Raw genomic sequence first — 1,146,961 nt, 5'->3', positions numbered from 1 at the left:
CTGAAGTCTGTACATTTGCAACATTACATCTACTCAATGCAAGAAGTTTTTCTAGTTCATCTACTAATATCACCATTTCTATTCTGCCCAAGACACCAAGAAGTTATCCGAGACATTTGGTTATGGTCAGGATTCCAACTGTCCCTTCTATTTTCTATTTTTCTGGCAGGGAAAAAAGTGTTTCCTTTTCTCAGCACTTGCCTGGAAGAATCACCACTCCCTAATTTTTTTTTCTTAGATTTCAGTGGCTAAAAATGATGACAGAGCACATCCAGCTGAAAGGAAATCTGAGGAACAGTGTTTCAGTTTAATGCAGGGCCACTATAAATAAACTACCGGGCAGCCTGAGACCAGGTGCAGAATACACACATGCCGTCACTTCAATATTGATTAGATGGTGGATAAGTCCAAAGCAGTAGAGTTAAGGCTTTGTATTGAGCTTCATGATTTAACGTCTTAATTCTAGCAAAACAAGTCTACAATTATTTTATCTAAATTAAAGCAAGACATATAACAAAACGTTTATGATCCATTTTTAGAAACCAGTAATCTCCCTCCCCCAGCTCCTCAGTAGAGTAATGATCTCTCTCTCTCCCCAGCAGAGTATAATTTTGGTATATAAAACTATCTGTACTTAAACTCCAAGTTATCAAGTAGGATTCCCTTATTTATTCCCTCATTCAACTTGGGGCCCTGGGTAAGAAAGCTTGGTGCCTTGAATGTGGTTCAGTGCATGAGATAACTGGCTCCATTCTCGCATCGACTCATACCACCCCATAACCCCAAAGACAACTGTGGAGGCACTGTCACTGTGGTCCCCCAGTCATTGTAACAACATCCACAATAACTATAAAGGAAAGGAAAGGGGGAAATCATAATAACAACTAACTTGTAAACTAAGTCTGGAGAGGTAGCTCAAAGGGCTGGTGCACAGTCCTTTGTATCCTGGAAGCCCAGATTTGATTTCCCGGCACCTCAGGGACCCTGGAATACAACCATCTGTCCCAGTACTGCCCTCCAGAGGCTGGCAGGGTCCCTGTGACTCTGCCCTGGGACCCCCAGCATGCAAAAATGTGCAATCGCTAGCACATATTTGTTGGTGTGAGCACTTAAAGTGAAGCATGTGACCTTCAAGGATGTGTGAGCAGCACTGTGACAGTGGCCTTGAGAACCACAACGAGAAGATGGCGACCCCTGACAAGCATGTGACTGAGGCGTGTATCACCAGCAAACACAACTGAGTGTGTGTGTGTGTGAGAGAGAGAGGCCTCTTCACTGCACTGGGACAACCAAGTGCTGAATTTTTTTAGGTGGAAGTGCTGGGACGTGGCTCAGTGATAGGGAACTCACCTTGCATGTGTGAGACCCTGAGCTGGATCAACACTAACACCACAGGGCCACCCACCTCCAGCACTGCTAGGTGGCCTACATGCTGAACATTCTCGACTGTGGCCCAGAAAACTTTTTTTTTTTAACTTTCTCTAACCCTCACATTATTGGAATTTCAGGGTGATATGATTTGAGTTTTTGACTTTTTGAGCCACACCCAGCAATGCACAACTCTGCACTCAGGAATTACTCCTGGTGGTGCTCAGGGGACCATATGTAATGCTGGGAATCGAACCCGGATCAGCTGCATGCCAGTCACGCTGGAGCCCCGGATGATATGGTTTTTGTATGTTTTTTTTGTTTTTATTGAGGCACCTTTATCAGAAAAGTTAATCATAATTGGGTTTCAGATCTAGAGGGTTCCACACCAATCCCCTCACTAGTGTCAGCTTCCTTCCACTGAAGCCCCCAGTTACCTTCCCACCCCCCACCCCCCCAGCTTGCCTCTATGGCAGGGATCTTTTTTTTTCCTTTAGGCTCTCTGTGCTTTATGATACTATTATTGATAGGGTTTCGTGTGTAACACTTTAACACCCCCTCCATCTCCAGAGTGATCACTTCCCTTCACCGGTGTCCCCTCCCTATACCATCACTATTCCCCTGCCTAGTGGCAAGCTTCCTAGTAAAAGATTGTGTGTTTTTATTTATCCCTATATTGCTAAGCAATATAGGACAAACTGGCAGGTTACCAAATGTAGCCTGCCCACACGGCAGAGTCTGGCAAACTCCCCGTGGCATACCCAATATGCCAAATACCAGTAACAATGATGGGTCTCATTCTCCTAAAGAGCCTTGAATATAATCTCAGGGCTAGGATGAAGGAGACGTTACTGGGACCTGCTCGAGGCAATTGACGAATAACAGGATGGTTTGTGATTTGTGATTGCTAAGCAAATAGTCATGAGCCAAGGCTCCCTGACTACCTTTTCTCCAGAATCCTAGAATCTGCACTCATGCACATTTCTAAACTGTGCTCCTTCTCTCACCCGATGTTCCACTCAAGACTGTCTTTGCATATGCCCAGACTTTCCTGATCTGTATCTTTATTTACATTGTTCTTGATTTCCACTTTTCATTCTTTCAAACTTCCGTTTTCACATAATCAAAAAGCACATACTTTGGGGGTGGGGTGGGTGTTGGGTGTTACCAGAGATGGAAAACAGGGCATCATCCAAGCAGAGCCTGTGTTCTATCGCTGAGCTGCATCCTAACCAAAATGTTCCTTCTTTTATAAAGCCGTATTCAGTGCCTCCCACCTCCAACCAGATATATCTTCCTCCACATCTGAACATCCACGGTTTGATGAAAAGGGACTCTGACTTGTTAATGTGGTGTAGAAGAAATCTTTGGCGTTTGGAGTAAGACACATCTGGGTACAAATCCAGGATCTGCCACATACAATATGAGCCCAAGCAAATTGCTAAGATTCATCTGAAATATAAGTATAATATGTACATGCAGAGCTGGCATGAAAACAAGTGAAATAGTCAGTGTTAAGTCCAACAATAGTAGAAACTCAATGTTCTTTGACTAAATTGATAAATATGGTACAGCCTTGTGCTGTAATAATACTGTGAATTTTCCAAAGACATCTTCAAAGAGCAACTGTTGTGATTTCTTCCTTAAGATTTTATTGTAAGATTTTAAAAAATCATATAAGAAAAAGAAACTCTCACTAACACAAGAGACATAAACACAAAATACTTAAAGCACGTTTAATTTAAGAAGTCGACTCACAAAAAAAATCTCCTAGGGGAAAAAAAAGCCTGGAAAATTGTGGAAATGTAATACCTGTTGTACTGGTTTGGGAAGTAAGAATGATGTGTTCTACTTTTAATTGTATCATTAGTTTTTGGTACCTTTGGCAGCTTGCCAGGATTTCTCAGTTTCTTCATCTGTAAATAAAGAATAAAAACAGGCTAAACAAGGGCTTCTTAAACTTTTTCTTCTAGATACATCGCTCTCTCCCTCCCTCTCTCTTTCCCCCCTCCCACTTTCTCTCTCCCCTCCCTCTCTCTTTCTTGCTTTCCTTTCTTTCTTTCTTCCCTCCCACTCTCCCTCCCTTCCTTCCTCTCTCCTTCTCTCCCTCCCTTTCTTCCTTCCTCCCTCCCTTCCTTCCTTCCCTCCCTTTTGTTCGTGTGTGTGTGTGTGTGTGTGTGTGTGTGTGTGTGTGTGTGTGTGTAATGGGCCATACCCAGCTGTGCTGAGAACTTATTTCTGCCTTGGTGCTCAAGGATCACTCCTGGCAGTACTCAAGGGATCATATTTGGTCCCAGGATCCAACCCTGGTTGGCTAGAGAACATGTGTAAAGCTAGAGAACAAAATATCTCTCCCACATTACAAGTTTGTTTGGTTTTTTTTTTTTATTAATTTTTGTCTTTGTTCAGAAACCTTTTACTGTTACCTAATTTTGATCCCAACTTTCAGTTATGGGATCACGATTCACAGTTTAAGAAGCCAGGCCCTAAACAACTTAAAGGTAAAAGAGTGAAAATGCTATGAGAAATAATAAATAACAAAAATCTAAACATTATTCTGTCTTATTATTATGCTATTTTAATAAAACATGGTTAAAAGTATACCTTTTAGATCTTCCTTTCTGTAATGAATTTCATTATCAGCTACAATGCCTTGTGTATGTAGGGTAGGGGAGAAGTGCACACACAGTTTTATTTTTCACAAAGCACTATAGCACTGTCCTCTGTTGTTCATTGATTTGCTTGAGCCGGCCCAGTAACGTCTCCATTGTGAGACTTTTTGTTACTGTGTTTGGCATATCGAATACAACACGGGAACTTGCCAGGCTCTGCCGTGGGGGCGGGATACTCTCAGTAACTTGCCGAGCTCTCCAAGAAGGGCTGAGGAATCGAACCTGGGTCACCTGGGTTGGCCACGTGCAAGACAAACGCCCTATCCACTGTGCTATCGCTCTAGCCAACAACACATTTATTTATTTATTTTTCTTTTTGGGTCACACCCGGCAGTGCACAGGGGTTACTCCTGGCTCATACACTCAGGAATTACTCCGGGCAGTGCTTGGGGGACCATATGGGATGCTGGGAATCGAACCCGGATTGGCCATGTGCAAGGTAAACACCCTACCTGTTCCAGCCCAAAAACAACACATTTAATGTTTTTATTTTTAAGGTAAATGCATTTAATATTTATAACTTAACATCTTTCCAGTGAAATAAAAATTAAATTAAATTTTAAAAATAACAGTGAACTAAGTTACAATAGAGTACATCAGTTCCAAGTGAGGTCCAAGGGCAAGGCTCAGTCATCATTACGGGGCCATTTTATTTTATTTATTTAATTGGATGAATTTATTTATTTATTTTATTGACTCACCGTGAGCAACACTTACAAAGCTTTCATGTTTGAGTTTCAGTCATACACTGAATAATCGAACACCCGTCCCTCCACCAGTATACATTTTCCACCACCAGTGTCCCCAATATCCTTCCCACAGCCCCCCGCCTGCCTCCCACCCCTCCCCCTGCCTCTACGGCAGACAGTTTCCCTCTTACTCTCTCTCTCTACTTATGGGCATTATGGTTTGCAGTTCAGATAATGAGAGGCCATGATGTTTAGGAACCTTTTTATTTTGAAGTATCATCTTAAGTTGCAAGAATTTTTGTTAAATATCACAATAAAACACACCAAAAGTGAAGCCATGTTGTCAAAATTCTTACTGAACCTACCTAGTCATCCCCAAACCACACTTTTTTGACCTTCTCTAATTTTGAGATACGTTTTGCTTGTGTTGTTGGAACGTAGCTGCTGGTGCTTTCAGCTGCTTCTGGTACTGCCCTAGAGGATTAACCCAAGCGGTGCTTGGGGAAACCAGGCATTACTGGGATCAAACAGCGGCTCCTGCTTGCAAAGCATGGGTTCAGCCCATTGAGAGTCTCTCCGGTCCTTTTTCTAAACAAAAAAGTAGACAGATATCTGTTGGTAAGTGCTTGCTGTATTTGCACAGAGACACAATGTAATCTCTAAGACCAAGGCACAGAGAAAAGGGAGCAAGATTGAAGTTTATGGAACATTGCACAGGGGCCTAGCTTCTTCCAGCTTCTAGCAGAGCTAAGGGATCAAAAGTTTTTTTTTTTCCACAGAGCATAATGGTTTTAATTTCATAGTTTTTGTTGAGTGAGAGAGGAAGAGATAAAAATGAATTTAGAATAGAAAGGCTAGAGATTTTTTCGCCAGTGTATTCAGGACAAGCACCACTTCTGCCATTAGGTCTTTGCTCGAGCGGTCCCAGTAACATCTCCATTGTGAGACTTGTTACTGTGTTTGGCATATTGAATACGCCGTGGGTAGTTTGCCAGGCTTTGCCATGCGGGCGAGATACTCTAGGTAGCTTGCCGGGCTCTCCGAGAAGGGTGGAGGAATCGAACCTTGCTCAGCCAGGCCGGCTGCATGCAAGGCAAACGCCCTACTGCTGTGCTATCTTAACATCAATAACTGGGTGACTGAGGAAAAGAAGTAGCAAAGAACTGCAGCTTGCTCCCAGAGTCTAGGACATTTTTTACAAAGCTGGCATCTGTAAGTGTTCTATTAGTCAGCTCCTCCTTCATCCCATTTATTATCTTCAACCTCACCTCCTCCATCAATATTTTTCAGTATTTTTCAATCCTTCATCATCAACATCACACCATCATTGCCCCAACCAACAATAATCCTCTTTATCTTTTTCATTTTATCATCCATGTCAGGAACCAAGTAGTACTGCAATGTATTTGTTCGAATGTCATCTTGGCCAAATATCAATGTATTTTGCCAAATACCATCTTGGATGACCTCATGTAATTAATCTGCGCCTGCAATAGTGCAGAACCTACTAATGTGTGACCACTTAAGTAAATATTTTTACCTGATTTAGCTCTTTGGATGGGTATAAGAAGGTGAGATGTTAATGTGTGGGTTGACCCATATAATTGCTTTACCAAAAATACCAAATGTCACTATGTTCCCTTGTTAAAAGTCCTAAGGTGTCCATCTCATCTCTTCAGGGTAACCTGCAATTCTATGTAGCAGACATGGTATAGAAATTGGTATTATTTGGAAGATTGAACTTGAACTTAATATTAGGCATGTTAATAAAATTATAGTCAATTGCTATGGGGTGATTTTTAGATATTTCCACAATCACAATCACAACAATCACAACCATCCTGTTATTCGTCGATTGCCTCAAGCAGGCCCCAGTAACGTCTGCTTCATCCTAGCCTTGAGATTTTTTTAAAAAGTGCCATATTCAGGTATCTTTCAGAGTTAGGAGAAGGAGACCCTTCATTGTTACTGGTATTTGACATATTGGGTACGCCACGGGGAGTTTGCCAGACTCTGCCATGTGGGCAGGTTACATTCGGTAGCCTGCCTGTTTCTCCAAAGTAGGAATGAGGTGATAAGATGTTGCGTGGCCATGAATGCAGCCGTGCGCTTCCGGGAGCTGGGTTTTATAGCCTCTGAGTCTTGGCCGTTGATGGGATTACACGGCACCAGGGGGCCAGTTGGTGGGTGTGACCCCCGCCTACTGGAATTTCGAGGATCTGGGTGAAGGATGCTCAGCCCCAATCCGAGTAGACTTGGAGATCTCAGCCCCGGGATCCGCGTGCCCTCGTTCCTCTGCCGGTACCTTCATGTGTGCAGAGAGTGGTCTCAGCACTAGATATTTCCACAAAGCTCAAAATTTCTAAAAAAAATATAATCAACTTTTGAATTTATTTTTATTGGCATGCTTCTAACTTTAAGTATTAGAGTCACAGAGATAGCTCAAGGAGTTGAAACACATGCTTTCCATGCAGGAGGCCTGACTTCATCCCTGGCACCACATGGTCCCCCCATGCACTGCCAGAAGCAATCCCCGCCAGAGCTAATCCTCTGAGCCGAGAATAGCTCCTAAACACTTCCAGTGTGGTCCCCTCCCCCCCCCCCCCCCCCCCCGCCAAAAGCAAACAACTATTGCACATTTCATAGAAAATGGAAGTAGCACATGAAGAAACAAAGACACAAAAAGGCACTAAACATGTTACCAAGATTTCACTATTTGGCATGTTATTTTGAAAGCAAGCATACACCATAAGTTTCCTAAGTTTTAAAAAACTTTTCATTTTTTCCTAAATTATTGTGAGGGATATTTTATATGCTCTAAACTTGCTATTTAAGGCATTTTATTATTTCTTTCAGAAACCAAGCACATTTTTATGGGATTTTTCCTGTCAACATTTATTATAGGTTCCCAAAATAAATCTTCCATTGTCCTGAAGATATTGTGGGACCCATTACTGACTGAGAACAAAGTGAGGGATTCCTTCCTGTAGCAACAGAGAAGTTGTTCGACTACATCCCAATTCACATGTGAGAAGCTGGAACAATGAAAGATAGGTTGATTCCAGGCAGCTATGGGTGAATCAAATAGAGCTACAGCCTCACTGGAAGGCATAGAAAAAAAACTCTGCCCAGATATCCAGATAACATATTAGACTTTCTACATTCCATTTCATTTGATATGGAAGAAAAGTGCAGAGTTGTACTTTATACCCAGCAACTGACCCTATCAGTAAGCTGCTTAGTGAATGTCAAGCTCTAAATCATGAGATTTGCCATGCCTCAGTGCTAGACGCTAAGGTTCTTTCCTCTGTGTAAGAGAACAAAGTGAGGGATTCCTTCCTGCAGGGATTCCTTCTTGTCTCTTAAGAGACAAGAGTTTACTTCCAATTGGTTGAAGACTTCTAGACACACTTGACAGATAGAGTAGGGGGATAGTAATGGGCTAGGTTGAAACAGACCAGAGGTCCAACATTCGGTCATAGAATTCAGACAGCAAAATTTGGCTTTTGTCATACTTCTTTCCTCATGAACAGCCTAGTCAGTCATAGGGAAACACATCTCCTTGAAGAGTCTATGTTCCCTTTTTTTAAAAAGCTTTTTATAGGTCAATTTGTATTTAGAAAATACAGGCAAACAAAAAATTACCTTTCCACTATATTAATACTTCAATGGTGCATATCCATTTCTCTCTCTATATGCATGTGGGCTGGAGCCATAGCACAGCGGGTAGAGCAGTTGCCTTGCACGCAGCCGACCCGGGTTCGATTCCTCTGTCCCTCTCAGAGAGCCCAGCAAGCTACTGAGAGTATCCCGCATACATGAAAGAGCCCGGCAAGCTCCCTGTGGTGTATTCGATATGCCAAAAACAGTAATAAGTCTCACAATGGAAATGTTACTGGTGCCCGCTCGAGCAAAGCGATGAATAATGGGAGGACAGTGCTATATATGCATGTGTGTGCATATATAAATGAATTTATACTACATGTTTTGTAACATTCTTTTATCAGTTAATCTGCCTATATAAATGTTTCTTTCCTTTTTTTTTCTTTCAGTTTTGGACCTCACTCAACAGTGCTTAAGGGTAAATCCCAGCTCTGAGTTCAGGAATCACTCCCAGCTGTGCTCAGAGGACCATCAGGTGCCAGGGATCAAACCCAGCTCTCCCACATGTAACATGTACTCTCACCCATTGAACTGTGTCTCTGGCCCATAGTAAACATTCCTTTTATCTAACACAGAGAACATAGTTTTTTAAACTCCTTAGTGACACGAAATGTTTTTTAGAGCTGCCTTATCTAATCTACAACGCAGGGTCACACATTGCATCCAGGTGACATTGGTAAGTCTCTCTTCCTGGATATAGTTCCTTCTTTATGGCCCAGAATTGGTGATGGAATCACGAAAATTGTTCTGCATTCTAAAACAAGTACTTAAAAGAAAAACAATACTGACGGCTATATTTAGCAGAAAAATGTTCTGGAGAATGTCATCCTTTACTGATTGCTTCCTTGTGTTACCATTTTGTTTATGTCAATATCCTCAATGTTTTCTATACACCGAATGTTATGTTCTGAGTTTTAATGGATTCCAATTAAACATTCTTGTCTAAAATACATCATGGGTACATGCTATATATCATATTGCCTCTCATCAGAAGAAGTACAGTACTTGGGTAACCCACAATAAATTGTACTACATTTGGGTCCTTGATTAGAATGATGAAAGTTCCCATCCCTCCACTATTCCTAGAAATGTAGCTCAATGACTTTTGTCTATATGTACTTAGTTTTCTGTTTAATATAGACGTCAGTATTCTTTTTCTCTTGGTTACATGTTTTAGAATCCATCAGTTTTGATATGGATATTCTGATGGCAGGCTTATCGTCATGAATAAGTTATATTTGATTTAATATTGAGATTTGTTTTTAAACACCATGTTGTGTAGAGATCTGTGGCCCAGAACACTGTATGATGGAACAAATAAACTAGATGCGAAAATTTTACAGCTGATATCCTACTCATAAATAATTTACGTTTTGAAATTTGAGATTTAGAAAATCTAAAATAACTCTGTAAATGTCAAACATTGTTTTTTTTAACTAATACCAACTGTTGATACACCTACACAAAACAAATTCAGTGAACTTCCACCAGCTGACCTTTAAACTACTCATTAAAGAAATTATGCTCTTTTCTGCAGCAGGAATAATTGTCTTCCTTGTGTTGTTTGCAGAATCATACTTTATTTATTTAGGTTTTTGTGTATGTTTTGGTGGGCCAATTTCCATAACCATCTCTCTAGAAAAATGAGCAAAAATAAATCACAGTTTTTTTAATATTTCAAATGATCTAATTTCTTATTTACTTTCATGTACAATATTTTCATCCTTTTTATAGTTACACTATGCTCTGTAAAATGTAAAATGATTTTCTTCTTTGTTTGCTTGCTTCCATTTTTGAGGCCATATCCAGTGGTACTAAGAGGTTACTCCTATTTCTGTGCTCAGGGCTCCACGCAGTGCCAAGAATCCAACCAGAAGTCCTGAATGCAAAGCCTGCACTCATTCTTTGAGTTATCTCTCTGGTCCCCCCCTTTTTTTTAAACTAAAAATATATAGATTAACTTTAAAAAACTGAATTGAACAACAGAAACTATTTATTTGGCATAAAAGTTATGAAATAGAACAATGATTTGATGTGAAGAGATTTCACTCTTCAGCTCTACAACTCATGCTTATCATTTAACTTGTTCTTTTGTAAACTTTTTCAGTTCCTTCTTTCTGCCCAGCTAAACTTTTATGTTAGTATACTAATATGTGATGTGATTTAAGAGAGTTGCTACGTATACTGAAAACAAAACAACATTTTCCTCATTGGAAAACTAACCCTGGAGATTTTGTTGTTTGAAAATAGAAACTTTTCTGGGGACTGGAGCGATAGTACAGTGGGTAGGGTGTTTGCCTTGCATGCAGCTGACCCAGGTTTGATCCCCCGCATCCCATATGGTTCCCTGGGCAGTAATTCCTGAGTGCAGATCCAGGAGTAATTTCTGAGCATAGAAACTTTTCTAAAATGCCGCACTAAAGTGTTCATCATCTTGGATTGGAGAGATTACTCAATGGACTGAGAACATGAATTGTTCACAAGAGCCCCAGGTTCAATCCCTGCCTTGTAGGCATGTATCGCAAGCACGAGAGAGAGAGAGATTCCTGAGCACAGAGTTAGGAGTAGCCCTGAAACTTTTCTGTGTGTTGTCCCCCCAAAATCCCCCAAAACCAAAACAAATGAAATGAAATATACGTCATTTCTGAAGCATTGTGAGAAAGACATGAACACCCCAGGACCTAGCAAAGCCCATGTCCACTATATCCCAGAGCTCAGCACCTCTATCCCTCAGCTATTGCTCTTATGCCTCAGAGAGAAAAAGATACAGCAAGATAATGAGAAACCACAGAGAAGATTCACAAATTTGTCTGTTGAATCTGTTTATCCAAATCCTGAGCTCCAGTCTAAAAAGACCTTTGAAAAGAATGGAAACCCAGAAAGAAAAGGGGGAAAGCACATTCTGGCAAGGACGAGTTTTAACTCCACAGAGAATGGATATTCCAAAACGATCAGACATAGAATGCTGAAAGTTCTGGGGATGCCCAGAGAAGTTTGCATGATACAACCCTGTAGTCTGAAACATCATTTTTTTTTCTCAAGGTTTATAAAAAGAAAGAACTCTGTCTTACCTTTCCCTAAAGCTATATGTGGTAGCACACAGAACCTCAAGTAATTTGAAAGGGAAAGGCCTATTTCTCTGGGTGACTCTGAAGTTGGGGTCAGCTGATAGAAAGTGCCTTTCCTGTCTGGTTTTGACAGACTTCCTTTTGGTCTTCTTTTCTCTTGGGGGAGAGAGAGTCCTTGATGTTGACACAGATATTATCCACCGTGATACACAAACCTTGTGTTAGAGAAAAACTAAAATTTGCTTTGGTACACTCTTCTCCCTGAGCGATAGCACATCGGTAGGGCATTTGCCTTGTGTGTGGCCGATCTGGCTGACCCAGGTTCAATTCCTCTGCCCCTCTCGGAGAGCCTGGCAAGCTACTGAGAGTATCTCACCCGCACAGCAAAGGTTGGCAAGCTCCCTGTGATGTATTTGAGATGCCAAACACAGTAACAACAAGTCTCACAATGGAGACGTTACTGGGCCCACTCGAGAAACTCGATGAACAACGGGAGAACAGTGCAGTAACAGTGCTACTCTTCTCCCTGTTGACCTTCAGCGTAGCCACGACTCCTTTAATCCCAGAAACTGGTTGCATCTAGACTCCAAAAAAATGTGGTTACAAGGGCATCAGACAATCTGCCTTGGCAGTGTCACCACTGACATGTCATCCCTCCTCAGGCAACAGTTTCTGTTGTAGACTATGACTGCGCATGGGTAATTCTGCCTTTTCTGTTTCACTCTGAGAGTCAAGGTCAGTGAAAATTGTTCAACAACCTGCTCAGTGGGAAGTGTGAACCCTCACTCTAAACTTTCCCTGGTCCGAGCATCCAATCATGCTTTTGTTGAGTTTTAGAGTGGGATTCTGATTCTGGTGGTCCATGGAAGAAGGCCACTTATAAGGGTACTGTTCACAAGTCTCTGTCCTCTCAAAGTATTATGGTTATTTTAAATATATATATAATGAAGTTGATTTGTTTGGTCTGGAAAAATTAAAGATACATCATCTCAAATTAATATGTTCTAACATCTGCTCTGCAGAATACTAATTTCATGAGACCCTGAGGATATACAGAGAGGGAGATTCATAGTCAAATACATGCAAGAATTGCTACGTGCTTTACTTATCCGGAAAATGTAAAAAAAAAAATTAAGAAAATTGAAAAGTTTCACTTTAAAGAATATATATAGCTTAGATCTAAATGATCTGGCTACAAAAGTAGTAATACACATGTGATTTGTCATAAAAGTATTATTACATAAGAGACAATTTTCCTAAATGGTGAACTAGCATTGGTAAATTGAAGCAAAGCTAAGTACTCCATTTATACAATCCTGCATTTCTAGAAAATGCATTTTTTTTACTAATTTTGTTTTATTATTTTTATTTTGGGGGGCACACTGGGGTGCTCAGGGACAACTCCTCGTGATGCTTGGGGTTCCAGTCGGGGTCAGCCGTCTGCAAGGCAAGCACCCTACCCGTTGTACTATCTGTAGTATCTCTCCCACCACAAAAAATTCATTACAGCTCTGTAGCACTGTTGCACTGTCCTCCCGTTGTTCATTGATTCGCTTGAGCGGGCCCAGTAATATTGTGAGACTTGTCGTTACTGTGTTTGGCATATCATTAAAGCATGTGGGGTAAAAAAACCAAACAACCTTTCTTTTTGTTTTGGGGCCACATTGGTTGATGCTCAGGGCTTATTCCTGGCGGGTTCAGGGGACCATGATCAATGTCAGGGATTGAACCTGGATCTACCACATGCAAGGCTAGTGCCCTACCTGCTGTACTATCACTCCGGTCCCCAAACCTGTCCTGTTTAAAGAAAAATTGGACTGACTTCTAGGTTCCTATAGTTATGCACTTTTTTTTCATTGGTAGGGTGGTGTTGTAAGCGGGGTTCGGGAGTACAGGGTCCCCTCCAGGCCCTTTTGGGATCTCTTTTCACGGATCGAAGAGACTCGCCAAGGAAGTTGCACTGTTAGGTTGCATGGTACTAGGGATACCAAGGTCAGCACCGGACAGTCGCAGGGCTCCAGGGACACACCAGGCAGCGTTTGGGGGCTCTTCGGTCCTGCACCCAGGGATGCTGTGGGACTGTGTGGTGCCAGGGATCCAGCTGGTGCATGTCCCTTAACCTCTGCACATCTCTCTAGCCCCTACACTTAAACAAAACAAACCAATACTTTAGTGTCAGAGAAACAATTGAAAATCATGTCCAGTGCGTGGGCATCTACCCTTGAGGCAAACGTTTTCTGGGAATTCTAGGACGCTTTCCCAAAGTGGGCGATAGATAGGGTCTGTTGGAGGCCTGGGAAAGATTGAAGGGGCGGGGAAGTAGTTAACTTGGGGACAACTGCAGAGTCTTCCTGTTTCCTAACTTAAGTAAACGCGGGAGTGGAGGTGAGGGGCTGAGGGAGAGGGGGTGCCGAGTGATTTTACTGAAATGGCCATAGTATATCAAATTAGTTTGGGGGCCTGCCACTGGTCCAAGCTGGTGGGATAGCTCACTATCAGGAGCTCATGCCTGGAATAATCCAGAAGTTGAACCCCAGAGCCACAAACCAGACTCAGCACTGCCCCGGTAGCCTGGGAGAAGCCTGATTTGATTGCAGTTGGGTGTCCTCCTGATGGTACCCAGCGATGCAGGGCTCAAGCACTGAGCCATCCTGCCAGCGGGTGGCCTCTGAGCCCCCTGAGCACTGCTTTGGGAGCTCCCTCCCCCCCACAAAAAATGTACAGCACTAGTGGATACTTTTAACCAGCATTTCCCTGAATTCTAGGACACAGGTCCTTAAATCACAAAATAAACGGAAACCACTTGCCGAAAGATCACAATATATCTTCAACACTTTATTTGCTTATTAAATATTTACAGCTACTATTAAAGTATTGTTGTTGTTATTTCTCCCATTGTACACATGAGAAAACAGATACTAAAAGAAATCTGATCGTTTTCTTTCTTTTTTTTTATTAGTGAAACACCATGAGGTACAGTTGTAGATTTACAAATTTTTGTGCTTGGGTTTCGATTATACAATGATGAAATACCCATCCCTCCACCAGTGCCCATTTTCCACCACCATGAATCCCAGTATCCCTCCCACACCCATCCCCCCATCCCACCCTGCCTCTGTGGCAGGGCATTCCCTTCTGTTCTCTCTCTCCTTTTGGGTGTTGTGGTCTGCAAAAGAGGCATTGAGTGGCAAACATGTTCAGTCCATAGTCTACTTTCAACATGCATCTCCCCTCCTGGGAGGATCCTCCAAACACCCTTTATTTGGTGTTCCCTTCTCTATCTGAGCTGCCCTTTCCCCTAGAATGCCCAGCTGGCCTCTAAGCTATGGAGTAATCCTCCTGGTACTGATATCGGTTATTCTTGGGTATTAATCTCCTATTTGATCGTTTTCTTCAAGGGAACAAAAATCCTTATTTGGGTCTTTCTGCTGTTGAGGTCTCGGGTCTGAGCTACACCAGCACACTGCCAGATGTGTCTTCTTAGAGCTACCATCCCGTTTCTGTTCAACACTTTCCTTACCATCTGAAGCTCTTTCCCTTCATAATTTGCCAGTCCTTTTTGATCTTTCTGGAGCAATGCGTTTCTGGAAATCTGAGGCTATTTACTACCCCCCCTCCCCCCTGGCTTTTAAAGTGGAGATCTGTGTTAGATTTGAATCTCCTACAATTGGTTCTAATTAATGTTCCCTGCCCTCGGGGCTGTCTCAGCCGAAAGTCTCAATATAACTGAGCAACTTCAATTTTTAAAGGAGTTTGAGAATTTTTAACCTGAACCAACATGTCCAAAAAGTAAGCTAGTATGCATTCATGTTTCCCTTTCGTCATTGCTGATTCATTTTTTAAACTTCTGGACAGTGGCTTTTACCCTGACTATTGTCATCTGTAAATAGTACTTCAGTGGTTACAAGCAACCTACTCATTAGGGGAGTGTTTTTCCTGCCTGCCATTAGTGTGGAAGTAATTTGAGATCAGAGAATGTATGCCACTTGGTTTCTTCTATAATATATGATAATGATTGCCCATAGTAAATTTGCAGTCGATATTAATTTAGAAATTCTTTTCTTCCTGTACAACTTGCCTATTTAGTTTGGTAGCCTATTTGGACACAGACAACAGGCTTTTCAATTTAAGTCATTATTACATTTTATTATAACTCATTATAATAAGTCAATTATTGATGCAATTGATATTTGATAAGTCATTTATAATAATTTTAAATGATTTTAATAGACTTTAACAACTCACTTCCCAAATTTGGAACTAAAGCAGAAATTAGAGTGTGGCGTCCTGTGTGTACAGAACTAACTTCCCAAACTGTGCTATTGACATGTGCCTCTTGAGAGAATGTTCCACCTATGTATTGCAATTATCTCAATGACCAGGTCCTCCTGGCAAGGAAAGAGGCTAGTCCTGAGGCAGGAAATATTTCCTGAGTGGGTGGGCCCATACACAGTATGAAATGAGATTTGGTCTGCAAAGATTCAGGAGTCAGAAAGTTTGGAAATGTACTCTTAATTAATTTAAGATGACTCCTGGAGGTGGAGAGATACTCCGAGGGGGTGGGTGCACGCTTTACATGCAAGAGACCTGTGTTCAGTTGTCTGGCATGACATGGTTCCCCAGAGCACTAGTGGGAGCCACCCCCAAGCACAGAGACAGGGATTGCCCCATCACCACCAGGTGTAGCCCACAAATTAGAAAGTGAAAAAAAAATTAAAATTTTTGATAGCGCAGTGGTAGAATGCTTGCCTTGCATATATGAAGTCCTGGGTTTTATCCCCAACACTACAAGAAGTAAAATGATTAATTAACAAATTAATGTGCCTTCTAGAGGCCTGTGTAGATAGCTGAAATGTTAGAGCTCTTGCCTAGAACCACCAAGGCCCTGGGTGCTATCACTGGCCATGCTGCCTGCCCCATTCGTCTGCCTAGTACCAATGAGCATGGGTACTGTACAGCAAAATGAAAACAAACAAGACAAAGGGTTGCCATGATCCTTTGATCCACCATCCACCATATGGTAGGGAGAGGGGAACCAAGAAAGAAGGACACAGATAAGATCTGTTTGCTTTGAATTACCACCCCCCACCCCCAGGCTAGCATGTCAGTATTGGAGGCAAGGTACATAACTTTTACCCAGATTGTATTCAAATTCATGATGTCAATTAAATTTGTTTACTTTTTTGTTGTCCCCCAGTATTTAATAAAACATTTTACTTGAATTACCAAAAAAACTGGAGAAGAACATTTTCCCATGCTTTTTTTTGCCTGAGTCCAAAAAGGAGTATCTGTAACCCCAGTCCGGTTAGCTCAGAGGTTATCAGTTAACACTAATGGTGGGTGGAAGAGATGACGCAAAGGACTGAAGCAAAAGTTTATAAGTGGGAAGTATGGGTACCTCAGTACGACATACTTGGTACTGAGGTCCCCTGAATGTGTTCCCCTCAGAAAAGACCCCAATGAATAGAGAAACTTAGGGGGAAATCAGGTGGTTCTTTTGTCTCTTGGTTAGCTGGACATGCCTTTAATGCTAAACTTGGAATGTCTAGGTTATACTGTTATAAATCAAAACAGAGTCCTAGCACATGTTTTAATTAACCTCCAAGCTTTCCCAGCGCATGCTGTCCACTGAGAATTATAGAATGCACACTCGCGAGACTTTGCAGTCAGTGAGATTTGTCTTGCTTCTTCCTAACCTTGCAGTTCACAGCCAGTTTCCAACCAACAGTTCAGGTAACTTTCAGTCAGATTCAGCTCAAAACCAATTGAGTATGTTTTTTAAACAAAAAATTCAACTAGTTGCTCTGGGAGACACAAGTATGTGGCCTTTTACTTTAAGGACCTAAAAATCTAGTGGCTGAGAAAGTCATAGACATAAGTAATCACTTAATGTGTAACTTCAGGGCTGTTTGAAGTTCTATGGTTCATTGCCTTTCTCTCTTTTGCAAGCATTTTTCAATTTCTTGCTTCCTAAAATATACTTTTCTTTTGTACTTTAGCTTTCTTTCTCTGTTCTCTGTCTCTCGTTGGTCTTATAATATTTTTAGCTACTTTCAAGTTTTAATTTCTTTCTTTCTTTCTTTCTTCCTTTCTTTCTTTCTTTCTGTCTTTCTCAGTAATTTTTTTATTAAATCAGCATGAGATACCTAGTCACAAAGTTGTTTATGATTGAGTTTCAGTCATACAATGTCCCAACACCCATAGCTTCATCAGTGTACGTTTCCCGCCACCAATATTCCCAATTTCCCTTCTGCCATCCCCCTACACACAGCTTGCCTCTGTGGCAGACAGTTTTCTTCTCTCTCACTGTCTGTCTCTCTTTTCTTTAAACATCGTGGTTTCCAATAAAGATATGAAAGTTATCATGTATATCACTTAAACCTTTATTCAGCACTCAGTTCTTGTCCAGAGTGATTATTTCCAACTATCATTGCCATAGTCTTTTCTCTATCCTAACTGCAGTCCCCATGCGCACCCCTTCAACCTGTGGAAAGCTACCAATCATGGACCAGTTCTCTGACTCTCATTTCTATTGTCTTTGGCATTAGTATCATACTATGTTATATATATATACATATATATATATATGTATATATATATGGGCTGGAGCGATAGCACAGCGGGTAGGGCGTTCGCCTTACAAGCGGCCAACATGGCTGACCCGAGTTCGATTCCTCCGCCCCTCTCGGAGAGCCCGGCAAGCTACCAAGAGTATTCGATATGCCAGACACAGTAACAACAAAGTCTCCAATGGAGACGTTACTGGGCCCGCTTGAGCAAATCGACGATCAATGGAAGGGCCTTTATTTTATTATTTTTATTTATATATATATGTGTGTGCATATATAAAATCTTTTCATATACATATAGCTCCTTTAGTCTTTACGACATTGTTTTGAAGTTACTAGAATTATAGCCATCATTTTTAACAGAAAAGAAAACTCAGAAATGCCAACGAATATCTACAAATCTATAAGTCTCCTGCCCCCACGCCAGGCAGTCCTGCCAGGGCCCCTTGGAGGGGAGCGGGTTGAGTTTCCCTCCCCGCCCTGATCAGGGCTCTGGCAGCCAAAGACCTCCAGAATCAGCCACCACCATGCTGAGACCACTCTCCACACGCATGAAGGTACCGGCGGAGGAACAAAGCATGCGGGTCCCGGGGCTGAGATCTCCAAGCCTTCTCGGATCGGGGCTGAGCATCCTCTACCCAGAACCTCCATATTCCAGTACGTAGGGGTCACACCCACCAACTAGCCCCCTGGCGCTGTGTAATCCCATCAACGGCCAAGACCCAGACACTATAAAACCCAGACATCTTATTTTCTTGTCCTTACTGGCTGGAGTGATAGCACAGCGGGTAGGGCGTTTGCCTTGCACGCAGCCAACATGGCCGACCCGAGTTCGATTCCTCCACTCCTCTCGGAGACCCCAGCAAGCTACCGAGAGTATTCGATATGCCAGACACAGTAACAACAAAGTCTCCAATGGAGACGTTACTGGGCCCGCTCGAGCATATCGATGATCAACGGGAGGGCCTTTACTTTTACTTTACTTTACTTTGGACAAACTGGCAGGCTACTGAATGTAACCTGCCCACACGGCAGAGTCTGGCAAACTCCCCGTGGCGTACCCAATATGCCAAATACCAGTAACAATGATGTTTTCATTCTCCTAACCCTGAAAAGAGCCTTGAATATGGCACATTTTAAAAATCTGAGGGCTAGGATGAAGGAGACATTACTGGGGCCTGCTCCAGGCAATCGACAAACAACAGGATGATCGTGATCGTGATTGTGATCTACAAATTCACAAAACCTTACATGTAACAGGTCTAAGTCTCATTCAGGCATTATTAATGTTTGGATCGATCCCTTTACCTTCTAATGCTATACATTTTTTTTAAATGAGGCTATTGATAGTCGTATTTAAATGTGGTTTTAGTAATCTTGAATTTTCTAATGTAACCTCCGTAGTTGAAATATTTTTCACCTTATAGAGAAAATTATAGATTATGGATCTGATTTTCTGGTAGCCCCAAACATTTCTTCTCATAGAGGCCTAAACATTTCACCTTAGTCATCCATTAGCTAACGCTGATAGTGCTGGGGAAACCCAAGAAAGGCTCTAAAGATCAAAGAAATTGAATTGAATCCAAAGAGAAGTTTATAATGACCTCTATTTCAAAGACTGTGTTGGGGTGAGGGGAAATAGTTCAAAGTGTTGAAGTGCATGCCTTGTACGCAGAGGTCCAGAGTGTCATTCCCAGCACTGCATATTATACTCCCAGAACCACATATTATGCCCCCCCAGCCCTGCCAGCTACTGCCCTGGTATGCCCCAGCACTACCCAGCTGAGCACCAAACCACCGGCCAACATTATTGGACCAACCGACAATGTGAGCACACCCAAGGCTTCCTGATCATTCCTTGAGTATCACTTTCTCCACCCCAAAGAAAAACCCAGAAGACTATATTAGAATGAAAATACTAATGGAGAGTTAGTGGTCTATTACATTAATAAAAGGACATAACAATGATCTGCTTCTTCAAACAAAATTTTACAGAATTAGGTATTGTCACAGTAAAGTAACATATGGTAGAGACAATTTTTTAATTAAAAAAATCATCAGAGAGCCAGGGAGATAACTCAAAGGTATGTCGTACTGATGTGCATGACATAAAACCATAAAACAGAAAAACCTCAAAAAGGATTTGAGTTTCTTCCCAAGAATCACCGGGATGGCCTCTAGACTCATGACACAGCTATAAAGGCTATTGCCTCCCACCCCCAGAATTAGAAATATCAAAATTTTTTAGATTAATATATTAGTTTAAGGTGTATAAAAATTCACTATATATATGTATATATTAAGATGTTCACAACAAATTGTGTGTATCTATCTATCTATCTATCTATCTATCTATTTTCTTCTTCTTTTGGGGCACATCCCAAGCAGTGCTCAGGGGGATCTGAGCTTACTCCTACCAGGCTAGCTGTACAATGCTAGGGCCTGAGGAAGCAGTGCTGCTCAGGTCCTGTAGTATTCAGGAACACCATGAAGTGTTCCTGAATACTTCCGCCTGGAAGTGATCAGAGATATCTTGTGCTCAAAATGACAAAAAAAAAAATCAAAGACAGGACAGAATATTGAAAAAGCAGCAAGATCAAAAAAGGAGCTTACATACATACATACATACATACATACAAAGAAAAGCTCATACGATTCACCACAGAAGATCTATTAAATGAGACTATATCAGCCAGAAGAGAATAAACAGATATAGAACAAAAGCTCAAGGAAATGAACACCTCCCCAAGAATATTCTTCAGCTGGATTATTATTCAGACTTCAAGAAATGATACTCCAAGAAATTTCATGGAAAGGCAACAACTTAAGGAATTCTTAGCCATGAAACCAGTTTTGCAAGAAGTATTAAGAGAACTTTTTTAAAAAAATAGGATCAACTTCCCAACACATGGCATTGAGTATGTCACTCATTCATGGCACTCCACTACATTAAGAAAGGCATGTTCACTCCTTGCTTATTAAGGCATTTTTTATTTTTCAACTATACATTTTCAATTATGAATCCCTATTATATTGATAGTGAATGTTATGTGTCTGGTGCTTTTTTTACATATAGTAAAAAGAAATTTTTAGTATTAATGCAGATGCTAAAAAAGTATCTGTAATATAATGTTTTCTTATATAAAACCAATACCCCCTTTCCTAGGATAAAATACACTTTTATACTTTTATCGGCCTATTCTGATTTTCCCCTTAAAACTGTGTTCATTCTCTTCATTACTACTAAATTTTGCACTAAAAGAATTTATCTATTTCATATAAATTTTAAAATGTATCAGTACATAATTATTTATATTTTACTTTTATACCTTTAAAAAGATACAGTTGTTAAAAAGTTTACATTCTCAGTTTATTGTTGATCTACAATTTTTGTAGTTTCAGCACTACTCATCTATTTATGTGTAGGTGTTTGTATCGCCACAAGAAAAAGAGGAAAAAAAGAAAGCATATGTAGAATGAAAAAAGAGAAACATAGTAAGGGAACAACAAATGGCCAAAGTCATCGGAACTAGAAATTTTGTCTATGGTACTGGGTTTACATGAGGACGGTGGGGACTGGGAAGGGCAGGCTCTCTGGTAACGGGTGTGAATGGAATGCTGTATGCATGAAATGTATGATTAACTATACTGTAAATTCTGTTACTGCAATAAAAATCATTAGTTTTTTTAAAGAGAAGAAGAGATAAAGTCTTGCCTCTTGCTGCAAAAAAGGTTAAGCAAAATCAGTCAAAAGGAGAAAGACAAAGCAAAGGTATGTAGATAAAGTTCAGTGAAAACAAACCCGAGATGTTAACCACTGAACTAAGAGAAGGGTTTCCTTACTTTCCTAGCCATCATGAAACTTAGGACACTGCATTAGAAGAAGCACATCTCCGCAAGTAGTCTCTGAATTGAATGTATACAATAAAATAATAGAGACTCAGCTGAGGGAACCAAAGATAAACTACCGCAGAGGCGGTGGATGTGTAAGCAGGAGACTGCCCTTGAGCTGGTCAATTCTATCAAGATGGGAGGATTTTGAGAGGTGAAGATTTAGGGGCCAGAGGGAAAGTGCAGAGGTAGGGCGTTTGTCTTGCATGCAGCCAACCTGGGTTAGATCCCCAGCATCCCATATGGCCCTTCAAGCACTGCCAGGAGTAATTCCTGAGTACAGAGCCAGGAATAACCCCTGAATATCCCTGGGTGTGACCCAAAAAGCAAAAAAAAAAAAAAAAAAAAAAAAAGAAAAGAAAAGAAAAGAAAGAAAGAAAGAAAGAAAGAAAGAAAGAGAGAAAGAAAGAAAGAAAGAAAGAAAGAAAGAAAGAAAGAAAGAAAGAAGAGAGCTTATTACAGATTAGGTGTAGAACAAATGAAAGCTGAAAACTGAAAGGTTATAGGCTCTGGCTCTCCCACCATTGTGAAGACCACAACTAGGCATGTACAAAGAACTATGTGGTGCCAGGAACAAACTTAGGACCACCCACATTTCCAGCCCAAGAAGGTTTACATACTCTTTATTTTTTTTAAAAGCTTTTAAAGAATTGATGTGGAAATTTTGTGCTGGATTTGAAAACATGTATCTACAGTCTTTTAAAATAGACACTGCTCTTGGGAAAGCTCTCTTCCTCATTAGCAGCTATTCAGTAAAGAATTGTGATTTTTACATGATGACAAACCCTTGGCTCTGGATTAAAGAGCAGAAAACGCTAAGCAAAAGAGGGGCATGGGTGGTGGGGAATGATGAGGTGGACTGGAAATAACTGAAGGGCACTGGCTGAAGGTCTTATATGCTTTGATGGGAATGAGGTATGGTAACTCTGTACATCAATGGCGTAAGTATTAACACTATTGTAAACATATGACCCAAATTATTGTAATTTAATTTTTTTTGTTTATGAAGGGGAAGGATGGGGGTAGAGTGGAAGGGACCTCAGTGGAGGGAAAAATGACACCGTGGTGGTACAGACTTGGAACATCATCTACCTAAAACTCTGTTGTTAACAGTATTGGAAATTAGAGCCAGAAAGATAATACAGTGGGTAAGACATGAGCCTTGCACATGGCTGACCAAGGTTCAGTCCCCAGCAACCTATATGGTTTCTGAGGCTTTCAGGAGTGATCCTTGAGCACAGAGCCAGGGAGTAAGTCCTGAGCACTTCTGGGAGTGCCCCGCACCTACAAAAGAAAAGAAAGAAATATATAATTATTTGGTAGCTCTATGGTTTATTTTGTGTTCTGTAACTTTGCCTTGGGCTGGAGCAATAGCACAGCAAGTAGGGTGTTTGCCTTGCTCACGGCCAACCTGACTAAAGTTTGATTCCAAGTTTGATTCCTCTGCCCCTCTCGGAGAGCCCGACAAGCTACTGAGAGAGAGTATCTCGCCCACACGGCAAAGCCTGGCAAGCTACCCCTGACCTATTCAATATGCCAAACACAGTAACAAGTGTCACAATGGAGACATTACTGGGCCCATTGATGAACAACGGGTGGACAGTTACAGTGACAGTAACTCTGTCTTAAAGGCCTGAAGAGTAATTTTTAAATGTATTAACACATAATTATGTATAACATTTTAGATTTTTATACCTTTAAAAAGATATAGATACTTAGATTAACTTAGCGTTAAAAGAAACATTGTTAATTTCTTTATTGGCTATTAACTTTTTTCCTTTTCAATACTTTCAACTTTATTATAATCAAAATGTTTCACATCAAAATTCTAGTTTGGAGGAATGAAATGTCATTTCTATTAAATTGTCACCAGGATACTATAATTTGAAAGAGAGTTTATGATTTTATAAACTTGTCATATGAATTTATAGACACAGTCATACATTTTTCTTAAATATTCCCATAAGAGTAGATTTAAATGTTTTAGGACAGAAGCTATAGTACAGTGGATAGGATGTTTGTCTTGCATGTGGCTGACCCAGTTCCACTCCCAGCACCCCGTATGGTCCCCCAAGCAATGCCAGGAGTGATCCCTGAGCACAGAGCCAGTGATCTTGTGTACCACCAAGTGCAGCTCAAAAACCACAAAAAAATTGATAGCTATAACATATTTCTGGATTATTTAGAACCTTTATACAATATACTGCTTATTTAAGAATTGTAATTCTGTATGCAGTTAAACAGTTTTACTTTGTAATTTATTTTCCAATAATTTTACTTACTTTACTTAATATAAGAAACTGAAGCTTCCTGTCAAAAGTAATCATCATCAGAACCACATCATTTCATTATTACTGGCCTTTCTAGATATTTCTTGAAATTGTCTGAGACAGTTTGCAACTTATTTGGTGTTTTGATTTCTTTAAGAAAAACCCATGAGTGAAGTGTGTGTGTGTGTATGTGTGTGTGTGTGTGTGTGTATGAGGGAGAGAGAGAGAGAGAGAGAGAGAGTGAAAGACTGACCACTGACCAATTTCCACCAAATCTCTGGCTTTTTAGAGCTGTGAAACACTTTGCAATTACTAACCAGGCCAGGCCATGCATTATAATTATTTGCATTTCCAGCATAGAGCTTAGAATTTAATGAATGTAGCACATTTTTGTGACAATTTCTATAAAATGTCAAGCTAAATCTAATTCATACCATATATTCTTGGCATCCTACAATTTATCCAGTTTCATATGCCAATGAGTTTAGCATTTGACATTTTGGGGTAATGGCGCTCCCAATTGGTGCCCAAGATGCTTTAGGATGGCCGTTTAGTACTAGAACCCAGGATGGGCTGTTGCTTGGCCCTCTGCTGCCAGGGACCTCTAGGGCCACTCCAGTAGTGCTAAGGGACCTCCAGGGCTACTCCCAGCAGTACTCAGGAGGCCACATGGCTGTAGGGAGAAACTGCATGCCCAGAGCAGGTCTTCCAGTGAAGCTCATAATCCCTGCACTATCTTTCTGCCTCCGATTACGTTTTCTTTTTACTTTTTTTTTTTTTTGATGGGGAAGGCAAACCCAGAGATGCTCAAAATATTCTTGGTTGGGAATTATTCCTGGTGGTGCTCAGGGGCCAAAATGATCAAACCAAGGTTGGTTAGTTGTTTGCAAGGCAAGCTCCCTACCTGCTGTATTATTACTCCAGCCTGCCTTTGTGTTTTATTGATCCACTTCATCTCTCCATGGACACTTCATCTCTTCATGGCTTGACTATTACAAGTAATGCTGCAAGGATCCCATTCGGGTTTTGATTTCTTTTGGCTAAATCCCCAGAAATGCTTGATCATCTTGTATGTGTGGTGGGGGTGGGGTGTTAAGGATGGAACACAGTGTCTCACTCGTGTGAGAGTCGGGCTCTACCACTGACCCACATTCCAGGCTTCCCATCTTTTTTGATGCTAGTCCAATTTAATTCTCCATAAAATTGAGAAAAAGGACCTGATCCAAGATACTTAATAAATACAACAGACTCTTGCTGTACTCCTAGAACTTAGCACTGGGCTTCATTCTGACGGTTGGATAGTTCTTTGATCAAAAATATCTTTTTTGCAGGGAGAGAGCAGTGCTCAGGAGCTATACCCAGCTCTGGTTCCGTGTTCAGGGGTCACTCCGGGTGAGGCTCAAGGCCAGACTTGAGCCTCCAATATGCAAAGTGTGCACTTATGGCATTGAGTTCTCTCTCCAGTCTCTTGATCTAAAATACCTTATGAGCAGTTTTGATGGGACGTTTAGTGTTTTTTCTCAGAAAGGAGACTAAATGTTCATCTTGCCTTTGATGTTTTTGTGCATTGCTATATTTTTCTGCTCTCAGTAGTAATTCCTTGGAAGTCGCACCCTGGGGCTGGAGCAATAGCACAGTGGGTAGGGCATTTGCCTTGCATGCAGCCGACCTAGGTTCGATTCCCAGCATCCCATATGGTCCCTTAAGTACCGCCAGGAGTAAATTGTTAGTTTCCTAATTATGTCATATATTGTATATTTATCTTAAAATGACTTTCTCTCCAATTTTGTTCCTTTTCTTGGCAATCTTACTCCTCTTGGAAGCCTCTTTCCCTGCTGTAGTGCCCTAACTTGGTCCTGAGTTAACTGGCCAGCAGTAGAATTTGGAGAACAAAATCACTTATCTCTTGAACTTCAGTTTTTTTATTATAAAATAGAAACTTTGACTTGGTGGTCCTCGTGGTGTATTCATTTCTAAAAATTCACTAGCATTAAGCATGCATATCAAAAATATTCATTGAAAGAATAAATGTTAACCTTCTTTTTCCACATGCATGTTGGATCAGAATTATGAGTCTCTCAGGCATCATTGAATGAGGGGAACTAGCTGAGAAATGGGGTACAATAAAGGTTGCCCTGCTGAAAATATCCACCACAGGATGCTGTGCAATTCAAAAATTATTCACAGGACAAGTTAAAGCTCTGTGAAGAATGACAAACAAACCTCAATACTGTGAGTGCAAGTTTTACTCCTGGCGGTGCTCAAGGGACCATATGGGATGCTGGGAATCGAACCTAGGTCGGCTGCATGCAAGGCAAATGCCCTACCCACTGTGCTATTGCTCCAGCCCCAGAGTGCAAGTTTTCAATGCTTATTTTCATGAACATCAAGAAGACTAGAAAAAGGGTGTTCTCCTTCTCTATTCTGAGTTTGTAAATGCAGGAGTGAACCAGGGTACACAAAGGACCATGATTAACCATGCCCCTGAAAGTCAGGAGTAACAGACAGGTAAGTGCCTGGTTCTCTGAGTCCTGACTTTTCCCCAGGAAAAAAAGTTAGCACTGAAATGCTTTGTTCTACGGCAGTAAATAAATGAGCTGTTTGTCAGAGTAAATGCTTGGCAGAAAAAGATGAAAGAGTAAGCCATGTAAGAAATGTCTGCTTGTCAACAGTTGCCCCCCACGAGCGGCTCCCCAGCATGGCCACAGTCCCAGAAGCACAAGGACTTAATGCAGAACCCAGCAGCTTGGAGCAGAAAAGTGAAAGGACTATGCGTTAATCTAGGCCATCAAGTCTGCTGGAGGGGAAAGGGTGTTGCCCCATTCACCCTCTCTTCTCTGGAAAGAAGGATGGCGGCCACATGGGAACCTTGTGGACAGCAGGTATGAGCCGGGGGTGTGGGGACGACTAAAACCTCATGGGAAGGGGGGCGTTCCGGTCCGTCCTTCACGCCCTACCGAGGTCACCAGTTGCCCCCCACGAGCGGCTCTCCAGCACAGCCACAGCCCCAGAAGCACAAGGACTTAATGCAGAACCCAGCAGCTTGGAGCAGAAAAGTGAAAGGACTTTGCGTTAATCCAGGCCATCATGTCTGCCCGGAGGGGAAAGGGTGTTGCTCCCTTCCGCCCTCCTCCCTCTGGAAAGAAAGATGGCGGCCACATGGGAGCCTTGTGGACAGCAGGTATGAGCCAGGGGAGTGGGGGCGACTAAACCTCATGGGAAGGGGGGCGTTCCGGTCCGTCCTTCACACCCTACCGAGGCCACCGGTCCCCCCGCGAGCGGCTCTCCAGCACGGCCACGACTCCAGAACACAGAAACCAATTTCTTAACTATCTGACTTTCAGTAGAAATACTTCCAGGGTCAATAGGTAAAATAGCAGAAATCCAAACCAACATTTAATTCTTGAACCCAGCTGTAGAAAGCAAATCACTTCACAATGCTTTTTCAGCATGTCTGATTTGGGGGGGGGGGTAAACTCTAAATAATAGCGGTGAATCTTTTATTGAAACAATGAATCTAATCAAAGCAGATAGAGTGTTAACTAGAACTCATCTGCCTCACAGGGACGGGGAGGGGTGGGGGGTGGGGTTTTATTGGGGTTCTTCATGGTAAAAAATAAGTATTGGTAAAGGGAAATGTGTTTGATATTTGCATGACTGAGACATAAACCTGAAAGCTTTGTAACCTTTCCCACAGTGATTCAATAAATAAATAAATAAAAAATAAAAAAAATAAAAATAAATAAAAAAAAAAAATAAATGTCTGCTTATGTGTTGCTCCCTTCCGCCTTTATCCCCCCAGGCAGCAAGGTGGCCACCATCTCAGAGCTTATAGGAAAGCCAGGTACAAGCCAGAGGTGAAGGGGCAACTGCAGTTTCATGGGAAGGGGGGCGGTAACGGCACATCCTTCACGCCCTACCAAGGTCATGAGTTACCCCCCAGGAGCAGCTCTCTGGCACGGCCATAACACCAGACACACAGAAACCAATCTCGTAATTATCTGGCTCTTTGCAGAAATCCGAAATCGTGGCCGCGTGACATTATATGATTTTCATAACCAGCTATAAAAAACAAAGTATTTCACAATGCCTTTTCAGCAATTCTGATTGTTTGGGGGAAATTCTAAACAATAATGGTGCATCTTTTGTCAAAATAATGAATGTAATCAATGTAGAGAAGAGTTAAGTGGAAATCATCTGCCTCACAGGCATTGGGAGGTGTGGGAGGGGGGGCATATTGGGGTTGGTGGAGAAAAATGAGTACTGGTGAAGGGAGAGGTGTCTGATCATTGTGTGACCGAGACTTAAACCTGAAAGCTTAGTAACTTTTCCCACAGTGATTCAATAAATAAATATAAAAAGAAAAAAATAAATTAATTAAAAAATTAAGGTGGAGTTCATGCCCAATTCAATCAGCTAATCAGTTGCTGAATAAATAGCAGTACTCCTACCAAAAAAAAAAAAAGAAAAAAGAAAAAGAAGTGTCTGCTTATGACAGGTACAGCGTTAGCTTCTTGGTAACTTTAATCTGGAGTAAATGTTATGGTCACCAGTAGCTAGACTATTGCACAGTCTTCACATGTACAAATTGATAATTTCCCTTTGTTCTGTGCCTGGTAAAGGTGGATGGTGATAGAGGGAGAAAGTGAGAGACAGAGACAGACAGAGAGACAGAGACAGACAGAGAGACAGAGACAGACAGAGAGACAGAGAGAGAGAGCTTATGCACAAAGTTTTAATGGACTGGAAATCTGAGCTTTCTTTGTTATGTTTTCATGAACTTCATATTTTAAAATGGACAGAGTGGTTCTTCCTAAAATAATATTGGTATTGCCAGATATACTTTGAAGAAAGGAAAAATTTAGTTTGGGGCAGTAGGTCAGCTTTCACTAAGACTATTTTTCTTTCTTTTCTTTCCCTTAATGCATTTTTAATGAGTCTTTCCCCATAGTTTTTGGGAATTGTTACTTTCTATAGAGGGGAAATATATGTAGGCCAAAATAAAATTTTCTTCATTTCATTTTATGCTTACTTGAATTTTCCTTACACTTTTTTTGGCTTGAGGAGGCTGGGGAGATGGCTTCACTGGGTTAGCACACTCTCAGCCTGTGGGAGACCCGGGTTCAATGCCGGGCAGTGCTCGGTGTCCTGAGCACCACGTGGAGTGACTCCCGGACACAGAGCCATGAATAATCTCCGAGTACCACTGGGTGTGGCTCAAAAACCAAAATAAATACATAAAAGTAGACTTTGACTATTTACCTCTCATGATCTTTTAAGTTTTGAATAGTATTTTCCCTTCCAGCTATTGTTCAATTGAATTAGGCGTTCACAGCTGCACTTTTGTTCTGGATAGTAAACATTTTCCTTTGTCACACACACCTCTCAGAACCAGCCCACCCTTAGTGGGCGCCAGATGTGTCCTGCGCCTCACCCTTTGCCGGCACCAGGACAGGCGGCTCAGCTGACCCCAGTGGAAAATTACAACCTTCAACTAATTAGCACAAAAGTACCCCTTAGAGAGAGAGAGAGAGAGACAGAGACAGACAGACAGACAGACAGACAGACACACACACACACACACACACACATACAGAGAGAGAGAGAGAGAGAGAGAGAGAGAGAGAGAGAGAGAGAAAAGCAGCTACCATAGAGGCAGGCTATGTGTGCAGGGGAGTGGGGCAAAGAAGAGAAACTGAGGACATTGGTGGTGGGAAGTATACACTGGCGAAAGGATGGGTGTTAGAACATTATATAGCTGAAACCCAATTATGAACAACCTTGTAACTCTGTATCTCACTGTGGTTCAATTAAAAAAAATTTTTTTTTAAAAAGTACTCATTGTCAGGGCTGGAGCAATAGCACAGCGGGTAGGGCATTTGCCTTGTATGAGGCTGACCAGGGTTCGATTCCCAGCATCCCATATGATCCCCTGAGCACCGCCAGGAGTAATTCCTGAGTGCATGAGCCAGGAGTAACCCCTATGCATCGCCAGGTGTGACCCCAAAAAGAAAAAACAAACAAACAAACAAAAACCAGAAAGTACCCGTTGTCTCATAAATCAGTTTTTAAATCAGATATTCTGGGCCTGGAGAGATAGGACAGACAGTAGGGTGCCTGCTTCACAAGCAGTTGACCTGGGTTCAATCCCTAACACCACATATGGTCCCCCAAGCCTACAACCAGGAGTAGGCCCTGAGGGTCACCAGGTGTGGCCCCAGAATGAAAAACAAAACAAAACCAAAAAAAAAAAAAAAAGAACATGGGGGCTGGAGCAATAGCACAGCAGGTAGGGCATTTGCCTTGTACGTGGCCAACTCGGGTTCAATTCCCAGCATCCCATATGGTCCCCTGAACAGAGCCAGGGGTAATTCCTGAGTGCAGAGCCAGGAGTAACCCCTGAGCATCGCCGGGTGTGACCCAAAAAACGCAAAAAAAAAAAAAAAAAGAACATGGATACTTTTTAAGCTATTTCTGGTTTGTTTTGTTTGGGAGTGGGGAAGTCTGGGGCCACTCCCTGAGATTCCTGAACATCTCAAGCTCATTTTTTCAATGTAAGAACCCTGAGCACTTGGTGTCATTCAGGTGCAACAGTGTCTGGGGTTCCCAGGGACACATTTAGCAGTGCTCAAGAAACCATTCTCTATTGAGGATGCATAATCCCAGTTTTTTTTTTATTTCAAACTCCTGTCCTTAGATTTATCCCTCTTTGATGTATTTACCAGCATCGTGTCTAGTTTAATCAGTGTTAAATGTGCATTATTTTTGTGCTGGCTCTAATTCCTTGGAATAAAATTTAAATATATTTGAGGTGTTATTCATATCTACTCACAGTGTTCTTTTGGTTTTTAATCTAGAACAAATCCTGCTGGATAATGCTATACAAAATACCAATTTGATTTAATGAAGGTAAGCCTAAGTAATAAAAATTTCTATGTGGGCACTGGAGAGATAACACAGCAGGGTAAAGTACTTGCCTTGCAAGCTGCCAACCTGGACTTGATCCCTGATATCTGAGATGGTTCCCTGAGCACCACCAGGAGTGATTCCTGAGCAAAGAGCCAGGAGCAAACCCCTAGCATCACTGGCGTGGCCCAAAAACAAAAAAAATTCTACCTCATTCTTATGCATTATTTTAAATGTCAAAATCTACCTGAAAAAATAATTATATTCCCTTCCCACTTAGTTACAACAATAAGTTAAAAAAATGAAATGTTCTTATTTAAATAAAACAGTCTTTAGTTACCAACAAAATAACTAGTAGAAATGAATCTCTACCAAAGTTGCAGGCCATTTTCATACTTCTGTTTGGGAAGAGATCATTGAAGATGATTGCTTTTAATGCAATTAAATGCTGTTGTGTTACTAAGTTCTATTTTTCTTCTTTGGTTTTTGGTTTTGTTGCTGTTCCTGGGGTACATGTGACAGTGCTTGGGGGGTAGTCGCAAAAATTCTTGGGGGACCATGGGATGTGAGGATCAGATCAGAGCCTCCTGCATGCTAAGCACTCACTCAGCCCTCTAAGCTATTGCTCTGGAACCTGTTTTTCTCACTTGTTAAAGGCTGCAGAAAGAATCAATAGCTTTGAAACTAGACTATGGACCAAGCATGATGGCGGCTTAGTACCTGTGTTGCAAACCATAACACCCAAAAGGAGAGCGAGAGTAAGAGGGAATGTGCCTGCCACAGAGGCAGGGGGTGGGAAGGGGTGGGGTGGGGGAGAGATACTGGGAACACTGGTGGTGGAGAATGGGCACTGGTGAGGGGATGGGTACTTGAACGTTGTTTGATTGAACGTTGTTTGATTGAAAAGTAATCCTGAAAGCTTGTAAGTCTATAACTGTATCTCACCATGAGTCATTAAAATTAAGGAAAAAAATCAATAGCTTTAATGCATGTCAAAGGACCATTTTGATGAAATTATTTCTTTTTCTCCCTTGTCTTCATTTAGATATTTCAACCTCCCACCCCCACCACGTCCAGGAATTACAGCCATTAAATCGTGTTCTGAAGTATAGCAGATAAAGGCTGCTTCTTCAGCTTAGTTCCAGTTTCCAAGTCTCAGACCCAAATCACTTGTTTTCCCAGAGCCTTGCGTTTGGAAAAGTCACCCTCACCCAAATCCCCTCTGTAAGGGCCTTTTATTGCAAACAGCTCTCACCAGCTAGTCTACCACAAACAGTCCTCAACAGGTCTGCAATAACCAATCTCTTTCCCAAAGAGTTTGTGATTCCTCTAGGGCAGTAGTTATGGAAGTGTGGCCCTCCACAGCCAGTTCAATATCACTGTGGAACCGATCGATTAGCGGAGGAAATTCTTGCATCTTACCACTGCTGTAGTAAATCAGGAAGTCTAGTGGTGGCCCTTCATGCGTTTCAAGGAGATCTTCTGGTTCCCTGACCCACATTCCTTGGGCGGAGATAAACCTCTACTCACTTAACATCTTCATTTCACACTTGTTTTCATGGTAGGTGCTCGGTAAGGTTTCCTAATGCCACTGGTTCTAACAAAACCAGATAACTAAAATTGGTTAACAGATAAATTAGACTGAAGTAAATTTATCCAAAGCTTCACTTAATCACTTAACTTCCCGTTAGTCGTCAATTTGCTCGAGTGGGTGCCAGTAACGTCTCCATTTGTCCCTGTCGCGTGCTAGTGTAGCCCAATGGCATCTGTTCGCTCCGGGAACATGAAGAGCCTCAAACTGATCGTTCATGATCTTGACGAAGAAGTCTGACCATCTGGTAGGTGGGCGGTCACGCGGTCTTTTGTCATCCCGTGGAATCCAGTTGGTAACAGCTCTAGTCCAGCGGTCGTCTTTAAATTTCATTACGTGACCAGCCCATCTGATTTTCGACACCTTGGCAAATGAGACAGCGTCCCTGATTCTTGATCGTCGACGGATGTCAGAACTCCGGATTCTTTCTCTCATTTGAGTGAAATGTGATATTCCAAGCATGGTGCCAGGTCATTTGTCATGTTGACCTCTCGACCTAGGTATACATAAAGGTATCCAAAGCTTATTTACTTAATAATAGCCAATATCAAAAGTTTACTTAAACTTTACCTTCTTTGAATGTTTTTCACATCTTGGTTGCTTGTGGGGGGAGGGGGTGGAGATTGGTAATTGCTTTGTTTTTCATTGTTGTCACCACACTGGACAGTGCTCATAGGGAACTTCTCCTGATTCTGGGGTTGGTGGAAAATAGATAAGTGCTGGGATTCAGCCTCCAGCATTTGTCTGAAGTTTGCAGCCAGCCCAGTGGTTAAGCTTGCTTTCCAGTTCTGCTTTTTATGTCTAAATACACCCCCATACCTGACACAACCACTAATAAAATCACAGCTTGCACTTGAAATCTGAGTTTTCCGTGCCTTTTTCTCTTATCTGTCCTCAAGTTGTAATTTTCTCTTATAATATTATGAATTTTCCAGGAGCAAAGCTCTCTTTCTTTTTCTTTTTTCTTTTTGGGTCACACCCAGAGATGCTCAGGGGTTGCTCCTGGCTCTGCTCTAAGGAATTACACCTGTTGGTACCTGGGGGAACCATATGGGATGCTTAGGATTGAATTCGGGTCTGCCACATGCAAGGCTAATGCCCTACCGGCTGTACTATTGCTCCAGCCCCTCTCTTTATTATTCTTAAGCAATGCTTTGTGCATTTGCTCGAGCGGGCCCAGTAACGTCTCCATTGGAGACTTTGTTGTTACTGTGTCTGGCATATCGAATACTCTCGGTAGCTTGCCGGGCTCTCCGAGAGGGGCGGAGGAATCGAACTCCGGTCGGCCATGTTGGCCGCGTGTAAGGCGAACGCCCTACTGGATAGCACAGCGGGTAGGGCGTTCGCCTTACAAGCGGCCAACATGGCCGACCCGAGTTCGATTCCTCCACCCCTCTCGGAGAGCCCGGCAAGCTACCGAGAGTATTCGATATGCCAGACACAGTAACAACAAAGTCTCCAATGGAGACGTTACTGGGCCCGCTCGAGCAAATCGACGATCAACGGGAGGGCCTTTACCTTACCTTTACCTAATGCTTTGTGCATAGTGGACACATGATGGATATTGATTGAGTTCAATAACAGTATAATATACGTAGCACAATTGAGAGTATAGACTGGAGTCGAACTTGTGCTCAAATGCTGTTAACAATGTAACTTTGGGTGAGTTTCTTTATTTTTGGTTGGGTGGGAGCACACCTGGTGGTGCTCTGGGCTTATTCCTGGCCCCTGGAGGGACCATATATAGTACTGGGGATTTAAACCAGGGTCACATAATGCAAGGCAAGACTTAACCCCTGTACTGTCACTTCAGTTCTGGGAAATTTTAAAAAACTACTCTACTTCAACTTCCATGTTTGTAAAATGTGCATCATAGAACTTACCTTAAAGGACTGTCAAAGAACAAAACTAGCTTACAGTATGTCTTATGCCTGCTTTTATATTTTTATTTTCTTCAGTGTTTTATATGTTTCAGTTTTATATTTCAGTGTCCATTTTTTCTTTAGCTTCCCTGACTTCTTTGGGCTTAATAGAATAATTGTTTCACATTAAAAACATTTGTGAGGGGTGGGAGAGACAAGTAGGTAAGATGCTTGCCTTGCACATGGCCAACCTGGTTTGTTCCTTCACATCCTATATGGTTCCCTAAGTCCCACCAGGAGTGATCCCTGAGCACAGAGCAAGGAGTAAGCCCTGAGCAGCAATGAGCCAGAGGTAAGCCCCGAGCACAGCTGACTGTAGTCTAAAAATTCAGACAAAAATTTTATAAATTTTTGAGCAAAATTATTCATTTAGTATCATAAATAATAGTTGGATTTTTGGCATATTTCATATCTTTTTTATCAGATATGTGGTATGCAAATATTTTCCTCCAGCCAAAGCTTATCTTCTTATTCTGTCAATATACTTTTTACACACAAAATTTTTGTGGAATTTCCAGAGCATTAGTCTTAACCGAACAACTCCAAATATTGGACGGGTTGTAAATTATGGGGTAAGATCATATCTTTTCTGTCCACCATAGAGGTGAAAGGGGAGAAATGGGGACATTGGTGGTAGGACATGTCCACTGGTGAAGGGATGGGTGTTGGGACGTTGCATGACTGAAGCCCAATCATGAATAACTTTGTAATTGTGTATCTCATGGTGATTCAATTTTTTTAAAAAAGGCCACGTCTTTTTGGTTCAGCAGTGGTGTCAGTAAAAACTATCATAGCACCTTGCAAGTAATAAACATGTAGTGGTCTCAAGGAAGACAGTGTTCAGGCCAGAGTTAAAAACTAAAATAAAATTGTCATAAGTGGTCATGTGAATAGTTTGATTCTCGTCAGTCTTAATTTAAAATATGAAAAGTATTATTATGGTATTAAAAGGTTTCGTGGAAACTAGACTATAGACTGAACATGATTGCCACTCAATGCCTCTTTTGCAAACCACAGCACCCAAAAGGAGAGAGAGAACAAAAGGGAATGCCCTGCCACAGAGGCGGGGTGGAATGGTGGGGTTGAGTGGGTCGGAGGAATACTGGGATCCGTGGTGGCAGGAAATGGGCACTGGTGGAGGGATGGGTACTTGATCATTGTATAATTGAAACCCAAGCACAAAAAATTGTAAGTCTACAACTGAAGCCCAATCATGAATAACTTTGTAATTGTAAAAAACCTCATGGTGCTTCACTAATAAAAATTTTTAAACAATTCAAGAGGAGACAAATAATAAAGAAAAATAAGTGTACTTTGGAAAAAAAATAAAACATTTCATGGGTACATTTAATTATCCTTGCTTACCTCACCATTTCAGTTAAAGTTGGTCTCGCAATGTATTGAAAAACTGTATTCGTCATTGTTGATACAATTTTAAAGGTCAGTCACTCTAATGGCACAAACACTTTATGGTATATAATGAAAATTATGTGATTGGTAGCAAATGGACTACAACTCATTATAGTATTCTTTTAAATTAACAAATTTTAATTAATTTGTCCTGTTATAACAAGTGTGGAAAAAAATCTCGGAAAAAAATTGGCTAAAGACAATCAAGCACTTTTTGTGCAAATGATTTTATGATAATTTAAGTACAGACTAGTTCTGTAAAAATAAATTTCTTTTTAAATGACAAAGAAGAGTTAGCCAGTGAATATGATTGATTCAATTTTACGATGAATTGTGATAATGCTTTTTGTAGACTGTGTAACATACTTAATTCTCATAGACTAAGCGGTGCAGTAAAAAGTAAACAGAGGGGCCTGAATGATAGTAAGGCAAGTAGGACATTTGTCTTGCACAGGGCCAATCCAGGTGAGTCCCAGAACCCCAGGTGGCCCTGGAGCCCTCCAGGAGTAAGCCTTGAGCATTGCTGGGTGTGGCCCCAAAACAAACAAAAAAATGTACAGATAGCTGGAGCGATAGCACAGCAGGTAGGGTGTTTACCTTGCATGCGGCCAACAAGGCCAACCTTGGGTTCGATTCCTCCGCCCCTCTCGGAGAGCTCGGCAAGCTACTGAGAGTACCTCGCCTGCACGGCAGAGCCTGGCAGGCTACCCATGATGTATTCGATATGCCAAACACAATAACAAGTCTCACAATGTTACTGGGCTTGCTCGAGCAAATTGATGAACAACGGAAGGACAGTGACAGTGACAGATAATTTGATAAGATTTAGCAGATTACATGAGGATTCATAAAGTAAAAGTAAAGGCCCTCCCGTTGATCATCGATTTGCTTGAGCGGGCCCAGTAACGTCTCCATTGGAGACTTTGTTGTTACTGTGTCTGGCATATCGAATACGTCACGGGGAGCTTGCCAGGCTCTGCCGTGCGGGCGAGATACTCTCGGTAGCTCGCCGGGCTCTCTGAGAGGGGCGGAGGAATCAACTCGGGTCGCCCATGTTGGCTGCGTGCAAGGCAAACGCCCTACCACTGTGCTATCGCTCAGGATTCATATGCATGTGAAATTAATAGTCAAGATAGAGGTAAGGTAAAGGCCCTCCCGTTGATCGTCGATTTGCTCGAGCGGGCCCAGTAACGTCTCCATTGGAGACTTTGTTGTTACTGTGTCTGGCATATCGAATACTCTCGGTAGCTTGCCGGGCTCTCCGAGAGGGGCGGAGGAATCGAACTCGGGTCGGCCATGTTGGCCGCGTGCAAGGCAACAGTCAAGATAGAATTGTTACAAATTATATTTATAACCTGGAATTAGATATTTTATTGAAAAGTACAGGGGAGGAGAGATGGTACAGCAGGTAGGACGCTTGCCTTCACCCAAACATCTGGGTTCAATCCCATCACAAATGGTCTTCGAGCCCCACCAGAGGTGGTGATTCCTGAGCACAGAGCCAGGAATAAGCTCTGAGCGCAGCTAGGTATGATGGCAAGGAAAAGTGCAATAAAAAAAAACTGCTAATAATATTAACATTTAGAAGAAAGAAAATTTAGGACAGGGGCCAAAGAGCTTGTGTAGCAAGTAGCGTCTGTCCATAGAACATCACCAGGAATGATCCCTTAGTGCAGAGCCAGGAACAACCCTGAGCACAGCAGGGTGTGGCCCAAATCCTTTCTCCCACCAAAATTTTGGAGAATTAAAGATTACCTGAGACTAATGAATATTGCAGTCATTTTTAATTGCATATTAATGAAATGCATGTTGGACTGTATTTCTCTTGGACGGTGTTTTGAATCTTGCTGCTGTCTTTTAGAGCAAAGTCAAGGTGCTGGAGAGACGGCTCCAAGGGCTGAGGACGGACGTGCTTTGCATATGGAAGGACGTGGTTTGATCCTCAGCGCGTCACCTCCTCCTTGCAATTGCCAAGAATGAGCACTCAGCACAGAGCCAGGGAATAAGCCCTGAGTGCTGCACGGAGGGTGTGACCAAAGAACAACAAGCAACAAAACAGACAAAGCCAGACCAAGGGGAAGTGAGAGCTTCCATATTTATCTTTAGCAGTTCACTAATATTATTAACTCTCTGCGTCACCCTGGTGTTCCTCTAGCATTGTGGATGGCCCAGAGGACCAATGGATCACCTCAAGGAGTCTCTCCTGATGCTTTTGCTTCCTTTCGGTTTGTATAAAAGGTGCCAGAGACACCAAAACAGTCATTATCACATCACAGCTGCACCGTGATGTGTCAGAGAATTTCCCATCCAGATGTAAGAAACCCCAAGTCCACAGGCTTCAGTGAAATGTTTGCTTTCCATGTTTTTTTGAATTTTTGTTCATTTGTTTTGTTTTGTTTTGTTTGTCTCTCGGCCTAGATTATGACACTCATTCTTAGTGGGGACTGGGGCAGAGCAGAGCCCTGGGCAACCTAGTCCCAACTGCTTCACTTCATACCCATCTAATTCCCTCAAATACTCTCACCGCTGCCACGAGAATGAGCCACTCCTCAGAGTCACATCAGCAAACCCTGTTGATCCTTCTTATGCCCTACACATATATCTGAATCTCGGGGTGCACACAGCAGGGGTTAGGGGAACCCTCCTTCATGTAGTCACTACTTTCTGAACTCATTCAGTGTGCTTTAAAACAGTGAATTGTGGAAACACTGCAAAACTCCACCCTCACTGCCCTCCACGGAAGGCCTAGGGCCTCACCACACACACACCAACCTTGAAAACCAGGTATCTTATTCTTCTCTTTAACCTCCTCTGGTCACCTTTCTAGAGAGTGCTCAGGAGAGCAATGCATCCTTGTGCTTTCTTAAGGAATTCTATTTCTTGGGGGAAAGTCAGCAAAACAGATTTCTAGATCCAAGATGGAGGTGCTTCTGTTCAGAGAGCACTTCATCAGCAAACAGAAACACTGATGAAATGGAAGTAACTATTCTGTCTCTGGAAATGCGCTGCCTGACCAAATATGCAGTTCAGTGAGCCAGTCTCCAAATCCCAAGACAACTCTGGCCTTTCTTACTCTAAATAACTGTGATGACACTGTGACCCTAGCCAGTCAGATATTTACTTCTTGTCTCTTCCTTCGTCTTCATTTACTCTTCATTTACAAAGGATTCCTGCTTTCTGCCCCATTCTGCGATTCTCCAAAAGGAGACTCCGCTTTATAAATAAAGTTTCTGTTTTTAACACCTAAATTGTCTTCATTAATCATTCTTTAGCAGTACCATATATAATTATGCAAACTAAAGAAAGGCAAGCATTTACCAGTAAGCATTTTAGAATTCAGATCATTGTAGTTGGGAGAAATGTTATTTAGCATCTTTTTTTTTTCTATCCTGGTTTTCTCTGCCTAACCATTATTATTTCCCCTTGAGTCATTAATTTTTTCTAAATATAACCTGTTTTTTCCCCTGATGATCAGAATTGTAATCTCCCCTCTATGTGTGCCCTTGTATATCCTTTGATCAACTGGTTTTTTGACTCCTGTGGTTGTTTGCTGTGGTTGTTTTGTTTGACCTGGTTAAGAATTCTGTCACCCCTCCCATAAGGATCAGAAAAGCATCTTCCATTTACCCATTGTGGGCTGGGAGGACAGTTCAAAGGGTTGGGGTGACCTCAAGTAGTCCTCAAGCACCACCGGGTGTGGCATAAAAGCAAAACAAACAAGTGAACAAAAAAAAAAATTAACCCTCAACAATTTATCCATAGTGGTTGAGTATGAATTAACAATATGCCACTTGAGCTCATAAATTGCCAAAGGAAATCCTGTGCCACAAAGATCGTTTTTTGCCCTATTTTCAGATGGAAAAAAACTAAGGCACTGATTGGGAACTTACACTTACCGGGAAATTCTGACATGCATGAGCATCTGGCTTCTCAGTCACTAAGGAGCCTCTACCCTGGGCCTTCAATCCCCCCATTTCTCCTCTCGCTCACCCTAACACCACTGCTATCTTTGTCTACCACTCGATGAAAGAAAGGAAAATGGTGACCCAGTAGCAACAGTATAAACATTGTTAGAGGGAATAATTAAATTTAGGCAGAAGGGAGTACATGACTGGATTTTGGAACAGTAGGACTCGATGTTAAGCAGAGAGAAATGATTCAGAAATGATTCCCAGGCTACAGTGACAGCACCAGCTCTTGCTCTTGCTTTGTGTCTGGTTGACCCTGACTTAATCCCTGTATCCCGATTGGTCTTCCGAAGCATCACTGTGATTCCTGAGTGATTCCTGAGCTTAGAGACAGGAGTGAGCCCTGAGCTCTACTGGGTGGGCCCAAAACTGAAAACAGGAATAGAAATAGCACTCAAGATTCCCTAAAAACCTTGGGGTGGGGGAGTTCTCTGTCCGAGCAGTTAGGACCACTGTGAGAATGATAGGTGGAAATGATCACTGTGGGCAAGACTGAGTGCTGAAAGGAGGTGAAGTGATATGTGAAGTGATATGATAATCTTTCAGTACCTGTATTGCAAACCATAATGCACAGAGTGAAGGAGCGTGTGATTGAGCAAGTGAGAGTGAGAAAGAGAGAGAGAGAGAGAGGAGAGGGAGAGTGGAGAGAGAGAGAGAGGAGAGGGAGAGTGGAGAGAGATAGAGAGGAGAGGGAGAGAGGAGAGGGAGAGAGGAGAGTGAGAGAGGAGAGAGAGAGAGAGAGAGAGAGAGAGAGAGAGAGAGAGAGAGAGACTGTCATAAAGGCAGGCAGAGGCGAGGGGTATGGGGGACAGGCACAGGAGGGAAACTGGGAACATTGGTGGTGGGAAATGTACACTGGTGAAGGACTGAGTGTTGGAACACTGGATGACTGAAACCAAATCATAAACAGCTTTGTAACTGTATCTTACAATGATTCAATAAAAAAAAAAAAAAGTGGGAAGACTTCTCTTGGGCTAGTTTGCCGCAGCAGTAAAACAGAGTCTCAACGCTTAAGGATGACACTTGACAGGGATATAGGCTCAGTTTAATCTAACCTTAAAAAGACAGGTCCCCAAAGGAGCATACCTTTAAAACGTGAAGTTCACCTCCGAGTCTGTAAGACAGCAAAGTCACCAAATGTAAAAGGAAGGGAGAGCGTCACACCTTTCAGTTACTTGCCACCTGCTTCTGTGACGACGTGTGCAGAACTCTGGAAGAACAAGGCATCTTGCTGAGAATTGCTTCGCCAATTTTGTCACTTTTCTCTCCTCTGCACACCTTTTGAAACGCCCTGCCATACTTTAGATTATCACTTCAAACGAGTTTTGCCTCTGCACATTAGGGATTTAAAAAATTAACTCTAATTAGTATTTTGTTGGTACTTGTGATTTACACGCTTGGCTTTGAAGATCAAAATATAATGTGTATGTGCTTACATCTTATTTACTTTCTCCCACACATGCTGATATTATCTGGTCATTTTCCAATTCAAAACATCAGCATGAAAAATATTGAGTCATGGGTATGTATGTGTGTGTGTATAAACACTAGAGTCTGGAGTTGCAGTGAAGGGAGGAGAGGATTCAGGGACCAAACGTGCTGGCTCTGATGTTAGTCTCCAGCACAAACCACATTAGGGAAACCAAGAAGTTTCTAGAGTCTCTGTTTCATCATTAAGAAAATGTGAATGCAAACAAGACGCTCTATGTAAAGTGCATAGTTTCAAACGCGATGCATGTGTATGATAAATATTCCAAGATGATATATGTGTGTGAGTATTAGAGTGGCCAACCACCGGCCTCTCTGAAACCAGGCATCCTGGGTATAATACCGAACCCAACTCCCTATTAATTAAGCATGTTACTGAATGTTTTATTACCTTTGTTCAGTCAATAACTACATGACAGTAACTAGAATGCCTACCTTAAAGGATTGGTAAGAAGACATTGACAGTTTGGGATATGCAAACTTCGTAGAAGAGTGCCTGCCACATAGTCAGCTTTCACTATTACTATGGTATTGTGCTCGTAACACGGTAGCCACATGAAGCTTCTGAGCATTCAAATGAGGTTGGGGGGCTGGGAGATAACCCAAAATTCTGGAACCCCTGTCTGAATCCCCAACTTTGATCCCCAGCACTGCATGTTCTCTGGGCACTGCATGAACCATGATGTCCTCAGCACTTATGGACCTGAGACATACTGCATCATCCGCCCCAAGTATTGAACCAGTCAATGGGTTCAGGCTGAATTGGCCAGGCTGAACAGGTGACTCCCACCCCCACCCCCCCAACACACACATTCTGCAAACACTTCTTGGGAGACCACCCCAAAAGAGAAGAAAACAGGGAATGGCTGGACTGTACAACTGGTAGGGTATTCGCCTTACATGCAGCCAACCTGAGTTTGGGCCCTGGCATCCCAGGTGGTTTGATCCCTGGCACCATATATAGTCTCCCAAGCACAACCAGGAGTAGTTCCTGAGTGCAGAGCCAGGAGTAACCCACAAACATTGCCAAATGTGGCCCAAAAAGCCCAAATAAGTAAATAAATAGTGGTGTTCTCTAAGTGTAAAATATTATAGAAGGGTTAGGTAGATGATTCAAAGGGCTGGAGTACTTGTTTGCATGCATGCGCCTCAGGTTTGATCACAGAAGCCATAAAATCTCCTAAGAATCCTTGAGTGTGGGTCGCCAAAATATGTGAAAAATTTCCAAAGACAGTATAAAAATAATGTAGAGTATCTCATTTTATCGCCGGTTGAATCATTTATTTTTTATGAGTGTTTTGAGTTAAATTATTAAAATTAAGTTTGCTTGCTCATTTTACTTTTTAAATGTAGGGGCCAGAGAGATAGCACGGAGGGTAGGGAGCTTGCCTTGCACATGGTCAATCCCAGATTCAATCCCCAGCATCCCATAATGGTTCTCCGAGCACTGTCAGTAGTAACTCCTGAGAGTAGAGCCAGCCCTAAGAGCCCAAAGAGTAAGCCCTAAGTAGCCAGATATATCCCACAAAATAAAATAAAATAAAATAATTTTTAAATGGGGGAGCACTCCCAGAGTTGCTCAGGGTTTACTTTTGGCTCTGCATTCAGGGATCACTTTTTGTGGTGCTCTGGGGATTATATATGCCAGGGATCCAGCATGGGTAGGATGCGTGTAAGACAAATGCTCTTACCCTCTCTACTACCCCTCTGGCCCCCAAATGAAATAAAATTTATGAAATTGCTTTATAAACTTAAAGCCCCCAGCACTACAGCATCCGCGACCCTTCACTACTGCTTTACACCTTCCCTAGACTGATCTTTTCCCTCATCTCTGCCCTCCTGTTGTTGTTTGGTGATTAACTGGTTCTATGCCCCCATAGAATAGGAAAATCTTTTTTTTTTTTAAGCAGAAAATCGGTTTATTTGATTTGATTTTTTTTTTATTTTTTATTAGTGAGACATCATGAGGTACAGTTGTAGACTTACAAATTTTGTGCTTGGGTTTCAATTATACAATGATCAAATACCCATCCCTCCACCAGTGCCCATTTTCCACCACCATGGGTCCCAGTATCCCTCCCACCCCCCATCTCCCCTATCCCACCCTGCCTCTGTGGCAGGGCATTCCCCTCTGTTCTCTCTCTCCTTTTGGGTCCTGTGGTTTGCAAAAGAAACACTGAGTGGCAATCATGTTTGATCTATAGTCTACTTTCAGCATTCTTCTCCCATCCTGGGAGGATCCTTTCAACACCTTTGTTTGGTGTTCCCTTCTCTATCTGAGCTCCCTTTTCCCCTAGCATGTGTGGTTGGCCTCCAAGTCATGGAGTAAAATTCCTGGTACTAATCTTGGCCATTCTTGGGTGTTAGTCTTGTTAGTCTCCTATTTTGTTACTTTATGTTCCCCAATGAATGCAATCTTTCTATGTCTATCCCTTTCTTTCTGACTCATTTCGCTTAACATGATACTTTCCATGTAGTACCACTTGTATGTAAATTTTATGACTTCGTCTTTTCTAACAGCTACATAGTACTCCGTTGTATAAATGTACCAAAGTTTCTTTAACCAGTCATCTGTTCTCGGGCACTCAGGTTTTTTAGAATAGGAAAATCTTAAAGCAAAAAGTTAATGGGAAAAAAATCTTGTCTTTTACTTTAGTTCAAAATGCAGAATATTTGTGGTATGCTTTTCATTGTAAATTAAGACGTATTCAGGAAATGCTGACAGTCACAAAGTACTAAGTGTAGGCCGTAGAATGCCAAAAAAAGTTGCTGCAATTTTACGTTGCATTATTTTTTTTCCAAGAAAAAATTCTTTTCTCTGGAGAGTTTGGGGATCAAAGACAGAGCATAACACAATCTAGCGCAATGGTTTTCAACTACAGAACTACAGGGCCAAGAACTGGTGCCAGTTGCAGAAATTTCAGGCTGCTAACAAGGTATTGCCAACTAACATGGGAAAGGCTGTATCGTACAGGGAGTGGGAGAGCATAGTGCTGCCTGCTGAAAGAAGTCGGGGGGTGGGGGTGGGGGCAGGTCGAGGGTCGCACACATGAAGCATTTGGGCAGGACTTCAACAATCCTGCCAACCCTACTTTTTTGTCATGTCCTTTGCACCCGAACATCCCAGATGTTCTTAAAAGTTGTGCACTCATGCTAATACTGTGTAATATTAGTGCAATTACTCATGCTAATACTGTATACTGAAAAGCAAGTCATTTATTGTGACACCATATTGTAAAATTAAAAAAACCTACAAAATGGAAACTCCCACCCCAAAGTGAAATTGCAAAAAAATTTTAACCTTTAAAAGCATTAAGAGGGGGCTGGAGCAATAGTACAGCGGGTAGGGTGTTTCCTTGCACACGGTCAACCCGGGTTCGATTCCCAGCATACCATATGGTCTCCCGAGCACCGCCAGAAGTAATTCCTGAATGCAGAGCCAGGAATAACCCCTGTGCATCGTCAGGTGTGACCCCAAAAAGCAAAATAAAATAAAATAAATAAAAGTATTAAGAGGGGCTAGAGCGATAGTACAGTGGGTAGGGTGTTTGCCTTGCACGCAGCGGACCCTGCATTCCATTCCCAGCATCCCATATGGTCCCCCGAGCATCAGCAAGAGTAACTCTGGAGTGCAAAGCCAGGAGTAACCCCTGTGCATCTTCGGGTGTGACCCAAAAAGCAAAATAAAATGAAATAAAATAAAATAAAAATAAAAGCATTTAAGAGTAGGGAACAGAGCAATAATACAGCTGGTAGGGCATTTGCCTTGCACTCAAGCCAACTTAGGTTCAATTTCCAGCATACCATATAGTTCTCCAAGCACTGCCAAGAATAATTCCTGAGTGCAAAGTCAAAAGTAAACCCTGAACATCCCTGTGTGTGACCCAAAGCCCCCCAAATTAAAAATTAATTATAATTTAAAAATTATGGGCTGGAGCAATAGCACAGTGGTTAGGGCATTTGCCTTGCATGCGGCCAACCCGGCAGACCCGGGTTTGATTCCTCCGCCCCTCTCAGAGAGCCTGGCAAGCTACCGAGAGTATCTCGCCTGCACGGCAGTCTGGCAAGCTACTCGTGACATATTGGATATGTCAAACACAGTAATAACAAGACTCACAATGGAGACGTTACTGGGCCCACTTGAGCAAGTCGATGAACAACAGGAGGATAGTGCTACAGTGCTTGAAAATTATGTATGTATATATGTAAGCATTGCACTTGACTAACTTTTGTTTGATCCTGGCACTGCTTATGATACCCTAAGCACCACCAGGAGTGATCCCTGAGCAGAGATAGGAGTAAGCCATGAGCACGGCTGGGTGTAGTCCCAAATCACTGCTTGCCCCCTCAAAAGCAAGAACAATAGATAGGAGATAGTGTGAGTGTCACAAGTTTAAGAGGGATAAAGAAAAAGAAGTTGCTAATTTGGAATGCACAACAGAGGCAGATAAAACAAACAAATAAAAGCTGGAAACTCTTAGGCCTGATGCAAATAAGGACTTTGTAGCCCCTGGAGTTTTAACTAGCTCCAGGACCCTTGAAGGTCCTATTGCTCAAAGTCTATAGAATTCAGAATCTATAAATCCTGAATCAGAATAAATTTGTTAGAAATTTTAAGACTTTCAAACTTAAAAAAAATTTAAAAATCGAATCCCATAGGGCTGGAGCAATAACACAGTGGGTAGGGCGTTTGCTTTGCACGTGGTCGACCTGGATTCGATTCCCAGCATCCCATATGGTCCCCTGAGCACTGCCAGGGGTAATTCCTGAGTGCAGAGCCAGGAATTACCCCTGTGCATTGCCAGGTGTAACCTCCCCCCCCCAAAAAAATTAAATCCCTATGAATTACAAAGTGACAGAACTACTGCAGACTTGCTAGGCATTTACATTCAAAGTGTAGTGATCTTGGTCAGGGCTATACCAGTCTCTGCACTTCCTGGCCATTTCAGGATCTCCCTCCCCAGCCGAGCAGGGAGCAGCACCCTCAGCACCACTGGGTGTGCCCACAAACAAAACAAGCGAACCAACATGCCAAAACAAAAATAAAGCATAGTGAATTTTCAGATGAACCACTGAATTTTTTTTTTAAGTCTTCCAAATGCCAGAGGAAAAGTCAGGAAGTCAGATGAAAACACTGGTCACTGCCTCAGCATCTTATTTAGTCTCTCTTCAAATATTCAAGAAGAAAACAATCTTTCCACTCTTGATGAGGCATATTTCAAAGGAAATCTCTCTTGAGAAGGGCATCAGCAAAGACTTGCATCTTAGAGTTTGCTGGGGAAATTGGAGGAACACTTTCAGACAACACCAGGACAGTTTTTGACATGAGCAAATTTATTTATTTTGGGGGACCTGTGTGATAGTATAAAGAGGATGCTGATTGCCTTGCACACAGAGGATTGGGGTTTGATCCGTGACACTCTGTAAGGTCCCCCGAGCCAGTTAAAGTGATCCCTGAGCACCGAGTCAGGAGTAAGCCCTGAGCACCACCTGAAGTGGACCAGAGACAAAAAAAAAAAAAAGAAGAAGAAGAAGAAGAAAGAAAGAAAGAAAGAAAGAAAGAAAGAAAGGAAGAAAGAGAAACTGTGTCCCTTTACTACTCATTGTATTGCCCACAGGTAGCACACAGCTGCAAAGAAATTTGCTGTTGTGCTAAACACTGTGACGATGACATGATGAATACTACAAATGAAGTTCATAGCTGAGCTCAGAGCTCCAGACTATTCACATCACTCATGGAGTGAGTAGGAACTTCGACTGCAAAACATCTCGCCATGAGGAGGTGGGTGGCTTTTGAGGGGGTTTACTGGGGCCCTGCTGAACTGAACGAAGAAGTAAAGCAACTTCTTCAAGAGTGAAATTCTGCTTTAGTAGGTCTATGTTGGATGAAGAATGGATGACTACTCTTGCTATCTGACCCTCGTATTTAGTCTTCCCTACCTCTTTTTTGGTATGGGGTTTGGGCCATATTTGCCTGTGCTCACAGCTTACTCCTGGTTCTGTAAGAATTTTTCAGCCCTGATAGTGATAAAAATGAAACCGAGAAACTGAACCAATTTTTCAGTTGTGGTTTTGGTTTTGATTTTTAGACCATACCCACCTGTGCTCAGGGCTTACTCCTGGCTCTTCACGCAGGGATTGCACCTGGTGGGGCTCAGGGGGCCCTAAGTGGTGTCAGGAATCGAACTCAGGTCAGATGTATGCAAGGTAAGTGCCTTACCTGCTATTCTATGTCTCTGGCTCCTGGACAGATTTGTGATGTGGTGTTTTATCTCTCTGAATCACTGACAGCCACAGTGATCAAATATCCCAGCAAAGAAGCAACAGGTTTTACACTAACATTTTTTGAGTTAATTTTTTTTTTCTTTTTGGGTCACACCCGGCGATGCTCAGGGGTTACTCCTGGCTCATGCACTCAGGAATTGCTCCTGGCGGTGCTCGGGGGACCATATGGGATGCTGGGAATCGAACTCAGGTCGGCCATGTTGGCTGCGTGCAAGGCAAATGCCCTACCGGCTGTGCTATCGCTCCAGCCCCTTGAGTTAAATATTGATTGATTATTAGCATTGTTGTTTACTGCTTGACTTCTAGCTGTTTTACATTTTATTTAGTATAGAATTTTTATTTTATATTAGGTTTTTAATGAGCACAAAATACTATTTCTACCTTAGTGGTCAGTGAAATATTTCTCCTGTTCAAATGGCCTACAGGTATAGAGCTTGAAAATCATTCCTCTGTTCTAGAGTATATCTTGGGAGGCTTCTAGGAGGATGAAAGAAACTAGATTTATATCTTTAATCCTACAGAAAGTTAAAATTCAAAGTGAGTTAAAGATCGGGATTATAGAGATTATGAAGGGTTAAAGAGCTTGCTTTTTATGCAGTTGATGTGGGTTTGACCGCTGGTACCCCTGCCAGAAATATATGTGAGCATAGAGTCAGGAGTAAGCCTGAACACTGCCAGGTGTGGCCCTAAACCAACCAAAACAGACAAACAGCTAAAAATAGATCTTTCTTATGATCCTGTGACCCTACTTCTTGGCATCTATCCTAAGAACAGGAAAACATTAATTCAAAAAGATATCTGCACATCTCTGTTCATTGCAGTTCTTAGTACAATATCCAATGACCCAAATGTCCAATAGCAACAGAGGAAGGGATAAAAAAGTTGTGGGACAAACACATGATAGAATACTAGATAGCTGACAAAAAAAAAAAAAAACTGTCACTGTCATCCTGTTGTTCATCGATTGCCTCGAGCAGGCACCAGTAACGTCTCCTTCATCCTAGCCCTGAGATTTTAGAAAGTGCCACATTCGAGGTTCTTTCAGGGTCAGGAGAATGAGACCCATCATTGTTACTGGTTTTTGGCATATTGAATACACCACGGGGAGTTTGCCAGACTCTGCCGTGTGGGCAGGATACTTTTGGTAGCCTGCCAGGTTCTCCAGAGTAAGAACTAGATAATAAGATTAAAAAAAAACATAGTGCAGTTAGCTGCAATTGGAATGGAACTGGGGTGAATAAATTAGAGGGAGATGAACATGTACAGGATGATCTCACTTATCTGTGGTATATCTGTGGTAAGGAGTAAATAGACAATGTCAAATGAGGACAAACCCTAGGTCTTTGATTGCCAAGCAGTGGGAGGAGAGGGGAAAAGAAAAGATAAAGAGGGGACTGGATGTGATGTGGGAACAGAGGTACTGCATTTTGGGCACTTGAGTGGCGATGAAGGTGCAGTAACTTTGTACATGAAAGCTGATACTATTGTAACCATGTTCCCTTAACTTAAAAAGTAGCAAGAAGGAAAGTAAATTTTAAAAATAGCAACTTTGTTTCACAAATTAAAAAATTACAACTAAAGTTGCCCAACACGGAAATGAACTTCCTTAGAGTACGTGCAGAACTCTGGCAGAAATTTAAGCAGGGCATTTGTAGAGAGACTTTACATATAAGATAAGCCATTTTAGAAACTTCTCAAACGCTGAGATTCCAGGATGTAAACTTTCTACTATTCTGAAAAATAGGTTTTTGTATTTTTTGCTTGTCTGGTTGGTTTTGGTTTTAGAACCACACTCAGTGGGGCTCAGGGCTCCCTTCCAGCTCTGCGCTCAGGGATCACTTTGGCTGTGCTTGGGGAACCCCATGGGCTGCTGGAGATTGAACCCAGGGCAGCTGCACACAAGGCAAATGCCCTGCTACAGACTATTGCTCCAGCCCTATTATTAGTAATAATATTATTAGAAGATATGCAAATTTACTAGAACTATCTCAAGAAAACAGGAATTATTATAGAGTAGCACTGTAGCACTGTGCTCCGGTTGTTCATCAATTTACTCGAGCGGGCACCAGTAATGTCTCCATTGTGAGACTTGTTGTTACTGTTTTTTGGCATATGGAATATGCCACGGGGAACTTGCCAGGCTCTGCCGTGGGGGCGTGATACTCTTGGTAGCTTGCTGGGCTCTCTGAGAGGGACGGAGGAATTGAACCCAGGTGGGTCGCGTGCAAGGCAAATGCCCTACCTGCTGTGCTATCGATCCAGCCCCACATGCTGAAATAATCAAGGTACAAACATAATAATAATTTAAAAAAATACAAACATGCTTTCAGACACAGAAAGAGGCCCCTAGTTTTTACCAAACTTTGATATAAGCATAAGAAAACACTAGAACTGCCATTGTTTATAAAAACATGAGAAAACTTTATTTTGATGTCTTCTATGCCTCTGTTATTTGCAAAGCAACCCTAAATTCTCATTAAAGTTATCTCTGTATTGTCTCACAAAGCATATATTACAGGGATATATGTGGTAAATAGGGATCTCACAAGAACAAGGGGAGAGACTTTGATGGTACAGCAGGCATGCTGAAGGCTGTAATGGGAACTGATGCAACTTCACTAGTCCTCAGAAGCCAATTGGTATCTTTCTTCTTCTGGTATCTCTGCCGTTCCTGCGCCCTCACTCCATTCTATCCTGAAGCTGGCTTCCCGGGGACTCTTCTTGAGGGATGATTTCCATTGCTTTCTCCAAATTGCCCTACCTTTAAACCTACCTTAAGACTTGTTAGCGTGAATTAGCGTCAACCTAGACGCTGACTCTCCCCCAACCCCCTGACCCTTTTCCAGTTTCAGGAGAATTATTAGTCCAGTTTCTCCACCCAAGCCAGATCACGGACTACAGCATGGAGGGACTTGCCTGGTGTCTGGGAGTTCCCAGGGATTCCAACAGCTGTTGAATTTTATTTATATGGGAGGAGAAATTTTCACCAGAAGCAGATGTGGGTAGAGCAGGAAGCTGCTGATATTCCTAATATTACCATGGAAAGATAGAGGCTCGTGGGGCTGGTACACAGAGATCCTGAAGATCATTCTTTACATAGTCAAGTGGGTTTCCACTGTGATTGCTTCTTTCAGATCCCAGGACTCAAGATGACAGCTTGCTTAAGCCGGGGTGCCATGAAGGCCAAGCCCACCATCCCCAGGGCTATAGCAAAGAGGACCTTCCTGCGGCCTGGCATCAGCTGGGATAAGTCAGAGTGCCCAAGTAGAGAGGCTGGCACAGGGGATACGCCAGGGGCACAGGGCCTTTGAGTTTGGACTGCAGGGAGGGGAAAGACCCTGAAGACGGACCTCAGGAAAGAGAGAGCAGGGAGATGGCCCATGGGGTGGGGCAAATGCTTAGTAGGGACTCCAGCTCTGCATCCCTGAGCACTGAACCAGAGAAGCCTCCTGCATTCCCTGGTAGGACCTACAAATACAGCCCCCTCCCCCCAATAAAATTCATAAAGAAAGGACTGGGGACTTTGATGTGAGGAGACTGGAATCCATTGCTGTTAGCAGGTGTTACTATTATGCTGGTAGTCTCTTATACCAGGCTACCTGCCAGCCCCCCAATCTTTTTCAGACGTAGCCTCTGGGCTTCACCCAGGTACAGGGGCCCCAGAAGATGTCATGGCCACCTGGACCAAATGCTCTACCCACAGAGTCTCAGGTTCAAGTATCAAAAACGCAGGGCACCCTGAGCACCATTGGGAGGGTCCCCTGATCTGAAAATGGACCTGAAGCATTGCCAGCTGTGTTGCCAACCACACCTCTCCCCATCCCTACAAAACAAAAAAACAAAATCCCAGGCTGGAGCGATAGAACAGTGGGTAGGGTGTTTGCCTTGCACACGGCCGACCCGGGTTCAAGTCTCAGCATCCCATATTGTCCCCTGAGCACTGCCAGGAATGATTCCTGAGCCCTGGGCAACGCCAGCTGTGACCCCAAAAGCAAATAAATAAATAAATAAAAGAAAAAAATCCCCTCAAAAACCAGTCATCATAACCAAGGCAAAAAAACTGGTTGTGTAGATAAAGCAGGATCAGACTTTGTTTTGCTTTGCTTCATGTTCTTTTCCGGAGCTTAACAGTGAGACTGTTTAGTTTCTGATTTCCACTGAAACTAGGATCATCTTCCTCATGAAGGGAAAAGAATTTCCTTCTCCAAAAAAGAGTGTTTAGGAAAAATGAATGCACTCAATGGTCTGTTTGGGGACTAATGATAACGGGATGCCGAATTTTGTTCTAGGATGTGCTATTTCAAGCACCGTTTCTGGACCAACAGTATCATTCCTTAAGGTCTAATCTAAAACTTCTAAATCTAGAATCTTTGGTTTAAGGAGATTCCGAGGTCATTTACATTTACATCAAAGTTTGATAAGTATAGCACTGATAACACTAGGATATGCTGGATTGTTTGGGACTTTCTGAAGTTACCAAACTCTTATTCTTGAAACTTCTTTTTTTTTTCTTCTTCTTGGGTCACACCCAGTAATGCTCAGAGGTTACTCCTGGCTCATGCACTCAGGAATGACTCCTGACAGTGCTTGGGGGACCATATGGGATGCTGGGTCGGCCATGTTGGCTGCATGCAAGGCAAACGCCCTACCCGCTGTGCTATCGCTCCAGCCCTTGAAACTTTTAATAGATGCTGGAGTCACTCAAGCACGTGCTGTCTAGATGTCAGAAATATTGTGAGTTAGTTGATTTTATGCTTGGGCTCTCAACATCATCTATTGTGGGAATACTTACACAATGGATATTGACAAACAATACAAATTTCTTTGTTATTTTAAAGCCAGATACTCAACACTTGCCACTTTCTCACCAGACTGTGTGGAATCTCCTAATTCAATCAGAAACTGATACAGTCTCACAAGGATTTTTAGAAAGAAATGACCTTTGTATCAGGGACTGGGCAGAGGGAATTAGACTAAAGGATACCCAATTCCTCACCAATGTTTTCACTTTAAGACTCGGAACACATGTGATAGTTCTAGATAGTTATTTCTCCTTTTAAAATGGAGATTAGGGGCTAGAGAAATAGCACAGCGGGTAGGGCGTTTGCCTTGCACGCGGTCAACCCGGGTTCGATTCCTAGCCTCACATATGGTCCCCTGAGCACCACCAAGGGTAATTCCTGAGTGCAGAGCCAGGAGTAACCCCTGTGCATTGCCGGGTGTGACCCAAAAAGCAAATAATAATAGTGATAAAATAAAATAAAATGGAGATTAGATACTAATTTTTTCTTGTTCTTTTGGCATCACACCCAGTGGTGACTGGGGTTCCTCCCAGCGTAGAGCAAAGGGCTTGCTCCTGGCAGTGCCCGGAAGACCACCACACCAAGGCCTCCTGCATGCAAATCATCAGCCTGTTGAAGCTATTGTCACTCCTTTAAGAAAAATAATCTGAGGTTAAAATAAGCACAGGGAGAAATGTATATACAGGGGGTTGTAATAATTTCAATCCAGATAGGCAGCTGGGCAGACATTGGAAATTCCCCCAGTAGAGAGTTTTGAAACTGAAATCCAGGTCTGGAGTCAGAATTTCTGTACAGAGGAAAAGAAAAGGATGAGTTGGTTCGCTACCTAGACATAGAGTACTCAGGGAGTTTGTGCTTTTATCGCCTATAATATGCTGAACATGACGTTCTTAAACAAAACAACCCAGCCCCAAGTTAAGAGTAGGTGTAGTTGCAAATGTCTTATGGCATTACATAGGGAGTGGTTCTTGAAGTGTGGTCTTTGAAATGAGTAAGTACAACAGTATCGGCTGAGAATCTCTTACAAATGCAAATTCTTGGGCTCGGCGCCAGGTCCAGGTCCTCTGGATCAGAAATTTTGGGTGCTGGAGCTTAGCAACTGGGTTTTAACAAATCTTCTGCGTGAGTCTGAAGCACTTTCCAAAGCAGAAAAAGTTATGGGATTCCTTATTTTTGCTCAATTAGAGAATCGGTTTTCAACTGAAACCTGAATGAGAAGTGACACTTCTTGAACAGGACTTTTCAGGTCAGTTGGATGATGGCTGGGGAAGGCAAGGAACACAGATCAAAAGAACTACAGGACTTGACAAATATTTAGAAGCTCTCCCCAGAGATATTTGCCAAGAGGTAGGCAGTTGGCCTGTTGCCAAGACTCCTGGAGCGTCTAAACCTGCCTACAAATCAACTAGGAAAAAAAAAAAGCTGCATTCAAAAATGAACTTTGAGGAAGGACATAAACACAGCTGAAAGACTTTTTGCAAATATTAATCATAGTACTGAAATAAACTGACTTACACATGCAGAGACAAGAAGAGCATGTCTCTGATTTAAAAAAAAAAAGGCAGATAATGGAAAAAGAGGCACTAGCTTATTCGTTTTGCTTCACTGGTTAAGAGCTCTTACTGATTCCTTATTAATGACAACATTTACCAGATAATGGGCCTGAACTTTGTGCCAGGTACCAGAGTAAGTACCTCCATAAATTATCTTATTCTCAGCCCCATACTATAGATGTGGAAAGTAAGGCCCAGAGATGTATTGTAACTTGCCTACGTGACGGAGGTAGTAAGTTACAATGCTGGGCTTCAAGCCCAGCGCATTTGCATTTAGACTTACCGTGGCTTAATCAAAATGCTATTTGGTGAGAAGCTAATTATGTACTAAAGTATTCAGTCTCGGAGCTCCTATTTCAGAATTTCCTTTTAGCTTTTAGCAAGCCCTTTTTAGAACGTCTCAAGTTAAAGGATCTCTTTGTGTGCTATTCCATATGGAAGTGAACGTGACCCTCACCTGATGAATGCCATCCAACTGTGGTACTCAGAGTGGACAATCAGATTACCTGTGACTCTCCAGGGCATTGCTTTGATGAAGCACCTCCTGTGGACATTTTATATGTCACTGAGCCCCCCGGTTGAATGTTTAAAGTCTCTTATAATAACAGGAAACATACAGACACAGGAACTGATTTACTTCAGCTGTGGGAAGGATTGAGTAGACATTGTCAGGTCCGGCACCTCCCCTACTTTTCCTACTTCTGGCATTTGCCGTCAAATGAAAAATATTTATTTTATGCTGTTTTTGGGTGAGGGGAGGAAAGAAAGGGAGACACATTCATATGTGCTCAGGACTTACTCTTGGCTCTGTGCTCAGGGATCAGTCCTGACTGCTTGAGGGATCATACATCATGCCAGTGATTGAATCCATGCCAGCCATGTGCAAGGCAAGTGCCCTACCCACTGCACTATCTCTCAGGCCTCGCATATATTCATTTATTTCAGCAAACATTATATACTCCTTTATGAGCCAGATCTTTCAGTATGTACTGAGGCTATAACAATGAATAAGGAACAACTTTCCCTACAAAAGAACTGAGGTTGGTGGGGAAAAGAGATGCAAGGGTTGCAGAAATCCCAAAGCACTAAAGAGTGTTGAATTGTACAATCAGAGAGTGGTAGGGTATGTGAATTATATCTCAATAAAAATGTTGGGGAGAAAAGTAGATCTCAAACACTGGGCACTGTACAAAACCAGGAAGAGGGAAAGAGGTGGCCAAAACTGCCTGGAGTTGATGAGAGAGATAGTCAGCAGTGAGTGAAGTCTCAGATGAAATCTTAAAACAACAAAGTTGCCTCAGCAATATGTACAAGATATTCCAAACGGGACAGGACGAACCAAGTCCTGGAGGTGAGGTGTGTGTGATGGGAATGAAGAGATTCTGGCTCGGAACTGAGACTGGAGGCAGCAGAGGCCGGAATCCAGCTCCAGAGTCAGGCACTTGGAGGTTTTATTTAACTGGGTAGTGATAATAATACACGATCATATTTGCTTTAGATAAACCACACCAACAACTATGATGTAATGGAAAGGATGACGACTTTTTCTTCCCCCTCTGTGTGAATAACCTGCACACAGGTCTCTGGACCTGTTGGTTTAAAACTAGAAGAATTGTAAATTTGTCAAATATTACTACTTAATTGGTCCCAATGGCTCATTTTTGTCAGCAGAGAGGGGCATGTGGAGCTAATTAATTTAACACCAAGGCAGATTTAAAAAAAAAAAAGTTTGTTTTTACACACGCGCGCGCGCACACACACAGAGCCTCTTTCGGTGACATTTGGAAATTACAAAATGATCTTTACAAAGCTGAAAACGTAGTGGAAGCTAGTGAGTTTCTTCCCATTTTCTGTCCTCCTGATTTTTCTGGGCACTCTCGTGAAACTGCTGATTTTTGCACACCCTTGCAAAAATTTCAAAAAAAAGAAGGGCGGGGGCTGGAAACAGGATATTGCCACCAGGCCCGCATTTTCCTGGAAGAGCGCGTTGCCTGGGAAGAGGGTGAAGTTGCTGTTCCGGAACCACGAGCCCCAAGGCCCGAGACTGCACGGAAGACCGAGTCGGGACACCTGCACTGGGCGCTGCAGGGCGCCCACGCCCGGGCCGCGGGCGACCGGCTCCGGTTCCCGCCCGTCTCCCTTGTGTTCCTTCGAATTCCGTCCCCGCGGCGCCAGTTCCGGGCGGGAACCTTGGAGCACCGTCTTCTGTGCGGCCGCGGGGACACATTTCGTGGACACAATCCGGAATCGCCGACATGGCCGCGACCGTGCGATGCCTCGGTAGAGGTAAAGCCAAGGGGTGGGCTGCGCCTGGCGGGGGACGGAACCGGGTCTCCACGTGCAGCCTCGTGTCACCAGACTCTTACGGCCTGGCGACGCTTGCAAAACCTCCCGCGCTCTCTGAGAGCTCCACTTTGTCATTTAAAAGTTCTCCAGGCGACCGTGTCCAGGTTTCGTGGCTGTGCAGAGCCGCCCCCCTGGGGTGACCCGACCGACACTGCGGCCACTCCAGGGTCCTCCGATGTGGGGAGAAGCACTTCAGGCGGCGGGGAGAAAGTGGCAGAGTTGAGGGCTTTGCATCTGTAAATTTTGCAGTTTCCAAATCTTTTTTTTTTTTTTTTTTGCTTTTTGGGTCACACCCGGCGATGCACAGGAGTTAGTCCTGGTTCATGCACTCAGGAATTACTCCTGACAGTGCTCCGGGGACCATATGGGATGCTGGGAATCGAACCTAGGTCCGCTGCGTGCAAGGCGGTGCACTGCGTGCTACCTGCTGTGCTATTGCTCCAGCCCCCAAATCTTTAAAAAAAAAAAATTTCCATTTATCATTTGGAAGCCAGTTTTGCAGTGTTTACTCGTGGCAGCCCTTTTCAGCAGTTTTTTTTTTTTTGCTTCAAATTATTTATTATTTTATGTGTCATTTGTCACATCCGTTTTAGTGTTTTCATCATAAGATAATGATTTTTTGTTTTTAATGTAGGTGAACTGCTATTTATTCAGCCACTGATTGATTAGGCTGGTTGAATTGGGCATGAACTCCACCCTTTTTAGCAGTTGTTAAGGTCCAGTTAGTTGGCTCCGATGACAGCCCTGTTTTTAGTGTGTCGCTTTGTTTTTCGTCTTAAGCGCATGGTAGATTAATTATGAATTGAATTAAGACCGTGGTCGTAGCTGTGTGTATGACCCTATATTTTCAGAGATAGGGCTAAACTTTTGAAGTGTTTTAGATTATCTAGCTACTAAGTGGCCAGGGAAGGACTGAAGGTTGTACTCCAAGGCCAGTGGTTTTTCAAGTATCATTGTCATAGTTGTCCCTTCTCGGTCCTAACTGCACACCCTCATAATCTGTGACAAGCTTCCTACCATGGGCCAGTCCTGTCTTTGAGTATTATTCTTACATTATTATTATTTTTTAAATATCCAGTAAATGAGGGCCATCATTTGGTCTGTCCTGCTCCCTCTGACTGATTTCACTCAGCTCGACACTCACCATGGCCTTCCGTATATAAGCAAATTTCTTGACTTAGTTTTTCCTAACAACTGTGTAGTGTTCCACTGTGTAGATGTACTTTAGTTTCCTTATCCACTCATCTGTTCTTGGGCACGTAGGTTCTTTCCATGTTCTGACTATTTTGAAATGTGCTGCAGTGAACATAGGATTGCAGATGACTTATCTGCGTTGTATTTTTGGGCCACTGGGGTATATTCCCAGGAGCAGAATTGTTAGGTGATATGGGAGCTCAATTTCAAATTTTTCTGAGGGTTGTCCATAGCGTTTTTCAGAAAGACTGGACCAATCGGCATTCCCAGCGGTAGTGAATGAGAGTTCCTTCCCCTGCAGCGTTCATGCCAGCACTGGTTGTTCTTTTTGATGTGTGCCAGTCTGTGATGTGAGATGATGTCTCACTGTTGTTTTGATGTGCATGTCCCTGATAATTAGTGATGTAGAGCACTTTTTCATGTGCCTTTTGGCCATTTGTATTTCTTCTTTGTGGCAGCTTCTGTTTACCTTTTCTTCCCATTTTCTAATGGGTTTGGATTTTTTTTTTCTTTTGCAGTGTCTTATATATCTTAGATATTAACCCCTTATCAGATATGAGAAACATTGTTTTCCCCGTAAAATATTTGTATGATTAACTTTCTCATTTCTTGCAAGTTAAAAGTCCTACCTTAGCCAAGACCCTTTCCCCTAACTACCATTTTATTTTATCCTTGCAGTCCACTATTTCTGACATTTTATGTTTATTAGTGTTGTTTACCTGTGGTGTCTCCATTAGGATGTAAGCTTTTCTTTCTTTCTTTGTTTCTTGGGCCACACCTGGCTGTACTCAGGGCTTTCTCCTGGTTCTGTGCTCAAGGATCACTCCTGGTGGGCTCTGTGGGCATTTTGGGGTGCTGGGGATTGAATTTGGTCTGCCACATGTAAGGCAAGTGCCTAACCCACTGTACTATTTCTCCAGTGCTTCGGTTGTCAGATTCCAGAGGTCAGGGGTACTTGTGTGTGTGCGTTTGTTCACTAAGTGCTTAAAACATTGTTAGGATGTTAGTGTTTATCTGATGTTCATCATCAAATAAGTAATGGAAGAATGGAACCTCAACCAAATGCCAAGCCCCTTCCATGTGTTCTAACGGATACTGTTTGAAATCGTTTGAAGTCAGTGTTTGCTTGTATCTGTTCAAGGCTTCTTCATTCAGCAGATGTTTATTGAGTGTCCAGTTGCCGAGCACTGTTAGTCATTAGGGACAGAATGCCAGGGTAATTATCACCAGTTGAGAAGTAGACATTAACTGGATAATTATTTCTTTGATTACAGATTTTCTAAGTGCTGTGAGGAGAAATAGAAAGTGCTGTAATTAGTATATTTGAAGCAATCTATTCTGAGTCTGTTGGGAAGACTTTTCTGAAGAAGCAGCGTTCCCAAAAGATCACCGGACAGTTATGATTTAGCTACGGAAGGGAAGTGGAAGTAGTAAGGGAGAATGTCACAGAAGGAGGGAAAATTACATATGAAAGCCCCACGGTGGTAAACAACAAATGTGTTTAAGTAATTGAAAAGAAGCTGATTTTATTTCTTTCTTCTATTTTGCACAGTGCCAGGATTTGGACCTAGGTCTCCTGAATGTTAGGCAAACACTCTACCACCAAGCCACTTCTTTGGTACAGGCCTGTGAGCAGGAGAAAGAGAGAATGTTATTCGATGACGTTCACAGTAGAGTTTGTAATAGGCTCGTGGATCCTCTTAAGGGTTTATTTTATTCAGGAGTCCGAGATGGAGCACAGCAGTAGAGCACTTGACTTGCATATGTGAGGCCCTGGGTTTGGTCCCTGGCAGCAGAGAGACTAAATAAGAACCAAAGAAAATGTCAGTTCCGTGACAGCTGGACCCCTCAGGTACTGCTAATTCTCCATTCAGTGACTGGCAGTGCTCAGGTTCCCGTTCTTGAAAAGTGCCATCTTGAGGCCAGGGGTGTGGCTCAGTACCTGAGTACCTGGTATAGCAGGTGGGGCATTTGTTGCATGTGACTGACCTGGGTTCCATCTCTAGCACTTTTGGTTTTCCCGGGCGCCACCAGGAGTTATCCCAGAGGGCAGTGCCAGGAGTCAGCCCTGAGCACCGCCAGAAGTGAACCTGAGCACAGCCCCTAAGGCCCTAAAACAAACGAAACCATAAAATTAAAGTCTTAATTTCTGGTTGTCATAACTGGGAATTCCTAATAGAGGCAATTGATTCGTAGTAGCTTACAGTGAATGTACCCAAGAGAGTTATTATTTTGAGTATCTTGCCAGGGTTATTGTTTTGTACAGTGAAATTATTGTTTGGAAGTATTTACCAAACCTTGAATGGATATTGCTTGTTTCTACATAAACTATCTATCTATCTAGATAGCACTGTCTTCCCATTGTTCATCGATTTGTTCGAGCAGGCACCAGTAACGTCTCCATTGTGAGACTTGTTACTATTTTTGGCATATCGAATACAGCATGGGGAGCTTGCCAGGCTCTGCTGTGCGGATGGGAACTCTCGGTAGCGTGCCTGGTTCTCTGAGAGGGATGGAGGAATTGAATCCGAGTCGGCCACATGCAAGGCAAACAACCTACCCCCTGTGTTATCGCTCCAGCCTCTTCCTAAGACTATTAATTTTTTTTTTCTTTTTGGGTCACACCCTGCAATGCACAGGGGCTACTCCTGGCTCATGCACTCAGGAATCACTCCTGGCGGTACTTGGGGGACCATATGGGATGCTGGGAATCGAACCTGGGTCAGCTGTGTGCACGGCAAACTCCCTACCCGCTGTGCTATCGCTCCAGTCCCAATTCTCTTAAATTCACCACGAAAAATCCAATTTTGTCCCTTACCATCTTCCATTAATTAGATTGTCAAAGACCAAAATGGTAAACATACCATGTTCTTTGTGTGTGGAAGCACCCCACCTTTTAATTGCTGGTGCAAATCTATATGGTACTGTTATTATGGAGAGCAGTATTTATGAAAATTGCAAAGGCTTATATCCTTTCACCCACAAAGTAATATCACTGGGGCTAGAGAGATAATATTCACCATGCATGCAGGTGATCCTGGTTTGAGCCCTGAAATTGAATACTGTCCCCTTGAGCAACTCCAGGAGTAAGTCCTTAGCAGAGCCAATGTAGCCCCCATATCAAAAACAAAACAAAACTGAATAGAATAAGTAAAATAATATCAACAAAATTCTTATGCTTACTTTTTTTTACTCATAAGTGTTTTGTGGTCACAGGTGAAGATCTCATAAAGGTGGGGGGCAGGTAATGGCCTGAGGCTAGAGGATCGACCAGTAGGATGGGGGAGCTACAGTAGGGAATCAGATCGGACCTGGTGTCATAGTACAGTGGGGAGGGCATTTGCCTTGCACACGGCTGACCAGCATCCCCTAGGATCCCCTGAGCTCTGCCAGAAGTAAATCCTGAGTGTAGAGCCAGGAGTATCCCATGAGCATTGCTGGATGTGGTCCAAAAAGCCAAACCAACCAACCAACCAACCAAACAAAAAACCACAAAGGAATAAGATCAAGGAGGGCCACAAAGAGGAAGAGGAAGAAACTGCTCTAGCGTGCATGTCTAAAGTAGAATCGCTGCATTGCAGAGATGTGCTGAGGTGTGTGTGTGTGTTAAGTCTCACTGGGTCCTACCAGGGTTTTTCCCGAGTGATATTTAATTCATACTCCTATCTCCTATGTGTCAGATTTCCCATTGTTTAACATTTTCATTAACCTAGGATTAAAAAATAAAGTTTGCTAATCTGTTAATGCAAAACAGCACTACTTATCTATAGCCTGTTACCTGTTCACAGTAAGATCAAAGTCCTTTAGGGAGAAAGTCTAGTGAAAATAGTATTATCAGTTGCATGAATAATAGACTTAAGGATGTGATTGGGGTGTGAGTACATCTGGTAGGTCACATCTGGTAGGTCACATCTGGTAGGTCACATCTGGTAGGTCACATCTGGTACTCACAGATGTGAGTACATCTGTGTGGTCTGGGGTGTGAGTACATCTGGTAGGGCAGTTGCTTTGCACACAGCGTCTGAGCTCTGTCATCCCATATGGTCTCCTGAGCACCAGGAGTGACCCCTGAGTGCAGAGCCTGGAGTAAGTCCTGAGCATTGCTGGGTGTGGCCCCCAAACAAAAAACCGAGGGGTGAGGGAGGGGAGGAGGAAGGATATGTTTGATTTACTGCTGATATAATTTCCATTTGTTTGCAGTCCTCTAGCAAACAGGGCCATTGAGCACTCCTGAAGTAGCATTGTAAAATGATGCTGTGATTTATATTAATATTTGCCTGAATACTAATGGGATTATACATTTTTCTGTACATTTAAGCATTACTTATGTTTTCATTTAAATTTGAAGCCTGGGCTGGAATGATAGCACAGTGGGTAAGGCATTTGCCTTGCGTTCAGCCAACCTGGCCGACCTGAGTTCAGTTCCTCCGCTCCTCTCGGAGAGCCTGGCAAGCTACGGAGAGTATCTTGCCCGCAGGGCAGAGCCTGGCAAGCTCCCTTTGGCGTATTTGATATGCCAAACACAGTAACAACAAGTCTCACAATGTTATTGGACCCAAAAGAGCAAAGCGATGAACTACGGAAGGACAGTGACAGTGACAGTTGAAGCCTGTTCAACTCTTCTGTTCATTTTCTTTTTGTTGTTCATTTGGGTTAATGTTTCAAACATGTAACATTAGAGTATTCTAGCTTCAGGGCTTGTTTTTTCACTTTCTTTAAAGTATCTTTTAGTAAACAGATATTCTTAACACTAATGTCACTTTTTTGTGTGTGTTTTTTGCTTTTGCTTGTTTTGTTGGATTTGGGGCCACAGCAGGTGATGCTTAGGGTCTGTACCTGCCTCTTTACTCTGGTGCCTGGGCTTGAACCCCAGCCTTCCGTGTGTAAACACGCTCTCCAGTCCTTTAAGCCCTCTCTCTCCAGCCCTAAACACTTTTGGGGTAGCGCCTTTGAGTTTGGTTGCTGAAGTTGTTCCCTCCCAGAGTTCACAAAGATATTTTCCTATATCATGAAACCCTCTACATTTAATCTCTTAAACAAGTTTTGTCCATTAGCTTCGATTTTTGAGTGTGAGGTGTGTGAAGAAGATCAACTATATATTTATATATGTAAATATAAATATCAACTATATATTTATATTTACATATATAAATATATAGTTGATCCGTAAACAGCCCAGAGGTTACAATTGCTTTCTCTTTGCACAGTTGAAAGTCTCTGTATAAATCTTGACTTCCCCCAAATTTAACTGCTTCAATAACTGCTGCAAGAAACATCAACAGTCAACACATTGTTTATATGTTACTTGTATTATATATTCTATTCTTGTGATAAAGTTAGAGAAAAGCAAATGCTTAGAAATTGTATGGAAGAGAAGATGCTTTCACAGTACTGTGTGTATTGATGCCATCGTTTGCCATCTATTTACCTGGAGAGTCATCTGCCAGGATCAACATCAAGACTGTCTTGTGTTACAGTGTCTTAAATATCTCACGCAGACATGTCTATATGTGCATGGGTCTGTTGCCCAAACGTTTATTGTTTTATTAGCTGCCTTTTTCCATCTCTTGCCAATGCCAAAGTACCTTAATTATCATAGCTTTGTTTGGGTTTGTTTTTGGGCCATTCCCAGTGATGCTCAGGGCTTATCTTGGCAGTGCTCAGGGACCATATGGGATGCTGACTGAGCATTGAACCCAGGTTGACTCTGGCAAGGCAAACTGTACCCACTGTACTATTACACTATTTTTATGGGGAGAAGAGAGGTGCCCAGTGATGCTTGGGTGTAACTCTTGGCTTTGTAGTCAGGAATTCCTCCTGGTGATGCTTGAGGGGCTCTATGGTATTCTGAGGATTGAACCTGGGTTGGCTACTTGCAAGGCAAGAGCCCTACTCACTGTGTATGTCTCTGGCTCCATACTTTTAAAAGAATGATTGAGTCTAGAGTACTTTTTGCCACACTTGTTTGAATACACCGATTAAGAATGTTAACTATGTGGGGGCTGGAGAGGTCGTACAAGGTTGAAGGTACTTCCCTTGCACTCAGCTGATCCACGTTGAACCCGACCCCACATATGGCCCTTATAATACCACCGGGAGTTATTCCTGAGCACAGAGCTGGGACTAAGTCTTGAGCATGGTTGGGTGTGAACCCAGTGCTCTCCTCAGCAAAAAAAAAAAAAAAAAAAAAAAAAAAAAAAAGGGATAAAAAACATAAGAAGTTACTTGAACTCTGATAATAGAACTGAGGTTGGGGGAGAGGGAAACGAAAGGATGGATATCATTAATGCTACTTAAAAAAGATTAATAAAAATATCAGAAGGTAGGCTGCAGAGCTAGTACTGGAGGTCAGGTGCCTGTTTTTCATGCACGGTTTGAACACCTACCCTGTGGGGTTCCTAGAGCACTGCCCGCACACTCTTGAGCACAGAGCAGGGAGTAGCAGAAAGGGAATAGTTGTTTCACTGTCACTGTCACTGTCCTCCCTTTGTTCATCGATTTGCTCTAGCGGGCCCAGTAACATTGTGAGACTTGTTACTGTGTTTGGCATATCGAATAGGTCACAGGTAGCTTGCCAGGCTTTGCCATGCAGGGGAGAGACTCTCAGTAGCTTGCCGGGCTCTCCGAGAGGGGCGGAGGAATCGAACTTGGGTCAGCCGTGTTGGCTGCGTGCAAGGCAGACTCCCTACTTGCTGTGCTATCGCTCCAGCCCAATAGTTATTTAATACTAATATTCTACATGTGTGTGTTTTTTTCCCAAGTCTTGATACATCATCGAAGGCACAGCCTTTCCAAGACGGTTTGTCAGACACCCCTTTATCCTGGTTCATTGTGTCTTCGAGTGCCTAACAGACATTTTGCTGCTGCTGCTGCTGCTACAAAGTAAGTATTTAACATTTTTTTTTTCATTTGCTGTCATCTGAACATGATTAAAAAATATACATGAAAGCCAGAGATGTGTACTGGGTAGGGTGCTTGACTTGCATGTGGCAAACCTGGGTTTGATCCCCGGTATCTCATGATCATTTCTGGATGTGCCCCAAACCAATATATACACATATATACACACACACTTATACTTGATTCTGTAAAGGAATATGAGGACATCACCTTCATAGAGAGCTTGTCAACAATTTAAAAAATTTATCAGTTTATTGTCTCTGCTTCTTTGATTTTATAGTAATGAAGGAGTAGAAGAAAGCTCAGACTAAAATATGATAATATCTTACTTTATCGAACACCGACATTCACTGTGTAATTTCTCAGTGATCTTATGTGGAAACTGTTCTGCACTTTTTCTGCTTTGCTGCTGTTGTGTTTGGGGCCACACTCAGCTCTGTGATAAGAGGTTGTTTCCAGGGGTGCTTGGGGCAGGGTCGGGGCTCAACCAGGATTGGAAGAGACTTTGTATAACTCTTAAACCATCTCTCTCTCTCTCTCTCTCTCTCTCTCTCTCAACCAAGATAGGAATAGATTAGGTAACTTGCCCGAGGTTACAGAGTGGTCAGTTAGAACTAGGGTTTTTATGAGATAGTAAGACATAGCGCTTGTTTATTTATTTTTAATTGAATCACTGTGAGATACATGAAGTTGTTCATGATCGGGTTTCAGTTATACGGTGTCCCAATACCCGTCTCTTCTCCAGTGTCCATTTTCCACCACCAGTGTCTCTGCTTTCCCTTCCACCATCCCCACCACCAGCCTGCCCCTGCTTCTCCTTTCTCTCTCTCTCTCCCGACCCCCACCAGCATCCCCCAACCCTTTCTGCATTATGGTTTGCAATACAGGTACTAAATGTTTTTTGTGTTTGTCCCCTTACCTACTTTCAGCATTCAGTTCTTATCTAGAGTGATCATTTCCAACTATTATTGTCATAGTGGTTCCTTCTCTATCCTGACTGGCCCCAATTAAAAAAAAAAAGATTATAGCTAGAGAATGATTGTTGTGCAGTACTCATTTTCATAGTAATCATTAACTTGTTTTAATAGTTTTAAAGCCAGAACACTTGCTCAGAAAACAAATTGTAAGCATAGTTTAAACTTGAAATTGAATATTAAGAAACTCAGTTAAAACTTAAAAAAAAAAAGAGACACATTTCTTTGAGTTTTTGTCAAGAGCTTCTAAAGCCTGTGCTTCTATGTCTTTGGCATGATTTGAATGCTAGGAGCATTTTTTTTTTTTTTTGCTCTTTTGGGTCACACCCAACGATGCTCAGGGGTTACTCCTGGCTTTGCACTCAGGAATCACTCCTGGCGGTGCTTGGGGTACCATATGGGATGCTGGGAATCGAACCCAGGTCAGCCGTGTGCAGGACAAACGCCCTACCCGCTGTGCTGTTGCTCCAGCCCCCGCTAGGAGTATTTTTGTTCTCGTAGTTGACTCAGGCCCTAACGGCCTTGTCATGTCCTGGGTTTTCTGAGTCGCTTTTGATCTGTGGAAGCGGTTCTTCGTGGACTCCGCCTCCTGGGGCAGGTCTCCAGAAAGACCAAACCCGTGGTGGAATTCCAGAATGTCCAGCCCATCTCTCGGCAACTAGGTGCTAGAGAGCGGAGTTCAAGGTCATCGTTCACTACTCCATGAAGCCTTGATGAAAATCCCGGGGCTCTGGGCTTCAGAGGCCTGTGTTGGTGGTTGCGTCCCCATGCCGAGGGGTGGTGTCCTCACAGAGCATCTGTGTTTGAGGCCGTCCTGGGCCCTTCCCTCCTCCCCCCTCAACTCTCGGGCTAAATGTTCATGTGTTTATCTTTCTTATGCTTTTTTTTTTTTAAAGCTTCTAAGCTCTGGCTTTTTTTTTTTTTTTTTTTTGCTTTAGGCAAACGTCCTACCCACTGTACTATTGCTCCAGCCCCAGCTCTGGCTTTTAATGTTGTGACGAGCTCTCTTGCTTCAACATTGATGGTTCTCCAGGACCCACTGTTTTTTTTGTTGTTGTTGTTTTTGGCTTTTTTGGGTCATTCCCGAAGATGCTCAGGGGTTACTCCTGACTCTGCACTCAGGAATTAATTACTCCTGGCAGTGCTCAGGGGACCATATGGGATGCTGGGAATCGAACCTGGGTTGGCTGCGTGCAAGGCAAACATCCTATCCGCTGTGCTATTGCTCCAGCCCCTCGCCTGTGTTTTTAAAAGCCCAGCAAATATTAAGTGTTTCTCTGAGTTGTGTGAGCTTCCCTAGCAAATCGGGAGGAACAGGTCACGGGACCCTTGACTTAGAGCCCAGGAACCTGGTTGTATCTGGGAACTGGAGGCTGCCTTGGGGACTGACTGAGCCCTTCACCCATGGGCTCTGACAGTGTCAGAATTCGATTGATCTGTGCCACATCCAGCTGCTGTCAGAAAACTGGTCACTTGGTGGGGAAACAGCATATAGTTGGTATCAGAATTGTGAGCAGTGGAAAAAATTTTCCTATTTAACTCTATGCCTTGGCCTGCATTCTGGTGGTTTTTTTTTTTTTAATTTTTATTAGTGAAACACCATGAGGTACAGTTGTAGACTTACAGATTTTTGTGCTTGGGTTTCAGTTATACAATGATCGAGTGCCCATCCCTCCATCAGTGCCCATTCTCCACCACCACTGATCCCAGTATCCCTCCCACCCCCCATCCCCCCCATCCCACCCTGCCTCTGTGGCAGGGCATTCCCTTTTGTTCTCTCTCTCCTTTTGGGTGTTGTGGTTTGCAAAAGAGGCACTGCGTGGCAATCATGTTCGGTCTATAGTCTACTTTCAGCATGCATCTCCCATCCTGGGCGGATCCTCCAACACCCTTTATTTGGCGTTCCCTTCTCTATCTGAGCTCTCTTTTCCCCTAGCATATGTGGTTGGCCTCCAAGCCATGGAGTAAAATTCCTGGTACTAATCTCGGCCATTCTTGGGTGTTAGTCTCCTATTTTGTTACTTTATGTTCCCCAGATGAATGAAATCTTTCTATGTCTGTCCCGTTATTTCTGACTCATTTCGCTTAGCATGATACTTTCCATGTAGTACCACTTGTATGTAAATTTCATGACTCCGTCCTTTCTAACAGCTACATAGTACTCCACTGTGTAGATGTACCAAAGTTTCTTTAACCAGTCATCTGTTCTCGTGCTCTCAGGTTTTTTCCAGATTCTGGCTATTGTAAAGAGTGCTGCAATGAACAAACAAGTGCAGATGTCACTTTGACTATACTTCTTTTCCTCTCCGGGGTATATTCCCAGCATCCTGGTGGTTTTTAATTAACAGTAGCACTGTCCTCCTGTTGTTTACCGATTTGCTCGAGTGGGCACCAGTAACGTCTCCATTGTGAGACTTGTTGTGACAGTTTTTGGCATATTGAATATGCCACGGGGAGCTTGTCAGGCTCTGCTGTGTGGGCGGGATACTCTTGGTAGCTTGCTGGGCTCTCCAAGATGGATGGAGGAATTGAACCCGGGTCAGCTGCGTGCAAGGCTAACGTTTGCCCTACCTGCTATGCCCTAGTATGTCTGAAAATTGTTTCAGATCTAGCTGTATACTCATTTTAAAATATTGAATTATAATTGATGACTTATATTATATCCATTCAGTATAATAATGATTACTTGTATATATTCCAGATGATTGACACAATAAGTCTGGTCAATATCCATCACCACACAGAGTTTCTAATATACTTTTTCCTTTCAATTACATCTTTATGTCTTACCTTTTGACTGTTTTCAGTCTCTCTCTTTTTCTTGATAGGGGTAGGGGACTGGTGTGGGCCGTTCCCAGTGATGCTTATGGGCTACTCCGGACCCTGTGCTCAGGGATTGTTCCCCGAAACACTCATTGGGACCATGCAGTGTTGGGGATTAAACTTGGATCTAGTGGGCCCGGGCAATAGTACAGCAGCTAGGATGCTTCCTTGCCTCGCATGCAGCCGGCCCACGTTCAATCCCGGGCATCCCATATGGTCCCCCGGGTACTGGCAGGAGAGGGTTTGTTCATTGGGGTTTCAGGTCAGTGTCTCTGGAGATTTATCCAAATGTCTGCACAGATTCACTGCAATTGTCAGAGGAAAGAAATACAAGTATACAAGTGTTCCCTATACTGTTGTCTTGGTGCTCCCCCCGCTCCCCCCATCCTATTCATAATTTTTGGTTGATTAATAGAGGTAGGGTCTCTATCTTAAAGAGGACAAAGTCTGAACTCTAACTTTCACACATTTTTAACTGTTAAATAGAGGAATGAAACAAGTGCCGTCAGATCCTAAGTGAAAGGCTAATTAATTCTAGCAGGAGGAGAGTAGGACAGAAAGTATTTGAATTGCATCCTGACGGTACTGGAAGGTACGGTTCAGAGGCCCGAAGGTGAGTGATAGGAGCCTGCAGGTTAGGATGCAGAGGCCAGTGGCTGAGATGTAACTAGGAAGGAGACTTCCTCTCAGTGTTGCTAGCACCTGCGTTCTTTTTTCATTTTGTTTTTGGTTCTGTGGTGCTCAGGCTGTTGCTGGCTGTTTGCTCAGGGGTCACTCCCGATGATGCTCGGGGGGACCCTGGACGATGACAGAGATGGAGCCATGGCTGGACCCCACACAAGGCAAGCTTCGAATTCCTCACTGTGTCTCTGGCCCCTGGATTCTTTTTTTGTTGTGCAGAGGTCGGGTAAGATCTGTTTTACCAGTTGCCATTCCCTGCCAGCAGTGAGCGTGCCCACATTCTTAACAAACCTGCTTATCAGCAATACGGATTTGTGCTTCTACAGTATCTTTCCAACTTTCATCTTCCCCATGTAAAAAATGGGCATGTTGGGGCTAGAGCCAAAGTATGGGCGGGTGAGGTGATTGCCGTGCATGTGACCCGGGGTGGGTGTCTTAAACTTGGATCTGGTGGGCCCCCCTTTTGATCCCCTGAGCCTCACCAGCAGTGATCACAGAGCCAAGAGTAAGTCCTGATTAAGACCACGGGATGTGACCCCAAAACCAAAAATAAAATAAAATAAAAATGGGGCTCTTCGCACACTCTAGGGGCAAAGGCAGCTAAGATAGAAAAGGGAGCACCAAATAAAGGGTGCTGGGAAGATCTGCCCAGGATGGGAGATGCATGCTGAAAGTAGTCTATGGACTGAACATGATTGCCACCCAATGTCTCTTCTGCAGACCACAGCACCCAAAAGGAGAGACAGAACAAAAGGGAGTGCACTGCCACAGAGGCAGGGTGGGATGAGGGATGCGGGGGTGGATTGGTTGGGGTGGAGAATGGGCACTGGTGGAGGGATGGGTACTCGATCATTGTATAACTGAAACCCAAGCACAACAACTTGTAAGTCTACAACTGTACCTCATGGTGTTTCACTAATAAAACAAAACAAAAAAAAAATGGGGCTCTTCATCTTTTTTCTTTCTACATTGTGTTAAGTGTTTGTTTATTGGGAATATTAATCATTCTATGAATATTTTATATAGATTGTTTTCCTTTGTCCTGTGGACTGTTTTTATTTATGTGCCTTCCAAATATCCAGCTCCAGTTTAATGAAATTAATTACTTTATTTTGGGGTTTGTCAGCAGCAACTCCTCATTAAAAAAGACCATTATAAAACAAAACCTTTGAGTCTGATTCTGTTTTTCCTCTCACAGTTAGTCCTTTTTCTCGTGTCTGTGTGCCTTTTACAATTTTTTATTGCATGCTAGACATCTTGTACAGAGCAGCGGAAAGTGAAGTACCTAGTATTTTTGCTAAAAATTGGCTTGTCTTTCTTTCTGTCAGACTGAATCCACCCAGTGCGAAGGTGAGTGAGGTTTGGGTTCTGTTGCTGTGGTTACCTTCAGCCTCCAGTGTCTGTGCTTTCATCTTGAGGGCAGGGCTGAGTGGTTGGAAGGTTTTTCCTCAGCATTCCTGTCCTGGCAGTTTTCTGCCAGCCTGGCAGCTCTGTAGGGGTCTCTCTCTCTTCATCCTCCCCTTCTTGAACTGTTGACTGTTATTACTCATTACTCAGTGCTCGTTTGACCAGTAATTGGTAGAGGTGGGAGTCTGTTTTTCCAAATACAGCCTTCATCTTAAGTAACTGGACTATTTGGACCAGGTGTTGGAGGTGGGGTTCTCTCAGCGTTTCTTCTTCCTAGAGTATATATCTGGAGCGATAGGTAGGTAGGGCTGACCCGGGTTCAATTCCTCTATCCCTCTTGGAGAGTCCAGCAAGCTACCGAGAGTATCTCGCCCTAACGGCAAAGCCTGGCAAGCTACCCTTGACATATTCGATATGCCAAAGACAGTAACAAGTCTCACAATGGAGACGTTACTGGTGTCTGCTCGAGCAAATCGATGAACAACAGGAGGACAGTGCTACAGTGCTATAGTATATATCTAATTGAAGTTTTTTTTTTCTTTTCTCATTCTTTTGAGTCATATTCACTAGTGCTCGGGAGCCCATCCTACTTCTGTGCTAAGGGGTCACTCCCGGGACCATATGGTGCCAGAGATCAAACCTGGGACCCCCGCATGCCAAACCTGTTGCTCAGCTCATTGAGTTATCTTTCCGGACCCCCAATTAAAAACTTGTTGTCTTCTGGTGCTGTGGTTTGGGCCCAGGGTCTTTCACTGCAAGGCAAGACTCTCCCACTGGCCGACATTTCCAGCCCCCCAGTTGATGTCTTACCTTGAACCTGTCAGAACCTTTCCCAGCCTTATTGGGGGAGGGTGTTGCCCTCAAAACTGTTTCCCTCCCAGCCCCCAAGCTAGAGGAATTTGTGTGGTTCTTTTTTCTTTCCCCCGGCACTGGCACTGCATGCAGTGGCTGTGATGTGTGCTTCACTCCTGGGCCCCGGAGGTATGGATGTATGGGTGTGGATTGTGGAGGTAAGGGTGTGGGTTGCATATCTTTGCCGGAAGTGCCCATGTCCATCTCCCTTTTCCAAGGAGGCTCTCTGGGGACCAGGCCTGCTCTTCCCTGTGAGCACTGGATTTGGCATCTGTGGGAAGCATTTGTTTGTTGGTTTGCTTTGGTTCTGGGTCCTGCCTCCTTGTGCTCAGGGCGCCTTATGCGGTCCTGAGGATGGAGCCTGGGCCAGTTGTGTGTAAGACAGGCGCCTCACCGACTGTCCTGTGGCTTTGGCCCTGTAGGTAGCAGTTTTGAATGACTGTGGATTCCCCTGCAATGGCCTCCCAGCTTTATACTGTCACACCACCCTGGCATTTTAGCTGATTTCTTTTCATCTTATCTGCTCGTCTTCCTCTATGCCTCCAGTGTGCTATGAGCAGGAGCAAGCCTGATGGCTGGGCCCTCCTTGCCCTGTGGTCTCAATTCTGTGATGCAATCAGGAAAAGTTGCCATTTCCATCTCTCATTGTTAGTTTGCTGGAGTGATAGCACAGCGGTAGGGCGTTTGCCTTGCGTGCAGCCAGCCCGGCCGAGCCGGGTTCGATTCCTCCGCCCCTCTCGGAGAGCCCGGCGAGCTACCGAGACCATCTCACCCGCACGGCAAAGCCTTGCAAGCTACCCATGACGTATTCAACATGCCAAACACAGTAACAACAAGTCTCAAAATGGAGACGTTACTGGGCCTGCTCGAGCAAATCGGTGAACAACGGGAGAACAGTGACAGACAGTGGTCTTTGTACTGTATTTTTAAAATTTTTTTTTAAAGAAATATTTAAATTTTATTTTAGGTACAGTGGTTTGAAGATCTATTAGTGGTGAGGTTTCGTGCGTACATCACTGCAGCACCGCACCCTCCGCCAGAATGTTTTACAATTTTTATTTAATTGTGTGTTGACTGGGTTCCGTTCTGTCAGCTTCCATTTTACCTGGAAAGTGGAAGCAGAGTGCTGGATTTAGTTTATTGGATAAGCCAGCACTGGAGAGGCCACCGGTGAATTATACTGAGAAATAAGGATTCCATCCCATTTATATCTCATTAGTATTTGTCTACCCTTTAGTTCAGTTTAGCTTGACAGAACTGGCCTTAACCTCCTCCCCACATCCTCAGTGTGAAAAGGGTTTTCTTCAGCCTGGAAAAGACTTGAATTTGGTCTTTCTGAGGTGAGAGATCTTCAAAAAACTGTCATCGTTTTTACAGCACTGATTGTTTCCTTACCTTACTTGATTTCATTTGGGTAGAACCCTGGAATTCCTTTCCTTTCGTCCTTTATTAGCTTGGGGACAGAGGAGGCAGGGAGAACGTTATTACCTGAGTATAGTCTCTTATTACTCATTTAATCTGTGTGGTTTAGTTACCCTGGTAACTGCACCTAACTTCTGTTTTCGTGATCCAGAGTGCCAGGTTTCTCTCTCCCCTTCCCCCAAACCCTTTGAGTAGAATTTATTTTCCCCAAGAGCCATTAGTATTAAAGCTCCCCTGATAGGGCCTCACCTGATTGCGTGAACAACAAAAGTTCTTCCGGGTGGGACTTTTATGAATAAAGATATTTTGTGGAAGGTCGTAGAAGGTTATGAGTCTGTAAAATTAACTATTCCTCATAGATTTTGTTAAGTCACTTTTTTTGTTTGTTTTTTTAAAGGAAAGGTTTTCTTTTGAGTTTTCTGTTTCGTGGAGGGGAGGGTAACCTCCCACGTGCCGTGCTCTGGAGATTCCCACGGCCACTCCTGACAATATTTGACTCATAGCATGTGCCTGGTGCTGCGTAGGGGCCACCACAGCCACACCCAGAAGAACTCTGGGGCCCGCACACTCGTACCTGGTGGTGCTCTGGGTACCAGGTGGTGCCGGGGAGCAAACTCAGGACCTCCGCATGCCAGGCTCGCGCTCCGCCCTTGAGCAATCATCCTGGCGCGGCTTCTGTCTTTTTCCCACTAAAGCAGTGTTCCGTCTAGCACATCAGTTACGGAACTGCCAAGGAAGGGGAAATGGGAGGGGGGTGGGGAGAAGAGGAGCCTGGAAGTAACCTGGTGGCCGGGGTCGGGGGTCTAAGGCTGGTCTGTGATGTGGAGGCCAGGTGTCTGGCCCGCTCCACCTGACACTGCCCTGCCCACAGGACCCAGTGACACAGCGACACTGCAACACACATCAGCGAGCCAGGTGGGGGTCTGGGAGGGAACCTGGGGGGGGGGTGTTGGAGCGGAGGTGGGAGCATTGTAAACCTGGAAACCTGTTGTAAACACCTATATAACAACAGTGTCTAAATCAGGACAAAAACGTGTTTTCCCCAAATCACCTCAGATATTTTGTGAAGCCGGTCCAAAGTGTTACAGATGTAGTTTTTGGCGTTCTCTGTCCTGGAGATTTGCCTGCATTTCAACCCCAGACACATACTCTTTCTCCACATGCCTCCACATAAGATTGTTTCGCTTATAAAAATAAAAACAATAAAGTAAATTTGGGGAGATGTTGGTGGTAGGGCCCATTCCATGATCTCTGTTCGGGGATTGTTCCCAGGAGGGGAGGGGGGTTGTGGACCCCCAGTGGTGCTGGGGAGTGAACCCAGGCCTGCTCCATCCCTTTGAGCAAGATCTTCCCAGCCCTATGAATGCAGGTTTCTTTATACCCAATCCAGTCTCTTTTATTGAGATTTGCAAATAATATATTTTTTCGTTCCTTTTTCTTTTTTTTCCAAGTGAAGTAAACTACATTGGTTAAGGGAGGATACTAGTTCTAAGGAGAATGTGTGGGTCTCCAGGAGAGACTGTGGAGGAAGAGAGAGCCCAAGAGAGGAAGACAATTTCCTACCTAAATAAGAATGACCTGGGCACCCCCGGGTGGAGGGTGGCAAAGGAAAGGAGAGTTCTGCATCAGAGTTGGGATGTGGGAACCTGAGTGTGTGGTCCACCCCAGAGGGAAGGGGTCGAACCGCTCAGAGAGGGGCTGCGGTGATGCCCAGACAGCGGTCTATCATGTCCAGAGAGTCTGTATCCATAGCTGGGCCTCCAGCTGCCCCGGGGTGGACGTGTGCCTACAAATCCTTGTGAATGTAGACATCTCATTTCCGTCCCCGAGAATTTCCTTCTAATTGCCAATTAAATGGACGGCTCCGTCTATGACGGAAACTGGAATGCTGAAAGCAGCTTTTGTGTAAAGGAAACCTGTAGGTTGTCGCTCGGGCACCACTGTTCTGTTTATTTTAGATAAGGAACGTTTATTGCTACAACGGACTCCCCAGACTCCTTCCACGCTCCTCGCTGCCCATTGATGAAATCTGAAGTGAACTTCTTTAGTCGGGAGGTTTGGGGGTTGGCGCAATCCTTCCAAGGTAGCTTTTAAGGCCTGTTGTTTCCGTCCACGCGGGCACCTGCTTAGACTTGTCCTCGGTAGTCCAGAAAGACACCTGTGTCCCATTAACAAATGAGTGTTGTCATTATCTGCTGCCCGCTGGGACTGCTGATTACTTGGGAGGCCACGATGATGAGTTGTGGTAATAAGAATTCATTGAGTGCTAAAAGTCAGAATGGAAATGAGTTCTGAGATTTTAAAAAAATGTGCATGTATATAGATATATCTGTGTGTATATATGTATACCCTATATACACACATATACATACCTGTATGTATATATACATATATATTTGTATATGTGCACAGACATATATACACACACATGCACACACACACAGATATATGGGCTGGAGTGATAGCACAGTAGGTAGGGTGTTTGCCTTGCATGCAGCCAACATGGCTGACCCGAGTTCGATTACTCCACCCCTCTTGGAGAGCCCGGCAAGCTACCGAGACTATCTCGCCCGCACGGCAAAGCTTCACCCACACAGCAAAGCCTGGCAAGCTACCTGTGATGTATTCAATATGCCAAACACAGTTATCAACAAGTCTCATGATGGAGACTTTGACGTTACTGGGCCTGCTCGAGCAAATTGATGAACAACGGGAGGACCGTGACCGTGACACAGATATATATATATATATATATATATGGAGAGAGCGAGAGAGAGGATGCTCAACTCCAATCTGAGTAGGCTTGGAGATCTCGGCCCCAGAACCCGCGTGGCTTTGTCCCTCTGCCAGTACCTTCATGTGTGCGGAGAGTGGTCTCGGCATGGTGGTGGCTGGTCCTGGAGGTCTTCAGCTGCCGGAGCCCTGGTTGAGGCGGGGAGGAAAGCTCAACCCGCTCCCCTCCAAGGGGCCTCGGCGAGGAACAGCCAGGCGCGGGGGCAGAAGACTGCACTGTTCTCGTCCAGGATCTGGATTTTATAGTCTCTGAGTCTTGGCCGCTGATGGGATTACACGGCGCCAGGGGGCCAGGTGGTGGGTGTGACCCCCGCCTACTGGAATTTGGAGGATCTGGGTGGAAGATGCTCGACTCCAATTCGAGTAGGCTTGGAGGTCTCGGCCCCGGAACCCGCGTGGCTTTGTCCCTCTGCCAGTACCTTCATGTGTGCGGAGAGTGGTCTCAGCATGGTGGTGGCTGGTCCTGGAGGTCTTTGGCTGCTGGAGCCCTGGTCGGGGCGGGGAGGAAAGCTCAACCCACTCCCCTCCAAGGGACTCCGGGAAGGAACACCCAGGCGCCGGGGCAGAGACTGCACTGTTCTCGTCCGGGATCTGGATTTTATAGTCTCTGAGTCTTGGCCGTTGATGGGATTACACGGCGCCAGGGGGCCAGGTGGTGGGTGTGACCCCCGCCTACTGGAATTTGGAGGATCTGGGTGGAGGATGCTCAGCCCCCATCTGAGCAGGCTTGGAGATCTCGGCCCCGGAACCCGTGTGGCTTTGTCCCTCTGCCGGTACCTTCAGCTGTGCGGAGAGTGGTCTCAGCATGGTGGTGGCTGGTCCTGGAGGTCTTCGGCTGCCGTAGCCCTGGTCGGGGCGGGGAGGAAAACTCAACCCGCTCCCCTCCAAGGGACCCTGGCGAGGAACAGCCAGGCGCAGGGGCAGGAGACTGCACTGGTCTCGTCCGGGAGCTGGATTTTATAGTCTCTGAGTCTTGGCCGCTGATGGGATTACATGGCGCCAGGGGGCCAGGTGGTGGGTGAGAGAGAGAGAGAGAGAGAGAGAGAGAGAGAGAGAGAGAGAGAGAGAGAAAGAAAGAGAGCGCCATCCATTCCCCCCCCCCCATCCTTTTTATAGGAGTCCACATTCGTTTTCTATTGCTGCCAAAAGAAGTTAGCACACATTTTACCATGAGTTCATTATTGTGCAGTTCTGCAGTCCAGAATTCAAACACAGGTCTCATGGCATCAGGCATCAGAGTGTCATGCGTCACCAGGGCTTAGTTCCTTTCTAAAGTCTCGGAGATGTTTCCGTGCACCCTCAACCTGCACTAGCTGTCTTCGCCGTGAACCGTTTCCTCTGTCTTCAGAGCCAGACACCACAGGCTTCAAGGCTCCTTCCTCCTTGAGTTTCTCCCGTTCCTTCCCCTCTCTGGTAGACGCGGATCGGAGGGCCAAGGTGTCTGGAGAAGCACTGCTGGGATTAGTTACAGTCCGTCTCATGGTGGGTAATTGGATGCTCTTCTGTCTTGAAACCTTTTACTTCCATCTCTGCTTGCAGAGACCTTTTTTTTTTAAATTTAATTTAATTTTTTTTTTATTAGTGAAACACCATGAGGTACAGTTACAGACTTACAAATTTTTGTGCTTGGGTTTCAGTTAGACAATGATCAAGTACCCATCCCTCCACCAGCGCCCATCCTCCACCACCACAGGTCCCAGCATCCCTCCCACCCCCCTGTACCCCCATCCCACCCTACCTCTGTGGCAGGGCATTCCCTTTTGTTCTCTCTCTCTCCTTTTGGGTGCAGAGACCTTTTTGTCATCTAAATCTGGACACATTTGGGAAGCCATTATTCTGCCAGCCAAGAGCTCACCCTTGTTTCAGGATCATTATTCACTAACTTACGAGTTTCCCAGCTTAAGTATTATGGGAGCGATCTGAACTTCACAAAGAAATATATCACCTCTAGTTCTGTTGTTTTCTCGTGAGCTTCAAAGTCTTATCTGCGCTTACTTGTCGAATGGATTTTATTAGCTCTTGTGTTATCTTTCGCCTTGTAACAAACCATCCCACAATTATTTGCCATTAGCCACAGCTCATCTCTGTGTCACCTGGTGTAAGTAGGTTTGAACGGGTGTCTCTGGCCGGCTCTGAGTCTCCAAGTCAGCTGAGAATGTCGAGTCTCGCCGAGGGCGCTGTGGGTGCAGCTCTGTTTCATCGCCTCATCCTCCCACCTTTGGGCTAGCTCGGGCATGTTCTTCTTGTGAAGGTGGCAGGAGTACAGACTCACAAGTGCCAAACTAACAATGCCCTCTTAGGGCCGAAGCTTGGCTCTGAGAAACGTGGTCTTGTTGTCAGTGGCTCAGTGAAGTGGGGAACCAGGGAGGTAAACTGAGGAAAGCGTGCTTCCACCCTCATCTACCCACCAGTGCGTGAGGAGTGCCCGAGTGGAAAAGCCGCTGTGAGCACAGCTGCTCAGACCCAGCCGCTCCACGACGCGGCCACTAAGCAGCCACTAAGTTGCACCTCAGTCCACTTGCCCTGCACAGTGTGGACATGGTCTCCACCCCGTCTACTCCGCCCCCCGCCCCCCCGCCTCCCCATTTCTCCGGAGTCGCAGACTTGGACCGGAGTGAGGACCTGCTCTTTGTAGGCAAAGGAAAAGCAAGTCTCACCTTAGCACAGGTGTTCTGGGCCTCTTGCTTTTACTTCTCAGAAAAGAATCCCAGGAGATGCACGAGTGAAGCCAAGTGCTTTTCACGGAATGAAACTTGCTTAGAAAGATGTGAGGAGAGAGAAAGAGAAGAAATAGGCGCTGAAGAGCGAACACAGGTCTCTGCAGCGTGGAAGTAAGCGAGCAAAGAGACAGAGGAGCCAGCGAGATCCACGTTCCAGGGGAACCGGGGCTTGAGGAATGAGCCCCGACTAGCTTCACTGCAGGAGCTTTCGTGCAATTCCAAATAGGTTTTCCTGGGCTTTCGCATACACAAAAGATAATCTGGCTATCACCCTTGAGTGCAGAGTCTATGGAGGAAGACAGAGAAGGGAAAACAAATCCAGGGGGGGCGGGGGAAGTAATGGAAGATTGGGGGCCAGGGACCGTGGGTCCACCGGGGATGTGGGAGAGCGCATGGCTATGTATACAAAGTGTGCTCTACAGTACTGAGCACACGAGACCTAATAAACAACAGCCACTGACCTTGGAAATGCGCCTGTCAATGTGGCGAGTGGGGGTGGGGTGCGTAGGAGGGAGCATTGGAGACACTGGTGGAGGGAAGTTGACATGTTAGAGGGTTGGCGTTGCAGTAGTGCATGCTAATAAGACACACCTGTCAATAACTTTGGCAATCACTGCTCTTCAGTGAACTAAAAATAAATACAGAGTTTTCAGAAGTTCATCTGGGCATTGTCACAGGACAGCCTTGCCCTGTGGATGGTCTCCTTATAATCTCCTGGGCCCTTCTGTCGCTTCTCCTTTCTGAGGGGCCCATCCTTCTTTGGGTGGGGCATCTGGGTGGTACCTCAGTCTCTCTGTTCTCCAAAGAGTTTAGGATTTGTATGTGTCACAGGGTTGTCATCTTCATGCCTTGGGGCTGCTTCAGGGCTAGGTAATGTCTTCTTAAATTTTATTATTTCCCCAAAGTACATTATCCGGTCTCCCTCCCTATCTCTCTGCAACTATTTCATTTTATTCTGTTGGTCCAAAGTAGTTATCTGACTAAATCAAAGTTCTGGGAGAGATGCTTCATCTCTTTAAGTGGGGAGATGGGGGGGAAGGGGATTTCAGAATTAACTTAGCTGAGGAACTTGAGTAGAGAGGGAGGTGAAGTATTAGGGCCAGTGATGCAATTCACCCGGGACATTCCAGCTCTATTGCCCCAGGCCAGTCGTCCTGTGACTCTCTCCCAAGAAGCCTCCTCTGCTTTATTTCTGGTTTTTGTACAGGTATCTGTCTGGTTATCTGAATCAGAAACTGCAGAAGTGAGGGCTTTGAAGGGAGGTCTCCAACCGGTAGAGCACTTAGGAGTCATTCCTGAGTGCAGAGCCCAGCAGAAGCCCAGAGCACAGCTGGGTGTGCCCCAAAACCAAAACACCCGAAACAAACAGAAACAGAAACTGCAGGAATGGCTTGAGTCTCTTTCTGCTTTCCTTCGCCTCAGTATTTACCTTGTAAATACCTACTCAGTCTCCCTTCTCCAGACTAACCATCTCTGCTCTGGTTCTGGCTCTCATATCTCCTGAAGAAGAAAGAGAGAAATAGCCTCGTAATTGTCTTCAATCCTTTATTTTGAAATGACTGGGCAAAAAGAACGATAATTTGTGACACATGAAAATGATGACATTTAAGGCATTGTTTATAACAGCGTTTTATTGGAACACACATTCAATTTTGTATTCCTTATGACTGCTTTCACATCACAATGGTGGCATTGAGTAATTGGGACAAGAGACCATAAAGTGTTTTCTCTCTGGTTCTTTATACAAAACCCTGGCCACTCCCTGCTTTAATCTGAACTTTTCATGGTTCCTTTGTGTACCATTCTGTTTTATGTCTCAGTATGTTTACTGTGTCGTTTCTTTCCCAAGCTGATTCCATTTTTTTAGATAATAGCTCTCTTAAGACATAATTTAATAATTACTTCATTGAAATATTGTTTGCCTTGCAAGTCACCTATTTGTAAGATGCAGTTTAGGGACTGGAGAGAGAGTACTACAGGAATTAAGGTTCAAATTTCCGGCATCACCAGGAGTTCTTCCTGAACACAGAGCTGTGAATAAGCCCTGAGCACTGCTGGGTATGACTGCCAAACTAAGATAAATAAATTAAAAATTAGGAGGTGCAATTCAGTGGCTTTGTGTATTCACAGAGATTTTCAGCTGTTCTGATTTAGAACATCTACGTTATCTTCTTCAGACCCTTGTGACCCTGAGCAGCCATTACCTGTTCCTCAACTTCCTTCCCCAACCCTGACAACTGGTAATTCTACTTTCAATCTCTAGATTTTCCTATGTTTGATATTTCATATAAATGGATTTATATGTGTGATCTTTGGTGACTGGCCTGTTTTGCTTAGCGTGGTGTTTTTAAGGTTAATACATATTATAGCTGGCCCAGTAACATCCCCATTGTGAGACTTGTTGTTACTGTGTTTGGCATATCGAATATGTCATGGGTAGCTTGCCAGGCTTTGCTGTGAGGGCGAGATACTCTCAGTAGCTTGCCAGGCTCTCCGAAAGGGGTGGAGGAATTGAACCGGGTCGGCTGGGCTGGCTGCTTGCCTCACAATGGAGATGTTACTGGGCCCGCTTAAGTAAATCAGTGAACAACGGGAGGACAGTTATAGCACATATCAATATTTATTCCTTGTCATTGCTGGTTACTAGTACTTATGCATTTATAAGTTGGTGAACATCTGGGTTTAAAACTGTTGACTATTATGGTTAATGTTGCTATAGAAATGTCTGTACAAGTTTTTTTGTGGTTGGTTATGTTTTCATTTCTCTTGAGTATGTCCTAGGCCTAAGCTCTTCCTTCTGTTTCAGAATTAGCTTTGGGCCCAACCTTTCTAGTTTCGCACAGTGGGTTCAATGCCCTCTCCCTAAGCTCTGATAAACTTCTGTAGTACTTACTCAGTTGTATTGAAATGATGTTTGTGTGTTTGTATTCTTGTCTTAGTTTATGGGAAACAGCATTAAAGTCACTTAATTTTGTGTCCACTGAAAATAGTTCAAAAGTTCAATTAATATTTGTTGAATTGGACAGGCTGTCAAATTGTCTATGCTTCTGGATTAAAATAGGCTTTATATTTTGTTTGTTTTTGGTTTTGGGAGGCCATACCCAGCTGTACTTAAGGCTTACTCCTCACTCTGTGCTCAGAGATCACTCCTATTGGGCTAGCAGGCCACAGAGGGATTGAATGCTGGTGCTTGTTTCCTAGTCTAGGTTTTCTCTTCCACTATGCTTTGTCTTATGTTCATCAGTTGTTAAAAAATTTCCTGGAATACATATTGAGATCATGTATCTTTTTTTTTCCCCAAAGGTCTGCAAAAAAGTCAAAGAAAGATGCTAAAGGGAAAACATTGGATGAAAAAACAGTTGATATTGAAAAAATAAAGTCATACCCCTATATGGAAGGTGAACCTGAGGATGATGTCTACTTAAAACGCCTATATCCAAGACAGATGTATGAGGTGGAGAAAGCTATTCATTTGCTTAAGAAATACCAGATTCTGGACTTTACTAATCCAAAGCAAGGCGTCTATCTTGATTTGACGCTGGATATGGCATTAGGGAAGAAGGTATGTAGATACAATTAAAATACAGTTGTGAACAGTGGTTATATGAATTAATTTTTAAGTAATATTTTTAGCCTCAAAATGATATTTTAGGGGCTGGAGCGATAGCACAGCAGGTACGGGATTTGCCTTGCACGCGGCTGACTCGGGTTTGATACCCAGCATCCCATGTGGTCCCCTGAGCACCGCCAGGGTAATTCCTGAGTGCAAAGCCAGGAGTAACCCCTGTGTATGGCTGGGTGTGACCCAAAAGGCAAAAAAAAAAAGATTTTTTAGAAAATGTTATGCTTTCATTGTACTTCGACATAAAACAGTTTCAAGAATCCAAACATAATTATTGTGGTAGATATACACTGTCGAATTGGTGAACATACGTCTCCTGTTTACCTTGAGCATAACTGGCTGGGCCAGAGAGGTGGTTGCAGGAGTTGTTTCTTGCCTTACATCCAGCTGTCCTCAGTTCCATTCTGGCGCTAAATATGGTCCTCTCAGCATCTCCAGGAGTGAGCCAGAGCACAGAGGAGGTGTAAGCCCTGCGCACTGCAAAAAAACAAACCAAAAGACTGGGAGAGCTCCCTGGTACGGGGGCCAGAGAGAGCTCAGCTGGTTGTAGCACATGCTTTGCAGGATGCCGTTTTAATCCCTGGCATTGCCTGGTCCCCTGAGCACTGCAGAAGCGATGCTCTCTCCCCGAAGAAGCCAGAAGTAGCCCCTGAGAACCATTAGGTGTGGCCCCAAACAAAAACAAAAGCGGAAACCTTTTTTTTTTTTTTAATTTTCATTAGTGAAACACCATGAGGTACAGTTGTAGACTTACACATTTTTGTGCTTGAGTTTTGATTATACAATGATCAAATACCCATCCCTCCACCAGTGCCCATTTTCCACCACCATGGATAATATCCCTCCCACCCCAATCCCTCCCATCCCACCCTGCCTCTGTGGCAGGGCAATCCCTTGTGTTCTCTCTCTCCTTTTGGGTGTTATGGTCTGCAAAAGAGGCTTTGAGTGGCAAACATGTTCAGTCCATAGTCTACTTTCAACATGTATCTCCCCTCCTGGGAGGATCCTCCAAACACCCTTTATTTGGTGCTCCCTTCTCTGTCTGAGCTGCCCTTTCCCCTAGAATGCCTGCCTGGCCTCTAAGCTATGGAGTAATCCTCCTGGTGCTGATCTCAGCTATTCCTGGGTATTAATCTCATATTTTGTTACTTTATATCCCCCAGATGAATGCAGTCTTTCTATTCTATCCCTCTCTTTCTGACTCATTTCGCTTAGCATGATACTTTCCATGTTGTACCACTTGTATGTAAATTTCATGACTTCATCTTTTCTAACAGCTACATAGTACTCCATTGTGTAGATGTACCAGAGTTTCTTTAACCAGTCATCTGTTCTTGGGCACTCAGGTTTCTTCCAGTTTCTGGCTATTGTAAAGAGTGCTGCAATGAACAAACAAGTGCAGATGTCACTTCGACTATACTTTTTTGCCTCTCTGGGATATATTCCGAGGAGTGGTATTGCTGGGTTAAATGGGAGCTCAATTTCTAATTTTTTGAGGATCATCCCTACTGTTTTCCAAAAGGGCTGAACCAGTCGGCATTCCCACCAACAGTGAAGGAGTGTCCCTTTCTTGCCACATCAAAAGCGGAAACCTTTCTGGAATGCATCCAGGGAGAGATCGCAGAGGTCTGGAGCTCATGACTGGCCTGTGCAATGCCGAGTTCAAGCTTTGCTTCCACGTGCCCCCAGAGGGTGTGTCCCTGCTGGCCCCCAGAACCATGGGGGAGGCCCCACAGCAAGACAGAATAACCGATGAACTTTTTTAACAAAAGCAGTTTTAGAATGAATCGAGATGTTGCTATGATTTTGTTGAATGTGTATGTGCCTGGAATTCATGCTCCTTCTCTTAACAAGGCTTTCTTTTAGATAAACTAACTCCTGGTGGCCTTTGGGTCTCTTTCTTGGAGTCCTGGGTTGAGATTAAGATGGCAAGAGATGTGTTAGCCCCTCGCTGTCTTTACCCAGTTGTTCATGATACATTTGTTACACGCATTGGATATTCCCACACCAGTCCCACACTGTCACTTTCTCTCCACTGTTGTCCACATTTTCCCAGCCACCCTTCAAGGCTGTCCCTATAACAGGCCCAAAATAGTTTATTTTATATAGCTTGTTACTACTAAATGGCTAATGAAATTATAAAAAAAAATGCTTCAGTAAAAGAAAGTTTGTGAAAGATGTTATATCTCACTAGCACAGCGGTAGGGCGTTCGCCTTACACGTGGCCAACATGGCTGACCCGAGTTCGATTCCTCCGCCCCTCTCGGAGAGCCCAGCAAGCTACCGAGAGTATTCGATATGCCAGACACAGTAACAACAAAGTCTCCAATGGAGACGTTACTGGGCCCGCTCGAGCAAATCGATGATCAACGGGAGGGCCTTTAGGGACATCAAGTCCTTGTCTGAGGGTTTACTGAGCTGTTGTTGCAAGCTGAGCCTTCTGTGTGAATGTTTTTGTTAATTGAGCGTAGCTTCTTCGCTTCTTCTATGTTATGTTCCCATCCAGTCTGGTATGAAGTCCCTCCTCTTGCTTCAACTAAATCCTCTCTGCTTTCTGTTTTTGTTTGTTTGTTTCTTTTGCTTTTTGGGTCCCACCCAGTGGTGCTCAGGGGTTACTCGTGGCTCTGCACTAAGAGATTACTCCTGGCAGTACTTGGGGGACCATATGGGATGCTGGGAATTGAACCTGGGTCAGCTTCGTGCAAGGCAAACACCCTACCTGCTGTGCTATCACTCCAGCCCTCTGCTTTCTCTGTTTAAATATGCTGTTCCATTGAAGACTTTCATTGCAGAGAGCTTTAAAACTAGGGAAAGCACTGGGTTAACATCGAGGTCCATTACAGTTCTCAAGTTTGTAAAGTTTTCAAATCTGATTTCATCTGAAACAGTGTTTCAATTTTCAATCTTCTGTGTTCTCTTTTTCAGTGAAATTAGGAGTGTTTTTAAATACAATTTAACAGTTGGTTTTAATTGTTAAATTGTATTTAAATTGTTTTTAAATACAATTTAACAGCTTTAGCTGTAAACTTTCATATCTAATAGGAAACTTAAGACAGAAGCAGTATAGTGCTTCCATGTGGGCTTGGGCTCTTGTGAGCCCTCAGCACTTGGGGTGTCTTGTTTCCCCTGCTCAAAACTCAGTTCTTTTTCTCATCTCAGTGCTTAGTTTACATATATGGTTGTGGTGAGGATCAAGGGCTAAAATAAATGTAAATTTGTTTAGTCAGGCTAGGAAATAGAGGTAGGATTTGAATCAAAATCTGTCTCACTTTTTCATTCTAAATTTACTTTTTCGGAACTGCTGATGCCAGTTATGTTATTTTATAGTGCCGTCGTTACTAGTGTTCCATTTAGGGAAGGGTGGGGGCTTGGTGGAGGTGGGGAACCCAAACCTAGGGGTGTCCTGGTGCTATTCCCAGCAGCTCATTGCTCTTGGGATCCTCCCAGAGGTGCTTGCAGCCCAGGTGATGCTGCGAATCGAACCCAGACCTCCTCATGCTCCAGCCATAGAGCGCTCCTTCTCACGCACTGTTTATGAATCAAAATCGTATATACTGTACCCAGAATGATCATTTTCCTTTGGGGGCTCGGGGGCAGGGAACCCATACCTGGCAGTTCTCAGGGGTTACTCCTGGCTCTGTATTCAGGGATCATTCCTGGTGTTGCTCAGGGCACCAGATGGAATGCTAGGGATCGAACCCAAGTTGTCTGTATGCAAGGCAAGCACCTTTAACCTGCTGTGCTGTCTCTCTGACCCCAGCATGAGCGTTTTCTTAGTCAACCATTGATGTAGGTTATAATGAAGCCTTATAGAACTACAGTCTCCTTAAACATGGAAGCTACTTGTAAGCTACTACCGTTGAAAGAATAACTTGACTTCCTACGATTTTTGTTGTTGTTCTTCAAAAAGTGCTTCTACAACAAATAAGCCACTGTTCCCAGGGGATGCAATTATTATTTGCTTTTTTAATATTGAAAAATTCACTAAGACCAGTAATGACATGTTAATGGCAGAGGAGTGACAGCCAAAGTTGAGTTGCATATATAAAATGTGCTTAAGAGCTTTTGCAGATGTGGGGGGTGAGAGAGAGAGAGAGAGAGAGAGAGAGAGAGAGAGAGAGAGAGAATTTGAACCTTCTTTAAAAAGAGATCTTCAGGACGTTATCTCTACCCAAAGTTTTTCTAAGAATAAATCTTTGAAGCAGTTCTAATTAAGAAGCAGCCCAGTTCTCTCTCTGAGAGGCCTTTGGACCAGGCGGAACTATGGATCTAGAATCTCTTTTGTATGAAGTCTCCTGAAAAGATCTAAGCCACAAGTCTATGTCAGTCCTCGAGCAAATAACTGAACAATTTAGTTCTGAGGATCTGTGGGGTCTTACCTGGATGAGGATGTCTCATATGCAGGTCATCATTTAGTTTGGATTTCCCAAGCTGGTTTGATTAGCCAATGGTGAATTTTCGGGATAACCTACTGAGTAGATCAGCTGCCAAGCGTTCCTTGTGTAGAGATATATTCATGGGCATGTTGATGATGTCATAAATTTTACATATTTTAAAAATTTAACTCACAGTAGCAAATATTTATTAACATCTGTCACGTAGAAAGTCTCATGCTCTCGCTGGGAAGCTATGGATAGGCAAGTCCTTCTTTTTCTGTTTGAGAGACTGATGAATAATGGTGATATAGAGGCCATGGGCATTTGGAGCTGGGAAGAGAGATTTTTTTCTTATTATTATGGTTTCTTATAAAAGAAATATAATCCTTTATGCCTTAAATTATAGAAAGTAGTTCTGGATTAATGAGAGGGCATATGGTGGACCCCCAGAGCATTATAAAAAAGATAAGTCAGTTTTTTTACTATGAGAGCAGTAGAAAAGATGAATGATTTTTCATTATTTTTTCATTGTTTCTATCTAGAAAAAAGTGGAGCCATTTGCCAGTGTTCTTGGTTTCCCATATCCATTCCTTTCAGAAATCAATAACGTGGTTGTATTTACAGGGGTGAGTAACCTTTGTCAACTTCATATATTATTTACTTTGTATTTTATATATGGCATTGACGAATGCTTACAATGATAAACAAAGTTCCAGAAAATTCTAGCATTCACCTCATCTTATTTTCCTCATTTTAGATGACTTGCTTAAAGTTATACTGCTGTTTTGAAAAAGGAACTTAAGTGGAACATAATTGTATCATGATTATTCCTCAACATTGTTTCCCAGGAGAAACTGAGGAGAGGTGTATGATTTAGCTTAACTGCTGCTTCCTGTTCAAACTTCTCTCTTCACACAGTTGCAAAATGAGTATTTTGAGTCAGTGGGCACAATTGGTCCTATGAAGATAGTAACGCTCCCTAGAAAAAACAAAATCTAGGCTGCAAAGTTAAGAAAGTCAGGGATAGAAATGTTATGATGATTTAGAAGTTTCTTATATTACAAACATTTGCATATGGATTTGTTTTGTGTTTCTCCGTGGATTATCTCATTTTCAAGGAAGAATTGCTTCCCAGGAAAGTGGTAAATGTAGCGATTGGTATGCCACAAAGCTTCACTAAGCAGATGGCATCAATGAGACTTACAGGAAAAAAACAAACAAACAATATATTCTATTTTATTTTTGAATTTTCAGGCAACTGGCTAGATTTTGCTTCTGTCTTTAAGATTAAAATTTTTTTTTTCTAAGTTTGATAAAAATGACTCTAATTTCGAAAAACTGTATTTTAATATTTTTGCTTCTGTAAGATGATGTATTGCCAGCACTGAAGACTTAGGTTTCTAATATACCACTTGAATGAATTTTCTCATTTGTTAGACAAGAAACTACTTAATCTCTCAAATGAAACTCATTACGGGTATAATATTTCTGATACCTCTAACTGAAAATAGAGCTGCTGCATTTTAATTAAAAACCAAGATTTTTTTTAAACTATGATACTATTTCAGTCAAAATGCTTAAAACTCAAGTGGAATTTGTTTAAAGATTGCTTTTCAAACTATTTTATTTGGTAGAATGCCTCAGAGGTTAAAATAGCAGAAGAAAATGGAGCTGCATTTGCAGGAGGAGCGGAATTGATTCAGAAGGTACAGTATTGTTTTCATATTAATTAGTTAGAGAAATGGGCCTGTAATCTTTGCTGTTCATTGATGTATTGTGGAACATGACCACATTGTTTAGATCTTGGTGAATGGTTAGTAGATCTTTACAGAACAACAAAAACATGGCTGTTAGTTGCTGGGGCAACAGGGCCTTCTGAAGTAGACAGCCTGAGACACGGTGGGGTTCAGGGCTACTTCAGCCTGGGGCCCCCTGGGCCACGTCCAGTAGTGCCAGTAGTGTTCAGTGGTCAGTGCAGTGCTGGTGAGTGATGGAACCCACAGTCTTTTTTTTTTTTCTGCTTTTTTGGGTCACACTGGTGATGCCCAGGGGTTACTCCTAGCTCTAGGACTCAGGATTTACTCCTGCAGTGCTCGGGGGACCATATGGGATGCTGGGAATCAACCCAGGTCAGCTGTGTGCAGGGCAAACGCCCTCCCTGCTGTGCTATTGCTCCAGCCCCTGGAACCCACAGTCTTTTTTATTTTATTTTATTTTATTTTTTTGCCTTTTTGGGTCACACCCAGCAGTGCACAGGGATTACTCCTGGCTCTGCACTCAGGAATTACTCCTAGCAGTACTTGGGGGACCATATGGGATGCTGGGAATCGAACCCAGGTCAGCCGCGTGCAAGGCAAACACCCTCCCCGCTGTGCTATCGCTCCAGCCCCAGGAACCCACAGTCTTGCACAGTTACCACTTGTGCTCTGCCCCTTGCCCACATCTCTGGCCCTTCCTTTCCTTCTTTTTTGATCCTTGTAATCAAAGCTATTTAAGAAACTAATGGCTGGTAATTTCTGTTTCATTTACATAGGGGATCTTTTTCATTGCTTTCTAGGTATTGGTGAGAGTTTTATGAGTAGTCTAGAAAAAGCAATATGACTATTTTGTAGTCTAGAATATCAAATTTAAAACAATCCAAACGTTCACGTGGACATTTCATTAATGACCGAATACTTGGTTTGCTTTAACTTCAAAGTGAGAAGTGTTACTGACTTGAGTAGATTCCAAGTGAAAGTATTCCACCTCTGTCTATAAGGAGCTTTCGGCTAGTTTTAACTTTGTTGAGGGGTGGCCCCCAAGTGGTCCTCAGGGAGCCTGGGGTTCCCCGCTCTGCCACGCTGTCCCCCCTGGTTGGCTGCATGCAGAGAAGGCAGGGGCCTTAACCTCTGTTACTCATTTTCCGGCCCCAAGTTACTCTTTCACTTTTCCCAGCCCATTGAGTTCAGAGTGACCAGCGAGAAGGCAGCAAATGGTTCTGTAGCCTGCTGTGAGAAAATAACCAAGGCGTTGGGGTGCCTCGTTGAATCAAAATATATTTCTAAGAGTTGTGAAGAAAAATAAAGTGCTTACTGAATTTTGGGAGTTTCTTCTAAGAAAGTTTTCCCTCAATATGCTCTAGAATCTACTTTTCTAGGGGCCGGAGAGAGTACAGGGGTCCTAGGGTCAGAGAGTTGGTCCAGGTAGGTTAAGGCGCTTGCCTTGGATGCAGGCAACTCGGGTTCCATTTCTGATACCACACATGGTCCCCTGAACACGGAGAGCCAGTAGGTAGCCCTGAGCGCAGCCAGGTATGGCCCCAAATAAAACAAAATATTCTAAATTAATCATTTAAAGCATGGAATACTTAACTGTTTTTAGAACAAGGAAAGGTGATTTGGAAATTTTTCTTTGGTTCCGTTTCCAGATTTTTATTTGGGGTAATTTTAGCTGGGTCCTTCCTTTGAAAGGTACAGCAGTGCTTATAATTTGTTTTGTTTTGTTTCTACTTACTCTAGTAATCTAGATTTAGGTATATAATCAAATCTGGAATTTTAAGGTGAGAATCAAGAATGGCTGTAAGATCTGAAGTGATAGCACAGGGGGTAGGGCATTTGCCTTGCACGTAGGCAACCCGGGTTCAATTCCCAGCATCCCAGATGGTCCCCTGAGCGCCGTCAGGAGTGATTCCTGAGTGCATGAGCCAGGAGTAACCCCTGTGCATTGCTGGGTGTGGCCAAAAAAGAAAAAAAAATGACTGGGAGTGAAGGAGCAGAAGTAATGGGACATGTGAACATGTGAAGAAATTATGTTTTCATATAGGTTCTAGGTCACATTGAGGGGGCAGTACCCAAGTTTTTCTGATGATTTCTGGATTTTGATTTATCAAGTTATCCCAATTTTTTAGTCATCAGAAAACAATACCATGGATTCTTCGGATTTTGAGAGTAAACACTGATCTTTGGACTTGGGAATCAAGAGACTTTTCTTATATTTGTTTACTGCTTTTCATCTGTTTCTTCCTACTAACTTAGTAACTTGTACAACTGTCAAAGCAACAATAGAATTTAAATAGATCCCTCCTCTTCTTAAGTGTTACTTCTCAAGAAAGGATAAGAAGCAGAAAGTATTCTGCAGCCTTTAAGTTCATTAAGCGAATATATTTGAAAAAGCAATCCCGCAAAAGCAAACAAGGTGCATCACAGACCCAGAATTTCTCGTTAGTGGTCCCAGTGGCAATATAATATTTGGTTTTTGTTTGTTTGTTTTTGCTTGGGGGCCATACCTGGCAATGCTCAGGGGTTACTCCTGGCTCTGCACTCAGGAGTCACTTCTGGCAGTCCTCCAGGGAGCATATGGAATGCCGGGGATTGAACCAGGATCTGTCGCATGCAAGGCCGGTGCCCTACCCCTGTACTATCTCTCCAGCTCAAGTAATATAATATTAGAGGGGAAATGCCACCTGACAGAGGCGTCATAACCAGAATATTTTTGCAAGACATCCCCATGGTACCTTTTAAAGTTCATCCTTGTTATTTTTAGAGGATATTCAAATTATGACTTAAATTTAACTCCATTTTGTAAACAGTATCATGTTTATGTTTTTTTCACACATTCCCATATTTTTAGTTGAAATATTTATTTATAGAATATACATAAAAGGATAATTTTACCAAGCATCAAGCTTCTTCCCATTACTTGGGTCAGTCGATTTTTTTCTTTTCTTTCAAATTTGTTTTTGTGCCCTTCCTGGCGGTGCTCAGGGCTTATTCCTGTGTCTGTGCCCAGGGGTCTCTCCTGGAACGACTCTGGGGACCCGAGACAGTGCGAGGGATTGAACCCAGGTCCGCCCATGCCAGGCAAGCAGCTTACACACTATCTTTCCACTATCTTTCTTTATTTTCTTTAAAGTTATCTTTGTTTTGAACTATCACAAATATACCTGTTCTGGGGGACTTTCAAATAATTTTGGGTTTTTTTTTTACTTCCTTTTTTTTTTTTTTCAAATGTAGGAAAACTACCATTTGTTCAGCCACTGATTAAACAGGCTGAAGTAGGCATGAATTCCACTTAGATAATTTTGTTTGGAGAACTGGGGCTGTTCTGGCTGGAACCCAGGTCTTTCAGCTGTGAAATCCTGAATTCAATTCCTGGCACCTAAAATAAATAAATAAATAAATAAATATGACCTCCAAAAGGATCGTTTTCTTCTCTGTACTTTCGTTTCATTCCAGTTTCATATTCCAAGTTGTGATCTTAAGCATAACTATAGCATTAACTTCACCATTTTTGTTTCTTAATATTTTTCCCATTTTTATTATAGCACCATGATTACAGTACTGTTAATGATAAATTTCATGTATACATCATTCCCATACCACACCTCTCACCCGGGTACCTGCTTTCCCCCACCAATCGAACATAATTTTAAATTGAATTCAAAGTAACACTAGAATTAGGATCAGTCAGTTTTGGAAGGTCTTAAAGTTTTGTTCTACATAGAGTTCTTTAACATTTCAAAGTTGTGTCTGGAGGCCTATGAGGTAGCTCACAGGGCTGGACCCCTTGGCTTTTGTTCCCTCGAGGCCCTGAGGTCAGTCTTGGGCTCAGTGATTGGCTTTCCAGTACCTAGTTTAATATGTTATTGCTAGTAGGAAAGTAGTGTGTTATTTGTGTTATTTAAGAAGTAAAGAAATTGTCTCCCCCTCCCTTTTTTTTTTTTTTACATTTAAAACATTTAATTAGGGATTGGAGCGATAGTACAAGTGGATAGGGTTTTTACCTTGCACGTGGCAGACCTGGGTTCGATACCCGTCTGCCTCTGTGACAGACACATTTCTTCTCTCTCTCTTTTTCTCTCCTCTTTGCTTTTGGGCATAATGGTTTGCAATAACTGAAAGGTTATCATATATCTATATATAGCCATATCTATACATATAGATATATATGTCCCTTTATCTCCTTTCAGTCACGCGGCCAAGCCGGGTTCGATTCCTCTGTCCCTCTTGGAGAACCCGGCAAGCTACCGAGAGTATCCTCCACCCGCTCGGTAGAGCCTGGCAAGCTCCCTGTGGCATATTTGATATGCCAAAAACAGTAACAGCAAGTTTCACAATGGAGACGTTACTGGTGTCCACTTGAACAAATCGATGAACAACGGGACGACAGTGCTACAGTGCTCCTTTCAGCACTCAGTTCTTGTCCAGAGTGATCATTTCCAACTTTCATTGACATAGTGGTCCATTGTCTATCTTAACTACCCTCTGCCCCCACACACTTTGGCAAGCTTCCAACTATGGACCAGTCCTCCTGGACCCTGTTTCTTCTATCCTTAGATATTAGTCTCATGCTATGGTGTGTTTTTTTTTCTTTTAATTTCCCACAAATGAGTGTAATCATTCTGTGTCCGTCCCTCTCCTTCTGACTCATTTCACTCAGCGTAATACTCTCCATGACCATCCACTGATAAGCAGATTCCATAAAAATGAAGTTATGGAATTTTTGGAAGTTATGGAATCTGCCTGCATTGTATTCCATTTTGTAGGTGTACCATAGTTCGTTTTTTTTTTTTTTTATTCATCTGTTCTCAGGCACCCAGGTTGTTTCCAGATTTTGGCCGTTGTGGATAGTGTTGCAATGAAAATAGAAAATGGCCTTTCTGCTGCACATTTTTGGCTTCCAGGGTATATTCTCAGAAGTGGTATTGCTGGGTCAAATGGAAGCTCAATTTCTAGTTTTTTGAGGACTGTCTGTATTGTTTTCCAAAAAGGCTGGACCAGTCATCATTCCCAACAATAATGGAGAGTCCCTTTCTCCCCACATCTTTTTTTGTGTGATTATTTGTGATTTTTTTGGTGATTGTGTTCTTTTTGATGTGTGCCAGTCTCTGTGATGTGAGATGATATCTCATTGTTGTTTTGATTTGCATCTCCAAGATGGTTAGTGATATAGATCATTTTTTTCATGTGCCTTTTGGGCATGGCTGTTTTTAAAAGAAAACATTGGGAAATGTTTGGCTTCTGATGGTTTTCATAATTATTAAACATGTTCATATGTTTCTTATGTTTGAAGAGATGAATTGTGACCAATATGTTTTCATAATTATAATTTCATAATGAAAATTACTTTTCAGAGGCATACAATTTTTACATACAACCTAAGTTTATCTATTTTCCCCTGTTTTTTCAGGTTTTGGATGATGAAATTAAATCAGATTTTTATGTTGCTGTTCCAGAAATAATGCCTGAACTTAATCCATTAAAGAAGAAACTGCAAAAAAGATTTCCAAGATTAAGCCGAAGTAAGGAATGATTTTTTTTCTGTCATTTAAACATGCTGTCAACAGCTTTCTTTTCAACTTTGTTTAGTTAAAAAGTTGTTAATACTTAATATGCCAAATATGTCCTAGTATAAGTTTTGTGTTATATAAAAACATGGATTTTATTTTTTATTTTCTTTGGCATTGTCAGTAACATAATTTGAGAACTTAGTTGTTTAATAATACTAGGTGCCCGCTTGAGCAAATTGACGACTAACGGGAAGTTAAGTGATTAAGTAAGTGATGTTACCCACTAGTTATGTTATCATCATACTATTTTATATCTCTTTTTAAATATAATATTATGTTAATTAATGTTAGCATTCAACAGCATACGTATTAATGTCATATATATGAATGTTTACCGTGTGCGTGACTGCAGATGTTTCTTTTAGGGAACTGCCCTTGTGAAATCCACTAAGGTTGGTAAGGTTGTTGCATAAATAACCATGTCACGAAGTCTGAAGTATTATAAATTCACTGGGCGCTGTAGACGTGTAGTGGAGGGGGAATTTGCACATAGATGGAGGTTATCAGGGAATGCATCATGGAGGTGGTGATGCAGAAATAGGCTCTTGATGGAGCAGGAAGATGGGTCAGTGGCTCAGCACCTCCATTATAGGTCTGGGGGTTGGAGCTCAATTCCTGCTACCTGCATGTGCCCAGTGAGTGTGGTACTCACCACACGTGATTTTTGCCTGCACTACAGCAAAGCTTGTATCAGCATTACCTAAAGGGTACAACTTGCACTAAAGCTTCACAACACAAAACGCGTGTGAGGGCCACAAGCAGGAGTGTGACCCCGTGAGCACCTTGGCTATGTGTATATGTGTGTCTTTGTGTGTGTGTGTGTGTGTGTGTGTGTGTGTGTGAGCTCCACAACCTGATGTGCCTCCCCCGAGGACACCACAGCCACATGCGTGTGTGACCCCATCACTGAAACAGCAGCGTCAGTAGAGGAACAAGGAAGACAGGAAAGGTTAACTAAAAAAAAAAAAAAAATATATATATATATATATATATGAATAACTTACCTTGAATAATTGGATCAGTAGATTAAATTTTACTTCTTTCTCTTAATTTTAACATTTATTCAACTTACAAATAGTAATACTGGTTCCATTTCAAGGATGTTAGGGTTTGTTGTTTTTTTTTTTTCCAGGTGACATTTAACTTTATTATGGAGTGTGATTTTTGTTAAAACGACATATTTAAGTATATAGTGTTAGGATTTTAGGATATAAGAGGAAGGCAGATAAGGCGGCAAAGTTTTCCCCTGGTGTAAGAAATGTGATGTGCAAAGTCCAGCCTTTATTCCAAATAGTAATTTCAGCATGTCGGTTAGTAAATAGTAGTTTCCTGGGGAACTTAAGAAGTGACAATTACCTTTGTATATAATTAGAAATGAACTTAAACTATCATTTTTAGAACTTTAGTGTAACTATAATGGTGTTAGCTTTCAAAAAAAAGCCTTTGCCGAAACAGGAAGAAAGCGGAACCATATTCAGGACTGAAGTCCTGAAGCGCTGGAATGCATGCAGGAGCCCTGAGTTCCGTCTCCAGCTGGATGCCCCCAAACCAAATCTTATTTAAAAGTGAAAACGATGTTTCCTATAACTTGTATTCCGAGATCCATGCAGAATCATCATCATCCTTTTCATGTTTCCATATCACTGACGTGTTGAAAATTGCTGCTGCTGCCTTTCTTAAACCTAAGTGACCAGTGACCTTCTCAAAAAAAAGATTGAGAGTTGTTTTGGGTTTTCTACTCAATTGATCTCTCCAGTCATCTCATCATCATAATGACAGCAAAGCTGAATTTTCAGTCGCTTGTGTTCTTGAACAATAGACAGCTCCAGATTCCTCATCAGTACATGAAACTCCCGTAGCGCTGTGACATGCAGGTGAATTTCTGTTTGCTTTCTGGCAGCACCTGGCAGTGCTCAGGGCTTCCTCCAGAGCCACTGCTGGGGGGGGGGGGGGGTCATGCCTGGTGGTGCCGGGGGGCAGTATGGCTTGGGGTGGAACTCAGACCTCCCACATGGAAAGCAGGAACTTCAGACTGTTGAGCTATTTCTCTGGCCCAGGCCCTGGTGTTTAAGCCACATTAAATCTGTTTTCTTTTTTTTATACCTTATTGCTTCAAGATTTTTGATAGTGAGTACTCTAATAAAATCTTCACTTCGTTTTGGAGTGTCCACAATCTGTAAGTACAAAATTTGAAAGAAACTCTAACCTTTGGATTATTTATTTACTTGACTCAACATGAATCCCAAAGTTATTCATGTTTGGGCTTCAGGTGTACAGTGATCCAACCCCAGTCTCTTTATCAGTATCCTGAGTTCCAGTCTGTCTCCCCACCCCTCAAGCCTGCCTCTGTGGTGGGCACTTTTTTTTCATTCTCTTTTTTTTCCCTTTTAGGCATTGTGGTTTGCAGAACCATTACTGATAGGGTATCATGCATATCACTTTCCCATCTTCCAGCACTCAGCCTTTGTCCAGATTAAATTGTTTTTTATTTGGCTTTTGTTTGTTTATTGGGCCACACCCAGCAATGTTCAGGGCTTATTCCTGGCTCTACTACTCAAGAATTAATCCTGGTGGAGCATTGTAGGTCAAATGTCAAAAACCCAACTATGAATAACCTTGTAATCCTTGGAGCTTTGGTAAAGGTAAAGGTAAAGGCCCTCCCGTTGATCATCGATTTGCTCGAGCGGGCCCAGTAACATCTCCATCGTGAGACTTGTTGTTACTGTGTTTGGCATATCGAATACGTCACGGGGAGCTTGCCAGGCTCTGCCATGCGGGCGAGATCCTCTCGGTAGCTTGCCGGGCTCTCCGAGAGGGGCGGAGGAATCGAACTCGGGTCGGCCATGTTGGCTGCGTGCAAGGCAAACGCCCTACCGCTGTGCTATCGCTGATATGCCAGACACAGTAACAACAAAGTCTCCAATGGAGACGTTACTGGGCCCGCTTGAGCAAATCGATGATCAACGGGAGGGCCTTGGAGCTTTAATAAAGTAAAATTTGGCGGGGGAGGGGGGAGGCGGGAAGAATTACTCCTGGTAGTGCTCAGGGGACCATATGGGATGCTGGAGAGTTGAACAAAGGTCGGCCTCGTGCAAGACAAGACGCCCTACCTGCCATATTCTCTCCCACTTCAGTTGAATTACTAGCTACTCCCCTACCCCCTTTTTAATTGAATCACACGAGATACACAGTTACAAAGTTGTTCACAAGTGGGTTTCAGTCATACAATGTTCCAACACTTGTCCCTTCACCAGTGTACATTTCCCACCACCAATGCCCCAGTTTCCCTCTCCTACAGCCTGCCTCTAAGTCAGACAGTTCCCTCTCTCGCACTCTCTTTCTCTCTGTTTCTTCTTTTAGGCATAATGGTTAATCAATTGTTTATTTAATCCCAACTAGTTTGAAAAATGTACTGTAAAACTACTTACCCTGTTCTGACTTGTATTTTTTCTCAGGGGTCACTCCTGACTCTGTGCTCGGGCATTATGCTTCCTGAGGTGCTTGGTGGACCCCCGTGGGCCAGGGACTTAACCTGGGCCTCCTCTCTGCAAGCCAGGTGCTCAGCCTGCTAAGCTTTCAGCCTTGCTGGTGCGTTTTGGAAAGAACATAATTTAGCAAGTCACATGTCCACCAGGATACGTTGAGGCCAGGACTAGAAGGTGATTTCCTAACAGTCACATCTCCATTTACCCATTGCTGTCGAAACTGTTGGAAGCATGATAATAAAATAATACATAGGGTGAGATGCTGAATCATGTTGGCAGGCATGAATCTATGACTCTTAAATTCTGGAAACAGAATAGATGGTAGGTGTGAGGAGCCAGTGCAGCCCTCAAGTAAAAGTACAGGTGCAAAAAGACCTCCAGTGGCCTGCAGTTGAGTTTCCTCATGTTAGAGTTAGGCCTCTGCCTTCCTTGGATGTGTGTGTATGTGTGTGTGTGTGTGTGTGTGTGTGTGTGTGTGTGTGTATGTGTTTTGTGTGGGGGGGGTGGGTGGTGGCATGGCTGGGACCTGCCTGGTGATAGCCACAAAGGTTGGTGACGCTTCAACTGATCATTATTGGGGGTGGGGGTGGAGAATGTAAGGGGGGTGTCAGGTCATTCTGGATCTTTTTTTTTTTTTTTTTGCTTTTTGGGTCACACCTGGCAGTGCACCGGGGTTACTCCTGGCTCTGCACTCAGGAGTTACTCCTGGTGGTGCTCAGGGGACCATAGGGGATGCTGGGAATTGAACCCGGGTAGGCCACATGCAAGGCAAACGCCCTATCTGCTGTGCTATCTCTCCAGTCCCATTCTGGATCTTAATCACTAAGTTTAGGGTCCCTTTTATTTTATTTTATTTTATTTGCTTTTTGGGTCACACCTGGCATTGCACAGAGGTTATTCCTGACTCTGCGCTCAGGAATTACACCTGGCGTTGCTCAGGGGACCATACGGGATGCTGGGAATCGAACTTGGGTCAGCAGCCCTACCTGTTGTGCTATCGCTCCAGCCCCCATCAGGGTCCCTTTTAAAAGCCGTCATTCTGGTCCTGCTTTCTTGGCTTCCTCTAACTCTCTCGGGGCCACCTGTAGCCATTTGAGAGCGCATCCCTGGCTGCAGTGCTCCTTCACGACCCAGTCGGGGCCATGTGCCTACCCCGCTTTTTGTCTCGTGAATACTAGGAATGAATTCCTGTCGCGAGCACTTGGTTTCAGTTTCACAGAGCGACTTTCAGCTGCCGTTCCAGAGCAGTCCTTGGAAAACGCTCAGCGGTTTCTGTGATGCCAGTCTGGTCTGCCCCCATGTCATGGAAGGCTCCGAAGGCTGTACTGGGACGGTCTGCATCCTGTGCTCGAAGCAACAGCTTTGCCAGACCCCGGCCGCTTATTCCCTGAGGGTCACCCGGGAGGGCAGTACCTGGGGCAGGGGTCAGTAGAGTCATTTAACTGCATGGCGTCTCCTCAGAACAACTGTCCTCTGTGAGGAGGCTCGTGTTCCTCTCCAGGAGCCCCGGAACACACCTTCACTGGGGAATGACCCCCTACTGTCCCCGGCTGCCCACTGTCCCTGGCAGCTAATTAAAGACTCTGACTCTTGTAACTGACAGCATGGGAGTCTTCAGTGACCAGAGCCTGCGTCTATAAGACAAGATTTGGACAGTGTGTGTCTCAGGCATCCCAGGTTTCTGTCCATCTCAGATCTGCCGAGAGCGGGGGCCGCACATCCCCTTGTCCCTGAGTTCTTATAGCCACTCAGATGTTTGGGGGATCAGAGAGACAGCATAGCGGGGAAGGTGCTTGCCCTGCATGTGGCAGACTCAGTTCACTCCTGTCACTGCATATAGTCCCCTCAGGACCGCCAGGAGTGATCCCTGGGCTCAGAGCCAAGTGTAGCCCTGATACCAAAACCAATTAACCAAAAAAGGGGAGATTTCATAAGTAGAAAGAATCTGTTGATCATCAGAACTGAAGTTAAGTCCGAATTGTTTGTGAGGCACAAGGAAAAATAGTTCATTCCCTTTGACTAGTAGTGAATAGTAACCCCAAATTTAAATGAAGGGAAGTAATGGGAAAGGCAGTTTTGAAAAGGTGGGCTGATGCCAAATGAGAAAAAGTGTTGAGAAAAATTTTAATATGCCTACATTCTTTTTTTTTTTAATTTGTCAGGAATCTCAGTAATTTGGGGGTGGTGGGGGGAATTCTGTAGCATCTTTAATCTAGCAAGGGTTTATCAGATGTATTGGCATGAATCAGAATTAGAGGTAGGGTCCAGAGGCAGTACTGAGGGTAGAGCACTTGCCTTGAATGCAGCAGGCCCAAGCTTTGTACCCAGCCCCACACATGGTTCCCTGAGCACTGCCAGGAGTGATCTCTGAGCACAGAGCCAGGAGTAAGTCCTACACACTACTGGGTGTGGCCTCAAAGCAAACAAACTAGGGGCTGGAAAGCCAGCACAGCGGGTAGGGCGTTTGCCTTGCACGCGGCCGACCCGGGTTCAATTCCCAGCATCCCATAGGGTCCCCTGAGCACCGCCAGGAGTAACTCCTGAGTGCAGAGCCAGGAGTGACCCCTGTGCATTGCTGGGTGTGACCCAGAAAGAAAAAAAAAAGGCAAACAAACTAGAGGTAGGGAACTTAGTTGAAATGTATCACGAGAGACTAACAAAGTCTTTCTAATTAGACTTATGTTGTCAGTGAAGGTGAAAGAGAAGTGGAGATGATATCATCAAAGTTTTAGGACTTCGCGCTAAGGAGTTAGGAACAGACTAGCTGAGGGCGAAAAGGGAAGAGTCGGATAATACAGGGATTCAGTTCTTTCCTTCCCTTAGCTGCTGTGGCTTTTTGTGGGGGAGGGAGGCACAGTCAGCACTACTCAGGGTTTACTCCTGATGCTGTGCTCAGGGATCACTGCTAGTGTGGCTTGGGGACCAAAATCAGATCCCACATGTGCAAGGCCAGCTGCTTCCTGCTGTCCCCTGCCTTTGACCCCTGCCGTGGTTTGGGAGGTGGCCAGGGGTCGCATACATTTGGTTGTGTTTTTTTTTTTTTTTCAGGGAGGTTCACACATCCAGCTGTAGTGCTCACACCCTCAGCCAGTGCTCACCAGGGATTGTGGTCATTTAACTCAGGTGCTTGTGACAGCTTGTGTTTGTGTTTTTATTTTTAAGCTAGTCCCAGCTCTCTGCTTGCGAGTTATTCGTGACAGAGCTTTTGGGGACCAGGCGGAGTGCCGGGAACTGAACCTGCGCCCGGCTCTCGTGTGTTCTCTGGTGTGGTGCTGGTGCATCCCCAGGTGCAGGAATTAAGCTTCCTGGGGGTGGCTCTTTCATTGGGGAGCACTGGGGGTGGAGCTCGGAGCCTCACACTGCAGTGCAGGCGTTTCCAGCAGCCCCCCTGGGCCATTTCTTAGGCCCCTTGTTGAGATTTTAAAGTCTGCGGATCTCACCTAATAAGTTGATGGCATTAATGAAAGTAGACCAAAAAAAAAATGGGAAGGGGAATTTTTTTTTTTTGCATACACAGTTGTTTTTAGTTTGTGCAGTGACTTATCTGCTTAAGTAAAATTTTAGAATATGAACAAAGATTAGATTTTTTGGATGGATTTGTCTTCGTTTTATTGCTAGTTGAATGTGTGTGTGTGTTTTGGGGGAATCCTGCTAATATTCTTCATACTTGCCAGCCGCTAACATGGGTCTGAATTACCAATCATGTTTTGTATCTTGAGCAAATTCAAATGAACTCTCCATTTTGTTGTACTAAAGCTTGTTTATTTTTGATACCCTGCTTTGAATAACGCATTCTTTTTAGATATTGGGCTGAGAGTTCGCATCTTTTTAAGTAACATTTAGTAGTAGAAGTTGTGGATTCAGACTTTCATTCTTTCTTTAGACCTGAAATTGCACATTCTTTTAAAAATTAAACCTCACTTGAAGTTGAAATGATAGTCGAAATGTAACTATTCCTAATATTTTGTTACCAAAGCTACCAAAGCCAGGCAATATTAAATATAACTCGTTGAAGCTGAATAGTGGATATGTCTGGACGCCACTGCCTGTTCATGTTTTTTTGCAGAAATCAGTTTTGTCACCCTGTCTGTTTTATTCATTCTCTGAATAGCCCTCTAGTCCCTATTTTCTGGAGCCTCGAGTTTTATTAATTGCCATTTCATTTTGAAACTTGGGAATATTGTAATAAGATTTTCAAATAATAAATTTAGAAAAGGTTCTCTTTTAAGTGTTTATTTTTGTTCGCGGGCCTTATTTCTACTTTCAAAATGACTCAGAACTTCCCTGTACCATGGTCAAGTTACCTCAGTCTGATCTCGCCACATTTGCTTAACAAAGCATTTTGAAAACAGACCTTTCTCCTTCCCTAACCTTTCCCTCTCTCCCCCACAAGATCTGTTAACAGCACTGGCAAACATTTGTGTTCGTTAAACATGACCTGTCAGAAATGTTAAAACAGAATACACCAGATGTGCTTTAGAACAAATGAAGCTTGTTTGGTGCGTTTGCAGTGCTTATTCAGATTCTTGTTTAGGAACATTTGATTCCCCTTACATCCAACAAAAGACTTGAGGGTAAAATAGAAATTATGTTTTGAACAACTGGATGAAATTAAAAAACAAACAGGCCCCTGCAGCTGAGCTCATTAGTTTCCCATTTTGTCTTACATTTTGTTTTGCTAATGCCAGTGGGTGTAACCATCTTGGCTTGAAAATGCACATTTTACAGCATGTTCAGTGTTGCAGTTTTATTTGTTTTATTTTAATTGCTTACGTAATGGTAGGCAAATTCTCTGTTTATCACATGCACAGTTTGGGTGGTTTTCTTAATACTTCTCCTTTATTTATTTATTTTTTTAAGCTTTAAAATGTTTTTCTTGAATGCAGCCGGGCTTCATTTTGTTTGTCAGATAGCTTTTTGTTTGTTGTTCTTTTTGTGGCACACCCAGCCAGGCCCAGGGGTCAGTCGCCCCCCCAAGGTGCCGGGAGGGAGGACCGAGTCTTCTGAAATTCTTTCATCTTGGTCCTACACATGAATTTTAAATTTCAGACGTACTGATTTTGTACATTTACTAAACGAGAAATACCAGGATAGGGGCTAGAGCAGTAGTACAGCACGTGGGGCGTTTGCCTTCCACGCGGCTGACCCGAGTTCGATTCCCAGCATCCCATATGGTCCCCTGAGTACCACCAGGAGTAATTCCTGAGTGCGTGAGCCAGGAGTAACCCCTGAGCATCGCCAGGTGTGACCCAAAAAAGGGAAAAAAAAAGACCAGTATTAAAAAAAAAACTTTGGGGGGAGTTGTCCAGAAGCTCTTGGTCCCTCCTAGCTATTGGCCAGCTGGATCTGTTCTGAGTCACAGGACCCGAGATTGCAGTATTCTGGGGGCCTGTGGAGTTCTTTACTTCAGGAGGATTTAGTCTTTTTACCGTCTTCCTGTATCACTTCTAACTTCTGATTTGTTTACTGGTAGGCAGATGTCTTTGTTTTGGATTTTGGGGTCACACCCAGCAGTGCTCCAGGCTTACTCCTAGCTCTGTGCTCAGGGATCACTCCTGGCAGGGCTTGGGGTACCCTATGTGGTACCAGGGATCGGTCCGGAACAGCTGTGTGCACGCAAGGCAGGTGCTTTACCCGCTGTAGTATCTCTCTGGCCCATGCTAGTATTTGGGGGTTGGGGGTGCAGGGAGGTTTGGAGCCACACCCAGCAGTACTCAGGGCTTATTCCTGACTCTGCTCAGGGATCACTCCTGGTGGGCCTCCGAGGACCATAAAGGGTGTCGGGGATCTAATCGGCGTCAGCTGTGTACAAGGCAAGCGCCCTACCTGCTGTTCTAGCTCTCGGGCCCCTCACACAGATGATTGAGTTCCCACGATTTCCAGTCATGGCACGTGTTGCTAAGTATGAAAAGACGTAAAGAACCCAGATCGAAGGAGGCATAAACGCAGAAGTGAGAAAGGACAGACGCTTGTCCTAAAATGGAGAAAGGGCTGCACTAGAACACACAGAGTGCTTAGCGGAATGAGGAGCTGCTTTCTATGAAGAAGGGCCAGTGAGCCGAGAATGCTTACGTCAACAGGCGTTTTCTTTCCTGACGTGCATGGGGACGCATTCCAGGAAGGGAAAATGGTCTAGACTCATGTACAAACGTAGGGGGGAGAGAGAGAGAGTCCATTGTGTTCTGGAAGCAGTGAGTTGCTTTTTATCACTTGGTGTAGAAAGTATAATCACATTGTAGAGGTCAGTGGAATCAGGCGGTCTTGGGGTTGGCAGCAGGCCAGGTCACTGGAGGCTTTGTGTGCCTTCTGCGGGATTAGATTTCTGTTTTATGCAGCCTGGAGCACTTGAAATGTTCAGAGGAATGATAAGATTTGCTTGATAGCCATTGAAATGTTCAGAAGAATGATATAAGATTTGCTTATTAGCTGTTGAAGTGTTCAGAAGAATGATATAAGATTTGCTTATATATTAAATATATAATAATTATATATTATTAGATATTTTATTCTTTTATCCAGAATATATATCAAACTCACTAGTCTAGGGCCAGAGCTGTGGCGCAGTGGCAAAGTACATGCCTTGCACATGTGAGACCTGAGTTCTCTCTCTGGCACTGCCAAAAAAAAAAAAAATTCTAAATATAACCCCAAACAAAAACCCTGAGTAGGAACTTGGTACGTAGAAATCATAATGGTTAACACTATTATGACTATATTATCTAAATACAGTAAAAATAAAATGACCCAGTCTGCTGAGCCTTGCCCTGAACATAGCTGGGTGTGGCCCCCAGACCCCCAAAGTAAATAAATAAAGCAACAGACTCAACAGGAAGACTAGCAGCTCCATTTTTAAGAAGGGGGCATGTGAGCCCCTGGGTTGGGTTAACAAAAAATGGGGCAAAAAGAACTGAACACATCCTTTATCAGAGAAGACAGACTGTCAGCCAAGAAGCACTTGAAATTGTGCCCAACATCTTCGTCACTGGGGAAATTTATTTATTTTTTAAAATTTTTATTAGTGAAATACCACTTGTAGACTTACAAATTTTTGTGCTTGGGTTTCAGTTATACAATGATTGAGTACCCATCCCTCCACCAGTGCCCATTTCCCACCTCCAGTCCAGTGCTCCCAAGCATCCCTTCCCCCCCCCCCCCATCCCACCCCACCCTTCTCACTGGGGAAATTTAGTTCAGTGGTTTTTCGGGGGAAGGAGGTAATGGTGGTGGTGGGCCACACCTGGTGGTGCTTGGGGGCTACTCCTAGTTCGTTTCTGTACGTAGGCATTACTCCTAGCATTAGGGAAATTTAACTCATGCCTAGGTGAGAAGACAAAGAGGAAAGGAAATATATAAGACCCAAGAAAGTAGCTTGTTTGCTTTATGATAGAGGCTTAAGATTTCACTTAAAACCTGACATCTGAACACTACCCCTTATCCCTCCTTTATCTTTTCTAGTGTCTTATTCTAGTTGTAGACATGTTTTGTTTTTCCTTCAGTATTTCATCGGCACCTTCACTTGAGCTTTGGTGTTTTTGTTTGTTTGTTTGGTTGGTTGGTTGGTTGGTTTGGTTTGTTTGGGTTTTGTTATTTTGGCCACATCTAGCAGTGCTCTGGGCTTACTCCTGACTCTGCACTAAGGGAATCACTTCTGGCGGGCTCAGGAGACCATATGGGGTGCTGGGGATTGAACCTGGGTTGGCTGCATGAAGGCAAGTGCCCAGCCTGCTGTGCTATCTCTCCAGCCCCCACTGAAGTTTATTTTACTTGACTTTTGGGTTTCTTTTTTTGTTTTTGTCTTATTTTTTTACTTCCAGTTTACTTCGGTTAAGGACTGTTTCTCTTTTCTTCTTGTTCATTTCCTCTCATTATCTTTACAGTATCACTATGAGAACAAACTGGAAATGATGAAGTCATTTATTCATCCTTTCTGAGGGTGGGGGCCTTCTAGAAAGACCCCTTGCAAGCAGTGCTCAGGAACCTGGAAAATAGCCGATCAGAATCCTTGCTCGGGCCCAAAGTTATAGTGCAGCTGGGGCCCCGGGGTGCAAGAGACCACCGAGGCCACGTCCTACCATGCTCTCAGATCTCCACAGCTGCCTCAGTGACACGTGGCAGTCTCTGTAGTGCCAGAGATCAAACCTGGGTCGGATGCATTTGTTCCCTAAACACTGAACTACCTTCTGGCCTCTCTCTGTCTCTTCTTTCAGCAAACATGTCGTGTTGCTCTTCCTGTGAACGATCTCTCTGCGTCAAGGTGTCCAAATCGAGTAGGTGGTCAGAGATCATGAGAGAGGCTGTGATAACAGATGTGATCTTGGCAGCTCTCAGCAGATTGATGATGTTTGAAGCCTGTGTCTGGTTAAAATTACTTATGGAGTTATTTATGGATTAAAGAATAAATAAAACACGATCAAATGACTGAGCTTTTAGGTAATTCAGTCCTGAGAGATTAGCCAAATGGCAGCCGCTCTGCTGACAGACGTCAGATGGAATAGCCGGCGAGAGCAGTGACTCAGAGGAAGAGTCAGAGTGTTCTAGGAAGATGAGGAACAGACCCTGGCCCGCTGCAGGTGGGTTAGTCAGAGGGACATGCGTGCAGAATCTGGGACTTGCCCAAGTGAATGTCATTGTCACCTTGATGTTATTGTGACTTTCAGTGACATGATAAGGATGAGACCCTGGTTGAAGTAGGTCTGAGAGAAAACGGAAGGAGAGATGAAAAAGGATAGAAGAAGATGAAGAGAGGTGTAGAATGGTTTGACCAGGTGCCTGTGTTCTGTCCACCCACCCCTGCCAGTATCCTGTCGTGTTCTGCCTGTTCCACTGTATAGGTCTCATATGTGCAGCTGGAAAGAAGTACGTGGCCATCATTTTCCCGTCTATATCCCTTTGCTATATGTTGTGAGCTTCTTGAAAGTGATTTTCATGTGTAAGCCATAGTGAGTAACTCCTCCCATTATCCTTAGAAATAATAAATGCATCAAGATAATTTTTGCTCTTTTTGTAATGAGATCATCCCTGGGAATTACTTCCTGGAAACAGTGGGAGTGCAGTGCCTTTAGTTGCACATTCCTCATCGTATTTCCCTTTTTTATTGTCACTTGTCACTTGTCATTCCCCTTGATCATCGATTTGCTCGAGTGGGTGCCAGTAACGGCTCCATTTGTCCCTGTTGTGTGCTAGCGTAGCCCAATGGCGTGTTGGGGGCTCTTCGAGGGTTAGGAGAATGAAGTCCATTATTGTTACTGTTTTTGGCATACCGAATATGCCACGGGTAGTTTGCCAGGCTCTGCGTGCACCTTTTTTTTTTTTAATTAGTACGTCTAATCTTATTAGTTCTTCCAAAGTTCTGCGTCCAGTGCTCTCAGATAACTTGACAGTCATGCATTTAAAGCAGCACATCTTTGGCTGAAATTCACTTATTTTTCTCTGCTCAATGTTTTGGTTTGCTTAGTTTTTAGTAAGGGGTCACCCCAAAGGGTGTAGGCTACAGGCCTGCATCGGGAGGTGCTTGGAGTCACGTGGTGCTGGGGATCAAACCTGGGAGTTGCAGAAGAGCCACAGCCTCGGCCCTCCAAGATTTTTTTCTTTTTTCTTTTTTTTGCCAATCTGAAATTTGTTCTCAGTGTGAGACTATCAGGCTAAGGAATGAGAAGTTGCTGAAAGTCACTGTAAAGGTTCCTTCATTTGTCACACTGAGTATGCATTATATAGGGAGAAGTCTGATCAGTGTCAAAGGTGCTGCTTGGGTTCTCAGAACCAGAGTGTGCGACCCTGACATCTTATGTTATTCATAACAAGCAATACAAATTAAATTATCTAGCATCTGCCTTTTTGGCAGGTTTGAGTGGTGGTGGGAAAATTCAAAATAATCGTGGTGGGAAGGTGTAAGTAATGGTGGTAGGAATGGTGCGAAATATTGAATGTGATCTATTATTGTGAACAACTTTACGAAAATATCTTTTAAAAATTTAAAAAAGTAAAGGTGCTGCTCATGCTTTTTTGTGTACACTGTGTATTGAACCCAGAGCATCATGTATTCAAAGCATGTACTCTCCCACTGAGGCACATCTCTGGTCCCTCATTGCATTTATTAACCTTTAAATAATTTATTTTTTCTACATGCAACATTGAAAAAAAGTTCGGGTTAAGTTATGGAATTGTGAAGTATTAAAATATGTATTTTTATGTATTCAATTTTTGTTAAAATGTTAATGGCCAAAGATTAGGAAAATCACATTTATTCTAGAGTCTCCGATGTGATCCATTAAAAATTTGTATTGTTTATCTTGACTCCACCTTTCCCCCTTTTCCAGTTGCATTTCTTTCCCAGGAGAGTATAAAATAGCATTAAGTTTCAGCTTTCGACTTTTGTTTTCATGTCAGCATTTATCACCATTTCTGCAGTCGTAGGCTGCTTTCCAAGTCTATGTTGATCACTAACATTATTTCTGCAGCTAAACTTCCCATCTCTTTTGAAAGCAGGTCAGGTGAATTTTGCATGAAGATAGATAATAAGATCTTTTATAAAGTCTAAGACTGTATCATTAGCGTTCACCATCACAGTTTGTTTAAGAGATTTTAATTTGTTCCTTTACTACAGTATCATCGAGCATATACTTATTAGTTATTTGGTACTGTGTGTTGCTATTACTACCAATTTAGTGTCTTACAACATTTGTGATTTCAGTTACGTATCTGGAATGTGTGTGAGTTCTCTGCTTCAGGTTCTGAGAAACCTCCATTGCAGGTGTAGACCGGGGATTGTAGTCTCCTCTGGGACTTGAGCAGCAAGAAAAGGGTCTGCTTCAAGACTTGTGGCTACTCGGCAGAATTCAGAATTCAGTTCCTTGCAGGTGCTGGACAGTGGGGTCAGTTTCTTGCCCTTCGACCCTCCGTTTGGCAGTTTGCATCATTACACCCTGTCTGTCAGTGCTCTGAGACAGGTATTGAAGTTTCCTGTGATGTCACCATGAGCACATTCTCAGCCAGTCTCAAGGAAGGACAATCACCAAGAGCATGAACGCAGGAAGTGGGTCTTCCCTTAAGTCTATCCATAATTATTTGCTGTATTTAAACATGATGAATGTGTCTCTTAGTAATATTTATGACTTCTATAGATGTAGTAATATCTTTGGGTTTTTTTTTTGTGCCAGATTCCATTGGCCGTGACATTCCCAAAATGCTTGAATTATTTAAAACTGGACATGAAATTAAGGTCGATGAAGAAAGGGAGAACTTTCTTCAAACCAAAATTGCAATAGTAAGTTACAGTGAAAGTTATTAAATAACTCTTTTTTTACTTAACTAATTCTTTGATAATTTATGATATGATATACCAGACATTTGCCTTTTTCTTGTTATTAGCATTAGGAGTGACACTAAATATGCACATAGGTAATTTGTTTATTCTTTAGATTGAATTCATACATTTTAATGGTACTTGGGAATTCTTTCTGGAGTTATGTGCCATTCACTGACATTTACTTTGCATTATTTAATGGTCTAGTCTCTGTATGTTATTTTCGTTCTCTAAAACTTTAAGATGATTGAGAGTCAAGCCTAGATTGTATATGTCCTTTAAAAATTTGCATAATGAGGCCATAGTATGTATTTAATGTTACTTTTATGGAATTGAGTTATATGCTTTACTATTATGAATTGTTTCTAACGATCTGTTTCTGTTTTTAAAACTGTTTCCCTATAAAAGATGCTGGAAATTGATTTCTGGAATTGAGTTACATGTTTTATCATTATTAATTGTTTTTTATTATCTCTCTTTTTAAAACTGTCTACCTATAGAAGATTTGGAAATTGATTTCCAAAGTCAAGTTAGGACATTGATATAGATATGTCAGATTTCTAACTCTATATGTTTATGCTGGTTTTGGTTCCTCACTCTACAGTATTCAGGGCTTATTTCTGGCTCTGTACTCAGGGAACCATAAACAGTGCTAGAGATTAAAACAGGGTCAGCTGTATTCAAGCAAGCACCTTAACCCCTGTACTATCTTTCGACCTAGTAACACTGTATTTTGGCAGTTCCCACTATATATTTTTGGTATAGTAGTGAGCTTAGCTGCCATCCATTTGTACTATATTTGCATGTAACTTTCATACCAAAGAATCTCCGAAGTACCTTTTAACACATATAACTTCTTTTTAGTAAGTACTGGAATACTAATAATATTGATAGCAAAGTTTAAATATGATCTGCTTAGTGCCAGCAATGTCTTAAGCATTTTGCGAATCACTATCACTATCAGTATCATCCCGTTGTTCATCGATTTGCTCGAGTGGGCACCAGTAACGCCTCCATTCGTCCCTGACTCGTGCTAGTGTAGCCCGATGGCATATTGGGGGCTCTTTCAGGGTCAGGGCAATGAGGACCATCATTGTTACTGTTTTTGGCATATTGAGTACATCACAGGTAACTTGCCAGGCTCTGCTGTGTGGGCGGGATACTCTTGGTAGCTTGCCAGTCTCTCTGAGAGGGATGGAAGCTTTTGGGGCAGCCTCTAATCGCCTTTACAGATGTTCCCAGTCAGGCATATATGCGGGCATGATACTCTCAGTAGCCTGCTGGGTTCTCTGAGAGCGAGAACTAGAGAATAAGAGGTCGCTCAATCGCAAATGCAGCCACGTGCTTCTGGGAGCTTGGTTTTATAGTCTCTGGATCCTGGTCGTTGATGCGTTGATGAGGTTACATGGCAGTTGGTGGGTGTAACTGTGTAGCTACTGGAAGATGGGAGTTGTGGCTGGAGGAGACCCAGTCCCAAAACATATATATATACACACACACACAATCTTTTAACCTTTAATTTTGTGGGAAGTAAAATTATCTCCATTTTATAGATGAAAGCATGGATACTTAAAGAGGTTAAATAATTTTTCCAAGTTTTCACAGCTAGTCTGAGGGAGAACAGATAGTTGAGCCTTAGCAATCTCTCAGCAATCTGGATCCTTCACCCTGTGGCCTTGCGTCGTGATTGCAGTTATTGGAATAGCTGTCATTCTTCCTCCCATCCTGCTTTTACGAGGAATTCTGTCCTCACCAAACAACCGTGACCGTTGCAAGTCATCAGAAATATAAAACTGGCACTCAACTAGTTTTGTAAAAAGAATACTGACTTGTAAACCGAGCCAAGCAGGTTTACATCATCAGGGACCGGGAAACCCCTCAGTGACATCAGATCTGTGCTCCGGTGCCTTGGAGCTCTGCTAGAATCTGTTGTTGGAATTTCCTTGGTCCCCAAAAGTTCCTGCCAGCGTTTCTCATTCCTTAGGGTTGCCAAGATTGTAAATGTAAACCATGAGTGAAGAAAGAAAACACAGTTATTAGGAGAATATTTTGGAACTTTGGTGACATGGATTTGAACACCTGTTCGTCTGTTTGAGGCATGGTGGACTTTAAATAAGTTTCTTTTTGTTTGGGGGAGTCATACCTGACAGTGCTCAGGGCTTACTTCTGACTCTGTGCTCAGGGATCACTAGGGGACCAGATGTGTTGGGTCTTGGGGATTGAACCCAAAACTCAGGTCGGCCACATGCAAGGCAGATGCCCTGGCCTCTGTCCTACTCTCTGGCTCCTTTTAATTTTCACCCCTCCCCCACCCCTACTGCGCATGCTCCGTTTTCACTGTCGCAATGACTGGGTTAGCACCGTGCCTGGCTATGCCGCAGGAACACTCAGCCTCAGTGTTTGCTGGGGGCTTCCCTCCTTCAGTGGTGCTCGGTGCGGGTCACTCACCTCTGCAGGTGGTGATACTCACCCCGGGTGGAGTGCTTTAGTTGTGGTGCTTACACCCTTGCTCTAAAGGGGTCGTGCTCCGGGCTGTGGCGGTTGCTTAGCCTGTTTGGGGGATGGGAGAGACACATTCAGCAGTGCTCAGCGCATTGCTTATCTTTCTGGTTGCAGTGCCTCGTGCGAGTCGCACCCTTTAGTTGGGGTGTCCGCCCACACTGGCTGTGGCATGGCTGAAAGTCCTTTACAGCGCCTGGGATCTCAGACAGCAGAGCTGCCAGGATCCGGCACTAGTGATCGAACTCACGGCCCCACAGTTCCCAGGCAGGCATATTTGTCCCTTAATAAACTTAACTGTAGTCTCCTGGCCCCAGACCCAAGTTTGTTAAATGCTGTGTTCCAAATGTTCTTGCCTATAAAGTTGTTTGTGGTGATACCTCTTTTACTTTTTTTTTTTTTTAATTTAATTTGGTTGGGGGGAATACCCAGCTATGCTCAGCGCTTACTCCTGACTCTGTACTCAGGGATCACTCCTGGAAGGGCTCAAAGAAACATGGCATTGGGGATCAAACCCTGGTTGACCTTGTGCAAGGCAAGTGCCCTACCCATGGTGCGATCACTCATCCCCTGATACCTATTTTACAGTGGATTTGAAGATTAAGGACACATTTTAAATAGTGGGCTGGTGAGATAGTACAGCCATGTACCGGTCATACATGGTTCCCAGTTCAGACCACCTGGATATTTTAAGGATTATTTTTAAAATAAGAATTATTTTTCTTACTTTAAAAGGAATTCATCTAAGTGTTTAAAGGTACTCTTTTTTGAGTTCTATCTAAATATGAGAGTTGGGGCTGGAGTGATAGCACAGCGGGTAGGGCATTTACCTTGCACGTGGCCAACCTGGGTTCGATTCCTAGCATCCCATATGATCCCCTGAACACTGCCAGGAGTAATTCCTGAGTGCAAAGCCAGGAGTAACAACCCCTGTGCATTGCCGAGTGTGACCCAAAAAAGAAAAAGAAAAAAAGAAGAAAAAAAGAAGGAAATGTGAGAGTTTACTAGGGTAGGAGGTTAAGAGTGATGTTTGGGCCAGAGAGGATACAAGGTGCCTGCAGAAGGCCAATCCGTTTCCATCTCTGGCACCGCATATGGCCTCTGAGCTCCCCTGGAGGGGTCATTGCTGAGCACTGAGGCCAGATATAGCTCCTGGACACTGTTGGGTGTGGCCCAAACTCCCTCCCTTTGCCTATAATAAATAAATAAAAAGTGGATTTTAGATACGCACTTAATACAAATGTTCCCCAGATCTCCATTTCCTCTAAATGTTAAGTGAGGTTAGTAATGATATACTACTAGATTAGGAAGGACTTCATGAGTTAACAACATAATAGCTAGTAAGCAGACTTCTACATCTGGCTTAGACGGAGTGGCAGGGACTAATTTCCCTCCCACCACAATAATCAGTATTGCCTTGACACCAGAACCTTGATACAAAAAAAGTGGCACTGCAGGGCTGGAGAGATAGTCCAGGGATTAAGATGCTTGCCTTGCGTGGGACTTGCCCCTAGTTTGATTCGTACATTGCAAATCGTTTCCCTGAGTACCGTCAGGAGTGATTCCTGAGCTCAGAGCCGGGAGTAATCCCGAAAAGAAAAATTGTTATCACAGCATCTTTCATGAGCAGGAGTGTTAAAATTAAAAACTAATTTTTAATTTAGCAAATAAAATCCAGCAGTAAATTAAACAAAAGAAAAACTAACGCATGATCTTGTAGGGTTTATTCTAGTTTAACTTCCAACAATCAATCATTCAGATTTACCATACTGGCATACAGAAAATGAGAAATCATGCCATCACTTCGTAGAAAATGGGAAGAATATTTGACTGAACCCAGCAGCCTTGGAAAAGTAGAGATAGAAGTTAACGTCCTCACCCCGATCAAGGACATGTCAGGAAAACTGAGCCACTCTCATGGCGACGAGAGATTGAAGGCCTGAGCACTCAGCTAACATCAGGGACAAGGCAAGGACGTCTCGCTCACTGCCTCCTTCCTCCAAACCTAGGGGCCTAGGGAGGTTAGCCACCAAGAGGTTAAGCCACCAAGAGGTATCCAGATTAGAAAGGGGGAAAGGAAACTCACATTATTTGCAGATGCCATGACTTAGCCACTCAAACAAAGAAGTAAGATGCAAATTAAATTTCAGAAAGACCGAATGACATTTCTCATAAAAAAAAAGAGAAATATTTAGAGATAAATCTGACAAAGGATATGAAAGATCTAGACACTAAAAGCCTCAAAATGTAGTTGGGAGAAATTAGAGGATAAATAAATGATGAGATGTATCATGTGTGTGGACCAATAAACTCAAAAACTTGTCAGTTTTCCCAAAGCATAGACTCAGCACATTCTCAAGCAAAATCCTATTTAGTGTCTTGTTTTGTTCTGTTTTTTTTTTTTTTTTTGAGGGTGGTGGGGAGGGGTGCAGAGAGTATCTAAGCAGTTTTGAGGAAGCCCTCGGGATAACTCCCAGCAATGCCCAGATCCTAGCTGTGGGATACAGTGTTTCCCACACCAGTCCTACCACATGTCCTTGCCTCCTCCATCACCTCCCTCTACTGCAGAGTATGTATTCATTACTGTCAGACTCTGTACCCTTGTTGAGTTTTTGTTGTTTTTTGTTTGTTTGTTTTTTGTTTTTTTTGGGTCACACCCAGCGATGCTCAGGGGTTACTCCTGGCTCTTCCTGGCAGTGCTCAGGGGACCACATAAGATGCTGGGAATCGAACCCAGGTCAGCCAAGTGCAAGGCAAACTCCCTACCCGCTGCAACCATATGAGACAGATCTCTCAGTATTTGTTTTCACTTTTTTTTTTTTTTGCCTTTTTGGGTCACACCCAGTGATGCACAGAGGTTAACTCCTGACTCTGCACTCAGGGATTATTCCTGCCAGTGCTCGGGGGGGGGGGGGGGGGGGGGGCGGGGGCATATGGGATGCTGGGAATCGAACCCGGGTTGGCCGTGTGCATGGAAAACACCCTACCTGCTGTGCTATCACTCCAGTCCTGTTTGTATTCACTTTCTGACTTACTTTGCTCAGCATGGCCCTGCCAGTTTCATTCTTGTTACTGAAAGCAAGATTTCCTTTTTCCCTATGACTGTGTACTGTTTCATTGTGATTTGTACCACATCTTGAACCATTCATCTGTCATTACCACTTGGGTTTTTGTTTTTTTGTTTTTTTGGTTTTTTTTGCAAATATTGGCTTTTGTAAATAGCGCTACAGTATATGTCTTTTGGGGCTCGTGCTTTTGTGCTCTTTGGATGAATTGATTGATAGACTACAGAAAGAGAACAAGAGTAAGAGAGAATTGTTACATCATTGGTTGTTCTATTTTTAGTTTTTGAGAAACTGCCCTGCTTTTACAAAGAGGCTTTTCAGATGTACATTCATAGATTTTCAAATTTACCCTCCTACAAAAGTACAGTGTTTCAAATTTACATTTTTACCTTTTTTTTTTGCCAGTATTTTTACCAAAGAATACTCTTTTCTCCACATCCACTATTATGTTTTGCTTCTGGCCTTTTTGAAATAGGCTATTCTCATTAGTGCATGGGATACTTTATTATTTTGATATGATATGCATTTTGCTAATAAATGATAATGATCTGTGTGTGTGAGTGTTTGATACTAGCTTTCTGTTATTATGGTGTATATTTACTCCCATTCAGTAGAACATCAAGTTTCCTTTGCTGTGTAGAATTTTTTTGCTATGTTGTGATCTCATAAGTTTCTTTTTGCTTATATTCCTGCTGATGGAGTCAAATTACTGAGAGGCTCTGAAGCTTGTGTAGCACTTTGCTTGTGCTTGAATGCAATGAAAACTACAATGACTACTGTTTAGCATTAATAAGAACCAAACTATAGATGTGTGCTACCACAGTGTGCTATTATTGAAATATTTTATTTTTCAATCAGTTCTCTCTAGGCTTTAGTAGTAGCACGGTAGCACTGTCCTCCCGTTCATCGATTCGCTGGAGCGGGCCCAGTAACGTCTCCATCGCGAGACTTGTTGTTACTGTGTTCGGCATATCAAATACGTCACGGGTAGCTTGCCAGGCTTTGCCATGCGGGCGAGGGACTCTCGGTAGCTTGCCGGGCTCTCTGAGATGGGGGAGAAATCGAATCCGGCTCGGCTGGGCTGGCCGCACGCAAGCAAATACCCTACCCGCTCTGCTATCGCTCCAGCCCATAGTAAGTTACCAAAACATTAGAATTAAGGGAACGCTCTTTATGGGATAGGAGTAGGGGCACACTGGCAGTGCTCAGGGCTTATTTCTGGCTCTCTGCTTACTGATCAGTCCTGGGGACTCTCAGGGGAACGTATGTGGTGGCCGGGATCGAACTCGGGTTGGCTGTATTGCAAGGTAAGTGCCTTAACTTCTGTAATACCTCTCTGGCTGCTAAGTCCTTTATTCTGTGTGGTTGAATCTTGCGTTTCGAATATTGAATTTGTAGTTTGTCTGATGGGAGCAAGAGAAGGTGGAGCATAAGCAGTTTTCTTTCAAGCTTGCCATGTGACCTTTGCCACCATCATTTCTGGCCCTTCTCTTGGTCCAGGCCACAGACACGTCCATGGCTGTAGAGAGTACACCGGTAAGGCTCTTGCCTTGCATACGGCTGACCCAGGTTTGAACCCTGGCATCCCATATGGTCCCTTGAGCACTGCCAGGTGTGACCCAACACCCCCACCCCACCGCCCACCCCCCAGAGCCCCCCAAAGAAAAAAGTCTGGGTTTTGTAGTCCCTAGTTGAATGACCCTGTGCCCAGCTAAAACTCTATATAGTTGCTTAAAAGAGAGGGTGGATTTGGGAGATGATTAAGGTTTTTGCCATAACTGAGGGAAGGAAAAAAAAACAAGAAACCTACAAAAGTAAGTAAATAAAAGGTATGAGTCTTTTTCCCCTTCGTTTATTGCCATTTCCCCAATTCTTTTTTTTTTTTTTTTGCTTTTTTTTTGGGTCACACCTGGCGATGCACAGGGGTTACTCCTGGCTCTGCACTCAGGAGTTACTCCTGGCGGTGCTTGGGGGACCATATGGGGTGCTGGGAATCGAACCCGGGTTGGCCACGTGCAAGGCAAACGCCCTACCCGCTGTGCTATCTCTCCAGCCCCGCATTTCCCCAATTCTTACAACAGTGCCTGACCAATAGTAGAGGTTCAATAAATAAGTGTTGAATGAATATACAAATGTATAGTTGAACGAAAGGCTCGACCAAAAGATATCCGCTAGAAATTAGTAAAAGATATTATTTCAAATATATAGTGAATTAATACCGTTTTATAAAAATCTGATCCACCCCAGAGTTTTCAAACAATCTTTGTGGCATAATAATTTTTGATTACTGAAATTTGTCAGAACAAGAGTCAGAGCCCCTAAGCTCATTATAGGAAGGAATGCTTTGCCGGGTGTGTATTTGACGTTTCACAAGAAAATTAGTTTATATCAGGCTATTATAGCATAAGCCTGCCAGAGTAGACTTTGAACTAATTTTCAAAGGGTGCCTGTTAGTATTTTATAACATACCGCAGGTCCATTTTAATGTTAGGTGTGAAGCTCTCAGAATTTGCTTTGCTTTTTCTCCCGGCTAGATTCCTCGTGTAATTTAAGATAATTGAGCTCCAGCTTTCTTTTCCTGAGTACTTCGAAGTGTAATTGTAGACCAGTTGCATTGATTTTTTTTTTTTCTTTTTGGTTTTGGGCCACACCTGGAGATGCTCTGAGGTTACTCTTGGCTCTGCAGTCAGGGATCTTTCCTGGCAATGCCATATGAGATGCTGAAAATGGAATCTGGGTCAGATGCGTGGAAGGCGAGCGCTACCCTTTGTACTGTCTCCAGCCCAACCAGTTGCATTGTCGATGGGTTTTCTGAACTAGTCTTCTAATTTTCTATAAGTATTGACTTTTCTCTGTTACAGAAGCACTCATAATAAATACTACTTTTTCAGGAAGTAAAATGTCCTCTCCTTTCTCTTTTGTTAATGTTGATTGCTTGACATATTTTTAAAAGTTGGATAGTATTATGTTTGGGTTTCATTTATTAAGGGTGGTGGAGAAGAAGGGGTAGAACTTATTACTGGTAAAAAACTAAAAATGTAATATATGGTACATTAATGCTTATGGGAAGCACTTCTCAAGAAAAGGACATGAACCGTTTAAATAAAAATTTTAAATGGGCCGATTTGGTGTAACCTCAGAGTATTTAATATTACTAAATTATATACCTCTTAAGTATAGATACTTAAAAGATTCTATAAAGTCAGACCCAGGTTTCTGTATGTATGCCAGGTAACAGCTAGCCAACTTTTATGTCTGAATCCAAGTTCAATCGGATCGCACATATTTGAATTTACTATAATTTTCATAGATTTCAGATTTTTAATTTTTCAATTATTTAATCTAAAAAATCACTTGGGATTCGTAAACTAAATAAAACTTAAGGGTAAAAATGTGGTTTTATGTTATAATGTACACTAGATCCTTTAAAGAGTGCAGTGTACTATTAGATCTACTTCGTTTCCGGTCAATTTTTGTCATTTTGACTCCTTTTAAGTTCTGCTGTCAACAACTTGGTAGAATTTTTCATATGTTATAAAAAAAATTGCTTTCACAAGAAAGTTTAGTAAGAACCTACTGTATTTCCATCAGCTTTTCTGTTTTAATGTTTTACTTTGTAATTGAAAAAGAATTACCTTGAAGTGCAAAGCTAAAGCAAAAAAATTTTTTAAGAGACTTTTAAAAATGACTTTTGGGGGTGGGTGGGTGAAGCAAGGAAGTTTTTGTTGAAACTTATTTAGAGAGATGTGAAGGAGAGAGTCAAAGCAGAACCTGTCTGAGAGAGAACATTGGACTCTGCAGAGTGGAAGCAAGCAAAGAAGCATTAAGACAAGCCAGTGAGATATATGTTCAAGGGAGAACACGAGCTTGAAGAGCCTAAAACCCACATTTTACTAGAATAATATTCTCTGTAGTATCCACAGACACAAGAATCTTAATGTTCTATCTTCATTTTGTTAGGACATTGGCATTTCCTGAGCTTAGCGCACTTTCAAAAAGAAAGCCTAGGGTTGGAGACATAGTGTAGACTTTATGCCACTTGCCTTGCATGTGGACAACCCTGGTTTGATCCCTGAGTACCTCGAGCGGGGACTAAGCCCCGAGGAAACAAATGTACAAGTTTGGGAGAATTATTTTGGTAAGGGAGAATACATACCTTTGTTTTGTGGTTTCCTTGCTTTAATTTTATTTGTACGGAGGTTTTTCATTTCAGAAAGTCCTTACATAGCATATACTGAATGTCAAGATATTATGAATCTCCTAAAATGTTATACAGAATATAATATTTATGTGCATGTATATTTTTTTCCTTGCGTGAGTGGTTATGTTTTTCTTATGAGATTTATGGCCTGTTCATTCATTTATACAGTCACTTATTCACTGAATATTTTTGAGTGCCTAGACTATTCCAGGCCACACCATGTTAGTGTTGAGGGCTTACTCTTGGCTGTGCCAGGCAAGGCTCTGGGGAACACCTGGGCTGCTGCAGCTGTAACGCGGGTCAGTTGCGTGCAAGACAAGCACCTTGCCCTCTGTACAATCTCTCTGGCCCCACAATTTTTTTTTTTTTTTTTTTTTTTTTTGCTTTTTGGGTCACACCTGGCAATGCCCAGGAGTTATTCCTGGCTATGCGCTCAGGAACTACCCCTGGCGGTGCTCAGGGGACCATCTGGGATGCTGGGAATCAAACCCGGGTCAGCCGTGTGCAAGGCAAACGTCCTACCTGCTGTGGTATCACTCCAGCCCCACAAATAAGTTTTTAAAAAATATTTATTTCAGGGGCTGGAGTGATAGCACAGCAGGTAGGGCATTTGCCTTGTATGCGACCCACCTGGGTTTGATTCCCAGCATCCCAGATGGTCCCCTGAGCACCACCAGAAGTGATTCCTAAGTGCAAAGCCAGGAGTAACCCCTGAGCATCGCTGGTGTGACCCAAAAAGCAAAAAAAAAAAAAAAAAAAAAACCCAAAAAGCCCATATATATATATTTATTTCAGATAGAAGTTCTGAAGAGAAGAAAAAGTTGGAAGAAATGTGCATAAGTGGAATAATTAGGCAGTTGGAATGTTCGATGGGCTCTTAAGTAACCTTCACTGATGCAGAGAAAGTGATTGGAGGAAGAGTGATAAGCAGAAGGAATAGCAAACATGAAGATCCAAGGAGTTGTATCTAGCGTGGGTGAGGATGTTGGGCTGGTGGAGACAGAGAGCAATGGGGGACAAGGTCGTGCTTGGATTTTAATCAGAGGGAGATGCGAGGCTGCGGAGGGATTTAGGCGCAGAAGTTACATGATCTGACTTGTCCTTTAACAGACTCATTTGTACTGCTGTTTTGAAACAATACTTAATCTTACGTGTAATAAGCTTAAGTTTTTTTTGCTTTTCTGTCTTTCATGTTGGTTCCAGGCTACCAACTGGTTTCACTTCAGCAATAAATCTGAAGCTCAAAGAAATATAAAGCTCTCAAGTGCTTTTGAATTTTAGATTGGTATTTAATTAGGATTTGCATGTATATCTCTTTTTTGGGGACTGTTAATGATGTATAGGGGGATTTGTTTTGTGCTATTTGAATTTGGTGTTGGATTATGAATTGTATTGTTTCCCATCTTTTTTTTGTGCTCATATTTTGTGTCCATATTAGGGGAAATCATCTCTTTCAGGTTTTCAAAATGAATAAACTAACTTGCCCAAGATCCTTTCCAGAATGAAGGAGCAGTTCTTTGGTAATTGCTGGCTTTTTTGGTTTGTTTGTTTGTTTGTTTTAATGCCTGGAGCTTTCTTTTCCTAGATATTCCTGAGTCTTACTTTCTTGCTACATTCAGATCTCCACACTTTTAGAGAAGCTATATATATAGCATATATATACATGCTTATATACATATATATATGCTATATATATAGCGCACTGTACTACTGTACTGTCCTCCCATTGCTCATTGATTTGCTCAAGCGGGCCCAGTAACATTGTGAGACTTGTTACTGTGTTTGGCATATTGAATACATCATGGGGAGCTTACCAGGCTTTGCTGTGCGGGCGAGATACTCTTGGTAGCTTGCTGGGCTCTCCGAGAGGGGAGGAGGAATTGAATCTGGGCTGACCGGGTTGGCCATGTGCAAGGCAAACGCCTTACCTGCTGTGCTATTGCTCCAGCCCATATATATATTTATATATATTTAATGATCTATTTATTTTTACAAAGCCGTTCATGATTAGATTTCAGTCATACAGTATACCAACACCCATCCCTCCACTAGTGTTCATTTCCCAGCACCAGTGTCCCCAAGTTTCCTCCCATCACCCCCCTCCGCCTCTATGGCAGGTGCTTTCTCTCTCTCTCTCTCTCTCTCTCTCTCTCTCTCTCTCTCCTTTTGAAAGTCCTTTTTTAAAACCTCTTAAATAGCAATCCTCATCATTCTTATTTCTTTGGTCACTTTTTATTTTACTAAAAAAAAAAAGTAAAGGGAAGAGAGAAAAGTAACTCATTCTAAAGAGGACACATTTCTCCGGAGGGAAAAGTGAACCCCATGAAATAAAAGAAATCAAAGACAAGAATTACATACCCCAAATTGGGAAGCACGTGGTTCCAAAATGGAACATGCCTCAGCGTTTTTATTTTTTAAATAATATTTATGATTGCTACTCATATGCATGTTTGCCATTCTCTCTCTAGCTCCCTGAGGCTAAAGACAGTGTCCTATAATCAATAAAAAGTTCTGGCAGATAATTGATATTCAATATTTGTAAATTAATACCATTTTTTTTTCTTTCATGGCCAACAGACTGAGGGTTTCTGTTTTTGTTTTGTTTTTGTTTCGGGGCTTCATCTGGCTGTGTTCAAGACTTATTCCTTCCTTTGTGCTCAGGGGTCACTCTTGGGGGTACTCTTGGGGACCAGATGGGGTGCTGGGGCTGGACTATTTTTCCAGCCAGAGGTTTGATTTTACTTAAGATTTTGGCCATTGTGTACTTCAGGAAAGGACTCCTATTTAGCATAACGTCCTGCTTAGCACTTACTAAATTTGTAAATGCTCTCAATATTTGCGTGTCGTTGTTTGACTTTTTTATTTCGGAATATTTCAGTTGAAGGGGTGGAGAGATAGCTCACAGGGTAGAGCGCATGCTCAGCACACAGACGGCTGAACACCTGAGTCCTGGAAACCCACTGGGCATGGCGCCAAATAAACAGCAGGCAAAGAACAGCACAATATTGAGAGGAAGATGGTCCCGAGTGATAGGAAAGCAGGTAAGGCGCTTGCCTTGCACGTGGCGACCCAGGTTCAAATCCTGGAATCCCATATAGCCTCCGACACTTACCCAAAGTGATTCCTGAGCACATCCTGAGCACAGAGCTAGAAGTAATTATTGAGCAACGCAGGCCCCTAAACTTAAATATAAAATACACACACACACACACACACACACACACACACACACACAAAGAGTATAGATCTACCTACACACTCATCACCTACTGTCACATTTGCTTGTGAAGCTAGTATAAAAGGTTTGCTTAGAGAAAATAGTGGTCTTTTTAGTATTTTGAGCCACTTAAAATCAAGTTACAGACTTTCTTTTTTTTCCTCTCTCTCTCTCTCTTTTTTTTTTTTTTTTTTGCTTTTTGGGTCACACCTGGCGATGCACAGGGGTCACTCCTGGCTCTGCACTCAGGAATCACTCCTGGCAGTGCTCAGGGGACTATATGGGATGCTGGGAATCGAACCCTGGTCAGCTGCATGCAAGGCAAACGCCCTACCTGCTCTACTATTGCTCCAGCCCCACAGAGGGTCTTTTTTTTTTTTTTTAACAGGGGAAGATCAAGAATTGAGGACATTGAAAACCAGTTTAAATGAATATGGATTTACTGAAGATTGAGAAACCCTCTGCTCCCCCCACCCCACCCCCCTGCAACCCTTTTGCCCTGTTTTGATTCCCAGAACTCTGAATGCAGGGCCCCACCCTCTGGGCAGGAAGAGATTAGATGAGGCTTATTCTTAGTACAAGAATAATAATGAGAGTAGGGCTTTTGAGCTTCTTCAGGTCTTTTCCTTCACTTTTGAACATTCAGAATGGTTTTACTCCTAATGTCTGAGTGAGGAGACAGCTCATTTCTAATTCTTTGGTGATTATAATTTGACATAATTGAAAGTAATTGTTATAAAAGTGTAATTTGTTCGATTTGATACTCATTTTTAGATTCCCCTTTCTTTTCTTTCATCCTCTTTTTCTTTCTCTTCTGTTTTCTTTAGTTGCTTCTTGATGTTTTTTCTTCTGTTTTTTTCTTCAGTCTTTCCTATGTTATTTTTTCTTCTCTTCTTTTGTTTGTCATCTGCCTACATGTTGGAAAGACATAAAAAATATAATTAGATTTATAGGGAAATTAGTATGAATTCATGGGAAATGTATATCACAGAATGGTTTTTCAGTGACTTGCAGCGTAATTAATTTTGATTGTTGCTTGGTAGATTCTGCCTGAATTAATAATGATAACATATAATTAAGAAACAAGTTGCTTATATTACATATATTTTTAACATAATTTAAATGTTCTCTAAATGTGTCCAAACTTTTATGTAATATAATTTAAATGTTTTTATTCATTATATAAAACTTCTAAAATCATATTTGGCTATCTTCGAATTATTACTGATACCAAATTCATGGTATCAGTATTTTTATTATCAACACTGATTCCTCATGTGGATGAGTTGTGTTTTGTTTATTTTCTTACATCATAGGACAGATTCCCACTGATGTTCTCTAAAACCAAGTTAGATAAAAGGGTAAATCTTTCTTTAAAATCTGGGTGTCATTTATTCTATTTCAGTAGAAAAATTGCTCCTATTTTAAGCTCAAGAGATAACACAATGGATAAAAACCTGGGTTCAGTCCCTGCTCCCACACATTGTCCCCTGAAAAGAGTCAGGAATCATCCCTGAGCACAGAGCCAGGAGTAAGCCCTGAGCACTGCTGGGTATGAGCCCCCACCAAATAAACTTTCAAAATTGTGACTATTTCTATTTTTTTGCTTTACTATTTAATAACAATTTGGAATGAGAAAATTCTTAAAACCTAACATGATAGGAGTTTTGAAGAATATCTTTTTTAAAAATAGGTAATAGGGGGCTGGAGAGATAGCACAGCGGGTAGGGCGTTTGCCTTGCACACGGCCAACCCGGGTTCGATTCCCAGAATCCCATATGGTCCCCTGAGCACCGCCAGGAGTAACTCCTGAGTGCAGAGCCAGGAGTAACCCCTGTGCATCACTGGGTGTGACCCAAAAAGCAAAAATAAATAAATAAATAAATAAATAAAATAAAAATAGGTAATAACCTATCTGTGACATGAACAGATATGATAGATATCTTTGATACAATTAAAGGGAAAATGACTCTGGCTTTTTTACAGTTGTGTAAATATCCAGCTTTTGAGGACTCATAATTAAATGGTATTATCAGATATAACCCGAGTTCATTTTCTAAAAAGGAAAAATGGAGCAGGACAACTTAAATTTATGTTCATATTAAGTCATGCCAAGATCTGAGCTGATTTAACTCATGTTTCTCGACTGAGTCTCAAATATACTTAAAGCTTTGACTATTGTCTTGTGTTTTTCCCCTTCTTTTTAAAGTTGTAGACATAGTTCATTCATGGCATGTATCATTAAGTTTAGTTTCTGTAATAATGAATTGTTTTGTGGCGAGAATGTTGTCAACTTGGCAGCTGATAAAAGCTGAGTATATGGTAACAAAAACAACCGAGTCCAGGGCACGGGAATATAAACAGACTAAATCAGAGCTTCAGTTTTGATGAACATGTTACAGCAAGAAAAGTCAATGTGTTGAAGTTCACTTAAACAATAAGATGGAGTGTACATTATATGGAAATTGAAGGCTTATTTTAAGCCTTTAACCTAAGCAACTAGGTTCTGTGGGTTGAAAAGCTGGCAAGTTGAGAATCCTGTTTAAATCAATTAGATACAGACAATTGTTGAATAAAGTAGCAACCCACTGGCTCATGGCTCCCTGCCACTTCCCTTCCTGCTTTCCTTCATTCCTTCCAATTGATGATTAACTTTCCTTTTGTTGCATTATTTTTGTATTCTACAGTGTGCTGTGACAGAGATAAGGGAATTAGAAAGGGAGGAAATTCAACTATAGAATATAAAAGTCGAAATCTGTACTTGTTAGTACTTATTTTAAAGTAAGGAAGTTGGTTGGCAACGAGTTTTAAATCTCTAAGAGTAAAGCAGATATCTCCAAGAAAGAGGAGACACAACCCAGTATGTTTCCACCATCTTGCTTGTTGCTTTATTACAAGCCATGATAATCTGACTGGAATGAATATTTCTTTAAATTTTTTTAATTGAAATTTTATTAATGACAGAGAAGATGCAATTATTACCACAGTGAGACCCTACTACCAAATAAAATTCAGTGCAATATATTTTAGATACCAGAGCTGAAATTATTTATGTAAATGAGAACAGGCTCTATATTATTTTGCGCTAAGTCATGTGAATTTTTTTATTTACATAGCTTAAATCATGTAGCGATTAATCATTGCAAACTGACTTCCATTGATTTATTTTGTGGGGTAATTCCATTTGCCATTCCTTTAAGTTTTGTTGGAGAAAGCATTGTGAAGTAAATCTTTTCCCTGTTCCAGTGAGTTACATGCCTGGTAAGGGAGTGGTCTATGGGGATGAGAGGGAACCTCAGGACACCAGTGGAGGAAAGGTCATACTGGTGGCGGGACTGGTGTTGGAACTTTGACGCCTGGAACAATTATATTATGAGCAACCTTGTGAATCATGGTGTTTTAATAAAATGTAAAGGGCTGGAGGAAAGTTGGTTGTTTGCCTTGCACGTGGTCAACCCAGGTTGAGTTTTGATCCCCAGCATCCCATATGATCCCCTGAGCCCACCAGGTGTGATCCTTGAGTGTAGTCAGGAGGAAGTCCTGAGCGCTGCCATCTGTGGCTCAAAAACCAAAAGCAAATGAAATAAATTTTAAAGAATTTTAATTGAAGTATCATAGTTTGCGGTAGTATTTAAGTAATTGTTTCATAGTTGTAGAGCCACTAGCCAGTCCTTCCCCTAGTATTTTAGTTTCCCTCCACAGTTCTGTCCCCTGCTCCAGTGAGTAATGTGTACAAGTTTTTTACAATATATTCTTGGATGGATTTTTCCCCCCATTTATTTATTTATTTATTTATTTATTTTTAAGGGAATCACAGTGAGATACACATTTAAAAAGTTGTGCATGATTGGATTTCAGTCATATAATGTTCCAAGACCTATCCCTTCATCAGTGCATTTTTCCCACCACCAAAGGTCCCAGTTTCCCTCCTGCCACTGCCACTATGGTAGGCCCTTCTCCTCTCTCTCTCTCTCTCTCTCTCTCTTCCCATATATATAATATATATATTTTTTCTCTCTCTTTTTCTTCTCTCTCTCTCTCTCTGGATTTTTTAAAAATAGTGAGTAAATAGTGTTATTTAGGAAACTTGAGGGAAAAAAGCAATGATTTTTTCTTTGCCCAAAAGCTGGGAGAAGAAATGGGGTAGATCTGAAAGAAAATTCCTATACATTCCATTAGTGTTAGTTCTAATCATATATTAACATTCACTAATATACAGTAAGCAGTAAAGCCTCTGAAGGCTCGACTGTGAATTATTAAAATGTATTAAATATTAACATTATGCCTTTTTCAGAAAGGTTTTTCATAAGCAATGATTAAACTTGCTTCTTCCTAGGAGCACTCTTCTTTCTCCATCTAATTTTTAGCGAAGATACTATTTAACTAGAGAGTGATTCATACTTCAACTTGTCTTCGCATGAATTTTGTTCCTATTGCAGACAGATGATATGTTCTGACACAGGAGTTGGCAAACAATCGTCTATGGCCTGTTTTTGTACCGCCTCTAAGTCTAGAGTAATCTTTTAAGGGGTGTGTGTGTGTGAGTGTGTTATTTTTTTTTTAAGGAAGATGCTGCAGAGTATTTGATCCTCAACTCAAAGCCTAAGATATTTACAGTTTGGGCCTTTACTGAAAAAGTTTGTCATCCCTAAAATATAAATCCTTAACATATAAGTCCAGGAAGTCCTGGTTTTAGGTAAGATGGCCAATCACATGACACCCTATCTCTTCCACTGAATGTTAGCTAATGTAAATATCTGAATTGGATGCATGCATTGCTTTTTGAGGATTGAAAAGCAAAATGTAACAGGTGAGTTGGAGAATGCCAGAATTTGAAACACCACCAAACTGGTGGTGAGTTTGCAGCTTTTGCCTTGGTGTTGCCATAAGGCCTGATCATGGGAGGCAATTTAGATCTTTACAGTCCCCAGAGGACCCTAAGACTCTTTCTGTTGTTCCCTGGGGCTCTCCTTTGCCTGTTTTTCAGGTAGGATAATTTCTGTGGTCTGTCTTCAAGTTCTCTGACTCTTTTCTTCATTCATCTCCATTAATTTCATCTCTAGGAGCTCATGAGTAATTTGTATGATGTTCCTGATTCCCTGTAGCTCTCCTTTTTTAGATGCTTCCCAGAAAACTGGGAGACTTTATTTACCCTTATTTTTCCCACCCATTTTCTGTAACTGTTCCTGCCCTGCCTGTCATCATAAAGGTCATTCCCCTTCCTTAAAGATTCAGTTTCTATGTCCTCCCCAGCACACACACTCACTGCTTGGAGCCATAAGCCGCTTCTCAATCAGAAGCCCAGGGTATCCCCTGCAATAACTGCTGGCATTAATGGCTACTTCCTGGTTTCAGGCCATATTGGGGGAGGGAGAGGAATGCCATGCAGAAAATGAATTCAAGAAATTGGGCTGGAGTGATGGCACATACAGCAGGTAGGGCATTTGCCTTGTATGCAGCAGACCTTGGTTTAATCCCTGGTACCCCATATGGTCCCCCAGCACTACCAGGAATAATTCTTGGGTGCAGATCCAGGAGTAACCCCTGAACACCCCCAGGTTTGGCCCCCAAACAAACAAACAAAAAATAAAGTGAAAGAGAAAGAAGGAGAGGGCAAGGGTTGGAGAAGATGATTTTAAGAAATAATGGCAAAATTAGGGAGAATCTCTTACAATACTGTGGCCATAATAGAAAACACAATCACACAAATCACAAATCATCCTGTTAATCGTCGATTGCCTCGAGCAGGCCCCAGTAACGTCTCCTTCATCCTAGCCCTGAGATTATATTCAAGGCTCTTTAGGAGAATGAAACCCATCATTGTTACTGGTATTTGGCATATTGGGTACGACACAGGGAGTTTGCCAGACTCTGCCATGTGGGCAGGTACATTCGGTAGCCTGCTAGTTTGTCCAAAGTAGGAATGAGATGATAAGATGTTGTGTGGCCACGAATGCAGCCGTGCGCTTCCGGGAGCTGGTTTTTATAGTATCTGAGTCTTGGCTGTTGATGGGATTACACGGCGCCAGGGGGCCAGTTGGTGGGTGTGACCCTCGCCTACTGGAATTTGGAGGGTCTGCTGGGTGAAGGATGCTTGGCCCAAATCCGAATAGGCTTGGAGATCTCGGCCCCGGAACCCGCGTGACTTTTTCCCTCTGCCAGTACCTTCATGTGTGCGGAGAGTGGTCTCAGCATGGTGGTGGCTGGTCCTGGAGGTCTTTGGCTGCTGGAGCCCTGGTCGGGGCGGGGAGGAAAGCTCAACCCATTCCCCTCCAAGGGGCCTCAGCGGCGAGGACAGTCAGGTGCGGGGGCAGGAGACTGCACTGTTCTTCTTCCGGGAGCTGGTTTTTATAGTCTCTGAGTCTTGGCCGTTGATGGGATTACACGGTGCCAGGGGGCCAGTTGGTGGGTGTGACCAACTACTACTACTACTACTACTCCAGTAGTAGAAAACAGTATGGCAATATCTTATTAAGTAAAGCTAAGCATGTATTTACCATTTGACCCAGCACTTCTATTCTTGAGATTTTAGCACCATAGAAATGAATCATTGAAAGAAAAATTGCAACATACAGGAATAACTATTTATAAATGTTTATAGTTCCTATTTTGATACTAATCAAAAGCTACAAAAATTACAGTTATCTTTCTCTGTGTGAATGGGCTTTTTAAGACCCTCTAGTGCATCAATACACTGACGTGATAAAAAACGGATAAGAGCTATATCCCCTGGCGCCGTGTAATCCCATCAGCGGCCAAGACTCAGAGACTATAAAATACAGATCCCGGACGAGAACAGTGCAGTCTTCTGCCCCCGCGCCTGGGTGTTCCTTCCCGGAGCCCCTTGGAGGGGAGCGGGTTGAGCTTTCCTCCCCGCCGTCGACCAGGGCTCCGGCAGCCGAAGACCTCCAGGACCAGCCACCACCATGCTGAGACCACTCTCCGCACACATGAAGGTACTGGCAGAGGGACAAAGCCACGCGGGTTCCGGGGCCGAGACCTCCAAGCCTACTCGAATTGGAGTCGAGACTCAGAGACTATAAAATATAGATCCCGGAACGCCGCGCGACATCTTATCAGAACTTTTTTTTTATGACATCTTATTGTCTCATTCCTACTTTGGACAAACTTGCAGGCTATCAAATGTAGCCTGCCCACAGGGCAGAGTCTGGCAAACTCCCCGTGGCGTACCAAATATGCCAAATACCAGTAACAATGATGGGTCTCATTCTCCTAAATAGCCTTGAATATAATCTCAGGGCTAGGATGAAAGAGACGTTACTGGGGCCTGCTCGAGGCAATCGACGAATAACAGGATGATGAAATGAAATGAAATGAAAGAGCTATTATTAATGGATACAACAACTTAGATCTCAAACAGTAGCACACTGTCACCTGGGGAAAGCAGTCTACAAAGTTTACATTAGTGACACCAAAGTGCAGACAACACGATCAAGTGGGTTTCATAAAATTTTAAACTTTGGTTCGTCCAAGGAACTGTATATATGTATACAGCATTATGCACCACAATCAGAAACTACAAATATAGCAAGGACACATGGAGATTGGAGCTTGGGCATCACTGTTGGGCACGTGAACTGTGGAAATTGAATTCCTCACAGAATTAAACAGAACCGCCATAAGATTTCACTGGTAGCTATACACCTCCAAATAGGTGGAAGTAGATTTGAACCAGTAGACCTAATTATGTGCCCAGTGGCAATTTATTCACATTAGCCAAAAGGAAAGTCCAGTGAGTTGGCAGATGATTAAATAAAGAAACTGTATATGAGGTCCAGGGTTGTGACTCATTGGCAGAATCCTTGACTCACATATATGAAGCCTTGGACTCGTTCTCACTGGTGATGGGGTTGGGGGGAGGGGCGGGGGAGTAGGAAGGAGGGAAGGAAGAGAATACATACAATGGAATATTACTCAACCTTAGAAAGGAAGAATAATTCATTTATTTTTATTTATTTATTTTTGTTTTTTGGGGGTCACACCCAGTGATGCTCAGGGATTACTCCTGGCTCTGCACTCAGTAATCACTCCTGGCGGTACTCGGGGGATCATATAGGATGTTGGGAATCGAACCCGGGTCAGCCGTGTGCAAGGCAAACTCCCTACCCGCTGTACTTACGCTCCAGCCCAAGAAAGGAAGAATATTTTAACACATGCCACAACGTCTCAAATCTTTCAGACATTATGCTGAATGAAATGCAAAAGGACAAATACTAAATGATCCCAGTTAGGTGAGGTATCGAGAGCAGTCGGCTGATGGGGACAGAAGTGGAACGGTGGTTGTGAGACTGAGAGAGGGAAAGCCGGAAGTTAGTGTCCAGTGGGTATAAGGTCTCAGCTGGCAAAGTGAAAGTCTTCCAAGCTTCTTTGTAGTAACTGTTGCATTGTGAAGATACTTAATACCACCAAATTGAACTCTTCAAAATGGTTTAAATGGACATGTTCCCCTAGCCAACACTATTCACAGCCGCCCAAATCTAGAAACAATCCAGCTGTCCCAAGAACAGAAGACTGGATAAATTATATTCATATTTATATATATGAATATATAAAAAACAGCTTCTTAATCCATATACGCATATATGTGTGCACGCACACACACAACGGAAGACTATTTAGCTATAAGAAGAGCAATAAGACACAAAAATGCAATAAGGGGAAAAAGCTATAAGAAAAGCAATCTGCTACTACATGGATAGAACTGAAGGGGTTTGTGTTCAGTCATGTGAATCAGAAGGAGAGTCAGAGACACTGAATGATCCCTCCTGTGTGAGTTATAAAGGAAGAAGCACAGGAGGGGCATAACAAACGTTCAGAGGCAACAGAACCCCAGGACTGATCTGTAGGACTGAGCCTATTCTAGCAGGCAGATGCAGGGCTCGGCTGGGTTGGCGTCAGGGGCACCCTGAGTCAAGGGAAGTGCTCACTCTGGTTCAGGGTACGGGTTGGAACACTGTATGCACGGAACCCTGACGTGAACATTATGTAAATTATGGTGACTAAAGTAAAATTTTGGCTGGAGTGATAGCACAGTGGGTAGGGCGTTTGCCATGCATGTGGTCGACCCAGATTCTATTCCTTTGTCCCTCTTGGAGAGCCTGGCAAGCTACCGAGAATATCCCGCCTGCGTGGCAGAGCCTGGCAAGCTTCCTGTGTCATATTTGACATACCAAAAACAGTAACAAGTCTCACAATGGAGCCTGCTCAAGCAGATCGATGAACAATGGGAGGACAGTGCTACAGTGCTAAAGTAAAATTTTAAAAACTAAAGTCATCTGGGGCTGGAGTGATTGCACAGCGGGTAGAGCATTGCACACAGCTGACCCGGGGTTCGATTTCCAGCATCCCATATGTTCCCCCGAGCATTGCCAGGAGTAATTCCTGAGTGCAGAGCTAGGAGTAACCCCTGTGCATTGCTGGGTGTGACCCAAAAAGCAAAACACAAAAAACAAAACCTAAAGTCATCTAATAGGTAAAACATAGTTAAAATGTTAAGTTTTATTAATTTCACCATAATTAAGAATAAAAAACACAAAGGAAAGAAAGGAAAGTTTCCACACTACTTTTCCATCTGTATGGCGTTTTGAATCAGGTAACACCAGCAGACACTGTTACAGATTAATGATGACTGACTGACCCTGGGGGCTCTTGGATCGTTTTTATTTTTCAGAGTGGTCCAAATGAAAATCAGATAGTGTCCATTTCCAGTTAATTGTAAAGTGGATGAAGAATCAGAGTTTATTAAGGAAAATACCGATACAGTTTTGGGGGTGGGAATCACATTAGCAGGTGATGGTTTACTCCAATTAGAGGTCAAACTCAGCCAAGAATATAAACCACAGACCTTATATTAGAACAATCAGCACAGGGGCCGAAACAATAGTACAGAGGAGAGGGCATTTGCCTCACATGTGCCCAACCAACTTTTTTTTTTTTTAATTTTTATTAGTGAAACACCATGAGGTACAGTTGTGGACTTACAAATTTTTGTGCTTGGGTTTCAATTATACAGTGATCAAATACCCATCCCTCCACCAGTGCTAACTCCAACCAACTTTTAATCTCGGGCATCCCATATGGTTCCCTAAGCACCACCAGGAGTGACTCTTGAATACAGCAGTAGAAATAAACCCTGAGCACTGCCAGGTGTGGCCCCCAAAACAAGTTATATAAAATAATGCACAAAATAAAGTCTCGTCTATTTATAGGAGTTTGTAATTTTTTTTATGGAAAAACTTGAATTTAGTGGAGTAAAAAATAATGTCTTAATTGATTCCAGTGACTGTCAGTTGGATCCCACTGAAACTATAATCTTTTATCCAGAGATTTCCCTTACTCAGATTGGACCCAGACTTTTATAGCTCATAGTTTATGAACTGAGGAAAAAATTCTTCATTTACAGCTTCTTCTTTCCACTCTAGACTTTGGACTGCGGCATTGTCTTGATTCACTTCTCTGACATCTTGCTCCAGCCCCTTTCCCAGGCCTCATGTCTCTCTTGCCAACCCACGTTTTTTGTACCGGCTTTGGTTTTTCCACTTCTCTTCTGGGGGATGGGGAGTGGGGCAGGGGAGGGACTGTGGCATACTTGGTAGTGCTCAGTCAGTGCTTAGTCCTGGCTCTGTGCTCCGGGATCACTATTGGCAGGGTTGCGGAGAACTATATGTGGTGCTCAGGATTGAAGCTGGGTGAACTGCATATACAGCAAGTGGCCCGTCTCCTGTATTCTTGTTCTGGACTGTTTCCATTTTCATAATCATTTCTTATCAGTGTGATGCCTTTCATAGCACACGGTTAACTGACCAGTCTCTCCTTTCTGCTGCCCCTTTTCTGAGGTATCCCCAGTCTCTATCAGACTTTCTTGGAGCCTTGCCTATTTACTTGTCTGGCTTCTCTTTAGGAAGATGTTGATTATGGTAGTTGTTTGAAGGTGTTGGGCTGGAGCGATAGCATAGTGGGTAGGGTGCTTGCCTTGCACGAGGCTGACCTGGGTTCAGTTCCTCTGCCTCTCTCAAAGAGCCTGGCAAGCTACCATGAGTATTCCACCCACCCGGCAAAGCCTGGCAAGCTCCCCGTGACTATTTGATATTCCAAACACAGTAACAAGAAGTCTCACAATGGAGACGTTACTGGTGGCCGCTCGAGAAAATGGATGAACAACGGGAGGACAGTGCTGCAGTGCTTAAGGGTGCTGATTGCTGGCTTCTTTCTTTAGAAGGTTTTAATAACTTCCCTTTTTGCTTTCAGATTTAAATACCGATCATCCATTCAGAAAATCACCATACAGCATCTTGTTTCAAATTCACCTATAAAATTATGACAACTCTTGTAATGTGGCTAAACATTTTTCCTCCTATTATTATTTATTTATTTTGCTTTTTGGGTCACACCTGGTGATGTACAGGGGTTACTCCTGGCTCATGCACTCAGGAATTACTCCTGGAGGTGCTCGGGGGACCATATGGGATGCTGGGAATCGAACCTGGGTCGGCTGTGTGCAAGGCAAACACCCTACCCACTGTGCTATCGCTCCAGCCCCCTCCTATTATTTTTGAATAGCAGTACAATTCTCAACAAAACACCCCTCTTCTCTAGAGTAGAGGCATAATAGAATACAAGGAGCCTGTCAGTGTCCAGCAAAGCCCCGTTAACAAGCCAAACAAAGCAAAACTCTTTTTTTATTCCAGTAAGTTATTAGTTGTTTTTTGCCCATTCACTTCAAAGTCCCTCATTCTGTCACCCAAGTAAGTGATATTTGGTTGGGTTATAGATGGAATATATATATATCACGAATCACGACCAACCTGTTATTCATTGATTGCCTCGAGCAGGCCCCAGTAACGTCTCCTTCATCCTAGCCCTGAGATTTTTAAGAAAGTACTATATTCAAGGCTCTTTAGGAGAATGAGACCCATCATTGTTACTGGTATTTGGCATATTGGGTACGCCATGGGGAGTTTACCAGACTCTGCCGTGTGGGCAGGTTACATTCGGTAGCCTGCCAGTTTGTCCAAAGTAGGAATGAGATGATAAGATGTTGTGTGGCCACGAATGCAGCCGTGCGCTTCCGGGAGCTGGTTTTTATAGTCTCTGAGTCTTGGCCGTTGATGGGATTACACAGCGTCAGGGGGCCAGTTGGTGGGTGTGACCCCCGCCTACTGGAATTCGGAGGATCTGGGTGGAGGATGCTCAGCCCCGATCCAAGTAGGCTTGGAGATCTCAGCCCCGGGACCCGCTTGCCTTTGTTCCTCTGCCGGTACCTTCAGGTGTGCGGAGAGTGGTCTCAGCATGGTGGTGGCTGGTCCTGGAGGTCTTCGGCTGCCGGAGCCCTGGTTGGGAATATATATATATATATATATATATATATATATATATGTATATGTATAAAATCTATGTTTTTCTTTAAAACATCAGCAGCAGAATTGTATAGCTGCAACAGAGACTGCCCTGCAAAGCTCAGAATATTTACTTTCTGACTATTTACAGAGAAAGTTTGCCAACTTCTGTTTCCTTTCTCCTAGAATTCTTTCTGAAACACATGAGATACACCATTTGTTGACTTAGAAACATCCAGTCACTTCTCACTGTTAGTAGTATATTGTAAAATCTTAGCATTGCGTTGAGACCTTTTGGAAATGTCATCTCATCGCGATGTCAGGTTCAAGTTCAGTGTCTCCTGCTCTTCTCAGTGATTGGTCGAGTTGTGCAGCCTCAGGTTATGTTTGGCCACTTACTTTTTTGTTGTTGTTGGGCTCAAAGGGTGGTTCTTTTTTGTTTTGTTAAATCAGTATTTTTAAATGGAATTGTTAAATAGAAATAGAGATTTTGTATTCTCGGAGCCAAAGCCAGAGTTGTGTTCTTGCCCCGCATATGACCAACCTGGGTTTGATTCCCAGCAGCACATATGGTCCCCAGCCCACCAGTAGTGATCTTCAAACATAGCACCATGAGTACAATGACCTGAGCACACTGGGTGCTGCATACCCCGCCCCCGCCCCAATTTTTTTAAGTCTCTAAGATCTGTGGATTTAATAAGCTGAATTGTCCCTGCTTCATTTTCTTCCTCTCAAAACTACCACTTTTGGATTTGTGTAAAGTGAGAAGTCTTTCGATAACAATCAAACCAAAAAAATACCATCTCATTTGGAGTTTACTTCTTTATTCTGTGGGGCTGGAGAGATAGTAGAGCAGATAGTGCTCTGGTAGGGCGTTGCCTGCACATGGCATACCTGGGTCCAACCTCCAGCATCCCTTTTGGTACCCCAAGCACTGCCAGGAATAATCCTGAGTGCAGAGCCAGGTGTAACCCCTGAACATTGCAGGTGTAGCCCAAACCCACTCCACCTCCAAAAAAATTTAAAAAATACTGCATCCTGTCATGTAAATGGTGAATAAATGAATTTCCTGATGAGAATAATTTGGGGAGTGAAATTTCTTTTTATGCTTCTGTGGCACGCTTCTCACTCTAGCCTCTGAGTCATTGTAAAACAGAAATCTTGTTTGAACTTGAGCTCTCATTGTGTTTGATTTTTGTCAGTTATGTTATTAAGTTTCATTTGCGTTTTTAAAATTTTATAAAGTACAAAATCCTTTACTTTTACTTTACAAAATCCTCTCAATAGTAAAATTTAATAGAACTGTTTTAAATTGTTATAGCAAAGAAAAATAACATGTACTGAATTTGAATGATGAATACAAAGACTTTCCAAAGGTGTGAACTAGGCTTCAGAGTTTATTGAATAGGGACATTCACTAGCTACTCACTTAGTAGAGGTTTTCCTCAAGAACAGACAATTATCATCACATGAATGTTAGCGAAGCATCCTAAAAATGTCATGTGTGATAATATGAGCTATGCTTTCTAAAATGTGTGTAGACATGTAGGGTTTCTAGTTTTTTTTTTTTTTTTCTTATGAAAGTATTCATTTCTAAATGTTTTCTGGTTTTCTTTCAAAGTACATCAACAAGTAACTGCAAATGAAAATGCCACTGATCCCTTGGGGGTAGAGGAGGGAGGAGGGGCGTCTTCCACTCCAGGGTATGCTTTGGGGAAATTGCTTGGAAGTCAAGGAATCTCAAGTGAAACAACTTCAAAACACTCTGCTATAATTTGATGTATAAAGTAATTAAGTCTTGACATGTAAAGACATGCACTTGGAACATTCTGAAAGAAGAGTTATTTAAATTTATATCCAAATAGGGTCTCAGTCAGTATTTTCTCTTGGAAAATATTTGGAGAATTCTGCCTAGAAGTACCGTCAAAGTTGCAAAATAATTATATTATGTTCTCACTTTCACATCATTAAAGTTATATATTTTTCTCTTTCAGCTGGATATGCCAAGTGACCAGATAATTGCCAATTTGCAAGCAGTTATAAATGAAGTTTGTAGGCACAGACCACTGAGTTTGGGTATGCAGTTTTTTTTGTTTGTTTATTTTTTGTTTTTTTAGTTGATTTCCTTATAGCCTTGTAAAATAATGAAAATTAAAAACATCAGGAAATCCAGTTATTAAATGAGCTAAAATAGCAGTTTCCAAAGACTCAGTAAACAAGATCGAATTTTGCAAAGGATTTCTAAATTCCCTTTGTAATATATTGTAGTTGTTTAGAAAGAAAGACTCAATAATACTAATAAGGAGTGCGTCCTGAAACCATTGCAAATTCCCACAGTATACCATTAAATGCAAAAACGTTTGACAGAAAACTAGAACTGATTGCCTTAAAGTTAAGTGTTAAATAAACACTAAAATCAGTTATGAAATGAGGTTTTACAGCCAAAATACCACCAGCACCAGCAGTTGGCTGTTTTGAGCTAATTATTTATTTAGAAAAGAATTTTCAGTCTTGTTCCTTCTTATAAATACAGTGATTCATAGAACAATATGACTTGACATTATGTGGAAGTGTGTGGTTGGCTGCCCCACACATGCAGTGACCTTCTCATTGCCTTGCTTGCCATTCCGTCTTTCCTCAGATTGTTCTCCCCAGCCGTTAGAGCCATGCAAAAATCTTTTACATTCAATTGACTTTCACCTAAATGACGAAGCTTTAGGCTTGTGTTACGGGAAATCTGTCAGGTTTTGTTTTATAACCAAGAATATAATTAAAGCACAACCTTCGGCTCTTTTTTTGCCTCCCTTGAGAGTTAAACACATTGCCGAATAACTACCTCATTTGTTTGTGTGGATGCTTATATTCTGTGGAGAATTTTATTTCAGTATAGGATCCTCTGAGACTAACAGGTGGAGAATGATGGGAAACATACTAAAGTCTTTGTGGTCATAGCTTCTTTTTTACCAATTGAATGTGTTGGTGTGTATTTGGGGGGTGGGGGGAATTGAACCTAGGGTCTCACACAAGCTGAGTGTTTGACCACTGAGCCATATACCTGGCCCTTTGCCATGCATTTGATTGAAGTCCCTTGAAATTTTTCTTAAGAAAAAATTTTTCTTACTCTAAGAGTTAAGTGGAAATCATCTGCCTCACAGGCATTGGGAGGGGTTGGAGGGGGTATATTGGGGTTCTTGGTGGTGAAAGGTGAGTACTGGTCAGGGGAGAGGTGTTTGATCATTGTATGACCGAGACTTAAACCTGAAAGCTTAGTAACTTTTCCCACAGTGATTCAATAAATAAATATAAGACGAAAAATAAATAAATAAAACTGTGAAAAAAAAGAAGTAAGGTGGAGTTCATGCTCAATTCAATCAGCTAAATGACAGTACTCCTACATAAAAAAAAAATTTTTTTTTCTTACTTTAAATGTTGGTACACAGAGGTTTGGTACCTGTGCTGTTTTAGGTAAATATTTAGGCAAATGCCAAGAAATGTTAATATAATCAATAATGACCTACTTGCTTTACTTTCAACTTTGCAGTAAAATAAAATTCCAGGTGATCACCTTCTGTAACAAAGAAAATAATAATTCTATTAGTGAAAGTGGATAGTTTCAGAATACAACTAATCTGTCTTCATCTCTAGAAACAAATGTCTTCCTTTCCTTATAATTCAAAGTAATAAGACAGTAATAACAGTACTTAAATTGAAACTGTAATGATTTCTATAAGGTTTCTTGTTGTATATTATATTTTCTTGAGAGGTATCCATGAAGTGAAAGTTAACTCTTGTCTTTATTTCTAGGACCTTTTGTGGTTCGTGCTTTCCTTCGTAGTTCAACAAGTGAAGGCCTATTGATAAAGATTGAGCCTTTACTACCTAAGGAAGTAGAAACCAAAGGAAGTAATAAAGAAGCTTCCTGAAAGTGTTGCATTGTGAAATTATTTCCAGTGGATTAAGAAGCAATAGAGAAAGTTATAAAATGATATGATTTCTATGTTTGATGTCTCATTTCTTGTTCATCACACAAAAGTGAGTTTTAGCATCAGAAAAATCATACAGCACTTCCAAAAGTAAGAAAAGAGTATTTTTCTCTGTCTGAACCTATCTTGTAGATTCTGTTCGACTTCCTTCCTTCAGGCTGGAGATGGTTCAACAGGCGATCCTAGCACCAAGATCAATCTCTGCATAGTGTGTGAGCTCCACTAGGAGTGAGCCATGAGCAGAGAATCAGGAGTAGAACCCAAGCCAAAAGCAAACAAAAGCTTTCTCCTTTAGAATTCAGACTCTTGCTTTCTTCTAATTATAGCAGCAGTTTTTAACTTTTCAGAACTTTCCCTTGAGGCCCATAGTATCTGAAGTAAAAGGAATATGCCCAATTCCCATAAGACAGATAGAGTCATTAGCTAATACACTAAAATGACTATGGCTTAAAGAAAAACTGAAAAAACTTCATTCTAAAAAATTCTGAATGTCATTTGCAAGAGCATGAATATAGAAAAATGGTTACATTATTAAAACGTGTAGTTGAAGGGCTGGAGAGATAGCACAATGGGTAGAGCGTTTGCCTTGCACACGGCTGACCTGGGTTCGATTCCCAACATCCCATATGGTCTCCCAAGCACGGCCAGGAGTAACTCCTGAGTGCAGAGCCAGGAGTAACCCCTGTGCATTGCTGGGTGTGACCCAAAAAGCAAAAAATAAGTAAATAAAAATAAAATGTGTAGATGAGATAATGTTCTGTCTTAGAAATCATGTTATGATAATAGATTTGTATTTTTGTGTGTGGGATTTTTTTGTTTTGTTTTTGGTTTTGATTTTGGTTTGGGGGGCCACATCCAGTGATACTCTGGGTGTACTCCTGGCTCTATACTTGGGAATCACTCCTGCTGGTGCTGAGGGACCAACCGTATGGGATGCCAGAGATTGAACCCGGTTGGCCATGTGCAAGGCAACTGTCCTTCCCACTGTACTAATCTCCGGCTCCATATATTCGTATTTTTATAATAATAATTACTGTGTACTTTTTATGGTTTTGCAGTACATAAGGTGCCATTTATGACACTTCCATAATATGATCCTGCACTCTGCTCAGTGTTTGTTAAGTGAACATCCCATGATGTAGAACAAGTTTATGGATGAAGAACCAGGGAATTGTCAGCAAGTGCCAGTTTGCAAATGGATGGTGGTTCTTAAGGGTTTGCTGGTATTTGAAATGTAGAAAAACATATGACTAACTTGGGAATGCAGTTGCTAACTGTTCTTTCTTGGAAATTATTTGCTTTACTTTATAACTATCTTTCGTGATTTTCAAGGACATCCATCCAGATGCTTTCTCTCTCTCATGAAGGCAAGGGACTTCCCGTCAATTTGTTAGCAGAGTTTGAATAATACCAACTTTGTATGAATATTTTGACAGCTCTGTGCAAGTCTCTCAAATTGTTTTTGAAATTTTAATGGGCTATGAAAATCAAATGACTGTAATAACTATACACCTCTAAGACTCCTCCCCCCTCCCCCACACACAGAAAAGTTAAAATAGACTGCTTAACAAAAACACCTCAGACATGGACTACAGTATTGACAGGAGTCTGTGTAAACACACAAAAAATAAAAAGGCCGGCGGTCTGACCGTTTCCCCACTCCAAGGAGGTCGATGGCGATGGTCAGGCGAAGGAAGGAAACGAGGCCAAGCTGGTTGGTCTTAGTAGCCGTTTATTACATGGAAGAGATGTATGTCATGGAGGCCTCAGGAATCCTTGAGCACGTGTGTGCCTTTGTTCTCTCCGCTTCTGTCCTCAACCCCATCTTCCCAGACTCTCTGATGCACGTGTCCCCCCAGAGAGCCCTGAAATCTCCCTTATATAGATCATAGTACCTCTAAAGGGCGCAATATAGTGATGTCATCAAAAGGAGTTACAGAAAGAACACTGAGGCGGCAAACATACATTGTTTCCTTACATCCATCCGCAGGCCAGTAATCCTGGCCTCACCTTTTCACAAGCTACAAACACTTAGATTAGCACAACAAAGACCAGTCTGCTAGAGCTTGGAATCTACATCTCCAAAAAGCAGTCTCATCCAAGCTAGTCAGGACACACAGGAAACTGCTTCTAGGACGTGTTTCTCCTCTCCTTGTCCAACCAACATATAAGCATACATAATATTAATCATTTCGTATGGACACAGTAAGAAATACTTTGAGCTTATAGAATTGCTCTCCTAGGGCCATCTCGATCTCAGACTGCAGTGCTCACGCCAGATATCTTTCCTATTCCTAGCAGCAGGGCCCTAGTCTTGTCGTTACTTTTGGATCATGACATCATTTGCCTATGATCAAACTCTTATAGTTAAGAATCGTGGCACCTTGGCCTGGCCCATCGCGATGCCAGGGTAGCAGATAACTTACCGGCTTGCCCTGGTTCCATCCAGTCCCATGTCGGGACCCTGCCCTTGGGATGCTAGGAAGTGAGGGCAACTGAGGCTTAAGTTGAGAAGGCAGATGCCCAGGAGTGAATAATATTCAAAGCCAATCAATTCCTAAGTTATAAAGCATAATATTAATTAATTGTCTTCCTGTATCTATACAAAAGGACATTGCATTAAAGTAAACTGCTCAAAAGACATAAGGAGAGGAGAAAGGCAATATTAACTTAGAGTACAGCTTCAGTGTCTAAGAAGGATGAGACCTTACAAATTGGTTGGGGAGGAGAGCATAGAAGTGGTTACAGACTGACAAAGTAATGGGAGTGACTCGGGAGCACTGTGATGGGTACAATCTGATATACCTAAGCTCTGTGTACTCCAACAGGAGTCTGTTCAATTGAGCCTGCTGCTCTCATGCTTGAGTATCCTCTCATTTCCCGCTCACCACAGGATGGCACTACCCTTGGACAGAGAGAGAAACGAGAACTTAGGAGGACCCATTAGTGGCAAACTAAGACTCAGAACTAGATCTGATTTGGAAGCCTATTCTCTGAACCATCCAGTTTTTTTTTTATCTACTTTATTTATTCTATGATAAGGTGTTTTATGAACAGGCTTACATTGTTTAAATGTTATATAATTGTACTTACATTTTTGGTATCTACTTGCTTGTATATACATTCTCCATCCCTCTCGGAGAGCCTGGCAAGCTACTGAGAGTATCCTTGCTGCACAGCAGAGTCTGGCAAGCTCCCCGTGGCGTATTTGGTATGCCCAAAACAGTAATGATAATGGGTCTCATTCCCCTGATCCTGAAAGAGCCTCTAATACAGCACCGTTGGGAAGGACGAGTAAGGAGAGGCTGCTTAAATCTCAGGGCTGGGACGAATGGAGACGTGACTGGCATCCGCCCGAACAAATTGATGAACAAGGGGATGACAGTGATATAGTGATACAGTTAATGGGATTATGGCAGAGCTAATGAGAAGTTGAAAGAAGTTAAAGGATTGGAAGGTTGAGGGTAAAAAGTATGGGGGGGGGAATGGAATGATAGTACAGCAGTTAAAGCATTTGCCTTGCATGATTGGGGACCCAAGTTCGATCCCTGGTATCCATATGGCCACCTGAGCCCTGCCAGGAGTGATTCCTGAGTGTGGAGCCAGAAGTAACACTTGAACATTGCCAGGTGTAGCCCAAAAAATGAAAAGTTATGTTTTTTCACATCCCACAAATGAGTGCAATCATTCTATGTCTCTCTCCTTCTGACTCATTTCACTAAGCATGATACTCTCCATGACCATCCATTTATAAACAAATTTTATGAGTTCATTCCTCCTAACAGCTGTGTCATATTCCATTGTGTAGATGTACCATAGTTTCCTTAACCAGTTGACTCTTCTCAGACACCTGAATTGTTTCCAGATTCTGGCTATTGTGAATAGTACTAAACCAAATCGTGAAGAGCTTGGTAACTGTGTATCTCATGGTGATTCAATTTAAAAAAGAAAAAGAAAAAAGTAGTGTAGGTGAGAGAAAAAGGCAACTTTCTCATACAGTCATCATCTTTTGACAGTCCTGTTATAAGGTGAGGATTTCCTCCATTTTATTTAAAATCTCCCATGAAAAGCACCATTTCAGCTGGAGTGATAGTTCAGTGGGTAGGAAGTTTGCCTTGCATGCATCCAATCCAGGTTCAATCCCCAGCATCCCATATTGTCCCTCAAGCAACGCCAGAAGTAATTTCTGAGTAGAGCCAGGAATAAACCCTGAGTGTCGCTCAGTATGACCCAACACCACCAGCCCCCACCAGCCCCAAAAGAAAGCATTTAATGAAATCATTTAAAACATTTTATATCCCAGGTGGGTCGATGTTCTAATTTGTGCAATTATTTCCCAGTTGTTGGACATTTAACTTACTTCAGATCTTATGCTCTCCACCCACTATTTTTAGTGCTTTGAAGAAAATCTTTGAGTATAATTAAGTTTCCTCTTTTTTTTTAGAACATTCCTCTGTCAAAAGGTTCCAAAATGACTGAAAATCTTAATTATGTCTCAGAAAGATGCCCTTGTCTTTTTTTTTTTATTAGAATAAACCAGAACAAGGAGATATAGTTAGGAAACTTGCTCTAGACAAGAACACTGTAGGATCTTACTAACTGGCCTTAGAGCATCTTTCCTACTGGTCAACAAGAACCATTGTTGACTCCGTCATGGAAGACTCCTGGAGAAGTAGCAGGACTGGGTGTGATTCTTTTTCTCTTGGGTGTTATCATTTCTTCTTCTCGGTCCATTCCATCTTTGTTTCAATTGTGGCCTTATTGTTCACATCACTATGTCTCAGGAGTGCTTCCTTCCTGCCTCTTCAAAAGTGACATACCACACCCACCACCAAAACACTGAACCATCTATCACCATCTCTGGGACGCCCGGAAGCCCTAGATTTCCGCTATGTGCCCTCGGTTTTGCTGGAAGACTTGTAACACCAAACCTTACAGTCTTTTCTGTTCCTTTGCCATCTTGTCCGTTTCTTTACCTGCCACATATGTCTTGAGATTATCCAGTGCCATGTTATTAGTGAAACCTTAGTAACAAGGCTTTCTGTTGTTAAACACAAATGACCCGTCGCCTGCATCCCAGTCTTGTGAGAGCACAAGTTGTTCCTGACTCCTTGCAGGGAGCTGGGGCACACCTGGAAAACCAGGTGTTTCTAAAGACGTTGTCTGTGATGTTGATGCTGGTCTGGGAACCACTTGGAGAACCAGTGGTGTGTGCACAAGACTTTTGGCCATTGGTTTTTTGACCACACCAGTGGTTGCTCAGGGCTAACTCCAGGCTCTGCAACCAGGCACCAACTGGGGCATGCCCAGGTATGAACGGGATAAATAAATGAATGGGATCAGTGCCTGGTATCAAACTCCAGGTCAGCTGTGTGCAAGGTGAGTTCCATAACTTCTGTATTTCTGCCCCACCCCCCACCCCCCATGGCTCTTTAACTTGCTGGATGACAGGAAAAACAAAAACCCTCTTGCTTTGTCACCAACATCCTTTTACTTTAAAACGTCACAGGTAATGTCAGTGTATAACGAGTTGACAGTCACTGATACATGCAGTGAGCCAAGTTGTAAAAGTTGTCAAATTGACAAAGTAAAGATTTTTACTTGGGGTTCTGAATTTTGACTTTTGGCTCATACCCCCCTGTGTTCTTGACTCTTGGCTTGTGGGAGGTGGGGTTGCCCCTGCCCGTGCCAGGGCTGGAACCTGGCCTCTTGAATGTAGCACTGTAGCACTGTCCTCCCAGTGTTCATCGATTTGCTCGAGCGGGCCCTGTAACGTCTCCGTTGTGAGACTTGTTGTTACTGTGTTTGGCATATCGAATACATCATGGGTAGCTTGCCAGGCTTTGCCGTGCGGGCAAGATACTCTCGGTAGCTTGCCGGGCTCTCTGAGAGGGGCGGAGGAATCGAACGCGGCTTGGCCGGACTGGCTGCGCGCAAGGCAAACGCCCTACCGCTGTGCTATTGCTCCAGAACTCTCTTGAATGTAACGCATGTATTTCATCAAGCTGTCAGGCTAAAATGTAAAAATTTTTAAAAACTGAATTAATTAGGAAATGAAAGATAGTTTGCTGTAGCTAAGAGTCAGGTCTAGTTTCTAACCTGACAGGGGGCCTATATGTAAATCATTTAATTCTGGGTGGTAACCATATGGGAGATAATTTACTACTGTCTGGGGTCTTCTGTAGGACAGGGACATCCTCTGAGGCCTTGTACCAGTGTACTTCATAAGAAAAAGTTAATGATAGACCTTTTGTATATGGAATATACACATCGCTAAAAGTGATGAAATCTTCACGGGTAGCTTGCAGGCGAGATACTCTCTGTAGCTTGCCGGGCTCTCCGAGAGGAGCGAAGGAATCAAATCCGGCCGGCCAGGTAGGCCTCGTGCAAAGCAAACACCCTACCCGCTGTGCTGTCGCTCTAGCCCATTGCTAGTATAAGTACTCATAAACGTAAAGTAGATTTGCTAGGAATTGAATAGGAACCCACGGTGGTATTTTTAAGCAGTATCCAGTAGGTGGCGACAACATACTACCTTTCATATAACTTAAACAAGCCTGTATTGATAAATCCTTGGTTTTTTTTTTTCTTTTGACTATGCAAATAAAGTAACACTAAATGTTTTAGAGACCACTTTGGGATTTATTTTTTTTTTAGTGGATTAAACCTTTTTTCATTTTTCTTTATTTGGGGCAAGAATAGGCTTCCTGAGGGAGTCTTTGTAATCATGCAGATTTAGAACTTTATTTCTAGTTTAACTTTTATTATAGGTTTTTTTTTTTTCAGATACACAGAAAAATTAACATACTGAACACCTGTTAGCTCACCATCCGGCTTTAGCAATGATCAGCTTTATGGTATTGTTCTGGTTTCTTCTATCCATTCTGTTCTCTTTCCTTCTACAGCCATAAGAAGCAAGTCCCATAACTTGTATCACTCAATTTATAGAGTTTTGAAAAGAATCCAGATGTAGTTCGAAGATGTTTTTAGGTCCATTTTTAGAAAGCATTTGCTTTTATGTCCTATCTAGCCATGAAGGACATTTATTATTATTGTATTTTTCATATAACAGTCTAAACATTTCTAGTGTTTTGGATACTTCAAAGTACATAGTAACATAACTAGTTACAGAAATTATATACAAATGTCAGTGATTGTCAGAATAAGCAAGAATAAATGATTCTTGGGACTGGAACCATAGCACAACGGGTAGGGCGTTTGCCTTGCACGCGACCGACCCAGGTTCGATTCCCAGCATCCCACATGGTCCCCCAAGCACTGCCAGGAGTGATCCTGAGTGCAGAGCCAGCAGTAACCCCTGAGCATTGCCGGGTGTGACGCAAAAAGAAAAAAAAACGAATAAACAGTTCTCACTTAAAATTGTGTATTTGAGTTAAAATATAAGATTAGAAATGTATTATATAGTTTGAAATAATACTCAACTTTTATTTTAAGGTACCCACAGAACATATGTTATATGAAAGCATATGCCCTCCAGATCCAGACATGTTGTCACAGATGGAGTTTGTTCATTTTTTATGGCTGAAAAATTATGACATTTTGCGTATATTATGCCATACTTTCTCCGTTCTCCATTGATGGACTCTTAAGTATTTTTCTATATTTTAAATGAATATAGGTTGAACATATCACTGAAAATTAGTGTTTTCATTTTTCTTTGGGTTGATATCAAGAAGATTAACTGCTGAATTATATGATTTAAATTTTTTTATTTTTAATTTTTTTGAGGTGTCTTCATACAAGCGTAGTTATGTTTTATGCTGCTTCACTAACTCCGTTTCCACTAGCATCACACTGTTCTTGTGTCTCCAACATAAGTATTCCTTGTCTTTTAATAATACTCTATTAGTAATGTATCATTTCTTACTTTCCTTTCCCTGATTAATGATATTTCTCACCTTTTCCTGCATCTGTTGACAATTTCCATGCCTTCTTTGGAAAATTGCCTATTTAGATCACCTGCCTATTTTTTTTAAACCAGGTTACTTGCTTTTTCCCACTGAATCATGCACTTTTCATATACTTTGCATATTAATCCCTTTTCCTACATGTGATATGCAAATATTTTTCCCATTTAATAGATTTTCCTTTCGAGTTTGTTAATGATTTCCTTCGCTCTGCAGAGCTAATTAGTTTAATGTAGATCATTGCATTCTAAAAAAATGATTTTTAGAATATTAAGTATTTCATAACTTAATATCAGTTTCCTATTGACAGACATCGACAGGTTTTATCCCAACCTGTCATCTTGATAAATGTAATTATTAGTTGTCTCTTACGAGTCAGTAGTTCTCTAAGATAGTGTAGTGATTAAGAACCACAGATCCTGGAACCAGTGGATAAAGATACAAATTTCAGCTCTGCTGTATTTATTGCCGGTGTTGCCCAGTAAATCTTTGTGTGACTCCTAAGCAGTGCTCAGGGTCCCCTGGAACCACTCCTGGTGACACTTGACCAACTGGGCCAACTGGTTCTGTGTGTGGCCCAGCAAGGCGGTGCTGCTGAGGGTCACTGTGCCACACCTGGCCATGCTTTGATGTCCTCGTGGTGCCAGGGTTCAGACTTGGGGCCCTACATGTGCTAGGCCCCTTACTGCTGAACTAGCATAACTTTGGAAACAGGAACAGGTGATGACTCTCTCAGAGAGTACCTGTACCTGGTACCTAGGTCACAAATAGATCATTCCAGAAGTCCCATTGGGAAACAACTCCCATTCAAGGTGAACATTATTAGGATTTTCAAACCATGTGTTTATTTTGCCTACTCTTGAGCTTTTTCCCATTTGAATCAGTGATGGGAATTGAGCCCAGGGCTCACACAGGTAGTGTAAGTGCCCTACTGCTGGGCCACATCGGTGGTCCCATTTTTGAACTTTTTTTTTATTAAAAAAATTTTAATAGACATCATGAGGTACAGTTGCAGACTTACACATTTTTGTGCTTGGGTTTCAATTATACAATGATCAAATACCCATCCCTCCACTGGTGCCCATTTCCCACCACCACGGATCCCAGTATCCCTCCCACTCCCTATCCCCCCCATCCCCACCTGCCTCTGTGGCAGGGCATTCCCTTTTGTTCTCTCTCTCTTATTGGGTGTTATGGTTTGCAAAAGAGGCAATGGGTGACAATCATGTTTAGTCTATAGTCTACCTTTCGCATGCTTCTCCCATCCTGGGAGGATCCTCCCAACACCTTTATTTGGTGTTCCCTTCTTTATCTGAGCTCCCTTTTCCCCTAGTATGTATGGTTGGTCCAAGCCATGGAGTAAAATATTTTGAACTTTTTAATAAGTGAAATACTGATTACCGCATATACATCAAGAGGGATGTCTGGTTTTATTCACTCAACATTATGTTTATGAAATTCATCCAGATTTTGCATATGGTTATATTTTGTTCATCCACATTGCTGTATCATATTCCATTTGTGAATGTATCACAGTTTGTTCTGCTGATGGGTAAGTTTACAGCTTGGACTATGGCAAATTATGCTAATGGGAACTTTTTTGTACTTTTTCGTGAGGATTTAGGACTACTACAAGTAATGCTACTTCTTAGCTTAAAATCTTATTACCAGTGTAATCCACTCCTTTTGGTAAACATATATTCATTTCTGTTGGATATGAGTGGGTCATAGTTAGACATAGACTTGTTTATACTATGGGCAATGCTCAACATTGCTCCACAGTAGTGGTACAAGTCTCCACTCCCAACAGTATGTAAGAATTGTCATGCATATGCTGCCCAAGCCCGTGTATTACTTGTGCCCGCGTGGCCAAGCACATGTGTCGCCCGCATTTCCCCTCTTGAGATGTGGACTTTCATGCTTTCCTGTCTAAAGCTGGGATGTGTGTAGGGGCTCTCTCGGCCCTTGGAGAAGCCCGCGTTCTCTCTTGAGCACGTTACTCTGTCTCTCTTACTCTCCACTCTCCGACTTTTCTCTTCCTTCCCTTCAAAAAAACCCTCCAAATAAAATCTGTTTTACTTAAAAAAAAAAAAAAAGATTTCTGATTGTTGGGCTAGAACGATGTACAGTGGGAAAGGAGTTTGCTTTGCACGCAGCTGACCTGGATTCAATCCCCAGCATCTTATATGGTCTCCTGAACTTTGCCAGAAAGTAGTCTCTGGTTGCAGAGCCAGGAATAAGCCCTGAGCACTGACTGCCAGGTATGGCCTCGGCCTCAAAGCAAAAACAAAAACAAATAAGACAAAGAGTACTAAATGTTCCATGTCTTTGTCAACAGTTGATTTATTGCTTTCATTTAACTATTTTGCTGAATATAATATTGTCAAGTAATTTTTGAAGAATGATTTATCCCAGGTGCTGGAGCAATAGCACAGTGGGTAGGGCATTTGCCTTGCATGCGACTGACCCGGGTTCGATTTCCAGCATCCCATATGGTCCCCTGAGCACTGCCAGGAGTAACTCCTGAGAGAAGAGCCAGGAGTAACCCCTGTGCATCGCCAGGTGTGACCCAAAAAGAAAAAAAAAAAAGAATGATCCCATTAGTGAGGGACAGAACTGATTACAGTTGTAACATAGTGACAGAGAATTTTATAAAATTTATACAATATCTGTTTCTTTAAAACTTAAAAGAGAAGGAGGAAATAAGTTATTATCTGACTCCAGCTTTGAACTGTCATGGGAAAATGGAGTAATTTTGTTTAGATTATCCCAAGTATTGAAAGGCCTCCTGCCGTACTTTATAACCTGGTTTTGAACATATCCCTCCTTTATGTCTAAATCCCAGTGAAATTCGATCTATGGAACTTTCATTTATTTTTAAATTATTTTTTCTTTTTGAGCCACACATGTTGGTGGTCAGGACTGACTCCTATCTTTGATTCAGGCATCATTCCTAACTGGCCTGGGGGGACCATAGATGGTGCCTGGATCAAGACCAGGCCTGTCGAATGCCAGGCAAACGCCCTGCCATGTATTTTAAATCGTACCACACTTCATCTAGAATGGGACGACAAATTTATTTATTTATTTATTTATTTATTTATTGCTTTTTGGGTCACATCTGGCAGTGCACAGGGGTTACTCCTGGCTCTGCCCTCAGGAGTTACTCCTGGCGGTGCTCAGGGGACCATATGGGATGCTGGGAATTGAACCTGGGTTGACCACGTGCAAGGTAAACGCTCTACCGTTGTGCTATCTCTCCAATCCGGGATGACAAATTTATGTCTCACATTCTGTAGTCCTCCTTCTTCAGTTGGCCTGATTGTGACAAAGGGTGTGAATCACAAAATTATTTCCCACTAAGGGCTGGAGAAATAGCACAGCGGGTAGGGCGTTCGCCTTACAAGCGGCCAACATGGCCGACCCAAGTTCGATTCCTCCGCCCCTCTCGGAGAGGCCGGCAAGCTACCGAGAGTATTCGATATGCCAGACACAGTAACAACAAAGTCTCCAATGGAGACGTTACTGGGCCCGCTCGAGCAAATCGATGATCAACGGGAGGGCCTTTACCTTTACCTTTTAATTTCTCAAGACTTTTTTCTTGGACTTTTTTCCTGATTTACCAGTGCTCCAAAGAGTCACTGTTGCTTATAAGTGTGATGCAAGATTAATGTTTAAATTAATTAATGTTTTCCACCCTATATCTCAACATACAAAGTAATTGGCTGAGTCTGAAAATTTTCCTCAACTATTTTGACCCTGTGTTGGTTGACATGGATGGGACAGATAGAAAAGTAGCTTATTCTTAGAAAAGTATCACTTAAAACTATTTTTTTTAAACTTTTTATTTTGCTCATACTAGATGAGGAGGTGGCTTTATTCAGTTTTTAAATTCTCTTTTTTCCTTCTATTTTTAGTTTTTAATTTTTTTTTTAATTTGGACTAGGGCAAATTCCAAGAAGGTTTCTATAAAATCAAAGGTCAAAGTAAGTTAGGTGCAGTGATTTGAAAGAAGGGAAAAGATGCAATAATTTAGGGCATGTTTTTGGAAGCCATTTTTATTTAGGTACTCGGATTTATAGTATTGTTGCTCAAACTTTTTATGGATACACCAGTTCAGTAGTACACTGGTCACCCGAGAGCCTGCTTACCTCCACCGTGTTCCAAGTCTCTCCTAACAATTCCAAGGATGAAGGGAACCAGTAAAGATCTTTATAGTCTAGTCCAGTGTTTCTCAATCTTTTCCAGACTGTGACCCCTTTACAGCCTAGTTTGCTTCCTATAGCTTTTGTCCTTCCTGGTCTCCCCTAGTCACGTGGCGAGGAACTCCATTTATGCATTTTTCACCATTGGCCCCCTTGGAATATCCTACGGATACCCAGGGGGACGTTATTATCCCCAGTTGAGAAACACTGGTCTAGAGTCTATTAGTTATGGTAGAATATATACATTGACAAAAGCTTATTATCACTTGAAATTCAAGGAAAAATAATAGTGGTGGGGCTGGAGCAATAGCACAGCGGATAGGGTGTTTGCCTTGCACACAGCCGACCTAGGTTCGATTCCCAGCAACCTATATGATCCCCCGAGCACCACCAGGAGTAATTCCTGAGTGCATGAACCAGGAGTAACTCCTGTGCATCGCCGGGTATGACCCAAAAAGAAAAAAAAAATAATGGTGGTGATTCTACATGTGTTTCCCCACCAACTGGAAAGTCAAAGAAATGGTTACTTTAAATTGTTGACTATCTTGGGCTGGAGAGAGAGCACAGCAGGTAGGGTGCTTGCCTTGGGATAGGGTGCATGCCTTACATGCGGCCGACCCAGGTTCAATCCTCAGCATCTTATATAGTGTTGGTGCACACAGCCAGGAGTGTCCCTGAGTTCCTGAGTGCAGCCAGGAATAACCGCTGGGTATCACTGAGTGACCCAACCAAAAAAATAAATAACTAGAAAATAAAATTTTGGCTACCCTAAGATGATAAAACTGATTGTTAAAATTCAAGTGAAAGATATTTGAAGCCTGAGGGGTGAGAGAAAGTAGAAAGAATAAATGGAAAATAAAAGTTTGGTGACATAATTAACCAGGGATGTCAGCAAAAGTGAGTGAGAAATGAGTTTTGTAATAATACTCTATGCTAATGTCATACTCCTAACTCCGGCCTTACTGAATGCATTACCTCGAATAATCATTTCCTCACCTTATAAGCCTCAATCTTTTAGTTTCTTAAGTAGTAATAAGAAATGTCACCTTTGTTAATGTGAAGTATTATTAAGACCAAATCTGTAATGAAAATGAAGAAACCTTATAAAATTCAGGTAGTGATCAACTACTGTTATAATACTGTGGCAGATATGTGAGCTTTGATATGTAAATAACTCACATTAGAAGTTTTAAAGTTCTGGTTTTCATTTTTGGACAATAATAGAATAATTGAAACCACACTTGTTCTCTATAAAATCTATGATGCAATAATTTTCTTTCTTTCTTTTTTTTTTTTTTTTGGTGGGGCAGGGGGTTCCATGTTCCATATGTGGTGCAAAAGATTCAAACTGGGGTTGGCCACATGCAGGGCGTACTCACCTCCTGGACTGTCTCTTCCACCAAATTCTTTTTTTTTTTTTTTTTTTTTTTTTGCTTTTTGAGTCAGACCCAGTGATGCAAAGGGGTTACTCCTGGCTCTGCACTCACTTGGCGGTGCTCAGGGGAACCACATGGGATGCTGGGAACCAAACCTGTGTCGGCTGCGTGTAAGGCAAATGTCCTACCTGCTTTGGTTTTGCTCCAGCCCCCCACCAAATTCTTTTCTGACTTTGGAAAACAGGCAGCATCTGAGTGTGCCTTCAGAATGAATGATAATAAAGAGATGGGAAATAAATGAAGCACAAGAGGAAAGAAATCAAGGGAACTGGCATTCTCTATGAGATTAGATTTTATATCGGTTGTCTCAGTTTTGGCATCTGAGGCACAGTGCCAGAGATGTAGGAGTGATACAGAGAAGCTTCAAGAATCTAGGGAGTATCATTGAGTCTTTTGTTGTGGGATAAGGTGCATTTGCATAGAATAAAATCTCAGGAGACCTGGAAATAGCTGATACTGTCATTGTCACTCTCCTCCCGTTGTTCATCAATTTGCTCGAGTGGTCCCAGTAACGTCTCCATTGTGACAATTGTTACTGTGTTTGGCATATTGAATACATCATGGGTAGCTTGCCAGGCTTTTGCCGTGCAGGCGAGATCCTCTCGGTAGCTGATACTAGTGATTATATTTTCTTTAAAAAAATTATTAAGACACCATAATTTACAAAATTGTTCATAATAGTCATTTTAGGCTGGAGCAATAGCACAGCGGGTAGGGTGTTTACCTTGCAAGCAGTCAACCCGAATTCGATTCCTCCAGCCCTCTCGGAGAGCCCAGAAAGCTACCGCGAGAAATCCTGGCATATTTGATATGCCAGAAACAGTAACAACAAGTCTCACAATGGAGTCGTTACTGGTGCCTGCTCAAGCAAATCAATGAACAACAGGACTGGACACAGTGCTACGGTGCTAGTCATTTCAGGCATGCAGCATGTTAGCACTCCTGCCATGCTTTCTAATTCACCAAGTCTCTCATCTATTTCTTCTTGTTTTTAGCTTGGCTCTTGTATTTTCAGAAGCTTTATTTCTGTTTGAAGGTTTTCTCTGTCCTTACTATACATTTCATTTTATTTGTCCACAGTTTTCTAATTTTAACATTTTCGTAACTGTTTTTTTAAAGTCTTCTTTGGGTAAACAAGTTCTGCTACACTTGAACTTTCCCTAGGGTTTTGTTTTTCTTCATTGTCGTCATAAATTCCCCTCCCTCGCCTCATTTTATTCCATTTGTTTATTAACGACTATTGATATAGAGAATAACTAGGGTCATGGGAAATCGGCAGGGAAAAATCAGGGAAAGAGAAAACTTTTTTTTTTTTTTTGCCCCAAGAATAAAAATGGAATGGAATGGTCACAGGGCCATATCCTGTAAGTGGCCAAAGTAATAGCCATGGAAAATACCCCACCCGTGGGGCCCGGAGCAATAGCACAGCGGGTAGGGCGTTTGCCTTGCACGCGGCCGACTTGGTTTGATCCCCAGCATCCCATATGGTCCCGTGAGCACTGCCAGGACTAATTCCTGAATGCAAAGCCAGGAGTAGTGAGCCATTGCTGGGTGTGACCCAAAAGAAAAAAAAAAGAAAATACCCCTCCATGTCTCAATTTTAAGATCCTGCGTGCCTCAGGCTAAACAAGAAAGAGGATGAGAGGAGGAGTCATCCCTCTCCAAACTCTGCTGGTGGTGGGGGGTGGGGGGGCGCTTTTGTTCTCTCTCAGAAAATCTTTTTCACCTCATCTCTCACTTTTCATCTTCAATGGCCAAGAAACAAGTGCCCATGTGCGGAGTAGCTGGTTGTGGAGGCCTCCCGACAGAGGTGTGGCCTGGACTGTCCGTTGCTGTCCAGGCTCACACCTCTGGGCCTGCTCAGAGAATTGGAGGTCCAGGCCACCGAGGGACACAGGTCTTCCACCTCCCAGTCCGCTAGCTCCTTACTCCTTTCCCAGTACTTGTCCGTTATCCCGTTATCCCAGACCTGTGGGTACTTCCCTCTGTTTCTCTCAGGGGCGGGCGGGGGACTTGACCTCTGCTCCCCACACTCTCCTAGTCACTGACAACATGAGGATGATTTTCAGTCTGCAGAGTGTCTGTGAGAAAGTTCCTCCCTCGCTGCTGCAGAACTCAGGTGCTCTAGCCTCTGCCAGGGGGAAGGCGGTCCCCTAGGTGGTTACAGTTCCCACTAGGGTCTCAGGTGGCCAGAACAGATGCTTTGCATAACGCTGGCCCGCGGCTGAGTGGGGAGCCCCGTCTGAGGAGGTCACAGGTGGAGCAGATTCCGTTCCCACAAGCTCCACAGTCGGCCTCATTCCCGATGGCCTGCGACTGCTGTGAGCCATGACAGGAACTGACTGGTGGCTTCAGATGCTCCCAGTGACATAGGCGAGTTAGGGAAGGCCCCCTGCCAAGGCAACGGCAAAAGATGGCCTTGCAGCAAACAAGAAAAAAAAAAAAAACAACCAGAACTAAGGCCTGGTAAGATCCTCACCTATCTACAGCAACAGACCCAGAGAAGCTCCTGCAGAAAAGAAAAAAAAAAACCTCTATTACAAACTACAACACCCGAAAGGAAAGAGTGAGCAAAAGGGAATGCCCAGCCACAGAGGCGGGGTGGGGTGGGGGGAATGGGGTGTGGGTGTGGGAGAGCTACTGGGATCATTGGTGGTGGAAAATGGGCACTGGTGGAGGGATGGGTACTCAATCTCTATAACTATAACTGAAACCCAAGCACGAAAGCTTGTAAGTCTACAACTGTACCTCATGGTGTTTCACTAATAAATTAAAAAACAAACAAACAAAAGGCCAAGAATGGAATTTCAAAGAAGATCATCACTACTCCCACCCCCCTTGGTAACCTCCTTAGCAACAGACTTTGACCTAGGAAGAAGAGTGGCTTGTGCCCACATGGCTGACAGTGCCTGAGCACAGTGGCGCCCGCATCTCCCCTCTTGAGATGTGGACTTTCATGCTTTCCTGTCTAATGCTGGGATGTGTGTAGAGGCTCTCTCCGCCCTTGAAGAAGCCTGTGTTCTCTTTTGAGAGCATTACTTTCCACACTCTCCCACTCTCTCTCCCTCCTTCCCTTCAAAACCTCCAAATAAAAACTAATTTTACTGCGCATCTACCCCTGAAATCCCTTTCTGGGAGGTGAGACAAGAACCCAGTAACCCTCGGTCCCAGGTGGCAGAGGCAGATCAGGAGAAAGTGACTGTCTTTCTCCTCCCCACTCCACATGAGCAGCCCCTGGGGCCCGCCGACATCACCAGCAGTGCCCGGGGCAGGTGCGGTGTCTCACCCTTCAGTCCTGACTTCCCAGCTGCCTTGCAGTTGCTGTGGTCTAGCTGCTGCCCAGCACTTGGTAGCAAACGGAGCACAGTTTCCATGTCCCATTGCTCTCCAAAGAAAGCCCTGCCGAGCTCAGAGTTCATGCTCCCCCTTTCCTGTAAGGCTGTGGGCCTCAGCGGGACCCCAGGAGATCTAAACTCTCCTCCAGCCATCTGGGAATCTTTCAGGACCCATATTTAACTCTCTTAACCATTTCATCCTTCACCATCTCATCAGAACCACTTCAAGATCAGTCAAGTATGAAGAAGAAAATGTAAAAAAATTCAGAAATTATGGAGACTAATAGAGTAACTTGGGCTACAACTATTTCTATTACTACTATTAATAGGGTGTTTGCCTTGCACATGGCTGACCCAGGTTTGATTCCTCCGTCCCTCTCGGAGAGCCCGGCAAGCTACCACTCGCACGGCAGAGCCTTGCAAGCTACCTGTGACATATTCGATATGACAAAACCAGTAACAACAAGTCTCACAATGGAGACATTTATTGGTGCCCTCTCGAGCAAATCGATGAAAAATGGGAGGACAATGGAGTAGCATACAAAATTATAAAAATGTTCTAGTGTGTAATGAAAAGCGTGAGCACAAGAAAAAGGAAGATATCAAAAGAAGCTAATAAGTGCAGTATCTGGAGTGGAAAATTCAACCTAGGTGAGCATGAGCTAATTAACCAGTAAAGAAGAGAACCGTGAACTTGAAATGCTGTAGTTGAAAGCATCTAAACTGATGTACATAAAGTAGTAATAATAGTAGTAAAAAGAACAGATCTCAGTGACCTGAGAAATATTCTAAGACATGTAATGTGCAACTGGAATATTGGGCAGGGGAGGGAGGCCAAAAAAAAAATTATTTGTTTGAAGCAATAATGACTTAGCTTTTTTACAAGCAAGATGAAAACTATGATTTCTAGGTCTAAAAATTCCAACAAATTTCAATCCACATAAATGAAAAGAAAACTATTCTAAAGAATGTCAGATTCAAATTTTTGAGACCCAATAATAATTTGAAACTTTTAAAAGCAGCCAAAGCGCCCTCTCTTCTCTGGAAAGAAGGATGGCGGCCGCATGGGAGCCTTGTGGACAGCAGGTATGAGCCGGGGGTGTGGGGGCGACTAAAACCTCATGGGAAGGGGGGCGTTCCGGTCCGTCCTTCACGCCCTACCGAGGTCACCAGTTGCCCCCCACGAGCGGCTCTCCAGCACGGCCATGGCCCCAGAAGCACAAGGACTTAATGCAGAACCCAGCAGCTTGGAGCAGAAAAGTGAACGGACTATGCGTTGATCCAGGCCATCAAGTCTGCCGGAGGGGAAAGGGTGTTGCCCCATTCGCCCTCTCCTCTCTGGAAAGAAAGATGGCGGCCACATGGGAGCCTTGTGGACAGCAGGTATGAGCCGGGAGTGTGGGGGCGACTAAAACCTCATGGGAAGGGGGGCGTTTCGGTCCGCGCTTCACGCCCTACCGAGGCCACCAGTTGCCCCCACGAGCGGCTCTCCAGCACGGCCACAGCCCCAGAAGCACAAGGGCTTAATGCAGAACCCAGCAGCTTGGAGCAGAAAAGTGAAAGGACTATGCGTTAATCCAGGCAATCATTTCTGCCCAGAGGGGAAAGGGTGTTGCTCCCTTCCGCCCTCCTCCCTCTGGAAAGAAAGATGGCGGCCACATGGGAGCCTTGTGGACAGCAGGTATGAGCCGGGGGAGTGGGGGCGACTAAAACCTCATGGGTCGGGGGGCGTTCCGGTCCGTCCTTCACGCCCTACCGAGGTCACCAGTCGCCCCCCGCGAGCGGCTCTCCAGCACGGCCATGGCCCCAGAAGCACAAGGACTTAATGCAGAACCCAGCAGCTTGGAGCAGAAAAGTGAACGGACTATGCGTTGATCCAGGCCATCAAGTCTGCCGGAGGGGAAAGGGTGTTGCCCCATTCGCCCTCTCCTCTCTGGAAAGAAAGATGGCGGCCACATGGGAGCCTTGTGGACAGCAGGTATGAGCCGGGAGTGTGGGGGTGACTAAAACCTCATGGGAAGGGGGGCGTTTCGCTCCGCCCTTCACGCCCTACTGAGGCCACCGGTTGCCCCCCGCGAGCGGCTCTCCAGCACGGCCACGACTCCAGAACACAGAAACCAATTTCTTAACTATCTGACTTTCAGTAGAAATACTTCCAGGGTCAATAGGTAAAATAGCAGAAATCCAAAACCAACATTTAATTCTTGAACCCAGCTGTAGAAAGCAAATCACTTCACAATGCTTTTTCAGCATGTCTGATTTGGGGGGGGGGTAAACTCTAAATAATAGTGGTGAATCTTATTGAAACAATGAATCTAATCAAAGCAGATAGAGTGTTAACTAGAATTCATCTGCCTCACAGGGACGGGGAGGGGTGGGGAGTGGGGTTTTATTGGGGTTCTTCATGGTAAAAAATAAGTATTGGTAAAGGGAAATGTGTTTGATATTTGCATGACTGAGACATAAACCTGAAAGCTTTGTAACCTTTCCCACAGTGATTCAATAAATAAATTTAAAAAAATAAAAATAAATAAAAAAATAAAAGCAGCCAAAGGAAAAATAAATAATAAGTACAGTGATACCAGGATAAGAGCTATTATTGATTTCTTGTTAGAAACAGTGCAAGCCTAAACAAGGAAGGGAATAACTTCAAAATGTGTTTTCAAAAGCTACCTTAGGATTCTCTGTTAAGTTAAACATCCTTCAAAAAATAAGAGCAACTTGGGGCTGGAGCGATAGCACAGCGGGTAGGGCGTTTGCCTTGCACGTGGCCGACCCGGGTTCGATTCCCAGCATCCCATATGGTCCCCTGAGCACCTCCAGGAGTAATTCCTGAGTGCAGAGCCAGGAGGAACCCCTGTGCATTGCTGAGTGTGACCCAAAAAGAAAAAAAAAGAGCAACTTAAGTCAAAATCAAAAGCACAATTTATTCCCAGCAGACCTGATTTCCATGAAATGGAAAAGGAAGTTATTTATTCACATTTTGGTGTATATTTGTATTTATTCCAGTTTGAAGCTATTATGAATAAAACGTCTCTGAATGTTTATGTACAAGCTTGTTTTTGTGAACATTTGCATTCCTTTCCTTGTGTAAACAGTGGAACTGCTAGGTCATGTCGTGACAACTTTCAAAAGAAACACGAAATAGGCTGCAAGGGCCGCCTGATCATTTCACAGCCCCACAGCAATGTCTGAGAATTGAAATTGCTTCATATCCCCAGAAACAGTTGGATTTTTAATTCGTTTAATTTTAGCTTTTCTGGTGGGTGTATAGTGTATCTCATTGTGATTTTAATTTGCATTTTCCTGGTGACTAATGGTGCTGAGTTTTTTTTTTTCATGTACTAATTAGCCATTCTTCTATCTCTTCGGTAATTAGTACAAAGTTTCTAGTCAAAACGTTTGTCCTTTTAAAAATTTGGACTGGGAAGATAGCTCAAAGGGCTGCTGTGCTTACTTTGCACGCTGGAGACCCGGGTTCAATGACTGGGACTGCTGTCCTGCCTCCAAAGACAGCCCCCAGCTTGCCCAGGAGTGAACAAACTTGCGAGGAGAACGTGATAACCACTACACTACGGAAATGCCTTTCAAACTGAAAGTCAGGATTAGCATCTAAGCACCACTGGTGTGACCCCAAAACTAAAAAATTATTTAACACTTAAGTTGTGTATCTCCGTGTTATTAAGATTTTTTTAAAAAAAATTGCGATCATGATCACGATCATCCTGTTGTTCGTTGATTGCCTCGAGCAGGCACCAGTAACGTCTCCTTCTCCCTAGCCCTAAGATTTTCAAAAGTGCCATATTCAAGGCTCTTTCTGGGTTAGGAGGAAGAGACCCATCATTGTTACTGGTATTTGGCATATTGGGTACACCATGGGGAGTTTGCCAGACTGCCGTGTGGGCAGGTTACATTCGGTAGCCTGCCAGGTTGTCACAATTTTTAAAAATATGGATTTTAAAAAATCCAGTGCAAATGTAGCTGTTATACATATTTTCATTTAGTTATAGGCTTTTCATTTTCTTAGTTTTGTCTTTCAAGACAGAATTTTATCATTTTCATGGTCTATTATTTTTTCCATATAAGCAACTTCGTAAAATGTCTTTTTCCTTTTCAATGTTGAAATTTTTTCTTCTTTTGTATTTCTTCTTTTAAGTACCATCTTCACTTTCAGCTCTATGATTTATTTCAAATAACTTTTTTTCTCACATGTTGTAATGATCGAAGTGTTTTTCCCCACTCCCCCTGCCCCATGTAAATATGTAAATGTTCTAGCTGCATTTGTTGAAAACACTATCTGTTCTCCCATCTTAGACACTTTGGTCAAAAATTAATTGATCAGGGGCCAGAGCAACAGTAGAGTGGGTAGGGTGCTTGCCTTGCACACGGCTGGCCTGGGTTCAATCCCCAGCAACCCATAAGGTCCCCCGAATTCTGCCAGGAGGGATTGTGAGTATAAAGCCAGGAGTAAGTCTTGAGTACCTCCAGGGTTTGGGCCCCCAGAATTTATCATATATGAGCCAGTCTTATTTTGTGAACACTCAATTTGTTCTGATGTTTGTCTACTAAAGCATACTGCCCTAAAAATGATAACTCATAGTCATTCTTAAAATCCAATCTTCTAGAACATTCCAAAATTGTTCATTTTTTAAAAAGAAAACCATACTTTTATGTCAATCATATTCCAGGTTATATTTTAAAATCAACTTGTCAGTTTCTGCAAAAGGACTCATAGAAATTTTAGATTTCAATGAGTCTATATCTTAAGTTAGAGAACTGATGCCCTATCAATATTGAGTCTTTTGGTCCATTTATTTAACTTTTCTACAGTAATGCTCAGCAAAACAAAAGTTTAAGAAGTTTCTATTATTAGTTTAATGAGAGGTATTTTGTTGTTGTTCTTGAATAGTAGATCTGATCAAGTACCTTTCTGCATATATTTAGAGAACCATAAGAATTTTCTGTTTATTAACAGTTATATTGATTGTTTGCAAAGGTAACCTTTTTCTCCTAAAATTAATTCCACTTCCTCATATCCTTTTTATATGTCAGAATTTTATTAGGACAGTTTCTTCAACATCCTTTTTTTCTGATGACTTCACTTTGGGTAGCAGGTAACAATGGACTCTCAAAAGTTGAGAATCACTATCACTTTTTCTACTTTTTGAAACTTTCTGTTTTTGGTGTGGGACTCACCTGGCAGTGCTCAGTGCTTATTCCTGGCTCTGTGCTCAGGAATCAGTCCTGACAGGACTCTGGAACCATATTGAGTGTCAGGGCTAAAACACAGTTTGGCCACATGCAGGGCAAGCACCTTGCTTTTTATACTCTCTCTGGCCCCTATTTTCTGAAACTTTCTGTAAAATGAAGTTGAAACTATGATATTTTTATGGGAAGTGTGTGAGTGTGTGTGTGTGTGTGTGTGTCTGTCTGTCTGTCTGTCTGTCTGTCTTTTGAAGAACCCTCCCACTAGGAGCTCAACCCCTCTTGCAGTTCTCAGCTGAGCAGCTGCTCTCCAGTTCTGGGGATGACCTGGGTCACACCTATGGTGCTCAGGGGGCCTCCAGGGCTGCAGCTGGTGATGCTCAGAGAACCACGTGACACCATGTGGTACGGCTGCATGTGTGCCTTTACCTCTCTACATCTCTCTAGCCACTAGGGAGCTATTTTATTCCATTTTAATTTATTTATTTACTTATTTTGCTTTTTAGGTCACACCTAGTGATGCTCAAGGGTTCCTCCTGACTTTGCACTCAGGAATTACTCCAGGTGTTGCTCGGGTACCATATGGGATGCTGGGAATTGCACCTGGGTCAGTCATGTGCAAGGCAAACACCCTACCCACTGTGCTATCATTCCAGCCCCCAGAGCTATTTGATTTTAACAATTTTAGCACCTTTACAAGAATCTGTTGTTGATACAATAAAATTGCATATGTTTTATATGTACAGTTTGATGCATTTTGACATATGTATCCACCTGAGAAACCACCCCCCGCACAGTAATGAATCTGTTCAGCATCCCTAGCAATTTTCCAATGTTCCTTTGTGATCTTCTCTCTCTCATCTTAAGCAAATGCTAATCTGTAGTTTATCACTGTAAACATTTTTTGTTATCTAGTTTCCTGAAAATGAGATCTTACAGTAGTCCTTTTATGTTTTTCTTTTACTGAGTATAATTATTTTATGGACATACCATTTTTTTTTTTTTTTTGCTTTTTGGGTCACACCTGACAATGCACAGGGATTACTCTGGTTCTGTACTCAAAAATCACCCCTGGCGGTGCTCAGGGGACCATATGGGATGCCGGGAATCGATCCCAGGTCGGCCACGTGCAAGGCAAACGCCCTACCCGCTGTACTATTGCTTCAGCCCCATGGACATACCATTTTTTTAATCCAGGTTTTCAGGTTTTATCATCTGATGATGAACATTTGGATTGGTTTTTGGTTTGGGAAGATAAATAGAAAATAAAATTGATAGCACTGTATAGTGTTTACATACAATATGTATGTATGTATATATGTAGATAGATGTATGAGAATCATTGTACAAGTAAGTTGTAGTAAGTTGCATAAAGGAAGAACTGCATTTGATAATAGAACATTATTTTAAAGAATGGATATTCACTTTTGTATAAATTGCTATTTCTAGCTATTACCAAATCAAGAAAAACATAATTTTAATAAGATATGTAAGACATAACTATTAGAATTTCAACAATAATTACTCACCCATATCATATTATTTTGCACTAGTTTACAGATAGTTGTAGACCTTAATATTAAAATTTGATTATAAGCCTTCAAAATTATACATACTATTATTAACCCAACTCATACCATGCCTTATTATTAACACCCAAAGGATTTTCTTGTTTTGAAGTTTATCTATTTCGTATGTTGAAAACTATTGTGGTATACTCAAACTTAATTTTTCTACAGAAATGTGTATTTGCTCAACGATCTGATATTTTATTGGAAAAAATTTTTTTCAGGTGAAAGACATGCAACGAAACCTCTGATTTACTATTTATTTTTAATTCTAAATTACTCCACTGAGATGACTTGACAAAAATTGACTTGTTTTAATGGTTAATTTGATACCTAAAATTGTTTTTTCACCTTTTAGGAAAAAATGGGAGAAGAGCAAGAGTTAAAAATGAACCATTTATTTTCAAATCAATATCAGAAAGAAAACATTGCATTTTAGATTAAAGAGCAACCATTGGGGCCAAAGCAGGAAGGGCTTTTGCCTTGCATAGGGCCAACCTGAAAGAAAAAGTTTTCGAAACCTGAAAGAAAAAGTTTTCCAAAGGTATGATAGATATCAAAAATATCTGTTAAGAGTATAGGTTTTCAGAAACTTTATGTATAATAGAAAAATTGTGTAACAATATATATTACACTGGGTAATGTTTTTTACATTCTGCAGAACATTAATCTCAAAGAAAAATATTGTTCTGTAACAAAATGTTGGGAAAATACTACCCTTAGAAATGATAAGACATACTAACATAATAACAAAGTAAAAGGCTTTGAGATGTCTAATAGTTAAGCCTCTTCACCGTGTGTTTTCATCATATTCGATTTTAGAAACCTCGCTTTTCCCCCATGATAAAATAATATCTTAATAAAACTAGTCCAGGAACTCAGAGAAGTGTTTTTTATGGTAAGCTAATCTCATAATAGGGTACAAAAATCAAACAGACTTATGTATCAAGTGTGTGGCATATAAAAAGATTTCTAAAGAAAATACTTTGTTCCGATCAGAAAGAGTATGGCAGGGAAGGCGTTTGTCTTGAAAGCAGCCGACGTAAATTCAATCCCCAGCACCCCCTATGGATCTCCAAGTCCGCCAGCAGTGATCCCTGAGTGCAGTAAGGAGTGAACCCTGAGCACCGCTGGGTGTGGTCCAAAACAAAACAAAAATTACTCTGTAATAGCTATATTATTCATAACCAATTTCCTCTATGCGAGCCTTAGCTCTTTTGAAACATTTTAAAATTTTCTATTTGAAGAGCCCAAATAAAAATACCTAATTTTCTATGGGTAGCTTACCATACTTGCTAAAGAACTATTGTAAGTTCCTAATTAAAAAAAAATCTTACTTAAGTTTGAATATGTAATATCTGGCGGTTTAATGAAAGATTTTTTTCCATGAAAACAGCATTTGCAGGACAAAAATAATTCTCTAAACATTCATTAAAATTAAGAAGTGGCACAAATTATTTTTCCTTATGAACTTCTTATTGAAAAAATGTGCAAGGTACCATAACTGACATTGCTTGTGATACTTAAGGTGTGTTGAGTTAGAAAATAAGTTGGCAGAACACACCATCTAAAGAGGCAGCAGATGGTTTAATAATTTCCCTTGCTGAGTAACTAATATGTTATGCACTATGGGCACTGTTGATATTTCCATAATAATGTATAATTATATTAGGATATTTAATAATAGTAAAGCCCCAAGTCATATAATCACAGTTTTAGATATGAGTTAGGTGTTAAATAAATATCAATAGGCCATAGCTAAATAGAGGAGGTGAGTTAACATTCTTCCATTGACTTGTTGGTTGGGGTTGAGACTGGGATGATAAGGGCTGAAGCACTCTATTGTGTGCAGGGTCCTTGGGTATGATCCCACCATACTGTCCCCCAAGTCCCACCAGGAGCGGCTGCTCCCCAGTACAGCACCAGGAATAGTCCTTGAGCACTGTCAGATTAAAACAAACAAACAAACAAATCCAATCATAATAGACTTCCTCCTGGCTCCGCACTCAGGGGTGACTCCTGGCAGACTTGAAGGAACAGATGGGATGCCGGGGATCAAACCTAGGTCAGCGGCTAGAGAAACAAGCACTCTGTCCACTGTATTATCGCTCCAGCTCTCTAAATAATTTTTAGCAAAAGAAATAGATTAATGTAACAGTCAAAAGATCTCTATCCAACCTTCAGTAGTGACATTATCAGTTCCTTATAACCCACCACTAGACGTATTTATTTTCATTTTCTATTTTTCAGGTTGGGGGGGGCATCCTACAGTGCTCAGGGCTTATCCCTGGCTCTACACTCAGGGATCACTCTCCTGGTGGTGCTCAGGGGACCATATGAGGTGCCAGGGATCAAGCCTGGGTCATCTGCATACAAGACAAGTACCTTAATCGCTATACTGCCTCTTTGGCCCTGGAAATATTTCTTGATGGATGGATATCTTCCACTGAGCTATGTACTTCTTGGCACTATGGGAAATAGCCCATCCTACAGTTCAATAGCAATGCACATGCCTTTTATGTTACCTTGTAGTATGATCGTCACAAATTAGCAAGCATCAAAGAGGTACCATCAATTAAAATTCTATGATTATAAGAAGCAAGCCGAATTCTTTTTCTTTCTTTCTTTTTTTTTTTGACAAAAGGAAATTTATTGGAAAAACACTGAGACTATCACTAAATGGAAGGAAGAACTGAATTACCAAACTTTAGAAAGTATTTAAGAATTTGTCTGGAAGCAAAATAGATTTTCTCAGTCACATGTGCTTAGAGGGGCTGAGGAGATGACTCAAAGGATGAGAGCACACACTTTGTGGGAACCCCAGGTTTGATCCCTGCACTGTCTGACCACCTGAGCTCCACCAGGTGTGAGTGTGACCCAACTACCAAAACAGAACAATAAGAACAAAAGCAAAGGTACTCACAGATAAAGCTATCAAATATATTATCAGCACATCAGGTTGGACCTAGGCTTGGCTGCTTAAGGTAAAAAAAAATTGGCTCAGGAAAAGAAAAGAAGAAAGGGAAAGGAAGAAAAACTAGTTCAGGATTTCTAAGATCAGGGAACAATTCCGGGAGAAGATGACATTATATGAAGCATTCCAGGAAGACAAAAACAATATCTGCTATAGTTATGAACATATCTTCTAAGGATTAAGGCTTATGGAGAAGGCCTATGAAGGGTTTTGTCAGCCTCTTAATGATTGTTATTCTAATTAACATTCATGCTTGAAATTTAAAATCCAAATGATATTTTAAACTTGGCCTCTGATTCATTTATGATGCATACTCATTCATTTACTCAGAGAAGTTAACACACAAGGTTACTGCTAATAAGTAATAGGGTTTCAAAAGTGAATTAAGCAAATTCCGTATCTTTAAAGGATTTGGTCTCATGTGAACAGAATCACAGATGGATAATCTGAAGGCATTGGAAATAGCTTACTATAATTTGGGCTAGGATGATTATCAATTCATAACTCACCCTTTGAATAAACTAGGGGAAAGAGTTCTAGAGTTTAGAATTCCAACGGAGGGAAAAAGCAGATGAGCAGTACCAGCACAGAAGGCCTGTATATTTTAACAAGTACGTGTGATGGAGAATTTCAAGAACGTGGTGTCGAGCTGTTGTATGTCTGCTTGGAGAGATGCAGTAGAATGATTACTGCTGAGAGGGAACTGAAAAGCAGTAGCCAGTTGTGAAGGCTCTTAGGAGACTATGGATTTTAAACTCCGTCTAGCTTACAGTGGTCACACATGAAGAGTCCAGAGCAAGAGCTGCAATGACCACACTTCACATGAAAATGAGCATCTGAAGACTGTGTGATCAAACAGAACCAAAGATTTTAAAGAAAACACCACACAGTTCTTGTTCTTATTCCTTCTGAGTATACTGTCTGCCGTCTTCTCTTCTTCCCCGACTGGTATTGCCTACATTCAAGTCTTATCACTTTTCTTAAAAAAAAATGTTTTCATGTTGCGGGTTTTGTGTGTGTGTGTGTGTGTGTGTGTGTGTGTGTGTGTGTGTGTGTGTTGAGGCCGTACCCGGTGAGGCTCAGGTGTGGCCCCTAGCTCTGGCTCTGTCCTCATGAATTACTCCTTGTGTGCTTGGGGAACCGTATGAAATACCAGGGATTGAACCCGGCTCGGCTGCGTGGAAGGCAAGCGTCCCGCCCACTCTGCGCTCTCTCCACTGTCTTGGTTCATTTCTGTCTTCCATAGTGTCAGATTATTTCAAGTCTGGTTTTCTTCCTGGTAACAAAATGACTGCAGCTACTTTTCGGTATCACCTCAGAAAAACACGGTCCAGATTAAGTGTGAACTTCCTTTTTGGAGATTTTCTTGGAAGAGAAAGAAGACCAAAATGGTCTTATCAGTCCTTTCCTGAACTAATCCTAACAACCTGGGTGATTTCAAATTTGCTTAAACGGCTTGATCTGAAACAGTTGCTTTACCAAGGAGGATGAGCAAACGTGGGGAAATTGGGTTGACTTTTCTCATGCAGAGGACCTGCATGACTGACTTGGGTAGGTTCCAAGTGGAAAGTCCCAGAAAGAAGATAAACACGGATGAAACAGTCAGGTAAGATCTCAACTATTGATGTCTGCGTTCCCAGGGTATTCATAATGGCAGGAAGAGGGTTATGAAATGTGTATTGCTCACTGCTTCTATTTCCCCCCCCCCCCCAATTTCCACATCTATAAACCCGTATTCTATCTTCTCAACTATGCAGAAGAGCTTCACAGTGGTCTGAGAAATTGGCATGGCCTAACATCAAAGTAGTTGGTGTGTGTGTGTGTGTGTGTGTGTGTGTGTGTGTGTGTGTGTGTGTTATCCCTGGTTAGAACAGAGATATGCCTCGAGGACTTTACAATGCCTTCCTGTATTCCTTATAGGAATTGTGAAATTTTGCCTTGCATATGGTTTGATCCCTGGTATCCCATGGCTCCCTGAGCTCTGCCAGGAATAATCCTGGAGCACAGACCCAAGAATAAACCCTGAGAACTGCTGGTTCTCAACACACACACACACACACACACACACACACACACACACACACCCATATAGCCTCACACATGAAGGAACTGGCAGAGGAACCCAGGTATGCAGGACCCAGGGCTGAGATCTCCAAGCCTGCTCGAATTGGGACTGGGCCTCCTCCACCCAGATCCCCCATTTTCCAGTAGCTTGGCAGTCACACCCACAAATGTTCCCCCACCGGCACCATGTAATCTCATCAACTGCCAAGATCCAGAGACTATAAAACAAAGCTCCCGGAAGTGCACGGCTGCATTCTCGGCTGCATGACCTCTTATAGTCTAGCCCACTGACGTACCTAAAGCAGCACACATGTGTTTGGTTTCAACATACTTGTTTGTATTCTCTTATATACATTCTCCATCCCTCTCAGAGAGCCTGGCAAGCTACCGAGCGTATCCTGCCCACACGGAAGAGCTTGGCAAGCTCTTCATGGCATATTTGATATGCCAAAAACAACAACAATAATGGGTCTCATTCCCCTGACCCTGAAAGAGCCTCCAATATAGCACCATTGGGAAGGACGAGTAAGGAGAGACTGCTAAAATCTCAGGGCTGGGATGAATGGAGATGTTACTGGAGCTCGCGTGAGCAAATTGTTGAACAGTGGGATGACAGTGATACAGTGATATAGTGATATAGATATATATACATATATGTATGAATATGTATATACGTGTATATATCTATATATACATATATGTATGAATATACATAGGAGAGAGAACGATGCTGGGTAAAAAGAATTTTTCTTATTTTCCCTTTTTCTTTTATTTTCTCCATTTCATTCAATTAAACGTGTTTACAGGTTACTATGACAATTTATTATATCTTATTGGTCAGTCTTGTGTCAACACTGTACCTAGCATTAAGAGAGGCTGAATAAGGCAAGTACTGGCTACACAGAGAAGGCGGCAAGGCATAAAGGAAATAAGAACTGCTAATGAAGTTTAGCTGGACACAAGAGTTTGCTGTAAGCATTTCTTTTGAAGCCACTTTGTTCTGACCCCACTATTTTGGGTGTGTGTGTGTGTGTGTGTGTGTGTGTGTGTGTGTGTGTGTGTGTGTCTAGGACATTTGTAGTTATATGATGGTGTGGTAAATCTGTTCTGAAGTCAAAATTGAACAACATAGGGGAAAGGAAATGCGATCTTTCCTATTTCACTGAGATTGCAAAGTGAAATGAAGTGGCAACGGGAGGCAAACGCTCTATGTTTTACTTTGCAAGATAATGCTGAGGTAGGAATTTAATTTCTTGGAAGGACCTTCCATCTGATGAAGAGAATGGCTCCACTGGATAGAGATGAACACTCGAGTCACTGTGCATTAAATCCTAGCAATCAATGTGTGAGACCCAGTAACTTCCTCTTTGATGCAGCACAAGAAGAACCTGAAATAGTGTCAGTCTTTACATGAAACTCTACCAGTAATATGACAGCTGATCCAGGCGAGTCGGGGACACCAAGTTGCTATGCCTCATTTCTTCAACTGTAGATAGCAGCGTCAGAAATGAAGATGGGCGTGGTATGACCGAGATCCAAGCACAAAAATTTGTAAATCTACAACTGTACCTCATGGTGTTTCACTAATAAAAAAAAAAAACTGTAAAAAAAAAATTTAACCTGGATAATTTGAAAACATTGTTATTACTGATGATTAAGTCTTGATGTCAAAAAAAGGTTTGAATATTTAGAGACATTATATTTTATGAAGTCTGATATTTCAGATATATGATAATAAAACAATTTTACATACTTTTAACAAAAAAAAAAGAAATGAAGATGGGAGGCTGGAGCGATAGCACAGTGGGTAGGGTGTTTGCCTTGCACGCGGCTGACCCGGATTCGATCCCTGGCATCCCATATGGTCCCTGAGCACTGCCAGGAGTAATTTCTGAGTGCATAAGCCAGGAGGAACCCCTGAGCATTGCTGGGTGTGACCCAAAAAGGAAAAAAAAAGAAATGAAGATGAATGAAAATGGCTGTATAATGCAAAACAGATGATCCAGGCAGAGAAACTGTCACTCCAACTGGCTGGAGTGCCGCTCTGGGTGGTCTCTGCTTTCCGAGCCAGCTCCTTCGGCGGCGGACATCAAGTCTGAGTATCATGCAGAAGTGTCTCTGGATCCCTCCAGCAGCTATTGACCTCACATGATTTACTCTTCATCACTCGCTTCCCGATAAATAGAAACGCGGTCAAAATGATTGAGTGTCTTAAGAGGGTCAGTGTTTCTCTTACTCTGGAATTACACACTACTTGCTTCCCCCATTTATTTCCCATCAGTGTATTTGCTTCAGCAGTTACCTAGCAGCAGGAAGAACACTATTGCCTGAAAATGTTTGGTGACAGTGACATTCATTCAGTTCTCAAAAGCTCAGCTAGGACCCTGGACTTGAGGGAGCCCTCTGAAAGACGGGGCAAGCAACCTACATTTAAATCGTGATTGGAGGGGGCTGGAGCAATAGCACAGCGGGTAGGGCGTTTTGCCTTGCACACGGGCCTAGCCGGGTTCAATTCCCAGCATCCCATGTGGTCCTCTGAGCACCGCCAGGGGAGTAATTCCTGAGTACAGAGCCAGGAGTAACCCCTGTGCATTGCCGGGTGTGACCCAAAAAGCAAAGATAAATAAATATAAATCGTGATTGGATACTTTTCAAATGAGAAAACATGTGGCTGGAGTGATAATACACCAGACAGGGCATTTGCCTTGCACATGGACAACCCAGGTTCAATCCCTGGAATCCCATCTTATTCCCTGAGCACTACCAGGAGTAATTCCTGACTGCAGAGCCAGGAGTAAGCCCTGAGCATCGCCGGGGGTGGCCTAACAATTACCCCTTCGCCCCCTCCCCTATGGAAAAACCCATGCTTAAGCACATTTAATGAGAATATTAGATGATTTTCCTTTTTTTTTTTTTTTGCTTTTTGGGTCACACCCGGCGATGCACAGGAGTTACTTCTAGTTCATGCACACTCAGAAATTACTCCTGGCGGTGCTCGGGGGACCATATGGGATGCTGGGAATCGAACCTGGGTCAGCTACGTGCAAGGCAAACGCCCTACCCACTGTGCTATTGCTCCAGCCCGATTTTCCTTTTTTAAGAAAAAACCTGGAATTATGAAGACAAAACTTCCTGAAATTCTAAAAGTATTACTTGTACTCATATAAACTTCCATATTTCATCCCACTTCTTCAAAACGTCTGTAGAGTAGCAACATAGTTTTCTGCTCTCTTTTCTACAGGACCTGTGAGAATAATAAGTAGCAACTAGAGCAGACCCAGGCAATTGGAGGAAGTGAAGGGTCTAATTTGAGGAAGGGAAGAAAGAGGAAGAGAAGGGTCTGTATAAGCCACAGACTCTCAATCTGTCGCTGAATTAGCTAGAGTTGATTGTTTCCTGAAGACATTTGTAGTTGTAAACAGATCTGCCCGTATCCATCTGTCCTGATTGGATGAGCACCCTACATGATGTGAGATTATCCTATTATATAAGCAAAGCTTTTAATTACATGGAAATTGATGCTTACTGTGAGCATTTATGAAGAGAATTACATTGAAAAGGGACCCAAAGAGTAGTTATTCATCTTTGTAGACTTCAGTTTGGATGCAAGCGCATTTAATCCCTAGGGTTCAGTAGTAAGGAGCTTGTGTTTTAGATTCACAATTATATAACTTTTTTTCATTCAGCTCTAGGGTTTCTGCTCTATATGTAGTTTTTGCCTAACCACAAATGTTGACTCTAAGGCTGTGTTTTGCTTATTTCCTTCTCCCTATATTGCTGCTTTTATTGCTCTCTAGATATAATGCATTATCAGAGATTTTGCTTCCATGACCAGACTTCGCCTTCCTCGAGGTCAGAGATCTTTTCTTAATAGCCTTTGCAAACCTCCCAACAAAACACAGTGCCTGCGTCATAGGAGGGAGCTATTCAAATAAAAATTGAAAGAAATAAATCTGGTCCTCAAAAGAGAAAATTGGAGCAAATGAAATCTTTCATTGGCCTGCGCTGCTTTATTTGAAAAAGAGACACATAATTTGATTTCTATCACTGGCTTATATATTTTAGGATCAATAGACGGGGTAGGAGAATAATCACTCAGGTGATTTTCATACCAAATTTGAGAGAGGAAAAAAAAAAGCCCCACTCAGATTCTCAGCTGTGATGTGTCTGCATAAAAATTCTACTCTCCTTGTTTTGCTGATGCTGTGCTCATAGTCTGGGCATTTTGCCATTCGCACCCATTCCCAGATCAATATGCAAACTGCTTTAAGGGTTTCTTCTTTCCACTGAAGAGCTGCTCTTCGGATTTAGTATAATTTCAGAATTTAATTAGGAATCAGAGCAAAGGTCAATTGGTGTCTCACGGTGTGAGCTGAACAAGGCGGGCTGAAGATTACGTTTTTGCCTGCCGTCCAGTGCTCATTTGAAGGGAGCCGGCAAAGGTGGGAAGAAGCCAGGTGTTCATTCAGCTGCTGTTTCTGAGATCTGAAGCTGCTTCATCAACGTTAATGTGCTCTGGCAGAAGCATATCTTTAGAAATCAGTTGAAGGATTTAGTGCTTCCCTTACTTGAGTCCATTGGGGATAGCCCTCAACTTTCCTTCCTGACCGTGTGGCGGAGATTCTCGAGACAGGCCAGGTCTCAGTAACTCTTTCCATTCCTTTTGGGATTTGTGTTCGGCTCAGACTGCCTTAAATATGGTTTCACTGTTTGACCCAGTCATTTCCCTCCTGGGAATTTTAATGGAATGAAATAGAGCTCAGTTATAATATATATGTAGAAATCATTGGTTTGACATGTTTATGCTATTTTAAAAGTCTGGAAACAATCAAAATACTTGAATTCGAGAGTGATTAAATATTAATGCAATCACAGAGGAGAATTCTATGCAGACACTGTTACTGTCACTGTCCTCCCATTGTTCATCAATTTGCTTGAGCGAGCCCAGTCTCCATTTTGAGACTTGTTGTTACTGAGTTTGGCAGATCGAATACGTCATGGGGAGCTTGCCAGACTTTGCTGTGTGGGCGAGATACTCTCGGTTGCTTGCCGGGTTCTCCAAGAGGGGCGGAGGAATTGAACCCTGCTCGGCCAGGCTAGCTGCGTGCAAGGCAAACGCCCTACCCCTGTGCTATCACTCCAGCCCCAGAGTTATTGATAGTTGCATTTCAGCCATATGTGATTTCTAGAAGACTATAAAACCCAGCTCCTGGAAGCACATGGCCACATTTGCTGCCGCACGACATCTTATTATCTCATTCTTACTTTGGACAACCTGGTAGGCGACCGAATGTAATCTGCCCACACGGCAGAGTCTGGCAAACTCCCTGTGGTGTACCCAATATGCCAAATACCAGTAACAATGATGGGTCTCAGTCTCCTAACTCTGAAAGAGGTTTGAATATGGCAGTTTTTAAAATCTCAGGGCTAGGGCGAAGGAGACGTTACTGGTGCCTGCTCGAGGCAATTGATTTCTATGCAGCCACTAAAAATAATTTCTTTTTTTTTCCTGGGTCGCACCCAGGGATTACTTCTGGCTCTGAGCTCAGGAATAATACCTGGCAGTGTTTGGGGGACCATATGGGATGCTGGGGATTGAATCTGAATCAGCCATGTGCAAGGCAAGGCAAATACCCTACCTGCTGTGCTATTGCTCCAGTCCTCCAAGTAAATTCTTTAACAGGTGGAAAACCGCTCATTGTAGTCTACAAAGTGAAATAATAAGCAGAATACAGATATGCATATGTCTAAGTGTATCAAAAAATTTAAAGCATTGTTCTTATATTTGTGTTTGGACATACATTTTATAGTTGAATAATGGAATTATAATTTTTTTTTAGATTTCTCATTGGGCTGGAGCAATAGCACAGCGGGTAGGGAGTTTGCCTTGCAAGCGGCCAACATGGTCGACCCAAGTTCGATTCTTCCGCCCCTCTCAGAGAGCCCCGCAAGCTACCGAGAGTATCTCGATATACCAAACATAGTAACAAGTCTCACAATGGAGACATTACTGGGCCCACTCGAGCAAATGGATGAACAATGGGAGGACAGTGACAGATTTCTCATATTTTCTTTAATTTTATCCAGAGTTTATTTTCAATAAAACTAGCCTAGTCATGTTTTTTCTAGGTGACAGCCAAAGCAATGATTCCCATATAGAAAGCGCGTGGGCCTCTGAAAATGCAGAGAATATAAAGGTGAGAAGCAGGTGAGAAGTCTGATGCCAGTGTAGGGGAGGATCAGCTCGAAAATTTGGGTCATCGTGGCCTGCACCGCTGAGGAGAGTTGGAAACGCCATGCCACTTCCCACACATTTGGGGCTCCGCACTGCTTCTGGGGGATGAGCTTTGAACACATGATTGATAGAAATAGGGAGACAGCGGACCCTCGCTCTGTCCTGGGGGGAGGGGGAGGAAGGGGAGACTTGATCTGGCTTCCAGCTAAGGTAGAATAAAAGCAGAGAAAATGGGAGAGTCAGGCAAATGGGAAGAGAGCAAGGGAGGGCAGCAGGCAGGACCCAGAGTAAGACTGCCCACCAGATCGGCAGACACAGCCACGGGGAGTATAGAGTGAGTAATACTGGATCCATAGTACAGCGGGTAGAGCGTTTGCCTTGCACGTGGCCGACCCCGGTTTGATTCCTCCGCCCTTCTCCGAGAGCCCGGCAAGCTACTGAGAGTATCCCGCCCGCCTGGCAAGCTCCCCGAGACATATTCGATATGCCAAAAACAGCCTGCTCGAGCAAATCGATGAACAACTGGAGGACAGTTTTGCAATGCTAATGTTGGAAAACCACTTCCCACAAAGGGAACCTCAAAAGGGCAATGGTCTTTGTCACTTTACACAAAACCTTCTAAGCACCACTCAGTTCACTCAGCATGAAGGCCACACAGTTGTGCAATCTTAACTCTGAAGAAGGTGCCCTTGGCAATCCAGGTGCTGCGGCTTCCTCAGGATGCCTGGACTCCTCAAAGATGACAGACTGGAACTTTCAAAGAGAGGCAAGCACTGAAACTGGAGCCCTACAGCAGATTCAATCCCGAAGGGAAACCTGGATATATTGATGCAAATTGGAATCTAGCCTGAGGGGCTGCAGGGAGGGTGGTGTGTCACAGTGCCCTTGGGCTAATCGCTATTGTACAGACATTTAATCCTCTGATTTCTACAAATATCTCCAACGTGAGCAGCTGCTTGCAGCAGGTTTAAGGAGCACGACCGCAGATTTGAGACTTACCTGCTGTATCTCATCCATTTCCATCTCCCGAATCTGAAATTAGACGTTATCCTTGCTATTAGCAGCTGACTGAGATGATGTGTCCTAAACTGCCAGGATGGGAAGTGAGCGGGACAGGGAGGAGAAAAGAGGAAAAAGCCTCTCATTAGTGATGTAAAGTGCTCCCTGGGATCAGGCCCAGAGAGTGTGAGCCGTGCCTGACCTGTCTTATCAAAGCAAAATCAAAGCGCTGCTATTTGAGTTCTGAGTGAGCGCTGAGTGAACAAGGGCACCCCTGAGCCCTTTGTCTTAATCTACCCAGACATTCCTGAGGTCAAAGACTGAGTCAGAGAGGGAGCTGAGAATAGAACCCTGCGCGCAAGACGCCTGCCGTGACCTATCTGCTAAACCGCTCAGAGCTAGCTGTGTGCACACAAAGCATTTTTATTATTAGTGATGGGAAACAGGGCTTGCCAAGTTTAGAAACTTCTTTGAAACCAGAGGTTCACAATCTTTGCGACCTAAATAATGACAGTCTTACAGAACTTCTATTCCTTTTCGCTTCCTGGGAAAAAGGAAATCATAAAAAAGAATTGAAATCATAAAAAAAAAATTCAAAGATGTTGACTGCTTGTTTTTAAACGATACACTTTTTCTTATTTAAATGTAAATGAATCTGGAAAGATGGGATTTAAACTGTCTTATTCATTTCTAAATCACATCTTCTTCCTCTTGTCCAGTGCAATACAGAGAATATGGCAGGAAAAGTCTGTCCAAGACACACTCACTTGTATTAGGAGATAAATGATTTTAGTATCCAGTAGTAATACGGGGCTGGAGCGATAGCACTGCATTAGGGCGTTTGCCGTGTGCACAGCCAGCCCGCCGGAGCCGGGATTGATTCCTCTGCCCCTCTCGGAGAGCCCGGCAAGCTACCGAGAGTATCTTGCCCTCACAGCAAAGCCTGGCAAGCTCCCCGTGACGTATTCAATATGCCAAACACAGTAACAACAAGCCTCACAATGGAGACAAGCCTCAAAATGGAGACGTTACTGGGCCCACTCGAGCAAATCGATGAACAACTGGAGGACAGTAATACATCTGAGCATCCATTTGAATGATGGGAGAAAAAGTCCTGAAAATTAGTATCCTTAGTGCTAAAATAAAGTTTAACACTCTAACCATGGTGCAACTACCTTTTTGTAAAAATATGCTATGAAATAGTAATTCTTGAGAAAATGTAAAGAAAAAACAAAGCAGTGATAGATACATATGCCATGAAAATTCGTCTCTCCCTAACTTCCCCTCCCCCATTTTTGTATGGGAGAATTAGTCTGGCATTATGGCGAGGACTGAAGATACAATGGTTCTACACAGCTTTCTCTAGCAAGGCACTTTCCAGAGAGACTCCTGTAGACTGGGACCCAGGTACAACTCAGATAACCCGTTCTGTAAGTTAGCTTCAGTCGGCATCGTATTCGTTACACCTGATTACCTCAGATAAACAGTGTGGTGCTGGGGGGGGGGGGATCAACTTTTTCCCTAGTTCTAGAGTTGGTTCTCACTAGTCCAGGCTTGGCAGAGTAACAGATGCAGTCATGAAACCATGTTACAAGTCTGAAATCAGGTACATGACTTTCCCAGCCACAGTAATTTTTTCAAAGCAAAAAAAAAAAAAAAGAACTTTTTCATGGTCAGAAAGAAAGGACTTCTTGTGTTCAACTTTGGGGGCTGCAAATAGCTATCTTGCTACATAAAGAAAGTCACGGTCCTCCTGCTGTTCATCGATTTGCTCGAGGAGGGCCCAGTAACGTCTCCATCATGAGACTTGTTGTTACTGTGTTTGGCATATCGAATACATCACGGGTAGCGTGCGGGCGAGATACTCTCGGTAGCTTGCCGGGCTCTCCGAGAGGGGCGGAGGAATAGAACTCGGATTGGCCATGTTGGCTGCTTGTAAGGCAAACACCCTACTGCTGTGCTATCGCTCCAGCCTAATTAAAAAATCAATCCAAGGAGGACACAGCTAAGGAGCTGGGAAGGAAGAGAGGAAGGAAGGAAGGAAGGAAGGAAGGAAGGAAGGAAGGAAGGAAGGAAGGAAGGAAGGAGGGAGGGAAGGAGGGAAGGAAGGAGGAAAGGAGGAAGGAGGGAAGTAAGAAAGGAAGGAAGGAGGAAAAATAGAAAAAAAAACAAGAGAAAAGTAATGACTCTGATGATCCTATAAACTCTTGAGCAAAAATGACTCTATAGTTTGCTCTATAGTCATTCTAGGTAACTATGTATGTATACGTACCTAGAAAGTATGGTTTTCTTATTGTTTTAGACAATAAATTAGGTTTTCCTAATTGTTTTAAATTGAGTGCTTCCAAAATGGTAGTAACATATAAAATACGTTCCTTTCCCTTTACTTTGGTATCTTTAGAACAATCGGTACTTAAAACATAGTTATCCATGAAGCCAAGAGTAAATGATAATTTTTTTTCATGGCCCAGATGAAATGTTCTGCTTTTTTTCTACTCAAGTTCTTTTTAAAGAATCTTATTATTTTATTAGTCCTTGATCACCAGCAATTCACTTCCAAATTGATTTACATTGCTTATAAAGTGAAACGTTATCTGCTACTCAGTTTAATTACTGAATTCTGATTGCTTACATAAATAAGCAAGTCTGCCTGTGACGGTCTGGGCCTTGCTGACCTCAGATTGGTTGAATTTACTGGTGATCCCACTGGTGATCAATGATGCACTTGTGGAGGAGTTCTGAATATACTAATGCTCTGGCACAACAAAGTAATGTTGCATAGTTTCATTTTTACAAAGTATGTAATTGCTTTCTTTTGTCCTAGATATATATCTAGTAATTCCATTTCAATAGATTCAGCAAATTATCTCCCAATAGAAATAACTGGAAATGCTTTTGTATTTTATAATTGCATCTGATTTAATAATTACTAATTATAATTAAAATTTAAAATATATAATTGCAATTTTATAAAAAAAAGAATGCATTCATATTTTATCATCTACATATTCTTGAAATGGAAGTGATATCTGCTTGGACTCCCTGTGTTGCTGGTCACTGTAGACACAACTTGAATTTATTTAACAGAGAAAAAGAAATTTCTGGCTGTGAGCTGAAAAATTCAGGGGTCCTAGGTGGGGCTACATTTGAGGTTCCAACAGTGCTATTGAATTCAGCTTCTCTTGGCCATGCTCTTAGCTCTATTCTAAGTGCCCCGTTGTATTTTCTGGTTCTATGCTGCGTCCCCTGAGTGGTTTCAGTTCCCTGAACATCTTTTTTTTTCTATTTGGGTCACACCCAGTGATGCTCAGGGGTTACTTCTGGCTTTGCACTCAGGAATTACTCCTGGTGATGCTTGAGGGACTATATGGGATTCTGGGAATCTAACCTGGGTCAACAGTGTGCAAATGCCCTACCCACTGTGTTATCACTCCTGCCGCCGGAACATCTTTAGGTCCTAAAAGACCAAAACCTTAGAGAGGTTGTTGCCAGTGGTTGACCACATCCCATTTTTGTGCCACTGGGATGAAGGATGTAGCACACTACAACTACAGCCACACCTTCTGCAAGCAAAAAGAATCCTAAACATGCATATTCCTATATTTTATCTCAAAGTAGGAGGTGCAGATGACAGAAAGACAAAGGATCATCAGAAAATAAAGTCATGCACTGCTCTTGTCTTCATCTCCCGGGTACTTGTGGTGGTCTAGCCGTGGCATCTTTTGACAATCTCTAATTTTAACTTTCCCCACTGGTGCAGTCATTTATTATTCCATTAATGATATTTTTACATATGCATTGTTCCAATACCTTGCCCACCACCAGAGTGAGCACGTCCTTCAATCTTTCCAATCCTCTCCCTCCTAGTACCCTTGCCCCCAGGTAAGGTAGGGTCTGTGAACCAACTCTTAAGTTCTGTTGCATTTGTTGTTTCCTTACTGTATTATTATTATTATTATTATTATTACTGCTGTTGCTGTTGTTGTTATTATTATTTAGTTTGGGGTCACATCCGGTGATGCTCAGAGGGCCATGTTGGACGTCAGGATCAAACCCGGATCAGCTGCATGCAAGGCAAGTGACCTGTCTGCTATCCTATTGCTCTGGCCTCCATTACTGTATCTTTAAGTCCCACATATGAGCGGGATCACTCTGTATCTGTCCCTTCCCTTCTGGCTGACTTCACTCATTTAACTGCAATTTCTACTACTTAACCTTTCATTTTATAGTCTCCTTTCTAGGAAATTATTAAGTTTGCCTGTTTGAGGGACAAAAGCTATTCTTCTCATCATGTTTGGATTCCATCTGAGAACCGATTGCTTTACAGGGTCAACTCTTAGCTTGAGGGCCACAGTTCAAGCATGTACAATCAACATAACCCCACTGAAATTATTTTTTCGTTTTGGGTCACACCCTGTGATGCTCAGAGTTTACTCCTGGCTCTGCAGTCAGGAATTACTCCATGTGCAAGGCAAATGCCCTACCCACTGTACTATTGCTCCTGCCCCCACTGAATTTTTGCTGCTTTTTGTTGTTATTGTATTTTGGGGTAAAAACCAGCAGTACTCAGGGCCTACTCCTGACTCTGCACTCAGATACTACTCCAATCAGCTCAGAGCACCATATGAAATGTCAGGGACCAAACCCAGGTTGGCCATGTGCAAGATAAATGCCCGACTTTTTAGGTAGGTAACCTGTACTATAGCTTCAGTCGTGAATTTTTGCCTTTTTTAATTATCATTTTTAACCATTCTTATTAACTTTGCAGTATGATTTATGAATACCAACAATGGCTAGGAAGAGAGGAGACAGGTTCCAAGGCAATTGGTTTACTAATTTTTATAGAAAGAAAATTATTACCCCAAGAAAATGGGGAGTACATTGGAGCTGTCCAACATGAAGCATAGATTGTTGAAAAATTTTTCTCTGAATGCGATTGAACTAATTCTGACAGATTTTGAGATCTTACTGTACTTGGGGATTATTTTTTGGCTGAGGACCGGAGTCAGGGAGGTTGGTTTCATTTTTATTTTTCATTTTTTATTTTTTTGCTTTTTTGGGTCACACCCGGCGATGCACAGGGGTTACTCCTGGCTCTGCACTTAGGAGTTACTCCTGGCGGTGCTCAGGGGACCATATGGGATGCTGGGAATCGAACCCGGGTCAGCCGCATGCAAGGCAAATGCCCTACCCGCTGTGCTATCGCTCCAGCCCCTGGTTTCATTTTTAAAGAGCATCATGGAAAAGCAAGGGTCTTTCCAAATCTGGAAAGTTAAAATTGACCACTAAGAAATTTACTGAGCTTATAATTTGGCTGTTAATCAAACAATCTAAAAATAAATGCTACTTTAAATAAAAGGTCAAAATAAATCACTCAAGACAAAGTACCATATATGTGCCTGTCCTGCTGTCCAATTATGTCATCTGATCCTTTACTTATTCCCCTTTAAAGTTAACATGGTGGCATCTGGTCTGTCACCTGGCTACTATCAAGTCAGAATTTTAAGTGATATAAAGTAATCAAAATCCCTATATATTCTTTATTTTTGCTGTTGAAAGACCCTGTTCTTTTTTTTCCCCTTTAAACCAAGGAAGTTGTTATTTTAGCTGAGTTCAAGGAGCAAGACTAAAAGAACTGAAGTAAAAGGGTGGATTTAAATTTCATTCAGCCATCACTGTGTTACTTTAACCCACAAACCAACCTTTCTTAGCATTATTTTCAAATGAAAGCAGAAAATAAGTAAAAATACTTAGAGCACCAAGTAATTAGATCCTCTTAAGAGCTTGAAGAAGTCTTAGGCAGCCTTTAAACCCATGCTCTAAACAGCTAAACCAAGGTGGACAGATGGGTATTAATAGTATTAGAATATCACTGTATCACTGTCATCCCATTATTCTTCGATTTACTTGAGTGGGTGCCAGTAATGTCTCTATTTGTCCCAGTCCTGTGATTTTAGCAGCCTCCCCTTACTCATTTTTAACAATGGTTGGAGGCTCTTCCAGGGTAAGAGGAATAAGACCTGTTATAGTTACTGGTTTTGGCATATCGAATTCTCCACGGGGAGCTTGCCAGGCTCTGCCATGCAGGCAATATACTCTCAGTAGCTTGCCATGCTCTCCGAGCGAGAGGCATATATTTCTATATTTCTCTCTCTATATGTATTTCTCTCTGTGATTTGTTGCCTACTATCTGAACTCCATCAAACATGGTGTGGTGGTTACGGAAAATAGGTAGAAAGTGTTTTATAAAGCGGCCTGGAGCGTGGTAACAGATGAGTAGTGTAGGTTGGCTGCCGGGGCTGGGTCCCAGACTCTGTGCCAGGCTGTTTTCACTCGGGGTGCCCCAGAGGGGAGCCTGGCGGGAGCCCTCCCTGCCCCAAGTATTAGAATATATAACAATAATATCTCTGATTCATGTAAATGTTTCCCTTAAAAATAGTTTTAGAGGCCAGAGTGATAGTACAGTGGGTAAGGGGGTTGCCTTGCATGCAGCCGACCTAGGTTCAATGCCTGGTACCCCATATGGTCCCCAGACCACCCCCAGGAGTGGTCCCTGAACAGAGATCTAGGAGTGAACCCTGAGCACCAAGTTGTGCCTACCCCCCACAAAATTTTTTTTCTTGGTTTGGGGACTATACCCAACGGTGCTCAGGGCTCACTCCTGGCTCTGTGCTCAAGGACCTCTCACTCCTGGCTGCCAGTGTGGGAGGGTGGGGGACAGGGAAAACATGTGCCATACTGAGAATCAAGTAGGGTCAGAATGATTAATTCTTCAAGCATTAACTTGTGGACGAGACAGACAGTATGAGGGTTAAGGCATTTGCCTTGCTCATGGCTGAACCCAGTTAATCCCAGCATCACATAGACTCCACGCGCTGCTGAGTATGACCCTAGAGGCTCTCTAATAGGATTAGAATAAATACATACTTTCAAATAATCTCTGCCATTGCTTCATTAAATATTGTGATGATAAACACTACATCCCAAGGACTGTATAGAAGCCAATATTAGAGGTTCTTTTAGATATGAATAAAATTTAATTTGGATCATATTCACAAACTGGCCAACTTGCCACCCAGTTTTAACATGAAGATAGAGAAGAGTACGTGACAGACTTGGGAAGAGAAAGCATTAAGATGCCAAACTGAGATGTTTTGTATGTCATGTCTCAAATGCAGAATTTTAAAATTACTTCCCTTGCTTTAAAGGGAGGCAGAATTATTTTTTTTACTTCATTTTATGGTTCTTGTGCAAATCTAGTTCTTGATTTATGTGTCATACATAGGTATTCATATGAGAGAAGACAATATGTGACAAATACTAATTTTCCCAAAGATATTTTTAGTCACATTTACTCTAAATCAATCTGCATTTCAAACCTGAATCAAATGAAGAAGAAAAAGACAGCAAAGCAAAACCTGAAAAAGAATTCTTTTTGAAGCTAGTGTGCCTTTCCTACTGAAAGTAAGTTCTTATTTAATGAAATCCCTTTCAATGTCCCTCCCCACTGGGGGGGGGGGTTATAATACTGATTTGTCCCGGTAATCCATATTTTTAAAACCTTTAACATCTTCTGGAGTGGCAGCAACTGACCATGATGAATTTTTTTTTCTTTTTGGGTCACACCCAGCGATGCTCAGGGGTTACTCCTGGCTCTGCACTCAGGAATTAACCCTGGTGCTCAGGGGACCATATGGGATGCTGGGAATCAAATCCGGGTTGGCCGCGTACAAGGCAAATGCCATACCTGCTGCACTATTGCTCCAGCCCCATCCATTATTATTATTATTATTATTATTATTATTATGTGCTTTTTGGGTCACACTCGGCGATGCTCAGGGGTCACTCCTGGCTCTGCACTCAGAAATTACTTCTGGTGGTGTTCAGGGGACCATATGGGATGCTGGGATTCTATCCCGGGTCGGCTGCATGCAAGGCAAATGCCCTACCCGCTGTGCTATCGCTCCAGCCCAACCATGGTTAATTTTTAAAGATTTCCTTCTCCCTTTTCTGTTTTTGGTTTTTGGGTCACACCTGGAGATGCACAGGGGCTACTCCTGGCTCATGCACTTTGAAATTACTCCTGGCAGTGCCCAGGGTCCATATGGGATGCTGGAAATCGAACTTAGGTCAACTGCATGCAAGGCAAGTGCCCTACTCGCTGTGCTATTGCTCCAGTCTCTCCCTTTTTTCTTTTTTAAAATTCTACACTCTTTTTCACCCCCAAGCCACACATCCACACTATAGAACTTGTTTAATTTTTCACATTCAATGGAAACTGTAAGAATTTTTTTCTTCTTTTTTTTCCCTTTATTTTATTTTTTTTAAAGTTGTAGATTTACAATTTTTTGTGCTTTGGTTTCAATTATACAATGATCAGATACCCATCCCTCCACCAGTGCCCATCTTCCACCACCATGGATAATATCCCTCCCACCCCCATCCCCCCTGTCTCAATCCCCTGTGTTCTCTCTCTCCTTTTGGGTGTTGTGGTCTGCAAAAGAGGCATTGAGTGGCAAACATGTTCAGTCCATAGTCTACTTTCGACATGCATCTCCCCTCCTGGGAGGATCCTCCAAACATCCTTTATTGGGTGCTCCCTTCTCTATCTGAACTGCCCTTTCCTCTAGGATACCCGGCTGGCCTCTAAGTTATGGAGTAATCATCCTGGTGCTGATCTCAGCTATTCTTGGGTATTAATCTCATACTTTGTTACTTTATATCCCCCAGATGAATGCAATCTTTCTATGTCTATCCCTCTCTTTCTGACTCATTTCGCTTAGCATGATACTTTCCATATTGTACCACTTGTATGTAAATTTCATAACTTCATCTTTTCTAACAGCTACATAGTACTCCATTGTGTAGATGTACCAAAGTTTCTTTAACCAGTCATCTGTTCTTGGGCATTCAGGTTTCTTCCAGTTTCTGGCTATTGTAAAGAGTGCTGCAATGAACAAACAAGTGCAGATGTCACTTCGACTATACATTTTTGCCTCTCTGGGATATATTCCCAGGAGTGGTATTGCTGGGTCAAATGGGAGCTCAATTTCTAATTTTTTGAGAATCGTCCATACTGTTTTCCAGAAGGGCTGAACCAGTGGACATTCCCACCAACAGTGAAGGGGTGTCCCTTTCTCGCCACATCCACGCCAGCATCGGTTGCTTTTGTTCTTTTGAATGTGGGCCAGTCTCTGAGGTGTGAGATGGTATCTCATTGTGGTTTTGATCTGCATCTCCCTGATGATTAATGATGTAGAGCATTTTCTCATGTGCTTTTTTGCCATTCGGATTTCTTCTTTGAGAAAGTTTCTGTTCATTTCATTGCCCCATTTTTGGATGGGGTTGGATGTTTTCTTCTTGTGGAGTTTAACCAGTATTTTGTATATCCTGGATATCAACCCCTTGTCAGATGTGTATTCGGTGAATATCCTTTCCCATTCTGTAGACTGTCTTTGTATTTTGGTCACTGTTTCTTTGGAGGTGCAGAAGCTTCTTAGTTTAAGATAGTCCCATTTATCTATCTCTGTTTTCACTTGCTCGGCCAGTGGCGTGGCATCTTTGAAGATACCATTAGCTTCAATGTCATGGAGGGTTTTGCCAACTTTATCTTCAATGTACCTTATGGTTTCTGGTCTGATGTTGAGGTCTTTAATCCATTTTGATCTTACTTTTGTACATGGTGTTAGGCAGAGTTCTGAGCCTATTTTTTTGCATGTAGCCGTCCAGTGATGCCAACACAATTTATTAAAGAGGCTTTCTTTACTCCACTTCACATTACTTGCACCTTTATCAAAGATTAGCTGAGCATATGATTGAGGGGAGATGTCAGTGTATTCAACCCTGTTCCATTGGTCTGCAGTTCTGCCTTTGTTCCAGTACCATGCTGTTTTAATTATTACTGCTTTGTAGTACAGTTTGAAGTTCGGGAGGTTGATTCCTCCCATTTTCTTTTTCCCAAGAATTGCTTTAGCTATTCGTGGGGGCTTATTGTTCCATATAAATTTCAGGAGTGTTTGCTCCATTTCTTTGAAGAATATCATGGGTATCCTTATAGGGATTGCATTGAATTTATACAATGCTTTCGGTAGTATTGCCATTTTGACAATGTTAAGTCTCCCGACCCATGATCAGGGGATATCTTTCCATTTCCTCATGTCCTCTTTTATTTCCTGAAGTAGCGTTTTGTAGTTTTCTTTGTACAGGTCCTTTACTTCCTTAGTTAAGCTGATTCCTAGGTACTTGATTTTCTGGGGCACAATTGTGAACGGGATTGTTTTTTTCATGTTGCTTTCTTCTCTCTCACTGTTTGCGTATAGGAAAGCCATGGACTTTTGGGTATTGATTTTATAATCTGCAACTTTACTATATGAATCTATTGTTTCTAGGAGTTTTTTGGTGGAAGTTATTGGGTTCTCTAAGTAGAGTATCATATCATCTGCGAATAGTGAGAGCTTGATTTCTTCCTTTCCTACCTGAATGCCCTTAATATCTTTTTCCTGCCTAATCGCTATTGCAAGTACTTCCAGTACTATATTGAACAGCAGTGGAGAGAGTGGGCATCCCTGTCTCGTCCCTGATCTTAGAGGGAAGGCTCTCAGTTTTTCCCCATTGAGGATGATGCTTGCTGTAGGCTTGTGGTAGATGGCTTTAATTATGTTGAGGAAGGTCCCCCCTATACCCATTTTGGCTAGGGTTTTCATCATAAAGGGGTGCTGGATCTTATCAAATGCTTTCTCTGCATCTATTGATATGATCATATGCTTTTTATCTTTTCTTTTGTTGATATGGTGGATTATGTTGATTGATTTCCGAATGTTGAACCATCCTTGCATCCCTGGGATGAATCCTACTTGGTCATGGTGTATGATCTTTTTGATGAGTAGTTGGATTCTATTTGCTAGTAGTTTGTTGAGGATCTTTGCATCTGTGTTCATCAGGGATATCGGCCTGTAATTCTCTTTCTTTGTGGTATCTCTGTCTGCTTTTGGTATCTGTGTGATATTTGCTTCGTAGAAACTGTTCGGAAGTGTTTTTGATATTTCAATTTCGTGGAAAAGCTTAAAGAGCATCGGGAGTAAGTCCTCTTTAAAGATTTGGAAGAATTCACTAGTGAATCCATCCGGACCAGGACTTTTGTGCTTGGGGAGACTTTTTATTACCATTTCAATTTCCTTGATGGTGATAGGTCTGTTCAGGTATTCCAGGTCTTCTTGGTTCAGCCTTGGGAGTCTGTAGGAGTCTAGGAATTTATCCATTTCCTCGAGGTTTTGATATTCCGTGGCATAAAGCTTCTCAAAGTACTCCCTGAGGATCCTCTGAATTTCTGTGGTTTCTGTTGTAATGACCCCCTTTTCATTTCTGATTCGGTTTATTAGGGCTTTCTCTCTTCCTTTCTTTGTGAGTTTTGCTAGAGGCTTATCGATCTTGTTAATTTTCTCAAAGAACCAGCTTTTGGTTTCATTGATCTTTCGGATTGTTTTTTGGGGAAACTGTAAGAATTTTATTGAAATAAAATTCACATGTAGTACAAATCATTCGTCTAAGGGATATGATTCGCTGGTTTCTGATATGCATACAGTTGTGCAAGCATCAGTCATATCTATTCCCGGAACATTTCATCCAGCCCAAAGAAGTGCTGTGTCCACTAGTAGTCACAGCACAACCCCTCACCCAGACCCTGAGATCTACTAATCTATCTGATGTCTATGGATTTGTCTATTTTGAAAATTTTATTTAAATTTTGTAGAAATGGAATCATATAATATGTGACTTTTGGTGGCTGTTTTTTCTCTTCAGCACAAAGTTTTAAAGTTTCAACCATGTCTAATATCGTCAGATATTTGTTTCTTGTATTGACTGACTGTATTCCGGGATAAAGGTATAGTCTATTTTGTTTGCCCATCAGCTTATGGATATCTGAGATGTTGCCATGATTGGGTCATTATGTTGTTATAAATATTTGTGTACAAACTTTTTGTGGTAACATTGTGAATTCTCTTGGCTAAATACCTAAATGTATAATTACATATGGAAACTGATAAACTTTTGGAGCAACTGCCAGCCTATTTTTCAAAGTGACTACACTAGTTTACATTCTCACCAGCTGTGTATAAGGGTTAAAATTCCTTTTCATACTTGCTCAAACTTGTAGTTGTCTGTCTTTTTTATTACAACCATTCTAGTATTTTTATATCCTAGATGTAAAGAAGTGTTTCACAGTAGTTTTGAGTTATGTATTTTAATTTTAAAGCATTTGTCAGAATCCTTCTATATCCTAGTGACTCGTGGTCACTATTGTTTTTGAACACCTTGCTAAACAATGACTCATCTCGTGGAAACAGTTATTTCCATTCTACAAAGACACCAGAGTGAGGAATGTCAGCTGCTGTTCATGCATTCAGTTAAAAAGTGCCTAGATGGCCAAAGAGATAAAACCTGTGTTTGCAAAATAATTACTAAGTTCATAGTAATAGAGGCTTACATCAGGAAAGAATGAAAACCTTAAATAATCCTCCAAGAACTAGAAAAGAAATAAATGAAAATACAAATCAACAGAAGGAAGGAAATAATATAAAATAGATTGGAAATTTCAAAAGTGGAACTGAAAAAGAAAATATGAAAAATCAATGAGACCAAGAGTTGATTCTTTGAAAAGATAAAAAGGATTGACAGGGGCTGGAGTGATAGCACAGCGGGTAGGGTATTTGCCTTGCACACCGCCTACCTGGGTTCGATTCCCAGCATCCCATATGGTCCCCTGAGCACCGCCAGGAGTAATTTCTGAGTGCAGAGACAGGAGTAACCCCTGTGCATCGCCAGGTGTGACCCAAAAAGCCAAAAAAAAAAAGGATTGACAAACTTTCCAGGGGACCAGAGATGGTACAGTGGGTGGAGCACGTCACTTGCTTTGCTTGCAGATGACCTGGGTTCAACACCCAGTACTACTATGGTCCCTCATGCACCACCAGGAGTAATTTCTGAGTGCAGAACCAGGAGTAGCACCTAATCTCTGCTAGGTGTGCCCCCCAAATGTTTTTAAAAGATCTATAAACTCCTAACTAGGCTCATGAAGAAACCCAAATAAAAACAGGCAAAGAGAAGAAAGGCAGAAGTTACAATGGATACCACAGAAATAATAAAACAAAGGATTATAAGAAACTTACTGTGAACAATTTTATACTACTGAGTTAGAAAACTAGAAGTAAAGGACAAATTTTTTAGAATCCCATGTTCTCTCAAGATTGAGTCATGAAGAAACAGAAAACGCGAACAGTCCAATTATAAGCTAGGAAATTAAAACAATAATCAAAGGCCAGTTATGTTCCCCCATCTGCCCCCACCAAACCCAGGTCAAGGTGGTTTTGTGAGTTCTATGAAACATCAAAGATGATCTATTTCCTATTCTAAGACTCATCCAAAAACTTGCAGAAACTGAAGTTCTTCCAAGTAGTTCCTATGAGGTCAACAACATTAGCAGATGTCATCAACAGCAGACAGAGGCATCACACAAAAAGAAAATTACAGACAGGTAGCCTCAGTGAACATTGGCACAGAGAGCCTCAACAAAATCTTAGCGAATTAAGTACAATGCTACATTAAAAGACTTGTTTATCATGACCAAGTGGTATTTATTACAGGAATTCAAGGACAGTGTAGCATATGGAGGTCAGTTAATGTGATACACCACATTAACAGGAGGAAAGGCGGACCTGGGGTGGGTCGTGGCCTGATCTCTGGCCTTGCGAGTGTGAGGCAGCAAGTTCAATGCCTGGAGCCACTCAGATGCTCAGGGTCCCTGAACTCTGCCTTCTGGATCCTGGTGCTGTAACTGAATGTGTCATCTCCAGAGCACTACAGCCAGGGCAAGCACTGAAACTAAGGATGTGTGAGCTCCATGACATATGTGGTTGCACATGTGGTTGCATGTCTGTGGGCACAACCATGATCCCCTGGTAAATACTAGAACCAGAATATGCACAAGTCTCCTATTTAAAAGGACACATTCCTCCCTGGGGCCACACAGCCAGGTGTCAGAGCACACCCAGCAAGCACATGTGCAATCCCATTATCCTACTGACAACACGGGAAGGGAAGGGGGGTGAACGTATCAAAAGATACAGAGAAAGTGGTTTACAAGATTCAACATCAGTTTATGATTTAAAAAAAAACAATAAAATGGGAATATAAGAATCAAAACAACATAGTAAAGGTTTTATATGAAAGTCTATGGCTGATATCATACTCACGTATCACTGTATCACTGTCATTCCGTTGTTCATCGATTTACTCGAGCGGGTGCCAGTAACGTTGCCATTCGTCCCAGCCCTAAGATTTTATCAGCCCCTTCTTACTCATCTTTCCCATATTCAAAATTATTTTGAATATGATATTATGCTCAAAATTATTTTTTCCTGAAATTTCAACAGCATTTTAAGAAGAAGAAAGAAATATATTTTATTATTTCCCCATACCAGCTCTCTACTGAGCCACGCTCTTCCTAAGACCCACAGCCCTTCGTTCTACCTCATCTTTATACTCAGTTTCCCTCACACTGCCTGAGTTGGTGCTCCACTTGGGTCTGTTATCTTGGGGCAGGAGCTTAGGTTTGCCTATATTCTTCTTGGTACAGAGAAATTCTTAATATATTATAAAACAAGCCCAGAGTATTTAGTGAATATCATACTGTGAACTGTAACCCAGCAGAACTAAGATGATTATTTCCTACATTCTGCCTCAGAAAAGTTAGAGTATTGGAGTAACTGTGTGTTTGGCTGGAGCTCAGGGGTGTGTAGAGGAAGAAGAGAACTAACTCCTAATTTTCTTCAAGTACAGACTTTGGAAGAAAAAAAAAGATGAACTGGTGTTTTCTGTTCTCAGTGAATAAGAAATAGGCTGGAGTTGAAATATGGGAAGATTTTGAAATTTGGAAAACATGTCTGTGTGACAAAGAATTCCTGTGGGAAATCATGAACTTTCCCTTAAATACCTTTAAAAGTAGGAGAGGGACTCATTTTGGTGACTGTGTGTTTAAATATGATTCTAATTAGAAGCCAGAAGGATGGACTCAAGGATCCATCTTGTTCCCTTTGCAAGGAGAATTATCAGAAATGACAATAATGATAAGTGCTATTATTTATTAAGGGCTTACAGTGTGCCAGATTCTGGGGTAGTTACTTTACAGGTCAATCTCATTGAATTCTAGAAAAAGTCTATGATGTAATACATATGAATGTTTTCATATCACAGATGAAGAAACCTGAATCTCTAATATAACAGATTTAGATAGGGGCTGTTAGACCACAAGATGCAAGCATTCAATTAATTTGCCTCTTCTGGGATGGAATTACTTGTTTTAGGGAAGCTGTAATTTTACTTAGGTGAGGTACTGCTTCTTAAATTCTAGGATTAGCTACTGAGTTCTAGAATTGTTTAGAATGCCTATTCTGACTCCAGTATAGCCTTGCTTCCCTCTAAAACTCTAATATGCATGTATGTATTTATGAGAGGCCCATCTATGCTATTATAAGTAGTAAAGTGTGTATATCATAAATTCTATTAAAATTGAATCATAAAAGTGGATAAAAAATTAAAGTATAAAAAATTCTTGTATTAGAACTCGTTTTCCAGTATTATACACAATGTGCCACTTCCAATTTGATTTTCAAAGTTCAGTTACAGTCCAGAGAGATAGTCCAGCAGGTAGAGTGCTTGGCTTACACATGTCAGACCTGGGTTCAACCCCCCAGTACTACATATGGTCCTTCAACACCACCAGGAGTAATCTCTGAGCACAGAGCCAGGAGTAAGTGCTGAGCATTGCTGGGTTGGACCTCAACCACCTCCCCCTCCTCTGAGAATTAGAAAATAGATTGAAGGTAAAGAAGATACTCTAAATATATTTTTGAATGTGTGTTTTAAATAACATGTTTTAAATAACATGTCATGTTTTAGATAACAACTTTACCAGTTAGTTCTTTCTCCTTTTGTAGAAGCTTTCTGAAAATTTGCTATCTTTATTACCATTATTACAACTAGCCTTGGCAATGAAAATGTTTTCAATTTTGTGACAATCCTGTTTAGACACAATCAAAATTGCCACAACTGCATTTTGGAAAAAGTATAGAAGCTTATTGAAGTTTATTGATTGAGTCAACATGGAGATACACAAAAACATTATGAAACTACAGTAATTAAGCAAGTATAATATATATAAATACAAATTGATTTCTATAACAGGAAAAGAACTCAGCATGTATACAATTTTAATAGATGATATTGTGAGACATGAAAAATCAATCAAAAGGGTAAGATTGTCCATTAAATGGTCTGGAGAAATGTGGTTTGATAGAAAAAATAGGGGTAGATATTTACTTCACTTTATGCAAAAATTTATAGAAGTGGACAAAATAGAAGCTATTAATAAAAAGGGAGAAACTAAGTGACTGATCACTAGAGAAAAGTACACTTTTGTGCACTAGAGCAAATTTAAATAGTAAGACTTTTTTTTAATAATTTAGCTTCATAACAACATAGAACTTTTATTCATCAAAAATCAATTTTGACTTAAAATGATGCCTTTCATATGTAAAGAACTTATACAAACAGTCAACAAATGCATTAAGACACCAACATGAAAAGAGTAGGTCATGAAAGGGAAAATTTTAGAGCCTAATAAAGTTATAAAATAAATTTTTAACTGTATCTGTAGTCAAAGAAATGCAACTAAAAATGATAAAACACATATTTTCCTGTAATTAGTAAAGTTTCCGTATTGATTTGGTCCTCTGGTAAGTTAATACAGGAGATGAGTTAGAAATATACAGAACTATTTGGGAATAAGGCATCCCAAAGATGAAAGAGATAGGAGGGTGATTGACATTTATATAGTGTGAATAATTTAACATACTACATGAGACTCTATCTAGAAAAAACAGAGGGGTAATTAGCACTAAGAATACTCAGATATAAGCCCATCAACTTCATAACATCTGCTGGTGGGTATGGTGAAGTAGCATTGAGAGTTTATATTCTCAATGTTCTATAACAAAACACAGAAACTGTTATAAGTCACAGAACCACCAAACTGCATTTGATCGCTGGCACCGCATATGGTTTCCATTTTCCAAGTCTACCAGGACTGATCCCTGAGCAAAAAGCCAAGAGCAAGCTCTGAGCACCATCCCATGAGACCCTCCAACTTAAAAAAAGTAAAAAAAAAATTGGTTCACCCAAGTGATTTAATCAACTTTTCCTAGGATGTATGTCCTTCTCTTCCTTACAATTTTCTGCACTGAGCCTGTATGAAAGGGATAAGTGAGAAAAAAATATTTGAAGGAGAAAAATGCTTGTCAGTTGCATTCTGTTTGAAGAGACACCGGGAATAACGGAGAACCTTTAATAAAATAAAAAAAGATCCAATAGGGTGCATATGCTGCCTGAGCTCATGTGCTGCTTGTGCCCAAGTGGCCGAGCACATGTGGACTGAGCACATGTGTCACCCGCATCTCTCCTCTTGAGATGTGTACTTTCATGCTTTCGTGTCTAATGCTAGGATGTGTGTAGGGGTTCTCTCTGCCCTTGGAGAAGCCCGTGTTCTCTCTTGAGTACGTTACTCTCTCTCTCTCTCTCTCTCCCCCCCCCCCCATCCACACCTTAAAAATCCTCCAAATAAAATCTATTTGTTTCCAAAAAAAAATCCAACAGAAGAGAATCAGGAAGTTTTGGCTCATTTTCTCACTGATTCAAAGCTAACACTCAATCTGGGAAGGACGGCAGTGCAACCGTGACAAGTCCCTTGCTCTGTTTGTGCTGAGTGGTATTTAGGTGCTGTGGTGAACACTGTGGAGAGAGAGCTAGGGTGATGTAATCAAGAGTAATAAGAGCCCTCTAGAGAACAGGGTTAGGGACTGCCTCTGTGGATTGGTGACATTTGATTCGGTTGTGAATGAGAAGTGACATTATAAACATTATTAATATAAATGTAAAACTGAACCATGGGGAGAAGAAAAACATTCGCGCTACTAATTTCTCCCCATACTGGGGATTAAGACATTCCTCTCTGGAGATAGAATTCCTTGGCACCAAGCTTCCAACTTACTTAAATGATAACTAAGAGTTTGTTCACATTTTTGGAGTTCACGAGAAACTGGGCAAGTGTACAAAAATGGGAGTTTTTTTTTTAAAGGAGAAAATTCATGAAATGTCCATTACCAGACTCCCTCCTTCCCTCCCCCTCCCCCCACCACCCTGCATCACCACCCTCCCGCCCCCCAATATAGTCTATTCGGGAGCAGAAACAAAATACCTTAAATCTATAATTAGTCATCCGAACAAGGGCTTTTGAAAAATTAGACTACTGCTGACTATGTTTAAGCAATCTCAATTTAGCATAATACTGCTTAGATGTCGCATAAATCTTGAATGGATAATGAATAGCATAAGGGAAGCTGCAAACTCCTTTTCTTCATTTAGCAAACGTGCAACTCTTTAAATGAAGACTGAGCCTGCAGTTTACTTAGGAGGAAAATACACCCCCCGCCCCCCCAGCTTTGTCAAAGTGACAACAGAGCTTTTCTGGAATCATCAAATGGGTAGGAGTTCCGTGTCTTTGCCAAAACTCTTCTCTCACGCAGAGAGCCTGTTTTGTAAAGCGTTGGGAACGGGTTCGAGAACCTCTTCACCTTCTCCTCAAGGTAATTACAATGAGCAGAAAGAAATAATCAATCAGAACAAAGGACCACATTGGAACAGGGATAGCTATTATTCTTATTAATTGATTTGTGGGGCTGGAGATATTGTACAGCACGTAGGGTATTTGCCTTGAACGCGGCAGACCCAAATCCAATCCCATGTTGTCCCTTGAGTACAACCAGGAGTATTTTTAAATTTTTTTGCTTTTTGGGGGGTCACATCCAACGAGGCTCAGGGGTTACTCCTGGTGGTCATGGGGGGACCATGTGGGATGCCAGGGATCGAACCCTGGTCGGCCACATGCAAGACAAACGCCTTCCCCGTTGTACTATCTCGCTCCAGTAAGGAGTCATTTTTGAATGCAGAGCCAGAGCAACCCCTGAACACTGCTGGGTGTGGCCCCAAAGCAAATCAAACAAACAAAAAACTTATTTAATTATCTTTATTTTTAAAATTTATTATTATTATTATTTTTTAAATCATCTTTGTGTCTTCCCTTGCTGAGGACTGGGGGCAATCTGGATTGCCTTAGAGCATGCATGCCTCCTCTCCTGGATTCTGTTGTCACTGTGGGGGATTCAACTCAAGGCCTCTTGCTTGCCTTGGGCTCTTCTTAAATCACTGAAGGCCACTCACAACAGAGGCCTGTCTGCGTGAGCAGTTATAGCCAGGTTGGAACCTGCAGAGCAGAACTAGCTGGCCGTGTGTTTGAAACCACTGAAGCCTCTTCCAGAAGCCAATTTTATTCTATTTTAATTTCTAATATTTTTTAATTTGGGTGGGTGGTGGGGGACACATTCCTGTGGTGTTTAGGAATGACGATTGTGGAGTCTGTGTGCAGGAATGACCCCTGGCTGCTCTAGGGACCATCAAACCCAGGTTGGAGGGATTTAAGGCCAGGGCCTGAATTCTTGTACTATCCCTCTGGCCCTTGCACTATTTTAAAATTAGAAGTATCTGCTATTCCTACCGTTTAGTCAGACAATAAATTAGGGCCAATGTGTCAATATTATATTTTCGGTTCCAGAGTTTATAATAAAATGTGTCCCAAGAGGCTCCTTTCCTTTAGCATTTGTTTTGCATTCCTTCCCTGTTACTCCCTTTAAAAAAACTGTTCTCCCTCGGAAAAAAATTGTTGAAGTGTTTATTATTCAATTTTTTTGCTTTGGGCTTATATGAGCTTGAACTTTTAAGTGAAGAAAATAAGCAGTAGAATAATTTTTTTTTTAAATGTATTTTTAGTCCTCAGAAAACTTTCGGTGAAGGAGATGCTTTTTTGCCGGGTAGCTTTTGGGGCTGGGTATCACTTGCCGGGTAGCTTTTGGGGCTGGGTATTAGAGTCTGCTGGTAGGCTTATCGTAACTGAGAACACTGAGCTTTTCTTAAAAAAATTCCTTAGCTGGAATGAATAATTGAAAATGCTGAGCCATTAGAACTTCAGAGATTAATTTCTCCATTAATGGCACAAGGTGATAGAGAGAAACAATCAGCCTAAAGAAGAATAATCAAATTAACCCACCTGAAGCATTTCATCTGATATTCAGTGTTGCTGGGCCAAGACTTTGATCTTCTTTAGTTTTGTTTAAGGGAGTTTTAAGTCATTTAAAACTGCAGAAACTTCTGTCTTTGTTACTCAGAGCTGTGTTTTGATATATGGTTTTCTTTTAATCCCTTCAGGTAATAGGATACAAAGGGCTATTTCTGGACACCAAGAGCGGCAGGATGGTTATTTAATGACCAGCACCAGATATTCCCCGAAGGCCCTGGGTATATTTTTAATGTGCTTACTTAAAGCCACAAGTCCATTCAGTTATATTAAACTTGGAGGGAGATCATCTTCTTTTGCTAAAGAAAGAACAGTGATGCAAAGAAAGTCAGAGAGCAAAGACAAGATACCTGTGTTTCCAGATGAACCAAATGAGGCAGAGTCACTTGTGTTTGAATAAGAGTTGGGAATGGGGTAGATTTGCCGAAACAATTCCTTTTTGATCGCCAGTTCTTTTTGTTATAGATATATCCTTCAGGTTTATAGCTATGAGTACAGAGATTTGTTTATAATATAAAAGGATATGTAACTAGGTATGTTGCATATCCTTTGTCAGTTAACTATTCACACTGAAAAAGTCTAAATTTTAAAAATGACTTCATAAATGATCATTGGCATTTTCTATAGCTGTGGAAATTTTGTTTGGGAAGCTGTAAGTCAGAAAATTATAACTATTGTTGTCACCAACAGCATAATTGGTATATTACTGGCAAATCACTAAATTATTACTTGTATTTTATATAGGGTCTTTTCCTTATTATTTAGTTTCTGTTACATCGTCAGAGATACTCTTGCATTGCCTTTTAAAGCATTGTCACCAGTGTTACAGTATTATTAGTACCATTTAATAATTGAGGAGAGAATTTAGGTAACTTTCTCAAGGGTGATAATAAATAAATGATAGAGTCTAGATTCTAGAGACTTTTGTGACTTTGACTTTATTGCAATTATAATTGCTCCAGCTTTTATACTATGTTTCCTTCAGATTAATGGATAGAGTGGTTTTCCTTATCATATGATATAGAAGCAAATGTACTCCTTGTGGTAGATTACATTGGCTGACTATTCACAAGTTCTAACTCACAGCAGCTAGTTGTTATTGAACTGGGAATTACAGAAGAGACAAATTATGGTGGAGAACTATAAGGCATCACCACTGTCATGGAAAAAAAAGAGTGCCAAGTTCTAGATTTCTAAAATTTAGAACTTGGAACCCTAGTAAATTACTTGCTCGAGGGGGCGGAGGAATCGAACTCAGGTCGGCCATGTTGGCCGCTTGTAAGGCGAACGCCCTACCCGCTGTGCTATCGCTCCAGCCCAGTAGATTACTTATATGCTTAAATTGCATCTGAAACTTTTACATCTTGAATTAAGGAAGAGCTCATTTGTTTTGTCTTTGGAGGGTGTTGGGCCACTCCCAGAAGTGCTGGGGCCTTAGTCCTGGCTCAGTGCTGAAGGGTGATCCTTACCAGAGCTCTGGAGGACATATGTGATGTTTTGGATGGAACTGAGGTTGGTAGCAAACAAGCAGGCACCTCAACACTTTTATCTGTTTAGCCCCGGAACTATTAACATGAACATCTGATCTACGTAAATTACAACAATATTCAACTTTGACTGAGTGATTTCCAGTGTGGGGTGCTTTTCATTTATGATCCTGTCAGTAAGGAAACTCTTTGAGTTCAGCAGCACTATCATGATCACTCTAAAATTGTCAATAGGGTAAGGTCATTCATGCAGAACAGGGATTAAAATCCACAGCTCCTGGGGCTGGAGCGATAGCACAGCAGGTAGGGCGTTTGCTTTGCACGCAGCCAACATGACCAACATAGGTTCGATTCCCAGCACCCCATATGGTCCCCTGAGCACCGCCAGGAGCAATTCCTGAGTACATGAGCCAGGAGTAACCCCTGAGCATCGCCGGGTGTGACCCAAAAAGCAAAAAAAAAATCCGCATTAATTTATATCCATTTTTCAAGTATCCTGACAGTTTGTTATATTCTAATTCTCAAACATCCTATGTAATTTTTTATTTTTAAACCACACTTGGCAGTACTCAGGGTTTACTTCTGGTTCTACACTCAGGGATCATTCCTAGAAATGCATGGGGGACTGTATGGGATACCAAGGATTGAACCCAGGTCAGCTGTGTGCAAGGCAAGAGCCCTAACTGCTGTACTATCACTCTGCTACCCCCACCATGTAATTTTAAATTAACATATAAAACTAAAATTTGCAAGTGATTTACCTTTTATTAGGGTAAAAGGTAAAGTTTTAGAACAGTCAAAGATATCTCTTATATACCACCACCCTACACTCTTTGCATTCAGATATGTTTCTGTTTGTATGACAATCACGTTTATTGTAGCAACCCATACAATGCACAGTACAATGCTGAACACAATGCGGTCAACAATTGTGTAGCTTTATTTAATTCTTTTCTTGGTTTTTCAAAAGCAACTCACATGACCTGATACAAGTCTGTTTTCACACAAAGAAAACACACTAAAATCTTGGTAAAAGCAAGAAAGTAAGGAACAAAATGGTTAATATCACAGATTTCAGGCTTGAAACAAGCCTTTTAACACCAGATCTCTAATATCAGGCAGGTTATACATACTTCTTGGCATCTATCCTCCCAAAAGCCAAAACACTAATTTGAAAGAATATATGCACACTTGTGTTCATCACTGCACTTAGTACAATAGCCAACATATGAAGATAACTCAAATACCCAACTACAGGTGAATGAATCAGGAAGTCACGGTCTATACATACAAATGAATACTATGCAGCTCTAAGAAAGAACAGAATCATGCAAGTTGTAGCAACATGAATGGAACTAGAAGATATCGTGCTGAGTGAAGTCAATTAGAAAGAGAGGGGCGTATGCAGAATAATTTCACTCATCTGTGAGACTTAAAGATACACAACTAAATACTGTCAAAGGGACAAAGGCAACACAATGATCCATACCATTGAGTTGTATGGAGTGGGGGTGGAGAGAAGGAAGGCACTAGAATCCTTGGATATACTGTTGATGAGTGTTGGAATTATGTGCCAAGAAACCATCGTTGAAAGCATTGTAAATCACAGAGCCTCAAGCAATAAAGAGATAAAAAATTTTAAAAAACAGGTTATTTACCCTCTTCAAGACTCAGTTTCCTAATTAAAGAAATTGGGTCAATAATAGCCCCTAACTCCTAGAGTTGAAAGAGAATTGAATAAAACAATGTAAGTGTATTTAGCATAATACCTGGCAAATTGGAAGTGCTCCATACTGTTATAGGTATTATCTGCTGTTCTAGGAGAATTTTTCCCTATTGACTCAGTAAAGTCTAGATCATAACAACACAAAGTGAGAAGATAATCTCTTTGCCCTTGGGTGAGCTAAGGGAGTCTAGGACACTATAAAGGACACAAAACATTTGATTGATCACACACCCATGTTGTGGGAGAGGGAAAGAGAATCAATAAGTAACTCTGGGAGGCTTCATAAAATATTTACTCTTTTCCATCTAACCTTGTAAACTGGTAAGTATCATTTTTAAGTCTTGTTAATAGCAACATTGCACCCAAGATGATGAAGAATTTATATGAGGGGAGGGAGGCCTTTAATAACTTCTCACTAGTTAATTAAAAGAAAGTCCACAACATGATGGAGATGGGTGCATTTTGAATTCTCTTGGAATTCTTTTTGCCTCCGTAAAAGTGACTTGAAAATTGTTTATGCTATTTGCACAAAGCTAAGAAAACAAATCTACAGCTAACTGGCATGCATAGCTGGTAGAAGGGACAGAGTGGGCTGTAGGCAGGAATATTTCATGACTGGAGCAAACTCCTCACCCACAGGAAGCTTCGCACAAAGCCTCGGTGAGTTCTCACCTGCTGGGGTGGGACCGCAAGTACCATAGCTATCACTCATCTCTTTATAGGGTGTTCTGGGACATAAGAAACCATTGATAGCACATCTGAGTAAGAGCTACTTTCAACAAGTATACCATAGAGCTTTCTTTTCTTTCTTTCTTTCTTTCTTTCTTTCTTTCTTTCTTTCTTTCTTTCTTTCTTTTTTCTTTTCTTTTTTTTTTTTTTTTGCTTTTTGGGTCACACCCAGCAATGCACAAGGGTTACTCCTGTTTCATGCACTCAGGAATTACTCCTGGCCATGCTCAGGGGACCATATGGGATGCTGGGAATCGAACCCAGGTTGGCCGCGTGCAAGACAAACACCCTACCTGCTGTGCTATCACCCCAGCCCCATACAGAGCTTTCTTATCTCTATTGACAATATTCAATATTTTTTTATTCCGGGTCATATACTTTATATATGCTAGATAATAGCAGAATTATGAAAGAAGATTGCAGTTATTTTTTTAATTATCCCTAAATGTTTTCTACGTGCAGTTTGTTTCTTGATCTCTTCAGTGATTCCTTCTCTGCCCTCTGAGCCTTCTCCGCTATGTGGATGGACTTGCCTTCTTGTTGCCTGTAGTAACCTATCCTCCCAGCAGGGGGAGTGTGATGATTAAGTTGGCACCGGCCTTCAATTTATTAAACACGAAGCTCTTAAGCAGCTAACGCTGGAAATAATGAAAAGAGTTGGCGGAAACCAATTTTGTATTTATTGAAATTAATCTTATTAAGCGAATGAAATAAGTGGAAAAGCCTGTTATAAAAATTCTGATGACGAAGGCAGTGTGACCAAGTATACCATAAACACACACACACACACACACACACACACACACACACACACACAGAGACAGACAGACAGACAGACAGACAGACAGACAGACAGACAGAGACAGAGAGACAGAGACAGAGGGGGAGAGAGAGTGGGAGAGGAAGAGAATAGTGAGGAAGAATAGTAAGGAAACAGTTATTTAACAACAATAATGTGTGTGTATATATATATATACATATATATAAAACCATTAAAACAAACAATAGGGTTTTTTGAAATTAGGGAGAGAGAGGGGGAGAGGACGAAGAGAGAGAAAGAGAGAGAGAGTGAAAACTGAATTTAGGCCAGAAAAATGACTTCTGGTCCCATTATTGCCAGCCAGCAGCTAGATTATTTTGGATTAGTTATTGAGCTTTCCTAGAAACACATTTCCTTATGAGAAAAATTAGAGAACTGGGACAGATGTTCTGAAAGGCCTCTTAGAATTCTATCATTTGGTATTCCAAGAAACAAAACCCAACATTCCCAATGGACAAGTTTACATGAGATGATCATGAACCTATCACTGTAAACCAATGTTACAGTATTAAAAATTATCTAAGCCCACCCCGAGGATTTGGAGATGAGCAAAATAAGTAGAGGCATTTCGGGCCAGAGAAAGGCAAAAGTGGATTCTACTTGATTATAAAAATCTGGGCAGCTGAAGTAACTGGAGAAGAATAGCCAGCAACAAAGATTCATACTTTAAAGAGTGAGTAACAAAATCTCCTTAAGCATTACAAGTGACTTTGTTATTTTTTGACACCAGAAGTTTTCCCTTAAATGTTTGCATGTTTACATATACCTTTATTTCCGGACTTGAAACTTGACTCCCTATGCACTCAAGAACACAAGCTAAAACATTTAACAAAATACATGAAAGAATTGTTATTAGACAACTGTCTGTTTGGCTGGTAGTAAGAAAGTCATTCTGGAAAGAAGAGAAACAAGTTGATTTAGAGTTTCACTTGGAAATGTTTTCTAACCATGATGAGTAGGGAACAGGGTAAAGGATACCCAAGAAGAACTTATTGGTTTCATGGAGTGAAGAGGATAGAGTCTGGGTTTTTATGAAATCTGAGGAGCATGGGACTTGCAAGAGAACGCTATTCGGGTCTCTCAAAGAGGAATCGAAAGAGCTATGCTTGGAATATCATGATTCACTCAAATGAGAGATAGAATCCGGAGTTCTGATCTCCGACAATGCTCAAGAATCAAGAATGCTGTCTCATTTGCCAAGGCATCAAAAATCAGATGGGCTGGACATGTAATGAGGTTTACAGACAACCGCTGGACTAGAGCCATTACTGACTGGATTCCACAGGACGTCAAAAGATCGCGTGGACGCCCATCTACAAGATGGTCAGACTTCTTCGTCAAGACCCTGAATGATCGGTTTGAGGCTCTGCATGTTCCTAGAACGAACAGATGCCATTGGGCTACGCTAACACGCAACAGGGATGAATGGAGACGTTACTGGCACCTGCTCAAGTAATTCGATGAATAACGGGAGATCAAGTGATACATATATATATATATATATTACAAATAACAATAGGGATTTTTGAAATTAGTTGCCAAATACTAAAGTACACTTTTGTGAAATTCTCATGAGTCCAGATAAAGAACAAGAAGGGCATTGCTGAAAAAAGAAACCACTTTCAGAGTTAACTCTGGGGAAAGACACTTGAATTCTTATTATCTGGGGTGGAGAGAACTTGTTGGATTCCTGAGCCTCTACATGACTTCACATACTCTAAAGGATCATGCATTAGTAATATGTAACCATGACTAGTCCTAGAGTAAATAAAGGTTATTCTACACCTATTTTAATAAAGTTTAAAGATAAACCTCAAATAATCTAGCTGATCTTCAAATAACTTGAAGCAACTTCATGAAATAATACAGAAAATTTTAACACTAGACAAAAAAAGAGAAAATTTGAAGGGTGATATTTAGCATTCAAAATTTAATCAAAACAGCTATAGTTATAGTGAAATGTGGTTCATAACCCAAAGAAAAATCAGGTGAAAATGATAACAGAATTTACACCGAAAAGCATTAACACCAGAACTATCAGTACCCTCAATGTTTGAAGGAAAATATAAACACAAGGAAAGAACAGAATAAATGAATTGTGCATTTCTTAGTGATGTCAGCAATGAACTATGTAAATAATGATAGACCAATAGATGTATTCTATGTTTGCTACACTTTACCTTTCAGGTTTGTATAGTTACAGTCTGACATTTTATACAATGACAGAGTTGCCTAATAATGCATTTCAGAACAGATACCTGTGATGAAATGACACGTGATTGCATAAATATTTTTTAATTTATTATTTTTTTGCATAAAGACTGAATGGAAATATGTAGCTGGCAAAGGTAATATCTAAAAATATTTAATTCACTGAATGGGGCTATTAGTAGATGAGAAACTGATCTACTAATCAGTTGGGTAGACGAGGGTCGAGATCAAGGAAAGTGAAGTCTTACAAACTATTACAAGTACAGTACAGAAAATAAAACTAAGCAAACAAAATAGACATAGCCTAATTGAAAGAAAGCTAAACTAAGAAGCTTGACATGTATATAATCTGAGTCCCAGAATTAGATGGGAAGAGAAAGAAATGCCTTCAGGAGAAAAAATGTTCCATATTTGAAGCAAACTAAATATATATATATGTATATATATTCAATAAACAGATGGAATCCTTAAAAAGATGAAAAATGAAAAAACAAGATACACTATAGTCAAATTGCTGAATAATCAATGATAAGATGAAAACAAAAAGGAAACATTGTGTACAATGAGATAATAAAAGGAATATAGGGATCTCATGAGAGACAATGCATTTCAAGAATTTTCAAAAAGTCCTAATGTTTTACACCACTCCAAAGATCCAAGAAATTCAATAAAACTAAAATTAGAGAGATATTTTGCACTTATACACTTGTCACCCTGTTGATCTTCGATTTGCTCAAGCGGGTGCCAGTAATGTCTCTATTCGTCCCTGTCACGTGCTAGTCTAGCCCAATGGCATCTGCTCGCTCCACGAACATGAAGAGCCTCAAACCGTTTGTTCAGGGTTTTGATAAAGAAGTCTGACCATCTCGTAGGTGGGCGGCCACGTGATCACCTGATGTCCCATGGAATCCAGTCGGTAACGACTCTAGTCAGTGGTCATCTCCAAATCGCATTACATTTCCAGCCCATCTGATTTTTGACTCCTTGGAAAACGAGACAGCATACCTGATTCTCGATCATCCACTGGGGTTGGAACATGTATAATATAATACATGTACATATTTTACATGCATTAGATTATACATACTAATATAAATATATTGGATTACATATAAATAAAAGACTCAATGTAGTCAGACTACTAGAAATCAGGGATAAGAGAAAAACTGAGATGAGTCAGAAGGGGACCAGGGGCTGGGTGGGTGAGATTGTGGTAGCTCTGAGAACTCTGATTTGCCAGAGATGCCTCCAGACACCGCGCCAGGCTGAATTTCAGATCCAGGGTACACCCGAGGGGAATGGGTGAACCCCTCCACCTGCCACAGCAGAGCCCTGGCAGCCAAAACACCCCAGAATCCAATTGCCGCCATGCTGATGCTTGGGCCAGTCCCATCCATGAATGAATCTAGTGAAACACTCAGGTATTTGGGTTTTGTGACCGAAATCTCCGGACTGCCACAGAGTCAGGAAATGGGTGAACTCCCCGCAGTCCCCTGTTCTCCTGGGAGCCTGGCACTCATGCCCAGGAACTGCCTCCAGCACTGGAGCCAATAAGTCCATTAACTGGACATGATCCAGAGACTAATAAAGAAATCTTGAAAGAGATCAGCGAGCTGCAGAGATGCTTCCAAAGTCACCATCCAGTTAGTAATTCAACCCCCATCACCCCATCGAAATTTTAGAATTCAAAAATTCAAAAATTTAGATGGAGCGACATCTCATCCCCACATCACTGATAACACCAGGAGCAGCACAGCACATTGGATGGGATGTAAAGTCAGAGGTAACCACAAGGCTTAACCTGTAAACAACATGTTAGTAATCTTTCATACAAGAGCTTAACGGCTTAATAGCTCCAGGTTGAGACACAACAATCTTCACACTTTCTTTTAAGGAAATTTTTTTGGGATCATCTTTAGTGAATTAATCGTAACAAGCAATGCAAAATAAATCATTAGGGCTTGCTGTTGGGGCAGGCTTGGGTGTTGGTTGCAAAAACAGAAAATAATAGTGGTGGGAAGATGTAAAAGTGGTGGGGTTGGTATTGGAATATTGAATGTCACAAATCAACATGAACAATTTTATAAAAACAAAATTTTTAAAAAAATGGCCAGAAGGGAAATTGTTACCAGAGTAACATTAGTAAGACTGAGATTTCTCCAGAAGAACAGTATAAATGTAAAGACAATTATATGATACATTTAAGGAACTAAAAGAACAACTACTAGATTAAAAAAAAAAAAGGACTAAAATAAAAGCTACTAAAAAAACGACTAAAAATACCTACCCAGTGAAAATGTTCTTTAGAAAAACTAAGGCAAAATGGACATTTCCAAATAAATAAAACCAGTTATTTAACTGCAAAACACTACATTAAGTCCTAAAGGTGATTCTTTTGTCTGAGTAAAATAACCCCAGGCAGAAAAAAAGAGGAATGACTCACAAACTAGGAACTTGAGGTGCAAGATTTGCTGTGGGAAACAGTGGAAGAAAGAAATTAAGGATCCAAGGAAGTGAAATTGCCTAAACAGGTTTCTCTGAGACCTACCAGCATCTTCTTCCGCAGCGACACCCAGAATGCACCATCACCACCAACACCACAGAGAACAGTGAATGGTGTGAGAAACACTTAGTCACCTGTTGATGACTTCGACTGTGGAAGGAGATCTTGATCCAGGAAAGATAGGGGCCCTTCGAAGGTGGAAAACACAAGGATGTGGGGCACAGAATCAATGTTAACCTTCATTTTAACCCAACAAAATGTATAGATACGATGCTCCCTGTATAGACGTGATGCTCCCGGAACACTCAGAAAATACACTTTTGAAGTTTACGTGTTCAAGTCTTCCCCAAATTTTCTTTATTTATTTTGATTTTTTGGTCACAATCATTAATGCTCAGGAGTACTCCTGGCTGTGCACACAGGAATTACTCCTGGCCGTGCTTGGGGGACCATATGGGATGCCGGGGATTGAACCCGGGTTGCAGTGTGCAAGACAAACACCCTCCATGCTGCACTGTCGCTCCGGCCCCAGTCTTTGATAATTTGTTGTTGCTGCAATCAAAAGTGAATACATACACTTGTACTCATCTATTTTATTTATAGGGCTGACCACAAAAAGAGCAGCTGAATGCTAGAGGTCTTGGTAGAAGCCAACTGATGTTATCAAATGTGAATTTCCTAGTAGATTAACATGGCCTCAGGTACATGAATGCTTCCCCTGGTAGTTAATGTTTCTTTTCTATTCCAATGAGGGGGGAAAATAGGTCAAAATCTGTTAACATTCATGTGGAATGAGACATAATTTGCATATAGCAAAATTTACACCTTTAAAGGATTTTTCAATGAGTTTTACAAACAACTTGATGTTTTTTTGTTACATCATCCAAGAACATTTTTTCATGCATCTTTGCAGTACAGTTCTTTTTCCCAGCCCTAGCTCTGACTCTGATTTCTATCTCTGTAGTAGATTTTATTCTAGAACATCATATAAATGGAACCATATAATATGTGGCCTTTTGAGTGGGGACTCTTTTTTAGCATAAAGCTTTGGAGATTTATCTTGTTGGATGTATCAGAAAAGTCTATTCATTTTTATTTTAAGCATCATTTCATATGTGGATGCTCTACAATTTGTTTATCCATCAGTTGAAGGACATTTGGATTGTTTCCAAACTGGTGTTTAATACGGCTTCTGTAAACATTTGTTTACAGAACTCAGGATGCTCCTCCCAGATGGGAATATAAAATGAGACTCCCAGAACCAAGCCACCAGACTCCTGAGCCAGGCTGTGGGGCGGGTGAGAGCCCTCAGCCAACCTCCACTACCCAACTGCCACCTCGCTCCAGGTCACTTTCCAGACACATTATAAGACACTTTCTACCCATTTTCCAATATTACTACACTATATCTGACAGGGTTCAGATAGTAGGCAACAAATCATAGAAAAAAATATATAAATATATGCCTCTCGAAGAGCCTGGCAAGTTACAGAGAATATCCTGCCCGCTTGGGCAGAGCCTGGAAAAGTCCCCATGGCATATTCGATATGCCAAATACAGTAATGACAACAGGTCTCATTCATGACCTTGAAAGAGCCTCCAAGCCTTTCTCTGCTTATTTGTTCTATTTGGGCTCTGAAGTAATTGGGTAATGCCAGCCCACACAGTTAAGGAATGAGTCATTCTACCAACTCAAATGTTCAAATGTTAATCTCTTCTATAAAGACCCACTGACATACCTAGAGATAATATTTTACCAAGTATCTGGCTGTTCCTTAGCCCAGGAAAGCTGACACATAAAATTAAATGTCACGATACCATATTATCTTGGTTACTTAGTTTTATAATATCAAAACTTATAAACACTGAGAGATGTATCAATCCTTAAATCTTTTTAAAGCTAGAGGCAAACGGTAGTGTGATTCCTTGTGTTTTCAGAGGTTGGAGCAACAGTACAGCAGTAGAGCATTTGCCTTGCATATGGTAGACCTGAGTTTGATCCCTGACATCCCATATGGTCCTCTGAGCCCATTGGGAGTAATCCCTGAGGTCAGAGCCAAGAGTAAGCCTTGAGCATGGCTGGATGTGGCTCAAAAACACTATCACTATCACTATGACCCTGTTGTTCATCCATTTGCCCAAGTGGGTGCCAATAATGTCTCCATTCATCCCTGTCATGTGCTAGTGTAGCCTGATGGCATATTGGAGGCCCTTTCAGGGTCAGGGAAATGAAGACCATCATTGTTACTGTTTTTGGCATATTGAGTACACCACTGGTAGCCAGTCTCTGCTGTGCGGGTGAGATACTCTCAGTAGCTTGCTGGGCTCTCCAAGAGGGATGGAAGCTTTTGGGGAAGCCTCTAATCACCTTTTACAGGTGTTCCCAGTCAGGCATACATGTGGACAAGATACTCTTGTTACCCTGCTGGGTTCTCTGAGAGCAAGAACTAGACAATAAGAGGTTGCGCGGCCGCAAATGTGGCTACACGCTTCCGGGAGCTTGGTTTTATAGTCTCTGGATCTTGGCCGTTGGTGGGGTTACACAGCAGTAAAGGAATACAGGCAAGTGTTTTTATTTTCCCACATTATTTTCTCCCATTTTCCTGCACACAGCAGTCTGCAGAATGGCCTGATTGGTGCTACTCCTTAGTGTGAAAAAGGTTTAGACTTAGAGGACATTTCCAGGACACAGTATAAGGAGGGGGGGGAGGGAACCTCCCTCAGCTGAGTCTTGGGGGCGCAAACAGTGAGCTAGGTTACCTAGCCAGAGCACGGAAAAGAGACAGCTACTAAGAGAGTTCCAGATTTGTTTTATTTATTTATTTAATTAATTAATTAATTAGGCTTTTGGGGTCACACCTGGTGATGCACAGGGGTTACTCCTAGCTTTGCATTCAGGAATTACTCGTGGCGATAGCTCAGGGGACTATGGGATGCTGGGAATCGAACCCAGGTCGGCCGCATGCAAGGCAAATGCCCTACCCACTTTGCTCTTTCTCCAGTCCCTCCAGATTTGTTTTAGAGCTTCCTCAGTTTGTGGGTAATCTCGCGTGTCACAGAAGCGTCTGAGAGTAGAGCTAGGATTCTCTCCTGAAGTTGCAGAGGGAACTGTGCTTAGTGCTCACACAGGGCCCAAAACACCCTGTGTTCAAGCGTCTGAGAGTAGAGCTAGGATTCTCTCCTGAAGTTGCAGAGGCCCAAAACACCCTGTGTTCTCACCCGACCTGGTGAGAATCCTTATAACTCACAGGTCACTGAGCAGAGAACTCAGAATGGGGCTGAATCAGACATTTAGTAAAGATTGTTTTGATTTCACCTGACAAAATTTAAAAATAGGCCTTGAAAGAACCAAATGATTTACAAGTCAATAAATTATATTATGGAATAAATTTCAAGAAAACGTTATATACATGCACATATGCATATACGCATATATATATTTTGAACTGCATCCAGTGGTGCTCAGGAATCACACCTGGCATGCTAAGGAAACTGTATGGGGGGCTGGGATCAAAACCAGGTTGGCCACTTGCCAGGCAAGTGCCATGCCCACTGTATAATATATATATATATTAAAAAAGCACAAGATTTCTTTACTCAAAAAATGTAAGATTTACACAGTCTAGCATCAAAATTTAAAAAGTACCTGGTGCGGTAAAGCTAGATAATAACAACCAAAAGTCTAAATCCTGGAAGCCTATGAATATTATTTTATATGGTAAAAGTGAGAGAAGGAATCCGGAGTATTGACCTCCTTTGATGATCGAGAATTAGGAACACTGCCTTGTTTGCCAAGGCGTTGAAAATCAGATGGGCTGAACACATAATTCGATTTGGAGATGACCGCTGGACTAGAGCCGTTACCTACTGGATTCCACAGGATTGCAGAAGATCGTGTGGCCACCTACCTACAAGATGGTCAGACTTCTTTGTCGAGACCCTGAAGGATCAGTTTGAGGATCTTTGTGATCCTAGAACGAGCAGACTCCACTGGGCTACACTAGCACATGATAGGGATGAATGGAGATGTTACTGGAGCCCACTTGAGCAAATCGACGAATAATGGGATGTCAAGTGATCAAGTGATGGTTAAAGGGGCCTTTGCCGATATGATTTAATGATGACCTTGTGAGAGGAAAACTATCATGATGTGTCCAGGTGGGCTCTAAACATGATCACACATTTACTGAAGAGAGAAGAAGAGAAGATGATTTGATGAAGGATTTGAGGTGACCGAAGTAAGATGCTACGTGCAGCCTTTGGGATGACTGAGGGAACAGTGGGCCAGGGGTGACAGAGAAGCCAGGAAGACAGGGAAATGCTTCTTCCCTGAGATGTCCAGAGCAATTTTAGCGTAAATGAGTTTCAGACTTCTAACCTCCAGAACAGCAAGAGAATAAATATGTGTTGTTTTAAGCCACTAATTAACTGTAACTTATTACAGTGGGTACCAGTAGTAAGATCCTACTGTAATGGATACCTAAAAATGTGGAAACTGATTTGAAATTAGGTAATGGTTAGAGACTAGAAGAATTTCGGTAAGTCTGATACAAGGAGCATCATTGCTTCAGACACATCATTGGCAAAAATAATTTTGCTAAAGTCTCTGCTAATGAGGCTTAAGAAGAAAGTGAAGAGAATTGTATAGAAGTCCTGTGTTGTCTTAAAGAATACTTATAATGTAACAAAGGGGAAATGATTTCACATATAGGAATTAAGGGCTCTGTTGATGAAGAAAGAACTGTCACTGTCACTGACCTCCCATTGTTCATCGATTTTCTAGAGAGGGCACTAGTAATGTCTCCGTTATGAGACTTGTTGTTACTGTTTTTGGCATATCGAATATGTCACAGGGAGCTTGCCAGGCTTTGCCGTGTGGGCGAAATGCTCTTGGTAGCTTGCTGGGCTCTCGGAGAGGGGCAGAGGAATTGAACCGGATCCGCCCCATGCAAGGCAAAAGCCCTACCTGTTGTGCTATCAACAAAACATGGAATTTGGAAATTGAGTCTTTGTGTAATTAGAGAAAGTTTAGCTGAATTGTGTTCCACAGTTTTGTGGGAAATAATGCTTATGAATAATGAACTCGGCTATTAATTAGGATTTCAAAACAAAGTGTTGAAGGTGAAGCTTCGTTTCTTTTTGCTGATCATAATAAAGTGAGAGAAGAAAGTCAAATTAAAGGCAGAATTGTTAAATAATTATAGACCAGGAATTGGTGATTTGGAAAATTCTCAGCCTATGGAGATTGCAAAACACTGAAAATTGGAGATTCACTGCCAGAAAAGTTTTCTCTAAAGAGAAAGTCAAGAGTTTGTGTAATATTTTTGCTTTGGAAGAATCAGATCAATGTGCTCATTTATGCGGAGCGAATTTTTAAAGATTAAGTCTATGACTCATGGATCTCCTGACCAGCTCAGCAGAAATTATCAAAAGAGATGCGATTGTTTAGAAAAATTTGTGGAAGAGTCTGTATAATTTAATGGCATACATTTTTTTTTCTTTTTGGGTCACACCCAGCAATGCTTAGGGGTTACTCCTGGCTCTGCACTCAGGAATTACTCCTGGCAGTGCTTGGGGGACCATATGGGATGGCAGGCATTGAACCTAGTCAGCTGTGTGCAAGGCAAATGCCCTCCCTGCTGGACTATCACTCTGGCCAACATTCTTATAATATGTGCAGAAGGAACTCACAAGGTTTTTGATGCTATATTAACAGAAACACTGATAGCCTGGATTGAAAGCTACAGACTCTAAGAAACAAAAGAAGATGGTTGAGCCCCTCACGAGACAGGCAGGTAAAGCTATTCAGTTGCAAATATGTTCTGCACTTCAAGAGAAAGATGCGATGCCTTTTAGGATGCAGTGGGCAGAGCCAGGAGCTGCTACAAAGATTACTCTCAGGTCTTTAAACCGCAGGAAGTTTGCCCTACTGAATTCTGAAGTTGCTTGAGACCGAGTTTTCCTCTCAGCCTCTCTCTTTTGGATGGGAATACCCATAAACATTATCTCATACCTGTCCTCAAATCAATTTTTTGTGCATATGTCTTAGCTCATTTGAGCTCTTGCAACATTTCATTTACTGGATGACTTTGTATTTTTTTAAAGAAAATTATTATTATTTTTTAAATTTAATTTTTATTAGTGAAACACCCTGAGGTACAGTTGTTGACTTACAAATTTTGTGCTTGGGTTTCAATCATACAATGATCAAATACCCATTCCTCCACCAGTGCCCATTTTCCACCAACACGGCTTCCAGTATCCCTCCCACCCCCCATCCTTCCACCCCACCCTGCCTCTGTGTCAGGGCATTCCCTTTTGTTCTCTCTCTCCTTAAAGAAAATTATTGATTTTCAATACTATTAATGACGGTTTCTCATGCGCATAATTCCAACACCACAGCCATAACCAGTGTAGTCCCTCCCTCGCTCAAGGACCCCGAGGCTTCTCCTTCCCAAGCCTCCCTGCCCCCCTCCCCAACTCAATTGTGTGCATTCCATTACGTTGTCTTTGGAACTTTGTTGCTACCTAACTATAAGTCCCTTGTATGAGAGAGGTCATTCTGTATCTGTCCCTGTCCTTCTGACTGACTTTATTCAGCATGATGTCCTCTAGTTGTTCCATCCACGCTGCTGCAAATTGCACTGGTTTGTTCTCACATAACAAAAAAGGCAAAAGGAGCTCTCTTGGACTTCTATTACAAGGTCATTAATCTCTGTCATGAGAGCTTCACTTTCCTGACCTAATCACACTCCTCAAACTCCATTCCAAATTTTATCACTTTGGGAGTTGGGATTCAGTATATGAATTTTGAAGGATACAATTATGAATTCAATATATGAATTGTGAAGGACACAACTAGGTAACATCACAAGTTCATAAAGAGAAGAAAAATTTTTGGCCCAAGATGAATCAGATCCAGAGTTTCACCCACACGTGACTCAGATGATGAAATACGGACTTTTGGACTTTTTGATACGTAGATAAAAGTTTAGACAATAATAGAAACTTTCAAAAATGTTGGGTTATAATGGAGTAACACCTCCCCAGACTGAAGTGATTTGTGTGCCTGACTTGAGAACTCAAAAATAGTTTCTCTCTAACACCCAAGGATAGTAGAGACAGGGCCAGGAAGATTGCTCCACGGTTGAAAGCTTGCCTCATGAGCTGTGGGAGAAGGCAGCTGGAATAGAGAAGGGATCACTAAGTCAATGATGGTTGGAGGGATCACTCGGGATGGGAGATGTGTACTGAAAATAGATAAAGGACCAAATGTGATAGCCTCTCAGTATCTGTATTGCAAACCATAATGCCCCCAAAGTAGAGAGAGAGAGAGAGAGAGAGAGAGAGAGAGAGAGAGAGAGAGAGAGAGAGAGAAATTGTCTGCCATAGAGGCAGAAGGTGGGGTGGCGTGGGGAGGGGTGGGGGTATAAGGAGGGATACTGGGGACATTGTGGTGGAAAATGTATACTGGTGGAGGGATGGGTATTTGGTCATTGTATGACTGAAACTATCATGAAAGCTTTGTAACTATATCTCATGGTGTAGCACTGTAGCACTGTCCTCCCGTTGTTCACTGATTTGCTTGAGCGGGCCCAGTAACGCCTCCATTCTGAGACTTGTTACTGTGTTTTGGCATATCGAATACATCACGGGTAGCTTGCCAGGCTTTGCCATGTGGGTGAGATACTCTTGGTAGCTTGCCGCTCTCTGAGAGGAGTGGAGGAATTGAACCCGGGTCGCCCGGGTTGACCACATGCAAGGCAAGCGCCCTAGGTGATTCATTAAAAAAGATTGAAAAATAAAAAAAGAAAAAGGTCTCTCTGAGTTAATTTGCAGGAGAATACTGACCTTCTTTGGGACCTACCCCAATTACCACTGAGTACTTCCAGATCTCTAAGCAGATTCAGGACCTTTTATAACCCTGAGGATGAGAAAGAGTGACTCAGAGATCACATATACCAAAATACATTAAGTATAAGCCAGATAAATATTTATGTAAATGAATCCTTAGGGGAGCAGAATAAGTAGCTTCCAAAGCCTGAAATTCTGATTTTTTTTTAATCCTATGCAGTCTCACTACACAACAACACAAATTTTTCTTTGGGAATCTTATAGAAAGATTTATTATATACATTTCTTGTAGGTTATCAGGGTGTTTTATCAATAGAACACTAGCTTTCCCTTCATCCAGGGACTTTGGGTCTGAGAATTGGTCGAGGGTTCATGATTCTCTGTTGTGATTTAAGTCAGACTTTTTCATTAAAGCTAGAGCTCTTCCACTTACACAGTCCAGAAAAAAAAAAAAGGCTTTAATACACTGACGATCTATTTTAATCCTGAGAGCCCTGTGATTAATTAGTCAACACGAGAGATCTGAGCAAGTGTCCGCATTCTGATGATACGTTGGCTCTCTTTCCATGACAGCAACCAGAGCTGTTTTTCTATGGTGAGTAAGCACTGTCACTTACCCTGCATCCTGGCACCTCATCATCCTCACTCAAGTCCTGGAGACTGTGTCACAGCTTTTCTCAGACTGGATTGCAAAGAATACTCACCCCAGAGCACTTCAAGGATACCAAGGGCTTGCCACATCAATGGATTTTTTAATATTCTTGAGAACACAATTATACTTGCCTTTAAATTGCAGCAGTAGGACACAAAAAATTATTTTTGATATACTTCTGTTTTTATTAACATGTGTTTAGTTTGTGTTTTATATTTAATTTACTTTTTGTGTTATTATCAGATGCACTTAGAATTTAAATTTATCTAGACTTAATTTATCATTTTTTTCTTGATTTTAGAGGTAAAATCAAGTACAAATCTTTGAAAAAAATGTTCAATTTGTTTAGTTTAATAAGTCCTTTTCAACCTTAAACTATTTTTTTTATTCTTTGGTCACACCCAGAAATGCTGAGGGTTAACCCTGATTCTGCATTCAGGAATTATTTCTTGCAGTGCTTGGAGTAATATGGGCTCCAGGGATCAAACCCGGGTTGGCCACATGCAAATACACCCTACCCTCTGTACTATTGCTCCAGCCCTACTTAAACTATTCTTTTTTTTTTTTTTGCTTCAATACTATACTGAAGTGTATCATAAAGTGTATCAAAAGGTTTTGATAAGCAGTTTTTCTTTGTAATTAATTTGTCTATAGTTTACATCAGTTTTTTGGATAACTTCTTTAGACCAAAAGTTATTTGAAGTTTTAAGAAATTTGTTGATGTGTGCATTTGAAGTAAAAACTACTTTTGTTAGTGTCTACTTTTATTGTATTTATTGGAAAATATATATTTTTTCTTCTTTGCCTTATTGAGTTTTTTTTATAGTCTAATAAATACATTGACAGTGGTTATAACTGTTCTCTGGGTTTGTTTGTTTGTTTGTTTTTAAGTCACTATCATGACCATCCTGTTGTTCGTCGATTGCCTTGAGCAGGCCCCAGTAACGTCTCCTTTGTCCTAACCCTGATATTTTTTTTAATTTTTTAAAATTTTTATTAGTGTGACACCATGAGGTACAGTTGTAGACTTACAAATTTTTGTGCTTGGGTTTCAATTATACAATGATCAAATACCCATCCCTCCACCAGTGCCCATTTCCCACCACCACGGATCCCAGTATCCCTCCCACCCCCCGTCCCCCGCATCCCACTCTGCCTTTGTGGCAGGGCATTCCCTTTTTTTATTTTATTTTATTTTATTTATTTATTTTATTTTATTTTTTCTTTTTTTCTTTTTTATTTATTTATTTATTGAATCACCGTGGGAAAGGTTACAAAACTTTCAGGTTTAGGTCTCAGTCATGCAAATATCAAACACATTTCCCTTTACCAATACTTATTTTTTACCATGAAGAACCCCAATAAAACCCCACCTCCCACCCCTCCCAGTCCCTGTGGGGCAGATGAATTCTAGTTAACACTCTATCTGCTTTGATTAGATTCATTGTTTCAATAAAAGATTCACCACTATTATTTAGAGTTTACCACCCCCCCCCCCCCCAAATCAGACATGCTGAAAAAGCATTGTGAAGTGATTTTCTTTCTACAGCTGGGTTCAAGAATTAAATGTTGGTTTTGGATTTCTGCTATTTTACTTATTGACCCTGGAAGTATTTCTACTGAAAGTCAGATAGTTAAGAAATTGGTTTCTGTGCTCTGGAGTCGTGGCCGTGCTGTAGAGCCGCTAGTGGGGGGCAACTGGTGGCCTTGGTAGGGCGTGAAGGGCGGACCGGAACGCCCCCCTTCCCATGAGGTTTTAGTCGCCCCCACTCCTCCGGCTCATACCTGCTGTCCACAAGGCTCCCATGCGGCCGCCATCTTTCTTTCCAGAGAGGAGAAGGCGACTGGGGCAACACCCTTTCCCCTCCGGACAGACATGATGGCCTGGATTAATGCATAGCCCGTTCATTTTTCTGCTCCAAGCTGCTGGGTTCTGCATTAAGTCCTTGTGTTTCTGGGGCTGTGGCTGTGCTCCAAACTTAACTATGATTTTCAGAGAGAAACGTTGGGTGGTTTACTTCCCATGGATCACTTTGTATATAGAGAGATGTCCTTTTGAGGAAAAGTCCTAGTTCCCGCATACTCGAGCTGTGCTTGTAGAGGCTTCTGGTCACCGGGGTTCCATCTGGGGGAGGCGGGATGCGGTACCTACCCCATCTGGGACTTCCCGATGATCTCGGCTCTTTTTGGAACCTGTTTTTTTTTTTTCCTTCGGGATCTGTGGATCCCGCCCTCCATGTAGTCCTTCTCTTCGGCTGTATCGCCCTGATATTTTTTAAAAAGTGCCATATTGAAGGCTCTTCCAGGGTTAGCAGAATGAGACCCATCACTGTTACTGGTATATGGCATATTGGGTACACCACAGGGAGTTTGCCAGACTCTGCTGTGTGGGCAGGTTACATTCGGTAGCCAGGTTTTTAAGTCACACCCTGCAATACTCAGGAGTTATTCCTGGCTCTACATTTCGGAATTACTCCTGGTGGTGCTCAGAACATATGGGATGCCTGGAATTTAACCCTGGGTCATCCGCTTGCAAAGCAGGTGTCCTCCCCACTGTACTATTGTTCCAGTCCCTGTTTTCTGTTTTTTGAAAAACAAATGCATCTTCCTTTAGTTTTCATTCATTTTCATTTCATCATCCTGTTATTCATCGATTACCTCGAGCAGGCCCCAGTAACGTCTCTTTCATCCTAGCCCTGAGATTATATTCAAGGCTCTTTAAGAGAATGAGACCCATCATTGTTACTGGTATTTGGCATATTTGGTACGCCACGGGGAGTTTGCCAGACTCTGCCCTGTGGGTAGGCTACATTCCATAGCCTGCAAGTTTGTCCAAAGTAGGAATGAGATAATAAGATGTCATAAAAAGATATCCTGATAAGATTCGCTTTCGCATCTTCCTTTAGTGGCCAAGATAATTCTATTCTGCTCCACTATGTCCACTGTCTCTCCATCCGCCTCTGTTTTATAATGTATTTTTATTTAAAAACTTGTCCTTTGTTAGTCTACTTTCAGCAAACCATGGCACCCAAAAGGAGAAAGAGAACAGGGGGGAGTGCCCTGCCACAGAGGCAGGGTGGGATGGGGGGATGGGGGATGGGAGGGATACTGGGATCAGTGGTGGTGGAGAATGGGCACTGGTGGAGGGATGGGTGTTTGATCATTGTATAACTGAAACCCAAGCACAAAAATTTGTAAGTCTACAACTGTACCTCAGGGTGTTTCACCAATAAAAATTAAAAAAAAAAAACTTGTCCTTGTCTTTCGTTAGCCCTAACCTGCACTGTAGCACTGTCCTCCTGTTGTTCATCGATTTGCTCAAGCGGGCACCAGTAACATCTCCATTATGAGACTTGTTGTTACTGTCTTTGGCATATTGAATACACCACAGGGAGCTTGCCAGGCTCTGCTGTGTGGCAGGATACTCTCAGTAGCTCCAAGAGGGGCAGAGGAATAGAACTCAGGTCAGCCGTGTGCAAGGCAAACGCCCTACCTGCTGTGCTATCACTCCAGCCCAGCCCTAACCTAGAAAGATGTTATTAGAATTTTAATTCTATATTATTTACTTTTCCTTGAATAATGCATTTTCCTGTTTATGATCCTTATCAACATCTGTTTTATACTTAAAAATTACATCATCATTCTTAGTTTTCAATTTTAGCAGTTATAAAAAAGGTCTAAAAACCAGATCTTTGGATTTTCCTTCCAATCCTGCATTCTGTCTTAAAGAGAAGTTTCTCTCTCTCTCTCTCTCTCTCTCTCTCTCTCTTCACAGCTCTTTCTTTCAATAAAAGCTATTTTGATTCAGTAAAAAATAAAATAAAAACCAGATTCTTCGCTCACCTCTGTTTTTGTATACCTCACCTTTACTATCTTGAGAAATTTGTACTGAATTAAATTTCTCTTTGCTTCTTTGTTAAGAATGGAATCATAGAAATACATTCTGGGATTGAATAAACTTTTTTTTTTATTGTTCTTCCCCAGGCTTGCCAGGTAGGTTGCTAAAGAATTCTTGAGCCTTATTTCTCTCTGAAAAGACTGTAAATGTTTGTTTTCCAGAATTGCAGGTGAGAAGTCCATAAGAATTTTCTTTTCTAAATTAATATGCATGTGTGTATTAATACCTGGAAATATTAAAGATATGCATATTAAATCATCTTTTCATGTTTTAGATTCATAGCCTTTAACACATTTTATCCAGATATGTATTGTTTAAAAATTAATTAAGCTTGGGGTCAGAGAGATAGTACTGGGTAGGGTTGGACACTTGCCTTGCATGTGTCTGATCTGAGCTAGATCCCTGGCACCCCGTATAGTCCCCAAGTCTACCAGGAGTGATCCCTGAATGCAGAATCAGGAGTCAGCCCTGAGCACTCCTGGGTATGTTTCCCCCCCCAAAAAAAATTGATCATGTTTGTCACATTTCAATTTGAAGATTGGAATGTTTTCTCCATTCTTTTTAGTTTTTGATCTAATATTTGCACATTCATTTATTATTTGGGGAAGACCATATTTAGCAGTACTCGGGGACTTGAGTAGTGCTTGGGGAACATTGTAATGGAGAAATCAAACCCAGTCCTCCTACCTTCAAAGCATGTGCCCTGGCCTTTAGAACCATCTCCCCACTCCCTCTGTTCTCTCTTATTTTATGTCTCCTTTCTATATTATCCCCTTTTCCTCTTAGGATACCCTTTAGTGTGTGTGGTTATATTCTTTCTTTCTTTTTTTCATTTTTTCATTAATTTATTTTTTTACATAGCTGTTCATGATTGGATTTCAGTCCTACAGTGTTCCAACACCCATCCCTCCACCAGTGGACATTTCCCAGCACTAGTGTCCCCACGTTCCCTCTCATCACATCCACACCCCATCCCCAGGCACTTTTCTTCTCTCTCTCTCTCTCTCTCTCTCTCTCTCTCTCTCCTTTATGGGCACTGTGGTTTGCAATATTGACACTGAAATTGCACCAGAATTGCACCTGTGTTTAAGCTCTTCTGGATTTCCCTTCTATGTCTTCACTCATGACTTCCAACTTATTTGGACCTAATTGTAGCACAATTGCTCTGTCTGACTGATCTTATTTTTAAACATTTGTTTCCAGAAGTATCTGCTCTATTGTTGTGTTCCTACCATATATGTATATTTTGACATCCGAGTATTATAAACTTTTAAGTTTTGCCAACTGGGCTGCAGTAATAGCACAGCCGGTAGGGCATTTACCTTGCATGCGGCTGAACCTGGTTCGATTCCCAGCATCCCATATGGTCCCCTGAGCACCCCCGGGGTAATTCCTGAGTACAGAGCCAGGAGTAACCCCTGTGCATCGCTGGGTGTGATCCCAAAAAAGCAAAAAATAAAGTTTTTCCAATAGTCCTTACTTTTGTAAGACCCATTCTAGAGAACACGGAAGGCCACGTGGTTCTGAGACTAGAAAGCAGGGCTTTGCACAAGCCAGGCGTGGATTCCTCCACTTGATCACACTCCTAGCCCTTCTGAAACATACACACACATATTTATTTTATTTTATTTGGTTTAGGGGCCTCTTGTGATGACCCTAAGAGGTCAGCCCTGATTCTGTGTTCAGGGAATACTCCCGGGGGGTACTCAGGGAACTATATGTGGTACCAGAGATTGTACCAGGATTGGCTGCGTGCAAGTCAAGTGTCTTTATCCCGGTACTATCTTTCTGCTTCGTAGATATTTTTCTTCCCCTTCACCTCCCAGACACACTACCCTTTCAAAGAACTCTGGGGATCTGAATTCGGGCCTTTTGAAAGTTTTCTTCTGTTTCTTATATGATAAGTTTTTGTTCTGAGATGATTTATTTGTCTTTTCACCTTTATATTTCTATCTCAAGCTGTGGTTCTTTCTTCAAATGTGTTTTAATTTATGTTGACCGTTTCTATTATGACAAGATTAGACTGACTAGTACTAATCAGGTAGCTGATTTGTATTTTTTAAAGTATCTGGTTCACATCTGGCAATGCTCAGGAGTTTCTACTGGCTCTGCATTCAGAATGAGTCCTGACAGTGTTTGGGGGACCTTATGGGATACTGAAGTTTGAACCTTGGTCAGGCACGTGCAAGGCCAATGCCCTGCCCTCTGTACTATCTCTCCAGTCCCTGGTATTTTTTTGGATCAAACTTGGGTTGGCCACGTGAAAGGCAAACACTCTACTCACTGTAATATTGCTCTGGCCCCTGATATGTATTTCTTTTTTTTTAACTTTTTAATTGAAAGACTGTGATATAGACCCTTACAAAGCTGTTTATGATTGGATTTTAGTCATACAATATTCTAATACCCATCTCTCCACCACTGTACATTTCCTAGCACCAGTGTCTCCAGGTTCCCTCCCACCATCCCCCACCATCCACCCCTATGGGGCGTGCTTTTCTCCCTCCCTCTCTCTCTCTCACTCTCTCTCTCTTTCTCACTCTCTCTCTCACACACATGCAAAAACATACACACATTCTCTCTCTCTGTCTCTCTCTCATTTGCAATGATATGTATTTATTAATAGTTAACTTTGGTTGCTTCTTCCCTGATAGGAAACACAAAGAGCTCTGTACTTAACTGCATGCAAGTAGATTCCTTTTCAATCACATGGCACTGGGCGGGCAGGCAGGCTAACCTAGGATATTTGCCACCAAGTTAGAAAGACATTACCCCAGTGGAGTGCTTTATGCCATGAATAATGCTAATTAATGTATCTATTTATCACTGTTTATTTTCATTTGACTGAAGATAACTCATGGAAACCTCAGAATTTGAAAATGGAAATAACATTTTTTGGTGGCACATATAAAGTAGTATCATATAAGCTACTTTTTAACTTAATAGTAAATATATTTCAAGTCTTTTAATATATTCAAACTACAAGTCAATTTATAAATATAGCTGTAGAAATTTGCCTTTTCAAATACAATTTGGAAAATTATAGTAGAAAACTTATTTGTATTTCTTTAATGAGGGGTGAGCAAAAAAGATCATAATCTCCTATGATGTTCTAGCCACATTAGATCATATATATGCATTAGATCATTTATATGTATCATATAAACATACACTTGTTCTGTTCTTGGGTGTCTATGAAACTACCCATGTTGTTAGGGGTAATACCTGGCTTAGGACTTATTCTTGGCTCTGTGCTCAGGGATTACTCCTTGCAGTGCTAAGGCAGCCATGCGCAGTGTCAAGAATTGAACCAGAATTGGCTGCATGCAAGGCAAGTGCCTTACTATCTCCCCCTTGTACTATCTCGCCAGCATTTTCACTGCTTTTTTTTTCTTTTTGGGTCACACCCGGCGATACTCAGGGGCTACTCCTGGCTCTGTATTCAGGAATTACTCCTGGCGGTGCTTGCGGGACCATATGGGATGCTAGGACTCGAACTCAGGTTGGCCTACCCGCTATGCTATTGCTCAAGTCCCTTTACTGCTTTCTTAAGAACAGAAATTCTATTCCTTTATCAGAATGTGCTCTCTTATTTTCATAGCATATCTTTTCCTGACACTTGTAAAATAAGAAAATAACATGGACCTTATGTTTTATAAAAAGCTTTGCTCTCTCTATGGCAAGTTAACTTTCCTACAGATGCATCACTGACCCAGACTCACGCTGATGTGCTCTGGTGAGAAGAAGTGTAACGTTGGATGCAGAAGGAGGAGCCTGACGTTGACAAGGGTCACCCCAAGGGGACCTGAGCCTTTCATCCATCTCTGAGGTACTTCAAATTCCACTCACTTTCTTGGGCTCTAAACTAGACCTGAAGGGTTACAGGGTTGTGACTTCTCACTGTCTGCTTTCCCACCTCTTTTTTGTCTTGTGCCCACAGGGGAAATATTTCTCAGCTTTAAAACCTCCGAAAATGACAGCAGGTTCTGGAAAGTCTGTCTGCCAGGAGTCTCCCATGAGAGCTCGTGGCCAGTTTTTCCTGCCTCTTCAAAGTCCACAATCATTTCAAGATTGAATCACTCCAGAGGCACTGAAGCCCTTAGTGCAGTTCAGCAGTTATTAGACGCTCATAAGGTCAGAGAGAAAAGTTGCAAAATTAAATGCTAATGGATTAGCATGACCAAACCTACAGTCTTACACTGTTAGTAAGGGAAGTACAGTCTGATTTTATCACTGGAAATCTTTTATTTTTTTTTAAACTAAGTCAACGTACTGAGTCTTCTTTCGTGACTCAAGATATGAGATCATTACCTTTGTTTCCTGTGTCTCACCATTAGAGAAATATCATCATTATCGTCATCAGCAACATCATCATCAGTTTTGATTTATCTGAATAGCCTGCTGAAAAAGACCTCTGGGAGCATTTACATATCCAATTACTCCAGGATGATTATTCATAGTCCTAAAACTGCCTCGCACATGGAAATGCCCGACCTAGCTGCAGGTTCTTAATAATGATACTTTATACTTTATAGACTCCTAATGTTTTAGAAGATTTTTATATCCATTTTCTTAATTTGTGACTCAAAACAACCCAGGTTGATAAGTAGATCCCAAGTATTATTATCTCCTTCTTCCAGACGAGACCTCAGAAGATCTATTAAAGACGTATTTGAAGTCAGTCAACCAGTTCTACTTAGAACTTTGACTGCATTGTAGGTGTTACTTCCTGGTCTTAGTAAGATAACGCCCGGCTCTCTTTCCTCCCTGGTAGAGGCAAATATCTTTGTGCTGTCATAAAAGTAACCTCAAAGTATGAATTTACTTTTGAAAGGGTGGAATATGCTGTTCTTTCTCATTTCTCTTCTTGGGTCTTGATGGGAGGAGGCAGGGGCACTTGGGACAGGCCAGAAGACTTGGATTCAGTTAGGTTGATTATCAGTTGTGTGCTTTGAAAAAATATTTTTTGGGAAAGTATGCTTTAGGAGAAAACTGCACTCTGTTGAAATTTTGTTCATTGTGTTGGTGTAGATGCTATGGATTAAGTGTTCGTATTCCTTTCCCCAGATTGCCTATGACCCAATGAAGATAAGGAAATGTTTGCTGGAAGTTTGTAAGAAAGTAGAGTCCTGGGGGCTGGAGAGAAAGCACAGTGGGTAGGGTGTTTGCCTTGCACGTGGCCGACCCGGATTCAATTCCCAGCATCCCATATGGTCCCCTGAGCACTGCCAGGAGTGACTCCTGAGTGCAGAGCCAGGAGTAACCCCTGTGCATCGCTGGATGTGATCCAGAAAAAAAAAAGTAGACTCCTGGCTTTTCTTAGTTCTGAGTTAACTCTGTACATTGAACCAATAAAAGTACATGGAGTTCCTTCCTGACAATTATTTTGTATTTAAAAGCAGATCTGGGTCTGGAGAGAGTCCAGCCGGTCAGTCTTACATTCAGGTTGACTTAGGTTCATTCCCTGAAACCACTTGGTCACCTGAGCTGTTTGTTTTTTTTTTTCTTTCTGAGTCACACCTGGCGATGCACAGGAGTTACTCCTGGCTTTGCACTCAGGAATTACTCCTGGTAGTGCTCAGGGGACCATACGGGATGCTCAAGGACCATATGGGATGCTGGGTCGGCCACGTGCAAGGCAAATGCCCTACCCGCTGTGCTATCACTCCAGCCCCTATAGTTTATTTATTTTTTCTTTTTTGGGGGGGTCACACTCGGCGATGCACAGGGGTTACTCCTGGCTCTGTACTCAGGAACTACCCCTGGTGGTTCTCAGAGGACCATATGGGATGCTGGGAACTGAATCCGGGTCGGCTGCGTGCAAGGCAAACGCCCTACCCACTGTGCTATTGCTCCAGCTCCTATAGTTTACTTTATTTTATTTTTTTGCTTTTTGGGTCACACCCGGTGATGCACAGGGGTTACTCCTGGCTCTGCACTCAGGAATTACTCCTGGTGGTGCTCAGGGGACCATATGGGATGCTGGGAATCAAACCCGGGTCGACCGCGTGCAAGGCAAATGCCCTACCCGCTGTGCTATCACTCCAGCCCCTCCTATAGTTTATTTGTTATGTAATCTGTCAGTGAGTATTTTCAGAGGAATCTATACTACATAATTTTACAGGGAGTTGGACTTATTGAGGTCCTGCCACTTTATGCTGCTGCTTCAGACTTCATTGCAGGAGAGGAAAGAGAGCTGTTTGAACCAACAGTTACGTAACCCATTATCTAAAACAGTGTTGTCTAACGGAAATATAGTATGAGTCACACTGCTTTGACTGAGTCTGTCAATATTTTGTTGTTGTTGTTTGTTTGCCTTTTGGGTCACGCCGGTTGTGTTTAGAGCTCTCTTCTAGCTCTGGAATCAGTGTTGCTCAGGAGACTAGAGGTAGTGCTGGGGATTGAACCTGGGTTGATGACATACAAGGCAAGTACATACGGCAAATGTCTCATCTGCTGTACTGTCTCTCGGGTCCAGCGCCTATTGATATTGTTATTGTTAAATTTTAAGGTAATGCATGTTTGCTAAGATTTCTTTGTTGTTTTCTTGCTTTTAAATTAGGATGTAGTGTATATTCTTTGAGTTTCAACAGACATATGCAGTCTTGTAATTATATCTACAAGCAAGTTTTAGAAAAACTCTATCCCGCCCCCCCAATTACTGTGCCTTTTGTAATTAACAGTTCCTGCTAACCCCAGCCAGCCTTTATCTAATTTCTTATTATCTGGTTTTTCCTTTCAAAATACCACATAAATTAAATAATAAAGAATGAACCTTTTGAGGTGGGGAAGAGTGGCATGCTGGGACCACACCTCATGGGGTCTCAATGGCTACTCCCAGCTCTGTATATATAAGATTCTCTTGGGTGGGGAGGACTGGAGAGATAGTATATCAGGCAAGGTGAGACCCTGATTCAATCCCTGTCATGGTTTATGATCTCCCAAGCACCATCAGGAGTGATCCCTGAGCACAGAGGCAGGAATAAGGCCTGAACAACACCAGATGTAGTCTACCATCTCCCTCATTAATAATAATTATATTCTAATGGAAATAACAAATTTACTCAACATATTCTGCATTATAACTGTTCAGAATATTTTATTTGTATTGGGATGAGGCAGAGTTTGTATTTATTTGTATTTATTTATTGAATACCTCTTTATCTGAAGTAAAAGCAAAGTATTTGGAAATCCCATTTCTTATATCTCTTCTTAAGAAAATAGCTGATCTCCTCTTTGTTCTTGTAGTAGAAATAAATCAAAGTAGAATATAGAACTCCATATGGTGACTGGGTAAGTAATAACATAACAAGGTTTAACTATAATATTTTCTGTCATATTTTTAATTAGAGGGCTCTGTTGTATATGTTCCCAGTATTTAGTTAGATAGGCAAGTTATTCAAGGTTTTCTAGGCATAACTAATAGGTTATTGATGATGGGCCAGAGAATTAAAAAGTTAAGAAAATTTCTGAAAGTAATTAAGTGAAGGTGAAGTTCAAGATGAACCAGGTGCAGCTCAGTAATGCTTGTATTTTAAACAAACCAAATGCTAGTATATTCTGCACGGAAAAGAAATTGATTAAATGTGCTGAGATGATCTATCTGCTTTTCCTTTATTGATCTCTGGGATCACGGGCATTTTCATTGACCTCTCATGCTTGGCCTTCTGCTGTGATGATGTGGTAGGTATGGGGGGATATTAAAAAATATTTAGCAGCTGATAAGGCAGCCCACCAATGGCCGAATAACACCCCCAGCCTGCCAGAAAGGTTAGGACCAACGCAGTGTGGAAGGGTTGAGTGTTACCTAAGGTGGGGAAGGCAAAACAAAGAAATAAATAAAGATTTTGGGGCATTATTTAACTTTTATCCAAAGAAAAAGTTCTCTATATAGAGTTTTTGGGGCTTATATGCCCTTCCTGTAACATCACTTATATCACTTGTAATCCCATTGCTCATTGCTCGAGCGGGTGCCAGTAACATCTCCATTCGTCCCTGCTAGTGTAGCCCAATGGCGTCTGCTCACTCCAGAAACACAAAGAGACACAAACCATTCATTCAGGGTCTTGATGAAGAAGCCTGGCCATCTCGTAGGGCGACCATACGATCTTTTGACGTCCCATGGGATCCAGTTGGTAACAGCTCTAGTCCAGCGGTCATCTACAAATCACATTACATGTCCAGCCCAACTGATTTTTTTTTATTTTTCCACTTTTATTAAAAAGATTGTACTTGTACACTGATATGTTTTTCTTTTTTTTTTATTAGTAAAAAACCATGAGGTACAGTTATAGGCTTACAAATTTTGTGCTTGGGTTTCAGTTATACAATGATCAAGTGCCCATCCCTCCACCAGCGCCCGTCATCCATCCCCACGGGTCCCAGCATCCCCCTCCCCCCAACCCTCATCCCCCCCCCATCCCATCCTGCCTCTGTGGCAGGGTATTCCCCCTTGTTATCTCTCTCTTCTTTTGGGTACTGTGTTTTGCAAGAGAGGCTTTGAGTGGCAATCATGTTTGGTCTATCGACTACTTTTAGCATGCTTCTCCCACCCTGGGAGGGCCCTCACAACACCCTTCATTTGGTACTCTCTTCTCTATCTGAGCTTCCTTTTCACCTAGAGCCTGTGCCAACTGATTTTCGACCCTTGGCTAATGAGACAGCATCCTTGATTCTCGATCATCGACAGAGGTCGAAACTCCGGCTTCCTTCTCTCACCTGAGTGAAGCGTGATACTCCAAGCATAGCTCTTTCGATTCCTCTTGGGAGACCCAAATAGCGTTCTCATCCTGTTTTCATAGAGCCCAGGTCTCTGAGGCATATGTTAATGCAGGAAGAGCAGTGGAATTGAAGAGATGTGCCCGGAACCAGAGGTTCTTCGTTCTCTTAGCTATTTCTTCAACGTTCTTGAAGGCGTTGCAGTCGCTCTCTTCCTCCTGCGCAGTTCAGGTGCCAGGTCGTTCATCATGTTGAGTTCTCCACCTAGGTACACATAACTGCTGCATTCGGAGATGTTCGTTTCGTTGAGAGCAAATGGAACTCCAGGAACGAGTCTGTTTCTCATGAACATTGTCTTCGTGAGATTCAGCTGCAGTCCGGCCTTTCCACACTCACCTTTTCCTGTAACATAAAAGTAACAATCATGTCTCAGAAAAACTAAACAGGGGGCTGGAGCAATAGCACAGTGGGTAGTGCATTTGCCTTGCACGTGGCTGACCCTGGTCCTATTCCCAGCATCCCATATTGTCCCCTGAGCACTGCCAGGGGTAATTCCTGAGTGCAGAGCCAGGAGTAGTCCCTGGGCATCGCTGGGTGTGACCCCCCCCAAAAAAAAGAAAAAAAAAGAAAAAACAGAAGATAGCTGTTGCCTTCTGTAATATTTGAATCAGACAAGGATGAATATTGCAAATATATGAAGAGACCTTACAGTTCTACATACAAGCCAAAAAATACATTCATAAGAAACTATGAAAGACTTTTAAACATAACACACAAATAAGAACTGTAAGTATAAGAATGTTTCACCTAAAAAAAAAGGAATGTTTCACTTTACCAGTGAATAAAGAAACAAGTATTTTAAAAAATACTCATATTTCTCTTGGGTAACATTTATTAAGGTTAGTGTGTGTCATAAATGGTGCCCTTTAAAAATGCAAACAAAGGTCCTGTAAAGTTAGTGGTATTATTACTAATGTCAATTTTATAGACAAAGAATCTATGGCTCAGGGAGGGTCATATGCTCAAAGTGATGTAGTTAATAAGTCGTAATAAGCAAAATGCCATTTCACCTTTTGAGATTTGCAAAGGCTAAGTAATAGGTATCAATATCAAAAACACACATGCTCTCGACCCAGCAAGTTCACCTATAAAAGTTCATTCCTGAGAAATAATTGGGTAAAAACACAAAGGACATTTACAAGGACATTTACTACTGTATTATTTATAAGAGGAAAGGAAAACCAGAAAGAAACAAAGCAATATAAATATTTTCAAAGGAGAATTAAGTAAACCTGTATGCAATTTAACTTTAGCAATTGTTCAAAATAATAATGGCCTAGCTGTACTAATGAACGGGTGAAAAAAACCAGGTTACAAAATGACTAGTCAATTATGATGATATTTTATAAAAGAATGATTTAGTTTGGTAGAAAAGAATCAATCTATGTACTGTAGTTTTCATGGTGGGGAATTAGATTATAGCTGAGATCATTATCTGCACTTTTATAACTTGTAAATGTAAATAATACTCTTTTGTATTTTTTGAATAGTCTTTTAGATATAAATATTTGAAGCAAAAAAGCAACAATCGATTTATCACAAGCAAAAGATAACCAACCAGAACAAATGCCCTGTGACTTTAGGATCAGGTCCAAGGCAGATGTCGAGGAGATCAGAGACTCTACACCTAAGAGAAAGATAAAATAGTGAAACCTCATCATAGAGCATGGTGTTGGGAAGAAGGAAAACTTCCAATTGGAGAATGAGGGAGGACTGGAGGGAGAAAGTCAAAGAAGGGAGAGTCCAGTTGGAGAGCAAGAAAGTAAAGACAGATTGGAGGAAAGTTGGTTGAGCAGCAAAATTAAGTTGTTAGAATGAAAGATTCAACCTGGGATGTGGCTGAGAGGCAAGAGTGTGTAGCTAGAGGCAGTTAAGACCGTTAAAAGCTTGGAGGGAAGCTGTACAGATCCATCCCTCTGTTGCCTACTCAATGTCCTTGTGTTCTGTTGTGAGCCTAGTGGCTCCTACAATTAGGCTGGGACTCTATGACTTGCTCTTCCATTGAAGTCAATGAGGAAGGATTGAGACCCTTATGGATTGCAAGAGTCTCTGTTTGTTCCTCTCCCGGCTTTATGAAGTAGCTGTGCATGCCACATATTCCATCCTGGTTAGCAAGTCACTAGTGCCCAGGGACCATCATGTGATTGGAACATAAACTCTTATTGTGTTATGAGACAGTGATTTCAGAATCTCTATGATATCAAGAGCTGCTTGTTTTAAGATGCTTTATCATTTATGATGTCCGATTTTGGACAGATGACTTAACTCTGAACATTAGTTATTTCTCCTGTATATGGAAATAATCTACCTGTCAGGGTTATTGGAGAATTCAGTGGGAAAGTATGGTGTTAGACACAAAATATTCAATATGTATTGGCTGTTGTTATCGCGGTCATTTTTTTCTACCTTATGGGATAGGCCTACCTCACAAGGTAGGCATCAATGAGACAAGGGAAATGGCAAACTATGACAGCAGGGAGAATCCAAGGAGATTTTGTGTATCTTATTACCAGTCGTCAAGGGACCCAAATCTGTGAGTGAAGAGAATTGGAGACCTTAATATTTCTGGCTAGTAAACTGTCAAGTTCCTGTCAGTGGAAGCTGATGCTATTGGAATGAGCACTCATTTGCAGAAGTCAATATATAAAAATAAGTTAGGATTATCCGCATGTCAATTGAAAATGCTTACAAAATTGCTATCATAATGAAATAGGTTCCGCTAATATTTCCCCTCAATATCTCAATGTAAGTGACCATAAAACCTTTAAACTATTTGATCATCAAGGATCTTGGGCAAGAACTCTGGGGTTACCTGCTCATTACTGTGACTAAGGAAGAGGATGATATTGATGTGAGATCAGGCCAGTGAGGTTGGAGTTAAGGGGGCATGTGTGAGATTTGAGTCCATCACATGGATTTTGGGAGACTTGGTAGTGATCTTCACTGTCCCTCCTTCACTACTTTCTTCTTTTTTTTTTAAAGTAGCTCATTTGTATTTAGCTCATTTTATTAATGACAAGTATAATAAATGTTGCACTGAGATTCCTTTGAATGTTATGATTATACAGAGCCAGGGGTGAGCCCTGAGCACCTTTGCTGTGGCCCAAGAACAAAAAGGGAAAAAGAATAAAAATAAATTTAAAGCAGTTAATGTGTTTGCTTTACACATGGCGGACCTAGGCTCAACCCCTGGCATCTCATATGGTCCCCTGAGCCCTGCCAGGGGTGATCCCTGAGCACAGAGTCAGGAGTAAGCCCTGAGCACTGTGGGATGTTGTCCCCAAACCAGAAGAAGATAATAATAAATTCATCAGGCTGGAGAGATCATACAAGTGTGAAGGTGCTTATCTTACACACTCATGACTCAGGTTCAATTCCCTACACTTTATATGGTCCCCAGAACACTGCCAGGAGTCTTCCCTAAGCAAAGAGCCAGGGATATTTCCATGGGCACTGCCAGGTGTGCCTCCTCCAGTGAAAAACCAAACCAAAAAATCAATTCTCAGCCAGGGATGTTGCTCAAGTGATTGGGATCCTGCCTAATATGTGCAAATTTCTGGGCTTAATTTATAGAATGTGCATCTCCAACTCCTAGCTCCCAGCACTGTCAAGTATGGCCCTTAGGTCCCCTGATCATTACTAAATCAAGAACCAGGGAGAATAGCTCCCACAAAAATTTTTTTTTTGTTTTTTCATTTATTTTCATTTTTAAATGAATCACTGTGAGGTACAGTTACAGACTTATACACTTTTGTGCTTATGTTTCAGTCATGGGCTGGAGCGATAGTACAGCAAGTAGGGCGTTTGCCTTGCACGCAGCCCGGGCCCAGCCGAGCCGGGTTTGCATCCTCCGCCCCAATCGGAGAGACCGGCAAGCTACCGAGAGTATCTCGCCCGCATGGCAAAGCCTGGCCAGCTACCTGTGATGTATTCGATATGTCAAACACAGTAACAACAAAGTCTCACAATGGAGACGTTACTGGGCCTGACTGAGAAAATCCATGAACAACGGGAGGACAGTTTCAGTCATACAATGATCGAGTACCCATCCCTCCACCAGTGCCCATTCTCCACCACCAATGATCCCAGTATCCCTCCCAACGTCCCCACCCCATAACCCCACCCCACCCCGCCTCTGTCTCTGTGCCAGGGTATTCCCTTTCTCTCTCTCTCTCTCTCTCCTTTTGGGTGTTGTGGTTTGCAATATAGGTATTGAGGCTCCCACAAAAATTTAATTTAATAAAAAACTTTAATATAAATTAAAAAAATTAGGCACCATGGTTTCCAATACTGTTAATGATAGAGTTTCGTGCATGAAACATTCTATTAGAGTGTCTCCCTCTTTAACCCTCATACCCTCTCTCTCCCTCCAGCCCAGTTCTGTAGACAGTTCTCTGCTGCCCTTGACTATTTGTAATTCCCTTACTATGTTTCTTTATATTACACATATGAGAGAGATCATTGTTTCTGTTGCCCTTCTTCTGACTAACTTCATGCAGTATGATACTCGCCAGTTCCTGGCATGTACCATCAAATTGCATGATTTCATTGTTTCTTACTAGCTAAGTAGTATTCCATTCTGTGTATAATACCATAGTTTTTCTTTATCTAATCATTCGTTCTTGGACAGTTGAGCTGTTTCCAGATTTTGGCTATTGTGAATAGGGCTGTGATGATCATCTGAGTGGAAAGGTCTTTTCTGAATAGACTTTTGGGCCCCTTGAGCGTAGATGCCTAGAAGTGGAATTACTGGGTCATATGGAAGCTCAATAGTTTTCTGAGACATGTCCATATTGTTTTCCAAAAGGGTTGAGCCAGTTGACATTTTTACCAGCAGTGGTTCCTTTTTCTCCACATGTACCCCAACACTGTTTTTGTTGTTGTTATTCTTTTGCTGTGTGAAGGTCTGTCTGGTGTGAAGTGATAGCCCATTATTGTTTTGATTTGCATTTCTCTGTGATCAGTGATGCAGAGCATTTTTCCCCCCATGCATCTTTTGGCCATCTGTATATCTTCTTTGAGGAAGTTTCTGTTTATCTCTTCTCTCCATTTTTTGGATGGGGTTGATTATTTTTTTCTTATTAAGTCTTACAAGTACTTTACATCTTGGATATTAAGCCTCTATCAGGCAAACAAGTATTTTCCCTTGGTCTGTGAGATGTCTTTATATCGGGCATTCTTTTCTTAAATGTAGTCTCAATTTTTAAATCTTTGCTTCCCCTTGTTTGACCAGTGGTGTGAATCACTGAAGATGCCTCTAGGTTCAATGCCATGAAGTATTCTGCTATATTTTCCTCAGTACAGTTTATGATAGGCTGGAGCGATAGCACAGCAGTAGGGCGTTTGCCTTACAAGCAGCCAACATGGCCAACCCGAGTTCGATTCCTCCGCCCCTCTCAGAAAGCTACCGAGAGTATCTCACCCACACAGCAGAGCCTGGCAAGCTACCCGTGACGTATTCGATATGCCAAACACAGTAACAACAAGTCTCATGATGGAGACGTTACTGGGCCCGCTCAAGTAAATCCATGAACAACGGGAGGACCGTGACCATGACAGTTTATGACTCCCGTCTGATACCCAGGTCTTTAATCCAGTTTGAAACTGACTTTTGTGTGTGATGTGGGAAAAGGGTTTGAGTTCATTTTTTTAACATGTGACTGACCAGTTTCCCCAACTCTACTTGTTGAAGATGCTTTTCTTATTCCACTTCATATGCCTTTATGGGCTATACCGGTAGCACAGTGGGTAGGGTGTTTGCCTTGCATGTGGTGGAGCTGGCCCACCGGAGTTCAATTCCTCCGCCCCTCTCTGAGAGCCCGGCAAGCTACCGAGAGAATCTCGCCTGCATGACAAAGCCTGGCAAGCTACCCTTGACGTATTTCATATGCCAAACACAGTAACAACAAGTCTCACAATGTTACTGGACCCACTCCAGCAAATTGATGAACAACTGGAGGACAGTGCTACAGTGTTATGCCTTTATCTAGTAAGTTTAATACTGAGAGAACAAGTTGTCTAAATTACTCCCATCCAGTGTTGGTTGTAAACTTTCTACACCAGAATGGATGGTGGTCAGAAGTAGTTGTGTGAATTTGTTAAAACTGAGATCTCAGAAGCAACTTACTTGGGTCTGAGAAAATGTCAACATTTTTTTTTTTTTGGCCACATCTGGTGCCACTCAGTAGCTAAAGCATTATTGGCAATGCTTGGGTGACCATCCTGTTTAAAGACCCTTGGTACTGGAAATCCTACCAGGACTTGGTATGCAAGGGGTGAGCACTAGTCCTTTCAACTGTGGCCTAGGCCCCTCTAAGCACCGAAGAAGGGGAGAAATCCCCTTTTCAGGTGGGAGTCAAGGCCCCTGACCACTGCTCTCAGGGAATGTACATTTCTGCTGTCTAGTCTTCCAATAGCTGTTTAGTGAGCACCTACTCTGTGCTTCAGATACAAAGGCACTAACCCGGAGACCACCACCGTGGTCTAGGAGAGATCTTTGTCAGGCTCTCTGAGGTTGTCTCTTTGCTCTGGCAAAGCAGTACCTGCTCTGAGGACCACTCTGAGTTTGAGTCCTTAAGAGGAAGAACTCCAAGTGGCGCTGGTGCCTGTGGGGATGCTTTATGGAGGGAGTGAAGAGTGGAAACAAGTGGGACACCCCCCCCCCACCCGCACGTCCCAACAGGGGAGGGGGGTTCGATGCTTATGGACAAGCTCCCCTTTGGCCAGGCTCTCCGTCTCATCAATCCAACTGCGGGACCCAGCATGTCTCGACTCTGGGCGGGTCCCAAACCTTGCCGGGGCGTCCCAGCCACCACCCTCCGCATCCCTGGAGCAGCTCTTCTAATTTACTTGGTTCTAGACAAAACAACCGCTGTCACTTGGCGCTGGCGGGAACGAGCAGGCCTCCTCTCTTGCAAACGCCTGGCCCTCCCTTCCCAGTCGTGGGCAAGTGGGGGCGCAGCTGGACCCAGACTCCGAGTGGGGCTCCGCTGACAGCCTTTCTCGGGGGGTGGCGGCGAAGGTGCCTCGGGGCTGGGAAGGGCCGGGCCGGGACACACACGCCAGCATCCTCCTCCCCGGGGGCCCGTGTCGCGCACCCGGTCGCTGCCGGAGGGTCCCAGAACCGGGGACACGGATCGGGTCCGCCGCACGCCCAGAGCCGAGGTGTTGGGGGCTGCAAGGTGGCCCCCCAACCCCCAAGCGTGTGCCCCCCCAGCCCAGAGAGGGGTGTGGACCCGGCTCGCGCGCCCCCCCGCCGCCTCCCCTTCCTCCCCGGCGTGACCACTTTTGCTCCCGCCCCAGACAAAGGCAATGAGAACTCCGGCGACGAGCGAGGGGATCAGGTTGCTGCCTCGGCCTCCCCGCCCCGATCCCCCCCAGCTGCCTCCCCACCCCACCCTCCCCTCCCCTCCCCCGCGCCCCCACGTGACTCTCTGGAATCTTTGCCCGGAGCCTGGAGTCCCCGGGTCCGTTTCCACCCCGAGCCGGAGGCCGGGCGCGCGGGCGCGGGAGAGGCGGGGCGCGTGTCCCCCAAACGCGGGCGGCCGTTGGCGGGGGAGGTTGGGGTGGGCTTCTGCGGAGCCTTTCCGGGGTTCCGCGCTCGAGTGGGCGTTCAGCTCGGTGGGGGACATCCCCCCCCCTCCCGAGAGCCTCGCGGCGCGTGGCTCCTCCTCCGCGCCCGTGATCACACCTCGACCCTGCAGTCCGGCTCGGGGCGTTTCGTGGAGGGGAGGACCGAGCCGCCTCCTGGCTCCCCGCAGCCCCGCGGGTCCGGGAAAGTCTAGCAGGCGCGCCCACCCGCCGTCCCCTCCCCTCCGCCTCGCCCCGCGCCCCCCGCGTCCCCGGCGCCCGAGCGCGCTGCGGCACCGAGCCCGAGGTTGCAGCGCCCGCCGGTCCCGGGAGCTCCTGCAGCGCCGCACAAAGTTTCCTGCGAGCGGCTCCGGGATCGGGTCGGCCGAGCCGCGGGGCAGCCCCGGGAAGCGGCCGAGGGGGCGCCCCGATCCCCGCCGGCCGAGCGGGAGTTGTCAGATCAACTTTACAAAGCGCCGCCGCCGCCGCCGCCGCTGCCGCCGCACCTGCGCGGGCACGGGCGCCGGGGTGGGGGGACCCCTGCAGCCGACCCCGCCCGCTGGAGGCAGAGCCCGGGAGGAGGCTGGAGGCAGAGGCCGGGGGAGGAGGCTGGAGCTTGCATGCTGCCCCTGGCAGCCGGGGGACGCGCCAATTCCCCGCGACACCCACCCGGCCGCCTCTTCGCCCCTCTCCAGTGCGCCCCGCGTTGGCGTCCCGCTGCGCCCCAAAGCAGGGCGCGCCCCTGACCCCCCGGCCCCCGGCTGAATTGAATTCACCGCCCCGGCAGGCGCGTGAAGGGTCGCTCCCGGCCGGTGCTCGGCTCCGGCTCCCCGGAGCTCACCCCCGCCGCCCCCCGGCTCTCGGCGCGCCCCGGCCCGGGGAGCCCACGGCAGCGTTTTGGACCCGGATCGGTTTCTTGGATGCTGAAGGCTGAGCCGTTCCAGCGCGGGTGCCCAGGCGGCGATGGGTGTCTTCGGAGTGTGGCTCGGGGTGGCCCTCGCCTTGGCGGAATTTGCAGTATTGCCTCATCATTCTGAAGGTGAGAGCGCTCTGTGTGTGTGTGTGTGTGTGTGTGTGTGTGTGTGTGTGTGTGTGTGTGTGTGTTTCAAAAGCCTGATGGGTTTATTCCGGCTCGGGTGGAAGTTTTGGGATGGGTTGGTGGGCGCGAATGAAGCTCAAGTGGGCATTTTATTTATTTATTTATTATTATTTTTTTTTTTTTCTGGGGAAAAGAGTGTTTTGCATTCAACTCACAAGCCGGCCCCGAAGTGCGCAGGGGTGGCTGGGTGGGTGGGTGGCCGAGCGCGGTGGCAGCTCAGAAATTGGATTCTTTCTTTTTCTCTTCCCCGCTGCTCTGGAATGGAAAGCAATCGCCGGGAGCATAGGTGAGGCGCGAACAACTGCTCTTACCTGTGTAAAACTGCATCTGCTTCCGTGAATCATTGAAGCCTCCGAGCCCCGCGTCCCCTCCCGCCCTCCAAGCCCCAGCCAGGCGCTTGGAAAACTCCCCTGAAGATTTTTTTTTTTTAAATAATCGAAAGCGTGTTCTGGGGTCTCTGTAACTCAGTTGCACAAGCTGAGCCCTCCCGGGGCCACCTGCCTTCCCGGGGATGGGGGTGGAGTGGGGGAATAAAGTGGCCCCTAGGAGTTGGGCTTGATTCTCAGGTTCCCTCCGGGGGGCTCCATCCTCGGTGAAACAACCCTGGAGCTGGGGCCGAAAAACCAGGAGCCCGGGACAAGTGTTGTCGCCATGAGAGCCAAAGAAATCTTAACTCGGGCAAAAATCAATGAACCGACGAGTAAATCCGGAGTTGGAGGGGGCGGGGGAGGGGGAGATGGGGAGGGAGTGCCCGGGGCTGGCGGGGCGGGGACCGCGGGGCGCCGGGCGCGGCCACCTGCTCGGAGGAGACGGGAGAATGGCCCCTCGTGCTCGGACCGGGGAGGGGGGCTTCATCCAGCGCCGCCCGCGCCTGGACCCCCTCCCGGCCCCATTCATTATCCAACCAGCTGCGAGGAGGGTTCACCTGCCCGGCTGCAAATCTGAGCTGGGCGGCGGGCGGCGCCTTGGAGGGCTCCAGCTCCCACGCGGGACCCGGGCCGGGGGGTGGGGGGAGACAAAAGTCCCGAATCGGGGGGACCCCCAGCCAACCCTCCAGCAAGCGACAGGCGACCTCTTCCTGGTTCGTTTCCCGGGAGAAAGAGGCGTGGCCTTTCTGCAGGATTTTTGCAAAGCCCGCTGGCCTTGCCCGCCGGTGCTGGAACTGCCCGCCCCTACCCCCACCTCCACCCCCGACCCCTTGACCCCCCCGACCCCCTGGTTGGGAAGTTTGTACTGAGCCTGGGAAAAGTTGATCTGGGGCCTGTGTCGCCTCCTTCCGACGACGTAACCTACATCTGCACTGTACGTGTGTGTGTGTGTGTGTGTGTGTGTGTGTGTGTGTGTGTGTGTGTGTGTGTGTGAGCGTGCATACATTAAAAAAGAAAAAAAGAAAAGACAAACGTGTAAGGCTTAACGGTGGTAATAAACCAGCTGGGTGAGTCGCTGCAGCCTAGCCAAGTCTGAGTCTGAGACGTAGAAAAATGCCCTTTTCCTAGGTGGAGAGCAATTGCTTTCTTGGAACCCTAAACCCCAGCCGCGCGGAGAACGTGTTTTCGCTCCCGTGCAGCTCGCCAGGGGGCAGTTGGAATGATGCAGTTTTTCACCACCGAATCTCTTGAAGTTGCAGAAGCCGTTCGGATGGGGAGCCTGCAGGCTTCTCGGTGGGGAGAGAGTGGCTGAGTTGGGCAAAGTTGAAGAAAGTCCGGGCTTTGGTTGGAGGAAAGGCGTGCTGGGAGCGAGGGGCGCTGTTTCTCCAAAGATTCCCTGCAAACTTTTGCTCCTTAACGGCTTCACCCCATCTTCAGAGCCTTCTAGGATCAATTCACAAATTTGATGCAACGATGTCTGAGACTGGCCCTCCCAATCATGATTATGCTTATCTAATGAACCACAAAGTTGGACAGTTTGTTGAGAATTTATTTGATTTATTTTGTTTTTTGGGCCACACCCAGCAGTGCTTGAGGCTGACTCCGTATTTTTGCCTGACATTCTGCTGGGCACATATTTTCCCACATTAAATTAGTTTTGGTAATTGATACCAGTGCATAGTCTGAAAATTTTGTGGTCATTACATGGGCTTTAGTTTTGTTGGGGGTTTTCTTTAAAAAAAAAAAAACTAATTTAAAAAAAAGGCTCAGGTTAGATCTCTGGCATCCCAGATTGTTTCCTGAATCCCATCAGGAATGATTTCCAACAAAACCAAACAAACACAAAGAACATTGAGGGTCTGGAGAGAGAGTGCAGTGGGTATGGCTCTTGCTTTGCATAAGGTCAACCTGGGTCCGATTCTCCATCACCTCATTTGGTCCTGCGCCTGGGGCTGCCCGCCTCCCCTCTATCCTGCCTGGAGTGATTCTTGAGTACCAAGCCAGTTTACTTACCAGGAGTAAGCCCAAGGGCATGGTCAACAAACAACAAATAATAAGAATAACGTTGAGGACCAGCACAAGGAGTTTAGAGGACTCCGTGAGTTTTTACTATTGGTCTTGACTCATTTACTATTGGTCTTGACTAAATTAAAAAAAAAAACAAACCAGAGAAACATGTGCCCATCTCTTGGCGGGCTGTGATAGAGGTTTTGTTTTCTTGGGTCTGAGAGACAGTACAAGGGTTACTTGCCTAGTTTGATTCCATGAGTGCTGCCAGGAGTGCCTTCTGAGCTACTACTACTGAGTACTACTACTATTACTACTGCGTACTACTGAGTCAGTAGTACCCCGGGCACAGCCCTAAAAAGAAATTTTTTTCTTTTCAATGTTCAGAGAACATGTCACCATGCTTCTAGTATGCTCGCAAATAAATCTGAAGTCACTGAAGATGTGGTCTTCCTCACTTTGCTGTGTATTGCTGAGAGTTCAGGATGGCTCCTAGTTTTTGGCTTTTTTGGAGTTTTGTTTTGTTTTTGGCCATTCCTAGTGGTGCTGAGGGACTATTCCTAGCTGTCAGTGTTTGGAGAGTCCTATATGGTGCTCTTATCAGGGACTTGCATGCAAGGCATAGACCTTAGCCCCTACGTTTTCTCTCTAGCCCCTCTTAGTTATTCTTTTGTTTTATTTTGCTTTGTTTTGGGGCCACACTCAGCAGTGCTCAGGGACTACTCCAGGCTCTCTACTCAAGGATCACTCCTGGTGGGTTTGGGGGACCATCTGACCTGGGTTGGCCACATGCCAGGCGAATGCCCGCCCCACTACACTTAAGTGTCTCTTCTGGTTATTTTTATGTCTCCAACTCAGCTTTAGTACACAGTTGGTGTTAAAAAATATTGACCAGATGAAAGAGTCTAACCAAATTGCATTTATTTAAATTAAGTTTAGTTTGGCCTCTCTGAAAGCTGACTTACGACCTTGCATGAACCACTGATTCTTTTGGGCTGTGGTTGTGTCATGTACCAAACATAGAAGTTGATTAGGTGATAGTTCTAAAATACTTTTACTTATTTACCAGCATAGAAAAAAATCAGTATTTTGCCAGATTGCCTTTTTGTGTGGTCAGTTGGAACATTCTGGATCTGAATTTTAATTATTAAAAGAAAAAAAATTTTGTAAGCAAAATATTCAGTAAATTTGGATTTCTTTTTTTGTTTTGTTTTTGGGCCATGTCTGGTTCTGCCAGGGCTTACTCCTGGCTTTTTGGTCAGGAATCACTTGGGGGACCACATGGGGTCTCAGGTATCCACTCCAGGTGGGATATGTGCAAACCAAGTGCCTTACTCACTGAAGTGTCTCTCTGGCCCCTAGTTTATATTGTCTTAGGCAGTCAAGAGAACTATGATTTAAGAACTTAAAAACAGTAAGTCACAGAGAAACTTCTGCGAACCTGTTTGCTTTCTGAAGCAGATGAACTCTGGAGTGACATTTTTCTGGAGTAGAGTCTGCATTGGACTGAAGCGATAGCCCAGCAGGTAGGGCATTTGCCTTGCATGCGGCTGACCCTGCAGACCTGGGTTCGATTCCTCTGTCCCTCTTGGAGAGCCTGGCAAGCTACTGAGAGTATCTCGCCCGCACGTCAAAGCTTGGTAAGCTATCTGTGATGTATTTGATATGCCAAACACAGTAACAACAAGTCTCACAATGGAGATGTTACTGGGCCCGCTCCAGCAAATTGATGAACAATAGGAAGACAGTGTTACAGTGCTACAGATTCTGCATTGTGTTGACTGGTGGAAATTCTGTGGCATCACATTAGCTAGAACATGTTGGCTTGGGTATAGGGAATGATGATTGAATTGGACATTAAAATAACTGAGTTCTAATCTGTGTTCTACCACTTCCCAGGTGATTTTAGCTAATATCACTAAACTCTCTTTACAGAGAGTTTGTGTTAGGTTACGTCTGGTAGGGAGATACAAAGTCAGAAAGTAAAATCACAATATTTCAGGGGTTTGCCTATCTAGAAATCATTCCGATGAGTAAAGTAGCCCTAGGGATGTGTAAAATTTGGTCCTTGGTGGATTTTACATTATGGGATCATTGCAACTTTGCCTCATTTGGCTCTTGCAGCTACTTGTAGTGGAAATAAAGAGGTGATATATTATTAGCAACTCTTATTTCATCATATTACATTTTTGGTATTTGGGATTGTATTTTGGGCATTGCTCTCCTCATTTACATCATTCAGTGAGGGCACTGCCATCTGTATTTCAGTGTTACAGACTTGAGTGGCAACATCACTCAGTTTTATACAGACATAAGTGTCATGAAATATTTTCTACCACATGGCTTAGGCGAGGGGAGGGGACGACCGCCTGGCAACATTGCTGTATGTGCCAGCTCTTATAATAGTCCACAAACATTTGGCCTGTTTCCACTTTAATACTCTATTAATTGATCTGAATCCTGGTTGACAATAGCCAGGATATGAGTTGTTCTGTCAGTCCAGAAAAACGATCCTATTTTAACTATGCCACAGTGTACAAGCCATATGCTGAATTATAACACAACATAAAGCTCGTACATTTAAATGTCAACTAGTGACTGCTTATTCCTAATGAATCATGCGTTTGTGATACTATGTTTCCCAAATCTCTTTGCATCCTATGGTCATATTGTCACTACTAGTTCTTAGGACTAATGAATCTGACATTTTATTTTATGGCTCTTGGATTTAACTTCTCTAATTTACTTAGTTTACTGGATACTGTTTCTCTAGTGAAGTTTCCGAAGATAAGTACTGTTACAAATTAGCTCCATAATCCTTTTTTTTTTCTTTTTGGGTCAACCCAGCGTTGCACAGGGGTTACTCCTGGTTCATGCACTCAGGAATTACTCCTGGGGGTGCTTGGGAACCAAATGGGATGCTGGGAATTGAACCCGGGTTGACCGCATGCAAGGCAAATGCCCTACCTCCTGTGCTATCCTCCAGCCCCTAGCTCCAGAATCTTTTTTTTTTAAACTTTTCTTTTTATTATTTTGTTATAACAATGGGTTCATCAAGTTGTTCATAATACAGTTGTTTCAGGCCTTAAATATTCCAACACAAATCCACCACCCATCTCAACACCATGTACCCTTCCCTCCACCAGAGTTCCCAGTTTCCCACCCAACACCCCAACCAACCTCCCTCCTTGCTGGCACAGATTTACTTCAGTTATTTGTTACAACACAGAGGTAAATGGAATAATCAGACCTTAGATCAGTAAGAGTTGATCTGTGATAACTGTTACAGCTCACAATGATGTTACCTAAAGTCATTGTCTGAAGTTCTACTGTGCTGGTTTGAGCCTTTGCTGTTATTGTTCAGACCCATTGTTAGCTCACATTTTCCCTGCAAACTTTAGAACGTACACATCAAGAGTATGTTGCATAATGCACAAAAGCTTGAGAACACACAGATGCTTAAGTAATTACGTGACATTTTTGCTCCTCTGGTCTCCAGAAAGGAGGAAGTTCCCAGGGGCACTGTGATGACCACTTCACCCTGTCGAGCTTGGTGCCCCTGCGAGGTCAGATCTTAAATGACTAGGCAGCTCAGCTATATTTGCTGTAGCTAGGAAGAAACCGGTCAAGTTCTCAGGGAACTCTGGCTCTTCTTGTCTCTTAGTTTTCCTCGAAGGAGGCCTGCTTCTCTTTCTGGATCCATCCCAACTGTCAGAATCCGCCTGGCTTTGCAGTATCTTTTACGGTTCCACCAAAGTCATCAATGCAGACCTCAGAGTTAAGCAAATCAGTGAGGAGTGGAGTCTTTGCTTTCCGTGGTGTTGGGTGTGTACAGTTCGTTGAAAGCCCTCTGCTCTAGTGTTGAACCAGACTGTGCTGTACCTCGGCCAGCAAACCTCCCAACTTCTGCTGCTGGTGGGTGTGAGATGTGTGCAAGTGTCGGAGAAATACACTGGCTTTGGAGGAACCACATCTGGCATTGGGTGGTTGGCCTGGGCATCACACTGGCGTGCTTTATTTTCTCGAGGGACTAGAATGAGGTTTTTGGAAGTCATATTGTGCAGCTGCCTTCTGGGTAGAATTGCTGTGTTTTAGGAATGCCCTTTAGGAAAGGGGGAAGACAATTTCTTTGGGAGTTGTACATCATAGAGGACCCAAATTGAGTGATTTTCTTTCCCTAATGATGGAATTTATCAGCTGCTATACCCCAATTTAACTTGAGTTTCTAGCAGATGTTTGATTTAACCAAGTGTGAATGCGGTGCCATACTCAATGCTTCTTATTTTTTTCATGTTCTAATGAGTGTATAGTAGCAATCTCAATGTGCAGAAGTGAGTTTTGATATGGGCATTTGGGTACTTAAAAGATTTGATTCCTTACGGAGTTTGGAAAAGACATTGGTTCATGGGAAGTAATGTTATGGAGGAGAGCAGTGCAATCATTTGAGGAATTTTATTCTAAAGGTTGAATTTTATTTTTTCTGAAGAGTAAATTTTTAAAAATTGTACTCATTTAGGTATATCAGAATTAATTAAATATGTTAATTTTAGTAATTTATTTATTTATTTAGCTTTTTTGGGTCACACCTGGCGATGCACAGGAGTTACTCCTGACTCTGCATTCAGGAATTACTCCTGGCAGTGCTCAGGGGACCATATGGGATGCTGGGAATTGAACCCGGGTCGGCCATGTGCAAGGCAAATGTCCTACCTGCTGTACTATCGCTCCAGCCCCAATTTTAGCAATTTAGAAGTGAAATTGTGTTTACATGTTTTTATTTTTATATGATTATCATATACACATATGTCATGGATGAGTGTTTTAGGCATTCAGGGTATATATATGTTACATAAATGTAGACTGTCATAGGACTACATAGGTTGTTAAACACTATCTTTGGAAAAGGATTTCTTTTTTTTTTTTTTAATTTTTATTAGTGAGACACCATGAGGTACACTTGTAGACTTACAAATTTTCAAGGAAAAGGAGTTCTTAAAGAAAAAAATTCAATTAAGAATTTCCTCCTAGGGATGGGTGTTGGAACACTGTATGACTGAAGTCTAATCATGAATAGCTTTGTAAGGGTGTATCTCGCAATGATTCAATAAAAAAAATTCTTAAAAAAATAATGAAAAGTTGGGGAAAGTTAGAAAAAATTTCCTCCCAAGGTTTTATCTCCAGTTATTCTTATTTGAATGTCAAGGGCACAAAAGTCATTTCAATAAATTTACCCACTGAGATCTTGGTTCAAACCCCAAGTGTAATAAATAGCCATCTCATTTTCTTTGAAGATTGTTTATAATTTCATTCTTTGGTGGATAAAATAGGCCAGACCTTTCCCAAGAAGTTAATATACTTCAGATTTCAAGGTCTATCTTAATAGAGGTGAAATATTGTAGTAAAATGTGTCTTTTCTTTTTGTTTGTACTTATTTATTTTTTTCTTTTTGGAGTGGGTGGCTCTCCAGGGGTGCTTGGGGACCCAGGCTGTGTGGTTGTGACAGAAGGGTGCTTGAGCCCCCTGATCTGAGACTGTTGGGGCTGGTTCCAGCCGGGCCACCAGCAAACTGGCAGGGCCAGGGCAATCTGGGCCTTCCATATGCAAGGCTTGTGCTCCAGCTCTTTTGAGCCATCTCCCGGGCCTGTGCTTCCTTCTTTGGATGCCCCACATGGCCTGTGTTTCTGCTTTGGTGTGTGTTTGCTATTCCAATCTGTGTTACATCAATCAACACCTGTTGTGCTGCTCAAAGTATGCATTGAGAATGTGTTTATATGTTCTTTTTTTAAAAAAAAAATAGAATGACTATTTTACATGGCTTTTAAATACAAAACTTAGAGAGGGTTTATTTCATAATATGCTAATTTTCAGAATATGTAGTCTATCTCATTCCAATTCAGTCTCTTTTTCCCACTTACGAGTGAATCATCTGTTGCTTTTTTTATTTGCTGCTTAATGAGTGAAAAATATAAAGATGTATCAGTTCCTAATCAGCTCATTAGGAAAAAAATTGAATGCAAAGAGGGTGAGCAATCTGAGGTAAGAAGCTCAATACAAGAGTTCTTTTCAAGTAACCAGAGTCCACTGATTTTTCTCCTATAAAGAAAAATATGCTTTATTAAGGCCCCAAGAAAAGAGACAATCAACCAGATACCTAAGTGGGTGCCTGCATAGGAAGAGTTAGGGAAAACCAAGAAGAGAAGAGGCTTGTGTGCTAAGAGTATGTCCACTGTAGTGGGGTAAGGTAACATTTCCACATCTTAGCAAGGATGCCACAGGAAGTGCACAGGATGAATTCACAGATGAATAGTGCAGACACAAAAAGCTCAGAGGAGGAGAAGAGCATAATTCCGTGGGGGAAAGTTTCATGCAGATTGGGATCAAATTCAAGGAGCCTGAATAGATCGAAGAGAGCTCTCACAGGAAACAGAAATGAGCCAAGTGGCAAACATGTTCGGTGCCTCTTTTGCAAACACAGCACCCAGAAGGAGAGAGAGAACAAAAGGGAATGCCCTTCCACAAAGGCAGGGTGGGACGGGGAGAATGGGAGGGGGTGGGAGGGCTACTAGGATCATTGGTGGTGGAGAATGGGCACTGGTGGAGGGATGGGTGTTCGATCATTGTATAACTGAAACCCAAGCACAAAAACTTGTAAGTCCACAACTGTACCTCATGGTGCTTCACTAATAAAAATTAAAATAAAATAAAAAAAAAGAAATGAGCAGAGGCCTGGGGCTTTGCCTGTGTCACCACAGCACGCTCCGCCGGCTGCTTTGGTTGTGCTGGAGAAGTTGTGTAAGCAAAGTGTGGTGCTGAAAACTGGACTAACAAATTGGACTAGGTTGCAAAGGCTTTGCCTTGTACCACGAGAGAAAAATTTACACTGTATTTATAGCAAGCTTCTGTGCATACATTTATTTTTAAGTATAGTACTAAGATTCTCAAAAATTAATTTGGGGGGGGGTTCTCCGAGTAGTAGAGTCACTTCCAGTGACAATCATCCAGAGAGGTTGGAAGATTCAATTCGGGGGCCCGAAGAACGTGCTCCGGGTCACCAAGGTCACCCTGCTCTTGCAGGACCTCAGGCCACACACTGTGGTGTTGAGGGGCATGCCGTTTGGGATAAAACCGGGGTCTCTTGCATGACACTGACCCCTCTTGCTATATTCTTGCCCCTCAAAGAATAATCATCAATAATCATTAATTGTTAATAATTCGTGATCATAAATATTAACGACTAGTAATAATTCTCTCTATCACAAAGCTATTGATGACTCAGCATTCCAACCCCAGTTCCACTAGCAGTGTCAGCGTCCCTCCACGAGTGACCCGAGGTCTCTCCCTCTCCCCTCTCCATCCCCTTAGCAAACTCATTTAAAACATTTTGCTTATTATAGTTTGGGTGACAGGCTTCCATGAGTGTTGATGCTTGTGGTTTTGGTGTGCATGGTCACCTTACCTCCGTATCATGGAAATATCCAAGGTCCTGGACTTTCCGTTATCACTGCCCCTTCATATTCCAACCTGACATGCTCCCCCCCCTTTTTTTTTGCATTCTTTTTTTTTTTTGCTTTTTGGGTCACACCCAGTGATGCACAGAGATTACTCCTGGCTCTACACTCAGAAATCATCCCTGGCAGTGCTCAGGGGACCATATGGGATGCTGGGAATTGAACCCTGGTTGGCCGTGTGCAAGGCAAATGCCCTACCCGCTGTGCTATTGCTCCAGCCCCGGCATTCTTATTTCTATAATCCAAAACAAGGGCTTGCCATCATCAAATAGTAAGTTTTCAAGTTGTTTTTCCCTTATGCCTGTTCAAAAAGTACTGTTGTGCTGGGCGGTGTGTTATATTCCCACAGGCAAAATGCTCCAACTTGGAGGACACGGTTCGCTTCTTAAAACACATGCAGGTAGTTTTGGCGTAGGAAAGCTAGGCAGTGTCTTTTAGTTCATTATTTGTCCCTTTTAATTCTTGTTTTGTTTTCTCCTCCCCACAGGTGCTTGTGTCTATAAGGGCTCCTTGTTGGCGGTAGGTCACTTTTCATATATTTGGTTGATTTCTTTTGAATGTGAAATGCTTGATTGAGGTGATTTCATGAGTGGGTTGACCCTATGATTGTAAAGTGTGTTTATTGTCACCTACAGTTTGAATATTATTCCTCATCCTAGCACAATTATGCCCAATTACCTGATGCTTTTCCCAGAGTGAATTAGTTCCATTTAAATACTCAGGTCCTGGAAAAGAAGATCAAACACCCAATACATAATTTGCATTCCATTATTGTCTTTTCCATCAGAGAGAAAATTAGATCCCATTCATTTGTCAGATATGAACTTAGGTATGGTTTGTTTATCTTCCTGTTGTTTTACTTCTTCCTTAAAACTCTCTTCCAGAAATAGGATGGTAATTATATTGGGTAAAATCTGGAGTATATCCCTGACTATTGCTTTGAATTATACATCTAACTATTGGTCAGCAACAAACAGATTAACATTTTATTTCTGAACCTTTGCCATGTAGGTAGAATTGATTTTGAATTTAATGTCAGGTCGACTTGGGGGAAGCAGATGCAAGTTTCATGCATTTCTTTTCATTAATAGTGTATCATGGTGCATAGCAGTGTGTTAAGGCCTTATTGAAAAGGCTGTCCACACTCCATCAACTCCAATAAATGATGTGACAAGCCATTCTTCACCACTTTTTGATTTTGGTTTAATAAATGCTGTATTAAAAAATAAACCGAGATGTTGGAAAGAGATTGCTTATTTTTATCACAACTCACTATTGAAGTGAATGATATTAGCAAGTCATCTTGGATTATTCTTGTGTTGAAATAGGTGAGATGTATGTAGTATATCCAAGAGAGTAGGGAATTGAAGGAATTCACAATAATAGTTTTTGTTCTGTTTTGAGGCCACCCCTGGCGGTGTTCAGGGCTGACTCCTGGCTCTGTGCTCAGGGATCACTACCATATGGGATGCCGGGATTCCAGCCTGGGTTGGCCGTGTGCAAGGCAAGTGTCCTGCCTGCTGGACTATTTTTCCAGTCCCCAAAGTAATCTTTTTGAATTGGAACTTTATGCACTAAGTCACTGCTTTGAGGATTCCAGCTTTTTCCCTTCCTTTCCTTTTTTCCTTAGGGAATCAAATTAAGGGCCAGGGAGGAGACTCGCCTCAAGCCCTGCTGGACCTGAGCTTGACGCAACTGTTGATCTGTCCAGCCCAGCCTTACCTTACTGGGAATGGCATATAGCTATTGCTATGAGCATTGCTCGGGAGACCCTTTTTGCAAAAAGTCTTCAGGATGAAGCCTTTTTTTTTTAGTTTTATTATTTCACTTCCTTAAAGACTTACTTTCCCCCCATTATTCTTTCATATACTGAGAAATTCTTTTCCTTTGTTTTATTTCCTTTTTTCTTTTTCTTTTTTTCTTCTCTTTTTTTTTTGGTGGGTCAAACCTGGCAGTGCTCAGGGCTGATTCCTGGTCTGTGCTCAGGTGTCATTCCTGGCTATGGGATCAAGGCAAATGCCTTCACACCTGTACTCTCTCTCTGACTCCAGGAATTATTCTAGAGTCATAGGGCTGGAGCGATAGCACAGTGTATAGGGCGTTTTCCTTGCATGCGGCCGACCGGGCCGACCTGGGTTCGATTCCTCAGCCCCTCTCGGAGAGCCTAGCAAGCTGCCAAGAGTATCTCGCCCACACAGCAAAGTCTGATAAGCTCCCCGTGACGTATTTGATATGCCAAACACAGTAACAACAAGTCTCACAAAGGAGACATTACTGGGTATGCTCAAGCAAATCGATGAACAATGGGAGGACAGTGACAGTGCTTTTCATTATCATTTTTTTTTTGGCCATACCTGGAGATGCTCAGGCGTTACTCCTGGCTCTGTACTCAGGAATCACTTCTGGTGGTGCTCAGGGACCACATTGGATGCGGGGGGTGGTGTGGGGGGTTGGGCGGGTGGTCAACCTGGGTTGGCCGAGTGCAAGACAAGCACCTTTCCTGCTGGACCATCTCTCGGGCTTCTTCTCAGCAGTTTGAGAAGATTATTAGGCAGTACAGATGATTCTGTTGTCCATATTGTTATAAAGAAAATTGTTTATTGTATAAGATGTTTTATAACTTTTCAATATATTTTGATTACTACTGGTGCATTTAAGACTTAACAACAGACCAGTGAAATGGGAAGACCGTGTATTATTTCGTACCTCTCCTCCTTTGGAAGAATATCCAAGCAGGAGAGCAGTTAACAGATTTGCTCAAAGGTAACTGGACAAAACAAGCTGTCTTCTCTCTCCTGCTGAGCCTGATCTGAAGAGGCTAGACTCCCCCATACCTGTCGTTGCTGCTTGTGATTGTACATAATTGAACGCATCAATTATGAGGAGAGGTCAGGTTGATTAAGCTCAGGGAGACGTTGATTAATTTGTGTTCAATGTAGTTCCCGTGTCGTTCAGTTCCATGCCCTGGTTCAGTCTAGCACTCCTGGCTGCTGGGATCTGTGTCTCCTCCTCACCCCTGGACTTGCCTTTGCCTACCAAGCCTCTCTCTGTGTGCCTCAGCCGCCTCCGTGCTGTCGTATCATTATTGTAGTTATGCAGTTCAATCATACATTATTGTAGTTATGCAGTTCAAGAGTGGTCACAGTTAGTGTTGTCTTTGCTAAAACGTGTGGCCATCAGCGTGACTGGAGTGTGGGCTGCACTGAGAGAGGCCGAGAGTGGACAGAGGCAGGGCTTGTGAGGTCCAGTCAGATGGGTGAGCCGCTGAGTGAGGGATGGAGAACTGAGGAGTGGCAGAAGCTGAGTTATGGTTTAATTAAACTGCTGAGTGTGAAAAGAAGCCGCGATCTTGTTACTAGGGAAACTTGAAATATTTTAAGAAGGCTCCATAGAGGTGAGTCATGGAGATCTTGCTATCAGATTAAGTGTGAGAGAAACAACTGTCAGCGCCCCAGGAAAACCATGGGAGTCTAGAGAGATTTTGAATTCAGATTTGTTGGTGACCCCTTTGAGTTCTCTTCCCATTTTCAGGAACTGAAACTGGAGGTGATGGGTGGTTCATTGTGGATGGAGTTGATTGCCAGCATTCATTGGAGCTGTTCTCTGTTCACTGTGGTGTGGTCTTGGAGAAAGACACTGTACTTACAGTAATAAAATTGGGTGAATGTGCATTTATGCATTTTGAATAGAAAAGAAAGTCATTGAGAACATATATATATTCTAGTCTAGGTGTCTCTGATTAAACAGCTCTCCTTGGATGAGAGAATTTTCTTTTCTTTGAAAAGAAAAAGTCATCTATCCAACTTTTAGTGTTATTGCTAATATGTTAAATCAGAGTTTGGGCCTATTCTGGTATGAACAGACTGAGATAAAAGAAGGAAGATAGAGTTTGGAATCCTGAAGCAGTTAAATATATTACAGATTTTTTTCTATTGCAGATCTTTTGCTTAAGAAGAACAAAAACCTTAAGTTACCTTTTATTCATTATTTTTATAAATTGAGATATCATTGATATATATTTGTTTTACAATGATCTGATGTATGCATATACTTGAAGTGATCATTTATTTTTATTATTTTTTTGTTTCCTTTTTGGGTCACACCCAGCAATGCTCAGGAGTTACTCCTGGCTCTGCACTCAGGAATTACACCTGGCGGTGCTCAGGGGACCATATGGAATGCTGGGAATCGAACCTGGGTCTGCCACGTGCAAGGCAAACTCCCTACCCACTGTGCTTTTGTTTCAGCCCTGAAGTGATCATTTCAGTGTACTTAGTGAATATTCATAGTCATATATAGTCATAATTCTTTTTCTTGTGATGACAACTTTTAAAGATAGGCTCTCAGCAACTTTCTTTTAAAATTTTTTAATATAGAAATGGTTATTTTATTTTATTTTTTATTTAAAAATTTTATTTTTATAAAGTAGTTAACAATATTTGATTACATTTAATATTCAAACACCAATCCCACCACCGTTACACCTTCCCACCACCATATTTTGGATGTTTATATCCCTAAACCCAATCCCTACCCCAAAGTAGAAGAAAAATTATATTTATTTTGTATTGTTTGTTATGAATAAATCACTGAAAATGCTCCAAAAAAGTTTCCTTAGAGGAAAGTGTGTGAAGATTGTTGTATTTTACCCAGGGGCCATTAAGCCCTTCTATAAGAGATCACCAATATGTTGTTAAAGATTGAGCCTTGTGTGTTTTTACACCCCCCCCCCCCCACACACACACATCAGTAAAAATATATTTGCCCCTAAGATTGGTTGCCTTCTCCTTTAAACCCCATCCAATGTGCTGTGATACTCTTGGAATATTAGTGGTGTAAAGTATGAGATGTCCAGGAATAGGTCCACTTGTGGATGAGTCTTGGTCCAAGTGTGTGGAGAGCGGCTGTGAGCAGGGTGGCGGTTGAGTTCTGGAGGTTTTCGGCTGCTGGGGCTGGGTCCCTTGGGGTAGGGAGGGGGGTCTCACCCGCCCCCCCCCCCCCCCCCCAGGATGCCCCGAATGAAATAGCCTCTCAGCAACTTTCAACTATCGAGTGCAGTGTTGTCACCTGTAGCGGTGAGAGCCTGTGACTAGGAGTTGGGGAGGCTTCCTATGCTCTTTTCTCTAATCTGTCAGTTCAGCATGTAGATATTTTAGAACAAGGAGAGACTGCAGGGACCGTGTTGTCTGAACTCTCCGGTTTGTGGGTGAGAACACTGGACTAGGTGCATGATGGTTTGGGTTTATTCCGTTTTTCCTACAAGGAAACAAGTGAAGAATGGGCTTGGTTGAAGATGACCAAGTATCAGCTTTCTCAGGAAAGCGTTCCTCAACATATCAACATATGCCAGGTGAACGTGAGTGTGGGTCCAGGCCTGGGATGCCAGATGCCAGGTGGTAACTTTCTACCTGTTTTGTGCAGCAGCTTCCAGTGAGGATGCTGAAAGGTGTGGTGGGACCCTCATGGCTCTTGGATATTGTCAGACCCCCATTTGATTCTTCCTCCTTCCTGCCCAGCAGACCATCTCTGTGACCTTGAGCAAGGACCGTGACCTTGTAGGATCTCAACTGTTTTCTCTATGAAAAGAGGACAAATCAAGGCCCTCCTGAAAGTTTTTGTCAAGAATATTGTCACATGGTGAAGACACTCAAATGCAGTGTTTGGATGCCCTTTTCAGCCCCAGCAAAATTCTTTATTTCTTTTTATCAACTAAGAGAAGGAGGAGAAAGGGAGAGCTATTGGGCTCCTACTATGTATGTAATGTCTTACAGCTACTATGCGTTTAGTAACAATCCTAGGGAAGAAGTGTTGCCTGTACAGATAAGGAAGCTCCAACTCAAAGTATAACTCACTCGTTCAAATGGACACAACCAGTCAGTGGTAGGGAGAGAGGGTTCTGACCGGCTTCTGACTCCAACGTCCTTTTCCAGAGCCCATCTGCTTGTTGTCTGAGAATGCAGCGAGCTTCTTTCCCCGTCAGAGAGGATGCCCACAGCCTCTCTGCTGCACCTGTCACACACTTGTCTCTGCCAGTCTCTGTCCTGGCCTCCCACCAGAGCCAGCTGTCCCTGGCTGACCTCTTCCCACTGAACTCAGGCACTTCTGCACGAGTGTGAGCTAAATTCACCGCACAATGCGAGGAACGTTTAAGGAGTCATTCCATCTTGGAAAAAGCATGTGGGCGTTATATATACACGCGGCCCTCCTCTGTCCTCAATCTCCCAACTCTTGAGAGCTCGATGGATTCATGGCGACATGCCCTGATGATTTGGTTCTCAGTCACATGTTGCCATCTCTCACTTATAGTCTGTCTTCAGATGTCTCTCTTTTTCCTTTTTTCTTTTGTTTTGCGGAGGTGTCACAATCAGTGATGCTCAGGGGTTACTCCTGGCTCTGTGCTCAGGAATCACGCCTGGCAGTATGCCCAGAGCACCGCATGGGATGCCAGGAATTGAACCCGGGTCGGCCGCATGCAAGGCAAACACCCTACCTGCTGTGTTATTATTGCCCTGCAAGCCCTCTCTTATTTATTTATTTATTTATTTAGCACTGTATTTCCTGTCTTTCTCCTTTTTTCCATTCCTTAGATCAGAAACTAACAACGAACTGAAAATATTTAGGGAAATCCTATGCCTTGAGAAATGCTGAATAATTGATTTGGAATGTGTTCTTACCCCACTATGTCCTTGCACTTGAGTCCTCCACATCAGGATTTTCTCAGAGCCAATCATTGTGGAAGGGCGTGTGTGTGTGTTAAACCATAAATCCCTTTACCTATTTAATTTGTTTGACTCTTGCAAAGGCAGTGAATGTGAGAAGGATAATACCTACCCCACCCTTTGGATCACACCTGTGGTGTTCAGGGCTTACTTCAAACTCTGTACTCAGGAACCATATGCAGTGTTAGGGGTCAAACCAGATGCAAGGTTAGAGTCTTCAGCCCTACTGTTTCTCCTGTGTGTGTGTGTGTGTGTGTGTGTGTGTGTGTTTTCGCAGGTGCGCGCGTGTGTTTTAATTTCAGAATTTTCACTATCTTCTTTTTCTCTTTTTTTTTTCTCACTGATCTTGAGGAAAAGCATCTCACTTTCCTCGGGATCAGCACAAGCAAACAACTCTTCTTCTTTTGCTCCTTGAGTCCAGTTTTCCCTGTGGCTGGTCTCATCTGGACACTTTTATACTTCTGCAATGGAGATGAGTAGTTTCCCTCGCCAGGTTGTTGTGAGGGTGAAAGGCTGTCAACAGAAAGCACTGACCTTTGCCTGAGACCTAGAATTCTCCATATCTCTTAGCTCGCCGTCTGCGCAGTGGCCAGAAAGCTGCACAATGTCTCCCTGGGCTTTTCTTACTTGGAATACTCTGCTCAAAAAATATTGTAAAGTCACTCACTGGACACTAGCTTTTTTTTTTTTTTTAATTTTTATTAGTGAAACACCATGAGGTACAGTTGTAGACTTACAATCCCTTTTGTTCTTTCTCTCCTTTTGGGTGCTGACGGGACACTAGCTTTTGAAGCACATTTTATTTATTGATTTTGGAGTTTGGGGTCAGATCTGGCAGTTTTTGGTCATATTTGGTGGTTCTCAGGGCTTATTCCTGGCTCTGAAGTCAGGAGGCACTCCTGGTGTTGCTCAGGGGATTGGACCCAGATCATCCCATGCAAGACAAGCCCACTAGCAACTGGACCATCACTCTGGCCTCTCAAAGCACATTCTAAAGAATAAACCTTCATATTTATTTTATTTGAGGCACCAGCTTTTGGGCTGGAGTGATAGCACAGTGGGTAAGGCATTTGTCTTGCACGCAGCTGGGTTCCATTCCTCCATCCCATGAACAACGGGAGGACAGTGCTACTCTGCTACCAGGCTTTAGAATGATAGGGTTTCAGGTATACACATGCCAAATCCACGCCATCCACCAGAATGATCCCTCTTTCAGCCGCCCCCCTTTTGGACCCCTACTATGGTAAGCTCAGTTCTTTGGTCCACATCTGACTCGGATTACTCCTGGCTATGCTCAAATTACCATATAGGATATCTGGGTTGAACCCGGGTTGGGTAACTGGGTGACGGAGACTTAGGGTGTCTTGGTTTAGGTCTGGCTCTATGTAATTACCAGCTTTGCAGCACCAAGTCATGAGAGAAATGAGATCTCAGTTTCTAAATTTGTTGAATGAGTTCGATTCAACCCTCTCCAAGATTCCATGGCGCTGTGCTGTTGGGCTTTCTATGCAGTTGTGGAAATGTTCCACAGTTAATGGTCCAGTTGGTATCCACAAACATGTAGTCGTTGAGTTCTTCAAAAAGGTCTTAAGGAACAGATTTATTTATTTCTTTTTTTGGATGACACTGGTCTGTGCTCAGTGCTAAGTCAGGGTTTACTGCTGGTTCTGAGCTCAGGCATCACTCCTGGCGGTATTTGGAGGGAATGTTTGTGGTGCTGCAGATTGAACTGGAGTTGGTGCAGCCCCAAAGAACTGAGTTTTAAATTTTGCCACATATTAATTAAAATTTAAATAGCCTCACGTGATTCCATTACTATGTTGGACTGCAGGTTTAGATCTTTAAAATTCTTAATATGCTTTAGTACTTAAGCTGGGGATAGTCTCATGATGGTTCCCATTGTGAATGAGGGATCACTGTGCTGTTCTTAACGGTTGTGTGGAAGGTCATAAAAAAATTGTTATGCTATCTGAGTTTGCTGTATATATGTGTATACAATTTGAGCAATATTGAAGTCATCTCTCCTGTTATAGCTGTTCTATAAACCCCCATTTCTCTTGAATAGAGAAGCAAGGGTAGAGGTACTGATTAGAACTTTTCTGCAGTCAATCTTATATATCCCAAATTGACAAAATTGTGCGTGTATATTTGGATATGTGTGTGTGTGCGTGTGTGTTTGTGACTCTTCTTTCTTTTCCCCTTACTGTTGTGTCTTATTGTAATTGTGGGTTGCACATAGGCCTTGGTGCTCACACAGTTTATAGTTGAAATGCTTGCTTGACACAGTTATGTTTTAGTTGTGGTGCTTGGATGAACCTCAGGTTGTCGTTCTGCTGCACTCAGCCCCTTGTGTGCATGGAGGGCTGTGCCCCTTTAGTTGTGCTAGCTCTCATGTGAGGTTGCTGTGGGTTGAGGCACCCTTTGTGGTGTAGACAGAAATCACAGCAGCACCAGGATTTGCAGACAACACAGCTGCCAGGCTCAGACAAAGCTGCCAGGACTTCACTCAGCCAGTTACAAGGCAGGTGTTCTAGGCCTCTGAGTCATTCCTCCAGGATTTTAAGAGGTACAGCTTGATGATTTTTTGAATTGAAATGACGCTGAGTTATTGAATCCCGTGATCCAGGTATGCATCATAAAAAACCCGCATGTGTCTGTACCCCATGAATTCACCACTGAAAGCTGGATTCTGTCAGTCACTTCTCCCTATAGTTGTTACCTCGGTCCTGATTTATCAACCCGCCTCCTGCTTCCTTCTTTTCATCGGGTAACCAGTCATTGGTCTTAGAGTCTAAAAGTTGATTTTTGTTTTGGCTTAGAAGATTGATTTACATGTGCATTGTGAAATAATCACCACATTCAAGCTGATCATCCTATCCATTACCTCACTTTGTTCCTTGTATAGTGTTTGTGGATTGTGAGAATGCTCACAGTCTATTGATAGAGCAAATTTCAAATATACAACACAGTATTGTTACCTGTGGTCATATTGCTGTCCATGAGATTTTCAGAACTTTTTATTTGCACAATCTAAACTTTATAGCGCTTGACTAACAGTTTCCTCCCTGGCACCCCGCAATGAGCCCATTCTTTCTGAGTATAATTTAAAGACAAGTGAGTGTGATCACTTGGTATTGTCTTCTTGTATCACCTGCCGAAGTCTGGATCCTCTTTTTTAAGTGTTAAGCAATATATCTCATATTTTTCTTTGTTCATTCTTCTGTCTGTGGTTAGGTTGTTTCTGAATCTTGGCTATTGTGAATAATGTTGCAATTGGCATGAGGGTACAGCTGTTTCTTTAAGATCCTGGTATCATTTCCTTTGGATATATATCCAGGAGTGGGATTGCTAAGTGGTTAGTTCTGTTATTTAAAAACAATTTCTTTGAGGGGGTCTAGAGTTATAGTACAGTGGGCAGGGCGTTTACCTCGCACGTGGCTGATTTGGGTTCGATCCCGGGCACCCCATATGGTCCCCCGAGCACTGCCAGCAGAAATTCCTGAGTGCAGAGTCAGGAGTAACCCCTGAGCATTGCTGGGTGTGACCCAAAAAGAAAAAAGCACTGTAGCACTGTCCTCCCATTGTTCATCGATTTGCTGGAGTGGGCCCAGTAACGTCTCCATTGTGAGACTCGTTACTGTGTTTGGCTTATCGAAAACGTCATGGGTAGCTTGCCAGGCTTTGCTGTGCGGACGAGATACTCTCAGTAGCTTGCCCGGCTCTCTGAGAGGGGCGGAGGAATCCCGGAGGAATCGAACCCAGCTTGGCTAGCCGGCCGTGCACAAGGCAAATGCCCTACCCGCTGTGCTATCGCTCTAGCCCACAGTACATAGTATATATGTATAATATATAGTTCATATATAAGTTTATATATACATATATGTGTTACTATTTTTTATATTCTTGCCAATAATTATCATTTTAATTTTTATTGTTTGGGGGCTCACTTCCAGTGACACTTGTCCCCAGTGATTTTGGGGCCCAAAAGGGCCACACTTGGCAGTGGTAGGTGGGGACATTTGGTACCTGGGATTAAGCGTTGGACCTTGCACTTGCAAAGATATGCTTTATATTTGAGTTGCATTTCAGAGTCTTTTCTCTTTTAGATAGCCACTACCCTAAAATATAAGAGGTATTATCTTGTTTGGTTTTGATTTGCATTCACCTAGAGTGGTATTTTGTCAGTGTCTTTTATACTTGTGGGAATGTCTCCCACTATTTATATTGTGGCAGAAAAAAATTGAGAACGTGAGGTCTAAGCAGTAAATCTTGCTTATATTAGGGCTTATAGAGTTAGATTAAAGAAGACATAGTTCTTCAGTACAAGTGCCTTAAAAAATTGGTGTGCTCTAGCACTCATTTGTTTTTGGGTCACACTCAGCCCTGCTCAGGGCTTATTGCTAGCTTTGTACTCTGGTATCACTCCTGACAGTCTTGTAGTGCCATATGGGATGTTGGGAATCAAACCTAGGCTGGCCACATGCAAGTCGGGCGCTGTACCTGCTGGAATATTGCTCTCACCCTGAGCATTGCTTTTTTTAAAATTTGAAAATATGACATTAATTAACAACTGTCTTATTCAGAGACAAAAAGGTATCAGACCGCATCTGTGTTCATCAACATGCTCAAGATATTTTATGCTTAGGGGGAATGAAGGAAATTTTCAAAGTTTTGCTACTCAGTTCAGTGATTACTGTAAAATACCCTAACCTTAACAGCTGTGGTGTGAGGAATGCTTCTGTGAAGATCCCCAGAGGGAAAGCAGTGAAACTAACTAGTTCTCACTTTACCTAAAGATACCTCTGGGGCGGTGGGGATACTGGTGATAGTTGTGGCATTGGAATTATATGCAGGAGAAACCATCATTCACAGTGCTGTAAATCACAGAACCTTAATTGATAACTTTTTTAAAAATGGAAGAATACCATTGGATGTTATGGGCTATCTTGTTATTTGGTTATGTTTTTGTTTTGAGGTCACAACCAGCGATGCTCAGGGCTCATTACTGATCTGTGCTCAGGGATCACTTCTGGCTGAGCTTGAGGGACCGTTTAAGGTGCAGGGGAGCGGACCTGGACTTTCATGTGCAAACAATCACCTTAATCCCTGTATTATCTCTCTGACTCAAGAATATTCCATTGGGACTAGAGCAATAGTACAGTTGATAATGCATTTGCCTGACCTGGGTTTGATTCTCAGCATCCCATATGGTCCCCTGAGCCCCACCGGAGTAACTCCTGAGTGCATGAGCCAGGAGTGACCCCTGTGCATCACCGGGTGTGATCCAAAAAGAAAAAAAAAAGAAGAAAACATATAAAAAAAGAATGTCCCATTATTGTTGTTGTTGTTTTAACCTAACAAGAATTCATCACTTTTTTAATGCCTCCGATTCTTTTTCATTTACTTTAAAATACCAAGTAATGTTCTTTTAAGGGAAGAGGCTACTGTCTGTTAAGAATATGCTTATTGTGGTTCAAAAACTGTTCTCCCTCCCACCCTTTGAGAATCAATAGAATCATCACTGTATTCAGTACTGGGATAATTTCCAGCATATAATGAGTGTCCTTTAACTAAAGATATTCACGTTGAAGCAGAACAACGGGTGTCATAAAGGAGGCAGGCATGAGTTGATAGATCGCTTCCTGGACTCTTGGACGTTGGGTTCTGATGTTTGTAGGTTGAACGGGAGAGCTCTGGGTTTCTGTCACAGGAAACTCCAAGAGAGGAAAAGCAAATCTGATTCCAGAGTGGAAGATTCTCCCTTGGTTTCTTCACAGGGAGCACTTCTGTACTGAGAGCTGCCAGGTGGTGAGAATTCGACTCTCAGAGCCTCAGATGATTCTTTTCTCCTCACTGGGTTTTTATAAATTCCCCATCATAATGAGATGCGCCAGTTTCCTATTTGGGAATTTATGTCTTAGAATAATTGAATGATCCACATGCAGTTTCATTCTTATTCATATTCTTGTGGGAGGAACAGATGTTTTAAGTTAACAAACATTTCTTATGCTTTCTTTTAGATTTAGAAGAGGCAGCAGAGTTTGGAAATTATATTAATTTGTTCAAACTATGCTATGCATGATTATAGATCTTTATTTTCTGGTGGACGATACCCACACCTTTTTTGTTTTAAAAGTTTGTATAATTTTTGTTTCAAGTTGCTGTGCAAATTTTTCCATCATTTTGTTTTTTCCCCTTTGTCTTGTTTATAACTACAAAACACATATATATATATTTACTTATTTTACACATAGTACTTTAAATGTATGTGTTTGTATATATAGGGATTTCTAAAAATAGCTTGCTGCTCATTTATGCCACTTATGGTATTGTCTTGTCATAATTTATTTTCAAAGCCCTCTGAAATGGCAATATATAAATACCAAGAGGAGTTAAGTCAGTTTTGTTTTCTTGGTATTTGAATGGCAAATGTCTAAAGAAAAGTTGACTTTGAAAATTTCATGTGGATGGCATTTGAACAGAAGGAATACTTAAATATGAAATTGTCAAAACTATTTAAAAATATCTGTCCAGTTTTATGTAAAATAAGTGATTATTCTCTGGTATGCCAATTAAGTTCTTTTAAATAATAATGTCTTTGGTTCCCAGAATTTATAATCTAAATGACAGAAGGAAATAGAACAGCTTCCACAGTAAGAGAGAGTTTATTGTTAGTATTCAGGAAGCCCTTTGAGTTTGGGCCATGACCTGTGAATTTTTTTCTGTCAGCTCCCAAGATTGGTTATTTATTAAATTTATGTGATTTCTTTCTTCTGAAAGAAAATAGAATGGGAAGAGGGGGTTGTTGGGGCGAGGAAGGTGTCCATATCGGACAGCAAAATTTATTGTTCTTCCTACTTTTCATACTTGAAATGGTTTTATAAGAGTAAGTGAAAGAAAATGATTAACAAATGGACACCTATTCTTTGATTCACTTCCTGTTCTGAGTCTCCCTATAATCCAGAGAGAGAGTTTATGAATGGAAGAAAGCTCATCAGGAAATGACTGGCTCTAAAAATCCTTTTCCCAAATAGGCATAGGTATGTATATGTGGTGGGAATGTCCTCTGGGACCCAGGTATTTTTAATCAACTTTTATGTTGCAGAAGGTCTGAGTCGTATTCCTGACTGCTATAATTGAAGATCCTAGCTAAGTACTTAGTAACTTCTCCTCTTTTTCTCTATTGGGAAAGTTAAAACACCCCCCATCCCCAACCGACCCTCATCTGTGCCCCACATGACTTGAATAAAACCAAAGTTTATAGTCTCCTGCTGAAGCTTGCTTTAGAAGTGAGTAGATGACTGAGTTGTGGCCACTGTTTGGAAGTTGCTTAGTTCTTGGAGTCTGGAAAGTATCCCCTAAATAGCACCTCTTTCTTTACTGATCCTGAGCAAATAGAGAATAAATACAGAAGCATAAATACAGAAGAATGAATACAGAAGCAAAATGCAACTTAATTTTTAAATCACTTTTAAAAAATGATTTTCTTTTCCTCTCTCTCCCTCCCTCTCTCTCCCTCTCTCTCTTTGATGGGAGAGTTTGGGCCACACCCAGTGGTCCCCAGGGCTTTTCTCAACCCTGCTCAGGGCTCACTCCTGGTAACAGTTTAGGGATTACATACGGTGAAACCCTTGCATTAAGTCCAGGTGGACTGAATCCAAGGGGTTCAGTGCTCAATTGAACCCAGATCAGTCACGTGCCAGGCAAGTGCCTTACCTAACACCTGTGTTCTCTCTCTGCCCCAGGTGTGATTTTCTTTGCCAAGCAAATTTACTGCTGGTGCCCGAGCTGGCTAGCCTCTTTCTTGGACAGACCTTCACTGAGGCAGCTTTGCTCATGTGTTGAGAGGCTGTTCAAGTGGGAACGCCTGGAGACGCAGAGAAAGTCCTTGTTCTCCATGAATAGATTTCCTCCCTCAAGGAGGACAGAAGACAAAATTGAGTTAAGCATGCCCAGTTACTCTTCTAAATTTACTTGTTAGATAAATTATGCTGTCTTCTCAAGGATAAGAAAGTCCTGGATGTTGATATCCCCGTACAAGAAGGAAACCTTAGGAAAAAAGCTTTCTCCACTAATGGGAAATTTTAACACACAGTCTTTGAAAATTGCATGTGACCATGCCAATTTTGGAGCCGCAGTGGTCACCTTAGAATATGGAGTTAGCATGGACAGGCTGGATAGAGGAGGCAAGTGGAAAGAGTTTGGTTTTTCAAGGAGTGTGGATGTTGGTTCCCTGAGGCACCCTATACAGGAACTGATGTTTATTCATGGTGATTGTTATATGGGATAAGAACCCTCCTCATTGTTTAAGCCAATGTATGTAGGATTTTATGTGCCATCTCAAAAGCATGCTAAACCTACAACCTGCAATTAGATAATAAACTAATAACCGAGATCAGTACCAGGAGGATTACTCCATGGCTTAGAGGCCAGCCGGGAATTCTAGGGGAATGATAGAGAAGGGAGCAAATAAAGGGTGTTTGGAGGATCCTCCCAGGAGGGGAGATGCATGTTGAAAGTAGACTATGGACCAAACATAACTGCCACTCAGTGCCTCTTTTGCAGACCACAACACCCAAAAGGAGAGAGAGAACAAAAGGGAATGCCCTGCCACAGAGGCAGGGTGGGTTGGGGGTGGGATGGGGGTGGGAGTGGTACTGGGGTCCATGGTGGTGGAAAATGGGCACTGGTGGAGGGATGGGTATTTGATCATTGTATAATTGAAACCCAAGCACAAAAATTTGTAAGTCTACTACTATACCTCATGGTGTTTCACTAATAAAAATTAATAAAAAATTTTTTTGGATAAGAGTTCGTATAGGAGAGAACATCCGGGTTATGGACCAAGTTCTAGATTCACATCTCAGGAGTTTGAACTCTTTACTTTTCTTTGACCTTTGAAAAGTGATTTAGCTCATCATTAAAATGTATATTATAGGTGTGTCTGTATTACACAGCTGTTGCAAAGAAAAGTGAGCTAATACAGATTCTATCTGAAAATAGTGTTTCTATGAAAAATTTCCTAAGTTAAAATAATGTAAAGAAACAATTACCATTTTTATTATATGGAATTTTTTTTTGCATTTCCAGACCCCCAAATAACCAACCAAATAACACACATAAAGCCAAAAGTAACGCTAGCATGTTGTAAAAGCACCGCTGTTATAATGCACACGCAGTCTACGTAAAGTTGCTTCTGGGGAAGGAGTTTTGTGGGGCCACTCTCACTGCTGGGGTGCGAGGATGCTTCCAGACCAGCTGCTGCACAATAGAAGCTGAGCTCAAACGCGTATCTTGAAGATAAGTGGAACAAGTACTAAATGTAGATGTTTTGTTAAAATGATGCTGAAAAATAAACTTCTGAAACTTGGCGAATAGCTGGAATGAAGTAGTAGGTGCATGATAGATAGTGAGTGAGACAATCATACTTGTCATGGAGGAAACCACTTTTGATGTTGGCTTTGAAATTGGGTCAGTTTAGAACTGGTGGGGATGAGGAGAAGGTTCCCAAGAGAGCAGCAGTGTGGGTGAAATCATAAGCAGTGAAGATTTGATTGCGAATGTGAGGAGTGGTGGGATACAGCATTCAGAAGGGATTCTTAAACTCCAGATCACATGAGGGTCCAGAATGAGGCATTAGAATTACATTCTGTGGGCAGTGGGGATGCTTTGCAATGGAAATCGTTTGCTCTTGGATTCTAACTCAGTCACTACAAACCAGTTAGTTAATTGCTGGAAATGAGATCTGACACCCTCCTCTGCACTGTTTTCCTTCTCACTTCCACTTGCATCCAGATGTAGTTGCTACCTAGAGTTTTGGAGAGAGTGTGGGTGGCCCCATGGAACGCATCATCTTTGCAGGGAAAAAAAAGATCAGTCTGCAGACATATTCCAACAGTGAGTCAGAACTGTGATGCTCATTATTAGTTCAGCAGAAGTGGGTTCATCTGGCATTATGTCAGGTGAAACTTTCTATTAATAGACCTTAATCCACGCCTTTAATAATGAGTTCAGAATGATGCCCCCTGAGCTGGCAGTCTAACCTTTTTCTTCCTCTTAATCTAGTTGACATTTCTGATCTATCCTTCACAATTTGCAAAGATTAAACTATAATCTCGATAGTATTAAGGTCGAGTATGTTTTACAGTGTTAAAAATTTAAAAAAACTTTCTGTATGTTTGTATTTAGATATGTGCAAATGAACACACATACATTATACATATACACATGTACAAATATATTATGTATATTAAATATATTATGTATGTATATATCCCTAGATTTTGAACAGTACAGCGTTTCTCCTATGCTGGACAACAGATTTTACTATCTTTGGGCTGACTTCTAGAATTTTATTGCATTTATTAATTCCTACATTTAATGTGCTTTTTAAGAGAAAGATGTAGTGTGATAATTTACTTTAAGGAATAGTAGGACCTCATGGAGAATGTGAATTTCTAGAAAAGATTCTTAATAGTTTGAGGACTTAGAAAAGAGGAATATTTAGGAATAAGATAGTTCAAGTGCATGTGAACAGGAGAGCAGCATAGCTGTTTTGGTTGACTAATTTAGTAGAATGAATTAAGCTTTAAAAAAACCTTTTTAGAGTTCTACGTATTCTCAGTTTTGTTGATGATAGTAGTAATAGTTAGGATATAAATGTAAAGTCTCATAAAATAAGTACTGGGACCAGAGAGGTAGTACAGTGGGTTTGAAGCTTGTCTTGCACGCAGCTGACCCTAAAAACCTAAAATAAAGCAAACCAAAAAAAAAAAGAGAGAGAAAAAAGAAAAAAAGAAGTATTTTGTTCATCAGAGCTGGGTTTGAAGCCCACAAACATATGTTTGTGGGCTTCAAACCAGGGCATATTCGTGTTTGGAAGAGTTTCAGCACTCTGGACGAGTGAGGCTGGTGAAGGCTGGTAAGGGCAACTGTGTGGAGACCATGGTAGGTTTTACAGGGAGAAGTTGGAAGAAGAGCATCAGGCTCTTGCTGTGAATGATGTATGTTCAAAGGAATATAGCAGCACACCCCCCCAGGCAGAAGCATGTTGGTGGAAGAAGAGGAATCGGTAGGAATATCCTGATTATAATCTAGAAAAGATTGCTTGGGCATGAGTTCTTTCCTAGGTGGCTAGAGAATGGGCAGTTTGAAGACCCTTATCAGCCACATAATCTTGCTTTGTTTTAAATAGGGCATTTGCCTTGCATGTGATCAACCCGGGTTCAATCCCCTCCGCCCCTCTTGGAGAGCCCGGCAAGTATTCCGCCTGCATGGCAAAGCCTGGCAAGCTCCCCATGGCGTATTCGATATGCCAAACACAGTAACAACAAGTCTCCCAATGGAGACGTTACTGGTGCCCACTCGAGCAAATCGATGAACTACGGGAGGACAGTGCTACAGTGAACAGAGCTATGTATTTATGTGAACCATTTTTATACAAATGTATTAAGGTCAAGGATTCTTAGTAAGGTAGACTATTTATTTAAAACTAAAAAGTTGGGGGCTGGAGAGATAGCACAGTGAGTAGGGTGTTTGCCTTGCACGCAGCCAACATGGCCAATACAGGTTCTATTCCCAGCATCCCATATGGTCCCCCAAGCACCGCCAGGAGTCATTCCTGAGTGCGTGAGCCAGGAGTAACCTCTGAGCATCGCCGGGTGTGACCCAAAAAGCAAAAAAAAAAAAAACACTAAAAAGTTATTTTTTTTGCTATTTTAGAAGTAGACAATTGGGGCTGGAGTGATAGCACAACGGGTAGGGCATTTGCCTTGCACGCGGCCGACCCGGGTTCGATTTCCAGCATCCCATATGGTCCCCCGAGCACCGTCAGCAGTAATACCTGAGTGCATAAGCTAGGAGTAACCCCTGTGCATCGCTGGGTGTGATCCAAAAAGAAAAAAAAGAAGTAGATAATGTAATTGGATAAAAATAGTGCTTAAATGAAAGCACAAACCAGAATATCGGCTCAAATTTGAGAATTGAAGTTTTCTTTTCTTCTAAATGATAACAGACACATTGTTTTATCAAAAGTAATGTTTATCTAAAAATAAAAATATGCTTAGCTTTAAAATTACTTACAAATAAAAGTAATATTTATCTGAAAATAAAAATATAGCATCAAAACACATTTTAAGTATCAAACATATTTTGGAACATATTTTAGCATCAAACAAAATATAAAAAGGAAGGGGATTATCTCCATTATTCTGAGTAATTCAATTACAAGAATAATCTCTACTAAATAGATACATTTATTGTAGAAATTTTATCATGAAAGAGTGTGTGTTGTGTATGTTTATCAGAAATATTTGTGGTAAATGCATATTGCTTAATATTGTATAATGAGGACCTTCCTTTGTCAGTGAAATATTGACCTATACAGTAATCCAGCATGGGCAGAGAACAGAATCTTTATTGATTGATGGTCATTTTTTTTTTTTTTGCCATACCTGCCTATGTTTAGGGCTTACTTCTGGTTCTGTACCCAGGATTGCTTCTGGTGGGACTTGGGGGGCCATATAGGATGCAGGGGTTTGAACTCAGGTCAGCCATGTGTAGATGAGTTCCTTACCCCGGGCCCCAGTGTTCATTAATTTAGTATTATGAGCAATGTCCATATTTGCTGATATTATAACATGGTGATGAGCATCCTTGCACGCTTTTTAATTGTTACCTAAAGATGTATTTTGATATTTCTTTTTAATAGAATCATCATGAGTTACAGAATTACAAAGTGATTCATGATTGAGTTTCAGGGGTTTTGTGTTCCAACACTAATCCCTTCACCAGTGTCCACTTACCTCCCCTAATGTCCCAATTTCCCTCTGCCCCCAAGTCTGCCTCTATGGCAGGCACTGTTTTCTTTTTCTCTTTTCTGCTTTTCCCTCTTAGGCACTGTGGTTTACAATACTGTTACCGGGGGTGGGTATCACACATGTCAGTTTCCTACCCAGTCCTCGTCAAGAATGTCCACTTCCCTCTGTCATTGCTGTTGTGGTCCTTTCCCTGACCTAGCCCACTTCTGCTCCCAAACCAGTATTTCTTAAGCTTAATTCTTTAGGAATACAGTTTTTGTATCACAGAGTATGGATACAAAAAGAGTATACCTGTGCACACATTTAGTGTGTATTGTCAAATTGTCCCTCCAGGAAAACTTAATTTAATTTTCTATTTAACTGCTATTAGTAGATAATACTAATGGAAAGATAAGATCAATACTTCATTTTTTGCTTGTGTTTTTGTTTTGGGTCATACTCAACTGTGCTTGGAGGCTACCCTCAGCTTGGTACTCTGGGGTTGTTCCTGAATAATACTTGGGGCTCTAGCATGTAAAGCATGCACTCCAACCACTCTGAACTATCTCTGTGGCCCTAACACTTAATTTCTAAATATTGAGGGAATAGAAGACTACATTGACAAGCTTTATAAAATAAAAAAAAATCTGTAAAACTAAGAAGAATCCTACAATTTCAAATACTGCAGTGTTATAAAGAACTGTTTAAGTACTCACAAAGAATCCATGCAACTATTTTAATAAATGCTAGCAACATTAGAAATTAAACTGGCCAAGAATAAGATAGAATTCACATGAGAGAAATACAAGCATCAAACAAATATATTCACGAGAATTATGGTTAGTAACCAGGTATAAATTAAACCTATAATGAAACATCAATTTGTAACTATTAGATTTAATTTAAAGGATCAAATCCAGTTTTGATAAGATTTCTGGGAATTTGTTCTAAGGAATTAATTTAGAAGAAAAATTATATATAAATAACTTCTTTCTAGCATTACTTATAGTATAAACCAAGAAGTTGTACAAATATCTCTATTAGATGAGCTATTAAATAAATCATCATAGATTAACTTGACATGGGACATTATCTATCCATTAAAATAATGGATGGGAAGAGCATCTAGCCGTGTAGACACATTTATGAGGTAATCTTAAGTGAAAGGCAGATAACTCTCTTCAGATACGGTGATTAAAACTATTTAAAATATGCATTTTTGGCTTCCCCCCTGCAGCATCTCATATTATCTCTTGAATATATTCTCTCTCTCTCTCTTTTTCTCTGAATTCCCTCCCGCCAACATCTCTCTAAATTTTCTTCAGTAAGAACGATTTTGCTAAAAAAATTTTTAAAAAAATTCTGTGATGGTAGTATGATGGGGGTTGGAGACTTTTTTTTTTTTTTCAAATGACGTGAGGTAGTTTGAGTTGAATGAAACTTGCTTAGAAAGATGTGAGAGGAAAAGAGAGGAAATGCATTCAAAAGAGAACTCAGGCTTTTCCAGGGCGGAAATAAGCAAGCAAAGAAGCAGAGGAAAGAAAGGAGATTGGGTGCAAGGGAGAGCGTGGGCTTGAAGAGAGCGCAGGAACAGCTATTTCTTGCGTGAAAGATGGAGAAAGTAAGTAGAGGGTACAGAGTGAGAAAGAGAGAGCGATAGAGACATAGAGAGAGACAAACAGAGAGAGGATAGAAATTAGGAGTGAAAAGGTAACGGGTGGAGCAAATGGAGAGTGGACGTAGAGGAACAGAGCAACAGTACACGAAAATGACATTATTCAGGATTCAGTGAGAGGATTGGAAACTCAACCGGGAGCGGCTTAAGTGCACTGTGTAATCCGTCGTTCCTTTAACTTGGAAGTCCAAGGAGATAAAGATAGCTTGAGATGTAGCTGCACCCGAGTCTTCACATGACATCATTGTGAGCTTTCATGCCCTTCCTCTTGGCTGCAATTCAGTTTAGGTGAGCATCCTTCTGTGGCAGAGAGCTCATCTGGACTAGCTAGTCCAGGGCTTAAAGAGCTGGTCTTCTGGGCTGCCACCTCTGGTCCAATCCCCCTAACTGCATATGGCCCCTACCTCCACCCCACAGGGTCAGGAGTAAGTCCTGAGTACTTCCAGGTATGGTCCTAAAATACCACCCGCCTAAGATGGGGGAGGGCACCCAAATAACTCAAATGGCTCTCTCACAGAGAGCCATTGTTTCAGTTATACAATGATCGAATACCCATCCCTCCACCAGTGCCCATTCTCTAACACCACTAATTCCTCCCACCCCTCATCCTCCCAATCCCACCCTGCCTCTGTGGCAGGGCATTCCCTTTTGTTCTCTCTCTCCTTTTGGGTGCTGTCCTCTGCAAAAGAGGCATTGAGTGGCAATCATGTTCAGTCTATAGTCTACTTTCAGCATGCATTTCCCATCCTGGGAGGATCCTCCCAACACCCTTTATTTGGTGCTCCCTTCTCTATCTGGGCTGCCTTTTCCCCTAGCATGTGCGGCTGGTCTCCTAGCCATGGAGCAAAATTCCTGGTATTAATCTCAGCTATTCTTGGGTGTTAGTCTCCCATTTGTTACTTTATGTTCCCCAGATGAATGCAATTTTTCTATGTCTGTTCCTCTCTTTCTGACTCATTTCGCTTAGCATGATACTTTCCATGTAGTACCACTTGTATATGAATTTTATGACTTCATCTTTTCTAACAGCTACATAGTACTCCATTGTGTAGATGTACCAAAGTTTCTTTAACCAGTCATCTGTTCTCGGGCACTCAGGTTCTTTCCAGATTTTGGCTATTGTAAAGAGTGCTGCAACGAACAAACAAGTGCAGATGTCACTTCGACTATCCTTTTTTGCCTCTCTTGGATGTATTCCCAGGAGTGGTATCAGAGAGCCATTTTTAAAAGATGGCATTTCCAATCAGAATTCTAGAAAATTTTTGACTAATCTGATTTGAATCAAGGATCTCCCAGGTATGATCATCCTTTATGGGGACAAAGAAACCTTAGCCTTTACTACACTACCAAGGAGAGGAAGGCAATTCTAAAACTGAAAGACTGGAGGTAATATTCTCCACAAGGATGAATAGATATTTGGAGCTCCCCTGTGTGGTGTGCAGCATCTTCAGTGAGAGCTACTGCCTACTTGATCAGTTCACTCAACAAGATTGGCACCAGTAGAACCAGGGTGGTTGACCAAAATCCTTTCGCTAGAACTAACCATATATCCATGCTCACTAGGTTTTATCTGAAGTAGAGAAAGAATTATGCTGACTTGTCTGAAAACACTACTCAGCCCCAAATGGACATATGTAATAAATTAGGCTCACGTACACTGATGTTCTTTTTTGGTAATTTATTTGGGGGGATACAGTAAAGTTATTGGGTGGTATGTTGTATGTTAACGCATTAGAAAAATAGAATGCTTTCTTGAAATGTTTAAAACACTTCTTGGGTACTTAGTTCTTCGTTTCATTCATTTTCTTTTGATCAATGACTAGTAGAGAGAATGGTTCATGATGGAGAGTGAAAATGTATTGATTAGAAAGATGGAGCTCTCGCTGCATGGGGCCAAGGATTTTTCCAGTTCTCTGAAATGAATCATTGATTTGATGTATAGCTTCTATGGCAAGATCACTGTCCTATCATGAGGGAGAGAGCTGAGTAAGTTAAAATATTGTGTTTAGCAGCTTTAGACTTTTATGTGAAAGCTGGCGTTTCTAGGTTTTTTTCCCCCGCAACATCATTTTCTCTGTCTTTGACTCCAAAAAATGTGGAAGAGCAAGATTTTTGATGGAAATAGGTTAAGAAGTTTCATCATTTCCCTATTCTTAATTTATTGCTCTTTAGTGGATATAAATGAAGCTTTTCGAGGATGAAGGAAGCTTTATTTGGAGTATTTAATTTGCTTGCCTCTGTTCACTGAAAATTTCAAAGAGAGATGTCGGGGAAAGGGAATCAAGGTTCAAGTCTATTTATGGTTTATCACAGATAGAAGTGACCCAGTCAGTTGTTGGGTGTTAAGCAGGTTGTGTTTCACATTGGCCCTGGTGTTTCTCAACAAGGGTTTGGTTTAGTTGAGGATCATTCGTGACTCAAGGATTATGGATTCCACTGACTGAAAACAAAGAAAAACTGGCTGAGTTTTGTTCCTTTAGGCAAAGGAGCATCATCTAGGAATTGGGCAGGAAAGTCAAGGAACTAAGTATGTCCTTAGCAGAAGGACCCATGTCATTTTCTGTCAATGTGAGTTCAAAATCCTTGTGAGGGCTGGAGAGATAAGTCAGCAGGCTCATCCTGTTTATGCAGCAGACCGGGCACCACTACAGACCCCTGTGATACCCCAAATCAGCCAAATGCAAGAAAAATAAAAAGAGAGATGGCCACAAAATGTTTGTGAGCATCTATGTAAAGAATTCTATGGGAATTTGGAGGAAATCTGAGGGCAAAGGACAAAGAAGCATAAATGTGAATTGAAAGGATTTTTGGGGGGATGTGTCCGTAGCCTGCAGTGGGGATGTGTCCGTAGCCTGAAGTGATGGAGAGAGGAGAAACAGGGTTACACTTGGTGGTTCTTGAGGGACTGGAGGTCTTGGGGGGTTCAGCTCAGGGCCTCACACAAGCTAAGCTTGTGCCTTGTTACTTGAGTCAGATATTTCTGACCCCCAAAGGACATTTTTTTGGGAAATGCTTTTGGAGGCGACTGCTATCAGGTGGCTTTAAATATGTATAAAAGGTCTTAGTAAACATGTCTTAGGGACCAGAGGGATAGTACCAGAGGGGTTAAGGTGCTTGTTTTGCATGATGCCACCCCAGGTTAACCCCCAAGCACCACCAGGAGTGATCCCTGCGAGCAGAGCTAGGTTTAAGTGTTGAGTACTGCCAAGTGTAGTCTCCCAAGTAACAAACAAGTCAACTCAACATGGTTTAAAGATTTTTTCTCTTTTTTATCTCATGGTAAGAACTTTGTGAGTAGATATCAGGAGAACTATGAGTTGTAGAGCAGAGGTTGTTCTATATCTCAGCTATTTTTAAATTATATGTTCTCAATATTTGTATTTCTTCATTTCTTATATGTCCCAGTTTTTCTCCTCTTCATCCCTCTGTACTTATTTTTTTTAATTCTTACCCCTGAAAATGATGATTTTCTGAACTATGGAAAAGATCAGGAGCCTAAATTATAAGCATTCCTTTCTCCTCTGTAATATATTTAGTGTGTCATGGGTGCGGGGAGGTATTTGTCTGTATAAGTGGGAAAACTGGGTGGAGGATGCTCAGCCCCAATCCGAGCAGGCTTGGAGATCTCAACCCCAGGACCCGCATGCCTTTGTTCCTCAGCCGGTACCTTCATGCATGTGGAGAGTGGTCTTGGCATGGCTGTGGCTGGTTCTGGAGGTCTTCGGCTGCTGGGGCTCTGCTGGGGGCGGGGGTAGGGAAACTCAACCTGCACCCCTCCAAGGGGCCCTAGAGGACAGCCAGGGATGGGGGCAGGAGAGTCTGCGCTGTTCTCTTCCAGGAGCTGGGTTTTATTTTGGGTTTCTTTTGTTTTTGTGTCACACTTGGTGGTGTTCAGGGCTTACTCCTGACTTTGCAATCAGGATCACTCCTGAATGCTTGAGGGACCAACAGGGGTTCCAGGGACCAAACTTAGGTCAGCTGCATGAAAGGCAAGCACCCTATCTGCTGTACTATTGCTCAGGTCCCAAATCCTTTTAGTTTTTCTTTTTTTGGGGCTATACTTGGCAGTAATCGGGTATCACTTCTGGCAGTGCCACCATCAGGGACACTGGGCATCGAGCCTGGGTCTACTGTGTACAAGACAAGTGCCCTACATGCTGTACTATCTCTCTAGCTCCTAGGAAAAAGTATTTTGCCATCAATTCTGTCTTGAAAACACAATCCATCTTCTGGATTCCCAAGTGCGCCCGGCATTTATAGTTGTGATATTAATGTATTACTCATCCCACAAAAGAATGGCATCTCACCCTTGGTAACTCAGCTCTTCAGCAATCTCATCTCTTTGGAATATAGCTAAGAAATAGAAACTAGCAACAAAAGGCCAGTGAAGAGCTTGACACACCAGTGCTGCAATCGGACTTGATTGATGGATTCCATTGGCCTCCTATGGGCTAGAGAGAAGACATAGTTGCCCTGTTAAGCTGCATGCCCGCGGAAGAGCCTGGACCACTCAGGCGTTTAGGAGAGAGTAGGATGCATAGGTCAGCACTTTGTTCCACGACTTTGAGTCATGTTCCCTCATCATTTTATATATTAAATTTTTTCTATTATGCAGTAAAGGTAAAAGGTAAAGGCCTTCCCTTTGATCGTCGATTTGCTCGAGCGGGCCCAGTAACGTCTCCATTGGAGACTTTGTTGTTACTGTGTCTGGCATATCGAATGCTCTCGGTAGCTTGCCGGGCTCTCCGAGAGGGGCGGAGGAATCGAACTCGGGTCGGTCATGTTGGCTGCGTGCAAGGCAGACGCCCTACCCGCTGTGCTATCGCTCCAGCCCTATTATGCAGAATGCCAGTAAAAGTACATCTTTTCCAAGTGGAATAAGTTTTTATTTATTTATTTATTCATTTATTTTTTTGGTATTTGGCCCACACCTCTTGATGCTCAGGGGTCACTCCTGGCTCTGTACTCAGGAATGACTCCTCGAAGTGTGCAGGGGGATCATCTGGGATGCTGGAGATTGAACCCAGGTTGGCCTCTTGGATGCAAATGCTTACTCACTGTATTATTGTTCCAGCCCTAAGTGGAATAGGTTGTATCTGCGTTAGATTCATTGTACTATCTGAAGTTTGCTCATGTGAACAGCTGGGGATATGCCTGTTTTGGGAAGCTCTGTGTGAATAATTTTGTGTGTTTAGCCCTGAATTTTGCCATGAACAAATAGTTTAAATTGCACAGCTCTGCAGTACACGCAGATACATGTAGGCATTCCATGAGATGCATATTGGGGTAGGTTCATTTTGGGCTCACAAACTCTTTACTACCTGAAATTCCTTTGCAGTTATGAAATAATTGTTTCTAGTCCACTGTAATCTTGTGTGCTGCAATGATGCCTTTTTTCCCATTTTAAGTTCATAGTTCCTGAAACAGGAATAATAGTGGAGGAGGGAAGGTATTTGCCTTGATTATGGCAGACCCTGGATCAAGACATGGCACCACATATGATTCCTGGAGTACAGAACCAGGAATAGCCTCAAGCAACACTGAGGGCGGCCACAACCCCCACTCACCCCAACATTTGTCGCTAAATTACCTCTTAAGTGTGTACCAGGTTATCCTGCTGAATCAGATCTGAAACTGGGATTTGCAGGCAGATGGAATTGGACTTTGCTACCTAAAAATCTGCCCTTGTTCTTTCTCTGGGAAAAAACCCAAAACAAACCTCTTAGCTGACATAGAACATTTCCGTTATGTTAAATTGTGTTTTGCTGCATCCCCTAATTTGTGTGGTGCTAGGGTTCCCACAGGAAGGTATTTCAACCCTGGAACCAAGTGGAATTCAGACGTCCTAGGTCGTCTATAAAACGTTATGGAGGCTGGGTAGTCTGGGGCGAAGGATGAGAACACCGAGTTCTGAAGGACGAGAAACAGGTTTTCTGGCAACAAAGTCACCAGAAATGAGGATGGTGTTTTTCACAGTGGAAGTCTAGATTAGTGTTTCTCGATGGTTCTCTGACTGGGGTCCCTTTTTGACCTTGTTTCCTTTCTGTGACCCCCTGTTAAAGTAGTTTTCACTTCTGCCCTCCTTGGGATACTCTGGATGCTTTTAGTTGGGAAACAGTGGTCTAGAGCTGTTTGCAACAACAGAAATGCCCAATGACTTTGCCTGTAGTCACCCACCTCACGGAATTGCTGAGCATGTGGAATGTGAGTAGTGTGAAAGAGAAGAAAGCAGGTCATTTATATGCAATTCATGTTAATAAAATATTTATTCAAAAATTAATGTAACTACAGGTGATTAGAAAGTAACTAACATATTGGACAGTTCTGGTGTGGACTTTGCAGCAAAACTGACACCCAGAAGAAGCAATGCTTTTAGATATATAGTTTGGGGTAACATAACAATGCACCTTACCTAGCAGGTGATGGCAGGTGGGTAAAACGGAGAGAATGGTACTAATTGGGATTATTATACTAAGATCTTATTATACTAAGATCTATACTTACTATACTAAGATTTTATACTCTTAGATTCCTGGAAAATAAAGAGTTAGGAACCGTGACTCTCCCTAGATTTCCCTCTCTCTCTCTGGTGGGTGAGCCTACCCAGCCTGAGCCTACCCATTCTTGTCAGAGTTAAATGAACTGTCATTTGGGCGATGGACAGCTGTGAACTCCTCCAGGCACTGTATTAAAGGGTAGGTGCACAGACTCTGCTCACCCGAGGAGTCGCCATCCTCTCTCCCTTCATTCCAGGCCGTTTCCTCTCTCTGTCCCTATCCTGTAGAAGAGTCTTGCTGACAGAGATTCCCTGGCTTAAGTCAGTGTTCTTGTGTTTTTCCTTCATTTTCCCTCTTCTAGCTCCGAAATAGTTTTGAAAATCATGTACCTCCTTGCACAATAACCATTTATTTTTGGGGTGACCATAGTGCGTGGAGTTCCGGGGAACCAGGTGGAGGTGGGCTTCAGATGTTGCATAGTACTTGCTCAGTCCTTTGAGACATCTCCCTGGCTCCCACATTTACAATCTTTTTTTTTTCTTTTTGGGTCACACATGGCCTTGCACAGGGTTTACTCCTGGCTCATGCACTCAGGAATTACTCCTGGCAGTACTCAGGGGGATGCTGGGAATTGAACCTGGGTTGGCTGCGTGCAAGGCAAATACCCTACCCACTGTGCTATCACTCCAGCCCCCACATTTACAATTTTCTATCTAAAATTTTGTATGTGAATTTTTAAAAGTGAGGTAACATTGCATCATGACATTATATGTTTCAGGCATGTGTCACTGAGAAATCAGCGTGTGTAGGTGATCTGTTATTTTCACCAGGTCCAACTCAGTCGTTCATCATCATTCACTTGCCCTTTTTCCCCTAATTTGTCTGTCACCCTTCCTTTTTCACTTCTAGTAGCCAGTTTGTCTTACAAAATTTTATAATAGGAACCTGGAGTTGCCATGTATGTTTATTTTTGCATATGGGAGGTAGAATCTGATCTAGTAGCAATTTGATTACCATTATCTACGTCTATTCCCCATGAAAATATCCCCTCAGATGTTGTCTTTTAAATTTTTTATTATTGTTGTTTTGTGTGGGCTGGAGCGATAGCACAGTGGTAAGGCGTTTGCCTTGCGTGCAGCCGGCCGGCCAAGCCGGGTTCGATTCCTCTGCCCCTCTTGGAGAGCCCGGCAAGCTACCGAGAGTATCTCGCCCGCACGGCAGAGCCTGGCAAGCTACCCGTGATGTGTTCAATATGCCAAATACAGTAACAACAAGTCTCAAAAAAATGGAGACATTGCTGGGCCCGCTCGAGCAAATCTATGAACAACAGGAGGACTGTGACCGTGATTGTTTTGTGGGGAGAGGGCTTTGGGCCACATTTAGCAGCACCAAGGGACTAATGCTGACTCTGGGTGCTCAGGGGTCATATATGGAGCTGGGGATTAAGCTGGGATTGGCTGCATGCAAGGCAAGTGCCTTTTAACTCCTCTAGTTTCATTTCAGCACCAAACAAATCTCATCTTTATAACAAACGTATATTGTTTTCTTTTATCCTTAAACTTTCATTTCTGATCCAGTTTTTCCAGTTTTTCGTCATGTAATTTATTTTCACGCCCGAAAGTATTTTATTGATCACCCTGTTATACTTCTCTGCAACAAAATATGGATATAAATATACATTTAAAACATTTGTAATGCTTCTTGTGAACATAAGGCTCTTAAGTGTTAGGTGATGTTTTTGGAATTGAGTTATCACAGCTGAGCTAAACAGCACAAATACATTACAGATTTTGATAAATACTAGTGAAATGTCAGAAGAACAGTTGCATTGGAAATGCATTTCTTAATGAGATGAATGAGACCTTCCCTCTTTAATTTTTGCAGAATGCATATCATTTATTGTTTGATGAGACAGGTTTCAACATTAATTCTGTTCCTGTTTTTCACTTGTCTGAATGTAAGTTTCAAAATCTTGCTCAAATAAAAAGTAGATGTGGAGGGAAGAAATTTGTTAAAGTCTCCTTGAACTCCTTCTGAATTATAATGGTAAAAATCAATAGCAATTTATCATTAAAAATTATTTTAATGATCAGTTGACAATTGATTAGGTCCCTCTTCAATTTTATTAAAAGCCAAAGAATGCTAACTGCCTGATTTACAGAAGAATTAGTTATGACTTATTAGAATAATTTATTTTCTTGAGAATTAGTTGATATTTAAAATGCCTCTGTATTTAGTGACCCCGGTATTTTAATAAACCAGAAGAACATTACATCGTATATATATTCAGATTGATGAGGGGTAGACCGTTTTTAATAGTGTGAGATGGAAGATAGTGAATGGCTTATTATCCCATTCTTGGGAAAGAAATGGATTTCTGAATCGGGAAATTAAATGATAAATTTGACTGTGCCCTTGAGGGGAATTCAGGTAGCCCCAGGGACACAGTTATTAATTATCCTGTTTGGAGGCTACAGATGCAGGTGGTTCTGGGGGCCCTTTTCTCTGGCCCACCTGTGATTGGGTGAGGACTGGCTTGCGGTCCAGTTCTAGAGTGAAAGAAGAGAGAAAGACTGTTCTTGAGTATGGGGAAATGTTTCCGTGTCTCAAAAAGAGATTCAGGACTCGGCTATTTGTTCTGCTGTACTGGATTATACTTGATACTATGGGCAAATTGCAGAAATATTTTGATAATCAGTACACCTAGGTTAAGGACAAAATGCCACCATAGCTTGTCAGAATGGAAAGAACAGAAACAGGAGTTCTACCTGTTGACCTATTGAATTGACACTGTGCTCTTTAAGAAAATAAATTATTATTGTCTAAGATATTTATTTTGGCCAACCAAAGTATTATTATTATTATTGTTGTTGTTGTTAGTAATAGTAGTAGTAGTAGTGGTGGTGGTGGTGTAATAAAATTAGCAATAGAAGCAGTAGGAATAATAGCAAGTTTGTTGGAATAGAAGTCACATACTGTAAATTTTCTTATTTAAAGTATAAAATTTATGGGTATTTTGTGTGTGTGTGTGTGTGTATGTTCCGATAAAGAAGTGCAGCCACCAGCAGAGCCAACTGAAGAACAATTTCATTACTTTAGACCTTATCAGTGTTCAAATTTTCCTGGATTATGTTTACATTTAAATTATAAAATCATGACATAATTAGAAATTACACATCTCTTCTAATTTTTTTGGTTTCTCTGCCTTTGGTTTTCTTATGATTTGTTAAAACACTTGTTCATTTGTGCTGTAGGGCTTTTCACAGTAGAGAATTTCTTGAGTTGTCTTTCAACATGTTTTTCTACCCTTGATATTTTGTAAATTGATATTTAGATCCTTGACTCATTCAGGTTTGTTTTTTTTTGTCTTTTTTTTTGGGGGGGGGTTATTTATCAGTGGTTCCAGAACTACTATATAGAAGTAAATTCTTGTTTCTCTCTTTTTTTGTCATGTTGGGCGATAAGTTGATTCAATAGTTAATACTCTGAATATGGGATGGGTATTTGATGATTGTATAATTGAAACCCAAGCACAAAAATTTTTAAGTCTACAACTGTACCTCATGGTGTTTCACTAATAAAAGAAGCAGTTCTGGTTCTCAAAAAAATACTCTGAATATGCATTGTAAAGTTATCCATTAGATTTTCACCTAATTGTATTGTAAAGGTTGACAAAATGACAATATTCTAGTTCTCTCCTGTCTTCATTTGCAAGCTATAATTCATCTAAAAGATGCAGCTTTCCCTTACTTTTCTGGTTAGCTTAAAACCCAGTTCAGAGCAAGGCAAGTTCTTATTTGTCTTTGTTCCCTTTTATTTACCAGTTTTTCAGTGTAATGACCTGGTTTTATAACATCAGCAAAGAGGAATTAGTAGGTTTTCCCTTTCCCCCTACTTTCAAAAACTATGAAAGATTCATGAGTACTGACACATTGAAGTTGATACGTTTATGCGGTTAATACTGCTCATTGCTCAATTTGTCCTTTCCTAAGATAAGTTTGCTCTTAAGTCCTTCACTCATGAACCCAGTAGACTGAGAATTCCTTGAGTTCTTTGGTTAAACAAACTTCGTCCTCATCTTGTACATTTCCTGCTCCACTTCTGGAGTTCATGAGGCTTTCAGCAAACTTTTCTTTATTTTTAGGGGAAATGGTATGTAGGAACCAAATTTCAAGAGCTCAAAACTGCTTTCCCCCCCTAGTTTGATCATTGATTTTTGGCTTTTCCAGTGAATAAAACTAAATAAAACATCTCTCTTCTCTCATTCTTTTACTTTAAAGTGCTTTTTGGGACAAATGTTGGTTTACAAGATTATACTTCTTTTAGGGGTACAGTTTCACCCCTTTTTGAATGTATGATACTACACTGCACCTACCACCCAAGTATCAACCTCCCTCTGCCCTCATCCTTTGGATCTCTTTCACCCTTTAAAGGGGAGAGAGAGAGAGAGAGAGGGAGAGAGAGAGAGAGAGAGAGAGAGAGAGAGAGAGAGAGAGAGAGAGAAAGAGAGACACAGAGAGACACAGAGAGAGACACACAGAGAGAGAGAGTACCTGCCATAATATAGTAGGGGTAGAGGGGATGGTAGGGAAAGGATGGAGGGAAACTGAGGACACTGGTGGTGGAAAATGTAAACACGGTATGACTGAAATCTAATCATGAAAACTTTGTAAGGGTTTATCTCACGGTAATTCAATAAACAATTTTTTTTAAAAGTTGTCTTCCCTCTTTCTTTTTGGTGATGTCAGTTTTGTGCTAAGATTTCAAATGTTTATTTTGGTTATTTTCTTTCTGTACGTTTGCTTTTATTTCTTATATCCAACACATGGGTGAAATCTGGTTATTTGTCTTTTTTTCCTCATTTAGTGTGATCTCCAGTTTCATCCATGTTGCTGCAAATAGCAAGATTTCTTTTCTTTCCGTTGAGTAATAATTCACTGTGCATATCTTTCCAGAGTCCTCAGCATTCTCTTTCCATTATTTTTTAATTTGGTTTTTGGTCCATATCCTGTGGTGCTCAGCAGTCATTCCTCTCTTTGTTACCGGGAGTGACAGCTGACTGCACCTGTGGGTATCATACGTGGTGAATGATACTCACATACCTACACTTTGATGTTTGACATCTCTGGGAGACTTTCAAGTGGATAAAATTAATATTGACTTTACTAATACAACGACTGAAAACAATTTAAGATGTTGGGTACTTTAAAAAAATGTCTTTAGAATGTGCTCCACTAAGTATAGTCAAATTTCTGTGTTTAAAAATAGACTCATCCTGCTTCATGAGTGGGGGAGAAGGCAGTTGGGATAGAGAAGGGATCACAAAGTCAATGATGGTTGGAGTAATTGTTCAGGATGGGAGATGTGTGCTGAAAGTAGATAAAGGCCCAAACGTGATAACCTCTCAACATCTGTATTGCAAACCTTAATGCCCCAAAGTAGAGAGAGAGTATGGGGGAAATTGTCTGCCAGGGAGGCAGGGGGAGGATTGGAAAGGGGGAATACTGGGGACATTGGTGGTGGAGAATGTGCACTGGTGGAGGGATGGGTATTTGATCATTGCATGATTGAAAGCCAAACATGAAAGCTTGTAACTGTATCTCATGGTGATTCAATAATAAAAAGTAAAAATATATAAATAAATAAAATTGACTCATGGTTTTGTTTTTCTTTTGTGAGTAAGTAGGTTGTTAGACTTTTGGCTTTGGTAGGTAAGATATGGTATCTCAGTGTAGGTTTTTTTTGTATTTTTCTTATGTGTGTGAGGGATTTGGGCCATACTCAACAGTGCTCAGGGCTTACACATGGTTCTCTGCTTAGGGATCACTCTTGATGCTGTTCAGGGGACCATGTGTGGTGCCGAAAATCAAACTGGCATCAGTCAGGTAGCCAGGTGCAAGGCAAATGTCTAAACCTCTGTACTGTCTTTCCTGCCTCTCAGTGTAGTTTCAATTGTATTTCTGTGCTCCTATATTTACATTGCTTTCATTCATTCTTTGGGCTGGAGTGATAGCACAGCGGATAGGATGTTTGCCTTGCACGTGGCCAACGCGAGTTTGATTCCTCCGTCCCTCTCTGAGAGACTGGCAAGCTTCTGAGAGTATCCTGCCTGCTCGGTAGAGCCTGGCAAGTTCCCTGTGGCATATTCGATATGCCAAAAAGAGTAACAAGTCTCACAGTGGAGACATTACTGGGGCCCGCTTGAGCAAATCGATGAACAATGGGAGGACAGTGCTACAGTGCTCATTCATTTTATACTTCCTGCTCACTATCGGTTAGTCTTTTAAATCTATACTTAAGGAAAAGTTTCAACATGTTACTTTGGTCTTGGTCTATTTATGACTTGCTACTGAAGATATTCTGTCTGGAGGGCCCAAGTAGTAGCATTGGGTGTCAAAGCATCCAGTATTGATAGAGCTGTAGATAGCAGTTTTGAATATGTGGGAAAGCTTTTCCCCTGTGTTGCCTATGCACATGGTCTCTGCCTTTCTTGTTCTTGTTCTTGTTCTTGTTCTTGTTCTCCTTCTCCTCCTCCTCCTCCTCCTCCTCCTCCTCCTCCTCCTCCTTCTTCTTCTCCTCCTTCTCCTCCTCCTTCTCCTCCTCCTCCTCCTTCTCCTCCTCCTCCTCCTCCTTCTCCTCCTCCTCCTCCTCCTTCTTTTCCTCCTCCTCCTCTTCCTCCTCCTCCTCCTTCTCCTCCTCCTCCTCCTCCTTCTCCTCCTCCTCCTCCTTCTTTTCCTCCTCCTCTTCCTCCTCCTCCTCCTTTTCCTCCTCCTCTTCCTCCTCCTCCTCCTTCTCCTCCTCCTCTTCCTCCTCCTTCTCCTCCTCCTTCTCCTTCTCTTTCTACTTCTCCTCCTCCTCTTCCTCCTCCTTCTCCTCCTCCTCCTTCTCCTCCTCTTTCTACTTCTCCTCCTCCTCCTTATCCTTCTCTTTTTCCTCCTCCTCCTCCTTCTCTTTCTCCTCCTCCTTCTCCTCCTCCTCCTCCTCTTTCTCCTTCTCCTTCTTCTCCTCCTCCTCCCTCCTCCTCCTTCTTTTCTTCATCTTCTTCTCTTCCTTCTCCTTTTTCTCCTCCTCCTCCTCCTCTTGCTGCTGCTTCTGTTTCTGCTCCTGCTTCTCCTCCACCTCCTCCTCCATTGAATCACTGTGAGATACAGTTACAAAGCTTTCTTTTCTTTTCTTTTCTTTTCTTTTCTTTTCTTTTCTTTTCTTTTCTTTTCTTTTCTTTTCTCTTCTCTTTCTTTTCTTTTCTCTTCTCTTCTCTTCTCTTCTCTTCTCTTCTCTTCTCTTCTTTTCTTTTCTTTTCTTTTCTTTTTTGCTTTTTGGGTCATACCCAGCGATGCACAGGAGTTATTCCTGGCTCTGCACTCAGGAATCCTGGCAGTGCTCAGGGGATCATACGGGATGCTGGGACTCCAACCCAGCTCAGCCGCATGCAATGCTAACGCCATACCCGCTGTACTATGACTCCAGCTCCAGTTACAAAGCTTTCATGTTTGAGTTTCAGTCATACAATGATTGAACACCCATGCCTCCATCAGTGTACGTTTTCTACCACCAATGTTCTCAGTATATGCCCCCTTCTAGCCCCTCCCCCTGCGTCTATTGCAGGCAATTTCCACCATACTTTCTCTCTACTTTTGGGCATTTGTGGTTTGCAATACAGATACTGAGAGGTTATCACGTTTGGTCCTTTATCTACTTTTAGCACACATCTCCCATTCTGAATGATTCCTCCAACCATCGCGGTCTACTCTTGTCTTAGTGATCCCTTCTCTATTCCAGCTGGCTTCTCCCTCAGTTTATGAGACAGGCTTCCAGGTATGGGACAATATTCCTGGCCCTTGTCTCTACTGTCCTTGGGTGTCAGTCTCATTTTATGTTAGTTTATATTCCACAAATGAGTGCAGTTAGTCAATATCTGTCCCTCTCTTTCTGACTCACTTCACTTAGCATGACACTCTCCATGTACATCCATTTATAAGCAAATTTCATGACTTCATCTTTCCTAACAGCTGCATAGTACTCCATTGTGTACTTGTTCCAAAGTTTCTTTAACCAGTTGTCTTTTCTCGGGCACTTAGGTTGTTTCCAGATTCTGCCTGTTGTAAACAGCGCTGCAATGAACATACAGGTGCAGATATCATTTCCACTGTACTTTTTTGAACCCTTGGGATATATTCCCAGAAGTCTGTTTGCCTTCTGAGATCTCTTGAATATGAGAAGGAGTAGGAAAGGTGCTTGCAGTGAGTCTAAATGAACATTATTGCACCACTGGGCTCAGTAACTGTGTGTTAACAAAACTCATGAACTAGTAGCATCCAAGAGAATTGCATTTGTATTAACGGATTCACTTGGATTAATATGAATTCTCTAGTATGACATTTGTTTTCCCTTTGTGAAGTCCAAGTTAAAATTCTTTCGTCCTCCCTAGGAAACAAACACCAGATCACTTTGACTGCTTATTTATTCCACCTGGGAAACACCTAAGCCACTTAAATTCTTTACAAAGGAATAGGAATAAATAGGAGGAAATAGAAATTAGATACCCTTTTTTAAGCTTTGCTCTTTCAAAAGTTATTTGAAGTCAACCTTGTAGTAACTTGTGTAACAGACAGTGAACGGTGGCATTGCAAACTTGTGACTCAGAACAACACGTTGAGTAATTGGAGTGTACATAGCCTGGACAGAACTTGTAGAAGTCTTATGCTGTTAAAGATCAATCGTAGGGAAACACAAACAGAATGGAGTTCTGACCATACAAGAGACATAAGCCTTAGGCTCCAAACGGGAAAGAGCTAATCAGTTACTATAGAGAAAATGTGAGTGAATTGAATTATTTCTAAAGCTGAAACAGGCTTATGTGGAAGGTTTGAACACCTCTGGAATTTATGAGCCAATCATGTTCAGGACTACCGGGAAAGTAAAAAGCGTGGTCTCAAAATGGTATCAAGTTTGCAGTCATTTTTGGTCTATTGAAAAATGTCTTATTTGCTTTTAGAATGTGACTTAAAACTACCCTGGTAGATGAACAGTTTTGGCTAAGTCCATAATTGGGCTTTGAGAGCCGAAGAAGTCTTTCTAAACTCTGACTTTCTTACTTCATCTTTGGGTAAGATGGTTAATGCTTTTCTTGGGATCCTTAAACCATGAACTCATCTGTACTTGGGATCATTGAAGCTGTAAATCTCCATTATTCCTAAAGTGCAGCTGTGCGTTGCGAAGAATGATTTTCCCATTGTCATTGGGAAGGAAAACAAATGACATGGGAATTTTTTTTCTAGAAGTCATCAACGGAAGAAAGGCACTTTTCCTCTAGTTGATATAACGGCTGTCATTGCATAGAATGGCCTCTCTTATCCTTTTATGCATTAGTTGAGCATAATTTTCAAATGTAAAACTTCAAGAGGATCATAATTCTGGAAATGGCAAGATTATAATTATGTGCCGCATAAAGGATAAATTTGTAGTTTATAAATCATGGATATTAATATTCAGTAGGAGCCTAATTCACAGTAAAACTTGAAATAACTACATTGTTAAAAATAATTGAATTTTGGTTTTAGAAGAAATTTGAGCCATTAAAGATTATTTTTGTGGGGAGGGTTTGGCCATTGAGGCTTACATTTGTATTAACGCAGGCATAATTCACTGCTCTTCCAAACAATGACACGTATTTAGTTTGGGCTTATTTTTTTTCTCCTTATTATCTGCCCCTTTCTTCTCTCATCTGTCACAAACGCATTGTTTGTAAATTTTTCATGTATTTCTGAATATCACCTGCTCTTTCTACTGCCATTCTCCTGGTGGTGCCAACAGTTATTTTAAATTTTATTGTTGCAGTGATCTCTTACTCTCTCCCTCTGGTCCTGGGCACCTCAAATCCCTGTTGTGTAGTACCAGGAGAAATCGAGTAACAAGGCGAATCTCATATTAATGCTGCAACTTAAAAATTCTCTGTGCTGCCTTAGCGTCTATAGAGAGGGAATTTTCTTTATGACCTTCATTGCTCAGAGTGAACAAACCAAAATATATTTCACTCTTGAGCAACATGGCACTTTTTTCTTTTTTCAGAGGGTCTTTACTGTTGATGATTAAAAAAATAATTTTCTTTTTCCTCTTTGGATGGGGGAAGGCTTCCCAGAGGCTCTTCAGAGCAGTGAACCAAGATGGAGGTTCAATATAAGAGCCCGAGAGGCGGTGCTCCTATGGTCCTGGAGCTGCTCCTAGGTGCTCATTGGAACAGTTCCCAGTGGTGCTCGGTGCCGTGCCTGATGCTATTCATGGGGACCAGGTCGTGCCAGATGGAACCAGAGTCTGCCATGTGCAAGGCACGTGCCTCATTTGCTATACTAGCTCTCTGGCCCCTCAAAAATTTTTTTTCATTAATACTTCAAATTTAGCATCCGGAAGGTTGTGTGACTTAGTGGAAAGATTCTCCCTCTTCCTGGTTGGTGCTTTTGGATTTTCAGGTTCTCACTTGCTTAGCGCTTCCGTGCTGAAAAGTATATAGAAAGACAGAGAAAAGAAACTTGGGGGTAGACCTTTATTCACTTCCCACTCCTCTGTTTTCTTAGAAAGGAATGTTATGCAGGTTGTTTAATCTGTGCACAGCTCAGGTCCCTGGACTCTAGCTTGTATAGTGGGAGGAAGGGCAGGTGGCAGCACTTGGTCAATGATTGGGGTGCTGTTTGTTGACCGTTTCAGTAAACATGGGGAAGAGGAAGTGGGTTTCAGGAACCATTTCTTGAAGTCAGTTCCTCATGTGTGTGATCTTAGGAGTGTTTTTCCTCCAAGCGAAGCTTAGTCTGGTGCTCTGTCCGAGATGCATGCATGGACCATGAGCATCATAAGTCTTCAGAGTAGCTTCTGCACATCCTAACAGAGCAAGAAATACAGCTCAGGTGACCTGCATGTGCCAGGGAGAAGCTGCAAATAACTAAAGAATATGGGACTGACACCCAAGGACAGTAGACACAAGGTCCAGGAAGATTGCTTCATAGTTGGAAGCCTGCCTCATGAGCTGGTTGGGAAATGGCAGCCGGAATAGAGAAGGGATCGCTAAGTCATTGATGGTTGGAAGAATCGTTTCGGGATGGGAGATGTGTGCCGAAAGTTGACAAAGGACCAAACAAGATGGCCTCTCAGTATCTGCATTGCAAACCATAATACCCAAAAGTAGAGAGAGAGTTGGGGAAAATTGTCTGCCTTAGAGGCAGGGGAAGGGTTGGGAAATGGGGCGGGGAGGGGAATACTGTGGACATTGGTGGTGGAAAATGTGCACTGGTGGAGGGATGGGTGTTTGATCATTGTATGACTGAAATTCAAACATGAAAACTTTGTAACTGTATCTCATGGTGATTCAAAAAAAAAAAGAATAGTTTACTCTGAGTGATGGTTTGGGAGGGGGAGAAACTTAGCTGCCTTTAACCTTTGTTTTATGTGTAGCTGGGTGTCCTCAAAAGATATGAACTAGGTACTTTTTATTCAGAGTCACCTCTTTGTTAGACAGCTCTGGATCACCCCAAGAAAATTCCAAACCCAAATCTGTGGTCATATTCCATTTGTTATTTAGGAACAGTCAAAAAAAAAAAAAGGGAGCCACTCTCAAACCAAAATAATTAGGTATTCTCTGAGAAGCATTCAAGATGTAAGAAAGATATTCCAAAATGGAAACATACTGAAGTATTGCTGAAACTCAAATGCCGGTGCCATGAAAAAGTAAACATTACAGTAATAGAAGGGAGTTCAGGGTTTCTAGAAGCTAAGATAGAAAGTGCTAAGTATAAATTGAAGTGAATTTTTATTTTTGCAGTTGTTATGACTAAGGCATGTTGCTTATATTGAAAATGAAAAACAGTATTCATACTACTATGACAACTGATTATATTTAATATCCACTCCCATAAAAACCTTATTAAGATTTCAGAAGAGCAGATGATTAAGTTGCCAAAATCAAAGTTATTTTTATCTGAACAAGAATAGCAGGTATTTAAAATCTACACTGCCAGATCTGCTAGATCTGGCCAGATGCTCTGCAACTTTTTATTTATTTATTTATTCATTTCTAAGGAACCTTCTGCTATATGCAGAGGTACCTATTAACTTTCCTAGTAGAAAAAAAGAAATTAGCATCTGAAGACACAAGGCAGTGGATTGTGAAAGAATACAAGTCATGAGGACAAAATTTAAAAAAAAAATTCTAATACCGCAGGGACCAATTTAAAAGTATTCTGTTTAGAGGAATTTCTGTTTTCAAAGCATCTATTTTCAGTTATTTCTGCTAGGAGCGATTTCAGAAGTGTGCTGCAAGAGAGCCTGTGTTCCACTGCAGTTAATGAGACTGAGCCGAGATTCATGACTCGCGACTCCTCTGCAGAGTCCTGTACTGTATCCCTGTGTCTGCCCCAAGTGCCTATGAGTAATCTGGGGGCCACCGCAGGCGACCTGGACACCACTGGGCGCAGGGATGTGAAAGAAACAGGGCACATTATTTACAGACAGGCAAGTCATATAGTTGCAATGCTGAAAGTGTAGGCAGCACAGCGCGAAGTACTCCCCTTTATATTATCAAATTATCTCTATATTGCCAAAAAATTTGGGGCCCTTCAGCATCTCTCATGTTAGGGAAAAGATGAAAAGTCAGGCCAGTAGATGTTGAATAATTTTCTGAAAATGTGGAACTGGTGGCCAAAGCTCACATGTAACTATTTTGATTGTTTGAGATTGCATAGCATTTTCTTGAGATGGACCGATTGGAAGCCTCGTGCAATATCTATTTTTCCTGCTCCTGAATTGAGTTAACTCTATTTTTGACTCTTTAGCCTAAAACATTCTAATGTTGGAATTTTTCTGCCTTTTATCTATAATAGAATCTTAATGACATGGAGTGTGCTAATATGTACTGTGTGATAGACATTCCCCTTTTTGGTGGAGATTTTGCTAAGCTGAGATTTGACCTTGCATTAAGGAAAAAATGTATAATTAATTATTGCATAATTTATCATTGCTTAGCCTAATGAAGTAGACTTTCTGAAGTAATTTAAAAGAATCACTTTATATACTGTCAGAGAAGTTATTTGATCCAATATCAAGAACCAGTTAGGAGTATATACTCTGGAGCTAAAGGACGTAACTTCAGATCCTTTTCTTCTAAATAGTAGTCATTAGACCTTGGGCAAGATACAAAATTATTATTTTTTTCTTTTTGGATGGGTTGGAGGATTTGGCCCACACCTGTTGGTGCTCACGGGTTATTCCTGGCTCTGTGCTCAGGTGTGATCCCTGGCCATGCTCAGGGGACCATATGTGGTACTTGGAATTTGAACCAGAGTCATGGTTACCTCCTGTCCCTCTCTCTGGCTCAAGTTACAGAATTCTTAGGCCTTAATTTTATCATCTTTAAAATGGAGTAATCGTGTTTACCACATGAGGCAGTCATGGGGTATCCAGTCAGTTAATATATTTAGCATAGTGCTTAATAGATATATTAAGCACTTACTATTTTGTGGCCACCTCAGAGTAAATATATTTACTAAATAAAGGTACTCTATCATCTAAGATATCCACTAATTCTTTTTTTCCCTGTTTTTTATTTTTATTTTTTAAAATTTTTAATAGTGAGACATCATGAGGTACAGTTGCAGACTTACACATTTTTGTGCTTGGGTTTCAATTATACAATGATCAAATACCCATCCCTCCACCAGTGCCCATTTCCCACCACCACGGATCCCAGTATCCCTCCCACCCCCCATCCCCTCCATCCCACCCTGCCTCTGTGGCAGGGCATTCCCTTTTGTTCTCTCTCTCTCTCTTATTGGGTATTGTGGTTTGCAAAAGAGGCAATGGGTGACAATCATGTTTGGTCTATAGTCTACTTTCAGCATGCGTCTCCCATCCTGGGAGGATCCTCCCAACACCCTTTATTTGGTGCTCCCTTCTCTATCTGAGCTCCCTTTTCCCCTAGCATGTGTGGCTGGCCTCCAAGCCATGGAGTAAAATTCCTGGTTATTTCTTATTTCTTAGTGTTAAATTACAGCCTTAAGATCCAGAAATCACTTTTTTATGTCTGTTAATTGTTGGAAGCAAGCCGTGAGGGAGAAATAGAAGGGGACCAAGTTGATAAATGCCACTTCATCTGAAAACATTTCATCAGTGTTTTGGTTCAGTGTAAAAGTTCAGGGTCTGGAGTTAGAGAATGTACTGTATTATTTATTTGAGTTTAGCCAAATGACAACTTCTCTAGGTCTCAGTTTTCTTGTTTTGAAAGTGTGAGTGTAGTAACCATTTTATAGGGTTGTTATGTAGCCTATTTAATACTAATACTAATTGTTACTACAGTTTACTGCATATGCATGCTAGACATTGTGTTAAGTGGTTTGCATGCATCATCACATTTAATCTTCCCCAGAGCCCTGTGAGGCAGCTACAGTCTCTGTTTCCACTCTAGGGAAGAACAACTGAGTAATAAAACTTTTAAAGTCTTTGTGAGGGCAACAAAATTAAGCAAGACTGAGGCCTGGAGCCGCCTGACACTGTGGTCAGAACGCTTTGCCTCTGTGATCTTTAGAAACCTCTAGAAAGTTTACTTGCTGCAATTCAGCATTTTTAGCTGCAGATAATAATGATGATGTATGTATTCCCACAGTGCTTCTTATTTTGTAATTTTGTATTTTATATTTTATTTTGTTGCAAATAAAATACTCCTTGTCTTTAAAAAATCCTGCACTGATCTCCCAGTATGATTTAGCAATCTGCTTTTTTTTAGAGTGTAAGAATACTGCTATTTATTCAGCCATTGATTAAGCTGACTGAATTGGGCATGAACTCCATATTACTTTTTCTTTTTTTAATTCGGAATGTTGATTTTATTTTATTATTTTATTATTATTTCCCCCCACCCCCACCCTTTTTTTGATTCACCATGAGAAACAGCTACACAGCTTTCATGTTTGAGTTTTGGTCATACAATCATCAAACGCACATCCCTTCACCAGTGCACCTTTTCCACCACCAAAATCTCCAGTATTCTTCCTCCCCATCCCCGTTCCAACCCTTCCCCTGCCTATGTGGCAGACAATTTCCCCCATATTCTCTCTACTTTGGTTACATTTGATATTTTGACACCAGTCCCACCACCACTCAAACTTGCTGAAAAGGCGACGGTTGACAATTTGTTTTGTACTGAATGGATAGAATATAATGTCCAGGAAATTCTGTGTCATTCTCTTCCAGGAGCTTTAGTTTATAGTCTCTGGGTCTTGGTCGTTGATGAGATTACATGGTGCCAGGGGGCAGTTTGTGGGTGTGATTGCCAAGCTACTGGAAAATTGGGAAGGCGGGGGAAGGAGGCCCAGTCCCCATCCGAGTGGGCTTGGAGATCTCAGTCTTAGGTTCCCGGCGTACCTGGGTTTTCTGGCTGGTTCGTTCTCCAGTGAGGTTTATCCCGCCTTGAGTGAGACTCGTCTCCTCTTGGGAGAGGTAGTCCGAGTGTGTGGGAGTGGCCTTGAACATGGTGGCGGTTGGGTTCTTGAGGTTTTCCTGCCAGGGCTGCCAGGACTCTGCTTGGGGCAGGGAAGGAGACTCAACCCCTGGATTCTTGCTTACCTCTGCACTACAGGCCCTAATCGCATCTTTTGATCTCTTTTGAGATTTATGAGTCTCTGAAATAAGGCCAGTAAGTGAGCTTATATAGCCTTGCTGGAGGTGGTATGTGGGTATGGCTCCCACATACCTAAGTTTTGGCCATTTAATTTTTTTAGTAAACTTGGCCCCAAGTTGTTGGGGTCTAGCCAAAGGCACAGCAGCAATTTTGGGGTATTTGGAAGACTGAAGCCACCATCAGGAAGCTGATGCACTCACCCCACAGGTACCTGCTGGCGGCACCATACCCCCAGCAATCTGCTTTTAATAAAAAATAGTTTTGCTGTGTCTTTGGTTTTTAGTTTTGGGGCCACAGCTTGCGGTGCTAAGGGCTTACTCCTGGCTCTGCACCCAGGGATGACTCCTGGTGGGCCCTGGAGGGCCACGTGGGATGCCAGAGATGGAACCCAGGTCAGCTAGCTGTGTGTACAAGGCAAGTGCCCTACACGCTGTGCTATTTCTTTAGCCCAAGAGCACTGTATTTTTTCCTTTCTTTATTTTAAACAACACAATTTTAAGGGAATCAAGAGAATTTTGAGGATAGACCTGAAATTATTGTTTGAACGTGTACTCACTATCCATGGACGTTTGTGTCCACTGGAGGGCAAAACATCTGTGATGATAGGCTAGAATTTTCCAATTGCCCAATGAAACAGGCTTTCTTAGAGTATAGGGTTAGGAATTATTTGTGGTGCTGCTTTTATGTAAAGATGTATTAACTAAACCTTTGAAATCATTAGGGACTGAGACAATGCTAAGCCTCTGCTCTGCCCGTAATCCCCCCTCCCTCCTTTACCAGGAAACAATTTTTTTTTAAAAAAATCACAATTCTAAAGGCAATGTAATATCTGTAAATAAAGAAATGCTTACAGCTTGTCTAATTGACCATGAAGAGCTCGATTTCTAATGTAAAAATGTCAAAACTTTTTCAAGGGGAGAAATTCTATCCGCAAATACTTAGACCCTGCTTGCTTAAGTTTCATTTGCACAGTGAAAGCCTCATTGTAGGGAGACTCATTCCAGATGGTCTATTCAATTGATAGCAGCAAAAGTTTCTATTTTAATTATTGGGAAGTTGCAGCATTTCCCCCACAAAAATAGTCCAGAAAAGCTGGCTGGATCTGTCTGATGACTGGTGAAGTCTCACTGTTACATTATTTTGATTTTGATCTTAGCAGTAGAAAACTGTTCTGGGTTGAATTGTGTCCATGCCGAATTTCTGTAATGATGTTCTAACTTGCAGTGCTTTTGAATGTGTGTTTTTATTTGAAGATTGTGCCTTTAAGGAGGCAATTACAGTAAAATCAGGTCGTTAGGGTGGGCCTAGTTTCAAAATGATTGGTGTTTTTATGAGAGGAGGAAATTAGAGCACAGATCTGCACAGTGGGAAGACGGAGTTACGTGAAGAAGACAGCCACCTACTAACAGGAGAGCAGCCTCAGATAAAGCCGAGCCGAACAACTCATGGATTTAGTTGGAGAAAACAAATGTTGTTTAAGCCACCACCTGCAACACTCGTGGTGACTGCCCTGCCAAGCTTTTTCATGGATGGTGTAGTGTGGGAAAAGTAGACCTGACATTGGGTTAAACATGCAAAAATAAAAGCTAGTGAGGCAGGAGAGATGGCAGTACAGAGGTATACCTTTGCCTTATAAAATCTGCTCTCTGCTCATATCCCCAGCACCCCTGGGGGTGGCCCCAAACCAATAAAATAGAATAGAATGGAAGAAAATGAAATAAATCTTGGCATTAGTCTTCCTTCACTGGGTATGGCCCCCAAACCCATAACATAAAATAAATAAGATCATGTCATTAGATCTTCTGACCTTTTATCATATTTCTCACCCTTTCCTGTGGTCTTATTACAACTCCAAGTTCCCACAGAAAACATTTTCTTTTTTTTAATGTATTGGGTTAGAATGGATCTGGAATCTCTCCAAAGTGTTTCCTGCTTCTTACCGACCTGATAAAGTTAGAAATTAAAAAAAAAAGGTATGTGAGTGACTTTGAGCATTCATAGTAAAATGCCTGTGCTTGATGGTTTCTGCGTTCTCTAAATATGTGTTCCACGGGGGCATAGAGTTTGTTTAACGGCCAGCAGATGCCCTGGGTTGAGAACTGAGTCTGACACATGGCAATTCACTCACTTAATATTCCTGAATGAATGTCCTATTTCAAAAGCCAGAGTTGACCTGAATGAATCCTCTACGCTAGGGACTGTATGCAGAATCATCAAATTGTTCTTGCGAATGTGTTCCCATTTGTGGAGGTGATTTTGTGTACAGGGTAGGAGGAATAAGAAGTGACCTCGGGAGTCTGAGAGATAGTACATAGGGTGCTCGCCTTGCACGTGGCTGACCTAGGTTCCATCCTCAGACTGCATAGGATGCACTGATCCTGCCAGAAGTGATCTCTGAGCAGACTCAGGGGTAAGCACTGAGCACTTCTGTACCCACTGATTAATAATGCAAAGACTTTGGTTCAAAAGACTCTCCTGGCGTCATTTACCCAGTTTGAGCCTTGGTGCAGTGAAGTGAGTTGTAAAGGAAGACAGCCTCAGTCACTTATTTTTACCTCATCATGTGTGCCCGCAGTATTGGGAGGGGCTGGTGTGAAATGTGGCCATGAGAACAAGTAAGTTTAGAAGGTTCCTATAACGGGCCTTTCCAGCCAGAAATGACTGTGATTATTTGAGGAGGACAGAGAGCTTTCAGCCCACCCCTTGACCCTGTGCTCTTTCCCTCCTTTGATCAATCTTTCAAAAGATGGGGGAAGGGGCAGCGGAGGGAGGGGCAATTAAAACCTGTTTACTTAATTTAGCTATTCAATGAACACTGCTTAGAGCATTTTATATGCTCCAGGCACTGTTCCAAGTATTGTGGACATATCATGCATTTACTCTCTATAATGATCCTATAGGCAGGTGCATGTTTGTCAGCGTACAGCTCGTTACAACATGCCAGTCGACCAAAAGCTTGCATTAGGTAGACTGGAAACACTTGTAAAAGCGATTAGAGGCCACCCCAAAAGCCTCTGTTCCTCTCGGAGAGCCCGGCGAGCTACTGAGAGTATACTGCCCTCACGGCAGAGCCTGGCAAGCTACCCGTGGCATACTCGATAGGCTAAAAAATAGTAACAGTGATGGTCCTCATTCCCCTAACACTGAAGGAGCCCCCAGTATGCCATCAGACTACACTAGCACACGGCAGGGACAAATGGAGATGTTACTGGTGCCCGCTCGAGCAAATCGATGAACAACAGTGTTATAGTGATACAGTGAATGATTCTATGAAAAATTTTTGTCTGGAAAGGTCCCTGTGCTCAAGTTCAATCACAATCTGGGTTTTATAGCGCCTGGCTGTCCTCGTCAGGGTCCCTTGGAGGAAGGCGGGTTGAGTTTCCCTCCCTGCCCTGGCCAGAGCTCCAGCAGCCGAAGACCTCCAGAACCAGCCACAATCATGCTGAGACCACTCTCCACACGCATGAAGGTACTGGCAGAGGAACAAAGGCATGCAAGTATCAGGGCTGAGATCTCCAAGCCTGCTTGGATCGGGGCTGAGCATCCTCCACCCAGATCCTCCATCTTCCAGTAGGCAGGGGTCACACCCACCAACTGGCCCCCTGACGCCATGTAATCCCATCAACAGCCAAGACCCAGAGACTATAAAACCCAGCTCCTGGAAGAGAACAGTGCAGAGTCTCCTGCCCCTGTGCCTGGCTGTCCTTGCCGGGGCCCCTTGGAGGGGGACGGGTTGAGTTTTCCCTCCCTGCCTCAACCAGAGCTCTGGCAGTCGAAGACCTCCATCATATTGAATTGAACTATAATTCGTTTCCTTTCTACTGTGGTCACTTTTAGTACTGGAGTCACTTCAAGAGGGAGCTGGGTTCCTAGAAGAACCAGGAAAGAAATCTCCTTAGAAAGAATTATTTGCTTTTATGCATGGCATCAGGAAGAGGTCTGAGTTCATTTGTTTGCATGAAGCTGCTCAGTTCTGCCAGCACCACTTGTTGAAGAGGCTTTCCTTGGTCCACTTTATATTTTTTGCTCCTTTATCAAAGATTAAATAATCGTATATTTGAGGATCTGTGTCAGGATATTCAACTCTATTCTATTGATCTGAGGGTCTGTCTTTATTCCAATACCATGCCGTTTTAATTATTGCTGCTTTGTAACAGTTTGAAGTTGGGGGAGGTGATGCCACCCATCTTCTTTTTCCCAAGGATTGCTTTAGCTATTCGTGGAGGTGTGTTTATCTCATGGTGATACAATAAAAAGAAAAAAGAAAAAATAATTTTGGAGGCTGTAGAGGAGAAGAGAGACAGCCTAAGAGAAAAACTGATATTGGAAGGGAGGGAGGTTCGAGTTTGGTTAGTGAAGCGTCTCAAGATAAGATGTTCACCCTTTCTGTATTTTTTTTTTTATAAATGGGGTGATCCTATCTATTTTCAAGGTTGTTGCAAAGATACAAAAGAAATAGAGCATAGCATTTAAAATCGGAAAGACCACAAGCTGAACACAGCCGGCAGTTTTCACTTATTTTTGTGTAATTTATTTTCACTCTCTTTAAAGTAAGAATACCTGACTTGGCTTCCTCCTTGTGTCCTGCCCTCTCTGTCCTTGGGGACAGTCCGAGAGTTCTTCAGAGCATGGCTTCAAAACATAATTTGAAAACCATTTATCTGAGTCAACTTCTGTTTTTTTTTATTTTTTAAAAAAGATTGAGGAATAATGAACATATAACATTGCATTATTTATGATTTGATATTTTATATAGTGCAAGTCACCACAAGAAGTCTGGCTAAGATCTGTTACCACATATTTTTAAAAAATTAGTTTTTCTTTTGATGAGAACTTTTAAGATTTATTTTTATTCACTTTTTCACCCTTTCATCCATTCCACCCCATCCCAATCTCCTCTCTGTAACAACCTCTCTCTCTCTCTCTATCTAAAAGCATGGCATTTATTCTGAATTTTCGATTCCACATATAAGTTAGGTAATGTGGTATTTGACTTTCTCTGCCTACTTCCCTTAGCTTACTGCCTTTGGGGTCCATCTGTGTTGTTGCAAATAGCCAGATCTCATTCTTTTTTTATGGCTGATTAGTATTCTCTTGTGTACGGATACCACATTTTCTTTACCTCCTCATCCATTGGTAGGCACTTGGGTTGTTTCCCTTTCTTGGTTATTATAAGTAATGCCACAGTGAACACGGGTGCATTTTGAATTTAGTACTTTTTGTTCTCTCTGCATAAATTCCCAGAAGTGGAATAGCTGGATTCATATAGTGGTTCCCTTTTAAATATATTTTTTTGAGGAACACTAAGGCAATTTTCCATAGTGGTTGCTCCAATTTGCATTCTCCCCAACAGTATATGAGGTTTCACTTTTCTTCACATCCTTATCAATTTTTAATTGATGGCATTTTTTTTCTCTTTTTCTTGATTTTCTCTTGCTGTATGAAAATATTTGGGGGAAGGACTTCCCAATCAGAGTTCAGAAACCCTGAGGCCATTCCCAGTGATCCTCAGTCACCTGACCTGGTCAGTTTGATGCTCTGACCCAGCAATGTTAAGGGACACCAGGACCCTATCCAGGGTCTTGGGGTCAATGCGATACCCGGGATCTAACTTCCATCCTTGTGCATATCTTGCACCTCACCCTTTAGCAGTCTCCTGGGTTCATTTTCATTTAAGTGAGCTATTGTTTTGTGTTTGTTTATTTGTTTGGTAGTGTCAGGGATTAGACCCAGGGCCCTATACATGCAAATTGAACTACTTTTCAGCACTCTTGTCTTTTTGATGAGTTATTTTTACTGGTGTAAAGCTATCTCATTGTGGTTTTGATTTGCATTTTCCTAAAAAGTGATGATGAACATCTTTTCATGTGTTTGTTTGCCATCTGTATGTTTTCTTTGGAAAAGTGTCTATTCTTCTGTGCATTTTGAAATTGGATGTTGGCTTATTTTTGCTAATTGAAGTGTATGATTATATCATTTGGTTATTAGTCCCATACAAATATATTATTTACAAATATTTTCTCCCCATTCTGTAGGTTGTCTTTCCATTTTGGCAATTTTCTCTGCTGTGCGGAAGTTTTTCAGTTTATATAGATTCACTTCTTGCTTTTTCTTTTTTTTTATTTCTTCCTCTCTTAATGTCATCAGAAGCCCAATGTCAGTGAATTTACCCTGTAGTTTTTTTTTTTTTTTGGATTTTTACGGTTTCTAATTTTATGTTTAAATCTAAATCCATTTTGAGCTAATTCTATTTGTGGTATAAATTTGTAGTAATTTCAGTCTTTTGCTTGTGACTGTCCACCTTCCACAATTTGTCGAAACAGACTATTCTTACACCATTATATATTCTTGGACTCTTTGTTATAAATTAATAGAACATCTATGCATAACTTTATTTGTAGATTATTTCATTGATGTCCATTTTTTTAGGCTTTTAATAGTGTACATTTTTTCTTATAGTTTTTTTAAATATAGTTTGAAATTGGGAGTACCAGCTTTGTTTTCTCTCTCATGGTTTTGTTAGATGTTCTGAGACTTTTGTGGTTGTGTTCAAATTTTAGGATTGTTTATTTTATTTATTTATTTATTTATTTATATCTAATCTTTGTTTATTGAACCATACCAGGCAGTACTTAGGGTCTGGTCCTCACTGTGCTCAGGAAACACTCCTGGTGGAATTTGGGGGACTGTGAGGTACGGGGATCTAGCCTGCTTCAGCTGTATGCGAGGCAAGTGCCCTATTGGCTCTACTATCTTTCTGGCCCCAATTTTTATTTCATTTTAAAAGTTAAGTGGAACTTTATCTTTTTTTTTCCAGTCATACTTGGCAGTGCTCAGGCCTTGCTTCTGGCTCTGCGATCACTCTGATCACTCCTGGTGGAACTTGGGGGACCATATTGGGTACCAGGGACCCAGCCCAGGTCAGCTGTCTGCAAAACTAATACCCTTCTCACTCTATTATCTCTCCAGCCCAGTATTTTATTTTGTTAAAAACAAAAAATCATTGGAACTGATAGGGTTTGAGTTGAATCTGCAAATTGCTTTGAGTTACAGGACCATTTTAACAATGTGAATTCTTGCAATCCTTTTGCATAGGAATCTCTTCCCGTTTACTTATGTATTACTCTGTTTCTTGCAGTAATGTCATACAGTTTCCACCATCGTTTTAGGAGTGATACAGGTTGAGAGACATCAAGTCTGTGTTCAGAACATGAAGTAATTTAAGTTTCCTTCAAGAAGGGTTCCAGGTCTGATGCTGGGAAACACGTGGGATTTTCCCTGTAGTTGTTTGATGCTATTTCTATTCTCTGACTCGTCCCTAATGGAAAACCATTTCCCTTTGAAGACATTCTGAAAAGTTACAGGTTTATGGAGGTGACACGGGGACATTGGTTGATGGGGTCGGGGGTGGTTCTCTTTGGTGGTTGTCAAGAGCAGTAACTGTGCACAGAAGGCCATAAACACTGGGTCTGGAGACAGTACAGGGATTGACACTGAGCTTTTCAATTCCCAGCACCCTGAACACCATCAGGTATGATCTGAGAGCACAGAGCTCAGGATTAAACCTGAGTACTGTCAGGTGTGACCCCAAAACCTAAAAATAAAAAAAAAAAGATGGTTTGTTATAAGATGGGCTGGAGCGATAACACAATGGGTAGGGTGTTTGCCTTGCATGCGGCCGACCTGGCCAACTCGAGTTCAATTCTTCTGCCCCTCTTGGAGAGCCCGGCAAGATACCGAGAGTATCTCGCCTGTACGGCAAAGCCTGGCAAGCTCCCCGTGATGTAATCCATATGCCAAACACAGTAACAACAAGTTTCACAATGGAGACGTTACTGGGCCCGCTTGAGCAAATTGATGAACAATGGGAGGACAGTGACAGTGACAGTGTTATAAGATTGATTTACATACGTTACTTCCTCCAGGGATCTGGTGGTTAATCAACAAGTGTTCTCTGTTTTCTTTACAGAAGGAGAAGCTAAGAAACTTTGGTAAAAGAACATGTTTTAGTTCAAGCTGTGAATCGCATTCAAGTCCAACATTAGAGCTTCCCTGTGCTGTTCAATATGCAGTTCATGCTTTTTTTTCTTTCCTTTTTTTTTTTCACACATAGGCATAAGGCGACCTAGGAGATTTGGAATTGTTTTGATGATAAAACTGCAGGAGTAGAAAATACAGTGACTTGGTATTCCTATGTTCACATCTGTAAGAACTTAAAATGTTATGTTTGGTCTCCTTTGTCCCCAAGTTTCAAATCAAGAGTACTGCTTTTAGTCGTTTTTAAAATCCAAGGTGTTAATGAATTTTTAAAAATAGTTATATTGGGTAGAAAATAGGACTTTAACATAATATTTTTAGGCAGCATGCTGCTTGTAATAATAGCTGACACAAGCCGGAGAGGTAGTGCGGGGGTGCAGGAGGCAGCCGTGCCTGCGGCTGCCCTTGTTTGATCCCCAGCACACGTATCCCCTGATGACCCGGGAATGGTTCTTCAGCACAGAGCCACGAGTAGCTCTGTTTTTTTTTTTTTTTTAATTTTTATTAGTGAGACACCATGAGGTACCGTTGTAGACTTACAAATTTTTGTGCTTGGGTTTCAATTATACAAAGATCAAATACCTCTTTTGCAAACCAGAACACCCAATAGGAGAGGGAGAGAACAAAAGGGAATGCCCTGCCACAGAGGTAGGGTGGGATGGGGGAGAAGGGGGATGGGATTGGTGGACAAGTAGCTCCTGAGCACAGCCAAGTGTAGCCCAAAATCCAAATAAATGTGTACATTAAAAATAATAGCTTATGTTTATATAGTGCTTTTTTAATCCTCGCATGTGTTTTCATATTTGTTCTAGAAAGAAGCCAATGAAATGTAAGACTGGAGCGATAGCCCAGCCGGTAGGGTGTTTGCCTTGCACGTGGCTGACCCGGTTGACCTGGGTTCAATTCCTCCACCCCTCTCAAAGAGTCCAGCAAGCTACCGAGAGTATCTCGCCCACATGGCAAAGCCTGGCAAGCTCCCCGTGATGTATTCGATATGCCAAACACAGTAACAACAAGTCTCACAATGGAGACGTTACTGGGCCCGCTCGAGCAAATCAACAGTGCTACTCTGATGGCACATCAAAAACTCTGAATGAGGGACTAGAGCAACAGCAGAGCATGTGGACATAGAGCACAGAATTCAGGAACAGTTTTTTTTTTTTTGAGGGGGTGGTGGCAATATGGCAGTGCTCAAGGCTGACTCCTGGCTCTTCCCTCAGGAATTACTCCTGGCAGGCCTGAGGGACCCTATGGGCTGTTGGGGATTGAAGCTGGGTTGGCCTTGTGCAAGTCAAGGAACCCACCCGCTCTGCTATTGCTCCAGTCTCCCAGGATAGTTTTTCATTCAGCTAGTGCCCTTTGATCTGCTTCACTCATTCAGCACTTTTTTATAACAATATTTTTTTAAAAAATTTTTCATTAAATCACTGTGAGATACACATTACAAAGTTGGTCATAATTGAGTTTTGGTCACACAATGTTGAAACACCCATCCCTTAACCAGTGTACATTTCCCACCACCAATGTCCCCAGTTTCTCTCCTTCCACCCACCCCCACTCCCAGTCTGCCTCTAGGTAGGCACCCCTCTCTCTCTCTCTCTCTCTCTCTCTCTCTCTCTCTCTCTGTTTGTCTCTTTCTCCTCCTCAGAATTATGGTTTGCAGTACAGGTACTGACAGCTTATCATGTATGTCCTTTTACTTACTTTCAGCACTCAGTTCTTGTCCAGAGTCAACAGCAAGTACTTACTGAAACTAGAAAGAGTCAACAAAACCCATGTTTATTTATTTATTTATATACTAGGAATTGGGCTGGAGCGATAGCACAGTGGTAGGTTGTTTGCAATTCCTCCGCCCCTCTCGGAGAGCCCGGGAGTATCTCGCCCACACGGCAGAGCCTGGCAAGCTCCCGGTGACATATTCGATATGCCAAACACAGTAACAAGTGTCACAATGGAGACATTACTGGGCCCGCTCGAGCAAAATCGATGAACAACAGGAGGACCGTGACCGTGATACTAGAAACCACCCCTCGAGAAGCTGGGGGTGGGTACTGGGGACCACTCCAGGTGATGCCCACTCAGCTCAGTGATGTGTTCAGACCCAATACTATGTTCTGGGCCTGGAGATGCTGGGGTCCACGGAGCCGCCCTGGAGATGCCAGGGACCACCAGGGCTCCCTGTTTGATACTTCTTGGCGGGGGCATGTGGCACAGGAACTGGCCTAGCCTCTGCTCTGCGTATGCTCCATCATTCTGCACCATAACCCAGCCCTTCCCCATGCCCATGCAGTTTCCAGAGTAGACCACAGTAGGTCTACTAGAATGATCACAGTCACAGTCACAGTCCTTCTGTTGTTCATCGATTTGCTCGAGCGATCCCAGTAACGTCTCCATCGTGAGACTTGTTGTTACTGTGTTTGGCATATTGAATACGTCATGGGTAGCTTGCCAGGCTTTGCTGTGTGGGCGAGTTACTCTCCGTAGCTTGCCCGGCTCTTCGAGAGGGGCAGAGGAATTGAAACCGGCTTCACTGGGCCGGCTTGCGCTCAAGGCAAATGCCCTACCTCTGTGCTATCGCTCCAGCCCTAGATTGATCTGTTTCTGCGTATTATTATCATTTTAAAGTTGCCACTTTTAGTGTGGTCCTCCCCAGAGGTGCTCTTCCAGGATAGTCTTCACCAGCTGTGCCTCGAAAGGTTCCACGCAAGGGCCCACGTCGCAGGGTTCCCCGGACCCTGGGGTGTTCGGGGTGACCAGTGTAGCCAGGGGCCTCTAGGGCTGCACCCCGCAATGCTCAGGGGCTCGTGAGAACCAAACCCGGGTTAGGTCTATACAAAGGGGACAGGGGACCCGGCCTTGGCCCCTGCCCTATTTCTTCCAATTTTAGTTTGAATGGCACCCTTCCAGGATGTTGTAACCAATTGAACTTCTTTGATCAAAGATCACTATGATGATTTTCTAAAGAGAGAAAAAAAAAGAACAAAAGATTTTAACAGTTTAATTTAAATTGCTGAATAGACTTCTTTAGAGAGTTCTCAGGCAGGAAGTCACTTCCAAAGGACCCTCAGAAATTTTTCTACAGACGAAATAACACCAAATGCATCCCCATTACTAATCCTCACCTAAGTCCTTGAAAACTCAATTAGTGAAGTTCATGCCCAGAATCTGTCAGACAGGTTGTAACCAGAGAGTGCTAATGGCTCAATTCTTTAGTTACCAAAATGTCACTTCATATTAAATGAATGAACTCTAAGTACCCATATGCTAATTGGATTTATTCCCTGCGTGTTGGCTGTGATCATTATCACACTGAGTATGAACTTTACTGAATGACTCTACAAATTTCCTGCATTCTCCAAGTTCACAAAGCGTTGAATACCACCTTCACAAAGGTGTTTTCCTTTTCTTTCACCTAAACAGTGTGGTTAGAGTAAGAACTGAAAGTTTTAGCAAAGGCTGAAAGAATGGAAAAATAGATGAAAATAAAAGGGCAACTGATAGAAATTGGCTGTGTAAGCCAAATATATAAAGTCGTGAAGACTATTATAAAGATTTTATTGCCTTGAGATTGAGGTTGCCACATTATGATCGATTTCTGCCAGTCACATATCTAAATTTATTGCTATATAATGAGTGCACTCACCCCTGTTTCAGACCCGATGGACGAGAACAGAAAACTGAAACAGTTTCATCTAGAGTAGAACCAAGTGCAGAACCAAATAGAACACTGTCTATCTTCCTCCTCTTCTTTAAACCAAGTGAAAACATATTTAGATTTCCAACCTATGCATAGATAACAGAAGCACTTTGGGAAATGACGTATTGTGTATAAGACTTCCCCCTTTACCTCTGGAATACCCTGGTACGCATCACTGTTCATTCTGGGGCACCGAGAGAAAGAGGAATTAGCTTTCTGCTTCCTGGAGAGCCACTTTCCAACTCTTACTTTAAGACAGAGAAGCAAATAGAAAAATCCTGGGTCCAGGATCTTTTGACATAGATCTCTGAGGAAAGCCACTGAATCAAGACCACAAAGTGGCCTGTCCTTCATGTCATTCTCTTCAGTAGCATCTGTCTGTGGGATCCTGTGATGGGACTGGGGAGAGGCATTCAACTAGCACCTCCCCTTGCTAAATAAAACCTTAGCACTTATTAATAATATTTCCAGTATTTTCATATTCCCTAGTCTCAGAAGTTTCATGTTTATCAGTGTGCTCTTGCCTTCACTTGAGGCCATGTTTCTCTGATGACCCTCTCTGTCTTCATGTGTCGATGACAGCTGGAACTCAAAGGCTTTTCTCCTGCTAGGGTGTGGGGTGGGCTGGAGGAGAGGGGCCGGGGACAGGGTGGTACGTGTTTATGAAGAGTAGAGTCTTAGCAGTTCTTCCCTTGGCTTTGCCTGTCGTACTCGTGGGAGAAGTGAAGCTCTCAGCTCAAAGGGAGGGATAATAATGACTTCCTGCACTGAACATGAATGGGATGCGCTAGAACAGAGTGCCCACGTGTGAGAAGCAGTGTCCTCTATTCAAGTTCACTAAGCACAATGCTCACAGCTAGTACTTCCTAGATCACTCTGGAATAGTGCAAGCATTTCCTTCCTTCCTTCCTTCCTTCCTTCCTTCCTTCCTTCCTTCCTTCCTTCCTTCCTTCCTCCCTCCCTCCCTCCCTCCCTCCCTCCCTCTTTCCATCTTTCCTTCCTTCCTTCCTTCCTTCCTTCCTTCCTTCCTTCTTTCTTTCTTTCTTTCTTTCTTTCTTTCTTTCTTTCTTTCTTCTTTCTTTGCTTTCCTGATTGAGTTTCAGTCATACAATGATCGAATATCCATCCCTCTACAAGTGCACATTTTCAACCACTAATGTTCCCAGTATCCCTCCTGAAACCCCCCACCTCACCCCACCCCATCCCCTCTATGGCATAAAATTTTCTTTTTACTCTATTTATTTTTGGGCATTATGGTTTACAATTCAGACACTAAGAGGCCATCATGTTCGGTCCTTTATCTACTTTCAGCACACATCTCCCATCCCGAGAGGTCCCTCCAATCATCATTGACTTAGTGATTCCGTCTCTATCCCAGCTGCCTTTTCCTCCAGCATGTGAGACCGGCTTCCAATCGTGGAGCAATCTTCCTGGCCCTGATCTCTACTGTCCTTGTGTATTAGTCTCACATTGTGTTATTTTATATTCCACAAATGAATCTAGTCATTCTTTGTCTGTCCCTCTCTTTTTGACTCATTTCACTTAGCATGATATTCTCCATGTCCATCCACTTATAAGCACATTCCTTTTGTTTATCTTTATCTTTCCTAACATAGTAGTGCATAGTACTCCATTTTGTAGATGTACCAAAGTTTCTTTTTTTTTTTTTCCCCTTTTGGGTCACACCCGGCGATGCACAGGGGTTACTCCTAGTTTGTGCACTCAGGAATTACTCCTGGCGGTGCTCAGGGGACCATATGGAATGCTGGAAATCGAACCCGGGTCGACCGTGTGCAAGGAAAATGCCCTACCTGCTGTACTATTGCTCCAGCCCCAAGATGTACCAAAGTTTCTTTAACCAATCATCTGTACTCAGGCACTTGGGTTGTTTCCAGGTTCAGTGCCAGTATTTCTTTTCAGTTCTGTGGTCTGGTTCTTTCAAAGAGTGGTTATGCTAACTTCGACATGAAACAATAGCAAAAGTAAGATGTTTAGAAACAATTTGGAAGAGAAATCCCGCGAGGGGCTTTTGTATTACACACAAGCTACGCTCACTTCAGACTTACTGGGTTTTTCTGGCCATGATAATTTTAATGGGTTTACTTAATAATGTGTAAAATGAATTTCAGCATACTTTGTGCAAATCTATCAAGGGCCAGAGAGAGTGAGAAGTTGGAAACACAGCCATGGTAGGCTGGAGGCAATAGGGGAATATGTTGCCAACCACCAGATTTTTTCCCCCTCTATATGTACATAATTGATCTTATCTATCTATGATAAAGACTATTGTCTTTATCCATTTAAATAAAAAGCCTGATTTTAGCAGCAGGATTTAGTGATTCATCATGTGCATGTTTGGCTTACTTTCTTACTGTTAATGAATTCATTTTGTACATCCTTTCAGAAAATGAGAAGTGGAGATCTCAATCTGCTCATTCATTCAATCCACTCAGCAGAAAGTCATTGCACAATTGGTACGTCTAACATGCTGGCTGATGGACGAAGAGGGATGTAATAGTAGTATTTATTTAATTAATAGTAAATAGCAGTGTTTACTTAATGATATTTGAAAACAAGCCTTGTTTGGGACTCACACCTTTATCCTGTGTCGTATGTCTTGGGATATTTTTCTCCTGAGATTATGGAATGTTTACCTCATCGCAGTGTGTAATAAAGTTGAAACAGTCTTGACTTTCAGACAAGGTATTCCGTCTAACCTTGCCTCTTATTGCCTTATTGCCATTGTTTGTTCTTCCGATGTAGATTGATTGGATTTATTTGTTTTCTCAGCAGTGGGTTGATTCCCTTTGCAGCTTTTCTTCACTTTAGATTCAAATTATTTAGAAAACCTGCTGTTCGCCAGGTTCTCCTCCAAGCATCAGATGGCTTCTCGTGGATAGCTCCCAGCAGCCTGTGTCTCGGCCTGGTACTGAAGCAAATGCTTCATGGGAATACTTGCTTTCCACCTCTATCTGAATTGTTGGTTTTACCTGACACAATACGGTTTTGTAAGACTGTCTGACATTCATTCATAATCCTCATTTTGGAAGGTGGGAGAGAAATAGGATGGCTGACAGACATCATGAAGTTCTAGAATTTGGATTCCTCCAAGCTGTTGGATGTACTTTGCTGCTCTCTCTCTGTCTCTCTCTGTCTCTCTGTATCTGTCTCCCTCTCCCTCTCTCAGTAAAGAGAAAGGCACGTGTCTAGTGTCCTAAGTCAGGAACTCAGTAGCTGCTCATCAAAATGTGTCAGGGAGGAAGTGAGGAAAAGACACAGGGAAGGAGACTCCTTAGCAATGACAGAGACTTCTTTAAGTTCACATTTCCTTTCTCTTGACCAGGGATGTTAGGGAGAGAGTGTGTGTTCCTCACTGTGGCATTTGAACACACAGACCTCTGTTAAAGGAAAGGGTTAGAAATAGAATGATCTCACTCATATGTGAGACTTCAAGGTGAGACTGCAAGGTCACAGCAAAGGGCCAAAGATATACCAATTGTGCAATGACTTCCTACTAAGTAGATTGAATGAATGAGCATATTTAGGTCTCAACTTCCCATTTTCTGAAAGGATGTGCAGAATGAATTCATTACCACACAGTAAGAAAGTGAGCCAAGCATCCTTATGATGGATCACTTAATCTTGCTGCTAAGATCAGAACTCTTTACTTAAATGGGTAAAGACAATAATCTGCATCATGAAAGAGCTGATCTGGGGTCTGTAGCAGGGCAGAGGGTGAGTTGAAACGGAGTGCTGGGATCCTTGGGGGAGGGAGGTGGGTACATTGGTGAGGGGTGTAGCGCTGGAATTCTATATAAAGGAAACCATCATTATCAGTATTGTTAACCATAATCTAATCAATCAATAATAATTATAATGAATGCTCTCTTAGAAACAAGTTGTATCATGAAGCGTGACACTGCATAAAATTAGTACCTAAATCAGAAACATATGAAGAGCCTCTGCTAAGCCAAAATGTAAAAGTCATGAATAGTTAATTAAGATAGAAACTAGACACAATGGAAAACTAACAAAGTAAGAAGAGGGGAAGACAGGCCTATATTTAAATCTCTAGGTTAGTGTCTCCAGTGATAGGAAGGTATTCTTAATCAGATAAAGCTATTAAATATTTATGTTTTTAAAAACTGAGTAAGAAGTGATTTCACTGAGTGAGAAGGACAAATAAAATATGCTCACAGTCATCTGTGGATATAGAGAAACAAGATGCGGGAAATACAGATTCAAATGTTAAACAACCTGTCACCCTGGATGACAGAACTGAGACTATCTAGTAAAGGGAGGAAGACAAGGAGGGTTGAAAAATGAGGTGGGTGGACTTAGTAAGCTTGGGACATGGGGGTGGGGTAGGGCCCTAGGGTGAGGTGAAGTGACTGTATATCAATACCGCAAATGCTAACAATATTATAATTAGCTAAGCTATTGGAAAAAGAAATGATTTATGTCTGACAACCTGATTTTGCACTATATTGAGAATTTCCTTGGCAGTGTCCATTTTGGTGAGTCTAGTGCTCTGCTTCTGTGTTTATCACATAATGAATCTGAATTTTAGTTGAATTAAGTATCATTCAGAGCAGAACTGTGTCTAACTGCATGTGGTCAGCATATTTCAGAAGCTTCATTAAACTATAATAGTATTATCATCATAATATATAGAAAAGCAGGAAAAAATGAAATAAATGAAACTAATGAATGCCCTCTCAGCAAATGCATGGTTATCTGTATTTTTACAGCTTTTAAAGTTAATCACATGGTGTGAAATTGTACCTCTAAAGTATATATAGTTTTATAAACCGATGTTACCTCAATAAAGAAAAGAAAATAGAGATTTCCTGAATGAAAACAACAAAGGAATAACACAGGGACTTCATATGTATATTTGCAAGTTTAACTTACTCTCTGGGACCCACAAATCTAAAGATCTTGCATCTATAATTAATTTTATTGTTTGTTATACCTTAACTTTGCATGAACTTTTCTATTAGGCAATTGTTTTTGCTGAAAGCCACTTTTTGAGGTCTCTGACTTCTGAATGGACTTAGAAAACATTAACATGCTATATATAATTAAGACTCAAATCATTAATGTCTTATTCTCTTGAAACGGTATGTTGATATGCAGGAGGACTAATAATATATACTTGTTCTTACCCCTTAGATCCTGCGTAGGGCTCCTTGCTTCCAAGTTAATGCAGTGATGAAGTGGCTGAACCAAAACCATCAAGCAGCCATTCTCCAATGACACTTATTTGTTTTTAAAATCATTTTCTGCATTGTAGTAGATCCTCAAAAGTGATTGCTTTAATTTCAAGCCCAACATTTTAGAATAATAGTTCCTCCACTCAATCTTGTGGTATATTCAGGGTATTTACTAATGCCCTAGGCAGCTAACCTAGTTCTAGGGCATGGATGGGATACCCAAATCTTTACCTTTGACTTCATTTCAAAGGTACGTTTGAAACATGGACAAGTTTCCCTGATGACTTGATGACAACTCCATAAACCAGTGTGTGGGAAACTTGAGTTTAGAAAACTTCAGCAGAAGATAATGAGAAAACCAGCTCAGTGTCTTAATTGACTGCTGTTGGCAGATCTGGATGGCTTAGATGAGGACACCCAGCTAAATTATACTTGGAGGAGGGAGAAAGAGCATCTCTCATCTGTGCCCCTCGCTTGTCTCCTGAAGTAAGACAATGTAAGATATGTGTTTTCTTTAATTTGCATTTTTTCCCTTTTCCCTTAAGTAAGTCTAATTGGGAGCATTTAAGTGATAGATGTGTCTCAGGCTATTAACTATTTACTGCCTAGAACATATTTGAACAAAGTATAGCACTACCAATGAATTTCTTTTGACTTTCACAGCCTACTTGGTTCTCCAAAATGTAACCTGATTTCTTATCATTCACGTATACGACAGATATCTTAAATCCAACACTTTTCCCTAATAACAATAGTGACAATGAACCTTACTTATGTGTTTTCCACTAATATGACAGCTTTCTTCTTTGAAATGGTTCTAGCAGGGCACAAGTTTTCATAGAGAACTGTTTCATTGCTGCGATTGTCTCTGAAGTTTAGTTTGGAGTTATTCAAGAGGACTATGTATTACTTAAGACTTAAGCCTGAGATTGTCAAAATACTTTTCCTGTCTCTCCCATCCTGTCAGTCCTCTGGACAGGCATGATGGTGTCTTTGTGAGACAGTGTAAGGGGAGAAGACACTAATCCTCTGTTTACTGAGTTTCAGGTATGTCGGACTTTGTTTGGTCTACTTGCTCTGCTTGGGAGTCAGGCCAGCCAGGTTCCGAAGGACAGGAGGCATGTGTGTAGAGCTGCTTCTGGATCATCTTTGTTGGGCATCTGGTACCAGATCTGATCTCAAGGTTAAGGTTAAAATTATTTCAGTGCAAGATTGCTGAAGCATACTCCTGTGGGTGACCGACTGAGAGATCTGTTCCAGAAAGGTCTCTAAGTCTTCACATTTTACAGTACTTGGACCCAGAAACTTGGCTTTCTCTAATGTGTTGCAACTGAATGAAAATCTTGCTGCTGGGTGGGGGTCATGGGGGTGGGTGTGGGTCAGCACTTAGATCTGGACCAAATTGGGAGCTTGAATCTAGTTGAGATGGATGAAATGATGGTGGTTCAGTGTTGTCTTGAGGATCTTGGCTGCTTTCTGTGGAATTGAAGTACAACTTTTGAATCTCAGCACAAGAAAGAGAGTCTGGACTCCTTAGAGGACAGCCTATAACTGCTGTGACACTTTTATGGGTCACTGCATTTCTTTGGGAGTGCAGCAAAAATTCAGAAATCTTTTACCCATGAAGCTGGCCTTTTCTGGAACTTGAGTGATCCAGATTTAGCCTGCTATGGCCTTTGTCGTTGGCACAATAGTGTCAATATATTGAGAGTGGACAGTGGACAGTGATGGAGATCAGATTGGGGCTGGCCATATTGAAGGCCTTAACCTTAACTTTCATACTGTTTCTCTGGTCTCAAGCTTTTAGATTTTTCAGGCATCCTCCACACCCCCCACAGAGTATTGGGAATGTTTTGGGGGCCTCTGTCACAGAATGGGAGCCCTGGTTGGTGGGGGGGGGCTTTAGCATGATATTGGCCTGCATTTCTTCTTTTGATGATTCCCAGAGCCCTTGCCAACGAGTGGTGTAATCAAGCGTGCTCTGCCTGATGTGCCTCTTGGCAAATGGAGGGAGCATCTAACCTAGTGGGGGAGGTAGCCAGCTGGGCCTGGGAGATGATCCCCTTGCTGGTTAGTAGGCAATTGGGTGTACTATCAGTCTCTTTGCCACTCTTCAGATTTATCGTGTAAACAAAGACTTCTTTGGTTATGTTTAAGCTCTGTTTCAGATCCGGACTGGGTGTGTGGTGCAGTGAAACAGTTGTGCCCTGCCTGTTTAAAGCAGCCAGTTGACTAGGCTGTTTGTCTCTTTTGTGTTAGAAGCCATGTGGCGATTTCATTCAAAATAGCCACCTACAGCGGTCGGAGGAGTATGAATAGCTCTTGGATGATGAGCAAGGGGCCGCCACAAGTTAAAAATGTACGGACATGTGTTGTTGGTCTTAGACTTGAGAATCCGTGCCCCTAAAGCACAAGAGCTGTTGTTGCTAGCTAGGGCCTCAGGAGCACAACAGAAAATCCTGGATCTGCCTTGTTTGAAAACGCTTGCTTTGATTTCTCTGCCCTGTTCTAGGTCAGTCCATTATTACCCTTCCTCAAATCTCAATCTAGTTCTTTTTTTTTTCCAAATTCTTGAATCCAGCACATTGTACAATTTAAGTGTTTATATTTTAAATCACATCACACATCAACCAAAAAATAATAAGTAAACAGTTAAGGGAGAAAGTGTTATTGACATAGTATACCATTGACCACTTCCTGGGCCTGAGCAGGGGTGACTAAAATTTCTTTATTTTGTATTACTCAAAGCTTTTATTTCAATTACAAGCAAATTAATGGAGTTTTGAAATTATGGCCTGGGGATAATTAGAAGTCACTCAGAAAGAACCCTAACCATTCATTCATCCAGTAAATATTTATTAAGTTCCAGTATGTGCCTGATATATACTAGACTCTAGAACACTGTGAATCAGACAGATGTGATTCTGTGTTCATGACGTATGATGAAACAGTTATTAAAGACAATGGGTTAGGGATAGGCTGATTGTTTCTTGCAAAGGGAACAGTATACGTAAAGGCTGGGAAGGAAATGAAAGGATGGAAGAGGGATGGAGGGAGGAGAGGACAAGGAAAATATGAATAAATGGGACTATTGGAGGACCTTAAGTGTTTTAGAAAACTGGGGAGATTGCTCGGAGTGCTTGAGCACTTGCTGTGCTTGTGGGAACCGCAGGCAGAATCCCTAACACCGCATGGTCTCCCAGCCTGAAGGGGAGCTGCAACTCCTGAACTTAGTTAATTAAAGTATTTCAGATCAATCTCCATTTCAGAGTGGAGTTTGAGGAGAGGAACATGAGAGATGAGAGGCGAGGGGTTAATCCTGGGCTGGTGAAGGAAAAACTGTAGAAAGTTTGGACTTTTTTTTTTATGTTGATAGGAATTATTGTAGAATTTTGAGCTGGAGAGAGCTGTGATCACATTTGTTCCTTGATAAAGACATGAGCGTTCTGCCTACCTACCTCCTGTTTGGACAGGGCATGAATGACTGATGACTGCATCCACACCAGGGTAGTGCTGAGTGGAGAGAGCCAGGGACTCAAGGGATATTTGGGAAGTAAGGGCAGTAGGACTTGGTGGATGAAAGATGATTTTCAGAGAGGAAATCATGAAAGTTACATATAAGTGGATCAAAATGGAGAGTATCATGCTAAGTGAAATGTGTCAGAGAGAGAGAGGGACAGACATAGAAGGACTGTACTCATTTGTGGAATAGAAAGTATCAGAATGGGAGATTAACACCCAAGGATAATAGAGATAAGGGCTAGAAGGATTGCTCCACGGCTTGGAAGCCGGCCTCATATGCTGGGGGAAAAGGCAGCAGGGATAGAGAAGGAATCACTAAATGAAGGATGGTTGGAGGGCTTGCTCGGGATGGGAGATGTGTGCTAAAAGTAGACTATGGACCAAACATGATGGCTGCTTAGTACCTGTATTTCAAACCATAACACCCAGAAGGAAAGAGAGAGAGTAAAAGGGAATGTGCCTGCCACAGAGGCAGGGTGGGGTGGGGGTGGGGATGGGGTGGGGGTGGCAGGAGGGATGCTGGGATCATTGATGGTGGAGAATGGGCACTGGTGAAGGGGTGGGTGCTCAATCATTGTATACCTGGAACATAATCACGAAAGTTTGTAAGTCTGTAAAGAAAAAAAAAAGAAAGAAAATCTTGGACATTTTATGATTTGTCCAAGAAAACAAAAAAAAGATGATTTTCAGGTTTCTTTCCTTTCTCCTCTCGGGTCAATTGGGTGAATCATGGAATGATTCAATCATGAGAGGGAGAAGGAAAGAGGAGGAATAGAGTTGGAGCAAGGAAGATGGGATGTTTTGGACAAACTCATTATTTTGGATTAAACTCACTTTGATACACTGAAGAAAAGGCCAAGGGAAAAATACTGATTTGGCAAGCACAGCGGTAGGGCGTTTGCCTTGCACGCAGCCAACATGTCTGACCCGAGTTCGATTCCTCCACCCCTCTCGGAGAGCCCGGCAAGCTACCGAGAGTATCTCGCCCACACGGCAGAGCCTGGCAAGCTCCCCGTGACGTATTCGATATGCCAGACACAGTAACAACAGAGTCTCCAATGGAGACGTTACTGGGCCCGCTTGAGCAAATTCTTTATTTTAATGAAATTTATTTTTAAAAATATTTTAAGCACTGTGATTTATAATATTGGTAATGGCAGGGTTTCATGCACCAAACATGTATATATATGTATGTATATACATATATATGTATATATATGTATAATAGTTTGTTTGCCCAATTACCTGTTTTGGGGTGTTGTTTCCCGATTTTTAGGCTATTGTGAAAAGTGCTGCAATGAACATAGTGAAAATGTCTTTTATAGATCAAGCTTTTGGGCCCTTGAGATAAATGCCAAGAAGTGGAAACAGGATTGCTGGATCATATAGAAAATCAATTTCTAGTGTTTTGAGAAGTGTCCATATATTTTTTTGAAAGCATTTTACAGACATTCCCACCAGCAGTGGATGATGGTTCCTTTTCTCTCCCACACCCCAACCAAAATTACTTGTTTTTGTTCAACTAGTGATTATGCCAGTCTCGAAATGGTGTGAGATGATCTCACTGATGTTTATATTTGCATGTCCACGGTTATTAATGATGCTGAGCATTTTGCATGCATCTTTTGGCCATATTTATGCCTTCTTTTTTCCCGTATGATGTGTGTGTGTGTGGGGGGGGGGGTGTTACACCTGGCAGTGCTCTTGGCTCTGCATTCAGGATTTACTCCCAGTGGGTTCAGGGGTCATGAGGGGTGCCAGGGATTGAACTGCATCATACTCATACAAGTAAGTTCTACCATTCTACCATTTCTTTGGCCCCCTCTTTATGTCTCTTTGAGGAAGTTTCTTTTAATCTTGTCCCCCTACTTTTTAAAAAAATTATTTATTTATTTATTTTGAATACCCATCCCTCCACCAGTGACCATTTCCCACCACCACGGATCCCAGTATCCCTCCCACCCCCCATCCCCCCTACCCCACCCTGCCTCTGTGGCAGGGCATTCCCTTTTGTTCTCTCTCTCCTATTGGGTGTTGTGGTTTGTAAGAGTTAAGCCTGATTTTCAGGGAGAAGCGTTGGATGATTTACTTTCCATTGATCACTTTGTATATGAGGAGATGTCGTGCAGCCGCATATGGTTTGGAATAAAAGTCCTGGTTCCCGCATGCCTGAGTTATGCTTGTAGAGGCTCATGGTCACCGGGGTTCCATCTGGAGAAGGTGGGATTCGGCACCTACCCCATCTGGGACTTCCCGGTGATCTCGGCTCTGTTTTCGTCCCCCTACTTTTTAGTGGGGCTTTTTTTTCCTTGTAAAGTTTTACCAGTGCCTTATATATCTTGAATGTTAATCCTTTTTAAGATGAGTGGTAGGCAAATATTTGCTTGTAGTCTGTGGTGTCTTTTTATTCTGGTCATTATTTTTTTTACAGAGCAGAAAATTCTTAGTTTGATATAGTCTCACTTGTTTATCTTTGTTTCTGTTTGCTTGACCAGTGGCATTGAATCATGAAGATGCCTTTAGATTTCATGTTCTGAAGTGTTCTGCCTATGTTTTTCTCAGTATCAAGGTCTTTAATCCACTTTGATTTGGCTTTTGTGTATGGTATTATGGTGTTAGAAAGTGGTCTGAGTTCAATTTTTGCATGTAAGTCATCAGTACTATTTGTTGAGTTAGTTTCTTTACTCCACTTTATACTTTTTTACTTTGTTGGTATACCTGAGTATTTGTCTCTAGACTCTCAATTCTATTCCATTGATCTGAGTCTGCCCTTATTCTAGTACCATTCTGTTTTGACTGCCACAGCTTTATAGCATAACCTAAAATTGGGGAAGGAGAAGCCTCCCATATTTTTCCCCCTAGGGTTGCCTTGACTGTTCTGGGAGTTTTATTACTCCCTATAAAGTTCAATAGTATCTCATCTGTCTTTAAAAAATGTTATAGGCATTTTATAGGGACTGCATTAAATCTATATAGTGTTTCAAACAAGATGACCATCATTTTAACAATATTAATCCTTGCAATCCATAAACAGGAGATGGGTTTCCAGTTCCTTGTGTTCTCTTTTATTTCTTTTAGTAGTAATTTATAGTTTTCTTTAAGTAAATCTCAATCTTTCACTAATTTTGTTAAGCTGATTACTAGGTACTTAATTTTCTGAAGTACATTTGGGAATGGTATTTTTTTAAAATTTCTCTCTATTCTATTTCATTATTTGCATATAGGAAAGCCATGAGTTCCTGCAAATCGATTTTATAGCCTACTACTTTACTGTAGAAGTCTATTTTTTCTAGGATACTTTTGTGAAATCTTTAGGGTTTTCTAGGTACAGTATCATGTTATCTGCAAAAAAATGAGACTGTGACTTATTTTCCATCTGGATACCCTTAAATATCTCTTTCTTGCCCCACTGTTATGCCCAGACTTCCAATACTATATTGAATAGTGGTGTTGAGAATGAGCAGCCTTGTCTTATCCCTGATCTCAGAGGGAAGAATTTCATGTTTTTCATCATTGAGGATGATGGTTGCTGTGGGTTTATGTAAATGGCTCTAATTATGTTGAAGAAAATTCCTTCAACTTCCATTTGGCAGTTGCATTTCAGAGTCCAAGGTTGATGAGAACTCTTGAGTGCAGATTCTGAATTGAGTCTATTGTGGTAAGTTTTGGGGAAATTAAAATGACTAGATGAGAACTGATGCATGACCTCATCATGGGAAAAGCTAAACAAAGGAACGAAGATATAAAAGTAATGGTACCAAATGGCTGAGTATCACCTTAAGAGATGCAGTGGTTATTCCCAGGTCTGGTGCAGGTAAGATGAGAAGCAGATGTATGTCCCTGGAACTGGTGGTGCATAACAAACTTATTTGGTACTTCATCCCTGCCCCGACCATCTCCGAATGCAACAGCTATGTGTACCTAGGTCGAGAAGTCAACATGACAAATGACCTGGCACCCGAGCTGCGCAGGAGGAAGAGAGCGGCTTGGAACGCCTTCAAGAGCGTCAAAGAAATAGCTAAGAGGACGAAGAACCTCCGGCTCTGGGCACATCTCTTTGATTCCACTGTTCTTCCTGCATTAACATACACCTCAGAGACCTGGGCCCTACGCAAACAGGATGAGAACGCTATTCGGGTCTCCCAAAGAGGAATTGAAAGGGCTATGCTTGGAATATCACGTTTCACTCAAATGAGAGAAAGAATACAGAGTTCTGACCTCTGTCAACGATCAAGAATCAGGGACGCTGTCTCGTTTGCCAAGGCATCAAAAATCAGATGGGCTGGTCACGTAATGAGATTTAAAGACGACCGCTGGACTAGAGCTGTTACCTACTGGATTCCACGGGATGTCAAAAGACCGCGTGGCCACCCACCTACCAGATGGTCAGACTTTTACATCAAGATCATGAATGATCGGTTTGAGGCTCTTCGTGTTCCTAGAGCGAACAGACGCCATTGGGCTACACTAGCACGCGACAGGGACAAATGGAGACGTTACTGGCGCCCGCTCGAGCAAATCGACGATTAACAGGAAGTCAAGTGATCAAGTGATCCCTGCCCCAATGTGGCTGCTGCATGCATGCAGGCCTGACTGGAGAACTGGGTCAAGTGAAGTTTTAATCCAGAAGGTGAGGGACCCTGTTCAGCCCTGCTTGGTGGCCTTCCTGACTGAGCCATCCTAGTTGCAGGGCACTATGTTGCATGCCAGCTCCTGCTGGTAAGAGAGTTCAGTATGGTACACACCCATGGGACTGCCACTGTTCTGCTGGGGCCAGCTGCTGTGGCCACACTGAACTCTCACGGCCTTGAATTTTACCTAGGTCCCACCCCAGGTTGGTTTACTTAACCAGTAAACTGGTTGGCACCACCAGTTGATTTAAGGCTTCTGAGAAGAATCCTATGAACACTCGCTCCCTCTTGTTGCAACACAGCCTGACACTGGAGGCCACTGGGATGTGTGTGTGTGTGTGTGTGTGTGTGTGTATGTGTGTGTGTGTGTGTGTTGTGACTAGCATGTGACCTACTCCCTGCAATAGTGACCTGCAAAATTGCTGGCCAGCTGTCTCTATTGCCTGTCTCTGGCTGTGATACAGCTGCACACAGACTTGCTCTCCCAGTCTCGGCCTTGGGATGCAAAATCCAAGTGCCCTAGGATGTGAAAACAAATGCCTGAAGATCTGGGAAGAGCCTGTTTTGGCCAGTCTGGAGTCAAGGGAATTGACCTGATGCGATTGCAGGGCTTATGCCTGGACAGGTGATCATGCTCTCAAGTTAGTTCATATGAAAACATTAACCTGCCTGGGAAAACTAAAGTGATCCCATTCTTTTGCTGTTGTTTTTTTTTTTATCTGGGGGCCAGACCTGGCAGTACTCAGGGGCTCCTCCCAGCAGGCACATTGCTCGGAAACACCTGCTGGTGGTGCCCTGTGGTTCTGGGGATAGAACCCTGGCTTCCAGCATCATGAGGATGGTTTACCGACCAAGAGCTTGCTCCCTGGCCCGATTCCAACCCCTCCTGACCCTCATTCCACTTACAAAAGACAATACCAGCAGGGGAAAAACCAAATATAAAGTCAAAATTATATGTAGGAAAAAAATGGAATATTGACAAAAAAAGCAGTTTAGTTGAGTTGCCATAGAACAAGTCATGTTAAACAAACAAACAAAGCAGACAGGAGCTTAAGAATATCAGGGGAGGGGGGGATGAGGGGTGGGAGGGATACTGGGACCCGTGGTGGTGGAAAATGGGCACTGGTGGAGGGATGGGTACTTGATCATTGTATAACTGAGACCCAAGCACAAAAATTTGTAAGTCTACAACTGTACCTCATGGTGTTTCACTAATAAAAAAATTTAAAAAAATAAGGAATATCAGGGACATTTTCCAGTCTCTTATCTTTTGACTTAGACTAATTTTGGTGATGTCTGGTTTTAGTCAGTTTCAATCTCCTTCCCTCTCCCTACCTCACACCCTTTATGTCCCTCCTTGATCTTAGAGTGAAGATCATATTCCTCAGCTAGATTGCAGAGGTTCCTTCTAATCTGGTTTCTTTCCTACCTTTTTGTACTTTTCGGATTTTTTTTGGCCACTGCCACTGATGGCTGAGGGCTGATCCTGGTTCTGAGCTCAGGGGTCACTACTGGTGGGCTCAGAGACTGGGGATTGCAAGGCACACCTAAACCCATGTACCTTCTCTTAGGCTTCTTAAATTTTGATTTTTTAAGGAGTATTTTTTTTTATTATTCCTTTCCAGGCTTTTAAGCTTCTTATTGATAGTGATTATTTTAAAAAATTATGTACTTAATATCTAGCATAGTATCCAACACGTACAAAATGCCCAGTAAGCTCTGAACTGAAATGATTTCAATAAACCTCAGGTGTAAAAATACAGTATAAATCACAGGACTGTAGGAATTATTGGGTGTATTTTGTGTGTTTAATGGCTTCAATAGCACTGATTATAATTCAGCAATGCATATTGATTGCTTGCAATAATGGTATTTGTTATGTCTGGCCAAATCACTTTCTCCACACTTACGGCACTACATAGTTCCAGAATAATTTTGGTTCACATCTTAGCTTTACTTCCCATTTTTTTCTCTCAAGAAGCTTAAATAATGAAATTCCTAAGCCTCTCAGTCCACTAATTTAGTATTTATTAGTAAACAATTCTTTATTTATAGATCCCCATCTCCATAGATAAATTTTTCAGATATATAATAAATTAGATTAGGTATCAAATGATAATATAACCACATAGGATTAAGTGAATTTTAGAGGCAGTACCTGCCTTTGGGCCTAGAGTGAAATTCATCCTAATGATGAATTTAAAATTAAAAAATCAAAATATTTTAAATTTTCATCATTTTTGTGTCACACCTAGTGATGCTCAGTAGTTATTCCTGGCTCGTGCTCAGGAATTATTCCTGGCGGTGTTTGGGGTACTGTGTGGGATGTTGGGGATTGCACCTGGGTCGGCCACGTGCAAGGGAAACGTTCTACCCACTGTACTATCACTCTGGCCTGGAATTTTTTTTTTATTATAAGATTTCTCCCCATCAATAATTATTAATACAGGATTAGGACAGACACGATGCTGTTCTCACATAGCTGATAGTTTATTGGGATCAGGTTTGCTAAAATCTTTAATAGTTATTTTATTATTCTAAATTTTTTCTTTAATTTTTCTCCCTTCTTTTCATTTTTTGGATTTTGGTGAAGTAACTGGCAGTGCTCAGGACTTACTCCTGGCTCAGTGCTCAGGGAGGATTCCTGTTGGTGCTGAGGGAACCAGGGTTGGCTGCCTGCACGGTGAGCACCTCAACCCCCTGTATTCTCTCAGTTCCCCAAATCACATTTTTTTTCAAAGATGATACGAATTTTTGAAAATTTGTGTATTCTCATTTGCTGTCATTGTGCCCTGGATGAAATGATCTTTTCAGGGAAATAATTGTTTCCAGCATTAAAATTCTGATTCTAAAATATAATTCTCTAGGATTTGGTATAGAGATTTAAATTGACAGAAAAACTTCTCAGCTCAATCTTTTCCATAAAGCCAGGCTCAGCTCTCTCCGTCCTTGTCCCTCGGCTTAGTTTTCCTGGGGCTCCTCTGCCTACTTTTTTTTAGTTCCTTCCCCGCAGCACTCCCATCCCTACCTATGGAGTTAATATTCTGTTTCTTTTGCTATAAAATGAGGAATGCGGTTTGTGTCTTAGCTATTAGAAAGGAATTATGCTGCCTGCCAGGAGGAATGACTTTGACTTTTGTCTTAAAAGTGTCTACGCTAAGTCTTCATAATAAAAACAGTGTAGACAGAATCCCAAATGACCCAACATTCCTGAAGCCTCAATTTGTGCCCCATGGAGAAAGTCTTTTGTTGTTGGCATTAGGAAGGTGTGTTTACCTCTGGGCTGCTGTATGGAACTGGCATTTACTGTGGCACGAAACATACAAAGCTTTGGAGCACTGTGCTGGGTGGAGCTGTGCTATTGAGTGCCCAGTCGTGAGCCTAGGGTGGGAGACAGAAGTGTTTGCTCTTTAATGACATATTCAGACACGGTATCCCTACGTGCATGGGCCTACATGGACTGAGTTGTAAATCAGGGGTCCTGTTTAATTTTGGCTCAGATATAAGTAGCAAAACTGGTACTTAGGACCATCTCCATGGAGATAGTTTTATTAAATGAACTCCCTAAACAGCCTACTAAAACCTCACATTTACTTTCAACCTAGCCTATAAAATTCCTTCACTTCCTCGCATGATCTGGGAAGCCGTGTTCAGTCTCTGTTGGTTTGTGTTTCTTAGTGGTTAATCCCCAGGTGACCTGCCTTTCAGTAGTCTGGTGCAGGCAAGTCTCCTTCCTCCTTACTAACTTTTTTTTTTCTTTTTGGGTCACACCTGGCGATGCACAGGGGTTACTCCTGGCTCTGCACTCAGGAATTACTCCTGGTGCTGTTCAGGGGACCATATCGTATGCTGGGAATCAAACCTGGGTTGACCGTGTGCAAGGCAAATGCCCTACCTGCTATACTATCTCTCCAGCCCTGCTCGTTACCAACTTGAATGGGATGGAGGGAGCAGGAAGAGGAAGCCAATAGCTATTAACTCTTTCATGAAGCGTGGCGAGAAAACCCTTCCCATTCCTATTTCACTTGAGAAGTTGTTTCATGCTCATGCAAGACAACAGGTCTTTGGTGGTCCAGAACATGCCCTTCTGTGCAGGAGAACAAAACAAAGCAACCCCAAAGCCAAAGTGTCTAAGCTATATTGGCGACAGCACTGACACTGTTTGGAATTTGGGTATGTAAAGATTTGCAGTCCAGCAACACCGTACTCTGAGTAGACCCATAGCTATGTTTATGGAATGAATGTGTGATTGATGGTCTCCATTTAAAGATTGTTTAGTTTAAGCACTTCTTTGGGCTACAAGAAGGGGACAGCTGGAAGAATGGGGATATTTGGCACTGTAGCAGAAAGGACCCATCACAGATTCATGTAGATTGTCTGGGCGACAGAGTGGAGAGGAGGGATTGCCTAGGCAGAAAGAGGGAAGACTTTAAAAAAAATTTTATTAGTGAAACACCATGAGGTACAGTTGTAGACTTACAAATTTTTGTGCTTGGGTCTCAGTTATACAATGATCAAGTACCCATCCCTCCACCAGTGCCCATTTTCCACCATCACGGGTCCCAGTATCCCTCCCACCCCCCACCACCCCCATCCCACCCTGCCTCTGTGGCAGGGCATTCCCTTTTGTTCTCAAGGAGGGAAAACTTTTTAAATAGGCAACCAGAAAGAAGAGATGGAAATAGATCCTGATTCGTTGAGAGGGGAAGGGCAGTTGTGCTGGGAAACAGATTTGGTGTAGATGGCGTGGTTTGCAGGCTGCGAGGTAAGATTTGTTGAGAGATTGAAGCTGGGCAGTCAGCAGGTCAAAATTGGGGAATTTTAGCCTGGCTTGGCTTAACCAGAGTAGATGCCGGTATTTGCACAGAAGAAAGGGCCCTGTGTTTACAAGTTAAGATTTGGAATTGTCTGCTGGCTTTACAACTCATGCTGTTTTCTCTACTGCCTTGATATCTACTTTCCAGTCCCCCTTCATGTATAAAGTCAATATAGCCCCCTCCAGTGAGACACACGATTCGCTCTGTTCCTCTCTAACTTCAGCTCTCTTAATAACTACAGCTTTTCTCTTCCCACAACTTGACATTTTCGCAATTGGATCTTTGGTAGGAAACCCATCACAGGGCCTAGGTTTCCTCCCACAAACCTCCGTTTTCCCAATTCGGAGGAGGCCTCTCTTTCTGTTCCAGTTCATAGGTTGGACTCAGACCGAGGCAATAGTCCAAAACCAAAAGAATCAAAAGGATTAGTGGTGGCCAAGTGTCTAGCCATGGTGCTGAAATCACGAATCTAAAATGGAATTTATTGAAGGGTACACTAACTTTGTCTAATCATGTGCAGCAGCCCTTGAAAGATCAGATTTGAGGGTTGGTCCAGCTAGTGGCTGTGGGGAGCTTTGAAACAGACGACACGGATGAGGAAGATGAAGGTGTTTCCATGAGTTGCCAGCAGGATGGATTGGAGAGATGCCAAAGACGGATTGATAAGCTGAGTGCCAAGTTCCTGTAAAGGATGCTCACATCTCTTTTATGGTTTTTTAAAAAAAATTTATTTGTTTATTTATTTACTTATTTTGAATACCCATCCCTCCACCAGTGACCATTTCCCACCACCACAGATCCCAGTATCCCTCCCACCCCCCCATCCCCCCCATCACACCCTGCCTCAGTGGCAGGGCATTCCCCTTTGTTCTCTCTCTCCTATTGGGCGTTGTGGTTTGTAAAAGAGTTAAGCCTGATTTTCAGGAAGAAAGGTTGGATGATTTACTTGATCACTTTGTATATAAGGAGCTGTCTTGGAGTAAAAGTCCTGGTTCCCGCATGCCCAAGCTATGCTTGTAGAGGCTCATGGTCACCGGGGTTCCATCTGGAGAAGGCTGGATGTGGCACCTACCCCATCTGGGACTTCCTGGTGATCTCGGCTCTGTTTGGGACCTGGAGCATTCTCTGGGAGCTGTGGCGCCTCCCAGCGGCCTTTTTTCTCTGTTGCTATGTCTCTTTTATGTTTTTATGGACTCCTCATGCATCCACTTTGACTCTGTCACCTTTCTTTTTTTTTTTTTAAATTTACTTTCATAAAGTTCTTCACAATAATGGATGACATTCAATATTTTGACACCTGTCCCACCACCATGACAGCTTCCCACCACCACTATTTTGAATTTTCCTGCCACCACTCGAACCTGTTGAAAAGGCAGATGCTAGATCATTTATTTTGTATTGCTTGTTATGAATAGCATTAAGACGTCGTATAGCCATGAGAGTGGCTGTGCGCTCCTGGAATTCTAAAATTTTAGATAATTAGGGTCTGGAAAAATCTCTGTGGCGAGCTGTTTGGTTCTGAGATTCTTTTGTGTGTCTTTGGATCATGCCCATTATGGAGCTCAAATAGCAGTCCGAGGCAGTTCGTGGGCTTGGCATCCAGAGTCCCATAGGAATGGAGAGATGAGAAGGACCGGCCCATCTCCTATCCCTTGAGGCCCGGAGTTTGCCGTCACTGATTCGCACATCTGGGCTTCGCATTGGGTTCTGGAAGTTGATGGCTGCTGGGACTCCTAAGGGGCAGGTGGAGGCATGATGCCTGCTCTCGTCTGAGTCACTCCTGTGGAATTGGCCAGGTGCAAAGTCCGGAAGCATCACTGCAGTGAGCTGCTGGGTTCCGAGATTCTTTTGTATGTCTCTCTGTCGCCTTTCATAAAAGAATGGGTAGATATTGGAAATTCAGAGTTGCTAGAAGGTTGGATTAGATGACTCAAAAGATCCTTCCGAGGGCAGTGATTGCATTGTATTCTAAATGGAGGGAGCAGGTGACTAACTTGATCAGTGATGACAACTGAATCATAGTGTGTTTTAGATCTTTGGCCCCACGTTGGCCTCTCTTCTTTTTTTCCCCTTTGTAACCGTTATTCATTTTGCACATTTATTCTCAGCACTTGATCTGAAAGAGTCCCGAGGTGCACCTCTGGGAGTGCCTGACGTTCTCTGGCATGCTGATGCCAGTATTTCGTTTTCTTACCTTTATTTTTTTTTAACGATGTATTTTACGGCTCTTTTCCTCATTATAATTATTTCAAAATCAGCTATTTGGCAGGTTCCTACAGAACAGAACAAGCGTGTTTTTACTCTTGTGGCGAGCATGTGTCAAGGTGTGTATTCTGTGTATTTTAAGAGCTGATGCAAAATATTAGGGGTGGCCTGCTTTCTTTGGAACACAGGACTTCATTTGTTCTTACCTGCTTGTGCTAGTGGCTTTGAACCTAGAGATGTTATTCTTCATCGTTTCCTTCTTTCTCAGTGCATTTTCCTGTTGCTTGTTCCTCCTTCTGGCATCAGTGGGATGTCACTGAGGCTTTCAAGTGCTGGGTTTATAATCACATAATTTTCACTTGCTGGAGATTAGCTGTGGTTGCTGGGAGGTCATCAGTCCATTACGTAGCAATGAGATAAGAAGAGCAGAAAGACTAAGAACTCCAAAGTTCTTAGTAAAATTTATGCCCCCTCCTCTATTTCATGCCTGACCCCCTTTCACGATGCACACATAACCCCACAGGTTTATGTCTTACAGCCCCCTTGTGACCTACCTACGGTTGTCCATGATTTATCAATTATAAGATCATACCAATGAATGCCATCTCCATATACTAGATGTGTATTAGGTGTTTTATATGTATTTGTTTGTTTATTTTTAGGCCACACCTGGTGGTGATCAGGGCTTACTCTTGGCTCTGCACTCAGGGATCACTCCTGGTGGGGCTTGGGGGACTATATGGGGTGCCAGGATTGAACCCAGGTTGGCTGTGTGCAAGGCAAGTGTTCTACTCACTATGCTTCTATCTAACCCCTTATCTGCATTATTTTCTTTAAGTTTCAAGATAGTCTATGCAGTAAATTATGTTTTTATTCCCTCTTTGCATAGAAGAAACCCGTATTTTGTTGTCTTTTTATTCCAGGGTGGGGGTTTCGGGCATTTCTCAGGGCCTATTTCTGATTCTGTGCTCAAGACTAACCCCTGGCTGGCCATATTCAGGTGACCAAAAATGGGATTGAACTAGGATTGGCAGTTGATTCCATGCAAGACAAACGCCTTACCCCCTTTTCCATCACTCTGGCCCCCCAAAAAAGGAAGGTAAGAGTTAAACCACTTGCTGACAATTATTTCATTAAGTGATATGGATGGGAATTAAGCTCTCATGTGTGAGATCAAAATCAAATGAGAATACTCTTTTAAAACTACAATTTGGACAAAAGGGCAGTTGTATGCTGTTAGGGATTAATTATGGAAAAGTGTTATCCCATGAGGGCTAGAATAGGGCTGACTGTATATTTGAGGCATACATTTACAAGCTTCATCATAAATGAAAAATCAAAATTGCAGAACTATCCCAGCCCTTGAAAATGGAGACACTTTAGCTTGCCTTTCCTGAGCAATGTTTGTTTCTAAACTTTTGCTGTTCTACCCATTCTTTCTCTTTTCTCTTTTATTCATTCCTCTTTCTTTCAGCTCTTTCTGTTTTTCTCTCCTTGTTCCTGATCTTACGTTTCCTCTTTAAGAAAATCTCTGCATATGTGTACTAAGATATATATGTGTGTATATATGTATATATATACGTATATATATATATTCCTCATAGATATTTCAGGTGCATGCATGAATTATGTATTACTATTACTCTGTGTTTCTACCAGAGGATTTGTGGAGTGCTTTCTCATGGGGCACCATCTGCAATTATTAATGACAGTTACAAACTGATCTGAGGAAGAAGCTTAGCAATATTTGTGCTGTTTCTTTGTAAGATTCGGGCTATTTATGTAAGTAGAAGAAGGACAGAAGAAAGGATTCTAGGAGACACTCTTAGTTCCCATCGGGGTAGGCATACTGAGGCCAGGAACGTTATGGACGCGGCTCATGTGCGCATTCTGAACACAATTGGCAGGTCTGGAACAGTTTTTAATTTGGGGTATGCTAAGGTTAAAAATTTCCGTTTCAGCTTTTCTTAGTCATATCCATTCCAACAAGATCCCATCTAAGGGCAGTGCTATTTATATTTTTATACAGCTGTTTATAGAAATCTGGAAGTATATATAGTCTGTTTTTATTATTTGTAATAGTTACAGTCTATAAAATCACCATGAACACTGAATTAACAAATACTATATCATCGATCTTCAGGAAATACAAGGTAGAGCTTCTAGGAGCCTCTAATGCTATTTTTTATCAACTGATCAATACATAGCTTTGTTTTATGCATGTTTCTGTTTAAAGACACATTATTTAACATATATTATTGGCTCATTAACATTGAGTCTAGCCAACAGTACTACAGTTCATATCTTAACAGAATTTTTCTAACACAGCATTTCATTTTTGTCTGTAAGGCATGATAGAACTTAGAAATTCAGGAACTTAGGAACTAAGTTTCTAACTTAGTTCCTCAGTTCTGACATTGCCTTTCCCAACTTAGGAACATCGGCAGATCTTCTGTACTGCATACAGAGGCATATAGAGGCATTTTATTTTATTTTATTTGCTTTTTTGGGTCACACCTGGCATTGCACAGGGGCTACTCCTGGCTCATGCCCTCAGGAATTACTCCTGGTGGTGCTTGGGGAACCATATGGGATGCTGGGAATCGAACCCAGGTCGGCCACATGCAAAGCAAACGCCCTACCCACTGTGCTATCATTCCAGGCCTCTATAGAGGCATTTTAAACTGCAAATCACCTCCTCCACCATTACCAACAACAACAACACAAAGCCCCAAAATGTGAAAAATTCAGTAACAATTTGATGCCAAAGCACACTTGTTTATATGAACGACAAAATAAGAAAGCGGAGTGGTCTCTTTGATTCACTTGAGAACCAGCACGTCTGTGGAGTTTAATTTTGTGCCATGAGATCAATTTGTCATTGATTTGGGTTAGAAATACAGGTTAGTCAGTGAGGGGGTGTGCAGAGAGGGTAAAAAATGGTAAACAGGATCTGCTGTGTGTTTCGAAAGAACTGGAGGATCCCAACCAAGATATTGTGCTGAGAATGGTTTTAAGGGAAGGAGCGTTATGGCATTTAGAGTTAGAAGAGTCCCTAGGATTTTGGGATTGACATTCTTGTTCTGTCTCAAACTGATAACGAGGCACAAACATTTGAGCTGGAATAGTTCAGCGAGGGTCCCAAGACTTGATGTCCCACCTTTGTGTTTTGCCTGCTCTGAATCTGCCCAGGGCTTCTGCAACTGTTATGTTGAAAGGGCAAGTGGTATGTGTCACGGAATATGTCCTGTCTGGGTGAGCTTCTCTCTTGGTCTACAGGGTTTCTACAACAGATTGCGTTAAGATGGGTGGTTTATAAGCAATAGTCATTTATTTCTAGGGGCTGGGAAGTGACACAATGAAGGTTCTGGCAGATTCCATGTCGGGAGAGAATCTACTTAGTTCTTAGTTCTTAGTCTTGCTGTAACCTCAGAGGGTGCCTGGGTATTGAGGGCCGCTTTTAGAGGCTTTGTACTTACTCAAATGAATGGTTTGAGGCTCTTCGTGTTCCTGGAGCGAGCAGACACCATTGGGTTACACTAGCACACGATAGGCATGAATGGAGACGTTACTGGCGCTTGCTCGAGCAAACCAATGAGTAACAAAATGTCAAGTGATCAAGTGATCAAGTAGTTAGTCATGAGGTCTTCACTCTTATCAGTCATCTGCCAAACACCTCCTCCCCCAAACACATTTACATTAGATTAGATTAGTTTCCAACATATATGTTTTTTTGAATATGGCACTTTTTAAAAAAAATCTCAGGGCTAGGACAAAAGAGACGTTACTGGGGCCTGCTCGAGGCAATCGACGAATAACAGGATGGTTGTGATTTTGTGATATATGTTTTGCAGAGACACATTCAGTCTGTGGCAGTGTCCCATCCCAGTTGGTTAATTCTTCACTTGAGAAATGTTTTCAGGGGTCAGAGTGATAATACAGCAGAGAGGACAATTGCCTTGCACGTAGCCAACCCAAATTTGATCCCCGGCATTCCATATGGTCCCCCGAGCACCTCCAGGAGTGATTCCTGAGCACAGAGTCAGGAGTAAGCACTTCTGAGTGTGGCTCCCATAACAAAGCCCATAAAATAAAATAAAAGAACTGTTTTCACAGAAGAACTACATAAAATAATAATACATGTTTGGACTATAAGATTGATCAGGATTATTGGATGAGGAGAAAGAAAGTCAGTGGTGATGGTACATAAATCAGGACATAGGGGCCACATTTGCTGATTTGCAATGATGCAGCTCTAAAACCCATGTAATGTCTTTTTGCAGTGGTCCTTCATAAGGAAATACAAAAACAAAGCCCAAAGCAGAGGGCCGTTTTGTACCCTTGGTGTGTGCCAGCCCTATGCTAGGCACTGAGGCTACTGGATTGGGTCTCACCAGGACCCTGTCGCTTAGTGGAAGCGACTTCATGTGAGGAATGGGAGACAGACCCCATGGGGCTTCAGGCTGGGCACTGAGCCATTTGGCAAGGGTAAAAAAAATCTTTTCTAGCAAGAAAAGCTCTCGAAAGGAAGTAGACTTAATGTCATTTCTGAAAATCCTGCCCTAAAAAAGCCTTTCATGTGCCCACCTGGTTTTTCTGAACCTCGACAGCGCTGGACTATACTTAGCCGGCTTTTATAGTCCTTTGGTTCATTTTTTTCTCCTCAGCTACAGAAAAGATCTGAAGCCTTTAACAGACTTGAATGCCACCCACGCATGTGACCACAGTCCGGCTCAAAGACCCTCTACAGACCTGGCTCATTCTAGGAATTATTTGAATCAGTAAATCTTATTCAGTGCTAAAGAAAATAGTGTATTCACTCTACGTATCTCTGTGCCAACTTTCTTTTCAGAAACATAAGGAATGGAAGAGAGAATTTTTTTTATTGAAGATGATTGAGTTTTTAAAAATTTTATATATTTTTTCCAATAAAATTGATCATTATGATTTTTCTTCTACTTTCCTACTTTCCTTTCTGTTTTTTTTTCCTTAAATAAATGATGTTCTCTTTGATATATCCTCTCAGAAATGGTGCATTTTGGTAAGGGGAACTTTCAGTATCATCTGGCAGATTACGGCCTGCTGGTGCTGGCCTTAGTCTCACTGATTGGTTTCTTTCTGAAGGAGAAAAGATCTTTAGGTCTGGATTTGGGGGTTGTGTGTGGTGGGTGTTTCAGAGGGCTGTTGAATTGGATTCTCATCTCTCTCCTTGGCACTTGGGACTCATCCCTGTCTCATTTTTCTTTCAGATACTTCATTAAATGTAAACATAATTTGGGCCTCACCAGGTTGTTTTAGAATGAATAGAGCTGGATCTGATGATTGTTTATTTTAGGGGGAAAAGAGAGGGTGGGGGGGGGCTTGTCACTCTCAGATATGCTCAGGGATTACTCCTGTTTCTGTGCTCAGGAATCACTCTTGGTGGGATTTGGGGGACCAGATGGGATGCCAGGGATCAAACCTATGTTAGCAGCATGCAAATCAAGTTCCCAATTATTTCTTTTGCAGTTCAGAAGCTTCTGACTTTGTTTTTTTTAAATCTAAATAAAAAGCCATGATTTACAAAGTTATTGTTAGTTGAATTTTAGGCATATAATATTTTAACACCAATCCCATCACCGTGTCATCTCCCCTCCACCAGTGTTCCCATGTTCCATCCCTCACCCCGCCACCCGACAGGCACTTTACAGAGTTTGCTGGTTGCAGCTCAGCCCAGGCTTTCAGTGTTGTTGGGTCTGTGCTTTGGGTGTACGTCTCCCCACATCATCAGAATAACCCAAGCGCTGGACCCTATTCCCCGTTACTTCCCTTTCTCATCTTCATTGTTCTTCTTTGATTTCTTCTTTTCTTTTCTTCCTTGATTTCTTTTCCTTCTCCCTAAGCTCTAGGGTCAAGGGTGACCTGGGCATCCTCATTTCACTACAGTACCTTTCTCCATCCAGCATTCTGTATCCCACAGAGAAGTGGGGTCAACCTGTGTTTGTCTCTCTTCTGGCTTACTTCACTCAATGTAATGTCTTCCAGTTCCAGCCATGTTGCAGCAAATGGCATGATTTCATTGTCCCTTGTATAGTATTCCATTTTGTCTTCTTCTCACCACCCCACCCCTCCCCTGGGGTCAAGGTGCAAACCAGGCGAAGCTCAGGGGTTAGTTCCGGCTTGACAGCCTGAATGAGTGGAGGGGCCTTGTTATAGAGCTGAGGACAAGGAGTCCGCCTTCTCTGCAAGGGCTGTCCTCCCAGCGGTTCTGAACCAGGTACACTGTCTGTGTTCCCCAAGATTGATGACCTTGGCGGCATTGCTTTTCCCTCCCTTCTGTCTAAAGCTGTCAATCAGCAGCCAGTTTGTAAACCCGGCTTTCTGGGTGTTAGACGTGGAAGTTGGTGCAGCAAGAACAGAGGCTGGAGGCCATGGGTGGGTTTAATGTCATCTCGGTCTATAAATCATTGTTTTGTTCTCTTTTTTTTAATTGTGGCATAACAGTTTCAAAAAAAAAGGTTGCATCTTAACCATTTTTCTTTTCTTTTTGGGTCACACCCAGCAATGCACAGGGGTTAATCCTGGCTCATGCAGTCAGGAATTACTCCTGGTGGTGCTCAGGGGACAATATGGGGTGCTGGGGATTGAACACGGGTTGTCTCCATGCAAGGCAAGTGCCTTACCTGCTGTATTATCTCTCTGGCTCTCCATCTTCTTCCTACTTTAATGTAATGCCCTGAGTTTAGTTTTTGGTGGGTAATGGCATTGAAGTTTTGAAGGTAGCTCTAGCTTCAATGTCATGGAGTATTCTACCTATTTTTTCTTTTAATATGTCTTACTAAATACCTGTTGATTTTTGTTTGGTCTTTTGAAGAACTAGCTCTTGGAGCCAGTGATCTTTTGTATCTATGAGTTTTATTTTATTTTGAGTTTTATTATTTCTATTCTAATTTTAATTTCTCCCTTTTAGGTTTTATTTGTTGTTTTTCCAAATTCTTTGTTATAAATTTTGACTGAGTTTTTTCCCTTTATATCCTAATGTAGATGTGTACTTCAGGAGTTTCCATTTTAGAAAAGTATTCTTTAAGTTCTGATTGCTGTGCCTTCACTTTTGTTCCTAGGATTAAAAACACAATGATCCTTTATTTCTTAATAGATCCAATTGTTATTCAGGGGCATATAGTGTTTATAGTGACATACAGTGTTTGTAGTCTCCACATATTGGAGATTTTTACAGCTTTCATTTATGATTGATTTCTTGTTTTATATTATTATGATCCAAAAAAGATATTGATACAATTTTCATCTACACGAATTTATTGACACTTGTTTTGTCAATATTGTAATCTCTCCTGGAGAATGTTCCATAAGCACTTGAGAAAATCAGGCATATGACTTTGGCGGGGGATGGGAAGCCCTGTAAATGTATAGTAGACCATCTGGTCCAATTCCTCATTTAAGGTTCTTGTTTTCTGATTGATTTTCTGTCAGTGTGAACTGTCTGTTGATGAGATAGAGAGTATGGTGTTAATGTCTCCTACAGCTATTGGGTTTCTGTCACTGTCTCTCTTCAGACTTACCAATAATTCCTTTGTGTATTTTCATGCTTCTTTGTTTGGTGCATATATGTTAATGAATGTTAAGTCCTCTTGATGGATTTGATTCCTTAATCTTTATATAATGCTTATCCCTTGTTATTATTTTAAATGTAAAGTCCATTGTATGTGGTAGAACTGCTCCTATCCCTTTTAAAATAAACTTACTATTTGCTTGCTGAATTTTTTCCCAATTCTTTATTTACTTTGCGTCCACTTCTATGTTGGAACTTGATGGTCTCTTGGAGATAGTAGGGAGCTTTGTTTTGTTTCCTGTTCTTTCTCAACATTTTCCCTTTCTATGGAAATTTCAATGATGTTTAGGGAAATTCCTGCTATAGAAGCGTTTATTGGTGTATTTGTATGTGTATTCTAGTGTGGATTCTGGCATTTTTTCCTCTTTTGTTGTTATTATTTGTTTGGTTTATGCATTCTCTTTCCTTGTACTTTGATATCTACCTTTTTCATAAAATTCTGGCACCATTTCCCCACCTTTTATTCTAATGTTACCGAAGGTTTATATCTAGATTTCTAGGATTATGTCTCACTTTAAGTCAAAAGCAAGTAATTCTCAACTACATTCTAAGAGTTCTATTATTACACTCCTCCTCCCTCATGTTTTGTTGTTTGTGTGTGTTTCTTGATATTTCCAAGTGGGTTTATTTTCATTTTATAGAAGACTCTAGTCTTTCTTAAAGTCCAGTTTAATAATTTTAGATGTTTGAACAGAACTTTTTTTTTTATGACATCTTATTGTCTTATTCCTACTTTGGACAAACTTGCAGGCTCTCGAATGTAGCCTGCCCACAGGGCAGAGTCTGGCAAACTCCCCGTGGCGTACCAAATATGCCAAATACCAGTAACAATGATGGGTCTCATTCTCCTAAATAGCCTTGAATATAATCTCAGGGCTAGGATGAAAGAGACGTTACTGGGGCCTGCTCGAGGCAATCGACGAATAACAGGATGATGAAATGAAAATGAAAAAAATGAAAGGATTATAGTTGATAACACTGCACTGTAAAGAGATTAGGACTTAAATGTTCCCCCATAGTATAGTAGCATAACATGTATGGTGATGGATGTATTAATTAAATAGATGTGGCAGTTCTTTATATACATGTGCGTGTATATATATATGTGCGTGTATATATACATATATATGAGTATAGCTTAGCAGTGGAGCTTTGCCATATATACATACATACGTATATACACACATCTACTTACATATGTGCACAAACACACACAAATTTATAAATGTATATATGAAGCTTTGACTTCAAGTCCTCTTAGCACTCCCAAAATTTCATCGTTCTACATTATATACTTTATATCAATTTAATTTATCAGTAATTACTCAGTAAAGCTGAAATTTAAAGAAGGGTTCTGGGAAAAATGTTGTTAGTATTTGTGTGAGGAAATATAAAAAGTGAGGTTGAATTATACTAAATAATATATACTAAATAGTTAACTCCTTTCCCTTTTTTGGGTCTGTGGCCCAATTTCCAACAGTTATTGATGGAAGCCTTTTCAGACCTCTGAGAATTCTTGGGCCCTGGTAGGGCAGAGTTGGAGTCTCCAGGTGAGGGCATAGGTGAGACCCCAAAGTGGGCTCACTCTCTGCAAACCACCTGCTGCTTCACAGGCTAGTCTCAAAGGTCGGCAGTTACCTGTGTTTCTGAACAATCAGCTACAGACTTTGGGCTCCTGTGACTGCTTTCTCAGACTTCCAGTACACATTAAACCAGATTATTATCATTGCTTCTGATCAACAGGTTATAAATCAGAGGTTCTCAATATACCATCCTCAAATTCAATTAGTTTATTATTCCAGCGGCACACAGAACACAGAAATCCAGCTTGCTCATTACTTCACAAGTGAATTACAAAGAGCCAATTACAAAGAATTATATATATATGTATGTATATATGTGCATACATATATATGTATATTTCTTTTTGGGTCACACCAGCAATGCTCAGGGGTTACTTCTGGCTCATGCACTCAGGAATTACTCCTGGCAGTGCTTGGGGAACCATATGGGATGCTGGGAATCGAAACTGGGTCAGCCGCGTACAAGGCAAATGCCCTATTGCTCCAACCCCTTACAAAGAATTATAAAGGCTGTGAGTCAACAACCAAAGAAGAGAAATAGAGCGTGAGTTCAATCTCTGACCTGTGTATTTAGGAATCAGGCAAGGTGAGACATGGAAATGCTCCGATGTACCAAACCTGGGTGTTCCTTGAAGCCCTTACTTTGGGGACCTTTATCACATAGATATATTGACATTGGCTATTGAACTCTACCTTTAGTCTCTTTTTAATCCTAGGAGATAAAGAGGGGGAATAGGGGTATCCCAATTGTACCCTCAGATGTTTTCCAAAAGTTAACCTCATTCATATAATAAGAGATTTATTTTTAATTTATTTAGCTTAGAAAATTCTAAGCCCTTTGGAAGCTGTGAGCCAGAAAATGTGGAGGAATATAAAATTTCTATGAGAAATATGTCTTGTTCACCAGAGTAAACAAAAATATATTTCTTATAAATTATAATATTGTATTCCTTTAGTTCATTCATTTAGCAATGTTTCCTTTGCTAGTGAAAAAAAACTGAAATTAACTTCATTCCCTTTTAAATTATATTTTTAGTGTTTATTATGGTTAATTTCAGACAAATGCAGAGGCATAATAAAATGAACATCTATGCATTATTACCAACTTAATTATTTATTTTGTATTCTTCTTCCTATTTTGTGACATTTTAGTATAAATACTAATATATTTTCATCAATGAATATTTAATATGTATGCATTAATGATAGTGATACTTTAAAAAATATAGCCAAAATAAAATGATTATGTCTCATAATTAATTATTCCTAATATCTAAGACATTTAGTTATCTTCATTTTTCCCTGCCTTTGTAAACATCCCTAATAGGTACAGATATTGTGATTCATTATGTCATAGTTTATTTAATAAAATTTTTTCATTTAAAAATTATATCGTACTTAAGAAAATGTGTTTTCAATGATGTTGACATTTATGGTCTTGATGCACACAATTCCTCACCTTGCCACCACACAAAACCATGGGAATAGGAGTGTAAAACCCAACGTACAAATCACTTAGCTCCAATAATGAGTAAGTTGCTCTCAAATTTAATTTATTTGTATCTGCTACATTCATACTCCCCTACAGTGAACATTTTCTAGCAACATTTGTATATGAAGAATCATATCATTCTTCATATATAAATATTATAGCATCTATGCTCCCAGTTTAGTTTATTATGATTTTTATTACATTAGCATTTCTGGAAGAAGATGCTTGGTGGTTTTCTCTTTGAGTAGAGAGACTTCCACTTTTTGATCCCTTTCAAGAAGATGCTTCACTCATCTGTGCTTGGTAGTCTGTAGCTGTGAGCACTCCTGATTTGGCCTCTTCCCTTGGTGAACTGTCACTCCGACCAGGACTGGAGGTGGGCGCAGGTGGCGAGAGAGGGATCTTAGGGCGCCTTCAGCCTTAGGGCTCTGCCGTTCTAGCCCTTCCTTGAAGGCACTTAAAGCCGAGAAAGCTGAAGTGTCAACCTTGATCAGTTTCATGTATCTTAAAAATTGAGATCTCTATCTCCTGTTTCTTATTGCCTCCTTCTTGGCATTCATTGGTTTCTGTTTGTCCATTTTCTCTTATTTTAGAGGAATTTTTTAAAAAGTGGTAATGAGTACTTGTTCTACCCACTGTTCTGTATGAAGTCTTTCCACAGGCCAGACAGATAGTACAGGGATTAAAGCACGCCTTGCATGTTGCCGACCCAGATTTGATTCCTAGGACCCTATCTGCTCCCCAGGGCCAAGAGCAAGCCCTGAGAACTGCGAGGTATGGCCCCAAAACAAAGCAAACAAGAAATCTGCCATTTCTGCAGGCCACTGTCACACTGTCTTCCCGTTGTTCATCGATTTGCTCGTGCGGGCACCAGTAACGTCTCCATTGTGACACTTGTTGTTATTGTGTTTGACATATCGAATACGTAACAGATAGCTTGCCAGACTTTGCCATGGGGGCAAGATACTCTCAGTAGTTGACATCGGTAATCTTTAACTCAATATATTGAATAGTTATTGCAAACTGAATCCCCAGAGTAAGTTTTATCCTTTAACTTGGATTATTTCTATTATCTGGTTTCATTTTGTTTAGCAGAGGCTCACATTTCTTTGGAATATAATGGAGAGAAGAATGAAGGGACTTATGTTTCCATCATAGCGGATTGTGTCCAGACAGGTTCCTGTTGAGTCATCAACTGAAATTTGGGTCTCACAAAATATCATTCATTTTTTCACTTTTATGTATTTTACTTTATTTTTATTTATTTATTTATTTTTCATTTCCGTATTTTAAAGTAGACTATTGTGACGAGGTTTCAACTGCAGCAGGCCTCTTTTCATCATTAATCAAGTGTTATAACCAGATTGAGTAACTGCTATTGTGTGGGAGGTTTGAATCCTTTGGACCAATAGATGAACAAAGTGTGATTACTGTCAACTCGAGGGGTTTTCTAGCCTTGTAAAATTCTAGCTCCCATGCCAAAGAATACATGATGTATTGACAAGGTAGTTCTGCATGTTCAATGAATGAACTGCCATGGAATGCAGTTTCTGACTGGAAGGCCCTCTTCCAGAGTAGTCATGTAGGTTTGGAGTTACACTAAGCTGACTTAAATGGGTTGCCATTATTATTTGGGGCTTTGGGGGTCATGTATCTTTGTATGTTTCCCCATCTATAAAACTCAGAGTTGGATTCTATTCAGTGGCCTAAATGTGTTAGTGCATGTGAAAGGTTTTAGAGCTGGCTCTGGGGTTGAAGTCGATTAACAGAAGCTTACAAAGAGGGCGAAGATCTCAGGCAGAGATCATTTTCTAATTTTGTCATTTTTGGCTTCAGAGTGTTTGGTAAAACATTGCTTCTCAATTTTGATTCCTTGTGTTTCAAATGAAAATATCATAATTTAGCTTATAGAGCTATAATGAAGATTGCATTAAAAGAACAATGTGAGCCACCCTTGGTTTTATATAACCATGTTAGGAATAGTGGAGTAGTAAAGTGCATGGGAAAAGTGTATCCTGGGAAAGTTGAGCATTTGCTTGCTACACTAATTGAGATCGAGATTTTTCCTTTTACGAGGGGTGGGGGAGGGGCGGTGTTGGGCCACATCTGGTTGTACTGAAAGCTTGCTCTTGGCTCTGTGCTCAGGCATCACTTCTAGTGGGTCTCGGGGGACCACGTGGGGTGCCAGGAATTGCCAGGAACCCTGGGTGACGGCATGCAAGGAAAGCACCCACCCACTGTATTATCCCTCTGGCACCATCTTGGTGTACCATTATTGTGTAATTTGATCTTTGTGGTGCTTTCCTGAAAAATGTTACATTAACCTAGTTATTTGTTGTGAAAACTTTTCTGGAATGTTCTGAGGAGACAGCCAATTTAGAGGCGAGCTCAGAAGTAAAGCAAAGATGTGTGGTATAGTATGTGGTAAATATATTATGGTTACTTCACCATAAATCCCAAGACTTTCTTTCCTATAAAATATGTAAATAAAATATATAAGCAACTCCTTGAAATTAAGAGTTACTTGAGATTTGGGTTATTTGTTTAGAACAGTAGAGAAATGACTTCCTTTTTCAGTGTTAAGTAATCTGCTAATGGAAGCTTATAGGATCATAGATACTTAAAGCTGAAAACCAGCTTAGCAATAACACAGCAAAAATTTTAAATTTCACTAGTAAAGACCTTAAGTCAAGACTGTTTCTTGTCCAAGACCAGTGAAACCTGATAAAATAACAAGGTCTCTACTTAAATTTAAGCTAAAAGAATATCATATAATTGAGTAGTTAGATATGAATCCTTTAAATGATTTCTAGCCATCAACTTAGAATAGAAATGATGAAATCCCAAAGGGTGTCCTAAATAAGTTTGTTGAAATTATGTTTAAAAAAGTTGATTCATAGGCAGCTTGAGACTTAGTAAACTTTCTTGAGTTTCTTAATTAACTGCCTAATTTTCATGTTCTGCATGAAATTCTGTTTTAATTCTAAATTTTCTTTAAATATTTATTTTCAAATGTATCTAAAGCAGTACATTCCCCTAAGCTAAGAATTCTAGTCATCAGGCTAGAATGTTTTTTTAAGGATCACAAAGTTATCAGGGATGATCAATTACTTGACTAGATGCTCAGTTCCTTTCTGATTCCATCTTTAACGGAATTTATCTTTCTTTTCTCAGCAGTGTTTATTGTTGCAAATTTAATGACTGGAGGTTTAAAATGATACTAGAAGTACCTGTCAGAACACATGCACATGTCTGACTTGTTTCTTATCTATCAAGTGAAATGAGAATTGTCTGGAGAAGTCCTCCTGGCTGGTGAATAATACCTTCTTCTTTTGGATGGTGGGCTGGAGCATCAGTCGACTTTACAAAATGCAGACAAAGAATGCAATTCACGCTCTTTCATGAGGGAGGGCCATTTCCATATTACTGTTTCTTTGCTTGCTGAATAAGGCTCCAGATTTGGAATTCTATTGCCCTTTTGTATTTTGGCTTCCCCTGCAGTCCTTTGAGGAGGCAGTGACCCGCCACAGCACGATCCTGGAAAGGGCAGAGTTGGCAGTGCCCACAGTGTGTAAGGCCTAGAGTGACATGTCTCGGTTTACTGACCTGAGGTCCTGAGCAGCTTTTGGCAGCCAGTATTCAGCTGCTTTCTTCTGAAATTCTCTTTAGGAGGAGTTAGCTTTTCTTAATTTGCTAAAGCCTAAAATGTCTCTAAATTTTAAAATTTATATTTAAAAATGCTCATCAGATCAGAACTGCTCATAGAAAAATTTCAAGCAGAAAAAAAATGTATAGTGTATTATGGACCCCTCTAGTCTCGTGCTTTATTTGAAGCACCATCTGTTGCGTCTTGGTCGTTTGGTAGGCGTCTTCTGTTTGAAGACACACACACATCAATATGCATATGTGTGTGTGTGTGTCTGTGTGTTATTTTTTCTCAAATGGGAATAGAGTATGCACATCATTTTCTACCAGGCCTTCTCATTTAATAATACATTTTAGAGGTATTTATTTATTTTTGCATTTATAAAGTGACACAGTGAGCCTCTCCACTTAAATGCCCAAGTAGTTCTCTGTATTAGGAATGTTTCATTATATATTGATCTTCTCCTTTGCTTTCCCTTTCTTCTTTAGACAGTGTACTTCTTGACAGACATTTAGTCACTTAAAGCTTGGGTAGCCCAGAGAAAGTTCAATTTCCAGTCTTCAGGGGAATTGCGTTGGAGACAGGCTGGGAACATGGTAACTGTCTCCAACTGCTTCTCCCTTTAACTCTGGTGGGTGAGGGGTGGTGTGTGCTCTTGAGTTTGCCAAAGTAAGGGCTGCAGTGGTGGCTCCAGGGAGCATGGGAAAGTGAGTGGGAAATTGGCTACATTGGTGGTGAATCCTTCTGTCACTGTCACTGTCCTCCCGTTAGACTTGTTACTGTGTTTGGCATATTGAATACATCACAGGTAGCTTGCCAGGCTTTGCCATGCGGGCGAGATACTCTCGGTAGCTTGCCGGGCTCTCTAAGAGGGGCGGAGGAATCGAACTCGGGTCGGCTGTGTTGGCCGCATGCAAGGCAAACGTCCTACCTGCTGTGCTATTGCTCCAGCCCGATGAATCCTTATATTGCACATAATGAAGCAGAAAATCAAGGTACTGTGCTCTCAGAATCTTCAAGGTCAATAATACTGCTCACTCTCTTTTCAAGTTAAGTTGGTTCAGGGGCTGATGCTTGCAGCTTCTAGTGTTTTCCTAGACAGGAGCCGGGCCATCTCAGAAAGAGCTGCCAATTTCCCAGAGGAAATCGAAATGTCAGTTTTCACCTGCCTTCAAGTAAGAGTGCTAAACTTTGCGCAAGATAAGTAGTTTTCCAACTTCTTTAGAATGGGGACTTATTTTTCCAATGAAGCCTCGTACAATTCCAGCCTATAAAAGATGAAAGTGGAGCAGCAGGTTTGGTTTGGATTAAGTCTGGGTCTCTGCTTGTCCCACCTACCCCTGCAATAATTCCTGCAGCCTGGTCGCTTTCCTGAGCACACACTGAAAGGCTAAGACTCCATCCTTTCATTTCAACCAAGGTGAATAATTGTAACTTTCTTTGCCTTTAAGTAGCATTTCCATCGGAAGCGTTTTCCGTTTTACCTGTCTCTGACTTCCCGTTCCCCTTTCCAATGGCCTAGTTTGAGTTTGCTGGATCAAAGCGTAGCCTGTTGGGCGTAGATCACTTCAGTTAACTTTTAGCTACCAAAGGAAAAGTTAAAAATATTCAGACTGGAGAAACTAGTTTGTAAGGGCAGCGGATCTTTATACAAATTCCAGGCCCCGTGAGATTGATTGCTTTCAGGGCTTACCGCGGCCGAATGATTAACTAGGACCCTGAAACGGAGCCTGCCGGAACGGTGATTGATGCTGGGAATGCAGAAAGGATGTTTGCATATGACCATCGGATTTCTTGTTGGAGCTTTTAAAACATTGTTCATCTTGGGGACATCCACTGCCGAAGCATTTTTATTTCCTTTTGTGTTTTATTGTCTAGTTCCAGAGGCCAAGGCCAGCCTTGTATTTACTGAGTTTGGCTGTTCAGTGCCTTCCAAGAGCTGCCGCTGAGTCTGTGGGAGAAAAGCTTGTCTCAAGCTGTTTGAAGTGTGTGGTGCCTTGAGAGGTCACAGTAATTGATCATTTATTTTATTTATTTTTGTGGTGGTGGGGTGTTTGCACAGGGAACCATATAAGTTGTCAGGATTAAACTCGAGTTAGTTCCCTGTAACGCCAGCACCTTTACCTGCTATACTCTCTCTCTGGTCCCTCAAACAGTTTTTTTTTCTTTTGGGTCACACCCGGCGATGCACAGGGGTTACTCCTGGCTCTGCACTCAGGAATTACTCCTGGTGGTGCTCGGAGGACCATATAGGATGCTGGGAATCGAACCTGGGTCTGAGAAATGCAAGGCAAACGCCCTTCCCGCTGTGCTAAAACAGCCCTTTAAACAGTTTTCTTAACTAAACCAATAGGAGGCTCGCAAACAGAGGTATCCTATAATTCTTTGGGAATTTAGAAGTGAAGTATCTCTTGATCAAAGTTAGAGCCAACTTTCATGAAAACTTCTTTTTAACACCTCTGTTCCATCTTCAAGTTTTAGAGTGGAGGAAAAGCCCTCACTTCCCCATGTTGCAATTGTGCTTGATTTCAAAGATGTTTATTTGTTTACACTTGCATGATTTAATTTTAATTTTGGGGGGTTCCCAGATCTTATGTGGGAGCCTTTGGGGCCAGATGTGGTAGTGGCAGATCTAAACAGCTGCATGGCAGGCAAATGCCCGAATCCTTCCTTGTCTCACTGGCTCCTGCTTGCACTTTTATTGTGCCAGCCAGAGTTCTAGGTCACTGGGCTATGGCAATGAATTAAACACACAAAGCTCCTGCTTTTTGGAGACCCTTCTTTTGTTCTCAGGACTAGTAGTTTAAAAAAAAAATCTGATGAAAAGCCATTTGCCCCACCGTCTGCAAAAGATGGTATTTGAGGAAGACCCAGTTATTCGGGATACTGAAACCTGTAATTTGGGGAGGGAATTTCATTTTCAGTGCACTCGTGGTAGGGCTAATGGACAATGAAAATCATGGGCTTGACCTGAGTTGAGAGATAAATAACACAGTTTTAAAAAAATAAGCTTTTATCTCCTTTCATGAAGGAAAGTAAGACATTTTCTTAAAAGTCTGTTCCCATCAGGGTAATGCAGACCTGGAAGAAAAGGCATCAGCTGCAATTGTCTGCTAATAGGGAACATTGAGACTTCTGAAGGCGAGTGGCTGGAGAGGTGCTTTTCCTTGGCTCCCTTGAGCTAGGACTTGCTAAAGCCATCACATTTCTAAGAGCTAGAAACTAAAGAACTTTCTCCAAGAACCAGGACCTACTAGCTGACCCGAGCCGCCAAACATTCTTGCTCTTTGTCAGAAAGATATGTTCATTTTTGAAGTGCAGTTGCTTTCTTTTGCAGAAATCTTTGTCGTCTATAGAGGGACAAAGTTCCATTTAGTCAACTGCTATTTAAAAAGGATCTTTTTATTTTTGTTTTTTTGGAGGGTGGTATTTGGGTCACAGCCGGCAGTGCTCAGGGCTTACTCCTAGCTCTGCGCTGACTCTGACGCTGATGGGTTACTCCTGGTGGACTTGGGGACCACATGGGGTGCTGGAGGTCTAATTCACATGCAAAACAAGCACCATCCTAGCTCTACTATGTCTTTGGCCTCCAAAAGGACTGATTTTAAGTGACAGTTCTTGCTGCAAGTATTTGCATTGTTCTGTGTCAGTCTGTCCTGTAATTTTTTTTTTTTCTTTTTGGGTCACACCCGGCAATACACAGGGTTTCCTCCTGGTTCTTCACTCACGAATTACTCCTGGTGGTGCTCAGGGAACCATATGGGATGCTGGGAATCGAACCCGGGTTGGTCACGTGCAAGGCAAACGCCCTACCCGCTGTGCTATTGTTCCAGCTCCTGTCCTGTAGTTTTTGTACATTATGCTATATTTTCAAGAAATGGGTGGGTGCTGTTGCCATTTAGAAAGGTTGGAAGTTGGGGGCTGGAGAGATAGCACAGCAGGTAGGGCATTTGCCTTGCATGTGGCCGACCCGGGTTTGCTTCTCAGCATCCCATATGGTCCCCTGAGCACCGCCAGGAGTAATTTCTGAGCATAAAAGCCAGGAATATCCCCTGTACATCGCCGGGTGTGACCCAAAGAGAAAAAAAAGAAAGGTTGGAAGTTGTTGATCAATTTTAATTGGCTTTTTCCCTATCTTTCCTTTTGAATTCCTTTAAGTTTGGAGTGACTTTGGGAGGGACAGGTGCCACTTAAGGAACTTCCCCCTCCACACAGCAAAGATGGAGAGGCTGAATGTGTGGCATCTTCCTGCCACTGAGTACAAACACGTGGAAATCAGGTCAGATTTCTCACCAGGATGCGTTTGCTTTGGTTAGGACACTGGATTGTTCCCGGGCTCCCAGGAAGAATCAAATCTTGCTGATTTTTAATTAAATGCATGTTTTAATTTAGAACTAATTGTTGTTTAAGGTTGTGAACATGCATTTCCTCTCCAACTAACTGCACATATTTTGAATTCAAGGAAAGATCTTATGCTTGCATTTTTTTGTGGGTATATTTTTCATGTCATGTAAATCAGTTCCTTGCATATAAATCTTGTATAAATATTTTCTGATTAACTGAGAATTGCCTAGTATCAATAACTCACACATAAAGACTGATTTAGTTTTGGAGAATTACTGATTTGTCCCTCAAATATTTGTGTGCTTACTGTTTGCTCAAGAACCAGAGGGAATGAATATTTCCTTTGTTTGGACCTAAATGTGGTTCTTCGTGGCAAGGCTTTTTGTATGACATGACTATCAATTGATGGAACATTTCCCAGGGAAATTGGTCTCATTATCTGTAGTCATGTTCCATCAGCCTAGTCCTACTCACTTTCCTGCCTAAATATAGCTCAGAGCTCTCCCTCACTTTCTATCCTAAATGATCCAGCTTAAACTTGAATCTTCTTTGATGATCCTCTGCACTGTTGCTATAGCTTCACAGATGACTCTGTTTCCATTGGCGATCTTGCCTCACTCATGATCATGCCCCAGCTCTTCCACACTGATGCTATTATGATCTTTCTTTTGGAAGTGGTGGTGGCGGGGGCTACACCTGGCAAATTGTTAGTAGCTATTCCTGGCTCTGTGCTCAGGAGTAACCCTGAGGGTGGTTGGGAACCATATGTGGTGCTGGGTAGCAAACCAGGTGTCATCTCTGTGTTAAGCAAGTTTCTTATCTCCTGTACTGTCTCTCTGGTCCTTCAGTGATCTTTCTAACCTGAACACTGGAGTGTTTTTTTTGTTTTTGTTTTTGTTTTGTTTTTTGTTTTTTTGGTCTGTGACACACAAAACCTACTGTTAGCCAATTCTAGTTAAACCCTGCTTCTCCTACCCCCATCTCAGTCCACAACCTGAGGATGACTATCAAATGTCACTTGCTTTTGTACTGTGTTCTGGGTTCATGCCTGCATGTACTTCTTTGACTCTCTGGGGTCCAGAATGGTGCCCAGAATAGGTCTACTTTCCGAAGCTTTTGTGTAATGAACTGAAATACATACTCTCTGAAACTAACATGATTTCAGCTTGTTAGCAAACCAAATTAAATTGCCTTCTGTCTAATCCCTTAAATTCTTATTTGATGGACTCAGCATTGTTTGTCAAAGCAGTCTGTGAAATGGAAAACAGAGGGCTCTTTCCTCTCGCTGGAAAACAAGACTCAAAATATATTTAGAACATTTAGCACTTGAGGAGTGCTAAGAATTGTACATTTCATTAGGTTGTCCTCCTCCTCATATGATATGAGGAGGTGGTATTTAATTTCTAAGGGAATAATAAGGAAGAGTAAAGCAATTGAAGGAACTCATACTGTACTTCAAAGTATCCTTTTACCTTTTGACTTTCTCAAGAACCATGAAATCATTTTCCGTATGTCTTACTATTTATTGAGTTTGTTTTACTGTTTTACATGTCATAATTCCCCCATTACATAATTCTGTCAACATATATTATAGAACTTTGATTCACTTATTACCCAACGATATTCTATCGAAGTTTAGATTGTCTTATTTCAAGATCTCACTTGCTCAATTAAATCAAATCTACTTTCCTTTTTTTGGCTGTTGTTGTTTTTGGGCCACCCAGTAGCTCTCAACTCTGTGCTTGGGGGTTATTCCCAGCAGTACCAGGGATTGAACTTGAGTCTTTTGGATTTAGCCTTTAGAAGTATTTGTCTGTGAGGTTGAAGCTATAGTATAGCTGGTAGGGCATTTGTTTTGCATGCATCTGACCTGGGTTCAATCCCAGCATCCCATATGTTCCCCTGGGAACTGCCAGGAGTAATTCCTGAGTGCAGAGTCAGGACTAACCCCTGAGCATTGCTGAATGAGCCCAAAAAAGAAAAAAAAAAGTATTTGTCTGGTCCTAGAGCAAATTTTTTTGCATGAAATCTCTGCCTTTTCCCAAGGGTCTTTTGTTCAGCATAAATTTATTCTAATAAATGGATTGCATATTTTGAGTGTGATTTGCCTTTTTCACAGCCACTTGTAATTTATGAGAACTTTTTTTTTTCTTATTCCTATCTCATGAGGCTAAGAGACTGCATATTGCTGTGTGCAGCTAATATATGGCATGCCCTTTAAATTGGAGATGAGCCCACTCATCATTGGGATTGGTATCTTGAGTTGTCTCTGTGTTGGAAACACAGAGATGATAATGTCACCCACTATTTCTCTTGATCTTATTCCTTTGAAACTAATAGAGTATACTTTTGAGGAAACTATGTTGTCTCCTTGTAAAGAAGAATAATTCAGGCATAGTGGAGTTAAGTAATCTGTTCAAGATGATCCTGATCTGTTTGCCTAAATCCACTTAGAACATTTTTTAATGAGATTTTACAAAAATGATTAAAAGGAAAAAGAACATTACAAGGATATGTCATGTATATTGCACTCAGTTTCAACATATGCCCATTTTGTGCCTAGTCTTTAGCGTCACTATATCTGCTCAAATTTGTCATTGATTTTTAAGAAATTCAGCTGACCCTGGGAAAATCAGGTAGTATTACATTTCTATTTTATTTTATTTGTATAATTATTTTTACAGTCATTCAGAATCATTTTATTGTTTTTATTTAAAAAAAGACAAGACTAAGTAAATCCATGTTTAATCTCTGGTGGGAAAACAATGTGAAAATAAGCAAACTGGAAATCTTAGCAGATGAATAATTAAAAGCAAACAAAAGAGAATTGCCCAGAGAGTTTTGATCACAATTCCATACGCCAAGATTGTGTGCTTTATGTGGGTGATCAAATAAACATCTAGCAGCAGAGAATACGCGTTGTCTTTGTCTTTGGATTTCTCCCCGTTGAAGCTCTCTGTGCTTCCCTCTACCTTTTCCCACCCACCTAGGGCTAGAGAAGGCAGAGCAGCAGGAGGTTTTGACCTGATAGTGTCTTTTAATGATTTCCATTGTTTTCAGAAGAGACATTGGATTCTTTTGATTGCTTGAGTCCATCAGTTCTCTATCACATTTACACAAATGATAAAACATCTATTCTGTGAACTGCATTTAAATATAAAATCCTTAAAACTATGGTCTGTTCATCCTGTATCCCTAACACCTAGTATTGGGCCTGACTTTCTTTCTTTTTTCTTTTTTCTGGCTATTTTTTAAAAATTAAATCAGTGTGACATACAGCTACAAAGCTTTCACATTTGAGTTTCAGTCATACAATGATCGAACACCCATCTCTCCACCAGAGCTCATTTTCCGCCACCAATATTAGTATTTCCCCCTCCCCCATCTCAACCCTCCCCTTGCCTCTTTGACTGACAATTTCCCCCATACTTTCTCTCTCTACTTTTGTGCATGATGGTTTACAATATAGATACTGAGAAAGCCTGACTTCCAATGGGTTCTTGGTACTATTCACTACCTGATAAGATGATACATGCAGACTCCTTTATATACAACTGGATTGATCTACTTGGAATAGAAACTTAAGGGGAGTTTGTTTATTGTAGGGAAAAAGGTTGTTTTCATACTGAAAAACAAAGTGGAAAAAAAGGAAATTTTAAATGGATCTAATTTTACTCTGAGCAGGTTGCCAAGAACCAGGCTAATTGAGTAAATGATGCTGAAATGGGAAGGAACTGAAACTCTGAGAGGAGGGAGCGAGTGTAGTTAGGAAGCAAATGTATTTGTTAGAGTGATTATTTCTCTTACGACCTTTTCTTCAATTTAACTGATGATACAGTCACTTGCTTTTTCTAATATAGAAACACGTGGCATTCTAGGAGCTTGTTTGTAGCCCGTGGTGAGAAGCAGTGAAAAGAAAGCTCAGTTCTGCATTTTAAACACCAGGCTTCATGCTTCGTGTGGTCGGGATGAATGTTGTTCCGCTAGTACTGTGGTATCTTTTACATCTGATCACACATACCTGCCTTTTTTGTCCCCAGCTTCCTCCTCTCTTGTTTTCTTCACTCAGGAAATCAATTTGGTTGAGCTTCTGTGTAGGGTGAAACCCAGGGACTCGTACAGTGCTGGCAACTTGGCCATCAATGGGATCTCTGTTAGCTCATTTTTCATCAGGGAGATACATTTCTTCCCCAAAGCTGTGATCTAGGAGAGTTGCCAAGCAGCTAGAGTTTTAAAAAAAGTAACACAAAACAGCAAACAACGTAATTCTTTCATGTGGACGTCTTTCCCTTTGTGCTCATTATGCTGTTTCTGGCTGACCAGTTCTAAAATAGTTCCATGGTTCCTCTGCCTTTGGCTATTTCTGGGCTCTTAGAATCTTACTCAAAGCTTGAGCCCAAGTAATTGTCCACTGACAGCATTCAATGGGTGGGAGAGGAAGAATTCTCTCTTTTTTTCTTTAGGTTGGGACTAAATTGGAAATGATAGAAGCTTATGAATGATTTCTCGGGTCCATCTTTCGAATTTGGCAGGTGTAGAACATTTAGAAAGCTTTTAAGTCCATATCTGAGTTTGTGTGTCCTTTGAACTCCAAGTCCTCACCATTTATTTTTTTAATTGGACATGCTATTTATCTCATTGACAAAAATCTGTAGCAGTGGCTTAAAGACAGACATACTTACTTTGCTTTCTGGGTCTTTGGCTGAACCAGTAGGAAACAAACCGATTAAGGTGATTTGCTTCCATCTGTGTAATTTCGCGATGTCTCTTAAGTATCCAGAACCAATGCCCCTGACCAGAGGAAACGGTGATGCTCACCCTCTCTGTGGGGGTTAGGGAACTTGAATTTAGCTTATGTGTTAGATTCTCTAAAATAGTGGTTGTTTTTCCATTACTTAAATCAGGTAGCGTTGGCAGTCTGAAAAATGACCTCTGTTTCAAAGAGACCTTTCAATGAATTGAAATGACTGATTCCAAATATTACACCATAAATGAAAAATTTATAACAATCACTATGGGGACCTGGGACGAGTGTGACTTCAGCTCAACTACTTTTCTATCACTTACCTCCGGGTTTACTCTCCCTTACTGCCTCAATTCTAGAAAAATGGTGTGGAAAACCCACAGTCAGTTTTCAGCCTTGTAATGTGCATTTCTTTCTAGTATCTTCCGACCTTGGAATCCCCATATTCCAAGGCTTTCTGTGTTATCGATTGCTTTGTGGAAGTTTCTTCTCTAAGATACACTGAGTGAAACAATTGATCACCAGCTGTGATGCTCAGGCAATGGTCCATGAATTAAAGCTCCCCTGCCCACACAGATTGAAATCAACAAGCAACATATTTCAATCTAACCTGGAAACTATGTCATATGTTCTATTTTTAGGATCTTTGCAATAAAGAATTTGTGCAATACAAATGGCACTCTTGCTCTTTTGATCTGGGTTCTTCGTTATGAAACTAAGTTTTTTTGTTGTTGTTGTTTATTGGGCCACACCTTGTGATGCTCAGGGCTTCCCTCTGGCGCTATGCTCAGGGATCATACATAGTGTGCTTGGGGGGACATATAGGATGCCGGGAATCGAACCCAGATTGACTGTGTGTAAGGCAAGCACCCTACCCACTGTACTATCATTTTGGCCCCTGAAACTAAGTTTTGCTTGGTCTATTATATATCTCACATGGCCTACCCTTTTCCTCCTAAAGTATTCTAGTTGTTGGAGTCTCTTGTCTGCTATGAAGTTACAGTATCATTAATAAAAATCTTCATGAGGAAGAAGTTGTGTTGTGTTGATATAGTGTTAAAGGTGTGACCATTGCACTATGAACTCCGATATTCAAAAGCGATGAAGAGTTAATCACAAATGATTATCGTAATAGATATTTTCTGGCATAGTTTTTTTGACAGCCTTAAAGCAGGGTCTTTTTTGGCATCTAGGGTAGCCCTTTGCAGAGGTAGCTACCACCGAGTCACATTCAGTTTGCGACACACAGCTGATGCTATGCGATGGGGTAAAACTTCCCAGTATCTGGAGCTCCACAGGTTTTTCTGTTCCTAGTCCCTGAAGAAAGAACAGCCTAGACTCAATGGGTAAATTTTTGAGAAAAACACAATTATGTTAGAATACTACTTTTGACCTTTGGGGATTTATTAGAGGATAACTTGATATACTAATAGGAGAATGAACAGTGGACATGACAAAATTGAGCAGAAGTAACCCAAGAACTCTGATGTAAATAGTGTGTCGTGGGGATAAGTAGATCGCTTTCCGGGAGTGGGACAGTGAACCTCCTGTGCATGGCATGTGTTGCTGTTATCATAGACTGTTCCAGAACCTCTTTAAATGACTGAAAGATGCAACACAGGATGGATTTTCTTGTTTGCAGTATGAGTTTTCATTGTGACATTGCTCTGGAATAATAGGTCATGACTTTATAAGTTTTTCATAATGATTAATTTTGGGATGATTTACTTTTAAGCAACATTTACAGCGAATCCACCGTTTCCCCTTTATTATTAGTGTCATTCATAATCATTTAAAGCGTTTCCTCTGAATGGGAGAGGAAGAATGCTCTGGAGACTGTCTATGATCTCCAACCTATTTTATCTACTTTACAACCCCAAGTAGGTATCTATTACTGCTAATCAGTGTGGCAATTACCATTTATTTATAGTGCTTGTGATTTTATAGTTTTTAATTTACTCATGAGTAAATTTTTAATAAGGAAAAAGGCAAGGATAGATGAAGAAAGTCTGAGTAATGTGGTTGAGAGTCTACTGAACACAAAGAAGGGAGATATGTTTCAAATCCTTCTCTTTGTAAGAATACAACAGTTTAATATGTCACAGCTAAAGGGCTGGTGGTCCAGTATATCAAATACAGTCTTATACTTGTTGCTTATGGTGTCTAAATATATGAATATGTTGACAGAATATCAAATATGAGGATTTCATTGGAAAATATAACTGACTTCTCTTGAATCCTTGGAACATTTGGAAATATTGGGCTTTATTTCCATGATAACGATAATCTGAATATATTTAAGTTTCACTCATTAGACTGGACTTTGTTAGATAGAGGATACTCCAGTTTGGCTTAAAATAAGAATATAATAATATTAGCTACTATGTTTAATCCTAGATATTGCATCTTCATTGCCATTTTATTTGCCTTACTGCCATTGTGTATGTGTGTGTGTGTGTGTGTCCATGCACATGCGCCAATACTAAAATGTTGGTGCAGTATTGGGAGTAATGAGACATGACTACATCATTTTTCAGGGACAACATTGCAAAACTCTGCCATAGGAAATGTTTTTGTACGAAATTCCAGCCTCTAAAATGTAATCTAGTTCTGAAGGTCTTGACCTCTAAAATGCTATCTCTCTGCATCTTGTAGGCTAGCAGCATTGAACTGTGATAGGGATGCTTGAGGTTACTAGTAGAAAGCTACCACAAAGACTTTGTGTTCCATAAATGAGTTTGATGAATTTAGTCTTTTGCCAATGAGTCATATTTCAAACTGCCAATTGGAAAAGATTTAGGAATCAAATATGGAAAAACGTAAGTCTTGGGAACCCAGGAATGATGCAGTGACAAAAGAGCCTGCCTTGCAAATGTGAGACATGTGTTCAGATCCCTCCCTCCCTCCCTCCCTCCCCCCTCCCTCCCTCCCTCCTTCCTTCCTTCCTCCCTTCCTCCCTCCCTCCCTCCCTCCCTCCCTTCCCTCCCTCCCTCCCTCCCTCCCTCCTTCCCTCCTTCCCTCCTTCCTTCCACCCTCCCTCCCTCCCTCCCTCCCTCCCTCCCTCCTTCCTCCTTCCTTCCTCCCTCCCTCCCTCCCTCCCTCCCTCCTTCCTCCTTCCTTCCTTCCTTCCTTCCTCCCTCCCTCCCTCCCTCCCTCCCTCCCTCCCTCCCTCCCTCCCTCCCTCCCTCCTTCCTTCCTTCCTTCCTTCCTTCCTCCCTCTCTCCCTCCCTCCCTCCCTCCTTCCTCCTTCCTTCCTTCCTTCCTTCCTTCCTTCCTTCCTTCCTTCCTCCCTCCCTCCCTCCCTCCCTCCCTCCCTCCCTCCCTCCCTTCCTTCCTTCCTTCCTTCCTTCCCTCCCTTACTTTCCTTTCCTCCTTTCTCTTTTTCTCTCTTTCTCTCTCCCTTTCTTTTTCCCTTCCTTTCCCTTGTTCACTGGTGCCTGGGGGCATCTCCTGGCTCAGTTTAGATGGTGCTTGGGGAACCATGTGCTGCTAGGGATCAAACCTAGACCTTCTGCTTGTAAATCTTGGCTAGGCCAGGGGCTGGAGCAGTAGTACAGCAGGTAGGGTGTTTGCCTTGCACACAGCTGACCCTGGTTTTATCCCTAGCATCTCATATGATTCCCTGAGCCCAAGCACTGCCAGGAGTAATTCCTTAGTGTAGAGTCAGGACTAACCCCTGAACATTGTCAGGTGTGACCCCAAAACCCCAAACAAAACAAAACAAAACACACACACACACACACACACACACACACACAAACCCCTAAGCCATTGAGCCATTGTGGCAACTCAGGGGGAAATTTTCTTTAAAAAATTAAAAAGGAGAGAAAATCATAAATATCTAGTTGTGGCCTAAAGATGTGCAAGCTACTAATTTAGTACTATGGAAATATACGTTGTCCTTAATGTGTTTCTTGTCTTATCATTTTAGCATTAGTTTTCATGATTTTAACTTTACTTCTTGCTAGAAGGAAGGAAAATAAGCTTTACTTAAGAACCTAAAGGAATCTATTAGAAAAGTGATTCTTTAAAAAAAAACCTAAGTATATGTGTGAAAAAAGTCAGTGCCCCATTAATATATGATTATGTCTTTCCAGTTTGTACATTCTTCCAGAAAAATTTGGTTCTCAGTGAGAAGAGATAGAAATGGTGCCCTAGGAACAGTTTGTGGGATTTGGAATTGCAATTCCTTGCAATTCAGGTGTCCCATGTCTCTAAGCACAGCTGTCCTTCCGGAGGAAACAGAAAGCGCCGTTTCAGTGATGTAAATGAAGATCGAGTGTGATAGGTCACTTTTGTGGGCCATGTTCTTTTAAATGATGGCAAAAATCACAAATCTAGCTCAACGCTAGGGTTCTCCGTGTAGAGCATCTTGTAAATTTTGCCTGGCTGTCATTGTCATTGTTGTTACATTTATTCCATTTCTGTCACTGCCTGTTAGGTGAATGTTTGGCTTTTATCTGATAACTGTGGAAACCCAAGTTATTTTTCCTCAGGCTATAGGTGAGCAGTCTTTCAGAGGCTGCTTGATTCTGAGGCTGCTTTTTCTGGAGGAAAGGCATGTGCAACAGAATTTTAGTTCTTTGCCCAGTCCATGAAAGCGTCTTCTAGAGGGAAAAATGGTAAAATGGAACTGTCTTAGAAAACAAAGTCCCTGAAAGTGTTTCGTGCATTTTTATAGCTAACTACAGGAAAACGATTTGTGGGATGGGCTTTTTTCTTCTCTAACCTTTTCTGTGACTGAACATGCATTGCTAAGAGGTCCCTGCACTTGAAGTACCACTGAACAAGAAGCAACAGGCAGATGGCACCTAATTGTCAACATCTCACTTAACCACATGTCTGTTGAGAACCGCACCCAAACCTGAGTTGATAGAAAAGGTGGTGAATACAACTTTTATTTTTTTTGGTTTTGTTTTGTTTTATTTTGTTTTTGTGGGGACTTTTGGAACATTGCCAAACTCTTATAAAAGCATTTTCTCATTTCATTTTTATTCATCTCTTTATTTGTAAATTTTTGGGCATACTTTCTTATTTATATAAATAATTACACACACTTCTCATTCTTTACACATTTTGTCTTTTTTTCCTAGCTTTTAGAAAAATCGATAGAGTATTGCTCACTGTTTAAAAAATGATTTTAATTAAATTTTAGGGCCAAGATTTCACATAATTGAAGAGCTAATTATCCAAGAGTGGGTGATAGGTACAATGGTTTTATTAGCAGAGATCATAACTTCAGGACTAGTTTCTTTCTAAGTTGTGGTCCCATTTTGAAAGGTGTTTGGTGCTCAGACCAGATCCTCCTTCTCTTTATCTGCCAAGCAACATTTTAAATTAGAATAAATGGAGGTTAGGTTTCTATTCCAACCTACAAAACTTGATAGCCTATACTGGGACTGATCTATAGTGCCGGGACTTCTTATTGCTTCTTTGTCAAATTAGTCCCAATTTATAAACACAACCTATAAGTTCTTCCATAGTCCAGAAATGGACCAAAATGATATTTTGTCCTTACCTCTGCATTGGACTGTTAATGGGTGCCCCAGGTACACCACCTTTTTATTTATGCTAAACGAAGCAGTGTGAGGAATTTTAATGCGTTTTCCTCCATTCAGTTCTGGGGCAGGAAAGGAGTGGTACATGGTCACATTGGACAAAGATGGCAGCAGGAAGAGGTTTTGGCCAACGTCCCATATCCTCCATCTGGACGATGAGGATTGCTTTGACCATCTAGCTGGAATAAGGATTAGGTTTCAAGACACTCTAGATTTATTTCTGTTTTTGGACACAGTAAGCAAGAGGGACAATTCAAGTTAGAGTTCCTGAGGACACATATTCTATCTATGAGCTGCAATGGGATACTGCAGAATAAGTAGCCAGGTTTTAAAGTTTGGGCAGAAATTGGGTCTAAACACCTGTACGGGATGCTCAGCGTTTCCATTGCATGGTAAGGGGACAGTAGGTGTTGCTGGTACTAGAGGAGGGATATTTCGAAGAAGGTATGGTCGTAGCTCCAGTTTCTCATAATGTTTCAAAAATAAAAAATCTGACTTAGTTCAAATTAAATAATTTGATAAACAGAAATTATATTTGACCAATTAATAAGCTTGCATACATCCAGATTTAATGAAATGTTAAAGATAGAAGATGAGATTTAGAAAGGTTTTGATTTTATTAAAATCCTGGTGTAAGTTTAGTACTTATATAAGGCAGTTTAATTGTGCTAAAGAGAAAAAACCATTACCTGAGATAAAATGTTATAAAAATGTAAGTTATTGCTATATAGAGAGAGTATGGGGAATATTGTCTGCCATGGAGGCAGGGGGAGGGTGGGAAAAGGGGGGTATACCAGGGATATTGGTGGTGGGGAATGTGCACTGGTGGAGGGATGGGTGTTTGATCATTGTGTGATTATAACCCAAGCATGAAAGCTTGTAACTGTCTCACGGTTGATTCAATAAAATTAAAAAAATAACGTTATTGCTATGTAACAAGTTTTCTAAGAAAGGAATCTAAGAATACTTAAAATACTTATTTTTTATCTTTAAAATGAAGTATTTTAATGAAGTTCTATTGATACACAGACACAATATAGTTAGTATATTTTTCCTCTTTTTTATTTTTGGTTTTGGGCCACACCCAGCCACCCTGCACTCAGGAATCACTCCTGAAGGTGCTCAGGGGACTATGTAGGATACTGGGGATTAGAACCTAGGTGGGCCATGTGCAAGGTAAGTGACTTACCCACTTAGTGTACTATTTCTTCAGCCACAGCATATTTTTTCCTTTGAAAAAACTTTATGCTATCTACTCATTTTGTTTTATTTTATGAAAGTCTTTTAAAAAGTCACATTTATTTTCCTGATTTATCAGCCTGAAACCAGTTTGAAGTTCCTTTTCAAAACTATTATTTTCTTGAATCTACTTCTAAAAGATTCTTGAATATCAGATTCTGTTCAGGGTTTATTTATTCATTCACTAGGTCCAATGTTAGGCCAGGGGAATATAGAGTTTTAAAAGTTTCTGCCTTTTGAGCCTTTAATTCTCCCCTCAGAATGTAAATTAAAGAGCTAAATTCTAGAGTAATTCTCTTGATACTCTGAAAACGGATGGCCACTGGTCATGGTGAAAGTTCTCTCTGCTCCCTGCACCCCTCTTTAAAGAATAGCTGAGGAATAGTCAATGTCTAGGTAAAAAGTGGAGCTTACTGAGTTAATGGTATGATAAAGAGAACTCAGTGACCTTTCTGATCAAGGAAAAGTTTATAAAATACTTCCATCAAGCTTTTGGCATACTGTGGGACATCTTGCCCTTTCACATCTTTCATGAAAAGGTCTAACAACTCTAACATGGCCTTCTTCAGTGTCTAGCTCTTATTGGTTTATGCAGATTTGAGAAATGCCAAAGATCTTGGAAGTGAGACAAATGACTTTATGGAAAGGACATCAGACTGCCACGTTAAAAGGTCTGAGTTCTGAAGTCAGCCAGCTTTACTGGAGTCTGCTTTTCTTTCCTTCTTGTTCAGTGTTCGTGTTTACTCACCTGTCAAATGAGAGCAATGGTGGGTACCTGCCTGTGTCACGGGACAGTCCAGGACCGCAGCATCTTTGGACCTTCAGCGTTTTGTCATTCGTCAGGAGCATCTCTGGGTCGTCATGCTGGTCCTGCTAACACGGCCCAGGCTTGCTGCTCTAGCTGCCGTCAGCTATGCGTGCCTGCCTGCCTGCTTTTCTGGCAGCAAGAGGAGTGTGTACTCTTTTTCTTAACCCCCAGCTGCCTGCTCTGGGCTTTGCGTGTGTCCCAAGAGTGTGAGTTTACATACTCAGGACACGGACCCTTAAAGCCTGTTGCTTCCACCACACTGTTAACTGTAGATTTCTCAGCCATTCTGGATTCAAGAGATGGGGAAATAGACTTCGAAGTTTCACTTCAAAGGCGTCAAAAAGAGGAGTGAAAAATTACAGCCTGCCTTGCAATTAATTGACTGTCGGCCCCTTTTGGCTTTTTAAAATTTAATCTGTGAGCAAGTTAATTGTTATTAAAATGCTTACTGTTGTACCTAGGCACTGAGAGGGTGCCCCTCTCTCTCCCCTGTCCCCCAATCCCCCAAAAGACTAATGGCGTGATAAGGCAAAGTGCTTTTCATTTTGTAAAACCATTTTCACTTTCCAGAGAGACATCAAATGAAAGATCCTCTTGATGAACTGGTAATGTGGTTAAGCATATATAAGGCTCATTTATTTAAATGGAAAACATTTTACAAACATTATTTTTTTCCCTCTTGAAAGCTTAAAAAGCACAGGACTTAGACCTGCCATTCCTTGGAGACTAAGAGCTTAACGATTAGATCCAAGCTAATCAGAATTTTTACCTTAACATTTACACATACAAAGCAAGCAAACGTTGACTTAATGAAGCAAGGGAACGAGTTTGTTGGTCAATAATTAATCTCAACACTTATTTTTTTTGCTAGTTTAAGTTATGTCTTTGCTATAGTTAGTAAAAAACAACGCATACAAAAAACTATTCTGAGAAGGTTGGAATTTTTTCAATACCCAACAAAAATGTTTAGGTAGTGGTTTCCTTAGAATAAAACAAATGGAATTAATCACACATCCTGACAGAGTGCTCGCTGCAGAGGAAGTCGATTCCCCTTCTTGTATCACCCAGTTCCCTTGCAGCTAAGAGAATAACTTGACTTCATGTCTACGTTCAGGGAGTATTAGTGGAAACCCTTCGCCCCTCCCAGCTTGTTTCATTGGTTCTTCATCAGCCCTTTCTCCACACTGTCTGGATTTTTCACATACATGGCAAATAAACTGACGTTGGAAGAGCTTCCGACAACCTGTGTTTCTAACTGATTACCTGGAGCAAAGCCTTTTAACAAACAGGAGCATCTGCCCTGAATTATTATTTGAGCGAGACATAAAATTCTATTGTATTTGTCAGAATACTTAAACTCTTTGCTCTCTCTGTGTTATTTGCCCCAGCCTAAACAAATAGCATATTTGTTGATAAAATCAAGGTGACTAAAGCATAATTCAAGGGTCTTTTGGCGCCTGGGAGCTAACACAAAGGGCAGAGCATATGTTTCGTATGTGGGAGACTAAGATTCGATTCCTGACACCTCTTAGTCCTGCCCTTTGACACCACTGGGAGCAATCCCTGAGCTCTGCCAGATATATCTCTGTCCAAGAAAGAAAAGGAATTTTCTAGATTACTTTATCAGTCTACAGATACTGGTTTCATTACAAAGTTGCGTTCTGCTAACAGGTTTTCTTCCATCTATGGAAAACTAGACTCATTACTAAAATCAGAGCTAACGTTATTTCTGGAAGTGTATAGCCTGGTACTATTAGCATGCACATAGACAAACATGCTTGCTATACAATGTAGTAACTTACTTTTATGTACAAGCAATATTAATGTATGGTCTAATGTATCATGAAAGTATGTGATTTAAATAAAAGAAAATTACTTTTTCTGTTTTAGTTCAGATTAAGATAGTCAATCTGGCGTGTATGCATGGGTCAGCTCTAGAGAGTTATATTCATAAATATGGATAAGAATGACAGCTAATGATGATAATGATTTAGTAGGTAATAATTATGGTTTATATAATGACAATAATAATGCTTTATATAGGTAGAATTAACTGGCACTTACTATGAGTTACTCTTGTCCAATTCCTTGGGTATAATTCCTTTAATTGCTCCAGAAAACACATACATTAAGAACTGCTTATTTCTACATTTTACAGATAAGTAAACTAAAGCAAAAATTGTTTGAGTAATTTACCCACATTCAGTTGGAAGTAGCTTAGCTGGTTTGTTAAATGATCATCTGAGCTGTTAATTGCTATGCTATACTTAAAGAAGCAAGTGGATATAATGGGTAGTCATTGTAGAACGGAAACATCCATTGTTCTTGACTGGTATCTATAAACTATGTTTTCTTTTATTTTTCCCTGTGTGTGGGTTTACTCCTGGCTCTGTGCTGAGTATGAACCCGGGTAGGCCACATGCAAGGCAAGCGCCCGCCCTCTGTATTATCTCTCCAGCCCCCATGTTTTGTTTTGTTTTAAATTCTGGACACTGTGTTTTATAAGCTGTGTAGCAGAAACGCATACATACAGTATTCCAGCACCCACCCTCCACCCGGGTCTCTACTTCTTTCCACCATGGTCCCACGGTCCTGCCTTGCCCTCTCCCACCCCATGGTAAGCTTCCTGCTGAAGACAAGTTTTCTGTTGTCTTAGGGCTTTTATTATTTCCTATTCTGTTTCTTTTTATCCCATATATAAGAGAGATTGTTCTTTATGTGGCCCTCTCCTTCTGACTCACTCAGCCTTATTTTTAAAAAACAACTCTTAGAAAATTAAGTTATAATAAGTTCTGGATGTGTCAGAATCCTTTGAGACAATTTTCTTAGGTTTTTACCTTCCTTCCTTCCTTCCTTCCTTCCTTCCTTCCTTCCTTCCTTCCTTCCTTCCTTTTTCTTCTTCACATAGCATCTTTTTTTTCCCCCCTTGTAAAATTTCCTAAGAGACAGTTTTGCAAATATAAACCTACTCTGAAACTTCAAATTCTTCTTTGCCTTGAGCAGAAACAGTCAAAATGTGTAAAGTTCCATTTTTATTACTGTCCACTAAATTTTTTTTCATTGCGGCTCTCTAGTGGCAATTTTACTTTTCTTTAAAATATTGCGAGCACTGTTTTGGCTTTCTTCTATGATCCTTATTCTCTTGCAGGGATTTTAGTTGAGAGAAAACTCTGGGCATCCCATCTACTTCCTGATGAATAACTCTGGATCTTGTACCTGCTCTTTGTCGAAGAGTCTAGGCGAGTGCCAAAAGATACCTGGAGAGACCTTCTCTCTAGGGCCATTGTGTGTGACTGATTCTGACCCCTTGCTGGATTTTGTGAGGGCGCTTTGTGTAAAAAATAGCTGGCAGGACTGAAAGAAAGAAGGCACTGAGCAATGTCCGTTTACTAAAGTTGGCAGCTCTTCACTGGGAAATTTAGATGTAAATTATGATCCAGGTTGGGACTGCTGCATGTACTACAAGAAGAATTGTGAAAAGCCCAATAGGTCTAACAAGAGAATTGTAAACTGCAGGCTGCCTTTTATTTCTTGAGTACCATTGACTTGAGCCATTCATCAATGAATGGGTAATTTTTTTCAATCATCGTGCATTTATCAGTGTTGCATTGTTGCACCAATGAGTTAGTGAGGTCAGGGAGAAAGTAAGAAACCAACCAAGACTTCCAACTTCTCTGATCCAACGTGTGTGTGTGTGTGTGTGTGTGTGTGTGTTTACTTTCAGCAGACATGCTATCTTTGGCAAATTGTTTTACCTCTTTGGGACAAGCTAATTACAGCTCATGAAGTTCATGGGCTAGTGCGGACAGTGGTGCTGTTAGTGAGCCGTTCTCACTCTGACACTCACCTCAGTCAAGTCACTAACCTCTCAGCTTTGAATGCCGTCTCTGCAGTGGGGGAAGTAATGCCCACCTCATAGGTTTTTTCAAGGACTTAATAAGGCAATGCATGGATTCTGAGCACAGTATCTAGCTTGTTATTGGTGCTCGTTAAATTCTAGTATTGCTTCCGTTTTTGACTTTCTTGTGTCACTCACATCAAGCTCATAGGCACTGGAACTTTCCAAACGGCTCCCACCTGGTGCTGGCCCTGGTTGGTGGTGGTGGGTGAGGGGGGAGGTAGGCAGTACCTCCTTCGGTGGTCATGGACCTCATGAAGATCCTGGACTCAGGGGCACCTGGGTGGATGCTGACTGACTCCACTGGGTCATCTGTGAGTTGAACAGGGTAAACATTAAAGATGTCATCGGGCTACTAGCAAGGGACCACACTGGGACTCTGGTCATCTCTGCCACAAATGGGATTGCAGCTTCCGTGGATGTCCTGCCTGAGCTGCAGCAGATGAGAAGAAAGGAGGAATCCACCAAGTCTCATGACCATGGTATTTAGCTTATCCCATTACAACTCATCCTTCTGCACCGAACACCCTTTGAGCACTCCTGGAAGGTCACTTGAAGGATGTTGTCCCTGCTCCGGGGCATCCAATGCCCAGCACTTCATGCTCTTCCCCAGCTCTTGGGTGTGCCTCAGACCCCCACACCAGTCCTGGACACGATGTAGACCCTTGAAGCCAGGGGTTCTCTGAGAGTGGCTCCCAGCCTGGAGAGGCCCCCAAACCAAAACACACCCCTTTTTATGGCAAATGTAATACATTTGAGTTATTATACTTATAATATTTGTAGTTTTTATCAAATTCTCCAAAGGGCCGAGACGCTGTCAAAATAACCTCAGAGGAGAAAGGAGTGTTCTTTCATGGAACGCTCAGGGCTTTCCTTGCTATGTCACGGAGTACGCAATTGAATTGTTACCTTAATATTGAAACGTTCTTCTTGAGGCCAGAGATAGCTTTATGGGCTCCATGCATGCTTTTCATGAGGGAGACAGACCCTGGTTTGATCCCTGAGCACTGTCGGGAGTGATTCCTGAGCACAGAGCAAGGGCAGCTACTGAGTACCACACCATAGGCTATGGTCTGAAAGCTCAAAAATTTAAAAAAAATTTTTTTTGTATGGAGGAGCAATTGAAAGAAAATATTCTCTTTCACAAACTAAATAAAGTACCTTTGGGACCATCTGACTCGAGAAGCAGTGTGGCTTAGTGGAAAGAACATGAAATTCAGGCATGTCCATCAGTTAGCAACTCTGACCTTGAAAAAGTGAACTTCTCCAAACTGCAGTTTCATTATCTATCAGACGCAGATGAGATGATTTAAATAAGACTGAGGGTGGTTTAATATTGATTTAAACAAGACACCATTTAAGAATTAGGTTTTAGCTAGCATGTAAAATCTTGCAGGTAATATAAAATCAGTACGACAAAATGTTGCCGTGTAGAAACACCTTTCTCAAGGTGTTTCATAATGCAATTTTGTGTTTCCAAGATCCTCTGATGGTTTTGGCTATTAGTGTTTTGAATGCATCCTGACCTGGGTTAGGGAGAGGTCCAAAGCGTGGGAGCACATGATTTGCATGTGAGAGCCCCAAGTTTGAACCCCCGCCCCCCCCCCCCCCCCCCGACTACCCCAAGACCTCCTGGTCTCCTGAGCACCACTGGGAGTGGAGGGAAATAATCTAGCACTTTCTCCCAACATGATTTCTCTGTTTTTCCTGTCCACTTCTTCCTAGGATGGGGATTAGGTCTCTTTTTGTTCTTTCATCATTACATAGGTAGGTAGTGCTGGGCATAGAATTGATGATTAATAAATCTTGTTAAATGACTGGATGAAAGGCTTGCCAGCAGCCAGCACTGATATTTTCCCTCTTAAGCACATATCATTTATTTGTCACTTGATTTCATATTGCCTTGTAACAACACCTGTTGTCTTGTTAATTAGCTCTTGCAAAATTGATAATTATTTTGATGTATTCTCTGATAGGTTTTAAACCCCATAAGTGCTGGAACCATAGATGAGATCTACCCCTGCCCCCCCACCCCCCGAGGTAGTACATTGCTGTGCAAGGTAATTATTTATGGAGCAAATGAGCCAGGCAAGAAGTGGAAATACCCATTTTGGGGATTTTATTAGATTAAATTTGGGAAAAATATTATGAGGTCAGTTAACATTCAGGCTGGTTGTACGTAATGATGATAATAGATGTTTAGAGGGATGAGAAAGCAAGACCTACTGATTAAATACGATACTTTGTATTAACCATTTCCTGTATCTTCTTCCTGATGAGTTTTCACCAACACTCCTCCTGTTCCCTGTCCCATGGTGACACTGCATTATCATTTGAAATTGTTCTGCCATTAAATTCTTTTCTCAGATAACTTTTTTTCCCCCGGACTATGGTGAAATGGGCTTTGGCATCCTTTTAGCTTCCAGTACCTCATGTAATTTGCTCTCTGTCAGTTCTCTTTTTCATTTTTAATATTGTTGGGGCTGGAGCAATAACACAGTGGGTAGGGCGTTTGGCTTGCATGCGGCTGACCCAGGTTCGATCCCCAGCATCCCATATGGTCCCCTGAGCACTGCTAGGAGTAATTCCTGAGTACAGAGCCAGGAGTAACCCCTGTGCATCGCCAGATATGACCCAAAAAACAAAAAAAAAAAATCTTTTTTTTTTACCAGATGGAATTTTTGGTGTCCGTGAGCCCACTCTCAGTAGAGTATATGAAGACCAAATTATGCCAGCGGTTCTCAGACTACCTGCGTAGGGTCCAAAACTTCAATTCCACTTTGACACTCTCAGCACAAAAACTCTGGCTTGGATTCGGCAGGTTAAGGTCTCCAAGATGGGTTTTCACTTCAGAAGCTTGCTGCAGGCTCCAGGCTGGCTCAGGCAGTTTCTTCTGCTTGTGACCAGCTGAAGTCCACCCTCATTGGACTTCAGGTGCCTATCCAAGCTCAGTTTATCATCTGTGCTGTGATCTACTGGCTGGCTATCAATCAGAGCTTCCCAGCACACTGCCAGGCTTGATTAATTTTCTTAGGCTGGGCAGAGAATGCAGGAAAACCGTGGACTCACTCTCCGCAGATTGATTGCCCTCTCCTAGGATGCGAGGTACAAAGGATTCGGGTCAACAACCTGATGAAGGAACTGCTTAGGTATGGTAGAGGGAAAGGCCCGCTAATCCCGGGGCGTCTCCAGGTGTACCATTCTCCCCAAGTGCTTGTTCATAAACCCGAAAGCTCTCTGTAGCCCTGTTCTCGTGACATTTATTGCTATTTATTTATTTTCTGTGCCAAGGTTGGAACCTTGGGTATCCTTTCTGCATGCACTCAACAACTGGGCTACATCCCCAGCCCTGACCCTCCTCTTCCTGGGGCTTTATGGAGGCGTCATTATTTAGGCATAGATGAACTCATTGACCGTTTGTCTTTGAACTCCACCTCCAGACCTTCCTGCAGGTCTGAGGGATCGAATTGAAACTTCAACCTGTTTTCCCCTTGGGTTTGTTTCCCTGGCAACCAGCCCCTGTCCAAAAGTGTTCTCTAAATGGTACTTTCGTTAACACAGTGAAGACACCTTTATCACTCACCACCCTGGAGAAATTCCAAGGCTTGAGGGGAAACTGTGAGGCAGGGACTGTGGGAAATATGGGAAATCTGAGAATAGATGCTGGTCCTCTGAGTCCCTTCATAGGTTTGGGTTCTAAAAAGAGCATCTTAGTTCTCGATCACAGTGAGTCGGTGCACCTAGGGATCAGGACTGTGGCCCTTGAGCTGCTTGCTCCTGCTTGGCCTTTTTTGTTTGTTTGTTTCACTTTGGTACTTTGAAAACCATGAAATCAAACCTAACTGGATGCTCACTATTGATAAACAATGTTTTGTTAGTTAAAAAACCATCTTTAGGGGGCTGGAGCGATAGTACAGCAGATAGGGCATTTGTCTTGCACATGGACGACCTGGGTTTGGTCCCCAGCATCCCATATGGTCCCCTGAGCACCTCCAGGAGTAATTCGAGTGCAAAGCCAGGAGTAACCCCTGTGCATTGCCGGGTGTGATCCAAAAAGCAAAAGCAAAAACAAACAAACAAAAACCCCCAATTTTTTATGGGGCCATAGTACAGCTGATAGGGTGTACTATTTGATTTGCATGTTGCTATCCTGGTTCGATCCCTGGCATCTCAAGAACGGACAGGAGTAATTCCTGAGTACAAGGTTCAGCAGTAAATGAACACCACCCCAACAAAACAAAATGAAAAACCACCCCCCCAAAGCACAAGCAAACAGACAAAAAAGCATCTTCACACTCTTGTAATTCTAGCATCTTTGCCTCCTGTCTGCCCTCGGCCCCACCCTCCCTAGGAGGTTAAGTCATGCTCCAGGGCACTGGAATTGCTGACAGAGATATGGTGTCCTTCTGGACTCACTTGGTCACGCATCTCCACTGGCTCGTTATGTGTTTTTATATGTCTGCACAGTCTACTCACAATATGGCACATGACAAAATTCCACTGTGAGTCCTTTGGGGCTTTTCTCTCTCTCTCTCTCTCTCTCTCTCTCTCTCTCTCTCTCTCTCTTTCTTTTTGGGTCACACCTAGTGATGCTTAGGGGTTACTCCTGGCTCTGCACTCAGGAATTACTTCTAGAGGTGTTTGGGGGACCATATTGGATGCTGGGAATCGAACCTGGGTCGGCCTTGTGCAAGACAAATGCTCTGCCCACTGTGCTATCGCTCCAACCCTGATGATTTCTCTTGTCACTCTGTTGCCACCATTTGCCAGGAATATTGATGTCATCTTCTGGGTGGGAACAAACACAAGGGTACACTGGCAAAACTCCTATCTCGTCTGCCATTGGCTGCTTCACCTAGCCCATCGCCAGAGCCTTTATTTATTGATTGGGTTATTTTTGCTGAGTGGATGGGGTGGAAGATAATCCTAGCAGTGGTTGGGCCTGTTGGTATTCCTCCTCCTCCTCCTCCTCCTCCTTCTTCTTCTTCTCCTCCTCCCCCTCCGCCCCCTCCTCCCCCTCCACCTCCCCCTCCTCCTCCTCCTCCTTCTACTCCTCCTCCTCCTCATCTTCCTCATCTTCCTCCTCCTCATCCTTCTTCTTGTTCTTCTTCTTCTTCTTCTTCTTCTTCTTCTTCTTCTTCTTCTTCTTCTTCTTCTTCTTCTTCTTCTTCTCCTCCTCCTCCTCCTCCTTCTCCTCTTCCTCCTCCTCCTCCTCCTCCTCCTTCTCCTTCTTCTCCTGCTCATACTCCTTATTCTCCTTCTTCTCCTCTTCTTCTTCTTCCTCCTCCTCCTTCTTCTTCTCCTTCTCCTCCTCCTCCTCCTCCTCCTCCTCTTCATCCTCTTCCTTCTCTTCCTCCTCCTCTTCTCAGGGGACCATATGGGATGCAGTAGATTGAACCCAGGTTGGCTTTCCTTGCACACGCCTTACCTATCATACTCTTTCTCTAGCCCCCAGCTCTGCTGTCTTACCCTGTTAAGTAGACCTTATTCACTGTGAAGCATATCTTGTGTTGCTCCTACAGAATTTGAAATGGGCCTTGACTTATCAGCTTCCCGCTGTCTTCGTGATCTCATCCTTGCCTGGCTCTCAGATTTGTTTCCTCTAAGTGTCCTCACCTGCGTTCTTGCACTCGGCCCTTCAGACTTCATGTTCCTTGACCTTCTAAGTAGTTTTTTTTTTTATCTCCTGGTATAGTGCATTTATATTAATGTATAAACATTAAGTATGTTAGTCTTGTAATGTATTAATGTATACTTCCTGTAGTTATTTTGTTTTAATTGGATGGGATCATCCAGGAAAGGTTTATTTACATCAAATTGTTTGTTTGTATTTTGGGCCACACTTGGTGGTGTTCACCGCTTACTCTGGCTCTGCGCTCAGGGATCACTCCTGTTGTGCTCAGGGCACGATTTGTGATGCGGAATTGAATCCAGTCAGCCTCATGTAAGGCAAGCTCCTTATGTTTTGTACTATCTCTCTGGCCCCATCACCACTGTGTTCTCCTGTTCTATGATTTTTAATAGCTTAAAGAACATTAGTCCATAGAGAGTTCTTTGTGAAGTTTTTGATTACAAAGTTCTTTGGGGCTCTTTTGTATTTTAAAACCATAATTTTCCTCAGAGTGCCATCATTTTGAATTGAATTTAGAGGTGACCATATGATAAAAATAATGCCTCTATGGTCACCATGTTGATAGAAATATGTCTTTGCTTTTTGGGTCACACCCGACAATGCACAGGGGTTACTCATGGCTCTGCACTTAGGAATTACCCCTGGTAGTGCTGGGGAACCATATGGGATGCTGGGAATCGAACCCGGGTTGGCTGTGTGCAAAGCAAACACCCTACCTATAGTGCTATTGCTCCAGCCTCTGATAGCAATATCTTATCCATGAATTCCACCCAGAAGGGAGTCCATATGAAATGTAATTTAGAACATGGGGGGGATTTGGTTGAGACCCAGGCATGTTAGACGTAGTATTATGCTCTTTCCCTCTAATCACTTTCTGATGTTGAGTCTGAGTGATGTTAGGTGGACAATAGCAATATTGCAAGTCCTTACAGTGTGTCCCTTTGTCCTGTTGGGGTTTGGTTACAATCGGAGGTCATAATTAGCCTCCTTCCCTCCCCTCTCTTCTTTCCTTCCTTCCTTCCTTCCTTCCTTCCTTCCTTCCTTCCTTCCTTCCTTCCTTCCTTCTTTTCCTCCTTCCCATTCCTCCCTCCCTCCCTCCCTCCCTCCCTCCCTCCCTCCCTCCCTCCCTCCCTTCCTTCCTTCCTTCCTTCCTTCCTTCCTTCCTTCCTTCCTTCCTTCCTTCCTCCCTTCCTTGCCCCCTCCCTGCCCCACACATCTCTTTTTTTACCACCCAAGCATCCAACCAACTAAACTATTGCTCCAGCCTGGAAGTTCTTCATTCTGTCTCGAATCCAAATCATTTGCAGAAGATCCCTGCACCCTGCTTTACATTGCCTGCCGGACACCTTGGATTTAGTAGTGCCCTGTTGCCTTGATTTCAGCTTTGAAGTATCTATTCTGGCACTGTTGGTGGTCCCTCTGCCCAGGACGCACACAATTCCTGCCTGGAAGAGTCTTATCATTGCACAGAAAGGTCATGAAGAAGACGTTTTCAAACCCAGGACTCCTCATTTCCTTTGGATCTTTCAGCCCTTGCCATTGATCATGCTGTCTGAGCACTGGGAGGTTCCCACACTCTTACCCCCAAGAGTTTTCATATATTTAATTTAATTTTTTTTTGGCTTGGGTACCGCACTCAGCAGTGTTCAGGGCTTACTCCTGGTTCTGTGCAGTGGGACTCCTGATGGGGCTCAGGGGGCTATATTGGGTGTCGGGGATTGAACCTGGCTGGCCGCATGCAAGGCAAATGTACTACTCACTGTATTATTGCTCTGTACTATTGCCCCATTAATATCTTTTTTAACTGAAGAGACATGTTAGAATTTATACTAAAAGACAGTGTGGACATTACAAACTTTATCTTTAGTTGTGACATGTGGGGTCAAGCATTTTGGCGGGGGTCTTCCCAAGCAATTCTCAAAAAGCGTGGCGTTCTTCTTAGAGATCTGTGGTCCACTGGACCAGCCATTAGTTGTGAGGACACAAGGGTGTAGTGCTGCTTGGGTCTTGTGGTGCCAGGCCTTACCTGGGTCACCACCGTGGTACTTAGATGCCTACAGAGTTGTACCAGGTGATCTTCTGGGAATTGAGCCAGAGTCGGCCAGATACAAGGCTCTTCGTTCCAAAACTATTTCCCCAGCCCTCAGTTGGGACATTGTGACTCATGTTGCATGTTTCATTTCCATTCATTCTTAATTCATGTCTTTATATAAGTGCAGAGTGTTGGGCCCATGTTTACTGCTGAGTGATGAAAACTAACAAATCCTAAAGGAGGGAACTCAGAGTTTTCAAGAGCATATTCATTTCTTGTTGGGAAGTTATGGAGAAGGTCCTCCTCACTTAAACCATTGTTTCGAAGTAATATCATGAATAAAGAATGACAGTGGGATTGAAGCAGTGAAAGCATTTCTATTTAAATTACACTGTTACTGTCAACGCGCTAAACAATTCTTCCTGCAGCTTCTCATCAGGTCCTGTGTATCCAGTGTATACTTATGGCTGAACTGGCCACTAACTCCTGATTATTGCGTCCTAAGGTGTCTGCTGCGTTTCCTGTGTTTCAGTTGAATACACAAGAGTATCTGTGAGATCAGAGTAGCAGCATTTTTATTTTTAGGGCCAGTTTCTTTTGCTTAGCTTCTCTGAATGAGCTTCCCTTGTCCCAGGAGTTCTGCGTAAATTGAATTTTGCTGCGTTACTGCTTCTACTTCGAAATGTGTTGGCTCATGCTCTCGACTATAAGAAATCATGGACCACTTAGGTCACATAAAATACCTTCCTGCTAATTTTGGACCTGGCACACATATCTGTGTCAATGCATCTCTTCCATATTTGGTATGGTTGTGGGACGTGCTTAACAGAGACAGCTATCATTTAACCATACAGGAGGATTATGTTATTTGAAGAGGATAATGAGGAGACAGCTTAATGGAGAGTGATGCTTCCTGCCAATAATGCCAACATAAGTCAGGTTCCATGCCCACCTTTCCCTATCCACAAGACCCTTTGTTTTATTCTAATCACAGAGTGGTTATCTCAGGTATAACAAATACATGAAGAAGTTAAAAGATAGGAGGTTGTATTTACTCTGCATTCTCAAAGATGCTGAGCATACAGTTGTCAAACAATTAAGATAACCCAAGTTCTTGACTGACTATTGGATGTTTTCAGGCATGAAAGTAGCTTGGAATATACTTTGTCTTGGTGATAACAGGACAGGGTTATAAATCTTTAACCAGGCTCCCTTAAATCCAGTAAAATGGAAAGCTGAATGAGGTCAGAAGTCTTGAGCTAAAGAACAGAATCTAAATCTTGGGCCATTTGCTCGAAGTGGGAATACTTGTGTAAAAGTTGTTGTTGGGGTGTTTTCATTTGGAGACAAAACCTAAACCCTAAATGTGAATCATTGAATTTTCTCCTAGCTGCATACAAATGAAGCATTACATTCATGCACAGGCTGCAGTTTTATTGAGGCAGAAAGGCATTACTGTATTCAGTAATGTGCTGTGAAGATTTTCATTACTGGATCTCAGCAGGGTTGGTTCAAGGCAGAAAGATGAAGTTTGGAAAATCAGCCTTGGCTGTTTCCTGCAGATGGAGGCCAGCTTCTCTCCTCAGCTCTAACCTGACTCTGTTCAGGTTACTGACCCCTTAGTACGTCACTGGAGGGGTAGAACTACTCTTGATTTTAAAGAGAATGGACAGGATCTCACTTTGAGTTCTTTTAATCTGACTACTTCTGTGCCCATTAATTATGCTCCTACTGTATGCCTGCCCCAGCTGAGGACCACTACACCTGGCCTCTTTCTGTGGGGAGTACTTCCTCCAACCTTGCCCTTGGATTCTGCCTAGTCATATTCTGAACTCCTTGATATGACACTATTTCCTCTTCTCTCCCCGGACATCCCACCGGGACACATTGACTACACAGGATGGACATTTCCACAAGCGAAGGTCCTTAGAACCTTCCAGTTTATACATTGGTCCTTAAACCCAGCACATTAACTAATACTTTTTAGCATTCATTAAGCCCTAGCTCTTTTAGTAAGGCATAAAATGCCAGATTCTTTACTAAATGTTTTATCTCCGTTAAGCATTACAACAGCTTCTTAAGGTAGGAATCATTATCTTTGTTTTGCACAAGAAGAGCCTCTGGTTGGAGAATCTTCACTAAGCACTGGAACAAGGATTTGAGCTCCCGCTCTGCTATGTTTTTGTGTGCCCTGCAGCCTTGCAGTCTAGAGGAGGAGAGGTGGAGAGGGGAGAGAGAATCCTCAGATGTCTATCCACTCCTTCTTTCCTTATGTTCAGTGTTGTGATTTTATCATACTGGCTTTCTGGAGGCCACACCAGTATTAGATGTCGATCACAGAGGAATTTTAGGCCAAACAGAGACCAAGAAGAAATGACAGATTGGATATCAGACATATCAAAATGTATTTGGAAGGCGGGTCTTTATTTCTTAAAACTTAAAATGATCAGAGGCCAGAGAGATAGTATAGGAGGTAAAAGTGCTTGCCTTGCATGCATTTGCCCCCAGTTTGATATCTGGCACCACACAGGGTCTGCAAGTACCACCAGGAGTGATCTTGAAGCTTAGAGTTAAGAATGACACTGTCCTCTCGTTGTTCATCGCTTTGCCCGAGCAGGCACCAGTAACGGTCTCCATTGTGAGACTTCTTGTTACTGTTTTTGGCATATCGAATGTGCCATGGGGAGCTTGCCAGGCTCTGCTGTGCAAGTGGGATACTCTCAGTAGTTTGCTGGGCTCTCCGAGAGGGATGGAGGAATTGAACTGGGTTGGCCGCATGTAAGGCAAATACCCTACCCACTGTACTATTGCTCCAGCTATAAGAGTAAGCCCTGGGAACTAACTAGTGTGGCCCCTTCCCTCAAAACAGCTTAGCTGATCCAGCTAATCTTGAAGTTTGAAAAGATGTCGCCATTTCTTTGTTCATCAGAATATCATAACTTTTTTCTTTTCTTGCCAGATCTCATCAGCTGGCATGAAGATTAATTTTCTAAAAATTTGAGAAAAGGCTAACTTTGCTGCCTGAGTTGATTAATTTAAAAAGTTTCTTTTTAGATAGATTTACCCTAACGTCTAGTACTAAGGTGGATGAATAAGGTGGCTCTACTGCTCGTTTCCTGGTTCTCTCGGCATTGCTTGGCAGCCTGTGGACTGAGGTGAGGTGGCAGCACGCCCCATCATGGAGTACGGCACATGTGTTCTCTTGGGGGACCCATCCTTCGGTGTGTTGGTCTTCACTGATGTCTGGCTGTCATGGTATCAGGAAAGAGACTGCAAACCTACGTTAGGGACCTTGAGTAGAACTCGGAGGATTGTGTTGTCCTGCAGGGCTAGTTGCAACCAAAGGAATAGCAGTCTTCTCTCTGAAGGGTCTGGGGGAAGGCATCATTATGTGGGGGAAGCCTTCATTATGGGGGAAGCCAAGCAGGATACAGAGGGTTCCTTTCCAGGAGTGCCTTCCACTGAGGGACTGGTCAGATGTTGGCATTTAGCAAGGAAGGGGAAGAAATACCCTCCTTCTTCACCCTTCCTCTCATCCTCTGCTGGCTTCCCTTTTGGTCTTGGAAGTCGGTGAACCCAGACACTTGCTGCCTTAGCTCATTGAGGATGCCTGTCTTGGCTGAGTGGGGTCCACACAGGCCTGAGGGGCACCCAACTGCACAAGTGCTCTCAAGCACGGGAGATAATTTCTCTCCTGAGATTCCAGGTTGCTGCCTTTTGTTGGGTCTCATTTTGCAAATCAATAGGATGAAGACCATAGTCGCTCAGATTTAGTGAATTAAATGTTCAGTGCTGCATGGAGCAGGGGGGAGTGGTTATGCTGACTCCAGTTTCCCACATTCAGGGCATGAACTGTCTTTTTTTTTTTATTGCCTTTTGGGTCACACCCGGCGATGCACAGGGGTTACTCCTGGCTCTGCACTCAGGAATTACTCCTGGTGGTGCTTGGGGGACATATGGGTTGCTGGGAATCGAACCTGGGTTGGCCGCGTGCAAGGCAAATGCCTTACCGCTGTGCTATTGCTGCAGCCCCATGAACTGTCTTTTGGTTCTTCTTTGTCTTTATATTTTAAAGATGTGGGATAGAGCATTAGTTCATGGCTCAATTTCTGTAAGAATTTGTTATTTAAGACAAAGGATCATAAGCTAAGAAGCCTTGGCTATCATAGACTCTTGGGCTTGGAAGGGAGTATCTGATTTATTTTGTCATAATTTTAAAAGTGCTTTATGGTTTTATCAGTGGCAGGACTCTGAGCTTGTCTTGTTCCCTTTGCCATCAGATGTAACCATTAGAGTTTCTTTATACTGAAAAGAGCAAAAATCAACTCACTGTTCATTAGTTGTTCTGATTCCTCCCAGAGCTCCGAAGCCTCAATCTCATCAGTCTTCAAGTGCGTGAAGACAGCGGCTGCTATTGCTCCAGCAAATCTCACATCCAGGCTGCACCATTTCTAGTTTCTGCAGCTTGTCCTCCTGTGACACAGTTTTATTCAAAAACTATTATTGAACCGTCAATTATATGCAAAGCACTTGGTCTAAGGTTCCTAGAGGATACACTTAGCCAACTTTCAATATAGTGGAGAAAAGGAATATAAACCCCACCATGTAAGACAGAGGAGATATTTTAAGTATCAGTTTCAATCACATAAGTCTTCATCTAAGTTGTTGGTAAAAATCTCAGACTTAACAGGAAGACAGTTAAGATCCTGCAGGATATCATGAGGTATGGAATTGTCAGTTTCCAAACTGAGACTGATCAGTGAACTCACCTCAATGCACATTGCTATTAAGCTTTCTCTTAACTCCGGTCATCTTATCTACCCATCAGGACCTCATGGAGACTGTTGATACTTTGCTGAAATGGCGATTCATTGTGCCTGTTTATTGTCACTTCCTCTTTCTGGTGGCTTCAGGCATTTCTTGGCTTCTGGAAGCATAACTTTAATCTCTCCATCTCTGTCCTCTTCACCTGTCTTTTTCTGTGTGTCTCTGGGTTATTTCATTATGACGAGCAGTCCAAGTGGTAAGGGTTCAGGCTAATCCAGTACCAGCACAGTGTAATGCCAATAGATTATACCTGCAAAGAATCTATTTCCAAATGAGGCCACTTTCTGTGGTCTATGGTTCACATGAATTTCTGGGGGAAACTTTTCAGCCCCCTCCAGGATTATTTGGGGAACTGAAATAGCATCCTGTCTTGGCAGTACCTACACTGGGGGTGGCACACAGCAGGCACTCATTCAAAGGGAGTCTCAAGGTCTCTGTCCCCTGCCCACTGCTCATGTACAGTTGTTCGAGGAGAGCAAAAGGGCTGTGGCCCTAACAGCACGGCCCTCAGGAATGCCCAGGAATTGATCTTGAAGAGAATTTTTGATATAGTACGTCCTCACTTAACACTGTCAGTAGTTTCTTGGAAACTTCAGTTTTATATGAAACGATATATGAGGAAAGTCGATCTTCAAAAGTCATTTTGGTCGGGATATTTTTTCTTATCAACATTGTATTGAAAGGACAAAATGATGTTATTCAAGGTCCTGCTGTGCCTCTCTTTTTCCTTCTACCAAACATACAGTCATTGATCTGTAAAGTTTTGAGAATGGTGGGTTCTTTCTTTCTTTCTTTCTTTCTTTCTTTGAAACCATTTTGTTTTGGTAGTTCAGTTATCAACATAAGAGCAGAAAACTCCTAGAGAATGTCCCTTGGAATCAGGACACGGAGCTGAGTTGAGAAAGTACAGTTGTCGGCCCTGACTGGAGAGTGTATATTTGCTCATCTCCCTGGATCATTTGGATTCTTCTCATTCTTTCAGCCTTGGGGCCTTTTCTTGACATCTGGCTCTTCACAGTAAAAGCACCTGTGGTGGCCTCTTCTTTTTTACATCAAGTGCCGGCAGGTATTGAGGTGTGTTATGCTGAGATGCTGCTCACAATCTCCTCAGGCTCTGGATAAAAGAAAGTGGAATTCCCCTAAATGAGCGGGAAGTGTTCCATTAAATGAGCGGGAAGTGTTCCATTAAAAATCTTCATTGCATAAAACTGTTGGTAAAGTGGAACTTTGAAAAGCGATTCTTTCTCTGCTCTAGAAAATATATCTAAAATGACAGCTCTATAAACTTTAAGTGTGTTGTGTGTGCAGAAATCCAGAGAAGGTAAACAAAGGAGAGATTTTAGAATTTTCATTTCATCCAAGTAGCTTATCTCAGGGAATTGACTTTCATCTGAAGGTTGTAATAAAGTCTGATGCTATTAAGAGACACCTTTTGTATGTCTCTAAACATTTAAGGTATCTAACTGGAAGCCACGTGTGAAACAAGTGGATATAACTCTCATTGCTGATGACTCTGTTAGCAGTAGCTAAGGAGACACAGGGAGTTATGCAGCTGGAGCAAGGATACTGGCACCATTGGTGCATCTTTGCATAGTGGTGGCTGAAAATAGGTGTTGAACAGAAGCCCATGTATATCTTAAGCTCACTCTTCAACTACTGGTGATACCAGTATATTTATATTGTAAGGATCAATTAACAAACACTAATCACATGCTTATTACTATCACTAGACACTAAAGATATTGGAATAAAGGTCAGTGTCTATTCCCCAGGGGTTTCCAGTCTTATGGGGGAGAAATATAAATAAATATTGATTTGCTTAACAATTAATTGAGCACATACAGTGTCATGAACACTGGTGGAGGGAGGGAGGGGTTGGCATTGTACATTGAATTTTCACACATACGGCTATGAAGTTATATTCATCAGAAGTTAAAAAGCAAACATTCAGGGTGTTGTCAGAATACATTGGTTGTTTTGGTTCCTCCTATTATGTGCAAGTGTTGGCTGTGCACGTGTATACAGGGAGCCAAGAGGAGTAGAACTGATCTAGCCTGAAATACATTAAGGAAGACTTCCTGGGAGATGCAGTTGCTGGATCTTGAAGGATGAGTAACTGGGGACCAGGCAGAAAGGAAGAATAGACTTCATCCCAGAGTCCCTATTCCTTTTTTCTCGAGTGGATAGTGATGTTATTCAGTAAACCAGGATGCAGAAGTAATGTAGAGAGTGTGATAATAAACTTGTCTTGGGTCACTCTGAGTGTTAAATACTTGGAGGCATCTAAATTAATATTCCCAGAAGACAGAGAGCTGGAGGGGTATTGAGTTCAGTCTGGCGAAGACTTGGGAATTAGCAGCAACAAGGGGAAGCTTGGAGGTGGATGAGAGAGAAAACTCCAGGGACTCAGGCGTAGGTGATGTGTACGGAGGCAGAGGAGCTGTAAAGGAGACTTAGAAAGAGCAGCTGGTGACAGAGAAGAACGAAAGAGAGTGATGATGTCACAAGTGGCACAGAGGTTGAGACACAGGTGCTGAAGGTGTCCAGTATCAAGCCAGATAGAGATTTCCAGCATGTCTGGGTTTGGCAGAAGGTGATCTTTGCCATTTCCAGAAGTTGCTGTTTCCTAGGCTGTAGATTCAATCGTGGTTGAGAACATGGATCCATACATAATTGTGTCTGAAGTTTGTGTCTCGATTTTTCTTCTCAAGGATTTTTTATTCCCACAGGAGCCAAACCTTAAGTCATCAGAAAAAAAAAAGCCCATCATATTTTTATAGTTTGACTTCCAGAATAATTAATCACAAATACTAACATCACTAGTGAGGGGCTCTGTATAAGACTGTGTTGGCCTCCCCCATATCATATCCCATTTTATTCTGCTTGTGGCATTTTTATATGGTAGCTGTCTAGAATGGAGTCAGTGCATTATGTATTTTTAAATATATTGAGTAAATATACATCAACAGAAACCTGGAGTTATGAAAACAAAGAGATATTATGGGGAAGCAAATTAGAATTTATTTTCTCATGTTTTATGTTCTAAGACATCTCTTGCTAGTCAAACTGTATTCAATGACCAACTATGTTTAGCAACTAATGATTGACTGGAAATTTGTTAAAATAAAGTTTCTTGGGTTTTAGCCTAGATATGTAAACCCAGAAACTGTATCCCAGGGGATTTGTACTTTAGGGACGAGTTCGAGGAATGCTGCATGAGACACTTTGTAAATGGTCACATATAAGCTTCATAGCGAAACTCCGAAGTGTAGATAGTCACTACTGTGCCATCTGTGATTCACTGGAGAAGCAGAACCAACAGGAGATAATATTCAGAGATTTTGTACAAGAAATCTACTTTTTGTGATTGTGGGGGTTGACTCAGTAAGCCGTCATTCAAATTCCAGGTAGTCAGGAAGGGAAGATCAAATGCAGTCCAGAACCTTTGGGGTTAGATAGAAGATATTTCATGGAATATCTTTGGAAAGGAAGATTTAGAGGAGGAAGAACCATTGTAAACCCGGGTCCAATTTAGAGTGCTACTGGTTCCGCCCGTGTTACAGAATTATCTGCTCAGTAAAGTCTTGTCAAGTGTGATTCCTTAGCTTATAGTCAACTGATTGCCCCTTTGATAAAAGGGACTTTAATTCCCCTCGAAAAATCACTACATGGCAGCATCTAGGGAAAATCCCTGTGTGTAATCCAAACAACTCTGCCTCCTCTTCCATCTCCATAGTTTAACCTAGTCAAATTGACAACCCAAACTATCCCATCTTCATTTTTCAGCGAAGAGGTCAAATAATTTTATATTGGGTCATCCTGCTGGTAAATGTCACTCTGGCATTCAGTGCTGGAATTGTTGCCTCCAGGAGGATGATCACTTTTCTGAATGTAGCACTACACTCATCTCACTAATTATTTGCAGAGCTCCGGGGGCAGCTTGTAGTTTGGTGGCAGGTTTTGTGTCAGAGGGTGTCATTCAGCCAAATGCAAGTAAGATGAAATACAGCCAAATGATTGAAATGGCTTATAGCATGTAGCTGGTTTATTGGCTTGAGTTTTGTTAAAGTAAACCTGATTTATCAGGATTATTGCCCTGTAGAATCTAGACAGAATGTATTTGTGCCAAAGTTTATAGATTGCCTGGTGCTTGCTAGCTTTTCAAATAAACTTGCAGATAGTATATGAGTTCTTATGTTCCTGACCTTTAATTTCCTGTGCCTCCCCCCTCCTCCCTACTTCGAAGCTTTTTAATCACAGGAAACTTGTTTTCGAGGAGACTTGTATTAAGTGTGTGCCTTTTTATACTATACAATTTACAGGAGATCATCCCCCTAATCAGAATCCAACCTTAGGGTCAGGGTAGTCCCCTGGACAAAACAGCATAGGTCTTAGAATATAAAGAATAGCAGAAATGCACCCAGAGAAGAGTATAATAGATGACAGGGAAAGCAAAAATGCACCCAGTGAAGAATAGAATAGATGACAGGGACAGCAAAAATGCACCGAGCAAAGGATAGAATAAAGCAGCTTAGGGTCTTCTACATGTAAAGGGCAACACACGGCAATAGAATAGGATCTCGTCCCAACTTTACTCTGTACTTATAAGTGATTGCTGATAGGTTCTGTGAAATATCCCAGTTTGATGTGCTTGCTATCTGTTCCTAATGCCTGTCAGCTTAAACAGCAACTCGTGTGCAGGTCACCAGGGTGGGGGACAATATTGTGTTGAATAAATGACTAATTCATATGCCCATTCCCTAAAGCTTGGATAGCCCCTGTGGCTTGTTTATCTCCTTGTGTGTTTGTCTCATTCTCTGTGACTGATCCCTGCTGGACAGAGATCAAAGGTGCCAATCTGATTGGCTTTAGACAAAAAGAATTTTTTTTCCTCCATAGAAAATGCACCAACAGACTGTAGCAAGATCTTGTGTATTACTGACTGACTGACTGTCTTAAAGTTCTAACTTTAGAACGTGCATCATTTTGTTTAGTGTTGAAAACTGCACTTGAAGCAGATCAGGTCAAGCAAAACCTTTGAGCCATAGGGTACTAAGTACTTGCAGTTTGCTCACATTTGGGGAAGCACCCGAGTCTTCACTTTTTAACTCCTTCTCCTATTTTGTTCCCCTAATTCTTCAGTCCAAGTTTACTTTTGCATTTTCTGATGAAAAAAAAAATCTTATGTTTCCCTTTGAAGTAATTTTTAAAAATTTTTTCTAACCCAGCTAATTCCAGTGGTGTTTGAGGTCTCTTGGCTCGGAAAAGTCTTACTCCCAAAGTTGGACATTCTATTCTATGGCTGTCCAGAGGGAAAAAGATGAAGTGTATTCCATATAGAATTGGAAACTTGGAGTTTGCCAAATAAATAGGTTGGAACATTAGTAACCTATGGCTCAACTTGCTGAAGATTTAAATACGTGTATTTAATTTTACCTTTCCTTAAAACAGTCTTGATGAATGACTGATTCCTTAGAGTGTGAGAAACAGCTCTTTGATTGACTGCCTGGGAAATTAAGATCTTGCCCAGACTTTTTTTCCCCACTAGAATCATGAAACCTTGATGTGAGCCGGGACTGTGGAATACTAAGTGGTGATCAGTTATCAGAGATATCTATTATCAATGTCATCTGTTCAAGGCTTCACATATATTTAATCACATTTTTACAGAAGTACTCTATCTATCATAAAACCTGTCACTCGAGCACTGTGTGGAAGTCTATATTAATTTGGAATCAGCACACTAAGTCTGACTCACATAAGGCTTATTAGCATTTGCCGGGTCAGGACCTACTTGGTCTCTGGCCCCGTCTGTTTATATTGACGTAGTTTAAGACAAACCTCTTTTCTCTTTTACCCTTTTTTTCTTTTTTTGTCAGCCAGACCAGAGTGACAATATGCAGGGTATCACCGATTACTTTACAAACCGTGGCACAGTCCTAGTCTTTCGTGATTTCCTTAGGAACAATATCAAAATTGTATTCTGATTAATTGTTTTTCTAGTGGAAACCAAATACGTATAACAAGAAGATCTAGTGAGGTGGCAGTCTCCGTGAGTGTAAACTCTCAGTACATCACGGCACTGCTTTTTCTATTTTCATCTTTGTTTCATCCTGCCACCCCACATATCTGTGTCTAAACTGCTGTTGATTTTTTAATTTGCATATTTTATTCTAACTTGTATGGCACTAATATATGTATTTTTCTCTCTAAATCTTTGAGCCTAAAATCTGGTCTGATTTATTTTAGTATTTTAGTATTTAGTGGACTGGAGCGATAGCACAGTGGATATGGCATTTGCCTTGCTTATGACCGACCCAGGTTTGATTCCTCCACCCCTCTCAGAGAGCTTGGCAAGCTACCGAGAGTATCTCGCCCACATGGCAAAGCCTGGTAAACTCCCTGTGGCGTATTCTGTATGCCAAAAACAGCAACAGCAAGTCTCACAATGGAGATGTTACTGGGCCCGCTTGAGCAAATCGATGAACAACAGGAGGACAATGCTACAATGGACTGTGCTAAGGAAAGGTAAAGGTAAAGGCCCTCCCGAAAGGCCCTCGCGTTGTTCATCGATTTGCTCGAGCGGGCCCAGTAACGTCTCCATTGGAGACTTTGTTGTTACTGTGTCTGGCATATAGAATACGTCACGGGTAGCTTGCCAGGCTCTGCCGTGCGGGCGAGATACTCTCGGTAGCTTGCCGGACTCTCCGAGAGGGGCGGAGGAATCGAACTCGGGTCGGCCATGTTGGCCGCTTGTAAGGCGAACGCCCTACCACTGTGCTATTGCTCCAGCCCGCTGCATTTAGTATTTAGGATGAGCACCTCTGTGTGTGTGTTGTGTGTGTGTATGTGTGTGTGTTTATGTATGTATGCTTATGTATACATAGCTCTAAGTATGAGTTTGTTGGTTTTTGAAGCCATACCATGCTTTCTGGTTAGGATTTGTTCCCAGCAGTGCTCAGAGAATCTTTCGGTACTGAGCCTTATGCATACAAAGCATGCACTAGAGTGCTTTGAGCCATTAATAGTTTTATATTTTCCTTTTTTGGGGGGAGGAGTTGGACCACACTTGTTGCTGCTCAAGGCTTACTCTTTGTTCTGTGTTCAGGGATCACTTCTGGCAGTGCTTGGAAGAGTGTACGCCATGCCAGGGATCAAACTGGACCAACTGTGCAAGCATCTTTCCCTTGTACTCTCCCTCTGACCTCCTTCTAAATACACACACATACATATGTACATAAGTGTATATATAATATTATATGTTACCTGTGTAATTTAAATATGTTTTTGTGACCACATCCGATGATGTTCAGGCCTTACTCCTGGCTCTGCACTTAGGGATCACTTTGTTCTAGGCACAGGGGACCACACTGGGTGCCAGAGATTGAACATGGCTTGACCAGCAGGTAAGGCAAATGCCTGGCCCCTTAATAGATGGTTTTTAGTGAATGTGCATAAATGAAAATATTAGTGCATTGAAAGAGAAGCTCTGTTCAACTTCATCCAAAAGGTGGTGAGACCACTGGAAGGGGGCATGCTTCTTCACTGTTTTTCTCTAGTAGAAACAAAAAGGTGGTTTGTACACCTTGTTCACATAATGTCAAATAGGTTGGAAATGTGCCCTTGGTCCTCGTGGTGTTGAGTAGGGAAGGGTGTGTTTTTTTGTCATTCTGAAGATCTTTTTATTGGATCCTTCTCTAAGAACTGGTGAGTTCCAGGTTGGGCCCCAGACCTGCCTGTCTAGTGCGGAGCTATTCATCTAGATCTATCGCTCCAGAAATGACACTTTTCTACCAATTCACACATGCCTTCATCCAGCCCTGATTTCCTTGGCAGACACAGAGAGCAATTCTTTATCTTCCTTTTCCATTAGCACGGCAAGACATTACAAGTTCAAAAGAAATCCCTCCCAACTTGTGCCTTCCAGTGTTCCCTCTATCTCGTATTTTTCTTGGCTTATGCCAAATATTTCACTTGTTCTTTTGAAGAGGTGTGAAATACACTCCTGAAATAGAGACAATGATGTAAATCGATGTTACAGTCATTTAAAAAACCTTATCTATTTGCACTCATTTGTGGGATATAAAAAAACATAGTATGAGACTAATATCCAAGGGCAGTAGAATGGATCCATCGTTGGAAACTTGCTACAAGTGGACAGATTAGGATAGAAAAGAGACCACTGTGACAATGATAGTTGGAAATGATCATTCTGGATAAGAACTGAGTGCTGAAAAGTAGGTAAAGGGATATATATATATATATATATATATATATATATATATTAATCTTTTAGTACCTGTATTGCAAACTGTTATGCCCAAAAGGAAGGAGGGGGGAGGGAGAGAGGGGAGAAGGAGAAGAGGGAGAGGGAGAAGACGGAGAGGGAGAGGGAGAGAGAGAGAGGGAGAGAGAGAGAGAGAGAGAGAGAGAGAAAGACAACATTGCATGAATGAAACCCAGTCATGAACAACCTTGTAACGTGTATTTCACGCTGATTTGATTAAAAAACACAAACAAACAAAAAATAGAAACAAAACCCCTCATGTAACTCCCATGGCCACATTTTGCGGTTGTGCTCCCTGAAAGCACTAAATATGTCTTTCTAACGCAACCCACGTGTCCCCAGCCTCTCAAGCTTCATTTTTGCCTAAACTGATGTGCTTTAGACCAGATTCCTAACTTGCTTTTCCTAGTGCTGCGGCTAACTACATTGTTAAGATCTCCCTGCTGATTGACTGTAGTCAGACTGTACCCGTCCCTGTTTAATGATCTCAGTCCCTCTGTTTTTTTTTTTAATTTTTATTAGTGAGACACTATGAGGTACAGTTGTAGACTTACAAATTTTTGTGCTTGGGTTTCAGTTATACAATGATCGAGTGCCCGTCCCTCCACCAGTGCCCATTTCCCACCACCACGGATCCCAGTATCCCTCCCACCCCCATCCCCCCATCCCACCCTGCCTCTGTGGCAGGGCATTCCTTTTTGTTCTCTCTCTCCTTTTGGGTGTTGTGGTTTGCAAAAGAGGCAATGAGTGGCAATCATGTTTGGTCTATAGTCTACTTTCAGCATGCTTCTCCCATCCTGGGAGGATCCTCCCAACACCCTTTATTTGGTGCTCCCTTCTCTATCTGAGCTCCCTTTTCCCTTAGCATGTGTGGCTGGCCTCCAAGCCATGGAGCAAAATTCCTGGTACTAATCTCAGCCATTCTTGGGTGTTAGTGACATCTGAACTTGTTTGTTCATTGCAGCACTCTTTACAATAGCCAGAACCTGGAAAAAACCGGAGTGCCTGAGAACCGATGACTAGTTAAAGAAACTTTGGTACATTTACACAATGGAGTACTATGTAGCTGTTAGAAAAGATGAAGTCATGAAATTTACATACAAGCAGTACTACATGGAAAGTATCATGTTAAGCGAAATGAGTCAGAAAGAGAGGGACAGACATAGAAAGATTGCATTCATCTGGGGAACATAAAGTATCAGTCCCTCTGTTTTATGTTAGTCCGATGTAGACTCTTGACTATGGTCTGAATCTTTCTACTCCTCAGACCTTGTCTCAGACTGTTGGCCAAGTGACTTACTACAGTCCAGATGCTCTCGCTGCTTTTCTCACGGGTGCCAAGTTTGTTACTAGCCCAGGCTATGACTTCTCTCTTCTTTGTCCTGGGCACTCTCTCCCAGAAACCATATATGTCACTCCTTCTGTGTGAAGCCCTTCCTCAGAGCGGCCGTCTCTGTGCTTGCTCTCTGAATTGCTCAGCTCTCCTAATTCCTTTATCCATCACCTCCACACCCTACTGGAAATTTTTAATTTAGTTCTTTGGGTGTTAATTGTTTATCATTACTGGCTGGAATGTTCTGTTGTATGTCTTTAATACCTTCCTCTCTACACCCTTCCTTCCTTTCTTCCGTCACACAAAACAGTGCAGCTACAAGTATGTAAATACTATTTGCATGATTGAATAATTATTTGCTTACTTTGTAGTGCTCTTTGTAGTTATGCACTAGGTTGACAGCTTTCAAGTACAGTGCAGTGTTGGCTGAATTGTGTTCCCCAAAATCTCTCTGTTGAAGACCTGACCCCAATGTGATTGGGATGGGACTTCTAGGGAAGTGTTTATGGTTAAATGAAACCTGGAGGGTAACCCTGATTTGACTAGATTGAGTGACTAGAAAAGACATAGGGGTGTCCCTTTCTTTTTTGGGGGGAGGGGGCGGTGGGGGTGTTGGTGCATACCTGGCTATGTTTATACTTACTCCTGGCTCTGTGCTCACAGATAACTCCTAGTGGTGGTTGAGGCACCTTATGTGATGCCAGGGATCAAACCCAGATTGGCAGCATGCAAGGCAAGTGTCTTACCTGCTGTGCGACCTCTCCAGCCTAGAGATCTGGGTTTCTTCATGTGTCCCAAGTGCAGGATTTCAGGACACAAAATATGAACACACGAAAAACTCTCCAGAATCTGAGCCAACATTTTAGTGTCCAGAGCCGTGAGAAGTAAATTTCCATATTTATTTCTCCCAAGTCCATGGAATTTTGTCATGGTAGCCTGAACAGAGCAGAGGGGACCCGCCCTGACTTCGGTAGGAGACTGTAACAAGGGGCATCTTCCACATAGCATTTGGATTGAGTTTTCCTAAATGCACTTACTTGGATTTCCCCTCATTATTTTTTAGCTGCTAATTGGCTGCCTTATCACCTAGCTTGTGAGATCTGTTGTTAGTCTGGCATTTTATTACTCAGGGGAGTTGGTGTTATCTGCTGAATGAGAAAACCCATAAATATGTTAAAATATGTTAAGGTAACATTTAAAAATGGCCAAAGAAAAGTGTTCCTATTAGCAGGTCCAAGGGATTTGTGTATCATGTTCATCTAGGGATATTTCACGTATTCTTTACAACTCTCAAGGTCAGTTTCTTATTTATAGCCATCACGTCTTTTATTGATCATATTATCTCTAGTATCTAGACAGCAACACACCCCTTCTACAACACAATTTGAACTCAGGAAGTTTATGGAGTGATAAATGGAATTTTGCTGGTCTTTTGTTAATTTGTTTCTAATCTTTGTAAAACCTTGGGAGAAGTCTTTTGGAAAGATTAAATAATTATATGGTTTAGAATAATCAGTATATGCTCTTATTATACCTTTTATTTCCTCCATCTTTTTCAAAATTAAACCCTGAGCTTAATTTAGAGAGTTTCATTTTCTTTCTAAATTGGTTTCTTTATCTTAATAGTGTCTGTGGGGCAAATATTCCATAGCATGGCTGGTGGTCATTGCATATTGCTTTCTCTTCAAGATTTCGCATATTCTCTGATCCTCAGCAGTGCTATAGAAGAGAAAATGTTACATGAATAATTTGAAATAATCATGTAAAGGACTTGGAAATTTCAATATCAATTCTTGTTGCTTGAAGCAAATATTTTCCTGTAAAGAGTTTCCATGAAAATCATACTATTTCATAACAATTATTGTTCATAGATACTTTGATAGAAGGATCAAATAGAATTGATCTTGGCTCTGCACTCAAGGATCACTTCTAGTGGGTTTAGAGTCCATAGGGGTGCCAGGAATTGAACTTGGGTCGCCTGCATGCAAGGTACGCACGTTCCATTGTAATATCACTCTAGCCAAAATACTGTTCTAAACTATGGTTATTTTTGTCTTCCTTCCTATCATACCCTTTCTGTAAAGTTAGTTTGGTCTTTTGAAGTCAGGTTGACTGGGTTCAATTTTTAGTTCCTCCACTTAATATTTGCTTATATTGGACAGGTTACTGACTGTATATTACAATGAAGTGAAAAAGCATTGTGAAATTGGAAAAATAGTTCAAAGAACTATCATGGGGATTAAATGTGTTTATGCATGTAAATGCTGGCAAGCAATAAAATATCAATGATTAGTATTTTATTATCACTGCCACCACCAATGTTACCATTATCATACCCAGAAGGTGCATATTAATCCAACATAAGATTTTATTGATTACATTTTTATTTTATTCTTAGGCCAAACCTGGTGATACTCAAGGGTTACTCTGGCTCTGCACTCAGGAACTAAATCTGACAGTTCTTAGGGGACTATATGGGATGCCAGGGATCAAACCCAGCTTTGGCTACATGCAAGGCAAATGCCCTACCTGCTGTACTGTCACTCTAGTTCCCGATTACATTTTTTAAATTGATACATGGCATTGTAAAAAACATTTTAAATGGAAAAAAATCTAAGAATTTGGTGTTTGGATAGAGAATGTAGTGTATGTTTCAGATATAGAAGAAACTGAACAAGGAAGAAGGACAAAAAAGGGAAAAGTAAAAATATTGAAAGTAAAAAGTGGACTGAATACTGTCACTGTCCTCCTATTGTTCATTGATTTGCTCCAGTGGGCCCAGTAACATTGTGAGACTTGTTACTGTGTTTGGCATATCGAATACGTCACGGGGAGCTTGCCAGGCTTTGCCGTGCGAGCGAGATACTCTTGGTAGCTTGCCGGGCTCTCCTAGAGGGGCGGAAGAATCGAACCCGGGTCGGCCATGTTGGCTGCGTGCAAGGCAAACGCCCTACCCACTGTGTACAATACATGGAAATGAGCAGAGAATTCATACACTACTTTTTAGTTTGTTTTTCTTTGGGGGCCACGTCCTGCTATGTTCAGGGCTTCCTCCTGGCTCTGCTCAGGCATCACTCCTGGTGGAGATCAAGGGGCCATATGGAGTGCCAGGGATTGAAGCATGTGCCAGGGGCCAGCAAGAGTGTCCTGCTCTCTGCACTGTTGCTCCACCCCTGTGTGCTACTATTAGACCTGGGCTGTGAAACAGGGTGTTTTTTTTTTAAATACTCAACACCACACCTTCTTCATTCACCTGTTTTCAACTATATGATTGGGTGGAGCTTAGTTTCAAAGAATCTCAGACTCATCCAACAGTTTCCCATCTTCCCCATAGGACAAACTCTTGTCTACCTTAGAACTTTCTCAGATTACTAGAATCACCTTGCAAATGGGCAACTGCTGCTTAGAATGTTGGTGAGTCAATGCCCCTTGGCAGTCTCCAACTAATAACTCCACCTTCACCCCTACTGACAAGAATCCTGGGGTATTCTCTTTGTTTCTTAGAGATCCTGTTGGTACATAGCCCCATTGACTCTGATGTTTATCACACACCATTGTATAGGCATTTTGTCTGTCTTTGCCTCATTTCCCTCCCGCTCACTCATGCTTTCTGGGACATCTTCCAAATGAATTACCTTTACCCTAAGCCTTTATCCTTTTTCAGGATCGCCTTGGGAAGAACACAAAGAAAGAAGATAATAAAAGAAAATGTGCAGGAAATTGATGAGCAGTGCTGTTTAGTGATGTTTTACCATTTTTTATGCCGTATATAACTAGATTGCTTCCAAATTACCTCAGGAATATTGTAGTATCTTCATGTTCTTCACCAAGAAACCAACTATTCATTGAGTTACAGCAAAGATGTTTCTGGAAGTTTTAGGATTGCAGCTTATTAGACACAAGCTCAAAAAGGACACGAGTTGTGTGTTTCAGTTACCTGGGGATGGGAAGCATTTATATACACACAAAGGTGGAATTCACCATACTCAGGTTTTTGATGACTTTATCTTCTTCTAGGTGATGGATGAGGCTGGGCTTGGCAGAGTCCTAGATCTGCTGACTCCAACCCTCAAAAGCTTCCTGACTGATTTTTATCTAGATTCAGGATGACTCCAGTTTCGCTCTTCTGCTTCTTCTGCTCCTCCTCCTTCTCCTCCTCCTCCTTCTCCTCCTCCTCCTCCTCCTCTTCCTCTTCTTCTTCTTCTTTTTAGTAGTGACATTATAGTAACATTGGTTTATAAAATTGTTGGCATTAGGTATATAGAATTAGAAATTCACATCTATATATATTACATTATGTTTTAGTTGATATACTTCACCATACAATTGACCTCCTTCTCCCAACTTACCCTACATTATCATCTTCCTTTCTGTAACTGTTAGCTTGTTCTTATAGTCTAAGAGTTGGCTTTTGTTTCATCTGTTCATTAAATATCCTTTTTTGACCATACCTGGTGATGCTCACTCCTGGCTCTGCACTCAGGAATCACTCCTGATGGTGCTCAGGGAACCATACGGGATGCTGGGAATTGAACTCTGGGTTGGCCATGTGCAAGGCAAGCACCTTACCCGCCATACTATCTCTGGCCTTAGTTTTGTTTTTGCTTTTTTATTTAATCTTAATAAAGGAGAGAAATTATACAGTGTTTCTCTTCTCCCATTTGCCTTGTTTCACTTGATACCTCCTCTTAGATAAGGGCAATTTTTTACACGTGTTTTGTACAACCCTAGCTGCCACTCCACAGTGGGCATAATTTTTTCTTCTTCTTTTTTTTTTTTTTTGGTTCACACCCGGCGCTGCACAGAGGTTACTCCTGGCTCTGCACTTAGAAATTACTCCTGGCGGTGCTTGAGGGACCATATGGGTTGCTGGGAATCGAACCCGGGTCGTCCGCGTGCAAGGCAAATGCCATACCCACTGTGCTATCGCTCCAGTCCCCAGTGGGCATATTTGTTAATGAACTGATTTTCTAGTTGAATCTCACAATTTTTTTCTTGGGGCTGTCATTCAGAGTTATCTAGTTTTTTTCAGAGGAGATTCAGTGGAAATGAGAAATGAGTTCTCTTAGACTGGGGATTTTAGTTTTTAAGGTCAGTGGCTCATGAGAGTTTCCTAACTGAAGAACAACTGTGTTTTCTGTTATTATGTCTCCAGATGTTGCCACTTCACTGGGATGTCCCCTTACCCTGAAGCCCTTTCATGCAGTAAAGTTTCTTGATTTTATGCTTTTGATCTGTTTATGTCAGAAAGAAACAAATTCTTTGAAGGATGTGTTTCTGTGGGATTTTTGCCTACAGAACATAAAAACAAATTTTTCCAAAATAATGATAAGTACATCAGCAAACTGGTCAAAACAAAGTAAACTAGCTAATGTTTTGAAATCCTTAATGCTTGTGAAGTGTCAGTTTGTCTTCCTTGATGACATTCCTTCCTTACATTCCCTCATAAAGAGATCCATGGAGAAGACCTATACATTTATTATAAATATGCAGACTTTTGTAAATCTAGACTATTATGGTAACCTTGGTTTAATTAAGAAATCAAAGTTGGGGTGAATGAAGGTGCAATGTGTATCAGGCCTGTGATTTTGGAATGGGAAAAATGGTTTCAATAATTCATCACATCTAAAGTGCTTAAAATTTCTCCTGGACCATGATACAACACTCAGTAAACGTGATCAATAAACAGGTGATGAAGTCTGTGTTCCACCACAAAACACGGAGGAGGGCAGAGTACTGCTTGTATTTTCCCTTTGTTATTTGGGACTGTAAGGTACAAGGTGTGTGGAGGATAGACAGAGGGAGTACATGTGTCTCATATGTTTGGGCTGTTCTAAGAAATGTCACCCGCTGCACATCTTTCAAATAAATTTCTTTCTCCAGGTTAGGAAATGATGTACCTCTCTGGTGTGGGGGCCCCTTATTCATTCAGGATACTATCTTTTTGCTGTGTCCCTGCATGGTGGAAGGAGTGAGTGGCAGTTTGGGGACCTGTTTTGTAAAGGCAGTAATGCCCTTCCTGAGGATTCTACTCTCTCTCTCTCTCTCTCTCTCTCTCTCATTTAATAACTTCCCAGAGACCCCACTCAGCATTGGGGGTTAGGTTTCAGGGTGTGAATTTGGCAGAGATACAGATATTCAGCCTAGAACACTGTGTTTATTAAATGTAACTGCAATATAGAAAGAGAGACAGGAAGAACCTCCACTGTCGCTTCAGTTGTCTGCCCGGGCAGGCGTGAGTAAATTGGAATCAGGCCTCCTCTCTGGCTGGTCTACTGTAAATTTGATTGGAAATGATGAGGCTGGACTGTCGACATTAGGTTTCTAACCTTTGTCAAAACCTCATTTTTGCTGTGGTTGTGACTACCCTAAATAGATGTCAAGTTAAGCAAAAATGAACAAAACTCTTTTCTTGGACACAGCATGTATTCAACCACAAATAATTCATCATAAGCTTCTGGGAGACACAAGTGTTGTGCCCTCGGATTGTAATGCACACAAGATATCAAGATAGGGAGCTGCTGACAGATCAGGCCACACCCCTGTCAAGGTGTTATTGCTGACATATTTCTCCCCAAACAGCCCGGCTGACTTTTTGTGAAAGCAAGGCAGGTTCGAGAGGAAAAAGAACATGTTGCAGTTCAGAGAAAATAGAGAACATCTTCTACCACTTACTTGGAGGCTGTCTTTCAATCCCCCCACCCCCTCCCCCCCTCCCCTGTGCTATTTTGAAGAAAATAAAGACATGACTGCAGTACTACAATGTGATCCCTCTATTCAAGAAAGTAATATAATCCAAGTCACTATGGCCCCTGAGTCACTTTTTTTCCCCTATCAGACAAGTATCTACCAAAGAATCCAGTGAGGCATTAGTGTCACACACCCTCTTTTAGCAAATTCTCATTTCTAATTATTCATTCTATTTACCTCAATAGATAGAAACTTGTTATCGCTCCAAGTGACTGTTTCAAGGGGAGCTGTTGTATGAAGGAAAGGATGGGGGTGTTGTAACTCAAAGTCACCCAGATGCCTTGAATTGCTCGTATTTGTCCCCCCCCAGTCTAAAAGGCCAAGTAAATTGTTTCCTGCCTTGCCTTTCTCTGAGCATGAGTTCCCAATAATCATCTAGACTTTTCTTTATCTTTTATGTTTCCACATTTACTTTTTTTTTTGCAGCGGTGAGGGTTGTGCTATACCTATGGGGATGCTCAAAGTTTATTCCTGGATTTCTGCTCAGGGATCACTCAACAGTGGTGTTCTGGGAACCATATATATTGCCAGAGTTCTAACTAGGGTCAGTCATGTGCAAGGCAATTTCCTAATCCCTATACTATCTCTATTGCCCTGATCTTGGGTTTATTCTTATTGTCTTTGCATAGAATACATATTTCATCTCAGTTTCTTTCTTTCTTTCTTTCTTTCTTTCTTTCTTTCTTTCTTTCTCTTTTTTTGGTCTGTGTCTGCCTCTGTTCTTAGGGGATCAGATACCACATCTCTCTCTCTCTTTCTCTCTCTTTCTCTCTCTTTCTCATATGAAAGGACAAATGGAGATTTTTTCAAATTAGAGATTCAAGAACTGATAATTTGATAAGATGGTTATTGAGAAATGTTAAAATATAGTTATCTTGTTAAGTATTCATCCAAGTCTGGAGTGATGAATTAGAAGCTACATAAGGAAACAAAGTACCTGGAGTTAGTTGAAATTATAGAGTTTTAGTGTGCATGTAATTTTTTAGGAACTTGAAAGTTTGACCTTTTGTTTTCATGGCTGAAGAAATCTTTTGGATTTGTGTAAGTCTTGAATGAGAAGTTCATGGGCCATACACTTTGATCTTGACTAGAGATCTGAGGAATCTGTGAACTTCCTCATCAAATCACTGTAAGGGTTCTGAGCTCTCATATCTACCCTTCTGCATATGATGTAAATTCTAAAGTGAAGATTCAGCAATGTGCATTATTAAGAGCAAAATTAAATCACTTTGTGATCTAATGCCTGCTCACTTTAGCTACTACAGTCAGAATTTATAATGTCACCGATTAAAAACAAATGAGGTATCAAAAATAGCAAAAATACAAAGAACATGGAGGGCCTTCTTGAAAACTGTCATTTTCTCTTCTATGGAATCATTGTGAGTTGAGAGAGAAAAAGGAAATAGACATTTTTCAAATAGTCCAGTACAATTTAGATTGTTGTTTTTATTGAGTCCAACCAGTGACCTTTCAACTAGTGGCTCTCATTCCATACCGACTTAGCCCTCCTCATGCCAGGGACCGAAACAATTTGGATTGTCGGGACTGGGATATGTTATTGGGCTCATCAGGCAGACAGAGTGCTGCCAGACATGCTAGCAGCTCTCAGGGGGAAAGGAGTTATCCAGCCCAGGTGTTTATAGCATCACAGTAGATCATTCCTGTCATAAAGGATTCTTTTACCTTCTTGGTTACACATAAGAAAATGGACACTGTTACTCGGAGAGTAAGGAGATAGAATCGTTGTGAACTCTTATAATCTACACCTTCTCATTATAGCCTCTTCTCTGGCTGGAGTGCTGTCTCACGCATAGGTCACATAGGCTAACAGCAAGCTTGTTTGAACACAGCTTTAGGAATCTACTACTAGAGTTATTCTGGGTGTTTTTCCCCCCTTCCAGCGATGGGGATTATCTGCATAGCACATAGCACTGTAGCACTGTCCTCCCATTGTTCATCCATTTGCTCGAGCGGGCCCAGTAACGTCTCCATCGTGAGATTTGTTGTTACTGTTTTTGGCATATCGAATATGTCACGGGGGGCTTGCCAGGCTTTGCCATGTGGGTGAAATACTCTCGGTAGCTTGCTGGGCTCTCTGAGAGGGGGGAGGAATCGAACCCAGCTCGGCTGTGCTGGCCGCACGCAAGGCAAAATGCCCTATTGCTGTGCTATCGCTCCAGCCCGCATAGCACATAGAATTAGAATATTTCAGATGTCGTCTTGAGCTGAGACCCATGCTCTGAGGAACTCTGCCTCTGCTGGGTGCTGCTATGGGGCAGAGCTGCTTCTGTGGTCCCTGTGGCTAGGACCTTGGCTTCTTTTGCTTTCATCTGGCTTGTCACTCTTTTACTTGTCATCCCTTGCCCTCACTCTGGCTGTGCCCTGTGTAAGGATGGGCAATTCTCTGTTCCACTTATGCCTGTTCCCAAAGCTAATGGGTGAATTGAAGGGTTGGGGCAGGTTTCATCAGGAGTACAGTACTTCTCCCTTGAGCCAATTGTTCTTTCAGATTAATGATATTATTTTGTATTTTGTGTACTTAAAATGATACTGAGTCATTTTATAATAGAGATTCCGGAGAAGAGAGGCTAAAACTTAGCATCAGCCAGATCACTTGATTTATTTAATAAATGAGATCGAGTGCTTCCGTTTGTGAGAGCTAGGAATTTTACCACGTAATTGTCAGGAGATAATATGCGGTAGGACACATGTTTTTTAAGACTAACATGGGGGTGAAATTCTAAACAATAATGGTACATCTTTTGTCCAAATAATGAATGTAATCAATGTATAGAATAGTTAAGTGGCAATCATCTGCCTCACAGGCCTTGGAATGGGTGGGAGGGGGTGTATATTGGGGTTCTTGGTGGTGAAAAATGAGTACTGGTGAAGGGAGAGGTGTTTGATCATTGTGTGACCGAGACTTAAACCTGAAAGCTTAGTAACTTTTCCCACAGTGATTCAATAAATAAGTATAAGAAGAAAAAATAATAAATAAATAAAATTATGTAAAAAAAGTAAGATGGAGTTAATGCCCAATTCAATCAGCTAATCAGTGGCTGAATAAATAGCAGTACTCCTACATATAAAAACATGGGAGACTCACAATGAGTAGAGGGGTCACCTGGAGGTGAATAAAGGAGAAAGAAGTTGGAGATTTTTCTTGCAAGATCCAGTATAGGAGAGCTGTGTTGTTCATGCAATCTCCATCTGCACTCTTCCCCACTCACACCAATATTTGTAACTCCCAAAGGTATATGTATGGTACTTTCTGTAGCTGTATTTTTTGACATGCGCAGAGTAGTGAAAAATTGGAATTCTTGACAAGTGCTTTCCTATCAGAGGCCAAGCAAGGTGGTCATCTGTTCTTGTTTCACTTGCATATTGTAAACAAGTGTTCTTTTTGCAGTCTGTTAAATGCTGTGCAGTGTTCCTAAGTACAAGATGGCCAAGCTTTGCCTGGTAGGGAAAATACGTCTGTCTGCAATGAAAAGATTTATTTAGGCATGACTGACAATGCTGCTGGTTGTGTGATTGTTAATGGATCAATAATACTTACTAATTGAGAGCCTATATTTGTATTTTGTGTGTTTGGGGGGCCATACCTGGCAGTGGTCAAGGACTACCCTGGCTTGGTTCTCAGGGGCAGCTCCCAGCGGTGTCCAGGGACCATGCTGTTCTGGTGATTGATTGAGCAAAGCAGGTGCCCAGTTCACTGAATTATCTCTCTGGCTGCAGGTAGGGGTCTTTAAACAGAAATGCATAAAATGAGGTTCTGTATTAATGTGGTTAATAAAGATTTGACCAGAGGCTTGTAGGAACCCTACCCTTAATTTCCCTTGGAAGTAGTCTTTGAGTACTTGTTATTTCACTACTTCTGGAGATTTCACAGAACACAGTGACCACAAGAAATAAGAATGCACTGTATTTGGATTGCCCAGACATCTGTGCAATGCCATCCTATGCCTCTCTGTTGTAGAACTGTCAGGGAAAGACTTCTGTTTTGCCGGAAACAAAATGAATGATGCTTTTCTGAAGCAAATGTGGTTAATCACCATTCATCTAGAAACTGTAGTTGCAGATTAAGATAATTACTCAATAAAGGAATAAAGTAAATGAAAATAAAACTGTCTTCTTTAAAGGCATAATTATCATAGGCCATTTGATTGATTTTTCAAAAGCCAGTGCTGAGCTGAGTGTCTGAACTGGTTTCTGGGATCACATGCGTGTAATTTTGTAATCTTGCTTTTGTTTTCATGCTGATTAAAAACAGAAATTTACTCACAGTCCACCAAGTGCTCATTACGAAGAAGAAAGAGTCCCTTTGAGTTGATTGCTTTGATCAATTTGGAAAGTTTTGCTTAAAATTCAGAAAGGAACATTAGATATGATTTAGAGTTTTGAAATGAATAGAATGGAAGTCATCTCTGCAATGAAAGCAAACTACAGGAATCCTCCAAACACAGATGGATATATATGAGCTGTCTTCTCCATCATGTTTTCTCCTTGTCTGTATTTGAGGATTGCTTTCAGATACCAGCTTTCGGCAGGACACACATCTGGACGAGACCTACCCAGGATGCATCCCAAGGGCATGGCTTGCTTGTTACCATGGTCAAGACGCAAAGAACTCAGATGCCTTTGTGGGTGGTGGAGCTTGAGGCAGGGAATAGGAGTGTCTCTGTCTTAGGGTGCAGTGTTGTATATTAAGGTGTAATTCCATCTACTTCAGATGTCTCTGAAGTAGAAAGCCTTTAAACAGCAATCCTTAACAATTACATTTCAGCCAATTTAATTCTTTAGGAAGATTAAATAAAAAAAACCTCTAGGAAAATGAGAAGTTCTTTCAGTTTTGTATGTGAATTACTTGAATTAGCAACTTTGACCAACACATACCTTTCTTGCTCCCAAACTATCAGATTGGCAAGAGGAAAGAGAAATTTTTTAATTTCCTTTATTGTACACTGGTGAAGGGAAGGGTGTTGAAACATTGTATGCCTGAAACCCAATTGTGAACAACCTTGCAATCTCATGGTGCCTCAATTAAAAAAAAAAGGGGTATCTCATAAGACCAGCGTGGACGGCCTTCTGATTTTTAGAAGTTAAATTTTCTCCACAGGCTGGAGCCATAGCACAGCAGGTAGGGCATTTACCTTGCACGCGGCATTTACCTTGCACGGGGTTTGATTCCTTCGCCCCTCTAGGAGGGCCCGGCAAGCTACCAAGTGTATCCCGCCTGCACGGCAGAGCCTAGGAAGGCGTATTCCCTGTGGCGTATTCGATATGCCAAAAACAGTAACAACAAGTCTCACAAAGGAGACGTTACTGGTGCCCGCTAGAGTAAATCCATGAACAACGGGAGAATAATGCTATAGTGCTAAATTTTCTCCACATGAAGCAGCAAGGAGGGAATGGCAGTTAAAAGGGGGAAAATAAGAGTAACCCGTACAAGAGTAATGAAGGGCAAGCATGGAACTGTGCTCTGCAGTTTCCGTGGAGACTAAGACTAAGCACCCGCAGGCCTGTCTCTTCAGTGGAGTTGGAGCTTCCTGTTCTCCAGTTGATTCCCTGCCCTCCTCTACTCAGGAAGCGTAGGAAAGGGAGAGGAAAGAGGTGGTCCAGGGCAGCTGCTCCCAGCCCACTATGAATAAGTTTTTATTCAAAATTTTAAGAATGATGCCCACACATGCTTTGTTTTATTCTGCTGAGTAACCACTCAGTTGATATCCAGTTGATATCCACTTGGTCCCGAGTGGTTGATATCCAGTTTCTCCCTCTATAGTTCATAATCTTTAGGAAGCAGAGGGAACTTTACAGGTGTAATTAGGTTGAAGAATTTCAGCTGCGAGATTATTTCGGATTATCCGGATGTACCCAAGCATGTACTTAGTCCACGGGGCCTTCTGGGCGGGACACAAAGGTGGACACCACTGTCGGGCAGGAGAAGCTGTGGCGATGGAAGTCAGATTGTGCTTTGAAGATGAAGGAAGGGACTCGGAGCCCAAAAGGGCCATTAGAAGCTGAGGAAGCAAGGACTTCTGTGCTCCCACCATACAGCCAGTAGGAAGAATCTGTTTGGGACTGGAGTGATGGCATAGCGGCATCTGCCTTGCATGAGGCTGACCCGAATTTGATCCCCAAACATCCCCAATGGGTCCCCAAACACTGCCAGGAGTGCAGAACCAGAAGTAAGCCCTGACCATTGCTGGGTGTGGCCCAAAAACCAAAGAAAGATAAAAGAAGAAAGAAAGAAGGAAAGAAAGAACCTGCTTTAATGAAACTTTGATTTTTAGTACAGTAAAATCAAACTTGTTTTGTTTTGCTTTGGGGCAACACCTGGCTGTACTCAGGGCTTCCTTCTGGCTCTGTGCTCAGGGAATCACTCCTGGGTAACTTGGGGGATTGTCTGGGCTGCCAGGGACCAAGCACTGGCTGACTGTGTGCCAGGCAAGTGCTCGAACTGCTGTATTATTGCTCCAGCCCCCAAATCAGCTTCTGGGTTCCAGAACTGTAAAGAATACATTTGTGGGTGTTGTAAGTGACTAAATTTGTGGTAGTTTATTACCCAAAGAACAAATTGTTACCAGGGCAAACAAATAGATGCCTCCAACAACTCTCTTATTTTCTTTCTTTCTTTCTTTCTTTCTTTCTTTCTTTCTTTCTTTCTTTCTTTCTTTCTTTCTGTCTTTCTTTCTTTTTTGCCTTTTGTGTCACACCCAGCGATGCTCAGGGGTTACTCCTGGCTCTGCACTCAGGAATTACTCCTGGCAGTGATGGGGGGACCATATGGGATGCTGGGAATTGAACCTGGGTCAGCCGCGTGCAAGGCAAACGCCCTACTCTCTGTGCTATCACTCCAGCCCCTACTTTCTTTTAGAGTAGGTAGTTTAAATAATATTGGTGGAACTTACCTCTTATTTGAATGTCTTCTCACATTTCACCTCTTCTTCATCAGAGTCACTGAACACATTTCTTTAATCCTTTTAAGAGGAAAGACTGGGAGAAATAATACCACCATGGCACTTCAGGACGTCATGGAGAATTATGCCTGACTGTTGTACAGGTGGTTACCTAGGACTAAGGTCCAGCTTCGATTTCCAGTCTAGCAGGGGTAGGAGAGGAAGCCAGAAAACTGTTGTGGCTCTTTCTCCCACCCCAGGGAATTTCCTGCCTCCTTTGAGAGGAATTTGGATGTTTTTGTTTCTGCCTGTGTGACAGTGATTGAGCGGCAAGCCCCCAGGAGCAGCCCTGAATTCTGTTAAGGGTAACAAGGCATGTGAAGTTGGGATAGCATTAGTTTAAAAATTATTCCAAATGTATAGTTGTCTGTAGAGTAACAGCTGTGTATACACTGATGTTTTAGGCCTTGGTGAAGAAAGGAAGGGAGTCTGTCCCGAACCTCCCATTTAAGCACTGAAATCCAATCTCTTCATCAAATGCAGAGTCTGGAAAAGAAATAGATTGCCATAAATTACTTCAATTAGAACTTTTTCTTTCATTGTGGTTTTTTTGTATACTGATCCAGGGAGAGCAAACATGCAGCAGTAATCAGATTTCTAAAATGATGATAATATTCTCAAACCTAAGTCTAATTAAGACCTTTGCTTACCTTTAAAATTGCTGTCTCAGAGGTTCACAAGGTGCATTAGTACTACAAATAATAGAGGGAAGCTTTCATTTAATTTTACTTTTCAGAGGAATGCTTTTGAAATAAAGTATATATATTTCATTTCTATGGAAAAATGTGTAATATATGTAATGTCAGAGAAAGAGCTGTTGTAATATTAGCTACTTGTTTCTAGTAGGTTTTATAATTGGGACTTTAATCTATGAATAAATATTATTAGTATTTTGTTTTACTTCCCCAAATACTAGGAAGTAAATAAGTAGCACTGTAGCACTGTCCTCCCATTGTTCATCGATTTGCTTGAGTAGGTACCAGTAACATCTCCATTGTGAAACTTCTTGTTACTATGTTTGGCATATTGAAGACATCACAGGTAGCTTGCCAGGCTTTGCCATGTGGGCAGAATACTCTTGGTATCCTGCCCGCCTATATGCCTGACTGGGAACCCCTGTAAAGGTGATTAGAGGCTGCCCCAAAAGCCTCCATCCCTCTCGGAGAGCTCGGTAAGCTACTGAGAGTATCCCTCCCTGCACGGCAGAGCCTGGCAAGCTGCCCGTGGTGTACTCAGTATGCCAAAAACAGTAACAATGATGGTCCTCATTCCCCTGACCCTGAAAGGGCCCCCAATATGCCATCGGGCTACTCTAGCACATTACAGGGAATAATGGAGATGTTACTGGCGCCTGCTCGAGCAAATCAATGAACAACGGGGTGATAGTTATAGTGCTAGTGAATGGTCAGAGTGACCCACCACCAGGATAAGAGTGACTGGCCTTGTTCCTAAATGTCTCCCCTTGTTCTCGAGTGACTCCAGTTCCCCACGTCGTGTATTCACTGTCTCACTCTTCCCCCCCCCCCCCCCCCCCCCGTCCCGTGGTCTGGGTCACCAGTTGTCATCACTAATTTTCATGTTAGTAGGAAGTAGTCTCAAAATGTAAAAGCAGAGAGTGCTTGAGAAATTACATATTTTCATTCTGTTTTGACCATGAAAATGGATTTATTCCTGAGTAGGGTTTTTGAGTATTAGATGAAGGATTTGCATACAGAACTCAGATGCTGAAGTTAATTAAAATTTATCGCACAGCTGAAATAGATCGGTCTGGGTTCCCTCCCTAATGTCCAGGCCTTTCCTTCTGCCCATGCACAATGATGTCGCTTGTCCTGTCCCTCAGTTCCTGGTCCAGATATGATGTCCTGATCCCACCCCTGCATCAGCTGCGGTGTGCCTTGGCTTGGTCTTGGCCCTGTGCCATTCTCCATCCAGTGTGTGCTTTCTTGGTCTGAAATCTGCAGCTGGAACCCTGTCACCTGTCTTCCCTGGCTGGTGCTGGGTGCTTTGTGCCTGTCACTGGGTCTCTCGAGGGCTGTACCCTGGTGGCTTTCTGTCACCTCAGCTTTCCAGTGTCTACATGGCCATGTGGACTTGGTTGTCTTGCTATCTGCCTGAGAATAGGCAGTGAGAAAAGGGAAGAGTTGTTTATTTCTCATTTAGAAGGAAGTAAAACGGGATCTGGGAAAATAGTTGTGTTGCCTGAGTTCGCAGCTGCTCCTTGTGGTTGGTTCATCGGCTTTTCCTCTGTGGAGTTTGGAAACTGGGCGTTGTAGTGGGGCAGGAGACAACTTCAGAAATTAAGGCTAGAATATTCCACCTTCTGAAATTAAAGGGAGTGAGATTCAATGCTAAGGAGATGGCATCTCCCTCTGCAGAAATAAAATCCATTCCAAGAGAAGATGCTAGTTTTAAAAATGTGATTTTTGGAGAAGTCAAGTATGTTTCACCAGTTACAACCAGAAGATTTAGAGAGTTTTCCAAGAAATTCAGATAAACTTGAATCAGTGGCTCTAACATGCACAAAGGGATATATCATTACAGAAGGGACATTATTTGTCTGGAGGATAGAAAAATGTGAGAGTTATTTTTGCATTTCTGGTGCAGATCAATTGTGCCAGATACCATCTCAACCGACAATTTGAGATTTCTACTTCAGTTCACAGACATATTCCTCTAACAACAGCGACTGCTAAATTCAACAGACATTTTGCATCTTCTGTGAACTTCTCGTTCTTCCAGGCCCAGTGTCATATAATGATGATCTGGGTCCTGCTTTCAAGTTGACTACAGTAGGGAGAGAGACACACACAAATACAATTTTTAATGTCGATTGTGCTGTGGTTCTCTCTTAGGCTCTTCTTGTTCTTTTTTTCAAAGCACCTCGTTATAAAGAAAGTCCTGGAAATCGCCTTGAGTAGTCTCAGTTGTCACCCCCTTTGAATGATACAGCCACTCTGTGATGAAAGTCAGATTAGGGTGGGTTGGGGGTGTCCAACCTCTTGACTGGTTCAAAAGGGACTGCTGAGCACAAACAGAAAGTCTGCTTTTCTGGGCTGCAGGAGAGGAGCTAAGAGAGTACACACACTGTATACTCAGTACATTAATTTGTTCTCCAGGTTTCGAATAAGCTTCTAAGTGCCAGGCTCAGGTATTGGGGACATGGGAGTCAGTTAAGACAAGTGGAGCCTTCCTGGAGCCTTGGAAGCCAGGGAGGAACTGCAGAGATGGTGGCTCTGACAGGGAGAGAGGGAGAAGCAGCCAAAGCTCACACCAAGGGCAGAAGTGCAAGTAAAGGGAATTCGGAATCTGTAAGGGGTGAGAGTAGGGTTGAAGGATGAGCAGGGCCTCTGTTACTTTTCCCTAAGATTTGTTTCTTCAGATCTTGATGAACCTTCAACTGTCAGGCTTCCCCAGGATCCTTATTTATTCCTGGGAAGGCCATAGCAGCAGGACTCATTGAACCCAACCTTTGAGAATAACGGCTATTAATTAAGAGGAGTATTTGATTCTGAGTAAATGATCAAGGAGGCTAATTTCATTTATTTCCTTTCCTGCTGGCCTGCCTCCGAATGCAGTTCACCAAACGTCTTCCTGTTCTGTAGTTAACCAGTGACACTTTGACTGGCTCCGGTTTGGGGTTTCCGTAGAGAGTCTCCTAGGCTCTTCATTCTTGTACTGTGGGCACCCACCTCCTCTCTTGCTGGTTTCGCCCTTTAAGAGATGAGGGACATACATGCCCATGTGGCTCCACACCTCTCTCCCAGTTTCTCATGCTCTTCTTCCTCCACTGCCTCTGCTACCACCTTCCCTTCTCACATTTAAATTACTTCCAGGTGTCACCATCTAAAAAAAGTCTTTTCTGCAGGGCTGAGCGCTGGGCTTTCTGATTGCCATTCTAAGCCTTGAATGTCATAGTGTCCTCTCTTTCCATGTCATTTATCCAGATGAAGGAGCTTTTTATTTAAGTTTGCTGTTTATTTTTTTAGGGCTGGAGTGATAGCACAGCAGTAGGGCGTTTGCCTTGCATGCAGCCCACCCAACTGACCTGGTTCAATTCCTCTGCCCCTCTCTTAGTGCTCTGTAAGCTACCGAGAGTATCTTGCCTGCATGGCAAAGCCTGGCAAGCTACTTGTAGCATGTTTGATATGCCAAACACAGTAACAACAAGTCTCACAATGGATGTGTTACTGGGCCCGCTTGAGCAAATTGATGAACAGTGGGAGGACAGTGACAGTGGCAGTTTATTTTTCTACTGGTCTCCTTTTGGCCGTTGTCAAAGTCATTTTGGAGTTTCAGCCACAAACTCTTATGATGGTGCATCATAAGTAGACACTTGTCAGAGAAGAATGCATTCTGATGTGGAAGAGACAAGTTATATTGGATTTTATTTTGGTTTGGGGCCACACCTGGAATGGATTTTTCCTGGCTTTGTGCTCAGGGATTTCTCCTGGCGGGTCTTGGGGTCCAGATGGGGTGCTAAGGATTGAATCCGTGTCAGCACCCTGCCAGATAAGTACCCTACTGTTGTACTATCTCACTGGCCCCGAGAAACAACTCATATTTGAAGGCATTCTTCAGTGCTATAGAGTTTGTCAGTATTGACCTTCACCTTCCTCCCCAAGATTGTCCTATCTCAGGGACTCTTTCTGCCATGAGAAATGGGGCCATAGGGCTAGTTCATATGCTGTTGTCCTGTTGGTCTGTGAGAAGGATGATACAATTAAAGGAAATAAGTTTGCCAGGTATGACAGCATCTGGGAAATAAAGAAGGAAAGTGAATTGCCTATGTCCGCACAGGCATTACAGAGCCAAAGGAATTGCAGGCGTTGGAGTTCTTGGTGGAAATCAATGGTTGTTAGGTTATAAACCTTGGGAAAAGCAGTTGGGGACCAGAGACCTAGTACAGAGGTAAACCTCTTGCTTTGCATGCAGTTGACCCAGATATAATCCCTGGCATTTCAATGTGGCCTCCGGAGCATGGAGCATGGCCAGGAATGATCCCTGAGCACACCAGATATGGGTCCAAACAGCTCAACTCTCAAATGTGAGTTGCACCTGTCAACTGCCAAGGTTGAATTCTCTGAGAAGCAAACTCTGGGATGGAAATGGTGTGCTGGGGAGTACTCCTGTTGACAATACCTATGAGCAGGAGGAGATACTGACAGTTTTCTTCACCGGTAGAGGACTCCACTGATCTCTTGAGGGGCACTAGGCTGGGATGTTTGCTCAGAGTTGGCCATGGAGGAAATTCTAGGCATCGAGACCTGGGCCTTGCAGCTTCTTGCAATCGCTTTATAGCCCAGTCCCCGGATGCAGCCAATCTCAGAAGGAAATCAAGAAGGCAGATCCCTTGAGCCAAAGCTAGTGTCCAGCGCGTTCCCCTGGCAGCTGGGGAATGACTGCTTCCATCCTGCAGGGGGACAGCTGAGTGGTCTACTGGGCTAGGTTATTACTCCACAGTCTGGGACACTCAACCTTCTCTTATTATGATCTTGGTGTGAATGGTTATGAAGACAAAATCCTTCATCTCTCTGTGTTCCAAAGGAGAGAGCAGAGGAAAATGTGTCTCTACTCCTCTCTCCAAGCACCTTCCACTTGGAGACAATAGGAGTTTATGCCCGTGGACTTTGTCATTGAGTTTGCCATGGCACAATGAAGTCAGGAGAACCAGGACATTATTATTTGAGGGGATGCCACTCCAGCAGTGCTCAGGGGGATGGAGGGTCACTTCTGGCAATACCCTGTTGTGTGATCCCTAATGATGGTGCTAGGACACTCCCTGTATGGCTGCTCAGGCACAGAGGTGCTGGAGGAGGCCACCAGGGCTCCCCTTGGAGTGCTTGGGGGACTCTGCAGTGCTGGAGAGTGAATTTGGGGCCCCATGCATCCAAGGCATGTATTCTAACCCTTTGCGTTGTCTCTCTAGACCAAGACTAGGGCATTTTTTTCTTGTTGTCCCTTGTAGCTTTATAAAATTGACAAAATTATATGTATTTAAAGTACAACAAGATGACTTGGTAAAGTGTATAATTGTGAAATGATTACACAATTAAGCTTCTCAATATATCATCTTTGCGTAGTTACCATTGTGTGAGCTGGGGATGATTAGGATCAATTCTTTAGTAAACTTCAAGTATAAAATACAGTATTGCTTAACGACAGTTGCCAGGATATACATTAGATTCTCAAAACTGACTCAAGCTGAAAGCTTATACTCATTAGTCGATCTCCTGTTGGCACTTTTTTCTTTGTCTCTTAAAATACAAATGGAGTCAAGAAAATGGTGAAAGTGGTTTTATTTTATCTTTTTTTGGGGGAAAGGGGGACACACCTGGTGGTGCTCAGGGGTTACTCCTGAATCCACACTCAGGAATTACTCATGGCAGTGCTTGGGGGACCATATGAGGTACCGGGGCTCTAACCTGAGTGGATTGTGTGCAAGGCAAATGGCCTTCCACTGTACCATCTCTCTAGCTCTTATTTTTATCATTCATGTCTTATTTCCCAAGTTGTGAAGTAAGCACACAGAGATTTTATAATTCATGATCACAATCATCCTGTTGTTCTTCGATTGCCTCGAGCAGGCACCAGTAACATCTCCTTCTTCCTAGCCCTGAGATTTTAAAAGAGCCATATTCAATGCTCTTTCAGGGCTAGGAGAATAAGATCTATAATTGTTTCTGGCATTTGGCATATTGAGTACGACACGGGAAGTTTGCCAGACTCTACCGTGGGAGCAGGATACTTTTGGTAGCCTGCCGGGTTCTCCAAAGTAAAAACGAAATAATAAGAGATAATAAGATATTTTATAATTAGATAAGCATTATTAACTTATAGATAACACGGATTAGTCTGAATTCTTTTTTTTTTCTTTTTGGGTCACACCTGGTGGTGCTCAGGGGTTACTCCTGGCTTATGCACTCAGGAATTACTCCTGGAGGTGCTCGGGGGACCATATGGGATGCTGGGAATCGAACCTGGGTCAGCTGCATGCAAGGCAAATGCCCTACCCGCTGTGCTATTGCTTCAGCCCCTAGTCTGAATTCTTAACCGGTTTCTCTATCAAATATGGTAAGAGAATAAAGTGGGGAGACAGTTGCCCATGTAAGTTACATAATCATTTAGTTAATTCATTAACCCAGGAAACACTTGTTCTGCATTCTTCTTGGACAAGAGGATATTTTCTCCTCTTTTGGTTCTGTTTTAATTGGTTATCATCTCTGTGACTTCCCAACTTGAAAGTTAATCAGTCACAGAGCAGGGAAATTTTTCAATTAGCAACACTCATGCTTAGAATTCCTGGGAATCACATATACATGCTAACTTTAGTGGTAGTAGTTTGATTAGATATGGTCACCATTGGATTTAGTAAGGTTCTGAAACACTAGACAATACAACGCTTCTGGAGAGCATCGGAGCCTGGAAACTTGGTACAGGAAGTGATTTCTTTCCCCTGACTTTTTTTTTTTTTAACAGGATTAGATTTATTAGCTGAAAAAAGACACGGGCTAAAATTTAAAAAAAAAGTCTCCTTTCTTTTAAGTTGCTTTCATTTCTGTCCTGCACACCTCTGTTATGTGATTCATTTGGGCAAAGACATCATGATAGTCTCTCAGTTGTAAATTTTTATGCTTAATTTTATAGGCTCACAAAGGGTTAGAATATTCTGAATTCCGTTTTACTCTTGTCATCAACTACAAGTCCAGAACACAGTGTCAGCCACCTGCACATTACAACAAACCTGCCCAGGCCTGAGAGATAACACTTTGGTTCGATCCCTGCCACCATGTGGCATCCCAGTCATCACTGCTTGTGGCCCTGGAGACCTCCAAGCTCTGCACGAGTTGCCTCATGGTCCCAAACATCCTAGGGCCCAAGGCATGCTTCATCCCTGGGCCCACGACACTGGTTGACTGGGCAGCACCAGGAGAAGGCCCTGGGCCCACGATGGAGCTTGGGGGCTCAACCCCTTCTTTCCTCCCTCCCCCAGTTATAACCTTTCATTATTAAACTTTTCAGGCAAAAAACCCCCAAACGGAGAGATTTATATAACCGACCTGATGGGTGAATGTTAGCCTGTATATTGCTTCAAGGGTATTAACATTTTGCCTTGTCTTGTTTCAACTCCCTTCTCTGTTTTTCATTCTTCTGCTGGAGAGTTTGAAAGCACATCTTTCATTGTGTCCAAACATCCCACACACCCCTCCTGGCTCCTCATAGCCCACCTTGAGGGCTGCTCATGAGACGTGTTTCTGATTTGACACAGAACTTTTCCTGGAGCCAATAAGTTTCTTGTGCCAAAACCAGTTAGCGGGCTCATTCATAACCGGAAGAAGCGGTGTGTGCCGTGTGTAAGGGAGCCGTGGAGTCTTTGCCTGGCTTTCGCTTGCCGTTTGTTTTCATCTGTTTGCCTCACACAGCCTAGTAGCCAGTTCCGGCTTGACAGCCTGAATGAGTGGAGGGGCCTTGTTATAGAGCCGAGGACAAGGAGTCCGCCTTCTCTGCAAGGGCTGTCCTCCCAGCGGTTCTGAACCAGGTACACTGTCTGTGTTCCCCAAGATTGATGACCTTGGCGGCATTGCTTTTCCCTCCCTTCCGTCTAAAGCCGTCAATCAGCAGCCAGTTTGTAAACCCGGCTTTCTGGGTGTTAGACGTGGAAGTTGGTGCAGCAAGAACAGAGGCTGGAGCCCATGGGTGGGTTTAATGTCATCTCGGTCTATAAATCATTGTTTTGTTCTCTTTTGTTTTAATTGTGGCATAACAGTTTCAAAAAAAAAGGTTGCATCTTAGCCATTTTTCTTTTCTTTTTGGGTCACACCCAGCGATGCACAGGGGTTACTCCTGGTTCATGCACTCAGGAATTACTCCTGGCAGTGCTCTGGGGACCATATGGGATGCTGGGAATCGAACATGGGTCGGCCGCGTGCAAGGTAAACGCCCTACCCGCTGTGCTATTGCTCCAGCCCCTTAGCCATTTTTTAAGCATAGAGTTTAGTAGTGTTAAATATATCCACATGCTACCAATCTTTTCATCTTGCGAAAATCAACTCCCATAACCACTAAAAAGGTTACTTTGCATTCCTTCTTCCTCCATCCACGGTAACCTTATTGCTTTCTGTGTCTATGATTTTGATGATTCCAGTACCTTATAAACATGTAAGACAAATACACAAATAGTATTGCCTTTTGGGATTGGCTTACTTCACTTAATGTAGGTGTCCTTGAGACAAATTTCTATTCTAGTGTGTGTCAGAAATACTAACTTTTTATGGTGGAATCATATTCTATAATATGGTTTCAACAATCATATTTTTTGTGTTCATTCTATTGTTGATGTACACTTGGATAGCTTCTACATTTTGGCTGTTGTGAATAATGCTGATATGAACTGGAGTGTAATAAAACATTTTTTTAGGTGAAAATTCATTTTCCTGGTTGCTTCTTCATAGTGTTGGTGCCTTAGATTGGTTGCATACTTTTCTTCCTTGAGATTATTTATTGTAAGACCTATAGTACATATAATACATCATAATTTCTTTCATATTCTAGGCAGTTTTTTTTACTCTGACCTGCTGTGTGTCTTGGCACAGTGGTCAGCACATGTGGGGCCAAATGCACGTTGTAAAATTAAATCAAAGAGAAACAAAAGGTTATTTTCTCCATAAAATATTTGAAACCCAGACTGTCTAAATTCATCCCAGAGAATCCCATTCTCTTTCAAACATCTCTATGTTATTTAAATGAGCTGAATATAGTGCTTATGACTCTAACATCCTCCTTTTAGTAAAGCGAACAAACACCAGTCATACCTTCTACACACTGAGTAGGGTTGGGAATTAGTATAAATGAGTAAATGCGTGAATGAATGTCTGCAGGAGGGAATGGTTTTATGAACTAGTTAACTAGCATTCTCTGGTGAGTGGAGATTTCTTAGAGACTTTTACTGTGATTGGAGAAAGAAAGGGGAGGAAGGAGGAATGGAGCATTGCTGCTTCTCTCACAAGTGTCCACAGTTCAGGCACCAGGGAGGGGCACGCAGCAGTAAACACAGTGATTCCTGCTCTCTGTGCCATCCTTACCTTCTACGAAATGGGATGATTTCCAGGTGCTTTTGTGCCTTGAAGGGAAACCTGAAGCCCTTAGAAGGAATATAAGTACTGGTGTTGGAGAGGGAAAAACAGAGTTCAAGAAGGAGAAAGGGAAGTTAAACCTTAGAAGGAGGAACCAGTTTAGCAGAGAAAGACTCCCTGGGAAAGGAAGTGAGTGAGTATGTTCAAATCCCCAGTGGAAGAACCTAAGGAGTGGGAACATAAAGGAGTGGGATTGGAATCTTCAGGGTGGTCATGCTAAGGAACGTGGATTTGTTGTTAAGAGCAGTGAGAATTAATTAGTAAAAGTAAAGTAAAGGCCCTCCCGTTGATCATCGATTTGCTCGAGCGGGCCCAGTAACGTCTCCATTGGAGACTTTGTTGTTACTGTGTCTGGCATATCTCTCTCTCTCTCTCTCTCTCTCTCTCTCTCTCTCTCTCTCTTTGATATGCCAGAGAATTAATTAACTTTAAAAAAATATTTTTTTTAATTTTTGGGTCATACCCAGCGATGCACAGGGGTTACTCCTGGTTCTGCACTGAAGAATTACTCCTGGCAGTGCTCAGGGGACCATATGGAATGCTGGGAACCGAACCCGGGTCAGCTGCATGGAAGGCAAACGCCCTACCCGCTGTGCTATCGCTCCAGCCTGAATTCATTAACGTGACTTCATTAACGTTTTGACTTTGCGAATAGCACTGTCTTATTTGTTTCTTGAGGGTCTCCCAAGCATGCTGAGGGTCCAGCATGCCTTACCTGGTGGTGTTGGGTACACAGTGCCAAGGACTGAAGCTTTGCGTGCAGGGCATATTCCAGCCCTTTGAGCTCACCCCCAGGCCCACATTTGCCTCTTGAAAACTTGGACTGCTCAGGGAAAATTCAAGGAGCCACAGCCCCGGGACAAGACGAGAGTAGCTAATCTAGAGATGCTGGTGGAGTCTGGGAGAGAAAAGCTGACTGAAGATTCCATGTGGAGATAGGCGAGCGCTCTCCCTTGTTTAATCCTTGTTGTTATGTCAGTTATTACTCCTGAATGCAGTTCCTCACACTCTGCCAAACCCAGGGCTCCCTTAGTCACTGCTATTTTTTTTGAATTTTTATTAGTGAAACACCATGAGGTACAGTTGTAGACTTACAAATTTTTGTGCTTGGGTTTCAGTTATACAATGATCAAGTACCCATCCCTCGACCAGTGCCCATTTTCCACCATCACTGATCCCAGTATCCCTCCTCCCCCATCCACTCCCCCCATCCCACCCTGCCTCTGTGACAGGGCATTCCCTTTTGTTCTCTCTCTCCTTTTGGGTGCTGTGGTTTGCAAAAGAGTGGCATTGAGTGGCAATCATGTTTGGTCTATAGTTTACTTTCAGCATGCATCTCCCATCCTGGAAGGATCCTCCCAACACCCTTTATTTGGTGCTCCCTTCTCTATCTGAGCTGCCTTTTCCCCTAGCATGTGCGGCTGGACTCCAAGCCATGAAGTAAACCTCCTGGTACTTATCTCGTCACTGCTATTTTTATGCTTGACTTTCCCTTGTGCTATGTCAGTTTCTCAGCTATTGGGAGTGCCTTAGCCTGTCTCACTCCTGAGCCCTTTCTTTTCTTTCTTAGACACTTTTGGTTTTGTCTTGTGTGCCTAACATATTTCCTACAGGTGTAAAGTTATATTGTTTATTGAAAACTGTTCTTGTTTATTGATGTGTGATTGTTTTGTGATGAACTCCCCTCTTACCGCTGCTTTTGTTACCTCCCAGAGGATTGGAAAACTCGTCTCTTTGTTTTCTAGGTGATTTTTATTTCTTCTTTGATTTCTTTGGCGACCCAAGAGTTATTCAGAAACAGACTGTTTATATTTGAGGTTCTCCCCTTTTTGTTGTTGTCAGCCTCTACGGAACAGTGTATGGAGCATTCTTACAAATGAAAATAGAACTCCAGGTGATGCAGCTATACCAATACTAGGCATTTTTTTTCTGAAGAACTTAAAATGTGCTTTGGAAGGATATTAGTATCAGTGTTTTAGTGGCATTATTCACAGTAGCCAAAACATGGAATTCATTCACCCGAATGCTTAGCAGCAGACACTGGTTAAAGAAATGAAATGCCACTCGTACTTTAAGAAGAGATGGAACTGTACCTTTTAGGACAAAATTGATGGAACTTGAGGTGATGATTCTATTAAGTGAAATAAGGAAGTGAAAGATGACTGCCAGATGGCTTCATTCATCCATACGTGGAAAAACTGCAGCAAGTGAACTGGCAACATTCAACACAACTTACTCTAGACTTGATGATAAGTAGGTTGATTACTGGAGGGAAAGGGAAAGGGGACCAGAAGGAATGGGTGGAGAGGCCTTTCTCATAAGAACGTGCCCTAAGTGAGAGGACTCTGGAACTTAGGTAGTAACTGTGGTTAGCTATGGTTAGTTTTAAACACACACAGAGGTGTATACTCCTGAAATTTTATAGTATTTGTAGACAGTGAGACTTTTTTAATAAAAGAGAGAAAACACGTACTGTGAGCATGAGTTAATATTTCACTGCATAAAATAAGGTGACTCTGTTTAACTCATTTTCTTTTGACACCTAAGAAACTTCAGAGAATTCACAAAGGAATAGGGAACAGCTTTTTATTTGGGTGAGGGGAGGACACCAGCCATGCTCAGGGCTTACTTCTGGCTCTGCACTTAAGGACCACTCCTAGAGGGGCTTCAGGCACCATATGAGGTTCCAGGGATCAAACCTTGAAGACTTGTGTGCAAGGCAGGTGCCCTACCTGCTGTATCATTGTTCTGGACCAAAAAGGAAACCGTTTTGAACGGATTTCTGTTGAAAATACAGCACACCACCTTGGCCTAAAATTCACTATTTTTTTCAAAGACATTTTGAGGATATCTTGATATAAGCTTTCTGTGTTTTAGTCAAGCAATTCTGAATTAGAAAAAGGCAGGCTTCAGTTTTTGCTGGTGGAGTCAATTCATTCTCTGAACATTGTAATGCCAACCCAAGGGTAAATAGTAGCAGGAGTGACATCAAAGAGATCAAGTGGAGATTGATAATCGGGTGCATATGGTTCGCTTTAGTTCTGGTTGAAACCCAAGGTCAGCCATCATTCTTGGATCTTGTCTAAGGACAGATCTAGGAGAATTAATCTAGAATCTTTGGAACCACAATCATCTGTTGTGGTTGTTGCTGGAGATCTAACTCAGGGCCTCGTACTTGGAAAACATGTGCTCTACTGTCAATGTTTTGACCCTGCTATTTGAAATCTATTGGAAAAAATATATCTATTTGAAATGATAGAATGAATCAAATTGCATGCTTTCCTTGTGGGAAGGAATGGAATTTGATGGGTAGAGGGGCAATATTACCTTTAGGGTGCATGCTTTCAAGACATTCTGAACTAACACTTATCTTCTCTGTGTGTGGTTCCCAAGTACAAGATACATCGGTTCATTGGAAACGGTCATTAAAATGAATTCTTTATCTTTGGAATTCACAAAACAGAACTTGTAAATTAAAGAAGGCATAGTCTATTCTATCCTTATAGGAGAGACTTTCTATTTCAACACTCATTTCTGCTAATATGGAATTTTAGCTCCAGATAAAATCCAGGAGTTGCTTGTATGGTAATTGCATTCTTTTGCCAATTTTTCTCTTTCTTATCTTGATGAAGATTTTATTTTTTCACGTTATTAACTAAATGCTATTTAATGTTCCTATTAGGGGAGAACAATTAACATTTCTCTGCCCTGATTTGTACATTTGGTGAATTACTTGTTTAAAAATGAAGTTCTACCTCATTTAAGACCATTTTTTGTCTATTAGCAAATGAATTCTATTTGAATTTTCATGAGTATGTTTTATTTCACACAAAAGTGCCATTATTTTAGTAAATCGGAGCATTAAAACATTTTTTAAAACAAACACAAATGTATTATCTGCTTATAAAGAGTGAAAGTGGAACTCCAAATAATACATTTCCTAATTGCCTTTGCTTTTAGACCTACCAATAATTGATCATGGTTAATGTTGATACCAGTCAGTTTCCAAGACAAATAATATAAACTACTACCCAAAAATGTATCTTAAAAAGGTTTCAAAAATAGCCACCTGCCAGGTCAGATTAATTAAACATCTAAAATAGCCGAGTGGATTTTAAACATATTTGAGATCTGAGATACCTGTCTCATGGTTGAGGGACAAAAAAAGAAACAACTTTTTCCAAAAGGTTGAGCTTTCTCCAGAATTTACTTGCAGTGTCAGGATAATTAAGTGCCTCCTTGCTACACATTTGAAAATTAGCATTTTGTTGGGCCTCTTTTGGCTGCCACGGATAATAAACTTCAGCAGGGATCTTTCTGTTTTTGTAGAAGTTCCTTTTGTTTTCTCTGCAGAGAAAGAGTTGCTTTACCTTTGATGGGCAGGTATCCAAGCACTAATGCTTTTCTTTTGGGTCTGAAATCAGGTAATGACGGAGCCCATCATTCTCACTGTCAGTGGGGCTGACAATCTCTCTCGCCCCATATCAGCTCGTGCAGCTCAAGGACAGCGGCAGGAGGGGCTGGAATCTTATCAGCGGAGTCTGGGGATGGGAGTGATGTGGGTTGGAGTTGATGATTAACGTTTTGAAGTGTTAGCGACTCCAAAGTGGCCAGAAGGTGCCATTTTAGGAGAGTCCCCTGAATGTCTTCTCTTATTCTTCTGGAATGATACTAATACAGTTCAGTTTGTTGAATCACTTTTCATTTTTATTGACACGGGAGATCAGATTGTTGGCTAGTGAGAGCTGGCAGGGCAGATCTATAGCTGGTGAGCTCAACATGGGTGCTACAGTTTTAGATGATTCAAAATATAGAAAGAGTTTTTCAAGACAAATGCAAATGATGTGGCGAACTTCATGTAGTACATATACTCATGTTGTTTTGAGTATAACATATAAAGCTCGTATTATAGCGTTAAAATGCAGTATTAATTCAACTTTGAAAAGAGGAAAAGGTGGTCGATCCATGCCTATAAGTTAGGTTTTTGTGAAACATTGCTCACTGGTTCATTTATACATTGTTTTTGACCTTCTCATTGACAAAGTTGAATTGAGTAGGATAAACACTAAATGACACACAAAGTCTAGGTTGAGTTAAGTCCAGACAATTCTCAATACAATTTTTTTTTTACTATATATATAGCTAGAATTCTGTGCTTGCTACCGCCAGCTGTGTTTAAGGCTTATGTGTGGCTCTGCTCACAGGAGTCACTCCTGGCAGGCTTGTGGGGTGATAAGGAGTGTCAGGATTATACCTGGCTGGCTGCGTGCAAGGCAAGAGCCTAATTCACTGGACTCTTTCTCCGGTTCCTAGAACTCTTTATCAATAGTAGCAATTTATTTTTTGCATCAGAGAAATGCAGAAATTGTCTTTTCAGGAGCCAATTTAGAAAATTTGTTTTTGTTTTTGGGTCACGCTTAGTTGTGTTCAGGCTTACTCCTGATGCTGTGCTCAGGAATCACCTTTGGTGGTGCTCCACAGGCAGTATGTGGTACTAGGGATGGAACATGGGTCAGTTGCATGTAACCCACTGGACTATTTCTTTGACCCTAGCAGAAAAACTTTAGCTTATTTCTCCTGTTTAGTGTGGTATGATTGCATTAAGTGAAGAATCTAAGCAATAAAATATCAGAGCCAGCTCTATAGTGCTAATTGGGAGGAAGGGGCTCAGGAGGCCTAGGGTCACTTCAGGCAATTCTCAGTCAACCAGGCTGTTGGTCCAAAGTTAGAGTCATGAAGATGTGTGATGCTCAGGTCTTGTAGTGCTGGCAATTCTTTGTAGGACTCAAAGGACCATACGGTGCCAGGGATGGAACCAGGTAGCTGCATGCAAGGATGTATCTTAACCCCTGGACTAAATCTCTGACCCGGAACTGCTATTTTTTAAAAAGCCGAAAAACAGAAATAAAGAATTTATTATAAAATTTTTTTAAATACCATTTTTTCATGGTCTCCATTGCTGTTTTAAATTTTTGATAAGCTCTCTCTAACCTATCTTTGTCTGTCTACAACATTAATGTGATATTGAGCAATTTCTGGACTGATTAATTGATAGTTGAAAAGTAAAGTTTCCTGATGGCATTTTTGCATATGTATTAGAAAAAAGAGTTTTTAAATCGCATATGTTTTGCCTTCACTTGTACAGATTAGCTAAATAGGACACTATTAACTGCATTCCTAAGTACGGTTTGTTAGTTCTGACTAAAGATTCTGGTATGCCTACAGGACCCTCCTTCCCCAAATACTTTTATCATTTTCTGCAGATGCATGTTTATCCTTGCCAAGCCACATATTTCTCTTGCCATTTTATGGCTTACTGGCCTCCTACCTTCAGAACGGGGTCCAGGTTGAAGTGAGATCCTGTGTCACTGAAACGAAGGGTGATGGACCTCAGTTTGTACAGAAATGCTTCCTCTTTTCTACATTCCACACAGCATTAGGATGCAACTCCCTCTGGTCCATATTAAATTCAATCGCAGGGCCTCAAAAGGATAAATACCAAAATAGTATCTTTTGGATGAAGCACAGGAATCAAATTATAATATATGTCCTATCTTTAATGGAATCTTTCCCCCAAGGGTGCTGGAACCTGCAGAGCCATCCACAGTGCCGCCAGACAAAACTCTCCCCGGCTGTTTACAAGGCTTTTAATGAGTCTCCTCGAAGCTCTGGAATAATAGCGGTGTGCAGAGCAGAGCGGTGGAGCTTTGCCCGGGTTCAATATGGACTCTTAATGGGCCCCGGGTGCTGGTTGGAGCTCTTCAAGTCTGGAAGAGTTATTAGAGTTTTCCAGTCAAAACTTGTGCAAACCTGGTGGATGATATTGGACCGTCTGTGGGGTTCACCTGGGGTCCTGGCGCTTGCCTGCAGATCTGTTGGTTCTGTTGTTTAAAGTCACTACCCCTCCCTCCCTAACTGTTCACTGCATTGTCTCTTTGTTGCCCTAACTCTGGACACTCTAAGATTCCCCAGAAACTTACTGTCTCTGATTTCTCTAACAGCCCCTAAATATCAGTAAAACTTTGCACATAATTTCTGTATCTTTTTTTAAAAAAAATGGTTTATTATTTTTTTGGTTGTTGTTGTTGTTGCTTGGGCCGCATCTAGCTGTGCTCAGGGCTTGCTCCTGGCTCTGTGTTCAGGAATAATTCCTGGCAGTGCTCAAGGGACCTTTTATGGGGTCGGGGATCCAACCCCAGTTGACTGTAGAAGGCAAGTACTCTACTTGCTGTACTGGCCTCACAAGTTTGGTACTTTTCTGTAACTCCTGACTGCAGTGCCTTAGTCTGGGAAGCTAGGGGTTCTTAGGAGAATGGGTATACTGTGTGATGCTAATAAATTCCTGCTAACTCTTGCAGGGGAAACAATTTCATTCTCTTACTGTTGGTCTGGCCTGGAGCAATAGCACAGCAGGTAGGGCATTTGCCTTGCATGTGGCCAACATGGGTTCGATTCCTCTGTCCCTCTCCGAGAGCCTGGCAAGCTACCAAGAGTATCCCGCCTGCATGGCAGAGCCTGGCAAGCTCCCTGTGGCGTATTCAATATGCCAAAAACAGTAGTAACAAATCTCAAAATGGAGATATTACTGGTGCCCACTCGAGCAAATCGATGAACAACAGGAGGACAGTGCTACAGTGCAGTGCTACCGTTGGTCTAACAGTAAATGGGACTTTGTGTTAAGCTGAAATGCCTCAGGTACACCAGCTAAACCCTCCTTTCTACCTGTGGGTTGCCTGCAGCCTGTCCTTTTTTAGAGGTTGGTCCCCTGATTCTCTTTTGAGTACTTTCCATCTCATCTTTATCCGTAGGGCACAGCTCTGTAAACTACACAGAGGCCTTTCAACGTCTCTTGCATTTTATTCAGCCAATTGACTAGTACTGTCAACTAATTGGAGTGGAAATGTGAAATGAAAGCTGTATTATTCAGCTGCCAAGTCTTCTCACTTGGCAGGGAGTGGGTAATGCTGGTAATTGTACCAGAAGTGAAATTGCCCAGGGATCTGCCTCTGGGGTTACCAGTGAACTCTGGGAGGGTCTTCCTTGGAGTCACCCGAGCCTGCTTCTCTTCACTGGCTTCCAGACAGACAGGGAAGCTTGAAGAAAAGCTCATGAAGTCTTTCTTGTGTTGTTAGAGAACACCACCAGTGTGTATTTTGCTGACTTGGAGAGTGGGCTGCTTGGTGTAAGTACTTTGTTAATATGTCATGCCCATCAGAACTGGCAGTTGATTTCCTCTGGGTTTGGAATGGGGATGGGGTCCCCGTTCCCAGAGGTGAGTGTGCTGACCCCCCTAACCCCCTCGTGCCAGCTATGGGCTGTGCCAAGGCATTCTCGGGAACAGTAGCTGATGCAGAACAGAAGCCCATTTGGTAAATTAGTCATGAATGAGGAAAGGGTTACATGTCTGGAAAGGGTTGAAAAGTTTAATGGAAAAATAAGGCAAGTAAAATATACTTGATGAGTTCATCATTAAAGTTGATCATCTGAGAGGTTTGGGCCCAGACAGCTTTCCATCCCCCCTTTTCCTCTTTAATTTAATAATCAAGTGACAGTGGGTAAGTGCTGCTTTATGGTAGATTATATTGGCTTTAGTCTGTGGAATTCTGTGGTGTGGTCCTTCCTCTCCTCCCCTGCTTAACCCTGAGCTCTTGACAGGCAAAAGTCCTCCTCAACACGGCATTTCAGAGAAACATTTCCAGACCTGGCATATGCGAGAAAACCTGTTTAAAATCTCTGATTTAGAAATTTGGAAGAATACTTCCACTCTGATCCTAGGACATGTAAATAGCAGCAGTTATTATTAACACTCTTGTCATTTGCCAGGACTAGGAAGGCTGATTTCGGCGGTGTTGTTTAGTACGATTTTGTGACTCGATCATTATTATTTTATTATGCCATGTGGCTTTTAGAAAGCCTTCTCAAACATTTCTAGAGAAACTGTTGCTTCCATAGGAGCTTAAGATCTTTGGTTAAATCCGGAAAGAAAATTCACTGAGAAGCTGACTGCCCATATTAGTCCTCGATTCTCTCTCTCCCTGGCAAGAAATCCTGGTCCCCTGACATGATATTGGGTGTAGGTGGCGGCAGCCACCAAAGCCAGTTAGGTTTATTGACAGTTGATGGGCTATGCACAAGCTGGTTGAGATTTGTACTCTTCAAAACTGTCTTTGTGTTGGAAAGAGTGTGGATCGTGAAACCAAGAAGTGTTGGATGAAACGCAGCCTGAAGTGTTCCCTAGTTATCACATCAAATGACTTTTCTCTTTGGGGGCCAATTTGGGCCACACCTGGTGGTGCTCAGAGCTTACTCTTGGCCCTGTGCTCAGGGATCACTTTTGGCGGTGCTTGGAGGCCTCTACGTGGTGAGAAGGGTTCGAAGCAGGATGGGTCACGTACAAGGCAAGCTCTTTACTTCCTATCCTTTCCCTCTCCTTCCCCAAATACTTTATGTTTCATATAACAAAAGCAGTAACAACTAAAATATAGGAATACTGTATGAAATGTGACACAGATATGCTCATGAGATTATAATAGGCATATTATATATTCTCTATACTTACACGCACCTGTGATATACATATATTTGTGCATATACACATGGAATATGTTTATGTGATACGTATTTGTCACTTATGTTCCATCTTTCCTACATTTTGAGTGGGTACAATATTTTTATATTTGCAATTCTCTCCCACATAAACATCCTATACTGTTTCATTTTGCATGGTTTTATTTACTCCTACTCTACCATGGTCCAAAACGCTGTAAGATATTGAGAGAGAGAGAGAGAGAGAGAGAGAGAGAGAGAGAGAGAGAGGCAAAGAGTACACATTTACACAACTTTATCATCAGAGCATATTGCTAGATTTTTTTTATATTAGTCATTGCTGATCATGATCATGCTTACTTTTTTTTATTTTTATTTATTTTTATTTTATTTTATTTTTTTTGTTTTTTTAATTTTTATTTTATTTTATTTATTTTTTTATCATTTTTTTTATTAGTGAAACACCATGAGGTACACTTATAGACTTATAAATTTTTGTGCTTGGGTTTCAGTTATACAATGATCAAGTACCCATCCCTCCACCAGTGCCCATCCTCCCCCACCACGGGTCCTAGCATCTCTCCTACTCCCCATCCCCTCCCCCGCCCCCCCCCCCCCCCCCCCGTCCCACCCTGCCGCTGTGGCAGGGCATTCCTCCCTGTTCTCTCTCTCTTCTTTTGGGTACTGTGTTTTGCCAGAGAGGCATTGAGTGGCAGTCATGTTTGGTCTATAGACCACTTTTAGCATGTCTCTCCCACCCTGGGAGGGTCTTCACAACACCCTTTATTTGGTGCTCTCTTCTCTATCTGAGCTTCCTTCTCACCTAGCACATGTGGCTGGCCTTCAAGTCATGGAGCAAAATTCCTGGTACTAATCTGAGCCCTTCCTGGGTGTTAGTCTCCCGTTTTGTTGCTTTATGTTCCCCAGATGAATGCAATCTTTCTGTGTCTATCCCGCTCTTTCTGACTCATTTCGCTTAACATGATACTTTCCATGTAGTACCACTTGTATGTAAATTTCATAACTTCATCTTTTCTAACAGCTACATAGTACTCCATTGTGTAAATGTACCAAAGTTTCTTTAACCAGTCATCTGTTCTCGGGCACTCAGGTTTTTTCCAGATTCTGGCTATTGTAAAGAGTGCTGCAATGAACAAACAATTGCAGATGTCACTTCGACTATACCTTTTTGCCTCTCTGGGATATATTCCCAGGAGTGCTATAGCTGGGTCAAATGGGAGATCGAATTCTAATTTTTTGAGAATCGTCCATACTGTTTTCCAAAAGGGTTGGACATGCTTACTTTATAAATTAAATCATTGTAATTAAGCCAACTACTGGGACACTGGCACCAGGAAAAGGTAGAGATTGAGGACATGAAGCAGGAGCTTCAAAGTTAGGTCAAAGCTTTGACAAGCTGGAACACAATCCCGTGAACAGGTAAGCCTGACTTTCAGTCAAAAATAGAGTGGCACTTCTGGACAAAAGTTTGGATTGAAACGTGGTTCCAACATATGTCAGTATTCTAAGCAGAGCATACTGAAAATTAGTACTGCAGTGGCAGGCTTTTGATTGGCTGACATGAAGAGTGAATACATATATTGTGTGTATATGCTTTTAGCAATTCTATCAGAAAAAATTAGCCATTACTTAAATTTGGAAGTAATAATTCTTTTATGACCCCATCTATGTACTTATCTGTTCTTCACCTCTCTCACTATATTATGATGCTTTTAGTACTGTAATATTTTATTAACAAAGTAGCTATTTTTAGTCACTATGTATACATACATATATATATATATAAAATACCTATATGTCAGGAAATTATTCTTACCCTTGGGAAAGGAGAGAGACAGTAAATAACTAATTATGAAGTGAATGATAATGATCTAGTTTGAAAAGATAATATTATAAATAATTTTAATAAGAGATGATGGTGTGGCTATAATTTAATTTCACATGCAGACAATTTAAAGGTTTAAATGTTTTCCCTCATTTTTCTTTGGAATATGAAATGAAGTCTTTGATAGTTGAATTGTTAGAGGAAAAAATGTAATTACAAGTTTATGCTACACTGGACTCTCTCCCTAGTATGTGGAATTAATTAGTTCAAGTGGAAATATGAAGCAGATTTTTTATTCATGCACTTCTTTGGGTGGTTAACATCTCTACAAATTCATGAGGTGCTCTTAGGTTTGGCTTTCAGTATAATAGGATTATGTTAGAACACATGAAAAGATGTGTGTGAAAAATAGATGAGTTAAGTCTGAGGAAGAAAGACAAATGCCAGATGATGTCACTCATCTGTGATATAGAGGGAGACAAAGCCAGGGAATAGACAGTATTGGACACTGATAAACCTTTAGCCTTGGATAATAAAACTCAGAGCAATGGAGTAGAGGGTGCAAAGAAAGAAGAAGTAAAAGGGAGGTAATGTTAAGGACAGTGATGGAAGGTTCTGGCACTTTGGTAGTGGTGAGTTACAGTAATTTTGTGCATTCATACCATAAATATCAATACTAAATTGTAATAAAAATTAGTTATAAAAAATAGAAGTTATAGGTGTAAACCTGAGTTGTAGTCTTTCACAATTTGCAATGTAAAGCACATTCACTAGATATTTATTTGCTCTGTATTTTGTATAGGGATTCAATTTTTGGGGGGCGTATATTACTCTAGGAATATGGTTACCAGTGTGCTCTACAGTGGATTGTATTCTAAACATTTAAGCTGTGGCAAAGTTAACTTTCCCTTGTGTTTAAAGTTTGAGGTATTTCCTAAAGTTCTAAATGCTACAACTACTCTCTCATAGAAAATGCTACGATCTTGGTTAAAAATGTGGCAAGTGATTGAACTAACAGCTAATATTCATTAGATGCTTCCTCTAGACCAATTATTGTGCTAATAAGGACATTAGTTTTTTTCACCTTTACTATTACTCTATTGAGTCCTAACATCCTTATGATATGTTAGGAAATGGAAACTGAAAATGCTGAGAGACTGGCCAGATTCTGAAGCTGGAAAGTAACTGAATTGATATCTGAACACCAATTCACCGCCTCTACCATACTGACGTTGCTCCTTCAGTTAGTTTGTTATGTAACCTTGTGTCCCTAGACCTATGCTATGGGTAGAGAGATAGGTATAGTGGGAAAATCATAAGCTGCAGAATCAAATAGTCTGTATTTTACACAGGAGTACTGCCATTTCCTATAGAGTTGGGGATGTTATCTAACTTCCCCTGAAATTTGCTTTTCTCATCTGTAAATTGGGAGTGATGGTTTGATCTATCAATATCCAACTATTTTAGGTAGAAGCATAAAAATAGTATGTCAAATCACCTGGAACTCAAAGGTACCTTCTGCCTCAATTTCCTTTCTGCACAAAGCAGAAAAATTAGAGGACCAAGTCGCGCGGAGGAGCTAAGGAAACATGAGGAAGGGAAGTACTGGGTTGGTCTGGGAGAGAGAGGGCCTCCTCCAAGAAAGGATTTTTAAAAAAAATTAATTAATTTTATTTCTAATTTGTATTATTGAATTATCAAGAGATGCAGTTACAAGCTTTCATGTTTGAGTTTCATTCATGCAATGATCAAACACCCATCCCTCCACCAATGCTCATTCTCCATCACCAATGTCCTCAGTATCCCCCTCCATGGCAGACAATTTCCCCCATACTCTCTCTCTACTTTTGGGCACTGCACTGTAGCACTGTAGTACTGTCCTCCCGTTGGTCATCCTTTTGTTGACCAGTAGGCACCAGTAACGTCTCCATTGTGTTACTTGTTACATATTGAGTATGCCACGGGGAGCTTGCCAGGCTCTGCCATACAGGCGGGATAGTCTCAGTAGCTTGCCAGGTTCTCCAAAAGGGACGGTGGAATCGAACCCAGGTTGGTTGCATGCAAGGCAAATGCCCTACCCACTGTGCTATCACTCCATCCCACTTCTGGGTATTAAGGTTTGCAATACAGATAAAAGGTAAAAAAAGGCCCTCCCGTTGATCGTCGATTTGCTCGAGCGGGCCCAGTAACGTCTCCATTGGAGACTTTGTTGTTACTGTGTCTGGCATATCGAATACTCTCGGTAGCTTGCCGGGCTCTCCGAGAGGGGCGGAGGAATCGAACTCGGGTTGGCCATGTTGGCCGCGTGTAAGGTGAATGCCTGGTTCCTTTATCTACTTTCAGCACACATCTCCCATCTCGAACGATTCCTCCAACCATCATTGACTTAGTGATCTCTGAAGAACGGATGTTTCATTTGAGACTTTGCGGATGTGGAGGAATCAGATTGGGAGGGGCGCAAGTGTGTAGGGCGGTTAGGAGAGCATGTTAGCAGGTTAACACCTAACCACGCCGTCTGTTCTATAAACTTGATTGCTCCGGCATGCCTCATGACACTGGTCTATTAAAGATCTACAGTGGAAGTTATGGGATTTCAGATGGTAATACTGTTGTCCCATATAAGTCATTCGTTGTTACTGGTACTTTATGGTTGCAATATAGGCATGCCTCATTTTGTGGCGCTTGCTTTATTGTGCTTTGCAGATATTGTGTGGGTTTCTTCCCCTTACCAGCGGAATGTTTGTGACAACCTCACATTTAACAATTCTGTTGGTGCCATTTCCCTGGTAGCATGGCTGCCTTTGTGTTTCTATCATATTCCATCGGTTAAAATTAACTAAAGCTTGAAAAAAATGAATTGGAACTGATGTTAAAGCCTTGCTTTTTTAGACAGTGTTGTTGTATACACAGTATGTACAACATTCATATGTAGTATGAATATTGCTTTTATATGCATTGGGTAGCAAAACTATTAGTGTGACTCAAATCATTGTGATCTTTGTTTGATTGAAGTGGTCTGGAACTGACCCCATACCGTTGCTAGTTGGGTCCATACATCATAGAAACAAAAGGATAGTTTTGAATCCAAGATCTACCTACCCATTGTTATTTATGTTTCTGCTGTTTATTCAGCCTTTACATGCTTTTCTTCCTCATTTATAAAATCAGGGTTGAGGTGCTGGTGTTCAGATTGCTGGGAGAAGCCCAAACATTCTGAGAACAGTGTGGAGAGGAACCTAGATAAATAATGTCACCAGGCATTTTTCCTTTTTCTCCTCTGATGCCACACTGTCCTAAGAGACATGTGTACAAAAACGTGATATTAACTTAGCGTGTGGTTCAGGGTATCTTGTCAGGCAACAGAACAAAGACAGTTTCAGTTATATATAGCAGGTCTTTTTTCATCTGTGATTCATGCTGTTGTTTCTGTATCCAAGCTGATATTCTTATACCCGATGCCTTCAGGTTTATCATTTTTTGTGACAGCAAGAGGCGGAGATCAGGTAGAAGCTAATCACTCCATAATGCTGAGATTGGGAAACTGCTTAGATTCTGGCTGTGGAAAATAAGAAATTCTATAAGGGGGGAAATGGTAATAGGAGTTTGTATGGAGCGAGTCTTTGAAATGGTCTCAAAAAAGAAATAATTTGTATTTTCTCCTTTATTTGGCATTAAGTTGTATTTGTTCCTCCTGAAAGGAGAGAAGTAATATAAAAACAAGGACACATATCCTTTCTTAAGAGCTGTCCGCTGGTTCTTTTTATCTGAGATAGGATAAGGAGCTTTCCATGAACTTTAAAATGAAATCAAGTGAAAAAGGTATTGTTTATCTAAGCTGTCTGCAGAAGGACACTTGGGGAAAGAATTGAACTCTAAAATAACCTTATGAAGGTTATTGATTCGTTTCTTTATGGCTCCTTGACAAACAAGAACCATTATTTCCATGCCTGAACTGGAGCTAGGTCAAAGAACCCTGTTTTATGGATTATCTTTCCAGAAAACCAGACGTGTCAGAAAAAATGAACCCCTAGAAATGAAGATGTGAGGCCTACTTGAATACCAGGCTTCTTTCATTTCTTTGAAGGGCAAGTAGGGAACAGTTAATTTTCTTTAAATATCATGGAGTGCAAAAGGTTTGGGAATAAGTCAGGAAGTTTAGATAAATGGCTCACTATATGTATTTGGTAAGTGATTTTATTTAACTCATAACCACATTCTCTCCTAGCTTCCCACTCCACCCCGCCCCCAGCCATTTGAACTCCAGTTCAGTTCCAAAGCTCAGATTTTAGCGACCTATAATTGATAGGAGAACAGGGTTCTTTATTTTTAAATTTTACTTCTACCTTTTATTTTGTTAGCAAAGGAAAATACATATGTTAAAAGATATGTTGTCATTGGAAGCTGGAGCAATAGCACAGCGGGTAGGGCGTTTGCCTTGTACGCAGTTGACCCGAGTTCGATTCCCAGAATCCCATATGGTCCCCTGAGCACCACCAGGGGTAATTCCTGAGTGCAGAGCTAGGAGTAACCCCTGTGCATTGCCAGGTGTGACCCAGAAAGGGGAAAAAAATGATAAGTTGTCATTGAAAAGAATGGAAGCTATGAGTAAAGATTAAGAAAAACAAAAAATCACCCAGAACTCACTTCTGGGAATGTCAATCCTTTGCTTTCTGGTTTATGTAATCCCATACTATCTGTGCTCATACATAGTTTTTTTCTACAAAAAGGCAATGGTTACTAAATATTGTTCTGTAATTTGAAAGCACAGCTTTGGGGAGTTTTATTCTTTCTCATTTTTCGGCCTAAGAAGCCAGGGGAATTTAAAATGAGATGGATTAATCAATAATTAAAGTAGAGTTATAATATCATTCAGATGGAAGAAAATTTATATTGACAGTTGATTATACTCTTCTTATAAAATACTATAAATTATTTCACCCCAGAAATTTGAGTACAGATGAGGGATATAACCACCGTTCAATTTTAGAACTAGGCAAATATTCAAAAATGCTTAACCAAGTTATGTAAGTTTTAAAGGGTATTTGGGAGGTGGAGGTACTATATTATCTGAAGAACGTTTTATTCACATACTGTTAAAATACTGAATGCTATTTAAACAGATCATATTTTATTGCTTTTTAAATTTTTTATAATCTAATCTTTTAATCTATATTCTAATGAAAACATTTTAAGACTATTTCTTTTGTAGACTGTAAGATTTAAAGACAGGATTAGAAAGTGATAAAATAGCAATAGTAACATAGAAAAATCTGTAAAAGTTATTTTATAATGTTATTTCTTTGTACTTTATGGCTTTATCCAAAGTTTTAGCTATTGAGGAACTCTAGTATCCCGATCTTCATAAAGCAATTTTATGCGACCCATAGAAATTGATTCAGAAGGTTTTAGACCTGAAAAATATGACCATTTATCTGGGCCTTGGCAAATAGCTTGTTATATTTTAAATTAACCATAAATTATGTACTCTACATAGATATTAATATAAGTAAGATTATTTTGACAAGTTTAATGTCTATGTAAAAAATTATTCGAACATAGTTTTATACCAGTGAAGTTATAACAACTAGCATTTATGGGAACTTTGTGATGGTATCACTTAAATATTTTGTTGTCAAGACTTGTATCCTAACTGAGTATTTCAGTGTATAGATATTTTCTTGAGAAGAGAAGCAAGCATTTGGGATTTTTTATTAATGAGACTCAACTAACTTCTGGATATCATGCTAAGTGAAAGCTCTTTATAAAAAGGGAATAAAGCAAGATGTTATTCCTTGAAAAGTATCAGTCTGATGAAAGACAGATTTGCAAACAAATTCAGTAAGGCCGCATGGGCCCAGATCAGTTTAATTCTGAATTAACATAAAGGAAACATATGCTTCAAGGAATAATATTGAAAAATATTATTCCATGTGTTTTGGACATCCTGTTTAGGCTTCAGTAAGCCAAGTCCAGTGACTGAGAGCTGCTAAAAAAACACGATGGACTCAGAGTTTGGGGTCACTGAGAAAATTGTGGTATATTGAAGAACTTAATACCCAGTCTAAGAATATAGCATTGGGACAGAATAAAGAATAATGGCACCATATTAAACTGTAGGAAGTTCACGGGGTCATCCAGGTATCTGAGAGGTGGAAACTATGGGTTCGTGGTTGTGTTAATTCAGTAGAACAGAGGGGTTTTCAGTGCTATTAGTCTTAAAAATTCAATCTGTTGATTCGTTCCTCCCTTCTGCTATAGTGTTCTAAATCTTTTTGGTGCTGAGGTTCAAAGTATGTAATCATAATCATTTCACTCTGCTTTATCTGTGTTGGTAGAGTGGTAAGATAGAAGAGTTGTCGGGGGCTACTTTCTCTCTGAGAAAAGGAAATGTCTAGAAGATATTTGCTAAATGCCTGTGACATTGTAGAAAGATTTTATATTAAAAAACTATGTTTAGTGGGCACTAGTAAGTTCTTGGTGCTACTCAGATCTCTTTAAATACATCATCTCATATGAGTCTTTCAATCACCCTGAGTATTAAATACTTTACGATTCCTATTTTACCGAGGAGAGATCTGGGACACGAAGCCCTTAATTTACTATGGGACTCATTGTTTCACAATGCTAGCACCAGGATTCAAATTCAGGCCTCTGGGATTCAGATTCTTGCTTCCAGTTTTGTTCTCTGTAAAGTGGAAATAGTTAAAATTACAGTGCCTTATCCTGTGGGTTGTCCTGCATGTGGCACTTCCGTAGTACAGATTGACGCTGAACTCAAGGACTGTGGTAAAGGAGCTCCAAATGCGCCCACCTTCCTGCAGCCACAGAGACCCCCCTGTCAGCACCCCTCCACCCCCTACCCCCGCTCCCGAGGGCTCAGCCTATGATAAGCGATTAGTCAGTGGTAGCCACTGGACTTTATTAAGTTGCTGTTTGTTCAATCTGTGTGCTGAAACCGTTATTGTTTGCCTGCAATCATAGAGGGATATCTATTATGTCACACTTGAGAATGAAATTTGTTTTTTCCTCACCAATTTGTCATTGCTTTCTGGGTTAGAGTTGACCGAGTTGGCAGCACTATCGACAATTTCAGACGTTTGTGGTAGAACATAAGAGAAAGAAACTAAAAGATATTCCTGCTTCGGTTTTAGAACTCATTTGCTTTACTCAGGCGTGTGTGTGTGTGTGTGTGTGTGTGTGTGTGTGTGTGTGTGTGTGTGTGCTGTAGTTGTGAATTAGCTACTGGGAAATGTAATCTTGTCATATGTATAAATAATTTGTTTTGGGTTTAAATCACTTTCCCTAAGAGGTTATGAATATAACATTTCTCAGTCCAGGATAGCTTCCCGACTCCTGCCATTGGGACTCTAGTGCACATTTGTGTAAATCTGCCCAGTGTTGGCATGTTAAATGATCCTGCAGAGAAACCAACTAACAGGAGACATATGTGGATATTACATGTAAAGATAGACATCTATATCATATATATGGAAAGAAAGATTTATTTTAACAGATTTGATCAGGTGGTTTGAGGAACTGTGGCAAGTTCACATTAGAAGGAGAGAATGGTAAGCTGGAAGTTTGGATAGGAGTTAAAGTTGCACTGGAACTTTAACAAAAAGTATACAATATAAGACAAATATATGGGAATTTGGGATAGGAAATCTCTGAGGAAATGGATTTGACTAGTATACTATATCTTAATGACTTTAATTCAAAATCATCAGATGAGACTTTCAAAGGACAAAAACTGATCTCTGTGGGATTTCTTGCAATAGCTGGGTTCAAAGTTACTTCAAAAAGGGCACAATGGGGGCTGGAGCAATAGCACAGAGGGTAGGGCGTTTGCCTTGCATGCAGCCGACCTAGGTTTGATTCCCAGCATCCCATATGGTCCCCCGAGCACCGCCAGGAGTAATTCCTGAGTGCATAAACCAGGAGTAACTCCTGTGCATTGGCGGGTGTGACTCAAAAAGCAAAAAAAAGGGCACAATGGAAGTATGGATTCAGGATGATTGAAGGTGGAAATAGGACAAAAATTTCTGTTACCTTTCTGTAGTGAGTCAAGGTTCGCCGATTTGCTGTTTAGGACTGTAACTCTTCTTTCCAATTTGTTGAGAATGAACATGGTATCATTAATTTATATGAATTTAATACCCTTATGTTCAGGAACTAAAATAATTTATGAGATCCTTATGGATCATGCACAGACATATGCTTCATTTTGTCCCCCGGTTTGCTGAATGAGCAATGCTGTACATGTGAAAACCACGACTCGGTGTGTTCATCTCCCTTAAATATATCGATCCGCTCTCTGTTTCTGCTGAGCATTAGAGCCTGTAGTAACTAAGAGCTGAAAAGTGAAATTTAAGGTGCTGTGACTACGAAGCGGCAAATGCTACTTTTAGAGTGCTGATTAGTATGGGTCCGAATGTCATTTTCTTTTAAACAGAGTTCCATGACTCGTGTTCGTTAACAGCAAAGAAAACTTCAAGTCAGGGAGAGCCGGTTCTCCTGAGGTTTGGGACCGATCGATGGCTTTTACTCTGGGTATTGACAACTCTCTGCTGCTTGTCCTTGTCCGGACCTACGTGGGTTGACTGTGGGAAATGGATTATACTGTTTTTGCCTCTGGGGGTTTAGTCACTGCCCGGCAAGCAGAATGTTTGCTGTGACTTACCTTGGCCTTTTTATTGTTAAGGCTGGGGACCGCCTGGCACTGTGACTTTTGGGTGCTCACACCTGGGACTGGCCAGCTTTAAACTCGAGCTTATGCTTCTTTGCAGGATGCCACAGTTTGGAAGCCCGATTCGTGCCAGAACTGTCGTTGCCATGGCGATATCATTATCTGCAAACCTGCTGTTTGCAGAAACCCTCAGTGTGCCTTTGAGAAGGTAAGGTTTCCTAATTGTCTCCTAAATGTATTGGTAATCTCAATGAAGGGGAGGGTTTTCCATCTTTTCGATCATCTGGTCTGGCTTTTATCCCAAATGCTAACTGGAAGTTTTATAAAAGTTTTATGAATTCTTAGATATGAGAAATTGAATAAATTTAACTTCTCATATCTAAGAATATTTTAATTTCTGCATTTTGTGCTTTTACTCTGAACCAGATATCCAGTTAAATATTTACATGTGTTATCCCATTGAACATAACTGGTGTTTTATTTTTGTATATTTTTATTTTTGTATTGAATCTCCGTGAGATGCAGTTACAAAGCTTTAATAATTGAGTTTCAGTCATACAATGATCAGACACTCATACATCCACTGGTGTACATTTTTCACCACCAATGTCCTCAGTATCCCTCCTGACATTCCCACCCCATCCTACCCCCTGCCTTCGTGGCAGGCACCTTCCTTCTTTCTCTCTCTCTACTTTTGAGCATCATGGTTTGTGATACTATTACTGAGAGGACATCATGTTTGGTCCTTAGTCTACTTTTAGCACACATCTCCCATCCCAAGCGATTCCTCCAACCATCATTGACTTAGCGATCACTTCTCTAGCTGCCTTCTCCCCCAGCTCATGAGGGAGGGTTCCAAACCGTGGAACTATCCTCCTGGCCCTTGTCTCTACTGTTCTTGGGTGTTAGTCTCATATTTTGTTATTTTATATCCCACAAATGAGTGCAGTCATTCAATGTCTGTCCCTTTCTTTCTGACTCATCTCATGTAGCATGATACTCTCCATGTCCATCCACTTATAAGAAAATTTTATATCTTCATCTTTTGTAACAGCTGTATAGTGTTCCATTGTGTAGATGCACCAGAGTTTCTTTAACCAGTCATCTGTTCTCTGGCACTTGGGTTGTTTCCAGATTCTGGCTATTGTGGACATTACTGCAGTGAACATACAAGTATAGATGTCATTTCTACTGTGCGTTTTTGCATCCCTGGGATATATTCCCAGAAAGATGTCTGGTATTTTTATTCCCATATTGCAGAAGAAGAAAGTGAAGACTGGAGATTTCAGGCAACTTAACCTTGATTATGTGATTAACCACCTACTACCCAGTGATTTTCTATGGGTCTGACAGATGTCAAAGTTACTGATACTAACAATGCCACTGGAAGTCATTGATTGATTGAAAGTCAGGAAAAATTTTTTTTCAGATGTCACACAATCACAATCACAACCATCCTGTTATTCGTCGATTGCCTCGAGCAGGCCCCAGTAACGTCTCCTTTGTCCTAGCCCTGAGATTTTTTTAAAAAGTGCCATATTCAAGTATCTTTCAGACTTAGGAGAACGAGACCCTTCATTGTTACTGGTATTTGGCATACTGGGTATGCCACGGGGAGTTTGCCAGACTTTGTCATGTGGGCAGGTTATATTCGGTAGCCTGCCAGTTTGTCCAAAGTAGAAATGAGATGAGAAGGTGTCGTGCGGCCGCAGATGCGGCCGCGCGCTTCTGGGAGCTGAGTTTTATAGTCTCTGAGTCTTGGCTGTTGATGGGATTACACGGCGCCAGGGGGCCAGTTGGTGGGTGTGACCCCCCGCCTACTGGAATTTGGAGGATCTGGGTGGAGGATGCTCAGCCCCGATCCGAGTAGGCTTGGAGATCTCAGCCCCGGGAGCCGCGTGCCCTCGTTCCTCTGCTGGTACCTTCATGTGTGTGGAGAGTGGTCTCAGCATGGTGGTGGCTGGTTCTGGAGATCTTCGGCTGCCGGAGCCCTGGTCGGGGCGGGGAGGAAAACTCAACCTGCTCCCCTCCAAGGGGCCCCAGCGAGGTTTTCTAATGATTTTCTAAAAACACTATTATACCACTGACTGTATCATTGTGCACCATAGACCTGTTCAGATGATGAGGGATTTGACTCAGAAATCTTAAAGTTGACCAGGCATATGAAGGATATTGCCTCCTTTTCTGTTAATTTTTTAAAATTTAGTTAGATTCACATCTCTTGTATTAGAGTATCTTCTCCCAGGTGCTGACTCTTCTTTTTAGAATGAATCACTTAAAAAAAAAGCTTAACTTCAAATTTGAACATTTGAAACTCCTCAGAGAGACCAATTATTTTCTTTAAGAAGCGTTCTGTCAATTTCATGGCCACAGTTTATTTTTCTAGGGTTCCTCCTTCTCCACATATAATTAATCTTCAGCCTGTGTGTCATCTAATGCTAATAAGCTTTTCTTCCCTTTTTAACATAGGAGTAAAGGTTTTGTCTCCCTTTAAAAATGTTTTTCAGTTTCTGCATGGGTGCATTTCTGATGAGCTGAATCTGCAACATAGTTGCTAAATTTGGTATTATTTTATTGCATATCATCAAGTTTTTTTAATTGTATGGGATAAATACTTATAAACAATCTCCATTTAATTACTAAGTCATACCAGAGTCTGAACTGGCCTAAAGGTTCATGAAGACACCTTCAGTCTGTTGTGTATGTAATGAGTCTCTTGTAAGAACCCTAGGAGCGTTACTGAAAAGTACGTTTGATTACAGTGATCAGCAGAATAAATCTAACCAGTAAATGTTTTTGAATTAATTATGAGTAAAGAAGAATCTTTATATATGCATATCTCTATTTTATTACTTATTTTGGTTTTAGAGTCACCTCAGGCAATGCTCATGGGTTATTCCTGGTTCTGTGCTTAAGGCTCTCTGTCGCCTGGCAGTACTCAGAACACCACGAGATGCTAGAGATTGAACCTGTGTCTCCTGCATGTGAAAACTTGCATGAAAGCTTCATGATATACAACAATGATGTAAAATCAAATTTCCGTGTTCATCAGTGGACTGAAACCCAGGTCCCTTGTGTATTCATGTATTGTCTCTGACTGGTCTTCATCCCAATGACAGGGTTGTGTTGTTGTGAAATAGTCCATGGCAGTACCCCAGAGTCTAAAATATTTCCAGAAAAACCTCCTCTCCTTGTCTCCATCCCAATGGAGCTGCCTCCAGTGGTTCCCAATGTTTTGTTTTACCTCAGAGCAACTCCTCTGTATGTCCTCCTCTGAGGCACCTTTGTGCCTTCCTGGTTTACTCTCATCTCCCTTCTCACAAGACTTCAGCACCAAAACTGCTTGCTCTTCTCTGAACAGGCCAGGTACATTCTGCCATATTCACTGAAATAGTTTTCATGGTCTCTCTGTAACATTAATTAATAATATTATGGATTGATACTTCACTCTGTCTTGCTTGGATGACATTCTCTTTAAAATTGCAAACCTCTACCTCCTACCACAATTTCCTATTCCTCTTCTATGCTCTATTTTTCTTCTTGGCACTAGCTGTGGTATGAAATACTCTTTAATTTACTGATATGTCTTTTTTGTCACTGCCTTTTTTTAGCCACTATATATTCCCAGCACCTGATGCATTGTAGGTACTCAGTAGATATTTCTGAATGAGTGAATGAAAGATGAAGCTATGGAGTTGGGGAGTTCAGGGTCATGGAGAGCCTTCCTATACTACGTAGCTTGGAATTTTATTTATTTATTTATTTATTTATTTATTTATTTATTTGCTTTTTGGGTCACATCCGGCGTTGCACAGGGTTACTCCTGGCTCTGCACTCTGGAATCACTCTTGGCGGTGCTCAGGGGGCCATATGGGATGCTGGGAATCGAACCCGGGGCAGCCGCGTGCAAGGCAAATGCCCTATCCGCCGTGCTATCGCTCCAGCCCCCGGAATTTTATTTTTAAGATAAAACAATACTAATGAAAGTTTATGGGTAGGATGGCTATCTTTTCTTTTGCAAATAATCTTCCCATTTTTTAGAGATCAGATAGAATACTAGAAACAATCAGTTCAGAGATTGTGAAAATAATCTAAATCAGCATATCAACTCCTGAATCAGAGTATTAGTAGTATAGTGATCAAAGCAAAGGGGCAGGATCAATAAAAATGCATGCAAGTAAACCAGTAGAAGGGACAGGCAAAGGAGAGATGGCTTTTATATTTATGTCTTGTGACTGATTGATTCACTGAACCACCAACTGATTTGAAGAATCTAGGATAAGAAAGAAAAACATTCCAGCTGGGAAGAAAGTGATGATTTCAATTCGATGACACTGGGTTTGCAGTATCTATGATGGAGCCAAGTGGAATGTCAAGAAACCAGCTGTATGTATAAGTTGATAACTCTGAGGAAATGACAGCATTGAAGAGATAAAGTTATCATTAGCAGACAGACTAGTAAAACCCTTAAAATTAATTTGCTTGGGCCAGGAATATGGCCAAATGGTAGAGCTCTTCTTGAATGTGTGGAGGCCTTGAATGTGACCCCCAGAACTGTGAAAAAATAATAAACACATACAAAAAGATAGTGCAAAAAAAGAATTTTAGACCAAGGATGAAATTTGGGCATACACAGTCTAAATGAATTTAAGACAGGGACCATAAGAAAATTAAGAAGACACAGGCAGAGATTTTAGAGGTTAAAAAGAAAAAGCTAAAAAAAAAAAACTAGAAAAAAAGTTAAAAGAAGTTAAAGAAAGCAGCAATATTGTGGTGTCCAAGTATCAATAGTGTCGATCATTGGTGAAGGATTTAGAAGGATATGTATTTAATATGATCTATTGGCATTGGCCATATGGAGATGACTAGTGTCCAGGCTCAAGTTGGTGTCAGTATGGGGGTAGGGAGTGGATTCAATTGAGGGGTTGTAAGGACAGACATATCTCCCCCCACCCCCTGCCAACAAATGATGATTCCTGCTGAATTATATTTCTCTCCCCCACCCCCAAACAAGTGATGATTCCTGCTGAATTATGCCTTCTAGCTCTTTGGGTCTAAGTCCCTTATCACCCATTCTACCATATCTCTCCGCTGGAGAAAGTGCTAAGTTCTATGCTTGTAGGATAAAAATGAGTCAGGGAACCTGAAAGAAGTGTGTGCTCGTGGGTCTGTAGTTTTAAAGACTGCTAAGCAAATTCGTGATGGTGGCAAATGAATGGTTAGTCAACAGGCGACAACTTTTCAGCAGATCTTAGGGTATCGGATGGTATCCCATTCCCTTGATAACATCACATCTTGTTAGGAAACACAATCACAGTTCATAGAAGGCTTGAAAACCTCAGCAGCTTTTTACTGAAGACCAGGAATTCTAGCCAGCTCCCCACGGTACATGCGATACCTCTGCGGCAACACTATTTCCTCTCCCTGCTTTGTGCTTCTGTCTCCTGCCCTCTGTGCCTTCCAACCTTGCACCCCAGGTAACTGCATTTCCACACAGGAGCACACATCAGCTCCCCGCTGCAGGCTGCAGAGGCCTCCTGGAGCCAGGACACCGCCAGCTCTGTGGTGTCCAATAGAAGGAGCCCTGTTAGAGAAATGTCATCCCCTTCACCCCCTGACTGCATTTTTTCTGTGACTCTCAGAGGAAACACTCTGGTGAATGAAATTCCTCACTTCATTACATGTGTAAAGATGTGGACAATTTTCAAGGAAATTGCATTCCCAAGAGGGTTCATTTTATCTCGGCAGCTAGCTCCATTGGATAGGGAGGATCTTTTGGTGGTTTTGTTTGGTTTATCCTGTCCACTGTTATCACCCTGGAAAACTCCTGAGATTTAGTGAATCTGAAATGACTCTGGTGTAGGTGAATTGGATGAATCGCTGGGACCGTGTTTACCCAAGCTGTTTCTAAATGTTCAGGGAGAAGTTCTTCAAATACCTGCCAACCAGTGCTGCCCTGAATGTGTGTCCAGGACATCTGGATCTTGCCGTCATGAAGAGAAAGTCCATGCGGTAAGTATTTTCTGAGCCATGGTTGCTTCTCCATCTGGAAATCACTGACAAGGGAAAGCTGAATGCTAAACTTAGGTTGACGAACATCCATTTTTACTTCTTTAGGCTGGACAGGACATGATGCTCATTTGATTTTGAGGGGCATTTTGCTTTCCTGAAAAAAATTAAAACTATATTACTTATTTCATAAACTCCAAATAAATATTTGTCAATTGAATTTGTGTCTGTGGGAAGAGAATCGGGGGAATGTTGATGTTGAAGAAGTTTCATGCTGTTGAGGAAGGAAGGTCCATCTCGCATTTCTATCCTGCCTGTTCCTTTTCACTTGACAGTGAGGAACAATCTTGTGTTTGTGAGTAGAGCAGACGTTACCATTCCTGGGTTAAAGGTGAAAACATTGAGTTGTAAAGAGCTGAGGCACTTGCCCAAAGTTGTATTGCCAATACGTGACAAAACCTGGTCTAGAATGCTGGACTCCTTATTACTAATGCAGGGCACTTCCCGCGAGGGTAGAATTTTGAAAAGTCAGCACCATTGACATTTTAATGACTTTGTTTTAGAGGCCATCCTATGCATTGTAAGATGTTTATCATCTTCCCTGACTCTTACTAGGTACTGGTGGGGAGCTTGCGTGCACACACACACACACACACACACACACACACACACACACACGGAATCCTGAAAACTGAAATATCTGCAGATACAGCCCAAATTTTGGTTAAGGGTCAAATGTGTTCAACCAACCCATTTAGAACTGGAGGACTAAAAGTTAATTCCTAAAGTTCTTTCATCATACTTTCTCATTCCAGAGGCATGAGAGAATTTAGAGATATGCACTACTGATGGAAAGGAATCACTGCAAGAGACATTAGGGATTTTGTGGATTAAATACAGTTCATCTGTCCTCAGCCCTAACTGCTACCCCGAAGCAGCGGGTGAAATTGAATGTGAAGGCAAGAGGCTGTTGGCTTAAATCCTCTTCCTCCACCTGACACCAAGCTTTTCCTGAGTTCACATCTCTCCATTCAGGAGAGGGCATAGGCCAGCAGGATTTGATATACCCACTGTAGGCTGCTATTCAGTGTATGCCCCTGAAGTACAGTGTGCTTCCCCCAGGGACAGGATCATCTCCCTGGGACCTGGGTCTCCTGATGACACGACGAAGCCATTCTTTCACTTCTGCACAATGTGATGCTGAGCATCCCAGGCGAGCTGTGTGGGGGATGTGTTCATTTTACCTATTGCCATTTGGTCTGTGTTCGACCAGCTGGTGTAAACGTTGCGAGGATGAGGGGCTCCTAGAATGTGGAAAGTGCCCCTGAGCAGACTGGTGATGGAAATAATGCCAGTGACGATTGGAATATGTGTGTGGTTCAAGGTCAGAAATATCAAACTGAATCTTTTCAGAGAAATTGAAACCTCAGATCCAAAATAAGATCAGCGACATTTCAAAAATGAGAGTTTGTAAATATTTACGTAGATCCCTCCTGTGAAGTGCTTTTCTTATGTTGGTACATCTGCTCAAGTGGCTTATCTTGACTTAAGATGCCTGAGAATAATGACAGTATTTTCCTGTATCATTCTAGAGATTTCCTTCCCTCCCATATAAGTTGACACTCAGTACTACAGGAATTTTCCCAGAGTAGGTGAGGGACAAATATTGATCATTGAAGTATTCAGTGAGTAAAACCAACAAATCCCTGGTCCCATTCCCATGGTATTTTGGTAACTGGCCAAGTACCTGTGTTCTGGGTCCCAAATCTGCCAATGGGCTGGTAGAAATCTGCTTGACCTGACTTGTCTGTCTCTCTGAAATTCACTTCTTTGCTTATAAAGAATCATGCAGAAAGTTCTAAACTGGGTAAGAACATGTCTATGCTTTTTCTCTGCCCATATGCAACCTTCGCAATGTATTCTCTCAAAAAATGTTATAGTTATATTTTTGGTACTTGATGTATCTGAGAAAAAGACTGACTTTCAGGAACTCTAGATTGAAGGAAAAATATCTCAAGTGCTATACTTCAACGAGAGATAGAAGTTCAAGTTTCTAAAAGTGGAGGCGAAAGTTGAAGGGGATCCTTCAAGTGATAGAGCACATGCTTGGCACGCGTGGGCCCTGACCTTGACTAATGGTACCACCTGCCGCCCCCATCCCCAGCATTTCCAGGACTGTCCTTGGCTTCCTGCTGGCTGTGAGTGGCCAGAGAGATAGTATGTTGGTTTCTCTGTTCAGATAAGGTGCTTGATTTACATGTGGCTGACCCAGGTTCAGTTCTTGGAGCCGCATGTGTTCCCCTGAGCCCCTCCAGGAGTGATCCCTGAACACAGTACCAGAATTAGGCACTTGAGCAACACAAGATGTGCCCCATGAACCAATCTCCCTGCAAAAAATGTTAATAGAATTAAAATAGAATTATGTTTCTCCTTTCCCTCTTTCCCCTCCTTCCCCTCCTCCCCCTTCCCTCCTTTCCTCTCCCTTTTCTGTCTTGCTTCTACACTCCTCCCCAGTTTTTCTTTCTTCCACACTTCTCTCCCCCTCCCTCCCCCCTTCTCCTTGATGTTTATCCAGTCCTTGCTATCTTATGTTTTTGAGTTGCTCAAACCTTTACCTGGTTTTGGGGGTCTGTGTTTCACCTTGTCAGCTGCCTCACTAGATCTGTTTGGGAGATAGTTACACATAGGGGCTTTTCCTGTATCTGGGCTGGGCTGGAGGACTGTGGGGAACCACGTGTGGTCCCAGTGATGAACCTAGGGTCTGCCATGAGCAAGGCATGCCAGGAGAGTGCCTTCCCCTGTACTTTTCCTGGCAAAGTTTGTTTTTTCTTTTTGGGTCACACCCGGAGATGCACAGGGGTTACTCCTGGCTCATGCACTCAGGAATTACTCCTGGCGGTGTTCAGGGGACCAAATGGGATGCTGAGAATCAAACCCCGGTTTTCTGCATGCAAGGCAAACACCCTACCCGCTTTGCTATCGCTCCAGCCCCTGTTTTTCAATGTTGAGGACCATTTCCTGGAGCATTTTCTTCTCCCACTCAACAGACATCATCTTCTCTCTGTAGATCTAGCTTGCATCCCATAGGGCAGGTTAAGGAGACCCTTTTCTGGTAGCTATGAAGAAGTAGGATGATTTTTTAAGAAATTAGGAATAGGGATCTGAAGAAGCAGCTTTCCCCTAATAGAGAGACCGAGAAAAGGCTTTAGAATAAATCAGGGTTGCCAGGAAAGGAATCAGCTCAAGTGTCACTGTCCTTGTCCCCAGAGAACCCGCTTGAGCCAAGGGAAGTCAAGGGAGACTCTTGCTCAGGGTGGCAGGAGTAGGCTTTAAAGCAGCAGCTTCACTCCCCGGAGGAACTGACTCCTTTCCAGTGTAGACAGCACCGTTGCAGTGTAGACAGCTTCACATAGAGCTGGCACCCGCAAGTCAGGACAAGCCCTAGCATCTCCCCTGGAGTGAGGAAAGCACTTGAGCTTTCTGGCTGACTCCAGGTAATTTGAGAGCTTTGCATGGGCTTATTACAGCCAGCACTGGGGGGACTATTTCATCCATGACCTCCTCCAAGCTATCCCTCCAAATTAGCTGTTGGAGCTCTGCCCAGCCTTGCCAAGCAGTCCGGGAGACAAGCCTGAAATATGTTTTCCTAAAGAGTGTCATTGTTCTTTTCCCCACAAATTAGTTTGAGAAAGGGAGGTGAGAGGCCATTAATTCCCCACTATTTCCCCCTTTGTACTAATTTTACTCCAGCTCCTGATACTGTCAGGTCTGAGAAGGGAGTCCTAGTGGACTCATGAGAATAAGACGGCCTCATGCAACATGGTGCAAGCCAAGGGACACGGAAGGAGATGTCCAATTGCTTTTCTTGTCTGTGAGGCCGAGAGAACTAATTTATGGATGTGAAGGAAGAGATGAGTATTGAATCCTGTGGCCTTGTTCTTCTCCACATAGGGGATGTAATTATAATATAGGTCCAACCGTCTCAGATACTTAGTATTCTGGATCTATAACTTCATAACACAAACAAATTATGTGAAGGGAAAAAAAGGTAGTTATTTTTGTTCTGTCAGCAAGCCAGGCAAAAGCTTTATGACCTTTTCTCTCTTTTTGGCCTTCTGTCAACAGCCCAGTCGACCTGTTAGTTGGGTGGGCAGAAGAATATATTTCAGATGTTGTCTGCCGAATGTGCCTTTGCCCAGCACCAAACTCTCATCTTTTAAAAAAAGACATTAAATGAAGTTAAGATGGCACAGCTAAAACTAAGGTCTCATGGGAACATTGCCACTCTTCCTTGATTTGGCAAGTCTCTTTGCCTCCAGAGTGTTTATAAAAATGAGACTTTTGTAAGTGGGTATCTAGACTAGAAAAGTATGGGAAGCTTGTGTGTCTGCTTGTACCCGGCCACTTGACTCCTCGCTTCCCTCAGGTAAAGGTCATACCACTGCTTTAGAGATAGGAGCAGCAGGTGGAAATGGATGAGAATGGAAGGAGCTGACGGGACTTCCCCCCGGGCTGGAGTATTTCTTTCCCCTCACTGTTGGGTTCCATCGGCAACTTCCTCATGGCTTTCTCATCAGGCAGTGAATGCCCCCTGTTGAATGTCCTTTGCTATTTCCACATTTCCCAAAGTTACAATGAAGGGAACATTCCTGCTTCATTTTATGTCTCTTGGGTTAGGTAATAAATTCATGCCATTCGAGAACCTGAACAGTGTAGCAGATGCAGCCTTCCTGTATTACAATTTGGTGATTGACAGGTTGTTATTATCATTAATTTCTGTGGTGTGTGTCTGAAATATTTAAGAGGCAATAGTATTTTTTTCTGTAAGTAACGAAAGCCAACTCTTTAAGATATGATGTTGCTAGATGTTAGATCTCAACTCTTAAGTTCAGGTTTTTTCTTTCATATGTTGCCTTCAAATTTACATTATTTGATATAAATGTATAAATCATTATTCTGATTAATTTTTAAACAACAGTGTGTCCTCTGATGAAAAAAGTAAAAGTATGTTTATTGTGAAATTTTGGAAAAATCAAAAAACAAGTAAAAAAAAGTTCACTAATAATTACCAAATTTTGAAAATTCCAGTACTGGGTGGATAGCTAGCTCTGGATTTATATGATTATAATTGTACTACATACACAGTTTATGTCTTGCTTTTATACATAACATTATATTGTAGATAACTTCTTTTCACACTCTGGAAGAACATGTTTCTTTTTGTAAGATATTTGAGTAATTTCCAATTTTCACTAAAATATTTCCAGTTTCATTTTAAAGGCCAATGAAATATAGTAACTAATTTTATTTAAATTTTTTGTTAATCATTGATTTATCCTTCAGATAATTACTAAAATGTGATTAGTAGATCAAAGCATCTGAAGATTTTGAGTATTAACGTTCTAATTTCTATGTTTACTAAAATTTAACTTTAAGTTGTCTATCTCATAATAAATCTAGTGGGCAAATGATGAGTAGATCATTTTCTTTTTAAGTCTAATTGCTGAAAGCTTATCATAACAGTTTGAGTTATTCTAAATGCCAGACTGAAGAAAAACTGTGTAGGAGAATCCCTATTCATTTCACCGATATTAAGAATTTTAAACTTATATATTAGATAAGATTATCTAATTTTATTTAAATCATTATTTCTTTGTAATTAATGAAGTTGTATTTTATTAGCTTATTATTCTACTTTTGGTTGGGATTTCCTTTTCTTTCTTTCTTTTTTTTTTGAGTCACACCCAGCTATGCTCAGAGATTACTCCTAGCTCTGCTCTCAGGAGTCACTCCTGGTAGTGCTTGGGGGACCATATGGGATGCTGGGAATCAAACGTGGGTCAGCCACGTGCAACCAAACACCCTACCCGCTGTGCTATCACTCCAGCCCCGATTTCCTTTTCTTTTTACTTTTAAGTATCACTTGCAGTTTTAGAAAGCAGTTTGTCATGTGCCTTTTTGTTGTGTTTATATTCTTGCCTGACTTGGAATTGAACTCTGCTGGCCTATCCCTTTTTCTCTTGTAATTTATTCCTCAACATTTACATTTAGACCCTTACAGTGCCTAAATGTCAATTGCTCCTTATCTTTCATTAGCCAACATTTTATTAACAAGCTGTGAACTTGCCCATTTATATGCTGAACTCAGTTTGAAATTTTATATTTAATGACAGTAGAAGCACAGATTGTTAGCGGAGGCCTTGGCCTGCGTGTCCATTCCCAGCATACCGGATGTCTTGTTGGTGTGAAAAGAGGGAAGAAGATTGAACGAGAGCAATGGCAATCCTGGGGAGGACCTAGCATTTCCTGCTCACTTAATCCTTACAAAACCTCACTTATTCCTTACAATATCCTGGCTGAGGGGATGTTGTGATACTTTTCAGATCCTTACGATGGGAAACAGAAAGATTAAGTCACCCACCCATGGTTCCTAAGGCAGAGAGGGATGAACTGGGATCTTGGTTAAACACATTGTTGGTTCATCCACCTCCTTCTGTGTCTCCTTCTTTACCCCAGTTATATCCACCTAGACTTAAGGAAGGGCGACTTAACCCCAGTTAACTCCACCTAGAGGAAAGGAAGGGCCCTTAATGACAGTGCAGACTTATGCTCCAGTTCAGAGGGTGACTGTGACTCCCTGTTGCTATTATTATGATAACAGTAGTCTGTTGGTTAGCAATTCCAAAATGTCAGGCTGGGTTTGCTTGCAACTGGCAGTGATTTGAAGAATAAAAGGGTGAGGACATGCTTTTATAAGACAGAGATATTTGAAGTAAGTGAATAATTACTCTGGATACTGGCTTGAGGAGAAGGGAATAAATATTTTTTATGTTTCTTAGTGACTCAGCTGTAATCCCCAGATTATAGTTAGGCAATTTGAGCGCCTAATATTTTTCATTAGAAACCTACATTTAAAGAGGTAAGGAAAAGCAGGTTCTCATTTTTAAGAAAACATTACAAGATGAAAACTTAAAGAAAACCTTATTCATTAAGCTGATTTTACCCCCCCCCCCCCCCATTTATTAAAGGTCACCATTATTCCATTCTGCCATTGCAAAGAGTGTGTTTTGGCAGCTACTTCCTTAAACAATCTACATATTTGTACCTTTCTGCATTCAGGATTCATTCCCCAACCCCCATTCTGCATCACATCTGAGAAAGTGGCTCATTTGTCTATTATTGATGCTCAGAAAAATCATGCCATACTTCCCAGGACAGAGAAACATTCATTCAAAAGGATATATGTACACCATTATTCATTGCAGCACTCAGTACTATAGATACCCACCAGCATATCAGAGGATCATGAAGATGTGTGTGTGTATTTATAATTGTTCCATTGTGTGTGAGTGTGTGTATATATATATATTATATACATAAAATACTATGCAGCTATAAGGAATGATGAAACCAGACAATTTGCTGCAACGTGGATGGTATTGGAAGTTATCATGTTGAATGAAGTAAATTTGAGAAGAAGAATCAACACAGAATGATATCACTTATATGTGGTATTTAGAATAATTAGATAAAGAAATAAAATTCAGTGGTTTAAGGAGGGATGCCTAGATCACCCTTGACTCCAGAGTATATGGAGAAGAAGGAAAGAAATAGAGGGGAGGGGAATGGAAGAAGAAAGAGATGAGAAGCAACGAGGAAAGGGGTTAAAGGGATTCAGTGATATTAAGGAATGATCGTGCTGAATATTCAAAGCACAGAGTTAACAGCACTGAAATCATGAGACACAAAGTTTAATAACGACGCTTAAAAGGGCTTGTCAGGATGGCCTTCTGGGATTGGAGCTTGGGGTGATGGTAGGACAGGGAGCCTGTGAACACAGGTGGAGGGACATTGACACTAGTGGCAGGATTGGTGATGTAACATTCTATGTCCAAAACCCGATTATGAATAACTTTGTTAAAGTTCACAGTGCTTTAACAAAGTAAAATTTAGAAAGAAAATAAAAGAATAAAAGAAAGTAAATAAAAGAAAAATCATGCCATTGTGAAAACTGAAATCATAATATAGTGAGAGCTTTGTGAAAATACCATGTTAAATGAAGTAAGTCAGAAGAAGAATAAACATGGGGTGATATCACTTATAAATCGTGTTTAGAGTAATTGGATAAAAAAATGAAATACAATGGTTAAGGAGGGGGTGCCTAGATCACCCTTGATCCCAGAGGATACTGTCACTGTTCTTGTGTGGGTGGCAAACAGCCCGCCGAGGTGACCCGAGGATCCCCTTGGTGTTTTTGAAGTAATCACTGCCCCATCCTCCCTACTCCCTTCCATGGCCGGTTGATGGCAGTGGACAAACAAAGGAGGGAACAGGGGGGCCACCAGGCTGGTTGGTACTCAGCGACCATTTATTCCAGTCTCACAGTGTTAGTTATAGAGAAATCATGAAGGGTTGGGGGTTGCAATTACACATAGTTGTGGTTGAACATTATCATAAACAATGAACACATGTAAAGCCCTTCCATCAGGGGAAGTTATTCTAGGGATTAACTCAAGGACAAAATCTCAGTGCTCAGCAAAATCTTCTGCTAGCAGATCTACCGTAGGGCCAAATTCCATCTAAGGGTATAGATGGAATTGCCCATGGCCAAGGCAGGTTCGATCCCTGGTATTCTATATGGCACTCTGAGCACTAAGTGCAGACCTGAGTTTCACCAGGCATGGCCCCAAAATAAAAAAAAAATTTAAAAAAAAAAGAAAAAGTATGAAATTGGAGTGAAAGCTGCTGCAAACAAGACAATCTTGACGAATCCAGGAGCTTGAAATAGATGTTGTGTCTGATTTACTTTAGACTTTATGAAAGTTTTCAAATGACAGGAGAGGGATAATTTTTTTATTGTGATTTTTGTGCTTTTTTGGAAATTTTCGAATTGTAAAATTTTAAGGATGCCAGTGATGGAAATATGAGTCCCTTGAATAATTGGTCTCTGACCTGGAAAAGTCAAGTTCAGGTCTCAACCTTACAAATCTCGGTTCTTCTCTCTTCCCCTCTTTCTGGGTGTCATTCATAATTTATGTTAGAAAACGTTTGCTTCTCTCTGATCAAATGAAAACCCCATATTTTAGCAGTAACCCTTCTCTTCTCCTTCTCTCCAGCATGGAGCCCAGTGGGCTTCATCTCCGTGTAGCGTGTGTGCCTGCACTCACGGGGAAGTCCGATGTACCCCGCAACCTTGCCCGCCTCTGCGGTGTGGACCCGGGAAGCGGGAACTCATCCCCGAAGGCAGCTGCTGCCCAGTCTGCGTGGGTCCTGGGAGTGAGTATGACCTTGCACAGAGACCCTTTCTGCCTCTGAGGGTCCCCTGGGGACATACCTACCTAGCTCTTTCTTGGTTAATGTGTCTCAAAAATCCCTAATTCCGTTCCTTATTAGGACCAAGGGGTCCACGTTGCAGAGAGTGAGGCCGGAACCAATCTCTAACATGGGATTCTGTGAATCTGACGTCTGCATCTTGCCCTGGCCAGATGCATTCCTCTGCATTCATAGCTCCTGAAAGTGAGAGGGATGGGGAGGAAGATGCTTTGATAGGATTAAAGAAGCCCAGGGTAGCACCTCAGTGCCCCTTGGCCAAGGGAGGAACCAACAAATCACTTCCCCTAGCTTGGATTCCACTGCCCGGGCATTGAGTTGCTGTAACATGCTTCTCCTAGATACACAGGGCAGGAAGCAGGTATTTCATTAGCCTTTATTGCGTTTCCACTGTGGGGATTATTCCTATCTACTAACAAAAGATGCAGTTTAGCACACCAGGAGCAAACTTCCAAGCCCTCTCTTAGGAATACAGACTTGTCTCAGTACCTCTTTATTACATTAGGGATACATGTCCCCTTCTATTTTTATAAATAAGTAGTCTATGCTTTACAAAATCTAGGGCTTATTGTCACTGCTATATTACACTCTCTCTGGGCATATAATTGCTACAATTATTCTTTAGTCACACCTGGAAGCTATTCTCTCATTCTTGCTTTTTTCCCCTTTTTAAAAAAAATCCCTGCTTTCTTATCCCCAGCTGTTTCATTCCTGGCAATCCTTTGCCCTGGAGAACTATTCTGGGTTCTAAAAAAAAAGTGTGCTTAGAAAATGATGAAAAGAGAGTGTCCGCCTGCAGTTCAGATATGGCCCTCCAGGAAAGGGCCAACAGATGCCTTTGGCCAAATACTGGACTAAAAACCAGTTCGTGATAAATGGGGAGTGGTGTCTTCAAGTTTGGGAGACTCCTATGTTTTAGGGCACTTTTTTGATTGGCTCTCTAGGAGACCGACCTCTGGAAGCATTTTTCTTGGGGACATTACATTGTCTAGGGCCACCTGAAAGAGCAGGATCCTCTGTTCGAAAAGCAGGGACAAAAAATTTCTCCTCCCTTCAACTGTCTTTCTTAATGTGAAATGTTTTTAGTTTGCTATTTTATGTCACACCCGCTCAGGTGGGGACATCCCTCACATCCTCCCCGGTCCTACTCTGCTACTTAGTGCACAGGGCTTATGGCCCACCCCTTGCTGCACCCAGATCCCCACTATGGTTTGTTGGTGGCAGCTTTCTCTTTTGTTTGTTTGTTTTTCAAGTGAATCCCAGTGAGATGCACAGTTACAAAGTTGTCTGTGATAGGGTTCCAGGTGGTGGGAAATGTACCCCAGGGAAGGGGTGGGTGGTGGCAGCTTTTGTAGGTTGGGACAGGAAGCAGGTGGCACGGAGTAGGCTGCAGGAGGACCCAGAGGCAGTGGAGGTGGGACCACACACAAGGCGAGATTCAATCCCCGCATGCACTATGTCATCTTGCTGGTTGGCACGGACAAATCTCATCGAATCTCATCTGATGAGAGAGAGTTCCTAAGACTCCACAGAGTAATGCAGTGCCCAGATTCAAAGCGGGGGTCCCTTTCTCTGCACTGCTGCTCTGACCCAGAGACAGAGCCCTAAGGTGGGCCAGAGTGTGCCCCTATCACCCGTGTTTCTCTGATCTTGCAGAGCCGTGTTCCTCTGAGGAGCGGGTGTATCAGGATGGACAGGAGTGGTCGCTGAGCCCGTGTGCCAGATGCACCTGCAGAGATGGGACCGTCCAGTGCTTCACAGCCCAGTGCCAGCCTCTGTTTTGTAACCAGGTAAGGAAAACAATCACAGAACACAAGCTTTACATCTCTGCCGGAACCCCAGAGTCTTCTGAGATTATGAGGCAGGCCTTGGAAGCATGAGGAACAAGAAGAAAAGATTGTTTGGTCCACTTCTTATTTTTTTTCTCCTTTCAAGCCATGTCCAGGAGGCTCTGGGGCCAGACTGGAGATTCTCCATTTTCGGCCGGCTGAGCTAAGCTAGTGATTCAGTGTCAGGGCCTATCTGCAAGGTGCTGCGTGCTAGCTTCAGAGCCCCTCTGCGTCATGCTGTCTCCCGGCCCCCATCTTCCATATAGTTCTTTTTTTTTCTTTTTCTTTTATGGGAGGGATTGTGGTGGTGGTTTGGGGACACACCTGGTGATGATCAGGGCTTACCTCCTGACTCTATGCTCAGGGATCAAACTTGGGTCAGATGAAGTGAGCACCTCATCTGCTGTGCTCTTTCTCTGGTCCTTGTTTTCCATATAGTTTTAGAGACCACTCCGGAGACTAATTTTTTTTTCATTCTTAGAGAAACAACAAATAGGTCTCATTACCAGCCATTTAGGCTAATTATTATATAATGAAACTGCGCCTTAAGGGTGCAGCAAAAAAGTCACCCACTCTAGTTGCAGATGTTCCCAAAATGTCTGTTAAACATCTGGAAAATCCAGTAATGTGATCAGCTTTGCTACTGCTTTTTGATTCACAATTAAGATTTCTTTCTCCCTCTCTCTTTTTTTTAAAGGTGTATATCTGTTGTTGAATTGATTAGCCATATGTACACTATTGGGATTTTATAACATAATGATCAAAATTAACAAAGGATTCTCTAGAGAGGGTTAAAACAATGGAATATTGTTCAGAGTGTAAAATCACTGATCTGATTTTCAAAAAGATGAGGCAGGTGCAGCTGCTCGTCTAGCTCAGTCCATATAGAGCATGAAACGATGAGACCCTGATATACATTTAGAAGAGAAAATAAGCTACAAGTAGATGTAAGTTTCTTTACAAGTCTTGTAAGTTTTTCCCCTTCCAGAGACGCCTCTGGATCTTCCTTGGCAGTTGACAGATAACTGTAAGGGGAATCAGCCACCAGTGTGAAAATAGCTCATTTTTGATCTAAGAAACAGCTGAAAGCTACATTTGGTTGATACAGAGCAGTACTTTGTGTCAAATAAAATAAAATCAATAACAGCACTTTGCGACCACTGGGCAATCTTTTAAATGGCAGACAAAAGGCAATTAGACCAGAAATGCTAAATGCCAAATAAAGGGAAAAATGAATCTAATTGAAAGACTAGATTGGAGTACCTCATACTATGCCAACAACTGCTCCCTGCTCACCTCTCACTCCGTACTTTATCATAAAGTCATATCCTGACAGTATGATTACAAATTAACTCCTTGGTGGAGTGTGCAACGCCTTGAATTTGGAGAACGCAGTGGTGTGGGGGCAATCTGATCTACACATGCAGGACCCTTCAGAGCATGAAGGGAAGAGAAGCAGAATGGAAGAGACACTCTTTGTCATCCTTCTGCATTAAATTTTGAACAACTTAACCACATGAAGGGATATTGGGTATCTTGGAAGGCAGCTACGCTAGCCACTATACCACCAACGCGATATTGGGTATCTTGATGGTGAATGTGGTATGGTAACAGTGTTTTGAAATTAACAATACGTTTGATACTATGCCCTTAAAACATATTTAGTCGAGGAATAGCGATATATAAATAGTAAAGGGGTTGGGCTCAGATAAGACATGCACCTGACCTGGTTTGCTCCCTGGCACTATATGAACCCCTGTGCATTTTCAGGGGTGGTCTTCTTAGCACCTCTGGGGTAGCCTGGGCAACCCACAACCTCTCAGGGCCAAATCAACACCACCTATTCAGGAATTAGTGCTGAGCCCCATGCTCACTTGGCCAAAAACCTCTGGAGGTGGCTCCGGACCCCCTGAACGTTGCCTGGGAGCCCTCCCACCATCCTCCACAAAATGTCAAGTCATATACCAGATAAGGTTTCATTGGGAAGAGTCCTCCCCAAGCAGACCCAGGAGGTCCTGAAGACCCCTCCTGCGATTCTTCGCCACCTGTGCTGGAGGTTTTAGGCACAGACCCTGCAATGTTGGGGAGACTGAGGCATCTCCAGGGCTGCACCTGGTGATGCTGCATATTGGGGGACGGTGTGGTACCAGGAATCAAATCTGGGTTTGTTGTATGCTGAGTATACATCCTCATCACTGCACTGTCTCTGGGCTCCCCATATAGTCTTGTAAACATTGTTAGTTCATTAAAAAAAATACAACTGAATATTAAGAGGCTTGATAGAAATAAGTGGATACACTGTAATCATTTTAAGATCTATTAAGTATGAACTCTAGGTTGAAGTACTCAGAGTTTGCATTGTTATACATAATTAATTAAAAATGTTGAAATTAGGTCCATACATCAGGGCTACTTGATATGCAAGGATTCTAGACTCTTGGATATAGATTGATTTTTAATTAATCTTATGCCATTAAGTCTATATATTTTTATCATGGGATATTTATGGAAACAACTGTCAAATTATTTAGAGCCACTTCTCTTGATCTAACATCCCTGTTAAAATATTGGATGTGGGGCCATAGAGATAGAACAGTGTCTTGTCTTGCTTGCAGCCAACTCAAGATGGATCCCTGATAGCTCATTGGTTCCCTGACCATCACCAGGAATGATTCCTGAGTAGATAGCCAGCACTCAATAACTCCTGAGCATTGATAGGTGTACTGCCCACCGCCCCCCCCCACTCCAATATTATTTGTATCATGGCCTTTGGGGATTTCAAACAGTGCTAATAGTCCTAAGCCTTAAGGTGTGCCAGTGCTCAGGTGAGCGGGGGAGAGGACTCCACCTCCCTGTGCTGGGGTCCAGGAAGAGTGTGCAGTGCCAGGAGGCTTCTAGCATGAAACAGGCAACCAGCTCCTCGAAATCTCTCCCCAATCCTTAGAATTCATCCTTGGAATCGCACAGATATATCTGAACAGGACGTGTGGCTTGGGTAGAATTTTCTTTTTACAATCTTTTGCAGCTTTTTGCTAGACAAATGCGGATCTATTTGTTTGTGCAGTTCTAATCACATCTTCGTAGTTGGAACTAATCCTGGACACAAGGAAAGTTTCTTCTATTCAAGTCAGGGACAGTTTCCCCAGTGAGGGATGGAAATGCTGAAATTACTTGCTTTCAACTTGTGAACAGTCCTAACCCCTTGTGCCAATGGCCTGTCCAGTCTCTGAAGAATTATCCCTGGTGCCTTTTGTTATAATATTTTTGGGATTTTCCCTTTAATTAATATTATGAATGAGATAATCACAAGAAGTCATAGCAAAAGTCACCAGGGATAATTCTTTAGAGACTGATGAAATTTCATCATTTTTAAAAAAAATAGAAGGTGGTGTGTCCCCTTTGCTAGTAAGCATTTGAAGATTCTTTTCTTGCTGTATATATTTATCAGAAGTTATTTGGGGCACGGGTAGGTAGTTCAAGGGGTAGAGCATGTGGCTGGCCTGGACAAGGCCCTGAGTTTGCTCCCGAGCACTGAGTGCACCAGTGACTCTAGAGACCCTCGAGCATTGCTGACTCCGACACAGGGCCACAAGGCACATATCACCTGGCACCACTGAGGGTGATCTTGGCCTGACAGCCTCACCCTACACACTGCTGGGTGTGATCCTTATTAGGTAAAAGGTAATTTAGAATGCCCACAATCTGGAGGGCTTTAATATCCTCCTGCCCCAACCCTGTGGACTCATTTTCATTCAATTCTCACCTTGGATCACAGAGAGAAATCTGTGGTCCCTGTGCTTTCTAGCCCAATCTATTCAGCTAATTTTACTCTGCTGGATTCTTGTAAGATGTTTTTAATTTTTATAATTCCATAATTCCATTTGCCCCCTCTGATAATTTAAGGTGAGCTAATTTTTCATATATTTTGCCTAGAATATACAAAAGCTTTTTTGGTCTGTATTCCAGCCTTAGAAATATTTTACTTCATTATACCTGGCTTCAGTTATCTTTTTTTTGCCCCCAGAAATCCTTTGTCACTCTATTCCATTTTCTCACATTAGTAATTATAGTCCTCCATCATCATTTTCCACTTTTTGTGTTTCCTCTGCATTGTGGATAGATCCCAAAGTTTGTATCCACTATCTTCAGTTTTGATTTTAATTTGGTGATTTCACTTACATTTTCTTTTGTTTTCCTTCTCATATCAGCAGTTCATCTATTTTATAAAAATATCAGTTAATTCTTTAATTTGCCCTGCTTCTGTTTAATAAGGGCTGAATTTTCTTGCATCTTGCTGAAGTTACAAGACAGCTTTCAGACACATTTTCTTTTCTATCCTTTGATTATATACAGCTCAAATACCTGCTTTTTTCACTAAATCTTCAGTATGTTGTTCTCTTTACTTGTTCCTTAGGATCCTCCCCCCCCCCAAGTTTCTTTCTTTCCCTGCACTCATCCTTGATCAAGAGAAATCAGTTTACACGCACTGCCCACTACTTAAGAATTTCCAGGGGGGAGTGAACTTCCTTTTGCTTATTTCCCTTCCTGGATCCATGGCCAGATGGTAAGAAATGTGCATGGACCTGGTTTAAGGCAACCTCTTACTTAGTGTAGCTCTGGCATCAAGCGTACACTGAGCTCAGTTCTTTTCCCGTTTCCACTCCCCAACCCTCTTATATCTGGAATCCAGGAACAGCAGACTATAGTCCACTCTGCACTGCTGCAAGTGCTCATTGCACATACGTTGGAAGGATGACAGCAGTGGTGTTGTTGATTTGCAAACGTTCCAGACCTTTCTTGGGTGAGATGTGAAATTAGTCCTTATCTCCAGGGGGCAGGGAGATACCAAAGAAATTAGGGACCCATTCCAGAGTTTTATTGTTCAGTCTAAATAAGGAAGCTTCGATACAGTCTGTCTTGGTTGATTATTTTGGGAGGGATGTTTGACCACACCCAGCTGTGATCAGGGATCACTCCTGACTCTCTCCTTAGGGATTTCTCCTGTGTTGCTGTGGGGACCATATGTGGTGCTAGGGATTGAACCAAGGCCAGCTGTGAGCAAGGCAAGAACCTTAACCCTTGTTCTGTATCTCCAGCCCTGTCTTGGGTGCTTATAGGATAAGTTAGCTATCTGTATCTGCAATCAAATTTTAACATTTTGTATTTCAGTCACATGTACCCTCCAGATGGTCTCAAAACCACATTTTAATTTCAAGGCTGTCTCCGGGCCAGCTTCCTGAAGGAGGAAGACAAGTGAATGCACATTCTGAGGAAGGGGGAAACTAAGGAGCCTCTGATGACTTGGGTTAGCTCGAGGATCAAGCAGTGGCCACATCCTCTCAATGGCCTCCATCAACAGTTGTGTTTGATATAGGAAGGGAGGAAGTCAGGAAGGCATGAGATTCTTCAGCTTTGGAGGGCTGTTGGGCTTCCTTTGTTGCAGCAAAGAAAAACTACATACTACCTTAGGGTTTAGGACTTCCTTTTGGCTCTGGTTGGAGGTTGCGATTCTACTCTTTGGTGGTAGAATTCTCAACTCTTCTATTCAAAAGTATCACAATGGGAAGAAAATTTTTCAAGGATTAGCCATAGTACACTATAAACTTCTTTATCATAAGCATTTCACTTAATAAATATGGAATAATATAAATAATAAATATGGAATCCATAACAAAAATATATCCTTAAAGTGATCAGAATGATGATATCATATCTGAAATTATATGGAATTCCAGATATACATTTTTGTATTGAACTCTCAAGGGTACTATATTAAGCTCAAAATTGTCAATCTTTTCCTGTAAAGAGACAGACAGTGAATATTTTCAGCCCTGGGTGCCTTCCTGTTGGAACACTTAACTCTGCCCTTGTTGCACAAAATAGCATTGATAATATGTAAATAGATGGATATGACTGTGTTCCAATAAAGCTTTATAAAAAGTGCCGGGATGGATTTTGTCCATGATCCAAAGTTGGCCAGGTTCTGTATAGACTACAGGTTTGATTGGGCAAATTTATGTCGGCTAGAATGGAAGGATGAGATGGTACGGTTCCTGTGTATGAAAGCTGCAAAACGCACTGCCCCAAAGCCTTTCCCGTTTCTCAGGCCCACCTTGCTGCTCTCCTTCCTTGCTTCTCCAGTTTTCCTTCTGAAACAGCAGAATCAATGCAGTCTCTACTCTCAATCATGTTTTTCTCTCATATTTTAGATATTTTTGCATTTAAACACTTTTTCTTTCTGCCTTTATTGTTTTTGTTTTTTTCAGTTGTCTGTTAAGATTCTCTGTCAATAAAATGCATAATTAGTTATTGCCAATGAGATTTGACAACTTGGGTTTTTTTTGTATTTTGATTTTGATTTTGTTTTTGTTTTTGTATCAACCAATACAAGAGTCTACTTCTGCATACTCTAAAATGGACTGAACTCTTGCACTTGCTCTAGTCTGTTTTGGTTAATACTGACACGCTATTTCTATTTAAGATTTATGATCACGGGGCCGGAGTCATAGTACAGTGGATGGGGTGTTTTCCTTGCACGTGGCCTTTCCAGATTCAATCCCCAGCATCCCATAGGATTCCCTGCGCACTGCCAAAGTAATTCCTGAGTGCAGACTCAGGACTAACCCCTGAGCATCATCAGGTGACCCAAAAAGTGCCCCCCCCACCACCAAAAAAAAGATCATGACAATCTGTTCCCTGTTTACCTAACATTGTATAAGGCTTAGTTGATTTGCTTACAGCAATAGAGTTACTGAATAATACAACATTGGACATGCTTTTATTCTCCTTCTTAACTGAAATTTTATTAAGCTGACGAGTTCTGAGGTCAAGAAATGTTCAGAGATCTCAATGCATATCTAGTTCTCACATGCTCTATTAAACTTAAACAGTTTAAATTTTAATTTTGTATATAGGATAATGAAAAAAATAAAATTACCTCAAATAGAGAAAACAGTTGTCTATTTAATTCTAGTTGTTTAGGTGTATGAAATAAATCCCTATTAGATAGTAATGCATTAGTCCAACTGATCGTATGTAAGTGGGTCAAAAACTACTGAGGTATGACTGGAACTTTTCCTTAAAAATGAAAGTTTCTTCACCACATTTCCTGCTAAGTACACTGGCCTTTTTATTGCAGGATGAATACGAGATCAACCATGATAATCTCACTTTGTGCCTCTCATAAGAAAAAATGAAGATAATTGCTCAGGAGGCATTTTCTGTATAAGATCTAGTAATTCTTTAGTTATTGTTTGTTTCAATCCATTCCACTACCTTTAATTTGTTTCCTTTCCTGCTGGCTGAGAAGCTGTGACAATGAGTCAGAGTGAAAAGTTGACCCTTTGGCATTAACAATGCGATGCAGCTGAGAAAATTCTTAGGAATAAGAGACAAATGATATGATATTCTGGGAATGAGTGTGGAGCTGACAGAAGCAAGCACATAGGGGTAAGGCCTTGGGGGTCGGTCCTTTGGGCATTTAATCTGTGTCGCCCTTGTTTGTCTGCACTTATTCTCAGATATCTAGGGTCATAATGGATTTTTTTTCTTTTGCTTTTTGGGTCACACCCGGCAATGCACAGGGGTTACTTCTGGCTCTGCGCTCAGGAATTACCCCTGGCGGTGCTCAGGGGACCAGATGGGATGCTGGGAATCAAACCCGGGTTGGCCGTGTGCAAGGCAAATGCCCTACCCACTGTGCTATCGCTCCAGCCCCTTTAATGGATATTTTTCACATTGGACATGTTTAGACATTCCTATGGATTCACATAAAGCTGCAAAATAATAATGAAGTTGCTTACCAAGGGGGCAGTGTTCACTTTGATTTTGGGAGAAATGCAGATATTCTTTTTGTTCATTTGTTTCATTTGGGGGCCACACCCAGCAGTGTTTAGGGAGTATTCAGTGTGCCCAGGAGTGAGCTCTCACAGTGCTTGTGATACCATCTAAGGTACCTGGGATTGAACTAGGATCAACTGCATGCAAAAGAAGTGCCTTAGCCCTGAAACTCTCGTTTCTTCACCCCTGACCAGTAAATATTTAATTATTTTTCTCTGTGTGTGTGTGTGTGTGTGTGAAGAGGTTGGGCTACACCTCAACCTACTCAGGGCTTATTCCTGGCTCTATGCCCAGGTATCACTCCAGGCAGTGCTCTGGGGACCATATGGGGTGCCAGGGTCAAACCTGCGTCAACCACATGAAAGGCAAGTTTCTTACCCCTGTACCATCTTTCTGACCCAAAGTGTGTACATATTCTTAAATATTTTTATAGTTGGTTCTGCAAGGCCGTGTATCCAGCCACTTCCATTTCAAAATCAGCTATGTGTCCTTGGGCATGTCACACAACCTCTCTGAGCTTTCCTTCCCTTGGGGGTAAATTACCTACTTCAGAACTCTTGTAAGCACTTAAAATAGTACCCAGCAGACATTAATACTGTTATTATCGCCATTTGAACTTTGTTCATTCTTAAAAACTTACTCTTAATAGTCTGAAAATAAGTCAGTGCAGGAATTGGAGAATAGTACAGGGTTGAAGTGACCTCAAAACCAAAAATTAAAATAAAATAAAAATGTAAAAGCCAGAGTAAGAGCAGCAGATTAAATATCCAAGGAAGAGGACAGTTGTGTGCTTTTAATCATCACATTGACCTTAAATGCGCGAGTGCCAAAGCTCTAGGTCACTGGGAGTCAATGCTAGAAAATTGCTGTTTATACATGCTTGACACACATGATCAAATTGGCTGTGAATGGCATTTTCCTCCCGTTGCACACTGTATTAATGTCTCGCCTTATGTATCTTTCCTCCTTGGGGCATCCAGGATGAAACCGTAGTCCGAGTCCCCGGACAGTGCTGCCCCCGGTGCTCCGCGCGGACCTGCACTGCAGCCGGCCGAGTCCACGAGGTAACCTTGGACACACCCCAGGGCCTGTGCAGACATCTGACCTCACTCGGCGACTCTGCACTGTGCCAGCCACTGTGGCTCCCCACCCCCACCGCCGACTCTTTCCTGGGATTAGTAATTCAGTACCTAAATAGCTTGTTTCTTCTCTTTGTGAAAAGCCTTTATGGAAAAAAAAATAAACCGAAGGGGATTAGCCACATAGAAGAATGTGCTGGCGATCACCCCTGGTTCACCAACCTCACGAGTTACAGGGAAGAAGTCTCCCGTGGGGGATGGCAGTTGGTTGTGCTTGCATTGCCACTGACGTCAGAGGCACAGTCTCCCAATGCTTGGGGGCCTGATGTGGAGAAGGAATGTGATAAGAAAAAATATCATGGGGCCAGAGCGATAGCACAGTGGGTAGGGTGTTTGCTTTTCACCTGGCTGACCTGGGTTCGATTCCTAGCATCCCATATGGTCCCCTCAAGCGCTGCCAGAAGTGATTCCTGAGTGCAGAGCCAGGAGTAACTCCTGAGCATCACTGGGTGTGACCCAAACAGAAATAAAAGGGGGAGAGAGAGAGAGAGAGAGAGAGAGAGAGAGAGAGAGAGAGAGAGAGAGAGAGAGAGAGAAGAAAAAAGAGAAAAGAAAAGACTTTGTATTGGAACTTGCACACGAGAAGTGCTGTTGCTACTGTCAAGTTGGGTTTCCAACGGTGGTCCGGACCCAGAGCTTGAGAACCTGGGGTCTTCGAGCCTAGTTTCTGAAACTGTGGGCATTAGACCCCGTGGGGCCATGTTATTGAACGTGGGGGTTGTGAGCAGTTTATATTAGGTTGAACTTGAAGTTTATTATCAGTAAATGTTTGGGTTTTTTTTTTTTTATCTGCGTTACATACCCGCTGCTTTAACATTTCTCTAGCAAGAAGGGGTCATGAGCAGAGAAAGTTCAAGAGGCCCTGTCCTGGATAACTTCCTGACGCAGCGGGTGCCCAATAAAAATGGGTTCGGCCAACTGAATGGATGTGTGCTCTGTTTAGGGGAGTCCAACTGAGCCGAAACAAGGTTACATTATTCAAAAGCAAAGAACATATGGAAAAATAAATAAGCCCAGTGGCTTGCTTCCTTGCTTCCCAGACACTCTCAGGAAATCTGAATTGGAATTGGGGTTATGACTCTCTGGTGAGAATCTGGGACTGAGTATTATTAGGGGGATGGGTGCCACAAATTCTAGATAGATCACTTGATAGTTCAATGGAAATTATTAAGGACAGACTCTTTTTATAGCAAGTCCTTAAATAACCTCATTTTCTGCAACATCATTTTATGATAATGTTGCAGAAAAAAAAAGAAGTCCCAATTAAGGCCAACTAAATGATGTTATTTGATTATAGGCTTCCCTTCCATGACATTTCATGTCAAGTGTTTATTTGCAAAAGTGTCCCAGTGATAAGTGAGGACTGAGTAAGACCTTTGCTGTCCGGTGTAACAGCCACAGACGTGTTAGATTCATTTTCCCTGGAAGAGAGAGCCTCTGTATCTGCGGGGATTTTTGGCAGCTTCTAAAAGAGACTAAAATAAAAATATTTGGGTTATTTCATGAGTGAACCCCTACTAATAACAATTGGTAAAACACATTGCCCCAAATTAAATTAAATTTTAAAAAGTTGTTCATAATAACCTCTTCGGAGTTTTTGTGTATGTGTATACACATACATACATAAATGTGTGTATACATATATATGTATGTATGTGTGTGTGTATGTATACACACAGATAGGTTTATAGAATCTCCTATAACAAGGTCCACAGGAGGACAACTTGCAGGGTTTCAAGACAGGTCTCACAATATCGTCAAGGATCTAAACTCTTTGGCTCTCTCTCCTCTCGGCATTCAGGTGTTTGCCTTCAGTCCTGTCCCCTGCCTGTCCCCCCAGAGCTCTTGCTTAGCTCACACCCACACAATCATGAAGAAAGGCTTCTGGAGGAAAAGGCGAGCATTCAACCTTTCGTGGGGAAAAAGAGATTTTTTCCTCAACTTCTCTCACTGGAGCAGACTTCCCCCAGGGGGACTGAAATTGGCCCGTGTCCCTGCCCCATCTGCTTGGGGAAACTGGGCACGGGAGTATGTGACAAGAAGCTCTAAGTCTCCTGAGGAAAAAGCACTAAAGAATGACTGTTAATTAAGCAACACCTGGGCCCTTCCTGTTCACCTCCGTGTTTCGGGGCTCCCCAGCCTGGAGCAGGCTCTCAGCACATCTATGGAATAAGTGTAGAAAATGAAAATGAATCCAAATTTCCCTTAGAACATGTTATGGGTTTTTTTCTTGTAGTCTGTTCATACCTAAAAGATGCCATTTTCAAGAATATGTTCTGCTCATCCCCGTTGCTGGAGCGATAGCACAGCAGTAGGGCGTTTGCCTTGCACGCAGCCAACATGGCTGACCTGAGTTCGATTCCTCCACCCCTCTCGGAGAGCCCAGCAAGCTACCGAGAGTATCTCGCCCTGGCAAGCTGCCTGTGACGTATTCGATATGCCAGACACAGTAACAACAAAGTCTCCAATGGAGATGTTACTGGGCCCGCTCGAGCAAATCCATGATCAATGGGAGGGCCTTTACCTTTACCTTTACCATCCCCGTTGCAAATGATCATGAAAAATTGTGTCTTCTCTGCAGCTGTATTTCTGTTTGCTAGCTGTAACAGCTGAGTTTCCATCTTCTTTTCCCTTTCTTGGCTCAGCATGGTGAGCAGTGGAGTGAAAACGCCTGTACCACGTGCATCTGTGACCAGGGAGAGATCAAGTGCCATAAGCAGGCCTGCCCCCCGCTGCGATGTGAGAAGGTACGGTGGGTCACTGAAGGAATCAGGTCCTTTCCTCCTGATGGGAGGAGACTGAGACCACAGCCTGCGCACTTATGTGGGTTTCTTTTTTCTGTTTCTTCCTGCGTCTCTAAGCTGTGCTCCATCCTTTCGTTGCTCTATGTCACTGTCCCCTCATACCTGGGGGAGTGGGGGGTGTATCTAGCTCTGAGGTGAGTAGCACATGCAGAGTCAATGGCACCTGGGGCAGGTCCTGGCTGCTGCGGCAGGTAGGCCACCCAAGACCCTGAACTGGAAAAAAAGTGGGCTAAAAATGGGTGCAGGAATGAATGAATGTGATTCTTGAATAGTTGAAGTATTTTGGAATTTTTTTTTTAGGGACAATGTCCTGGGTTACACCTAGCGGTGTTCAAGGCTCACTCTTCACTCTTTGTTCCTGGATACCCCTGGTAGTGTTTTAGGGGTGCTGGGGATTGGATTCTGGTTACTAGAAATTCAAAACAAGCACCTTTACCTGCTGCTTTGCTGTACTATCTCTCCTCTTTCCTGTTTTGAGTCTTTGGAAGGGTAGTGACTTTTTGTGACCCAAAATGTACTGTGGGAACTTAACCCTTTTTTCATATCAAGTAACCTGGTTTAAATTGAGAGAGAGAAACAGAGAAAGAGAGAGAGAGAGTAAGAGAGGTAGAGAGAGACAGAGAGAGACAGAGACAGAGAAAGAGACAGAGAGAGACACAGAGAGAGACAGAGAAAAACAGAGAGAGACAGAGAGAGGGGCTTTCCATAGATGTAAGGGAGGCAGGTGGGAGGTAACCTGGGGACATGGGACATTGGTGATGGAAATATGCACTGGTGAAGGAATGGGTGATGGAATATTACATGACTGAAACCTAATCATGAATAACTTTGTAACTGTATCTCACTGTGATTCAGTTAAAAACAGCAATAACAAAAAAACAAAACAAATACAACAGAAAATAAATCCAACCCCCACCCCATCCGCTTTGCTTTCCAGTTGTGGGTTCCAAGAACCTGTTAACATCAAAGACTTGGTGCTTGAGAGTGTTTTTTGATTTTTAAAGTTTGATTCTGGGTCATTCATTTAACAAATTTCTTTTTGTTATTGTTTTTGGGGCACACCTGGTAGTGCTCAGGGCTTACTCCTGGCTCTACTCGGGAATCACTCCTGGTGATTTGGCTTGGGGGAACCGTGTGGGGTGCCAGGGAACCTGATTCTGGGTCTTAAAAAGTGGTTCTCCATGCACGTCGTTTGAGGGAATGGAAAGGTTTCTGGTGCTCAGAACATGAGACAGAGATGTGGTAGATCTGACTCTGGGGCAGAAGGAGAAGGTGGAGGGGAATTTACCCCAGCCAGGTGAGGTGGGAGGTCGGGGAGCAGCATGGAAGTGTTGGGGTTGTATTTTCTTGGCACCTTGTTTTCTCTCTGTTTCCTCAGGGCCAGAAAAAGGCTCGCCGCCCCGGGGAGTGCTGTGAAGAGTGTGTCTCTCCGGCCAGAAGCTGCTCCTCCGATGGGGTTGTGCGGTACCAGGGGGACATGTGGAAGAGCTCGGCCTGTGAGTTCTGCATGTGTGACCGGGGCCAGGTGACCTGCCACCCTGGCGAGTGTGCCACAGTGCGGTGTGGCCAGGTAAGGAGCCAGGGCAGCCCCGGGGGTCTCAGAGCCGTCTTCCTGGGGGGTGACCCTTCTTGCTCCCTGGCAGAGGGAACTTGCCGGCTTGGCTGCTTCCTCATCAGGGGCCTGGTAGCACCGAGGTTCTGTGCCGCAGAGTCAGTGTCCCTGTGTATTGGCTCTGGCTTGGGACGGCTTCCCGGAGCTTCTGACTTTGGGTGCGTCTGGTCAGATGGGAAGCCCCGAGCCAGCCGTAGAAGTGGAGGCCGAGGTGTGGACCATTAGCCTGTCGATCTGTACAGCTGCTCGCGGGCTGGTAGCCTGCCCAGCTCACTGGGATGGTGACATAGAGGACCTTCTATGACAGAAGCCTGGAGGTAGCCAGCATCCGGGGCGGCTCTTAGAGACCAGGAAAAAAAAAAGTTAATAAATGTGTTTTTATCAGGACTTGAGAGATAGTACAGCAGGTACTTGCTTTGCCAACTGCCAATCCAGGTTCAATTCCAAGCACTCCCAATCTGGCCCCCTGATTCCCACTAGGAGTGACCCCTGAGTGCTGAGCCAGGAATAAGTCTGACCACCACTGGGTGTGACCCTCTTCCCCAATTTTTTAAAAATTATTTTTGTTTTAAATATAGAGCGAGGGAACCATTGCCAATCGTCAACTCTGTTGACTTCTGTTGACGTTATTGCTGTCTGCTGAAATCTAGAAAAAGTTCTAGAAGCTTCTAACAAGGCAGTCTCTGTTTGGAATGAAGATGCATAATGCAGGGAAATTGCTTTTTCCCCCACTTTGAACTCGGTTTGAGCCAGTGCAAAACAAGTTCCTTTCAGACTGTCTCCTTCTGCCTCGCCGCTCCCATCCGCCCCGCCAGTTTCCCGCGGGGCTGTGAACTCGGGTGCTTGCAGGAACTCAGAGGCCGAAGCGAAGCATGGGTGTCTGGGAAGGCATTTTTCTTCCTGGTTCTTCTCCCCCCACATCTCAGCTTCTCTTGACATTGAGCCTACGGAGTAACAGCCTTTCAAATACGCCTGTCAACCACAGGGTTATTTTTCATTTTCCCTCCTACTTTCCTGTCTTGGCAGCATGGAGACATAGTTGGGTAAAGAACAACTTGCTTCTTGCAGATTTATTTCCCCCCACACACCTTTTTTTTCCCCTTTCAGTTCTTTCTTTTCCATCCCAGGAGTCAGTGGTTGGATGATGATCAGAAAAAAGTGAATCAGGGTCCCTTTTTAATCTCCCTTGATCTGCCTGGGATGGACTTCCTGGCCTCAGTTATCTGCCCGCAAAAGATGCTGGGTGATTTTCCAAGGTTTTGATTTGCTCGGTATTTCAGGGTTTGACGGAGAGGAGGTCCTGATAGCCTAGGTCTCCGTCAGGTCTTCTTTCAGTCAGGTCTGAGCAAACAGTCCTGTTGATAGAAGTTAATTCAGCCCATCATGACAATGTCAGTCATTTCTGTTCACCAGACACCTCTCTGAGGAAGCGTAATCAAGATCTTCCCCTCTATTTGTAGGGAAATCGTGAGCAACTGCAATCTGTGCAGAGAGTGGTGGTCATTTTAGGCCATTCATAACATCACCCTATCTCTCTTTGGCTCTACTTCCCATTCTCTGTCTTCTCTTTTATGAGTTGAGGAGTTTTAATGCCATCAGACTATCTCTACAGGTCTGTAACCAACTAAATTGCTTCCTATGAGATAACCTCTACTTCCCCAAATTTTGTTTAAGGTCCTGGTTTCTAAACTGAAAACACTATCAGAACTGAAATTTTAGCCAAAATGAAATGTTACCAAAGATATCCCTTAGTTAGATACTCCTTAGATATTCCTCTCTGCCATATTTTTATGCATAGCTATTTTAATGACATTGAGAAAGCTGGGATGTACAAATTCCTTAAATTCTGCTTATTTTGGAAATCAGAAGATGGATAAGATATATTCTAATAAGATATATTCTAACAAGGTATATTCTAATACCAAGAGATAGAGGTACTGAGGGGGAAGTCAGTTACATAGAAATATATGACATTATGTGGTGGCACCAACAATTATGGAAATAGGAACTAAGTGCATTAGGAGTTCCTGGAGAAAATGAAGATGTCTGCCATGGGAAACAGTGGACATATACTACCACAATTTTTTTCCAAATCTATTTCTCTTCCTGTTTTTTCTAAAATATTAAGTTTAATTAATTTCTTTTTTTGTTTTTTTTTTTGGAATCACACCCAACAGTGCTCAAGGATTACTCCTGGCTATGCCTTCAGGAATGACTCCTGGTGGGGCTTAGAGAACCGTATGGGGTGCCGGGTATGGAACCCAAGTTGGCTATAAACACCCTGTGGCCCCTAAATGATATATTTCTTTCTTTCTTTTTCTTTTGGGTCACACCCAGTGATGCACAAGTGTAACTCTTGGCTTTGCACTCAGGAATTATTCCTGGCAGTGCTCAGGGGACCATATGGGATGCTGGGAATCAAACCCGGGTTGGCCAAGTGCAAGGTGTGTTTCCATACCCGCTGTACTATCCCTCCAGCCCCCAAATGATATCTTTCTTAAAAATATTTAATTATTTAGTTTTTTTAAATTTTGGAGGCCAGACCTGGCAATACTTATGTGGTGAAAAGGATCAATCACTGGATGACCATGGGCAAAAGTAAAACGCCCTCTTGCTAGAATATTTATCTGACTCCAAGTTTCCTTGATTCCTAATCTTGGGTTCTCAGGAGAAGTGGCATTAGTCTTAAATATATGTACATCCACAAAGATAATGGAAAATTAAGTAAAAGAGAAAAATTGTTCAGTTTCACTGTTGTAATCTTTATTACATTGGTTATCAAGGCAATGTTCTGAATCGCATTAAAATTGGCATGCATTATTTCTTTCTTAAAGCAGGAGAAAGTGGCATGACCCTTGTCCTTGATATATCAAATCAAGTTCTAGATACTGAAACATAATCAGCAGATGACCTGCAGAGGGTGGTGACTACCATTCTTCTTGTATTTTGCATTATCAGTTGAGGAAAGCTGTTACGTTTTTGGAAAATGGGACCCATCATTTACAAACGAAGCATCAATGTTAGAGGAGAAAACTGAAATTTGTTACCAAGTACATTGAGGCGGGCAGGATAGATAGTACAGGGATTAAGGTGTATGCCTAGTCTGTGGCCAGCTGGTTTCCATCGGCATCACATGGTTTCTGGAGCATCACTGTGTGCAGACATGGAGGTACTGAGCATCTCTGGATGTGGCCCCAGTGGACCTCAAGTAAAACTGGGGTGGGAGGTAATCTCCAGCAACATAGCGCCTACGCAGCACCATACCCTTGGACCCTTGCACTGAACTGCTGGCTAGGTTAGCTGAGAATGGCTTGAAGGAACCCTGAGCCCCAGATGAGTGGAGGAGGCTAGGCTGGCTGTAAATGTGAGGGATTTTTTTTTTTTCGTTTCCACTAGAGGTTCATCATTTCTGAAGGCCTGATGAGTTAGTGGGATCACACGGTCTTGGTCTTTTGTATGGTGGCAGAATATAGGCTTGTTGCAGATGCCATCTGGCCTGTGCAGCAGAATCCTCTTAGAAAAGAGAGAATTGGTTTTGTTTCACAAAGCAATTTCTTTCTAAGCAAAAGTTAAATGCTAATTGGAGGATGCTCTCCACCACAGTGATTGGATGCAGTTTGGGGCATCCAGACTTCTATATATAGCAGATCTAGTTCAACTTCCTACCACACCACAGCTGAATTCTTGCTCCCTGGGAGCTGGACTTACTGGTATTTACAGTCTCATGTGGAGACTCAGAATTGCCACCTTCTTTGTTTTATCGGGGTGACACAGACTCCATTTTAATCCTGCTTGTATGTGTGGTGCTTGAGTATCTTGTGCCTTATATGCCAATGCACATACTGTTCTCTTTCTAAAAATGGGTTTAAGCAGTTTAGACTACATGCCCATTAAATGCCTGTATATGCTTTGAAAGCAAATTTCACTACCAGCTGATTTGTCATGTTTCTGCAAAAACAATTTATATGTAAATATGCCTGCCTTCTATAAGCACCAGCTGCTCTCTGCTGGCCTCTGATTGGCATTAAATTTGATGGACAGTGATCTATATAACCCCTTCTTTCTCAAATAGCTTTTCAGATACTATAAAGTTACCATAATTCATGAACTTTGGTGCTTCATTTAAAAGTTTCTGTTTTCCTTCATTAGAATAATGTTTATTCGGTTTAGAAAATTAAAGACTCAAGAAAAGTGACTTAAAAGCCCCGTTCATAATGTTACAATTCCAAGGCAACCAAATACTTTTTATTTTGTCTTTCTTTTTAATGCGGTGTTTTAAACATAAAATATCATCGTGCTTGTTCTGTTTATGCTACTTTACATTAATTCAGCTTTTACCTAACATGGTTTGTTCAGCCTAAATGTAATATGAAATCCACATAAAATAATGTCTTTATTTAAATAAATGACACCATTCTTTAGGAAGTCGATATATTTTGACTGAGTAGTAAGTACTTTGATCTACAGATATTAGATAGACGTCAACATATTCATATGAAAAATTGTAAACATAAACATATTTTAAGTAGCATATTCCCTGGGCTAGGACTGCAGTAGAGTAGATTTCAGAATTATTTAATAGCAAATATTTGTCACTTAGTAATAAAACAAGAATTTTAAATTAATATTAGTAAGTTGAAATGGTAAAACTTTGGAAATTAAACATTTACCTTCCTTGGGTGACATTTCTTTCCTTCCACTTATAATTTTTATAACAATAATTATGTGAGTTGGCTGTGTTTTAGAATATTGAATAGAAATTGGGTTTTTACTGTTTAATTTATGCCTGAGCATAAAGAGATGCATCTTATTTTTGTATTCAAGGGAAAATGTTGGTTTGATTTGAACACTGTTAATGAAAATCACAAGTTGCAACTCTGTAGATTAAGATAACCTGATCCCTTTCTGAAACTTCTAGTCTTTCAAGACTACAGCGTTAATCTTAGTTGTTCTTATTCATTTGAGCTCCTGGTCATGGATTGGAAATCACTGGGGGGGATAAATGCATAATGCTGATGAAAACTGGAAAGAAAAAGCACTTGTATGAGCAGCTGTTGTGGACTCGACTCCATAGGAATTTGGGGCAGGGACAAATAAAATAAGTAGTTGACAAAGAGATCTACTAAAATTTTCATTCCAGCTCAGGAACCCATTGTCTTCTCAATTTAGCACTGCAAACTACAGATGTTTATCTTATGTGTGCCCCTGCAACATTCCTCCTACAGGGTGAAGAATTAATTCACTTCGGTGGAAAATGCTGTCCCGAATGCATTGCCAAGAATGGTTATTGTCGATATGAAGAAAATGTAGAATTTGTGAGTATCAGGCTAATAACCCAAGTCTACTAAAATCAATAATTCAAAATGAATTGAATGAGGGGCTCTTACCCTCTCATTTCCTTTACTCATTCAGTTGCTCAATAAATGTGATTGAGAGCCTACTCTGCTAGGATGGGGGCCATGGGAAGTAGACAGAGCCAGTAGAATCCCTGCCCTTGCAGACATTATTGTTCTAGTGTGGGGACACAGGCCACAGACACGTGTCAGGTGTTGGCGAGAACTCTCTAGGGAAGAAGGCAGCTTCAGCCACTGGTGAACACCTGGGGGAGGAAGGTGTTCTTTTACAAAAGATGACAAAGAATGTCCTCTTGAGTGGGACAAAATGAGCCAGACACAAGGGTATGTAGGTGAGGGGCTGGGGGATCATACTAGGAGTGGTGATGAGCTCATGGGAAGGCAATAAGGCAGAAGAATGCTCGGTGTATCCAAGGAACAAAAAGGAAGAAAATGTGCTTGGAGCCAAGTAACTTGGGACAGGGCATTAGTGAGGAGAGTTGAGAGCCTTCTCTGCTCTGGATATGGAATAGTCCGGTCACACAAGTAGCCGTTAGACAACGCAGCAGTAGGTACCCTGGGCTTGATAAAGGTGTGTTTTCCCCTGTGTGAATGAGACTGCCAAGGAGTAGAGTTATATAGCGATAAGGCTCTAGATAGGTCTTCAGCCTCTGGCCCATTGGTGTGTAGAAGGGTTAAAAACCACTGACCCTACATTTTGGTTAGAATTGTTGGTTGTGGGCTAGAATATTGGACAGGTCCTGGCCTGTAAGTTGGAGTATTGCTCTAGATTTATTTTTATAGATTAAAAGGATTTATTTTATAGACTAAAAGGATTTTGATGATTTGATATAAAGAGCAATGCCATTTGTGAAGATTTTTTTTATTTGTCTATGTTTTTAAAAATACATACCTAAACAAAAAAATATGTATCGTAATCTCATCAATTTTTCTCTATTTATTGTAGCTTATATCTTTTTTTCCATGTTGGGTTTCAGAATATTGATAAGTTATTTGCATTCTTAAAAATATGCCAGTTGATCACAAAGACCACTGCTTCCTTGACAATCAAAGTTGGGATGATGCATTTTTGGCTTTGAACTGTATCTCTCTTCTTTGGGATTTGGGAAAATTGCATCTGTCTACCTACTAGTTTTCTGTACATGCTGGAAGCAGTCATTTGTAGTGCTAACTGTATAAGCTCTGGTTCAAAACACTAATTCATCATATATTAAGAATGACTTAGGGCACATTCCTTCATGTTCAAAGCAACATTGGATCAAGAGTAGAACTTACCTCAGAAGAATATGGAGAAACTAGAAGTGCCTGACCCAATTTTTTTAAGCTTCAAATGACATTGTTACTGTTGGCATTCTTTATTTCACATGGGTTATTCATAGTTTAGTTATCTTTGTTTCCTAAGATGATAATTTAGGTTGTTAAAGGTTCCCCTACAAATGTGGAATTTATATCTTCTGAACCATAGTATCCATTTTCCTGTCCAGTTTTGAAGACAAAGTAAGACCAGTAGAATTTTAGTAAAATAAGTAATTTAAAATAAGTTTAATCTCTGCAGTTTTCCTGATATCATACTGAACTCAGTAGAAGTCTTAAGAGTTAAGCTTATTTGACTGTGAAGTCTCAAATTGAGGGCAGTTGAAACCAATGTTCAAGCCCAAAGTGAGACCAGAAATTCCAAAGTAGACCAGAAAGGAGCTTGGGACGGTGGAAGGTTGTTGGCATTTAGGTGCAGGGTGTGTTGGAATAACTATATGCAACAAAAGCATTAATAAATATGAACAGTATTTATTAAATTATTATTAAATCATGTGACCTCAAAATAATAAATTAAAATTTTCAAAGAATTTAGATATATTTCCTAGGAATGTTCACTTCAACTTATATTCATATGTCTTTCTTGGTTTTTATATACATTTTTTCTTCTTTTCATAACAAAGTTTCACATTACTTGGAGAAAATAGATAACATGCAAATAATTGATTAGCCTACTTGTGTTTTTAGTAGTTTAATAAATGTATTTATTTTTATTCCTAGATGTCTTCAAATGTGAGTGAAGTTAAACATATTCCAGTAAGTTTAGATTTTTAACTTGTGCGTAGACATTTGTAAAATTGTTTTTTTTTTGTTTTAAACAATGATCTGCATATATTGTTTCGTCAAACTTCAGTGACTTAGTTTTTTAACGATTATTTGAAATAATTTTTGAAGTAATATTGACATGTCATATGCAGGGTTCAGTTATAGCCTTATAAGTCAATAATAGAAAATAATCAACAAAATATATGTATCATTTGCCCACCATGGTGTACTCGACCATTTTACCTAATTGAACGTCTTGGTCTGAGATTAAAATCATCATTAAAACTGATCCATTGACCTTGTTCATTGTTTAACTGAGACCCAAGCACAAAAATTTGTAAGTCTACAACTGTACCTCATGGTATTTCCCTAATAAAAATAAATAAATAAAATAAAAATAAATAAAGTTCTGTTAAGGACTAGAAAAAAAAACTGATCCATTGAGCTCTTGCTTTCTTTATCTTATTTTTCCCATGACTATGATAATCCAATGATAATCTTGTACAAAGATTCTTTCCAATGATAATCTTGTACAGAGATTCTTCCTGTCTCATATGCTGATTTTCTCCTGATTTATTTCTGACTTACAAAACTCAGCTTAGCAGTGCCATTCTGTGTCTCCGATGTGATGAAGTAAAGATTTAGCTTTGAAGAAGTACTCATTCTCCAAGCAAAATTGTGTTCTTTCTAGACTGTTCTCTGAACAACAGTAAATGATCCTTTTGGGAGGAGGCAGGGCTTGGGCCGCACCTGGCTGTGCTCAGGGCTTCCTCCTGGCTCTGCACTCAGGGATCACTCCTGGTGGGGCTCAAGGGACCATCTGTGGTGCCTGGGATCAAATCCAGCTTAGCCGTATGCAAGGCCAGCGCCTTACTCACTCTCTGATTCCTGGCTCTGTATGGTTTCGTTTTACGGGTAAATGCAGGCATGCTTTTTACATGCTTTTTACACAATCAAGATTACATTTTGGAAGTTAGAGATTTAGAGAGTCAGATGAGTCTTTCTTAAATGATAGCAAAGCATTTCTTCCTTCTCGGGATAATATTCCTTGTCTCTCTAACATTGTCATTCATAGTTACTAGAAACCGTCACATAAACTGGGAATGTTCACTATTAAAAGCATTTTTACCAAATTCTTATGTTAAATACCTCTTCTAATTAACCACCTATATTGTCCTCAAACATTTTGGAGCCCTTGTCTCTTTCCTATCCACCGGAAGAATGTTCTTTATAATTCACTTGGGAAGCTCTGTCAAATGGCAAGTGTTTGTTGCCTTACTTTACTTGGCTAAAAAGAACATTTCAGTTTGAGAAAACTTGAGGCACACGCACAACCTACCAACAGTGGACATGCCTAAGTCTGCATTAATTTTTTTTACTTTAACAATTAAGTCTCACAATGGAGGAGTTACTGGGCCCGCTCGAGCAAATCGATGAACAACGGGAGAACCGTGACCTTGACTTTTATGAAGACGCTGTGATTTACAAAGTTGTTCATAATAGAGTTGTCAGGCATACAATGTTCCAACACCAATCCCACCACCAGTGACCCCTTCCCTTCACCAATGAGTTTTCATTTTAAGAATACAGTGACTCTATACTTGCTCTTAATGGAATAGTAAGGAAATTTAGGATTTTAATTAACTTCCCACTGTTATTATAAAAATTGTAGTTAATGTACCTGATAAGTGCTAGCTAGGTACATTAGTAATCCCCTCTGGTGATTTTTTTTGTGGGGGGGAGGGGAGTAGAAGAGGAAGGGGCTGTGTGAGATAGGCTGAGAATCCAAACGATATATCCTTCTTGCCCTTTCTAATAGCTCCAGAATGTTCTTGCAGCTGATCTTTCTGTGTTTCAGATTAAAACACACCAGTTAGGGTCAGAGAGACAGGAGAGTTGGTAAAATGTTTGCCTTGTATGTGGCTGATTTGGTCTCCAGCATCAAATATGGTCCCTGGAGCACTGCAGGAGTGATCCCTAAGCACTGAGCTAGGAGTAAGCCCTGGGCACAACTGGGTGTGGCCCAGCACCAGTACCCGGGCACCCCCACCCAACTCCCCTGCAATTTAAACAAGTGTAAACAAAGAAAAATAAATGTTCTCTTTTTCTGAGGAGTCTGCTATTACTATCCTGTTTCTGAGTCAGGTGCAGAGCCCGTGAGATCATAGAGTGTTTAGGGTTCTTGCCTCAGTTGGATTCCTGAGCATGACTGGAGACCCCCAGGTCTGCCAGCGTGGCCCAGATATCCCTGGCACCTTGCCTTGGCCATTCACCTGCTGGCCCTGTAGGCAGAGAATGACTAGTGGGACCCGCGGAACTACAGAGCATCCCCTGGGAGCTTCCAGCCTAAATTAGAAAGTTGCAGCAGAACCTGGATGTTGCACTTTTGATTTATTTTATTTTATTTATTTATTTTTGAAATGCCCAGAAGTCACTTGTATTTGTCAGTAGAGATGAGAGCTAAGAGAATTTTCCTTGAGGAACCAGTTTCTAGCTTCCCAAAGACTGAGGGGCAGAAAGGGAGTGGGGGCGAAGACTTCTTGGGAGTGGCTCTCCCTCATCTGCCTTTTGGGTGAGGGCTGGCCATCAAGTCCCTGCCTCGGGAGGCCAAAGGCTGGAGGTGGGGAGGAGTCATCAGTGAGGAGGGTGGATTTCGGCCCAGGCTCTGGAGCAGTTTCGTCTCTATCTCAGGCCCAGCCACAGCGATGTCCTGATGGTGCCTAAGCCCAGGGCCTCTGTCATCTCCTTTACTATAATATCCCCTGCTCCTCCCCCCCGCCCCACACACACTCCCCAGCAAGCTACCTTCTAAATCACTGCACACTGGTAACGCCATTCGTTCCTGTTCCCTGTAGGAGGGCGAGAAGTGGGAGGACGGCCCTTGCAAGGTGTGTGAGTGCCGGGGTGCTCAGGTGACATGCTACGAGCCCTCTTGTCCCCCATGTCCTGTCTCCACACTAGCCCGAGTGGTGAAGGGACGCTGTTGTCCAGACTGTACATCAGGTGGGTCCATGTTTGATTGTTTTCATCTGTGGTACGCTTTACAGCACTCCTCTTATCCCCTGCCCCCCAATTCTGTGAGCTTCTTCACCCACCGCCTAAGTTTAATTCATTCTGATTTGTCTAACAAGTGATGCTAGACTCAACTGATGATGACCTTGGGCGAATCATTGACTTAATATCCTTATTGATAAATCCTGCATTGTCTGCCTTACGGCATTATTATAAAAGTCATGTAGCAATGTTAACAAAAATATGTAAAGGCAACTAGATGCGTTAGGTATATTTCATTATTGAAGGTAGAAGAAGAGTTGCAGAAAGTTTGTTATGGCTGTCGATTTCTTTTTATAAAGGTGAGCTATTAAACAGATGTTCCTTTTGGAGTACTTAAGTGGGTTTTTGAAGTTTAAAGACTCATTAATTTTTTCCAAAAGAAAATTTTATCTACTTGTTCTGCAACTCTGCTTTCAAATCACCTGGGGTTGAATTAGTTCCAGTTAATAATTGTTGGCAAGCACTGGAGTGCTCTGACTGAGCAGTAATTTGCCCATAAGCTAGTGTCTCTTGGAGAAGTGGCGTTTTCTTTCATTCATATTTCATAATTAATTGTTTTCATCTGTAAGTTACAATTTCTCACATTGCCAGTTCTCTTGTAGCACTCAAGTTATTTGGGCTAATCATAGTGTTTCCGTACAGAAAAGCAGGTTTCGGGTTGCATGTCACTACCTCCATCAAAATAGCCCCCTAGACTCTCCAAAACAAATATTTAGCGTAGAATAATGTTCTGCATTTTCAAAATCAGGTCCTTGACCACTTAAAAATTCGAAAGAAGCCCTTTGCTGACTATTATGACTAAGTTCAGTGATAATTCCAATTACGTGGGAATGGAAATGAGACATTTCGAAGAAAAGAAAACTGGCAATAATTTTCTAAAGAAAGTAATGTTATTTACAATAGTAGGTGTGATGTCCTGACTTTTTCTATGCATCAGAACTTAGGAATGCCAAAACTCTAACTTACTCGTTATGTTTCTGTAGTTCTCTGGGGAACCAACTATTCTTGTTCTAGTAGACTGAAGCTTTAGTCAGGATCTTCAGTAATGTTTTTAATTTTGGTGCTTTTGAGAACAATTTTTCAGATAAAGAGGAATTCCTTGAAGTCTTTCTTTTTTGGTATTTTGGGGGGCCTTTTCCTATCTAAATTGCAGTTTTCCATTCTCATAGTCTACTTAGCTCCTTATAATCTAGTGATTCTTTTTCTTAAGCTTGTCAAAGAAGCCTGGTCTTGACTGAGTTCTCTCCTTTGTGTGCGATTCCAGTTCGTTGTCACCCAGACTGCCTGACCTGCTCCCAGTCTCCAGACCACTGTGACCTCTGCCAGGACCCCACAAAGCTGCTGCTCAGTGGACGCTGTGTGCACAGCTGTGGCCTGGGATTTTACCAGGCTGGTGCTCTCTGTCTAGGTACGGCTTTAGGCAGACCGGCCAGAGGTGGGCTGGCGGTCACTGTTGCCAAGGAAGGGGTCATGCATGCATGAAGTGAGGAAGCACAGACATCCTCTGTAGGTGACTTGGCTCGGACCTGCAGGCCCCTTTTCTTCTTGCATTTTTGCAGATATTTCAGTGCTTACTAGAAGAAGACGGTGCAAAGATCAGAGGGTAACTAGGTAGTCCTAGCTGGGTAGGTCATTTTTGAAGACGTTCAAGGGTAGTAATATCACCATAATGCTTGGTGTCATTAATGAAAACGCTGAATTACCCCAAGATAGGATTTGAAAATGATAGGGACCTTCAAGATTACTTAGTAGAATTTTGTAAGTGGGGAAAGGTTGGGCCAGAGAAATCAACTCTTTGAATTGATTGTGGAGCCGATTGCTGTGGGTTACTTATGAGAGGATCCACAAGGGGCTCTTGTGTATTTCAGAGATTTTATACACCTGAAAAGAGAGCCGAACCCAGGAGAATTTGACATGATTGAGGTCAAATTAGTTACTTTTACAGAACTTTAGTGCTCCTGGTGCTGATTATTCATTTAAGCGTGTGTAGGCTCAGGGCTGGAAAGATGTCTCTAAAGGCTAAAGTACAGGCTTTGCCTGCGGGAGGTGTGGGTTCGAGCCAAGACTTCTCATGACCCCCAGGAGCTAAGCTGGTGATAACCTCCAAGTAAGGCTGGACAGTACCCAAAAATAAAAATTTAAAAAATAACTTAAAAAGTGTAAGTTCATACGTACTCGTGCAGAGTGAACCTCCCTGGGACTCACTCTCTTTATCTGTCGAGTTGAGTAGTCCCGCCCCCAGAGTCTTGTGAGGACTAAGAGCATCAACAAATGCAAAGTGTGTGTGACTCTAGCAGTGCCCCAAGAAAGATGATTGCTTGTGCTGCTTTTGCATTTACTTGCTGATCTCTGATTCTTCTTAAGCCATTCTTTATGAACATAAAGAATGGGTATGAATATAAATGAATATAAATATTATTTATATCTTTATCACAAGGAATCTTCTTGTAAAAATGGTAGAATGAGAAATCTCTGGGGGAAGATGGGAGGAGAGGGATGGAGCATGAACTCCGGAGCCCTGTGGCCTAATTTCCAATGCCACCTTCCAATGACTGTGGGCAGGTTGCTCATCAAGCTTCTGGGGGGCTTGTTTCTCATCTGCAAAATGAGGATTCAAAATGACATCAAAGGGCTCCCACAAACTGTCTTCCATAGAGGCAGGGGGAGGGTTGGGGTGGGGGTGGGGGATACTGGGGACATTGGTGGTGGAAAACGTACACTGCTGGAGGGATGGCTGTATCAATGTATGGCTGAAACTCAAACATGAAAGCTTTGTAACTGCATCTCACAGGAATTCGGTTAAAAGAAAAAAGAAAAAAAAAGGGGCTCCCTCAGTGATGCAGTGCAATCCTATAGGTAAAGCATGTCATATGGGATCTGTCGTGATCTACGTAGTTATTTTTCCGACTCTGTGAGCCTCGAGCCTCAGATTTGGCCTACCTCGCTAGGACTCAGCGCTGGGGTGATGTCTCTGTGCTCATCAAAGCTTTCCTTCTTCTCTCCAGCCTGCCAGCCTCAGTGCTCCACATGCAGCAACGCGCACGAGTGCTCCTCCTGCCAGCCCCCGCTGCTAATGCAGCACGGGCACTGTGTCCCTTCGTGCGGACCCGGCTTCTACCGGGATCATCACGCCTGTGCAGGTAAGTGCGAGCTGCGGTATTAGACCAGTGTCTTGACTTAAGCCTCAGCCCTCGAAGATAAAAAGAACCACGAGTGTTTATCACTTAGCACCTTCTAGTTACCTGTTAGTCAGGAACACGCGCCAGGTGGCACACACGTGCTGCTGGCAGTGCCAAATGGCTGGGCGGTGTAAGCAAACCGCTAACATTTCAACTGGGTGAAACCAACCTGTGTTTTCCTAACTCCTTTCTCCTGTTCCTGCTAGCTCTCTGCTAGCTCTCCTGTGGCAGATTTGCCTTAAAAGGAAAGAATTCACCTAGATTTTGGTCTTTCCTTCATACTGTCTCCACCAGTGCCACATACTCACTTGCACGTTTCTTATTTTCTTCCTTTCTCTTTCCGGGCCATTTTCTTCTCTTATAACCCCCGTTTTAATTGGTGATGTTAATGCTGTTTGAGGGCATTTTGAAATGGGCCATGTTTCATTTGATTACTGGTTTACATAGCTGGCTCTTTCTACATTCCAGCCACATACCCATACACAAATGCCTCTAGTCGAAAGTGGCTGGGAAAATTTGCTCATGCTTCCTCTAGGGAATAAAACCAATTTGCTTTAGTTCAGCCTGGTTGCATTTTTATGCATAAAATAAGAAGAAAGAAAGGAACAAGAGAACGAGAAGAGGGGAGAGGGGGATCTGGAAAATTAAAGCTTAACTTGAGATACAACTCCATGGTCTACCTCAATGCTGAGACCACCTAAGCAATCTTTCCAAATAACACTTCTTGTTATGGGGATTTTTCATGGTACCAGTGCTCAGCTGCCTGGTGGTGACTTCGCCATTGACCTTGGAAGGCAGCCAGCCAGCCAACCCAGGCGTTTTCAGTCCACGCTGAACTTTTCAAAGAGAAGCCTGCCATTTGAGGGCGACAACAGGTTTTGGGGGATTGATTCTTCTTGGCAGAGTCATTAATTTATGTTATGACTGGTGTAATTCACTACTTTATTGACTCATCAGAGCCAAAGGAAAGTGAACACTGGGCTGAGAAAACTAATGACCAGAAATTACCTGTTCAATATTCATATCCTCAAAGATGAATATAGGAAAGAGTGGAAAATATGGGGCGAAGCTGAGTGACTCGTAAGGCTCTGCAACAGGGTTAGGGGCAGTTAAAGCAGAGTGTGCAGAGAAGAGTGTTGTTGTTGGCATTTGTGGGCCACACACTAGCGTGCTCAGGGGCCACTTCTGGCGGTGCTCAGGGGGCCATATGCAGTCCCAGGAATCAAACCAGGGTCAGTCGCATGCCAGGCAAGTGCCTTGCCTACGGTACCCTCTTCGCTCTTCTTGGCCATTGGATTAAGCTTCTTGTTTGGTTCTTATAAGCTTGTCTGCTTAGATCCAAAAATTGCTTCCCCGGAGCCCTTATTTTCCCTTTGCCTTGAGCTTTGTGGTACACAGCTTCCTTTGTGTGCCTAGAGATATGGACGTAGCTGTTTACTGTTCATTCCAGAATTTTGTTGTTGTTGTTGTTGTTGTTGTTGTTGTTGTTTTTGTTTGTTTGGTGGCCACACCTGGCGATAATTAGAGCTTACTTATGGCTCTGTGATCAGGGATCACTCCTGGTGAGGCTCGGGATCGTATGGGGTGCTAAGGATCGAACCTGGGACAGCCACGTGTGCAAGGCAAGCACCTCACTCATGATACTATTGCTCCAGCCTGGAATCCAGTCATGTTTGATCAGAGTGAATAGTATCATCATGCTAGATCACCTTGTTCACCCATGTCAATTTCTGCTTTGTTCCCACTGCCCTTTGCAACTCTTGCTTTCCTAACTTTACCAGAGTCTCAGCATTATGCATTTTCACAGCACTCTAAAGAAAGGACAGGCTGTCCAGAAGTGCCGCTTCCCCATGCCATGGAAGGTTCGGGAGTGGCCATCCTCTTCATGCCCAACATTCAGGCCATGTAAACTTCTAGAGGTTTCCTATGCTATCGGCTGGGATCCAGTTCCACACTGTGTTGTTCCACTCTCCATCACTCTTCTTGGCCCATGGATTAGGCTCCTCCTTTGGTTCCTTGATCCGGTTGTGACTCGTTGCTAGGGATTACCTAATAGCTCAGCTCACAGTCACCCCAGCCCGGTGGTCATGTTCCATATTCTCTTTTGTGGGGTGCAGCTGGGGCTACCTCTGATAATGCTTGGGCTTGACTCATTGCTCAGGCAGGGTTACATGCAGTGGTGCTTGGGGAACGTGCAGTGCCCGGGATCTAATCTCAGGCTCCTGCATGCAAAGCATGTGCTCAGCCCATTGGGCTCCTTTATTGCCCCCTGATTGCTTATTCTTTTTTTAAAATTTTTATTAGTGAGACATCATGAGGTACAGTTGTAGACTTACAAATTTTTGTGCTTGGGTTTCAATTATACAGTGATCAAATACCCAATCCTCCACCAGTGCCCATTTCTCACCACCACGGGTCCCAGCATCCCTCCCATCCCTGGTGCCCCCATCCCATCCTGCCTCTGTGGCAGGGCATTCCCTTTTGTTCTCTCTCTCTCTTATTGGGTGTTGTGGTTTGCAAAAGAGGCAATGGGTGACAATCATGTTTGGTCTATAGTCTACTTTCAGCATGCTTCTCCCATCCTGGGAGGATCCTCCCAACACCTTTATTTGGTGTTCCTTTCTCTATCTGAGCTCCCTTTCCCCTAGCATGTGTGGTTGGCCTCCAAGCCATGGAATAAAATTCCTGGTACTATTCTTTAACTGCGCATTCATCACCTTACGGGTGAAGCTGGGGTAGTAATACTTCCCACATAGCACTGATGAGGATGCCTGCCACCTAGTAAGCCCTCATTTAGGAAATGTGGGTTTTTCTTTTTTATTCCTCACTGTTCCCTTGATCCCACTCCTCTCATCTCTCTACTTAGTTCAGGGTCCTAAAGACATAAAGACACATCATTTTTGCCTATAGTGAGCTTGCAGTTAAGGCATGGATAGTGAATCTTACTGTGATTTAGAAATACAAGCACCTGTGTAGTTTATTCTGCATTTGATTGCTGAGTGCTCTTACATTTTATTTTTTTTTTTTTGGATCTTAAAGTATCAAGCAGTTGCCTGTCCGAATGTCCTGGGTTTGTAAAAGGTGGGAGGGTTTTAAGTTTCAGCTCTGCTACTTAAGACTGTCTGGTTTTGAGCAGGTCATTTAACTGCTTTGGATCTTTATTCTCATGCTATTTACTTTACACCGTTATTTTGAAGGTTAGAAGAGATGTTTGAAAATGTAATTATATTACACGTGTGCAGAGTGTGTGGATAATGGTGGGCTGTATTTGGCTGGCATTATCAAACCTATTATGTATATTTTTTTCATGAATCGGATACTAGGTCAAATAGTTCGCATTAAGTTCAGGAGTTGAGTGCTCTTAGTATCTGATTTAAAAATAAAATCTACTTCTGTGTATTGTGGCAAAGTAAATACGGAAAACAGATCGCTGTATTTAATCACAGCAAGTTAATGTCTTTTAACTCTCTCCATAAGCTCAGATTAAATAATGAAAATCTGTCATTGTTTGTTTCTTAGTCAATATGGTGGTATGTTTGGAGGAAAATCTTCTGGTAGGAAACTTGGAAGACTGTACATCTGGGCTGCTGATCTCGTTGAGATTTAAGCTCTGTGCTTTAATCAGAGGGACTTCTGTGTGACTTATTTGGTGGGATTATGTTTGAGGAGAGCGGCTCAACCATTTATGGAAATGAAGGACTGACCCCTGGAGCTCGGTCCACGCAGCGAAGACTTAATGGGTCTTGGCAGAATGTTCCAGCATGTGGCTTAGACAGGGCAGGCCTCTTGGCAAGGCGTTTATGCAACTGCTGTTCTGAAATCCTCATGGAAACAGAAGCCTGCCTTGTTCCGTTGAGATAGTCATTGTCAAGCCTGAGGACTCCCTGGCTTGTCCAACTCTCCCCCAACTGGCAGTGCCCCCCCACCCCAATATCATTACCAGGCCTCCTGTTTAGTTTGGGGGCCCAGTACATGCCTGGCACGCTGTTTTCATGACTTTTTTCTGTTTCCTAAATCCTGTGTATTTTTCAAGCCTTCCCTAGCATTTCGCTGCAAGTATGTCCTCATCCCCCATCCTGAATGGCTTTTAAAGAGGATTTGCTGTTTTGTTGTTACTGTTTTTTGCTTGTTTGTTTGTTTTTGAGCCACACCTGGTGGTACTCAGGGGTTGCCTGGGGCTTTGCACTGAGGACTCATTCCTGGCAGTGCTTGGGGGACCCTATGGGATGCCTGGGATTGAACCAGGTCAGCTTCATGCAAGGCAAAGGCCCTACCTACTGTACAAGCTCTCTGGGCCTTGGGGACTTACTGTCTTAAGTGGAATTTCCATCTCCTGATTCTCTTGCAAGATAAATATTTGTTGGACTTTTCTCTTACACTAGACCTGGCAGGAATACCATGAATATGGCAGAGAGTTAAGAAATTTACTTGCTTGGGCTGGAGAGAGAGTATAGAGAACAGCGGGTAGGCATTTGCCATGCATTTGGCCAAGCTGGGTTCAGTCCCTGGCACTACAGATGACCCTGTAGCCCTGCCAGGACTAAGGCCCGAGTACAGGCGGGTGTGGCCCAAGATCAGAAAAGAAAAGAAACTGGTGGAGGGAAGGTGATAGAAGTGGTGGGATTCATATTACCATATTGAATGCCTGTAACAAATAATCATGAACGTCTTTGTAAATCATGCTTTCTAAATAAAATGGGGGGATTTTTTATATTTAGGACACAATGAATTAACCATAATAGAAAGTTTGCTTTCTATTTTCATAATAGAAGTTTGCTGAAAAAAAAGAAAAGAAACTTACATTCTTAAGGGGTGGTGTTGGTAAATCAGAAAGCAAATAAGGTGATTGCAGATATTGTTGTATAAGTCTATTGCTGTCAGTGCTGTGATGGCAGTTTGAAAAGGTGGATTCAGGGCTGGAGTGATAGTACAGCGGGAGGGCGTTTGCCTTGCATGCAGCTGACCCGGGTTCAATTCCCAGCATCCCATATGGTTCCCTGAGCACCACCAGGAGTAATTCCCGAGTGCAGAGCCAGGAATAACCCCTGAGCATTGCTGGGTGTGACCCAAAAAGCCAAATAATAATAATAATCATAAGAAGCAATTGTTGAAGTAGTCCCAGGTCTCATACTTCTGAATTCCCCACAATATTAAACACATAGAAGTTCCCAGAATAATTTTTGATTAAAAAGGTATGATAAGCCATTTTGAGGGAGCGACAGAACAGGATTGTCTTGGCTTTACAGGTGACCAACCTCCAATTTTGCTTCTATCATTTTTCCTGGCTAGGTGTGTAAAGAATTTCTATTTTCTATTTTTCTGGTGTCTCTTGGTCTTCTCGTTTCCCTCCACTTTAAGATAGTTTGGGAGCATTTTCAGTACTAGAAGGACAACTAAAAACATGTCATTGAAAGCTGAGAAGGCAGCTCACTGTTAAAGTAGATTCTCCACTTGTCTGGGGTCCTTGGTTCAGAACTGTCCCCCCAAAAGAAGGAGGAAAATGGAAACAGCCCCTCCAGAACCCTTGTCATTGCTCATCACTACTGCCCAGGGAGCACTTGAAGCCATTCCAAAGGGAGACTAACAGGATTGTCTTCCACGATTGTAGTTTCTGAAGTCGACTAGCCACTGAAGCAGATCTCTGCCCTCTTTGACATTCAGATAAAGTATAGATGGAAAGAAGATGGCAAATGCAGCTGGTGTGGTGGACGCTTCCACAGCAGACTGTTTGGCATTTGTCTCTGCTGCTTATAGACCCTGCTGGGTATGCCAAAAGACAAATGACAGAACACAGTGTCACATGCCAGCAGAGAAAGTCCACTCCCAATGCAAGAGGATGTGTCTTGCAGACAAATCTGAACCCCAGACTGTTTCAGCCATGAATTATAAACTAGTGTCAAGTCCACTGGCTTTCTGCCCACTTCCTAAGGTCCCCAGTTCTCTTGGGTAGTCTGTAAGCCATGCATTCTTTTTTCCCTCAGCTCCCCCCCACCGCCCCATCTCTGTCCCTGTCCACAGTCCCTTCATTTTTCTGCTCTCCACGAAGCCTAAAGCATCTCCACATTATTGATCTTACGGATGCCACGGTCTGAGCTAACAAAGCTTCTCTTGCCAGGAAGTCTGAACTCTCCCCACCAAAACCTTGGTTTTGTTTGGTGCTTCTGTAGACAAATAGACCCAAGGGGCTCAGGGAGAAATTCATAAGCATTTAATTAATAGAGAGTGACGAAGATCTCCGGGAGTCCTGGAAGCTGTAGGTTGCCAGTGATTGCCATACTGAGTGGAATCTGGGAGCTTCATCCAAGCATGAGGTTAGGACTAGGCGTCCCCATCCTGGAAACTTGGAGCAGATTTAGACTGTGGGTTTAGGAGTCTAGATGGAGCAGCCGGTGACAGAAAGGACAGCTTGCAGAACGTTCCTCTGACGGCCTGCTAATGACAAGCTGGCCAGCTTGCACATCATTCTCCAGATAGACCTGCCAGAGCTCCCGGAAGGTGACTGCGGACTCTTCTCAGGCCAGGCTCCTTGTCTGTAGGAGGCAATGCTGGAAACTCAAAGACGTTATCCAAGTTAGTAAATCATTCAGCTGTGTCACAAGTGTGGTTAATAGATTAACTGGCTATTTACTCATCAAGTTCCTTAGGGAAAAGAACCACTGTTTTTAATTTTTTTTTCTATTTAGTAATGCGTGTTTCAAGTACCCAAAGAAACTCATGTTTGTTCCAAAAAATAATTAGATAAAGAAAATAAAAAAAAATCAGGTAAAATTCCCAGTGCAGACTCTGTCAGGCCAGCAGTGTTAATACTCTGGTGTCTCTTTTTCTCTTCTAGGCTGTGCGGATATTGTGCATACACGCACAATGTTTTAATTCTTCAGAATTAAAGGAGTATTATGTGTTGCTTTATCACCTGCTTCCCCATGTTATTTATTATCTTCTACAGTGGCTTCTTAAAATCTCTGTCTCGTTTCCCATCTGTGGCTGTGCAAGAATGGAGCTAGCCTGTCCTTTCTAGTGCGATGGGTCCAAATTTTCCACTATCCTAAATAACCATGCTATAAACATTTTTAATAGAAAACGGGTTGAATATGTTTGACTGGAGCGATAGCACAGCGGGTAGGGCGTTCGCCTTACAAGCGGCCAACATGGCCGACCCGAGTTCGATTCTTCCACCCCTCTCGGAGAGCCCGGCAAGCTACCGAGAGTATTGGATATGCCAGACACAGTAACAACAAAGTCTCCAATGGAGACGTTACTGGGCCCGCTCGAGCAAATCGACGATCAACGGGAGGGCCTTTACCTTTTACCTTAGGCTAAAGTCTTGAGCTTGTGATGGCTTGGTGCTGGCTCTGTACATTTTGAATCTTTGATGCACATTAGCATATTTCTCTTCTTAAGAAGTAAAAATTGGGGCTGGAGCAATAGCACAGCGGGTAGGGCGTTTGCCTTGCACGCGGCCGACCCGGGTTTGATTCCCAGCATCCCATATGGTCCCCTGAGCACTGCCAGGGGTAATTCCTGAGTGCAGAGCCAGGAGTAACCCCTGCGCATTGCCGGGTGTGACCCAAAAAGCAATAAATAAATAAACAAATAAATAAATAAATAAAAAGTCAAAATTGGGGCCAGAGTGGTAGTACAGCAGGGAGGGCATTTGCCTTGCATGCAGCCAACCTGGGTTCAATCCCTGACATCCCATATGATCCCCTGGGCGTAGCCAGGAGTAGTTAGTTTCTGAGTGCAGAGTCAGGAGTAACCTCTGAACATTGCTGGGTATGACCCAAAAAGACAAAAATAAAAAACTAAAATTTACCAAAAAAAAGTCAAAATTTATACTCCTCAGAAAATAATTAAGTTCTTGCTTCTGAACACTTATCTATATTAGGTATTATCATTCTTAAATTTGTCAATTTGACTGATGTAAAAATGTATCAAATTTCGGATTTATTCAGTGAGACTTGGGTTAATCATATTTATCAGTTCTAAGTCCATTTCCATCAGTGGCCTGGGCCAAGGATTCCCTCACTCATCTCCCTCTTTGTTCCTTTTGTCTCTGTCACTTATTTTCACTTCCCTTTCTCCCTAGCTCCTGCCATTTAAGTAACTGTTCTAATTCAATCTTTATACAGGTTTTTGTGTGTGCGTTCTTCTTGTTTTGCATGCATGTATTTTGCATGCATGTGTATTGCATGCATGCATATATGTCACTAGATATTTCATTCCTTTCCTTTAAATTTTGCAGACACAGTTTTAGGTTCACAGCACAGCAAATTAAAGGGAGAGTTTAGAGATTCCATATTCCTCTGGCTCCACACACGCATAAAATATCCTTCCCTATGAACCTCTCTCTCTTTCCCCCTTGATACTTCGGTTCTAAGAGTTTTACCATTTCTCGGCTTCTTTTTCCCCCCACTAATATGCATGCAACCTTCCATGTTTGTCTAATCCATGGCATCTAGATGCCGCTCTCCTGTTTAGCCTTTGATTTTAATATTTTTGTTTATTATTTTGTGCCAGGCTGGAGTGATAGCACAGTGGGTAAGGCGTTTGCGGCCGATCCGGGTTCCATTCCTCCACCCCTCTTGGAGAGCTCAGCAAGCTACCGAGAGAATCCCGCCTGCACAGCAAAGCCTGGCAAGCTCCTTGTGGTGTATTCAATATGCCAAAAGCAGTAACAACAAGTCTCACAATGGAGACGTTACTGGTGCCTGCTTGAGCAAATCTATGAACAGTGGGAGGACAGTGCTACAGTGCAGTGCTATTTTGTGCCACACTTGGCAGTGCTCTGGGCTTGATTTGGGTTTCAAGTGGAAGATACTTAGGGAACCATCCAAACATGCTTCCAGGCATTGGACGGGGCTCAGCCCCATGGAAGTCAAGTGCCACCCACCTTCTTGCTTCTTTGGTAGCTCATAGGCTGAAGGGTTTTTTTCCCTCACAAGTTTGTATTTTTCCAAACACCCTCAAGTCTATTCAGTTTTACTCAGGTGAAGGTTTCTGTGTAAGTATGTCTGGTATTTGCAGTTTTGGGAAAAATTGCCTTGGCCTCATGTGGGCTGTGATGGGGTGGGAATGAGGGCGAATAATCTCCCCAATGCTTTTCAGTCTTTTAAGTCATGGATCAGTGGTTTCTGCCTAATATCTGGGCTCTCCAGGAGCATCACCAAACTGTTTTCAGTTCTTATTCATAGCACTTTTGTTATTTTATAGAGGGAGTAAGGAGCACAAAGCCAGGAGTAAGGAAAGAGGCACAGGAAAGCTTGGAGTCTCCTGATGCAACTGCTGGAATAATCCCCAAGGGGTTCATGGTGGTCTTTCACTCCACTTCTAAGTGAACCTACTTTTCCCATCATAATTTCTGTCCTTTCTTTTATGTGTCATGTCGGACTTACAATTCCCCCCATTATGATTACATAGCTTTAGACAGAAATCGAAACATGATTTGCTAGATCACCCAGCTTATACCACTCCTGGGATCACTTACAACTTTCTCTGCTTTCTCTAAATTTGTCATCTTACCATATCCCTGTGAATTAGGCTCCACAGAGAGTATTGCTGCAACTATATCGATTTCGGAATCAAGAAACAATGAAGTAGAATTTAAGGTAGAGACTTTATACATCCAACAAGAACTTTTATTTGGGGGAGGGGCGGTGGGAGGGATAGCCACAGTCCTAAGGACTTCGGGCTTACTCCTGCCTCTGCACTCAGGGATCACTCCTGGCAAGCTCAGGGGACCATATGCTGTGCCAGGAACCTAACCTGGGTCAGCCACATGCAAGGCAAGTGCCTTCCTTGCTGTACTATCTCTCCAACCCCTGAACTAGAACTTACTGGGAATTTACCCAGTCTTCTGAGAATATTGGGAAACTTGGAAGTGTTTCCCACACACTTTTGAGGGAAAAATGAGACCAGGGGCCTGAGGATACAGCACAGTGGCTGGGGTGCTTGCCCTTGGACTAGCCGGGTTTGATTCCTGGCAACACATACAGTCCCGTGATCCCTGCTAGGAGTTATCCCTGAGCACAAAGCCAGGAGTAATTCCTGAGCACTGCAGGGTGTGCTTACCCCCAAACAAAAACTAACATAAAGAACAAGAGTTATAGTTCTAACCACAAAAAATGCTAAGAAACTGAAGGAAGGATATGACCCGTGTGCTTCTACTTGGAGTTTGGCTGTTTCTACTTAGTTATAAATTAAAACTTTGAAGGTTTGGAGTCTGAACTGCAGACTCACTGAGGAATCTAGAAGGACCCAATGATTAAATATGCTAATATCCTGCTAAAGACAGGAAATCCGGGGCTGGAGCAATAGCACAGTGGGTAGGGCATTTGCCTTGCACGTGGCCAACCGGAGTTCGATTCCCAGCATCCCATATGGTCCCCTGACCACCACCAGGGGTAATTCCTGAGCACAAAGCCAGGAGTAACCCCTGTGCATTGCCGGGTGTGACCCAAGAAGCAAAAAAATATAAATAAATAAATAAATAAAGACAGGAAATCCTATTCAAGAAGGCCATGGAAAACAAGAGGAACCAGCCCTCCTCTCGTTTTGAGGGGGCAATTTACACTGAAGGCTGAGCCCACTGCCTTTCTCTGGGCATTTGGGTCCTCTCTCCAAGATCTGGGGGGTTTCCTAGAGAATAAGTTGTCTGTATCGAGTGCTTTTAATATTTCCCTGGAAAAGGGCAATGTTTTATTTTTAGAGAAACACGTTAAAAATTTTTTAAGCAATCTTTTTTGAAATTGTCAAGTACAAAATGAAGTGTCTTTTTTTTTTTTTAGAGGAGGTTTTCAGAGGAGGTTTCAATGCTGAGTTCCAGAAGAAAAGTAACTCATTCCTTTTCATCCTGCAATGAATTGCTAGCAAGCCAACGCATGTCTTGCTATGTCAGAAGCTTTTGCAACTAACTTATCTACCGCATGTGAGATTAGGTGATGACTTTCCCTTATTCGCCTTCCTTTTAAATTTACTGCCACAATTTTCACAAGATAGAATTCCAACCCTGGGTGAGGTGGGATGTATCACTAGGAAGAATTATGGTGAAAAGCCAGAGTGATTTTTTATTTTTCATAATAACCCAGATGTGATAATAGGCACATGTAAAATAAGCCTGCAGGAAGAGATTATTTGCAGTAGCATATGTTCATTCAGTATTAGAAATTAGAAATCAATTGTAAAACACAGTGGGAGTATGTCATTATCAGATGACAGCTTAAAAAAAAAAAAGAGACAATTTAGTGCCATTTAATAGTCATGAGCATAGTCCCAATATAAAGTCAAATTTCCCTTTGCTTTCCTTCCGGGGCATGGAATGTTTTCCTATGATGGGGGAAAAAAAGCCCAACCTCAGATCCTGTGCTCTTGATTGGTACTGCAAAACCTTTCCTCATTGTCAACAGTTTAGATAAGCTTTACAGCCTCAGCCTTATCTCCTGTTTGTTTCACCACCCCCAGTGGTGCTCAGGGGCTAGCCTGGCTCAGTGCCCAGGGCTGATTCCAGGTATGCTCAGTTCATGAGCGCATGGCTGAACCAAGTCCTGGCCTCTTGCATACGAGCATGTGTTCCAGTCCTTCGAGCCCTTTCTCTGGCCAGCGTATCTATCTTAACTTGTTACGTCTTTAGGCAATGGCCTCATGGTTAGTAGGTCATTTTAAATTCTTCATAACTGAGAATAAAACTCTGCTGTGCTTTGAATTCACATATGATTAAGGACCAGACATCAATCTGGGCGTTAGTCAGTCTGATGGTTAGATGATTAGAACACGGTCTGTAGTTGGAAATGATCACTCTGGACAAGAACTGAGTGCTGGGGGTAGGTAGAGGGATATGCATGAGAACCTCACAGTGCCTGTATGGCAAACCATAATCCCCAAAAGGGGAGGGGGAGAGAGAGAGAGAGAGAGAGAGAAAGAGAGAAGATAGAAGATAAGTGCCTGCCATCGAGGCAGGCTGGGCAGGGGGGAAGGTGAGGAGTGTGGCAGGAGGGAAACTGGGGACATTGGTGCTGGGGACATTGGCGGTGGGAAATGTAACTAGTTAAGGCATGGGTATTGGATCATGCTATGACTGAAACCCAATTATGAACAATTTTGTGACTTTGTCTCATGGTGACTTAATAAAAAATTAATTAATTAATGTTAAAAACCATGTTCCATATTAGGGGTGGATATTAACTTCCACTGAAGAGGGTGATTTGCAAATGCTGATGAAGGATGGTCCGATACATAATGCAAGGAGAGGCACTTCCGGGAACTGAGAGAGAAGAATAGCTAACTTTGGACAAGTTCCATAGTTATGTAGAAGCTGCGTCAGCTTCAGAGGCCTGTGACGTGTCCTTAAACAGGGTTACAAGAGCTGGAGAAAGAGCCAACGGTGCTGCCAATGGTCCTGAAGCCAAGGACAGCCCCTGCCTTGTCTAGAGCGCGGTGCCTCAGGGAAGGACCATGCAGGGGCCTGCGCTCACATTAAAGCTCAGTTAGAGCCTGTGCCTTCTTCCCTGCTTGTGGGGGTCCCTGTCCTGGGCAGCATCCCTGGAGACCATCTGGCACAGTCTGCACCTCCGTCAACTAGTCCCTAAAGAGAACAAACAAGCTGGGCTCTCGTATCTCATCTCTCGCCCCTGCACCCTGGACCACGAGGACATTATTCCTTAGCCATGGCTTGAGATTATTGCCTTTTATTTTTTTTTCACAGCAAGGGTCTCTTTAAAAAAAAAGGCAAAAATGATTACTGCACGCGGCTGACCCGGTCAACCTGAGTTTGATTCCTTTGCCCCTCTTGGAGAGCCCAGCAAGCTACCGAGAGTATCTCACCCACATGGCAAAGCCTGGCAAGCTAGCCGTGACGTATTCGATATACCAAACACAGTAACAACAAGTCTCACGATGGAGATGTTACCAGGCCCGCTCGAGCAAATTGATGTACAACGGGAGGACAGTGCAGTGCATTGCAGTGTTATGCCCCCGTGAAACTTTTGTGGGCAGAAGTTCTCAGTTCTTAGCCGTTTGGCCCCTCCATCATGATCTACGCTGTTGTCTTTGTAGTTTCATTCATCATGCCCTCTGGGACATTTGCCCCCCAAGCCATGTGTGTGACGCTGCACTCAGGTGCCAGAGCAGAGCTGAGCTCATGTGACTCACCGTGGCCGGCCCAAGACCTTCAGGTTCCGTAGTGGATGCTTGTGGTTCACTGTGATTGATGCATCACCCTGACACCTTCTTACAAATGAGCTGGGGCTCCTTGTTTGTTTACCTGTTTAGATAGCGGCTTCGAATCAATTCCTGACTTATGGGGGTAAACAGAGGGATGAACAGTGAGGGTAGGTCAGCCCTTGAAGGGAAGTTAAGTGAATGACAGATTTCATGTGTCTAAAAGGTAGAATTCGTTCCCGGGCTCTTGGCAGCCCCATCTATAGCAATAATGCAGTGACAGGGCTTATCCTGGTGTGAACTGTATTCTCATGTGACACTTACAAAATACAGAGAAGGTGTTAATTATAAACGAAGTCACTCAAGAGGCCTGTGAGGAAGAGCAGGCCGTGCGCTCAGCACAGAGCGAGCAGAACAGAAACAGTCTCTGATCTCATGAAGATTGTGCTTTGGGAAGGGAACTGTGATACGGAAGCGAACTTCCTCCATCTCTGCCTCCTCCCTGCGCCCCCTTCCCCCTGCCTGCTCTGCCTGGGAGACTCAGTGCCCCTCTTCGCCCTGACCTCTGCCTGCCTGTAAGTCTTCAAACCCACTCTGCATGGCGGCCACAGAGAGCTTTGAAAAATATAAATCAGGTCTTGCCTCTTGCCTGCTTCACTCCGCCCGTGGTTTCACAGGGCAAGGGGGCAATAAAACCCTATTTTCTTCCTGTGGTTTCTGAGGTCAGGGGCTTGGCTTCCCGCCTCCCGCACTAGCCAGGAGCCACCCCACACACCTCCTCTCTGTTCCGCATCTCCAGCTGCAGTGGCTGTCTTAGTACCTCAGACACTGAGCTCCTTCTCTTCTTTGGAGCTTTGTGCAGCTGTGGCTCTTCCCTAGAATGACCACACCCACATGGGGGGCTTGAGTGATTGTTCTGCACATGAGGCCCTTGCCTTGCACATGGCTCACCCGGATTCAATTCCAGCCCCACCAGGAGGGAGCCCTGAGCACAGAGTCAGGAGCAAGTCCTGAGCACTGCTGAGCATAGCCCAAAATCAAATTAAGTCAGGAAATAAATAAATGATGGTCATTTGCCCCCACCTTTTAGATCTGTCTACCATTTATCCCTCTTACCTCACCACTTAGCTCTTTGTCGTTGTCCCTGTCCTGTCTGTGACTCTGGGACTGAGAAGACGATTGGGTCCTGAAGTGTGCAGCGTCGCAATCCTTTCTTCCCAGTCCAAAGGGAGACCTAATTGAATGGCTGGGGTAGAGTGACCAAGGCTCTTGCAATCAGCAAAGCTATTCTCCCCACCAATTCTGGTCAGAATGAACACCTCTGCAAAATAGGATGTGCTCTACAGCGAAGCAGCAGTCAGAAAGAGGATGCATTAACAAAATGCACGGAGGTGAGTGTGCAGTTAGCCAAACCTGAATACATTCAATCACTCAGAATTGGCCTCTCATAGCAGTGTAAAGGTGACACGGGCAGGAATAGTAACTACAAATCAAATGCTGGAAGAGGAGGCATTTCCTAACTCCTGGAAGTGAGTGCTCAATGAGCATCGTACGCTTTGGAACATCAAGTGCAGGAGAAAGATAAGCCCCCGGGTCCTAATGTTCTACATTTAGAGAGGAAGTCGAGGGGGGCGCAGAGGTGGGGAGAGCTAGGATGGAGAGGGATGGAGAAAATTATGATGGACAGAAGAGAGAGTGAGGGAAGAATGGAATGAACCGAATGACTGGTAGAAATCAAGCCCCTGATTCTTCAAGACCTAATCAAGGTTGTGGAATTGTCCTAAGGTGGCCCTCGAGCTGCGAGGGGCCACAGTGGTTGTCCCCTGGAGTAAGAGGTGAGGTGAGAGTGGTAAAGCACCTTCTCATTTCGTTCTCTGCCTGCATCATTGATTCTCTTCCCCAGTTCTCTGAGCAGCTACTGATCAGATCCGTGTTTCTGGCTAACACACTGAGTTTTTGTTTTTCTTTAATTTTTATTAGTGAGACATCATGAGGTACAGTTGTAGACTTACAAATTTTTGTGTTTGGGTTTCAATTATACAATGTTCAAATACCCATCCCTCCATCAGTGCCCATTTCCCACCACCACGGATCCCAGTATCCCTCCCATCCCTCCATCCCCCCATCCCCCCCTGCCTCTGTGGCAGGGCATTCCCTTTTGTTCTCTCTCTCTTATTGGGTGTTGTGGTTTGCAAAAGAGGCGATGGGTGACAATCATGTTTGGTCTATAGTCTACTTTCAGCATGCTTCTCCCATCCTGGGAGAATCCTCCCAACACCTTTATTTGGTGTTCCCTTCTCTATCTGAACTCCCTTTTCCCCTAGCATGTGTGGCTGGCCTCCAAGCCATGGAGCAAAATTCCTGGTAGTAATCTCGGCCATTCTTGGGTGTTAGTCTCCTATTTTGTTACTTTATGTTCCCCAGATGAGTGCAATCTTTTTATGTTTATCCCTTTCTTTCTGAGTCATTTCGCTTAACATGATACTTTTCATGTTGTACCACTTGTAGGTAAATTTCATGACTTCCTCTTTTCTAACAGCTACATAGTACTCCATTGTGCAAATGTAACAAAGTTTCTTTAACCAGTCATCTGTTCTTGGGCACTAGAGATATCATCTCACACCACAAAGACTGGCCCACATCCACAAAGAACAAAAGCAACCGGTGTTGGTGGGGATGTGGCGAGAAAGGGACCCTCCTTCACTGCTGGTGGGAATGCCGACTGGTTCAGCCCTTTTGGAAAACAGTATGGACGATTCTCAAAAAATTAGAAATTGAGCTCCCATTTGACCCAGCAATACCACTCCTGGGAATATATCCCAGAGAGGCAAAAAAGTATAGTCGAAGTGATATCTGCAATTGTCTGTTCATTGCAATACACTGAGTTTAGATTCGGCTGGGCTACTCCAACCCTGTCCATAGATTCATGGTGGTTTAGGAATGAAGGCGCCACCTCCTGCTTATCCAGTCCAAAACCTTTAAAGAAAGAATCGCCCGCTGCTCTTCGACGGTCCTTGCTCACCAAGTTTGCTGTTTGCCCACAGTCTGCAGCGAGTCCTGTGCCACCTGCTGGGGTCCCACGGAGAAGCAGTGCTCGTCCTGCAGAGACCCCCTGCACGTGCTGCGAGATGGCAGCTGCCAAGACAGCTGTGGTGATGGCTTTTACAACAAGCAAGGGACCTGCATTGGTAAGTGTCAGGGTGCTACCACACCCTGGGGGACTTTGGAGGGGGTGTGGGTGGGTGGGGGTGGTTTGGGTCACACCTGCTGGTGCTTGCTCTGGGTTTACTCTAAGTCTGTGCTCTGAGATCATTTCTGGGGGGCTCAAGGGACAATATGTGGTGCTGTGGATTGAACCCTCACTTACCCTCTGTATTGTCTCTCCACCCCCACAACCTGTGTTTTGTTTCAATCACAGCAGTGAGAATCTCATGGGTTAAAGTTCCACAAATATGCAAATGACAGTTAGCACAGGCGTTTTCCTAAGCACCCCACACATCCACTGTCACTGTCACTGTCCTCCCGTTGTTCATGGATTTGCTCGAGCGGGCCCAGTAACGTCTCCATTATGAGACTTGCTGTTACTGTGTTTGGAATGCTGAATACGTCACGGAGAGCGTGCCAGGCTTTGCCATGCGGGCGAGATACTCTAGGTAGCTTGCCGGGCTTGCTGAGAGGGGTGGAGGAATTGAAGCTCCAGATGGGTTGGCTGTATGTAAGGCAAATGCCCTACCGCCCTCACGCACACTTGCAAAATCCTTCTTAATGGCCAACCTTTGGGATGCTCATCAGATTGGGGTGCTGTTCAGTCTAGCCTTATTCTGCAGGGGAAAACCATCCCCCACAGGGTACCTGCTTCCACCACAGCTGTCGGAGACAGCGCATCTTCCTTCCTTTATATCCTAAACTCCGTTTACTTCAGGCTACCTTCCCAGTTTGCACGGAAGCAAAGACGCAATTAGGCTGCTCAGAGGCAGATATTCCACTGGAATTGGCGCTATGGCCATAAGAGTAAAGCAGGTCTGCTCTGCCTCGAACTGCCACTCTGACAATAGGAGTCAACCAGTTTAGATTAACAGTGCAGCAGGCACTTCTCCAAGCCAGGGAGAAGCAGAGAGTATCGGGGAGCGAGGGTGACCATGGGTTAGCTACTTCATCTCTCTATCTGTCACTTTTCCTTGTATAAAATGGGGGAGATTAGTACTGTGGTGGGCAGAAGAATATCTCCTCAGCATCCCCCGTATCCTGGTCTCCAAATCCTTTGAAAATGTTGCCTTGACCAAATGTGATAGCCTCTTAGTATCTGTACTGCAAACCATAATGCCCCAAAGTAGAGAGAGAGTATGGGGGAAATTGTCTGCCTTAGAGGCAGGGGGAGGGTTGGGATGGGTGGGGATACTGGGAACACTGGTGGTGGAAAATGTGCACTGGTGGAGGGTTGGGTGTTTGATCATTATATGACTGAAACTCAAATGTGAAAGCTTTGTAATTGTATCTCACAGTGATATAATAAAAATAAATAAGTAAATAAATAAATGAAAGGAAATGGTGCCTTGAATAGCAAGGGAGTTTTGCAACCATGCTTAAGTAAAAATCTTGAGATGAGGAGAGTACCCTGTTGTGGATACCCCGAGCCAAGTCATCTCAGGCTCCTTGGAATAGTCAGTAGCAAATGGTGACAAACACTTGGTCACAAAACTGATTACCAAGCAGTGGGGAACAGGTGAGGGGATAGGCGTGGGAAACGCGAAGTGACCCAAAGACAATGGTGGAGAGTCTCGGGCAGTTTGGTGGTGGTAAAGGTGCCATAATGTCCATTAAAACCACAAACATTAACGCTGCTATAGCCGTCTTACCTGAGAAACAGCACAAAAGGTGTTTTTAGGCTTTTATTTGAGGGCCGCATGGTGGAGGCGTTATCAGAAAGGCTTTGCAGCAGACCGAGGGGTGAGTGGTGGTCAGTGATGTCAAGACAAGGCCACGAGCAGCCAATGGCTTCTAGAACCTGGAAGTTCACATCCCTTCCGAGCTTCCCAGAATGAATCTGCTCTACCAACACCTTGATATGGGACTTCTGACTTCTAGGGCTGCAGGATGATACATTTGTGCTGTTTGGAACCACTTACTTCCTGGTGATTTTGATGACAATGATGGGAATCCCACTCACCCACCTCCTAAGGGGTAGTTAGCTAAGGACTGCCATATGCAAGAGATTGATTGCTTGATTATTTGAGTTTGAGGGTCATATGTAGCAGTGCTCAGTGCTGGGGGATCATTCCTAGTAAAGCTTGGAGGGCCATATGAAGTGTGAGGGTTCTAACCAAGGTTGGTGGCATGCAAGGCAAGCACTGCTGTATATATCTCTGACCCTAAAGCACTTAGCACCATGCCCAATGTTGAGTAAAAGCCTTGTGTTTGGTATTTAATTGGGCTATGAGATGCCTATTATCACATATCTCCAGAGGTAGAAGCAAAGAGATTAAGAAATTTGCCTAAGGTGGGGCATCTCCTTCGAGCCGAAATTGGGCTGGAGCAATAGCACAGTGGTAGGGTGTTTTCCTTGCATGCAGCAAACACGGCCAACCTGAGTTCGATTCCTCTGCCCCTCTCGGAGAGCCCGACAAGCTGCTGAGAGTATCTCTCCCGCATGTGATGTATTCGATATGCCAAATACAGTAACAAGTCTCACAATGGAGACGTTACTGGACTCGCTTGAGCAAATTGGTGAACAACGGGAAGACAGTGCTAAGTGCTACAGTGCCGAAGTTGGGGCTGGAGTGATAACACAATGGGTAGGGCATTTGCCTTTGCATGCAGCCGACCTGTGTTCGATTCCCAGCATCCCATATGGTCCCCCGAACACTGCCAGGAGTAATTCCTGAGTACATGAGCCAGGAGTAACCCCTGTGCATCATCCGGTGTGACCCAAAAAGAAAAAAAAAAGAAGAAATTTGCCTAAGGTTACAGAGCTAAGGTTAAGGGACAGTGTGAAATTCAAGCTCACGTCTCTTCCTCAATTTAGGTTTTCCCTTTGAATCCCTTTACCAATCTGGTATTAAGTGCCACTATTTTCCTTCTTCTTTCCTCCTCAGTTCCCCTCTTCTCTCCTCCTCTGTCCATTCCCTGGTCTTGAGGTCAACCTGCTAGTCTCATGGACTTGGCCAGGTCCATCCAAGGAGACAGGGGCACTGAACTGAGAGGTTTGAATTGAGTTTCTTGCTATGGTCAAACCGGTAGAAAAAAAAGCCTGTGAATTTTTTTAATCATTTAAATCCACTACATTAATAAAATGCCCGGCCTATGAGTTATTTATCATCGTCTTTTTCTCTACTGAGCTGGGCGACAGCCAAAATGAGCCGGTCTCTAGGATTTGACAAACCCACTTGTCTTAGGGAAGAGAGATCTGGCCGGTGGCAGCTGCTTGCTGAAGGCTATGCAGAGACCCATCAGCTTCTAGTGGGGAAAAAAATCTCACATGTTAGGGACAAGTTACAGGTGGCTTTTGTGTCGGTGCAGGAGAGAGCAAGGGAAAGAAAGGCCAGGCAGCCATTAGCCTGAGATTTTAATCTTTCCTGCCAGCATCGCTTTCCGGCTCAATTAAGCCAAATGTGTGCTTTGAAGGTCAGCATATGTCATATTTTCACTAACCCAGAGGCCCAAAGGCATTTACCCTTGATGTCCCGAGGAGTCTGTCACTGATGAGTAGCCTGCTCCTGACTTGTTATTCAGAGAGTATTATCTGAATGGTCATGCTGTTGAGTGTCCTTTCATTATCACAGTGATGGAAAAATATCAAACAACTTATTTAAGGACCTACTTTTGTTACACACCATTTTATTTAAAGTTGCTGTGTCCAAGAACCTCTGAATGACCTGAAGTGAGCATTTGGTGTATTTGGAAGGAGTGATGGTTAGTGTGAGCCCAGAGGACTGAGGGCTGAGGGACTGAGTGAAGAACACCAGGCTTCTTATGAATGGGAAGAACTGTAAAAGGAAGGCTCCTGAGTATGTGGCTTAACGAGAGAGCATATACCTGAAATGCTGTCTGCGTACAGTTTGACATAAAACATCAGAATGATAATTTCCATGCAGTAGAATTGGCCATTGTTAGCATCAAATCAACCCATCACTTGATCAACAGGTATTTGTTGAAGACCTTTGCCATATGCTTTATCAGATGCCAGATTTTTTGATATCATTGGGTTTGGCCAAAAAAGGCCTTTTGATACACAAGGCTGGAGTTTATGATTCTCATAAAATTATTAGTTCCCCAGTTCCCAAAATTTGTATTAAACGCCTCCAGAAATGTCTGTATAACTATTTTCTGAAACAACAGTAAATCCAATCTCTGATTAGGATTGGAATGTTAATTAAGACGTCTGTTGCTGATAGTGTGACCCATTTTTGATTCAGGTTAGTGCTATTCAAGATAAAGACCAGCTGATGTTGGTTTAATGATTTATATACAAGCAGCCCCTATCTGCAGAAATCTCAAAGTCAACTCTTGGGAAAAATCCAGCATAACCTGTTATAAACAGTGGTCTGAAAAGATTTCTCATAGCTAAGTTATTCTGTGGTACGTGCTTTATGTTTTACAAATATTAGATATAAAGGGTGGGGAAAGTACAAAACCTTCCCATTCTTTGGTCTTTTAAGTGCTTGTGCTTTTATGAAGGGCTTTCCTGAGTCTAGCTAACATAATAAATCAAAGCAAGTTCAGAAGTTTCTGTTAACCAATCTCCCTATCTCTTTTCTTTTCTCTCTTTCCTTCCTTCCTTTTATTCCCATTTTCCTTTTTTACATATGCAACTGTTTTACTTTTTATTGAAGTATAATCTGCTTATAACTTAATATTAGCTTTAGATGTGCAACACAATAATTACATATTATTATTATTATTATTATTATCATTGAGAAGCGATCAATAGTACTTTTTAGGCTTAGCATCATGCAGAATTATAACATTTATTTTTTAGTGTCTACTCTTATAACGATTCCTAAATATACAGTAGATTCTTGCTAACTCTTCTTCTGGTAACCATTGATTAGTGCCTAGTCTTTATGAACTTAATATATTTTTTTATTCTTTGACACTCAGTGAGATCATACAGTATATGTCCTAATTCACTTGAAATGATGACTCACAGTCCAGTCTTGTCACAAATGGCAAAATTTATTCTTTTTATAATGAAAAGAATTTTAATAAATGCATATAATATATATCCATTATTATGTGTATCTATATACATATACACAGTGTATTTTCTTTTATCTGTAGGTAGACGCTTAGATTGTTTCTATATCTTGGCATCTGTGAATAATAATATAATGAACTTTTGGTTACATATATGTTTTTGAGTTAGTGGTTTTATTTTCTTGGCTTAAATGTACAAAAGTAGAATTCTTTTCATGTGTTTATCATTTAACTTTTATAAATTCATGTAAACTGAGCATTGTCTCTTTGCTTTGTTTTGTTTGGGGAGGTCACACCCAGTGTTGCTCAGGGGTTACTCCTGACTCTGCACTCAGGACTTACTCCTGGCCGTACTTGGGGATGCTGAGGATCAAATCCAGGTCATCCACATGCAAGGCAAATGCCCTATCTGCTGTTCTATCCCTCTGGACTCTGGGCATTGTCATTTTGAGTATATGGTATTTGTGTAACTTTTCAACAATATGATGTTAAAGGGCTGGAGTGATAACACAGCGGTAGGGCGTTTGCCTTGCACGCAGCCAGCCCGGCCGAGCCGGGTTCGATTCCTTCACCCCTCTTGGAGAGACTGGCAAGCTACCGAGAGTATCTCGCCCGCATGGCAAAGCCTGGCAAGCTACCCATGACGTTTTCAATATGCCAAACACAGTAACAAGTCTCACAATGGAGATGTTACTGGGCCCGCTCGAGCAAATCGATGAACAATGGGAGAACAGAGACAGTGACAGTGATGTTAAAGAGTGAAACTTTCTCTTCTTTTTGTTCACTCAACACTGTTTTTTAAGGTTTATCTCCGTTGCTCTCTCATCGTAATGCTTTGCTTCTTACTACTGCACAGTGCTCCCTTGACTGTTTTCCCCACATCTCACCCGTCCATTCTCCCACTGAGAGACACCCTCAATCACTCCATCCACAGACCATCACTGGAGGGGACCAGTGAATAGACTTGAACGTCCCCCTAAAAACGCAGGGATCGAAGGGTTGATTTCTTGAGTAAAGAGTTTCTTGACTCAACACATCCTGTTCTTTGATCACATGGAGCCAAGAGCAATCTAGTATTCATACTTTGTGCCCAGACCTGAGTGCCCTCTCATCTCCAGATTTATTATTATTATTATTATTATTATTATTACTATTTTGATTTTGTGGTCACACTTAGCAATGCTCAGGGGTTACTCCTGGCTCTCCATTCAGGATTTGGGCCTGCCAAGTGCTCAGGGGACCATAAGGGATGCCGGGGATCCAATCCAGATCGGCCGCATGCAAGGCAAAGGCCCTACCTGTTGTACTATCTCTCTGGCCCCTCATCTCTGGATTCTTGCTGCCATTTGATTATCAAGCTTTGAATCCTTTTCAGGTCAAGAGATATACAGACACAACTCATTTTGATTTTCATTATTTTGATTTTTAATGATTTTGAGAATATCTTGCACTCCCACTTGGGTTTACCATTTCTGTAAGTTGATTTTTAATTTGTTTTTGCTATTATTTTCTCTGTTGCTTTCTCATGGTAGGTTTTATTGAGTTTCCCAGTATGTTATAGATAGTAACTTTGTCAGTCCTGGCATACAATATTTTCCCTTCCTATTACCTTTTATACATTTGTTATGCTGCCTTTTGTCAAGCAGAAATTCGTAATGCAGAATTTTTCACTTTACAGTTTTATTTTCAGATTTTTAAAGAGACCTATGCCTTGCAGGTTCACAAAGAAATTTTTATATACATATTTCTCTATTAATTTAATTGTTTTATCTTGATTTAGTTTTTTGACTCATACACTTGCGTTCACTTGTATGTATGTATTTAAGAGGAGATCCTGTTTGAATTTTCTCCCTTTTGTGACCCAGTCTTCCCCAGATCATCAAGTAATTCAGCAGAAACTTCTCCATTCATTTGCCATAGTTACATTTTCGTGTGCACATACGTTGGTCTCTAAACTATTCCAGTAGTAGAAATATTGGTATTTGCATCACTATCCTATTGCTCTGTTTTGTTTACTGTTTTTTATTTATGCTAGCTTTCAACACTTAGTTCAGCAAATTCTCCCTTTATTTCATTTTATTTTCAAATTAGACTTAGCTATGCACGAACTTTAAAATATGCTCACTGATTTTTTTTAATTTGAGGTATCATGATTTACAACACTGTTAATGATAGGTTTTCCTGCACAAAATGTTCTAAGACTACACCCTCCAGCAGATTGTCTATTGCCTCCCAATACTAAGAGTTCCCTACCACCCACCTCCCCTCACCCCTGCCCATGGTAAGACCAACTCTTAGGTTCTGTTGCCTTTGGCCATTGTTCCATCTTCGAGATATCATTCTATATCATTTTAAATGGATTCTTTCCTTTACATTACAAGAAAATTTTGGATTATTTGGGGGAGAAATGACATCTTCCTAACAATTTTATGTTAATTTAAAATATATACTTTAAGTATTATTTAGACATCTTTAAATGTTTGATTTGTAATTTTTTGTTGATCCATTCTAAGTTTATTCTACATCTCATCAAGTCTGGAAAAATTCACTTAATTTGTAGTTTGTTCACTTCTGTTGAGTTGTTCAATTAGAATTAGAAATATTTAGATGTCTTTGGAGGCTGGGAGGGGAGAATACTACTCACATTCTTTTATTTTTTTTTACTTCCATGTTTCACTGATGAATGTCTCTGATATATTAGGCTATTATCCTTGCCCATTTACTGAAGATTATTTTGCCCTTCATGTTTCTTCTAGAAAGCTATTGAGTTTGCTTGGATGCAGGATGCAACATTTGATCCCATCACTTGTCATTTTTTCCCCCTAAGTGTTTGAGATACTTACTTTTCAGTGGGTTAGTGTGGCGGAAGTGGATTAAGAGAATAATAATCACAGTAGTCTCTGTTTCTGAAGTATTCTCTCATAGTGAGCATTACTTCATTTTCCATTCCTCTGATGGCCATGCCTGGCAGGGCTGCTCCCAGCAGTAATAAGGGTGCCAGGGATTAAGCCCAGAGCCCAGCATGCCAAAGCCTGTGCTCTATCACTTGAGCAGTATCTCTCACTCCCTTGCTTTGTTTGTAAAGAGCTTAGCCTCTTTCCAAGGGGAGTGACTAGAAAGAACCTTAAGACCGTGCTGGAGAAGCATTGACACTCTGGTGGTGGGTATAGTTCCGTACACATAAACATCATAAAACCATGCTACCCAAGTAATAATAAATTAAAATCCTAATAAATAAAAGCCTAAGAGTATAGCATAATTGAATCAAAATGTGGGCAACTTAAAACATCTTCCCTCCCTTCTTCGACTTTCAGATATAGGAGAATTTTCTGCTCTGTTTAAGGCTAATCTCCATCTCTGCTTTTGAAGTTACACCCCCTCTTTTCTCCTTGAGATTCTTCCAACAATTATTCAGGCTATTTTTCAGAAAGCTTTCCTAGACTCCGTACCAGTCTTGACTATTTACACTATTAGAGAGATGAATCATTCACTTATCTTTTTGATTATTTTCCTCTCTTCCCCCTTCCATTCTCAGCCAAGAATCTAATCATGAGCCTGACCCTCACCCGGGGCTGGCCGAGACACTCTCAGCCCCATTTCTGAGCAAGGTAATCCCTACACAGGGACTCCTACTGCTGGCAACGATCCTTAAGCACAGATCCAGAAAGAGTTGCTGAGTATCACCGGCTGTGTTCCCCCCACAACAAAACAAACAAAAACTTTCAGGAACCCCCAGGACCTTTCATTGGATGAGACTGCCCTACAGGTTTCCGTAGTATGACTCTTCCCATTTTTCCAGTTGAATAAGAATTGTTCCTGCAGACAGCCTGGCTGTTTGCAGACTGTTTGCAGGTCCTTTCTTGACTTGCTGCTTCATCCAGAAATATATTCCCATCAACCCGGCTTGCTCTTCCCACCTCCCAAAACAGTGCTTAGGGCTTGCTTCTTTATAAATTCTTTCTTGGCCTTTTACGCCTCCAACCATCTTTTTGGAATTTTCACCACCTAGACAGACTGACCCAAGAGACGTGTTCTGTATGTCTAATATTACATGTCTCTTTCCATCTGTGAGACCCTCTTTAAGCCTCTTAAAGCAGAAACTAAGTTAATTTGGGTTTTGTGTTTTCTGTCACTTGGCACAGACCTGACAGAGAGCTTAAAAAATACTTGTGGGACCAGATAATTAAATAAATGAGTAGATGCTGGAAGACTAGGTGAAGTTTAACATGATTTTTATAACCTGACCTTTCTTAGTTTCAATTCTGAATTTCTAAATTTCCTCTCTAGGGTTATCGAATAAAATAGAGGATAAGATAGTTGGAAGAGACAAATTAAAAATGTTACTAAATTTTAAGTTCTGAAATTCAAATCTAATTGAGCACCAGGTACTTTTATTTGCTAAATCTAGCAAATTTCCATGACCTTTGGACACTGTGGTTTTGAAGGGGCAGTAATTTGTACATCATAATCAAGAACGTGAGCACTGTTGTAACCACGTTACCTAAACTTTAAACAATCATTTTAAAATTCTTTTTTAAAAATCCAGTAACTCTCCCCACCCAAAGGCTGTTTTGACTTTAGATTTTATAATGAATTAGATACACTAGTGAGTGTGCCTCCAAGTGTTTGTTACGCTTCCTTCAGTGAATAATTCGTGGTTCTCCTTCACCTGTGAAAGTTGAAAGTGAAGTCTTCTGAAATGTTGGAAACAGAAGCCAACCAGGAAGCCAGCCTGTGACTGTTGTGTTGACACTAACTTCACTTTGGTCCAGATAGGACACTGCTCCCTTTCCACCCTATTGAGTATGTCTGTGGCTTTTCCTCTTCCGTAGCTTGTGACCAGTCCTGTAAGAGCTGTGGCCCCAATAGCCCCAGGTGTCTCACCTGTGTTGGAAAGACAGTGTTGCACGATAGGAAATGCATTTCTGAATGCCCCGATGGGTTCTACGCTGATGCCACTGGCAGATGCAAAGGTAAGACCTGGATCGTCATCATCATCGTATCAAAAATAATTCAACATGTTCAGTGCTGTGGGCTGCTCATTGGCAGATTTGAGTGATGAGAGAATGCCAAATTAAAAGGAATTCTATTTTCATTACGGAACCTATGTGTGTTTATGTGGAAGATATGAGTGGAGACTGTGAGATTAGAGTGATTAGATAAAGGATTTACCTGAATCAATCACAATTAAACATCATTGAGTCCTTTTTGAATGCCAAAAACATCTTTTCGACGATCATCATACAGTCCTTATAGGCTTGTAAGTCATCACTAATTAAGATAGTACGTTTGGCAGAATCATTCCTCATACAAACAGGGGTCAGAGAACTATAACATAACCCCAAAATAAAGAGGGGAGCTAAATTTAATAGCATCTGAATCTGAAGCCTGTCTATTTTGTGTGTGTTTTTTTAAAAAATTTTATGAGCTATTTTTATGTTGTTTCTTTAAGACTTAAAAACATTAGAAACATTCCCGTCTCAAAATTTTAAGGTTCTTACAGCTATGTACTTGATTCCTGTCTTTTTTTTCACAAGCTGAAATCTGCCTAGAACATTTTATAGATCATTCTCTTTAAAACATCAAACTTTTTCTAATATCTACCCACGAGTGGAAGGGTCTGAATGCTTGTCCCACAACCCTCCTTAGCAACTCTGCTTGTTGGCCAATCCCTTCTTTTACCCACTGTTCATTCTCTTTTTTTTAACATCTTGTTCCCCAGGGACTCGTCCCATCTCAACACTCGCCTCTCCTGGGTCTGACCTTTGTCCCCTGGATTCTTCCACTTTTTTCTTTCTGTCCTCAAGGACAAGCCATGATACCATCTGTCTCTTAGAGTCAGAAATGTCTCTCTGTTACCAAGGAGATGCAGGTCTGTCATTGTCACAGGTCATGGTCACACTTTTGAATACTTAGAGTCCTTGAATGTCCCTGTTGGATTAATCTAAAATTATCATTTAGTCCAACCTCTTGCCCTGCTTAGGAAGCTAGACCCGTGACTATCCACTATTTTACACTTAGTGAGTATGAGTTTTAGGTTCAGACAATTCTTGTGCTAAATCCAGCCCCCTCTATGATTTTTAGTGATGTGGGGGCACACCCAGCAATGCCCAGGGATTGCTTCTGGCTCTGTGCTCAGGGATCACTCCTGGTGGGGTTCAGTGGACCATGTGCAATGCTGGAGATTGAATTCAGATCAGTGGCCTGCAAACAAGCACATGCCTTATCCCTATATACTACTGTACTCTCTCTCTCTCTCTCTCTCTCTCTCTCTCTCTCTCTCTCTCTCTTACCCTCTATAAATATTTGAACCCTTTAAGACTTCAGTTTTCTGGGGCTGGAGTCATGGTACAGCAGGTAGGGTGCTTGCCTTGCATATGACCAGCCCGAGTTTGATCCTCGGCATCCCCTATGGTCTCCTGAGCATCACCAGAAGTGATTCCTGAATGCAGAGCTAGGAATAATGCCTGAGCACTGCCAGGTGTGGACCAAAAAACCAGAAAGGGAAAAAAAAAAGACGTTGGTTTCCCCAATGAATGAATTCATCTGTAAAATGTGATTAACAGTATGTTGCTATGAATATTGAAAATAATGTATTTAATGCAAACACTAAATAAAGGAAATCAGTGAAATAATAGAGGATGCAAGATGGGTAAAGGGGTATTGTCGTAACACCTTTTCCTCGGACGTGGAGGATCAGTGAGGAGGGGCTTAAGAGCACCAGCTCTGAGGACTTCTCCCCAGAAGAGGCCCTTAGTCACCTCAGTGTCATTGTGTCTCCCTGTCCCTCAGCATGTCATCACTCCTGTGCCAGCTGCTCTGGACCTCTGGTCTCCCACTGCACTTCCTGTCCCCACCCCCGGGCTCTACGCCAAGGTCTCTGCCTGCCCAGCTGTGGAGAGGGATTCCACCCCGACCACGGGGTCTGCAAAGGTATTGCCGGGTGGGCATTCCAGTGACACGGATGTGACTTTTCAGGGCGACTTTTCCTCTAATATCTCTCACCGCTATGCATTTTCCTCATTACCCAGTTCTGTACAGGGACCTCGGAAGATTTTTCTGGCTCTCTGTGAAGGGAGTGTCATTTGCTTCAGCCTCCTCAGAAACAAAACCCGAACCCTGGTTTCCTCCACTTTCTTGTCTCCTAGCATGGCTAATGATTTTCCCTGTCTTCATTTTTTTTTTCCCCTGAAGAACTTCTTTTTTTGTTAATGATACTGTAGAGTACACCGAGCATCACTAGCAGGGCCTCTGGGCAGAGTAAAATGGAAAATCTTAAGTAGCTGTTTGCCAAAAAGGCTTTGGGCTCTTTGAGAAGGCAGTAGAATTTGAGCCTTTTGAAAGTAGAACATTGGAAACAAACAATTTAATTAAGGAAAATTAATTTATGTATACATAAGGGCACCTTGGAAAAGAATTTGAGAATAGTTACGAGAAAAGCACATTTAAAGTGGGGCATCTGAAAGAGATATTCTAAAAATGAAAACCTAGAAAATATTTTAAATTTAGACAGGTTCGTCTTCTCAAAATGTGGGGATGAGATTGTTTCGGGCCTCTATTTGGCTCTGATTTTCACCAGTAGCCAGAAAAGAGTGATGATGGATGGTCACATTCTTACTGCTGTTCACAAGAGTCCTCTTCCTCATCTAGAGAAGTAGTCTTTCTTCCCATAAATCAGAAGAGGAATTGCTTGCCTGGACCCCAATAGAGAGGGTGGTAGATAATATAATGGACGATAACATAGCCACTACTTTTGCAAAAGAGTGTAGTCATGGCCTTCATACGAATGCTTCTTAAGATCGCCACTAAAAAGGAGAGACGCAGGGTTAAATTGGTACACAGTGAATATGTTTCTCTGGAGAACCACGCTGGTGTTGCCCAGGACACTATTTTTCCCCAGGATGTCACCTGATAGCCCTTTCAGGATCAGTGAGACATGCCCAGTAAAATCACTTCATTCTGGCTTGTACAAATATTATCACCCTGTGCTTTGCTGAGAATACTCGGAAACCAATTCTCTGAAGAGATGTATGTGGTGACCTTTTCCTAGTGGTTGGAGCTTCATGAAGGACTTTCCTGGGGTGCCCGTATATATGACCATGGCCTTGCTTTCCTGCCTTGTGTCCCTTGGCAGCCTGCCATCCCTCTTGCCTGGCCTGCGTGGGCCCAGAGCCCTCTCACTGCACCCGGTGTAAGAAGCCAGAGGACGCACTGCAAGCAACACCACTGCCTGGGGTTGACATTCCCTCAGGCGAGTGCCTGCCCCACTGCAGAGCCCAGTTTTACTTGGAGAGCACTGGACGGTGTGAAGGTGAGTGACACAGTGGGGGGAATAGTAGTTGCTTTTGACAATTACTGTTTTTTTTTTTTTTCGCTTTTTGCTTTTTGGATCATACCTGGAGATGCACAGGGGTTACTCTTGGCTCTGCACTCACAAATTATCCCTGGCTGTGCTCAGGGGACCATATGGGATGCTGGAAATTGAACCCGGGTCGGCCGCATGCAAGGCAAATGTCCTACCCACTGTGCTATTGCTCTAGTCAGGATTACTGTGTGTTTTTTTAAAATAATTTATTTGAATCTCTGATGTGGCCATTAGAAAAGATGAAGTCATGAAATTTGCTGTTCCATTGTAGGATCTGGAAAATATTGTGCTTAATGAAATGAGTCAAAGGGAGAGAGATAGACACAGAATGCTCTCGCTCATTTGTGGGGTATAAAGAAACATACTAGGGGAGTGATTAATGCCCAGAGAATAGAAATGGAGGAAAGGAGAATGGGTCCCTCAGAAGTTTGCCACTGTGAGAAGAAAAAAGGTACATCAGGGAAGGGACTCGGGAGTTTACCGAAAGCTTGTGGGGAGGGATCTATGCCAGGAAGACCTTCGTTTTCACCTCAGGATGGTGTCAGGCTGTTCACTGAGCATTCAGAGGATGGATATGTAGTGGTTACCGCCTATGTCCTCCTGCCCCTTTCAAATAAATTCTGTTGTCTCACTATCCCCAAAGTTATCCTCCTAGATATTGCTGATAGGAATTCTTCCAGGGATGAGCAGGGAAAGTAAAGAAAGGCCCAGAGTTCAATGCAGAATTTTACATTTTATTTCTCCTAACTTGCTAATTTGCTACTACTGTGAATTGGTCCCTTTGAGGAAAAGTTGGGACTTAATTCAAATTTAAAAGTCATTTTGCCTGGGGCCAGAGAGATGGTACATGGGTTAAGGCTCTTAACTTGCTCACTGCTAACACATGTTTAGTCCCTGGCAAAACAAACTTGATCCCTTGAACCACCAGAAGTGATCCCTGAGCACAGACTCAGGAGTAAGCCCTGAGCACCACTAAGTGTGACCCTACCCACTTCTCTAATGATTCTTTGTTTTGACATTTATCTACAGAGAGTTGAGCCTAATCAAAATAACTTGACTCAGTGCTCAGTTGCCATGTAGATATTACCCAGAGGCAAGAAAAGCATCTTTCTGCTCCTCTAGGAAGCTGCCTTGGGCCAGGAAGGTAGTTCTAAGGGCCGGAGCAAAGGCTTTGCCCAGCCTTTGATCTCTGGGACCACATGGTCTCTTGAGTACTGCGAGGTGTGTGCCCCTTAACAATTAAAGGAAGCATTATTACTGTTGGGTAAAATTTTTAACTCTCAAGCTACTTCAAAAAATCTGTAACTCTGGAGTCAGAGCAATAGTACATTTGGCAGCATGCTTGCCTTGCACGTGGCTGACCCAGGTTCAATCCCTGGCATGCCATATGGTCCCCCCTGCACTATCAAGAGTGATCCCTAAGCTCAGAGCCAGGAGTAAGCCCAGGGCTCCACTGGGTGTGGCCCCCAAACAAAGAAACCAAATTGATTATTCTCACTTTTTTCTATTCTAAACATAACATGTTTATTAAGGAAAATTTTGACTGTGAGAAATGCAGAAAATTAACCTGCCTGTCACTTCCCACCTAAACCCAAATTCCTTTACCATTTTGATGTGATAACATCTCTCTCTTTTCCCCTAATGTTTATTTTTTATAACATAATTTTAGAATGTTGCAGATTTGGGCCAGATAGATAGTCCAGCAGGTAGGGAACTTGCTTTGGAAGTGACTGACCTAAATTCAATCCCCAGTGCTCAGGATTTATCCCTGATCCTGAGAACCAGGAATAAGCTCTCCACACAGCCAGATGTTACCCCCCCAAAAATATAAAGTGAACTGAAAAGAATATTGCAATATTAACTGTATATCCCACAAACGCATCTATTAAAGTGATTTCAAGTTTGCTTTCAAAGTGATTCACCGGGTTTCAAGATTAGGTGAAGGACTCTGGACAAATGAGTCATAGGGCACAGAAACAAGTGTGCTGGATTGGGATATGGCAGGCCCGGGCCAAACATCTGCCACTCTTGAGTCTTTGCATTCACAGCATTAGAACAAGGATAGTTATTTTTCACACAGGCTCTTTCCGGGATCAGAGGAGGTATGAAATGCTCGCTAAGTTGCTCACTTGATAGGTAGGAATTCACTTACTTAGCTGTTCAGAAACATTGGCGGGATGCCCCCTTCCCTCTGAGATGTGGTACTGCAGGGAGCTAATTGGTACCTATGGATTGGGATCGAGACTCTGAGCCATCCTGGTTCCTGACCATCTATGCATTGATCAAGTTCATGCTGGTGCCTTAAACTCCACGATTCTATTTCTATAACCACCTGAGAAATAGGGGTTCTCTGCCACTGCTGCAGCTGGGGTTCCCAAGGCACATAGCACACAGCCTTTCTCCCTGTGGCCTGCTGCTTTCAAGTGGGTGCTGGGGTAGGAATGTTCTCTCTTTTCTAACCACTGCTGCATATATCCCTTCAGTGGATTAAGTTTACCAGATTAGCTTCTTTGGACCACATCTGGTTAGATGCCTACTACCTGTAGCGAAATAAATAATGGTGTCTAGCCCCCTGCTCAGCCTGGAGCGATAGCACAGCGGTAGGGCATTTGCCTTGCATGCGGCTGTCCCGGCTGACCTGGATTTGATTCCTTCGCCCCTCTCGGAGAATCTGGCAAGCTACCGAGAGTATCGCGCCCACACCGCAGAGCCTGGCAAGCTCCCTGGGACGTATTCGATATGCCAAAACACAGTAACAACAAGTCTCACAATGGAGACGTTACTGGGCCCACTCGAGCAAATGGATGAACAGTGGAGGACAGTGAGAGTAACAGTGACAGCCCCCTGCTGACATGGGGGAAATACAGGGAGAAAAGGCATCAGCACATTTGTCATGGATCCTCCTTGTGCCAGAAGTAGTTTGGAAATGATGGAATGTGGGAAACTCGTCTGCTTTGCATGGGCTCAGGGATTAGTGGAAAATCAGAAGGGTGAAGACTGCAAGATCCCTGGTCTGTCTGAGAGTTTAGAGAGAGGCATTGTAAGATCTGGGTTTTCATCCATGCAAGTGGAAACTAGGGAAGCTGGGGAAGCCCTTAGCAGATTTGTGTGTATGTGTGTGAGTGTGTGTGTGTTTGTATGTTTGTGTGTGTGTGAAAGAGGTTGGGTGTGGGAGGGTCATACCCAGTGATGCTCAGGGCTTAATCCTGGCTCTGCACTCAGGAATTACTCCTAGGGCTGCTCAGGGGACCACATGGGATGCTGGGATCAAAAGATTAGCTGCGTGCAAGGCAAATGCCCTCCCCACTGTACTATCACTCTCGCCCCTTTAGCAGATTCTTAATGGTCGTCTAATGGCTGTGTCCCCTCTTACTCCTGATTCCGTTGTGATCCTAGGAGAAGAGACTATCTATGGAGCCACACAGCACAGTCAGCCTTTTTGAGAGTTTTTAACTTTCTATTAGAAATAGGGACGTTGGAGTATGGTCAGAGAAAAACAAATGGTTCATGTTTCCTTTGGATCTCCCCAAGTGTTGCTTAGGGGTCCTTGGGGCTACTCCCAGTGATTTGGTCGACCGGACCAGTGCTTTACCATTAAGGCAGGAGGGTGCAATACAGATCAGGCCCCTTGGCACCAGGGACTCCCTGGATCACCTCAGCAGTGCTGGGGTCCTCCCAAAGCCAGAACTGGGATGCCCGAGGTCCATGTGGTGCTGGAGATGGAACATGTAAACCCTGTGCCCATCTCCAGTCCTGGTTCCTGTGTGCGCTCTTTACCATTTAAGGAGTTGACTTATTCCTTTGTTTATTTGCATTAATTAAAATGTATCATAGTATTGTATAGGATTCAATAGTGTTGAAGTTTATGGTACTGATGAACAAAAGTCATGGCATCCCACCACCAAGTGCCAGTGACTCTCCACCACTGTCCGTATGTCACCTCTGGACTGATTATCATTTTCCAGCCCCAATTCTCACCACTTTGAATTTTTTAAGTTAGAACTGTAAGCAAGAATTAGGGTCAGAGCTAGAGCTCAATGGCAGAACACGTCTCCCATCAAAACCTGGTGGGGGGGGCTCTTGAGCCACAAAATCCTGGGACACCATTGGTTTGATTTAACACCAGGAGTAAGGCTGGTTTGGTTTAGCACCAGGAGTAAGGCTTCTCAGTGCCTCCACCTCATCAGAATCAGAGGGACAGCTAGAATAAAGAAGAAACTGAGGCAGGAGGAATTTAGGCTGTACCGACTCCAGGCCATGTACAGAGATGAGACCAATCAGAACCCAAGTCAGCCTGACTCCAGTGTCCAGACACCAAACCAGGCTGCTGCCACCTCTGCGGATATCAGAGGCAAGGCCAACAACAATGCAAGCTTAAGCTTGGGACAGAGAAGAAATTTAAGAAAGCCTCATCGAGAAAGGGGGTTTTCTGTGACCTCTCTCATATAGTCATCACCTTTTAGGAAGGGTTTTACAACGAATCCCTCTGGAATGGCTTAATCGTGGTCCCAGGGGACAGACTAGATTGATGCCTTGTGTGCTTTGTAGCCCCACGGTTTTATGCTAGTTAACTTAATATTATTAGGTAGCACACATATAGCTGTCTCTTCACATTTATTACCAAATCCCTGTGCAATCTCTACTAGGTGGATTGTTGTATTCAATTTATAACTGATGAGAATGTGGCAGAAAGAGGTTAATTGAGTTGCCCAAGATTCCACTGGGAGACGGAATGCAACCACAGTTGTTTCCAGCCCTACCTGAGCATGGAGTTGTTGATTGATGTATTTCCTGTCACTCATCCCCTATCTCTGGAAACCTTCCTGCCTTCCCACAATCTGTTCCATTTTCGGTTCTTCCAAAGTGTTATTATGAAATAAGGCTGGAAGTCCTCTGAGATTGCATTGAACTATCCTCACACACTCTCAGAAATACCCTTGCCTATTAGAAGAACATTTCAAAAAGGTTATTGTGTGTGTGTCTGTGTGTGTGTGTGAGCACACGCACGTGCTCAAGTGCATGTATACGTGTGAGCTTTACATATGTACCATTGAGAATATTCCACAATACCTTTCTTCCCTTACCTTTTTCTATAAAAAAAGTGGAAAATAACTGTTTTTCTGGAATTCTCTCTTTTTCTGAGACTGCAGCACAGAGTGATTAGAATTTTGCTGCAGTTAATGAAAGCAGGAGGCAGATGCTTTATAGGAAGAAGCAATTTGCTTAGAGTCTGAATTGATGTCAGAAGTTAGCATAAAAATTCTACTTTGAACTACAAGACAGACCCAGGAATTGCCTAGTGGAAGACGAAGCAACAATATTCCCAATATTCGATAAAAATCAAAGTCTGGGACTGAAGGATGAGAAAAGATGAAAATTGACAAAAAGTGCCCAATGAGAACATTGTTTACTAGAAGACGAAGCACAGTCTGTTCTTATTTATTCCATCCACAAATGTTAATTGAGTGTTTTCTGGGTGCCAGGCATTGCTGAATCACTGAGGTACACTTGTGAGTGAATCAGATGCCATTGCAACTCCCATGGAATTCATATTCTAGTGAGAGAAACAGATAATAAAGCCATAAGTGAATAACAACGCAGCAGCAAAGCCAGTATATATATTCATCTGGCGTAATGAAGCTCAGAGCAGAATCCTGGGGAGACGTGGGGTCCTCTGGTGCCTTTAGAAGTGGAGTGCTCTGTGATGGAGATGTTCACCTGCCTGTGCTCATCCTACCTTTTAAATGTTTTCTGAAAAGGGAGCCAGGGCAAATGTGCCTCTTCTGCATATAGCCCAGATGAGCCATGGAATGATAGCACTGCTGGTACAAAGGAGAGGGGTTTGTAACTTAAAGGTCATTTGGAGGCATTTTCAATAGTCAACTTGGTGTTAGGAGTCGCTCAAAGGTTTTAGTAACTGTATAGAGTTATTCTCACTGGCTGATGATTGCTTGCCAACATTGACAGATTAAAGTTATAGAAAAAAAAAACCAGGACAAAACCAAGGAATACCCATGGGTCTCCTTCCTCTAATCAAACAACCCTCCCAATGACTAATTTGTGTTTAAAAATTCAAAACAAGTAAAGTACCCTCGCTTTTCCGTCCATCCTCCTGTCTTCACATCTGGTTTTCAGCCTCACTTTAGGTTTGTGTCAGAGCTGGTGGGTTCTTGGGCAGAGCTGAGAAGGGCTGCCATGATGGGTCGCGTCAGGGGCAACATGCTTCATGGATGGAAGAGGTGGTGCCCCCTGGAGTGATGATCGCCCATTGAGGGGAATGGACATGCAAAGGCCCTGAGTCCTGGTGTCTGGATGCCCTTGCTTCTTGCCTGGGCTATCCCTGGCACCTAGGCAGATAGCTTCATGGACCCTCAGATCTTCCCCTATTAGTATTGAGGAAAATTTTTTAAAGGATTCAGCTATTCTGGAGATAGATTTTCGTTGAGATCTATCACATTAAAGAAAATTTGAAAATACAGAATTAAAAATAAAATGAAGCCATCTTGGTTACATAAGAAAATCACAGAATTAAGGAATCAGAATGTTAACCAAGTATCCTTAATCTTTTTCTGTAAATCCAACCTAAAATCCCTTTCCCTTGAGTTAACCTTTTAATAATCCTTTGAGCACAAATTCTTTGAGTGTGTGTGTGTGTGTGTGTGTGTGTGTGTGTGTGTGTGTGTGAATGTTTGGGCCACAGCCAACAGTGCTCCAGGCTTACTCCTGGCTTTGTAGTCAGGGATCACTCCAGGCTGGGCCTGGGGGACCGTATGTGGTTCTGGGATTTGAATCTAAGACAGTCATGTGCAAGGTAAATGCCTTACCTGCTGTACTATCCAGCATCTGGGCATGGAGTCTTATAGGTCTTTATATAAAGTGTCTTATACTTTATGCAGATAAGTAATTTTTACCACTTTAGACTTTATACATTAATTAAAACTTTATAAATTCATTAAGACATAGAAGGACTGCACTCATTTGTGGAGTATAGAATAACATAACATGAGGCTGACACCCAAGGACAGTAGATACAAGGGCCAGGAGAATTGCCCCAAAGCTGCAAGCCTGCCTCATGAGCAGAGGGGAGAAGGCAGCTGGAATAGAGAAGGGATCACTAAGAAAATGATGGCTGGAGGAATCAGTCGAGATGGGAGATGTGTGCCGAAAGTAGATAATGGACCAAACATGATGACCTCTCAGTGTCTGTATTGCAAACCATAATGCCCCAAAGTAGAGAGAGATTATAGGGAATATTGTCTGCCATGGAGGCAGGGGGAGGGTGGGAAAGGGGGGGTATACTTCGGATATTGGTGGTAGGGAATGTGCACTGGTGGAGGGGTGGGTGTTTGATCATTGTGTGATTGTAACCCAAACATGAAAACTTGTAACTTTCTTATGGTGATTCAATAAAATTAAAAAAAAATAGAATGAGCCAAATAAATACTTTATCAGTGAAGGATTCTAAGTTCTAATACAGAGGACAGTTTCTCTAAGGTCTTCCTAAACTCAGGTCTCTTGTTCTTAATTTTACATGAAAGCTTTCCAATTTAACTTCAGGCCAGGCCATCTCAATTAATGATGCAGCTCAGACTCATATCAACAATTTGGCAGTGGTGATAAAAATGGGATCTAAACATGATAAGCTGATTAGATTAGCCAAGTGCTTGACCCCGTTCCATGGCTAGACTCCGATGGATTTTTTTCAATTTCCACAAAGTTCAATAGGGTATGATATGATTTTGAGGAATTACATTTTATTTTTTAGATGAACTTTGTACACACTATAATAGATTTTCCTGAGAGTTTTCTGATGTACTTACCAGTAGAAATACTGAACTATATATATGTAATATATATATTTATATATAAAATATATATTTATATAAATATATGTATAAAAGAGGAACCAGAGTGCTTATTATGGCATGTAGGATGTTTGCCTTGCATGAAACTGACTAGGTTTGATCCCCAGCACCCCATATGGTCTGAGTGATCTCTGATTTCAGGGCAGGGAGAGAGCCCTGAGCACAGCAGGTGTGGCCTAAAAAACAAAATAAATAAACCTTTTTTTCCTTTTTGGGTCACACTCAGCAATGCTCAGGGGTTACTCCTGGCTTTGCACTCAGGAATTACTCCTGGCAGTGCTCAGGGGTCCATATGGGATGCCAAGGATTGAACCGGGTTGGCTGCATGCAAGGCAAATGCCCTACCCGCTGTGCTATCGCTCTGACCCCCAAAACTTTTTTTAATTGAAAAAGAACCCAAAGGGAAAAGGCATTCCAATAACCTTATCTCTGAATCAGCAACTTCTTATGTTTAGAAAAATCACAGAACATTGTTCAGTTACGCACCAAAGGAAATTTGACAACTAAACTTATCCAAGCCCTTTTTTTTCTGTCTTCTTAGTCTGGGTCTTACTGAAAAAGATAAAATTGCACAATATAAATGCAGGTTTGAAGTCAAAAAATTTTTGGAAACTTTTTATAAGTAACAACAAAGTCTCCAATGGAGACGTTACTGGGCCCGCTAGAGCAAATCGACGATCAACGGGAAGGCCTTTACCTTTACCTTTTATAAGTGGGTTTGTATAAAAAGAAATGCTCTTTAGGCTTTTGAGTTATTTTGCTTGCCCTGATGTTACCAATTTTGGAAAAGAGAAAATTCACCCCTAATGTAGTAGCCCATCAAGCTACCGAGAGTATCTCACCTGCACAGCAAAGCCTGGCAAGCTATCCGTGACATATTCAATATGCCAAACACAGTAACAAGTCTTACAATGGAGACGTTACTGGGCCGGCTCGAGCAAATCGATGAACAACGGGAGGACTGTGCTCAGTGCTCAATGTAGTATATACAAATATGGATCTAGAATAATGCACACTGAATCCTATATAATTTTATAGAGCAATGTTATGTAAATCTATGGAAACAGCATGGAAGAATAAGCCATATCAGATATGGCTTGCTCACATGGACCCTCACGGTGCTTTCTGTGGTGACGATGGAAAATCTCTAACCTGGGACGGGGAGGCTTTGGAATCAATTAGATGATCTTATTGACAGTGCAGTGGTGTTTTCAGGAGGTTTTGTCCGAGGATTGAAATAAAAGCCTCGATAAAGCAGTTCAAAGGGGAGATTTATGAGAAAGAATAATACCATCTTTGGGGCTGGAGAGATAGTACAGTGAGTAGGGCATTTGCCTTGCATGCGGGTTCGGTTCCCAGCATCCCATTATGGTCCCCCGAGCACCACCAGGAGTAATTTCTGAGTGCATGAGCCAGGAGTAACCCCTGTGCATCGCCGGGTGTGACCCAAAAAGCAAAAAAAAAAAAAATAATACTATCTTTGGTTTGTACACTACTAATAATACCATCTTTGGTTTATAAGTACATTTACTTACTAAGCTAGTAATATTCCTTCAACAGAAATCCCCTGATTATTTTGGCCAATTAACTTGCTTTGGGTGAATGATAAGAAATAAAGCATATTGTGGATATTTCGGTCTATTGGGTTGTTGCTAAGGTTTACCAAAGCCCGTAAGGCAAAGGGTTTTAATTAAAGAAATAAATGGCCAGGAGTTTGCCTGCTCAGCTCTCGAGAACGTCGCTATTTATGAAGTTGGGATTCCCTTGCCCTAATTGAGTGAAACACAGGGCATCTCTCTAAAGCGATGCTCTTTAATGTGGTCCCCAGAGTGTCACAGAAACTGGATGAATGCATACATGCATGCCTTCAGGTAGTGTTCAGTCTTCTTCACTTGCTTTTTATAGCCTCGAGTGCTAAGCTTGGGGATAGAAAGATGAAACTGCTAGGAAGCCATGCCTCAAAGAAGACAGGAGCAAGTCAGGGGGGCGCTGTCATTTGAACAGATAACTAAAGACAGGAGGCTGGTTACAATGGCAGCACGTCCAAGGCACAGGGCGAGCAGGAGACTGGCTGGGGAGAAGGTAGGAGGGAAGGTTTGCAGAAGGCAGACTCCATCATCAGGCTGTTGAAAGTCTGGTGGGAGCCGGGAATGGAGTAGGATAGAACCCGTTAGTCCAAGGGAACAGGAAGTGCAAGTTTATGTTGTATTTGGAGAAATTCCATGTATTTGATCACCCTGCAATCTAAAGTCCAAAGTGGGGAATGGTGGGAAATAAATCTGGAGACACAGGAGTAAGTAATGTCATAAAATGCTTTATGTGCTAATATAAGGAGTTCAGAGTTTACGCTCTTGGTATTGGAGAATCATTAAAAGAGTCTAAGCAAAGAAATGATTTGGTCAATTTTCAGCTTGGAAGCATCTCTCTGGTGGTTGTAGGGCAGTTATGGGGGCAAACAGTAGGAAGGAAACAGCTGCACTAACTCACATCGGAAATGATTCGGAAGGTCTGGACCAGGGGTTCATGAGGATCACTGAATTGGGAGAGATTGAACCTAGGAAGGACGAACCAACATATCTTGGCTATGGTATGGTGATGGAAAAGTACAGTGTAAGGGTTTCAGCGTGAGTGACTGGAGGAATTGTGGGGCCACCAAGTGAGACAGATTATGCAGGAGAAAGTCCAGGGAGGGAGGAGGTGGGGATGGAAGGAATGTGCTATCAGAGTTCATGGAGAGGATAAACTTGGTGTTTTGGAAGAGAGGTGTGTGAACTATGTACGAAGCCTCAACTAGAGCTAGCTAACTCCTTGGCAGTTGGATGTTTCGATCCCACTAAAATCCACCGCTGTGCACATAAATTCAGGACTCACCAGTGTGGAAATCATCGTTAAAAACATGGAGCAGTTTGCCTTGGAGCAAGAAGAAAAAGAGCAGAGAGTGACATTTTGAAGGACTTGGTAGAAATGCTGTAAACAGAGAAAGGTTGGAAAGAAATGATCCGAGAAAGAGAGGAGAAGGGCAAGTGTGTGTTGTCGGCATTTCCACTCATTCACCTGTCCATGTCGTGGTGTTCCATCCACTCACCCAGTCAGTCAGCAGAAATATGGACATGCCAGGGACAGGTATTATGGTACCTGCCGAGAGATGGAGATGGACCCGTGCCCACAAAGTTCCCATTTCTCCTTCAGAGGATGGCAGGGTGAGGAATAACTTAACTTGGGTTCTTTGAAAGATGAGAAGAGCGAGGACAGTAAGGCAAATGAGGAGATTGATGTTTTTGACACCACTCACTAGTCTGCATCCCTTATCACAGTATCTTAAAGTATGGCCTAGATGATTTTGATATTTACATCATAATTGAAGGGGAAAAAAAGTGCCCTTGTCACTGGGCAACTGACTAGTTCTTTATTCAGTCCGTAAATGTTCCTGGTGAAGGCAGTTTTGAAGATGACTGTGATGATGTTCAGTGAAGTTTATTTGTGAATTTTAGGGAGTGGTCGCAGGACTTTCCCCTAGAAAAAAAGTATTTTTGACATTAAAAAATTGCTTTTGCATGAGAGGTTGAGAAATTTTATATGTGCAAGTAATGGTGCCGAACCTCATTTCATTTCATTAAAATGAGGAAAGAAAGAGCAATATTAATGCCTGTTTTCTGAAATATCATTAGAAAAGAGTAATTTGGATGGGAAAATGGAGGTTCCTAGTATTACACTGATGGCTTCACACTACTGGCTTGTGGTGCTCCGCGCTGCATCCTTGTGCTCAGGCTGTGATGCTCTCTGAAGGTTGGACTCCTCAGTTAGAGTATTGGAGCACATTCCGAGAGCAGAGTTCACCAGGGGTTGCTGGGTACTCACACAGCTTTGCTAAGGGTTGCACTCCTGGCTCTGGTGCCCACACCTCTTCGTGGGATTTTGTTTATGATACTGGAGATGCCAGATGGCAGAGCTCCTGCACGAAGAACAGTGCATGTGGGCGGCACTGGGAGTTGAACTCATAACCTCACACTTGCGAGGCAGGTGCTAGGGTACTGAGCCATCCTCTGTCCTCTCCTTGATGCATTTTAATTATTTTACATAAAACTTTTACTGGAGTGAGATTGACAGGACTTTACAACCATCTAAGGACACTTTTAGTGCTGAAGCAACTCAGGTATGCTTTTATAGAAGTATACTCAGTCACCAGTTAGAAAGTCGCTCTCTAAAAATGGAGTATTTCGTGGAGAAATTATTCATAGAACTTCTTTCGTGTCTCTTCCATATATGCCCCGTAATGGAGTTAGTCTTCCTTGAAGGATCTTAGACTTCACACTGTAACTTCTGCTATGAAATCAGCTTCCGTAGAGTGATCAAACCTCATAAAAGTCACTGAGATAGCGGAGAGCTTTCCAAATCCAGCACAGAACTGGAGTTTCTTGAGATTGTCTCAAAGATGTGGATTTCTATACCTCTGAAAATAGAGCACTGCAGAGAAAGGCACTTTAAAAATGTTTTCTCAATTTTTATTTACTTATTTATTTATTTTTATTTGTACTGACTCACCCATGAGATACAGTTTCAGAGCTGGTCATGATTGGGTTTCAGTCAGACAATGTTCCAACACCTGTTCAGCACCCATCCCTTCTCCTGTGTACATTTCCCACCACCACCAATGTCACAGTTTCCCTCCTGCCATCCTCCCCTTCCCCCCCCTCCACCCGTGTCTATGGCAGGCACTTTTCTTTTTTCTCTTGCTCTCTCTCCCTTTGGTCACTAGGGTTTGCAACATAGGTGCTGAGAGGTTATCATGTTTGTTCCTTTGCCTTTCAGCATGCAGTTCTTTTTTTTAAATTTTATTTTTAATTTTTTAAAAACTTTTTTATTTTATAAAGTAGTTCACAGTATTTGATTACATTTAATACTCCAATACCAATCCCACTACCCTATTTTTTCACCACCATATTTCAGGTGTTTACATCCAGAACTCCAATCCCTGCCCCAAAGCAGAACTGAAATAATATAATATTTCCCTCTAAGGTTGGTTGCCTCCTAATTTGAATCCCATCAAATGTGATGCAGTACTCTTGGACTATGCATAGGGTGTGTCCAATGAAGTGTTATGCTCCCTTGACAACTCAGCAGCCACACCCATAAGCCACCACTGGGCTGGCTGGCGCCAGATAATCTTTTTTTTTTGAATTTTTGGTTATATTTATTTATTGAATCACTGTGAGAAAAGTTACAAAGCTTTCAAGATTAAGTTTCGGTCATACAATGATCAAACACCTTTCCCTTCACCAGTACTTATCTTTCACCACCAAGAACCCCAATGTACCCCCCTCCCAGCCCTCCCAATGCCTGTAAGGCAGATGATTTCTACTTAACTCTCTCTCTACTTTGATTACATTCATTATTTCGACAAAAGATACACCATTATTGTTTAGAATTTCCACCCAACAATCAGAACTGCTGAAAAGGCATTGTGAAATAATTTGTTTTCTATAGCTGGTTATGAGAACCATATGATGTCGTGCAGCCGCAATAGTGGCTACGGAATTTTGGATTTCTGATATTTTACTAGGTAAATCTGGAGGGATTTCTGCCAAGAGCCAGATAATTACGAGATTGGTTTCTGTGCTTCTGGTGTTATGGCTGTGCCGGAGAGCCGCTTGTGGGGGGCAACTCATGACCTCGGTAGGGCATGAAGGACAAGCCGGTACCGCCCCCTTCCCATGAGACTGCAGTTGCCCCATCACCGCTGGCTCATACCTGCATCAGATAATCTTGTGCTGGGGAGAGAAGGCAGTTGGGATAGAGATGGGACCACGATGACAAGAAAGAGCACTTTTAAAGGAAGATTCTCCTGTGTGCCACCTGGTAGCTAGTTGGCTTGTTGCCTACTTGGTTCTTAAACATTTCCAGTCAAAGCAGTTTTGAATGCAACTTTTTGGGGAGGCCGATTTCTAAAATCTAGTAGGTGACAAAGGAGTTTCCTCCTCCTGGAAATTTTGGCTCATCGGCCTTCAGCAAGTTTGTCTCCTCTTTGCTTTTATACATAATTTAATAGCTACCTTGATTTATATTGAGCCAAAATGATTAACTTTGTAACCAAATGTAAGGAAATAAAATAACAAATAAAGTTCATAAACTTCTCAATTTTCAATTCTGGAGGGATAATCTTTAATTTCCTAATAGAAAGACACAAGAGGAAGATCTAGGCCTCATCAAAAACTGGGAAGAGGAAATCAACAGATACTTCTGAGGAAGACCAATGGATGGCCAAAAGGCACTTGAAAAATTGCTCATCATCACTTACTAGTAGGGAAATCCAAATCGAGATGACAATGATCTTACAACAGTGAGATGGCACATCTCAAAAGGATTGGAAACAATCATGTTGGCAAGGATGTGATGAGAAAGGAACTCTCATCCACTTCTGGTGGATGAATCTTGTCGAACTCCTATGTAAATATATTGGTATTACCAGGAGAATGTTTAGCTATCTAGGCCATGCATACTTCCCCAGACCATCCTGAAATGCTTTGTGCTGATGATATAATATAGCTGTTTCTTCAGATATTGCCACCTGACTTTTCATTGCATCTTTTTCATTCTGCATTAAGCATGACTTAATGGGCTGTGAACTCTTCTTTTATAATATGTGCTTAAAAATAAGTTTTCTCAGTTATTCTAAAAATACTTGGGGAAAAATTCTCAACTATAACTCATGCTAATAAAGCTATTAACAGGGCAATGTTTTAAAAAAAGAAATCACTTTAAAATTAGGGTTCTAGCTCTATTTTTTTCTGGTTTGGGGGCCATATCCATCCAGTGGTGCCCTGAGGTCACTCCTGGCTGCATTTGGGGGATCATGCAGACCTGGGGGTTTTGCAAGCAGGGCGTGCATCCTCGTCCTCTGAGTTATGTTTCTGACCCCTGTAGTCCTATTTTTAATGTAGCAGCAAAGTGCTGTTGAATGACATAAAACTTTATATTATATCCAGATGATAAAATATTTATCCACCCGTACGGCAGGATACTGCCCAATGAAAATGGAGAGAAACGGCCTGCAGGGCTATTCATATTGATCAGATACTTAACCCATAAACGCTGAACTTTCAGCGTTTCCCCAAGTGGGTAGTGCCACCCTCGGAAGACTCAGATGCTACCAGGTATAGCAGTAGGCTCAGGTGAAATTGGAGGCTGCTTTCTCCTTGCCTCCTTAAAGAAGTTAGATTTGGAGGGGATGCAGAGTTATTTTGTTAAGGGATTCATAGGCCAAAGAAGTTTGGGAACCCCTGTATGCTATGGGTGAGGCAGGGTACTAGGGAGAAGCAAGATTGCAGGCTATGCTAGAATTAGAGCAGTCATGTGCCAGCCATATGCTCATTGGCTAGCACTTTAGCAACCAGTGTAACAATAATGGTTTTTATTATGCAATAGTCCAGGGCATCCTGGATTATGTCAGCCCTGGGTATATGTGCATTGTAGCACTGTCCTCCCATTGTTCATCGATTTGTTCGAGCAGGCCCAGTAACGTCTCCATTGTGAGATTCGTTGTTACTGTATATCAAAGACTATATGTATATATATATATATTTGTTGTTGTTGGAAGACTTGATGTTATAATATCCTGTTTGGTTCTTCTAAGCTCCAGGACTTTTAGGTATTTATTAAGAGGGCAGAGAAGGCGAAGAGGAGACTTGGAGTGGCATCTCTGCAGTTGGTGGATCTTGGTAGCATTAAACACAGCCGTGTGGACCAGACTTTGTCCTATATAATGTTGTGTCCCTGGCTCCTAGAAGGACCTGAAGTTTCATAATGAATGGATAAGAGAATGATTGAAAGATGAGTAGGAGCTGCTGCAAATGGAAGTGTGATCAGTGAGGCAGGGGCAGGCCAAGGGATCCAAGAAGAATTACCTGGGAGAGACAGTCACAGGTGCTAAGGACACATCCACCAGGTAGCGGACACCCCAGGGAGCAGCGGTGTTAGTTGGGCAGCAGAAGCAGCACCGAAAAAGGTTAAAATAAATAAATAAATAGATTAAAAAATTTTAAAAAATAAAAGAGCTTTTATTGTGAAAACAAAGCAGAGGAAAGGTACTTCCAGTGAGGAGTTAGAATCATTTCAGTGCTTAGGGAGGGGCTACTACCAGTTCTTTGCTCCCCCTCTAGTGGCCTTGAATTTAGATTCCTGAGGAGGTCATGTGAGCTGGGCTGGGCTGCTTGGCTCAGGCATGAAAGATGCTCTCCCGGGCTAGTCCCTTCCTCTCTTCAGGCACTCGCTGATCCGGGGAAAGCTACTCCGGCCAAGACCCAGGGACTAGATGTCTAAAGGGTTGGGAAATAGTAAAGGGGTTAAGAACTCTTTCCTTGTATGCCTGCTGTTTCCCCAAAACTACTAGGAGTGATCCCTGAGCCCAGCTGGCTATGGCACAAAAACAGGAAAGCAAGAAAGCAAGAAAGAGGAAGGAAGGAAGGAAGGAAGGAAGGAAGGAAGGAAGGAAGGAAGGAAGGAAGGAAGGAGGAAGGGAAGGTGAGAAGACATAGCTGCATCTGCTGATGCTCATTTCTGTTTTGTGGCATGTATACCTGACTTGGGCTGGGCCTACAGAGCCTGGCTTTGTGGCTTTGCCCTTCAGAAAGGACCGTGTGAGTTAACGGGAAGTCTCAGAATGAACTGGACTATTGTATAATAATAACCATTTTTTAATTAATTTTTATTAGTGAAACACCATGAGGTACAGTTATAGACTTACAAATTTTTGTACTTGGGTTTCGATTACACAATGATCAAATACCCATCCCTCCACCAGTGCCCATTCTCCACCACCACGGGTCCCAGTATCCCTCCCACCTCCCATCCCCCCCCCCCATCCCACCCTGCCTCTGTGGCAGGGCATTCCCTTTTGTTCTCTCTCTCCTTTTGGGTGTTTTGGTCTGCAAAAGAGGCATTGAGTGGCAATCATGTTCGGTCCATAGTCTACTTTCAACATGCATCTCCCCTCCTGGGAGGATCCTCCAAACACCCTTTTATTTGGTGCTCCCTTCTCTATCTGAGCTGCCCTTTCCCCTAGAATGTTCAGCTGGCCTCTAAGCCATGGAGTAATTAATCCTCCTGGTACTGATCTCGGCTATTATTGCGACACTGGTTGCTAAAGTACTAGCCCATGGGGGGGGGGGTACTCTAGCCCTAGCATAGCCTGCCATCTTACTTCACCCTAGTACCCTGCTTCACGCAGAGCTCACAAAAGGTCCCAAACATCTCTGGTTTACCAACCCCTGAACAAATAACTCTGCATCCCCCCCCCCCCCCGCCACTATTTCTACAAGTAGTAGAAATCTACTTTCTTTAAGGGGACAAACAAAAAGCAACCTCCAGTTTCACCTGGGCCTACTGCTCCAACTGGTAGCATCCAACCCTCCTGAGGGTGGCACTGCCCACATGGGGAAATGCTGGAAGTTCAGCGCTTACAGGAATGCCTCCTCACCAGGAGAGCTAACGGCAGAGGCAGAGTCCCTGTCACTGTCACCGGTGCCTTTTCTCACTTTCTGCTCTGCTCTTGCTTCCCCCAGCTTGCCACCAGTCCTGTGTGGAGTGTGCCGGCAGGAGTCCACACAACTGCACTGTCTGCCAGCCCTCCCGGGCACTGCTGGATGGCCGCTGCCTCGCCCGCTGCCCAGATGGATTCTTCACCCAGGAAAGAGCTTGCACAGGTGAGCATGGAACATGCCCAGACACAGTCTCCGCCCGTGCTCTGGCGTCCTAAGGCAGCCAAACACTGTCATTAAAAACTGTGCCAAACCGGGTGGTGACATTTGGGCTATCAAGTCTTGCCTTGAACTTGTAGGAGTAATGGCACAGAATGAGCAAAAACGAATCCTGGTCTTCCTAAGGGGTAAAACAGGCAAAGTGAAAAATTAGCTTTGACTTGGTCTGTGTGTGTAGTGAGGGGTGGGCTTGATGGCAATCTGCAGAGACTAAGCAGAGGGCAAAAACATTTTTATAGGACCTGGCGTTTGCTGGCAACTCCACTTCCCAGCTCTGCTTTCCCTGATTCTCGTCTAATAAAGCAGAAGGGGAGAGAGAAATGTTTATTGTCTTTGTTATGTCAATTTTGTGAAATTTCAAGACCACCTTTAAATTTCAGAACCAGAGATCCTAGAAATTACTAGTTGAGATTCGTGCAGGGTTTTATTGCAATTGACAAAATGCTAAAATTTAACCACCTTACTGTAGCACTGTGTTTTCTTGTATCTGCAGGGGGAAAAAAATACAGGGAAAACGGAACACTTTCTATCATGATTGCTAGTTTCTTTCTAGAAAACAAACTACTGAGGTGAACTGAGAGGGGAAAGTCCATTGTAATGCATGCAGAGACAGACTGTAAATATCTACTATTTTAAAAATAAATTAACACTTGTTAGACTCATCTAGCCTCAACCTCCAAAGAGGAAACTTAATTGGGGATGCAAATCTAGAGAACTGAAGATCAGTATTTTATTTCCTTTGGAATTTTGTTTTCCCAAGAACCTCTTTCATCTTTTTAGGCTTTAGATGAGTTGCTTCAGGCATACTCCAGCTCGGCTTGGTTTCTTTGTCCTTGGGGTTGTCTTCCTTCTGCTCGTATGTTCTTTCACCCTGGGCCAGTTGGTCTGGGTGTGTGTGACTTCACTGGGGGGAAAAGAGAGAGCAAGAAGCTCTAACCCTTCCCACTCAGCTGCTACCCGCGGACGCCAGCACATGGCTCGTACCACACCCCGCAGGGTGCCCAGGTCACTGGAAATATTCAGGAAGACGTGGGTGGTGGAGACCAGCCTGCCAACTCTAGTATCTTTTAGACAACCGCTTTGGATGTGCAGAGGCCAGGAATGCAGAAGGGGGTGAGAGTTAAGGTTAGCCTTCTAATCAGCAGTTCATTTTCTTGCTTGCTTTTTTTAAACGTGTTTTCAAAATTCCTTATCTTCTCTTGGCTTCTCTCCAGAAGAAGTGAGAGGCAGTTGACTTGACTCGAAATCCGCGCCTGTGCTCCACCAACTCTGAGCCAGAAGGGATTTTTATGTCATCAGTTCCAGCGAGCTCTTCCCAGCTTCGAGCCCCCTTCCCCCGCTCCCCTGCCTTGGAATCAGCTTAACCCTCCTCGTCCTTGGCAGACAAATCCTTAAATCTCCTTCCACACGCTGGCTCCTTCCTGCTACCCACCTTGGCAGCCTGCGTGTAACTACAGCTGCAGCTTCTTTTATATCTTGCCATCCTTCTCTCGATAGCCTATACCTACTGTGACTCACTGGGTTTTTCTTTTTTCAGGGCAGTGCCTCTTATTAATTTTTCTAGGGAAAACAATTCCATCTGAACTTCAAACAGCTTCTGATCACCTTCTGTGTGTTGTGGTGATAGTTTTTTTTTTCCAGACTTTGCATTTCAATTGTGCGTTGCTGCTAGAGCTGGCATCTACTCGGGGGGGTTCTGCTTGGCTGGCAACTGACTGGGAAGTCTTGGTGTCCTGGACTGTGTCTGGTTTCCCCTGGACCTGCCAAGAATTTCTGAGAAGCCCTGTGCCCCTCTGCTCACTGTCTTACTCTCTTTCTGTCGTGGCATTGTTTCAGGAGGGGACTTGGGTCTCACCACGCTTCCGTCTTAGGACTTTGATCTCGACTTGATTTAGAGATGGGGATGGCCCTGCTGACCAGTTTGGAATGGGAGGCCCATTTCTCTGCTTTTCAAGGTCCTGCGCATTCTAGGTTCTGCTCTTGGCAGCAGAGATGCAGTATTTTGCTCTGATCTCAGTCTTTGCCAGGCTTGCTGAGCGTATCTAAAGGAGGGTCGCTCTGCGGGGTCTGCTCTCACTGTCATCTGTGGAGTGTGTTAAGTCTGTCCTACACTGACCTGCTAGTTTCAGCTGAGCTAATAGAGTCACTTCTGACTCCTGTTTCCCCTCTTAGAATGCCACCCGACCTGCAGGCAGTGCCAGGGGCCGTTGGAATCTGACTGTATTTCCTGTCACCCTCACGCCACTCTGACTGCTGGGAGCTGCCAGACCAACTGCAAGGAAAAACAGTTCGTCAACATCACGGGCTACTGTGCTGGTGAGTGGGACCACCAAAGCCTGAGAAATCAGGGCCAAAGGGAAAGCTTCCTCATCTCAAGTTTAAGAAGATGCTGGTGCTGGTACCTGTCCTTGGCCGTTGGTTACTTTTGGATCTGAAGTAACAGCTCTCATGACTGCCAGGCGTTTCCTAACACGGCCAGGTCACACTAGTCAATATTTACCTGAGCCCACTGAGCATAGTGCATTGAACTGTTTAGGGGACACAGCAATCCTTTGGCTATTTCAGTTGAAGAACCAATGACTCAAGTACTAACAGAGTGTGAAGATTGTCAGGGTCTAGAGGAGGGAGAAGTAGAATGTCCATAATGCCTTGTGTGGAGGAGGTCAAAACAAATTCCTCGAGAAGGAGCTAGGGTTCAGCTAGTCAGAGCCCATCTGATATGGGTTTCTGTGTGTGAGTCCATCGAGGATGAAGACCAAATGGTCAATATGTGGGCTGTTCTCAGCCAGCGAATGTTTCTACATGACTGAAGACACAGTTCATATTAACGCATAAAAGGGAAAATCCTTGTAATGTTTAAGTTTTGAACCAGGGAAAATCTTCAGATTAAAATTTTGGGACTGAGTCCTAAGGCTACACGGTCAGGATGCCTTGGAGAAGATTGTGTCTTGACTCAGGATATATTATAGGCTGGTCTCTGCCAATTGTGTTGAGGATGGACAGTCCCTAGCTGGAGAGAGAAGATAGAGCCTTTCTGATGACTTCCATTTCAATTCCTTCTGCACACAGATCCTAAAATTTTTATGCTGGGGCATAATTTATAAATAAATGTTTATATAAGGAGATTGGAAAAATTTAATTTTTAATGAACTCTGTTCTCTCTAATGTCCAGAGCCCTCTTTGATAGTCAATTACGTGATTGAGGAGAAGCATTAATTTTTTAAGGCCAGTAGAGGACCATTAGAATAAAGAGGTATGGGACTTGTCAATTCTGGAGGACCCTAGCTCTAGAAGAGCAGGCCCCTGTAAAATCAGCAAAAATGGGTACATCAAAAAAAGGTGTCCTATTGGACTAAGTAAACGTTTTACTACTTAGACCTATTAGATGAAGTAAAGATTTTAAATGAAGTGGTGTCTAGTATTGAAAATCTTTCATTGAATAGAGAATAGTATACTCATTTTTATTAAAATTTTTAAATTAAAAAAAATTTTAAACTTATTTAAATGTAGACAAAAGCCACAACTGTTGATGCAATTCTAGAGTTAAAATTGATTAGAATTGGGGCTGGAGTGATAGCACAATGGGTAGGGCATTTGCTTTGCACGCAGCCCAACCCGGGTTTGATTCCCAGCATCCCATATGGTCTCCCTAGCATTTCCAGGACTAATTCCTGAGTGCATGAACCAGGAGTAACCCCTATGCATAGCTGGGCGTGACCCAAAAAGCAAAAAAAAAAAGATTAGTATTGATTAGATAACAAAACTCCAATATTAAAATCAGTAAGTATTATAAAGTCATTTTAATGTAAAAATTGTTATATCTCATCCTGGGGTTGTGAAGTCCTGGTCTAAGAATTTACTAAGCTGTTTGCTGCTGGTTGCACCTTCTATTTTATTGTTTTTGTTTGTTGAGTTGAGCTGTCTTCTGTGTTGTTTTCTTATCCAATTAATTTGGTGTGCTCCTACTGGAATTTCAGTCAGTATTGAGAAATTAGGAGGCATCCGTGGCCACATGGTCCATGATCTGGATCAGTGAGTGGACATTGGCAGCAGCTGTGGGAAGTGGGGATTACAGTTGAAAGTGTGGGGCTCGGTGGGGGAGTCTGCCCACCTTAACTCTGAGAAGACCCAGATCTCTCAGCCAGGGCACCAAGTAACTGAAATTTTTCAGTTTGGCGCCTCTGCAGGGAATATTCACGAAGCAGTGGAGTCGAGTCCTTGGTGTGACTGCAGCAGGGTCGTCCCACTGGTCTCTTGAGGGCATCCCAGAAGTTTCAGCTTCTAGGACCAGTGTTTCCATGAATTTTAGCTACTTGGTGTGCATTTCCTCGGAGATTTAGTCATGATTCAGCAGAGGAAGGCCAGTGGATGAGTCAGTAGTGCAGCGGTTGGGGGAAGTGGGCTTTGAAATGTTTTTTCACCGGTAATTTCAAATGTTGACCTTTTAGAGAAATGCACGAATCCCAGACTTCACTTTTAAATGACACAGGCCCTTCCCAACCGTCATGTGTTCATTCATTTGCTGCTTTGTCACACATTTATTAAACACGTGCTCTGTGCCAGGCACTGTGCTGGATTCTGAAGATGCACAAATAATTGGATACTTTATTTGATTTCCATATGTATAGTAAGGAACAGAACCTGTGTTGAATATGATCTTGCTCTGAACATAAGCAAAAGCTATACGAGAAATTCTTCCTCAGACCAGAGGGTGTGTGGAGAGTGAAGAATTCCTGGAGCGTATCATAAGTGAGATGAATTTGAATGTTGAGTAAGAATCAGAGAGCATGGAGATTTGGAGAATAGAGCATTCCAGAAAACAGGCCAAATTGTGTTATCTCTTCAGGCACCACCAAACAGCAGAATGCCAGACCCGAGTCCAGGAGTGATGGGAGGTACAGTAGAAGGAAGCCAGGCCCAAGCGGATCCTTGGTGAACTCCTTTGAAGGAGAGTGTACTTTCCATCCAAAGGCTTTTAAGCAGAAGTGTGTCACATGGCGTTTCTGTGAATTAAAAGATTGTTTGCAAGATACCACTCGGGGCAAAATCATGTTTAGGAAGGAGTACGAGAGGCCCAGAGGAGAGTTGAAGATCCTTGATGAGAAAATTGATGAGGGTCTGAGAAGTGGGCACATTGCTTTGTTCAGTATCAGTGAGGGTGTTGTTTCACGGACACCAGTGACTCAAAGTGGCAATTTTATGTTTCAACTAAAGAAGTTGGAGATTTCTTAGTCAGGGCAGGGGAGATGGGGGATAGTAAGGAGAGGGTGGAGAAGGGAGCCTCAGCAATTATTTCCAAGTTGCCCATCATTTCTAGTTGAGGACTAGGAATAAAAGGGCCAGACTGAATCTGAGAAGCAGCAAGGAATTTGGAGGAGTTGGGGGCTGAAGCTTAGCTGAACCCCAGTGTCTTACAGGCGTCACCAGAAGCTCATTCATCTTTGCTTTGCCCTCAACTTAAAATCTGGAATTTTCTAAAAATTTTTATTTTTATGGTGGGGACTAGATTGAAAGTCCACAGTGAGTGAGATGATTGTCTTGCACATAGTCTACCCAGGTTTGGTTCCTTCTACCAAATATGATCCCTCAAGCACTGCCTGGGAGTGATCCCGGAGCCCAGAACCAGGAGTAAACCGTGAGGTGTAAGCCCAACACACACACACACACACACACACACACACACACACACACACACACGCGCGTGCGCACGCGCGCGTATGGTGGAAAATTTTTGTAAATCCCAACATTTAATCCAAGGCATGATCCCAAAATCAAAATAACAATAATAATAAACTAAATTGATTTTTTTATGGAGGAGGGTTTTCTGTTGTTTGTTTTTTGGTTTTGGTATTTGAGCCACACCCAGTGATACACAGGGGTTACTCCTGGCTTTGCATTCAAGAATCACTCTTGGCCGTGCTCAGGGGACCATATGGGATGCTGGGGACCAAACCCAGGTCAGTCACATGCAAGGCAAATGCCCCACCTGCTGTACTATCCCTCCAGCCCCTCTTTAAGTGGGATCACAGCTAATCTCTTGGGCTATTTCAGTGACTTTTGCTTGAACCCAGGAGTGTCGATGTCAGGAGTCTCTGTGACTGTAAAGCAGAGCTGTCACCCCTGTAGAACCTTCTACTACATGTTTTCTCCATCTTGGGAATGTTTTGGCTCTGGAAGTCTGCAAAATGCCTTCTCCTCCCTGTGTCACATTTGAATTTTGGAGGAGGGTAAGAGTTACAGGATTTATTTTGTTTTTCTCTATCAGAACTGCACCTAAGATCATCATAAGAGACCTTGTAATTGCACTTACCTGGTTAAGAAAGAAGTAAGTAAGTAAAGGCCTTCCCGTTGATCGTCGATTTGCTCGAGCGGGCCCAGTAACGTCTCCATTGGAGACTTTGTTGTTACTGTGTCTGGCATATCGAATACTCTCAGTAGCTTGCCGGGCTCTCCGAGAGGGGTGGAGGAATCAAACTCGGGTCGGCCATGTTGGCTGCGTGCAAGGCAGACGCCCTACCCGCTGTGCTATCGCTCCAGCCCGGTTAAGAAAGAAAAGTGCATCAAATTCATCACACAGACGAGAATAAACAGATCCTGGGAACAGGTCCAATCACCTCAGTGTGTTATCACATATGGACATGTCATATGTGTGGGTTCTTTTGTTCCAGGTTGATCAAAGCACATACACAATTTACGAGATTTAGACCAGGGCAGCAAGCTTTCAACCAAGATTAATGAGCTGGGGAGAGAAGCAGGAGCCTATAAAATTGCTGCAGATATGTTTAAGTACTATGGAAAGTCAGGAATTTTAGGTAGGGTTTTTTTTTGTAAAAGTTCGCCCGTATCTAAACAACATGACCCCCAAATTCCAAAGCCTTTCTCCATCTGTCTTGCTCAACTAAAATCTTTCTCCTATTGAGAAAAGAGGGGACCAAATGAAAAAGAAAATGCAAAGGTGAAATATTCAGATGCAGCTGCCTTGAACTTCATGGGGAGCATCACAGGATGGCATTTGCATGCAGGAAAGGAGATAATATTGACAGTGATATTCTGGACGGGAAGACTAGAACACTTGAAATCGCTTCTTGATAAGGATGGTAGAATTCTGGTAAATTCAAAGCTTTTAGGCATTCGAAATCTAAAATGTAAAATTCAAATTTTGGAATTCAAAATTCCAAGATTTTTTTCATGCAGTAGTTTTCATTCTTTTATTATTGTCCCTTTACCCTTCCCTCTGTTGTCGCGATGCTGTTGTGGTACTGACACATTTGTCATGGCACTTCCCACACGCTTTCACTTGTGTGCTTGAGCACATTCTTTTTTTCCCCCTTTTTTTATTAGTGAAACACCATGAGGTACAGTTATAGACTTACAAATTTTGTGCTTGGGTTTCAGTTATACAATGATCAAACACCCATCCCTCCACCAGTGCCCATCATCCACCACCACGGGTCCCAGCGTCCCCCCCACCCCCATCACCCCCGTCCCACCCTGCCTCTGTGGCAGGGCATTCCCCCTTGTTCTCTCTCTCTTCTTTTGGGTACTGTGTTTTGCCAGAGAGGCATTGAGTGGCAATCATGTTTGGTCTATAGACTACTTTTAGCATGCTTCTCCCACCCTGGGAGGGTCCTCACAACACCCTTTATTTGGTGCTCTCTTCTCTGTGCTTGAGCACATTCTGCTTGTCGTGCTTGCCACAGTTCACTGGTGCTCACCAGCAGTTTCACACCTGGCCACAGTGCTCACCTCACATGCCTTTTTAGTTGCCATATTCTCCAGGCCTCTAGTTGTGTAGCCTCCACTGCCTGCCTATGGTGTAGCCAGAAACAGCAAACGGCAAAGCTGCCTGGCACAGATAACACAGCTCCCGGGACCAGTCTCCACTCATCATACTCTACCTCCACGGATCAAACTCGCAGCCTCAGTCTTTAAAGGCAAGTTCTTTAGCCATTGAGCTGAATCCTAACCCCTGAGCAATGTATATTAGTCAGTTTAATTTTTTGTTTGTTCATTTTGGGGCTACTCCTGGTCATACTCAAGTTTACTCTTGGCTCTGTGCTCAGGGATTAGCACTCTTGCCAGCTTCGGGGACCATATGGGATGCCCGTGATCAAACTCAGGTCATCTGCATGCAAGGCAAGGACCCTACCACCTCTGCTATCACTCTAGTCCTAGTTTAATTTTTTTGTGACTCTATCAGAATATAAGCAAAAGAAGACAGGTGTAAATAAAGAAATGTTACTTGGAACGTTTTCATATTACATTTCATGACACTCAGAATTCTAATCGATGATTAATAATGGCACACAGAATGGTGCATTGACCAAATAAATCTGGACTCTCTCAGCAAAATAAAGTTAATCCCCCTTTTCTTATCACAAGATTTATTAAGATCTTAAGTGAGTAGATGTGCGTTGTGAATCTCCATGAAGAATGAGACAGGATAACATTTCCCAAACATTTTACTGTAGATACCTTCTGTTTTGTTTCATCTAGAGTCTTACAAAGCTAACCAGTGCTTTGCAAAACAATCTTTGGGCAATTCTCTGCTAACTGATGTGGAACTCTTTGTTGGCACTCCCTATGTGTAAAATGAAATAATGAACCCGGGCTCAGATTGCTAGCTGCTTCTCTCCTTTCCTTCCTTTCTCTACTGGCAAACGAGAGGTCACCAGTATTCACGTTTGTGGGTTTCTGCTTGCTGCAGACCACTGAAAACCAATCAATGATTATCTTCCCGTGTTGGGGTTCTGTAGGGTTTGCTCTCCAGACCTAAGTGAAGCCATCTCTTGACTGACTAGAACGGAAGGCCTTTGAAAATGTGGTGGAAAGTGTTAAATAAATGCCCAGGTTTAAAGGCTAGCAAGCCTTCGTTTGGGAATAAGCTGATTCGACTCTAACACTACCATTACTAATAGTAATAAACGATTCAAATGAAATGCAGTTAGAAAATTGGGAAGAGCCTAGCCGGGCCATGCACCAGCTCGCTGCCTCGAGACATGATTACTTGGAGCAGGAGAAATGAAAGTTAGTTCTGTTTTTCAGCGGCTTCTCATTGCAGGGTTTGTGGGGTTGGCACTGCCATAAGTCTTGCTACTCTAAGCTACAGGGAAGAAAAAAGACAAACAGTAGTACAGCATGTAGCAATTACTTCTGTAGTTTGATCATCAAAATCCTACCCATCCGTGCCTTGTGGCCTGGCTTGGGTTTCTTTTCTTCCCTTTGAGGACCCACTTCCTCCTGGCCTCTCCCACGTTGTAATTCCTGGAATGCTGATTGTTTCTACCAATTACCTGGCACTAGGCAATGACTAACTCAGGTTTTTCTGTGAATGATCTTTTCATAGGATCTCATAATAGCTGACTGTTCCAGGACTTTCTGTGACAAGCACTGTGCTAATTGCTTTGAATGCTTTTTGCCATTTAATATTAACAATGACCCTGCCAGGTAGATTGTCATTTGATCTCCATTTACACAAGATGAAAAGGATACAGGGAAAGAAACTCAAACTATTGCTTTAGATGACAAAAGGCAGGAGATTGAGCCAAGATTTACACCTAGGAGTGTGATTCCAGCACTGCCTCACCCACTGTATTCTACTCTGGGGTGCTGGGAACAATTCATTATACACAGTAGGGACTCAAGAATAGCTTCTGTGATTTGTAGATTGGCCAAGTCTTGGATGACAGGGTGACTTGTAGAGTCACTGTTAAAAACATGGCAAAAACTTGCTAGGAGTCTGATTTAGATGGCCATGTGTACAAGTGGTCCTATGCTATATTGTCTTTATTAGGTGAATATGCCTTAGAAAAATATTAACATACTAAATATTGATAATTTATATCACTTCATATTTGCAATAATGCAGTTATGTGTTTCTCAATTTTCTTAAATATTGCTAATTTACAGCAATATTTACAGTTTACAGTTGATTCACGGTTGATAAATCTTGGGAAAGCCCATATTTGTCATTTTAGCATTCCATTATATTTCCATTTTATTTATACAACTTAATTTGATTGTCAGTTTTCCTATGGTGGATCTGGATGATATCTAGATGATACCTGGTTGATACCAAGAGCTAGACTTGCTCTTCATTCCATGACAGGTTGAATATGGTATTTCCTAAATGCTGTAATATGGCATTGAAGGCTTTGTCTGGGACTAGTCCTGCTTTTTGTTCATTTTATTAACAGTAATAAAGTTGTGTTTGTGGAATTTTGTAGTTTCTAAGGCATTTTTTCACTTATATTTTTACTTGCTCATTGCAAGAAACCTTCCCATGCTGCAAGAGTTTGAGCTTCCATGGAGTGTTGAACTAGCACCTTATATGGTAATCAAAAAATATTGACTGAAGGTCACAGATATGGCTCTGTGTTCCCATGTGTCATCTGTGTAAACTATACAATACCCAGCGCTAAAAAAAAAAGTGGGTGAATGAATGACAGGTACTTGATTTTGAAATGTTTACTCTAAACTTCATTTATGCACCATATAATTGGTGCGATTGGTGTTGGAACACTGAATCTAAAACAACTGTATTATGAACAACTTGGTAAATCACGGTGTTATGAAAAATATTCTTCATGGGATCCATATATTTTGGTTCTTATCTTTACTTTTACCACCAGTACATTCTCTGTCTCATCTTATTCTTCTACCTCGATATTTTTTCAATTTTCTCGTGTCTCCTATTTTTTAAAACATTCCCTTTTTTATTTTCCTTATCTTTTTTTTTGCAATGCACTTTCTGCTCTTATTTCTCATCTTGTCACCCTATCTCCTATTGCTTGAACTATGAATTGCATATCCAGTCTCTCTCCAGAACTTTCAGTGATTGTCTCTTCCTCGTTCCCTATATTTCTGTTTTATTTAAGATCCCATACTGTCTACTGAAGGATGATTGAATATTTCAAGGGATTTCTTTTCTTTGAACTTTTCCTTTCAAGAAAGAGAACATGACCTATGTTTAAATTGATGCCTTTCAAAATTAAAAAAAAAATAGAAGAGGGAAAGAACTGGCATTTTCTCCTTTGTGTGACTTTTACTAAACAATATCTTAACTGGCTTTAGTGATAACATAAAGATCTAGCTAAAAAAATCTGTCAATTTGGAGGACTCCCAATGCAATCAGAGTTGTGGTTATCTTTGAAAGAATTACAGGCCAAGCCCTAAATTGCAGAGAAAATATTTGACAAACTATACTTGGAGCATACGACTGAGTTTAGACACAGAGGTTAGTTATCCTTTTAAGTACTAATGATAGCAAATCGCTCTGGCTACCTTTACTTTCCTTCCACATGCGAGTCTCCATGATTTATATATCATAAGCAAAAATAATGACTGAAATGTGAGTTTGATGGTCAGTACCAACGGCAGTTTGACTGGGTTTCCTACAGATAATGAATAAAAGCACCTGCAATGTGCAGACGCCTCGTATGTACTATCTCATTTCATCCAAACTCCAGCCGTGACAGGTCAGTCCTATGATTGGTACCATCACTACTTTATAGCCCAAAAGACTAAAATTGTAGATGTTAGGCAGTTTTTTCAGTGTTTCCCACCTAGTGAGCACAGTGGTGTGTCATTAGCCTTCATCACCTCAATCCATCGGGACCAGCACCTTTTGTTATTAATATTTGGATCTTCTTATTTCTGTGTTGTTGACCCTGTGGTTTGGATATTTAGCTCTATCATTTTTTAGTACCACCGATGCACCTGAGTCCCCTTGAGTCCTGCCCCATTGCTTCTCATCTTCACTTCTCATCTTCCCCTTAACTCCGTTTCTTTCCTGCTTCTTCCCATACTCTGGGGCCAATGGAGATCTAGGCATTAGAGATGACATTTTTCTAACATTTATCATGAGCATCTTGGTGGGAGGGTGTGTGTCTGACTCTGTGTTCTAACTCTTGCAGTAATTTCCATAATGTCTGACATCCAACTAGGGTTCTATGTTGAAGAAAAGGTCTTCTGTGTGTCCATCAAACAAATAGGAAACCCACGACTCTCTGTCTCGCCACCTGCATTTGGTGGTCTCAGGACACTTTCCCACCCAGGATGGCCAATGCCATGGTCAGACAAAGGAGGAAATGAGGGCCAGGTTGGTTGGTGACCAGTTGTTGTTTATTCCATTCTCCCCACATGCCTGTTCCAGTCTCACTAAGCTCCCCATTCCAGTCTCCTCTGGTCCTCCTTGCTACTCTCTCCATGCTCCCTTGCCTTCATGTGTCTATAGAAAAATAACATTGCCCTGAATTAATTATGCAAAGGACATAAGGAGAAGAGAAAAGCGATATTTACAAGTTAACAGAGTCTGATTAGGAGATAAAGGTGATTGACCGGTTGGGGAAGCAGAGCACAAAGAAAGAGGTTATAGATAAACACCGAGGAATGGGAGTGCCTCCGGAGCACTGTGATGGGTGTAACCCAATAACCGAAGCTCTCTGTGGCAAGACGGAAAGGACAAACCAACGTTATCCTACACAGTCTTCTATTTTGAAGATGAGCTAAGATGAAACCTGATGGAAGGTTTAGGACAAGACCTCATGAAGGGGAGGCAGACATGTTTGCTCATGCTTCCTTGTTGGCAGTGAGCACTGGACCCCCATCCAAGAAGAGGTTGGTCCTTCCATTTGACACTGCCTTTTCCTCAGGCCCTGCTTCCTTGGTCCTGTCTCAGCCTTCTCAGAGAAGTTTTGAGATGATCAATACTGGCTAGAAAAAACTATCCTAAAATGTTAAGGTCAGTCTATTTTGCTGCATTTTTTGTTGTTATTTTGTTTTATTATTTTTAGTTTTTCAGAGAAAATAACAGACACAAACACTGAAAAAAAACAGGGGGGAAGAGATTTATTTTTTGTTTTTTCTCAGTTCATTTATTCGAACATCTAATCCAAAGAAATGGTGATTTATAAGAGCTCATGGGTAGGTTAAGACAAGAGTAATGATCAAAAGGAAAGAAGAGCACTCTCTTGTTTCTTTTCTGCCATAGGTATATTATTTTCTGTCTTCTTTCTGTACTTACCTCGCAAATAGACAATCCCCCCACCAGCCATTTAAAATGTGATATCAGCACTTAAATTCTGCATCTTTAAAGAGCCTTTAGTTTGTGATGAAATCACAGTTTTATGCCTGTAAGGAAGCTACAAGTGCTGATTATTTTAACTGCTTCAAAACACATTTAATGTGGTTACATTAAGAGCCTAATCGACTGACAGGACATTATTAAAAATCTCACCGTGTGTCTAAATTTGTCTTTACAGGTCATTATTTATCAACTAAGGAGTCACCGCTCCATAAAATCAACATCCAGAGCCACTGCTTTGACAGTGCTCATTGCCTTTAATATTGTCAAGCTTTTCTGACTTTGCTTCAAAGATGTGAAATAAGTGATTGCACTGTCAGATGCTTCCCTGCTTGGTGGCGGTGGATAATCCACAATGATTCTCAAAGCAGAGTCCAGACTCTTTGTGGTTTGATGAAAGCAGCACACAGTGATGAGCACATGTGATTCCTCACAGCTGCAGGATGACATATTTGAGAATATTACAGCTGCTGACTCGAAATATTAACTTATGATCTATTTACGACTTGAGCCGAGCCTGCATGCTGTGTCTATTGGTTTAGAAAACAAATGGAATCCTCTGCATAAACAACCGAGAAATATATTTATTTCAGCTCCAACGATAACAGCATTACCAGGCCCCCTTATAATGTGTTCATTAATTTGTTTGTTTAAAGCGCTACTTCACTGGGTTTGTTAGCAAGACGACATGTACACAAACAACTGGAATTCCATCTGCCCTCCCCCCTACCACATGTTTATTATTATCAGTAATCTGATGCAGGCGAGAATATAAATGTGTCCCGGTTTCTTTTCTTTCCTTTCCGTGCTTAATGAGTCTTATGCTTAAAGACTTTTTGCTGTAATTGAAATAATGACAAATCAGTCTTCAGTTACCCGGTGGTAATGGGAGGACTGAGAGAGAACAGGGCTGAGAGTCTAGAATAGGCGCTGTTCTTAAGTAGTTAATGGGTACATCCTCCCATTTACACATATTTGAGGCTAGCCTTCTTTCTTTGATTATAGACAAGAAGGTCCATCTCAGATGCTTTGAAGCACAGATGTAGCTTCTCAGAGGGAAGGGTAATCCTGGTAGAGGCTGTTAGATTGGTAGGTTGGAAATTCACTTCTATTTGAGAAATAGCAGCCTAGGTACAAACTAAGCTGTGACAATCTTAACTCCCCTTAGCTGTATCCTGTGAAATTATTCCAAGTATCACCTGTGGGGAGGTGTGGGAGTGGGCAGCGGAGTGAGGAGGGTTCCTGAAGAATTTACTCTGTGATCTGTTGGCGTCTCGGAGGACACTGCCACTTTAAGGATGTGGTGTCTGATGGTTGTATCCCTCCAGTGCTGGTCCAGCAAGGAGAGAGTTAGAATTCCTCAGATGGTCACCACCCACCAAGAGTTGCCTCTAAAATCAGCTTAGTTCCTGGAAAACATGCCCAGAGATTTGATTGTGTGTCAAGTGACACTGGTGCCCTAGCAAGTCCCCAGAGCCCGTGGTCACATTCTGTGCGTGGTGATGGCGCTCATGCCACCTCTTAATTATGTTTAGATTGTGTAATTGATACATCTGGCTGCCCATGGGGAGAGTTCTGTCTTCATTATCTCAAATTGTACTGACAAGGCAGTTGTAAATTGTCACACCCGGTAGCCAAGTAGTGTCCTTTTCCTTGGGCCTGAAATGGATATTGAAAACCAAGTGTCTCACCCACATTGACCTGCAATGGGTCTCCACATCCCCCACCGTTTCCTAGTATTTTTTCACTCTAAAATGTTTTCTTTCATTCATAAAATAGGTAGGAGTATTGCTAGGTTCTACTGATGTGGCCAGACTCTACTTTGTTTTTTTTTTTTTTTTGCTATTGTTGTTTTCTTTTCCTGAATTTAGAAAATATTTTATTTAAAAGTAGGAAAAAGAAGATGAGGAAGCTCACAGATTACTTGGAGTGGTTTCCTAAAACAGGATTCCAGAGAGAAGCAGAAATCTTTCCCCTTTAATACCTTGTTAGTAATGAGAACGGGTATTTCTTTCCTGTGTTTGAAGTATGTGGGCCAGTAAAAAAAAAAAAAAAAAGGTGAGAATTGAGGTGCTTGCTGTCTGCTGTCCAGTCACCTAGATTATTCAGTCACTTTAGGTTAGCAAGCAGGACTTCGGTCATCTAGGTTTGCAATTACCACCTCAGGCCACCCTTTTGACATTTCATACCAACAATTTCTTATTTAAGGGCCCTGTTCCTAATCTTGCCCTGTCTGTTCCTTTTAGAACCTACTTTTCTTCCTTCTTCAGCAGAGCGCTCTATGGCCAGGCAATAGGGCAAAGGAATCATTTGACTGCTTCCTACTAAGTGGTGAAAGGTTTGGGCTGTAGGTGGAGTCCCTTGAAAGGGGGCTTTTCCTCGGGCCCCGGGTAGAAGTCAGATGGACTGTCCAATCTAGGCTGCATCAGCATCTGTAACTTAAAGGATTTTGGGGGTTTTTGTTTGTTTGTTTGTTTGTTTGTTTTTGGTTCTTGCTTTTTGGGTTACACCCAGCGATGCTCAGGGGTCATTCCTGGCTCTGCACTCAGGAATCACTCCTGGCGGTGCTTGGGGGACCATATAGGATGCCGGGGATAGAACCCAGGTCAGTCGCGTGCAAGGCAAATGCCCTACCTGCTGTGCTATCGCTCAGACCCTGTAACTTAAAGGATTTTGAACCCGAGTCAAATTTTGTTAAGACAAATGAATCAAACATTTTAACATGGCTAAGAATTTGCTTTGTTTTGTTTTCATTTTGAAAAGGGTTTTGGGTGCTTGACAGTTATAACCAGGGTCCTTCCTGCTCATGCCTGCAATTCAGATCACTAGTCCCACTGATACCATTAATGTGTTGTTCCTTTTTTTCCCTTTTGGAGTGGGTTGTTTGAGCCACACACATTGGTGTTTTGGGGATACCCTAAGCTCTGTGATCAGGGGTCCCTCCTGGTGGAGTTTGGGAAGTAGATATGGTACCAGGCAGGCCACATGCAAGGCACGCTTCTTAACCCTCAGTCGTTAACTCTAAGGCCCTGGAATGTGTTGTTCTTATTCCTTAAGAAACTTCTGGGATCTCCATTGCCTGTCATGAAAGCTTCACATTATAGCATTATTAATAGTCTTAATATGCTTAGTCTAGCATAAGCCCCTGGAGAACACTGCAGCTGTAGGATGTTATTAATAGAGAAGAATCTTTTATAGACCAATGGAGGGGGATTTCCCTCCCCAGAAAAGTTTATATTGAAAGCTGCAGTCTATCACGGTTTTCTTGGATGGCTGGTTCTCTGCTCCAACGTCTTCTATCCCGAGTTACCTTCATTCGCCAATTTCTCATTTATATGTGTAATAAAACAGAGAGGCCTCCATAAACAGACTGATAAAGAATGCACACATGTGTGCATGCACACATAAACACACACGCACACACTTACACTCTCTCTCACACACACACATACACTCCCAGCCACCTTTAGATAACATCCATACTCATTTTTGTGACTTAAAAAAAAAAGTTTTCCAGAACTGGACCAGACAGGTCCTCTTTGGCTCTATGACATGTTCAGCTGAACGTTTTGCAGTTCATTGAAGACATCGTGTTCTGTTCATCTTCTGGGTTTTCTTGGGGTGCTTTTCTGTTTTTTTTCTTGGGATGATCTCCAACTCATCTGAACCCAATTCTCTCTTCCTTTTCAACTAGTTCCTACTCTGTTCCTGTGGAAGCCTCCCCCCACCCCCTCCAGTGAACTGAATTGGATCCCTCCCATAGACGCCTAAGGCCATGTACTTATTGTCTTACTGAACTGTGGAATGTCTGTCACAGCCTCATGGCTGTCCCTTGTGTCCACATCTGTCATAATTTCTCTTGTTTATCCAGCTGTGTCACCAGCTCTAATGCCCTGTGACGCAGGATTCAGCCCTGTATAAAACAAGACACACAGCCCAACTCCATTTTACTATTATTGGATTCAAGTCTACTTTGAACTAAAGGTTGAACTGCCTCCACCCTTGTTTGGCAGAAGGGGAAAAGGGAGCCAAAGCAAAGATTTTTCTTCTCTTGTCCTCATGTTACTTAAAGGGATTTTCTAGACTGGGATAAGAAAGTGGAGAGTATACGGGCTGTATTGGAGGGAATGATATGACTCTGTCCATTGCCCATTCAAATTTGTTTTATCTTTTATCGTTCTTCCACACCCTGGACCCTGTGAATTCGCTCTCTGGGGCATCTGTTCTGAGAGCTTTCTCTGGAAGCGCACGATGCTCTGTGCCTCCATGGATTAATGATGGTTCAGTGGGCGAATGAATACAGTCGAGGAGGAAAGAACTCGCTGGTTGATAGTTGAAATTATTGTTTTTGTTCCACATATTTCATATTCAATTATAATTATATATTCAGAGTTGATTTTCCTCACCCTGTGAAAGCTCTGTGTATGCAGTGAACATTTGAATGTTTCTGTTCTTTTTGGGTTTTGGATTTTGGGCCACATCTGATAATGCCTCCTTCTGGCTCAGTGGATCAGCCCTGGGGGTGCTCAGGGGGCCGTGTGGGATGCCGGGGGTCACACCCTGGACTCCTGTATGCAAAGCAGGAGGCCTGCCTGCCATACTAGCCTGCCATACTCCGTCGCCTGAATATTTTTGTTCTTTAAAGAAAGTTTCAGTTTTCATGCTTAACCTCACTTAACAATGAAAGGAATAAAATCAAAACCACGATATGACAAAGTTAGACAGATTTTGTAGTATTTTAACATTTTTCAGTGCCAGCTGACATAGTAAAAAAAAAAGTCCCAGTTAGTCGTTCCTAGTGTGCAAACTCAAAAAAGACAACAGCGGTGGTGGTCTATCTGTCTCACGCCAGTTCCCCCACGCTGGGGAGATCGATGGCGAATGACAGGTGAAGGAAGGAAACAAGGGCCAGGCTGGTTGGTCTTAGAAGCAGTTTATTCCAATCCTCTCTCCATTCATTCCTGTCTCTCTCCTCTGCCTCCCCCATGCTACTTCATTCTCCTCGATACCCCTTCATTCTCCTTCTGGCTCTGGAATCTGTTCCCATTTCTCCTTTTCCTTCTGGAGTCTGGATCCTGATCCCGATCCCCCAGCCCACTCTTACAGTCTAGTTAAATCCCAAAGCATGAGGGCTTGGGGTAACAATTACACATAGGTGTGGTCACAATCAATAGGGGTAAAGTTCTTTCCCTCAGGGGGTACTTCTTCTATGACAGATACCTTCTCAGTAGGAGGACCCACCCTAGAGTGGAATCCCATGGGTGTGTTTCTCCTCTCCTTGTCCAACAAACATATAAGCATGCATAATATAAATTATTTTGTATGGATACAGTAAGAAATACCTTAAGCTTATAGAATTGCTCTCCTAGAGCCATCTCAATCTCAGACTACAGTGCTCAGGCCAGATAGTCTTTCCTATCCCTAGCAGGGTCCTAGTCTCGTCATTATTTTTGGATCATGACAACATCTGTCCATGATCAAGCTCTTAACTTATAGTTAAGAATCGTGGCACTTTGGCCTGGCCCATTTCAATGCCAGGGGAGCTCACCACTTGCCCTGGGCCCATTCAGTCCCTTGTCGGGACTCTGCTTCTGGGGTGTTAGGAACTAAGGGCAACTGAGGCTTAAGTCGAGAAAGCAGATGCCTGGAAGTGAATAATATTCAAAGCCAATTAAATCCTAAGTTACAAAGCATAATATTAACGGTCTTTCTGTATCTATACAAAAAGGACATTGCTTTAAAGTAAACTATTCAAAAGACATAAGGAAAGGAGAAAGACAATATTAACTTACAATACAATTTCAGTGTCCTAGAAGGATCTGACCTTACAGATAATTAATAGATTCTGATTAGGGGAAAAGCTGATTAACTGGTTGGGGAGGAGAGCATAGGGAAGAGTTTACAGATAAACACAATGGAATGGAAGTGCCTCAGGAGCACTGTAATAAACCTGAGTTCCTTGTGGCAAGGGAGAAAGGACAAAGCAATGTTATCCTACATCCTAGAAATGTAAGTTGACACAAACATTCTGGGAAGATATTGGCATACTATGAAAAACTTCATTTTCTTCAATCCTATAGTATTAAAAATGTGTGTTCTGAATATATTTGTAAGAAAACAATTTGATTTCTGCATTTGTTTCTTCATCTTTAAAATGGAACAATATTGGACATGATTTTTTCAAAATAAGATTTTGATAAAATATTCAAAATGCAATAGATTTAAACTATAATAACATGAATTATTTGCTTCTGATATTTTCAAAGAGTAAAGAGTCTGAGATATACAGAAGTCTTATCACGCCCTTAATTTTAATAGTGGACAAATTGGAAGTAAATATTCAAGTTATAAAAAAATGGTAATTCTGTTTGTGTATTCAATGCTGAAATATTATGCAATTCCTGAAAAAGATCTCAACAAATATCTGTGATGGGAAGTGGATGACACTGAGTAAAGAAAGTACTATAGTATATATTTAATATAGCCTCACCATGTACAAATTATACACATAAAATTATTTAGATAAGGAAGAGAAATAGTCGAAGCCAGTGTTTATTTTCACTGAAAAGCATACTTTAATATTTGTGCTTATTGATACTTTGTAAGAATGTTTTTCATATTTTCTCCCATGGCTCATCTTGGAGCCAGTAAACAGAAGCTCACAATACCTTTTCTTTTTCTTTTACAAAATTTTATTTTATTAAAGCACCCTGGTAGGGAAGGGACCAGTATGACAATAATAATTTAAAATGATCACTCTGGATAAGAATTTAGTGCTGAAAATAAGGTAAAGTGACATATATGATAATCTTTCAGTTGTTTTTTTTTCTTTTTTTAAAAAAAAAGAAAAAAGAAAACACCATGAATGACACAGTTGTTCATAGTTGGGTTTTTGACATACAGTGTTCCATCACTGTCCTGCCACCAGTGTCAACTTCCCTCCACCACTGTTCCAGGGTCCCCCTCCTCCTCCCCACCCCAGCCCCAGTCTACCATCTTGACAGAAACCTTTTAAATGTTGTTATTAAAGTTTGGGTCACATCCCTTCTTGAGCCTGTCTGCTGTGCTGGTGCTAACAATGGGCCTGGGACAAACCCGTTGCATACTTGCTTGCAGTTATACCCAGTGGGACTGGCTGACCACAAGCTGTTATGCCCAAGTCCTCTAGTCTGTGTTGGGAGCCAAACTTTTCCAGTGGCCAGTCATAGTGCTGGTTGTTCATTCTCAAACCCTTTTGCTCTGCTTTTTTGGCTTCTTTCCCTGACTATATTGAGCTCTCCCTGGAGAATTGTTCCAAAGAGGTTTTAAATTCTAGTGTCTCATGTACAATTGTTGTCTTCTAGGTTTTAGGGTTTGGTTTTCTGATTGGTTTTATAAAGACAGTCAGCCATCAGAGCAGGATTTTAGAACCTGTTTATGTAAGTGTCTTCTGCTATGGCTTGTATAGGACAGAGTGGGAAGGAAGGTTTGCTTGGAGGAATTAGCACAGGTCCACTCAGATGGGTGTTTGAGAATCTATTATGGGATCTTATTTATATTCAGTATATCATTTATTGATTGAGGTGATTGATTGGAGTGATACTCAGGGGCTAGTCCTATTTCTCTGCTCAGGTGTGACACTTGGCAGTACTTGAGGAACCATCACAGTGCAGGGTACCAGACCAGGATTGAATGCATGGCAAAGCACCTTGACTGCTGTACTAGCTCTCCAGCTTCTTACTATAACTTTTTTAACCACAGGATGAGTACAGCTCATGAACAAATCAGTAAGAGTCTAGCTTTCTAGACTCTGAGCAGTTAAATTCTCACTCTAAGATAAAAACCATAAGCTAAGTTGAATTAGTATAACATTTTGGGAACATGTCGTTGATTGTTTTATATTTTCAGGTATTGTTTATTGATTTTTTATTTTTTTGCTTCTGACCACTAATATCATCATACAATGTATATCTCCAATTGCTTCTTGTGGCTTAACATGAAGTCTCAGAGTGAGAGAGGCGTTAAGTGGTTTTAGCATCTCTGCAATGGTGGTAACCGTTACTTCACACAGCTTCTTGGCAGCTCGCTACCAAAATATGATGCTAATGTATCTTTCCTAAGACCTTCAAAGAGTGAGAATTTGTTAAGAAAAGTTGAGGGCTAGAAGAAATCTCCACACTGATCCTGTAACTAAAGGCAGGAAAGGGGGACTAAGAGGGACACCAAGACAGTGGTAAGGGGAGACATGATGTCAAAGAGAAGGGGTGGTCGAAATGTATTGGGAAGGTTTGGAGTAGGCTACAGAATTAGAGAAAGCCTTTAGAGTTATTTCCCAATAGGTTATCAGAGAGCTTATCTGAACAAATAATATAGAAGAATTAGAGCTGATGGGCAGATGACAGAAAGGTGATCACAGTTTCAAGGATGCTGGGTGGTAAGGAGAAGAGGTGGGGTTTGCCCTTTGGGGTGGGGAGACGGGACATAACTGGAGGTTCAGGTCAAGAAGAGTGAAGAGGTGTGGGATAAAAGATGTAATTATTGGGACCAGAGAGATAGTACAGTGGATAAGGCACTGTCTTGCATGTGGTCACCCAGGTTTGATCCCCAGCAACACATAGGACCCCCAGCCCGGCTGGGAGTGATCCCTGAGAGCCAAACCAAGAGAACAGAAGACTAGGGGCAGTGGCCCAAAGGGTGGTTTATAAAAAAAAGATGCAATATTGCTGAAAATTAGATCAAGAATGTGGATGGAGGAATCTATTTCATTCCGTTTGGGGGTGGAAGGTAAAGGTAAAGGTAAAGGCCCTCCTGTTGATCGTCGATTTGCTCGAGCGGGCCCAGTAACGTCTCCATTGGAGACTTTGTTGTTACTGTGTCTGGCATATCGAATACTCTCGGTAGCTTGCCGGGCTCTCCGAGAGGGGTGGAGGAATCGAACTCGGGTCGGCCATGTTGGCCGCTTGTAAGGCGGACGCCCTACCCGCTGTGCGGAGTGGAGGAAAAACATAAAAACGGGTAAAGATACATCTTCTGAGGTTGGCAGGGAGGAATCAAAGATGTTCGGACTTGATGGCCTGAAGGAAGGAGGAAAATAAATGTCCTAGGGAGAAGTGGAAGGGTAGAGCAGTGAGGGCTTGAATGCAGCTACCAGGGGCTGGGGAGGAAAGTCCATAAAAGAACGAGCTTCCTTTAGCACTGATTCATATGCATTATACTCCGAAACAGCTTCTGGAGATCCCCAAGATGAGACAAATCCATAAATATTTATTTATCCTACCCGCCGAACCCTCCCAAGACCTGCCTACTTTCTCTTCAAAGCATCCTCTTGGCGATCCTCCTACTTTATTTCTCTAATTGCACGCTAGAGGCAGACTCCGCCAGGTGCAGCCATTCGACCAGCAGACACCTGCAGAGCTTGTTGGCGCTCGCCAGGGCCCAGAACGTTCTGTAAACACGTGCTTCAGAGAGCAAGAGGCCAGGGAGTTGCAGAGGGTGGAGCCTTGCGTCTGTGCTGCTTCCTGCGTTTCTAGTCCTCACATGTGTCTACCTTGCCAAGGGAGCATGCATGGTCATTGCCATTTGTTCCAGCAACTGTCAGAGCTTTTACATTTGCCCTTTGGACTGTGTTTGTCATACTTTGAAGATTGCACAGAGGGAGAGAGAGCAAGAAGGCTGGCACTGTGTAGCAATTATATGGGAAATTGTGGGGAGGTAGGGATGGCTTCCTGTAGAACTTGGGTAATGATTTGCATTTTAGGATATCAAGAATTAATACCTGAAAGGGGCTGGAGCAATAGTCCAGAGGACAGCGTGTTTACCTTGCACAAGGCCAGCCTGGGTTCAATCCCTGGAACCCTGCCAGGAGAGATCTCTGAACACAGAGTCAGGAGTAAGCCCTGAGCACTGCTGGATGTTGCCCCCAAACCACAAACACACACGAATTTAACCCTATATTGGCAAAAAAAAATTGTCTGAAATTTGAAGTTGCTGAACTTCAGACAAAGATCAGTGGCTGCTAGTTGCCAAGCTTCTAGAAAAGTCAGCAGTGTTTGAGAGAGGGGACTCCCTTGGGCAGCTTCTGGAGGAACTTGAGCAGTTCTAGAAAGACTTTGTGTACAGATTAAAGGTTGCTGGGTTTGAAATCTGCTTAAGGTAGATAATATGTCTAGTGGTCAGATATGAAGAAAGTATCTCTCAGCATGGAGAAATAAAGACCTGTTCTCACAGTTTTCAAAAGACAGGCATGATTTTATTAACAGAAGTTGTTGAGTGTGCTTTTGGCTTTCTTCTCTTTTTATTCTTTTTCTTTTTTGTTCTCAACCTAAACAGCACTAGAAATCACTCTCTTGATCCACAACTTGGTTTTATCTTTTAATTTATTTATTGAATCACAGTGAGATACACATTACAAAGTTGTTCATTATTGGGTTTCAGTCCTCTCTCTCTGTCTCTGTCTCTCTCTGTCTCTCTCTGTCTCTCTCTCTCTCTCTCTCTCTCTCTCTCTCTCTCTCTCTCTACATCATGCTTTGCAGTACAGGTACTAAAAGATTATCATGTTTGTCCATGCTGAGTGAAGGAAGTCAGAGGGAAAGAGACATGTATAGAATGATTGGACTCATTTATTGGATATAAAGAAAAAAAACAAAGTATGAGACTAATACCCAGACACAGTAGAAACAAGTGCCAGGAGGAACGGTCAGTGATTGGAAGCTTACCTTGAACGGTGATGGGTGGTGGGCAGCTTGGGTAGAGAAGGGACCACTGTGAAGATATTCAGAAATATTTACTCTGGATAAGGGATCTACAAATTGTTCTCATGAAATAAAACATTCCCAGTCCATGAATGGTGCCTGAGCAAGTGCAAATAGTGCTTTGACTTTTCCAGGGAGGAGCGTAAGTCCCTCACGTCGGAGTTTACCTATCTCCTTTCCTGGGTCTTTTCTCCTTTTTCCTTCTGGTGAGCAACTCAGGATTTGTACTCTTCTCCCATCTGTGGAGTGGAGGGCAGTAAATAGAACTGGAAAAAAAAACCACCATGAAAAATAGGAGCAGGGAAGTTTTCTCCTCCAGTGGGAGCTGAGCACAAATTCTTCCACTGTGGGATGCTGTCACGGAGCAATAGCACAGTGGGTAGGGCATTTGCCTTGCACGCGGCCAACCCGAGTTCAGTTCCCAGCATCCCATAGGGTACCCTGAGCACCACCAGGGGTAATTCCTGAGTGCAGAGCCAGGAGTAACCCCTGTTCATTGCCAGGTATGACACAGAAAGAAAGAAAGGAAGAAAGAAAGGAAGAAAGCAAAGAAGGAAGGAAGGAAGGAAGGAGGGAGGGAGGGAGGGAGGGAGGGAGGGAGGGAGGGAGGGAGGGAAGAAGGAAGGAAGGAAGGAAGGAAGGAAGGAAGGAAGGAAGGAAGGAAGGAAGGAAAGAACGAACAATAGGCAGTCCTGGCTTAGTGGGACCATTTCCTATAGCTCATCACAGCTGGTACAATGGAGCTCCGGTGTGCTAGTTACGGTTCATGCACAACTTTTCTTTGTGACTTGAAGGAACATTGCTCTCCTGACCCTGGAACCACACAGAGGGCGCTGGACATAGCACCTGAGCACTGTGCATGGGCCTCGGGTCACACTGGGCTTCAGGGAGCTCTTGGGGGCATCTTGACAGTGTTAATGATTCTGTGCATCTCATTCTGACGGTTCTCTGTGCCCTGAGCAAGTGTCTGTCATATGCTGCGCTAGTTGAAGGTCATCCAAGTGAAAACGAATGAAAACTCAATCACTGTGCTGGGCCCGGCCGTTTGCTAACAGCCTCAGACACACGCTCTGGAGAGGTCCCAGGCTTCTACTTCACTGACAGATTCTGCCTGCGGGCTAGTCCCCGGCTGTGTGCTGAGCCGGTGCTAACTGCGGTCCCGTCTGCCCTTTGGTGTCGTGACGAGCGTGGTGCTCACGGCAGCCCTGCCTTGTCTCCACTCCCTACCCTCTCCAGACTGCCATCCTCTGTGCCAGCGCTGTGTGGCTCAGCCCCAACGCCCCAAGAGCATCTGCCTGACGTGCCAGCATCCCCATCATCTGCTCCTGGGGGACCACTGTGTTCCCAGCTGCCCTCCCGGACACTATGCAGAGAGAGGAGCTTGTAAAAGTGAGTAAGTGGTGACCGTCGGGCCTCAGGGGCTTGTCTTTGGGGGTGGCAGCTGAGAGGGCTTGAACTCCCCGGGAGCGGGAGGAGGCAGACGGCACACATGGGACCAGAAACTGAGCTGGTGCGTTGGGGCGTTTATTAGCAGCTCTCAGGATGCCACTCGGCAAGAGAGTTTTGCTTCACTGTGTGTCTCCCTTTTCCCTTTGCAGAATGTCACTCCTCCTGCAGGACCTGCCATGACAGAGGTCCCTTCTCCTGCTCCTCGTGTGACCCCGGCCTCGTTCTGTCTCACCTGGGCACCTGCAGCATGACCTGCTTCCCCGGGCACTATCTCGATGGCAACCGTGCCTGTCAGCGTAGGTTTTACTACTGTACTTTCCCTCCTTTTCTGTCTGCTGAGCTCACTGTAGGGAATATAGAGGTTTCACTCCTGTCATCTTGCTCCGTAACTTTTATGTTCATCAAAGAGAGTAAATAATTCGTATAGGATCACTGCTAGCATATTGTCACTCATATATTCACCTGCTTGGAAATTCGGAATCTCCTCTCAAAGTACAACCTGTGTGATCTTGTGATCTTGGGTTCATTGTAACTTCTCTGTTCTTCAGTTGTCTCGTTTTTTTTTTTTTTTAATTAGTGAGACACCATGAGGTACAGTTGAAGACTTACAGATTTTTGTGCTTGGGTTTCAATTATACAATGATCAAAGACCCATCCCTCCACCAGTGCCCATTTCCCACCACCACGGATCCCAGTATCCCTCCCACTCCCCATCCCCCCCATCCCACCCTACCTCTGTGGCAGGGCTTTCCCTTTTGTTCTCTCTCTCCTTTTGGGTGTTGTGGTTTGCAAAAGAGGTATTGAGTGGCAATCATATGAGAAAATGCTCCACATCATTAATAACATTAGGGAGATGCAGATCAAAACCACAATGAGGTATCATTTCACACCACAGAGACTGGCCCACATCCACAAGAACAAAAGCAACCGGTGCTGGCGCAGATGTGGTGAGAAAGGGACCCTCCTTCACTGCTGGTGGGAATGCCGACTGGTTCAGCCCTTTTGGAAAACAGTATGAATGATTCTCAAAAAGTTAGAAATTGAGCTCCCATATACCACTCCTGGGAATAGTCAGAATCTGGAAAAAACCTGAGTGCCCAAGAACAGATGACTGGTTAAAGAAACTTTGGTACATTTGCACAATGGAGTACTATGTAGCTGTTAGAAAAGAGGAAGTCATGAAATTTACATACAAGTGGTACTACATGAAAAGTATCATGTTCAGCTAAATGACTCAGAAAGAGAGGGATGGTCATAGAAAGATTGCATTCATCTGGGGAACATAAAGTAACAAAATAGGAGACTAACACCCAAGAATGGCCGAGATTAGTAACAGTTGTCTCGTTTTTAAATATTTATGGGAAAAATAATTGTTTCATTTCTACAGTTTTTTTTCTTGGCAATTTAATTCCAAGATCCTAAATGGAGAGTGGAGCTCATTCAAGGTGACAAAATTGGTGACACCATCCCCTGCTTTTAAATTGCTTAACATTTTTTTTATTGAATCATTTTGTGATACACAGTTATAAAGTTGTTCATGATTGGATTTCAGTCATACAGTGTTCCAACACCCATCCCTACACCAGTATGCATTTCCTACCACCAGTGTCCTCAGTTTCCCTCCTCCTGCCCCCACCTCGCCACCCCCCCCCCACCTGCCTCTATGGCAGAGACTTTTCTTCTCTGTCTTTGTCTTTGTCTTTGTCTCTGTCTCTGTCTGTCTGTCTGTCTGTCTGTCTCTCTCTCTCTCTCTCTCTCTCTTTCTCTCTCTCTCTCCTTTTGGGCATTATGGTAGGCAGGCAATGCAGGTACTGAATCATTATCATGTATATCCCTTTACCTACTTTCAGGACTCAGTTCTTTTCCAGAGTGATCATATACACAATGGTTTTTTTGGGTCCATCTACACAGTGGAATACTATGCAGCCACAAGGAAAAATGAATTCATAAAATTTGCTAATAAGTGGCTGTGCATGAAGAGTGCTGTGCTCAGTGAAAAGAGTCAAAAGGAGAGGAAAAGACATAGGATGACTTCAGTCATTTGTGGGATATTAAAAACACACACTATGAAAATAATATCCAAGAACAGAAAAAGCAGGGACCAGGAAGACTAATCCATGGTTGGAAGCTTGCCACAAATGGGGGCAGAGGGCAGTTAGAATAAAGAAGGACTATGATTATGATAATAGTTAATTTGCTTTTGACATGCACTTGTTGAATATTGACACAATACAAGGCTTGACATGCTACAAAGCATTGTTTCTGCCCAAACAGCCACATGGCTGTTATTTTATCTTGTAGATGTCTTCTAAAATAAATCAAAATATGATTAATTACCTGTGTCAGGCAAAAAATTAAGATGAATTTTAAAAAGGTCAAATCAGAATGGGTTCATTAAGAACACTTCATGGATGAAGGAACACTTTTGAGATACACTGTGGCAGTTTGTTTATTTCAATCACGAAAGCATCATCTTCCAAAAACAAATTTGTTGCACTGTCTCGTTAAAAAAAACGACAGTTACAAATACATTGCTGATATTTCAAGTAGATGTTCTAGAACATACAATGTGGAAGGAAGCGTACAGCAGTGGTTACGAGGTGGGACCCAAGAGTGAGCTGGCTGACTTCCAAATCCCACCTGTCATTTATTTAGCTTTGTGACCTGGGCCAAGTGAACTAATTGCCAGGCTTCCTTGCATATTTTCTATCAAAGAAATGCTAATAGAATGTTTATCTAATGTTATCTTGCTTTGCACAAACCCTCACAAAGAATAGATTTCTCCTGTACATTAGCTACTGTTCTTCTTATCATCATCTGGGAAGAAAAACAAACCAAATGGTGAACAGTATATTTATTTTATAGATAGGAATATTGCATTGGCAGAGATGTGTTCAAGGATTTGCATTTGGAATGAATTTATAGGTCATCTGTTGAGATTCTAGAGAGAGAGCGCGCTTTTTGGATCAATGAAAAGAATCATACTCTTGTAATAAAAAACTTTGCTTGATATATGTCAACTGTCTGGCAGAATCTCTGGTTTCTATAACACAAGAGACTTGAATGAAATAGTTGCATGTTCAATTCAAAAGTGAGAGCATGTTGGTGGAGAAATGGTGACTTAGATTTATGAAGCTCTTCACAGGAGTGGAATCAGAGAAATAAAAGCTCACCAAAAAAAATAGCATCCTTTCTATTGAAGATAGGTTGACAAAAGTGCATTATATTGAAATATTTCTCTTTATGGTTTTGCTTGGGTACAGGGTGATTTCTGCCCAAATGCATTTGCTATGCTGCCATTATCAAAATATAATATGATTTTATAGCTATTTCAATTGCAGTAAGAATCTCCTAACGTTCATCTTTGGCTAATGCTTAATTTTCATTCTGTCCTGTATTGAATAAAGTAAGCCCCTACATTGTGATATAAGAGAAAAAAATTAGACAGTTTAGTATGTAAAATGAATCAACAGTGTTTCTTTCAGATGTTCGTAGTCACAGACAACGATAAAGCTGATAACTTTAGACACAGTGCAGTAGGTGACTTTTATTTATTTATTTACTTATTTTTGTGTCTTCTATCATCTCGGAATGCTCAACATGAATCCACATCCTTGGGGATTTTTGTCTGTTTTGAGGTTTTGGTTTCACACCGGATATTGCTCAGGGCTTACTCCTGCTCTGCGCTCAGGAATCATTCCTGGCAGTACTTGGGGGACCATATGGGATGCTGGAGTTCAAACCTGGGTGCACCATGTACCAGGGAACAGCCCTACCCAATTGTACTATCTCTCCAGCCCCTTCACATCTTTTTGAAGCCAATGAAAAGACAGAGTTGTCTTTAGAGATATCCAGGCGGCCTCGGGGTGCAGGGTGATGAAAGACTATAGAGAAAATTCATACACACATAGGCAGGCAGAAACTTGAGGAAGTCAATGACAAGGAACTCTTAGTTGTCACCCTCTGACTGAGGGACTGGCAGTTTGGGCCTTCTTTGGGGCAGCACCTTGTCAGCAGAGGACAGGGAGGAAAGAGGAAACAAACAACTAATATGTAGGTGACATGGAGAGTCTGAGACTGTTTCCTTAGTAACCATTCACGTCTAGTATGACCTACTATACTCTGATGATATTTGTGGTAACTTCTAAGATCTTTCATAGCTTCTGTTTGTACATTTAGTCATTGGATATATATAGACAAGGGGTTACTTATACTTTTGCTTTGATTAGCTCATTTTCAGTTTCTTTCTTCAACTGGTTAAAATAAGTTTGATTTGCTTTTCTTTCTGCTGGTGAAAACGAACTATGTGTTTCCCACCTCGGTGGTTGGGACCTGTCTACGTATCATTAGTATGACTTCTTTGTCTTTAAGTCATTATAAAAGTGCTGATCCAATAAGCAGTACTTGGTTATGGTACCTCATTAGAGTCGTTTCTGATGCTGCTTGCAAAGATTTACTGATCGCTTTGTGGGAATGCATTTCAAACCTTTTCAAATCCAACTACACTTCTATTTGTATTTACAAGCTTATCTTGCTAAACTCTTTGTGGATATGGAGCAAAACAAAAAGTTCTGAGAATTACATAGGAGAGTTTAAATATCTAGGATCCCCTGAGTGAATGGATTAGTGGTGAGAAAAAAAGATGTCAAGATAGACTCCAGGGTAAGAAAGAAAGTGCTTGCCATAGAGGCGAGGGGTGAGTTGGGGTGAGGGGTGAGGAATACTGGGGACATTGGTGGTGGGAAATGTGCACTGGTAGAGGGATGGGTGTTGAATCATTGTATGACTGAAATTCAATCATAAAAGCTTTGTAACTGTAGCTCACGATTATTCAATAAAAAAATTAAACTAAAAAAAAAAAAAGGTAGACTCCAGGTTTCTGGCATGAATAGCCAGTAGAAGGAGAGATGGCCGTTGTAACATCAGACAAATGGAAGTGTGGCCAGGTTTGGGGTCATCTCTGAATGCCAGCTGAGAAGTACAGCTGGAAAAATCAGTAAGCCAGGTGGTCACTTTTAAGTGTATTGTATATAAATATGCGACTTCCTGAGCTCCACAATGAAGATGATGCCTAATTTGGCCTCAAATCAAAATCTAAATGTACCAAATAAGCTATAGGAGGTTTGTTTTTTTAAGAATAGGGTTCAAGCCTGCCTCATGAGCCGGGGGGGGGGGGGGGGGAGGCAGCTGGAATAGAGAAGGGATCACTAAGAAAATGATGGTTGAAGGAATCGGTCAGGGTGGGAGATGTGTGCAGAAAGTAGATAAAAGACCAAACATGATAACCTCTCAGTGTCTGTATATCTGTATTGCAAACCATAATGCACAAAAGTAGAGAGAGAGTGTGGGGAATATTGTCTGCCATGGAGGCAGGGAGAGGGTGGGAAAGGGGGGGGGGTATAAAGGGGATATTGGTGGTAGGGAATGTGCACTGATGGAGGAATGGGTGTTTGATCATTGTGTGATTGTAACCCAAACATGAAAGCTTGTAACTATATCTCACGGTGATTCAATAAAATAAAAAAAAGATTTAAAAAGAATAGGGTTCAAATAAACCCCAGTCTATTATTCCAGAGCTATTGGAATAAATAGAAATTCTACTGCTGAATTGAAGGGCAGTTTGCACATGGGATTTCCATTTTTGGATTTGTTATTTATCTTTTCTCAGATGTATGATTATTCTTTTTTAGTTGGAAAATATTTCTTTTCTATTTTCCAGTTTTCTATTTTTGTTTATCTCAGGGGAGGCTTGCGGACTATAATTTCAAGAAAGAGGTCGGGGTAGGCCTTTGTTGCTGGCAGCATCTGTCTGTCTAGTCTTGATCAGTGTCTCGATATTTGCAATTGTAATCATCTGGTCATTCCCTCGTCCTCTCTGCTCAGCGTGTGATGCTCAGTGTGGAAGTTGTGACTCTCAGGCCAGCTGTACCTCCTGCCGAGATCCCAACAAGGTCCTGCTCTTTGGGGAGTGTCAGTACGAGGCCTGTGCCCCGCAGTACTATCTCGACTTCTCCACCAAGACTTGCAGAGGTAAAACTCTTTCTGATTGTATGACGACTCTTTGATGCTCCTACACTATTGATCTCTAATTCCCCACACTGGGGGGGGAGGTGGGGGAAACCATCATCCGATGTTTAGACTTTACTGATTGATAGTGAAAAGTTATCGTGTATTCATTTGTTCATCAGGCAGATATTTTTGAGTCCCTGTTACATGCTGATACCAGTAACTAGGCTGTAGGTAGCAAACTGGAAATTGCCATATTGAATTTTGGCCCAGTGTGTTCTTCTTGGTTCACCTAAATGCTCCAATTTTTATATTGTTTAAGAAACTGTCGTGCTGAGTGAAATGAGTCAGGAGGAGCAGGACAGACATAGAATGATTGCACTCATTTGCAGAATATTAAAAGCACAAGGACAGGAGAAACAAGGGCAAGGAGGATTGGTCTACAGTGAAAGCCTGCCTCAAGTGCTGGGGGAGAAGGCAATTGGGATATAGAAGAGACCATTATGACAAAGAGAGTTGGAAATGATCACTCTGGATAGGAAGTGTGTGCTGAAAGTAGATAAAGGAACAAACGTGATAACCTCTCAGTATCTGTGTTGCAGACCATAGTGCCCATAAGGAGGGAGAGAGGAGGAGGGGGGTGTGGGAGGCAGAAGGGGGGAGGAGGAGGAGGAGGAGGGTGCCTGCCCATAGAGGCAGGTTGGGGGCAGGGGTGGGAGTGACGGGAGAGAAACTGGGGTAATTGGTTATGGGAAATGGACATGAGTGGAGGAAGGGGTGTTGGATCATTGTATGACTGAAACCTGATCACGAAAAGCTTTGTAACTGTGTAACCCACAGCGACTCAATTAAAAAAATTAAAATTTAAAAAGAAAGAAACCATTAGACTTTTAAAACACAGAAAACTTTTTGGAAAGATAATATATGGGTTAAGATGCTTGCCTTTCATGCAACCAATCCTGGCTCAATCCCCAATATAGCATATGGTTCTCCGGAGCATGGTCAGGAATGACCCCTGAGTACAGATCTGGAGTATACTCTGAATAGTGCCAGATATGGTCCTGATTCCCTCTGCCCCCAAATCAGAAAGCTTAACATACAAAAGCTGAGATGAAAGCCCTGAAGACTTAGTCATTTAGCAAAGTTGGAGTTACAATCCCACAGTTGCATTCATAGGCTAGAGAGGCGACTGCCATCAATATTGGATGCATCATGAGCTTTTCAGATACCACAATCCCAACCAGCCCATGTTCTCTCCCACCAGCCCCATTCCACAGGTCTTCGTGACATTCCTGGGCCCTGTAGGCACTTGTCCTTACAATTCTAGATTGCTGAGTACTAATGAAAACACTGCTCTCAGGTCTAGTTTCAGAGGGACTGACAAATACCAGGTACAGATTTCCTTGTTTGCCAGGATCGTAATTCTTGGGGCTTATGCTCTTTGAGTGACGGAGCTTAGCCCAGGGAAAACTGAGTGTTAAACAATGAATTTCCCTTGTTCCTGTTCTATTTTCCTTCTTTATCCCACCCTGGTTCTGCCAGAGAAGCTGGAACTCAGATATGGAGATCAAACATCTGTCAAGCAAACTTGGGGCGCTTTTAAGGCTTTGCAAAATCGCACACTTTCCAATCCAAGAAATTTTGCTCGGTTGTCAACTTAGGTGGTCTGCTCTGCTCAAGACCACAGAAGACTTTCCCCCTCCCCGCCCCTCCCACTAACCAGCGGTTGTCAGTTTGCGGTGAAAAACAAGATTAGCACAAATCCTCCCCGTTGTAAATGATTTCATAACTATGCTGGTAATTTTCAAGATTCTGTTTTCGTCATTTTCCCTTAGGACGGATTCCGTCAAATAAATGGGTGAGATTAACTTTATAAATCTTCTTGGAGGCACAGATACTGTCTTGTACATTTTACCTGCCTCTTTGGGTCTTAGAAATATTGCATCAGGGAAGAGAGAACGGTGACTAATGAGTGAGTTCCCTTGCTTTCCAATGCAGGAAGCTAGAGATGAGGGAACTAAAGGAAGATAGATGCTCTGCAGGAAAGTGTTTGAGCGGCACATATCTCTCTGGCTGCTCCTGTGTGTCAGACATGGCGCTAAGCTCTTTATTTGGGTGGGACTCTCCCCAGCTATGCCCAGCAGTCTGGGGTTCATGCCAGCAGCTCCAGGCCTGGTGACTAGCTACTCAGTTCCAGTGGTGTTGGGGACCATGAGGACTCACTGATCCTTAGGCTGAGGACCCAGAGCATGGTCAGGAATGACCATGTGATTGAACTTGGGATCTCAGGCATGTAAGTCAAGCACACCACCTCTTCATGCTATTTCCTAGCCTCCCATGTTCTTTATATGTTTAGTTTATTTTGTCTTCACAGCACCCATATGCAATAGGTACGATTTTTATCAGTCTGTAACACTGTAGCACTGTCCTCCCATTGTTCATTGATTTGCTCGAGCGGGCACCAGTAACATCTCACGACAAATTGTGAGACTTGTTGTTACTGTTTTTGGCATATTGATTACGTCATGAGGAGCTTACAAGGCTTTGCTGTGCGGGCGAGATACTCTCCTGTAGCTTGCCGTGCTCTCTACAGTAAGAAAAGTCAGGCAGAAAATATTTAAAGAAGAAGCCGAACAATAGCAGAGTGAGTGGGGCATTTAACTTGCACGTGCCCCACCCACGTTCAATCCCTGGAACCCCATATGGTCCCTCGTGCCCCGCTGAGAGTGAGCCCTGAGCACAGGAGTAAGCCCTGAAAACTGTCAGGTGTGGCCCCAAAATGATTTTTTTAAAGAAAAGATTTAAAGAAGACAAAAAGTGGCAAAGCCATCACTCAAATGCAGACCTTTCTGGCTTCAACCTCCAAGAACTTAAGCATGCTTTCTTGCTCCGTCTTCCATGCATACAGCTAGAACATGAACTCTCAAACAGGACTTTCTGAACTGCATCAGACGTGCCTGAGTCCAAAATAAAACTAACCACAGCATCGGCAACCACTCTAATAATCATAGTGGCACAAACAACCATCCCAACATGCTCTCCCGTTCCCGCTCCCCAAGACTCACTGCTTCTGATGTTGCGCCTGAAGATTTGTATTGCTCACAGTTTTGCTGGATTATTGTACCACATTAAGGCTTGCACCCTCCAGGACAGAAGGTCCTTGATGCAGAGACTCTACCTGCTGTTTTATTGTCCCCTTTCAGTGCTGTCCTTCCTGTAGATGAGCGAAGAAGCATGTGAATAAATCAGTTCTACTTTCTAAATGAGATCCTCTATGGTTTCAGTTAGCCCTTGCTCTCGGGAATGTTCTGTAGGTCCTGTTGAACTCCAGCATGGTTCTTCCTATCCCTGGGTTAGAAGAAACAGAAGTCGTGTGCCTGGCATTGCTAGAGACATAGACACATTTTTAAAAATATAGTTATATATATATATTTTTAATGAATCACCTTGAGATAAGGTTATAGACTTACAAACTTTTGTGCTTATGTTTCAGTCATACAATGATCGAGTACCCATCCCTCCACCAGTGCCCATTCTCCACCACCAATGTTCCCAGTGGCCCTCCCGCCATCCCCACCCCACCCACCCCCTGACTCTATGGCACGCACATTCCCTTTTACTCTCTCTCTCCTTTGGAGTGTTATGGTTTGCCATACGGGTACTAAGTGACCATCATGTTCAGTCCATAGTTTACTTTCAGCACGCATCTCCCATCCTGAGCGAGCCCTCTGAGCATCCTTTGCTTGGTGGTCCCTTCTCTATCCCAGCTGCATTTTTCCCAGCATGTGAGGCCGACTTCCAAGCTATGGAGCAATCCTCCTAACCCTTATCTCTACTTTCCTTCAATGTTAGTCTCCCATTATGTTACTTTATATTACACACATGAGTGCAGTGCCTCTATGTCTTTCCCTCTCTCTCTGACTCATTTCACTTAGCATGATACTCTCCATGATCACATTCGTAGTTGGGCCTTTGACGGGCTTCCCGAGAGCACCCAGGGCAGAGCTCCAGTCTGGGCTTGCAATGCACCTTGGCTGGTCCAACTGCAGGCTGTGTGTGAAGACGTTTCAGGGGAAACACCCAAAATATGGTGGGATAAAGAGTGCCTGTATTGAACTGAAGCAATATAGCACAGCGGGTAGGGCGTTTGCCTTGCTCGCAGCCAACCCGGGTTCGATTCCCAGCATTCCATATGGTCCCCTGAGCACCGTCAGGGGCAATTCCTGAGTGCAGAGCCAGGAGTAAGCCCTGTGCAAGTGTGACCCAAAAGGCCAAAAAAAAAAAAAAGTGCCCGTATTGCCGGGGCCTGCGGAACTTAATGCCGTTGATTTAGCTTGTGGGCAGTCGTGCTGCCAGGCGGGCTCCGAGTGCGTGTGCAAGGACCCTTCCCCCCTGCCCGTGTCACACCCAACAAGCAAACACTGAACCTGTCTAGAGGCATTCAGGCTGCTACAAGCCGAGCAGTCCAAAGGCTCGCTTTTCTGATGCGGTTCCCGTTGTTCTCGCGTTCCCCCTCGCTGCTGCAGACGGCGTCCTCGGAAATGAGGTGCTGACTCCGAGAACGGACGGGAAGAAACCCTGCTAATGTGCTCTCTCTCTCTCCCCAGAGTGTCACTGGACTTGCAGCACCTGCACCGGGCCTCTGAGCACAGACTGCCTGCAGTGCCTGGACGGCTACGTCCTCCAGGAGGGCGCGTGCGTGGAGCAGTGCTCGCCCGCCTTCTACCGCCACGCGGGCCTTTGCAAGGGTAAGCGCCTGCGCCAGGCTCAACCTCTAACAACGCGTTAGTGATCTCTCATAGAAGGGCTGGATGGCCCCCAGGTGAAATACAATAATCTTCACACTCTTTCCTCTAGGGATACTTTTTTTTTTTCTTTTCGGGTCACACCTGGTGATGCACAGGGGTTACTCCTGGCTCATGCATTAAGGAATTATTCCTGGCTGTGCTGGAGGGACCATATGGGATGCAGGGAATCGAACCTAGGTTGGCCGGGTACAAGGCAAACAAACACCCTACCCGCTGTGCTATTGCTCCAGCCACCTAAGGATACTTTTTTGTAGCATTTTCAGCCGATTTTCATAACAAACAATACAAAATATGTTACTTTGGTTCTGCTTTGGGTCAGGGAATGGGGTTCAGGATGGAAACACCCAAAATATGATGGTGGGAAGGTGTCATGGTGTGGGATTTTGAATATTAAATGTAATTTTGAATATTAAATGTAATCAAATATTGTGATTACAAAATGAAATAATTTAAAAAAAAAAGAGTAAGTGCCTGAGCCTCCGCCCTGTCCTCACCCAAGCTGCCACCTGCTCGGAATTTTTTTTTTAAACTGTTCTGAGAAAGAGCCTCTGGCAAATTTTCCTTTCTGGCATTTTACCCAATTTCTGGCTGCTTTGAAAGAACGTCTGCTTCATTACAATGAAAATGGCCTCATTTCTGTTTTCCCTGTCCAAATATTCTTACTAAAATGTGGGATCAGTCTGAGCATCGTTGAGGTATACAATCACCTACAAACTATAGTTTTCCTTAAGGACTTAAGAATCCTGAACCTGGGATGGTCTCGCCTGTGGCCTATAGAATAACTGCATGGGGCAGAGAGTATAGTAAAGGGAGGGTATCAACTCACCCCTGTCCCCAGAGTACAGGGAGGAGAAGGACAGAGAAGAAAAGAAACTGGGAAAGGGAGAAGATGAGAAGGGGCAGGAATGGGGGAACAGGGGTTAGTTAGGAGCTTCAGGTCTGCTGATGAAGCAGGAGAGCGCTTATAACTGTATATCCAAAGCACAGACTTAACAACACTGAAACCATGAGATCTAAACTAGCACCACTGATGTCTGAAATGTACCTGTCAAGGTGGCAGGAAGCATGGGAACCCTGTGGAGGGAAGTTGACACAGATATTGGGACTGGTGATGGAACATCATATCTCAAAGCCTCAACTGTCAATAACTTTATAAATTTCTATTCTTTTTTTTATCTTTTGGGGTCACACCTGGTGATGCACAGGGGTTCCTCCTGGCTTTGCACTCAGGAATTACTCCTGGCGGGGCTCAGGGGACCATATGGGATGCTGGGAATTGAACCCGGGTCAGCCGCGTGAAAGGCAAATGCCCTACCCACTGTACTATCGCTCCAGCCAGCGATAGCACAGCAGTAGGGCGTTCGCCTTACAAACGGCCAACATGGCCGACCCGAGTTCGATTCCTCCGCCCCTCTCGGTGAGCCTGGCAAGCTACCGAGAGTATTCGATATGCCAGACACAGTAACAACAAAGTCTCCAATGGAGACGTTACTGGGCCCGCACGAGCAAATTCTTTAAATAAATAATTTTTTTAAATGAGCTGAAGATCAGGAGGTTACAGAGCACATGATAGACACATGTTCCTCCACATGCCTCCCACAATGCTCTACACATCAGTGACCTCCCTAGCACTTTTATCAGGCCCGGTACCCCTTTGGAATCTCACTTGATTTTATCGGCAGGATAACATTCTCGGTGTTGGGGGGGAGGGCATGCAGTGCCCGAGATCAACCCTGGTCTCCCACATGCAACACATGCGCCCCAGCCCTCTGAGCTTTCTCCCCTGGCCTCAGCCCCACTGGAGTGTCACAGAATCTTTCCAGTGTGAAGTGCACACTCAGAGTTCCCAGACGGCATTGCGGGAACGTTCTGGTGAGGTTAACAGCTGAGTTCGAACAGATTGACACTGGAGAGAGGCTGTACAGAAACAAGGTTGGGGAATAGTCACGATAATGATGAATATATGTTTCTGGTTCGCCAAGCGTAGGGCTGGAGCAGTGGTAGGGCGTTTGCCTTGCATGTGGCCAACCTGGCCGACCCAAGTTTGATTCCTCCGCCCCTCTCGGAGAGCCCGGAAAGCAACCGAGAGTATCTTGCCCGCACGGCAAAGCCTGGCAAGCTACTCGTGACATATTCGATATGCCAAACACAGTAACAATGAAAGTCTCACAATGGAGACGTTACTGGGCCCGCTAGAGAAAATCGATGAACAATGGGAGGACAGAGCTACAGACAGTGCTAAGTGGTCTAATCCTTTTCCAGTGAGCGGGTGGGATATTCTGTCCATTCCCACTTTAGAGGAGAGAACACTAAGTCTGGGAGAGGCCGAGTATAATCTCAGCCACTCTCGGACCCTTGTTGACTGCAGTGCACTTTGCCCCACCAGCTGGGAGGATTGGGAGCTCCTTGGAAACCCTGCACATACCCACTGACTTTTGTCTTTCAGGCTGTGACAGCCACTGTCTCCAGTGCCAAGGTCCCCGGGAGTGCACCCGCTGTGAAGAACCATTTCTCCTTTTGGAATCTCAGTGTGTCCAGGAATGCGGCAAGGGGTACTTTGCCGATCGTGTAAACCACAGATGCACAGGTAACTTGGAGATCATGCCAAGTTCTCTGGGAGTACAGCAAGTAAGTCAGGTGTGCCAGGCGCAGGGCATCAAGGGGAAGCTGAGTTGAAGCAAAATGAAAGCTCGGAAGCTTGGCTGAAGTTATTGATGGCTTCCTGTGAGCATCTGCCAATTGCTGGTTAAATAGAATCTAGAAGTGCAGGCCAATAATTCTCTTGCACAAATCAATATTGTCCTTAAAGGTCTTTATGGAAACGAAGCCAATATTTTATTGGATGTAGTGCTTATATTGAACTCAGGTGTGATATCCATTAAGAATAGATCAGCCCTATTGATATGGGCGTAGAATTTTCAGTAAATAGACTAAATCACGGGTGACCCTGATGTTGTCATAATACCCTTGGAGAGTAGGATTTCATAAGGCAAATTAGTGAGACTCCGTGGGCTTTTATTAAATGAAATTTCACCCAAAGTCTTGTACACAGAATTATCCATCAGTATTTCCTCATCATTTCTAACAAAAATTATTACCATGTACCAACTTAAAGTATTGCTTGATATTTCATACAGTGATATTTAATCCTTGGGCATGGCATTTTATATTTCACCAAGTTTTCTCCATCTGCATTATCTTATTCAGTACTCAGAATAACTTGGTAGAATATGGTATCCTATTTTACAGTTGGAAAAAATAAGAGATTCAAAAACATTAATAAAGAGTTAAAATGAGATATTAGGTGTGTATATGTACACTTATATTTATTGTTGTATCATACAATAGCCAAGACATAGACAAATGGAAATGAGTCAGAAAGAGAGGGATAGACATAGAAAGATTGCATTCATCTGAGGAACATAAAGTAACAAAATAGGAGGCTAACACCCAAGAATGGCCGAGATTAGTACCAGGAATTTTACTCCATGGCTTGGAGGCCAACCACAGATGCTAAGGGAAAGAGGAGCTCAGATAGAGAAGGGAGCACCAAATAAAAGGTGTTGGGAGGATCCTCCCAGGATGGGAGAAGCATGCTGAAAGTAGACTATAGACCGAACATGATTGTCACCCATTGCCTCTTTTGCAAACCACAACACCCAATAAGAGAGAGAGAACAAAAGGGAATGCCCTGCCACAGAGGCAGGGTTGGATGGGTGGGATGGGGGGTGGGCAAGATACTGGGATCCGTGGTGGTGGGAAATGGGCACTGGTGGAGGGATGGGTATTTGACCATTGTATAACTGAAACCCAAGCACAAAAATTTGTAAGTCTACAACTATACCTCATGATGTCTCATTAATAAAAATTTAAAAAAATAGAAAACAGGTCCCTGAGCACCACTGGGATGGTTCTGGTGGTCCCCAACTCCACACAACTCAAACAGCTCTTTATTCTTGGGTCTTGGCACTGAGCCATCTGGCCCTGGTGTCCAGAAGTGTGACTTCTACCCTCTCTTCACTCCTTGGAAAGCTCTCCCCAAAGAGAAGCAGGAATGTGAGGCAATAAAAACTGGATTCTTGGAAAATAATTAACTCCCCCAAACAATCACATAGTCCTTCCAATAGCTTTCTCTACTCATACACTTAAAATGATAATCACAGCAACAGTGGTGAGGTAGAAGTAGCAATGGTATTAGTGGTGCAGTTGAATCCTTTTGTGTGACAGGCACTATTTAGTCACTTCACGTCGACATTGCATGGGATGTTTTCAACAACTATTTGCACTAGGTGCAAATTTTCCAAAGGAGACCCTTGCAACAAAAGTTTTTATTTTTTTAAATGCCCAAGTTGACAGGTAGTAGAGAAGGAACGGTACTCAGTACCCAAACAGGCTCTGTGCTCTTAACTGCCATCATCTGCCTCTCTTACAAGTCAATATGTTTAATTGGGGTTTTTGGGGGGGAGAGGGGCATTTTAGAATACCCCTGTGTTGCTCAGGGCTTATTCCTGGTTCTCTACTCAGGGATCATGTCTGGCTCAGGGGACCATATGGAGTGCCAGAGATCAAACCTTGATCTGCAGGTGCAAGGCAAACCCCTTACTGTTGTACTATCTCAGCAACTCCAATAGGTTTAATTTTTTTCTTTTTGGGTCACACCTGGCGATGCACAGGGGTTACTCCTGGCTCTGCACTCAGGAATCACTCCTGGCGGTGCTCAGGGGACCATATGGGATGCTGGGATTTGAACCCGGGTCAGCTTCGTGCAAGGCAAATGCCCTACCTGCTGTGCTATCGCTCTAGCCCCTCAAGGTTAATTTTTTAAAACAACCCATTTGCCACATTTTCTGATCACAGTGCAGAGTGTGAGAGTGTACTTTCCTTTGACGGGCAGAGCAGCGCCCTGGAGACTCAATCTTAAGCTGTTAGCATTCTCTCTTGCTCAATTGGAGCCATGTGGCTGGTGTCTCATTCTTTACTTTGTCACTGGTGGCCTCCTGGGGGCCGGGGTCTCTCATGGACCTTATTTCGTGTGTTCTCTCTTTGGCAGCCTGTCCGCAGGGATGCTTGCAGTGTCAGCACAGGGACCGGTGCTATGTCTGTGCCCAGGGATTCTTCCTGAAGCGTGGTCTCTGCATTGCCAGCTGCCTTCCCGGTTTCTTTGCCCACGTGCCTAATGAAACCTGCTCTGGTAAGTGCTTTTCTTTTTTTCCTTCCATGGGTTGGTGAATTCACCTGTAATTTCCCTGCACCTAAAGGCTGAGTTTGCAGGTACATTTCATATAAATTCAAGATTCCCATCTGAGAAAGCCCCTGGTAAGGCTAAAATAATAAAATAAAGAACTTTTTTTAAAAAAATTTTTTGGGGGTGTCACACCCGGCAATGCACAGGGGTTACTCCTGGCTCATGCACTCAGGAATTACTCCTGGCAGTGCTCAGGGGACCATATGGGATTCTGGGAATCGAACCTGGGTCGTCGGCTGCATGCAAAACAAAAGCCTTACCTGCTTTGCTATTGCTCTAACCGCCAAAATAAAGAACTCTTATTGCAAGTAGAACATTGAGAAAACTCCACATCTAAGATCTTTGAAAAAGATAAAGCACCAATCTTAGCTTTCAAAGTTACAATACCCTCTCCCCAGTAAATCACAACAAATAGTTGAGAAACTTGACATGACATTTCTTATAATCCTGAATTCTATAGCCACATGGTAGAAAATTATATTTATCCTTACAAATATTATTTATTACATTTATACTTACAAATATGTTTATATTTATACAAAATTAAAAAACACATTATGCCAGTTAATAGGGGTGCTTCCTTTGTACATACACTCAAGACAAGTGATAAATAAATAATGAATAATATAAGGAATCTGCCCCGTTAGCTTTACATATTTGAAATGGATGGATTTCAGGCCACATCATTTGCCAAAAAGAATAAAGTAGCATGTTAAAGGAATAAATCTATTGTTTTCCAATATATTAATAATGTTTCACCTTAAATAGCAAAGGGATGCAGTTTTAAATTGAATCTTTGAACCCCACAAATTATATGGACGAATGAAACTTGGGAGTCATTTATATCTGAGCATTCCATGGTTACATGAGACATATTTTAACATCTGCTGTCAATCCTTTTTTTAAAATCTGCATTTCTGACTTCTAAAGATATTAAGATTTCCCATGAGGGAAGAATCTTTAGCCTATTTTCAGGGGAGATCCTTCTGGAACCTCAATTACTTGACAGTCAGATTCCTTCTCTTGGGGTATAATGTGAGACAGCTTGCAAAAATGAATTTGCTTTCATTAGAATAATTTTACAGTAGAAGAGCCCTGAAATTTAGCAGTGCCAAGCAGTCCTGCCTCACCTGGTTGTAAAAGGAAACGTGACCAATTAGAATGCAGATGAAACAAGCAGGAGACAGGATGAATTCTGTATTGTGGTCAGGAAACCCTAATGTACCCATCAGATGCTTCCTGTGGAAAGCTGCCACATAATTTTTCACATAAAATGTATATCTTTCAGATGAATGCTGAATATAAACCTCTAATCATCCTCCTGCATTATCGAGTCATTGATACTGTTTTAGAAAATACTATTAGCCCATCTTCTTGCTTTCAGTAGGTCTGTTTTTCATATATATTGGGATAGGACCAGGGTTCTCAAACTTGAAAGATTATTAGAGTTACCTGGAAATATAAAATACCTGAGGTTCTGAGCCAGAGCATCTTTTTTTGTTTTGGTTTGGTTTGGGGGCCATATTCAGTGATGGCTCAGGGGTTATTCCTGGCTCTGCACTCAGGAATATACTCATGTTGGTGCTTAAGGGAATACAGGGATCTAACCTGGGTTAGTCATGTACATGAAAATGCCCTACCAGCTGTACTATCTCTCCATACCCCCTATCTGTTGAAATTTGGTGATGGGGAACAAGAAGCATTGTTTCTGAAGACCCCCATTCTTTATCTAACTATTGAGATATGTTTTATGTATAGTGGAATTCACCCATTAAAATGTACAATTCAGTGACTTACAATATTCACATAGACAACCATTACCGTGCCATAATTCAGGATATTTAATCACCCTAAAAAAGAAATCTAATAATTATCAGCAACCTTTTCCTGTGGTTTCCTTTTTGCAAGCACTGATCTACTCTTTGTCTATACAGATTTACCGACCTTAAACGTTTCATGCAGTCATGCAATATATGGTCTTTATGACTGGCTTCTTTCATGTAGCTGTTCCTGGATTCATCCACTTGATGAATATGGGAATGTGCTGCTACATCATTGGGTTTTTTTTGTTTGTTTGAATAACAGTGTATTATGTGGATATATACCATATTTCTTTTATCCATCCATCAATGGATGAATGTCTTTTGAGTATCTGCACTCAGGACTATTGTGAAAAAGACTGCCATGATTATTTATGTAGAAGTTTTTATGCAAAAATATGCTATCCAAAACAATACCTATATTTGCAGTTCTTTTAGATATATACCTTGGAGGGGATTTGCTGGGTCATCTAGTAGCTTTATGTTTGTTTGAGGTACTGCCAGACTGTTTCCCTAAACTGCTGCACCATTTGACATTTCCACCAGCAATAGATGAAGGTTTCGGTTTATCCACATGTCAAAAGAACTCTTTTATTGTCCTTCTTAGATCTTGTGGAATAGAATCACAATGAGGTTTCAATTCACATTCTCCTGAAGACTAATAACGTCCAAAACCTTTCTATGTGCTTATTGACCTTTTATTTGTCTTCCAAATGCCTATTCAGATTATTCACCTGTTTTTAAATTGGGTTGTCTTCCCTTGAGCTGTAAGAGTTCTTTATATGCTTTCACTACAAGTCTCTTTTCTGAGAAATGATATACAAGTGTTTTATGCCATTCTGTGAGTTGTCTTCACAATTTTTTTTTTGCTGCTATCCATTAAGACCCAAAACTACTTTTATTTTAATGATATCCAATTTCTCTATTTTTATTTTGTGACTTTGCTTTTATAGGAAAACATTGCCTAATTCAAGATCAAGTAGGTCTGCTCTGGTCATTTCAAATGGGGAGGGTTCTAGTTAAACATGCGATCCTATAACTTCATGTGTGTTATGGAAACGTTTGAATGATGGAATATGGAAACCCATGTTCTTTCATCTCTGTGCCTCTGAATATTACTTATCTATGTTTTTTTAATAAAGATGTAATTAGTGAATGTGCCAAGCTGACCTCTGAATTAATACATTTTTTAGGCCAAATACACACCCCGAGTCTTCATGTAAATGGCTCCCTCACCCTTGCCATTGGTTCAATGAAGCCACTTGATTTCTCGCTCCTGAATGTCCAAGACCAGGATGGCAGCGTCGAAGACCTCCTGTTCCACGTTGTGAGCACTCCCACCAACGGTCAGCTGGTGCTTTCGAGGAACGGAAAAGAGGTTCAGCTCGACAAGGCCAAGCACTTTAGCTGGAAAGATGTGCATGAGAACAAAGTGCGTTTTGTGCACAGCAAAGAGAAGCCCAGGTGACTCCATGCCCCGTGCTCCCCTTTCCTCTGGCCCAGCAGGGCGTGGCCTGCCCCGTCTCTCTCTCCAGAAGCCACCCCTTCCTTTCCCGATACTTCACAAAGGACAAATGCTTCAGCTGCCTACCGTTATTTCACTGTAACTGCTCAGAGAGCACTATGAGGGGACTTTTTATTAATCATTTTTAATCATTATTATGGGCAGTTCTCTGCTGTGATGGCTCATAGAACAGTTACTAAATTTGGGGGTTTATTAGAAACAAGAGATGCGATGGCTGTTTCTTCAACATTGGGGAATGTGGTGGAGTACCAGGAGAACTAAGCACGTGATTTTCAAGCCTTTGTCTGGTTCCTAGAATCCCAGAGTTAGAAGACAGAGAAGAGTCGTGCCAAGTGTCTATTTATTATCCACTTGATGCCTTTAAATCTCGCTAATCTGCGAGCCTTTTCCGGCTTTTCCCTGTGTTTAGCCCACTTCTGGGAGTCTTCCCCACTCCAGCTGACCTGTGCTTCAGGAACACAGGTTGCTGGTGTGATTGTTCACACCAACCCAAGCAAAAAATGCCATATATTTGGCAGAGAATTTCTACTAATTCTAGAGAAAATCCAGATTAGCTCCTCGGACTCTCCTCACTGCTCTGCTTCATTGGTGCAGATAATTCATGGGAGACTCTATGAAAAACAGGAATCAAAACTCAGGGAATAGTGGTAATGATACAGAGAATCACTTTTACTGCTCCCATTCGATTTGAGGGTTTTTTGTTGTTGTTGTTTGTTTGTTTGTTTGTTTGTTTGTTTTTTAAGGTTTGGACTAAGCAACAGGTGGAAAGAAAAGTTGCAGGTCAGCACTGGTGATACCAGTAACCTCAAAGAAGCATTTATAGAAATGAGAACAAGCAACATTTACTAATGGCTAGCTCTGAGCTGGGCGTTCTACTAATCATTTTATGTAAATCATATGCAGTTTATTCCTCATCTCCAGGCAGGCTGTGCCTTGAGAGGATAAGTAATGTCGTGTATGGTCTGTGAGTGTGGAGCTGGGACTCCCACGCGCAGCTCTGTGATTCCACAGCCCTTCGTCTGTTCCTTACAGTTTCTGCCTCCTCCATCATACTGGGGCATGGTTGGTCGTGTGCTTTCATTCTCGAGGGGCCAAAGAATCTCTGCATTGAGAAGTTATTTCTGCGGAAATGAAGCTTAAATTGCTGGTGTTTGATGCCACTCTTCAAATGTTTGCTCCACTCCATGCTTTCGTTTTGTTGTTCTCATATGTTTGTATGACACACAGATATCATGCACAGGTATCATGCAAGGCCAATGGTTATTTGTCATGGAATTTACTGTGTAATGTATGAATACCATAGACGACCAAAGTCAACCTTTTTAGCTCTTTAGCCTCTTTCATCTTTGAATGAATGTTTCATCATTGAATAGCTTTGAACCCTGAAACAGAACAAAGGATGACACCATTTGGGGGGCAATTCTTTGAGTATTCCATATATATATATATATATATTTGGTACCCACTGCAATGGTGGATTTTCTTTATTTAAAAAACACATCAAAAGAAAGAATGAGAAGAATAGTAAAATAAGGTTAGCAGGAACTCATGAAAAAGAGGACATTTTATATATATAAATATATAGTATATATAAATACATATGGTGTGTATATAAGTATATATAGTATGTTTTGCATGTATGTATGTATGTATCTCACATACATTATACATACAGGTTCTGATGACCCAAAAACAAAGAAACAGCCTACCACATAGGTTTGTATTTTGTTTTCCCCATGAAAACACTAGCCATGCTTCTTTTCGATTAGATTCCTTTAAGGTTTTTTTTTTGTGTGTGTGTGTGTATGTGTGTGTTACCAGTCTTTATTGTGTTGAGGACCATATCCAGCTATTCTTAAGGCTTATTCCTGTCTCTATGCTTAGGGATCACTCCTGGCAGTGCTCTGGGATCCTATGTAGTGCCCTGGATCAAGCCCAGGTCAGCCTCGAACAAGGCAAACACCTCACCTAGCTGTACTCTCTGAGATTCTGTTGGGAGGGGAAAACTCCTGTAATTGATAGGACAGTCTCTAAATATAGTCCTTAGTGACTGTGCTCAACTAACCTCACTGAAATGCTAAATATGGTCACTGGAACCTTGATGCAATCATCAGGCAATTTTCCCAGTAGGCTGGGGGTGACACCCTTCTTTGTGCTTTCATTAATTGCATTCCCTCAGAGTCTAGACATGGGAGAGAGCGGCAGGATGGCAGTGGGGCAGAAGGACTCAGGGACTGGAGGACAGGCCTTGAGTGTCCACGGCTTCGACTTTGATTCCTGGTACCAAGTGGTCCCTGAGCTCTATTAGCTGTAGGCCTGGTGGCACCTGAGCACCACAGGGCCTGAGCTGCTTCACATCACTTGGCCAAGCACTACCATGTTCTATTGTGAGGAGTGGCCCTTGGGCCCCGGAGCACTGCTTAGGAGCCCTCCGTACAAATAAAATAAATGAAGCAGAAAGCATGATGATGGAGTGGAGGAAAGAAGATGAGGAAAAAAAATATATATGTAATGGTATGGTTTGCATTCAATAAATTATTATGTTTTTAAATGGAGACTACATAGTTGTTAACACTATTAGTGTGTGACCATGAGTGTTAACAAATAATAGACTCCGTCTCAAGCCACAACCAGAAACAAGATGTAAAATAGTTCTTTTGTCCAAAAAACTCCCTTTTGTAGCCACTCCCTTCCTCCCAGATCCCTGTAAAGTACTAGTCTGTTTTCTACCCTAATAGTCTTATCCTTTCTGAAATGTCATGTGAATGAAATCTTTGTTCCAGGGTTTTACATAATGCGTTTGAGCTCCATCCACGTTCTTACAGTGTATGTATAGTTCCCTGAATAGCTGAGATGGGGGCTGGAGAGAGAATACGTCAGGTAGGGTACTTACCTTGCACACGGCCACAGCTGACCCAGGGTTAATCTCCAGCATCCCATATGGTCCCCAGAGCACTGCCATGACTAATTCCTGAGTGCCAAAACAGGAGTTACCCCTAAGCATCACCAAGTGTTGCCTAAAAAATAAATGCACAAACAAACAAGGAAACCTGTTTTAAAAAAAACTTGAAAAACAATGGTTTCTATAGTTGACAAAAATGTTTAAACTGCCAGAGTGTGTTAATGCCACAGCTGACCATTCGGCAATGACTTCTGCACTTGGTTGGTCTTTGAAGGCAGATAACTCCCATCTTCCCTTCCATGAGGCCTGCAGCTGTTGGAACATTCTTTCACTGAAAATAAGAACCACAGCAAAGAGCCTTATTTTGTTCTCCTAATTAAGCCCTTTGGTTGCAAGTAATGGAAATCGATTTGAACTAGATTAAGAAAACTAGTAAGGCTCATTATGGATAACATTCTAGGCATGGCTTAGATCTTGAAGGCAGCAAGGAAGAGTCAGTTTAGAACAAGTCCAGAATCAGAAGCAGGAAACAGGGTTCAAGTCTTCCTCCTGTCTCAGTGCCTCTTTGTTCATCATTCACAAGCCTGGGTCCATGTTCTTGTAGTCATGATAGGCCATGGTTCCCTATAGCCCAATGGGACTTTCAAGCTAATTCTAATTCAAGCTAATTGTCAGTCTTCATTCTCTAGCCCCGCATTGCATACACATGTGCTGGGGGAGGAATATGTGCAGTCATCTCATTCAAATATGATTTCAGACATTGCTATTGAGAGTTCATACTCATGAATTAGGCAGAGGTTAAGAAGAGGGTCTGTAGGAGACAGAAGTCATTGCGAAAAATTCAGATACCATGAAAGTTCCGTTCTCCTGTTTGACCATTATCCTGTATTACTAACTTGCCCTGACTGCTAATATTTAACTCATTGTATATTTCACTTAGATTTTTCTTTGGTTTGGGGCCACACACAGTGGTGCTCAGGCCTCACTCCTAGCTCTGTACTCAGGAATCACTTTGGTGGGGCTTTGAAGACCATCTGGGGTGCCAGGAATTGAACCCGGGTCAACTGTGCACCAACAGAGCATGTAAAATGCCACTATCTTTTCAAATCAATATTTATTTTTAAAATATTTACTTAAAAAATAGGAAGCAGCATGTTCACATTCTTTTCTTCCCTTTATTTAAACACCATGGTTCACAAAGTTGTTCATAATACAGTTGTCTCAGGCATTCAGTATTCTGATCCCAATCCCACCTCCAGTGTGACCTTCCCTCCACCATCCCCCCAAACACCCCCAAACCTGCCCCCTTAGCCAGCACACAGTAATGTGTTTTATATCACTTGTTACAACTAAATGGCTAAGAAAATTATCAAAAAATACTTTGGTAAAAAAAAAAATTTGAGGGGCTGGAGCAATAGCAATAGCAGTAGTAGGGCATTTGCCTTGCATGCGTCCGACCCGGGTTTGATTCCCAACATCCCATACGGTCCTCCAAGCACCGCCAGGAGTGATTCCCGAGTGCAGAGCCAGGAGTAACCCCTGAACATCGGCTGGGTGTGACCCAAAAAGCAAAAAAAACATTCATCTCACATTATTTTTATGTAATCGTGAGATCTAAAAATTCATAGTAGTTTTATTTAAATTCATAGTAGTTTTATTTGCATCTCCTCATGTTCATCTTTATCTGGTCATTTGTTTTTCCTGTGTCAGGGATCCAACCCAGGGTCTCACCCAGTGCCATACCAATGAGCCCATTCCCCAGACATCTTTCTTTAATTTGCAGTATGAATGTTATATTCCTGTGGTGGTTTGATGCAAATTCTTACTTGCCTGTGACCTGGAAATGTAAGGACTTCGTTTCTCTGCTCCCCTCATGTCCCCTCTGTTGAGCTGCTGCTGTGATGACCATGACTCCAGCCACCCTTGGCTGTGATGCTTGTGCGGTGGAGTTGCGTAGCTCACCTGGGGTTGCCCAGCATCTCACGTTCCTCACACTCAGCCTCAGTGCTCTCTGAGGGTTGCATTCCTGTAGCTGGTGTATTTGTATATCTACTGGCTGAAGGGCCACACTTCCTGGTCTGGCGTTGCTTATTTTAGTTTGGGTGCTCGTCAGTCCCCCTGAAGTGAGAATTCACCCTGCAGAGCAGCATCAGAGACGACAGGCAGAAGTGGTTCCTGCATCGTGCTTGCATATGTCTTGGGCACCAGGGGGTGAGCTTGCAGCCTCGTGATTCCCAGGCAGATATTTTAGCCACTGAACCAAATCCCAGACCCCACCCCTGCTGAAAATACTTCTAAATCTTTGTCTTTCTCATGACTAACAACATGATTGTATTTTCCTTTTCCGTTCTGGGGCATGTCTTTTAGGAAAGGTTACTTCTCGCTGAAAATCAGTGACCAGCAGTTCTTCTCTGAGCCGAAGCTGATCAACATACAAGCATTTTCAACACAGGTAAGGAAACTTTTGCATGATTAATAATTTCATGCTAAGTCTCAAGTGTAATCTGAGGTTTCTTGGACTCTTAGTAAAAATGATGAGCTAAATTAATATTGTTTTATTTGCTTCACATGCCGCTAGACCAGTGTTTGGCACTTGTGAACAATAAATAACCTTACAACCAAACAAGAACTTACATGTCTATAGTAAGTATTAGTTAGCATTTCTTATTCAGTCCTCACAATGACCTCATGTGACATTATTATCCCAAATTTTTCAGAAGAGGAAACTAAGTCACCGCAAGTTTTAGTCAGTGGTTTATGGTGATGTAGCTAAGTGAGGTGAGGTTTGTGTGCAGTCAGCATCTGTGCTGTTAACCATTGTATTATGGTGCCTGACTTGACAGTATTGAATCCAATACTGGCTTCTCAGAACAATTGGAAGTTGTTCCAGTTAAGACTTGTCTTATTCTTGGCTGAGTTTACTTAAATGTTTCTCCAGGGTTATTTTACCTATCATGTAGCCAGACGATGTCAAACTCAGTTTGCAGTAGTTACAGCACCTTGTTAACGATGAACTTAAATGGGGTGCCTGCATGGTCATCCGTCAAACGTGGGTCAGAGGAAATCCTGGTAGATGCTATAAAACTAAATGTGATGGTTCTTCTGCGCTTATCATTCAGCTGTCGACTTGAACTGATGTGTCCAGAATACATATTGTGGTCACTGTGCTGACTGGCTGAGCTTGAGGGAGTGAGCAGCTAAAATGCGCAGAGAGGGAAGGGAAAGGGCTATGTTCTCTTGAGAACAGATAGGGAAACACAGGCAGCCGCAGGATCAAATGTCCTATTTAGACAACCTAAATATCCAACTTGCCAGTGTGTAAATTCTATTCTGAGAAACAAGATCAGTGTTTTTTTTTTTACACAGATATGTTCATATTTTTTTTTTGCCCCCAATGAGCAGAGCAAGATCCCAGATAACATAGACTTGAAGCAAATCACTCTCCACACTGCTCCCCACCCATGTACCTCTTTTGCAGTCTCACCTCGGGTGACTGAAATCCAGGGATGATGAGAAATTCATCCCAAGCTAATTTGATCCCAGGGTTGGACAGAAAGTAGGAATTTCTTTCTTTCCCTTTTTGGGGCCACACACAGCAGTGCTCAGAGCTTATTCTTTTTTTTCTTTTCATTTCATTTCTTTTCTCTTTTTCTTTTTATTGAATCACCATGAGATAGAGTTACAAAGCTGTTCATGATCAGATTTTAGTCATGCAGTGTTCCAACGTCCATCCCTCCACCAGTGCACATTTCCCACCACCAATGTCCCCAGTTTCCTTCCCACCACCCTCCCCCTTCCCCTGCCACCAGTCTGTCTCTATGACAGGCACATTCCTTCTCTCTCTGTCTCTCTCTGTCTCTCTCTCTCTCTCTCTCTGCATATGTGTCTGTCTGTTTGTCTGTCTCTGTCTCTCTCTCTCACTTTTGGGCATTATGGTCTACAGTACAGATACTGATTAGTTATCATGCTTGCTCCCTCACCCACTTCCAGCATGCAGTTCTTATCCAGAGCAATCATTTCCAACTATCTTTGTCATAGTGCTCCCTTTCTCTATCCCAACTGTCAAGGCTTTTTCTTGCTCCCCACGCTCAGGCATCACTCCTAGTGGGACTCAGAAAACCATACGGGGTGCCTGGGATCAAACTCGGACTGGCTGCCTACAAGACACACGCCCTACCTGCTGTGCGATTGCTCCAACCCTAGGAATTCCTTTCTCAATTGAAGCTAAGATATTGTCTTATCTGTAAATTTGAGCAAATCAGGTCTCAGGATATACTGTCTTAGATGCTTCTTGCTGCTTAAGCTCACAAGTTGTGTATTGCTCGTTTTGGTTTGGGTTAACATGGTTACTTTGATTAGGTGAGTTAAAAAAGACAGGTAGATGTTGATGGTTGACTTCCTAACCAGAGAGGGTTAGTTCCCAGGGTTTCCCTAATAAAACTTTACCCAAATCAAGTGAGTAGATAGTGATTTCTATTTTTCTATTATCTTCATTATATGAGAAGTTGTTCCCATTTTAACTTTCAGAAAGTTGCAGTTGGAGTTAGGGAGATGCACTGGGATCCTGGCTTGATTCCCCACACTCCACAGCCCTGGACGCCCTGAGCATGGCAAGGTCTGGGCATGGAAGTGTCAGGATTAATTGGCCAAGTGTCACAGGGAGAGTCCTCTAGTCCCCAACACTCCTGAATTCCTGTAGCCCCCAAAGGTGGAATCTTAGAAATACATTTTCTTAGCATTTTCTTCCCTTACCTTTCTGTGATATTTTGCCATGAATCTGTGCCTCCCTGAAGATTTCCTCATGCGAGTTAATTTGATCATTTCCATTTACAGATCTTGACATCACCTCTGACATTCGCTTTTGAAATCTGAGGGGTCACTTATTCCCATGTAGAGAATCATAGCTTTTGAACTCTCACTTGGGAATTTTGAGGACCAGCTGTTATCTGGATTTTCGCTCTGTGATTATTATAATAATGCATTAGTTAGACATTACTTTAATAGGTACTGAAATTTCCAGGAGGCCAGGAGGGTACTTGGGTAATTTATAAAGAAAGCCGTTTGGATTAAAGAAGGCAGTGTGCTGAGAAGTCCAAGATGGTTCAACTTCAGATGATATAAAATAACCAGGAGAACGTTTTCTTTGGCTTCTGGACTCAGGGGATTTGTGTGTTTGTTTGTTTACGTGAATATTTTTTCCCTGTTGTGGTTCAGTAACTTTTATCTTTATGAAGGGGCATTTTATCTGTTGCTCACATTGGTGAGGAAAGCCAGTGCTCCTCAGGAGAGTGTTGGTTTGCTTTTCTGATGGTCCCACAGGAGATAACCAGATGGTTGCTGTACTCACTGGGCCCCACAGTCTGCTCAGGCCGAGCTGAGATGCGCTTCTTCAGGCTGTAGGAGACACAGCTGGAGGAACTTAGTCGGAGACCTGAAAGAGCAGGAACTCAGTACAGACACCTTCCTGACGCAGAGCCCATTCTGCTCAGCCCACAATCGCCTCAGCTCTGATTAGGCTCTCCTGGAGTCACACAACTGAAGGGTTTCCGACCTTGACCTGGTCTCAGTTACAAAGCAGAGGGAGATACCTCCAGGGAGTGGGGAGGGGAGGGGAGGACACCAGGAGGTGCTCTGGAATGATGGGGGGGAGGTGTTGAAGCCTCAGGTGCAACTGGGCATGCTTTCTGTTGTTTTACTTAAAAAAAAAAGGTTGATTTCCGGGGTGTTACTGAGGAATATTTTTTTTTTCTTGAGAAGGGGGCAGTTTTATTTGGATTTTATTCTCAAACTTATTTGAGAGCCTCTGGTGCAACTGAAGAGAGCAGAGACGTTAGAGAGATAGAAGCAAGCAGCTCTCCTCATTTTACTTCTGGTGAATTCTCTGTTTTTTTTTTCCCTTTTTGAGTCACTCCCGGCAGTGCTCAGGGGTTACTCCTAACTCTGTACTCAGCAGTTACTCCTAGTGGTGCTCGGGGGACCATATGGGATGCCGGGAATCAAACCCAGGTCAGCCACATGCAAGGCAAATGCTCTCCCCACCGTGCTGTTGCTCCAGCCCCCAGAATTCTCTGTTCTTGAAGAAGCTTGAGGACCCTCCAGAAGCAGAGGTGGAAATGAACTTCTCTTTCAGTGATTAGTAGGACGGATGGATGGCACCTCTGGCAAAAGCTTTGCCTTTGTGGAATGAGCTAGCACTGAGGGGCGGGGTGGAGGTGCAGGAGCATCAAAACATCAACCCAGCCGCAGAAGGCTGGCTGCTCGTCCACTCGGTGGCTGTTTCTTCCTTCTCCGTGTTCTCTTTACCTCTCTTTTTCTTAACTCCTCAGGCCCCCTATGTGCTGAGAAACGAGGCTCTGCGTATCAGCAGAGGAGAGAAGGGGACCATCACCAACCAGCTGCTCGACATCCGGGATGACGACAACCCCCAGGATGTGGTTGTCGAGGTGCTGGACCCTCCGCTTCACGGCCAGTTGCTGCACACGCTGCAGTCGCCCCCGGCTCCACTCTATCAGTTCCGGCTGGACGAATTGTCCAGGGGCCTTGTCCACTACGCTCATGGGGGCTCACACGGCACTTCTGACGTGGCAGTGCTGCAGGCCAACGATGGACACTCCTTCCAGAATATTCTCTTTCACGTGAAGATTGTTCCCAAGGTAGGTGTTTTTCTTTTCTTTTCTTTTATCTTTTCTTTCTTTTTTTTCTTTTTATTCTTTTCTTTTTTCTTTTTCTTTTTTTTTCTTTTTTCTTTCCTTTCCTTTTTTTTTTTTTTTTGTGGGTGGTGGGATGGTGGGGCTACAAGGGCCTGTGCTCAGGGCTTACTACTGGCTCTGCACTCAGGAGTGGCTTCTGGTAGGGCTCAGGTATCTGGGGTGCTGGGGATTGAATTGGGGCTGGGTACTGAGGTAAGGCAAGTGCCTTATCCACTCTCCTGTCTGACCTGGGAGGTGTCATTCTTAAACAACAGTTTCCTTTCACCTAGGTGCAGAGTTCTGTTGATATTATTCTGAAATACTCATAAATATATATAGCTGTTTGTTCACACATATAAGTACTGGTTTAAAGTAAAGTAAAGTAAAGGTACTGGTTTAGGCATATCAAATACACAACGGATAGCTTGCAAGGCTCTGCCGTGCGGGCAGAATACTCTCGGTAGCTTGCCAGGCTTTCCGAGAGGGATAGAGGCTTTTGGGGCGACCTCTAATCGCCCTCGTAGGTGTTACCATATTTGAACCCTATCAAATATAGTAGGGAAATTCTGGAAGATAGGTATTTAGTGTCTAAAGCGGCCGCACAGGTCCCAAAGCATCCTAGAGTGTGGCGGCAGCTGGGTAGTGGAGGTAGTGTCGGTAGTGGAGGTCTGCCAGTGAGGTATTTATCTGCTCCCGGTAGGGGTAGGGTGGGTCTTCTGTGTGCAATCCAATCCCTGGGTCCCTGGTGGTTGGTGGAAGCAGACAGGGCAGGGTAGGGTGGGGCTCCTGATTAGAATCCCTTTGTCACCTGTGGTTGGTGGGAGCAAGCAGAGAATCTCTGTCCCTGGGTCCGTTGAGCCTGGAGTCCAAGGTCTCAGAGAGTTCCGCTTATCTTGTTCTGTGGGGCTTCAGTCGTGCGTGAGTCTCGGCCAGAGTGGCCACGCGGGTCCGGAAAGCATCCTGGAGTGTGGCGGCGGCTGGATAGTGGAGGTAGTGTCTGAAAACCAGCAGGACTGTACTACTGTACAAAAAGGGAGACATCCGTGACATTGGCAACTATCACCCTATCTGCCTATTGTCTGTCATCTACAAGTTGTTCCCTCGAGTCATCCTAAATAGGATTGGCAGAACACTAGATGAAGGACAACCATGCAAGCAAGCCGGGTTCTGCAAAGGATTCAGCACCATTGACCACATCCACACAATAACCAAGCTCATTGAGGTTTCTCGGGAGTTCAAGATGCCGCTCTGTCTAATGTTCATTGATTTAAAGAAGGCCTTTGATTTTGTTGAAACGGAAGTGGTCATTGAAGCCCTAGCCAATCAGGGCATTCAAGCTCAATACATCAAGATCCTCCATGAGCTGTATTACGGATTCACTACCAGGATCTCACCATTCTACAAAGAAGTAATCATTGATGTCAAGAGAGGGGTTCGGCAGGGTGATACCATTTCACCGAAACTCTTCAGTGCCACCCTCGAGAACATCATCCGATGACTGGAATGGGAAGGAATGGGAGTGAAGATAGATGGTCGGCAACTACACCACCTCCGCTTTGCTGATGACATTGTTTTAATAACACCAAACATCAGCCAAGTGGCACAAATGCTGGCCGACTTCAACCGTGAGTGTGAAAAGGTTGGACTACAGCTGAATCTTATGAAGACAATGTTTATGAGAAACAACCTCGTTCCTGACGCCCCATTCGCTCTCAACGGAACGACCATCTCCGAATGCAACAGCTATGTGTACCTAGGTCGAGAAGTCAACATGACAAATGACCTGGCACCCGAGCTGCGCAGGAGGAAGAGAGCAGCTTGGAACGCCTTCAAGAGCGTCAAAGAAATAGTTAAGAGGACGAAGAACCTCCGGCTCCGGGCACATCTCTTTGATTCCACTGTTCTTCCTGCATCAACATACGCCTCAGAGACCTGGGCCCTATGCAAACAGGATGAGAACGCTATTCCGGTCTCCCACAGAGGAATTGAAAGAGCTATGCTTGGAATATCACGTTTCACTCAAATGAGAGAAAGAATCCGGAGTTCCGACCTCCGTCGATGATCAAGAATCAGAGACGCTGTCTCATTTGCCAAGGTGTCAAAAATCAGATGGGCTGGTCACATAATGAGATTTAAAGACAACCGCTGGACTAGAGCTGTTACCTACTGGATTCCACGGGATGTCAAAAGACCGCGTGGCCGCCCACCTACCAGATGGTCAAACTTCTTCATCAAGATCATGAACGATCGGTTTGAGGCTCTTTGTGTTCCTAGAGTGAACAGACGTCATTGGGCTACATTAGCACGCGACAAGGACAAATGGAGACGTTACTGGCGCCCACTCGAGTAAATCGATGATTAACGGGAAGTCAAGTGATCAAGTGATCAAGTTCACACATGTATTATGTACTTTTATTGTGGAGCTACTTAAGAATAAACTTTGTTACCAAAGTTTAATAAAAGGTAGTTCCCAATCTCAAGAGTAGTTATATATTTTGTTCAGGAAAACCCTTGCTCTAAGAGAACTATTCCCAGGTTCTCTTCAGAATGGGAAACTTTATGTTGACTTTCTCCCTTAAAAATGCATCAGTTTACTGATACTTCTTATATCCTCTCTTAGAATGATCATAAAAAAATCAAATGCACCCTGGTTCCTGTCCTAAAACCATGTGACACTCATAGTCAGGTTATTATACAGAGTTGAAAAGGATGGGAAAGTTTAGCCATTGTGCTAGCCCAACTGAATCATGGTGAGAGAGCTCTCTCTTTTGCTACATACAAACCATAGGGTAGGAGTAGGAAACCTTTCTTCTGCCAAGAGCCATTTAGATAGATATCTGGCATCATTCATAATCCTTACAGTCTAGGCAGATGGGCTGTAGACAGCGAACAAGAAGTTTCCATGTTTGTCCCATCATGTACCAGGTCTATGCCACATGATTTCTTGAACCTTTAATGGCCTGTGGACTGGACATTTCCAGCGATAGCCTGAGGATTGTAGCCCAGAAAAGCAGTGCTGTCAGCTGGAGTCATTTCTATGCTGACCTCATGTTTTTGTCTTACCCACCATAATTCCAACTTATCTACCTACTTACTTCCCTAACATTTTTCTTTGAATCAATTAAAATATTTATTGGGGCCTTATCCTAATGAATATTTTTTAACTCTTAGGATCATTGTATCCTATACTTTTTCTCCCAACAGTACAATTTACATATTATACATTAGATAGATAGATAGATAGATAGATATAGCATGACCGTTTTATATAATTTTAAACATGTACCATATCAGATGTTCTTAGAGATTTCTGATGTAATGGCTATCACATTTTGGGACAATACTGGGCTAACCTAACCTAACCAAGAGACTTATTGAAAAACTTCTTTTGGCTATTTCATCTTTGGTTTCTTGGTTTGGGGGCCATACCAGACAGTGCTTAGGGCTTCCTCCTGGTTCGGGGCTCAGGGTTAATTCCTGACAACACCAGGGATTGAATCTGGCTTGGCCACATTCAAGACAAGCTCCATAACAACTGTTACATCTCTATATTCTCAGTAACATCATATACTATCTGATGCTAGTTCACCAGAAGATCTTTTCTCCAGTACAGCAAGAATGACCCTTTTTCTTGGTGGTAGATTGGGAGACAGAATGTTTTTTAACATGGTACTCTAAATATCAGTACATAATTAAGTGTCATTAATGATTAGTAAGAGAGACCAATTTGCTGAGGACAATTTAGAAATCACTTGTCACTTTCCTACCAGTGATCAGTCAAAATTTGTGATGGATCCTTGGTGTGGGGGGTGGTGACGTAAAACAGCTGAACCTAAAACTATCTGCTGGCTGGTTTCTTCACTCTTGTGTCATTATTTCCAGCTCCTGAAGTCAGTGATGGTGGCAAAAAGATAGATGGGAGTAAGTGAAGACTTACTTATGAGATGAGTCGGCACAGAGCCAGCTTGTAGCTAATCCTAATTATCACTCTGCAAACAACCGCCCTGGGAGATGAGATTTAGTTCTGAAGAGATGAAGTCTAGACACAAAAACTTTTCTTTTCTTCCCACTTGGGGTCTTTCCAAAGGTTGTCGCAGGGGTTCCTTGCAGCCGAGCAGCCGCCTTTCCTAGCATCTTTCATCTCCAAGTGTAGGCTTCAGAGCAGTTTGTTGCACAATTATTTCACATGGTGTGGCCCACAGTTGAAGGGTATTTCTAGGGGGTTAGCTGCTATGGCTACCCTAGAAAAACAAAGAAAAACTCATAGCTTTTTATCCCTTTTTGGTTATGAATAAAGTCTCAGCATAGAACTTGAGAGCCTTGCAGGGCTTCGAACTCAGGAATTATGTCGGTGTTTATGGTGTTTGGCCCTCCCCCCGCCGCCCCTCTCCCTCACTTCATCTCTGTAGTGATGCTGTTATTACACTGCATTCCTTCGAGTGTCGGTCTTTCATGTCTCATCAGTGACCTAATGGCTACTAAACCAAGGAACTGGCATGGCAAAGGCAGTGACCAGCCCTCAGTTCCATTCGATAGCTTAATAAGAAATTTGACACTGCAACAAAGTAGTATTTATGAATAGACATTATACTTCATTTGAGAAATGACAAGTTCTCTTCCTTTTATCTAATTGCAAATCTTAGCCAAGAGGGTTAAAATGAAAGTCTTCATAATTTTAGTTTTTCTAAAGAAAATTCTACACTGGGTAGTTTTTTTTTTAATTTAAATCTTTATTTAGCACTAATGCTTCGATTGGAAAAAAAATGAAAACATTGGATCTTCACTAATTCTGTGATGTCTGTACAATTACTCTCTGTCATTTCTCTAACAGTGGGCACTGGAGAGAAGGGGAAGAAGCATTTACTTTTAGTAAAGGTATTGGTGCTAGCACTACAATTTTGAATTGTGCTCACTCTGATTCCTCACTCTTTAATTGCATGACTCTTTACATTCTAGTCCCTAGTTTTCACTCTCTTGGCCTTATACATTCTTATACCTTTAACGGACACACTGGACAAGGCATTTAGTTCTTTTCTCGATGTCCTATCCAAGTTTTCTAGGCCCCAGGCTTCCCCATGGACTCCACACATCTTGTTACAAGCAAAGCTATTTATAATCATAAGTCTACCAAAGCCCAAGAAGAGAAAAAACTAGCCTCAGTTGATAGCAGTTTCCAGCAAATGTGGAGCCAGCATGATTGATTTTGTTTGGAAAATCTTCTCTGGAGATGGGTGACCCCCATGTCCCTCTCCTGACTCTTTTTAAGGTTACCTGCTGATGTCTTTGCTGGTAGCTTAAGTGAGATCGCCAAGGGGGTTAGGGCTAATTCCTGGTGAATGGGTAGATAAACTAATTCTGATGCAGTTCAACAGAAGCTTTAACCTCACTGTCACTGTCACTGTCATCCTCATCGATTTACTCAAGCAGGTGCCAGTAAATCCCAGTCCTGAGATTTTAGAAGCCTCTCCTTACTCGTCTTTCCCAATGCTGCCATATTGGATGCTCTTTCAGGGTCAGGGGAATGACACCTGTTATTGTTACTGTTTTGGGCATATCGAATACACCACAGGTGGCTTGCCAGAGTCTTCCTGGGGGCAGGATACTCTCGGTAGCTTGCCAGGCTCTCTGAGATATATATATATATATATATATATATATATATATATATATATTTCCCGCTGTGATTTGTTGCCTACTCTCTGAACCCCATCAAATATGGTGTGGTAATTATGGAAAATGGGTAGGAAATGTCTTATGATCACAATCACAATCAATCACAACCATCCTGTTATTCGTCGATTGCCTCGAGCAGGCCCCAGTAACGTCTCCTTCGTCCTAGCCTGTGAGATTTTTTTAAAAAGTGCCATATTCAAGGCTCTTTCAGAGTTAGGAGAATGAGAGCCTTCATTGTTACTGGTATTTGGCATATTGGGTACGCCACGGAGAGTTTGCCAGACTCTGCCGTGTGGGCAGGTTATATTCGGTAGCCTTCCAGTTTGTCCAAAAGACAGTTTTTGGACAAACTGTCTTATGATGTGTCCAGGAATATGATCACTCATGTGTAAGTCTCGGCCCGAGCATGTGGAAAGCGGCCTAGAGTATAGCAGTGGTTGGGTAGTGGAGATCGGCTGCTAGGGCTGGGTCCCTTGGGGTGGGGAGGGCTCTCACCTAGTAAGAGAAATGAAAGAGGAAGAAGTGCTCGGAGAAGGTTGCGTCGTGGGACAGATGTGCTTTCTCTCGAACCAAGCACATCACGGGACTGGCTCATTTTCACAGGTTGGACAGATTTGGGGCTCCTATCTTTGAACTGCTTTCTCAAGTCAGAGACAGGCAGCCTTTGGGAAACCACTGCTGACCTTGGGGTTCCCTTTCCTGGACAGAGGGTGTAGTGAGTGTCAGTTCCACCTTAGCTTCTCAAATTCCGTATCCATTTCCCCAATCTTGGATGGTACTCTTCAGCTGGGCAGTGAATAAACCCCACTACCATGCCCCAGGCTCTTTTCAGAGTCACTGTGGAGGAAAGAGACCCAGGACTGAGGATGAAACTCCTACTGGGGGAAGGAGGGAAAAGAAACCAAGAAGATTAAAAGGTAATAAAGAGTGCTCTGCTGAACAGGCTGTCATTAATTGGATGGATCAGCATCCCCCGACCTGCTCGAGAGATGATCCTTAAGCAATCTGACATCTCATAACGGACTAAGATGTGGGCAGGAGAGACTCCTACTATTGGTGGGTTCTCGTCACTCCGGGGCTGTCAAGGAATTACCTTCTTTTCCGTTAATTAAGATGCCCATGGAAACAGGGATTCTTTTTCCACGTTGGTGATGAATTTGATGATCTCTCTGACCTACTTTGTTGTTGGAGCAGTTATTTTCTGCAACGGGGTAATGCTTTGATGTTAGAAGTCCCAGAAGGTCATGACCTGAACTGGGTGGAACATTGTGTTGCCACGAATCCTTTCTGGCTGTTGGAATTTCGTGAGGGTCTCAGTTTCCTTAATCTCACCAGCCCATTGAGTATCTCATAGGGACACAGATTATCAGGATACATAATAAAAATTTTTATGGAGACACATAATGTCTTATAGGGACGCATTAATGTTTGTGGAAATTGCAAATTCAAATTATACAAAAACTATATTTAATAAACTCTTTCTCCTAAATAAATGAATCACAGCATGTATCAGGGTTTTATTATATTTTGATTTCCTTAATCTATTCAATTTGGTGTCTCTGAAAGGACTTCACTGAGAAAACATTTGGTTTAATCATATACCTATACATTTATATTTTGACATAAAAATATGTAAATATAGTATAGTTATATCTGTAAAGTAGTTGAAATCTTCTGGGAAAGAAGGCTCCATGTTCTTTATTTTTCCCATTTTTGTTTGTGTACTTGGATTTACAGTAGCATAAAAGATCATTTTTTTAAAAAATTAAAGTAAAAATAAATTTTTAAAAAGATAGTTTATGCATGCTTTTTTAAATAAGTTTATTGGATCACCGTGAGATGCAGTTACAAACTTGAATGATTACACTTCAGTCACACAATGCTCAAGCACCCATCCCTCCACCAGTGCATATTTCCCACCACCATTGTTCCCAGTATCCTACACGCCACCCCCACCCCACTACACTCCCTGCCTCTGTAGCAGGTACATTCCTTCTTACTGCCTCTCTACTTTTGGGCATTATGATTTGCAATACAGATACTAAGAGGCCTTCATGTTTGGTCCTTGGTCTACTTTCAGCACACATCTCCCATCCTAGGCGATCCCTCCAGTCATTCTTTACTTAGTGCTCCCTTCTCCATCCCAACTGCCTTTTCCCCCAGCACATGGGGATGACTTCCAAACCATGGCATGATCCTCCTGGTCCTTATCTCTACTGTCCTCCGGTGTTAGTCTCATATTATGCTACTCTACATTCCACAAATGAGTTATGCATGCTTTTATTCCAGAACGACACCCATCACCAGAGAACCTCCTTCCCTTAACAGTGTCCCAAAGACCCCGAACTTTCTAAATTCTGGACCTGAAGAAGGAAGCCTCTGAAATTTACACATACTTTGACAAGCACAGAAATAACTCAATGATGTTTCTTTCCATTATTCTTGATCCTGATAAATAGCATCTAAGCTTCATCTAATATGTCCCAGGTCTCAGAGTCCCTCCCTAAAATCCAAATGCCCCACAAGATTAAAAATTGAAAAGCTATGTGAGTCTTTTCTGAATAGAGTACATTTTTGTAAACTAAACAAAATGTTATGACGACACTTACATCCATAATATTTTTCCATTTAATTCCGTTTTAAGCTTTCACCTTGCTGTTTTGGCCTCTAGTTGGGGTGTACGATCATTTAGGCATAGTATTATATCACAAATTTTTATACGAGGACAAAAGAATTTTTATTTTGTTTATAGGAGTTTTTTTCTTCCAAATTATGGAGGCTTAGCCCTTACTTTTGGTTTTCAGCATTAATATTTTTGGCGGTATAATATATAATGACTATTATGACTAACCTTTATTATCAACATTTCTGTATGCCTATTATTCTATGAAATGAATTTAAAGCACTGTTTTAATTTTGCTCTCAGTTTTATTTGGTATTTCATTACTTTTTATGTGGCAACCTGAAAGAAATATAAAACATCACCAGGTAGGAAATTATTCAACTAATATTATGGCTAATTTCTTGAGTTTACAGAGATATATGTACCATTGTGGAAGGAAAAAAAAGTACAAGGAGATAAAGAAATTGCAAAATGTCAGAATCATTGGGGAAATTGGTGAAAATTTGTTTGATTTTTATGTACTTTAGCTATAAAAAATACACAGGCTTCATTAATTTCTCCTTGAATCATTTCAAGACTCTCTTCTATAAGAAAGTTATTGAAAATACCATCTTAATCGTAATGAATTGTAAGAATTATGTTTTTCCCCTTAACAATATGCTTCTTCTCCTTAGATATCATTTGTATTTTCTCAAGTACTATAAACTAATTCAATACATATATATGTATGTATATATATATATGTTTATATATTAGCCTTCAATAAAGGTAAATCTTAATGGGAGACTGAAGTGAGAACAAGCAGGATGTTTACCTTGCACGTTACTGAGTTCAGTCCCTGGTACCACATCTGGTTCCCCAAGCACTGCCAGGAATGATTCCTGAACACAGAGCTAGGAGTAAATCCTGAGCACTGCCCATGTGGCCCACAAACAGCAACAAAAAAAAAAATCTTCTAAAATCTATATGTATAGACTTTTAGTAGAACTATTTCAGGAATTTGTTATTTTCATTTTTTTTCACTCTTTAACTTTACTTCATACCTTCTTGAAATATAAGGGGATATTATATTTCAAGAACCAAATGAAAAAACTAGCCAACAAATGAAATATCAAAATGGAAAAGCAACCTAAAGAATGGGAATAAATATTTGAAACCAAATATCTTAAATGGAGTTAATGTCTAAAAATATGCAAGAAACTAAAATATTTAATAGAATATTTTTCATTTACAGAAGTTTTCCTTTTTTATTATTTTATTGAATCACCGTGAGATAGTTACAAGCTTTCATGTTTGGGCTACAATCACAAAATAGAGTAAGGACCTGCAGAGACATATTTCACAAGAAAAAATGCTGAGCAATGGGGCTATAGCTCGGAAGAAGCACCCTTGCCTTGCTTGTATGATGCCTTGGTCCCATACATTCCTTACCCTGCAGGGGCTGGGGTAAGGAGGAAGACAAATAAACAGCCATAAGCAAACTTTATAACTTTGTGGCTGTGTTGTATTCCACTGTGTAGATGTACCATAATTTCTTTATTCATTCATCTGTTCTCAGGCACTTGGGTTGTTTCCAGATTCTTCCCATTGTGAACAGTGCTACAATGAACACAAATGAGATTTCTGCTGTGTTTTTGAGCCCTTGGGGTATATCCCAGAAGTGGTATTGATGGGTCAAATGGGAGCTCGATTTCTAGTTGTTTTTTTTTTTTTAGTTTTTATTTATTTTTTTTAGGAATGTCTGTATTGTTTTCTTTTGAAAAGACTGGGCAGGCAGGCCTTTCCCCTAACTATGGATAAGAGTCCCTTTCTCCCTTCATCCACACCAACACTGGTTGTTCAGTCTATATGGTATGAGATGATATCTCATTGTAGTTTTGATTTGCATCTCCCTGATGATTAGTGATATAGAGCATTTTTTTTTCATGTGCCTTTTTGCCATTTCTGTTTCTTCTTGGAGGAAGTTTCTGTTCATTTCTTCTTCCCGATTTTTATGGGGTTAAATTTTTTTCTTGTAAAGTTCTGCCAGTGCCTTATGTATCTTGGATATTAACCCCTTATCTAATGACTATTGGTTAAATGATATTTCCCATTCAGTGGGCTGTCTATATACCTTGGTCACCTTATTTATTTATTTATTTATTTATTAAGTGCAGAAGCTTCTTAGTTTCATGTTTGTTTATCTTTGCCTCCACTTGCTTGTTCAGTGGTGTTTCATCTTTGAAGATGCCTTTAGTTTCAATGTCATAGTGTGTTCTGCTTACGTTTTCCTCCATGTACCTTATGGTTTCAGGTCTGATATTGAGGTCTTTAATCCATTTTTATCTGACTTTTGTTTCAGGCATTAGAAACATGTCTGAGTTAATTTTTTTTCTTTTTTTGCATGTTTTCCCAGCATCACTTGTTGAAAAGGCTTTCCTTGTTCCATTTCATAGTTCTTGTTCCTTTATCAAAGATTAGTAAGTAAGTAAGTAAAGGCCCTCCCGTTGTTCGTCGATTTGCTCGAGCGGGCCCAGTAACGTCTCCATTGGAGACTTTGTTGTTACTGTGTTTGGCATATCGATTACGTCACGGGGAGCTTGCCAGGCTCTGTCGTGCGGGCGAGATACTCTCGGTAGCTTGCCGGGCTCTCCGAGAGGGGCGGAGGAATCGAACTTGGGTTGGCCATGTTGGCTGCGTGCAAGGCAAACGCCCTACCCGCTGTGCTATCGATTAAGTGATCACATATTTAAGGGTCTGTGTCAGGATATTCAACTCTGTTCCATTGGTTTGCAGGTCTGGCTTTATTCCAATACCATGCTGTTTTAATTATTACCACTCTGTAATACACTTTACAGCTGGGGAAGTTTGATGTCTTCCACCTTCTTTTCTCAACAATTGTTTTAACTATTCGTGGCATTTATTGTTCCATATGAATTTCAGAAGTGTTTGATCTATTTATTTGAAAAAATGTCATGGATATCCCTACGGGATTTCATTGACTCTGTATAATGCTTTGGGGAGCATAGCCATTTTGACAATGTTAATCCTTCTAATTCATTAGCAGGGGATGTGTTTCCATTTCCTTTTGTCCTCTTTTATTTCTTGAAGTAGCATTTTGTGGTTTTCTTTGTATAGGTCCTTCACCTCTATATTTAAGGTAATCAATTTTCTGAGACATCATTGTCAACAGGAATTTTAAAAAATATCTCTTCTCTTTCATTATTTGTATATAGGAAAACCATGGACTTTTAAGTATTGATTTTTTTAACCTGCCACTTTACTATAAAATCTATTGTTTCTAGTAGTTTTTGTTTGTTTTTGTGTTTGTTTTGCTTATAAATGGATAGTATCATGCTGAATGAAATGAGTTCGAAGTAGAGGGACAGACCTGGAATTCGGGGTATATATATAACAAAAGTAGTATAAAACTAATATCCAAGCACAGAAAAAACAGGGACCAGGAGGACTGGTCCACAGTTGGAAGCTTGTCACAAATATGTGTAAGTGTAGCAGGGAAAGGGAGAAGCAGATAGAATAGAGAAGGAACCACTATGACATTAATAGTTGGAAATGATTACTCTGCACAAAAACTGAGTGCTGAAAGTAGGTAGAGGGATATACATGATAACCTTTCAGTATTTGTATTTCAAACCATGATGCCCAAAAGGAGAAAGAGAAAGAGATAGAAAAGTGCAAGCCACAGAGGTGATGGGGTGGCATTTTAAGAGGAACTGAGATCATTAGTGTTGAGAAATGTATACTAGTGAAGGGACAGGTGTTGAAGTATTGTACAACTGAAACCCAGTCATGAACAACTTTCTACCGTACCTCATGGTGATTCAATTAAAAAATAAATTTAAGAAACAAATAGCCACAATACAAGAAAAGATAAATAATATAAGACGAATAGTATAATGACATAATATCATTCCTAATATATTGATAATGTAAGAGAAATAATATAAGTTAAATAAGATGAGAAAAGCGGCTCCCCATCAATAATCATCCAAGAAGTGCAAATTAAAGTAACAAGGAGCTAGCACTTTGTTTCTGTTGGAATGACTTATTTGTTTTCTATAAAACAAAACTTGATCAGTTTAAATTACACTGGCAAATTTTTACAGATAACACTTCTGTATGAAAAATGTGATGACAAATTTTATGCAAATTTTTAAAAAAGTATGTCTTGAATAAAATTATTTATTATCACTGTTGTTGTTGTTGTTGCTGTACTTTTGATAACATGATTACAACAGAGTAAACGTGTAAGGCTTTGATGTACAGCTACTGAACCCACCACCATCAAAGTGCCCAGGATCCCCCACTGCTGTCTTTATGTTACTTTTAACCCACCTCTTCATTCACCACTTCTCTTTCCCTCCACTTTCTGATAATCTCAGGTTTGTAATCTAGTGTTAATGGTTTTGCTTGTGCCCGTGCAGTTTTTCCAATACTCTTATTTTTGGGTTTTTTTTTGCTTTTGGGTCACACCTGGCGATGCACAGGGGTAACTCCTGACTCATGCACTCAGGAATCACTCCTGGTGGTGCTTGGGGGACCATATGGGATGCTGGGCATCAAACCCAGGTCCACCGCGTACAAGGCAAACACCCTACCTGCTGTGCTATGGCTCCAGCCTCAGCAATGGACTTTCTTTTCTTTTTTTGGGGGGGGGGTCACACCCGGCGATGCTCAGGGGTAACTCCTGATTTGACACTCAGGAATTACTCCTGGCAGTGCTCAGGGGACCATATGGGATTCTGGGAATCGAACCTGGGTTGGTCACATGCAAGGCAAACGCCCTACCTGCTGTGCTATGGCTCCCAGCCCTCCAATACTATTATTGAAGGGACTTTTCTTGCTCCACTTCTTGCTCTCAGCGCTTTTGTCATAAATTAACTGTTCATAGAACTGAGAACTTACCTCTGTACTTTGTGTTCTGTTTCACAGATCTGAAAGTCTGTCTTTGTTACAGAGCCACACCATTTTGATTGCTACAGCTTTATAATACAATTTAAAGTCAGGAGATGCAATTGTTTTCATCTTTTTTCCCCTAGAATATCTGGCTACTCAGGGAAATTTATGATTCGTACAAATTTTAGTAGAGTTTGTTCTTAGTCTTTAAAGAATGTAGTTGGGGGATCCAAGAGATACTACCGTGAGTAAGGTTTTTGCCTTGCATGCGGCCAACCTGAGTTTGATTCCTGGTACCCCAAACGATCCACTGAGCCCACCTGGAGTGATCCTTGAGTGCAGAGCCAGGAGTAAACCCTGATTTCTGCCAGTTGTGACCCCAAGCAGACATAAAACACTATCAGATTTGGTAAGGGTTTCATTGACTAGAACACTTGGAGTAGGATGTTCATTTTGATAATATCAGTTCTTCCATCCCATGAACATTTCCTTGTATCTTCTTCTATTTCTTTCAGTAGTGGCTGATAGTTTTCAATAGAGATGTCCTTCACATCATTTGTTAAGTTGTAGGTGGCTCTTATTAAAATGTCAAGAGAATACAGAGGAAAAGGACCTTTCTACACTGTTGGGAGGCATGTAACCCCCACTTTGCAGATGCTATGGAAAACAGTTTGTATTTTCAATATGAAGTTATAAGTAGAGGAGTTGGGAGATATTATCATGGTCGGGGCACATGACTACCATGTGCACAGCCCAATTATTGCATCCTGGCACCATGTGGTCCCCCGAGTACTGCCAGGTGCAGTCTCGTAGGCTCCCAGCACAGTCTCCAGTGAGGCTCCCATATTCCTGGCTAGCATGGCCTCAGCCGCACCGCATCTTCCTCAGGTCTTGGCATTGCGCAGAGACCCAGCTGGCTGAGAAGTGCCAGTGGGACACCTGGGCCTCCTGAGCACTGCTTGGGAGGCAAAAGAAATGTTTTTTAATTAAAAATAGAACCATCATTGACCTAACCATTCTGCTATTAGGAATGTATCCAAAGGAAATGAAAACAGGGTCTCAGAGAGCTGTCTCAGCCCTCTGTGCACCGCCGCATTCATTCCTCACCACCAAGACACAGAAGCATCATGTTTGAAATGTGGACTGCTAAATGAAATAAGAAAATGTGGTTTATATAATATCTATGTATATGTCATATTTTCCTTGGTGGAACCAGAGAATGTTGAGCTCCAAGTAGCAGAGTGGAATAGAGGAGGCAAGGACTGGGAGTGGGGGAAATGGGAAAATGTTGGTCGAAGATTACAAAATTTCACTGACACAGGATTGATATGATGACTATGTTTAATAATACTGCACCGGATAACGGAAGTCTACTGAGCGTTGTGCTTAAGTGTCTTCATCACCACACACAAAAATACTGTTCATCGGTGTGAGGAGATGAGTATCACAATTAGTTTGATCAAGAAATCATTTCATACTGTTGATATTGATGTTTATATCAAAGCATCACCTTACTATTAACATACAATTTTCATAGAGCAATTCATGGATCAAGCTATCAAAGCAAAGACCAAAATTGTGGATTCTAATCTTGGTCTGGGAAGGACTCTGAGGGTCTGAACTTTTCAGGGTGCTCAGGAGATTCAGGATCTCTGGGTGCACGCCAGGCATGTGCCTTAACTGCTATACTATCTCGCAGCCCCTGAGATTCAGAACTTTTCATACGCTTCTATTAATCGTGTCTGAACATTTTGTGCACTGTTCAGACACATGTCCTTGCCTCACAAAATTTCAGTCAGACAGGAGCTAGAGAGTGTAATTGCTGAGAGACGCTGAGAGGAGGGTTAGTGAGAGAGACATCGGCTGTGTTGGGATGCAGTTTTCTTTTTTTTTTTTAATTTTTTTAATCTTTTTTCTTTTTTTTACATTTTGGGTCACACCCAGCGAGGCACAGGGGTTGCTCCTTGTTCATGCACTCAGTAATTACTCCTGGCAGTGCTCAGGGGACCATATGGGATGCTGAGAATCGAACCCGGGTCATCCGTGTGCAAGGCAAACGCCCTACCCGCTGTTCTATCGCTTCAGCCACCACAGTGCTTTCTTGCTTCAAACATGAAACACGTCCGCTCCCCCTTCATTCCGTAACACAGATGCTGACGTGGGATTGATTTTCTGCAGCCATCAACAGGGCTGCTATTAGAAGATTTCTAGCAATTGAAATACTTAGATCCAAGTGTGTTTATGATGGCATAGCACTGCTGGACTTAATCATAGGGTATTTCCTCATTTTTCTAGAAAATACTATGTAAAATTCTTGGCAACTTGTGGTTTCTTTTGTAAAGAGTACACTGCAGCATTATGAAAGCGGAGAAATCTCTGGTATTTTTCTACCTAAGCATCAGTCCCAATAAAAGGTGGCTTTGTTGCCACTCCCCTGACTACAAGGTAACTCAGACTCCTGGTAATTGTGGTGGAAGTACTGTGACCACCTTGGAGAGGGGCAGAAGCCCTCTATCCCCAAATGCTGCAAAGGAGGGCTTGTCTTCAGTTCTGCATGCCCCTCTCCTGGGAGTGCTGTTTGTACTGTTCTGTTATTGGCATATTTGAAAGTAATAACAGTAATTGAGAAAAACATCTCTTCTGAAATGCCCTATTTTAAACCAGCAGATGTGCTGATTTTGGAAGTATGAATACAATCTGAAAACAGCACCAGAAGCCTCCCTAATCTCATTTGGTGGAAAATGTCGATGACGAGGCTTTGGAAGTGGGTGCTCACGTAGCAAACCAAGAGTGGCAGAGCTTTGTAATGACATTAGCTTTAGCAATTAAAACGGTGGCCTTCTTGGGAGTGCTAGCAGCCGCTTCCTTCCAGCCCGCGACTTCCAACCTTTGTTTCGAAGGCTTCACTCTCAATCAGTCGTCAAGGCCTGTCACGTTTCCCGATGCAGTGTCTGCATTCTGTTTCTGTCTTTCCATTCCCACTGCAGTTACTTCTCATCTTCTCTCACCTGGGCCATTCCAGGAACTCCTAAAAGGGTTTCTAACAGCTTCATTCATCCCCAGTCTCCTGTTGCTGCCGGAGTCTCGGCTTTGAAACCCAGACCCGATCGTCGCATTTCCTTCCCTCAAGATTCCCGTTGATCTATTTTGGAAGAGATCATTAAGACATTCTTTAGGATATCACTAAATCCTCACACTGTTTCCTCTATGGATACTTTTCTGTAGTATTTTCAGCAGTTTTCCATAACAGACAATACAAAATATATTATTTCGGTTGTGTTTTGGGAGAGGGTTTTGGGCTTAGGATGGGAACATCCCAAATTTGATGGTGGGAAGAGGTATAATGGTAGAGGATTGGTGTTTGAATATTAACCAATATTTGAATATTGGTGTTTGAATATTAATATTTGTAATCAAACATTGTGAAGCACCTTATAAAATAGAAAAATTAAAAAAAAGATTCGCGTTGACATTTCAGTGGCGACAAGAGGAACTGAGACTTTTGGCCTAGGTGCTACCATCTACTAACCAACCTTAAGAGAGTGTCACTTTTTATTCTTCCTCTTCCCTGGCTCTCTGAACTAGATTTGCACCAGACACAAGGATCTCTCTCTCTCTCTCTCTGTCTCTGTCTCTCTCTTTCTTTCTCTCTCAGTCACACCAAGCAGTGGTAAGAGGTTTTTCCTGGCTTTGTACTCAGAGGGAGCTCCGAGCAGTACTTGCAAGGCAAGCTCCTGTCTCTCTATCCACAACGCAGATGTCGTATTAAGCCCGCTGAGTGGTCTCACATGTTTTTGCTTTTGCTCCACCTAGACCCTCTGTATGGAATCTGTTTTACCATTTCTCCACTGTGGAGCATTTTTTTAAAAAAAAAATTTTTGTGACACTCAAGAATTAAGTGGTATTTTTCTTGAGAGAATCTTCCAGAATAATCCAGATGCAATAGCTCCCAAGATTCCTGGGCTCTCAGAGTAAATAGATATTGATGGGAGGCCAAGGGAAAAGATTTGGGGTATTTATTGAATGAGAAGAAGGGAGATCACATAGGTTGAGTGCCCTGAATGGTTCCGTGAACAGACCCGGGAATGTGTCTCAGGCAAAGCTGGCAAAGAAATGGCTTCTCCGCGTGTGGAAGTAGCTTCATACGGGAGCCATTTGGATGCGCAGACTCAGTGCGCATGAAAGAAGTGTCACACTGTCTGTAAAACTTACATCCCTGGGCCTGATTTTTGACTATTAAAATGTGGGGGAAATCTCCGTGAGGGTCAGTCCTGGGGTCCATCTTGGCACAAACTGGCTTAGTCCAGTTCTTTCCTGTCAAAGTTCCTTCTTCAGTCACAACCTCCCTTGTCATCTCTCAGAGATTCACTGCTTCAGGACTCCAGGGCGCTGAGTTCAGCCTTTGCTTTTGAGGAGGGGAACACAGAACACTGTCTTGGGGGCCAAACACAGTCCCGGCTCCATCTCACAAGAGGAACTCTTGGGTTTTTCTTTATTTTTCCCTTTGCACCTGCTCACACTTCTTGCAGGGCCTCACTTGTGTGACTTCCCACCAGACTCTAAAACTAAGGTCTTGTTTCAGCCAAGCTTATGTATATTAGGCCTCAGGAAAAGGACCGGCATATAAGGATGCTTAATGAAGAGTCACCGGATGTGGCAAATGAGAAGGATGGAAGGACAGGGAAGTGAAATAATGGAAGAAATGGGGGACTGGAGTGATAGCACAGCAGGTAGGGTATTTGCCTTGTACATGGCGAACCCAGATTCGATTCCCAGCATCCCATATGGTCCTCTGAGCACTGCCAGGAGAAATTCCTGAGTGCAGAGCCAGGAGTAACCCCTGAGCATCGCCGAGTGTGACCCAAAAAGAAAAAAAATGGGGTAACCTAAACTTCCTGTGTGAACTGAGCTGTTTACTCAGGGTGAATGAAGAGAAGCAGTATGATCTAGACATATGTACATGTATGCATATAAGTATATACTTATAATTACATATTATTCACCCTTGGCATACATGTAGTTCATATTGTGACTCTAAAGCTCTTTTCTTAGATGTTTAAACAACAGTAGACTCTGAGAACTAGGGATTTATGGACTGGGGTAAAAAGGTAAAGGTAAAGGCCCTCCCATTGTTCGTCAATTTGCTCGAGCGGGCCCAGTAACGTCTCCATTGGAGACTTTGTTGTTACTGTGTTTGGCATATCGAATACGTCACGGGCAGCTTGCCAGGGCGAGATACTCCCAGTAGCTTGCCGGGCTCTCCGAGAGGGGCGGAGGAATCAAACTCGGGTCAGCCATGTTGGCTGCCTGCAAGGCAAACGCTCTACCACTGTGCTATCACTCCAGCCCATGGACTGGGGTATTTTATTATTTTATGTGTAAAATAATAAGATCCTACAGGCCGAAGTTCCGGGTGCCAGTGCCTCAGAAATCATCTACAAAATCACAGAGGATCACCCCCAATTCGGTAACTATTTTTTTTGTCCTGGTCTTATTTTATATGTAAAATAATAAAATAATTTTATCATTCTGTATGTTTTCTTTATTCTAGAATGCTGGTGGTCTTCGACTTGTGGCCAATTCAATGGTGTGGGTCCCAGAAGGGGGCCTGCTACAGATCACCAATAAGATCCTACAGGCCGAAGCTCCGGGTGCCAGTGCCTCGGAAATCATCTACAAAATCACAGAGGATCACCCCCAATTCGGTAACTATTTTTTTTGTCCTGGTCTTATTATCTTATTATCTAGGTCTTACTCTGGTGAACCAGGCTACCAAAAGTATCCTTCCCACACGGCAGAGTCTGGCAAACTCCCCGTGGCATATTCAATATGCTAAAAACCAGTAACACTGATGGGTCTCATTTTCCTGACCCTGAAAGAGCTTTGAATGTGGCACTTTTTAAAATCTCAGGACTAGGACGAAGGAGACGTTACTAGGTCCTGCTCGAGGCAATCGATGACCAACAGGATGACAGTGACAGTGATACAGTCATGGTCTTATCCTTCAAGTCAGTGATCTAGGAGTTTTGTACAAATCCAAGTATCAAGAAGTTGGTGAACTTGACTTTGAAGAACCTACACATCCCCTTTAAAAGCAAAATAGGCCAGAGAGGTAGCACAGTGGTAGAGCACTTCATTTGCATGTGTGAAGCCCGGGATTAGATCTGTAGCAATGCAAAAGATAGCACTGCAGCAGCCCTGTCCTGTAGCACTGTCCTCCCATTGTTCATCGATTTGGAGCCGGCCCAGTAATATCTCCATTGTGAGACTTGTTACTGTTTTGGTCATATCGAATACACCACAGGGAGCTTGCCAGGCTCTGTCATGAAGGTGAGATACTCTCGGTAGCTTGCTGGACTCTCCAAGAGGGGCGGAGGAATCGAACCCGGCTCGGGCAGCTGGCCGCGCGCAAAGCAAACGTCCTACCACTGTGCTATTGCTCCAGCCCATGCAAAAAGTAGGAAAAATAAAAGCAAAACAAAACTGGAACTGCAGTGACAGGACAGTGGGTAAGGTGATCACCTAGCACGCGGATGACCAGGCAAACCCAGCCCCACTATGGCCCCCAAGCCTGCCAAGAGGGATCCCTGAGCACAGGGCCAGGAGGAAGCCTTGAACACCACTGGGGTGTGTCCCCCAAACCAAAAAACAAAGTAATCACACTTCACACTGTAAACCTTTTATGTACGAGATGGTACACTAAGTACTTGACCATGTATAAAACCTAAAATGTCAGTTTTTAAACAGCTTCGTTTTACTCCCCCAGCTAAGATACTTTGATCTCATTTCAAAGCAATGGGCTTTGGAACTCTTCTTCCTTGCATCCCTCCAGAACATCACCAAAGCAAAGCTTTAACACAAAAGCCCTTTTCAAAATCTCCGTTGTTATTTTCACTTCTAACAAGTATATAGTAATCTGAAAAATTTCCCACAATCACTACCTAGAAATGGGAAATAAAAGACAATAAGAATTGGAGCCAGGGAGAAAACACAGTAGTTTAGACCTCATACATTATAGTCACCTGACCGCAGATTAACCCCTGGCACTGTGTGACCCCCCCCCCCCCCCAAACCTCTGGTGTGGCACTCAGAGCCTCAGCACACCACCAAGTGTGACCCTAGAGACCCCAACCATCACTACATTCTTGGATTTTTAGCTCTGACCTATGAGCCACATGGCCAGTTGGCAAAGAATCATGAGAGGGGACCCCAGGTCCCTGAGCACTGTATGGTATGTCCCCCTCCAAAATTCTTGGTTAAGTTACACTCTTCAGAGCTAAAGCATCTTGTTTGAGACACAAGTCTCCAGGTCCCAGACTGGATATTCATATTTTAAACCCGGATGTTCATATTTATATATTACTTATATATCTATGTATTTTATGAATATAATAAGTCATATATTATTTTTTGTCACTTGTCACTTTCCCGTTGTTCATCGATTTGCTCGAGCGGGCGCTAGTAGCGTCTCCATTTGTCCTTGTCACATGATAGTGTAGCCCAGTGGCATACTGGGAGCTCTTTCAGTGTCAAGGGAATGAGACCTGTTATTGTTACTGTTTTTGACATATCAAATACGTCACGCATAGCTCACCAGGTTCTGCCATCTGGGTGGAATACTCTCAGTAGCTTGCCGGGCTCTCCAAGAGGGATGGAAGATTTTGTAGCCTTCAGGAAATTCATATTAGAAATAAAAAATTTTAAATTTATATTTTATTAAATTTTATAAATAAAATTATAATATATTATAAGTAATTTTTTATATCTATCAACTATCATCTTCTTGTGTTTGTCTTATTATAGAACAGAGATGAGGGTATCCACCAAGGTTCTCACTCAGTGAACCTCCTCCAGATACTGATGTCTCTTCTTGTCCACTCATGGACTTCTCACAGCCACCTGGCATTCCACATGCGCTGTGCTGGCCTCCTGTTTCCACTTGTCCCTTCTCCCATCATGTCTTCGCTCTCTCCTCCCTCTCTCCCTGCCACCCAGCACACTTCCCAAGTTCTCTCTTCTCCAATTCCTAGTGACTTTCGTATCTATTTTGTTCTTTCAAATCCCTGTTGCGTTCAGGTCGCCATCTCAAACCTGGCCTTTATAGTGGCTTTATAACTGCTAATACTCTCTGCATGAGTACTGTTGTGTTTTTGTTGTTGTTGTTGTTGTTATTGATGCTGTCACTTATTGTTCATTTGTTTGTTTGTGTTTTATTGAATCACAATGAGATACACAGTTACAAGGTTGTTCGTGAGTGGGTTTCAGTTATATAATGTTCCATTAAATAACTGTGTACATTTCCCACCCCCAGCTTTGTTGGAGGGTTACACCCTTGTTGGGGTCCCAGATTCATACCCTTTGTACAGGGGATCTTTTTTTTTTGTTTGTTTGCTTTTTGAGTCACACCCAGTGATGCACAGGGGTTACTCTGGGCTCTGCACTCAGGAATTACTCCTGACGGTGCTTGGGGGACCATATGGGATGCTGGGAATCGAACCTGGGTCGGCCGTGTGAAGGCAAACACCCTACCCGCTGTGCTATCACTCCAGCCCCTGTACAGGGGATCTTACTAGTTGTGCCATGGGCCAAGATCTCACAGCCTCACACGTGCAAAGCCTGCACTTTCCCACAGAACTGCTTCCTAAGGTCTGGTTAGCATTTTTATAGGTAGAAGTTCAGCCCTTTAAACAAGATTTTTCAAATCTGAAATGCTTTTTGTATTCTGATCATGTACACTGTGAGTTCTAAATCAGCTCATCCCATTCACCTACTGAAAAGTCTCACCGTGGGTCCAGATGCATATAAGGGCTGTTCTCAGAGGGAGGAACTGCTTCTTGCTTGATGTTCTCACCTCTAAAAGGCCAACCACAGTAGTTAGTAGCTAACTGGTCCTCACCTACTATTTCCTGGGTCAGATTTAGCCCATATTCTATGTCTGCTATTAATCTATGTGCCATGGTAATAATTTTTTTTTATCTGAAAGGGGCTTATTTTATTATCCTTTTTAAAAGTAATAGTATGCTAAGCTTTTCTGTTATGAAGCAATATAGCTAGGGAAATTAGCATTTGAAATTTTCTTTTTATCCTTGCCACATTTTCATGGTGAAAATCTCCTTTTAGAATGTTTTGCAAATATATTCACATTTATAAACAGTCCACATTCTAGAAAAGCATGTTTATTAGTAGCATCTTATGAACAAAAGTTGAAGCAGGGAGAGATAGGTAATGGAATTTGTGACTATGGTACAAATGAGCGATGATACAAAAAAGAAATAAAAGCAAGTTGATTCTATACATGATTATATAATGAAGAGCATTAATGTTCTTGTCTTATTTCAGCTTTCATCACCATCCAAAATATTATTCTAAAGCTGAATTAGTACATATAAATGTTAGTATTTCTTCCAAGTAAGAAATCAGATTTCCCTAGGGTAATCAAAATGCCCTATCAATTGTAATTGCCTGAAAAGTATAGTGTGATAAAATACATACTCATTCTCTCTCTCCTCTCTCTCTTCTCTCTTTCTTCTCTCTATCTTCTTTCTCTGTCTCTGTCTCTGTCTCTCTCTCCACCTCCCATTCCAACCCCCTTTCTATCTGAGTGGCACAGAGACTTGCTTCAGCTTTATTGCTAGACGCATTTTTGTGACAATTTGTTTGGTCTTCACTTGCAGGCGTACTCTCCTAGTGAAATTTTAATTCTTTCTACAACACCTCTGTGTTTGCAGTGTCACTGTAAGAGGATGCTAGCTCAGGTGAAGAATAAGCAATAGAAATAAATTGGTATTGGTTGGTGTTGCTGTTGAGATTTATATTTCCTTGCTACAATTCTAATAACATTTAGGGAACAAGAGAGGAGAACACAAAATAATCATAATTGGTAACAGAGTTTCATGACCAAGAAAATCAACTCCGATTCAAATCCCAACCACTCCACTTACCATTGTGTGACCTTGAACAAGCCATTAAACTCTAAAATTAAAGAATTTTGTCATTAGAATGGAGATTAATAATAGCTTCTTTAGAAGATTAAATCACAAGGATTAGGATAACCAACATTCTTTATAAGCACTGGTGAAGTATCTACTGCTATTCTTACTCAGTCACTGAGGAGCAGAGATTTATTAAACCTAAATAAGTTCATGTAGCTGGACATGGTAGAGCTTATGTGAACAATTATGGAAATTGCTTCATGCAGTGTCTGCTATATGTTAGCTATTATTATTTTCACTGTGGAGAATTCTTCCAAGAATCTTTCATTTTCTTCTAATTTCTGTTATGTTTACATCAAAAGATGTCTTGGGTGGAAAAAACATTTGATGTAACAAAGAAAACTGTAGAGAGACTCTGAATATTTGTTTGCAGTATGAATGACTGTTTGGATCTCCTAATGTCATTGTAATGGGTACAAATCAGTCACTTCGTCCACGAATTGCCCTTGAATGACTTCCGTTCTGTCTATCTGCAACACTGGGAATCCCCTATCTAAAGTTGGATTTTGTGTTGTCCATTGAATTCTGTTAATGTTAATGTTACCTTGGATAAAAATTAAAAAGCACTTCATTTATTTGCTGCTAAAAAAGTGATAGAAAAATGATAGCCGAAGAACTCTGCTTCACTCTTCCTTTTCCCATAGTGCATCACTAACTGTGAGTTTCCTAGGGGAGGTGGTCCTTCTGATTAACATGCCAGCTGACAGCCCCGCAGATGAAGGGCAACACCTGCCTGATGGAAGGACAGCGACTCCCACCAACACCTTCACACAACAAGACATTGACGAAGGCATTGTGTGGTACAGGCACTCAGGAGTCCCAGCCCAGAGCGACTCCTTCCGTTTTCAGGTAACTGCTTCCCACCTGGCTGATGTCTGCATGGTGTGCTGGTAGCCATCATTCCTTATTTGTCAACAACTCAAGTCATTTTTGTGACCTGGAAATCATGTTTGGGGGAAGACAAAATCTAACAGGACAGAAAAAAAATTTTTTAACCTTTTCATTCAATTGTGGACAGCTTGTTTCAGAGTCATTCCACAGGGCCAGAGAGATAGTACAGTAAGTAAGGTGCTTACCTGTCATGTAGCTGACCTGCCATAGGTTCAGTCCTCAGCATCCCATATGGTCCTTTGAGCATCACCGAGTGTTTCCTGAGTGCAGAGCCAGGAGTAACCCCTGAGCATTGCTGAATGTGGGCCAGAAAACTAAAATAAATAAATGAATAAAATAAGAGTCATTCCACATCAAACAGATTAATAATAGAAAATAGCTGTGGTGTTAAAAATGAATTCAAAATACTAATATTTCATATGTTTTGTTGTTGTTGTTTTTATTTTTTATTTTTTTATTTTTTTTTTTTTGCTCTTGGGGTCACACCCAGCAATGCTCAGAGGTTATTCCTGGCTCTGCAAACAGGAATTACTCCTTGCGGTGCTTGGGGCACCATATGGGATGCCAGGGATTGAACCCAAGCTGACCGTGTAACAAGGCAAAAGCCCTACCCACTGTACTACCGCTCCGGCCCTAAAGTTTCATATGGATACAAAAACTTATTTTCTTTTTACAGATATTTTTGCAACATTCAGCATACTGTGATAAGATCATATACTTAGCAACCAAACCGGATGTGTTCATATTTCAGTGCTTTCATATATTAACTGTTCAACTATGGGCAAATTACTTGGGCAAAATCCTTGAATGTTAGCTTCCTCATCTATAAAGTGACATAATGGTGAGAATTTATTTAGATAGTGCTTATAAAACATTAAAAATACTGTCTATCACTTTGTAAGGGTTTGTTGTTGCCATTAATAAGGATCAAATACCAGTGCTATAAACTTAAGGTCACTGTCCCAGATTCTATGGTTAAGTTCCATGGAAGGTGTCTCCCACATGTGATGGTAGAGGGAGATTGTTGGTGATGAGTGTAAGATGAAGTCAGAAAGTTTATGCACTCACAGAGCAATGAGTGCAGTTAAAAGGGCCACAGAAGAACTAGCCACCTTGTTCTGCTCCCCACTCTGGGGTCACAGTGAGAAGTTAATAATTTACAGTCGAGAAAATGGCTCTGATGGAAGCAACCACATTGTCAGACTGAGCTCATAGTCTCGCTCTGAGAAATACATTTTTGTTGTTAATAAGGATCTAGTCTATAGTATTTTTGTTGTCATAGCGCAAAACAAATAAGTACCCAGGCCATAAATTAAATTAAATTAAATCAACAAATTGAAGAATGAGAAATTATGCTGAGCACATTTTCTGGCCATTATGAATCTAATTAAAATTAGATTCATTAAAATAAAAGGGTAAAAAAAAATCAAACTATTTCGAATTTCTCAAACTGTCTCTTCTAAATAACTACCAGTGCAAAAGGAAGTTAAAATGGCAGCTATTAAGAAATATCGATAAGGACAAATTAATTTATCAAAACTTAAATGATGTAGACAAAATGGTCCTCAGGAGAAAATTGATGGTTTTGAAACCGGTTATTGAGTAGGAAAACATGAAAATAAATACGCTAAATATTTAGCTCAAGAACCAAGACGCCACTTGGGAAACATAATGAAAGGCAAAGGAAGAAACTAATAGAAATAAGCAAAAGAATTGATTAATTATTAAGTGTTAAAATTGGGAAAAAATGAGTACATCTTTGAAAAGACTGATAAAATTAGACACACCTCAGCAAAGCGTAATTTGGAAGCAAAGAATGGAACAGAAATACAAAAGAATGTAAAATTATGAACGAGAGAGCAATTATGCCCAGACACAAAGGAGAATTTTGGAACGTGTCAGAGAAAATATAAAGAAATGCTCCTAACAAGTAATTGAAACGGCACCATGAGTCCCTCTGAGTCTGAGCCTGCTCCTTTGTCTAGGAATTCAGCTGGGGAGCGGCTTCCATGGTAAGCTCACCTTGTTAAAATTATCATCCATTCTGCTTCTTCTGCCTGGCTGTGCACATCTTCATTGCCTGATTAATTTATATTGTGTAAAAGATGTGCTTTCCCAGAGAGCAAGTTGAAATAAATTTGGAAACCATTAAAATGAGATTATACAGAACGCACTGAATGTCCAATGAGAGCACAAACATTATGTAGCCTTTGCTCAACTTAATTTTTCATGTTGAACCTCTGGGAACTCCGTGGTCTTCAAATATTGAGTCAGAATAGAGGCAAAGACCTCAATCAAAAGAAATCACCTCAGCAAAATATAATCTTTGGAGCTGCCTTGGCTCTCAGAAATATCGGGAAAGAAGAACATGGCCAGTATGGAGAATTTCCCTGGCAGGGGATTCTCGGCAGCTACTCAAAATGGTATTGGATTCCTTTTGCAGGTTGGTTACTAAGTGAGTAATTGTAAAATGGCAAAACGTATGAATTTCTTTTTAACAAACCTGTAAGAGTTTAAGACATTTAGCTGAACTTCATTGCTTAGAAAAAAATTGTCCTTCCAAGCCTATGGGATATTTCCTAGAATTTTTTTTTTGTGTGTGGTGAGAGTTTATCTCATTTAAAAGTAGCCCAAAGTTATTCAAAACCATGTCTGGTAAGAAGAGTAGTAATTATGTTTGGTCGAAATGTAACAAGTTGACTTTCCTCCATGATTTGTGAGCTTCCTCTAAGGCAATCTGAAAGTGCATTGAACACTGACAGCATCTTTATTGCAAATATGAAACAACCCTCAGAGATTATGTTCTCCTGGATGTAAAAGTTTTGGTGTGTTTGTTTTTAAAGTCTTCTTGTTTTATAGGCTTACCTCAGATTTTGATTGGAAACAACACAAACAGTATAGCTTGTGTGCTAAAATAAACGGTTAGCACCTTTTCCCATTCATCATGTTAGTGTCCCTAAAGGATTTTAAACTAAGAAAGATGCTATTCTAATGACTTTTCTTTTTTCCTTTAAAGCAGAAAATACAATACAATGAGCTGCATGGATTTAATTCCTTCCATTTTAATGTTGATGTGCTGTCATGTGCCATCAATACCTCCCATCTGTTACCGTACTGGGGATTTATGCAAGTAGTATTAAAATAGAACATGGCATAGTGAGAAGAAAGTTTGCACATTTATAATCCTTGGGGACCTGGAAAGGAGCCCCCAGATCACATGGACGTGGACCTGCCAGAATGAGGTCTAAAATGAGATTTCAAACCGTGTCCTTACCAAGGAAGTCAGAACAGATTCTCTAGATCAGTAACATGCCCTCATTTCACTACCTGCATTGAGTCCTGTCCCTTTGCTTGAAGAGACTTACTCTATTTCCCCTTTCTTAATTTTCAGAAGCTACCAAAAAAATAAAAAGTCATCTTGCCCACTAGGAAGATCAGGAATCCCCTGGCCCCATTACCTTGTAACCTTCACACCTCACTTAGGTAATTTGACCTTTAGTTTTCTCGTTTACAAAAAACTGAAATAGCAAAATCTATTCAGTGGGGATTAAATAAAATAATGTGTGAAAAGTAACTAGCACAAGGCTGAGCCCATGATAGATATTCAATGAATTCTATAGCTATTATAATCAATGTTATTTATTAATTGAAACTTTAACTCCAGGTTTTAAAGTGGCCAACATATAGAAAGACTGTTAGCTGTAACTTTAGAACACATAGAGAAGAGACTTCGTTTCCTCCCTTTTCTCGGAATCCTGACCCCTCCATTTGCTCTGAATGTGACTGTGCATTGCCATGGAAGTCACTGCAATTTTTGTGCGATGCCTGGAAACAGACAATAGTGAAGGGAGTTTAAGGAAGCGTCTCAGTAACCCTGAAGAAGGGGAGAAGATGCATAGGAAAATCATCATTTTCCAGCCATTTTGAAGCAGGAAATAGTTGATTTTTGTGATCACTTCCCTAATTATAAATAACAATCATGCCTTGCAGTGATGAGACTGAGATTTATTGCCTAGCTGTAATATCTGTGCTGGAGAAAGATGAAAAATACAGAATAAAAATCACATATAAAACTTGTGTACTGTAGGTGCATAGAGAGGCATATGGCAATCAACAATTATGTTTTCAAGAATGCTTAATGATATATCAAAGTGTCATGCACATATTTTATTAAGTAAAATTTTAGAGCAGACGCTTGTGCAGAAAGCTTGCGATATGCATCAAAAAATCGATTAAATGAGAAGACATCAATGTGTTAGTCGCTACTATTTCCAGGTGAAGAAATCCTAGATGACTTTTTCTTGTTTATACTTTTCTGCATTTTCAGAATTACCTAAAACTATTTGATATTTTTTTCTAAAGTCAGTCAAAAAATAATATTAAAATATGAAGAGCAGGGAATTGCAATGCAGGAAGACATGGAATCGGTGACAACTGTGTCCAGAGAGGCATAAACATAGTCAAGGGCAGCTCTTTGGCTCACGGGGTCCTTGCCTTCCAGGTGTCCAGTGCCACCGATGCCCACACCCATCTGCAGAGCCGCATGTTCAACATTGCCATTTTACCACAGACACCAGAAGCATCGAAACTCTCTCTGGGAGCCACGCTACACATGACCGTGAGTTGGCGGGCAAGCCCCTAGTTTCCACTTTGGGGAGGCATGCAGTGGGAGTTGATGGAATGTTCCTTTTCAGTTAAATCAAAATTTAATTAAAAAATTTGTTCTTGTCATAGCACCCAAAAGGAAGGAGAGAGTAAAAGGGAATATGTCTGCCACAGAGGCGAGGGGAGGGTGGGGAGGGATACTGGGAACATGAGTGGTGGAGAATGGGCACTGGTGGAGGGATGGGTACTTAATCATTGTATGACTGAAATGTAATCACAGAAGTTTGTAAATCTGTAACTATCTCACAGTGATTCATTAAAAAAAAAATTTTTTTTTGCCTCTTTGGGATATGTTCCCAGGAGTGCTATTGCTGGGTCAAATGGGAGATCAAATTCTAATTTTTTAAGAATTGTCCATACTGTTTTCCAAAAGGGTTGGACCAGCCGGCATTCCCAACCAGCAGTGAAGGAGGGTCCCTTTCTCGCCATATCCGCGCCAGCACCGGTTGCTTTTGTTCTTGTGGATGTGGGCCACTCTCTGTGATGTGAAATGATATCTCATTGTTGTTTTGATCTGCATCTCTCTGATGATTAGTGATGTAGAGCATTTTCTCATGTGCCATTTTGCCATTCGGATTTCTTCTTTGCAAAAGTTTCTGTTCATTTCCTCGCCCCATTTTTTGATGGGATTGGGTGATTTCTTCTTGTGGAGTTCAATCAGTACCTTGTATATCCTTGATATCAACCCCTTGTCAGATGTGTATTTGGTGAATATCCTGCCTCAGTACACAGGGATCACTCCTGATAGTGCTTGGAGTATCGTATAGAGGGCTGGGGATCAAACCTAGCTTGGCTGCCGGCAACACCAGAGCCGTGCTCACTGTACTAGCTCTGTCTGGTCAATGTCCCGTAGTTGTATGCAATGAACATCTGGCCCAGAATGCAGACTGTGGATCCAGCAATGATAGCCATGTGAAGATATTCCTCCTTATGTTGAAAAAGAAAGTTAAAATTTTTCGAGTGAAGGCAAGGTTACATGGAATCCACCTTGACTTCTGGCATTGCTGATGTTCTTTCTGTATCCTTCTGGACAGATTAGAGTCCCCCTTTGAGCGATTAGTTGGAAGGAGTTTCCAGTACATGTCTATTTAATTGATGACTTTTGGGTATAATTGTTCAGGCAGTTATTGCTCTACGTTCCTGGAGAAACCATTATTCTACGTTTTAGTGCCCTGTTTGGAGTAGCCTATTAGAAAAGTTTCCAGGAGAAGATGATTCTTTTGCTTAATCCACAGAGACAAGTAGAGGAATCCAGATAAAAGTTTGGGGTTGATGGGGCCGGAGCGATAGTACAGCAGGTAGGGGTAGTGTGTTTGCCTTGCATGCAGCCGACCCAGGTTCGATCTCTGGCATCGCGTATGATCTCCCAAGCACCGCCTGGAGTAATTCCTGAATGCAGAACCAGGAGTAACCCCTGAGCATTGCTGGATGTGACCTAAAAAGAAAAAAAAAAAAAGAAAAAAACCAACAAAGTTTGGGGTTTGTGGGTGGCAGCTTAGATGTATGTGGTATGGAGAGATAATGGCATAAAAACCAGAATTGAGAGGGAAAAATGTGATTGTTGGGGAAACTGCCAATAGTTTCATAAGTCTAGAGAAATTCAGAGAGCACAGGAGGTGCGGTAGGGATGTAGAGGTGAGCGACTGAGGCACCGACGGTCTTGCTGGTTGTGCGAGAAGGAGGAAGTTTGCACAGAAAGATTTGAAGCAAGGTGACAGCTAAATTAGCACATGAAACTTGGTTCAGACAATTAGCCAATCCACTGTAACCCCATATCTAGGGGGTATGCGATGCCAGAACCTTCTTCCAGCCAACACCACAGCATATATTAGACCTTATAAATTAATCATTATGGATCCACAGTTTAGTTAGTGCCCACATAATTACACTCCCACGCAGTGTATCAGCCCTGAGCCACAACAAAGAGAGCAGCCGTAGTTTTCGAAATTATGGGTCTGGGGCATGACAGAGACATAAAAGGGGAAATAGAAAGTTTTTAATGAATAGCTGGTATCGGCATTTCCACCGTAAACCGTAATTTAAAGAAATCATAATTCAGCAGCACTATAAAGTCTATAATTCATCATTCTGACTGGAGGAACTTGGATCAGAATTTTCTCTAAAGTATAAAGAAAAATGTGCATACACATTTCTTGCCAAATGCTAATGCAGTGTTATTTTGAGTTTAGAGGAAATAAATGGGCCGGAAGCCAAGAAGACGGTTCTGTTCCTGCTTCCTTGCTCTGAACATCCAGGGGGTTCTTCAAATTCCTTAACCTGTAGGGTCTCAGGTTTGCATGTTGGCAAAATTAGGTCATTTGGCATATCAGGATAGCACATGGTTAGTTTCCTATAAATTGTGATTGCTCTACTAAATTATTCCTTAAAGCATACATCATTTCTGCATTTGGGGATCATTAATTAGTACTATTGACTGCAGGACATACTTGTAATCTGTAGCAAAAACACTTTCTCAGTTCAGTGATTTGCAGTCATCTAAGCGCAAATGTTTTGCACATAAAGTTATTAAGAATGCATATGCTAAATACATATTGGTATAGTCACACATATGTTGACGGTTAACTCTTCAACATTTAACTTCAAATCCTTTTGAGTCACTAGTCACTAATTTGTTCCATGTGCACAAATTTGTGCATTTGGAGTATGAATGATCTTTAAACACAGTCTCTGGACCACACAGATAGTACAAGGCTTAGGTGCTTGCCTAGGATGTGGCCAACCCCGGCTGAATATCTGGCAACACGTATGTTCCCCCAAGGACTGCTAGGAGTGATCCTGAATACAGAGCCAAGAGTGAATTCTAAGACAGCTAGGTGAGATACCAAACACACACACACACACACACACACACACACACACACACACACACACCACACTATCCTCTAGAAACTAAGAATCAGCAGGGAATGGCAAGCAAATAAATAAGCCATTGCAAAATAATGATAAATGGGGGGCTGGAGCGATAGCACGGAGGGCAGGGCGTTTGCCTTGCACATGGCCGATCCAGGTTTGATCCCCGGCATCCCATACGGTCCCCCGAGCACTGCCAGGAGTAAGTAATTCCTGAGCACACAGCCAGGAGTAACCCCTGAGTATTGCTGGTGTGACCCAAAAAGCAAAAAAAAAAATGATAAATATATGACAGAGCCATAGTCTGGATACAAATAGGAGACCCCAAGTTCCATGGGCAAGGGAGAAGTCAGGAGGGCTTCTCTAGGTGGTAAACTGAATTAGTCAAGTAGTTAATTATATCTAAAACATAGACTCGGATGTTATCTTGCACTCTAATTCTCCAGAGAGTTTCTTAAGTCATAGATTTCTGAAGCCCATCCCAGAGTTTTCTGATTCACTTGCCTGGTATAGAGCTGAGAATGCGTGTTTCTAACAAATTCTGAGAATGGTAGTGCTGCAGCTCTGCTCATTACACTTAAGATCCACTTATCTAGCCTAGAAATGGGGGAGGGAGGGATTCATTACAGGCAGAGCAGCAAGTGGAAAAAGATGCAAACACAGAAGAACATGACCTGCTTGAGGAATTACCGTAAGTTCAGTGGCTGGAGCATAAATCCCTCAGTGGAGAAGAAACAAGAAATGAGAGAGTCAATCATGAGGACCTTAAAGATAAGACGGAGGGGGTTCCATTCTCTCCTGAAAGGCTATTAGAACTAGAGGGATGTTGAAGGATTTGTCACAGAGAAATGACTTGGTCATTCTGACTCAGGGTGGAGAATGACTAGGATGGAAGTAGGCAAGAAACAAGGAGGCCAAGTAAAAAGTGATGCAGTCATCTAAAATAAAAAAAGCTCAGTGTCCTGAACCCCATCGAGTGGCCTTAAGGGTTAGTGGAGTCTCATCAAATCCTTCACGCCCATAATCAGTGCACCATTATTAACAAGAGCCAAAGTAGTTGCCAAAAAGCAACCGAACTGTGCTACAGCAAATAAATGGATCCAGAACATATGGAAAAGGGGCCAGAGCAGGAGAGTACAGTAGACGTGCATTGCATGCAGCTGACCTGGGTTCAATATCTGGCATCCAGGTACTGTGAGCACTGCAAGGAGTGATCCCTGAGTGTAAGAGCCAGGAGTAAACCCTGAGCACCCCTGAGTGCAGGCCAAAAGCAAACCAAAAAAAAATGTGTTTATACAACAACAACATAATGTTATTCAAAAATGTATCAGGAAAATGCAAATCAGAATTATTTTGAGCTAGCTCATACCAATGTGAGTGGCATATATCAATAACAACAGCATTAAAATACTGGAAACAACCAGTGTTGCCAGGGATGTGGTGAAAAAGAAATCCTCCTTCACTGCTGGTGGGAATATCATCTGGTTCAGCAAAACAGTTTCTGAAAAAACTAAGGACAGAGCATCCCTATGACCCAGTGATTCCACTTCTTGCCATCTATCCCACAAACACAAACAACAGTTCAGAAATATGCATGCATACATGTTCATTGAAATACTAAGTACAGCAGCAGATGTGCAAACAACCAAAATATCTAGCAAGTGATGAATGTGTAACAAAGTGGTGACACATTTATACGCAAGAAGGAATATAAGGAAAGATGAAACATTGCAGTTCACTGCAACTTGGATGGAATTGGAGAGATCATGTTACGTGAAATAAGTCAGGCAAAAAAGAATACCACATGATCTCACTCATCTTTGGTTTATAGAGAAACAAATTAAGAAAATATGCAATATCTAACTATGGCAAACCCTTGGCCTTTGGCTGTAAAACTGAGATTAACACGCAGTGAAGAGAGGAGGGAATCCTAAGAAACAGTCTAGAAAGGACATAGGGACAGTGATGGAGAGTCTGGGGCATTTGAGTGATGGTGATAGTGCAGTAACTTGGTACATTAAAACCATGAAAGTTAACACTCTTGTTACAAACTATAAAAAGCATTAATTCTTTCATATGCCAGTGTGAGTGAACCTTGAAGATATTATTTATCTTAAATGAAATAAGCCATCTCAAAAAAGACGAGTACTATATGATTCCAATTATAGAAGCTATCTTAAGTAATCAAACTCCTAGAAGTAGAAAGTTGAATGGTGGTTTGTGAGTTCAATGGATGTAGGTTTTAGTTTTGCGAGTGAAAAATCATATGGGTATATACACATACTTTGTATATTGTATATCAAATTCTGTCCGCTCTTTCTATTATATGGTTTTCTTTTTGTCTGATTAGCTCATTTAAGGCAAGAAATTGCCAAATGAAAGTTTTTAATTTTTTCAAGTTGAGTTAGCATGGTTAAATATGTAGGGTTCATGTATGTACCTGCAGTGTGCTATGGTATCGCACTATATCCACCACCACATCATGCCCCTGTTCCTAGGTTGCTTGTTGTCTGCCTCTACAAACATGGGCTAATTATTATTTCCTTTTTAAAAATAATTGGTCTATCCAGGGTTGGATTTCCCAAGGCACCCATTTGATGGAAAGGCATTGCATAAGCCTTTTTTGTTTAGTTTTGTTCATTTCTGGAGAGAGTGCTGTATCACAAATTCTCTCAGAACCACTCTCATTAGGACTCCCAGGGATCCAGTTAGAACAGTTGATCTATTTTGTGATAAACTCAAGTCCAGACTTGCTTATTTGTTTTCTGGCTGTGGGCTTGTGTGTCCATGTTTCCCCTGGAGGCCTTTCAAACACTAATACAATTATTATCTCTAATCTCTGGAAATGTTTCTTTATCCTTTGAATTCTTGCTGTGTTTTATCCAAGACTTTCACACTCTCAGCTTCTCAAGTATTAGAGTTATTTATGATTTCCCTGTTTCTATTAAAAACTGGAACTCCTTGGGGAAAGGGTCTATGCCTCATTCATCTTGCGTTTCCCATAATTCTTTGCTTGGTACCTTGTACATAGTAGGTTCTCACACAACATCAAATTGTGTTGTACTAACTAAACTATCAAAGAAGATGACTTCTTGTAGTGCCTATATTTTACTTGTTTCATTATCCATGGACATCTAATTTCTCTGGCTGGTCATGAGCTTTGCTTCTTTGGTAGAATGAGAGTCAAGATCTAAAATTGATCTTTCGTTTAATGAAGGGTGAAACAATAATGCTGTTTATAAATCCTGACCTGAAGGTTTAAGTCATGTACATATTTTAAGACTTAAATGTTAAAATGTTTAACCCTCTCGTTCTCTAGATGACATTGAAATGCAATAGAAATATTTAAAATTATCGATGAAATTTTTATTAAATACTTTACTTACTTTATTATGTAAGTTTTTCATAATGGCATTTTTATTAACTTAAGAATTTTTTATTGAGCCCTTATTTTCATGTGCTAGATGCTTGATATCCATCATAAGAAGTAAAGTTCTGTGCTCTCATGGTATTTATATTATCTTGGGGATAAATCGATAACTAGTAAAATAAATAAGCAAATTTTATATACTGTGTTGTTTGGATGGTAAAACAAAGCACAGATCATGTTTTGAAAGGGATCAAAATGGTAGGGTCAGAGGAAACCGTATGTAATTATAAATAACTGATGAGGACTTTAAAGTTCTTAAAAAATACGGAATAAAATCCTCTTTTATTTATTGGAATAACTTACAAAGTACATATGGTTTCTTTTGCTTGTAATAATACATTTTCTCTCCAGATTTCAAACGGTTTTTACATTGTGAATGCTTGTTTTCTCTATGTGTGTGTGTGTGTGTGTGTGTGTTACATTTTTTAATAATTGCAGATGAGGTAGCAGGGTTCAGTGTGTGTTTATGTTTATGCTTATGTATGTTGCTCCCTCTCCTATACTGTCCTGGTGTCACTTCCAACCCACTTCTTCCGCCCCTCTTCCACTTGGTAACCTCAGTGCTATACCAAAGTCCAAGAGATTATTGTCATTAGACACCTTCCACCCCGGGGTGGGCTTTACTAAGAAATGACCTTTAAGGAAAGAGATGCTGGAGAGGAGAGAAATAGTCATGCAGATTCCCAAGGAAAGAGTGTTCAGAGAGCCATGTGCTTAGAAGCATGGAGTTGGGAACATGTTGTAGATAGATGATCAAGGAGGAAGACTGCGTGGCTGGAGCAGAGTGGGCAAAAGTCAGTGAATTCATTCATAGGTTGGGGGTGGGGGAGGGAGTTGGGGGGAGGAAGACTTTACATCAGACCTTACAGGCCATTATAAAGAATTGGTTTTTATTCTAAAGGAAGTGAGGAACCACATTATAGAGTATTAAGCAGGAGTCTAATGTCCTTTTTATTTATTTCCTATTTATTATTATTATTATTTTGCGTTTTGGGTCACACCTGGTGATGCTCAGGGGTTACTCCCAGCTTTGCACTCAGGAGTCACTTCTGGCGGTGCTCGAGGGACCATGGGATGCTGGGAATCGATGCTGGGAATCGAACCCGGGTTGGCCTTGTGCAAGGCAAACGCCCTACCCGCTGTGCTATTCCTCCAGCCCCTTATTTATTATTTATTAAATTTTTTGTGGAGCTGGGATTCCTGGACTTGAACCCAGGCCCTCACACACTAAGCTACATCCTTTTCCCCTGAGGTCTTTTGGATTTATTTTTTATTTTTTTATCCTGTTTTGGTGCCCTAGTTATTATGGTGCTAAAGTGTATGGACTGAGGCATAAAGGTACTTATGCCCCACCCCCCCCCCCACCACCACCACCAAAGCGCCCAAGACTCTCCACCACTGGGACTCACGCTGATGGTTGTGCTGGAACTGACGGTAGGGGAAGCAAGAGAGTAGATGGGAGGCTTCAGCAATTCCTGGGAGTGGGCAATCCTGCCCAGAGGATTAGTGGCAATGTAGAGGTAGTGGTAATGTAGCACTGTAGCACTGTCCTCCCATTGTTCATCTATTTGCTGGAGCGGGCACCAGTATCACCTTCATTGTGAGACTTGTTACTGTGTTTGGCATATCAAATACACCATGGGGAACTTGCCAGGCTCTGCTGTGTGGGCGAGATACTCTCGGTAGCTTGCCCAGCTCTCCTAGAGGGGTGGAGGAATCGAACCCGGGTCGGACATATGCAAGGCAGACGCCCTACCCGCTGTGCTATCGCTCCAGCCCCGTGGTAGTGTAGAGGGGAGAAATAGTTGGATTCTGGATAGTGTAAGGTAATGGGGATATTATGGAAACCATTTCTCTGTGATATTCTTTTGTTGACAGGCGTTTAACTTTAAAAATGCCTTTGATAATGGTTTCCATGAAAGTCAATCTCTCATTTCTTGCCACATTTAATTGATAAATACTGAGCATTCCAAATGGCCAGCATTAAAATTGATTATACGCTAATATATCTCAACCTGAATATTGCTTTCTTCAGAGAATCAAGTTCTTTCTTTTTATGCCTAGTAGCCATTTCTATTAGTAAGGAAATTATATCAATATACTCATTATATTCATAATATATTGTTTCCTTGGGTGAAACTCTTTCCCCTTTTCATAGTCCCGTGTCTAAGAGAGAATGACAATTGTTTTTTCTTATTGCTTTACTTGAGGAACATCTATATTTTAAAATTTAGCAGACTCTGAGAATTTTTACTCTGGTGACTTTGACATGAAAAAATTACAAACAGCCCTGAACAAGTGTCCCTGGCCACACCTGTCTAGGTGTGTGCACACATGATCTGTGCAAGCCTTGTATAGTGCACATATTTTTAATTTGCTGTCCTGTTTTATTTTCGGGTGAGAGGCCAGCTGCTATTTGCAATTCTGATTTTTCTTGCTTCTTACATTCCAGACCTGAGCAATAGCCTGAAATATGACTCTTAAGTATAAGGGTTTGTCCTAACCTGCAAATGCCGCCTCTCCCCAGGACTAGTATGCCTTGGGGACAATTACGGAGCAATTGCAACCTTCAATCTTTTCATGGTTAAAAGGAGGAACACCACGCCCTCCTGCATGAGAATTACTGAGTCCTGCTTAATCCTTTCCTAAATGGGGAAATTCCTTCTGCCAGAAGCAGAGCTTCAAAGCGCCAGGGATCAGGGCAGGCTCCAGGGTCAGTGAGGAAGAGCCTGCAGTGAGCAGATATTTTTGTTCTCTTAACAGCCTGGGAAGACCCAGGCATGGGTCCAGGCTCATACAACTTTTTCCTTTTTTTTTTTCTTCTTTTTTATTCTCTGTGTTACTGTCACAGCCTGGTCATGAGATTCTGAATTTGTCTTTTATTTATTTATTTATTTATTTATTTGAGTGTTGCCAGTATTTGTGGGATATGGATATATGCTGGTGAATGGATAATAAAAGCCAAGGGTACCAGAGCCTTCTGATTAATTTCACTTGACTCATTCATAAAAGCTAGAAGAGAAAAGCCATCTAGTTCTTTTAGATAATACAGTGGCGACAGAAAAACAGTGACGGCCCTTATGGGATTTAATAAGCTACCAGGTTGTTGAGTGTCTGGATTCAGATGGTCAGCTGCCTTTGCTGTCTGCATGGGTTGACATTTAGTTCTTGGAAGCCAGAAAGCATCACAGTTCACAGTAGTAAATTTGGAAGGCTGCGCGAAGACCCTCCTTGCCAGATACCAGGTACAACCGTAGCCCATTAATTTAGAGGAGCAGGGTCATAGCAGTCTGCAAACAGGAAAACCCAACTGGGGCAATTCATTTTCACACATGTACCACTATGAGCTTCCCCTAGAGAATATTGTGTGGGGGGAGGGGGACACAGCTCAGAGGTGGGAGCGAAGGGCCAAGTTGCCAGCAGAAATGACGGGGACCCAATACATTTCTTAGCTTTCTAAGGCATAAGGGACAAATGTGCATCGCAAGAGACTCGATCTTTCTTTGAACTCTGGGAGGAAATTAATTGTGCTTTGTGTGACTAATGTAAAAGCCCAGAGTCAGGTTTTTTTTTGTGTGTGTATGTGTTTAATGAGGTTTGGTTTTGCTGCTGGCTTTTGTTTTTCTCCATTTTTCCCCTCTATTGTCTTCTTTTAATTTGTATAGGCTCGAGAGGACGGCTTGACTGTGATTCAGCCTCATTCCCTCTCCTTTGTAAACTCCAAAAAGCCAAGTGGGAAGGTTGTATACAATATCACCCTGCCTCTGCATCCAAATCAAGGTAAGCTGTGCAGGAAATGAAGTTTTGAGGGATGCTTTTGTCCTTCAGTTCTTGTTAGGTTTTCAAGCTCCCCGGTTTTATCTGCTTATGCTTCTTGAGGATTTAAAGAGTTACCATTATTCCTACCCTTTGCCCCTGTTTGGAATTTTGTACCGGGTAAGAGAAAAACACGGTGGTCAGCCAGAGGTGAATGGGCCAGCTTGTGCGCCTACAGTTCTGTTACTAAGAATCTAGGGTGTCCACACATGCTAGGGGAAAAGGGAGCTCAGATAGAGAAGGGAACACTAAATAAAGGTGTTGGGAGGATCCTCCCAGGGTGGGAGAAGCATGCTGAAAGTAGACTATAGACCAAACATGATTGTCACCCATTGCCTCTTTTGCAAACCACAACACCCAGTAAGAGAGAGAGAACAAAAGGGAATGCCCTGCCACAGAGGCAGGGTTGGATGGGGGGGGGGGGGGGGTTGGAGGGTGGGAGGGATACTGAGATCTGTGGTGGTGGGAAATGGGCACTGGTGAAGGGATGGGTACTTGATCATTGTATAACTGAGACTCAAGCACAAAAATTTGTAAGTCTACAACTGTACCTCATGGTGTTTCACTAATAAAAAATTTTTTAAAAAGTAAACAAAAGAATCTAGGGTGTATGGCTGGACTTCAACCACAGAATTGATTTTCCCACCCCAGTCCCAGGGGCTCTATCAAATAGGGACATAGATACATGAACTAAGAATAAGGAGCTCTGATGAGGGCCAGAGCGAATGGACGGGACTGAAGGCATTTCCCTTGTGTGCGGTCACCAGTTTGGTCATGGCACTGCACAGGCACCCCTAAACCTCTGAGCATAGAGTCAGGAATAAATAGGCCTTGGACATTGCCAGGTGGGTTTTAAAAATATGTTTTTTTAGTTAAAAAAAAAATGAAGGCTGGTCGCACATGCTAGGGGAACAGGCAGCTCAGATAGAGAAGGGAGAACCAAATAAAGGGTGTTGGGAGGATCCTCCCAGGATGGAAGAAGCATGCGGAAAGTAGACTATAGACTAAACATGATTGTCACCCATTGCCTCTTTTGCAAACCACAACACCCAAAAGGAGAGAGAGAACAAAAGGGAATGCCCTGCCACAGAGGCAGGGGCGGGGGTGGGGGGGAGAGTGTGGGAGATGGGGGGGGGGGGGGGTCTGGGATCCTTGGTGGTGGAGAATGGGCACTGGTGGATCAATGGGTACTTGATCATTGTATAACTGAAACCCAAGCACAAAAATTTGTAAGTCTACAACTGTACTCACTAATAAGAATTTAAAAAATAATAATAGTAAAATTTTTAAAAATGGAGGCTGGAGTAATAGTACAGCTAGTAGAGCACTTGGCTTCTACATGGCCAATCCGGGTTCAATCTCCAGCACCCTATATGTGCCCCCCCTCCCCTCTACCGCCTCCCACCCCTCAGCTATCCAGGAGTGATCCTTGAGGCAGAACTAGGAATAAGCCTTGAGCTCTGCCAGGTGTGGCCCCCAAACCAAAACACAAAAATTAAATCTCTGCAGAGAGTTTAAGGTGACTGAGCCGCACCTGCATAATCCCTTTTTCAAGTAGCTAAATTCACTGCTCTCTGAGGGGAACAATGTGAATGAAGAACTGCAGTCAGAGGAGATGTGAGTTCTGCCACCAGTCTCTAGCCTTTGAGCCTCTTACCTTCAAATTTACCTAATATACTGGGGTATTTCTGGCAAAAGCAGAAACCAATTTCTCTTATGACTTTCGTGCTCCTGTGTTTAAGGCTGGACCCCCCCCACGCCCACCACATATCTGGAAGTCAGCCTTTCACATGGTCAGGTTCCCACTGAGAAATAAATTTAATCTAAACATTAAATTGCATTACTCTTTTGATAAAACCCCTAAGGATCAAAAACCTTAAGTTTACCCTTCTCTTTTTGTTAATCTGTGAAGTCTTAAAGAGTTGTTCTCTGTATGATGCAGATAGAAGGAAAGACAGCCAGTAGGCTGGCTGTCTCCTGGAAAATAGTTGTCAGTCTCTTAGCCCCTCAGAAATCGAATGGCTCACCACCAAAACTCATACCTGCCCTCCTTTTATTTATTTATTTTTGGTTTCGTGGTCACAGCATCTGTAGTCAAGACTTACTTAGACTCCTAGCTCTATGTTCTGGGATCACTCCTGGCAGTGCTGAGGGACTAGATGCAGTGAAAAGAATTAAACCTGGGCCTACTGCCTACAAGACAAGCACTTTAACTTCTATCCCCTCTCTTGGCCCCCAACAAGTAACTTTTTAAAGAGTTACTGGACCATGAAAGCTTGACCCCAACATTGCTCTGGATGGCAAAATTTCGAAGTAACAGGCAAATCTGGATCCCCTGATTTGTCCCAAGCAGAGTGCTGTGTGCAAGTCCAATCTTTCCAACAACGAAGATTTGCATTGTTGTTGCCACAGATCAACACAAAGACTCAGACATGACTGAAGGAAAGACTAGACTGAGACAAATCTCCTTTGAGCTTTCCCGGGAGACCCGTCTCTGCCACTTCTTAGTGATCTTGACTTTCGAACTGCAACTCAGTTGGGAGAATCTCTTGCCTATAACTTATGGAGAACTAGCTGGTCAAAGCTGCTTTGGGATATTTCAGTAGACATAGTATTTCCTGTTTATATTCCACAAATCCTAGACAAGAGTCTAGTGGGATTTCAGACATGTCCTTTTCTTGAATGAATAGACGACAGTGTACCAAGAGCAACTGGGGAACAATTGCTTCCCAAGCTGAAAAGACTCCCACTGAGGAAGAGGGAGTTGTGTGTCCGGGGTCATTCAGTTGTCCTCAGTTCCTTTCAATGTTTGTGTGATTCTCCTCCAGGTACCATTGAATACAAGGATCAGCCTCACGTTCCCATCAGATACTTCTCCCAGGAAGATATTAACCAGGGCCGAGTCCTATACCGTCCTCCTCCAGCTGCCCCCCATCTCCAGGAAATCATGGCCTTCTCCTTTGCTGGTAATGAGTCCTTCCTTATTCTGTGATACCCAAGCTCTTCTCTGCAGATCTTCACAACAGACTCACCGGCCTCTTCTCATCGTCCCCCTGGCATTTGACACTGTTTATAAAAGTTAAAAAAATAGCTTGAGACTTGTGAGCCAGTGTATCTCCTCGTTTGTTATTGACTCACACAGGCAGGCATAGTTTCACTCAATACCAGTTTGTGCCTCTTCCATGGCAATTGTGTTAAACCCTCAAAATATTGCGTGAGAGAGAAAAAGAGGTATGAATCCAGTTCTTGGCAGCTTGGGGGAATGTAGCCTTCCAGAGAGAATTTAATTAATGTTTAATTGAAAATTGATATAGTAGCTCTGGAAAGAAAGAAGAGTGTTCAGTGGTAAAAGGAGGCAGGACAAAGCTGACCTGGACTGAGAGGTTGGTGAAGGCGGCTTCCGGAGGCTATTGGCAATGGTGGGAGGATTGAAGCTAACCAGGCTTAAGTAAGCATGTTGGGGCTGTCTAGGAAGCGTTCTGAAGGAAGGGCACTGAACCTGGGCACTGACCCGTGTCGAGGCCCTGGGCAGGAAGAGAATGTGATGTTCTGGGGATTGAAACGAAGTCAATGTGTTTGAAAATGGATGGTCAGGCAGAGTGGGGGTGACTCTCCAGAGGGTCTGTCAGCCTGTCAGGATCTGAATATCTCTGATGCACAGTGAGTCCCTACTCCCAGATGTTAAGACTGGGGAGAATGACTCTTCAAGTGGAACTCTGTGTGCAGTCTGATGGGAATGGATATGAAGTGGAGACCCAAGAGGATACCTGTGGAGAAGAGAAAACAGTGAGATGAGTGGTACAGGGACCCAGAGAATCTCTCACTTAAGAACAGAGAAAGCGGTGAAGTTTTTGTGTTTAAAAGGAGGAGTTGCTAGAGACACCTTCTTAAAGAAAAGATGTAGAAAGTAAGTCTCTAACTCCAACCGAGTGTGTGTGTGTGTGTGTGTGTGTGTGCATGTGTATGTGCGCGCGCGCGTGTGTATACTTCCACTATACTAAGTTGGGCTGCACCCCGCTCCACTGTTCCTCTGCTCTCCCTCCACTAAGTGAGGCTGCTGGTCGAAGAGAATTTTTTGAGTCTCTAACCCAAAATATTTCTGCAGTCTTTAACAATATGCATCACTTAATGTGATTAAGACAAAAATCTATCTTTACCTGGTGTCTTTGTTCATATGGAATAACTGGTAATTTCTTACAGTGAGTTGAACATGAGTTAAATATTAGAACTGCTTTTGAATGTATGGCAAATACCTCTATACTATTTGCCATTATTTATATAAAGGTAGTCATGCAGAAAATGATTAGCTCCTCAATTAGATTGAAAATCTCCAAGAGAGTGGATGGGTCTCCTCGCTACAGAGCATCTCCTGTGTCTAGTAAATGGATAACTCAAAGCCCGTGAACATTCTTGTTTCTCTAACCCCTTGCTGTAGAAGATCTCCCTTACAAGAAACTCAGGATGTCCTGGGATTAGGGGGAAAGCAACTGTGGTTGAAGTTATTTCTGTATTTGCTGTACTTGCCTAAATTCTTCAAGCCTTTCTAGAGAGAACAGAAGCCTGTCCCATATAATCTATGGGATAAATGCCACTAGATAAATCTCTCACGCTGTTATAGTCTGTAAATCAATGTCTCAGGCATCACTCAATTCCACAATGGAATTGACCCACCAGAGAGTCTTGTCAGTGATATACAACATCACCCACGTTCACCAGTTTGTAGAATTTTATGTACTGATAAAATGGGATCCAATGAATGCATTATAAATCATACTAACGGCTCTGATGTAAAATTATTCCATGATGTGGTTATTTTTGTTATTTAAAATTAGTGCCAGTACCATCAATTTTAACATAATATTTTCAAATGACCTAACAATATTCCCTTAAACCATAATAATTTAGATTAAAAGGTCCTTTACTTTTCTAACCTCTGCCTCACAATTAGTACTTCTGCAGAATCTGCCTCTGACCCTAAATTATTTAATGTACTGATTTTTCTCTCTTTTGGTCTTTCAGGTCTTCCTGAATCAGTGAAATTCCACTTCACAGGTGAAGATTTTTATCTCCATTTTATTAGGAAATGGAAATCTTTCTTTATGAGTCCTTTTTGCTTTGTTCATCATTTACAGTTAGCTATTTTCTAAGGTCTACTTTAAATGTTATGTTATCCGTCAAGGATATCATTTTGTTTAGCTCCACCTAAACTTGTCCTAAAATCTGTTTTTTAAAAAAAAGCAATAGTTGTGAGAGTCTTATTTTTAGAGTCTAGAATGCCAGGGATTCAGCCTATTCTGGGAAAATGTCTCAGCCTCATTGTTCTTTTATGTTTAATCCCTAAACAGGGACCATAAACAATAATTAAATATATGTAACCCTCCCTGAGCAATGACTGACACTTAATCATTCCTGTGTGACACTATGATGAATAATGGTCATATATAGTCTTAAACGAGACTTTCATTTACAGCTTTGATACTGTTAGTTTTTCAACCCAGTTGAGAGCTTTTTGTGTACAGAATCACAGTATCCTAGTTTTAATTCCCAGGGCAATAGAAATTACGAACCAACAAGAAAAGACAGAATCAAGTCTGCATCCATGCTGGGGTAACAGAGGGACAAGCTTTCTTGTTAAGTCTAGTGTGAGGGTGGTTGACCATAAATAACATTCTTAAATAGCTGAGTAGTTGAAATGAACTATTTCAGGGGAATCAACCATCCATATGTACTGTCATATTTCATGCAGGGGTAAATCTTGGTGGAATATATTCCTCAATCTCGCAGACCTTTCTTTTTTTTTTTAAAGGTTAAAAATTACTTAGATGAGCAGTAATTCCAATGTTGTGTCTTTGTTGAATCAACTAATTTTCAGCAAGAGACCTCCAGATAATTCATACAATTGGCAGTGATATACTACAGATTATAACATTTCATGTTGTAGAATATACAATTTAAAACATGAGAGCAATTTATAAGTTCTCTCATTTAATAATTATAGCCATATTGTCAAATTATGTATTATTTTTAGCATGTCAAAACCTAGGAAACTAAAAGTGATTGTAACAAATATTGTACCTGGATTTCTACCTGTGGGAAGCAGCATTAGTAGGATTTTAATGCACGTGTCTGACTCTTGAGCCTAGGATAATTAGTTTAGTCTTATCAGGGTGTGCATTTGATCATGAAGAAAAGTATTGTGGTAATATTAGTTTAGCTTCCTCCAAATCTTGACTTATCCGAAGATTTGAAAGAGTGAACAATTAACTTCTCTAGGACTTGACGTTAAATGATCCTTGAACCTACTATGCAGAGTAGAGAAAATGGACAATGGGTTCATCTGACTTGAATTTAGTTTGCTTCTTCCTGGAGTTTCTTTTATTTTTATAGGCAGAACAACTCATGCATTCCTATATTTATTGAAAACAATCTCTTACCAGTGAGCCCTGCAGTTCTGACCCAGAATTCTTGAGGGTCAACTCTATGATTACATTTATGTCACTTTGGAGGAAATGAATAGGGCTTACAGAAAAAGTAAATTCACTTTTTTTGGTACATATATATGTGTGTGTGTATATATGTATATGTGTGTGTATATACATATACACACACACACACACATGGTTTGGGACTAACCCTAACATACACAATTTTTATAAAAGATGTAAGTATAACTTTGGTACATCTACACAATGGAGTACTATGTAGCTGTTAGAAAAGATGAAGTCATGAAATTTACATACAAGTGGTACAATATGGAAAGTATCATGCTAAGCGAAATGAGTCAGAAAGAGAGGGATAGACATAGAAAGATTGCATTCATCTGGGGGATATAAAGTAACAAAGTATGAGATTAATACCCAAGAATAGCTGAGATCAGCACCAGGACGATTACTCCATAACTTAGAGGCCAGCCAGGTATCCTAGAGGAAAGGGCAGTTCAGATAGAGAAGGGAGCACCAAATAAAGGATGTTTGGAGGATCCTCCCAGGAGGGGAGATGCATGTCGAAAGTAGACTATGGACTGAACATGTTTGCCACTCAATGCCTCTTTTGCAGACCACAACACCCAAAAGGAGAGAGAGAACACAGGGGATTGCCCTGCCACAGAGACAGGGGGGATGGGGGGATGGGGGTGGGAGGGATATTATCCATGGTGGTGGAAAATGGGCACTGGTGGAGGGATGGGTATCTGATCATTGTATAATTGAAACCAAAGCACAAAAAATTGTAAATCTACAACTTTAAAAAAAATAAAATTAAATAAAGGGGAAAAAAAGGATTATAATAGAATCAGATATTAATACAAAGCACTCCCCAACAACCTCTATAGAGTTGTAAAAATTGTTTTTACAAAATAAATGAGTCAACATTAAAGACTCCATCTTGTTCCTCAAAAAAAAAAAAAAGATGTAAGTATAGTAAATTTAAACTCCTTGTGTGCTACATTGTATTTCATTGTATTTCAATAGAAGCTTTTTGGGCTTTGGGTGGGGGTCAGAGAGATAGCACCGCAGGTAGGGCATGTGCTGTGCACACAGCCAACCTGGGTTCAATTCCAGGTACCCCAGATGGTCCCCTGAACACCACCAGGAGTGATTCCTGAGTGCAGACCCAAGAATAACCCTGAGCTCCATTGAGTGTGTCCCGAAACCACTCCTCCCCGGAGAAAGAAAAAAAAACTTTTTGGGTATTCACTGAGTGCAAGGAACCAGAGGGGTCCAGCAGAAGAGATAGACAAGTGAATATATTTGTACTCAAGTCCTAGAAGCAGTTGTAAGAGCACAGAGGGTTTGTGCATTCTGACGGATGGGAGGGAAATGCTCTGAGGACGGGGCTGGCATCTGCCCCACTCAGGCATGGTTAGGAAATTGATAGGAAAACAGCAGCACTGTCTTCCTGTTGAAGCTGGCAGAGTTCAGATCCCAACACTGGAGGGAAGTGTCTCAGGGGATAACATTTCCTGGGTCCCAGCTCCCAGCTCACTCTTGATGTAGTTGTATCTCCAAGCTCCAAATCCTTAAGTCATCTTTTCCTTTTGTACTAAGAATTTTGGTTTATAACAATGTATCTGGGGAGTACTGTCTAAGATTTTGTTAAATTTTTTAGTTTTTTTATTTTTTAATTTTTTTAAGACTTTTTTTTCTTTTGGGGTCATACCTGGCGATGCACAGGGTTTACTCTTGGATCTTCACTCAGGAATTACTCCTGGCAGTGCTTGGGGGACCATATGGGATGCTGGGAATCGAACCCGGGTCGACCGCATGCAAGGCAAACACCCTACCCGCCGTGCTATTGCTCCAGCCCCATTGAAGACCTTTTTCAAGTGAAGTTTGGATCCACAATTCAAAATTGAGAAGAAGGTGTAGAAATTGTCCCTGCACTCACATATGCATAGCCTACCCCAAAATCAGCATCATTCACCCGAGGGCACATTTTTAAACCAAGGGCGAGCCTACGTTAATATGTCATAAACACCAAAAAAAGCCTTAAGGCACATTCCTGATAGGCATTTTTTGGCTTTGGTCCAATGCATAATAGCTTGTCTATCATAATACAAAAAATATTTTTACTGCCCTAAAATCTTCTCTCTTCTGCTCACTCATCCCCAGCATTCCTCCTACCTCTGACAAACAGTAATCTTAGTACTGTCTTCCATAGTTTGCCTTTTCTAGAATGTCAGATAGTTAAAATCGTACAGTATACAGCCGTTTCAGATCAGTTCCTTTTCACTTGGTTGTACGCATTTAAAGTTCCCCTGTGTCTTTTCGTGCCTTGTTTGCTCGTTTCTTTTTCATTCTGAATCATATTCCATCATCTGAAATACCACAGTGTTTTTATTTCTTCTGAAGGACATCTTGGCTGCTTTTGAGTTTTGACAGTTGTTATAAAGTTCTTTGCGTGTGTGCTTGCGCGTATTATGTACATAAATCTGCGGTTCTTTGGAATCAACACCAAGGACTGCAGTTGTTGTATAGTAATAGAAGAATGTTTTGTTTTATAAGAATCAGTCAGACTGTCTTCCAAAGTGACTTGCCATTTTGTATCCCCAACAGGGCATGAGAATCCATTTGTTCCTATCCTTATCAGCCTTTGAGGTTGCCAGTGTTCGATCCTTTAGTCATTCTGGTGGTCGCCCACTGGTATCTCATTTGTATGTCTCTGAGTACATGTGATGAGGAGCATCTTTTCATAGGCGTATCTGTCATCTTTCTATCTTTGATTTGGTGACTGTGTTTTTAGGAGAAGAGGCTCCCAAGCAGTCCTCAGTGCTCAGAGCTGCATCTGGTGCTGTTTAGGGGTCACACGGAACCAGGCATATAATTCCTGTCCCATGAGAGATGTGTGCTTAAGCTTCTTAAGCTCTCTCTCTCTCTGGCCCTGGTTAGTGTCTGTTAAAGTTTTTGACCCATACTTAGGTTTAGATGTGTGTTTTTGAGTTTTGGTGAAAAGCACACTCAGCAGTGCTCAGGGGTCTCTTGTGGCACAGTGCTCAGGAGTCACTCCCAGCACATCTCAGGGGACCACGTGGTACTAGTGATGGATTCAGATGTCCCTAGGCAGAACATGCCGAATAGCCCTTCTTTTTTGCTCTCTCCCCACTCTCAACCGTTGTTATTTCACACACACACACACACACACACACACACACACACCTATTTATTTTTATTGAATCACTGTGAGATAAAGTTGTTCATGATTGGATTTCAGTCATACAATGTTCCAAAACCCGTCCCTTCACCTGTGTACATTTCCCATCACCAATGTCCCCAGTTCCCCCCCACACACTCACCCTGCCTGTCTCTATGGCAATTGCTTTTCTTCTCTCTCTCTCTCTCTCTCTCTCTCTCTCTCTCTCTGTCTCTCTCTCCCCCCCCCGCCCCATGCCCACAAATCTTTAAATCGGATTGTGTGTTTTCTTGTTTTTGAATTTTAAGAACTCTTTATTTATCTTGGGTAACTGTCCTTTGTTCATCCTCTTAATCTCTTTACCTTGGTCTGGAGCAAATGATTCCAACTGTAACCAAGCCCAGCTTATCAATACTTTCTCATGGGCTGGGTCTTTACCATTGGATCTAAAAGGCATCACGGTACCAACAACATCTAGATGTTCTACATGGTCTTTGGGTTTTGCATTTTATTTCATATTTACCCATTTTGACCAACACCACACCTCCACCAACCTGTCTACTTCCCTCCGCCATTGTCTTAGGGTCTCCTCTGGTAAGCCAGTTTTTATGTTCTGTTGCCTTTGACCATTTATTATTCCTTTTCTATGGTCTTTCTGTTCCACATTTGAGAGAGATCATTCTCTATCTGTCCCTCTTTTTCTGTCTGATTTCACTCTGATCCTTCCACGTAGTAGCAAATTTCATGATTCTGTCTTTTCTTGTAGACAAGTAGTATTGTTTGCTTGCAAAACTCTGACCCTGTATGACAAAATATGTAATATTCTAATTAGGTAATGTATGTTGGAAAATAGATTTTTTCCACTTACTTATAGAGGCAAGGATACACCTTAATGGTATTGGTGGGTATGTGTTAGGATCAAAGCTATTTAGGTTCTCTTCTTTTATTTTACAAAATAAGGATTTGGAAGCCTCCCCCAGGTTCCCCCATCTGGAAAGTATAACCATCATAAACCACTGGAAAAATTTGTTCTTATTTGTTTTTACTTGATTTGTGGATCTTAGATTCTAGGGACCTTGGAGAACTCTGATTCATTGAAATTTGTTCTCAAATCCCCAAAGTTAAGCCCTACCTGTGGTAATCCAGAGAGAAGATTGAATATAAACAAAGAAGCAGTGGCAATAATTTTGGCACTTGATTGAATGATAAGGGTCATAAAACCCTCATTCTCCTGGGAATAATGTCTTTCCTTCTGCAGTAGGGCTATTTCCAGGCTTCTCCGGGACATGGAGTGCATCTGGCCAACTCCTTTAGATTTGTTTTCAAGAATAAGGCAAACCTCAGGGTCAGAGCAATAGAATAGCAGGTAAGGCATCTGCCTTGCCCTTGGCTCACTTGAGTTCAGTCCCTGGCACCCCATATGCCTCCATGCACCTCAGTCCTACTGGGAGTGATTCCTCGGTATGGTCCAGTAGTAAGCTCTGAGCACCCCCAGGTGTGCCGCTACCCCCCCCCCCAAAAAGAATAAAGCAAATCTACAAAACTAAAAGCTAAATGGAGTCACAAAGCACTGTTTTCCTGGGGTCAGGAAGAGGTCAGATTGCTACTGTCTTATAATTAAGGAGGGGACCCGTTTCTCATAACCGACCCAAGTGCAGTCATCTCACGCATTTAAAGTAATCAGCCCTATAGTCTCTCGTTGGCCACTGCAGGCAGACATACAGAGGCTGCGGAGGGTGAGCTGTTCCTCTAGGCCTGCCTTTCCCAGAAGGAAACGTGCAGAAAGACGGAGCAAGAGTCAAGCATCAGGCAGTTCTTCTGCTTTCATATCCCTCAGGTGATCAGTGTTCCCTTGGATGTCAAAGCATCCAGGGAAATAAAATGTTAAGGTCACTGCTTTGTTCACAAAGCTGTCTTTCATTTATTTATAGTGCATAAATCATGAGCTAAACATCGGTCATAAGACCCATCTCTATGGATATTTTCTGTTCTTTCAATAATACATATTTCCTAATGAAACATAAGCACGTCTAGTCCTTCTAAAAATACTTAAAGAACATATTTCTCCAGGTTATTAGAAGAATGAGTGGAATCAAGAATCATTCATTCCATAAATAAAATTTCTCCAGACTATTAGAAGAATGAATAGAATCAAAAATCCTTGATTCCATAAATAAAGGCCTATGGCAGGAGCATCGAAGAGGGCATATTTTGTATTACTTTCCTCTCCACTCACGTTTATCAATATCACCTTGTCGTGAAACTTGCTATTTTAGAATAACTGTAGGCTTTCTGTTATCTGGTAGAAAAAAGCTTTGTTAGAATCGCTCACATGTCGTGCTCACTTTATCCCTCTGTAAGCATCTCTTCAAAGTGTTGAGGTAATCTAAAACAGATCTTCTGGCTACATATTTATGGAAAGATTCTGAAGGTGACCAGACTACAAGTTGGTGTTTGTGTATGTGTGTGTGTTATTCTTTTTAGTTTCCGATGGAGAGCACACGAGTCCAGAGATGGCCCTCACCATTCACCTGCTGCCCACCGATGAGCGCCTACCGGCTTTCCAGGTCATGGCTCCACTGCTTGAGGTTACCTCAGGGGGAAGCGCTTCTCTCGGTGAGAGATAGGAACCCCAAAGCAACATGGTTTGGGAAACAGCAGTCCCCTTCAGACTTCTGATGGTGACCCAAAAGTTATAAGTTTCCAGAAGTTGTGTGCAATTCTCATCTATAACCTTCATCCTGCCCATTTCCATGCAAATATGAACAGCACCAAGAAAAGGAAATAATCTCTTTGGAGACCAATGCTCAGTGATGGAGTACAACAGAATTTATTTTTCAGCCTCCAGGCATTTGATTTGTGGCCCTCACTAAAATATAAAACAACAGAGGAGAGGAGAGAGAAAAAGAGGGGAGCGGGTTTTAGTGACCGCTCTGTTCCCTGTTTACAAAAATCAAACTGGAGACATGACAGATTACAATGACCTTCAAAAGTTGAAAATAGTTAGAGTCCCAGTTATAAGACTTGTGCACAGCTATTTTGTATGTGATTCGATTACTCTGTCAGAATGCCTGCTTTCCTGAAGTTTACTTAGTCTTTTACCAAAAATGCTTTTAAGAGAAAACTGGATAATGTGCTAGTTAGGCGTGTCCTGTAGTTCCCTCTCCTGCTTCCAAGTATGGATGATGGTCTCAAATTGTCACCCAATTTATACAAATTAATCCATATATAACTTTTACCCACTCCTTACCTCAATGAGGATCAGAGCAGCAATTGTGGAAATAACTTAGTTTTTTTGTGGATCACAGGAAAAGGGAGGGAAAAACTAATAAACAACAAAAACATTTCTGAGATTCTTTTCTCAAAGAAAATCTATCCTAGGTAGTCAGGGATTACCTATGTGTGGGCATTCATGGGCTCATATGTGTAGAAGTAAAACATAGGTGTTCAGGGAACCTGGATGCTGAGTGGCTTCAAGGGCTTGCCTAGCTGTGTGGAGTTCTGACTTCAAACCCTGATGCTACCTCATGCACTGAGCTGATCTGGAAGAACCTACTTATAAATTGGTAACTATATTGTCAGTCTTCACTTTTCTTGTGGTTGATTAGACTTACACGGTGCTATATGGTCTCTATCAAATTGCTTTCAGCCTGCCCTGTGGTTTGGGTTTAGGAGAGAGTACAGTTTTTTTGGTACACACCCTCTCCCCATACTTTGTTCTCTTTACTGCAGGGCTTCAGTTGACAGTTAGCGATACCAAGACAGACCCTGAAGAGCTCTACTTTGAGCTTCTGAAACCTCCACAGCACGGCGCGCTTCTTAAGTACACAACTGACTTTCAAGGGCCCATGACTGCAGGTAGTTGCTTATTTGTCATTGTCCTCTTGGCAGATATTGCCCTATAGTTGTGTGGGTCTTGGAGAAGAAAGCAAATGCCTCTGGCAAGTGATGAGGGGATTCTTCAAAAGGAAAGTGCCTTTAGTGTTTAGCCCACCAGCTAATATAGTTCGAATTTATTTTTCTTCGACACCCTTCCCACCTACGAAACACTTCCTTTACATTGTAGGTGAAATTGTTGCTTCTGAATCTTGGAATGAATGCATTCAGAACATTACATGAATTCAGCTAACCCTGTCCTGTGGTTTGCTTATGAAGATTTGTTTTCTTCACTCGGTATATAAGCCTTTGCAATACTTTTAACACTTCGACTCTAATGAGTATAAATTTTGTATCTCTTTATCCATCTAAAGGGACACTCTTTACAGTGCTATCTATGCCAGGCGATAGTATGACAAGCTTTCCAAATTAATAATTGTTGTACCTCCTCCAATTATAAAAAAGACTACATATTAATTGTTCAGGAAATATTGAAAGGCACTAAGACCACAATTAAGGAGATTGTTTTAGTGAACTTTACATATCAAAGTCAAATTATTTCTGTCAAGGTGGTCACCTGGGATGATTGATCCCACAATCTTCATTTTCTCAAAACCTTTATAATAATTCCTTGTAGGAATGTAACACTGTATTCTTTCAAATAATCCCCATAGAGGGGAGGGAATGTTCTGTGAGGTAAGTGGAATTGGTAAGACTAATCAACAGTCAGGTATTTGAAATAATTTTTAAAATTTTTCTAAAATAAGCTTGCTTAAGATAGATTTCTAGAATCTAAGAGAGTTATTTTAGGTTCAAAATAATCATAGCCTATTTTCTCAACATTTAATGTACTTTTTACAATTAATATATGTGATATAATGATTATATAAAATGACCATTTTCTTACTTTGTGAAATGCTAAATCACTAGGCACAATTAACACAGTGTTGACAGAGAAAGATTAATAGATGAATACAAAGCGTGAATAAATATTGAAAAAAACATTATGCAACATGTTTTTTTCAGTAATCTACGAGGAAATTATTGAGTATAATATCCATGGAAACAACTCTTCAGCTGTATTCCATGTAATCATTGGAACTTACAGCACTAAAAAGTGATTCTCATAAAACTTTTGAAAAGGTTTTATATGATATGTAGATTTCAAAATTTTAATAAATCCATCATTTAAGTTTTTATTTTGAATTTTATTTTAAAATCATTTTTCCATGCTTCTATGATTTGGAACTTTTACATTCAATACCTATCAATTCTATCATAAATTGGGCACTCTGGACTCATACAGTTGGATTCAAATCATATATATATATGTATTATTATTATTATTATTATTATTTTTACATTTTTTGTGGGGAAGTTTGGGCCATACCTGGCCATGTCCAGCGGTTACTCCTGGCTCTGCACTCAGGGATTACTCCTGGCAGTGCTCGGGGGACCATATGGGATGCCGGGGACCAAATCCAGGTTGGCTGAGTACAAGACAAACACCCTCCCTGCTGTACTATCACTCGGGCCAAAAAGTATATAGTTCTTACAAATGAAATTAGTCACCTTGTTAAACAGAGAACCTCTCACCTTGATAACCTTTGAAGGATGGTCTAATTATCACCTTGATAACTTTTTCAAGGATGGTGTGAAGAGCAGCCTGGATTGGGTGGGTGAACTAATGAACCCTCAGCAGTCAGAGTTTACAATCCTACATGGACTCAGAAACTGAGAACAAGGTGTTGCACCTACCTAACCAGCATCCCCTCCCTGCCCCTTCCCCCCCACTGCTTTGAAGTAACTGATTCAGTAAGCGTGCGTTATCTTTGCAAGGGGACGCATTCACGTATGCAGACATTGAGAAGAATGCACTGCAGTATCTGCACGACGGCTCCTTGGCCCGGGAAGACAGCCTGGAGATCTCAGTCACAGACTCACTGACCACCAGCACTGTGGAAGTGAGGGTGCAGGTGACACCATCGCAGGACTCTGGACCTCGGCTGGCCGCGGGGGCCTCGCTCAGCATCACTGTTGCTAGTAAAAGTACAGCTGTCATCACGCGGTCACACCTGGCTTATGTGGTATGTTCCTACACTTGCCTTCTTGCCTCTGCCACCCCACACCCTGTGCCCAACACACACCCTTCAACTAGATTGTCTAGAGGACACTATCCTGACTGAATACCTGAGGTGCGTAAATGCCCATATCCAGGGCTTTTTCTCTATGTCTCTGGCTTTTTGCATTTAGGATTAATCACCCTGTTTATTCCGGGTTACTGCCAATTCTCAAACAGACATAAACATGAATGAGTGGAACATGCATGAAAACACAGTGTGTGTGTGTGTGTGTGTGTGTGTGTGTATGTGTGTGTGTGTAGGAAATGCAGGAATCATCAACAGGAAGCAGTTCCAGTGTAAGAGGTGTGTGTGTGTGTGTGTGTGTGTGTGTGTGTGTGTGTAGGAAATGCAGGAATCATCAACAGGAAGCAGTTCCAGTGTAAGAGGTGTGTGTGTGTGTGTGTGTAGGAAATGCAGGAATCATCAACAGGAAGCAGTTCCAGTGTAAGAGGTGTGTGTGTGTGTGTGTGTGTGTGTGTGTGTGTGTGTGTGTGTGTGTTTAGGAAAGAAATCGTCAACAGGAAGCAGTTCCAGTGTAAGAAATTTCCATTTTTAAGTTCTATCCATAGTCTTTTGACTGGGAATTTTAAGGAAAGGTTGTTTCAGAAATACTTGCCTGGTTTATGACTAGTGGATAATAGTGTTTCCTGTTTCGCTAAGAGAAAGCCTGCACGCTATTGGCTGTCGTCTCAACTCTCTCCCTAGAAAGTCCTGGCACCAGCCTTGGCTCTGCCTCCCTGCCACATTTTCTAGACAAGATGACTCCCCTCCCCTCCCAGGCTCCAAGAAAAGAAACATCTTAGGCCCAGGTAGAGGTAGGGATGCTAGGTTTGTTTTACTTTTCTTTGGCCTAACTACATACGTAATCCGGGTTTACGTGTCTTCTTTCTTTGGTTCTGCCTCTGAAGCTAATAATTCACTTTAGTTTTCAATTATGTGTGTCGTAAATAACTCAGAATTCTATACAAACATATTGATAAGTAGTTTTAACAAATATGTTGAAAATAAGGATTATTTGAATGGAAATCATTCTTAGGATTTTATTCTTTGACTAATTATAAACTTCTAACCAATAACCTGGCCTTTAAAAACAAATAAACAAGGACTGCTGCATTTTAATCCTTGTAATCCCTTTCTGGGCTGAAGACTGGCTAATAAAATCTAGTTCTGAATAGTAGCTTGTAAGATAAAGCATTGGCTTGGGAACAATTGCTTCAATTGCTTTTGCACGGATTTTCCCCTCAAATTGTCTTTTCTTAAATTATGGGAAACTGCATTGCACCCTGATTCTTCTCATGGGTCTAGTTTAGTTTCAGAACAGCTTTTTTTTTTTAATTGACAGGTGATTTTTGTAGGTTATGGTCTTTTGAATCTTATGAAACTCTTGAATTCATAAAAATGTATGAATTCAGATTTAATCAATAGATCACCAAGGCTTGAAAAATGGTTGACAGACCAAAATAGCACTCTTGGAGCAATGCCTGCCCATTAACTGCATATTATAAGCTGCTGCATATCAAAAATGCAAGCCTATTGGCAACTGAACATGTATTTTCAAAAACTGAGTGAATGGGAATTTACGCACTTGAGCAAAAAGACTCCAGAAGAACTCTCTCTGGCTTGTTAAAAGCATAGCACATTTTAAAGACTTAGCTAAATGTTTTAATACTTTCTCTGAGGGTTGTAGAATTGTGTACTTAGTGTCAACTGGAAAAGTTTCCAGATATGCAGATAATGAGTCTTCGGTGAACATCCAGAGAGATTGGGAAAATCATGGGAAGTGGAGCAGAATAGAAAAGGATTTTATTTAGGATGGGTGAGGGGGAGTTGTTGTGCCACACCCAGCAATGTTTACTGTATCTGTGCTCCATAGTGACCCTGTCTGAGCTCAGGGAACCAAATGAGGTGCCAGGGGTCAAACAGGGATCAGCTGCATGAAGGACAAGCTTCTTACCTTCTGAACTATGTGCCTCTGAAAGGAATGTTTTTAATTAGAGTACCATCATGGTACTAAAGTGGCAAATTGTCAAGAGTTGCGAGGTGGTGGGGTGAGGGAGGAGGGACTTAAAAGGAAAAATTTAGGTGCGGAGAGCTAGTACTGTGGATAAGGTGCTTTCCTTTTATGCAACTGATCCAGGTTCAGTCCATGATGCCCCGTATTCCAAGCCCCACCGGAGGTTAACCTTGAGCACAGAGTCTGGAATAATCCTTCAGTACAGCTGGGTGTGAGCCCCGAAATAAAGATGAGGACTCTAAAATTGGATTGTGTGTTGTTTTCCAAAGGTTCCCTATACACAATTTGCTGTTCAGAGAGGGGTGTGATATCTGGGTTGTGTAGTAAGATTAAATGGCTTTTAAGCCAGTCTCACCCTTACAAAAGTAGTAACCCTTGACCAGTTATTAAAATTCTATATAGTCTTAGTTTTCTTGTCTATTATTTGGGAGAGATGATATGAGATTGTTTCAAAGAGACTAATAACATTTTTATGCACCAGCAAAAAAATACAATAATTCAAAAATATGATACTACTTATAATATTTTATGCTCACATCGAGGAATAGATGTAACAAAAGATGTGTAACTCCTAGGGAAAATTGATGCTGAGTCTAATGAAAATCCAAAAGAATGTCATGACAAGGTATTAGAAATAAAAGGAGAATTTATCAGGGGGAAGATAAAGAAGTAGCACTAGCATTGTTTTTCATGACCAAAACATCGCTAATAAACGCAACTGAAAAGAAGACACAATTCATAATGAGCACTATAAAAATCATCACTGGACTAAATCTACAAATTTAATCCAGGCAGAATCTCTATAGGGAGTATTATAACTCTTAATTAATAGATGTTTATTGTTTGTTTCTTTTTTGTTGTGGGTCACACTCAGTGGTGCCCAGGGCTTACTCTGGGCTCTATACTCAGGGATCACTCCTGGCGGACTCAGGAGACCATATGGGGAACTGGTGCTAGGTCAGCCATATGCCAGTCAAGTGATGTCGATCCACTCACTGATCAATGTTTTAAAACACAAATAAATAACAACAGATGCCATATTCATAAATAGGAAGATTTAGTATCAAAATATATCCATTCTCCTACAAATTGATCGTTCATTAAGTTGACAGTTAAAAGCCTAGTGGACTTTCTAGGAAACATGATAAGCTGAGTTGAAAATATTTAAAGAAAGATAAAAAGAGATCAAATTCTGAAAGCTAATGATAGGAGTGCAAGTTTATCTGATACCGAGGTTTGTTATAAACCTGCACCATTTAAAGCAGGATAGCAGAGACATCTGCTAGAGTCCAGAAACAGAGCTACACTTAGGTCAGCGATAGCAAACAGATGCAGAAGTCAGATCAGTGGAAGTCAGGTTGACAATATGGTTGACGTGATGATGATTCGTACAGGGGGGAAAGGACTTGTACCGCTATCTCATCCCATACTAATTCCAAATTACTGTTTTAGATACTGATTACTGATTACAGATACTGATTCCAAAGTACTGAAATATCTTTATAAAAATTTGAGAATTGCTTTGTAAAATATAGGTGGCTATTTTAATGATATGGGGATAGGAAGAATTTCTTAAACTAGAAACAAAAAGCACTAACTATAAAGAAAAGATTGATAAATTTAACTATATTAAAAATAAATTTATGTTTTCCAAGACATCGTCTATTCAGGAAATAGACAAGTTACAAATTGGAAAAAAGATTTGCAACACATATAAGCAAAAAGAAAATATAAAGAACTCCACGGATCAAGAAGGAAGAAAATAACCCAGTAGAAAAATGAGCAGGAGACAGTAATTAATAGACATTTCAGAAGAGGAGCCTATACAGGGTCAATAAATATCAAAAGTGATAGGGTAAAGCAAATCAAAACTATACGGATCTTCTTCAACTCATGATGGAATTACATCCATATAAACCCATTGTATCTAGAAAACATTAGAAACTGAAATCCGTTTAATAGATAACAATCATAGTTTTTATTAATACCTAATAACCATAGTTTAAGCTAACCTACTTTAAACATATTCAGAACACCATACACCAGCCTCGGTTGGGTGAAATCTAACACAAATCCTATTTCATAACAATGTTGAGTATTGTGTGTAATTTTATTGAGTGAATTGTGCTGAAATTGAAAAACGGCCTCTAGAGCAATGTTCCTCAGCCGCGGGCAATGTGAACCCCCTAGATGTTAGTGAAAACCCTGTAAATGGGAGACCACAGCATTGGGCGAGAGGCTATCTGGTAAGACAGGACAAGGGGACAGGACAATCGGAAGAGTCAAGGAACACTGCTGGAGAGTGTCCAGTTCCCCCCCACCCAGGACTCCATGGCTGGTGTGGAACAATGGTCAGCAGTTGCCGGCCTGCACTGAGAGAGAGTTATACTCATGCGACTAGCCCAGGAAAGAATCAAGATTCAGATCGAAGTCATGTTTCTATCCAATGGGTACCACTTTGATACCATTGTGAAGTCAAGAAAGATGGTGAATTCAGCTTTTATTAGGCCATTGTAATCTGGGAAAGGTATATAATTTTATATTAACTTAATTGCCGGGATGGCAAAGTCAGAAAAGAACAAACCAAATATTGGAGAGACAGTGATCGATGGGAAGTCCTTAGCGGAACTAGAATCGCCACCTTAGAAATGAACTTGGCATTGTCTTTGGGAGTGAATATTCATCTGGCATAATCTTTCCACTCCTAGATCATATCCAAGAGAAATTTGTATATGTACAGCAAAGGTCAGGCACAGAAATATCCCTGCAGTATGTATTCTGTACTCTTTGTAACAGCAAAGGTATTGAAGCAAACCCAGTGCTCACCAAGAGGTAGAAGGGTAACTTACTCTGTGGGGAATTAGGAAGTCCTCAAAACTGATGAACTATAACTATGCAGTGTTTGGTGGATCTTAAAAAATCTACTATTGTTTGCCACTCAATGCCTCTTTTGCAGACCACAACACCCAAAAGGAGAGAGAGAACACAGGGGATTGCCCTGCCACAGAGACGGGGGGATGGGGGGATGGGGGTGGGAGGGATATTATCCATGGTGGTGGAAAATGGGCACTGGTGGAGGGATGGGTATCTGATCATTGTATAATTGAAACCAAAGCACAAAAAATTGTAAATCTACAACTTTAAAAAAAATAAAATAAAATAAAGGGAAAAAAAAATAAAAAAAAAATCTACTATTGACTAAAAAAAAAAAAATCCCACAAAACTAGAATCTAACTCTCTTAACGGCCTCTATGTGTGTATGTGTGTGCGTATGTGTGCGTGTGTGTGTGTGTGTCTGTGTGTGTGTATCTGTATGTCTGTTTTGTGGTTGATTTGGGGGGAATGTTTTTACAAAAAGACCTTCAAAGATATTTTATAGTAAAATATTAAACTATCAAAAAATTCAAGGACAGGAGAAGCAAGATTCCGAGGTTGATATGTCCAGGAGCAGGGAAGCACATAGGAAAGAAAATGCTAATTTGCAAAGTTAAGTATTCTGGTTGAACAGTGGGTCTATCAGGAAAATGAAAACTGAATTAACACAAAAGAAATAAGGACTAGGAGTAGAAAAGTAGCTTGAGAACAGATCTATATTCTTGGGCATTTAATTTCAAACACTTTAAAACCCAGTTATTTGGGATTTCAACCATAATCATATGATATGCATGACATAAAAAAGACAAAGCTTGTCTTTGTCAAATTTGTCAACACAGACTGTAGAATCTATTAATTTTAATCTAATTAGTACTGTTGCAGAAGACAGTAGTAGAGAATTCTCAGGGTCATTTTAGAGTGCTCACCTCCCCTGGGACCCTTCATACCCCACCCAGGCTGCTATCAGAGATTCTTGTACAAGAGTGTGGGCAGTTCACTGTGAGGGCCAGAGGAGGTGGTCTGTGTGGGCCCTGGGGGTGAGTATGACAGGGCCGCCCTGAGGTGCTCAGAGACCTTCAGAGCTGCACCTAGCAATGCTCTGGGGGCGTTTAAGGACTGAAACAGGGTTGGAAGTATGCAAAGCAAAAGCCTTCACCCCTGCACTAACTCTCTGGCCCTTCTCCGCAGCCATTTAAAACATGCTCTCTCAGAAGGTATTCACAGTATAAAAGAAAGCCTTCACATTGTATGAGAAAATAGGAAACATTTGCAAATGTAAGGGAAGTGTCCCAAGTTTTGTAGCTCCTGTGGATATGAGTGACCACTGCTGGTGTAGTGGTCACCGTGATTGAAGATGACAATTGGAAATTGGATGGGGTAGGGATCTGGAGAGGGTCTTGCACACCTCACAGAGCTGTGACGCTATCTCCTTGATGTTATTTCACAGTCCACTGATAAATCAGTCAATGGTGAAAATTCACTGAAGATCTTTCAGTCATGTGTGTTAATGATAAATGAGTTAAAAGGAAGATTAACATAGATGTGTAGATGTGACCAGAGAGATCATACTGGGGGAATGCCCTTGTCTTGTATGTTACTGTCCCAAATTCAGTTCCAGACATATACATAGCCTTCCTGTCACCACCGGGAACGGTGCCTGAGCATAGATCCAGGAGTAAAGCCCTGGCAATGCCTGATAAAGTCCACAACCCCCAGTAAAGAAGCAGATGGAGCAATAGCACAGCAGTAGGGCGTCTGCCTTGCACGCAGCCAACATGGCCGACCTGAGTTCAATTCCTCCGCCCCTCTCGGAGAGCCGTGCAAGCTGCCGAGAGTATTCGATATGCCAGACACAGTAACAACAAAGTCTCCAATGGAGACGTTACTGGGCCCGCTCAAGCAAATCGATGATCAACGGGAGGGCCTTTAAAATAGAAATAAGAGCAATTTTATGATGTTTCATTGAATCTCGGAACTATCAAATTTTAAAAGAGCCCTGGGCAGGGTTCGTGGGGTGGGGGGGGGGGGGGTGTTGGGAAGCAGAGGGCGGAGAGCTAACTGAAGGAGTTCAATGCACGCATTGCAATACAGGAGGTCCAGCTCAATCCCAGGCATCACATGGTCCACCATCTGAAGCAACCACATCACCACCTGAAGCAACCCCCAAGTAATTCTCTGGGAGTCGCCCCTGAGCATGGCGGACTATGTCCCTGAAATTTTTTTTCTTTATTTAAAATCTCGAGGTGTGGGAGGAAGGGATCTTTTATTTATTTTTATTTATTTATTTATTTATTTATTGCTTTTTGGGTCACACCTGGCGATGCACAGGGTTTACTCCTGGCTCTGCACTCAGGAATTACTCCTGGCGGTAGCTCAGGGGACCATATGTGATGCTGGGAATCGAACCCGGGTCGGCCGCATGCAAGGCAAATGCCCTGCCCACTGTGCTATCTCTCCAGCCCCTATGTCCCTGAAATTTAAAAATTCATAAATAAAGTGTAATTTCCATCTGGGGAATTATTACTCCCAACAATTATAATAATGATAATTATTATTCCGGCAGAGTCTGGCAAACTCCCCGTGGCATACCCAATATGCCAAATACCAGTAAAAATGATGGGTCTCATTCTCCTAAGAGCCTTGAATATATTCTCAGGGCTAGGATGAAGGAGACGTTACTGGGGCCTGCTCGAGGCAATCGACGATTAACAGGATGATTTGTGATTTTGTGATTATTCCTCAATAATAGAGACATAGGTCAAGTTGTCAGAGCATATTCCTAGCTTGGGAGAAGCCTCAGCACTTACACACCACTGCTGGGCCAGCTATCCCCTCCTGATGACATACCTCAGCTGTCTGTGCCTCGTGGCCATGAAAGTGTATACTTGAGGGTACAATGGAGAGTGCCACATTTCCCCTCATCGCTGTATTGGAGAGGGCAAGTTGCCATCCCCACAGCCAGCTGCTCTCAACGACAAAGCCCTAGGGAAACTACCCAAGCAAGTGTTGCCTAGAGATTTCCAAAAATACTTTCTTTTCTTTTCTTTACTTTTCTTTTTTAACAGTGCCAGGGATAGAATCCAGGACCTCACACATTTAAAAAAAATTATTAAATATTTTTTTGGATACTGCCAAACCATGCTCCGAAGGCCTCGGGGCCATTTCACATGATACTATGCCAACTAGACAAGCTGGTTCCTCATAAGGGCCCTAGGTTTTGGCCCTGCTCTGGCAGAATTCAGTGCCAGGAGACTCCTGGGCATTGAACCAGGGTCATGAACATCTGGTGCTACCTCCTTATTCCAGCGAAAACAAATCATCTTGATGGAAGAGAAAATAGTTCATTAAGACACTCAATTATCAGTTATGTTGGAACACAGAAGCTAAATTTATTTTCTCAATAAACAACACATAATGAAAGGAAAGTGGTCTTTACGTCTTAAGTACTCAGAGATTCCTTCCTGATAGAATGAAGTTCATAAACTAGCCAAAATTCCCTTTTTAAATGAAACCTTTGTCATCTTGAATACTACTTAAAGCCATCCTTCTGTTTCTTTATCATGTTACGAGATGCTGTAATTAAATTTTACTTGTTTCTAAAAAAACAACTGTCCTGAGGAACTCTGGCAGAAACCAACATCTGTCTTTATAGATGGATTACTTACAGTTTTGTCTCTTTTGTTCTTCACTAGATGCTTGCCGTAAAACCACAACCTGTGAGGAATGCTAGGGTGTCACTGAGTTTATGCCCCAGAACCAAAGTGCATGTTTCTCCTGTTCTCCTAAGAGCTACTCTTGAAAGAAGATACTATCAAAGCAGCATTTTAAGATGAATAAATACCAGGGTTTTCATGTACTTTGAAATGATGTTGATTTATCACAAAGTGAAGGAAACATCCACTTCTGCCACATAATGGCAGAAGTGATCTTTTGCTACTGGACGTGTTTATTCCTGCAAATGAGCACTAATGTCTGGCTCATTTTCCTGAATAGGATGATTCTTCACCAGACTCAGAGATACGGATTCGATTAAGCTCTCTACCCAGGTATGGCACTCTCTTAAAAACCGAAGGACCGGAGGTGGAAGAACTGTCCGAGGTTTCCAACTTCACAATGGAAGACATCAACAGCAAAAAAATTCGGTATATACTACTTTATAGTACTTAAAAGATATTTCTTTAAAACTTTTTTTTTGTTTTGCTTCTGTTTGGGGCTATACCCAGCGATTCTCAGAGGTTACTCCTGACTCTGCGTTCAGGAATTGCTCCTGGCAGTCCTTGGGGGACCATATGGGATGTCTGGGATCGAACCCGGGTTGGCCACGTGCAGGGCAAATGCCCGACCTGCTGTGCTACTGCTGCGGCCGAATTTTTTTTTTAAATTTTTAAAAATTTAAGCATCTAAATCTCAACTCCCTTGAAAGAAGGAACTGCTTTGGGATCCAATTTGAAGAATGGAGCTGTCATCTTACCTGACTTGTCATTGTTGTTCATTAGATTCTTCTGCTTCTTTAGGTACTCAGCTGTACTTGAGACTGAAGGCCACATGGCTACGGACAACTTCCACTTCTCTGTCTCTGATATGGACCATAACCATCTGGACAATCAGATGTTTACCATCACGATCGTTCCTGTCAAGAGCCCACCTCCAGTCATTGCCTTTGCTGACCTTATCACGGTAAACAATTCTCAGATCAATAAACATTGAGTGCCACACAGAGCCAGAATCCATGCAGTGTAAATGAACAGTTGCTGCTGAATTGGCTGCCAAGTGCTTCCCCCAAAGTGTCTAGGCAGGAGGACGAAATCCCAATCATGACTTTGCAGAAAGTATGAAAATAATTGTATATGGACTACCTAATCATTATGTCCTTATTACTTAGCAAATATTTATGATGATGGACAGACATATATATATTTTGTGTACTGTGCTAGTTATGTATAGTTTAGGAGTAAATTCGAAATGAAATATTCTTTGAAGTAAATTTATAGTATATTGTTGGCAGAAACTAAAACATTGGGTTATGGGCTTTATGTCAAAGCCCCAAGTCAGTCTTTATTTTAATTTGATGCTTACCACTAAGTATTGACAATTATTTGGAGTGAGGAGGGTGGGGTTTGTGTAACATATTCTAATTATAGGCATTACCTGGATCTGAGATCTAGTGCTGGTTCTGCCCACTTCTTAGCTTAGATGGATCACGTAATCTTTCTTAGACTCAATTCCCTCATCTTTAAAACAGAACCCTTCTTGTCACATAGATGATTGTTCTAATAATCAATAACATGGCATTAAAATATGATTACAGGCTATTGGAGATAGCACTGAAGTTAGTTAAGCACTTGGCCAGGTCCTGGTTGAATCCCAACCCACAAATGGTGCCCTGAGTGCAGGGCCAAGTGCATCCCATGAGCATTGCTGGATGTGGCCCCTTCCCCCCACCCCTCAAACTACAGGACCTGCATGTGATATTCTGGAAAGTTCATTCATTTTCCTTATCCTACTTCATATAGATCCCATAAAACCAAAGTCTCAGGAGGTTTACTGATCGTGTTGAGCAACTGAAAATTCACACATAAAAGCTGAAGCCTTGTTGTTGTTGTTGTTGTTGTTGTTGTTGTTGTTATTTGGGGCCATAACCAGTGGTATTCAAAGCTGACTCCTGACTCTGAGCTTAGGGATCACTCCTGGTGGGCTGAGGGAACACTTGGGGTTGCTGGGGATCGAGCCTGCGTCAGCCACATGCAAGGCAAGCTTCTTACATGCTATACTATCTCACCATGAATTGCTTCTAAATGGTTTTGATATCCCCATATTTATACCTTGGATATGCCCAAGGTATAAATATGAATGTCCTTCCACTTTGTAACTTATAGACATCCTTCATTTCAACTGGGCTACTCAGAATGCAGTTACACTGTCCTAATCCAGCAAGCCAGCAAGAAACTCCAGGCTCAGGCTACAGAATTAACACACGGAACAGTGTCCTAGGTGGAGGAATTGCTGGGAGCACTGCTTTTACTGACACTAATTTCTCTTTCCTGTTGACTTAAAAAATAAAATGAAATAAAAGTGCCATCATGGTAAAAAAAAAAACAGTAAAATAAAATAAGCTCTAACTCTTAGCAATGGTGCATTCTCTCTGACCACATACTGTACATTTCTGCTCTCTGGGAGAAAATGGGACTTTCGTTCTGGGCGGGAAGAGTGTAGAGTGGGATTGTCCGTGAAGGACCTGAGGAGGATGTGGGCTTCTGACTGCCGGCTCGGAAAGAAGCAAGCTGCCATTCTGTGCTGCAGCTGTACAAAATCGCACGGGTGATTAGAATGGGCCAGAGCGACTTTATCACCAGATCCATCATCGAAAGAAGCACAGCTCTGAAGGGTGAGCCAGAAGTTACTGAGTGTGAGTGCAGCTTCGAGAGGCACTGACACAGCCTGTCTGCTACAGCTGATGCATTTCTCTCCCCTTCTGGGCAAGCTCTGCCTCCTCAAAGGGTGGAAACGTCATGGAAGGTCACTCCGGAGGGATACTTTCCTTGTGGGTTCTTTTTGACTGCAAAAAGACCTCCCAAGGACTCTTTTTTTTTATTGAATCATGGTGAGATACAGTTCCAGAGCTTTCATGTTTGAGTTTCAGTCATACAATGATCAAACACCCATCCCTCCATCTGTGCACATTCTCCACCACCATTGTCCCCAGTATAGCCCCGCCCCTCTTAACCCTCCCCCTGCCTCCATGGCAGACAATTTCCCCCCTACTCTCTCTCCACTTTGGGGCCTTATGGTTTGCAATACAGATATATTTGTTTCTTTCTCAGGTTGATGAGGGCGGCAGAGCCCCGCTGTCATTTCACCATTTCTTTGCTACCGACGAGCACGACAACCTCCGGAGAGATGCCGTCATTAAAATCAGCGCTCTGCCCAAATTCGGCTGCATTGAGAACACGGGGACAGGTACCCACGAGAGCGCTTGCTGTAGGGATGCTCAGGACCTGAACGCAGGGAGGGTGGAGGGAGTTTCCTAACTTTACACAAACCCAGAGTTTGGAAACTGAGGAAGAATCGAACCGTTTTGAAGAAAGGGAAGGAAGTTGCCACTCACTGAACAAAATTAGAGATAGGCAGTGAACAGACGATGAACAATCACAGGTGTTCCTATCAGTAAACCAAACAGACAGAAACTACCCCCTCCCCACCACCCTCTCAGTGCTGTAGGTCCTGGTGGGGGAGACAGATAAGAAACTAATAAATGAGAAATTTGTGCATGCTGATAAGTAAGTCAATGCAATGGAAAACTAAGGGAAGGGGGTTCAGGGTGCCTGCTGAGGGGGAGGAAAGGGAGTGTGGCTTGCACTTAGAATTGATTGTTAGGGCAGCAGAGATGTCCTTGCTCTTCGAGGCCACCTCAGTGGAGCTCAGACAGAGCTTAAGTGTCAGCTCCTTCTCAGGTGGGGACGTGCAGAATTGAGATGCTGCCTGTCTGTCTGTGCCCCTCCACTCCATACTCCTCCCCCTCCGCCATCTGCCCGCACCCCGTGCCCTTGGTGGTTCTGCATTGAAGGGGAGGTGAGCAGGCATGCGTTGTCCACACCCCCTCGGGACCACAGTGACTGGCAGCCGAGACAGCTCCTGGCAGGTCGCTGTGCATCTGCCTCTGGAATGAGCTTCCTAGCACCCGCGCTTGGCTCTAATTGGCACGCAGCTCCCACAGAGACACCGTTCACTGACCAGCGTGGTGCCTGGGACCGAGCTGGTGCTCAATTATCAGTGATCTTCCTGCTTCCCTCTACACAGCCCCGGCTTTTTTTCTTATCTTTCTGCGTTCGCAGTTACATGTTTTTTATGCCAGGTTAGATGTATCTCAACACACGTCTGTATGCGGCATGATAGAAGTGAACATGGGGGGATGGAGCGATAGTGCAGCGAGTAGGGCATTTGCCTTGCACTCAGCCAACCTAGGTTCAATCCCGGACATCCCATATTGTCCCCTGAGCAATGCCAAGAGTAATTCCTGAGTGCAAAGCCAGGAGTAACCCCTGAGCATTGCTGGTGTGACTCAAAAAGAAAAAAAATAAGTGGAGATGGATAAGACACAGCCCCTGCCCCTGCCTTGGGAGCGAAACGGATTGGAAGACTGAGAAGCTATCCCCAAAATGAAATGCCAGGGCTAGGAAGGTAACTGGACAGAATGCTTTTGCCCGGGAAAGCAGGAAAGTGTGAGGACGTGACCTTTGAGTTGGAATGTGCAAGGTTAGTGGGAGTTGCTGAAGGATGGGCCTATTGGGTTAGGGAGGGTAAGGTGAGTGAGGGCAGGAAGAAGGACAGGGACAAAGGTTAGAAGTCATTAAAGGATGCTTGCTTCTCCTCTTCTCTCCAGGAAATTTCTCATTAACCCTGACTAGTTCCATTCTTTGTTAACCTGGAATGGCATGTGGAGGAATATTTCATTGGTCCAGAATTTAAGTATCTGGCAAGCCTTGATTCCCTGAAAAGTTATTGTTAACAGGCATACAACTTACCCAGGGGATCGTGAAACACAGTTTTCTTGGGTAGCAAGCCCATGTTCCTATTGTGAGGGTCTTTATGGCTCATGCATTGCCATTTTTCACTGGATTTTGCTATTCTTTTTTGGTTCAAGGACCACACTTGGAGCACAGTTGCTGCTCAACATTCATTGCCCAAGAATAAAGCAAAGTGGGTCAGCAAGTCACACATTCTGGGGGCCAGAGTGATAGTACAGCAGATAGGGCACTTGCTTTGCACGTGACTGACCTGGGTTCAATTCCCAGCATCCCACTTGGTTTTCCGAGCACTGCCAGGAGTAATTCATGAGTATAGAGCCTGGAGTGATCCCTGAGAATTGTCAGGTATGATCCCAAAAGGAAAAAAAGAGTGACTCATCCTTAAAGTTCTCAAGCTGGCTCCAAGGGAGAAATTATTTAGCCTGTGTACCAAGCCAAGTCTGTTTTAAGCCACCGAGATTTAGATTTAGATTCCAACTATTGTCTTTTTTGTTAAAAAGAGCTATTAGAAGAAGTGGATTTCCTTAATCTTTCCCTTTCGCCCTCTGCTCTTCCACTTGGATATGAAGATCCCTAAATCCCTGAACACCACCAGTCTGGCTATAGCCCACATTATTCTAGGTCTAATGATTATGCAAACAAAGTTACTACCTTCATCTGCCTTCCATAGATGCTGCTGAAACCTGTGTATATGTACAACAGAACATTCTACCATCACTGTGGCATGGATCAATGGGCTAGACAGTGATATTCTCTGAATGTGAAAGGTTGTCACTTGGGGGCAAGGGGAGAACTTTAGGATGCATACAACCAAGGAATGGGTTGACAATGTGGTGAAACAGATCATCTCAGTCTTTGCGATCAAATTAAATAAATAAATAAGGAAATAAAAGAAGTGGATTGATTTTTTCCTAACAAGAAGGAGAAGCAGAATAATTATATTGGTAGGTGAAATTTAAGTGTATGGATTCTGTGCCCATTAGTAGCACCAATAGGACAGGACCCACCCTTGGCAGACCCACCTTGGTGACCTTCAGGGTATGTCCGGACTCCAGCACTTTGCAGTAATAGATGTTCATTGTGAGTCTGCTTGAATCAGGGACTGTTTAACGTGCACGTGGTATATTCTATTGGAGAAGGCAAAAAGGATGTTCATATAAAGCTTTGTGTGAAAACATAGAAGGTGCCATTTTAAATATTCGAAGAGTCATTGACAATTTCATTTGTTGAATAGTCTGTCTCTCAAAGACAGGAAATAGGGCACTACTCTATTGAAGAAGAGTCAGGCATCATTTGCTTTCCTTTGGCCACTTCTGACCCAAATAGAAAAGTCATTTTCATGTTTATTGTGACTCATGAAAAACTAAAATAAAGATGGAAAGAATTTAGATCAGTTCCTTCTGAAAGCCCTGAAGTGTATACACTTGTTGGGGATTATTGGGTCACAGGTCATTCGGGTTTGACGATTTTTCTGGTGCCTAGTCAGATCTCTGGGATTAAATTTAGGAAAATTTGTTAGGAAAACTCATTTGCCTTCAGTTTTAATTTCAGATAAATTATAAATAAAGCATTTTCTCTCCTCATTTTTCTTAAGAAGTGAGCTAAAACATGACATTATCTACAGTTCAGGAAATTGGTGGCTTTTTAAACCATAGTTTTGTAGCAGACTCGATCTTTGCAAAGAAACCCTTGCTTTTTCCAGATCTTTTCTTTATTGATATATGTCCTGGGAATCTTTGAACACACTGGCATTTCTTTTAACTCTCTTGAGAAGAAAACTAGTAACAATTTAAAAGCAAGAATTAAAGAGACTCCGATTAAAGCCAGGCAAGAGACAAGTCATTCATCACCTAGACATTGCTTTTTCTTCTCCTTGGCCTTTAGCAATGTTCAGGGTTAGTATGAGACAGAGTGAGTTGGTGGCAGCACTCTCTATAGTATTTTTTGTCTCTGTGGCACCTGAACTCTGAATGATACCTAAGCATCACAGAGGCCTAGGTGTACCATCCCGAGACTAAATTCTCTCACAGAGTTTCCCTTAAGGAATTGAGAGGGAATTAAAAACTTGCTTCTGGAAATGATTTTTAAATAGAAAGGCATATGGCTAACTTTTTCTTGGTCTTTTGCTTTTTCCTTTGTTTGGGGGCCACACCTGGCAATGCTCAGATATTATTCCTGGCTCTGCACTCAGGAATTACTCCTGACAGTGCTTGGAGACCTTATGGGTTGAACCCGGCCTATTCACATAGAAGGCAAATGTCCGCTGTGCTCTCAGTCTGACCCCTTACATATTTCTTATATAAAAAGAAAGGCAGCATAAGCCAGGCAGGGGAGATTTGAAAGTAACTAAAGTTTAAAGTCGAGCTTTTGTTGTGACGGTGTCAGAACCTTTGTCATCCAACATTTCTAGCAAAGCAACCATTGATTCTATTCTATATAGACACTGCATGGGGCCAGGAGATAGTACTGCATGCAGGGCACTTGCCTTGTACCTGAGTTTAATCCCTGGCACTCTATATGGTCCCCCAACCCCCTGCAGGGAGGGTGGCACAAAGAACAGGGATCCAATCCTAGCTCTTCCAGTTCCTGGTCTTGTGTGAGTACTACTCCTCTACCTTGATCCTTAAATGTACTTCCATCTGTTGTTGATAATTCTGCTATACTTTCTGATTCATCCTCATAAGCAGAACTGATACATCAAAGTAAGAGCTCTCTCTCTCTCTCTCTCTCTGTCTCTGTCTGTCTCTCTGTCTCTCTCTCTCTCTCGGAACAATGGTTTGCAAGAGTGTAAATATTTGTATGTTTGAGGACTAAAATGTTAGCACACCATACCAGACACAAAGTGCCTTTATCTTGCATCCGTACAGTCCTTGAATTTTTTTTCTGCTCAACATGCCACCCCCCTTAGTAATCTCTATTCTGTGGTCTGAGTCTAAGTGTTTGTTTTTATTGAAAATTTTGTATTCTTCTTCTTTGTTTTTAAATCACATGTAAATGAGATCAGACATTACTTTGCCCTTCTCTTTCTGATGTATTTTGCTAAGCGTGGGGACAGAAGACAGCAGTCCACCATTCTAGTGACTAATGTTTCACTGTGTATATGACCTACATCCTCTTTATTCCCTCATCTTTCTTGATGTCGCTGCAGGTGATCGTTTTGGCCCGGGAATGACTGGTCATTCTGATGCCTCCTTCCCTATTCAAGACGTCCTGGAAAACTACATTTACTACTTCCAGAGTGTTCATGAAAGCATTGAGCCCACCCATGACATTTTTAGTTTTTATGTAAGTGATGGAAACAGTCATTCAGAAATCCAAAGCATCAACATCACCATCGAGGTAAAGACTTCGGATGCTGGGGAAGTTGAGCCTTTGACCACAATCTCCCTCCATTAGATAGCTTCACACAGAAGAACGCAAAAGCAAAGAAGATTAGATTTGACCTTCAATTTTAGAGGCCAATTTAAAAATATAACCCTGACCTTTGGCAAATTCATAGAATTAAGGCTGGCATTTGGGACTGGTTCAACTTGGAAATCTAGATTCCATTTTTACTTGTTCTGTGTGAGAAGTTTGCAGGAGTCGGACAGAGAAACCCAGCCTGTCTTGCATTTAGATAAGAAATCACCCATGCCTGCATAGCCTTGAAATGGTTGCGTGTGGTTCTATGTGTAGTCTTTTTCTTATATCTTAGTACATTTATTTATTAAATGTATTACATTAAATTTATTTATTGCAATTTGCTAGTACTATATTTTCCTCATTTGAGTGACTATATAGATTTGTTCTACCACCCCAGGCCCAGAGAGTTGAAAGAGACATGTCAGGAGTTAGTCAGGGAGTTAGCTAGGAGGGCCAAAGTGAAGGCTTTGGGTTTGATCCCTGACACTCTAGGATTCTCTGAGCACCACTGGGAGTAGACCCAGAGCACTGCTGAGTGTGTCGCCCAGCCCCAGAAGATAAAATTCAGAGTAGACTATCCTTTGCTTTGTGATGAGAACGCATAAGCTACCCTCAACCTTCTTTTCGTAGCATTGTTGGTGGGAGGGCGGAGACAGCATCCAGAAACAGGTTTGGAGACCCACTTTTAGCTAAACTATCTTTCCCCAGGAAATGTGGAATGTGGAAAGGGTATTCTAAGGCTGATTTCAGATCATATGCCTTTACTATCCCAAGAATATTTGTGCTTGTCTACACACATGCATATATTTTGGACTGGGGGAAAAAATGATCATTGTGTCTAAGCAAGATATCTAACAAGATTTCTGTCGAATGGTCCAATAGCTTCTTTCCAAAGGGATATTTTGTTTGTGTGGACTGGAGTGATAGCACAGCGGTAGGGCGTTTGCCTTGCACGCAGCCAACATGGCCGACCCAAGTTCGATTCCTCCGCCCCTCTTGGAGAGCCCGGCAAGCTACCGAGAGTATCTCACCCATAGGGCAGAGCCTGGCAAGCTACCCGTGATGTATTTGATATGCCAAACATAGTAACAACAAAGTTTCTAATGGAGACGTTACTGGGCCCGCTCGAGCAAATCGATGAACAACGGGAGGACAGTGACAATGACAGTGGTTTTGTTTGTGTGACCGGTCTTCTTTTTCAAACTAAACATTTTGACTGGAAATGAATAAGGATGTCACACGAAATGCTATTTTGATAGTGAACTCTGGTGCAACAGTATGACATTTTTTCTGAATAATGTTCATTTTCTTTCTTCTTCAACCAATATCTGTGTGAGACGGCCTATTTTTTGTTTTAATCAGAGAAAGAATGATGAACCTCCCAGGATGACCTTGCGACCCCTCCAAGTACATCTGAGCTCAGGAGAGGTGATAAGCAATTCTTCCCTGAGCCTACAAGACCTGGACACTCCCGATAATGAGCTGATTTTTGTGTTGACCAATACCCCTCACCACGGTAGGACACAATGATTATGGAAGGTTTCTACTTGAGGTGCTTAGTGGCTTATTAGCGCAAACACGTAGATCTCTGTTGATTATTCCTCAGCCTTACCTGTATGGAGTTGTTTCTTTGCATCAAAGTATAATCAGATTCATTCACAGCTCGCTAAGATTTTTTGGGGTCCCAGTAGGCACTGGTTGTTCTGAAAACCTGATTTCTAGGTAATTGGTGTCTCTGAAATCCAATTAGACTGTTTGGGGTTTGGTTATTTATTTAGTTGCTTTCCTCCGTCACTGTGAGCAAAACAGTTTTCAGAGCCTGCGTATCCTTTTCAAAGACCTCATTACTTGCTAATCCTGGGCCATCTAAGGCAAGGACTAGTGTGGCTGCCTTGTTATTAATTGCAAAATGTGTTCACCTCAGGTTAATGCATGCTCGAAGTCGTTACAAGCTAGCTCCTTTTGCAAAGAAAGCACTTTCCCTGATTAAACCAGAGGTAAAACACCATCTTGGGGAATCTTCTCTCAACTTCTTTGCTAAACGTCTAGTACGAGAATCCCCTTGGTACTAAAACTCTGGAATTTCATCTCCCAAGTGGTGTCTTAGTCCATCAGAATGCTCTTTGGTCATTTCAAGATGAAATTGTTGCTGTGGATGGAGTGTTCATTCATAGACTGCAAGTCGGAGCAGTTGGGCTCGCCTTCATTCACCTGCATTCTTTAATGAAACTCTCCGCTTGGCTGCGGAGTATACATGACCCTTGAAAAGAGAAAACTTGACTCCAACCCAGAGTGTCTTTGGGGTTTGATGCCTTGGTAATTCGGGGAATTTAAAACCTACTCCTCCCCCACTCCCCCATGCTGAATGCCCAAGGAGAAAGGCAGTAAGTGAAGAGTACTATTTTTCACTTTGTGAAAGAAAAAAAAATAAAAGTTAAGCATTGAAGTTAATTTGACTTCTTGGAGAGAGATTTGATGGCTAAGTCACTCAATTACTGCTCCAGCTGGTTTTCCTGGAGGGATGTTTAACCAGGAAAAGTGAGACTTCATCTTTTCTGAAATGCTTACATAAGCACTTATATGTAAAATACAGGTTGTTCATTTATGTGTGTGACACCAACTACTTCTAAGGCCCTCAACCTATGCACGTTCATATTGGTTGACAAAATCAGCTTGTGTTTTCGGTGCTATGTATCATTGCTTATTTGTTTTTCTTTACTTCCTTCCTCAGGTCATGTATTCCTTAGACGAAGTGCCTCTGAGCCTCTGGAGAATGGGAGGGTTTTGACCCAAGGCTCCTCCTTTACCTACGAGGAAGTCCTGTCCGGGCTGGTGGGCTACGTGCCTGGTGGGCCTGGTATGGCAGTGGACGAGTTCCAGTTCTCCCTGAGTGATGGTCTCCACACAAACCTGGGGAGAATGGAGATCTTTGTTGAACTGCCTACAGGTGACACCCCCCACTTGGCTGTAAACAGAGGCCTGCAGCTCTCAGCAGGTACCACAGGAGTGGGAGGGAGTGACCATGGCTTTGCCATCCTTACTTCTTTGTCGTGTGTCAGACCTCCTTAGTTCTGTGAGAGCCTCCTGAATCAGGTCTGTAGCTTGGGAAAGTTGGAATTGAGGAGAACTATTGTTTTAGGAAGACTAAGAATTGTGAGTGACAAATGTGAACCTATCAAGTCCAGTGTTTTGGTTCAGTGTTTCTGAATTTGAGAAAATATTTCAAAGGTTTATAGTTTGTCTAGGGTCTTTGAAAATTTAAAGTTATCCAACTGTTTATTGGCCCACTTAGAACATTGACACTGCCCAACCAACACCACAGAAACCAACAATAAAAGATAAACAATAGGATTTTTGACGTGCTCAAAAAAAAAAAAGTAGGGAGGCATGAAAGGGTGATTAAAAGTTCTCATTCACTGAAAATAGAAAATATTATGCAAATAACTGAGAATCATTGCAGATGCCTTCCTAGAGTCAAATCCTCACAGTGTTGCCTATGGCTAAACAGCCCTGAAGGGTTGGGGACAAGTGGCATCCATAGAGTTTTTCACGGGCTGTCCATCTTCTGGCCACAGAGCATCTGTAGCTGACTGAGGTTCTGTTTGTTTATTCTTCATTTGATCTGTAGCCAAAAAAAAATGCCCTATTTGGATTTAGATACCTGGGATTTGACTTGACCCCTTTTCACATGGTAATAACTGGCCTGGTACTGTTTCATGAATGCTGACAGAAGACATGAGACTCCGCATCAGAGACCAAATACTTAGACTGCCCACAGCGCGGCAGGCAGCATGGGCACCAGCACATCTGTCAGTTCCCTCCACTTCCCATGCCCCACAGGGTGACACCAAGGGTCCAGATGGGACCTCTAGTGCAGTGACTTGCATTACAGAAGAGGATCATGAAGGTGGGATGCTTCCCTATGTTTTAGGAGAATAACCATAAGAAACCTGATTTTTGTCCCAGAGAGAACATCTCTTCATCCATCAAGGCTGTTCACTAAGAATGACCCGGGTGACAAATGGATAAATGTGCCTGTTGGCGTTAACTCAGCCCAGAATATGCTCAGGGCTCAGTGGAGCACCTCCCCACATACCAGGCTGCCTTGCTAGGAAAGCTTAGGATCTTCCTTACCAAAATCTACAGTAAAAATTAGTATAGAAAATGGCCAGGCAGGGCAGCAACTGGTTGTCAAGAGAGGTGTTTTCTGTAGTCAGGTTTTTGCCTCCATTCTTCATCCCTCACAGGACCAGGACTCGAGCATAACGCTCCACTCTTTAGGCTTGAGGAACACCCACTTTCTCTGGGAGAGCAGCAAGATGAGTTGATGAGTTTATGTAAAACTCTTTGGTGATCCCCCAAGACAGCTAATAAATAAATTGGCCCAGCAGGTTTTCTTTCTTGAAGGTAATTAACATCACAGGACTCAGAGCGATTACATAGATTCGGATCGTCACAGGAACAGAGTGGACAGAGAAACTGGAAATGTTTCCAGAGAGAATAAAATAAAACAACACGTCTTAAAGCTAAATGGGGGATAGAGAGGGGGGTGAAGGAAGAAAGGAGAGGGAGAGGAAGGGTCCCAAAATGGGAAGTTGGGACTCTTTTGCTTAGGGAAGTTAAACTCTCTTCAGCTTGAAACTGAGAAAGATGTTTGACTGCTGCTTGCTCCCGAGAATGTGTGATCACTCACTGTCTGGGTTTGCACCTCTTTGACCTGGTAGTCAGAGGAAATGATGGGGTCCTCCTCCTTTCTCTCCCAGGATCAGTAGCACGTATCACAGAACAGCACTTGAAGGCCACGGACACCCACTCCGATGCCCATCGGGTGTTGTACGTGCTGAGGGAAGACCCTGGAGCAGGTCATCTACAGGTGGTCCAGCGCGACCACGTGGAGCAAATTTCTGCGGAGGGCCCTGTCCGAAGCTTCACACAGGCGGACATCAGCCAAGGTCAGCCGGTACAACCCACCCACGGCATCAAGGTCCAGTCCCATCCCCAGAGGCCCACGGCACTAAGCTGTGCCCTATTCCATTTTAGTTCAAATTTGTTTTTTGCCACACCTGCTTTTGCTCAGGTACCACTCCTGGAGGTGCTTAGGGGAGCTTATTTGGCACCAGATACTGAACCCCGTTGACTTGGAGCAAGGCAAGCGCCCTACCTGCTGTACTATCACTCCAATTTGGCCCATCTGTTTTGAATAATTGCTGAATTATAGCTTCATTTATGCTTTCGTCTCGATATTTTGCTTTTCACAAAAGGACTATCTTTCTTGACTAAAATGTGCTCATGCTTTGACAGAGCAGTGATAGAATTTGGGGCCATTATAGAGGGGAAAAAGTCATTTTCACTCACTCAGATGCTACAAAGAGTGTGTGTGTAAGAGAAAGAGAGAAATGAAAAGAAGTGAATTGGGATGGATTAAGGTGAAAATTATGCCTGCTGTAGGTGAACAATTTATATCTTTTTATTTTTTTTTCAGCTCCCCAAAGAGCACGAGTTAATGAACTAAGCAAAATGGAAGGGCATAAATAGGAGCTGCCTGGGGGAGACTGCACAGCTCATCCCTCCTCCAGGAAATGCTGATGCCGTGTGAAAGCATGAATGTTCAATGCCACGTAGTTACTGTCCAATACTTTTAGGGATAAAAAGAAGGGGGCCCATTTGGGGGATGCAGGAACTAATCCACAGCCAAGTGATGAGGTGCAGTTCCACTCAGCAGCAGAAATATACCCCTGAAAGTAGATATAAATGTCCTTTCTGTGTACTGTCACCTGAAGTTGGCAGCAGCTGAAACCTCACTGAACTTATCATAACTTTAGGAAAGGGCCAAAGGAGAGTAATTCCTTCATTCTTTGCTTCTGTGTCTTTTCTGGAAAATGAGACCAGAGAGCTGGAGCAGTAGTACAGTGGGCAGAGTGTTTGCCTTGAATGCAACCAATTCAGGTTCAATCCCTGGCATCCCATACGGTCTCCCAAGCCCTTCAGGTGTGATCCTCGAATGCAGAACCAGAAGTAAGCTCTGATAACTTCCAGGGGTGGCCAAGTAAATACAAAGTAAAAAAATAAAATAAAAGCATGACTAGGTGCCTCTTCTCAAACATTTGATTACATTTCCATGGATAAGTACTTAAAAGTGTGCTATGGTTTAACAAAATGTAGTATATTGCAGGGACCTGAGAGATAGTAGAGTGGATAGGGTGTTTGCCTTGAATGTGGCTGACTCAGGTTCAATCCCCTGCACCCCAAAAGGTCCCCTGAGCTTTGCCAGAAGAGATCACTGAGTACTTCGCTAGGAGTTAGTCCCAGGTACCAACAGGTGTGGTCCCCAAAATTTAACCTCAGGCCAAAACAAATAGACAAAATTATTAATACATTGCAGATGTCTGTCAGTACTTTTGGCTTTTCTAAAGAGCTCACTTATTTTGTTTATTTATTTTTGGGTTGGTTGTACACCCTGTTGTTCCAAAAATAATGAAGGCTCTTTGAGGAAATGGGTACAACTATTTGTGGGAGAGTGTGGGCTGCATCCTGTATTCTTTTCCCTGTGAAAAGGTGACAGGAAAGGTCGCACTCGTGGTGCAGGTACAGTCATACTCATTTCACATATGGGCAACTTGGCTGACCGTGTTATTCACAGTTTTCACAGCTGTCAGGGCCTTTCACAAAGACTGGACCTGCACCACAAACAGTGTTGTTTGCGATGACTTTATTCTAACGGGCCTTTCATTATGAAAATGCCCACAGTGGGAGAAGACAGAAAAGGAGTGAATACTTTAGATGGAAATGTCAAAAGTGGAGCTAAAGCGAGCTGGTGTTAATTGATTCATTGGATGGGAAAACCAGTTGTCATCAGAAATAGAGATGGAAAAGTGCTCCAAGCAAATCTCTCTTGTCCTTTTTACAGGCCAACTGGAATATAGTCATGAAAAAGGAGAACCTGGTGGCAGCTTTGTTTTTAAGTTTGACGTGGTTGATGGAGACGGCAACAAATTGACTGGCCAGTCATTTTCCATCAGCGTTCAGGGTAAAAGAGCTTTGGGATTCTCAAAACACTTTAGTATTCCGAGGGTCTGTCACTCACACTGTGGTTAAGATTCGAACCTTTGTCTTTACTTAACTGGTATGGAAATCTGGACTCCCTCCCATTTGTGTGAAGTTCCAATTCCTTGGTTGCCTCTCTGAGGGTCAGACCTCAGGACTGTTCAGATCTCACCCTAAGACCCCAAGCCTCGAGCTGAAGAAAGGGAAAAGATACCACCTCAAATCCATTTCTGATCTTTCCAGAAGACAGATCCCCACCTGTCATCATCACCAATAAAGGTCTCATCTTGGATGAAAACTCAGTGAAGAAAATCACAACTCTGCAGCTCTCTGCCACTGACCAGGAGCGTGTGCCTGCAGAACTGACCTACAGAGTCACCAGACAGCCACACCTGGGCCACCTGGAACTTGCAACCTCCCCAGGTCAGCTTCTTATCTCTCCCTCCATCAACCCAAGTGTTGGAAGTTGGTGGGCATTTGGGTTTTTGTTTGTTTGTTTGTTTGTCTGTTTTCTTTTTGGGTCACACCTGGCAATGCACAAGGGGTTACTCCTGGCTCTGCACTCAGGAATTATCCCTGGTGGTGCTCAGGGGACCATATGGGATGCTGGGAATCGAACCCAGGTTGGCTGCGTGCAAGGCAGACGCCCTACCCGCTGTGCTATCGCTGCAGCCCCAGTTGGTGGGCATTTGGGAACCACCACTAGCCCTTAGGAACTTCCGTCATGAGTATTTACTTACTACTGAATTAAATTTTTACTATTACATACCACCTTACATGATACCAAACACACAGCTGATGCTCAACAGACAAATGAATTAAAGATCCGATTGCCATTTCCGGTCAGCATTCCTCTGCATATAACCGCAGCACCAGGAGATGATGCAGGTATTCATAACTGTCTACACCTGGTGTCATAAGACTCAAAAGTGGGAGAGGATACCTCCTATGGGAGGGTTCACAGCACCGGCATTGCCGAGGGCTCTTGGAAGACACATTTGGGGAAGACAGAAATTGTGTTATTTCTAGAGATGGGAACAGCATGTGGGCACATTGAAAAAGCAATGAGTGGGCCAGTTTAGAGAAAACCTCCATGCTGAAAATAGTCCTAGATGGAACTCATGAGAAGATTGAGATTTTATGGAGACTCTTCAAAGCTGGGCTAAGTAATCTCTATTTAATTCAATTGGCAATCGGGAAGCACTGCAGAATTTCGAGCAGGGAAGGGAGATGAAATTTATCTAGGAATTCGAGAGGATGAACTGAAAGAAAAATAGGAAGCAGTGACAGTGATAGAGAAGATTCACCTTTGGCCAGGTAGGGGGTAGAGAGGTTTCATCGGAAAGAGCAGCGGTGGGAATAGCGTGGTGAGAATAATGTAAGAGACAACGCCAGGTACCTAGTAAGTATTCAATAAATAGGATGAAAGGATGGAAGGAATTACGGGTTTCAAGCAGAGAACCTAGGGAACTTGGCAGCTGAATGGATGGGAGGACAAGAGACGCTTGCCGAAAAGCAATTTGAAGATAAACTCGTCTTTATTTTGTACTTCAAAGAGGCCGTGGCAGCTAGAAGGAGATTGTAGCTCTGCATCGGTTTTATTTGGATTTTGAGCTATAGATTCTTCATTCATTCCTCCAGGGAAATGGCCAAACAGGGCCGTGCCTGTCCTTACAGCACTCACTTTCTGATGCAGGCCATCAGATAGCAAGCAAGTAAGCAGAGATAGTGTCGCCAGAGGTGGATGGAGAGAGAGAAATCAGGGCATTCCAGAGTGTGAGAATCAAGGGGCTGAGAGAAGCCTTCCTAATAATAAGAGGATGTTTGAACAGAGATCTGAAGAACATGAGTGAGCTAGCCACGCTCACATCCTAGACAGACAGTAAACAGCCCCCGGCAGAACCAGCCAACATCTCACGGCAGGCAAAGGACCAGCTTGCTGGGAGTCACATGACCGTTGGGGGAGCAGTGCATGATGAGCTTGGAGAGCTGGAGGGGCATCAGCAAAGGAGGTAAGGGCAGGAGACCAAGTCTGGGTCCCCGGAAGGGTAGCGGAGGAGAGAGGGATGTGTTCGAGGAGAGTGAAAGGAAGGATGGATGGAGGGGCTAAAATTCCTGCAGCCAAGTAGAGCAGGTGGCTGACCCTTTTGTCCCAGAGTTCTTGAGGGAAGTTTGCAGATCAGCATTTGCCAGCCCTTGGCTGCATGAGACACTCGATAACTAATTCATGAGCTAATTGCTTCTGCCAGGAATCTGTCAAGCTGCTGATTGTATCTCTCCAAAGATGAAAGGACAGACTTTGGACTGTTGTGTTGGGCCAGTGCATCCTAACCATTCTGTAAGCAAGGCGCTGCAGCTGTCTCCTGCCCCCCTCCCCGTGGCCAGGCCCTGAGCATCACTGTTCTCCGAGCCAGTCTGTGGTACAGGCCCGGGGAGGCTGCTTCAAATCTGCCTGGTGAAAGGAGGAAGGTCGTCAGGCAGTCTCAGCCTGCATTTGGTTTCAGTTTCAGTTCTAGACCAAGCCAGGAGGGCCTGTGGAAAGACTCCCTGTGTGCACCCTTCCCTTAAGAATGCACCTGTCTTACATGAGAAAATGTTCCACATCATTAATCATCAGGGAGATGCAGATCAAAACCACAATGAGGTATCATCTCACACCACAGAGACTGGCCCATATCCACAAGAACAAAAGCAACCGGTGCTGGCGCGGATGTGGTGAGAAAGGGACACTCCTTCACTGTTGGTGGGAATGCCGACTGGTTCAGCCCTTTTGGAAAACAGTATGGATGATTCTCAAGAAATTAGAAATTGAGCTCCCATTTGACCCAGCAATACCACTCCTGGGAATATATCCCAGAGAGGCAAAAAAGTATAGCCGAAGTGACATCTGCAATTGTCTGTTTATTGCAGCACTCTTTACAATAGCCAGAATCTGGAAAAAAACCTGAGTGCCCGAGAACAGATGACTGGTTGAAGAAACTCTGGCACATTTACACAATGGAGTACTATGTAGTTGTTAGAAAAGACGAAGTCATGAAGTTTACATACAAGTGGTACTACATGGAAAGTATCATGTTAAGCGAAATGACTCAGAAAGAAAGGGATAGACACAGAAAGATTGCATTCATCTGGGAACATAAAGTAACAAAATAGGAAACTAACACCCAAGTATAGCAGAGATTAGTACCAGGAATTTTACTCAATGACCTAGAGGACAAGCACACATGTTAGGGGAAGGGGGAGCTCAGAAAGAGAAGGGAACACCAAATAAAGGGTGTTGGGAGGATCCGCCCATGATGGGAGAGCATGCTGAGGGTAGACTGTCGACCAAGCATGATTGCCACTCAATGCCTCTTTTGCAGATCATGGCACTCAAAAAGAGAGAGAGGGAAATGCCCTGCCACAGAGGCAGGGTGGGATGGGGGCTGGGGGGGGGAGGGGATGCTGGGATCCGTGGTGGTGGGAAATGCACACTGGTGGAGGGATGAGTGTTTGATCATTGTATAATCGAAACCCAAGCACAAAAATGTGTAAGTCTACAACTGTACCTCATGGTGCCTCACTATTAAAAAATAAATAAATATAAAAAAAAAGAATGCACCTGTCTTGGGGTCGTAGCGATAGTACAGTGGGGAGGGCATTTGCCTTGCATGCAGTCGACCCAGGTCCTATTCCCAGCACCCCAGAAGCTCTCCCAAGCACCACCAGGAGTAATCCCTGAGAGCAGAGCCAGGAGTAACCCCTGGGCATCACCAGGTGTGACCCAAAAACTCAAAATAAAATGTGCCTTTCCAACCAGTTAGTGGTTAGAATCAACCACAAGTTGTGTGGGGAAAAGAGTAGGTAAGATAGAGAGGGGAACAGTATGATAATAATAGCTAGGGATGATCACGTTGGACAAGAATTGAGTGTTAAAAGTAGATAAAGGGATATTCTTGATAACCTTTCAGTATCTGTATTGCAAACCACAATGCCCAAAAGGAAGGGGGAGAGAGAGGGAAGACGGGAGGGGGTGAGAGGGAGAAGAAAAGCACCTGCCATAGAGACAGACTGGGCAGAGGCATTGTCGGCTGTTGGGGGGAGGGGGCTGAGAGGGAAACTTGGGACACTGGTGCTGGGAAATGTACACTGGTGGAGGGATGGATGTTGGAATATTGTAGCACTGAAACCTAATGGTGAACAGCCTTATAAGGATCTATCTCACAGTGATTCAATTTTTAAAAATTATTTTAAATTACAAAAGAAAAAAGAATGTACCTTTCTAAAAGAAAGGAAGAGCAAGGGACACTCCCTCCTCACAAGTTTGGTTTCCCATCCACACGGTGGTCCCCTACCCCACTGAGTCTGTTTCTCAGTCTTCCTCTTAGAATAACTCAGTGCTCCAGACCCAAGCACCCGGCCCCAACCCCGTTATTCACAAGATCCCCTTGTCTGGCCTGTTTTGGCCCACTGCCTCCAGCCTTAGCAAAGCATCTGGCTAGAATTCTCTCCTTCCCTCTCTCCCCTGGGAGTATTTACCTGACTGTGACTCTTTGTGAAGTTAAAAGTTAAAGAGGTGGTGTATATACATAATGGACTACTTAGCTCTTAAAACAAGGCGAAATCCTGCCCTGTGCCACCCATGGATGGGCCTATTAAGTCATTCAGGTGGAGTTGAAGAGGGTGATTTCTCTCTTATGTGATCTATAGAGGAATAAATGAATCAATGAATGAAGATAGAAATGAAGTTTTAGACTGCTGGGCCAAATTAGTGGTCTTCAGGAAAGCAATTGGTGAGGCAGGTAAATTGGACAAAGGGAAGGACAGAACCGAACTTTTAGTAATGCAGTGTATAGAATGATGCACTACTGAAATTTCAATAATTACATAGTTATCGGAGCTGGAGAGATAGTACAGGGGTAAAGGTGTTTGCTTTGCATGCAGCCAATCCCGGTTTAATCCCTGGCACCACATAATGGTCCCCTGAGCACCCCAGAAGTAAGCCTGGAGTACCGACCCAGGAGTAGCCATAGAGTTTCTACTGGATGGGCCCTGAAATCTCCCTCCCTGAAGAAGATAAGGTACTGTTTCTTTCAAGAGTGTATCAAAGAGAGAAGTACTTTATTCTCGGCACAGATGCTGCCAATGTAGCCATACCTTTCTCGGACGCTGAAGTGCACACAACAAAATTCTCAACCAGACCAAATAATGGTTCTTTATATGTCAGAATCCCCAAATGTATTTGGAAGCCCCTTTTTGCGGGGCTTTTTTGAGGACTGGCACCCAGGTGGCTCCTTCTTAGGTCAACAGTTCCTATCTAGGCCCTATAGACCAGAGCAGTGGTCTTTAGATGAGAGCATCACTTTCAGCAAGGGCCCACAGAGGGTGATTCCAGAGCAGGAGGGAGGCAGGCCGTCCTCTCTGCCAGCCACCGAGGCTACCTGCTTCCCAGAAGGGCTTTGTTTCGTTGGCGGTCGGGGGTCCGGCTGTATCTGGAAGGAGGTGCCCAGAAGCTCCTCCCAGCTTTAGGCTGGGGGTAGCTTCCAACTCAGGGAACCTCGAGGCACCGGTGCTGAGGTTCAACTGGGACCTCCTGCAGGGAAAGGATGTGTCCAACACTTTAAGCCATCTCTCGGATGCAAGGGATGCTTTTTAAAAAAAAAAATGCTGAGCTGATATAATTTTATTCATATGAAAGTTTGCGGCAACTCTGAACCAGACTAACAGTGCCCTTTTCCAGTGCCATGCCTCATGTTATAATTAGTTAAGGTTGTGCAGGGTTTCAGATGTGGGTATTTTTCTTTTTACTTTTTTTTTTTTTTTGCTTTTTTGCTTTTTGGGTCACACCCAGCAATGCTCAAGGGTTACTCCTGGCTCTGCACTCAGGAATTACTCCTGGTGGTGCTTCGGGGACCATATGGGATGCTGAGAATCGAACCCAGGTTGGTGCATGCAAACGCCCTACCCACTGTGCTATCACTCCAGCCCCATGTTTGATTTGTGTGTGTGTGTGTGTGTGTGTGTGTGTGTGTGTATTTAACTACAGTGCTGTGATTTACAGCATCATTTGTGATTGAGTTTTTGACTTGTACTATTGTAAGCAGCAATCCCATGGCTACTGCCAGCTTCCCTCCACCTATGTTTCCTCCCATATTCTCCCCCACCACCCGGGCTCCTTCCAGCCCACCCTCTTGACAAACCTCTCCAAGTTTGGTTGTTAAAGTTCAGGTCTCTTGATTTCAGCATTGTTGACTCTGGGTTTGGATATTTGGCTCTGTCATCCCTAAACACCACCTTGGTACCTTAATCCCAGTCCTGGCCCCCACTGCTTCTCGTCTGTCTCTTCTTCCCCTCCTCTCCACTCTTTCTTTTATTTTCCTCCTTATATTCTGGGGCCAAAGTTGATCTGGGCATCCCAACGTGGGATGCTTTTTGATGAAAACTGTTGTTCACCACACTTAGCTTCATTCAGCCTCTGTGAGTAAACTGGGTGTTTATCGGCCTCCTAGCAGCTTGAACAAAGTCCTCTGTAGGATCCTGCTTGCAAGGGGCAACGTTTTCACTTAGATTCAGGAATCTGTACTTTGCTTAAGTAAAATATCATCATGCAAGACTTCACCCCTCAGACAGGATGTCTCTCAACAGTAAAGCACATAGCTTGCATGTGTGAGACCCTGGCTTCAATCCCCTGCACCTCCAGAAAAAGAAAAAGGACCCAGTCCTCCCTTCCTCAAGTGTAAGATCTTCCATTGTCTGGTCACTAACCACCAGGCCTCGCACCTTGCCCTTGCGGTGAGTCCCCTCAGACCTGGTGGACACGTGGTCTTGTTATCTTAGCCGTTTGGTTGTTGTAAAATCTTTTAGGGAACTTACCAGGATACTGCCCATAATTTATCCACTTTCCATTCTTTTTTTTTTCCTTTTTGGGTCACACCCAGCAATGCCCAGGGGTTACTCCTAGCTCTGCACTCAGGAATTACTTCTGGCAGTGCTTGGGGGACCATGTGGGATGCCGGGAATCGAATCTGGGTCCACTGCCTGCTAGGCAAACGCCTTCCCCGCTGTAATGTCACTCCAGCCCACCACTTTCCATTCTTTACTCACTTTCAAGTGCTCCCTAAAGGAGCTGAGTTGGTGTTTTTAAATTTGCAAACCTTTTCATCAAAACTCTTCCCCCTCCCTGTCCCAAAAAATGAACATGACTCAGACTTTAAAACTCACCTCCAGGGTTTTCTTGGGGAAGCAGGCTTTCTCCCCAGGTCCTGTCCTCCCCCCAAACTTGATTTCCCAATCCACTGGCAGCATGACTGCCCAGGTGCCTTGTATAAAGGACAGCATAGTTTAGGAATGCAGAGAGGAAACTGGAAGCAGCGAGCTGAGCAGAACACCCTTGGCTTTGACACGTCCACCCCAGAGGAATCAGACAACCCCAGAGCCCAGAATCCCTCAGGATGTCCCAGCTGCTGAGCACGAAGTCTGTACATGCAGAGCCAGACCCCTGGACTTCCTCCTTCCTCCCTTGACTTATATCCGAGTGCAGCTCATATAAGTTCCCATGTAAGGTAGAACAGCATTAGGGAGCCTGTCTCTGCCGTCACCCAACCAGTCATAGTTGTGCTTTCTGTTGCTGTTCGTTTTGTTTGGGGGTCACTCCCAGTGGTGCTCAGAGGTTTGTATTTGGTGCTGAGAATTGAACCCAAGCCAGCCGCGTGCATGGTGTTTGATGCCATGCTATCTCTCGACCCCACTCATGATGGTGCCTTTAGTGCTTGGCCCATTCTGTGACTTGGCATTGCTGGGAAACATAATTATGACCACCAGATACAAGCGGTTCTCTTGTTGGGACGGCCACTCAAATTTTCCTATTTTTTTAAAAAAGAAAACAAAGCCTGCAGAATGCATGTCACTTCGTATCTGCTGTTCCAGAGACTGAATAAGACGAAGGACATAATCTTATTGTCACCACCATTTTATCTGCTTCTTCCAAGGTGACTGTGACAATCCCAACTTCAGAAAGACAAAATATAAACTAAGGCTCTGTTAGAGGACTGGCTCTAGTACCCCCGACTGCCAGGTGATGTGGCAGGGAAAATGCATTAAAGAATACGAGCTGGAGAGATTCTTGTGCATGCCAGAGGTCAAGGTCTTGTTCCTGGCGCCTCGTATGGTCCCAAGCAAGACCAGATGCAACTCCCAAGCACAGAACTAGGAGTAGTCCCTGAGCACCATGAGGTGGGGGCTGAAAAAAAAAACAGCAATAAAGAAAAAAGGCCAAAATGCCTAGGGTTGGGTCAATGATGGCAGGTGGAGGATGGGGATGGGCAGGAAGAAGCCTGGGGCCACAGCAGAGAGAGTTTGAACCGGTAGTGGGATGGGGGTTGTATTATCATATGCCTAAGATGCACCTATTATGAACTTAGTAAATTATGGATCTTCAATTAAAATTGTTTAAGGTAAATAAAAACACCTACCTTTTGGGGCCAGAGCAAAAGGGGTTTGGCATTGACTTGGCGCGTGGGTGACCTGGGTTCAGTTCCTTGGGACCACATCTGAGTCCCACCAGGTGTGGCCAAAAACAAAAACAAATAAACCTGCCTTGGACCTGGAGCAGGTACGGGGTTAAGGTATTTGCCCTGGGCTCAACTCCCAGTCCCCAGAACTGCATCTGGTGCCCTGAGCTCTGCCAGGAGTGACCCTTGAGCACAGAGTCAGGGGTAAGCTTTGTGCACAGCCAGGCATGCCTCAGGCCCCTTCATATGCTTCCCACACCCCAACCCCCCACGCACACTAAAGCATGACTGCATGCATTTAATCCTGTGACACATTGCATTATCTCTAGCTCAGTGGAGCTGGAGCAATAGTACAGTGGGTAGGTCGCTTGCCTTACACACAACAACCAACCCAGGTTCAATTCCCAGCATCCCATATGGTCCCCCAAGCACCACCAGGAGTAATTCCTGAGTGCAGAGCCAGGAGTAACCCCTGTGCATTTTTGGGTGTAACCTAAAAAAACAAAAAAAAAAATTCCATCACAGCAAGCACCAAGACCGAATGTGTGAGTTCCATAGGGGATGGGGGTACCGTTGAGGATTAAGTGAGCACAGCTTAGGGAAAAAAGACGAAGCAAAGAAAAACAGGTCCAAGAATCAGGGTCGGTCCTCCCGTTGTTCATCAATTTGCTCGAGCAGGCCCAGTAACGTCTCCATTGGAGACTTTGTTGTTACTGTGTCTGGCATATCAAATATATCACGGGTAGCTTGCCAGGCTCTGCCGTGCGGGCGAGATACTCTCGGTAGCTTGCCGGGCTCTCCAAGAGGGGCGGAGGAATCAAATTCGGGTCGACCGTGTTGGCTGCGTGCAAGGCAAATGCCCTCCCGCTGTGCTATGGCTCCAGCCCAGGTCCAAGAAAGTTTTCTGATTGTTCTTTCTATTTTCTGGTTGTTCTTTCTACTTTCCTGGTACCTACACTGTTTTCAGCCTCGACCATGTTGGCTGCGTGCAAGGCAAATGCCCTCCCGCTGTGCTATGGCTCCAGCCCAGGTCCAAGAAAGTTTTCTGATTGTTCTTTCTATTTTCTGGTTGTTCTTTCTATTTTCCTGGTACCTACACTGTTTTCAGCCTTGTGTGAACTGTGTCTAGAACACAGTGACACCCAGGCCCTGCCCAGAGAAGTCAGGGGGCGCCTGGGCCTGGGCTCACCGCGCCAGTACCGCCTCCTGCCAGAGAAGCTTCCTTCCCTCCCTCGCTCAATTCTTCCCCCTCAGTGGCAAGTCTGTATAGAGTCGCTGTGTAGAGTACAGCTCTGAGACCTGACCAAAGACGAGGGTCCAGCCGACAGAGGACTGGGGGAGCAGGGAAGTCCTTCCCCAGAGGCACTGCTCTCGCAAAGCTGTTCTTCCATCCGTGCTCTCGGCTCGGCGCTGGGCCCGGTGGCGAGCAAGCCCTTAACACAGAGCAGTACTAGGCTGCCTCGACGGAGCGGCTCAAGCCACAGAGAGGCTCCTCTCCCGATCTAGGGCTGGAGGCCTGAGTCGGTGCAGGGACGGGGGTTCCTTCCTAGGGAAGGGGCTTTCCCCAGCTCAATCACCTTGCTCGCCTTCCTGGCCCTTCCTCATCTACGTCCATATTTCCCCTTGTATAGAGAAAGTCGTCGCGGTGCATTAGGGCTGGTCCGACAACCCCATTTTAACAAACTGCATCTGCGGGGATCTCATGTCCAAATATAAAGGCATGTTGTGAGGGACTGAGGGTCAGCACTTCAGTGTGTGAGTTGAGGAGGACACAGGTAAGCCCCTAACACGGGGCTCTGAAGAAATGGGAGGCAGGAGAAGTGCGAGTTTCCCACAACGCGAGCTTGAGGCACGACCCAGACGTCACGCACACAGCCATCTGCTCTGAAAACAGGGCGGCCACCGAGCCTCCTATTAGGAAGGCAGCTTCTTCAGAGACGCTTTGTTCCTCTCTCACTTCTCTGACCTGGCCTGAGCTTCCTCTAATGTGCTGGCTCCAGGGGAATTGGAAAAACTGACAGGGTTAATGCGGGTCTCCGTAATACTGACAGATACATAGTTTAGCCAGCAGGTTGGTGACTGAAAACACCTTCCACGAGATTAAAAGCCTTCAAGATATTTCAAACAGTAACTACCTTCTGTGACAGCCAGCAGGGACAATATGTTACTTGAAGCGCCTTCTTGCTGGTGAGTGAGTAACTAGAGCTTTCCTGTACCCAATTAGCAGAGACTAAACAACGTTGGAAGTGGATGAAGATTGGGCAGTTTGGGTGTAACACGTCTCAGATATCAATTATCACGAATAAATTAAATTTACTGACCAATTTGGGTTTCACACATTCTTCAGGGTACAGGCTAGTGGAGAAACAACCCAAATATCCTTGTCCTCTTGAAATTTACACTATAGCTTTAGCTTGTTAACCTCTATCACTTAATAAGTATTGATAATATAAACTCTATCAAAATCAATAATCTCAATCTAGTCAAAGGTGATTAGACAGGAAACTATCTTAGAAGAAACAGTTCAATTCGAAACTATAATGATGATGACATTTGAGTGTTAAGTCTGTGAGTGTTTTCTGTGATCCTTCACTTTTATGCCTGTTCACATTTGTTTTCATATATCATTTGCATATTGGAAGGAATTAAAGGATGAGGGTGAAATCCAAGAGGTTCTTTAGCTGAAGAGGCTAGAGAAGTTCAAAATAAATTTCTAGCAAGCATATCCAACCTTGAGTTCCAGTCTCAATACCTTCCTCTTATTAGCTCTGTGACCTTGGCTTTTCTAATTTTGCTGCAGTGTTATAATCAAAACTAAGGTAATCTGCCCACTGTGGCCTCTCAGTCATTGGAGGATTGAAAACAGAAGTCATTGCATGTTGTGGCTGGTCTGACTATTGGATTGAACGGGTAAAGACCTCCTAAGATCAGCCCCACAGCTATTATTTATAGATTCTTGGAGGAAAAATCGTGACATCACTGAAGTAGAGCTTGGCGATTTTCTATAAAGCCAAACACATGCCAGACATATCCCAACCATTCTAGTCTTAGAAATTTGCCTTACAATAGTAATTTATGTCTATACAAAGGTTTATGCATAAATGTCAATGGCATCTCATCATATTCGTCGATTGCCTCGAGCAGGCCCCAGTAACGTCTCTTTCATCCTAGCCCTGAGATTATATTCAAGGCTCTTTAGGAGAATGAGACCCATCATTGTTACTGGTATTTGGCATATTTGGTATGCCATGGGGAGTTTGCCAGACTCTGCCCTGTGGGCAGGCTACATTCGATAGCCTGCATGTTTGTCCAAAGTAGGAATGAGATAATAAGATGTCATAAAAAAGATGTCCTGATAAGATGTCGCGCGGCCGCGCGGTTCCGGGAGCTGGATTTTATAGTCTCTGAGTCTTGGCCGTTGATGGGATTACACGGCGCCAGGGGGCCAGGTGGTGGGTGTGACCCCCGCCTACAGGAATTTGGAGGATCTGGTGGAGGATGCTCGACTCCAATCCGAGTAGGCTTGGAGATCTCGGCCCCGGAACCCGCGTGGATTTGTCCCTCTGCCAGTACCTTCATGTGTGCGGAGAGTGGTCTCAGCATGGTGGTGGCTGGTCCTGGAGGTCTTCGGCTGCTGAAGCCCTGGTCGGGGCAGGGAGGAAAGCTCAACCCGCTCCCCTCCAAGGGGCCCCGGCAAGGAACAGCCAGGCGCGGGGGCAGGAGACTGCACTGTTCTCATCCGGGAGCTGGATTTTATGTCAATGGCATATCTATTTATAATCAAGCTGGAAATAGTCTAAATATTCACAAATAGGCAAATATATCTACACCATAGAATATTACTCAGTAATCAAAAGGAATGAGTACATGCTAGGATAGGAGTAAATTTCAAAATAAAAAAAATAGTGACAGGATAAAAGAGGCCTAGAACAATATGACTATAATGTTTTCTTCAAGGGCTGGAGTGATAGCACAGTGGTAGGGCATTTGCCTTGCACGCAGCAAACATGGCCGACCCGAGTTCGATTCCTCCGCCCCTCTCGGAGAGCCCGGCAAGCTACCGAGAGTATCGAGCCTGCACGGCAGAGCCTGGCAAGCTCCCTGTGACGTATTCGATATGCCAAACACAGTAACATCAAGTCTCACGATGGAGACGTTACTGGGCCCGCTCGAGCAAATCGATGAATAACGGGAGGACTGTGACTGTGTTTTCTTCAAGGGCTAGAGTGATAGCACAGCGGGTAGGGCATTTGCCTTGCAAGCGGCCAGCATGGCCGACCCAAGTTCGATTCCTCCACCCCTCTTGGAGAGCCCGGCAAGCTACCGAGAGTATCTTGTCTGCACAGCAGACCTTGGCAAGCTCCCCGCGATGTATTTAATATGGCAAACATAGTAACAACAAGTCTCACGATGGAGATGTTACTGGGCCCTCTCGAGCAAATCGATGAACAACGGGAGGACAGTGACCGTGACCGTTTTCTTCAAAAACAGAGAAGGGGGCAGAGCGAAAGTACAGTGGGTAGAGAGTTTGTCCTGCACGTGGACAACCTGGGTTTAATTAATATATAATATATAATATCCTTGGCACCCCATATAGTCCCCTAATTCTTGCCAGGAACGATCCCTGACTACTGAGCCAGGAGTAAGCTGAGCACCAGCAGATGTGTCCCTAAACCCAAAATAAAAATAAATTAAAAATTAGAGAAAATGCCAGATATTAACAGTGACAAAAGATAATTCATTTGATGCTATGCAGTAAGACAGAAAGGGAAGGTTGGAAGGTTATACTGTTGAAAGCTTTAGGGTTATCGATATATGCACTCTTATGTTTAGGGTGATGGTTTCATAGATATGTGAGAGTCATGAAATTATATACTTTAATCATCTGCAATTTATTACATGCCAATTTACTCTATGTAAAAAAAATGTTCTTTTAAAAATAAGATCAATTTTAGAGCTTCCAACCCAAGAGGAAGGAAAGAGATCTATCATATTCCTTAATCAGTCTGACTCATACAGAGAAGAATAAATGGGGTGACCAGTTAACTGTGGGAATCCAGAGACAGGTTTTCCCATGAGCTGTGAGGATGGATTCACATCAGGGCCAGAGATTTAAATTTTCAGTGCAACCAGCCTGAAGTTATTAAATTTTTAAAGAACAGTATAGATTTCTGTCCAGAGTCACAAGACAAAGCTAGAAGACAGAGGGCTACATTTTTTCCTTGTCAAGAGCTGATGTAGCAAGCCCAGAAATATAAAATGCCTCATCAAAAAATTAATGCTTCAATATCCAGGAGGCTATTGTATCTGGGTGACAAATTTCAGATGATAGAGATGCAAATATAAACCCTGCCGTGGATTTTTGTTTTTAGATAAAGCAGTGATATTGATGTCACAGTTAAGTGTAAAGCAACCGGAGTCGAGTCTCTCTGTTATTTTACAGGAAAGCCCAACTGGTTTTGCCAGGATTAGCAGTGACAAACAATAAATCCCAGGAAGTAGCACATGAATCTCAGAACCAGGCCAAAGCACTGGATTAATATCCCAATAGCTAGAATCAGAAAAAGGAAATGTATGTTGAGGAACTAAAAAATAAGATTATATTTCAGCCTTGGCTAGCTCCAGAGAATGAAGCCCTAGGATAGAAGAATTCTGGGCTGTTTTGCTAAATATTGGTGGACACTTAAAAACAGACATGTGATGATCACTTAATTTTTCAATTAAGAGCCTTTGACGAGATCATGAGGTAGGACAACCGTTTTCTGTTTCTCTGTTCAGGGAGCAGATAGAACATGATGATTGGAGTTCATGTGATTTATGATTAACATCTCTATATGATTAGGGTTGGCAATACCCTAATCGCTCCTATCTGATTCTTAAAAAAAAAAGAAAAAAATCTTCAAGGAGTAGAAGGTTGGAAGCTAGTCTTAGGTCAGAGGGAAGAGAAAAAACACGTGGAACATGAAGAAACATAGAAAGGAAATAGCAATATCTAATAGTAAATGACTCTTGGTGTTGACCAACATACAACATTGAGTTTGTCAACAGGGAGGAGTGGGTAGGTGGAAGGGGACCGTGAGACACTGACAGAAGGACACTGACACTGTGGTGTTGGGTGTGGTGCTGTGACATCGTATGTATGAAATTCAATTATTAGTAGTATTGTAAGTCACAGTGTCTACTCAAGGACAGTAGACACAAGGACCATAGTTGGAAGCCTGTCTCATGATCTGGGAGAGAAGGCAGCTGGAGTAGAGAAGGGATCACTAAGTCAATGATGGTTGGAGGGATTGTCCAGGAGGGGAGATATGTGCTGAAAGTAGATAAAGGACCAAACATGATGGCCTGTCAGTATCTCTATTTCAAACCATAGTGTCCCAAAGTAAAGAGGGAGTATGGAGGAAATTGTCTGCCATGGAGGTAGGGGGAGGATTGGAAAGTTGGGGGAATAAAATGGTGACATTGGTGGTAGAGGACGTGCACTGATGGAGGGATGGGTGTTCGATCATTGTATCACTGAAACTCAAACATGAAAGCTTTGTAACTGTATCTTACAGTGATTCAAGAAAAAAAATCACAGTGTCTAAATTTGGGGATAAAAAGAGAATAAATTAAAATTTTAAATAGATGTTAACTAAGAATAATAGTGCTAGTGGGAGAGCACGGTGTATGCTAAAGTTTCTGAGTTTGATCCCTGACACTCCATGGCACAGCCAGGTATTTCCCTTGGGACCCCTGAGCACCTGCAGCTTGGTGTGGGTCTGGGGGCCCCAGCACACACTTCTCTTAGGAGTGGCCTCTATAGCAATCAAATGAGTTTACATTGATGTGTTAGTCATTAGTGGGCTATTTCGACCTTGTCAAAGGCATTTTGTAAGTGCTGGGCAATAATACAGCATGCTGCATACTTTCCTTGAATGTAGCTGGCGCGGTTTCAATCCCTAGCACCCTATATGTTTCTCGAAGTCCCAGCAAGAAGTGCTCCCTGAGTGCTGAGCCAGGGTGAGCCCTGAGAACCTCCAGGTGTGGCCCCCAAACCAAAATAAAATAAAGTCGTTTTCTTTATTTTTTTTTATTTTGAAACTGATTCTGAAAGAAACAAAATGGAATATTCCTGTTTATATTTTGACCCACTATATCATAGTGGGCTAGAGTGATAGCACAGCAGTAGGGCATTTGCCTTGCGTGTGGTCGGCCCAGCCGAGCCGGGTTTGATTCCTTCACCCCTTTCGGAGAGCCTGGCAAACTATGGAAATTATCTCGCCCACACGGCAAAGTCTGGCAAGCTCCCCATGACGTATTAGATATGCCAAACACAGTAACAACACGTCTCACAATGGACACGTTACTGGGCCCGCTCAAGCAACTCGATGAACAACGGGAGGACAGTGCTAAAGTGCTACATCATAGTATTTAAAGGATGCTACTTCTCCAGCTGATTTTAGATTTGATATAACTTAGATTTTCCCAAACTCCCAAGTCCCCGGGTAAGTTTGGTCATTGGCAGCCTAGCTGCTATGTTCTATGGGTACCAGAGGCAGAGAGCCCTGGGAGGTGACAGACTTGGAGCGTGTCCCCTGAAAGTAGGCTGGCTGCCAATGGCTCCCCATCACCACGGGAAGGCTCTCTCTAGCTAAGTCCTGAGACTGCCGTGCTCAGAAGCTCATGCGTCAATGTTAAAGTCAGAGCAGATTTTTAGGAAGGTCTTAAAGACTATGAGGGAAACATAAAATATAATGAGAAGAGTTTGGAGAAGAGAGGAATGACTCTACCTTTCAGAGATTTGACCTGCAGACATAAACCCCAAGAGAAAGGAGAATAACATTCATGGAGCAGCTGCTGTTGCTTTGGCACGTGGCAGAGCCAAGATAATTAAGTTAACATCATGCTCCCACCGAACATATGCTGCTGGAGAAAATAAAACACACCAGCAAGTCTATCTCGGGGTCTTGGGCGGAAGCATATGGACACTAGGAGAATGCAAAAGGCTCTATCAGGTGAGCGAACAGCATCTTCCTAGCCTTAGAAGAATGCCTAATGCTCTTTCTTCCTCGTCGCCAGGACTCCGGATCACTTCCTTTACTCAAGCTGACCTGATGTCACGGAATGTCCAGTATGTCCATTCCAGTGAGACCGAAAAACATTCCGATGCCTTCAGCTTTACATTATCTGACGGAGTCCATGAGGTAGGAGGATGCCCTGATTCCCTCCTAGTGTGGCTATTGATTCAACACCATTTTCCTCTGCCCAGTGCACACCAGCACGGGGCATCGTCACTGACTCTCCTCACAAAGAGCGCATTTGGGGTTCCGGGCAGGCAATCATCCCAGCACTGGAGAGAGAGAGAGAGAGAGAGAGAGAGAGAGAGAGAGAGAGAGAGAGAGAAGCACCAATCCCACCTGCACTTGTCTGCCACTCTAGGTGACCCAGACGTTTCACATCACCATTCGCCCTGTGGATGACTCGCTGCCCATTGTCCAGACCACGGGGTTGCGAGTCCAGGAGGGAGTGAGGAAGACCATTACAGAGTTCGAGCTGAAGGCGGTGGATGCAGACACCGAGGTGAGTGCGTGCGGCTCTGTGTGAGTGAGTGAGGGTCCCAGGGGGTGCCATCTGTCACTCTGCGTATGTGCATCTTGGGGTTGGGGTCAGCACAGGCCTCCTTGAAGGACTGAAACGCAGAAGATACCATGGCCTTCAGACAAAGTACAGTAGATACATTTGGGAACAAGTGGTTTGTTTCAACTCCTATTTTGTTTTTTTTATTAGTGAAAAACCATGAGGTACAGTTATAGGCTTACAAATTTTGTGCTTGGGTTTCAGTTATACAATGATCAAGTCCCCATCCCTCCACCAGTGCCCGTCATCCATCCCCATGGGTCCCAGCATCCCCCCCACCCTCATCCCCCCCCCCCCCCGTCCCATCCTGCTTCTGTGGCAGGGTATTCCCCCTTGTTCTCTCTCTCTTCTTTTGGGTACTGTGTTTTGCAAGAGAGGCTTTGAGTGGCAATCAACTCCTATTTTGTTTTGTTTTGTTTTGTTTTGTTTTGTTTTGTTTTGTTTGGGGGTCACATTCAGCGGTGCTCCGGGGTTACTCCTGTGTCCTCATTCAGGAATCTCTCCTGGCAGTGCCCAGGGGCCCTTGTGTGATGCCGGGGACAGAATCTCAGTCAGCTGCATGCAAGGCAAGCCCCTTATCTGCAGTACTATCTCTCTGACCCCATCAACTCCTTTCTGAAACTGTAGATGATGCATTTATCTTTTGTTCCACTTACATCTGACAATCTTTTAACAAGTTGTTTTTTTAAATCTTGATTGAAGTTATGTGACATGATAACACTGTGTAACTTCCAGATGCACATTATTATAAATTAACATCCTTGTAGAAAATTAGATAGGTGGTATTTTACCCATTTTTAAAATTCTCTACCTGAATGAGGAAGACTTTTCTCCTCCATGACCTTCTGCCCCATCATTCCAGTTTCTCTGGATGTCAACTCATTACTATTAGTGCACACTCCAGTAAATGAACTTTGTATAATAGAAGAGAAATGTAGAAACTCCACTCTTATTCTCATGATACGTTCAGAGTGAAGTATCTAACATGGTGACATAATTCACTCCCTTTACAGCCCTTACTAATCAGTTCTATACACAACCTTCCATCCAGCGGAACTCATTCATACATTCAGTCTCTCAGAAAATATTTATTCCATACTTAGTGTGACATTCTGCAGCTAGGAACAGAAAAAGCCATAGGAGCGTACACCTTTTAGTTATGGGAACAGAGGGGCAAAGAGGGGATCTATAACATCTTGTCTAAAGTGGTAAGTATCAGATTTTGGAACATTATATGGCTGAAACCCAATCATGAACAACTTTGTAACTGTGTATCTCACTGTGATTCAATTTTTAAAAATGAATTTAAATTATTTAAAACCACTCTCCCCACCAAAAAAATAAATAAATAAAGTGGCCAGTGCACTCAGTGGGTGTGTTTCTTTTCACCAGTGGTCTGGGAAGGCCTCTGTGGTGGGGGGTGGTCTTGGAGCTAGAATGCAGGCAAAGTAGGCCGCTGCCCCCAAATCACATCCTCAAGCCCAGAGCTGACGGTTTTTAGCAGAGACAGCATGAAGTGAAAGAGCAAGTTCTGTGGGTTTTTTTTTTGGGGGGGGGGGGGGTTATTTACTCTGAGCAGAACCAGAAGTGCAGAAGGCCGTGCTCAAGTTCCAACAAATTCCAAGTGTGCCTGGGTCCCATGAATGACATCTAGGAGACCAGGAGCTGCAACCCAGTGAGCACACGGTTTGGGGAAAGGAAAGTGAGAGCAGAGAGAGGTGGAAGGGCAGATGAAGAGCCTTCTTGGCCCACAGGAGGCCTTTGCATCTTATCCTAAGTTGGTGGAAATCGTTGAGGAATCTTGAGCGAAGTTTTCTACTCATCTTTTTCCTTCTCCATGTCACATTTGAAATAGCAATTAGAAAGTTAGCTTTAGCTCAAAGGCATGTGGGATTATCTATATAAGAATGAGGAATCAGAGACATAGCCCAGAGCTTAGGCACTTGCCTTGCATGCTGCTCACCCAGGTTCAATATCTGGCACCCCGAATGGTTCTCCAAGCACTGCCAGGAGTGACTCGTGAACACAAAGCCAGAAGTAAACCTTGAGCACTTCTGGGTCCCCCAAACCAAAACAAACCAAAAACCAGAAGAGAGGTTTTGGGAAACTGGGGAGAAATGAGTGGAAAGGAAATTATTTCAAAAGGTTTGATTTCTATCACCATAAGACTGAGACTCTTAAAGGACACATTTCAATTGTCTTACAACTGAAGACACCTAAATATAAGTTCAATTCTGGGGAAGTTTCATATTATTTTTAGTTTTGGTTTTGAGGATCACATCGGCCTATGCTCAGGGCTTACTCCTGCCTTTGTTCTCAGGAATCATTTTTGAAAAGGGTCATTTTGAATCTGAGTCGTTTATAGCAAGGCAAGCGCCCTACCCACTGTACTGTCACTCTGGCCTTTTAACTTCATTTTTCGGGCTGGAGCGATAGCACAGCAGGTAGGGCGTTCGCCTTACAAGCGGCCAACATGGCCAACCCGAGTTCGATTCCTCCGCCCCTCTCGGAGAGCCCGGCAAGCTGCCTAGAGTATTCGATATGCCAGACACAGTAACAACAAAGTCTCCAATGGAGACATTACTGGGCCCGCTCGAGCAAATCGACGATCAACGGGAGGGCCTTTACCTTTACCTTTTCGCGCTTATAAAGAAAATGCTCCCCTTCGTGTATTCATGTTCATGGACCATCCTTCACTGGTCTTCTTTTTCCCTTCTCCTCTTGTGTCCTGCCACCCCCTCAGGCCGGTTTCATCACCTTCACCATCACACAGTCACCGCGCCACGGTACCATCGAGCGAGCTGGCATCGGGCCACGCTCTCAGCACACCTCCACCTTCACCATGGAGGACATCTACCAGAACCGGGTCAGCTACAACCACGACGGCAGCAACTCCCTCAAGGACCGGTTTGCCTTCACAGTGACTGATGGCACCAACCCCTTCTTCATTGTCCAGGAGGGAGAGAAGGAGGTGAGAGGCGGGGATTTAGACAGGGAGGCTGGCAAAGCCCATAGATGTGGGCAGGGGATTTCAGGACCAGTGGAGCAGTGTTGGAGATCTTGTTCTGTTGCTTACTCACTGGTCTTGGGCTGGTGTGTTGCTTCTGATCTCTAAACTTCATCTTCTCTGGGCTGACAGAGAATATGAAGGTTCAGGTGCTGCTTGCCTAGTACACAGCTGTGGTAACTGCAACACTGGTTCAAATCCCAGCACAGCATAACATCCCCTTAGACTACCACTAACCATCCCTGAGCTCCAAGCCAGGTGGAGCTTCAGAGCACCGTCAGAAGCACAGATACTGACGTCTCCAAAGCACAGATACACAAAATATATGCTAAGTAAATAAATAAGTAAAGAAACTTCAGCTTTTCAATTGTCAAAGCAGAACCATAGTGATCACCGGCTTCCGTTCATCTCCAGATCTAAGGGGGTCCTTCAATCCGGTGCCTCCCACATTTGAGAATTAGTGGACGCTAATAATTATCACTGTTATTATTCCTCCTTTCTGTTTCACCCATTCTTTTTTTTCTTTTATTTTTAGTTGATCTCGTTTTTCTGTAATATCATCTGACTCTGTATTGTCTTTCTAGAGTTCCCTCAAGTACTCAAGTCTGGGGGGAAATAACAGTGATTAAAATTGACTTTTGCATCCAAGACTCAGAGAGCTAGCTCAACTTGAGGTCGAGCACTTGATGTGCATGTGGAAGCTCAGGTTTGATCCCTGGCACCACATGATCCCCCAAGCCCACTGGCTGGTAGTAGCTCCCAGGCATGGCCAGATGTGTCTAAAAATAAAACAGATCACAAATGAGGAGCCATAGCGATAGCACAGCAGGTATGGTGTTTGCTTTGCACATGGCCAACCTGGGTTCGATCCCTAACATCCCATATGGTCCCCAGAGAACTGCCAGGAGTAATTCCTGAGTGCAGAAACAAGAGTAACCCCTGGACATCACTGGGAGTGACCCAAAAGGCCAAAAAAAAAAAGTAAAAATCAAATCACAAATGATTCTGATTTTAATTTTGGATCTCTCACTTATATGGCTATGTCACTTATTGTGGCATCACATATGTCACTTATGAATATTTTAGGATACTCATAACAATGTCCATAATCTTTCTAGGCCCAATCTATAAAATGGGGATAATATCTACCCCTCATGTTGTACATTAAGGCTCTTAGCCCAGTGCTTCACACACCGAAAACATCCAATAAACTGGCTGTGGTCACCATCACAGCGTTTTAGGACCAACTAGTGGAGCAGGTAAGGATGCTTTCCTCTTGAGTAGCTATCAAACCTCCCTTCACAGAATTGCTCCCTTTGAACAGAAGGTGTCCAAAAGGACCAACGAGATTCCCCCTCTGCTGCCTTCCCTGCAAATCCTCCTCCTTCACCCATCCTTAGCGGGCTGCTGTGCTCCCATCACACTCCCTGGGAACAATTTTCCGTGGCCACCCCTGTCTCATCCCATCTGGAGGAATCGGCAGAGCCGCTTCAGTGAGTCACCCCTGCCCGCCCAGAGTAACACCAGGGTCCGCGTCTCACCCTGGAGCGTTTCCTTCCTGACTGAATGACGGCTGGCTCTGCCCACGCTGCCTCCCTTGGTCCCACAGGTCTGCGAAGGTCAGTCTCAGGGGCCGCAGCAGGGGGATGACGCCTGGGAGTCCCTGACAGCGGGAGGTCCGTGCTGCATCCTTGCCCAAAGGTCATCACTTTTCTTTGCTTTCCCAAAATGAGAACTGATTCCTGGTTAGTTTGACTTTGCAGAAGAGAATCACGGTTTCTGGTTGAATCCACCAGAGGGCTGCTTCTCTGAGGAAATGGAAAGGTCACGGCGGGTCTCTGGAGGCCTCATGTCATTTTCCAAAGTGGCAAGGACTCAAAAGGAAAACTGAGCAGGCCTGTCTGCCTGGTGGCTCATGGTGGCCGCTCAGAAAGTGCCGGGCGGGTCTCTCCGTGTCTGTTCTCTCCCCCCCCCCTTTCTTTTCCTGCGTCTCTCTAGGGAAATAAAGTTGTAAACCCAAACCTTTTCACTACTCCTATAAATGTTTTCATTCTCGATTTCTCCTACCTCTTCTTTCATATGTGGGCGGCTCTCTTTCTCACAATAAATAAATAAATAAATAAATAGATGTCACTGTCACACTGTCCTCCCACTGTTCATCGATTTGCTCGAGCAGACCCAGTAACGTCTCCATTGTGAGACTTGTTACTGTGTTTGGCATATCGAATACAACACGGGCAGCTTGCCAGGCTTTGCTGTGTGGGCGAGATACTCTCAGTAGACTGCCGGGCTCTCTGAGAGGGGTGGAGGAATTGAACCCGGCTCAGCCTGGCTGGGTGCGCGCAAGGCAAATGCCCTACTGCTTTGCTATCACTCCAGATAAATAAATGAAACACTCCAGATAAATAAATGAAAGAAAGAAATTTTCTTGGACCAGAGAGATAGCTCAGTAGGCTAAGTGCATGCTTTGCAGAAGGGAGGCCCAGGGGCTGGAGCAATAGAACGACGGATAGAACGTTTGCCTTGCACACAGTTGACCCAGGTTCGATTCTCAGCATCCCATATGGTCCCCCGAGCACTGCCAGGAGTAATTCCTGAGTGCAGAGCCAGGAGTAACCCCTGAGCATCGTCAGGTGTAACCCAAAAAGCAAAGGAAAAAAAACAAAAAAGAAGGGAGGTCTAGCTGAGACCCCCCCGAACTGCAGTCTCTCAAGCACGAAGCCTGGAGTAGCCTCTATGCACCACTGCATGCGATCCCTCTTCACGAACCAAAATAAATGAATAAATATTGTTTTAAGTTGAAAAAGAGAAAGGTTTTCCCGTGAGATCTCTCTCCATCTGGCAAAAATACCACCTACAGTCAGATTTTACGTTCCAATGATTTTTTTTTTGTCCACAAGAGTATTGAAAGAAAAATATTTTGTTTATTTTTGCACCACAGAACAAAACTGACCTCAACGAATGCTTGGGAAGCAAGGCCCAAGGCAGGTGAAATCCTAGCAAGAATGCCACCTGTTTCTTGCTTTCCTTTTGATATTGGCATGACTTTACCCATTAGTCTTTGCCCATAAACCTCAGGTTAAGAGGTATAAGCCCTTGAAATGGGCCGGTTGTCCTTCCTGTAGTATGAACAGTTTTCAGCACCCCCATCTTGGTAGGTCCCAGTTTTGACATATTTCAGTTGTATGTGACTGAGGAATATGTTACCTTGTTTGTTTTCCTCCCACAGATTATGACAGCGGCACCTCAGCAATTCCAAATAGACATACTCCCTGTAGATGATGGCACTCCGAGAATTGTCACCAACCTGGGACTACAATGGCTGGAATATATGGATGGCAAGGTAAGAGGGGAAGGTGAATCCCCTGTTCCATAACTTCCAGCTAGTAGATACAAGTACCGACCAGTCTGTAAAAACTTTGCACTTAAAACAGCCTCAGTCTTCCCCTTATCATCCTCTCATTGTGAAAATTGTGATTGAAGTTGGTTCCTACCAACTTCCTCATTCATGATACAGATTCTTGAATAGGACTCATCCTAACTCATTGGGCCACAATATAATGTCAGTTATCAGTATTGGGGAATGACTTTAGGGAAACACCTGAAAACTGTGAGTTTCTTTGTTTTCTTAGGAAAACAAACTGAGCTTCCTAAGAAAGATTAATGCCGTGAGCCTGGCTAAGATTATCATTTAAGTTATTCTTACAGTGAAATCCACAAAGCAGGAGAGTTTAAACAAGAGAATTTATTCTTTCCTCATATATCGTAAAGGTAAAGGTAAAGGCCCTCCCGTTGATCATCGATTTGCTCGAGCGGGCCCAGTAACGTCTCCATTGGAGACTTTGTTGTTACTGTGTTTGGCATATCGAATACATCATGGGTGGCTTGCCAGGCCCTGCCGTGCGGGCAAGATACTCTCTGTAGCTTGCCGGGCTCTCCGAGAGGGGCAGAGGAATCGAACTCGTTCGGCCAAGTTGGCTGTGTGCAAGGCAAACACCCTACCGCTGTGCTATCGCTCCAGTGTGTCAGTATGGCTGAGTGGTCTAAGGTGCCAGACTCAAGTTCCTGCTTCCCTCATATATCAAGGTAGAAGAAAGACTCCACTTGACCAGGGAGGGCTGCAGGTCATCAGGGCTCTCAACAGATGACCAATATTCTTCAGCATCCTCCCCTCCACCACACACACACACACACACACACACACACACACACACCTACACATACACAGGCCATGGGGAAGTTAATGATTGAACACATCTCTTGCACCCATTGGCAAGAAATGGGCCGGTTCTATGGGAGGCAACAAGCAAGGAATTGTTGCTAGGCATATTGTGGCCCACTATATTGTTGGGCCACAATATAATGACAGTTAACAGTATTGGGAAATGACTTTAGGGAAACATCTGAAAAATTCCACAGATGGGAAAGAAATGAGTATTTTTTTTAGTGAATATTCTCCTTTTCCTGAAATCCAGTTTGGCCATCTTAAGGCTTGTGTCTTCATTCTCACTGGGTAGCGTAGCACTGTAGCACTATCCTCCCATTGCTCATTGATTTGCTCGAGTGGGCACCAGTAACGTCTCCATTGTGAGACTTCTTGTTATTGTGTTTGGCATATCGAATACACCACGGGGAGCTTGCCAGGCTCTGCCGTGCGGGCAGGATACTCTCGGTGACTTGCCGGGCTTTTTGAGAGTGATGAAGGAATCGAACCCAAGTCAGCCTCATGCAAGGCAAACGCCCTACCTGCTGTGCTATCTCTCCAGCCTACCACTGGGTAGCATATCAGTCGTTAAATCCCCATGGAAGGGGCCAGAGAGAGACATGGGGTAGAGTGCATGCTTTCTATGTGGCCAAACCCTTTGACAGGGCCTGTAGACCCCTCAGCACCATTTCGAGTCTCTCACTCTCCCCCAACATGATATAAAATCCCTATCCACAACCAAGCACACACAATTAGGTCATCTATTCCTTATGGGGACTGACTTACTTTTATATGTGATATTGCCTGTAGGATGTGGAATTTTTTTTCCATCTGCATGTTGCTTATTTGTTGACTGTACGTGTAGCTCTTGTACTGTATTGATGGCTTCCTACTGAAGTGGATGGGATTTTGTGTGTTTGTTTTGAATGTACCCCTGAGATACTCACGGCTTCCTCCATCCTGGCAGGCTTAGGGAACCACTTGGGGTGCCAGGGATTGAACCAGGATCAACCACACACAAGGAAAGTGTCCTACCCAAATATACTATCTCTCTGGATAGGCGTTTTTAAATAAATGAAGCGAAACCAATACAACCTCTCTTTAGCCCTCACTTGATTTCGTTCTGCATGTTTAGCTCCATCCCATTCTCTTCTCAACACTCTCCAATTGGTTTTTACTTATTCACTCTTACTGAGATGGTGCAGGTTAGAAGAGTGCCAACTTTTAAATATTTTATAGGTACAGTATTGCCACATGATACACACCACCAGTATCTCTCCACCTCAGTCCACTGGGCCCTTGCAACCATTTTGTTGTTGTTGTTGTTTAATTTCTCATCATTATCCTATTGTAAGAGTCCCAGCAGTCATCAAATGAGCTCTGTTTCACCAAGGTTAAGTACATGTTCTCATACTTCTTGATCCCGTAACATTGATTACTACTAACACTCCACTTTTTCTCTTAAGCCTTTATTCTCACTGAATATCTGTCGAACTAATGGAAAAGTGAATTAAAGTTTAACCAGTAAGCTTGGATAATGTTGTCAGATAAAATATTCATCATATTCAAGATTGAGCACTGTAATTAATTACTGAAAGTTGTAAAGTAGCCGTATTCCCTGTAGCGTGTCATTCTTTCAAAGATCCGACCTTTCAGGGCCAAACTCAAATATCCCCGGACCTCAGAGGTTTCCATCCCCAGTTGTAGATGAACTGAATCTCCCCCTATCCCAAGGGTAAGTAGGACTCTTCTGTAGCTCCCTTATTGCTCTGGCCACAATTACTCTGTGATCTTTTCTTTCCCAGTGAAGTGGGAGCACTTGAAGGCAAGGCTGGGATGGTGTCGATGCTCATAACCTCTCAAATCCTGACAGAGTTTCCCAGGCAGCAAATGCGCTCAGTAAATCATAGCTGAACCGAATTAAATCTGAGTCAGAGGGGCTTGTTTTCACTGTATTCCCACCTCAGGAATTAAATTTAATGGGTTTCTATTTCAGGCCACCAACCTGATCACCAAGAAAGAGCTGCTGACCATGGACCCGGACACGGAGGACCAGCAGCTTGTGTATGAGATCATGGTGGGGCCCAGCCATGGCTACGTGGAGAACAAGCTACAGCCTGGCAGGGCCACTACTACGTTCACACAGGGTGGGCACTCAGGCACCTGAGAAGTGGGAGAAACCTAGTCCCCTGCTAGTCCCCAATTTTTCTTAGTCACTTCCTAGCTATTATACCTGCACGTAACCTAGTTGTCAACAAAAACATCTCTTAGGGTCTTGCCATCAATGTTTGGGATTTTGCTTCTCCTGCATCCCACCCACCCAGTCCCCCCTCACCCTGCTGTTGCCCTGTTCCTGTGAACTGTGACAAAGAAAAATTCATCCTTACCCCACATCTTCAGCACCCAGATTGCTTTAGGTTTTGGCCAAGTTCTCTAGAAATGAACACACAGCATTTTTTTTAAAAAATGGGTTTGCTTAAAAATCCCCCAAACAAAATCTGTGATCTGACTATGAAAGATCTAGTCCTCGAGGGGCTGGAGCAATAGCACAGTGGTAGGGCATTTGCCTTGCACGCAGCCAACATGGCCAACACAGGTTCGATTCCCAACATCCCATATGGTCCCCCGAGCACTGCCAGGATTGATTCCTGAGTGCATGAGCCAGGAGTAACCCCTGAGCACCGCCAGGAGTGATTCCTGAGTGCATGAGCCAGGAGTAACTCCTGAGCATTGCTGGGTGTGACCCAAAAAGCAAAAAAAAAAAAAAGATCTAGTCCTCGATGGTTTATTTTTGTTTTCTATGGTTTTTTTTTTTGAGTCCTTATCAAGGAAATTAAAATCAGCATTGAGTGGTTGCTTCTATTTGAACCACACACAGCAGATTGTTTTGTGTGTCAGCTTCTTATAAAACTGTCAGAATCTTCTAGGCTTACTGAAGGAGGGCCCTGATTGGGAGCGGCCATTGGTCATGTCCAGGCCTCATCTCTTCTCCTTGTTCCCTGGCTCCTCTCCTCTCCAGGCCTCTGTCATTGGCGCCAGACAATGTGGACTATGTAATCCACCCCTAGCCTTTCTTCTGAGCACTTACCTTCTAAAGAACCTTATTTAGAAGGAATTTGGGGGTAGGAATGAGAATATTTAAACAGAGTAGTCAAAGACTTCCCTCTGTGTCAGTTCTCACATTTACATTAAAATTATCAGTTTTTAAGTGCATGATGCTAGTCCTGTTATAGGAGAGAAATGCATGGCAGGATTTGACTTTATATGTTGCATGGAACATATTTGGAGGGAGAGGGAATACACCAAGAACATTAGTGCCATAGATAGCTGTGATAGTTATCATTCACATAGGCATTTTGAATAAGGAAAACACTTTTATATCATAGGCTTTATTGTAGTCTATAATATAGACTATATTATAATATAGGCTATATATAATATATTATAGCCTATAATATGGATTTTATATTATAACATAACAATGAATTTGTCAAACACAGTAACAACAAGTCTCACGATGGAGGCGTTACTGGGCCCGCTCAAGCAAATCGATGAACAACGGGAGGACCATGACCGTGAACATAACATTATATAATATATTATAACTTTTATATATATATATGGCATAACATCAGAGTGCTTTCTTTACATCAAAACCCTGATATTCTCATTTTATAGTAGTAGAAAGACATTTTTCTATACATAGAGACTGGTCTTTGTTACAAAGAGCTACAGGATTTTATTTTAAATTCTGACAGAAACATTTATTTTTAAAACTGCTATCCTTTGTTTTTCCTGACAAAAGAAGTTCTGTCAGTAACCCATTAGGAGGATAAATTGGGTGTATTGGCGTGGGAATCCATGAGATTGTCTTTAATTCCCTGGGCTAACTCAGTATCTTTTCTCTTACAGAGGAGGTGAACTTGGGGCTGATTCGTTATGTGTTGCTCGAAGAGAAGATCCATGAAATGATGGACAGTTTCCAGTTTCTGGTGAAAGACAGTAAACCCAATGTGGTCAGGGACAATGTCTTCCACATCCAGTGGTCCGTCATTAGCTTTAAATATACCAGGTACGTGTGCTGCTGTGTGTTCAGACTTGGAAAATGGAATGAAGCCCTCATGTCCATCTGCTGATGGTTGTGTAGTAGTAGCAATAATAACAACAGTAGCTCCAAGTAATTCTCAAAAACTGAAGCATCAGGGATGGAGCAATAGTACACTGGGTATTGCATTTGCCTCACACACTACTGACCCGGGTTCGATCCCTGGCATCCCATATGTCCCCTGACCACTGCCAGGAGTAATTCCTGAGTACACAGCCAAGAATAACCCTGGAGCATCACTGAGTGTGGCCCAAGGACAGAACAAACAAAACTATAGCATTAAACACTGTTCTAGACATTTAATAGGACCTTGTCTCATTTAGTACTTACAATTATGAGATTTGTACCATCGTATGTTTCCATGACATCAAAGCATCAGAGACAGAAAGAGGGTGTACGGCTGCCAATGAAACCTAAGCACTTACCTGCAACTCTCACAGTGGTACCTAAGCCTTGGTCCAACAACCATCCTCAGTGATGAAAAGGAAAACTCAGGTCACACATATAGTTTATTGAACCCTAGAGACTTATTACCGATTAATTGCACTTGGATAATTTGCCTCTTACTTTGCAAAACTGCAAATTCATAGCCGCAAACAAAGGTAACCTTGTACCATAGTTTAATCATGCTGACATTACACAATACCATACCTGTATCTAAACAACAGAAATGTATGTCTCACCATTCCCCAGACTGGGAAGACCAAAACCAAGGCGTCAGCAGATTTGGTGCCTGATCCTGGCTTCAGTGGCCTCTCTCTCTGTTCTCATATGGCAGCTGGGAGCAAGAGCTCCTTGGGGTCTCTTTTATAAGAGACATGAATACCAAGCATGAGCACTCCACTCTCGTGAGCAAATAAAATCCTCTCCCATGGCGGGGCAGGGTTGCACTGGATGAGTTGGAGGTGTGGAGGATACTCAATCTGCGGTACACTATCACTCCCTCACTTTCACAGAGCCCCCTTTGTCTAGATACCTATGATCGATGCCAATTCTCTGTCTTCCCTCGTCACTTGCCCAAACTCCGTTCTACACTTCCCAGAGCTCTGGTCTGGAACTGCTCCTAACCTAAGTCATGAATTGCCTGCTAAGTCACTTTCTTCCCCCTACATCCACTGACTGAGGCTTGTGACTGCCCAAAGGAACAATTATTTCTTGTTTCTCCACACTGTAGCACTGTGCTCCAGTTGTTCATCAATTTGTTCGAGTGGGCCCAGTCATGTCTCCATTGTGAGACTTATTGTTACTGTTTTTGGTATATTGAATATATCACAGAGAACTTGCCAGGCTCTGCCGTGCAGGCAGGATACTCTCGGAAGCTTGCCAGTCTCTCTGAGAGGGGCAGAGGAATTGAACCCGGGTCTGCTCGGTGCACCGCGTGCAAGGCAAATGCCCTAACGCTGTGCTACCGCTCCAGCCCTTGTTGCTCTGCATTCTCAAATATTAACTGTTAGTTCCTCTGTGCTCTGGATGAACCTTCAATTCTTTTTAAAAATTGAAGGCAAGACTTGAATAGAGGGCAAGACTCTACTGCATTCAGAGCTTCCTTAGCCACTTATCATGACAATGCCAGAGAGACACAGCCCTGCCTACAGACCCTTGTTTCTTAGAGAAACCCAAACTGTCAACCATCCAACACCAAAAACCAACCGGAAAAGGCAGGCCTTGTGCAATTAGATGTTCTCACGCAGGCTGCGAAATTTCAGAGAATGCCTCTCTGTGTGCTTCCAGCTACAATGTCAGTGAGAAGGCGGGGTCCGTCAGCGTCACCGTGCAGAGGAATGGGAACCTCAACCAATATGCCATTGTCCTGTGTCGTACCGAGCAAGGCTCTGCCAGCTCCAGCTCCAGGGTCGGCTCCCCGCCTGGCCAGCAGGACTACATGGAGTACGCCGGCCAGGTAGGTGACCTAGGGGCTGTCATTTGCCAGACCACCGGCAGGCTCCAGTCAGGGCTCTAGGCCCCAGTGATGCCTCCACCTCTCTTTCCCCCATCTTCCCTTTGTTAGTGTCCTTCATCACCAAGTTTCCTGACGGTGTTCTTTCCAGTCTAATCTTCCTCCGAGTTTCACTGCCAAAAACCTATGTTGTCCAGCTCCTTGGAAGTGTTTGCCTTTTGCTTCGTGGTGTCCAGAGTTTCCAGAGCCTCTTGTTCTCAAAGCCTTCCTCTCTGCCTGCATATTCTTTATCTGAAGAAAAGGAAGAACGAGTTGGTCATCGAGAAGCTATTGGTAGATAATCACCTGAGAGAGGGTGGGAACATAAACTAATTTTAAAGTAAAGATGGAGAAAAGTGTATGCATCCAGCGACTGAATAAGGATGGAAAGGATTTGCAGCGATTAGATTAGGGGGGCCCAGGACAAGAGAGGGCAGGGTTGAGTGTGTGCCTCACATGTAGTCCACAACACTAGGTGGGTCCCAGCACATCATGGTCCCCTGAGCTCTGCCAAGATGCTCACTGCCATGTCTGGTGCTTCAGGGCCTGAGGGCATCATGATCTTGGACCCGAGTATTAAACTGTCAGTCTGGTTGACTGAGGATCACCAGGACCTCCTGGTGATCCCCAGGCCCTGGGAGCACTTCTTGGAAGCACCACTTCCAGAGAGAGACAGAAGTGAGACAGAAAGAGCGCACTGTCAGAAGATGGTGAGGGAGTGGTCTTCACCCTGCCTAGGACCTGTTGCCTGGAGTTGTCTTAGACAGTGAGCTGGGAGACGTGCTAGCTGGTGGGGAGGGCCGAGAGGGGGCCCGGGGCACACAGAGAGGCCTGCAGGTCTCTGACTCCGGTAATGACGGCCAATGCCAGGGTGAGCAAATGAGAAGAGAGAGCGGAAAGGCAAAGGGAAAAAGGAGCAGAGCCCAAATACTGATGTCCCTTACCACAGGCCATCTGTCCTTTGCATGTCTTAAAGAGACCATAATGTCTAGCACTTTACAGGAAATTACTAACTTTTAAGAAATTTTTTCAGGGTCAGACAGCCCAGATAATCCCTGGAGTCCACTAGGACTGATCCAGAGGAATGGTCGGGTGTGGCCCAAAATTGCAAAAAAAAAAAAAAAGTGAATTTCTGTCAATGTAAAGAGTTGTGGATCATCTGAAGCATTTTCTGCAGGCTCTGATGTCCAATACCAGGGATTATGAAAAGACAGTTGAGCTAAGGAGCCTGTTGGCAGCCTGGTAAGAAGTTCAGGTACTTCTGCACGGCACAGACAGAGGCGGTGTGTGCGGGGTCGAAAGGGAGAGCTTGCAGCTATTTCACTGTGTTGGGAGTGTTTAGACATCTGGAGCTTGGTAAATTATATGTGGAATAGTAGTAACTGTTGATGAAAACTGCGTTTTTCAGATTTGTGTGCCCATGAAGTCTGACAACATTTTTTTTTTACATGTCTGCTATGTAGGTTTACACGAATTTGATCCAGGTCTATCCCAGTGCTGGACAAACAAATAGTCCTGGCTCTATTTAAAGGTTTTGTCTTTTAGGGACTAGAGCCAGAGTACACAGGGTAGGGAGTTTCCTTGGCATGCAGCCAACCCGGGTTTGATCCTTGGCACCCAATATGGTTCCCTGAGCACTGCCAGGGTAATTCCTGAATGCGGAGCCAGGAGTAGCCTTTGAGCACTGCCAGGTGTACTTCCCTCAAATAAATAAATAAGTTTTGTCTTTTTAAACATTCGTTTTGAGGTTAAGTGTTAAGTGCTTGGGAATCATTCATGCTCAGGCCACCAGGAAGCGTGCTGTGATGTTGGGGGCACATGTGTGCCAGGTACTGAATGACTGGCCAAGTCCCTTGGCCATGTTTTATTTTTTTGTTTTTTGTTTTGTTCTTGGGTCACACCCAGTGATGCTCAGGGATTACTCCTGGCTTTGAGCTCAGGAATCACTCCTGGCAGTGCTCAGGGGATCATATGGGATGCTGGGGATCAGACCTAGGTCGGCCACGTGCAACACAAGTGCCTCTCTGCTGTAATATCACTTCAGCCCCTGGATTCACTTATTTTTTTTTAGACAAAGTAAAACCAGACTCAACCCTTTATATTCTCAGTTGCATTCATGTAAAATCACTTCATGTTTAGCCAAAAAAGTTATCTTTTTTTTTTTTTTTGCCAGGGCTAGCAATTGAACCTAAGACCTCTCGTGCAGGCTTGCACCATCCCAGCCAGCTCCAGACTGTGGTCTCACTCATCTTTTAATGGCAAAGCATTTAGTTAGTTAAAATTTTTAAAAAGTTAAAATGCAGTCTGACTTGTTCATAATGTAAATATCTCTGAATTCTTCTACGCCATTTTGGTTGTATAAATAATACTGTGATGGGATAGTGTTAACAGTTCACACTTGTTCATAACTTTTAAAATGCACTTTGTGTTTTTATTATACACAATTGCTTTTAGTCTTCCCAATAAGTATGTAGTATAGGAATGTCACTATTATTATTATTTAGCAAATGAGGAATCTAATCTTTGTAGTGTTATAGCCTAACTTACTTGGACGGAATTAAAATAAGGCAGAGGCCAGACCTTTCCTCCCAATTCAAAGATTGATTTAATTAGTCTTGTCACACAGAAAAAGAGAACTGAGGACTAGAGAGATAGAACAGCGGGTAGGGCATTTGCTTACACAGAGCTCCTCTGAGTTCAATCCCTAACACCACATGTGGTGACCTAAGCACCTCCAGGAGTGAGCTCAGTGCCAGGAGTAAGCCCTGAGCACTGCTGAGTGTGGCCCCCAACCCCAAAAAATAGAGTAAAGGAAAACAAAGGAAAGGAACTGAGTAATCAAATGACTCTTGGGTGTCCCAAGTGAGTTCATCAGAGCGTGCACAGTCAGCTACTTGTTTTTCTAAACTGTAACATCAGGCTAAGAGGTCCCAGAGGTCAGGAATGCCTACATGGTGAGTCCCCTACACCACAAACCCCCATGCACCAGTTGGTGGAGCCCCAAGGACCCTCAAGCTCCACTGGGCCCTTGGAGCACCACAGCACTAGAACAAGCACTGAGCCATTCAACCCAGACCAGGACCACCTGCGCACCCAAAAAATATGCAAGAAAGAATTGTAGACCCACTTATAAAAAGTATATTTGCCTTCTCTACTGCAGCATAGGCAATCAGTCCCAGGGTACTTATGGAGAAAGGCTAGGGGTAGCCAAGCATTTCCAGTACAATGGGAAGTCAGGATGGGGGAAACCTGACATTCCAGTCACTTCCTAGGCATGGGACCCCTTTCTCCATCATCCGCAGAGGCAGATAGAAGAAGTGGAGGCCCAGCTTAGTTCCTTGGTTGTTTTCCTGTGACAGGTGCAGTTTGACGAGCGAGAGGACACCAAGTCCTGCACCATTGTCATCAATGATGATGATGTGTTTGAGAATATCGAAAGTTTCACCGTGGAGCTCAGCATGCCGGCATATGCCCTGTTAGGGGAGATCACCCAGGCCAAGGTCATTATCAATGACACTGAGGATGAACCCACTCTGGAGTTTGATAAGAAGACCTACCGAGTCAACGAGAGTGCCGGGTTTTTGTTTGCACCTATTGAAAGAAAAGGTCTGTCGGTGCCAAAGATGACACTATACCCACGACTAACATTTACTGGTGATAAACTAATCGTCTGTGTACCCAGTGCTCAGGAACCATATTAACTCTTGTGTATTGTTATTGTACATGCGCTAACTCATTCAGTTCTCTAGCACAACCTTTTCCTGAATCTCCCATATTGAGGAAGGTCAGAAAACTCTTAGTTAAAGTTCATAAAGTTTCATTTATTCTTCAATGAGACTAGAAGACCAGTTGTATTTAGCTTTGCAAATTATTTATAAATGCTAGATTCTTAATCACCCAATCTATGAATTATTTAGTAACCTTGATCAAAGAGAGAAGTTATGAGTTGTTAGACTTGGTCCCATTTAGCTCATGGAAGACAGAAAGTGTGTTTGAAAAATGCCCTACATAGAGAGTGTGGATGAGAAATGAACTATGAGGAAATAAAGGGCAATTCTTGAGGGATAAAGAAATCAAAGATTTGATGGGCTTATGAAAACAAAGATTGAATAGAGTTATGATTACATCAATACAGAGACTTGAAAACACATGGAAATTAAATTCCCATTCAAAGTCATAACAAGACTGTAAATGGTGATATCGGGTTTTTAATGAATCTGCTAATGGGGTATTAGTGTAACAAACACTGTGGCTAGCATAACCCCTTGGTGATGTCTCTTGGAACAAGCATCCCTGAGGTCTTGCCAGCAAAGTGGGCCCAAAGCAGGCTGTCACCCAAGGAAGTGGCAGCAAATAAGTAATTTGTAGAGAGGCGGGTGGATTTTATTTTGTTTTGTCTTTTTTTTTTTTTAAACAATCTTGCTTCTCCCTGGGAATTAAAGTGCAGAAGTTTATTCAGAAAGGCAGTGAACTGTTCTCAGAACACTACCTTCAGGACACAATTACTTTGCTTCTTAAAATACCAAAGATGCCGCTTATCTTTCTACCCACTGTGGTCTTAGCTGGTGAGCAGTGATTCTTGTGAATTAACAGAGCACAAAATTCACAAAATAGGAAATCCATTTTAAGTTGTGTGGTGGAATATCTGGGGCCTATTAAATCCTCAAGTGGTCTGTGCCAGTAGAACTTAAAACTAGGATACAGAGGGTTCCTTCGTGTTCACAGTTCAAACAGAAGTAGTCACAGCACCTGTCGGGCGAGGTCTAGCTCGGTTATGACCAGACTTGGCATTCTGAGAAGAGCTCGCTTAGATGTCTGTATTTCAGGGGACTCAAGCAGCATCGTGTCTGCAGTTTGCTACACGGTTCCTAAGTCGGCGATGGGCAGCAGCCTCTATGCTCTTGAATCGGGCTCTGATTTTAAATCGAGAGGAATGTCTGCGGAGAGTCGTGTGATCTTCGGGCCCGGGGTGACCAAGTCCACCTGTGACGTCATGCTCATTGACGACAGCGAGTATGAAGACGAAGAAGAGTTTGAGATTGTTCTGGCAGATGCCTCTGACAATGCCCGCATTGGGAGGGTGGCATCCGCCAAGGTGCTCATAAGTGGTCCCAATGACGCCTCCACCGTGTCCCTGGGCAACACGGCCTTCACGGTTAGCGAGGATGCAGGTAAGGGAGACCATCTCTGACTTCCAGCATGCCTTTCCGGTCGCTTTCTCTACCAGGTCCTCTTGGTTCTGGGGATGCCTTTAAGACACTCCAGGGCACCACTGTGGTTTGAGGCCATGCACCAAATCCAGGAATGTCTCCATGGTAAAGAAGAGGTGGTTTCATCAGTTTCTTTCTCATTCCTGGTGGCAGGGAGGGATTTGACTTAGAGCCGCACTGGCTGGACTCTCTGGTCCAGGAGACAGTCTGTGCGGTTTTTTGGCTTTGTTGAAAAAAGGGTATGTGATCTATTGAAGATGAATACGTTAGCGGTACCCTGCTAGCTGCTGAAACAAAATCAATTTCAAAAGTTGTCGTGTCTAGATAGTGTAATGTTTTTAATCACAAAATAGCCCAAAGCAGTCGGTGGCAGGCTCACGGCGCTCAGACTCGCTCACTCCTCTGCCTCCGCGGGGCCTGGACATGGTCTGCCTGCTGTCAGCAGATGCATAGCCAGAGGTCAGCAGCTGGGAGGAGTGTCCACTTCTCCGAGCCACCCAATCAAGATGTTTTCCCAGTTGGAGGGTGGTACTCAGAGAGCCAGTGAGAGCAAGGATTCCTGAGCACTTCCTGAATGCCAGAGACCAGGGCTGTGCATTCCAAACATTCTCACTTACATTCCAGATAACATTCCAGAGAAGAGCAAAGTGAGACTCAGGGAGGTCCTATATCATCAAGTAGTTAATACAGAAGAGTGGGATTAGAAATCAGAGCTTTCTATCAGAAATGTTCCTTTCACCATTCACCCAGTGACCAGCCCTGATATCCTGGTGCCCCATGGGCTTATTGTCTAGAGAAGTGTGATGGATGGGCTTTTTGCTAAGTTTTCTCTGACCTTGATTGTGAAACAGTTAAAAATCTACCTCTCGTTATTAGAACCCTACAAAGTATAATGTCACAGTGAACCAGAAGTTGAACTACATTCTGGAGAAAATCGATAAACAAGTAATGTCTGGGTGCGCACCACTTGGATTAAATAGGGAAATCAACCCAGTCAGGAATATTTAATTAGGAACATTCCGCTTCGGGTCCCATGGAGTTCCCTAGCTGGTTCTTCCTTAATTGAGTCTTTTCTAGTGCCTCCCCGAGGCCCCGGCCTCTGGGTTTCTTCTTTCTCTCAAGGCTTGGGATAGTTTTCACCAATCTCTCCTGTGAACATTCTCATTTGGGGAGCTACAGATCCACTTTCCGTTGGGGGTTGACCCTCAGGACCACCTCTATGAGGCTGCTTATGATCTGAGGCTGAATAAACAATGCTCAGTGGCCGCGTTCCATCTTCCCCGGGTTGGCCAGGAGATAGAAGCTCACCCCTGTCACTGCACCAGCAGCAGCAGGAGGTGAAGTCTCTACCGCTGCCACTGGGAGGGAGAGGGACTGAAGATGTTCCTTCTTTTCTGGCCCTGGGCTGATGCTGACATCTCTGGGCCTCCCACTCAGGTACCGTGAAGATCCCAGTTATCCGCCACGGCACTGACCTGTCTACCTTCACATCTGTCTGGTGTGCGACGCGCCCCTCAGACCCAGCGTCGGCCACGCCGGGAGTGGACTATGTCCCCAGCTCGAGGAAGGTGGAGTTTGGCGCAGGGGTCACTGAGCAGGTGAGTGAACTGCAGCCGAAGGTCAGGAGAGTTATTTTTAAAATGATACCACTGGAACTGGAGCAATAGCACAGCGGGTAGGGTATTTGCCTTGTACGTGGCTAACCTGGGTTTGATTCCCAGCACCCCGTAGGGTCCCCCAGCACCGCCAAGTGTAATTCCTGAGTGCAGAGCCCAGAGTCACCCCTGTGCATCGCCGGGTGTAACCCGAAAAGCAAAAGAAAAAAATAAATAAAATGATATCACTAGTCTGCTAAATATAGCTATCTCTAGTCCAAATGCCGCACCCCTAACAGTACTGCTTCCCTTCATTGATTTAGGTTAGAAACCACACACCTAGAATTTTGGTTAGAAACCACAGATCTAGGCATGAGAACAATAGGAGAGTGGGTTGGGCCTTGCCTTGCACTTGGCAGACCTGGATTTGGTCCCCGGCACCACATATGGTCCCTCCCAAACCAGGAGTGAACCCAGAGCACAGAGCTAGGAGTAATCCCTGAGCACCGACAGGTGTGACCCCAAACCAAAATGAAACAAACAAAAAGAAACCACAGAGGTCATTTTGTGTTAATCGTTCCTATGGATTATAAAACATACTTAAAGGGCCAGGGAGCTAGCACAGAGGCTAGCGCTTGCTTCACCTGCAGGAAACATAGATTCACTTCCCAGCAGCACATAGTTCCAGTTTTCCAAGCACTAAACACCGTCAGCTGTGACCCCCAAATAAACAGAACATGTCCTTGAAGGAGTCCAGGTGGTGGTGCAGTGTGAGATTGTGAGATCTCTGCCCATGTCTCTGTGGCTCTACCCTCTATGAGCCTCAGTGCCATAGCAGTTCCCAAGTACACAACTTCCAGGTGAGTGGCAGCACCACCACTCTAGAAGGTGCTCACACCTCCATGAAAGAAGTGTGTGGGCACCACAGACAAGAGTGTGACCCTTGGTGGGTATTTGTGTGTGAGACCCTAGTGATTCCCCACCCATACTCTTAGCAAGCACAATGATTGGAATCTGTGTGAGCACCACAGCCAAGAGTATGAACCCCTGTGAGCATGTGTACAAGTGTACAAGCTCAAAGGACCATGACCCAAGAAAGCACCTTGGGCCAGTTTCAAGCACCACGACCTGCTGTTTAAGAACACACCAAGCGTGTGTGCAAACCCCAGTCCTTGCTACGCCATCAACAGAGGGAAGAGAGAATAAAAGTGAATTCCTTTACCAATGAAACACTTAACCAAGAATAATGTAGTTGGGGGCTGGAGTGATAGTACAGTGGGTAAGGTACTTGCCTTGCAAGTGGCCAACCAGAATTTGATCCCAGCATCCCATATGGTCCCCAAAGTCCTGCCAGAAAGGAAGTGCAGACCAGGTGTAAGCCCAGAGCATCTACCAGGTATGGTCCCCAAACCAACAAAAGAATAAAAAATGTATTCTAAGGAATAATATAATAATGATGATAATGATAATAATAATGTATTCTAGAGACCACCAAAGAAAGCTTCCCAAAGGCAAATGGGTGTTAAGTATTTTGCTATCTATATTGTTGGTTTGGTTTGGTTTTCAAATTATTTTAATTATTTAAATGTCTGGTATATAATTGATACGTATGATATATGCTGGTTTCAGGGGTACATGATTCGATATTTGTCTATATTATGAATATATATAATTAATACAAGTCTATTAACACCCTGGTTTTTCTTCTAGTATTGCACCTTGACTATCCTGGATGACACTCAGTATCCAGTAATCGAAGGGCTGGAGACCTTTGTGGTCTTCCTCAGCTCAGCACAAGGGGCCGAACTGACCAAACCCTTCCAGGCTGTTATTGCAATTAATGACACATTCCAAGATGGTAAGTAACTGGGGTGACAGCAGGTGACTAAGAGGACTACACTTCTGACTTTCCTCGTCTTCCATGTAGAAGACATTAAAATTCATTTCCATTTCCATTCAAGAAGTGAATGTAGTTGTGTGTGTGTGTGTGTGTGTGTGTGTGTGTGTGTGTGTGTGAGTGAGCACATACACATACACATTTTTATATAGAAATAACTATGCATTTCTGGCACATAAAAGTCAGGATGTATTATAACAGATGCTTTAATAGTGCTGTAAATCTTGAACAATGAGTTAAAGGTAGCACTGTCCTCCTGTTGTTCATCGATTTCCTCTAGCGGGCACCAGTAACATCTCCATTGTGAGACGTGTTGTTACTGTTTTTGGCATATCGAATACACCACGGGGAGCTTGTCAGGCTCTGCTGTGCAGGCGGTATACTCTCAGTAGCTTGCCGGGCTCTCCAAGAGAGGCAGAGGAATCGAACCCGGGTCAGCTGCATGCAAGGCAAATGCTCTACCCGCTGTGCTATTGCTCCTGAAAAGTAACTATATATGGAATAAATATAAAAAGATATCACGAAGGACCTTATATTTAATCAATGTTCATATTGATAGAAGTTTATTGAATCAGGTCCAAGGGGCACGTGCCTTATGGCCAACTGAATTTGATCTCCAGCACCACAAATACACCCCTCACCCAGAACCACCAGGAGAGATTCCAGAGCACAGAGCTAGGAGTAAGCCTAGCACACTTCCAGGTGTAGCCTAAAATCCAAATGCCCCCACCCCCGCTAAAAAAATAGAAGAAAAAGAAGTTTATGAATGGATAATAAAATATAGTTTTGTTGGATGGAAAGATTTTATATATCTATATATATGTACTTGTATGTATATAGATATATGTATAATATAAATCACGGTCACGGTTCTTCCGTTATTCATCGATTTGCTCTAGCGGGTCCAGTAACATCTCCATCGTGAGACTTGTTGTTACTGTGTTTGGCATATTGAATACGTCTCAGGTAGCTTGCCAGGCTTTGCTGTGCAGATGAGACACTCTCGGTAGCTTCCCGGGCTCTCCGAGAGGGGAGGAGAAATCAAACCCGGCTGGGCCGGGCTGGCTGCATGCAAGGCAAACGATGTACCGCTGTGCTATCGCTCTAGCCCATGATGTAAATATAAAATTTTAATGAATCCATATTTGAAAACCCGTGAGACTATGAAAAAAACACTTTGGCTTTGAATGCTATGGGAGGTGAAGAGAAGAAAATGCAATGAGACTGAATATGGCTAAGTTCAAAGAGGTCTTAAGTTCCAGACTAGGGAGTTTGAGCAGAGGGGAGTGGCACATGCTAGGAGCAGAGGAGAGGTATGTTTGTGTGTAGGAATTGATCATTGATTCTCCCGAGAAAGGTGTGCAGAAGTGAGTAGGCACAGGGAAATGAGAAAAATAGGAGTCGCCACCCAAGATCTCACCTAAACAACATGAGAATGAACAGAGAAGAATAGTGGCATCTCTGAAAGGACTGCAGAAATTTAGAATTGTCCAATGCTAGATTGAGTCAAACCTCCCGGCAAAAGCAGGGAGAACCCTCCTCAGTCACGTCACGGTCCTCCCGTCATTCATCGATTTGCTCAAGTGGGCCCAGTAACGTCTCCATCGTGAGACTTGTTGTTACTGTGTTTGGCATATTGAATACACCACGGGTAGCTTGCCAGGCTTTGCCGTGCTGGCGAGATACTCTCAGTAGCTTGCCAGGCTCTCTGAGAGGGGCAGAGGAATCGAACCAGGCTTGGCTGGGCCAGCTGAGCGCAAGGCAAACGCTCTACCCGCTGTGCTATTGCTCCAGCCCTCCCTCCTCAGTATCCACCCAAATTGCCATAGAGCCTGTGATTCAACTTTTCCATCCTCTGAGAAGTCACTGAAGATGAACAGGAAGCACAATTGGGTGATTGTCAAAGTTTCTATTTATTTTTAAATAACTTACTTCTACAAAGATGATAATCAAATGACTAAGAAGGTAAAAGGCAGACCATGATGTTCTTCCTTCTGTCTTCCAATTCTGCAGTTCTCTTTCCTGCACACACTTTTTACCAATAATTTTGTAGTATCCTATGTGTGGTGTGAGTGTGAGAGTTGGGTGAGTAGGCATGTATGTCGAGGTTAGCAGATAGATAAATACATACAGGTATGTGTGTCTAGTTTTAGTGTGTATAATCAAAGTGACATCTTATTTTAGAGCTATTTCTATTGAAATTTAATGCACATGATTAAAATTCACCTTCTTGGATGATTCTGCGAGTTTTCATACATGCACACAGTTCCCTGCCTGCTCCCCTGTTAAGATGTCAAACAATTCCAACCCTTCACGTTCTCACGCCCCTCTGTAGTCAACTTCCATGTCCAATGCCTGCCAAACACTGCTCTGTCCACTCTCCCTAAAGATTTGCCATTTTCAAAATGTCATAAAAGTAGAATCCTGTAATATGTAGCATCTTGAATCTAGTTTCTTTCGCTTAGTATAATGTACTTGAGGGGCCAAAGTGATAGTACAGCAGGTAAGGCACTTGCCTTGCATGTGGCTGAGCCTGGTTCTGTCCCCAGCGTCCCATATGGTCCCTGAGCATAGTCAGGAGTGATCCCAGAGCACAAAGCCAGGAGTTATCCCAGAGCACAAAGCAGGAGTTAGCCCTGAGCACTACCTGATGTAGTCCTTCCTCACTCCCCTAAAAAAAGAATAATAGTACTAATCCACTTGAGGCATCCGTGCAATACATATGAGTAGTGCATCCCTTTCATTGCTGAGTATTTTCTCATTGTCTTCATGTACCACAGGGATTTTTTTCCCATCATTCACATGTTCAATGGCATTTGCTTTAGTTTCAGATTTGGGCTGCTAGAACTAAAATGCTTAAATATTTGCATATAGGTTTTCCTATGAATATGGTTTCCAATTCTTTTGGGTAAATGCTTAAAAGTGAGTGCTTGGGGTAAAATGGTAAGTGTTTAACATTATAAATAAATGCCAGAGTGTTTTCCGTAGTGGATGTGACCTTTTACATTATTACCAGTAGTATATAGGAATTCTAGTTGTTCCGCCTCATCACCAACATGTGATATTGTTAAGATTTTGTAACCTTTTTAAGTTAGTATAATAGGTTCCTAGTGATACCCTGTGGTTTTAAGGTCATTTCCCTAGTGACAAATGACAATAAAATCTTTTCAGGTGCCTGCTTGCCGATTTCTTTGGTGACGTATTTTGTTAAAATATTTACCCCTTTTAAATTGCACTAGCCCTTTCTATTGTTGCATTGTTATAAATTCTGAATTAATACTTGCGTTCTGAAAATATATGCAAATATTGATAGATTTTGAGTCACATATAGTGCTCAGAACTTTGTGTTCAAGGTTTGTGCTCAAGGTTTACTCCGGACTTCATGCTCAGGGGTCACTCTTAGCAGTGCTTGGGTAATCATATGTGGTACCAGGGATTAAACTGGGGTCAGTCACGTGTAAGACAAAGTGCCTTACCCACTAGTCTTTCTCTCTGGCTCCTTTTGGAAAAGTTGAAAATGAAAGCCAGGCCAAAAGTCCTAAACTTCAAGTCCTAAAATCAAAGCTTCACCACTTCCTTGCTCTTTAGCCTTACTCTAATAGTTTGAGATTACTAAGCCTCATTTTCTATGCATAATTAATGGAAATACTACCTCACAAGGTTATTGTATGGATTAAATTAGATAAATCTGAAAATATCATATTTGGCACATAAATTTTATTCTGTGTTCATATCTTTTCTTCTTGACACATATGTAGTTTATGAGACTTTCCAATAAAGTATCAGTAATACACACAAACCTTATTTTACTGTGATCAACAAGAAAGATCCCATTTAGATTGTTCTCCATATTTTGTCGATGGCCTTTAGCATTGCAAGTGTAGAAAATGAAACTGTTAAAACATTTCTCCTCTTTCATGAAAGCTACATCAATACATAATCATTTGAGAATTTATCCCACAAAAAAGAAATCCCCAAACCTATTTCAGAAACCCATTGTTGTGTCCAACAGGTGCTTGGGTTAATTTTCCTTCCATACGGTAATAGCAAAGAATAGCTTGTGCTGAGTTTTTCTCCATGTGTATTGGGGGGGGGGGAATCTGATGGTATCTCTAACCTTCAGTTTGTGAAAAGGAGGTTGAATCAGCTGTTTAGGATCACACCCAGAGGCGGTGAAGAAGGCGCAGTTAAACCAGATCTTAGGGACAGACTCAAAAGGATGGAGCCCATCCTTGTGTGAGGCAGAGTTTAATCCCCAGCATGGCAAGTTCTGCCCCCTGACCCTCCCCACACTGCCAATTCCATCATTTCCGTGAAGACCCCGTCAAATCCCCAGCATCGGTATTTGCGTTTCCCTTGTCGGTTACCAAAAACATGAGTGAGCCCAGCAGCTAGTGAACATGGTCTGTGGCTAAGACAGTGCTCAGTCTTCTGTGGGATCTACAGAGGGGTGGAAAAGAGTCCCTGATCTCTGTCAGGACACATGACACATAAAATGGTGACACATGAACAGTCCAGGCCCTGGACCAGAAAGAGAAGCTTCTCCCGGGCACTGCTGTGGTGAGGGAAATAGATTGTGAAAGGCACGTTCACAGCACAGGTGCTTCAGAGTGAGCGCCAGGCCACCATCACGTGCTGCAGTGCTGTGCGAACTGACCGCCAAGCCAGGCCCCGCGTGACAGTGGCCTGTAGGGCTGTAGAGGATGGCAGGAAGTGACCTGTCCCGGGCATGTGATGCAGTGTCTGCCCGTGCTGGGCCCTGCTTTGTATCGTTGCTTTGGCCTGTGCTAGTGACATGGTACTCCTGAGCTCTTTTGTTCTCATCTCCTGGACCGGGGTCAGGAGTATTTTTAAAAGCAGAGACAGTTTCCAGCCAGCTTCCAAATCAGAAAAATCATTTGCCCCTTTCCTTGCTCCTGCCGCTGCTTCTGCTTCTGCTTCTGCTTCTTCTGCTGCTGCCGCTGCTTCTTCTTCTTCTCCTCCTCCTCCTCCTCCTCCTCCTCCTCCTCCTCCTCCTCCTCCTCCTCTTCTTCTTCTTCTTCTTCTTCTTCTTCTTCTTCTTCTTCTTCTTCTTCTTCTTCTTCTTCTTCTTCTCCTCCTCCTCCTTCTCTCCTGTCCTCCTCCCCCTACTCCTCCCCCTCCTTCTTCTTCTCTTCCTTTTCCTCCTCCTCCTCCTCCTCCTCCTCCTCCTCTTCTTCATCTTCTTCTTATTATTATTCTCCTTCTCTCCTCCTCCTCCTTCTTCTTTCCTTCTTCCTTTCTTCCCCTCTCCACCCTCTCTCTGGAAAGAATAAGGAGAATGGTTAGTACTTTGTTAAATAACAAAAAGGACTCTCCTACAGCTCAAGAGAAAACTTGAGTTGCTTACTATATGGCAGAATGTACACATTATCATTTGCACTTTTTTTTTCTTTTTGGGTCACACCGAGCGATGCACAGGGGTTATTCCTGGCTCTGCCCTCAGGAATTGCCCCTGGTGGTGCTCAGGGGACCATATGGGATGCTGGGAATCGAACCCGGGTTGGCCGCGTGTAAGGCAAACGCCCTACCCGCTGTGCGATTGCTCCAGCCCCTCATTTTCACATTTTAACTTTCTCATCTGACAAGGTGCCTGGGAGACCAGCAAGAGGACCAGCAAGAGGACCCAGTCCAAAGCACTGGGTCATCTGCCATGCACACCAGCCCTTTCTTATTGCTGCTGCTTTTGACCTGGCAACAAGTGTACTCCCCTGCCAGGCCAGGTCCTTGCCAGGCACCTTTTAACAGTGTAGCCACCTGACAGGATGACAGAGCCCTTGCCACATGCAGACCCTAAGACCAGCATTATTACTAACTTCCCTTTAGGTAGAGAATTCTGTTAAGAGGGGATTTCTGTTTTGCTTATTGCTTTTTGCCTTTGTTTTTTAGTACTCATTGGTAACTGTTAGCCTTGAACCAGATAGAACCTTTGTTTCAGTTGTGTTATTGCCAACAGGTCTGAGCTGTGGGCAGGCTGGAGCTTCTTACATACCGTCATGAAGAATGCTTGGGTGCTCCCTCCCTCCCTCCCTTCCTCCCTCCCTCCCTCCCTCCCTTCCTTCCGTCCTTCCTTCCTTCCTTCCTTCCTTCCTTCCTTCTTTCCTTCCTTCCATCCATCCTTCCTACCTTCTTTCCTTCCTCTTTTATCTTTCCTTCTTCCTTCCTCCATTCTTCCTTTCTTCCTTTCCCTCCCTCTCCCCTTCCTTCCTTCCTTCCTTCCTTCCTTCCTTCCTTCTTTTCTTCCTTCATTCTGATTTCTTTTCTTCCTCCTTCCTTCCTCTATTTTCCTTCCTTCCTCCCTTCCTTCCTTCCTTCTTTCCTTCCTCTTTTCCATCCTCCTTCCTCTCTCCCTCCCTTGCCCCCTTTATTCCTCTTTCCTTCTGTCCTTCCTTCCTCCATTCCTCCTACCGCCCCTTGTTTGACCAGGGCAGGACAGTCAGAAAGACGTGACTCGTTTACATCCTGGGTGCATTCAAGAGAACTGTAGCTTTCGGTCTGCTTCCTGCAGTAACTAGAGTGTTGACTTAAAACTGGGGGCAGAACTTAGGACCTCTTATCTTGTTCTTTCAGACATTAATAACTGGCAATCAAGATGATATATCAGTAGGTTTTACTGTTATCTGTTAGGTGTTGTGGTATGTAAGGAGGGGGAAAGGACCCTTCCTGTTGATAATCCTGGAGCTGTGGCAATCAATGCCATCATGTTATAATTCCCACCAAAATGTGAGTGTCTGTTGTGCCTGGTACTCTATTGAAACCCCTGCATAATTGTTTCATTAAATTCCCTAATAAATGTTAACATTTACAATCTGGGGCATGGGCCATACCCAGCAGTGCTTGGGGCTTATTCCTGGCTCTGCGCTCAGGGATCACTGCTGGCAGGCTCAGGGGACCATATGGGGTGCCAAGGATCATGTTCAAGGCCAACACCTAATGCTGTAATATCTGGTCCCTGTATTTACAATTTATTTTATGTTTCTGTTTTGGGGACTCCACCTGGTGTGCTCAGGACTTGCTCTTGTTCTGTGTTCAGGGATCACTGTCACATCCCCCTTGGAGCATCTGTAGTGCTAGAGCTCCAACTGGAGTTGGCCACATGGAAGTTAAACCCCTGAACCCCCCCTATACTGTCTGATATATATATTTGAGTGAGTGAGCCCAGCTCACTCATGGGATTTTATATATATATATATATATATTTTAAATCCCATGGCTCCGAAGAATTTATGGCACTTGGCTTCTGTCATACAGCTAATAAGTAGCCCAGCTGGGACTGTCCCTTTGTTCTGAAGCTCTTGTCTTAAGTCACTATTTGACCACAGTCCTTACCACAAGTCAGATGAGCTTTGTCAGTTATAAAGAATCAAGTTACATTGTAACAGGAGTCACAGACTAGGGACCCACTGGCCAAATTTAGCGCATGCATATGTTTTGTTGGGCCCTAAACGTTTTATTACACGCACGTGTGTGTGCTTGCATGTGTGTGCGCATGCGTGTGTGTGTGTGTGTGTGTGTGTGTGCATGTGTGTGTGTGTGTATGTGGCTGGGAACTGAACCCGGGGCCAAGTCTGCCATCTACCACTGACCACATCCCTGTCCCTCTTTCCCCTATTTTAATTAGTTGCCACCTTAGTGTTTCAGAGATGAGCCTTCAAAATCTAGGTCCCTTCTGGCTTTGCTCAAAACGAGGTAGCTCTGCCAGCAGAGGCAGGATGCTGAGAAGGCCATCCCACATCCCACTGTCCCGTGCCTGCTATCTCCTCCCTACCAGTTTCCCACTCTCCCCTGTTTCCTGCTTGAGCCAGGACACATGTGAGTGTGGTCATTTGGCACCGACCGACTCTCTCTTTGCCTTGTTGTCAGCATTCACGAAATTTTCACGTTTTATTACACGCACGTGTGTGTGCTTGCATGTGTGTGCGCATGCATGTGTGTGTGTGTGTGTGCATGTGTGTGTGTGTATGTGTGTGTGTGTGTGTATGCGTGTGTGTGTGTGTGTGTGTGTGTGCATGTGTGTGTGTGTGTATGTGGCTGGGAACTGAACCCGGGGCCAAGTCTGCCATCTACACTGACCACATCCCTGTCCCTCTTTCCCCTATTTTAATTAGTTGCCTATTTTAATTAGTGCTGAAGCCTCCGCCCAAGTTTGTTCAGTGGCCGTTTTCTGTACTGGCCTCGCCTGCCTTTGAGAGGGTGACCATACTCCGAAACTGAACAAAAGCAGCTGCGCCAGGGAGCTGGTACAGGCGTTAGGGCATGCCTGGCATATGACACACTCTAATTTGATCCCTAAACCACATAGGGTCCTCCGAGCACTGCCAGGAATAAGCCCTGAGCACCCCTGGCTGTGGCCCCCAAACCAAAATAAATAAATAAAACATTTCTTTTTTTTAAAATTAATAAATATAACTTGGGCTGGAAAGATAGCACAGCGGGTAGGGCATTTACCTTACACGCGGCCGACCTGGGTTTGATTCCTCCGCCCCTCTCGGAGAGTCAGGCAAGCTACCAAGAGTAACTCGCCCACATGGCAGAGCCTGGCAAGCTCCCCGTGACATATTCAATATGCCTAAAACAATAACAACAAGTCTCATAATGTGTTGTGAGATGTTACTGGTGCCCGCTCGAGCAAAAAGATGAACAACGGGAAGACAGTGCTACAGTGCAATAAATATAACTTATTAATAAATTAAAACAAACTCCAAAGGAAAGGCAGTTGTGAAAGGTGGCGGTTCTGTGTCACTAGGGCCACACTCAGCGTGAAGAAGCTCTCTGGCCCGGCCACTGAGCAGCCTTCCTGAGTGCAGCACCCTCCTTCCTCCGTGGGACCCCCTCTTCCCCCACCCCACCGCAGTTCTTTCATGCCCAGGGACTGTGAGGGCTGCCAAGGCCGCCTCCTGTCTCCTGCTAATGGTGCCTCCGCCCTCTCTCCGCCCTCTCTCCGCAGTGCCCAGCATGCAGTTCTCCAAGGAGTCGCTGCGGGTGCAGGAGAAGGATGGCGTCCTGCATGTGCCCATCGTGCGCAGCGGAGACCTGAGCTACGCGTCCTCCGTGCGCTGCTGCACGCGCGGCCTCTCGGCGCGGGTCATGGAAGACTTCGAGGAGCGGAGAAACGCGGACTCTTCCCGGATCACCTTCCTGAAAGGGGACAAAGTGAGTGGCTTCCTGGTGGCCCGAAGGAAAACGGGTCTCTTGTAACACCAGTTACCTGTTTAACGCACGAAAAATTCAAAACTATGCATTTGATTAAAATTAAACATCAGAATACCTGGATTTAGAAAGAAAGAGAGAGAGAGAAAGAAGGAAGGAAGGAAGGAAGGAAGGAAGGAAGGAAGGAAGGAAGGAAGGAAGGAAGGAAGGAAGGAAGGAAGGAAGGGAGGGAGGGAGGGAGAAGGGAGGGAGGAAGAAAGAAAGAAAGAAAGAAAGAAAGAAAGAAAGAAAGAAAGAAAGAAAGAAAGAAAGAAGGAAGGAAGGAAGGAAGAGGAAGGGAAGGAAGGAAGGAAGGAAGGAAGGAAGGAAGGAAGGAAGGAAGGAAGGAAGGGAGGGAGGGAGGGAGGGAGGGAAAGAAGGAAGGAAGGAAGAAAGGAGGGAGGGAGGGAGGAAGGAAGGAAGGAAGGAAGGAAGGAAGAAAGAAAGAAAGAAAGAAAGAAAGAAAGAAAGAAAGAAAGAAAGAAAGGAAGGAAGAAAGGAAGGTCTCTTTTTCTTCGGTGCCTACATTTGTCCATCATGAAGTAGTTTAGGCAAGTTCCAAACCTAGAGATTTTTCCTTTTGAACTGGTGATAGGTGTGGCATGGTGTTCGCTACTTGAAGTGCCCTCTGTCTTTCTCTCCTACTTAAAATCGAACTCACGTGTCATTAACTGAGCGGGGATGCTTAGGTGCCGTGTAGCAGTTTTAGAATTTAACAGAATTCAGCTAATGAGATCTCGATACACAAGTAGGTTGGAAATAAACATCACACCAATAGCTAGACAGAGTCAATAACGTCTTAAGCTGCGCATTTAAGCCACACGTGGGGTTATGGAGTTGAATGTGGGAGTTATCAAAATTTATTTTCAAATAAACTTTTATTTTCAAAGAAACTTTTGGTTTTCATACCCATGTCATATATCCACGGTCATGAAAATTGGAAGGGGCCACAACAGTGACAGGGGTAAGTGGTCGATGTGGATGAGAGCTGGGTGCTGAAAGGAAGAAAAGTGATATGCATGATACACAATACTGTGGTGTTGCAGACCACAGTAACTTAAAGGAAAAAAAGAAAGAGGGATGCCTGCCATAGAGGCAGTCTGGGCACCAGGAGGGAAACTGGAGATATCAGTGAAGGGAAGTAAATACTGATAAAGGATCGGTGTTCGATTATTATATGCCTGAAACTCAACCATGAATAACTGTTAACTTGGTAATTCAGTATTATTCAGTATTGTACTTTTAAAAGGTGGGGTGTGGGGCTGGAGTGATAGCACAGCAGGTAGGGCGTTTGCCTTGCACGCAGCCAACATGGCTGACACAGGTTCGATTCCCAGCATCCCATATGGTCCCCCAAGCACAGCCAGGAGTGATTCCTGAGTGCATGAGCCAGGAGTAACCCCTAAGCATCACCGGGGGTGACCCAAAAAGCAAAAAAAAAAGGTGGGGTGTGTCACACGTGGACAAAGTTTACCAATTCCTGATGGAGAGGAAGAAGAGATGGTTCTCTAATACTTGGTCCTCTGACTCAGCACCAGACACTTTCTAGTAAGGACCTGATTTGAGCCTGTGGAGGATTCTCTAATTGAAGTGGATGTATTTGGGTGCTGGCACTTTTGAGAAGTGCCTAAGCCCTTCAAGAGTCTGGTCGCCATCAGGTTCAGTGCACTTCAAAAGTAGACATGGAATGAGAATTGTATCCCTCCACTTGGGGATCTCAGTTTTGGATGTTCGGATCCATTTGCCATCTGGTTCAAGGCACACAGTCCTCTCTGCTAGATCCAGGTCCCTTCTCTTTGTTTACTCATTTTTTCTCGACGCTGTTCTCCAGACGCATTCCCTTCCCCAGCTGAGTGTTCATCAATTGATTATGCTTAGTGTGCTTCTCTCATTTTGTGTTTGTTCTTTAAAATGCTTCCTAGTTTGTATACATCGTTATTTGGGGGTTGTTTGTGTTTTGGTTTGGGGGGCCATACCTAGCAGTGCTCAGGGCTTAGTCCTGGCTCTGTCCTTGGGTTTCCCCTTTGATAGTGCTCTGGGGGACCCTATGGGGTGCTGGGAATCAAACACAGCATGGCTATATGCAAGGCAAGCACCTTACCCACTGGACTATCTCTTCAGCCCAAGTGCATTGTTGGGGGCCACACCCAGGATGCTCAGGAGATATTCCTTGTATACTGCTCTGGGTGTACAGGGAATAGGGAGAATGGGAAGACTGCTCTGGTGGTGCTTGGAGGACTGTGATTCTATACAGTGCCAGGGATCAAACTTGGGCCTCCTGAATGCAAAGCATGCATGCTAGACCTTTGAGTTCTCTCCCAGGCTCTTGTATATATAACGTTTAATTTCTAAAACAGCTATTGTGTTTTCAAATTTTTACTGTGTTTACTCACTAATGTTCTAGATCTATGTATATCCTCTGTGTGTACATCTAATCTGTTGCTTCACATGGTTACATATGTTTCGTGGTGTACATTTACTGTATTTTACCCCTCTGCTCTCAGCAACACGAGGAAACTCAGTACCCACTCACCTCCCAAACAAAAGGCGACAGTGCCTAATGTTATGCCTGCCTATGTGCAGACTGAAGTTGAAATTTCTTTATTTCTTTAAAAAAAAACTTTTTTTATAGGTAGGTAATATGGTTACAATAATGTTTAGGATTGTAGGATTGACATACAAAGTTACTGCACCCCACAACCATTGTGCCAAGGACCCTCCATCACTATCCAAATTTCACCTCTGGTCTCCCAACTCAGAATTTTAGGGGTTCCCTTAACAGCTAAACTTCTGGACCCTAGACTTTGTAGGAGCTTAGTCTGAAAAAAATAGTATCAAAAACTTTCCAGAATGTCTTAAGTGTTGCAATAACCCAACATTCTCTCTAGCAGTTCAAATTTTTTACTAATAAATACATATAAAGTTATATCTTATTTTAATTTGTATATCTCCAGTTACTACTGTTTTTTTTAAATTTATTTATTTATTGAATCACTGTGGGAAAAGTTACAAAGCTTTCAGGTTTAGGTCTCAGTCATGCAAATATCAAACACATTTCCCTTTACCAATACTTATTTTTTACCATGAAGAACCCCAATAAAACCCCACCCCCCACCCCTCCCAGTGCCTGTGAGGCAGATGAATTCTAGTTAACACTCTATCTGCTTTGATTAGATTCATTGTTTCAATAAAAGATTCACCACTATTATTTAGAGTTTACCCACCCCCCCAAAATCAGACATGCTGAAAAAGCATTGTGAAGTGATTTGCTTTCTACAGCTGGGTTCAAGAATTAAATGTTGGTTTTGGATTTCTGCTATTTTACTTATTAACCCTGGAATATTTCTACTGAAAGTCAGATAATTAAGAAATTGGTTTCTGTGCTCTGGAGTCATGTCCGTGCTGGAGAGCCGCTCGTGGGGGGCAACTGGTGACCTCGGTAGGGCGTGAAGGGCAGACCGAGACGCCCCCCTTCCCATGAGGTTTTAGTTGCCCCCACACCCCCGGCTCATACCTGCTCTCCACAAGGCTCCCATGCGGCCGCCATCTTTCTTTCCAGAGAGGAGAGGGCGAATGGGGCAACACCCTTTCCCCTCCGGGCAGACATGATGGCCTGGATTAATGCAAAGTCCGTTCACTTGTCTGCTCCAAGCTACTGGGTTCTGCATTAAGTCCTTGTGCTTCTGGGGCCGTGGCTGTGCTGGAGAGCCGCTCGCGGGGGGCAACTGGTGACCTCGGTAGGGCGTGAAGGACGGACCGGAACGCCCCCCTTCCCATGAGGTTTTAGTCGCCCCCACACCCCCGGCTCATACCTGCTGTCCACAAGGCTCCCATGCGGCCTCCATCCTTCTTTCCAGAGAAGAGAGGGCGAATGGGGCAACACCCTTTCCCCTCCAGGCAGACATGATGTCCTGGATTAACGCATAGTCCGTTCACTTTTCTGCTCCAAGCTGCTGGGTTCTGCATTAAGTCCTTGTGTTTCTGGGGCTGTGGCCGTGCTCCAAACTTAACTCTGATTTTCAGGGAGAAACGTTGGGTGATTTACTTCCCATTGATCACTTTGTATATAGAGAGATGTCGTAAGCGGCCGTGCGGTTTGGAGGAAATGTTCTAGTTCCCACATACTCGAGCTATGCTTGTAGAGGCTTCTGGTCACCGGGGTTCCATCTGGGGGAGGCGGGATGCGGCACCTACCCCATCTGGGACTTCCCGATGATCTCGGCTCTTTTTGTAACCTGTTTTTTTCTCCGGGGGCTGTGGAGCCAGCCCTCCATGTGGCCTTCTCTTCGGCTGTATGCTGTAAAGATCTCCAGTTACTACTGTTTTTATACTCGTTAACTTACTGGGTTTCCTTTCATGAAAATGTATTCTTTTCTCCCTTTTCTTTATTTTATTGATCTGCTTTCTTTCTTACTTATTTCTAGTATTTTCTTGTTTTTTTTCAATAATAATTATTTGCTAGTTCAGATTTATATATTATAACAACATTTTTCCTTATGTCACTTATCCATTTACCTTTTGACCATGGCATTTGTTCTTCATTGAACAGAAGACTTTAATATAATTAATTATCAGAGTTTTGCCTTATTACATCTTTTCTTCAATTTTAGCATAAGGAAACAGCTAACCTGGGGCACCTTGCATTCTTCCTTTTTTCATCTTTGAAGCCTTCTTTCTTTGGTGTGCTGTCTTTCACACTTTTTGTGACTCATAAAAACCCTGTCTTAGTTGTGTGTTTTATGGGACTTTGGCTGGTTGCAGGTTGAAACACGTGTTTAATGACACACACAAATACTGCAGATTCAGTCTTTCAGCTTTGAGGTGACATGTCTGTATTTGTTTTCAGTTCAAAAGAGGATTCACTGCCTGTCCAAGAGACAGTTTGCAATAAACTGAAATTATAAAGAAAATATATCTAGTGGTCTATAGGTTAGTCACATGATGACTGTCATTATTCATAAGCGTACTCTTCATCTTCTTTGACATGATAAGCAATGTCTTTGGAATTTGTCATTCACTATGTCTTTTTAAAAATATTTCATATTTCATACATATACATAATATCCTGGGGGGCTTACTAGATTCATGCTTTTCATAAGGAAATTCTTTTTGTGGGGGCACACTCAGTGGTATCTAGGGGCAACATGGTGCTCAAGATCAAACTTGGGGAGTCTTGCACACAAAGTGTGTGTTTCAGTTTGTTGAACCATCTCCTCAGCCCCAAGAAGTTCTTACTGTAGGAAAAAGCAGGAATCAAATTAAGATATCAAGCCACATTGAAATGGCCATAAGGTTGTTTTCCTGCTATTTACTCTAACTCAGAAAGTAAGAGAATGAAGCATGTCTATATCCATAAATCCTCTAAATTATGTTAGTGTAATGGATTGAAAATGGTTCGACTAGCAGTCATCCCCCATACTGGAGAAGCTGTACTGCTGTCTAAAAACTTGTGCTCTTAGTTTACATTTTGCAAGAATGCAATCCTCAGTAGAGAATGTTTAATTTGGGAAACACTTAAGTACATTTTCATCAAATAGGAATTCAGATTGCTCTCACAGACATTCTCCTTTTCAGAGGAGACTGCTCTTTGCAGCAGATTTGAGAGTTCTACAGCACTGAGGCATTTGTTTACCTAACAGGAAGCTTATCTGAGTTCCTTAAAAGCCATTCCATTTTTTAACAAAGAAAAATGGACATATCCATGTCTCCAGGAAGTATAATCATTATGTTAAACACTAATCATTAGAAATATACCCGTTATGATATGTGCAAAAGTATTGATCAGCCCAGGCAAAGGTGGAAACACAAGCAAAGTACTCTCTGCTTATTTTAGTGGCTTTTATTGTTCTTTTTTATAGCTCCGTAGCACTGTAGCACTGTCCTCCCTTTGTTCATCAATTTGCTTGAATGGGTCCAGTAACGTCTCCATTGTGAGACTTGTTGTTACTGTGTTTGGCATATCGAATACACCACGGGGAGCTTGCCAGGCTTTGCCGTGCGGGTGAGATACTCTCAGTAGCTTTCCGGGCACGCCAAGAGGGGAGGAGGAATCGAACCCTGCTCTGCCGAGTCGGTCACATGCAAGGCAAACACCCTACCACAGCGGTAGGGCGTTTTTATAGCTCATGACCAATAATTCAAGATGGTTTGGGTTATTCCAATTTTCCAAAATTATTTCTTAGACACCATTTATATCTATATATGTCATATATAAGATGCACATAAGTGAATTTTATATATTTGTTACATATGCATATAATGTTTCATTATAAGGCATTAACTGCAAAATTTAAGTGATTAAAATTTAAGTTTTATAAATGACACCATTTGGATCCTTTCATTTTGCTGTTGTTGTGGGCCACACTCAGCCATGTTCAGGGGTCCACCCCCCAAGAAGTGCTCGGAGACAGAGCAATATCTAGGACTGAACACAAAGCTCCTGCATGCAAAACACACATTCCACATATTCCAGTCTTTGGGTCTTCTCTCTGGTACATTGTTGTTGTTTGTTGTTTGTTTTTGGCCACACCTAGCTGTGCTCCGGTCTTACTTCCAACTTTGTGCTCAGGGATCACTTCTGGAGGTGCTCAGGGAAAAATATGTGGTGCTGAGGATAGAACCCGAGTCAGCCAGGTGCAAGGCAGATACCTTACCTGCTGTCCTATCTCTCCATCCCCTGTCTTGGGATGGTTGTTTGTTGTTGTTTTCTGTGGTGATGGGGATTGAATCTGGGACCTCACACATAGAAGTGCTCTGCCATAAAGCTATGTTCCCAGTCTTTTTGGATCTTTTTTGAATTTTTATTAACTTTTTGATGTTGCAAAGAGAGATCATTTTCTAGGAAAACAAGAAGATTGCTGATAATTCACCATGAAGTTTAATCTATCTTGTACCATTGGCTCTAGATGAAGAACTGTACTGTCTCGATCCATGATGACTCCATCTTTGAGCCTGAGGAACAGTTCCAGGTCTACCTCAGCCATCCTCTTGGAAACCACTGGAGTGGAGCCAGAATCGGAAAGAATAACCTGGCCACCATCACAATATCCAATGATGAAGATGGTAACAGAGATACTGCCCTTAGCTACACTTTGGTTGTGAGATACAAATTGATGTTTTGCTAATGTAATTATTGGTGCCTTTAAAAATGCCATTTCGATGAAAGTATCTAGTGATAACAGTTTTGTAATATTTATATAACAATCTTGCAACAAGTGACAAAAGCTATAAATAGCAAAACTGAATGTGAACCCTATTTGATCAGATTTTAGAATCTAATTAGAAACAAAGACTTCCTAATATAATCTGATTTGATTATATTATTCTTGTCAATAGGACTCTTTAGGGTTTGTGATGTAAAATCAGAGACTAACTTGGATGTTGGATAAAATAAGAAAAGCAGTTTTGGTGTTGAATCAGTCATTAACCAAAGGTTAGATTCCAAACCTGAGATGAATTATTGGATTATCCAGAAAACCCAATAATTAAGGCTTAGAGAGGACATATTCCTAGTGTTACTGCGACACCCCTAAGTTTCACAGAGCATGGATTTTCAGAGAAGTAAAAGGGAAAATGAACATAGAGACTTTAGAAGTTTCTCCACTATTCTATATTACATATAAAATACTATAAAATTTGTCATTGTTTTAAATTTCATTTTTTGTTTTGTTTTGTTTTGTATGTGGGTCACATCTGGCAGCACTTGGGTTATTCTTTCTTCTCAGGGGATCCGTATGCTATATCAAGAAATGAACCCAGTTATCCCATGATGCAACTCATACAACCAGCCCATTGTGCTATCTCTCTGGCCCAATTTTCCCATCTTTTATCTTACTCTATCTACAGTTATTATCCCATTCTTTGCCAAGAATATAATGGAAAAGAAAGTATAAATTGAAATTTTGGTGTAAATCAGCATATCATTAAACCATATCCTAGCAACGAGAATAGGACCCCAAACTAGATTGTGTTAGGAAATCTGTTCCAGAATTATTGTAGCTAGTCACTATTACCGCTCATTCCAAATTAAACAACCACTGGGAAGATGAAGTGTGGAAGGAAAGAGCCATAGGAAAGAGTTCCAAGAGACCAGAAATGAGAACTGGATTGGTAAATGTGAAGAAGTGAGATAAATTATAAACCTTAGAAATTCACATTTCATAAACAAAGAGTTGGTTCATACAGATTTTTCTCAAGGATTCCCTATGTCTCGGTCCCTAGATAAAATGTGCGAATTTCAACACATTTTGTGAGTTGTCATGCCCAGATGGAAAACATGGGCATATCAAGCTTAAAAATATATCCATCACTCTATTGTTTTTAATAAGAAATAATTCCTTCAGAATTACAAGATAAATTTCCTTTTTCCTAACATTGCTGTGTGTGTGTGTGTGTGTGTGTGTGTGTGTGTGTGTGTGTGTGTGTGTGTGAATACTGATTAATTTTTATGAATTAAACCATTTTGCCTTGGTACTGTTAACCTAATGTGGAAAATTCCCTCTGGTCATCATAAGATGATTTTATGGGCATCTGAATTCTTTGCTATTCTAACTTGTGCTTGTTTTTTAAACTGTGTTTCCTTAGCACCAACCATTGAGTTTGAAGAAGCTGCATACCAAGTTCGAGAACCCTCAGGGCCGGATGCCATGGCCATTCTCAACATCAAGGTGATTCGCAGAGGAGATCAGAACAGGACGTCCAAGGTTCGCTGCAGCACAAGAGACGGCTCTGCCCAGTCTGGTGTGGATTATTACCCGAAGAGTCGAGTGTTAAAGTTCAGCCCCGGTAACTGAATACCAGTCCCAATATACGGGGAGGGGCACATATCATATATTGGAATATAGAAGTAAATACAAAAAATGAAAAGGGAAAATAGAATAGAAAGAATTTACTCGGCATACATTTATGTTTAGAGAAATCTTTAAAAAAATTTTCAGGGGCTGGAACAATAGCACAGCGGGGAGAGCGTTTCCTTTGCACGCGGCCAACCCAGGTTCGATTCCCAGCATCCCATATGGTCCCCTGAGCACCTCCAGGGGTAATTCCTGAGCGCAGAGCCAGGAGGAACCCCTGTGCATTGCCGGGTGTGACCCAAAAAGCAAAAAAAAAAATTTTTTTTTAGTTAACAAACATGGCGTGGGAGGATCGGAGAGAGAGCTGAAAGGGCTGGAACACTTGCATTGCATACAGGAGGCTAGATTTAATATCTGGCACTGCATGGTCCCCTGAGCACTGTTATAGTAGCCCTCTGAGCACCTCTGAGTATGATCCCAAAACAAAAGCAAAACAAAAAATGGCATGAGAAGGGGGGACGGTGAGGGGTAGAGGAATGGGTCCCTTTCTTTAGAACTTCTGAGAATTTTATTTCATCAAATTTGTTTCTAATAGCACAGCGGATAGGGAGTTTGTTTTGCATGCGGCTGAGTCTCCACCCTTCTCGGAGAGCCCGGCAATCTACCAAGAGTATCTCGCCCGCACGGCAAAGCCTGGCAAGTTTCCTGTGGCATATTCGATATGCCGAACATAGTAACAACAAGTCTCACAATGGAGACATTACTGGTGCCTGCTCAAGCAAATTGATGAACAATGGGAGGACAGTGCTACAAAGCTACAGACAGCCAATGATTCATTTAAGAAGGGGCATTTGATTAAATCATTATAGTTTTATGTATGTGTCATTACTCTGATTTGACAAATATTGATACAACACTGTGTGCTGGGCCACTCTGAGATTAGTAAAATTCAGAAGGAGGGCACAATTTCTGTGTTCAAATGGTCTGACACCTACTAGGATAAAGGCATTGTGTTAAGAAATTCCCAAAGGGGTTGGAACGATAGTACAGTGGGTAGGGCATTTGCCTTGCATGCAGCCAACCTGCGTTCAATCCCCGGCATCTCATATGGTCCCCTGAGCACTGGAGCACCGCCAGGAGTGATTCCCGAGTGCAGAGCCAGGAGTAAGTCCTAAGCATCGCTGGGTGTGACCCAAAAAGCAAAAAAAAAAAAAAGAAAGAAAGAAAAAAGAAATTTCCAAAGGGGGGGAGGTAACCAGGAAGATAGCTGAGCACATGCTTTGTATGTGGGAGGTCTGGGTTTGATCCCCAGCATTGTGTGTTTACCCCAAGCACCACCTGAGACAATCCCTGAGCATTGCCCAGGTATGGCCCCAAATAAATAAGATTTATCTTAGAGACACTCTGACTCTGAGTCATCAGGAATGATATGGAAGTCACGTGACCTGCTGGACTGTCAGTTTTAATCATGTTAGGGAAAGCATGAGCTAGTGAAGGAGTTCATTTGTGTGCTAATTTTGTTCATAGAGCTTTCCGGAATTGTCAAAGGTTGAAAGTCCGCTGTTGATCTTGGCGTCATTTGTGACGAAGGCAGAAGTAGGCAAGCATTCAAAAGACATTTCCAAGATGTTTTAGCAAGCTTTGGGCAAAGAATGGACCCCTCAGACACAAGGGCTGTTGCTGTGGTCTGTCTCAGACCCCTGGACACAAGAAGGCCTTTTTTTCCCCTTCTTTTTGTGCCACACCCAGCGATGGCTCAGGAGTTACCCCTGACTCTGCACTCAGCAGTCACCCCTGCAGACTCAGGAACCATATGGGGTCCTGGGATTGAACTCAGGTCAGAAACATGTAAGGCCAGTGCCCTACTTACTTTACTATCTCACCAGTCCCTCCGTTTGCTTTTTTTTTTTTTTTTTTTTTTTTTTGCTTTTTGGGTCACACCCAGCGACGCTCAGGGGTTACTTCTGGCTCTGCACTCAGGAATCACTCACTCCTGGTGGTGCTCAGGGGAACCATATGGAATGCTGGGAATCGAACCCAGGTCGGTCGCGTACAAGGCAAACGCTCTACCCACTGTGCTATGGCTCCAGCCCTTCTGTTTGCTTTTAAGTGATGCGATGAACAGAATCATACCATGCAACAATTATGCAATGAAAAATTACAAACCATATTCTAGGCCAAAAAAAATGGGATGTGATGATTATGTCTTAAGACACAGGTGACGTTTTAGAAGCAGCTTGTCCACTTCTACAAAGGAGAGAAAGAAGCCTTAGCTACTGCCAGGGGTATTTACAGCTTCAGAGAATAATTATTCAGAAGACAAAGTAGCTTTTTCGGGCTCTAACCCTCTCCCCCAACAGGCAAAACCTGATTGGTGCCTTTGAGTTCTTCCCAATAGGAACTTTATGCCTAAGTGTAAAAGGGTAAGACAATTTTTTTAAAAAAAAACTCAGGGTGGAGCATATTTCGGATCATAGATTTTTATTACCACTAGCTGGTGTCAGGCAGGGGCCATTAATCCTCATCCCGTGTTGAATAGTAAATCTGCAGTACTGAGCCTCTACTACGGGTAGAATTTGGTCGATAAAACAGACTCCTCGCTGGAGATGGGGTTACGGTGATTAGCAGCCACTGCATTCATAACAAGCCTCTGTGAAGAAAGGCTATATTGCAACAGGAAGCCACTAGTTTGCCTAACAGGGTCTCTGTCTTTGTGTGTCCTTGGAAGGTGTGGACCATATCTTTTTCAAAGTTGAGATTCTCTCCAATGAAGACCGGGAGTGGCATGAATCCTTCTCCCTAGTCCTTGGTCCAGATGACCCCGTAGAGGCAGTTCTCGGCGATGTGACCACGGCCACAGTGACGATTCTAGACCAGGAGGCAGCGGGGAGCCTGATACTGCCAGCACCACCCATTGTGAGTTACCTTGACCTAAGTAGACTGCTTCTGTGTCTTAATGGACAGCAAACAAGAGCTCGTGAGAGTTCGGATGGCTGCCGTGGTTCTCAACCAGGAATAAGCTCATCACTTTCCTTCCTCACCCCTGTCACCTCCAGGGCACTCTCGGCAATGTCTAGTGACACGTACTTTTTTTAGTTGTCACAACCGTTATGTAGAGCAGAATTAGTACCTAGTAGGCAGAAGTCGGGGATAATGCTAAACACCCTTGCATAGGGCCACGCCAACAACTAAGAAATGTTTGACTCAAATGTCAACAATGCTAAAGGTGTGAGGGCCCAAATAAGATGGGACTATACCGACACCTTAGTGTGAATAAGACAAAAAGTAAGATACAACTCATCCTCTCATTTCTTTGGTGGGTGCTCGAAAAGTAGATAGGGGGTACTCCCCTTTGTCTACATATATGCCGCGTGGATAGGATTCAGTGAGCAGAAATGCCATCCCATATTTCCCAGTTTGGTAACAGACGGTATGGATGCAGTTACTTTCTCATTCACAGGAAAATGCCTAGAGAAATTTAACATCTAATCATGAAGCATCAGACTAAATCTTCTAACCTACCCTGGCTAAGCTCATACCATAGAAGGATCGTTTCAGGATGTGTCTCTGATTACCATGGAAGAAACATAGTACCTTTATTTACCCTCATTTTGCCAAATAGGCCACTACCTAGCATTAACAATTTAAGGCAACTTTTAAACGAGCAACTGTCATTTGTGATACAGCGTTGGTACCAGTGTGCAGGACAATAAAAGTATTTCTCACATGACTGGGAGGGAGATTAATGAGATAATAAAAGTTTTAGCTCAGGCAGTAGGATCTTCTCTACCTACTAAATATCTGTCGCCTTTTTTCAGGAACACCCGGCAGTGGTATAAAAGCTTGTTAGTTTTCCAGAGCAGAGAAGTCATCTTAGGGATCCTTGGAAGGGGGAAATCTCAGTTCTCTGACCTTCCCACACCCCAACTCTGGAGGAAGCTGAGTTTATTGCACCTTTGCAGGTTGTCACACTTGCTGACTATGACCACGTGGAAGAGGTCACCAAGGAAGGAGCCAAGAAATCCCCCTCCCCGGGCTACCCACTGGTCTGTGTCACTCCCTGTGACCCCCACTTCCCCAAGTATGGGGTAATGAGGGAGCGCTGCCTGGAGGCTGGCATCAACCGCTCCTCCGTGCAGTTCAGCTGGGAAGTGGCTGCCCCCACAGATGGCAACGGGGCCCGGTCTCCTTTTGAGACCATCACTGACAACACACCGTTCACCAGCGTCAACCACATGGTAAGTCTGCAGAGATGGGATTGGGCATGGAAAGGAAACATTAGTGTCTGCTGCTCAGAATCATCCATTCCCTAAAGTTTCCAATATGGTATGGTATTTGGAATAAGCTAAGTAATTCATACATAGTATTTCCATTCTTATGGGTAAGGGAGTGGGGTAAAGTTAAAAGAGAACTAGGTTAACAGACCATCTATTTCAGAATCCTGATTTGACCTATGTGAAGTGAAGAGGTACTTAGTCTCTCTAAAGCCTTAAGCTCTCAATCCACGAAGTAATCTTTTTCACATATCAACTCAACGAAGTCATTAGCAAATCTCATATAAAATCACTTGGGAGTTGGAGAGACACTACAGCGGGTAGGGCGTACTTTGTACATGGTAGACCTGGGTTTGATCCCCAGCAGCCTGAGTTCCACCTGGAGTGATCCCTGAGAGCAGAGCCAGAAGCAAGCCCTGAGCATCACTGGGTGTGGACCAAATATAAAAAAAATTAATAATATTTAAAAATTATTTACAGAGACCGGGGATATTGCTCAGTGATCAGAGACACATAGCAGGTTTGCATAAGAACCTAAATTTGATCCTCTATACCCCATAGTCCCCCTTAAGTACCACTAGGTACAGCCCTGGTGGCCCCCAATCACCCTGACCATAATAGAACCACACCCTTGGGCCCAAATTTTGAATTATCTGGCCTGGTTGGTTATCCCTGGAGTGGCCTCTGGGACCCCTAAACATTACTTGGGAGACCCCAGAAAAAGATCTGGTTAAGTGACAAAGTAAATCTAAGTCAAAGATTTTAGGTAAGGGCAATTATTAATGGTCTTCCAGAACTTTCTAGTCATCCCATACAGATTGGGTTTAAACACATGGTGGGATGGGCAAGAAGATACCTTACAAACTCTAGGGCATGTTTCGGATACTGGAGACTGGGGTTCAGTCTGGGCAAGGCATGGTTCCCCCACAACAGAGTGATGCTCCAGCACTGAGCCGGGGGAGGTCTTGAGAACTGCTGGGTGTGACTCCAAAACAAACTCATTAAGGGCGTGGACCAAGGTCTCTCTCACATTTATGTGTCCCAAAGTAGTCAGCACCTCCATAGTTCGTGGCACGAACTAGTTATTAAACAAAAGGGCAGGCTGTGCCTTTGAGTGATCTACATTTTACAAAGCTCTGTGGGAAGGCCTAAACAGAGGTTCAGAATGCAGTGACTCAAACAGAGAGAGAGCAGACAACAGTGACTACTCTCTACTCACTGCAGCGTCCAAGGGAGTTCTCGTCTCTTCAGAGGAAGATCTTAAAACTCTTCAGCACATAGAAAGCCTGTTGATCTTTGACTAATCAGGTCACTGAACAATTTGGGAATTGAAAAGTTTCTTTTAGGCAGACTTTCTTCCAGTTTTTCTCTTCAATTCACATTTGTCGATTGTCACTTTAGTATTTGATGTGGGTGGGATAATAATGATGGAATGCTGTTTGGACAGAGATGAGGGACTTGAAATGAAGGTCACTCTGTCCATTGTTTTTGCTGGACTTTGTTCAGAAAGACCAGAACACCAGATTAAATACATAAATTTAAATTATTTTCTGTATTGTTAAAATTTTTATGGCAAAACTTTATAGCTTAAGTTTCATAAGTATCTAATTCTCTGTTTGGTTTGATTTAAGCCAAATATACAGTTTCATCTAGCACCAATTTTATAGATTCATTTTATGTTTCAGTTTCTTTTCTTGCAATGAATTAGTGACTCACCCTCCTTAGCCCGTTTGCTTTGCCATCTTTCTTCATTTCTTCAACTGCTTATTTAATACCATTGCATCACATGCATTTTTATAAGATGCCCCAACTCCCTTCTTAACTAAGTCCATGTATATAAATAAATAAAGTGTTGGCAGCTAATTAAAAATTGTAATGGAAAAAATCTTCTTTAATTTTTAATGAACTTCAATGAAAATTGTTTTCATGGGTAGAATTTATAAGTGTGCACGACTGCTTTGTGGGAGGTCCATGGCACGCAGACCTACCAATTACTTTTTCTTTTTATGTACTTCCTTATGTGTATGCACATGTAACCCAAAGAATTCCGATGACCTCCTTTGACACTGCATAGACGGAGTTAAACACTCTTATGGTTTCTATATGTCTGGGAACATGAAAGAATATAAAAAAGACTTCAAAGGTACATAGGTAACAGATGCCAAGTTCTCAGCTTCAAGTCTGTATGCTACTATAACTTGCAGAGTATGTGCTCATCAAAGCGGGAATGGGGTAGGAATAACACATTGGAAGGATAGAAAAAACTTCAGAAAAGAGAGAATCTTCCTTTGTATCCTTGTACTATAACCTTGTACTATAACTCCAAGAGTCACTTGGAGTCTTGCTGGAAGGGGAAAAGTTAGTTGAGTGGTCCTTATGTTGTAAGAGTCCACTTTGGACTCTTACAAAGAGCACATCTGCCCACTTGTTCTTCGTCTCCTTCATTGCTTATGCCTCATTCCTAGTTTCTGGTAGAAAGTATGTACTTTTATGTGGTAAAACAGTGGATGGATGGGATGGATGGATGCATGCATGCATGAATACATGCACGGATGGGTGGATAGATGGATGTGGATAGTGGATGCACGGATGCCTGGGTGAGAGGGTGGGTGGTCTTCACAGATTCCTTTTTTACTAGTACCCTGTGTCATGCCACTCCGAATATACAATGTAGGGAGCTAGGTAAGTCATATGCACATGCCTGAGCTTCTTTATTCTCTCCACCAGGTCCTGGATAGCATTTACTTCAGCCGGAGGTTCCATGTGCGTTGCGTGGCAAAGGCTGTGGACAAGGTGGGCCACGTGGGGACCCCCTTAAGGAGCAACATTGTTACCATTGGCACAGACAGTGCCATCTGCCACACCCCAGTGGTGGCTGGGACAGCAAGAGGCTTCCAGGCTCAGTCCTTCATCGCGACCTTGAAATACCTGGACGTCAAACACAAGGAGCATCCCAACAGGTCAGGCCAGCATGTCCCAGGGGAGTGGAGGAGTAAATCTCTGCCTGTCTTTGTGTTTCCTACCTGGGACAGACCAATCGGTGATGCTTCAGTCAATGAGGAATGAGTGATGAGTGAAAAAATAGTAAAACCATCTTCTAAGGTCCCTCAAGAACTGGCACATTGCCTAACTTCCTAGCCTCATATCCTCATCTTTGCTTGCTTGTCCACCCAAGGAGAACCACATAGTAACTTCCTCAGGATCTCGAATCCTTTTTGGTGATGTGCCTCTGCCCAGCTGCTGCTGACTCGGGCCTTTGCTGCCTTCTTCCACTCAGTGTACTTCAATTCCGTTCTTCTATCCTTAGCTCATGTTATCTCGACAACTTTTTCATCTTCCGGGGATGGAGTGATAGCACAGAGGGTAGGGCATTTGCCTTGCACGCAGCTGACCCGAGTTCGATACCCAGCATCCCATATGGTCCCCTGAGCACCACCAGGAGTAATTCCAGAGCGCATGAGCCAGGAGTAACCCCTGTGCATCGCCAGGTGTGACCCCAAAAGCAAAAAAAAGAGAACTTTTTCATCTTTCTCTCCAACTTAATTTGGGAGGCCCCCCTTCCAATTCCTCCACATATGTGTCTGCCAGAACATATCACCCCTCATTCTGCCTGTGCCCTTGAGAGCAGGGCCCATGTTTTTCTTGTCTCCACCTTGCACAGTGCTTCTTGGCACCATGTTGGCACTCACCAGATATCTAACCAGCCAACAAGTAACCACACAGTGTCAACCGTTTTGTGATTTATTCTTGTCTTGGGGTCCCAGACAGCAGTGCTAAGGGCTGGGCCTGGCTCTGTGCTTTCTGTGCTTTGGGTACCACGTGATGCTGTGTGACCAAGCCTCCTGGGTGCAAGCATTGGCTTCAGCGCTTCGAGCTGTCTCTCCTGCCCTGCAGACTATACAATGCTGGGCAGGCGGGCTTTTATTTCTTTCCTGAAAGATCTCGATTTTGATGGAAGTGGATACTTCCAATTTTTACGTAGTGGAAAAAGAATTCGTATGTATCATACGTTTTTTTCTTTAGCCCCTTTGTGTTTATGTTGTGCTTTGATAAAAAAACTGAGTTCGGGTAAAAGGATTTATTTGCCTGCAGAAAATAAGATTGGAATATGGAACCAAAAATGCAAATCCTTCTTCCTAACATTAAAATTCAGTTGTTTGAAAGCACAATGAAAGAACGGTACTGTCTCTTCCTAGTAAGAGGTACTGTCTCTACCTAGTAAGAGCCATTCTCTTCATCGTCCAAGGTTCTGCATCATCTTTAAAATATGCGCCTTTGCTCTGAGAGACAAGCTGTAAAAACCCTAAAGACCTCCTCCATAAACATGCTGAAAATTTAAGCTTGTCCAATGAAAAAAAAAATGCAGCCCATAAGTACAGTTCTGTTCTGTGTTGCAGTCTTGGCCAATATTTATTAAGCTCATATTTTATTTAGAATTATATACTGTATGCTCTGGAGAAACAAAAGAAGTGAAGGAAATGGTCCTTGTCCTCATAGTGGGAGGCAAGATAAACAGAGCCTGAAAACATACGTGAAATAGGAGCTGATATAAATAAGTTACAGAGTTCCTGCATCCAAGCTCCTAAGCGCTGAGGGACGTAGATCAAGGAGAGTGCGCCTCGGAGCAGAGCGTCACGTCCAGCGCAAAGTATTGCAGAAACTTGAAAGAGGAGAGGGAAAACCGTTTTCAGTTGGGGAAAGACAAGAGCAGTGGGATATAATTTTATTCTAAGAGTTTCCCCGGAAGCCTTAGAATTTAAAAAGCTCGGAGATTTTTTTTTTTAAGTACAAATACTTTAAAGAAAAAAAAATATGTGTGACCAGAAAGAGTACAGTGGTTAGGATGCTTGCCTTGCATGCCGGCTGACCCATGTTCGATCCCGATCACCCCATATGGTCCTCTGAGCACCGCCAGGAGTGATTCCTGATTTCAGAGGCAGGAATAACCCCTGAGTATTGCTGGGTGTAACCCCAAAACAAACAAACCAAAAAAGGAATTTCCCCTAATTCTCCTCCAGCAACAGTCACTGTACAGAGCAGTCCCTCAACTCTAGCTCATGCAGAATTGAAGCTTCTATGAAAAGGAGAAGAAAACTGTTAGGTAATTTGTGGTGATGCTATCTTTTCTTGTGTAGAAAATAACAAAGCAGTAATTCTTTTTTTTTACTTTTTGGGTCACACCTGGTGATGTACAGGGGTTACTCCTATCTCTGCACTCAGGAATTACCCCTGGCAGTGCTCAGGGGACCATATGGGATGCTGGGAATCGAAGCTGGGTCGGCCACGTGCAAGGCAAACGCCCTACCCGCTGTGCTATTGCTCCAGCCCCCAAAGCCTTGATACTTGATGGCTCTCGGTTCTGACTAGATGCTGTCTCGAGGGCAAAGCAGCTCAACCTGCACCCTCATTCCCTCTTTCTTGTTCAGAAAGAAATCCTCCATGGAAATCTTCAAAACGTCTCAGCATTCATTAGTGAAGACAGTCTCGTGCGCAGGCAATATGCTATCTAGCAGACAGATAAATCTTTCTGCCCTTTCCTCCTAGAATTCACATCTCGGTGCAGATCCCACACCAGGATGGGATGCTGCCCCTCATCTCCACCATGCCTTTGCACAACTTGCACTTCCTGCTCTCCGAGTCCATCTACAGACACCAGCACGTCTGCTCCAATCTCGTCACCACCCGGGACCTGCGAGGCATCTCAGGTGAGAGAAAGTTTTCTGCTGGTTCTTCTAGTTCTTTTCAGTGCCTTAGGGAGGAGGCTAAGTGAATCCTGCATTTTCTATTTTCTGGTCCTCAAAATCCATAGGATGAGTGACTTTTTTCTCTTAGCAAGCAACTAAACATGGGCAACTCAGACAATGAAGTAAATAGGAAGAAACAAGGATTTTGGAATCCAAGGTCTCCAAGCCAAATACAAAATGTATATATTAAACATATAAATGTATATATTATGTACATATTATACAAAATGTATATATATTAAATAAATAAATAAATCCTTCATATGGAAAACCATTTGTACCAACCAAGGTAAAGTTAGTGTATGGACATTTTTCAGGTACTTACCATGGTCAGGTTTAATTCTTTTCTCCCATTTCCTAAACATGTTTAGACTCACACTCTAAAATCCATAATTGGGGTCAAAGAGATAGCACAGCATGTAAGAATCCTGTCTGTTTCCCATGCCACATGATGGGGCTAGGGGGTAGGACAGGGAGGGGCCACGTCTATGGTGGTGCTGAAAGGTGGTAAAGGGGCATGCCTGAAGCCCTGTGCTGATTTACAGTACTGTAAATCACATTGTAAAAATGTGTATTTAAAAAAGGCCTTTCTCGGGGGCTGGAGTGATAGCACAGCGGGTAGGGCGTTTGCCTTGCATGCGGCCCGACCCAGGTTCGATTCCCAGCATCCCATATGGTCCCCCGAGCACACAGCCAGGAGTAATTCCTGAGTGCATGAATCAGGAGTAACCCCTGTGCATCACCAGGTGTGACCCAAAAAGCAAAAAAAAAAAAAAGTCCTCTCTCAGAAGAGGACAGGTGGATAGGAGGCAAATTGGTGGGGGTAGGGGAGTTGGGGGGGGGTCATTGGTGGAGGGAAGTAGACACTGGCGAAGGGATTGGTGTTGACACATTGCATATCTAAAACCCAATCATGAATAACTTTGTAATTTCATGATGACTAAATAAGAAATTTAATTAAGAAAAAGAATCTCCTCTCTATCCATTTGCCTTAGCCACTTGCAAAGGTCAGGAGCCTGCTTTGCATGCTATTGATCCAGGTTTGATCCCTGGCACCACATATGATCCATTGATCACCACCAGGAGTGATCCCTGAGTGCAGTGCCAGGAATGAGCCCAGCCAGAGCACAGCCAGGTGTGGCCCCAAACAAAAGAAAACAAATAAGAAATCAAAATAAGAAAATCCACGATCACTGCAGCTTTTGAAAGCTACCGTGTAGATGTTATGGGGCTAGGATGGGTTCTCCAGGAGGAAGAGGTGGGAAGATGGAGTTTGGGGTGCAAGATGTTTACTAGAGAGCCACGTCATTTAAAGAGCAAAAGAAGAGGCACGATTGGGCAGAGGAAGAACTGCAAAGCATCAACTACTGACTCTAGCAATCGCTGGAGAGAGCCCATCCTTCAGACTCATCCTGCTTCCGGCCAGAGCAGGAGGGCCTTCCTGCTCTTGCCCAAGCAAGGACATACCCTGGAACAGCGCTGCTCTGTCAAGAACCCAGAGCGGAAGCAGCTGATGGCTGAGGTCTGCATCTCTTCTCAGACATTCCACCTGATCAGTAGTCCCATCCCTTTTCATCTACCTGAGCCACATACCCTGAATGCACATCTCCTCTCTCCGTCACTGATGAATCACTGGATGGTGTTTTCCAAGACAGAGGAGCATTCAGAAGCTCTTTCATATTCATTAGGCATCCCTTGGGGGGGTAGCGATGGTCTTAACACAATAGAAATTAGTTGAGTGTAAATTATTTGCAAATCATTGAGCTGCACATGAAAGTTTAATTGTTTCACAGCAATGCTAGGGAAAGAAGCATGCCATGTTTGGGAGCTGAAGGTTTTACCTCTTCTTATTTAAACACAGTTTGGTTCACACATGTTCATGCTAGAATTTGAAGAGCCAAAGGCTGGGTGCTGATGTCAGACATTTAAGAAATGTATCAACTCTTTCAGCATCCTACAGCTACTGTTGGTATTGCAAAAATCCTTTGCCCCAATATTCTAAATCACATCTATATTCCACTCTCTCTGCTGCTTAAAGGTCTTCCTTAATTTAGAACAGTTCACTTGTTTGGCAGCATTTGATTCAGTAATTTTTGCCTGTAACCGGAGAGGTTTCGTCAAGCTTCATTAGTGAGTTATTTACTCATTAACACAGAATTAGGACTTTTTCCCCAAGAGAGAAGAGACCATGGGAGGGCGGGGTAGAAATCAAATGTTTGATTGGGAGCATTTTATAAAAGATTTTTTTAAAAAGATCTTTCTTACCAAAATAGTTCATCAGCAAAGTACCCACACAGCGACTCCATTGCCTCAAGAACTAATTGCAAAGGAGACACCCAGATTCCCCAGGGTGATGGCAAAATTGGGCTATATTTTCTTTATTTTGAGGTCTCCAGCTTGAGCGGTAGCACAACGAGTAGGGTGTTTGCCTTGCACGCGGCCGACACAGCCGACCCAGGTTCGATTCCTCCGCCCCTCTCGGAGAGCCCGGCAAGCTAACGAGAGTATCTGCCTGCACGGCAAAGCCTGGCAAGCTACCCGTGACATATTTGATATGCCAAACACAGTAATAGTTGTCACAATGGAGACATTACTGGGCTTGCTCAAGCAAAATCGATGAGATCTCCAGACCCCTGGGTTCGTTCATGAATGCTACTGTTGGTTATTCTCTTCTTTCAAGTTCCTGCAGGCTCTCTGGGGAATCCACGAGGCCAAGCTCTGCTTAACTCATGTCCATGGGCAGTATCTGGATTTCCCTGACCATCTGCAGGGCAGGAACCCCATGCGGCTGCACAGTTCACAGTGGGGTGGAGTCAAAACTACATTTGTAGCAGGACACATCCCCACACCAGCCCTGTAGACTGGGGCAGGCATCAAGGGCGAGGAGCCCTGCAGACCACTAATGGTTCCTTGTTCCTTCCACTACACGCAGAGGCAGGATTTCTGGATGACCGGGTCTACGATAGCACTGCCCTGGGCCCTGGCTATGACCGCCCCTTCCAGTTTGACCCCAGCGTGCGCGAGTCAAAGTCCATCCAGCTCTACAAACACCTGAACCTGAAGAGCTGTGTGTGGACCTTTGACGCCTACTACGACATGACAGAGCTGATAGATGTCTGTGGTGGCTCTGTCACTGCTGATTTCCAGGTGGGTGCCCAGCGCTGGGCTCTGGGCTGTGGGCACTTGCATACTGCATGGGACCTTGCTTGTTTCCCGAGCCCTGTACGGAGCTCACTGGAACCCGGGGCTTCTGGGAGTGAGCCAGCAGAGGGGGGGGGGGTGGTCTTATCTCTGAGTTCTGTGCAGGAGATCTCAGTGCCACCAGGGCTAAAGAGACACCACCACCCCCAAAGTTCTCAATTCAGTCTTTAAAACATGAATGTGGGGATTGTTTAAGTTAATGTGGAAGCAGATTATTGCCTGGCTAGTCATTCAAGCACGTATCAAATATTTGCTTATCATGCATATATACATATCTTTTTCTTCTGAGTCTGTTGTAGAAAGCTAAAAGGGTATACATTTGATGTCTAGGGTTATTAAAACTCTTACTTAGTAGATGGATTCTCTATACTATTCTATTCTACGTATTCTCTTCCCCACCAAGGAAAATGAGTTGAATGACAGGTGAAAAATTCTAATTTCCAGAAGACCCTAGGACACAGCCACCCCAAGTATTATGGAGAAAAGATTGTTTTAAAAGGCTTCGATTTTATATCTATCCTAAACCGAAAATATTTGACAAAAAATAAGACACTTTTTGACAGGTCATTAGTTGTTAGTGACGATGGGAGTTTTTGATAATTTAAAAAACAGAGTTGGGGCTGGAGCGATAGCACAGCAGGTAGGGCGTTTGCCTTGCACGTGGCCAACCCGGGTTTGATTCCCAGCATCCCATATGGTCCCCTGAGCACCGCCAGGAGTAACTTCTGAGTGCAGAGCCAGGAGTAACCCCTGTGCATCGCTGGGTGTGACCCAAAAAAGCAAAAAAATAAAAAAATAAAAAAACAGAGTCATAGGAGGGAATTATTGATATCAAACAGTGTAGGCTACTGTGTCCTCAAGAAAAAGGTGAGTCTCAAACAGGTTTGTCTCAGCTATCTCAAGGAACCCAGAATCAGATGGTGGGTTTTTTTATTTTAAATGAGCTTTGGTCACACTTAGGAAGGGGATATGGGAGAGGCCTATTGAATTATTCTGGGAAATCTCTGATTGAAATTGGGTTGATTTTCTTCACAACACCCTTCTGCTGATTAACCTTTATTTTGTGTGCTCTACTGCCCCCTGCTGCCCAGAATATTCAGGTTCTTCAGCATTCTGTTCGGATTTCCGTGATTGCTTAAACCCAGATTCAAGTCAGAAATGCAAAAGTAAATGATTGGCTTCTCTGTTCCCTCAAAAAGAAAAAAATTAATATTCCCGGGGCTGGAGCAATTAATAGTACAGAAGGTAGGGCACTTTCCTTGGGTTAATGATCCCCAGGCCCCCATATGGTGCTCCGTACCCTGCCAGGGGTAAGCCTGAGAACGCTCAGATATGGCCCTATACCCCCATAAATAAAGGTAAAAAGTTAAAGGCCCTCCCGTTGTTCATCGATTTGGTCAAGCAGGCCCAGTAACGTCTCCATTGGAGATTTTGTTGTTACTGTGTTTGGCATATCGAATACATCACGGGTGGCTTGCCAGGCTCTGCCGTGCGGGCGAGATACTCTCGGTAGCTTGCTGGGCTCTCCGAGAGGGGCGGAGGAATCGAAGTCGGGTTGGCCATGTTGACTGCGTGCAAGGCAAACGCCCTACCGCTGTCCTATCGCTCCACCCCCATAAATAAAGATAAATAAATCTTTTTATAAAATATATTCCCCACTCACACAGACATGGTATCAACATGAAATCATAATTTATCTTTTCATAATTTATTTTTTCATCTACCAATTTATCTTTTCATTTTCATTTTCATCTACCTATTGCCCATTGAATAGTGAATTTTTTTTAAAGTTATTGAGCCAAATAAGTATCAGTCAGAGGTTTTCTTTTGAAAGATTAGTAGTAAGAGGTTTGTATCGGAATACTGTTCCATAGTTGGAAGCCTGCCTCATAAGCTGGGGGAAAAGGCAGCTGGAATAGAGAAGAGATCACTAAATCAATGATGGTTGGAAGGATTGTTGGGGATGGGAGATGTGTGCTGAAAGTAGATAAAGTACCAAACGTGATAGCCTCTCAGTAACTTTACTGCAAGACATAATGCCCAAAAGTAGAGAGAGAGTATGGGGGGAATGGTCTACCATGGAGGCAGGGAGAAGGTTGGGATGGGGGAGTATACTGGGGACACCGGTGGTGGAAAATGCGCACTGGTGGAGAGATGGTGTTTGATCATTCTATGACTGAAACTCAAAAATGAAAGCTTTATAAGTATCTCATGGTGATTCAATAGAAATAAAATAAAAACCTGCCCCAGAAAAAAAAAACAAAAAAAAAGGTTCATAAGTAAAAATATAGTAATATACCACCAATAAAATAATATGAACTTCAAAAAAAGGGTCTGTATCCTGGAAGAATGATGCCTTTTTAAAATTATATCAACAAACCATTATATGAGCTGGGAACCCTCCAACCTTCCAAATATTTGCAGCTCTGAGCTGTGTGTGGGTAAAGTTTCCAAGATACAGTGACCTAATCCCATAGTCTCTGATCCTGGAACAGGAGCTGAGGGGACTCCGGCATCCTAATCAGCCACACGTTCCCAAGACCCACAACAATACGTGCTCCCAATTAGAGCTGATTCTCTAGCTGACTCTCCCGTGGTTCCTAGAAATCCCATCGGTGAGGGATTCTATGCCTGTGGCTGGTCTCATGTTCGCAGGGTACTTCCTCTGGAGAAGGCCATGATGCTTTACAATCTCGGGGAAGGCAGAACTACTCCAAGGCATCCTTGTTCAAGCGACTCTCCTCAGAAAGCCTCTCCAGATCACCCCATTCTCAAGAAGCATCTCAGCCACTCCTGTCTTGTTATTTCTCTTTTTCATTATTGTAGCTCCTTCTTTTAAGAGCAAACTCCACAAGGAGCCTAAACACAATGAGGTATGGTGCCTGAGGGAGGGTCCCCGGGGCTGAGGACTCAGCTTCCAGCCTGATGTCCAACATGGTCATGAACCCTCAATTAATGGTTACTGACTGAATGAGTGAAATTTGAACCCAACTGTGCTGGTTAGATGCTGTTTCATCCCGAGAGAAGAAATAACCCTCTCTGGGCACGCTGTTGCTTGGCAGGTGCGAGACTCAGCCCAGTCCTTCCTGACAGTGCACGTGCCCCTGTATGTGTCCTACATCTACGTGACGGCCCCCAGGGGCTGGGCGTCCTTGGAGCACCACACGGAGATGGAGTTCTCCTTCTTCTATGACACAGTTCTCTGGAGAACAGGTATTGAGATCTACAGTTCCCTCCCCCACCCCTCCCATAAGCGCAAACGATGAAAAGAAAAATTAAGTGGTGACGTGTAACAGTGGCTGCCTTCATCTTGTGCCGTGCATGCACCCAAAAGAAAGCCACCTCAGTTTCTGGAAAGGTGCGGTTCTGGGAAAAGGATCACGCCACGTATGTGGGTTGCCATGAGGCCTGCAGGGATGTGGAAGGCAGTCCAGATCACCAGGGGTCCAGGACAGAAGGTGGCAAGTCAGGTGATTCCTGTGTTTCCTGGTGGGGACCAGAGAACATGCTCTCTAGGGATAATTATTTTCTCCTAGTTAAAATTGGTACAGGGTAGTACGAGAATTAAAGTGCTTGCCTCGCATGCAGCTGACCCTGGTTCAATTCCTGACACCGAATGTAGTTTCCCAAGTACTTCCAGTTCTGATCTGGATCTATGAGATGGTCCAGCAATGGACCAGTGGAACACCAGTGATTCCTGCACTGCAAAATTGTTTACTAAACGGTGTGATTCATGTGGTGTAAGGTGCAAGAGGAACTTCAAGTCAGATCCGGGCAAATGGAAAAATGTACCCAGGGCAAGGATGCACGGTTGATTCTCTGGCCTAGTGTTTGCCCTTTTGCTTTAGTCTTCAGCGTAAGGATTTTAATTCTACTTTTTCTTTCAAGGATGTGTTGTTGTTCTTTTTAAAACAATTAAAGTAATAGTGCAATCCTCCCAGGGTGGGAGAAGCATGCTGAAAGTAGACTATAGACCAAACATGATTGCCACTCAGTGCCTCTCTTGCAAACCACAACACCCAAAAGGATAGAGAAAGAACAAAAGGGAATGCCCTGCCACAGAAGCAGGGTGGGATGGGGGGATAGGGAGTGGGAGGGATACTGGGATCCATGGTGGTGGGAAATGGGCACTGTTGGAGGGATAGGTGTTCGATCAGTGTATAACTGAAACCCAAGCACAAAAGTTTGTAAGTCTATAACTGTACCTCATGATGTTTCACTAACAAAAAAAATTTTTTAATTAAATTTAAAATAAATAAATAAATAAAATTTTTTTTAAAAAGTCACAGTGCAAGGACTGAAGCATTAGTGTGGTGGGTAGGTGCCTGTTTTGCACACGGATGACCCGGTTCTCTCCCCGGCACTCTGTATGGGCCCCTTAGCCCACCAGGAGTGATCCCTGAGCACAGAGCCAGGAGTAAGCCCCGACCACTGTGAAGAGTGGCACCAAAACAAAATAATGCCAAAAAATGAGCATGTACTACAACATATGCTATATAAAGCTCACCACTAAAAATATATATATAATTCCACCTTTTGCTACAAAATTCTACCCGATTTCCCCACTTCCCCAGCTCTCCTTCCTTCTGATTACCACTAATTGGTGTTGTAGTCTGAAAGTTCTTTTTTTGTTTTCTTTAGTATATCATTTTGTTTGTTTTCTCTGTGTCATATGTGAGAAGAATCATAGCTGTTTATCTCTCTTCGTCTGACTTATTTCACTGACCATGATACCCTCAATGTCCTTCCAGATTTTTGCATATGGCACTGACTGAGTTTCTAGAATGCTCTTTGAGCCCCCCCCCCCAATCCCACACACACATCTTTGTCCCCATTGCTGCTGTAAGAGGAGACCCCCACGGTGGTGGATTTGGCGTCAGTCCCTCAGCTGATGCCACCTCCTGTATCCCCCACGTCCTCCACTACCCCTTAGAGATCCTGATATTTTTTTCCTCCATTCACTCCAGTGGGTCTGAGTTATGACTTGCTTCTTTTCCCTTTTCCATTTCCATGTAACTTTCCACATTGTCTCAACTTCACTTCTCTTTACTTCTCATTCTTCCCCTCTCCTGTTGTAACAGTGATTTACTTGCTCTGAAGCAGAGGTTCTAAAAGGCTGCCAGAGAGCCAGAAGCCACTTGCCTGCAGCTGACCCCAATTCAATTCCCTGGCACATGTTCAGTCCCCAGAACAGAGAGCCAGGAGTAGCCCTGGGCACAACTAGGTGTGACCAAAAAAAAAAAATAATCAATCTATCAATAAAATGTTAACAGAGTTTTCTATACGGAGAGCTTCATTTCTTATAAATAAGATCCTTTCTTCTATAAATGACTTAAGCTCACATTATTTATTCATTTTTGTATTTCTCATAGGAAGATAATATCAAAGTTTTCTACTCAGTGTCTGGCCTTGGAGCTTTGGAAGGTTTTGTTCATTTTATTTTTACGCCACCTGTGGGGATCCCTTCATTTATTGAGACTGAATTTACTGGATGCTGAGGTTGCAGTGCCCTGATTAAAACCACAGTTTGCTCTGCTGTATTTATCTGACTTTTTACACCTTTGACTTGGATACTAGATGCAGTTACCTTTTTGTTTATACTTCTATTAAGTCCTGAGAGGTGTCCTGGTAGGAAAAGAAAACACAGTATGAAGCAAACGTGTTGAAATCACTTTCTGATATAAAATTGACAGTAAGAAGCATTTTGGGGTGGGAAGAAGGGACTTCCCAAGCAGTATTTGGGGGTCACCGGGTCCATGCCAGGAGGTATTAAGGGGGCCATGGCTGGGGATGAAAATTGGGCCCTTACACAGGTCACACATACCTGTGGACCTGAGCTATCTCAGACCCTGCTGAGGCTTTTTGTTTTTCGGCCTGGGGATTGGAGACAGGGGCTTGAGCTACATCTGCAGTGCTCAGGGGCGACTCCTTGGCCCTGTCTCTGCCTATTCCCTGGCTCTCTCTTCAGGAGTCATTCCTGGTGGGGCTTGGAGGACCATATGTGGTGCCAGTGATCAAGCCAGGGTCAGCTGCATGCGTGGTAAACGCATTAACACTAACCCTGGACTGTCTCTCTGGCATACAAAGTTATTGAGTGATTTTTTTTGTGGCTTTTTGGGTCACACCTGGCGATGCTCACGGGTTAGACCTGGCTCTGCACTTAGGAATCACTCCTAGAGATGCTCAGGGGACCATATGGAATGCCAGGGATTGAACCCAGGTCGGCGTGCGCAAAACAAATGTCCTTCCCACTGTACTATCATTCCAGACCCATGGTTTTTAGCTATGAATCGGTACTAAGTGGGACTCACAGGGATACAAGATTATGTCAAGGAAAGTGGAACTGAGAAAAAGAACTAAGTTGAATGAACTGACATGCAATTTGATTAGCAAGTGTCTCTGAATAGCTCTGTGTTCATATGGTTGTATAAATCTTTCTCAGATTGGGGACTGGAGTGATAGCACAGCGGGTAGGGCATTTGCCTTGAATGCAGCCAACCTGGGTTCGATTCCCAGCATCCCATATGGTCCCCCAAGCATCGCCAGGATTAATTCCTGAGCGCAGTGTCAGGAGTAACCTCTGTGTATCGCCGGGTGTGGCCCTAAAAAACAAAAAACATGCAGGGTAATGCTCATTGCTCTTCCTGTATAGGGTCCTGGATGCAGCCCCAGCACCCTCCAAAATGTTTTTAATGTTTAGGTGTTATTTGGTTGTTTTGTTTGCTTGGGTTTTTTTGGGTTTTTTGTTTGTTTGTTTGTTTGTTTGTTTGTTTTAGGTTTTGGGGCTATACTCAGCAATGCTTACTGAGTATAGCCCAGTGATTACTCCTGATATAGTAATGATTATTCCTGGCTCTGCTCAGGAATTATTCCCGGTGAGTTTGAGCTAGCATTTGGTTGCTGGGGATCAAACCCAGGTTGACCATGTACAAGGCAAATGCCCTACCAAGATGCTATCTCTCCAGTGTCGTTGTAAGGAGTCACTGGAGTAACTCACATAGCTCTGTGTCTAGGAGACCTCTTTGTCCTGATGTGGATGTTTCGTTTGTGGTCCCCTGCAGGAATCCAGACCGACAGTGTGCTGTCTGCAAGGCTTCAGATCATCAGGATCTACATTCGAGAGGATGGCCGGCTTGTCATTGAATTCAAAACCCACGCCAAATTCAGAGGTAAAGTCAATGCTATTTTCCCCAAAACTTTTAATTAAAAATATGACAACCATCAAAAGAAGTCTAAGCAATAGAACAATAAAAAGCAAAGTCAAAGTTAAGTTTTGATACATATGCACACACATACTCAGTATTGGGGGATTATTTGAAAGCAAGTTGCACCTTTGTGTTACTTTAAATACTTATGTAGACATTCTTTTGGGGTAAAAAGACATTTTCTTATATATCACAACCAAGATTTTAACACTGATGCAATTAAATCCAGCCTCTATTCTTATTTCTTAAGAATAGAAATAATTTTTTATTTTTTATGATTGTCTATATTTATTTTTATCAGTTTATATTAAAGGAGCTGGGTCCATGATTCATATGTGATACTCATTGGTATACCTAGTATTTCAAATCTAGGATAGTATCCTTATGTTCATGTATTTGAGCCAGTATATTACAACTGTTTTAAAGAGGAAAAGTGTCTTGTTGGAGGATTTTACATATTTATTGAGGTCTCCAATTGTTTTCTACCACAAGGACTTGAGTAGCCATAAATGAGGTTTATTTTATCCAAAATTGATATTTTTATTTAAAAGCTACAAGATGGTATACCTCTAAAAAACATGTTGGCTATGAAATTCAAGGACTGTGTGATGTTCATTGTCACATACTGACTCCTGAAATTGCGACCATGCTCATTTCCACATGGTACATTTCTATGATTTCTAAGTATATTTGACCACAGTGAGCCTTGTCAGCTGGCGGTTAGGCTGGGGGTGAGGTGTTATGTTGTCCCAACCATTGTGGGACATATTCTAAGGGGTAGCAGGGTAAGTTCAGCCTTAGTCATTTGATCTTCAAGTCTTAATTCAGTTTTAAGACTCTTGGAGAAGATTGTCCACAAGTATAATAAAGTCACAGAGTCGCGTGTTTCCCCCGGAACAGGACAGTTTGTGATGGAGCACCACACCCTCCCTGATGTGAAGTCCTTCATACTGACTCCAGACCACCTCGGAGGCATTGAGTTTGACCTGCAGCTCCTCTGGAGTGCTCAGACTTTTGACTCACCATATCAACTCTGGAGAGCCACAAGCTCTTACAACAGGTAAATACACAGGAAGTTTAGAGAGGATCAGAAATGGGTTCTGTTTCTGTCAGCTTAGAATATAGGGCTTTTTTTCTGCACTTTTATTTCAAAAAAGGGAGTTGAGAGCTGGAGAGGTAGTACAGCAGGTAAAGCACTTGACTTGCACATTGATTCCCGGCACTGCATATGATCTTCTGAGCACCATGAGAAGTACCCCCTATGCACAGAGTCAGGAGTGATCCCTGAGCATAGACCCAGGGGTATATACGCTCTGAGCACTGTTGGATATGGCCCCCAAACAAAATAAATAAAAATAAATAAAAGGGGAGATTGATAGGAACAATCTATCAAATAGAAAAAAAAAGGAACAAAATAGCTCAGATTAACTCCAGAATGATGAATCAGGAAGTGTTCACCCTTATTCTAAGGCTAAGATTAAGCAAGGTATCTCATGATTTCTCATGATCTCATTCCCTCACATTGGCTGGAAAGTAATCATGCAGCCTCAACCTGCAAAGGAGCCTGGGAAATGTGTACAACTGAAACTTTAGTAAAACTTAAAAAATGTTTTTCCAGTAACTTCACCAGGGCCAAACCAAGATATCTGGTTACTTGGTCCAGCTGTCACTCCTTATGGTTCACTAGCCTATGTATCACTAACAAAATTTATTCCTCTCCCAGTCTAATATAAGATAATGGAAAATAGGGATTAGATAAATCCAATAAAATATTAATTTGTAGAGGAGAAAGAATAGGAAAGACAAATCGAAAACTATTATCATGAAAAAGATAACAAAACAACCAGGATTTTCATAACCATTACTTCTATTTTATAGGTCACTAATACTAAGTTAAGATATACTTTTAGCATGAAAATCTTTTTCCTGCTTTACAGTAGTGGCAGGTTTTCTTGAGATTCATGTTCAGAAGGTTTCCAGTGATAAATTTTTGATCTTATTTCAGGTGTGTTTTGCTATAATTATTCCTTTGAAATAGATTTTATAATAAAATGCTCTTGAAGGATTGCTTCTTGGAACCTTATGAGCTTTAGCGGGTACTTTTGACCCTATTATAAATGGTAAAACTGGCTTCGTGGGGTCCTCTGGGACTCCCCACTGCTTGCCTGATAAAGTCCAGACTCTTTTTTTTCAAGGTCCTTCTCCTCTCTGGCCTCACCTCAGCCCCAGCTATTAAACACTTCCATCCCTGAACCCACCTTCATATCCTCACATGGCATCCTTACAATTCTTCCTGCCTCTTCTGCTCTTTCCCTCTTGTGAAACTTGAACTCAGAGCACCAGCTCGAGTGATGAGCCCTGACCCAGACTCCCCCTGACTCTGCAGAGAGTGAGAAATTCACTCTTCCTCACTCCCACTCTGTTCCAGCTTCCACTGTTACACAGTTCCGGGTTTTCCGTTGTGTCCCGTTTTCCACCTGGTTGTAAGCTCCCCCAGGATTCATGATAGAATATCCATCCTGAATCATAAAGTGGTGGTTTGATGAAGTGCATCCTCTAGGAGCTTATGTTTGGGCTAAGGAAGTAAAATACTTCAGTAGATGGTCGGGTGAAGAACACCCAGCTCTTGATGAGTTGGGTGGAACTCAGAGACCAGTGAGAGAAGAACCCCCGTCAATGACTTCGGGTCTCACTTTTGTTCCCTGACCCTGTCTGTGTGATATGGGCAGTGTCTAGTTTTTAGAAAGGAGGGAGAAGAATTACCCATTAAAGACCCGTGCTTTTAGCTATGTTTGGCATATTTACAGGTTTAGTGAGAAAATCCACCTCAAATGTGTTGAGGATTGGGAGGAAAAGAGAAAAGCTGTCTGGGGAGACTGCATTTGTCCTACCTTCGATTGTTAGCCAGTATTGATGAGTCAGGATAGGTTTTGGGAATTTGGGACATACTGATGAACAAAATAAAGACCCCTTCGCCCCTGCAGAAGAGAACACGAACCCAACCACCAGACATCATAAATAAGGAGGTGACGTGCTCTGTGAAAAGATAAAGGGATAAAGTAGGGCAAGTGGGACTGGGATGATAGAACATTGTCGTTTTAATTAGGGTGTTCAGAGTGGGGTTTACTAAAAGAAGGCACCTTTGAACAGAGACTTGAGGAGAGGAGGAGCTTGCATGCAGATGATTCTGGCAAAATTCCTGGCAGCTGGAAGCATAAGGAACCCCTGAGACTAAGATGCAGAGAGCAGGGAGAAAGGAAGGGGGACTGAGGCCAAAGAAATGGAAGGGTCAGTAGGGCCTCCTGGTCAGCCAGTGTGTGGGCAGGGGCTTTTACTCCAGTGAAATGTGGGCCTCTGCAGGGTGGCCTGGAAAGTAATCTTAAGCAGAAAAGCCACAAAATTGTGGATTTTTGAACACCAAGGATCAGGCATGAGCAATTCTGCCTAATGAAATCTTTTCCAAAGTCAAAGTCACTAACGACCCCCTACGCGTTAGTTTTCATGTCCGCTGAGTGTGCGGTAAGGGTCTCGTTTCCTGCAGTTTAAACTTTGAGGAAAGATAGGTCCCAGGAGAGAAAACTTCGGATGGAAGAGTTGCAGGTTTTCCCACAGGGTCGCTTGCCCTGTCTCCCAACTTCAACTCAGCACAGAGACCAAGTGAACTTAGGTCCAATTTTCTTCCTGTTTCTATCCATGCCTGTCCTGCTCAACTGATCCCAGGATAAACTATACACCCTCTTTGTTTCTTTATTTTTACTGAATCTTTGCTCACACTTTTTTAACTGGTAGACATAAATAGTATAAAAGAAACAGTCACACCACGAGCCCAGAAGATCCGAGCTCTGTTGGCTCACAGTAGTTATAATTAAGATTCACAATCCTGCACTCTCCATTCAATGGATGGCAGCCTCCCAAAGCTCATGAAGTATCTTCCAGAAGCTTCTGGAAACCTGGCTGCTTTCCAGGCCACCTACAGGGCTGCGGCTGCTCCTTGGTGAGAGTGTGGGAAATGCAATAGGTGAGGGGCCAGTATCTTCGCACGCCCCATGTCAGCTCATCTCCTGTGGGAGGTGGTACCACTCTGCAGCCGGGCACAGGGCAGAGGCTGTAGGGCTTGGGAGGGGGCGTCCAAGCCACATGATGAAATGAGGGGGCAGGATCATCTCTCTTCAGTGGCACCCGGAACCTGGAGGCATTTGCTGCTTGTTCTGTCAGGGCATCACAGTCACAGTTTAGGAAATACAAACGCTTATAGCTGAGAAGGTGTTGAACGGTGTCAGTGGACAAGAAACAGAGATTGTCAGACACTGCTCATAGATGACTAATGGAAATGGCCAGTTATTTTATTTTTTGTCATGGAACACTAAAGGAATGGCAAGTTATGTTTTGTCTTCACCAAAGCCTTTTAGGGTTTTTATAAGCTGTACTTTTCTCAGATCCTTTTTTTTCCCCACAAAAGTAACTTGAAAGTCTCCCTATTTAACACCTCTGTCAAATACTCTGAAAGTTAGAATAATCAGTGCTGATTCCTGAAAATTGTGTTTGTGGCCTTGTGAAGTTCTTGGAGGCAGGGCACAAACCCTCTGAAAAGCGGCTAACGAAGTCAATGTGTTTCTGGGGAGGTAAAGCACCTGTGAACATTCTCTCTGACCACAGTCTGCTCTGTGTGTTTCCAGGAAGGATTACTCCGGGGAGTACACCATTTTCCTCATCCCCTGCACCGTGCAGCCCACGCAGCCCTGGATAGACCCCGGAGAGAAGCCTCTGGCCTGTACTGCACACGCCCCCGAAAGGTAGGGAGACACAGATCTCCATTGTTAGGGAATTTGACGATTCACTAAAATATGTACCATCTCTCCTGGTGCTCTTGGAGTCATTCATAGATGTCCAAGGTAAGTATGGGGTGCATGCATTCCCACTGGAGGTTGGACAGCTTGGCCCTCTGCCCATCAAGTTGGGTCAATTCACTTTCTGTCACAGGCACCTTTTTCAGGGTTTATATGGTATGCTGTTTAAAAAACGTTTGCACTTTCTTTTGGCTTTTTGGGTCACACTTGGTGATGCACAGGGGTTATTCCTGGCTCTGAACTCAGGAATTACTCCTGGCCCGTGTTCAGGGGGACCATATGGGATGCTGGGAATCGAACCCGGATTGGCCGCCTACCTGCTATGCTATTGCTCCAGCCCCACGTTTGCACTTTTTATTGAATAGTTTGATGTTCAAAACGACGCCCAGCTCTCTCTTCTGGAAAAGTCTGCTTTCTCCTTTGAATGTATTATTTTCTCTCCTTCTCTTTCCTGTGTCATAGTCCCTAAATTAAACTATTTAACTTCTCTAAAAATGTCAAGACATATAGAATAAAATAAATAACTCCCAAGCAGAGTGCTGAAGTGCTATTCTTTATTTCCCAGCATGAGAAGGCTGTAGTGTGTCTATAACACAACGGAAGAGAAGCTTCATTCAGGCGTCAATTGTGGTGTCCTGGTCGTGAGCAATAACAGCATACACTACTTAGTATGTCTTTAAATAGAAACATCAGCGAAGCAGGCTTTTATCTTGATCACTTGGAGAGAATGTTGACCAAAATCTGCGGGAAGTCTAGTCCAATTTCACTAGGTACATTGGGTCAGTGTTTACTAATTCCATGTTCATTGTGACTGCACAGAGTGTGACTGCCACAGATAAGGAGGATCCTAGGTAGATCCATCTGCATCCAGCTCGGGCTCTGTGTTAGTTTGGTATTCTTTCATGTCACCAGAATTTAGTCATCTTATCAAGTGCTTAGCTCTGACAGAGCGTAATAACCCAAGCAGAGGAGGCAATTCAAAGCCTAACGCCACCTTTCTGGGAACTGAGTAAAAAGACTAGAAAACATTCCCGAGCAAAGATGCTGCAGACAGGACCTGCCATTATCATGGGGACGGATTCAAATGTGATTTTCATATTGAGAGGCTGAGAATCTGCCATTGAACTTGATGATAGGGAGATGGTTAATGATCTTCCTTTGCTGGAACTTTTGGCTATAGGCGGCAGCACACCAGGACTCTTCCTGGCTCCATGCTCAAGCCTGTGCCCTGGGAGTCCCAAGGGGACCAGACGTTGTGTCGTGCCAGGGGTGCAGCTGGAGTCAGCAGCAGCAGTTGGTGCCTTTCCTCCTGTACTGTCTCCAGTCCATGGTTGATGATTTTTTTTTCTTGTTGGGTCACACCTGGCAATGCACAGGAGTTACTCCTGGCTCTGCACTCAGGAATTACTCCTGGTGGTGCTCAGGGGACTATATGGGATGCTGGGAATCAAACCGGGGTCGACCGCGTGCAAGGCAAACGCCCTACCCGCTGTGTTATCACTCCAGACCCTGGTTGATGACCTTAACAAAGGGCTTTTTCACATACTGCATGAAGTTAAAAAAGCCTGGCTGCGGTGGGCTCAGGGAGAGCTCGGAAGGCGGACATAGCAGGAATATAGATGGTGCTTAAGGAGTTTTGTTATAAAGGAGTTAGAGGAAAGAGGCAATAACTGGACACTGACAGGGACCAAATGAGGTTTGACTTCTTTGTATTTATTTATTTTATTTTATTCGGGGGGAGGGCATTCCTGGGAGTGCTCAGCGCTTACTCCTGGCTCTCTGCCAGTGCTCAGGGGACCATACGGGGTATTGTGGATGAGACCAAAGTCTGCTGCATGCTAGGCAAACACCCTACCTACTGTACTAGCTCTCTGACTCAACTTGTTTGAATTTTAGGGTAAAATTTCAGATGGGCGGTGGGAGGGATACCGGGATCCGTGGTGGCACTGGTGGAGGGACACGTATTTGATCATTGTATAATTGTAGCCCAAGCACAAAAATTTGTAAGTCTACAACTGTACCACATGATGTCTCACTAATAAAAATTTAAAAAAAGAAAAGAAAAGATATTGATCAAAAAAAACATTTCAGAGTTTTTATGCACAAATGAGAATAATCCTATTGGTAGATCAGTAGAAATTTGATGGTGCAGGAGAAAGCAAACATTTGCAGAGACACGCCATTAAGTAGAGCAAAGGGAGGGAAACACCCAAACTTGAAACGGTACATCTGTCGGGAAACGAAGGCAGGAAGAGTCTCAGTGCTAATGAAGGGAGAATAAGTAGATTGGGAAGTGGCGCTGAGAAAGTCGATACCTGATTAAATCTATTTTGTCCGTGAAATGAGCCAGACATTAGTTGCAAGTAAGGCACTTTTTGAGCTTTGAGAGCAAAGGAGGATATGAAGCCATCTTCTCAGAGCAGAGGAAAATGGACCAGAGGATTCTAGAGACCAGCGGATCAGAATGCTCAGAGCCTAGGAGATGTGTTCTTTGGTTTTTTAGGGTTTTTGAGTGTTTGTTTAGAGCCATACATGGTGGTGCTTGGGGGTTACTCCTGGCTCTGCACTCAGGAATTTCTCCCAGCAGTGCTCGGGGACCATATGAAATGCCAGGGATCAAATCCATGTTAGCCTCGTACAAGGCAAATGCCCTACCTACTGTACTATCACTTCGACCCTCAGAAAAACTTTTTAAATTATCATATTATTAAAGCATGATAGACTGTAGATGTTTGAAGTATACACATTGATAACTCTGACACATGCCAATAAAATATTGACTCACAGAACACCACACAATAAAAATAATGAACACACCCATTTTCTCATGCCACTGTGTGATTGCCCAACCCACGTCCACTGCAACCCACCTCTTTCCCCAGGTATCCAGAGAGCTGTTTTCTGTCACTACAGGTTCCTCTGCATTTTATAGAAATACATATAATCCCATCATTCAATACACACCCTTTCTCTCTGAATATTTTTAGCTCAACACAATTATTTTGCTTCATCCATGTTATTGTTTGCCTTCACGAGGCCGACCCGGGTGACCCAGGTTTGATTTCTCCACCCCACTCGGAGAGCCCGGCAAGCTACCAAGAGTCGGTAAGCTACCAAGAGTATCTCGCCTGCACGGCAAAGCCTGGCAAGCTCCCCGTGGTGTATTCAATATGCCAAACACAATAACAACAAGTCTTACAATGGAGACGTTGCTGGGCCTGCTCGAGCAAATCGATGAACAATAGGAGGACAGTGCTTACAGTGCTACATGTTATTGTTATGGATAACATGGGTTACAAGCTACCAAGAGTAGTTTAATGGTAGTTTGGTCTTTTGTCCCTGTTATCATTGAGTTATATTCCTTGATACACATATACTGCAATTTCTTTATAAGTTCATCAGGTGATTGACATTTGACTCATTTCCAAGTCTGAGACAACATAATAAAGCCATCATAAATAAAGCTGCTGCAAGTATATAAAAAACTTTATTTGTACCAAAACTTTCCATTTTCTTATGTAAGTACCTAGGAATAGAGTGACCAGATCAAACAGTAGATGTATTTTGTTTCATTTGGTTTGGTTTTTTGAGCCATGCCTAGTCTTCAGAACTTACTCCTGGCTCTGTACTCTGTACAGGGATCACTCTTGGCAGGGCTCAGGGGACAATAAGGGATGCTGGGAATTGAATCTGGGTTGGCTTCATGCAAGACAAGTGCCATACCTACTGTAGTATTGCTCTAGACCCTGGATATTTAACTATTTAATAAACTGCCAAACTATTTTCCAAATATACAATTAAGTGTGTACATACCTGTTGTGGATGTGCAAGCGGTCCACTAATGTTTCATCCTGGAGAAAGTGGTCAGGAGTGGCTGCTGTGAGTGGAGAGACATTGAGTAGGAATAAAAGAAAAGAGAGCTGAGTCGGAATCATTGGAGATGGTAGTGAAAGTGTCAAGCACTTGCAAATGAGATTTTTGGATATGATGTGTAATAGTCCTGTGAAGAGAAGGTGGCTGAGGGGAGGACGCCAAAGAAATATGAGGCAAGATTTTAGATGGTGCATTTTGAGTTGCTGAAACCACCGTGACTGGAGGCAGAGCAAGGCTGGGTGGCACCACAGCTAGTCAAATGGGTGGGGCAGGGGACAGTCACAGGAAAGTGGCTGTTGGTTACAGTCCCATGCAGCAAAAATTTGGTAAGATAGTAAAATTTTTAAATTATGGAGTATTTTGTATTCAGAAGGTCATATATAGCGGATATATAAAGACTCAAGAAATAGAACAGTGCTTAATATCAATTATAACTGCAATGACTTGAGTATCCCTTGGGCTGCGCTAATGATGATAAAATGAATCGTAACTACCAGTGACATTAATGACTCTGTAGAGAATGTGGATCACGTGGTGGGCTCTGCACTGCTTCTTAGTATTTAATTTTCACTACAATGATCCCCCACAAGATAGGTGCTGTTACCTCTACTTTATAACTAACGAGACTGGGACTCAGAAGGAAATGAAGGAGGACATTAACTATACCTTTCAAATAACCCCAAGTCCCTTTCACCGGCATTCCCTCCCACTTCCCACAATGGTGTTCACCAGCCAGCTACTTCTATATATCATCCCTTATTTTGGTTTATGACTCACTTCATATTTACTTCATGATTTTATGTTTTAAGCTCAGTACAATTTTTTTTTTAATTTTGTTGTTGTTGTTGTTGAATCACTGTGAGAATAGACCCTTACAAAGCTGTTCATGATTAGTTTTCAATCATTCAGTGTTCCAACACCCATCCCTCCACCAGTGGACATGTCCCAGCACTAGTGTCCCCACGTTCCCTCCCATCACATCCCCACCCCATCCCCAGGCACTTTTCTTCTCTTTCTCAATTCTGGGGTGTTCAAGGACCATATTTGGTACAGGAGGTCGAACCTGGTTCAGCTTCATGCAAGGCAAGCATCCTATTCACTGTACTATCTCTCTGGTGCTTGTATATTTGTTTAAGAGATGAGAACAATTGTTTGAAAATTACAAAAATGGGAAAAGAAGAAACAAGCCATCTGCAGATCCAGCAATATGTGAGTTGGGAGACTACAAAGGAAAGATTTATGGTTGAGGCTACTGAATCTTCAGAGCCGGATATCTTTGCATCACAGCAAGATAATTATCACATGTAGATTCTCCATTATTTCTACAGTGACTTTTCCTTGGGCCTAACATTGCATTTGATCATCTATATGACTTCATACATCTGCAGTCCATACGGCTGAACTCAAATTCAGACTGACTCAAATTCAGACTTCATTCAAAAGAATTGTGTCTCATACTATATATCTTTTGAGTCCTGCCATGTTATACCTTTATAAATAATTGTCATCATATTAAGTCTATTATTCATTCCATTTAATCACCAAATATTTATTGTCTTACACACCTGGTACTATATGGTAATGCTATAGAAATAGAAGCTGTATCTGACTGTATCTGACTCTGTTTCCCTGAGTCAGATAAATGAATTCTTGGTGCAACTAATAGTTAGTTGAAACAGAATACAAGGCTCAGGGGACTATATGTGATGCCAGTGATCGATTCCGGGTTGACCATGTGCAAGGCAAGCACCTGACCTACTGAACTATCTCACTAGCCTCAGAAGTACATTTTGATCACATTGAAAGAATCAAAGTCTTATACTGCGGAAAGAATAAGGGCAATCGAGGGTGACTCCAGGGGCCTAGAGCATCAAAGGATTCCAAGGAATGGCGTATTGAAGCATTGCAAAGACAAATGAGCTTATTCCTGTTGAAAATAACAAACTAATACCCTTATACATCACTTAACTTAGTAAATTCTCAGCACCTGCCACAAAGAACTGTTCGGCCTTTGATAATAGTGGGAAAGAGGGCAGCTTGATCAACAAACACGCAGTGGACCCCGCTCTCACTCTATTCTCGCTCTCCTCTTTAGGTTCCTGATACCCATTGCTTTCCAGCAGACCAACCGCCCCGTGCCAGTTGTGTACTCACTCAACACAGAATTTCAGCTCTGTAACAACGAGAAGGTTTTTCTGATGGATCCCAACACGTCTGATATGTCCCTGGCAGAAATGGATTACAAAGGCGCCTTCTCAAAAGGTAAGTGTTTCCTTCCCCTGCAGATTACTCTCAGGGATTCCCCAGCTTCTCTCTGCTCGTCACCTCTCAGGCCACTTTCTCTGGGAAGATGCCCCTGGGCTCAGTTTCAGGGTTTGTTGGGGCACAGACCCATATTCTGTTCTGCTCGAAACCTGGAATCTTTGACCTGATTCAAAGGAACACTACGTGATTCTGAGTAAGGCGCTGGTGCCTGGTGTGACCCCCGTCATCCCCTAGCCTCATGCCAGACATACTTGGACCCACCATTCTCTCTCTGCTTGAAAGGGTCACTCTGACCCCTCCCTGCCCCAATCAGAGCTCCCCTACATTTTCAAAAGCCGCACCCTTTCTCTCAGGTGCATATTCAAATGTTCACTTCCTCAAAGAGACTTTCCTTCCCCACAGCAGACAGTCTAGCAAAGGCCTTCGAAGCCTTCATTTCTTCATTTGCCCAAGGCCTACACCTGCTCTTGTGCTCAGGGGACCAAGAGATCCAAGGAGTCCATCTCAGAGGGTCCCTCGTGCTAGGCATCTACTCTACCTCTGGAACTGAGCACACTGCCTACATTCTTTAAAAAAATTTTTTTTTAATTTTGTAATTGAATCACAGTGAGATACAGAGTCACAAAGTTGTTCATGATCCAGGTTTCAGTCATACAGTTCTTTTAACACCATCCCTTCACCAGTGTATATTACCCACCCCCGATGTCCCATTTCCCTCCTGCCACCCCCAACCTACCTCTATGGCAGGCGCTCTCTCTCTCTCTCTCTCTCTCTCTCTCTCTCTCTCTCGCTCTCTCTCGCTCTCACTCTCTGTTGCATTATGGTTTGCAGCACAGATACTGAAAGCTTTATCGTGTATATTCCCTTACCTACTTTCAGCACTCTTGTCCTGAGTTATCGTTTTCTTGTCCTGAGTTGTTATTTCCAGCATTATTACCATACTGCTCCCTTCTCGATCCTAACTGTTCTTCACCCCACACACTTGTGGCAAGCTTCCAACCATTGACCAGTCTGCCTGGCCCCTGTTTTCTCTGGCCTTGGATATTAGTCTTATACTATTTTTTCATATCCCACAAATGAGTGCAGTCATTCTATGTCAGTGCCTCTCCTTCTGACACACTTTACTCAGCATGATACTCTCCATGACCATCCATTTATAAGCAAATTTCATGACTTCATTTTTTCCTTGTGGTTGCATAGTATTCCATTGTGTAGATGTACCATCACCTCCTACATTCTTAATATTAAGATAAATGAAATCCAACTCACATATGCTTCTTGAGTTCATCCCACTGCTTTGAAGCTGTATTTTAGATATAGATATCTCCCTGGATAATCAAAATATTCCTCTGAGGGTCAGGAATGCAGAGCACTCAGGGGCAGAGCACTTACCATCTCCGTGATCCTAGTCTTTATTCTCCATGTTTCTGAAGCACCGGTGTGTTAAGTTTATGTTTTATTTTGTTTGGGGGCCATAATCCAGTGGTGCTCAAAGCTTATTCCTGGCTCTGTGCTCAGGGATCTATCCTGGCAGGCTTAGAGGACCATATGTGGTGCTAAGGATTGAACCCAGGCTGACTACATGCAAGGCAAGAGCCCTACCCACTGTGTTATCACTCTAGCCCCCTGTTGAATGCAATTTAGAGCTAATTTCAGGTGTCTCTATGCTTATGAGACCATAAAGCGAGTAAGATATTTGCCTTGCACATCAGATTGGATCCGTAGCATGACCTTTGGTCCTCTGAAAGCCACCAAAAGTGATCCCAGAGCACAAAGCCAGGAGTAAGCCCTGAGCACGGCCGGATATTGCTGCAATACAAATCAAAACAAAATTAAAATAGGTAAAGCTTTCCTGTTACACTGATGAAACTCAGGTCCAAGCCTCAGCACCCATGTCACCATCCTGAGACTCTCAGTCCAGGCCTCTCCACATGCTCCACTCAGGCCACAAATGCTTCCTCAGTGCCACAGAGCAAATGATCTGAAGGAGTGTTCAGAATCAGATGGATTCATACTCAAGGCTTCCTCCCCCCATGCCACAGATAGAAAAACTTACCCATGTTATTTAAAATAAGGCTAGTAATAGAACTTATCACTTGGGTTTGGGGAAAATTAAATCATAGTATTAATTAAGAATTTGCCCAATAGGAGCCCTAAGAACGCAGTAACTCCACTGGGACCAATAGCCTTCAGTCTGTCGAGTGTGGATTTCCTGTGGGGATTCTCTTTCTGAGTCTCGCTCTTGCACCTCAGCAGTGCCTAACAAATGTTTAACAAGTGCTACTTCAGCCCTACTCCTATACTGCTCACATCTCGTATCTTTCCCTATCAAATCCTCTCAAATCTCTCCCCAGGCAGGTTCCTGAGCTGAGCAAATGGCTCATCTAGCTGTATCTTCTATCGTGGGGCCCAGCAGTAGACAAGGGGGTGCTGATGGTCTGGGTTTTAGAGCCAAGTACCTTGACTTCAGAGTCTGTTCTGTGACCTTCATCCAGTCGCTTAATCCCACAGTCCTTCAATTTCCTCTACTGTTGTAAGAATGACATGAATTCTCACACAGGAACAACTTAGTATAGTACCTAGCAAATAAGATGAGTTTGACAGATGTCAACTATTCTTAGCAATTGCGTAGCTTTTATTTCTGTCTTTTCAGGGAATTATGATACCTTAGTATTCATGGCATATACTAAATGCTTGGTACACCTTAAACATAAAACACTCATTGAATGAAAGAATCAATGAACGAATTTATTTTATTTTATTTATTTACTTATTTTGCTTTTTGGGTCACACCCGGCGATGCACAGGGGTTACTCCCGGCTCTTCGCTCAGGAATTACTCCTGGTGGTGCTCGGGGGACCATGTGGGATGCTGGGAATCGAACCCGGGTCGGCCGCGTGCAAGGCAAATGCCCTACCCGCTGTGCTATCACTCCAGCCCCGAACGAATTTATTTTAGCCTTTTAGGAGCATATGGAATCATAACACTCCTTGTGGAGCAGTACTTTGCCTCGAAGGCAGTATGTTAAATCCTCTCTACCCCTGATATGCTTTCATTATAAACTCTGACCTAATTAATGCCTCTTAATCTTTTCAGGTCAAATCCTTTATGGCCGAGTGCTTTGGAATCCAGAACAAAACCTTAATTCTGCTTACAAGCTTCAGCTGGAGAAAGTCTATCTTTGTACTGGCAAGGATGGTTACGTACCTTTTTTTGATCCCACGGGGACAATCTACAATGAGGGACCACAGTATGGATGCATTCAGCCAAATAAACACCTAAAACACAGATTTCTGCTACTGGTATGCTAACATTCAGGATGAATTTCTCCTAAAGCAGAACACACCCTACTCCTGATGCTTCTCTGTAGATATTTTTGTTATTGTTGATGTTTTTCCCTAACCAATAAAATGATAGTGTATGTTAACAAATGTAATGGTTAAGGTATGTCATAGAACAAGTTTTATTGATGTCCTGAGAAGCAGAAAGTCTAGGCCAGTGTATCTTGGTGTGTGGCCCAGATACCCATGAATAGCTTCAATATGATTCAGAGAATACCTAAGGTCAAAACTACTTTCAGATAATATAACGTTGCTACACTTTTCACAGGCATTTCCTCATGAGTGGAGAGAGTATGGAAGATTTATTGATAGACTCCACAATTCCACATTGTAACTAATCTTTTAAACACCTGGCTTTCCTAAGTTTTATTTCGGAATCTAAAAAGTCCATAGTTATATGGGGAAAATATTAAAGCCTCTCTTTTTCAGCACCATAGCTGTTCAATGCCATATTTTTCTAATATATCTAACCAAAACAACATATTACAGCTGATATAATACAGAAGCCCGCACAGGAGAGCCTGACAAGCTCCCTGAGGCATATTCGATGTGCCAAAACCAGTAGCAATAACAGGTCTCATTCCCCTGACCCTGAAAGAGTTAGGAAAGATGAGTAAGGAGAGGCTGCTAAAATCTCAGGGCTGGAACGAATGGAGACATTACTGGTGCCCGCTCAAGTAAATCAATGAACAACAGGATGACAGTGATACAGTGATAATACAGAAGAACTTATGAGGACAGACATTCTTTTCCAAAGATTCAAAAATAAAGACAATGCTACCTCTCTTTTTAGGAGGTGGGGTTGAATATAGGCATTTTTACTAAGAAAAAAATGTTACTTAAAAGGTAAATAGGTTTCCCTGGGGCCGGAGTGATAGTACAGATGGTAAGGCATTTGCCTTATATGCAGCTGACCTAGTTTCAAATCCCCGCATCCCATATGGTCCCCCAAGCACCGCCAGGAGTAATTCCTGAGCATTACTGGGTGTGACCCAAAAAGCAAAAAAAAAAAAAAAAAAAAAAAAAAGTAATTAGGTTTCACTATTCACTTTATGAGTAAAAAGTAAACTATACAAAAATGATAAAATGAAATCTTTTTGTCATTTTTAAATGAACTATGTTTATTTTGCTTGTCCTGGGACCACACCTGGTGGTGCCTAGGGCTTACTTTTTGCGCCTACTCAGGGGTCACTCCTGGTGGGCTCAGGAAACCATTCAGACACCAGGAATGAACCCAGACTGACCGTGTGCAAGGCAAGCACCTTACCTACTGTACTGATGCTCCAGCCCCCCAAAGAACTATACTTAATTCTCTTCAAATATATGCTTCCTTAATATTCAGATGCATATTCATATGACTCATATGCATATGAATCATTCAAGAATTTTAAAAGTACAAATAGTCACTCAGTAGTAGCTCTTGTGTGGTGCCCAAGATTTTGAATTTTTTAAAGCTGCTATTTCGTAGCAAACATGTCAAAACAAGTTCGTAGGCAAAGTTCTAAAGAATCATGCAAATTGTAATTGCCCCTCATCTAGCTCTATTACCCTGCTCCATAAGCACCAATATACTATTAAATGTTTTGACATTAATAAAGTAAAACTTCAACTTCAAAAAAATGAGTTGCTAAATACATTTTTTTCATGACTCAGTGTGAATTTTGATATAGGGAATATTCATACCTAGAAATGGCATAAATAGTAAAGTTGGGAGGTGTCTTATTCGTCAGTATGGAGTGGCCCCTGGGTCCGATTCCTGACAGTCTAGTTGTCCAGACTGTCCCTCTGTTTAGACACTGCAGAGGCATCACCCATCCTGCCTAGAACCGCACCTCAGGGCCCAGAGGCAATGGTGGATAATGAATGTGTTTGAAATGAGTCAGAAAGAGAGGGACAGACATAGAATGACTCATTTGTGGAATATAAAATAACATAATATGAGACTAACACCTAAAGACAGTAGAGACAAAGGTCTGGAGGATAGCTCCATGGTTGGAAGCCTGTCTCATGTGCTGGGGGAGAAGGCAGTTGGGATGGAGAACAGACCACTAAGTCAATGATGGTTGGAAGGATCGCTTGGGATGGGATATGTGTGCTGAAAGTTAACAAAGGACCAAACATGATGGCCTCTCAGTGTCTGTATTGCAAACCATAATCCCCAAAAGTAGAGAGAGAGTAAGAAGGAAATTGTCTGCCATAGATGCAGGGGGTGGGGGTGGGGGTCGGGGTGGGAGGATACTGGGGACATCAGAGGTGGAAAATGCGCACTGGTGGAGGTATGGGTGTTCAATCATTGTATGATGAAAATCATGAAAGCTTTGTAACTGTGTCTCACAGTGATTCAATTAAAAAGATCGTGTTTGTGCATTGCAGTCTCCCCGCTCTGCCCGGCTGCTGCCCTCATAGAGTAGCTCCATCTTTCTAATCCTTGTTTCCTTATCTGACTCTCCAGGACCGCAGTCAGCCGGAGGTCACTGATAAGTACTTCCACGATGTGCCCTTCGAGGCCCACTTCGCCTCCGAGCTGCCCGATTTCCATGTGGTCAGCAGCATGCCGGGTGTGGATGGATTCACGCTGAAAGTAGATGCACTTTATAAGGTGAGTATGGGGAGCACAGGAGCGTTGAGTCAAGGTCACTATAAAGGTCACCAAGAGAAGGACTGTTCTTTCATAGTATCCTTTCTGGCGGGTCGTAAGCTGCTGTTAACGTGTCCACTTACCTGAACGACCATGATTCCAGAGGAACACAAACCAATCTCAGAACCCAGGGGCTTTTGGCAGTAATCCCTCTAGATTTATTACTAAAATATCAGAAATCCAAAATCACATGTCCGCAATAGCAGCCTCGCAACATCATATGCTCTTTATAATCAACAATAGAAAACAAATTATCTAATGATGTATTTTTTTCAGGTCTGAGTGTTGGGGAAAATTCCAAATAATAATGTTGAGTCTTTTGTCATAATATTGAATGTGATCAACGTAGAGAGACAGAGTAAAGTGAATATCTGCCACACAGGCAGGGGGAGGGGTGGGAGGGAGGTATACTGGGTTCTTGGTGATGGAAAATGTGCACTGGTCAAGGGACAGGTGTTTGATCATTGTATGACCGACCAAGACTTAAACTGAAAGGCTTTGTGACTGTTCTCATGATGTTTCAAGAAATAAAAATTTAAAAATTAAAAATAAAATAAAGTGTCCATTTACCCCCACATTTTTCCATGTATCCTCACCGACCAGAACAATGGTAAAGTGGTTTAAAGTGGCTTCATTTGCAGATAGTCCCTGATCATCATGAGCTTCAGGAGTGCGTATGACACCTTCATTTTTAATAAATTCTTATATTGTCTGCTGGGTGAACTCTTTGCCATGTCAACTAATTTCTGTATGCTTGTGGAAGGCATTTAACAAAAGCATAAATCCAGTAGAATTTAGAACAGCAGGAATTGAGCCAGGAGGGCGTTGAGTGACAGAGCATACGCAAAGCCCCGGGTCCCACCCCCAGCACCTCATGGTATGGAACGTCTGAACGGATAGTATTTAACAAGACAAAGTCATCTCTTCCAGTCATAAATATGAGCTTCCAAAATCAAAAGCTCTTTTTCCTCCCCTTTGCCCTTTTGAGCCACACCTGGCTATACTTACAGCTTACTCCTGGCTCTGTGCTCGGGGATCATACCTGGGAGTGCTCAAGGGACTATATGGAATACTAAGGATCAAACCCGCATCGGCAGCACACAAAGCAGATGCCTAACCGACCATACTGTCTCACCAGCTACCATCCTCCACCCTTTTTTTCTCTAATTACGAGTCCATGGTCTTAGAATCCAAAACTATTATAAACTCTTGCAAAGTTAATTCAAATCTCTGCAAGATTTCACTGGAGTTGGGGGAGCGGGGAGGGTGTCGATCAGATGGAAATAAAATATTTTGATAATATAACACCTCAAGGGATGATGATCTGGCAATTTTCAGATTTAGCAATTTTTCACACAGTATGCTTTATGCACAGTAAAGGTATTTTGTATTTGTTGAATGACTGTTCCAGCTGAAATTTATCAATAATTGTTAAATTCATGGGCAAGAGAGATAGTATAGTAGGCAAGGCATTTCTCTCTTGCACATGACAAGTTCAGATTTGACCTCTGACACTCCATAGGGTATATCCCTAGCACCGTCAGGGTCAGCCCTGAGCACAGCTTGGTCTGGCCCCCAAACCAACAAAAATAAGCAAATTAACTTAACAAACAATAAAAGGTCACCAAGAATAAATGTAGTTATTCATAGTATCACTTTGGGGGTCAGGGTGATAATGTAGAGGGTCAATGCACCTGATCTGCATGCAGGAGACCAATGTTAAATCCTCAGCACTGCATGGTCCCCTAAGCGTCACCAAGGGAGACCCCTGAGCAACTTGCCCTGGGGTACTGCCTGGCGTGACTCCAATACCAAAATCAAGACAAAAAACAAGTACAGGAAAAAAAAGGCACAAAACCAAAGTGCAATTACTTTCCTTCTAAAAATAGAAGACCACAAATCCTAAACATTCAAGTAAGAAGACCATGAAAGAGGGGCTGGAGCAATAGCACAGCAAGTAGGGCGTTTGCCTTGCATGTGACCGACCCAGGTTCGGTTCCCAGCATCCCATATGGTCCCCCGAGCACTGCCAGGAGTAATTCCTGAGTGCAGTAACCCCTGAGCACTTCTGGGTGTGACCCAAAAAGCAAAACAAAAACAAAAAAAAAGACCATGGAAGAATCCTCTTCCATGCAGTGATCAGATCCCAGAAAAGAATGCGAATAGCTAACCCAAATCACCCTCATTTGGAAATGCAAGAGCCGGGTGAGATGTGGGTCCCACCCCCACCTATTAGCCACCGACCAGTACTGATGCTTTTCCTGATGCCCTTTCCCAAGGTTTATACTGATGACTGCCACTCCACATCCTTCCTTCCCAGGTGAAGTCCACGGGCCCCTGTAACACATCCCCATTTGTCTCTGTGTCCTCCTCGTGCAGGTGGAAGCCGGACACCAGTGGTACCTCCAGGTCATCTACATCATCGGCCCCGACACCCTCTCCGGGCCCCGGGTGCAGCGCTCTCTCACAGCACCCGTGCGACGCCCCCGCAGGGACCTGGTGGACCCCAGCGGCCGGTTGACCCTGGACGACTCCCTCATCTACGACAACGAAGGGGACCAAGTCAAGAACGGCACCAACATGAAGTCGCTGAGCCTGGAGCTGCAGGAGCCCGTCCTCGCCGCGTCCCTCTCCCAGACGGGCGCATCCCTGGGCAGCGCGCTTGCTGCGGTCATGCTGCTGCTCCTCGTGTGCCTGGTGGCCTGCTTCCTCACCAGGAAGTGCCAGAAGCAGAGGAAGAAGCCAGCCCCGGAGGACGTCCTGGAGGAGTACCCCCTGAACACGAAGGTGGACGTGCCCCGGCGGAGCCCCGAGCAGGTGGAGAAGAACGTGCACAGACAGTACTGCACCGTGCGCAACGTCAACCTGCTGGGCGATGCTGACGCCACCGCCTACGTCTTCAAAGGCGCCAAGGTGAAGAAACTGAACCTGGAGGTCCGAGTCCACAACAACCTACAGGAGGGAACGGAAGTTTAACGGAGGACACCTGTGTGGATTTTTTTTCTTTTTTTTTTCTAAAATCATTTTTATAAGATGGGGGTGGGATGGGGGAGGTGAGGTGTGGGAGGGAAATACTGGTATTTTTATAAATCCTGCAGAGGAAAAAGGGAAAACTCTAGCTTTGGCGGAAGGCACACACACACATCACAGGCATCAACTCACCCGTTGAGCTACCTCGTTGAACAAAGAACCGATGGAGACCCCCAGAGGGGCAGAGTCGAGGCGTTGGAGAGATTTCTCGAAGTCATCCTGGCACCCCCATGTTGCCGCCTCTGCCAGGCCAAGCTCAGGCCGTCAGCGCAGGGGCTCAGAGCCCTGGGAGTGCACACGGGCAGGTCTCAGAGTCAGTCTGCAGGGCTCCGCTGTGCGCTTTCCTTCCCAGCTTGCAGTTCCTCTGGCTTTTCCTGGGCCTCCCTTGGAATCGCTGATATCCAAGTTCCACTTCCTTCCTGCTAGTCAGCACCAGTCTCATCTTTGCTTTCCTCAGAGCCACTGTCCCACCCCAGCTGTGCTTTGCCTTTCCAGAACCCTTTCACCTGGGCTTTTCAGGACTTCCTCTAAACTAGAGCCTTTCTCCGCTGCGAGGGAGAAAAAAGAACAACAAAAGGCAAAAGACAACTCCTGTCTGGCCTCAGAAACAAAAGCAAAAGGCAGACCTCTTGGGTCAGACATCAGAGCAGAAGGGAGGCTGGGGGCTTGTGGGGGGGGGGGGGACAGGATGGGGGGTTTGAAATCTGGGAAAGAAGAGGCCTGGCAAATAGCTCGGAACATGCCAGTGACTCTCCCCCGGGCCCAGGATGATACCCTTGTGCCAGTTTATACCATCATTGGCCTTGGCACTGTCTCAGCACCTCGTCTTCATTGAATGATCTTGGGGATGCATTCAGACATCCTCCGTGGCAAAGCAGGGTCACTGCACCCTGATCTTTCTCTGTGGTAAAATTTATGGATGCTTAACACACACACACACACACACACACACACACACACACTTTCCTGCTACCCCAGGTTTAAACAATATTAGCCAAGATTTGCTAGCTTTGGGCCTTTTGCTAGGGTTTCAGAAAGTAAAGCAAATCCGGAGAAAGCCCAGGTCAGAGTAAAATCTGAATTAATAGGCGTCAACTGGTCTTCGCAGCAGTAATAAAAAATTTATTCCACACAACAAATAAAGCCCTGATAGAATTCACTGCAGAGAAAGTGCCCGGACTCTCTAGGTGGGCAGGCTTGGTTCTTGGTGCAGTATTTCAGGGATTGCTCCTTTGGGGAATTCTTTTCTGGTAGCTCAGGCCCTCATTTGACCTTATTGGCACATTGCAAAGCCCTCAGCAATGGGCTTTAAAATGATTTTGTGTTCAAATACTAGCTTAACTATTTTGCAAGTTGCGTGCACCCTGCTTGCTTTTGTGATTCTCTCTCATCTCTGCCTTAATGGCCAACAACTGAAGCATGCATGTCACGTGGTTTGGAATGTGAGGTACAATTCCATGATTCAGCATTAAAAGACACGTCCTCTTCCTAACGCCCAGCACCCACAGTCCCTGCGCAGAGAGCAGAGCATTCACGCTGTAGAATCACCCACTCTCTGAGCACCTTCCCAACTGGAACCTTTTGGGAGGAAAAGCTAGGAAAAGTGAACCGCGAAAGGTTTTAGCTTTTCTACTGCACTCAGAGCTCCCTAAGAGAAGACCCAGTATGAGCTGTGCCTTGATTTTTTTTGTCGTGCCTTGCACATTACGAGCACTCCCGAAATACCCGTTGTGTTGAAGAATGAATGGTCTCTGGGTGAGTGACAGAGAAATACGTTTTAGGACAGGGAGCCGAGTACGGTGGCAGCATCCTGAAGGCAAGTGGAGGGGGGAAAGAGCACAAACATGGTTTCTTCTACTTGGGTCATCAAGCACTCTTCTCACCGGAACAAAGCCCCCACACCAGGCAGGGGTCTGGCGTGGTCTGAAGGAACACTGGGCAGAAACGCTTGCATCTTGTGTCAGCAATCTTCAGAGCAGGACGTTGAGAGGGAGTTTCGGCTTCACCTCCAAGACGAGTGTGAAGAGTCAGAAGAGGATAAATTAGGGGGAGTGAACCTGGAACCAGAAATTCCTGGCTGGTCACGTGCTCCTACTTGAGCCCAGCGTGGCCAGCTTGGCTGAAGCCTTGTGAACATCCAGGACTGGCTCAGAACCATCAGCTCAGAACAACCACAGAACAACAACCCAGAGGCTGAGCGCCAGTTCTGCCTGGATAGAAAGACAAGCCTGTGGGCGGCGATGGCTGTTTTGACCGACTCCGTACAAGTGTCGCCAGTGCCAGGGTGCCTTCACGGGGAAGCTGCCCCTTGCCCTGCAGAAGCCCCCAAGGATGAGCCTGTAGGATGCCTGCGAGGGAAGAATGCAGGCTGGGGCAGAAGGCAGTGAGCGGGCAGGAATGCACACTGCTCGAACGCGACTGGGATCTTGTGGTGCTGAATGACCTGTGTGACCGGAAAACCCTGGGACTCGCCTCGCCTCCCCTCCTTCCTGCCAGTTGACACTTGGTTGAAAGCCAGCCCTGCTTCCGGGAACGCACACTTACTGAATAGCCGCTGAGGCGTAAGGCTGAGGTGGACGCCTTGGACGCGAGATTTTTCCCTGATGTTGATGTGTTTTATACTCCCTTCATATTCGGGATCGGATAACTTGGTAATGGGTTAGGATTCTGTGACAGTCCGCTCTGCTTTCCGTGACAACCCCCCTCCCCCGCCCCCCACTTGCTCACTAATGCTGTGTGTGTTTTTCACTAAACTTTTGTACCAAGCCTTTAGGGAACAAGGAACAAAAGCCCCCTGGGGCTTGCTCTTTGCTCTCACATACCAGCTGTGATGGTGAAACGAATCAGCACCTTAGTTTCTCCTGCCTCACTGCCATCTTGCTGCCTCCAGCCTCCTGGAGGACTGGCGTGGTGCTCCAACCCATCGTCGGATGAGAGAGGGAAGAGGGGACAGTGTGGGTCCATGACGCGCAGTCTCCGTGTCCTGGAGGTATTTGTTTTTTGGGGATACTACACACCCGCTCAAACTGAGTTAAGACATTTGTGGTGCTGTTAATCTGATTTCTTGATTCTCAGATGTTTTTTGTATCTCCTGTTCCAGTTTGTGTGCTATGAGTTTTTGATTTCTCCAAGTAGCATAAGCCACTATATAAATTTGTATTAATAAACGACAGTCTGGTTGTCTTTTATTTTTTCTTCTATGTTTCTAGATTATTCGTCTCTTTAATGCCAATGTTCCCACTGAGATGGCAAAATTATTCTGAAGTTAGAGGCCAAGTTTGTAGGAGAAACCCTCTCCAAAGAGGCTGAAAGGCTGAATCTGAGATGTTTATAACTGTGCTAAGAGTCAGAGGAGGAATACATGATATCCCCTCAGATCATCATAACTTTGCTTCTGCAATCAATTTCCTGACATGAGGAGGGAATAATTCAAATGGCCAAGTGCGTTTTGATAAAATGGTTGCTTTTCCTGGACCAATTTCAAATCTTCTTGGGACACTTGACAGAGTATGACATGTCTTTGTACACATGTTGAGATTTGTTAAGTGTCCATTATACCCAGGAGGTGACCAGAGTCCCAAACAAAAGCTTCTTGGCTTGTGAAGGATAAAATGGCAGTTGGGACCAGAGAGATGGCATAGTGGGTAGAGCACTCACCTTGCACACAGCAAACCTGGTTCAATCCTCAGCATCACATTTGGTCCTCCAAACCCCACCAGGAGTGATTCCGGAGCAAAGACCCAAGAGTAATTTCTGTGCATTGCTGGGCCAGCCCCCAAACCAATTAATAAAGTGGCAAAGTCAGAATGGAACTGAGCCCAGACTATTTTGACATTCTGCAAGCCTGTGCACTTATGCACCTTCCCTTCTGGACAACTGGTCTGAGGGGACGGCGTGGGGAAGGAGGGTTGATTAGCACTTTTTTATGGTGCATTTGCAAACTCGGCAAGACTTGTGAAAGCATGTGTTTATAAAATCTGGGGAAATGACGCTAGGGAAAGCTTGAGGTTTCCTTAGACGTTGGCAGGGTACCAATGTTAACTGCCCTTCCTCTTCGTTTCCTATGATTGTTTCTTACCTTGTGGCAAGCTCGAAGTTCTGAATGTCTCTTGGGAGGAACTGTACCAAGAACCAATCTATGAATAATCAGCATGGTCTTTGGAAACGCTTCCTGAGACCTGATGCTTCATGGTCGTCAAACTTAAGAAACTGAAGATGAAGTGGCAGAAATGAATTGTTACATAACTGTTTCTCTATCTCATAGACTAGGAATTTGAAGGAGCATACTGAGCAGGGTGGAGGGAATTGAGTCTGCCTAGAAAACATTTAATCCCACTTCCAGAAATTGCTGGTTTTATAGGTTTAAAATACTTTAATATCAGTAGGGTTTTTTGTCTCAACTTATGTGCCATACTAAATAATAGAGCTGCTATACCACATGAGTCCAGGAGAACTTAAGTCCTTTAGCATGACATATTGAGAGTAGCAAGCAGACTGGGCAGAAGTCTAAGGTATGGTTCCTTTATCCTCATTGAAATTAGTTATTAACACTGCATGGAAATCTATGATTCTTATGTATTGCTTCATTCAATCCTTATAACAATCCCAATAAGATAGCTGAAGATCATTGTCCTGGGTAATCTTTATTTTTTTATTTTTTTCTTGATAAATTTACTTTACTTACTAAATCTTCTTTAAAAGGTTTATACTGAATCCCTTCATTTCATAGCTACCACAAGACTTTGGCAAATACAAAGTGACACTGCAGGGGCCAAAGAGATTAGTACAATGGGAAAAGCACTTGTCTTGCATGTGGCTGACCAGAGTTTGATCCCCAGTACCACATATGGTCCCCAGAGCCAGGAGTAAGCCCTGAGCACTGTCAGGTGTGACACCCCCCCAAAAAAAATCAAAACAAAAACCAAAAATGGTGGTTCTTAAAAATGGTCCATTGCTTTCTGTGGTGAAGCATGGTAACTATTGAATCACTGACTTCACCCATATTACAGCCCTCCCCACCCCACCTCCACCAACTAGCAACTAGTTGTCCTAGATTCCATTTTGGGCGGGCGGGGGGGGGGGGGTTGTTGTTATGATGTTTTTGCTGCTGTTGACTATTTGCTTTGTGTGGGGGGTCACATGTAGATCCCTGCTTTGTGCTCAATGTCAGTACCAGCAGTACTCTGGGCCCAGTCAATACCAGAGATTGAACCCAAGCCTCCCTGACAAGCTCACACTCATTCCATTAAACTATCTCCAACTCACCCAATGGGGCAAGGGTAGCCTCCAGAGCAATAGTTAGGTGACAGGCACTTCCTGTTTGCTCTCTTAAACAAGGTAGATTTGGGGCGGGAGGGGTGGAAAGGGCCTATTGTGGAGTAATTTTTTTTACAAAAAATGGAAATAGGTCAAATAAATTTGAGAATTTCTAGTTTAAGGTGATCAACTTCCAAAAGTAGCAAGATATAAAAGTTTTTCAGTCTTCCTATAGCTAGGAGATTTTCCACGCAGTGTTCATAACTAATTTCAAAATGTTTCCCTTAGGGCTAGAGTGGGAGTCCAGCAGGTAGGGTGCTTGCCTTGCATGTGCCCAGCTCGAGTTCCATCTTCCATGGGCCCCAGTGCATGGCAGGAGTGATCCCTGAGCACAAAACCACGAGTAAGTCCTGAAGGTGTATTCCAAAATGACCTCCCCCACAATGTGCGTGCATATATACACACACACACACACACACACACACACACACATGCACACACGCACATACACCCCAAATGAACCTGTATTTATACTGGTATCTCACTAGTCTGTTGACATAGTTATCTCTTGGTAATTCTATCCCATTTGTGCTTCAGGAAAGCAATTGTCCAAACTTCTCCAAGCTCCCTGTCCTTGTGGCTCTGGTTGAGATTTACCAAATAGAGACATTGATGGGAAAGAGGTTTACGGAGAGGTCTTGTCCCCACGTGCTCTCCTTTCCTTGCTCTGGGGGCCTACACCACTCTTCAACTGCAGGTCCTGATGGAACTCCTCTTCCCTGTCCTGGTCAGTTCTCAGGGCCCTCCCTTGCTCAAGCAGACCTTGGGGGTGGAGGGCAGGGTGTTTGCTTTCAGCCTATTCCTGTCTTTCTCGCCCCTCTGACTTCCTTTCACTTACCCCTGCCCACACTTCTACAAGTAGTTTCATAAGAAATTTCTTCAACGTTTTGAGTATGGTCCTTTTCTTCGGCAGAAACTATTTTAGTCCTTTGATTTGGAATCTTTTGGTTATTTGGGCCTCTCCACCCCTGTGGAAATCAGTAACAAACACTTGAACTTAAATCAGGACTTTAGGTTAAATGTTCCTTACTATAACGAACAGTGAGCTGATTAAGTGTTTCACATTAAGTGTTTCACATCTAGCTCTTACAGTCTAGGGAAGCTTACAAAAATGTTATATTAGCTGTCTGTTGTTGTTTTATATACCCCCACCACTGCTAGTGTCGACCTCTCAGCATAATTCATTGAATGTAGAGTTGAGAAGAGATGAACAAGAACACACTTTTATATATTATTTCCATCACACAGGTACACAGTTACAATAGACATAAATAACCTCTAAAACATCAATGACAGTGAACTGTAGTAAAATAGAGTCGTTAATCTTGACTTTTTTTTATTTTTCTGGGGTTTGTTTTATTATTATTTTTTTTTACTTCAAGGTGACACCCTTTGGTGCTCAGGAACCAGTCCCAGAGTTCAGGGGTGCTGAGGATCAGACCTGGGCCCTATCATGCAAAGCATTTGCTCCAAAGTTTTGAGCTATCTGCCTGATCCTTAACCTAATTTATTCAATTGTGTGCTTTAAATATAGGCGTTTTATTAGTGGCTGTATCAAACAACTGATTGCAACGTACCATAAGAGCAAGCATAAAATCCTCATCAAGTAGGTCAGTTAAATCTGCTTTTCTTAGTTTTTCCTTTACATTTTACATGATATATATAAACTATTTTATGTATGTGCATTTATATAAAGCTCTCAAGTTATTCTACTTTGCAGCAGAAAAGGTGATATGAGATAATTGGCTTCTCATAAACAGTGTTATGAAGTTATAACACTGTTCTATGTACTCAGAATGTTGAAATTTTCAGTAAGTAATCTTTCCTAGATTTTTTTATGGATGACTATAAACCTGATTTCTGGGATCCTAATGATATAGGAATAACTACAGACAAGGGAAAATTGGGGAAAGAAAAAATTGTTTTTGCCCTGAGAATGAGGATGAATGGATTATTGCAGGACCAGACCTGACAAAGGGCCAAGGTGAGAGGCAGCATGAGTACCTGCCCTGTCTCCACTTAGCATCCTACAGGCCTCGGGTTCAACAAGGTCAAAAGTATTCCTAGAACTCAAAAAGGATGTCCAGATTTAACTAAATGGAAACAATGCTCAATCACTGCCCTGATTACAAAGATATATAGAACTGGGGGCAGCCTCTTTTCATCAGCAACCTACTCAGGAGATTTCCTGCTTGATTCCTTATTTGCTTTTAGATAAAACTGCTTGGAGACCAAACAGTACAGCAGGTAAGGCCTTGCACCTAGTTGAATCCAGCTTGATCCCTGGCACCACATGTAATTCCCCAAGTACCTGCCAGAAGTGATCCCTGAACACAGAGGTAAGAGTCCTTGAGTACAGTTGAGTGTGTTACACCCCACCCCACCCCCACCAAAATTTAAATAAAATTTAAATAAAACTGCTTTGATTTAAATTTGGAAGCAAGTGCCAGTCAACTCTGTCTTGGCACTTAGCTACAGGAGATGAAGAATCTGACTACATACTAACATCATTTCTACCACTGTTGCCAATGGGAAGCTGGAGGTAGTAGCCACAATAACAGAACGTTATTCCCCAACTGCTTGGACCCATCTCAGTGTCCCCAGGGAAGTGCCTGGGAGGGGCTGGAGTGGATTAGGACCAGGAAAGTCGGCCCAAGGAGGTGGACGGTGTGGATGAAGGACTCCAACAGGATCACAAGGCAGCCAGCAAGAGTACCTGAGGCCCACTTGATCCGCACCACATGGGAAAGGGCCTTGCCATGGAGTTCTCAAGGACCCATGGTCCCAGACAACAGCAAGATTTTCGCTTTCCAGGAAGGGAAAAATCAGTCTTGACTTCTGTCCTGGCTCCTCGGGTTCTTCATCTATTCTTGAAAATTGCAGAAGAGAAATAATGAAAGCAAAGGTCTAGGAAATTTGCAGAAAGTGAGAGAGAAGAGAGAACCCCATAAACTAAAAGAAACGAAGACATTCCAAATTGTGGTGTGGATAATTCCAGGATGCAGTGTGTGGTACTTGCTTTGGCAAAGTTGTTGTAGGGTTTTTCCCAACTGCCATGACTTGGGGCTTTCTATGGAGATGAGTCTATCCCTAGAGCATTACCAAAGGGAAAAATTGAACTTTCAGTGGTCTTCGTACTCTGGTCTTTTGTTCCTGTTGGAGTTTTCTCTTTGCTGACAATGTTTAGCCTTCTCTGGGTGGGTTATTCAGTCTCAGCAGACCTCAGTTACTACATCTCTGAAGCGGGGCCAGCCTTGGAACTTTGGGACTGGCAAAAGGACTGGTGAAGGAACAACTTCTTTTTTTTAGAGCATATCTTGGTTTTATTACTCCCAAAAGATCATTGCAGGGGTTCAAACCCTAGGACAAGGAGAAATAATTGAAATGTTCTGCTGGGTCCCTGACCAACAGTTCACCAAAAACCAAGGATGAAGGGATTACTCGTAACAGAAAGTCTGCGTAAAGAGCTGGGGTAGTGGTCAGGGCCCTCACTGACTCCTGCTCACAGCTTTGATTGGTAGCAATTTCATCATACAAAGATGCAGTCATCAAGAGAAGCAAGACCAAGAACATTCTGACTGGACCGAACCCCAATGATTAATAGAAGGCTTAATAGAAGGTTTTGTTCTGGACATTACACAACATTAGCTAGAAGAGTTAGGGATATCAGGGGGAGCTAAGACTTATCACACCTTATCTTTAGCACAAGTCCTGCCTTCAGGACCTCCTGGAGTGGCTTATAACATTACCTCCCACAACCCTATTCTTACACTCTACCTGTGAATGTTACTGAATCTGTCTGAGTCTGCCTTTATGTTTGCAAGTAAGCAGAGGAAAGCCAAAATTTCAGCTGCTGAATGGACATGAAATGAGACCGTGTGTGCCAAGTGTATTTACTCAGGGCTAGGGAAACAGCACAGGGAATATGGGGTTTGTCTCATAACCCGGTATCCCACTTAACATCAAAGGTTTGCATCTCGCTTTCTAATACTATCCCCTGAGCACCACCAGGAGTCACCCCTGAGCACAGATCGAGGAATAGCCCCTGAACCTTGCTGGGTGGGTGTCCACCCCCTCAACGTCTAAACAATAGGTTCCCAATATAAATACTGCCCCCCCCCAGCTCCAAGTTAATGCAAGCACATTCCAGAATAAGATGGGATTTAATGGTGTTTTGTGGTATTCTCCAAATGGGAGTGAAAAATTGCATGGCAGAAGGGAAGACAAGAAACCATCAGATCTTCTCTTTTGGCAGGAAGTTCATCGCTTCAGATTTGATAGCCTAGAGGGGTCCCTGATGCACTGGCTTTGTAAACCAAACCCCTCCTGCTTTGCCACGCCTCCTCCTCTCGCCTTTAAGAAAGGAATGAGGACCTCTTCAGCCACTTATCCTCAGACTGTGGGTGCAACAGAGCCACATGGAGAACCTATGAAAATAGCGTGTCCAGGGAGGGTCCTAGAGGATTAACATTTCCAACAGCTTCTCACCAGGAGGGAGGAAACCACAGTGCACGCGAGCGCGCGCACAGACACACACACACACACACACACACACACACACACACACACACACACAATGGCCCAGGGCCTGGATCAACCTGTCACTGGAGCTGCTACATTTGTTCAGAGGACATCATGTATTAGCTCCTGAAAACCAGGGGGAAATCATGACAGTCCCTATAAACAAGCCAACCCCCCAAATTACAAGTACCTTGATGATAACCCATTAGTGCATGCCCTTTTGTTCGGAAATTAATATTTTGACTAGACTTTTTCTCAAAGTAACAGCAGTGGAAATAAGGCTTTATGACAGCATGTTTGAGAAATATGTAATATACTATTACAATGTTAATGAAAGGGAAAAGTCTTTCAAAGAAGTATCTACACATAATTCAATTTTCTATGCCTCCTTTTACGACTTGTCCTTCTTTGGTGTCTTGCTTGTTTTTTTTCTTTTAATTTCTATATCTTGTCTTTAAATTTAATTTTTTTTGGAGCAATAGCACAGTGGTAGGGCGTTTGTCTTGCACATGGCCAGCCCAGCCAACCCTGGTTCGATTCCTCCACCCCTCTTGGAGAGCCCGGCATACTGAGAGTATCTCGCCCGCATGGCAGAGCCTGGCAAGCTGCACGTGAAATATTCAATATGCCAAACACAGTAACAACAAGTCTCACAATGGAGACGTTACTGGGCCTGCTAGAGCAAATCGATGAACAACTGGAGGACAGTGCTACATTGAATCACCCTGAGATACAGGTACAAAACTTTCATGATTGAGTTTCAGTCATACAATGTTCCAACACCCATTCCTCCACCAGGGTACATTTCCCACCACCAATATCCCCAATATCCCTCAGGCCACCCCATCCTCCACCCCCTCCCCACACATGGCATGGTGTCCTAATTCTAAAACCACAGTGTCTCAAGTCCTTTTCCCAACATTTAGCATTAGACATAAAAGTTACAGAGTGTCATGTCATGAATGACTGATTTTGGTTTCACCTGGCCCAAACTGTTTTGGTCCCAATTAGATTGCAAAGTCATTGATATTCAAACTGCGTGTCCACATTCCCTTACAATCTTCTATTGCACTAGCATGGAACCTTACAGGTAAGGGGCAGTCAATAAATATTTTTCACTAAAGTTGAAGTGTATCCAAACTTTTGCTTTGAGCAATAAGCACTAAAATAATTGAGACAAGTGAAGAGAGAACTGTATCTAATATCATTCCCCGTTGTAGGAAAGGGAAGAAATAAGAATGCGCATGGGGTTTGCTTAAGGGAATTATGGAACAGACACCCAAGAAACTTGAAACAACCTGATTCAAGGAAGCAGCAGTGCCCAGCAATGCTTTCTAGAGATACACAACATTTTACATTGTTTTGTTGTTGTTGTTGTTGTTGTTGTGATTTTAAAGTCCTGTTTTGTTTTGTTTTGTTGCTTTTTGGGTCACACCCGGCGATGCTCAGGGGTTACTCCTGGCTTTGCACTCAGGAATCATTCCTGGCAGTGCTCGGGGGACCAGATGTGATGCTGGGAATCAAACCCGGGTCGGCAGCGTGCAAGGCAAACGCCCTACCAGCTGTGCTATTGCTCCAGCCCCTAAAGTCCTGTTTTAAAAAAGATTTATCAACTGACAAAGTTGAATGAGCTCCTTTTTCTTTTCTCCTTGGGTCACACCCAGCAATGCTTGTGTGTGTGGGGGGGGGGGGGGGTGTCCCTCCTGTCTCTGTACTCAGAAATTCCTCCCGGCGGGGCTCACGGGGCCATATGGGATGCTGGGGATCAAATCCAGATCAGTCACGTGCAAGACAAATGCCCTACCTGCTGTGCTATCGCTCCAGCCCCAAATCAGCTTCTTTTAACTTTTACGTTTTTCCTACTAATGGCCGTAATATTTACGCAGCTGATGTTTGGCTCTGACATGTGGATCTATCTATGGTACTCAGGGCAACAATGGTATCCAGTGTCCATCCCGCACGCAAACACTCATTTGTCTCCCTGTTGTTGCAGAGGACCACAGAGGACCACAAATGCAGAGGCTTGAATGAGCCAACTGTATTTATTATCTTATGGCTCTTGAGGTCAGAAGTCCAAAATGAGTGTCTCTGGGCTAAAAACAAGAGATTTCCAGATTGTGTTTCCTGTAGAGAGTTTAGCGCAGAATCCATTTCCTTGCTTTAGGAGTTTCTAAAGGCTCCGACATCCTTCGGTCTAATTCCTGTTTCTAACAAGATTCTGAACTCAGTTCAGAGTTCCAAACTCAACTCAGAGCCTGGTGTAGTTGCCTTGCATGTGTGAAATTTCTGGTCTCCAGAACCAGACATACAAACACACACACACACACACACACACACACACACACACACACCAAAAAGCAGTTATTTCACCTAGGTTATTAAGTAGTCCTTTTTCGCTCTCATTTCTGGCCCACCTCTTAGTCTTATGCATAAATTTATAGGCACTGTGTTTTAGTAATAAAGGTAAGTTTTAAAACTAGGTTGTCAGTGTTTGAATCTCAACAGCACAATTTACTGGCTATGCGAAGACCTTGGTCGTAACTTGCACTTCTTATAGCTCAAATAACTCAAGAATAATACCGGAAGGGGCAGGAAGCTGGCTCAGAGCCTGGAAGTCCTGCTTTGCATGTAGGAGCCTGGATTCCCTCCCCAGGGCACTGCTGAGTGTGCCAACTGCCCCTCATATATGGAGGGCCAGAGAGGAAGCTCAGCTATGCCCAAGGTCCTGAGTTCTGTCTCAGCACAGCATGCCCCGCTGCCATTACCATTCTCATTGTGGCCCTTCTCGTCCCTGCATGGCACTCAATGCCCAGGCACAGCTGGGTCTTGCTGGACAAAGCTCTTCCAGGAACGGGTCCTAATTAAAAACAAACAAACAAAAGAAGCACACAGGATAGAGGCTAGAGCAATAGCACAGTGGGTAATGTGTTTGCCTTACACGCGGCCAACCCAGATTTGATTCCCAACATCCCATATGGTCCCCCGAGCACCGCCAGGAGTAATTCCTAAGTGCAGAGTCAGGAGTAACCCCCTGTGCATTGGTGGGTGGGACCGAAAGAAAAAAAAAAGAAAAAAACACAGGCTAGAATCTAAATTATTAGGTAATAATTAATAATTATTGAATATATACAAAGCATTTTGAACAGCATCTGGGATACATATTAAGTGAATGCTTCTTAAAAGTTAATCAATATATTGGTTATTTTGTAGCTCAAAACTTTCAAATGTTATTTGACTATCTGTTGAGTTCTTTCCCCTAAGAAAATAATTCTTTCCCCTAAGAATCATGCCTCACACTCGCCTAGGATTTGGAGGCCTTGAATATTTCTTCCTGTTCTTAGATGTTAGATAAAGAGGCACAGTAGGTGTCCTTGTTCCATTTGACAAAACTTGGCCATGCTATTAGCTCCAAATTACTTTTCAGTGCAGCTACTACCTGTATACTGAGATAGATCTGGTGACTATCCAAACTCCTCTCTCCTCATCTAAGAGGGAGAGTAGATTTCTGCCTCCTTTCATATCAGACATAAAGCACCATAAATTACTCAAGTGAATGCCCGATTTTGCTTTTGCCAAAGGATGCCTTGACTGAGAAATGATCAGACCATAATCAAGAAAGTATTTATTCGGGGCTGGAGCAATAGCACAGTGGGTGGGGCATTTGCTTTGCACGCAGCTGACCCAGGTTCGATTCCCAGCATCCCTGAGCACCGCCAGGGGTGATTCCTGAGTGCAGTGCCAGGAGTAAACCCCATGCATCACTGGGTGTGATACAAAAAGCAAAAAGAAAAAAAAAGGAAATATTTATTCAAGACTAAAGATTGGGATTTGAGTCCACAACACAGGGCAGTCTCTGGGTGTGTAACAGCAGGGTAGGAACAAAATGCACGTTCGTGCACACACACACACACACACAGAAACACACACACAGAGAAACACACACACACAGAGAAACACACACACACACATGCTTGTCTTGAAGTTTGAGGGACTGGTTCTTAAATCAATTTGTCTATTACTTGTAAACAAGAGTCTTCAGACATGGCCAGGGACGACATGACTCAAAGGACAGGGGCACAGAGTTTTGTTCGTTTTCCATGTAGGGTCACAACCACCAGTGTTAGTACCTCCTGCCAGCTGCCCTGGGCTGTGCTTCCCAGAGATACTCAACAAACCATGCATTTGCTCAGAATCAAACCCTCGGCTCCTGCAGGCAATGCAGAGGTTCATCAGGCACATGCTTTTTATGTGAGCCTAGGGTGCATCCCTGCACGGTGTGGTTTCCTGAGATGGTATGTGGGTCTGGAGCACCCAGCCAGCTGCAGCACACAGAACCACACAGAACCCCAGGGTGTGACCCCCTCCCCCAACCTTTCTCCCAGGATAAAAGCAAAAGGTGGGTTCACTGTAACAGTTAGTGGGGGAGATTAATTAAGGGTGGGGGGATTCCCAGCTAGGGAGCCTCTTGCCTTTTAACACACAGAGACTTTTAGGGTAGGGCTCATGAAAGCTGCTTGATTTTATCTAGGAAGAAAAGCAAAGGGACAGAGTCAGACCAAGAGGAGGTCAGCAAGGCAGGTTCTTAAGGTGGCAGTTCTGCAGAGGGTTCTGGGAGCTTCTGATTCTGGGAAAGAGTTCCGGCTTTTTTTTTTTTTTTTTTTTGCTTCTTGGGTCACACCCATAGATGCGCAGGGGTTATTCCTGGCTCTGCACTCAGGAATTACACCTGGTGGTGCTCGGGGGACCATATGGGATGCTGGGAATCAAACCTGGGTGGTGGCGTGTAAGGCAAACGCCCTACCCGCTGTGCTATGGCTCCAGCCCCTGGGTTCCAGCTTTCTTGTGGAGGACTTATATTAGAATTCAAAAGCTTTTTTGTTCCATTTCCCATGTCTGTGGGTGTGGGACTCGGCCAGGATTTGAACAGCCTTTGCTGAGTTTCCGGCTCAGGGAGCCCCACCCGGCTTAGGCAACCCCAGCTGCCGGGGCGGCGAAGCCCACTCCCCACTCCCGAAAGGCTCTCTGGTTCTCTCGCATGTGGGCTGTGAGGAAATGGAGCGAGGAATGACAAATGGCCAAAGGAAACGGACTCTGGGTGTCAACCTCCAGAAGGGAGTTTGCAACGGGCTTGGGGTAGACGGGAGCGTTGAGACATTGGTGCAGGAGGCTGACTCCGGTGACAGGGTACCCCAAGCCTCTATTATTAACAGTGTTGTAAATCACAGTGTCTAAATACAAATAAAATGAAAATGTTTTATAATGCCCCAAAGTAGAGAGAGATTATGGGGAATCATGTCTGCCATGGAGGCAGGGGGAGGGTGGGAAAGGGAGGTTATTCTGGGGATATTGGTGGTGCAGAATGTGCACTGGTGGAGGGATGGGTGTTTGATCATTGTGTGATTGTAACCCAAACATGGAAGCTTGTAACTATCTCACGGTGATTTAATAAAATTAATTTAAAAATTTAAAAAAATGAAAATGTTTTAATAATAATAATGATGACCCCAGTCCCCGCTCTCGACAAATGGCAAGGAGTGATAAAAAAAATCATGACAGCAATAATAACACAAGCTTCAGCTTTCCTCTTTGTGTAGAGTTGCCTAATTGCTGGGTCGGGCTGTCTTAACAACTGGCCCAGAAGTTTCCACACGGCAGTGCCAGCAAGAGGGGTCTGTTTATTTGATTTAAAGGAGGTTCCATTAACAATGTTGTAGCTCACAGTGCCTACAATAGAATAATAGCAATAAAATTTTTTAAAAATGAAGTAGGCCCCATGGCACAACCATTGGAGTTTATGCAATATCACCCCTTTTCTCCCTCTGCTCCGCCCCCAAATGTAAAAGAACTCTTTGGGGTTATGAAAAGCTAAAACAGATGCCTGAGGCTTACGGTTTGGAGTGTGGTAACTTGTCCCCGGGAGAAGCTACCGTTGCTTTCTCTTGGCTCTAACTGGTCCAAAGTAGAACCTTAAGGACACCTCAGCGCTGACAAGGACCCCAGGCCCTCGCTGGAGAAGCCCACCCTGCTCTCTCGCCCCCTCGCCCTCCCCACACCACCCCATCTCCTTGCTCTTCATACCATACTAAAATCACAGCCCTTCTGGCTTATCTCCACTATCTTCTATGTATGTGACTTATGTTTATTGTATGTTCCTGCTCGCCTTCACCCTCGTGAGCATGTATGACTTTCCTGGAAAACTACTAGACTATGTATAAGCAGTTGCATCATCCAATCTGCTAGGCAGAAGCCAGTCCACGTTGGTGGCTCTGTCTGTCCCTGGCTGAGTTGCTTTCATGGCCCATAAAGCCCCTTTTCTCTTGAGTTCTTCCTGAGCCTTTTCAAATGACACAAACGTGGTGCAAGCAAGGACTGGTGAGGAGTACTTGTGCACGAGTATGTGTATCTATATGTACATCCTGATGTCAGCAGGAGACAAGCGCCCTCGGCGTGGTTCTTGCTTGAACCCCTGGAACAGACTTGAACCAGTTCCACCTCAATCATCCTGCGGAATAAAGGACTTGCTTTCAGTTTCTGATTTTGGAGGGTATCTTGTTATGACGAAGTAGCTAACATGCATACTTCCTTCTTACTCTTACATTTTTCACCCTACATTGGAGTAGGTGAGGAACCTGCCCTTCTAGGTTCTTGGCTAACACACCCCTTGCACTGAAAACAAAAATTTAAGGTCATGCCTTTTGTATGCATGGGAGAGACCCAAGAAAACTGAGCAATTACACAAAATGGCCCAAACCACCCCCGTTTACAATATCTCAAGCTTGAGACAAAAGACTCTCAGGTTGAGGGATGCAAGAGTTTTTAGGGGTTTTTACCAAAGAAGACACAAGACAGGAAGGCGGCTGCCTGTGACTTCTCCCTTGAAAACAGTTTCCAGAATGTGGTCACCTTCCCCTTCCTGGTTAAGAGAGGATGAAACCCTCACAAACAGATATTCCCACTATCAGTGTAAAAATAGCCAGCCCAATATAATCAAATAATGAAGAGGCATATTGGGGGATAGTGTATTTGCTCCCCCTACACTTCATTTGACTGGAGAGATAGCACAGCGGGTAGGACATTTGCCTTGCCGAGCCCAGTTCGATTCCTCCGTCCCTCTTGGAGAGCCCAGCAGGCTGCAGAGAGTATCCTGCCCACATGGCAGAGCCTGGCAAGCTCCCTGTGGCATATTCAATATGCCAAACAGAGTAACAAGTCTCACAATGGAGACGTAACTGGCCTGCTCAAGTAAATGGATGAACAATAGGACGACAGTGCTACACTTCATTTAAAAACAAGTCTTTGGGATAGTCGGAGATAATGACTCTGGATAAGAACTGTGTGCTGAAAGTAGGTTAAAGGAACAAACACAGTAACCTTTGAAGTCGGTGGGCCCCCACTGGTGGCTGATGTGAGGTGGAAGGAAAGAGAAGGTCACTTTCTTCTGATGCACCTCTCCTATCCTGGGGACAGGCTGAGGGCGGGGAGAGAGAGAAAGAGAGAGAGAAGAAGAAGAGAAGAAAAATGCCTGCCATAGAGGCAGGCTGGAGTAGGGGGGTAGCAAGATGGAAAATAGGAACATTAGTGGTGGGGAAAGTACACTGGTGAAGGGACAGGTGTTGGAACATTGTACAACTGAAACCCAATCATGAACAACTCTGTAACTGTGTATCTCACATTGATTCAATTTAAAAAATACCCCACATCTATTAATTATAAATGTAAACAATTTTTTTTTCATTTCATTTCATCATCCTGTTAATCGTCGATTGCCTCGAGCAGGCCCCAGTAACGTCTCCTTCATCCTAGCCCTGAGATTATATTCACGGCTCTTTAGGAGAATGAGACCCATCATTGTTACTGGTATTTGGCATATTTGGTACGCCACGGGGAGTTTGCCAGACTCTGCCCTGTGGGCAGGCTACATTCGATAGCCTGCAAGTTTGTCCAAAGTAGGAATGAGATAATAAGATGTTCCGGGATCTGGATTTTATAGTCTCTGAGTCTTGGCCGCTGATGGGATTACACGGCGCCAGGGGGCCAGGTGGTGGGTGTGACCCCCGCCTACTGGAATTTGGAGGATCTGGGTGGAAGATGCTCGACTCCAAATCGAGTAGGCTTGGAGGTCTCGGCCCCAGAACCCGCGTGGCTTTGTCCCTCTGCCAGTACCTTCATGTGTGCGGAGAGTAGTCTCAGCATGGTGGTGGCTGTAAACAATAAATACATAAATTGTAGCACAATAAAAATCTTAATCTTTTTGGAGGTGATTATGGCCTGAGGACTGAGCCCTCATGAACAATGAGATTAGAGTGATTTTAAAATGCTGGGGGGGGGGTGTTGAGATGGGAGGGGGCTTTGGAATGGGGAAGGAATAATTTAAAAGGTCTGCAGGGGCCCCTGGTGCAGTCTTCAGAATCTCACAATACGGTGAGTTCCAAGCCAGGTGCAGACTTCAAGTACTACTGGGTTTTGCCCTCCTCACAACAGCTCCCCCAAAGAAAAGAGCTCTGAAGTGCTCCCTTGCCCCTTCTGTCCGTGAGAACACAGTGAGAAGCTGAACACTTTTGATAGAGGCACTGCAGCCCTTGACGGTAACTGTCTAGATTCCCGGGAAGGGAGGAGCGCGTTTTCGGGGTTCATCAGTCACCCCGTCTGTAGCCGTCCGTTACTGCAGCTAAACAGACTCAATGTTGTTCTTCCTGGCTGCTCCAGGGCCTTTTTCCAGGACCTCCTGGCTGTCACCTTACTTGGGTTTTTGAACAAGTTTTAGGATTTGTTCACCAGAGTGTCCCTGGATATCTCTGTATTCTGCTTGGCCACTGGGCTGCCAATACCGAGCCCTGAGCTTCCAGCTGTATCTAGAGAGAGTCCTAGAGCTCCGGGGCACTATGACTCCTACAGTCTCTCCAGTTTCCCTTCTTTTTTTTTTAAAATAGACTTAAGATGGGCTGGAGCGATAGCACAGCAGGTTGGGCATGTGCCTTGCATGCGGCCAACCCAGGTTCGATTCCTCCACCCCTTTCAGAGAGTCTGGCAAGCTAACAAGAGTATCTCGCCCACACAGCAGAGTCTGGCAAGCTACCCGTGATGTATTAGATATGCCAAAAACAGTAACAACAAATCTCACAGTTTGTTGTGAGACATTACTGGTGCCCGCTCGAGCAAATCTATGAACAACAGGAGTACAGTGCAGTGCAGTGCAGTGCAATACACTTAAGAATTTTTTTTATTGAATCACTGTGATAGAGTCTTACAAAGTTGTTTGTGATTAGATTTCAGTCATACAGTGTTCCAACATCCATCCCTGCACCAGTGTTCCCAGGTTCCCTCCCATCTCACCCTCCCACCCCAGCCCCCAGCCTGCCTCTATGGCAGGGGCTCTTCTTCTCTTTCCGTCTCTGTTTATATCTCTGTGTCTGTCTCTGTCTCTGTGTTTATCTCTATCTCTGTGTTTATCTCTGTCTCTCTGTCTCTGTCTCTCTCTCTCTCTCCTTTAGAGCACTGAGGTTTGCCATATTGATACTGAAAGGTTATCAAGAATATCCCTTTACCAGTCCCCCCTTCAATAAGCTCTTCCTTTGGAATTCTAAGCAGGCAGAGACTCTACAGCTTCCCTGCAGGAATTTAACTTTCTCTTCTCTCTTGTGAAAGGGGTGGAAGTGGGGAGCATCTCAAGCAGTGCTCAGGGCGTGCCAAGCACCACTCTAATAGCAGAGCCGGCAGTTTAATGCCAGGATGCTTGCCTAGTGGTACTGAAGGCTTGGGACTCAACACCCAACAGTGCTGGGGGGTGACCAGGATCAACTCTGATTCTTGAGCATGTAAGGCTTGTGGCCCTGCCCCAGGACAACCCCCTCTGGGTCCCCCTTTCTTTAGGAAACCTACAAAACATTTGAGAGTTTCTAATAAGTCAGGATCTCATGCGCATACACAAGATAATGTCCTTGTGTATGGTTAGGAGGCAAATCCCTAGCCACACAACTGCCATTATTTTTTTTTTGCATATTCACATTTTATTTATTTTATTTTATTTATTTTTTAATAGTGAAACACTATGAGGTACAGTTATAGACTTACAAATTTTTGTGCTTGGGTTTCAGTTATGCAATGATCAAGTACCCATCCCTCCACTAGTGCCCATTTTCCACTGCCGCAGACTGGCTCGGTCGGGAACCACCAGGCTGAGGGACGTGGGAGAAGGTTTACAGGAAAGCAGGAGATTCGGCGATGACAGACAGACACCAACACAAGTGAGGTTGAGTGCTGCTGCGATTTTACTGAGCACAGAGTTCCTTTTTTATACAGTCAAGGCAAAATCATAGAACAAAGGGCCAGAATACAATCGGACATTACATCATATCGTGGTCACTTATTGGTGACATATTCCAAAAAATATCGAGGGACAAAAACACTTTCTTAATACACTTCCTGCTTCAAATTAGGACAAAACATTTACCTATGAATTCTTTACAGTGATTACACAGGATTTAATGTCTAACCATGGTTCCCCTTTCTACAGAGTTCTTTATCATTGTTTTTCTTCAGCAACTTATGTTTTCATCTGACAGGGTCTTAACCACACATCACAATCCAGGAAGGGTCTCGGACCTTCCCATATATTGGTTTGCAACACTTTGTTTTTCTGTTAATAAACTCCAGGATGTATGTACTTAGACCAGTTTTTGTATGGGGGGATAGAGGTTTCACAATGTCCCTCATTCTCTCATATGGTAGCTTATTGTTTTCTTTTATGTTAGGCACCCTTGCTTGAAATTGAGGGCTGTACTGTATGCTAAGGATCTAATTGTTTCAGCCACAATATTTGGCGGTTTTTCTGGCTCCTGTTATTGTTTGGTTTCACTATGACTCCTGACCTTTGTCGAACCTAACATCTCCTTAGTTTCCTACAGATTTCACAATGATTAAAAGCAAACTATAACTACAAAGCTTCTACCTATTAATTCTAAATACCTAACTTATAAGTAAAATTGGCAGGCAACCATTATAAACTCCATCCGGGATGCAGAAGAGCCACATACCAAAGTGCCACAGAAGCACACAAAGCAGGATAAGAAAAAGGGGGCGCCGGAGGCATAGACCCAAAGGTCGCGAACCTCCCTTTCCCGCGGGACCTGGGCCAGGCCCAGGTCACCTTAGCTGGTTGCTACGCGGGCGACACCGTTGACGGCGTGGCAATTCCTCCCTTTTTATTTTTTAGACGCTCGGCATACAGATCTTCTTTAACCCGTTGGAGAGATTGTGCCATGCCTCTAAAACAACAAGGAAATATGAACAAAATAACTCCTATGACAGCTGCTAATAAGGCAAATATAAGAACATATTGGATCCAATCTAATGGGTTTAATGCTTTGATTCCAGCAGTCAGGCTAGTAGCCAGGTCACTTAATTCCGTTGTCTTATCATACGCTTGACTCATGGCTGCAATATCTCTTTGTATTCCTTCAAGATCATGTGTAATGGATTGGTCTTGCCAAACACCCATGAGATGATGTTTAACCTTATTCCCATCTAAAGAGGTGTTGTATGGCAAAGGGGTAACGCAAATAGCTTTAAATTGTTCGTGACAACGGGTTTCCATTACTCTTTTTAAATTATTAACGTCCTGACCAAGGGCTAACACTACTTCTTCCAATACATTTAATTTTGCTTCTAATTTCTTATCAATAATAACTTGTTCAGATAAAGCAAACGTAATATTTTTGTTTAGGTTATTCACAAAATGGGCTGTATGAATTTCTTGGACCAATGCTGTTGTGGCTACTGCAAATGTGGTAATGATAGATATTAATGCTGTGATTCCTAAAATCAATGCAGCAATAAACCTTTTTGGTCGAATTAAAGCTGTTAACTCTTCAAGAACTTGCATAGCTGAATTATCATACCAAGTTATATTGGGTAAATGTACTGGTAACATCACAAAAGATGGCCTCCGTACCAATAACAAGACTGTTGCATTATTCCTTTGTTCCGGAGAGACACAATTAGTTAAGATGCAATTAATGCAAGACACATGATAGGAATTGTTACCAAAGGAAGTTATAGCTAAATTTTTTGAAGACCCTAATAACACAGCATAAGGATAAGAAACACAACTTCTCACAGCCAGGATAGTAGTTTTTGACCACTGTCCAGGGCGGTCTTATAACACCATATTAGAAGCAACAATTAAGCAAAAAGGTCAAAGTGTATTTGCTGTCTAACAAAAGCGGTAATTCAGTTAAAAATGCAGAGCCCACCCAGAGCTAGAAGACTCGCTCTAAACCTTCCCTTAATTCTCGCATGGAGTTTTTAATCACTCCACTGTGGTTAACATAAAAGCAACATTCTTCCCCCAAGGCAGCACACAATCCCCCCTCTTTCATAAAATGCAAGTCCAGTCCTCTGCGGTTTTGAAGAGCAACTTCCGAAAGAGATGTCAGAGAATCCTCGAGGTGAGAGATGGATTGTTCAAGGCGCTCTAAATCGGCATCCACGGCAGCACGAAGTGTGGCTAGACCAGAGTGCTGAGAAGCCAGGGCAGCGATGCCTGTGCCGGCGCCCACAAGGCCAAGGATGAACAGGGTGGTGATGGTGAAGGCGGAGACAGGCTCACGGCGGAATCGGTGGGGTGAGGCAACATCGCTTGGAGTCTGGCATCTACACCCCAAAGATCAGGCCTGGCTAGCACCTGAGATCTGCTCTGTGAGATAAGAGAAGCTGCCTCTAACAGCAAGGTTTCTGTGAGATAAGGGAAGCTGCCTCTTGGAGTATACTGAGATTATTACTTAAGGCTGTTTGAAAGGAAAAAATGTTTAGCCTCATCCAAACTAGTCAGAACATTCTTCTAGGACAGATTCTCACTTAGCAGATGACTCGCAATTTACAACACAAGTTCAGTGTCCTAGAAGGATCTGATCTTACAAATTAACAGATTCTGACTAGGGGGAAAGCTGATTAGCTGGTTGGGGAGGAGAGCATATAGATATAGAAGTGATTACGAAAAACAAAGGAATGGAAGTAACTCAGGAGCACTGTGATGGGTGTAGCCTGATAAACCTTAGCTCCTTGTGTCAAGGGAGAATGGACAAATCCAATTGTTATCCTATAAATTGCCACTGTTTAGGGAAATAAGGAAACTTAATGTCTTTTGTACCTATGTAGTTTGTAAAAGCGGCCTAGTTTTTCATTAAAGTTAGCTGAGGCTTGTAAGATAAGGTCTTGCTTTCTCTGAACTCTTATTTCACTTTAGCTTCAGGCTCTAGTTCCATAGCTCTTCTAGATACTACAAGATTCTTAAGATCAAAAGGATTTCAACTGTTAATCACATAATCATTAATGTTATTCTACCAAGAAATTTAGATTGAGAATTCTGCTTTCTCTATAGGCTCAACCTTCTGATAAGGATTAACCCTTGTCTAACAGGTTCCAAAAACAACTGCATTTCTTAAATCACTGGGTTGCATATCACTAACTTCTCTAAAATTTCTGCTTCTGATTTCAGCCTGGTTCCAACACTCGAGTGTTTCACAGAGACAGATAAACAGACAGACAGACAAAACAGACAGACAGACAGACAATGAACTGACTAAAACACCAAACATACATGTGCACACATCTGCAATTGATTGATCAATCTGACCCTTCAAAAATGACAGGGAAAAACTGATGGTCTGAGAAAGGAAGGGACAGTCCCCAGGGCGGAGAAACACTGCTCCCCATTTCCCAGCCTGACCAGCCAGTCTCCTGCTTGTTAAAAATGGGTCAGGAAAGCGCTTTTGTTGATATAAGCCGGCAAAATAAACTATGACAAAGATGTTACCGTTTTTTAGCCAAGGCTAATTCTGAGGCAGGGAGATTCTTATCAGACATGGGGATTGGCTCCTTAGTGACACACTTCTTTGTTTCTGATGTCAAACAGTTAATCATAAGATGTTGCATTTTCCTGCCTCCTCTGCTTTGATACTCCTATTTCTTTAGTTTACCTGCAAAGATCTGACTCTAAAATAATCTGGTAATGCAAACTGCCATTTACTGGCTATCTTTCCCCACTATACTCAGGCAACAAGGTGTTACAGAGGTCAACAAGATACTCTTTATCTAAACTACCTAGTTGGAGGCTCCTAGGATGTTTTTCTAATTGCAAGCAATAATCTATAAAAAAAAAAAAAGGATGGTTCCTTGGCAAAACTTTTTTTCCAGGTCTGTCACTTTGGCCTCTCCAAGGGGATTCTAAGCCCTTGTAAATTGGCCTTTACTTTGGCCTTTTACCCCCCCCCCCTTTTTTTTTGAACTGTCTTCATTAACATTTCAATTGACCTCTATCTTCTAGTTAGACCTGGGTGGGAAAAAGGATCTTATGCCTGGAAATTGGCCTGCCTTAGTTTCCCAGAGTCTTTCTCACTAGTGGGCTTCCTCCTAGTGGAGGGTGACACAAAACAGGCAAAGAAGGGGTGCCTCTTTTGCAGAGACCATTCACACAGAGGTTATCACATTCCTTCCCCATGCCCCCTAGAGATTTCCAGGGGAGTATACCTTCACAGCAGATTTTCTACAGATTACCTCTTTTACTGGAGCCACATGGTTTGTTGAGAAGGAATCTTGTGGGGGCCAATCCACATCAAAAGAAGGTCATTCTGATGAACAATAAATGCCAAACTTTCTTGACCCTCAAGCCCAGATCCTGAACTTTCCTGTGGATCTCAGAGAAGTGATTAAGAATTAAAGCTTTGGGGGTCGTTCGATTCTGACCCATGTTAAACAATCTTAATTAACAGAACTAGGAGAAAGATATTAAGAAAATACACACACTAGGAACACACGCACAGATCACACTCCTACACTCGCTCGGACCGGTCCTCCATTTACACAGGTGCGCACCACACTCACCAGTCACACAGAGATTTCTGAATTTGCCCAAAGGGCGTGTACGTGATTTTCACTTTTGAGGTTTCAGTTCTTCCAAGTCTTCTCCTGGCGCCAGGTTTTCCAGATCAAGTTACTAATTAGCAGTGCATAACTCTGGAATTCTGCAGCCAAAGAGAGGTCAATTTTCTCTTGCAAATACATTTTAGGGTTGTAAGGGGGAGGTCAGGAAGAAAAGGTAGGGAGGTGTGGGGGCCATTTGCACTCTAGATATTGGGCAGCCTCCTGCTGGAGGTCTGCCTCATCTCTGGGGATAGGACAGAAGGGAAGTCATGGTGGGGAGCAAAGGGTGGATCTGTGGGATTGTCCTTAAGAACTGGGTATAAATGAGGAACATTAGCCTCGGAAACAGGCATGGGGATAGTAACCAAGGGGCACTGGGATATGGGCTTCTTCATGGGAGAGGAGGCCCGAGAGGCTTTTCTCTCATAAGAAGGCCTCTGAATCTTTCACAGCATCCTCTACATCTGATTCAAAAATGCCCTACAATCCGCAAGGCTCTGGGCACCTGCTCTGATCCCTCAGAGGGGTTTTCCACTGCCACAGAGGCATAGGCCGTGGAGGCAGTTTCTTCCTCCAAGCCCTCTAGGTCAGATGTCTGTGCTAATAACTCCTTTATTTGCAACCATAATGCATAAGTGCATAGGGGTAGCTTATCCTCCCCTTCTTCTTTACCGTATTTATGCAATGCTTTGCCCACTTTCCTCCATTCAGTTAGAGTAAGACTGCCGTCTTCTGGAAACCAAGGGCAAAGTTTCTTTACTAAATTCAAGAACTCTGATAGAGCTGAACTAGTCACTTTCAATCCCTTCTCAGATAGCATGCGCCCGATTACAGCTGCAAAGAGCTTGTCCTCCTTTGACATTTGCAAACCCATGATTACCTGCACTTAACCGGTGAGCCTTTACCGGCGGATCCGCGGAATCCTGACAGGAGCCGATCCCTGCTTTGGGAAGAAAAGAAAAGAAAGAGAAGATTACCTGTCCTTCTCGCCACGCGTTGGGCGCCACCTGCCGCAGACTGGCTCGGTCGGGAACCACCAGGCTGAGGGACGTGGGAGAAGGTTTACAGGAAAGCAGGAGATTCGGCGATGACAGACAGACACCAACACAAGTGAGGTTGAGTGCTGCTGCGATTTTACTGAGCACAGAGTTCCTTTTTTATACAGTCAAGGCAAAATCATAGAACAAAGGGCCAGAATACAATCGGACATTACATCATATCGTGGTCACTTATTGGTGACATATTCCAAAAAATATCGAGGGACAAAAACACTTTCTTAATACACTTCCTGCTTCAAATTAGGACAAAACATTTACCTATGAATTCTTTACAGTGATTACACAGGATTTAATGTCTAACCATGGTTCCCCTTTCTACAGAGTTCTTTATCATTGTTTTTCTTCAGCAACTTATGTTTTCATCTGACAGGGTCTTAACCACACATCACAATCCAGGAAGGGTCTCGGACCTTCCCATATATTGGTTTGCAACACTTTGTTTTTCTGTTAATAAACTCCAGGATGTATGTACTTAGACCAGTTTTTGTATGGGGGGATAGAGGTTTCACAATGTCCCTCATTCTCTCATATGGTAGCTTATTGTTTTCTTTTATGTTAGGCACCCTTGCTTGAAATTGAGGGCTGTACTGTATGCTAAGGATCTAATTGTTTCAGCCACAATATTTGGCGGTTTTTCTGGCTCCTGTTATTGTTTGGTTTCACTATGACTCCTGACCTTTGTCGAACCTAACATCTCCTTAGTTTCCTACAGATTTCACAATGATTAAAAGCAAACTATAACTACAAAGCTTCTACCTATTAATTCTAAATACCTAACTTATAAGTAAAATTGGCAGGCAACCATTATAAACTCCATCCGGGATGCAGAAGAGCCACATACCAAAGTGCCACAGAAGCACACAAAGCAGGATAAGAAAAAGGGGGCGCCGGAGGCATAGACCCAAAGGTCGCGAACCTCCCTTTCCCGCGGGACCTGGGCCAGGCCCAGGTCACCTTAGCTGGTTGCTACGCGGGCGACACCGTTGACGGCGTGGCATTCCACCACCACAGGTCCCAGTATCCCTCCCCCCCTCCCCCCCTTCCCCCATCCCACCCTGCTGTGGCGGGGCATTCCCTTTTGTTCTTTTTCTCTCCTTTTGGGTTCTGTGGTCTTCAAGAGTGGCATTGAGTGGCAATCATGTTCGGTCTATAGCCTACTTTCAGCATGACAATAGATCGAATCATTGTGCCAGCCCCACTTGACAACTTTCAGTAATTTAATTCCCCTTTAGGTCTTAAATGTGCCCAATACCCAAAAAACGGTGATTCCTCCACACTGTGGATCTCTTTTCCTCCCCCCCACCCCCCCACCCCCCCCAGCCACTAACCTTAAGCAGAGAAGTAAAGCCCAGCCCCGAATTCCAATTACCAAGCTTCCTGCTCATGTGACCTTGGGCAAATCACTTACCTTTCTAATCCATCGCCTTTCCTGGGCTGGAGAGAGAGCACAGAAATCCAGACACTTGCTTTGCATCCAGCAGACACTGCTTCAAATCCTCAGCCCCACATATGGTCCTGGAGCACTGCCAGGAATAGACCCTGAGCTCTTCCAGACCTGGTCCAAACAACCTCATCACCAACACCTTTTTTTTTTTTAAGTAGCTTCTTTTCTAGTCCCCTTGAAGACATTAAATCAAGGGCTTACCTGAATTGCCTATACTGTGGTAGCTTTCCTGCCTCTTCTCCTTTCTCTTCACTTTGGGGCACAACCAGAGGTGCTCAGGATTTAGCCCCCGCTTTGCTCAGGGGGTCACTCCTGGCAGAGAGAGCTGTGGTGGGAAAAGGTATCACCAGGGATCTTTCGGATCCATGAAAGGGAAGTTAAGGCACTGCTGTCTCTCATTCCCCAGCTTTTCTTCTTTTCTATAACATCCTTCAGCCCAAGGGCGCTCATAATTCCCTTAGCACAAATACAGCGTCCATTTCCTGCCTCTTCTATTTGCATTGTGATTCTAGGGTGATGCCACCTCTCATCCGAGGGGGCTTTGGGTTCTCGTCCTTAGACTGGGAGCCATCAGCTTGGTCGAGGGATTGCAAACTTAGCTGGGTTCAAAAAAACCCAGCTGCGACCCTAATCTCAGGGTGTCGTTATTTAACGGGGAGGGGTCGCAATACCCCCGACCACGGGAGCGCCTAAGCGTTAAACTCGTGCCCACGTGTAAAGAACATTTGCGGGGCATCAGGGAAGTCCTGGGTGGGTTGTGAGTAGTCTGGGGGTTGGAGAATGGGACACTCGGGTTAAAACTGTCCCTGCAGTCGCAGCCGCTAGCTCGGGAGCGCGGAGGGGAGGGAGCGGGGAAGCCCGGGAGGGTGCGGAGGGAGCCCGGGGTGGGGGGCGCGGCTTCCTGTCCCGGCGCCCGGCTGCGCAGGTGGAGACGGGGCGGGGCTCAGGCAGGGGTGCGGCCGCGCTCCGGCTGGTACCCGGCACTGCACCTCCCGGCGAGCTCGCTGCTGGCTGACTGCAAGGTGAGTGCTCCCTGCTCGCCCCGCGCCCCGTTCGCTGCTTTCCCATCACCTCGCGGGTTCAGGGCTGCGGGGGTCTCGGCGTGCGGATGGAAGCCCCCCCCACTTCAGAACCCACTGAGGCTCGGGAGGGCAAAGTGCTGTTCCCCGGAAGGGGCGTCCGGGACCCCCTCGTTGCTGCTCGGTGTTAGTCCTGGAGGAATCCAATGGGCTCTTCCAGCCTCCGCAAGCCCAAAGGTTTGGGGGACAGAAAAAGTGCTCGGGAGGCCTGGGAAGGTAGTACAGCGAGTAGGGCGCTTGCTTCGGGGACAAGCGGGGTCAATCCCCAGCCCCTCCAGGATGATCCCTGCGCACGGAGGAAGGAGTTAGCCCTGAGCGCTGCCGGTTGTGGCTAGAGGAAAGGAAAGAAAGAAAGAGAGAAGAGAGAGAGAGAGAGAGAGAGAGAGAGAGAGAGAGAGAGAGAGAGAGAGAGAGAAAGAAAGAAAGAAAGAAAGAAAGAAAGAAAAAGAAAGAAAGAAAGAAAGAAAGAAAGAAAGAAGAGAAAGGAAAAAGAAGTACAGGAACTAGGGAAGCGATGGTCCCCAGGTCCCCCTCTGGTCCCCCCCCCACCCATCCCTTTCAATGCTTTCTCGTTGTCTAGATAAATTACTGTGTTTCACTTAGGGATTTTAGGCAGTGGGAGGAAAAGTGCACTTAGATCTTGGGCCCTGAGAGTCGAGAAGTTGGGAGTCCAGGATGTTGGCTTCCTTGAAAAACGTCACCGTTTCCTTTCATGGCAAGAGAATTCAATTCACCTCCCATGAATCATTTTTCCTGGCGTTTGAGTCAGCAGGTGCAGGATCTGAGTGCTTGATTGCAAAAGACCTGGGGTAGGGAACCCGGTCCCGTTGGGCCTCTGGTCGCTGCTAACGGGTCTCACCTCTAGTGCTTTCCAAGTATTGTGTTCTGCACAGACAGCCAGACTCTGCCTTTTTATAACTTAACAACCACACACACACACACACACACACACACAGCAGGGACAGAAGCGATAGTGTAGTGGTACAGTGGATAAAATTATAGCCTTACAGGAGGCTCACCCTGGTTCCATCCCCGACACCACCTTTGGTCCCCCGGGGACCCAGCAGGAGTGATCCCAGCGCACAGAGCCAGGAATGAGCCCTGAGCACAGCTGGGTATGGCTCCCAAACAAAAAACATTCTCATAAAATAAAATGTAATTCAAAAGATGTTGTTCTTCAAACCTACTGTTATTGGATTCCATAAGACAGAAAAAGTCACGCGGATGATAAAGGGAACTTAAAGATGCAAAGAAAACCAGAAACTTGTTCCCCAAAATGTTTGTGGTTAGAGGTGGAGGTGGAGAAGGAAGTAAGGAAAGTGATGTCGAAACGTATTTCTTTCTGAAAAGTTCTATTGCCAGGTGGTTTGGCTTGCACTGTGGGTGTTTCTTTGCTTCTTGAAACTCACCTACACTAGTTCTTGTTAATAATTTACTGATTAGACATCTTGCATCTCAGATTGCCCACGCTTGGAGTCGGGCACTTGGGAAGAAGGCAGAGACCAGTCAAACCTTTGAGTGTAGTTGCTGGACCCAGCAGGGGTGATCACTTCGCCTTGAGGTTGCACTACCCTCTGTGCCAACACATCCTCATCCACAGAGGTGATGCTCCTTTGTTTGTTTTTGGGTTTCACCTGAAGGACCATATGGGATGCCAGTAATAGAACCTGGGACTTCAGTGTGCAAGGCACTTCCTGCTATCCTATAGGTCCGCCCCCTGCAGAGGTACCCCTCTTAATGAGACCTACTCCCCAGGTGATTGAGAGGCTTAGAGCACATCATTCTTTCAGCCAGTCAGAATTGGTTTTAGGACCTTCTTATCCCAGGGAACCAGTGTGACAAAAACCTCTTGCTGTGTGGAATTGACCTTTTGGTGTGTGTAGTTTCTTTGTTCACTAGTTTTATCAAAAAGGGCTTATCCCAAGTGGGGGTTGGGAGTGGGGAGTGTGGCTTGGGCCACTCAGAGTGGGGTCCTGATTTTTCTAGGCCATTGGTACTTGGGATCCCGCAGGGCCCTGCCAGGTATTACTGGGGGGCAATGCAGGATTTGATGCTTGCTGTCTCTTCTGCTGTCTTGCCCAAACTCTTTCTATGACTTGAAACAGTGAAGATGCACAAGGCTAGCTGATTTTACTGCCTAACCCTTCCCCAGTTCCAGTGAGTACTTGTTTCCACTAAGGGAGAGAAATCTGAAGGGAGCTTTTGCTTTTATGACAGAGGTGAGGAAGCAAACCAGTGTTGAGCATTTGTTTTGCAGCAGCGGTGCTGGAGATCGCTTACAGTGAGCCGGGACAGCGCCACCAGCGGGCTCCACCCCCAGGAATTCCCTATACAGGCTGTGCGCTTATCATGCCCTTCCTGCTTTTACTCTATGTGAGTGAGATCTCACCTCAGTGCGTTATTTGATATCTTGTTTCAGGAGGCTAGGAACAGCTCCCCCACCCCAATGAAAATCCTCTCTTTGCTTTAAAAATGTTTTTCTAGAATCACTGGTATGATAGCGGGGAGGGAACCTGAACATATTCTCTCATTCAGTGTCCTTGCCAGCCCTCTTTCCCTTTTCAGATGAGGAAACTGAGGCTCAAAGAAACCGTGCCTAGTTTTAAGAGGCAAAACCAGAAATGACAATAGTTTGTGTGCACATAGAAGCATCTAGACATTATAAAAATTATAGTACCAAATAACTTAGACCTAAGCAGTAGCAACTTAGTTCTCTGTTTAGAGGCTGAGAAAATCAGAGCAAATATTTTCAGGGACCCACTGTGTAATTTCCTGTTGAAATTTACTCTAGGACTACCATTGAATTTCTGAAGAACATTTGTTCCCAGGATGGGTGGGAGCAAAACTCAATCCTGGAGAAGCACCAGCATGCTTGAATGATCTCTATTTTTAGCGTGCCTGGCTTGCTGATTGTCCTGTCCAAGAAGTGCCCTTTTTACCTCTGAGATCTGCCCACCAAGGACTGGGTCATTTCCTCAAAGAGCAGATGGTCTGTTCATAATAGGCATGGAATCTTATAACGTGTGAATAAGAGACTTCACAATCAAACAGAAAGGATCAAATTGAATGCAGCTGAGGAAATACAATTTCTGATGTCTTTATTGTTATTCCCCATGGTGGTAGTCTCTCTGGTTAAAAGAAGCCAGCAGGGGCTGGAGCAGTTGCACAGCCGGTAGGGTGTTTGCCTTGCATGTGGCTGACCTGGATTCGATTCCCAGCATCCCATATGGTCCCTTGAGCACTGCCAGGAGTAATTCTTGAGTGCATGGCTGAGTAACCCCTGTGCATCACTGGGTGTTGTGACCCCCCCCCAAAAAAAACAAAACTAAACAAAACCAAAAAAAAAAAAGCCGGCAATCAGCAGATTCAACTGGATTTTAAGTGAGTTAAAAATTAGTTTTCCAACAGTTATTTTGTAACCCCCTTAAGTGAAAGCATTTTTTCCTCTTTTATTTTGAGCCCCTCACAGGTATAGTTCAGCCCCTGTTTGCTGTAGATGCTCAGTAAATGCTTATTAAATGAGGTACTTGATGTGAGAGATATATCCTCTTCCTGAGATGGTTTTTCTTTAATATTAACTTGTGTTTTCTGGAGTAAGCATTAGCAAGCATTAGTCTGAATTTTTTTTCTGAAACAAAATTATACCAAGAGTAAAAATTTGTCTGAGTTTTTTTTTCTGAGTCACAGAATTACACCACTTAATATATATTTTTCTTTTACTAGGCTAGTGAGATCTCAAAGTGGGATACCATGGCATCTATCTGGGTAAGTGAAAACAAAGCTATCACGATAGAGAAACTCAACCAACCAAATCAAAATACAAAAAAAAATCAAAATACCAAGTTCACGAAAAAGTATATATGAAAAAATATATATATGCCAACAAAGTAGAGTATATATCTGAAAAGAATAAAACATTAAAGGGTGGAAAAGCTCCTAGTACTCTGTGATGACACAACAGCTTTATTTTGAGCCCCTTGCTTGCTCACCAGCCAGGACCCTTCTGCTCCTGTGTTCAGAGTTTTTCCAGGCTCTCATTGCACAATGATGTGACCAATGCCATACCCAACCATGGAGCCAAACTCCATCTTTAGTTATTCCCCACAAGGCTCAACCCTCTCATCACATGGTTGGTCTGTCTGGGTAATCACACCTGAGTCTGGGGCCCACAGCAAGCTACCTTGTTAGCCTTATTGTGCTTTATGGTTCATGAAATTCCAGGAGAAAGACGAGACATTAGACATATATATTATATATATATATAAAATGTATATATATATATATATCTTATATTTAGGGGTTTCCTCAGTGCTGAGAACCCAGAGGCCACACTCAGCAACACTCAGCTGGTGAGGCAGCCTAATGTTTCTGAGGCCACTGGCCATACATGGAGGTTCTGGGGTTGAGGGGATGTGCGGTGCTGGAAATCAAAGTTGGAGGTCTCATGCATAGAAGTCACACCCTCCACCCCTGTTAGTCCTCTGATGCCTTCTGTGATATAACCACTCACATCAAGGCTGCATGGTTTCCGAAACATCAGATTCTGTGAATTTTCACTAAAATGCTAAGAGGATGACATTGGCCGTGCTCATCACAGACTCACAGCAGAAGCTCTGATGGGAAGAAACACCTTCAATAATAAGCAATACTGGGAAAAATGAATCTATGTTTTTGTGTTAATCTCAATGTCTGGTAGAATCCCTCAAAGCATGGGTTCCATGGAGAAGATAACATGAAAGAGTGCTTTTTTTTGGTGGGGGGAGGGAACACCTAGTATGCTCAAGGCTCTGGGTGTAGGGTTCTCTCCTAATGGTGATGGGATCATATGCAGTGCTGGGTATTGAATCAAAGTCAGCTGCTTACAAGACAAGTGCCTTCCCCCATCTTCCTGAAGGGAATTCTTTTTCTTTATTTTTTACTTTATGGATTGTGTGAGTGTGAGTGTGTGTGTGTGGGGGGGGGCATACTTCTAGCTCTGCTTTCTGGGATTACTCCTGGTGGGGCTCGAGGGATTATATGAGGTACCAGGAATCAAACCTGGGTCGACCACATGTAAGATAAATGCCCGACAGGCTGTACTTTCACTTTGACCCCTGAAAGGAATTTTTTAAATTTAATTTTTATTAGTGAAGCACCGTGAGGTACAGTTGTAGACTTACAAACTTTCGTGCTTGGGTTTCAGTTATACAGTGAACGAGTACCCATCTCCACCACCAATGATCCCAGTAGCCCTCCCACCCCAATCCCCTCCACGCCCCACCTCTGTGGCAGGGCATTCCCTTTTGCTTTCTCTTTCCTTTAGGGTGTTGTGGTTTGCAATAGAGGTATTGAGTGGCCATCATGTTCGGTCTATAGTCTACTTTCAGCACACATCTCCCATTCTGAGTGGGTCCTCCAAACACCCTTTACTTGGTGCTCCCTTCTCTATCTGAGCTGCCTTTCTCCCAGCAGCACATGAAAGGAATTCTTGACAAAAGAAAAGTTGGAGTGGGCTTATCTAGGGTGGAAACTTGCTAACAGGGAAGAGTGAGCTGTGGTGTACTTTCCTGGTGAGAACTAGAGTGGAACTTCCCTTCCCTTCCCTGCCTAGCCCTTCCTCCTTCCTTAGGAGCAAGAGTAGTGTGGTTTGTTATATGGGAGTCGAGCAGGTCTATTCCTGCTGTATAACCAGAGAGAAGACACCAGTTGGTAGTACTCTTGGAAACAATGCCACATGCTAAATGAGATAATTCCAAGAACATGAAATCTTTCAAATTCTGACCCATGGGTGGTCCCAGCCCTAGGCACTCACTCGAATGTCCTGGGTCCTGGGTCTGAGAGTTTCTGAGAGCTCTGTTCACTTTCTGGCTCTGGTGGGGTCAGCCATTAGGCCTTTCTTTCATGTACAGATATTTGTTCTTCCTAACGACACAGATATACTTTCATCACACCTACAGCGGGTAAGAGGTTTGCCATGCATGCGGCCAAACCCGGGTTCGATTCCTTCTCCCCTCTCAGAGAGCCTGGCAAGCTACTGAGAGTATCCCACCCACACAACAGAGCCTGGCAAGCTCCCCATGGCGTATTCAGTATGCCAAAACCAGTAACAACAAGTCTCGCAATGGAGACGTTCTGGTGCCCACTAGAGCAAATAGACGAACAATGAGAGGATGGTGCTATCATGTCCACTCTAGCTTCCTACTATTTTCTGCATCCCTGCACTAGGAGATGCCTGTCTGAGATCTTTGGTCATTAAGATGAACTTTTAACATCCTAAATCTAGTTAGGTACTCTTGCATAGCCTTGTACTCTTCAACATGTTTATACCTTTCCTTGTGCTATATTTTCAACCATGCCTAGTCACGTACTATTCATGATTATACCTTTCCGTCTGCTGTTGTCAGCCGAGTTCCCTGAAACTTCTTTTGGTAAATATTGGCACTTATACATATAAATGCCCCTCTTCAGGAAGTTAATAGAAAACAGATTCGACCTGGATTTCAAATCAAAACATTTGGCTTTTGTTTCAAAACATAGACAGGGAAGAAATACTGTATAATCTGAGTGAAAAGACAGAAGTTTCCTGAGAATGGCTGGAATGAACATTCAAGATGTTTTTCATCCTGCCTGACTCAGAGTCAACTAAGAAGGGACATATACTCACTCTTTCATGTTTAATCATAAGTTCAATTATAAGTGCAACTTGCCAAATAAATCTGGTAAACCAGAGACAAAGAGGAAAGAAGTTTTAGATCCAGAACAAGGAATATAAAGGAGAAAGGGTATGATTTGATATTTTTGAGAGTCTACTATTTAGCAAATAGGAAGCAATTAAGGAAAAAATGAATTTTAGAGTACTGCAGTGCAATAGTAATAGAGATTTCATGTGATTTAAAGAGGATAAGTCAAAAGAACAGAAAATCCACACGATTACCCCTTCCTCCCTCATCAGATCCTTGCTCTTTTCTTTTTCTATTTGTGTTTAAATGCCTCACCCAGTCTGGAGGCATATTTACCAGAGAGGTGGAAGCTCCTCCTGTATGAACAAGATTTACAGAGGGTGAAGAATGCATTTGTAAAATTTTTGAGATGTGGTGTCAAGCTCTGAGAAGGCTGGCCGTGACACTTGAGAATTATCAAAAAAAAAAAAAAAACGCATGACCCAGGACAAAAAACGCATTTTGTATTCAATTATTCACTCTACAAACATTTGTGAACCCTCCGTGTGGTACCAGGTACTGTTTTAGGCATTCTGGGACACAGCAGAGAAAAAGAAACTAAAAGACATGAATTTGCATGCCTCTGATTTTATTTTGGGAGGACACCTTAAAGAAAAAGAAAGAAATGTAATGTCCGAAGTGAGTTTAAGTGCTCCCAAGAAAAGTGGAAGGGGAAAATGATAGTGATGGGAACTCATCTGTTCCACTCGGGTATGTGGGCGGAAATGGGCACAAAGTGAGGGCGACTGGGAACTCTTTGGGAAGGGGATCTGGCAGGGAGAACAGCAGGTCCGACGCTCTGAGGATGATGGTCTAAGAGCATTGGAAGAGCAACAAAAAAACGACCACAGAGTCACAGGGAGGGGACAAGGACACCTGGGAAGACATTGCCATTCTCTTTTGTTGCTGTCACTGAACTGGTTGATCAGTTCAGGAGTCTAAGACTGGTACTGCCTGGGCCCTGCAGGGCTGGAGGTAGTTGCCACCTCAGCAGTCCTGGGCACCATCAGAATTGCACCCCACGATGCTCATGGGGCCATGTGATGCCAGGAATTAAACCTAACCAGACTTTTTTTTTTCTGAATTCTCAGAACTTTATTCAACTCCATTGCTAATTCATGTTTCAGAATATTATTGATACAGTATGAAATAATTGTTTGTAGCAATAATGGATAATTATCAGGCATCCAGTTATAAAAAACATAATAGTGGGGCTGGAGCGATAGCACAGCGGGTAGGGCGTTTGCCTTGCAAGCAGCCAACATGACCGACCCGGGTTTGATTCCCAGCATCCCATATGGTCCCCCGAGCACCACCAGGAGTAATTCCTGAGTGGAGAGCCAGGAGTAACCCCTGAGCATTGCCAGGTGTGACCCAAAAAGCAAACAAACAAACAAACAAAACAAAAAACATAATAGTGATATCATTTCTCAGTGTTATTAAAAATAAAATTCCCTTACCTCACAGTTTTCAAAGTCTTATTAGCCATCAATTTTACTTTTTCAAGAGAAGCACTAAAGCACAAATTCACCTAGTGACAAATTGTGAATTTCTCGAAAGACAAGACACTTTCTTTGTATTGTTTTAAACCCAATATTTATCCAAGGATGGCAAAAAATTATTTTTAATATGAAAAATGTTATTAAAGTATGTCTTGGTCCTAGAATATTATAGAGAACTGAGTGGTTTCAAGTATTACTCAGTTTTGTTTCAAAGTAGGTACATTATGGAACTGAACTAAGTTTATTACAGAAATTAGAAATCACACCATAGTAGAATCATGTTTCTAACTTCACCAGACTTGTTTTTTAAGTCCTTCTCTAGAGACTAAACTCTGGGCTAAAGGCTCGGATAAATACCCAAAGATAATGGAAGCAAAGGACATGAGAACTGGTAGGAAACAAGCCACTGGAGGGCACTAGGAGGTAGGACAGGGAGGGTGCGACATCTGTGGTGAAGGGAAACATTCAATTGAAATGAGTCAGAAAGAGAGGGACAGACATAGAAGGACTCCACTCATTTGTGGAGTATAAAACAACATATCATGAGGCTGACACCTAAGGGTAGTAGATACACGGGACAGATAGATTGCTCCATAGCTGGAAGTCTGTCTCATGAGCAAAGGGGAGAAGGCAGCTGGAATGGAGAAGGGATCACTAAGAAAAAGATGGCTGGAGGAATCAGTCGGGATGGGAGATGTGTGCAGAAAGTAGATAAAGGACCAAACATGACAACCTCTCAGGGTCTGTATTGCAAACCATAATGCCCAAAGGTAGAGAGAGGTTATGGGGAATCATATCTGCCATGGAGGCAGGGGGAGGGTGGAAAAGATGGGGGTATACTGGGGATATTGGTGGTGGGAAATGTGCACTGGTGGAGGGATGGGTGTTTGATCATTGTGTGATTGTAACCCAAACATGAAAGCTTGTAACTATCTCACGGTATTTCGATAAGTAAAAGTAAGTAAAGGCCTGGCAAGCTCCCCGTGACGTATTCGATATGCCAAACACAGTAACAACAAAGTCTCCAATGGAGACGTTACTGGGCCCGCTCGAGCAAATCGATGAACAACGGGAGGGCCTTTACTTTTACTTTATTTCGATAAAATTTAAAAAAATAGGAGATGGTGCTGAAAGGTCATAAATACGTTTTGTATGAAGCCCTATCAGCAACTACTATAAAGCACATTGCAAAATATAAAGATCCTCTCATAGGAGTGGGCCATTGAGTGGGAAGCAGATGGTGTGGAGGGCCTGGGTAGGGGGAAACGGACACGGGTTGGAACATTATAAGCCTGAAACCCAGCTGTGAAGAACTCTGTCATTTCACGGTGACTCAATAAAAAAATTAGACGATTTTTAAAAAACAAGTAAAAACTAGGCCATTGTAGAAAATTAAATGTCGCTTTCCTCTGGAATCTTGCTTAAAATTTTAACAAAATTTCGCTGGAGAGCAAGAGAGGACCATTCAAGCCAAGAGCCCCTAGCGGGTTTGAGGAGAAGATAGTCTTGAAGCAAAGGACTGGAGGTAGAAAGCGTTCCACACAGAGCATGAACACAGCGCTGAGGTAAGGAAGGCCCAGACTCTCCTCAGGGACTGGGCACCCGCTGGTGAACCACACAGATGTATGAAGCAAGGTGTTCAGACGTTAGCCCATGTCCGCTGGGAGTCTGAAAAGGGTGTTCACCGGGGAAAGCCACAGCTTGACCTGAGCTCTCACAGACCCATGGCGAGTACAAGTAGATGGCTGGAGGTACACAAAGGAACTAATTAGGAGGAACACTACTGTGTCAGATGGCCTTTTCCACGAGAGTGAGGGTTGCAACATGAGTAATAACAGAAGTCACAAAGGCGGGGAGCAAGTGTGGGGAGTTTTTGTTCTGGAGGAGTCTCGAAAAGAAGTGGTGAAGTCAAAGGAGACACCTAGATTTCTGGTGGTTGGGGCTGGAGCGATAGCACAGTGGTAGGGCGTTTGCCTTGCACGTGGCCGACATAGCCAACCCGAGTTCAATTCCTCTGCCCCTCTCGGAGAGCCCGGCAAGCTACCAAGAATATCTTGCCCACACAGCAAAGCCTGGCAAGCTCCCCGTGACGTATTCAATATACCAAACACAGTGACAAGTCTCACAATATTACTGGGCGTGCTTGAACAAATCGATGAACAATGGGAGACCAGTGACATTGGCAGATGGAAGGAAAAGCAAAGATCAGTGAGTGAGCAAGAGGTTGGGGCAGGTTGCCTGGGTTGAAATCCTGCTGTCCCCCACGCTGGCTGAGAGACCCCAGCTTCTCCCCTGTGAGATGGAGGCTATTGCAGGAACTCATGAGCAGACATGTAAATAACATCGAAGTAAATAACATCGAAGTGCTACTTGGAGAGGAAAACCACGTGGGAGGAAATACATACACCATTGATCGGGATGTAGTAAACGTGTGGGCTGGAGCGATAGCACAGCGGTAGGGCGTTTGCCCTGCACGCGGCCAACATGGCCGACCCGAGTTCGATTCCTCCGCCCCCTCTCAGAGAGTCCTGCAAGCTACCGAGAGTATCTCGCCCGCACGGCAGAGCCTGGCAAGCTCCCCGTGACGTATTCGATATGCCAGACACAGTAACAACAAAGTCTCCAATGGAGACGTTACTGGGCCCGCTCGAGCTCGAGCAAAATAGACAATGAGCATGCAAAAAAAAAAAAAAAAGGCTGAGCTGCAGATACATGTATGGGAGAGACTGGCATACCGCAGGGGAAAAAATAACCCACAGCAGAATCAGAGAGAAAGAAAAGAGAAGGGACCTTCCTGCTTGAGCATTCCCTACTTTCCAAGTCAGGCAGAGAAGAGGTGCAGGCGACGGCCCATGAACGTAAGCTGGAGTGGCAGGAGATTGGAGAAGGCAGATTGGGGACAGGGTCACCCAGCGCGAGGCAGGCTTAGGGTTTCTCTCCATTCTGATCTGTGTTTCACAAGAAGCACATACTGCATCTTAGTCCTTCTCCGTCTCAATTTCTGAAGCACATTTTCTTTCCGTCCCACCCTTCTCTCTTATCACATACTGAAGCTCTTGCAATAAGATCCCTCTCATGAAATCACTGTTTTGAAAAGCCCATAGATGCAGATCTTTCGCGCTGCGAGTGAGGACGAGAAGAAACCCAAACATTTCCTTTGGCCCTCTTGGAACTTTGCAAACAAAACTATCTCCCCAGCTGCCCTTCCACACACCCCCACAACTAACCCTCCCTGCTGCCACTCCTGCTTCGCTTTGTAGTTTGGGGGGGGAGTATATCTGCCACGCTGGTGGAGACCCTTCTGTTGATTGGTGCTCATTGCTGCCCTGGGGAGAAGATTTGGCCTCAATACTTGCCTTGTCTTATCTGAGTGGTTACGGATCCTTTTTCTGCAGGCATCTTACCTGCTGGCTTAGTCTCTTGCTGGAACAAAGCACCACAGACTGGATGGCGTAAACCAAAAAGAAATCTCTAGCTCATAATTCTGAGGCTTGATGTTCAAAACTGGGGTGTCAGCCAGGTCATGCCCCATCTAAAGCTAGAGGGGTCTTTCCTGGCCTCTTGCTACCTTCTGGAGCTTGCTGGCTATTATGTTCTTTCTTGCCTTGAACACAGGATTCCAGTCTCTGACCCCATGGTCCCAGCACCCTCCTCCTGTCTATACCTCCACACAATGTCTTCTTCTTCTTCCTCCCCCCCCTCCTCCTCCTCCTCTTCGTCCTCTTCCTCCTCCTCCTCCTCCTCCTCTTCCTCCTCCTCCTCTTCCTCTTCCTCCTCCTCCTCCTCCTGCAATGCACAGAGGATACTCCTGGCTCTGCACTCAGGAATTAGTCCTGGTGTTGCTCAGGGACCGTATGGAATGCTCGAACCCGGGTTGGCCGCATGCAAGGCAAACACCCTACCCGCTGTTCTATCACTCCAGCCCCTCCACACACTGTCTTCTAGGGACCCCAGCAGATGGAATTAAGAGCTCACACAATCCCACTGTGACCCCATCTTAACAAATCACATATGTTATAAACCAGTATCCAGATAAGCCTGATTGTAAAATACCTTAAGATTAGGCTTAGTATTCAGCATATGTCTGTTTTTTTTTGGGGGGGGGGTGTTTAAGTGTGGGGGAGCTACACCTGCCTTTCATCTATATTTCATTTCAGGTCTCTTAAGATCAATTTTCTTTCATTTAAAAAAACACATTTTACTTGAAAAATTGAAAGCAAAATCTTCCATTTTCCACGTTTTGATTGCTTTCTTTTCAGTCTGCTCTACTTTTCCACTTGTTATGAAGCTTCCCCACCCCCTCGCCAAAAAAAAAAGTAATAAACCTTCACAAGTCAGCAATGCTTTGACATGAAGCAGAGAGACATAATTTCTCCCTGCCTCTCTGAGAGTTCTCAAGTCTTAGAGGTTTGTTGGAGACTTTGATTTGAAAACTGAACGCTGGAATATGGCCTTTCCAGGGCTGTATGAAGCGATGAACGATTCGGCTCTTCCTCATCTTCAAAGTGTTTCTGCAGCAGCTGCAGCTCAAAGCCTGGAGCCTTTGGTTTTAAATACATTTCCTGTCAACAGGACGGACACATTTTGCTTTTCTCTCTCCTTCCTTCTTTTGGATAGAAATTAACTTCTTGCGAACCAGGGACATAAAGAAATAGGTCCAAGTGGTTTTGGGGAGTTAGGATGACCAGGCCCATTTTAGGGGTTCTAACAGAAGATCCCCAGACCCGATGTGGCCCTACCAGTAGCAGCAAGGTTTCCTGTGGGGTGACTGATCTCCACTGGAGAATTTTAGCAGATGGGGTGCGGCAGGGTAAATCATAAGGGCATGAACCCGAGTCCAAAGAGATTCAGCCTTGTTTAGTAATTGGGAGCAAAGTCTGAGACAGATCACTCATTGGCTGCAGGAACTCGGGCAAGTTCAGATTCGTCATCATCCTTGGTAGGATGCATTACATCTGTCTAGTTAGTTTGTAGTGAGGACAGGAGGAACTGTGCAGGGAACTGAACTGAATGAACTTGCTTGGCAAGAACTTGCTTAACCCACTGTGAGTTGCAACAATTGTGACTGTTTTAAGGGGTTGTCATTTCCCCCTTCTGTTGAGATAGTCCTGACTTCAATTTATTTATTAATTGTTGTGATGATTGTTTTTCCCTCTTGGTGTACCTGAAATGCAAGTTTGAGGAAAAGAGCTCAACTGAATGTATTTAAGGGATGAGGATGGAAATCTGATAAACACACACACACACACACACACACACACACACACACACGATGTGCTGAAACTAGATAAAGGACCAAATATGATAGCCTCTCAGTAACTATTGCAAATCATAATGCCCAAAAGTAGAGAGAAACTACGAGGGAAATTGTCTGCCGTGGAGGTAGGGGGAGGGTTGGGGTGGGGGGAAGATACTGGGGACATTGGGGGTGGAAAATGTGCACTGGTGGAGGGATGGGAGTTCGATCATTGCGTGACTGAAACTCAGACATGAAAGCTTTGTAACTGTATCTCACAGTGATTCAATAAAAAAAAACTGTCAAATATTCATGTGAGCACCCACATTTGCACGAATACTTTTTTTCAGTTATTAGAATTTGTGGAAATTAAGGCAAATATTGAGGAGTAATTTAGATACTAAATAATTTTGTCAGCAATGAGGCAGGCGATGCAAATAGTTTTACTGGGCTGTAAAAGTGCCAACATTCCTGAAACAGTGAGCTCATCATCAAATTCTTTTCTACACCCATAAAAGAATCTTTTATTTGTTTACTCAGTTTTTGCTTTTGGTTTTCCTAACATCTGAGAACAAAATAGAGACATAGTTCTCAAACTTTATGAGCATCTCTGGAGTGCTTGTTAAAATAGAGACTTTGAATCTTAGCCCCTGAGCTCCTGAGTCACTCAGACAGGGCAAGGGTCTGAGAATTCACTTTCTAGTAAGTTCCTGCGAGGCTGACACTGCTGACGCAGAATCACTCTGTGTATCCGCAAATGTAGAATCCTGGGAGACCCTGAAGTGGTGTAGACCACAGGGTAATTTGGTTGTTAAAAATTTGGGTTCAAATTCTGGAGTTCTGTTTACTATATAATGTTAAGCAAATGAGTTTCTGAGATTGAATTTCAGATTTCAAATGAAAGTAAGAAAGTTGACCTCATTAATGTCATTATATAAGTTAAATCGGGTGCCTGCAAAGCCCTTTTTTCACTGCTTGGCTTGGATTAGTGTCAAAGAGTCTGGTAATAGGCTGGAGAAATAGTACTAGGGTTAAGACATGTACTCTGCAAGTTCAATTCTGGCACTGCTTATGGTCCCATGAGTACCACCAGGAGTAAGCCCTGAGCATACCTGAGTGTGTACCCCACCCCCCCGGATTACAATAAATAAACTTATTCATACTCTTTACTTAGGTATTTAGATTTCAGTATTTTTGTGCCATTTTAAAAGGTAGATGTGTGTGTGTTTATCTTTTTCCATTAAATAATGTTCCTTATCCCCTCCCCTTTAATTCACTGGGTAGTAAGCTACCCAATAGCATGGTAGCACTGTCCTCCCATTGTTCATCGATTTGCTTGAGCGGGCACCAGTAACATCTCCATTGTGAGACTTGTTACTGTTCTTGGCATATCAAGTACATCACAGAGAGCTTGCCAGGTTTTGCCACGTGGGCAGAATACTCTTGGTAGCTTGCCGGGTTCTCCGAGAGGGACGGAGGAATCGAACCCGAGTCAGCCGCGAGCAAGGCAAATGCCCCAGCTGCTGTGCTATTGCTCCATCCTAAGCTACCCAATAAATTGGGAATTTTATCTTTCTCTGCTAGGCACAATAGAAGTGTCTTTTTTGATATGTAGATAGTTTGGAGTAGTAAAAAAGGTCACAGCTAGAGTAGAAATGTTGAATTTTCAGAATTAAAGAACAATTAGATTCTGACTAGTAATTTGACTTGTATCCAGAGATGGTCATATAAATGCCTGAGAAACTCAGAATAGCACCTTATTTCTAAAGCACACGAAAGACTATGTGTAGGGAAAAGTTTGGTCAAAGGCATTTTAAAAAATCGTCCCAGGCCGGGTGGATTATACCACTTCAAGAAAAAGTAGGAATGAGAGGGAATGGCTATGACTGAAACATTTGTGTTCAGATTCTGTTATTTTGTTCTGTGGACTTGAGAAATGCTCCACCCCTGTTAAATCTTGCTGTCTTATATCTTAAGTGAGTGACCAGTGCTCATTTCTGAAGGCTGTGGTGCAGGTGATGATCTGTGAATGCAGAGTGCTTAGCGTAGTGCAGAAATGTTCTAACTGTGGTTCGTCTGCTAACGTGCCGGATACGGATATAGAGAGAAGATGAACATAGAAGTTCAAGGTTGAATAAAATGGAAATAAAGCCAATGGGTTTCATGAACCCAGAACATATTTATTAAACTTTGCACAGTTTTCAAAGATCATGTTGATGAAACCAATTTTATTTCAGTTTCCTACACAATTAAGCACATGCTTGACACAAGTTACACTTGTTGAAATTGTTTTTTAGAATTAAAACTTACTATTTTTTCAGTCAGATGTTATTTATTCATATTGGTTTGTGATACTATAAAATTTGGGAACACAGTTTCACACCTCTGTATGTGTCATATCACATCCATCCCCAAAGTCCCAGTGATATTTATTGCACAAATGTTCTTCCCATTCCTACCCACCACTCCCTCTTTCTCCCTAAACATCAACCATGTTTTTCAAATTAGAAGTTATTTGTTTGTTGTATTGTATTTGTGAAACTAGTTTGTATGCTTTAAGATGAAATGATGTTTGATTGTATTAAAATAACTAGATGAATAGGATCAATATAGATTAGATTAAGATCCAATCAATTTTCACTGTGTCAGAATAGTAATCTCCTGTCACTTTAATGAGAAAAGAGAGAATGTACTTTCTTGAAAGTATTAAATATTTTAGTAAACTCTAAATGTACTAGTTCATGTATTTATTTTTATGCTTTTTGGGGTCACACCCAACAATGTTCTGGATTACTTCCTGGCTCTGCATTCAGGAATTACTCCTGGCGGTGCTCGGGAGGACCACATGGGATGCTGGGAATCGAATTCAGGCGCGTGCAAGGCGCTACCCACTGTGCTATCGCTCCAGCCCATAAATGAACCAGTTTAATGCAAGACAGCAGACACAATATTCAGTAACAGATTAGGAAAATTATGACGAAAACTTGACTACTATAAAAAGAGATTTATTCAAAGAACTAGAGAAGACAATAAAGTATATATCTGGATTTTTCTCAAGTCTTTGTGACTTAAATGTCTTCAACATTTTTGAGATACCTTGTTTTTTTTCTATAAAAGATCAGTCAAGCTATCGGACATGTTTTTGTATTTATGTATTGAAAATGAATATTATAGAATTTTTTATTCTCATGCTGCTCCTGAAGATCTGTGTCAGAAGAGTTTTCAAAGGGGGAAATTTATCAACCAGTATGCACATCCATTAAACAAAGCTTACAGAACAAACAGCCCTAATGGGGCTTTCATTATGGACCCTTCAGTGTAGAGTTCCCTTAGGGCTTCGGTCAACATTAATGAAAACATCTTGAAGTCTATAAACACAATTATTTCTGCAGGAGATGAGTAAAGAGCTTTGAGTTCTCTCTTAAAGTCCAAGGGGATACAGAAACTTTACTTTTTGCTTACATGCAAATGGCACTTTTTAATTTTTATTATTGGGAAGCCAGTTGGGAGAAGGTGGCAAATGGCATAGCCACCTTATACAGCATAACACACTGGTCCACCTTCGGACAGAGATGGCCTTAGCTCTTGCCATCCTGCAAGATGACTCTCTTCTGCCTGGCTCTTTCCAGCCACTGTGACCCTTGGGGATCATTCAGAGGCATCACTGGCAGGCATGGTTGGCTGAGCAGTTGGTATTCTCTGCTTGTCCTCACTGGTCTCATTTCCTTGGTGGAAGGATATCCTGCTTCCTATCGTGTGCAATTCCATAGTGCGATGTGCAGTTCCTGGAGTCTGGGTGGGGTCGTTACGCTGGGAAATGCAGGAAGGGGCTTCCCTTTGGCTCCTCTGCATCCCTGTCTGCTCCAGGACTGAGGAGCCCACATCTAAGCTTTGGGAGGTGCTTCTCTGCAGCTACAGTAGGAAGTGGTGTCCTCTCTACTCTCTTTGGAGCCAGTGCCCGCTTCACGGTGCTCCTGGAGTTCTTCCTGCTCATTCTGGAGCTTCCATCATCATCCGTCCAGGAGCCACCCCAAACCAGGCGTGTGGAGATCACTGATGCCACGGGAAAACAATAATCTTCAGAGTCACTAGGATGAACCCAGTGATTGTCTCTAGAGAGTTAATGTTTGATAGTTCCAAATTTTACACCAGGGGGTGGGGTGAGGGTGGAATGACAGGCTTCATTATATATGTGGCAAATGTCATATTGCCTGCATGTCTAGGGCTAAGAGATGTACAGTTGAATGTTAGAAGGGATAGGAAGGATGCAAATTGTGAATTTGCATATATATTTCAGTGTGTATGTGGATATATGCATATGAATGTAAAAATATTATTTTAAAACAGTGGGACTATCAAATATTGCCTTTTAGCTTGGACTCCGAGGGACTATCAGAGATTATCCAGGCTTCAACCCATCTGTAGATGCTCAAGAAATTCATAAGGCAATCAAAGGACTTGGTGAGTGATGCTTCACAACTCCTTTCTGTTTGTTTTTCTTTGAGGGTGAGGGGTGGGGGGTTCATTTAGCTGTGCTCAGGGTTTGTTTATTCCTGGCTCTATGCTAGGGGGACAATATGCAGTGCCAGGGATTAAACATCGGTCATTATGTGCAAGGCAAGCAAGCTTCTTACCCTCTGTACTGTAATTCCTCTCTAAATGTTAAAGCAAACCAGGAAAATTATGATATTAAAGTGCATAGGTGCCTTCTTGTATAAAAGTACTGAGTTCAGTTGCAGAATCACATGTAGACACACACACACACACACACACACACTTCCACAAGTGTGTAGGTTCCTTTGGCCCAAGTTGGCTTACTCAAGTACAGAGCCAGGAGTAAGCCCCAAGCACGTGAGGTATGACCCAGAAACACACACCCCCAAATTGCAGTTCATGCCCCTAAAATGTTAATTTTATAGCTACAGAGGTATACACATATTTTTTTATGTTATCTCCCACAGGACAAAATGCATTACTATGTGCTTTTTTCTGCAATTGTTACTTATCCCTTATCATTACGCTTTTGAGATTTCTGTGTATTTAGTTCTAGTTCATTAATAAGTTTGGCCTCACAGTTGTCTTTTCATCATGATATAATAAAATGGAACTATGGGTAGATCATTAAAACTGTCTAAAAATTTTTTGATTACAATATGAAAATACTACATTAGGTATTTCTGCTTATGTCAGATTGTACACGTGTACTCTCTAGAACAAAGTGGAGTTTTTAGGCTAATGGGTATGTTTATTTCAAATTTACTGGTAATTTTACCAAACTGCTCTCAAGATCATATACACAAATTAGTATTCTTCCCAGTACTTGCTAAGATCATACTATTTAATTTTTTGAATCATGTCTAAAGATGTCTTGCGTTGTTTGTGCCTTTGTTTTCTTCCTCTTCTCCACCCTGAATAGCTTATATGGTTAAGAATTTTTTATTGGGACTGGAGTTATTGTACTGTAGGTCAGATGCTTGATTTGCACGTGGTGAGTCAGCATCTGTCCCTGGTACCACACGGGGTTACCTGAGTACCACCAGGTGTAAGTCCTTTGTACAAGCAGATATGGCCCCCAAGCAAACAAACAACAAAAACCATTGTTTTATTGCTTTCTCTTTCACAGATTACTACCGAATATCTTTAACCTATTCTTAAATTAGGTCTAGGTCTTCATGATAGCAAAATATTAAAAAAATATTTCAATACAGAACTTTGGGTTTTTAAAAATTCTTTTTTCGTGTTTAATTTCTCCCTTTCCTTCCCTTTATAGATGTTGCACTGACCAGGGTCCTGTGCATGCCTGACTCTGGTGCCTGCCTGCACTTTTTGTTATGATGCTTGTCAGTTTTTTTGTGAAAGTACAAACCATGAAAGTATCTTATCCCATTCTGTAATTTTCTTTTAACCTAATTCTTATAACTAAGTAACTTTCCCTTTATAGAAGTTTCTAATTTTATTGACGTTATTTACCAATTTTATTTATTCTTGTTTTTTTCTATCATAAATACATAAAGGATATTCACCTGGATATTTTTCCCTCCAATCTGATTTGTAATAGGATTCAAATAGTTTTGTAATAGGATTCAAATCCTCTTCTGAGCTCTAAGACTCCCTGGAGTCAACGTTGATGTATGGTTCTGATTTTATTTATCTCATGTGACCCAGTATGATTTATTGAAGAGTTTTCCCTTTCCACATTGATTTATAATGTCACCTGATCTCACAAGTGTCCCTAGTTTTCTTCTGTTGTTTCCTATTTCCCTCTCTTAGCCTGTCTCAACCCCATATTGTCCTAGTCACTGTGATAATTTATAATGACACGTGTGCCTGGGAGGCAAGGACTTTTTCTTCTTTTTAATTTTTATTAGTGAAACACCATGAGGTACAGTTGTAGACTTACAAATTTTTGTGCTTGGCTTTCAGTTATACAATGATCGAACACCCAGCCCTCCATCAGTGCCCATTTTCCACCACCATAGATCCCAGCATCCCTCCCACCCCCCACCCCCCCATTCCACCTGCCTCTGTGGCAGGGCATTTCCTTTTGTTCTTTCTCTCCTTTTGGGTGCTGTGGTTTGCAAAAGAGACATTGAGTGGCAATCATGTTTGGTCTATAGTCTACTTTCAGCATGCTTCTCCCATCCTGAGAGGAACCTCCCAACATCCTTTATTTGGTGCTCCCTCTCCATCTGAGGTGCCTTTTTTCCCTAGAGTGTGCGGCTGTCCTCCAAGCCATGGAGTAATCCTCCTGGTACTTATCTCGGCTATTCTTGGGTGTTAGTCTCTTATTTTGTTACTTTATGTTCCCCAGATGAGTGCAATTTTTCTATGTCTGTCCCTCTCTTTCTGACTCATTTCGCTTAGCATGATACTATCCAAGTAGTACCACATGTATGTAAATTTCATGACTTCATCCTTTCTAACAGCTACGTAGTACTCCATTGTGTAGATGTACCAAAGTTTCTTTAACCTAAAGGACTCTTTTTGGCTCTTTGCTCTCCACTACAGACACCAGGATCATTTTGTCAATTATTTCCAGTTAATAGATTATTAGTATTTTATGTCAATTTAATACTATGTTACTTCTGTCAGAGGCTTATATTTTTTCCTATTTGAGATTAAAAGTTATTTTTTCATTTATCTCCTGGGTTTCCAATTTATAAATATTCATACATGTTTACGCATTTATACATTTCCTATTTATACTTAGTGCTCAAGTGGATTTTTTTTTATGAGGTCAACGTCAAATTGAATGGATTAACAGTCTCTAAATTCTATTGCTTATCTTTCCTTCTTAATAATATATTTCTTCATGAAATTTTGCATTTTGGTTTGCAGGCTCACAATGAGATGGAAGTATTTGTTTGTCAGCCTTGTTCCCTGCAGTTTGCAGTTATAACCAGGTTTCATAGTGGCATTTGTATAAGAGATACCCAGTTCTGAATCACGAGGCCTCTAGTTTAGTTCCTGATGTTGGCATATACAAACATAAGAGCTGAAAAATCTGCCTGGCTTATAAGCTATATTTAACTGTGGGTAGTTACTTGTGCCTGGAGTCTGGAAGTATAATGTGTAAAGATACAGAGGGGATGGATAAGCAGAAAAGAGGCATAAGGCAGATCCTAATGTGTATTTGTGCAAAGCTTAAACTTTATCCTGAATGTTGCAGAGAGCCATTAGGATTTCCACTAGAGGACGGACACATGATGAGGTGCAGTAATGCCTTATAAAGAAATCACCTAAGGAGGCTATACGGCTTTTCCAGAAAATACGATGAAAGCACAGTGACAGAGGGCACGCAGAGGTGAAGTCAAATTCAAGAGATGCTGGTGATTGCTATGATGCAGGGAGTAAGGCAAAGAGAGGAGCAGAGGATGAGTCTGAGGATGGTGATTGATTGCCTGGGTCCCCACTGATGCTGTTGCTGAGGAAACAGAAAGAAAGACAAGTTACACAGGAAAAAGAATGGATTCATTCTGGAATCCACTGGCTTTGGTAGAGTTGTGCAGCTGGCGATGTCTCGTCAAGAACCAACACAGCTGCAAGTACAGGTGAGACGTGGTGATCAGACTGACAGGAAGAAAACAGGCCTTAACTGAATTCTGTGGCTGTTTTTAATTTGGGGGCCACCTCTCAACCAGAGTTCAGGAATCCTGGGAATTACCTGGGCTGAAATGCAACCCAGCAAGGCTGGATAATTCAATGCTAGGTCCTGGGGGTCCAGCACTGTTTGGGGCCAGTGGTGCTAGAGCCAGCAGGGACAGCCTCTCTAACTCTGTGTTTACTTCCTGCGTAGAGACCAGAGGCCAACCCAGTGGGGCAGCAGTTTCCACTGGGAGGCTGTCTTCTGTCTCCTCGTTGATGCTGTCTATGTACTATTGCAGTGAGCAAGAGTCACACTTCAACACGAAGAGGTCAAGTCTTGAGCTCTGATTGATCTTTGATACCATCTAATCAAGGGGGTGGAAGACCTCTAAGCCAACCACTGCTCCCCAACCCAAGCACGGTCCTTTCTGCAAAGGAGAACAGGTCACCCTCTGACACTCTCTGAACATTGTAGTTACAGAGGTGTAGGGACCTCAAGGCATATTCAGGCAATGTAGCATCAGCCTGGATCATCCTGGCCTGCGATGCTTTTTATTTTCAGCAGGTGATTGAGTGAATGGGTCTATGTTCAGAGAGAAATCCATGTCTCAGAATCAAAGATCAGGGTCCAAGCACTTCTGCACCACTTAAAACTGCATGACCTTGGCGACTGGGATTCCTTTTTTCAGTATCAGTGTCTTCATCTTTACCCCAGTGGAATGTGACCTATTCCCCAGTCCACTGTGAACATCACCTCTGGCCATGAATAAAAGTGTACTGAGGTTCAAAGACAGCTCCTTCCCTTTTACGTAAGGGGGAACAAGCCTATTATCAAGTATGGAGATAAGAGAAAAATGGAAGGTGAAAAGATAGAAACTAAATCTTTTAAGGATAAATCCGTACAAAATTCCGTGGTGTCTGTGTGTGTGTGTGTGTGTGTATGTGTGTGTGTGCTACTTCCTATTGCTTATCTACAGTTAGAATTACCTGTGCAGTGACTGTTTTCTTCCCCTTTACCCTCAGTAAAGTTAATTTTATTTTGCAAAACCAGGTAAGCAAAGAAATAAAGAACTGGGACATTAAAAATTTAAGTATCTCCCTCTCTGCCTTTGTTTCAGACAACTAATTATTTTTCTTTTGCTCACAGCAGATATGAAGTATCTCTGGGCTGACAGCAAGTAAAATTCCCTTTGTCTCATTTAGGAACTGATGAGAAAGCCCTCATCGACATTCTGACTGAGAGGTCCAATGCACAGCGACAGCTGATTGCGAAGGAATATGAAGCAGCTTATGAAAAGGTACAGTTTGATTAACGGGACAGACTAGAAAGAGCTAATCAGAACTCAGGGATGCCCTGCTTGACTGTGGGTAGTGGTTATTTTGTTTCTGATTCAGAGCAAAAAGTGCAGCTTGTACCCTCCTCAGCAGACCTCAGAGTCTGTTCTCCTGTCACTAGCTGAATGGCCACGAGTGTGCCTCAGTTTCTCTCATGTGGAATAAGCAGGCTTGCCTCAGATCAGGGTTCCTGTATCTTTTCCGCTTCCTACCATAAAGTGCAGCATAGCCATGCATTTAATTCTTTGGTCCTTGCATGTTCAGAAACCTTTTACTGTTGCCCAATCTTTCCTGACCTCTTGCATTTAGTCACATAAGACCTTCATGGGATCCCAATTGGTGCTTCTAACAATATTTGAGACATTTTGTTGATCACAACTGGTAGGAGAGAGAAGGATGCTTCTCTCAGCTAATAAGTAGAGATTTGGGAAGTTGCAAAATGTCTTAGGATGCACCCAACAGTTCCCACAGCAAAGCACTGTCGGACCAGTTCCTGTCTAAAAGTCCTGTCCTAAAAGTTCTTTCATTGATTTTTTATTTAAAAAAAATTTTAGTCACAGTGGGGCCGGAGCGATAGCACAGTGGGTAGGGAGTTTGCCTTGCACGTGGCTGACCCGGGTTGATTCCCAGCATCCTATGTGGTCCCCTGAACACCGCCAGGAGTAATTCCTGAGTGCAGAGCCAGGAGTAACCCCTGTGCATTGCTGGGTGTGACCCAAAAAGCAAAAAAAAATTAGGCACAGTAATTTACAATATGGTTCATGCATAGTGTTCCACCCCCACACCCTCCACCAACAGCCACTTTTTTAAACCATTGTTCTAGTCCCTTCCAAACCACCCCCCAAGCCCTATTCCCTCACCCATGCTTGGTAATCTTAGATCTGGAAATCGGTTCTCAGATTCTGTTGCCTTCGGCTATTTGTTAGTCCCTTCCTATGCTTTTTCACGTCCTGCATATGAGAGATCGTTCTGTAGCTTTTGCTTTACTTCACTCAGCGTGATCCCTTGCAGTTCCTTCCACAAATCAGCAAATTTTGCATTTTTGTGTTTTCCTTTTATAGTCGAGTAGTATTTTGTTGCATATGTATCAGAGCATTTTTATCCAGTCATCTGTTCCTGGATGCTTGCGGTTGTTTCCAGATTCTGACTATTGTAAATAGTACTGCTATTTCTTTTTTAACTTTAAAATGATTATGTATTTATAGGCCTGATGCATTTTGTAAATGAAAATTGAATAACAACCAGAATCAATGGACCAAATATATTAGACTTGGTTTTTGCCAGATAGTTTATTTGTTTAATAAAGCGATAGCACAGCGGGTAGGGCGTCTGCCTTGCACGCAGCCAACATGGCCGACCCGAGTTCAATTCCTCCGCCCCTCTCGGAGAGCCCGGCAAGCTACCGAGAGTATTCGATATGCCAGACACAGTAACAACAAAGTCTCCAATGGAGACGTTACTGGGCCCGCTCGAGCAAATCGATGATCAACGGGAGGGCCTTTACTTACTTTTACAAATTTGTTGGATACGACGCTATGTCAGTAGATATTCTAGACAGGGGAGATATAATGATACAGAAAAGGCATCCTCTCTTTCTTCATGGAGCAAACATTCTAATAGGAAAAAATAAGTAAATTCAAGAAATTCAGATCATTGGTAGGTGCTATGAGAAGAACTAAAATGTTTTGATATGGTAGAGAATCACCAGTGAAAGGCTTGTTTAAGTCAGACAGTGAAGAAGTGACAGTCACCCACCTACCTACTTGTACTAAGGATTTCGCTCTTCTTGGTCTTAGGGAGAGCATATAAAACAGAATATAGAGTGCGTTTGCAAGCCATGAAGCAGAAAGGGCTTATTTAAGGGACAAAGTTCCTCTGTTAGGATGGTGGCAGAGTGAAAGGGACAGAGTAAAAAGGTGAGAGGTGAAGAAAGATTTAGAACATAGAAGGCGTTAAGTCTAGTTAATGTCAAGGGTAATAAGGAACCATTGGAGGTTTGTAAACAGGGAAATAAAATTTAGCTTGTAGCAACTAATTAAAAGACTCTATTAGCAGCCAGGGCTAAGGAAATGTGGAAGGAAGAGAGTGAAGAGTAGCTGTTCGGTGAGTGTCTAGTGACTGTCCAAAGGCAGCTCATTTAGTATCTCCCTAAAATGTGCTCCAGGGACTGGAGAGATAGTATGAGGGTAAGGCACTTGCCTTGCATCTGACCAACTCCAGTCTATCCCTGGCATTTCATGTGGTGCCCCCAACACCGTCAGGAATGACCCTTGGGCAAAGATCCAGAAGTTTCCCTGAGCTCTGCAGGGTTTGGCCAAACAACCCCTCCCTAACGGCTTTCTCCAAGCTCCCAGACCCCACTAAGATATCCTTCTCAAGTATTTGACTTCCACCCTTCATCAGCTACTTAATATATTACATTTGAATATTATCACTGAATGTTTTTCATTAGATATTAATGTCCTAGGGATAGGGGTTATGCCTACTTCATTTTTAAATGCTTAGCACAGAGCAGGTGCCCAGTAAACTTTTGCCAGTTTGAATGCATGACCAGGCTTTAGTGCACAACAACACACACACACAGACACACACATATGTAGATATATATATATATATATATATATATATATATATATATACACATATTCACTCCAGCCCTGAGATTTTAGTAGCCTCTCCTTACTCATTTTTCCCAATGATTGGAGGCTCTTTCAAGGTCAGGGGAATGAGACCTGTTATAGTTACTGTTTTTGGCATATCGAATACGCCACAGGGAGCTTGCCAGCTCTGTCCGTGCAGGCGGGATACTTGGTAGCTTGTATAGGGCTCTCCAAGAGGCATATATATAGAGAGAGACAAATAGAGACGTTACTGGTGCCTGTTCAAGTAAATCGACGAACAAGGGATGACAGTGATACAGTGATATAAATACAAATATATATACACACACATATATGGAACTCAACATATATGTGTGTGTTGAGTTCCATATATATAAAAATATAATGGAATATATATATATATATATATATATATATATATATGGAGCTCAAATGAACCAATGATTTCCAAAACATGAAGGATGGAGGTCAAAAATTTCAGTCATTTCTCATTATGGATAGAGGGAGAGCATATGAAATGAGACCGTTGGAAAGTCTTGGTTAGAAGACAGTTGTTAGGGGAAGTCAACATTCAGAGAAGAACCCCCTGCCCCACCTCCCCGTGGTGCTAAAAGCATAGTTAGTGACACTGGCTCCATCTTATTCGTTCCAGTAGGAGTGTACCCCCACTGTGACCCCCAGTGGTATGGTAGATGCTGTTCTGTATCCATGTCCTTTCAGTCTGAGCAGCTGCCAGTTTCATTATTAGAGCTGAAAATAATGAAGAGCAGAAGTGGGGGGAAAACTCAGCAACATGAATTTGGGTGTTGAAAATTAAAAAACATGCTCTGTCTTTAAACAGAGGAAATAGATCATATTTTTATTACTTGTGAAAACAGCACCAAAGGACAGTACTAAATAAATAGTGCCCAACCTATCACTTCATTGCACATTTAGGGTCACTCACACTCTAGGCCAGCTCCCCGTGACGTATTCAAGATGCCCAAAACAGTAACAACGAGTCTCACAATTTGTTGTGAGATGTTACTGGTGCCCGCTCGAGCAAATCGATGAACAACGGGAGGACGGTGCTGCAGTGCAGTGCTACACTGTAGGCACCACAAAGCCGCTTTTAGATGTCCTCTATTTCCACCTTCTTCCCAAGGATGTACTGCCAACCATTATCATCATTTCTCTTTTCCTCTTAGTTGCTCTGTGACATTCATGGAGAAGCAAGGTAGAAAGAGAGCAGCAACCAATGAAATGGGTGCAAATGTAGAACTCCTGAGTGTTTAAGTCTTTTTTAATTCTTCTCTCCCTCCACGCCCATCTTTTTTTTTTCAACTCACTGTTTCAAATTACAGTTATTCATGTTTGGGTTTCAGGTATACATTACAGTGTTTCAACACCAAAACCTTCATGATATTTACTTCCCCCTAACGATGTCACCCCCCCTCACCATTTGCCTCCGACAAATCAGCTTCTATGAAAGGTGTTCTTTTTTAAAATAATAATAATAATAATAATAATAATAATAATAATAACTTTTTATACTGTGGTTCACAGTACTGTTGCTGGTAGGATTTCATACATCATTTTACCACGTTTCAGCATCACTTCCTCCTGGTTGATGACTTCCTCCACGATAATCATGGTCCCCTCCCTGTCCTTTCCCCCCAGTCCCCTCAAGTGGTGTGTTTCTTAATGGGTACCAGAACTCGTGTTCTTTGTTTCCACTGTCTTTGGATATTTGTTATTCCACCATTATGTTCCTTTATATGCCGCATTTAAGAGAAATCTTTCTGTGTTGGTCTCTCTTCCTCTGACTGACTTCATTCAGCACGACACTCTTGAGGGCCAGGGAGCAGCGAAGGACACAACTTTATCTTTCCTTCTGGCTGAGTGGCAGTTCATTGTGTATATGTGCCATCTCTTCTTGTCCACTCCATTTTTTTTGTTCAACATTAAAATGTTCAGTTAAACTTTATTTCTTTTTAAAACCTTCATTTCCGCATCTTGATTAATATATTTGCATAATAGAAGGTCTGTCTTTGGGATAATAAAATCTAATGTTTTATGTATTAAAATTTTAAGGTATCTCTCTCTCTCCCCCTCCTTTCCTGTAAACTCCTGACCTTAAACAGTTGCTCACTCCATTTTGAGAGCATGGAGGACCTAGACATTGCATTATATCTGAATATGATTGGTGGCGTTTATTTAACCTCTTCATGGATTTTTCTTCCAGAATATCCTATAAAATAGAACTTTGGGGAAGCAGACTTAGATGTAGATTGGTAGCCCATAGGGTATATTATTATTTTTGTTTATTTCCTCTGGATGGGTCTATTTTGGTCTGGCTGGGTGCTGACATTCATCTTTTTCTTATTTTGGAAGAATTTAGAGAAAGAGAAAGAGAAAGGATTTAATGCTTTCTTCTCTGGGGATTTTCTCTTAGAGGCTGAAAGATGACTTGAAGGGTGATCTCTCTGGTTACTTTGAGCATCTTTTGGTGGCCCTGGTGACCCCACCGGCAGTGTTTGATGCGAAGCAACTGAAGAAGTCCATGAAGGTATGAATGAGTCTTACACAGCCATTTATGTCTAAGATCTGTTCATATCACCCAAAAGGCAGCAACTTTCTTCCAGTTACAGATGTAAATACAACAGGTTTGGACCCCCCTCTTTGTTTTTTAAAAAAAATTTATTAGTGAAACACCATGAGGTACAGTTGTAGACTTACAAATTTCTGTGCTTGGGTTTCAATGATCCAGTACCCATCCCTCCACCAGTGCCCATTCTCCATCATTTACATTTTTTTTTTAATTTTTGTTAGTGAAACACCATGAGGTACAGTTTTAGATTTACAATGTTTTGTGCTTGGGTTTCAATTGTACAATGATCAAACACCCATCCCTCCACCACTGCCCATTTTCCACCACCACGGGTCCCAAAATCCCTCCCCCCGCCACTCCCCTGTCCCTCCCTTTTGTTCTCTCTCTCCTTTTGGGTGTTGTGGTTTGCAAAAGAGGCATTGAGTGGCAATCATGTTTGGACCCCCTTTTGACTGTATTCTCTGGTTGATAAAAAATAATGAAACAAACCTTGAAATAGGGGGACATTGTGGAACATGAATACACTTGTCTATGGAAGTTTTTTAAGTCACCAAGTCATCTTCCAGGCCCCAGGAGACATATATTAAGAGATTTATTGCCAGGCTGGAGAGATACTGCATATGGCCAACTTTGGTTCAATCCTGGACACAGCATAGTGTTCCCCAGGCACCATCGGGAGTCATCCCTGATTACAGAGCCAAGAGTAAGCCCTGAGTACTGCCACGTGTGGCCTAATAAACAAAAGAGAGAGGGTAAGCTATTTACTGCTAGGAATTGGTTATACAATTGTGAGGGTGGCTAGACAAATCTAAAATCTGTGAGCAAGCTGTCAGGAACGGAAGGCTGAAATTTTTGACAAAGAGCTAAAGAAGCTGCAGGTATGTAAACTTCTCTTACTTCTTCAGAGAAGCGTCACCTCTGCTCTCTTTTTTTTTAAAAAAATTGTTATTTCCTTTTTATTTATTTATTTTTTAATTGATTCACTGTGAGATACAAAGCTTTCATGTTTGAGTTTCAGTCATACGATGATCAAACACCCATCCCTCCACCAGTGCACATTTCCCACCACCAATGTCCTCAGTATTCCCCACCTCCCCCTGTCTCTATGGCAGACAATTTCCCCATACTCTCTCTCTACTTTTGGGCATTATGGTTTGTTCAGATTTTCCCACCCCCATTCAAGCCTGCCTGCCTCAACCTCAGTGTAAAGTGTAATTCCAAGCACGCATTGGTAGGGGGCAGGAAGTGTGTGAGTAAAAACAGCTATCTGGAAGAGGCCACAGTGGACAGAAATGGCCCAACTCCATACATGTTCAGGCTCAGGCACCGAGAGTCCCCTGGAGAGAGCGTCCCCGCTGCGTGGCGAGTGAAGTGTGTTGGTACCCGCTTAATAGCCAGCTAGACTCTTGGCAGTGGGTGCTCTTGGTGTGAAAACGGAGCCGTGTCCACATGGGAATCAGTTTAGCAGATAATAATATAGTGATGATGTTCACAATAATAATGATCAGATTCACCAACAAGGGTCAGAAAGATTTCTTTTTATTTATTTATTTATTTATTTTTATTAGTGAAACACCATGAGGTACAGTTGTAGACTTATCAACTTTCGTGTTTGGGTTTCAGTTGAACAATGATCGAGTACCCATCCCTCCACCAGATCGAGTGCCCACCAATTCTCCACCACCAATGATCCTAGCAGATGATTCTCCCACCCCCACCCCACCCCCCACTCCATACCACAGCCACTCTTCCTCTATGGCAGGGCATTCCCTTTTGTTCTATCAGAAAGATTTCTTTTACACAAAATAAGCAGTCCCTCATTGCCGGTTGTGGCACCTCCATTTTCAGAGACTTCAGCTCCTTCCGTCTTTATATTCTTTCATCGCCACTTCCTGGTCTCAGGTCCCACTTCCTGGCTGAAATGACAGCTCATAATCCAACCATATGTCTTCATGCGAATTGGTTGGAAATAGTGAGAAACAAAGAATGGTTTTCCCTTTTCTTAAAAACCTCTCAGAAGGTGTGAGAGAGATAGTATAACGGGTAAGGAGCTTGCCCAGCTTTGATCTCCAGCCCCTGAGCCCACCAAAAGTGAGTGCACTGCCAGGAGTAAGCCCTGAGCACCACCGGAGGTGGACCAGAAAAACAAACAAAAAATAAAAACCCTCAGAAATTATTGTTAGAAATTAGTCATGTATGCCAACCTACTTCTATGAGAGACAGATACAGTTATTGTTTGGGGGCATTTTTTTTATTGAGGCACCATGATTTACAACACTTAATCATTGAGTTTCAGGATGGAGTAATAGTACAAAGGTGAAGTAGCTTACCTTGCCTTACCTGGGTTTGATCCCAGGCATCCAATATGGTCCCTTGAGCACCACCAGGAATGATTTATGAGTGCGGTACCAGGAGTAAGCCCTGATCTTCAGAGTATGGCCCAAAAGCAAAATAATATAGTTTCATGCATAAAATGCTTAAACACCACACCCACCACTAGAATGGCAGAGTCCTGGCACCAGTGTCCCTTGGTCCCCTCCCCACACCCCTGTACTCATCCTTCACACCCCAGCCCCCCCCAAAACGCACACACACATTTGGTAAATTCTGTTCTTAAGGCCTGTTCCCAGGTTCTGTTACCTTTGGCCATTTTTTGTTTCCTTAGAACCCACATATATGAAACCATTCTGTATCTATCTCACGCCTTCTAACTTCACTCAGCATGACGCCCTCAGTTCTTTGGATAATTAAGTGCTAAATTTAAAATTGGAGTTACTACTACTAAGAGAAGATAAGAAAAATATTGAATCAATTCTATTTTTCTATAAATCTCAGACTGATTTAGAAACTCTAAAAATAATGAACGTTTTTAAAGAGTTTGGAAGGTCAGAGAGATGACTCAAGCAGCTGATGAGGCCTGTGTTAATCCCTGGCTCTACGTGGACTCCCAGCACAGAGCTAGGAGTAACCCATGAGCACTGCCAGGTGTGGTCCAAAGAAAGCAAAATAAAACAACAACAACAAAATATTTTGGAGGGAACTGGGAATCTCTACAACATAGTGACAAATTCAGCTTCTGTTGATTCTTTTTTGCATTGGCCTTGTTTGATTTGGTCCTACCCTAAACTGCTTCCCCTGGAGTCACAATATGATATTTTTATTGTTGTTGTTATTCATCAAGAATCAAACAGTTTTATTCAGTGTATTTTGGTTGTACATTGAATTATAAGATATTTATTATGTGCATCCTGTGCATTTCCTTTCAAGTATATTTCCAAGGATTCTTGCTTATGTGTCACTTTGAATAAAAAAACTTCACCATTAGATTTAAAAACTATAAAATCAAAGCATTACAGTTGAATATTAATTTTGTGTACAACTACTTCACTGAATTGTTTTATAATTATTAATTCCTTTTTTATATTGTGAGCTTGTTTTAAATTTATAAATTCTAGATAATTCATTTAGATATTTATATATAGATAATTCATCTAGATATTTCATTTCATTATATTATGTTATAGTTCACTGTCCTCAAAGTCTACACCACTTTTTTTTATTTGACCATAAATTTGATATTTCAAGTCATCTTTAATAATCTGGATTGCATCCTCAATACACCACATTAATTATAACATATAATAAAATACACCGATTTTAAATATACATTTTCATGAGTTTTCACACACACACACACACACACACACATATATATATATATATATACAGACTTGCTAACTACCAGTATAATCAAGGTTCAGAATGATCCAGTTACGGAGTCACAATATGATATTTTGACCTCAATATAAACCAAGGCTCAGGCGTGGCTAGTTCCCAAGCATCTTAGCCCAATGACACATACCACTGAAACTGAAGAATCTCCTATGCAGAGGTTGATGTTTCCTCACCAGCAGTCAGAGAAAGGTAGCACCCTTTTTTGTGTGTCACACCCAACGATGCCCAGGGGTTACTCCTGGCTCTGCACTCAGTAATTACTCCTGCAGTGCTCGGGGGACCATATGGGATGCTGGGAATTGAACTCAGGTCTGCCGCGTGCAAGGCAAGCACTGTACTGTACTATCACTTCAGCCCCAAGGTAACACCTTTCTAAACCACGTGTAAATGCTCTTTTCTCATCCTGAATGACATTGATTTTCTTTTAGATTATGCCTTCCTGTAATTTTTGTACTGATTTTTTGGAAAAGATTTTCTTGAAGTGTTTATGTCAGTTAACACCTGATAATTCACTATATTTTCATTTTATATTAAGTGTACGGACAACTAGAAAACTATTATATTTTTATTTGTTTGTTTATTTGTTGTTTGTGGGGCAGACCTGGCAATGCTCAGGGGTTATGCCTGGCTCTGCACTCAGGAATCACTCCTGGTGGTTCTCGGGGGACCATATGGGATGCTGGGGATCAAACCCGGGTCTGTTGCATGCAAGGCAAACACCTTACCCCCTTTGATATTTTTCCAGCCCTAGAAACATACCTTAAAGTAATATACAACCTTATATTAATTCACTAAAACTGTTTTTTAAATCTGTATGAAACAAGACGTATAAGACTGAAATGCATGAAACTGAATTATTCAGTATCTAAAAACTGTTTCTGTTTCTTTTTAAAGGGCACTGGGACAAATGAAAACACACTGATTGAAATCTTGACCACCAGAACCAGCCGTCAGTTGAAGGAGATATCTCAAGCCTACTACACAGGTCATCTTGTTTTCTTTACCACTGTTTTCACATATAGAAGCTAAAGTTGTTCCGCTTCCTCAGAAACTCAGCAGTTGCTTCTTCAGAAAGCATTTAAGAAAGCTGGGACTATAAGAAAAACAAAAAGACATGGAGATAGTACAAAGGTGAAGACACTAGCCTTAATTCACGCTAATTAGACTCTCTGGCACCATAGATGGTTGCCTAGAACTTCCAGGGGTCACTCCTGAGCTCCAGACCAAGAATAGACCATGAGCATCACTGGGTATGGCATCAACTCCCCTACCCCCCCAAAAACGGAAGCTGCCTTCTAAATTGGGTGAAAAACAGTGGATTTTTCAGAGAAAATTTGAACATGATTTTAGCTAGAAACTGCTACTTACCAATGGCCTTAATGGGTTGCCTTTTAAACATCGGAGCTATAGAGAATTTTGCTTTCTGCAATCACAGCTTAATTAAATCAACAACTTTTATCCATGTAAGAGACACAAACCTGGTTTATTAATATTGTATGTTAAAATCTACTCAGATTAGCCTCGTATTTCCGGTACAGGAAATGAGCTGAACTATTCAGAGAATATGTTGAGCATGTGAATCCGGTGTCACTAGCTGAAGTCCTCAGAGTCTGTTAGTCATGTGAAAATTCGGAAGTCACTGCAGTGGGGTTCTGACACCAACTACTCAAGCTCGGCATTACCTCATGGATTAGGGGCACAGTCTACATGTTACTGAACTCAAGGTCCACCAGCATTCAAGACTCAAAGGTTGATAGGAAATGAAAGAGTTTATTCAGGAGCTAGCTATCATTTTCTGGCAAAATGGTGGCCTCAGATACCTCGAAAAATAAAATCTGTCTCTTAGATTGGGATCAAAGCCTCCTAGAGGACAGGGTGGGAAAGGATGTAAGAAGAAGTTTATGATCGTGGGCAGAACATCATTCTGTCTCAGATCCATTCACTGGTGTCTGTAGTCACCAGTGGGCCCTTAGAGGATGACAGTCTGTTCCTTGTGATCTGGTCAAGTGCCCATCCTTCTCCAGAGGCTGCACAGTCACCTTCAAGAGTCCTTCCAGAGAGCTTGTCCTTGACTCTTCTCCAAGGAGAGAGGAATCTTGGGCATGATAAGTCCCAGGGATGTCCTCAGAGCGCGATGTTTTCTCTCCCACCTCCATCCATTACTGGACCTGTTCAGTATTGAACACACAGAGACTGAGAACCTCTCGGAAGATGCGGGCACAGTGCATAGGCCAGGGAAGAGAAGTGATGAGAAGTGTCTCTGTGGAGAGCAAGATGGAGCCTGTTGCTCCCTCACTCAAAGGCACCTTCAGACACCAGCCTCGAGTTCAGGTGTTCCAGGACACACACTCTTGACCAATGGCTACAAATTCAGAGTGTCCATTATTACCTCAGGTTTACTAGTTCACCAGAATGACACAGAACTCCAGAAAGTAATAGACAGTTGGTCTTTGGAAAATAAAGGGATTAGGAACCCTGTCTTCCTCCCCATTAAAAGTCCCTGTGTAACTTTGGGCATATTTAACCATATTTAACCATAGTTGTCCCTTGGTAGCCATCAGGGTTGATTTTGGGATCCCACTCAGAGAGTGAACTCATTCCCTTAAGTCAAGTCCCCATTTCTGTGGGTTCCACATCTGTGGATACAGAACTCAACGGAATTTATTAAAAAATAAAATCTGTGTATAAGTGTAGATACACATTTCAATCCTATGTTATCAAGGTTCAAGTTTACTTACAATTACAGTTGTACACAAAGACAATGGATCAGGACTGGCCACATGAAGAGATGCACGAAGAAAAGACTGTTGGGTGGGTGTTGGGGGGCACCAAGGGGTTGACTCTGAAATCCAACACTTCTGTGTCTTTAGGAAGCATCATTCTCCTAGCAAACACTATCTAATTATTAAACAGGGAAACTTATCAATCTTTGAGATCTGGAGTTTGGCTGGAGTTTCATTGCATTGTCGAGATTGCTGCACTAAGTGGCCATGTGACTGAACCCCATCTCCAGTCCCTCTCTCTCCCTGAAGGCCAGACTGATGTGTAACCCAAGCCCCTAAACCTCTAATCACATAACTGTTCTTTCTGGGAGACCAGCCCTCATCCTGAATCATCATATGAACATAAACCGGGGTGTGACTTTTGGAGACTTCAGTGACTAATAAAGATTCCAATTATCCAGGAGATCCTAAAGATCTACAAGTTTCTTCAGAGGTACTAGGGGACAAAGACCAGGCCAGTGTTTGAACATGCAGTAGCTCTCTGTAACCCTCACAAGTACCTGAAGGAGCTCTGACTTCTGTCTGTAAATCAGAAAGACCAGTTCTCTGTCCAGGAGCTCTGCAGAGGGCAAGGTTCATAGAAGAGATATACAGGCTCCCATGGATTTTTTTAAAAACATGGCAGCCCAAAGCTCTCTCCCCCAGGTGCCCTAGGTTTGTTTCCACTGCAATGGGTTAAGAAAAGACCTCTTTGGCAGTGGACTGGCAGCTTGGCCATCTTCCAGGCTGCCAGCCTGGAAAATGGCCAAGTTGCCTCTTCATGTCCTTATAGGAACCATTTTGCCTACGTGATCGTCAGCAGGATTTTTATAGGGAAGTACATTTTAGTCACCCACCAGTGGCAAATCAGTGGGTGCCCAGATGAACAATATGTTTCCTCTGGGGCTATTATTCCTCTAAGGCACACTCTGTCCGTTCTGCAGACTAAACCTGGTCAGGGCAAGGGTTTGAGGAGGTGGACACTATCCTTACCTCTAGGCTTTGTAGGAGACGAGACGAGGACAGCTGTCCCTGACAGAAGAACTGCTCCTTATTCCGCAACTCCTTTCTCATGTACGGTTTCCCCTTGTTGGTTGCTGGTGTTTCTCTGAAGAGGTGTCTCTCAGTGCTTACCTGCCCTCTATTGGCTGCCTGGAGTCCAGCCATCACCAGCAACCCTCTGACACAAGGGTTGGGGGGTGAAAGGGGTGGCAATGGGAGGCGGGGGGTGTCTTTGGTTAGTTTTGTTCATTGCTGCTTCTTCAGTGCCCCCAGCAAAGGAGGAAATAAGTTCCAATATTTATGGAGTAAAGAGCCTCAAGACTGAGGCTGGCCGTTCCAAGTGAAAGTTCTAGATTTAACAGTTTTTTTTAATTGAATCATAGTGAGATGCACAGTTACAAAGCAGTTCATGATTGGGTTTCAATCATTTAATATCCCAACACCAGTCCCTTCACCAGAGTACATTTCCCATCATTAATATCCCCAGTTACCCTCCTCCTGCCTCCACCGTCACCTCTATGGCAGGTGCTCTCTCTCTCTCTCTCTCTCTCTCTCTCTCTCTCTCTCTCTCTCTCTCTCGCACGCGCACGTGCGCGCGCTCTCTCTTGCTCTCTCTCGCTCTCTCTTGCTCTCTCTCTCTCCTTTTGGCCATTGTACTTTGCAATACAGCTATTGAAAGGTCATCAAGTATATCCCTTTCCCTACTTTCAGTTCTTGTCCAGAGTGATCAGGGACCACCATGACAATGATAGTTGGAAACAATCACTCAAGCAGTCATTTGTTTTACAAATACACCAAATGATAATAGCTGAAAGTTATCTGAAGGCCTGATTCCAGGCCAACTTAAGCTTCCTAAAGCTGCAAGAAATAGAGCTGGGCCTTAGCCTCTTTGAAACCAAGGACACTCTGCGAACCTTGTTTCCTTCCTGGGCCCCCTCATCTTGTATAATAGCCCTTCCATTTATGTAATGTTTGCCTAGGACCCCTTGAAATATCCTGGGGCCTCCAGTTGAGAAACACTGAGTTTGATTACCCATGGGAATCTTGAATTTAATGGCATAGAAGAATGAAAAAGGAAAAAGAACAGTCACATTCAGCCACACTTTACTGAGGACACAGTGCAAGCCGGGAACTCAGCCATCTCATCACTCCCTCAGCCTCAGGCATCCTTGTTGGATGTTCAGAGGTTTCCAATACAGTAGCTCTCTCCTGTCATTCTGCTTCTTCTGTTGGACAGAGCCAGCTAGCCTCTCTCAGGTCACCACATGCTGTCTAGCTTACCTTGACCCCTGGTTTCCGGTTCTTGTTGACTTCTGTGCTGTCCTACTTCCTGGTCTTGCACTTCTTTATCACTCAATGTGCTTGTCCCTTGTCAGTGGGCCTGGCCAGCACTGTCCAGTTTGCTCTTCTACAGGGTTGCCTCACAGGCCGGCCCGAGGCCAAGCTTGTCTCACTCAACGGTGTGAAGAGAGTGACAGGAATCTCCGCAAGAGATGCAAGTCAAGTTGGTTCTTCCAAAGAGACCAGACAGCTGGGGTTTTGGTTTCGTTTTGTATAAGGGCAGAATAGAGTCTAAATAAGTAGAGTAACATTCTGACATTTCCCCCCAGTATTCTTAAGCGTTCTCAAGTACTCTGTACTCTAAAGTGAATAGTGTGTGAAGGGTATTGAATCTGGGATTATGAATTCCAAATTCTGGCAGTGATAGCTGGGGTGTGGGCCACATACCTCACCTGTCAAGACCGTGGGTTGGATTCCCAGCACCACACAGTCTCTGAGCATTGCTGGAGAAACCCCTGGGCTAGGAGCAGCCCCCCAAGTCCCACTGTGGATGTGAGACACACACACACACACACACACACACACACACACACACACACACACACACAGAGAGAGAACAAAGAACTCTGAATTCTGATTCTCCTGGAGTCACCAGTCACCGTGTGCCTGGATGTCATTGACAAAAACTCTTATTTGATATCTGCCTACCCCATTCTCAAGAACTAGATGAATTGGTCATCTGATTTTTTTCTCCTTGTAAGTAAAAATTTAAAAAAAGAAGAAGACAATTAGGAAGTGATAGATTAATTTCTGGACCTGTTTTGATTTAGGCATTCTTCCAGCATGATTTTGGCCTTTTAAAAAAAATCTATGGTTTTCTGAAATAATTCAAATAATCAAAGTCTGATATGAATGTTATTCATCTAAATAATCATGATATTTATTAGGCATAATTTCACCAAATGATCACTTTTTTTACATCTTTTCTTCACTCTATTTAGAAACAAAATTTATTCTTTGCAGTGTCAGGGATGGAAGTAAAAGCCTCACACATTCAGGGGAAATATTCTACCCCTGGGTTGTTTTCTACAACCTGCTCTACAAAAAAAAAAAAAAAGAAAAAGAAAAAAAATTTTTTTTTTTTTAGTTAGGTCCACAGAGTTTTTTGCTGAAAATTCCAGGCCTTCTCCAGTTGGGGAGGGAAACCTCCTTGTACTTGCAGAAGTCCGGGCAGCCAACCCACTCCCATTGCCACCTGGAATGTTCATCTACCAGCCCTGTTCCAGAGACTCTGAATTAAATCTTGAGAGATCAACTGGCTGCAAAAATTTATCAGATAAAGTAGACTATAGACCAAACATGATTGCCTCTCAATGCAAACCACAACACCCAAAAGGAGAGAGAGAACAGAGGGGAATACCCTGCCACAGAGGCAGGAAGGAATGGGGGGATGGGGGGTGGGAGGGATACTGGGATCCGTGGTGGTGGGAAATGGGCACTGGTGGAGGGATGGGTATTTGATCATTGTATAATTGAAACCCAAGCACAAAAATTTGTAAGTTTACAACTGTACCTCATGGTGTCTCACTAATAAAAATTAAAAAATTAAAAAAAAATTATCAGATAACTGGTCCTGGCTGAGACGTCTGGGAAGGTGTCAAGAGTGGGTGTGGGCCAAGTTCCGCCCCCTGCCACAGCCCTGGTAGCCCCTCTCACACCCCAACAGCTGCCACCATACTTCCATCTCTGAAGGGCACAGCTGGAAATTAAAAAGGCAGTGTTCATTTTATCAAGGACTCATTCCTTGCCATTGTTCACAATAAAGCTTTTCTCCATTTGGCTTTTTAAGGCTTAATGTCACTGTTATCTGTTTCTAGTATATAAGAAGAGTCTTGGAGATGACATAAGTTCTGAGACGTCTGGTGATTTCCGGAAAGCTCTGTTAACATTGGCAGATGTAAGTTTCTGTTTCTTTACAAAAGTAAAAAAGTCCCAAATAACTCAATATTCACGAATAATGTTTAAGGAGATTAAAATTAATCAAATGATGTTTAAAATTTTCCTGATGGGATGGTTTCTTTTGCATTTGCGTGGCTGCTGAGTAGGCTAATGTTTAGTCATGATCAGAAAAGCGGAAAGAACACAAGGAAGGGCTTGAAGGCTGCCGCTTGTACAGAACTGAAGCTCTGTCCTGCATCTCCTGCCCTCCCTTCTCCACCAGGGGAGCCCCCAGTGCTGTTGGTGACCTACAGCAGTCTCAGTTGTTTAAGCCTATGGATTGAAAGTGTTCTGAGCAGGTTTCATAAAACATTAGAACATGTTTCCATAACTCATCTGCTATAAATGCATTCTATACTACTTAGTTATGTTATAGGTATATAATTATCGTAAGTATATTATATAAGTGTGTTATCTTAAAAGTGCATCTGTATTGTTAGTGTATTGTAGATGCATGGTGTAAGAGTTTCTGTGTGGACATAATTTAAATTTTTTTAATTTTCATTTTTGGGCTGGAGCAATAGCACAGCTGTAGGGCATTTGCTTCGCATGTGACTGGCCTGGCCGACCTAGGTTCAATTCCTCTGCTCCTCTCCGAGAGCCCAGAAAACTACTAAGAGTATCTTGCCTGCACGGCAAAGCCTGGCAAGCTAACTGATATACCAAACACAATAACAAGTCTCACGATGGAGTCCTTACTGGTCCCGCTCGAGCAAATCAATGAACAACAGAAGGACAGTGCTACAGTGCTAATTTTCATTTTTGTTTATATTGGGCTGGAGCGATAGCACAGCGGGTAGGGCGTTCGCCTTACAAGCGGCCAACATGGCCGACCCGAGTTCGATTCCTCTGCCCCTCTTGGAGAGCCCGGCAAGCTACTGAGAGTATTCGATATGCCAGACACAGTAACAACAAAGTCTCCAATGGAGACGTTACTGGGCCCGCTCGAGCAAATCGGCGATCAACGGGAGGGCCTTTAGGGCCTTTGGGAGATTATGTCTAGTGGTGCTTAGGACTTACTCCTGGCTTTGTGCTCAGTGATTACTCCTGATGGGTCTTGGTAGACCGTGTGTGGTGCCAGGGATCAAACCAAGCAAGTCAAAGATTCTCCGACCTGGACATAAGTTCTAAATGGTCTTTTTTTTTTTTTTAACTCATTTGGGTAAATATCAAGGAGCACAGTTACTGGATTGTGTGATAAACATCTGTTTCATTTTGTGCAAAACTGCTGTGCTCTTCTCCAGAGTAACTGCACCGTCTGGGACGGTCTGTCTGCTCCACATCTTCACTGCCCACACATGCTTCCAAGTGGTCATTGTTCAGGATTTTCCCCCTTATAACTGGAGTGTAGTGGAATCTTGCTATTTATTTTCAATGTACTGCTATTTATCCAGCCACTGATCAAACTGACGGAAGCAGGCATGAACTCCACATTGCTTTTTTTTTTTAATTGAATATCCATGAGATAGACCATTACAACGCTGCTCATGATTGGGTTTCAGTCATACAATGATCCCTCCATCAGTGTATGTTTCCCACCATCAACGTCCCCTATTTCCGTCCCAAATCTTGCTATTTTTTAAAGTTTTAATTCCTTAATGACACCCCATAGTGAATATCTTTCCATGTGCTTTCTTGCCATCTTTTATTCACTTTCCATGGAGTTGTTTTTTACCTCAGGATAGGTTTTTAAGAGGTTGTTTTTTCATCTTTTTCATCTTTTTTTTTTTCACCTGTTTTCATCTTATACAAGCCCTGTATCAGATGTTTGCAAGCCCAGCCTATGGCTCATCTTTTCATTCCGTTGGCCTTTTTGGAGGCCTTTCAGGCCTCTTGTAAGCAGGATCAGAGCATGATGTGATTTGTTACCTATTTCATGGTTGGTTAGTGGCGGAGCCGGAACTAGAGCTCCAAATACCAAGTGCCTGATTCCTTTGTGCTGCCACTGGACAAAAGCCTCTGAGACGCTCTGCAGGGTGAAGTGCCCGAGCTCCAATCTTTAAAAGCCTTGCCTTCTTTTCATCTTCCCCATTTAGAGTCGGAGAGATGAAAGTCTGAAAGTGGATGAACATCTGGCCAAAACAGATGCCCAGGCGAGTACCAGAGCAAAGCAAAATCTCCATTGACTCTTCTGCTTCCTTGATGGTCTGCATTAGTGTGACCCCCCAAATGCCACTGGACGCTCCTTCATTCTGTCGGAGAAGCCCCGAGGTTGGGAAAAACACCAGCTCAGCCTTCAGCCTTTCCTAAGTGGTGGCAATTCCCCGGTCCCGCCACTCCGCCACTCAGATTTCTAGTCTTCTTTAAGTGAGACACTTGCACAATTAATGATCTCTCTGACCCCTAAGAGAAAGAGACTTGGGTATCAGAAATAACACTGAACTCTTCCTCCCCTGCCAATAGATTCTCTATGATGCGGGTGAGAACAAGTGGGGTACGGATGAAGACAAATTCACTGAGATCCTGTGTTTCAGGAGCTTTCCTCAACTGAAGCGAAGTAAGGGCTTACATGACAATCTTGGCATTGTGTTGGCAGTGTGGTATTTTTGCTAATGTGGGGGGGGGTTGATATAGAACATTCTGGAAAAATAAAAGTATAAGACCAGAGAGATAAGACAGAGGTAGAGGCACTTGCCTTGCGTGTGTCCAATACCAGTTTTATCCTCAGCACCATGTGGCCCTCAGGCACCACAGGGCCTGGCCTTGGTGGCCCCTGAGCACCTCCAGAAGCGAAGTGGCTTTGAGTGCTGCTCGCGGAGACCCCAACAATTTTATTTAACATTGTAAGGCTGTTTGGGGGAGGGTATCCAAGAACTTCAGGAACAACCTGGAAAGCTGGGTTCCAACTCAAGACAGAAGTGACACTGCTCTGAGAGACAGGTGAGGGGCGAAGGGTGTCAGGGCAAGGAGGGGAGCAGCCGGAGAATGAGAGCTGAGAGGGTCGTCCACTGTGCTCCTGGGCTGCCAAGGAGGTTGAGGCGTTGCTGCCAGCCCATCTCTCCCCTGGCTAGAACATTCCAGAAAAGTAGGCATCATGGAGAGTCTGTTGATCATCACCCCAGATAACCATTCCATCCTTTCTGATAGCGATCTGTTAAGGGAGACGGCGATAGATCAGACCAACTGTTAACACTCAACATAAAGCTGCAGCATCCGGAAGCCAAAAAAATCCACTCTCTGTGGCTTCCCGGTCTGGTCTGTGCGGTGGTTTTCAAGCCCCTGTCTATGGATGAGGGAAGTCTGCAGGTATACAAAGCTAGCATCATTGTCCTCCCGTGGAGTTTGAGGTTCATGCTCCAGTGGGGGCTAATCCCCAGGTGTCCAAGATTGAAAACTGCTCTAGAGCCAGCCACCCTCCTGATGAGGTTTATGTTGTGTCCATGGGAAAATGAGGAAAGAGATCCCTCTGTGACATTTTTTTGTTTCCCACTCTTTATTCCGATAATCATAACAAGAGTTTCAGGCATTCAGGACTTTAGCACCATGGTATCAGCTTCCCTTCACCATAGTCTTAAGGTCTCGGCCCGCTTTTCACTCAGCTACTTGGCTCCTCCTGGCTCAGTGCTGATGGTGCTCAGGGACTTGAATGGTGCTGGGGGGTTGACCAAGGGTCTTTTTTTCCCCACTGGCGCCCACTTAGTAAATCGAGGAACAATGGGATGACAGTGATACAGTGATACAGTGATTGCTTTTTGGGTCATACCCAGCCATGCTCAGGGGTTACTCCTGGGTCTGCACTCAGGAACTACTCCTGGCGGTGCTTGGGGGACCATATGGGTTGCTGGGAATCGAACTTGGGTCGGCGTGTGCAAGGCAAATGCCCTACCCACTGTACTATTGCTCCAGCCCTGAACCTAGGGTTTTGTGGTAAAGGCACATGGTCAGCCCTTTGAGCCATCTCTCTGACCCAATAGCGGCTATTAAGTTGCCCTTCCACAGTTTGGCATCATAATTTTATTTTGTAAGCTAATGGTAATAGCGTATTACAGTTGCTTTACTAGTGTTGTAATTGGAAAAGTAAAAACAAATTATTCTTTATTCAAAATATACTCATAAAAACTGTACTTGGCTTTAAAAAAATACACCCACATATTTGGTGACATACGCGCAGGTTTTGCTTTGGGGCAAATACTGATCAAGAAATTCAGATGCCTTCTGGTAAGCGTGAAGTAGGCCATGCTGCCTTAGGGAACGATTTGCTCAACACAAACAAATCTCTATAATTAAGAATCTTCAGGAGATAAAACATATTTGACATTACCACACAGTACTGCTGCCACAACTTAAAAGTAGCCCATCCAAAAAAAAAAAGTAGCCCATTTTACTAGATAAATTAACATTTAAATTTTCAGATATTTAAAAATATTAACATGTTGTGGGGAAAGAAAGAGAAATCATTGAAGGAAAATGAATTCTGAAGTTCAGGGTTTCTTGTACATGATTCTCTTTAAATGGAATAAAAAATAGAAATTATTGTGTTCAAATTTTGATGATGAAAAGGAGATTTTGAGCTTACCACTAAAAGACCTAATTTGCTTTGTATTAAAAAAAAAAATCAAGGCTGTCCAAGTGCAGCCAGCTGGGACTAAATGTTTTCTTGGTGTTGCTTTTTTAGCATTTGATGAATACAGAAACATTAGCCAGAAGGATATTGAGGACAGCATCCGAGGAGAATTATCTGGGCATTTTGAAGACTTGTTGCTGGCCATAGGTAAGCCCCTGAGTGCTTGAGGCATTTTTCACTTAAAACCAATGTCAAGGTCACCTCCTTTCATCAAAGAATTCTGACTGGTCCATCTTTGTGTTCCTCAGCCAACACTCCACTGGGCAGCCTAAACAATTATTCAACAAACACCTCACATGGGTACCAGAAGAATTATCTTTGAAAACCTAACTTTGCTTTTACTACTTTGTGTCTGGCCTGTCAGCTTGGCTTAGAGACTTCTTGTGAGAAAAGAATATTACATTTCTTCTGGCATTTTTCTGGAGCCTTGTGAAAACTGACTCCTGAACCAATCTCACCGTGTTTGGCTGTTCGGGGACCACAGCCCTGATTTCCCAAAGCCGAGCCCAGGATGGGATTCCAGGTCTCCTCCCCTTTGGCCAAGATAGCAGGGAGTATGTCAAAAACAAAGTCACAAGCTAAATCCCCTCTGAGAGGGAGATGTAGGATTAGCAAATCCACAAAAACAAGTGTTACATAAGCTGCTGAGTCTTCTCTGTGCATCTCAGTAGTCTGTCCTTGCTGGGAAGCTCACCCAGAGAAGAGAACTGCTACACGCATCTGGCATCTCACTCAGTTCCCAAAGCCCCTCCTCAACCTTAGCAGTTCCTTAGTTGAGGAAGAGCTGATTCTAGGCAGAGCCTCCTAGATGGGCCTCAGAGTCAGCCTTCAGATGTTGCTTAGCACCACTGTCAAGGGGGGCTCCCAAGTTGGACATTTCAGGTTGTGTTTCCAAATGAACATTGATCTGGCACTTACTCTTTCTTGTGCCTCCACTTTAGGAAACTAGTTTCAAATAACCAGTGCCTCCTAACAAGCCCATGAATTAGACTCTGTTATCATCCCCTCGAGAGAGAAGGGAGAGCTGAGACACCAAAACATTCCCCAGGGAACACCGATGGAGTTGGGGAACTGATACATGACTGTGATGTTGTCAACCTCTCTGACGAGCTGCAGTGTAGAAATAAACTGAAAAACACATACATCCCGTGTATGCTGCATTTTAAAGTACATCACAGAGGATATCCATGGGATCTCACATTTACTATCTAGACGCCATTCTTTGGGTTTCCTACACTTAACATTATTTTCCATAACTCTGTCTTCTGTGCCAAGAATAGGGTTCTTCCATCAAATGTTGTTTGACTGTGATCGAATTGCTGAAACTTGGGCGAAAATGAAAGCTTTCTCCGTGAAAGGAAACGGGCGAGAAATCAGTCCCCCATGAGATCTGAGAATGTGTCAAGGACACTGATAGACCCACTGATTTTTCTCCACTTTTTATGGCTCACCCTTTTATCAATGCTGCTGCTTTTCACTTTGCTGTAATATTTGCAAATTATTATTGAGATATATGAACTTTTATTCACTAAGCTAAGCATTTTTGGAAATATACATTGAATTATGCACTAACTTGGACTATAAAATGCATTATTTTATCAAATAAAACACCTCATAATTCAACTAATTTAAAGTTTAAAATAAGCTATGTTTTCATTTTTCTATTTCAGGCAACTTTTGGAATATAATGGGTTGTTTAAAGCATCTTCAATGAGCTATAATACATATACCACGAAATTCACCCAAAGTATGAAATTCAGGGCCTGTTCACAGTGTTGTGAAGCCATGTACACAATCTAAGTTTAAGATATTTCTACCAGTCCGACAGCAATTCTAGCCACTAGTAATTCCCTCCTCACCCGGATAACCACTCATTTACTTTCTCTATTTATAAATTTGCCTATTCTGGGTATCTCATATACCAGGAATGTAATACAATATTTCAACATGTGTTTTTTATATGAAAAACCCATATGAGCTGTATTATCATAGAAAGTCATAATAGGAACATTACTAGCCATCAACTAATCTGTATTTAGAAAAGAAAAGGCTTTATTTTAAAAGGCTATTATAATCGGGTGAATACTGTGATCTAAAAAATGTGCAGGAGTCTCAAAATCAAAAGGAAAAGACTTTCATTTTCTAGAGTGGAGTAAGCAGACATTTTAAAGAGGAAGTTGGACTAACAAGAGCATGTGAATATTGGGGTTTAACAGTAAATGTATCCCCACTCCACCCCCAAGTTAACTGAGTCTCAGGATAAGCTGGTCTGGGGATGTATTCTGCATTTTAGTGCTGTTTAGGCTGAGAGACAAGAGGATTCAGGAGCCAGTGGGAAGGAGAGAACTGTAAATGTTTGTTCAGGCAATCCAGAGTGAGTGCATTGGGCAGCTTTGAACTCTTGGTAATAAACTTCCATGAACTCCATCCCCTTGGTAAGAAGGGAAACCTGAAGTACCAAGTAGTTCTTTTTTTCCCCGAGGTTCCCCAGAATTGGGGTTCTAACCCAGGTCTGTGCTGTTTGTCAACCCCTCTCTTGAGTTTCAATTCTTTTTCCTCCTTAGGCTGTTGGTTCTTTCTTTCGTAGTAGGGCTAAAACATACTGTTACCTCTTAAAATTTTTAGACACAAAAAATAAGCATCATGAAACAGTGTTATGAGACTATTGTGAGTTAAGGATAAGGATAAGATTGAAAAACTTAGTAGGAGGGCTGGAGCAATAGCACACAGGGCAGGAAGTTTGCCTTGCGTGCAGCTGACTGGGTTCAATTCCCAGCATCCCATATGGTCCCCCGAGCACCACAGGAGTAATTCCTGAGTGCATGAGCCAGGAATAACCCCTGTGCATTGCTGGGTATGACCCAAAAAAAAAAAAAAGAACAATGTTTGATCAAATAAGTAAAGATTGTTTAATATGAGTTTGAGGGAAATATAGGCAGTACCAATTTAAACGGTTGATTTCTTCTCAGCCAACTTCATAACTAATACTGCTTTCATGTTTGCCCCAGATTATATGTTTGAATTTCAAGTATTTTTCTCCTATTTCTCTTAAACCACTTATATAAACCAGAAGCCTTAAAACCTTAAAATAGAGTCTGTTGACTAGGATGAGAAAGCTAGTAATCTTATGCTGATCTCTAAATACATTATAAAATTCATTCATCACTTGTAAATCAGATCTAAGATTGTACGAGTAATTATATTGCAACAAATTGGTTCCTCCTCCAGTTTTGCTTTATTTAATGGCTAATTGGGGTCTGGAAGATGGTTTAGTGGCTTAACGCATTTGAAACCCCGAGCTTAATGCCTGGTGCTAGGCCACTCCTGACTGCCCTAGAGTCTGTGATGCCCAGGGAGAGGGTAAATAAGAACAGATAATCTGCTGACTCAGATTTTTGCCGATTACCCATTTCTTGCTTTATTTATGCTTTATTATATAAAAGTAATCTAAATATTACAGTACTTTTTTGATGACTGGATATAGATGATAGGAAATGGTTCTAATCTAAATTATCCTCACTCATTTTCATATACATATAAACATATATAAATCTCAGAGAACAAGTTTCCAGTGGCAAAAATGGCTTTCAGTTGAACTCAAGTGCCCTTATTTACCTAATGAGTTCTTTGGAGCAATGTCACTGCCGTTTTGAGACCACGTTACTCATCAATAGTCAGAGATGTTCAGAAAGGAACCACAATACACCCTAGAGAGTTTTCCATGTAAGTGTGGGTGTTGGTGTGTCTGGGAGATGGAGATGAGTCAGCTGCTGTGGGAGTTTCTTTGGCAGGTATTTCATTTTCCCCATGGCTATAGATAATTACTGAAGTTCCATGCAAATATTCCATTATAGGACTTTGAAATTCAGGTTATGCATTTATTCTTTTATTCTTTTTTTTTATTAGTGAAACACTATGAGGTACAGTTGTAGACTTACAAACTTTTGTGCTTGGGTTTCAGTTATACAATGATCGAGTACCCATCCCTCCATCCACCAGTGCCCATTCTCCACCACCGATGATCCTAGTAGCCCTCCCACCCCCACACCCCATCCCTCCACCCCACCCTGCCTCTGTGGCAGGGCATTCCCTTTTGCTCACTCTTTCCTTCAGGGTCTTGTAGTTTGCAATAGAGGTATTGAATGGCCATCGTGTTCGGTCCATAGTCTACTTTCAGCATGCATCTTGCATCCCGAGCTAGTCCTCCAAACATCCTTTACTTGACGTTCCCTTCTCTATCTGAGCTGCCTTTCCCCCCAGCATGTGCTGCTGGCTTCCAGGCCCTGCAGCAGACCTCCTGGTGTTCTTTTATTCTTTCTAAATAAAGCCAATAGGGAGGATGGCTGGAGCTGACTGAGCGGGGTTCGATTCCTCCACCCCAGCAAGCTACTGAGAGTATTTCGCCCACGTGGCAAAGCCTGGCAAGCTACCCATGACGTATTCGATATGCCAAACACAGTCACAACAAGTCTCATAATGGAGATGTTACTGGTGCCTGCTCGAGCAAATCGATGAACAACGGGAGGACAGTGCAGTGCAGTGCAGTGCAGTGTAGTGCAGTGAGGATGGGAGTGAGGGGTGGGGCTACCCAGGCAATCTTCTTGCGGGGGTGGGGGGGAAAGCCTCGAAAAGATATAACTGTGGATTACCTTAATGCCTGGTGAATAAGCTGAATTGTCTTTGCTTTTCCCAACAGTTCATTGCGCGAGGAACACGCCTGCCTTTTTAGCGGAAAAACTACATGGAGCTCTGAAGGTGGGTCTGGAAATTTCACATGCATTCTTAGCTCCCTCACAGAGAATGTGAAATATCTCTTAGTGTTGATGAAATTTCATGTTTCCTCTTCTCTCAGATGGGTTTTCAAATTGCAGTGCATTTGTCTACTGATTTGTCTCTCCGGTTGTTAATGAGAATTCTGATTATTATAGATCTAAGTGCACAAAAGGGGCAGACCAGATCAGCCTCTTCTTCACTGTTAACTTGTTTTTTAAAAGCCAACCCTCAAACTTGAGCCACTTAGTGCTGCATTACTTAAAATAAACCAAGCCGACTCAGCAGCCTCCCAGGATATTGGAGCCTGCATTTTCCTGTGTTGTCACTGTGAGTGTGAGTTCCAGCACTGCTCTCTTTCTTCATCTTTCATATCCACAGAGCCTTGCAGGGGGCTTTGGTGCATTGACGTTTCTTTTCCTTCCTTCCTTCCTTCCTTCCTTCCTTCCTTCCTTCCTCCCTCCCTCCCTCCCTCCCTCCCTCCCTTCCTTCCTTCTTTCTTTCTTTCTTTTTACTGTTTTATTTCTGACAGAGCTCAGGGGCCATATGGAATACCAGGGATCAAACTCAGGTCTATCATGTGCAAGGCAAGAAAGAGCTCTACCCACTGTACTATCCCTCAGGCCCCTACTTTGTTTTCTTTACTGGACTTCTCCAATCTCGGTCCACATGACCCTTCTGAGTTAACCTAAGTGAACACATCATTTCTCCGTGGCAACCCCATACCCCAAATCTGTGCCCTCTTCTGGGGTCCAACAGGAACAGGGGGTTCTCCAGCCTCCTGCAAGGGCATCATTTCCCCCACCCTTGCTTTTTATGCTTCGGCTCCCCTTTCTCTCTGTTCCTTGGCATGTTGCAGTTATTTCCTTTATTGTTCCCTCGGCTCAGAATGTCCCACCTCAACAGTTGCCTCTGGCTGGCTCCTTGTCTCAGTTCACAAGCATCATGAACTCTGAGGCTTTTCGAGAGAGGGACCTTGCGCTGACCACGCCGCTTATTGGCTGGGTGTCACTTACACTTCATTCCACATCACAGTTCTTACTGCTAATTAATGTCAACTTTCACAATCCAGTCATTTTTCTGTACTGTATGCATCTAGTACAATGGTAACTGCATGAGGGTGGAGGGTCTGTGTCATTAACTGCCCCTTTGCAAGATACAGGGAACCGTACGTGGCATATAGGAGACATTTATCAAGCACTTATTGAATGAACAGATATTGTCAACAGTCAGCTAACTGCTCAGTAACAATTTTATACTCCCTCGCACTTTATTCAATTTTATCCCCCCCCACCTTTATTCGCCTCAGATGACCACCATTCAGCTCTATCAGTGTCTCTGTGAGTGTCTCACACAGCAGCCCATTTTGTCCATCCCTGTTGTCATCTTCTTTTTCAGGTCTCTGCCATCTCTCTCTCTTTTTTATTGCAGTTGCCTCTATAGCTGCACCCCAAAGCTTCTGGTCTTAGTCTATGGTCATCGCCCAACTTCCTCCCACCCTCAGACTACTGTCACAGAAATCTTTTAAAACTCCATACGGAATCTGGCCTCAAGTCTCTTGTGTTAAAAAGGTGTCAATAGTTCTCCCCTCTTCTGGCTGGAACCATAGTACAATGGGATGTCGGAGCTGATTGGATCCCCGGCACCACATATGGTCCCCTAAGCCCCACCAGGAGTGATTCCCTGAGCTCAAAGTCAGGAGTAAGCCCTGAGCACCACTGGGTGAGTGCACCCCCCCATCTGCAAAATAAATAAATACATAGTTTTCCCAATTTGGCATAAAAATAAAACCAGAATTTTATTCCCTACTTTCAAGTTCAGTCCTCCCCTAACACTGTTAAGATCCAGTGTCCTAAAGACCACAGAGAGCACTGAGCTTTTCAGTATGAAGTTTTATTCGGCACAGTCAAGCAGGCGTTGAGTTCAGGAAGCTGAGAAAGCTGACGGGTTAGGGCCGTCCCCTCTAGTAGGAGAGCGACCCCTTCCTTGGTTCTCGAGTCCTTATTATCCCTGATTTCTGCAAGTTGCCCAATTCTTGCTGATCTAGCTAAGTTCCTGGTGACCTTTGACTTGATTGGCCATCCCCAGCTGGTTTGTGATGGGCAAGTGCTGTGTCAGATTCCTATTGGTTGTCATCATCTAGGGGTTCAGTCTCATCTCTCTTTGAAGACTACCTGATGGCCGGTTTCCATATCTTGCTGTGCGTCAGGGTTTCTAGCTAGCTCTGCAGTCCAGAGATATGCCTCAAGGCCATGGTCATGGCTGTACAAATTTTCCACTAAACAAGCTTTGGGTACAGGATGACTGCTATTTAGAAATGGTGGTGCTTGTGCCATGCTGAATAATACCTAACTTATCTGGCAGTATGGGAGAGCCAGGAGTAGCCAGGAATCTCTGGCTATTCCTCCTGATAATATGTACATCCTTGCGTATGATATTGTTTGTTTCCCTAAAACTTTACACAGGGCTTTCTACTATTAGAAAATTCTTTCCACTAAATTCTTCTATATGAATTCCACATTTTTTGAGGCTGATTGTTTAGACCTCAATATTATTTTCGCAGACATAACTCAATTTGTTTTTGGTGGGGGGCACACGCAGTAGTGCTTCTAGCACAGTGGGGAAAGGTTACCTTTCCTTGTGGTGCTCATGCAGTACTGAGAATCAAACCCAGGGATCCCGTATGTGAAGCATGCACGCAGCCCTCCAAGCCATCTCTCCAGTCCAGATAGAAGGCTCTTCAAATCTATTTTATAACCTAATATATTGTAATGGTTTGTTTTCTTACTTAGGTCTTCACAAAATTAGAACCTTATTGAAGGTGCCTCATCTTTGTTCTCAGCATTTGGTGTGTGGCTCAATAAACAGTTCTTGAGTGAATGAATGAATGAATGAATGATAAAGTTTGATGGCAAGTGAGTGAAGAATCACTTGGTTGAATATTTTGTGCACTCCTCTCAGTTTGTTCCCCGCTACCTGAAAACCTAGACCTATAGATTACTTTGTGACCAGTGGGATTTGAATTGTGAACACCTTCATTTTTGTCACAGGGTGCTGGAACCGATGAATTTACTCTGAACCGAATAATGGTTTCCAGATCAGAAATTGACCTCTTGGACATTCGAGCAGAGTTCAAGAAAAATTATGGCTATTCCCTGTATTCAGCAATTGAAGTAAGTCTCCTAAAAAGAGCGAAGTTCTCTTGTCTTTCACTAACCTGTCTCCTTTCCTTATCATCCTAAATGAAAGTTATGTGACCTAGGTTTCTCTCTTCTTCTGAATGTGTTAATGTGTTTTCTAAGTTTAAAATAGCAATGATAAACTGCCCCTTAAAGCTAGCCACTTATTTTTCAGCTCTAAAATAACAGGCAAAAAATAGACACTTAATGTATTTTTTAGGGTTAGTGTCCACATGTTTTTCTTCTTTCGTGAGTTGCATATGCAACTTGTTTTCCTATGTTTATATGGCAATATTTTTTTTTCTTTCAGTGTTCATAGCAATGGAAGGAAAGAAAAATATGTATTTTTAAATTTCCTCTTTGTCTTACTCAAAAGATGCATAAAACAACCCAAAAGGAGAGAGAGAACAAAAGGGAGTGCCCTGCCACAGAGGCAGGGTGGGATGGAGGGGTGGGGGGCTGGGATGGATACTGGGATCCGTGGTGGTGGGAAATGGGCACTGGTGGAGGGATGGGTATTTGATCATTGTATAACTGAAACCCAAGCACAAAAATTTGTAAGTCTACAACTGTACCTCATGGTGTTTCACTAATAAAGCTTTTTTTAAAAAAGTGAAAAAAAACAAGACTCACCAGAATTCTACATATCAATTTGCTCTTAATTGGTGAAAGAGAAAGAGAGAGAGATGGCTAATTTAATAAATGAATATTAGGAGATTTCTGGGTTGGCAAATAAAATTCATTAATGCCTTATGGAGCAATAAAAAAAGATGCATAAAACAAGCATGGTTTTGCAGTTTAGGGTTCTTTTTTGTTTTGGTCTATTGTAAGCTTTCTGATCCTTTTAAATTATTTTATAGCCTTCCATTGTTTGTAGTCTTGTGCTCACCACATGAACACAATTCTAACTTATTGTGTTACAAAGCTGTAATATGCATATTAGTTTTATCAGATATACAGGTACCTGTAGGATTCTCAGAAATAGGTAGGATTGGGGGCCAGAGAAATAGTTTAGTGGATAGGGCACTTCAGTTGCAGGTCACAACAGGTCTGAGTTCAATCCCTCATGCCCAATATAGTGTCCCAAGTTCCCCACCCCACCAGAAGCAACCCCTAAACACAGAGCCAGGAGTGACCACTGAGGGATGTTGGATGTAACCCCAAAGCCCAAAACCAACCAAACAAAAATCGGTAGGATTATTCAGATGTAAATATGTTGTGTAATTTTCATAAATGCTACCAACTGGCCTTCATTTGTACTTCATCAGGAATAAATGAATCCTTGTTCTCCATTGCCTTGGTATAAAGGGTAATTTTAAGCTTTGGGTATTTTACAAATTGCTGTGTGAGACATAATAGCTCAGTATGACTTCAGTGTATTTCCTAGTAAATGTGAGACTGAGCAGAGTTTAATGTTTTAAAAGACACTTGTATTTTTTTCTGTATTGTATGTTTTTTATGTTTTTCTTAACTTCCTATTTGGATTTGGGTCAATTTGGGGGATCAGGATCAAAGACCTCTTTGCATATAAGGTAGAATCACTTGTCAATTTGCTAATATTTTTTTCTAGTTTGCTGTTAGTTCTTTGTCATGGCTGATGTTGTTGTTGCTGTTTCGCATCAAATTTAATGTACCAATTTTGCTTTTATAATTGTGGAGGCGGGGCGTACACCCAGCAGTGCTCAGGGTTTACTCCTGCCTCTGCAGTCAGGATTCACTTCCGGCAGGGTTCAGGGGCCCATATGAGGTACCGGAGATCAAGCCTCACATTTCTTCTTAGTTTTTTTAAAAATATAGGAATAATCCCCAGGAATGCTTGGGGGGATACAGACACCATGGGGGAATGATCTCAAGGCTGGGTGCATGCCAGGCATGTGCTATGCCACTTAAGTTATCTCCACACTTTCTGTTTTGAACAATAAAACTGATTTTTATTACTCTCAGATCTTATATGCTATTATATATAAGAAACCCCAAATAAATGACAAATTTGTCTCATGAAAAAGGAAGTGACAGCAACTCTAATTTGTGCTCCTGGTACAGAGCACACAGTTCCAAGACCAGCTTCATGTCCATGTTGCTGCTTTGCAATTCCAAGGCCCCAGGTTTGATCCCTGGGCTTCACTCTACTGCTCTCCCAGCAAAATGTCATCCACCCAGCTGTTTGGGATCCAGCACCCTCACAAGTGTAATCCAGGTGCACCACAACTAAAGTATGCAAACACTAAGGCCAGGTGTTCAACCCTCAGCAAACCTGGTAACACAGAGAGATGACTAAGGACCACGGCTAGAGAAAAGGACTCCTCAGAAACACACAGCCACCTACAAGAGTATGTATATGTGGTTTTTCAACAACATTCCTGCTTCACAGTGGAAAGAAAAATTTTGGAAAGGGAACACATTTTTAAGAAGTCACCCCCCAAAAGACTATAGCAACTGGGAAAAGGGTTGTACTAAGGGGTTGCCCACACCTGTTGAAGTTGGCTTTGCACCCCAGCTCACATCAGAAAGTCACTGGAAAGCGAGAGATAGTCTTAGTCCCAGTAGTGCCTAAGGTTGTTCAACAAATAGTTAAACCTCTGACTGGGTTCAAAACTGGGTCCAGGGCTGACTTTGAATACATGTGCAGGCAGTACCCCAAGTTCTTTCCATGCCTTGGTGGCCCCATCGACCTTCAACGGAAGTATCCTGAGGAAATTGGCATTGAAGAGTGTTTTTGACCAGAGGTGGAGTTAAATGGATCTAAAGCAAAGTTGAAGACCCAAGTTGGGAGCGAGGTCCCCAATGACAATCTTGGGTGGGAAGGAGAACGCCTTTGCTCCCAGTGCACCGAGGACAGTGGGGGTCTCCCTGCTGAGCTGTGTGATCACTTATTCACTGCAAATTCCAGTCGTAGACAGTGATCTTCTGCAAGTCCCTAAAAGGCTGGACCCCGCTGGTGTGGGGGAGGTGACACCACTGGACATGAGGATACCACAGCATAGACCATGACTTTTGTGTCTCCTTGAATACCCCATTGGCTCAGCCATTTCCTGATTCTGCCACCCAAATACAGGCTGGCCTGGGCTTCTACTGCTGTCTCAGGCTTCCAAGATGGTTTTGGAATGAATAACGAGTGGACCTCAGTCCATTGCATTCATTTACTAAAATCCTTATTAAACAAAACAAAACAAAACCCAAAGGCCAGAATGAAACTTCTATTACACTAAATCTTTGTGGAAAGAGATATTTAAGTTGAAATGAAGAATTTACTCAAAATGGCAACTTTCAGACTGTGCCTGAGGCTTAGCACAGATTTCATCTATTGCTCACAGTCAATTCAATTTGGATTGATCCTGACACATAACAATAGTTTCAATCAACAGAGGAAGATTCAATAAGGGTAACCGCATTGTACTTACTAAGGCTGAAAAGTAGACTCATACATTATAAAGATTGCCAGTAACAAGGTTGAGACACAAAGAGGGCTTTTGGTTCACCCTCAGCAAACCCGAAAATTAAATTATCCCTCAGCTCTCCCTCCCCCAGTGATCTGGGTAATTGAGACTTATTGTATTAGGAAACACTTAAACTTAGGTATATCTTGATAGAAAAGAGAAATCCATTCCTGAGGAGTTCACTTTGTGATTACAAATTGCTTAAGAAACCGCTGTCTTCATTTTTACCACCCAACTCTCATAATCCAGTAATCTCGTTGTGTTTTCGCCTCTGATGAACAGGCTCTTCCATATAGTTGACCTTCTGCAATTCAGGAACCAGAATTCCATGTTTTGTATCATTCCAGCCTTTGGTTCTCTCTTTCTCTTCCTTCTACATAGCATTGCTATCATTATCATGATCATTTATTAGCTTGGGGACCACACCTGGTGGTGAACAGAGTTTACCCTTGGATGACTCCTGGCAGGCTCAGGGGACCGTATGTGATACCAGGGATCAAACCAGAGTCACATACTAAGCAAGCTCCCTACCCACTATATTGTCTCATTGGCCTCTTCCTTCTCCCTATTATTTAGGCAGATCTCTGCTCCTTAACATCTTTCTCAGGTGATGAATGGTGGGGAGGAGGAGAAAAGAAAGAAAGAAAGAAAGAAAGAAAGAAAGAAAGAAAGAAAGAAAGATGAAAACAAATGCACACCTCTTATTGATAGTACAACATCCATTAAAAAATTGTTTCGAATTATATTTTTGGTTGATTTCTGTGATTGACATAAGAACTATTTAAAAAAAAAAAAAGAAGAGACAACAAGTCCAAAATGAAGTTGTTCGTGTCAAGCTCCTATCTAATTATAGTTTCAATCTCCTCAAAGTGGAAATTTAAATTAATTCTTGAAGTTACTCATCAGCTCTAGTGGAGTGATGTGCATAATAAGACCCCCTTGCCTTTCTCTTGAAATAATTCTTTCCTTTCCCAGTAACATTGTCCTACCCTCTTTCAGACTAAAAACAATTCCAATCTGTGCAACTTCTGGTAGCGCCTTTCTACTTCCTAGATGGGTTACTGCCTGACTCATGAATCATTTGAAAAGCCAGTTAGAGATTGAAAACAAACTCACTTGGATTCTTGTTATTTGATAGTATACCTATGTAATTAATAATAACAGTCATGAGCTCTTTGTGGCAAAACACAGTAGCCTCCTCAATTCATCATCTCTGTAGAGATTTGAGTTGATTACAGATAAAAAAATTTTTTTGAAGACAATAATATAAAATAACATGCAATTAAAGCCAAGATTGCAGGGTTCAGGTGGTATAGAGAGAGAAAATGAGAGTAAAAAGAAGTTGGGGTTAGATAGAGAACATTTCTGAGAGAACTGGGTCTAGAGTCTGCCTTTGAGGTTAAGCATCACGCGTTGAGTAGCTTCTGTGGTTGCATGTCAAGGATCTCAGAGATGAATATGTTGGGAATATATGTGCCACCATATATATGAAGCTGGAAAAGATCACACTGAGTGAAGATAGTAGGAAAGATACAGTATGATCTCTCTAATATGTGATACATCAAGAGGCTTAGTACAGAAATACAGATGGCCAGCAGGACTGGAACTTGAGAACTGATTTGCCAAACTGAAGTTACCATAGAGGAGAGATGGGGGTGGGAGGTGGGGAGTTTGAGGAGGGGGATCCTGAGACAATGGTGGAGGTAAGCAGACACTGTGGTGGAGGGTGTGGTGTTGAAAGGTTATATGCACAAAACTCTATCATTAACAGTATTGTATACCACAGTGACAAAATTTCTTTTAAAAAAATGGTTGTTTTTTGTTTATTTTGGGGCCACACCTTACAATACTCAGGACTTTCTCCTGGCTCTGCACTCAAGAATCACTTTTGGGGACTGGAGCAATAGCACAGCGGGTAGGGCGTTTGCCTTGTACATGGCTGACCCGGGTTCCATTCCCAGAATCCCATATGGTCCCCTGAGCACCGCCAGGAGTAATTCCTGAGCGCAGAGCCAGGAATAACTCCTGAGCATCGCCGGGTATGACCCAAAAAGAAAATAAATAAATAAATAAATAAATAAAATTTATTTTAAAAAAATAAATAAGTATCACTTTTGGTGGGCATATGGGATGCCAAGGATCAAACCTGTGTTGGCCTCATGCAAGGCAAGCATCCTGCCGGCTATACACTCTCTCTGGCCTCAGAAAAAGAAATAATTGAAAGCAACTAGAGGGGCCAGAGCAATAGCACAGTGGATTGGGCATTTGTCTTGCATGCGGCCAGGAAAGGTTCAATCCCCCATATCCCATATGGTCCTCTAAACCCCCCCTAGGAGTGATCCATGAGCACAGAAATAGGAGTAGGACTTTAGTCCTGCCCGAAAACCAAAAATAGATATAAAGCAACTACGAAAGATACACTTAGTCTCAGTTGTCATCTCTGGTCAGAAAGTTCGCTGCATGAAATTATGGAAATAAAAAAAGATGGAATAAAATTTGAGAAAAGTGAGAAGCATTGATTTCTCCAGAGAGAAACAACTGTTAAGAAAAGGTATATGGTTTGTTTCTTGAGAACAATTAATATAACCTAATTAGGAAGACATAGTAAGAAGGTATTATGTTTAAGGGTTTTGCAAAGACATTAACTTTTTAAATAATAAAATATCCTACAGCCACAATACTATATTACTAAAAAGTGGAAGGATATAGAAGTGTGATCATTTTATGTTGACATAACACCAAAATGCACTATGTATTGTTCTGTACTAGGTAATTAGGATATATGTCCTCACTTGTCTGATGGAGTCCTAATAATTCTTTACCACTTTGATCAGAGATGGCTAGAGGGAGCTCTTTTAACACAAAGTTAGAGCACTTTCAGCTTTTCAGCTGTGCGTGAGAGAAGCAGAGACAGAGAAAAGAGAGAGGGAGACTGGTAGATATGGCAGAACACAAGTTAATGAAAACAATAGGGAAAGAGCTAAAATCTTCATGAAACATAAGAACGTACATCAGTGCCTGTTTGTCTTCTTTTGAAAGTAGTATTCAACCTTGTCGGCAAATCGCCTTTCTTCATTGCTTCCTTTGTATTACCATTAACTCTAGATACCCCAGATGTGATGCTTATATTCACAAGAAGTGCTCATTATTTCATTTGCCTGATAGAAGAATAATGTAAGATTTTAGGACCTCTCTGTCAAAAGTGAAAGGTTACTTGTATTGAACTATTTTGAATAGTAGCAAGTCATAACTTCAGATGGTTATCTGCTCAAACCAAGTAAATCGAGACTATTCGTAGAGGAAAGGAACTTATTATTTGAGGCTAGTACTCTTTGGGAATATGGTTCATTTCAGCCTCCTGAGTCAAGCAGTGCAGTGTAGTGTTAAGAAGTTGGGTTCCCAGGGTTTGAATTCTGTCACTTTTCTTCAAAAAATTTGGGTCAGATTTCTAATTTCTGTTTTTCTCATTTGACGTATTTGTTAAGTGAAAATAACTTATGATACCTATTACAGTTTTGTAAGAGTATAAAAGTTGTTGTAATCTACAACACCCAAAAGGAGAGAGAGAACAAAAGGGAATGCCCTGCCACAGAGGCAGGGTGGGATGGAGGATGGGTGTGGGAGGGATACTGGGATCAGTGGTGGTGGAAAATGGGCACTGGTGGAGGGATGGGTACTTGATCATTGTATAATCGAAACCTAAGCACAAAAATTTGTAAATCTACAACTGTACCTCATGGTGTTCCACTAATAAAAATAAAAATTTAAAAAAAGTTTTTTAAGGGTTAAAGCAGTGAATATGCATTGAACCCTTAAAATAGCAAATGTTGATAAATATTAGTCATAGTTATTAATTTTAACTATAATAGATGATATAATGTACTCGATGCAATATTAGATGACATGATGTGCTTGATGCAATGTTGTATTTTAACTAAGATTGACTTTTGACTACAACATATTGTGAAGATTTAAACATGTATTTACTTAAAGGAAGATGCTAGGGTGGAACACAATTTCATTCAGAGATGAACAGATGTTGAAATTACATGTATGCTTAACTAAATGGGAGAGGTCACAAGTTCCCACCCTGTGAATCTGCCAGTGTTGCGAAATCTGATTAATTTATGTTTCTGTCATTGCTTTTTGTCTCATGTGTCTTCTCTGTCCTATTCTTTGCAGTCAGATACTTCTGGAGACTACAAGGTCACACTCTTAAAGATCTGTGGAGGAGATGATTGAGTCGAGGACAGAACTCCAGAGCTCACCGCCATGAGCCTTTCTAAGTTCCACTTCCTTCTTTCTAACTGAACTGAAAAGCACAATCGAGCATACACAGCAACTTTCTTTCCTAACAGAAAATTTAACTGTCCCATTACAACAATAAAAAGTTATTCTTTGGGAGCATCTCATTTTAATATAGTAGTTTACAAATAAAATTTTTAAAAGGTAAAATATTGGTTGATGCTATCCAAAGTATATTTCTGCTTAGAAAGTAAAATTTTTATTTGTTTGATTTTGTAAGTGGTGCTTAGGGCTTCCTCCTGGCTCTGCATTCAGGGAACACGCCTGGTAGTACTCAGGGGACCATATGGGTGTCAGGATTGAACTTGGGTTGACTGCATGCAAGGCAAATGCCCTACCCGCTGTTACTATCTTTATCTCTGCAGCCCAGGAAGCAAACATGTTTATACTGTTTTTAAACATTCACTGCAGCTCAGTAAATTAACATGATATATATGTGTGTGTATATATACATATCATATATATGTATATAATATATATATGAGACCCTGACTTTAGTTCCCCCACTAAAACAACAAGAAAGCAAGCACAAATCCAATAAATGCAAATAATGAAAATTGTTGCCTTACTTAAAAGTAATTTATCTCTTTGTTTTTAACATCTACCAATACTATTTTGTACCTGGTACCAACGACTAATGGTAGCTTAAATTGCCTTTCTTACTGTAAAAGCTGTTGCTATTTTAGTTTATTCACTACCTTCTGAATCACATTCATCTTTAAGAAAGGAGAAAAAAATGAAGATATAAGCAATTCTGGCCCGCTTGTTTTTGCTGTGACCAAGACATAAGAGTGGCAATGCATAATAAGTTGCTGCAGCCTTCAAAAACATCTGCTGAACAATTAATCTAACCATTTCCTGTCTAAATGGCAAACATTAATTGTGGTCATTTCATGCTAAGTACTACTTTCCTAGAATGGCTATTTAGAATTAGTCTCTAAGATTTCCTCTTCCTCTGAAATAAGTTTCTAAAACTAAACATTAAAAAAAAACCCTCCTGTTATTTTAGAAGGAAACTAATGTGACATATCTTAAGTAATATTAAAAATAAGTGCTAAAAGTCTCTAGTTTGGGGGAAGAAGTTATTAGTCTGGACTAGAATAGAAATGATTAAACTGGAATAGTACAGTTTGTAATCAACACATCCCACTGGTTTCAAAATTATTTTTAAAAAGTAGTTTTTTCTTGTTGTAGGATTGCCAACATGACCGGATGCCCGTGGGGATGAAGTTCAGGGATGTAGAGATGGGCACAGCTGGTCTCACTTATTTATTTTTATTTTTATTTTTATATTTTTGCTTTTGGAGTCACACCCAGTGATGCACAGGGGTTACTCCTGGCTCTAACACTCAGAAATTACTCCTGGTGGTTCTCGGGGAACCATATGGGATGCTGGGAATTCAACCCGGGTTGGCCGCATGCAAGACAAATACCCGACCCGCTGTGCTATTACTTGAGCCCCTGGTCTCCCTTCTTGCCCTACCATCATTAAACTTGCTAGGTCTTTTTTTCTTTTTTAACAAAATGGGGATAATAATAGCAGCAATCTATCTCAGGAATTTTTTTAAATTTTTATTTATTTTTATCTCAGGAATTTTTAGTGATCAAGTCAGGTCATTCCCATGAAGCACTGAACCTTGTACCTGGACCTAATAAATGCTCGATCCAGGTTATTATTATTATTGTCAGACTACATCAAAATAATCATTCTTTAAGCTGTTTGCCTACCACATATCAAGACCTGTGCTAGATGAATATTGCATAATATATATGTATATATATGTCTAAAACTCATTTTCTTTAGCCAAAAAGCCTTTTTGTCTGTTTTTGGGTTATACCTAGTTGTGCTTAGGGCTTATACCTAGCCCAGTGCTCAGAGCGCTCTTCTGCTGGGACTCAGGGGACCATGTACATTGCTGGGGGATGAACTGGGGTCGTTATGTGCAAGACAAGTGCCTTAACACTTGTACTGTCTCTCTGCCCTCCACCGAAAGACTCAGAATCTGTTTAGGGAAAATATGTGAGCAAATAAACACAACATGGAATGTATCAGAGACACTCAGGGGAATGACCTTGGATAAACAGAAGACAGATGCCCGGAAGAAGGATCAAGAAGTCCACAGACAGTCACAGACTGCACCCGTAAAGACAAGGAGGAGAGGCTCTCCAGATTGGGAGGAACGCACACTTGCAGTCACAGAGCTATTAGCTGACACGGTGATAGGCAAAGCCAAGCTATGAAAGTCACCTTCGCTACACAATTCTTTTATTATCAATTACAAACCATCTCAGATACCAGCAGGATATTCTACAACTCAATTATAGACTTTTTTGTTTGTTGGGGGGCCATATCTGGCTTACTCCAGGCTCCTGTGCTCAGGGGTGGCTTCTGGAGTACTTGGGGGAAACCTGGAGTGCCCAGGATTGAACCGGGGTTGACTGTGTGTGCAAGGCAAATGCTTGATCCACTGTTCTATTGCTATGGCACTGCAATTTGGAACTTCCTGTCTGAAGACAGTGTCCACTCCCTCAAGTTAAGGGCTCAGAACCACAAGACTGCCTTCCCAGCCCTGCTTCAGAATCTTCTAGCAAGTTCAGATTGTTAGCTAGAAATCAGAGTTCCAAAGTCTCTTTGGGTTCTATTATTTTGCCAGAGCTTCTTATAAATATCACAGAGACTTTATTTATGGATTACCTCTTTATTCCTCTTTATCATTTATCTTTATTATGAAGAAAAGATTGTTCAGAATTATAGGTATGATACAAGGTATGTGAGAAAAAGTGCATTACTCTTCCCAAATTCCCATGTGCTCACCAACCCAGATATTCTCCAAACCCTGTCTTATGCTTTGTTAGACTTCATTCTATAGGCGTAATTATTTGATTAGATCCTAGTCATTGGCTATTTAACTCAGGATTCAGCCCCTCATGCCTCTCTCTTCCTAAGAAGTCCAGGGATGGGGTTGTATATTCCAACCTTCTACTTACAGAGTTAGCAAACAATTCCGTAAGTAGTTTTGCAAACTATAGCCCCAGTCACATAACAAGAAGTGCTTTTATTCCTCTGTATAGGAAGTTCTCAGGGACTCTTGTCAGGAACAAGGACAAATGTGTGTTTTAATTATAAATAACATGATCTGTCATTATGGAATAATTTAGAAGTAAGAGAGTCATGAAAGAAACATACTTACCAGGGCAGTTTTAGTTCTGGAAACAATATTGCAAATTTTGGGGCTTAGGGTTGCTTGAGTTTCCTTCCGTTGTGTTCAGGGATCACTCTGGGATGTACCAGGGGACCATAATGCAATGCCAAAAGTCAAACTAAGGTTGACTGCATCCAAAACAAATGTCTTAGCCCCTTCAACTCAATATTGTAACAATTTTATCAAATGGAAAGGATGGATAGAACAGAAAACTTTGCAGTTGCTGAGAAAGAAACCAATACATCAAACTGTGTGCAGTCTTGCAGTGAAGTTTAGAAATCTTCCCATGCACAAGGTACTTTCTCCAAGCTACCCATTACCATGAAGAGAAGTATTTTGGAAAAGTTTGTCAGGGTATTGGGACTTCTGGAGAAGGAACAAGTTCATAGGTATACAGGTTTCCCATAATTTACTATCAAACTGCACAACTAAAATAGTATTATGTTAATCTTGACCACATTCTCCAAATAGCAAGCTCTTGTTACACGAGAGTTCTTCTACATACTTTAGTCCCTTACTTCTTTGCATTTTTTGTCCTTTTTATCCCATTCACTATTTCCCTTTATATTGCCTTCAAACAATAAGCGCTTTGAAATTACACTCCCCCGTTGACACTAAAACTTTGACAACAACTTTCTAGCACCCACGCGCTTTCCCTGCCCATTCTTCCAGGCACCAGAGTCCCAACTCATGCATTCACATTCCTCCTGCTTTAATTTGATCATTTCATTTTCCTCTTTATTAACTGACTTGTGCTCTATAGACTCTCCGTAACTTCTGCTTTTGATTTCATGTTACTTTGCTAAGTGACATCTGTCCCATTGATTTTGTCATGTATCTTATTGCCTCATATCACATTCCAGTATATAAATTTTAATTTTTAGGAAGCAAAAAAAATATTCCCTGAAGGAAGTGTATTTGATTTTGATTGTTGAAGTTCGAGTCCTTACCCAGCCGTGATCAGGGCTGACACCTGGCTCTGTGCTCAGGGATAAGTCCTGCCAGTGCTGCCGGGACTCTCATGCAGTTCCAGGATCCAAAGGGATCAGCCAGTATGTAAGTCAAGTGCCTTAATTTCTGCACTATCTCTTTGACCTGAAAGCTTATCTTTATCTGGCTCCTTACCCCTTGTGTTTCTTTGATGTGGCACTTTTTTGAAGTTTCCTCCTAAGGCACAGAAGTCATGTTTATTTCCAATTACTAAGAGAGTAAGATGGGAGAACACAAAACTAGGAAAAGCCTGGATTTTTCTTTTTTTTTCTTGCAAACATATATATGTATTTAATATATATTCTTGTCACTGTCACTGTCTTCCTGTTGTTCATCGATTTGCTCAAGCAGGCACCAGTAATGTCTCCATTGTGAGACTTGTTGTTACTGTTTTTGGCATATCGAAAATGCGACAGGGAGTTTGCCAGCCTCTGCGGTGCGGGCGGATACTCTAGGTAGTTTACCAGGCTCTCCGAGAGGGTCAGAGGAATCGAACCTGGGTCAGCCATGTACATAGGGGATTTAAGAAGAAAGAATGGGACAAGGAGTGGGACCAGCTAGTTGTTCTGTGACTCAATTTCTCCCCTATATAGTTAGATTTTTCCAACCAAAATCGGGGGGGAGATTATTTCTGCAGATAATCTGAAATCTGGGTGATACCCCCCAATTTTTATTCTTCCACATGGATAAGGAAGTAGTGAAATCTTATTCTTGTAACTGTTGGGCTTTGATTGACCTTGTCTTGTAATATTCCACATGCCCAAGTGCCTTTACATGGTATCATTTGTTTTTGCCTCTTCTGAACAGATTGGGGAGATTTACCTTTTATATGTATGTTTATATGTACAGTGCTTACTCTGTATCAGGTACTGTGCTAGATATTTTAGAGCTCACATATTCTCAGAGGGTTTTTTTTTAATCTGTCCTAAGACATCATTTCTTTATTTTAAGTACTTTGTGGAACAAAGGATGGGCATCTGTGTCAATGTTCCCCCATTTTGCACACAAACAAAATGAGACTCAGAGGTTAACTGGCCAATGGTCACAGAGTAGGGAAGTAAAAGTTCAGGACCTCGTCAGCTGGCATCTGCTTGAGTATGGGGACAGGAAGAATGTGAAGGGAGTGATAATCACAAGAGAGAACCTTATAAAGATTAAGGAACATAGGGATTTTAAAAAACACCATAGACATCTATCTTCCTCCAATCTTTGTACCTTTTATGCCTATGTATGTATCAAATGTTTTAGACCAACTAGTAGTTGTTAAAAGTCTATTTAGGGAATCCTCATTTACTGTTGGTGAAAATATTCATTAGTTCAGCCTCTATGGAAAATAGTACAGATATTTCTCAGTAAATTAAAAGTTGAACTTCCAGAGGTTAACAGACAATTCCATAGGATGAGCACATGCTTTGAATGACCTGAATGCTTCCTGGCACCATCTGGTCCTCACATATGAATTACCTGCTTGAATTATTTTGTGGAATCATAGATGGGTGTGTGCATCCTCTGGGTTCAAGCACCATCAGGACTAGCCACCAAGCACAGAGCTGGGAACAGCTCCTAAGTACCATAGAATGTTGCAAGTAAACAGGAACTGAAGGGAAAGTTCATCAAGTAAGACACTAGTCTTGCATGCAGCCATCCTGGGTTTGATCCCTCATACTCCATATGGTCTCCGGAGCACCACCAGGAGTGATTCCTGAGTGCAGAGCCAGGAGTAACCCCTGAGCATTGCCAGATGTAACCAGCAAACCACGAAGTAAGAGTAAAACAGACAAAATTTAATGTAAATAAATAAATAGAAGTAGAACTGCCATACCATCTGGCAATCCCGCTCCTAAACATCTAATCAGAGAACATAGAGACACTAACCTCAAAAAGACAGATGCAATTCCATGTCGAATGCAGCACTATTCACAATAACCAAGCCCTAAAATCAGTGTAAGTGCCCAACAACAGCTGAGGAGATAAAGAAATGGTGGTAACACCAGGAAACAGTACAGCAGTGAGGGCGTGGGCTCATATACCCAGGTTCGATTCCTTGTACCACACCCCAGAGCATTGTTGGATGCAGTTCCAGAGACCTCAGCATCATGGGGGGGGAGGGGGGTGGCCGAGGTATCCTTAGCACCACAGACCTTGTGCTGCTCTACTGAGCCAGGTGGCTAAGAATCAGAGGTGACTGAGAATCAGTGGTGAGCACTGTTTGGAAGGCTCCACGCCACACCGCTCCACACACACAAAAGTGTAATATATACTCACAATGAAATATTACTCAGCTATAAGAATAAAAGAAATCTTGCCTTTGAAGCCAAAATAAATAGAACTGGAGCGGACTCAAACTAGGAGAATATAAGTCAGGAGAAAATATCAAATACCAGATGATCTCACCCACATGTAGCATACAGAGAAATGAAACAGGAGACAAGGCACTGTCCGGTGGGAATAAGCCCTTAGACTGACCACAGAACTGAGGAACCAAGAGACTTGAGGGTGAAGGTTGGGTTGAAGGGGTCTGAGGACTGTGATGGAGGAATTTGGCACTTTGATGGTTGCTGTGATGTCATAATCCTATATCCCTGAAACACGCAAATACCTACACTCTTAATGAACCACGTTACCCCAACAACAACAAACATTCAAACACAAGACAAAACAGGAAGGTAACGTTTATTTTGATGGAATCATGGCCTCTTCCAGATGAAGGGTTATTGATAATGATCCTCCCAGTGAACAACAAGCCATATTTAATTATGCAAATGCCATACAGCATGTAACGGCAGGCAATGCCTTGATTGAGTACTTAGGCCCTGAAAATGTAGGCTATAGTGTTACTATACCGCTACTTTACCTGACCAACTCACATGTTGCTTAACTGGGAACAATACTTCCTACCTCATAAATTTAATTTGATAATCACATGAGAAAACATTTAAAAGTTGTTCATAATGCATAGCATGTGGCAAGCGATCAGTAAATGTTGGCCTAGATCATCTTATTACTCCAGGAGATTAGTCAAGGGCCATATTTTTTATTGCCTCCCATTTCCACAAGGGGGCAGGTGAAGTTTAAAGTGGATCTCCTGACTCAGGGTCCCAAAGGCGAAGCTGACTTGAATTGCTTTGCAATAACTGGGCCAAGTACAAAGTGCTGGAGATCTTCATTATAGAGGCTATAGAATGTTGTTTATGGCCCAGACATCTTATTGTTGCCACAAATTCCTTTCTAATGGAACTTAAGGGTCATTTAATTCAATCTTCTGGTTTCCAGGACCATCTCCATTTACATGAAATGTGTGTTAACTTTCCCTTGGACCACCTGCCTAAACAGCACATTCATCTCATTAAGCACTAAGTTTAGTCTCAGAAGACTATAAAAGGAGGAGAAAATTAGCTAGTTGGAAAGAGTCCTGGATTCTACGATTGGTGAATTACAGAAGGCACGAAATGGGTACACTGTGTTCTAGAATGACAGAATGTTTGGTCTGTTCATGAGGAACTTAAAAAAAAAAATGACAAATGAGGATATATTAAATAAAAAAAGTATCTGACCTATTTTGAAAAGTATGCAGAAGGAAATCTTTAAGAAGTATAATTTAAATGTTTTACCTTTCTGTGCATCATCTTTTTCTATTTCCCTACTTTCTTAACATATTCATAACCTTCCATTTCTATACCTTTCACTTTTTTTATAAAGCATTGATTTTGGTGTCAGACCAAACTGAGTTCAAATCTTGACTCCACTACCCATTTTAACAGTGTTTACAACACTTGGTATTTGACAAATACTTAACTTCTTTACACCTCAATTCTCTGCCTAATAGGGATAACACCTATCTGAAAGAGTTGTGAGAATTAAATTAAATAAAGCATTTGGAGATGCAGCTCAATCAGTAGTAGTACTGTGGTTGCACTGGCTTAACTTTGCCCCAAAAAGCAGATAATAGTTCTCAGAGCATTTAGAATAAGTAAATTATACTGATTTTTTTCATGAGAAATGTTTACAATTTTTTCTTTAATTTTTAAAATTTTTTTTAGTAAAACATTGTGAGATACAATTACAGACTTACACACTTTTGTGATTACATTTCAATCACACAATGGTTGAGTACCCATCCCTCCACCAGTTCCCATTCTCCACCACCAATGTTCCCAGTATCCCTCCTGTCACCCAATTATACTGATTTTAGTGCTGCATACAAATAATACATCTAACGCTGGCATTGGAAATCTTTCGCTTGTATTTTTTTGTTTGGGGGTCACATAGGGCAGTTTTTAGTGCTTACTACTGGCTCTGTTCTCAAGGATCACTCTTGAGAGTTCAGGGGACCATACGGGGTGCTAGGAATGGAACCCAGATCAGCCACATGCAAACTAAGTGCCCTACCCATTGTATTATGGCTTCAGACCCCATGGCCTTGAAAGTTTCCATTGAAATTGTTCTTGGGGCCGGAGTGATAATACAGTGGGTAAGGTGTTTGCCTTGCACATGGCTGACCCAGGGTCAAACCCCTGGCATCCTATATGGTCCTCCGAGCATCATCAGGAGTAATTCCTGAGTGCAGAGCCAGGAGTAACCTGAGCATTGCCAGGTATAATGGAAGAAAGGAAGGAAGGAAGGAAGGAAGGAAGGAAGGAAGGAAGGAAGGAAGGAAGGAAGGAAGAAAAATCAGTGTTCTCTTGTCAAATGCATCTGCTGACAACGGAAGTTGGTGCGTGGGATTTAGTGGTTAGAGATGAGAATTCTGAGGAACGGGTCTTAGGTTTATTTCCTGTCCACTAGTTAATAATTATGTGACATGTAAATGAGTCATTTATTATTCTCTCTGAGTCTTGTTTTTTGTGTATTAACAAGGATGCAAGTAACTTTTCTTTCCTTTTTTTGTTTGATACAGACAGGTGTCAGGTTTCTGTAAGTCTGTTTAGGTGAAGCACTTAGCACAGAGTCTGTCTTCCCATAGATGCTACTCTTCTCTGACTCACTTTGGAAGACCAACACTTGCTAATTTCCCATTCACTAGGGGGGTTTGGTGATGTTATAAAGCTAGTTCTCTTAATTTGTAATTAGGAAGGAAGATAAAGTAGAGCTCTTGACAATTTCCTGCCTATAAAAAAAAACCTTCTGTTTTATGACCCATGGAAAAGTACCCCAAATTTCTTTTCAACCCCACCCCAGCAAACTCAGATCTCTTCCACCCACACTCTACTTCCCCAGTGGGACTATGAAAATGAAGCGAGTATTAGTTGCTTTGTGCTTCAGTCATTTGTCTACTGTTACATTTCCTGCACTTTCAACAAACTCAGCCAGTTTTCTACCCAGAGAATCCGTTCTGCTTTGGGACCTGAGTTTGGCTCTTCTTGTAAATTTTACAAAGTCAAAAGTGAGACACTGAAGAATTTTTAGAAAGGAGGAGAGTTACAGTGTACCGTTAGTATTGAATGACTTGGGTCGTCAATAGTGAAAAAGAAATCTTCATCTCTCACACCCAAAACACCAAAAGACCCCATTGTTAGCATTTTTTGATTTGGGGGCCACACCTAGTGATGCTCAGGGACTACTGCCAGCTCTTTCTCAGGGCTACTGTGGGCAGTCCTTAGGGAAACATGAGGTGCCAGGGATAGAAACTGTGTCTCTCACATGCAAAGCATGCACTCAGCCGTTGAGTTCTTTCCTTGGACTGTCAACTGTGTGCAGCTCAGTACACAACCATGCTGGCACCCACAGGACAGCTCTCTGGAGGACAGTGCCTACTTGAAGAAGCATGAGCTGGCTAATTCAAACCCAGTGCTGTCCACATGTGCCAAGGCCTTTCCGATAGCCCTGCTGTCTGTGGTCCCTAGTGGGCGTTGTAGGAGGAGAGATAGAAAAAGAAGAAAAAACAAATCAACATGCATTAGAACAAATGGTTCATGAAAACTTACATGTATTTGGGGCTGGAGTGACAGCACAGTGGGGAGGGCATTTGCCTTGCACGTGGCTGACCTGGGTTCTATTCCCAGCATCCCATATGATCCCCTGAGTACCACTAGGAGTAATTCCTGAGTACAGAGCCAGGAGTAACTCATGTGCATCACTGGGTGTGAACCCGAAAGAAAACAAGCAAACAAACAAAACTTACATGTATTCTCTTCTGGCACAAGTTGTATGAGTGAGCGATGGCATTAATGTCTGGCCCAGTATGTCTGAAGAAACAACTGAAGTGACAGTTGCTGTAGTCTCCACCACCAGACTGTGACAGGTAACTCATATCACTTCCTCCAGAAGGGAGCGTTGTCACAATGGGGTGGAGAACCAAGGATTGGTGAAAAGTGGATAAGGATTAACCAAATCCACACCTCTCTTTAGAGATGTAAGAGGCAGCAGGCATGCCTGCCACGACTCTCACACGGAGTTAAGAGATACCCAGTGTGCAAAGTTGAAGATTTGTTTTGTTTTATTGTTAGAGAGCCAAGTCTATAAGGAAAAAAACAGATTACATGTACCACAAATCTACTTAAACAAGTGTTAACCAATCTCTTCACATGAAATAGCGTCCTTGATCACTACCAGTCAACCAACTTCTTCATTCTTTTATTCATTCAAAAAATTGTTGCTTGTTAACCAAAGGCCAGCAACTATACTGGGTGCTGGAGTTATGAAGATTATTGAATAAAGTTGTGTGTTTTTCTGACTTCAATGAGTTGATAACCTGGGGCTAAGGGAGAGCCAAGAGATCTCCACTGGTCAGTTAAGTAAGGAGGATGTGGTGGTGACAGAGGTTGTCTTGATGGCGATGGTGGTGGTGACGGCAGGAGTGATGGTGGTGAGATCAAGGAACACTCTAACTAGGCATATCTGACTGCCCTGTTTTGAAGCTATTTGATAAGATTCTGACACAGTTATTGCTAACTGCAGAGTTAAGTAATAGACACTTGAAGAAACTTCTGATTATTAGGTGCTCAAAAGCTATAATGGCTATTAAAAACCTGAATGCAATCTAGCTGAGGTTCAAAGTCCAGCTTTAAACTTATTAGTTTTATCATCCTAGATAAGTGATTTATATCCTTTTGACTCCAGTTTCCTTATCTGTGAAATGTCAAGGAGAGTAATCATTAAACCAGTCACCTAGGATTCTACAGTGTTGCCCCCTGGCACAAAATGGATGCCTGATCTGCTGCCTCCCCCACACTCATATTATGGGGTATCAACAGCACGGCCTCAGTTTTGGGAAATATCCCAGCTTGTAAGTGTTTATCTAGAGCATCCCTCAGTTTAGCATGTCCTCTATGGTTATGTCTAAAACTCATGTGGCAGCCACTACATTGAGACACATGTAAAGGTTACGAGGGCCGGGGGCTATCAGCCGACTGACAGTACGTGACTCATCCCACGCCCCTGCTTGCCCCTTCCCCTTTCCTGCCTGACTTGGAGGGGGGATAAATAGTGTGGTATGAAACAATAAACAGAGATCCTTCACCATCTCCTGCATGACGGAGTCCTGTGTGTCTCGAGTGTTGCTTTCACCCTGACGGCCTTCCCCTGACTTGGCCCCGCAGCACCGGACGCGGCACTAGTTTAATGGAATGAGTATGGAAGTCGGAGAGAGAGCTCAGTGGCGTGAAGCACGTGTTTTGCATGCAGGAGACTCGGGTTCGACCCCTGGCACTGTCTGGATTACAGAGCTAGGAATAGTCTCTGGCCACACTGGGTGTGGCCCCCGAAATAAACATTAAAAATAAAAAGAGCAATGCATTTAGAATGCTCAGCACTTTGTGAGAGTTGGATATTTATAGTTAAGTGTAGTAGATGTAATATGCTCTGTAATGTTGCAACTAAATATGGTGGCCTACGACGCACCATTTAAACTTGTGATATAGGACCTGGAGAGATAGTGCAGTGGGTAAGTTTCCTGCCTTGTGCATGGTCGACTCAGGTTTAATCTCTGGCACCCCAGATAATGCCCTGGGCACCACCAGGACAGTTGCCTAACCTGAGAGCCAGAGTAAGCCCTGAGCACCACCAGGTGGGGTTCAAAAACCAAAAATAAAATAATGTCTATGGTATGGCTATAGATTAAATGATTGGTAGACAGATGAGTACACATATAAAGGAGAAACTGATGGGGTTTTTTTCCTAATGTACGGAGCATACTGACAATCAAGTTAAGAGAAATAAAATTGAAAAATTGGAAGAACATACACAAGATATTCATATCTATTTACCTCTGGGTGGTAAGATGATAGGTGACTCTTTTTCTTAAATTGTGTTTTATAAACTTTAAACAATTGATTGCTGTAGTCCTTTTCAGCATTTTATATGAAGCATAAGAAAGCTTGCTTATCAAAACAAAAATTCGATAAGATCTGTCCACAAAGGATTCCCCGGAATGGAAACTTCGAGTCAGACATTAAATTAACAGATAGGGATTTCAAAGACATCAGAGAAGAGAACAAGCTCTTAGGGCCTTTCTCAGTTATGTATTGCCTACGTTGGAACAGAAAATAATGCAGCCATCAGCGCTGGGAGAAAGTTGATCGTTAACTCTCAGTGAAGAGAGCATCTCTGAGCACTGAAGATGAGAGTCGAACCTTCAGGCTCACTGTTTTACTGTTTTTGAGGTCCCCAAAGGGAAGTCTAACTTTTCACTCTCCCTCCTTCTCTCTCCTCTCTATACCTGTCTTCCCACCCATGCTTTCTTCCCCCTTACTTCTCTCCCCTATCTCTGATTTTTTATGAGATCCTGTCTGCTGAAAATAGCTACAGGCCAGTTTAAGTCTTCTCTGGGAGAGAGCAGAATGGAAGCAAGCTCTCATGACCAGTTTACAGATATTGACAGGCCAATGGGCTGCCTTACTGATTAGAAACATTGATCAGAGCTGAGTGTTTCCTAGGAACTAGAAAATACACATTCAATCAAGATGCATCCCATCTCAGACCTTAGGCTCGAATAAGTTACTAGAATTCGCTGCTGGGAGAACAAACCATTCCGGGACCCTGTGAATTATTTCATGTCCCCTCTGTAGCAGTTCAGAACATCGCCTTTGGTCACTGAAAGGCTAAATTCAGCCCCAGTGGCTGGAGAATGTCTCCAATTTATGCAGACAAGGCTCTGGAGAGAAGACAGTGATTGGGAGGAAGCGATTTCCCATCTTGCTCCTCCTGCCTCTTCCTAGGCCCTATTTTAATTTCCAACGTGGTAGCCAGACAAAGACAAGTTTTTTGCATTGTTTAGTCTATTTTTAATTGTTTCAGTGTGAGACCTTCCTTGGCCACCAGGCAATAAATTGTCTATTCTTGGGTTTCTCTTCACTTTTTCTTCTGGGGATTGATTGGGTAAGTAGTTTGGCTGGGCCAGGTGCAGTCAGACACTTCTTGGGAGGTCCCGAGTTTCCCAGAATCTGTAATCTACCCAGAGAAAGCCCCAGGGGGAACTTTGCGGAACTTTCTCTGGTTACGACTCTAGGGACCTTGTGCTTCTCCAAGGCATCTTCATTATTGTGATGAGCCTGACTTATTTCCTTGTAAAAAAAAAAAAAACAGTCAAATCAGTCTCCCGATCTTTCTTTCTTTCTTCCATTTTTTAAAATTAATTGAAGCACCAGCTCTGATAGCACCACCAGTATCATCTTCCCTCTATCAATTTCCCAGGTTCCTTCCCCTGGGCCCCCTGACCTGGACCCTCCCCTTCTCCTGCCCCCGCGCCTGGCCTTCCTCACCAGAGCCCTTTGGAGGGGGCGGGTTGAGTTTCCCTCCCCGCCCCGAGCAGACTCTGGCAGCCGAAGACCTCCAGAACCAGCCACAACCACTCTGAGACCACTCTCCACACGCATGAAGGTACCAGCAGAGGAACAAAAGCATGTGGGTCCCGGGATGGAGATCTCCAAGCCTGCTCGGATCGGGGCTGAGCATCCTCCACCCAGATCCTCCTTCTTCCAGTAGGCAGGGGTCACACCCACCAACTGGCCCCCTGCCTGTGTAATCCCATCAACGGCCAAGACCCAGAGACTATAAAACCCAGCTACCTGGAAGCTCGGGGCCGCATTTGCGGCCGCACGACATCTTACTATCTCATTCTTATTTTGGACAACCTGGCAGGCTACCGAATGTAACCTGCCCACATGGCAGAGTCTGGCAAACTCCCCATGGCATACCCAGTATGCCAAATACTAGTAACAATGATGGGTCTCATTCTCCTAACCCTGAAAGAGCCTTGAATATGACACTTTTTAAAATCTCAAGGCTAGGATGAAGGAGACATTACTGGTGCCTGCCTGAGGCAATCGATGAACAACAGGATGATGGTGATCATGATCCTTCCCCTATCCCCCATCCTACCCTCCCCCAGCCAGCCCTCTTGACAGGGACCTTGTTCAGTTGTTAAAATTTGGGTCTCTTGACTTCAGCGTTGATGTCTGTGTGGTTTGGATATTTGGCTCCATAATTCCTCATCATCACCTTTGGACCTGGGCCCCCTGACGTGTCCCCTCCCCTTCTCTTTCCTTCCTTCTCCTCCCTATTCTCTAGTCTCAACCTTTCCAAGGAATTAAAGGAAATGCTGCAGTCAAGAGCCTCACTCTGAGTTCAGCTACCCCCAGCAAGTTGTTCTTTATTCTTGGGGAAAGTACTTAGCAATCTGGACCCTTATCATGATGTTGTTTAGATGGCAATAGAGAAATGAGTCATCATCTCACTTACAGATAGAATGTAGTGGGGCACGGACAACAAAAACCAGAAAAGTTTGGTGATTGTCAGAGGCAGGGTTAGGGGAGGAGTAGAGTGGGTTAAGCTGGTCAAAAGGTAGAAAGATCCAGTTACAAGACAAAAAAGTTTTAGGACTAAAGAATATAGTAAATGGGTCTGCTTTATTGGTAACCGCTTCCAGTTTGATCCCTGGTACCACATGTCTCCCTGGCATCTCTGGGTATAGCCCTGGAAGCCCCAAAGAACTTCCAGGGTCACCCAAAATAATAAAAATCAGTACTGCAGGGTCTAAGTGGCACCACATCCTCAGGTTTTTGCTTTAAACCACTGGCCCAGTTGATAAAAAAAAATTACAAGTGATTCCAGATCCCCATGAGAACCATTTGGTGGATATGTACCCACACAGCAAAGTAGAATAAAGATCTGGGGGTGTAATGTACTACATGATGATGATAGTTAATCATAATACATTGCATATTTGGAAGTCGCTAAGAGAATAAATCTTAAAAGTTGTCATCACCAAGAATAAATTCATAAATGCGTGTAAGGATGGATACTCCAACTTTATGCAGTACAGACATCTCTTTGCAATGTACACACCTATTAAATCACACCACACACATAAAAATAATACGTTATGCTTCAGTTACATCTCCGTTTTAAATGGCCATGATCGTTTATTTAATTCATAGTGCAAGAAGGTCCCATGAAGGGAATGATTAGATCCATTAAAGGAGATACGAAGAGATTCAATGAGGTCATTTATGCTAGGTAAAAGTAACTTGATAAAAAGAAACTAACACTCCATCTGAAATTGGATCTTGTTTGTACTTTCCCAGCCTCTCATTCTCTTCTGCTACTAGGTCCACTTCGAAGGTTATTCTTGTTTCAAAACTTTTGTTATTACAATGACTGCGTCTGTAAGTTAACTCCTGGAATCCTAAAGGACACCCTACTCCCCACTCTCCTAGGGGGGATTCAGTTTCTTCACCCTGAGTCTGTAAATCTCACCTTTCCTCCCAGCAAAAGAGCCTAGAGTTGCTTTGAGCAGGTGCCTCTTTTCAATCCTAATAAAAGGTATGCTTTTCACACTATGAGCAATTCCCGGGCAGTAGCTCATTCTAAGTTTGTAAGTACCAGAGGGAGGTCACAGGTCTCCCGCATTTGCTCATAAAGTCTAAGAGCCATCCTACACACCCAGGTAGAGGGGGCAGGAGCAATAGCACAGCGGGTAGGGCCTTTGCCTTGACCGCGGCCGACTCGGGTTCAATTCCCAGCATCCCATATGGTCCCTTGAGCACCGTCAAGGGTAATTCCTGAGTGCAGAGCCAGGAGTAACCCCTGTGCATCACTGGGTGTGAGCCAAAAACAAAAAAGTTTCTGGAATACGGTACAAACCAAGATTTCTGTGGTTGCCAAATGCCTGGCCTTTACTTTCTCACTAGGGTGTCTGATGCAACATGGTACCAATTGCTGAACTCCATTCTTTAGAGAGAGGCCTAATTGCCAACGGGAGAAGGGCGATGACCGTGGGTGTCTCATGAGACCTCTGATGCTGTGCACTTCAATATCCATCACTTCATAAAGAATGAAGGCAAATTGAGTCCCCCAGAAGCTTACTGGACAATATTGCAAAGACATCCTTTAGGCTAGAAGGTACCTTGATAGAACATTATCTTGAAACCTGTCCTGAGAATTTGAGAGGCCCTCACACCAACAGCTCAAGGTTCCAAGCAACGTCTCGCTCTGGCTGAGCACTAAATAAATCCCAAGTTGAGAACCTGAGAAAGTGCCAAGGCCTGGCCCAAGGGGAAGGGCAGTGTTGGGAGCCTGGATCAACTTTTCACCCTTACTTGTATAACTTCCCTGATTTTGCATTGCTTATATTTTTCCAGGGGGAAATAAGTGGCTTTTGGGTTTTTTTTTTTTAATTTTTATGAAGGCTTGGCAGCTCCTAAAAATTGTGTCGCTGACAGATTTGAATTGAAATGATTACAGACATGTTAGCTGGCTTCTTGTAGGCCAGCAGGGAGCAGGGCCTGAACCACAGGGGAAAAGAGTTTCTGGAGTAGGAGAAGAATAGAAACCAAGAGAAAAAAACAAAATGGAGAACAAGAGGTTGCACAGTGCTCTGGAGAAGGACCTGCTTGCCCTTTGCACCTGCCAGCCAATGTCAGGGACAGCTTTTATTGTGAGGACAGTCAAGGGAAAAGGTGTGATGCTGTTGATGGCACCCAGGACCTCACACATGGAAGGCATGTGCTCTGCCGCTGAGCTACACCCCAGGCCCCTGGCTGAGATTTTCACTACAGCAGTGAGGAGAGGGAAACCCACACAGAATGCCACCTGGGTATCCAGTGCTGTGCTGGGGCATTATGGATAATCTTGGGAGCGGTGGACATTAAAAGCCCTCATTCATCCTATCATTCCTGGTGATGCTCAGAGGACCCAGATAGGGTACCGGGGATCAAAGCCCAGTCCCGGTGCATGCAAAGTAAGAGCTTCACCCATAATACTATCTTTCTTTCTTACCAACTCCCCCAGCCCACCCTCCCCAAATGCATGGATTTTAGTTTTACTTTTTTTATTTTCCTTTTTGGGTCACACCTGGCAATGCTCAGGGGTTACTCCTGTCTCTGCACTCAGGAATGACTCCTGGGCGGTGCTCAGGGGACCATATGGGATGCTGGGGATCGAACCCACGTCAGCCGCTTGCAAGGCAAACACCCTACCCACTGGGCTATCACTCCAGCCCCAGGATTTTAGAGTCATTAAATCTGAGTCCCAGAATTTACAAGTTAGATAATGTTTGTGAAGTTACTTGATCTTTCTTTTTTCATTTGTTTTATTTATTTAATTTTTTTTTGAGGGGGGGTCACACTCTGTGATGCTCAGGGTTTACTCCTGTCTCTGTACTCTGGAATCATTCCCGACAGTGCTTGCGGGACATTATGGGGTGTAGGGGATCAAACCCAGTTGGGCTATATCCAAGGCAAGCGCCTTACCCACTGCACTATCCCTCTAGCCCCACTTAATCACTCAGTTTCTTCTTGGGTAAAATTGAGAAAATGCCAACTTCCCTGGTCAAGAGGATACAATGGAGTGATATACCAGATTACTGTGGAATGTAAGGACCAAGGAGAGGAACTGGAGCATGCCACAGTGCTGTGAGTGGGTAGGCACGGGGCACCCCTTCATGCCACCTGCTAGCATCCCTGGGACTCTGTTCCGCCCACAACACGACTTCTCATTGCCTGACTCATGCTTCTCTGGCTGCAGGAGTTGGCCTTGGCCTAGAATAGAACAGAAGCACTGGGGAATTCACTCCCCTCAGATACACGCCAACTCGTGACAGTTCAAAGGCTGCAAATATGAGCAGATTGCACAGCTCTGAGGCACGGTTGGCACTGCCCACCAGAGACCCTCGGAGCTGGGGCCCAACTATCACTTTGACAAGATGCTCACAGTGGACACAGCTCTGATTCCCTTGTTCTGTTCATGTCTGCACGCACGTTCCAGGACCTCCAGTCATCCCTGGAACCTCTTCCAAAAGGGTTTCTGAAAGAAGCCATTCTAAAACAGGAGGATAATTTCCACACACTCAGCCCGTATGTTTTGGTGTGAGGTTCCTATATAGATGAGCTAAAGAAAAAACGAAGACTTAAAGGGTAGAAACCATCTAGACTGGGAGGTTCTTCGTTGGTGTTCAAGGGAGTTACCGAGAAACTCAAGGGAAGGGGAAAAAAATTGAAGGCTGGAACAGTTAAAGTTAAGTAGCGATGATGAGGAAAGGAAGCTTCTCCTCAGAGCTTTGCATTTTCCTCCCAACACACAGAGTAACATAGAGGGGGAAATGTGAGAAATACGAGCAGTTAAAAGAGGAGAAACTAAAAAAAAAAAAAGGAGGTATGCAGAGAGTTTAAGAGTCTGAGTGCAAACTTTGCATGGAGAAGTCTGGGGTTCGATCCCCAGCACTGCATGGTCCCCAAGTATCACCAGGAGAGACTCCCATGCCCCGAACTGGGAGTAGCTCCTCGGCACCACTGAATGTGCAACCCTCCATCCCCAAAAGGAGAGAAACTCCCACATAATAAGTATCTACCACATTACAGCTTCTACTTCACCTCTGTCTACTGTGGGCACCCTGGAGTCCCTGATTCTAGCAAGACAGGAAGGAAGCAGAGAGGGCAGGCAGCATTTGTGGATGAGGTGGAAGAGATTGTGCTATGCGGTGGGGGTGAGCAGGAGAGGAGAGGGGACAGACAGTGGCTGCCATGGAATGAGAAATCTTAGGAACACCTGCAAACACAGAACAAATCTGTGGGCTGCAGAGGGGCACAGAGGAAGGAATTTAGGGCAGGATCCAGTGTGGAGGTCTTGGTGTCTGAAAGGCAACAGGAAGTTTGTTTGGGGGCCATACCTGATGGTACTCAGGGCTTACTCCTGGCTCTGCACCCAGGGATCATTCTGGCAGGTTAAGGGACCATATGAGATGCTGGGGATGGTACTCAGATCTGCTACATGGAGGGCAAACTGAGTCAATCACATCATCCTTCATATCGGGAAGGCGCCTCATCCAATCTGCTGAAGACCTTAGGAGACAAAGCCTTCCCAACCTCATGGCCGGGTCATTCTGCCTTTGATCTTGAGCTGCAGCATCCGCATGCCCACTCTGCAGATTTCAGGCTTGTCTGCTTCCACAATAAGGCCAAGCCTCCCCATCCATATCTCTATCCGCATCTCTTGCTGTGCTGCCTCGACATGCACATTCCATCGTCCTAGTGCTCGTGGGATGTGACTCACAGGAGTCCTCAGGGCTCACTGCTATGGGGTGTGGAGCCTTTCCAGGCCCCAGCGAGGGGCTGAACTTAGTTCGAGAGAGGCTAGCTCTCTAACTCTCTACATATCTACCTATCTATCATTACCCATGGACTGTACCACTTCACAAAGGGGTAGGACTAGAGAAGGACCCACTGTACCTCTCCACATCTCTACCTATCCATCGCTCTACATTTACCCATGGACTGTACCACTTGATAACGGGGAGTACGACCAAACAAGGGCCCTATCTACCTGTCTAACTCTGTACCTATCTACCTCTCCACAATTCCCCTTGACTATCCCACTTCACTTTTTTTATGACATCTTATTGTCTTATTTCTACTTTGGACAAACTTGCAGGCTATCGAATGTAGCCTGCCCACAGGGCAGAGTCTGGCAAACTCCCCGTGGCGTACCAAATATGCCAAATACCAGTAACAATGATGGGTCTCACTCTCCTAAATAGCCTTGAATATAATCTCAGGGCTAGGATGAAAGAGACGTTACTGGGGCCTGCTCGAGGCAATCGACGAATAACAGGATGATGAAATGAAAAAATGAAAAATCCCACTTCACACCGGGGGCTATGACCAGATAGGAACCATCTGTACCTCTCTACACGTCTATCCTGATACGTTACCCGTGGAATGTACCACTTGACATAGAAGGTACGAGAAGACAAGCCCCTCTCTACCTCTCTACCTCTCTATCTCTTTTCTGCTCTGAGGTCAGCAGTAGCCAAGAACATCTGAACTGGGAATTTGAGTGTGAGGAGCAGATTTGAGGGATTCATGAGAATAATGGCATAAACTCTTGATTAAGTTCTGGCTTTTAGTTTAGTTTTGATTGTTTAGGGTTTTTTGTTTGTTTGTTTGCTTGCTTGCTTGTTTGGTTTTTTGATGTTTTGTTTGTTTGTTTTTGGCTGGGGGTACATACCTAGTTGTGCAGTGGCGGGGATTGAACCCACATCAACTGTGTGCAAGGCAAGTGCCTTATCCCTTCGCTCTCTCTCTGGTTCTATCGGTCACAGATCACGGTCCTCCCATTGTTCATCGATTTGCTCGAGCGGGCACCAGTAACATCTCCATCATGAGACTTGTTGTTACTGTGTTTGGCATATCAAATACTTCACGGGTAGCTTGCCAGGCTTTGCCGTGCGGGCGAGATACTCTCAGTAGCTTGCCAGGCTCTCCGAGAGGGGTGGAGGAATCGAACCCGGCTCGGCCAGGCCGGCTGCACGCAAGGCAAACATCCTACTGCTGTGCTATCGCTCCAGCCTTAAAACCTTATTGGTTATCAAACAATAATTTATTTTACAAATCTTTATCAGTCATTCTGTTCCCACCCTCTATGGGAAGCAATGCTTCCAGTTAGGTAAAGGTAGTTTTCTGTAGGGTCAAAAACTTTCATTCTATTCACAAATGAAAATTGTTCAATTCAGTAACCAGAGCACACACTGGATGTACCTTGCCTTGTTAGATGTAATATATCTTGAATTTTATTTTACGCAATTTTTTGGAGGAAGCATTGCTTTCTACAATACCTATATTTTAGGAGTATAAGCTCACACATCTTCAAATGTACCTTGTACACCTTCTAGAATAGTGCCAATAACCACCCACCACAGACCATTGCTTTAAACTCTCTCTCCCCTTTGTTCTCACCTTCCTTGCCCACTGGTAACCACTATCTCACAGTCAGAATCCAAGGGTTTTGGTTTCAATTTTGTTTTGTTCTGTTTTGGTTTTGGTTACCAGGGAGAGGGGGGGGAGGGGAGGAAGGAATTAGTGTGATTTGTTTTGTTTTGCTTTGTGATGCCAGGGATTGAACCGAGGGTCTTGTTTAGGCAAGATTTGGGCTTAACCGCTGAACTATCGCTTTGCTTTGATTTTGGTTTTGTCTATTTTTTTTTTGGTTTCTTTCCTTTTCCATAAAGAGCATGTCATCTGGTACTTTTCTTCATCCTGACTTATTTCACTTAACATAATACCCTCAATTTCTAGCCATGTTGTAACCAAAGGCAAGATGACCTTTTCTGATAGTATTCCATTGTCTATGTGTGCCACACCTTTTAAATTCAATCATTTGCTGATGGGCACTGAGATTGTTTTTGTATCTTGGCTACTGAAAGCAGTGCTACAATACACAGGATGATGCATATGTATCTTTTTCAAATTAAACTCTAATAACTTTATAGGAAAATTATTGTATTTTATTAGCAGTGTTACACTAGTGCTAATACTGATGGTTTTGGTGTACAAAGCTACTTTACCTTCACTAAATCCCTCCTCCACTGTCCCTAAGGCTCTTCTGGTCCAGCATTTCTCAGCTGTGTGCTGTATCTCTTCTGTGGGCCCACAGTCCAAGAGGTCTCAGGTGAGAATTGTGTAAATAAAGGGGGCTGGAGCAATAGCACAGCGGGTAGGGCGTTTGCCTTGCCCGTGAACAACCCGGGTTCGATTCCCAGCATCCCATATGGTCCCCCAACCACTGCCAGGAGTAATTTTTGAGTGCAGAGTCGGGAGTAACCCCTGTGCATCACTGGGTGTGACCCCAAAAGGAAAACAAAAAAACAAGAATTGTGCAAATAGAGAACCATGAAACAAGCTTAAGAGTCCAACTATGGGACTGGAGCGATAGCACAGTGGGTAGGGCGTTTGCCTTGCATGCTGCCAACCCAGGCTCGATTCTCAGCATCCCATATGGTCCCCCAAGCACCGCCAGGAGTGATTCCGGAGTGCAAAGCCAGTAATAACCCCTGTGCACCGCCGGGTGTGACCCAAAAATGAAAAAAAAGGAGTCCAACTGTTAGAATAGAGGCCACCAGGAGAAAGCCAGTTGAGAAGGCAGCCAGGAGAAGTTGGAGTGATAGCACATGGCAGACCCGGGTTCAATTCCCACCATCCCATATGGTCCTCTGAGCACTGCTAGGAGTAACTCCTGAGTGCATGAAACAGAAGTAACCCCTGTGCATTGCTGGGTATGACCCAAAAAGCAAAAAGAAAAAAAAAAAGAAAAAAAGAGAGGGTTTTGGGACAAGAGTGATAGTACAGTGGGTAGGGCTTTTGCTGAGTGTGGCCCAAAAAGAAAAAAAAAAGGCAGCCAAGAAAAGATTGAGAGACATGGTTCTGGTCCAAGGTTTCCTTCCCTCTCCCCACCCACAGCTAGATAATCTGCTTTAGAATCAGTGGTCACGGGTTTGCAATCATTTGATACTCCCTATTCCCAAGTAGACACTTAGATTTTTCAGAAGAAAACCCTAAGACATCTTGCGCCCAAACCATTATTACTAAGCCAAAGGTCCTGTGCCTAGACTCTTTTGACCCTAGAATTCTATGGAATTGTTCTTATTTCTGTGAGGTGAGCAATCATAAAATTAAGTGATTAGTTAGGCCTAACTTTTAGTTTACTTTTTTTTCCCTTTATATGAGGTGAGGAGAAATTTTTTTTAATTCTATTTATTATTTCTTTATTTATTATTAGTGAAACACCACGGGGTACAGTTATAGACTTAAAAATTTTTGTGCTTGGGTTTCAGTTAGACAATGATCAAGTACCCATCCCTCCACCAGTGCCCATCCGAGGTGAGGAGAAATTTGATGGCCGTACCCAACTGTGTGCTCAGGGGCTGCCCCTGGCAGTGTTTGGGGACTATACATAGTGCCAGAAATGAACCGGGTCATCCACATGCAAAGCACATGCTTGCATCCCCGTCCCATCTCTCTGACCCCCTTCACTGGATGTCTTTTCCGTGAAGTTCCTCATGGGAGCGCACCTTCTCTCACCACCGGTGCAGACTGAATTCCTGTTGCTGGAACTTTCTTCTGCCAGCTGGCAGGACTTGCAGAGTTTCCTCTAATGAAACTTGATGCCCTGGACAGGCTTCACAAGGCTGAATTTCCCTCTAGCTCCCTCTAGACTCACATACTTCTCCTTTCTGTCAGTGTCATGACAAATGTGTCTCAGGAAAAAACCATTACAAAAGCCTTTCCAGTGTTAGAATAGTATTTCCAGATGCCGTCTATTTTCAAATATATCTGTCCCCAAAATTAAGCCCAGGTGTGTACTCACTGGATTCTTTAGACTGGGAGCTCAGGGGATGCTCCCAGGGAGTGCTCAGGAGACCAGGCAGTGCCAGGAATCAGTTCTGTGGCTCCCACAGCAAAGCCTATGTTCCGACACTTTAGATCATCTCCCTGGCGCTCTCTCTCTCTCTCTCTCTCTCTCTCTCTCTCTCTCTCTCTCTCTCTCTCTCGGCAATTCTGTAGTAAACTCAAGAACTGCTTGACCCTAAGCAGTAAAAATCATTGGATGAATCAGCTTTGTCATTCTTAGTGAAACAAATATGTAATATCTGTATGGGTAATCTCTCCTGGTACACTCATGAAGCTATGTGCTTTGCCCTGGATTATGTTCTTACCCGAAATCAGCCAAACATTGTGACCCAGTGAAAGATGCAACCCGGGCAGATGTTGACCTCATCTATTGACCAGATTTTAAGAAGCTGCAACACCAGGAAGGTAAGATGAATTACTTAAGATCTCATGGGAACCATAGTAGTCAAAACAAGTTTATTACTCAGCAAATCCAAAGTCTAGTTCTTTCTAATCCAATGTTAGCCATCCTCACACATTGTCAACACATACCACTATCTTCTTTAGCTAGGTCATATGCCAAAAAGCACACAAGATCCAATGGAATACTCTTGAATATTAGTACCATTCAGATTTTGCCAATTTTCTATACATTTCTGTTTATTTGGGTTTCTTTGCAAAACTCCATATTTTTTTTATTAGAGAGACATTATGAGGTACAGTTGCACACTTACACATTTTTGTGCTTGGGTCTCAACTATACAATGATCAAATACCTATCCCCCCACCAGTGCCCATTTCCCACCACCACGGATCCCAGTATCCCTCCCACCCCCCAAAACTCCATATTTTTTAGTAGAAGGTTTGCTCCATCTCTGTTCTCTTTTTATCAGCATACTGACTTTATTTTATTTTACAGTTACAAAACTTCCACGTTTGAGTTTCAGTCAGACAATGACCGAACACCCATCCCTCCAGCAGTGCACATTCTCCACCACCAACGTCCCCAGTATACCCCCACTTTCCAACCTTCCCCCTGCCTCTCTGGCAGACAATTTCCCTCATACTCTCTCTACTTTTGCTCCGTCTCTATTCTCACTCTCAATTCTTGGTGATATTTCCGTTCCTAACTCAGAGGTATTCTCTTCAACGAGATCGTCACACATGGCTCAACAAAAATAGCACCATTCAACAAGACCTTTGCTAATACTGCAGAACAGAACCCTTCTTAAACAGGCCTGCACTTAAAACAAAGTCTTTGTTTAGTGCCTGGGACCAAAGTCAGGCCACCCCGGCAGCACTATACAGGGCTCCAGGATGGCACTTCTTCAAGTTAGCCGGAAAAAGTGTTCTCAGAAATGTTTATTTTAGAATACCAAGGAAAAGAAGCTGGAATCTTTTTTGGAGGAGGAGGATATATTGGACCACAACTCGCATCCAGCTATGCTCGGGGCTTTTTCTGGCTCTGCACTCATAGGCTCAGGGGATCATATAGGGTGTGGGGGGTTGAACAAGAGTTAGTTGTATGTAAGCCAAGCACCTTACCCACTGTACTGTTTCTCTGGCCCCTAGTTGGAATTTTTAGTAATGCGGTAGGGCGTTTGCCTTGCACGCAGCCAACATGGCTGACCCGAGTTCAATTCCTCGGCCCCTCTGGGAGAGCCCGGCAAGCTACCGAGAGTATCTCGCCCACACGGCAGAGTCTGGCAAGCTCCCTGTGACGTCTTCGATATGCCAAACACAGTAACAACAAAGTCTCCAATGGAGACGTTACTGGGCCCGCTCGAGCAAGTCGATGATCAATGGGAGGGCCTTTACTTACTTACTTACTTACTTATGTACAGAATAAGAATTAGCAAACTATGTATTTAGAGCAACCTTTCTCAACCAGGAACCATATGGCCCCTGTGGGCCCTCAAGGTCTCCAAGGGTGGGGCTGGAGCAATAGCACAGTGGAAAGGGGTTTGCCTTGCACGCATGCTCGTGGCCGACCTGGGTTCGATTCCCAGCATCCCATATGATCCTCTGAGCACCGCCAGGAGTAATTCCTGAGTGCGTGAGCCAGGGGTAACCCCCGTGTATCTCCAGGTGTGACCCAAAATGGAAAAAAAAAAGATCTCCAAGGGGATCATTGGTGAAAAATGTACAAGTGGGCAACAATGTCATGAAATTAAAGGGTTCAGTGGTAGGAGTAGGGAGCACCCCTTACTTCTGACATCAAATTAGGTAGCTCCAAAAATATTTCTTCTGGTTTTGATGATTGGCTAGAGATACTGCCAGAGCTCTTCGTGAATTGCTGTCCTCATGGTTGCCGTTTATTACAGGAAAGACTGCAGATTGAAATCGGTCAAGAAAAACCTTCCCATTAACTGGGAAAGTTCCAAACTTCAAATTTCCAGCTGTCCTCTTCCCCTGGACGTAGGACAGCGTTATTCTCTTGGCATCTCCGTGTGACAATATAGAGAGTGTTGCCAACCAGGAAACTCATTCAGCTTTCAGAGTCCTGAGTTTTTATGACGACTCTGTCTTCTATGTTTGACTGATTGCCCACGTGGCTGCTCTGTCACTCCAGTGCCTCTGGAGATCCAGTGATATTGCTCATGACTCGAAATCACATTGTGGATGCAGTTCAAAGCCCCCCTACTGGGGCTGGAGCGATAGCACAGCAGGTAGGGCATTTGCCTTGCACACGGCCAACCTGGGTTCGATTTCCACATTCCATATGGTCCACTGAGCACCGCCAGGAGTAATTCCTGAGTGCAGAGCCAGGAGTAACCCCTGAGCATGGCTGGGTGTGACCCAAAAAAAAAAACTCAAAACAACCCCCCCCTACTGATTCACATTGTTACTATCTGGCTGATCTACGTTTCCTAGGCAAAGAGAGACATTCTAACCAAGCATGATAATACATTCCAAGGGCCCAGTGAGACTACCTTTCAGAAACCTAAAGTAGAGGCTTGGTCTCTCTTTGGATAAGATTGAGTCTTCATTACACAATAGACATCTTCCATGTTAGATATCTCACCCCCATGGATGACAACCTCAGATAAGAAGGAATCAAATCAAAGATAAGGAGAGCTATAGGGCCATAATTTGAATCCTTAAATCATTCATGCTGGAGTTTAGTGTATATTAGATGTCCCATTTACATGAGCTACTCTACTCCTCTTTGTTTTTGTGTAACTTAGAGTTAATTTTGCCCTTTAGTCACAGAGGTTCTGAGGTACAAAGGATCTTGTAGGAATCTTGTTGGTTTCAAAGGACTGGAATAAAAAGAGGAGAGGTAAATGATTCTAATGACACAGGCAGAGGTAAAATCATCACAGGGTATTTGCTACAGTAAGAAGTAGGTAATTTATCCTAAGTAGAGTGGAATCCACCCCACCCCCCCACCAACACCTCTAGAATGGAAATATTGTGAAGGATTTTGAGACCGGTGACCTGTGATTTATATTTTTAATAAAATAAGCGATTAATGGAAGAGGTTGTAAGAAGAGTGACAATGAAAAAAAGGATGTCTTTTCTCATGTGAGAAAAATTAAAAATAAAGTTGGGAGGACATGATGATTTATTTGGTTATAAATAGTGAAAAGGGATATGTCAAAAAGAATTCAAGATTCCTGGCATGAACTTTAGGTAGATAAGACCACCATTTATTGGGATGGAAAAACGAAAGATCTAAAGTTCAGTTAAGATATGATAGACATGCTAAATGTTAACTGCTGGTGACTTTTTTACATAATAAATTGGAGTTAGTGGACTAAAAGAAAGAAAACGTATTATGAAAGAGTGGTCAGTTTTGTTAAATCCTGAATCTCATTTTGTTGCAATGGAATCCTAAACCTGTCTGCTGAGTTTGAAAACTTGGCAGTTTGGAGGATGGCAGTTAGAGCTGGTTCAATGAAACGGTAGCAAAGAAACTGTAGGGGTTGGCCTCAAGAGTGAGTGGGAAGCAAAAAATTAAGATAGTGCATTGATGCCTTTCCTAATTGCATCATCTTTGCAAAAAAAGTAAAGATTCAGTGCTGCAGGAAGATGGAGTCAAAGGAAGGTTTAATTTTATTTTTTTAATGAAAGATGCATGATGATACCTGCATCTGCATTCCAGATGATTTCAGTAGAGAAAACTGTGGAAGATATACAAGGCAAAGATGTGCTCACTGGTGATTCTTAATCACAGGTAGGTCTCTCCAACTGATGATTTATGACTCAGGATGCATTTATCTTGCTGATCTCTTGGACATATTTAATATATGCCTCCCAACTTCGTGTGCTAGTCTGCATTCAAAGAACAGACTTTTCCTGTTCTAATACAAAAGGAGTAGCAACACTCCTGCTTTTTAAAGCAACTTGGTTATGAAGTGACCTGTGTGACTTCTGATCATGTTCTATAGACAAATGGCATGATCAGAGTTTCTGTCTAGCAACCGCCCATCTTCTCGTAAAGATATAAACTGTGGAAATAGATGTCTGAACTTTAGAGGTGATCATTGTTGCTGCAGGTAGTAAGGAATCAAACAAATTGTCTGGGAAAGTTGGGCAAAATGGGACGGAGGATATTATGGAGGAATTTTACCTTTGATAGGAAGTCAAACAAATGCTTAATTATAAGGAAAGTCACGGTCACAGTCCTCCCGTTGTTCATCGATTTGCTCGAGCGGGCCCAGTAACGTCTCCATCATGAGACTTGTTGTTACTGTGTTTGGCATCTTGAATACGTCACGGGGAGCTTGCCAGGCTCTGCCGTGTGGGCGAGATACTCTCGGTAGCTTGTCGGGCTCTCCGAGAGGGGCAGAGGAATCAAACTCGGGTCGGCCATGTTGGTTGCTTGTAAGGCAAACGCCCTTCCGCTGTGCTATCAACAGGGGGTGGGGTGAAGGCGAAGGCTTATATTCCTGACTTGGCCCGAGCACCAGTTAGAGAAACAGACTAGGGCAATAATTACTGAAACTTGGCTCCGCCTAAGTTGGACTCCCAGCCTCTCACGCAGACCTGGAGTGGGAAATAAGGACTGCTGCTCAGCTACTTGGACTAGATTTTTTACTGTAAGGTAGAATCAATAGGCACATATAGGCAGGGTCAGCCGTGCCTGGAGAAAGCTAAGATTAATTCCTTTGAGGGCCACTTCACACTATTTCTGGCTTCTGTCATCGTAACTTATAAGAAAAACTCAGAATGAGATTTTCTTTCCTCAAAATGAAATCATCTTAAAACAGAGCCAGAGGGTTTACCGTATTCTTGCTTGAATACAGTAGCATTAAAAACAACCTGAACTGGGGATGGAGTGATAGCACAGCAGGTAGGGCGTTTGCCTTGCAAGAGGCCTTGACCGGGTTCGATTCCCAGCATCCCATATGGTCCCCTGAGCACCGTCAGGAGTAATTTCTGAGTGCAGAGCCAGGAGTAACCCCTGTGCATCGCTGGGTGTGATGCAAAAAAACCCTGAACTCTTGTTAAATGTAACCTAAAACAGGGTGGTGGGAAGGGGGTTTCCGGTGACTAAGGATAACTAGCCTTCACCTTGGGATGCCCGGGCAGGTTGGCCAGTTTTGATACCACATTGGAGGTGAATTCAGCGGCACACATTCAAAACGCTTTCCTGTCCTAAGCTTCATGATCTTGGCTCTTGGACAAAAAGCCAGAACTTGTGACCGAAAGGGACACTCCAAAAAGAATTTCAATGAAGCACAATTTGAACAAAAACAATCCGTTGCCCAGATTGCTTGGCTTGTGGAGCACAGGCCTGGCAGGTGGCATGAATGTCGTCAGCGGAGAGCGCGGCCTGGATTGGTAGCCATGGTGCCCGCAGCCCACGGTCCTCCTGGGCTAGCTTCCTAGCCAACGCTATTCGATGGGTGCCAATTCACTCCCTTTTGTTGTTTTGTTGCTTTTTCCCCCTCCCTCCTAATGATTCCCACAGAAATCTTTCCCACCCTACATGCTGTGTGTGATAAATATTCGTTGGTAAGAGGTCCTCAAAATTCGGCTTTGTAAAAATAATTTCCATGAGGATGCAGAGGAACATAAACAGTAGGAATTTAAAGAGGTTCAACCCTTTGAAGTAACATTCGATGGTTTCAGAGGGGGTAAACATGCATCCAGCCCATGATGCAACACTTCTATTTCTTAATATTTACTCAAAAGCAATAGAAATATGTGTTTACACTGAGAGTCTCATTAAAAATGTACATAGCAACCTATACATGATAGATAGATACTAGAAACAACCAGAATGTCTACTAAGAGGAGGATGGACAAATGAATATGAAATATCCATGCAATAGGACACTACTTGGCAATACAAAGAAATAAGCCTCTCGGGGCTGGAGCAATAACACAGTGGGTAGGCTTTTACCTTGCACATAGCCGACCTGGGTTCAATTCCCAGCATCCCATATAGTCCCCTGAGCATTGCCAGGAGTAATTCCTGAGTGCAGAGCCAGGAGTAATCCCTGAGCATCACTGGGTGTGACCCCAAAATTTAAAAAAAAAAAAAAAAAAGAAGAAGGGGCAACAAAGCTGAACGGATCCAATTTCAAACAGGTACAGCCCGCCTCCAAGGGCCTGGGACCCTTTCTGGGCATGCGCACGTAGATCCAGCCCCTAGACAGCCGGTTTTCAACCCCAGCTGCGCGGGACTGGCACGGAGGCCCAGCTCTGGGCAACAAAGCTGAACGGCTCCAATTCCAAACAGGAGACGTTCCCAACTCCTCGCCAGTGCCAGGGACTCTTTCCGGAGCCGCGGCCGCTAACGCGGCCGCAAAATATTTTCCCACTACATATGCCTTAGGAACCATAAGCTACCTTCTTAGATGGAAACTTCTCTAGTTTAGCTCAGCCACTAGAAACACAGTAGCCAATAACTCATAAGCCTATCTTAACTCACACTGCATATCAAGCAGAATAGTAACAGTGAACGTGAAGGACTAAACCACACCTCTCACAATGGTAAAGCAACGCAAAAGCCCACCAAACTTTCATATTGAAGAGTCTAGCCCAGATGACACCAACAGTACTGTAGTGTTAGACAACCTCTCTGACAAGGAATTCAGGAGGGAGCTACTTAGGATGCTTAGGGAATTAAAAGAAACAATGGAAAGCAATGCCAATAGAAGACAAGAGGATCTGAAGGCAGAAATGAGGAAAATGCAATCAGAAATATCAGACCTGAAAAATCTCGTAGGCGAATTGAAAAGCTCAGTGGAAGGCCTCAGCAGCAGAGTAACAGCTTCTGAGAACAGAATCAGTGAACTCGAAGATGAAGTTCAGAGACTCTCCAGAAAAGAGCAGAAAATGGAAAAGAGAATCACAATTCGGGAACAGATGGCAAGAGAAGATCGTGATGAAGCCAAGAGGGGTAACATAAGAATTATTGGAGTCCCAGAGGGACAGGAAGAAAACCTCGATGAAGAAGAAACTGTCAAAGAAATCATTGCTACAACATTTCCAGAGCTGAAGAAAACTTGTGACCACATTCAGGAGGCCCGAAGGGTACCAGCTAGAAGAAATCCGAATAAAAATACCCCAAGACACATTCTGATCAAAATGACCAAAACCTTAGACAGAGACAAAATTCTGAAAGCAGCAAGATCGAAGAAAGAAATCTCTTACAAAGGAGCATCCTTAAAATTCACAGCTGATTTTTCTGATGAAACCCTCATGGCCCGAAAACAGTGGTGGGACATAGTGAAAAAACTCAATGAAATAAATGCCTCTCCAAAAATACTTTACCCAGCGAGATTCTCATTCATAATAGAAGGAACAACACACAGTTTCACAGACAAACAACAGCTCAGGAACTTCATAGAATCAAAACCATGGTTACAAGAACAACTAAATGGGCTACTTTAAGGCAAGAAAGGCCCCTCAAATACACCAAATTTTAACAGAACAATGGGACAAAATCCCATAACAATAATCTCTCTCAATGTCAATGGGCTAAACGCACCAATTAAAAGACATAGAGTGGCAGGAAGGATTAGAAAATTGAACCCAACATTCTGCTGCCTGCAAGAAACGCATCTCAATAGTCAAAGCAAACACAGACTTAGAGTCAAAGGCTGGAAAACAATCCTACAGGCAAACAGTTCCCATAAAAAAAGCTGGGGTAGCCATCCTTATATCAGACCACATCGATTTCAGAGTGAGGAAGGTCATAAGAGACAGTGAAGGCCATTTCTTATTGATCAAAGGATCTGTACAACAGGAAGAACTTACAATAATAAATGTATATGCACCTAATGAGAGACCAGCAAAGTACTGAAAACAACTACTCATAGATTTGGAAAAAGACATCAATAGCAACACAATACTAGTGGGAGACTTCAACACTGCTTTGTCACCTCTTGATAGATCAACCAGACTCAAGCTTAGCAAGGACATACTTCATTTGAGGGAAACAATGGAAGAAAGGGACTTAGTAGATATATATAGGACACTTCATCCACAAAAAGCTGAATACACATTCTTCTCAAGCGTCCATGGAACATTCTCCAAGATAGACCACATGCTGAGCCACAAAACATGCCTCCATAAAATTAAGAAGATAGAGATTGTATCAACAATCTTCTCAGACCATAATGCGCTGAAATTAGAAGTAAATCACACACAAAAACAGAAAACTAAATCAAACACCTGGAAATTAAACAGTGCACTATTGAACAACGAGTGGATTAGACAGGAAATCAAAGAGGAAATCAAAAGATTCCTAGAAACGAATGAAAATGAGAACACGAGTTACCAAAACTTATGGGACACAGCAAAGGCTGTGTTAAGAGGAAAGTTTATAGCTCTACAAGCATTCCTCAGGAAGGAGCAGCGAACACACATAAGTAACCTAACCTCACAGCTTAAGAGCTTGGAGAAGGACCAAAAAAAGGAGCACAACCCAAACAGGAGAAAGGAAATAATAAAACTCAGAGCAGAGATTAATGAGATGGAAACCCAAAATACAATCCAAAAGATCAATGAAACCAAAAGCTGGTTCTTTGAGAAAATTAACAAGATCGATAAGCCGCTAGCAAAACTCACAAAGAAAGGGAGAGAGAAAACCCTAATAAACCGAATCAGAAATGAAAAGGGGGTCATTACAACAGAAACCACAGAAATTCAGAGGATCCTCAGGGAGTACTTTGAGAAGCTTTATGCCACGGAACATCAAAACCTCGAGGAAATGGATAAATTCCTAGACTCCTACAGACTCCCAAGGCTGAACCAAGAAGACCTGGAATACCTGAATAGACCTATCACCATCAAGGAAATTGAACTGGTAATAAAAAGTCTACCCAAGCACAAAAGTCCTGGCCCAGATGGATTCACTAGTGAATTCTTCCAAATCTTTAAAGAGGACTTACTCCCAATGCTCTTTAAGTTTTTCCACGAAATTGAAATATCAAAAACACTTCCAAACAGTTTCTACGAAGCAAATATCACACTGATACCAAAAGCAGACAGAGATACCACAAAGAAAGAGAATTACAGACCGATATCCCTGATGAACACAGATGCAAAGATCCTCAACAAACTACTAGCAAATAGAATCCAACTACTCATCAAAAAGATCATACACCATGACCAAGTAGGATTCATCCCAGGGATGCAAGGATGGTTTAACATTCGAAAATCAATCAACATAATCCATCATATCAACAAAAGAAAAGATAAAAAGCATATGATTATATCAATAGATGCAGAGAAAGCATTTGACAAGATCCAGCACCCCTTTATGATGAAAACCCTAGCCAAAATGGGTATAGAGGGGACCTGCCTCAACATAATTAAAGCCATCTACCCCAAGCCTACAGCAAGCATCATCCTCAATGGGGAAAAACTGAGAGCCTTCCCTCTAAGATCAGGGACGAGACAGGGATGCCCACTCTCTCCACTGCTGTTCAATATAGTAATGGAAGTACTTGCAATAGCGATTAAGCAAGAAAAAGATATTAAGGGCATTCAGGTAGGAAAGGAAGAAATCAAGCTCTCACTATTCGCAGATGATATGATACTCTACTTAGAGAACCCAATAACCTCCACCAAAAAGCTCCTAGAAACAATAGACTCGTATAGTAAAGTTGCAGGTTATAAAATCAATACCCAAAAGTCCGTGGCTTTCCTATACGCAAACAGTGAGAGAGAAGAAAGCAACATGAAAAAAACAATCCCGTTCACAATTGTGCCCCAGAAAATCAAGTACTTAGGAATCAGCTTAACTAAGGAAGTAAAGGACCTGTACAAAGAAAACTACAAAACGCTACTTCAGGAAATAAAAGAGGACATGAGGAAATGGAAAGATATCCCCTGCTCATGGGTCGGGAGACTTAACATTGTCAAAATGGCAATACTACCGAAAGCATTGTATAAATTCAATGCAATCCCTATAAGGATACCCATGACATTCTTCAAAGAAATGGAGCAAACACTCCTGAAATTTATATGGAACAATAAGCCCCCACGAATAGCTAAAGCAATTCTTGGGAAAAAGAAAATGGGGGGAATCAACCTCCCTAACTTCAAACTGTACTACAAAGCAGTAATAATTAAAACAGCATGGTACTGGAACAAAGGCAGAACTGTAGACCAATGGAACAGGGTTGAATACACTGACATCTCCCCTCAATCATATGATCATCTAATCTTTGATAAAGGTGCAAGTAATGTGAAGTGGAGTAAGGAAAGCCTCTTTAATAAATTATGTTGGCATCATTGGACGGCTACATGCAAAAAAATAGGCTCAGAACTCTGCCTAACACCATGTACAAAAGTAAGATCAAAATGGATTAAAGACCTCAACATCAGACCAGAAACCATAAGGTACATTGAAAATAAAGTTGGCAAAACCCTCCATGATATTGAAGCTAATGGTATCTTCAAAGATGCCACGCCACTGGCCAAGCAAGTGAAAACAGAGATAGATAAATGGGACTATCTTAAACTAAGAAGCTTCTGCACCTCCAAAGAAACAGTGACCAAAATACAAAGACAGTCTACAGAATGGGAAAGGTTATTCGCCGAATACACATCTGACAAGGGGTTGATATCCAGGATATACAAAATACTGGTTAAACTCCACAAGAAGAAAACATCCAACCCCATCCAAAAATGGGGCAATGAAATGAACAGAAACTTTCTCAAAGAAGAAATCCGAATGGCAAAAAAGCACATGAGAAAATGCTCTACATCATTAATCATCAGAGAGATGCAGATCAAAACCACAATGAGATACCATCTCACACCTCAGAGACTGGCCCACATTCAAAAGAACAAAAGCAACCAATGCTGGCGTGGATGTGGCGAGAAAGGGACACTCCTTCACTGTTGGTGGGAATGTCGACTGGTTCAGCCCTTCTGGACAACAGTATGGACGATTCTCAAAAAATTAGAAATTGAGCTCCCATTTGACCCAGCAATACCACTCCTGGGAATATATCCCAGAGAAGCAAAAATGTATAGTTGAAGTGACATCTGCACTTGTTTGTTCATTGCAGCACTCTTTACAATAGCCAGAAACTGGAAGAAACCTGAATGCCCAAGAACAGATGACTGGTTAAAGAAACTTTGGTACATCTACACAATGGAGTACTACGTAGCTGTTAGAAAAGATGAAGTCATGAAATTTACATACAAGTGGTACAATATGGAAAGCATCATGCTAAGCGAAATGAGTCAGAAAGAGAGGGATTCACATAGAAAGATTGCATTCATCTGGGGGATATAAAGTAACAAAGTATGAGATTAATACCCAAGAATAGCTGAGATCAGCACCAGGAGGATTACTCCATAACTTAGAAGCCAGCCGGGTATCCTAGAGGAAAGGGCAGTTCAGATAGAGAAGGGAGCACCAAATAAAGGATGTTTGGAGGATCCTCCCAGGAGGGGAGATGCATGTCGAAAGTAGACTATGGACTGAACATGTTTGCCACTCAATGCCTCTTTTGCAAACCACAACACCCAAACGGAGAGAGAGAACACAGGGGATTGTCCTGCCACAGAGGCAGGGGGGGATGGGGGGATGGGGGTGGGAGGGATATTATCCATGGTGGTGAAAAACGGGCACTGGTGGAGGGATGGGTATCTGATCATTGTATAATTGAAACCCAAGCACAAAAAAAATTGTAAATCTACAACTGTAAAAAAATAAATAAATAAAAATTAAAAAAACAAACAAACAAACAAAAAAGAAATAAGCCTCTCTTAACTGCAATGATGTAGATGAGTCTCAAAAACATTATACACAGTGAAAAAAAGTCACATGAAATCATACCAGCGCAGTCCTTAGGTGGAGAAAATGTTCCAGATTTCGTTCTGGACACTGGCTAAGGTAAAAGTGTACTTACGTGAGCTCCTAATATCAATGCTATTTATATATTATACCTCAATAAAATAATCTTCCTCAATAAATATATAAATAAATCTACCTCAGTAAAAATATTCTTCTTTCCCCAAATGTTAACATACTCTGCATTTTTACAGCTGCTTGAAAATAGACTTTATATCCCACCTCATACCTTAGAATGGCTTATGAGGTAAATACAAGAAGAGTTCAAGGCAAATGCCAACAGAGGTTGGTGAGAAATCATAGTTAAATCAAGGAAGAAGCTGGGACACTAGGACCTAGCAAGGGGCGTTGGGGTTTAACTCTGTGAGCTGTGTATTAGTCTGCAACAGATCTCTCACTGTGACCTGGAAGGAAGTTAACTCTACCACACTGGCACTAAGGGTTTACTCAGAGAGTTGAGCAGAACTGAACCCTGTGGTATTCCAGGTATAGTCATCCTTAGCTGATCTCTTTTTGGAACACTCCCTTCTGTAAATTTCTATTGTGTTCTTAACTACACCATACAACTCAGCATTTATTTTATTAAATAAAATTTCACCCACCTATATTGCAAACCCTAATGCCCAGAAGGAAAGAGAGAGATAGGAGGAGGAGGAGGAGAGAGAGAGACAGAGACAGAGACACAGACACAGACACAGAGAGAGAAAGCGAGAGAGTGAGCCTGTCATAGAGGCAGGCTGTGTCAGAGGATAACGGATAGGGGATGGGGTGGCTGAAGAAGAGAAACTAGGGCCATTGGTGGTGGGAAATGTACATTGGTGAAGGGACGGATTTTGGAATATTATATGACTGAAACCCAATCATGAACAACTTTGTGTAACTATATCTCATGATGATTCAGTAAAAAAGGAAAATATTTTTAGGGGCTGTAGAAATATCACAGAGGGTAGGGCATTTGCCTTGCACGTGGCCAACTCGAGTTCAATTCCCAGCATCCCATATGGTCCCCCAAGCAACACCAGGAGTAATTCCTAAACGCATGAGCCAGTAGTAACCCTTGGTTATCTCCAGGTGTGATGCAAAAAGCAAAAAAAGTATTTAAAAATTTTTTATATTCATAAAATTCATTTAAAAATTTTTTTACTGATTTAACATTAGTTTGGGCTGGAGCGATAGCACAGCGGGTAGGGCGTTCGCCTTACAAGTGGCCAACATGGCCGACCCGAGTTCGATTCCTCCGCCCCTCTCGGAGAGCCCGGCAAGCTACCGAGAGTATTCGATATGCCAGACACAGTAACAACAAAGTCTCCAATGGAGACGTTACTGGGCCCGCTCGAGCAAATCGACGATCAACGGGAGGGCCTTTACCTTTTAACATTAGTTTACAATGCTATATAAATTTGGGGAGTGCAGTATTACATCTTTTTTGGTGGGGAGAGGGGTCACACCAAGTTATACTCATTGGTTACTCCTGGCTCTGCACTCAGGAATTACCTGGCAGTGCTTGGGAGACTGTATGGGATGCTGGGGATGAAACTCAAGTTGGCCACATGGGTGCCCTATCTGCTGTGCTATCTCTCCTGTCCCTATCTTGATATGTTTATCTGCCTTATCACACCTTTTTTTTTTACTTATTAAACAAAAAAATATGAAATCCTAAACTCTAGCACCATTTTCCAATGGGGTGATGCCTCAGGAGGTCAGGGTGAAGCTCCCGCATGAAGCAGTTCCACAAGGCAGCAGTGGGCTGTACCTGATGCCCTCTCCATCATCCTGACCTGGGAGCTGGTCCCTTACACCTAATGCCCAGGAAATGTGGTTTTCAGGTTGAGGGGAGGTTATGCTCTTCGTAGACCCTTAGTTCTGCCCAGGTTCCCCAGACCCGTTGCCTATTCTCACCAGAAGGAACTAGAGGAAAAAACAAATGAAAAGCAACGTAGTTTTATTTAGGAAGTCTGAGGTGAGGGAAGAGGAAGCAGTATGAAGGAAAAGGAAGGAATGACAGTCCCAAGTTGGGACGCGTCTGATCCCAGATGGAACTCTCCATAAGACGCAGGGAAGAAATTTCACCCCTCGAGTGATGTGAGCAAGCCCTGCTGTGGGGTTCTCATTACTTCCTCTGACAACCCTTGTTTGTAGGGTTTATTTAATTTAATTTATTTATTTATTTATTGGTTTTTGGGTCACACCCGGCGATGCACAGGGGTTACTCCTGGCTCTGCACTCAGGAATCACCCCTGGCGGTGCTCAGGGGACCATATGGGATGCTGGGAATCGAACCCAGGTCGGTCGCGTGCAAGGCCCTACCCGCTGTGCTATCGCTCCAGCTCCGTAGGTTTTTTTTTTTTAATCCAGGTATTCTGGGGTGGGTCTTTCCATGCAAAGAATCATTTACAGAGGCATTGCCAAGGAAAGACTTCCAGTTCAGGTGGTCTCTCTTCCAGTCTTTCTATTTTTGGTTTTGGTTTTGGTTTGTGGGCCACACCTGGCCATGCTCAGGGCTCCCCCTGTCTCTGTGCTCCAGAGTCATCACCAGTAGTGCTGAGGGACTAATTCTTTGCCCACTGAGCAGCCTCTCAGGGCCTTCATTCAAGCCTTGTCAAGACTTTCTGTTCCTGTTGAATTGTCTCATGAGGGTCTGATCATTGTGTTTGTGCTGGCTTGGTCTTAAAGTCTAGACCGAGTAATTTGAAGATATTGCGTCCAAGACTGGGGCAAGACAAGAGGCCTTCATTTCAGATTACATCTTGTTTTAATGGTTTTTCTGAAATTCTTTGCCAGGGATCCATCCTCCCTGACTGGGTCTTGCCCCTTTGTGCTCAAACTGACCCCTTTGTTCTTTCTTCCTATTTTCCTTTTTCTATCCACTTTGGTAGCCACTGTATTTTTCAGAGACTAGGAGCCATTGCTGTTGCTTCGTGTTCCTTTGGAGCTTTTATTTACACTTGATGCATAATTATTCAGCAGGCAAAGCGGGGAAGACACTCTTGGGTCTGTCATCCTGGCTCAATTTGACGAAATTCGTCCTGGTCGTTGTGAGCCTTTCCTTCTCATTGTGAGATTTCCATGAGGGGATGCCCACACAGAGCACCCAAGAGCAGAATCCCTGGTAATTCCTGCCACACTCAGCCCTCGGGGACATGTCCTTGTGTGTCTGCTCAAGGTTTTAAGACTTCATATTTTTATTAAGACACAAAGTTATCCATAATACAGTCACTGTGAATAAATAACTTTAATTGTCAAGTTATTTACAATAGTTATTTCAGCCAAACAATGTTTCATCAATCCCAGCACCGGTGTGACTTTCCCTCAACTAATGCCCCCAGTTCACCCTCAAGACTCCAGCCTACCTCCTGGGCAGGGACATAACAAATTTATTTCATATTGCTTGCTCCAAGAAAACTTAAAAGGAATGGCAAATGCAATTATCAGAAAATAGATCGATAAAAGTTGATTTGTGTTGATGCATTGTCAAATAATTTTAAGCTATGTAAATTTTAAAAATTCAAATTATGTAATGAAATAGTACACCTAGCTTCATTTACATAAATAACTTTTCAACTCTGGTGTTTAAAGTATATTGCATTAAGTTTTATTTGTACTGCATCCTATCGTGGTAATTATCGTGCCTTCCCTTGTTATAAGTAAAACCATTTAAAATATCTGTGGTGATATATTTTAGAATTTACATGAAAGAGGTACTACTATCTAGTTGTTCTAAAGTGTTTCTATTACTATGGTTTATAATTAACAGCTCTGCCATATCCTGTTCTTATCATGCATGCATCATAGGAGAAATAAACACCATACTAATTTTCTGAATGTTTGCTCATGGTATGTGTACATAGATTTTACATAGGAATTACCTTTAGTTTTGCTTTTACAATAATGAGTGGAATTACCATGTGACATCAGTGGAGGAATGCTGACATTCTAGTGGTTTGTATGTTGTTGGAATATCGCATGCCTGAAACTCTAAGATTATCAGTATTGTAAATTCTGTGTCTAAATATCAATTAAAGACAAAGACATAAAATAAATGGGTTTATAATAAACATACTGCTTTAGGTGTTTTTAACTCAACAATATATTCTGTAACTCTTACTTTATAATAGCCACGGTCACGGTCACGGTCCTCCCGTTGTTCATCGATTTGCTCGAGCGGGCCCAGTAATGTCTCCATCATGAAATTTGTTGTTACTGTGTTTGGCACATCACGGGTAGCTTGCCAGGCTCTGCCGTGCGGGCAAGATACTCTAGGTAGCTTGCCGGGCTCTCCGAGAGGGGCGAAGGAATAATAGCCATATCATTTTATCAAATTCTAGTTTACTTGTTTACAGTAAAATATGTGACTAATCCCCTAAGCACAATTTTCTTTTGTTTTTATTAGTCAACACTTCAAGAATTATCTTCCTTTCTTAATCTGCGTTGTGCAAGTATCTGTTAGGCATCAGTTAGGATGTGAGCTAAAAGGCATGTGATTCCCTTATCAGTTAAAGACAGACAATGTCAGTGCCACCCTCCAGTGAAGACTGCGGCTTCTGTAAGCCACAACTGCCCTGAAGGACACTCGTTTTGCTGAAGCTATAACAAGCCAGGAGTCGTGGAGTCCACTCAGGGTGTCAGATGCCCCAAGAAAGACTAGAATTGTGCCTGATTAAACGCTCTGAGATCAACTCCAAATCAGATTATTTCACTGCAAACTATTCAATCCAAGCATTTTTTAAAAAAAAATAAATCAAGTCCATTGTGTTAAGGGAGATGAAACTAGTCACTGCAAGCGTGGGGGAGACTTAGAGCCTGCCGAGAAATATATAAACTAAGAAATGAAATCTATTTTGTTGTTTTATTTTATTTATATTTTATTATATTTATTTATATTTTATTAAATGAAATCCAAAGACCTGGGAGTAAGACAAAATAAACGAAAAATTCAGAAGAAGAATCAGTTAAAGGAAGCTGGTTTAGGTCACATTCGAGCTGCTTCTAGAAAAGTAAATAGGATTGCGGGCCAGAGAGCAAAGAAAGGCTAAGTGGGTGGAGGTGGAGGGGGAGGGGTGGGGAGCCGTCCAGGGCCTGAGCTTCCTTAGAGCTGCTGGGGGCTGCGAAGCCTTCCTCCTGCTCTCTGCCTGGCTTGCTCTCTCTTCCCAACGCTGCTGTGTCTATGGGCATGCCCAGAAGTTCTTGGACTTTGCAAACCGGTTGTACAGAATCAGGCCGTGCAATAAGAAGCAAAATGCTGACTAACAGCATGAAGTCAGTCAGTTGCTTGCCAAAGGCAAGGAGGGCTGGGTGGTTTCCCAATCTTAAAGAGGCATCAGGCTATTAAAACTTCCTCCCTGGGGAACACCTGGCCGGCCTCACCCCTGCAGAACATGCTGTGAACAAACCCCAGCTAGGGAGGTCCCCCACCCTCTGTTCCTATCGATGAACCCTCAAACCAGAGGGTGTAAACACAAGCTTGCAGTCGGGCTGCCTCTCTTCCATAACAGATTCCAGACCAATTCGGGTTTGGTTTGGGAAGACTCGGTTCAAATACCTTAGAACAGAGAGAACTGTCAGCCAGTGTTTGCATCGAAGAGAAGTTGGAAAGATTTGAACAGGAAATGACTGCTACAAAGAAGTCAGAAGCGTAAGTGAGTGAACAATCCCGGCATAAATGATGACTTCTAGGTGCCCTAGAAACAGCGGGGCCCCTAGCCAACCCAAATGAGTAAAGCTGAGCCGAGAAAGAGTTCAGCGCTCCCAGGAGCAGGTCACGCCCAGATCCAGAGTTCCCATGTCACAGCTGGTTCCGCCAGCTCAGTGCTTAGTCAACATCTTGTGATGAGGCCTTTGCTCAACACATGCTTGATGACTGGTGCAAGGGGCAAGGTACCAAACACCTGGGGGGTCTCGATGACCCTACATGAGCGGAAGAGAAGAGTTAGCAGGTGGACTACCAAAAGGGGACTGAGTCCACTCAGGAATTCCTTATTTTTAATCTTCGCTTAAATTCTCCAACAAAATTTTAAAACAGGGCTACAAAAACAATTACCTTCTTTTGATGGAAAATTTAGAAACATGAACAACAAAAAACTTACATCCACCACTGACAAATAAAAAGTATATTTTATTTTCCTTCTGATCTTTCTTTTGTTTTTCACGATCACAATCATCCTGTTGTTCATCAATTGCCTCGAGCAGGCCCCAGTAACATCTCATGAGACCCATCATTGTTACTGGTATTAGGCATATTAAGTATGACAAGGGAAGTTTGCCAGACTCTGCCGTGTGGGCAGGATACTTTTGGTAGCCTGCCGGGTTCTCCAAAGTAAGAACAAGATAATAAGATGTCACGCAGCCGCAAATGCGGCCACATGCTTCCGGGAGCTGGGTTTTATAGTCTCTGGGTCTTGGCCCGTTGATGGGACCAGCTGGTGCCAGTGGCAGCTGGTGTGTGTGACACTTACGTACTGGAAGATGGTGGGTCTGGGTGGAGAAGGCCCAGTCCCAATCCGAGCAGGCTTGGAGATCTCAGTCCCGGGACCCGCATGCCTGGGTTCCTCTGCCGGTTCCTTCATGCATTAGGCTTGTCCAGATGTGTGGAGAGTGGTCTCAGCATGGCTGTGGCTGGTTCTGGAGGTCTTCGGCTGCTGGGGCTCTGCTCGGGGGATGGAGGGTGGGGGAGGGAAACTCAACCCGCCCCCCCTCCAAGGGACCCCAGTGAGAACAGCCAGGTGCGGGGGGCAGGAGACTCTTCTTTTGCTTTTAAATTTATTTATTTATTTTTTGTTTTTATTGAATCATCATGAGATAAACAGTTACAAAACTGTTCATGGTTGGGTTTCAGTCATCAATGTTCCAACACCCATCATCTTCTGTATTTTTCTATTTTGTGAAAATTGGGTTTATTTAAGATATACCAGATTTTGTCTAACTTTATACAATAATAATTTCCCGTGTTATTGAACTTTGTTGCAAACATTGCTTCTAATGGCTATATAAAATTTTATTCTATAGACGTGTGACAAGTCTCACAATTTGTAGTGAGATGTTACTGGTGCCCGCTTGAGTAAATCAATGAACAACGTGAGGACAGTGCTACAGTGCTACAGATGTGTGACTATACTATTTAAACATTCCCCTTCTTGGTGGCACTTACTTTTCAGGGTATTTTTTATTACAACACACAGCACTCTGATGAATATCCATAGATACATTACCGAGTTTATCTCTTTAGGATTCACATTGAAAAGTGCAATTATAGAGAGCCCAAGAGATAATACAAAAGGTAATTCATTGACTTTGCATTGGGCCAACCTCAGTTCAAATCCCTGGTTCAAATATGATCCCAGAGCACTGCCATGAGTCACTCCTGAGCACAGAGCCAGGAATAGCTCTTGAGCACTGCTGGGTGTTGCCCACCCAAAACAAAAATAAAAGTAGAATTACTGAATTAAAATGCACTCTGGCTTTTTTTCAAAAGTTGTAAATAAATAAACCCATGCTGTATGTGCAATTGATTATGAAGTCTGAGCATCTAACAAACCTCTCTGAATCACCGTGGGTGAGTCAGGGAGCCCTTGTCTTAGTCAGGCCTATCTAGTCCATCTCATCTGCAGCCCCAAGAGTTTGTGATGTCCTGCCCTAGCTGTCAGTTCAGTCAGCACTCTCTCTCCCAGGGCTCATCACCATTCGCCTGAAGATTTACGAAGCAGGTGAGCTCACTGGCTCGCTTCCTTTCCCTAGGTCCCCAGACCCACATGATTTGAAAGAGCAGAACCCCTGCATCATAAAACTAAGGTTTCTTTTTACCTCTTCATACCCACCCACATTCCTCTTTGTGTATATTTATAAGTCTTCTCTTCTTTCAATGTCATCAGTAAGCCCTCAAAACCCAAATTTATCTCTCCGGTCAAACTTTCTTCCCTGTATTCTGACTTGAAGTACAACTACCGTTGTGAAACCTCTGCTTAGGAGTCTAGTTATGACTTCAAACTTAGCATGTCTGATACAATTTGGGGCCTTTCTCAAATCTGTTCCTTCTGTAGCCTGCTATGTCTAAGTTAATGACAATTCCACGTTATACTTCTCACACTCAAATAATTAAGTGTTTTGATTTCCCTGTCACTCAGACCCCACATCAGCAAATACCTGCAGTATTTCTCACGAGATTATTGCGGTAATCAGAGTCTTGGCCTCAATGAGCTTTAACTAACTTTCCCACATATTCGGAATTGTCTTATGAACATACAAACCAGGAGAAAGAGCAGAAAATTAGGGTCGGACAGATAGTGTAGGAGGTAAGACACTTGCCTTGCATGAAGTTAACTGGGGTTTGATCGCAAGCACCACAAATAGTCCCTGGTACCGTCAAGATTCATTCCGGAGCACAGAGCCAGGAGTAAGCCTTGATCCCTGCTGGGTGTGGCCAGTCCCCTATAACAACAACAACAACAACAACAACAACAACAATTTAAAATAAAATATGTCACGTGCCTTCTCTGCTCAAACCAATCAATGGCTTCAATTTTACTTAGAGTAAAAGGCAAGGGGCCCAGGAGACAGCTCCAAGGACTAGAGCACACACCTGACACAAGCAGAGCCCCAGGCTTGATCCCCGGAACCTCATGTCCTCCTGAGCACTGAGAGGTAAAGCCCTGGTTGTCCCCTAGCAGTGCTGGGGATGTCCCCCAAATCAATCAAACAAAAAGCAAAGTCCATTCACTGCCTGCTGATTCCCTGTGTCTCCTGCCCCCTTAGCCGGCTCACTTATGCCAGCTGGTTAGTCCTTATCTTCTCACAGTGGCCACTTGCTGTTCTAGTCAAAAGCAGGCATTTTTCTGTCTCAGGATCTGTGGATTTCCCAGGCCTTCTCCACATCCCCCAGCTTCCTCCTGACTCCTGGCCAGCCTCCTTCATGTCCTTACCGACCCTCTCCTTTCATTATACACGTAGGGGCCATACCCAGTGCTGCTGGGATGAGGGTGGGCAGTATCCCAGGACCAATCCTACAAGATGCTGATTCTTAGCCTGGTGGTGCGCTGAACCTTCAGCGCTAATTCTAACAGGGGTTGGGGGTAGGGGATGGGGTGCAGGGCAATGGAGTGGGGGGACCTGATGTGGTAAAATCAAACTCAGGACCTTGCACGTGTTATGCACGTGCTCTCCCACTTGAGGTAACTGCCTGGCTCCTGATTCCTCTTCCATGCAACCTTTCCTATATATAGAAATTCCCCCCCCCGCCCCACATCTCTCTCCCTTTCATTGTTCTCACTGCTGCTGAATGACAGCGGGTCACGTGCATGCCTATTTGTAGCGTGCAACAACTTCAGGGGAGTTTAGTGCTCATCGGCGGTTGAACTTTGAGTAGAGACATACCAGTCATGGTTGAGACCCTCACTGAGGGGTGCCTGCGTGTTGCAAACACGCTCACCACGGTTGGCACTGACTGCTCATGGGTGGGACCTGCGCATCTTTTGGCTGTGTGACTTGCTAGGGATCACATCACACCTGGCTCTGGTGCAGTTAGAAACCACCTGCGGTGCTGGAATCCCAAGCGAAAGAGCTCCCGGACTCAGGAGAGCTGCCAGAGTTGTGTGCAATGCGTGTGGGACACCAAGTACTTGGACCAAGGAATCATTCCAAGGCAGGCTCTCTAGACCACTGTGCTCATCTTTGGGGCTTGTTATTCTATTTTAATTGCAAAACTCTTGTCCCAGTATTATACATCTCCCTTTCTGTTTTGCTTTTCTTCATCGTGGTTATATTCATCGCCAATTGGCCGTGTTTGGTTTTGTTTCATTTCTTATATGATTCCCTTAATTATAGAGAGAACTTCTCATTAATTGTGTTCACTACTTAACACCTTGGGATGGAGGGATAGCACAGAGGGTAGGGCGTTTGCCTTGCAAGTGGCTGACGTGGGTTCGATTCCTCCACCCCTCTCAGAGAGCCCAGCAAGCTACCAAGGGTATCCCACCTGCACGGCAAAGCCTGGCAAACTCCTATGATGTATTTGATATGCCAAAAACAGTAACAACAAGTCTCACAATGGAGACGTTACTGGTTCCCGCTCAAACAAATCGATGAACAAATTGAGGACAGTGCTACAGTGCTACTTAACACCTTAATCAGTGTTAGAGTATACATGCTGAGGAGGGCTAGAGAGATATTACAGTGGGTAAGTTGTTTGCCTTGCACTCGACTGACCTGGGTTTCATTCCCAGCACCTCCTATGACGACCCTGAGCACTGCCAGGAGTGATCCCTGAGCTCAGAGGCAGGAATAATCACTGAGCACTGGCAAGTGTGATCCCACAACAAACAAAAACAAAAACAAAATACAGGCTGAGAACTGGAGAGATAGTACAGGGGTTCAGTGCTTGCTTTGCTTGCAGTCAGCTCCTGTTGGATGCCTGATACCTCATGGTCCCCCAATCGCTGCTGTGAGCAAACCCTGAGCTGAGAGTAGCTCCTGAACATTGGCAGACCCAAAACAAAGAAACAAGTTAAAAATTACTTGCTGAATAAGGGCAGTTATGAAAACATACAGGTAAGTATTAATTGTTCAGAATCATGTGGTAGGCATAAAGCTGTGTGCACGTAGTGTTCTAATTTCCATGATAGAATCTGGGCCCAAGTAGATAAAAGCACCAGAATTATCTCAGATCAAGTGACCTCAGATAGCTTTATGGATTTTTGAACATTTTACATGTTATGGGAATAGTTTAACTTCAGTACACTAAATCAAACCAAGATATTTTGATATGTTAGGGCTTTTATAGGGTTTATACTAGGTCAGAGAATGTGGCCAACATTTCTGAAAATGAAACAATATCATTTAATCTTTGTGGGTTTTTTTGTGGGGGAGGGGAACTTTGTGATTTACAGTCCTGTTCATCATAGGGTTGCATGCATGCCACAATCCAACACCCTCCTCCAGAGTGTCTGCTTCCCTCCGCCATAGCCTCAGGGAAGCCCCAACCACACCCAACACCCACCTCAGTAAACTCAGTTCTATACAATGGTTCTTGGGCTTTGTCGTGTTTGACCATTATTATTCCCCTACAATGCTGTTCATATCCCATGTGTGAGAGAACATTCTCGATCTGCCTCTCTCCTCTGACTTCCACTCAGCATTATCTACTCCACTTCCTTCCATACGCTAGTACTGTAGTACTGTCCTCCCACTGTTCATCAATTTGCTCGGGCGGGCCCAGTAACATCTCCGTTGTGAGACTTATTGTTACTGTGTTTGACATATCGAATACATCACGGGTAGCTTTCCAGGATTTTCCGTGCAGGCAAGATACTCTCGGTAGCTTTCCAGGCTCTCCGAGAGGGGTGAAGGAAAGGAACCCGGCTCAGCCGGCTGGCCGCACGCAAGGCAAATGCCTGCCACTGTGCTACAGCTCCAGCCCAAAAATAAATAAATAAATAAATAAATAAATGGGAATTCTGTCCCCCTTCCCAGTCTGCAGTGAGGAAACCACCCCCTCTCCCCCCTTTTTTTTCCTTTTGGGTCACATCCAGTGATGCACAGGGGTTACTCCTGGCTCAGGCACTATATCTCCTGGCGGTGCTCAGGGGATGCTGGGAATCGAACCCAGTTGGCCTTGTGCAAGGCAAACGCCTCACCCACTGTGCTATCACTCCAGCCCCTCATCCCTTTTTCTATGGCAAGAGGCTGAGGTGGGGGTGGGGTGGGGTGGAGGGGTTCTCCTTCGGACAGTGGCAGCCACACATCTGCTTCCCGCTGACTCTGGTCTTGGTCTCTGGGCCCTGGGCATCCAGCAGGAAGCCAGTGCTCAGCATACGCTAGCAAATAAGCAAATAGCACAAGTTTTTTTTTTGTTTTTTTTTTTTTTAGCCAAGCAGTAGGCCGTTGTGTCTACATACCAGAGCTTCTTTACCAGTCATCTGTTCTTGGACATTCAGGCTGTCACCATATCTTGACTTTTGTGAATAAGCTGCAATGAACATAGGCAAACAAACATCTTTTTAAAAATGGTGTTTTGGAGCCTTCGGAGTCGATGCCAAGAAGAGAAATTGCTGGGTTATATGAAAGCTCATCTCGTTTTTTGGAAACATAGCTAAAATCTTACCTAATGAGATGACTTAAAAGAAATGAAAGATTTTTCTCTTGATAATCTGTAAGACCATGTATATTCACTTTAGACACACGTACCTTAGAATAAATCAAGGTGATGATTTCAGCTTATTTTGGCTTCTGTTCATTTCTCAACCCTTAGGAGAAAGAAAATGTTCTGAATACTAGGTCTATTGTGTCTCTTTCAGTTATTTAAATGTTCAAGTTAGGGAACAGAATGATAGTACAGGGACTGGAGTGATAGCCCAGCGGGTAGGGGATTTGCCTTGCACGAGTTCAACCCGGGTTCGATTCCCAGCATCCCATATGGTCCCCCGGGTACTGCCAGGGATGATTCCTGAGTGCAGAGCCAGGAGTAAACCCTGAGCATCGCCAGGTATGACCGCCAAAAAAAAAAAAGATAAAGCAAACTAAATAAATAAATAAAATTTTTTTAAAAGAACGATGGACAGAGCACTTACCTTGCATTTGGCCAACCTGAATTTGATCTCCGGCACCCCATATGGTCCCCTGAGCACCACCAGGAGTGATCGCTGAGCACAAGGCCTGGAGTAAGCCCTGAGCACTACCTGGTGTGGTCTCAAAGCCAAAAACAGAAAACAACAACAACAAAAACAACAATAGCAGCAACAACAACAAAATGCTCAAGTTAGGCCATAATCACCACCACAATCCTAAAACCTCCTGGAATATTTTTCCCAAGTGAAACAAATAGGAGGGTGTTGGGAAGAACTAGAAAGGGAGCTTTCTAGTGTGCAGGCCTTTGTCGAAGGGACTCCTGTGCTACCAGTACAGTCACTTGTCAAGGACAATAGCTGTTGGCACTGCATTAATACATGAAGATTTGGAGGACCGCCAGTGAAAGCAAGCCCTTTTGTAGCATGTGCAGTGCCCTGCTGAGGCATCAGCTGAAGTTCCCCGGTGATGCCCACTGAGCACTGCCTCACTGACAGAACAACCAACGCACACATCAGCAAATTGGATAACAAATGTCTAGGAAGAGGCAACAGAATGTAATGGGAGAAATTAGTATAAGGGTGAGGACACCCTAATTTAAATCCCAGACTTGTGACCTTAAGCCCTCCTTTAACTTCCCTGGGCCTCACTTTCCTGATTCACTCACTCACCCAGTCATCCACCCAGAATTCTAACAAGTGTTTAGCAAATGCCAGCTTGTTGCCAAGGCTTTGGATCAAATGATGAGAGTGTTTCACGATTCTGCTTTTTGTGTATTGAGAATAATAATCGTCTCATCTACCTCAAAGTGATACATAAGTAGAGAAGAGGAAAATCCAGTTATTATATCTGTAAAAATGGAAGTAACTATGCTTGTCTTGCTTACTTTATGGTTCTAGTAAATGAGAATCATATGAGAATTGTATGGGCATATTTTATGAACTCGAGCAATTGTATACATATGAAGGAAAATAAATACTCTGGCTAAGGTAAAAATCATAGAACTGTTGGATATTTAAGAAAGAGCCAGAGATCCAATCATGAATAAAGTCTGATGCATTTTTTTCTTTATTTTCTTACCTGTAAAAGACTTTCAAAATTCAAAATGAAAAATTAGTTTAAATTATTAGCATTACTGTTTTTAAAAAGAAAACATACAGGCAGTTACCAAACCTGTTTAGTTACAGGAACTCAAACTCAAAGATTCATATTAGATTCATATGAGGTGGTAAGGTTTTTTTTTTTATTGCCAATAAATCAGCTAGTTTTAGGTTTGTTACAAATAAAGAAAAAGTGTAGGTTTCCAGTGCCAGAATTTGAGAAGTTTTTTTTTCCCCCTCAGATAAAAGATATCTGGAGATAAACAATCTGAATATGCTATTCTAAGATACGAACAATGACTAGCCTTGGACTATATTTTTCCGCCATTGTCCTGACATGTGCCTTTTATTATTATAAGAACATCTCTGGGTTTCTTACTTTCCAGTCATCACGTATGTATAGCATGTCAAAAGATGAAAAAGCAGAAAAGACCCCTCCCCGCTAAGATGACTCTTTTGATAGAGATATACAAAGGTAGTCTTTCTGGACGTCACCAACATGGAATTTTCTTTGACAAGAAACAGTTGTGTGGCCACACTTAGCTACAAGGGAGACTGGGAAAAAGTTCCTGTCTTGAATCTCTGCATTCTCTGTCCAACAGGGGAGGGAGGAGGGGGTGTCTGTTGAAGAAAAGAGAATAAATTAAGGCAGACAATTAGAAGTCTCTTCCACATGAAAGCATTAGAAAAGATGATAAGTTAATGAGTAGAATTTCCTGTCTTAGGCTTTTTTGGTAAATGGTTCATGTTCCTTGGATTTTAATACTATTAACATTCTCTGTAATGGTAAACATGGCATCTGATTCCATGGCAAATTTTATGCTTGTTTTGTGTTATAATTTATAACATTTGAATCGTTTTTAGGGGCCACAGTCCCCATTCTGGGTATCTATCCCCAGGGCCCAAGAAACTCTATTGAGAAGATATTTGCACTCCTATGTTCACTGCAGTCTTATTCACAATAACAAGGATCTAGAAACAGCCCAAGTGCCTAATAACAGATGACTGGATAAAGAACCTGAGGTACATATACACAATGAACTACAAATTGGCAATAAGGAAAGAAAAAAATATAACACGATTTGCAGCGATATTGATGGAACTAGAGGGTTTCATGCTGAGTAGAGTTCACCAGAAGGAGAGAGAAATATAGCATGATCTCTTCCCTATGGGGGACACAAAGAAGCATAAATAAGGGAATAACAAATGACCAAAATGCAGCAGAACCTAAGAACTGGTCTATGGAATAGATCGTGGCATAGAAGGAAGACTTGAATGGGGGAAGGAGAGATTGGGGATAGAGGGGTGGGATGGGGATGGGCCAGGGAACAGTGGTGAAGGGGAACAGACACTCTGGTAGGGAGTATGATTAAATTATCAACTCATTAACTTATCGATGTTGCATACATGAAGCCCTACCATGGGAAGTATTGTAAAATTATAAAGCACAGTAACTAGAATAAAGACTGTTTAATTAAAAACCTTTGCCTTTGACAACTGTGTTCTACTATAATAGTAAATGTGAGGTTTCTGAGTGGGGGAGGCGGGTGACCGTGAAAGAATTTTTTCTTCTCAAGACCTTGGAGAACTGTGAGTAATAGCGCCTGAGTGGTTAATTTCCTCACCCAAGGAACATGGCAAACCAGATGGGTTATAAAACCAGATGGGTCAGAACATCAGAAACTGTCCTGATGGTTTGAGAAAGTAGCCTCTGCATGCCACAGTAGCAGGATGACAGCCCAAGAAGAAACAGAAGCCCTAGCTTCAAAGCAAAAGGTTTTCTATGTCATATTTTTTTCTAAACAACAACTTTTATTTATGAATAGAAGAAACAGTAGACAATGGCCAGCAGAGCTTAAAATCAGAGATTAGACACGCTCACAAAATAAGAGTGATTATTCTATGACCTCATAAGCTAAAAAAATATTTAGTTGTTGAACATTAAATATTTTAAAAATATCAACTTATAAAATTTAAATTAATCAGTGTCCACCTTCCTTAACATAACTATAGATTAATTCCTAAGGTAATACTCTATCTTTTTAATATAATAAAATCAAACCACATATAAGTAAAATTTTAAACTCCTAGTCTTGTATTTTTAAAAATTTTTTATTAGTGAGACATCATGAGGTACAGTTGTAGACTTACAAATTTTTGTGCTTGGGTTTCAATTATACAATGATCAAATACCCATCCCTCCACCAGTGCCCATTTCCCACCACCACGCATCCCAGTATCCCTCCCACCCCCATCCCCCCATCCCACCCTGCCTCTGTGGCAGGGCATTCCCTTTTGTTCTCTCTCTCCTTTTGGGTGTTGTGGTTTGCAAAAGAGGCAATGGGTGACAATCATGTTTGGTCTATAGTCTACTTTCAGCATGCTTCTCCCATCCTGGGAGGATCCTCCCAACACCTTTATTTGGTGTTCCCTTCTCTATCTGAGCTCCTTTTTCCCCTAGCATGTGTGGTTGGCCTCCAAGCCATGAAGTAAAATTCCTGGTACTAATCTCGTCTACGCCATATTTTTTAAAACTTTATTTAAACACTGTGGTTTGCAAAGTTGTTCTTAATACAGTTTTTTTTCAGGCATACAGTGTTCCAACACCAATCCCACCCGAGTTTGACCATCTCTCCACATTGTCCCCAGCTTCCTACCCCGCCCCCAAGCCTGCTCCATAGCAGGCACAGAAGAATTTATTTTATATTGCTCGTTACAGCAAAATGGCTAATTGAATTATCAAAAAAATACTTCAGTGAAGAAAAGTTGCAAAAAGTGTTACGTCTCACAATGGGGCCATTAAAGTCAGTGAGGTCTACTAAGCTGTTTGTTACTAGTTGAGCCTTCTGTGTCACTGTTTCTATTTACTGAGCTTAGTTGGAGTCTATACTAGGAGTTTTTCTTTCTTTTTTTTAGGACACACCCGATGGTGCTCAGGTATCTCTAAGGACAGGGCTTGGTGGTGACCACGTGGGATGCCAGTGTACTATGGTTCAAGACCCTTACAAAGCAGCTTTTCTTTCTTTCTTTCTTTCTTTCTTTCTTTCTTTCTTTCTTTCTTTCTTTCTTTCAAATTATTTATTTATTTGCTTTTTGGGTCACACCCGGCGATGCACAGGGGTTACTCCTGGCTCTGCACTCAGGAGTTACTCCTGGCGGTGCTCAGGAGACCATATGGGATGCTGGGAATTGAACCTGTGTCGGCTGCATGCAAGGCAAACGCCCTACCCGCTGTGCTATCTCTCCAGCCCCATTTTCTTTTCTTTTTTTTTCTTTTTAAAAAAAGAACAAGTCTTAAGTGACATATGCTTATATTCAATCAAATTTTGGTGATCGTATAATTTTCTGGCAACTTGTTGGCTAGAGCATAAATTGCAGATGAAACCAGGATCAGAAATATTTGAAAATTGCTATGTTGACTTTGGACAAAACACTAGACCACACTAATGTATTATTTTACAATTAATAATAATAACAATCTATTACTAATGCTGTAATCCCGCCCCATGTCCCTAAAGAATTTCAATTTTATTAAATAGATGTAAGGAAAATGACTTTCTGGTCCTCCCCACATTTGGCAAAATGATTCTGTCACCAGCTTGCTAAAGTCCTCTTAGTCAGACTAGTAGATTACTGGCGCGCATGATAGAGATGAACTCTCTACCCTTTAATCCCCAGCTAGCTTTAATGTTCTGCCTGTCATTAGACTTCTTTTGCTTTCTCCGGTTACACCATGATTCCAGGCAATTTTCTGCCCATTGTCTTGTCCCCTAATATTGGGTGAAGAAAATAGAGCAATTCTGGTAAATCAATGGAAACAAGCTAGAGACAAAAGACGCGTTGTCAGTGGAATATAAGGTGTTGCTAAAATGATGATAGCTTGGAAGGCAACATGGAATGGTCACTGAAACAGACTCAGCAGCCAAGAGTGGTTGGTCTGTGACGTTTCCATGTGGCCATTCGCCCTTTACAAGTCACACAGTTTCAGATTGAAGGTGGCAATAGTCCATACTTTCTAAGGTTCAAGAGGATTGAATAATATCAACCTTATTGTTCATAGTGTGCTAAATGCTACTGATTGCCATTTACCCCAAACGGGTACCAGATGTCTCTGTTTATTAATTCGCCCAAATTGAAAGTTTCATTTGTTTCAAGCAATGTTTAGCTCTGATGCAGACCTGTTATAAAAAAGAACCCAGGAATGAACATGCCTGTTTCCAGCTTATTTCAGCTGTAACATGAAGACTTCGTCATTTATTGCTAAGTGCATCGTTTTTTCCTCTGAGTCCCTCACTTCTTTCTTTTCTTTCCTCCCAGAACCTTTAAGAGCTCCCAGGCCTGGAGGCATCCGCCGGTCCTCCCGATTTCCAGCTGGGTTTCATCAGCACTCCTGTTTCCTGTTTTGTCCCCGTCTTGGCTGCTTGTTTTGCACCTCTTGCTCCTTCCTCTTCCTCTTCAGAAGATCTCATCAACATTTCCAGTACCGTGGGCAGTGCCACCAGCTTCCCTTGCTGAACTTTTTCCTCTTCTTTCTTTAAAAAAAAAAAAATTAAACCTCCTCTGAACTTTCCTCAGCTCCCTGTAACAATCATGTTTTCTGTTCCAGCTATTTCAGTATTTCTGTCGCTTTTGATTTTGATCTGAATTCTCCCGTGTCCTCGGCTGAAACTATCTCAGCCAGTAATTTGAGGCTTTTGCTGGAGGGTCACTTGAACTTGTTTGCAAGGTACTAAACACCAACTTAGATAGCAGGAGGCTTCTGCAAAGAAGGAACAACCTTCCCTGGTTGTCTTTGTCTTATCTTCAGTGAGCTATTAGTAGGGATGGGTTATTTTGTTTTGAGTCAACCTTGTTTCTTACAATTTGAAATAATTACTGCTCAATCAAGAAAATCAGGGAACTCCTCATTCCAGGAAGGCTGGTGAAGAATCCATTCAAGTTGACTGGTTTGTAGAGCTAACTCAACTAGACGGAGTGTGCTCTGCATGCTGGAGGCCTGGGTTTAATCCTCACACCTTCCCCAGCACTGACTGGGGGGAAGGGGGGAGAACACATCCTAATCACTATGTCTATTGTAGCCCCCAAACCACTCCAACTATGAAACAAAACAATAATACTAATAGTCAAACATAAGAACAGCTATCTATATATATGATCTGATAGTCTGATAGACCTATGTCAGTAAAAATAATCACTGTCCTCCCATTGTTCATCGACTTGCTCAAGTGGGCCCAGTAACGTTTCCATCTTGAGACTTGTTGTTACTGTGTTTGGCATATTGAATACGTCATGGGTAGCTTGCCAGGCTTTGCCCTGTGGGCGAGATACTCTAGGTAGCTTGCCTTGCCGGGCTCTCCAAGAGGGGTGGAGGAATCGAACCCGGCTAGGTTGGTCCAGCCCAATTGAGCTGGGTTCGATTCCTCCACTCCTATGGTAGGGTGTTTGCCTTGCACACAGCCAGCCCGGTGAGCCGGGTTCGATTCCTCTGCCCTTCTCAGAGAGCCGGGCAAGCTACCGAGAGTATTCAATATGCCAAACACAATAACAAAAAGTCTCACAATAAAAATAATAACATATGCATATACAAAAACACAAAGCACATGATTATTTGCTCGCAATCTTCTAACATTCTTTCTGCAAAGAAGCCACAAATGCAAAGTAAATGTGAATACAAAAAAAAAAAAAACCAGTTTCCAAACAGAAACCATTTTCCTTTGCCAATTTTCTTTTTCTTTTTTTTGGTTCTACCGTTTATTACTTTAAGAACAAAAACATCTAAAGTATTTTTCTAGGTGATTTCCAATATTTGGACACTAAGATGTGCATTCATTCATTCATTCAGCAGATTGTTTACTAAACACCTATTGTTCATGAAGAAACATGAACAAAACAGAGCACATCCCTTGCCATTTGGAACCCTGTATCTTGATGGGATATTTCAAGATCACAGTCTGCTCAGATGATAAAGACCCAGGGTGAATTAAGATCTCAAGAAAAGAGTGTTGAGGTAAGCACAGAGACGGCCTTTATCACATGCTCCAACACTCGGTTTCCTAAGAGGCGAGATGTAACGCAGACTGGGAGATTACTCACTCTTCCTTCCTGTTTCTGCGGCTCTTAGAGGCATTTCAGAAGTTACATATTTCATTTCCTACCAAGTTTAGATTTTTATTTTTTTATGTGTTACTTTAGTCGTCATTCCCACAAAGTGTCTGCACTAATATCCCTTGTATCTAATGTATTTCTGCCCTGAACCCCCTTGGCCCCAAGGTTTATCTTACCTTGATTTTCTCCAGAAGGCAAAAAGGGTTCCTCAACTGAGTCTTCTCTTGCTCTGCATGATAATTGGGTTCAACTAACAGAAATTTACCAGAGAAGATACCTGTTAAAAGCTATCATTAAGTTTTTAACTGAGTTCCAAGTTTAGTCTTTTGCGGGTGAATGGAGAAGATTGGATCACACCCAGCAGTGCTCAAAGCATACTCCTGGCTCTGTGTTCAGAGATCACTCCTGGTGATGACTGGAAGACACTATGTGGTGCCCGGGATTGACCTAGGGTCAGCTGTGTACAAAACAAGTGCCGTAAGTCCTATCCTGTCTCTCCACTGCAGGCCACTTTGGTCTTTTTATCCTTTGATTTGTTACAGATGAAAAAAAAATGTCAGCGAAATATTTGCTATTCACATCTTCCATTCATTTGTGTGGTAATCTTTTTTTGCATATGCCCACAGATAAAAAGCACTTTCCAAGTAGTTTTAATATTATCTGATTTGTATGGAATAAGGATGGAGGCGTGTGTAGGTTTGGCTTTTGTGTATAGGTAGTTATGAGGATTTGTAAAATCCCCTATTTTCTAAGACCTTTTACTGTTCTTGTTTTCAACTCACAGAAATTGAAAAATTGAGATAGTGGGAGTACAAAATGAATGCTTGCAATGTTTGTCATTTTTTAAACTCTATTTCTATGACTCTTGACTTTTTCTAAGATGACTTAACCTAAAAACTAGGGCCAAGTCAGAGCCCTGTTGTAAACAAGTGACAAGGGACATAAGAATAGCTCATAATGAATGCAATCTGGGCTTCTGTGGCTTGTTGTGTGGATAAAAAGTAAAAAGCTGGTTCTGAATATGAAGGAAATGAGAGAAGTTTCTTAGCACTGAGAGAATTAAGAGAAAACAATGGAAAGGCAAAATTCTTTTCTGCAGTTGAATTTCTGCCCTCCTCAGTCTAGAACAGTACCGTGTACTTTGAACACCCGGTCCTTACTCTGCAGGCTGTGTTCAGTTCTCCATGTGTGTAAGAATTAAGAGGAGGTGAGTAGAAATTTAAAAATTCATTGGGTTTTCGACCTACCTCTCTTATTGATTTGCTATGTGCTTTCTAACAATCTGCACACTGAAAAACTGTCATGGCCATAAGGGTTTGTTATGAAATTTAACCAAGTTCATCTTTGTTAGGCTTACTGGTTATCTGGCAGTTAGCAATGAATGTGAGATATTATTGGAACGGTGCTGGTGATGATGCTGGTGTTGATGGTGATATTATTGATGATGGTAATGGTTATGAAGGTTGTCCCAAGACTCAGCAGGTTGCTGGAAATAGCTAGAAATGGGAATCAGACAGCAATCTTCAGAGGATGGTGAGAAAACTATCTGGGTAACTTGGTGGGTTTTCTAAGAAGCACATGAGGAAATGTCTGGAAATCAAGACAAGGAAGGTCACTTTGTATTTCCTCTGGGACAAAGTCCATCGCATGTTCTGGATCCTGCTACAAAAGAGACTGACAGAATATGCTGAATCCAACTAGCAGGGTTGAGATCAAAGAGCCACATCTTCTTTGGTTTTGTGTTTGTCTGGTTTGAAATATTCCTGAGAAGGTATGCTACGATTCCTAGTTTTCTAAGTCATCACCGTATAAAACCATACACAAACCTAAAGAAGCAAGAAGAGCCCATGGAGATTGACGGCAATGACAGATCTCATTCTATGAAAGCAGAAAGGGGCTAGGGCACTTCCTTTGCATGCTGCTGACCTGAGTTCAAACCTCAGTACTCCATATAGTCTCCTGAACAACGCCAAAAGTGACCCCTGAGCACTAAGCTAGGAGTAAGCACTGAGCACTGCTGGATATGGTCCAAAAATCAAACAGATGAAAGACAAGGAAAAAAGAAAGACTGAAGAGATAGTACAGTCGAGTGAGCAAGTTATTTTCAGAGCATGCAATCAACCTAGGTCCAATCCGTACCATTGCATATGACCCACAAGCACTGCTAGGAGTGATTCCAGTACAGAACCAGGAATATGCCCTGGGCATGGCTCAAAGAAACAGAAAAGACAGAAATTCCCTTTGACATATGCTTCAGATATATAATGTATAGAATACATTGCTCTTCCTAAAAAATAAAAAGAATACATTGCTATTAAATAAGCAATCTATTTGAAAATCCTACTACATACATTTTATATAATTTACAAATGTAATTTAAATTACAAATTTATATAATTAAAAAATTTAGGGGCCAGAGCAATAGTACAGTGGGTAGGGCACTTACCTAGCACGTGGCTGACGTAGGTTGGTTTCTCAGCATCCCATATGGTCCCCTGAGCACCACCAGGAATAATTCCTGAGTGCAGTCAGGAAGTAACTTCTGAGCACCACCAGGTGTGGCCTCAAAACAAAACAAATTTAAAGCATCAGGAAATTGTTGTTGAGTATCTGTTGTGTACTAGGTATTATACTACAATAGAACTGTGCCCTTCTATTGCTTTATGCATAGATTGTGACTTGTCTGGTGAAAATCTAATTTCTTTAACCTTTGTGAAAATTAATAATTAAGAATATTCTACTGGGAATGAGTAACATGTATTCATACATTCATTGCATTTTCAAGCTGGAAAATCTCTTAGAAATGAAAGGAAATTGGTGCCTACGGCTTTGTTTAAGATATAGATTTATGTCCTAGGGTATGTTTGAAATTTGAAAATATATTTTTTAAACATCGTATAGAGAAAATTCTGTAGCCAAATACACCACTGGCTTTTTGATTACTCACAATTGTAAGAATATTTTCATCCTAAAAATCTCAATTTTAGGAAATACAGAATAGAAATTCAGATAACACAAGTGACTTATTCAAGGTGAACGGCATGAATCATTCATTAGACTGACGGCAATCATTAGGGCAACTAACAAAGAAATAAGGGCTGACATTTGACCTGGTTGATTATTCCTGTTCCCAGCTGAAAAATATTTTCTGAATTCTGTCCAGCTGCTCCTGAGGTAGACAAATGTTAAACCGAAAGAACTGGTGATGTGCTTTTGTTCAGTCTGGACTCATGGGGAAAGTCCTATAATATTTTCAGCTAGTTGCTATGGAGGCAGCCAGCAGCAAACCCGGCTAATAAATTTGAGCTGACATCATTTTGGGGTGGTATGACAGCGACGATTAATGGGCAACTGAGTTCTGGAACAGTAGAGCAGAGAGAAAACTAGGTAGCAGGACAGGAGAAAAGACAGGAAAAGCACAAGACAGGTATGGTTTTAAAACTTGACAAGGTATTTGCAAATAGTGGTGAACGAGCTATGCCCCGTGACGAGTAGGTATCCCTGGAGAGCAATTTGCCCCTACCTTGTATAACCAGGCACAAGGGAAAGAAAGCTGATTCACTGACTTCGAGATTTGACGAAGTTTTCCAGCAGCTAAAAAATAATTCCGGAACATATTCCGAACTTGGATTTCTAAGCATGTGGAGCCCTCACTCTAGAACTTGGGAGAATATTAAGCTCCCTTGGAGAGATGAAGGATGGGCTGCTTTGATGCTGTCTCAACCGGCAGTGGAGTGCTGAGGACAAATGGTGCTCCGCTCATGAAATTTACATACAAGTGGTACTACATGGAAAGTGAGTCAGAAAGAGAGGGATAGACATAGAAAGATTGCATTCATCTGGGGAACATAAAGTCACAAAATAGGAGACTAACACCCAAGAGTGGCCGAGATTAGTACCAGGAGTTTTGCTCCATGGCTTGGAAGCCAGCCACATATGCTAGGGGATAAGGCAGCTCAGATAGAGAAAGGAGCACCAAATAAAGGGTGTTGGCCTAAGAATGGCCGAGATTAGTACCAGGAATTTTACTCCATTGCTTGGAGGCCAGCCACACATGCTAGGGGTAAAGGGAGCTCAGATAGAGAAGGGAGCACCAAATAAAGGGTGTTGGGAGGATCCTCCCAGGATGGGAAAAGCATGCTGGAAATAGACTATAGACCAAACATGATTGCCACTCAATTTCTTTTGCAAACCACAACACCCAAAAGGAGAGAGAGAACAAAAGGGAATGCCCTGCCACAGAGGCACGGGGTGGGGGGGGGAAGGGGGTGGGTAGGAGGGATACTGGGATCCGTGGTGGTGGGAAATGGGCACTGGTGGAGGGATGGGTATTTGATCAATGTATAATTGAAACCCAAGCACAAAAATTTGTAAGTCTACAACTGTACCTCATGATGTCTCACTAATAAAAATTAAAAAAAAATAAAGGGTGTTGGGAGGATCCTCCCAAGGTGGGAGAAGCATGCTGAAAGTAGACTATAGACCGAACATGATTGCCACTCAATGCCTCTTTTGCAAACCACAACACCCAAAAGGAGAGAGAGAACAAAAGGGAATGCCCTGCCACAGAGGCAGGGTGGGATGGGAGGGATGGGGGTTGGAGGGATACTGGGATCCATGGTGGTGGAAAATGGGCACTGGTGGAGGAATGGGTGTTTGATCATTGTGCAATTGAAACCCAAGCACAAAAATTTGTAAATCTACAACTGTACCTCATGGTGTTTCACTAACAAAAATTTTTTAAAAAATGTAAATGATGGCGAATGGGCGCCGGTGGAGGGATGGGTACTGGATCATTGTATAACTGAAACCCAAGCACAAAAATTTGTAAGTTTACAACTGTACCTCATGGTGTTTCACTAATAAAAATTTAAAAAAAAAAAAAAAACGGTGCTCAGCTATCCTCTCAGAAGGCTTCTGACCAGAACCCTTTTCTTTCCTGCTCGGCGCTTCCTGCTTGGTGTTTATCTAAGCAGGGAGGAAAGGCACAGTTCAAACTCTGCAACAACAGATCGCCAGCTAAGGCCTTTTTATACTTTGTTTGATTTTCCTGAAATGATTTATTGGCGACCTAGACTGCTTTGCTTTTTACTCAACACTCCCCCTGGGGACGTAGTTAAAACAGCACTTAGCTGTAATTCTCCTGGGTGGGGAAGTGGCTGGTGGTGACAAAGAAACCAAAACTTGGATTTGAGCAACTGTGGGCTGTTGACTTTTTGCTGGTCTTTCATTTATGAGCCGTTGAAACGGCACGGACGTTTCAGCAAACAGTGTCCATTTCATCTAGAATGATCCGAACCAGCAAAGTCTTTGTGTCATGACCCAGAACCTTGGCGAGTGTGCCTGAGGAGAATGCTGAAACAGAACTTCTGAGCGGGGGAAGGGAAGCACAGCGAAGTAAACCCCCGTCCAATGACTAGTGATTCTTTGTCGTGGTGTTTGTTCCAACAGAGGTCAATCATTGTGCATTGTCTCTGCGGGAGTGAATGCAGCAGGCTATTATTTGGGGGTAAAAATGGAGATTTCTTTTGGAGGTAAGGAATATGGGAAATAGAAGCTCTCTGTACTTGATTTCTTCACTTTTACTTAGAGGCCTCCAGAAGGACAACAGCATACTAGGTCTCAAGAGTTGAAAATGTTTTGACTATAGACCAAACATGATTGCCACTCAATGTCTCTTTTGCAGACCACAACACCCAAAAGGAGAGAGAGAACAAAAGGGAATGCCCTGCCACAGAGGCAGGGTGGGATGGGGGGAATGGGGGGTGGGAGGGATACTGGGACCTGTGGTGGTGGGAAATGGTCACTGGTGGAGTTACGGGTATTTGATCATTGTATGATTGAAATCCAAGCACAAAGATTTGTAAGTCTACAACTGTACCTCATGGTGTTTTACTAATAAAAATATTTTTTAAAAAGATGAAAATGTTTTAATGATAAAAATATGCCATATTGGCCCAGACAGCTTAATGGGCTGAGTGCATGCGTGACCTGCAGGAGACTCCAGTTTGATCCCCAGTACAGCAAGGTTTCCCTCCCCCCACCCCCCCGCCAGCACCTCCAGAAGCAATCCCTAAGTACAGGACTGAGCCTGAGCACCCTCCAAAATAAGTTCATATCAAATTCACTAGATCTATTAGGATATATGACCGAAGTTTTAAAAAATTCTTATACAAAAGTTGTGTGGAGGGGCTGGAGCAATAGCACAGCGGGTAGGGCGTTTGCCTTGCACGCGGTCGACCAGGGTTTGGTTCCCAGCATCCCATATGGTCCCCTGAGCACCGCCAGGGGTAATTCCTGAGCGCAGAGCCAGGAGTAACCCCTGTGCATTGCCGGGTGTGACCCAAAAAGCCAAAGAAAAATATTGTGTGGATTACCTACTTAGAAAAGTGTTTTCCCTTTCTCCCCGAAAGGCCCTTATCTTCTCATCTAGTCATGTTCCAGAGAAAATGGATCCTGGTTACTGAAAGAAAGCACTGAGAGGCTGGAGCAATAGCAGAGTGGGTAGGGCGTTTGCCTTGCACGCAGCCGACCCGGGTTTGATTCCCAGCATTCTATATGGTCCCCCAAGCATCGCCTGGTGTGGAACCAGGAGTAATCCCTGAGCATTGCCGGGTGTGACCCAATAGCAAAAAAAAAAGAAAGAGACAGAAAGGAAAAGAAAAGAAAAGGAAAGAAAGGAAAAGAAAAAGAAAGAAAAGAAAAGAAAAGAAAAGAAAAAAGAAATGTACTGAGCCTTGCTTCCTGCATCAGTAAGGTATAGGGAGACACTTTCAGAGGGATGCTGGGGAGCTATTTCTGGCCACAGGAATATAGTCTTCTCTTAGATAGAAATAAAGAACCAGATGGTCTCAGCTGCTCTTGTAGTCACTCTTATCTCCAAAGGAGAAACACAACCAAAGACAAAGCTATGGCTGGCCCTTGTGACATCACTGAGCCAATGGATCAATACATTTCTCTGTAGCTGAAACCACCAAGTCAAGGTTTTATTGTGGGCAACAAAGTCATTGTTGTAACATACTATCTGCCACACCTCACCCTATTAGTCTAGTAGCTTTTGTTCTCTCCTTTTCTTTGTCTGTCGTTTTAAAAATCTGAACCCTAGCCTGTGCTCTCACACTATTCCACTCCCCCCTGTTCTCCCTCTCTCTTCATTCTGTTCTTCTCCTTTTTGTTTTTTGTCCCACAGTGGTACTCTTAGGTATACCTTGATCTCATTAGTCACAGTGGGGATCAAAGAGTAAGATCTCCACTGGGGATGATGCTGAGTCAGGTGGGGTTTTGCGCCTTTGTCCTTCTCAAATGCAGGTTATCATATCCCTCACTTGCCTGCAATTCCCTCTGATCCTTTACTTCATGGAACTAATGGTCACCCCAAAGCGATATTTCCATGGAAATGCCTTTTGAAAGCAAAGATATAATCAAAGATTTTTCAAAGAAAAAAATATACATATGTACACTTTAAGTGTTAACACTCATTACACACATAATAGACACATAAAACACAAATGAGTTTCATGAACTCTACTAACCATTACTCCCTGCACACCAGCCTGGCATTTCTCTTTTGTTCTGGTTCACTTAAAAAAAAATTCCACCTTTAATCACTAAATTGATTTTATGGATGCCAGTAGCTCTCCAAAACACTGTCAGAACCCACAGTAGGAAGTGTGATGGTCGGTTTATAATTGTGCAAGGAGGTAGCTTGCACAATTGTGCAAGTGAAAGAGCACATGCCTAGTGAGTGAAGTTGCTAGGTGAACCCAGGACCAGGATCCTCCAATCCTACAAGGCCCCTGCACAATCCTTGGGGTGGTCCTTCTTTTAAAATATATTTGAACTGGAGAGGTAGTACAGTGAGTAAGGTGTTTGCCTTGTGTGTGGTTGACCCAGGTTCTAGCCCCGGCATCCCATATGGTCCCCCATGCACTGTCAGGAATAATTCCTGAGTGCAGAGCCAGGAGTAACCCCTGAGTATCACTGGTTGTGATAGAATGAATATATATATATATATATATATATATATATATATAAACTTGAATAAAATGGAAGCTAATGCTACTGGATGGAATTCTTTCTGTATCAGAGCATATACTTTTTATTTTTTTCTAATAAGGACTGAGACTAAGTTAATGAACGCTGACACCACAAGTGAGCCTACTAATTGTTTTTTTTTTTTTGAGGAAGGGGGAATCTTTTTGAAAGATATTTTAGGAATCACCCATCATTCCTGCTGAAAGCTAGAAATGTTTACTTTGAGAGCTTTTTGTGTTCCGGGATCAATTTAGCCATTGTATCTTTACGTTGATTTTGATAGAAACTCTCAGATACATCTGCACAACATGATGGTTCATTGACCCACTTTGTTATTTCTTTAAGAGCTGGGACTTTCATACAGGCAGATTATCTGCAGGCGCCGTTTTTATGCTGTTGGATGGGCGCCAGCATGCGTTGGCTTTCCTGTTGATGACTGGCCATTATCAGCGCTGGCCACTCTCACTGCCCATACCACAAAGACCCAATGCACAGGGTCCACAGGCGGTGAATCACGTGATAGCCAGGAAAATCCTGCATAAACTGTAAATACTAGAAAAATACAGAATCCATTATGAGGAATTGGGGGAGGGTCTCCCCAGCAGTGCTCAGAAGGCCTGGGTGGGGGCAGACAGTCCCAAACACAGTGTCCAGTGCAGTTCAAACCCAGCACGGCCATCCCAGTGTGCTTGGGGAGGGGGTGTGGGGGGCGAGGCAGCCAAAGGGAGAAGCACCCAGAGCTGGTAATCAACCAAGGCCTCCACCTGCCAGGCAAATTCTCAAGAGTTTTGGCCCATTTTTCTGTCCCAATCATGATGAAGCCTATAAAGTAAAAAAAAATCCTTTGTAAAAAAAAAATCACTTGTAAATATATCTATATTATTGGTACTGAATCCTATTAAATTTTCCCACTAGTTTAATAATACATATTTAATAATACCAGAGATACATAATAATACCCACATACATTTGATTTGTTATTTTTTTATGTGCGTGTATTGTTTTTGGCCACTGCCAGTGGTGCTCAGGGCTTACTCTTGCTACTGTGCTCAGGAATCACTCCTGGCAGTGTTTGTGTGTCCATAAGTGCTGGGAATTGAAGCGATGGGATGGGAAAGTGTTTTACCCCTGTACTATCTCTCTAGCCCTACATTTGATTTTTACACCTTATTTGATAGAATAGAGGCTGCACAATTTAACCACAAGCCTTAAATTTTCCATAGCGAATATATTAGGAAATAGGTTTTCTTCTCATATACTTATATGACCATAGGTATGAACTATCAGAATAGTCAGCACTGTAGTACTGTCTTCCCGTTGTTCATGGATTTGCTCGAGGGGGCCCAGTAACTGCTCCATTGTGAGACTTGTTGTTACTGTGTTTAGCATATGAAATGTGTCACAGGTAACTTGCCAGGTTTTGCCACGCGGGCAAGATACTCTTGGTAGCTTGCCAGGCTCTCCAAGAGGAGTGGAGGAATCGAACTTAGGTTCGATTGCCCGGGGTCAGCTGCGTGCAAGGCAAACGCACTACCTGCTGTGCTACAAAATACATTAAATAATGCAGCCAGGACTAAAGCTAAGACATGATTTTAGAGCCAGAAAAACTCCAAATACAGCTTGCCTTTTAATAAACCCTGAACTAGAGCAAGTTACTTAACCTCCTAAATTCTGATGCTCCTTATATATAGAAGAGAGATAATGCAATTCCTTTCCGGGGATGCTCTAGATTTGAGTTTACTTCTACCCATTAATTAATATCAAGATTCACTAATGAATCGTGACCACTAGCAACACAGCCTCCAGCCACAGCGTCAGCTCCAATGTGAAGGACCATGACATAAGTCAAACCTGCAGTACGCATGTGTGTGTGTGTGTGTGTGTGTGTGTGTGTGTGTGTGTGAGAGAGAGAGAGAGAGAGAGAGAGAGAGAGAGCGCCCGCACGTGCATGCATAAAGTACTTAGGACAGTGACTCTAGTTAACAAAATCTCAATAAATAGGAGTTATTGGCTTGGGTGGCTAATGACAATCATGATACTTTTCTCATCATTCCTTTACTGTGAAAAACTATAGATATTGGGATATGGCGCACCTTGCTTTCTCTCAGGCATTGAAGCGTCTCTTCTTGGCTCCCAGCCCCCCACCCCTTCTGCACACTACCAAAGAAGTATGACATGCACCCGGGTGTCTAAAATGTGGCATAAAACTGTAGTAGAAATTTCCAAATCTCTAGGGTATTGGAAATGGGGGCAGGGGAGGGTCGGTAAGTGGGGCTGGTATCTCTTTTTTTTTTTTGTTACAGGAACTTCCTTAAAATAAATATAGTGAAAAGTAATGACAGGAAACTTCATAAAATCAAAAGAGGATGTCAGGAAGCACAGGATGTGGGGTTGTTTTCATTTCCTTCAGTGTTTTTCATATTAATCACACATATTTAGAAACTTATAAAGCACAAAAGTTTTCTTCTTCAAATCCAGATGTTAAAAACAAGTAGCAACAAGTGAGAGGAGAGAAATTAAAACTAAAACTTAACACCATTGAGTCTCAGATCCTACGTTATTGGATATCAGAGTTGGATTTGTCACTCTCTCATTCATTAATAACTTTCATTCGTGGGACTTGAATGATGCTTTGGAAAGGTTACTAAAGCAAAGTATCTTGAAGTGGCAGGTGACAGTGAAAGTTTGTGTCGTGCTAATTATTTGAAATTCTGTATATCTCTTCTTTTCCAGAGAATAACTTTCCAATACTGCAAATCAACAAATACTTTAAGAATCAAGGCGAGTAGACTAATAGAATTTCCGGCGCCTTCACTGTTACGTGAATGACAAACATTTGGTGTTCTTGCATAAGAGAAATAAGCATTCTGCCTGCAGCATTTTCTTCATGAAATGAGGATCTGCATCTGTGCTGCACACCAAACCACACATTTCTTCTTCGACGTTCAAACAGTTAATCTGCAAACAGATTTCTAGAGTTCCTATTTGGCCAGAGGCCAGGATGAATTTAAAAACAATATTTTTGCAGTGTCCTCTGCTTTCCTGAGAAAGAATTGCTAGCTGTTGAGTGTGGCCTTTGCTCTTTTGCTCTCCTTCACTTTTTAACACCTTTTGACTCGATGAATAGAATCCATCTATTTAAAAATGAAGGTTTCACTCAAACAGCGCAAGTGGTTATTCATTTAGCTTCATCCTGAGTTTAGGCTTGAGAAACAGGAAGTTGCTTGGTATTAAAAGCAGCCTCCTCTTTACTTCATAAAATTCCCTGGGAGACTATAGAGGACAGATGTGCTTCCCATCTGCTCTGCGCTCCTGCTTTGGGGAACAGCTACTCCCACCAATGTATGGGGGGGTACCAAACACTGGACCCCACCCCCACTGAGGACATGGCTCCCAGCCACCTACAATTCTCTTTTCCAGAAATTAAAACACTGATGTTGATGTGGAGATTCTTGATATCCCCTGGGATGCTGAACTAGGGCAAAATTTCAGAGCACAATGAGGTTGTCATCCTCACAGTACACAGAGGAAGCGGAAGGGCCGTAGCAGTAGGAGAGTATGACAGAGATCAGAGAAAGAGACAGAGGAGAGGGGAAGGATTAGGGGATGGAGGAGGAAGAAAAAGAGGAGGCAAGGAAGAATAGGAAAAAGATGAGAAGAAATTGATTTCATCCCAAGAGAGCTGTGATGGAAGCCAACTGTTTCCTGGACTTTCTAGGTATTGTGTCAACAAGTTTCCTTCTTTGGGGCTGGAGCGATAGTACAGCGGGTAGGGCATTTGCTTGGCAGGTGGCCGACCCGGGTTCGATTTCCAGCATCCCATATGGTTCCCTGAGCACCGCCAGGAGTACTTCCTGAGTGCATGAGCCAGGAGTAACCCCTGTGCATCACCGGGTGTAACCCAAAAGCCAAAATAAAGAAAGAAAGAAATAGGAACAGCAGGTAGTTTGCTTGCTTTGCATGTGACTGACTCAGGTTCAACCTCCAGCACCCTGTATGGTCCCTTGAGCCCCACCAGAAGTGATCCCTGAGTTCAGAGTCAGGAGTAAGCCCTGAGCTCCACTGGGTGTGGCCTCCAAACCAAACAAAAATAACTCTGACTAAGAAAGAGCTACCTAACATCGGGGCTTATGTCCAGTCATTCAGCGACTGGGGACTGCATGACCCATCTATGCTGGGCACTACAGTGGCTTGTCTTGGGACAGGGAGAGGGGTAAGAAGAGGTCAGGGTATTCATAGTTCATGCCCTCACAGAGCTGATACTTAATTAGGAAAGTAATCACATGCCAAAACACTCATTCATGTTACATTTAAAACATGAATTCGATCTTCATCCTATGGAAACAAAGAAAAGGCACCAAGAAAGAGTATTGGAGGAGAAGGGGGTGGAGACGGATATGGTATCATCAGAATAATATTGATAGAACATTGAGTATGTAGATGATGGTTTGGGATAGCACATGAGGTAGTCTGGTAGGAATAAAGAAAACCTCATTCTTAGTCAAGAAAAATTGGAACTTATCTATGCTCTAACTAAAACTGCAAGAGTGGGCTGGGAGTCAGTTCACAGGGCAGGAGCTCATGTAGCTGGCATTTTCAAGGTTTCAAGCTTGTGCTCTGCCACCACCAACTATAGCCTTGCTATAGCAGAGCATCACGAGGGGAGCCCCAGTGTCCCCGGGTCCCCCCAGCCCATGATGCATTCCTTAACTCTGGACCTACAGCTTGAATTACCCAGTTGATGTTACTGGCATTCTTAAGCCGGAGTATCACTGGGGGAGGTCTCAAAGGAAGAACAAAACAAAACTGAAAGCACATTTTCCCCCTCACTAGCAAAGTGGTAATAACTGATATTCGGCCTCAAGGCTTAAGTAAAAGTCAAATGTGAGACTATGGTGGTATATATTTGAAAAGAAGTATGCGTGTGAAAAAAACAGGCCCACCTCATGCATTCTGTAAAAGTCTTGAACAGGGACAGAGGTGCAAGGAACTTGCCTTGAATGTGGCTGATCCCAGTTCTATCTCAAGTACCTCATGTGGTCCCTTGAAGATAATAAGCGGTTACATCTGAAGACAAAGCCAGCAGACAGCCCTGAACTCCACTGGCAGTGACCCACACACACCCACACCACTATCAAGACAAAGAACAAGGGACTGGAGCAATAATACAGCCAGGAGGGCATTGCCCTGCATGTGGCCTACCAGATTCAATCCCTGGCATCCCACATCGTCCCTGGAGCCCACTAGGAGTAATTGCTGAGTTCAGAGCTAGGAGCAACCTCTTAGCATGCTGGGTGTGGTCCTAAAAGGGAAAACAAAGCCAAAGAAGACAAAACAAAAACTAGAGGGTCAGGGAGATAGCTAAGTGATAGAGCACTTACCTTAGATACGTGAGGCCCTTGGTTTGATTTTTCAGGCATAAATGGATAAATAAATAAATAAACTATCCTGAACAGGATAGGGTCAGCAAAGAAAGCAAAGCATGAAAAATAATGCATATATTTTCATAGGCTCATCTCCCCCCCCACCCCCACCCCACACTGATCATCACAACTGTTGTTAGTATATGCCAATGACACATAACACAGTTGATCTATGTGCTTATTTATTCTCTCTTTTGATTGCTGACTAATACATTTTCATTGACAATGTCCGGGGTCTGGAAAGACAGTATAGGATGGTACAGCAGATAGGATACCTGACTTGTAGGCAGCCAGCCCGGTTTGAACCCCAGCTTGATCTCCTGTTTGATTCCCAGAGCACCAGCAGGAGTGACCCCTGAGTACAGAGCCAGGAGTAAGCCATGAGCACTGCTGAATGTGGCCCCAAACAAAACAGAATCGCCATTCCAAAAATAATACAGTAACATTGCACAGAGTTCAAGTCATACAGAAAGATATAGGTGAATGTTCTTTGGCCATCATCCCTACCCTCCTTACGAGGGATCAAGTCAGCGGAGCAGCTGACTGTGAGCCCTTCCACAACCTTCTTTATCTGCACCATCGGCTGAGTCATGAAACTAGAGTCCCAGTCTCTTGGCAGACAACACAGGAGCATGATTTGTACAAGTGGAGGAGCAGCAGGAGCGCACCTCCAGGGGGTCAGGGAGGCCGGCTGCGTCACACAGTCCTCTTCTCTGTGTGCTCAGGCTGTTGTTTATCAGGCAAAATAGCCATTGTATTCATCTGAGTGACTTTCCAACTCCCTTTCCATTAAGTCAACAAAAGCTTGCCAACATTCTGCAAGAAAAATGGGGTGGAAGTGTCCATTTGCTTCTTTGATTCTAGAACATGCTTTCACATTGTGAACCGGCCCTCTGTTACCTCAGGCTCCTATGTCAGTCTCCAGGCTCCAGAGCCTGCACCACCCCTCCTTTCTGGGAAATCCCACTAGGTAGGCTGCTTCTTGTCTTCTTTTTTTCTGTCCTTTTTGAGGTGGCTGAGATGAGATCATGCAAGGCAAATGTGTTACTGCTGAGCTGCTTTTTATAAGATAAGATGTTCATAGGCTAGCTTTTTTTAAAACTTGTTTAGAGTTCCCTCATTTTTTATAGAAAGATGCATTAAACAGCATGACTCAGTGGGAAAACCAGTACTTGGGTGTGTAGGAAGGTTCACTGGAGGATGAGAAGCTCAGAAGGGAATGACCATGGAGCAAATAAAGAACTGATGAGAAGCATCATGGGAGCAAGGGAAAACTGATAAGAAGCATGTTGTGGTATCCTCATGCATTTGCGTTTATCCAGGGACTGAGGGCAGAGGGTCACTGAAACATTAAACTGAGCAGTGGCAGAGCTAAGGAATTTGGAGGGAGGAGAAGGAGAGAGCACAGTGGGTAGGGCATTTGCCTTGCACAAAGCCAACCCATGTTCGATTCCCAGCATCCCATATGGTCCCCTGAGCACTGCCAGGAGTGATACCTGAATGCAGAGCCAGGAGTAATTCCTGAGCACAGCTAGGTCTGGAACCCTCCCCCCGCCCCCCGCCCCCCGGCACCAGAAAAAAGAGAGAGAGGTTTGAGGGGAGAAACTCTCTGATGTCAGCAGGGATAAGAGGCTGGAGGGCTGGCCAGTCTCTGGCTCAAAGAACTTTGCATGCAGGAGGTCAGATTCAATCCCTGGCACTGCATGGGTTCCTGAGCATCCTTGAGCACAAGCACCAAGTCAAGAGTAGCCCCTGAACACTATGAAGTCTGACCCCACCCCCACCCTCAAAATAGGTTAAAGGGAACAACTTTGAAAGCAGTGAACCAGTTTGGAAAGAAAGGAAAGGTCATGTGGCAGAAGTATGTAGTAGCATAATTTTTAAAACTGACCGTTGGTTATTAATATTATAGAATTGGGAGGATACAATTTTGTACTGTGTCTGTGTCTGAGACAGACTTCCCAGCCACCAAAGTTCCAGCGCCATCCCATCGTTAGAAACACATCTCTACGGCTCAGGCCACACCTCTTCCCCTTTCCCTCTGATAACACCAGTTATCACTGAGTTGGAAGTTGGTGCTGTTGGGTTTTGCCAGTTAATTTACTTTCATTTCTCATATTCCACAGATGAGTAAAACTATCCTGTGATTGTCTTCATTTCCTGACTTATTTTCCAAAGTTCCATCTATCTTGTGCCAAAAGGCATAACTTTATCTTTTTATTAGCCAAGTCATATTCCGTTGAGTATGCATGACAACCTCTGGAGTCAGTCATTTGTTAGGGAGCATTCTGATCAACACCACGTGTTAGTTGTTAGAAAAAGTGCTGCTGTGAACATAGGGTCAAATTAGTGTCCTTCCAAATTAGTGTCTCCACACATTTCAGTTAAATGTCTAGAAGGGGTATTGCTGTATCATCTGGGATTCCAGGTTTTGAATAGGGGCAATAGTATAGCGAGTAAGCATTTGCCTTGTCTCTCAAGCACTTCCAGGAGTAATTCCTGAGTACAGAGCCAGGAGTAACCCATGAGCATGGCTGAGTGTGCCAGTTACAAAGGAAGAGAGGAAGAAAGAAAGAAAGAAAGAAAGAAAGAAAGAAAGAAAGAAAGAAAGAAAGAAAGAAAGAAAGGAAGGAAGGAAGGAAGGAAGGAAGGAAGAGAAAGAAAGAAGAAAGGAAGGAAGGAAGGGAGGGAGGAAGGGAGGGAGGGAGGGAGGGAGGGAGGGAGGGAGGGAGGGAGGGAAAAAAGAAAGAAAGGAAGGAAAAGGAAAAAGAAAGAAAGAAAGAAAGAAAGAAAGAAAGAAAGAAAGAAAGAAAGAAAGAAAGAGGAAGGGAGAGAAAGAAAGAAAGAAAGAAAGAAAGAAAGAAAGAAAGAAAGAAAGAAAGAAAGAAAGAAAGAGAGAGAGAAAGAAAAAGAAAGGAAGGAAGAGAAAGAAAAAAGAAAGAAGAAAGAAAGAAAGGAAGGAAGGAAGGAAGGAAGGAAGGAAGGAAGGAAAAGAAAGAGAGGAAGGAAGGAAGAGAAAGAAAAAGAAAAAAGAAAGAGAAAGGAAGGAAGAGAAAGAAAAAAGAAGAAAGAAAGAAAGAAAGAAAGAAAGAAAGAAAGAAAGAAAGAAAGAGGAAGGAAGAGAAAGAAAGAAAGAGAAAGGAAGGAAGAGAAAGAAGAAAAAAGAAAGGAAGGAAGGAAGGAAGGAAGGAAGGAAGGAAGGAAGGAAGGAAGGAAGAAAAGTTCCCGATGTTGTCTGTTGGGGCGAAGTGCAGCTTCTTACTCACCTCTTAGAGCAGGAAGCGTCCATTCTATGATTTGAGTCATACTAATCTCCTGCTGTTTTTTTAAAAAAAAGACAAAGACAAAGAAGCAAAACCCCCTGACCTGTGGGTTTCTCACCTTCCTCTTAGCTAGATTTAGAATTCTGTGAGTCAGTAATTCACTCTGTGGAAGAATGGCAACGGTGATCTTCTGCAAACCTGCTTGGGGCCAGCAGTGATGGGCCAGAGGGGACACTTCCAGAGGCCGTTCGTAGAAACAATGCCACTGGTACTGTTGTTCAGGGTGATATTTGGCTGCCTGAATTCCCTTTGTTCCTGCCAATTTTCCAAGCTTGAGACTTCAGATCTCTGAGAAATACTGTTGTTAAAATTGTCCTCTATTATTAATGATAAAGTAACTGTCATTAGTCTCATTTACTGAGGAAGTTTAATAATCTGAGAAAATAGGTAATTTGCTGAAAATCAACAGTAAGTGGGGCTGGAGAGATGGTACGGGGGTAAGGCACTGGCTTTGTATGTAGCTAACGCAGGTTCAATTCCAAGCACTGCATAATGTTCTTTAAACACAGCCAAGAGTCATTCGTGAGCACAAAGCCAGGAGTCATCTGTGAGCACAGAACCAGAAGTCATCCCTAAACACAGAGCCAGGAGACATCCCTGAAGACTGCCCTCCAAAATAATAATAATAATAATAATTTAAGAAAAATTTAGACAAAAAGAAAAAACATTAAGTGGAATACCTAGAGTTGGATCCAAGTCTTTTTTGGTTTGTTTCTGTATGTTTTGGGGTCACACCCAGCTGTGATCAGGGCTGAATCCTGGCTCTTTGGTCAGGGATCACTCTTGGAAGAACTCAGGAGACCATCTGGGGTGCCAGGAATTAGACATAGCACCCAGGTTGGCTACATATAAGGCAAGGGTCCTATCCACTCTACCATCATCCCAGTCTTTAAAAAAAATACTTTTCCCCCTTCCCTTGTTGTCATCATGGTTGCAATGACAGGAAGGGAGAACACATATCCCTGGTCGTACCGCTCTAACATTTAGTCATGCTCAATGGAAGTTGCATTCCATTAGCTGAGGTGCTCTCAGCAGCAGATGCATGAGTAAGGTAATGTGCACACAATGGATACTCCTCAGCTATAAGAAAAGATGGGATCTTGTGTTTTTGTTGCAATTTAGAGGGAACTGAATAGTATCACCCTAAGCGAAGCAAGGAAGAAGGAAAAAGACAAATACAAATACCATATGAGTTCACTCATACATTGAGCATTGAGGAAACAAAGTAAGCTGTCCCCCCAATGCCAAGACAATGGCCATTGAAAATGCATCCTGAGATTCTGTGTACAAAATTGAGTCTGTTAAGTAAGAGTGGGAATGGGACCAGAAAGGGCCCGGGGTCATGGTGGATGGATAGTGGTTCTCTGATGCTGTATGTGGTGCAGTAACATTTAGACCTAAAACATTCATAACACTACTATTGTAAGTCATGGTACCTCAATAAATAAAAAAATAAAGCCAAAAATAATAGGAGGAAACACTCCGGTAAATACCCTGCTGAAAAAGGGATGAAATAGAAAATGTCTTTTCCATATTTGCATATTATACTGAAATGATTATTTGTCATCTGAAGATAATTATGTGCAATGATTTCATAGTGAGGAAATAAATTTATATTTCCATGTAAGGTAGATATGAATCATAATCATTCTAAATTATAGTTATTAAAATTCTATAAATTCAAAGCATTTGAATTCTGCAGCATGAGCAATGCAGCATTGGGCTAAGTAGTACTTTTTCAGATGTTCTGAGTATATCAGGTTACACTTTACCACAAAAAGTTCCTTTGCATCAGCATTTCTCAGTTGGGGCCTTATGGCTCTCTGAGAACTTCCAGGGTATTCCAGTGGGGTCACAGGTGAAAATCAATGGCACAGGACTAGGGGGCCAACTAGTTGCGTGGAGGTGGGGCATAGGAAGGAACCAGTTGGAAAGGGCCATGGTTTGAGAAAGGCTGAGATACACTGCTCTTGATTATTATTACGCATACCCATGGATAGGGTTGGAGCGATAGCACAGCGGGCAGGGCGCTTGCCTTGCACGCAGGCCACCTGGCCGACCCAGGTTCAATTCTTCCTCCCCTCTCAGAGATCCCGGCAAGCTACGGAGAGTATCTTGCCCGCACAGCAAAGCCTGGCAAGCTAACCGGGATGTATTTGATATGCCAAACACAGTAACAAGTGTCACAATGGAGATGTTACTGGGCCCGCTCCATCAAATTGATGAACAATGGGAGGACAGTGACAGTGACAGTGACCCATGTATAAGGTGGGGTTGGTGGGGGGCCTTGCCTCTATTTTGAGCTCTGTGTCTGTCAGTAGTGCCTGGGTTTAAATATGGGTCTTCAGCCTGCAAAACACGTCTTCAACACATAGATCTAACTCTTCAACACCATGTCCATTTATTTGTTCTATTCATTGAGACACTGTTAGGTCTTTAGGTAAAGATAAATATCAGCAGCTTGTAAACAAATTGTAATAAGCTCTTATTCTATGACTTCCCTTGTAAGTTTCTAATAGTGGCCTTGATAAGTAAATTTCATTTTCCCAAAGCTTCAATGTGGCAGTTATTTTCAGCTCATGCTTCCTTTATTTCCCTATGTTCAAGGCAAAAAAATTTGCTTTTTTCAAAATCTTGAAAGAAAAACATAAGACTGGAGGGAAAAAAATTAGAATGTGATGCATGTCCAGTCACACATGCTAGGGGAAAAGGGAGCTCAGGTAGAGAAAGGAGCACCAAATAAAGGGTGTTGGGAGGATCCTCCCAGGATGGGAGAAGCATGCTGAAAGTAGACTATAGACTGAACATGATTGCCACTCAATGCCTCTCTTGCAAATCACAGCACCCAAAAGGAGAGAGAGAACAAAAGGGAATGCCCTGCCACAGAGGCAGGGAGGGATGGGGGGGGTGGGGAGGTGGGAGGGATACTGGGATCTGTGGTGGTAGAAAATGGGAACTGGTGGAGGGATGGGTACTTAATCATTGTATAATTGAAACCCAAGCACAAAAATTTGTAAGTCTACAACTGTACCTCTTGGTTTGTCACTAATAAAAATTTAAAATAAAGAATGTGATGCCATGTTCAATAATAAGTGCACAGGGAGGACACAGTATAAGCATTGGTAAACAAACTCTGCCTATATAGACTTCCCTGAAGGGTTGAGTTTTTGTTTCGTTGTGTGTTTTATTTGTGTTTGCTTTGGGGACACACCCAGCTGTGTTGGGGTGGAAGGAGCTACCAAGGCTCTGGGCGGGGCGTGGTCCAGGCAGAGCCCGCTTTGAGCAGGCAGTACTGGGCAGCTAAGGGGGCCTCCTGTGTGGAGCTATCTCTGCAGCCCAGAGGGTTGATTCTTATCCTCAGGGTTGGTTCAGGCATGAGGATGGGGATGGGAGCAAGCTCAGAGTGAGGCCCTGGGTTCCATCCTCAGCACCACACACACCCCACCCACACACTACTCGCACTACCAGGAGTGATCCCTACAATAGTAAAAATGTTTTCTTTTGGTATTCCCTTCTCTATCTGAGCTCCCTTTTCCCCTAGCATGTGTGGTTGGCCTCCAAGCCATGGAGCAAAACTCCTGGTACTAATCTCGGCCACTCTTGGGTGTTAGTCTCCTATTTTGTTACTTTATGTTCCCCAGATGAATGCAATCTTTCTATGTCTATCCCTTTCTGAGTCATTTTGCTTAACATGATACTTTCCATGTAGTACCACTTGTATGTAAATTTCATGACATCATCTTTTCTAACAGTTACATAGTTCTCCATTGTGTAAATGTACCAAAGTTTCTTTAACCAGTCATCTGTTTTCGGGCACTCAGGTTTTTTCCAGATTCTGGCTATTGTAAATAGTGCTGCAATGAACTTAGAGCCCAGTCACACATACTAGGGGAAAAGGGAGCTCAGATAGAGAAGGGAGCACCAAATAAAGGGTGTTGGGAGGATCCTCCCAGGATGGGAGAAGCATGCTGAAAGTAGACTATAGACTGAACATGATTGCCACTCAATGCCTCTTTTGCAAACCACAACACCCAATAAGAGAGAGAACAAAAGGGAATGCCCTGCCACAGAGGCAGGGTGGGATGGGGGGATGGGCGGTGGGAGGGATACTGGGATCCGTGGTGGTAGGAAATGGGCACTGGTGGAGGGATGGGTATTTGATCATTGTATAATTGAAACCCAAGCACAAAATTTGTAAGTCTACAACTGTACCTCATGGTGTCTCACTAATAAAAAAATGTTTTCTTTTAAATACACACAACAGGAGACAAATCATAAATAACCGTGCTCTAGATGGGTTTTATTTAGGGGTGAAGAAGAGAATGTTATATCTGCCAAGATATAACATGGTAATATTATTTTACTCTTTGGGAAAATATCTCTGGGAGCTAGTATGGAATATAAACCTGAAGGAGAAGGATGAAAGGTAAGGAATCCAGGTGAGAAATTCTAAAGGCAAATGCAAGTCGGAATGAAGAGATGAAACATCTAGGCATTGGAACCACAGAACTTGAGAGGAAGCTGAATGTGAGGATTTAGACAAGTGCTTGATTATCAAGAAATAAAAAAAAAAAAGAGAAAATAAAAGAGCTAAGAGTTTGGCAGAAAAATTAGAATTTCTAGCTTTAGCAAAATGTGAACTATTTGAGAAGTAGGAAGGAAATTCACAGTTTAGGTGAGGGTGACACAGAAGTCAGCACTGTCTACACAAGCCACTGACGATGCAGAGAGTAAAGGTAACTATAGAAGTGGGTTAGATTACCCCAAAAGAAAGAGATATTTGCAAGGAATACTGTGCATATCCCTAAATATCATTGTAATTATCGCAGTCTTGCCAATCATTATGGTTACAGTATTGCTCATTGGTGCCCAGGAATGTATATCATCAAGAAATAGAAGGAATGCTGAACTAGGAAGCAAGAGATTTGGCTCCCGGTCCTGGTTTTCTCAGGAAGTTATTGTATGATGCTAGGCAATTCATGGAACCATTCCCTTTCTTAATGACCTGCATAATATGAATGAGCTCTATGGATGATCTCTAATATTCTGAATTGGGGGGAAGGGGAACAGGGTGAGGGTGAGAGTGTCCAGAAGACATACCCAGTGGGGCTCAGGAAGCTACTCTAAGCTCCGTGCTCTGGAGTCATTCCTGGTGGTGCTGAGAATCAAACTTGGGCCTCCTGAATCGCAAGGCATGCTGACCTCTCTCCCTGGCCCCCACTGTGTAATTCAGTTGCTCCTGATTTCACTGGCAGCTTCATCTTAGACCATTAGAGAAATCACATCTAGTGAAATCAGGAGCAACTGAAAAATACCCATTGAGAAAGTCGGTCCAATTGGAACCACAAACTTTATAATAATTGCCCTTGAAAAATGAAAATCCTACCAAAAAACTATTTCTGATATAATTGGGAATCAGTCATTGAAGACCCAAATGAAAAATGGAGGGTTTTATTGAAAGGGTTGATTACAAATACTTGGGTTTTGATTGAATGACCTTTTCAGTCAAGGTTCTTTTGGAAAATAACTATGTAAGATTGTTCCATTTAAAAGCCACCTAGTTACAGCTAAATTGCAGTAGAGGTTATGTAATGGGTCTGATAATATTTGTCCCTTCTGGCCAATTATGACTGCCTATTCTTGTAATACAGGAATAGAAAACATTTATTGTAATTATATTGCATTAAAATTGCATGTACTTAGGATGCAGGCAGTTCAGATGATTATGCAAAAAGAGCTTACTAATGGGTGGACTCATAGGTACTGAGTAGCACCTTAAATTAAATAAATGAAAAGTTTTCCTCTTGTGTCCCCTCAAAGTGCAGTAGAGTGTGGGCTACATGCACCAAAGAAATGTACTTCAACTAACACACCAAACATCAGGAAGACTTTCACTAGGTGTGTGGTAGGAAATGGGTGGAATAGGTTTTCTGCAATGATTTCAGCTGAGTTGAGCTCCAGTCTGCCAACATGCTTCTATTAAGCTCCTGAGTTGTAATTATTATCCAAAAGGCAAAGGATGACCTTATTGTGAGGAGCCCTGAGTGCACACAACTTACCGCAATCATAGCACCAAAAATCGCAACATACAGCTTTACATTGTAAGACAGACTTAAGGCCAAAGACAAGACTTGGACAAACTTAATCAGGGTTTTGGAAAAGGTTTAAAAAGCAAAGCAGGGGACCAATGAGTTAGTGAAGAAATGAAGGCTCTTGACTTGCATGTGGCCATCCCTGACTCTATCCTTGGCACCACATATGGTTCCTGAGTCTGTCTAGGAATGATCGCTGAGCACTGATTCAGAAGTAATCCCTGAGCACTGATGGATGTAGTCCATCTCTCCCTGCCTAATATAAAAGTAAAGTTAAAGTCAAAGGGTCAGGTGTGAATTTTTTAAAAAAGACTTAGAAGCAGAGTCTCCTGCCCCCCTGCCTGGCTGTCCTCACCAGGGCCCCTTGGAGGGGGGAGGGTTGAGTTTCTCTTCCCCCCACCCCGCCCTGAGCAGAGCCCCAACAGCTGAGGACCTCTGGCCACGGCCATGCTGGGACCACTCTCCACACGTCCGGATGGACCTCATGCATAAAAGAACTGGCAGAGAAACCCAGGCATGCGGATCCCGGGGCTGAGGTCTCCAAGCCTACTCGAATTGGAACTGGGCCTTCTCCACCCAGACCCTCTCCCCCCCCCACCCCCCAATCTTCCAGTAGGTAGGTGTCACACCCACCAGCTGCCACCAGCACCAGGTTGGTCCCATCAATGGCCAAGACGCTGAGACTATAAAACCCAGCTCCCAGAAGTGCACGGCCGCATTTGCAGCCATGCGACATCTTATTTTTTCCTTTGGAGAACCAGGCAGGCTACCAAAAGTATCCTGCCCGCATGGCAGAGTCTGGCAAACTTCCTGTGTCGTACTCAATATGCCAAATACCAGTAACAATGATGGGTCTCATTCTCCTAGCCCTGAAAGAGCATTGAATATGGCTCTTTTAAAATCTCAGGGCTAGGACGAAGGAGACGTTACTGGGGTCTGCTCGAGGAAATCGACGAACAATAGGATGATCGTGATCGTGACTTAGAAACAGACAACCATCAATTAAAGAATGGAATGGGAAAGAATTCTAAGCAACACTCAAAAAAGCAGAAAACCCAGGAATAAATGTAACCAGAAACGTTCCAGACAAATAAGAAGGAGACTTTAAACACACAAATGAGCAACTTATTTTTTTGAGAAGAGAACAAGATTATTATAGATTTTACTCCTCTGTGGTATGAGGCAAAACGAGGAAATAGATAATATTGAACAATGTCAAACCTTTGACCTTGACTTATAAAGCTAATTCTCAAGCACTGCAGGAGGGATGTGTGGGGGTTAGCGGGGTGATGATCAATCTTGAGGTGGCATTGGGACAGTGGGGGAGGGGATCATGGTCACTTTGGTGGCAGTGCAGTGCAGTAACGCTGTATACCAATACCATCTAATGCAACCATCTTATCTAAAGTACAATAAAATTTAAAGGCTTTAAAGGGGAAAATTAAAATGAGAAAGGAATATGTCTGATTGTATGTGAACATTTCATTCTATGTGTACTGGAATTTGTCCTATTCTGACTCCTGGGATGTTTAGGGCATCCAGTCATTTACAATTACAATAAATCATGCAAAATGATCAGCTTTGCAGACAGTACAACAGAAATTTTAAGCTTAAAGTAAAACTGTCAGCTTAAAAAAAAAAGAATCCAGAAATGTGAGGCACACATTTTCAAATGGAAGCTCTGACTTCTTCCATATAAAGAAAAAAGATCTTAGAACCTTCGAAGTGGGATGAATAATTGGATTCTCTCAAGTCCTTTGCCTCTTCCCCTCTCTTCCATGCACCCCACAGCCAGTTTCACCAGCTCTCCTGATCCTGTGTGAAAAAAGCACAAGCTTCCTGTCATGCGAGCATCAGAAAACCCAGGGTGCTGAAGAGATACAAGCCACGTGATTCATCTTGCAAACCAGCACAGGGCTCAAAAGTCATCCTACCTAATCAGCTGTAACTATTTTTATTACAGCGTGTTTTTGCCACAGCGGCTACACTGCTAGACCAGTAGATGTGGTAAGGTAATTTATTAACTTGTGAGCTGGGGACAGAGCTCGGCAGTAGAGCATTTGCTTGGCAGCTGTGAGGTCCTGGGTTCGACCCCTGTGGATTACCGGGGATTCTTGTTTGTTGTTTGTTTCCTCTCCTTCTTGGAGAAGTCAACTCAGTTTTTCCTCCCTTGCTTTGTAGCAGAGTAGAGAGCAGGAGATTCTTGAGGAAAGAGGCCCCATTTATTTGTAAAGAACCTAAGTTCCAGGAGATGTGACAAGAAATGACAAGCAGATGAGAGGGACAGAAGGGTTTCTTTGAAGGTGACAAGAGGGGCAAAGGGAGAATGACTCTGTCCTGTACAGCAACCACAGTCAGGTAGATGGGACTTGCTCCAGGCTCCCAGGCTTGATCGGAGGACAGGATTCTAACCCTGGCCCCTGCCCTATCTAATGAGAGGCCCTGAAAGCGTTTGTCACTAGATTTCAAGAAACCCCTGGGCAATCAGTATATCAGCAGCCATGTAACAGACTAGATAAAAGAATTTTTTCATCTGTGAACCAGTTAGAAATTCTTTAAGTGGGCCAAAGACATAGTATAATGGATAAGATGCTTGCCTTATATGTGGCGGACTGGGTTCATCCCCTAGCACTCCACATGGTCCTCAAACCTGCATGAGTGATCAGTGAGCACAGAACCAGGAATAAGCTCTGAGCACAGCCAGGTGTGGCCCCAAACAAACAAAAAAAAATGCTTTAAGTAACAAAAAAGAAAACCCCAATATATAATAATTTTAACAAAAAAGATTTTCTTTGTCTGCACACAATAAGAAGCACTTCAAGGAAGTAGCTACTAGGATTGGTTCAGTGGCGAGTGAGGCTCGAGTCTCCAAATTTGCAATTTTAGCCTACCTATGTGTGTGGGACAGCTGCTACGTTTGTTGATACCAGGTCCATATTCAACCAGGGGAAAGAGGAGAACAGGGAGCACGGTCCTCTCCATCCAACTTACCAAGGAAAACAGCATTTCTTACATGCCCAGAAGTCCTCTTCGTATTTATTAATTACTACTATCATTTGCTCATTTCCCCACTGATCTCTGCCCCCAGGAGCAGGATGGAAGCAGCACAGAAGGTATTTTGGAATGTCTGTTGGGTTGGCCAAAACCAGTGTCTGCAGCCCCCAGTTTTCTGGGCACTGCATGAGTATCCTTAAGTGCTATGTCACTTAAGTAGTTGAACACTTGGACACTGGTGAAGAGATTGGTGCTCCAATATTATATCCTTGAAACTCAGTCATGAATAACTTTGTAATTTTGCAAATCATGGCGATTCAATGCACTGTAGCACTGTCCTCCCATTGTTCATCTATTTGCTCGAGGGGGCACCAGTAACGTCTCACAACAAATTGTGAGTTTTGTTATTATTGTGTTTAGCATATCGAATACATCACGGGTAGCTTGCCAGGCTTTGCAGTGACGCACACACACACACACACACACACACACACACAATAGTACTCGGGGCTAATCCTGACTCTGTGCTCAGCAATAAACTAATTTTAAAAAGTGGGAGGAAGGGAGTTGAATCCTCAATGGTGATGGAGATTTCATGGTTTCATCACCCAGGGAGAGTCCTTGAAAGTCAGGTACCCACTAAAGATCGCAACTAGCCTGGGCTACAAGTGCCTGTCCTGTAAGCACATGGTCACAAGTTCAAGTGCAGCCTGACTCTAGGACCCGACACGTCTGTTTTCCATGCTCCCTGGTGCTGTAAGAGATTTCCAGCAGCACTGCGGTGAGAGCATAAAAGTACCACACAAAGACGTGTGGCCTGCAGTAAGTGTCACAAGTCGGGAAAGACAAGGGAAAAAGACATCATGAGTACCTTTGCCAGGAAGTCCTACCTCTGCTGAGAAGGATTTGAGAAGCACAGTGATCCTACCAAGACCTTAGGCCCTGGTGGGCTTGTCCAAGGTCACAACTTAAGGAAGACAATTGTCTGTGAGCACCCCAGCCAGGAGTGCCAGCATCACAACCTGATATGTTACCTCCAACAAGCACCACATTGAGTGATGTACAAGCATCTCAGCCAGCCCTGTGTGCAAGTCCTGGTCAGTACCTAGTCCTCGTACAATAACAACTATGAAAAGGGAGAAGGAATAAAAAAAAAAAGAATGGATTAAAAATAATAAACAGGAGTCAGAAAAATAGTGCAAGGGTTTAGACACTGGCCTTACCTGTAGCTGACCTGGTTCAATGCCTGACACCATATACGGTTCCCAGCTATAGTCCAAACACCCGTCACAACAACAATAACAACAGCAATAAATAAATTAGGTAATCAAGAAAACTAATTTTAAAATAATGGAAAAAAAAAAGTCAAAGAGTTTCCTAGTCAGAAAGCTGGTGAAGGGATGCAAAAGCTTAACTTAAATGCAGTTGACTCTAGTTTGATTCCCAGAACCATAGAGGGCCCCTGAGCACCACTAAAAATGACCACTGAGCACAAAGCTAGGAGTAGTGCCTGAGCACTGCTGGATATAGCCCCCAAATACACACATAATGATAATAATAATAGTAATTGTAAATAGTAAATGCTAATGTTTCTTACACATTTGAACTGGTGAGCATTGATGACCTTCACGTTTGATCAGTCACTTAATCACTTAAATCACTTAACTTCCCGTTAATCGTCAATTTGCTCGAGCGGGCACCGGTAACGTCTCCATTTGTCCCTGTCGCGTGCTAGTGTAGCCCAATGGCATCTGTTCGTTCCGGGAACATGAAGAGCCTCAAACCGATCGTTCATGATCTTGACGAAGAAGTCTGACCATCTGGAAGGTGGGCGGCCACGCGGTCTTTTGACATCCCGTGGAATCCAGTCGGTAACAGCTCTAGTCCAGCGGTCGTCTTTAAATCTCATTACGTGACCAGCCCATCTGATTTTCGACACCTTGGCAAATGAGACAGCGTCCCTGATTCTTGATCGTCGACGGATGTCAGAACTCCGGATTCTTTCTCTCACTTGAGTGAAACGTGATATTCCAAGCATAGCTCTTTCTATTCTTCTTTGGGAGACCTGAATAGCGTTCTCATCTTGTTTGCGTAGGGCCCAGGTCTCTGAGGCATATGTTAATGCAGGAAGAACAGTGGAATCAAAGAGATGTGCCCGGAGCCGGAGGTTCTTCGTCCTCTTAGCTATTTCTTCGACGTTCTTGAAGGCGTTCCAAGCCGCTCTCTTCCTCCTGCGCAGCTCGGGTGCCAGGTCATTTGTCATGTTGACCGTCATTCTTTTTTTTTTCTTTTATTTTGAGGGCGGGGGTAGGGGACAGAGGCTCTTACCTGGCAATGCTCAGGGCTAATCCTGGCTCTGCACTCAGGAGTTATTCCTGGCAGTGCTCGGCAGACCATATGCAATGCTGGGGATTGAACCAGGGTTGACTGCATGCAAGGCAAATGCCCTCCCCATTGAACTATTGCTCCAGCCCTGATAAGTCATTCTTAAATGAGGTAAAACACAAACGATAGAGCAGCAGCAGTATTTTCTAGCAACAGTTATCAGATTTGCTCACCTGAGAAGCCACCGTGAATGTTTAAACAGTGATAGTGAGCATAAAGCAATTTAAGAGGCTCCTTTGACGAAAGGTCAACATTCCTTAATCTTAGTCGAAGAACCTGTGAAATTTGTGGTATTGGCAATTGGATATGCACTATTGCCAAAGCTCATTTCACTGAATTATGTATACATTTTATATGATTGTTTCTCAGGTAAATGTAGCCAACTTAGCCAACATATTCATTTTGTTTTGCAGATTCTCCCTATTTCTAAATTTCTGCTTTATGCAATGTGTTCTATTTTTTTTCTCTTTTGATTTTTGTGCCTTTACCCAATGGTTCTTAATGTTACTGAATGGATATTAGCTCTTTATTGGATTTGTAGTATACAAATATTCTCTTCCATTCAGTTCAACAACCTGAAAACAAAACAAAACAAAAGAAAACAATTCCCCATCAAAAAACAGGGAGAGGAGATGAACAGACATGACCCCAAAGAAGACAAATGGGTGGCCAACAGGCATATGAAAAAGTGTTCATCATTACTTATTATCAGCAAAATGCAAGTCAAAACTGCAATAAGATATAGTCTTACTCCAGTAAGATCATAAAGACTGGAAACAACTCATGTAGGCTGGCTGAAATGTAGTGAAAAAGGAACCATCTTTTCTTGGTGGTGGGATTGTCATCTGGTTCAGCCTCTATAAAAAAGCAGAGACTTCTTTAAAAAGTAAAAATGGGACTCCCATACAACCAAGTAATTCCATCCTTTTGAATTTATGTTTTGTGTTTTCAGGATCTATCCTGAAATTCAAAAGGATATGTGCACACCTATGTTCATTGCAGGACTTGGTACAATAGTCAGGACAAGGAAATAACACAAATATCCATCAACAGATAAATGAATTTCAAAAATGATATATAGGATAGATACATATCTACAATGAAATACTATGCAGCTATAAAAAAGGTAAAATTGTGCAGTTTGCTATATAACTTGAATAGACCTGGGAGGTGTCATGTTAAGTGAAATAAGCCAGAGGGAGAAAGACAAATACAAATGCTCTCATTCATCTTTGTATATAAAGAAACAGAAGCGAATAGACTGTGTGAAATGATGACAAACCCTTGGACTTGAATTTCAAAATACGATTATCAAGTAATTGGGGGTGGAGGGAGAGGGGATGGAGAGATGAAATAGAACTGACACAGGACGTAAGGACAGTGGTGGAGTGTCTTAGGCACTTTGGAGATAGTGAAGGTATAGTCACTTAATAATATATAAAGATTAACACTATTATGTATTAACTAAACTACAATTAAAAAATTAAAGCTTCACACAAGGGTGTCACTGCACTTCCTTTTAAAACTGTGTCATAAAATCTGTGGAATATGCAATGAAGTGTAGTATACTGCAAATTAGATGCAATTTGCCCACTTAATCTCTTACAAACTTCATATAAGGAAGTCATTTTCCTAGAGGTAACCACTTGCCAACTGGAGCTTCTATACACTTAATCAGTATGGAGAAAATTAATGGAGCCCTTTGAACTCTCTCCAGGAAGTTATCACCACAGTGTGACAGTTTTCTTCATGTGATAGTGATAATGTTAATATTAACCAGAAGTTTCTGCATGATGTTTGGCATTTCTAAGATGAAAGGTGTCACATAAATTGAATAAATTCATTTGGGGAAACAGAATGCAAATATTATACGTATCATCAGAAATAGTATAGATATCATAGAACTGAAATCTCTAAGGACACTGATTTCCTTATTCCCCGATTTGAAGTTGAGGAAAATGATCAATACTTTTGGAACATCATTTCTTCTAGTTGAATGCATGTTGTGCATGTATTTACCACACAGTGAAATACCTGCCATAAAAATCAATGAAGGTCACACCTTTTGTGGAGGGGTCACACCCAGATCTGCAGTGCTCGTAGGGTCATATGCAATAGCGGGGATCAACCCAGGATCTAGCCAAAGTGGCCGCACAAGGCAAGCTCCTTAAACCCTAAGGAGATGAACTACTATCCAGCTTTGGAGTAAGGGGATCTCTCTCACGATATCCTTTCAAAGGTCAGTAGTGAAGCTTTTGAATTTGATGATTTTATAATTTTTTTAAAGAAAGCCCCCCAAATTGCACAAAATTCAGTGCTTATGACATCTAAATGAATGCAGGACACAATCTTTCCTTTAAAATGTTTAGCTGTATAGACTAATTTTAGCTCAGCAGTTACTTTGAGCTAAAACAGGGCTTTGCTCTATAATATATTTAGTTGTAGATTGAATATGTAGGTCAGTTTTGCTTTGCATGTCAGGTTTAATTTCCAACATGGAAAAAATTTATTTTTGGTTGCACCCACTATTTTATCAGAATTTTTATTTAGACCCAGAGAGGTAGTACAGAGAGTAAGACAATTGCCTTATATGTCGCCAACCCAGGTTTGATTCCCAGCGTTGCATTAGATTCTCCTTCGGCCCTCCAGGAGTGATCTCTGAGCCCAGAGTGAAGAGGAAGCCCAGAGTATCACTGGGTATGACCCAAACCAACCCCCCAAAAAACTTAAAATAAGAAAGTTATATTTAGTAACGTCGTTTAAAAAATGCTCTAGGGGCGGGAGCGATAGCACAGCGGGTAGGGCGCTTACCTTGCACTCGGCCAACCTGGTTCGATTCCCAGCATCCCATATGGTCCTCTGAGCACTGCCAGGAGTAATTCCTGAGTGCAGAGCCAGGAGTAAGCCCTGTGCATTTCCAGATGTAACCCAAAAAGCAGAAAAAAATGTTCTATATTGTGCAAAGAGAGTATAGACAGTAAGATAGTTACCTTGGTGCAGCATAACCTGGTTCAGTCCAGAGCACTGCCGGGAGTCACTCCTGAGCACAGAGCCAGGAATAACCCCTTAGTATCATGAGCTATGGCCACACTTCCCCCCACCTCAAACCAGAAAAATAACTAAGTAAAAATAATTTATTCTATTTGATCCTCTGACTTTACAGTTATTTAATTGTAGGTGTTTGTAAGTATTTAATATTTGCAGCCAATCCACTTGGGCTGGAGCAATAGCACAGTGGGTAGGGCATTTGCCTTGCAAGTAGCCAACATGGCCAAGCCGGGTTCGATTCCACTGCTCCTCTCGGAAAGCCCGGCAAGCTACCAGGAGTATCTTGCCCGCACGGCAAAGCCTGGCACGCTCCTCGTGGTATATTTAATATGCCAAACGCAGTAACTATTGTCACAATGGAGACATTACTGGGCCCACTCAAGCAAATCGATGAACAACGGGAGGACAGTGACAGTGACAGTGACAGCCAATCCACTTACTCCTAATAGAGGAAAATTAAGCAATAGTTTATAAAAAATATTATAAATAGAGCTGTGCAGATAACTCCAAGGGCTGGAGTGCATGCTTGGTCCAATCTCAGCATCATTTCGTTCCCCAGCATGGCCAGGAGCAGCCCATGAGCACAAAGCTAGGAGTATTACCCAAGCACTGATGGGTGTGTTACCACCAAATTATAAAAATATTTGCACAGTTACAATTGCTCTTCAAAAGTGCTCATGAACCCAAAATGAGAACTATCACAAAATTCATCAATCAAATATTAGCTCAATGAATTACCGTGCATCTAGGTACTGAGTATGCGGCTGAGGCATAGAGCACATGTCATGCATGTGTGAGATCCTGGGTTTGAGCCACTGCACGAGAGAGGAGGGGATGGGGAGTGAGGAAAAGTCCCTTTATTAGTGACTCATGAGCACAGAGCCAAGAGTAAGTCTTGAGCACCACTGAGTGTGGCCCAAAAACCAAAAGCAAAAAGAAAGGGTATTCTCATTGTGATCAGAGAGAGGGGAGCACAGTAGACACACAAGCAAAATATTTATTTTCAAAAAGGTAAAGCTCCAGGAGAGAAACTGAGGGAATCATGGAGAGCCATCAGCAAAGGCCTCTCAGGAGAGAATGTTTAAAACGAGTAGAATAAATGACAGTGTCTGTCAATACTAAATATAATGTCTGGCATAAAATAAGTTTCAGGGCTGGGACAATGGCGCCAGAGCATAGAGCACATTCTTGGAGAACTAAAGATCTAGGTTCGAGCTTCAGCACCAAGTGGTCTCCTGAGCGAATATCCCCCACCCAGAACACTTAACAAGGAGTAGCCAGGTACAGACTCCCTCTAAAGAAAAAGTGTAACATTGGTGCTCAGAAGTAAATTCAGGTGCCTTCAGTCCTGTGAATGGATGTTTTTACATGTCTGTTGTATTTGAGCTGATGAAGAGAAGGTGAAGGGTAAAGATCTGAGAGACCAAGACTCTGGATACATCGAGCCATTCCCCCACTCAAGGGCCCCCCAAATCACTGACAGTTCACCTCTTCCTGGTGCCCATAGAGAGACAGACACTGCTCGAAGAACTGGTTATTTTCAGGGATTTAGTCATTAGGTGACCTTGACATTGTGTGCATGCCACATTAGCTGTGGAAAGAAGCCATGTTGAACAAAATGCAAGATCAAATCAAGCGGGAGAAGAAATGATGTTATCGAGACAGTTAATGTGAGATGAACGAGATGTAGGGCCCCTGGAAAAGCTATGATGACACGAGGCAACAAGAATTTGGGAATGGCTATCATGAATGAAGACTATTGTTGACCAAAACAACACATGGCTGCAAACAGAAACATACTCCGTACTGATATGAACTGACATTATTGCCCAGCTCCCAGAAGCAGAGACTATTGGAAATTACCACAAGACTTTATATTTGGAAATTCTCTAGAAAAGCGCTGTGCTAGAGAAGTAAAGCGTAAGCCATATGTGTGATTTTAAAATGTGCTAACAGCCACAGTAGAAGAAGCGAGTGAAATTAAATGCAATAATATACCATATTTAGTCCAACACATTCAAAATATTATATCAAACAAAATATTATCTCTATAGGCAATTGATACAAGAGATTTTGTTTGACATCTGCACAAGAGAGCTCATTGAAAGGATTGGAGTTCATATTTTTCAGGCAGGGTCCCTAGGTTTGATTCCAGGTACTGCCTGGACTCCCAGGCACCAAGTGAATATACTCTCCAAAACAAAACAAAAAGATATACATATTATTTGCTTTTTGGGTCACACCTGGCGATGCACAGGGGTTCCTCCTGACTCTTTACTCAGGAATTACTCCTGGCGGTGCTCAGGGGACCATATGGGATGCTGGGAATCGAACCCGGATCAGTCGCGTGCAAGGCAAATGCCCTACCCGCTGTGCTATTGCTCCAGCCCCAACAAAAAGATATTTTACACCTATTTTTATAGAGTATTTTTATGTATTTCGCATCATGACACACCTCATTTCAGTTGTGAAATATTTTAATGTAAACTTAGATTTCATAAAATTTATAGTTGAAATTGTACAGTAGTAACTCAACTACACTTGCCATATTTCAAATGCTCTCTGGTTTCTTGTGCCTACTGGTTACACATTGAGTACAGAAAGCTTGTCCTCGGAGACGATAGAAGGATTTGTCTCTGTACGCTGCTGGAACAAAACAGTGAATTATCAATTCAACATTGTCTTTCATGTGCTATGTACATCGCAGATATGATGGTAAAGAAAAAACCCTTTGGTGTGGCAGGAAAATTGCCTCAGTGGGCTCAAATGCAGGCTTTTCAGGCAGGAGGGCTGAGCTCAGTTCCCTGCACTCAGGAAAAAAGAAAAGGAGAAAGAAAAAAGGAAAAATGGAAGAAAGAAAAAGAGACTGGGAAGAAGGGAGGAAGGAAGGAAGGAAGGAAGGAAGGAAGGACGGAAGGAAGGAAGGAAGGAAGGAAGGAAGGAAGGAAGGAAGGAAGGAAGGGAGGGAGGGAGAGTGGGAGGGAGGGAGAAAGGGAGGAAGGGATGGAAAAGGGGAGGGAAAAGGGGAGGGAAAAAGGGAGGGAGGGAGGGAGGGAGAAAGGGAGGGAGGGAGGGAGGGAGGGAGGGAGGGAGGAGGGAAGGAAAAAAGAAAGGGAGGAGGGAAGGAGAGGAGGAGGAGGGAAGGATGGCAGGGAGGGGGGAAGGAAGGGAGGAAGCGAGGAAACTTTCTTGGCCAGAATTGTAAAAACTACAATTTATCTTGTTCAGAAGTTTTAAAAATTAGCCACTTACTATTTTCGACTCAAAGCCACGGAGGAAGCAATGAGAATTGGGTTTTGCTTGCTTCTTTGCTAAATCGCCCACATATAATACTTACTTAACCGCTCAATGACATGCCCTGGACACCTGCTTCCCTGGCGTCAGTGCTTTTTTCATCTCAAAAGAAGTTCTGCAGTAAACCCAAGAGCACTGATGCCTGGCTATTCTGATCCTGTAGCCTCAGCTGTACAGGCACGATAGTGCTAGAAACACCAAAAGGAATCTCACCTTCCTTTAAAACATGTGCAGATGTGTGCTCAAAGGAAATGTGTACATTTCAGAAGGCATATTCAAATGTATTTAATTTACTATTATTTTTTAATGCCCCAAACTTGAAATTATTCAAACACACATCAGCAACAGAATGATTTAATAAATAGAGGAATTTTCTGGAATATGTTGTGAAATGCCCGTGGGGCAATGAGAATGAAATATTCACAGTCATATCCAACGGCATAGATATGGTGTTGGACATACAACATACACCGAAATAAATGTGTATTCATTTTATGCTTTTAAAATACAAAAAAAATTACAAATACACTGAATAAAAGAAGTCAAATACTAAAAGAAGTAGGGTTCTGCTTATGCTACGCTGAGAAATAGGCAAAGCTAATCTATTATCTTCAAACTTAAATAAACCATTTACTCTTGTGAGAACAGAAGGTGGGAGTTCCAATTAAAAGGTGACCTGAATCCTACAGATCCTACAGCAGGTGGGACACTTGCCTTGAACACAGCCAACCTGTCTGGTTCCTCTTCACCATATGTGGTCTCCTAAGCCCCACCAGAAATGACCAATCAGGAGGAAGTCCTGCACCCTGCTAGGTGTGACCCCAAGACCAAATTAATTAATTAAAAAGTGTCATAAAGGGACCTAGCAAGATGCTGGCAAAGTTGCGTTTTTTTTTTAATTGTAAATTGATCGTTGCAGGTATGTTTATTTAATGAAATGCCATGATCGGTGCACTTTTCTGTCTGCAAGTTAGACTTCATATATTTCCACAACAAATTCATTTATTCCTTTTCCCTCTGATGAATGACAGACTTCGCTTATTCATATGGAGCTCTAACGGCATGCTGGGGACGGGTAAGAAATTCAAAGTCCTCATTCACTCTGCAGCTCCACATTCTTAAAATTCCAAACATCATTTTTCCAAGCAGAGGAAGGAAAGCCAAGTTTGTCAGAGAGCCTGAGAGTCCCAAGGAACTCAAAGTGATGGATAATAGAACTTTAGTCCTCACTGAAGATCCTCTGCCTCGCTGCGTCTCTCCATCCTCTCTACCTGTTGAAATCCTCATCTCCTTCGAGCACCGGGAATGACACTTCATGCAAGATTTTCTTAATTACGTCAACCAGAAGATTTCTCTCCTTCATTCTACCCTTGTAGAGCTCTTGTTGGAGCTATGTGTCTTCTATTAAGCATATGTGAAAGCAACTTCTAGAAGCAGTGTGATACTTAAAACTAGGTCAAAGGGCGGGAGATATAGTAGAGGAGGGAAGTGCGTCTGGCATGTGGCTGCCTGTGGTTCAGTTCCCAGCACTATCTATGATGTATTTGAGCCCCACCGGGACTGAAGCCTGAGCACAGAGTCAGGAGAAAGACCTGAGTACAACTTGGTGCAGCCCAAATACGCCTCTCCCCGAAAACAGAAACCAAAAACTTGGGGGGAAAGGCAATCAGAGTTTAATACCTCTATCACTTGCCATGTGACCTGGAGCAAATAGTTCAATCAGTTTGCATTTGTTTCCTCGGTCACAAAGTTGAGTGATAAGAATAAAACTTCCGGAGCTGGAGTGATAGCACAGAAGGTAGGGTGTTTGCCTTGCACATGGTCAACCCCGGTTTGATTCCCAGCATCCCATATGGTCCCCTGAGCACCGCCAGGGGTGATTCCTGAGTGCATGAGCCAGGAGTAACCCCCGTGCATTGTCAGGTTTGACCCCCAAAAGCAAAAAAAAAAAAAGAGAGAGAAAAAGAAGAAAACTTCCCTAAGAAGTTGTTGTTATGAAATAAGAAGATAGATGTATGGCTTCTGGAAATCAGTAAGGTCTCAAGAAACTGTATTGAGTGTTATCTAGTCTGGTACATCAGAGATTCCTTAGAATACAAACCATCACTTAGAGACCTTGAAATATATTCATTCATTTTACACAACCCACACTGGGTTGCCTTCTACCCGGTGTTGTTCATTCTACCTTTCCCGCTAACCTAAGATCCTCAAGGATGCGAACAACTACTTCATCTTTGGTATCCCTCTTGTAGAACACTGGGATTGGGGCTATTACAGATGCTTACTAATGGGTTGAATCAACAGAGGAAGTTTTGTTCTTTCTTGTTTGGCAGTACTCAAAGCAATCCCAAGAAAACTTGCATACATCCACACCACAAATTTTCTTTTTTTTTTTTTTTCCCTTTATTTTATTTTATTTTTTTTAAAGTTGTAGATTTACAATTTTTTGTGCTTTGGTTTCAATTATACAATGATCAGATACCCATCCCTCCACCAGTGCCCATTTTCCACCACCATGGATAATATCCCTCCCACCCCCATCCCCCCATCCCCCCGTCTCTGTGGCAGGGCAATTCTATTTTAAATTAATTTATTATTTGGGATAGGGGGGATGGGGCTTTCGAGCAGAGCTCAAGAGGACCTTGAGGCCTTTCCCAGCATTTCTCAGCCAAAGAGCTGATGGTTCAAGTATTGAGGATGTTTTGCTGTTCACCTTGGCCTCTAGGTGCCAAGAATTTCCTGGACCACTCCCAAGTGCTGGGGCCCTCCAGTGCCACACCTGATGATACTCAGGGGACCAGGTGATGCCAGGATTTCTTTAGCCTAATCAGGGGGTGGGATCCAGCAGTTCTCCTTTCTCCTTCCTGAACCACCACTCTTTACCTCTCTAGTGAGCTCTTCCCAGCATCATAAAAACATGTTGTGCTCTTTCCCATTTAAAAAAGAAAAATAAGTAAAGCTCTGAAAAACAGAAACAGCTATAACTTAGAACCTGCCTCTTCAAGCTAGGGCCTATTTCCTGGCTCCCCTATGTAGCTAACAAAGCTCCCTGAATCTGTTCTCCTTGTCCACATACTGTTCCCAAATCCAGCTCCACCTTCCAATCTCTGTGGAAGCACTCCAAAGTTTCTGTTTTGCTGCTTTCCGGGTCACACCCAGCGATGCTCACGGGTTACTCCTGGCTCTGCACTCAGGAATCACTCCTGGCGGTGCTCAGGGAACCATATGGGATGCCAGGGATCAAACCTGGGTTGGCTGCATGCAAAGCAAACGCCCTACCAACTGTACTATCCATGCCCAGTGATGCTTGGGGGTAACTCCTGACTTGGTACTCAGGAATTATTCCTGGTAGTGCTGGAACACCATATGGGACACCAGGGATCAAACCTGGGTCAGTCAAAGAGTCCTACCCACCTTACTGTCACTCTAGTCCCTGGTGTTGCTATTTTTAATCACAGATGTTTACATACTTTAATCGAGCTCAGAGTTTTCACATTTATATCTCAATTTGTGTACCTCCCCTACCCTTCACAGATTCACCTCTCTATTTTGTAATTAAAATGCATCTTAAGCATCTCAGATTTATTATGACAAAACTAAACACTGTGGGGTGGAGTTGTAGCTCACTGACCGAGCACAGATTTGCACTCATGAGGCCCCAGGGTTGATCCCAATCACCAACACAAACAAATGAATGACCAAAAGAGAGAAAATTACAATGAAATATTTGCAACCCCCAAAATCTCTTCCTCTTGAAAAAAAAAAAAAACAAAAATAGCCCCCATTTGTACTCAAATCCCAAACACAGCATCATCTTGACACCACTCCTCTCCTAGGAGTGGTATCTAGCTCACCAGAAAAGTCATGATCACTCTCCCGGGAGTTTGGGAATCGCTGCCTAACAAGGATTACTGTTTCCTGGCTCCCAGTCTGTTCACAACATATGAGCCAAAGTAAGCCTCTATAGACAGGTCAGGGCTGGGAGATAGCTCAAGTGGGAGAGCATGTGCCTAGCATGTGCTAACCCTGAGTGTGGTACTTGGCACCATGTAACATCTCCCAATCACTCCCAGATCTGAGCAGGAGCTGTCATGCCTACACTGCTGTGCTGAGCATCACCAGGAGAGGCCCTGGCACCTGAGCTATGAAAACTCACAACTTAGCTATTAATAAAAACACAGGACACAAGTCGTGTACATAACTTAAAAGCCTGGAGTGCATGCTTTACATGCTGAGGTCCTGGGTTCAATCCCTCATACCCTGTGCTCCACTGGTTGGGAGAGGCCCCGAGCACTGCTGGGGAGTGATCTCTCCTAATGGTGTCCATATAACTTACTTTTCTAGGTGAAACTTCCTCCCCAGCAAACTTCGTCAGCAACTTCTAAACACAGTTTCCAGTCTTTGACTGGAAAGCCTAGTGGCTGAGCTCTGCTGACCCCTGGTCTCATCTCTGTGCTCTCTTCCCTACGAGCCCCAGGCCCGCTCACACGCCAGACTCATCCCAACCACCAGGCTTGGTCCCTCAAATAACAGCATGATTCATTTTCACACTTTCCTCATCTCTGCTCCGATGTCAAACTTTTCCTTTGGGCTGCTAATGAACTTCTCTGATTGGGATAAGAAGTGTCCCTAGCACAGTGGGGGGCGGGGGGGGGGGGAACTAGACAAGGCCCGGGTTGTCCCCCTGCTGCTAAGCAGACTAGAGAAAAGACTTTCCAAGGTTTCTCGTGGGGCTGCCTCTGTCGACGGGACCTTCTCCCAGCAAGTGGCTTCTTACTCTGGATACAGGAAGAATCACAGACTGAGCTGGTCTTTGGAAGCTACTTTATTTCTCTAAGCCAAGGATGACATAAAAAAAATTGTTTGAGCAAGAGAAATCTGGCTCTTCGCTCTGAGAAAGCCTCTGCTCAGTTTACATCACCTTCTGGGGATGCTAGAAAGGCTCGTTAGGGCTTCAAATTTCCACCTGAAGCTCTCTCTCTCTCTCTCTCTCTCTCTCTCTCTCTCTCTCTCACACACACACACACACACACACACACACACACACTCGCCCCAAAGGCTAGTGCACATGCTTAGCATGCAAAAGACCCAGGTTCGAAACTCACAATTAGGAGTAGGTGGTCCCTAAGCACCTCCCCAAAAAACAAACACAGTGAAAAAGAAAACTCACTTTATTTTCCCCGCCCTGAGGAGGGAGGCAGGGACTTAAGTGATTAATTGGAACAGGGTTTTTCTTCCTTAGCCAAGTGCTGAGCTCTGCACCCAATAAAAATGTGTTAGTCACTATAGTGTAAATAAGATAATAAACCAATTATCAATAACAGTTCTTGATAATAAACCAAAAACCAATAACAGCTCCGGAGAGGAATCCTTTTCCTTTGGTTTTGGAGACACACTCTTTGATGCTGAGGGGATACTCCTGGCTCTGTACTTGCAGTTTTTCCTACAGTGCTCAAGGGACTATGCAGTGATGTGAAGTAGGCCTGGGACTCCCTCATGCAAATCATGTGTTCTAGTTTTTTGAGCATCTTCCAACCCCTGAGATAAATATTGAGCAAAAAAGAAAGAAAGAAATAAAAATTGAGGAGAGGTGCTGGCCACAGGGGCGGAGGAAGTTTGGGTCACACTCGGCAGTGCTCAGGGCTTCTTCCTGGCTCTTCTCTCAGCAGTTACTCCTGACAGTGTTCATGGAACCATATGGGATGCCGGGAATTGAACATGTTGGTGGTGTGCCAGAAAACACCCTACATTATACAGCTCTCTGGCCCCAAGCTAGGAAGTTTGGTTTTTTGGGGGAGGGGGCTTTTTGGGTCACACCTTGCGATGCACAGGGGTTACTCCTGGCTCTGCACTCAGGAATTACCCCTGGCACTGCTCAGGGGACCATATGGGATGCTGGGAATCGAACCCGGGTTGGCCACGTGCAAGACAAACGCCCTACCCGCTGTGCTATTGCTCCAGCCCCAAGCTAAGAAGTTTTTTAAGAAAAAAAAATTTTTTTTGAGAGCTAGTAGGTAGGGAGCTTACTTTGCACACGGCCAAGGCAGGTTCAATTCCCAGCATTGCATATGGGCCTCTGAGAATCGCTGGGAGTAATCCCTGAGCATCACTGGTGAGGCCTCCAAAACAAAGCAAAATAATATTTCTTAAAGGAAGACACAAAAAGGGCAGATGCTTTTCAGGCTAGGAGGGCACATGCTTTCCTTAGAGATTGCAAGATCAGCTTTGCCCATCCCAGAGTCTGGTCATGTGCTGTGTCACGGCAACTAGAGATAACTCAGTCAACTGCAGGAAAGAAGAAAAAGGAGAGAATCAACAGTCGCAGCCACTATAGGGCAGCCCAAAGGAAGCCAAGACTGACGATTAGACATGGAGATTGTAGAACTTGTCAGTAGCCAAAGGTGAATTTCAGAGGAGTTATTGGAACAAGAAAGCCACCAGAAAAGTGGGCATGGCAGTCTCTGGAAATCAGGATTCCTGTAGCAAGCAATCCTCAGAGGAATGGACCCTCAGTGAGACAAATCTCCTGGTACACGTTGAGTCTTGATGCTTCTCTTTTCACAGGGCCAAACCTATGACTTGCTTCACCAAATAGCTACCAACCGCTGAGGATTTGGCAGCTCCTTTCTGCATGGACATTTGGCGATGTCTGGAGAAAATAGTCTGGAACAACTTAGTGGCGAGAACATGCTATATGCTCTCTGGCATCAGGTGGACAGAGGCAGCGAGATGCTAGACACTGAACAATGGGCAATTCAGTCACTCACAACAAAGAATTATTTAGCCCCAAAAGTCATTTGTGCTGTGATTGAAAGAACACAGGACAAACCTTAAGATCCTATACCTTAAGAACCTAGAAGCTGGGTCCGGAGCGATAGCACAGCAGGAAGGGCATCTGCCTTGCATGCTGCCGACCCTGGTTCGATTCCATATGGTCCTGCCATTCCATATGGTCCCCCAAGCACCGCCAGGCATCATTTCTGAGTGCAGAGCCAGAAGTAAGCCCTGAGCATCGCTGGGTATGACCCAAAAAGAAAAAAAAAAAGAACCTAGAAGCTGGTGAGAGGAGCACTGTGTCCACTGTGGTTTGTCTCCCAGCTGTGTGCAGCACTTCACAGTCACTTCAGTCACACCAGCACTAGCTCGCACAGAGATTGCAGCTGTGGGAGTCACAGGCCTGGTCCAATCCTTCTGTCACATCCTTTTTTTTCCCACAGTGTTCCCAGTTCCACTTACCAGTTGCACTTGCATGTAATAATGTGTTGACAGGCAAGTTCATTTCAGGATATGTGCAGAAGTATTAGACCTTGCCCCCCTTTTTTTTTACATGTTTAGAAGATAACAATGATGAATGTACTATGGATCCCAGACTTCAGGTACATCTCAGAATATTAGAGGAGACCAGGAACCATCATAGGTCATAAACAAACAAACAAACAAACAAACAAATTCAGTGAAAGGCCTCAGAAGCAGAGTAACAGCAGCTGAGAGCAAAAAATATCTGTTAGCTCCAAGATGAGATGCAGGAAATCTCCAGAAAACAATATAAGATGGAAAAAGTCTGAAACACAATGAACAGCGCACCAGAGAGCAATGAGATGAGTGCAAGGATGCAAGGAGAACAGTATAAGAATCAGCAGAGTCTCTGAGGAATGGAAGGTGGATCCAAGGATGAATCACTGACCAAAGAAGTCAGAGATAAGAGTTTCCCAGAGTTGGGGTCATGGTGGAGGGAAGCAGACATTCTTTTTTTTTTCCCCTTTATTTTATTTTATTTTTTTTTAAAGTTGTAGATTTACAATTTTTTGTGCTTTGGTTTCAATTATACAATGATCAGATACCCATCCCTCCACCAGTGCCCATTTTCCACCACCATGGATAATATCCCTTCCACCCCCATCCCCTCATCCCCCCTGTCTCTGTGGCAGGGCAATCCCCTGTATTCTCTCTCTCCTTTTGGGTGTTGTGGTCTGCAAAAGAGGCATTGAGTGGCAAACATGTTCAGTCCATAGTCTACTTTCGACATGCATCTCCCTCCTGGGAGGATCCTCCAAACACCCTTTATTTGGTGTTCCCTTCTCTATCTGAACTGCCCTTTCCTCTAGGATACCCGGTTGGCCTCTAAGTTATGGAGTAATCCTCCTGGTGCTGATCTCAGCTATTCTTGGGTATTAATCTCATACTTTGTTACTTTATATCCCCCAGATGAATGCAATCTTTCTATGTCTATCCCTCTCTTTCTGACTCATTTCGCTTAGCATGATACTTTCCATATTGTACCACTTGTATGTAAATTTCATGACTTCATCTTTTCTAACAGTTACATAGTACTCCATTGTGTAGATGTACCAAAGTTTCTTTAACCAGTCATCTGTTCTTGGGCATTCAGGTTTCTTCCAGTTTCTGGCTATTGTAAAGAGTGCTGCAATGAACAAACAAGTGCAGATGTCACTTCGACTATACATTTTTGCCTCTCTGGGATATATTCCCAGGAGTGGTATTGCTGGGTCAGGGAAGCAGACATTCTGGTGCTGGGTTTGGTGCTGGAATGATTTGTGCAAAAAGTCCTATCATTAACAACATGGTGCCTAAAATAAAATATACAACTTAAAAAATAATAATAATTTCTCAATATGGAGGAGTGCAGCTCAGATTCAAGAGGCCCTAAAGGTCCCAGTGAATTAAGACCCAAATGGAAATACTCCAAGATGCATAATCAAAATGATAAAAGCCAAAGGCAGAATTTGAAAGTAGAGAGACCAAAAAAGGAACTTACATACTAAGTAAGAGATGAGATTTGTCTATTTACAAGCCAGAAGAGAATGGTGGGACACAGTGAAAAACAAATAAAAAAAACCTTTATGAGCAGTTTATCAAGAATACTTCATCCAACTAAAGTAGCATTCAGATTTGGAGGAATAATATAGAGGTTAAAGTCAACCAACAACTTAGAAAGTTCATAGCCTTGAAACCAGTTTTGCAAGAAGCATTAAAGAAGTATCTTTTTTTAAAAAAATCAAGACATGGGGCTGGAGTGATAGTACAGCAGGTAGGGTGTTTGCCTTACACGTGGCCGACCCAAGTTTGATTCCCAGCATCCCCTATGTTCTCCCAAGCGCCGCCAGGAGTAATTTCTGAGTGCAGAGCCAGGAGTTACCTCTGTGCATCACCGGATGTGACCCAGAAAGCAAAAAATTATATATATATATATATATCAAGACAAACTGCACAAACACTCATACCTTCCATAAAATGATGGACGACAATGATACCTTCATCTCAATATCTCACTCAGAACTCAGATCACGGATATGACAACACAAGAGTAGTAGGAGACTTTGAAACTCCTCTATCAATGTTGGGAAGGTGAACTAGACCCCCCCCAAAAAAAAAAGATTAATAAGAAACATTGCCCTTGAAGGAAGAGGCAGGTCTGGCAGACATAATAGGAATTTTCATGCCCTCAGAAGTTGATACTAATGTGCTACCCTCATGCTGTATCTCTGAGTCATTAATTCTAGAGAAGGCTCTTGCACAGAACTGTGACATTCTGGCCAGCAGACCCTATGTCAACACTGATTCTTTTTTAGCTTTTATTTTTTGGAGGAGTCCAGCAGTGCTCTGGCAATACACCTGGTTCTCTGCTTAGAGGCCATACCTGGCAGAGCTCAGGGAACCGTATGAAGTTCCAGGATCAGAATCATTGTCACAGCCATAATTACAAGCAAGGTAAGTGTCTTAACTTCTATAGTATCTCTCTGCCAGCCCCTTGATTCTTTTCTTTCAATTATTATTGCTATAGTTTTGGCATGGATATAATACTAGCAACATGTACAGTTATGATATATAGATAATATATCTATATATTAGATATGTATACCTTATCTATCTATCTATATATGGTTAGATAGATCAGATATATATCACTGTCACTATCACTGTCCTCCCATTGTTCATTGATTTGCTCGAGCAGGCCCAGTAACATCTGCATCGTGAGACTTGTTACTGTGTTTGAATACGTCACGGGTAGCTTGCCAGGCTCTGCTGTGCAGGCGAGATACTCTCGGTAGCTTGCTGGGCTCTCCAAGAGGGGCGGAGGAATCAAACTCGGGTCGGCCATGTAGGCTGCGTGCAAGGCAAACGCCCTACCTGCTGTGCTATGGCTCCAGCCCCAGGCAAATGGGAACATAATAAAAACAAAACATGAAAGCCCAACTCTCTTGATTAAACTTGAGTTCATGCTCTAGAAAAGGAGACTTCCAGTCCATTCTAGACTCCTTGAATCAACTCTCTAGGCAGGGGACTAGAAAGTTTCATTTTTGTTCAGCTGATTCTGTCAGATGGGGCTAGTGTGATAGTACAGCAGGTAGGACGCTTGCCTTGCATGCAGCCAACACAGGCTCAATTCCTGGCACCCCATTATGGTCCCCTGAATGCATCAGGATGATTTCTGAGTGCAGAGCCAGGAGTGAGCCCTTAGTACCACCAGGTGTGGCCCAAAAACTGAAAACAAAAAGAAAGAAACAAACAACAACAACAACAAAACACACACAAATTATTCTGTCAGAGATTTTGAAGCTCATGAGAGCTTAATAACTGCACCGCTTAGTGCTGAGCTGTAGTTCCTCAGACAAGCTTGTCAAGCTTTACAACAAATGCTCCTTTTAAAATGCAGATTCTGCTATTTTTGGGGGTGGGTGGGATGGGGAGTCACATCCAGCAATGTTCAGGGGTTACTCCTGGCTCTGCACTCAGGAATTACTCCTGGCAGCGCTTGAGGGACCATATGGGATGCTGGGAATTGAACTCTGGTCGGCCGCATACAAGGCAAATGCCCTACCTGCTGTCCTATCGCTCTGGCCCCAGATTCTGTTTTTGGAAGATTTGGGGTGCAGCTTGATATACTGCATTTCTAACAAGGAGGGCAGATGATGCCCCGGTTGATGAGTAGTAACACATCTTGGGGAGCGAAGTCCCTAGAACCTTCTGACCTCCACATCCATGCTCGAGGCATCAGCAACTCTGGGTGGGGCAGGCCTGAAGTCCCAGGGCATGCTCCGCAGGAAAACTGAGGAGCTGGCAAATGGGATGAAAATCACAGCCCCAGCAAACTGGATTCTTTTTTTTTCCCCAGAGTTTTTTTTTTTAATTTTAGGCACCATAAAACTTATTTATGGGGCTGGAGCGATAGCACAGCGGGTAGGGCGTTTGCCTTGCATACGACCGATCCGGGTTCGATTCCCAGTATCCCATATGGTCCCCTGAGCACCGCCAGGAGTAATTCCTGAGTGCAAAGCCAGGAGTAACAACTGAGCATCGCCGAGTGTGACCCAAAAAGCAAAAAAAAAAAAAAAGTTATTTATGATAGTTTCAGGCATACACTGTTCCAACATCAATCCCAACACCGGTGAGAATCTCCCTCTACTGTGTCCCCAAGTTCTCTCCCCCTCCCCCAACCTACTTCCTTAACAGGCACGTTTTAAAATTTGATTATTGTAGATGCTTAACTGCCATCCTTTGGGCTTAACAGGAGCTGCTTCTAAAGCAGCTACGAGATCTTAATCCATGAATTAAATCCTGCTAGCTAGTTGCCCTGACCCTGTCCCTCTGATCACTTGTTCAGCATTACAAGATGAAACGAAAACAAAGATGTGTCCCCGAAGTTCAATCTGATGTAATTGGGTGCTTTGTTCTTAATTAGAGTGCAAAGTACTCCTTTCGCAGGCCACTAAGTCTGCGGAGATGATAGTTTGGTGTTTACTGTTCTAATAAAAATGACTTTTCATTATGAGAACAAAAGTATTTAAGGAGCTGACATAGACAGTTTCCAAGTCGTGGGTGAGACAGAATTAAACTGTGCTGAGGAACTGCTGAACATTTCATTAGTAGCAATAGTTACTTTCTTTCTGTTCTTCCATCCATTCAGTACTCACCATGGTCCAGTCAACAGACTACGAACTAGCATTTATCAGAGAGGTTAGATGGTCCCAAGGGCCTGGCCAATAAACTCCAAAATTCAACTTCATTATATTACTTAATGAAACAGTACCCTTTCCAGCGCTGGATTTATTTATTAAATGGAAAGCTCTGTGCAAATCCCCATTCATGCTCTCTGGAGGAAACCCAGGGTGAAGGAAGGTAGGGTTCCGAGGGGATCGGGAATAAACAACAGGTGGTCTGGCCCTCATTCAAAGTGTGAGTCACTCTACAAACGGGTACGGCTTTTTTCTTTTAAAGTCATCTCCACTCCAGATTTCAACATATACCACTCGGCGTAACATGAAAAACTTCATCATCACCGCAATGATTTTGATTAAGCCACAATTCCCCTAAATTTTGTAAGCTGGTTTTAAGTGTAAGCAGCTTGTCAGGCTGAACAGGAAGGTCAAGGAAGGTTCCTCTCTCCAAGCCTTTTATCTCATACATACGGCAGCTCATTAGGTTCAAAGCTTGAAAACTGAGTACTAAGAGAATTCTTCCTCAAATGGTAATTTACAAGGCATAACAGGAATATTAAAAATGGTTCAAAAGGGGCTAGAGCGATAGTACAGTGGGTAGGGCATTTGCCTTGCACGCAACTGACCTGGGTTCGATCCTAGGCATCCCATATGGTCCCCCAAGGACCACCAGGAGTAATTCCTGAGTGCAGAGCCAGGAATAACCCCTGAGCATCTCCAGGTGTGACCCCAAAAAGAAAAAAAGTAAAATAAAGTAAAATGATTTAAAAGTAAGTGCCAATCTCCTACATGTAAATTCTATGTGACAGGACTATCCTGTGAAAGGAAACTCCTGAATTTGATTAGGGGATAAACATGAGACATCAGGAAAGAGAAAGCATGTGGAAAGAGGAGTATCATGAAAAGAACTGAGGCAAAAGATGAGGGGACAGAAGCACTAGGTAAGAAGTACAAAAATCTAATACAAACACCCTGAAAGGTTGAAGGAACTGGAGCCAGAGACAGAGACCAGAGGGTAAGATGGTTGCCTTGCATGTGGCTGACCTGGGCTTGATCCCAGGCACTAAGTATTCCCCAAGAGCTGATCCCTGAGCATGAGCCAGGGGTAAGCCCTAATACTTCCAGGTATGGCCCCAAAAACAAAACAAAAAGAAAAAGAAAGACTGAAGGATGTTAACTTATCAAAAATTATCTTTCACATACATGGTAGTTACATGACCTCTATAGACTATAAATTCATTGCATTTGTAATTATAGTTGAAATTAACTCATCTAGCTGCCTTTCTGGTCCTAATTATTCAATCTTTTCTTATAGACCAGTGTTTCATAGGTTTGCTCACCAAGCTACGGTACAGTTCCTCAAATGGTAAATATACACTGGAGTACATTCATTGGCATATTACAGTTTCATCGTGTTAAACAAATCCCCTTTCTTTGAAATAGCAGGATTGTTCCTAATACCTACATGAATTTATTTTTCTTCTATTGTCAATTAGAATGCAAGACCTATGAAATCAGAGAATCATGGCCTTGTTCACGGTTGTTCAATACACAATTGAAGCATTGCTGACAATAGTGGGTGTTCAGCAAAATATGTGCTATATGAATTCATGAACGAGACCAGTAGAAGGATTTGAGGAGGAGTCGTGGCAAAATGTAATGGCAGAATGTAGAATAGAGATGTAATGGATAAAGATTGGGGCAGGGGAGAACAAAAGAAAATAGAAAATTTTATCACGTCTCTTAACATTTCAGATTAAAGGATATATTGGATCCTAAACCCAACCACAAATCCAATTTATACAGCCTAAAAACATTATGAAATATGTCAGTCTTGGAATAGAGGCATCAAGTAATTCTCAAAGAGATAAATTGGCTCTGGGTAGAAGAACTTGCAGACTTCAAAAACCCTCCACCTCCTCGGACCTCCTGCTGCAGGAATGGGTCTTGGGCAAGTGGGTGAGCTCTTGAGGATGCTTGAAACGGCCTCAGGGAGTTGGGCTGGAGGTCTAAGCAATAGCAGTAATGGACTAGAGTGATAGTACAGAGAGAAGAGCATACGTGGCTGACCCCAGGTTCAAATCCTGGCACCACATAAAGTCCCCTGAGCACCATCGTGATTCCTGAGTGTAGAGGCAGGAGTAAGCTGTCTGGGTGTGGCAAAAAGGAAGGAAAGAAAGAAAGAAAGAAAGAAAGAAAGAAAGAAAGAAAGAAAGAAAGAAAGAAAGGGGGAAAAAGAAAGAAAGAAAGAAGGAAGGAAGAAAAGGGAGAAAGAAAGAAAGAAAGAAAGAAAGAAAGAAAGAAAGAAAGAAAGAAAGAAAGAAAGAAAAGGGGAAGTAGGGGAAGTAGGGGGAAGAGAGAGAGACAGAGACAGAGTTCAGTAAGAGCTACTCCAGGAAAAGAGAAGACAGTTCTTGGGGGGGGGGGGGGAGGAAAAAGTTTAATAAATCCAGTAACAGAAAAGAGAATTTGACTAACACCCCCTCCTCTAACACACCGCCATCCACACCACCACGCCCCTAGACAATGTCTCAATGTTAGGATTATGTTTATTTGAGAAAAGACAAAGCCTCAGCGATGAGTCCATAGTTGTGTAAAATACTCATTTTACCAAATGTCTGGGGGCCAGCAGGAGCTATGCTGAAGGGTCTGGTTTAGTCAGAGGATAAAGGAGCCACATGTTACTGCACCAAATAGAGCATGCCGATCCAAGTGTCTTCTGCATCAGAGCCCGATCCCTCGGCCCTTGCTGCCTTTACCCTCCTCCCGCCCATCAGACCAACAGCTTCTCTGTCTATAGAGCAGAGCAATTCTTTCCCACAGAGAAATTTAAATACAGCTTGGTTGGGAAATGGTGCTTTCCTCTGAGGAGGGAAGAAAAATTACCTATCATTTTATGAATACTAAGAAAAATGTGAGCTTTGTTTAACTTTTCTTTCTAGCTACTTTGGTTTTAGTGTATAGTTTCAACAGTAGAGCAACGTAAAAAGCAAAAAGCAATGGATTGTGATATTTTAATTTTTTCCCACTTTGCTATTCTATGGGCTGGAGTGATAGTACAGCGGGTAGGCATTTGCCTTGCATGCAGCCCACCAGGGTTCAATTCCTCCGCCCCTCTCGGAAAGGCTGGCAAGCTACCAAGAGAATTCCGCCCTCACAGCAGAGCCTGGCAAGCTACCAGTGACGTATTCGATATGCCAAACACAGTAACAACAAGTCTCACAATAGAGTCGTTACTGGTGCCCGCTCGAGCAAATTGATGAACAACGGAGGACGCTGCTTCAGTCACTGTATCACTGTATCACTGTCATCTTGTTGTTCATTGATTTGCTCAAACAGGTGCCAGTAATGTCTCCATTCATCCTTGTTGCATGCTAGTGTAACCGACGGCGTATCGGGGGCTCTTTCAGGGTTCAGGGAATGAGGCCGTTATTGTTACTGTTTTTGGCATATCAAATACACTATGGGTAGCTTGCCAGGCTCCTTGGTACAGGCAGGATATTCTCGGTAGCTTGCCAGACTCTCAGAGAGAAAAAACTGCCTGCAATTCTATTATGTGTAAATTTTGAAGAAAATCAGATGATAGAGAAAATTATACAAGTTGTAGGTAAAATCACACTTTAAAAAACTTGGCTGTCATTCAATTATTAATGGTTTGAAAATATAACTTTCAGCTAACTATACTGTATAGTACTAAGTAAATTCCAGAACATATACTAAAGGTAAAGGTAAAGGTAAAGGCCCTCCCGTTGATCGTCGATTTGCTCGAGCGGGCCCAGTAACGTCTCCATTGGAGACTTTGTTGTTACTGTGTCTGGCATATCGAATACTCTCGGTAGCTTGCCGGGCTCTCCGAGAGGGGCGGAGGAATCGAACTCGGGTCGGCCATGTTGGCCGCTTGTAAGGCGAACGCCCTACCGCTGTAAATCTTCGCACATAAAATCAATATGTACGTTCTTTTTCTTTTTGAATTTTTTTAATAGAATCATTGTGAGATACACTTACAAAGCTTTCATGTTTGAGTTTCAGTCATGCAATGATCGAATACCCATTCCTCCACCAGTGCACATTTTCCATCACCAGTGTTCCCAGTATCCATCCCAATCCCACCCCTCCCCTTGCCTCTGTGGCAGACAATTTCCCCTATACTCTCTCTTTACTTTGGGACATTATGGTTTGCAATATAGATACTGAGAGACCATCATGTTTGGTTCATAGTCTACTTTCAGTACACATCGCCCATCTCAAGCCTCCCTCCAACCATCATTGTCTTAGTGATTCCTTCTCTACTCCAGCTCTCCCAGCTCATGAGACAGGCTTCCAACCATGGACCAATATTCCTGGCCCTTGTGTCCTTGTGTCCTTGGATGTCAGTCTCCTATTATATTATTTTATATTCCACAAATGAGTGTGATCATGCTATGTCTGTCTCTCTCTTTCTGACCTATTTCACTTAACATGATACTCCCCATGACCATCCACTTATAAGCAAATTTCATGACTTCATCTTTCCTAACAGCTACATAGTACTTCATTGTATAGACATACCAAAGTATCTTTAGCCGGTTGTCTGTTCTTGGGCACTCTGGTTGTTTCCAGATTCTGGCTATTGTGAACCGTGCTGCAATGAACATATAGGTGCAGATGTCATTTCTACTGTGTTCTTTTGCACACTCGGGATATATTCCCAGAAGTGGTATTATGAGGTCAAACGAAAGCTCAATTTCTAGTTTTTTAAGAAATACCCATATTTTTTTTTCCAGTCGGCATTCCCACCAACAATGAAAGAGAATCCCACATTCATGCCAGCACAGGTTGTTCTTATTCTTTTTGGCGTGTGCCAGTCTCTGTGGTGTGAGATGATACCTCATTGCTGTTTTGATTTGCATCTCCCTGATGATTAGCAACGTAGAGCATTTTTTCATGTGCCTTTTGGCCATTTGTACAATAGGTATGTTCTTACTTATCTTTTACTACATCCCAGAAGTTGCACTGAGCTCTTTTTGTGTGTGTGTGTCTATTTATTTAATACAACTGGGAGAAGAAAGTGCTGTTTCATTCCTATTTATAGTGGAGGAACTGGCATTGCCCGGGAGGATGGAGATGGAAGGAATCAGCCAAATCCCGTGGTTGTGTCATCCGTTGCTGCACAGTTAGCAACACAGAGGTGTGATGTAAGCTGCTCCAGCTTTTCCCCCTTGAACATTAATGGAAATTTAACTTATGTAAAACAAAGTGCTGTAGATACCAGTCTCAAGGTTATGCCCTGTGAAATTTTTACATACTTATTTATATATACATATATATATCATGGAAGATATATATATGCACATATAAATATATAAATATATATATTTATATATCTTCCATGAAGTCATCACTGATAAACAAAAATATATAGAATACATTTAGTAGCCTCTAAAAGGGAGTTCCTAGAGCAATAATACAGCAGGTAGGGAATTTGCCTCCAATTTCAATTCCCAGCATTGCATGTGGTCCCCAGAGCCCATCAGGAGTAATTCCCTTGAGTTGCAGAACCAAGAACGACCCCTGAGCACTGCGGGTGTGACCCCCCCCCAAAAAAAAGAAGAGGAATGAGGGTGATTTGACTCTTAATCTTCAGTCTTCTCAAAGGTAAACATTGTTCTGATGTTTTATCGTCAGATTACTTTCACCTATTCTCCAACTTCATAAAAAGGAACAAGTTGTATATAACATTTCTGGGGACTGAGGAGGGGTTGGTGGGGGGGGGTGCTAGGGGTGGGTGGGCATGCAGATGTGCTCAGGGCTTCCTCCTGGCTCTGTACTGAGGAATCCCTCCTGGCGAGCCCTGGGGACCAGATGAAGTGTTGGTATGGAACCTGGGTAGCCATGTGCAAGGCAAGTTCCCTGGCCACTGTACTATTGCACTTGCCTAACATTTCTGGCATTTTTGCCTCATTATCATGTCTGTGCAGCCCACCAGACTGTGTGCATTAGTAGTTCATTCTTTTTTTTAATTGTTGTGTCAAATATGAATTTTCTACAATTGTTGGTCTATTCTCCTGTGGTTGGACTCTGGGGCTGTATTCAATTTGGGGTTATAAATAAAGCTTCTATAAATATTCTTAGCTGTACCTTTTAAAAAGCAAGTGCTCTCATTTCTCTTGAAGTGGTACTGCTGAGTTACAGCGCAGATATATCTTTAGCGCTCTTAGTGCCAAATAGTTTTCTAAAACGGTGATGCCAACTTACACTCCCACACAGCGCATGACAGGTCCAGGTACTCCAGATCCTTGCCAACTCTGTCACTGAATAGGTATGTAGTGATATCTCATTGTGATTTTAATTTGTACCTCCCCCATAACTTAAGTGACTTGTATTTTTAATATTGAATTAAATATTATAGAATTGTATAATTAATATATTAATATATAAAATATAGATTTTATAATTATTTTATAATTATATAATTTTGAACAATTTTATAATTAATATATTATATGTAAAGTTCAATTCTAGAAATCTTATGTTCTTTTGTGGGGGCTCCCCCCTGATGCCCAGGGGCCTGTAGAATTCAGCAGGGCTGTTCAGGGACTTCGGGACCACCTGGAAGTGCTGGAACCCTCCCAAACCACCCCCTGTGACGCTCTGGATGCTATGTGATGCTAAGAACCAGCCTGCGTCAATACCTAGCGTGATCCATAACTACTGTACTATCTCCTGGACATGAGAAAGCTTTCATTCTTTTTTTTTAAATAAATATAGTTATTTTTAAAGTGTTATGCATATTTCTTATATGTCTTTTTTTATTATTAAAAAATTTTTAATAGTGAGACATCATGAAGTACAGTTGCAGACTTACACATTTTTGTGCTTGGGTTTCAATTATACAATGATCAAATACCCATCCCTCCACCAGTGCCCATTTCCCACCACCACGGATCCCAGTATTCCTCCCACCCCCCCCACCCCCCCCATCCCACCCTGAAGTTTTCATTCTTACTAGGAATCTTTTGTCAGGTAATTGGGAATGATGTTTCACAGTCCTGGGCCAGAGAGTTTGGAGCCAAGCCCAACTCATTGCTGGGTATCATGTGGTTGCCAGAGCACAGAGGTGGACACAGCCCCAGAGCACTGTCAGGCATGTCCCCTTTTCCTTATGCCATCACTATTTCACTGTATCACTGTCATCCCGTTGTTTGTTCGATTTACTTGTGCAGGTGCCAGTAATGTCTCCATTCATCCCATCCCTAAGATTTTAGCAGCATCTCCTTACTCGTCTTTCCCAACGCTTCCATATTGGAGGCTCTTTCAGGATCAGGGGAATGAGACCTGTTATTGTTACTGTTTTTGGCATATCAAATACACCACGGGTAGTTTGCCAGGCTCTGCCATGCTGGTGGGATACTCTCAGTAGCTTGCCAGGCTCTCCAAGAGGCATATATATTTTTTTTCTGGTCAGAATCATAGAGGGAAATATATATATATGATTTATATATTTATATTTCTATGAATCAATACCCTACCTCATACCAGAAAAAATTTTTTCATTGTCTGACTTCTCTTCTCATTCTATAAGCAGTATCTATCAACAATTCCTTTTAGGAATTACACAATAAGTACATTTCATATAGCAAATATAAAGGGGAAGTTTTTATCTATGTTTTCAGATAAATTAAAGTTTTCAGTTAAGTTGAATTATGTTGATTTTATTAATTTTTCAACGTAAAAACATTTATCAACATCTTAAAATAAAGAGGACTTCAAATCGTCATGACTTAAGCATATATTCAAATATTTATCCCAGTTTAACTCTGCTCCAGGTGCTGTCCAGATGTGCAAAGATGACTCTGATTCTTCTTGCCCTCAAGCAACATCCTGGACTCTGTGAGGTAGGTTGTCAATAAACTGTGAAGACGCAATGAAAGAAATCTTAATAAATACATGTGCGTTTCCATGCCATCGATCTGAGTGAATGCGTTACCTGAGAGAACAGTGAGGAGAGCATCTAAGCAGTTTCAGCAAGCAATATTTGCGAAGAGAAAACAGTCAACAGGGCAGAGAATGTCCATTGAGGAGGAGCCAAGGCAAATCCATCTCCATCACTGAAAAACTGGCTTCTGACCTGTGGCTCTCAAACCACAGGTACCAGCTCAACCCAAGGAATTTAGGAAAATTACAAATTACTTTCTCTTAGCCTGGAACTTTCTATTCAATTACTTGGGGGTAGGATTTGATAATCAGCAAATTTTTTGAGGGGGGACATTACTCCTGGTGGTGCTCAGGGGTTACTCCTAGATCTGCTCTCAGGAATCACTACTGGTGATGCTCAGTGGACCAAATAGGATGCCAGGGATTGAATCTGGATCGGCCTCATACAAGGCAAGCATCCTACCCCTAGTACTATCTCTCTGGCCTCCAGGGTGGGGCTTTATACCTTTTTTGTTTGCTAATCAATGAACTAGAGTATAGGGGAACTGGTAGGACCCAGGAAACGGTGCACAGACTCAGGATCTGAGAACCTTTCTTGAATTTCATGATGAATCATTTGATTTAAAGTTCAGAGGATTGTTTCCTGCAGAGTTTCTGCATACCCATGATGGTGATGTAGGAAATTCTCAATTGGTGCTCCTGCTCTCCTTGAAAAAAAAAAAGGTGAATCTGAAACATGAAGATTCAAACTTTAGCAGCAGTATAAAGCAAAGAATGGACAGGGGAAATTCACCATAATGTGAAATTACTTAAATAAAAATATTCTGACTATATGTAAATAATGTCTATGTTAATCCATATTAAAAACTCTTTACACTTAAAAAATTTAAAAAATCCAAGTGGGCAATATAATAGCATTCAAGGGACTTTCTAGGGGAATAAATTCTAAAATTCAAATAGAATGAACTTGATAAAAGTAGCTCTTTCTATTTCCCAACTATTCAAATCATCCTGGTGGTTTGTTTGTGTTGAAGCCTGAAAGATAGTCCAGCAAGGAGGGCATTCCTGAGTTTGATTCCAGTCTTCATGTGGTCCCTAAGTACAGCCAGGTGTGATCCCTGAGATCAGAGTCAGGAGCATCACAGGGTATAGCCCAACACCCCCAAGAGTATGTGAATCCGGGGGAGGGACGAGGGACTGGAATCTTTGTGATCTGTTTGGTAGTAATTGATCTATGGGTTGATTAAAAGTCTAAAGAGAAAGTTATAGGGCCCCTGAGAGATAGTCCAGATGTTTTAAGGTGTTTACCTTGCACCTGTGCACTTCAGCATAAACAACAGGCAGTGATAAGAGTATGAAGGAAGACCACCAAACTTTCCAGGACCTGCCCCTCTAACAACATCCTGGCAATAGCTCTTATCTGTCAGAGAACGCCAGACCCAGGCAGTCTGCACAAAAACCAAGGGCTGCCTGCTGCTCTCTGCTCTCTCTAGAGAAGCCCTCATTTTCTCTTGTACATGTAGCCTTCTCTCTCTTCCCTTTTAATAGACATTCCCCCATGTCACTATTTGTCTCCTTTTGCAATTCTTTTCTTCCAGGGTAGACAAAAAAAAAAAAAACCTGAGAAAAGGAAAAGACATTTCTTTCATACAAAGAGCAAACTTGGATCTAAGTGACAAGTTCCCATGGCACATACATAGATCAAGTGACTCTGAAGCCGATTGAAGGCTGCCTTCCTGGGGCTGGGAGGACCTCAGTGTCCACCCCTGAATGAGGTCCTTTTGGTTTTATCAGCCCAAACCTCCAGGCATTTCCCTGGAGACCAAGGTCGGGGGCAGGAGGGCAGAGAACTGTGTCTCCACTGAAGCCACTTCCTGCCCAACTGCCCATGTCTCCTACCGGAAATGCAGCAACCTCCTTATGCAGAAAACGACATTGTGGCTACAGATTAGATTAGAAATACGTGTCTATATTTAGGGATGAGCGTTGTGAAAGTGTTCCAACAACAGGGCCAGAAACGGTAGCCCAGCAGGGAGTGGGGCTTGCATTGCTTGTGACCGGCCTGAGTTCGATCCTGGGAATCCTTCATGGTCCCTCAAGCACTGCCAGAAGTGACCCCTGAGCACCGAGCCAGGAAGGAGCCCTAAGCATCACCAGGTATGGCCTCAAACAAAACAAAACAAAAAAACAAAACAAAACAAAAGATGTTTCAACAATAATGACAAAAAAGAGAAAATTTGACAAAATCTTTCATTTCATTTTCATTTCATCATCCTGTTAATCGTCGATTGCCTCGAGCAGGCCCCAGTAACGTCTCTTTCATCCTAGCCCTGAGATTATATTCACGGCTCTTTAGGAGAATGAGACCCATCATTGTTACTGGTATTTGGCATATTTGGTAGGCCACGGGGAGTTTGCCAGACTCTGCCCTGTGGGCAGGCTACATTCGATAGCCTGCAAGTTTGTCCAAAGTAGGAATGACAAAAAATCTTAGTCATTGTAAAATCTAGATCAAGTAGGAATGACAAAAAAATCTTAGTCATTGTAAAATCTAGATCAAGGCTAGCCGTTATCTAGGTACCATTGTGGTGAATGAGATATGTGCTGGGACTGGGAAAATCTGCACAAGTTCTTGTACAGAGTAGACATCTGGTTCTGCTCCCCCTCAAAGGTAATCATGCAACTGCACCTCACCTGAAACCCACTTGACCTGCAGGGTACCAGAGAAGCACACCCATGCTGGAGGGAGCCCGGTTTTGTGGCGCACTTCTACCCACGCTGGAGGGAGCCTGGGTTCTCTTGCTGACTCAGGTCTGTGCTCCTCAGAGGAGAGTGAAGTCAGTCCTAGACTCTACCTGGTTTAGGCGGTAGAAAAAGGATTTCCAGAGACGACCAGTAGTGATGTTTGATGGTTTGAGGGATGTGGGGGACTAGATCTAAAGAGAAGAGGGAGAGACATGAAAGACAGACCCCCAAAACTGGAAGGAAGTGCATGTCCCATAAAGAAGCACCAGGACCCTCTCGGTGCGACGTGTTCTGAAGGATGCAGGAAGGCGAGGAGTGTGTTTCCAAGATGCCTTGTGTGTGTGTGTGTGTGGGGGGGGGGGGGGGGCTCTCTCTGCAGATGAGAGAAATTTCCTAGGAAGTTGCTTAGCTGCTAGGTCTTTGTTGAAGAAAGAGGATTTTTGAGCTCTCGTGACCTGTATTCAGTCTTTTCTTTTTAGGTTACACCCGGGGATGCTCAGTAGGGGTTCCTCCTGGCTTTGCACTCAGGAATCACTCCTGGCATTGCTCAGGGGGACTATATGGGATGTTGGGAATTGAACCCGGGTCAGCAGCAAGGAAGGCAAACGCCCTACCCACTGTGATACTGCTCCAGCCCCTGTCTTCAGTGTCTTATCAGGGGCCTTGTGGTTACTGAATTGTGTCCAGAATTTGGGCGTGTCCTCTCGTAGCTTTGGGCTGGACTTACATCTGGACAAGAGTCCTGAGCCTGGGCCTGGGACAGTCTGGGTAATTTCTTTACAGGTCACATCTTGGGTTTCAAGATTTTCAGAAATTCTTCACCCAGGCCCCCCTCCCTGGCTGCCTGCTTCACTGTGACTTCAACTTTCTTGGGACTTTGAATTTGTTTTGTTTTTTCTTTAAGTAAGGCAAAGATGATAGAGTTCAATATCCAGTCGCAGGTTTTTTTCCTTTAGAAATGCAGAAGAGCCGGGGTGTGTTTCCAAAGTGTTTATTCACTACTGGAATTAGGCGCTGGAAATCTTCAAAGGCATCTCCCAGGTTCTGGAAACCGGACTTGCCTTTTCTAACTCTGGGCTCCGTCTGCCTATATTCCAGGCCCAGCCTCGCCTCAGCCATGTTTCTCATCTCCCCTTCCCCCACCCCCCAGTTAGCTGAAAGAGGAGTGTGCTAAGACTGTGGAGGAGGCCTGATCAGGGCACTACACCCTTTCTGGTAAAGGTTGTGGCATTAGCCCGGCTGAGCGGGGGATTATTGAGTCTCTTCTGAGTCAAGTCTGGAGACTGGGTGAGAATGAGCTGACACAGGCAGAACTGTCCACGGTGACAGAATCCTGTTTACTCTATCCAGGCCTGGACTTTCTTATCTCCCTCTTCTTTCTGGCACCGGCTGCTCCTCCTCGCAGCTTCTTGGAGACCTGGTTGTCTCCCTGCTGCCTTTCTGTTCCCTTCCCTGCCTGCCCTTGGGCAGTTAGAGAAAACTATACCTGGATTGTTCAAAGGGCTCCGAGGAACTGCAAATAACTAAGGTTAAGCCTTGTGAAATAAAGCACTAGATTAGGTTGTTATAAAATTTTAAATTTATATGTGTGAAAGAAATGCTCTCCAAATAAAGGGTGTTGGCTCAATGTCTCTTTTGCAAACAACAGCACCCAAAAGGAGAGAGATAGCAAAAGGGAATGCTCTGCCACAGAGGTAGGGTGGGCTGGGGGGGATAGGGGGCGGGAGGGATACTGGGATCAGTGGTGGTGGAGTGTAAGATAACACTGTTCTGTCCTTCCTGCATAACCTCAGGAATAGTTGATAGTTTATTGGACTGAGGAAAAGAGAAAAACACCTTAAGAGGTATCTTGCCCTTGAGCAGTCAGGAAGGGCTTTCTCAGGTTGATTTGGCTACCTGACTGGGTGGAGTGTCAGCCCAGACTAGAAGGAAGCTGGAGAAGGAGAGAGCAGGGCGGAAAGATGGACTACTGAGAGACTAGCAAGGGGAACATGTGCTTGAGAGAACCTAGACCCTCCGTAACGTAAGTTCTTCTATGGGATAAACTTCCTTGTAATAAACTGCCACTAAGATCAACCGGCCTGGCCCTTGTCTCTTCCTTCATCTGCCCTTGGCCAACAGCCGTCCCGATGCAGGCCACACACAGCGGCTCTAGGGCACCGAACGCGGGCGGTGAGATAGAGCCGTCCAGAGAGCCCGCGAACACACAACCTTCTGCGTGCATAGTTTTTTACAGCTGGCGTCCCTTGGGCGGGCTCGAGCTACCAACTAAAGGTAAGAATTGCGTTCGTGCGCCCCCACTGTAGAAAGTGAGTGGGAGAACAGGATTTTTTAATTTGCTGGGAGTTAGAATCCTAACAGCAATCCCCCACTAAGATGGGACAGATTCTGGGCCTTCCCAAGATCTTTCATAGTGTCTCGAGCCAGACTGAACAGGCCAAGACATTTATGGATTTGATTCAGTGTCTCTCCCGCAAGATAGGGAACCCCGAATTCTACATTTCCAGAGACCAGCTCAGGTCCTGCCTTAAGGTAGTTTATGAAGTTAACCCATGGTTCCCAGATGAAGGGACTCTAGAAACCAAGATTTGGGAAAAAGTTAAGAAAAATGTCTATAAGGCATCTAAGGAAGGGACTAAGATCCCCCTAGAATTCTGGAATACATGGGAGATTGTTGATTCTATTCTCCTGTTTTGGAAAAGCACAGTTGAGGAGGAGGAGAATATTAGCTATAATACGGCCTCAGCTCCTCCCATACCTAAGTCTCGAAAGGGTTTTCATAGTGAAAATACTTCTCAGGCTGATGAATATAGCTCCACTTCCAATGCATCAGATGAAAGTGATGTGGATTATGAGTCTGCTAGCACTAACTCGGATTATGAGACCGAGAGTAGCTCAGCAAAGCGGCCTCCTGACCGCTCGGGACATGCTCCCAATCGCCCAGTCCAGGCTAAGAAGAACCAGCCTTCATTTTATCGCAGGGTAAGAATGGATTCTCTTGGTCGTTTCAAAAAGGCCTGTGCTTCGTACGGGCCAACATCTCCATACTGTAGGGAGCAACTTACAGACTGGAGTAAGGCTTACTGGGTACCTCAAGATTTTCACATGGTTGCTAAAACATGCTTAAGCCCTTCTCAGTACCTTCAGTGGAGGATGTGGTTCAGTGATGAGGCAAAGGCAAAGCTTCAGAGCCTAGGCCATGCTGGACGAAGATTTTCAGGGATTAAATTGACTTATGAGATGTTAATAGGTGAAGGGAAATGGCACGACCCAAAAAGGCAAGTCACTTTGCCTCGTGCTGTTTTTGCTCATATCCGTGACATAGCCCTGCGTGCATGGGAGAAGATTGATGCAGATGCAGAATTTAAGGGAAGTTTTACTAAGATTGTCCAGAGGGCCTCAGAACCCTATGCAGATTTCATAGGGAGGTTGATGGAAGCTATTGAAATGCAGGTTAAGTGTAAGGAAGCTCAGGAGCTGTTGACTAAACAATTGGCCTTTGAAAATGCTAATGAAGATTGCCAGGCCATTCTGAGCCCTATCAAAGAGAAGGAAGATATAATGGGGTATTTGAAAGCATGCAGAAATGTTGGTTCTGTTAAATATAAGGTGCAGATGAAGGCTTTTGAGGCCTATACTGTACAGAGGCAAGCTCAGAAAAGATGTTTTAATTGTAGAAAACCAGGCCACTTTCGTAAGGACTGCAGGGCACCGCCCAAACATATTACTGTGAGAGCACCTCCCAGGCCCTTTCCCAGGTATAAGAGGGGAAACTACTGGGCCAGAGACTGCAGAGCCAGACTTGGACCTCCCGGGCCCTGTCCCAGGTGTAAGAGAGGAAATCATTGGGCCAGAGATTGTCGCTTCAATTTTGATGCAGCTGTTGACCCCAATTCGGGAAACCTGCAAGGGCACCAGCCCCAGGTCCCGCAGTATCGGGATGTTCCCAGCTGCAGCCCCTCTCCCCAGTGTGGAGTTTCAGAGCTCCAATCAGTATACTCCCTGCAGCCAATAACGGCAGGAAGCGCAGCCGTGGATATTCCCTGCCCTGATATGGTTAATATTCCCCCTACCCAGTTTTACTACAAATTAAATTCTGGTATAAAGGGACCATTCCCACAAGGCACTGTAGGCGCTACTTTTGGGGAGAAGCAGTTTGACTTTTAAGAGAATGCTGCAGCTTTAAGCACACCACCTCTCCATATTCAGTGGACATATGGCATGCTTAATAAAAAACGAAAAAGGAGGTATTTTCTCAACTGAATGTAGCACGGATACTCCTCATTCGAGGAAAAGGCTATGCTTTTGTTTCAACAGTTGATAACCCCACTGAGAAACTTTGGATCCCCTTACATCTCATCAGAAGTCGAATTCATCTTCCTGAGTTGGATCTCAGACCAGCAGAGACTCACAACCCTTCAAATTCCAGCCCCAAACCATCTCCAAACTGATTTCAGCTAGAAGTTACAAAGGAAAGAAGAGGAACCTGCATCAGAGGACCTCCAGCAAGGCCTCTAGCTCCTTTAACACATCATGAGTTCACCACATTAAGGCATTTTTTATGCCTTTCCCTTTACAGGTTGAGGATTAGACAACGCCCGGCTTCCATATTTTGAATTAACGATACTTTACTTTTACCCTTTTCTTGGAATTCACAGGTTCCTGAAGGAGAAAGGAATGGCTTTTAAACAGGAACACCTTTTTTTTTTTAATTTATTTTTTTACAGTTGTAGATTTACAATTTTTTTTGTGCTTGGGTTTCAATTATACAATGATCAGATACCCATCCCTCCACCAGTGCCCATTTTTCACCACCATGGATAATATCCCTCCCACCCCCATCCCCCATCCCCCCCTGCCTCTGTGGCAGGGCAATCCTCTGAGGAACACCTTTTTATTTCTCTGTAGGATATCCATTTGTATTGGAACTTCCCTCTGTCTTTCTCTCTACTCACAGGCACGGAGACCAAACACTGATGGTTAAAGCCTCTGATAACTTTAAAAAAAGTGTTTTTCTCAAACATAAGCTAGGTTGTACATCTATGACTGCTGATGAACCTGACAGGAGAATGGCTGCATTCCCCTACTGAAGTACTCCTGCCAGAAGTTGTAATGCTCCTGTTCCAGTGCTCCCCGGCTGATCCAGCGCTTCCTGAAATTCATTGGACTCCTAATAGCTGCTCCCCTGGGAATCATTGCTGCAACCACTCCTGATGCTGTTACAGGAACAACTCTTCAGTTTTGATCCAGACACTTTGTTTCTTCAGAATGGGACTAAGTGACTCTCATCATTGGTGATTCTAATCACCCCTGGACAGTGCAGGACAATTGAACACTTTACTAGAAGCACTGCTCTAGGCCCAGGATTGGACTGAAATCTTGGTACAACTAATGAGACTGTTTTGTATTTGGAATTGTTCCTTTGTTTCAAATTTTGTATTTTTGTAAAAAGAAAAAAGGGGAGATATAGGGTTCAGGTTTATTGGGTTGCTCTCATCACAGTGCTCCCATTCCTCTTATGTTTATTGGTAACTTCTTTCTTTGTGCTTTGTTGACTTGTAAATATTGTTTTTCTCTTCTCCTTAAGTCCTTTGCATAGTTTATTCAGAGCAATGTTCTTTTTGTATGGACACAAGAAGACATGCTTTTGTAATGTGGCTCTCTGATATTTCATTCCTGGGCATCTGCTTTCTCAACTTAAGCCTCAGTTGCCCTCACTTCCTAGCACCCCTAAAGGCAGGGTCCCGACGAGGGACTGGATGGACCCAGGGCAAGCTGTAAGCTATGTGCTACCCTGGCATCGAGATGGGCCTGGCCAAGGTGCCACAATGCTTAACTATAAGTTAAGAGCTTGGTCATGGACAAATGCTGTCATGATCCAGAAAGTAATAACTAGATTTGGACCCTGCTAGGGCTAGGAATGATTAATCTGGCCTGAGCACTGTACTCTGAGTCTATGGCAAGATGTTCCCAGGAGAGCTGCCCTACAAGTCTCAATGTCATCTCTTACTGTGTACATACAAAAATTAGCTAGTAATTTTTCCTGTTTCAAATTTTGTGTTTTTTGTAAAAAGCAAAAGGGGGAGATGTAAGATAACACTGTTCTGTCCTTCCTGCATACGGTGGAGAATGGGCACTGGTGGAGGGATGGGTATTCGATCATTGTATAATTGAAACCCAAGCACAAGAATTTGTAAGTCTACCACCGTAAAAAAAATAAAATAAAAAATTAATAAAATGCATCTACACATTTGGAAAAAAAACAAATAAAGGGTGTTGGGAAGATCTGCCCAGGATGGGAGATGCGTGCTGAAAATAGTCTCTAGACTGAACATGATTGCCACTCAATGCCTCTTTTGCAAACCAAAGCACCCAAAAGGAGAGAGAGAGAACAAAAGGGAATGCCCTGCCTCAGAGGCAGGGTGGGATGGGGGAATCGGGGGTGGGAGGAATACTGGGATTAGTGGTGCTGGTGGAGAATGGGCACTGGTGGAGGGATGGGTGTTCGATCATTGTATAACTGAAACCCAAGCACAAAAACTTGTAAGTCTACAACTGTACCTCATGGTGTTTCATTAATAAAATTTTTTTTAAAAGAGTGCTCTCTTCTCTCTCTCTTTCTCTCTCTGTCTCTCTCTCTCCTCTCTTTCTCTTTCTCCGTCTCTCTCCTGTCTCTATTTCTGTCTCTTTCTCTTCATCCATACCTTCCAAAATGATCACGAAAACTAAACATGGACTTTCCATGTGAAAATCATGCACTCCAGCTCTTTGATCCATCTCCCTAGCCCAGGAGGGTGGACTAAAAAGGAATAGGGTTAAGAGGCTCCAAGAGATGGTGCTCAAGGTTGAATCGGCAGCAACCCACGGGCCCCTCAGAACTGCCAGGAGTGTTCCCTGAGTGTAGAGCCAGCAGATAGCTCTGAGTACCACCCTCTTGGGGAAAACAAAACTATAGGAAAAACAAAAAAGAAATATAATTAAATATAGCATTCACAGCAGAACCATGCATAATGAAAAAGTCTGAGGTTTGGAGTTCCGTAGAGGCAGGTTTGAATCTGCAGCTTTATCAGGTACAAAAAAGATTGATCTTGAATGATTAATGTCCCCTATTCCCAATTTCCTTATCTCTGAAACTGAACAAATAAGGCCTGTTTTTTGTTAAAATGAGTTGTCAAAACATCACTTTGCCGTCCAGGCTGGGAGGCTTTCATTCACCTGAACCTTGATCTAGCACCACTGACAGTTCAGCCAGAAATTACCCTTTCCTTTCGTTTCCCCGCCAGTGATCCCCTGGGGCCAAAAGGAAGAAGGGATGGGGAGGTTGGGATTGGATGCCCCAGGGCAAAGTGAGGCGGCAAATGCATGCAGATATTATCAATGCTTCCTCAGGACCTGCGAATTACCTGGGGCCCTTATTAAAATGCCTGATTTTATTCCTTTAATCTGTAGCCTGAGTTCAGAATTTCAGCAACTTGGGGAGGCCCCAGGGGTCAAGTCTGAGACCCTGACAACTCCCACCCAGGATTTCCAGACTTTTCCCAATGCATTTTTTTTATCTTCCACCTGACATTTCATTTTCTTTCTTTTAATTGGCCAACATGGCCGACCCGAGTTCGATTCCTCCGCCCCTCTCGGAGAGCCGGGCAAGCTACCGAGAGTATTGGATATGCCAGACACAGTAACAGTAAAACCATGTTTTAATGAAGCCAAATTCCTTTTCATAACAAACTAATAACCTAACAATGTTGGAACCTCACTAAGGAGCTTTTCAAACCATGAGCTTCTCCAGGTAGGAAGGAGGTTGGGAATGAGAGCAGAAGCCAGGCACCCTGGTATGCACCCTTCAGCTCAAATCCAGACCCAGCGTGGACTTCAGTCATTACAAAAGTGAGAAAAATGGAAAACAAAGACTTAAAGCTCTGAAGCATGTACACTCAGACTTTGTACTGAGGTTTTTCTTCCCTCTACAGCTGGCAAGTCTGGGCTGGCCAAGGCCTCCAGGAAAGTACAAATTCTGGTCCTGGGGTGTGTGTGTGGGGGGGGGGGGGGGGGTGCGAGGGGGTGTGGACTAGCTACCAGGACTTGCCGAGCAGGTTCTAGTCACTCAAAGCCTCCACCTCCTATTGTGAGTCCTGTCCGCTGAGATTCTGAACAGCCTGCTTTAGCATATGCTGGAGGCATGAGGTGTAAATGTGCAAGAGCTGGCGAGTTTTCCCTTCTACAACCGCCAAAATTGTTCTGAGGCTGAAAAAACCCAAACAAACAAAAAACAGCTAGAGTAACAAACACTTATTGGCTGCACATCAGAAGTTAAGGATTGGGCTAAGGACAGTGGAGGATCTAGTTCAATGACATGCTCCCTGCCTCTGAGGAGTGTTTAGTATGATTAAAGGACAGAAACAAACAACTCTTGCAAGGTGCAAGCCCTGAGTAAATGCTGTAGCAGTAAAACAAGTAAGAAGGTGCAAACTAATCAGAAATAGGAGTAACAGAGTTCATTACAGAGCCTATAAACATCCAAAGACAGTTATGGGAGCATGACATAATAATGCATAACTATTGCTGGATAAGTGAGCCAATGAGTGAGAAAAGGTATGTGAATGTAGAAAAAGACTGACTTCCTTCCTTCTTTTCTTCTGCCAGAAATCAAATCCAGGGCCTCACACCTGTCAGGAGTGCAAGCACTCTACTAGACGCCCATATCCCAGCCCAAGACTTCAATTTCTTTTTTTTTACTTTGCTGCTTCTACTTTGGTTTTTTTTTTCAGTCCTGAACATGTACACTTAGACTTTGTACTGAGGGTCTACCCCAAGAACAATGCTCAGGGGTCATGTCTATCGGTGCTCTTGGGCCTCCTGTGGTGCCAGGTGAGTCTCCCACATGCAGAGGACGAGCACTTGCTTTTTGTGCTGTCTCCCTCACAAGACTTTAATTTCCTTATAAAGCAAAGCCCAGAGCAGAAGTCTCACATGCAGGATACCCGGGTTTGGTCCTTGGTGCTGTCTGGTTCCCCTTCCTGGTCCCCCAAGTACCGTGGGAAAGCGCCCTAAGCTCTGAGCCAGTGCCTGAGCACGTGTGTTGCCCTCATCTCCCCTCTTGAGATGTGGATTTTCGTGCTTTCCTGTCTAATGCTGGGATGTGTGTAGAGGCTCTTTCCACCCCTGGAGAAGTCCAGGTTCTCTCTTGATCCTGTTACTCTCCACTCTCCCCCACTCTCTCCCCCGGCACACCTTCAAAAACCCTCCTTATTTAATCACCATCACGATCACGATCATCCTGTTGTTCCTCGATTGCCTTGAGCAGGCACCAGTAACGTCTCCTTCACCCTAACCCTGAGATTTTCAAAAGTGCCAGATTCAAGGATCTTTCAGGGTTAGGAGAATGAGACCCATCATTGTTACTGGTATTTGGCATACTGGGTACGCCACGGGGAGTTTGCCAGACTCTGCTGTGTGGGCAGGTTACATTTGGTAGCCTGCCAGGTTGTCCAATGTAAGAACAAGATAATAAGATTCTCGGATGCCCGCTTTCGGGAGCTGGGTTTTATAGTCTCTGGGTCTTGGCTGTTGATGGGATTATACAGCGCCAGGGGGCCAGGTGGTGGGTGTGACCCCTGCCTACTGGAAGATTGAGGATCTGGGTGGAGGATGCTCAGCCCCGATCTGAGCAGGCTTGGAGATCTCAGCCACAGGACCCACATGCCTTTGTTCCTCTGCCGGTACCTTCATGCGTGTGGAGAGTGGTCTCAGCATGGTTGTGGCTGGTTCTGGAGGTCTTCAGCTACCTTATTTAATAGATTAAATAAAATCTATTTATTTCACTGCTTGCCTACTCCTAAAATTCCTTTCTGTGAGGTGAGGCAAGGACTCAGTAACCCTGGGTCCAGGGTGGCAGAGGCCGATCGGGAGAAAGTGACCGTCTTTATCCTTCCCACTTCACATGAACCACCCATGGGGCCCACTGACCACCCCTGACTGCCTACTAGCCCTGGGCATGGACCCAAACCCCCAAGCATTGCTGGGGGCTTCACATTCATTCCTCTGTTTTATTCTTTTTTTTTCCCCTTTGTTATCTGCTGGTCTCGGGTCCCACACGCGGCACGCAGTGCTCTGTCCCCTTGATGAGCAGCAGTGAGGACTCTAGAGGAGAAGTCCGCCCTCACTCTTTATTTCCCTGGCATCAAGGCGGACTGCAATTTATATATTAATAACTCAAAAAAGTTCTCTCAGGACCAAGCGATAGTACAGCGCGTAGGGCATTTGCCTTACATGCAGGCGACCTGGGTTTAATCCCCGGCATCCCATATGGTCCCCCAAGCACCACTAGGAGTAATTCCTGAGAGCAGAGCCAAGAGTAACCTCTGAGCGTTGCCAGGTGTGACTCCCCACCAGAAAAAAAAAATTCTCTCAACTATTAGCAGATATCCTGAAAGGAAACCCGCATCTTTGAAACACTGGTTGCCTCTTTTTATTATTTTGTTTATTTGTTTAGTTTGGGGCCACACTCAGGGGTTCTTGGGCTTATTCCTGGTTGTGCACTCAGGGGTCACTCCTATTGGCACTCAGAGGACCCTATGTGGTGCCAGTAGGGATTGGTGTTGGGACAGTATATGTGTAAAACAAACCTATTAGGTCACAGTGTTTTAATAAAAATGAACACATTTTTAAAAGTAAAATTTTAAAAGCCTGTCAAATCGAGACATTACTTATACCTAGCTGGCATTTTGCGAAGTGGCATGTTTTGGCCCCGTCAGTTGGCATCAATTATCCTGCTTCGCTCAAGCCAAACGTCTGATACCAGCACAATATTTGAATAGTTTCTATAGACACAGTCACTGGAAAGTTCTGTGAGAATTTTCAGAGCCAGGTCTGAGTTTCTTTGGTTTAATTGCCTCCTTTTAGTTATTTACATTTATATTTATGTGTGTGTGTGTCTGTGTGTGTGTGTATGCCAGAGCAATTGCTCTGCAGTTGAGCCAGTTGTAGAACAATTCCAGGCCCTCTCTTTATGTTCTGCTCTATTGGCTTGCTTTTTGCTTTGGGGTCACACCCGGTAGTGCTCATGGCTTTCTCCTGATCCTTTCCTCACTCCCACACCCCCACACTCAAGAATTACTACTGGCGGTGCCCACGAGAACATATGTGGAACAGGATCAAACTGGGTCAGCTTGATCCCTATACTTTCTCTCTGACTCACCTTTAATTTTCTTACCAGCTTCTAGTTTCCAAGACTTCTTGCCATTAGCTATCCACAAAATATAATCTGGATTGGATCAGAGTTATTGCTTTAGCCAAAATAATTAAAAAGTAATACTGGCTGTATCTCCTTAGGGTTTGGGGATTAATATAAAATCCATTTTTATTTCATTTAGTGCCATACATAGTTAAATTACATACCTATATAGTGTTTCGGACATATATGTGATCATCCACTATTTTTACTGTGTCCATGTACTAACAAAAAGTGAGTTCTGGGTTGGTGAAAAAGATCAAGCAAGGCACTGAGCAGAATCAGCAATATGCCAGCAAATACGTAGCAAGGGGAAGAAAATAAGAGTCAATATTAGAATTTTCTTGCACACTAACAAAATAATTTAGAAAGACGTATTTGAAAATAGGACATTTAGAAAATAGGACATTTAGAAAATAATTTAGAAAATAATTTAGAAAAAGGACATTTAGAAAATAATTTAGAAAGATGTATTTGAAAATAGGGAGACAAGGATAGGAAGGATTTGCTTTTATATTTTTTCATCTTTTTTGTCTTTTGATCATATTATCTGTTTTTAAAAATTAAGCAATTTCCAAAGAAACAATTTTCCCCAGTACCATCTAGACTTTTTGTAGACCTTTTTGTAGGTCCCAAGTTCAATAGCATGTTGTAAAAGTAGAATAACTTGTTGAAATAAAATATGAACTGCATGAGAGTTTGAATGTGAATACATTTGCCAATATTGTGTTTGTGACAGAAGATTCATCAGAAGATGCTGGAGGAGATCACGGGCTTCTAAAGATGATTGCTAGTGCAGTAAGGACACAATCACTGTTGAATAATAACTATATTATCTATGGCTTTTAATTTGTCATCAAAGCGCTTTTTGAACGTGGGGGGTGTTGCATTTGAAAGAAGATAAGAAAAATAATTTCAAGCACAAGATTAATGCTTGATGCTCTTCTTTCCTACTCCCCCACCTTAAAGCTCCCCACAAAGCACCTCCCTTTCCAGGTGATGATACACAGCAGTTTGCTTGCACACAGATATTACAGGTAGTATAGTTACAAAGGGGGCTCTAGTTAACGGCTTTCTAGGATGTTTAACACTTTTTCATCTAGTCTGAATTGGAACTGCATGGTGCAGGGTCTAAGAATTTCTTACAGGAAATTACATAAAAGGTAAAGATCAGGGATACAGGGATATGGCTGAAGTGGTAGAGACAAGTAATAGTGTACAAAAACTTTGTTTGAGACGCTTCCCCAAACAGTAGCAAAAAGAAAGATACCTACTTAATCACTTATCACTTAACTTTCCGTTAGTCGTCGATTTGCTCGAGTGCGCACCAGTAACGTCTCCATTTGTCCCTGTCGCGTGCTAGTGTAGCCCAATGGCATCTGTTCGCTCTGGGAACATGAAGAGCCTCAAACCGATCATTCATGATCTTGACGAAGAAGTCTGACAATCTGGTAGGCGGGCGGCCATGCGGTCTTTTGACATCCCGTGGAATCCAGTCGGTAACAGCTCTAGCCCAGCGGTCGTCTTTAAATCTCATTACGTGACCAGCCCATCTGATTTTTGACACCTTGGCAAATGAGACAGCGTCCCTGATTCTTGATCGTCGACGGATGTCAGAACTCCGGATTCTTTCTCTCATTTGAGTGAAATGTGATATTCCAAGCATAGCTCTTTCTATTCTTCTTTGGGAGACCTGAATAGCGTTCTCATCCTGAAAGATACCTACAGTAGATAATATTATAGAAATCTTCGACTCACATAAGGCTGGGTTAAAGTTTGGTTAAAGGTCTAAACACAAAGCTGCTACTAACTCAGGGCACATCTTCACCTGCATGTGAATCCAATTATAAACAAGGCCAGAGGGCTGGCCTGCATGCAGGTTTGGACAACAAGTATCCTGGATTCAACCCCTAGTTCAGTAGAGTGCACATGTCCCAGTGCTACCAGGAATCAACCCCCATCATCAACCAAGAATAGCCCCCAAGCACTGCTGGGTTGTGTCTCAAAAAAAATAAATAAATAAAAAAGAGGGACCAGAGAAATAGCACAGCGGTTAGGGTGTTTTCCTTGCACACGGCTGACCCGGGTTCGATCCCTGGCATTTCATATGGTTCCCCAAGCACCGCCAGGAGTAATTCCTGAGTGCAGAGCCAGGAGTAACCCCTGAGCATTGCTGGGTGTGAACCAAAAGGCAAAAAAAAAAAAAAAGGAAGCAAAACTAGAAATGATCTAATAAAATGCCTAACGATATTTCAATTTTTCCTGAAATGACCAAGCCAGTGCTTTTTAAAATACAAAATGCCTTAAAAGGTATTAATTTTCCTTTTTTTTTTTCACAGTGCCAAGTGTTATTCTGTGGATGCTTCAAGCATGTGGTTAATTTCTCGACTGGGTAATTCAACAATAGATTTGCTCTACGTTTGCTTTACATAGTGGGAAGAGTGTTTCAAGAAGTAAAATGAGTAACTTGAGTGGATCCTAACTTCGCATTTACAAATCCTGTAACCTTAGGCAGGACAGTTTTTATGAGTCTCAGATTTCTTAACTGTAATATGTAGGGAAAACATACCCACCTCTTGGATATCTGAAATAAGAAGAGTTAATGCTACTGTTTGCATCACACAAGCTTTGCTCCCAGCACTCTGGTGTATAACGACGTGAGCTTTGAGGGCTTATTTTTCCTGAAAACCTTTTATTGTTTATTCGGTCCACTGCTTGAAAACAACTTGTTTAATCATTGAAAGGGTTTCAAGAGTTAGATGCTCTTTTCAAAGCTCAGAGAGTTAAGGGCGCTGGAAAAAAACCTTTGCAAAGTCACACAGTTGTACTGTGGCTGAGCCAGGATTAGCATTTTGACAGACTAGATCTAGAATTCAGGTTCTTCGTGGCCACAGAATACTGATGATTCCGATATACTGAAGCATCACTATCAGAGAGCTCTGCTACTCTACTGAAAAACAACACTGGTAGGGGCTGGAGAGATAACACAGTGGGTAGGGCTCTTGCCTTGTATGCAGTTGACCAGGGTTTGGTCCCTAGCACTATACATGGTCCCTCCACCCCTGAGTGATCCCTGAGCACAGAACCAGAAGTAAGAAAGAGCTGAGGACAACTGGGTGTGACCCCCAAAGAAACACCAAAGACTAAAATAACCGTGGAATGCATAAGATAGATTTCTTTTTCCTTTGTCTGTATGAGCACTCAAGTCAGGGACCCAGGCTCCTTTGATATTTTTGTTCTTGTCTTCCAGTGACGTTGACCTCATCCATCTGGGGCTGGATGACTCACCCTTCTGTCACATTCCAGCCTGCAAGAGGAGTGAAAAAGGGACAGTCAAGCACGGACAGACCTCGTTGTGAAATTGCATATCTCTTTTTACACCTTTTAAACTTTTGTGTACGATTCTTTCAACGGAAAACAAGGCTACAGATGTGGTTTTTATTCTAGCAATAGATATGAATGATAAGGATGTTTTTAAAAAGGAGGAAAGGGTGAAGGAGAGGGAAAAGAAAGGATAAAGGGGCAAAATGTTGAGAAGAGAATACGGGTAAAGGGTAATAGATGTCCTGCATACTATTCTTAACGTTTTCCTTTCCGATTAGTTTTACAGAATTTTAAGTTTACTTATGACTGGGGGCAGGGAAAGGGCACTTATCTGCTACTTCAGTAGAATTCAATGCCAGATTCTGTGCTGGTACTTATGCAGAACTCACGTCCCTCAATAATTTTGTTCTTTCCTTCTGACAGAATTATAAGCCTGCTTTGGGACAGGGCAATCCTGATACCTGATCTCGTTTTAAAAATAGTGATTATTGGAACACAGTCATTTGCTTATCTGTTTTCAATTGTTTCTGTGCTGCAACTGTTAAGTAGTTGCCACCAAGGCTGTGTGTGGTTCAAGGAGAAGAAAATATTTGGTGGAGGGGTCCATCCAAGTGATGTTCAGGGTCTGCTCCTGGGGCTTCTCAGAGGATCAAATTGGGGTGTCCTGCATGGAAACACTTTAACCCTTGTAAGATTACTTTGGCCCTTGGTGCTGGAGAGGATATTACAGCAGGTAGAGTGCTCACCTCACGGTGCTCTATCCCTGGCAGCCCATAGGGTCTCCCAAGCACCACCAGGAATGATTCCTGAGTGCAGAGTCAGAAGCAACCCCTGAGCATGGCGGGGTGTGGCCCCCAAAACAAAACCACAAAGATTTCTCTAGCCCAAAGCAGAGAATAATGACTCTTCATTTCTTTCCAGAAGCAATCCCTGGCCCCCGACTCTAAATAGCAGTTCTCAGACTTCACTGATGATCAGAAACACATAGACACACGTATATCACGCACATCTGATACTTCTCTCTTTTTAGTGCTTCCTAAGAACAGAGATGTTTCTTGGGGGAGAGAGAGCACACAGCAGGTAGGCCTTGCATGCAGTTGACCCAGGCTCAATCCTGGGATGATCCCTGAGTTCAGAAGCTAGGCACAAGCCCTGAGTCCTACCAGTCATGGTCCCCAACTCCTTATACCCCCATGAAAATTTAAAAAAATAAAATTTTAAATAAAGAACAAAAATGTTTCTTGCATAACCACAGAACGAAATAAATTCAGGTAGTTCAAAAGAAACACAGTACTGTATCCAGTCTACACTCCATATTCTGATCTTGTTCATTGTCCCAGTAATGTGTTTTACAGCATTTCCCCTCCTTTGGTAGGTGATCCTTTTCAGAATGACTTGTGGTGTTTTTACATTGTTCTTATAAGTCTTTAATAAAATGTCTCCTCCCCATTTTTAATAGAATTTTAGATTATTTTTCCATTTTTGGAAGTGTCTTTTATATTAGGGATATAATTCCTTATAAAAATTCTTAATCTTAGACATATATTGAAACTCTTTAAGGGGGTTGTTTTTATTTTTGTTTGGGGGTCACACTTGGCAGTGCCTAACACTTACTCCTGGCTCTGGGCTCAGGGATCATTTCTGGAACGCCTTGGGGAACCATGAAAGGGGGCAGGGGATCGAGTCCGGGTCAGCTGTGTGCAAGGCAAGCACCTTACCATTGTACTGTTTTTCTGGCCCCTAAAAGTTTTGCCTTAATGATGCAAGAGTCCAAAAGTACCCAACATTCCTTTAGCATTTGCAGCTACACTGACAAAACTAGTTCCTCTTTTGGCGAACTATTTCAAATTTGTAGCAAAGGCTTTGAACTCGATAAATTAAAAATGTAGTAATTTGTCTGTCCACTTGGTATTGCCACCAACAAATTCATAAGGGTATTTTACAGATGGAGATGCAGACTCAGTGAGGAGGTTAAGCTTCCCGGGGTAACTGTCAACCAACAGAGCATGAGAAACTGCCTTGCATGCAGCCAGCCCCAGCTCAAACCCTGGACACCACTTCTGCTTCTCTGAGTAGCTCCTGAACACTGAAGGGTTGCTTCCTCTTTCTCCAATAAATTTTAAAAAAAGTTTTTAAAAATGAAAAGAAACTGGACAAAACAATCCTGATACCACTCTGTGGACAGGTCTTCTGAGCTGCTTCCAGATGTTTCTCAGGATGTCACATAGACCTGCCATCACTGGTGACCTTCAGCGTGCAACTTCTGTCTGTTTTTCCTTTTCCCTCCAGTTCCTCACTCTGGCACCCTGGGATGACCTTCTTCAAAAATGCCAGAGAGGCTGGAGACATCAGGTAAGACATTTACCTGTTTGCAGCAGGGTTTCATCCCTGACACCCCATATGATCCCTGAGCACTATCAGGAGTAAGCCCTGGGCACTAATGAGTGTGACCACCCCTCCCCCCCAGGTTTTTTTTTTCTGAAATTCTGGCAAGTTGATATTCCTTTTTGGGGGTCAGGGGTGAGGTCCATTCCTAGCAGTGCATTAGTGCTTGTTCTTGACTCTGAACTCAGGAGTTACTCCTAAAAGTGTTTGGGGGGTCATGTGGTATGCTGGAAATAGAATTCTTGTCAGATGTATATAAGGGTTCCCATTGTACTATCTCTCCAGTCCCAGGCAAGTTTATATTCTCAAAACCTCCATATCTGATCTACTAAAAACCAAGAAGAAACAGTCCCTCTGACGTGACTATAAACCATCACACTTCGCACAATTGAAAGGAGAAAAGAAAACATAAAGTTGGGTTTTGCTACAATCTGAAGCTAATATCTAAGGCCAGGGAATACGGGCCAGGAGGACTGGTCAGTGGTTGGTCAGTGTGTGAGAGATAGAGGGAACTTAAGATAGAGAAGGGTCCAATATGACAACACTAGTGGGAAATGATCACTCTGAACAAGAACTGAGTGTTGAAAACAGGTGGAGGAATATTGATGATAACGTTTCAGCATCTGTATGGCAAATCTTAATACCTAAAATGAGAGAGAAAGAAAGGGAGTGAGAGAAGAGAGGTGTCTGCCATAGAGGCAGGCTGTGTGGGGGCTGACTTGAAGGGGTGGGAGAGAAACTGGGGACACTGGTGCTGGGAAATGACACTGGTGGAGGGATGGATGTTGGAACACTGTATGACAGAAAGGCAATCATGAACAATTGTGTAGTGCTCTATCTCACGCTGATTCAATTGAAAACACAAAAATTGGGTTTTGCCTTTAAGAGCTTTGCTGGCTCTTCCTTTATCTTTTCAAGTGGTGTGCAGAGATACTGCAAGCATTTTTTTTAAAATGGAAAAACAAAGAAGTCAAGCTCCAAGGTCAAACACTGCGGTCATTTCTTCTTTGGGTTTTCAGAAACTTTGGTCTGGAAATCTGCTGCCAAGTTAGCAACGAAAGATAATACAGACACAGAGGGAGAAAGAGCCAGAGCGGGCTAGCCAGCAACTCTAGCAAACGCTGCAAAGCAACTAACATGGCAAGGCTGGAAAAAAACCCCAAAAGGCAGGACACAATTCTTTCAGTTGTCAGAGTTTAGTTAGCTCCCAATGGCCCCACACTGACAGATGCCTCTGAGCTATCTCTGGACTATGCTGAAGGACCTTCAGAAAAGTTCATTACACAGGAAACATCACCATTAAAGTTTGTCTCCTTTTCCCCCATTTTTGCGCATTAAACAATGATGCCTGTTGCTTGAATATTTGTATCAGTAATTAAAAAACTAGAACGAACTTAAAAATTTTATTGGTAGGAAAACTGTTAATTTGTTGAAATTCTAAATACGATTTCGAAGAGTAAATTGTAAAGTAGTCTAGTTAATTTGAATTTTTTGAATAAAGAGCGTTGTTCAATCCATCTTTAAAAAATAATTTAAAGAGGGGCCGGGGCAATAGCACAGCGGGTAGGGTGTTTGCCTTGCATGCAGCCGACCTAGGTTCAATTCCCAGCATCCCATATGGTCCCCTGAGCACCGCCAGGAGTGATTCTGGAGTGCAAAGCCAGTAATAACCCCTGTGCACCACCGGGTGTGACCCAAAAAGGAAAAAAATAGAGTCCAACTGTTAGGATAGAGTCCCCCAGGAGAAAGCCAGTTGAGAAGGCAGCCAGGAGAAGCTGGAGTGATAGCACATGGCAGACCCGGGTTCAATTCCCACCATCCCATATGGTCCCCTGAGCACCGCCAGGAGTAATTCTTGAGTGCATGAACCAGGAGAAACTCCTGTGCATCGCTGGGTGTGACCCAAAAAGCAAATAATAATAATAATAATAATAATAATAATAATAATTTAAAGAGATAGTTCAAACAGTTCCTAACTGTTTAATAGTAGGGAGGGTGACAGGAGCAAATTCATCCCTCTGACTTTGTTTTCATGAGACAAGAGTCTCCTTGACAGTTCTGATCTTCTGACTTTCTTCCTTATTTTGCTCTTTGGAGGATTCTGGTGAAATGCTTGTTCTCTTTGGCTCCTATTTGCAAAAGGAGCAGGCAGTAGAGTGAAGGAGTAGATTGGTCTGTTTGCTGAAGTGGATTATTTTCACTCACTCACATTATCTCTTTCCCTTTCTCAGAAGTCCCTCTGAGATTGTTTTTGGTCCTTCTACTCCATGCCATAAGTTTTGTTTTATTTCACTTTCTTGGGTGTATGTGAGAGGGAGCACTGGCAGCTCTCAAGGCTATTCCCAGTTCTGCACTACAGTGACATTCCTGGCAGTGCTCAGGGGACTATGTAATATTGGAGAACAAACCTGGGCCTGCCACCCAAAGGAACCTGGACTCCAGCCACTCTGTCCCCAGCTCTTGAGGGCTGTATTTTTCATGGGATGGGCTCCAAAGGAGGGGAGGGGACGTTGCCTAACATTCCCATTGCCTGAGGTAGGTAAGTTCTCTCCTGGACTTTGGCAGCAGCAAAATTCACTGCTGCCTCCAATCTTGGCCATATTCTTTAGCAGTGACTTTTGCTCCAGGTGACTTTCAATCCTTCGGAATAATTTAAATCATCTTCAAATAATACTGATAAGAAAAATGCAAAGTTTAATCTTGCTCTCTATTGAGGATTTGACTTCGGACAGCACTACCTTCCAGTTCCATACCACTTCTCTTAGAGTACTCCTTGTCTCTTTTGAACAGTGATTCTCAATCCACTTATATAGTGCAAGGTACGTAAGCTAAAGCCCAAAGCCAGACTAATTGAATGAAAGTAAATAAAGATATGCCTCTATTTAAAAGCCACTCAAGATGGCCCTTTTTTGTTTGTCTGCTTTGTTTTTGTTTTTCGGGCTTCCCCTCTCTTGCTAAGGATCTAGTTATATAAACGAATTTCTGAGCAGGAGAGATAGGATAGGGGTTAAGGCACTTGCCTTGCACAAAGCTGACCCCGGGTTGATCCCTAGCAATATAAATATGGTCTCCTGAGCACCAACCAAGAATGATTCCTGAGCACCAAAGGAGGAGCAAGTTCTTAGCGCTACTGGGCATATCCCCCAAACAAAACAAAAACAAACAAAAGAACCCAAAGTAATAAAAAAAATTTACAAACTAATCATTAGGTAAATGAAAGTTTAGGAGAAACTTAGAGAAAGTTCAAATGATACCTCTAATTAATGAATATACACCTAAATTAAAGTATTTCACGTAGTCAAATTTATATAAGCCAATGAACACATTTCAAATTGCTTACACATATCAGCACTCAAACCTGAATGGTAACGGTCATGGTCCTCCCATTGTTCATCGATTTACTCGAGTGGGCCCAGTAACGTCTCCATCATGAGACTTGTTGTTACTGTGTTTGGCATATCGAGTACATCACGGGTAGCTTGCCAGGCTCTGCCGTGCGGGCGAGATACTCTCGGTAGCTTGCCAGGCTCTCCGAGCGTGTTCTATAATTTGGAATGATAGAAATACATGCAGAAACTATAGCTTGTGGAATCACTATTTTCCTTATAGCAATGAACAGTCTGATCCATGTTCTCTGTATAAATTAAACTTCACCTAGGTCACACTCTATCCAATTAATCTTTAGAGGACTTTCCACTTTCTGAGATGTTCTACCTAGGTGTTGTCTAACTTCACCAGCATATACAAGCCACAAGACTGGGAACCTCATCTAATTTGTTTGTGTCTGTATTTTTATCAATGGTCCTAGAATACAAAATTGTCTTTCAGAGGCTCAGAAATATTTGTCGCAAATATAAATAGGTGGATAAGCAAATATCAGTTACAATATTTTAATTTATAGAGGAAAAGAATAAACTGTCTAGTAGATTCTATCTAATTCAATTATTAGGAAAATTTTCACTAAGAAGTGTTACTGGTAAATGTACACTGGTGACGGGACTGGTGTTGGAACTTGTATGACTGAAACTAAATCATTGACAACTTTGTAACTGCATATGTCATGGTGATCCATTAAAAAGTGTGAGAAGAGAAGAAGTATTACTGATGTTGCATTGTTAAGCAGATATCTATGTTAAGAAATTGGTTATAAAAGTGCTAAATATGTGTCAATTTCTTTTTAATGTAAAATGCAGTATGGGTTGAACCATTTTAAACTTTGTGAAGCTTAAGTAAAATTTCCCAAAGTTGGAATAAGTTGGAATTTTTTTTATATTTTATGTGGTGGGGATTGAATGAGAGGTTTCATACATGCAAAGCAAGTGCTCTACCACTGAATGATGTCATTGACCCTGAAAAGTGTTTATTTACTAAATGAAGACAAATATCATCTCTCAAGAACACTTATTAAGTCACATTCTCTACCTAGGACATTGGCCCACATCTCAGCTTCAGGTGTGTACTCTTGACTTTTCTTCCTCTGCTCTCTCTCTCACTCTCTCTCTCTCCCCGCTCTCTTTCTCTCTCTTCTCAGATTTCTCTTAAGTAATATTTTTAAATAAAACTGTTTTGAAAAAGAACACTTAATGGTCAGGGAGTTCTGTCCCAGTATGAGACCTGGGGTAACAATCACCCTACGCAATTCTCCTTGCTCTGTCTACCTAATTACTCTTTCAGATGTAGCCACTTGAAATCTCTAGAGACAATGAAACTACAAGATTAGACTCACTTAGTCTGCTCAAGCATGCTACCTATATCAGAATCTCATTAGCAAACTTATAACCACTCACATCCTTTGTTTATTATTCCTATTACTTACTTTGGGGCCATGGGCTGCAATGCTCAGGGGCTACTTCTGCTGTTCCCTGCAGTGCTTGGGGAACCATCTGGAGCTGGGGATTAGAACTCGGGCCTTCTTCATGAAAATGTGCGCTCTAGCCCTTTGAACTATCTCCTTGACCCAATAATTAATAATGACTTTTTCCCATCACGGAGTCTGAGATCAAGGCTCGGGAAGATTCAGTGTCTGGTGAAAAGGATTTCAGATGGCTGTCATTATGCTGTAAACTCACAGGGGTCACAAATTTCCCAGTGATGGCTTTTGTAAGTGCATTGATCCCATGCATGGGCACCTCATCCTCAGTCAGACCTAGTCATTCCCCACAGCCCTACATCCTTAAACCTTCACTTTGGGGGTTAAGGATTTCAACATTGACATTTGATGAGGTAGGGGTGACACAAGCATCCAGGCTATGGCAGAGATGAGCAGCAATGACAGAACCAGCACTTGAGTTTTACGTCGCGAGTTTTAAATGTAACTTCATGTTATCTATTTTTTTTCAATATGATGTGTTTCCCAGTAAATCAGAGTTTAGTGAAATATCTGACATAAAAAAATGTGACAGGAAGTACAGCTTAGAATCATTGGGGAAGAAAGAAACATGCTTGACACTTATAAAATGAACTGCTTTGCATAGGCATCTTGACTTTTATTTATATATATATTTATTTATTTATTTATTTTTGATTGATCTAAACATGAAGGGAGCATTACTAGAAAGAGTGGATGATGTCAGACAAAAGTCAGTTTCAGGTAAAACATACAAACTACACAAGGGCCATTCCATATAGGGAGGTTTAATATTCTCTATCATCACCATCAGCACTATCATCATCATCATCATCATCATCATCAACTCCAGCAATTCTTGTTGGATGACATGTCAGGTATCAATTCAAGGTGTTAATTCAAGGAATTCAAGGAATCAATTCAAGAACTTGAAAAAAAAATTTGATACTTAAAAGATCTCTTTTCTAGAGTTAGCCCCAATTCTTGAGTTAACAAAGCTAAAATGTTTTTTTCTGTGATTTTTCAATCTTTGTTGCTTTTTTTTAGATTTTTATTAGTGAAACACCATGAGGTACAGTTGTAGATTTACAAATTTTTGTGCTTTGGTTTCAGTTATACAATGATCTAGTACCCCTCCCTCCACCAGTGCCCATTCTCCACCACCACTGATCCCAGTATCCATCCCAGCTCCTATCCCCCCCATCCCACCCTGCCTCTGTGGCAGGGCATTCCCCCTTGTTCTCTCTCTCCTTTTGGGTGCTGTGGTTTGCAAAAGAGGCATTGAGTGGCAATCATGTTCGGTCTAGAGTCTACTCTCAGCACGCATCTCCCATGCTGGGAGGATCCTCCCAACACCCTTTATTTGGTCCTCCCTTCTCTATCTGGGCTGCCTTTTCCCCTAGAGTGTGTGGCTGGCCTCCAAGCCATGGAGTAAATCTCCATTATCTTGACTATTCTTGGGTGTTAGTCTCCTATTTTGTTACTTTATGTTCCCTAGATGAATGCAGTCTTTCTATGTCTGTCCCTCTCTTTCTGACTCATTTCACTTAGCATGATACTTTCCATGTAGTACCACTTGTATATAAATTTCATGACTTCATCTTTTCTAACAGCTACATAGTACTCCATTGTGTAGATGTACCAAAGTTTCTTTAATCAGACATCTGTTCTTGGGCATTCAGGTTTTTTCCAGATTCTGACTATTGTAAAGAGTGCTTCAATGAACAAACAAGTGCAGATGTCACTTCGACTATACTTTTTTGCCTCTTTGGGATATTTTCCAAGGAATGGTATTGCTGGGTCAAATGGGAACTCCATTTCTAATTTTTTGAGGATCATCCATACTGTTTTCCGACAAAGCTAAAATGTTTTGATGGTATCTTACCTTAAAACAATGTCACTGTCGCTGTCACTGTCATCCTGTTGTTCATCTATTAAACAATATAAGGATCTTTATCCAGAAAATTTCTTTCTCCCTTTTCCCAGGCATTGTAAACCAACTAGTGATTATGAAGGACATGTTCAAGGTATAAGAAGTGGTAAAGATGCTGCTTTAGGAACAGTAGCACTGAAACTAAATGACAGATACATGCTCTGTAGCCTTGCACATTTACAGTAATACTTTGTTTTACTGGTTATAGTCTTACGGTGAGCCATATAAGTGAAAATAAAAATAGTTTGAAATATAAGAGAATCTACAAGGTCACTTGTAAAGTTTATAAAATGCTGAAATATGATATTAAAAACTGAGTTTTAAAAAACAAATTGCATAGCACAGCGGGTAGGGCGTTCGCCTTACAAGCGGCCAACATGGCTGACCCGAGTTCGATTCCTCCGCCCCTCTTGGAGAGCCCGGCAAGCTACTGAGAGTATTCGATATGCCAGACACAGTAACAACAAAGTCTCCAATGGAGACGTTACTGGGCCCGCTCGAGCAAATCGAGCAATACTTTAAATTGTTTCTAGCACTGATCAGGACCAACCATACTTACTGCTTTACTTTTCCCAATCTAAATGAAAAAGGCAGTTAGTGAAGGCAAGTGCTTTTCTATTTAAGCTATTTCAGTGTGAGGCAGGGGTGCCAGGAATCAAATCCTTGTCCTCACACATGCAAGGCATTTGCTCTGCTACTGAGTCCCATCTTTGGCCCAGGCTCTACTATAAAGTACTCAAGTGTTGTTAGTACTTTGAGCAGGATTAAGAGTCGAACAACTTTGCACTTAAACTCATTATCCTAGTTACACTTTTGGTCAAAGCTTAGATGATATCTTTCCTAATGAGTATTAATTATTACTTCTTATAATGCAATCTGCTTTACTATCTATTGTTGAAGACGTTCTATTTTCTTCCATAGTGCTAAAAGATTACTCTGTTTACGTTCTTTATTTTATATTGCTTCTTTGAGATTTTCATTAGAAGGAAATCAATTCAGAGATCCAGAGAGATAGTACAGGGGTTAAAAGTTCTTGCCTTATACATGGCCAACCCAAGTTTATCCCTGGCATGGTATATGGACCCTTGAGCACTGTGCCAGGAGTAAGCCCTGGGAACCTCTGACTGTGGCCCAAAATCAGAAAACAGATTTTCAGAGAGAGAGAGAGAGAGAGAGAGACAGAGAGACAGAGAGACAGAGAGAGACAGAGACAGAGAGAGACAGAGACAGAGAGAGACAGAGAGATCCATTCTGTAGCTAGATTAATAGGAAATACTTGCTGAAATTCTAAATATCTGATCAGTAGAGGTTGAAGGGAGAGCAAAATGCCTGAAAAAAAGGAAATAGAGTATGAAATTACAGAGCTGTCACTGGCTAAAAGTCATATATATTCTGGGACTGTTCAGTGGTCTGCAAGATATAAATTGATCTCAGTTATAGCAATAGGGCTCAGGCAGGTAATATTGGTTCCAAACAGCTGCATTTCTTGACTTTAGTCCTCTTTTCTGCATCATCAGCTGTAAAGCCAGGGAGGAAAAAATCCCATAGGAATAACTATTGAAGCAGACTTAATTAATCAAGAGGGAAGCTTATCTGGTCCTGGATTTAAACAAGCAATTGATGTGGCACCATCTTTCACAAGCACAACACTCCAGAGAAATGCATATTAAACCTTAAAAGGATGTACTTGGGACTTTAATCTTCACAGGTTTGCTTGAAAATCATATTTTCTATAGATAGGACTGAGCCTTGTGAGCAGTTAAGTCATACAAACACAAAATTATTAATTCCTTCACTTCATTAGAAATGGAATGTTGTGCTTAATTTTTTTAGTTCTAATATTTTAGCTTCAGTTAAAGTCTTTTCTACCTTGTATGAAAAAAAGAAAATGTACGTTTAGGAAAGAGATACAGACTAGACCCCCATATCAAGATCTATACTAATTCTTTAGAAATATATTTAAAAACCAAGACTACGCCTATCAATTACAAATATCCATTTAATCATATTCAATCAATGGATTAATTCCATGAAAATCAATGAAAGTCCCTTTTTTCTTTTCAATCATATTAATGAGATGAACTAGTGAATGTTTTAAATAGTATTACTGTGATCACTTAAATAAATAAGACCTGCTATTATTTTATGTAATCACAAAAGGAATACATGCTCATTTCATAGAAAATTTGAAAACTATGGAAAAATTCAAAGAATAAAACAAAATCATCCTTAAATCCGTCTTTTCAGCACAATCACTATTACTTGATTCTTACCTCTTTTGGATTTTCTTACACATAAAATATATACATGTTTAAACAAAATTACTGGTTAAAATTATATATATTCCTGTATTATTTTATCATTTTCACTTTTTAATATTAATGATTTGCTCGAGAGGGCCCAGTAACGTCTCCATTGGAGACTTTGTTGTTACTGTGTTTGGCATATCGAGTACATCACGGGTAGCTTGCCAGGCTCTGCCGTGTGGGCGAGATACTCTCGGTAGCTTGCCGGGCTCTGTCTTGTTTATAGTTATTTGTCTGTTTGGGGGCCACACCTAGCAGGGCTCAGGGCTTACTCCTGTCTCTGTGCTCAGGGATCACTCCTGGCAGGGTCAGGGGTCAAACCTACCTGCTGCACTATCTCTCTTTCCTGAATTTAATAATGACTCCCAGAACAACCACCAACTGGGAGCTCTTTGACTCTATTGCAGCAACATGGGAAGATGCCGTCATTGACAACATTGATGAGGAATACGATCGAATGATTCAGCACCTCCATGATTGTACAAGGAATGCCAAGAGAGAGATAACCACAAAAAACGGTCTTTCTTCGAACACTCTTGAACTTATTCGCCAACGTGGCTTGGCACATGCCTCAGGCAACCACAAGCGAACATCCGAACTGGCAAAACAGTGCAGAGAAGCCATCAAGGATGACCTCAAAAACAGGAGAGCAGCAGTACTGGTAGATGCAGCAGAAGCTGGGAAAAACATTCGTAATGCCCGCCTGTCTTTCACCAACTACAAAACCAAGATGACTGCCCTCCGACATCATGATGGATCTATCACATCTTCCAGAAGGGCAATGGAGAAGATTATTCATGACTTCTACTCAGATCTCTTTAATAGCCACATCCACTTGCCCACATACCACATACCACATGATGGATATGTCGTTCCCAATGTTCTCCCTTCCGAAATCCAACATGCCATCTCGTCGGTAAAGAAACAAAAAGCACCTGGCCCAGACAAGGTCAGACCTGAACACCTGAAGAACTTACCATCAGTACTCATCAATACATTGGCTTGACTCTTCACACGCTACCTGTCTGAATGCAAGGTTCCATCCCAATGGAAAACCAGCAGGACTATACTACTATACAAGAAAGGAGACATCCGCGACATTGACAACTATCGCCCAATCTGCCTATTGTCTGTCATCTACAAACTATTCACTCGAGTCATCCTGAATAGGATTAGCAGAACACTAGATGAAGGACAACCATGTGAACAAGCTGGATTCCGAAAAGGATTCAGTACCATCGACCATATCCACACAATAACCAAGCTCATTGAGGTATCTCGGGAGTTCAAGATGCCGCTCTGTCTAACGTTCATTGATTTAAAGAAGGCCTTTGATTCTGTTGAGACAGAAGCGGTCATGGAAGCCCTAGCCAATCAGGGCGTACAAACTCAATACATCAGGATCCTTCGTGAGCTCTATTGCGGATTCACTACCAAGATCTCACCATTCTACAAAGAAGTAATCATCCATATCAAGAGAGGGGTTTGGCAGGGTGATACCATTTCACCAAAACTCTTCAGTGCCACCCTCGAGAACATCATGCGACGACTGGAATGGGAAAACATGGGAGTGAAGATAGATGGTCGGCAACTACACCACCTCCGCTTTGCTGATGACATCGTTCTAATAACACCAAACATCAGCCAAGCGGCACAAATGCTGAACGACTTTGACCGTGAATGTGGAAAGGTCGGACTACAGCTGAATCTTACGAAGACAATGTTTATGAGAAACAGCCTTGTTCCTGACGCTCCATTCACTCTCAACGGAACCACCATCTCCGAATGCAACAGTTATATATACCTAGGTCGAGAAATCAACATGATGAATGACCTGGCACCTGAGTTGCGCAGGAGGAAGAGAGCGGCTTGGAATGCCTTCAAGGGCATTGAAGAAATAACTAAAAGGACAAAGAACCTCCAGCTACGAGCACATCTCTTTGATTCCACTATTCTTCCTGCATTAACATATGCCTCAGAGACCTGGACCCTCTGAAAACAGGATGAGAACGCTATTCGAGTTTCTCAAAGAGGAATCGAAAGAACTATGCTTGGAATATCACGATTCACTCAAATGAGAGATAGAATCCGGAGTTCTGATCTTCATCAACGCTCAAGAATCAGGGACGCTGTCTCATTTGCCAAGACATCAAAAATCAGATGGGCTGGGCACGTAATGAGGTTTACAGACAACCGCTGGACTAGAGCCATTACTGATTGGATTCCATCGGACATCAAAAGATCACGTGGACGCCCACCTATAAGATGGTCAGACTTCTTCGTCAAAACCCTAAATGATCAGTTTGAGGCTCTGCATGTTCCTAGAACGAACAGATACCATTGGGCTACGCTAGCACGCAACCGGGATGAATGGAGACATTACTGGCACCCGCTCGAATAAATCGATGAATAACGGGGATTAAGTGATTAAGTGATAAGTGATGTATGTATTGTTTTCAATGTTTTATTATGAATACATCTCCAATAAATTTTAAATTATATATATTCACTAATATTTCATTAGGAAGCTGTCAGCATTCGAGTTCTGAATATGGCTGGGGAGATGGCTCAAAGGTTAGTGTGCATACTTTGCATGTGGGAACCCCCAGTCTGAATCACAGTACCGCATAGTCCCCTGAGTATCTGTGGGAGTGTTGAACGAAGTAGCCCTGAGTGATGCCTGGGGTGTGACCCCAAGAACAAAATCATTATTTAAAAAGTTTTAAGGATTCTAAAAACATTCAGTTTCTTAAAAACACTGAAATAAAATTGACTTGCACAAAGTGATCAGAAGGAAGTTTATCTGTAAGCTCCCTGATATTGGAGGTCCTCGGTCATCCAAATTCCTGCAAAGATGGAGCATAATCTAATTAAAGCCTAAAGGGAGCAAGTACAGATTTTTTCCCCCTAAACTGGTCCAACGTTTCCCTCAGTTGCTAGCCTATGATGTGAGTCAAAACCAAGCTTTCAAAAGCAGAGACAGAGGGACTATATTGGGAATAATTATAGTCACCATGCCCGTAACTCCCTTGTCTGACTCATTTGTTCCTAGTACACTCATGTGTCTAAACTCTGAGACTGCCTTTGTTTCAAGTTACTCAGTAAATACAAATCAGATCTGTGCAAAAGTGTGTTGGAACATAGAATGGGGGAGAGCTCTTTAACCCATACAAGTTTAGTGTTCTATTAAAGTTTATTTGTCTATTTGTTCATGAGTCTAAAAGCTGAGACTTGTTCAGTCTTTGGTAGCTCACAAAATATGTATATTTCAAACTAACAAAACCAAATCATTTCATAAGAAAATGCCAAAGGAGGGACTGGAGAGGTAGTACAATGGATAAAGGACTTGGCTTGGACATGGTCGACTCGGGTTTGATCGCTGGCATCCCATATGGCCCCTTCGAATTTGCCAAGTGTGATCCTTGAGCACATAGGAGTAAGCTTTGAGCTCATATCCTTGGTCTCTGTCTTATTGCTACTGACAGGTTGTTGAACCTGACAGCTTATTTCAGTATACATTTTGGAGAAATGTTTCCAAACATCAGATGTCATAGCTAATAAGAACAAAATAGCAAAAGTGTAATAAAATGGATTTTGGGTGTTGGGGGTGGCGGTGATGCCCAGGGGTGACTCCTGGCTCTGCACTCAGGGATCACTCATGTTGTGCTCAGAGGACCATATGGGATGCCAGGAATCGAACCTGGGTTGGCTACATGCAAGGTAATCACCATACTTGCTGTACCATCTATTTCTCCAGCCCCATTATTGGTTATATACAAAAAATATAAAATGGTTTCAAGGTCACTGCAAAAAGCATGAAATGACAGAAAAAACGTTTGAATGGGACCACAGAACTCAGGATTGTTCTTTTATAAAACCATACAGATGAGTCATAGCAGATATATTGGATATTATTACTTAGATGTTGTAAATAAAATACTATGTATGTTTTATTGTAAGTTAGATAGTAAACAATTGTGTATATCAAAGCAATGGCCCATTAAAAGTTCAGTAGTTGTTTATCTTCTTGTCTTTCAAAACATAGATGATTCTGCTGATGCTGCGGCTCACGTGACAGAGTGATAATGATGGCCACAGATGCTCTGACACTCCAGAGAGAGTTGATTCAAAGACCGCCTGGTTTTAAACTAGACCAGGAATATGGGGTTAGGAAAATAGTTCAAAGGAATGGAGCATGTGCTTTGAATGCTTGAGCCCCAGGGTGGAATCCCTGGTACTGCATGATCTCCTGACCACTATCAGTCTCGACCCCTAAGCACCAAGGCAGGGTGAATTACTGCTGTAATTCCAAAACAACAACAACAAAACAGTGAAAATAAGGAAATACAACATACCATTTGTTAATAATGAATATAAGCAATCAACGGTCTCCATAATGTCTAACAAACCTTTTTACTTTAATTCACATTAAAATAAAAATGCAATGGGCCAACCATGTGGTTCAGTGATAGATCACTTTCTTTGCATGTGTGAGGCCCTGGTTCAATTCCAGGAGCCACCCCAACAAAAATAATATTAAACTAAACTAAAATAAAATAAAAATGTAAAAGTATGCCCAATTGCAGAAATTTAGGGAAAGGGAACTTTTTGGTACTTATGCACAAATAAATGCCTTCAGAATGTAGAACATGTACCTTAGGAATAAACAATACTTGTTTATAAACTTCGCAATTGTCCCATATAGTATTCTAATTATGCAATTTCATAACAATATTCTATTCTCTGGGCTGGAGCAATAGCACAGCAGGTAGGGCGTTTGCCTTGCATGTGACTGACCCAGGTTAAATTCCTCCACCCCTCTCGGAGAGCCCAGCAAGCTACCAAGAGTATCTTGCCTACAAGGCAAAGCCTGGCAAGCTTCCCATGACGTATTCGATATGCCAAAAACAGTAACAACAAGTCTCACAATTTGTTGTGAGACGTTACTGGTGCCCGCTCAAGCAAATCGATGAGCAACGGGAGGACAGTACTACAGTGCTACATTCTCTTCTCTCAGTAAGAGCTAGGAAATTTGTTCTAAGACCTATAACCTGGTTGATGACTTCATGAGACTCAAATACTTGATTCCTGAGAAAATAATTTTTTAGTGTGGAGGAAAAGAAATTTTTTTCTACATAAATTTCTTTCTGTTTTTTGATTGTTGGGCCACACCTAGTGCTTAAGGGACCACATGGTGGTAGAGATCAATTCAGAGCCTCAAAGCATATACTGGATCTGTTATGTCTTCACTCCAGTCCTCTGAAATTATTTTCCAACATGACCTGTAACCTGACATGGAGTAGTATTTTTACAAAAAGAATATCTCTCTATTGGCATATCTCATGCTATTATACCCTACCTCATTGCTATTTTATTTTATTTTATTTTTTTCCTTTTTGGGTCACATCTGGTGATGCACAGGGGTTACTCCTGGCTCTGCACTCAGGAATTACCCCTGGCGGTGCTCAAGGGACCATATGGGATACTGGGAATCGAACCGGGTCGGCCGCATGCAAGGCAAATGCCCTACCTATTGTGCTATCCCTCCAGCCCCGCTCATTGCTATTTTATATTTACTGCGTTTTGTTTTTGTTTGGATTAGAGCACACATGTGCACTTAAGGCTTACACTGGGTTTTGTACTCAAAGATCCCTCCTGAAGGTGACCAGGGACCATAGGTGGTACAGGGGATCAAACTAGAATTAGTCATGTGCAAGGCAAGTGCCTTAACCACACCACTCATATATATATATCTCTAGTTCTTAGATATTGCGTTTTTACAAATTGAAGGTTTGTGGCAAAATTATCATGACTCATTGAAGACTCATATGGTGATGGTTAACATTGTTTTTGTATATGTTGTGGTCACACCCAGCAGTGCTCACGGTTTACTCCTGACCCTGTGCCTAGGAATTACTCCTAGGGGTGCTGAGATGACCATATGTGGCATTGGAGGTCAAACTCTGTTCAGCTGTACGCATAGCAAGTGCCCTACCTGACATAATATCTCCTCTGCCCAGTGGTTAGCGTGTGTTTTTGCAATAAAACTTAACTAATGCATATAATTAATGCATATCTTAACTAATGCATATATGAAGATATGTGTATTGATTTCCTTTTTTTTGTAGTGTCAGGGATTGAACCAAGGATCTCATACATGCAAAATTCATACTATACCTGAGCCACGTTCCCAGCTGTGTTTAGACATAATGCCATTGCATACGTCATGGACTACAGAATAGTGTAAACATGACTTTCATATCCACTGGTAAACCTAAAAATTTGTGTAAATGACATACTGTGGTATTTGCTTTACAGTGGTCTAGAATCAAATCCACAATATGTCTGAGGTGTGCCTACACAGGATTCAGTTTCTTGGGTTATTAATATGTGTTAATTGAATGAAAAGTATCTGCAGGTCAGTTTAGGATGATTTAGGAGGAAAAATTGTCAAGCATGTTTCCTTTCTGGAATTTTCTGGGAAACTTGAAAATGTGCTAAACTTTTTGAACCTCCAAAAGAACCCACATCATATTAAATCAAACCCAGCTGATTCTAGCATAATTTGGGGGAAAGCACTTTTGAGGATGAATATGGACTAAAATTCATTTATTTAGGAAATATTTGCAGAGTGGAAAGAACCTGGAACTTGGAGCCCAGAAGACTTGCCTATTATCCTGATCTACTTACAGGCCAAGAAAGTCTTAACCTTTGTTTGTGTGACTCTCAGCCAGGTGAGGTTCAAACCAAATGAAAACTAAAGAGAAGGTGGGATAGAGATGGAATCACTAAGTCAATGATGGTTGGAGGGATCGCTCGGGATGGAAGATGAGTGCTGAAAGTAGATAAAAGACCAAACACTATGGCCTCTCAGTGTCTGTACGACAAACCATAATGCCCAAAAATAGAGAATAAGAAGGAAATTGTCTACCATAAAAAAAAAGTCAGGGTAGAGTGTGGTGGAAGTGGCAGAAGGGAGACTGGGGATATTGGTGGTGGAAAATGTATACTGGTGGAGGGATGGGTATTCAATCATTGTATGACTGAAACTCAATCATGAAAGCTTTGTCACTATATCTCATGGTGATTCATTAAAAAAATTAAATTTTTTTAAAAAACTAAAGAGAAATAATAATTAACACTGAATGGTACTCAAAAGAGTTCTTAGGAGAATTAAATGAGAAATTTTAAGTAAAACTGACTCATTCAATCTCTAGGAAAGATCACCTACAGTATAATGTTGTATTTAGTTTCTGAACATCTCAATGAGACATTCACATGAATCCTGATGTTGATTTTGTCTTTTTTTTAAAATTTGTGTTGTTTTCGGACCACACTCAGAAATTGCTCTACACACTGGGATCTTTTCTGGAAGCGCTCAAGGGATCACATGCAGTGCTGGGGACCAAACCCGGGTCCACTTCTGCAAGGCAAAAGTTGTGCTTTCTGGACCATCTCTCCAGCCTATCCGGTGCTAATGTTTTATCAACTTTGAAGCCTTTCCATACTTTTATAAGCCTGGGCTTAGTTTTCTACAAATGAATTTTTAGCTGGCTGGCAATACCTCCTAATACTGGCTACAGAAAATTATGGATGGTCTGCTGATTAAAGGTCAACTTGACTTTGAAGCCAAACCTGTTTTACAATTGGCAATGAAATCCAATAATTTAAAGACAATTTTTTTTAATGTAGGAGAATTGCTATTTATTCAGTCATTGATTAAGCTGTTTGAATGGGGCATGAACTCCATATTAATTTTTAAAAAATTTTTTTAACTAGATATATGTGAGATAGACAATTACAAAGCTGTTTATAAATGGGTTACAGTCATACAATGATCCAACACCCATCCCTCCACCAGTGCACATTTCCCACCACCAATGTCCCCCAGTTCCCTATCACCATCCCCCATCCCCCATCTCCTAACCCCCAGCCTCCCTCTATGGGAGGCACTTTTCTTTTTGTGCTCCTTCTCCTTTTCTAAAGGCAATTTTTCAAGAAAAGATAGGTAAGTTGGAGTCAAAAGCTATCCTGGAACAGAAGGTCAGTACCAGAAATTTAGGATTTGATTTACTTGTCTCCGATCGTCTGTTTTCTCATTTTCAATAAAAATAACAATTGCCCAGTAGGAATACTATGAAGATTAAATTTGAAAATGTGTTTGGTAATTGTGTTTTACTATTCTATACTAGCATCAAAAGAGATTTTTCCGAGAATCATTTAATATTAAAAATTCTATTATTGCTCATCTAATCTAATTCCCTTTTTTTTTTTCTAAAATAAAATCGATAAATAAGCTTAGAGGGCTGAAGAAATTTAGCCACGGTGGCAACACAAGGCTGGATACAATAGCTCATTTTAAATACTCAAAAGATGAGAATAGATTTGTCCTGCATTCCCTCAAGGGCTAAAATCAACAGCAAAGGTAGCAAAGACTATACTAAGAAATGTCTAATGTCTAGCAACCCTCCGTGTTTAACAGTTAAACAGGGAGCCTCAGGCGCCGATCTCCCCTGGTTCATATATTGAAGGTGGCTTTAGGGATAAAAAAGACAAATGCATAGTTATCTCTGTGTGAGTTGAATGCATCAACGATTTAATATATGAGTCATTCTTTGGTCACCTGCTAGAGAAAAGCTTAGACAGAGCCAGCTCAAATAGAATTTGTATTTTTATAGTAAGACATAAGACACATTCTCATCAGGAAAAAGAAACACTAAAATTTCTTAACAATTTACGTAAAATCAAGAAAATGTCAACTATCCATGTTAAAGAACAGGGTTTCAAGGAGATTGTGGAGAGGCCGAATTCCTTCAAACCCACTCACTGGTTTTGCCACTGGATATATATTAAAGCTGAACTCTGTTGCTTGGTTAACCATCATTTTACAATCTATAATCTTCTGTTATCTGCATCGTGCCCCTTTTTATTTATGTGGATAATGGAAAATTGTGTTTGTGACTTTTGACAACCTCAAGACAAATTAGTGGAGCATGACTCTGGTGAGACCATGTAAATCAAGACGTTTTATATACTAGTATTTTATATACTCCATGCTAGAATTAAAGAGTGTGCTACCAATCATAATACCCCAAACCCTAAAACAAATATAAAAACAAAACCCTAAGGAAAAACAAAGAGTTCTCTCTTACAAAAAAATCTTAATACGGGACTAGCTTTAGCAGCAAAAGAGAAGTGAGAGGGGATTTGAGGAAGTAAAATGAAGTCTTGTAAAGGCTGGGGTATTTGTGTGAAACCAAGTCTAAGGGGAACTCCAAGATACATCTTCCTTTTGCTCAGATCTGGACCTGAGTTTGCATATTTTGTGATTTCGGAGTGTGTTCTGACTGAAATAGCAAATACACTTAGTATAAGTGCTTAATGAAGCAGCAGTAAAGTGGGCACATCCGGTCACAGAGCACATAAAAATAACAAAGATAATAGCCACTGAATGCTTACCAAAGGCTGACACGGTGATAAAACGCTTCATGTTAGTCAACTCATTTCAAATTCTCATAACGAGTCTGCAATTTAAATATTATTATTTTGGGGTCCAGAGCGATAGTACAGTGACGAGGGCATTTGTCTTGCACATGGCCAACCCAGCTTTCTTCATCTCTGCCACCAAGTATGGATCCCAGAGCCCTCTTTGAATGAGCCCCTGAGCACAAAACCAGGAGGAAGGCCTGAGCACTGCTGGGTGTGGCCCAAAACCAAACAAAAAATTAAATATTGTAGCACTGTAGCACTGTCCTCCCGTTGTTCATCGATTTTCTCCAGCGGGCCCAGTAACATCTTCATTGTGAAACTTCTTGTTACTGTGTTTGGCATACTGAATATGTCACAGGTAGCTTGCCAGGCTTTTCCGTGGGGGCGAGATACTCTCGGTAGCTTGCCGGGCTCTCCGAGAGGGGCGGAGGAATCGAACCTGGTTCAGACGCACCAGCCGCGCAAGGCAAACGCCCTACTGCTGTACGAAATACTATTCTTTTTATTTAAAAACTTTTTTCTTGTCTTTCGGTTTGGGAGTTATACCCCTGGTGCTCAGGGGTTACTCTTAGCTCTGTGCTTGGGTAGTCATGCAGTGCTAGGGACTGACCCCTGTTTTGAGGCATAAAAGATACAAAGCATGAGCTCCCTGAGATCCTATTCCTAACCCCATCTTCAGGAAACTGAGGTTTAGGGAAATGAACCTCTTTCCCCAGCGGACTAGGTGGGTAGTCTCATATTTGAATTAATGTCTTCTGACTCCTGCACTGGAGGTGCACCCTTCGCCTGCATTTATTTACCTGACACCTGGAGAGCGGAAGGCAATCTTGTGACACAGATGAGTACCCCTTCCTTTGGCTCTGCCCAGTGGCGTTTTGGGAGCACAGTGTGCCTCTCATGTTAATCCTGGGAAGAAGCTTCTCAAATTCTCTTCCCATGAGGCACATGGGCGAAGAGCTAGTAGAGATGATTAACTTTTTTTTTTTTTTGCTGGCCACTCCTGTCTTTTGAATGCTCACATTCCAATGAGAACCACTCAGACTACAGTGCTCACCCAACCTTGTCAAGATACTGTAACTTCCTCTACTACTCCACACCTTTGCCCACCCAGCCTCACCCACACACACAACTCTGTCTCTCCTCGTCCTCTTTTTATTTATTTATTTATTTATTTATTTATTTTGCTTTTTGGGTCACACCCGGCAATGCACAGGGGTTACTTCTGGCTCTGCACTCAGGAATTACTCGTGGCGGTGCTCAGGCGACCATATGGGATGCTGGGAATTGAACCCGAGTCGGCCGCGTGCAAAGCAAATGCCCTATCCGCTGTGCTATCACTTCAACCCCAAGAGATGATTAACTTTAATCCTGAGAAGTGGCACAAATTAAAGAATAATCCAGTAGACCTTCTGACTGCTTTCCTTTATAATAAATGATATTGCAAATTCAGTGTGGTAAGCAAACTAGAAAACCATCCAAAAGCCCAGCATATCTGTGTATTAAAGCCAAGGGGTGGGTGTGTACGGGACAATTTAGCTACAGGTTTAAAGCAGGGGGACAATAGGTAAAGACAGCCAAGTCTTTTCCTCCAAAGTTGACATGTGGTCTGAAAGTCTATCATTGTCACTCATTTAGACAGAGCCCCAATTTTTATATAATAAATATGTTCACAAAAAGCAAGAACGCATTTACCAGTTAGCATTCAGTAGGACCAGCAAGTTGTCACTTTAAAAATGAGAAGTGGGTTTCAAGGGAATGAGAAGACAGTGGTAGGCACATTTTGGTGGAAAAAAGAGAACTGGAAAGTCACTTGCAATAGTTTCCAAACACGAGTGTGCAGATTAAAACTGGTCCAAGGTGAAATTTTCGGCATCAGGGGATGTGGGGCAGAACACTTGACTTGTGTCTGTGAGGACCTGGTTTCAATCTCTGGCACCATACAACTTAAATAGGATAAAAAACAAGACAAAGTTTTCATTCACTTATAATGAAACTAATGAAACGTGGGGCCAGGAATATGGCTCAGTGGAAGAACACTTACCTTGGACTTCTGGAACCACACCTCTCTGTACCCAACCTCCTCCCTCCCACATGAGTCTGAAACATGAGTGACAAGGGCAATGTAGAAAAAAGTGCCAAATTTTATTTATTTATTTATTTATTTATTTTTGCATCACACCCAGCGATGCACAGGGTTTACTCCTGGCTCTGAGTGCCCTCAGGAATTACCCCTGGCAGGGGACCATGTGGGATGCTGGGAATCGAACCCAAGTCGGTTGCGTGCAAGGCAAATGCCCTACCCGCTGTACTATTTCTCCAGCCCCCAAAGTGCCAAATTCCAAACAATTGTAAATTTTGACTTTTTAGATCGTGCCATATTTGTTTATTTTATAAAATGCTTATTAGAGTAGATGGTGGTTGTGTTTCTTCTTTAACGTCTTTACTTGGTAAATTAAAAGCAATCAACTTTCTGCTAATCTCGAATGTATACATGTACGTGTGCTTGGTATCTCACTTTCAATATTTAATCCTCACAATGAAATTGTGAGGAAAGTCCTGTGACCATCCCTTTTTCATAGACGAGGAATCTTGGGCCTAGAGGAAAAATAATCTAACCCAATTACACCATTATTGAGTAACAGAATTGTGACTTCTATTCCTCACTTCTTTCATTTGGGAGCTGACATTAGGGTCTTATGGTACTGATGGGTGCTAGAAATAAAAAGCAGAAATTGCAGAGGAACTAAAGTAGTAGATGGTTTCCCCCTGCTTTGTTTTACTGGGATCTCCATAGAACTTTGCTTGCAAAAATATTTTCCTTAACAGTCAGCCTTTATAAACTAACATCATAAAATCCTAGATGTCTGAGGGCAAAAGTCTTAAAGGTTATCTTCTCATTTTTAATAAATAGGGAAACTTAAAGGAAGTATCTGACTTAACACTGTAAATACTTGCATATCACTGGAAGTAAAAAATGCTTACTTAAAGCAAAAGTCTTAAGATAATTATTATTGATTAATGCAGAAGAAAATGTATCTCAATCAAATTAATACAGTATCTGCATGTGGTAAACTCCAATTCAGCCATATCAATCATCCATGACAAAGAATAGCAACTTAGGGAGGGGAAATATCAATCCTCTAAAATAGAAGTTAATAAATAAATAAATAAATAAAATAGAAGTTAATTTCAATTTCGTTCTTTGGACAGAGAAAGCACTCAGCAAACAGCCAAGCACTTAAAAATGAATAAATACTTAGTTTTATATAACTCATCTGAACATGGACCATACGTATCTTTTATTATCCTAGAAATAAACAGTGAAGAACTCTGAAGATGGTTAGCCCTGTAATAACTCTTACATGGTTTCACTTCGATCAACTCAGTGGGTTTGTCATTAAGATATGAAATTGATGTATGTATACGAATATGCTAATTTAGCACAATGTGGGTCATGATGAATTAGAAAAAAAAATAGCATTATTCATTTGGCACTTCCCGAACTCGATGCATCGAGCACCAGGTCACTTTAAATCTCTGCTCATGAAACAGGCAGCCAATCAGAATGTAGCACGGGATGGCTGGGGGCGGGATTTGGCAGCAGATAAAAGGAAGCCCCCATCCCCATCTCTCTCTCCATGAACATGTGCACTCTGGGCTCTTCCTCTCCCAGGTCAGGTCAGGCGGTGCACCCAGACATGGGGCCAATACCACTTCTGCCCAGGCAGGGCTCAGGTGTCCAGGGTAGCTCAGGTGCAGGCAGGGCTGATACCCAGGGTAGCTCAGTACTGCAGGGCTGATACCCAGGGTAGCTCAGGCACTGCAGGGCTGATGCCTAGGGTAGCTCAGATACAGGCAGGGCTTGGACACCCAGGTAGTCACAAGGTACTGAACACAGGACTCTCGCCCATGCGGATGTGGCCATGACCAAGAGCAGGAAAAACAGGACTAGACGACAGGAACTGCTGGGGACAGCAGGTCAGCCCAGCAAGGTCTGGAGCACAGGGCTCTCCACCGGAGAGGAGGGGAAGCGTCCACAGGGTAGAGAACAGGGCAGGGCAGGGCCCAGCCATCATGCATGGGAGGCGAGTGGACAGTGCGGGACAGGACATGGAAGGCATCCACGGGACCAGGCAGTATCAGGGGTAGGACCTGCTCATCGTTCATGGCTAAAGGAGAGGCCTGGATGGCTGGGGAGGGACCTGGGATCACAAACCTTTTCTGTACAATGAACTCACTTTTAATCTTCTGAGTTTCGTATACAAATCTTTCATACAATCCCCAAGAACCCACTTGCACAGGAAAATAACGCCTTCGTGCTAACACCAACATTTGAAGACATTATATATTACTAAATCTCTTCATGGAAGGAGACATCCCAAGTTCAGAAAGATGCTTTTTTCGGGGATGGAGAGGGGCAGTTTGCATCAGGCATAGTAACCTTGGTAGATACTCAGTTTTGCTCTGGAAAGCATACTCAAGAATTAGATTAAAGTTGTAAGGGCTATGCTCAGTATTTTCAAGTTCTGCATACACCTGTCATCTCCTGGTTACTGGAAGCAAGTGGGTGAACAGTCAATTAAACTACCTTTGGAGAGATCTCAGAGATGGGGAGAAGAAACAGAATATAGTTTTGTGGCCTCATCTCCAATCAGGAAGGTAAAGGTAAAGGTAAAGGCCCTCCCGTTGATCGTCGATTTGCTCGAGCGGGCCCAGTAACGTCTCCATTGGAGACTTTGTTGTTACTGTGTCTGGCATATCGAATACTCTCAGTAGCTTGCCAGGCTCGCCGAGAGGGGCGGAGGAATCGAACTCGGGTCGGCCATGTTGGCCGCTTGTAAGGCAAACGCCCTACCCGCTGTGCTATCGACTCCAATCAGGAAGTCTTGTTTAATTCCTCTCTCCAAGTCAAAGAGCTAGGAAGTTCATCTAGCACTTTGGAAAGGCAGGCATTGAGGAGATCTCAGAAAAATCCCTTGCAATCCTGCAGGTCGAAGTAAGACTTCTGGCTTAGGGAGATGGCTCTAAAAGCTTCTGAACATGAATTTCATCAGGAAAGCCTGGGTTCAACCCCCTGAGCACCACGAGGTATGGCCCTTATACTGAAAAGAAACAAAATATTGACCCAGAGAGACAGTACAGGGTTAAAGTGCATGCTTTGTATGCCATTAAACCTGGTTCAATCCCTGGCACTGCATATGATCCCAAAGCACTTCCAGGAGTGATTCCCTGAGCACAGAGCTATGAGCAGTCCCTAAACACCATCCGGTGTGACCCAAAATCCAAAATCAAACCGAACAAGAAACCAAAAATTGACCTGTCAGTGAGAACCCTGGCATCATACTGAAGAGGTTGGATTTTTTTGTTGTTGTTTGCTTTTTAAATCTTGGCTTGGGGGGCTGGAGAGATAACACAGCGGCTAGGGCATTTGCCTTGCACGCGGCCAACCCAGGTTCGATTCCCAGCATCCCATATGGTCCCCTGAGCACCGCCAGGAGTAACTCCTGAGTGCAGAGCCAGGAGTAACCGCTGTGCATTTTCAGGTGTGACCCAAAAAGCAATAAATAAATAAATAAATATTGGTTTGGGTTTGCATGAGAAATGCTCAAATTAAATTTGATTGCTGAAAATAGAGTGGTAGGTAATTTTCCTGATTCCTCTTTAATTAAAGATCCAAAAAGTTGAAAGTCCTAAGCCATTCTGATTCTCAAAATCAGTCATTTCTGATTCTTACAGTCTGTCTTACTCAAAATTCTGAGACCCTAAGGCCTCTGGAGATGATGAAGTTCATTCTATTTAAACTAACCCCACTAAGAGTGGCTAGATTTCTATAGGCAACGACATGTTATACACAAGTTCTGGTGTCCATAAAGCTTTGACTCTTGCTTCAGACCTCAGACTCTGAAATGAGCATTTCCTGTGGCTCTATGGAGAAGTGGTAAGACCACTGCATGCCACAAGCCTGAAGATGTTACTTCACTATTGTTTGTTCAGAATCGGCAGTCATTTCCCGAGACCCCATAAATAAAAGCTTCAGGCAAATTTTGAACTTGGGTCATAGGGTCTTGAAGTATTACCAGCAGGATGTGAAACTCAATGTTTCATTTACAGAAAAAAAAAAGAAGTATTAAGCACCTATTTTGCGCTCAAGAAAAGAAGAGATTTCTGATAATAAGGTTCATTTCAAAGAAGTGTCAAGTGATTGGAGATTGCTGGTATTGTTCTATAAATAAACAAGCCTTAAAGACTCCATTCGGGGCCCAGAGAAATAACTTAACAGTTAAAGGGATTCTTTGCATGCAGTTTGCTTGGGCATTACGTGGTCTCCTGAGTGCCACCAGGTGTTCCCCTACACCTCACCAAGTCCCTGAACACATAGACTCTATCTTACTTTTCACTGTTATATACTTTTTTTTTAAAATCATGTAGGAGTACTGCTATTTATTCAGCCATTGATTAAACTGATTGAATTGGGCATGAACTCCACATTACTTTTTTAAAATTCTATTCTGAATGTTAATTTTATTTATTTTTTATTCTTTTACCCCCCTTTTTTTTTGATTCACTGTGAGTTAGAGTGACAAAGCTTTCATGTTGTGCTTCAGTCATGCAATCATCAAACACCCATCCCTTCACCAGTGCACATTTTCCACCACCAAAATTCCCAGTATTCCCCCTGCCCACTCCTCTCCAACCCTTCCCTGCCTGCATGGCAGACAATTTCCCCCATACTCTCTCTCTACTTTGGTTACATTCGATATTTCCACACCACTCAAACCTGCCAAAAAGGCAATGCTAGACGATTTGTTTTGTATTGCTTGTTATGGGTAGGATATAATGTCCAGGAAATTCTGTGTTGTTCTATTCCGGGAACTTTGGTTTATAGTCTCTGGGTCTTGCCCATTGGTGAGATTACATGATGCTGGGGGGCAGTTTGTGGGTGTGACTGCCAAGCTTCTGGAAAACTGGGGACCTGGGAGGAAGAGGCCCAGTCCAGAGCTGAGCGGGCTTGGAGATCTCAGTCACCCGTTCCCATATGTTATATACTTCTGATACTTTTCACTCTTCTTGGTCTTTGTCAGTTGGCAGTCGTGTGGGGAGGTGTTCACACCCAGCTGTGTTCAGGGCTTACTCCTTTCTTTGTGCTCATGGATGTTTACTGCTGGGACGGCGGGGGGGGGGACAATGCACGGTGTTGGGGCCAGAACCAAGTTGGTCATGTGCAACTCTACATCCCAGCTAGAATAACAATAATAATGATAATGATAATAATAATAATAATCATTGTATCACTGTCATCCCGTTGCTCATTGATTTTCTCGAGCAGGCACCAGTAACGTCTCCATTCTAGCACTGAGATTTTAGCAAGTGCCACATTGGAGGCTCTTTCCGGGTTAGGGGAATGAGACCCATCATTGTTACTGGGTTTTGGCAGATCGAATATGCCACAGGGAGCTTGCCAGACTGTGCTCTGCAGGCTGGGTATACTCGGTAGCCTGCCGGGTTCTCCAAAAGTGAGAACTAGACAATAAGGGTTGCATGGTGGCAAATGCGGCCACGCTTCTGGGATCTGGGTTTTATAGTCCCTGGATCTTGGCCGTTGATAGGCTAACATGGTGCTGGGGGCAGTTGGTGGGTGTAATTAATAATAATAATAATAATAGTAATAATCCGAAGAAGTATTAAGGGCCAGAGCGACAGTACAGTGGGTAAGGCACTTGTTTTGCATTTGGCCAATCTGGGTTAGGTTCCCAGTGCTGCATGTGATCCCCAGAGCACCACCAGGAGTGATCCCCAAGCATGGAGCCAGGAGCAAGCCCTGAGCACTGCTGAGTGGTGCCTCCAAATAAATAAATACAAAGGAATATTTTCATACACTGTGTTAATGTTAAAGTACAGTCTCTCTCGAGCAGGAGAGCTAAATCACCAGATCCTCCCATAAGAGAGATATCACTGAAGGCTTCCACACAGGCTCAAGAGACAGATTGTGATTTTGAAGAAACAGGCTAACAGTATCAAACCATTGGCACCAGCGAGGGGCCGTATGTGTGGAGACTTCCTCACTCCCCCATCCCACACGCCAGTTTCCCCCTATAAGCCCCCTATAAGCCCCAGAGCCCTAAGAGTAAGATGGAATGAACTGATTCAGATTATCATTATTATTTTTTTTTATTTTGGGGGTCACACCCAGAAGATGATCAGGGTTTTGGTGGTGCTCAGGGGATGATATGGAGTGCTGGGTATCCAACCGGGGTACTCTACCCCCTATAGTATCTCTCCAGCCCCATAATATTAATTTTATCAGCTTTCTTTTTCCTTCTGGAAATTTCCAAGCCAAGATCTATTTATATGGTCTGTTCTGTTCTGTTTGGGGCAACATCAAGCAGTGCTTAGGACTTTCTCCTGGCTCTGTGCTCAGGGCTCACTGCTAAAGTGGCTCAGGGGACTATATACTGAGCCAAGGATCGAAACCCAGCCTGACTCTGTGCAAGGCAATCATCTTACTGTACTACCTCCATGGTCCTATTTACATAGCCTGAAGATAGCTGTGCCAAATGGGAAATATCAAGGCTAACAAACATTGTAGCACTGGAGCATTGTAGCACTGTCCTCCCGTTGTTCATCGATTTTACTGGTGCTCGAGCAGGCACCAGTAACATCTCCATTGTGAGACTTGTTGTTAGTGTTTTTGGCATATCCAATACGCCACAGGGAGCTTGCCAGGCTCTGCCTTGTGGGCGGGATACTGTCGGTAGCTTGCCGTGCTCTCCGAGAGGGGTGGAAGAATCGAACCCGAGTCAGCTGCATGCAAGGCAAACACCCTAATCGCTGTGCTATTCCTCCAGTCCGGGCTATAAAAACTGGATCCATTTTAAATGATTTTTTTTTTCAAAAAAGTCTTTGTCTTAATTTTCATTTTGGCCTCTAGTGCACAGCACAATATTTATCTCACAGTGAACATTTAGTAAACATTTATTTATTTATTTATTCTTGGGTTTGCGGGGACAACACCCAGCAGTGCTCAGGGGCTACTCCTGGGTCTGTGCTCAGGAATCACTGCTGGTGGGCATAAGGGACATTATGAAATGCCTTGTAGAAGGTGTGGTCTTCTTTATAGAACTTCTCTAGCTCCATGTAGAACTTCTCGATTTCTCTTTCATCATAATGAGATGTTGGTGCGTAGACAACGAAGATAGAAACTGCAGGCAGTGAGCCACATCTATTCAAATGTAAACGTCCGATTCGGGTTGTTAGGCATTCGAATGAATCAATGCTCTTGGCCAAGTTTGTGTTGACAAGGACACCGACGCCTCCAACACCTCTTTTATCGCATGTTCCGAGGAACAATTCTTCTCCAGTGTCGAAAACGGCATGGTGAGATTCGTGCCTTCTTGTCTCGGTCAGACCAATGATGTCGTACTTGATCATTCGCGCTTGTACCATCAGGTCCTCGATGGATGCATCTGATGCTAGCGTACGTGCATTGAAAGTACAGACGATCATTTTTGTCTTCCTTCGTTGTGGCAGCCTAGGTCGGCCTTGAGATTTTGTCGGCCTCTCCTTTCTCATCCTTCTCAGTGCTGCCATGTCGGTGAAGCCTTCAGGGTCAGGTGAATGAGACCAGTTGTAGTTACTGGTTTTGGCATATCGAATACACAGCGGATAGCTTGCCAGGCTCTTCCGTGCGGGCGGAATACTCTCGGTAGCTTGCCAGTCTTTCCGAGAGGTATAGAGGCTTTTGGGGTGACCTCTAATCACCCTTGTAGGTGTTACCATATTTGAACCCTATCAAATATGGTACGACAATTCCAGAAGATGGGTATTTATATGATGTGTCGCGCGGCCGCAAGCGGCCGCGCGGGTCCGGAAAGCGTCCTGGAGTGTGGCGACGGCTGGGTAGTGGAAGTAGTGTCGAGAGTGGAAATCTGCCAGTGGGGTATTTATCTGGGTAGGGTGGGTCTCCTGTGCACAATTCGATCCCTGGGTGGTTGATGGAAGCAGACAGGGCAGGGTAGGGTGGGGCTTCTGATTAGAATCCCTTTGTCACCTGTAGTGGTGGGAGCAAGCAGAGAAGCTCTGTCCCTGGGTCCGCCGAGCCTGGAGTCCAAGGTCTCGGAGAGTTCCACTTATCTTGTTCTGTGGGTCTTCAGTTGTGCGTGGGTCTTGGCTGGAGCTGCCGCGCGGGTCCGGAAAGCGTCCTGGAGTGTGGCGACGGCTGGGTAGTGGAAGCCCACCTACCAGATGGTCAGACTTCTTTGTCAAGATCATGAACGATCGGTTTGAGGCCCTCCATGTTCCTGGAGCGAAGAGATGCCATTGGGCTACACTAGCACGCGACAGGGACAAATGGAGACGTTACTGGCGCCCGCTCGAGCAAATCGACGACTAACGGGAAGTTAAGTGATTAAGTGATTAAGTGATGAAATGCCTGGGAGAGATCGAACCTGGGTCACCAAGTGCAAGGAGATGCCTTACCCACCATACTATCTCCCCAGTCCCATAATCATTTATTACACTGAAAAGAGTTCCTATGGTGAAGAATAGAAAATTTTCCCTGGACTTTGATTGGTTGGATATAATTGTTTTCTTGCTATTTTATCCTGAAGATGTTATTGAACCAGTGAATAGTTATACTGACTAGCAACTGAATAATAATAGATTGATTTTACTTTTATAGCAGGCAACTCTGCCTATTCAAGCAGCAAAATTCATTCATATATTGTTGAGTATTTGCTTACTTTGATGCCGAAATTTCAGCCTCTTCAGAAATATTTATCAAAACTGTTCATCTGAAACTATTGACTCTATAATTCTTGCCCTTTATTTCAATTTTCCTATTCATAAGATCAGTGTTATAATTGCCTACTCCCTGTTAATAGGTAGAGGCATGTGAACTGCCATTTATATATTATACACATAAAATTACAGCTACTCTCAATACCTACAATTAATATGTAAATGTGCTGAAATATGAAACAGTTACATATTGCAAGTAATAAAGGGCTATGTCTGCATTTTAGTTTTTGTTTTATTGGGTTTTTGAACCACACCCAGGAGTGCTCAGAGCTAACTCTTAGCTCTGCACTCAGGAAACACTCCTGGTGAGGCTCGGGAAACTGGATGAGGTGCTCGTATCATACCCAGGTCGCCCCACACAGGTAGGTGCCTTACCTGATAAACTTTTTGGCCCCTCAATGGTTACATTCTTAAAAGGGCATATTTTAAATGCATCTTCAGATATGAGACTATCACATTACCATACATTCTCATTGATATTTGAGCTGGTTTTCTTGCATGTGAAAGATCAAGGTGGAATTTGAGCCAAGTATTGGTATCAAACAAGACACAAAAAAATCTCACTGGTCACTGATTCACTTATGGGAGTGCATGAGACATAAGGATGTTGACAGACATATGTGTCATATTGGAGGAAATGATTGCATATTCCTGTTCTATAGTCACAGTATTTTACTGTGATAATTAATTATCTTTGAAAAGTGTGTTTAAACATGGTATGGAAGAAACGGTCACCACTAGAAATAAGCTGATGACACTATACCCTGGTGATATTGTTTCATAATACATGGTCATCTACCTCTCCCTGACCTTTTTCTAACTTTATTTTCCTTAGCCTAATCTTATACTCTATATATTTTGTTGATCTTTTCATATCTTCCTTCTAGAATATAAACACCTCATGAGAACAGGGATATTTATCTTATTTTCTACGTTTTCTCCAATCTCTATAACAGGGTCTAACACAGTAAGCACTCTAAATATTTGTTGAATAAAATCAGTGTATTGTATGGAAATTTTGATTTACGGACCAACACTTATGAAGAAACTGCAGTAAAGTTTTACTACTTAAACTGTTTTTCTTATAAAAAGAAAAATTGGGAGATTCTGGGCTGGAGCAATAGCACAGCGGTAGGGCGTTTGCCTTGCACACAGCCAACATGGCCGACCCGGGTTCGATTCCTCCGCCCCTCTCAGAGAGCCCGGCAAGCTACCGAGAGTATCTCGCCCACACGGCAGAGCCTGGCAAGCTCCCTGTGACATATTCGATATGCCAAACACAGTAACAACAAAGTCTCCAATGAAGACATTATTGGGCCCGCTCGAGCAAATCAATTCCTCCAAGAAAAAAAAAAATGAGGACTAGCACAAAATAGCATTGCCATCTTTCAGGATAGTAATGATGACACTGAAGATGCCTTACTCTTTGATACAGGAGATAATAGACAAAAATTCCTAAAAGTATTCAGTGAAATCTATTCTTTCACACCAGTGCAACTGCAATTTAATCTTCTCTGTTCCAAAGCAGCTTTACTGCTAGATGGAGACAATTATTTTTTAGTCACACAAATTTTTGCAGTCAGGAATGTCACAGGTAGACTAACGATTGGCTTGTGTTGGTAAAGTCATATTGACAAAGATGGGAAAATAAGTCACTGGGGATTTGAATCCAAAAAGGTTTCTTCTTAAGAGAACAAAACTATTTCAGAGCCTGAGTCAAGAATTTCAGCTTTGGACTGAATGCCTGGCCAGTGCTATGAGAGGTATGTGCCTTTACGGTTCTCTTCTGCTTCAGGTTCTAGGGGCTGATGTTGGTTCTCATGGTTATGGTGCCGCGAGGGGCTGTATGGATACATCAGGTATAAAGAAGGCAAAAGAAAGAATTAAAGCTACATCTTGTAAAGCAGTTTTAAGACAAGAAGAAGAGAAAGTGTAAGTGTTTTGTGGCACTGGAAAACAACTGAAGTGATTCTTGAATGGATTCATGAATCTACCAGAGTCAGCATCTGTTACTAAGAGGATTGCTGGGTTTATTTTTCTATTTTAAAATTTGATTAAAATATAAAAGAAAAGAGGAAGGCAGGGGTAGGGTGGGGGCTTGGAGGAGTGGGAGGGAAACTGGGGGCACTGGTGCTGGGAAATTACACTGTTTGGAGGTATGGGTGTCAGAACATTGTATGACTGAAACCCAATCATGCACAGCTTTGTAAATAATAAATAAATAAATTTAAAAGGGGAAAAAAAAGAAAAAATAAAAGAAAAAGTCATTTTTATTGTGTGTCTAGCATTTAGGATTTGAAAGCATAGTGTTTCAGAAATACTGAAATTCAATTCATGATGTAAATATTTATGTATATACAGCAACATAGTATCTGTATATCCTAAATTAACTTGTTTGTGTTCAGTTACGTAGGGATAACTGTTAATTTTACAATGCAATATGTGCTTTATGGTGAAACTACTTATGCTAGACACTCGTAGACTGACAAAAAACAAATTTTGGGTCAGTGGTGTTATGATTTTCAAATTTTAATTTTCATTTGCAATAGGTCATTCATGTCCCTAAAAGACTAATTCCTATGACAGAAATTTCATAATCTATGTTTAGAAGATACACAGAAATTGTGCTGTTCTCTGTATTTTATTTGAATGGAAGCAAAACTTTACTGTGGACCGTTCTGAAACTTCCTCGAAGGTCTTTGGACTAGTGAAATTTATCTTTTGCTCTAAAAATGCCTTATTCCTATGTCATAGTGAGAAGAATCATTTACGTATTTGTGATAAGAATGAAAACAAACCCTGTGTCTCTGACCACAAAGTTGAGGTTACCAGAGAGAGTAAGGTTGTCAAGTCGGGGGGAGGCTTCAAAGAGTGAGTGCAGGAGTATCAGCCGACTATCATGAACGGGATATGTTAATTCTTGTGTGGTGGGTGTGGATTGGAAATTTTCATGTTGAAGAGGTTTGAGGTTTATATCCCCCAAAATATAGTCTTATAAAAATATTAACAAAACAACCACCTCCCAATATTTGGCATAATAAATGTCAAGAAGACGTTTTATTTTGTGAATTATTTTTCACTTTTCTTTAAATGATGTATGAATGGTGGCAGATACCTTTTCTTCCATTTAATTTTTAGGTGATAAAAGTACTAGCGCATAAGCTTATATTTGGGGATTTTTGGCCAACTCGGCTAATATAAGAAACCTATTTGTCTACTAGTTAAATATAATATATTATAATATAATATATTAAAATATAATATAAAAATGTTCTTAGAATTAGTAATTTAGCTTGGCAAGCTACTGAGAGTATCTCGCCCGCACGGCAGAGCCTGGCAAGCTACCTGTGACGTATTCAATATGTCAAAAACAGTAACAACAAGTCTCACAATTTGTTGTGAGATGTTACTGGTGCCCACTCGAGCAAATCAATGAACAACGGGAGGACAGTGACAGTGATGTACAAATGGTATTTCTTTTAAGTTAGCAATATGAAGCAATCTAGAACTATTGTCGACATCCATTTTATATACACAACATATACACAACTGTTGTGTATATAAACTTTTTGCTGAGGATCCGGAATGATGGTACAGTGAGTAGATTGCTTGCTTTGCATGCAGCCAACCCAGTTTCTGTCCCAAGCTCTGCCAGGATTCATTCCTGAGTACAGAGTCAGCGTAACCCCTGATATGGATAATCCATAATCTCTGGATATGGTCCCAAACCAACCAAGCAAAAACCCAACAACCTCTGTTGAAGCATTTGTTTCTGTTTGGGGGCCATACCTGACAATGCTTGGGGCTTGCTCCTGGTTCTGGGCTTGTGGGCCACTTTATCAGCGCTTAAGGGAGCAAGAACCAAAATTGGGTTGGATACATGCAAGGCGAGCACCATGCCCACTGCACTATCCCCCTGGCCCTAGCTGGATCTTTTAGTATTCGATGAAAAATAATTTTTTTCTCAATTGAGATTTTGTGGGCCCAGTAACATTGTGAGACTTGTTACTGTGTTTGGCATATCGAATGCATCACGGATAGCTTGCCCAGCTTTGCAATACTATTAATGGTTTCTCATGCACATAATTCCAACACCTCAGTTATTCCCGTTTTACCTACTCCCTTCCCCAAAGCCCCTCTGGACCATTCCTTTCAACCTCCCTCTCCACCAGCTCAATTGTATGGATCAGTTTTTCCATTTTTGTTGCTTTTCGACCTTTCCTGCTACCTTGCTGTGTATTTTTGAGTCCCACAGGTGAGAGAGACATTCTGTGTGTCTCTTTCTTTCTCAACTGATTGTTTTGTTAATGTACTTACACATTGTTAAGTTATTGTGGTTATTTTTTGGAACACACCTGGTGGTTTGGTGCTGAGGATTGAAACTGGGCCTCCTGCATACAAAGCTTGCACTCGTCTGTTGAGCTATTTATTGCTCCAGCTTACACTGCTGATTTTTTAAGATGCATACCTTCAGAGATATTTGTATAAGACAAAAAATTTGTAAAGAAAAAAAAAACTGGAGAGTGTGTGAAATACAAATACTCAATAATCCCAGACACAAAATGTTTGTCCAAAAGCAAAAACAAAAATAGAACCAGTGTACCGTATAATATATTGGTCCTTTTCTTTGCTTGACAAATTAGAGAAACATCACATTTTTTTAAAGACTTACATAATATATGTATAGTCCAAAAGCTTTTCAGAAAGAAATACTTCTCTAATTAATCTCAATTAATATTAAATGTTCTAAAGGAGAACTATACATTGTCAGGTTATAAAGTATACTTAATAAACAATAGAGCAGTAATTCAAGTCAATGCGAGTAATAAAATCCTCTGAATGCATTAAATAGATGAAACTGAAATTTACCATTTTTCAATTGGTACCTCATAGTAAAAAGATTATAAAATCATTTTCTGTAACTAAAAATGTCCAAAATTTAAATAATTGGTCTATGAATATTTCATTATTCTTATTTATTGATTTTAGTGGGCCCTGATGCCATACTGAAAGACGCTCAGGGATTACTTTTAGTGCTTGAAGCTCATTAATAGCCATGCTGAGGGGACCACATGCAGGGTCCGGGATCGAACCAGAGTATACCGCATGCAAGGCAAATGCCTTACCTTCTCTGTATTCTCATTCTGACTGTTTCTAGGGTTTTTTTTTCCTTTATTTTTTTAAGCTATTACAAACAGAGCTTTTTACAATGAGATCCAATATCCATTCAAGATTGTTTAAAAAGCCCCCAGCAAAATAGGGGTGGAAGGAACCTTTCTCAAAATAGTAATGCCTATCTAATCTTGGCAGGGAACGTGGTGAAAATGGAACTCTCATCCACTGCTGGTGGGAACGCCACTTGATCAAACCACTGTGGAAAACAATATGGAGATTTCTCAGAAAAGTGAAAATAGAGCTACCATGCAACTCAGCAATACCATATCTAAGTATCTACCCCCAGGACACAAAAATATCCACTCAAAAGGACACATGCACACCACTGTTTATTGCAGTACTTAGTACAATAACAAAGCTATGGAATCAGCCTAGGTACCCAACAAAGATGAATGGATAATGAAAATATAATATATGATATATATTCATATATAATAGACTACTATATATAATAGCACCGTAGCACTGTCCTCCCATTGTTCATAGATTTGCTCGAGTGGGTCCAGTAACATCTCTATTTTTTTTAGACTTGTTGTTACTGTGTTTGGCATATTGAATACGTCATGGGTAGCTTGCCAGGCTTTGCCGTGCGGGCAAGATACTCTCGGTAGCTTTCCGGGCTCTCCAAGAGGGGAGGAATCGAACCCGGCTCGGCCAGGCTGGCTGCACGCAAGGCAAATGCCCTACCGCTGTGCTGTTGCTCCAGCCCACTACATATAATAGAATATTATATATAATAAACTACTATATATATAATAGACTACTATGCATCTGCAGGAATGAATGAATGATGAAATCATGCATTTTGCTATAACTTGGATGGAACCGGAGTATCTCATGTTAAAAGTGAAGTGAGTTAGAAGAAAGAAATACCGGATGATCTCACTTACCTGTGGTATATATAGAAGAACAACAGGCTGAGGGAATACATGGCACCAAAGGGAAAGAATGCCAGATTACCTTTGACCCTTAAGCATAAAAATGAGAATAGGGAAGGAAAAAAACCATGAGGAGTTGGTGGAATAAGAAGAGAGGGATGCGAGATAATATGGGCAGGGCTAGGGGGCCTCCAAACACAGAGATATGATATAAATATGTATCTACACTACAGAGCCAGCAATACTGTAGGTATGAAATCCAAGCTACAACAAAATTTTAAAATATGCTTCATAGGAGTTGGGGTCTGGGGAGTGAGAGGGAACCTGGGGACATTGGTGGAAGGAAGTCAACACTCTGGGTGGGATTGGTGTTGGAACGCTGGGTGCCTGAAACTCGAGTAAGAATAACTTTGAAAATCCCTGTACCTTACATCTAATAAAATTGAAAAAAAAATGGAAAATAAATATAGGGACCAGAGCGATAGTACAGCAGGTACTGCACTTGCCTTGCATGCAGCCAAACCGTGTTTGATTCCCAGCATCTCATATGGTCCCCTGAGAACCACCAGGAGTAATTCCTGAGTGCAGAGCCAGGAGGAACCCCTGAGCATGAGCATTGCTGGGTGTGACCCCAAAAGCAAAAACAAACAAAAATCAAAAAAAGAAGATAAATATAGGGCTGGAGCAAAAGTACAGTGGACAAGGAGCCTGCCTTGCATGCAGCAGACGCCAATTTGATCCCTGGCATCCTATACGATCCTCTAAGCACTGCCAGGAATAATTCCTGTCTGCAGAGCTAGAAGTAACCCCTGAGCATCGCCAGGTGTGGCCCCCCACAAAACCACAAATATAGCTACTATAAATATTCACTTTCAGGGAGCCGGAGAGATAGCACAGAAGGTAGTTACTTGCCTTGCCCATGGCCAACCCAAGTTCTATCCCTGCACTGCATATGCCCCCGAAAGCCCCACCAGGAGTGATCCACGAGTTCAGAGCTAGAAGCTCTGAGCACTGCCAGATGTGGCCCCCAAACACACACATACATCTTTGTATATACACATAGATTTTTACATGCAGCTTTTTTTATTTTTGTTTCTTTAATTGAAAGGTGTCACTGGTGTCATATGAATGTGTCAGTTCTCTGGGATAAATGGTCAGGTATGCAATTGCTGAGTTGTATGTAGTTGCATATTTTGTCTCTTTTTTTGGCGCAGCTTTTTGGACCAACGCTGGTGATGACTGGGCATTATTGTAAGCTCAGTGCATAGGGGTCACTCCTGTAGTGCTGGAAGACCATGTGTCATCAGGTACTAAACATGGAGTTTTCCATTGAAAGCATGTGCTCCAGTTCTCTGAGTTGTCTTCTCAGCCTTGCATGTTTAGATTTTAAGGAAACTGTCAAACTCTAATCCAGAGTGCCTATACACTTTTACATTCTCACTGGCGATGCGTGAGTAATTGATTGCTTTTCTGTATACTATTGTCAGCATTTAGATCTCCAATACTTCATATTGCCCTGGAACATTACCAGGAGTGACCTCCTGGGCACACAGTCAGTAATAGCACTCAAGTATCACAGGATGTATCTCATCCACCCTCCACCAAAGGCTAAATCATTAAATGGCTAAAAATCATTAAGAACTAGAGCTTCTTGTTATTTATTCAACAAACACTTATAAAGTATATGTTATTAGAGTTCGCCATCAGCTTCTCATGATAAAAAAATTGTCTTCATAACTTATTGAAAGTGAAGACAAAGTTAGGTCACTTCATTACATTTGTGTTTCTGTTTCTGTTTAGGTCATATAGTCATCAGATGCATTTCATAGCCATTCATAGTTGTCATACTGAATTCACTTTTAAATTTTTTAAAAATCCTTGCAATTTCTGCCTCTGTGGTTAAAACATTTTTCTCATCATAATTCATCCTCATATAGTTATCAAGTATAGCAGGAAATTCTAGATATCAAAGTACATCAGTGAAAAAAAAAGCAAAGAGCCCTATCTCAACATTTACATTCTAGTGGAGAAAAATAATAAAAACACTACATTAGAAAATGAGTACCATAACAAAAAGAAAAAGGAGCAGAGTAGGTTAAAAGGAGATGGGATGGAAGGTATGAGGTAGATTTTATGACTCTTAAGGGACCTATAATTGCCATCTGCTGAGATCTCAACTCTTCCCCTACATCCATCTTAAATGCCACATCTTCTGTAAAGTCCTCATCAATATCCTAGTTAACATATGTCTCTCCCCTACATGACTCCTTCGTAGTTTATTAATACTTCGTTCACTCTACTACAGCACTTAGCGTTCTGCCTTGTGTTAGATGTGAATGTAACTCTCTCGAGACTGTATTTCCTTAATAAAGAAAATGTGCTTTATTAATCATTTCATCCCTTGCAGAGTCACACATGGCAGCTGGCTTAATAAGTGTTTGCTGAATAATGAATATTAAATTGAACGTGCATTGACAAAGACCGGAATTGTTTGTTAAAGATAATCCTGATATTAGGATTCACAACTATAAATTCAGCATGTGGATTCTGATGGCCAATTCTCTGTTCACACTTTGTTCCATTCTTGTCAATATCTATAGGGCTAGAGAGACAGTAACTTTTGTTGGAGAAAGTGTTCTCTGCACTTTCTGGAGTGGTAGTAAAAAGTTCATATTAGCATGCTAAAACAATCAGGCAAATAGTGGCAATAATAGAACTTACCTATATAAGCTTACTAAATTAACTGAGATATACAACTATCGACAATTTAACATATAGAACTGTTTTTGATTAATGCCTAGCTTTTATCTAAAAACTTTAAATTTATGTGGAGTTGTCAAACTTTTTTTAAACCACAAATAAAACCCACAAGACTCATCAAGCTATTTTCTTCTCTATTTCTTTTACAAAATACACAGCTTTACATGCCAAGAACCAGCAGAACTTGCTGGATAAGAAATTGTATTTCTTACAACATAATAACATGCTATCTTGTGAGTGCTGTTATAAACAATATTTAATACATTCATGAGTACTGAATAGAGCATAGTTATGAAACTGATTTTGATTACACATTACTGTAGGTATCCTAATGGGTAGGTGTGAATAAAAGACTTACCGTACACAATGATATAACTAAAAATACAGTTGACTTTGCATTTTAGGGTTTAAAAAAATCAGTTTTAGAATTTAAAGATTTAGTTAATGCATAAGTAAGAAAATGTTTATAAATTCTTAGTAATTCAGATGAATAGAATTGGTTGAATGAATGCTTAGCATTGCTTATTTGAATAGAGATGTGACAACATGAAATATTAATGTTCTATTGAATTGCTAATGAAGAATTTTTCTGATGAAGAATTTAAAACAAAATTCTTAAATAAGGGAATGTGTTTGCATTTTTATTAAGATGAAGCTTCTTTTCAAAGGAATTTTTGGCCCAAATGTACATGTTGTATATGTTTCAATTAAACCTTGAGTTCTTGTCTTTACTAGAGAAATAGGTATTATTCTTTACAATTAATTTAGGAAAGTAGATAATTAACTAAAAAAAAAAAAGGTAAGAATGGTTTCCAGAAGACAACCGTGCTGGTCAGAAGCAGAACAAATGTGAGGCGTACCAGGATAATCTGGAACACAAGAAAACACGCCTCTAAAGTAGCTTCACTGGTTGCTTTAGATCTTATTTGTGTTTATTTTTTATCTTCCCTGATTAGTGCAACACTGTGTACATCTCTAGGTCTACATGGGCCTATAAAGAGAAAGAGCCAAATTGCTAAAGTTGCTCTTGACTTTAGTGTAAAATGTGCTATTAAAACAAATGAACGTGGTAGTGACAAAATTGTCCTATGAAATTATTCGAGATCACTTTAGTGTTTTGATTAAATTTTTAAAGGTCTTGGTCATCTGTTTTTAAGGTCTTGGTAGTCACTGCATGTTTTAAAAAGTTAGGCGCCAGAGAGATACTACAGAGGTTAAGGCACTTGCCTTGAACATGGAGATCCCAGCTTGATCTCTGGTACCACATTTGGTTCCCTGAGCACAGAGCCAGGAGTAAGTCATGAGCACTGCTGGCTACTGGGTGTGGCCCCGCCCCTGCTCCCAAGGTCATGGGAATAGCATAGGGATGAAGACACTTGCTCTGCACGTGGTTGAATCTAGTTCAACCCCCAGCACCACACACTGTCCCGAGTACTGCCAGGGCTGTTCTTGAACACAGAGCCTGGAGTAGCCTGGTGAGCACCACTGGGACTGGTCCAAGTCTTACCTCCACTCCCTAACCCCCCATTTTTGTTTTCCTTTGGTATAAGCTATCAGCATGACTATTTTTAAATCATTTATTTGGTTAAAATATATAGTTAGATACATTTTCAAAGACCAGGCACATTTACTTATGTTTGCAAAATTTAAATTTGGTGTCTATCAGTATACAAGGAACATTTCAGTGTTGAACTGCCTCAGAACACAAACATACACGTAAGGAAAGGTGACAATGAATGGGCTTTTCTGGACACGACGTGGGGACACTACAGAGGATATTTCATTGTGCATAATAATGAAAGGGCTTTAATTAAATGTTAACACGTGAATTTCAGCTATAGAGCTTCTTTCTCTTGTAGGTTACATTTATACTCAAGAGTGTAAATTACTTTCATAGTCTGTAGATGTTCTGACTAGTTGCTACTAGCTTATCAGTAAGCATTAGCTGGGTGCTGTCATGGTAAGGAGGGAAAAGGTTTTTATCTGTTCATAAAAGTGGGTTCCCTGCTGTCAGCAGATAAAGGAAACGAGGTGCAGTATTAAGCATGAAGAGCTAAAAGCTTTAGAAAAAAAAGCAGAGTAATCCCTATAGAGTGATTTCTCGGAATATTATTTTTAGAGCAGAATGCAAATAATATAACGGAAGGTTGACAACGAGCAATTTGCAAATATAACTTAAGACATGGAGATATTACATATAGGAATATAATTTTCATTTACGCTTGAAACATGTACTAAGAGTGACTAATCTCTTTTTGTTTGTTTGTTTTGGGGTCACACCTGGTGGTGCTCAGGGGAATATGGAGGGACAGGGAATATGATCTAACCTGGGATCCTGGGTTGGCTGTGTGGACAGCAAGTCTCTACTATACTTCCTCTCCGGTCCCAGAATTCTACACTTTCTCCTACTTCCAAACCTAGGAGAATTGCTTTTCTGTACCCCCAAACTTCATGTGTTCCATTATCATCCATCCTGCCAGGTGGAGACCTGAAGACAATACACTGTAATAGAATAGCACAACCCAGTAACAAGCCAGGAGTAACCCCTGAGCATTGCCGGGTGTGACCCCAAAAGCAAAAAAACAAACAAAAAAAACCCAAAAAATAAAAATAGAAAACAAAACAAAGAATGGAGCTACCACCTCTTTCACTTTGCATTTTCAAGGAAAGTCTGAATATATTTGGGGGGGGGGGATTTCTTATTTTGGGTCAGCTCCTGACTTGGTCCTCGGTGGGTGGGTGGGCATCTGGTGCCAGGAATCAAATTCTGGAGTCCTGTATACAAAGCATGCACTCCAATCCATTGAGCTGTTTCTCTGGCCCTGCATAAGCATTATTTATGGGGATGGAGCCTGCTGGCAAGTGTTTAGGGCTGACTTCTGGTTCTCTGCTCAGGAATCATTTCTTGCCCTGGGGATCAAAATGAGATTGACAATGTGCATGGCAAATGCCTTAACTTTTACTATCTAACTTTTACTATAGCCACAACTGGCTGTGTTCGGGGCTTACTCCTGGCTCTGAATCCAGGTTATCTTCTGGCAGGCTCAGAGAACCATATGGGGTACCAAGGATCGAACCCATGTCAGCCCTGTGCAAGATAAGCACCCTACCCACTGTATTATCACTGTAGCCCCATTAAGAATGCTATTAAGTATTCTTAATAGCAAAGTAGAAAAAACATATTTTAGTATTAAATCATTTAATATGAATATGGATACTGTCATTGTAAAAAATCTTAACATTAAGACTAAATTTTACTTGGTTAATACATAATGCACTTGTGACTAACACTGGTCTAATGAGGGTTATTTTATACTCTGCTAAAGGTTTTGATAAATGTGACTGCAAACAAGTTGGTAGCTCAATCATAGGAGGAAAATGAAAGAACTGTAAGAAAAGGGAGGACAGAAACATCCCCAGGAATGTGAGTAAAGCCCTATTCTAGAACACATAACACTTTAGTGGGGAGAGGAATTATGTCTGTCCAAAATTGTGAGACTGAGGTGATTTCTACATGGTAGAATCCATTCCCACACGCTCTTTCAGCTTCCTGAAGATGGGTTGAGGATTATAGCACTGCTTGGTGGTTAAGTTGCCAATCTTCGGTAGGTTATTCTTTAAGGCATGGTGAAGTTGTAGGGAAAATTCTGTCACTGAGAAGTATTTTATGCCAAATGAGTTCACTTTCCCTATTAGGAACTGAGTGGTATCAGACGGATTGATCTTAGCTGTATTATGGATTTTTACAAGGCATAGTGGTGAGGCTGAGTAGTTTTAACAGGATTTAAATTCTGGTGATATTTAAAAAAAATAGTTGTTTAGCAGTGGAGACATGTCCATATTCTTTTAATGGACTTTATGACCTTTTTTTGGAAAGGAAAAACAAGGGTATTTAAGTATGTATATACATATTAGGCAGTTAGAATAATTAGTTCTAGAAGCAAAATGTAACATGGTTAATGATAAAAACATAGTAGCAAAGGGAAAGTGAAAGTGAGGGGAAAAAGATTAATTAGGCACTGGAAGAAATGACTTATAAAGGTAATTAGAGTCATGGGAATAAGCTTTTATATGATATGCATATACTGTTTTAGCTCAGTCAGTTCACTTACTTTATTCACATGTCTGAGAGTTACAGGGGGTCAAAGTAACAAAAAGGGTCATAATTTTGCAGTCTAAGACAAAAATGTAACAGTTATCTCCTGCTCCCTTATTGTCAAAATCCTTCCTGCTTAAGAATCTATTACTAGAATCATCTGTTTATCATGCTATTGTAACCTGAAACTTTGCAAAGCGAAGCAATGTTTAAAAAGAGAGTCTTCATTATATGTCTAGTTCTAACTATTTTTGTAGTAGAAATGTAAATATTTCAAAGATATGTACTAAAAATTAAAATGATAAAAAATTAAATTATTCAACCATTCTATTTCTACAAATTTGGCTTAAGAACAGTTTTTTTCCCCCTGGTTTGGTGCTTAGGGAATCAGGTATGGTTTCGGGGATCCAACCTTCCAGCTGCATATAAGGCAAGAGACTTAGCTTCTGTGCTGGAGAGGAAGTACAAGAGGTTGGGAGCTTGCCTCGCCCATGGTGACCAAGGTTCAAGCCCTCGCACTGCATATGTTCCTTTGAGGTTTCTAGGAGAGATCCCTGAGCAGAGCTGTGACCTAAAAGCCCACCAGAGAGGAGGAAAAAAAGACTAAAGAAATTTAACTCCTGTACTGCCTCTTAATTTAGACCCAAGAATGTTCATTTTTGGACTCACTTTGTCGTGCTCAGTGGCCATACCTGACTGGGATTCAAACCAGAGTGGCTGTCGGTAGCAGTTGCTTGCTTGGGAAATGTCTTAATCTTTATACTGTCTCTCTAGTCCAAATGCTCATTTTTAATCTATGAAGTTGTTATGAGATACAGTACCAACCTGAAGAGCTGATGGCATTCAAATTTTATCGCATTCTTGGTAAAAATAAAGAACACATTGCTGGCATTATTCGGATTTTGTGAGGGGTCCCTGCCTTAAAACTAATGAACAACTCCCATACCATAAAGTCAGATGATCTGGATACATAGAAGTGATTTTCTCTACCACAGAGATTGTAGTAAGTTAGTTGCTAGGAGTCTTTATTCTTGGGGTGTGATCAGGTGGAGTTGAATTCTGCACAAACTGTGTTAGGTTGATTCCTGTTCTGAATTGCATGAGATGATCGTTTCTCCATTATTCTACGAAAAAATAAAGGGGTTTTTTTTTGAAAGATTGTAAGAATGAGATTCTACCGTGAATCCCCAAGAATAAGAAACATGGTCAGCTCATTCCTCAATGGAAACCCCCAATTGTCACATCATGTCAATCATCTGACGTGTAATCTGACTTCCATTGAGCTGGAATGTACTTTAAAGGTCAGATTTCTGGATGAAGAATTCTAGCTCAGTGGGTTATGCATCAAGAATGACTAAATCCAGAGAACCACTTAAGTGTGGGCTGAAATTGCTTCTCTTCAAAACAGCAGAGGAGAACAAAGAATGGAAGATTTGATGTTTCTCTTTGGCTTAAACAGCTTTAGAACTTTTCCAACGCTCTTGCCTCTATCTCACTGAAACAGTGAATAAAGAAGTAAGGCAGGAGACAGAAGCCTGTGCCCTGAATTCCACAGAATTTGCAGATGAGTTCTGCAGACACTATTTGGCTGACTTTAAAAAAATTGGGGAGCTGCTCATTTAGAAACAAATCCAAATTTCTGGCCTCGCTTAAGAAATTAGGGCCTCTGGCCACAGTGGGCCTATAATTCATTTTGGTGAATTATACTAGGCTGGAGCTGAGAACTCGTTGCCCTGGACACAGATGTTTCCCATTTTGTCATTCTTCATCACTCCTGTATGTCTGTCTCACACACGTTCCCTTGATCTGTCTCACCCAGAGAAATTCTGAAGTTGAGATTCCCACAGTTTGTGAAATGGGGGAAAAGTTGCTTAAAAAAAAGGGGGCAGTTTTTATTAAAATGATGTGGGGTGGGGAAACAACGGCTAGAATATTGCTCTGGAAATATGCTGGTGTTTCAACCATTTTTTTTTCCAGAATGACTCAAAGTACAGATTCAGGTACTGAAGGATGGATCTTGCAGTAGCCGCGCTGCCACGGCAACCGGACGACCTTGGGCGAGTCCGCTGGGCTCCCTGTCCAAGGTGACCATCTGCAAAGGGCTCATACTTATTCTCCCTCACGTGGCTGCGGCACTGCACCCAGGCTCTGGTGCAAGCACGTCTAGAGTCATTTTTATTGGAGCTTCCCGGAACGAGGGTCTGTTCCCCACTAGCTAACCCCGCGACTGCAGAAGTCAGGTTCCCCGAATCCGTGGTCGTTCTGGGCTGCTCCCACTTCCCACCAAAGGTGGGCGAGCAGCTGATTCTCAGTGGGGATCGTCTCGAAAAAGTGCAAAGTTCTTTTTTGCGGGGGGGGGGGGAGGAGAGGAGGGCGGGATGAGGGAGAAGTGGGAGGTGGGGCGCTCAGGACTTTCTCCAGGAGCTCCGCTCAGTGGTGGGGTCACTGCAGGCGAGCTCGGGACACGCAATGTGATGCTGAGAATCACAGTGGGTGTCCCCGGGGCATCACACCCGATGATGTGATGCCGGGGATGAAGTCGGGGGGCGACTGGCGTTGCGTGCCTTGCCAGGGCCAGCGCCCTTACCCGCCGCACCAGCGCGCCGGCCCGGACCACGGGAAACTTTGCCCGGTGCAAGCCGCTTCTGGGAAGAGGCGTCAAGTTGTCGCCGGCAGGGACGCGCTCGGAGTGACATCCCGACTCCCGACGCAGAGCCCTCCTGGCCTTCCCGGGGCGCCTTTCTGCAGAGGAACCCCCCCCGCAAAGAACCGGGGTGCATCCCGAGAGCTCACCCTCCCGCCCAGCGGTCCGCATCCTCATTTCCCTCCCTCCGGCCCCCCCCCAGCGCCCCCCCCTCCCCGCGCCCCCTCCCACGTGACAAGAGCCGGAACCGTCACTTCCGGCGGCGCGGGCGGCGCGCCTGCGCGGGGCGCCCGGCTCGGGGCGTGGGGAGTGTGGTGGTGGTGGGGGGGGGGAGGAGGGGCGAGCGTTCGCCGCGGCGTCGCCGCCAAACAGCCGCGAGTGGCGGGCGGCGCGCAGCTCGGGCGGCCGCCGCGACCCGAGCCGGGCCTCCCTGCCCCGCCCCCTCACTCCTTCCCTCGCCGGGGCCGCCCCCGACTTCCGCCCCGCGCGCGCTCGCCCCGCCCCCTCCCCTCCCCTCCCCGCCCCGCCCCGCCCCGTCCCGTCCCACCCCGCTCCGCCCCGCCCCGCCCTCCCCGCCGCGGCAGCTGCTGCCGGCGAGCCCGGGCGGCGCGGGCGGCGCGCGCGCGGGATGTGAGGCGGGGCGGGCCGCAGCGCTCGCACCTCGGGGCGGCCGCCAGTCGCGGGGCCGGCGGGGCGCGCGCCACCATGAAGAAGTTCTCGCGGATGCCCCGCTCCGAGGGCGGCGGCGGCGGCGGCGGCGGTGGCGGCGGCGGCGGCACGGCGGGCGGCGGCGGCGGCGGCGGCGCGGCGGGCGGCGGCGGGGTCGGCGTGGGCTCCGGCGGCTCGTCCGTGGGGGTCCGGGTGTTCGCCGTGGGCCGCCACCAGGTCACGCTGGAGGAGTCGCTGGCCGAAGGTAGGCGCGCGCGGGCGGGCGGCCGGGCGGGCAGGTGCGGGCGGCGCGTGAGCGGCTGCGCCCGTGAGGAGGAGGAGGAGGAGGAGGAGGAGGATGAAGAGGAGGAGGAGGATGAAGAGGAGGAGGAGGATGAAGAGGAGGAGGAGGAGGAGGGGTGTGTGTGGCGGTTGCCGACCCTCCTGGGACGCCGGGCCGGGCGCGGGCACCGCGGTGGCGGCGCGGCGCGGTGTCGCGGCGGGGCCGCTCGGCGCTCGCTGCCCTCCGGGGCTCGGCGCTTTCCGCGCGCGCGCGCGGAGGGGCCGCGAGTCGGGGCGGGGGGGGTGTCCCGGGCCCCGCGGGGTCCGCCCCCCACGGTTCACCTGGCGGCGGGTCGCTCGGACCCGCGGTTACTCGGACCCGCTGCCCGCACCCGCGGGGCGCTCGGAGTCGGCGACGGAAGCGGCCGCCTCGCCTCGGCGCGCGCCTGTCAAGCGGTCCCCGCGCGCGCGCTCGCGCGTGTCCCTCGCGCCCCGCGCGCCCCGCCGGGGTCCTCGGCGCCCCGGGCTGCACGGCCACGCTCTTGACCTTAGCCCCCCCCCACCCCCGACCCGACCCCCCACCGAGAGAGCTGACCCCGGGGGTCAAGCAGCTGCTGGACCCGGGCCCGGTCCCTTCCCGGGGTTCCCCACCCGGGCTCGGGGAGACCCTGGGAGACGGGAGCTGGGTCGCCCCGTCCCTCCGTCCGCCGGACCTTGGCGTTCCCGGAGAGCGTTTCTGCCCCGTGTCTGTCGCAGGGTACGCGGAAAGCGGATCCGCGCCAAAGAGAAACCGCGGGTCCCCTTCCATCCCCGCCCTCCGAAGTAGCCGCCAGAGGTGTCATGTAGAAATTGTTGGGGGGGCAGGTGTTAGATGTCCGTGGGTCCCCTATCTCCTGGCTGGACCTTGGAGAGGTTTGCAAAAGGGCGTCGTTTAGCTTCTCAAAAGAATAAGTGTTTGGTGGTTGGTCTTGATGTTTATTTTTTTTTAACTGTGCTGTACGCCCCCCCCTCCCCCCTTTAAAAAAATTTACATGGATTTCAAGTCGTGTTGGGTTTTGAGATGATGCAGATACTAACCCCGATGTCTTCCTTCTTTGACTTGCTGGACTTTATTTGCACTTGATTTGAGTGGCGTTACGCCCATTTTACTGAATTCTAGGAGGTCTTTTATTTACTAGAAATAAAGCCCTCATTTCTCATTACTGGATTTCTGATTTGTAGCTTCTAGTACTGCTAAGCATATCCTATCATAGAAGTCGTACTGTGAAATGAAAATAAAAATTCCAGAAGGGGTGTCCTCACTTAACACTCCAGACCTCCCACAAACTGCTGCTGTCACTGTGCCCCGTTAACATAGGTTTGCCATTTCTATTGGACAGCCTCCTAATCAAATACTAGAAGGAAGCAGGGATTTAGAAAGTCTTTTGGAAGATGGGACTTCATCCCGTGATAACTTCTGGTACTAGGCTTTCAGCCTTCTCCAGAGGAGAGGCTCAAATCCAGATTTTCTTTCCTGGTATATTTCATTGCTTCCCAGCATATGCACAACAGAAATGATATGTATTTGGTTTCCTTCTCCATCATGACCGCTCTTTTGGTATTTGGGCTGCAGGCAGTGGTTTTCAGGGCTCACTCTTGGCTCTGCGCTCAGAGATCACTCCTAGCGGTGCTCAAAGCCATGGGCCAGGATAGATACCATGCTGGGTGGGAACTCTGGTCAACCACATGCAAGGCAAGCGCCCTGCCCGCTGTACTCAGGTACTTTAATATCCCTCATCCCTTCCAAATCAGTAATGCCTCAATTTAAGTAAGACATTTAAGCACAAGCTGGATTCAGTAATTGACAGTTGTTTGCATCATTATGCCATTAGAGAAATTACTGGCAAAAAGGCTTTTGAGTTCAGAATATGTGAATTAGGGGGAGGTATGCCGTTGAGTGGAAAAAAAGGGTAGAAGGAAGCTATGATTGACCAGAACACAAACTTAGTAAGTTTTTAATACTTCTTGCTTTGAATCAGCGTTGTTTATAAAGGGGCCTAGACCTCATAGATTATGTGCCCTGAAGTGTTTTTGTCATGCTATTGGAAACATAGCCTGCTAACTCTGAATGACCTCTGCAGTGTCTTTGAATCTAAAATAAATGTGATGCTCTCTCCTTCCTTCCCCCCATACTTACACACGCAACACATATTTAGTAATATGTATATTCTGTATTTAGTTTCCCTTTTTCTTGGTCACTTATGTGGGTTTTCATGACCATGCACATGTAAAGCCTGCCCTCTGCCATTGAGCTATAATCTGGCCCCTCTTCTTAGTTCTTGAGTGGTGAGTGTGAATACAGAAGAACCATTGCTCTGAGGAGAAATACAGGAGTAGGATACCTCAAGCCTTTGCTCACACTTTTTGTTGTTTACATGTAGCACTGTCCTCCCGTTCCTCATCGATTTGCTCGAGTGGGCACCAGTAACGTCTCACAACAAATTGTGAGACTTTTTACTGTGTTTGGCATATCGAATACGTCACGGGTAGCTTGTGAGGTTTTGCCGTGCGGGCGAGATACTCTTAGTAGCTTGCTGGGCTCTCCAAGAGGGGCGGAGGAATTGAACCTGGGTTGGCTGCGCGCAAGGTAAATGCCCTATCCACTTTGCTATCATTCCAGCCCAATAGTGTTTACATGTATACACATAATTTTATGTGTGTTTCTAATTGAAGATGTATATATTGTTGACTAAGCGATATGAATATTGAGCTAATGGCCAGTGACACTAATTCATGCTTAAAAGAAGCATTATCTCATATACACAAGCTTTCTTGTGCTGGTGTTGTGCTAGATAGTACTTTGGCACTATGATTGAGGAATTGTTTGGTTTGGGGCCACACCCAGGTTGCTACTCCTGACTCTAGTTGGGAGGAATGGCTACTGGACCTACGGGTCCCCAGGTGAAGCATGCACTCCAGTTCTTTGAGCTATCTTTCTGGGCCCTTCACAGTCATGTTAGCACTGTAGCACTGTCCTCCCATTGTTCATCGATTTGCTCAAGCAGGCTCAGTAAAGTCTCCATCATGACACTTATTGTTACTCTGTTTGGCATATGGAATACATCACGGTAGCTTGCTAGGCTTTGCCTTGGGAGCGAGATACTCTCGGTAGCTTGCCGGGCTCTCTGAGAGGGGCAGAGGAATCGAACTCAGCCCGCCTGCGTGGACTGCGTGCAAGGCAAATGCCCTACCCACTGTACTGTCACTCCAGCCAGTTACTGAACAAAGTAAGTTAAAAATACAGATATAAGAAATATATGACACGAACTAGACGTTGAAAGAATCATTTGCTTGTAGTCTGAGTTTAGAAGGCAGAAAACCAGTGATGTTGCAGTACTGATTCCAGCTGCCCCATTAAAAATATCCAGTAGTATGTGCATGTTTCATGTTACAGTCAAAGTACTACTGCAGATTTGGGGCTATTGTATTGATTTTGGGCATAGGAATGAATTTTAGGTGAGTTTAAGTTTATGGAATTCTTAAATAATGATCAACTATATGTCTGTTATATTTGTATTCAGATATTTACACGCACTTATTATCTATATAGTATACATTAAATTAAAAAAATTTGTGGGACTAAATTAAAAAAAAATTTTGTGAAACTTCAGTGGGCCCCAGTGATGCGTATGTCCCTGGGAAACCATTCCTGATGAGGACGCCTTGATGATATGCTGTGCAGGCCAACAGCTGTATCCAGCAGGAAGCTTTTATGGTGCCAGGGATCGAACTGGGGATTTCGTGTATGCAACAAGATGTGTGCTGTAGCCTCGATATTACCTGCTTACCCCCATATTTAGATCATAAAAACAGATTCTCAACTATTCTTCAGTTGTATTATAACGAAGCATTGAACTGATTGCTGAAATGTTTTGTATCTTTTTCTAGTCAAATATATTTTTTTATGCTTGAGCATGGTGAAAATTACACTTTTTTTAGGATCTACTCAAAGTTTAGAGGACTGCTATCAAAGTGGGACTTTTTCATGGGTTTACTAAAACACAATTTCAGGGGGACATGCTAACCAAGTCCAAATTTGGGCTATAGAGATGAGGTAGAGGTATAGGTACGTTTCAGCTTGAAATATTTTTAAATTGTTAGACACTTGCAATTCAGTGTAAGCTGCCAAGTTTCTATTAAAGCATACTATTTTGTTTTGACTGCGAGCTTCTGTCAGCCTTCTGTGCTATTCAGAGGCATTTAATATTGACTGATAATAGGAAGAAGTTGATTCTGCTGTAGGGGGGACTATTTTTAAAAAGTCTTTGGTGCTTACATATCATTGGACTAAATAATGTGAGGGAGCTTAGAACTGGGATACTATCAGTAATATATTATGGTACTCTAACATTCGGTTGTGGGGGGCTGCAAGGTACAGTATTTTTGAATATGGTTGCTTAGATAAGAATTTCTGGCATGCAAGGCTAGAGAGATAGTACTGGAATTAAAGTGCTTGGTTTCCATGTGGCTGGCCTGGGTTTGATCCCTGGGGCAATGCATATGGTTCCCTGACCTCTGCCTGGAGTGACCCCTGAGCACAGAGCCAGGAGTAGCTGTGCACTGCTTGATGTGACACACAACCCCCCCCCCCCCCCCGAAAATGAAACAAAAAAAGAATTCTGAAATGAACAAAGAAGGTTGTTGAAACTCAGTAATTGGAGCCCAAGAATTTTGCTAGAGTTATGTCAGAGTAACTCAGCACCATTAGAGTTCACTGCTTAGATTAGGGGGAATGAATTTAGAGTAAATGTTAACTAATTCTTATTTTTAACTGGAAGGTACAGAGAAATGCATGTGATTTTGTCCTATAAATCTCTAGGAAAATGATGGATGTTAGCATGATAACATTCACAGAAATTGTCTGTGACTCCCAAATCATTTGTAAGCTACAGATCCTGAGAAAAGACAGACCAGAGACAGTCAAGTATTACTACTTATAACAATCAGATGCTGTTGGTGTGTTGTGTTCTGTACTAAGTGCTGCGTGAATAGTGGACAGCTACATACTTCTCTAGCCTTATAGAACCTGCTGTCTAATGTAGATTAATGTTAAACAGAAATTAAGAATGCTTAGTTAGCAATTTTGAGAGTTGTGAGCTAAAAGCATGGGGTTTTGTAATAACTTGAATCAGTTTATTTTGGAGGATCAGAAGTTTTTTCTATTTTAAATATATTTTGGCAGAAATCTGAGATGCGAGGTTAAGTTAGATAAAGGCACCAGTGTGAAAGTGGTGTAGAGTAGAACTCCCTATAAAGGTAAAGGCCCTCCCGTTGTTCGTCGATTTGCTCTAGCGGGCCCAGTAACGTCTCCATTGGAGACTTTGTTGTTACTGTGCCTGGCATATCGAATACGTCACGGGGAGCTTGCCAGGCTCTGCCGTGCGGGCGAGATACTCTCGGTAGCTTGCGGGGCTCTCCGAGAGGGGCGGAGAAATCGAACTCTAGTCGGCCATGTTGGCTGCGTGCAAGGCAAACGCCCTACTGCTGTGCTATCGCTCCAGCCCACAGAACTCCCTATATGGGGAAGAATTTTAGGAGTGAAATTTGCCCTGAGCTGTGGGCTGGAGTGTATAAGTCACTGGGAAGTAGGACCGAGGATGATATTGAGGAGGTGACCAGGCCCAGGACATGCCATGGTGAAGATTTTAGATTTTTATCTGAAAATATAAGGGGAAGCAAGGAAGGATTTAAATTTAGTACACTGATATTCCCCAATTTATGTTTTTGAAAGATCATGGTGGTTGCTAGATAGAGAATGATCGAGAGGTGCATAAATTAGGTGATTAGTTTAAATGGTGGCAGTGTGAAAATTTGTATGTGGATTAGATGAGGAGTGGTAATTGTAAGGGGTTCGAGAATGATTTATGTAGCTTATGAATGGTGGTAGCTTTTATTGAGAATGGGAAGAATAGAGTAAGAATCAGATTTTGGGGGTGAGAGATTAGTAAGGCCTCCAATATGTAGGCATATAGACCTTAGAGAAGGCAGGGAAATGTCAGATTGAGAATTTGAGTATTCTGAGATTTAGCAAAGGTGTCTGGGTTTAGAGATAGGTACTTTTGATTAGTGAGTGTTTTTGGTTGTTATTTAGGGCTGTAGGAGAGGATGGATTTAGGGAGAAACTGCAGAATGAGAAGATGCGGCTGTTCTTGGAGGACTCCAGCATATTAGTTTGAAACATTAACATTCATCAGAGTGATTTGGGAGGGCCTGATAAAACAAGATTGGTGAGCCTGGCCTCCTGATTTGCATTCCTGCCAGTTTCCTCCCTAGTACTATTTCTGCTCATCCAGGAACCAGACCTGAGAGCCTTAATTTTGGGTAAGGCAGCAAAGAATAAAAAGCTGTTGAGGGGTAGGAGGATGCTGGAGAATCTCAGGCTTTGAAGTCGCAGTATTTCAAGAAGATGGGGGAGGGAGTGAAGTTTAGTGACCGTGTGAAGTCTTTTTTTTTTTTTAAGTTTTTGGGCCACACCCAGTGATACTCAGGGTTTACTCCTGGCTCTACACTCAGGAGTCACTCACTCCTGGTGGTGCTTGAGGGAGCCAAATGGGATTCTAGGGATTGAACCCCTGTAGGCTACGTGCAAGGCAAGCGCCCTACACACTGAGCTATCACTGCAGCTGCCCCCAATTTTTTTTTTTTGGTGGTGGGGTGAGGGGGTGTTGGCAGTAATGATTATCCATGCTCAGTCTCTTACCTTTTAAAATCTTATTTCTTAATAATTACTTCCTTTATCTATAGTGCATTACATTCCCTGACCTGTTGCCAGATCATCTGTTTGCCTATTACTCAGCTTTTGCCTGTGTAATTCAACTCCTTGACTACCTGTGATCCTTTGTGGCTATTTTTTTTCTCATCACATTGTTATCGTTTGTCTTAAGATACAATTATGTAAGCACTCAGAAACACAAAGATGGTTAATTACTATTCTTTTCTCATCTCTCCTAAGAGATAGTAAAATTCTAGAGGCTCAGTATTAATTGCTGTTTTTGTTTTGCTTTGTTTTTGTTTTTGTGTCAAACCTGGTGGTATTTAGGGGCTATTTCCAGCCACTCTGGGTTTATGTGTGTGTGTGTGTTTGTTGGGGCTGGGGTGGGGTATGGTCCTGGCTGTGTTGGACTGTCTGTACAGTGCAGGGGATTGAATGAGGCTTCTCCAAGCAGGACATACTCCAAGACCTTTGAACTATCTGTTCATTATGCTTTTTAAAAAACCTTGTTGACTTCTCTTTCCTTCATTATTGTTCTAATGACTGGGGGTTTACAGCCCCCCTGACAGTGTGACTGTCCAATGGCTCTCTTCAGGTTTGAGTGCCCGGGGCTTGTTCTCCGTTGGTTGCAGTGCTTGTAGATTCCCACTTGGGCTCCCGTTTGTAGTTGAGGTGCACGAGTCAGTGTTTGTTGCTGACCAACATTGGTCAAACACATGCTTGTCAGAGGTTGCACTTTCGGATTGTGGTGCTCAAACATCTTTTTCATCGTGGTGCACCCCTTTGGGTGGTACCTACACAGGACTGTGGAGTGGCCAGAAATCACTTGTGCCAGGTATTGCAGAGAACTGACTGCTAGGCTCGAAGGGCAGAGCTGCCAACTTGAACTCAGAGCACGTAGAACACCAGGGATTTGAACTGCTGACCATAGGCTTGTAAGGGAGCAGTTCTTTAAGGTCTTGTGCTATTAGTCCTGGGCCAGCATGTCATTCTTTTTTGTGTTTTTGGCCACACCCGGTGTTGCTCAGCAGCTGTTTCTGCCTCTTTGCTCAAGGGTCTACTCCTGGTGGTGCAAATTTTTGAAATACTCTTTCACAATAAAATGAAAGTTCCTTGTGAAAAAGTTCATTACATAGAATCTGAATCATCTTTTGTATTGTAGGGATATCTTCTAGAATATAATCTTGAGTGTCTGCTGAAATGTGTGTGTGTATATGTGTATATTTGTGTTTTGTTTTGCCACACCATTTGTGTTTAGGCTTTTCCTGATGTATTATCACTCTGATCCCGGAATACATATTTATTTAAAATTACTATTTTTGGTATCTTTCCCTCATGGGGTCTGCTGTAAAAAACGTCAAAAATGCCCCTCATTTTATTACTATTAAATATCTGTTCTTACGTTCATTCTGGGTCTTCAGTGTTCTTTACTAATCTCGTGTCTTGTCTTGGCTCGCCCTCTCTTCTATTTTCCTTTTTATCAGAAATTGGGGCTGGAGCGATAGCACAGCGGGTAAGGGCGTTCGCCTTACAAGCGGCCAACATGGCCGACCCGAGTTCGATTCCTCCGCCCCTCTCGGAGAGCCCGGCAAGCTCCCGAGAGTATTCTATATGCCAGACACAGTAACAACAAAGTCTCCAATGGAGACGTTACTGGGCCCGCTCGAGCAAATCGACGATCAACGGGAGGGCCTTTACCTTTACCTTTTATCAGAAATTGAACTAAAACATTCACTATACACATGGGGTAGCTACCAAAATGATGGCCTCCTTCTTGACATGTAATCTGAAATTAACCATCTTACATAACAGTTTCAGAGTTTTGTAATGTTTCATCTTTATGGATTTGGAGCATTTTTGAGGACTTGGGACTTGTCATTTTTTTGTTTGTCCTGTGTCTGGTGAACCATTCATTCCCCCAAAAGTTTGTTATCTTTATGGTACTGAGCTGGAAGTTGAGTGGTTAATGACAAAGTCATTTTAAGTAGTTGGGCACTTAGTTAATTTGGAGGTTCTCCCTTTGTGTGTATCATCTTTACGAATAAAAGCAGTCAGCACATTTCTACCAAGAGTGTCAAGTTTCTCTGCAGCAAAGTGGTTGTTGGGTCTTTCTACTGAGACTTTGTTTTTGAAATTTTTGATTTGTACCCGTATTGTAGAATTCATGTAACAGTAAGTCTTAGTCATTTTGGAATAAATATTATTTTAAAGTAAGAAACAGTTGCTGTGGACTGTAGTGATAGTACAGTGGGTAGGACACTTGCCTTGCCTGTGACTGACTTGGGTTCAATTCCTGGCAACCCCGTATTGTCTCCTGAGCACCTCCAAGGAGTGTTCCCTGCGTGCGGACAGGAATAAATCCTGAGCCACAGCCTTATGTGCTCCCCTCCCTCCCAAACAAAAGGATTCTTTCTACTTTGCATAATTATTTAAATATTTAATTAAATCTTTGAAATGATGCCTTCTTAGAGGTGGCTATTGGAAAAAGATTAAACTTGAAGTTGGGCCAGCTGCTAATTCCAATTCTGGTAGTTTGCATTGTGTCATTTTAACCTGTTTCCTCTAGAGCTGTGTTTCTCAACCCTTTTCTGACTGGGATCCTTCCGACCTTGTTTCCTTCCTGCTGGCTCTTCCCCTCCCCCCATCTTTTGCCACAAGTCCTTGTTTACTTGATTTTCACATGTGGTCCTCTTGGAATATTCCTGGGGCCCTCTGGGGCCATATGGCCTCTGGTTAAGAAATGCTGCTCAAGAAGAAAGTAAAGTGGATACAACGAGCCTGGGCATCTCTTGCTATTAAAATGTTCTCTGAATGTTTCTGTGTAGCTGCTTTTTACTGCTCATTTTGATAAGAGCAGAACAGTGGAGCCCAGTGGGTGGGAAGTAGAGGAGGGTTATCAGTGAGCAGTTTAAGGGCTGAAAGACCTTAGTGAAAGGATGGAGTTTGATTGTCATGCTTTTGAGTTCTTAACCAGTGTCACTATACGTTAATACTTGATTTTTTAAAAATCTCACACTAAAAAACATTTCTTAAACATTAATTACCTTGTGTAGTTCCCTTTGAGATAAGGAAATGAAAACTCAAAATTGTAAGTCATGGGGCTTGAGTGATGATATAGCAGGCAAGGTGCTTGCATTGCACATGGAGGACTCGGGTTCAATCCTTGGCATCCCGTATGGAGTGATTCTGAGCACAGAGCCAGGAGTAACTGCTGAGTACCACTGGGTGTGGTTGCCCCCCTCCCCCCAATTTTAAGTCATTTTGGGATACTATTTTTTAGATAGGGATAACATAGTTTACGGGAGTTACCATACCTACCACCAAATAATATATTTGATTCCAAAGGTTGTGCCGCCTCTGGGGCCATGGAGATAGCTCAGGGTGCCGGAGGGGGTGCTTTGCATGCAGGAGTTGATTCCTTGCACCCCACGCTTCTGCTTCTCTGAGCACTAAACTGGGAGTAGCCCCCAGGCACTGCCACTTGTGACCAAAACCCAATGTAAAAACAAACAAAACACAACAATAAAGGATATGCCACCTGAATTGTTTTGTCACTTCAATAATTTGTTTTCTCCAGTAACTCATTTGTAACATGTTTTTTTTTTTGAGGCTGAATAGAAGAAAAGAGACTGATTTTGAAATTTTTATTGGAAAGGGTATGTGAGAAAGAGTTAGGACAGTACTTCTCTGAGTTTATGGATAGAAGATTTACTTAGGATATGTGTGCAGGATATGTTTTGCTTTCAGTGCGTTTAGCTCTAAACTGGGTTCTTAATATCTTTGGAGAATTATTCTCATGGGAACTGGTCTTTCCCTGGTCAGGCTCTACACCAAATTAACTCTCCCGTTCCTTCCAGTATACATTTTCTTTACTGAAATGGACATGTGATCATGTCACCCTCATTTGTTTAACCAAGAGTAGTGTATGTTTTTTTTGGGAGCTCCCCTGGGATCCTTTCTGAGGATGTGGTGTTGCTTATGTCTCGAAGTGCTGGGAATTATCAGGGTCTATCTGCTGGTGTTTGCAGGCGCTCCAGGCTGGACTCAGCACTCTGGTATGTGTGGTGCTGGGGATGAAGCAGGGATCCAGCCAGAATCCTTGCAAGGCAGACTTGTAACCCTGTCTGTCCTTTCCTTCTCAGGACCGTCTGCAGAATGAGCTCAACCAATCTCTAGGTATATTTTTATTGTATGTTACTTGTTATTTTCAGCACTCTTCATGGTTCTTATTAATTTTCTAGGAAAAGTTTTTGGATCACACCTGGCGATGCTCAGGTGTTAACTCTTGGCTCTACACCGAGGAATCAATCTTGGTGGTGCTCCAAGGAACCATATGGGATATCGAGGATTGAATTTGGGTTGGCCGCATGCAGAAAAAGCACCTTATCTGCTGTATTATTTCTCTAGCTCAACTCAATATTAATTTTCAGCTTATTACATTTGCTTAGAATGCAGACACCTGCCTCCCTTGGTGTACTGACAGTGGATCTTTCAGGGCACATTTAAAATACAGTTTACCTGCGGTTCATGCCACAGGCCTGGTTCTGGTTCTCGACCCTTGGCCCTGAATGGTCTCCCCAGCATGGCCGGGAGCAACCTCCAGCACTGCTGGGTGTGATGGAAAAGCAAACAAATTAAAAAGTAGTTGACTTTCTTGCAGTCTTTATTTTTCCACGAAATCCTCTTTACTGCTAAATAAGCTGCTTTCTTTTGATGCCCTGAGTCATAACTGTTGCTCGTATTACATTCATTTTACAGATGTAATTTCTTATAGAGAAAAGTTTTCTCTATAGCAAGATTAAAAGTCCCTTTTAATTTGTAAGGTTTGGTTTTTACTCATTTATCACTTGGCCAACTATACTAATGTTAGATATTTTTTAAGATACTGAGTTTTTGAATTGGATGATGTTCAGAAGACAAAAATTTATTAAATTTACTATAAAATGGTTGGGTAGCAACCATATTTAATATCTGCTATTCAGCTGATTTTCAGGTTCAGGCTGACCCTGTGTTTCATTGCCTTCCTTTATAGAAAATAGAATATATGGATAGAGATCTTTGAGGATAATCTAGGTAAGAATTGTTTTGGTCAGTGGTTCCCAACATCTTTAGACCTCTCTCCACTTTTTCAGAAAATTTTTTTTCTCAGTTACCCCATGAAAAGCTACTTGCTTTAAGAATACAAATAGAAACTGCTCCCTCAATTGCAACAAGGTTTCTAGTGCTCCCCTTGGATCTTTCCAGCTCTACAGTGGATGGTTTTGCCCACTTTGGGAAATGTTGATGTAGACGAATGGAAAATGTCACCAGATTAATATTTGAATTACCAGCCTGTTTGATTTCTGTTGAGACTGCATAAGTAGTGTGTTTTTGTTGCTGCTGCTGCATTGCATTTCTTGGTAGGTGTCGTCCTCCTCCCTCCCCCCCAACAGTTTAGCTGGAGTTACCTTGTGAAGAGAGCAAGTGGAACAAGTGGAATCTCACCAAAGTTTAATGGACCACTGCAGACAGGGAAAAGTTGAAAACTGGCTGTGTACCACAGTGGTTATAAACTGCTGATCCTCAGAATGGTCTGCACACTGGTGCCAGTCCTCAGGTGTAAAAGGATTGAAGAATGTTGCTCCTTAGTATATTTTCTGGGTACCTAATCTTGAAGAAAATAATGATATTGAAATTATTCATCTGACCCTGGCTTTCTTTTGAGTCACTGAGAGTACCAAGGCTTAATGGCACACCGATGTCTCGATAATGAGCCATCAGGAAGAAGGGAGCCTCATTTTCTTACTGTGCTGGAGGAGGAAATGTCATTATCCCCTCCTGTTTGGTATTGAAGGTGCTCATATTTTAGGTAAAGGGACATTGTGTTTTCTTTTGTACTAGGATATTTCTAAATCTGGCATAGCAGATCAGAGGGTAACAGGTCATGTAATTATGTTAATAACTAATATTTATCCTCCCTAACATTCGTTTATTCCTTATTTTACTGTGTTAGAGATATTTCTTATATACTCCTTTCCCTGCCTGTATGCCGTGCTTACTTATATGCCAAACACAGTAACAGTCTCACAATGTTACTGGGCCCGCTCGAGCAAATAGATGAACAACGGGAGGACAGTGACAGTGATTATTTTTGGCAGCTGGGTCATTATTAGGGAAGATTGTAGCTTTTTATAATCATTGCGTATTTTCAGTGGTTAGTCTAGATTTTACTATTCTTTCTGGAAGCTTTGAGATAGTATTTAAATGACTTTCACGTACCCAGTTTCAGGACTAGAGAGTGGGATTGTGTACCCTGGCCATGACCCACTTTTTCATTCTTTGGCCGTCGTAACAAAACTTCTTCTACTGAATGTTAATGGTCTACTTTTTGTTTTTTTAAAAGATGCACTGAGTCATGATCTGTAGGACATGTGGTTTGAATTTTTCAGAAGCAGGATGTACATATGCCTAACTATACAGATGTTTTTAGTAATCCCTTTTGTATTCAGTAATAGACATTTGTAAGATAATTAGCTGGTATGGTATGCAGTATGTATGTAGTAATGCAGATTTAAAGAGTTTAAAAAGTTTTTTTTAATTAAAAAAACTAGTATAGTTTAAATTATAGTGACTGGTTAACTGGTTGTTAAATTTTTAATTTTTAATTTTTTAGCAAAATACTGCTTATACAGTCCAAAGGAGAAACTGTTAGGATTTCAGTCTAAGCGAATTAATTTTTAGGATTGTCCTGTTTGTTTTATTTTTATACCACTCCTGGCTGTGCTCAGAGCTTATTCTTGGTTCTGTGCTCAGGACTTATTCCTGGTGGAGCTCAGGGGACCATATGGGGTGCCGGGGATCGAATCCTGATTGTGGATGTGAATGTGAACGATGAATGTGATGTGATTGTGGATGGCAGCACCCTGTCCACTGCACTATCTTTCTGATACCAGCCAAATGAATAATTTTTTTCAAAACCTAGTGTGTTACATATACATGATTTTTAGTTCACTGAGAGGGGAAATTAAGAAACATTGCACAAGGGAATTAGCAAATGTTTGTATGTATGTGGCTTTTTGACACTATGTAACCTTATTCTTAAGGAAAGTTAAGAGGTTGTAAGGACAAGGTCCTATTATAACAACTCATGGTGTTCAAAATGGACATCACTGTTTAAAGTCCTGTACATTTCTAGCAGGAGAAATTTCACTTTATATATTCAAGTCCAAATTTGTTATCATGTTAGTGACTCTCTTAGTAAATATTGCATGCATTATTATTATCATCACTACTTGTTGGTGTTTGGGACATGTTCCTGCTGGCAGAGCAGGCACTACATGCTGTGGGGATTACAGTCTGGGCTCCTGCTTATTGAGCTATCTTCAAGACCCGTGTTCTTTTCAGGAGTTATGATGACCGTTATGGAGTTTTTGAGGCGAATTCTATTTTTGCTTTTTTGATCACTACATAGGAATTGCATGTGGGTTTAAATATAGGAATGGGGGTCGTGGGTAAGCATTGAATTAAGTTTAAGACTTTCAGAATTCTTCAGAAGATATGGTAAATTCTGTATTAACTGAAAATTGATATAGATTACCAACATCTTAAAAAATGTTAGCGTGTCTTTAATTTTCCCTTATTTGTAGCAGTTAATTTTAGTTTCCTCATTTAACTATGAGAAAATAGACGAGGAAAGAACTTAAAGCTACACTGTTGGTTGTGGAGGGTAGTGTCTGGTCTTAAGACTTTCACCTAACATTCTTTGTATTGCATGTAGCCTCCTTAATCGGATACAGTGCACACTAGACATTGGTTTTTGATTAGCCTGGGAACTTCACACGGGCTTGAGGAACTAATTCTGGAGGCAGCTGGGTGCCTGAGGAGTGTGTGGAGGAGGAGAGGTATTCAGCACCCAAACATTTGGGCTTCGAGTTTTACTTTACTGTTTTAAAGGACTATCAAACTTTTTAGAGTTATTTAAGATGTCAGGATTCATTTTGAAAAGTTAAAATGGCATTTTTCCCAATTAATATGTCTTATTCTAGAGAAGCCCAGTCCTAAGTGAAAGAAGATGAACTGTAAATAGCATAAAATCAAATTCCTTTAGCTTCTTTAGTTAAACTATCTTATAAGTTATATTTTTTACTTCATGTAGGAAAGTAGAAAGAGGAAGGGAAATAGATGACTTATCTTCCACTTCCTTCTTTTCTTTGTTCAAGGTTATAGGAATGTTTAGGTTTAGAGTTTCATGTGCCATAATGTATTCAGTTTTGGATTTCATAGTGCTACTATTTATTTAGAATTTTAAAAAAGCAAGATTCTTGAACTTTTTATTAGCCCATAGCACAAAAGCCTTTTACTTTAAAACTGCAATACTAAACTTTAGAGACTTTGTTGTAAACTTCTAGGAGTCTTAAAACAGTTAAAAAAATTAACGTGACAGGGCCGGAGTGATAGTATGGTGGGTAGGTTGTTTATCTTGCATGCAGTTGACCTGGGTTTGATCCCTGAAGCCCCAGATAGTCCTCGAGCCTGCCAGGAGTGATTCCTGAGCATAGCCAGGAACTAAGCCCTGAGCATAGCTAGACGTGCCCAAGCACCACCACACCCTCTCCCCCAAAATGACGTGACATTACTTCTGTGAGAATTTTTTTTTATATGGAAATACAAAAGTTAAATGTTCCTATTTTATGATTTAAATATAATAAAAGAAAAATTTAATGTTTTCTTGAGAATATCACCATTATTATCAAGAGGTATTCACCTATTATCTGTAGCTTAATAAGTAGAGGGCTTTTGCTTTTTTTTTTTTATAAATAACTGGCATATAATACATTTAGTTGTAGAACATTATTTGACATTTGTATATACTGCATTTGATCACAATAAAATTGACATCATTACCATGCATACAGTTTTCTTTATGAGCATATTTAAGATATTCTCATGTAGAAGCTTTGAAGCTTTTAAATATACAGTGCAGCATTTAAAGTTGTTATTTATTTAAAATTGTTATCATTTAGGTAATATGATTATAATAGTGTTTAAGTTCCTTGTATTGATAAGGTTATTTTATACCACCACAATTTTGTAAATTGTCATCATTATGTTATATATTAAGGCTTCTTAACTATTTTTCACTCACTATCCTACTTTTTGCCTGAGAAATTTTTACTTAACTCATAAAAAGGTAAAGGCCCTCCCGTTGATCGTCGATTTGCTCGAGCGGGCCCAGTAACGTCTCCATTGGAGACTTTGTTGTTACTGTGTCTGGCATATCGAATACTCTCGGTAGCTTGCCGGGCTCTCCGAGAGGGGCGGAGGAATCGAACTCGGGTCGGCCATGTTGGCCGCTTGTAAGGCGAACGCCCTACCCGCTGTGCTATCGCTCCAGCCCCGACTCATAAATATAAGATATATCAGTATTCAAAGTAGGTGTAAAAACCAACCGTTTACTGGTACTGAATTATAAATTTATTTAAAAACAAATTAAAAAATTACTCATGGAGTCATGATCTAGAGTGTTCAGTAGCTAGACTGTATATTCTGTCCCCAGAATATGTTTTATGTCAAAGTGTAAACTTTATCCCTCTCTCATCACCTCAGTCCGTCTCTGATATTACTCTCTACTTGAGCTTTAGAGACTGGTGTCGCTGATTATCTTCTGCCTCCCTTCTTTTCTCCCATGAGTCATATGATTTTCTTTCAGTTTTCTACTTTATCTCTAATACTGTATGTAATTTCTGCCTAGCATATACACTTCTTTTTCTTACCTTGAAAAGCAAAATATAAAACATGGAACCGTAATTTAAAGCCTAAACACAGAAAGCAAAATGAAAACAAAAACTGTTCTGTGATCTTTTCTGTCTTTCACTCATTGACTTTTCTGAAAGAGTAAACTTTATTAATGACTCTGAAAGTGCGGTTGAAGGACCAAGGTGGAAAGTCCCCAAGGTACTTTGAGAGATGAAAGAGATCTATGGTGTCAGAATTATTATTATTTCACAATACTGTAAAGACATACTTGCTTTTTATATACTGACATCTGCCCTAACATTTTTTGTTTTTGTTTTTGGCCACAGTGGGGCAATGCTTAGAACGTCTTCCTGGCTCTGTACTCATCAGTCATTCCTGGTGGGACTCAGGGGACTTTACTGGCTGCTGGGATTGAATTTGGGTCAGCTGTGTGCAAGGCAAACTCCTTACCCACTGTTCTATCACTCTGGGCCCTTATAGATTGCTTTTATTTATAGCATTTCTATGAATTATTTAGATCTGAAATAATTTGTTCTTAGAAAAACTATGCTTCTTACAGTAGTCTCTGAATATTTCCCTGTAGATAGGATATTATTTTTAGGAATGTTCCGGGGCATACCTGGAGTTCTGTTGAGTTTCACACCAGCAGTCACTGACCAGAAAGTATGCATAACTACTGTCCTGCTCTTATTTATTTTTGTATTTTGGGCCATTACCAAATGAATTAAATTGGCCTATTTCTATTTAAAATCTTTTACTATTCAGCTTCTACTTTTATCAGATACAAACGGTTCAGTTACAAGTTTTCAAGACAGCTAGTGTTAATTCAAATTTAAAGTATTATTAAGTGAGGAGGCAAAGAATATTTTTTTAACTCCTGAGAATTAGGCTAATTGACACTAAATGTCATATACATAACAACATTCCAATACTTAGTTCCTGAAAGTAGAATTAAAATCCCTCATGAGGGTCTGTGGTTTACATAAGCCACTAAAAATTACACTAATGAAAGAGCATGAAGTGGGAAGGCAGGGTAATTTCACATTATCTAATCCAAAGAAGAATAAACATTTCTTTTGAAGTCACAGAAGCTTTAGATTGTACTGTTCAGGATATGTAGACGACTCCAGGCACTATCTTTTATGACTATACCAGCCCTAACTTGTTCATACGTATGCATGGACTTTGTATCACAATCTTTGTGCCAAATAAACATGGTGCCTTCTGTAATTACTTCAGAAAGGGAGGAAATAGTACCTACTGAAAGAAATCCTAGCATAGGCCAAAGTATCAGCAGAGAGCCAGTATCTCTTACTTCAAGGCCTGATACCAAAACCTTGGCCCAGAAAATAGATGCATATTTGAACATTCTGATAAAAGCCATCTACAGTGTTTCAAATCTACTTATCTGGATGTGATTAAACACAAATAAGACTGAAAAGAAGAGCTTGTTGTAATTTCAGATACAGCTCATGACTATTTAGTGACTTACCAGGCCCGTCAGAAAAGGCATGCCATTTCCTTCTCACCAACTACCATTCCCTAGGCGTAATACTCTGTTGACTCTGTCCTATTAATGGGAAGCCATCCCCTTTTGTCATGCTCTGATGTGACACTTTACAGTTACCTGACTAGCCTCTAGGTAAAGGACATACTTTTGCCAGAGTTGACCAGTAAGTTCCTCCAACCACAACAGGCCAACTTTAAGGGCTGAGGGATGGTCATCTCCACCTATGTTCCATCTCTGGGAGCCTGGTGGAATGCAGCACATTAAGAGGGAAGAATTTCTCAAACTCTCATACACGAAGACGGCCAGACCCAGATTGACAAATAATTTAATTTGACGGATAAGTCCATTATAGTGAGAGAACGAGTATGCAAAACTCTTTAACATGTGTCAACACACAATTAAATCTGTGCCAGTGAAACAAATACATATAGACTATGAACTTTCATTTCATTCTCAGTACTCTCAAATCTATTAGGTACTTACAGCACTAAACTGACTAAGATATAAAATCTTGAAAGCAATTCTAATTGGAAACATCACAGGCAACCAAGCAGTGTATGAGAGGGTAATTTCCATGCACTCTATGGACTCTGAAATCTTCACTGGGATCTGTTTGTAAATCTTCCTGAGGGGGGGGTCTAATTAACTTTGAAAAACTTTCAAAGAAGTACACAATACAAAATGTTATTTTTAATTCTATTAGAATATTAAAAAGTGGTATTTTTCCCAGTTATCCTCTTTGTTAGATACACATAGATGCTCTTAAATTCTAAGTAAATGGCAAGGCCAAAGAAATAGTGCGGAGTGTAAGGCACTTGCCTTCCACACTTTTGACCAGGTTTGACCCCCCGGCCACTAAGGTTCCCAGAGCCCACCAGGAGTGACTCCTGAGTGCAGGAGTAAGTCATCCTGAGCACAGCTGGTGTGGGCCTCAAAAGTCTGTGTAACTGTCTTCTAAGAGTGCCTGACCTTTGCTGCCCTCAAGATTCCTTCTCTTTAGAAATGGAACTACTGTTGCCACCTGGTTTTCTTACATTGTCAAAACATTAAAGGCAATGTAAGGGAAAGTTCTAAGTTTATAAAAATATACTATAAAATTTAATAATATTATCTTTAACACTTATACATTAGAATTATCTATAAAGACATTTAAACTTTTAGGCAGAATCTTTTTTCCCCACAGAGATGCCACCAGAGCCACACCCTAAAGTGTCCAGGGTGAGTTAGGGAAGACCTTTTGGGGATTAAACTAAAGGGCTCATATGTGCTCTCCCCTGAGCCCAGAATGACATACGGACGTGAAGAAATATCATTATGTGTTATCAGGGACATGCAAAACAAAATGACAATAAGATTCAACCCAGTATTGGTGGGGATGTCTTGAAAAATGGAATCGTTTTTCACTGCTGGTATGAATGTTGTCTAGCTCAATATCTGTTGAAAATACTGGGAAAACTTTTCAAATAAGTAAGAATAAAACTCCCATACAACCCAGTGATTTCACTTCTTGGTATCTATTCCCAAAATACTGATGGGTTACAAAACATACCTCCATAAAATGAAGGAGACAGAAATCATGTCAACTATCTGCTCAGACCATGATGCTTTGTTTTTGTTTTCGGTTTTTTTGGGTCACACCCAGCAATGCACAGGGGTTACTCCTGGTTCATGCACTCAGGAATTACTCCTGGCCGTGCTCAGGGGACCATATGGGATGCTGGGAATCGAACCTGGGTCGGGCCACGTACAAGGTAAACGCCCTACCCGCTGTGCTATCACTCCAGCCCCAAGACCATGATGCTTTGAAAATGAAAATTAACAATAGAAATCAGGGCAAAAACTCAAACATTTGGAAATTAAAAAATACTTTGTCCTGAGTCATAACCCAAAAAACAACCCACTGTGGTGATATCTGTTAAAAAAGAGAAAGAGAAGTTGTGGTATGTGCCTATATTGCAGAACAGTATGTAGCTAGAGGAAAAGATGAAGTCTTGGAGTTGGCTGCAACATGGGTAGAGCTAGAGGCTATCACGTATAAGCAAAGTATGTCTGAGAATATGTTAAGAGAGGAAAAAGCCCGGATGATCTCACTCATATCTGGTTTATAGAGAAAATAAGGGAATATAATCTGGAATGATGACAAATTCTTGGCCTTTAATTACAAAACTGAGATCACTGAGCAGTGGGGGGAGGAAATGAAGAGGGTGAAGGAAGTGGTGATGGAGAGTCTTGGGCATACAGATGGTAGTAAAGAGCAGTAACTATATATCAAAACTATAAACATTAACACTATTGTAATCATGTTAACTAAACTAGAATAATAACTGTAAGGTGAAAAAAATTATGCCCACAAAATTAGGCACCTACATGAAATCAATGAATTTGATTTGATTAGAAAGACACGTTTGCCTAACTGACCCTAGAAGAGATTGAAATTTTTATGGACCTATTAAATACAAATGAGATTGTCTTCATAATCAAAAGCCCTCCAACAACGAAAAGCCTAAGACCAGAAGACTTTACTAGTGAAATGATATTATTTCAAGATAGAATTAACTACAAGGCCTTCACTCTTCAAAAAATAGAAGGGCACATGTCTATAAAAAACAAAACAAATTAGCGACCAATATCCGTCATGAATATAGACATAAAAGCCTACAGCAAATTATTTGGAAACTGAATCTGGGAACATCTTATAAAGAGAGTTACAGAGTACCCTAATAGATTTATCCCAAGAATGCAAAGTTGGTTCAACATATGATAATCAGCCAATGAAATATTTAAAGAGAACGAGAAGAATAGGGACAAAGAAAGCTCAGTGCAGAAGTACATGCTTTGCTCTACAGATTCACTTAAGCAAGTTGCTTGGAGAATTCCCCTGCTCAACATAGAGCTGGACTTGGGGGTTAGAGAGGGAAAGGGAGGAAGGGAAGAAGAAAAGAAAGAATGTAGAAAGGGAAAGTTCAGGGGCAAAAGAAAAAAAATGAGCATCATCCAAACAAATGAAGAAAGAAAATGAATTGATTTAAGATTTTCATAATACTCAGCAAACAAGGAAGAGGAGGAACTTTCTCAGGGTAATAGAACGTCTGCCCAATCCCCACAGCTGATTTCAGTGAAAGACTGAAAGATTTCCTCTTATGACTATGAACTAGACACGAATGTCTCAGCATTTATATATTTAGTATTATACAGAAAACTCTAAGGTAATTCACAATTGAATCCATAACATTTTCTTACAAAAAAATTAGAAGACCAATCAGACATAAGAAAGAAGTATGAATTTGTGAAGTTGTATTCAAAAGCCAATACCAAAGAATTAATGGTGACAGTGGGATAACACATAAAGCTAAGATGAAATAGTAGTGCTAGGTATAAACACACAGACACACACACACACACACACACACACACACACACCCTTGACCTTGGCCTCAGTCTTGACTCTAGATGAAGAAAAAGCATCCTAAGACTTTCTAAACATAAATCTGATGCTCAAGGATTTGTATTTCAACTACCTGTATATAACTAGGGTTTGGGGGGGGGACTTTAAATTCTTTGGATCTAGAAAAAATTCAATGGTAAGAGTCTATGGAAGGTGAGCACCTAGTAAACTTTTTTTTTTTTTTTAGTTAAGGAAATCACTGGGCGTTTGCAAAACCAGCAGCCATGAACAAAACAGTCAGAAGAAATAGCCAAATACAAAATGACACTTTAAAGGATTTTCAAATACTGGAATTATCAAACACAAAGTATAAAATAGCTTGGAGCCAGAAAGATCGTATAGGGGCTTATGTACTTGAATGCAGCTATCTCTGATTCAGTTCCAGCACGGCATAGGGTCCTCCAAGCACCACAAGAAGTGATCCCAAAGCAGTGAGCCAGGCATGAGTCTATCCACACTCTCTCTACCCCCATAGGGAAAAAAAAACCCAAAACTAAGCTGTACATACATATTTTAGGAAACAAGATTGAACATTGAGAATATCAAAAAGGATCAAGAGGTTATCAAAATCAGTAAGGACCAAACACCAAAAAGGTTTACATGAATTCAGCCTCTAATATCACTGTCACTGTCCTCCCATTGTTCATCGATTTTCTCTAGTGGGCCCAGTAATGTCTCCATTGTGAGAATTCGTTGTTACTGTGTTTGGCATATCGAATACGTTGTGAGTAGCTTGCCAGGCTTTGCCGTGCGGGCGAGATACTCTCGGTAGCTTGCTGGGCTCTCCGAGAGGGGCGGAGGAATCGAACCCGGCTCGGCTGTGCTGGCTGCATGCAAGGCAAACGCCGTACCCCCTGTGCTCTCGCTTCAGCCTGCCTCTAATATAAAAAAATATAATAGCTAAAACAGTAACTGAAGCACAGCTGAAGGGAGGAGTAGAAAATATAAGTGGCTACTGCAGAGTGCTTATACATACCAAAATGTTGCACAAAGCTGTTTGTTAATATCATGATGGAAAGACGGTACTTAGAGAATACAGTAAAAATATTTAGTGCTGCCCATTGATGAAAAGAACTGGGAAGAGATATTATCAGAATGAATTTGGTTAGGAATTATCCAGAACTAAAGAAAGATGCCAATTACTAGACTCAGAAAATTTAAGAATTCAAAGGTAGAGTAACAGAAAATCATATCCATCATTGTGAAACTGTCCAGCACCAGCACAGAAGATAGGAAAGCCACCAGTGAGAAAAAGCCAGATTATCCCCAAAGCCAATTAGTGACTACCAACTTCACAACAATAAAAGGAAGGAAGGAAGAGGACCATAATAATACCAACTTCAAATTGCTAAAATAAATATCTGTTTTGAACTCAATATCAAGGAAAACTCTTTCTAAAAGACAGTTTAAGATTTTTGGGTCAGAAAAAGCCTCATTAAAGGAAAAGTGTCAGTGAAGGCAACTAAATGTAGATAAAAGATATGTTATACAAAAGAATGAAAATGTAATAGCTGTAAGCATTGATTTGTAAGAATATATGTATTTGTAAGGGAATAAGCGCATGTTTCTGTGGAATAAAGAAAAGCGTGGCCATCTAAGATACATGCGTTATCCTACTATTTCCATTATCCAGGATGGTTCTTATGTTTGTGAGTCAAATAAATAATAACTTTAGTCTTGCTGTCTTAAACAACCACAGAAAGAGGAAAAAGAAACTTCCATTTAATAGAGGGGATAGGAGGTAGAGAAAAGAGAACCACAATCAGTCCAAAACAAAGCAAGAAAATAAATTTTTCAAAGATCAAAAAGCAAGCGAAAGTCTCTCTAGAGAGACTAAAGAGAAGTCAATGACGGAAACAGGAGCCAAATCAGAAAGGTACTTTAGTGTGAAGAAAAAGGACTCAGAAAAATTGTTATTCAGAATAAAGCCGAACTTGGAGAAAGAACTTCTGCCTTACACTGATAGATTATTTTATTATGGAAAGACTCTATTCCTTGTGGCATTGAGTTAACTTCAGTAATCCAGAAAATAGATCATGAAGATATTCACAGAAAAGATGACAAGTGAATCTCTTTCTTGCTTGGATTACTACTGGTGGTATCCTCTTTCAACCACAACGTAATTAAATAGGCTTGGTGAGAAGTTCAGGTTTATTAAAGTTTTCAAAAGATTTTTAGGAGCAGGAGATGGCGCAGAGTGCTGGAATCCATGCTTTGTGTGCTGGAGCCCTGGGTTTGATCCCTAGAACTATGTGGTCTCCTGAACAGGTAGGAAAACCCCCCAAGCACTGTTTTTTTTTTTTTTAATTATTTATTGAATCACTGTGGGAAAGGTTACAAAGCTTTCAGGTTTATGTCTCAGTCATGCAAATATCAAACACATTTCCCTTTACCAATACTTATTTTTTACCATGAAGAACCCCAATAAAATCCCACCCCCCACCCCTCCCCCTCCCTGTGAGGCAGATGAATTCTAGTTAACACTCTATCTGCTTTGATTAGATTCATTGTTTCAATAAAAGATTCACCACTATTATTTAGAGTTTACCCCCCCCCCCCAAATCAGACATGCTGAAAAAGCATTGTGAAGTGATTTGCTTTCTACAGCTGGGTTCAAGAATTAAATGTTGGTTTTGGATTTCTGCTATTTTACCTATTGACCCTGGAAGTGTTTCTACTGAAAGTCAGATAGTTAAGAAATTGGTCTCTGTGCACTGGAGACGTGGCCGTGCTGGAGAGCCGCTCGCGGGGGGCAACCGGTGGCCTCGGTAGGGCGTGAAGGGCGGAGCGAAACGCCCCCCTTTCCATGAGGTTTTAGTCGCCCCCACACTCCCGGCTCATACCTGCTGTCCACAAGGCTCCCATGTGGCCGCCATCTTTCTTTCCAGAGAGGAGAGGGCGAATGGGGCAACACCCTTTCCCCTCTGGCAGACTTGATGGCCTGGATCAATGCATAGTCCGTTCACTTTTCTGCTCCAAGCTGCTGGGTTCTGCATTAAGTCCTTGTGCTTCTGGGGCCGTGGCCGTGCTGGAGAGCCGCTCGTGGGGGGCAACTGGTGACCTCGGTAGGGCGTGAAGGACGGACCGGAACGCCCCCCTTCCCATGAGGTTTTAGTCGCCCCCACACCCCCAGCTCATACCTGCTGTCCACAAGGCTCCCATGTGGCCGCCATCTTTTTTTCCAGAGGGAGGAGGGCGGAAGGGAGCAACACCCTTTCCCCTCTGGGCAGAAATGATTGCCTGGATTAACGCATAGTCCTTTCACTTTTCTGCTCCAAGCTCCAAGCACTGTTTTTTTTTAAATTTTTTTTTATTGGTGAAACACCATGAGGTACAGTTATAGACTTATAAATTTTTGTGCTTGGGTTTCAGTTATACAGTGATCAAGTACCCTCCACCCGTGCCCATCCTCCATCACCACGGGTCCCAGCATCCCTCCCACCCCCCCATCCCCCCTGTCCCACCCTGCCTCTGTGGCAGGGCGTTCCCCCTTGTTCGCTCTCTCTTCTTTTGGGTACTGTGTTTTCCAAGCACTGTTTTAAACACTTTTAGTCACTTTTAGTGGCGGGCATAGGGCCACACGTGCTGCAGAGGACTGAAGTAGGGTTGGCTGCATGCATGGCAAGCTCCTTGATGCCTTTGTTATCTCTCTGGGCCTGAAATGCCCTTTCTAATCTCTAGTATCCACTTTTGTCTTCAAGTATAATTTGTGTTTTATTATCACTAACCTAAAAAATACGGGGCCTCTGAACAGCCCCCAGGCTGCCTTTTCCGTGCCCTCACTCCCCTACCTCTGGTGTAGTGTTGAACACATCACCATTGACTTTTGACTCTCCTGTTACTTTTCACTCGGAGAGACATTTTATACATTTTTTAATTCTTTGGACATGTCTTTTTTTTTTTTTTTTTGATCACACCAGCGGTGTTCAGGGGTTATTCCTGGCTCTGCACTCAGGAATTATTCCTGGCAGTGCTGGGCGACCATATGGGATGCCGGGGATCAAACCCAGGTCGGCTGCGTGCAAGGCAAATGCCCTACCCACTGTACTATCTCTTTGGCCCCGGACATGTCTTTTTATTTGAAATAGTTAAGTGTTGACTTAATCGAAAGTTAAATCCAATATCTGGGTTTTCTCAGATTTCCCACTGACTGCTTTCCCTCAGTTCCCTCTTCTGTTTGGGCCATAATTTTTTATTTTGTTGAAAATTGCTCATTTAGTATGTCGTACATCTATTGTTGCTGTCAGTGTAGTGATTTACTTGTATTGATTCTGTAAAATTTGAAATTTGTATTGAATTACCACAGGGTGTCTAGTAGGTAGCTTAGCAGTCAGATAGACGTGATTGTGCATGCATGCAGTGCTTTGGTGTAGTTTACAGTTATATCTTGGCTTTGTTTTTTTTCTTGTGTTTCAAGGTTTCAAAGAGAAGTTAGAAACCCTGCTAATCTTCTTAGATTTTTCCTGGTCGTTTATGCTGCTCTGTACATATGTCTGACTTTCTAGATTACCAGCAACGTGTCAGCTTTTCGAAGCTTCCCATTTATGATTTTGAGATGGTACAGGCGTTAAGGCACTTGTCCAGATTGATTTCCAGCACTTCAACATTACCCCCACTCCAGTACATCAGGAGTGACCCCTAAGCACAGAGCCCACTCCTGAGCACTGCCAGGGGTGCCCCTCAAACTGAAAAACCAAAACAAAGCAAAACAGTGTCCCCTTTAGATATCCTATTGTCATGTTTTTGGTTAAATTGGTGTCATCCCCAATTTGTATCACTATAGAAGCCAACTTTGGTAGGATGTAGCTGTTTGTGTTTTGGTGAGCTGTCAGGTGGTAGAAGTGCTTGCGGGGTGAATTCCAGTTAGGTCTAATGAAGGCAAGTGTTTCTTGAGAGCTGCCTCTGGCAGTTCTGAGTGACTTCTCACAGTCATAGTATATACGATGGTGCTCAGGAGGTTGGGACCCGTAGGTCTGTGAAGAGCCTGAGCAGGCGAGGTGCTAATTGCTCCTATGGTTCCAGGGATTACCCAGTTACTCTCAGAGGTGCTGAAGGCCTCCAGGGCTACACCTCCTGATGTGGTATTAGGATTGAACCCGAGTTGTGGATGGTGTATGCTAGGCAGTCACCCTAAGTGCTGCATCATCTCCTGGGCCCTCATTTGCTGTGTGAACTCTTATCTCTCTTACTAGATCGGGGTCTGAGATGCTTTGGGCCACATTTGAGTTGCTTAGGTGCCAAGCACAATGCTGGTGTTAGGAGTGGGCTTGTCCCTGGCACTGCTCAGGGGATTGTACACTAGCCTTCAGAGTACAAAGCATTGCTCCAGCCCTTCAAGTAGTCTCTGCAACCAGCCCCTGAGAGTCCGTTTTTAAATCTCTAGTTCCTAAGAGTTGATTAGTCTCTGCAGATAATTTGTAAAAGTAATTTTACAAATGGGAGTGCAGTCTTCAGAGAATTCAGAGGTAACTACTCGTCCAAGTATTGTAGTGGCAGGCAGATTTCTCCACAATCTTATCTTTTGCTAGTTTTGCGTACATAATTCTTTATTTAATATGTACTGTGCTGGGGAGATAATACAGGGGATAAGGTACTTAACTTGGCAAGTAGCCGACCCAGGTTTGATTTCTGACACCACATACGGTCCTCTGAGCATTGCCAGGCGCGATCCTAGAGCGCCGAGCCAGGAGCAGGCCCTGAGCACCATTGGGTATGGTCCAAAAGTCAAAACAAAACGAACATTTTTTGAATTTGTACTTAAAGTCTGTGAAAGAAATTTTCATATGTGAAAATAAGTAAATTTTCATACATACATATGAAATAAAATCAGATTATAGATACTAGACTAAATTCAAGTACAACAGAAATTCTCTTTTCCTTGAATTTTGTGAAGGTAATTAAAAAATGCATGCATACTTGTCTGTATATTTATCTACCTGTCTAAGGTAATGAGGTTGAGCTTCCTTGATAAATCCACAACTTAATGTTATTTTACTGAGTAATCTCTTAGTTCTCCATTGAGATGACGTTTCTTGTTTTCGTTTCTTATTTTGGGAGACCTTCCAAGTAGTGGTCCCGAGGCCTGGTGGCACTCCCTGATTCTCGGCCAAGTGGGCAGGCTGTATTCAGTGCTAGGACTTGAGGCTGTGTGTTGCCGGGCTCTGTAGTGCTGATGCCAGGATACACCAGGGCAATACTGCTCGGGGCCTCCAGGGCCCAGCAGGCAGTACTCAAGGGCCTCAAGGCGCCAGGGAGCTAAGCAGGCTCCTTGTGCCCCCTAAGCCCAGGGATGCATCATCAACTCTTAATAATGAAATTTCTTACAAATTTTTTTAAAGGAATTTCAGGAGCACTTTATAAAACTATTTTATAAAACATGGAGGCTGATTTGTTGATTGTCATAAACTGATTTTTACGTTTCTTCTCTTCCAAACACTGTCTTTGAAATCCACCCAAAACTTTGCTATCTGTTCTTTTTAGCTGACCACCTTAGGGACAGTTTATAACTGTTCTTGAAGTTATGTCTCATCTCAAGAAGTGGGACATTTGTAATATTATAAAATAATTTTTTTTCCAAAATCTTTTAAACAGGAGGGTTAAGAGAGCAATGTTAAGTTACATGAGTGATGTGAAAATATCAATGTCACTAACTTTGGTGACAATACTCATTTGATTCTCTGAGCATATGTTTATGTAATATATTTGAAAAATGTATGAAATATAAAAATAGAAAGTTGTATTCTTTCCAATTGTTTAGAAAAATTGTATTTTAAGGTGATGTTAAGTATTACAGGACTAATATTAAGTATTAATATTAAGAAAGTATTATATTAGCTTACTTATCTTACTGTTAACATTCAAAAGACTGACTTAATTGAACATAAAACTGTTCAGTTATTTATGTTTTTAAACTTTTACCTTGAAATGAGTTATTGTTTCATATCTGTTATGAGAAATTCATTATCTTTATATTCCTATGAAAACGATAAAAAAATAACAGTTTCCAGATTTTGATCTGACATGGGAGGTTTTGATTTAGTTTGGAAAAAAAATCAAGATTCAAAATTTAAAGTTTGGTTTCTATTGATATGTCTTACTTTTGCACCATTGTAAAATGGAAAATGCGAGAAGTTGAACATTGTAGGTAGGGGACTGACAAGTTACTTTTATTTCTAGTATGTGAAACAGTGATTTATTGTGAATAGTTAACATATTTTTGTTGAATGATTTAAAAATGGCAAAGGAGTAAAATTATGTTTTTAGAATTTGTGTTGTGTTTTGGAAGTACATTTAACAACTTGGCAAAATAATGAATCAGATACTAAGTGCTTTTTATTCACTGATGATCCATGTTAGGTTATCAATTAGAACTCCCAGCAGAACCAGTTTAACTGTTAAGTCAGCACATTTTGAATGCCAGGCAAGGTGGTAGACATTGAAGAAGCTGTAATAAATGAGGCATACACAGTCTCTCACCTTGTACAATTTTTAACCCAGTGAGGGAGAGAGGAATAAGTATAACACACACACACACACACACACACACACACACACACACACACACACACGCCCACACACACAAATGTAAAAAAAAATTTGTATTTCTATGCCCATATTCCGGTGGATGAAACTTCTAGAAGTTGTAGGGGTTTCACCATCAGCCTTCTGCTTAGGCCAGACAGAGAATGTGAAAGAGTGAAGTAGGCGAGTGAATGAAATAGTGAGTAGGGCAGCAGAGAGCTGCAGGCACTGTCATGAACTGTAGGGCTTGCATGTTTTTGTAAGTAAAGGCTACTGTGACTGACTGCTCCACCTAGCTGGTGCCATAGAGGACTTTTCTTATTTCATGTTCTTTAAGAGAGGTTGAAATAATCTAAATCATTTTCTGAATTACACACTATAACTAAGGGTGTAGTTGTACAGTCCAAAAGTATTTTGAGGGGCCAGAGAGGTAGCTCAAAGGATTGAGCACATACTTTGTATTCAGGAGACCCAGGTTTGATCCTTGTCACTGCATGGTTCACCATTCCCTACCCGGCACAAGCTGAGTACAGAGCTGGAAATTGTCCTTGAGGATATAGATGGGTGTACGTTTTGCTCTCTTCCCTTCAAGGTGTTTGACCTATAGCTAGGCCTCTTCTGTATAAGGAATATGCCTGTCAACTAAGGTATTCTGAAGAAGAAAGGTGGTAGGTGGTAGGCCATTTGTTCTCTCTTGATTAAATCCATTTGTTCCTCTAAACAAATCAATTTGTTCCTCTAATGTTATTCGAAGATTCTCCTATTTGTAATTACATACTTAGATTTTTCTGGCTTAACTAGTACAGTCAGGTGTAGGTATAGAAATCATAAGAGTATGAACTTTATGGGGGAAGTAAGATTTTTGGTTCCATTCTAGCATTTTGTTATCTAACACTTTTCAAAGTTTTAGTTTATTCCTCATCTAAGTAATGGGAACAACAGTTAAATTGCTTTATAATGTTAAGAAATTTAAGAAATGGAGTTGTTGGTGCTTTGTGAATACTGTGCTCTTTACTGGCCTTCTCTTTCCAGATTCCCCTGCTTCCATTCCTTGCTCAATCCAATATACTTGACAAATTCTTCGTTGCCCTGTGCCAGATAGTAGTCACTGATAACTTAGGGAAGAATTTAAGTTACCATTTCTCTTCAGACAGGGCTACTCTATTTGAGTAGAAAATCCTTGAGTCATTGATTTAAACTAAGGTAATGAAACTGATGTATCACAGGTCACTTGTCAATTCAGTAGGAAAATCACTCCTCTGGCTCAAGTCCCACAGCCAAGTCAGTGCCTGTTGCACTTATCTTGAGGTTAGCTTTGAATCGACATTGTTTTTATTGGCCTTCATTGGAACCAGAAGTTGCTGACAACTTGGTATTTCCTCAGTCCTATTGGTTTGCGTGATATCCGGTGACAGATATAATACAATCAGATTGCATGTAATTTCATCCTTTCACCTCTCTTCTTCCATTTCCTCTCAAATAAGCCTGTAAGAGTGAGCACAACTAAGTCCCAGTCCTTCTTGGTGTGGGTGTGCCTGTGCTCTGTGTATGTGGGTGGGGAGTGGGCGTGGGGGGTGTTGCCCACCTGTTGGTACTCAAGGGCTGGTCATGCCTGTGCTCAGGAGTTGTTCCTGGTGTTGGGTTTGGAGACCTTGTGTGATGGTAGGTATGGAAACAGTGTTGGCCGCATGTGAGACTGCCTTAATCCCTCTATCAAAGCCCAGTCTTTCATAACTAGAAATATTCTATGACAGGGTTCTTGTACCTTTGGGGGAAGTGGCAGATCTGGATAACCAGTACTATTTGTCTTGTAAAAAGTAATTCTCAATGGTAATGGTGAAGATTATTGGATGGCAAAGTAAAAGGGGAAAAAGTGTCACTTTTTTCTACCTTTACTATGAAAAATTTTACAATATGCAGAAAAATTTTCTGAAAGAGTAATACAGTAAATATAAACCATATATACATTATCTGTATTCAGCTGCTGATACTTCACTATATTTTCTTTATACTTTTAAAAAACATTTTTGAATAGCTGTGCACTGGAAGAACTACTGTTTATTTTTTAAGGTAGGACAGAGGTACTGTGGTGATACATGTACAGGTATAAGGGTAATTTGTACATTTTAAGAATCATAGGGGTGGCCCCCAAACGTAACGGAACAAATAAAACAATGTATATGTAAGTACACATTAAGTATGAATTAGTAAAATGACACGATACCTACAACTTGATTTCAGATGGTTCATCTCCAACAAAACACGAGTTATATGATATCGTTCAGTGAGGATTTAATGAAGAATCATATATTTTATTTGATTTGAGATACTTAAAAATTTTCAGATAGAGGTAGAGGGATAGTTCTTTGGTTAAGGTGCTTGCCTGGCAGGTGGCACGACCGGGTTCACTTCCTGGTACTACATTTGGTTCCCTGAGCCCCACTGGGTGTGGACCAAGACAAAAAAAACCTACCAAAAAAAAAGTAACTCGAGCGGGCCCAGTAACGTCTCCATTGGAGACTTTGTTGTTACTGTGTCTGGCATATCGAATATGTCATGGGGAGCTTGCCAGGCTCTGCCGTGCGGGCGAGATACTCTCGGTAGCTTGCTGGGCTCTCCGAGAGGGGCGGAGGAATCGAACTCGGGTCGGCCATGTTGGCTGCGTGCAAGGCAAACGCCCTACTGCTGTGCTATCGCTCCAGCCCCCCCCCCCCCCAAAAAAAACCACCTTTAATTTACATCACATGCGAAAACTTTTCAAGACAGCCAGATTGAGTGTTGGACGGGCATGTTGCTCAGTCATAGAGCCCTTGTGTTGTGAGACTCTGGGTTTGATCCCCGGCACTGCAAAACAGAATACAGCAGCAAACCAGCAGCAGTCAATCTTGGGGACTGTGTTTATGTTGTATTCCATATTATTCTAGCCACTGTTTCTTATTTCAGATTTCTTAGGTGTAATAGGTTTTAAACAAAGGTCCGGCATGAATGATACTACTAAACATAATACTAATACACTCAATAGAGGTCTCCAGGTTTGTTTTTCTTGGGAAAGGAATGTGTTTTCTTTCAATGTTTTGGAACTATTTCTCTCATTTGTCACTAGTCTTCCAGCTAGGGTTTTGTCATGTTGGTACTCAGAGGAATCAATCCGCTTTAATTCCATTTACTCCTGACTATCTTTTATCATTTTTGTGAGTGAATAGTGCCCCTCTATATGTTGGTCTAGAAAATGGATGAAGAACCATGGTAACAGAAAACATTTAATTTTATAAGTTTTATGTAACTCTTCCAAGTTTACTTTCAGCTCCTTGTTAAAGAAGATTCATTTAATGCATGTTACAATTGACGGAATCAATTTTTTGTTGTGACTAGGAAACTTAATGTAGTCAGGTTGTGTCTGAGAAGTCTGCATATTTGTTTTTAGTAGCTTTTGCTGTTGCAGTGCTTGGGGGTCAGAGCCACATCCTGTGTTGCTTTTGGTGGTGGGGGAGACGTGTTGCCCGGGAAGAAACCTTGGGCATGTATTCTAGGACTAGAGCTGCATTCCAGACCCTCATTTTTGCCTTTTTGCTGCAGTTTGGTTACTTTGAAGGTGATGGAGTAGCATGGGACACCTCCGAGTTGCTCCGTACCGAAATTCCAGTAGGAGCACACAGAATTAGATGGGAAAGTAACACAGACACCAAATAAACTCAACAGACACAATAGCACAGAAGGGTCAACTAGCAACAAACAATTTAGTGAATTCTTAGACAAGGACTTAACCCCTTGGTAAAACATAACAATTTTCATATTAAAAATTGATTTTTTATACTTACTTTAATATTGCAGTTTTTTAATCTAATCAGTGTCAACTCTAGGATTGTATCAGCAGTTGTGACTTTTGTTTACATTAAAATAAAATTAAAAAAACTAAAAAAAGTATTACTCATTTTGCATCTTTTTTTTTTTTTTAAGGGGGCATTCCTTAATGGTACTCTGGCAAGTAATGGGCCGCTCCTGGCGAAATGAGGTGCTGCTCTGGCCAGACGGTTCTTGGGTTCTTGGGTCCTTCAAGGTTGCACCTGCTGGGCTGATAGGTGGGGAGCTGGGGGAAGGGGCACTCCAGCATGCTGGCCATGGCACTGCACCCTCTCACCTCTCAAGGCCCTGCGTTCCCTTTTGTGGAAGAGTCCCAGTGAAGGGGCAGATAGAGAAAGAGACTAAAGTCTGCCAAATGATATGGAAAGGAAACCGAATTATAAATTGCTGTGGAACAGAAACCTAATTAGATTGAACACGTACTTGACTAAATACTCATTAATGATTCCTTCCCTGCACCACAGTTCTCATCTTCTGTTCCCTTCTCCATCCCCCAAACTGGACATCTTTTAATGCTTCAGGCTTTTTTCTCTCACTTACCTAAGATTTCTGTACATTTTTCTTTTAAAAAAAAAAGACAGATTTTATTTTATTTTTGTTTTTTTTCAGCCCTACCTGGCTGTACTCAGGCCTTACTCCTGGCTCCTGTCCCTGGGATCATTCTTGATGGTGCTGGGGAGGGGACAGCCTCAACCAAGGAAAACACATGCCCCAAACTAATGAACACTCTGGCTCCTGGACTATCACTATCACGGTCCTCCCGTTGTTCATCGATTTGCTTGAGCGGGGCCCAGTAACGTCTCCATCGTGAGACTTGTTGTTACTGTGTTTGGCATATCGGATACATCACGGGTAGCTTGCCAGGCTCTCCCCTGCGGGCGAGATACTCTTGGACATTTTCTTCTATTTTCTCTAGTGAAATATTTACTTTTGAGCACTACTTTTTAGTTTGTAAAAGTAAGATTTTATTTTCCAAATAATCTCCTCTATAGTTTACCCTTACTGCTGTGTGGCTGTCATATTTCTGTTATCTCTGAAAATATTTATAGATTCTTTGTCTCCCAGACCATCTTCAAAGTTCCTTTTTTCCTGTTTGCTTGTTTTTCATCTCTTGTTCATGTTGGAGTTTTTTTTTGTGTGTGTGTATATTTGGTTAACTTTTGATGTCTCTCTTTTTTAAAAAGAGCATACAACTTAAAAAGTGATGATGGAAGAACTTTATGGAGTTGGTGCAAGTGAGACTTTTACTAAGGTTTATTGTGAGGAGTTAGCAATTTTTTTCATTATGTGATTTCCATTTCAGTGTCTTTTTTTTAATAGTTGCTCAATTTTCTGTAAGAGAAATATTCCCCAGTTTCTGCTGTCATTAGTGTCCACTATAGGTCTGGCTTTCAGTGGTTTTCTAGTCGGTGTTCTTGGGTTGAGCTGGGAAATTGTCTGTTCACCACGGGCACTTCCATGCTTTTGAGACTAGACTCTCCTTCCTGCCCTCTTCCTATCTGCAAGCCAACAAATGGTGCCTGAATCCCAGACTCTGGCTCCTTGAACTAATCCTCTCTGGGGCGAGTGATTGGAGCCTCCAGTGAGGAGATCTAAAGTATACTTTTATTGGAGAAGATTTAAAGCCCTTCAGCCTCTTTTCCTTCTTCTGTCCTGGTCTTTCAAAAGGCCCTTGTCATTCTTCAGTGGCTCCCGGATTGTGCCTCTAGAATAGGCTTGCTTTAGAATGTGCTTCTCTTTGATCTTTTCCTCCCTAGTCTGGCGCTTAGTATGGTCTTCCTGTATTTTGTTTAATCAGCTACCATGTGACCATAAACTTTTCATCTCCAAAATTTCTTGTCTGCTGTGTTTTCTTTGACATTGTGGGATTTTGGCTTTACAAGAGTTGTTTTTGTGGAGGTTACAGAGATAAATGCAAGTTTTGAGACTGCCTTATGCTAATTGTGAATCTGTTGACTTCATGTATCTTTTTCTGTCTCGCCTTTTCACTTTGCAGCAATTCTGCCTGCTTAGATCCTGACTATTTATCTCCAGGCTTTCTTTGATATTTGTTTCAAGGTGATTAGCAAATTTCTCATTTATTTGTGTTTTGCACCACATCTGGTAGTGATCAGGGACTGTTACTGGAACTGTGCTCAGTCGTGACTCCTGGTGGCAAATGAGCAGACCCTATGCTGTGTTATAAATAATAATATTGGGGTCAGCTTTATGCAAGGCGCATGCCTTACCTTCTCCTGTGCGATCTCTCTGGGCCAAGGACACTACATTTTAATCTTGATGCATGAGAGGAAAGCTGAGATTTCAGTTTGGTTGTCCACGGGGTTGTTTTTCAAGTGCAATGTGCCAGGGCAGGCTCACAGCTGTTCTTCACAGCACATACCTGCAAGAAGCAGCTACTGTATTATTCTTCCCAGATGACAAAAGAGAGCAATAATTTCCCTTTCAGGTTGACTTTAATAAATATGCATTTATCTCCTATTTTAGTCAGCTAGGCCTCTTGGTGTTTGTCACTTTTATTATTTTGGGATTTTTGAGAACATGAGGTATTTTATAATATTCTTCTAATCTCATCTATGGAATTATATGTGTAGCATTGATTTAATAAATCTGCCTTGATTGGTCTGGAATTATATATTGATTTGGACATAGAAATAGATAAATGGAACTTGTGGTTGCTGCTAGTACTGTTTTGATTTCTAAGTGAATTGAGTTGAGAATTCAAGCACATGTTAATATACTCAGAACTGGAGATGCTGGTGCCTGCGGGCATGACTGTCATAATCTGAGTTGGTCATGAAAGACTTTCCTGAGGAAAACTATGTGTTGGAGAATCTGGTAGATGTAAATTAGTCATAAGCGAATGATACTACTCTTTGGATCTACTTTAATGTCTTTACGAGTTGCCTTGTATTGGAAATATTCTTCTAACAATATTACTTAAATAATATATGATTGGAAATTTCTGAGAAGCATAGTATTTGGTGAAATGAAAAAAAAGCATTTTATTCTCAAAGCGATCATTATCAATGACTTGTTGATTGTGTGCAGGTATAAATAATGTGCAACAGTAAAACTTTCTCTTCAGAAAGCAACAGTAGTGCCACATCTCTCATTTAGGGCTAGGAGAGTTGGTCAACTTTTGGAAATAGGAGTTGCATTAAGACTTTTCCCCCTTATTTCTCTAATTCATTCAATTCACACAATTGCTTTTCTTCTGTGGTTGGTTTAAGAATGAATCATTCAGGCGGGGATGTGGCTTAGTAGTAGAAGTACTTTCTTTGCATGTGTGTAAGGCTCTGGGTTCAATTCGTGGAGCTTTTACTCTGATACAGGGTTTGATCAATTTGGTTATTATGTCTAAACCATAGAGATTTTCCCTCACCTGGTTAGCCCATTTCAACCATATATTTTCATAAGAGCCTACATAAAGTTGAATACTATTCTGGATGGCAGATTTAGTTATATATACTTCTACCTTACAGTTGTGACTTAATTCAGACTTGGGGTCAGAGCTCGATCATTTATACAGGCAGTTGTGATGCATAGCTGTATGTTTGGGAAGCATTATTTCTAGGAGAATCCCTGCATAAATATCACAACAAGTAGTATTTACCTGAATTTAAATAATTGCTTATGCAATGCTAACTTTGTGTCTAGGCATTTTCTTCTTTCATGAATCAAATAAAAATTGAGTTTAAGTAGCACTTTATTCAGAAGAAGATAGCTCAGAGGTTTGGAGTACATGCCTTGCAAACATGAGCCCCTGGGTTTGAGCCTCCATAGCACATGCCTGCACCTCTTGCCCTCCCTGCTGGGGTGGTTCTGGTGCCACCCAGCACCTTCTTGCTAGGCCCCTGCTCAAAATCAGAGGACTTTAGATGGGTGGAATATAGTTGGAGTCAGAGTTTCCCAACCTACTTGGCCAAACTGTTCCTTTTCAGGAGGGGGAAAATCTCTTAGTGCTCTCCTTGAAATGTTCCCTCTCGATGGTACAGCAGAAAGTGGCCTCTCCCCCAAGCTGCATCTGAGGCTGCTGCTGCCTGCTTGGATTGTTCCAGCATCGCTTGTGCTCTGCCCTTCTCCCTACTTTCGGAAACACTGGAGTGACCCCTGGACCCCTGAGTACTATTATGGGGAAGCCCGCCACATAATAACTTTATATTCATATTTTTGATTTGATAATGTCTGTCTCTAAAACACTAAGGGGACTTTTTAAAAAGAAATGTGTGCTGCATTATTAGCGCATTTACTTAACTTACCTTTTCCGAACTTCAGACTTTGCTTTTCAGATAACTGAAGTTGCCTGTCGAGGTGGTAGAATTTTTATTTTCCTATCATATTATATACTTGGAATTCTAGGAACTGTACAATTTCTTGTAACTGGAATTGGAAGAATGACTGTACTGATTCTGGAGTATCCTTGGAACTCTTTTCACCTATTGTTCTTTGACTACTTTGAGTGTAGGTGCTTTAGATTTGTTATTCAGCTACGTAAGGGCTATCAAATTGTTAAAAGTAGTGCACATTTTCAACTTATTTTTCTATAGTCTAGAGTTTTAAAATATAAACTACAAAATTAGTGCCAAGATGAGTTTTTAAACATTGTTTGTATGTGATGTAGGTAATTGTTCTTTTGAATACCTAGCTCTCTGATTCATATATGAAACTTTATTGTTTGCAGTTAACCAGATAACTGTGTTATAAATGATGAGATTATTTTTATCATGTCATGTAAGAGTGGAGATAGTTCTAGAATCACTGAATTCATTAACCTAACTATGTCAGCGTTCTGGGTCATTTTCTCATTTTTTTTCCCATCGTGGCCACAGATGACTGCTGTAGATCTAAACATCAAATTCTTTTACTACAAAGTTCAAAAGCCAGAACAAAGATCAGGATCTTTTCCACCAGTAAGCTCTCTTTGAAACCCCTGCTTCCACCCCTTTAATCTTGAGAAAAGTCTGTTCATTTGGGGACTATATTATTCTGTATGTGCAACTTTGTGATTTGGATATAAGCCAGAGCTTTCACTCTTTAATATCATAGTCATTGGCACTCTTTTTTGTATTTGGTACAGTTTATTTTCTCCTCAGGTAAAACTCTTCAGTGATTTAACTTGATTTTGGCAATAGTTTTCTGATTCTTTGAAATTAATTGATACTTGTTTGCCAGGTGGATTCTCCACAGTTTTCCTGGTGCGGACTCATGGTGGAATGCGTCATGCATTGAAGCGGATGTATGTCAATAATGTGACAGACCTCAATATTTGTAAAAGAGAAATTACAATTATGGTAAGTGAATGAGTAATCCCAGTATAAAAATTTAATGTTTCGTATTCCTCCATAGAATTAGCTAGGTTTTAGGCTGCATCTATAAAACCTCTAAAGATGGTTAGATTAATTGGTTAGATTAATTGGGAAATTATTTGGGAATTTATAGCCCATTCATTACAACTACACTGAAGTTTAGTTAATTGTTTCCACCTCCATTCTCCCTTCCCTGTTGTAGTTCAGTGGGCAAGTTAGTTTGCTTTCTATTTTTTAATTATGGAATATTTAAGGATGGAGAAACTTAGAGGACTATATAATCAGTACCAGTGTGTTCACTAACCAGCCTGTTGGGGAATGGTAGTCATGGACCAGAGAAATAGTATTGGGGGGAAAAGTGTGTGGTTTGCAACCCTGGTTTGATCTTTTGTACCACATGGTCCCCTTAGCATTGCTAGGTGCAGCCCTGGAGGCCCGCAAGTTCTGCAGGATGTAGCCCCAGTCACTCCCGTCAGTGCCAGGCCACTGAGCAAGCTTTGGTTGGCTGAGAATTTCCTGGCTGGGGTCCCCCAGCTCTGTCAGCACAGTTTGGAAGATTCCTCCTCCTCTCAAAATAATGAAAATGGCATCAGAGTTTGCCCTGTCTTATTTTTTACAAAAATTTCTGTAAATAACATAAATTTATACTTCAAATCATTGTTAAAGTTACAGCTCCCATGTATGTGTTCACTTTTGAAAATTTTATTTCTTACAGAAAGAACTGTCTGGTCACAAAAATATTGTGGGTTATTTGGACTGTGCTATTAATTCAATTGGTGATAATGTTTGGGAAGTGCTTATCTTAATGGAATATTGTCGAGGTAAGTATCTTTGTGTAGCTGATTATACTAGAAAAATTGTTCTTAATATGGGTTACTAGGTGCCTAGGGTTTTCCCTGTCTCATTCTGTACACTTCCTGCAATCTCTTCTTTTTAATTATCTAATTAAGAAATGCCATTAAAATATTTAAACCTAGTTATAGTTGCTATAGTGATGAAATGAACTTGTAAATGGAGAAGAGGGAAAAAAATTAAGTATAAAAGTAAGGGAATCTTTTAGGTAAGTAGTAGTCACACTGCATGTTCCCTATATAATTTTTTTATAGTCCAACTAATGTCAGTATTACTGTTAGACTTACCTTAATGCTCTGCCATGTTTCATGAAACTACATGCGATAATTTAGAGGATGCATTTTGATGTATAATCTTTTAAAACTTGTTTTAAAACAACTAGGTTCTTTCTGTAAATATCAGAAGATAGAAAACCATATTAGTACTTAATGTGATATTGAGATGTGTGTAAGCATTTCTTAGATATACCTTTCATCGCTATGGAATGTTTTTAATCTGAAATGTGATTTTTTTTTTACTTAAATTAATTTTGACAATGTGATTTTTAGTATGAAAGTTTTTTTTTCTCTGTCATGTCTTTTTTTTCAAAATATACCTTACTTTAATCTAGGTGTCCGTTTTGAGTTATCTCAAATTCATTTAGATATCAGTTGCAGATTAAAAATATTTTTTCCTTTTGTTGATTTTATATTTTCTGTATTTTTCTTTTTTTGCTGTTTTTTTTTTTTTATGTTCTTTTCAAATGTTCCAAAAACCTGACTTGCTGTTTGTATTACAGATCGGGTGTGTCATCTGAATGGGTAGTGTTATATCTTCTTTTTTTTGGGCCCAAACTCAACAGTACTCCTGGATCAGCTCTATGCTGAGAGGGGTAGCCACTTTCTGTAGTGCTCAGGGGTTGATACAGTGAAAGGAATTGAACCTCTGCCATCTGTGTGCAAAGAATGAACTCCAGTCTGTTGAACTTTTTCTCCAGTCTCCCCAAATTTTCTATGTGTCTATATCTATATGTATATCTATATAGTAAGAGAAGGAATCCACAGAATATGAATCATACATGTTCAGTTATTTTTCCTATATGAATCACTCGTATCATTTCCTTTTTCTCCCATGACAGGGGGAATGAGTTGGAGAGGCAGATGAAGAGAGTAGATAAATTCTCTTACTTCCTCTATATTAGCTAATTATATTACATAAAATTGTTTAAGGGTTAAGCTCCTTTTTTCTTTTTCCCCAAATAGAGTAGAAGAATGTGTTGTATAGCTGTGATGTGCTCCAACAAGTGTCATAGTCAGCTTTAGTTAAATGTTAGTTCTTTGTAGGTTTAAATTTGGGAATGTTCTCAAGTTTTGTTAAAGATTTAGGTACCAGATTTCTAGAAATCAGGAATTGATATTTTCAGCATATTCCAATTTTAATAAAAGAGCCTTTAAACTTTTATTTATTAAGTTTTTGTTGAATCATTGCGAGATACAGTTACATGGTGGAATTTCAGTCATAAATGTACCAACACCCATCCCTCACCATGTATAGTGTCTATTTCCTGCCACCAATGTCCCAGTGACCCCCACCCTGACACATACATACCAGTCAGCCTCTGGCAGGCACTTTTAAAAGACCCTTTTTAAATTTTAGGATGGTTTCTGCAGTTTTCATGGATAATTTGTTAGCTTTTATTTAATAACATCTCCAAACACCCCCAGAAACAGTAGCATAAAACATCTTGCATTGCTTGAGAATCCCAGAGTCAGCTCTTGTAGACCAAGCTTGTGCGGTGGCACAGTTCGTTTATTCAAGATCTGCTCTCCAGCTAGTGTGGTGCTGTAATTAGTTGGGTGACTCTGTTTCGCTGTTTCTTATCCTCCCTGTTCAGCACTAGAAGGGATTTTGGAAAGAGATATGGAAGATACAATAATTGAATGAGTAAGGAAAAGATTGGGTCTCTTGAGGCCTAGCCCTGACACTGTGCACTGTCCCTTCTACCTTACTCTTCTCCAGTCGAGTAAGGTAGAAGCCCAGATCAGAGCGTGCAAGTCTCCCACAGCTGTCAGGAAGAACTGTAGTTAATGGCCAAAGCATGAAAGGGGGGATGCTATTGGGATCAGTTATAGACATCTATGCTGGGTAAAATAATATTAAAAGCACGAACATTTTAGATGACTAGAGTTAGAAAAATTTTAATGATGAAATTGAAACATGTAATACTGTTTGAGATGATGCTACCTGTTTGAGAAGTCTGGAAAGGTTTGAGAGCTATCTTCGTCTTGTTTTTAAGAAAAAAAATCTCTGTACAGTGTTTAATTCTTTTTTTTTTATTGCTTTTTGGGTCACACCCGACAATGCACAGGGGTTACTCCTGGCTCTGCACTCAGGAATTATCCCTGGGGGTGCTCAGGGGACCTTATGGAATTGAACCTCGGTCAGCTTCATGCAGTTGCTCCAGCCCCAGTGTTTTAATTTTAAAACTTAATTTTTCATAGAGTAACTCTAATTTTCAGAGAACTTTGATTTTGAATAATAAAATTTGTTTTTGCCTGCTTGTGAAGAGCAGTTCATTTGATAACTGTCAGTTTTTCTGGCTTGGGTTTTATGATTCAATATTTTAACCCTAAGAACTCAAAGTAGAAGGAGGATTAGCATTTGTTTAAGGGCTGGCATTCATATTTGCATGTAGTAGAACCATATTTGATTCCTGGTACTTCATGATTTCCCAGCACTTCCAGGAATAACCCTTAAGTACAAAACTGGGAATAGCCCCTGAATATCACTTGATGTGGCGCCCTGTCTGCCCCCATCATCTTTAATAAACCCATTTATTTTAGCTTATTCATTACTGCATTGACTGTTTGGGAGTAAAAGTTCTGGATTTTTTAGCTGTGAAATGATATATCGGGCTACCGTGGGTAAGGCGTTTGTTTGCCTTGCACGCGGGCAGCCTGGGTTCAATTTCCAGCATCCCATATGTTCCCTCAAGCATCGCCAGAAGTAATTCCTGAGAGCCAGGAGTAACCCTATGCATCGCCAAGTGTGACCCAAAAACCAAAAAAAAAAAAAAGAAATGATATTTCAATAATACGAATGAACATCAAGAGATCACTTTTATCTTGTATGATTTTGGTTAAAATTTATCAGGTGTTTTGAGAAAGGGATGGAAGAAACTGCTAGCTACCTTTACCACCAAACATTTTAATTCTGTCACTGTCACAGTCCTCCTATTGTTCATCGATTTGCTCGAGCGGGCCCAGTAATGTCTCTCTTTTGAGACTTGTTACTGTGTTTAGCATATCGAATACATCACGGGTCGCTTGCCAGGCTTTGCTGCGTGGGCGGGAGACTCTTGGTAGTTTGCAGGGCTCTCCGAGGGGCGGAAGAATCGAACCTGGCTCGGCTGGGCGGGCTGCATGCAAGGCAAATGCCCTACCGCTGTGCTATCGCTCCAGTCCTTAGAAAATATATGAAAATGTTGAGATAGTAATAATATAGGTGTATATGCATCTTCTTACAGATTTCAGAGTAGCAACATTCATTTATTTAGTCTTGTCTAAGTTTCAAGTTAATAATCAGCTTGTCTTCTAAAATTTCTTTACTATTTAAATTCTTAGTGTGACTTTTAGGATGCTTTCTGAGTGAATCACAGATGTAGTTGTGCCCTTAAAATGTGAGCTAACTTTTTCTTAAAGTTAATGTTCTTGTGGGTATGGTGCGGCCAGCAGGTCAATCTGTACCTGTGAGGCAAGTGCATCAGCAGCCTGATGGCGCCTTCAGACTTCCAGATACCCCGAAATTGCTGCTGTGTCTTTGGCCAGACCCCAAAAACTTGGGGCAAAGTTTACCAAGAAAGTAAACAGCCAAAAGTTAGGTATGTGGGAGACACAGCCACAAGCCACCTCAGGCTCAGCTATGTAATTGGAGGCATGGCCTCTTTGGTTCCTAATTGAACTGCTTAACGACCATGATCCCAGAGACTCAGAAACAAATCTCAAAACCCATCAGCTTTTGGCAGAAATGGTCCTGTTACTGTGTTGGGCCAACCCAGGTGGGAATAGGTTTCGTGCCTTGGCCTGTTCCCCCTGGCGGCCCAGTGGCCGCCATCCTTCAGAGGCCACTGGACAGTCAGGTTTGGGCCCCTAGTGATGAGACACGCAGGGCCTCACAGGATGGGGGTGGAGCTGGTCCTGTCTTCCCCACCCCAACAAGACCCCAAGTCATTACCCACAAACGGCCTCTCTGGCTCCCGATCAAGCTTCTCAATGGCCATGATCCCAGAGACTCAGGAGCAAATCTCAAAACCCAGTGGCTTTTGGCAGAAATCCCTCCTGATTTAAGTGTTAAAATTTCAGAATTTCAAAATCACATGGCCCTACTTGCAGCCACGCGACATCATGTGTTATTCATAACCAGCAATAGAACACAAATTGTCTGCTGTTGCCTTTTCAGCAGATCTGAGTGTTGGGGTAAAACCTCAAATAATAATGGTGGGTCTGGTGTCAAAATATTGAATGTGATCAAAGTAGAGAGAGAGTAATGTGGAAATCATCTACCCCACAGGTAGGGGGAGGGTTTGGGATGGGGGCAAAGTAAAGTAAAAGTAAAGGCCCTCCGGTTGATCATCGATTTGCTCGAGCGGGCCCAGTAACGTCTCCATTGGAGACTTTGTTGTTACTGTGTCCGGCATATCGAATACATCACGGGGAGCTTGCCAGGCTCTGCCGTGCGGGCGAGATACTCTCGGTAGCTTGTCGGGCTCTCCGAGAGGGGCGGAGGAATTGAACTCGGGTTGGCCATGTTGGCTGCGTGCAAGGCAAATGCCCTACCGCTGTGCTATCGCTCCAGCCCTGGGATTTTTGGTGTTGGAGAATGGGCACTGGTGAAGGTACGGGTGTTTCATCGTATGACCGAGACTTAGACCCGAAAGCTTTGTAACTGCTCTCATAGTGATTCAGTAAATAAAATTATAAAAAATGAAAAAAAAAGTAAGGTGGAGTTCATGCACAATTCAATCAGCTAATCAGTTGTTGAATAAATAGCAGCACTCCTACATAAAAAAGTTAATGTTCTTAAATGTTAATTAAAAACTATCATTAAATTATGAATTACTATATTAAAATCTATCATAATTCTCTAGGGCTCATTGTATACCGGTAGCTATTTGCTTATAGTCATATTCTTTTACCTTTATTAAGAGCATTAGTTTCTTAATCCACCTCTGCATTTCTTCTTTTGTGATTTTCCATTCCTTTTAGTATAGCAGAACTTAAAGTCAAACCTTGGGGTCAGAGCAATAGTACAGTGGATAGGGCATTTGCCTTGCACATGGCCGACCCGGGTTCAGTCCCTGGGCATATCCCATATGGTTCTCCAAGCACTGCCAGGAGTGATTCTTTATTACATATCCAGGAGTAACTCCTGAGCATTGCTGGGTGTGACCCAAAAAGCCAAAAAAGAAAAAAAAAAGTCAAACCAGGAAGTTCCTTGGTTTTTTTTTTTTTTGAAGTTCCTTGGTTTTTAAGATAAAATCTAAAAGTAGGACATTCCTGATTGCTTTGTTCATTTTATGTCATCTTCTACTTGCTTCTGCTTCTTAGATTGTGCCTCCACTGGTTTTCTTTAAATTATAAAGTTCCTTCCCCAAACAGAAGCCTTTCTATACTTTTTAGGCTGCTCACTATTGCTGGATTGCTCTTCTCCAGATCTTTGTCTTGGCTGATCGTTCCTTTTTCTGGAGTCTCCTCATACATACTATCTTTAGACACAACTCTCCTCTCCATCCTCTTTGATTTAAATTTAGGTTTTTAGGACTGGAGAGAGACTGCAGGGTAAAGTCGTTTGCCACGCATGCAGCTGGTCCCCAAGCATTGCTGGATATAGCCCTGGAGATCCAAAGCCTGCTGCGGCCTGAGCAGTCCCTGGCCTTACAGAGCCTGAGCAGCATTGATCACATTCTTGACTGTTATGGAACTGTGGGTCTGGTTGGCTGTGAATCAACCATGAAGCCCCACCTGAGCATGCACGGGAGACCAGTTCTGTGAATGTTTGATGTGTATCTTTAGATTATACTTTTTTTTTTCCTTTTTGGGTCACACCCAGCGATGCCCAGGGGTTACTCCTGGCTCATGCACTCAGGAATTACTTCTGGTGGTGCTCAGGGGACCACATGGGATGCTGGGAATTGAACCTGGGTTGGCTGCGTGCAAGGCAAATGCCCTACCCGCTGTGCTATCGCTCCAGCCCCAAGATTACACATTTTTTGACAGTAGAAATTTGATTTTTAACCATTTTTTTATAAACCAATATTGGGTAATTTTCCCTTCAGATCTGATACCATCAGTTACAAGATACATCCTGATTTTGGAGGTGACAAAATGTTTTTTGAAAAGTCAGTTCCATTAGTCCAGTATCCTATATGTATTTCGTTACTCTCATCTCATATATAAAATGAAAAACTGTATGCCCTTAAATCAATAAAATATTGTGTAATCACTATCATCCAAGGATTATGAAAAAGCCAGTACCCCATTTGCCCCATTCCCTGAAGTAGTAAAACCGTGCCATTACTTCTTTGGGTGGGGTTTGAGGCCCCCTGCAGTATTGAGGGCCTGGGAGATCCAGTGCCACAGTCCATGCTGAGTCCTGGTGCCTGCCAGTGAGCTGGGCTTGAGGCTGTGCAGTGCTGGGAGTTGCTCTGCGCCCCGCTGAGCTGTTCCATGGGTCTCCATATTTTCAGTTGGTTGGTGATAGTGGTCATTCATTTAAAATGTTCTCTCAAAATGATTTTATTTCTATTTTGGTTAGCTGGGCAGGTTGTGAATCAGATGAACAAGAAGCTGCAGACAGGTTTTACCGAAGCAGAAGTGTTACAGATATTCTGTGATACCTGTGAAGCTGTCGCAAGATTGCATCAGTGTAAGACCCCAATAATACACCGAGACCTGAAGGTAGGAGTTCAAGACTGTTTTCACAGTTCAGATATTCTTGCCTTATTTTACTGAGTCAGTTTCCGTTGCCTGTGCTGAGATTGGTCTCTCTGATACATGTTGTTTCCTGGACTATCTAAAGACTGCAGCACTGAAACTCTGCTTGACTGATCTTGAAGTTTCCTAGGTTGGCTCTAGTGGGGGACTTTGTCTTCCCTACTCAGCTTCCATTTTGCTTAGTAGGTGACTTTAAAAAGTTTATTTCAAAGTGAATATCACTGACATAGGTCAAATGTCTTTTTGTACTATTTTTCCTAGTTTAGCATTTCTCCTGTTTTCTGTAAACCATTGTATAAACGTAAGATGATTTTCTTAATATTCTTTGTTATAACTGAGTCTCTTTGCTCATTTGTTTTGCAATATAACTAGTTTTTTATAATTTATAGCAATGTTGTGTTGGTTGTCTTGTAAGGTCACTTTTTGTCTCTTCTATGTAGTGTGCTACTATCCATACATTACTTTGGTAACAGTCCCCAAAGAGGATTGAATATTCATTATATGCCATCTTAAGATAACACCACACATATCACTTAGAACAATAGGTGTCCTCTTAGTGTTCAGAAACACTGAGAATAAAATTAAACATTAATTTTTCTGAAATGATTTGTGCATAGATGTCCCATGATTCATCTTTCACTCTTACTCTGTCTGCTTAGACCTACCTTCTCAGTGACTCATGTCTTGAGCTGCACATTTATAATTACAGCCAAACATTCCTGCTCTTTACCCACTATAACTTGTTTTAGCAGTTGTCACTTGCAAAGACGTTATTTAATTGGCTGATATAGGGCAGGGATTCTTTTGTAAAGATATATCAAAGAATTTAGAATAGCAGACTCAGTGTTAGAATTTGTATACAGACTTTATGAGTGATTATACAATGTTTTTAAGGCATAAAAGAATAAAAGGTGTTACTTAGACTATAAATCATTTGGGGAAACTTAGAAAGATAAAAGTTAAGATTGAATGATTATAGTCCTCTGTCCTTAATTTGGGTAATGAGCTAGTTTCTTGAATATCTAACTTTTGCATATTCCCCAATAATTTAGTATGACTTTTTGTGCTTTCATAGCACATTAACTTTTTCAGTAAAGCTAATGCTTTCAGCTGATCCTTTTTAAAAGTTAGAACCAGCAATGACACTGAACTTCCTAATTTTGTATAGATCATATTCATATTACTTTGCATGTATAAATGTAGGAAAGTTTTATTTTAAATTGATTACTTTTTCTAAAATTGTGTATAGTTTCCCCCACATACCCCCTTCTGTTGGGCAGGAGAGGTGGTGCTTGAGGGGCCCAGAGAACCCCACCATGATTCTCAGCCAACCAGTTTTACGATTCAGTGGAAGGGCCTGAAGTAGGATGCTGCTGGGGCCTTGAGGTGGGGTCCCCAAGGCTGTAACCTGGCAGCACTCGAGGCTTCCGAACTCCCTTTGTGCACACGTCTGGGAGGCACACCTCTGTATTGTCTCCTGACCGCAAAGGAAGGTTGAACGCTAGAAGGAAATTATAAAGCTAATGATTAGTTAGCAGTCTGAGGTGGAGATAAATTGAGTTGCTTATCTAAGATTTTAAAAAATAAGAAATTATACAGTGCTAATAGTAATACTATCTAAGTACTTACTATACTGCTTAAAGCACTTTGTATGTTTTAATTAATTGAATTTTTACTACAATCCCACTATAGGTATGGTCTTTCTCATTCTATAGATTAGGGAGCTAACACACAAGAGTGGTTAAGAAAATTGTTCTTCTGCCAGGAGTAATTCCTGAGTTCAAGCCAGGAATAACCCCTGAGCATCACCAAGTGTGACTCAAAAACAAAAAATGAACAAACAAAAAGAAAATTGCTCTAAGGTACACTTGCGAATAGCAGAGTTGGGCTGTGACCCGCACTCTCCTGGTTTGGAAATGACCATGATCTTAATATCAAAGTTATAGCATGCAGTAAACACACAAACGAACACGCTGTCCTCCTGTTGTTCATCGATTTTCTTGAGCGGGCCCAGTAACGTCTCCATTTTGAGACTTGTTACTGTGTTTGGCATCTTGAATACATCACAAGTAGCTTGCCAGGCTCTCCGAGAGAGGCAGAGGAACCAAACCCGGCTTGGCCGGGCTGGCTGCCTGCAAGGCAAACACCCTACTGCTGTGCTATCGCTCCATTTGCTTTTAAAAAGTATAACATTTTTGATAAAAACCACACTGGTAACGATATAGTAGATTTTTATAGTTTTTATAAGTAATACTTATGTTTTACAAGTAATGCTTGTCTTATAGATAAGCCACAATATCCGTGAAGGAGAAAAAGAAATGGACGTGTTGTATAAATTTTCACTGCCATTAGTTCTTTTCTTTCATAGAGACAGTGTTTATAGAGAGGATTTCATGGATTTCCTTTTCTAACCCAGGAAAAGATCATTATAGTATGGGAGAATCACTTCTCTGCTTTTTTTTTTTAATAAGAGAAGCAGAAATAATAAAAATTTATTTTGGTTTAATTCATTTGTTTCCTCATCACTTAAGGTATCTTCTCTCTTCCTCTCCCACTGCTTCTCTCACTCCATCACAAACCCTTCAGTATTCAGTGAAATTTAAAAGAAGTTTCACTTTAAAAATACTAACTGTAAATCTTTTTGTCTTAAGGTAGAAAATATTTTGTTGAATGATGGCGGAAACTATGTACTTTGTGACTTTGGCAGTGCCACTAATAAATTTCTTAACCCTCAAAAAGATGGAGTAAATATAGTAGAAGAAGAAATTAAGAAGTAAGTTCATATCCTTACTGTTTTATTTTATGGGAACTTTTAAAACTTGAATTTGTGACAAGGCTCTTGTGAAAATTCTACATATTCTACTTTGTAGATTTCTTTAAAATGTACCTATGCCATGAGAATAATATCTGATCAGGTTCAATAGAAACTATTTTATTAGAGACTTTCTTACCTTGTAGTAATCAAATTTATCAAAAATTTAATAAGCTTTAGTAGAATGGTTGGTGGGAGTTTTAAGTGATTATTAGATTCAGCTTAACAGATTTCTTTTATGTGGTGCTAATATTTGAAAAATCACTGGCTGTCGATATAGTTTAATGGACTAGAGTGCGTGTTTCACATCTAGGAGCTGTGAGTTTGACTCTGCCCTGCCACATAGATCCCTGAGTACTAACCCAGGCAGAGATCCTGAGTCTGATGAGTATGGCTCCGAAATAAACTTAATTTTAAAGATGAATTTATTATAAAAATAATTTAATTTTGTGTCTTGAAAACTGGAAACATGTATTAAAAACTGGAAAATAATACTACTTTTCAATAGTGTTTTGGAAAATTGGAAGAAATTTCTCATACTACTTTTTTTTCTTGTGCTTTTCATGGTTGCTAATCAGTAAGCATTCTTTGACTTTTCTGTGATATAAATTTAGAAAAGTGACCTCTTTAAAATAGTATATTACATTAGTGATATGAAGTATAATCTTTCAGAATAAGAATTTTAAATCAGTCTTTTTCTAAATTGCTTTATTTTGCTTCTTCACATATTCCCAGGTATTTTAAGGGTTGTCATTGGAACTGTGATTTATATTTCGAATTAGCCCAAGTAGAGCTGGTATTCTTCTGACCTATTTGTATAACACTAGGGATTTCTAGACTTTTATTCAGGAAGTTTAGTTTATGATGATTATTCTAGATTCATAAAAACAAGCTGCTTGATAATTAGTAAATGTCCTTCAGAACACAAGAATAATTATTTAATTGGCTTCTTACGGATGTATATACATATACATATCAGAAATCACATTTAAGAAATCACTGGATTATGATACATAATGATTGCTCTTTGGATTCTGCTCAGGCATCTCTGACTTGCTAGAGGTTTCATTTGCTGTTGAACTATGAAGTTTAATTACGATTTAGTAGAATTTTGCATTAATGTTAAAACTAAGCTCTTGAGTTATTCTTACATTTTCTTACATTTTGTGGCTCAGTTGAGGAGTTAATGATCTGTTTATTCAAGCAGTGGATATTCAATGTCTGATATGTAGTGAATAGTAATCATGGTATAGCCATAAAGCAGTGGGGAAGGAAAAAGTCTTGACCTCATGTAGTTTATAATCTGGTTTTTAGGTTGCTCCTGTGTCATTCAAGGTATCTTGCCAGTCTGGGTATTTGGAAAAAGTAAAATGGTATAAAGTTGAGCTTTATGATATTTCATATAGAAGAAAGCCTATGAAAACATTCAAAATGAGTTTCAGATTTCGCCATGAAATAGGATATATTTACATATTCTGATAATCTGTCTTGAAATTGATTAAAAGTTCATTAAAATTTATAATGGATGTTGGATTTTTACATTGACAAATACTTATTCATAGTATCTTTCCCCCCTGCCCCCCTTGATTTTGTTTTGTTTTGGGACTGCACCTGTGTGTGGATTCTTAGGGCTTACTCCTGGCCCTTCACTCAGTGGTTACTCCTGAGTGACCACTTAGGAAACCATATGGGATACTGGGGATCAAACTGGAGTCTGCTTCATGCAGCACTCTTTCTCCGGCCCCATCATTCACAGTATTTTAATTACAAATAGATGGTGTGAAAGTCTATACTATGAGTGCCGTTAACTTAATTGGAATTATGGCAACCACAGTATTTAGAAAATAAATTATAAAATAAATTCTAAACGATGCTGCAATTTATAAAACTTTAAAATAAGCTTATCAATATATTGAGAGGGCTGGAGCGATAGCACAGCGGTAGGGCGTTCGCCTTACAAGCGGCCAACATGGCCGACCCGAGTTCGATTCCTCCGCCCCTCTCGGAGAGCCCGGCAAGCTACGAGAGTATTCGATATGCCAGACACAGTAACAACAAAGTCTCCAATGGAGACGTTACTGGGCCCGCTCGAGCAAATCGACGATCAACGGGAGGGCCTTTACCTTTACCTTTACCTTAGGAGATAAACAATTTAATTAAAATATTCTGGTAAGGATAGTTTTCTAATCAAATTGTATTGATTTACAAGAGAAATTTAAGGAAAACTTTTGAATATAATGTATTTCGCATTTAATGATTTTTTTAAAATCACTAGAGATGTTACTTGTTGAATAAAATATATTATTTTGTATTGTTTAATCCTTGATCAACCTTTAATAGTATTATTTCTGTGTAATCTTCTAAATGTTATAAAGGTATATCGTAATATTTCATGTAGAAGCAAGCAATGTAATGTCTTTGTATTATTTTTAATTTTTTAATTTATTTTCAATTATTTACTGCCAGATATACAACTCTGTCATACAGAGCTCCTGAAATGATCAACCTTTATGGAGGGAAATGCATCACCACTAAGGCAGATATCTGGGTAAGGCAACAAAAAGTTGATATTTTCTCTAATGGGAGGGATATTGGGGACATTGAAAATGTGCACTGATAGAGGGGTGGGTGTTGGAACATTGTATGACTGAAACCTGATCATGAAAGTTTTGTAAGTGTATCTCACAGGGATTCAATTAAAAATATTTTTTAAAAAAGTACAGTTATTTGTCCCCAGAGTATTTATTAATAAGTAGAAGAGAATGGTATAGAGTAGAGCCTCTTAGTGGAATAAAAATACTAGCACATTTTATCCTCTTAATTCTGGAATGGAAATCTTAGGTATTAATTCAAGAATATCCAGAAAATAAATTTAATTCATATTGCCAAGAACTTTATTTTCAGGGTCAGAGAAAAAGTACAGGGAATAAGGTCCTTGCCTTGCTTGAGACTGACCTTGATTTGATCCCTGGCACAGTGTAAGGTCTCCTGAACATTCCCAGGAATGATCCCTGAGCACTGCTGGTTACGGCACAAAATCAGTATAATTTTTTTCCAATTTTGTCTGTTTTAAGAAGTATTAAGAGTTATCACATTGAGATTAAAATATTCATTTTGAACTTTATATTTTGGCAATAATCTTTCTGGCTTGGAAGTTTTTATTATAGATTATTTTTATCCTGAGATCTGGTAAAAGGTAAAGGTAAAGGCCCTCCCGTTGATCGTCGATTTGCTCGAGCGGGCCCAGTAACGTCTCCATTGGAGACTTTGTTGTTACTGTGTTTGGCATATCAAATACTCTCGGTAGCTTGCCAGGCTCTCCAAGAGGGGCGGAGGAATCGAACTCGGGTCAGCCATGTTGGCCGCTTGTAAGGCAAACGCCCTATGCTAATTTTATTACAGATTAGGAAATTCAGTACGATACGTTTCATGTAACTTTTTAATGAGGAAAACTGAAGATGGTGATATTCCTCATTTAAAATCAGGTCATTGGTTCCCTCCTGTTTTTTAAACAATTCTCATTGTTCAAAATGAGAAGGAAATAGCTTGTTAAAGAAATTGAGACATCTTATTATGTTTACACTGTGAATTAGCATAATTATTTTATTTTATTATTTTTTTGCTTTTTGGGTCGCACCTGGTGATGCACAGGGGTTACTTCTGGCTCTGCACTCAGGAATGACTGCTGGCAGTGCTCAGGGGACCCTATGGGATTCTGGGAATCGAACCCAGGTTGGCCTCGTGCAAGGCAAATGCCCTGTCCACTGTACTATTGCTCCAGCCCCTAAAATTAATTTTTTAAAGTCTATTTTAAAAATATATATGCTATCTAAAATAAGTTATTTGGGATGTCTAAAATATTTTGTTTAGGGGCCTGAGAAATACTACAACAGGTAGGGCACTTTCCTTGCCTGGCCAACCTGGGTTCATTCACCAGTACTGCATATAAATCCTGTACTCCGAACTCAGTTGGAAGTTGCCCCAAACCCACAAATTAATATTCCATACATTAATATACTAATTATATTAATTTACATTAATTGCTGTATTAATATATTAAATACGTTTTTATTTTTTAATTTTTAATTTTATTATTATTTTAATTTTTATCAGTGAAACACCATGAGGTACAGTTGTAGACTTACAAATTTTTGTGCTTGGGTTTCAGTTATACAAAGATCGAGTACCCATCCCTCCACCAGTGCCCATTCTCCACCACCACTGATCCCAGTATCCCTCCCATTCCCCAAGCCCCCATCCCACCCTGCCTCTGTGTCAGGGCATTCCCTTTTGTTCTCTCTCTCCTTTTGGGTGCTGTGGTTTGTAAAAGAGGCATTGAGTGGCAATCATGCTCTGTCTATAGTCATTCATTTTATGTATAAGCACATTTTATGTATTCATTCATTCATTCATTCATGTATTCATTCATTCATACATTTATGTATAAGCACATTTTATATATTCATTTTATGTATAAGCAGTAATTTGTAATAAAGATTGAACCAGTATAGAAATACTAAGCAGGTTTTTTTTTTGTGTGTGTGTAAAACATACTTAGTTTTCTTTCGGTTTTGGTTATTTTTGTTTCCTGTGGTTATGTTATTTACTTGAGCTCTCATAGTCATTCTTTTTTGTTTTACAGGCACTGGGATGCTTGCTATACAAACTTTGTTTCTTCACTCTTCCTTTCGGTGAGAGTCAGGTTGCTATATGTGACGGCAGCTTTACCATCCCAAACAATTCTCGTTACTCCCATAACATGCACTGTTTAATAAGTAAGTACTTGAAAAAATTTATGGAAAGATCATGTAATACTGCTTTTAGGTGCTACTATTATATACCTCTCTACCTAAATTAAAGTAATAAAGATTAAAGGAATTAATTTTATGAAACTACAGTAAAGAAAATATTGAAAATAATGTACATGTAAAGACTTATGTGAATAATGTTCAAGAAGAGAGTGATTACTGTTTAATATGCAGGTACTTTTAAGTCCTCTAGGTAAGCAGTTGCAGTAAAAAACGTAATCCAAGTTACCTTCACAGGTAATAGTACAGATTTTATCAGTATCATTGCTGTGGTGGGCGTAGTTGATGGACTTGTCCAAACTCTAATTTTCCTATAAGCCCAGCTATTTTTTTGTCTTTGATTTTGCATAATGTGCTTTTTTCCTTTTCAAAAGAGGGAACATATTTTTGGTATATTTGAATAAACATTAGCTCTTTAATCCATTCCTTCTTATTGCAGTTGCTTGCCATTTCCTTTTTCCAAAAATCAGGTAATCACAGTCAAGAAAGAACTATTAATTGTGGTGCTTAACGAACAGACTGAGAAATTTACTTTGCTCTTGTTTGTTCTGGCTAACTGAATTTTAACTTATATAGAAGACTTTAATTGTCAATCATTGTAACGGCGACACTATTTTCTTGCTTAAGAATAATGTTTTAATTGAATTGAGGATTTTATTGGAATTCTTGTGTTATCTTAGAGACAGAATGGTCTCACTGGACAGAACTGTACAGGAGACAGGGCTGCATACACCCTGATTTACAGTTTAATTTACATGTTGTAGGATCTTATCTTTTTGTGTTGGGTTAATATATTTTTTTCTTTTCTGTGTGTATGTTTGTATGTGTTTATGTAACAAGAAAGTGGGAAAACTAAATGCATGATACTTTTAGTATCTAATTGGCCTCAGGTTAATCGATTTTTTTTTTCTTTTTTTATTAGTGAAAAACCATGAGGCACAGTTATAGGCCCACAAATTTTGGTTAATCGATTTTTAACTGTATGATTTATTTTGTCAAATGTATAGGTTTTAGTTTTTATTAATATTAGTATAAACTTGATTATTTTAAGTTGCTTTGAACTTAGGAGAGCTAGGTGGGAATTAAAAGAGTTTATGGATTTTACAAATGCAGTTTTAAGTAAAATAACAAAATAGAGATTTAAAAAATATGTCTACAATGTAATGTTTTCTAGAAAGTGTTCATTGAACAACTATATTTGGAAAGAATATTTTATTTTATTCTTTGCATTTTTCATTTTGTCTATTCTTAGCATTCTTTATTTGTATCTATTTTAATAATGTTGTATCTCTGTTTTAATAATATGTAATTAGTGATTTGTATTGCTTTCAATTCTGCTTTCAGAAAATTAAGATGAATATCAGTGCTTAGTTTTTGAAAGTGCAGCCTCTTATTGCCTTTTATTTATTCACTGTAGGTTCTCTCACATAATTTAAGGTAGACCTTGAAAAAAGATACATCCTTTTAGTATTAATAGCTTACTGATGCATTTATTATATATGACTTAAGGGTTTAGAAAATTAAGTAGTCATACTAAATCCTTAAAACCATGATTTATTTTAATATGAGTAGTTGACTATAGATTATTACTAAATTAAGGGTTTCTTATTATTTTAGCCTATTAGCTATACAGTTTAGTATATTAATTTTTTTGTTTGTTTTCTTGCCACACATTTTTTTCTTAAAAGTAGCCAGGTGTCACTTATTTAGTATTTTCTCTCTTAGCATCTATTTAGTTTTCCAGTAGATAAATACTTAGGATGTGAGGAGAAAAGCAGTTTCCATTTATGAATTTAAGAGTTGAAAAGAATTTAGAAAACATTTGAGAAGAAGGAGAACCATAACTAATAGGATTACTGAATAGTTATGACCAGTGAACAGAAGGCTGACAGCCCTGGCTTTTTTTCAGCCTCTGTGTTGTAAGATGGTTAAGCAAATTCATTGTGAGGATTAAGGTCAGGGTCTCTGGAGCCGAAAGGCCAGACTTGCATCTGATTTGTCACTTAGTACAGAATATTGGGTACCTCCATTTATCTCACTGACATTTTTGAAATGAACAAACTAAAAATATGATTAACCATTTAAGATTATTATGAAAAGAATTATGGAAAGGCTTTTTATAGCCTTGTAAATAATTGCTCAGAGGAGTTACATTACAATGTATCTGCCAACTAGTGATAACAACTGCAACTACTAGTGATACAATTAGTGTAATTCTTCATTAGCTAGCTTATTTGGGTTTCTGGGTAGTGGGCAGGGCATCTGCTGTCACATGCTTACTAGAATATACTTTCCTGCCTAAATTTCTTTAGGCGCTCTGAAGCAGAATTTGATTTTGCAGATTATTAAATGATGAGTCTACCAAAGCTTAGTATAAATCATCTATTTCAAGATGGACTTTGTTTTTGTTTTGGGGTCACACCTGACTGTGCTCAGGGGTTATTTCTGGTTCTGCACTCATGTAGCATTCCTGGTGGGTTTGGGGGACTATATGGAATGCCAGGGAGTGGACCAGGTTGGCAGTATGCAAGGCAAACGCCTTGCCTTACCTTCTGCATTATCTTTCCAGCCCTGTAGGATACACTTATATAACTATTTAGATTGTTTTTAAAGAATGAGAAGATTTTGGGTTTGCTTACATACTGTTGGGGGAAATATTTAGAGAAGACCGAAAAGTTCTTAGAGCAGCTGATAATACTATCTCAATTATGCTTATTTTAGCATTTTTGGGTGCCATTTGGTGGATTGATTCCACTTATAATTATTATCTTTGGTTTAATTTCTATACCTGTTAGGAATGGTCAGTGTTAAGATGGCGTATAGAGGAGGTATATGTGTAAGTTTCAGTAATAATTTCCATGGATTACAATTTCTAAAATGTCAGTATTTGAAACTTTATGGTTGTAGAATTAGTGTTTCTTTTTTAGATAAATTACTATAAGTGAAAATAGCTGAAAAATTTTGGAAGGAAGAAAAATATATTTTGATGGAAGAAGAAAAAAAAATCAACACGGTTTAGCAGGAGAATTCTTTTGAAATCTTTATCCGAAATATTTTCCTGTTCAATTTGTTGAGCATCTTAGAGATGCTGACTTAATTTTTATATTGACCCATAGAAGGATTGTTTTGTGTGGCTTGAGTGGGAGCTAACGTTAGGGTTTTACTTGAGTCTTGGATTAAATAATAATTTGACTTGACTTTAGCTGTTATGTCCTGAGCGCCGTCTGTGATCACTCCTGACTCTGACCCACCCGTCCCGTTTTGCGCTCTCAGCCATCTTTAGGAAGACTCAAAGGAAATTTACTTCTTGCTTTTAGTGTCAGGAAAAGTGCTTATTTTCAGCATCTGGTTTGGTTTAATGAATTTTGTGACTATTTTGATACATAATTTCTTTACTGATATCATTATCATTTCCCCCCACCCTGTAGGTGGTGGCTCCCTAGTCCTGCTTTTCTCAGATTTAAAAAATTCTTGTAGTTTTAAAACTTTAATAGTTAACTATAAAGTTTTTGTCACTTTGTACCCTTTATGGAATGCATATGATTATCTAATGGTACAAATCTAAAAGTCAAATTTGCTATAATGAATAAAAATAAAATAGTACATTTGTGGTTTGGATAGCTTTCTCTAGATTTGTTTGTTTTTAGGGGCACGGCCAGTGGGGTGTTTACCTTACAAGCAGCTGACACAGATTTTATCCTTGGCATCCCTTACGGTTCCCTGAGAAACACCAGAAGTGATTGAGCATTGCTCGATGTGGCTCAAAAATAAAATATTTGGTTTTTAAAATGATATGAATATATATTTAATATATCTATTTCATATACTGTTTTTACTTTCAAATCATTTACTATCTACTGGTGGGCTGGAGTGATAGCACAGCGGGTATGGCCTGGCAAGCTACCGAGAGTATTGCACCCGCATGGCAAAGCCTGGCAAGCTAACTGTGACGTATTTGATATGCCAAAAACAGTAACAAGTCTCACAATGGAGACATTACTGGTGCCCGCTCGAGGAAATCGATGAACAACAGGACAGTGCTACAGTGCAGTGCTATCTATTGGTATCATAGAAGGATTTTGTAAATTCCTTATTTTCTAGAATATAAGCTAAAAAATAGAATTGTTTTTATTTTTAACCTAACAATGTTGATGAAACATTGCAAGATCAGTTTTGTGATTTGTTTGCCTTTTTTTTTTCTAAACTGGTTTTGGAATCTGCAATTTCACTGAAACATTTGTGTTAATGTCACTTGAGCAACTGTTTTTATCAAACATATATTGTTAGAGAGGTATTACACACTGTTCAAATCTTAAATTTGAAAGAAAAATTTAATTCATTACAATTAAAAATTATGATGAATAAATATGAATAAACTTATATATTTTGTCCTCTAATTTTATTAGCAAACTTCAGAATGTCTAATGATATACATTTTATATAGGTTTAAGAATTAGTTGAATAAGAGTTAATGAATCATTTAAAATTATATCTTAATATGAATACAGATTTCAGTCTAATTATAAACCTTGAAAACTTTCAATCCACATTATCAAGAAATACAGATAAGAGACTGTGGTCATTTTAATTAGAAAAAAGATTAGATGTTTCAAGTAATGCTATTAATGTTTGCATAAAGTCTTTTCATAATGTCACCATAGAACTCGGCTCATATTTCTGAACATGACCTGGATAGCATGTTGAAATACAGAATTATGTTGTGTGTACTTAGTATCAGTCTGGTAGGAAAGCTTAGTGTTGGAAAGTGATAAGGCCAACACTGGCCTAGTTTGTTGAATAGATCATAATGTACATAATTTTTAAAAAATCATTGATGTGAAATCATTTAAGAATTGGTGAATATATTTTAGATAATAGTGAAAATAACGGTCCCTAATATGCTCCATACAACTTTCTTAAATATTCTTTAGTGATTATTAAACTGATTTTTTTGTTTATGCCACTTTCTCAGAAGATTGTATTTGTCATCAATATTTCTAGGATGAAGTATTTTAAAATTAATATTCTCTACCTTAAGATTATACTTTTGTTCTTATATAATATATACTTATATTTTATATAAGCACTAATAAAATAAAATTTTGTTAGAATCATCACTGTTCTTCGAGTGATGGGGAAAAAAGGTATTGTCTTTTAAAAGTTCTCTTAAGTAGCTTGTACTAGTGAAACTTAATATTTTGAATTGTTCCGTAGGGTTTATGCTAGAGCCAGATCCAGAGCAAAGACCTGATATATTTCAAGTGTCCTATTTTGCATTTAAGTTTGCCAAAAAGGATTGTCCAATATCCAACATAAATGTAAGTAGTTTTTCAGGTGACATATAAATTTTTAACCTATTTCATTGTGTGAGAGAGAGTGTGTGTGTGTGTGTGTGTGTGTGTGTGTGTGTGTGTATCTGTGTGTTTATATATCTATGTATGTGTGTATGTGTTTATGTATCTGTGTGTGTCTGTGTGTTTATCTGTGTATGTTTGTGTATGTGTGTGTGTGTGTGTACTTATTCACACACACATATTCTCTTTTGTGTTCTTGTTTGTAATGAGTGTTTTTGATATGTAGCCACAGTTAGCTGGGTCCTCCCACTCTGCAGGGCTGGAGTGATAGTGCAGCAGGGAGGGTTGATTACTAGCATCCTGTTTGGGCCCCAAGCGCTGCCAGGAGTGATTCCTTTGCATAGAGACAGGAATAACCCCTGAGCATTGCTGGTAGTGGCCCACCGCCCTCCCTCCTCTGCCCTGCTCCTTCAAAAAAAAGCACCACACAAAAGTAAATACACAGTTGCCAAACTTTTCTGGGGAAACTGTGCTCATGGGCACTCTGGGATGTTTTGCATTTTTATTTTATTTTCAATTTTTATTGAGTCACTGTGAGTTACGAAGTTATTCACGATTGCATTTCAGCCATACCATGTTCCAACACCAGTCGTCTTCAACCAGAGTCACTTACCCTCCACCAGAGTACTCAGTTTTCCCTTCACCACCACATCCCCTTTCTGCCTCGGTGTTTTATGTTTTAGTGGGAAACACAGGAACATTTCCTAGGGTTATTGAATTGCTTACCACAAACTGCTGTTAATAAATTGTTTGGGCTCAGTTACTAAAAAATGATGCATAGATTTTGGAGGAAAAGAAATACCTAAGGTTGTCATAATAAATTGAGACCAGGTACTCTGTAATCCAAGACCATTTTAGTTGCCTTTGATGTAAAGAGCCACAGGTGTAGGTTTAATTCTGTCATAAAGCATTATTAACTTTGTGCATTATAGGAATTAATATATCTTTCTTTAAAACAATGACACTAATTCTGAAGATTATTAATAGAAAACCACGTTTCTAATGTTCTTGAAAGGTACTGGTTTGGAAATAACTTATATTGTTCTAAGATTACTTACATTGTTCAAAGATTTTGAATTCTCTTTAGTGTTTACGAAAGTATTCTTAATTAACTATGAGGTGAATTATGTAGGGTAGATCTCTGCTAATTTTATAGAGGCTTAGAATCATCACTGATTTTAAGTTTTTTTTTAGCTTTGTACAGGTCATTCTGGCCTGACTTGTTACAGGTTTTCCATTGTGAATAACTTACTCCACCTCACTAAGAAAAAAGGAAAATTGGAACCTTTTTTTTTTTGCCTTTCAAAGCTCTTTCTTGTAATCAGTGTGATATATTCTTATTACAGCTGAAAGTCATGCTGTTCTAACATTCTGCGAAAAGTCTTATTTGACATGTGACCAGATCTTTTGCTCTTCATTCAGCAAGAACTTGTAGAGTACTCTAAGCCAAACATAATGTGTATCATAAAAGTTAGTCGGGCCTTCTTCTATTGTTTACTATATTTACAAGCCGTATCAACTGTCTGTTTAATGTAGAAACAACTTTCACTCATATGCTTGATGTTTACTGCTTCTTCCAAAGAGCGAACGTCATTATTTTATAAATGGAAAGTTTCTTTATCCTGTTTATTTCCAAGGATTTTTTATACAACAGAATTTGAAAGTCACATTGGTGTAATATGTGTCATTTGCAGATTTAATCTTGCAAAAATATGTACACAGTTTGTAGGTATCTGAGATGAAATTAGTGGTATCTCACTGGTACTTTTAGGTGTAACACTTAATAAATAAAACTCTGCAGTTAAAAGGAAACTAAAATGAAATGTTTCACATTTTTCTTCCAAGAATTCTTCTATACCTTCAACTCTTCCTGAACCCATGACTGCCAGTGAAGCAGCTGCTAGGAAAAACCAAATAAAAACCAGGTAGGTTAGACTGTATTGATATTTAAGCTGCATTTCACAAATGTTTAAAAATCTGTCATTTAAAAGTTAGCGCTGATGTGATTAATTTCCTATCACCTTCATGCACAAGAAATGTGTTGCTTATTATATATGTTGTAGAGTCTAAGGTAAAAGGTAAAGGCCCTCCCGTTGTTCATTGATTTGCTCGAGCAGGCCCAGTAACGTCTCCATTGGAGACTTTGTTGTTACTGTGTTTGGCATATCGAATACGTCACGGGGAGCTTGCCAGGCTCTGCTGTGTGGGCGAGATACTCTCAGTAGCTTGCCGGGCTCTCCGAGAGGGACGGAGGAATCGAACTCGGGTCGGCCATGTTGGCTGCATGCAAGGCAAACGCCCTACCGCTGTGCTATCGCTCCAGCCCAATATGTAGAGTCTAGCAAGTACAAAGTATGTCTTTGTGTATTAGATATATAATACCTTATATATAAGGTTACGTATATATATGGAATAAACCTTATATAAGGCTGAGAATTTAGCGTTACTGTCTCTTGAACTCGACTCAGCAATTAAGACGTGATTAGATAACTGGTGATTAGATAATGGAATTAGATATTCCCTCATTCGACAACTCTTAATTTATGAAAGTATTTTTGTTTTGTGGTGTTTTTAATTTAAGGAAGGGAAAGTAGCTCTTAGAGGCAACTAGTCTTAGAATAATCTAAAATCATAACCTAGCGTGTATTTTAATATGTATTTAGACTTATAATATCTTGTAGAATTTATAGTCAAAATTTAAATGATTGGGCATGAAATAGAGTTTGGGGACTGGAGAAGTAAGACACTTATCTTGTCTGTGGCCACACTGGCTGCTATCCTGGTTTAGTTCCTAAAGAAATCTGGGATGTGTACACAACCCCACCTCCCACCAGGCCCCTAAGCCCAAAAAGGGGAAAGAACAAGGGCTGGGAAGGTAATCATTGGTCAGGGCACAGGGCCTTGTGTGTGCTGGGAGCCATGTGGGGAGGCCAGCACTGCCTAGTCCTTTGAGAAACGCCAGGTGAGACCTCGTAGGCACCAGGGTACCACTGCCACCCTGAGAAGCTTCACACTTGCAGGCGAGTATTGAGCTGCCCATTCAAGTTGGCACCACCAAAGATTTAAAACACAGTACATGCCAGGCACTAGCACGCAAGTGAAACAATGCAGTTGAACAATAGTGCTATTCATATTGTGTTCAATCTTGACATTATTTCTTTTGAAAGAATACTAATGTTCATTGATGCTTGTTGGTCAGTAATATAGAGTTACTCTGTTGATATTACTAAGCAAAGTACTTAAATGTAATTGTATAAAACTCAATATTAAAAAATGAAAAATTTTAAGTGAAATTTTAAAATACTTTCATCTAAAAGGTATAGAAAGGGGCTGGTATGGAGAAATCTTCAAATACCCAGAATCATCATTTCCATGTTTTCAGACCTTGACATAATCTACTTGTCCTCCCTTCAGTTTGTGGAGCTCTGTGGTTTTTTTCCCTGTTTTTTGTTTAGCACAGCAGTAGGGCGTTCGCCTTACAAGCGGCCAACATGGCCGACCCGAGTTCGATTCCTCCGCCCCTCTTGGAGAGCCCGGCAAGCTACCGAGAGTATTCGATATGCCAGACACAGTAACAACAAAGTCTCCAATGGAGACGTTACTGGGCCTGCTCGAGCAAATCGACGATGAACCGGAGGGCCTTTACCTTTCTTTACCTTTTACCTTTTGTTTTTTCTCTTTTCTCTTTCTCTCTTTTTTTTTTTTTGACTTACACCTGGCGGTGCTCGGGACTTACTTCTGATACTGCATTTAGTGGTCACTCCTGGCAGACTTGGGGACCATATATGGTGTCAGGGCTCAAACATAGGTCAACTGTGTACAAGGCAAGTCCCCTACCTCCTGTACTATCTGCTCAGCCTGACACCTCTATGTTTTGCATCACAAAAACTGCCTTCCAGCTCTCCCAAATCTGCTTCTGCTCTCGGGACTATTAACGTAGTGAGATTTGTGTTTCATAGCTTAACGTTGGGAAGGAAGCACTGAAGGATTTTCAGGGAAGAGTGTGTGTTTCCGAACGCTAGACAGCCGATAGTGAGAAGTGGAGGGGAAGTAGGTTGGCTGTGCTGCTCGGCTGTGCAGCAGATTCCTCAGCTTTCCATTTGAGCACGTTGGTTTGCCCAGTCTTCGTTTCCTCACACAAGTACTTAGTTTCTTTTTTGCTGTCTGAGACCATTTCTACTGCTTTCCCTCCAGTTCCTGCCTGAATCCTTCTCTAGCCAACTTAGGTTAAGAGTAGAATTGTCCTTCTCTGAAACTCTTGAAAATAGTCAGGCAGTGATCATTTTTGCTGTCTTACAGTTTCATAAACACGTGTCACATCCTTTGGATGTACTTTATGTCCTGCAAAGACGACGTTGTGCATTATTTCTCGGGTATCAGTGATTGTACAGTAGATATGGCACAGTGATTAAATTAGGAAACATTAGCCTACAGTCTGTACAACTTGTAATTTGCATGCACTTTGTATTCATCTTGAATCTCTGTAGAACCATTTATAACAGAACAAAATGGGTGAGGTCTGTCCAGCACTGCTCACTAAAGAATGAATAGACAAGCACCAAGATTCTGTGTATTTCTTCCAGATCAATTGAAGTTAGTTAATACGGCATTGGTTTTAGAGCCGTATGCAAAATTTGAATTCAGCAAATAAGTTAATTATCATTAAAATGAGATCTAATTATGTATACACATTATCTCATTTGTTGCTTTTCAGTTAGTTTTCATATAACATATAATATCCCTTCCATCTGAAACACAAATGCTTTGCAGTGCTCTGGTCTTATTCCTGAGCTCTGCACTGAGGGATCGTTTCTGGCAGGACTCGGGACCATCTTGGGTGCAGGGGGTCAAATTTAGGTCAGCCATGTGCAAACCAAGTGCCCTACATGCTATGCTATCACTCTGGTCCCTACACATTTCTATTTTTAAAGACTATTTCTACATTCTTAAAAATAATTTTCATGTATTTTGCTTTCTTTCCTTGAAGATAGTTGTTAACGGGGCTCCCTCTTGTGTTGAATGCTGCTAAAGGAAACTGCAGTTACAGTGGCTAGTCATGAATCCAAAATGTTGCACGTGTGTACTTGAGAAACCATAGGTCAGAATTTTAAGTCTTACAATCACTTTCTGAGAGAACTGATACATTTTATTCTAATCCAGATGAGACTTTGACATAGGACTCATTTTTAAAAGTATTTTTAATGCAATATAGTTTTTAATTGAAAGATATTTAGAGAGAGAGATGAGGCAGAGAAAGAGAACAATGCATGTTTAAGAAAGAACAGCTTCTCCCAAATGGAAAAAGTCAAGTATTTGAGCTTTTGCTTGAAAGTGAAGTTGATAAATATTAAGTTAAAAATTCTCCCTGATTCTTTTTTGAAGGGAGCTTAAGGGTGGGGGCAGGGGAGTTAGGCCACACCCAACGGTACTCAGGGGCTGTTCTTGACTCTACTCAGAAGTGACCAGTCCAGCTCTCAGTGCACTGACTGAGCTGCGGTCAGCTGAGTGCAAGGCAGGCATTGTCTGACTTCCTGTACTATCTCTGGCCATGTCCCTGGCTTAAAAAAAATAAAATGAAGTGGGGGACAAAATCCTTGTCTCTCCTCAAATTATGCTTATGTTCTTTCTTTTAAAACTGTATTACTTTACCATATCTGTGTCTAAACTAAGCCCTGCTGGCTAAAGTTTTGTTAAATTTCTGCTTAGTTTTCTAATTAAAGCAAAGGCAAAGGTTCAAGTATTTGGAGTAAGCACCTAGCTTCGTTTGTTAAAGAGTTTTGGCTTCTTTTACATACACTGGGGCTCAGTCTTTATTAGTTCTAGAGTCTAAGCTAAGGGAAAATGTTTTCACCTGTTTCTAATTTTATTTTTCTGTTTACCTTTATTCCCTCTCTTAAGGAATTTCATGTTTCTCTTTTGGGGGCTAACTATTGGCAAGCTAGAGTGATAATACCTTGGATTAAGGAAAGTGTGTTATTTGTTTTCCTATTTGCAGTAGACATTTAATGCTTGACATTGAAAGGCTTAGAAGTGAAGAGGACTTATGATTATCAATAATTATTAAAATTCTTTTGTTGAAATGTGCTTAACAGAAAAAATAGTAAAGTAGTCCATTATGGTATTTGGAGTGAACTGTATTCTTCTGTTGTAGAATAACAGATACCATTGGACCAACAGAGACCTCAATTGCACCAAGACAAAGACCAAAGGCCAACTCTAATCCTTCTGCCCCCAGCGTGCTGACCATCCAGAATTCAGCAACGCCTGTTAAAGTCCCTGTTCCTGGTGAATTTGATAACCACAGACCAAAAGGTAAAATAGCTGTCATCATTAAATTAAACATCTTTATTGCTTGATTTCTTTGGAGTGTAAGTTACTAACTTGGTTGATATTGTGAGGTTGATAACATACACTTCAAAAAACATTCTGCTTACATTAATAAGTCAACTAACTTTTTCTAAAGTTGTAGTCAAAGGTTACTTGCAATATAAAAAATAAATTCTTCCCTAATGTTATTGACTATTAGAGTTTCAAGTTTATTTAAAAAAAATAAAGTGAAAAGTTTAGAAGGTTCTGCATTATTAAGGAAGAACTGTGTCATTGCACTCAGTCTAGAACGCTGATAAAGTGGTATGTCATGGGCATGACAGCATATTCTTAACTAACTTGAGAAAAATTGTTTTTCTAATATAAAAAAATAAGCATTAGGGTTCAATACTTAGAATTTAGAATAAAAGTGTTTTCTGATCTGAAGCTTTACTTCAAGAAAACAGTGTTTTGTTTTCATTTTATGATAGATCTGTTCTATTTTAATGTTAAGATGTTTTCAGTTAGGGTGGTATTTGTATTGATGATTAAGAGTTACACTTTAGTGGTGAAGAGTCTGCACTAGAGTCTTATGAAACTGGATTTAAGTCCTTAGTAATTTTTGTGATAAAAATACTAGTACCTATTTTATAGGATTTTTTACAGGACTAAATAATACTAAGATTTGTATTAGTGACAGTGCATGATATAGTTGAGAAAAATGTGACAGTGACAATGTACTTATGAAGGGAAGAATTTTGAAAGATGAAAGTTTTATGACATTTACTGGTTTGGTATTGTAGCTGGTAATTTTACCTTTTAAACAACTTACATAACAAATAACCCCTTTAGAATATATGCACACGAAAGTGCTCATGTTGTAAAATTAGAACTAAATTGCCATGGTTAAATGAGCTATTGGAATGTGAAACCTAGCCATTTTGCAGAAAGTCATGTGTAACACAAGATTTTGGAAACCTTTTTCAGGACCTCTGCGACCTGGAAATGGCCCTGAGTTTCTGTTGGGTCAGGGGCAGCCTCAGCAGCCTCCACAGCAACACAGAGTACTTCAGCAGCTACAGCAGGGAGACTGGAGATTACAGCAGCTACATTTACAGCCTCCTCATCCACACCAGCAGCACCCGCTACTTCAGGATGCGTATATACAGCAGGTAATTGGAGAAATATGTATTTTGGTACTATGATTTGCACCAGTCTTAGTATCAGTGTTTCAGGAATACAGGGTTGCTGTACCACATCACCAACAGAACATCAGTATCCCTCGCTACTGCTGTTAGATCCTCTGAACGGTCGGTCACCTCTTCCACTTAGCAAACCCAGTGCTGTTGGTAGATCTTTTATCAGTGGTCACTTTTATTCCTTGATATGTTTCTTTCTAGTATTGTTTCTGTATAACTCTAGCCCGTATGAGTGAGATCATTTAATATTTGTCTTTTTTTCCTTTACTCAACATGATTCCTTCTAGTTCCACCCTGTTGGAAGTGAATTGCAGGATTTCAATTTTTGCCCCTCATTTTTTTCTTTTTCTTTCTTTTTTTCCCCACACCATTCAGACTACACCCCCCTCTCACTTTTCCAAAGAGAAGAGTGATCATTAATGGCAAAAGGCAGTTGCACAAGCAACACCTGGAACCGGTTTCATGGTCCGGAGAGGATTTTCTGGCTGCTCTTTGTGCTTTTCTGTACATGATCAGAGGAACTTCTCAAGTAATGAACTTGAGAAATGGTCCCTGAAAATAAAGCCTTGATTTCATGTTTTCTTACATTCCTTCCAGCACTGGTTAACTCCAGATGTTTGTTTGTTTTGTTTGTTTGTTTTGATATGGGCCATTCTCATTGGTGTGAGTTGATATTTCATTGTCCATTTGATTTGCATTACCTTGATGGTGAGTGGTGATGAGCATCTTTTTGGGAGTATATCTGTGGCCATCTTTTGGCTGTGATATGTTTATGAGGAAGTGTTTCTTTTGGAATTTTTTGGAGGGGTTTGTTTTTTTGAGCTCTTTATAAATCTTGTATGTACCTTTGTTTTAATCCTTCGTTTTGGCAGCCTAGTTCAGCCCTGAGATTTTATCAGCCTAACCTTGCTTGTACTTCCTGACGCTGCTGTACTGGGGGCTCTTTCAAAATCAGGGACGAGGCCCATAATTGTTACTGTTTTTGGCATATCGAATATGCCATGGGTAGCCTGCCAGGCTCTGCCGTGCTTGTCTTGCCGGGCTCTCCAAGAGGGCCAGAGGCTTTTAGCGCGGCCTCTAATTGTCCTTACAGGTGCTCCCAGTCTACCGAATGCAAGCTTTTGGTTGACTGGCATGTTGTAACGATCTGCACACTGACAAACACGCACCCATCTGCATCTCTGGGCAGCACCTGTTAGTTCACTCTTCACTGGTTGGCACCATTGCCACCCCATGCCACGTATGCTGGCATTGGAAGCATCCATTGAGGACCTGATGTTGTAAGTGCAAAAGATCAAGTACAACATCATTGTACTGACTGAGACGAGAAGGCATTGATCAGTCACGCCGTTTTTGACACTGGAGAAGAACCGTTCCTTGGAACATGCGACAGTAGAGGCGTCGGTGCTGTCAGTGTCCTCATCAATACGAACTTGGCCGTGAGCATCGATTTGTTCGAATGCCTAACAACCTGAATTGGATGCTTACGTTTGAATAGGTGTGGTTCATTGCTGGCAGTTTCTGTCCTCATTGTCTGCGCACCAATATCCAACTATGACGAAGAAGAAATTGAGAAGTTCTCCATGGAGCTGGAGAAGTTCTATAAAAAAGACCACAACTTTTACAAGGTCATTGTTGGTGATTTTAATGCCAAGATAGGACCGAGAAGGCCACCTGAAGAACGCCACATTGGGACCCACGGCCTAGAATGGAAGGAACAGGGTGAGAGACTGTGAGAAATTGTCTGAGTTCATCATGTTGACCAAGACCATCTGTAACTCGCAGTTCCAGAAGGCTGAATCTAAACGTTGAACATGGGAGTCTCCCGGTTGACAGTTTCACAGTGAAATTGACCATATCATATTCAGTCAACAATGTTGCCTGACTGATGTCGCTGTTGTCCCAGAATTCCAAATAGGATCAGACCACTGCCTCCTTCATGTGAAATTCTACCTCATGGAGTGGGGAGAAAGGACTGCAAAATTTAAGAAGAAAACTTCCAGAAACGCCACCAACTGGGAGCTCTTTGGCACCATTGCGGCAATATGGGAAGATGTTGTCATTGACAACATCGATGAGGAATACAATCGACTGGTTCAGCACTTCCGTGTCTGTGCGAGGAACACCCAGTGTGAAAATGTCACAAAAAGATGACTGCCTTTGGAAACTCTCAAGCTCATTCGGCAACGTGATTTGGCGCGAGCCTCAGGCAACCACAAGCTAACTTCCAAGCTCACAAAGCTATGTAGAGAAGCGATAAAAGAAGACCTCAGAGAGAGAAGAGCAGCAGTGTTGGCTGATGCAGCAGAAGCCAGGAAAAGTATTCACAACGCCCTCCTGCCCTTCGCCAACTTTAAGACCAAGATGACTGTGCTCCGACATCCTGAGATCTATGACATCTCCTAGAAGGGCAATGGAGAAGGTTATTCATGACTTCTGCTCAGATCTCTTTGATTGCCACTCCACCTGCCCACATACCAAATTCCGCAGGATAGATACATCGTTCCCAACATTCTCCCTTCCGAAATATGACACACCATTTCGTCAGTGAAGAAGCGTACAGGACCTGGTCCAGACAAGATCAACCCGAACACCTGAAGAATCTGCTGTCAGTACTCATCAATACACTGGCTCGGCTCTTCACACGCTACCTGTTTGAATGCAAGGTCCTCTCCCAATGGAAAACCAGCAGGACTGTTCTGTTGTACAAGAAGGGAGACATCCACATCAGCCACTATTGCCCCATCTGCCTGTTGTCTGTCGTCTACAAGTTGTTCACTCGAGTAATCCTGAATAGGATTGGCAGAACACTAGATGAAGGACAACCATGCGAGCAAGCCGGGTTCCGCAAAGGATTCAGCACCATTGACCATATCCTCACGATAACCAGGCTCATTGAGGTTTCTCGGGAGTTCAAGATGCCACTCTGTCTAGCGTTCATCAATTTTAAGAAGGCCTTTGATTCTGTTGAAACTGAAGCGGTCATCAAAGCCCTAGCCAAACAGGGCATTCAAACTCAGTACATCAGGATCCTCCACGAGCTGTATTATGAATTAACCACCAGGATCCCACCATTCTCCAAGGAAGTGATCATTGACTTCAAGAGAGGCGTTTTGCAGGGTGATGCCATTTCACCAAAACTCTTTAGTGCCACCCTCAAGAACATCATGTGATAACTGGAATGGGAAGGAATGGGAATGAAGATAGATAGTCGGCAGCTTCACCACCTTTGCTTCTTTGATGACATCATTCTAATAACACCAAACATTAACCAGGTGGCACAAATGCTGGCTGACTTCGACCATGAGTGTGGAAAGGTCGGACTGCAGCTGAATCTCACGAAGATAATGTTTATGGGAAACGAACTAGTTCCTGATGTTCCATTTGCTCTCAACGGAATGAACATCTCCGAATGTAGCAGTTATGTGTACCTGGGTTGAGAACTCAACACGACGAACGACTTGGCGCCAGAACTGCACAGGAGGAAGAGAGTGGTATGGAGCGCCTTTAAGAGCCTTGAAGAAGTTGTTAAAAAGATGAAAAACCTCCGACTCCGGGAACATCTTTTCGACTCCACCGTTCTTCTTGCACTAACATACGCCTCAGAGACCTGGGCCACATGCAAACAGGATGAGAATGCTATTCTGGCCTCCCAAAGAGGAATCAAAAGAGCTATGCTTGGAGTATCATGCTTCACTCAAGTGAGAGAAGATATCCGGAGTTCAGACCTCTGTCAATGATCAAGATCAAGGATCAGGGACACTGCCTCGTTTGCCAAGGTGTCAAAAATCAGATGGTCTGGACATGTAATACAATTTGTAGATGACTGATGGACTAGAGCCGTTACCAACTGGATTCCATGGTACATCAAAAGAATGCCTTGCTGCCCACTTATGAGATGGTTGGATTCCGTCAAGACCCTTAATGAACGGTTAGATACTCTTCATATTCCTGGAGTGAGCAGATGCCATTGGGCTACACTAGCACAGGACAGGGAAGAATGGAGATATTACTGGTGACTGCTTGAGCAAATCAATGGGCAACGGGAGGACAAGTGATACAAGTGGTAACTTTGTTTTATTAGATCTGTAGTGAGACAATAGTTTCTCCTACTCAATAGGGTGTCATTTTATTTCAGTCATTGTTTCATGTTGCAGAACCTTTTTAGTTTGATGTAGTCCCATTTTTTTATGTTTGCTTTTTTTTTTAAATTAGTGGCATTGGATTATTGAAGATGTCTTCGAAATTGTTAGTAGTTTCATGAAGGTGTCTCTGTTATCCTGTTTTGTTTTTATAGTTTGGATCTCACACCAATGTCTTTAATCCATTTAAATTAACCTTCTTCAGGAACTATATTCTCTCATGGACTATATCTTGCTTGCTTGTCTCTTTGTGTCTTTGCTTTTCCCACTCTGGAGAAACCTGTGTTCTCTCTTTCTCTATTCTGACATCTAAGTAAGTTTTATTCAATAAAAACTATCTTGCTTCATATATAAAAAAAAGTTTGTGTGTGGTGTGGTAAGAGTCTACTTAAATTATTTTTGTATGTGGTTAACCCGTTTTTCCAGCATCATTTTTTACAGGTACTTTCCTTGCTCTGCTTTTCATATTTGGCTCTTTTGTTGAAGATTAGTTTATACATCGTGAGATTTTTTTTCTTTTTCTTTTTGGGTCATACTCGGTGATGCACAGAGGTTACTCCTGGCTCTTTACTCAGAAATTACTCCTGGCGGTGCTCAGGGGACCATATGGGATGCTGGGAATCGAACTCGGGTTGGCCGGGTGCAAGGCAAATGCCCTACCCGCTGTGTTGTCGCTCCAGCCCCACATCAGAGATTTTTTTGGGATTCTCAGTTCTATTTCATTTGTCTGAGAATCTTCCTTTTTTTGCAGTATTGCATAGTTTTGATTACAGTGGCTTTATAATATACTTTAAAGTCAGGGATTGCAAAGCCTCCCATCTTTTTCTCAGGATTACTTTGGGGAGTTTTATTACTCTATAAATTTTAGTGTTTGAACTGTATCTAAAAAAATGCCAAGGGAATTTTGATGGGAAGTGCATTAAATCTGTATAGTATTTTGGGTGGGATGGTCATTTAAATGATGCTAATTTTGCTAATCCTTGAATAAGAACTGTGTTTTGATTGTAATTTATAGTTTTATTTTTGTAAGTCTTCTATTTTTTTTAAGTTGATTCCCAGGTACTTGATTTTTATAGTTATGAGTGGGATTTTAAAATTCCTTTTCTTTTGCCTCATTGTTTGCTTATAGAAATGCAACACATTTCTGTATGTTGATTTTTATACCCTGTCATCTTTATATTTTCATTGCTTCAAATATTTTTATGAAAGCTTTAGGGTTTTTAATGTAATTAAGCATTCCATACAGCTCGTAGTCTTTTTAATTTTCAATATGTTAAATAATGTTAAATTCATAGAATTATTGGATATCACTGAATTTTCATATTGGATCATGGTTAGATTTAACTATTAGATCCAAGTAAACATTTTGCTCTATTTCCAAGTTATCAATAAATAAGTATTTTATTCACATTCTATAAGATAATTAATTTTCTTGGAATGGTTTGCAGTGCTACCTTAGGTAGAGAGAATATTCTAGTCATTTGCTCCCATAAAAGTGGTCTGTAATTGATTATGATAAATGTATTTTTGAATTTCACTATAATAACAATACTGTTGTTGCAATGGATACTTTAGGCTTTCAGAAGTGATATTTTCTTAGGTTGTTTTTCCTTGGGTTGGAATGTGAGGGGTTGCACTTTGTGGAGAACATTAAAAATATATTTGTGGGTCTGGAGCAATGTGGGTAGGGCGTTTGCCTTGCACAAGGCAGACCCGTGTTCGATTCCCAGCATCCCATATGGTCCCCTGAGCACTGCAAGGAGTGATTCCTGAGTGTATGAGCCAGGAGTAGCCCCTGTGCATCGCCGGGTGTGACCCAAAAACAAACAAACAAAAAAAACCCATTTTTTTTTCTGTCGTTTGACTTCATCAGAACTTACAAGTTTCTAGTTTCACTAAATTATTTTTTATTTACTGACTGTCACTATCAATTCTTTTATTTTCTGCAGTCAGTTGTTTTGGAGGGGGTAGGGTGAAATGCTTGGAGTCTCAGGGGACAGTGTTGTGTGGGTGCGTCCTGGCTTTGACATGCTCCGTGTGCTACTTCTCCTGCCTGGCTTTCAGTGTTAGTTTTCAATCTAGTTCTATGTATGACTCTTCCAGTTGTCTCCCTCCTCTTGTCTTAACTAATGGATATTTGGTGCAGGCGAGAAAGTAGGTGGGACTGCTGGATGGCTAGAGAATCGTTTCAAGGAGATAGAGGAGAGTGGGAATTTGCTGGGATGAGGCCTGGATAGTTACTTCAGGGGTCTCCATCAACTGATAAAAAAGTTTAGATTGCGATTACTTGAATCAATGCTAGGTGACTGGTAATTTTGAAAAGAAGTCTGATTTTTTATATATATATATACATATATATATGCTTATATATATGTTAGTCACTTAGCAACTATAACAATTTTCCAGTAGCATTTAGACTCGAAACATTGTTATATTTTTTTTAAATTTTTTTAAAATTTTTTTTTATTAGTGAAACACCATGAGGTACAGTTGTAGATTTACAATTTTTTGTGCTTGGGTTTGATTATACAATGATCAGATACCCATCCCTCCACCAGTGCCCATTTTCCACCACCATGGATCTCAATATCCCTCCCACCCCCACCCCTCCCCCATCCCACCCTGCCTCTGTGGCAGGGCATTCCCTTTTGTTCTCTCTCTCCTTTTGGGTGTTGTGGTCGGCAAAAGAGGCATTGAGTGGCAAACATGTTCAGTCCATAGTCCACTTTCGACATGCATCTCCCCTCCTGGGAGGGTCCTCCAGACACCCTTTATTTGGTGTTCCCTTCTCTATCTGAGCTGCCCTTTCCTCTAGAATGCCCAACTGGCCACTAAGCTATGGAGTAATCCTCCTGGTGCTGATCTCAGCTATTCTTGGGTATTAATCTCATATTTTGTTACTTTATATCCCCCAGATGAATGCAATCTTTCTATGTCTATCCCTCTCTTTCTGACTCATTTCGCTTAGCATGATACTTTCCATGTTGTACCACTTGTATGTAAATTTCATGACTTCATCTTTTCTAAGAGCTACATAGTACTCCATTGTGTAGATGTACCAAAGTTTCTTTAACCAGCCATCTGTTCTTGGGCATTCAGGTTTCTTCCAGTTTCTGGCTATTGTAAAGAGTGCTGCAATGAACAAACAAGTGCAGATGTCACTTCGACTATACATTTTTGCCTCTCTGGGATATATTCCCAGGAGTGGTATTGCTGGGTCAAATGGGAGCTCAATTTCTAATTTTTTGAGAATCGTCCATACTGTTTTCCAGAAGGGCTGAACCAGTCGACATTCCCACCAACAGTGAAGGAGTGTCCCTTTCTCGCCACATCCGCGCCAGCATCGGTTGCTTTTGTTCTTTTGAATGTGGGCCAGTCTCTGAGGTGTGAGATGGTATCTCATTGTGGTTTTGATCTGCATCTCCCTGATGATTAATGATGTAGAGCATTTTCTCATGTGCTTTTTTGCCATTCGGATTTCTTCTTTGAGAAAGTTTCTGTTCATTTCATTGCCCCATTTTTGGATGGGGTTGGATGTTTTCTTCTTGTGGAGTTTAACCAGTATTTTGTATATCCTGGATATCAACCCCTTGTCAGATGTGTATTCGGTGAATATCCTTTCCCATTCTGTAGACTGTCTTCGTATTTTGGTCACTGTTTCTTTGGAGGTGCAGAAGCTTCTTAGTTTAAGATAGTCCCATTTATCTATCTCTGTTTTCACTTGCTCGGCCAGTGGCGTGGCATCTTTGAAGATACCATTAGCTTCAATGTCATGGAGGGTTTTGCCAACTTTGTCTTCAATGTACCTTATGGTTTCTGGTCTGATGTTGAGGTCTTTAATCCATTTTGATCTTACTTTTGTACACGGTGTTAGGCAGAGTTCTGAGCCCATTTTTTTGCATGTAGCCGTCCAGTGATGCCAGCACAATTTGTTAAAGAGACTTTCCTTACTCCACTTCACATTACTTGCACCTTTATCAAAGATTAGATGAGCATATGATTGAGGGGAGATGTCAGTGTATTCAACCCTGTTCCATTGGTCTGCAGTTCTGCCTTTGTTCCAGTACCATGTTGTTTTAATTATTACTGCTTTGTAGTACAGTTTGAAGTTCGGGAGGTTGATTCCTCCCATTTTCTTTTTCCCAAGAATTGCTTTAGCTATTTGTGGGGGCTTATTGTTCCATATAAATTTCAGGAGTGTTTGCTCCATTTCTTTGAAGAATGTCGTGGGTATCCTTATAGGGATTGCATTGAATTTATACAATGCTTTCGGTAGTATTGCCATTTTGACAATGTTAAGTCTCCCGACCCATGAGCAGGGGATATCTTTCCATTTCCTCATTTCCTCTTTTATTTCCTGAAGTAGCGTTTTGTAGTTTTCTATGTACAGGTCCTTTACTTCCTTAGTTAAGCTGATTCCTAAGTACTTGATTTTCTGGGGCACAATTGTGAACGGGATTGTTTTTTTCATGTTGCTTTCTTCTCTCTCACTGTTTGCATATAGGAAAGCCATGGACTTTTGGGTATTGATTTTATAGCCTGCAACTTTACTATACGAGTCTATTGTTTCTAGGAGTTTTTTGGTGGAGGTTATTGGGTTCTCTAAGTATAGTATCATATCATCTGCGAATAGTGAGAGCTTGATTTCTTCCTTTCCTACCTGAATGCCCTTAATATCTTTTTCTTGCCTAATCGCTATTGCAAGTACTTCCAGTACTATATTGAACAGCAGTGGAGAGAGTGGGCATCCTTGTCTCCTCCCTGATCTTAGAGGGAAGGCTCTCAGTTTTTCCCCATTGAGGATGATGCTTGCTGTAGGCTTGTGGTAGATGGCTTTAATTATGTTGAGGAAGGTCTCCTCTATACCCATTTTGGCTAGGGTTTTCATCATAAAGGGGTGCTGGATCTTGTCAAATGCTTTCTCTGCATCTATTGATATAATCATATGCTTTTTATCTTTTCTTTTGTTGATATGATGGATTATGTTGATTGATTTCCGAATGTTGAACCATCCTTGCATCCCTGGGATGAATCCTACTTGGTCATGGTGTATGATCTTTTTGATGAGTAGTTGGATTCTATTTGCTAGTAGTTTGTTGAGGATCTTTGCATCTGTGTTCATCAGGGATATCGGTCTGTAATTCTTTCTTTGTGGTATCTCTGTCTGCTTTTGGTATCAGTGTGATATTTGCTTCGTAGAAACTGTTTGGAAGTGTTTTTGATATTTCAATTTCGTGGAAAAGCTTAAAGAGGATTGGGAGTAAGTCCTCTTTAAAGATTTGGAAGAATTCACTAGTGAATCCATCCGGATCAGAACTTTTGTGCTTGGGGAGACTTTTTATTACCATTTCAATTTCCTTGATGGTGATAGGTCTGTTCAGGTATTCTAGGTCTTCTTGGTTCAGCCTTGGGAGTCTGTAGGAGTCTAGGAATTTATCCATTTCCTCGAGGTTTTGATGTTCCGTGGCATACAGTTTCTCAAAGTACTCCCTGAGGATCCTTTGAATTTCTGTAGTTTCTGTTGTAATGACCCCCTTTTCATTTCTGATTCGGTTTATTAGGGTTTTCTCTCTCCCTTTCTTTGTGAGTTTTGCTAGAGGCTTATAAATCTTGTTAATTTTCTCGAAGAACCAGCTCTTGGTTTCATTGATCTTTCGGATTGTTTTTTGGGTTTCCATCTCGTTAATCTCTGCTCTGAGTTTTATTATTTCCTTTCTCCTGTTCGGGTTGTGCTCCTTTTTTTGGTCCTTCTCCAAGCTCTTAAGCTGTGAGGTTAGGTTACTTATGTGTGCTCGCTCCTCCTTCCTGAGGAATGCTTGTAGAGCTATAAACTTTCCTCTTAACACAGCTTTTGCTGTGTCCCATAAGTTTTGGTAACTCGTGTCCTCATTTTCATTCGTTTCTAGAAATCTTTTGATTTCCTCTTTGATTTCCTGTCTAAGCCACTCGTTGTTCAGTAGAGCACTGTCTAATTTCCAGGTGTTTGATTTAGTTTTCTGATTTTGTATGTGATTTACTTCTAATTTCAGGGCATTATGGTCTGAGAAGATTGTCGATACAATCTCTATCTTCTTAATTTTTTGGAGGCATGTTTTGTGGCTCAGCATGTGGTCTATCTTGGAGAATGTTCCATGTACGCTTGAGAAGAATGTGTATTCAGCTTTTTGTGGATGAAGTGTCCTGTATATATCTACTAAGTCCCTTTCTTCCATTGTTTCCCTCAGATGAAGTATGTCCTTGCTAAGCTTGAGTCTGGTTGATCTATCAAGAGGTGACAAAGCAGTGTTGAAGTCTCCCACTAGTATTGTGTTGCTGTTGATGTCTTTTTCCAAATCTATGAGTAGTTGTTTTAAGTACTTTGCTGGTTTCTCATTAGGTGCATATACATTTATTATTGTAAGTTCTTCCTGTTGTACAGATCCTTTGATCAATAAGAAATGACCTTCACTATCTCTTATGACCTTCCTCACTCTGAAATCGATGTGGTCTGATATTAGGATGGCTACCCCAGCTTTTTTATGGGAGCTGTTTGCCTGTAGGATTGTTTTCCAGCCTTTGACTCTGAGTCTGTGTTTGCTTTGACTATTGAGATGTGTTTCTTGCAGGCAGCTGTGAATTTTAAGGATGCTCCTTTGTAAGAGATTTCTTTCTTCGATCTTGCTGCTTTCAGAATTTTGTCTCTGTCTAAGGTTTTGGTCATTTTGATCAGAATGTGTCTTGGGGTATTTTTATTCGGATTTCTTCTAGCTGGTACCCTTCAGGCCTCCTGAATATGGTCACAAGTTTTCTTCAGCTCTGGAAACGTTGTAGCAATGATGTCTTTGACAGTTTCTTCTTCATCAAGGTTTTCTTCCTGTCCCTCTGGGACTCCAATAATTCTTATGTTACCCCTCTTGGCTTCATCATGATCTTCTCTTGCCATCTGTTCCCGAATTGTGAGTCTCTTTTCCATTTTCTGCTCTTTTCTGGAGAGTCTCTGAACTTCATCTTCGAGCTCACTGATTCTGTTCTCAGCAGCTGTTACTCTGCTGCTGAGGCCTTCCACTGAGTTTTTCAATTCGCCTACGAGATTTTTCAGGTCTGACATTTCTGATTGCATTTTCCTCATTTCTGCCTTCAAATCCTCTTGTCTTCTATTGGCATTGCTTTCCATTGTTTCTTTTAGTTCCCTAAGCATCCTAAGTAGCTCCCTCCTGAATTCCTTGTCAGAGAGGTTGTCTAACACTGCAGTACTGTTGGTGTCATCTGGGCTAGACTCTTCAATAAGAAAGTTTGGTGGGCTTTTGCGTTGCTTTACCATTGTGAAAACTGTGGTTTAGTTCTTTTTTTTTTTAATTTATTTATTGAATCACCGTGGGAAAGGTTACAAAGCTTTCAGGTTTATGTCTCAGTCATGCAAATATCAAACACATTTCCCTTTACCAATACTTATTTTTTACCATGAAGAACCCCAATAAAACCCCACCCCCCACCCCTCCCCGTCCCTGTGAGGCAGATGAATTCTAGTTAACACTCTATCTGCTTTGATTAGATTCATTGTTTCAATAAAAGATTCACCACTATTTTTTAGAGTTTACCCCCCCCCCCATCAGACATGCTGAAAAAGCATTGTGAAGTGATTTGCTTTCTACAGCTGGGTTCAAGAATTAAATGTTGCTTTTGGATTTCTGCTATTTTACCTATTGACCCTGGAGGTATTTCTACTGAAAGTCAGATAGTTAAGAAATTGGTTTCTGTGTTCTGGAGTCATGGCCGTGCTGGAGAGCCGCTCGCGGGGGGCAACCGGTGGCCTCGGTAGGGCGTGAAGGGCGGAGTGAAACGCCCCCCTTCCCATGAGGCTTCAGTCGCCCCCACACTCCCGGCTCATACCTGCTGTCCACAAGGCTACCATGTGGCCGCCATCTTTCTTTCCAGAGAGGAGAGGGCGAATGGGGCAACACCCTTTCCCCTCCGGCAGACTTGATGGCCTGGATCAACGCATAGTCCGTTCACTTTTCTGCTCCAAGCTGCTGGGTTCTGCATTAAGTCCTTGTGCTTCTGGGGCCATGGCCGTGCTGGAGAGCCGCTCGTGGGGGGCGACTGGTGACCTCGGTAGGGCGTGAAGGACGGACCGGAACGCCCCTCGACCCATGAGGTTTTAGTCGCCCCCACTCCCCCGGCTCATACCTGCTGTCCACAAGGCTCCCATGTGGCCGCCATCCTCCTTTCCAGAGGGAGGAGGGCGGAAGGGAGCAATACCCTTTCCCCTCTGGGCAGAAATGATTGCCTGGATTAACGCATAGTCCTTTCACTTTTCTGCTCCAAGCTGCTGGGTTCTGCATTAAGTCCTTGTGCTTCTGGGGCTGTGGCCGTGCTGGAGAGCCGCTCCTTGGGGGCGACTGGTGACCTCGGTAGGGCGTGAAGGACGGACCGGAACGCCCCCCTTCCCATGAGGTTCCAGTCGCCCCCACACCCCCGGCTCATACCTGCTGTCCACAAGGCTCCCATGCGGCTGCCATCCTTCTTTCCAGAGAAGAGAGGGCGAATGGGGCAACACCCTTTCCCCTCCGGCAGACTTGATGGCCTGGATTAACGCATAGTCCTTTCACTTTTCTGCTCCAAGCTGCCGGGTTCTGCATTAAGTCCTTGTGCTTCTGGGACTGTGGCCGTGCTGGGGAGCCGCTCGTGGGGGGCGACTGGTGACCTCGGTAGGGCGTGAAGGACGGACCGGAACGCCCCCCTTCCCATGAGGTTCTAGTCGCCCCCACGCCCCCGGCTCATACCTGCTGTTGTGGTTTAGTTCTTAACATTCACTGTTACTATTCTGCTTGATATGCAGTGTGAGTTAAGATAGGCTTATGAGTTATTGGCTACTGTGTTTCTAGTGACTGAGTTAAACTAGAGAAGTTTCCATCGAAGAAGGTAGCTTATGGTTCCTATGGCATATGAAGCGGCGGCGGCTCCGGAAAGAGTACCTGGCACTGAGCGAGGAGTTGGGAACGTCGATGGAGCTAGCTGTGCATGCGCAGAGTGGGTCCCAGGCCCTTGGGGGTGGGCTGTACCTGGTTGCAATAGGAGCCGTTCACTTGTTTGCCCAGAGCTGGGCCTCCGTGCCCGTCCCGCGCAGACCAGGGGTGAAACCAGCTTTCTAGGAGGTGGAGCTAGCTGGGCATGCGCACAGAGGGTCCCAGGCCCTTGGGGGCGGGCTGTAACTGGTTGCAATAGGAGCCGTTCGCTAGGTTGCCCAGAGCTGGGCCTCCGTGCCCGTCCTGCGCAGACCAGGGGTGAAACTGGCTTTCTCACATTGTTATATTTTATAAGAATGACTGATACAAAAAGTTACGTTAATGATTTTTTTTTCACATTGTAGTACCAACATGTAATTCAGCAGCAACAGATACTACAACAACAGTTTTTAATACATTCAAGGTATCAGTCACAGCCTTCTCCAGCACAGTATCCTACAATGGTAAGTGCCATCATTTGCAGAGATGTCCCATTACAGAATGGGAATTCACAGGATGGATGAAATTTTTTAATTTTGTGTTATTACTATTATGTTTATATTTTGGCCATGGCTGGCAGTGCTTAGGCTACTTTGGCTGTCAGGTAGGGGTACTCCTGAAAGTGCTCGGAGAACCAAACCATATGCAGTGCCAAGGATTGAGCCTGGGCTGACCTCATGCAAGACAAGTACCTCAACCCCTGTACTATCACTCCAGCACAGAATTTAACCTGGCCTTTAGTACTCCCTGAGCTTGCCAAATACATGCCAATTAATTAATTGGAGCACGGACACAGTGATTTAGAACGATACTACTCCATATGTACTTGCTATGTGAGCGTTACTCTTGTAGTTGATGAACACATATATGGTTGTGGTGCTCACATATTTTCTTAGTTGTACTTTCTTGAGGCTTTCTGGTTTTTGGTGGCATTTTTTTTCATGTTTGCAGGAGTGTGTGTGTGTGTGCGCGTGTGCATGTGCGCGTGCGTGTGTGTTGTGTTGTTTACAGCACACACCTGACTTCGGCGAGACTGGTAATCATTTGTTGTGCCAGAGATGCAGGCGTTGAGCTTCCAGGCCCACACAGCAGAGCTATCAGGATTATACTTGGTGTGTGTGGGTCATGGTGGATTTGAACTGTGAACTGTAAGGTGCTTGCTCTAACCCCCTTCTGCTGGGCTCATATGGCCCACTGCGACTACCAGGATATTCCATGGAGACCATGGTAAGGAAGGGAGTTGAGAAGATCATCAGGAAAAAGGAGGAGTAATATCGTTCTAGATCACTGTGTCAGTGCTCCAGTTAATTAATTGACATGTATTTGATCAATGCTTCTCATCATCTGTTTTCACACAACTTTAAATTGTGCTGAACTGGACTGCCTGAATATGCATACCATAACTGAAAATATTTTCTTAAGGCTGGAGCGATAGCACAGCGGGTAGGGTATTTGCCTTGCATGCGGCCGACCTGGGTTTGATTCTTCTGTCCCTCTCAGAGAGCCTGGCAAGCTACCGAGAATATCCTGCCAGCACGCAGAACCTGGCAAGATCCCTGTGGTATATTCGATATGCCAAAAACAGTAACAACAAGTCTCACAATGGAGACGTTACTGGTGCCTGCTCCAGCAAATCAATGAACAACAGGAGGACAGTGCTACAGTGCAGTGCTACTTTTGGTAGTATAACAGAAGTGATCTATCATCAGTAATTGTTATATTTCTCTTTCACTTAGCAAGTCTATTAAATCAAAGAATAAAGTTCACAAGAAAAACTGCATGCGTCTTAGGGTGTTTTAATAACCACCACATATAGTGACTATGCCTTTGATTTTTATTCTTAAACTGTTTAAAGGATTTGGGCCATAGAGCTAGCACAGGAATTAAGGTGCTTGTCTGGTATGTGCCCCACCCCAGCACCACCTGTGGTCTCCTGCGCACCGTCATGTGACCCTGGAGCACAGCCAAGAGAAGGCCTTGAGCACCAGGGGATACAGCACAACCCAGCCTCTCGGACAGCCAGTGGTGCCAGATGTGCTTAACTCCACACCGTCTCAGATTTATTTCATCTTCTCTAGTTATCTAGTAGTGAGCTGCCCCTTCAGATAGAAATTGTTTTTGTGGTTTTTGATTCTGTAGCCAATCTGAAAAGGAGGAAATACGGGAGAGATGTGATGTTGACAGAATTCTAGTGACTTTGCTCGTTGATTCGTACCCTGGCACCTCTTGTTTCAGATGCAGCAGTATCAGCAGGCTTTCCTGCAGCAGCAGTTGCTAGCTCACCAGCAGCAGTCGCAGCAGCAGCAGCAGCAGCAGCAGCAGCAGCAGCAACAGCAGCAGCAGCAGCAGCAGCAGCAGACGTCACCTGAATATCTTACCTCCCCTCAGGAGTTCTCGCCAGCTTTAGTTTCATACTCTTCATCACATCCAGCTCAGGGAACCATACTGGACTCCTCTTATAGTGCCAACAGGCAAGTATTTTTCTAGTGAGTGCAAAGGAAATTATTGGAAAGTAGAGGCAAATATGAAATGGAGTCGGAAGTTAACTTCTGTATGAATTTAGAGTCCATCTCTCCACGACCTACTACTAGTGTCTCTTCTGCTCCCCGTGACTGCCACCACTCTTGCTTTCATTTCAGTCAGTTTTTCTGATTGCTATTTGCACATAGACTTGGCAGTACACAGCAGTATGTAAGACTAAAAAAAATAAATAAAGGCTAAGAAGATCATTGACTTAGCCTTTGCACGAGAGTATAATTTCAGTAGAAACAAAACCTCATCACACTACTTCAGTAATAAAAGAACATTATAGACAAGTTAGTTTACTTTTAAAAATTATGTATTATTATAGTTAACTTGTTAACATTTTGTAGTAAAGATTGATTAATTGTTTATACAGATACGAAAACTTTAATGTACTTTTTGTGTTAGTTTTTTTTAAAGGTAATAGATTGGACCTATATTTCAGTGGGTAGGGTGCTTGTCTTGTATGTAGCTGACCTGGATTTGATCCCTGTCACCCTATATGGTCCCCTGAGCACAGTCTGATTCTTGAGCAGAGAGCCAGGAGTAAGCCTTTAACACTGCCAGGTGTGTCCCAACACCCCCAGAGAAAAATAAAGATACAGCAGCTTATTGGAAATAGCATAGCTAGTAAATATTTTATTTTAATCATTAAGTTACATTATTTAGTCTGGGGTCTGATAGGAGCGTACACAAAAGACTAGTGTGTCTGTTTTGCAGGCAGGTCTCCTGGCTTTAGTCCCTGGAACCTCTAGGTTCCCTGAGCACTGCCAAGTGGTCCCCACACCAGGAGTAACTCAATAAATCTAGATACATTGGCTAGTAGAGTTAACTTTTGTGGATTACTGAAAACATGCATGTGCATATTTATACTAAAGACAGTACATTATATTAAGGAACTATAACATAAATTCTATCAGACTTAGGTTTGACATGGGAAATACTTTAAAATTTCTTAATTTTAAGAAATTGATCAGCCAGGACTGGGTTTGTAGCTCAGACCAGTGTGAAAGTGATAAAAGTGCTTGCTTGTATGTTTTGAGACCTGGCATTGCAGAAAAAAAAATTAGAAGAAACAATAGGATAACATTCATGAATATAAAAACCATAAACATTGACATTGTAACCGTGTTACATCATCTACATTAAGATGAATTTATTGATGTTAAGTATCTTCAGTGATATTTTGTAGAGCTTCCAGGTTATAAAACATTAACTGGGAAAATACCCTCAGATGACTAGCAATTAGGCATGAGAAACTTCAACATTAGTTAATATCCTTGTATACTGAATGTCTCGGCATGCTGGTTAATTCATACGGTTTGTAGTAGAACCCTCCTAGCTCAGCCTGTTTGTGAAGAGGGGGAAAACGGGGAAAGAGGGAAGAAGAAAGAAAGGGAGGAGGAAAGGGTGGGTGGGAAGACAGGGAAGCGGAAAACCAAACCACACTGCGTACATTAGATTGATGTCTCAAGTTGCTGGGGGAAGTTCTGCTTAGTTCATGCCCTGTCTGCCCACAATCTCTCCCATAATAAGTGAGCCACTGTCTAAGCATTTTTAAATTGTGAACTCCGGGGCACTTAGATTTCGTAGCTTCTAATTTTTATCTCTTTTTCTTCCTTAATATATTACTGTAGATCAATTCCTGATAAAGAGACAGTTGCAAATATAACAAATCAGAAGAATATCAGTAATCCACCTGATATGTCAAGGTGGAATCCTTTTGGCGAGGATAATTTCTCCAAGTTAACAGAAGAGGAACTATTGGACAGAGAATTTGACCGTCTAAGATCAAGTAAGGGACACTTGAAGGCTTATTTTGCTTCACAGTAAAATAACAACTCTGATTACTCAGCATGGCCAAAGACTGTCTTGAGGTGGTGAATAGAAAATTCTTTCTGTGCATTTGAGGGGAACAAAACAGGCCATCTTCCTTTCCATATAGTGTCAAACCATGCTGTGCACTTAGAAATCAGTTGCTTGGTAGTAGCTATTAAACCCAGGATTGCTGGCAACACGCTGTTTCTTAACACTTAAATCTACATATCGTTGGATGCTGAAATTAAATCTTCCAAATATGAAAAATTAATGTTCAAATAAAAAAAGAGTCATTTATATCTTGCCTTACTACTCATTTTGTAGCTCTGTTTCCTTGCACACTCAGAAGATATTGTGGGTCTAAAATGCCCTTTGAAAGTGCCTGATAGAAAACTCGGGCTTCTACATTATGTTACTGTTTTGTAATGCCCTTTTCATGATTGAGGGCTGCTTTGTTGTCCGGTTATGTTAAAAGTTAAATAAATTCGTTCCCACGTTAAATCAGATATCTCAATGTTATTACTTGGAATCATTGCCTTCTAAACTACCTCTCACCTTACATATTTTAGAAAAGATTTTTTTTTGAAAGACGTGGGATATTTATAGGACAAAGCAAAACAGGAACAAAAACTGGAGTATGGTAAATTTTCAGCTTTCTGAGGCATGTGTATATGTGTGTTTATGGGGTGTGTGTCTGTGTGTGTGCGTGTGTGTGTGTGTGTGTGTGTGTGTATGTGTTACCCTTCTGCATAGTGAAAAGAAAGTTCTTAGTAATCCCTAGTTATAGTTTCTGTTTTATTTTTGGTAACTGACCTCATGAGAATATCAGATGAAATGCTTTGTTCTGAATTTGTATATATTTTGTTAAATTTATAAGTATCCTGAGTTTATGTAAAGAATAATTGTTTGGTATTTAAATACGTATTTCATCTATTCACTTTAAGATTATGAAAAGTTACATTGATTTAGAGCAGATTAAAAATGAATTCTGAGCCTTTAATAAAAACCAGAGCCAAGTCATAGTACAGCAGGTCGGGAAGGCCATTGTACACGGCCGACTTGGGTTCTATCCCTGGCATCCCACATCGCCCCTTGAGCCTATCAGGAGTGATCCCTGAGTGCAGAGTCAGGGGTAAGCCCTGAGCACTGCCCCTTGGCCCTCCCTTTCCCCCAAGAAAAGTCTTGAAAAAAAAATTTTTTTTTAAGGAAAAAAAAAAGACCTCTTTTCCGTTTGTTAATTTGACATTTTCCAGAACTTACCTTGAGTTGTGACAAAGGCAGGGGTTTAAAAAAGAAACTAACTTCTTTCTTTTGGGGATAGGGTAGGGAAGGCAGTAGCTATAAGCAAATTATTACAATTTATAGGACTTTTTTAAAGCAGAACAGAAAATATCAGTATTAATGTGTTCTGACCAGGGTAGTAACTAAGGGGTTATAAATCAGGGTTTTCCACTTCTTTAGGTAAAAGTTAGAAATAATACTATACCCTAACTTTTAAAAATGTATTATTCTAAGTTCCTTAGAATCTATTTAATACCCAAGTTTTATTTATTTTACATAGATGAGAAAGATAGATGCAGATTCATTTATACATTCTGAAAAAATTGAATTTAATATGTAAGGTAAAATTAATTTTTTAAGGGGTGAAGGGAACGTAAGCCCTGTTTTGTTCAGAGGACCGCCCACTAGGGGACCTCAGCTGGCCCTGTGTGTAAAGATGCCGCTTCCCTGCTCCTGCGTGTCAACCCCCCAGCCAGTTTGCTTTCACCCCGCAAGGTCTGATAACTGGTATAATTTGTGTACATATATTTATGCTTGCATATGTTCACCAAAGAGAAGTCAGAGTTCATAATTCATTGCCGTCACAATTGTGGAAAGTGTATATATATATATATATAGTTCCAAATGAAAGTGCAGGAGGAACTTGATCTGCTCATCAGACTTTGAGTTTCACAAGCTTTTCTGGAAAACCCTCAGTCCCTGGGTTATTGGATTCATTCTCACTATGAGGATGTACTTCAGAATCAGTATTTTGTACTTCAAAGAATGAATTCTGATTTTTGACAATGCCATTTAAAAAGCCTCTAATTTCAGTACAATTTGCAGTCCTTAATCGCTATTTGATTTGCTCTTTTATCAGCTGACATAATGATATCTTGGTAGTGTTGTTAGCAGGATTAAATGAAATAGCGTCTTTAATTAAATGTTTTGTCACACAGTAAATGCCGTTTTCCAATCCCTGATCTTCTGAATAAGTTTTGAGGCTAATACTTTTAGCTTATAGACCTTATGAGCTTATAGACCTTTATATTTAAAATATCTTAAGCTATCATGTTTCAGTTGGCAACTAACTGAATTAGAAGGGATTTGTGGTTAAATACGTCTAGAGCAGAAGTGACAAATGACCTCAATAAAGAAAATGGAAAAAAATATCTTGTTCCTTGAGTAATTGATAGTCATAGTAACAAAGGTGAATATCTTCATAAAATTAATAAAGGAATCAATGATATACAGCATATAGTTTATAAAAATTTCCTCCCAGAATTTCATTTAATTGTAATACTAGTCACTTTTAGCACTTCTCACTTAGCAAGCTGTGAGATACCTATATTTTATTTGACAGGGTTTAATGTTCACTGTGGAACTAAAACTCTTGGTAAGAGTTTTAGTAGAAGAGTAAGAGTTTTAGTAGAAGAGTAAGAGTTTTAGTAGAAGAGTAAGAGTTTTAGTAGAAGAGTAGCATTAGCAATATAAAGAAAAATTGATTCGTTGGTGCTTATTACTGTTTGGGCCGCTCTTCCTAACATTTTAAAATGGATTGTTGATGTGTTGAAATACCAAATTTACTCTTTTTTTTTTTCAGCTCAGCTTGTCTTTATTAAATTCAAGCATTACAACATTATATTGATTTCACGTTTCAGCATGAATATTTATCAATACTTTTCCAAAGTCATTTTTAAATAATTGTGTTTGGTGTATGAAATACTTTTCAAATGAGAAGATGAACACTTGTGTATATAATCCTTAAAAATGTAGGCATTGCCCATGTAATGATCAAACTAATATATTGCTACTTGAGGCTTTAATTTTAGAATGGCATGGCTATTTTTTTAAAAAAAGATAAAGAGATATGTTAGACAGGACTATTTTATCTGTATGTGTTATTCAGGGTTTATATTTAAATTATAATGGATTTTAAGATCGTAGAAGCCTAGGGCTGGAGTACAGCAGGGAGGGCACTTCCTCCCGCTCTGCCAGGAATGCTCACTGAGCATGACCAAGTGTGCCCCAAACCAAAGTCGAAGTCAAGGGTAAGAGCTCCGTGGGCCGAGTACAGAGTCTGCATGAGGGAAGCCTGCCCCCCTGAGCACTGCCGAGTGTGAACTCCTGGCAGGGAATCAAAACTTGAGTACTAATGGTTGTGGCCCGAAACCAAAATGACAGATAATGAAACAAGACCAAAAAAACCCCAACAAAAACTCAGCTGACCCCCAAACAAAAAACACTCCCTGCCCCCCCAAAACAACTAAAATTCTAAAATACTGTAACTAGAAACAAAAATTAGTTTTTATATTTAAGAGAACAGTTGATTCCAATATGAGGTGGATAAGGCAGTTAACATACAAAAAAAATTAGTTTTTTTTTTGTGCTTTGTTTAGAGTGTAAATACCATTCATGGGTTGGAATTTTTCACCTGCGCCTGTAAGACCAAATATTAAATCAAAATGATCGTTAAAGACATAGCTGGTCTCAGTGTTATTTTTTAAAATTTAAATTTGTAGTTTTCAGTGTCTTTTATACCAAAACATCCAGGTTAATATGTAAACTTTTAGAAATTTGTTAAGACACTTAATGTATTATTAACACCAAATGAGAGTACAGGTATTTGTTTCAGGAAATTTTTAAACTTAACATTTGTTCAAATACTAATAAAGCTGTATATGATAATTAAAAATAATACTTAAATTGAACATTTTTTCTTGATGTGTTTCTGTTTAAAATTGCGTCAGAATAACTGAAAGCAGAAATAGAAAACTTTAAGGACTGTGTGCTTTGCAATGTCTACTGCATGCTTTCTTTAACACTATTGAAAACAGTACAATAGGTGTAAAACGTCTTTACATATAGTTTGTTATAAAACATTAATTCTCACTTTTAGACTATTCAAACCAATTTTCAGTACAGAATAACAACTTTTCAGGTTTATTAGAACAAGTTTCAAAAATATCCAATGCATACTGCACTTTATTGATAGTTTGTTCTTTTGTTAAAGTCATTATCTATATATAAGTTGCTGAATTTTCATTTTTGAGTAGATTATTTGTGATATTATGGAATAATACGGATCTTGTATTCAGGATCAACTAAAATTCTTGAATATACAGTGTCTGATTTTACCAATACAGTTTTGGGGGAAGGCAGGACAAGGTAAGTTTCTTTATTGGACAAGTCCAGCTCAGGTTTTGCTCTAAAGAAAAACCAATTATTTGAAAATGGAGCTAAGTATATGTTAGGGCTTATATTTGAAAATGGAACTTTAGGTTATATTTGAAAAGAAGCTATACGTACCATTTGATTTTTATCTAAGGGTAACTGATATTTAAAATTAGTGGGGGTCAGAGAGATAGTACATCAGGTAAGGTCTTACTTTACATGTGGCTGACCAGGGTTCAATCCCTGCTATCCTGTATGGTCTTCCGTGCACTGCCAAGAGTGATTCCTGAGAGCAGAGCCAGGAGTTAACTCGGAGCATAGCTGGGTATAGACCAAAAAACTAGAAAAAAAAAATATTAGTGTGTATTTTGTATTGTATGCTCCAGTACAGATTATTCTATGCACTTTATAAGTTCTATCATTAATTTACTATTGATTTATTGAGCTAGCTGGAAGCAGGCAGAATGGACCCTAAAGAATAAGAATCTTTTTGCTAAGATTGCTAAGAATCAGAGGATAAGAGAGGCATCTTACAAAAATCAAGAACTTACTGACAGAACATCTGTTATGTGCAGTTTAAGATCATGGAGAAAATAGTTTCTGTTCAGGATTAAATGCATTTTAGATCTTCAAACAAACCAAGCCTCCTCTTTATGGGGAGAGTCTTTGCTCTTGCTCTCCCCGGCCTGGTTCTTCCTCAGCTAGCTATTCTACTGCCTCTTTCAAGTCTTTCTCTCTGGGAACATTTTGGACCATGCGATTGATTACTGTAATTGTGCCCCTCCCAAACTCCTTTTCCCCTGTATTGCTCTTTTCTCATTAACTTCCTTTCTAACATGCTATATACATTTCTTGTTGTTATTCATCGTTTTTCCATGCCATTATGTAAACTACAAGGGCGAAAGTCTTTATTTTGTTTGATGCTTTATGCCTGGTAAAGCAGCTACGCATATTACATGCTCAACTATTTCTCGATGAGCTAAATTTCTAAATAATCTATCATTAAATCTCCTAATTTATTGCTAAAATTTTTATGTCTTTATATCTGTGCATAGAAGTGGTTTAATAATTAGGAGGTAATATAAATTTAATTATTGAAAACTCTGCAAACTACAGTTACTTTTTTAGGCTTAGCTTTTATTTTACAACTTTCATAAAATATTATTTACTTACATTAACTGGCCATTTGCTACCTTTTTTCCTCATGTATTTTTGGAGAAAATCTATAAGCATGTTTGTTAAGCTGGTTTAAATTCAGTATGTTTCAGGTTGACAAATATTATTTAAAGAAATCACTCTAAGTTTCTCATTAGCTTCATGGTCATAAGTAAAACCTAGTACTGAGTGTATATTGTTAGTTTGCCTCTACAGCAAATATGTGTTAAGCTAAGAATGTTCCCTAATATTTAAAGAAATGAATTCTGAATCTACTCTTTTTCACCAAGGTGGTGGTTTTGTGTATTTTTGTTTTAATTTATGCTGTTTATCATTTTTTAAAAAATTCAACCATTTTCTTTTTATTTTATTTTTTGTTTTGTTTCATCTTATTTTTGCAGACAGACTGGAGGAGAGAGCATCCTCAGATAAGAATGTAGACCCACTTTCTGCTCTACATAACCATCCTCCAGAAGATCCTTTTGGTTCTGTTCCTTTCATTTCTCACTCAGGCAAGTTACATGAGTAACATCGCTATTATTAAAAAGTACATATAAGAACAACAGCATCTTCATTCTCCTTGCTCCCCCACCAAGAAAAAGAAACAAGAACAACAACAACCAAAAAAAAAAAAACCACCAAAACTCCAACTCTTTCTTAAGAGTGTGCTAAAGTAAGAAATCAGTTACAGAAAATAGAATAGATTGATTTAAGTTGTAGTCATTCTCATCTTCCTTATGTCATTTTCTTACCCCACACCCCATTGGATCACTGATTTGTATCTTTTGCCAAATAGAAAAATGCTGATTTACATAAATAAAATATCTCTTTTCATTGTTAGTATTTAAGGCTACTGAAAAATACTCATGTAAGCATTAGTCTGTTTTTTTTTTAAATACTTAGAAAACTTTTAAAGATATTTTTGTATTGAATTTTCTCTTTAAAAAAAAACCCCTGGTTTTCCAGATACACACATGCTCTTGTAGCTATGTTTAAAAAGTATTAATGGTGCTGGGTTCAGTCCCCACATCAGATTAATCCCAGATCTTGTATTTGTCAATATCAGTTCTTGTATTTGTCATAGTCATTTTGTTTTATGTACTTTTTTTTGTTGTGTTCAGGGCTTACTGCTTATTCTGTTCAGGGATCCCTCTTACTGGGGCTCGGCATAGTGTTCAGTGCCAGGAATTGAACTTGGGCTGGCTGTGTGCAAGGCAAGTGCCTTACTCATCATACTTTCCTGCCCTGATTTGTGTATTCTTTTCTTCTTACAGATATTGCTTTTAATTTCAGTCCAGAATTTAGATAGTTAAGTACTATTTTAAAATATTTTAGCAGTATTTTGAAAGTATCCGATTAACTCTATTGAAGGTAATAGAATAGGTTCCTATTTTGGAATAAATGGATTTGAATGCATGGCTTTTGGAGTAAAATGATTTATGTATATGGTTGTAGTGGATGAAAGTTTCTATCTTAGTAAAGGAACTGTCTTTGAAGAAATTGTAGTTATTTCTATTTTACATATTTTAGGCCAGAGAATTTATTGGGACTACTATCCTCTTCAGAAAAATCAAACAAACAAACAAAAAAACTTAGTGCCCCTTGGAAATCTACTCTCTTTAAGTGAACAAATACAAAGAACCCCCAGATATACTTAAGGCTACTCTACCCCTTCCCCCATCCTCTCAGCCACCCCCAGACTATTGCAGCATCTCCCAGGGAATATTTTCACCCACAGTTAGCATCTTTCACGAAATAGTTTCACCCCCAGTTTTTGGTAAATACCAGCCAAATTGGCTCTGTTCCTTTTCCTTCTTCCTTTTTTTTTTTTTTTTTTTTTGCTTCTTGGGTCACACCCGACAATGCACAGTGATTACTCCTGGCAGTGCTCAGGAGACCATATGGGATGCTGGGAATCGAACCTGGGTTGGCTGCATGCAAAGCAAACACCCTACCTGCTGTGCTATATAGCTCCAGCCCCTCTTCTTTTGTCCTTAATCATGCACAGCCTTGTTCATGAGTTGAAACCGAAGACACTTCAAGTGTCTACTCACAGAATGAATTAATATGACATATTTATATCGATACACCTGTATGAATGAGCGATCTACAAGGGCAGCAAAAGAATCGTTCACATTGCTAAATCAAAGAAGCCAGACACAGACTAAATATTCTTCCATTTTTCTGAAGTTTAAAAACCAAAGAAAAAGGTTAATGGATGCCCTCCTCAGGGTGGTGCAGTGTTGGTAAGAGGATTTGAGGCTTGTTTCACAGGTGAACCACACAGTTGCTATTGCCACTCAAAAATTTTACGCAGGACAACAGCCAAAGAAAAGCTTCTGATTATAAAGCCCAAGTAAGAAATAAGTGTTCAGGATTTCTGTTGCATGTATTTTGTTGAGGCATCGCTACAGCTTTTTAGGGTAAGGATTTGGTTTTCTAGAATAGGTAGTGTTTCCCTGTGCTGTCATTTTACATGCTTTACCTTCTGCCATTTATTGAAATAAGTTGTCCCTACCATTTTCTGCCCGGTTTCTTCTTAAGTTCATAGCTTCATTAACTGAACTGAAGAAGACCGTTTATTTTAGCTGTGTGATCACCAGAAATGTGCTCTCCTACAACATAAGTACACTAGGTTATGAAAAGTGTTACTACTTCAAAATTTGTAATATCTCAAAGTGGTCTTTGTAAGCTCTCAGAGACATAGCATTTGCTGCAAAAAGCAGTCAGTACACGTTGACTTTCACACTCTGGAAGGAGTTGCACAGACTTTTAAGGCTTACATATATCTGTGTCACTTCTCCCTTTCAGAAGCTTCAAGAACTCTGGGGAAATGAGTAACAGTAAGGAACTAGTCTCAGTGGCCTCAGTGATTTTTCTCTTCTCTGGGTATTTTATTTGTGGTAACCTAGGATTTTTGCTTCTTTTATTTTGCTTTTCCTTTTTAGATTTTTTGAATACTGACATGTTGCCAAACTATTAACTAAATACTGGTATATGGAAAAAATACAATTTCCTAAAAATTCTTATGCCTTAGATTAGGATAGTGACCATAAAAATGTTCTTAGATAAAATTCTACTTCTTAAAAACAAATGTTTTCAAATTTAGATTGAAAATGAACATTGGAATCATTTGGTTATGGAAAGTTGACTACATAGACTACAAAAGGATGGAATGGTTATAGGAGAAATGTGCCTTCAAAGAGAGAAGAAATGGTGATCACTCTTTATTAGCATTTTAATTATAGTTATCAAGATACATAATTAAAATAAAAATATGAAAAGTGACCTATTTTGAACTGATCTATTCATTTATAGTGTAGAAATACTTTTTTATATGTAATTTTTAGGTAAAATTTTGGGACTAATTTATTTTCTTTTGATAGTAAATAATTTATCTACTGAAACAAAAGTTAACTGTTCTGTTAGCTTTAGGAAGAAATTGGGAAAAGAAAAATTATAATGCAATTTTTATAAGGGTTTTTTTTTTTTTTTTTTTTTTTTTTTTTTGCTTTTTGGGTCATACCCTGCGATGCTCAAGGGTTATTCCTGGCTCTGCACTCAAGAATTACTCCCGGCGGTGCTCGGGGGACCATATGGGATGCTGGGAATCAAACCCAGGTCGGTTGTGTGCAAGGCAAATGCCCTACCCGCTGTACTATTGCTCCAGCCTATTATAAGATGTTTTTGATATTGATGTGTATAATTACTGTATCTTTACTGCTGGGCTGGAACGATAGCACAGCGGGTAGGCATTTGCCTTGCACGTAGCCGACCTGGCTGACCCAGTTTCGATTCCTCCACCCATCTCGGAGAGCCGGCAAGCTACCGAGAATATCTCGCTGCATGGCAAAGCCTGACAAGCTACCCGTGACGTATTTGATATGCCAAACACAGTAACAACAAGTCTCACAATTTGTTGTGAGATGTTACTGGTGCCCGCTCGAGCAAATCGATGAACAACGGGAGGACAGTTAGAGTGACATTGATCTTTACTGCCACAAATGTGCCAGTCAGTTACTGCTTATGTCAGCCTCTTCTTCCCTACTCCCCACCGCTTAGTAACCATCTCAGTTCTGCAATTAAATACCAAGGGTTTGTCATCACTTGGTACACTGTTTCCTTGCTTTGTTTCTTTATGTACCAAACTTAAGTAAGATCATCCTGTATTTGGTCTTCTTTCTCTGACTTCATTAAACCGATGCCCTCCAGCTCTATCCTACTTCCAACAAACTGCAAGATTTAATCTTCTCTTTTATATATTCCTGTATATATAGAGCACAACTTCTTTATCCATTTACCTATCGTTGGACATTTGTACTTAACACTACAGTGATAGACAGGTGTGTGTATATCTTTTTGAGTGAGTTTTTGTGTTCTTGGGATACCAGGAAATGGAATCAGTGGGTCACTTACTTTAGTTGAGATGTCTCCATAGACTTTGGTTCTGGATGACTTCTTTCCAACAATAACGAGAGTCCCTTTTTGCTGTTCTCTACCAATATTGGTTGTTTTCAGTCTTTCTGACACATTGGCTCTGGTGTGAGATGATATCTCATTGCCTTTTGGATTTGAATTTTGCTGAGAACAAACAAGTGACAGGAATAATTTTCCACATGCCTGTTGGCTGGCTGCTTTCTCTTCCTGGACACCTACCTGTTTATGTTTACTCTTTTTGTAGTCTCCATTCATTGAGTGTGGTGGACTTTGATATCTGCAGGTGTCAATACCATAAATGTTAACATTATTTTAACTATGTTACCTAAACTATTGTAAAGTTTCAAAATTAGGTATATATAAAAGGAAAGAAAAAAAGAGTAGTACTGTCCTGAATTTACTTTTCCTTACACATTTTTTTTAAATCGGAAATTGAAGCCTTTATTTTTGAATGAAAAAATTTTATTAAACTCATAACTGAAATTATAATGAATTGATTTTTACTGTTTAGTTTTTCATTTTATAAAATAAAACAAACACGTGTTTCAAAAAGTTGGATTTAACAAGTCATAACACACATATACATGAAATTTATATACACTTCCTTTTAGAAAGAAGAAAACATGGGTGACACTGTTAACCCTTTATCCCCATAGTATTATGTGTTTTTCCCCTGTCCTTTCATTATGGGTTTAACATACTTGTTTAATCTGTATATTTTTAATATGCAAATATTTGTCACTGCCGATTTAATCTATATTTTTAATATGCAAATATGTGTCACTGCCGAGGGTCTAGTATATCACGATTATCTATTTTTTCTTTCACAGCATCTTAGACTCCTAGAGTTACTATGATTATTATAGACGCTTTTGTTCTTGTTTTTTTTTTGTATACATCATCATTGATTCATCTACATAAGGAAGTATAAATTTCCTCCCAATATAAAGTCATTTTGTTTTCAGTTTTCCTTGGTTTCTTATGAAACTGTAGTTTGAATTAGTTGCTTTCTGTGAGTGCCACACTTAGCAGTATTTTTTTCTTTTTCTTTTTTTTAACATTGTCTCTTTGGATTTCTTGATTTTTTTTTTTTCCCCTTATGTAGGAGTACTGCTATTTATTCCGGATTTCTTGATCTTTGTAATTTGTCATTTGTAGAGGAATTTCTTCAGTGATTCTTGGAAAAAAAAAGTGTGCATGAAGAGAAATTTTTAAACTTGGCTACTTAAAAATACCAAATTTGATCAATAATTTAACTGGATGAGTCTATGTGGAATCATAATTTACTTGTGAATTTTAGAGGCATTGCCTCAGCACTGCTTCTGATATTACTGGTTATCCATATGCTGTTCTTATACTTTTTCCTCTATGAATGTCTATATAAATATTCATCACTGTCACTGTCCTCCCGTTGTTCATCGATTTTGCTCGAGCGGGCCCAGTAATATTGTGAGACTTGTTACTGTGTTTGGTATATCGAATATATAAATATAAATATATAAAAACCAGTATAGGCTGATGTATATGTGTGTGTGTGTTTATGTGTAACCATATATATGTCCATATACATGTTGAAACAGAGCAGGCTTATATTTGAGATATATTTGATATATATAAATAAATATAAACCTATGCTGTTTTCATACGTCTATTACTGAACTATGGAATGAGAATCAGGGATTAGCCAAATGTTTAGAAATAATACCCCACAATAATATCCCAACCATTAGGCTTTATTATATTTTCTGCAGATATAGTTTTTAGTTAGTTGCCATTACAGTGTGCTTCTGTTTTTCCCCCTTAGCCTTTAATGAATGAATTGCCTAACTTATTTATGAGAAGTGGGATTCATTTCATTCCCATTAACGATTCGGGTGTCACTGTGAGATTGACACCCGAATCTGAGTGGAAGCCAGTGGGAGCCAGTTGGGATTGGTCAAATTAGTGATGCAGGTTGCATTTTGATAGTTTTTGCTCAAATGCTGTACTAATCTGATAAAAGAGGCAAAGGCTACACATGGGATAAATTGAGCACTTAATTGTAATTAAATATTTAAAAGTTATGTATGAGTGCATTTTTGATGTCAAGATTATTTGGTCAGTCCAAGCTCCGTTCCTCATTAGCCATATGACTCAAGCAAAATGACTTAGTCTTATATGTATCAGTTGTTTCATCTATAAAATGGAAATAATATAGTACATAGCACATTCCTAGGGGCCTTAATTACTAATAAGACTTATTTGTAAAGCTCATGAAAATTATCTGAGACATATTAGTTTCTCTTTTTTGTTTGTTTTGGTGTCATACCAGGTGATGATCAGGGGATCATATGGGATGCTGGCATCAAACCCTGGTCAGCCCTCTGCACTGCAAGCACTCTTCCCGCTGTAATATTTCTAAACCTAAGGAAATAGCGGTTTCTCAAGAAAAATTTTTAGTGGTTTCTTTAATATTATTAATATGGTGCAGTAAAATTTCAGTGGACTTCACACTAGGACTTTCATTTTTCTAGACTCACTATAATATACTTGATTTTTTTAATCGGATATGTTTAATTTATAGACATTTCATGGAATTTTAGATTTTTTAAGTGTTTTCAGTGTCTTTGATTACATTAATTTCTTTACTGTTGTTTATGTAGTGGGATTTGCAATATTTTAACCAGTTCTATATTGTATGTTTTTTATACATGAATCTTTGATACATAAAATACTCCTAGGGGCCTGCATGTTTAAAATTTTGGTTCCTTTGTCAGTTTGGCTTACAGAATTAGTAAATTGATTTAAGCTTTCACATCCAGTATTTAGAACTGCTTTTTAACCTTGTGTGTTTAATCTTAGTGTTTTGATAGGCCCCTTACTTTAACTGTATTTGTGGGGAGAAGTACAGTTGCAATAGGAAATACATGTAGTCCTATTTTTATGGATATATATATATATATACACAAATGTACACAAATATGTACAATCCTTAAGATATGGAAGTTAATGTGATAATAACACATGGCATAATTTGGCACGATTCTTTTTGAAAGTTGCTTAATACAAAACACTTGTGTTCGTTTGATAGTTTTAACCTTAAATTTAAGAACAGAGATATGACATAAAATTTGGAAAAAATATAACAATGTTTGATATAGTATAGTATGAAAAATAAATTTCATTCTGAATACCAATATAAGGTAATTATGTTGCGATCTATTTAGTTGATGAAATTTGATGCACCTATTTAAAAAATGCTAGTAATGAAGAATATGTAATGAAGAATAGTAATGAAGAATATACAAAAGACAGTGTACAGATTCTGTGCTGTAATTGGATTAAGCATCTTGTTTGTTTTGGGGTCTGGCTTACTTATGTATTTATGCTGAGGGAACTCTCCTGGCAGTGCTTGGGTGGGCTGTTTGCAAGGCAAGCACCTTAACCTCTGTACTTTCTCTCCAACCCAAATTAAGCATCTGAAATGAAGAGATACTCTAACCTTACAATATAGCCTTGAATAGTGTGGCATAAAACACTCAGAATCATTTTGGCACGATTGCTATGTGATTTGATCTACTTTCACTTTCTCTGTAAATCTTAATTTTACCCTTACTAAACAATATATATGTAAATGTGTAAGTCCTTTCTTCTTTCCTCAGTACCATGTTTTATTAGCATTTCTCTTTGTTTGGGATCACAGCTGGCAGTGCTCATGGGGAACTCTTGGCTTGGTGCTCAGGGGATCAAGTATCACTGTATCACTGTCCTCCCATTGTTCATCAATTTGCTCAAGCGGGCCATTGGGGACTTTTGTTGTTTCTGTGTTTGGCATATCGAATACATTACGGGTAGCTTGCCAGGCTCTGCCGTGTGGGCGAGATACTCTCGGTAGCTTGCCAGGCTCTCCGAGAGGGGCGGAGGAATCGAACTCGGGTCGGTCATGTTGGCTGCATGCAAGGCAAACACCCTTTGATTGGAATCTATCCCAGGCCTTCTGCATGCAAACATGGGCTGATTTAGCTCCCTGAGCAATCTCTTCAGCCCTTTTTTAATATAAGTTAAAACTGCTAAATGCCTGGCCACGTACAGGTAGTTCTTGTTTTAATTTGCATTCACCTTGGTGCCTAATTTCTTTTACCTTACAATTTCTTGGCTTTGGCAAATGTGATAGTTTCAGAAGTTAATTCAGGTGCTTTTTCTATTGGCTGCTTAAATATTTTGTTATTCTGTTTTTTGGGGACATGCTGGCTCTGCACTCGGGGATTGCTTGTGGTGGGGGATCGTATGGGGTTCAGGGGTAGAAATGGAGCCGGGTATGTCCATAGCTAGTGCTAGCCTGCTCTGCTCCCTCTGTCTTCTATTGTATTATGTTTTCAATTAGATTTGGTTAGCTTCCCCTGTTCTCCCAACCCAAGCGCTCAACATACTTTATGGGTTTCATTATGGGAAGTTTGAATTTACAACTATTCAGATAAAGAAATAAAGTTTAGGGCCGGAGCAAGAGTACAGTGGGTAAGGCATTTGCCTGGCACACAGCCAACCTGGGTTCTGCCCCAAGCATCCCACATGGTCCCCTGAACACTGAAGCGTAATTCATAATACGTGAGTTCAGAGCCAGGAGTAAGCCCCTGAGCATCACTGGGTGTGGCCCCCAAACAAAAGCCAATAAGAATCTGAGGGGGCCAGAGCAATAGTGCAGCTGGTGGGGCTTTTGTCTTGCACATGGCAGACCTGGGTTCAATCCCAGCACCTCACATGGTCCTCTGAGCCTCCCCAGGAGTGATTCCAGAGCACACAGCCAGGAGTAAGCTCTGACTCTTACCAGTTGTGAAGCAAAACTCAAAAACCAATAAATAAACTTGATGGCGTGCTTATCTATGAAGTCACATTTTAAAGAATCACATTTCGTACATTTGTAATGGTGTGCAGGTTTATATTTGTTTTCCTACTGATTTCTGGTTAGTTCCAAAGTGAGCCTCAGTTTCTCGTGAAATAGCCAGAGAGTTATGCTTGCCTGCTTTCTCCCCACTCTTCTCTGGGTTCACTTTCAAACTCACAGTCCCGAAATGTTTCAGGAAGGTTGGAGTATGATGGATGTGATTGTAGATTATGAGTGCATAAGTATATACCACATAATTTAGCAGTGCTGGAGAACCCGGGACTTCACACAAGTAAGACATGTGCTGTACACTGAGCCACACCCTGTCCCAAGATGAATAAGAGATTTTTTATGCCTCGCCCTGGAGGTGAAGGTGATAGTTCAATTTGTTGAGTTTGAGTGAAGTAAATTTAGATAATCTCGGGTACCCTGAAATTCCCATTCTTTTGTGTAGGTAGAATGGTGTTACGGCGCCGTTACAGATTGAGCGGGCATTGCAGCTGGTGTGAGACCCCAGTGGTACACACCCGAATCGCTTGTTGATGCAGTGTGCGTTTGCCAGGCGGCTAGGAATGGAAGCAGCGATGGATAGGCAGCATTTAATAAAGTCACTTGGCGGCAACCACAGACTCCTGGTTCTTGTTACATGGTTAGTGTTCTGTAGAATACACTTTTGAGGAACGTGGGAATATTCCTGGAGGTGTCCGTGGGCAGGCCAGAGGGCAGCACAATAATTCTGCATGGGTAAATAGCTGGAGTGAAAGTACAAAATGGAAAATTAGGGAAACTACCAAAATGATGGCCAGGTTGCAAGTCTTTCGTGTTGCTGCAGCTTTTTTTCCCCACCCCCTTTGCTTTTGAATAAAAATTCAGAATGAATAAAGGAAAATAAATTCTCAAGCCAATCCTAAAGTAATCTTTTTTTTTTTTAATATCAGAAGTATAGCTGTATGGAGAAGTTAAACTCAAGAATCTGCATTTGATTTGGTTTTTAATCTGTTAGGATTTCAGATAAACCTGTTGTAAAATGAAACCGATTAAGCGTAGAATTCCTGGGTAGTTTCAAGGAATGTGCAGATGAATAATAGATGCAAATTAACTGTAACATGGTGACATTCCTCCCAAACTCCCCCTTTTCCAAGGTTCGTCGCTGACCTCCAGCCCCAGCCTGGTGGAATTCTCCGCCACCTCCTCCATTTTCTTCCTGCTTCTCAAGGCCCTTTTCTGTCCTGAGTGAGGGGACTGGCTTGTCACACCTTACTCACATGTTTGCTCTTCAGTTTTCTCCATGTGACCGAACTCACCTGGGCCGACTCCTTCCTGGTGCGTTCAGTTGGCTTTGCAGGTTGCTCTTCACCTTTATGCCCCTGGGCTCTGTTGTCTTCCTTTCCCCTCTCTGCACTCTTTCTAGGTGGTGCCCTTTATCTTGTCCACATCCCTTAAAGCTTTTTTTTCTCCAGCTAAAATTGAAAGACGTTATATCCAAAATCAAATTTTTGATGTCTCCACTCACTTTTTTATCTCGACCATTCCAATTCTCTAATTCTTCCATCATCATCTAGTGCAGAATTCCTTAAATGTTTCCCACTTAGGACCCTGAGAAATTTTGCCATATATTTTGTTGTTGTTTTGGGGCTCTCCCCAGCAGTGCTTGGAACTCAGAGGTTCATGCGGGGTGCCAGGAATCAGAGCTGAGTTGCTGCTGTAAGGCAAGTGCCCTGCTCACTGTACTGTCTCCGCCACCCTCTTCCTGAAATCATGCATCTTCTAAAGACTTTTAAAAAACATCTTTTTTTAATTTTTTATTTATTTTTTTAAATTTATTTATTTATTTTTTTATTAGTGAAACACCATGAGGTACAGTTACAGACTTACAAATTTTTGTGCTTGGGTTTCAGTTATACAATGATCAAACACCCATCCCTCCACCAGTGCCCATATTCCACCACCACGGGCCCCATTTTCCCTCCCCCGCCCCCCATCCTACCCTACCTCTGTGGCATGGCATTCCCTTTTGTTCTCTCTCTCTTATTGGGTGTTGTGGTTTGCAAAAGAGGCAATGGGTGACAATCATGTTTGGTCTATAGTCTACTTTCAGCATGCTTCTCCCATCCTGGGAGGATCCTCCCAACACCTTTTATTTGGTGTTCCCTTCTCTATCTGAACTCCCTTTTCCCCTAGCACGTGTGTCTCGCCTCCAAGTCATGGAGCAGAATTCCTGGTACTATTCTCGGCCATTCTTGGGTGTTAATCTCCTATTTTGTTACTTTATGTTCCCCAGATGAATGCAGTCTTTCTATGTCTATCCCTTTCTTTCTGAGTCATTTCGCTTAACATGATACTTTCCATGTAGTACCACTTGTATGTAAATTTCATGACTTCATCTTTTCTAACAGCTACATAGTACTCCATTGTGTAAATGTACCAAAGTTTTTTTAACCAGTCATCTGTTCTCGGGCGCTCAGTTTTTTTCCAGATTCTGGCTATTGTAAAGAGTGCTGCAATGAACAAACAAGTGCAGATGTCACTTCAACTATACTTTTTTTGCCTCTCTGGGATATGTTCCCAGGAGTGGTATTGCTGGGTCAAATGAGAGCTCAATTTCTAATTTGGGTAAAATGGGAGCTCAATTTCTAATTTTTTGAGAATCGTCCATACTAAAACATCTATTTTTTAAATCTAACTTTACATTCAGTTACATGACCTCAAGTGGGACGGACTGCCAGCACAGTTTAAGGAGCTAGGCCACCCTAATGTTTGACTTGGATTACTTGTTCTTTCTTCCCTAATTGATCTTCCTACTTCAGTTGGTTCTCTCTCTCTCTCTCCCTCTCTCTCTCTCTCTCTCTCTGTCTCTTTCCCACTCCCTCTCTCTCCCTCCATCTCCCCAAACATTGCCAACCCTGCCAAAGACGACAGTGAAGCAAAGCATTTTTATCAAGAAGAGAGGAAAAAATAAATGCTCATAAAGAAATTATGCATCCTGAATTGTGTATTCCCTCTTATCATTTTCTTCATAGCAGTTTTCTTTTGAAGTTGCTGATGTGTGTGTGTGTGTGTGTGTGTGTGTGTTTGCTTGCTGGGGATCAAGTTGACCTTTTTGCCATTTAGACGTTTAAATCTGATCATGTCACTCTTTTGTAATGACTGCCTCCCACACACTGGCCTTAGAATAAAATCTATGCTTACTTTTACAAAGGCCTTAGAATAAAACCTAAACTTATTTTCATAAAGGTGCTTCCAAGGACTGACCCTTTGCCCTGCTCCTCCTCCTTCTTGTACAATATTGCCCTTGTTCATTGTGCTCCGGCCACACCGGCCCATTTGCTCGCTCTCAAACATCCCACTTCGTTCTTGAATCTGCTTTTTACCTTAGCAGCTTTCTGCCTGTCCTCTGCACAGCTGCTTCCTGTCAGCGCTCCAGGAGACTTGGCTGACAGGGCAGGGTAGCCTTATGCAACTCCCCCCGTCCCGGCCCTGAGGTCATGTCTCTGGTTACCTGGACTCATTACTCTCCACATTTGCTTGAAAACTGAATGCAGACACCACTTCATCACCAGTAGGAGATGGTGGTATAATCTCAGGAGGTTTCATGTCAATTATTGTGAGTGACTGAATTCTCAGATCAAAATATTAATAATTTATTATGTTTAATAAAAGGATAAAGTTGTGCATCCCCTCTCCCCCACCACACACACACATAGCAGGAACACTAGATACAGAGTGTGTCTTTTTTTGGAGTGTTTCCTCTAGAGCCTACTTTTCCACAGGGCCCTGGAACAATCCAAGGTGGTGGTCGCCGCAAATGCAACTGGGGAGACACGTCATGTTTGTTCATTTAAAGAGGAGGGCAGATTTCCAGGGAGCACCGGATTTTTTTCTCTGGAAAGGGACCAGTGGGTCAAGATGCATCTGGGAACTGTTGGAAAGGGCTAGTTCATGGTAACCTGGTAAAGCGCAGGAGTGCTGGAACCGCGACTGCCTTCAGGTACTTACTGGGTCACAGCAGTGAGGGGGTAAATAGCAAAGCCTGCCCGGCTCCTGAGTGACTGTCTCCTTGCTGTGTCCCTTGGCCGTGGTGGTGATGGCCATTGTACGCCTCTGTTGTGCTCGCAAGTTAGCTCGCACTCTGGCGAGCTCAGAGGTCACACCTCGGCTGTACTACTCACCTTCGGCACAGGTTACGTGTGTGTTTGCGTGTACTTGCACCTGGACTGCAGTCACACGCTTGTGCTCACCAGGTTTGTCCCCTTTAGTTGTAGTCACACATACCTGGCTGGTGTAGCTGGGGATTGATGTGGGTCGGAATCACACGGCTGAACAGGCGAACTGAGCCACGCTGCCACAGTCACAGTTGTGCAGGTGGCGGCATTGGGTCCGTGTGTATGTGTGTGAACTCACGAACTTAGAGTGTGCAGGGCCAGTGCTCTAGAAACTCTGAACTATTTCCCCGGGTCCCAGGTTCCTGAGTTCTTCGGTAGCCGATATTCAGAGACCAGGTAGTAAGATAACATATAACATGAAACCAAACACCTTTACCCAGATGTTTTCAGGGAGAGTCCGGGCGCGACTCTTGAAGACTATCCATGGGAGACATTAGGGTCATGTGGCAGGACAGGCCCCACGGAGAGCAGGGCACAACTTTAGAGAGCCACGGAAGGGTTTGAGCTGGAGTGCTGCAGAAGATAAGCTGGAGGGATCGGAGACTGGAGGCAGGCAGGGAAATTTAGGGGCTGAAATGTCACTAGGTTAGCAATGAGAAAAATAATAAGTGCCAGGGAGATGAACAAATCATTTTTCAAATCAGATTCAGGGGGAATGGGAAAATTATTTCTCCTAATTTGTAAAACGAGCTGGAGGTGTCATTTACTAGTTGGAGGGAACTGGGAAGGAGCCCTCCTAGGCTAGTCACACCCAGAGGGTGTATGCACGCTTGGAAGTTGTTCCCTGTGGTACCAGGGATCAGAGCAAGGCCTCCTGCACGCATGGCCTGTTGAGCACTCTCCAGCCCAGCAGGAGCACGTTAAGAGGAAGGGATCTCTTGGCATGGAGTTTGAGATGAAACGTGGTCACAAGAATATGATTTATGAGATAGATGCGTCTTCACGGGGAGGCAAGATCCACTCTTTGGGTGTGTTTAAGACGGTGGGAAAAATCTGCAGTGGGGGGACATGACAGTGGGAACAAACATGCCTTAAAAGGATCTTAGTGAAAGATAGCCAGCACCTGTGGCTTTTCAAAGACAAAGAGGTATCACAGGCCTTAGAGGTCACCATCTGTTTTTCAGGTTGTGGGGCTCCATCTGACAGTGCTTGGGGTTATTTCTGGTTCTGTTCTTGGTTCCTCCTGTTGTCCTTGGAGGACCTTGCAGGGCCACTGAACCAGAGTCAGCCACATGCAAGGCAAGCACCCCATGCCGTCTCTTCAGACTATTTTAATTAAGGAAAGTTAATTATCCTCCCATAACTTTTTTTTTTTAACTATGAGCTTTACTTCCAACTGTGATTGCTTTGGAAATATTTAATCTTAATCAAAGGGGATTGGAGACAAATGAATGGCTGTGTGGTTGGGTCAATACAAATTAATCCCTACCTCTGGGTAATTAATCGGTAGGCCAGTTGATAGAGTAGGTGGTGTACTGTCATGTAAATTGACGACTACATTATAAACCATACACTGTCCACGGAGAATATCAGTATGTTAGATGAGGAAAGTTGCTTCTGTCTACACAAATTGTCAAACCCGTGTTTGATAGTTTGTAAAAATCATTCAGTGAAAATAGTTAAAAAAGTCAGCATACTTTTATTAAGATAATGTCAGTAGTACAGATATTTATAGGTGCAGGGAGATGTGCCGTGTGGAGCACAGATCTTGGTACAACCTCATTTCGGTACCTTATTGGATCAAGCTATGGGGATGCACTCAAAAGATGCTGATTTAAAAAAATGTCAATGCAAATAATACATTATAGTGAAACGTGGTTGGAGAGATCAGGGATAAGGCATGCCCCCAAGCACCACCACTGGGATCCCCTGAGCACTGTCACGGGGATGAACCACTTGTCCCAGCTGGCTGAGTATTGCCGAGCATGGCTCTCAGGCCCCTGCAATGGTTGCGAACCACCTCCCTCCAAAAACAGTGTCACGAAACATGGAACTAAACAGATGTTACTTGTGTATACATGACTCTAAACATATAATCTGTAAAACTTAGCATGGAGTTAAAATATAAGCAGAAAGTCATTGAAAGTGGCATCTGAGTAGGGAGAGTTAGCTGAAATTCTTTTTGGTGGTTGTTTTGTTTTGGGATCACACCAGGCAGAGCTCGAGGATGTTTTGTTTTGTTTTGGGATCACACCAGGCAGAGTTCGAGGATCACTCCTGGCAGGAGAGTTCAGTGGAGCACCTGTGCTGGGCCTCATAGCCCAGTGGCCATATGTAAACAGATGCCCTCCCCCTGAACCTTCGCTGCAACCCCAACGGTCCTCATTATGATGGTTGAGATGATCTCGGTGTAAGCCTGTTCTGGGTGCTTTTTTATAAATTTCAGTTGTCTGTGTAGGTTATAACAAGAAATAAGCTTGTCAGCACTAAAGATTCTATCCACCCATCTGGTTCAGAATAAGTTTGTTCCCTAAGCCTAATCACAGAGGATAAACATGTTTCCCGCTAAGATAACGGATAGGTTTGTAGCGCCGGTGTTATAATCCATATGAATGCTTAGTGCAAATTGTTCTTGACGTGCATTTGGATGCCTGAATAATTTTTCTTTGATTCTTCAGGTTCTCCCGAAAAGAGCGTTGAGTCCGTGAATCCAGATACCACTGCAAACCCTATCAAGAACAGAAAAGCAAGTCCAGTCCCTAAAGATCCCCGGGCGGGAAAGAAAGCGGCAGAAAACTCATCGGTCCAGGGCCAGGTGCCCAAGAGGAGCGAGGAATCCGAGAGCGACTTCGAGTCCGATCCCCCTTCTCCCAAGAGCAGTGAAGAGGAGGAGCAAGAGGATGAGGAAGTTCTCCAGGGGGAACACGGAGACTTCAACGATGACGACACGGAGCCCGAGAACCTGGGCCATCGGCCCCTCCTCATGGATTCCGAGGACGAGGAGGAGGAGGAGAAGCAGAGCTCGGACTCGGATTACGAACAGGCCAAAGCCAAGTACGGGGAGCGGGGTCCCGCATACGGCGGCGGGCCGACCCCGGCCCTACTCGCCCCGACCCACGCGTCCCCCGAGCCCCCGCGGCAGGAGTGCGACGTCTTCGGCGCCGTCCCCTTCCTCGCGGTGCAGGGCCCGCAGTCCCCGCCGGGAGAGCCCGACCGGACCCCGGGCCGCCAGCCCCGGCCGGAGCAGGAGGAGTTCGATGTCTTCAGCCAGGCGCCCTTCAGCAAGAAGGTGACCGTGGCCGCCGGCCCCCCGGGCGTGGACGTCTTCGGCTGCACCCCGTTCCAGCCCGTGCCCGCGCCCGCGGGGGCCCGCGAGGACCTGTTCGGGCTGGTGCCCTTCGAGGAGATCGCGGGCGGCGCCCCGCAGCAGCAGCAGCAGCAGCACCGGGCCCGGCAGCGCGGCCTGCAGAAGCTGTCCTCCCGCCAGCGGCGCGCCAAGCCCGACGCGGCCAAGGGCAACGGGAAGCGCCACCACGGCACCCCGACGGGCGCCAAGAAGGCGGCCAAGCCCACCTACCGCACCCCCGAGCGCGCCCGCCGGCACAAGAAGGTGGGCCGCCGGGACTCGCAGAGCAGCAACGAGTTCCTGACCATCTCCGACTCCAAGGAGAACATCAGCGTGGCGCTGCCCGACGGCAAGGAGCGGGCCGGGGGCCTGCCGCCGCCCGAGGAGGGCCTGCTGGACGCCTTCGGGGCCAAGCCCTTCCCCGCCCCGGACCTGCCCTGGCACCCGCCGCACGCGAGCCTCGGCGACCTCCGCGCCGAGCACGCGCCGGGCCTGCCCGGGCGGCCGCGGCCCCACGCGCTGCTCGGGCCCTTCCACGGCCCGGCCGACGCGCTGAAGACGGACGATTTCGGGGCGGTGCCCTTCACGGAACTCGTGGTGCAGAGCATCGCTTCCCACCAGTCGCCGCCGTCCCAGGCCGTGGAATTGGACCCCTTTGGTGCTGCTCCATTTCCTTCCAAACAGTAGCTTCTCCCGAGGGACCTCTTGGCATTTTGAACCTCCTGTTCCCAAAAAACAAAAAAAAAAAAACATATGGTCAGTTTTTTTGCAATCTGAAGGCGTTCATAGCAGGTCGGTCAGAATAGGTGATTTCCACAATAAACCAAATAGAAATACCTTCACAGTGGAGTAGTGACTCGATGCCTCCGCCAAGCAGGAGAGAACAGGGAGCCGAACCCCGCCAGCCGCGAGTTTCAGCTACTGAAACAGACAACCCAGGGAAAAGGGGGCACTTTTCCAGCTGTGCCACTATTCGAGGGAATTAGGTAGAATAAGAGTGTCACTTGCATGTGTGTGATTCCAGGTCCATTCCAGAACCCAGCAATTGAAAATTAAGCCTACTTTGTACATACACAGGTTACATTTGTGAATATTTTAAACTTCTCCTAATTTCACACAGTGAAAGAAAAAATAAAATCTAGTACTCATAAAGAATTACGCTATTATCTGGACAGTGCAGAGATTTTAGTCCTTTAATCTCTACAAAGCACAGCCAGAAGTAACTGACTATTGTGCCTAAAACTCTTGCTTCATTTGAAAACAAGTGCCATTAAATAGCGAAGACCTACTGTAGAAGTCTAGGACAGAAACTGAAGGGAAATAATTTGACCTTTGAGAAAGAAATGATAGATTTCACAAACACTTTATATGAATGGCTACTTGGCCCAGAATATTGTTCCTAAGAAAAGCAAATTTATTGGAAAAACTGGGAGTTGAGGACAAGGATTATATAGAAATTTTACTTCATGTAGCTGATACCCTGAGTTTTTAAGATGTTTACAATGTAAAATCATGTTGCATTTAATAATGTACTTTATTAAATGACCACCTTCACCAAATGTCCCTGAAGTTGTGACCAGCACTTTGGCAGGTATGTTTGGAGGTGGAGTAGTTCTAACAAAGTGCACAGAACAGTGGAACCCACAACGCCTTAAGGCAGGACCTGGACACCTGCTGCGAGCAAGTACCTCTGCACTGATACACGAGATCGGAAAATGCTCCAGGGTCTTAGATGAGGAGGGACAAGCACCCAGCTCTGCTAGCTGACTACGTCATTAGTACAAAGAACCCAGCTACCAAATTGCCTTTTTCTTTTTAACACCGCCAATCCCAAACGGCCTTTTCTAAACACCACACATTGTGATTAAGATCTACAAATTGTTCAGTAAGATGAAAATTGCATATATGAACTAATGTGAATAGAGTTTCTGTGTTTCCTGTGTCAGCAACTATTTTTAGTTACCATGAACTGCCCTTCCCTATACACTGATTTCTAAAACTCTTAACAGCTTTTTACAACGGGGATGGAAGCTTTTTGTCAACCATAGTGCTGACTCTGACTGCTCTATTTTAAACTAACTCCTTGAACAACTATTTTATAAATGATCTTATTAAAACAAAATATTAATCATACCTGTTTTCAGTTTCGAACTTGGAGGAAAGCAAAGTATATGTAAACTATATATTCATTAGTAAGACACAAAAGTTTGTGCAGATCCTGAGGCAAACCTCGCATTACATCACTGCTTTACAGTTGTACTTTTAGATCCCAACTATATCGACTATTCCCTGTGCCAAAGGCAAATATTTTGTTTGCACCTTTTTTTTCTTCTCAGGTTGAGTAATACTGCTAATGCAAAATGTTAGTAGTTTAAAAAAAAATACAGTATAGATTTGAATGATACTTTATTCTAAAAGTGAAGAGTTGATGATTGCACGTAATAACTTCATGAAATACTACATAGGTTTGTATTAAACAAGATTTTTTTTTTAATGTTGATGTGCACACAGTGTGCTTTTTTTTTTGACTATTCTAGTCCTTGGCCTTGGCCTCTGCTAGCCCTCATGTATTCCATAATTTAGAGAGGCAGTGAAGAATGAGGATGATCTCCTCAGCTAAACATGTAATGCTTAGAGTGTATCTGATCTAAGGCCGTTATCCTTGCTTTTCAGTACACTGTATGTATAATTTTAAATGACCATGACACTTTGGCTCATGATGGAAAAATAAGGAAACAACTGAAATTGCCTAAAATACTTATATTCTCATGTTTATTGTATGTCACAGCCCAGTGATGTTCCTCTTTTGCAATTGTAGCTTCAAACAGGATTCAGGAGGAGATGCGTTGGGATTGAAATAGGGAGGCGCTGTTGTGTGAAAGGGAGGCTTTTTCCTGAGGAGTACAGAAATAGGGGTGCTTGCCACTTCTGGTCATCGCCTGCCACTACTCTGAGGCTCCGGTGACTCACAGATCTGCTGCAGAGATCATTCCCTGACAGGAATTCAGAGGAACACTCCCAAGATATGTGAAAGAGCTTAACACATTCTTGGCACACAACACTCAGTAAAACTTTGCCTCTTTTGGAATGGATGGTCCAATTCTTGTTTAGGAAGTAATCAGGTGATGCCGAACATCTTCAGCATGTAAAGTCATTATAACTCTAAACCTGTTATACTTGAACATCACTAAGGGAAGTAAAATACTATGAAGCTAGCAAAACAATAGAAGGCCAAAGTTACTTTTATGCTAACAGCTTTAATAGTGCTTACTGATTTTGAATAATCTTTTAAAATGTGGAGTATGTGTTTAATTATTTTAATATTTCAGCAAAATACTAAAAAAGATGAGCTTTCAGGGCATTAAAGATCGTATCTGCTAAGACACAAAAGTTACTTGGGATATTAAGAAAAGGTTGTTGGCTGGATGAAAATGTAACTGATTTTATTCAGAAAATTTCAACCAGGAAAGTGTGTCCTTTTCCACTGACCTGCCCCATCTCTGTAATTTTGGGTCTAGCTGTGGCATTATTTGGAACTGTAGTAGACACACCTTTCGATCTAACCCTGTCACCGTTTCACCGTGACTGTCGTCCTCATCCTGCTGGTGGACAACGCTAAGGAGGAACCCACGCTTCTCCTTGATGTTCCCCAGGCAGTGATTGATTATTCAGTGCCTCTGCTTGGGTTTCGGTACTTCCAATGAGCACTGTTTAAAGGTACATGTGTATTAGTAACACTAGTTCTGAGGAGTTTGGCTACCTTTGTTTTAATATTTCTAGAATGTGCCAGTGAATTTTTTGTAACCGTTTTAGTAAAATGACTCATTTTAGGTTCAATATCAAGCTGACAGATCTACTGTGAGAATGAGATGACATACCTACTGTGAGAATAACAAATGATTGTTTATATGGAAACTTTTATGTGAGTGGTGTTTATTAAGAAAAATATATGCACACATACATGCACCTGTTACATCTCTACTGCGGAGCTAATGTGAATTTTTAAATTTCAAATAGAATTGCAACCACAATCACTTTGAAAAGAACATTCACTTCTAGTGAGGTTTATAGAGCCAGTAAAAGAATAAGGCAGACAAAAATGCAAAAGGTCGTCAGTTGGATTTTTTTTTTAATTTTAAAAATTTATAGTGCTATTGGGAAAGAGAATTGTTTTTATTACTATGCTTTTTGAGACTGAAAAGTTGTGTAATAGTATGGAGCATAGTACTTGCTACTTTTTAATTGCTGACAAACAGCTTTAAGTGCACTTTCTTTGATTACACTTCCATTTTTGTTAAACTTGAATTTTCTGAAGCCTCTTCTGTACCACTAAGCAAATTAACTTTTAAATAAGCCTGATTTACATCTTAAATATATTTCTATTTGTTACAAAACATACTTTCTAAAGTAACTTAAATCCTTAAGTGTAGGCTAGAAAACTGTTAAGTGATAGAATCAATTGCTTTTTTCCCCCTTCTTCTATCTAATTAAGCACTAACAGATTTTGCTACTTTATTGCCTTTATATTACTTATTGATTGAATTATCTCATTTACTTTGTTTTTGAAATTTAAAGTTATTTTCTTACTGTATTTATCATACTGTTTTAATAATCTGCTTTCTTTAAATGCAATAAATTGCAAATGGATTGCATATTCTTGATAATCAGTGACTTTAGTGTTTCATTATTTGTCTTATAAAGTTTTGGGTGTAAAGTTCCCTTTAGTTCTTTCACTCACCCCGATTTTAAGTACTCAACAATGGCATCAATCAGGGGCATAGGAAAATGGATTAGTTCTCTTGAGTTTAAAAACAAATAGTAATTGTTCAGTCAAGAAAATTTCTGATACAACAAAGGTTAAAGCAGAAATACAGGACTCTAAGCTGATTCGGCTTAGCTCGTGTGTGTGTGCGCGTGTGTGTGTGTGTGTGTTTGTGTGTGTTTGTTTGTTCTTGGACCGCACCCAGTGTGTTGGGGTATGTGTGCGTGTGTATTCTTGGACCACAGCCAGTAAGGTGGATCTTCTCCTGGGTCCTCTGGCTGTGTGTGTGTGTGTTCTTGGACTACAGCCAGTTGTGTGGATCTTCTACTGACGACAGGGCAAGTGTGAGGTGTGGAAGGGGGACAACACACACATGCTGTGTCCCGGGCTCAGCCCGGCCTGAGCTCCTCCAAGGATCTCACGTGCTCCAGCCCTGGAGCTGTCTCTCTGGTCGTGTATCATTTTTTTTTAAATTCCTTAAAATATTGGTTATGTACCTGGCAGAAATACTGATTAAAGCTTGATTATGTCAGAAAAGCAGCTTTAGCTTGTTAGAGAAAACTTACTTAGTGAACTGAAGAATTAAGCATTGCATATTGCAACATCGTATTCTACAAATTCCACAATTATCAATCAGATAGCTAGCTTGTGGAGTTCTTGATCTTGTTAGGAGTGCACTTTTAAGTTAAAAGGAAAATATGTGATTTTGCAAAGGGTTTTATATTTAGAAAATTTTTCAATATAAACTGTTATATTTCAAATTACATGGAAAAGTGAGGTATTTTTTATCTTTTAACAGTATAAAGGAACAAAGTACCACAAATGATTAGAGAAGTTACAGTAACAACTATACACGGAGTTTCATTGTTCAAATTTGGTTGTGGTCAATTTTAAAAACTTTGTTTACAGTAGTGTTCACAACAGTCACTTTTCTTTTTAGCTAAAATATGCTGCAATCTGAGTTACATAAAATATCTAATCCTGTTTTTTAAAGGCAATCTAGCTCTAGCATGAGATGTGAGATATTAATGTTTTCTGAGGGCATGAGGTTTTATTTTTACCCATACAGAATTTTGTATTGCTTCCGATCATTGGCACTACCAAAATTCCATGGACGTTCTAATCCTGAATTCAGAGAGTAGGAACAGAACCTTGGCGGCTATTTATTCCTCTCCTAACGATGGTTTTACTTTTTGTACCAGATCCTTGCCACGATGACACCTCTGCCTTCTGAAAACGTTTTCTCAAAGGTAGCTTCAACTTGAATAGCTGTCTCTCATTACCCAACTCCAGACGCATGATGGAGTTTCAGGGGACAGTGGTACTTAATATTAACTCCTTTCAATATAGCTGTTATAGTAAAGCATGTATGTATAAGCAGTTCTGATCCTCTCTCAGAACTGACTTGATTTTTCACGTTATATTCTGTCAGAGGTGGATATGGCTAACGTCACCAACTAGGGCATCTGAAAACAGGAATGGATGTAAGTCTAGTGAGCTCAGCAGAAATCCAGCAGTGTGGGCTCTGCCCCCAGCCACCAAATCTGGGGCAAAGGATATCTCTTAAGTACCTGCCAAATGAAGAGTTGTACAGCTTTATCCCATTCGGTCACAATCTTCAAATCGGTTACTTTGTCCGGATGGGAGGATGTAAGATGTGACAGACAGTCCCTGCATCTTCATTCCTGATTCTAAAATATGATTTTGAAATTATGTATTGTAAAGAAGGACAAGCAGCACATAATATATTTAGTAAACCCAATTTATTTACACAATACATATTTTTTTCCATGCATCTTACAGAATTGCACTCAGTGTAATAGCAAAAAAAAAAAAAAAACAAAACAAAACGAACAAAAACAGGCAATCATCTAACTATTTGAAAAGGACTTTGTATTTGTCTCTTGAATGAGTTAACTACAGCCTAAGTCACTAAGATCAATTTGAAACACCCAGGGATGATTTTAAAATGTCGTTGCACAGTCTATAGGTAAAGAGTCTAGAGTTTACACACTGGTTTAGCTAAAACTAGTCTTTTAGTGGGATAGCATACTTTCAGTCTTTACTGAATCTAGAAAAACAAAAATAAATATATATTGAGGCTCAAGATTTGTGGGCAACAATTATAAAATAGCTTTCAATGTTGACGTTAAAATTTTGCCAGAACTGATGTGCACACATGGGAGTGTTAATAGCTGACAGACAGTAGTTCATGTTCATCCATCCCCTACTTCAGAGATCAAGATGAAAGGCAAGCTTTCTTACAATACTCAACACTTCACCAAATTACAAAATGTCAAAATGTTTACATGATATAATTCTCCCCTAGAGCCAGAACTGCATGCCTTTTGTCAAACACATATTGTCTCATTCAGATGGCAATACTGACTCATTTAATGGAAAAAGCAAAAAAATATTTTTCAAAAAATCAAAATAAAATTAACCTTAAGTTTTATTTTTATATTTCATTTTAAAAAATGGAGCCAGACCCAAATTAACTGGGCTTCTCCATTTTAAAAATTAATTAAAACTACTCAGTAATAATTTTGTTTGGCCAAAATACCTATTCAAAGCAACATTCATCTAAGCCATTAGATATTTTCGGGGAAATAGAGCGTATTATTATTATTACTATTACAGCAGAATCTCATGTCACTTAGAATGTGGCATATCGTGGTCTGATGAAGTAAAAATGGCGTTTTCAAAGTACTGTCCGTAATAGCGTTCATCACAGTAGTGTAGTATAATCTTGCATGTGGAATCTAAAAACTACACTGAAAAGAAAAAGCTAATTTTGTTTGCTTTGGAGCTATGCCTGAGGTGGTTAGGGCTTTTTCCTGAGTCTGTGCTCAGTGTACAGGATTCAAGCTGCAGTCAGCTGTGTACAGGGGATGTTCCTCTTGGCCCCCTGAATTCTTGCTCCAAAAAACCAATTTTTACAGATGTATAACCTGCAGCACATTAAAGTAACATTCCAAATGTCAGATGTACACATATCACTTTGGAAACAGGCCTCACCACCAATGAACACTTTTGATATTTTATAATTCCAATGACCTTGCAATATATTAGTATTTAAAATAGTTGCAACTAACTCAGTAACCTGGTACTTTATATTTCAATAAACATGAAAGTCTTTAAAGGATTTAATTTATGCATATGAACAAACCAAATAATGAATGTTCTGCATATGGCAGAAGGTGGTGAGGTCTATTTTTAAAGTGGATACAACAGAAAGCAAATTTAATGTTTCAGACTCAACTATCAGTGAATACCACTACCATAATTACCAACATGAGGCTAATACATGCAGGAATAGTGGCTAATGTCACCAATTAGGGCATCTGAAAACCTTAAGGCTTTAAGGTTCATTTCAGGGTCCGAACTGGGCCAACTGGGTTCTATGGTCTTATAGGTAAAAACACCAGGAAAATTAGGGCTGCAAATTCAGAGGTAAAAACCTTCTGTGACCGGAATATTGGAACCAAAACTGCAGCCCATGACCAGGAGTTTGATGACTATGTGGAATTAAACTGTAGATTTGAAATAGTGTTGCCTGATCACACAGTCAAGTTTCTAAAGTGATTATTTGATGGAAAATGTTACTGCAAGTTGTCCCTCAATGCTCCTCAACCTCAGGGAGAAGAGGTTTCAAGATTTTGTTCTTAGGAACATAAAAAAAAAAAAAATCCAGTGTATCTAAGGAGAAGAGAACCTACAGGTAAAACAGCTAAAGCCAAGAGCCTAAGTGCCAGGTCCTCACCAAAATTGTATTTAAAGGCTCATGGTTATTCAAAGTCACTCTCCTAAGTTATATTCAGCATAGGCTACAGCAACCCTGGCCTTCATTAGGCACTTAAACTTGATAACTATTGTAAATACCGTCTATTAATCATGTTCCAATACAGGAATCACATAGGAAGACTCCGTTTTATAAGGGAAGCTGGTGTTAATAAAACAAATCCTTTGTCTAGACTGGTTTCACATTCACTGTTGTTATTCAGCTGTTTCCTGTGAATGCCAACTAATTTTCACTTTCTGTACAAGCAGCAAATAAGTAGTTTCAAGGGACCCCAAAAGTTACTATTACAGATTCCCAAGGACATTTTTTCCATTTTTATAAAGCATCACTCATGACATAACAATAGGAAAAAGGCTAAACTAAGAGGAGACGTAGAAATAGTGGGGCACACAACTCCCCGTTATCTATTGCTTATCAACTGAATACACCAGGTGGCCATACCTGAATTCACAAATGTGAAATATAGTCAGGACAAGGCTTGCTATGTCTGTACTGCATGACATACACTGTTGACTGATGCCACCAATATAACATGACTACTGCAAGGATATGCCATATTTGGTGGCTGGATCCGAGGTAGTTTAGTTGTCCTAGAAAACAGGAAAGAATACTCATTGCAATATCTGATTTTAAGAGAAACATTATTTTTAAAAGCCAAGGTGTTATATTTCACTCTATAGTTGTTACATTATTATCAAGAAAAATTAGTATTTGAATTTTAAGGTTTTATCAGATATGTGGGTAAATTCTAGAAATAGTATACAAGTATGTTTTCAGAATCCTTTGGTAACTTTCAGGAATCTGACTTTTCAGTTTGCCTCAAATAACTAGTGAAATGCAGAAAGATGTGAGCAAAATGAGGCAGCTACAGTTGCAAATCATAGTGATATTTCTGTTTTGCTTTGGGGCCAGAGCTAGCAATGCTCAGGGGTCAGTCCTGGCTCTTCATTCAGAAATTGCTCCTGGTGAGCGTGGGACACCACCTGGGATGCTGGGGATTGAGCCTGGGTCGGCCGCGTGCAAGGCCAGCGCCCTGTCCACTGTGCTATCTTTGCAGATCCATCCTTTAGTTCATTTCTATCAATAGACTTTCTCTGGACTGAAGAACCAGGGGACTCTCTCTCCCCGCCTAGTAGTTAATGTTTATCTTGGGGACATGAAGGACCCTTATGTTTTATTTTTCGTCGTAGTGAGTCAGAGTCCCAGAGTAGATGGTCAGCTTGGTCACCAGTTTATAATCATGGAAGGACAGTCACGATAGGACCTAACTCACGCTATGACAATGAAAGAGAAGGTGCCTGAATGCCCCCTCAAAGGCAAGTTCCACATCACACTGAGAACTAGCCATACACACTATGATAAAGAATACTGGAGTATCAGGTCTTTGATACGCTGAGGAACAGGCTCCAATCAGATGCAGAATAAAGTTTTGCAATGATAAGAAAAGCAATACCCACCTGGGAAGTACCGCTCTGGAACTTTGGAAATGTAGAATAGGAAAGCAAGAAGAGCAATCACGTACATCACAACAACACGGGGTGCGAAGTCCTGAAAAGCAAAACACAACTGTTTTCTTCTAGAGCCTCCTCCTGTGGCTGAGTCCCCAATATATGATGAATCTCATTCACAAGTTAGTAGGACTCAAAGTTGAATAGGAACTGTTTTTGTGGATGGTGTGCCATCACCGAAACCTTGCTTAATATTGCAGGAAGCAGACCTCAAGCATGAGGCATGCAGACAGAGTAGAACGTTAAAAGAGCTACAGCTTCACAATCGCCCTTGTCTGAAGAAACGCAGTCCGATGTAATGCATACACACTGGTCCTAATTCTTGTGAGAAACCTAATTTACCAGGAAATTGCTGACAAGTACTCTGGCCCCCTAAATGAAATATGCTCAGACTAATCAATTCCAGATAAACATTCCAGAACAGAAATCCACTCAACACCCAAGCATAGCACTTGTGGGACTTTTCACCTTTGCTTCCCATTTTTTAAAAATGAGCTCTTCAGGGGCTGGAGCAATAGCACAGCGGGTAGGGCGTTTGCCTTGCATGCGGTTAACCAGGGTTCGATTCCCAGCATCCCATATGGTCCCCTGAGCACCGCCAGGGGTAATTCCTGAGCGCAGAGCCAGTAGTATCCCCTGTGCATCGCCAGGTGTGACCCAAAAAGAAAAAAAAAAGAGCTCTTTAGAGCTAGACTTCTTAGGAAATCTTTCTCTGCCTCCTTAATGGGATGATCTAAAATCATCTAAGATCCCCACCTCTGAGAACACTATTTTCCTAAGCCATATTTCTATACTTTATGACGTCTGAACATAGGAAAATTCCTCCTTTTTTGGTCTGAATCTCCAAAATCTACTGGCTAAATGGGTCTGTCAAAATAAGCTGGAGAAGGGAGGTTCGACTCATCCAAAAATTTCAATCAGATCTTGTCAACAACCAGTTATTCCTTGTTGGTTAGAACTGAATCCACAGTGGCAGTTTCTTATTCTATTTCTTATTTTTATGAAAATGAAGCTCTCAGAAAAATGGTGTCTTCACAAACGGTCAGGAGCACTTAAGTTTCTCATCAGTACTCTCACCTTTCTCCAAATTTCTCAACCTCCAGAAGCCCTTATTTCCAAGCTGGCAAAACAAGATCTTCTTACTCAATTCACTGTATTGCGGAACTGCCTTTATTAATGAATCAATTTATTTATAGTTTTCCACCATGTTCTCGCCATCCTTGTAATAAGTATATGTGAACCTACTCTAAGTCCCCACCTTTTCTAAAAGAAAAACAAAACAAACAAAAAAACCCTCTCTTGAATAAAGCAACATTTAAATTCCATTTTAAGGCCTTTGCAGCAAGTGCATGTCATTTCTGTAAGATTTGGAGTAGAATGGGGCATGTTTACTTATTACCAATTCTCAACCTTGTCTGGATATATAGCTCAGCGGTAGGTAGTATACTTGCCTTGCATGTGTGAGCCTCTTGCTCTGATTCCAGCACCCTTCCCCCAAATGAAAATCTCAGGTTTCCTTTCAGACGCATACTTCAAAAAGCCTTTTTTAGGTAGAGAGAGAGGGGGTTGGGTCACACCCAGCAGTGCTCAGGTCTTACTCCTGATGAGCAACTCAGGGATCACTCCTGGAGGCTGAGAGCAAACCCAGGCTGGCCTTGTGCAAAGCTAACACCCTACCTGCTGTGCTATTGCTCTGGCCCCAGAGAAGACTTTTTACACAAATATCTGAGAATGTAATTTTTCAGTTTTTCCAGATCACCGAGTTCTCACCAAGATTCTCCCCTAGGTGCACCAACTGTTCTCCCATCACCGCAAATGCAAAGAGCCCTGCGTTGGTTTGTCATATTTTCCTTCTGTGAGTGGAATATGCTTTTAGCTAATATACAGTCATATATGGATGCTGGGAATCGAACCTGGGTCGGCTGCGTGCAAGGCAAACGCCCCACCCGCTGTGCTATCTCTCCAGCCCCACAGTCATGATTTTAAAATAATCTCCAACTCTGACAAAACTCCAGACACTATCTATACCTCTCTATCTCCAAGATTCTCAAACAATAGGTCCAAAAAATCCTCTTTCCGCCCCTCCTACTCCTCAAACAAAAAAGCCAGCTGTTCCTTCCTCTGTATTCAGGTTTTCAATAGCCTTATCCGCCCCAGCTGACAAAGTTGAAAACTTCAGAGTCCCACAGATAAGGATTTGGGCATTTGTACAGAAAGGAAAATGAGAATTAAGGATGTATGAACTCACCATTCCCCAAGCATCACGGCCCAAGCAGTACTGCATCCTGGCGCTACTGAAGTGAAATGATGGACCACTTGGCCAAGAACCACTGGTGGGGCCCCTGGACCTCCAAGGCACCATCCTCGGGGCTCTCTCTGTCTGTTCCAATCCCCAAACAACAAAACCCCAACTCCCTAGAAGTGAGCCTTTACTACTAATACTATTATAAAGTGTGTTTATCTGCATAGCCATGAAAATTATGACACTGAGATGCAGTTATGAGTAAGTTTCTGTATGTCTAAGACCGAACTCCTTGTCCAAACTACTAAAAAGGAATAAAATCAAAAGGACAAAAAAAAAAAAAAGCCCACACAGGGTGCATTATGTGTGTGTGTGTGTGTGTGTGTGTGTGCGCGCGCGCGTGCGCGCACGCGCTTGTGCAGACTACCCTCAACCTACCTGAACAATGGGAGCACCAATTCCTCCATTGAGCCAAACCCAGTGAAGAGTAGGGATCAGTCCGTATCCCGACACAGAACAGAAGATGATGGACCGGAGCCGCTGCCACTGCTGGGTGAGGTAATTGGGGTGAATCTGCGCGAAGAACACTGCCAGGATCATGGCCAGCACGGTGATCAAGTACACTTGCCGCCAGTACTGCAACCAAGGCCAACAAATGCTCACGGTCAGTCTCGGAGAAGGAAGGGAGAACCTTGCAACCCTAACTTGCATGTACCCGGTGCTTTCATTTCTCAACAAGACTACCTTTCTTCTTAAAAAAAAACAAAACCCACAGATTCTCTACACAATTGTCCTCTCACTATCCTCAAGCCCTGCTCCCCAGGGAGTGGGTAAGTACAAGATCACATTCAATCCTGGATGGTTGGATAGGATATGTCACACAGAGCTACATGGCCCGACTCTCCCGGGGTGAACAGAAAACAATGGGAGGGCAGAAGTGAGGTCACATGCTCATGCGCAAAGGGTTAAGTACTCTAAGTACTGTAACTGGGTTATAAACAGAACGCTGCAGACCCACAGAAGAGGGCGCGGTCGATGTTACCAGAAGTTACTGGCGAAAATGCTCCACAGAAGCATTGTGCTCCTTGGAGCAAAATTGCTTGGAGCAAAAATCCTACAGGCTGGGTCCTGAGAAACACACGAGATTTTGCGAGAAGAGGGAGCTTTCAAGGCAAAAGACGAGCACGTGTGCGCCACAGGGGAGTTATCCAAGGAAGGCTGAGAGCCGGGGCGGACCGTCATCAGGGTAGGCAGAGGAAACTTGACCAAATTGATCCTGAGGTGATGGTGGGGTTCTGTTAAGAATGATGGAGCTCAGGGTCCGAGTGATAGCACAGCGGGGAGGGTGTTTGCCTTCCAGGAGGCTGGCCCAGATTCGATCCCCGACATCCCATATGGTCCCCTAAGCAACGCCAGGAGTAATTCCTGAGTGCAGAGCCAGGACCCCTGAGCATCACTGGGTGTGACCCAAAGGCAAAAACAAAACAAAACAAAACAAGAATGATGGAGCGTAATCATTTTCTGCACATGGGTTTATTACAAAAATAACCTTGACATCAGCATAGCAAAGAAAAAGGTAAGCTGGCAGAGGAGACACTAGAATAGATCCAAAGAGAGAGTGGGGGGTCTCTAGGAGGACAGCCTTGCGCACAAGCCTGAGGAGACACCTCTGAAATCAACTCCAGTCTCGGCTGATAGGACGTGGGAAAGGCAACAAGAGACAAGCAAACTCAAAGGAACCTCAGCGACTTCTATATAACACAGATCCAGGTGTGGGGAGAAAGGGGACAATGTGGATGAATATTCATTTAAAAAGGTAAATCTAAAAGGCTGACAGAATATTTGGTTCCTAAATGAGAAGTTGGAAAGTTGGTCCAAGAGTTCAAAAGGCAAAAAAAAAAAAAAACCCAAAAAAACAAACAACCTTGAACTGTTTTGAACTGTTTTATTATAGCATCACACAGGAAGAGCTCACTCCTTAAGGAGCCTGGTCAGACATGAGCCCAAGCGAACTTTCTTTGGAATGGAGGGTCGGCAGTTTTTAATCTCATTCCTGAAGCAGATTGTGTGACTTAGCAGGGAGAAGAGCTGCTATGGTAATAATTATTTAAAAATGACTATATCCCAGAGGAGAGAAAGCAAGTTGCCTCCGTGTGACCACTAAAGGATCAAGCTTACAATAGTTTTTGCCTTTCTCCTGTCTTAGATTTGCTATTCTGAAATGAGGTTTAAGAAATAAGTTGGGGGGGGGGGGGTGTCTGGAGCCATAGCACAGTGGGTAGGGAGTTTGCCTTGCACATGGCTGACCCAGGTTCGATTCCCAGCATCCCATATAGTCCCCACGCACCACCAGGAGTAATTCCTGAGTGCAGAGCCAGGAGTAACCCTTGAGCATTGCTGGGTGTGACCCCAAAAGCAAAATAAATAAATTAATTAATTAAAAAGAAATAAGTCAGGGGTTGGAGCGATAGTACAAAGGGCAGGGCATTTGCCTTGCACATGGCAGACCTGGGCTTGCGTCCTGGCATCCCATATGGTCCCCCAAGCACCGCCAGGAGTAATTCCTCAATGCAGAGCCAGGACTAACCCCTGAGCATCGCCGGGTGTGTCCCAAGAAGCGAAAGAAAAAAAAGAAAAGAGTCAGTCTGGTCTCTTTGCTCATCAGTCACGTAGGAGTAGGTAAAGAGAAACAACCTTCACAACGATGTACAATAAAACAGGCAAAGCAGTTCAAACAGCAGGTCAGTCTGCAGAAGCATTTGCAGCATGGGCCCACTAGGTTTTTCTTAAAAATCTCAATGACTTCATGCAAACTACACAGGTTGTGAAAGTAGAGCAGATATGTATATAGTTCAGTGCTAAGAATCAACTCAGAGCCAGGGTAACTAAATATATACATATATATTTTAATTACATGCTTATGCTCCCAAGTAATTAGCTCTAAATAGCAAATGGCTCCCATATAAGCTTTAAAAATGCTCCTACACACTGAAACCCAACATCTTATGTTCCTCTTTGGGACTTTTCTGGTTTTTTTTTTTTTCCCCTCCCTTTTCTGCCATTCCGTACAGGAGCAGGACACAGAGATCCGTCCCTCTTCGGATCATGGCAATTTTACTCAACCCCACAAGCACGGCCACTAAAGTCTATTAGTAGGAGTAAACATGGCAGTGAAACAGGAACCTCTCTGCTACTTTCGTACTTCAGTTACGTTCAGGGTTTTCTGTGTCAACGAGGAGACAAAGGTCCTGCTTCAGTACTGCTAGATTGCAAACCATAATGCCCATAAGTAGGGAGAGAATAAGAGGAAAATTATCTGTCATAGAGGCAGGGGGAGGAGAGGGATGTGAGTGGGGTGGGGGAGGGACAGCGGGGAAACTGGTGATGGTGAAGGTGCACTTGTGGAGGAATGGGTGTTCGATCACTGTATGACTGACACTCAAACATGGAAGCTTTGTAACGGTAGCTCACAGTGATTCAATAAACAGTTAAAAAAAATTGCCAGAACATGGGGCCTAAGCCACAGCTCAGCACGTAGGGCACTGGTCTTGCATGTGGCTGACCTGGGTTCGATCCCTGGCATCCCATATGGTCTCCCTGAGCACCACCGGGAGTAATTCTGGAGGGCAGAGCAGAGCCAGGAGTAACCCCTGAGCACTGCCAGGTGTGGCCCCCAAACAAAAACAAACACAAATGCAAACAAAACTTGAAGAAAAAAAAACAAAACAGAAGAATTGCCAAAACATCCGAGGTATCCTGTACAGCTGCCAAATCTTTAATAACCAAGACCCGGAGGACAGCCCGGAGCTGAGCACCTAACCCCACTCAGAGGGCGGCACTGGGCAGGCTGCAGGCTGCGTGAACAAGGGCAGGATTAACGAGGATGTGGATTGCTCCCAAGAGAGGCACCATCTTAGCCCTCAAAACAGAGGAAACGTGGGGCCAGAGCGATAGCACAGCAGGTAGGGTGTTTGCCTTGCACACGGCCGACCTGGGTTCAATCCCCGTCATCCCATATGGTCCCGTAAGCACTGCCAGGAGTAATTCCTGAGTGTAGAGCCAGGAATAACCCCTGAGCATCGCTGGGTGAGACCCAAAAAGAAAGAGAAAAAAAAAGAGGAAACAAACACGAATCAGTTTAAGAAAGAACGGTGGGAGAGCAGAAGGAAAGAGAGCGCGGCTGATGAGAACACTCCCAGGGGCTGGGTTTGGACTGAGACCCCGGGAAAAGTCAGTCTGGTTTGCGGCCGTGACAAAGGCAGAAGAGTGCGGGTTATAATCCATAGCGTCTTTCCGGTGAAGACCATAAAAACGGATGCCCGTGTGTCAAAGACTGCTTCGATTACAGCAGACACTGACTTTTGATCATTCAGATCCAGACACTAGAATGTAAGATACCGCCAAGTCCTAAGACAAAGGAAAAAGGAAGCACTTTTTTGGGGAAGAATATGATGAACGCACTCACAGGCAAACCTTTTGGAAAAACAAATGAGAGAGTAGTTAAGGATAAGAAGGGAGAAGAGGGAAGGGACCACCAGCTTCAGAATTTTCTCATGCCAAGTTTAACCAATGTCTACAGATGTCTAGACACAAAAATTAAAAATATGAACTATGCCTCTGAGAATACACAACTATACAAGTTTAACAGGAATAATTTAATATTGGCATTCATGTTCAGAAAAGGATTATGTACAATGGGGAACTAGTGAAATGAGTACTGAACCGATAACAAGGAGGAGATCACTAGCCGCCTTTGAAAATGGGTCTATGCCTACACAAGCAAATCCTGGATTAGAAGATAGAATGCAAAATGTTTCAAGTTACTTACATCACTGCGTCTTAAATTACTTACATTATTACAATAGAATGCGTAAAAAACTCCAGAAACATAGCAACCCAGTATTCCAATAGAAATTCCTGCATAATCTAGTGCCATCCATCTTCGACAGGTTTTTTCGGATCGATGGCAGGAAAAAAGATGATAGCCAACAGAGCAAAGCATACAGACCTAGGAAAACACAACAGTTCTTAGTCAAGTGCAATAGAAAGAAATTAAACTCACACATGACGTTCAAGAAAGTGAGTAAGAGTCCAGCTTTCTGGCCAAACAGATCTGGGCTTGGATTCTTAAGAGCTGGTAAGACGTGTCATTTCTAAACCTGCCTCTCTCCTCATGAGAAAATGGGGATAATAGGCATAAAGCAATTGAAAATGACAGTCATTTTTAAGTAGAATTTCTTTTTATTGGGTTCTCAATGGTTGGCAACAGTGTTAATGCTAAATTTTGGCTTTAGGGCTTATGTTGTGACTATCACTCCCCATGAAGCAAGAATATCCTTCACCTCTGTCCTGAGGCCCCATCCCATCCACTCTTCCCTCCAAACAAACATGGTCAATGAACAGCACAGTATAAAGAAAGCTGCATGATAGATATTTTAAAAATCTATTGTGGGGCTGGAGAAATAGCACAGCGGGTAGGGCATTTGCCTTGTACGTGGGCGACCTGGGTTCAATCCCCGGCATCCCATATGGTCCCCCGAGCACTGCCAGGAGTAATTCCTGAGTGCAAAGCCAGGAGTAACCCCTGAGCATCACTAGATGTGACTCAAAAAAGCAAAAACAAACAAACAAATAAACAAAAAAAAACACAACAAAAACCTCCCTATTATATAGAGATTTAAAATGAAGCTTATTTTAATTCATAAATGAATTTCCTCTTGGGGCCACGTAGTGCAGGTGATAGGGCCCCCTGCATTCGGCAGACCCCAGTTTGATTCCCAGCACTGCATATAGTCTCCTGAGCACCACCAGGAGTGATTCCTGAGCACAGAGCCAGGAGTAAGCCCCGAGTGCAGTCTGGTGTGGCCCCAGACCAAAAACCAAAAGTATTTACCACAGAAGTACAATCGGTTATTTTGGGGATGGGGTCTGGGGAAGGGGGACTTAGGCCATGCTTGGTGATGCTCAGGGGCTGGTCCTGGCTCTGTGTGCAGGAACTGCAGTGCCAGGGAGCAAAGGGCTTCGGCCAAATGCAAAGCAAGTGTCTTAAGTGCCATCTCTATGGTCCAATATCTGTTGTTAAAAAAAGAAAAATAAAAGATGAACTGTATGATGTAAAAAGAAATTGGCCTCCTCTACTCAATCTAATCCCTAGAGGCCATAATATGCATCCTTTTTGGTATTTTCAATGAATATATCCAACACCTGTGATACACAAGTCTACATACAGACCACACACACACACACACACACACACACACACACACACACACACACACACACACTACATCTAAACTTCAAAGAATTAAACATCATTCTATTACACATCTGTTTTAGCATTTGTTTTTATCATTTAAGACTTTAATATCTATGAGATTTCACCGTAGGATTTATTTTAAGTTCTAAGTTAAACACGGCTTTGTTGTATTCAGGAAAAAAACACTAATTATGACTGGCGCTGACTTTCGGTAACTGCCAAACTGAGCGCAGCCCTGGCAGACACCATCAGTGGCTCTGAGCGGGGAGGCGCTCTCTGGCAGGAACCCCCCCTCACTCCGACCTTTTACTGAGTGACGGGGGGCAGGTATTGGATGATCAGTCCATGCTGGGAGGAGGAGTAGGATGAAACCGCTACTTCTCAAAGATACGGTGTTTGAAACAAGTGGACGATGGTGATGGAAAAAGTCCAGTGAGACAAGTCAACACAGTGACTTGTCCTGAGTGAGACAAGTCAACACAGAACACAAAGAGAAAATAGGGAAGGGGTATAGTGATGGTGGGGTCTGTGTCCTCCCTGCATGCATGGTGAGAGGAAAACGGCTACCCAGGGTCATCGCCTGGGCAGAAGCGGGAGAGAGTGGTCCAGCATCCACCAAGGACATAAGTACAAAACAGTACACACAGAGGGCGGGGGAACCCCTCAAGGAAAACAGCAGCCGGAGAAATATAGAAGCACTAAGGAATGCCAACTTACAAAGCTTACGCCCCCTGAGCTTTTTTTTTAACGAGACGACTGTGATATGCCCTACAGACCTAAACGCCTTCCCATCACTGTTCTGAGCCAGGTACAAGTCAAGTGAAGACATTAAGCTGAAGGAGACAATAACAGGAGCATCTGCTGGCAGCAACCAGCAACGACAAGTGCCTTAAACTAAGCCAGGGACACGGGAGCTGGAGAAAAAGGGACAAACAAGAAATACAAAGCAGATTGACTTGACAAATACTTTTGCAAGCAACCGTGAAGGCAGAAAATGGTCATCTGTTCTATAATATGGCCGTTCGGCAAGTCCAGCTGCTTCCCAGAGCTTAACCTCAAGCAAGATTCGGTGTTCCCCGCTGCAATCCCACTTTTCTGTCCACGGTTGAAAATCCCCGCTGGTCTGCAGCTTTGGCTCCTGAGTCAGCGTTTACTGGCCATATTTACCATAGTTCAACCTTTGGTTATTGTTTTCTCAGTTTATCCCTCAAATAAGACACAGTAGACCCAGAGACCTTCTGGACATACTGTCTCGGTGACATGGTTTAAAAGAAGTTCACTGATGCCATCAGTGACAAAAACCAGAGGCAGAGGTGACACAGCCTGAACACGGGCAGACAGGCTCGGGGTATCTGTACAGAGCTACATGCCTCGGTGCATTTTATTTTTTTGCTTTGGGGAGCACACCCAGCAGTGCTCAGGGCTAATTCCTGCCTCTGTGCTCAGGGTTTACTGCCAGTAGGCTCAGGGATAAGCAAGACTTATCCTCCCTGCTAGACTATTGCTCCGGCCCTTCTAGGGGAATTTTATCCCAATGTCAATTCCTCTGGGAAGTGGACTTTCAAATGACTTTCACTTTCTTCCATAAACTGCTTTGTTTGCTTTTATGTCTACAGCACTATACCTTACAGTAATAATAAGAGAACGAGAAAATGAACTTCGTGGCGAAAAGGATAATAAGAGAGGAAATAAAGCCCATAGTATCAAAAGGAAGTAAAACAGATTTTGCGTCAAGAGAGAACCCTTAAATTTTGTTTTGATTTGGGGGCAACACCTGGCAGTGCTCAGGGCTCCTGGCTCTGTGTTCAGGGGAACTATATGTGGTGCTGGGGACTGAGTCGAGGTTCACTGCATGCAATGCAAGCGGCCTACCCACTGTACTATCTCTCCAGCAATTTTTAAAAAGAACACTGTATACAACCCTTATTCTTAAAAGGGCTAACCTACATTTGCTATGTTCTGTTTAAAAAGGATGTATTATTGGGGCTGGAGTGATAGCACAGTGGGTAGGGCATTTGCCTTGCATGCGGCCGACCCAGATTCGATTCCCAGCATCCCATACGGTCCCTTGAGCACCGCCAGGAGTAATTGCTGAGTTCAGAGCCAGGAGTAAAGCCCCGAGAGTTTTACTCCTGAGGTCCCAAACCTGCCCCCACCAAAAAAAAAAAAAAAAAAAAAGATGACTTAGTATCTGGGGGGGGAAAAAAAAGGTTTTAGTTTTTAAAATTTCTTTCTGTTGAGTGTCTCCCTCCATCAAAAATAATAAGCCAAGATCGCAGGCTCCCACCTGCTTTTCTAAGTCCTAGAAAAGTTTTCTAGTTTCCTTTTCTCCATCTCCTAGGGCTCCAATGCCAGATTAGCATCTGAGAAATCCCCAAGTGCCGAATGTCTCTTGCTTCTGGGCTTTACACAAACTAACCGTCCTCCTTGAGTGCTCCTCACGCCCTCCTCCCCAGTGACGTGCTCTGTGGGATGTTGGGTCTGCGCCGTGCTGTGCTCCAGGAGGCGGGCACAGTTAGGGGCTGGACATGGATACAAGGGCACTGGAAAATATTTGCTGGCGAGGAAACTAAGGCGCTAAATCTAGGATGAAGTTGTTCGTGCAGCAGATTCTTCTCTAAGAGACGCCTCTGGGAAAATAAATGCAAACTGCCTGAAAAGTATCAAGCACATACAATGGGTAGAAATGAGAAAGAAAGAATGCTGTTTAAAAAAAAAAAAAGAAAGGAAGAAAGCTAAACACATTAAGATGTATGTGGATTACTATGCTGCCCTGCTAAATCAAGGAAATTTGGAGATACTGGACAACAAATTTGTAAATATAAGTATAAAAAAAAAAAAACAAATGGCATTTTTAAATAGGAAGATTCGACGGTAGTATTGGTAAGTGGGTTGGGTGCTTGCCCTGGATTTGGCCAACCCAGGTCTGCTTCCTGGTACTCCTTATGGTCCACTGAAAACTGCCAGGAGTCAGCCCTGGGCACTACCGGGTATGGTCCAAAATCCAAAAGAAAGATTTGCTCAAACCTCACATTAGGTAAAGTTGTATGCCTCAGAAAGATCACTGCACTAGCAGAAAAGAGGGCAGATTTTACTGTCCTGCTAACCTGGGCGAGTTCCTGTCTGTCATACTCTGATTGTGTCTTCATTGACTATCAAATATCATAATTTCAGTTTTTCAATACAAAATTAATGTGAAAATTAATAATAGCCCCTGAACTAATACAGCTTTGCCTAGGTACTGAAGGGATAGAGGTCTGAGTGTAAAGAAAAATAAGTACGTTTCTTAAATTGGGTCATATTCATCTAATAGTAAAGTTTAAACCAGTTTCTATTTATTAATGATATTAAGTGCATCTTAGTCTATGATAAGAGACCAAAAAATTAAATGCTGAGGAAATGAATTCATTTTCACTTAAACATGTAGAGCTGGACTCCTGTGCCCCTGAACGCCATCAGAAGTAATCCCGGAGTATAGAACCAGGAGTAATACTGGAGTAGAGAACCAGGAGTAATCCCGGAGTATAGAACCAGGAGAAATCCCGGAGTATAGAACCAGGAGTAATCCCGGAGTATAGAACCAGGAGTAATCCTGGAGTATAGAACCAGGAGTAATCCCTGAATAGAGAAGCAGAAGTAATTCCTGAGTATAGAACCAGGAGTAAGCTCTGAGTATAGAATCAGGAGTAAGTCCTGAGCACTGTCAGATGCAGAACCCCCACACCCCCCAAAGGCCCTCCCGTTGATCATCGATTTGCTCGAGCGGGCCCAGTAACGTCTCCATTGGAGACTTTGTTGTTACTGTGTCTGGCATATCGAATACGTCACGGGGAGCTTGCCAGGTTCTGCCGTGCGGGCGCACCCCCCAAAACAAACAAAAATGTTTAGGCATCAATTTAGTACAAAACCTAAACTTGAGGAAAAAATCTTAGGGTCTGAAAGCTGAGATGTGGTCCAGTGGTACAGCATTTGCCCTGCATGTGTAAGGCACTGGGTTCAATCCCCAGAGGCACAAACCATACAAACAAAAAATAGCACTAGCATTGTCCTCCCCTTGTTCATCGATTTGCTTGAGTGGACAACAGTAGTATCTCCATCGTGAGACTTGTTGTTACTGTTTTTGGCATACTGAATATGCTACGGGAGTTTGCCAAGCTCTGCCGTGCAGGTGGGATACTCTCGGTAGCTTGCTGGGCTCTCCGAGAGGGGCAGAGGAATCAAACCCAGATTGGTCGCGTGCAAGGCAAATGCCCTACCCACTGTGCTATCACTCCAGCCCCAAACAAAAAATACTTCCAAAATAATTTTCTAATTCATCATTACAAGCAGAGTACAAGAGTATACTAATAAGAATTTCCCTCAAAGAAATGTGAAATATTATTCCAGAATTAGAATTAGAAAAAACAAGGGGATATTCTTAGTAAGATTTTTAGTCACTCAGCTTTAAAGTTGGAACAAAATGAAGGCCTGATATTAATGATATGTAAAGAAAGCAACATCTGTGCAACTGACTTAGAGATTTCATCTCTTAGACTACAACAGATTAAATGCAGAGAGTACTGGTCTGTGTTCATAGAAGGAAAGAGCACTTTTTTTTTCTTTTTGGGTCACATTAGTGATGCTCAAGGGTTATTCCTGGCTCTGCACTCAGGAATTACTCCTGGCGGTGTTGAGGGACCATATGGGATGCCAAGGATTGAACCTCGGTTGGCTGCGTACAAGGCAAACACTCTACCTGCTGTACTATAGATCCGGCCTCTTCTTTTCATTTTTATGGGTATTTTCTGCATTCTTTTGGAATTTTTTGAATTAACAGGAATAAAAATCTATACTTGCTTTCATCTTTAAGAGCAACTGCTTATAAAACTATAAAATGCAACCTTTAAAGGCACTTTGAATCCTTGAAGAAAAATGAAATTATGAAAGCTCAATTCATACTAAGAAAAGATATATCAGGGAGGAAAAATGGAAAGTATCTGAAACAGGCAAGTGTAAAAGGGTCAAGGACTTTACAGATCAATAAAATTAGAAAAATTTTATTTTTCTAATATTTTTTCTAAAAGTGAAAAAAGAGAAAGCTTTTAAAATAGGGTTTAAAAAAGACATGAATGCTTTACTTGAACCAGATAGTACAGTACAAGAGATTGTAATCCTTATTCTATTCCTATTTATCTTAAAGCAGAGATACTTAAAAAGCAACAGAAAAGAAAAAAAAAAGCCTCAATCTTTAAAACGTATTGGCTCTCAAATTTAGTCAAGTAATAACATCCAAATGTAGTCTTATAAAATACTCTTGGTGCTTGTATTATGCAAGTGAACAAGTAAATGGACTGGGGGCTCTTTAAAGCCCAGGGCGAGTATGCCAGACCACCTACCCACGTTTGCCTAAATGAAATCCTCTTTACCAGTAACTCACCTGGAAGCAGAAAAGACAAATGGAACAAATCACAAAATCTTCTCTGGATGCACTGGCCGACGGTAACACAGATGTCATGTCATAGATGCCCAGGGTGAAGAAGAGGAAGAAGCCCAGCAAATGGCTCCAGATGTTAACTGTCTCATTGGACAGAATAAACAAACTGGAAAACAAACACGCAACTCAGGTTCACACCGTCTTGCTCTTCGGTCAGCAGGCTTATGGAAGCCCGCCCTTGCTGTTCTAAATGTGAAATAATCACTTAGTTAAGTTAATCCCAATTTTCTCCCATTACCAATTCTGGCGTCTCTTAAGGATTGTTGCTGTTGTTGTTATCTTACTCCTATTACCATACTTACCATTTCCTTCTTCATCTTAGAGTTGTTTATGTCAAGAGCTGAAGAGATAGTACAGTGGGGAAGGTGTTCGCTTTGCACATAACTGACCCACTTCTAGCATCCCATATAGTCCCCAAAATACTGCCAGGACTGATTCCTGAGCACAGAGCCTTGGGCACTGCTAAACGTGACCCCAGTATGTAGCCCCCTCAAATGTTGTTTATGTATGAATTCCATCTCTTCCTCTACCAAGTCCTAAAGAGCAGTCACCTTCCATTTTTATGCCCTACTGTTCCAAGTACAGTCCCTTGCCCAGATTAGATATTAAATGTCTGCATAAAGCCAATGTGTGTGTCAGAATTGGAAGTTAGCTAACATACTTTGATGATGTTCAATAATAATAGGTACCTGAAAATTTGCTAAACCTAACATTAGGCGCAGACTTGAAATACCTTTTTACTAATTACTGAGTGTAAACACAACGTTATAGGGACTTAAAAGGAGTGGAATAAACACAAATCACTCGATTGGAAATGTCCTTGAAGGTAGGATGCTGAACCTTTGCTGTGGCTATTTTGAACCAAACTTACTTCAAAGGAGACATGAATTTAGTTTCAGCAGCACTTAGCAGTATTCTCATTATCAGTACTATCTGCTCTTTCCAAATGCCTGGAATAACTGGTTTCTGCTTTAATCTTGGCCACACAGGTCGGGGAAAGGTATATCCTCCCAACAGAAGCCCAGAGCTCTGTGATCCCAAATGCATCACCTGACCTCTCTGGCTTCTGCTCTTAGATCTGTAAAACAAGTGAGTCAGATTAGATGCTGCTCCAAGTCACTTCCGGTTCCTTAATTTTGCAGCAGTGGCTCGGGCTCATCTGATTCTGAAAGTAATGAAATAATTTATCATAATGACTAAAGATTAAATGTCTCCTGCAAACTCTCTGTGTGTGTGTGTGTGTGTGTGTGTGTGTGTGTGTGTGTGTGTGTGTGTAAACTAGGATCTCTGACCTCCGCTGATCTGGAATACTTTTTAGAAAATAAATATAAAACACTAACCTACTGAATTTCACCTCATCTCCACGGCGCTCCTTTTCCTGAATCATAAGCACAAGAGGGTCTCACACTAGCGGATGATCATCAAGAATAAAGTTTATCTTCTATTACCTGAATTAGAGAATTAGTGATTTTCTGGCCTATTCTGTACAAGTATCAAGAACTTGTATGTGGGCAGGAGAAAATGGTGTAGGAATAAGAGAAATCTAAGGACTAATCTACAAGATAATTTTGATAAATACTATAGTCTGCTTGCTGCCTCGAACTTTTGTATAACCGGATTGATTAACTCAACTGAGAGGCACAATCTTGCCGCTCTCCTGCCAATTCACAGTTGTGATAAAATGGTTGTGACATGCAAAACCTCTCTTTACACCCAAAGTCAGTCCTGACTACCTAGGACAGCTCAAAAGAGAGAGGCAGATGCGGAACCTGGAACCAGCAAGAAGCTGGTCTAAGAGCACTAAAGAGAATATCCCCAGTAGAGGATTTACTGGAATTCTGTGAAAAGTTATGCACATATTCTGTTCAACTTCAAAGTCAATTATCAATTACATATGTTATTTTTATCTGTATTGCTTTCTGAATATTTTTTTAAAATGGGGACAAGAACTCTCAAACTTTGTACAAGGTTCCACAGCAAGTAAAATGGCAGATCTCGATACTAAATGTTTTTTACTCAACTGCCTAAGAGTCAAAGCACTGTATTTCATTGATATATATATATATATATATCAATGGTGGTATATATATATATATACCACTCCATGAGATTGGAATAGGAACACAAGAATGCAGAAGACCACTGCTTTGATGGCTGTGACATCTTTACTGCAATTCAATAACTGCTCTACTTCGTAGATTTCCACATGCACAAGCAGAACTCAGTTCTGAATTACTGTATATTTACTTCTGTATCAGAGCCCTGGGGGAGGAAAACACGTTTCTGGGATGGATCCAATTCATGAATTTCTCCCCACCACCCCTCCAAGCCAAGCAGGGATGAACTGTAATATTTATTTTGTTACTGAGTGTCACAGAGCAATTCTTTTTTGGGGGTGGGGGATGGATTAAACCCCAAATGACACACACATGCTAGGACGCAAGGCAAGAATGAATACCCTACCGCTGAGCTACCGTACCCAGCCCCGATCTAAGTAAGGCACGGCTAATGGGAGCAGGAAAAAGATCATTCCGACAAGATCAAGGATGGACCCTGGCTGAGGCTGGGCTGTTGGACAGCCCACATTCCTGCACCGGGGCTGGTTCCCACAACTGACCTGGATCTTAACTCTGTCACAGCCAGCGCCTATATTTAAGCACAGGAGGTGGTTTTGTAACACAAAGCTGTCCTAAGACCTAGCACTCTCTTTTGGACACTTTGGCTCTTTTTTTTCCCCTCCTTTACTCCCTTTCTTTCTCTCTCTCAGGCCTTTCAGGAACTCTAGCGTGGCCGTTCCAGGTCCTCCCGGGCCCCTTGTGCTTTTCCAGCGAGGCCCTTCCCACAAAGGTTATTGTGTAACCGTGTAATCAGTGCAACCTCTCTTTAATATCTGTCGGCCAGGCGAGACTTTGGCAACTTCCTGAGAACCAGGGCCGTGTGTCTGCTGCGGTGCGGGTGACCTGGGTGGAGGAGAACCTGGCCAGGCGAGGGGGTGCCCAGCCCCTGCGGGAGAAATGAGTCAGGGGCGTACACACACACACACCCACGCCCACGGGAGAACCTGTTTGCCACTATACAGGCATCGGGGTGGTCCCGAGCATCCTGCTTCCTCGGGGGCGGCCCGAGAGCAGCAAAGCTCAGCACAGATGAGGCCGGTGGTGGTGGGGGTGGGTTGGCGGGGGGCGGGGGGGGATGGCTACGGCCCAGAGCGTGTCACCTGGGGTCGATTCGACCCAGCTGCCCCAACCAGCAGCAAACGGAGCAGCACAGGAGAGCGCCGGGCGACAGCTCGCCCTGCGGACCGCGGCTGCGATCGGCGATCAGCGATCGGCGGCGGCGCAGGGAAGGATGGAGAGAGGAAGCAGAGAGGGATGTTGAGGACCACGGGGCAGGAGGAGGTGATGGGCACGGATGGAAGCGGCGGCGACCAGACAAAAAGGGCGCGGGGGGGTGGGGGGGCGGGGAGGAGAGGAGGGGGCGGAACCGCCCGGACGGTACCTTTTGATGCACAGTCGCGAGGGCAGGTAGGCCCGGTAGCCGTCGGTGATGTACGGGTTGTCCTTGAGGGACACGGGGATCTGCTCGTAGGTGTAGAGGCGGATGCCGCGAGGCACCAGCACCGGCCAGTACTGGTAGCTGCCCAGCTCGATGTAGTGAGCGCTCTTGAGCAGCTTCTGATGCATCCTCGCGCGCCGCCACGGCTCCCGGGGCCCCGCCTCCCCGGGGAGGGGGCTGCTCCGCCGCCGCCGCCGCCGCCGCCCCCGCCCCGGAGCCCCGGAGCCCGCAGACGCCCGGCGAGATGGCACCGGGCCGCCGCTTGCCCAGGCCGGGCTGTGCGCACACACCCGCCCGCCCGCGCCGTCCGCGCCGCGGTTCCCGTGACGTCAGCACGCCGCGGCGGGCCACGCCCCACAGGCGGGCCACGCCCTCGTGGGTGTGGCTGAGTGAGGCCACGCCGTCCTCCTGGGCGGGCATTGTTCAGGGATACGCCTCCTGGGCGTGCGCTGGGATAGGCTACGCCTCTATGGGGGCGGGCACAGAAGGGGCCACGCCCCTGGGCTTGTGCTGGGCGGGGCCACGCTCCGGGGCGGGAGCTAGGAGAGGCCACGCCCCTAGGAGGGCGCTGGGCTGGCACTGGGCGAGGGCATGACCCTGAGAGTGCGCTGGGCGGGCTCTGGGAGAGGCCACGCCTCCTAGACGGGCGTGGGGCGGGGCCTCGGGGCTCCGACGCCTCGGGGCGGGGCGGGGCGGCGCGCACGTGGGCCAAGGGGCGAGACGCTGCCCCCTGGCGACGGAGCGTCTCCGTGGCTGTCGCTGTCATCCCTACGTGGGGCTTGAAATTGCGGAAAACGGGTTTGGAAAGGTCGAGAATAAAGAGGGCTCCTCCGGGGTCGTGTTGCTCGGCAGCTTACACTGGGTGGTGTGCTGCGGTGAGTAGAAGTTGCTGGAAGAACAGGGATCAAAGTGTGTGCATCTGCAGTGAAGATGCAGGAAGCCCAGAAACCAGAGGGTTTTTTTTTTTAATTAGTGAAACACCATGAGGTATAGTTGTAGACTTATAAGCTTTTGTGCTTGGGTTTCAGTTATATAATGATTGAGTGCCCATCACTCCACAGTGCCGGTTCTCCACCACCAATGATCCCAGTATCCCTCCCACCTCTCCAAACCCCCATCCCACCCTGTCTCTGTGGCAGGGCATTCCCTTTTGTTCTCTCTCTCCTTTTGGGTTCTGTGGTTTGCAAAAGAGGCATTGAGTGGAAATCATGTTCGGTCTATGTAGTCTACTCCCAGCATCTCCCATTCTGGGAGGATCCTCCCAACACCCTTTATTTGGTGTTCCCTTCTCTATCTGAGCTGTGTTTTCCCCTAGTATGTCCTGCAGGCTTCTAAGCCCCTGAGCAGACCTCTTGGTGTTTATCCCAACTATTCTTGGGTGTTTGACTCTCGTTCTGTTACTTTATATTCCCCAGATGAGTGCAGTCTATGTCCGTCCCTCTCTTTCTGGCTCATTTCACTTGGTAGTCTATGTCTGTCCCTCTCTTTCTGGCTCTTGTCACTTAGCATGATACTTTCCATGTAGAACCACTTGTATGTAAGTATCATGACTTCATCTTTTCTAACAGCTACATAGTACTCTATTGTGTAGATGTACCAAAGTTTCTTTAACCAGTCATCTGTTATCAGGCACTCGGCCAAATTTTGACTATTGTGAACAGTGCAGCAGTGAACATAGAAGTGCAGATGTCATTTCCACTGTACTTTCAGAAACCAGTTTGTGCCTGGGTCACACGCTCGAGATAAATAAGAGGCGCAGAGATAAATAAATGCAGCGGGTAGGCACTTGCCTGGTCCGCAGGCGATCCGGGTTCGATTCCCAGCATCCCATCTGGTCCCCCAGCCCTCCAGGACTGACTCCTGAGTGCAGAGCCAGGACTCAGCCCTGAGCACCGCCGAGTGTGGCCCCTAAGCAAAACAAAAATTACGAAGCCCCAAACAAACACACCAATAAATAAATAAATCTCCCAGTGTCTGTACTTAAAACAAAACATTCCCAAGTAATTTTATCTGGTGATGAAGAAAGCACAACGCAAGTGAGAAAACATCTGGACTTGATAGTATAAATCAAGACTTTGGGGGGCGGGGGAGTGCAGCTAATCCAATGATTAAAGGGGAATTTCTAGCTTTATTTCTGGTTGAATTGCCATGCAACTGCGTATAATGGTGACGTATGTAGAACCTTTTGCTCAGTATTTGGCTTACAATTACAACACATGATCAGGACTACCTCCTGGTCTGGTAGTAGTAGTGGATGGTAGAGTCAGTTTGGGGTAATGGTTTACTTCTCTGGTCATGCTACCTGGGTTTGAATTCTTTTTTTAACTGGTACCTGAAGCTGTGTGTTTGTGTCTGCAGCAAGACCTAATTAACTCTGGTTTCGGTTTGTTTTATTTTTTGATTGTTTTTTGGGGGGGCCATACCCAGCAGTGCTCACAGCTTACTCCTGGCTCTGAGCTCAGAGGAATCACTCCTGGAAGTTCTCTGGGGACCCCACGAAATGTAGGGGTCAAACTGGGTCTGCAGTGTACCAATAAAATGCCTTACCTGCTGTACTATATAGCTCTGGCCCCATGGTTTAATTACTTTGTCTCAGTTTTTCTGTTGGCAAAATAGGGATTATAATAGAATTTTGTGTTGTGAGGATTAGATGAGTAAATCAGGCTTACACTATAGCACCTAATAAATGAATGCTAGCTTGCCATTAAGAGATCTATAATTTTTGGAGAAATCACATTAACAGATAAAACTGTGGTGGGGGGGATGAGACATATCCTAAATTGACTTAAATGTCATGTCAAGAAATTGAAACTTTGTCTCTTAAGTTATGGGTCTAAAACGGATAGATAGCGGTCTACCGATTGCCCTGTGCGTTAGCTCTGTTGAAGGCTTTGTGTATGTATTTCTCAAGTGGAGGAAGGCCATGTGTGTCCATGTGAAAATGCCACCCACAGACAGCTTAAATTTGCTTTTGCTGTGGTGTTTTGCGTTTGGAGCTACACTGTGCCGTGCTTCCTCTTGGCTCTGTGATCAGACATCACTTCTGGCAGTGTATGCAGTGCCAGGGATTGACCCTGGGTTAGCAGCGTGCAGAGTAATTGTCACACCCTCTTTCTTGTCTCCAGCTCCCACTGACACCATCTGGGAGGCTCCTTCTACCTGTTCCTGCTGGTACCAATGAAAGAACCTTATTCCTCATCCATTGAGGAAAAAGTGTCCATGAATTTCCCTACCCCAACAGACATCCAAAAGCAAATGGAGACTGTGCTTGAACTTAGCCAAGAGGCTGAGTAGTGTACGTTCCCTTGCGGGTGATATGAAGAAACACAGGGAGCAACCAATGACAGAACTGAGCTTAGCTTGGTGAGAGAACCACTAGGGTTCGACCCCCAGCATCCCATGTGGTCCCCCGAGCACTTCAAGAGTTATCCTTGAGCTCAGAGCCAGGACTAACCTCTGAGCACTGCCTGTGTGATCTGAACCCAGTTATAGGAAGCAGGAAAAGTATCTTACTAATCATCTTGTCTCTGATTTAAACTTATAAAATAAAGACAAAAAATTTTTGTTTGTTTATGGTTTTGGGTTACACCTGGCTGTGTTCAGGGCTTACTCCTGAGTCTGTGCTCAGGAGTCACTCCTGGCAGTGCTCAAGGGATCATCATTTAAAAAACATTTTTTAAATTAATTTTATTGAATCACCGTGAGATAGTTATAAGCTTTCATGTTTGGGTTAAAATCACACAATGATCAAACACCCATCCCTCCACCAGTGCACACTCCCCACCACCAATACCCCGGGTATAACCCCCCTTTCCCACCCTCCCTCTGCCTCCATGGAAGACATGATTCCCATAATCTCTCTCTACTTTTGGGAATTATGGTTTGCATTACAGACCCTGAGAGGTTATCATGTTTGGTCCTTTATCTACTTTCTGGACACATCTTCAAGGGATTAGAAACTATGATCACTAGCACAAGAAGCTAAGTTGACACACATTTGCATTTTGGGGGAGTTTTGGGTACTCTAGGGAGTGTCAGTCAGAAAAAAAATGAGAATACAGTTATATTTAACAGGAATTTAAAGGTTCTACACATCATTGTGTTTGGCTATTCATTGGTGCTATGTAGGCCAGTCAGGAAATAGGTTTCAACTCTGGCATAAAACCAGAAAAATCAAGGCTGACTTCACTCTCTGGAGAACTCCGTTGAAGTAGAGCTGAAATCAGTGTCCTGTCTTCTTTAGTCTGTCACAAAGGCTTGCTTGCTGGGTGATGCCTTGGTGATGTGGCCCATTAGTAACTGGCGCAGAATAGCTTCCAAGGTGAGCTTGGTCACTGACTACAGTGGAATCCCGAGAAAATGGAACATAGATTAGTTTGCAAAGGAGTGAGAAGTTCCCAGCAAAAGGTGTTCACAGGGACGAGTAAATAAGGAACTAGAAGAGGAGAAGAGGGGGGAGGGGCTGGAGCGATAGCACAGCGGGTAGGGCATTTGCCTTGCACGCGGCCGACCCAGGCTCGAATCCCAGCATCCCATATGGTCGCCTGAGCATCGGCAGGAGCATCTCCGGGTGTGACCCAAAAAGAAAAAAATAAAAGAGGAGATGGGAACCAGAGGGAGAAAGGGGAGCAGGAGGGTAAGCCCCCAGCGCCCCCAGCTGGCCATCCTGCAGATTGCAGAGCCACGTGGGAGGTGGGACATTGGTGGTTCCCCCCACACACAATGCCTTCAAAAACGGAAACATTTTTATCAATCTGGAATGGTTCCTGTGACCATCAGAATGGCCAAGATATTGTGAATATCCAGACTCTATCGTCTTTCCTCTTTAGCTTAATTTTTTTTTATTTAGAAATTCAGCTCAAAAGTATAAAGGACTTATTTTAAATTTAAAATATTTAAAATTAAATTTAAAATACTTAGATGAATTTAAAATATTTAAAATGAATTTATTTAAATATTTTAAATTAATTTAAATATTTTAAGTTCAGCTCAAAAGTATATAGTATCCTGCAAGCAATCGGTCACTTCTTGGCAGTCTGTGGGATTTAGGCAGTCAGTTTGCCAGCGAACAAGGGGCTGGAAAGAATTGGTCTGTTACTGTGCAGCAACGCAGGCATCCTGCAGATGTCGCTCTTCTCCCGCAGATGGTCACCCTCTCAGCCCTGGCCTGGATGCTCTCACGGGGTTAAGACTGAATGCTTGGAACCTTTGTTTTAAATGCTGTGAAAAACATATTCTTTATATCTGAGCTGAACTTCCGATATGGATATGAATCAACCTGTCCACCAGAAAGCGATTAAAAGCATTTATTAAAAACAGAAAACTTGGCTCCCTAAAATTTTGTCTTGGCAATTTAACCTTTATCTTGAACCTAAAGAAATGAATGATTATCCCATTTCTCTCAGCTGATCTGAAACAGTTTTGTTGTTGTTGTTGTTGTTGTTGTTTTTTGTGGTTTTGGGCCACACCCGGAAGTGCTCAGGGCTTACTTCTGATTCTGGGCTCAGGCATCACTCCTGGCTGGACTCAGGGGAACTGTGGTGCTGAGGATTGCAGCTGGGTGGGTAGCGGTGTCACTCGTGATAGAAATTTCAGCTGAGGGTGTAGATGAAAGGCTCTCCGCACCCCTGCACTTTATTTTTATTTTATTTTTTAAATTTTATTTATTTATTTATTTTTTGCTTTTTGGGTCACACCCAGTGATACACAGTAGTTACTCCTGGTTCATGCACTCAGGAATTACTCCTGGCGGTGCTCGGGGGACCATATGGGATGCTGGGAATTGAACCTAGGTTGGCTGCATGCAAGGCAAACGTCCTACCGGCTGTGCTATTGCTCCAGCCCCAGCACTTTATTTTTAAAATGCTGCCTCTAGTTCATTTCTGGTTTGTTCTCCCTCTTCAGGGGTGGTTAGGGACACTATTTCAGCTTAGGGGAATGATTTTTTGGATGAGATATGGCAGGTTAATGACCATGGACACCTAATTAATACCTAGTCTCAGCTGCTTCCCTTTTTACTTGTGGATATCTTCAGTGCTCTCCCACATTATTTATTCTCAATTGAAGTTTGTTCCCAGGGTCAATATAGATCTGAGACCCCCCCCCCCAATTCCCACAAGTTCTTTGCATTTTAAAGAAATCCGTTGTTGAGGGGGGGGTGCTCTCAATTTCTGCATGTTTCTTCTCTAACAATCCTGGTCCCGCTTCCTGTGGTCCTTTTCCTATGTCTGTCTGGTGGTCTTTCCCGCTTCCTCTTTGTCTTCTGTTCTTCACCTCGGAAGCAATGATTATGTAAGATCTGATCAGGGTTCTTGCCTCAAGGAAGATGTGGCTGACTGGCCACGGAGCACAGAACACATTGCCTAGCTCTCATTCACTTGCTTCCTGTCAGCTTCTTGAATCTAGTATTTATTGCCTCTGAATCCCTAGCAAGTCTAGTGTCCGGGACCCAGTAAATACTCATAGCATGCGTATTAACTTACCAAGATCTGAAAAAAGAAAAATCTCATTTCTACTCCTATAAAGCAGTGTACACCGTATAATAAGAAACAGACTTTGATAATTAGACTCGTGGCTTCATCACATGTCACTGTGAAGAAACAAACCTATTAATGAAAATGAACATTTTTTTTGCGTCACACCCAGCGATGCACAGGGGTTACTCCTGGCTTTTCACTCAGGAATTACTCCTGGAGGTGCTTGGTCGGAGAACCATATGGGATGCTGGGAATCGAACCCAGGTCGTCTGCGTGCAAGGCAAATGCCCTACCCATTGTGCTATCATTCCAACCCCGAAAATGAGCATCTTTTACTTCTGTTTCATATGTCATTTTGAAACATTAATATGTGGAACGTGAAGGGCAGGAGCTTATCTTTATTATTATTTATTTTAAATTGCTGACTCTGCAATCTCTAGCACATAGTAGTCCTTCAGTACTTGCTAAATGTTTGCTGAAATAAAATTCAAGAAGCTACCCACAAAATGGTCTAAATAACCTTGCACAGTCAAATAAGAAAAAACAGCCTCACTTTTACACATATACTGGGAATATTCTCCTACCAGAGGCTCCCAAACTTAATTTACCCACTGACCCTTTTCGAAGAAAAAGTAAATCACTCAGCACCTCAGGGGAAACCTACCTTCTTTAGCACACAATCAGAAACCAAATGTATGCAGGGCTACTTACTGCCATTTGAAATCATCCCAGTACTCTCCTGAGGGCAGGAGATTCTCTCTGGGACACACTGTCCTACACAGGGACCTAAGTACTTGTCCCGGAACTATTTAGAGATGGATGCAATCCCAGAGCTAAAGAGTTATCTGGCAGGAAAACAGAGAAATGGGGCGGTCTCCTGAGTTACTGGCTGGGGAACCCCCCAGGGAAGGTACTAGGTAGTTCTCAGTTTTCTGAGATGAACATTCAGTAGGCATAGCATCTTCCACTAAACCAAGACTTACTGGCCAGTTCTCTAACTGGCATGTAGAAGGACGTTTTGCAGATTCCAGCCAGCCTCAGGGTACTTTTAGCCTGTACATTACTGGATTAGTTGGAAAAAACTAGGTAATGCAACACATTACAGGTAGGGGGCAGTGCTGGAACACAGTATATTTGAAAGACAGTATTCCCAGAGAGCAGAATTGGGCAAATTTAAGAGATGGATTCTTTGGAGTTAATTGATGGAACCTTGTTGCTATAACAGCAGTCGCTGCCGGCATCAGCACAAATATTAATGACCATCAATTTCATGGCTGAACAGCAGTGATTTCTTTGAATCGAAATCTACTGATTCTTTTAGTTCATTGTGTTTTCTATTACATGATGATTTCTTTTACTAAGCAAGTTTATTTATTAAAATGGTTGCATATTTTTTCTGATTAGAACAATAGTGTATTATTTTTATGAAAATCCAATTCTAAAAGACTTGGTTGTGTAAGAAGATAAAAGTTTCCCTTATTCTGATGTCCTCTCATTAACAAATAATGTTAACAGTTCAGGAGATATTCTTACACATAGATATTTCCTAGAAGTAAACATTATATCTTACTTTTTAATTAAAACGTGCTGTGGATACTCTTTAAAGCTCTATGTAGAGTGGACTTAAAATTTGCCCAGTGTGCTTGCCTGGGCTAATATGTTACCTAATTCTAGGCAATGTTTTGTGTGTTTGTTTGCTGATAAATGTGGATAGCTTTTTTACACTAAGAAATGTATTTTCTTTTTTAAAAAATTAAAATATTATTAAAGCACCATGAATTACAGAGTTATTTATAGTAGAGTTTTGGGCATCCAATATTGCAGCATCCATCACATCACCTGTGTTAACTTTCCTCCAAACAAACAATGTTCCCAGGTTTTCTGCCAAATTTCCCCCATTCCCCAGCTGCATATTTCAAAGTTCAGTTGTTAGAGTTCGGGTCTTTTGATTTCAGTGTTGCTGATTCTGTGCTTTGGACATTTGGCCCTATGATTCCTGAACACTGCCTTGGTACCTGGTTCCTCTGTCCTGGTCCCTGTTGCTTTTTTATCTGTCCTGTCCTCCTCCCCTCCACTCTTTCTTATCTTTTCTTCCTTCTATTCAAGGGAGTCAAGGTTGATCAGGGCAACCGCCCTTTAAAACATTACATTTCCTCATCCGGTTTTTCTAAAAACCACGTATGAGTGATATCATCCAGTGTTTATCTTCTTCCTCGGGATTAATTTAACATAATGTCTCCCAGTTAAATCCCAGTTAAATCTATGTTAAAAAGAGTTGCGTGATTTC

The 1,146,961-nt window shown here is 42.4% G+C and overlaps 5 protein-coding genes, 2 non-coding genes and 1 pseudogene across 9 annotated transcripts; 5 read left to right on the top strand and 3 right to left on the bottom strand.

Annotated features, from left to right (window-relative positions):
• Nucleotides 1–56,275: 56,275 nt before the first annotated feature.
• On the top strand, nucleotides 56,276–137,660 carry MRPL1 (mitochondrial ribosomal protein L1). The gene is made up of 9 exons (XM_056111325.1): nucleotides 56,276–56,401; nucleotides 64,417–64,537; nucleotides 81,531–81,789; nucleotides 86,768–86,851; nucleotides 87,860–87,931; nucleotides 93,393–93,504; nucleotides 108,194–108,300; nucleotides 135,672–135,753; nucleotides 137,482–137,660. Exons 1-9 carry the CDS (start codon nucleotides 56,371–56,373, stop codon nucleotides 137,598–137,600), a joined length of 987 nt encoding a protein of 328 aa, XP_055967300.1. The 5' UTR covers nucleotides 56,276–56,370; the 3' UTR covers nucleotides 137,601–137,660.
• Nucleotides 137,661–232,977: 95,317 nt separating this feature from the next.
• FRAS1 (Fraser extracellular matrix complex subunit 1) lies at nucleotides 232,978–741,054 on the top strand. Its single transcript, XM_056111320.1, has 74 exons — nucleotides 232,978–233,114; nucleotides 243,545–243,576; nucleotides 419,578–419,685; nucleotides 425,397–425,489; nucleotides 434,603–434,762; nucleotides 436,473–436,606; nucleotides 445,465–445,548; nucleotides 448,269–448,370; nucleotides 449,806–449,997; nucleotides 455,265–455,354; nucleotides 457,428–457,463; nucleotides 460,328–460,475; nucleotides 461,791–461,934; nucleotides 463,532–463,666; nucleotides 479,899–480,042; nucleotides 489,880–490,020; nucleotides 491,840–491,980; nucleotides 493,182–493,358; nucleotides 510,835–510,975; nucleotides 513,202–513,345; nucleotides 536,080–536,232; nucleotides 536,442–536,588; nucleotides 542,176–542,322; nucleotides 546,906–547,046; nucleotides 549,553–549,693; nucleotides 552,157–552,297; nucleotides 555,365–555,635; nucleotides 560,966–561,050; nucleotides 564,925–565,251; nucleotides 584,031–584,184; nucleotides 589,142–589,320; nucleotides 593,864–593,980; nucleotides 603,994–604,108; nucleotides 606,973–607,110; nucleotides 609,164–609,196; nucleotides 616,256–616,387; nucleotides 617,504–617,629; nucleotides 619,487–619,734; nucleotides 628,652–628,800; nucleotides 629,173–629,335; nucleotides 631,480–631,615; nucleotides 636,332–636,522; nucleotides 637,948–638,101; nucleotides 639,317–639,580; nucleotides 641,349–641,537; nucleotides 643,493–643,612; nucleotides 643,873–644,052; nucleotides 660,180–660,304; nucleotides 660,540–660,680; nucleotides 663,481–663,708; nucleotides 666,974–667,087; nucleotides 669,945–670,095; nucleotides 671,861–672,020; nucleotides 673,785–673,953; nucleotides 677,349–677,595; nucleotides 678,816–679,160; nucleotides 680,637–680,797; nucleotides 682,505–682,652; nucleotides 691,657–691,862; nucleotides 698,804–698,960; nucleotides 700,482–700,682; nucleotides 703,419–703,606; nucleotides 704,653–704,928; nucleotides 707,692–707,924; nucleotides 710,509–710,669; nucleotides 713,641–713,855; nucleotides 716,972–717,122; nucleotides 720,971–721,078; nucleotides 722,015–722,174; nucleotides 725,791–725,907; nucleotides 731,930–732,096; nucleotides 735,196–735,401; nucleotides 737,893–738,039; nucleotides 740,458–741,054. The coding sequence occupies exons 1-74, from the start codon at nucleotides 233,039–233,041 to the stop codon at nucleotides 741,052–741,054; spliced, it is 12,042 nt and encodes a 4,013-aa protein (XP_055967295.1). The 5' UTR covers nucleotides 232,978–233,038.
• Nucleotides 657,858–657,992, top strand: LOC130020820 (U8 small nucleolar RNA). The gene has a single exon (XR_008792027.1). It is a non-coding gene; the product is annotated as a U8 small nucleolar RNA (small nucleolar RNA).
• Nucleotides 741,055–771,779: 30,725 nt separating the features above from the next.
• Nucleotides 771,780–828,877, top strand: ANXA3 (annexin A3). Its single transcript, XM_056111375.1, has 13 exons — nucleotides 771,780–771,818; nucleotides 773,169–773,210; nucleotides 787,255–787,342; nucleotides 792,170–792,264; nucleotides 797,357–797,470; nucleotides 802,142–802,232; nucleotides 808,170–808,249; nucleotides 810,327–810,383; nucleotides 810,694–810,787; nucleotides 812,906–813,001; nucleotides 817,551–817,609; nucleotides 820,675–820,797; nucleotides 828,423–828,877. The coding sequence occupies exons 1-13, from the start codon at nucleotides 771,795–771,797 to the stop codon at nucleotides 828,480–828,482; spliced, it is 1,023 nt and encodes a 340-aa protein (XP_055967350.1). The 5' UTR covers nucleotides 771,780–771,794; the 3' UTR covers nucleotides 828,483–828,877.
• Nucleotides 828,878–1,004,049: 175,172 nt separating this feature from the next.
• BMP2K (BMP2 inducible kinase) lies at nucleotides 1,004,050–1,111,901 on the top strand. Its single transcript, XM_056111228.1, has 16 exons — nucleotides 1,004,050–1,004,349; nucleotides 1,042,362–1,042,480; nucleotides 1,043,211–1,043,316; nucleotides 1,050,140–1,050,282; nucleotides 1,052,970–1,053,091; nucleotides 1,055,597–1,055,678; nucleotides 1,057,773–1,057,905; nucleotides 1,063,153–1,063,256; nucleotides 1,065,138–1,065,217; nucleotides 1,069,444–1,069,604; nucleotides 1,070,586–1,070,770; nucleotides 1,084,289–1,084,387; nucleotides 1,086,159–1,086,394; nucleotides 1,088,084–1,088,241; nucleotides 1,094,255–1,094,365; nucleotides 1,109,933–1,111,901. Exons 1-16 carry the CDS (start codon nucleotides 1,004,142–1,004,144, stop codon nucleotides 1,111,285–1,111,287), a joined length of 3,402 nt encoding a protein of 1,133 aa, XP_055967203.1. The 5' UTR covers nucleotides 1,004,050–1,004,141; the 3' UTR covers nucleotides 1,111,288–1,111,901.
• On the bottom strand, nucleotides 1,071,169–1,071,365 carry LOC130020859 (uncharacterized; annotated as a pseudogene).
• On the bottom strand, nucleotides 1,111,186–1,138,470 carry PAQR3 (progestin and adipoQ receptor family member 3). Of its 3 annotated transcripts, XR_008792013.1 has the most exons (8): nucleotides 1,138,142–1,138,470; nucleotides 1,134,587–1,134,749; nucleotides 1,127,767–1,127,922; nucleotides 1,123,353–1,123,550; nucleotides 1,120,622–1,120,712; nucleotides 1,119,606–1,119,754; nucleotides 1,116,934–1,117,053; nucleotides 1,111,186–1,111,322 (listed from the first exon to the last, which is right to left on the bottom strand). XR_008792013.1 is itself a non-coding variant. In XM_056111230.1 (7 exons), exons 1-6 carry the CDS (start codon nucleotides 1,138,324–1,138,326, stop codon nucleotides 1,119,612–1,119,614), a joined length of 936 nt encoding a protein of 311 aa, XP_055967205.1. In that variant the 5' UTR covers nucleotides 1,138,327–1,138,470; the 3' UTR covers nucleotides 1,111,197–1,111,322; nucleotides 1,119,606–1,119,611. The 3 variants fall into 3 exon arrangements, 2 of the variants coding, with proteins under 2 accessions (XP_055967205.1, XP_055967204.1); XM_056111230.1 differs by lacking the exon at nucleotides 1,116,934–1,117,053 and having other exon boundaries at nucleotides 1,111,197–1,111,322; XM_056111229.1 differs by lacking the exons at nucleotides 1,111,186–1,111,322; nucleotides 1,116,934–1,117,053 and having other exon boundaries at nucleotides 1,117,120–1,119,754.
• LOC130020832 (small nucleolar RNA SNORA29) lies at nucleotides 1,125,959–1,126,097 on the bottom strand. The gene has a single exon (XR_008792035.1). It is a non-coding gene; the product is annotated as a small nucleolar RNA SNORA29 (small nucleolar RNA).
• Nucleotides 1,138,471–1,146,961: the final 8,491 nt, after the last annotated feature.

The sequence above is a fragment of the Sorex fumeus genome, unplaced genomic scaffold, assembly GCF_029834395.1.
Source record: "Sorex fumeus unplaced genomic scaffold, SorFum_2.1 ptg000013l, whole genome shotgun sequence".
Taxonomy (NCBI): domain Eukaryota; kingdom Metazoa; phylum Chordata; class Mammalia; order Eulipotyphla; family Soricidae; genus Sorex; species Sorex fumeus.
This window is presented reverse-complemented; position numbering and strand designations above follow the sequence as displayed.

Coding starts and splice junctions, on each gene's coding strand:
- ANXA3 (XM_056111375.1), top strand. CDS start 771,795: ATGCCCTTCCTGCTTTTACTCTAT. Junction 787,343..792,169: donor TAAGGCAATCAAAGGACTTG/GTGAGTGATGCT, acceptor TGTCTCATTTAG/GAACTGATGAGAAAGCCCTC. Junction 810,384..810,693: donor TGGCCAAAACAGATGCCCAG/GCGAGTACCAGA, acceptor CCCTGCCAATAG/ATTCTCTATGATGCGGGTGA.
- PAQR3 (XM_056111230.1), bottom strand. CDS start 1,138,326: ATGCATCAGAAGCTGCTCAAGAGCGCTCACTACATCGAGCTGGGCAGC. Junction 1,134,750..1,138,141: donor TCGCGACTGTGCATCAAAAG/GTACCGTCCGGG, acceptor TTTGTTTTCCAG/TTTGTTTATTCTGTCCAATG. Junction 1,120,713..1,123,352: donor TTGGTGCTCCCATTGTTCAG/GTAGGTTGAGGG, acceptor TTTGCTTTTCAG/GACTTCGCACCCCGTGTTGT.
- MRPL1 (XM_056111325.1), top strand. CDS start 56,371: ATGGCCGCGACCGTGCGATGCCTCGGTAGAG. Junction 81,790..86,767: donor ATATGGCATTAGGGAAGAAG/GTATGTAGATAC, acceptor GTTTCTATCTAG/AAAAAAGTGGAGCCATTTGC. Junction 87,932..93,392: donor GAGCGGAATTGATTCAGAAG/GTACAGTATTGT, acceptor CTGTTTTTTCAG/GTTTTGGATGATGAAATTAA.
- FRAS1 (XM_056111320.1), top strand. CDS start 233,039: ATGGGTGTCTTCGGAGTGTGGCTCGGGGTGGCCCTCGCCTTGGCGGAA. Junction 448,371..449,805: donor CCCCGCTGCGATGTGAGAAG/GTACGGTGGGTC, acceptor CTGTTTCCTCAG/GGCCAGAAAAAGGCTCGCCG. Junction 561,051..564,924: donor TACAAGCATTTTCAACACAG/GTAAGGAAACTT, acceptor TTAACTCCTCAG/GCCCCCTATGTGCTGAGAAA.
- BMP2K (XM_056111228.1), top strand. CDS start 1,004,142: ATGAAGAAGTTCTCGCGGATGCCCCGCTCCGAGGGCGGCGGCGGCGGC. Junction 1,043,317..1,050,139: donor CTTAATGGAATATTGTCGAG/GTAAGTATCTTT, acceptor TATTTTGGTTAG/CTGGGCAGGTTGTGAATCAG. Junction 1,063,257..1,065,137: donor GTCCAATATCCAACATAAAT/GTAAGTAGTTTT, acceptor TTTTCTTCCAAG/AATTCTTCTATACCTTCAAC.